Consider the following 1,069,184-nt stretch of genomic DNA (forward strand, 5'->3'; position numbering starts at 1 on the left):
ATGCCTCTCCCTCCCACGGCAGAGCCAAGCTGCGTGCTCCCAGCCCCACCATCACAAGGTGCTATATAAAGGATAGGTTTGGGGGCACCTGGGTGGCTCAGTGGTTGAGCATCTGCCTTCAGTTTAGGCTATGATCCCAGGGTCCCAAGATCGAGTCCCACTTCGCGGGGAGCCAGCTTCTCCCTCTGCCTATGTCTCTGCCTCTCTTTCTGTGTCTCTCATGAGTAAATAAATAAAATCTTTAAAAAATAAAAATAAATAAAAGGATAGGCTTTCAACTGGAAGAGAACTGCTTCACACCCAGTACAATGCCCACAAGAGAGAGAGAAAACAGCCTGTCTGCCTGTCTTTTCTTACAGGTCCTTTGAAATAGGATATCTCCATTATATTAGAAGACAGCTGGGTAGGGGACCTAAGGAGGTGAGCAAGTCAAATATGCCCTCATCCAGAGCTTCCAATAGTATCTGCACAGCTTGGAGAATGTGACTTCATGCAAAAGAAGGTAGAAGAGTTTGCTTTTGGAGGACTGCAGTGTAGCCTGAAACAGTTTACGGTGGTCTTAGAGTCAAAAGGTCTAGTCCTGACTCATCAGCAAAACTCTTTGGACCTCAGTTTCCTTACTAGATACCAAGGTCGTGTGATTCTATGTAAACTTAGCTTCTTAGAGGGGCTAGTGTGTTTTATTGTCTTCTTACCCATTCTCTGGCCTCTTTATAAACATAAATCTTAAATTGTGATTAGGTTTCAAGATCAAATAAGGAGGGGGGAATGTCATATGTGGTCAAACCTGCCTTGAAATATGCCATTTGGGGGGTGCGTGGATGGCTCAGTCTGTTAAGCATCTGCCTTTGTCTCAAGTCATGATCGAAGGGTCTTGGAATCAAGTTCTGACTTGGGCTCCCTACTCAGTGGGGAGTCTGCTTCTCCCTCTGCTCTTGCCCCCACTCATTCTCTTTCTCTCAAATAAATAAAATCTTTTTAAAAATATGCCATTTTGAAACCTACATATAACCTATCATCAACGCAGCCAGATTATCCTCCAGAGTTGGAACAACTTTCTCAAAAGATGAGTACCAGATGAAGTTGTTAGATTGTTAAAGGCTCATGTTGTGTAAAAAATAACATGGATCACAAAATGCTAGACTCCAACTCAGCCAGCACATGGGAACTGAAATCTATATATACATCTTAGAACTTGTTCTCACATGTGTTCTACAGTCCCTGAGAATGGCAAGAGCTATTTAAACAGTAGCATTTACTCCACCCTTTCTTTGTTGTTTTTTTTTTTTTTTGAAATATGTGTACAACACCCACCAGAATGACTAAAATGAAAAAAAAAAAAAAAGTACTATTGGTGTTATAGGACAACCAGTACTCTCCTACATGGCTGGTAGGAATTTATATTGAACAATCCCTTTTGGAAAATGGTTTGGTAATGTTTACTAAACCTAAATCTGTGCCAAATTTTATAATCTAGTGATTCCCCCTTGCATACATACCTACCAGCATTCATACTGTATAATTCTATAAGTTCAATAAGTGAATATAATCTATGCTGTTAGGAGTCAGGATAGTAGTTACTCTGCGGGATTGATGAGGGAGACAGGAGCAGAAGGGAGGCTTCTAGGGTGCTGCTAATGTTTTGCTTTTTTAATTGAAATGCATTTGACATATACATTGCATAAATTTAATGTGTACAGCATGTTATTTTGTTACATTGTATACTGTAAAATGATTGCCACTTCTATCACATTACATAATTATCTTTTTAGTGGTTGGAATAATTAAATTCTAGTCTCTTAGCAAGTTTGTTGCTTATAATGCAATATTGTTGTCTATATTCATTATACTGTGCATCACATTTCTAGGGCTTATTTACTACTACTAAGTTTTCACACTTAAACATCTGTCTTATCCCTCCATTCCTTGGTAACGACCATTTCACTCTGTTGTTACAAGTTTCATTTTTTTAGTTTCCGCATATAAGTGATATCATGCAATACTTGTTTTTCTCTAACTTATCTCACTTAGCATATTTTACTCAAGGATAATTCATGTTCAAATGGCAAAATATCCTCCTTTCTCATGGATGAAATTTATTCATGTATGTATTCAGGAATTTATATACCTAATTAATTTATCTATTCTTTATTAATTCATCTATTGATGGGCACTTAGGTCATTTTTATATCTTGGCTATTGTGAATAATGCTGTAATAAGCATGGGAGTAGCTCTTCAAAATCCTGTTTCCATTTTCTTTAAACATTTACCTGGAAGTGAAACTACTAGATCATATGGTAGATCTGTCTTTAAATATTTGAGGAAGCCCCATATTGTTTCCCATAGAGGTTGAGCCGATTTGTATTCCCACCTACAGCACTATAGGGTTCCCTTTTCTTCCACATTCTGGCCAGCACTTGTTACCACTTGTCTTCTTGAGACTAGTCACTCTAATAGGTGGGAGTATCTCACTGTGCTTTCGATTGCATTTCCTTGATTATTAGAGATGTTGAGTATATTTTCATGTACCTGTTGGCCATTTGGCTACGTTCTTTGGAAAAATATCTATTTAGATCTGCCCATCTTATATTTGGATTTTTTGTTGATACTGATTTGTATGATTTTTTTAAAATATATTTTGGATCAGTATTAACCCCTTGTCCAACATATGACTTGCAAAAATGTCTTCTCATTCTGTATGCTCCCTTTTCATTTTGTTAACTGTTCAACCTGTGCAGAAACTTAAGTTTGATGGAGTCCCACTTGATTTATGCTTTTTTTGTTTCTGCTTTTTGTGTCATATCCAAAAAATCATTGCCAAGACTAATGTCAAGGACTTTCTTCTCTATGTTTCTTTTTAGGAATTTTATAAGATTAAGTCTTATGATTAAGTCTTTGATCCATTTAGAGTTGATTTTAGTGAGTAGTGTAACATATGGGTCTTATGTCATTGTTCTGCATATTTTTCCAACACTATCTGTTGAAATAACTATCCATTCCCCACTGAATATTCTTGGCTCCATTCTCATCTGAGTTGACCAGATATGCAGAGGTTTAATTCTGAGCTACTCTCTTCTGTTGGTCTAGGTGTCTACTTTTATGCCAGTATCATACTGTTCTTATGATTATAGCTTTGTAGTATAGTTTGAAGTAATTAAATGTGATTCTTCCACCTTTACTCTTTCTTCAGAATTGCTTTGACTATCAGGGTCTTTTGCAGTTCCTTACAAATTTTAGAATTTAAAAAAAAATTTCTGTAAAGAGTGCCATTGATATTTGGTGGGTATTTTATTAAATCCATAGATGGCTTTTAGGAGTATGGACACTTTAACAATAATAATTCTTCCAGTCCAGTAACATGGAATGACTTTCCATTTGAGTCATGTTTGATTCCCTTCAGCAAAGTCTTGTAGTTTTTATTGCACACATCTTTAGCTTTCTTGGTTAAATCTATTCCTAAATACCTCATTGTTTTTGATGCTATTGTAAATGGGATCGTTTCATTTAATGAGGAAACATCTGAAAAAGAAATAGTGTATAGAAATGCAACTGATTTCTGTATGTTGATTTTGTTTCCTGCAGCTTTACTGAAATTGTTAATTAGTTCCAACAGTCTTTTGGTTGAGTCTTCAGATTTTCTGTATTTAAAATTACATCATCTGGAAATAGCATCAGCTTAACTTTTTCCTTCTGATTTGAATGCCTTTTATTTCTTGGTCTTGCCTAATTTCTGTAGCAAAGATTTCCAGTGCTATATTGAATAGAAGTGGTGAGACTGGGCACCTTTGAAAAACTTTCCATTTTTTTCCCATGGAGTATGATGCAGTTGTGGGCTTCTTGTATGAGGACGTTTCTATGGTGAAAGATGTTCCTTCTGTTGAAAGTTGTTATCATGACAGTATTTTGTTGTATGCATTTTCTGCCTCTATTCAGATGATCATGTAATTTTTAGCTTTCATTTAATTAACACGATGTCTTAAATTTATTGATTTGCATACGTTGAACCATCCTTGTGTCTAAAGGATAAATCCCACTTGGTCATGATGTATAATCCTTTTCATGTGTTCTTGAATTTGGTTTGCTAATATTTTGTTGAAACTTTTGCATCTATATTCATCAGGGATATCGGTCTACAGTTTTCTTATGGCGTCTTTATTTGGTTTTGGTATCAGGGTAACGCTGGCCTTGTAGAAGGAGTTTAGAAGTATTTCCTTCTCAAATTTTTGGAGGGCTTGAGACTGATTAGTGTTAATTCTTCTTTAAATGTCTGGTAGAAATCACCAGCAAAAGCTGTCAGGTCTGGGCTTTTTTCCTTTGGGGGGCTTTTTGATTACTTATTCAATCTCTTCACTTGTTAATGATCTGTTCAGATTTTCTATTTCTTCATGGTTCAGTCTTGTTAGGTTGTGTGGCTCTAGAAATGTGTCAATTTCTTCTAGATTATCTTTGTTGGCATATAATTTTGCAAATGTCTCTTGTGATTCTAAGTATTTCTGTGGTATCTGCTGTAAGGTCTCCTCTTTCACTTCTAATTTTATTCATCTTACCTTTTATTCTTAGTCAATTTTATCCTTTTGAAGAACTAGCTCTCAATTTCATTCTTTATTATTTTTCTGGTCTGTTTCATTTATTTTTGCTGTAATCCTTATTTCCTTCCTTCTAACTGGGCCTAACTTGTCCCTCTTTCTCTAGTTGCTTGAAGTTTAAAGTTTGGTTGTTTGAGATATTTCTAATTTCTTCATATATGCACTTGTCACCATAAACTTTCTGCTCAGAACTGTTTTTGCTGCATTACATAAGTTTTGATATGTTGTATATCCATTTTCATTTGTTTTGAATAATTTGTCTCCCTTTTGATTTCTTTTTGACCCATTGGTTGTTCAGTATGTGTTGTTTACAAATATATTTCCCACATATTTGTAAATTTTCTAGCTTTCCTCTTGATTATTGCTAGTTTATACCATTGAAATAAAACCAACTACCTTCTCTGACCACGATCTTCTTAGATGTGCTGAGATTTGTTTTGTCTTTTGTCATATGATCTGCCATAGAGAATATTCTGTGCACATTTGAAAAGAAAGTATATTTTGGTTACTAATGGACAATGTTCTATAAATGTCTGCTAAGTTCTAACATTACCTTATTGATTGTCTGGGTGACCTATCTATTGCCAAAAGTGGGGTATTGAACCACACTTCAAAACAAATGAACTTGAGTCCCCTACATTATTGTATGGTTTATCAATTCCTCCTTTTCAATACTAATTTGCTTAATATATTTTGGTGCTCCAGTGTTGGGTGTGTATATATTTATGGTTGCTATATATTCTTCATGTATTGACCCTTTTATCATTATATAATGACTTTATCTCTTGTAACTGTTTTTTGGTTTTGGCTTGAAGTTTATTTTGTCTGATAAAAGTATGGCTATTCTTGCTTTCTTTTTGTGTTTTCACTTGCGTGGAATACACCCTTCCGTCTCTTCATTTTGAGCATGTGTGTCTTTAGAGATAAAATCAGTTACCCTGTAGGCAGGGTTGGGCTTTTTTCTTAAGAAAAAAATCTGGCACACTTGGGTGGCTCAGTGGTTGAGCTTCTGCCCTCTGCTAGGGCAGGATCCTGGAGTCTGGGATCAAGTCCTGCATCAGGCTCCTCGCAGAGAGTCTGCTTCTCCCTCTGCCTGTGTCTCTGTCTCTCTCTTTCTTGTTCTGTCTCTCATAAATAAATAAACAAACAAACAAATAAATAAATAAATAATAAAATTCTTTTAAAAAAAAATCCCTCTAATGACTTTGTGCCTTTTGATTGGTGAATTCAATCCATTTACATTTGGAGTGATTATCAATATGTAAGGAGTTATTATTGCCACATTATTTTTTTCCTTCTGGTTATTTTGTAGCTCCTTTTCCCTCCCCCTTCTGTTTCTGCTTGCCTTTGAGGACATCACAGGGAAAACCACCAATTTACAATTTCCCCCTTATGATTTGTGATTCTTTTCTAGATTTTTGCTTTGTGGTTACCGTGAGGCTTACATAAAACATCTTGCATATAAAATTGCTTTTATGCCGATAGCAACCTATCTTCATTCACCTGTAAATTTTCCACTTTTACTTCTCCCTTTATATTTTTGATGCTACAATTACAATATAAAGGTTAAAATAAGGAGGATTAACAAATTCACAGCATAAAAAGAAGTAAATTGTTTAACACCATTAATATAGTTTTCTAATGTTTACCTTCACCAGAATTTTCTGTATTTCATGTTTTTTGTTGCTAATTAGAATCTTCTCATTTTTTTCTTGCAAAGCAAGTCTAGTGGTGGTGAACTCCCCCAGCTTTTATTTTCTGGCAAAGATACCCTTGAGATATGAAGGGAGTTTCCCAAAGTGTTCTTTGCTGGCATTTTATATCTTTCAACACTTTGAATATTTCATTTTACTCTCTCCTGGCCTGTAGAGTTTCTGCTGAAAAAGTCTACTTCCTTCCCCCTGCCCCCAGAAGGTCTCTTTGCATGGAGATAATAGAGTATTCCACTAGTGTTGTCCACCTGTATGTCCAATTCCTTCCCCAGGTTTAAGAAGTTCTCAGATATTATTTCCTTAAAATCTGCCCCTCTTGTCCTCTTCTTCTTCCTTTTTCTCTTCCTCTTCTTTTTTGAAAAATGGCATTTTTGTTTACAACTCTTTAGTTCAATTAACCTTCTGAACTTCTACAACAGTTTTATTTCCTTATACTTTTTGGTTGTGTATTCTCTGACCATCTTTTCATATGGTAACAATTTTACAATATTTCCCCTATAGAATGTAAAGAATAATTCAGTCTTTTACCAGACTGATTGAAATTCTTTAGATCGTAATTTTACTTTTTATATCTTTTAAGTTTTTTAATTCCAATTGGTTAATATACAGTGTTAAATTGATTTTAGGTATGCAATATAGTAATTTAACACTTCCATGTATCACCATTACAAAAACCTTAACCATCCTTAACCATCATCACCAATTTCACCCATCCCCTCCTGGAACCATCAGTTTGTTCTCTACAGTTAAGCATCTGTTTCTGGTTTGCTTCCCTTTACTTATTTGTTGTTTCTTAAATTCCACAAGTGAGTGAAATCATATGGTATTTGTCATTCTCTGACTTTATTTTGCTTAGTATAATAATCTCTAGCTCCACTCATGTTGTTGGAAATGGCAATATTTCATTCTTTTTTTATGATGAATATTCCACTGAATATGTATATAGCACATCTTCTTTATCACCAGTTGATGGATACTTGGGCTGTTTCCATAGTTTGGCTGTTGTAAATAATGCTGTGATAAACATGGCAGGGGATATATCACTTTGAATTAGTACTTTTGTATTCTTTGGATAAATATGTAGTGGTGCAACTTCTGAATTGTCAGTAGTTCTATTTTTTAATTTTTTGAGGAACCGCCGTACCATTTTCCATAGGAGCTGCACCAGTTGCATTCCTAACAGTGCGAGACAGTTGATTCCGCTTTCCCCACATCCTCACCAACACATACTGTTCCTTGTGTTATTGATTTTAGCCATTCTGACAGGTGTAAGAGGGTATCTCCGTAGTTTTGATTTGTATTTCCCTGATGATGAGTGATGTTGAGCATCTTTTCATGGGTCTGCTGCCCATCTCTAGGTCTTCTTTGGAAAAATGTCTGTTCATGTCTGCCCATTTTTAATTGGATTATTCATTTGGGAAGGGGTGTTGAGTTTTATAAGTCCTTTATATATTTTTGGATACTAACCTGCTATGAGATGTGTCATTAGCAGATATGTCATCTCCCATTCCATAGGTTGCTTTTTAGTTTTATCGTCTCTTTCATTGTGCAGATGCTTTTTTTTATGAAGTTCCAATAATTTATTTTTGCTTTTGTTGCCCTTGCCTCAGAAGACATATCCAGAAAGACATTGCTAGGGCTGATGTCAGTAAAATTACTGCCTGTGCTTTCTTCTAGAATGTTTATCGTTTCAGGTCTCACATTTAGGTCTTTAATCCATTTTGAGTCTATTTTTGTGTATGGTGTAAGAAAATGGTCCAGTTTAATTCTTTTGCATGTTGTCCAGTTTTCCCAATACCATTTCTTGAAGAGACTGTCTTTTTCCCATTGGATATTCTTTCCTGTTTTGTCAAAGCTTAACTAACCATTTAATTATGGGTTTATTTCTGGATTTTCTTTTTTGTTCCATTGATCTACCTGTTTATTTTTGTGTCAGTACCATAGTGCTATATGTTTTGATCACTGCAGCTTTGTGGGTTTTTTGGGGTTTTTTTTTAAGAAAAAATTTTTTTATTAATGAAAGATACAGGGGGTGGTGGTGTGTGTGGCTGAGACACAGGCAGAGGGAGAAGCAGGCTCCACACAGGGAGCCAGACATGGGACTTGATCTGAGGTCTCCAGGACCAAGCCCTGGGCTGAAGGTGGCGCTAAACTGCTGAGCCACTGGGGCTGCCCTCACTACAGCTTTGTAATATAACTTGAAGTCTGGAATTGTGGTGTCTATAGTTTTGCTTTTCTTTTGCAAGGTTGCTTTGGCTATTCAGAGTCATCATGGTTCCATACAAATTTTAGGATTATTTGTTCTAGCTCCATGAAAAGTGCTATTGATATTTTGATTGGGATTACATTAAATGTGAAGATTGCTTTGGATAGTATAGACATTTTAACAATATTTGTTCTTCCAATCCATGAGTATAAAATGTTTTCCATTTCTTTGTATCATCTTCTACTTCTTTCATCAGTGTTTTATAGTTTCCACACTAAGGTCTTTCACCTCTTTGGTTAGATTTATTTCTAAGTATCTTGTTTTTGGTGCAATTGTAAATGGGATTGAGTCCTTAATTTCTCTTTCTGCTGCTTCATTATTGATGTATAGAAATGCAACAGATTTCTGTATGTTGATTTTGTATCCTGCAATTTCACTGTTTTTATGATAAACATAAATGGATGTTCTACTTTGTCAGATGCTTTTTCTGCATCTACTGAAATGATCATATGGTTCTTATCCTTTTAGTAATGTGGTGTATCACACTGATTGATTTATGAATATTGAAACACCGTGTTTCAATATTCATAAATCCTGACAACTCAGGAATAAATCCCTTTGATTATGGTGAATGATTCTATTAAAGTATTGCTGCTAGTTTATTAAGAATTTTTGCATCCATGTTCATCAGGGTATTGGTCCGGAGTTTTCTTTTTTAGTGGTCTTTATCTGGATTTGGTGTCAGGGTAATGCTGGCCTCATGAATGCATTTGGAAGTTTTTCCTTCCTTTTCTATTTTTTGGAGTAATTTGAGAAGAATTAGGTGTTAACTCTCCTTTAAATGTTTGGTAGAATTCACCTATGAAGCTGTCTGGCCCTCGACTTTTGTTTGCTGGGATTTTTTTTTATTATTAGTTATTTAATTTCTTTGCTGGTTAGTAGTCTGTTCAAGTTTTCTATTTCTTCCTGTTTCAGTTTTAGAAGAATGTATCTTTCTAGGAATCTATCCATTCTTCTAGGTTATCCAATTAGTTGGCATATAGTTTTTCATAATATTCTCTTATAACTTTATTTCTGTGGTGTTGGTTGTTATGTCTCCTCTCTCATTTGTGATTTTATTTATTTGGATACTTCCTCTTTTCTTTCTGGTAGAAACCTGCCTCCTGCCTGGAGGTTTATCGATTTTATTAATTTTTTTCAAAAAACTGGGTCTTGGTCTCATTGATCTGTTCTATTGTGTATCTTTTAGTTTCTTTATCATTTATTTTGGCTTTAATATTTATTATTTCCTTCCTTCTGTCAGCTGTAGACTTCATTTGTTCATTTATTTGAGATTGTCCTTGCTTCTTGCTATATGCTTCCCTCTTAGGACCACTTTTGCTACATCCCAAGTGTTTGACCACTGTGTTTTCATTTTCCTTTGTTTCCATGTACTTTTGTAATTTGATTACCTGGTTGACCTATTCATTTCTTAGTAGCATGTTGTTTAACCTCCATATATTTGTGCTCTTTCCAAATTTTTCCTTGTGGCTGACTTCTAGTTTCATAGCATTGTGGTCAGAAAAGGTGCATGGTATGATATATTTTAATTGGTTGAGGCCTGAGTTGTGACCTAATATGTGATCTATTCTGGAGAGTGTTCCATATGCACTTGAAAAGAATATGTATTCTGTTTTAGGATGAAATGTTCTAAAAATATGTTAAGTCTATTTGATTTTTCTCATTGAATCTAATAGTAACCATAGGATTTCTTCACTTTTAAAAAAACCTTAGTTCTCGTTCCAAGCCATCTATTTTCTTTCATCTGGGCTATCCTGTTACCTATGCTCTCTAATGCCATCTTTATCTCATTCATTGAATTCTTCATCTCCGAAACTTGTTTAAAATTTTTTTAAAAAAGAACTAATGTCTTTGGTAAAGAACTATTTATTTCTGAGTTCATTGAACTGCCTGAGTTTTTTTGTAACTTGAATTTCTTCATAATGGCTATTCTCAATTCTATGTCAGATCACTATATTCTGTGCCTTTGAATTTGGTTGAAGAATTATCATTTTTTAGCAATACTGTATTTCCTTGATTTTTTTTTTTTTTTTTTGCTGTTGTTGTGTTTGCTACTTCAAATGCAAAAGCAGAGGTGCATATCCTTTCTTTAGTAAAGAATTTGTTCACTTCAGCTGTTATAATTCAAAATGCTGACAATTAAAAACGTTTCTTTTGTGTCTCCGAGGTGATCCTAGAGCTCATGTGTTTGGTTCTCCCCTGGGGGCTAGAGACTGCACTCAGCAGCAGCCAAAGGGAGCTGACAGAAGGATCAGGGAGGCGTGGGTTTAGCATCTGGGGCTTTGCAGTTGCCCATGACTGATAGAGGCATTCTCCAGCGTGGAACTCCAAGAGGTCCATAGGTGGACCTCCTGCCAAAATCCAGAAGTGGACAGCAGGAAACATTTCTTCAACACTCTTTGGTATCTTTGTTGGCCTCTTTTCCTTTTTTTTCTTTCATCTCAGTCATGGAGATCTCTCCTCCGAAGATCAGGGTCCTACTGGAAAGAAATTGGTCACTTCAGCTGCAATCCCTACAGGAGGCCAGCCATTTTTGCTTTCCATTTCTTCTAGCAGCAAGGTAGCCAATGCTGCTGACAAAAAACAGTATATTGCCATGTTGCCCTGGAGAGAGGGGCACCCCAGTGGGTTCCTATATAACTGTACCCCAACAGTCAAATATGGATGATGGTCCTCTAAGACCAAAGAAATGACCAGGAGATAGTGAGTGAAACACAGATTTACTGGGGAAACTTAAAGGGAGTCCAGGACTGGCTGACTGGAAAAGCATCCACTGCTAGAATCTACGTGAAGCAACCAGCCTAGCAACTACCTGTAGCTCTTCTCCTCCTAGCAGGCCAGCATTCTAAGATCAAGGTATGCCACCCAGACATTCTTTGTTACAAAGAAGATGCTCCGGTTGGCCATTCCCAGAGCCCCTGACTTTGAATGCTAAACAACACGTTCTTCTGTATCTTCTGCTTGATGGGAATATAGAAGGAGAATGGGATCTGTATAATTCTCAAGATAGTGATTAACAGGGGCATTCAGGATGTGCTTATATAAACCAGCCATCTAGCATGTATAGTTTCTCTTTCTTCTCTGCCTCCAACCTCCTCCTTATCCCACTGGGATGACAGGCTGGGATCTTCCATCAGGCTGGCTTAGACCGCTACAAATTCTCTGTCTCCTGTGAGTGTCCACCCAGTTGTGTACTCTCCAGGTTCCCCTCCCCCCTCCCCAATCATAGCAAGGGGAGAGGGATAGGCTCACTGACGCCCTTGGGTCCACAGTCTCTTCCAAGATCCTATCCACCTACTTTCAGATGCATGGGTGTATAGAAATTTCCCAGGTGTCCTGGTGTAATGTGCAGAGGCACTTTTGTTTGATTTATATCTAACTGGACATCAATAACCAACGGTAAGAATAAAAAGGATTCATACCACCATAATGCTGATGCTGATCTCTTCATTCTAGAGAAATCAAGGTGTGCTTCTTGGTCTGAGTGCTGTTTCCATGAAAGTAACAAATTTATAAATTTTTATAAACAACAAAAAATTTAAACATGCATCAAGCTCTACAGTTGGACATAGGTATACTTATATATGCAGGACTTCAATAAAAGTTAAATGTGATTCTATTCTACTTTAGGGTATACAACCAAAAGAAATGAAAGCAAGAAATCAGAGATATACACCCATGTTAATTGCAGTATTATTCACAACAAGAATAAGGTGGAAGCAACCCAATTCTCCATGAACAGATAAACAAAATGCTGCATAAATGTAACACTGCAATATAATGAGCCATAAAAAGAAGGAAATTCTGGTACGTGCTATACCAAGGGTGAACCTTAAGGACATTAAACTAAGTGAAATAAGCCAGTCTCACAAATACTATATAATTCCACTCTATGATACCTCATTCAAGTAGTCAAATTGTAGAGAAGGAAAGTAGAATGATGGTTGCCAGGGACTGTGAGCAGTGAGGAATGGGGAACTATTGCTTAACAGGTAGAATGTTTCAGTTTTGCAAGATGAAACAAGTTCTGTGGATGGAATAGTGGAAATGGCAGCAAAAGTGTAAATATACTTAACCACCTTTAAATGGACAATCCAATGGTATTAACACATTTTACCATAGTGTTTTTTAAGTTAATATACACCCTTTAAGTAAAGATATCTTAATGATGTTATCAACTTACCTCTGGTGAACATTCCAAGAATTCACCCCTCTTCTCTTAACTGGGCTATTTTAAATCTTACCTTTCAAATCTGTTGAACACAAGAAGTAAAAAGGCCAACAGCAGACCCTTGCCAAGGCGTAAGGTGAGACATATCGATTTCCATTTACGCAGGACCACATACTAAAAATTGCTTGGATATCATTCCTTCTTTATACTCAAAACCCTCATGAAAGGAAAACAGATCAAACAGGTCTATCACCCTCACTTCACAGTGGGCATGAACCAAGAAAAAATAATCACAACCAAAAAAAAAAAATTCAAATTTTTGGATTCCATTTTCGAGCTGGATATCATCCTCATAGGACCCTCAAAAGATTGTTAGTAGATGTGAAAAGCAAATTTGATTTACAAATTCACATTGTGCTCCTATTGTTTCCATAATAATATGCATTCTAGAATATAGATTTTTTTTAATATGATAAAAAAAATTCACTTTGACTTGAAAACCTTTTATTTAATTTATACAAATAACTACTAAATACAAAAAGTAGATTAAAACAAAATAGTTATTTTTTTCTGGCAGAGTTTAAATGCACATAATGGATAATTCCGAAGAAAATGCATTTTCCCCACAGCGTTCAGGACTAAAATTCTACTGAAATCTTTGCTTCTAAATCAGTAATATATTCGGTGGTGTCACATGGGTAATGGCTAAATACATTTCTGCATATGAACTGAAAAAAGTTACAGTCTACACACATACAAATGTGAAGCACTTAAAATGTGAATTTAACTGATAATAAAAGAAAAATGTCCATTTCAGAGTATAGTGTTAAAAACATTTCAGTAATAAAATCATAAGACCACATAAAAATAAGCTTTAACATATGCGCGAAGCAGTTTTGTAAAAACTGCTAAGTGCACAAGTAATAAATAATTTGCAAAGTTGTGTATAAACAATTCCTAATGTTTCAGCATCATTGTAAACATCAGCACATGTGTAAAATGCAGCAAAGTCTGACATTACATTTTGTTTTGCCAAATTGAATTCCTATTATCCAAAGACAGACCAGTGGAGTACGCAGCCAACGTTTTGGCAAGTTGGGTCTTTAAAATTAAGAGTAACAGTGCAAGTAAGGAATGCAAAGAATTCCTAGTGCAATAAAGAAGAGAAGCACAGGCAATATTGCTGATAAAAATTCACCACCTCCTTGAGTTTCCCATGGGGAGAGTCTAGGAGACCTGTGAAAGATATGCAAAGCCACTGTCTTAATGCCCAGATCTCTTTTAGGATTTCTCTGTGTTCCTCCAGTTCCCCTACCTTTGCAACAGTGTCTGTCCGACATTAGTCTCTGCAGTGTGAACAGTTTGTGAAATGCCCAGGTCACAGTCATTGAGCGAGGTTAGGGTGGTTTTGGTGTCTCCCCAACACACGGCTGGGTAGGATGTCTGCCTTGGCAAAGCAGCCATTTGCGGAGGGAGACAGATGGATTCTGTTCTGACAACCAGTCAGGCCAGCATTAGGTCCCAGCTGGACAATGACAACGTCAAATCTTCCTTCTTGACTCCATGAAAATGTCAACAGTCAGTTTTCAATTTGTCTAGGGAATTATCAATTTTGGTCAAAGTCTTTTTGATACGCAGAGCTGTGAGTCTTGCAGATGGATTCTGATACCAGCATTCTTTCATCAGCTTAGCCAGAGAGGTTAATGTCTGAGGAGAGAAAGAACAAAGACCACAGTGAAAAAAGTGGCTTTTTAGGGGCCCCAGAAACTTGGCAGATGTTGCATCAACAGATTTTGCAGAACTCTGCAGGTATTGGGAAGTCAGTAAGGTTACTTACTGTCATGTTCTTTAAACAAATAATCAAGGCCTTGACCACTGAAAAGGAGTCACTCTGGCCTTTGGACTCCTAATGCTACCAGCTGACTTTATGAGGTAAATTACACAGGATGGACCCCCTGAGGTCTTTTGGGTGCTAAAAAAGATAATGCTACCCCACAGTCAATGACTTCTGCAGATGGTGTCATATCCTGGTATTTCAGGTTTGCTGCTACTAAAGAGAAGCAATAAGAGCCTTCAGTTGAATGACTTCTGATGGGAAATGGAGATATGCAGAGATGGAAACTATCTGTGAAACTGCAGCCCTAGGTCTAGTGGCATAGTCTTGAGTCTCCTGACTCCTAGAGCTAGTCAACAGTAGAAATTCTTGTGAATATTGTCATTTATTAGCAAGATCGGAGAACTTCACTCTTTCGATGAGACCATTTTGTGAGGGAGACCATTTTGTGAACCTACTTAACTAGGTCCAGGGCCCCTCTACATAGGGCAGGAAGCAACAGGCAGGGCAGATCACTCAGAAGCGACGTTATCTGCTCACCCTTGAGTTTCACCCTAGTAAAAAGGGGAAGACAGCTCGGAAACTAGGAAACTGGTGAGCTTACCGGGTCTGAGAACCACCTATTGGGTATGTTTGGCCTCTGTTGATCCACACAGACAACCTTTCTCATATCTTCAAAACTCGGGTCATTGGGGACCACATCATAAAATGGTGGCTTGTAATCCTCCACAATACCTGCACACATGGACAAGAATTAGGTTGGTTAGCAAGAGCGTGGAGGTTTTCCCCAGGCCTTTATTGTTATCACAGATTATAATGTGACAGGAGAAGGACTGAACATCTTCCTCACTTCAAGGTAATTCTGAAAGCAACACAGTAAGTGGAGAACACAGTAATAATTATTCTTCCTCCAAATCTCTGCAGGAATTACGTTAGAAGAAAATGTGGCTACTACTCACGTAATTACACTTACTGACAAATGCTCCGTAATACCCAAAATGTAATTGAGGGCAAAATTCCTTTGATGATCAAAAAGTGACAACATTCTGGTACAAGATGGCGACCCAGGAAGACCCTGAACTCCTCCTTCATGGATACACCAGATCTATATCTATTTATAAAGCAGTTCCTCCTGAAGAAGAATGGGCGGCTGAATGAACAGCTTCTGTACAACAAAAGACCATAGAGAGAATGGCAAAAACATAGAGACATGGTAATGATGGGAACCCCCACCCTCAACACTGCGGAACTGCAGTAGTAGAGGTAGTACTGAGGGGCCGTGAACAGGTTTGTCTACCTGGGGCACAGAAAAAATGCTGCAGTTCAAAAGACCAAGTAGAATATAAAAGATTAGCCCTTACAACTCCACCGAATGGCAGGGGAACTGCTATAGTCAGCGGCTGGTGAACACCACTGCTAGGTAGCCTTGATAGTGCAGACAAGAGCAGGGTCTGAGCACCATAGCTGGCCTACTGCCTCAGTGAGCCCCAGGTCCATGTCCCAACCAGCCCCAGCCATCCACCAAGGCAGCCACTTGCACACACTAAGACACTCCCTGTCAGTGCTCACTATGTCTCCAGTCACCTTGTCAAGGTGACACAGATACAAACTACCCAGGAACACTCCAGACCCACATCACTTCAGCTCCAGACAACTTGCCAGGGTACCACCAGTTTGCAGGGCCCTGGGACCCACAGCCTGCACCTAACCCAACAGGTTTCTCCTTCATGTAGCACCTCCACATAACCTGGCCTGTGCAACACTTCAGTTCCATTTGCCCTGCCAGGATTCCCTCTGCACAGAGCACCCTGGGATAACCTAGCTGACAGCTATTTCAGCTGTCCTGCAAGGATGCCCTCTATGTAGGAGAGGGTCCCACAGCTGGCACCCTCTGACAGGAGAGCCCCAGACTTCTCAGTGCCCAATTCAGCTCTGGCCATCCAGTCAAGGCAGCCCCAGCTCCAGCCAGCTAACCAAAGTCACCAGGCATAGTCTCACAGTTGGGAAAACCACAAAAAAGACCATCCCTTCAAGTTTAGAATGAGCTTCTCTGCCTAATTCACAGAAACACTGAAAGCCACGCAAAGTGAAGAGGTGAAGGAATATGCTCCAAAAGAAGGAATAAGATAATAGAAAAAGAAGTAAATGAAATAGAAATAAGCAATCTACTTCTACTAAAGAGTTCAAAGGGACAGTCATAAAGATGCTACCAGACTGGAGTGGAGATAAACTCATAAATAATTTCAATAAAGAAATAAAAAAACATAAAGAAGCAATCAGAATTGAAGACACAATAACTGAAATGAAATATACACTGGAGGGAATCAATTGTAGATTAGAGGATGCAGAAGAATCAATGATCTACTGAAGAGCAATCCAAGGTAGTGGAAAGCATCCAAGCCGAACAGGAAAACAGAAGAAAAAATTTAAACATAAGGATAAACTATGGCATCTCTTAGACATCAAAAAAAAAAAAAAAAAAATCTGCATTATATGGGTCCCAGAAGGAAACAGAAAAGGGGCAGAAAATTTACTTGAAGAAATAATAGCTGAAAACTTTCCTAATCTAGGAAAAAAAAAATAGACTTCTATGTTCAGAAGCACCAAAAGTCCTGAATAAAATGGAAACCAAGGTAGCCCACACCATGACAAATAATAATTAAAGCGTCAAAGAATAAAGGTAAGGACAGAAGCAAATAGTCACATACAGAGAAAACCCCAAAAGGCTGTCAGCTGATTATTCAGCAGGAACTTTGTATATAACATGTCACTCCTTTCTGGCCTGCAAAATGCTGAAAGGAAAAAAACCTAAAGCCAAGAATATCTCTCCTTAAATTCTAGATGATAATCTTTCCGGGTAAAGAGTTCCCCAAACAAAAATTAAAGGAGTTCATCACCACTAAGAAATGTTAATAGGACTTCTTTAAAGTGGAAAAGGAAAAGACTCCAAAAGTAGAAGAAAATTATGAAAGGAAAAAAAATTCATGAATTAAAAAAGCTAATATGAAGGTTAAAAGCTAATATGAAGGTTAAAAGACAAAAGTAGTAAAATCAACTATACCTAAAAACTAGGTTAAGGGCATCATAAAATAAAAATGTAAAATATGACAACATACAAAATGAGAATAAAGCTCTTTAAGAATGTGTTCAAATTTAAATGGCCATCAACTTAATACAGACTGCTGTATACTTAAGATGTTATATATAAATCTTATGGTAAAGACAAAATGAAACCCTATAATAGATACACAAAAAAGAGAAAGCCAGGTAATGACTCTTAAAAAAGGCATCAGTCGGGATCCCTGGGTGGCTCAGCAGTTTGGCGCCTGCCTTTGGCCCAGGGCGTGACCCTGGGGTCCCAGGATCTAGTCCCACGTCGGGCTCCCTGCATGGAGCCTGCTTTTCCCTCTGCCTCTCTCTCCCTCTGTGTGTCTCTCATGAATAAATAAAATCTTAAAATAAAATAAAAGTCATCAGTTGTAAGGGAAGACCAAAAGAAGAACTACAGAAACAACCAGAAAGCAATGAGCAAAATGGCACCACAGGGTACATACCTATCACAACTATTTCAAATGTAAATCTAAATGTGCCAATCCAAAAACCTAGAGTGACAGAATGGATCAAAAAAGCAAGTCCCACCTACAGGAGTTGCCTGCAAGAGACTCACTTCTGACCCACTGAAAGTGAAGGTATGGAAAGAGATTCCATGCAAACAGAAGCCAAAAAAACCCCACAAAAACTAGGGAAGCAATAGTTATCAGACTAAATAGATTAAAACAAAGACTGTAACAACAAAGAAGAGCACTTCATAATGATAGAAGGTTCAATCCAACAAGAGCATACAGCAATCTTAAATATCTATACACCCAACACTGGAGCATCTAAATACATAAAGCAAATATTAACAGCCAAAAGGGAGAAATTGACAGTAATACGCCAATAGTACAGGACTTACCACCCCACTTACATCAAAGGGTAGACCATCCAAGCAGAAATCAACAAGGGCACAGTGGCTTTGAGTGGCACATTCAAACACACGGACTTAACAGGTATATATAAAATATTCCATCCAAACGCAATGGAATACACACATTCTTTTCAAGTGCACATGAGACATTTTCTAGGACAGATAAAATGTCAGCCTACAGATCTCAATAAATTTAAGTAGACTGAAATCCTACCAAGCATCTTTTCCAAACACAACAGTATAAAACTAAAAACCAATTCTAAAAAAAAAAAAATCTGGAAAAAACAAAAACATGTGGAGGCCAAGCAACATACTACTAAAGAATGAATGGACCAACAAAGACATCAAAGAGGAGATACAAAAACACATGGAGAGAAATGAAAATGAAAACGCAATGGTCCTAAATCTTTGGGACACAGCAAAAACTATTCTAGAGGGAAGTTTATAGCAATACAGGCCTACCTCAAGAAACAAGAAAAATCGCAATCTAACCATACACCAAAAGGAACTAGAAAAAGAATAAACCCAAAGTTAGTGGAAAGAAGAAAACAGTGATGATCAAGGCAGAAGCAGAAAAATTAAAAACAGGGAAAGAAACGAACAGAAAACATCAATGAAACCAAGAGCTGGTTCTCTGAAATATCATATTCTTGATATTAATATTAATAACCCTCGAGCCAGACTCACCAAGAAAAAGAGAGGGCCCAAATAAAAAAATTAGAAGTGAAAGAAGAAAAGTAAAAACAGAACACAGAAATAATCCCTCCCATTGGTAGAATGCAAACAATACGAAATATTCATTTCTTCATTCTGTGGGCAATGAGCAACCTCAGACTGCCAGACACAGTTGCCTGCTTGATGGCTCTATTATTTACTCTCAGATTGAAGGCACAAAAGAAAATGTAGAGAAAGACAGTCATTTGGGAAGACAGAAGAATGGCTGATAAGCATGAACTCTCTCCTTACCCCCAGGCAAAGATGAAAGCGGTTAATTTTGGCTTAGCGTGGCTTCCAATGTCTGAGAAACTCTTTTTCCCCAGAAAAATTACTCTTCCTTGTGAAAGAAATTGATGTAATTCTACAAATAGAGAAATTTTAAACTTCATCACTTAGAATTAGAAAATTGATTCTTCTCCTTAAAGAGAAGAAACTAAGAAATCCATTTTTGTTCTACCATCAAAGGCTTCAACAATGACACTGGGGGACTGTTTGGTTTACTGCCATCTTCCTTTCTCCATGTAACTTTCTTTTATTCCCAAATACTTAATAGGTTGTTTGGGGAAAAGAAAAAAAAAAAAAAAACTTTTCTCACAGCCTTCTAATTCCTCTGGGTCACCTGAAAAACTTCAATCCCCTTGTCATTGATCAAAGAAATTAAGTTACTTAACTGCAAGAATCCATTTCACAAATCCCAGATAAATACACACCATTTATGAAAAGATTAGCCATGAAAAGCAACATGTTAAAGAAACTGCATGGATCTTCTGAAACTTCATTGATTTGACTAAGTTGATTTATACTATATTCCATGTTCAGTAATGTAAAAGTAAATTTCTAGTTGTGTTTAAGTTTGAATAACTTACCCACATTGCATAACTGTAATCATAAAGTATATTAGTGAATGGATTAAAACCTTTCCTGGTAAAACACAAACCACTGCTTTTAGGAGATATGTGACACCTCATCTCAAAGGCCTTATCTGCTTTCATGAGGATCCCAAGAAACTTTTAAACAAAAATACTTCCTTCTAATACTAAGACATACCACACAAAATACAACTGGACATGGATGTATAAGATCATTTATACCTTTTTCAAGGACCACATGAACTTACAGGAAATAATATTTAGTAGCCTCCTTTAATTTCTTAGAATTTAATATAATGACGTTCCCTGTTCACATTCACTTAGCCAGTTATTTGGGATCATTGGCCTGGCTAGCTTGGGAAGGGCTAAGTGGGCATTATCTCTAGAAATGCAAAAGAAAAAGGCAAGGGTGGATTTTTAAAACACGAGATCTAGTGATCACCAGCAACAAATTTCACTGTACAAAGCTGACGTTCTCCCTCCTGTTTATATTTCCCATCCTTTATCTCATTAACTGCCCCCGTGTTTTAACAAAAGGAATCAAATTTAAAAAGAAAGACCATCTAATTGATTATGCTTGGGATTTAGTCACACCTCTCTTTCTTCAATCTCTGGTCAATTGCTAATGATTTCCATCTTACTCTGGAGAAGCATGACCAGTGCCAGATAAATCTGAGATTAAAGTCTAGCAGTCATGTGGAACCTGCTCTAGTCAAAGAAAGCACTTATTTCAATCAATATAAAGTACATTAGGTACCTACTATGTGCGGAGCACCGTATCAAATGTTGAGGATAACAGAAGCGTAAGACGTGCTCTTGTCAAGGAACTCAAAATCCGTGGAAGACAGGGACAAGCTCTTCTTTCCTCAGATAATGGAAATCGTATAAAAAAGGAACCTCAGAAGTGCTTTTTGCCCCACTACTATATTTGCCTTTCAAAATATATTTTTGTGTGCGAGTTCCTAAACCGGCACGTACAGTTTAAGGATCAGGATGGCTACTGAGTCAGAGGTCGTGCTTGGCACTGGGGATGCAAAAAAATAAAAAAGATGCAGTGCTGGTAATAAGTCCCAGAAGAGCAAACAGAGAATATGACAAATTACAAACTAGGCATTCGAGGTAAGAACAGCGAGAAGGTGCAGGGATGTGGTGCTCAGCAAGTCTTGAAGAAAAACAAACAAACAAACAACTGGGTGTTGTACCAGACACATCCGGGTTTCCTAGAAGTAGAAGTAAGCTTTCTCGGAGCTAGGGCTTGAGCTGACTTAGAAAGATAAGGAGTTCGCAAGGCCAAGAAGAGGATAGGGATGAGAAACACCAGCCGGGGGAGGGGGAGGAGGAGTTACAAATGATCCTCACTTGTAAAGAGGGAGGGGAACTCCCTGGGGCTGAAATCAGGTGCCCACGAGGGTCAAGGGTCCAGGGTCAGCAGAGAGAGAGGGCAAGGACACTGAAATGATATGTTGTCAAGGCAGGAAGTTACTTCGAACTGTTCCTATTTGTGCCAGAAAGCTGGGGAGCCAGGCAAAAAAGTGAACGCTTAGGTTCTTTAAAGACAGCACTCAGTGAACAACTGCCAAATTATGAGCCAGCAGAGAGGACAGCAGGAAAAGTGACTAAAAATGCACAGGACTCTGAGTGCCAGCTGAGTGGTGCACACGACAAAGGGTGCAGGAGCGCAGGGGAAGAGGAGCTCTTCACAGTAGTCAGGGAAGGACGACGTGAGCCAGGCCCGGCTTTCCCAGGAAAGGTGGCCAGCGTGACTCAAAAGGCCACGAGAAAGGAATCAGATATTATTCATAACCTACTCCCCCACAACTCTTGGCATATCTAACTGATTTATACAATAATTTTTCCCCCTGGGCATATGTCTATTTGGAACTTTTCTATTCTCTGGTGCAAATATAGCTTTACCAACCAATATCCGTACCATTAGTTTGCTGCATGGTCCTGAGTCAACCCCTTAATTACCGTGCCTTAGTTCCAACACCTCCAGTACACAGCACACAAAGCTGACGCACAGATCAAAAAGACAGAGCTCCAAAAAACATGAAATGCCAGAGCTGCATTTCAGACCACTCTCTGGAGAGAAAGCCTTCTCTGTGGTCCTCCCCACCAAAGCCTTAGACCGGGGTACCATCTCCTCCCCCTTTGACAGCTTCATCTGGGTCCTACATGTATGTCTGCTTCGAATCCTCCCCTGCTAGCCATCTACCATAGCCCATGGTCCCTTGCTAAATCTTTAGGAGAAAACCAAGGGAAAAGCTCATTATGTCTCTACGAGCTTGTGCTCATTCCCCCCATGGCCCTCCTGGGCATCAGCCAACTGTGTGCCTTGCAGTCTAGCCAGAGGGCACCTGTACCATTCCCCACAGTGCTTCCGCTTGCCCAGGGTACCACCTGTCATCATCGCCGGATTTTATTTCTCATTCCCAAATAAACATCCACCCAGGCTAGTCCAACCGACTAGGTCCTTTCATCTCATCTATGACTCCATTCATGCTTTCTATCTTCTGAGAAGACCCTCCCATCTCGCTGCCACAATTCCAAACCCCTAGACAGAGTTCAGTGTCTTCCCTATACTTCCCTATAAACCTCAACCAGAGTTGCTACTAAAGAAACATTGAGGAGATAAATCACAATGTCTTTGTTCCACTGCTTCCCAGAGCCTAAAGGAATACCTAGTATCTGTATACATACTATTTGAGTGAATGTTGATTGTATGTCCACAATCCTTTAACCAAAGTCCTTTGAGTTGGATGTGTTTGCGGAATTTGAAATTTTTTATACTTTACAAAGGCAGTAAGAGGCCTACATCCTATTTATGTAACACCCTAGCAGAGTCTGAGGGATACCCCACAACTAAACACACTTCTGTAGTGAAACACATGAATAATGGGATAAATAAAAGCTATAAATAGACCCAATTCAAGTCAAGTCTGATTGCTAAATGAGTTCAGGTGGTTCTGTCAAGTAAGTGAAGAACGGTTTGGATTCTCAAGTTTGGGGATTTCTCAGTCACAGATCAGGGATCATAGACCTGCCTATACTTTGAATAATCTGAAGGTAAGGAGAAGAGAGATCATGGGATGTCGGAACCACATAGATTACATCACAGTCCTGTTTTCCTTCACAAGAGAAACACTGAGGACCACACAGGAAAACTTGTCCAAATTCACAGGTAATTAATGACAAAGCTAATAACAACATCCGATTGCCCTGTTTATGTTCTAGAATTCTTTCCAACAAGCCAACAGTGACACAATGAAATATGCTCCACTCTGCATTAATCTCATGTCACAACATGTTAACTTCATGGTCTCTCTTCACATCCTCAACATGGGTAGTCCCCGTGATAGCTCTCAGGGACGGAGAATACAGTCCCTCACACCTACAGCCATATAGAGAGCTACTGTTACCAGTTAACGCCTACAGAAATTCTGAAATCTTTCAGAGGTTAGACCTTTACAACTGAAGTCATTTTAGTAAGAGAAAGAATGGTTTATGTTTGGCTTCTGAGAGAACTTTAAGATAATACAGTGTTTCCTTCAAGAGTAGCATGTGAGAAAATTTGAAGTAGTTCATGGACAAAACTTTTTCATCTTCACAGCCAATATCCTATTCAATGGTGAAAAGCTGAGAGCTTTTCCTCTAAGATCTGAAAAAAGACCAGGATGTGCACTCCCGCCACTTTTACTCAGTATGATACTGAAAGTTCTAGCCACAGCAATCAGACAAAAAAAAAATTAGAAAAGAAATAAATGGCATCCAAACTGGTAAGAAAGTAGTAAAACTGTTACTATTTTTAGATGACAAACTACTATACGTAGAAAGTCCTAGACTCCACCAAAAAATTATTAGAACGAATGAATTCAGTACAATGATAAGACACAGAATTAATGCACAGAAATGTGTTGTATTTCTCTGTACTAATAATGAAGTAACAGAAATTAAGAAAACAATCCCATTTACAGTTACACCAAAATGAATAAAATACCTAGGAATAAACTTCCCCAAGGAGGTAATAGACTTGTACTCTGAGAACTATAAAGCACTGCAGAAAGGAATTGAAGATGGCACAAACAAATGAAAAGATCTATCATAACCGGAAGGATACTGTGAAAATGTCCACACTATCAAAGCAATCTACAGATTCAATACAATCTTCATCAAAATAACAATGGCATTTTTCACAGAACCAGAATACATAATCCTAAAATTCATGTTGAGCCACAGAAGACTCTGAAGAGCCAAAGCAATCTTGAGAAAGAAGAAGCTGGAGTTATCACAATCCCAGATTAAGACCTACTACAAAGCTATAATAATCAAAACAGTATGATATCAGAGTAAAAACAGACACATAGATAAATGAAACAGAATAGAGAGCCAGAAAGAAACACACATACTTATATGATTATTAATCAAAAACAGAGGCAGCAAAACTATACCATGGGAAAAAGACTTCAATAAATGGTGCTGGGAAAACTGGGCCACTTTCTCACACCACAGACAAAAATAAATGCAAAACAAACTCAAGACCTAAATGTGAGACCTGAAACCACAGAACCTCCTAGAAGGTAACACTGGTAGTAATCTCCTGGACATCAGCCATAACAACACATTTTTCTAGATATGTCATTAGGCACTAAAAACAAAAGGAAAATGAACCTTTGGGACTAGTCCAAAATAAAAAGTTTTGCACAGTGAAGGAAACCACAAGAAAATGAAAAGGGAATCCAGTGAATGGGAGAACATATTTGCAAATTTTATGCCCAATAAGGAGTTAATACCCAAAACATAAAGAATTTAGGTAACTCAACACCAAAAAATAAAAACAATCTAACTAAAAATGGGCAGAAGACATGAATAGACATTTTTCCATAGATGACATATAAATAGCCAACAGACACATGACAGGATGCTCAACATCACTAATCATCAGGGAAATGCAAATCAAAACCACAATGAGGTATCACCTGATACATGTCAGAATGGCTAATATCAAAAAGACAAGAAATAACAGGTGCTGGTGAAGATGTAGAGCAAAACCCTCACACACTATTGGTAGGAATGTAAATTGGTACAACCACTGTGGAAAACAGAATGGATGTTCCTCAAGAAAAGTTAAAAGAGAAATGCCATCCAATACAGTGATTCCACTACTGGGTATTTACCCAAAGACAATGAAAATACTAATTCAAAAAGATATATGCACACGTATAGTTATTTCAGCATTATTTACAGTAGTCAAGATACTGAAGCAGTCCACATGCCCATCAACAGATGAATGAATAAAGATAATGTGTGTGTTACACACACATGCACATGCATACTATGTACACATGCAATGGACTATCACCTGGCCATAAAAATGAAAGAGACTTCACCATTTGCAACAACATGGATGGACGAAGAGGGTATCATGCTAAGTGAAATAAGTCAGAGAAAGAGAAATACCATGTGAATTTACTTACTATGGAATCTTAAAAACAAAAACAAAAACAAATGAACAAAAAGAAATGGATGAGAGGGAAGGGGCAGCTGGGGAGATGGGCAAAATGGGTGAAGAAGAGGTATAAACTTCCAATTATGGAATGAGTAAGTCAGGGGAATGAAAGGTACGGCACAGGGAATATGGTCAGTGGTATTGTAATAGTGTTGTATGGTGACGGTCACTACAACTGTGTGGGCACAGCATAATGTAGAGACTTCTCAAATCACTATGTTGTACATCTGAAACTAATGTAACATGGTGTGTCAACTAGGCCTCGATAAACTAAGTTGGAAAAAACCCAAGTTAAAGAAAACATTAATAATGGTGCTAGTACCACTTGGATATGGAAAAAATCACGAAGGTACTATGTGTATAAATGAATTTAGTCTCAGCAGAAAGAATGCCTTTCTGTGAACTCTGTTCTTCAAAATTCAAAAAGGTATATCCGATATTTGTGTATTTCACTTAACATTCGTAACAGGAAGACTTTAAACATTTTTGTGCCATGGCCCACATCAGACATTACTGATAGATAAATGGATGCAGCTGCTCATGGCAGAGGTGACAACAGTGCAGGAAGTTCTGGTCCCCCTGGGTCCTGTCTCACTGCTGGAGGTTTCAGAGAACAGGTATCTCAGTCACTTCTATAATCTAACACAACAGACTTACCCCAGGCAAGTACTCCTTTCTGACATAGGAAGGGAATTGGAAGCACAGCTCTATTCCCTGCTAGGTGGGATACATGTGTAGCATGTCCTCATCCCTCCACTCCTACTGCAATGCATATGGAACCATGCACCTCACTCAAGCCAAGACTGACTCTATTCTCAGAGATCTGTGTTAAAATTATAAACATAATTTCTATTATTGAGATTCTCATTAACGTAACATAGCAAATGGTTTATATATTATTATGTAGTCAGGCCCCACTAAAAAAAAAAAAAAAAAATACATTAATACCACAGTTGTCAGAGGGAAGGACAAAAAGCCTAGGAGAGATACACAGCCATCCTCTGAACTGAGCTCTGAACAATAGGTCTCGGGTCTGACATAGTGCCAACACCTGGAGAGAGAGGTTCCACTAGAGTTTGAAACAGCTGACAGCTACATGGGTCTCATATGGGAGGAAGAAGGTCTTGCTCACTGAATGCTGGGCTGTTACAAAGTTTAAGGCCCTGGGATCCCTGGGTGGCGCAGCGGTTTAGCGCCTGCCTTTGGCCCAGGGCGCGATCCTGGAGACCCGGGATCGAATCCCACGTCGGGCTCTCGGTGCATGGAGCCTGCTTCTCCCTCTGCCTGTGTCTCTGCCTCTCTCTCTTTCTCTCTGTGTGACTATCATAAATAAATAAAATTTAAAAAAAAAAAAAGTTAAAAAAAAAAAAAAAGTTAAAAAAAAAAAAAAAAAAAAAACAAAGTTTAAGGCCCTAATACTTGGGGATCCCTGGGTGGCGCAGTGGTTTGGCGCCTGCCTTTGGCCCAGGGCACGATCCTGGAGACCCGGGATCGAATCCCATGTCGGGCTCCTGGTGCATGGAGCCTGCTTCTCCCTCTGCCTATGTCTCTGCCTCCCTCTCTGCCTCTCTCTCTCTCTCTGTGTGACTATCATAAATTAAAAAAAAAAAAAAAAACCCTAATACTTGAACAGCACCCAATAATGGTCAGCCAGATTCAGGTTATTTTGTCATGAAGTCAGTTGACTACCCTCCTCTAGTCTGGATCTCTAAATTCTGGAAATCAGTAGGAAAATACCCTTCTTTCCCCCTCCACCTCCATATTCCTGTCCCCAGCCACTTAACTAAAGGCAAAACAAAACAAAACAAAACAAACAAAACAAAAAACACCTGAAAGAAATTAATGAATATGAAAGAAAATTTCCCTAATGTGATGACTCTTCCCTTTGTTCAAACCTTAATATAATACACACTAGTGACATAAAATCATGAAATGGTGGATATTAAGTTGCTCCAGGAAATAAAAGTTGTCAGGTTTCCATACACAAGGCCATTGTGCTTAGGAATGGAAGTGCATGCAGTTCCCTGGTAAGCCCAAGGATTACTTAGAAGAAGTTTATGTTTGACACACATCCTTTGGAAAACCTACTCTAACAAATATTTCCTAGTCCTCACCCCATAAAAAATGCAGCTAAGCCAGCAAGGATTTTTCTATGATTATGTTTTAACACTGGAAACCATCACAAAATAAGCAAAGCTAGAAACAGCGAAACAAGAGTGTGTCCACCCAGTCCTCCGGTGGGAAGTGAAGAGGGAAACAAATGTTAGTATCTGAGTGAAGGATCAGCATAAGGAGAGGTGAAGGAAGGCCAACTGAGAAGCACACGAGCGGCCTCCAGCACTCATTGCCAATGAACAGTAAATACCCGTGGCTCTGTTACTGAACACTTACTACACGCCAGTCACACGAGGTACCCAACACACGCTATCTCACTTCATCATCAGAACTCTAAAGTAAAATACTATTACCACCAATATTTTTTTAATGATGGAATTGATGGAAGTGATCAAATCAGGGAGTACGATCACAGAGCCTGAGACGTGAAGGAGTACACTGTACTGCCTGGAAGGGCCCATGAGCAGCAGCACACAGCTGCACAGAGGGCTAATTCACATCAGCTTCTGTGCACAGTGCTCCGGCCCCGAGGAAAGCCACAGCAAGGACGGAGAAAAACATGTTCCAACAAGGTATTTTTTTAGCAACCAAACATAACAAAGGAACAATATCTACCCTAACTTCTAAATGTATTTGCCTATACAATCTGAGTATGCTGCCTTTTTCAAAATTTCTAGAGTACTGATGATAGTGAAGTGTACCTGTCACATAAATGACAAACTGACACTAAGTTGCAATGAAACATAGGTAGACTGTGAGCTTCATGAAGGTGAACAGGGCTCATGCTGCTCAGGTGATGCTATATAGGTCCAATATGCGCTGGTTTTTAAATCCATGGGCAGATGACCACAGTCTGAGAACAACACAACTATAGTTTCTGCATATAGAGATCCTAACACGGTAGAACACTGACAGCTGAGGCTCCAGAGAAAGGACTTCTATCCTGGTGAGGGGACATACTATGGGAGACGCTTAGGAGGGGCGACTAGAGGTCTTCTATCAGACCAAGGCTAAACACCGCGAGTCCACCCATGTAAGTTCTCTCCTCACACCACAATGAAGTCAGGTAACCAGAGAAACCAGACACAAATACATCCACAGAACTATCAAAAGAGGAAAAGAATACTGCCAGAGAAGTAGCAAAAATCTAGAAAGAAAGGCCAGGGACTAGATACAAGACTCTTAAGAAATGAACCCCTCTTAAGCTTGCAGGAGGGAACGTCACCTAAAGCAAATCATCGGAAACAAATCATGGTATCCTGTTTGGACAGACTGTCAGCATCCTGGAGGCAGCTGATCTCCCCACCTGGTAGGACTCACTGATGCCATTTCAATGTGAAATCTCAAGAGTATGGTCCCTGACCCGAGAGGAGTGTGGCAATCACCTGCGGCCCCGTTAGAAAGGGAGGTTCTCCATTCTGACCTCCTAAATCAGAAATTCTGGGGCAGCGGGCCCAGCATTTTGTGTTTCTGGACTAATCTGACATATACTCAGGTGAAGAACTATTGATCCAGACAAACCTCTTCCTTTGGTTGACACAGAATTCACACAGGGAAGGTGAGAAAACCATTTTCCTTCTCACTGATTCTATATTCAGTGTCAACCTAAACCTAAGAAGTAAATTCCAGAAGACACTACTGAGAAGTTTTCAGATGTGCAAATGGACTTAATTCTCATTTCCTGTACAGAAACAGCATGAAGTTCATTATTAGCAAATAAATGTTCCATTCCAATGAAAATACTAAATGCAACATATTTTTATACTCATGGTTCATTTGAGGATCATATTGCTCCAGAACTATCTGGTCATCAATTTTTATCATGGACTCAGAAACTCAAAGGACGCATAATTATAATGACCTTCCTAAGATAAGATATTCATATATTTAAATGAGGTACATTTTATATGCAATAATTTCAAAAATATATATTCTTTTAATGACAGTTCCTAAAGCTGGTAAGAAAGGGAAATAGGTACATCACACCCTGGGGTGAGCAGGATATTGTAAATTAGTACAACTCTTATGAAAAGCAATTTGGCAATATGTGTCAAGCCATAAAAACCTCCACACTCTTTGACCCATCAGGTCTACTTGTTTTCAGATTAAGAATGAATTCCCCCAATGAAAAAGTTATGTGAACAAAGGTACCTACTACAGGCCCCAAATGGAAGAGATGGGATGTCTGAAATATGAGGATGGCTAATAAAAACATCATGTGACTACGTAAAATAAAAACAGACTATGTAACGTTAAAAGACACACTTGAAAGTAGAAGATGATACAGAAGAGTATCTCTACTGTGATTACAACTGAGGCAAAAACATATGCAGGGGTGCACCCAGGAGAAGTGGGAAGGCTTGTGGAAGTTAGAACATAAGGGCAAAATTTCTCTTCTCTCTACTCATTTCTGTTTTGGTGTAGTGATGACTGAAATATTAATAATAACCCTGAAGGGTTCAAACCTATTCTGAGTCCAGATAAAGTGATTTCCATCTGTGCGCGTGCGAATGCCTGTGACCATTCATGCAAGGAGGAGGACCACGGGAGAAGGGAAAAATATCAAATTAGTCACTGCCAAGGGACAGTAACTGACTTAAAATGAGACACAACATACCCTTACCTCCCACTAAAACTCAAACCACACCACAGAAGAGAAGTTCAACCCACAGAATTTTAGGAACCACAGCCACCTCAATGATGACGTAACAGGAAGTCAATCAACCAATCAAACAGCCAAAAGTAGTCTCTCTTCCTCTACTCTTTATGATTTTTTTCGGCGAAATAACATTAAACATGGGACAGACAGATGATACAAACTACCATTTGTTGAGCTCAATTTTAAACTGAGGACTCTAATTTCAAATGGACTCCTCTATTAAGTGCAACTGATCTTTCAGAGCCACTTGGGTTTATGCCTGTGACACAGTGAATGTGCCTGCAACACGAATTCTTACAAAGCCCAAATCCCACGTTTGTGCCAAGCTCGGCTTTCATCATGCAGGCTTGCTTGGAGCTGCTCCAGCACAGCCGCCACTGGACTGCTACCATCCTGGCCTTGGGGTATTAGTTTCCTCTTCATTTGGGGCAAGTTCCGTGTTGCATGGTTCATTATGACGCCAATCCTCCTCTAAATTGTTTGTTAAAATGAACAAATTAAAATCAGATTTTCAGTTCCAAGATGCTCAAGGATTATTGGGGAGGGGGTGAGCAAATGGAAGCCGATGTGCAATTCCAGGCAAAGTTCAGAACTTCATAAATCAGCAAAACAATCTCCCTGTTGCAGATAATTCTCAAGGCACTTGATGGCACAAAGTGCTAGTCAGTAAGCTCCCAATGATTGAGAAACAATTACCAAGAAAATGTTCATGACTCTATCAGAAGAAGGAAAAGAAAAAGAAAATTAAAAGAACGGTCAGGTACCAACACATGTATGTTTACATTTAATCTAAAACATTGCTTTTAACAAACTCTCTAAGGGTATGGGAGCCAGATGCACTCTGCTGTCAGAGAAAAAGAAAGGGAAAACAACATGAGCTACCACGAAGGCATGCCAATTTGAATTACTGCACATGAAAGCTATGGTAAATTACCCACTTTCCTCAAAGAACTTCCTATTCTCTGGCTATGTTGTTCAGGAAAATTATGATTGCCCCAAGAATCTCAATCCTTGAGAACTCACACATTATTTCTTTCATACTTCAAGTCCAGGATTCCAACGAGTCCTAGGAGTGGAAAATATCTTTTGAAAATAATATATTCATCTAAATATATGGCATTTTCTTATTTTTCTGGAGCAATTTCAGACATGTCCTCTGAAAGACTTCCGGTTGAGAAGACAGAAGTTTATTTAGGTGATGGGAGAGGGTCTGCTGTAACATCCACTTTGTGGCTAGATGCGGGCATGTTCAATTTAAAACAACAGTATCCTCAATGCTTTCACAATACAGTGTGCTTCCAGTAAAGTTCAACAGTGTGTTTGTAGCTGACGTGGATATATGAAAGTCAAGAGTAAGTAAGAGTTTACCGTAGGGGTCACAGGTTAACAATGACTGACCTATGCTGCTCTAACTGCTAAGATAACACCATTTCATAAAACTTGCTTATAAGAGGACCCGCATTAGCCTATCCCGGGCTTCCCGAATTTAAACTTGACTAATTCAGAAGGTACAGCCTGCTTCTTACAAAGAGGTGAATTCTGAGTGGGCAACCTGATTCTTTTCTCAATAACCTAAATTTAAGAAGTAAAAATATCTAAAATAGCAAAATTCACCCTTAGATTTACTTGAGCATTCTTCTCATCTTAAATCTCACTTGTGAGAAGAACAAAGGAGGAGCGAGGGTGGGAGGAAGGGCAGGAGAGGAAGATGAAGAAAGGAGGGAACGAAATATGGACCAATCAAAAGAAAAGCCAAAGAATAACTAGTCTTTTCCAAAAATACCCTTTTCTTTTAAAGTGTTTATTGGGGGCTTATACTCAAGCACCAGGGAGGCGGCGCCAGGAGCAGATGTCCCAGCCCAAAATATTCTTCTTTTTCAACCATCATTTCCTCTTGTGTAGCTAAAATATAATGCCATTACATTCCACCTACTAGCCATAAATCAAATATAGATGCTGATAGCTTGATGTATGATTCAAGGAATAAGTATGATTCATGGAACAATGTAGATTTAAATATTTCCTTTGCCCTTTTAAAGACAGCAGAATCAGGAGGACTCGGAGAGGGACATTACTACGTTAGATCAGATACTTACCGTTGCTCACCATACGTCTGGCCACTTCCCACAAGACAAGACCAAAGGCCCAAATATCAACTCTCTTGTAAGAATCGAAACAGTCCACCTGGATGGTTTCATCTAGAACTTCAGGAGCCATGTAGCGTTTGGTGCCCACACGGGGGTTGTTCCCCACATCGAGCTGATTGGTACTCTGGGAATGCATGACTGCCAGGCCTACAGGGAAGAAGACAACAGGGTGGGTCAGTTCACTTGCTTTCTCACAGAGGGTTACTGAAGAATGTCTACACTGACCCCAGTCAGAGGCGCCCTCTTGTGGTATTCGTGGTCACTGTGCCACTGCCCCCAAGTCATTGGTCTCTTGTAGGGGTGACGTCTGTGACAACAGCAAAAAGATCTAATGCCAGAAACATTCTGACGCCATCAGGTGAACACATGAGCCTCTGAAACAATAAGATCTGGATGCATAATAAGCCAAGGCACCAAACTGGTATGAGGCCAGCATTTCAAGTCCACAGGAAAATAGACTCACAGCAGGACCCCCAAGGGTCTCCTTGAGAAGTGAAGCTCTCACGGTCTACCACAGCTCCCAACAGCGCACAAACTCAAATTCCTCACGCCGCGAGGCCTGGAATTTGAGGTAATACACCACTACTTCGGGGGCAGACTGCCACAGGCACCGCTCCAATCCCTTCAGGACGAGCTGCGCACCTGAGAAACCAACTCTGACCAGACCCACAGGCCTTTCTCTGCAGTCAGGCGGGCGGACAGCATTAAACGAGATTCAAAGCACAACTCTCATGCTAAACAGCTCTGAAGCACTTTCTGAAACCATGACTCATATCAGAATTCCTCAGAGAGACCTGGCATTCCTCGCAGACCGGGAGGGTTAGGCAGATAGACGCGTGATTCATTTGAGAATGAAATTACTTTGTGATGTATATGCTGACCAACTCAAAACGATTCCGTTAACACTCAGAATAATGAAAAGCGCCAAAGTGGAACAAGCAGCCTCTGTAAACCTTTGCAACCCAATGATCCTTTGAGGCTCCCTCAAGCCTTCTACGGAGAATGCTTCTCCTCCTGCTCCGTGGCTTTAAATGTGTGGGAAGATGACTCCTTATTATGCCAGGGAGATGGCACATGGAATCACACCCTTAATAATTAGCAGCGAAATCAGCAACTGAATTCACTGAATCAGTCTGGTTCCTCTTTCCCTGATTTTTATCATCAACTCCAAGATTCTATGGCCACTGTGAACATCTCCTGAAACACATACACCTCTCTACCCTTTCCAGAACCAAAGAAGTCAAAAATAACAGAATATGAAAAGGTGCAGCTTAAATAGATCATGGCAATACTAGCTGTGGTGGTTTAAAAATATGTCCACAAGTTCTTTGAAACTTCTCCCTTCAGGAGGTGAAGCTCAATTCCCCTTGACTTGAGTGTGGGCTGAACTATCAAACAGAACACGGCAGATCTTCAAAATTAGGACACCAACGGCATCATGGCTTCCTCTCCGTTCTCTCAGTTCTCTTGTGTTATGAGGACACTCATGCAGCCCCATGGAGAGGTCCCCCTGACAAAGAACCGAAGCCTCCTGCCAATAACCATGTGAGTGGAGCCATCCCTGACGAAGCCCTCAGACACTTGGAGCCCTAATCGACAGCTTGACTGTAACCCCCACAAGATCCTGAGCCAGAACCAGAGAGCTAAGTCATTCCAAGACTGCTGACCCTCAGATGACTACGTGAGATAACAAACTTGTGTTATTTTAAGCTGCTAAGTTTTAGGAACAATGTGTCACCCAGTAATAGATAATTATCCCACTATCTAAAGACACAAAACATCCAAATGCAATGTATAAACCTTGGCTGAGTTCTTGTTTGAGAAAACTAGAAAAATATGAAAATGGACGTCCAACAATATTAAAGAATTATCAATGATTTTAGGTGAGAGAAACTGTGATTATGCAGGAGATACATTTTGAAGTATTTAGGAGTAACATGGTGTGATGTCTGCAACTTGTTTCAAATGTATGAGCAAAGACAGATGCACAGCTACATATAGATGAAGCAAATATGGCAAAATTTTAACAACTGTTGAATCTAGGTGTTGTGAATATGAATGATCATTATGCTTAGTATTCTTTAAGCCTTTCCGTATGTTTGATTTTTTTTATAATAAACAGAAAAATAAATAGAATACTGGTATTTTTGCAGTATCAATAACAGAACATGATTTCTGGGATGCCTGGATGGCTCAGTGGTTTGGCACCTGCCTTTGGCCCAGGGTGTGATGCTGGAGTAGTGGGATCAAGTTCCATGTTGGGCTCCCCGCAGGGAGCCTCCTTTTCTGTGTCTTTGCCTCTCTCTCTCTCTCATGAATAAATAAAATCTTTAAAAATAAATAAATAAATAGAACATGATTTCTAATGAGTGATCGTTAATTTCTGGGTGTGAAGTGAAAAATTACACACAAATGATGCTCTTATAGGAGCTGTCTTCTATACCAAGGAACCACTCCCTGAATAATAACACCTTAACAAAGATTTTTGTACAAATCCATGTATCTAATTGGAAGGCTACAGGCTAAAAGAAAGATAAATGAATAAATAATTAGTTGGACTTAATGAAAAACACCTCTGACTCCCTATCAAGTGCCGTAACCAAATTTAACAGCTTCCTAATTTTCCATCTCCCCTAGACCACTAGACTATAACAACAGCTACCATCTGAATGTGTATTATTTGCCAAGCAAGTATAATAATTTCTGAATTTTGTAAGAACCATGTGAGGTACATAATAATTGATTTTTTAGTAACATGAACAATACTTCAACACAGCGTTACAAACATTTGAAACAATACAGAAGTACAGTGCACAGTGTGAAACGCTAAAGTGTTCCTTGCTTAGCTCCCCATCCTTACAACAAGTTATAAGCAGTGTTGCACTTTAGGAAGGTAAATAGATAAAATATCTACATAGATATATGGGGAAGATAAAGGGGAAAGCCAGGATTCAAATCCAAATCACCCTGCTCCACAGCCATGGCATGGCCATAAAAGTCCCCTAACCACAACTAAAACTGCCCACGAAGAGCTTTGGAGCCATACCCTTTCAATGCCATCCCAAATATTTCTCTTCTTACACTTGCAAAACAGTGTAAAAATAATACTCAGCATGAATGCAAAGACTTTAAGGAAATTCAAAAGAAATAAATTTTCCTGACATGTAAACTCTTTTGTGTTTAAAATAAGAATTGAATTTTATCATTTATATGAAAGAGCTAATACTGTCCAAACCTTTATCAGCCTAACAATAACTACAATGATATGAATATAATATAAACCATTTTTTAATCAAATTGAGTGAGGACTCTCAATAGTCCACTGAAATGAATAACCAATATTACAATTCAGTTCTCATTAGCATAATTATTCAGCCAATACCCAAGTTGAATATGGTTTTATATACAATGTCACTATAAATGAAAAGAATCTTATTTATAATGCAATTAAAGTTACACTGAGCATTACCCTAACACCGCAGGAATGAGATATCTCAACAGGGGAAATTATAAATTGGTTTAGGAATTATTTTCCTCTTTCTTGACTGATAATTTTACCATGATTACAGAAAAACAACTTTAGAAACCATTTTTAAGATGAACTCATTCCATAGGTTACTTTTTTTAAAGATTTTATTTACTTATTTGAGAGAGAGAGTGAACAGGAGGTAGAAGGAGAGAGAATTTGAAGCAGACTCCACACTGCATGCAGAGCCTGATGCAGGGCTTGACCTCACAAGCCTGAGCTCATGACCTAAGCTGAAACCAAGAGTCAGACACTTAACTGCCCAACCTGCCCAGGAGACCCTCATTCCATAAGTTATTTAACTGTGTACCTATTCTGTGTAAAGGTTTGTGAAACCAGAATGCTACAGACTATTGGTTGCCTCTAAGGGTGAGGCTGGTCAGGAACTGACTAAATGAGCAGTTCACTTGGGAGTGACTTTCCAAGGTAATGTGAAGGTCTGAATTTCGACTGAGATTTAGATTTTATAGCATTTGTCAAAACTGTGAGAACGTATTACTTAGATTCGTTCATTTCTCGTGAAACTGAAATTTCACCTGGAGAGAGAGAAGTAAACAAATAATAGACTCATTCCAGTGAGTGACACAATATACAGATGCTGAAGTCTTTAGAAGAGCTCTCTTGTCTGCAGTTTACTTGGGAACATATCAATGATTAAAGATGGACGAATGAGTGGAAATGGATGGGTATGTGACAGAGCTTAAGAACAGTAAACTGTTGATGGAAGAATCTAGGTAGTGGGTATCCAGCTATTCACTGGGAAGTTCTTTCAATTTGCCTGCATGCTTGAAATTCTTCACAAGATGTTCGGGGAGGGGGCATAGATGTAACCTAGCTAAACAATAGAATCCAACAAAAGTTAAAAACTAAATAAAAAAATATTTTTTAAAAAATTTACCCAAATCTGCTATGCAACACTGTCCATTCTTCTTAACCAGGATGTTTTTGCTCTTTAAATCTCGATGAGCAATGGCTGGCTTTCCTTGGGTCCCAAATATCTCTATGTGCAAATGTGCAAGACCACTAGCTATGGACAGCACTATTCGCAGGCAGCTAACAGTATCCAGAGTAGTAAGCTGAAGATAGTCGTACAACGATCCCATTTCATGATAATGTGTGATTAACCACAACTGGGTACTGGAGTGTCTTGATGTCATGTCTGAAGCAATAAAACCTGGAGAGAGCAAGAACAAAAGGAGCAGACATGTAAGAATTTCACGTTATAACTTATAGTATACAGAAATAGTGACCCACACAATAGATACCACTTATAACAAAAAACAATCAAACTAACCAACTACCATGAAAGGAGGTTTACAGAGGTGTCAACAGAAAAACATAATACTATTAATACGACCATAAAAGGTACTGCCAATGAATAGGAAAGTTCCATATTCATTTTCATTATAAATAATCCTTTTAAAAAGAGTTTACTTTGCATTACAATTTGGATAGGAATAATACCTTTGTGTTCATCCATAATAATAGTATCAAACTCTTTATCATGCTCATATTCCAAGCACAGATTATTCATCAACCACTCAAAAAGAATAAAAAAACAGAATCTAAACACCTATGTTCTAGTATTGACTCTGCCTGTGATTTGCTGTGTAATCCTGGGCAAGCATTTAGGTTCTCTGGATTATCTGTGCTCAAATGTAAGATAAAGGATAAGTTTTATTAAATGACTGACTACTCATCAAATAAAAAAGAAGCCAAATACAGTAAGAATCTGCGATGCTCTTTGTCATCACACAGGAAAACCAAGGGGATAGCATCTGTCGGCTAGAACAAAAGACAGATATAGGAAGGGAAAATTATAGTATTAACGTAATGAATATAATGAAAAGTACTGTTAGATCCGCAAAAGGCAGCGGGAGTCCAGAACAGGGAATCCTAATGATTCAGACTAGATGTTACAACAGGTTTCCATTGAGAAGTGATAAAACTGAAGCAGTCTTGCAAAGAAGTGAGACTTGACAGATGCCAGTAAAGAGGTAGGAAGAGATTTTTCTAGACATTCTAAGGGGACCCTAGAGCAAGCTGAATGAATTCTAGAACTTCCTAACCTACAAAATAAATTATGATGTGTGTGCTTGCCTTTCCTGCCATAGGTGTGCTCTCCACACGCTTGCTTGCACATTCACTCTCCATTTGTATGTATATAAATACACACACACACACACACACACACACACGCACACACCCACACACCCTAATGGGCACACAGGCGGTGACTTCTGGTCTTTATAAATAAAAGAATATTTTTTTAAGCCAGATGTGGCTTGGACAGGATTAAAGGACTTCTGTAAAAAAAAAAAAATACAGAAATATGCGGAACATGCCTCACGCTTGCACAGAGCCGGATACACAATTTATGCCACTTTCACACATATTTTCTCCTAGGATTTTTCTCAATACACCAGTAACACAGATCTCATTATACTCAGTTTATAAATAATAAAATTGCTGCTAAGAGATGTCAAATTACATATCTATTAAGTTGTTGCTGACCTCAAGTTTGGTGCCAGCTACCTGGGCACACCATACCTTGTACAGGAAATTCTGGGAACAAAGAAAGGTCCCCTATTTGATCATCATCATCATCAACAATAGAAGCAGCTAGTAATTACTGGGACTAACACGGTGCCAGGCAGAGTTCTGCACACTCCGCATGTAATTGTCCAACACTCACACTGGAAGGAGGCAGAGGACATTGCTGGCACAAAGGCTAGTAATGGTCCCCAACAGTCTGCTCTAGCACCCATACTCTTACCCACTATGACAGACTGCCCCCAAACAAGCTGACTTCTGGGAGAAAGACAATTTGACACTGAATCTACTGCACATCTGTAAAGTGAACAAAGTGATGTTTCCGCACTTTGATCCCCTACCTCTCTCTCCTTGCCCTCTGCGCCCCTTCCCCTGGGCAGTCTCCATCTCTCACTCCTTCCCTCTCTCCAGTCTGTCTCTGTGGCCCCGCAGCGATTTCTCCTGGAGCCCTTCACTGGCCACAATATGAATAATCAAACTGTGTATTTAGATACTTACTGTTACTAAAGAAAATGTTTCTGCTTTATTATTTTAAACCAAAGGATATTAATCATTAATGACTTTCAAAAATAAATATCCTAAAGTAGAAGTACCACTCGAAAGGAATCAAATTACTGTTGTGTATTTAATGTCACCTCTACTGATTTCTCTGCCCAAGGGAGAGCAGCCTCTGATTAAATAAATAGATAAATAAATAACAAATAAATATTTATTCTCTCACCTTCCCTAAGCCTCTTAAGTCTCAGAGAAGGATTTTTGTCTGTCCCATTAATTATGCTCTAGACCTTCCAGAAAAAGGACTTTTAAAAAGGCAGGATTTTTTTTTTAACTGTTTATCTCCCAAGCATGAATTACAGAACTACATTTGTTTCAAAATGCTAGAGCATTTTTATGAAATTTCTGCATTTTCAGTCAAAGCACTGTACTGGTAGTGAACGCTGAACAGGTCCTTAGAAGCTGGGATGCTGGCATGGCCACTGGACGTGTTCATAATGGGGAGGGAAGGTGATTAGAGCAAAAGCCTCTTATTTAACAGCCAAGGTCATCCTCCCAGTCTCCTCAGGAAAGAAAACAAACCCCAAAATCTTAAGCGAGGTCATCAGTGGCCCTTGCAAACCTCTTCCAGCGAACCTTCTCCTCCAGGAACCAGGCAGCTACAGCAGCTGAGGACTGAGGCCACCTCACAGTGGGGCACGGGGGTCTGACCCCAGGGACCCACATGAGCTCTCCCATTGCCCAGCTGGGTGATCTCACACAAATCCTATGAAAGGTCCACCTTGGCTTCCTCGTTTGTAAGATAAGGATAACGTCATGAGCAATCTCAAAGGGGTACTTTGAGAACAGAAGAGTAATTATAGGTACAGTGCTTCCCACCATGCCCAACCCAGGAAGTATCAAGAATAGCCGACTACTATTACATTCAGAAGAGCTCAGGGTTCAATTAAAACCACAACAATTCTGCAACATCATATCTTCTGTGGGTAACTTCCTTTACTTCCACATGGTCTCAAGAAAGTCTGATTAAACGGTTAGGCATTACCTCTGAAGAGCCCGGGGCAGTTCTAGAGATGGAAGGCGGTAATGGCTGCATGATGTGAATGCACATGTGTCACTGCACTGTCCACTTAACATGATTAAACACTAAACTTTGTATCTTACTGTAATTTTTTAAAAAGAGCCTAAGATGAGACTTTGGAATAAAATTCTCACACTAACTCAACTCCCTTGGTCTTAGTAATGAGGACAAGAATACTCCAAAACATGTAACTTTGGCCCAGAGTCACAGAGTGGGCCTGTTCGAGGCGCTGAGAGTAGAAACCAATTTCTCAAATCCCCCGACCACTCTTCCTGCCACCACACAGCACAGCCACCCATTACCCCCTTGTCTGCTGAATTCTATACCAGAGCAGAAGGAAGAGTCAAAAGCCAACCTAGTCCCTGGAAAGATATTGCTGCAAAGGAGATAAAGAGTGAGTGTGCAGAGTTTTGTATGTATGCGTGTGTGACTGATTCATTCTGAGGGGCCAGCGTTAGCAATTCTCAATGGTGGGAGGGACATCATCATCCAACACTCGATACAATATGCTCCTTTGATAGAAAAGGAAAAGATCACAGAAAATCTTGAGGTCTCTATGTCCAGAAAACTGGTAAAGCAAGGAAAGGACTTTAACCAAATTTAGCCCCCCCCCCAAAAAAAAGTGGTGCATTTCTATAAGCTTTCTTAAAGTTAAAAGAACTACACAGTAAAATCAGTCCATATAGCTCTAAATATGATGACGGTGGAAAGACCTCATGAATACAGAATTTCCCTGGATCACCAAGTAATAAGAAATGAACAATGTTTTGCTCTATGTGGTCACACTAAAGGAACCTCACCTCTCACATGAATCATATCGCAAAGGTGACTTTCAAATTTCTCTTATGATTACATCCAGTTTAACAGATACGTACTAAGCACCTAGCATGTGCAGGGTACTGTCCTTAGCACGTGAGAGCAAAACCAATGGAAGTGATCCTTGTTCTTGGCATACAAGGGAATGATATCACAATTCATTTAACTCAAGGGCACTGATAAAGTGACTATTTGTATAGCCCGGCAATATCTAGCCCATTTTGTTCAATGAACCTGTGAGGCCATAAGAGGGGTGCCTGAACATGCCCTTCTATTCATGTACTCAGACCCCGCATACTTCTTAACAGTATGTGCACCTGCCCAGTAAGAGTAATTCCACTGCCTAGGGACGCCTGGGTGGCTCAGTGGTTGAGCGTCTGCCTTCAGCTCAGGACGTGATCCCGAGGTCCTGGGATCAAGTCCCGCATCAGGCTCCCCATAGAGAGCCTGCTTCTCCCTCTCCTATGTCTCTGCCTCTCTCTGTGTCTCTCATGAATAAATAAATAAATAAAATCTTTTTTTTTTTTTTTAAAGAGTAATTCCACTGTCTAAAGAGTACTCCTGATACATCACGGCTTCTAACACACCTGACACTCTATCCGTTACTCCCCTCTCTGTTCCAGTGTCAGAGGCAAAAGTGGGACATTTAAGGATAATTTTGACTGTGGATGAATCTTTACCTCATCCTCTTATTACAGAATCACAGACCCAATTCCACTAGCTAACCACAACACACAGTACAGAACTGTGGTTAAGAGACACACTGCCCAGTAGGATTCTCAGCTCTGCGATTTAACCTGATGGGTGATGCTAACCTCCCCGCCCTGGTTACCTCATCATTTAAAACTAGAAAAATAAGAGTACCTACCCACTTATGATTGTCGGGAAGCCAAAATGAGAAAATGCACATGAAGCACTTAAAGCAGCACTCGCTGCACAATAACGAGTCATCGTTGTTACACATGTGCATCTAACTGTGACACACGGTAGTGTGTGATCAGAGTTACAGCACAGCTGCAAAGTAGGGAGTGCAGAAAAGCACAGGTAAACACACTGGGAGAGACTAGACAGGAACTGTGTCATTTTGACAGAAGGAAGAGTGGTTGGAGTATAGGGTGTGGATCATGGGTGATCAAGACTGTGAACAAAGGCACAGACACTGGAATGCTCACAGCGATCCCAAGTAATGGCAAATATCAGAAGTGGCTGCCATCTAGGGATATTTGTAGAGAAAGTCTGAGCCTCCTTGGGACCCCAACATATAAGGAGTCTGGAATGCCAGACCCAGAAGACACAAATGTGACAAGCAATGGAGGAGTCATCAAAGATACTTTGAGGCGTACCCAGCTACCCAATGAAAGATAACTCAGTGTAGCAAGATGGGCTGGAAATGGGAGACCAACAGCAATGATATGAGTAAGGGGGGCTGGGTGACAGCTGGGGCCCCACAGTAAGGCAAGGGGAAAAGACAACAGCAGAAACACACAAGTCTAAGATGGAACACACCGCCACACTGTTAAGGCAAAACTTGAGACAACTGTCAAAGCGTTCCTGGTAGACAACCTGACTCGGGTTTCATACTAAATTGGCAATAATGGAATCGAAATAAGTCATGGCCAGGGCCTTCTGATAAGCCAAATCTCATCCAATAGCCATGAAGAGGCCAGCACTATCCTAGGGAGTCAATTTCTCTATAAACTTTATATCCCCTATTTAAAAAGCACTCTGAGCAGCACTCAGCATACATGTATTGGTATAAACACACTGAGAGAAACTTTCCAAAAACAGAGAAGTCAAGGAATATTCTCATCCCTTATACCTCCTTAGCAGTATTTCGATGGGCTCTTCACATATTTCACAAATGGTTCTAAGCTTTAGTTTCCAAATTAAAATGGATGCTAAATCCCTCTGTAAATCTGGGCTTTAAAAACCATGCCTAGTTTGAGGGAACGTGCATTTAATTACGATGTCCCTGGGAGCTGTGAATCTCTAGGAAATCGTCCAAAGAGCTTTCTTAGTTTGATTCAATAAATATTCAAAAAGGGTGCGGTAAGTAGAACAACGGATGAAGCCTTGAAGTGAACAATATGGGGTAAATTTTTGTTGCTTAAATAACAACCTACAGAATAAGAATTAGCAATAATGATTTCATTTTCATCATCCAGAGAATCTTCAAACTTAGCTTCTTTGCAGATTTAAACAAGAAATTAGTGTTAAAAGAAAATTAAACATGATATATAAGCGCTGATGATTCCTATTATCGCTTTTCAGGGGGAGACTTGCAGATTCACATACACCAAATCTGAGAGGGCAAAGGTGGGCAATTATTTCTTTCTAGATAAAATTAATGAGGGGGATTATCTTTGTACTTACCTAAAATATTTTCATGCCTCAGCATCACAGTGTTGTACAATTCTGTTTCCCTGAACCACGACTTCTCATCCCGGGAGGAGAAGATCTTCACAGCAACGTTCTCCCCTTGCCAGCTGCCCCTCCACACCTCACCATACCTGCCTTTCCCTGGGGGAAGCAACACAGAGGTGACATGGAACGGCAGGACAGGAGACATAGCCAGGACATTTCTGGCCTGCAGCTCTTCCTCCCCACCCCCCCCATTGTTTACTCAGGGGAAAAAACTTAATCTGGGGATCTAAATATCACAGCTTTTCACCTGTGAAGACATACAGAAAGGTGTGGAACCTGCCCCTCCCAACCACCCACTGTCATAACAAATCCAACACCCCCAGTATCTACACTGTACAATTAGCTGCTAATTACAAGGCTTACAGTTAAATTCTTCTATCAAAGGGCATGAGACATATGATTTTTAAAAGGACATAAAAGTTAGTAAAACGAAGAAAATAATACAGAGTATTAGGTTGTAATGTGCTGAAAGCCAAAAGAAAAAAGGAAAGAAAAAGCACACATGGCTACATTGAATAGCTTACTGGATCCCTTCCCTTCGCACAAGATCAAAGCGGACATTTTCTTGGGGAGTCCAAATTTGTGAATTTACATATGCATTTATGTTTTTCATAAGGGAGACTATTAGGTTTGAGATCTGCATTCTAAAGAATCCCCCAAAATACACACAAATCCAAGTACACACACACACACACACACACACACACACACAAAACAGTGCTGTGGAGGAGACCGACAGGCAGCCACTACCTTCCCTAAAGGATTTCTGGGCAGAGGATATATTTCAAAAGAGGATTTGCAGAGTCTTAAGACATAATCCCAGCACAGTTCTGATTCCTGACATTGGTCATGGGAATTTGCTTGTTAGACAGCCCCTGTGATACCAGAAGTGGGCCACACTGAAAGGGCCGCTTGGAGAAAGCATTTCCCAAAACGTGACTCTGGTTTGTGACCTGGCTCTTTGGGGCGCAAGCCCCGTCCTGCAGCAGCAACACAACTCTCAGCCTGTCAACGACATGCTCCCTCTTCCATTCTTCTCCTTAATTACAGGTAGGGGTGATCAGGGAAGCTGGGGGGAGGAGGAGGTAATTACCATGAGACCGTGAGGATCAACTCGGGGGGTATAATCAGGGTAAAGACACACTTAGCACCTAGAGAAGGATGCAGCGGGAGACAGACCTTGCAGGGCAGCAAGGCTTTCTACCAGGCAAGGGCTGCTGGGAGTCACGGCTCGTAACAAGCAGCTGCAGCACCACCTGCGCACACAGGAATACAGCTCTTTGCTGAAAAACGAAGCCACGAGAACCCAAGAACCCAAACATGGAGAAAGAAAGCATGCTTATCCAGGGGGTTATGTCCTGACATAGGATGAAAACGACACAATCAACACTCCCTCGTGATAAACGAGGTCCTTGTGAAATACCAATGACTAATCCAAAAGGATGGTAAATGTGGCCAGTAAGTCATCTTTGTGGGCTGCCGTCAGGTCACAAAAATGGTATTTAGAGCAGGACTCATTTTAATACAGTCACAGCAATTGCCCAGCATTTGGAGTTCAAGACGAAGGCTAGTGCTAAGGTACTACAAAACAGGCTGCTAAAAAACAGTATGCTGATCTTTTCCTGCCTTTGGTGAAATTCTTTATTTGCCATTTGTCCTCATAGTCTTATTGGGAAGGAGAGAAAAAATATCCCAGAGAATTGTATACATTACTATAAAGTTGCCTTAAATCCTTTTTTTTTAAAAAAAAGAAAAAAAAAAGAAAGAAAACAGAGATGGATGTCAGGATAAGTAGACATTTAAAATAGAAACCTACTTCAGTGGCTTTCAAATGCTTTTAAGTTGTCAAATGCTTTTTAGAAATGCAACCTTATTCAAAAGTTCCTAAAAACAGAAGCAGAACTGCCCAAAAGTACAGGCCATGGAGCCCCCCACAGGAATCGCTAAGGTATCTGAAATTTGGGGGGTTCACAAATCACTATCTGGTAACAACTGATCTAGTCCAACTTCCCATTTTGAACCCAAAATGGCAACATACTATCCAAGCAGTTCTTCACATACATTTTTATTCAAGGCTGCATGCGTGAACACTAACTTTATAAGCTACTGAAATGGCATTGCTTTTATGAAAGTCTTTAGCACTAAACCAACAAAATGCTATAACTGAATTTATACTATTTCCGAAAATGCTCAAGAATATCTACACTAGCAGAAACAGTATGTGTTTTTAAATGGTGCAATACTGTTCTGCCCTTTGGACTCTGGGGTCGGTCTCTGAAAACTGATACTGACATTGGCTGCTCTGTGAATGGTGAGTGGCCATGGGACAGGGGGGTAGGGTAAGCGAGACAGGTAAATGTCGCCTGTCACTGCCTTCTCACTCCTACCCAAATACCCCCGTTCATAATCAAACTGCATGTTAGGCAGCACAAGAGGACGGCCCTGGTTGTGTGTGATGAGCATATCTGGGGCTTTTCTATTTGTATCTTCCCTGCTCACAGTCCACTGTGCAAGAGAAGCATGACATGTGGTTCCCAAAAATTACTGACACCTACAACATGACTCATAAATACCTAGCAAATACAAGTAAAACTAATAAAACTCAGGACTCCCTTCCCCCCCCCCCCCCCCCCCCCACCAAAAAAGGCATTTTGCACCATCTTCGTAGAGGGCAAATCAGCAACTTACAAACAAGCCATAAAAATGTCACAAATTTTGACCCAGGAAACTCCAACTCCTGGGAATTTTTTCTGAGCACTCAAAAGAAAGACGCAATACGTGCAGAAGCTTTCTTGAGTGGTAGCGTTAAAATGAAACAGTCATTCAAAGGACCACAGTTACACTATCTTTTAAAATATTTGTGATGTGTATAGATATGTGGAAATGTGTACGAGCTTAAAACTGAAAGAAGCAACACAAATTGTATACACATTCTAATTGCATCTATATATAAACATGTTCCTAGATGGGGAAAATATGAGACCACAGAGAGAGAGATATTGCTCTTGTTTAAACAAAGCAATTATAAAGGTAGCTTTGGTAAATTTATCCCATTATTTTTAAAGACAGTGGGAGAGTGAGCGGGCTTGGAGGATTGCCATAAGCAAGTGTATTGTCCAAACGCCCACTCGCCTCACATCACTCAATGCCTGCAGCCAGGAGCAGCCATGCTAATTCATTTCTCATGCCTTCCCATCATCCCAAAGGGTCTACTTGCAACTAAAAGCTTTTGACTAGCCATTCTTCAGACTAACTAGCGACAGACTCCTCTGACAAGAATTCCAACAACTTGAGGTGCTCCAACTCAAGTCACAGAGAACAGATACATGGCCACAGCATCTCCTGTTATTTCACAAGCAACAGGCAATGCAAGGCAGATTTTCCAAGTTCTGTCCTACTTCTAGAGCCACTGCTAACATTGCATACAACCCACAAAGAGGAGGAAAAAAAAAATTACCGACACACTCCAACAGTGTGATCTGACGAGCCACTGTTCTTTGTACCAGAAAAGGGAGACCAGAGCCACTTCCTGATGTACACGAATGATCCAATAAATCCTGTGGTTCAAAACAAGGAGAAAAAGAAACTACTGAGAAACAGTTCCAGTTTAGAGTATGAGCATACATATCACTTTAACTTGCATGGAGACGGTGATCCTGGGCCTGGGGCCCATTTGTGTGTATGAGAGCCCCACTGGAGGAAGAACTGGTATTCTTAGGAAAACCAGAATTAGCCCTTTCCCAAACATATGATAGGTTTTCCTGAGGGATAAGTAGTCTTTTCTTGCATCCAGAGTTTTAGAATACAAAATATACATTGAAAAAAACATATATATATATAAGCTGAGTGGACAAAGTCAAAGATGCAAATTAGAAAGTCCAAGAAGCAGGGCTGAGCACACAAGAAAGCAGCCAAATGAGGGACCGGTGGGGCAAAAAGAGGGAAAGGTCTTCAAACCCAAGGCCTGGGCATAACCAACCATGTTCTGCTCTGCTAAGTATCTGTGAAAGGATTCACTTTGATTGACAGGCTAACTAAGGAACTCTAACAGGAACAAACAAATTAGGAACAAGGAACAAACAAGTCTCTAATGTTGTTTCTCTTGCAAAGACTCCAATGGCCACGTGGGTCATCTAGCTGGTACACTCAAGCAGAGAGGGGCCCCTGGATGGAGGTACCCTTTAGGTAAGTGAGGAACAAAAGGATCACAAAGGCTAACCCTCAGTGTCATTTCCAGATGTGAATTATTCACAAATGAGAGAGGGAAAAAAATAAAACTTTCATACAAAACATAAAACCATGCCCAAAACCTACTTCTGAAAATGAACATATTGTGCAAAAAAATCCTCAATTAGTTCATTCCTAAGTTTTCCCTTTTTATCCTCAGTGCAAGCCGAGGAGTAGACATCTCTTTGTATGGAATGGACTATTTGGAATACAGCATATTATGCTCATGGTGATGGAGGTAAGGTTGCAGCAATGTTGAGCTAACATTCCCCAAAGCTCATTCTTTCCCAACATGTTAGCTGGCCTGTTCAAGCAATACATTGATTTGTCTGAATTTCATCTTCTTTTACTTACTCTGAGCACCACTGTGAAGTACTGTTGATCAGCAAAATTACCAAAATCTGAACATCCAAAGGAAGATATTTAGAATCCTTAAAAACCACAAAATGGATAATCAACAAGAAATTGAATGTAGATGAAGTAGTTTCACATCTCCCTAACCATCTCTTTTGCTGTTCTTTTTTCTCTTTATTCATTCAATTTTTTTGAGAGAATAATTCTGAAAATTAAACAAATGCGTTTTTTCATAATGTATAATCGTGATTTTAAATCTAGTTCGTAGACTTAAGGCAAGGCAGTGGCATCCACCAAAGACTAACCAACCTCTACTTCAACTCCTGGGTCCCAAGGCTTCTTTTCCAAGTTAGGAAGCTGTTCAGTAAGACAGGCTTTGTTGAACCACATAAGTGAACATAAATGAGCAAGTATAGAGACCAATAACGACAACTTGCTATAAACAGTGTTCTTCATTGTGCTACTGTTACCGCGATACCCTGTCCTCAGACACCACACAGTTGAGAAGACGATTTTAGCACATGCTCTCATTCCTCTTCCAAACTCAGAGAAACTACATAAACAGTGATTTACGCTAGATAGTCCCGTCCTTGTCCATCGTGGTTAACGGTCCTGGGGAGCCAAGTGCTGACTAAACTACTTAAGAATCTTGCTTTGCTAAAGCTTTGTCAGGATTCAGCTTCATCTCTTGCTACTGACTCCAGGAACTCAGTTACTCTTCCTTGATGTTTGAAGCAAACTTCTGAGCACATTGCTAACGAAAAACTGTATTTCTTCACTTTGGGAAATAGACTGTCCTCACCTCCTCTTTTCCCCAGTTCTGCTATCCCATAATCCAAATATGTAGGTAAAAGGAAGCCAATGAGATACCCTCCTGCCCTTCTTTGACTGGTGGCCCGATGACCGGGAAGGCAGGAGGGTGGGATATTTCCCAGCCTGAATCAGCCACCACCAAATGTCTTAACAACTCGCCAAGGTTGGTCCAAGAATTGCCCTTGAGCTACAAACACTGGTAAGGGCGCGTCTCCTCCAGCACAGAGGAAGCTTAGCTGCGACTTACCACACATTTGGAAGCTTGTTGTCTAGCAGAACAAGACTTAACAGTCTTGTTAAGTCTTGTTAAGACCAACAGAGATGGTCTTAAGGGATGCGTGGCCATGGCCATGACATAAAATAATACCAGATCATGTCAGAAAGGTACAACCTCGATGGTCTTCTATCAAATTATGACAAGGAAAGTCTTGCTTTAGTGTCAGCATGTCTTTAACACCTAGCACACACTAATCTTCACCTTTTCCAGAGGAGGCATCGGACTCAGCATAGTACCGCTTCAGAACGTTATCACTTCTCTCTTCTGCATTTTATGGTAATCTATTTATAGCAAGTGACTCCCTTAAAGTTTCTTTGAAAATAACACTGGACAATTTTTAAAGGTAAAAAGTGTTCATGTGATTTCATCATTTAAAAACATGCAAAAGAATAACTTTAAAAACTGGTGTCTAACCCTGAGCTGTCCACGAAGGTAGCTACTGGCCACATGTTGTTGACTTTTAGCAAATGAAATGTAGTTAGACTGAACTGGTATATGCTGTGAGTGTAAAATATACACCAGATTTTAAAAACTTAGCTTAAAAAAAAAAGAAATTAAGAAAGACATCACATTCATGATTCTTTATGGTTAATGATTATATGTTGAAAGGGTAATAACCATATATTGTTAAATATATGTTGTTAAAATTAATATCACCTATGGTGGGAGGTTTTTAAACTTTTTTTTTGAGTGGCCACTAGGAAATTTAAAATTATATATGTGGCACATGTATTTCTGTTGGAGAGCACTGATTTAACAAATGACTACCCTCCACCAGGGGGCAGCACGGGAGCATGAAAAGTTTAATAGCTGCTTTTTTGGATGTCAAGTTTTAAAGTCTTAAATTACAGGGTGTTAAAATAATCTAGAAGGGAAAGTGATTTTAATATTAAGCAAAGGTGCTTTTTTTGAAGGCACTTTCATTGCTAAAAATAGGGTAACTGAGTTACTCCAAGCTCCCCCCAGAATTAGAGGCAACCGTTCTCTGTACCTTTTCCCTTACTCCCCAAGAGAAAAATAACTACCAAGAAACTATTAAAATAAATCCCCTCCCTCAATGAACATAAACATGTGTCTAAAATAAATGTGCTCACATAGGGGAGACTAAACAGGTGCCAACATGTGCTTGCCCAGGACACAACTGACCAGTGGTATGTGTGCACGTTGTCCAGCCACCAGCTCCTGGTTAGCATTTCAGGGTGGAAATAAGAAAGCATGTTTAGCCATCTTTGTCATGCTTGGGATTCCCTGGGGTCACAAACTCACTGCTAGAGTGCTGTCTCCAACATTGGTGGTGATGAGCCCTTCGATGGTGCCGTACTCCACATCTCTGGGATTGAGGCGTTCTTGATTACGCCTTTTAAATTTTCGGAGAGCGACTCCCAGTAGGCAAGCTAGAAGGCATACTGCAAATACTACGGACAGAATAATGAGGCCGACCTCCAAGTGGAAATTCTGTGTTTCAGGAAAGGATTTCCCTGGAGATGAGGGAGAAAAGGGCAATTGGTGGTAAGGATCACAGTTTACTTATTACTTAGCATAACCAATACCTAACAAGTAGCTCCTGAGCCTGACCACACGGTCTCACAAGTCACAAACTGTTAAAAACTGAAATACTTCCCAATGCCTGGCCACTGGCCTGGTCATTTGAACCATTATTCATTTAGGCACAACCAGAGTTTGAAAAAAATCCACGGAGAACCAACCATATAATTCACATACGTATGCATAAGTACTTTCAAAATATGAAGTACTACACAAATCTCTGGCGCTACTGTTACTAATGCAGACTTGATCTGTACAAATGTTTTATCCTTAGCCCTTCTAGACAGAGATGATGATGTAATATTCCTATGAGAAAGTGCTATCTGAGTTAAAAACAAATTACCCAATCTGTGGTCTCTCTCCTCAGTGTATCTTGGATGTCTACCACTGAATTCTCATTGATCTTTTCACATCACGATTTCTGCCTAGGAACCCATTCATTCATCTGTTCTTTTACTCACTTATTCAATATTCACTCACTTGAAACCTGCATTCACTGATTCACTCACTCGCCTAATCACTCATTCACCCCCTCGCTCGGCATTATCACATTACCCATTCAAACATCCCTGCATTCACTTCAACACTTGCATACCACTCCGGCAAATACAAAGACTTGCTACTTGCCTAGCGATCTAAATAAAAAAATTCCTTGGTTGGATAGTGATAGTTCATAACTGAAAGGTCTCCAAACAATAATCATCTCTGAATGTCTGACCTCTAACGACATGGTGTCACCAAGCCCTGTTTTTCCCCACATAGGCCTTTTCCACATTCCTGCCTCCTTCCACAATCCAAGCACAAGCCTGACATCCTTTCTACATTTCTTTTAACTTTCCAAATCCAAATTAATCAACGACTTGGCACATAATACTCCACGGTACGTGTCATTTGTACGATAAAGTGTAAAACTAATTATATACAACATTAAATTATAAATATGGTGTCTCCCTAATTGAATTAGAAATTCCTTAAGTAAAGAAAATAAATTTTCTATTACAACTCAGTCTTGCAGATTGTGCTGCAGATTAGGAACTTTCCGCACTATAGGTCTTACTTTTGTGTGAGTGTAGATATTTCTTCATGTCCATCCCCTCCAATAATTACAATTTAATTCACAAAGGTTAAGAGTAAAGTTTATTCCATCCGGGACTCTTTTAGTTTTAGCCATTTAAATACTTAATCTCTCTTTTAAATACCTTCTTTTATTATTCAATGATATTTGCATATCAGAATTAACATATGCCTTAAGGTCATCACCATAACTGAAACACTGCAGAGCATAATCTTGCATCAGTTTTTTCCCTTTTTCTTTTTTTCATTTTTCTGTCTCTTCTGCTAGTTGACATTTCTGGCAGTGGACAATCCTAGTAGCCTTTTCACTCCACTTTTTTGGTCTGTTTATTCTTTTGCGAGGCCAAAATTAAGTAATTACGCCTATTAAAATGTTCTATAGGTTAAGAGAATTAACTTTGGCTTGGAGTGAGTCTACAAACACCAAGGAACATTAATATTTGTAGTGACTTTGAGGCAGCAAATTAGGGCTCATTTTATGGGGAAATGGTTTCAGAGGAAGACTGATTTCCACTAGATATGGAATCCATCTAATACAACACAGATTCCACATAAACTACAAGGTTCATGTGAAATCTTACCCAGCTTCAAGCTTCAGTGATGGTTCACTGGGAAATCAGATATGGGAACAAAGGTCAGCGAGGCTTTGTTTCTTTCCTCATGAGGAAGGAAACATATTCCACTCAGCCACCAGAGTCTTCCGTCCCATTTTCCTTCCCACACACCCAATATAGAGATGAGTATTTACCAAGCAGAACTGTTTCAGAAGTTATGACATCATGGTTCCTCGATGGAAAAAGGAGCTATTCACATGCTCATGATCTAGTCAGCCGAGCAAGCCGTCTCTCCCAGATGGCCATTACCTTGCCCACTTACCCAAAGGTATTTATCCTCCTTTTAGACTCCAAAAGGCCATGCCTTTTCCTTCCTCACCTAGAGCTACCTTTCTTTGTCACCTTCTAGTTCAAAAAGCAGGAAGAAAGCCTTGTGACTACTTCCATCTTTAACCCCCACAGAATAAGAACAGCACCAACAGAAACCCTTGATCTAGCAATAGAAAAGTCAACGGGAACCTTTAGTGGGCAGCTGGGCCGTGATGTTCCTGTTACACCAGTCCCCTTGGCAGCACTCCACAGCTTGGCCAGGTGATGGCGGGGTCTTACAGGTCATCTTCCCCTGCTCGTAGACCTGGAAGCAGCCTTTCTGGTAGACATGGAAGCCATCGTTTATGCTCAATGAGGAAAAGCACTGCTGGCCTTCACAATGGTCCTCGTTCCCACAGGAGAGGCCTTCACACACACACATGTAAAGTTTGGGGTTTACCTTGGGCTTCTCATCTGCAAAGGAGCAAGACGAAGCAAAAAAAAACATCACTCTGTAGGTTTTACTCTCATTAGGGGAACAAGACAGTTTCTCCAAGACCATTTCAACACATTTACCAAATAGAAAGTCAGGCCAAGCATCATCACTAGCCATGAGGTGCACATTTTGTTATCTCATACCTTTCACTTGATCAACCAACCACCAAATAACCATCACCTTTCAATATATAAGTACATTTATACAAGCTGTGTACTCTTTTAGATCATACCAGGCCAAAGAATGGTTATCATATACCCGCAAGGCTTCCGACATTGAACTTCCCCCACTGTTGTTTTCACATTATCTTCAGCCTGATGGGCTCTCATCCCAATTTTCTTGCATCAAAATAAAATATTATTCCAGAACATAATGTTCATCACCTTTATTTTATAGGATTTTTTTAAAGGCTCCTAAATATATGGCAATTGTTAATACCAGTCCCTGCTAACTCCATACTAATCCATCAACTAGTAATTCAAGGGATGCTGGTGTTCCTGCCATTGTCTATAATATATCAGTATAATCGAGGGTTCCCAAGGATACAGCCTATAATTACAAATATCTCTTACCAATATTTGCAGCTAGATGCCTAATTTTTCAATAGGAGTAACACTGAAGTTTTCATGTTGAGTACAATGGAAATTCATAGCGGCTTACACATTTTTTAATGGCAGAAAAAAATTGGCACCGATCATTAAAGACGAGGGTACAAGAAGACAAAGAGAACAGAACAATGTTTTAACAGTAAGGTAATAGGTAGGACCACGGGAACAGTCCACACCTAGTAGGTCCAAGGTACGAGAGAAAGAGGCAGAAATGTATCATCCAACAGTGAAGCACACCTAATCAGACCGCCTAATTAACTTCTTCAGGAAACACTCGTTTGTGATCTAATTTTTCAAACCACTCTGCTCTTTCTTTTCCCTTCCCTTGTGAGGATGATCAGTTCATACTTGCTGGTCCCAACAGTTTGCACTAGTAGGGAAGGAAAGTGAAGATAGAATGTAAACAGCCAAGTCCTAGAGGTTCTAAAGCAACGCTCACATTAAAAAAAATTCAGCTTTTAGAAGCTCCCTCCGAAGGTCTATGGCACAGACTGACTGCCTTCTAATTCTTGAACCCCCTGTAGCAGGTCTGTGAGATAACTGCTTCTTTCTTAAAATAACAGGTCGGGTGGCTGTGCTTTCAAGAGGAGACCTTAAGGTAAGGTCTTTGAAAATGTCAAGTTCATTTACACAGATTTGTGTGGGTGTGTGTAGAGACGTGGGTTATCTCAAAAAGAGAAAAGTGTTCTTAATCTTTCTTCTTCCCTCTTCAAAGAAGTGAAAAATAGTTCACTACCCACTGTAATGTGGGTGCCTCATCCCACAGAGTAAGTGCACGCAGACACACAGACACAAGCCTTCTATTTATAATTGACTTGCTAGTTCTTTTGAAAACCACAAGGGGCTCATCCAAGAGCAAAGACATGCCTGAAAGCAGAAAATCCAAAATAGCCGCTGACAGTGTATGTATGTCACCAGTCTCACCCCCGAGAATCAAGAGCCTCAGACATTTTTAATGAGCAAAAATTTTAATGAGCCAAAAGATAGTCTTTATTTTCCCTGCCTAGAGAAACTCCAGCACCAATCTATTTCTATGAGGATGAGAAACATATATGTCTGTTGACATAATCCCGCAAAAAGTTTACACTTGCCAAAAGTGAGTTGAAAGATAATATTTCTAGGGAGTCTAGACTCTTTGCCACTCTTGAATGGCACAGAGTTGGGCTGAGGGTTGCCAACTATGCTGCCCAACAGGTGATGATTCTTTGGAGGAAAATGGATAGGCAGGGTAAAAGGGGGAGAGAGTTAATGGTGTCATGTTGATTTGTTTGTGATCTACAGCAGGGAATTTAAAATACCGTATTTTAAAACTGTGCAAGAATGCATGTGTGAAAATTTGAAACACAAACATATATTTTAAAATCCTAAATATTTTCAAAGGTCATAGATATCCAAAGACACACACTAACACCTTATTATTAAAGAGGTTGTGTCTCCTGACACTGGGTTGGGGCTGACGGGTCAGTGTAAGGATGAAGGGGTAAAATGAAAATAAGGTAAGAGAGTAGCTGTTTGTAGACTGATAATGGACGGAGGAGTGTGGATCCCTTAACTGGCTGTGCCTACGGTCCAGCAGGAGCAACAACAAACTGGTAACGCCAGACAACAGAGACCTCGCTCAGCACTGATTCTATGGAAATAGTCCAGTTACAAAAGAATTGAGGACACCTTGTGGTTATAATTTAAAATGTCAAATTTAAATTAAAAAATAAGATAACGATAATTCACATGCTCTCCGACTGAACACTGCTTTTTAAAATTAGAGCCCTTGGGGTGCCTGGCTGGCTCAGTGGTGGAACGTGCAACTCTTGATCTTGGGGTCACGAGTTCAAGCCCCAAGTAGGGGGTAGAACCTCCTTAAAAATAAATAAATAAATAAACAAACAAACAGACAATAAATAAATAAATAAAAAGCCAGAGTCCAAACTGAACCCCTGCTCCACAGACAGAAGGTGTGGACTGCCCTTCCAAGGTCCCTATCTTTTGACAGGATGTGGGGACAGTCTGACAGATGTTTGGAATGTAACTGAAAGAATTTTGCCAGCACTGAGCACCTTCAAGTAAATACCATCTTCAGTAAAAGTCAACTCACCACACCCAACTATGCAGCGCACACCAGCATCGCGGGTCATAAACTGTAATCAGAGCTTATCCTGTGGGGATCATAAACTAAGTCAAAGGGATTCATTCATTTATTAAACACTCTCCTTGAATCTTTATATTCTTCCCCTAGTTGTATACAGATGGCCACGAGTTGACTACTTTTAAATAGGTCATTCTTTTTAAGGTGTCAAAAACTAGAGTTTTCATATCCTCACCTCCACAATCAAGAAAAAGAAAAAAGGAGGAGAAAGATGGTTATTAATGATATGTGATATTAAATTAATCTCTGCTCTGAGGGCCCATGAGCTCAGTCCAGGGGTTAGCTAATGGAAAAAATACAAAACCTTCACCAGCTTCACTTCCAATTTTGCTTCTCACCAACATTCAACCTTCCTAATTTGTACATTTCCATATAACTAATTAGCAGAGCCCTTCATGAATCGATTTTTTTATATACCACCAAAGATGAATGAAGACCCCCAATTCTAAGTATATCAGAATGACCACACGCAGCACACACATGCCTGCAGGCACACACACACTCATGAACTGCCACTTTGGCAGTTTCATTCGACATGTGTGGATTAGTCGAAGAGATGCCAGAAAGATTTCTGAGCCCGGATTACTAAGTCAACCAGGAAGGTTAAAAGCAAGGTGGTAACATTTTCAGATCTTAACATCCACAATTCTAAGAGCACACAGCAGGCCCCAAAATGGCTGTGACTCACTCTTTTAGTCTGATCAAAAATTTAGGAATAACCATAACATGTGTGGGCCTGTGATACTTTATTTGGAGTGGGGCTGGGGGGCACACAGGATGCAAGAATTATCACAAAATCCCTTGTAGGGCCCGGGGTAGGAATGTAATCTCTCAGACACTGATGTGAATTCAGTACGTACTGAGGTACACCGAGGCCTGGACAGTCACCTTCTGTGACTTTCGACAACACAGACAGGAAGCGCCGTATCTGACATGAAGTATTTTACACTTGCCTGTGCAAATAACTAGGAAGTGCCCTGGCAGAAAGCAGCAAGTCTACTCCACCTAATTGACACTCATTTAAATAATTCAGTAATTTAAATGTCAAGCCAGAGGTATTCCCTCTCTGTGAAGCTCACCCACATTGTTTGTTCTAAGAGGCACCTCCCAGTATTACTCAGTGTTATGGCTGGCACCGTGTGCCCTCTGTATCACCAGAACCAAGTCCCTGTGAACAGACTGGGAGGAGCGGGGAGTCCTCCACTCCCAGCCAGTCCTGGGAGGACTGCGGGCTGGCGCTACAACCAGAGGCACAGGCTCAGAATCTCAAATCTTTTAAAAGACCTTTCTTGTTCTGGGCGATGCTCTGCTCACTTCTGGACACAACTGCTCTCATCACCTAACCATAGACCATCACAAGAAAAGGCAGAGCAAAGAGCACTGTGGACTTTTTAAGAATGTCCACAGTTTCACATCACCCTGTAGCTCAGAGTAAAAGTATTCACATCAACGTTTTAGGGGGGACTTAAGAAATCTTACCACAACACTATGGGTTCATCATCCACATTCTTAGTCACGTACTCCAGAATACTTGAAAGCATTTAAGCTGATTATCAATCTAAATGGTGCACAAAACCTCATATTTCCCACTGAAGTCTGACACAAAAGACAAATGAGAAAATGCCACCAGTAAACCAGTCTGCAGCCATGACCCCAGAGATCAGCAAAAGGAACAGACTTGAATTTCTCAGAAACTCACCACAAAGCAGCACAAGTAGCAATGTGGTGACTACACTACTACACTATTCTTACAAAAGTCATATAGCTCAGAACCTGATAGGCTAAAAAGGGAACCCCAAACATCCCTGGACTCCTTCCAACAGTATAAATGATTCATTCATTTGAAATGACAGCTTCTATTAGGCTTATTAGATATGGGGGGGGGGCGGGGGGAGTCCTCCCATGGCCTCCTAATCCATAAGTGCAGCTTGGCACTTCTCCAGAATCAGAAAGCATTTGAGATCTCTGGCATTAAACAAAGGCTCAGGGATGGATTTTGCAATGCCAGGTATCACTGCCAGAAGCCTGCTCCTAAGACAGAAACACAAAGGTCAGTCTGGAACGCCCAGGGAAAGGCATTTGATGGTCTGACAAGAAGGCAAGCTATATGCTTGGGAAGACAATACCCCAAGAGTCTAAATGGTCTCATTATAAAACACTCAGACAGGGAACCCAAATCACTGCTTTTTTGGGTTTGTTTGTTTGTTTTCTGATCAGAGAAGCCCATACCCTGCAAAGTTGTAAAGCCAAGAAGAAAACATATTCCAGGAGTTAAGAAAGATCGAATAGGATCACATATACATTAGAATAACAACAACAAAACATGATTTCATGATTCCCAAGATTTTGAAAATGACAATAGCTACAAATATGCCCTAACCTCCAGCATTCTGGAACTGAGTAGATGGCATCCCCATTGAGATGTAGTCCTCTCTGCCTTCCATGATTGTTGAAATGGGTTAATGTGGCCACAAGTCCTGGTAGAGCTGATCCCCACCTCTTTAGGCTGCCCTCACCACGCCTCCGTTGTCAGAAGGCCTCTCTTGCTCCAGGATGTCAGGTCCTTTAGGCACAGAATTTCCCCCACAGGTAAAGCTTATTAGCTCCCTCCCTGCTGACTCCCCATTTATGTATTCACACTCACTTCCCCCTTGGAGAAACCTTTGTTAATACCCTCAAATTTCAAGTAGGACCCACCTGCATACACTCACATGCGTGTATCTGTCCGGCTACTGAATGAGCATGTCTTTCCTCTCGACTAGGAGTACCATGAGGGTAGGAACTAAGCCTATTCTGCCCACTGGTATATCCCTGCGCCCCCACCTGCCTCAGTAATTGACAGGAGTACCAGCCTGATGAATATTTGCTTCAGAATGAATTCACAGAAAGGATTTAGAGGTGGGAAGAGACATGATGCTGGTTTTCAGAGCAGACTGAGCCTATAAAGTCTTTAAATGTCAGCAGAGATCTTAAGGCAAGGCTTAGTCACTGAGCCAGCATGTCTGTGCAAACCACTTCTTCGTAGAGGAGCTCACCATAGCGTCACATCTGTTCACCTACTCCGGCTTACAAGTGTAGAAAATTAATACTTGTTGTGGTGCAGTAGGTGTTCTGTTTGCCTATTTGTCTGTTAGAAGAAAGAGGTAAAATACAAAAGTCCCTAAAAACAAGACATTATTTAATACATTAATAGAACAGCAGGGCTTTCAGGAATGGTCCTTCCTTAGATGGCTGATGTGAGGACTCTGGGCTACTACGATGCTCAGGTGACCAGAACGATCAATACAAAGTAAGCGCCTTGACTCCAGCCACGTGAGGGGGGTCATGCGGGACTTGCCTGCTTGGCAGTGAAAAAGATGCCCCTGGTTTTTGCTGCCACTTTTCTCCTCTCGGTGAAAGTAATGGCGTTTTCAGCAGGGAATGGGGAAGAGTGAATTACATCATTTTCCCTTCCTTGCTTTGCTCAAGGTGATAAGGATTCCCAAGTCATCCTGCATTTGAACTGCTGAAGCTGAGAGGGGAAAAAAAAAGTGCCATCTGTTTATTTTGTGTCTGGGCTGACTCCTTGTCTCTGAAATAATCCCTGTAAATTAAGCCCTATTGCAGCAACCACACCTTCCATTTCAAAGCCAAAAACTTGGTCTGTGTTTAAGTGACTAACAAGTGAAAGAACATTGTCGGGTATTGACCTAAGACAATATTGGTCTGTCTTTTCCATGCTTTTTATGATTCCCAGAACGTAGCAAAGACACGGCTTTCACACTTACACCATGTCTATGAAGCAACTCTTTAATAGGGGGAAAATAATGACCCCTTTCTTCATCGTGTCTTCAAACTTCTTGAATCTCTGCTTCAGAGAAAGAAATGATTACAAGGCCTAATGGGAATTACCTACTAAGGAATTCTTTTAAAGACCAGAAAACATCCCCACCCCATATACGGACAGTGCCCGGGTCTGAGCAAAGTTCCACTTACAGGAAGAGTAACAGTACCACAGTCTGGGGGTGAAGAGAAAAAGACCGGGTGCATTTCAGGAGGGACGCCTGGGTGGCTCAGTAGGTTAAGTGTCTGCCTTCAGCTCAGGTCATGATGCCAGGGGTCCTGGGATCGAGTCCCGCAGCGGGTTCCTTGCACAGCAGGGAGCCTGTCACTCCTTCTGCTTAGACTCTCGCGCTCGCTCGCTCTCTCTCTCTCACTCTCTCTCGCTCTCTCTCTGACAAATAAATAAATAAAATCTTTTTTTAAAATAACCAATTCAGAGAAGCCATTCCTTGTTTAGATTTGAAGAGAACCAGCGATGTAGTCCCATCTAGCCAATGTTGAGACTGGAAGGTCTGTTCACAGTGTGGGAAGACGTGTGCCTGACTCATGTGGTTGTCTCTCAACGCTCCACCGGCTAACTGGGGAGCACGTGGCTTGCTCCAGTGAAGGTTTCCTAGCCAGGCTCTGTATTAAAAATTCTGGTGGTAGGAAACCTCAACCAAGGGCTCTACGTGGGATAGGACAGTGGAGAAGGAACTACAGGGTGGCTTCGACACCAGGCTCCCACCTCTATTTGCCCTTCTGTGCCCTACCAGTGCCTGGGCCTTCAAGGTTGCCAATCTTGGCTCTACTTACCAGCAGCAAACCACTACCACACCCCACAGCCTTTCTGGAAGCTTTCAAACCACAGAGATAAATCCCTCAGAAGATGGGCAGGGCTACAATTTGTTGAACAACAGTCTTAGAATGCCAGCCTCCAGGCATCGCAGCACCCAAAGCCAAAGGTAAAAATGTCCAGAATTAGTTAAATTCCTCCCCTCTAGCTCCCTACCCTACCCCACCCCAGGAAAACCACAGAGGGATCAAGGTGCTCTCTAGACTATTTTCTGTCCAGCCTGGATGGAGCCCAAGAGATCTGGATATCCAAGGGTAAAAAACTGGGGCAATGATCAGGCCTCTGATACTGCTACTTCTCTATCCCCGGATTTCCCAATTCATGCCCTAAGGCCCTACCAGGTCCAGAAGGCTATGCAAGGTTCATTACGAGAGGAATCCTATGCCTTCAATCCCATGAATTGGGACTGAATTCCAACCTTTAACTTGATCTTTGCTTTGTATATCTCCTTTCTCCTATCAATCTAATTAATATGGTCCATAAGAATGTACTAATTCCCAAATTCAACACTTAAGAAGATTGGCTTATTAGTCATAGACTAAAGGATCCTACCGTCACCATGACATAGTTGAGTCTGGGTCATTGTGAGCTTATTCTTTTTTACCCCTGAGCCCGCAGAAAAGGCTCCAGGTACCTACACTCAAGGTAGAAACCAAGCATTTTTTGAGAGTGCTGTGACCCAGAGCTGGTTTTGCAAACACTCGTTCCCTCCCCCACCCCACCCCCCAATCTCTATGGCACAGCACACCGATCCTACTTCCACAATCATCTCGGACCTTGGCAGAAGAAAGGCAGCTAAATCTGAGATGTGTCACGAGGCCACTGGCTGGGGAGCAAGAATATCTAAACACACACTAAGGCGAAAGCAACAGGCCAGAGTTTCCACAGACTCCCACTGGCTCCTGTAGCTGCAGAGCACTGACAGCCTAAAGATAACCCAAGTATCTACGAAGGGTCACTTTTAAATAGTAGCTATAATACCACCAGTCATTTCAGAAGTATTTCCTTCCAGAGCCCGCTTCCATCCACACTGACATGCCAACTGTGCCCAACAACGGCAAGCCCGCTGAAGAGATGAAAGCCCAGAAGGAAATGGAAGGAGTCCCAAGGGGGAAGAGAGCCCTGTAACATGCTGTGATTCTATTCCATGTCCACATTTGGACCACTGAGCAAGAATCATTTAGCAAAGAGACACTGGGTAGAAGTGATCTAGTGACAGTCATGGGCGATTAAAGGGCAGATAGAAAACCAAACCAAACAGTTTAACTCAAGGCCTCCCCATCCTAAAACTGAGCGAGTACAAACCACGGATATCTACCTTCCAGGAGTTTTTCAGGAAAGCTATTACCTCCACGAGAAAACATCTACCTCTCGGTCTCCTGGACCACAGCGTGGCTGGGCAAAGAGCACCGTACGGAGTCTTCAGCTCGTACTGTACGTCCTGCAGCCCCTGTGACCAGCCACCAGCCCCAGAAGTGCCAAAGGGAACTGCTCAGAAGAGGCTGCTACCTCTTTTCGTCCTCTTAAGCCAAGGTCACGGGTCCCAAGACCTTCCTAGGAACCACTGAAGTCCACTCAGCCCCCCACCGACCCACCAAAGTGAGTCCTCACTGTCCTAAATGGCAGTCGGCCAGGGGCTGGTGTACAAGGGACAGGTGCTCCGTGGGCTATTTTCAGTTGCTATCGGCTCAATCGGGAGCCGCACATGCTCCGTACACAGGCCAGTCTGGGTTGCGTTTCAAACTCCAGGCAGCCAAGAGACACACACCTTGCCCAGCTGCCAGGGAGCCAGCTGCCCGGTGCTCCTCCCAAGACGGGAGCAATGAAGACAGTGTAACCTGGCCAGCCGACATGCCAGCGAGCAAGCCCTACCTCGCATGTCACTGCCTGGGTTATTCTGAGCCGGGCTTATTGACACTCCATGGCAACACAGGAACAAAGGGCCAGCAAGAGGGATTTAAATGTCCTGCAAAAGTTGCTAGAAAAGTCAGCAGTTCAGGCTTCTGTTTTCGTAATAATAAAAGTAGCGGCTGAATTATTATTAGATTATTATTTGCCTCTCCAGTTATTGTTATTTGTGAACAATAATCACCAAGGTCCCCTCTCGGAGCTACGGTTTTGTTTTCGTTTTGTTGCCACCCTTACGTTGCTATAGTTGGGACAGCTCCAAAAATACAACCGGCAGGCCTGTGCACCACCCCAGCAGCCCGGCACGGCTGGTTTGCCTCATCTGCTTACCGCTTGCCATATCCTGTGGTCCACGTCCACCATACAACTCTGAAAACACACCAACTGCCCCTCCTTCACCTTTTGGTAGCCCTCACTGCCCCCAGGATAGGAGGCAACCAGCTCAGGACGGCAGGAGGGCCAGGCCAGCAGGACCTTTAGTCCTAACCCATCCCCCTTCATACAGCTGCCCTGGCCAGACTGGGACGGCCCAGGTGGTGTCCTCCAACCCCAGCCACCACTTCTCTGGGGGAGGCCCTTCCCCGCGCCCCAAGTCTTTCCCAGTGCTTCCTCCGCTGCATTATGTGTCGATCCTGCTGGGCTCCCTGGCCCGTGGTCCCCAATCCCAGCCCAGGAGGATAGGAGGCCCTTCCTGTTGCACCCTGGCACCGGCAAAACCCTGGCCTTGGGCAGCTAGACGGGGCTCCCTGACGTGACGCTCCCACCCCGCCGACATCACGGCGCCCACCAGCAACCCCTGCTCACCCACGGGGTACCGCGGGGCTACAGCGGGTTCTCCTCCCAAACCCACAATAAAGTCTTTGAAAGATGTGCTGCCGCCATCCCCTCGGGACAGGCCAGTCGTCCCGGGGACTCCTCTGCATCACACTGGCTGTGCCCGCGGCCCACGGGACAAGCCGCTCACTGCCAAGTGCCCCCGGAGCACCCACGGCCAGGCCTGCCGCAGGAGTGACGCTGCCCAGGGCAGGCCCCCCATAGCCGGCCACCCGCCACCGCCACCTGCCGCCCGCGGTCTCCATCGCCACTGTGGGCACAGCCCGGCCGGCCAGGTGACCCATGCACACCGACACCCGGGCGGAGCAGGGAGATGCCCGGCGTGTGTCCTGAGAAAGGCCAGGGCCTGCCCCCTTCAGAGGACACCCCTCGACCAGCAACCCCATCTGCCCGCCAAACGTCACCCCGCTCTGCATGACTGACACCGTGAGTCATGACCCCTTGGCCGGGGCCAAGCCCCAGAGAAGCAGCGACTGCCTGACCCTGCACGGCACCTGGCACTGCACCTGGCACTGCACCACCACGGAACCCCAGTCTCTGGGGGTGGCCTCAAGGTGCCCCGGGGTGGCTCGGTGGGGGCTCAGTGGGGGGCGAGGGCCGCAGAGGCCTACACAGGGTCACCGCCGGTTACGGGGGGATGTTCACTCTGTCCTGTTTGGGGGGATCATCACCTCCTCCTTCCCGAGAGCAATTTCCCTGCGCCTCCTACCCCCGTCTCCCTCTCCGCCCCAGGCTCACACCCATGTCCCCGCATGTCCCCGCTCGGAGCCCGGAGGCCGCCAAGCAGGGAGCAGCGCTGCAGCCTCAGCGCCCGGCTGCGGGGCACACACCTGCACCTCCCTCTCCCTGTCAGACCTCCGGGGAACGGGGAGGGGGCGGGGGGCAGGCTTCATGACCTTGTGGAAAACACACGAGGTCCGAGCCAGCGCTGCTGCAGGCCCCACCGGCAGCGGCCGGGGCACTCACCCGGGGCGGCAGAGGTCACGGGGCCGCGAGCTCGGGGACACAGCGTGGGCGCCTTCTCTGAACCACCGGGCCACCACCCGAGCTCGGGGACACACTGTGGACGCCTTCTCTGAACCGCTGGGCTACCACCCATTCCTGGGTCAGGAAATCGATTTAGTGGTTCAAGACCAGACCAGGTCTCTCGCTTTCTTTTTAAACAAAATAAAGCCAAACAGAATGGGGGGGGGGGGGGGGAGGAGTAACATGGGAGTACATTAAACACCTTAAGAGTGACTTTTTTTCATGACTTTTTTTGTTTCAGATGCGTGTGGGTCCGACTCTAAAATGTTTCTCACTGTGAGTCACAGTGAAAAGTTTGAAAGTCACCCCACCCTGTGTCTTACATGATCTTGGAACTGACAGGAGTTCTGAGTAATTATGACGACTGCGTATAATAATTATCCATGGAAGCTCGCCTGAGGTCACGCTGGGCTGCAGAAGGAAGTGCGAGGCCGCTTAACAGTGTTCGGGGAATTGCAAAGTCATTTTTTATTGTGTCTTGTCTTCCATGGTGGTTATTTCTTCCCAAGAGCAAAAGTTGCATATATGACACACCTACAAATCTCCTGCTTCACTAGTCGTTCCATAAAGAGAAGATGGGATCCATCTTCTCCTTCTTGAGACCTGTCTTCATGAAAGAGAAGCCTAGAAGCAACTGCACTGCCCTCTCACTGCTGACCACAAGGAAATCATTTATCGAGCGTAGGTCTTAGATTTTTCGTATCTGTTCAATATTTGACTTAGATTGAATTTTTAGATTCTCCACACCCTACTGACACTACCCATCTCTCATATAAATGCACTGAATGTGAATGTTTTAAAATGTCCACTGGGGGGTGGGGGTGGAGGGCTGGTGTGGCTTTAGTTTAACTAACCACAGCCAAAACAAACGTTCCCCAAGAAGTAAAAGCTAAATGGAAGCTTTGTCATAGTTCACCTTACATCAACTAATACACCACCATCCTGTTAGATAAGAAAATCTGACAACAAAGAAGCAGTATCTTCAAAGGGTGCAGCTCCATCAGATATTTACAGTTTAGGTCCTAGTAGTGAGCAGCCAATAGCTCGGTATTTCTCATCTCTCTCCCCAAAGAGTCTCTCATTTGATGATGTGTTGGTAAAAAGATTTTATTCTGAACAAAAGGGACAAATTATAGTAATGTGAAATGAGAGCAACAAATTTAATAGAGACATTTCTCTTACATTCATTCTTTCAACCCCTTCAAGAACTTCCTGAATCTTCAATAATGAGAAATTCAAAGAAAGGCTTATTCTATTCTTCTCCCACAGTGGCAAAGAGGGGCACCTTTGTGGACCCTAACAAAAAGTCTATTGAAGTTAGCCCCTTCCTTCCCTCATTGGGTAATTGGGGTGGAAAGTCTGAGTGGTGGTGGTTTTGGAAAGAGTAAAATCAAGTCAGCCCACAAAATAATTTAGAACTTGGCCATCTTCTCTAGGACAGGCCAAAATCTCTTACAACAAAACTCTGCACAAGGCCAGCCCTCGTTGCTACAATCAAATCAAACTATGGCTCGTAAATTTGATAAAATGTGGGTCATCTTAGCTTAGAAATATTTCTGAAGCAATATTCCATTTTAAGTATTTGTGTCATGGACGTCACCTGCAAATGCTCTCAGGGACAAAGGGGAAGCCAAACATGTAGGTTCTGAAACAAAAATGGACTTCTCCCCAGTGGCGTAACAGCAATATTAGAGCATGATTAGTTTTATTAATGGGAAGGGAAAGGAAGGATATACGGATAATTAGGACTCAAGTGCTCTTCTCAGTAAGAGCAAATAAAACTCTTGCTGCAGCTAGAATTGTGTATATATAATGAACATGAAAAATGAATACTGGTGTGAAAGATGAGAAATAAAAAAACACAAACCCAGGTGAAGGAGCCTGATCATTTGCTATTACAAGCTCTCATCTCAGCTCTCAGACTGGACTGAGCTGGATTCTAGATGCACCAGACATAATGTGGATGTGGATATAGCTAATTTAAGGTACCCCCTGCCAAAAGAAGCCAAATTTTGAAGAGGATGGATAATGATTGAAACTCTTGAACACCATCTCTTAAAGTATGTGGTACCTTTTGTTGGCTGTGTAACCTCAAGCAGGAGTTTTAAACAATTCAAAGGCTCATCTCCCAAAAGCCTATCTCATTAGGGTAATCATGAGGATTTCAGGAAATGATGCATATGATTTGGGAGACAAAGGGGAAGAAGTCTTGCTTGCTTTTATTTTTTATTTTTTCTAACTAACTAAAAAGAGTGCATTACTCAACAAAATATACTGGAACAAAATCTCTATGACTTTCTTATTTATGCCCCGATAATACCACTTAGCTTCACTGAAGCACAATCAATAAGGTCCCATAACTACTCTGCAAACATCAAACATGGGCTACTTTCTTTTAAACTTGGTAGTCTAAAGGTCTGCACTAGACCATCTTTGGGGCTAGTATAAAGGTTTTAGTTGTCTACCCTATTATTTACCTCTTTTGGTTAAGTATTTTGTACTTCACATTTGCTCTATGACTAATGTTGAATATATTAGAGTGTATTACAATTAGGGATTCTCAGTGTTTTTTTTTTAATTCCTAGTAAATATACAAAAACAAAGAGTCTTTTCATAGAACATGCTATTGACAGTTACCAAGGAGTTGAGTCATGGAGGGAAGACAGGACTACGGCAACTGTTATTATGATTAGAGTACTCTAGGCTGTAGCACTCTGGATATTCTGGTTTAAGGGGGAAAAAATAGTTATTGCAAGTAGAGGATGATGTGTCCTTTTCCTTCCTTGTAAACATGCTAGTGGTGGTGGTATATTAAACAGCAAAACTTTAGTGGCAATCCATTTCCACTTCAGCCAGACTGACTTGCTTCATTACATAATCTTCACTGTGACATTAGAGGGTCATTTGCTGGATTCTTTGTGCAGCTTAAGAGCTAAAAGCAGGAAAAAACAACCAATGGCATGGTTGTTAATATTGATTCATAAATGTCCTTTTCCCCTTCTCTCCTCTCCATTCTTTCTCAATTTCTCCATCTCAATTTGTACCGCATTTCCACCTCAATTTGTCATCCATTCTCTTTCTTTTCAATCATGCCCACAACCACAGCTCCACCCATGATATCAAATGAAACCAAATGGAACTGCTTACTATCACACAGAACTGGTACCCTACCTAGGGAAGGGAATGAAATTTGGAGAGACTATTCCGCCACCTTCTGTAGATGTTTTTCTACTCATCATAGTGCTTAGTGATTACACAGAGGAGGAAAAATCCTAGAAACCTGCCTGTTTTATCTCCAGATATTGTCAAATGTTCCTTGGGGAGTATAATAAACCCCAGGTGAGAACCACTATTAACCCATCAAATTTTTCCAACTCAATTCTTATTAATTCCTACAACTTAGACCCAATCCCTCCTCTGGTTTAAACACCTCCAATTCTTTTACCACATGGGATCCTTATTTTATATCTTCTTGGCACTAAAAGCATTATTGAAATGTTTTTTAACAAAACTGCTTAGAGCAAACTCTAGACTGTGGATACCTAAATTGGTTATAATAGCACTATCCAATAGAAACTCAGTCTAAAGCCAATTACGTAATATTATGTCACGTAATATTATTAGATAGCATAATAGAAACCCAAATGACCTTGGGTACAGCAATAACTTTCTAGAGGCACAATCCATGAAAGAAATAATTAATAAGCGGGACTTTCTTAAAATTAAAAACTTCTGCTCTGTGAAAGACAACGAAAGAGAATAAGAGGGTGAGTCACAATGGGAGAAAGTATGTGCAAAAGACACGTTTATTCAAAATATACGAAGAACCCTTAAAGCTCAAAAATAAGGAAACGCACAACCTGATTGACAAAAGGGTCAAAGATCTTAATAGACACCTCACCAAAAAAGACATATAGATAAGCATATGCATATGCAAATAAGCATATGAAAAAATGCTCCATATCAGATGTCATCAGGAAAATGTAAACTAAAACAGCAATGAGACACCACTACACACCTATCAGAGTGGCTAAAACCCAGAACACTGATAACATCACACGCTGGTGAGATTGTGAAGCAACAGGAGCTCTCATTCATTGTTGGTGGAAATGCAAATGGTCCAGCCCCTTAGGAAGATAATTTAGAAGTTTCCTACAAAACTAAACATACTGTACTATAACAGCCAGTAGTCACAAGCCTTAGCGTTTACCCAAAGGAGATGAAAACTGAAGTCCACAGACAACCTGCACATGGATGTTTATAGCAACTTTATTCATAATTGCCAAAACCTGGAAGCATCCAATATGTTCCTTCAGTAGGTCAATGGATAAATTGTGGTACATCCAGACAAAGAAATATTATTCAGTGCTAAAAGAACTGAGCCATCAATGCATGAAAAGACATGGAGAAAACTTAAATGCCTATTAATAAATGAAAGCCAATCTAAAAAGACTACATACTTCATAATTCCAACTATATAACTTTCTAGGAAACACAAAACTATAGAGGCAGTAGAAAGATCAGTGGTTGCTATGGTAAGGAGGGTGGAGGGAAGGGATGAACACGTGGAGCACAGAGAATTTTTAGGACAATAAGATACTCTGAATGATACTATAATGGTGGATACATGTCATCATACACCTGTCCAAACCCACAGAATACACAACACCCAGAGTGAACCCTAATACAAACTACGGACTTGGGTGATAATGATGTGTCAATGTAGGTCCATCAATTATAATAAATGTACCACTTTGGTGAGGGATGTTGGTAATGGGAGAGGTTCTACATGTGTGGGGGCAAAGGGTATGAAAACTCTCTGTACCTTCCTCTCAATTTTGCTGTGAACCAAAAACATGACTTTAAAAAAGGAGTCTTGGGGCACCTGGGGGGCTCAGTTGGTTGAGCATCTGCCTTCAGCTCAGGTCATGATCCCAGGGTCCTGGGATGGAGTGCTGCACTGGGCTCCCTGCTCAGCGGGGCACCTGCTTCTCCCTCTGCCTTCCTGTTCATGCTCTCTCGCTGTTTCTGTCTCTCCCTTTCAAATAAATAAAACCTTTAAAAATATATAATTAAATAAATAAAGTCTTCACAAAGGGGGAGAACGGAGGAGTACTGAGTGTGATAAGATTAAGAACAAACTTGTTTACAGAGAGCCAGTCAATCCGCAGGAACTTAGCCTACTCCAAATAGCTGGGAGCCACTTACCTTCCATACTAGGGGAAGGGAAGGCGATCATCATTAGCACAGGAAGCATCATCACTCCATCTACCATTGTACAACTGTGGAGGAAAAATAAGAAATATAAGTACAACAAAAAACTTAACTGCAGGATGACAAATTAAATTAAGCATACTATCTTCAAACTGCCATTCAAGGCCTTCTTACAAATCCCCCTCACATATGTCGCCTTATTTCTTGCTAAATTTAAACATATACCCTTTACATAGATCTAAGCAAACGATCTTAAGGAGTCAATCAGATTTATCTCCTACTGGTGGCCACTCTAAGGTGATGACCCTTTCACAGAGAACTCAATAGGGACGTGGAAAATTCTCAGCTATAAGGCTAAGCATTCTCAAAGAATTTTAAGTTTGGAATTTTATCTGAGCCTATGAAATGCAAAATTGGCACTAAATTTAAAAACTCTGAGAAGTATGAATAAACTGTTGTAGCATCATGTTAAAGATTAAGTGACTGAATAATTCAAGCCAAATTACTGCGTCTGAACCTTACTTCTCCTTTAAAAGAACTAGAAGTGGAGTATCATCACACAGCCCAAAAGGGGAATAACAAGGACAACCAAAAAAAAAAAAAAAAAAAACCCAAAAAACAAAAACACCTACAAAAAGTGAAACACAGAATGGTTGTCTGGGTACAGAATGGCAGTCAGTGTATCGATTGTTCACCCTTGTGATCCCGTGCCTGACTGGGAGCCACAGCTGGCTGCCACTCCCAGTGTCAAGAAGGAGGGTTGTACCACACATCACTAACCCAGGAAAGGATCCGAAGGTCAAAGATCAAAATCTGAAGTATGGTTTCTATTGAATATTTATTACTTTCACACCAAATGTTTTGATAAAAAAAAAATCATTAAACCAAACCACCGTAAGTCAGCAGCTGTATGTACTGAAAGTTGCATCTGATAAAAAATGTTTTAATTTTTTTTTTATTTTATTATTTATTTATGATAGTCATACAGAGAGAGAGAGAGAGAGAGGCAGAGACACAGGCAGAGGGAGAAGCAGGCTCCATGCACCGGGAGCCCGACGTGGGACTCGATCCCGGGTCTCCAGGATCGCGCCCTGGGCCAAAGGCAGGCGCCAAACCGCTGCGCCACCCAGGGATCCCCGATAAAAAATGTTTTAATCGAATAGAGCAATAAATAACTTGAGCCTTTGTTTGGTGTGTTCTCAGTTCCTAAGACTGTCTAGTTCAGGAAGTGTCTTCTAGAAAGAGTAGGAGTTACTAAAAAGGTGGACATGGTTTGCTTAGAGTACAGCCATGTACTACACTTTTGAGGATTGATTTAAAAATGTTATGAGGGGCACCTGGGTGGCTCAGTGGCTGAGCATCTGCCTTTGGCTCTGGGCGTGATTCCAAGGTCCTGAGATCGAGTCTCACATCAAGCTCCCCACAGAGAGCCTGCTTCTCCCTCTATGTCTCTGCCTTTCTCTGTGTGTCTCTTATGAATGAATGAATGAATGAATGAATGAATGAATGAATGAATGAATTCTTTAAAAAATAAAAAATAAAATAAAATAAAATGTTATAAAACAAGCCCTCCCCAAATTGCAAGTGTTCTAAAGCCATTAAAGAAACTACAGATTGGATATATTATTAATGAAAGCACCTGAAAGAATAAGCAAATGGTGCTTTGTGGAGCAAATAAGCTCCACAAATGGTGGAGCTGGTTATCTCTGTTCCTAGTGGTTCTTTGTTGATCACTTCATTAAGGGGGAAAAAAAAGCAGTTAACATTCACTTCAATCTGACAGGAAGCACGATCCCCAAATTGAAAATTAAAAAATACTTGAGGGGCACCTGGATGGCTGGGTTGGTTGAACAACCAACCCATGATTTCAGCTCTGGTCATGATCTCATGGGTCATGGGACAAGCCTCTCGACCAATGTGCTCCACGCTCAGCATGGAGTCTGCTAGAGATTTTCCCTATCCCCCTCCTCACTCTCAATAAATACATCGGGGTGCCTGGGTGGCTCAGTCAGAGTCTGACTCTTGATTTCAGCTCAGATCAGGATCTCAGGGTCCTGAAATCAAGCCCCATGTTGGGCTCTGCACTCAGCATGTAGTCTCCTTATCCCTCTACTGATCCCCCTGCTCATGCTCTCTCTCTATCATAAGTAAATAAAATCCTCTTTAAAATATTTGAAAAATGGATGTGCATCCAGTATCATAAACAATTAACATTATCCTGAATGACTTGAGATTCTCATTAATAATAATACAATAATGGTGTCATCACCATTTACAATACCTTAAATATTTCATCTTCAATCTTTCTTAAATTTCCGTTTTATGTATGTCTTATCATACATGATTTTTATTTTAGATGAAACTTATAACCAACATACATACTAAGAGTGCATGCTTAAAAAGCTTTTTAATGATGGGATATGTCATCAAAAGCCTTTGAAAATCACTGGACTATATTGTTCTTATCATTGAATTCCCAGTTCTTCTCTCCTTCCATCCTTCAACCCCTATTAAGGGTCTACTATGTAGTAGATGTTAGAAACTTAAAATGATAAAGATAACACAAACACGGTCCTTACTATCACAAACCTTACAAGATCTATGGTGGTAATCAAATAATCATCCAAACGGTTAGATAATTAAAAAACAAATTAAGTATCAGTTATAAAGAAACATGTTAAATAAGACCAGTAACAAAATAACTTGAGATTTTCTGGAGGACAGAAGAACTTCCCTGGGAAGGTTATACCTAAATAGGGAGAAACAAGAGGAGTAGAAGGTACCAGAAAAAGGGTAAGAGTGTGTGAGCGTGCATGCATGTGTGCATGCGTGTTTGTGTGTGTTGGGGTGGGTAGCACCCTGTGGCAGAGGGTGGCATTTAAGGAAAAAGGCACAGCTTCTTAGCTTCCACAAAGGCCCTGTGACCCGGGGAAGCCTGATGTCCTGTGGATTTATGGCATATTTCAGAAGTAAAGAAAAAAGCAAGGCCAGGTCACAGACAGCTTAGACAGAGGAGGTAAAGAGGGTGGAGAGACCTAAAAAGACTGGAGGAGTAGGCCAGGGGCAGAACCCCAGTAAGCTACAATAAGCCCAGGCAAGCCTTCTGCTCACCTCTCGCCACTCCCTGCCAACCAGTCACCTTTCGCTGGGTTCTCACAGCTGTTCCCTAACGGTCCATTTTCCCAGGCACTCTGACCAGCCAGCTTCCTAGCTTTGCATACATGATGCTCCTCAAGATTGGGCCCTTTTTTCACAGTCCAACCTGGTTAATTCCTATTCATCCTTCAAGTCTCTGATATTACTTCCTTCTAGACCGTCCTTGCCTAAACCTTCATATACCCTCATTACACGCTCACATACCACTGTTAATTTTCATTCACAGCACTTATCATAATTAATAATTATGTATTCATACCTGTCTGTGCTTTTGAACATCTGTCTCTTCACTAGACTGTAGATTCCATGGTAGCCAATTCTATAGTTTATTTTATTAATTACTACCAAGTAGATGCACATTTAATATTGTTAAATTCAAATTTTCCCTGAATTAATCATCTCAAATTTAAATTCTAAAGAATTAGCAATCGCTCCCATGTTCCAACACACAAGCACATACACACCTGCAAAGAAATTGTAGGATTAAAATATTTATCATCTCTGGGACTTTAATCTCTACAGTTTAGCTCAAGTACTAATAAAAGTCAGCAGTTAATAAGCTTCAAGCTTCAAGATCAAGAATCCTTTCACTATTGGGGAAAAAGAAAAAAAAAACAAAACTGAAAGACAGTCACCAGCGGCATTTTTTCCTGTCATAAAGCCAACAAAAGCCCATGCCCCAAAAGATATTTTAACAGATTATTATCATGCAAGCAAAATTAAAACATTGATGTAGGCTCATAAATGGAAAACAGGAAAAAAAAAAGTTATAAATTCAGTCCCCCAAACCAGTCTGTTCATAAGATAACTCAAATCTGTCAAAAAACATCTTTGGAAAAGTATATTAGCATCACTACTAGTTGCCATTTTGTTCAGTGTCTGCAGTGTCTCTGCTGATGAGGTAATTCAGCTATTAAAAATACTATCTCCAAAAGGAAAGGGAAAAAAGAATGTAGAAAGGAGAATGTTCTGGAACAAATTTCCTGGTCATATTTTAATTATAAAAAAAAAAAAAAAAACTAATGCTAATAAAGTCCCAATTGAAGCTCCAAGGGTCTATCCCCAATTTTAAAATACACTATAAAGAAAATGTTGTTTTTAAAGGTAAATTTTCATGGGGAAAAATTAGAGAGGAAGACAAACCATGAAAGACTCCTAACTCTGGGAAACAAACAAAGAGTTGCAGAAGAGGAGGAGTCGGGGGATAGGGTGACTAAGTGACGGGCACAAAGGAGGGCACTTGATGTGATAAGCACTGGATATTATACTATATGTTGGCAGACTGAATTTAAATTAAATATTTTTTTAAATAAAGGTTAATTTTCAACTACCTTGCTCTGAAGTATTTTTGGTTAAAAGTTTCAGATATAGGTTGGCAAAAAAGAGGGACTGGTGGTAGAAAAACAGAGTAGCAATAAATCAATAGTTCGGGGAATGACTTACACCAGTAGTTTTCCCACTTTTTGGTCTCAGAATAACTTTTAGTCTTATAAAATATTGAGGACCCTAAGCAGCTTCTCAATGTGAGCCACACCTATCAATATTTACTCTATTAGAAATTAAAACTGGAGAAATGTTTAATATTGCATTTGTTTTAAAACAACAATAAACATATTACCCTGTTTTATAGATTTAAAAACTATTATTTTCTCCCCAAAAAAAGTAGTATTTTAGAAAAGTGCCATCATTTTCCATTTCTGCAAATCTCTATATGTTTAGCTTAGTAGAAAGTAACTGGATTCTCATATATGAGAAGCTGCATTACATCTGGTCGAAGTGTGTGTAGAAAATACGGCCTCACAGATATATGTCATTAGAAGAAGGACCTCGCAGAACTACTGAGAAAGTCATGGAGATTCCATGGGATTCTGGACATTCTGAAAACTATTGCCTTACTCTCTATATGACCGTTCCTCCTACCATACCAGATAATCAGATGGCACCTGATATTTTAGGTTGCACATTTACCTGATACATGACAAATATACTACTGTTCTACAGGTTTAGAAATCTTATTAACTTCTCTAACATCAAAGAAGTCAACAAGTCTAATAGACAAGGAAGAAGGCATTAGACATTTTTTTAATGTAGGAATAATACTTTATGTACACAACCAAGTATTTCTTAAATAAGACTTAACCCTATGATAAAAAGGTTCTCAACTGTTCAACTACTTTAGGTTGAACCAAAATCCTTATGCAATGTTCTACAGTCAAAATGCCTAACTGAAAAACCATAGGCTACAGGGATTACAGTCTCTTATCTGAAGGAGTCAGAGTATAATAAATTCTTGCCTCCAGTATACACCATCTCCTTTCTGTTCTTAGATAAAGCCTTCCAACCCTAGTAATTGATCTGTTTTTTCTTCAGACACAAGGAAAATAGCTATTCAGAAAAAAGGTTAAAGACCTCCCATCTTAACTAAGGCACCCTCTTTAAGTCAGCACCATCTCCTGCAATGTTTCAGGACTACTCCCTTGGGAGATAGAACAGTCCCATGATATTCTACTACAAAAAGGTATATCATCAGGGCAGAACAGAACCGCTTTCCAAATCCCATGGTACTTTTTAACTCCTTTTATAGACCAGACTGATATCCAGTTAAAGAGCCACAATTTAGCTCAGTTTCTAACATGTGTGGGCTTGAGACCAAGTTTGCTCTTTTGCTCATCACAATTTTACAGCTGGATAAAAACCACAGATACATTGCAACACATTACCCCTACTGCTAAGAAATCAGAAAATATTTCGGTATTGGTCACAGAATAATCAAGAGTATAATATACTTCTGTATTCAATTTTTGGAACTCATATTAAGCAATCTAGTTGATAATCCACTATTTGAATAAAAGAGATTTATAAAACCTAGACTACAATGTTGAAGATGAAGGAAAAATTGTAAGATGAATTAAGATTCTTTCCCATCAGAAAATTCTACAAAGTGTTCATTGTCTGGACAGCCTAAATTCATTTAGCTTATCCATTTGTTCAACACATAATCTACTGAGTACTTATTCAATAGGGACTTTCTTGATACTCTCTTCAATTCAACTTCTAATGATATCTAAGTTAGAAAGAATCTTAAAAGACCAGGTTAGAGAACCCTGGTGTCTCAGTCAATTGGGTGTCCAGCTCTTGATTTTGGCTCAGGTCATGAGCTCAGTGTCCTGGGATTAGCCCCATATCAGGTTCCACACTCAGTGGGGAGTCTGCTTGAGGGTTCTCTCTCCCTCTGCCCCTCCCCCTGCTCACGCACAATAAATAAATAAATAGGCCAAGTTGTATAGCCACCCCCTCCCAATTTTGAATGACTTTTACACCATCTATATGAAGTTGCCTGCTCATCATCGGTAAGGGTTGTCACTACTTTTCCGGTTTTCTTCTTTATATCTCCATATGGTCTATGCTATGCCTTCCATAAGGAAAACAAATTCATTCTCTTTAATATAAAAGGTAAAGGCAAAGCAGGAAAAGGACTGAGAGCAATTCTGTTAATTATCTGTCAACAATACATCATTATCATCCAGCAGCAGTGGTACATACTAGCCAGCCAGATACTGTGTTTAGAGATCACATGCATTATCTCATCCCGTCTCCCCCACAAAATACTCTAAAATAATACTCACATTTATCCCATTTTTCACATAAGAAAATGGGTGGGTCAAAGTAACTTGCCCAAGGACACAAGGTTAAGCTCAAGACCATCTTATTCAACCACCACCCCTAACCTTCGTTAAACCAGCCAGCCACAGACTAGCAACCTGCTCTTACCATACTTAATATTTTATCCAAACTTCAACACATTCTGTGCTTTAACCATCTTGATTTTCCTCTTAGAAAATAATCTTTACTCATGGTTATTTGGGCCACCTTTCAATCATGCCCTCTTTCCATCCGTCTAACCTCAAAATTAATTTCATATGTTCTGCAACCTGACCCCTGAAAAAAACGATCTTGATAGGACAGGAAAACCGAGAGACACCTGGGTGGCTCAGCGGTTGAGCATCTGCCTTTTTTTTTCTTTTTTAAGATTGATTGATTGATTGATTGATTGATTTATGATAGAGAGAGAGAGAGAGGTGCAGAGAGAGACACAGGAAGAGAGAGAAGCAGGCTCCATGCCAGGAGCCCGATGTGGGACTCAATCCCGGGACTCCAGGATCACGCCCTGGGCCAAAGGCAGGCGCTAAACCGCTGAGCCACTCAGGGATCCCCGAGCATCTATCTGCCTTTGGTTCAGAGGTGATCCCGGTCCCTGGATCAAGTCCCACATCAGGCTCCCAGCGAGGAGACTGCTTCTCCCTCTGCCTATATCTCTGCCTCTCTCTGTGTGTCTCTCATGAATAAATAAATTAGATCTTTAAGAAAAGGGGGGAGGTGCGGAAGGAAAACCAAGCCACTCTGATATTGTTCATCAAGTGGTTTCTACCTCCCATCCCTCATCCCACTCCGTGGTCCTCTTGTAGCTCATATCTAAAATAAAAACAGAAATTAGTGTAAGTTGGGTACATTTGGGGAAAAGATCTAGTAAGACAAATTCTAAGATATAAAACTTTGAGGGAAGGTATCCTTAAAACAACCACCCCCAAGGAGGACAAAAATCATCCATTATATATCAACAATTCTCTTCCTTCTATGCTCAACAGGCAAAGAGAGAACCCCAGGGAAGCTTGCTCCAAACTCCAGCTACCTGGGCCTGTGGAATGGGTGAAAAGAGACAGGAGCTGTCAGTTACAGCTTGGGGGAAGAAAAGGCTAAACCAAAGCCATCATACCATATAAGTCAGGGTCTTTTCTCCAGTTCACAAATGACCTGTGAAGTATTTTTAACACCACACTGTGTCTGAACTGGCAATGTGTAAGTTGCCAGGACTTGGTTTTATATAGACTTCACTGCTGCTGGAGGGTTTCTGGAGGGGTGTTACTTTCAGAATATTAGCATGTAATTTGATCTTCCGCGATAGATGAATACAAATAGCTTCTTGGACAAGTCCTATAGAACTGAAACCCAGCCCCTGGATCAGTTCATCCTGTAGTTAGAGGAAATAATTACAGATTATTTCAGGAAAGAAAGGGTTTTGACTGAAAGAGTTACACTACAAACATTCCAGCTGTGACAGATGGACCCAAGATAAGGCCTGGAAAGGAGGGGAAAAGAACAATATAATCTGTAAGGGGTGGGGGTAGAGGGGACATGAGGCTTAATTGAATGAAAACAAGTGAAAGGTTTAAGTTAGGCTAGTATGTAAGAACCAAAGAACCCCCCGGCACATTTATTTTAATTGTTGTATACAGGACAAAACTGACTTTGCCGCACCCCTATGGATAACAACTAAGCAAAGCTTCTGAGATTCTGATGTTTTGATCACCCACTGCATTGCATGCTTTATTATCTAAAGACTAGGTTTTATTTCAACATGCTTGACTAGATGGAAACTGTCCCTCATTTTCCACTTCCTTCCCTCTGTATCAAATAGCCATGCCTCTCCTGCTTTGTTTCAACTGATAGGACCCCATCATCTCCCACTGTTTTGTTATATTCTCCTCAGAGACTCAGGGCTCATGCCTCTCCCTCCAGTTCACAAAGTGTGGCTGGGACAGTTTTTTTTTGTCTTAACCTAGTGATAGGAAGGACCCTGGTATTCCCCACCCCCATAACTCATGGATGCCTAACTACGGAGTCCATCTAAGATCCCACTGCCTCCCTAAGTCTTCAGGCAATGGCAGCCTTGGCCCTGTCTTCTCATTTCTAACTATGCCCGAGGTTTCCCCTTTCACTTATAGTGCAGAACTTCCTACCCCTCCCGTTACCAGACAAATGATGTTTCAGGCTCCTACATCGGACACAACGGTCCCAATTCTAAGACCAGTATGATTAACCTATAATAATTAAAAGGTGGGAGGCAGTGGGGGGAGGGGGATGTGAAATAAAAAGGATGTCAGCACCAGGGAGGTATCTCTCTCTCTCCTTCTCTCTTTTTTGTTTTTTAATGGGAGAAAGTAGAGCATACTTCTGTGGAAGTATTAAAAAAAAAAAAAAAGCCCACCCTTTGTACACTAGCTTGACCAAAGCCTTCCTTCGCATCCACACTACCTACACACTCAAGCCCATTCCTGTCTCAGACTTCCCCATCCCCACCCTGCATTATATTACCCTGACATATCTTCCTCAAAGCACTTAACGCCATAAAATTTGTTGCTGATTAGTTCATTGATTTTTATTGTTTCCCCCTCTCCCACTCCTCCATCCCCACACATCAAAATATAAGCAGCACGAAAGTAAAAATTCTTCCTAGCTCGTGGCTACCTCGCCATGTCTGGCACATACTAGGCTCTCCACATAAACTAAAACATATTAACTTCTTAGTCTATGCTCCCCTTAGGTTTAGGGAGAAGGAGGTGAGGTTTAAGGAACTGTATACAGGCTGGCAAGGAAATGACTGGGGGAGGGGAGTGCTCCTCATCATCAATTTAATATAGTAGCAACCAGGTATTTGAGATAAATTAAAAGATATCATTTGTAACTTGGAATTCAGTTTTCAAGGGTGTCATCCAAGAGAAGCCGCCAAACCAAAAGACGGCTGGCAGACTCCGGGTATACCAGACAACTCCCTGGTGGACAATATCCCATTTGGAAAGGACTGCTTGGATCTCTAGTTGCAGACACCAGCTGATCTGCCCAGAGCCATCCCCAGTGACCTCTGAGACAGCTTCTGTAGCTTGAAAATACATCTTCTACAAGTCAGAAATTGACATATTATCTCCTCCTCCTACCCCCAGTCTTCTAACAGTTATTGATGCTATTTGGAAAGAAAGCCATGCTTCCATGCCTATTAATAACCTTCAGAAAGAACCCCAAGGAAGTGTCAAGAGAAAAACAGATCTGGCTGGTGGAAGCCAAAGATTCAATCAGAGTTACAATTAGCAATTAATAAATTTGAACAAAAAGAAAGTTGTAACATCTTCTGTATCATACGTTATCTGTCCAGGAGGCTTAAAACAAAACATTTCGCCAATGAATTCAAGAAACGTTCAACCAAGAACACTGGTCTTTACAGAGAGGAACACTTTTAAGAGGCCCCTTTATCTATTTAAATAGACCAGCACCACCTACTAACTTTATCTACACATCAGTGATCCCAGGGAATTTTGCCTACAAGGTGGGTATCATTAAACCTCTATAGTTATTTATTTACCTCTTTATAAAGTTTCTTCAGGTGACACCTCAAGGAGCCCCTATATCAATCTCCTCTAAAATAACGGAGTAACGAATTAACTCTTTCCAAAGACTTTTCTCGGTGGTCGGTCTTTCTCCTTCCCGACTAGATTAATGGAAGTGATTAATGGAATTCTCTCACAACTTCGCTTGAAATATGCTTTTGCCAGTCGAGCAGCTAGAGCAGAATCAGATAATTGTGGTATGACTCAACAAATGCACAGCTGTTCATTTAAATATATCCATCAAAAGTATAAATATGATCATGAGAAAGAAAATGAACTGTGTACACAGGGTCAGTGTACAAGTTGAAAGAGTTAGCACCAAAGTAACCACAAGAGACAACACGGGGAAGGGGAGACGGAGCTAGGAAGGACTCCACAAACTGGCTAGAAAAAGACCAGAAAAACCAATGTAACTGAAAAACCACTCACCCAACCCAAACACTCACTGGCCTAAATAAGAAATTAATGGCAAATTAAAAGTAAAAATAAGTGTACTCTACTCTGTGGGGAGAAAGAAATGGAATCTAGGAGAGCCTACAAGGCAGAAATGAAGAACCCAATCTGGTATTAAAACAAAACAAAGGCCTTAAGGCCGAGGAAAACAGGAGGAACAGGATTCTCACCTCAGTCCTCTCTCCACAACCTCCAAAGACTGATTATGAAATCCTGCAATGTGGGAATCCCTCCAATAGTCCCAAAGCAAATAATTGAAAAATACTGCCCCAGACCAGGCAACATTTTTGAGAGGCTCTGTGTACATGAGGGGGCCCCCTGAACACAAGGGAAAGGAAACCAAGAGGAGGAAAACAGAGGATGTGAAGAGGAGCCAAGGGAGCACTGATAAAGAGAAAAAAGTGCCTCAGGGGCCCTGAAGACCTTGTTCCTTCCTTGTTCCTCAGGGATGGGTCCCAAAGGCCCATCATAACTTGAGAAGCAAAGGCATTGAAAAGACATGGGTGCCTCTCCTCTTTTAATACGTAATTCAAGATAACAACAAATGAGTATCTAATAATCCATGATGATTTCTAAGCTTTCCCTGAACTATCAAAAATCAAGTCCTTGCCAAAAAATAATCTCTCCGGGAGTGGGGGGCCCATGCTTAGCCTGACTACTCGGTCATCTTGCCAGAGAACCATTCACGGTCTCCATATTTACAGGCAAACCCCTCTCATATTCTATAAGCGACAGCTATTTCAACAACCGCCCTGCCTCCTGCCTCAGCCCCTAGTCCTCCCACAGCTACCCTCCTTCATCCTTCACAGAAAACGTTCTGGAAAGAGCAATCTAGAGAGCTCCTTCCACATCCTCCCTCTCCTCCATCCAGTCCATCACCAAATACCTCTTTGTAACCCCACCTTATCCTTCGGGTCTATAAGGGAGCTTCTTCAAAATGTGGATTCTCAAGCTTCAACCCCAGAGATTTTGATTCAGTTGACCTGAGAGGAGGCCTAGGAACCCCCGAGCCTACAGCAATTCAAGGGGTGCTGAGGATGCCGAGGGCGGGCTCACTTGCCCATTCTGCAGTGTGGCGTGCAGGAGCCCTTCTGTTTCCGGGCTCCTCCCTGGCTAGGATGCAGAGGCTCTGCTCTCTCTGGATCTTTACTTTTATGGTTTGGACCTTCTCAGTTTCCTTAGATGGGGTTTTCCCCTTCTGCCACCCATCCCTTAAATCTTAGTTTTCCTCAGGGCCTCACATCTCAGCTCCCTCTTCTCATTCAAGATGGTACCCAACTCCTTAGCTTCAAGACCGCTGAGCAGAGACTTGAATTATCACGTGGAGAATGGAATCACCTGTTCTTTACTCATATCGACCCCTCCTCCACGCCACTGAATCCTGATGACAGTCTCCAACCGTATGTCCTTGTCTTTTCACTGTTTAAAAAATTAATTTAAAAAAAACTGTATTATGTATATTTCAAATTACATAGAAACTGAAAAGTATTAAAAACCCTATTTTTGACCTCCCAGTTTTAAGCACCATCCCACTACCCAGTTTCAAAAATAAGCCATCTTATTTCCTCTAGTCTGCCCATTTTCTTCCTGAGGTATTTTAATGAGAATCCCAGATGTCACATCATTTCACCCACAAAATTCTCTCACGAATAAAGACTTTTTCTAAATACAACTATAAAATCAACATCTCACCTAACAAAATTAAAAGTATTCCTCCTCCAAATATCATCTAAAAGCTAATCAGTGTTTAAATTTGCCCAATTTTCAACTATAAACATCCCCCGCAACCCCCCCCAACACCCGCCAAAAAAAAATTGCAGGGAGAATGGGAACAGCATACCAATAAGAAGTTGTTTTCATTGCTTTTCAGTTATTATAACGAGTGGTTCAGTGTTAGGATTGTGGCAGTATTGAGAATACTCTGTGTATAATGTGGCAGAAAGCAAACGAGTTACTGTGGTACATTCAAATTCTATCATCTCCTGCTGTTCTGGAGAACCAGAATGTTCCATGTGAAATAAAGGTAATATAGAAAAGGTTAAGTAAGAACCTTAGCAAAAGAATTTGAATTGGAAGTATCAGTATGAATTCATGAAGTATTTTATATGTAGTTATCCTCTGTCCACTAAAAGGCCTAGAAACAATGACCTACCCAGGAACAAGTATTCTTGGTGCCCAGAGAGTGGTGTTAAAACACTGCTTCTCACTAAAAGAAAAAGAATAAGCTGAATTGAACTATGAGGTTGCAATCACCAAATCCAGCCAGTAGGAAATTAGAGGTCACATGGATGGGTTCTTCAACAGATAAACCTTAAGGAAAGGAAAGGGGTTGCAGGGGGAACCTGAGGTTTAAGAGGCTTAAAAAGACATAAAAAGATGTGCAAGACTAAAGTACAGTGGCTAGGTATGCACACATGGGTGATAAAACCATAAAGAAAGGCACCAGAGCAATTACTATGAAAATCAAGAAAGCAGTGACTTCTGGAGGGGGAGAGAGGCTATGTCTGGCATGGGACATGCCAGCGGCTCAAGGGAGACTGCTAATACTCTGTCTCCTGATCCGTGGGGTAGTCACAAAAAATATTCATCCTATAATAATTAAATTATGTATGCTTTGTATGGACATCTGTGTCTGTGTCTTATTTTACAATATAAAGATAAAAAGAAGATAAAAACAGAATGTGTGCTGTTAAAAAAAAAGGTGCAGACTAACATTCGCTCACACACACACACACACACACACACACACACAGGAAGTAACAACAGCACTGCATATGATGTATACACGCAAAAATCTGCCCAGATTTATGTCGCAAATAAGTTTTTGTAATAAACTTCTGAAATATCGACTATTTTTTATCTCCAAAGGAGAACTGTTTTTTCCAGTTCCAACTTTATCCATTTTTAATAGAGAAATAGGCATCAGTTACCTAGTCATAATTGGAAATCAAGTATTAAATAAAATTAACACAATATCTCATAAGTTGGTGCTTTTTCTCTTACTTCAATTACATAAGTTTGATGGGTCAAGAATATAGAAAGATTGTAGAGTCCAGATAATGTTTCCCAAACACTGCATAACATTATCATCAAACAAGAAAAATTAACATCACAAAGATGTGAGCACTCGAAAAGTATCTATACATATAACACAACCCCAATCATAATATTAGCAGGCTTTCTTCTTAGAGAAGAGGGGGTGGTGACTAGATAGGAGTATTTTAAAGTTCATATGTTTTTTTAAAAACCCCACACATGAAAACAGACCCGAGTATTCTTTAAAATGGAACTTTAAAATTCTGTTAAAGGAAACAAAATATGAAAATTTTGCAAAATGGAACTATCCCCATCACAAGGAAAAACACAAATAAGCTCCAAGGGTTAAAAAAATTGTGATCCTGGCACACACTTGGGCAGAGAGATCAATGAAACTAAATGGATACCCGAGAAATAGACCAAAGTGTCTACAAGAATGTATATATAATACAAAAGAAATCAAAGGAGAAAAGCTGGGACTACTCAGTAAAATTGGAATAACTAGCCAATGTAACAAAGACCACTAATTTTCCACTAAATATTCCTTCTTGGCTGCTTCTTGGGTGCATGCTGACCTGCAGAGATTGCACTCTCCACTCTCCCTTGCAGCTAGATGTGCCCCCAAGACTAAGTTCCCACCAATGGAAGTAGAAGTGGTGTGTGTGCAACTTCTGATCACCTGCCCTGGACTTTCTCCTTTGTCCTTCCCACTGAGGGAGCCCAGATATGTTGCAAACCATCTATGACCATGCAGATAACTACAGTGACAAGCGAACAGAAGGAACATGAGTCTCAATGCCTAGTGGAAATGGGAGGTTCTGCTGACCTGGTTTGCTCACACGGGGACAGTTAAGTGAGAAAAAAATCAACTTCTATGTTCTTTGAACCACAGCATATCCCTTGGTTACAGCCACTCAGCCTTTTCCTAATTAACAGAGCACCTAGAGAAAAATTAAGTTGGATTCATACCTAACATTCCGGATGGATCAAAGATTTAAACCTAAAAACCAAACCACACGACATATAAGGAACCGTGAGATAGGTTTTTTAGCTTAGAAATGGAAAAGGTCTTTTAACTGTGATACAAAATCCTGAAGCCACAGAAAGTTCATCTATTTAGCTCTACAAATCCTTTTGAACATCTGTTATTGACTGTCTCTTCCACTACGATGTAAGCTCCATGGAACAAGAATTAGGATGGGTTTTCTTCACTGTTATATATACTGCTACCTAGAACAAGTGCCTAATACGTAAGAGACATTCAGTAAGTATCTGTTGAATGAACTGGTAAATTTAAGTATATAAATTTTAAAATAATCTGCACAGCAAAATATTTTTGTACAAATGATAACATATAAATATCACTTATCATATTCAATTTTATTAATACATAGGAGCCTCCTTTGAACTGATAATAGAAAGATCAATAACCCAATGGGAAAAGAGCCAAAGGATACAAACACAGGGGGAACACAACAGGAAATACAAATGGTCTTTAAAATTATGAAAAGAGGGACGCCTGGGTGGCTCCGCGGTTGAGCGTCTGCCTTCAGCCCAGGATGTGATCCTGGGTCCAGGATCGAGTCCCAAATCGGGCTCCCTGCAAGGAGCCTGCCTCTCTCTCTGACTTTCTCTCTCTCATGAATAAATAAATAAATCTTTAAAATAAAATAAAACTATGAAAAGATTCTCAATGTCAATGAAAATAAAAATGCAAACTAAAGCTACATTAAACCATCATTTGTCACCTATCAATTTGGCAAAGAAAAACACCTTGACAATCACCCTGTGATCAGCAAGGGTATGAGGAAGCAGCGTTCTCATCCACTGCTGTTGAAACCTAAAACTTCACAAACTCAATGAACTGAGCAAGTTGTCAATAAATTTGTACCAAATTTAAAATGTGTGCACCTTTTGATATACAGCAATTCTACTATTAGAAAAGGATCCTACAAATATGCTCATGAACATGTTTGAAATGCTACCTGTACAAGTTTATATTCCCTAGAGCCTTGTTCATAATAATAAACAATAGACCACAAGTGATCTAGACCGCCACCAACATGGCACGGGGTTAAATAAATTACAGCAAATGTCCACCGTGGGATAATAGGCATCCACTAAAAAGAATGCAGTATTAATATGGAAGATCTTCCAAGAAATATTTTCTCAGTTAAAAAAGGTACAAAACAGTATATATTGTTATCATCTGGGTTAAAACACACACACACACACACACACACACACACACACATACGAAACTGCAATAATCTATAGGTTATGTGCTGATATAATATATATGCCCTGAAATCTCTGAAAGAATACACAAAAAATTAGTAACAACAGTTGCCTCTAGGAAAAACAACTGGGCACTTGGGAGATGGGAAGGACTAAAACTTATTTTTTCACTCTTTCGTAGCTTTTTAATCTTACAAACACTGCTTATATCACCTTCCTAAAAATAAATATTTTATAAAGGAACAACAATACAAATATTCATACCCAATCCCAGATATCTGAAAACTTCTCTGGCGATTCTCACTGTCAAACACACTAGGGAACCACTGACTGAACAATTTTAACCCTGTTTCATAATTAAGAATTGCGGGGTTAGCAATTAACAAACCCCATCATCTCCTCCTCCATCAAACAAATACATATGCAAAAAAAGTCAGTCTCTTAATTCCATCCCTGTTATTCATTACTTCCTCTTTTTTTTTTTTTTTCATTACTTCCTCTTAAAGCTAATTCAACCTCATGCCACCTTAAATGGGCATGAAAATCTCTCAAAATTCTCCAGGGATGGTAAGCCAGAACCAACAACTATACTAATATATTAACACAGCCTAGTGCCAAAGAAGTTCCTTCCAGACACCCAGAAGATGAAAATTTGACATAACTGACACCTCGGCAAGAGCCCAGAGCTGTGCATCATCTGCCTTGGAAATAGAAACTCACATCATTAAACTAAAAAGTTCCAACGTCAACAGTCGTGGCTTTTGTTTTCTCCCTAATGGGAAAGGTCTCCCCCCTTGCATCCCCCTTTAAATTATAGGCTAACCCCTCACTTGAGGACTGGTTATTATGTTACGGCCTTATAAGGAACACTAAGCAGTCATTATTCAGACTGAGATTCTGCTTAAAAGGGAAAATGTCCGCAACTTATCAAATGGAAGGAAAAAGTAAGCTGTAAAACAAAATGTGTACTCACGTCTTCAATTTTTAAACTTAATGAATATACATATTTCATTTGCAATATGGTAAGATTTGTAGGTGGAAAGTATGTGTTCCAAATTATTAGTTGTGTGTCAAAGACCAAAGGCAGGGAGGAAATACCATTTATGTCTGTACTTTATACTGTTTTGTACTATTTGAAATTAAATAATCAAGGGGCACCTGGGTGGCTCAGCCGGTTAACCCCTATAGCCTGGGGTTGTGATCTCAGGGTCCTGCCATCAAGCCTGCTTCACGCTCAGTCTGTACTCTGCTTCTCTCCCTCTGCCCCTGCCCCTGCTCCAGCTTGTTCGCTCTCTCTAGCTCGTTCTCTCTCTTTCAGAAATAAATAAAATCTTTGAAGGAAAAAAAAAAAGAAAAGAAAAGAAAAGTGGTCCTATAGGGGGGAAAAGAATAGCAAAAGTATTTTACACTTAGGGAAATATTGATAGTATTTGAATAAAGTGGTCAATGGTAAAGAATAACTAAGCAGCTCCACCCAAAAAAGAGAGAGAGAGAGAGAGTGAGTGAAAGAAGGGGGGGAAGAGAGAGAGAAAGAGAGAGAGAGAGAGGGAGGGAGGGAGGGAGAGAGGGAGAGAGAGAAGCCCACCTCCAAGGCAATGCAAGACCTAAAAACACTCAGGCCAGGGTCCTACCCTTCTCGTACTGGATTCGTATAAACCAACAAAATCATCACTGTGGCTAAGAATTTACCGTGTAGATTTGATCTCTGCCAAAGAGCATTAAAAGAGGTGATTTGTTGCAACGGCTCTGGAGCCGCAGTGGCAGCTGCTCCGGCGCGGGCAGGCTGACTCAGCTCCCTTGGGCCTGGCGCCGCGTCATGCCTTCCCACGGCGGGTCCCAGCTCCCGCAGGCCGAGGTCACGGGTCCTGGGCACGGAGACGGGGGGCTGGGAGGCTGGCAGGCGCTCCGGGAGCCAGGAGAAGCTCTCCAGCAGTTCTGCTCGCAGGCGGCTCAGGGCTGCAGAGGGGAAGAAGGAGGAAAACCAGCTAAGAAGAAAATTCTGCAGGTGTGAATGGGCTGGAGCCACTGGACAAGCCTTTCAACTGGGGCCACAAAACTGAGGCCAATCTGCCACTGAAGCGAATATGGAAGGGTTGACAAACAATGACATGTGGTACACTGAGGTCACAGATCCATGCTGGCCTTCAAATACTTTTCTATGGGGCACCTGGGTGGCTCAGCAGTTGAGTGCCTGCCTTTGGCCCAGGGCAGGATCCTGGAGTCCCAGGATCGAGTCCCACATGGGGCTCCCCGCAGGGAGCCTGCTTCTCCCTCTGCCGGTGTCTCTGCCTCTCTGTGTGTCTCTCATGAATGAATGAATGAATGAATGAATAAATAAATAAATAAATAAAATCCTTAAAATATTTTTTTTTTCTAAATGACACACAACTCAGTAAGCTCTGCAGTTGGTAAATTTCAAAAGCAAGTTCCTTCAAAGCTATATACCACGGACTCCAGCCAATTACAAAAACAACCCCAAAACAGGCTTTGCATATATTAATTATATATACTTGGTTAAAAACAGAATAGTCCAACAGTACACAAGTATAGAATGAAAGTCTCTCTCCAGAACCTCCCCCCACCCCTCCTCCTCCTAGAGACAACCCCTTGTACCAGAGGAACCAGTTTCTTGTGTATCCCACCCAGAAATGATCTGGTTTAGGTCCACTTTCAACCATCATTCTCAGTTGTAGATAGAACTAGTTCAAAGGCTCATAAAACAATGATGGGGAAGGAGCACCAAGCGGAAGGGAAGGGGCCCTAGATAACTAACAAAAAAACAAAAAGCCACCCCAGCTCCCCTTTCCTTTAGGAAGACTTTAAAAACACCGACATTTGCCAAAGGAAGAGGAAATTTTTATTAGAATCAAACTTTTCCACTCAAATAAGTCAACGAAACACTGAAGAACTTACTCCGTTCAAAAAGCAGCACCTTTTTTTAACCTCGAGGAACATTTTGCCAAGAAAACGTTCATGTAAATACATTTAAGCAGAAAACAAACCCAACAACAACATCCCTAAATAATTATTTGGAAGAAAAATCACAACCTTGACATTCAAGGGAAATGCTTCATAAATAATATTAAACCTTTCTTTGCTTCAGTTTAAATGAAGGCTCGTAATCAATTTGAAAAGACAGTCTAGACATGTAAAAGGCACACTAAAAATAAGACAATAATATCCCTATCCCTCCTCCCACAAAAAAGGTCAACCAGAAATTTCACATTTGCAGCAATTGTTTAGTGAAATTAGAGAGGAATAATCCACTTCTAGAGTGGACATCCTTTTTTTTTTTTAATTTTTTTTTAATTTTATTTATTTATGATAGGCACACAGTGAGAGAGAGAGAAGCAGAGACATAGGCAGAGGGAGAAGCAGGCTCCATGCACCGGGAGCCCGACGTGGGATTCGATCCCGGGTCTCCAGGATCGCGCCCCGGGCCAAAGGCAGGCGCCAAACCGCTGCGCCACCCAGGGATCCCAAGAGTGGACATCCTTAAAAACAAACTCATTAACTAAGCAGCATCTACGACCTTGAGTTTCAGAATGGACTGCTGGAATCCTGGTATTCTCTGAGATGCTGGGGCCAGACCCACTGGGTGGCTTCACACTGAAGCTGCCTTCCCCTTTGCCACAAACCATGTTTTATCAGGGGACCACTGTGAAGCTGTCCTGCCTCGGGCTTACCATGTCTTTAAGTTACAGGTACTGGTTGGGTGGGAGCTTTAGATCGTATGGAAATAAGGAAATACTGGTGCATATTTTTCTGATTCTTTCAAAAGAAAGAATCATCAGAAAAACTGTCAGAGTTTGACTACTTAATTACAAAGGTGCTTGTATTTCCTTTCCAACTTCCAGCCCTACCTATTACCTTCACTGCATGGAATTCCTTCAACCCATGCTCTCCTACCTCTCTGTTTAGCCTTCTCTCTAACGATCCTTATATTTTCCAGATCTTTCCATTCTGACTCCTCTGGTATTTATATTCTATATGACTCAACCTGGCACTTAATCCTCTGTCTTGAACTAGACAAAATTGGTTTGTCTCAAAACCAATTTAAAACTAGGAAAGAATCACATACTATCCTTCTGCTGTATCATTTCTTCCCAGTACCTAACATATAGCTGGTGCTCTCGAGTTACTGGATAAAACTCAAGTCTTCAAATTAGACATAATTTAATATTTGTTTTGGAATTCATCAGGTTCTCAAATAACCCATGGATTGAAGTCAAAACTGTGGTGTACTACGAGGAAGAACAGGTTGGCAAAAAAGGAGCCAAAGTGGAAAGCGAATTCCAGATACTTAACTCTTCAAATGTTCTACACAGGACACCCATCTCCCCACAAATACACTTCATGCCAATAGCCAAGCTTGGCAGATCCTGAAAGGTAGTGGAAAGCGGTTATGTTCAAAACCCCAAGAATGGTTAAAAAAATAAAAAAACAAACCAAAACAAAAGAGACGTGTGCCAATTAAAATCAGTGCTGTAAAATAAATATCTATGTAGCAAACTCCAGCATTTAGTCACAAAACTCATTGAGCTGAGTTTTTTTCTAAAATCTTAGCCGACTCCTTTGTTTGGCTTATTGTATTGAGGTTTGATTATTGGCAGCAAATCACGCTGTACAAAAATCTGACCCTTCATAAAGGTTAGAGGCACATTCCTCTGAAGTGGTGGAGAGTAAGGGTAAGGAAGAGGGAAAAAGAGGAAAAAAAAATAGTTCTTACTGCAAGTGTAGGTTTAACATGGCAGTATGTTTTTCCTTAATCCAATTTAAAAGAACGTGCATAGTTTCTTAAAAGTTATTGTAATATGATGGGACCTGAGTACCAGGCAAGTATAAAAGGTACTTAAAATCAAACAAGTTCTTGGCAGTCAACATAGCAGCTAAGCAACAGGAAGAAAAAAAAAATTCAGGGCAAGTTTTCTCAACTATTTAATTATAACTGCATCCTTGGCCTCTAGAAATTGTGGCTTCCAACTACTGCAAACTTCAAGACAGCACCCTTTGTATGGAGACGGATGGATGTTCATTACACTTATTGTAGCCATCATTTTACAAGATACACAAATATGGAATCATTGTGTTGTATACCTGAAACTAAGATATCGTTATATGCCGATTATACTTCAATTTAAAGGAAAAAAAAAAAAAAAAAAAAACCTCATCCCATATCTTCCCTGTTTATCCACCCAGCCGCATAACCCAAATAAACCATGGTGAATCTTGCTGTAAAATTACTGCAATTACTTTAAGAAGCAGCATATGGTTGCAAGAACATGGACTTAGGAAAGAGCCAAACCCAGTTTTTCAACCTACTTAATATGATCTTCCACATATCACTGAACCTCTGTGAGTCTGTTTCCTTTCCCATGAATTAGGGTATAAGTGCCTTCCACCTTTGACGGTTACTAACAATGCCAGCTATCATTCAGTGAGCCTTTAGTTCCTGAACTGTGCTAACCACACACTTGCATCATTTGATTCAATCCTAAGAGCACAAAAATTGAGAGGAAGGTACAATTATTCCCATTTGAAAGATAAGAAAACAATGTTAGAGAGGTGACGTAACACTGCCCAAGATCACACTTTTTTAATAAGCGGAAAAAACAAGAATCAATTCAAGTTTTGCTGACTCCAAAATCTATGTTCTTAATTGCCAATAAGTAAAATTGCATCTTGACAGTTTGTAAGAACTGAACTCAACGCTCATAGTAAATATTCTTAGTTCCCTTTCCTGTTTTCTACTTCTCAGAATAATAGGAGTGCAAAAGCACTGTGGGAGGAAAAGCATAAAGCACGCCAATCCCAAACAATAACACAAATCATCTACAAATCACACTACAAATGTCCTCTTGTTCTTGCTCTAAAATAATATTCGCTATGACAAGCAAATAAATGTCGAGTATCCTTGAAGAATAACCTATTCCAGACACTCGAATATGTGAGAAAGGCAGGTATGATAGCTTAGTAATTCTGGAGAAAGGCAGTGGGGATATCAGCTGGTTCCCAAGATCCCCAATCTCCCAGTGGAACAAAACTAGGCCACACGCCCTGGACAACTGATAAACTCGGGGGACACCGTGGAGCAGAAAAAACAGGGAAAGCCATACAAAGCTGAGAAAAAGATAAATGGTGACAAAACTGAGAAGTAGGGAGGAGCATGGAGATACAGCAGATCCCCTTCTCTGGGGGGTTTCCAAGTTCTCAAACAGATATTAATCTTTGGGATTTAGGGATGAGAGATGTGAATTTCCAGGAATTTCTCCAGAATTCTCCCAATTATAGCTATTCTTAAAATACTTCCAAATATTCTTTACTCCCTCTTATGAGGATATCTTTTTTAAAATGTCACATAAGTAAGAAATAATGGTACTTACAAAGAATTGTAGCCTATAACAAATACTCAAACGCTAGAAAATGCCAGTGAACATTATTGGGTAGTATGCCAAGAGCTGGCCAAATCCAGCCCGCAGTCTGTTTTGGTAAATAAATGTTTTATTGGAACACAGCCCCACTTGTTCATTTTACGTATAGTCCATGGCTGCTTTCACGCTAAAACAGCAGAGCTGATGGCTCTGTCAGAGTCCATATGCCTTGCAAAGCCTAAAATATTTACTATCTGGCCCTTCAGAGAAAAAGTTTGTTGACCCTTGCAATAACTTGCATTTGAATCTTATGAGGAGGGTTTTAACAGCACTGCATAAAATCACATGTTGAAATTGCCATTTTATAGACTTCTCCTGCTTCAGAAACGTATTTCTTGGAATACCATGCGCAGGCTTTGTATACAATATGCTATGTATATAAACTTATTTTATTTGCAAGGATGACTCACCAGTAGCAGCAGACAGGGCCACAAACACATATTTATAACATAGCAACAGCTACACGCAATCACAACCAATTCTTTCCTCTGTACGCCGACCCAGTCCTGGCTCTGGGAAATGTCAGTCTTAGCCTCCACTCCACAGGCTAGGGTGCAACTTGACATCCGCGGATTCCTTCGATCTACCCAGTGTTCATGGTTTCATTCTCACAGGAGAAGTCCACACATTTTCCCATTTACCTGATTTCTTAACCGATTGCTTTGGGGATCTGGAAACACACAAATTTCCCAAGAAATCCTGGGCAGGAACCCTGCCATGGAAATAACTATTCTCTTCAAGTGTATAGACAGACACTGAGTAGAGATCAACCCCCCTGGCCTTGTAAGGAACAGAAGAAAAAGAGTTGAGGACAGGAGGCAGAAAGTGAAAAAACAAAGTCTTCAGGATGTTTTCAGGCAAAGATTAAGGTCTGTCTCAAAGTCTGGAGAGAAAAGCAACCAAAGTGGAGATAAGATGAGGATGAAAATTCCTAATGCTATGGCCTCAGTGATAGGTTGAAGCCCCAAATATCAAAGCACCTTTCTCCTTCCAGAATTTAAGTGCTAATTTGGCTGAGATGAGAGATATTCACTGTGAATTATGACAGGAGTGAGTGTAATGAAGCACCAAACTATTCCTGAATATAACCTGCTTATAGTTTATAGTCTCAAACACCCTCATCTGAAGTGCCTGGATGGCCCACCAAAATCCCATTTATCCATCTGTCCAGCCAAAGATTCATTTATTTGTGCCACGAATACAAAGCATAAGGACCAAGGGTAAAACGCAAGGGAACAAAAGCCGTGGTATGCAGCAGCACCGAAAGGGTTCCAGGCTTAAATCAAAGGGTGCTGGGTCGAATCCCAGCCCTGCCAATCATGTAATCTTGGGCCAACTGTCTGAGCCTCAGTCTCTCACAGGTAAAATGGCCATCATGACTTCCTTGCAGAGTTGCCACATGTGAAGTCCACAGCATATGGTGGGTGCTAATAAATGGTAGCTATTATCATAAACACAATATTAATGGAGCAGGTATAAGAAGAGGAGACAGTGATAAAGACAGAGAATCACAGGGGTTGACATTATGTCGAGTCATTTGAAAATGTTATAATTTGACCATTTTGACTCATAAAAATATTAATTTAAAAATTGCTCATAAAAATAGCAATTTTTAAATAAATATTATAAAGGGCTCTGTAAGGAAGCCTGAAAGGAGACAGCATGAAAGACTAATACCCCATCCTCATTCCCCAACTGGTGGCAGCTTAGAAGAAATCCAGACACCAGATGGGAAGGCTGCAGACTAAAATAGAATACCCCTTAGTCAACTCCTCACTAGAGAGGAGGTGTGACTTCAGGGAAGAGAAGAGTCAACAAAAGACAGACAAACACACACACCTCACTCCTAGGTAGCCCACGTAACTCTCTGCTTCTCTCTTTCCTTCGCCGTTCCTGCCCTGTCCTTTCCTTTCATTACTGCTGTCCCGAGGCAAAGCCCAGTGGTGTCTTATTAACTAGTTTGGGAAGGAAATGGCATTTCTGCTCATTTGATGCTACCAATTACACAGCAAGCCTTTGGTAGGCCTTGTAGGGCAGCTGGTAGCTCAATAAAGAAATCCAGTGGATTTGGGGTGCCTGGCTGGCTCAGTCAGTTAAATAGCCGACGCTTGATTTCAGCTCAGGTCTTGATCTCACAGTTGAGAGACTGAGCCCATGCTGGATGTGGAGCCTACTTAAAAAAATAAAAGAAAGAAAGAAAAAAGAAAAGAAATCCAATGGATCTGTTGCATTTTCCCTGTTATTTTTAATATCTTCCCTAATTAACCACAGGTGTTAATTTTTTCAAGTCCTGTTAACCCTCACCCAGCTAATGAGTCTGTGGTTGATCAATGTCATCATGTCAGTTCCTGGATGAGATCCGAGTTTCAAGGCACCCCACTAGCCCAAACCCAAGTAGCTCTATTCCAGCTATCTCTAAATCTCCAAAGGGTTCTAGGTGAGAAATCAGAACACCTAGTGTACAGAGGGATGAAAACAGAAAGAGGTAAGAATGGAGGAACATGTCATTTCTTCCACCCTCCCAACCCATGCTCTCAAAACAGAATTAGACTTCCCAGGTAATTAGATTGCCTTTCTCAGTCTGTTGGGTCAGCTTTCATGAAGGTAAATCCAATTCCTGCAGGACATCGGCAATCCCCATCACCATGTTTCATCTGTTGTCTCAAAGCAATGTGGCAATCCTTGATGATTACCTTCACACAGAAAACTATGGAGGCTTTCATCAGCTGATGATCTCAAAGCACTTTTTACAAGAGTTCAAGTTCGCAGGGATGCCTCCCACGTGGGCCAGAACCAGACTTTCTGGTTTTCTAATGGGGTGTCTGGCATTTTGTTTCTCCTGAACTTCACTCTGGAGTTCCTGTGTTATATGCTCACTAGATTGACATTAGCAAAGCTTCAACAGGGAAGCTTCTTGGAAGCAGGGACTCTGTGTGTCCAATATCCTGCTGGACCTCCACAACCTGGTCTAGCATCACACCAGACCGATTTAAATGTTTGTGGAATGAATGAAGCTTAAAACTAGAAAACATCTAAAGCATTGATCATTTCAAGCTCATAAACTTACTAAAGAAAACTTCTCTCTCACTAAATGGCTAAGTGTCTACCCTAGACTTAAATTTAAAACAGTACAAAATGTGCTAAATACTCTGGAATGGGACAGACCAACACACACACACACAAAATAAACATATAAAATATTGTAGAAAAGCTAGTATTTCATAAAAGCAGTCTTAACTTTAGAATGGTAGTAAGTTTTCTTAATACACTTATTAACTAAACAGCTCCAAACTTAAGGTTAAGTTTTTCAAAATTGTATCTACAGAAATTTCCAGAAACACTGATAGGGCTACTACAAAACCGGGGTACCAAAATAAATGAAGAGAGAACTAAAGCTTTTAAAAACCATTCTTCCAAAGCCCTCTTGAAAATATTTATGTCAACTACCAACCTAAATAAAATTTTTACCAGATCACTCTCCCTAATTAAGGTTTACCAAGAATAAACGGAATAAAAAGCAACCAACATTCTTTGTCTGTTTGGCTTAATAGATTATTTGCCCATAGGCATACTGGCATTTCTGAAGCTAGGAGGGGGAAACTGTTTGCCCCGTGCGCAGAGAGAACAAAGTAACAAACAAAAAAAAGACCCAGTAAAGTTTAAAAAAATTAAAAGTGAACAACATTATTTATGGCTTTCTTTTTTTGTTGTGACTGTGTGCATACGTGTACGTATACCACATATTCATAATTACGTCAGGCAAGCTATGCACTTTATAAGCAGTTGCCAGTACTATAATGAGTCATCTGAAAAACTAACCTGCAACTTCTTAAAGAGAAACACAGCCTCTTAGTTATCTTTTAGTTTTATAATAATTGGGAACATCCCTTCCATACTAGTTAACAAATACTTGCTGACTGATGAACAGTGAGATTAATTTGAAGATGAAAATCAAGAATCCAGGTACCTCGGTCTACCAGAGACTGAGCAGCCTTGATTATACTTCTTTCAACTCTGTTCCATCATGCTGATGGGATTATTGCAGTCATCAATGTATGGTGGAGAAAACACTGAAGTGAGGAGCTAGACATCCCTGTCCCACAGCTGTGTGGCACTGGCAAGTCACTTATCTTCTCTAGCATCCATTCTCCCTAATAATACATTGAGAGTGGTGGCCCAAGTTGCTATGTTTCCCTCCAGCTCAAAAATTCTGTTTAGATATTTCTTTTACAATCGCTAGCAGGATTCCTCAAGAATTAGGCCAAAGAGAAAGGCTATGTCTTTAATTAAAAATGGTTTTCCAATCTACCCCTGTACTGAGATGGCACACAACCCGCTCATTAAAAAAAAAAAAAAAAAGTAAAAATAACATTTTTCATTTAATTTAGCCAATTGGTTCTTAACTCATACACGTTTGCTTTTAATTTAATTTGCTTACCAATAATATGTTTGCCAACTGAAGGATAATTGAGTAAGAAAATGCACAAAAAGAAGTAGAACAGTAGGGGGGGTATCTATCAAGAAGTTTCGCAAGAGGCATGAGAATATTCCCTGTTCCCAGGACAAGGAATCAAGATAAACAAAACTAAAGCCATCATGTCCACTTCACCCACCACTCCAAACCTGCCAGTCTTCCTTTATGCCGTATCTCATGCAATGGAACCACCAATGAACCCTGATGACACAGCTGGAAACTGAGGGGTTCACCTTAAAAACCCCACCACTGCCTTTGTCTCAGCTCCGATGATCTCCAACCAGCAATATTTCCAACCGCTTCTTTGGTGATCTCCTCTGGGTACCTGCCAACAGTTCAATCAACACCACTGAGCTCTTTCCTCTGTTTAACCCATCAATGGCTCTCCTAAGCATGAGCAGATTCTTGATTTCCATGACCTGGCCTGTGTCCTCTCCAACCTCATTCAGTCATCACCCTACAAGTACTCTAACCCTAACTGTGCCATATAGTACCCTGAAGACACCACAATCTTATTCACCTCCTGCCTTTACCCTTGTCCCCACGAAATGTCTTTTTTCCATCTGTCAAATCCCTATGGTTCAGGATCAGGTCACCAATCACCCCTGATAGAAGCCTTCCCTGAAGCCCCCATGTCTACACCCTGTCTGGAGTAAAGGCACCATCTGTTGTTCCAAAACTTAATTACCATGGCACCTAAAAAGTACATTTTTTTTTTATTTCAATGCTTAGTGAGTCTGTGATTCCTTAAAGATAAGGAGCATTTTTTTTTCATCTCTAAAACATCAGGGACAGTCTTATAAACAATAGGTCCTTAATAAATGTTGATGGATGAATGGGTGAACCCTGATAATGGATTCAAAGCATAAGATGGATTCTCCAAAGGAAAAACGAACAATAAAAATTGAGAAATAATTATGCTAATGGAAAAAAAGAGGTAGGCCTACCAGAATCCACTTTTAGTGTTGTCATGGCTTTTAATTCAAGGCAAAAAAAAAAAAAAAAAAACCTCCTCAAATTCTAAATTATAGAAACTAAGAGAGAACTAAAGTGTTTCTTATTTCATACAAAAAGACAATGGGGAGATCCCTGGGTGGCTCAGCAGTTTAAAGCCTGCCTTCGGCCCAGGGTGTGATCCTGGAGTCCCGGGATCAAGTCCCATGTCAGGCTCCCTGCATGGAGCCTGCTTCTCCCTCTGCCTGTGTCTCTGCCTCTCTCTGTGTGTCTCTCATGAATAAATAAAATCTTAAAAAAAAAAAAAAAAAAGACAATGGGTAAGCTAAACATATACACCAAGCCATAGTTTCCCACTGACTTATGTACATACAAAGGGAACTATTCCCTACTCCAACATTTTAGAACATCATATTTTTCTAAATTATATATATAAAAAAGTAACTTGAAAATTGCAGTTGAATACTATGATAACACTGTAATACTACCAGAAACTGAGATGTGGTCAGTAAAATGTAAGAAGACGCTTCATCTTATAAGAAAAACATGCATTTTTTTCCCAGAAAATTCTTCCCAAGGTGGTCCCCTAGAGCCAGGCCCCCGTACAATTCCCAAAGCTAGCCTTTCCCTCCCTGGCCTCCTTTCAAATGTCTCCAGTCAAGGCGCTGGGGGCCAGAGTTGGCAAAAGAGGAGTTCTTCTTACCATGACAGTGCTATCTTCTTAATGGTTATTCCACATCCCACTGCCCATTCCCTACCCCCTCAGCCCCAACCTTTTTATACCACAGAGTAGGAAGAAAAAAACATACAAAAAAAAAAAAAAAGAAAAGAAAAAGAAAAAAAACATACCTAAACTGCTATATAATGTAACTGAGCTTAATTTAATGACATAAAGGTGGCAACAGAAAGGAGGAAATGGCCAAAGTTGAATATTAAAGAAAAGAGAAGGAAGATCCAAGGAATACTTGCCTATCAGTAGTACTCACGGGCTGGGCTTACTTTAAGTTTACACATGAAATTGCTTAATGCATGAGTCATTTGAAATCAAGACTGTATTGATTTATTTAATATGTTCAAGCAAACCTGCAATGTAGATGACCTACAAGTCGGGAGATGCAGGTGATTCTCCAATCCAAAGAATGGGGGTGGCATATATATTCTAGAAAAACCAAAGACATAATAAAGTATGTGTTTGGAAAAGAAAATTTTTTTAAGATTTTTTTTTCTTTATGAGAGAAAGAAAGAAAGTGAAAGTCTGAGTGAGAACATGAGCATGGGAGAGCAGAGGGAGAGGAAGAAGCAGGCTCCCCACTGAGCAGGACCCCTGGACCTGATGACCACACATAAAGGTAGATGCTGAACTGACTGAGCCACCAAGGTGCCCCTGGAAAAAATTTAAATCCTGTCGAGAAGGTGAGATAATTTATCAAAATTGAACACAGGTTTAAAAAAAAAAAAAAAAAAAAAAAAGCAAGTTTAGAATGTACTATTCCAAAGGCTTCTGTGACACAGTCAACAAACACTGGTGCCCACTGGGGGGCTGGTCCAGGAGCTCAGCTTCTACCCTCACCCAGTGCACTGGATGACTGGGAGCCCAGTCATCCTTCAGAAGCTGAAGGAGAACCTTCAGCTTCTACCTCAATGATCTTAGCTGTAAAATCAGTCTTATGTGCTGATGGTTTCTTTTTGGGGTGATGAAAATGGCCTAACATTGGATAGGTGACAGGTATACCATTCTGTGGATTTATTCAAAGCCACTGAATTGCACACCATGAAAGGGGGGGGGGGGATGTTAACAGTATATGAACTAACTCAACAAAACCGTTTTGAAAAAAAAAAAATTAGTCTGAAAACTCTTAGGACTTTTTCTATAAAGATTAAGAACCTGAGTAAGTGTATCCTGTGCTATTTACAATGTAGACATATTGTGTCTCCCAACTCATTTTTATGGACAGAGCTAAAGCTCTGGAATCCCACCATTCAGTTTGGGAACTGAACCTAAGTCTGTCATTTCCTAGGCTCCGGAATCTTGAGCATGTTACTGTCTGAGTCGTAGTCCTCACCTACCCAACAGATGAGCAGACCAAATCTGCTCAAACTGATGCTAACTGGCAGAAAATTAAAACAGAAGGGGCTCTCAGAAAGGCCATGCCAGCTGTACAGAGAAAACTAAAGGGAAGACACAGAAGCAGAAAAGATATGGCAAGCGAAGAGTAGAGACTGAGGCCAGCCTACCTCGATTAGGGCAAATCCCTCTGGATTCCTCTTTTGGGTTCCAAGGATGTTTTGGGGTCAGACCGATATGGGGTAGGAGGGTAAGAGAGGCCTGCTCCCAGAAGCATGTGCTGCTATTATTATCAGACTACATTACATATGACACCTAAATTTCTGGATCCCTTACCCAAGTAATTTTTATTTGAGGAACCACAAAACAGATTTTCTATACTTTTAAGCACCTCAAGAGTCATTAAGCATTCAGTCCACTAATGGAATTATTTGGACTGCTATTAATTAGAACACATAGTTTTGCACCAGGATTCATTTTTTGTAGATTAATTCTATATAATAAAACATGCCTGAAGTTGATTGTGTTAGCAGCAGACTTTTCATCGCAAGCCTCAAGATTCCACACCTGTGATTTAATTTACATCAGCACAAGTTGAAACATCAGCTTTTCGATCATTTGTGATATCGCAACTCTTAAGAAACAACTTACCCGACAATGAATACGAACAATCTATATTTACCATCAATAACCCAAATTCCCAACTGGGCCAGAATTTGTAATGTGAAATTCATTCCTCATAGTGGTTTTAATAACACCATTCTCACTTAAAAGGGGCTCTATGTGATCAAGTAACTGACCCCTTCAACATATATACTGTGTATGTATTTGGGTACATGTGTATGTACACATGTGCACACACCCACACACACACACATTTAAAAATATACCAACATTATGCTGCACAGGTTTCTACCCTGGAAAAACAAGAAGAGCTAAGGAGGACTAGCGACAGTCGTCAGCTCTGCCCTCACCCAGGCAGTAGAAGCTTGCAGAGCAAACTAAATTGTCACACTCCAAGACCCCGGAGGGACCCACAGGGTCACAAAGTAGTCTCCCCACCGCGCACAGAAGCACTGAGTGGGGACTGCTGTCTGCAGGGGCCGCACAGTGAGCCGAATACCACGGCACGGAGAATTCCTTCAGGAAGACAACGGGACCAGGAAAGCCCGACCCGGGATTCACAGGAAATAAAACACGAGCGACCGCCTGTTTACCACCTGCACTGTCAACAATTCTGAGAAAACTCGTGCTTGAGCTTCAGGTCACTAAACCCTCATCCATTTTATAAATATTTGTCTCCCTGATTTGGCTTTTTTTTTTTTTTTACTTTTTTAGCTCCCAGAGGGAAATGACAATGTCCTAGAAGTTTTAGGGTGGCTTATTTTGTAAAATCGGCAGGAAGGAAAAGGCTGGCTTCTGCTAGTTCTAATTCTGAAAGCAATAAGTATTGAGGGAGGAAACTCCTAGGTAATCATTTTTTTAATAAAATTTTAGTTGTTTCATGAGCAGCGTTTTTGTTGGTTCTACCAGCATTGCGGTGCAGTCAGGTTTATTTTAAGACAACACGCTCTAACATAAACTCGACAGAGTCTCCGAGAACTCACGACCAAAATTTAAACTGGTTTAGCAAAACACTGAGGTGTCCTTCCATCATTTTTCACTTCAGATGTAGGAAGAATAGATCAAATACATGTTTAGAAACTCTTTTAAATATAATTTTGTAGGAAGTTCCCTAGCTTGCACGCGCACACACATACAAAATGCTTTCACTTCTACTTCAGAGTTATACTCAACTTCTAATGCCTTTGGCAAAGGCAAGATCCAATATGTAAGGTAATTAAGGGGAAAAAAAGGCAAATAAATATGAATATTCCACGGAAGTAGTATGCCAGGTTTGGAAAAAGCTTCCAAAACTTCTGTATATGAATATGCTCTCTCTCTAAAGGGAGAGAGTGGTTCGCAACTATAGGGTTTTTTGGTACATCAAACATCAAGAATGTAAGTATCTCACACCCACATGTGTCATTTCTCAAATACAGTATGATTTATGGATGCATATTGTATGAACATACATTTAATCCAGATTTAAAATGCGACTGCAACCTTTAATGCAGGTCCTATTATGTTTCATAGGAAATGACCAGCACTCCATACCCTACCCCAGTCATACCTTCCTCTTCCCCTACTTGTAGCTAAAACTTAGAATTAAGACGAGGGGCCTACGTTAGAACCGAGGCCGGCAATTCGCTATCTTATAGCCTTAGGGGCATTAATTTAGTGGGCCACATTTCCTCCAACTACAGAATTAAGATTTAAAAAAAAAAGTTGTAAAAAAATAAATAAATAAAAATAAATAAATAAATAAATAAATAAATAAATAAATAAATAAATAAAAAAGTTGTGCCTGCCTCACAGAGTTATCATAAGGACTAGAAGAGTGAAAATATGTAAAGCACTGAGAACAGAACCTGACATACATGTACCATTAAAGAGTAAGCCACTATTGCTGATGCTGTTGTTACTACTACAACCATTATTTTTAACTTTTGCGATACTCATTTCCTTCCTTTTCTTAATAGTTCTTACCTTTTAACAACTAAAAACTATAGTTACTTTGGTTTGTCTTTGAATTCCCTTCTTTTCTCACTCTAGAAGACATAACAGAAGCCGTAGGGGAGTGTGGTGCTGAATCTGCTCTAAAGTATGTCAAAACTCCTTTACCTCAAATAAATAATAAACGACCTGTGATACTCACAATGGACTGCCATCTAGCTCTGCCCACGGCAGAACTGAAAATCAGTGGTAAATGCAAAGATCCCTTAACCAGTAGGGCTTATTGACAGACTCAAGAAAAAACTTCACACTGATAACGACTTTGTAGATTCTATCCTTCAAGGGTTATCTAGGGAGGAGAAAACTGAACGCAAATCACCACCAACCAACCAGCCAACGACACCTTTAACTTAATATACAGTGCTAGGGATGCCTGGGTGGTTCAGCCATTGAACGTTCAGGGCATGATCCTGGGGTCCCGGGATCAAGTCCCACATGGGCTCCCTGCATGGAGCCTGCTTCTCCCTCTGCCTGTGTCTCTGCCTCTCTCTCTCTCTCTCTGTCTCTCATGAATAAATAAATTAAAAATCTTAAATAATATATAAAAACAAATAAAAAATAATAAAAAGTGTTTATCAAAAACACTATGGAGCCATTTATACAATAAAATCTAAAAATGAAAACCAAAGAGTTCACATCTGGAACTCACCCAAGTCCTTTATTTTTTTTTTAAGATTTTATTTATTTATTTGACAGAAAAAGAGCATGCACAAACAGTGGGAGAGGGAGAAGCAGGCCCCCCGCTGAGCAGGGAGCCCAAGGCGGGGCTCGATCCCAAGACTCTGAGATCATGACCTGAGCCAAACGTAAACACTTAATGGACTGAGCCATCCAGGCACCCCACTCAAGTCCTTCAAAGATATAAAATTGTGGCCTGATATTTAGAAAAAGACAAGGTGGCACAATAGTGTAAATGTCCCATTTTAAGGGCCATTCAGTCAATATTAATTGAATATTAATCATTGAGGAATCCTATTTCCTCAGAACAGTATCTCTAGTTTGCCATCTAAATAAAAATTATACTAGGAAAGGCCACATACCTTTTTTTAAAAAAATGCCTATCATAAAAGTTTTACATAAAGGACACAGTTTGTCCATGAACCTCATTTTGCCATCCTTAGTCGCAAGAGAGAAGAGACCATGCTTGAGATGCTATGGCCACTGGCCCCTTGCCATGGCCTGGAAGTGGCCTGGGAGGGAGAAGTCTGTAGCCAGAATCTGTGAGACCACTATAATCCGCATGGAGCTTCCAAAAGGGAAGGAAACCAGATTGCACCTAAAATCAGATCTGCATCTCCTAACCCTGGCATGGTGCCTGACACAGGGCTTGCACACAAGGGAGTGGGACTGTCTCTCCTCTGCCACAGAGCCTTCCAGGTGCCGCCACGCCCCACCACCAGCATTCTGCTGGGTCTAGATACAGAGTTCCCCACGCTCAAATATCTGTTCTCTTCCCGTCACATACCAGATATCAAAAAGTCAAAGTAACTTAGATTATAAACTTACAGGAAACAGACCATACTAGGGCACTGGATCACCTCTCTTTTGAATTCCCTGAACTGCTTTTCTACACCACTCAAATAGCATTTCTTTTCTTTCTCTTCTCTGGAGATGGTCAGAGCTCACCTGGTCTTGAGTCCTGAAACAGTAAGTTCCTAAAGTGAGGTCTCCTGCATACACCCTTGCCTGCATGGCCTAGGGTCGGAGGAGAGGCTTTACTCAGAGAATGGGCTCAGAAGGCACAGAGAGCATGATTGGGACTAAACCAACCTTCGTCACTCTCCAAAACAAGGTACCTTGGGGGTAAACAATTTTTTTTTTTTTTGCTACTAATTTTGGACATGGAAATTGAAAGATGTTTGAATTTGGGGGGGGGGGGGGGACTACAGCATTACCTCAGTGACAAGTGACTATTCTCCTGCTTCCTAAGCAGGTCTATCAAACTTTAAGGCTCATAACCCTTGGATACACTTTATATAAATTAACAATTTCTATTGTCAAAAACTCAAACTAAGCCAGACAAATAGGCTTGGAAACTACCAGCCAACTTTGTTCTGTGAGTAACCATTAAGTTTTAATCAGATGTGGTCCAATTTCTGGAACAGCGAGCATGAAGAAGGGATCATCAAGGAAAATGGGCAAAAGTGGAGGCAGGAGGAGAGGGAGGAGGATGAGGACCAGGAGGAGGAGGAGGACAAGGATGAGGACGAGGAGCAGATGGGAGGAGGAAGGGCGAGAACAAAAGAACCGCCCCCCAAGCCAGTCATGTAAGGCAGACTCTTGACTGAATACTTCTGCCCCTCTCTGCAGCTGTTGTCTCCTGCAGTTGGCATGAAGCGCTGCCAGTCTGGGACCGGCTTCCAGTGAGGACAGCATTGTTTTATTGGCTACTTAGGCAGTGCACACACCATTAATGGAGTTTTTATCTCTCCATTTTCCTGTCAGTACAGAACCAGCCAGTCTGACTCTGTTATTATCATTAAGAAAGCTTTTTTTCTCCCCCCTCCCCACACACATCTTTAATCCAAACAACATCTGGGAACTTCAGCCTCTATCATATAAAAGGGAAACAGATTTAGAGGTGGGGGCGGGGGGGTGAGACAGTTGCATCCACACTGAACAACAACCAAATTCCAACAGCCAAACTTCTCTGGAGCCACTCAGTATCTCCAAAATGCTCTTCACTTCAAAAAGGCAAAGGTATTTCCCACCGCATTGCTTTAAATGCCCTCTGGACCTTTGCTACATGAAAATAATATCATTTTGACATGTAGCTTTTGTAAAAAAAAAAAAAGGGGGGGGGGAGGGGCAGTTTATTGCTGCTTCCTTGGGGAGCAAGTTCCATTGTGAAACCAAAGTCAGGAATAATATTTAGGGGACGCCTGGGTGGCTCAGCGGTTCAACCCTAACCTGCCTTCAGCCCAGGGCGTGATCCTGGAGGCCCAGGATCGAGTCCCACGTCAGGCTCCCTGCATGGAGTCTGCTTCTCCTTCTGCCTGTGTCTCTGCCTCTCTTTCTCTGTGTCTCTCATGAGTAAATAAATAAAATCTTCAAAAAAAAAAAAAGGAATAATATTTAAAAGAGGATTTTTAGAACACTGTATTTCTTTTTCAAAAATGAAAAAAAAAAAAGACCCTTCATGACACATACCAAGCAAGTACATCTCTAGTGTACAAACTAATAGGAAAAAACTGGCGCCATTAAACCCAGAAAATATGTCCCCTTGTAACAGACAGCTGTCTCCACTGTAGTTTAAATGTGCTTTTTGCTTAGATCACTCCGTGAGTCATGGAATCAATACAGGAAAATGCACAGAGCCAGCCACACTGCAGATTCACGCGGCACAGCAGGTTCAAGCCACACGGCTCCGCTGTCCCGGTCCTGCCTCTGGCATCTGCACCGGCGGGGGTGCGGGGGTGCGGGGTCGGGGGCCAGGGCTTCACCCTACTCCATGCCTCAACATGCTTCAGGGGGTCCCCAATGCTGATCTTTTCACCCAATTCCTTCTACATAAGTAGAGACTAAAAGTTACAGACCTCAAAAACACAGTTGTCAGGCAATCCCCCTTGCTCTGCGCCCCTGTCCTTTCCAAGTTTTCTAGAATGCACCAATAACAACTATACTTAGAAGGGATTTACTTCCCCAGAAATGCCCATCACCAAACAGAAGACACAATCAGAACTGAACGTTTTGGAAAAGCCAAGATGTGAGAGTCAGCAAAGGTTAATAGTTTATTTTTAATTTATCTTTTTGTTTCATTCAGCAAAAAAGAGGGGGAAATCACTGGCTGTCTGCGCCACAGGCTCCTGCTCACTGGAAGCTTTGCCTTAGAGCCCCTTGCAGTCTGTTGTTAATGACGGTCTCAGTAACCTGATCCTCCCACAGTGGGAGACTTGAGTAAGCACTGGCCTCTCTCTGCTCTCGCCTTTCCATTGTCCCACCCCGCAGGGCCAGCTGTTTCTGACAGCCAAATTGCTGCGTGCTAAGCAATGAATGCTGTCAGAGAAGGAATTTTCATTTCTATAATGCATAGGCCTCCGTGGACAAATTATACAGCTTATGGTGCTGGCTGCAGGATGCTGCTCCAGGCTTGAAGTCCTGCCAAAATGCAGCCTTTCCTCCCATCTCCCCAGCCCCTAGCTGACGAGACAGTCACTCAAAATGAATCTGAATGGCCAGAGAGAAACCGAACACGTGCTTTCAGGGACAAACAAAACATATGTCAAGAAGAGCTGTCCAGCTATGATCTTCGATGTAATGGCATACAGTGAAAGCTAATTGAGCTAATGTCACACTGTAGAGCCACCTAGCATGGCATCCATTAAGACCTCCTGTAATTTGACACCCTGCAGTGAGCATCCCTGGGGCATCAGCAAAATCACTGGCCCTCTGCTTCTAAGGGATGTCAGACTTACCTAGAAAACATACCAAGAACTTATGGCTTCCTGAAAACCAACGTGGTAACCATCAAGCAACAACCCAGGAGGTTCCGTAACAGTACTCTCTCATGGTAACGAAGGCTCCTCATAGTGATTTACGGAATTCTTTTGGAGGAACTGTCTGCCTCCCCAACACCACCCCCACTTCCAGCAACAACCCCTTGACCTGGGTTGGAGCTATGCCCCTTCGTTTCCTGAGTGCTGGGGGTAGAGGGACTAGACCAATCGACACACTGCATTCCATTGGGGGATGTGACCTTGGCTGGTCCAGTCAGAGTGACTCCTGGAATTTTGCCGGAACTGCTAAAAGAGAAAGTCTGATTTTCTCATTATACTCGAACCTGAGAGAATATGCCACAGCCATTTTACTACCACGGATGGAGAATCTGACTAAGATTGGAGGCGGCAAAGAAAGAATTAGAGGGAAAATAACAGGGTCCCAGGGACACCTGCTTGAATCCTGGGTCAACCCAGATCTAAAACCTGCCCTACTCTAGGCTCCCGAGGATGGCAACTCTCAGATTCTCATCTTACTAAGGCCAGTCTGGGCTTTCTGTCACTTGCAAATGCAAATTAACAGATGAACCATCATTCCATCCTAAGAACACCCACCGGTTAGCACAAACACATATGTTATACCTTACCATGTAAGCAAGAAAAAGTTTTTGTATTTTTGGTTGTTTCCTGTGAGAACTTACTCTTTCGCTTTTCCCTTCTAGTTCTTATACCCTAACGGGAGCCAAAATATGCAAAGCATCACCCTGATTTTGCCCCTTCGGCACAGTGAGTATAAATCTGCAACCTGAATTCAAGGAGAGTGGAGAAAGCTAAATTCATGACCTGCACTTTCTTTTTGGTGTCTTAGATCTAAACATGACCTGGCCCATGTGGCACAGAGGAAGCGGACCCTGGCTAGCAAGGGTCCACCAGCACTGTATCGACAATGCCATCTCAGAGAAAGGCCAGGAAATCATCTGAGCCCTGACCAGAGGACGGAGGGGGACACCTGCTCTTCCGTAGGGGCTCAGGTCAGCCAAAGCACAAGCACCTGCAGGCTGCAAGCCGCCAAGGCCATCACGCGCGCCACATCCTGCAGCCGCCCGCTTTATCATTAACTACTGTCTGGCCAACAAGGGCAGGGTTCGGTTCAAGAACACCGGGAACTTTAAGGCAGGAGGCAGATCCAGAACCATGGTGGGCTCACAGCCACTCACTACAACTATAAATATCCTCCTGGCTGCCGGCCTGACAGCAACCACAATTCCTGCTCCCTTGTTGGTAATAGAACTGCAGGCCTTCTCCACCTCCATCCCCCCCCTCCCCCCAGAAATTCAGCACAACCAGCAGCAGCAAAAATTATGAAATGTGTGCATGAGCTTACTCAATCCCCAGGCAAGCCTTGTTTCCCCACCCTCCTCTCATCTGTACCTGACTCCTGGGCCCCAAAGATTAAAATGAGACTTTAAAGTTGAAACTCCTATGATTAAGATCTCAGTTTGGCACTTAGAAAATACTGTGGGAAAAGGGTCAAAATCTGAAAGACGGGAGAGAAGCAGGAAGGAACAAGATCAGCCCACTCTCATCCCCTTTGCATCATGATGATCATTAGGTTTGGATCCCAGGCCCTGAGAGTCATTCTTTTATTGGAAGATACGAAGGAGCAGGGTGCCCTGACTCTTCCCTCTCTGGTGCAGAACGCAGCACAGGAAGCCCACTAAAACTGCTTAGACAGGGAAATCATGTAAATGAATGACGCACTTGTCTTGCTGTTTCTCAAGGACAATAAAAAAAAAAAAATCCAAAATTCTCAAGACTGATTTAGGCTTGATGGTTGAAGATCCACCCAAAACCTAAATCAGAGCTCTCCCTTGTACTTTACGAGGGATCATTCTAGGGAAATATCTTCTGTTACAGCCCCCATGGAAGCACAGAAACCACAATGATCCAAATGCTGAGGAAGACCCTGGATAAGATCTTTTGTACCATTTCATCGTCCATACCTGGCACGACCCATAGAGCTGGAATCTCAACATGCCATGCCCCTAGGATGCATGGCTCGCTCTTCCAAACAACTTCTTGACCCGAAGGAAAGGCCAGTCCACAAAAAAGCCAGCACAAAGTATGGAGGGTATTCTGAACCCTACACCAAGTTCACTGCCTTGCCCCATGCACTTGACCAATCTGTCCTGAGCGCCTACAAGCAGCCAGGCACTGTGTTCAACTCTGGACACATACGAGCAAATGTGACCAAGTTCCTACCCTCATGCAGTTTCCATTCAGGCAGAAAACTCCACATGGAAGGACCTTCACGCATCTAACCACATGTCTTCTGCTTAAGGACCTAAATCTGAGAGTTTCCCTCCATTAGAAGAACACATGCCCCTTTATATAAGGAATTCTTCATCTCATGAACCAAGTAACTCTGGAAAAAGTCTTAGCCAGTCACAAAAACAAAGTTCAGCATCAGATGATGGCCCAATTTACCCAATTTCTACCACTTTATGCCCCTTCCTTCTTTTTCCCCCTGAAATGATCTGATACACAGAGGCGCTTATAAGGAAAATCATTTTAATCCAAAAATGTTGCCTCTCGGCAAGGGTCTGTTCCAAGGCTCTACTATGGTTTCTTTTTTCGCCCTGAAAATCAGTGAGGCAGTGTATGAACTGAAGCTTTCCTAGTACAAAAAACAACGTATTTAATCACATCTCTATTATATAAACCAAATGATACAGAATAAAGCTCTCAGACTTTAACAGTCACAAGATAACTCCTAAAAATATGAATTTAACACTCATTGAACCATATTCTGTAGTCTACCCTCCCACTGACTTTGGAGGCAGAGGCCTTGGACTAAAGAAAAGTATAACTTTACAAAGCTAGCATGATACATGCCTCCATTCAGTAATAGTAAGCGTATTTTTATCCCTGCCATTTTTCTATCTTTCTACAAACAAACCAAATAAAGAACCATACGGCCAGATTATAAGGACTGACATATTCAACACAGCATTACCCAAAACACACTGGTCTGTGTCCTAAATCCTGCAATTTAGGATCTTACTGCAGGTGACTTGGAAACATTGCTCGATACCACTAGAATCCCGGTTTTCCCCTGCAAGGTGAATAACAATAGCAGCCACAAGTTTTTGAACATTTCTCAGGGTACCCAGATAGTGCCAGATTTGCATGTACATTATCACTTGATCCCCCCAACATGGATAACGATGCAACAGGAACTATGATCTCCATTTTACAGACGACAAAACTCAAGGAAGCTATAAGTAATGTCACAGCTGGAAAGTGACAGAATGAAATTCAGACCCACACTTGCCTGAAACCATCAGCCATTCTTACTCATCCCACTAAAGTCTCTGCATCATTGGGGGGGCACCTGGGTGGCTCAGTCGGTTAAGCAACGGACTCTTGATCTCTGGCCAGGTCATGATCTCAGGGTTGGGAGATGGAACCTGGTCAGGATCTGTGCTCCGTGTTTAGCGCAGAGTCTGCTTGTCGCTTTCCCTCTACCCATCCACCTCCTTCCCACCCCCCACTGTCCATGCATGCATGCACTCTCTGCCTCTGTTTCTCTTTCAAATAAATAAATAAAATCTGTTTTTTTTAAAAAGTCTCTGCATCACAGGGGAGGATCAGCAAGCAACTTAGGGAGCACCCTTGCCACAGACACTGCCACCACAAGCAATGGCTACATTTCACAGCCTTGAGCAGATATATCAGGATTCACAGATATAATAAAACTCCAAGTGAAGATATAACCACCTTGAAAACACCAAAAAAGGCTGAAAATCAGTCACCTTCAAATGCTTAGGACAAAAAAAAAATCAGGGTACCGCTTAAAGTTTAATAGGGTTGTACAGCCAGCATCCATTCAAAGTAAGACTGAGACTGAAGAAAAAAAAAAAGGTATTATCAGATAACCTTGAAATTATGCCCAATGAAGAAAATAGTGGGGAAGGCAGCTGTGTTTGTGGGGCAGGCCAAGGAGACCGAGCCTGTGGCATGGATGACATGGCGAGGCTGGCCCTTGGGGTCAGCCAGGCTGAGTCGGTGCGCTCCACTGTGCTCAGGGAGACAGACCGAGAGGCGGCACCTCGGTCTGGAAAGAATCCACTGGAAAGGGTTCTGGTGAAGCCTAAGATTTCCAAGAGACCAGGTAAGCCAAATTCCAGACAGTGATGGATCTGCCAGCCAAGTGGCCTCGGAGCTTCACCTGGCAGGGCTCTGAACGCACCATCCCCACCGGGCCTGCCCTGCCCCGCGGACTCCTGCATTGTTTCTGAGCTGCCCCCCTCCCGACTACTCACTGGACGTTTCTGAGACGTAAAAAGCTCCCCACACAACGTACCAGAAATTAATAAACCAAAAACACTGAGAAAGATGACTTGCTATATTTCAAAATAGCACCCTGACAATCACCATGCCAGGATGCTTACATGCTTCTGTTTTATTCAAAAAACAAAAAAAAAGCAAAAAACTTCTCTTTATCATTTCTTAAGCTCCCTGCCAGGAGCTAAGGGTTGCTTGGCAAAAGAAACCTTCTTGCCTTCAAGGGCAGGAATTATCCATTAAAGCACAAAATAACAGGACAAAGATGGGGGATTCCAAGTCTAAAGTTATGTCACTAATGTCAAGAGGTCAAGGAAATAAACCACAACTGCTGGCTGAGATGTGTCATGGGTTGAATGGGGAGATACACCTCCCAAAAGGTGTATCCACATCCTAATTCCTAGAACTTGTGAATGTGACTTTATTTGGAAAAAGGGTCTTTGCAGATATCATTAAATTAAGCATCTTGAGAAGAGAATGTCCTGGATTACTCAGGTGGGGCCTAACTCCAACAAGTGTCCTTCTAAGAGGCGTAGAGAGTCATGGAGAGAAGGGAAGGCCATGTGCAGATGGAGCAGAGGCTGGAGATATGTAGCCACAAACTAAGACACGCTTGGAGCACCAGAAAGCAGAGCAAGGAAGGATCCTCCACCTAGAGACATCAGAGAAGCACAGCCAGGCCCAACATCCTGATTTCAGGCTTCTGGTCTCCACAACTGTGTAGGAATAAAATTCTGGAGTTTGAAACCACCAAGACCATGGCAATTTGTTCTGGAAGCCTAGGAAATGAACACAGAAGGTGAGGAAAATGCTGCTCAGGGAAGAGGCCTTGCAGGAATGGTACAGGACACCCTGGACAGGAGGAGGAGGATGGCCCAGGGCACCACGGGCACTGCAAGCAGAGAGCCAGCAGTAGTGGAAGCACAATGAGGAAATGCACGCTGCTGCACTAGAGACCAGAGAGAGAAGCCTGAATGTAGAACATGCTGGAGAAAGCAAGTGGAATGTCGATCTAGGTCATGTTAATTTTATTAGTTAATAGGGGAGTCACCAAAGACATCTGAGCCAGGGAATAAAATGTGCATGGAGTGTTCAAGGAAAAGTAACTTAATGTGAAAAAGGAGAATGAACTAAAAGCAAATATCCAACAGACCTTCTTGTTGTGAAGAAGGATTCTTTGAGGAACAGAAACCAAGTGTCCACGTCCTAATCCCCAGAATCTGTGGACGTTACCTTCTATGACAAAGGAACTCAGCAGATGTGATTAAACTAAAGATCTTGAGATGGGGAGATCATCCTGGATTATCCGGCTGGCCTTAAATGTAATCACAAGTGTCCTGTTAAGAGGAAGGCAGAGGGAGGCTCAACTACAGTGAGAAAGCGGTGTGACAACAGAAAGACTGAAGGGATATGCTGTGAAGACAGAGGAAAGGAGACACAAGCCAAAGGAAATAGACTCTTCTCTCAGAGCCTCCAGAACTCTAAGAGAACACCATTTGTGTTGTTTCAAGATACTAAGTTTGTCATGACTTGTTACAGTGGCAATCCCAAACTAAGTTTTATGTTTTTTTTCCTCTGAAATTCAGATAAAACTTTCTGAATTCCTCTGGAAATGATTCTTCATTGTTCTTCCCCTCAGCTCACCTATGCTGGTCCTGTCTTATTCTTCAAAAATTCATATTCAACATTCTCTATTTTAACACTTCCTAACTCAATTGCTTTAGACCTTCATACACTTCAAAATTCAACATTATTACCTATATATGCCATAGGATTCAGAAGATAGAGAAAATCTACTACTTTACTCACCCACTCACCCACCTTGTTCCAGAAAGGATTTAAGAATAAATCTCTTTCTGGGACATCTGGGTGGCATAGTCAGTTGGCCATCTGACACTGATCTTGGCTCAGGTCATGATCTCAGAATTGTGGGATGGAGCCCCAAGTTAGGGCTCTGTGCTCAGCGCAGAGTCCACTTGAGATTCTCTCCCTTTGCCTCTCCCTGACCCCGTGCGTGCACATGCTTTTTCATTCTCTCTCTCTCTCTCTCTCTCTCTCTCTCTCTGGAATAAATAAATAAATCTTTATTTAAAAAAAAAAAAAGAATAAGCTCTGGGATAATAGAAATGTTTTGTATCTTCATCTGCATGATGCCTTACATGGATGAAATCAGATGTCAAAATTCACTGAGCTGTTTGCTAAGGATATGTGCATTTTACAATATGGGTGCTATACCTCCATAAAAACATAAAAGAGTAAAAGGAATTATCTAATTTCACCTCTTCTCCTCTTGAGGACAGAAGACTAGGCTTAAAGTCTCCAAAAGAGAAGACAAAGCAATAGGTCACATTGGAACAGTGAGGTTTATTATAAAAAGAGGCTAGATAAGTGAAGAAAAGCTTGAGCATAAACGATGGTGTATACAAGATCCTCAGAAGAGATCTGCAGAGTAGCCTTTAGAAAAAAAATCATCAGGGGCACTAGAGTGGCTCAGTCAGTTAAGCAACTCTTGATTTCAGCTCAGGTTTTGATCTCAGGGTCCTGAGATAGAGCCCCGCCTCAGGCTCTGCACCCAACAGGGGGTCTGCTTGATATTCTCTCTCCCTCTGCCCCTCCCCCAGTTATGTGTGCTCACATATGTGCACACACGCACACACTCACTCTCTCTCCCTCTAAAATAATCTTTTTCAGAAAAGATTATTAAAAATATCAAAAGCAATAAATCTAAAAAGGGAAGGAAAGAAGGCAGGGAGGGAGGGAAGGAGGGAATTCGAATACCAAGAGTTTAAAAGGCAGTTGAACAGGAGAATGTCTTGCAAGCTTTTTGACCCCAACTGTAGTAAAAAATATCTTACATTTCAACCCATTACATACATACATATGTAAAACCAAAACAAAAATTTCATGAGGCAATTCTTACTCTGGCAATACATGAGTTTTTATTCGAAATTCTATTCCCTTTTATTTCTAATGTTGGGTGTGACTCACTAAATTGATCTAGTAACAGATCAAAACTCACAGTTTGTAAAAACAGTAAGGCATGGGTAGCAGGGATTGAACTGGACAGGAAGAAGATAGTATCAAAAAGCTACTCTCCTCTAATGTTATGCTACGGGGAGACAAGTTCATAAGTCTTACTTTTGAATAGAAAGCCAGTTTAAAAAAAAAATCTTTGAAACAATCTGTATTATAAATTTTCTCATTAAAATTTTCTACTTAACCACTGCCAAGTCCCAACCCATCTGGGTCCCAAATTTGAGACTCAGTTCGATACTGAATGTACAATCAAGGACTGTATCTGCTTAGATTATGCAAAGGTAAACAAGATATGGTCCTTACCTTCAAAGAGTTTATAATCTACGAATAAAGAAAAAAATAAAGCACTTAAAGGACGGAGACACTGATTTTCACCAGAGAATGGGATATGGCAAAGGCACATGGTAAAAGAAATGGCATTTGAACTGGGGTGGGAAGAGAGAGTGGGGGGGGGGGGGGAGAGATGGGGGGACAGCAGCTGACAGAGAAAAATAGACACAGTACAGAGGAAGGCGGCTAACAGTAGGCTGTGGTAGATCTAAAACATGGCCCCAAGATTCACTGGCCCTCTTCCCACCAAGGCGCAGGCGCTACATCCCCTCCCCTTGAATCTGGGCTATGTGACTGTGTGAGCGATAGAATATGGTGGAAGTGACACTGTAACAGTTGCCAGGAACAATCCTCAGGAAACTAGAAGCTTCCATTTCCTGTTTCCTGTGACACCTGCTCTTGGAACTCCGCCGCCATGCTCTGAGGAAGCTCAGAGAGACCACATGTAGGCGTTTTAGCTGACAGACAGCATCACCCACCAGACATGTGAGTGAATGAGACTTCAGGTGATTACAGCCCCCAACCTTCAAACATTCTCAACTAAGACACCAGACACAGTAAAATAGAGACACACTGTCCTTGCTGTGCACTGTTCAAATCTAGATTCACTAAACTATGATCGTAACAAAATGCTTGGAATTTTATACCACCAGATTTGGGATGGTTTATTGTGCAGCAACAGACTGAATGAAACAGCACAGCCAAGAGTTATGAGAGGTCGTGGTATAAGACAACCATGGCAAAGAGTCTAAAGGAAGATGCCACACGTCTTAAAAGTCAACCTACACAGTTTAAAACTTCTTCTAAATGCAATAGTGAGTAGTTGATGGGTTAAGGGTCAAGGAAATTATATAACCGGATTAGGAAGATTACATTAGCAGCACCACATGCAAGGGATTTCCAGCAAGCTCAGAGAAACACTTGAGGTAGATATAACAATCCTGAGTGTAGCTCTCATAACATTCCCCATTTTACAAATGAAGTACTTGAGGGAAAGATAATCTAGAATACTCCGGCATCCAATCCAGTAATGAATCCCACTGGCTCAATCTTCAAAGCATATCCTGATTCCAATCAACCTCTTCTCATACTTCCAAGCCTGGTCGAAGCCATCACTCTCTCATTTAGACCAGTGCTGATCCAACTGAATTTACCATCTAGAATGGATCAAAACCAATGTAAGAAATCCTGTCCAGTGAGTTGAGTCCACTGATCACATGTCAATCGCGGCAACATCAAATTGCCTCAACAGTTTCTAAACTCTTAATCATAATTTCTGCACTTACCACATTTTAGATCAGGATCAAGTAGTTTTGGGAACAAGCACTATGGATTATTCCCTACAGACATCAACCTTTGGGATCTGAGAAGCAGTAATTGGGATTCCTGGGAATTCTTGAAATCACAAGCTATTTTAAAACATTCCCAACATTCTTCACTCTTTACTATTACGAATATATTTTTTAAATGTTTAATAAGGAATGTTAAGCTTGGTAGTACTTACAAAACTGAATCATATAAGAGTAAGCAAACACTAGGAAATGACAACAAATATGTAGCATTTGAATAGGTTAGTAGCACTATGCAGAATCACATGTCAAAATTACCAATTTAAGGATTTATTTTGCTTCCAAAACTTATTATCACTACCCACAGGGTTTTTTTTTTAAATACTCCACACAAAAAATTTATTAATATTTATTTGCAAAATGACTCATTGTTAGCAACAGACAGGGCAACGAATATACCATACATGGATAATCTGGCAATAGCAACAGGCAAGTCTGACTGGTTAAATCTTGGCCACTTCTCTCCTTGGTGCTCTTCTTCTGATTCCCAGAAAAGTCAAACTTAACCTTCTACTCCATGTGTCAGTGTTTCCTGCTCTGGCTTTCAACTTGAAGTCAGTCAATTCCATACACCCGAGAACTTCTTCTGTAGACTGTGGCTAGTGGCCACCTTATTGGATAATGAAAGTATTCAGAACTTTAGAGAACAAATGAGCAAAGGGAAGGAGAGAGAAACCAAGAAATTGGTTAATTATAGAGAACACCCTGCTGGTTTCCACAACGGAGGTGGGGGGTGGGGAATGGGTGAAATAAGTGATGGGGAGTAAGGAGCACACTTGTGATGAGCACTGGGTGATGTAAAGAAGTGCTGAATCACTATATGGTACACCTGAAACCACTGTAACATGGTATGTTAACTAACTGGAATTAAAATGAAAAAACTGGTAAAAAAAAAAAGAAGCTTAGAGGATGGAAATTAAAAGAGAGAGAAACAATCTATCTCAGAAAATTCCAGAATTTGGTGGAAAAGGTACAAAGAAGCCAGTAAAAAACTAAGTCAGAAAGGATTAAGTAATCAATAAAAGCTCTAAAAAATTTAAACAAGGGGAAAATGTTAACAGACTATAGAGACACAGACCAAAGTCCCGGGCAAGATTTGAGAATGGATTTTAAACATTTAGCAGATGATAATCCCTGGAGACCCCAATACTAAGAGCAGGTCATACAAGATTAACCTAATTTCCTGTTTCAATAAGACTCTGGAACTGTGAGTTCAAGGAAACACACACTTCTAGATTTTGGCAAGGCGTCTGACAAAGGCTCTTACGAAATACCTGTGGTCAAGATGGACAAAAAGATAAGCAGATGTGTCTGTAAGTTAGTGCACTCAAAGGATGCATTAGGGAATCCAAAATGTTCAAGGTTATTGCCACATGTAAGAACTGACACACTGAAAATTACTCCAGGTAAAGGTAAGGTCTTCTATTTAGTGAAGGGAATAAAAAAAAAAAAAAAAAAACAGCACAAGTGGACACGTGGAATTGGAGGGAAACAGGATGTAGCAGCAGCACCTAGGATGTGAGGCAGCTATGACAGAACAGGATAAATTTTGAGATTCCTGCTGGTAGTCACCTCACCTAAGTAGGACTACGTGGCTGTCGGAATCACGGCAGTTTGGGCTGCTCCGCGCAAGCATGGAAGTCAAAAAAATCGGAAGCCAGAAAATCCAGTCAGGTGTACCACAAGGCAATCCACTCTACCGACCTTTAAAGACTTTCAAACAGGGATCCCTGGGTGGCGCAGCGGTTTGGCGCCTGCCTTTGGCCCAGGGCGCGACCCTGGAGACCCGGGATCGAATCCCACGTCGGGCTCCCTGCATGGAGCCTGCTTCTCCCTCTGCCTCTCTCTCTCTCTCTCTCTGTGACTATAATACATAAATAAATAAAAATTTAAAAAAATAAAAAATAAAGACTTTCAAGCAAGCAAAGACGCACGCAACAGGCGGGCAAGACCGCAGAAGCTCCAGAAACATCGCGCTCAGATAAGAGTATGGGGGGAAGGACAGTTCTAATCACGTAACTACAGTATTGTTCTCGATTTCTTATAGCTAAGAAGAGAACTATGGCCAAAGGATCAACAGAAGCTGCACTTTATTATAGGTGAAAGCAAGCAATCCGTGAAAATACAGCGTCTACAGGTAGAACGGGCACCTCCCGGCTGCATCCCCAACCCTGAGGAGGTGCCAGGGCCGAGGGCTCGCAGAGGGTACAAGGCAGGGCGGCGGGTGCCTGCCGGCCAGAGCCCCCGCGACTCCGCCACCGCGCAGGGGCCCCTGCGGAGGCCACAGTCACCCCGGAGGCCCCCGCCTGGCGCTGCAGAAACAGTGAGCGGAGCAACTTCAGAGGAAAGGGGAGAAAGGCAGAAGGTTCTGTCTCAAAGACAATGACACGGGGCTTAAGCAGCAGCAATGAACGCAGACTCGGTTTTTTGGAAATGCTCCCTCAGAAAGCAGCTCATGAAAGTGCCGGGGCTCAGACTGCGGCTCGGGATGGGGAAGCGTCAGCCTATGTCCGAGCCCAAGGCAGACGCCAACAGAGAGCACGAAGCGGAGGAGGGAGGGAAAAGGGCGGGAGAAGACACAAAGCAAGGCCTTGGGAGGGAGACCAGGCCCAGCCTGGGAGCCTCTGGGGCAGCGGAGGCGCCGCGCCGCGGGCATGTCTAGGCCACAGCTTCACGCGAACACACACACTGCCCTGAGGTCACCGTCGCACGCGGCCGGGCACCCGGGTCCGCCAAGCGGCAGCAGTTCGCAGCAAGCCGTTTCCCCGCCGCCCAAATAACCAGGAGAGCCGGGAGCCCCTCCGAAGCCCGACCGAGGCGCCGCGGGCGCGGCTGGAACAGGCAGGGTCTGCCCGCTCTGGAGGCTCACGCACCGCCGCTCGGTCCCTGAGGGGCCAGTCCCGGGCCACACGGGGCACGTGGCCAGGCCGGCGGCGGTGGCGGCGGCGCCTCAGGGCGGGGCCAGCCTCCCGGGCTCGCCCTCCCCGCCTCGCGCCTCGCGCCACTCCCCTGGGGCCCGGACGCCCGACGTGAGGGACGCCGCGACGTGAGGGCGGTGCGAAAGCGCAACGCGTTCGGCGCAAACCCGACCTCAGATCTGCGTCGGGGAGACCCTGCTCCCGGCCCGGCCCGGGCCCGCCAGGCGCCACGCTGAGCGCGGCCTGCCCGGGGCCCCTCTCCGGGTCGCACGGCAGCGCCACGGGCCGCCAGCACCGGGGACCGTGGACGACTCCTCATCGAGGGGCTCTGGGTCGCAGGGGTTTGCCCGGCTCCGGGCTAACGGGCGTCGTGCGCGCGCCCCGGGCAGGCGGGGCCGGCCGAGCCGCAGGGCAGGTGTAGACACTTTCCGACCCGGCATCCTCGACTTACAGTGCGGCTGTCAGGACTGGCCCTACCCCAAGCTTAGGGAGCCTGCACCGGGATCCGGGGGCCCAGCGGTTGAGCGCCGCCTCCGGCCCGGGCGTGGTCCTGGGGTCCGGGATCGAGTCCCGCGTCGGGCTCCCTGCACGGAGCCTGCTTCTCCCTCCGCCTGTGTCTCTGCCTCTCTCGCTCTCCCTGTGTCTCTCATGAATAAATAAATAAGATCTTAAAAAAAAAAAAAAAAAAAAGGAAGCTCTGTACCATCACACTAGGGGGTCAGAGTTTCAACACACGAATTTTGGGGGACACCCACATTTCAGTCCATTGCCTAAATGAACAAATAAAATTATTAAAGGTCATCTTCGAAACTGCTGCCAGAATGTTCCGGTGTCTGAGTGGACTCGGACCCCTTTCCTACCCCAAACTCCCGAACAGCTGACAGGGCTTGGGAGCAGCTCTGAACCGGGCCGCGCAGAACACGGGGTCCTCACAGCGCCGCCTTCACCCACCTCTCCGGCCTCGGCCACATCAATCCCCTCAGGAACCGCAGCCAGAAGCCACACGCCCTGGGGTCGCGCGGGCACCACCCCTGCTCGTGCCTCCTACCTGTCTCGGGCCGTCCGCCAGCTTAGGACAGGCTGCCCTACGCTGCCAGGCCATTTTTACTTATTTTTCAAGTGTGCACTTAGTACCTCCTTGGGCCAGACGCTTCCTACATCCTTCCCCCGCGGCGGGTGGGGCGCTCCTCCGCCGGCCGCGCCGCTGCGGCTCCCGCACACCGTGACCGCCCGGGCAGGGGCCGCGCTTCCAAGCCGGAGCACTCCTGAGGCGGGGAACAGCACCTCTGGATCAGCGCAGGGCCCACCACTCACCTGTACCGAATAACTAAATATTTTTTTTTAAAAGAACAGATAAAAGCATGAATCAAAATAGACCATCAATGGATCAGAAAAGTTTGAAAGAAGAAAGATGACGGAAGCCTTTGGTGTTGTTCCTAACAGTCCACATCCACCTTCCACAGACACAGCTCTACTCAGAGACTCACACAAAGTTTCGGGGATGACCTCGATCACCAGCGAACTGGAACACGGTACAGGAACCACCGGAAGACCCAGAGCAAAGCCAGAGGGAAAGGCCGACGGCGCTTGGCCCAGGACGGGCACACACAACGCACAGCAGAGGCTGCTTCTCCCGAAAACAACCTTGACGCTCCTCCCGTGGGTTTCCCGCCTTTTGGTCTTTCCCGTGACAGCCGCCACACAACTGACAGGCCCCTCACCAAAGCAAGGCCCGGCCCATCCATTCAGGCGGGCACATGGCCCCTTCAGGGCCTGAAGTGGCTACAGCCCCTTCCCCAAGAGGACAACTCACGTGCACCTCACTCAGCAGCAGGGACACACACACACACACACACACACACACACACGCGGCCCCAAGTAGGCGGGTGCCCGCGCCAGCAGGCCCTGCAGTCTGAAGAGGAGCCCTGTGGGTCTGTCCTCCAGCAGGAGGGAGGCGACAGCCAGTGGGGGGCACGACCTTCCGCTCTGACTCCCGGTCGGCCTGTCTCTCCTCTCAAGAGAAACAAGCTCCTGACGGCGCATTTTCTGATGACCAAACAGCAACTCATCTGCCTACATTTCCTCAGTGACTAGAGTTCCTGGCTTCATGCTGAACCAGTAGCTTGAAATTTTAACATAAATACAAAAAAGGGACTCAAAAATTTATGCCTCTTCCTCAATCCACTGCAGTCTTAAAAAATAATGTATCTGGGGGCATCGCGGTGGCTCAGTCGTTTGGACGTTCGCCATGACCTCAGGGTGCTGGGATGGAGCCCGCACCCCCCATCAGGCCCCCTGCTCAGCGGGGAGTCGGCTTCTCCCTCTTCCGCTGCCCCTCCCCCAGATCATTCATTCTCTCTCTATCCCTCTCTCAAACAAATCTTTTTTAAAAAGTAAAAAATTAAAAACTTAAATAGAAGGCATTTTAATGTGGTCTGAAGTGCAACTGCTTGGACGGGACTCTACGAAAGAGCTTACACGCTACCACCTCTTCGCAGAAGTAGAATAAAAGTGCTATAACGCGCTTTTGTCCCGTGGCTATAATTAAGCTTGAAAAACACCTTCTTCAGTTTTCTCCTCCAAGACATCATCAGATTAGAATTACTCCTGTCTCGTCCTCCCTCACCTCCATGGGCTCCTTCAAAAGTGCCTGACATCCTTCCAGTTCCCCCAAGCAACTCCCTGCTTTCAACTTTTCACAGCTCACTCAAAACCTCTCGTCTCTTGTCCTAAAACTTGCTGATTCCATTTCTTCATTCTCTTTCATCATTCCCTTTCCCCAAAACCTAACATCATATCTTTAACGACTCACTAGGAAAAAAAAAAGTCATTTTAAAAACATTGATGGGCAGCCCGGGGGGCTCAGCGGTTTAGCGCCGCCTTCAGCCCGGGGCATGATCCTGGAGTCCCGGGATCGAGTCCCACGTCGGGCTCCCTGCATGGAGCCTGCTTCTCCCTCTGCCTGTGTCTCTGCCTCTCTCTCTCTCTCCCTGTGTCTCTCATGAATAAATAAATAAAATCTTAAAAAAAAAAAAAAACATTGATAATGGTCCCTTGTGATAAAATGGAGAATGTGTGATACAAAACAGCATCTCCCTCATTCAAAACAGTATTTATTGAGTGCCCACTACGTGCCCTGTAAGGACTACAAAACGAGACCAGCTCTCCTGAACTGTGAACGTGGTCAGAGAGGCTGATCCACCTTCACACCACTCTTCACAGCCCATCAGGGAACCTCAGACATAAAGGAAAGCCTCTCTGAAGTCCAGAAAGCTTTGGGCCTCTTCCACTAAGAGGACTTCTGGTATTAAAATATGAAGAAATGAAAAAAAAATAAAAAATAAAAAATAAAATATGAAGAAATGCCAAAACAGAGTGACAAAAACCGTGTATGTATTCAATGTTTACAAGCCATGCCAGGCGGTATTATCGGGCTGGTCTCAAGATAATTACATGGTTCAGTAATGAGACACAAGTTCAAAGTAACATGACCCACGATGCCTTCGTTCAATCCTGTTGTTATGTTTCTGAGGCCCTGTCATTCAAAAGTAATGTCAAGACCAGTGTGAGGTACCTCGTGAGTGGGAAGTTTGGGCCAACAGGCCTCCTGCCCACTACTACCTCCCAGGCCTCTTTACAGTAATGGGTGAAGGAGTCAATAAACAGCAGGAGCCACTGAGGGCAGCAAGTTCTGCCCTCAAAGAACTTACAGACTAATTGGAGGATGGTGGGGGGGGGGGGTGATACTCTCCACCCCCACCCATTCCAGAATGTGATGGAAGAAACACGGTGCCAGGACACCAGATTCCATCCTGGCCCGATCACTAAGTCATCAATCATGGGCAAGTCCTCCTCAATATATTAAACCTCAGAGCTCTTATTCTTCTTCCCTATAAAACGGAAGAATTCTTTTCTCAGCCCTGCCTTCCGTACAAAGGTTACTGCAGCTCACATAAGATGGGGTGTTGCTTTGGGAAACTGCAAACCCTCCACAAACGTCAACTACAAAGGAACAAAGGTGGCATGCTCAATCACATGTGGCCGTATCGTCAGCATTAAAAAAAAAATGTCTAATGACATTTATAAACATATAAATTCAGAATTTGACATTGTTGTGTCCAGGGAATAGTAAAAGAAGGAGAGAAAATGTGAATGGTACGATTTGAAAGTTAAAGCGATTTTATGGAACCCCAGAGAGCTCTGGCAATTTGTCTGTGAATATCTGAATATTCGTTATGATCTTTGTGCCTTGTTGAAATAACTTCCATGAGTAACCAGAGGATGACTACTTCCCAAACAAACCCAGATTTATTCCCTAAGGTCCCATACGATCCCAGGCTTTTTCTTCAGTTAGAACTAGCTCTAGCAAGTCTCTTCCCTCTGGACCCGCTGTAATCTTGTGTCCTCCCTCATGCCAAATTTACACAAACATGACTAATGACGTCCTGAATAACCAAAACAAACTGCCCTCTGGAGCTCTTATCTATCTGGTTCACAGGACTACCTTCTTTAGGGTGAGTGCAGGAAGACACACTCTCCCGAGCATCCCTCCTACTCCTGGGGCCGTTCCCAGACTCTCCCCCCACCCCAGGGCCTTCTCCCCGCACTCATCCTGGGCCCTGGCTGCAGACCACCCTCAACCCTGTCCCCAAGCAAGCTGATTCCCCACCTGGGACTTCACTGCCATAAGGACCTGGACAGGCTCTCATTTGTTTCCAGCCCAGCCCTTTCTAACTGCTCTTTTCTTCTAACAGGCCATTGGTCAACTCCCCCAGGATGTCCCAAGACCTTTCAAACAGGACTTGTAAATTCAGCCCTTCACCTTCCTGCATTCTTTACCCCTCCCTATCCTGTTACAGGATCACATCTATAACCAATGTAGCCAGAGACTCTCCTCCTGCTACCAAACCACACCAATCAGGATCAGATCAGTTTTCCACATCTCAGTCTCAACACCTCACTCCCCTTGACGGCTCTGAAACCTCCATCTTCTCCAGCCACATTTGTCACCACTGCTTGGCCAGTCTGGGATCCCCAGCCTCCACACAAGTGTTTCCCAAAGTGTGGAACACATACTACTGGTGATCCCCCAACATGATGCTAGATCAAGCTCTAGAACCTTTTTCTCTTTGATGATTAATGCTTCTCTTCTAGAATAGAAATTAATCAAATTAATTCAATGAAATTAAAATCAACTCTTAAGGTGTCTATCAATACTGCATTTTCAGTGATAGTTGTTTTGAACGAGCTTTCACCCCTCTAATCTAGGGGGCTATAAAAAAATCCCACGCCAGGGTATATCCAGACCAATTAAATCACAACCCGGTAGGGTGGGAATGAGCGCTGGGTTTGGAAATCCCTCTGGTGCTTCAAATGTGCCAGTAAATTTGGGTATTATCCCATTAGAATGAGCCTAAAATAGGTATTTAAGGTCAAAGATTGAGCCCATCTAAAGAAAATGAAGTAATTAGTCAAAGGCACAGAACACGAATAGGAAGGGTACCCAACTAACCTTGTCTGCCCACAACTTCAGCACGGAACGTCTAGCAACCCTACAATGGCCCTCAGTCTCTGGCAACCCCAGAGAGTTGGTCACCCTGAGTAAGGCAATGTCTCAAGTGTGGGAACGAGTGCTAGCATTTCCCAAAATGTGTTCTGCAAAATGCTATCCACCCTCCCCAGGGTGTTAACAAAGGGGTCCACGGTGGAATAACCTCAAAGACTAGGGATATCCAGGCTATCCCAGGGTAAGTGATAAGGGGTCCCTCAAAGCCAATTCTCAGAACTTTCAATTTACTATGAAAATTTATACTGGCAGAGAGAAGAGGACTGTAATGTCCTGCATTTCTCAAACTTACTTGAGGACTTCTTTCGTGGTGCACTTTTTGATTTCAGTTTCAAGAAACTTCTTCAAACATCCTGCCTCACTTGTACTTCCAGATAACTTGGGGAAAAGATAAATCTGATAAAGTTATTTTTCATTATCAATCCCATGTTTGAAAACAAAAGTCCAGGCTCCTTAGCAGGCAGTCTCCTTCCCCAGCTCTCGTGCTTGTTTCTCTAACTTCTAGAAGCATTGTTGCAACACTGATTCTAGTTCAGAACTGGGTGGCCCTGACACTCCCCATTTCTGGAGAGGCCAGTGCCCCAGTGGTGCCACTCCTGCTGAACCAAGCACCAAACTTTTGAGGAGCAGAGCTCTGGTAACACTCGGTTCTGAAGGATGCTGTCTTTCCTAAAAGCCTCTGTGCCTCAAAGGCCCCTTTCTCACCTGCTACCTTCTTCCTCAACCTTCAAGATGCTCAAGAATATCCTTCTTCTGAAAAGAGGACTTCAGATGCCCCCTCGAATAAAACTGCACCCATCTTCAGGTTCAGAGTCCCATTCTGGTGTTTGCTCTGTTGTAATCTGGCTATTTATTTTTCTGCCTCTCCCAAGCTGAGCCCTCCGACAGCCGTTCTGTCTATATACGTTCAGTGCCTGGCACATAGTAGCTACTCAACAAATCTATAGAGAGAGAAGGAATAGCCAAACAGAGGAGATAATATATGAACTTGGTCTAGGGAGACCTTTAGAAAGTAAGGTTGTCATGCAGAATCAAGTTTGTCGGTTCGGAGTTTCGTGGTTGGAGACCTTAGGCAAGAGAAAGAAGCAGAATCTAAGCTAACGCTGCAGAGAATCAAATCATAAATGAATAGCATCACCTATTCTTTATACTATACAAAAAAATTAAATTCTCAGTTTTCCTGAAATGAAAACTAAATCCAGATAATCTTCTGATTAACATTTAACAGACAAAAATCACCAGGCACAGTGGGAAATAAAACACCATTTGACCTCTAAATCTGTGTTCATCTACTTCACAAAGATTCCTTCTGACAATTCTAAGTTTAAACAAACCTTTGTGCAGAGTGCTCCAGCAGGTTTAATGTAGTCACAGCTGTCAAAATCATGGGCAATGTATCATACTTAAGAGAGCATTTGAAAATGTGTCAATAATTATAATTAGACACTTGTACCAGATCTAATATACTTTCACTACCCTTTAACTTCATCTGATGTAAAATTAAAACCAGTTTCTTAAAAGTGCAACTCTCAGATCATAATTTAATTCTAAAGTAGATATAAAACCTGTCACACTACAGAGATACAGTACATTTTACTCAAGAGGAGAAAAGGCCACGGTGTTGTAATACATCATTTTAGGTAAGGTGACCACCTTTAATGCTGAAAGGGTAAAATACATTCCTGAGGTGACATAATCTTCCAATATTTACTTCACCCGTTTGTATTTAAAGATCTTTTTCTTCAAAATTATGCATGACCCACAGCTCAAAGACAGTAACTGTTAACAGGCCCGTTTATTTCCTACCAGCCTTTTTTTCCCCTCCATGTCCATATGTGTGTGTGTATATATACACATGCACACACACACACGTATATACATATAATATATACACATACGTATATACATACATATATGTATGTCTGGAATCGTACTGTTTTCTGTTTACTTACACTTAAGGAATTATATAGAATTTATGGGTATGGAACTATATAGTTTTTGTGTCCTGCTTTTTCTACTTAATGCTGTTTTGTATACAACAGCCTGTCCTATTCATCCCCCACATTTCTGCATGCCCACTATGGATAAAGCAGCATACCAAGCATAGAACACACATGCACAGAGTACCAAACAGTCTTGGCTCTTCGTACTCACCCCACCGATATATACAAAAAAGAAGAAAGGATCTAACTAGATGGAATAGCCAACAAAACCCTCTTTTGAGAAGGTTACTTTGAAGGTGAGATCTGTTCCTGAAAACTCATGAGATAGAAAATTGATGACTATATAATGCTCCATTTCGTGAATAAAAATGTATATTTTATGTACCTAACATACATAAAGGTTATATGTATAGGTTATTAAAGAACATTTAAGTGTTTTGTTTTGTTTTGTTTTATTTTGCTACTCTACAGCTAGATGAATACATTTGTATATTTAAAGAGCTTTAGTAAGTAATTTTTTTTTTTTTAAATGAGTAACCCAGGGCTCAAAATCTTTTCCAGGAAAATTACATTTATATTGGCAGCCCAAAATTTTTAAGTCTTTGAAATAAAAAATCTAAGTATGTTGCTTAATTCTGGGGGAGCCAATTTCTAAAGAAAAAAATGCAGCATGGGAAAAAACATGAATTTTATATTAAATTTTATTTACTTGAGTTTGAATTTTTAAATACATCTAATTTGGTAACTGCCAGGAAACCCAACCATTTTATTAAGCTACACCAGCTAAATACCTCAAAATTTGCAACAATCCCCTAACATATCTTCTTCATATTATAAAAACTTTGAACGATCAAAAGCAGCCCACTCTGGTAGGCTCCAAAATCATAAATAAAATTTTTCTGTTTTTTAAAAACTGTCTATCATATGCTTATTGCTTTTTAAAAAAGCTATTACAAAAATAAAAATTTTTCCCTAAGTCTAAAAATCCATTGCCTCTATTCTTGATCAATAATAAAAAGCTGACTATACAAGTTTCTTGGTCACTAAATGCCTACTTACCACTCACCATATTTTTTCTAAAGATAATCAGCCATATAAGCTCTGCTTTTAACATAAAGCACAAACCAGACACAGTGCTTTAAAACAATCAAAGTAAAGCTGTGGTTAGCAAGGCTTCCAAAGCCCAGGGTTCTTCAGACTCAAACTTACATAGGAAAAAAAAAAAAAAAAAATCATCAGGTTCCATTTACTGTAAGTACTAAAAAGCAGGCAGACTGAAAGATAATCAACAAATTATTAAACTTCAGAAATAGCTGAGTCTATGCTCTTTCCAAAGATGAGGAAAGTACCATGGAGAAAAAAGTCAAGAAAGTGACTTTCTTGGGCCACAAAATTGATTTACACCAGAGAACAGATTCCTGCTTGAGTCTCACGCATTGCTTTGTCATTTCCACCACGTCACTTTGCTTCATTACAACAACTCAAAAATCAAATTCTTGGTACAACCTATACTATAATTTAAAATGTAAATACCCAGGGCAGCCTGGGTGGCTCAGTAGTTTAGCGCTGCCTTCAGCCCAGGGTGTGATCCTGGAGACCCGGGATCGATTCCCACATCCGGCTCCCTGCATGGCGCCTGTTTCTCCCTCTGCCTGTGTCTCTGCCTCTCTCTCTCTTTCTCTCTCATGAATAAGTAAAATCTTAAAAAAAAAAGTAAATATCCTTAGATTCAGTAATTCCAGTCCTTGATATTTACAGCCAGCTACAAGAGACAGACAGATCTACATAGTAGCATATGTAGAGTCACTGCCACACTGTAACACATAATGTCACCTAAAATAAGTAAAAGACTACTTACATAAATTATAATACACCTACACGAAGGAATTACCTTTCAAAAGAATAAGAGAATTGTTCATACCGATAGGAAAAGATTTCCAAGAAAAATTCAGTGAAAAAAGTCAGGTAAAGAATGCAAATTGTAAAATATACTATAAGAAAAACACATTAGTATGTGTTTATAAATATAAAAATGATCCCTGGAAGGATACACAGTCAGTTTTAATGATGGTTTTTCTCTAGGAAGGTAAAGAAAAAGCTGGAAGACAAAAGTTACCTTCCCTATACACCCTTCCTATACTTCAAATCTTCTACTGAGCACATGTAACACCATTGTCTCTAAAACATAAACTATCGTAAAAAATAAAAATATCTGGTTATTAAGAAAAAAATTATGGGAATCCACATCAATGTACTCACGTAATGAAATAAAGCTATGAATCAGAAATAAAAACACCCAAAAAGGAGACTGTAATGTCTGAGACAAAAGCATGAAAACGATATTAACACTGTAAGTTAACTATACTGGAATTAAAATAAAAAACTTAATTTAAAAAAAAAAAAGTATGAGAACAAAAGAAATTCCCCCCTGGAAGATTTTCATGCTCAAAGGCCACATCTGGGAAAGATTCACTCCACCTGTGCCTAGAATGTCCTAAAACAATAAGACCTTCAGGGATCACAAGGGGAACCAAGTGGGAGAAGGAGAACAGCTAGCTGATTAAGTAACAATGTGTTGGAGGGAATCCTAAACAAACAAGCCAAGATAAGAAGAAGAAAAAAAAACTCATCTGTAATTTTAAAAGGACATTCCATTCTAAACTGGCTAAAAGAATAAATCTCAAAACAAATCATTCGCTCCTGGCACTGTTTTCCCCATCTCACAGGGCTAGAGTAACCACTTTTTCTGTCACCTGTGATGGAAGAAGAAGAAGAAAGAAGAAAGAAAGAAGAAAGAAGAAGAAAGAAGAAGAAGAAGAAGAAGAAGAAGAAGAAAAAGAAAGAAAGAAAGAAAGAAAGAAAGAAAGAAAGAAAGAAAGAAAGAAAAGAAAAGAAAAGAAAAGAAAAGAAAGGAAAAGAAAAGAAAGAAAAGAGAAGAAAAGAAAAGAAAAGAAAAAAAAAGAAAGAAAGAAATCGTTAGGGTTCCTTTCACTTAATTTAGGCTCAGTGCAATAGGGCATAAACCTAAATTGCAGGTGTCAGCCATCAAACAGTATATGTGCCTTTGATTCTATGAGCAGATGTTTATCAGGCCCCATGGTCAAAAGTTGAAGACTGTAACGGTATTCCTTTATTAGGATAAACATTAGATTTATTTGCAAGATAAGGCGCTTGACCCAAAAGTCAATAAGAGACTTTGAGCTGTTTGTGTAGCTGGTTCATTCAGACCTCAGCCCATTTCTTCCTAGTTCCAAAAGGGACCTTTCTCCCCCAGATCCAAGTGCCCTCGGATGGCATCCTGTAACACAGATCGAATCCCCACAGCTCCAAACCGTTATCTGCTGGGTCCAGGGCCATGTTTCCAACTCCTCACAAGCCTCCAGGAAGCCCTCTTCTCTGTGCTAACTCCAGAAGCAGAAACCCAATACCATGCCCTGCTCCAGACCAGCTCTTAACCTTTCGTTTTAAGATCAACACCATGCTCTGGGCCATCCAAGTTCCCCGGGTCAGATGCTTCTGCCTCTCACTCGCTCCTTCCCTTCTTCACAAAAATGATTTGTGCACCTTACAGCTTCTCCGGCCCGAAGCCCAAACCCTGATTCCATCCACTCCTGGGCACCCACCCTCACCCCTCAGGGTGGCGACAGAGAAGCCTACCCACCAGGGGACCCACCCAGAGGCCCACAGGGACAGCGTGACGCAGGCCTCAGGCCTGGGAGGTCAGGTCCCCGCAGAGGCCTGGGCCCCGAGCTGCCAGGCCCGCAGGTTCGCAGAAGAATGTGCAGAGTTGAACATTTTACGGGAAATACCCCCAAGTTTAAACGACAGCAACTACTTCAACAATGAGAAGGAAAAACTGTCTTACATTCGGGATCACACGGGTCAGAACTCTGAGGGGTGCTGGGCCCGGGGCCACCAGTTTTCAAAGTCTGCGTTAGAGCAAGTGCCTTTGGGGTGGACAGCGTGGGTGCAAGTTCAGGTGTGTGACCCCCGACATCTTCCATCACCCCTCTGAAGCCTCGGTTTCTCCTGCTGTAAAATGGGGGTAGGAGAGTGGGTGAGCCTCAGGGGAGAGCACACAGGGAAGGCGCCTGAGCAGGCCTCCCCACGGCCGCGGGCTCACGGACGCTCTTTTAGAACCAAGTCTAAAATTTTGAGCCCGGCACTCAAAGTAAACCAAAATTTGGCTCTCAGCCTCCTCTTCCACATTCTTCCACCGCGCAAACCCCACCGTACTCTACACGGTCACACCACGTCACCCGGCTGGTCGCTCCAGACGCTGCCACATACGCCCAGCAAAACGTGACAGGACGGGCCAGTGTGTGCAACAGAAGGTGGCGCCACACCGACCGTCCTACCCAGCTCCGCTCCAGAGCCCGAGTCAGCTCGGCCTTCAGCCGGCCCAGGTCCCGCTGCCTCCCCGAGGAGCTGCACCTCAAGGCATGCAGCCCGATTCCAGGGGCGACAAATTCGTGCAAATGCGTTTTATACAACGTGGCCCTTAAACAAAAGCCAGCCACCTCATAGGCACTGGCCCGTTCCCTGCTTGGGCAGGGTGCCTAGTCCACATCTGTACGATGCTCAAAACGGTACCATCAAAGTGGTACCTTTTTCCAAGGCCAGCCTGTCACTTCCGCAAGTATTATTTGCTCCTTATCCCTCTGTGTCTCCTGACCAAGATACTTGGCCTCCTGCCGTTTATAGTTAGATGTCCGATTCTTCAGTCTTCCTCTTAGTGGCCTCTTACTCCAGTGCAGCCTAAGATCAACTTAATTTTACTGTCCTTTCCATGCCCAGCCCCAAGTCCAGGAGGCCTTGATAAATGCTCAACAAATGAAGGAAGAAGAAAAGGGGAAACGATGGAGGAGCAGCAGCAAGGCAGGAAGAGATTTTAATGATAAGGACAATGATAGCTATGATGACTGCGGCCACCAATTCAGCTCTTACATCTTTGGATGCAAAGAGCTGGCCCCTACTAGCCTTGTTTTGTGTTTTGGAACAGTAACTGTATCGGGTCACCTCGCCTACTACTTGCCCATTCTCCTTTCAGTGCAGGTGACCTAAAAAGGGACTCCTCCTATCCCCTCATTACTGACAGCCACCATCCCATTTCAAGTATAATCTAAATAAACAGGGATCTAAGTGGCTCCTGCCCCCAGTTTAAATTAATTAGGCCCACCTTTGATGTCGATTAGGATCAAGACGATCATGTACTTTTGGAGCTGGTCCAAAGCACATATTAGTCACTTTAATCTGATATACAGAAACAAGCAAAGACCCCCTACACAGAGAAGAAAAAACAATGGGTGGGGGAATGGTGGGAGAGCAGAAGGGCACAGACCATCTGTAGAATAATTGAGACTCAACAAAAAGAAAAACAAAATTCTCATCCAGATTAGCAAATGTCCAATAAACAAATTAAGGCTGATTTCCACAATATCTCGAATAGTTGTGGGGTTTTTTTTTTTCCAAACTGCTAGTTAGAACCTATTAGCAAGTTGTGAAATCAATTTAGTAAACAGAAACCAGAATTAAAAAAAAAAAAAAGACTAGAAATTAGGAAGCACTGCTATATTGTTTGTAAAAATTGTAATTCAGCTTTATTTTTAATATGCATGTGTGTATGTGTGTGTACTCAGTCATGATGTAAAATGTATTGCTGCGAGTAAAAAATGTTTTTAAAACACTGAAATAGAACATTTATGTTTATATAATCTCCAGGGACTGAGATTTTCCATTTTTTACTAGGGCCACACTCATAAAGTAAGAGAATATTTGTTCTTGCCACCTGTTGTGCACAACAGTTCAGTTCCTCAAGTTCAAAAACATCTAAAAAAAAATATATCACTTGGCACACTTGTCCCTTACCATTTTCCTTATTCTCAAAAGGAAGATAAAGGTCACTCCAGATAACCACCTACACTTTTCCCTCCTACTGGTTATCCTATGTATATATTTGTATCTTGTCTTAAGTCCCTGACATCAAGTTACGAGTCCAAAAGCTTCAGCTTCCTTAGTGGTACTCACTTATAAGTGAATATTAAAGTATAAGTATTAACCTATAACTTAAGGAGAGCGATCCATCAGGCACATTATGTTTTCACAAAGAGTACCCCACCACTCACCAGTAGCTACAACAGAGGAAGTTTGGCTTAAAATATCTCAACTCATCCCCTCTACACCAGAATGCCTTTTCTCAAGTTCTTTTTATTGCACATCTTTCTCAGTATCCAGTCTCTTCGAATTCCAAGTACCATCCCACATCTAATATCCAGCTTTGTCTCAGACCACTCCTATGTTCCTTTATCTCCTCTGTACATTTCCCATCAAACTCAAGGTTATTTTTAGAAGTTCAATCAATAATTCTTCCATGATTGCTGAAAAAAGAAAAACTGGAGCAGTTTTCTCTGTGTTATAATTTTTTTTTAAGTAAGCTCTACATCCAATGTGGGACTTGAACTCATGACCCCGAGGATCAAGAGCAGCATGCTCTACCAATTCAGCTAGCCAGGCACCCCAGAGCGATCCTATTTTCAATGTCATCCATGCTGCGTGGAGGCTAGCGAGGACCCATCTTAGCTTTCACAGACGAGCAAGGCACCCAGCTATCAAGCATTCAAGCAGAAAAGGTCGACATGGCATGCCCACTCAAATCGGCCCTTAAAAACCTATCAAAAGAGAAGTTCACTCTGGAATCTCTCCATTTTCCAGAGGTCATCCATATTCCACCTCCACGGGAGTGTTGCCTACCATACTGTTTTCACTGTCAACTGTTTGTGAACATATGCAACAGGACAAAGTCAGTGTGAAGGAGTCAACTCACCAACTGAGTCCCAGCCATGCACTCAGTATCACAGGATTCCATGCTCTGTAGGATATTAAATATGAGTTGAGATATTCCTCCCCAAAAAGGGTTTTGCCCTTAGACCCAAAAACAATAGGAAGCATAAGTTTAAAAGAATTCAATAAATGCTTGTTGAATCCACTATGTTACAACACCAAGCTCTTATGTCTTTCATCCCTTCTTCCCAAACTTATGCTTAAGGACTTCTGTGTCTGGTATCCTCTGCTTTCAGGCTGCCTCCCGGACTCCCTAGAGTACTGGGCTTGTCTGCCTCTCTAATAAGCAATCATACAGTCATTCTCTCGACAATTAAAAAACCACCTACTGACTGTGTAGTCGGGGCCAGGCACTGGGTTAGGTGCAAAACATAGACCAAAGAATAAGACACAATCCTTGCCCTCAAAGAGCCCAGTGAGAGGATTCTGAAAGGTCTGAAGTTGGTGAAGGAGAATGAATGGTGTCAAACAAATAGACGGAGGGGTGAATAACTTGAAGTCTCTGCCCTCAAAAAGATCAATCAATACAGAATGAGTAGTAAAGATGATAAAATGCTAGGAAAATGCCAAAAGGCAAAATCCAGGACGCAGCATTCCTGCGCCGAGATTACCCTGAGCCCTGAGGATTTGGCCGTCCCCAAAAGTGGGGGGAAGGGCAACGCAAAAAGACAGACTCCAAGGCTTGGCCTCCATGATGAGAAAGTGCTGAACCTATGAGGACACCTGAGAGAAGAATCATGAGGATACCTATGCTGAAGGGGACCCCCTGAGCTGGCCCCATTGTCCAAAGACCAAACCCCACCTACAGCATGAACCTCCACAAAATCTGGAAAAACTAAAATTCAGAGTCACTTTCCTGATCACAGAAATAAAGGCCAAGTACCCAGAGCAAACAATGAAGCAACCCGAATGGGCAAAGTGGAATGTTGGTCAGAGACTGAAACCCAAAAATCAAACAAATGAGTAGTGGTGGCTCTGGAAAACAAACTCTCATGGATCACAGAAGAGTCTTTAGACATATAAACAAGCTCAGATTTCCCTAAATGCATATGAGAGCACAGGAATATTATTCAACTGGGCAGTTGGTTTGAATATTGGGGACAGGGAAGTATCTGTTTCAACTTCAAAAAGGAAGTTGCTGGGGGTCCTTAGTTAATTTGGGGAGCTTGAATGCAAACAGAACCACCTCCCATCTGAACCAAAGGCCACGGTTTGCCAACCACACCATCTTCGGGAAGCTCTTTCAAAAGGAGTCTTTGATTTGAATGCCCTTCCCCAACAGACAAATCCTGCTTAAACTAGCAGGGCAAGCAAGAGCAGTCTAGGGCCAACCAACTGCTAAAAAAGAAGAGGTAAACCTTCCACTTGGTTCTTCGGAGAGCTGCAACTGGCCACAGAAAGAAACACAAAGTTCTCACTCCCGGAGATCAAAGAAGGCATTTTGTACCAGGAAACCGAATTCAAATTCTCATTTCCAGGAATAAAGCCACAGTGCCCAATATTTGCTTGGGAAAGTAAAACAGGAGACCATGTGGACTCCAACTAAAATCTTTGATGGCTTCACTTCTCAGCCTCGCCAGTTTAACGCTGTTAACATCTTACCCAGGCTTTGCTTTAACTTAAATCCCAGCTTTCCAGCCTGAATGGGTACCCACTGGGTAAAAATGAAAGCACTGTAACACTTCATGACAGCATTTTCTGACCCATCCTGAGTACTAGATGTATGTGACGAGGTGAGGCTGACAAGTGCCAGCTTCCGCTCAGCCCTAGCCTCCCCTAACCACAGTCAGGAGAAACCACTGCAGCCCGCGCTCTGATGTTGGTCACAGTATTGAAACGAGAGTGGAAGCAGGAGAATACAGAAAAGGGGGGACATACCTCAATCTCCTTCAGGTATGACAACAATCAACTTGCTTTAAAATTATCACCTGGGGTCTTATCAATCAGCCAACAGCATTTGCGTGCCTACTTCGCACAGGCACCAAGCTGTCTAGTCATCATAGTGCAGGGAAATATTCCCCAAGTAGTCATTATGTTAATAGTCATGTGTTTAATTTTCTTTATCTTTTTACCAAAAAATATGTATTATGTATGTAGGTTAGAAAGTCTAAAAATAAAATCAGCACCCTTGAACCCACCACCCAACCCAAAACCCCAGAAGGTCACCAATGCTCCATCATCTACCTACCCCTTCCTCCCTGAACCTCCCCGGGTGCCTGCAAAATACACACACACACACACACACACACACACACACACACACACACACACCAGGTAATCATTTAATCGTTGTCCTGAATCTGGGGTTTTATTATGAGTACAAATGCATCTTTATGATTACATCCTATTACTAACAAGGGAGTTGGCTTTCCAAATATGGCAATGATATATTGGTTCTTCTTAAAAGATGACATCTTTTAAGTTTTTCTAAGGGCAATCACCACTTTAAAGAAAAATACTAAATAATTAATAGACTGAAACTTAGCCATAACAAACTCATGAAGACAGTGTATGAGTGAATGAAATTTGTCAAACACTGGCCAAAAGGGGCTGAGGACACGCGTTCCAGAGTCCCACAAACTCCTGGTTCAAATCCTGACTCCACTGCGGACTAGCTCTACAACTAGGGCAAACTACTCAATTTCAGGAAGCCTCAATTCCTCATCATAAGAGTGAAATAATAATAAAACATATGGTTGCTGTGAAAATGTAATGAAAAATGCATGTGAAGAGCTGAGCACTGTGCCTAGCACATATCCAGTGCTCCCCAACATATCTGTCACCAAATTCATTCAAACACATCAAAGGGTTTTTGCTACCATTAACAGTGCACTTCTTCCCAGTGTCTAACAAGTTGTGCATTAGACCCCTTCACATAAAGAAAAATCAAGATGCAGAGATCCAACAGCAGAACAAGCACAGAGGACTGTTCCCAGTCCCAGCTCCTCTTTGTCTAAAGTACTTTTTGCGCACATGCACGCACACACATACACACACACATTGATTCAATCTTCACCTCATGACCTTGAATAACAGGATCATTTTTCAAGCGCATCTTCCTCCCCCATAAGGCTGGACTACTTGATCCAACAATCCTACCTAGAAGTCTATCATGATCCTCACAGTATTGGTTCAGTGCAATCTAAGGTAAGTCATAGTCTCCACTGCTTCAATCACTGTTAGCTGTTTGGTGGACAGAGGCAGAAAATTTGGTAAATCACTACTGTGAAAAGAATCATTACAATGCTATTAATGGCATTAAGTTCCCCACTTCTGAAATTAATTACATTCCTGAAGAAGGCAAACTCCTCCATCTCCAAGCAGCATCCTTAATATTCTTTTAAATTACTCAGGGATAACAAGAAATTCACTCGGATTCAAATGATCACTCTCTTCCAAGGTACAAAAGTTGTAAAACCACTACGTAAATTGAGTTTTACTTAAAACCCGCTCTCTCCATTTCAAGAAAAATTCACCCCAACTCCAGAAAAGGAGGGTATGAACCCAATCTAGCCCCCCTCCCGGCTCTTGAGTTTTGCCATTTATCCAGAATTTACTGCAACATCATTCACCACCTTCTGAGTGTCTGCGTGCATGTGGGGTGAAGCAGAAACGCTATTAACCCACCACACAATTCCATCGATTTAAGAGCCACACATTGCAGCTCCAAAAGACTTCCTTTTTGGTTTTTGTTTTGTGTGTTTAGTTCCAGGCCAGAAAACAGAAACGACTGCATCACAAAACAAAGTGATTAGGTCTTAGGAGCCAGGTGATCCAAGTCCCATCCAGGCCTAGGACAACCTCTTGACCCCTCTGTCCCCACCAGCGAAACAGGGGCAGGGGAGGCCCCTATTTCATACCAAAGCATACTGTAAAGCTGGATGGCGAGGCCAGTGTCTGAGGTCAGCACAAGTCTAGTGTCTGCTGGCTGCCCAAGCCCGGGCCCCCAGCCAGCCACCCACCTCCAGAGACAAGTGCCAAGACATACTATAGTGTTTCCATTTAAGGCCTGCCACTTGGATCAGCCCATCTCTGAAATTTCTTAACACCACCTTTCCAGGAAGAATTTTTTTGGGGGAAAAGGGAGGTGGTGTCTATTTTTTGCCACCGCCTTCCCTTGGGCTGTCAGAGCAGTCTGCATCTCTGGGACAGGATTCTTTAAAACCACTGGGTTATATCTAAGTCTCGACTAGACGGCCTCTTCTCAAAAACAATACAAACTGTGTATGAGGCCAGTCCTCTTTCCCATCACCTAATTCCCATCACTCCCAGTCTCTTCTCTCTCCATCTCTCTGAAACAGACACACACACACACACACACACACACACACAAGAAAGCCCAACAAAACGAACAAATCCACTGATTACTTTGCTACCTCCTTCCAAAAGCCAAATTAAGCACAACTTTTTAGCCATGACTTTTCTCCTGCAGTGTTTTCCCTCCCTCGGTAGCTTCCTCTGCAGCTTGTCTCCCAGGCAGGGAGCGTTCAAAACTCCGGGGAAAGGGGCTGTGGGCGCGGGGGGAGGGGAGCCACGTCTGGCCCGACCCGGCCCCGACCCCGGCCCCGACCCCGGCCCGGCCCCGGCCCCCGCGCGGCGCGCCCCGCCCGGCCCCAGCCTCGCTGCCGGTTGCGGCGGGGAGGGAAGGGCTTTAAACTTGGCAAAGTCTCGTGCAACATCTGTAAGCACGTTCGCCTGCTGGGGTCGGGAGCCGAATCCCACATTCCTGGCTCGAAGCTTTCTCAAACTGCAGCTCGGAAGCCCGGGGGGCGGGCGGGAGTTGAGCGGAGTTTATTGGCTGCGTCTCCGGCAGAAAATTCCTCCGGGAAGCGCCCGGCGTTCGGCGGCGGGGCCCGGCGCGGCCGGGAGCGGAGACGCGGCCCCGACGGAGCGGCCCCGACAGCGCGGCCCGGCCCCGGGCAGGACTGCCGGGCTGCAAAGCGCTGGCCCCGCCGGCGGGGAGGCTGCGGGAGGAGGCACCCGAGGCGACCCGGAGGCCCCCGCCCCGGCGCCCGCCCCCCGCCCCGGCCCCGCCGCCCCCGCCCGCCCTCACCTCTGGTCCCGCCGCGGCCGGGCTGAGCCGGGAGGCGGAGAGCGAGGACGCCGGGCGCTGCGGGTCGGGTCGGCGCGGGCGGGCGGGCGGGGCGGCGGGCGAGCCCGGAACTCGGCGGCGGCGGCGGCGGGGGCGCGGGCTGGGGCTGGGGCTGGGGCTGGGGCTGGGGCTGGGGCTGGGGCAGCCTGGCGGCGGCGGCGGCGGCCACCGGGGAAGAGCCGGGGAGGGAGGGGAGGCGGGGGGAGGAGGAGGAGGAGGAGGAAGGGGAGGGGGCGGCGGGATAAACTTCCCGAGGCGCGGGGGCGCGGGCGGGGCGCGGCCGGGGAGCTGGCGGGCGGCGGGCGCGGCGGCGGCGGCGGCGGGGAGGCGGCCCCGGAGTAGGAAAGTTCCCGGGCGCGGAGGGGAGGCTGCGGCGGCGGCGGCGGCGGCGGCGGCGGCTGCGAAGAGCAGGAGCCGGAGCGGGAGGAGCGGGAGCGGCGGGAGGAGGAGGAGGAGGAAGTGGCTGCGGAGCGCTCGGCCAATGGGTGTCTGGAGCTGTGATTAACCAGGCAGCAACACATCATTTCCTCCCGGCGCGGATCCAGGAGCCGGGAGGGAGAGGGAGGCGGCGGGGCGGGGCCGGGCCCGCGCCCCCTGCAGGCGCCCGGCCGGGGGCGAGCCCGCCGAGCCCGCCCGCCGCCCCCGCCGCCCCGCCGCCCCCACCGCCCCCGCCGGGCCGAGGACGCGGCGAGCGCGGGGCGCGGGGTCCTGGGGGGCGGGGCGGCGGCGGCCAGGCCCGAGCGGGGCCGGGCGGGCGCGCAGGTAGGCGCGGGCGGGGCGGCGGGACGGCTCCCGGGCGCGGGGGGCGCGGGGGGCGCGGGCGGCGGGGCTCGGCGTGCGCCTCCGAATCCCCTTCCACGTTGCTCACTTGCCCGCGAGGTCCGGGTTACGCAGGAGCTTGCCATCTTCGCAGCCGGCCTCCTCAGCAATAAAAATGAGCGGGGGGCGGGCGGGCGGGGGGGGGGGCTTCTGCGGCGATCCGGCCCCGTCCTAGGCGCCAGGGCAGCTTACTGCGGAAAGGAAGGAACATTCCCCGCCGCACAGAGGCTGACAACCTCGGTCCTTAGATACGCGAAAACACTCCAGTGTGCTAATATTATCCAGAGCATCAAAAAGGCATGCGGGGATCAAATTTTGCATGGTGCCTGCTGAGTGCAAGGAAAGCACCAAGCCATTTCCTCTGCCCTCTAGAAGCTTATAATGTACAGTCCTATCACAAAGCAGAGTAAGAGACTGAAACCAATAAATGGGGATACCATAAAGTATTTTTATCTCTACAGGTTCATTCATGCAGCAGGCATTTATTGGGTGACTGCAGTGCTGCAAAAGGTTGCAAAGGAAATGGAAGATCTGGTCCCTGCAGGTCAGGAGTTTACAATCCAATTAGGAACGTAAGGCACATATACATGAGACAGCTAGGAAATAACCCCCAGGTGTTACATAAGCAATAGGATGGAGAAGTCGGGGGGGGGGGGGGGGGGGGACGTTTTTTCGCAAGGGGACTTTCGTACCTGCACGCTTGCTTGCTGAGAATCGGGAGAGGAAACTCCAGGTCAATCAAGCAAGAATGCCTACGTGTACCCCTGCTCTGTAAAACAGTAGAACGGGGATCTCAGTGTCACTTGGCTGAAGCTCCCCCACTTAGAAACTGTATGACCTTGGGCACGTCTCTAACCTCTGTGGAGGGAATAAAGCCTGTCTCCAGGTTCGTCGTGGGGTTCCAACGAGATGACCCTTACGTGAAAGCCCGTCAAGGTGCTGTGTGAATGTTCCTCAGTCCCGTACATTTACAGAGTCCTCATTTTACCAGCCTCTTCTTGGTAACCTTCCCAGTCCTCCCTAGGCCGTAAGCTCCCTGAGGGCAGGTTGGCTGTGTTCACTGTGTATCATCATGCCCAGCAGACTGGAACACGTGGGTGCTCAATAGACGTTTGCTGAATAAGTGGATAAATGAACCAATGAATCCTGCTATGCTTTTAACTGTTGTATCTGTACCTTCAGTAGTGGCCTTGTGTGACTTTGTCAGCACAAAACCCTCTAACCCAACCTCCCTGGGACTACCTTGCATTCCAGGAGACTATCTGGGAGGATTCTAGGTAGTTCTTGTGGCCTTGTAATATAAATTGATGATTGCACATGCATGCATGTATGTGTAAAGCAGGAGGATACACATGGATACAGCCTGTCACACAAGCCCTGTCCACACAAGGATACAGCCCAGATACAGCCCTTTGGCTTGGACACCTTGATCCAGGGTCGTTCAACCTTGGTACTGCTGGCATCTTTGGCTGGATAATTGCTGTGAGATGTGCCCTGTGCAATGTAAGGAGTGTTGCAGCATCCTTGACCTCTGTCCATTAGATGCAAATAGGATGCCTTCTCTCCACAGTTGTGAGGTTAAAAAAAAAAAAAAAACGCCTCCAGAGGTTGCTAAATGTCCTGTGGGGGCAAAATCTCCCCCTGCTGAGAACCAGTGCCTTACCCCACCATCTAATCCACTGATTTAACTCTGGTGGAGAAATCATACACGTAAAGTAACTTGAAAGAAATACATCTTCTGTTATTCCAAGATTCTTAGATCTCTTCCATCATATGTTTCCAGGAGCACGACTCTTGTTAATTAATTGCCTGCTGCATTGTGAATTGGCATCTCTTCTGTTTTCTGCGTATCCTCCTCCTTTACACCCAGATCAACATGTTCATTTCTAAAAGTCAACAGCTTTCAACAACTATTAGGAAACAGAGTCTTGAGCAACCTAAGGGTCCTGTATAATATCTTCCTATAAAATTTGGAGAATTCATTCCATAAAATTTTGCAGAAAGCTTCCCACTTGTAATTAAGCTCTTAGACCTACCACCGCCTCTCTGCACTCAAATTGTAAGTAATACAGAATATAAATTGTGATTTTTAGAAATTATTGCATTTAAAATATTTAAGGAGCTACTTTGAGTGATTTTCTTTCATCTTGAAGCCATTTCTTTCTGGTTTTAGATAGAGTTTCCCTTTCCTAGCAGTATAGAGAACATGGCTTATTAAAACCTATAAAGCAAAAATCAGCTTAGTTATACATATCAACTTCCAGAAGCAAGTTCTAGAAGAATATTAGGATGTTTTAGAGCTGGTGTTGATGAGAATCCTGACGGTTGATGTGCTGCAGTTCAATTGTTTAAGGTTTCTTGAAGAAAAATAAAGATTAATGGTTGAAGGAATGAACTAATTCTGACAAGTCCGTTCCTTCAGTACAGGCATGTAGAAGCAACCAAAAAAAACCCTCCTCCTCGCAGGCAACAAGACTGTGTTTGTAAGGTGAGCAGACATTTTTGTTCAGCAAGACAATGTCATCTGTCTCATTAAATAAAGTTATTTGAAACATTGCTTTTATAGTCTTATTCATATTTCATTTGGGCTTTACAGTTGTGTAATGGTTATGAGCATATGGAGATTAGTTTACATCTAGTTTAGTGATTATTCACACTTACGTTGAGCCTTGAAGATGAGGTAGGCATCCAAACTGCTTAGAAAAAGGGCAAAGTTTGAGGGTTGGATGTGGTTTATGGGAAAGCAATTTTCTGTTCTGTTAGACTGAAAATAGGACACATACTCCAGGGATCCCCAGGTTCTCTATGAAATCCATGAAATTTGTGTTTTTGCTTCAATTACAATATTTTTAAAAGAAATTAGTATCATGTTAAACTAATATGATGCATATTCTGGATCATATGAATATCACCTAGCCATGATCCCACTACCCTGTTTTGCTATGTACCTGTAGGAATATGCAGTTTATCTAAATGGTATCTTAATAAAAATAATTGAAGTCATCACTGAAGGCGTGTGGGAATTGTCTTCCCTTTAAAGGTGTCTACATATTACTCAAGTGTAAGAAATACTGATCCAGCTGCATCATTAACTATTCTTGGAGAATGATGAATTTATTGAATGATAATAATCTGGAATTTATTCCTAATCCTGAGGCCATAAGAAGCCATTATTATATTCCAAAGATGGAAGTGACTGGATCAGAATAGTAGGAGGTGGAAGAGAAAATCATAACCTGTAAGGGTCACTAAAAATCCTATCAGGCCTGGCACACTTGCCCCAAAAAGTAAACATTTAACCAGTCAGGACAGACATTTGTTTATCTTCCAGTTAAACTTTCCCAGGTGTATGAATGACTCATTAATTGTTCATTTCATACAAGACCTTATTGGCCATCTACCATATTCAGAGAACTCTGGGAGCTGCCCCAGGAGTCCTCAAACTGCCTACAGTTACTTCCCACTGGGAAAGTTAATCCAGACACTCCTAGCACAGCAGGTTACATGCAAACCAGTGTGCGACTCCCAGCCAACCATATGATAAAAGAGGCTTTACAAAACCATTGCAGAAAGGAAAGATTATTCATTAAACAGTGTTGAGGCACTTGGGAAAAAATCCTGTTAGTGCTCCCTCTCACACCATTCCTGAAAATATTTTCAGAAGGAACAAGCATTAAATATTTTTTTAATTATAAACTAACTCAAAGCAAATATAGGTAGATACCTATCTTTGGATGGGAGAAGGACTCTGTTAAGTAAAAGCTATGGAAAAAATAAATACAATTGGCTGACTTGACTATGTAAAAATTGTTCCCTAATTTTTTTTTTGGTGGGGGGGATAAAAGGAGGGGAAAAGCAAAGTAGTGAATCCAGCTACCTACAACCTATATGCAAAGGGTTAAAATCTTTAATATATAAAAACTTGAATGAATCGACAAAATGTACTGTTTAACAGAAAGTTGGTTAGATGTTATGAATAGGCAAAAAGAAAATTATATATGAACATTATGAAAAAAGTTTAAAATTCAAAAAAAGGGCATGCAAATAAAACAGATAAAGTATTTCAGGGACACCTGGGTGGCTTAGCGGTTAAGCGTCTGCCTTTGGCGTGATCCCAGGATCCGCGACCGAGTCCCACATCGGGCTCCCCGCAGGGAGCCTGCTTCTCCCTTGGCCTGTGTCTCTGCCTCTCTCTCTCTCTCTCTCTGCCTCTCATGAATAAGTAAATAAAATCTTTTTTAAAAAAATATTTCAGGTAATGTGTCAGCAAATGAACAAATTCTTGGTTAAGACTGACTATAAAGGACACTCTGTTGCTGTCGAGAGTGTAAATGGGAAAACAATTTGATGATAATTAGATGCCAATGTTTCAAACCCCTTAAAAATATGTATACCTTTTGACACTTTAATCCCACTTCAGGAATTTATGCTGTGAAAATAATCATCAATCACTCAAAGATGTAAAAAAAAAATTCACTCAAAGATGTATATAAAATGATAATCATCTAGTAATTTTGGAAATGCCAGCAATAAAGCATAAGCTGAAAAAAAGAATATAAAGCTAATATTCTAATTCAGTAACCCTTATAAACACATGAATCCTTCATGTTCACATGTACACTAAGATAAAAAACTAGAAGAAAATATTCCCGGAGGTACAGTCATTATTATCTCTGGATCATGGATATGGTTGACTTATATTTCCTTCTTTACACCAGTCTATGCGTTCCAACTTCTCTATACCATATTACTCTTATAAGCAGAAACTTTAAAAAACATTATAAAAGTAGAGCTACAGGGCACCTGCCTGGATCAACCAGTAGAGCATGTGACTCTTGATCTCAGTTCAAGCTCCACTTGGGCCTAGAACTTACTTAAAAATTAATTAATGAATTAATATAAAAGTAGAAATGCACATATTTGAAAAAAGGTCTGACAATTACAGAACAAAACCTAACCGGTGAAGATTGCATATGAATTTATATTTGTGAAGTGGGAGGTAGGGTGTAGAGAATGGGATTCAAATGTATCATTTTTGTGCTCTTGCAGGTAGGTCCATTTCTTTCAGAAAATCATTTCCCAGAGGGCTCACAGCCTTATTTTTTTTGCCTGCGTCTCAGCCTGTGACCCATTTCCTTGAAACCTTGAGGGCTAGATGCTCATCAGGACTGTCCGTGGTCCTGCTCACATTCTGAAGCTGCTTGAGTTTCTAATTTACTTAACTATGGTTAATTTCACTGCATTGTGGAGATGTGGGTTTTAAAGGCTGGTCCTGTGGATGAATGCCCTGAGGACTATCAAATTAATTTCTTCCTCAAATTAAACAAATATATTTCAAATATAATTGTGTAGTTCTTGGTAGAATCCAACATCACAGAGGCTTTTCATTTTTAGGGAACATTCTTTTGCCTGATTGGTCCCTCTGAGCATTGGCATCATGAAGACATTTTCATGGATAAGAAATCAAATTAATTTTCCAAGTCCTAGTGTAGCTCCACTCTACAAATATCTAAAATCTAAAGGCTTCCTTTTTATTAACCTACTTTTGTTTAATGAAACTCCAGAGATCAGCTGCTAAGGTTAATTACATATAGCAGAGAACTAGCTGTGTGACCTTAGGCAGGTACCTTCAGATTGTAGAGCCTAGCTTCTCCTTACGTGTAGTAAGGTAAGGGGTGGGTTGCATTTTGGAGGTCTCTTAGTTTTGAAACTCCACGACTTGAGTTGGAATTCCTAAAGAAGCTTATCTGAAGTTGCTGGTGCTGCATTTGACATTTCTGGAGGTGGAGAGCTTAAGACTTCTAGGAAATGATGATCAAGGTGAGGGGAATCAAAGGACCATGTGGAGAAATGTCACAGAGAGGACTGAGACAGCCTGGCCCCACCACGCAGGTCTCAGAAGGACTGTGCAAGGGAGGAGATTAAAAGGGTTTAGCAAGGGAGTGAGTGACAAGTTTGCCTAACACCACCTATCATTACACCGAGATATCTAGATTCCTTCATCAAGACTTTCCCCCAATGATTATTTTGTTTAAAAAAGAGAGATGCAAAATATGGAAGTGCAAAAGGATATATTGTATAATGAAAAATACATTCCAGGGACGCCTGGATGGCTCCGTGGTTGAGAGTTGGCCTCTGGCTCAGGTCGTGATCCCGGGGTTCCCGGGATCGAGTCTCGCATTGGGCTCCCTGAATGGAGGCTGCTTCTCCCTCTGCCTGTGTCTCTGCCTCTCTGTTTGTCTCTCATGAATAAATAAAATCTTAAAAAAAAAAAAAAGTAAATTCCAGAACTACCCACTTCCCATTCACCAACTTCTCTGTCCTTGATGCCAACTTCTCTGTACCCTTACAGAAATGCTGTAGACATATGAAATTATACCCATATTCCCTTCTGCTTTAACCAACTGAGCCACCCAGGTGCCCCTGATTATACTTTATTATTACAAAGTTACACATTTGTAATTAAAAAATATTTTTCAAATGGGGACACCTGGGTGGCTCAGTCAGTTAAGTGTCCAACTCTTGATCTTGGCTCAAGTCTAGATCCAGCCCCATGTCAGACTCTGTGCTGGATGTAGAGCCTGCTTAAGATTGTGTCTCTCCCACACTCTCTTCCTGTGCCCCTCCCGTCTGCTCCCCATCTCTCTCTCTCTCTAAAAAAAAAAAAAATCAATATTTTTCAAATGGCATACATGGCGTGATATGAGTTTTATTCTTTAAGCAAGTATGTATGATGCACAGAAATGAGTTTATAAGGCTATGCACCAAGATACAGGCAGTGGAAATCTTGGGATGGTAGCAATGCAGGTAATCTTTTTGTTTGTTTGTTTTAAAGATTTTATTTATTTTTTTACTCATGAGAGACCCAGAGAGAGAGGCAGAGACACAGGCAGAGGGAGAAGCAGGCTCCTGGCAGGGAGCGCGATGCGGGACTCGATCCCTGGCCCAGGATCACGCCCTGAGCAGAAGGCAGACACTCAACCACTGACCCACTCAGGCATCCCTCTTTTTGGTTTTTATAGCAGCTTTATTGAGAAATTATTCACATACCATACAATTCATCCATTTAAAGTGTACAATTCAACGATTTTTAGTGTATTCACAGAGCTATGCAAACATCACTACAATCAATTTTAAAACATTTTCCTCACCCCCAAAAGAAACCCCGTACACATCCCCATATTTATACTTTTTATTCTTGTGTTGTATTTCCAAAACATTTTACAGTGACTGTTACTTTTATAATAAACAAATCTATTAGAAAATATTAAAATAATGCAATACTCACAATAAAAGCCTACAGAGGAAATATAGAAAAGTATTTCAAAGAAGGCAAAATCACTTAATTTATTATTTCTAGTATAAATAGATAAAATATTTTGGATAATTTTCTCCTGGTCTTTTCTATGCATATTCATATATTTTATATAAGTACACATCATTTTCTTTTACTCTTCTTGCTATATTACAAGCATTTTCCTAAGTCATTAGATATTCTCTGAGAGTATGATTTTTTGACTGATTTAAACCCCTGAATATACCACAAATTTTGACAGCATCTCATTGTTTCCTAGGATAGATTCCTAAGAGTAAGAATCTAGGTCATATTTCCAACTGCTAGGTGCTTTGAACTGTTTCCAGTGGCTTGTCCAGCTCCCCACACTCTTTACCATTTCAGTTAGGATCCTCCCTATCATCCTTGCCAACGTGGAAATTTTAAAAATTTTGTTTTAATTTGCACTTGTGTGATTGCTGCTAAATTAGTACCTTGCTCATAAATATATCAACTGTTTGTATTTTTCTAATCTTCTCTTCAGTTAATGCCCTTTACCCATTGTTCCATTGGAATGTTAGTGTTATATTTATTGATAAGAATATAAAGAGCTTTCTTTTTTTCTTTCCTGCTGAGCACTAAGAAGGTAGAAATTCCAATCTATAAACAACTTTTAAAGATTAACTTGGTTTCCAGTCATTGTTTCCCACATCTCTGTAGTGGAGCTGGCTGCCTTTCTTTAGGGGGACTCTTGTTTTTCGTGCACTGAAGAAAGTGCTGGGGATGCAGTAGGGACCAGTCTGTGAAGTTCCTCATATTTCGATAAAATGGTTGTTTGCCAATTTCAGTCTAAAGTTCCCCAAAATAGGGGCATCTGACTGGCTCAGTCAGTTGGGCTTCTGATTTCGTCTGGGTCCTGACCCCTGCATCAGGCTCCCTGCTCAGCGGAGAGTCTGCTTCTCCCTCGCCCTCGCCCCTCCCCCTGCTAATACACTTGCGGGCCCGCGCTGCCGCTCCCCCCCCCCCCCATGGATAAGTAAAATATTTAAATCTTTTTTTTTAATTTTTATTTATTTATTCATAGAGACAGAGAGAGAGAGAGAGAGAGAGGCAGAGACACAGGCAGAGGGAGAATCAGGCTCCACGCAGGGAGCCCGACTTGGGACTCGATCCTGGGCCTCCAGGATCATGCCCTGGAGTGAAGGCGGCCCTAAACCGCTGAGCCATCCAGGCTGCCCTAAAATCTTTAAAAAATAAAAATTAAAACAAAATAAAGCTCCTAAAAATATACTTACCAGCAATAAAATTAAAACTGCATTAATAAGCTTTGATTTTTCCACTAGCCAGACAGGTTGTGTTCAACCAAATTCATCCATCCCTATACAGGAGGACATCAATGCTGGGAAAACAGTGCCAGGGTGTGGAAGATGCACCCAAGTCTCTCTTCACTTTTCTCTCTGACGAGCAGGAGTGTTTATGCCCATGAACAGCCTGAAGTTTAACTGACTCAGTTCTCCTAGTGTTCCACCACAGAGCACCAAAGGTTGTCAGAGCCCCGAGTTTCTTTTTTTTTTTTTTTTTTTAATTTTTATTTACTTATGATAGTCACAGAGAGAGAGAGGCAGAGACACAGGCAGAGGGAGAAGCAGGCTCCATGCACCGGGAGCCCGACGTGGGATTCGATCCCAGGTCTCCAGGATCGCGCCCTGGGCCAAAGGCAGGCGCCAAACCGCTGCGCCACCCAGGGATCCCCTAGCCCCGAGTTTCTAACACACATCCCATCTGGAAGAAAGGGAGTAAATGTATCCCTCTCTAAACAGGTAAAGGTGTTCTACTGATCATATCTAAGAAACTGGAATTTCAAAATGTGAATTTTGAAAGAGTTTGAATCTCTTCATAATGGAAAGGACCTTGGAAAATAAAAGAAATACACAAACAGCAAGGAAAAAGTGTTGATGACAGTGCTTATTAGATACAAAATAGCCAGTTAAGATTTTGATTTAAGTGGGAGAAAAAAAAGAGGCAGGGAACCTGGGTGGCTCAGTCCTTTGAGGTCGTGTTCCCAAGGGTCATGGGATGGAGCCCAGCTCTGGGGCTCCTTGCTCAGTGGGAAGTCTGCTTCTGCCTCTCCCCGAGCCCCTCCTCCCTGCTTGTGCTCACTCTCTCTTTTTCTCTCAGATAGATAATAAAATCGTTTTAAAAAATAAAATACATTTAAAAAGAGGAAAAAGGCAACTTTTTTTTAAATGATTTTATTTATTTATTCACGAGAGACACAGAGAGAGATAGAGGCAGAGGGAGAAGCAGGCTCCATGCAGGGAGACCAACGTGGGACTCGATCTCGGGGCTCCAGGGTCACGCCCTGGGCTGAAAGCTGCGCTAAACTGCTGAGCCACCAGGGCTGCCCAGAAAAAGGCAATTTATTGTTCCTGGTGAACATACAGCAACCTCATATGGAGCAGAGATGAGCTTTTGATTTAGACAAGCTCACTCTATTGCGGCTAAAGGTTGGGGTTCCCTCTTGACAAATCAAGTGTAGATTTGTTGACAAATCTGTTCTGTTCATCAGAACTTCTTCTACTGTGAATTGTCTGCTTCTACTTGATTTTCAGTTATGTATCAGGCATCTGTAAAATTTAATAACCAGAATACAGCCTTAATTCAATATTATTTTATTTTAAAAATCAAAACAAAAATGGCTTTAGATTTTTACAGCCATCACTACTTAGCCTTTGAAATAGAATGATGGAGTTTTCTTTTTGGAAGAAAATCTAGAAATAATTTAATACAGCCTCCATGTTTTCTTCCCCCCCCCCCCTTTTTTTGGATTTCATGATATTAGTGTTTCTTTTTTTTTCTGTGAAGATTTTATTTATTTATTTATTTTAAGGAGAGCGAGAGCGAGAGAGAGACAGAGACAGAGACAGAGACAATGCTTGCCCACATGCACCAGCTGGCGGAGGAGGGGCAGAGGGGGAGGGAGAAGAAGAGGGAAAGAAGCCCAAGCAGACTCTGCACGGAGTCTGAGTCGACTTGAGGCTCCATCTCATGACCCTGATATGACCAGAGCAGAATCCAAGAGTCAGATGTTTAACCAACTGAGCCACCCAGGTGCCCCATATTCGTGTTTCTTTTTAATGAAAAGTCTCAAACATAAGCAAAAAGAGAAAGAAACAGAATAAGGGACCCCCACATACCTATGAGCTGGTTGAGCAATGACCAAGATAAGTCTGGACATGTTGCCATCCCACCCCATCCCACCCCACCCCCTGCCCCCCAGCCTGACTTTTGGAAATTGTTTAAAAGTAAACTTGAGCCATTGTGTCCTTCCATTCCTCCGTATTTCAGCAAGCAGCTCTAAAACCTAAGGACATTTTCTTACCCAGCCATAATGGCATTATCAAACCTAACAAAATCAATGATTACTCAGTACATTCAATTCCCAGTTCAGATTCTAATTGCATAGATTTTCTCAGAGAAGTCTTTTATCACATCAGAACCCAGACAATGACTATGTAGATCATTTGGTCCTTTGGCCTTTTGTGAAATCTTGAATTCTGAGATTAGTCCTTCCCCCTCCCCCAACTCCACTCAGTGTTGTTGGCGGTGCTGGTGATGATGCCATTGATTTTGTGAAACCAGCTCAGTGGGCTTCACCTCCATTTTTCTTTCTAACTGTTGAAGAATACAGGCTTGGATGACTTGAGGGAATTCCCCCAGAAGAGGTAGTTAACCAATACAGAGTAGAATCTCCTAATCCCATTCTATCACACCTTTTCCCAAGTCCTGTGCCGTGCCATAGTTTTACAACATCTCTGATAATAGGGTTCTGGTGATTCAGAAAACGTTAGGAAGAGTTTAAAATTTAAATTCTACTTACATTAGGAACATTTTTAAAAATATATATATATTTTTGTTTATTAATGAGGGACACAGAGAGAGGGAGAAGCAGAGACACAGGCAGAGGGAGAAGCAGGGTTCCCACTAGGAGCCCGATGCAGGACTCGATCCCAGACCCCAGGATCCTGCCCTGGGCCGAAGGGAGCCGCTCAGCTGCTGAGCCACCCAGGTGTCCCTACATTGGGAACATTTTAAACTCAATCTCTTCCATGTCTATTTACATTTAAAACTCCTAGTTACTTTCTAAAAGTTAGTCAGGATTTAGAATTTGCAGCTTGCTTTTCCCTAATACCTGGCCTGTCAAAGTTACTTCAGAAATGGTATTTTCTGAAAATATGCCAAAATGAATTCAGAAACTCAAGTTTCCAAAAACAAAACATCTCCTAGCAGACTGATAAAGAGCACTACTGCTTTCCCTGAGAATGGGAAGCAAAACGACTCCAACAAGATTGTACAGAGACACATATACCAGATATTAGAATCAGGCATTGAAAACTTAGAAAACCTCCAAGACAAACCGACTAACCATAACCTCTTTTAGTTAAGCAGGGCTTATATTTTTCTATCTATCGATAAAATGAGTTCATGGAATAAAGTGTAGTCGTTGGTCCTTTGTATGCTCCCAGGAAGCATGAAGGTGGAGAGGACGCTGGGGAATCCAGGGCAGAGAACACATCTTTCCTCATCCATTTCTTAGAGCCTCCAGAGACGATGGAGAAAAGAAACAAAACCTTCAATCCATTTCAGTGGCTCTGGCTTTGTCTTTTTCAACAAGTCAACCAACAGATCATTTCTTTAAAACCAGTTTTAGCTATTAGAGACTTTTCGTTGCATATGCCCCATGCATTCCTTCTGTGTTCTAGAATTCTGATTAGGAATTGTTGCCTTCCAACACCACAACTTCCTCACATAAAAATGAAAAACTCCTGGCTACATTTTCTCCTCAGTCCCTTTTAGCCTGCTATAACTAGGGGGCACCTACTACTTTCTGAAATCTGTTTATTTCAGCCCTTAAATGTATCTGAACAGAGATTTTAAAATATTACTTGTTACAGTGGAATGGATTCTGCATGGTTGCTGCTGAGTCTTTTCTTTTCTTTTTTTTTTTTTTTTTTTTAGAAAGGAGAAAAAACCACATTGTTTTGAAAAAACATGTTTTTAAAATAATTTTATAGATTGCAGATTTTGTAAATGATCATGTTAATTGTTGGGAGGGGGTTCCCAACCTTGTTAATGTCCCCTTAGCATTAGGCTTTTGTTCCCCAGCCTTGAATATGTCATTTTCTCCCACAGACTGCATTTCTAGGGGTATAATTGCTGTCTCCATGTAAAAGACAACTCATGTGCATAAATTTCCACTCACTGAAACAAGACTCTGCCTCCCCTAATTTTAATGCAGATGTGATCCAGGGGGTAGAGTTACACTTACTTCCCCAAGCAAAATGAAACAGATTACACATTAAATATTGTCTTTGGAACCAGGTGCACAGAAACAACCAATTACCTAGACAGCTCATCAAGTCCTGATATGTTTACCACATTGTTTTTTGTTTTCTCTTTAAACATTTGGTGAATTATTCTGAGGCTTTCATTTCTCTATAATGAACAGAATATGCTTATTAATAAAGGCCCCTTTTGTGTGATTCACTAACAGTTGACTCATAAAAGCCTTTAAAACCATGTCTGAAAGTTTCTGAACTGAACTTGGGTTCCCGTGAAGACAAAGCCTTCTTACTACAAAGAGGCTATAATGCTTCTGGTTCATCTTCTTTGCTAAATAATGGGTTATCCAAAAATGACTTAACAAGGAGAAGGGGTCCAAAGTCGCAAAAAAAGAGCGATGAAGAGGGTACTTCTGTTCCCCCTTTAGATATTTTGAGTTGCTCATACTTAACAGTATCCATATTATCAAGTTTTGGTCACTGCTCATTATAGCCTCTTGAATCTTTGTGGGTATCATTATTTCTTTGGGGTTTTTAATCAATGGCAAATGCTGATGAATTCAAGGACTCTTTCAAGACCTTGTTCCTGTTATTCCAAGAGACTTACCACTTCCTGAGGAGGGGCTGTTTTAGATTTCCACAAAGTCATTAACCTCCTGAAGAATGCAAAGAATAAATAGAATGGGATGGTGCCAACTCTTGAGAAGGTGGAGGCAGGGCGCCCTGTAGGGGGCCCTCCTGACAGCCCACTGAGGGGAGGGAGGGCTGGGGGAGAGGGAAGAGGACGCTGTTGTTGGAAATCTTACAGAAAGCTGTAGGGGCGAATGGCCTAGAGATCGACCATCTGCTGGTTGAGTGGTGATGCGGAGCTAACGGACTTTTAACCGTGCATCCTCTGAGCTTTCCCTGGAAGTTAGGGGGAGCTCTAAGCAACGTAGGTGAAAGTAGGCTACAGAAAAAATTCCCTATGTGTATGTATGTGACCAGGTTGCAGAAACTGAGTGTAAATTTTACGTTTTTCATTTTATTAATTAAACAATTTGAAACATTTTAGAGAAGATGAAACTTACAGGTGTGGAAATAGAAAAAACCCTCAAAATAGGGAGAATGATGCACGTTACTCTCATATATTAGGGTCACATTGGAAGTTGGTACAAGGAGGGCATTTCACCTTTTATTGCAAAATTACAAATGCGGACACCCTATGACCTTGCAATTCCAATCTAGGAATACTTCCTCACCCAACTGTGAAATGATGTATGTACAAAATTTTCATTGCAGCAAAAGTAAAGGGTTCCTCAATTATGGTATATTCATACAATGCGACACTAAGCATCTTTTCTTTAACAAAATAACAAATTTCTTCATATATTGATATGACTGAGCTCCTCAATAGGGTGGTAAGTGGGGGGAAAAAAGCAAAGTTGGGGAAATTGAATTATAAGCTATCATTTGAGTTAAAAAGGATAAATATACATCTAAATTGGCTGATGTAATTGGACAAAGATTCTCGGAGACAGTGGGGGGTGAGTGAGAGTGGAAACAACAGAAAGGCAGGGGAAGATATTTCACTACTTTGAACAGGAAAAAGTGGAAAGTTTTGATGAAAAAATTGCTAGGTCTGGAGTGAGGCAGTCCTAGTTCTGCGTACGGGTTCTAGCACTTTCTAACTATAAACTCGGATTCCTTAGCGGAAAGTAGAGAGAATAATACTACCTGTCTCAGGAGGGAGCTGAAGAGAGTAAACAGGGACACACACACAGCGAGGGGTAGAGGTGGTACAGTTCCCCAGGACATGTTCCATAAGTGCCAGGTGTTTCCACTACTACTATTAACATCACCACCACCTTTCTCCCAAATCGCAGAGTATTTGGGCAAAAGGGAATTATGGAAATGACCACTAACACAGAACATTTTCAGCTCCAAAGGAGTCTGTCGAAGGAATCATTTGTAGACCACCTCTCTGTATTTGGCATTCTTCTCTGCACAACTAATAAAGAAAGGCCTTCTCCTGAGCTTCCCACCATGCACATCTCTTTCCAAGTTCCATCATAAACTTGTTTGCCTGCCTTGGGGCAGGTGCTTTTCTCTGGGCCAGACAGTGATGGCCACACCATAAATGTCAGCTCTCCCAAGTACCACCACATTGTTGGATTGGGAAGGGCCAGATCCCAAGGAAAGAGGAAGAACTCTCAAGATAGCTGTTTTTGTAGTGTTTCTGATTTTAAAGGTTGGGGGCAGGGGTGGCGGGGAGAGGAAAGAGAGTGGATTTTTTCTGTACTACCTACGTGAGTTCAGGCAGCAGCCTGGGTGGTTTTGCCTTGGGCAGGCAGTAATGGAAGCTGGTGTTCCTCTCAGAAATATAGGTAAGGCTTAGAGGCTCAAATGCTGACCAAAGAAGTTCAGAAAGCAAAGAAGGAGGTTGCCAAGCAAATGGACCCAACATTGAATTTATGAACTTGAAATCTCCAAGTCCATGGATAAACTCCAAGTGGCCCCCAAAACCCACAAATTATAAACAGGAGTTGATTTGTATATGAGAATATATATTTTTCTGGGGAAATCCATAACTTTCACCAGATTCTCAAAGAGGGCTGTGATCTCAAAATGATGACAAGCCCCCACTAGACAGATGATGACAGAGAGCTGTGACCCAAGGAGTATGATTCATCCAACATGGGTAACCTGAGGCTCATACAATACGGCTTTTCCAAAAAAAAACCCAGAAAGAAAGAATAAAAGAGCCACTGCTCTGCTATCGTTGCTTTCTAAGCCACCATTCTTGTACTTCTGCTTCCGTTTTGCCATATTCACTTTTAGTATTATTACTGAACATTCTTCCTTAAATTTGTTCACTTTTAAACTTAAGAGCCTGGTTTAGGCTCATCCTATGGGGGGGAAAAAAACTCTGGGAAATCGTGGGTATATTGTACCATTTGCAGGATTTTTTCCCCTAAAGTCTATTAGAAGAAATCTATTACATTTAAAATGTAAATGTGATACAACAATGTTTGTATCCTTTCCAAAAGCATTCACTGCATGCACAGAGGTGGGCTCGTGGCACTTCCGAAAGCCCTGTCTCCAAGTATTCTAAAATTCACAACACAGAGTCCACTTTATAGAGAAGGAAGCCGAGGTGTGAGGCAATTAACGTACCTTCTTAGAGATTCCAAGCAAAAGGTGGAAAACCTTGAAGTCAGGTCCTGGGCAATACTGTATCTGCTAATGACTTGGCCACGTTGTCTATCCTATTGCTATGCAGCCGGTTTAGAGGGATTTTTAAATGCTCTCACGTTTCCCCACTGCCACATGAGGGGACCAACTAGGCTAGAGTACAAACTTGCTCGATTTAATACTCTGGTAATGATCCCAGTAACTGAGGAGGTGGGGGGAAAGCCAGTGAGTTTCTTTCTGCTGAAATTCCATCTCATTTTTATTTCTCTTAATGTTGTTTTTTTGAATCCCAAGTTCCAAAACCTGTCCCCTATTATGCAGTGCAAACGAGAACAGATGGGGAAAAGTTATGTTGGAAAGGGCTTTGGAGGGCCACCGAGAAGGGAAATATGACTACTCAATGTGTCACACACCAACTTGCAGCTGCCACCAGTCCTTCCACACGATGCACCGCGTATGGAACCAGCCCGTGGCGCTCAGAAGGCGCAGGCAGGCTGCAGGAAGGGAGCGCAATTAGGGAACAGTCGCTTGACTTGTGTTTCCTTGAAAATATGAATAAAGAGCAGAGCAGCGGCACAGCCAGCGAAACAGAAATCAGTCCAAAGGCCAGCCTGGAAAATGGGTAGCTGTACCCCTGAGTTTCTCGAATGCTAACCCATAACTGGCTTGATCCCCGCCTTTTTGTAGCAAAGAGTTGCCTCAGAGGCTCTCCAAGTCACCACTCAGCAGCTCTTCACTGTCTAGGAATTACCCTTCTGGAAAGGTCACATGAGCCCACGTGCACGATTGTGGCTTCTGACAAGGATTTTTCAGGACTCGCACAGTGCTGACGAGTTCACTGAATAGTTCAAGGGCCAGGCGGCTGGTCTGGTGTCAAGGGGCAGGTGTGCCAGGGACTAGCTGTGAGACCTTGGGCAAGTCACCTAGCTTCTCTGAGACTGGGGGCCTGCAGCTGGGAAACAGAGATCATCTGACTTACTTTCGAGGGTTTCAGTGTTCGAAGTAATGTATGTAAATTCCTGGTACAGGAGCATTGTTCAATATATAACAACTATTACTGCTGTGATAATCAAGAAAATTAGCATAGAAAATGCATAGCCCTGAGAATCCATGTTGAAAGTAATTATCATGACTTACATTATGTTATTCAAAGGGTGATTCGGGTCATACAGATGGTATCAGTGAACAAATCTTCATGTTGTAAAAAGTTGTGTTAAGTCCTGCGGAGATTTCCTCTGAAATCGTGCCTTTCTTTGCAGAGTAAGTACACAAGAACTTTATGTCATGGAACACGCTTTTCCTTCCCAAGGAGGCTCAGCCATTACCTAGGTCCAAGTACCTGTGGGAGGGTGTTCGAATGCAGTTCTCTGTGCCCATCCCACACCCTATTTTCAACATCTTTAAGGTATGGAGTTCAGGGATCCTCATTTTGAATAAAAACGATGGGGACCCTTAAGCTCAGATTTGAGAACCCCCTTCCTGAAGACATAGGGACAATGATCATTCTCATTGTGAGTCATTTCCACCTGCCTTCCCTCTCTCACCACACACAGCCAGGCCCAGAAATGCAGCAACTGCTCATGGGGCAGGGGTTTGGGTAGTTCTAGCTTCTGTTCTCTTGTTTTGCACAGTATTTAGTTAATCCTGGTCTCTTCATATTCTCTTAATCCACAGGAAACATTAGCGTGGTTAGAGTTTGTCCTAAGAGGATGGCCATGCACCCCACTTTGCCCGGGGCAGCCCTCAGTAGCCCAGCATAGTTATTAATAGCACTTCTTTTCATTATCAAAAGTGTCCCAGTTTGTACGAGTAATTATATCATTCATTACCTGAGGTCTAGAGGAACTTTGATTAGCACATGTAGGACATGAATGAGGGCTGGCAAAATGTGTAACACGTGCGATTCACTAGCAGAGGAGAGACACACCTCAATACCATCGGCAACAACGAGGAGGTACATCGGGCTGAAGTGACCCTGGGAGGATCAAAGAAAACTGTACTTTTTCAAGTTATTCCAAAAATTGGCATCGGGAAAGGAAGCGTACGCAGCAACTAGGGATTCTAGACTGGTTAGTAGCTCCCCTCTCACCCAAGTGGCTGGGCAAGAAATGGATCTTGGCACCATATAGAGTTAGATATTCTCTACCTTTCTGTTTACTGGTTGTGACCCTAGGCAAGTTATTCAAAATCCCTGAACCTCACTTTACTCACGTGTAAAAAAGATAATAAAGGTTACTTTAGTTGTGAGGATTTAATAAAACATGTGTATAAAGCCACTGGCTCAGTGGGTAGGTGCTCCATGACAGTGGTTCTGCCATTATTCTTTCCATCAGGGCCATGGCATTGCAGTTCTACCAAAGACACATGACTTCTAAAATAACAAGTCCTTTCAAGAGGAGTCATGAAGGTGCTGTAGAAATGGGAATAGATTCCAGGGTATAAAAACTTTTTCTATCTTCTTTCTATTTTTCTTTCTTTCCTTTTTGTGGCAAACTCAAAGTCACACTCTTTTGGATGGAAAAAAAAAAGTCAAAGGCCAGGGGCGCCTGGGTGGCTCAGTTGGTTAAGTGACCAACTCAGGATTTCTTCTCAGACCATGATCTCAGGGTCATGGGATGGAGTCCTGCATCGAGCCCCACACCTGGCTTTACGCTCCGAGGGAGTCTGCTTAAGATTCTCTCTGCCCTTCCCTTTCCTCATGCTCTCTCTCTCTCTCTCTCTCTCTCTTCCCCTCTGAATTAATAAATCTTTTAAAACAAGTAAAAGGCTAATGAGACAAGTAGTGACTGAAGATGGATCAAGAAAAGCATAATTATAATCCCAGGTGAGAAAGGAAGGAAGGAAGGAAGAAAGGAAGGAAGGAAGGAAAGAAGGGAAAGAAAGAGAGAAAAACAGGTGATGGATTATGATCTCTAGCCAGCAAAACCTGAGTAGCATTTGACCTGAGAACTTCCATAAGAATGCTGCAAGTTTTTTGGGAGGATGGGGGGCGTAGTCTATCCTATGTTCCCAGGCTTCTGTTCATCTAACTGATGCCTTGCAGCCATCCAGACTGCTGTTTGGGTGGGCGGGATGGAGAAATACTATTCTGTTAAAACTAAGAGCTTCGAAGTGGAGACAAACACAATCTGGTAGTATTACAGAGGCATTATCCACCCTGATGACTCATTCTCGTTGGCTCCCACACAGCAGAAGCAAGAAGTAACATCAGTGACCTTGAAGATGTTGGCCAAGTATAGATCCAGCCCGAAGGCCTGATTTTTCAAATGAACACGTCTGTGTGTGTGTGTGTGTGTGTGTGTGTGTGTGTGTGTAGAGAGAGAGAGAGAGAGAGGTAGAAGGAGGCAGAGAATGGGGAATTCACGTTAAAGAGTAAGAATGTATGGAGAACAATTCTAAAGGCCCAATATAAAAACTCTTAATGCTTAGACACCAAACTCAACTAAATAACAAGTACTTAAAAGGAAATAATCTCGTGAGTAGGTCTCAGTTCGATGCTTTGAAAAGGTGGCTCAGTGTGGGAACATTTAAATTAAGCATTCTAACCTAGGAGTTGAATATGAATCCAGTCCCTATTCATGGGCTCAGATCTCTCTCATTATTTCCATTCATCATGACTCCATGAATCCAGTTTGCTTAGAGTAATGTTTTCTATGTTCCAGGCCACACACGGCTCTATGCTCAGAGCCTACAAACAATTCAAACAGATGCAGTCCCCAGGTCTTTGACAACATGTAATGGAAAGCAGACAATAGTAAAAGGGTGCATCGGAACATACAGATGTACAGGCAGCTGCACAAATGGCAAGCCGAGTCATGGCCTTAGACCAGATGGTCCTTACGGTCCCGTAAAAAAAATAATCAACATGGAACCCAGTAATGGTTTTGAGTTAGTAGAGACAGTTCTTGGAATTTTACGTTGAAGTCTCAAAGAAAAATAAAAGCAAAACCGTAAAGTTATTTGAAGCTAATATAAAAAATAGAGAACTGCAGTTGAAGCACTAAATAGAACAGAAAGGGTTTCTAGCTAAGGGGTGTGCAACACAGAAAAGCCAGGAGGTGATAGGAAGCATGGCATTATAAACCTGGAAGAGTCTCAGACAGATCACCATGTTTGTATGAACAAACAAAGGGATTGGATTGGAAGGGTTGTAAATGATGGCTTAAAAATAGACTTGAGACAACTGGCCTCACATAGCTTGTTCTTGGCGTAAGTTTTAAAAGGTTTATGATTATGTTTTCAGTCATAATTTTCCCACGGTGTTTCTACTTTACATAAAATTTTTACTTTTCATGGGTGCATATAAGTTACAGGAAGTAAGGTACAGTTTGCTCAAAATTAAACAAACAAAAAAAAAACCCTTAAGATCTTTTTCCTGCGATGAGCAGAAGCCCAATTCAACATAGCCTAAGGACAAAGAAGATTTCATTATAAGAAAATTCATGTGTTTCCCAGATCCAAGAACTGGAATCCAGGTGGGTCTCATAAACCCCTGGAGCCACACTTCAATACCGTGATCATTCTCTATCTTTTGTCTTTGTTTCTCCATCCATCTGCTTCATTCTCTCTTCGTGCTGTCTGCTAACCTGTTTGCGGTGCTCATGAGTACACACAGGAAATACACTGCCAAAAGGCCACAAGTTCACGTTTCTTCCACTTCAAAAAGCAGGAAGATGGAGCTTGACTCTCCTAGTCTAATTCCAAATTTCTGAATAAAAGCTAACTTTGGGTCAGGTAGTTATTGCTGAATAACTGTGGCCACAGAGTTGCACTGTATTACTTTGCCCCCCTCATATCCATGCTTGTTTAGGTGTAAGGAGACAGTGCCTAGAAAAGGATGGTACTGGGACACCAGGGTCACAGGATTGAGTCCCACATGGGGCTCCCCGGAGGGAGCCTGCTTCTCCCTCGGCCTGTGTCTCTGCCTCTCTCTCTGTGTCTCTCATGAATAAATATTTTCTTTTTAAAAGAAAAGGATGGTACTGTTTAGACACAAGGTATTGGAGTATCAAGATGCTTTGGCTATAAGGAAACGGATATTTCTTATCTCATATTACAAAAAGTCTTGTCTAAAATTTGGAGAATCTGAGATCCAAGACAATTCAACTCAACCAGTTTTCATTGAGTACTTACTATGTGCCAGGACTGTTTTAGGTGCTGGAGATATTTGAATGAATAAAGTAGACAAAAATCTCTGTCTTCAGGGAGCTTATGTTCTACGATTGGTGAGTTTTGTGACTTAATAGTATTGACAAGTTTCCAAGGGTTTTTGTTTAAAAAAAAAAAAAAAAAAAAAAACTCTTGTCAAACCAGCATGTCAGCTATAAACATTTCTGACAAGAAGAATCAAACTGAGGAACACAAAGTTTTTGGAATTCACCTGAAGTCATACAACTACTAAATGAAGGAGTAATGAGACCAGATGCTTACCCCCCTGTGGTGCTGCTCCTTGCCCAAGGCATGGAGAGGAGCCCAGCCTCCCTGAAGCGCAGGGCTACCTGACTCCTGTACAAAATTGGGGTCTAACCTCCAGGAATAGATGGTGGATGGCTTCAGGAGGGGGAGCTAGGGTGATTTCTACAGCCTGCTGCATTGAGACTTCTTGGGTCAAACGCTTCTCTAAGTCTCAGGATTGACCACTTTACTTTTAGTCAGGTTTACTCAAGATCAAGGTTACCAGGTTGGTGGGAGAGAACCTGAGGTAGCTCACGCAGGATCAAGGTGCCCGTGGGTCAAGCTTTCTATTTGCAAAGGCAGTGATGAGCACAGAAAGGTGGGGGCTGGTCAACAAGCACTTTTCCTCAACTGCAGAATAGTCAGTTTGACAGGCAGAAAGCATACAAACGCTGGAATTTAGAGGCTCTGGGCATCAGTCTCTACAATGGAATGGCCAGAAAGTTCTTAAGGTGTGTTGGGCATCCTTTTGGCAGAGGCTGATGAAAACTGTCACCACTTGACTTTACCCAAGAGAGGAGCTTCTGCATCTCAAGTTCCCAACATTGGTGTAGGTGGAAACGAGGGCATTCTGGGGGGTGGGGGGTGGGGGGTGGAAAGCAAGTATTTAAAAAGAATTTAGGTAAACTTCAATAATATAGAAGGAAGGGGAATCATAGATAATTACTTCTATGAATAAAAACTGGAGATGTAACATCCTATAGAAAGAAAACAATAATAAGCCTTCTTATTGAGATAAGGAAATAATCAGAAATGCTGATTAATACACAGAACAGAGTTCAATTGTATTTGCAATATTTTACTTTAGGTACTGAGAGGTGGGTACACAGATACATGTTATATTATTCTCTATGCTTTCCCTTTTTTTCTGAGAAAAAAATATTTTTTAATATTTATTCATGAGAGACACAGAGACACATGCAGAGGGAGAAGCAGGCTCCCTGTGGGGAGCCCGATGCGGGACTGGATCCTGGAACCCCAGGATCACATCCTGAACCAAAGGCAGACGCTCAACTGCTGAGCCTCCCAGGTACCCCTGAAATATTAAATTAAAAAATATTTTAAAATATGAAATATTAGATTAAAAAATAAATTTGGTATCATTCTGTTTTTTTGGGAATCTGCCATTTGAGATTTCACGAGTTGTCATTAGTGAGAGGGGTGGAGAAAAGAATCTGAGTTCTGAAGTCCTCTTCCTTCCAGAAAGAAGGACAAGACCTTGGGTTCCTGATTTTAGATTGTCCCCAATATTCCTCACATCTTTGCAAGTCACCGGGTTGCTTTTCCCTCCGGGTCCCTTGCCCCCTTGCAATTTTTCCCTTCGTATTGGAAACTCAGTTGCCTCCTAAAATTTGCCACTGCCCCAGTTGTACCAAGGAGTGGGTGTAGTAGAAATTCAATATCCACTGCTATGTGTCATGTTCCTGAGTCAACTTTGCTTTTCAAAAACACAATATGTTATTAAACAAAATCTTTCCTCTGCTCTGAACAACAGACTAGCAGTTGGGGATATATATATATATATATATATATATATATATATATATATATATATATATATTTAAGAAAATAGTATACATGTTTAGTCCACTCAGAGGCTAATCACTTGCCAGGGTTTATTGAAAGTTGCTAGGGTGGTTCCCCCCCACCCCCAATACCAGTTTTTGAGTCACATAATGGCAACATTTTGCTATAAAAATGCTAACTTCTCTTCTGTTGTGCTTCTGCTGTTATTCAAAAACAGCCAAATGGATGTTATTGAAATCCGGTCCCAAAAAAGGTTGAAATTGCTCCCCAGCTGGGCCTGAGACCCTGTGTGCCAAATTTCAGCCTAAAGAGAATTCTTATATTTGAGTCACTGTGAGCAGCTGAAAATACGAGGTTTGGGGTGGAAATGCTAACAGACTCTTAACTATCATTTTGCAAACCATGTGATTATAACACAATGCAAACCTCCTCTGGAGCAAGTCTCTGGCAAAAGCAACAGAAACAAGATGTCTGGGCCTAAAGTTCTGCCTTTACAAGCTTCTGCTGGGCCAGCAGGAAGCAGGGGAGGCTGGCGATGACATGGCCGACATTTCTGTTCTTGCGGAGGTTAAAAGATGGGTCCTGTTGGTGAATTTTTGTTAAAGAACAGAAGTATGTGCAGCTCATTCCTTTACAGGGCTCCTTGGAACACGGGTTTATGGTCACCCTTGCTTGTTCTGGAAGTGTTATCGCCAACACAGTGCTTGGTTCCAACCAGACACGAATTGTTTGCCACCTCTAGTCCCATTGGCTTAGTCACACTCGCTCCCATTCCAACTTGGCAAAAATGCCTGCACTGCTTGGCCACTTGCTTCTATCATCTGGCATTTAAATGTGGGCTGAATCTCTCCTCAGTAACGTCCAGGGCCACAAAGATGCTTTAGTTCCAGGCTTCGAACACATGTTCCAGGCGGCGGGTGCCCAAATGTAGGTAGAGTTTCCATAGGCCAGTCCATTCATGGACCCTTCAAATGACGAGAGGTGGTTAGAGCTTCTTGAGGACAGGCCCCCAGAGTACTGTTTCTAGAAGGGTCCTCATCACACTCCGTGCAACACTCAGCCCTCTCTAAGGGCTGAGAGAGAGCTTTGTCCCCAAAAGCCTGGTCAGAATGTGGTTAATCCGTTTCGGCCACTTGGCAGCCAGTCTACTTTGGGCAGGACACTTCACTACACTTAGCCTCAGTACCTTCGTCTATAAAATGGGGATGGCACCTGCCTTCTATCCACTTGTAAGGATCATAGAATGCGAGAGTGTTTCCTAAATTGCAATGCACTATACACATTTTTGGCAGTGTTATTATCTCCAGAATCTCATTATAGCTGCAGAATTCTAATCTGAGTTAAAACTGTGGTTGAAGCCAATAGGAATGGATTTAGAAGATCTGCTCCTATTAGAAATAGCGGGCCACAGGGGCGCCTGGCTGGCTCAGTTGGTGGAGCATGTGACTCTTGATCTTGGAGTTGTGGGTTCGAGCCCCACGTTGGGTGTAGAGATTGCTCAAAAATAAAATCTTAAAAAAGAAAGAAAGAAAGAAAGGAATAGCAGGGCACAGTTCGAAGAATGAATATGTGTTTATCAGATATCTCCTAGGTACTCAATTCTCTGTAGGGGCTATCAAGGATGTACAGAAAGAGAAGAAGCGATTCTAAACTTTAAGAAGAATATAATTTAGCAGGAAGCAAAATATCTGATAATTAAGTGATAAATACTTTAAATACAGGATCAGTTTAGAAGTGGAGAGAAGCAATGAAGGCTAGACAAAAAGAGGTGGTTTCCCGGCCCAGGTGGTGTGGTAGGTCCTATTGTTTGTATTTATCAAGATCCCTTCTTCAGGGGGTTTGATCTTTCACCCTCCATGTGGTTTGACTGGGTTTGCCAGTCACAAGACGACGTGATTATAGTGCAACAACGCAAACCCCCTCTGGAGCAACCATCCGGCTAAATATGGGCATATGCCCCAGGCTTGGCTACTGCCCAATCCCATCCCTCTAGCTAGAATGCCACTTGATTCAAATCAGGCCAATGAAAAATCTACCCTCCCCCACAAGGTATTATAAATGAAAGAGACGGGGGGGGGGGGGGGGGGGGGGGGGGGGAGTTCTTTCTTGTGGGTTTTGCTTAAGAGGGGATGATGTAACTTTGGAGTTTTCTGCAGCTCCTTCAGTCTAGACGGATAGGGTGAGAAGGAGAGAGTAAGTCCAAGGCAGAGTGCAGTGCAGACCAGGCATGAGAAGAGGGACCTCAAAGCACTGCTTGGGTTCCTGGCATCCTTGGGACAAGTTCTTCCATTCTTCTGAAGCCAGACTTCCATCTTGCGCCCACAGAAGTTTGGTTTGGATTTTCTTCCATTTGAACCAAGAGTCCTAGCTCTTATAGGGTGGGATTTGTGTTTAAATTATGTGTTTAAAAATGGGTAGGATTTGGATATTGTCAGGGAAGGAGGCAGAGTGTTGTGGGCAAGGTCCACACGTGAGAATGAGAATGGTATGTTTGGGGAATCTGAGAAAATCAGGCTAGGTGGAGCAAAGGAAATGGGTCTAGAGTATAAACAGGGGGATTATTAAGGGAGAGGCCAGTTTGTGAGTTTTTGCAAATTAGATAAGAGTTGAGGTTTGATTGGGAGAAAATCATTCCTAAAAATAAACCAAAAAACCCTGCAATCTGTTTTTTTTTTTAAGATTTAATTTATTTATTCATGAGAGACACACACAGAGAGAGAGAGAGAGAGAGAGAGAGAGAGAGAGGCAGAGACACAGGCAGAGGGAGAAGCAGGCTCCTTGCAGGGAGTCTGATGCAGAACTCGATCCCAGGACCCCGGGAACACACCCTGAGTCAAAGGCAGGTGCTTAACCACCGAGCCACCCAGGTGCCCCTCCTGCAATCTGTTTTAAGGCAAAAATTAAAGTCTGCTCTATTGGTCTGCTTGGGCTGCCACTACAAACTACTGCATGCAGACTGAGTGGCTTCAACTACAGACATTTCCTTTGTCATAGTTGTGTCAGCTCAATGTCCATGACCAAGGTGTCAGCGAATCTGGTTTCTGGTGAGAGGTGTCTGGCTTGCAGATGGCCATCATCTTGCTGTGTGTTCACAGGGCTTTTCTTCTGGGAGTGGGTGGAAGGAGAGCACTCTGGTGTCTCTTCCCCTTCTTATAAGAACATCAGTTTTATCAGAGCAGGGCCTCACCCTCATGATCCCATTTGACCTTGATTTCCTTCTTACAGACTCGCTCTCCAAATACAGTCACATTGGGGGTTGAGACTTCACATATGATTTTTAGGGGAATTCAGTCCATAACATCTGTCAAAACTAAGACTAGGAGAAGATGAGGTTAATGAGACTCTGATACACTGTCATTGGCAGAGTAAATCTAAAGAGAGAAATCAGGTAAAATCTAGTCATGTTGAAAACATGCATGACCAAGACCCAGAAATCTATTCTGAGATTTAGAGTCTTTTGTACCATGAAATACATTCAGAATTCTTATACATTCAGAAATACATTCAGATTCTTATAGCATTGTTTTTAAGGGTCAAAAAACTCTGGCTAACCTGACCCCTACATGCCACTCTCCTAAATGTCCATCAAAAGGGACAATAAATTTTAGTGCATTTATACAATCTTCAGCCCCATATGGCACTAAAGGTAAAAAATCCTAGAAATATGTGTATCAACATGAATAAATCTCAAATATAATGGTGATGAGGGAAAAAAATCAAGTTGCCCGACATATAGAGCGGTGTAACAAATCAGTGGCGTGTTGGAGCCTGCTCATACCTATTGGGCTCATCTCTTCCCAACTCCTTGTTCACTGACATCAGGTGGTAGCTTGAAATTGGCTGCGGTGGGAATACTTACACTGTTGTAATTGGCAGGAGCTTTAATCAAGTCTTTTATTTATTTTAAAATTTTTCCCCTTCCTTGGAGATCCAGTTGTTAAGCATTTACCAGGATACCAATGAAATAACATTTTTATAAATAGTAAAAATATTTAAAACAGCACAGTATATCAAGGTAATCATATAAAGACAGAATTTGGTATGATAAGCACCACATTCAGGATAGTGATTACTTCTTGAGAAGAAGGGTCAGGATGTGATAGGGGAGTGATACACAAAGGCTTCAACTGATCTTAAAATGTTTTATTTCTTAAACTGAGGAGCAGGTGTATGAGTGTTTGTTAATTTATATTTTATACTTTGGGTTTTTTGGAAACATTTAGTAAGTCAATGCAATATGGAAGCCAGTCCTCTCATGCAGCAGTGTTACACGGGCACCATGGGGGAGGCACCAGACTCGGTCTCTGTCCTTGCACCATTCTGCTGGTTCAGCAGTGATGGGACATCTGTGGCTCTCAGATTTGGCCACTGGGGCATGGGGGAGGCTCCAGATGAATCTGTAGTATCTCTGGGGCTGCACACAGGTGCCACATTTGATTCTGGAGTCCCAAGACGAAGAGGGAATAAATACCAGTACAAGAAGAGGTGAGATAATCTGAGGGAAATCTTCAGGTGGTTAGCAGGCTAGCGTGATCATTCCCAGATAGACGCACCTTCAACTCTGGCTAACCCGACCCCTACATGCCGCCCAACACACGGCAGCATACTCACATTATGTGTCACAAACAGATTTTTTTTTTTGTATGGGTGCTTGTTCCTAGTCAACTTGGGTCATAAAGGAATTCAGATTCTCCTAGAAAGGGGCATATCTTGGAGATGTTAGGGCAGATCTGGTCGGGATCTAGGGAGGGGATGACGCCAACTGGTAGGGAGATGCTAGGAGGGGTTGACGCCATTCCTAGGGGAAAGACCTTTTAGCCTTTCTATTTGGATTTATGGCATATTTTCATTCCTAGGTGAGGTGGACTATAGTGTTCTATTTTAGTTACAGCCCCCTTCCCCTTGAAAGCAAGTCAATAGGCTGGTCTGGATTTTGGACCTCTACCCGACCTCCTTTCCTCCCCTTCACAGTTAGCCATACTCAACAGTTTGCTAAACACACCATGCTGTTTTCTCTGCCTAGAATCTACTACCCCACTCCCACTCCCACCCCCACAGTCCTTCTCTTTCTTTAAGCTCCTCCGGCGTGAAGACTTTCCTCCCCACCTTCCACAGGAGCAGCATTTCTCTCCATCTCCTGTGGGCGCCCCTCCTCCTAAGACATGGCTTCCGCATTTCTCTGTACACTCGGAGTGGTACTCACTGCTCATCTACCCACCTCCTCTGCTGTAGCACTGAGCACCTTCATGGCAAGGACTCTGTGTTATTTTACTTTCTATTGTCAGGGCCTAGCATCCTCTCTTTTCTCTTTAAAATGATCTCATGTTTTAAATGAACATGAACACCCCTGCAGAATCCAGCTGTAGGCAAGGAAGCCAGGCAAGGGCGGTGGGGCGTACTAAGGACAAGGAAACAGACACTAGCGGGCACAAAAGGCATGACTCCATGCATTTGTGAAACTTCAGCTGACTTTGTGCAGTTAGTGGAAAATAAACCAGAAAATACACAAAGGCTGGAAGTGCATAGAAGGCGGGGTCAGGGCTGACCAAGCTCCTGGTGCTTCTTCCTTCCCTTCAGCCGTGACCCCCTTCTCTTCCTTTTCTTGTGCCTCGTTAACCTGGTCTGGAATCTCCAGAACCGTTGTCAACAGCTAGTTATTCCATGTGTGTTATGCCCTGAATCCTGCTCTGAATACAACGCTAGTAGGTTCCACTAATTAATTAAATTGTACTTCATAGACTTGGAGTCAGGGCTCTTGAATACAAGATGCAAATTTATGCAACATATGCAAATCACTCATGTTCTCAAATTCCATGAACAAAATCTGGTAGCCTTGAGATAAAAAAGCCCCTGCCAAGCATCATCTCTTCTAATTATTTCTTAATTCTCCTCCCACCCTCCACCCCTTAGCACTGAACTAACACTTTCAGGCTTGGCAGAAACTGGTAGAAATACAATGAGAGTTGGTTACAAACAGGAAGTTCCTTAAGGGCAAAGACCCTCTAATCTACTTGATGGTCTCTGGTGGCTCCTAATTTACTGTTGAGCACACACAGCCTTGCACAGGGCACACCATCAACAGTCTTAACTACTAAATTCTGGATAATTCGGATGAACAAAAGTTGAGAGCCCTGTTTGTAAAACGTGGCACAAAAATCTAGGAACAAGGAAATGATGACCTGTACAGTCTAATACATGTGGTTACATAAATTCAAATTAATTAAAATTAAAATTAAACAAAAACTGAAAAATTCCATTTTCAGAATAGCCACGTTTCAGGCGTCCGATAGCTAGTGATTTTCTTGTTGGTCAGCACAGACACAGTCCATTTCTATGATCACCGACAGTTGTATTGGACAGTGCTGATCTAGACTTTGCCACTCAAAGTCTGGTCCTGGGGCCAGCAGTATGGCATCACGCTGGAGCTTATTGGAAGTGATGAATCTCAGGCCCTAACCCAGATCTGCTGCAGCAGAATCCACATTTTAATAAATTCCTAGTTCGTTCACGTGCATATCAGAGTGAGGCACATTGGTCTAGAGCTAAAACAGAGATCGGTGGCTCTCAGATTTTAGCATGCATCAGAATCGTCTGGGGGGATTATTAAGGCCAGATTGCTGGGCATCAACATGTGAGTTTCTGATTCAGTAGGTATGCTAGAGTCCTGCCGTAACAAATGACCCCAAGCTGGCTGGCTTAAGACAAAAAAAAAAAAAAAAAATCTATTATCTCTCTCAATTCTGGAGGCCGGAAGTCTGAGATCAAGGTGTTGGCAAGGCCATAGCCCCTCTGAAAACTTCCTTAGGTAAAGAAGAATGCTTTCCTGCCTCTTCCTAGCTTCTGGTAGTTTGCTGGCAGTCTTTGGTGATTCTTGGCTTGAGGCTGCATAGCTCCAACCTCTGCCTCCACCAGCATATGGTGCTCGCCTCTTGGATCTGTGGCTCCGGGTCTGTCTCTTCTTCTTAAAAGGACACCAGTCATATTGCATTAAGGGCCCACTCTACTTATGGTGTCCTCTTACGTAACTAATTTCATTTGTAATTATCTTGTTTCACATTCTGGTGTACTAGGGGTTAAAACTTCAACATAGCTTCGTGGGGGGCGGGGGGTGCTCGATGTAATGCATCCCAGGAGTTCTGGGATGGGACCTAATAAATGGCATTTGTAACAACTTCCCTGGTCACCTTGATGTCACTCCAGGGACAACACTTTGACGACCAGAGGTCTAAAGTATCTACAAAATGGGACTACGTAGGACTACAAATTGGATTATACTATAGAAATAACTGTGTTCAAGATTCTATTTTAAAGCATACGTGAAAGATCGTCATCCAGTCTGTGCGTGAATACTTCCAATGACAGGGTTCTCATTACCAGCAGAGCAGCCTTCTCCACAGCTATTTCTGTGAAAATTCACACCCTTTGAACTTTCTAAATATCTGATATATCTAGATATATCTAGATATCTGATTGCAGCTGAATGTCTCAAGCCCGTACCCTGTCTACATTCCCTCCGTTTGACAGAACTCTCAGGCGCCTCAAGGTTCTGGCTTGTTCCTTAAGGCATGCTTGCTAAGGCGCGTAGGGGTGCTGATCACGCCTCCCACTGAGTATAAATTAGAAATAGACACTGGAATTGAACAGATAAAGGTCAAAAGGTCAGCTTTATTTCCAGCAAATGTATGTTGGAGAGTAGACCTCGGACCTTGACTGCAGTCAGCCTTCCTCACAGCCCCCACCTACTGGGATTCATCTGACACAGTCTGATCCAGAGAAGCAGGACGACTGATCCCACCCCACTCTGCAAGGCTCTGAGGGTAAGAGTGGCAGTTATTACCACATGAAGAAAGGCTCCACCACTCAAAGACAGGTTTTCCCTTTTTTTTTTTTTTTAAGACAGGTTTTCCTAAAAGAGAAATTAAAACTACGTTGCTTCTCTTGCCCCAAACCCACCCATCGAAGGAGACAGCCTTCCTCCCTGGTTGCCAATCGGCCACCCACTCCCGCTACTTTCCCCCTTTCAAACATATTCCCAACGTTCTTTATAAAAGCCCTCTTCTCCCATGGTGCCCAAATGTCTCTGGAAGTTGACTCCATTCTCAACTCAAGCCAATCATAGTACCTCTAATCCCCTTGCAAGTGATGGGTTCTGCAGCTCAGGCTTCATCCAGTTGGTTCACGGCATTGTTCTAGAGCCTGCTGTAGGACCAGGGATGGGCACATGACTCCAGCTAGTCTAATGAGAATGAACAAGAACTTTCATCTAATGGTTGGAAAAGAGATTCCTTTTTTTTTTTTTTTTTAAGATTTTATTTATTTATTCATGAGACACACACACACACACACAGAGGCAGCGACACAGGCAGAGGAAGAAGCAGGCTCCATGCAGGGAGCCCCATGCGGGACTCGATCCCTGGTCTCCAGGATCATGCCCTGAGTTGAAGGGAGGCGCTCAACTGCTGAGCCACCCAGGTGTCCCAGAAAGGGGATTTTCTAATGAGGAAGTATTTTGTTCCAGGACTAATGGTAGGTCTCTTCTAACCACAAGGAGACTCAGTCTGAAGAAAAAAGCCCCCACCCGGAGGCTGGAGGAGTTCAAAGAGCAGAGAAATAGATCTTCAGCTCCAATCATAGCATGTTGGCTCTATCTTTGTTTTTTTGTTTTTTTTTTTAATTATAAAAAAACCAAGTTTCCGTATTGTTTAAGCTAGGTATATCAGTGTTTCTGTCATTTCCAGATAAAATGATTCTTCCCAATAAAACATGGAAATATTGTTCCCATGAGCTAGTGAACATTGCCTCACGGAAACTTAGAGAAATAGGACTGCGTCTCCACCCACCAATGCTCTATTTTAATTCATTAATGCTGCTTTTAAAGTATATGCCCTTCACTGGACAGATTACTCCAGACACTGCACTGCTGCCAAGTCCCAGATCCCATCACAGTAGCTTCCACAGAATGTACTCTAAGGAATCACTTATTGAACAAATGCACCTGGAGACCACATCAACATTTTCAGCAGACACATAATAGTTGTCATATTAAGTTCAGATAAACTAAAAGCTCTAGAACATTTTTTATGTGAATTGATGTCAAAGCTGTCCGTCTCCACCCTGTATCTGAGCAATTGCATTGTGTATGGAGTTTGCTTTTAAACATTTTTACCTAAATAAAGGCCTTGATACTTCTTGCTAGTCGATTATAACTAGGAGATTCCAGCTCAGTTGAGATAATTTTTAATTGTGGTTTCATCATTTGTCATGTCAGCTATTCTTCCTAGTTCAGTGTCAACTTCAAAAAGATAGACGTTCCTTCTCTATCTTCGTATGAATCAAATATCTTGTCTTGTGGAGCCACCCCCATAAACGACAATTCCTCTAAGATTTCTGTGGCTATCAAATGGCACTTGGATCTCCTCCAGTCCCAGGAAATGTAATTCCCAAGGTCCAGAGACTTGAATTCATAAAAACCAAACAGATGAACTCTTACCAAATCTTGTCTCTTGAGAAAATTCAAACCATAGCAATTGTCACTCTAAGTTGTCAACTGTCTATGAGACATTCAGAGATCCATGGTCGGTAACAATTTGTTACTTTGCTGGCCATCTGGCTCTGGCCCACTCTCATAATGGTAAGTGGCATCGGTTTGCCTACTGGTGACAGCCTAGTCATCTGCCCAACATCCCCATCTCAACTGTGTGTTCTGTACGTGCTCTAACTCATCGTGGTGACTACAACTGCTCTGTCTTTGTGAAAAAGATGCTTTAAAAAAGTGGTTTCTTATTGTTAGGATAGAAGTAAAAAAAAAAAAAAAAACTAAAGAAAAGATTGCATTCTTGAGTTTCAAAGTTTATAGTGGTCTTGAATCAAATGTCTCATAATGCCAGTGAACTCATGTACGTTGGTGGCATGATGGTTTATTGAAATATTGATTTGTGTTGTGCTCTCTGTATTTTTCTTCTTTCATTTCAAGACGGTAGTTGGGCCATTGGTTGGCTGAATCAGAAGCTGCTTCAGAATAACTTTGTTTCCTGTCTTTTGGGCAAAGCTGAGCACATTGAAAGGGTTACGCTAGGAGTCCTAGAGAGAGATCAGAGAGGACAGAGGCCGTCCCCAGACAGAGGAGGGGTAGGATTTGAGGTGTCCGTGGGGCCGTTTCCCGGAGAAGCGGCAGGGCCACCGGGGTGGGGTGGATTCTGGACGCCGGCAGCTGCCGAGGGAGCACCACTTCCTTAGACCATGTGGGCTGAACAGAGAGAACAGCAGAATCGTGTGGCCTGAAAATCAGATATTTTGGAAAAGGTTGCTAAGTTGTGTCGGTATCTATTTGCCCTCTCCTTCCCGGGGACCCGGGCCCACCCCCGGCCCCGCCAGGGTCCTGCGGGCCAAGCGGAGCCAGCGCTGCGGCCCCGGGGGCGGGGGGGGGGGCTGGTCCCCGAGGTGTCCCGGCCGCTCCCCTCTGCGGTGCCGCCTGAGTCAGGCAGGAGGCAAGGGGCTGCGAAGCCGGGAGGGCGGCGGGGAGGGTCCGGGAGGGGGGAGGGGGAGGGGGAGGGGGAGGGGGGAGGGGGGAGGGGGCCCCAGCCGCCCCGGGCTTCCCGGCCCAATGGCCACGTCGGGCTTCGGAGCCGAAGGGACGAGGTGCGGGAGGCGCCGTGGCCGGGGGCGCCTGGCTTCCCCAACCGCGCCGCGTCCTGGGCTAAGCCTCTCATCCCGACCCCGCATCGGAGCCCCGTCGGGTCCTGGAGGAGGTGGGGACCAGGCGCCTGGCCCTCCCGACACACAAGGGTGCCCCGGCCTCCAGCCCGGCCTCCACCTCTGTCCCTGGCCTCTGCCCCGGCCTCCCCCCTCCAACCTCTCAGCCTCCTCCACCCCAGCCTCCGGGCCTCTGCCCGGGCCTCCTGGCCTCTGCCCCCACCCCGGCCTCCACCCTGGCCCCCCGGCCTCCACCTCTGTCCCTGGCCTCTGCCCCGGCCTCCCCGCTCCAACCTCTCAGCCTCCTCCGCCCCGGCCTCTGCCCGGGCCTCCTGGCCTCTGCCCCCACCCCGGCCTCCACCCTGGCCCCCCGGCCTCCGCCCCGGCCTCCACCTCTGTCCCTGGCCTCTGCCCCGGCCTCCCCGCTCCAACCTCCCGGCCTCTGCCCCTGCCTCCTGGCCTCTGCCCCCGCCCTGCCCTCCCGGCCTCCACCCTGGCCCCCCGGCCTCTGCCGCGGCCTCCTCCCCCCCTCCGGGCCCTTGTCGCCCTCCCGGAGTGTGGGCCTGAGCCTGAGAGTTTCCGCCTTGCTCTCAGGGCCCGCGCTTCCCCCGCGGCTAACGGGATCAAAATGTCTCTTGGTCGCCGGCCCTGGAGGGCGCCCGGGCAAGGGGGGGGGGCAGCGCCACCCCGAGGCCCCGCGGCCGGCCCAGGAGCGACCCCGGAAGGGCGGCCTGTGAGGACGCGGCCGGGCCGAGCCCGTCCAGGAGCAACTGCCGGGCCCGGTTGAGCGCCGCCCGCTCCTCTCCACGGAGGTCGCTGCTCTCGGTTCACCGCGAGGAACAAGGAGCTTCTCAAGGGCGAGCGGCTCAGCGCAGAGGGCGGCAGAGGACGCCTAGGACGGCTCCGCCCCCAGCTGCCCCAGGCGGCCTCCTGTCCTGGGGGGACGGGGGGGGGGGGGGGGGAGGCCCGAGGCAGCCTCCTGTCCTGGGGAGACCTGGGGGGGGGAGCCCTGGGCGCGGCCTCCTGTCCTGGGGGGGGACACGCGGGGGAGCCCCGGGTGCGGGTGCAGCCTCCTGTCCTGGGGAGACCCGGGGGGGAGCCCCGGGCGCGGCCTCCTGTCCTGGGGGGGGACACGCGGGGGAGCGCTGGGCGCGGCCTCCTGTCCTGGGGGGACCCGGGAGGGGAGCCCCGGGTGCGGCCTCCTGTCCTGGGGGGACCCGGGGGGGGGAGCCCCGGGCGCGGCCTCCTGTCCTGGGGGGACACGGGGCGGGAGGCGGCCTTGGACTCCGGCTCAACCCCGGGCCTCACACCTGGCTCCTGGCCCCGGGGCCTCCCAAGGGGTCGGGGCGTGCCCCCCCCAGGTTTGCCTGCTGCCGTAGGTTTCTCACATCTACTTCCTCCAAATAGGAAACAATCTGCTTGGTTCGCCTCCAGGAGCCCGAGGGGAGGGGCCGCCTTTGTGTCCTCTCCTATCTCGTCAAGCCACATGCACCTGGCAGCCACCACACTCCTCCCTGGGGGAGAGGCTAAGCAGAGCCGGATCCCTGAATGGAAGGGGGCCCCTGCGGGGGCACCGGGGAGCCTGGACTCCCACCCCGGGGAGCTGGGCTCAGGCCGCCCCTCCGGCCTCCCTGCCCCGAGGCTGCGAGGAGACGGGGCACGGGCCTCGGAGGCACCTGGGGAGGATGCCCCACCCCAGGTGGCACCCTGGGCTCCTCAGTGACCCGAGCGCTGGCAAGACCCGCTCTCTAATTTCTTTCAAGAGCAGAAAACGGTGCTGCCGGGTGACGGGAGAGACGAGCCGACGGGAGCAGAGGGTTCAGGAGGCCTGAGATGACTCTCCAGTGTCCCCTCCCATTAAGCTTCTCGGAGAGACAAGGGGCAGGGAATGACCACGAGTCCATGGTTCTGGCTGCTTGGGGAGTGAAAGGCCAGACCACCTGCTGAGAGGAGACCAAAAAACGTGGACTAATTTCATGCAAAGAATGGCTAAAAGAAACATTTTCCTTATGATGCACCTTGCACCACCGAGGTACAGGGCCTACCGAGAGACGCGGGAGGGGCAGGACGGTTTTTTAAAGGCAACAGGACAGCGGGAAAAACAAAGACCTGGGCCTAAGGGCAAAGAGACTGCAGATGAACGCGTATAATAAGGTTATACTGAGACCGAGAGGGGGCCACCAATTAGGCCCCGAGCTTCCAGCAGGCCAAAGCAGAAAGGGAAATATTATGTTACCAAATGTATATCTTTCATGAGGAACCCCCTACTGCTACCAGTTCCTCATCCTTTTTTATCATAAGATTCATAAGCATGGATAATTATCTTCAGGAAGAGAATACTTAGGGAGTTTCACTACGGCCTCTTTCAAGAATTTGATGGGCTGCCAAGTACAAAAAGGAAAGATTGCTTTGGGTAATTCCAAACCACAAAACTAGAATCAATGAGTGTAAGTTAAAGGGAACAGATTTTGGTTAAAAATAAAGAACTTTCTAACAATTAGAGTTGTCCATAAATGGAATGAGCTGTCTGGCAAAGAAGTGAGCTCCCTGTTACTGGAAGTGATCAAACAGAGGCTGGCTAACCATCTGTTAAGGATAAAAAGGATTTGTACATAATGAGAGAATTATGCAACAACATAATACAAGGCTCTTCATGACAGTTTTATTTATAATAGTAGGAAAGAAAATAGAATCAACCTAAATGTCCAACAATAGGGGATTAGATTATTATGGTACTCTTATCTGATTTATTTTATTTTTTTACAGATTTTACAGATGTTAAAAATCAATAAAATGATGACATGGGAAATGCTTAGAATCTATTACTAGGTGGAAAAAAACAGGCGACTGTAGCATATATATCGTGATGCCATTTTGTAAAAAATATTTGTGTTTGGACAAATAACACTAAAAAGTACATAGGTGAAAACATTAATGGTGATTAACATTAGTGTTTGAATTATGGATGATTTTTCTCTGGGCTTCTCAGGGTTTCCAAGTTTTCTATGTTGAGCACTTACCACTTACGCAACTAGAAAAAAAAAAAAAGTAAAAAGAAAAAAACTCCAGAGTGTCTTATTAACTAGTAGCTTCAACTAGATGATCTCTATAGTTTTTCAAACCAAGAGTCTATGATTTTTATTTTAAATTTAAGTTGGTTGTTTTTCCTCATAAAATAACTTATCTTTTTGAAAGATTTTAATCAGGGGGTCCCTAGATGGCTCAGGAGTGTCTGCCTTTGGCTCAGGTCATGATCCCAGGGTCCTGGGATCTGAGCCCCTTCTGAGCTCCCTGCTGAACAGGGAGCTCTCCTCCCGGTTGGTGATCCTCCCAGTTGGTGCTCCCTCTCCTAGTTGGTGCTCTCTCTCACTATCCCTGTCCCTATCTCTGTCTCTCTCAATTAAATAAATAAAATATTTAAAAAAAAAGATTTTAATCAAATATAAACACCCTCCCGCCAAAGAAATGTTGGCTAAAACCATAAAGTTTTTGGTATAATCTAATGTATTTCTGATTGCTATGGCCATTTTCATCTGAAGTCTCTTTTGAAAATACATGGGATATAAATTTAAAAATCCACATGGTAGAATAGAAAGAGCTTACAAATTAGAATCAAATACCTCTGGTTCTCAAATTTTGACTCCACTACATATCAGCCTTAATTTACTCAACTTTAATATGGGATAAAAATTAAAATAATAATAATAATAGCTAAGATTTGTAGAAGATTCACTATGTGCCAGACACTGGTTAAGTGCTTTACATGCAATGGAATCCTCAATAAAGTCCTCTGAGGTGAATTCTCTATTTTTCAGATGATAAAATGAAAACACCAAGAATTTCTATGGCTTGCCAAGATGAGGCCGCTCTAAATGATGGAGTAAAAATTCAACCTCTGGCAGTTTAACCTTAGGAACCACGGTGTTAACCACTGTACTGTACTGCCTTGCAGCGTTGTGGAAGGACTAGTTAGTTGAACGTACACAAAGTGCATAGCAGAAAAGCAGGCCATCGGTATGTTAAGTTTCTCCCTCAAGTTTTCCATAGCTATTTGGCCCCAGAAAGACTTCTGATTATCTTCTCCAAGAATACATTCAACGGACACACTGGAGAAATGAGGCTATGTGGTAGGTAGTCTTACAACAAGTTCGTTATCAATGGCGTTCATGTCAAACTCAGAGATATTAGAAATCATGTCCCACAGGATTCCATTCTGGGACTGATTCTTTAATATTTCATCAATGATTTACATGGATAGAACAGAAAATAAGCTCCTAAAGCTGACAGATGATACATGCTGTTAGCAGATGACACCCATCGTCAGTTAGGAGGGCTAGCATCCAGGACAGGATTAGAATTCCAAATGGTCTGGCAAGATGGAGAAGAGGTGGAGGCAAAAAGAATGAACTTCATTAGCAACTAGCACAGAGTAATACATTTATTAAGAGGGAAAACGTTGTATCGGCATAGCAAGGGCAGTGACTAACAATGAAGAATTGTTGCTGGAAAGAGTTAATGGTTAAAGTAGCTCACAAGCTGGAAATGAGACAGAGGAAGTCAAGGATGATTCTGGAAATGCAGCGAAAAAATAAGATTGTTGGAGTAAATCGATTTACCATTATATACCATATTTTAAACACTCTTTTGAGTTCTGTATTTTTTCCCTCAATATAGTTCTGGACAGTTTGGAAAAGGCATACAAAAAGCAAAAGAAATCTTGGCAATTACAAAACACAACCTGAAGGCATAGTGAAGAAACTGAGATCTTTCAGTTGAGGAAGGCAAGTCCATTGCTGACAATTCGTTTAAAAATTGCTTACTGAGCAGCATCTATGTGCCAGCTTTTGTGCTGGGTGCTGGGAGACAGAGAGAATCAAGATGTGGTTTTTGACCTTGAGAAGCTCAGAGACAGGAGGATAATCACTCCTAAGTTTATAAAGACTGTTGTTTAAAACTGATATTTGTGTCATTCCTGCCTAACTCCTATGTATCTCTCTCTCTCTCTCTCTCTCTCTCTCTTTGATTCCCTCTTCCTTCCTTCATTTCCTCTTCTTTTTCTTTTCCTTCCCTTCTCTAGATGTTAGGTCTGTGAATGGAGCCCATTAGCATGGCAAGTTAGTTAGGTATATTCCATAGGGTCCCATCTGAGACTTGGCCAGGATACTAAGCCATTCTTTTCTTAACATTTCAAAATATTTCTATAAACTTATCTTTCAACCTCCAACACTTCCAATAAAATTGCAGGTGATGGAACAAGGCTGGGAGAGAGAAAAATAGGTTTCTGGTTGCAAAATAAGGCAGTTTGGCTGGAAAAGATGCTAGAGTAGATATATTATGAATTTTATAATATTAAGGAATTTGAACTTTCTCTTACTGATGACAGAAAGTCAGTAAAGTTCAGTGAAAGTGTGTGAGAAAGGGACTAACAAGATCAATGTGGGTTTTAGGAAGAGTAAACCTAGGTGGCAGACAGAATGGATTGTTAGGGGACAGGCTGGAGGAGGAGTCATGTTAGAAGGTGGTTATTAAGCAATAAACAATGACCAGAGTTAGACAGTAGAGTTAAAAGAGGCAGAAGACAGGTGGATATGAGAGACCCTGTAAAAGAAAAGTCAATAAGATTTGATGTCAAAGTAAATATGAGCATCGAGGGAGGGGGAAGAATGGAGAACAACCCCTGGATTGTAGATAAGGAGTTTGGGAAATGGAAAATGTACCAAAGTGGTGGCAGTGGGAAGGTGAAGATGGTTTGTGGCAAGGGCGTCATGATGGGTTCAGGGCCAGAAAGGTTGTCTTTGTGTCGATGGAATATATAAATAAAAACCATATATCCAACAGGGATCTAGGAATAGATTTTCTAGAAGATCATCCTCACAGAGGTAATAATGTGTTTTGGACACCTCCACCTGTATATCCCACTGATACATCACACTCTGCATGCCTAAGACTAAGCTCTACTGTCATTCACAAACAGAAAATTTAATTTGTGTTTCTCCTCCAGGTTAATTATGCTTTTAAACACCCAGACTGCCAAACTCAGAGTCATCTCTGGCACCTTTCTTTCCCACCCACCGGCTCCCACAAGCAACTAGCCACTAAAACAATTGTATCTAAGAGCAAAATACGTTGTACGTCAATTCCTAGTGCCATGGTTAATGCTCACGTGATTTTCTTAACTATCACACAGTTTATAACAAATTTTCTTGTCACGTGAGTCTGTATTTTTCCACTGGCTACAGAATGAAATTCAGTCTTCCAGGAATGAACATACCTGTCCAGCCTAATCACTGAGAATATCTATACATACCCAACCTAAAAGTCCCATCAGCTTCCTTGCCTTTCTTTAATGATGTCAGGCATTTCTATGCCTGGTGTGCCTTTATTGATGATGTTCCATTATTTTGGGATAATTTTTTCTACTTAAGAAGAATATTTCTGAAGTTCTGAGTCCCATCCTAATCCCATTATGAGGGCTTCTCTGACCTCCTGTTGCTTGTCTTACTTCACTCATGTTGCTATTTTTTTGGAAAGCAAAAGCCTGAACCAGGTAGGTGGAAGTTGACATGGGAGGAAGCAAACAATGTAATACAAGTCTAAGCAAAGGATAGATGCACACAGAGAAGGGAGAAGTTCAAGATGAAATGACAGTCTTGGCCAGGCCTGGTTAGCTGGAGAGAATTACCATGAAAAAAAAAAAAAAAAAGAAAAAAGAAAAGAAGAGAAGAAAGGAGGAAGGAAAGTTAATTTGGCTTTGAGCATGTTTGGGTTGAGAAACCAGCAATGAACCCAAGTCAAGCCTTACAGAAATGAAAGGGGTAGTTGAGGCTAAAGAAAACTATTTGTAATTTATATGCAAAGAGATAATACCAGATGCGTGGGGGAATAAAGGAACAGAAGAGTCTGTTAGGGAAGATGTTGGTCTGAGGCTAGAGCTATAAACATGTTACCAGAGATCCAGCCAAGATGGAGACTTAGGAAGACCCTGAACTCAGTTCCTCCATGGACACACCAAGTCTACACCAGTTTATAGGGCAATTCTTTCTGAAGAAGAAGATAGAGAAAAAAAAGAGAACAAATAGAGAATGAATGGCAAGAGAGACAGAGACCGCGAAACAAAGGGAAACCCCACCTGCCCACATGGTGACCTATAGTCGGGAGAGATAGTACTAAGGAACCGTGAGCAGATTCATCTGTGCTAGGGCACAGAAAAAAAAGCTATGGTTTAAAAGGGCAACTGGAATATAAAGGGACCATCACTAGAAATCTGCCAAACAGCCAGAGAACTGCTGGAACTCTTTCCAGGTCAGAGGTGCTGGTGAGTGCCATGGTTTACATTTGGCCTCTACATTAATAGTGCAGACAGGTTCCAGGCATCATAGCCAGCCTGCCACTTCAGTGGGCCCCAGGCCCCTAACCCACACCAGCCTCAAATGCCCTAGGGCACAGGAAAAAAAAGAGGTGGTTTATTTTTATTTTTTAGAAGATTGTATTTATTTATTCATGAGAGACACAGAGAGAGGCAGAGACATAGGCAGAGGGGGAAGCAGGCTCCTGGCAGGGAGCCTGATGCAGGACTCAATCCCAAGACCCTGGAGCCACAACCTGAGCCAAAGGCAGATGCTCAACCACTGAGCCACCCAGATTCCCAAAAGGTGTGGTTTAAAAGAACAACTAGAATACAGAACTAAGCCTAGAGCCCTGCCAAATGGTAATTCAGATTCAGCTGCCCTACCAGGCCACCCCTGCATGAAGCACCCTGGGATGTCCCCACTTGCTCCCACTTCAGCTTCAGCTGTCATCCCAGGATACCCTCAACTCAGAGAACCCCGACCTATGCCCACCTGAGCTCCGGCCATCCCACCAGGGCAGGCCCCGCACAGTGCCCCAACATCCTGAGCCAGCCAGCCCCAGCACCAGCCAGCCAGCCAAAGTCATTTGGCACACATAGTTTACATAGGGGATGATCATACACAAGGTCATGTTCTTAGGAGAAGTAGCTGTTCCATTCACAGAAACAAACAGAAAGTTGAGCAAGATGAGACAGAGATATATACTCCAGATGAAAGAATAAGACAGACCCTCAGAAAAAGAACTAAATGAGATAGTAATAAGCAATCTACCTGATAAGGAGTTCAAAGTAACAACCATGAAGATGCTCATCAGACTGGAGAGAAAAGTGGATGAACTCAGCGAGGACTTCAATAAAGAGATAGAAAGCATGAAAAAGAACCAAGGAGAGTTGAAGAATGCAATAACTGAAATGAAAGCTACACGAGAGGGATCAACAGTAGATTAGAGGATGCAGAAGAACAGACCAGCAATCTGGAAGATGGGGCGATGGAAAGCCCTCAAGCTGAACAGCAAAAGGAAAAAGAATTTTAAAAAATGAGAATAGGTGAAGGGACATCTTGGACAACATCAAGTGAACAAATACTTGCATTATAGGGATCCCAGAAGGAGAAGATAAGGGGGCAGAAAACTTATTTGAAGAAATGATACCTGAAAACTTCTCTAACCTGGGGAAGGAAGTAGACATCCAGGTTCAGGGAGCACAGGGAGTTCCAAACAAGATGAACCCAAGGTCCACACCATGACACATAATAATTAAAATGTCAAAGATCCAAAACAAAAATGCCAATTCCATGCTTAGAAGTATGATATTAAAAACTGTGAGGGTAGGCATCAAAATCAGCATTAAACCACAAGCCCTCTGTGTGACCTTATGCTTACTAAAGTTTTTAAGGAGCTGCTTGATATTAGAATGACAGATTTTAAATTCCTTAAGGTCACTGAATGTGTGCGCCAATATATAATTGTGTGTATGTATGGTGGGGGTGGGGAGTGATGGTGGAGTATGAAGAGAGCTGAAGTTTGACAGACCTGGTAGTCTGGGAATTGGTTAGGAAAACAGTTTTCTTGAAGTTGGAGAGTATGGCGATCAGATAGGATGACAGAGAGGAGGTGTATGAGCAAACCCTGGCGACGGCGATGTCTTATATGAATGGGTGCTTGATGGCTCTGGTTCACTATGTAAGTCCTGCTGTGAAACTCTGTTATGGTGATAGTTTTCAAAAACTATTGTGAGAAATAAACTAGATACGCAAACACCTAAAGTATAACATGTATTTATGTTTGACCGATTACTAAAAGATAAAAGTTGGTATTTTTAGGAGTATGGTATTTTAAAGCCCAAATATCACATGACTCATTATTTTGGATAATCTTTATCACTACTAATCACCCTCAAACCAAGTTATGTAACTTTAACTTAACAAGCTACCACTACCAAGTTAAACAATATTAATAACTAGCAATTTACCTCATTTCTTAGTTTGAGTACACATTAGTCTTAGAAATTCTTTCTTCAGAAAGATAAGCTTAAAATATAGACAATATATAGTGAAAGCTTTGTACTCTATAAAAAGTTGCCATCAGTTGTAAAGCTTTTTTTTTTTTTAAGATTTATTTATGACAGGCATAGAGAGAGGGGCAGAGACACAGGAGGAGGGAGAAGCAGGCTCCATACCAGGAGCCTGATGTGTGACTTGATCCCGGGACTCCAGGATCATGCCCTGGGCCAAAGGCAGGTGCTAAACCTCTGAGCCACCCAGGGATCCCCTGTAAAGCTGTCCATTAAAGAGAATGTTTATGAGGAAAGAAGAGAAATAATGAACACCTGTGTCACCCCCAAATACTTCATGCCTTTTGTGATTCCCTCCCTCTCATTCCTCTTCACCCTCCACTTGGTTCCAGGTGACTACTGAGTCTGCTTTGGTCATTGTCAATTAGATTACATTTTCTGGAATTTTATATAAATGGAATCATACAGTAAGCATGTGCTCTTGTTTTTGTCTGACTTCTTTCACTCAGTATTTCTGCAGGCTGTGGTGTTCGTAAATAGTTCATCCATTTTTATTGTTGAGTTGTATTCCATTGTGTGACCATACATTTATGTTAACACACCTACCGATGGACATGTTAATTGTTTCCAGTTTTTGGCTGTTACAAATAAAGTTGCTATGAACATTAAAACACACACACACACACACACACACACACACACGTTACTCATTTCTAAGATGAGAGGAGGAATTCAGCGTAGTAAAAGAGCCAGACTAAGACTGGCCACTGTGGTGAACTTACATATTTTAGTTTTCCTAAAACTAAAAACATAAATTTTTTTATGTCTTTAAACTTTTATGGGAAACTTCCAATTTCTGAGATGTTCTATTTGTGATTTGAGTAAACTGCCAATTCTCTGCTCAATTGGGTCCCTTTTGATTACAAATTTTGAAAATTAGTCATTTTCCTTTCAAAAGAGGTATTACATTCTTACATGAGAGTATCTAACTGAAAACAACCACCAAAGATCAGGCCATAGAATTTAAAGAGAAATGAGCTAGTAGGGTCTGTTTTCACACGATCTACTAACATACTGGGGTGGGGGGCGCAGGGGGCTGGACTAATATGTGTTAAAATGGATTCAATTTGACCAAATTACAGCTTTTGAAAGAACCTTTCTTTAGCACATTCTTTGTTGTTTTTAGAGGAGTTTATTGAAATAAAAATATTGTAAAAATACATGCTTATTGTGAAAATAATCCAGATAAGCCATAAATATAGAAGTAAGTCTCATCATAATAAGCAAGTTGGCCTATAACTTTATAGACTTTTCTGAATACATACATAATCATATATACCTATATCTTTTTCTGCATGTGACTTGTCCAACTTCTATCATCTCATTCCGCCTAAAAATAACAACCTATAACAATTAACAATTAAATTAATAAAGATTACACTTCTGCAGGATGCTCACACACATTACATTTCCCAAGTGTTATATTCTGATCCTTACTCTGAGTGGCAAAAATAGACAGGGTGGGATTATTGGTGTCATTTATCCAAAATCTCAAAGCTACTTGTGCTGAAGAAGTTGTACTGGACTTGGGTCCTCCCTACCAAACAACATGTATCTTTCCTACGTTACACGGTTCCCCACAGTGGGATTTCCACATCCAGGTCTTCTCAGGCTCAGCTAAAATATCCTACAGAGTATGTCAGCTCAAAACTTGGAATAGATATCATTTTGAACATCACCATGTAGTTGCTTAGTAGTTTTCCTTAGATAGAAAAAGAGTGGCCTTCTAAGTTTGATCTACCAAGATTTGGAGTACATCTTGAAGTGGTGACAATGGAGCAGACAATGAAAACTCTACAGGACCCCGCACCGATGTTTCTATATGGTTTTTTAAAAATATTTTATTTATTTATTTATTTATTTATTTATTTATTTATTTATTTATTTATTTATTTATGAGAGACCCAGAGAGAGAGGCAGAGAGACACAGACAGAGGGAGAAGCAGGCTCCATGTAGGAAGCCCAATGTGGCACTTGATCCCCAGACTCTGGGATCATGCCCTGAGCCAAAGGCAGACACTTAACTGCTAAGCCACCCAGGCGTCCCTGATGTTTCTATATGTAATCCAGCTTTATCCAGAAGTATTTCTGGCAATGGGCACATCCACCATTGAACAAAACAAAACAAGATAATGGGCCCAGAGTGGAGTCACTTATGCTAAGTCCAACATCACCGAATTGAGACTTAATTATAGTTTCAGCTTCCCCAGAAATGGACTCTTAAACCAGTCAATCAGGAATCACCAGATCAGCACTAGTTAGGGTATAGTGCCGGAGAGAGCTCCATCCTCTAAAGAAAAGTAAACATGCAATAACCAACCCACTTTTTTTGCCTAGTAAAAACTGGCAAAAAACACCTGCTTCCCTCAGCCTGTAAAGGTTATCATTTTGTACAGCTCCATGGAGCGCCACCCTGTCTGCTAGATTGGATGCTGCTTGATTTGAATTTATTTTTTGCCCAAATAAACTCTTAAAATTGTTCATGTGCCTGAGTTTATCTGTTAACAGTTGTAGTGAAGGGAAGAGATGCAGGAGGTAGTGTAGAGGAAAGAGCACTAGTATATTTCATTTCTGAGAAACACATTTTTCCCCACATCTTAGTGCTTAGAAATAGGCATTCATCTTACAAATCCATGAATCTTTGATTTGGTAAAGAGCGCTAAATGGCGACTCACTGAAACTAGATCCTCGTCTAAATTCTGGTATTTCCCCATCTTGGGAAGGTCATCGGACTCCCCGATGTTGTGAACAAGAGGTGACATGTATGTAAAGCTCACTACAGGCTACACGGGAGTTGCTCTTAATGATAACTAAGATTTATGGAGGGTTTACCCTATTCCAGTTACTGTTCTTAACACAGTGAGAGGATTTTCTCATTTAATCCTCATAGCAAACCTCTTAGGAAAGTCCTATAAATATCCCAGTTTTAGAGATGAGCAAAGTGAGATTTAGAAAGTTCAAATGAATATAGCTATAGGTTAAAACTGGTAAGTGGTAGAGCTGGGAGTTGAACAAGGTAGTACGAGGCCAGAGGCTCCCCCACTAACCCCAATACTATTGACCTACTTGCTAGCTATGAGTTCACATCATCGTCCTTTTATTTTGCTTCTTCCTATTCCCTTCCTCCATGGTTTACTAGCTGATCTTGATTTATTATAAACTCAGATGCCTTCAGGATTATAAATGTAGAACTGGTGAGGGGCAGTAAATGTTAGAGATGGGAAACAATATGATTCTCAGCCTACAGGGGTGCACACGCGCGCGCGCGCACACACACACACACACACACACCGCATACCACATGCCACACTGACTTTTGGACTACCTTTTGCACACACAAACACACAGATTAAACAACACATCAAATTAAACTGAAAATTGGACTGGCTTTTTAAAAGTAATACAAATTAGATTTATTAGGGATCCTTGGAGTGTCCCCCAAAATGTCTTGATTTCAGCTACCCGTGTGAAACCTTCCATTAAGTCTGCAAGTACTACTATCTATTCCAGGTGGAGGATAGCAACACCTGCAAAAACTTCAATAAAGCTAAAGGAGATACTGAATTGAGGGAGAAAGTAACCCAGAGTGGATCTATAATTTCCTAAAGAGGAGGTCTCCAGAGTGACAGTTTTATTGAGCACTTCCTATCAAGTAAGAGGTCCTTTCTTTGTTTCATGCATCTTTACTTTATAGAATTTCTAAGAAGGACTAGAGGGTCCTGTTTTACAGATTGCCCAGTTAAGGCTCTAGGGAGTGAGCAAAGCTTTTTTTTTTTTTTTTTTTTTTTTTTAACGATTTTATTTATTCATTCATGAGAGATACAGAGAGAGAGAGGCAGAAACACAGGCAGAGGGAGAAGCAGGCTCCCTACAGGGAGCGCGATTCGGGATTCGATTTGGGGACCCCACGATCGATCGCACCTGGGCTGAAGGCAGGCACTCAACCACTAAGCCCCCCAGGCGTCCCCACCCAAGTCATTTGAAGGCTCAGCTTTTCCAGTACACTCTGTGGTCAGAGGGTGGATGTATCATGTATCACGAAGCCCCTCAGTTCTTTCCAAAACCCTGAACGTGATTTTCTTCATAGTTTTATGTTCTCTGTCTTAAAGAGAGCCCTCCAAGCTGTCTAACATCAGGCTCCCCCCAAAACACAGATCCATGCTGTAGGGGAGGCAAAGGCTGTGCTAAGAGGTATCTTGAGCAAGGTACCCTCTGAGTCCAGCTCCCTCCCAGGCAAAGAGAAAGCTGCAAACCCCAGGATCCCTGGCCCGCCCCAGGACTGTGGACTCTAGGCCTCCTGTAGTTCTCCTGGGGGGCCCTCCAGGAGAAGCATCTAACTCTCCCCCACTGGTTCACCAGGCAGAGACAACGTTGACTATATTTCTGCAGCTCCAGTTTTTCTATTAATTGCAAAGTTGCCCCCAGCCTGCAGGAAATGAGATGCCCAAAGGAAGGGGGAGTGGATCTCTTCCAGACCTCTACAACTCTCAGATTATACTAAACCAGTAGCAAAAACCCTCGTTAGCATTTGAAAGGGAAGGCAATCGTATTACTAAGCCTCACTCTACCGCCTCCAGACTTTTCTCAGCCAGAGAACAAAGGGAAAAAAGCAAACACCACTTCACACTCTTATTCATTGGAGGTTAAAAGAGACCTCCCAGCACACAAAAGTCCCTGGGAAGGTCAGCTTGGGAGTGCACTGAGGAGGGCAAGGGGGACGCCCTGTGTGCCGGCTGGGCGGCTTCTCCTGGTGTTGGCCCAGCCCCGGGGTGTAGCCATCAGAATTGGGTGTTCTCATCCCCAGGTAGCTTGCTGGTGGCTGAAGTATATATTTCCTTGGCTTTCTTCGGTGTTTTCCAGATTCTGAATTCCAGTTGAACTAGGAAGGCAGGGCCCCCTGGGCTGGGCCAAGTCCCTGGGATGGTCATTCCTTCACTGTCATTGAGTCAGCAACCACTCGTCGTTGGGTACATAGCAAGCGCTGCAGCGAGGCAAGAGCTGAGGCCCTGTCTTAGAGCCTCCATTCAAGGGGGGGGGGGGGGGGGGGCGGGGATTTGACATGAAACAGTGAAGCACACTCTCCATTTTTTAGGTGTGACTGTGACAACTGTCTGAAGGAGCACAGTGGGCAAAGAGTGGCTAATGCGACAGTGGCTGACCTCACATGGACTGGAGGAGAGGGGGCTTCTTTGAGCAAGTGAAAGTGGGAGTCAGCTGTGTGCCAGGGCAGTTGAGATCATGCTGGGTATTGCAGGCAAAAAGTCCCTGACTTGGGAAAAATCTGGCTGGGCACAGGAACTGGAAGACTAAATGTGGCTGGAGCCCAGAGGGCAGGCCAGAATGGGGCTGGAGATTTGGCAGGAGGGGAACTTCCATCAGGCTTTGTATTCTGTAGGCTTTTGCTTCCATCTCCAAAGCAAGGAGGAGTGGTGGAGGGAACTAGTTATAGGATTTGATAAGTGACTTATGAGGTTTGTAGTGTCAGGAAAGAGTTTTAGGAGACAAGAGACTGATTTAGGAAGACCAACTAATAAGCTATATCAAAAGCCAAAATTAAGGGGCCACCTGGGTGGCTCAGTTGGTTAAGTGTCTGCCTTCAGCTCAGGTCATGATCCTGGGTCCTGGGATGGAGTCCCAAGTGGGACTCCTTGCTTAGTGGAGAGCCTACTTCTCCCTCTCCATCTGTTGCTCTTTCTGCTTGTTCTCTCTCCCTCTCCCTGTCTCTGTCAAATGACAAACAAACAAATAAATAATCTTTGAAAAAAATAAGTCAAGATAAGAATTCTCAAATTTTAATGAATTGCCTGGGAATCCTATTAAAATGCAGATTCAGATCTGGAGGGTCTGCGGTGGGGCCTGAGACCCACATTTATAAACCAGGTGCCCAGGTGCTGGTCTGTGCCACAAACGTTCTACTAGGAATTTTAGATTAAGGCACTTGTAATGCAGATGAAGAAAAGCCGAGGAACTTGAGAGGAGAGCCATCGTGTGGGAAGTCTCACGGGTCTCTGACTTGGGCAACTCCAGAGGAATTGCATTCATGGAGACAGGATGAACCAGACAAGAAAGAGCCGGTTTGGGTGGCAGGTGAGGAGCTCAGTTCTGGACATGCTGAGTTTGATATGTCTTAGGAATCTCTAAAGAGGCTGTGTTACATATGAATCTGAAGCTCAAGAAAGAAGGGGAAGCTGGAGTTACAAATTTAGGAGCTATCAATATGGAAATGGTAAATGAAACTATGAAAATGGATGCTATCGGCCTAGGGAGAGGGAATGCAGCAGGTGGCCCAGACGGCAGTCTGACCTGCCGGCCATCTGTTGTCCTAAGCATCTCGGGAAGAGCGGAGGCCCAAGGTGAAGCAAGTATTTAACAACTGAGTGGAGAGGAGAAGCCAGAACGAGGATCCGAGAAGAAACTGTGAAAGATGAAAGAAAAACCATGTTGTTATCCAACGGCCATTGGCTTTCTTTCTTGCTGACAACAGCTCTGAGACGTGGGGATGGCTCGAGATGGCGAAGGCCAGCCCTCCAGGGCCCTGAGTCGCGGCTGACCTAACCTCATCACCTCTGCCGGAGGCTGGACCAGCAGGGGCTCCGACCAAGGGGAGGAAAGCGTGGGCTCTGAGTGGCATCCAGGGAGGCATTTTGCCTCCTCTAAACAAGGACAGGGAGGAGAGGAGCTTCAGGGCCCTGCGGCACATCCTGCCCGCTGTGAGCTCAGACCTGGTGTCAGAGCAGCGTCAGGCACCTGGGGCTGCGAGCACAGGACATGAGGGTGAAAACTCAACAGCTAAGGACGGTGACATTAAAAACAATGCAGGACACAGGTGAGCTGCTCATCAGCCCCCCAGGAGCCACCTCCTCCTACTGTTTTCGTTAGGTGAGATGATAAATGCTCCTGCTGGCTGAGCCACAGTTAAGGGACTGTATCACTTGCAGCTGAATGGGTCTCCAGCCGTTGACTAGTGTATATTGTGTAGTGTAGACTGGGAGTTAGTTAGACATGGTTCAGATAAATATGGCGTTTCACTGCCGACGGTTTGTGTGTCTCCTCATCTGCAAAATGGAGATAATAGTGGTATCTCCCCTGAGAACCCTCCTATGCTGTTGGTGGGAGTGCAAATTAGCAAAACTACTTTGTGATTTGGCAGGATTTACCGAAGCTGAAAATGCATGAAGCCTAAGGCCCAGCCATTCTACTTCTAGGTAAATCTTTGAGAGATTCTTGCCCAGTGCGTTGGGAGACATATATGAGATTATTCGTTGAAGCCCTCTTTGTGGTAGGAAGGAATTAAGGACAGTGTAGCTATCCACTGGCAAATACATAGGTGAACTATAGTGTATCAATATGATAGTGTACCATGGAGCAGTTTAAACAGATGAACTAGCTCTCTCTATATATATCAACATGGATGGATCTCAGAAACATAATGCTGAATAAAAAAAGCAAATTGCAGAGTTAGACATGCAGTATGATCCATTTATATATATTTTAAAAGCAGACACTACACTACATATTTTTGTGGATCTGTAAGTCTATGGAGAATAGATTGGAACAACATACATTAGATACACTCGGGAATGAGGGATAAAGAAGATAAGAAAAAAATAAGGGTCATGTCTAGACAGATGATTATATCATGCCAGTCACGGGAAAGAATGACTGACTGAATCAATTCAGTTCTGCGCATCTGCAGCTCAACCCTAGAAACAAAATAAAACCAAACAAAAACATAATAGTATTGCTCTTCTAGGATTAAATGATATAATCGCTCAGTGGCTCATAGTAAGGGCTTAACAAATGGTGGTCATCATCATTATTATTTTGCCCACTTGCTGTGCTCTGCCTTTTTGCTTTCCATAGGCTCTTTCTATTAGAACAGTCTTAGAAAGTTGGGGAATTTGGTTGGGTGCTGCTCTCTGGACCTAAATTCCCAATTCCCATTTATTGGGTTATTTATGAGGGTTATAACAGCAAAAGGCTTGGTTTGGGTCAGGTCTCGATGTGCATGAAGGCTACTCTAATGGATTAAAAAAAAAAGTGCCATAAAGCATACCCAGTGGTAGCCCCAACCTCCCAGTGTCCCAAATAACCACAGAGAGGGGAACACATTGCTCTTGTGAATCCTCGCATTTTGTACACATAGCTTCCTTTATCAGAACTAGATTGAGCAAAACAAGAAATTTATTGGTACATGTGAAACCTGCGAATTTCAGGAAAAAGAACTGGCTTCAACTTTTTCACCTGAATTGGGGGAAATTTTCGCTGCCCTGTACCTACCTGCAGCAGCCACTTCCACAGCTGAGATTTCTGTTGCTTGCAGTGTTCACGTCCAGGTCCCAGTTTTTGAACCAGTTCCGCAAGCAACTGAAAGAAGCCCTGACTCACGTAGGTGGAAGAAGGAACTTAGTGGAAGACTACCCTTTAGGTCACAGAATTAAAGGAAATGCTAAGAGCCGGGTCTTGGGAAGAGAGGGAAAGAAAGAAACTATAGGATCTTATTAAGGAATACATCTTTCTTTAGCCATGCCACAGAAACAGTACAGCTCCACCTACCTCGAGTCCCTCTGTCATTCTCCTTCAACAAAGAGTCTGAGTAGAGTAGTCTTACGGGGTGCCTCATGACTGACAGTCCTATTAGGACTCCACAGAATTGGGAAGGAGTAGTCCCCTAAAAGATAAGCTCCTTCCAATACGAGGGGAAGGGTGCTGGCCGAGCAAAAACAACAAATGTCTACTATACGGTTAAATGTTGTTTGCATGTAATTGGGAATTCCAAAGGTCACAGATGGAACGATAACGTCATTATCAGCTTGTTTAGTGACTTGGGGAGCTTAATTTCACGATTCTCTCTTTCATACTGGCAAAGCGGGATTCATGACACATATTCATTTCTTATGTCCCCAAATGTAAGTCTCAATAAATTAATAATAACCCTGAGTTGGAAAGGGTCTCAGAGCCTTAAGGGAGGGATTCTCAATCTTGCCTTGGTTGCACATTAAAATCACCCGAGACACTATTTTAAAATGCACACCCCCAAAGATCCTGATTTAATTGGTTTGTGAGCGAAAGTTTAGGCATTAGTCCCCTCCCCCCTTTTTGGCATCAATATATTTAAAAAGTGTCCCAGTAGTATGCCTGGGTGGCTCAATCAGTTAAGCATCAGACTCTTGATTTCAGCTCAGGTCATGACCTCGGGGTCCTGAGCTCGAGCCCTGCATCGCGCTCCATGTTGGGCGTGGAGCCTGCTTAAGAGTCTCTCTCTCCCTCTCCCTCTGCCCCTCCCATTCACACTCTCTTTCTTTAAAATAAATAAATAAAACATCTTAGAAATAAATAAATGGAAAGTCCCCCAGGTCATTCTAATATGCAGCCGAGGTTGAGAAGCCCTGGTAGTTTGCTCTCGCTCCACTGTCCTCCCACGGAAAGTCCCTCTGTATCTCTGAAAGGTGACTGTCAGCTTGTTTTAATGATTCCAGGGAGGGGAGTATCTTAGTCTGTTCAGGCTATGATAACAAAACACTATAGGCTAGGTGGCTTAACAGAAAGTGATTTTCTCACAGTTCTGGGAACTGGGAAGTCCGAGATCAAAGTTCTAGCCGGGCTCAGTTCCTGGTGAGAGCTCCCTTCTGCCTTGCAGAGAGCTGCCTCTTCTCTGTGTTCCTCCCATGAAGAAGTGGGAACAAGCTCTCTGGTGCCTCTTCTAACAAGGATACTAATCCCACTGGGTCGGGGCTTCACCTTTCTAACCTCACTTAACCTAAATTGCTTCAATGAAGGCCCTATCTGCACATACAGTCACCTTGGGGTGGCCCCAGGTACCCCACCATCCTGATAGCCACAGGAAGCAGAACAGCACGTCAGAACGTGTACACTGTCCTCCCGGACACGGTCATTGGTCTAGCTTGTCCTCTGGCAGCTGATCTGTGAAGGGCCAGTCTGAAGCGCCATGGATGTGGGGAGAAAAAGAGTTCTCCTTGCTGTAGCTGGCTGTTGCTGATGCTGGCAGCCACCCTCGTCCTCACACGGAGGGAGTCTGCCTGCGAGTGAAACGACCGTAGAGGGAAGGAGAGCATGAAGATGAAGAGCGAGAGAGACCAGTCCCCATGGCACCGCATCTAGATTTGCTGACGGCTGTTTCTCCCTTAGGTGACCCTTTCCCTTGAGTCAATAAATACTGTGTGGGAGATCTCTGGGTGGCGCAGCAGTTTAGCGCCTGCCTTTGGCCCAGGGTGCGATCCTGGAGTCCCAGGATCGAGTGCCACATTGGGCTCCCCACGTGGATCCTGCTTCTCCCTCCTCCTGTGTCTCTGCCTCTCTCTCTCTCTCTCTATCATAAATAAATAAACAAACAAATAAATCTTAAAAAAAATACTGTGTGGTATAAGCTTCTTAGAGTTGAGTTTTTACTTCTTGCAACCACACTTTAAGCTATAAAATGTGTTCATTTCGTCCAACACCACACTCAATACTTGCTCACAAAATATGCACCAAATGAATGAGCAGAGAGAGTTCTCACTGTACATTTGCTTTCCTGGGTCTCAAAATTGACTGAAATACCACAGCTCTTGCTGGAACTTCATGCAGAAACTACTTTGGAATCTGTTTTTGATTCCTGGGCTGCAGCAGATGCTGGGATGGGAAGAGTGGTTGAGAATCCAGGGTTTGGAAGCACCTGGGTGGTGCAGTCAGTTAAGTGACTGACTCTTGGTTTTGGCTCAGGTCGTGATCTCAGGGTTATGAGATTAAGTCCTGCTTCGGGCTCCACACTGAGTGCAGAGTCTGCTTGGGACTCTCTCTCTCTCTCTCCCTCTGCCCCTCTCCCCTGTGCTCTCACTTTCTTTCTCTGAAATATATAAATAAATCTTTTTTTTTTTTTTTTAAGAAAAGAATCCATGGTTGGTTTGGCCAGAATTGCGTTCAAACTATAGTTTTACAGGTACAAAACTGTACACTCTCTGAGGCTCAATTCTTTCTCATTTTTTAAATGAAGTAACATTATTTATGAAGCAGCTGTCACTTTGGTTTGTTCCATTCCTCATGCTCACTCTTTTTTTCCCCTATAACTCACGCTTCCCTAAACATGCTCCTCTTGCCCAAGGTGAGCATTTGTCTCAGGCAGGGCCAACAATAGAGTCAAATTAAACTCTGCTTGGAATTCAAATTGTGAGTGAAAACCCACAGAGGGCGAAGGCAGTTTAGGTAGAGTCAGCTGATGATGATAGTGCCATAGACTGAGAAGAGAATCAAGAGCTGGGACTGAGTCCCTGGTGACCCTTCTGTCTTTTTTTTTTTTTTTTAAAGAATGTGTTTATTTATTCATGAGAGACACTGAGAGAGAGAGACAGACAGACAGACAGACAGACAGGCAAGGGGAGAAGCAGGCTCCCTGCAGGGAGCCCGATGTGAGACTCCATCCCAGGACTCCAGGATCACGCCCTGGGCCAAAGGCAGGCACTAAACTGCTGAGCCACCCAGGGATCCCCTTTTCTGTCTTTTCTAACACCGTTTGTGCAGCTCTTCTGACTCATGAGCCAGTCCAGAGGTCTTCTGATAAATCATTTTTTGGTTATGTAGGATACAACCAAAGAGTCATAGTCAGTCAATCCACCACTTCAAAGTTAACTCTGAGAATTAAATAAGATAATACATGTGAGGTAATTCAGTCAGTACCGGGGATACAATAAATGCTAATAAATGTAATAAATGTTAACTAGTACTCCAGTTTGACTTCCTGATTGGTTGGTGAAGCCTCTGTGGTTAAACAAATAAATTCCTATTTATTACCCAGAAGTCAGCTCTCTGGAGTTTCCCATGTGAGAAGCAGTTTGACTATGACCTGGAGCCTACATACCAGTGTCTACTCTTACACCTTCAGTGATTCCGATGCAATAACTCAGGGGTGGGAAAGTCCAATTTGAAGCCACCAATTATTTTCTCTATCTGTGGTGTCTTGATCCACATGGTGGTTTTCTTCTCATTGGCAGATACATGGAATTCCCCTTGTTTCTCAGTATTGGGTCTAGGAGCAGATTGGTCTTTGAAAAGATGGAGTTCCTCAAAGTGATTTCATATGTATTATGTGTTTAAAACCAGTCTCTCTGTAGTAGGCTGAATAATAGACCTCAAAGATGCCAGGTCCTAATTCCTGGAATCTATAAATGTTAACTCATAAGGAAGGAAGGGTCTTTGCAGATGTGACTTAGTTAAGGATCTTAGATGGAGATTATCCTAGATTACATAAAGGCTGCTACAATGTCTTTAGGAAAGAGGCAGAGGGAGATTACACGCACACACAGAGGAGAGGGCCAATGTGAAGATAGCAGAATTGGAGTGATGTGGCCACAAGCCAAGACCTACTGACAGCCACCAGAAACTGGAAGAGTCCAGGAAGGGATTCTGCTCTCGAGCCTCCAGAGGGAGTGTGGTGCTGCCGATGCTTTGATTTCTGCATAGTGACACTGATTTCGGATTTCTGGCCTGTAGAACTGTGAGAGAATAAAATTCTGTTGTTTGAAGCCACCAAATTTGTGATAATTTGTTACAGCAGCTGAAGGAAATGAATACACCATCCTAAATACATTTGTCAAATGTATTGAAAATATGTCTAACCAAAAGCTGTAAGAGAAACTTTATTCTGCTTATATAAATTATTGGCCCTTTCTATTCTGCTAACTTGCCAAAAAGCTGAGAAATGTTGTTCTTTTTTTTTTTTCTTTGAAGTAAGCTCTGTACCCAATGTGGGGCTTGATCCCACAACCCCAAGATCAAGAGTTGCATGTGCTACCAACTGAGCCAGCCAGATACCCCTAAGAAAAGTTGTTAGGGCAAAGATTCAGCTCCTCCTGTGGTATCATGTACAGATGGCCCCCAAATGAATCACCTTTCTTTAACAGGCACACAGGTTGCCCTGCTTCTGATGCAGTTTCCACTGATTCTGGATCTCACTTGCAAAGTCCATCGGCCCCTTCTGAAAAGGAATGAAAGAGTAGGGCTGACCACAGATAAACCCTTCCCCTCACTTCTCCAGGAGCAAGAGACTGGTTCATCACACAATGGCCTTCAGACATCCCTTCTCTTCCCGTGGGGTGGGGTCAAGTGAGGTCAAACCTCTTGGGAGAAAATCAAGAGCATTGCTAAAGATGTTCTTCTTTCATTTCTCTCTCTCTCTTTCATTTCTTCTCCCTCTGTGGCAATGATCATTTTAATTTTTCTAGTACTTTAAAATATTGCCCAAATGTTTGTAGTAAAAATTCAGACAACAGAGAAGAATGTATAGCAAATAGTTCAGGTTCCTCTCTCCACATCTTCCCATTTTACTTCCCTTCCATATATGTGACTACTGTTAAAAGTTTGATGTTTCCCTCCAGAAATTTCTTTAAATGCTTGTGTACTCCGTTAGCATGTGCCTGCCCATTTGTGTGTGCTTGTACGCATGTTGAACCAGAGTCCTTTTGGGGTTTTCTGTTTGTTTAAAATTGATATCAATAATGAGAAAAGGTTAAATGCTAAATCAAAGCAACTCTGTTATGCAAAGATTAGGGTCACGGTTAAAAAAAAAATAGAACACTGACACTCAAGCTGGGGACATTTGGGTAGATGCTGTTTAAGATTTTGAACCCTTGACTTCTTTGAATCCTCCTGGCTTACAGATTACAGGAATGACCACCCATCTCCATTAAAAGCTAGCACTCTTTCCTTGCTTGAAGACAATGCAGAGGTGTTTCTTTGCAGGGCGGAATGTGCCTTCTTTATGATCTGCTCCACCCCCCCACCGCCCCTGCCATTTTTCCCTCTGGTCATTGGGCCTCTAGCTAGGGTTAAGTTCCAATGTAATATAGCTGGGGACATGGTGGGCCTGATAAGGAAGGAAAGAGATTCTTACCGAAAGGAGTTATAAGACCTAATTAGAATGCATTGGTAGTAGCTGAGGGAACATTATAGGGACTGGATTCTGAGCTGCTCCATCAAGGCTAGAACAATGTATTGGATAGAGGAGAGTTTATTGACTTGTAGACACTTCCTAAAATATAACATTTAACAGCCTGCCAAGGATCTGAGCAAATAGTGTGAATTCACCAGTAGTATAAGTCCTAGAAGCATGGGAAAAAATGATAGCTCAGGTTAAATGAAGGTGAAATGTCAAAATTGCTGTGGTAGACAGTGGGGAAAGGGATTAAATGCCCAAGGAAATGGGCATGCTCAAAGATATATATATATATGTAAGGCTGAAAGAGACACCAGATGATTATAAAAGGACTATTGGATACGTCATTGTCAAGGTCATAAGTGATGCACTCGTGAGACGGGTAATAGCACTACTAAAAAGTTCAGTGAGGAAACTCCTTTTTAAGACTGAGTTAACAGTGGGAAAGGCCGTTACAGAATTAGGCTCAATAATAGCAATAGCGTTGTTAGGACTCCAGAGCAGGAGAGAGTAGGTAGTGCCACTTAACTGCCAGAAGGAAGAGGGATGTAATTTTCTTAATGAGTGGCAGAGTCATAGGGTAGCTAAGGGGTCCTGGTCTGCAGAGAGTAATAGAGATGGTTAATGGAGCACAGTATGCCATGGGGCAAAAGAGATGGGCACCCAACAAGGGTACAACTCAGCTTATTCCGTTGGAAGAAATAAAAGATGGATGACTGCTAGATGGCAGGTAATTAAATGCTTTGATTTCTTGCTCTGCTCCTGGACCTGAATTGGTTTTCTGGTACAGAACCCATTGACTGAGTATCACTTATAGTTAGAAATCCCAAACATTTTGGAGACTGTGGGAAACAAAGGTCTGAGATAATATAGATATTCAGAGATCCAATGTATCATCGTGGTCTTTCTTTTAGAGTGGAGGCTCATGGAATCTTGACCAAGGTCCTGCTTACAGTGAACCTACTAGATCTATTGATCCACCCAGCAGTCATCTTCATCATCTCTGAGTGTATAATTGAGATTGACCTATGCAGTTGTTGGCGCAACTCCAACTTTGGGTTCTCAGCCTTTGGAGTATGGGCTTTCATGGTGGAGAAGCCCCCCAAAATACTTTATCACCCCCATCCCCCACCAACCCTGGTCCCATCCAAGAATCAAAACCAGTATCACCACCCCAGCTAGGGAGATGACAAAAGTTAAGGATATGAAAGATGTAGGAATGGGGGACTGTATCATATCTCCATGTAATTTGTCAATCTGTCCCCAGAAGAAGATGGATCTTGGAAAATGATAGCTTACTGCAAACTTAAACAAACTTTCCTTAATTGTAGCCACAGTACTAGATATGATAAATATATTTGCTAGAGGAAAATAGCATGGCTTCAGGTACATGATACATGGTGATTGACTGGGCAAACGTATTCTTTTATATTCTGGCAAAAACTGGCATCAGGAACAGTTTGTATTTACATAGAGTGGATAATAATACATATTTACAGGTTTTCCCAAACTTATGTTAATTCTATGCTTACTATAAGAATATAGGGCAAAGCAATCTGGACCATCCGGATGTCTCATGGAACTTCATATTGATCCATTACATCAATGATATTAGGCTAATTGGAGCTGATGAATAAGAATGGTTAATAGACTGGAAGACTTAGTAAGACACACACACTCCATGTGAGATAAGCTCTATCAAGAATAAGAATTCTGACACATAAATAAAATTTTTGTAGTCTTGTCGTCAGTGGTATGCCAGGGCATTCCTCCCAAAGTAACAGACAAATCATCGTACCTTGACTTCCCGCTGCAGAGTGTTCCTACAGGAGTTCCTCCTATCTGCAATAGGTTGCTCTCAGTTCTAGAGACAGCATATTCCACACCAGAGAATACTTATCTAGCTCACATGCCAGGTGACAAGAAATCATGCCAGCTCTCTGTAGGTGCTAGCACAAAAAGGAGTTCTTCAGCAAATCCAAGCTGCAGTGCAAGCATCCTTGCTGCTTGAGCCACACAGCCCTGCAGGTGTCATGGTATTAGAGGTAAGAGGCAGGACAAGATGCAATATGGCGGCCCTGGTTTATGGCGAGCACCAGCGGGAGAATAGTGGCACAGACTCCCGAGATTCTGGCCCAAGGAGCATTATATACTTAAAACAAACAAATAAACAAAAACTTCAGGCCTGCTAATGGACATTGGTACAGATGGAATGCCTGACCATGAGACACTAAATGACCATGCTTCCAGAACTGCCCATCAAGAGTGGGTTCATATAAGGTTGCTTGAATCCCATAACAGTTTGTTGTAAGATGAGCAGGAGCTCACGCATGAGAAGGACGAGAGAGCAAAACCAAGCTGCAGAAGCCAGTAGCCCATGACCTTCACCACTGTGCACCAGCACCTCGCCCTCACCACACTATGATCATATTGGGAATCTCTTATCCTCAGCTGACGGAAGAGCAAAATCTACAAGCTCGGTTTACAAATAGAACAGCTTAGTATGCCGGTGCGTAAAAATGGAAGCAGCTGCACTGCAGCCTCATTCGGAAGTGGCTTTGAAAGACACTAGTTAGTGAAGGAGAATCCTCCTAATGGGCAGAGGTTTGGGCGATGCACCTGTTTACCCTCTTTGTGCCCAAGAGTGGCCCGAGGTTACAATAGATCCAGATTCACGGGCTGGCACAGAACAGAGCAAGGAGGTAGATGAGCATGACGGCAGTGGGAACAAAGTATGAAAATCTTTGCGTTGTACACTAATGCTCACCAGAGAGCGGCAAGCAGGCAGGAAGATCTAAATGGCCAAGTAGACACAACTGGTCCATCAGTCTCTGTCACCAGCTATTTCAGTGCTGGCTCAAGGGGTCCATGAATACAGTGGCCCTGGGGGAGAGAAGGATGCGATAGTTGGGTCCAACAGCATGGCTTCCCTCTCACCAAGGCTGACTGAATTGTTGCTGTCATCAGATGCCCGGGGGTCATCAGAACACACCAATGCTGAGCCCTGATACAGTGTTGTTCCTCAAGGACACCACTGGTGACAACTACATCGAGTCCCTTCTATCCTGGAAAGGCCAGAGTCTTGTTTTAACAAGAAGAAACACATATTCTGGGAGCAGGTTTGCTTCCTGCCTGCAAGGCCTCGGTACCGCAACTATCCAAGGACTTACGGAATATTTTATCTCCGAGAAAGGACCCTAGATTACATTGCACCAGAGCAGGGAGCTCATTTTACTACACAAGATGGTGTGGGAGGGCAGCCCAACTGGCTCAGTTGGAAGAGCGTGTGACTCTTGATCTCAGAGTCATGATTTCGCTCCTCGTGTTGGGCATAGAGATTACTTAATAAAGTAACTTTTTTTTATTTTTTATTTTTTAAAGAGGACTCATGGGAGTGGACCTATGATGATTGGGTCTACTGGTCATACCACATACAATACCAATCAGAAGCCACCTGCCTGATAGAGCATTAAAATGGTCTTTTGAGTACACAGTTGAGATGCTAGCTTAGACACAACCTTTTGTGAGAAAAGGCATCTACCTTCCAGAAGATGGAATCCAAGAAAATTTATGTGACACTGTATCCCTGAGTAAGATTAATATATAGATCTGGTAACTGAGGGATGGCAGTAGGAGTGATCTCAATTACTATGTCTCGCAATGATCCGCTGGGGACTTTGTCCTTTTTGTCCCCATAATTCTAGACTGTAAGGTTAGAGGTTCTGGTTTCCAAAGGGGCACACTTTTGCCAGGAGACCTAGCAAGTGTCCCATTGAAATACAGACTGCGATTGCCACTCCAAGTGCTGCTAGACACTCGAGTTTCCTCGTGTCCAGGGACTGGCAAACAATGAAAGGAGGCACCGTCTTGGAAAGGGTAATGGGACCTTCATCTTCAAGGGGCAGTAGAGGTGCTTTTATAGAAGGGATGAGTATGGGTGGCATCCAGCTAGTCAGTACACTTGAGTGTGTTTTTGTACTCCTTTGCTCAATTGTGATGATAAATGGACACGTCAGCAACCCTGGCCTCAAGAGGGCGTGGTGTCCAGGGACGAGTAATGCCCCTCAGGTATGGGAGGCTGGGTAACACCAGTAGATAATCAACAGAAGTAGTGCTGAGGGAAGAGGAATCCAGAGTGGATATTGGAGGAGAAAGATGACGAGTGTCATGGTCCTAAGACCAGTTCTAGTGGTGGGGACTATAATTTGTCCCACTAACCTTTCCCTTCTAAGTTTCTTTTGGAAAGAGAGGGACATTAGAATCCTGGAAGAATAACTCTCCAAATATATACATACATGTTTCGGAGTGGCAGTTAGGGGAGACGAGAATGGACACGGATGTGAGCTACAAAGATCCCCTTTAAGGAAAAACTTTCCTTGAAGCTGTTCCGTCAGCTTCTTCAGACTTCATCTCAGCTGCCTTGCTTGGGAACACACCGTTTGCAGGGTACCCTACATCCAATGACTTGTCACGTGAGGGCGTAAAGGCCTAGCTGTTTAGAGTTACTGTGGAACAACTTTGATACGTGTGTTCCGGAGTTCCCAGTGAAGTTAGTTAAGACTTTGCTAGAACCACATCATAGTTCAGCTTCTCCCTCTACTCAATCACACTTCCTTCCCCTGCTTTCCATGAATGTCGATTTTTTTTTAATTTTTTATTTATTTATGATAGTCACACACATACACTCAATCACACTTCCTTCCCCTGCTTTCCATGAATGTCGATTTTTTTTTTAATTTTTTATTTATTTATGATAGTCACACACATACACAGAGAGAGAGAGAGGCCGAGACACAGGCAGAGGGAGAAGCAGGCTCCATGCACCGGGAGCCCCATGAGGGATTCGATCCCGGGTCTCCAGGATCGCGCCCTGGGCCAAAGGCAGGCGCCAAACCGCTGCGCCACCCAGGGGTCCCCATGAATGTCGATTTTTAACACCTAGGCTTCTTATTACACTTTACCTCAGACTTTGCTGCCGGGGCTCAACCTATAATAGGGGTTAACCCTATTCCGAAGATGTGAGGAGAGTGTCCTCAAAGCGACACCACCTGGAATGGGACGCGAGAGCTGATCAGGGTGAGGAAAGCATTTATGCCGAAGTGAGAATGACAGCAGCATTCGGAGACTTCCTACACGGTGGAATTAATGAAACAAGTAAATATGAATTAATTCATTAATGAAAATAAAAGAGAAAGGGTTTTATAAAAAGTTTCTGGGTCAGAGAATTCTCCAGGTCAGGCAAAGAGGTTTCAAGGGAAGATAAAAGAAGACAACATTTTTAAAAAAGATTTTATTTATGTATTCATGGGAGACACACAGAGGCAGAGACCCAGGCAGAGGGAGGCGCAGGCTCCACGCAGGGCGCCCGACGGGGACTCGACCCCGGGTCTCCAGGATCAGGCCCGGGCCGAAGGCAGAGGCTCCCCGCACCTCCCTTCAACCGCTGGGCCTCCCGGGCCCCGAAGACGACGTTCCTGATCCAAGATCCCAGCGGACGCCGCCTGCTTCCTGGTGTCCCCTGCCCCTGCGGCCTGAGTAGGTTCTGGCGATCCTGCGCTTGCGGTCACTCCTAGGACCGCCTTCTGTATCAGACGGTGGTGACCTGCAAGTAGCGGGGTGGATCCAAGATCCGTGGATCCAAGAAGACTTTTATTCTGGGGACAGTGTAGACGGTCAGCAGGACCCCCAGGGCTCTCCGCCGCGATACCTCCGCGCCCCTCCGCGCCCCTCCCCCGCCCCTCCGCGGGCGCCCACGTGGCTTCGGGGACCAAGCGCGTGGGCTCGGGCGCCTCGGGCTCGAGAAGGGCGGGAACCCCGGCCCCGGCGGCGCCCTGCGGGAGCGAAGCGTCAGGGTGCTCCGGGCCCGAGGGCTTGGGGCGGCCCCGGGACCCCTCGCCAACCCCGACCTCCAGGTCAGTACTTGAAAGTCGGTGGAAGCCGTTCTCTCCGGTGGGAACAGGGGGTGTAACTGCGGCAGAGACGGGGTACGGGCTGGATCGGGTCGGGGCGCGCCCGGGGCGGCTCGGGCGTCTTCATGCGCACGCGCCAGTCCGACCAAAGACCCGACGCGGCCGCGTGTGTGCGGGAGGGGGGGGCAGCTGCGGGGCCCCGGGGTGCGGGGGGGGGCGGCTGCGGGGCCCCGGGGTGCGGGGGGGGGGCGGCTGCGGGGCCCTGGGCGCGGGGGTGCGGCTGCGGGGCCCTGGGCGTGGGGGTGCGGCTGCGGGGCCCCGGGGCGCGGGGGTGCGGCTGCGGGACCCCGGGGTGCGGGGGGGGCGGCTGTGGGGCCCTGGGCGCGGGGGTGCGGCTGCGGGGCCCTGGGCGTGGGGGTGCGGCTGCGGGGCCCCGGGGCGCGGGGGTGCGGCTGCGGGGCCCCGGGGTCGGGACCGGGGGGGGCTGCGGGGCTTCGCTGGTGCCAAGGGCGCAGGTAGCGGTCAGATGTGCGTTAGGTGCCGGTCCGTGGGGCGCCTGGGGGCCGGTGGGCTGGGGCCGGGACTGCAGGGTGCGGACATCGCGCCCACCCGTCGCCTGCCGCCCCCCGCCGTGCTCCTGCCTCCGTCAGATACAGACGGAAGAGCTTCGGGGCGGCCCGGGGCGCAGCGGGTCAGCGCTGCCTTCGGCCCAGGGTGCGATCCTGGAGTCCCGGGATCGAGCCCCACATCGGGCTCCCTGCATGGAGCCTGCTCCTCCCTCTGCCTGTGTCTCTGCCTCTCTCTCTCTCTCGCTCTCTCTCTCTGTGACGAATAAATGGATAAAATCTTAAAAAAAAAAAAATCTTCAAAATAAGTACACACTGTCTTCCACTCTGGGGAACCCGGGCTCCTTGCGCCTTGCAGAGAGCGGGCGCCTGTTTGCTGAGGGCCCTGAAGGCTCAGGCGCGGGGGGGCCGGGGGGGGGCTGGGCCGGGCCTCGGGTCCCCCAGCCTGCGGGCCCCCAGGCGATGTTGCCTCCCAGCTGAGGAGGCCTGAGCTTAGGGAGCCTCGGTGCTGTCCCGAATTCCCTGCCGCTTGCCTCGATTTGACCAATCGGACTCCCCCCCCCCCCCCCCCCCGGGACCGTTCCCGGCAGCCGCCGTCGGCCCAGGGAGCCTCAGGCCGGTCTGAACGCCCGTCGCGGGCGGCTGGGCCTCGTCTTCGTCCTTAGCTCCTTAGGGACACACGCCCCGGGTCGGCTCTGAGCTATTTGATTTCAGAGACTGGATTTTGCTGATCTTTGCATTCCTCGCGCTAAGTCCCGTACCTGCAACATAGTAATTACCCATTTAAGGGTTTTTGCGTGGGCACGTTTGAGTTGAACCGAACCGATAAAGGAATCACAGCTGGTACCCACGTAAACTGCCGGGCTCATCCCATTACCGGGACCGGGACCGGGAGTGTCCACCTGGGGAGGGTTGAAAGGGAGACGGTAACACGAATGCCCACCAGTCAGGGAACAGCTACAGGAACGATGATACAGTCATACTATGGAATACTCCACGCTGATTTAGAGAAAGAGACGGCCCTGTATGTACTGAAACAAAAATCTACAAAATATAGGGATCCCTGGGTGGCGCAGCGGTTTGGCGCCTGCCTTTGGCCCAGGGCGCGATCCTGGAGACCCGGGATCGAATCCCACGTCGGGCTCCCGGTGCATGGAGCCTGCTTCTCCCTTTGCCTGTGTCTCTGCCTCTCTCTCTCTCTCTCACTGTGTGCCTATCATAAATAAATAAAAATAAAAAAAAAAAATCTACAAAATATATTAAGATTTTTTTAAAAGGGGGATCCCTGGGTGGCGCAGCGGTTTGGCGCCTGCCTTTGGCCCAGGGCGCGATCCTGGAGTCCCGAGATTGAGTCCCGCGTCAGGCTCCCCGCATGGAGCCTGCTTCTCCCTCTGCCTGTGTCTCTGCCTCTCTCTCTATGTCTATCATGAATAAATAAATAAATCTTTAAAAAAATTAAAAAATATTTTTTAAAAGAACATTGAGATTCAGGATAATATAACTGTACCTGTATTTGCAAGTCTGTGCGTGTGTATACTTATGTGGGCACATGTATACATATATGACTGTGTAGTAAACGTGTGTGTATTCCTTTTTTTAAAAAATATTTTATTTATTTATTCATGAGAGACACACACAGAGAGAGACAGAGAGGCAGAGACACAGGCAGAGGGAGGAGCAGGCTCCAGGCGGGGAGCCCGACGTGGGCCTCATCCCGGGACTCCAGGATCACACCCCGGGGCAGAAGGCAGGCGCTAAACCGCTGGGCCACCCAGGGCTCCCTGTTTATTCCTTTTTGTGACAGACTCTGCTGTTTGCCCACCCATTGGCCTTTCTACCTTTTTCCTTGCAACAATATGTCAAATCCCAGGGCATGAATTCTATATGATTGGTCTAAACCATCACGGCAATTCCAATTCTCTTTGACTGTAGTTGGTCTAGAGGCATGTCACCAAGTTGTGCTCTGTTGAGAACTTTAGGAAATCATTATGTTCCTAGAGAAAGGTATGAAAAGAAAGTCTTTTGCCCACTCCTACTCCATTCCTGTGTAGGTGTTACTCAAAGCTGATGTGTGAGACTTTTATGCTTGGAGTTCCAGCAGCCACGCTAGGACCACCATGGGAGACCTGGTTGACATACTGATGATGGCCCAGGAGGAAGATGGGAAAAGCCTAGATCCTTGACTTCACCACGGGCTTCCAGAACAGGTAGGGACCACCTACTTCCATTTTGCTCTCAATTGAGGAATAACTGTCCTAATAGTTGTTAATATTGGTTGAGTTTTCTGTTCTTTACAGCCAAAATTATCCTATTTGCTATGTGCTATTACTATTTCACAGTGATACTATTTGAGCATTCCCTTTTGAATTGTTTTTTTTTTAAGATTAAAAAAAAATTTTTTTTAAGATCTAAAAAATTTATTCATGAGAGACATACACGGAGAGAGACAGACATAGGCAGAGAGAGAAGCAGGCTCCATGCAGGTAGCCTGATGTGGGACTAGGTCCTGGGGCTTCAGGATCACGCCCTGAACTGAAGATAGATGCCCAACCGCTGAGCCACCCAGGCATTCTTAATTACAAAATGTATGATACATATATTCTTGTTCTCTTCAATTTCCTACCTTTTTGCCTTGTATTTCATCCACATATCTTCCACAAGTTTTCTTACTTTAGCTTTGGACCATCTCCATAAGCATAACAAGAAAGAGTCCACGTTGCCAAAGCCCTGTTGGATTCCCAGTAAAACCAGACCTATCTCTGTTTCCCTTTACTTTCCACCTGAAATTTCGGATAGCTTTATGGGTCCAGTGAATACCTGGGATTTTTTCATCCTCTTGTGGATATTTATTACGGACAAATAATCATAGATATAAAACTACGATGAAGTGAAGTATGGTGACTTTCAGACGTTTGATCAAGGTTTAGGTGAGTCTAAGAGTCACATTGTATTTGAAATCTCTCATCTGATTCCAATAATTTGCTTAAATAAAGATGTATCTGGTAGTGCCAGATGGAAAGATCTCAATATGGGGGAAGAAACCTTCACCTAACAGGTATGGGAGAGCGGGTGTTGAATGAGTGGGGATGATAGAGCCATAGGAGACCAAGTACCATTGGCTAATCAGGACATTTTATTTATTTATTTATTTATTTATTTATTTATTTATTTATTTAATTTATTTTTAATCAGGACATTTTAAAGTCATAATAAGAGGTGCAGGTGCCTGGATGGCTCAGTTAGTTAAGCCTCCAACTCTTGGTTTTGGCTCAGGTCTGGACCTCAGGGTCCTGAGATCGAGCCCCTCATCAAGCTCTGTGCTCCACAGGGAGTTGCTTGAAAGTCTGTCTCCCCTCTGCCCCTCCCCACCACTTGCGTGCTCTGTCTCTCTCTCTCCTCCCCTCAAAACAAATAAATAAATATTGAAAGTCATAATAAGAGGTGAACATTGACTCCTTTCATAAATACTCTCTTATATTCAAGAAGTCAGGCTAGAACTTCAGGGAGCGGAGTCCCCACCTTGTCAATTAATATTTTTATGACATTTGAAATTTTCCTTCCTTCCTTCTTACTTACAGAGTGGGATACCAGGATTGTTGTGAGGCCCAAAGGAAATTATGCATGTGAAATTACTTGAAAAAGAAAATTCAATGGGAGATGTTCACATGGAAATGTTAGCCACTTTCTTTTTTAAGTTATTAAGCTCCAAGAAGGAGAGAGATCTTTCTGACCATAAACAGATATTCTCATCTTCCTTCCCTTTTTCCCAACATACAAAATGTGTATACATTAGTGAATTAAAACTTATTTGGCCTCAGGAGTCAGAAATTTGGATTTGCGTTTTGGCTGTTAATGCTTGCTCAGTTTTGCATGATCTTAGACAAGTCACACTTCTGTCAGTCTTTTACTATGTGTAAGGCAGGGGGTCCTCCTTACTTGTGCTCTTTCCTTCAAAGGAAAGATGTCACACTTCAGTAGAAATAAATCCAAACTCTTGGAAAGATTATCTCACAACCCTTCTCAGGAGACACCAGGAATGGGGCCAGTTGGTAGACGGGCAGGCACTTCTAAGTGATGTGAGTCAAATGGCCACAGGGCATAAACTCAGATACTTAAAATCTGCTGATAGGGGTGCCTGGGTGGCTCAGTCCATGAAACATCTGGTTCTTGAGTTTGGCTCAGGTTATGATCCCAAGGCCATGAGATCAAGTCCCACATTGGACTCCAGGCTCAGTGGGGAGTCTGCATGAGATTCTCTCCCCCTCTTCCTCTGCCCCTCCCCTCTACTCTAAAATAAATAAATAAATCTTAAAACCTACTGGCAGAGAATCCTTGGTGAGGGTCAAGTTTTCCAAACCACCAGAAGTTTTCTTTGTCTTCAGACATTTTCTTGTCATCCTAGTAAAAAAGTGTTAAATATCACTTAATTTCCTAAACAATGGAATTATTAAACCCAATTATTTCTTTTAAGTGTACAATACAATGATTCAACAATTGTATATATTACTTAGTACTTATCACTCTAATTGTACTCTTTATCCCTTTCACCTATTTCTTGTTTTTTTTTTTTTTAAGATTATTTATTCATGGGAGACACAGAGAAAGGGAGACAGGTAGAGACACAGGCAGAGGGAGAAGCAGGCTCCATGCAAGGAGCCCGATGTGGGACTCGATCCCAGGTCTCCAGGATCACACCCTGTGCCAAAGGCAGGTGCTAAACCACTGAGCCACCCAGGGATCCCCTCTTTCACCTATTTCACCTATACCCTCACCTCCCCTCTAGCAACCACTAGCTTGTTCTCTATATTTAATAGTGTTGTATTGTCTTTTTTCTTTGTTTGTTTTTCTTTGTTAAGTTCCACATATGATTGAAATCATATGGTATTTGTCTTTCTCTCATGTATTTCACTTAGCATTATATTTTAGAGATCCATTCATGTTGTCTCAAATAGCATGATCTCATCCTTTTTCGTGGCTGAGTAATATTCTATTCTCTATATAGTATATATAAAATGAAATGTTTTATATATAACATATATATTATATATATAAACGAGATACATATAATATTTTCTTTATCCATTCATCTATTGATGAACACCTGGGTGGCTTCTGTATCTTGGCTATTACAAATAATACTATAATAAACATAGGGGTGCATATGTCTTTTTGAATTGGCATTTTCATTTTCTTTGGGTAAATATCCAGTGGCAGAGTTACTAGATCATACGGTATTTCCATTTTTAATTTGCCATCTATATGTCTCTTTTGGAAAAAATGTCTATTCTTGTCCTCTGCCCATTTTTAAATTGGATTATTTGATTTTTGTGATATTGAGTTGCATAATATTTTGGCTATTAACCCCTTATTGGACATATCATTTGCAACTATCTTCTATTCAGTAGGTTGCTTTTCATTTTGCTGATGGTTACCTTTGTTATGCTAAAGCTTTTAACTTTGGTGTAGTCTCAATAGCTTAATTTTGCTTTTGTTTCACTTGCCAGAGAAGACTTTTCTTATAATGTTTTTATCTTGTTTTAGTATCAGGGTAATGTTGGCCTTGTAGAATGAATTTGGAATCTTTCTTTCCTCTATTTTTTAGAGTAGTTTGAGAAGAAAAAGTATTAACACTTCTTTAAATGTTTGGTAGAATTGACCTATGCAACCATCTGGTCCTGGACTTAGGTTTGCTTGGGATTTTTTTGATTATTGATGAAATATCGTTGCTAGTAAGTAGTCTGTTCAAATTTTCTATTTCTTCTTGATTCAGGAATATAACCATATACGAACAGACATTTCTCAAAGAAGACATCCAGATGGCCAATAGATACATGAAAAGATGCTCAACATCATTCATCATCAGGGAAATTCAAATCAAAACCACGAGATAATACCTCACACCTGTTAGAATGGCTAAAATCAAAAACATAAGGAACAATAAATATTGGTGAGAATGTAGAGAAAAAGGAATCCTCTTGCATTATGCTTAGGAATGCAAACTAGTGTAGCCACTGTGGAAAACTGTTGAAGGTTCTTTAAAAAGTTAAAAACCAGGTGGCACAGTTGGTTAAGTGTCCCACTCTTGGATCAGATCATGATCACTAGGTCTTGAGAATGAGTTCTGCATTGGACTCTAAGTTCAATAAATAGTCTGCTGGAGTTTCTCTCTCTCTCTCTCTCTCTCTCTCTCCCTCTGACCTTCCCCACCCTTTCTCTCAAATAAATAAATCCATCTTAAAAAAAAAATAGAACTATCCTACCACCAAGTAATCACACTTGGGAGTAAATACTCCCCAAATACAAAAACACTAATTCAAAGGGATATGTGCACTCCTATGTTTATGGCAGCATTATTTACGATAGCCAAATTATGGAAGCAGCCCACATGTCTATCAATAGACGAATGGATAAAGATGTTGGTACATATACACAATGGAACATTATTCAGCCATAAAAAAGAATGAAACCTTGCCATTTGCAACAACATGGATGGAGCTTGAGAGTATAATGCTAAGTGAAATAAGTCAGTCAGAGAAAGACAAATACCATATGATTTCACTCTTTTGTGGCAATTAAGAAACAAAACAAATGAACAAAGGAAAAAAAGGGAGAAATGGAGACCAGGAAACAGACTCTTAACTGTAAGAGAACAAACTGAAATTTACCAGAGGGGAGGCCGGAGGGGGAGTGGGTGAAATAGGTGGTGGAGATTAAGGATTGTGATGAGTACCAGGTATTGTATGGAAGTGTTGAATCACTGTATTGTACAACAAAAAGTAATATAACACTGCATGTTAACTATAATGGAATTAAAATTTTAAAAATAATAAAATAAAAATAAATTTTAAAAAAGGAATATAACCACAAAATAACAACCTAATAATTATAAGTATTTATGCACCCAACATGGGAGCACCCAAATAATAAAACAACTATTAACAGACATAACAGAAGAATTTTTTAAAAAGATTTTATTTATTTATTCATGAGAGACACAGAATGGCGGAGACACAGGCAGAGGGAGAAGCTGGGTCCACACAGGGAGCCTGATGTGGGACTTAATCCCAAAACCTGGGGTGACGCCCTGAGCTGAAGGCAGATGCTCAACTGCTAAGCCACCCAGGAGTCCCTAAAGGAAAAAATTAATAGTAGTATACTAATAGTAGGAGATTTGAACACCCAACTTACATCAATGGATAGATTGTTCAGACAAAAAATCAACAAGGAAATAGTGGCTTCATCTTTTTAGAAAATATTATTTTATTTTATTTTTTGAGAGAGGAAGAGAGAGTGCAAGCAGGGGAGGGGAGGGGCAGAGAGAGAGAGAGAGAGAGAGAGAGAGAGAATCTCAAGGAGGCTTCATGCTCAGTGTAGAGCTGGACTCGGGGCTCAATCTCATACCTCTGAAATCATGACCTGAGCTGAAATGAAGAGTCAGACATTTAACCGACTAAGCCTTCCCGGCACCCCGGAAACAGTGGCTTTGAATGACACATTGGACCAGATGGATATAACAGATATATTCAGAAAATTCCATCCAAAAACAGTGTAATACACATTCTTTTCAAGTGCACATGGAACATTCTCCAGAATAGATCACATGTTAGGCCACAATACAAATCTCAACAAATTCAAAAAGATTAAAATCATGTCATGCATCTCCTCTGATCACAACTGTGTGAAACTAGAAATCAATCATAAGACAAAGTCTGGAAAGAACACAAATACACAGAGGCTAAATAACATGCTACTAAACAGTGAATGAGTCGGGACGCCTGGGTGGCTCAGTGGTTGAGCATCTGCCTTTGGTTCAGGGCGTGATCCTGGAGTTCTGGGATTGAGTCCCACATTGGGCTCCCTGTAGGGAGCCTGCTTCTCCCTCTGCCTGTGTCTCTGCCTCTCTCTCTCTCTGTGTCTCATGAATACATGAATAAAATCTTTAAAAAAAGACATTAAAAAAAGAATGAGTCAACTAAGAAGTCAAAGAGTAGATAAAAAAAATAGTTGGAGAGAAATGTAAATGAAAACACCGTGGTCCAAAATCTTTGGGATGCAGCAAAAGCTGTTCTATGAGGGGAGATTAATACAAAACAGGCCTGCCTCAAGAAGCAAAAAAAATCTCCAACATCCCAGTCTTACACCCAAAGGAGCTAGAAAAATAACAAAGCCCAAAGTTAGTGAAAGGAAGGAAATAATAAAGATGAAGGCAAAGTAAATGAAATAGAAACTAAAAAAAACAATAGAACAGACCAATGAAACTAGTAGCTGGTTCTTTGAAAAGATCAACAAAATTGATGAACCTTTAGCCAGAGTTATCAGAGAGAGAGAGAGAGAGAGAGGACTCAAATAAATAAAATCAGAAATGGAGGAGAAATAACTGACATCACAGAAATACAAAGGATTATAAGAGAATATTATGAAAAATTATATGCCAACAAACCAGACAATCTAGAAGAAATGGATGAATTCCTAGAAATATATAACCTTCAAAAATAGAATCAGGAAGAAAACCAGCAATGGTTAATTCTAAAAGCCCAACTCCCTTTTCTTAAAAATTATTATTTTTCTTTATTTGAGCCAGAGCAAAAGAGATCACAGAAGAGAGGGAGAAGCAGACTCCCCACTGGGCATGGAGGCCGATGTGGGGCTCGACCCCAGGACCCTGAGATCAGAACCTGAGCGGAAGACAAACTCTTAATCGACTGAGCCACACAGCCACCACACAACTCCCTTTTTATTGATAGATATTTTATAACCTGCTTATAATTCTGTCATTAAATACATAGCTTAAATAAAAATTTTTTAAAAGATTTTATTTATTTATCTATGAGAGAGGCAGAGACACAGGCAGAGGGAGAAGCAGGCTCCCTGCAAGGAGCCCAATATGGGACTCAATCCCGGATGTCAGGATCACGACTTGAGCCGAAGGCAGATGCTCGACCACTGAGCCACCCACATGTCCCTTAAATAAATGTTTAAATAAATATAACCGACATATGTATATAATTTCCAAAAAAGCAACCACAGTGCTTAATTATAAATACAAGAGGGTAATAAAAGCAAAGTTGTTTATAATTAAAAAGTATATGCTGCAATATGTAAATGTCTAGGTGTAACTAGTAGACATGACAACACAGTGAGAGGTTTGCATCTGTAGATAGAATCATTGTAAATGAGACCACAGTAAATGTTGACTGATAGAAATGTGCTATACTGGAGACTCAAAAACTATGTGCAGCATTGCCACTCACGATGTGATTTTCCTAAATGTTGAATAACATTTATGGTAAATTTCTAACAAAATATTCCTAGAAAATGGAAATCTATTAAACGTGTGCAGAAGATATTTGGTATTTATTTGTAGAATGGAGTTAGGTTCTAAGTCTAGATAGTTAAAAACCCACTTTCACCTAGATATATGTCTTGGTGGGTCTCAGAAAGGAAGCAGGAGAGGAGACAATTCTTACTGCATGAGACTGTGCCATGCACTTTAAGAAGTGTTATATTTCCGGTACCAATCCACTAAATACTAGTAGCTCCCGTTATTTTGATATTATAAAAACCTTGCAACAAATGTCTGTAATGCTTTCAAATAGTAATATCATGCTTATTGCAAACTTCTGCTATAAGCACTATCCGGCACTCAGTGTGTATTTAATTCCTGTTTATTGATGGGATGGATGAGTGAATGTATAAATATTATACTTCAAAAAATAACTTTAGCTTCTGATGACAAGTAACAAAGAACTCAGCTAACTCTACTTTAGACAAATTAGGGTTTATGACTTCTTTTTTAACAAAGAAGTTTAGAGTTAGGCCACCTAGTTTTGGTGCCACAGCTCGTAATGTTGTCATTGTCTATGGTTCCTATTTTCCTTCCATTTTGCCACTTGGCAAATCTGTTCTTTTATCAACTCATGAATTAAAGATCACCACAGCACCTCTGCATCTTATATGTGTATTCAAAGCAGAAAAGGGGAAAGAAGAAGAAAGGATCATTGCTAGCATTGCTAGTAAATTTTCTTTTTAATCCTATTGGCCAGAACTGTGTCACATAGCTAGTGCTGGTGGCAAGGGAAGCTATGATCCTCCCGCTGAAAGTAATATTCTCATATAAAATGTAAAACACAAAAAAAGAAACAAAATCTTCCAGATACATCACTGAGCTGCCAAGAAGTAAAGATTCTAAGGATCTAAAAAGTCAAGTGAACATAGAACTCCTAGTAGGTAAGGAAGTACTAGGCATGGCTTTTGCCTTGGACAAATGTGTCAAACCCCGGTGGTGTTGTTATTTCACTTCTTATGTTTTACAGGAAGTGGGGGTTGGGGACAGATGATAACATTTAAGGCCCGCCCAATGTATGAAGTCTAATAGAGTCTGACTCAAAGTTGGAAAATGAAAAGGCAAGGCACTGACTGGTAGAAAATATTCATTAAACTTTGTAGTCAGAATATATAAAAACTACAAATCAGCATCAAAAAGAAAAATAATTGAATATTTTAAATGGACAAAGGTATTGAAAAGACACTTCAGAAAAAACAATACACTTACAGCCAATAAGCACATAGAAAGATACTCAACATCCTTAGTCATCAGAGAAATGCAAATTTAAACTATCCTACATCTATTAGAAGAGTTAAAATTTGAAAAAATTAACCAAACCAAATGTTAGTGAGAATATAGAGCATTTAGAACTCTCATACACTGCTGATTGGAATATAAAATATACAAATATTTTGGAAACCATTGGGCAGTGCCTTACAATGTTAAACATACACTTACTATATATCCAAGAGAAAGGAAAACATATATCTACACAAAAGCTTGTACTTGTGGGGCACCTGGGTGATACAGTTATTAAGGAATCAAACTCTTGGTTTCAGCTCAGGTCATGATATCAGGTTGTGAGATTGAGCCCTGGTCGGCTCCACAGTCAATGTGGATTCATTTAGGACTCTCCTTTCTTCTGCTCTTTCTCCACATCCTCTTTCCCTCTGCATCTAAAATAAATAAATAAATAAATAAATAAATAAATAAATAAATAAATCTTAAAAAAAACACCAAAAACAAAATCTTATTCTTGAATGTTCATAGCCACATTATTAATAATAACCAAGATGTAGAAACAACTCAAATGCCCATCAATTGATGAATGGCATATCACAAAATGTGGTATATCCATATGCTGGAATATCATTCAGCCATGAAAAAGAAGCTGCTGATACATGCTACAACATGGATAAACTTTGAAAACATTATGCTAGGTGAAAAGAAGCCAGACCCAAAAGCCACATACTGTATGGTACTATTATATGGCATATGTCCAGAATAAGCAAATCCATACAAAGAGAAAGTAGATTAGAGGTTGTTTAGGTGCTGGGAGGGGGAAAAGAGAGATAACTCCCGATAGGTATTAGGTTTCTTTTTGGAGTGATGAAAATGTGGAATTGGATAGTGGTGATGCTTGAACAAGTATACTAAAAAATCATTGAATTGTACACCTTAAATTGGTGGAGTGTATGGTATGTGAGTTATATTCAATGATGCTGTTATTAAAAAAAACCAACAAAATACATATAAGGATCAATGGCATTTCCATCATCCCAATTGGTAACAATGCCATCATCTTGGTGCATAGACTTTTAAACTCATTTCTATGCATCATATGTACTTTTTTAAAGAATAAAAATTAGGTCATACCATGCAAAAAAAGTATTTTTGACTACAACATATAATTTTAGATTTATAAAGTGATGTCAGACAGGAGGGTGATTGTCTTCTTCCTGGCTCTTTGCAGGGGAAACCCATTCTTTCACCTCTAAGTAGGATGTTAGCTGTAGATGCCTTTTATCAGGTTGAGGAAGTTTCTTTCCATTCTTAATTTCCTAAGTGTGTTTTATCATGAAAAGGTGTTGGATTTTATACAATGCTTTTGCTGCATCTATTGAGATGATCACACAAGTTTATTCCCTTTTATTCTATTCTTATTATTCTATAATACATTATATTATACAGATTGAGTTTTGTATTTTGAAATAATCTTGTGCCCCCATCATAAATCTCACTTGGTAAGGTATAAAATCTTTTTATATGTTTTGCCAAATTTAGTTTATCATTATTTGATTGAGGAGTTTTGATTCTATATTTATAAGAATATAAATCTGAAGCTTTCTTTTCTGATGTCTTTGTCTTGCTTTAATATCAGGGAGATACTGGCCTCAAAATATAAATTAGGAACTGTTCTCTCCTCTCTTATTATCTGCAGAAGTTAAGAATGGTATTACTTCTTCTTTAAATGTTTGGTAGAATTTACCAGTGAGACCATAAAGTCCTGGGCTTTTCTTTGCTGAAAGTTTGTTGATTACTAACTTAAGCTATGTACTTGCTACGTGTCTTTTCAAATTCTCTATTTCTTCATCAATTAACTTTGGTTGTTTCTATTTTTCTAGGAATTTGCCCATTCCATTCAGATTCTCTACTTTGTTGGCCTATAATTGTTCACTGTATGTCTTACGTCTTAGCCATCTCAGGCTGCTATAACAAAATACTGCAGACTGGGTGGTTTAAAGAGCAGAAATTTATTTTATGATTCTGGAGGCTGTAGAGTCCAGGGTGCTGATTTGGATCCTGCTAAGAGCTCTCTTCTTGGTTTATAGACAGCCACCTTCCCATTATGCTGTCACATGGTCTTTCTTCAGTGCATGCACATGTCGAAAGAGAGAAAGAGAGAGGGAGATCTTACTTTCTTCCTCTTCTTCTATGGTCATTAATTCCTTCATGAGAGCCCTATCCTCATGATTTAATCTAATCTAATTACCTTCCAAAGGTCCCATCTCCATATCCTATCCACCTTGTGGCCAGGGCTTCAACATACGAATTTTGGAAGGGGGGACACAAACATTTAGTCCATGATATTCCACCCTGGGCTCCCTCAAGTTCATGTTTTTCTCACACGCAAAATGTATTCTTATCTATTCCAAAAACCTGAAACGTCTTAACTTGCTCTAGCATCAACTTTAAAGTCCAAAGTCTCATTTAAATATCTAAATCACACATAGTGGAACTCAGGTATGATTCATCTGGAGACAAATTCCTCTCTAGCTGTAAACCTGTGAAACCAGACAAATTATGTGCTTCCAAAATACAATGGTGGGACAGGCACAGAATAGACATGCTTATTCCAAAAGGAAGAAATAGGATATAAGGAAAGGGTAATGGGTCCCAAGCAAGTCTAAAACCCAGAAGTGAGTTCCATTAAGGCTTGAGATTACTGTCTTTAGTTTGATGCTCAACCTTTAGGACCATTAACGCAGAGATCTTGCCTCTGAGGCTTTGTTGGACTGGGGCTGTGCCCCAAAGACTGCCAGTCTCACTCCCAAGGCACCTCAGGGTAGCCCTGGCCCACAGCCCTGCAGGATGGTTCCAGTCCCCAGACCCCTATCAGAGGCCATCTGATCTGTTGAAACCAAGTGGTGGCTCTGATGATCTCTGAACCGCTTTTGGGTCATTTTGTCTTTTACTTAAAGAATAGCACATGTCCTAGCCTAATAGCACTATCATCCAGTCTTGTGAATTTATCATAAAGACCCATGGCCTTTCTTTACTTTGTCTCATTTCCATTCTCTTCAGTTCAAACTGGTAGTACTTCTCTTTGTATAATCCCATAAACTCCTTATCAAGAGATAGTCCAGAGGCACCTGGGTGGCTCCGTGGTTGAGTGTCTGCCTTTGGCTCAGGTTGCAATCTCAGGGTCCTGGGATTGAGTCTCGCATCAGGATCCCCATGGGGAGCCTTCTTCTCCCTCTGCCTGTGTCTCTGTCTCTCTCTCTGTGTCTCTCATGAATAAATAAATAAATTGCTAAAAAAAAAAAAAAAAAAGATAGTCCAGTCATACCCATGGTGTTCTCTTTAATACATGTGATCTAATTTTTTGTAATATGGACAAGTGGAGAGTTTTTCAAATCTCCAAATTCAGATTCCTTTTTGCTTAATAATTCCTTCTTCAATTCATTCCTCTCTTGTATTTTAGTATATGTGCTGCTGAAGCGAGCACTCTCTCTTGTATTTTAATATGAGGAGTCAGGAGGAACCAAGACATGCCTTCAAAACTTTGCTTAGAAATCTTTTCAGAAAAAAAAAAAAAAAAAAAAGAAATCTTTTCAGCTAATCCCAGATTTCAAGATATACTACAAAGTGGTAGTAATCAAAACAGTGTGGTACTGGAACAAAAATAGACACATACACCAATGAAACAATAGAGAGCTCAGAAATAAACCCATGATTATATGGCCAATTAATCTATGACAAAGAAGGTAAGAATATAGCATGGGGGAAAAGACAGTCTCTTCCATAAATTGTGTTGGGAAAACTGGATAGCTACATGTATAAGAATGAAACTGAACCATTTTCTCACACTATACACAAAAATAAACTCAAAATGGATCAAAGCCCTACATGTGAGACAGGAAACCATAAAAGTCTTAGAAGGAAACATGGATGGTAATTTCTTTGGCATTGACTTTAGCAACTTTTTCTAGACATATCTCCTCAATCAAGAGAAGCAAAAACAAAAATTAACTATTGGGACTACACCAAAATAAAAAGATTTTACATGGCAAAGAAAAGCATTAACAAAACAAAAAGGCTACCTACTGAAAAGGAGATATTTGCAAATGATATATTTGATAAAGGGTTATTATCCAAAATATATAAAGAACTTGTATAAAGCAACACCAAAAAAATCCCAAATAATCTAATTTAAAAGAGGCAGAGGACATGAATAGACATTTTTTTCTGAAGGACATCAGATACCCAACGGGTGCATGAAAAGATGCTCAACATCACTCATCCTCAGGGAAATGCAAGTCAAAACCACAATGAAATATCACCATACACACCTGTCAGAATGCCAAAAATCAAAAAAGGAAAGAAATAACAAGTGTTGGCGAGGACATGGAGAAAAAGGGACAGTCTTGTGCTGTTGGTGGCAATACAAACTGCTGCAGCCACTGTGGAAAACAGTATGGAGATTCCTCAAATATTTAAAATGGAGACACCATTTGATTTAGTAAACTCCACCACTGGGTATTTACCCAAAGCAAACGAAAATGCCAATTCAAAAAGATATATGCACCCCTATGTTTACTACAACATTCTTACAATACCCAAAATATGGAAGCAACCCAGGTGTCCATTGATAGATGAATGGATGAAGAAGAAATGGTCTACATAAACAATGGAATATTATTCAGCCTTAAAAAAGAATGAGATCTTGCCATTTGCAACAACATGGATGGATCTAAAGGTTATGATGCTAACAGAAATAAGTCAGAGAACCACAAATAACATGACTTCACTTATACGTGGAATCTAAAAAATAAAAACAAATGAATAAACAAACAAAAATCAGAAATGCTGCCATAAATACAGAGAACAAACTGATGGCTGCCAGAGCGGAGAAGGGTGGGATGGGCCAAATGAGTGAGGGGGAGTCGGAGTACAGGCTTCCACTTATAGAATGAATAAGTCATGAGGATGAAAGGCACAGCATAGGGAATATAGTCAATGATATTGTAATTGCATTGTATGTTGACAGATGGTAGCTACATTTGTGGAGAGCACTGCATAACGTATAGACTTGTCGAATTACTGTGCTGTACACCTGAAACTAACATAGCATTGTGTGCCAAAATTTTATTTTGAAGAAAAATAAGATAAATACAAAAAACACAAAATAAAATATATTAAAAAACCTTTTAAACTAAATATCTAGTTTCATAACTCACAAATTCTACTTTCCATAAAACACTAGGACACAAACAATTCAGCCAAGTTCTTTGCCATTTTATAACAAGGACCTCTTTCCCCCCAGTTTCCAATAACATGTTCTTCATTTTCATCTGAGATTTCGCAAATGGCCTTTCATATCCATATTCCTACCAATATTCTATTCATGATTCTTTAAGTCTTTTTCGAGAAGATGGAGCTTTCTCTCTGAAAAAAAAAAAGGGGGGGGGGTGCCTGGGTGGCTCAGGTCATGATCCCAGGGTCCTAGGATGGAGCCCCAAATCTGGATCCCTGCTCAGCAGGGGAGCCTGTTTCTCCCTTTCCCTCTGTGACTCCTCCTGCTTATGCTGTTTCTCAATCTGTCAAATCAATCAATCAATCAATCAATCAATCAATCAATCAAACATCTTTTTTTTTAAAAAAAGAGAGAAGATGGAGTTTTCTCTTCAGCCCTCCTCTTCTTTCTGAGCTCTTACTAGTCTCCCTTAATGTCCATATGTCTGGCATGCACCTCCATACCCTTTTAGGTTCTTTCCATTATCTAGTTCCAAAGCCACTTCACAGGTTTAGATATTTGTTACAGCGGTACTTACCAAATCTGTCTTAACTCAGGCTGCCATAATAAAATGCTATAGACTGAATGGCTTTAACCACAGAAACGTATTTTACATAGTTCTGGAGGTTGGAAAGTCCAAAACCAAAGTGCCAGCTAATTTGGTTCCTGGTGAGAGCTCTCCTTCTGGCTTACAGGACCTTCAAGGACCTTTTCATGGTCCTTGCTTGGTCATTTGGGACAGGGGTGCGGTGGGGGAAGAGGAGTAGGGGGAAGAGAGGAGAATCTTTTTCTTCTTCTAACTTCACTAATCTTGTGAGAGCCCCACCCTGATGACATAACCCAGCCTGAATTCTCTCCTCAAGGCACCATTTTAAACCCCATCACATTGATTGTTAGAAATTCAAGATGAATTTTAAGGGACATGAACATTCAGTCCACAACACCTTATAATCTTTTTTTCTCCTGTAAGTTTGGTAGATATGTCTTTTGTTGCTGATTTTAGTAAGTTCAGTCCTCTTTTTTTTTTTTTTTTGCTTGATTAGGCTAGCTAAAGATTTGTCAATTTTATTAATCTGTTCAATGAAGCAGCTTTTGATTTTGTTGATTTTTCTCTATTCTTTCTCTAATATCTATTTTATTTATTTCCCTCCTTCTGTTTGTTCTGGATTTAGTTTGCTCTCGTTTTTTCTAGTTCCTTAAGGCAGAATGTTAGGTTATTGATTGGATATTTTTTCTTTTTCTTTTTTTTTTTAATATGGGCAATTACAGCTATAAAGTTCCTTCTAGGCACTATTTTCACTATATCCCTAAGATTTGGCATGTTGTGTTTTCATGTTCATTCATCTCAAAATATTTTCTAATTTCTTTTGTGATTTCTTTTTTGAATCTGTGATTATTTATGATTGTGTTTAATTTCCATCTGAAGTGGTACTTGAATGCTGAGTCGGTTAAGCATCAGCCTTTGGCTCAGGTCATGATCTCAGGATCCTGGGATTGAGCCCTATGGCAGGCTCCCTGCTCAGCGGGGAGCCTGCTTCTCCTTCTGTCCCTCCTCCTGCTGTGTGCTCTCTTGTTCTCTCTCTAATAAATAAAAAAAAAATTTTTTTTAAATATCTATTTGTAAATTTGTCTCATTTCCTTCTGTTAGTAATTCCTAATTTTATTCATTGTAGATGGAGAATATACTTCACATGATTTCTATCTTTTGAAATTTATTGACACTTGTTTCATGGCCGTTATAACATATGTTCTATCCTGGTAAATGTTTCACATGTACTTGAAAAGAATGTGTACTCTGTAGTTGTTGAATGGAGAGTTCTATAGATCCTTGTTAGCTGAATTATAGTGTTGTTTGAGTTTTCTCTTTGCTTGGTGACTTTTTATCTGGTTCTATCATTATGGAAAGTGAGATATTGAAATCTCCAATATTATTGTTGAATTGACCATTTTTCCCTTCAATTCTGATACTTTTTGCTTCATAAATTTGGTATATATATATGTCTATAGTTAGATCTTCTTGATGAATTAACTGTATTATTATCAAATGCCCTTCTTAGTCTCTGATACTAATTTTTGTTCTAAGGTTTGCTTTGTCTGGTATTAGAGTAGCCATTCTAGGTCTCTTCTGGTTATTGTTTACCTAGTATATCTCTTCCCATACTTGACTTTCAACTTCTTTGTATCTTTGAATCTAAAATGTGTCTCTTACAGACAGCATATAGTTGGATTTGGAGTTTTTGTTTTGTTTTGTTTTAATTTATTCTGTAAATTTCTGCACTTCAGTTCAATCCCTTTCCATGTAATGAAATTTCTGATAAGGTCATGTTTACATTGGCCATTTTCCTATTTGTTTTCTACATGTCTTTTTTTTTGTTTGTTTTGTTTTTCTTTTGATCCTTTCTCCATTACTACTTTTATTTTAAAAGGTTATTTTCTAATGAACTCTTTTAATTTCCTTATTTCTCTTACTGTAGTTTTTTTAAAGGTTTATTTATTTTAGAGGGAGAGAGAGAGGAGTGGGAGAGGCAGAGGGAGAGAATCTTCAAGCAGGCTCTCCAGTGAGCATGGAGCCCAACATAGGGCTCAATCTCACAATTTACGAGATCATGACCTGAGCCAAAACCAAGAGTCAGTGCTTTAACAGACTGAGCCACCCAGGCACCCCTCTTACTATATATACTCTTTTAAGATTTCATTTATTAGAGAGAGAGAGAGAGAAAGAGAATGAGCATGAGAGAGAGAGAGAGCATGAATGGGGAGAGAAGCAGAGGGAGAGGGAAAAGTAGACTCCTCAACAATCAGGGAGTCTGACAAAGGACTCAATCCCATGATCCCAGGATCATGACCTGAGCCGAAGGCAGATGCTGAACTAACTGAGCCACCCAGGCGCCCCATTATATTTTTTGAGTCATTATCTTAGTGGCTGCTATGAAGGCTAAATTAACATTTTAATTCATAACAATCCACTTCAGATTAATATCAATTTAATTATAATAGTATGTAAAAACTTTGTCCCTCTAGGACTCCTCCCCCTACATTTGTGCTGTTATTGTATGTAAATTACATCTTTTTTTTTAAGATTTTATTTATTTATTCATGACAGACACAGAGAGGGTGAGAGGCAGAGACACAGGCAGAGGGAGAAGCAGGCTCCATGCAGGGATCCCGTATCTCCAGGATCACACACCGGGGTTTCACTGCTGGGCCACCGGGGCTGCCCTAAATTACATCTTTATAGATTGCATGCCCATAAATACAGAAAATATAAAGAATGCTTTACACATTTATAAGTTACTCTTGCGCAGGGGCCATTCTAGTCTTTTTTGTATTGTTCCAATTTTAGTATATATGCTGCCAAATTGAGCACAACATAATCTAATATTAGCGTTAAAAACGACTCTGGCTTCACTGTGAAAAACAAATTAAAGAAGAGGCCAGTCTGGAAGTGAGATGACTAGATAAAAAATGCTGAAACATATCAGGTAAAAGATGATAGTGGACTATCTAGAGTTCAGTACTAAAATATTGGAGAAGAGATGTAGACAACAAATTTCAAAGATATTAAGAAGATTATATTAACTAGCCTTGGCAACTGGATGTATAGTTGAGCAAAAGGAAAGAGTCAAAATGATTAATTATCTGTATCATGTAACTAAGAGAATTATGGTACTATTCACAGAGAAAGATAACATTTAAATAGAAGCTTTGGGAAAAAATACAATGAGCTCAATTTTAGACTTAAAATTTATGATGCTTGTAGGATATTTAAATGAAAATAGGAGATGTTCAGTAAAGATGGGATATCTAGTTTTGAAACTTAAGTGAGCAATATGAGCTGTGCATAAAGATTCGAGAGTGATTAATATGTAGATAGTAATGAAAGTCTTGAGAGTTTATTAGAATGTCCAATAAGAATATATAAAGTGATAATAAAAGGGGACCAAGGTTGGAATCCTAAGGAATAGTAATATTTTGAGTTTGAGGAAATGAAGACGATTCATCACAAGAAAGTGAGAATAGCTTTAGAAGTATTGAGAAGATCAGAAGAGCGTGTTGTCATGGAAGTTGAAGGAAGAGAATATTTTAAGAATTGAGATGTCACATAAAATAAGGAATGTATTGTTTTCATTGGATTTGCAATAAGGAAAACCATTAATTACAGCAGTACATTAAAGATAGCTGCAAATCCTTTGATTTAATCTGTTGGTGGGAGGAATAGCAATTGTCCTCTTCAGTCTGGACTGTATTCGGCTTGTATTGACCAATAAAATGTGGCAGAAGTCTGACTGTTTAACTTCTGAGACTGGACAGCTCCTACTTTCACAAACTTAAAACATTCCCTCTTAAAACTCAGCTTTCATGCTGTAGGAAGCCCACATATGGAGGAACCATGAGAAGAAGGACTCACTTCCAGCTAAGCTCCCAACCTAGAGCTACCACCACCTGCCAGCCATGTGAATGAGCCATAGTAGATGTTCTAGTCCAGTCAAGCCTCCAGATGACCACAGCTCCACCGAATGCCACGCAGAAAAAAAAAATGTTTTAAGTGACCAGGTTTGGGTGGCAGTTTGTTACTTAGCAATTGATAATTTTATATTTATTACTATTTTTTAACATTTTTTAACATTTATACATTAAATGTATAATATATGTATGTATAATACATTATACATTAAACATTTTATAACATTTTAAACATTTAGAAATTTTTTAAAGATTAAAGATTTATAACACAATGTTCTGTTAAGGTATTGCAGGTATAAATTACCATGGATTGAAGAGTGACTTGAAGGCATCTGGGTGGTTCAGTGGTTGAGTGTCTGCCTTTGGTTCAGGTCGTGATCCTCGTGTCCCGGGATCCAGCCCCGCGTCAGGTTCCCCACAGGGAGCCTGCTTCTCCCTCTGCCTATGTCTCTGCTTCTCTCTCTCTGTGTCTCTCACAAATAAATAAATAAAATCTTAAAAAAAAAGAGTGACTTGAAGAATAGGACTGGAGACAACTATTTTAGTAAGTTGATTACAAAAGGGAAAAGCTATTTAGAGTGGTATATATAAGAAAGTTTGAATTTGACAAAGGTATTGTTAGCTTTTAATATGAAAAGTTTACTTTTCTTTAATTTTTTTTGAGAGAGCATTTGCACATGTGAGTGGTGTGGGGGAGGGGCAGAGGGAGAGGGAGGGAAAGAGAATCTCCAGCAAACTCCTTGCTGAATGCAGAGCTTGATGCTGGGCTTGATCTCACTGCCCTGAGATCATGACCTGAGCTGAAATCAACAGTCAGATGCTTAACCAACTGAGCCACCGAGGTACTCCTTCAATGTGAAAAATTTAAATGGTATTTAAGAAGGTGCATCCCTGTGCCACAGTAGCAATAGTAATATACCTATAAGACAAAAGGAAATACTTAGAAGTATGGTTCTCCAGTGACTTAGTAGAGAGGTCCTTTCCACAGAAAACGTTGAAGAAACAGAAGAGAGATGGGTTAGCTGATAGAGAAAGGTTCTGAGGAAATGAGAGAAAATGTTATCTTTTACAGAGCCCCGCCTCCCCACCCCCCTCCACCGGCTGCAGCCCCCTCAGGAAGGATCTGACTAGTCTCCTTGCACAGGATCCATTATAGAGTCCCTGAGAGTCCCTGAGGACAGGACTCTCCTGTCCTGACCCCTTGGCACTCACCGTTTGCGTAGCTGCTTTTAGCTCAAGCACTAATCCTTTTCTAATAAACTATGGTTAGGGTCTTAGGTTGTATTAGTTAGAATACTCTATTTTGGGCCACAAGTAACAGTATATTTCAAAGTGGCTGAAATATAAATCTGGAGTTTGACGGTTAGTTTAACTCAGCAGCTCAACTGCATCATCAAGGGCCCAGGTTCTTTCCCAATATTTTGCTCAGTCATCCTCACTCAGACTTTTGTCTCCTTCTCTTAGGTTGGCTTCTGTAATTGTCTCAAGATGACTGCCGTAGTCCCAGGGGTTATACTCAGAAGTTCATGTCATGGGACAGAAACAGGAGGTTTCTCCTTGCATGTTCCTTTCTCATAAGTCACATAGCAGATTTCCCTTCTAAGGTTAGAATCTCATAATATGGGGCACCTGGGTGGCTCAGTTGGTTAAGCATCTGCCTTTGGCTCAGGTGATGATCCCGGGGTCCTGGGATTGAGCCCCATGTCAGGCTCCCAGCTCAGTGGGGAGTCTGCTTCTCCCTCTGCTCCTCCCCCCCTGCTCATGCTCTTTCTCTCGTTCATTCTCTATCTCAAATAAGTAAATAAAATCTTAAAAAAAAAGAATCTCATTATGCATGCAGTCAATTGCAAGGATGATTTTAGATAGGCTATTTATACTTTTTTTAAAAAGATTTTATTTGTTTATTCATGAGACACACACAGAGAGAGGCAGAGACCTAGACAGAGGGAGACATTCAACTGCTGAGAACCCAGGTGTCCCTATACTTTCTGAGCTTCAGTTTTCACATCTGTAAAATGGGTAGTATGGTACCTACCTTAAGATTATTGTAAGGAATAAAAGAGAGTATTCTCTTAAGTACATTGCACATTGCTTGGCTCACAGAGCCTCCTTTCTTCTATTCTATCTCCATACTGTGTTTAGAGTTTATTTTCTAAGAAGCAAACTTGAGATTCTCTTCCCATTTAAAAGACCATAACTGGCTTCAAATAAACTTGATTTGTCTTTTGGTGCTGCGGTCTACTTTTCTAAAAACACTTAGAAGAGTGGAAAAAATTAAGTGAGTGCGTATTAGAAAATAAAATGGCTAATGGGTGAGTAATAGTATCTGCCACACAGGACTACCCGTATACGAGAAACTCTTCTGGTTGCCTTGACTCGGGGGGTGTGAGGATTCCCATGTGCTGGATAGAAACTGAGATGTCAGAATTTCCTTTTTGGGGTAAAGGGTGGGAATCCAGAGCACAGATGGAGTACAGGTTCTGTTATATGTGTTTGGGTGACAAAGTGGATGAACACTCAGCCTGATTTATTCTTATCCCAACTATATCCCTCATAGAATGGCCCTGGGCTCCACTACAGCCCTGCATCTGAGCCAGAATAATAAATCATAAAGTTCCTTAGGCTCCAAAGAGGGTGCTAACACGAATACTGAGTAGTATTCGTGTTATCACGTTACAAAGTAAAAAAAAAAAAAGCAATGCATTCTTACATGCAGTGTGCTTTCTCTAGAAACAATTAGATTTGCCATCTAGACTCTCCTTTCGCTTATCTCAATAGACACAGTGCCATCTACTGAAACTAAAGCACCAATAGCCATGACACCCCGAGGGATTCCCAGGAGAGCCCCCCTCTCTGTGGGCTCCCTAGCGCACCCACCTCCCAGATGGACTGAGGCAGTAGGCGGAATCCACAGGCTGTTCTCCTGTCACAAACTGTAATGCATCTGTTCCTGGTGCTTTCTGAGAGCAGCAAGAGGAAGACGTCCCTGTAGGGACCTACGGAGCCGGCCAGAGACGTCAGGGGTCCGTGAAAGCTCCTCTGGGCTAGCTTCTCACCTGCGTCTCGCCAGGTAGAAAGTGAAGCTGGCCTGTCCGGATGAGGCCCGCTTTTCTCTTAAAGCAGAACAGGGATTGCTGACATGTTTTTCTTTGGGTGATTGTGGTAGGTTTCTCCCCATGTGATAGCGTAGCAACGTATTCAAGTCTCTTTAGTTTTCTGTGAAATTCGTAGTGGGTAGAAGAGAGAAGAGACTAAGAGCAGGATCCAGGAGCATTATCAGGACCCCTAGGTTTGGGGGGTTTGGGGGTAACCTAGGTTGCCACGAAAATTCATTCGTGCCCAATTTCGCATTCTAGTTAATTGCATTCTCTCCAGATTGCAGTGTCTCTTGGTTTCAGAAATGGAGAAATGGAGAAACAAAAGGAAGATTGTTGCTTACATTTAGCCACCACCGTCAGCAATAAAATAGGAAATGGAAACTCTTTAAAATGCACAGCCTTCTGTAGGACACACTCAACTCTTGTCCTCTCTGTCCCTCACTCTACCATTCCTCCCCGCGAGGAATCCTGGCTCCGTCTGCTTGTAGCCCTTCAACGACCATCTATCATTTAAAGTTCTGCTTTGAATTGATTCTGATTTGGCTTTTTGTAGTCAGAGCTGGCATTCCTTCCCTTCACCCCTCCAAATCTGGCCCCATTTTCTGCTGCACTTGCTGCTCATTCTTTCTGTTTGCTTCCTATTAGATTTTCCAAAGCAAAACTTCCCACAGTTAAGTTTGTGGTCCGGTAATTTATCATGAATATTCTTAAAATCGCCTCATTAAAAGAGGCATTTGCAGCTGAAACTTAAGTGTCTGTTACCATGGTAACCAACAACAACTATTTAGAACTGCCTGCCTAAGAGGTAAGGGTTGCTGTTGGCGGAAGATTGAAGGTAGGCAACTAATGACTAGTGGGCAGGGAAGACAGAAAAGGAAGGAAGAGAAAGACCTATAGAGCATGATGTGGAATTCTGAACCCCAAATTATATATCCTTCTACGCAACAAGGCAAATCAAGTTGGTACAAGGCTCCCAAATTTTCTACATCACACAATTCAGGAAATTTGGAGATAGGAAGTCCTTTTCACCATCAGGTTCCTGAGGGGAGTTTGGATTCAAAGTTTACAACCTGAAACTTAGGGAATCATGTGTTACTTGTTCTTGAGCCAATCACTTACCTCTCTGTGCCTCAACTTACCATTTTTTTTAAATGGGCAAAACATTCCCTATGTCACCATGTTATATGAATATCAGTGAGGCAATAGAAGTGAAGCCTTTTTGCAAACAAAGTGCTGCATCCATGCAAAGACCCATGTTTTGAGTCTACAACTGTTTTCTAGAAGTTCTTCTGGATTACCACCAGTCAACCTTTCTCAAAGAAAAGACAATTTCTCCAATAGTAAGCAGTGTCAAACTAACCTTATCGATTGCTTTTTCCAAGCCAGGACTCTCTAGGTTTTCCATTATTCACCGGGCCTGTAAAATAATATCTTGAACTATTAGGCATGTCTTCAACTGCTACAAAAGTGGTTATAAAAAAAAGTATATTTGATAAATAATGAAGGTTACAAAGAGTACAAATTACATTCTTTCATTTTCTGTTTTCTTGCCTTTCCAGTTGCAGTCTGGGGCAAAATGTTAAAGACACAGTCGAGTGTGGCAAGCATTGTATTTAAAAAGAGAAATGTCAGGTCAGGGAATATATATGGGAAATGCAGGAAGATTTACATTTAAAAAGTAGTTAAATGCTTGGGAGTCTTTTCTATGTATTGCTTTCTTGGCTGAATCAATAGGATCAGACAAATATGACAAAGGGGAAAATACATCTTGATGAACAACATATGGAGGGATACAGGCATATAAAGAAGAAAATACTGCACAGTGTTGACATTCTTAGGACCACAAGAGAGCGGCAACACTTGGGTGGGGTCTTGGTAGGAATTCTTATGGAACATAATAACTAGGAACATATGGAGAAGGGTTGAGTTATAAATGTGAATGAATACAGTAAATCTGCCAGATTCTAGTACTTCTTGGGCATTGCCCACTTTTGTTGTTTCTCTTATTAGCACAACTGTCATCAGCATAAATAATAGAAATTTTAGTGAATTTTTGATGACTCATCTGTGTGCCAGCATGAAGGATCTGGGATAGGCAAAGCTCATTCTCATTCTCTAGGTGGTCATAAATTGTCAATCTACTGCTTCAGGTGTTCTAATTTCTCCTTCTTACCGAGTAGAAAAACCAAACTTTCCCAGGGATGGGTGGGGTGTGAAGGATTTCCCTGAATGTTGAAAATAGTCAGGTGCTCAAATCAGAATGGGTTCACCTTCAGGGATGACTTGGTGGCTCAACTGGTTGAGTGTCTGGCTCTTGATTTTGGCTCAGGCCTTAATCTCATGGTTGTGAGTTTGAGCCCTGCCTTGGGCTCTGGGCTCAGCAGGAGTCTGCTGAAGATTTTCTCCCTCTCCCTCTGCCCCTTCCCCCCGACTGTGCACATGTGTATGTGTGTGTGCATGGGTGCATGTGCACTTTCTCTCTCTCTCTCTCTCTCTAAAAGAAATCAATAAATCTTAAAAAAAAAAAAAGAAAGAAAGAACGAGTTCACCATCAGAGATGTCTTGCACCTGTTTTGAGAAAGAATAGACAAAACAATTCCACACAAAATCGCTAGTTTTATGATTGTTCATGAGAAATGTCCAAGAACATACTTCTTACTGTTTATGTTTCAGACCTTATAAATCATGAAATGTAGTTTCAAATTGTAATGTAAGACCTATAGAGTAACACGGGTATTGCTGTTAGCTGTAAATACAGTTCTTTATTATGGTTACAGCTTGCTCTTCCTAAAATAAAACTCAGCATTTGCTGAATTTAAGTTTAGCTTGGCTTACTTCTCTGCCAAACAGAATATAAGTATACCGGATACAATACTACGTTAGCTTTCTTTTCAACATCAACCTCAAATCTGAATGTTCTTATTGTTTATTATTAAACTGCCATGCAAAAAGAAAAAAGGGCAAATTTAAGGGCAAAATCTTTGGCATCAAATAGACTTAGTTCAAATCTTGACAACGCTGCTTAGTTGATTGTTAATCCTCACTATATCTGTAAAAATTGGGTGACAAAGATGCTTATCTCATATGGTAATTATGAAGTTTAAAGGAGCTAATGAATGTAGACTGTCCTGGGGTATTTGTACAGCTTCGATAAATAATCCTCATTTTCCCCACCCAAGTTCTGAACCAATTAAGAAATCGACAAGAGGAGGGCAGACAGGAGATGTTGTCATCGAAAAAGCTGACGTCGGTGAGCAGGGGCTTCCTGACACTGAACACTGAAATAAACAGACTTACCACTTGGTCACAAGCAGTCCTAGACAATAGGTCTCCCACTGGGAAAAGGTATTTGCCACTAAGCTTACAGCATGCCTGAGATCAATTGAGAACACATGCTCCCTGAGAAAAGATTTGCTACAGAGAGGAGAGGCTGGATTAGAAGTACCTAGTTTCTTCCAAGCGCCCTAATGAGATAAATCACTCCTCCCCTGGGGGAGGGTGGAAGGTATCCAGGTGTGTTACAGCTCATGGGGCTCCTCTCATGGGAAGAAACATCAGGAGCGGAGAATTAGCATTCCCAGCAACTGAATGCTTAGCACAGCATCTGGCACAAAGAAACATTTATTTTATGTGTTATAGGATAAACTGAGGCATACGAAAAATTTTAAGAGTTTACTTGAGCAAAAACTGATTCACATCGGGCAGCCTCCTGGCAAGCAGGGAAAAAGGAGATCCAAGGAACTGTACAAAATGACTTATTGGCAGAAGGGAGCAGGAACAAGGAAGTTCCACAAGGCAGAAGAAGAGGGTTGGTTATTGTAAGGTCACTTCCCATTAAGGGATGACCTATCAGGCATATTACCTCCCTTAGTGCTGACCAGGCGAATCCTGACGGACTGGTTTGAGATTCCATTTCTGGGAAAGTTGAGCCTAATTAAGTCCCAGCTTGGTGATGTAAGGTTTAGCATAAGCCTTTTGGGACCGATGTCCTGTTTTTAACATGTCATTTATGCCTATTATAATTATTGATCCTTAATGAAAAGTGAAAATACAAATTATATTTCGGATCTTGGTACATGTGAGAGAGCGATAGGTGGCACGTCTAGAGAAGTGGGTAAAACCTGGTAGCAAAGATCTTCGTATGCCATAATGTGCATCTTTGTTATGTTTTGTAGACAGTGGGTAACCAAAAATAATTTTAAGTTGGGGAGAGACCCTCAAGCTAACATTTTGGCCTATGATTTCTAACTGCACGCTACCGGACGGAGGACACAGCCTCTACCAGCCAGGCACTATGTTATGTACACGTAATGATCTCTCTCAATTGTCACAACAATCTTGAGAATGCTGCTGTACCCTCATTACTCTGATCTTACAGATGAGAAAGCTAAAGCTTTAAAAGTTTAAGTGACTTCCTCAAGATACTCGCTCAGGTTGTCAATGGAAAACCTAGAATTTCATCTCATGCCTACCTGACCCCAAGACCTGACCCCAAGAGCTCTCATGTACGTTCCCACCAGACGTTCCCAAGAGCTCTCACGTACGTTCCCACCAGACTCCATGCTTAGAAGGGTCCCCTTCTTGCTTTAATGCTCTGCTGTCACCATCTTGAAATTCTTACAACTTTTAGAATAACAGGCCCCCCATTTTCATTTTGCCCTGGGTCCCTTAAATTATGTAGTCAGTCCTGCCATGACGTCTTTCCTTTCCACTGCTCTGGTCACCACTTTCATCAAATCTGGAGGATTCTACACAAGCGAAACTCCTCTTTCAGTCAAAGAAACATGGAAAATTAATTCTACTATAGGTAGAATATAAATATGTGGACAATTATATATGGATGTTTTAGCACTTATACATATAAATATCCACAATTCAGAGCCACATCTCTATCACCAAATAATCCTTTCTCCACCAGAATTTCTTTGGTTCTTGAGCACCTCCCCAGTGCTACACGTGGGAGCCAGGCCAAGAAATGGTGAGGACAAGGTCTGAGGTTTAGTAGGGGGTAAATACATTCATGTCTAAGCACATGTGTCTGGTCATATTCCAACTTCAAGTCCAAATTAATTTAGGATTATCTTTTAATGTTTTCCATATTTCAGCTCCCATCAGTTGGCACAAATAATTAAGGATGATGGAACACATCCTGGCACAATTTCGTGACTTTTTTGAAGCTATAGGACCACTGAAGGGCAGGCAGCTATTATAGAAGATGAAGAAGGATATTTCAGAAGAGCATGCTATGTGAATAGCGCTATACAGATGCTCATTTTCAATCACATTATTTAATCATGGATTCATATAGTCTTTGAAGTAGTTGGCTATTCTTAATATCTTTTTGAATAAAGAACTTTTTTAACATTAGAGAAAAATAAGAAAATACAAAAAGAAAGACTCTAGAAAAATTATTCTAAGTCCTTCCATATTTTTTTCATATGCACCCACAGACACAGACACACAGACACACACACACACACACACACACACACACAGTTACAAAACTGAAAATAATGGGCACATGGTTTGGAACCTGAATTTTTTTATACTTAATGTACTGGGTATTAATAATTTTGAAAAAAAACTTCAATGGAAAAAAAAAAACTTCAATGGTTTTCTTGGGCATTTTAATTATTTCCCTTATTTTTTATTCTTATTTTTTTTGCCATAAAGACCACTGTAAAAGAAATCTGATTATTTTCTTAGGCTAAAGTAAAATATCTTATTCAAAACACATGTTAATTTTTGAGGCCCTTGATATATATCGCTAGATTGCTCTACAGATTGACTTTACCTATATGTAAGCATGGTTTAGTGTGAGAATGCCTGTTCGCATTAAGCCTCTCTTTAAAGTTTGGCTCTCAATCTAGTTTTCTTTTAACTACTTGTCAACCCAAGGTACATCCTGTGAACCCTAGGAGAGCAGAAGATGCTCAGCCACTATACCACATTCCTCTCTCCCTTGGACAGAAGAGCTTTTCTTCATGATTTTACTATAACTTTGGCTATGACTTTATTTACCATCACCCTGGTTAGGAGACATCGCTAGTTTCTAAATATACTTTTTTTTTTTAAAGCTAGGTTCTATTTTTCTCTGAGCTTTTCTTTTCTTGCTAAATGATTTTATGATTAATTGATTTTCTCACATGATGCCCTAGAGCTTGTTTACCTGCTATCAAATAAGTGGAACTTTCCAATCTGAAGTCAGTTAGACCTGTTGTTGCATATTGTTGCCTAATTTTGAGCTCCTAAAAATGACTTTTAATGAGTATTATAGTCTAAAGAAAATAATTCTTCCAATGAATTCTAAACCTTTGATAGCCATTTTGATGCTTGAGTTGTGTTCTTTGAGGATTTTCATGGCTATTAAGTCCTTCTAGAGCCTTCTAGAATTCAGCAGAGAAGAAGCAGCCTGAAAACCAACATTATGGGCAAGCTCAGATATTACTTATAGGAACTTGCACACTTTTCCAGATCCTAGGTTTGCTTTACTGGAGGCCATACTGATCAGGGCTCATATCAATAAGAAGTTTAGTAGGGAATTGTTAAAAAGAAATCCTGTCTAGGGGCACCTGAGTGGCTCAGTGGATTAAGCAACCAGCTCTTGACTTCTGCTCAGGTCATGATCTCAGGGTTGTGAGATAGAGCTCTGCACTGGGCTCTGAGCTAGGCATGTAGCTTCCTTAGGATTCTCTCTCTCCCTCTGCACCACCGTGTTTCTCTCCCTCTTGAGAAAGAAAGAAAGAAAACTTCTCTACCCAGAAATTGAGTAAGTACTATTAGGGCAATATGACATGCTTTGAATGATAAACTGCATTTTGCAGAGACATGTATTCAGTCCTACTAATAAAGTAATCATAATTCTTGTTTCCATCTCAATATTTTTCAGTCAGCCAAAGCCCCAAAAGAATAATAACACCAACTTGACCTTTAACTTTTAACCACAGCAGTGAGTCTTCACACCACTCCAATAGCAGAGGCTGAAGGAAGGGCTGCAAGCAAGAGTCCTTCCCTATTGTTCTCCCATTACATCTCTTTGGAATTGTACTCTAAACCTGAAGGGTGATTTGTCTGCCTGTAACCTAAGGGGACTACTCTGATTATTAGGTCAAATAGGAAGGTAAACGAGGAAGCTCATCAGAGAATCAGGAAAACATATTTGGGACACCACAAATATTTGTTTCTGTCCCTCCTACTTTTGTTTTGCTGCCAGGCACTCTACTTGGAAAATCCTTGCTCATATTTTTTCTTATGGGGTTATCGTTTTATAATACACTATTGAACATGTGTAAAGATCCCCACAGTTTTAGGTAGCTAAAATTGGACTTCAACATTCTTTGAGAACCCTGTTGCTCAATAGAAGACAAGACTAAGGACTAGAAATAGCTATTTTTAAATTATTAGCAAATTCTGGTTTCTCTAGAGGTAAAAGTTTGAATTCTCTTTTCAGTACACATTTTCCCTCTACTTCCACTCCTTAATTCCCAGATTTCTGTCTATTGGCTATGGGGGAAATGCCATGATGTCATGGTCTCTGATTCAAAGCATATAATATACCTGGTAGGACAGGACTTCCATTTTTTAGACTGTTATCTCTCAAAAAACTCCATAACTGGGCAGCCCAGGTGGCTCAGCAGTTGAGCTACACCTTCGGCCCGGGGTGTGACCCTGGGGACCTGGGATCAAGTCCCACGTCAGCTCCTGCATGGAGCCTGCTTCTCCCTCTGCCTGTGTCTTTGCTTCTCTCTCTCTCTCTCTCTCTCTCTCTATCTGTGTGTGTGTGTGTCTCATGAATAAATAAATAAAATCTTTTAAAACAACACCACCATAACTAAGTCTTCAGTAAGCCATTCTAGCCCTCAAATAGCCCAGCCATTTCTGAGAAGTGGGCCTGTGGTAAGACCATGTAATTCCATGAGCATTTAGTCCATTGTTGTACTTCCTTAGCTGGGAAAATCCTGGAATAACTTCACCTGGGGCAGATATCTTGAAAGGGGGTGTCCATTCTCCACAAGACTTATCACAACCATGTAACCATGGACCTATGGATTGAGTCAGATCTCAGCATGTTCCAGGGAGATGGATAAACCTTATGATCCGGGAGGAAATATTTTACACCCCAAAAGAATTTCAAGACTTTGGGGCACCTTGGTGGCTTGGTCGGTTAAGTGGCTGTCTTCCGCTCAGGTCATGATCTCAGGGTCCCAGGATTGAGCCCCATATCCTGCTCCTTGCTCTGTGGGGAGTCTGCTTCTCCCTCTCCCTCTGTCTTCCTCTGCCTTGAGCTCATGAGTGTATTTGCTCTCTCTCTCAAATAAATAAAATCTTAAAAAAAAAAAAGATTTTCAAGATATTTCAAAAATGTATATCAATAGAAACTGGGGAACATTTGTGTATTCCAAAGGCATTTATCCAAAGAAGATATAACAGTAGATTGAATTGAACTTATTGACATAAGTACATTTCCTAGAGATTCTGGATTTAATGTGTCAGTTCATGAAGCTGGAGGTGGTTCTAACATCTTTCTTGGTTGACCAATTAGAGCTTGGACTCAGTGCTGACCTACATTTCATGAGATGACATGTCAAAACTTCCTTGGCATCATGTGGAGGAGGAAATGCACAGGCTTAGGGGGATAAGAATGTTGGACTGGATTTATCACATGCAAGTTGCGTACCATCCCCCCACCTTGTTCCATGAAGGCCCCTTCATTAAGCCATTGAGAAATAAATTAATGAAGGGAACAACTGCATCTTTGGATGCTCTTATTTGAACACCAGGTATGAATTGTTGGGGATGCTGTTACTGATTATGAAGTGCCTTGGTATGGCTTCTTCATTTGTTTTTTAAATTAGGGTTTATTAAGTTTTTTGGATCTGGATATTTCTGTTTTCTCAACAAATTTGGAATAACTCCAGCCATTACTTTTTCAAACAATTTTTTCTGTCTCCTATTCTCTTTTCCTTTGGCGTACTACAATTACATGGATAGTAAATCATTGGAGGTTGTCCCACAGTTCACTGGTGCCCTGTTGATTTTTTTTCTAGTCATTTTTCTTTTTAAGTTTCATTCTGAATGTTTCTATTGACATGTCTTTGAATTTACTAATGCTTTATTCTACAGCACCTAATCTGATTTTAATCCCATCCTGTATACTTTTTACTTCAGGCATTGTATGTTTTAACTCTAGAAGTTTGATTTGGGCCTTTTTAAAAAGATTTTATTTATTTATTTGAGAGAGAGAGAGAAGAGGGGAGGGGAAGATGGAGAGGGAGGATCCCAAGCAGACTCCCTGCTGAGCACAGAGCTCAATGCTGGGCTCAACGCCATGACCCTAAGATCGTGAAATGAGATGAAATCAAGAGTCAGATGCCTCACCAACTGAGCCACCCAGGCACCCCTCCATTGGGATCTTTTTTTATACCACTCTATTTCTTTCCCTAATACACTTTTAGTTCTCTCTACTTTCTTGAGCATGAGGATTATAATTATAATTCCCTTAACTACTTAGTTCTAATATCTGTGTCATTCTGGGTCAATTTTAATTTAATTTAATTTTATCTTATTTTGTTTTGTTTTAATTGTAGTGTAGTTAGGACACAGTGCTATATTAGTTTCAGGTGTACATTATAGTGATTTCAAAATTCCATACATCACCACAAGTGCCCTCCTTAGTCCTCGTCACCTATTTTACCAATCCCTCCACCCACTTCCTCTTTGGGAACCATCAGTTTGATCTCTTACAGTGAAGAATCTGTTTTCTTGGTTTCTTTCTCTCTCTCTTTCTTTTTTTTCCTTTTGCTCATTTGTTTTGTTAAATGACACATAGGAATAAAATCATATGGCATTTGTCTTTCTCTGACTGACTTATTTCACTTAATATAAACTCTCTAGCTCCAGTGTGTCTAGCTGGCTCAGGCAGTAGAGCATGCAGCTCTTGATCTTGGGGTTATGAGTTCAAGCTTCATAATGGTTGTAGAGATTACCTGAAAATAAAATCTTAAAAAATATATACTCCCTAGCTCCATCCATGTTGTTGCAAATGGCAAGATTTCATTCTTTTTATGGCTGAATAATATTCTGCTGTGTATTCGTGTGTGTGTATGTGTGTGTATCACATCTTCCCTTCCATAATTTGGCTATTGTAAAGAATGCTGCTATAAGCATAGGGGTGCATGTATCCCTTTGATTTAGCGTTTTTGTTTTGGGGGGTAAATACCCAGTGGTATGATCACTGTATCTTAGGGTAGTTCTATTTTTTAACTTTTTGAGGAATCTCAGCTTTCTAGAGTGGCTGCACCAGTTTGTATTCCCACAGGAAGGTTCCTTTATTTCCACATACTTGCCAATACTTGTTGTTTCTTGTGTTTTTGGGTTTAGTCATTCTGACAGGTATGAGGTGATATCTCATTGTGGTTTTGACTTCATTCACCTGATGATGAATGATGTGGAGCATCTTTTCATGTGTCTGTTGGCCATCTGTATGTCTTCTTTAGAGAAAAATCTGTTCATGTTTTCTGCCCATTTTTAATCATATTGTTTGTTTGTTTTTTGACGTTGAGTTGTATAAGTTCTTTACATATTTTGGATACTAACACTTTATCAGCTATGTCATTTGCAAATATCTTCTCCCATTCAGTGGGTTGTCTTTTAGTTTTGTTGATTGTTACTTCTGCTGTGCAGAAGCTTTTAATTCTGATGTAGTCCCAATAGTTTATTTTTGCTTTTGTTTCTTTTGCCTTCGGAGACATCCAGAAAAATGTTGTTATGGCCAATGTCAGAGAAATTGCTGCCTATGCTCTCTTGTAGCATTTTTATGGTTTCCAGTCTCACATTCATGTCTTTAATGTATTTTGAATTTATTTTTGTGTATGGTGTAAGAAAGTAGTCCAGCTTCATTCTTTTGCATGTAGCTGTTTCAAAGTCATTTGTTGGAAAGATTGTCTTTTTCCCATTGCCTATTCTTGCCTCCTTTATTGAAGATTAATTGGCAATATAATTTTGGGCTTTCTATTCTGTTCTATTGATCTATGTGTCTATTTTTGTGCCAGTGCTATACTGTTTTGATTATTACAGCTTTGTAATATAGCTTAAAGTCTGGATTTGTGATGCTTTCAGTTTTGTTTTTCTTTTTCAAGATTGCTTTGAATATTCAAGGTCTTTTGTGATTCCATACAAATCTTAGGATTGTTTTTTCTAGTTCTGTGAAAAAGGTTTTGGTATTTTGATAGGGATATTCTGGATTAGTTCTAATTGATTTTTCGTTATCATTATGGGTTTTTTTTTTTCTTTTCCTTTTTTGCATGCTTGGTAATTTTTGATTGGATGCTGGTAATTGTAACTTTACATTTTTAGATACTGTATGTTTTTGTATTTCTATATGTAGGATATAGGATATATATAGGATATGGTTAATTTGCTTGGAAACAGTTTGATATTTTTAAGGTTTGCAGGACTGACACAGTCCAGGACTGATGCTTTCCCCTTAGGAATCATGTAATTTATTTCTGAGTACTCTACCTGGTGTCTCATGTATTATAAGACTTTCTTTTCATTCAGGTTTATGAGATCACCAACTATTTCTGGATATATGTGAGTTCTCAAGATTGTTTCACCTGCTTCATCTGAGTCTTTCCCCAACCTTGGATGGTTTCCTTACATGCATGTGTTGATCACTGTTGAGCTGAAGGAGTTCTTACTTAGAAATTGTATTTATAGGATATCATTATATTTTTATATAAATATTACATTTGTGGGATACTTTTAATGATAAATAAGAAATTCAACTTAGATTAAGCAAAAAGGATTATAATAACTCAGATTAAGATAAAAAAGCATTTATTGACTCATAAGAAAAATCTAGGGATAAAACCCACTTGAGGACAGCGGATGTAGGAGCAAATGAGGTCTTTTATCTTCTGCTCACTTTTGCTCTTTCTCCAGCTATCTTTTGTCTCTGTCTCTCTTTGCACAATATCATATGATTTCTTACTAGAGAAAGCTTCTTCCAAGCAGATGGAAAGACGGCCCCAGTCAGCAGCAGCTTACATAATCATTCTGATAATTCTTTCCCTATGTCATATATCAAATTACCAAATCTCAAGGAAGACTTAATGGCCTGTTGGGTAACATGTGCATGGGAAGTGGGTTGCTCTGACTGGCAAAGGCAGAGTTAGCCCTGAAACATGTAAAATGAAGTCCTTTCAGGAACTTTTGTTAAGAAGATATTGAGGGAGGGATATTGGGTAGACAAAACAGCAGTGATCCCTAGCTCTAGTTTCTTCATCTGCAAAATGATCTAAAATATGATAATGTCTTAAGAGTTTAGCGCAGTATCTGGCCTGTAACAAAGGCACAGTACATCTTATGGTACTATGACTAATCTGAGCTTGGTATCTCCAGATGTCAGTAAATTTATTTGCTTCTCTGCATCACTAATTTTCAGTGAAGAAGTTTCTCCTTTGTCTCTCTGGGTCAAGAGTGACTTAAATTCCTGCCTGTGGACCCCGGTTTCCAGGTAACTGGGTTCCTGATCCATTGTAATTTCTCAAATACACTTGTTTCTGCCTTGCTTATGCAGAGATCTGTGTAAGTGTCAAATCAGTGGCAGGAAGCAGACAGTCCACTTGAACTGGGTAATTTGAAGAGAGTTATTAACAAAGAGAATTATTAACAAAGGTTTTGGCAGGTTATAGGGAAATCAGGAGGGTAATTCAGGAATCTGGGCTAGTCGAAGGGTACCCTTATCCTCCCAACTGGAAGGGACAAAGGACAGAATGGCAATTAGAACCAGAGAGAGAGTGAGCACCTGTCAGGACTGGGATATTAGCCAGCCTGTGCTGACCCCACAGACAGGGAGCTGGTGGATAAATAACTCGACCTCCACCTCTCCCTGGTCCCCAGTGCTCCCCATGAGGTGAGTGCTACAGGCAGCCATAGGACGGGGGCCTGCTGTTATGTCCAAGAGGCCAGCCTCCTGCGTGTGTCACAGACAGGGGCGGCAAGGGCTCGAGGGTAGACTGGCACCTGCCCCATATCCTAGATCTTGGACCCAGTTTGGCTATTTCTCCCTAGGTTTGTGCATCCTGTTGGAGGATGTCCCGGGCCATTTGGATTCAGAGTTCTGTCCCTGTTCTCAGAACTGTTCCTGGTGGTATTCACAAAACCTTTGCATATCCAGGATTTCTCGGGTCCTGAGCTAGGGAACCCCGCACTTCCATAACCAGGAACCGGGAAATAGATGGAAGCCACCGCCTGGCATTCAAGGAAGCAAAATGCCAGTGGCAAGTGCCTGACACAAGCGGCCTCCTGCCAGGGGGCCCTGTTCTTCAGCGGGGAGCTAAATCCGGCCAGTTTTTGGAAGGGGCAGTGTCAGAGGTTGACCGGAGAGAACCTGCGTCAAGGAGGGCGCTGCCACCGTGTGCGGGCTCCCTCGGCGTCTTCCACGGACCCCCGCGCACCTCGGCTTCGGCGCCTTTGGAGAGGAGGCCCCGCCGGGGCAGGGGAATACGAAGGAGTAACAGTGGCCGTGGGGGAGAGGGAGGCGGACGAGGGCCAACAGGTGGCGGGAAAGACCCGGATCTCAGTGCCGCGGGGCCGGGAGGGGAAGGCCCTGGACGGCCGCGAGGCGCTTGTACCGGGTGGGCCTGGGGCTCGGGACCGCGGGGCCCGCGGGGGGGGGAGGGGGGACGAGGGGCGGGGAGGGCCCGCGGGGGGAGGGGGACGAGGGGGCGGGGAGGGCCCGCGGGGGGGGGGACGAGGGGGCGGGGAGGGCCCGCGGGGGGGGGGACGAGGGGGCGGGGAGGGCCCGCGGGGGGGGGGAGGACGAGGGGGCGGGGAGGGCCCGCGGGGGGCGGGGGGGGCTCGGGGGCGGGGAGGGCCCGCGGGGGGCGGGGGGGGCTCGGGGGCGGGGAGGGCCCGCGGGGGGAGGGGGGGGGGAGGGGGCGGGGAGGGCCCGCGGGGGGGGGGGAGGGGGCGGGGAGGGCCCGCGGGGGGAGGGGGGGCTCGGGGGCGGGGAGGGCCCGCGGGGGGAGGGGGGGCTCGGGGGCGGGGAGGGCCCGCGGGGGGAGGGGGGGGCTCGGGGGCGGGGAGGGCCCGCGGGGGGAGGGGGGGGGAGGGGGCGGGGAGGGCCCGCGGGGGGAGGGGGGGGAGGGGGCGGGGAGGGCCCGCGGGGGGAGGGGGGGGAGGGGGCGGGGAGGGCCCGCGGGGGGAGGGGGGCTCGGGGGCGGGGAGGGCCCGCGGGGGGAGGGGGGGCTCGGGGGCGGGGAGGGCCCGCGGGGGGAGGGGGGGGCTCGGGGGCGGGGAGGGCCCGCGGGGGGAGGGGGGGCTCGGGGGCGGGGAGGGCCCGCGGGGGGAGGGGGGGCTCGGGGGCGGGAAGGGCCCGCGGGGGGAGGGGGGGCTCGGGGGCGGGAAGGGCCCGCGGGGGGAGGGGGGGCTCGGGGGCGGGAAGGGCCCGCGGGGGGAGGGGGGGGCTCGGGGGCGGGGAGGGCCCGCGGGGGGGGGCGGGGGGGGGACGAGGGGCGGGGAGGGCCCGCGGGGGGAGGGGGGCTCGGGGGCGGGGAGGGCCCGCGGGGGGAGGGGGGCTCGGGGGCGGGGAGGGCCCGCGGCGGGGGGGGGGGGAGGGGGCGGGGAGGGCCCGCGGGGGGAGGGGGGGACGGGGCGGGGAGGGCCCGCGGGGGTGGGGGGGGCGAGCCTGCTCCGAACCGACCCTGGCCTTGGGCCCTCGCAAGCCCTCGCGGGAGCCCCGGGCACAGCCGTCCAGGCCCGCGTGTTCCGCGTTTATTAGCTAATATCCCAAAAGAAAACGCGCAGCCCAAGCGCCCCCGGGCTTAAGTGCATGTTTATTTTCACAGCCTTTGTCTGCCGGAGATCAGCGCTCCGTCGCCGTGTTGCTATTGTGAGGATGGAAAAAATAAAACCACGTTAATGTTGTGCTGTTTGCATTTCCCGACAGTTAAGGAGCAGCCCATTATTAGCTGGTAACGCTGTTGTGACATCAGTGGTGACTTTGCTGCTTGGGATTCAGCTCATGAAATATTTTCCTCCCTGGTGCAATTATTTCTCTTTCTTCTTTCTTTTCTTTTCTTTTCTTTCTTTCTTTTCTTTTCTTTTCTTTTCTTTTCTTTCTTTCTTTCTTTCTCTCTCTTTCTTTCTTTCCTTCTTTCTCTTCTTTCACCTTTGATGTTTCATTTTCATGCAAATGAGTGGCTGAATGGCCATCCATGCTTCTAGTCTTTTCAAGAATTGATGACCAGAGATGCTAACGTGTCAGACTTAACCCAATTTCAAAACATTAGATCCCCAGACACCACTTACTTTTATTTATTTATTTATTTATTTATTTATTTATTTATTTATTTATGATAGTCACACAGAGAGAGATGAGAGAGAGGCAGAGACACAGGCAGAGGGAGAAGCAGGCTCCATGCACCAGGAGCCCAACGTGGGACTCTATCCCGGGTCTCCAGGGTCGCGCTCTGGGCCAAAGGCAGGCGCCAAACCACTGTGCCACCCAGGGATCCCCAACACCACTTACTTTTATCTATCTATCTATTTATCTATCTATCTATCTATTCGTGAGTGACACAGACAGAGAGAGGCAGAGGCAGAGACAGAGAGAAGCAGGCTCCCTATGCGGCGCCTGAGGTGGGACTCGATCCCAGGGCCCCAGGGATCGTGCTTTGAGCCCAAGGCAGATGCCCAACTACTGAGCCACCCGGGTACAAGGATGCCACTCTCTTAGGGTCTTTCCATAAATGGGCAAGGGAGCTGTCGCTGCCACTCTGGCATGAGTTGGGGTGGCGGTGGCGGTGGGTAGAGCGAGGAGAACCTGGCACGGAGGAAGGAGAGTGTCTGTGCTCTGTTCTGGCACAGATGTCAGAGCCTGAGCAGGGCGAGGCTGTCCCAGGATGGGGTGGGAGGGGGTGCGGGAGTGGCTTGGAGACTGGTGGACAGTCCTGACACGTTAGCATCTCTGGTCATCAATCCTTGAAAAGACTAGAAGGGCAGATGGCCATTCAGCCACTCATTTGCATGATAATGAAACATGAAAGGTGAAAGAAGAGAAGGAAGGAAGGAAGGAAGGAAGGAAGGAAGGAAGGAAGAAAGAAAAGAAAAGAAAAATCAAAAGGACACCCTGCCGGGGGTGGGGACTGTGAAGGCAACAGGAAGGAGACTGGTCATTCGAAGTGGGGGTGGACCCAATACAGAATATATTGAGGACAATTGGAGTCAGCCTTCTCCTTATTGGAGAAGAGAAATACACGTAAAAATAGGGGTGCCTGGCTGACCCAGTCGGAAGAGCAAGCGACTCTTCATCTCAGGGTGCTGAGTTCGAGCCCATGTTGGGCATAGAGATTACTAAGAATAAATAAATAAAATTTTAAAAAAGAGAGAAAAATAAAACTCTAATTATAGAAATTATAGGCGTTCATATGATCTCATGGTTCGTATGATCTCAATGTATGGAGATACAGAAGTAAATGTAGACATAAAATATGCATAAACGTTTTTGTGTGCTTTGCATGTTGTAACTTCCTCTAATTTGAGGTTGTTTCAAAATAAAAGCTAGAAAGCTGTTACTATTGGATGGTAGTACTATTTAAAATAGAGATAAGATGCTAACAGCATTTGACTGTTAAAAGAATTAAGTGATATAATTCATGGAGCGGGTATAAGATAGTACCTGGCACATAGTGAGCTCTCAGTAACTATTATTATAATTCCTGGTATAAAAGCATGTCATGAACACTATTCTGCATCTCATTTTTGTTTTCACTAAAAATACATCTTGTAAATCTTTTCATAACAGAACATACCTGTTTTTTAAAATTCATAAACCTAGCTTGTGTTCTTTACTATATTACTTTTATAATTAGAAAACAAAAAAAAACCAATAATCGTGGGGGGATAATTTGCCTTAGTATGTCATCTGCCGATGACTCATAATTTAATTAATTCTTGTTGCTAATGGAAACCTCTGGTTGAACAAGGCGTAGTTGTATTTTAATAGCAGTTCTTTAGTAGAAAGAATAAGAAAAACATATCCAACACCAAATCCACGAACACATGGATATTTACACTAATTTTTCCTACTTCTGCACAGCTCTCAATCAAAAGCATTGGGTGATTAAAGCAGCTGTCAAAATTCACTTCTTTATTCATTTTTTTCAATGTCTGGACAAGTCCCTACTTGAAAATTGCTCTGACCAGGTACCTTTGCTGTGTTAGGGGGGCAGCAGTGAATCACACAGACTCCCCACACCCACAGGGCTCTCTTATTCTAGCGATGGGGAGAAAGATAATGAACAAACATCCAGTCTTATATGATACATCAGTTAGTGATAAATTAAACATTAGATCAGCCCCTTTCCTTCATGAAGAAAGGTAATTTGGTAATTTTTAAAAGTTTATGCCTTACTAATCATTTGACTTTTAGTAACCTTTGGAGCTTCCGTTTCCATATATCAAAAATAAAGATAATAATATTTATCTTATAAGATGGTTGTAATCAAATATGTTAAATGCCTGGCATAAAGCCAGCCCTTAGCTGGTACTTGATAAACAGAAGCAATTATTATATGTAAGTTATACAATTTTGGGTTCTTCCTTTTGCGACTAAGATAAAGAGTGTTGCTTTGACTTATAGGGAAGCTGTTTTCTTCCCTGGGTTTGGTGTGTCACTGATAGATCCCCAGAACTTACCTACCTGTTCCTACATAATTAGTCACATTTCCTTTACTGTCTTTTCACACTTCTCCCTCGCAGGGATAGGAAATCCATAATTCTATTGGGTCACCTTCCAGAAGGGATCCCAAGAAATCGGTCATGGTTTCTTGTCACTTACCCAGGAGTCCACACTTTGAATGGACATTTTGGTACTGTCCTATCATTAGGATTTTTAGGCATCTCTTCTTGGAAGCCAGGACTTACACTAAAATCTTCAAAGCATCAAGTTTAGATTTGGCCTTGTAAAATATGCTGAATACTTAGGTCTACATCCCAAGAACATTGAAGAAATGGAAAGGTTTTAGGAAGAGAATGACTTGACTTCACTTACATTTTAAGAATTCCCAGGTTGCTCTCTAAAGAAAGGAGTAGAAGAGCCAGGAGAAGAAGCAGGAAGACTGGAGCTGCTGTAAGCCAGGTGGAAAATGTGGAAGTTGGATTGGAGTGGGAGCAAGGACTAGGAAGGAGCATGGGCTTGGCATTTGGTCTGTTTGAAGCCAGGATAGATAGTACTTGCTGATGGATTTTATGTAGCAGTGGGAAGGAATAGGGGAGTTTGTAGTTTAAACATTTGGGCTGGGACACCTGGGTGGCTCAGCGGTTGAGTGTCTGCCTTTGGCTCAGGGTGTAATCCCAGGGTCCCAGGATCGAGTCCCACAGTGGGCTCCCTGTATGGAGCCTGCTTCTCCCTCTGCCTGTGTCTGCCTCTCTCTCTGTGTCTCTCATGAATAAATAAAATCTTAAAAAAATTTTTTTTGGGTAAATTTATTTTTTATTTGAGAGAGAGATAGTGCATGTGCAAGGAGGGATGGTCAGAGGGAGAGAGAGAATCTCAAGCAGACTCCCTACTGAGCAGGTGTCCATTGCCTCTGGGCTTCATTTCATAACCCTGAGATTGTGACCTGAGCCAAAATGAAGAGTGAGATGCTTAACCTACTGAGCCACACAGGTGCCCCAAAACATTTGAGTAAATTTATATGGCTGTGCTATTTATTAAATATGGGGAAAACCCATGGCATCTAATAAAACCCTCCCAAGTGCCAAAGGAATCCCCAATTGAGTGCTTGACATTGCAGGGACCACGGGTACACTGAGGTTCACAGCTGGCCTGAAACAAACCTCCAGGTCCCAGCCTAGTCCCCAGAGGCCTCTGCATGGCCGGGACCAGCCCAAAGCCCACGTGCAAAGTGTTCAGGCCTCTTCAAGCTTCTGTCCCATGCCTAACCCGGTAATGCCCACAGAGCTAAGCACTTTCTCTCTCTTCTATTCCAATGCAGTTCTATCTTCTACCTCAGGGCAATTAAGGATGGGAAAAGCCATCCACCACACGGACAACGTTCTCAGCTTCACTGTCCAGTCAAGGCAATCAGCAAGACACCCCAAAGTACATTTCACATAGACTGGGCCCTTCAATAAGTACAATAAATGGGGGGAGAGTCCAGTTTATAAAATTCTATGGCCAGAAAAAGAACTACTGAATTCTTTAAGAACAAAATCTAGTTAAAAATGTCCGTAATTACCATAGGAAGCACAACACTTCACATCTTGCAGACTGTAACATCTGTACTCAGATGTCTGGGAACCTCACCATCTTCTCCAAAAACAAGAGAGAGACGTGCTTGCTTCACAGTTTTGGAAATAAGGGGGCCATTCGCATAAATAAAAAATGATGGTAACTTCCAATTGTAAAAAACGATGGTAACTTGGCAAACAAGCTAAAAACTAATTTCCAGTGGATGCCCTACCACGTGTGCCATTTCCATTCTTTTTTTCTTTTTTAAAGATTTTATTTATTTATTTATTTTGAGAGAGAGAGAGAAGAGGGAGGAGCAGAGGGAGAGGGACAAACAGATTCTGTACTGAGTGCAGAGCTGATGCAGGGTCAGTCTCACAATCCAGAGATCATGACCTGAGCAGAAACCAAGAGCTGGATGCCCAACTGACTGAGCCACCCGGGGGCCTGCCATTTCCATTTTTATTTAATATATGCGCTTGTAAGATAACTGGGTCTTGATCAGATATGACACTAGGTTTTCCTTCCAGAGCAGCTACTACAAATGACTGGATTCCAAGGTATCTTTAAGACACGGTGGGGATAGGTGGACGTCCCTAGTGGGAAGATTTAAGTGTACAAGACTTTTGGAACCAAAAAAGCCATCAGCTCAACTCAAAGAGTCGTCAGGAAAGTCCTCACCCTCCTGGCTCCCTTTGCCTTGCTTCCCTCATCCCCCAGACTTGGACTTCTCTGAGGCACCCATTCATTTCCTTCTCTGAGGCTGGCACTCAGTTCCACTTTGCCAGCCTCTCTGGCAGCAGCAGCAGTAAATTATAATGGCTCGCAACATTTGTTAAGCCCTTTCTGTATACCGTTAGGCAATGTGCCAAACACTTTACATGCATCATCTTACGACCTTGTAATAATTCTGCAAGGTGGTAATATAATATCATTATGCTCACTTTATACACAAAAAGCACCAAGTCTGAGAGATTAAGTCCCTTGCCTGAGGTGACACAGTTGGTAGAGTGTCAGAAGTCAGGTTTTTGTGACTTCAAAGCCTGAGCTCTTTCCTCTTTGCATTCAGCCCTTTATTGCTCCCTTTCCTTGTTTCTCCTGGCTCGTGCTTCCTGTTACCAGCCTCGCTATTCAGCTGGCTTCCTCGCAACAGATTGATCTTGCCCAGTGCCCGGGCGTCCTGAGGGTTCCCTGGCAACCACCCGCTCTTGAGGTCCTCAGCTCACCAGTGTCTTTGCAAAGTGCTCTCTGCCGCCCCCACCTGGCAAGCCTTAGCACGACTAGAGGGCCTTGGGCAACACCTTGGCTAGGAAGAGCATCACTTTCTCACACGCTTCTATTTTCATTAATCAGATGCCTACGTGTCACCATTTAAATCAAAATCAATTGTCAAGATTAGGATCTAAGAATCCATTTAAGGTCTCAAAAACGGATTAGAAAGAATGTAAATTTAACTTTAATTGGATACACAGGTCCTCAAAAAAAAAGTTAATGGGAAATAAGGACATTTCAAATTCAAAATTCTTTGAGGCTTTTCCTAGAAATGAGAAATTATAATTAAAAAAAAACCCCACTGTGTCTCTTTAACGTGATTTCTTGCTTATAAATATGTTTGTTCATGAAATTTGCTGGAGCGTTTCGGGCATGCCAGTCAAAAGTATAAATTGACTGACTGATTTGAGGTCATTGCTTCTTCAGCTTATTAGAAACAAGCCCGTGGGAGATTAGTGATGATCTCTTGGAGCACTATGTTGCTTGCTTGACCCTGTTGTGTGCCGGGTATGCAGTAGGTGTTCAGCAAATGTTAGTGAATTATAAGGAGTATCTAAATAGCTTTTATAAGTTACAGAGGAGTGGAGAAGAATATTATTTAACTTGGGTTAACGCTAAAATTTTCCCTGACTCCACAGTTGTTTGGAGGGCTTTTTCAAGAAGATACTGTACTTGTACGATGAAATGGGTGCCCTGTTCCTCCAAAGTTAATGACTTTCTCAAGCATTTGGCTTTCTTGCCATACGCTTAGCACCATTATTTCTAGGCCAATCAATAGGCACAATTCCAAGATTAAGAGCAATTTGGATCATTATTCTCCTTTCATCACATATTCATTATTTTCTGTTTGAATAAGACCTGTAATCAGTGTTATTTACGAATCTTTACAGTGAAACTTTAAACCACTGATTGTTCCTGTCTTTGCAGGTATTAAATGCCATTTCAAATATCCTTTCAATAATTTTGTAATAGCTAATGAAGTCCATTTTTCCAGATTTTTCAGTCCACTGAAGGAGCATTGAACCCCCCAGGAGTCTTTAAAAAGTATGTGTTGTTTAATTGGTGGCAGCTGTTCCTTAGAAAGTTACCCAAGTATATAAAAGTGTTTTTTTCCCCTGTTAATAGCTTCGTTTTTTTTTATCATGGTTTAAGTTATCCTTGAAATATATATGGAATACATATGAAGGTCCCCTGAAGTTTTTTGATATTGAAATTTTTCATATACTATTAATTCCAACATATGCAAGACATTATAAGACAGTACCCTTTAATTTTGGATTTAATTACTAAAACTTAAATAAGTATATTCTCTTGGTACCCTGGATAGATTTCTTCAAGGCAAGTTAGTAGTTTATTGTGGTTAATTCTAAAACGTGTACATTCTGTGTTACTTGAATGCAACATTTTTCCTGCCTTGTCCTTGAATTCTTTCCAAAAATCATTAAGCATTGGATACATACAGCAATAGCAGATTTGCTTAAATGTCACTATTAATCCAGTTTATAACCTCCAACATTTTGTATGAAGAATTTTGGAAAGAAAGCCTCACATAGACATCTAATGTCCAGAATAAGCAGAGCCAAATATAATGATTTTACAGTTGAAGGATAGCCAAGATGCACATTTTCTGAGTGTGGTTTTACTGAGAGGCTGTGTGCAGATGAAATATGGCTTTTAAGAACATAATCTTCATGGAAAAGGTCTTTCTTGTCATAGCACTGGGCTGACTTTCAAGACAAGGTCAAAGTACTTGCTGCAGGCCTATTTTTAGGTTTTCCATTTCTCAACAGGACGTTCTCGGTTTTGAGTTAGTGCAGCACAGACTGCACAGTGCTGGCGAGGAGGAGGGTGGCCTGGTCCCTGAGGCTTCCCAAGGCTTCTGTCCCTGGGCTCCCTGCTTCGTGCATCTCCCAGGTCCTGGGTGGACTGGCTCTCTCCAGCTGGGCGCCCCGCCTGGCCCCCTGGCCCCACCAATCGGTGTCCTCTCTGAGAAGGCAAAGGCACACTGGGGCTCTCCTGCTTTTGTATCTTGGATTTTTCTGAGAGTGGAAACCTTATGTAATCCTTATTAACCAAGAGCTGTCTAGATCATCAAACTGTAAACCTGCAGGGAATGGAAGTAGTGAGGTCACCTGATTTCACCAAGACGGAGGTGGAAGGAGGCCGGGACATAAGAGCATGTTGCTAGAGGGTGTCAAATGCCATTCATTTGTTTTTGAAATTGAATACAAGGGCCTGGAAGTCTGTAACAAAAAAACAGATCAATGCATTTCCATTTTCTAGTATGGTTTTCTTTTTTTATTTACTTTATTTTATTTTATTTTTAAAGATAGATTTATTTATTTATGTATTTATTTATTTATTTATTTATTATTTATTTATGGGAGACAGAGAGAGAGAAGCAGAGACACAGGCAGAGGGAGAAGCAGGCTCCATGCAGGGAGCAGGACGTGGGACTCCATCCCAGGTCTCCAGGATCAGGCCCTGGGCTGAAGGCGGCGCTGAACCACTGAGCCACCGAGGCTGCCTGTCTAGTATAGTTTTCACTGAAAGAGTCTGGGGAATGAAGTTGAATGGATGGGGAAAAGACCAGTGAGCCACCTGGATGGCCGCAGAATCTCTGAAAGGAAGACATCTGATGGAGTGATCATGTATTTTCTCCCACAAAAGGAACCAGTAGGTTGTGTCTTAAGGAGCACTTCCTAAATTTGTTACAAGCAGCGCTTTGATTTTACAGAAAGTTTAGAAGCGTGTGCATTCACAAAACATTTTCTTTCTTCTCTTTTAGTGAGGGGAGATTGAAATGTTCCATTCTGGATGTTGGAGACTATTGCTTCCCCTCTCCGGCCCCATAAAATTTTACTTTCATTGCATAACAGCCCCATCTTGTGGTTATTTGCAAACTTTCCATTAAATACATGTTGCATTTTCACAGTTACGGGCATAAGTGGGATCCACTCTTTTAATTTGCCCCGTAGGCTGGATGACATTAAGCAGGAACGAGGAAGGAGCGCACGTCGATTCAGTTAGAAGCCCACAGACCCGAGAGAGCACATGGTCGGCTTCAGTGAATAGGGGTTGAGTTGCTGTCGGGTGAAGGGACAGTAGTGCTGAGAGCCAAGAGGAAATGCGATGATGTCCCTGGGGGGAGGCACCATCAGCTCCCTCCTTATCTTGCCAAATTGTTTGACCTAGTACCTACCAGCTTCCCTCACCCCAGGGGGCTCGCTTCTGCGCCTCAGTATCCCTGCCACCTAACCCGAGCCTTGCAAAGCCCGGCGCTGCCCTTGGGGAGGACTCGGGTTTGGGTTTGGGTGGTGGAAGCACAGCGGGATCTAGCTTCCGAGGAGCAGGAAGGGAATGGCTCATGTAACCAAACAAACAGCCAGAGGAACAGAGGAAGCGGTCAACTAGGGAGATCTGAAACCGGGATTTGAACGCCAGCAGGACTCTTTCTCCACCTTGGGTATCTGAATATCTCTGCTTATTGCTCCATTTTCTACTCTGCTTCTTAGGTGGCTCATTGCAGCTTCCAGGCCCAGATCTTCACAGCTCCCTAAACGGAGGGAAGAGGGGCCCCTGGGGGCTCAGTGGTGGAGCAAGTGCCTTTGGCTCAGGCCACGTGGGGTCCTGGGATCCTGGGTTCAAGTCTGACAGCAGGCTCCCTGCGGGGAGGCAGCTTCTCCCTCTGCCTGTGCGTCTCTGCCTCTCTCTCTGGGTCTCCCATGAATAAATAAATAAAATCTTAAAAAAATTAAATATAATGGAGGGAGGAAGCTCTCTTTTCCCAGAGAGTTTTGGAAAAAGCCAGGGAAGAAGTCTGACCTGGGGAAGAACAGGACCACACTTTGGCCCATTGCAGTGGCCCAGTGAGATACAGCGACTGATCGGCTAAGCTCGAGTAATTGGCCAAGGCTCAGCCGATCACTGTGGAGAGGATGTAGGGTCCTGGGAAATGATGGAACACCGAACTGGAGGGAGGGAGAGGAGGGGCAGTTTCTCTAAAGAAGGAGGGGAGCAGATAGCTCAACACACTTACCTGCCGCAGATTCTCTCCTGCCTGTTCTGTCTCTATCATGTCACCCAATAACTATTTGCTCAATGAATGACAGATTTACTACATGAGCAGAAGACCGCAGGGTAGGCATTAAGTGGTACTGGGGCAGGGTGACAGGCATGTTGGCTATTTTCTGGAACTGTAGAAACCACACGTTTTCTTCCTTATTAAGCCTTGCAGCCTTTCCCCATTGTTGGCTTTGGTCACGTATGTGCTTTCTTCGTCAGAGCTTAAACCCAGAATCCTGGCTTTTTTCTCTACTGGATTCAGTGAATACCTTCTTTACCCTTTGCATGTTTTGTCCTTAGTTCTGACATTGGGGTCACCCTCATTTTCCTGAGCATTCCTTGGCACATAGAATAATAATTTAAAAATAAAATAAAATAAAATAACAGAAGGAAGTTTCATAACAAATTGTTTCCCCTTTTAAGATATTTAAATATGTGCCCAATCAAAAGGAGCTTTCCCCCCCATGATAATGCTTTGGTTTTATTTAAATACTGAAACAAGTTTGGTTGCTAAAATAACTTTACTTTTGCTTTTTCCGTAACATTTTGTTTTGGGCATTTTTTGGGGGGGTCTTTATAATATTTTATTGTATTTTTTTCCATGACTGTGTAACTATTACCTTGTTCTTGGAATTTTAGTTATTAGCAATTTTTATTATTATTAATAACATTGTGATGCGTTCTCTCGAGATCTTGAACCATGTGTTTGATTTTCCTTAAAGAGTTTCCTAAAAATGGGATTGTTAAAGTATATAAATATTTTTATTAAAAATGTATTTCATTTTTCCTTTGTTATAGCAGGTTTGAAAAATGCTAAAGATACATGCAAGAAAATAAATATAATTCTGAATAAAGTCATTACTCAGAAATAGCAACTATTATAATTTTATTGGATATTTATTTTTTCATGTATACATTTACTTTAAAGAAGAGTAATTATAAAGATACTTTATTTTTTTTAAGATTTTATTTATTTATTTGAGAGAGAGAGAGAGAGAGAAGCAGACTCCCTGCTGAGTAGGGAGCCCCTGCAGGGCTGGATCCCAGGATCCTGAGATCGTGACCTGAGCCGAAGGCAGACGCTTAACCGCTGAGCCACCCAGGAACTCCCAAAGATACTTTTTTTCCCCCCAAAGATACTTTAACCATAGGGGCACCCGGGTGGCTCAGCGGTTAAGCGTCTGCCTTCGGCTCAGGGTGTGATCCTGGGATCGAGCCCCACGTCGGGCTCCCTGCATGGAGCCTGCTTCTCCCTCTGCCTGTGTCTCTGCCTCTCTCTCATCTCTCTCTGTGTCTCCTATGAATAAATAAGTAAATAAAATCTTTTTTTAAAAAAAGGTACTTTAGTAATATTTATTCACCTAGCAAGAATTCACATTTTTCACATTATTAATAATTTTTAATGGTCCATTTCTAAGAAAATATTATTTATGTATTTATTCATGAGAGACACAGAGAGAGGCCGAGACCCAGGCAGGGGAGGAGCAGGCCCCACGCAGGGAGCCCGACGCGGCCTCGATCCCGGGCCCCGGGGTCACGCCCTGGGCCGAAGGCGGACGCTTGGCCGCTGGGCCCCGCGGCGTCCCTCAGGGCCGGTCAGTCCATCCTCTGGGCGGACACTGCGGTCCATCCGATGGCCCCTGGCGAACACGCGCGCTGGTTCCCGTTTATGCCCCTCTCGCTCGGGGTCCCTCTCGGTGCACGTACGCACGCGGCCGCGAGCCGCGCTCCTGGGCACACGGGCGGGCCGAACGCCTGGGCTCCGGGTGCCCCGCGCCCGTCCCGGGCTCCGCAGCCGCAGGGAGCGCGCGGGCGCTGGGGCGGGAGGGCCCGGGGGCTGCGGGGGACGCGCTCGGGCGCAGGGTCCCAGGGGCAGGGGGCGCCTGGCGATGCCCGATCTCCCCCGGGAAGGGGGCGGCCTCCCGCGGGCCTGTAGGGCTCTGCGCACGCGCACACTCGGCGTCCGCGAGCAGCACGTGGCGCGAGGGAGCCCGGGCCGCGGCTTCGTTCTCTGCGGGGACCGTCGTGGGGCCGCCGTGCGCTCGGCCTGAGCGCCCCCCCCCCCCCAGGCCCGGAGCCGAGCAGCTGAGCTGCAGGGACCGTCGTGGGGCCGCCGTGCGCTCGGCCTGAGCGCCCCCCCCCCCCCCAGGCCCGGAGCCGAGCAGCTGAGCTGCAGGGACCGTCGTGGGGCCGCCGTGCGCTCGGCCTGAGCGCCCCCCCCCCCACCCCCAGGCCCGGAGCCGAGCAGCTGAGCTGCGGGGACCGTCGTGGGGCCGCCGGGCGCTCGGCCTGAGCGCCCCACCCCCACCCCCAGGCCCGGAGCCGAGCAGCTGAGCTGCGGGGAACGAACCGCCCACCTGCTGCTCAGTGCCGTCCTGCCTGGCAGGTCCTTCCACTTAGGGGAGCATGTGCTGTGCACTTGGCTGCAACCCCCCCCCCCCCCCCCCCCCCGCAACGAGCTCCAGGGTCCTGGGCTGCGGCCCTGAGCCCAGCGCTGACCCGGCCCTGGCCTCGGGGACCCGGCCTCGCCCGGAGCCGACCCGGGGTGGGGGGGGCTGCGGTGGCAGCCGGTCTCCCGGGCCTGGCGGACGGACCAGAGGGGAAAGCGGGGCCCAGCAGGGGAAGGCTGGGCCCACTGGCCCACGTCCTGGGGCCCCTGTGCGCTCTGGGGAATGGGCCTCGGGGCTGCCTGGAGCCGGCGGGGGTCCAGGCTTGCTCGGGGCTTGCTCTGGGGAGCCAGGGGTTCCTTAAGTGTCCCCCCCCCGCCCCCGCACTCCATCCCTTCGTCAAAGGACAGTGAATCCGGGCTTTCTTCCCTTTTAAAGGCAGAAAAGAAATGTGTCTCTGATAATAAACGTTCCCTTTACCGCGCAGCTCTATTTCACCAGGACTGTGGGCAGTAAATTGTTGCTGTGCGGCACCAAACCGAGAGACGTGCGCCTCGTAGCATTTGCTCCTGACGGTCCAGTCATCCTCTGTTATCCAAACCACAAAAGCAGCCCCATCCAGAAGCAATCGCACCAAGTCCATCCCCAAATGCCCAAACCATTGAGTTTCCGAGGGAAATCTGGTTGCCAATGAGCTGTTGGGTCACCACTTCTTCGGAAAACAATGCTTGTATTCCAAAAGGATCCTAGGCTCTGGGGCCATACAGAGTTTCAGAATGAAACTTGATTTGTAGGAGGCAGAAAACTTGGGCGAGCAACAGGATGGATCATGAGAGCACCTGCCTTCTTATCCTGTAAGGAATCTTCTGGCCATCATTGAATTCCTCTTGGTTATGGTCATTTAAAACAAAATGAAAAAAAATTTTTAGATGACTTTTTTTTTTTAATGTTAGTTGAGAAAAGATTTTTAATCAGTCCTTTCCACGAAGACCATCTTTGAGTGTCTCCAGCATACATTGAGCACCTTGGAGGGATGGATCAGGTGTTCTCTTAAAGACTTTACCTTGTTTGAAGGTTGATGGGCAACTTATGCTACCAAAACAATTCTTGTGAACCAGATAGTGCGGTGAGTTGTATACCACTGGTGTGTTTCTGCTATTTTATTTTTGAAAATTAAGTTTAATAAACAAATGCTGTAGGTCTAGGTCTGGATGACCCCAGCCCATCCCTTCTTCCTGTGGAATTTGAACTTGAAATTAGCTCAGGCAGCTTTGATGATTGCTAGGCCTCATCTGTAACCCTGGAGGGAGCCCAAGGATTTCTCAATTAATTATGTGTTGAGAGGGACCCCTTCCCTCCTCACCTCACAAGCTGAATCAGGTGGGTGATGGTTCAGGCATAAGTCCAATCCTCTTCAATTTTTCCCTCTGCACGAAAAGGAGAGCTGAAGAAGAATGAGTGACTAGACTTTGTAACTGCTCATTACGGGGCCATTCATTACACTTTTTAGTATGCAGTATGTTAATAAGCCAGGATATTACAGCAGAGGGTCCATAACTAATCTACTGTAATAAATAAGAGTAATGGCCATGGTACCAGTATATTCTATGGATATAATGTGCTGCTGGCAAAGTGTGACATTTTAAATAAACTTTATTCTTGAGGTATTTAAAAAAACATAAAGGCAGTAATGAAATATAGAGCACAACATTAGTTGACACAGCAATTCCTGCCTCCCAAGACCCTGCTAAATAACCAGAGTTTAAATCTTCATCTTGAAATACACAGCTCGTCCATGATTTTAAGTGAGTTGTAAAACTTTTATGGAGTGTGCCCTAACTTTATTTAAAAAATATTCTCCACTTTTATTGTAAAGGTGACCCAGAAGTACCTTGTGAATAATAGAACAACATATTTAAGCGATTAAATTCACCTCTCCAGACAATACCTGAGCCTTTGTGGTACTTCTATCTCTTCCAGAAGGAAGTGAGAACAGGGAGGAATCTTGAATTAACAGTTTACCCCAAACACACTGATTTTTAACTCCAGAAGGGACAGAGCTGTACCTCAAATGGGCAAACTTCAAACTTCTGCCATCAGGTTGAAATGAGGATTCAAAAGCTAACACCACTTATTGTAGAAAGTCACAGAAAGTCAAATATTTGTATACCTGAGTGTTGAAATCACCAAAAGTTCATACCCCCCACACCTGGTTTTGAGCTGTTGTTTTTGGACTTTCAAAAGCTGGCTTAGGCCTGTGGGATGAGTTCATTCCCATATATGGAGAAGTAATTTTAAGTCCAAAAACTAATTAAGATACTCAAGTGCTTTTTATTTACTGCCAGTTTCATCACTGAGTTGCAATCTCCTAATTACATCAAACTCCTGTACAGTTCTCTGTAAAGAACAAACCGTTCATTTTCTACTTTCTTTGGTTTTTCTTCTTAAGCTTACAGTCTTTGAAAATATTTGCTGTCTATTAAATATATATATTATGTCTGTGGGTATTTATATACATACACACAGAAGGGTCTTGAGCCTAACAGTGTGTGCGGCCTCGTGTGGCTATGGCAATGGCTCACCAAAAATGAGGAAGCGAGGATTCGTCTCTTTATTTCTTCTTTTTTTCACTGAATCACATACAATAACTAGACTGTGTCATAACCAATAAAAAGCACTTAGCAAGTAGTTTCTTTTCTGTGGTGCCACATTAAACATTATTCAATTGACACGGGTTTTAGTCACTGCAAGTTCTGCTTTCTGCAAACTCCATCAAACATCCACTTCAAAAAATATTTGCAGGAAGGCAATTATTTACAGAATTCAGGAGTCTTGTGAAGACCACTTGGAGTTCATGAACACTGTCTATTTGAGTGTTTATAGAGGGCAGGGAACATGATGGCGCTGGGCCGCTTTTCCTCCATAGGACTCCCCTGTGTGAGCATTCGCTGCCTTTTTATCAGTGCTCGGTGGCACCTCTGTTCTCTCTCTGTCTCCACTTCCAGCCCCAGCTTCGAAGGGAAGAAGTCAAGGAGAGGCGCAGCAAGGCTCAGGTATGGCTGTTGCCCATGTGTCTTTGGGGAACGTGTGCTGCTAAGCCTGGTGGCCTGGAGCGAAGGTGGGCAGTGTGGACACATGTCTTGTATTTCAGGTAAGGTTAGGTAAGCGGTAGGTGTGTACTGGGGAAAGTCTTAGTGGGAGGGAAAAGGTAATCTTTTCCATGTTGCCAATACTCTTTCCATTCCTTTTTTTTTTAATTAAGGTTTTTTTAAAAAGAATTTATTCATGAGAGACACAGAGAGGGAGAGGAAGAGTCACAGGCAGAGGGAGAAGCAGGCTCCCGCTGGGGAGCCCTATGCAGGACTCAACCCCAGGGCCCTGGGATCATGACCTGAGCCAAAGGCAGACATTCACCCAGGTGCCCCTAGACTGCTCCATTCCTAGCTTACTTGTCAGAGGAGGAAGAGAGTAGAGGAGTGGCAAGAAGTAGAGAAGAGGCCAGCAGGTGGGGTTTATAGGGAGGGAGGCATGAGGGGGGAAGAGCGGAGGAAGCTGGAGGGATGCCAGGAGCTGTTGCTGGGGAAGGGGTCTGGGAGTAGGGTGGGATCGGAGGAGTGGAGGTTGAGGCTCCACTGGGTGGTGGGGAAGGGGAATGCCGGGAGGCCTACCTTCCTGAGAGGCTACTTTCCTCTCGCATGGTCCCACCACTGCCCATACTGCTCTGATGTCTCCTGTTACAGCCTGCAAACAGTCAAACCATCATTTTGCTTTTAAAAATTATTGAGGGACCTGTGTGGATCCTTTCTCAATAATTTTTGTATCCTCCAAAGCGGAAGGAAATCAAATCCTCTAAAGCACACACGAGTTTTGTCTTACAAACAAAATGTGTATTTCATTTTACAAATATCTTGGTGGCTTTCAATTTATGTGTACACCAGGATAACTATTTTGAAAATCATTTCAAAGGGCCAGTATTAAGGAGCTTTCAGGTGTGATGGATCTGTCTCCTGAAGGTGGTTACATGAATCTATACATATGTTAAAATTCGTGGAACTATATGCCAAAAAAAAAAAAAATCAATGATTTAAAAAGTAAAATAAAATACGGTATTTTACTGCCCCAAGAAAAGCCCAGCTCCATTGTAAGATCCAAGGTCTCTGTCTTTTTGTCTTTCTTTCTGTAATTAGCCTAAAGGCTAATGTGGCTGTTGAGAAGAGACTAGATTAACTCTAAAGGTCTAGACTCGCTCTCTACAAACATTAATGCATCCAATTAAACAACACTTACCAGACACTTGCTGTGGAATTCCCAAAAGGCCACTTTCCTGGAGGAGTGGGTGTTTTGTTTTCCCCCTCAGATGTTCAGCTAGAGCAAAGTTCAGGAAGTCTGTGCTCTCCTTCTTTTTTTTTTTTTTTTTTTTTTAAATTTTTTATTTATTTATGATAGTCACAGAGAGATAGAGAGAGAGGCAGAGACACAGGCGGAGGGAGAAGCAGGCTCCATGCAACTGTGCTCTCCTTCTGACTTGACATCACACTTTTCTTGAACTTCACTGGTCCTCCTCTGCAGAATGGGTTTGATTCCTTTCCTCTCCTTAGAACGGTTGGTATGAGGAAGTGGAGTCCCGGGAGTGAGCTGTGTGAATTGTGCTGTGCAGCACAAGTGTGGGCTTTCTTAGGACCAGCTCCATGTACACTCACGTCCAAAGACCAGACAGCAGGGCTGAGATAGCATCTCTGTTCTTTTGCTGAAAAGGATAAACAGAAAAGGGTTTGGTTTTCCCTGTGCCCCAGGATACTGTAAGTGTCCTCCGGAGTATCTGCTAGACAGCACCCCCGATGCCCTGATGTTCCAGGAAGAAGGGAGGATGCAGCAGGGAATAATGTCCAGAGAGCTAGAGAAGCCCACTGGGGCAGTGACGAAAAAGACTCCAGGCACAGAGCTGAGGTTCAGATGGCACGCTCCTGAACTGTCTGCGTATAATTGGCATCCATTCCGATCGGTCAGTGGCCACACTCTACTGATGGTCGCTGATGTTGAACGTAACCACCGTTGGGCAGGGACCACTGAGGCAGCATAAACAAGTGGGGCAGCTTAGTGTAAGAATTTCAAGGCCTTCTTGGTTCAATTTTTCCCCCCAGCTTTTCAAAGAACATGAATACAGGGAAATATTTCATGACAACGGGAAAAGCACTTCAGTGCAGCAGAAATTGGAAGTGAATGCATGGATGCATGGCCGCAGAGCAAGTGAAGACTGATGATAACTGTGGCCAGTTATGGGTAAAAAGGACAGCTGCTAGCTGGCTATAGACTAGGGGTTCTTAACCTTTATAGGGCCATCAGGCCGTTTGGCAGTCTGGGGAAATCTCTAGATCCCTTCTCAAGATGAGGTTTTTAAATGAAATAATATATGTAAGATTACAAAGGATACTATTATTTCAAAATACAGGGATCTCATCGGTCAAGTTTTTAAAAGCAATTGTACCCGTGTAGAAATATGGGCGGTGTGGTGCCAAATATTTTGATGTTTTAAGAGAAGCCGAGTGCCAAATTTTTAAATGAAGCTTTCTGAGTTTTAAGTGTCAGCATGACATTTTTCAAACATTAAGCCAGTCTACCTCAGCAACATGTCTGGGTTGGGTTGGCTGCTGGCCACCATTTCGAAACCTCTGTGTTAGATGTTGTAGGAGACTCTTTGCATAAAAGGAATGGTGACAATACCACATGATGTCAACAGATAAGAGTGGGAACAGTATCATAGCCAAACCAAGGAAAGCCTAACACTTAGCCATTGGTCCGATGGAGGAGTACAAAATATGGCAGAAAAGATGTATGTATCCCATGTGCTTGGATTCAAGTTCATAACAAGGTTAGTCATTATTTTTCTTCCTTTGTGATTTTAATTTTAGCATCCCACCTTCCACTGCGATTTCCCACTGAGATACTTAGATTTTGTTTTAAGTTTGGATTTGGAATTTAAGGTTTTTAATTTGCTTTCATCACTTCTTTCCACTGTTAGAAAATGGATTCTTTTTTCTTTCTTTCTTTCTTTCTTTTTTTTTTTTTTTTACCCTGATAGGAAAGAGGGGAGAGCTAGTGGGATGCTGTCAGTATAGAAAGGTAATACAGGAGTAGACACCAAAGGAAAGACAGAGAGGAAGGTTGTTATTTCAATGAGAATTTCTTACAATAATAATATCTAGAAAGGATTTTTGCTTGGTTGGAACTTAACTGAAATTAGGTAAGATCAGATAATTATATTTTAATATAATTAGAAAATACATTGATCTCTCAAAAGAGTTATGGAATCCATATATATTTACTTATAAATGGGTCCCCACATTCCAATAAATGGAAGCCATACCATGAGGCCAGTGAGTTATTTTTTCAAATGGAGTCAAGGTAGTATATAGGAATGACCTTTCCCAAATCAGTGGCTTCTAAATTTTTTGACTACCACATGTAGAAGAGAAGTATATTTTATATCATTGTATGTGTGTGATTATATATATGTGTACACATACAAATATTTATATAAAACAAAAGCTCCATAAAACAGTACTTGCTCTTGCCAAGAGATGTGTTTTCTAATTCTATTCTGCTCTATTTCATTTTAAAATGTTGGTCTGGGGCAGCCCGGGTGGCTCAGTGGTTTAGCGCCGCCTTCAGCCTAGGGCCTGATCCTGGAGACCCGGAATCGAGTCCCATGTCGGGCTCCCTGCATGGAGCCTGCTTCTCCCTCTGCCTGTGTCTCTGCCTCTCTCTCTCTCTCTCTGTGTGTGTCTCTCATGAATAAATAAATAAAATCTTAAAAAAAAAATGTTGGTCTGAATCCACTAATTGATTTCAAAACCTTCTAATGGCCTGTGACTTGCACTTTGATAAGCAGTGTTAGGATAAGTCACCATGTTTCTTCCATCCTCCGGGGTCCATCGGGTCTGGATCCAGTCCTTCTTTCTTCATCCAGGCTTATTGAAGATTAGGTGTGTGGCTTCTGTATAATAATCCGTTTCCATCCTCTTAATTCTTTAATTTACTCATTTTTTCATTTTTAGTTTCATTTATTCGATAACATATTTCTTGAATATTCACTATGTGGTAGACACAGGTCTTACATACAGGGCACCAGGAGTGTAAATTGATTATAATGTCATGTATTAAGAACTGAGCCAGGTATGCACAGGTAGTGATGGAATCACGGAGAAGTGGCACCTGCTGGTGGTGAGTTTGAAAGGATAAGGATGGGCTGGATAAGGTCTGACTAGACAGTCACTTGCAGGCATCTGCGTGCCCTCTAAAATAAGCTCCCTGGTAGGAAGTGAGTCCATACACCTGAGGCCGGGGCATAGGCGTTGGCATGGGTAGGGAGTCTGGGATGACAGGGTGAGCTGAAGACTTTGGCTTATAGCAGGGGGAGGGGAGAGGAAGTGATGAGATAATGGGGTTGTGGGAAAGTTTGGAGGTCTCTCGGCCTGGTGCTAAGTTTTTCTCCCACAAAGAGGTGACATTGCAAAAGTGTGTTATTTTCATGTTGACAGAAGGATCTCGTCTTTCACCATGATACTCCCTGAGAATGGATTCCTGCAAACTAACAAAACCTAGTCCTGAGCTTGGAATGAACAAGAACTCTCAAGATCACTCCTCATGAGGAGCCCCTTCTTCCTCTGAAAGTTCAAAATGACAAGAGATTCAGTTAGAGCTGGAAGAAAATTCAGTAATGGTCCTCCAACCACTCCCATTTTGTAGAGGACAACTGAACCCAAAGACCCACCCACGTCCACAGAGTAGTCAGTAGGAGAGTCAGGCCCGGAAGCCGGTCTTCTGCCACATGCTCCAGCCTGGGCCCCACCCCCGTGACTACCTGACGAGGAGCTTCTGGAGGGTTGGCCCCAAGGAGCAGGGCAGCCTCTCCTTTGTCTCCTTGCCTTTTGCTGCTTCCTATGCAAGCCCAGGGAGGCACCTGCACAAGTGGGCCACTCTTTTGGTAGATGACAGCTTCTTGTTTAGAGGGTCAGCTGCTGTCACAGCTCACTGCAGTCTTTATGGCGTCTTTTTTTTGTTCCAACAGCAAACATTCTGGCCGGCAGGAACTTTGGAAACTTACCGCATCGGGGTCTTGAGCTCTCTTCAGCTCCAAATTCCCTCCGTCCCAGCGACTGAGGGAAACTCCTCAGGGTCAAACCCAGTTTATTTGGGAGGTTTCTGTCTAATTTCTTCTTTGCATAGACAAAAATGCAGGATTAACAATTTAGTGTGTGCAAAAGTCACCTAGTGAACTTGTTAAAAATGCTAATCCCACAACCTGTCCCCAGACATTCCAGTTCTTAGGTCGTGCTGTACGTGAGCCTTTTAAATATCTTCTTCAGGATGGTGATACACGAATCCCCGTAGGGCACATTTAGAAAAAAATACCAGAGGACAAGCATAGAGGATTAGAAGAAAATGGAGAGCTGGGCTCCCCTGAAGTTATTTCCTCTCTTGGCTGAGGTGAAGTTAGAAGACCAAAAAGGCTTCCTTCAATGAAACCACTGAGGCCACTTAGATTAGCCTCCTTTCCCCAGACTGCCAAGAAATCTCCACAAATTGGCCCACAAAGAAGCAGGGTTGGGACGTGAGCTGCCCAGGGAAAGGGGACAGTAGGCGCCCTTCGCTGTGGGGGGCGGTGGGCCCCAAGCCCAGGACAGAGCGGCGCCCGCTAGTCACAGGTCCCACAGAGGCCACAAGGTGGCGATCTTCTGCATCTATTTGAAAACGCCCTGCGCGTTCTCCTCAGGTTTAGCTTATTTTCAGTATTAAATACATCATTAGTTTCAGAAGGACGCATTAATTTTAAAAGGATGCAAGGAGAAACGGTTTAACAGGCAAGGCTTCAAACTCGCATTTCAATCAAATACTGACATACTCTAGATGGAAGAATTTAGTCAGATTTCCACATCAAACCCCAGAAAGATGATAAAAATCTGTTTGAGAAAAGGCTGTAGTCTTTGCAAAATGAAAAATGTCACTCAAAGAAAGTGTCTTAAAAGCTTTCTGAGAAGTTGGGGTTTTTTTTTTTTTTTTTTTTTTGAGAACTAGCAGGTACAATCTGGTCATTAAGAAATAAAAAAAGCATCATGTGGTAAAACTTCCTTTATCTTGGTCTGCAGTCAGGATCAGAAAAGAGAGAGAGAAAGAGAGAGAGAGAGAGAGAGAGAAGCTCTGGATAAACATAGTACCAGGGCAGTTCTGAACAAAAGTGACAGCGGAGCTGTGGCTTGGCTGGTGCAGACCTGAGTTTCTCCCAGTGACACCCCCCCCCCCGCCCCAGGCCTCCTGGGAGGTGCAGCTGCAGGTGAGGAAGCCAGTGGGCTGAGAGCAGAGAGACAAGGCTGTGAGGCCCCACAGTGCAACTCCAGGCCCACAGCGCGGCCTCAGACTACTGGAAGGCCGAGGCATCCGCAAGGGTACGCTGGGCCTGGGAGCTCAGGCACAGAGGCCCGGGGTTGGGTTTATAGTGAGAGCAAGACCACATTCCACAGGGATAGGCCGGAAAAGATGGCAAAGGCCTCAGGCCAGTGGAGCATGCAGGGGACAGGGTGGCTGGTCACCTCGTGGGCTTTGGGCCATAGGTGTCCATGTCTGTGCACACTTAGGGAGCAGCCCTTGGCCACAGTGTCACAATGAGGATGTCCCTGACACATTTGAATGTCGGAACAATGTGTCTAGGAGGTTAGGCAGGAGGAGAGCGTGAAGGGATAAAAACTCACTTTTCAAGGGCACATGGGAAAGGTGGCCTCACAACCTATCCTCTCATTTCAGCTTCTCCTGGAAGAAGAAACCCTGGAAGGCAAGAGGACATCACTGCCGGAGGTACAAAGGGCTGCCAGGACTACAGGGTGGCAAGGAGATAGACAGGCCTCCGTAGCTGGGCCTTCCTCGCTCTCACTTTTCCTCATTTTTTCCCATTGCGCTCGTGGTCAGGTTAGGACATGGTTGGAAGGGGAAAACTCTCATGAAGAGGAAAGGCTGAAGGGACCGTTTTCCTAGGAATTTGGAGAGTGCAAGAGAGATGCCTGAGAGGTTGCCTTTTTTCTCTTTTCTTTACAGCGTGGGGCTGGGGCAAAGGCCTTGAGGTCCTGGTTGTTTTAAGGGACAGCCATCCTTTGGTTATCCTCTGTTCAGGCCCACTCACCGCAGGGAAAATCAGCGAGAGCTTTGGCAGAGAGGTTAGACATTCTCTGCAGAGCTAGTGTGTCTGCAGGACAGTGTCCCATGAGAACCTTCCCTTTGCTGCTAGGCAGCTGATGGAGAGGCTTCTAGAGCTGAGGAGAGGGATATTTAAGAGACATTCCCCTCGGTAAGACCGTTTTCCCACTGCATTATCTGTGGATCTAGGGAGATGGGCCTCTCAAAGCTGGGCCCATGGAAAGAGCTCAAATCTTGCCGTCATGAGACCTTGGGCCACGAGTAATGTCAAATACTGTAGGTGATTTAAGGATAAGCAGTTTTATTTAATGACCCTCGAAATGAAAACCATATCCCCCAGCCAGTGTGATAAATGCCTTACCTTTGGGGTACACGACTCACTGACCTGGGCTGATTTACTTACACTCAGGCAATCAGCTCGTAGAGGCAGGAATGGAGAAACATGGAAGTTGGTTTTAAGAAGTAAGGTTTTGAGTTTTTGTTTGTTGGGGTTTTACTTGGATGGCAGATTTCATGTTTGGAGATGAAGTTTCTGATCTACAATGAGGAGGGATGGTGCTTAGAGTTTATTTTCCGAGGAATGGGAGTGGATTTGCATAGATTTGTCCTCTTCAGTCTCTGCATAACTGCATAATCCTGCAGGCAGTCAGCTTGACCCAAAGAAAGCGAGAGAGAGCGGGCTGGCACAGGGGTTGGACTCCTGATGTGAGTCTCCTGGGCCTAGAGCTTAGGGCGGCTCCTCTACCTGCTTCTACCCCCCCCCCACTAAACGTGACACCCTCACCTGCAAGATGGTCACCTGGACATAAATTTTGCCTTCATCAAGACATCTTTGTAAGTATGAACAGTTACATCATAAAATAAGAAATAAAGACAAGTTCCCTCCAAATATTTAGAAATATTAAACTAATAAACTAAATGCATTGTTCTCAGATCAAAGCAGCTGTTTCTAACTAATTGAGAGAGTTTCTTGTAATTAGATTTCTTTTAAAGATTTACTTAAAAAAATAATGTTTCCTTTAGAAGCAGATGCTGTGTTGACTGGTAGTCAAATTACCAGAATCTTAGACATTTTAATATCACTTTAGATAATTAGCTGCGTTGCATTAATTTCCAACTACTGTGCCTTTGAGTTCTGTCTGGCAGCCATGTGGGTATTAGTCTCACAGGAAACTTGCTGAATGGCCAAAATGTTGGATGCCTTGGCAAGGCCGCAGAATTACAATATATAGTGTGCTCCTTGCTGTAAGTGGAGTAGCGTGTAATTTATTGTCCAAACTTTAGAGAATAAAATGAGGCACAATTAATAATCACTCCAGGAAAACAGATATAAACTGGGATTTCCTCGCCTATAAGGCAAGGTTTTTCCTTCAAAGTTATTTCACAGAAAGATGGAAGGTACAGATATAATTATAAATGTTATTCAGGTTCTCATGAAGTTATTCATATTTCAGGTCAAGCTCCCTTTTTTGTTGTTGTGAACTGGAAAATACTCTTTAGGCAAGACATCCTGAAATGATTCCACCACTGCTAGTTTTGCATTTCTGTAGGGATCAACTAATGGAAATCAGGTTTAAAAAGGAGGGATAGAAATTTGACACAGATTTACTAATTATTCCTGCTGGATTTTGCAAACAGTTCTAAAAGCAAAACGGTAAAATGGGTAGGCTGTCAACCTATAGGATAGATGGAAATTCCTATTGTTATGAAAATGTATGGGTTAGAAGAAATTTTTCAGCAACACCATCAAGCATGATTTTTAAAAGTACTATATGTCAAACAACTGAAGCGTGATGATATGTGCTCTGGATGACTCCGCAAAAGATAAAAAAAATTGGCCATTGTGATGAAGGACACAATGAAAACAGAAAATGTGTGTGGAGATTGAATGTATAAGAGTGGGCAAAATGCTAAATTAAGCATTATTTTATGTAATACCTGATATTTAATATCAGTATATAGTTTATTTAACAAATTAAATATTATGATTAGACACTTGAGTATTTTATTCATATCCCCAAAAGTTTATGTATGCAAATTGGCCAAAAACTTCCCTTTGGATTTTCTTAGGGGAATCACCTTATATCTGGAGTCAGCTTACATCCAGGCATATGTTGTAATCACACGTGGGTTTCTGTTCTGTGTAGATTTGTAGCAACAGGCTCTTGGAATTTAAGAGGGGGTGGGTAAGGGGGGGGTCCCCCTGACTTCCTGCCTGGGCAGAAAATTCATCAGGACTCCAGGTGATAGAGCAAAACATTGAGTTTGTGAACTTTGTCTTTTTTAATCCTAAATCCAGTTGCTGTCTTTCAAAATACCACCATGCAGGGGGTAGGAGATTATGAATATGAGCAGGTCCTAAGATTAGTAGGTGACCAGCAGGGTCTCTGCAAGCTAAGTCTCTCAGGGCTACACTGAATGGCTCAGGGGCAGTTCCTTTCAATCACATGCTCTAAGAAGCCTCAGCCATGGACCCTTGGGTGCCTAACTTAGTTTGGTGTTAAGTACGTTTATCAAAGACCAGCCACTGTATGGCTCTGGAAAGAAGAGTGTGTCGTCCTGGTCTCTTCAGGCCTCCTGGGAGCTTAGAGTCTAGCTGGGGACAGGGCGGTGATAAGATGCACTCTTGGGACAACCAGCTCTGCAACTTCAGGCAAATCCCTTAAATCTCCTGATGGAGTTAGAGGAGTTTTCTTGGAAATGTTAACATCAATGATGTTAACAATGAAATGTTAACAATGAAATGTTAACATCAATGGTATAAAAAATGAACACCTCCGAAATAAAAAGAAACAAGATCAGCGTGGCTGGGGTGATCGGGAAATCCTCTGATGTCTTAGGCCTTCATGATAAAAAGAAATTAGGCTTCCCTTCTCCATTTACTATGGACTTAGTTCTACAGATCTTGGAGTAGAAGTACACTGAGGGTCAGGGAGGAGAGTTCACTTAGTTAAACCTATACAGATACATAAAAGGCCCTTAAGAACCAGAGAAAATAGTCTAGCCTCCCAAACCCTAACATAAGGTATTACTCGGTAGAGTGAGTGGCTTGGGGAAAAAGAAATCATGTGATCCTGGTGATGACTCCATTCTCTTGATTGGTCCTCTAAGGGAACTTCAGAGATTTCGAGGTGCTGAGAGCAGGCTTAGGGATGAGAGAGGAGTGTAGAGATGGGGAGCCAGGGTATTGGAGCACCTCCAGGACTGCTAAGGTACTTGGTTGATCTGGCTATTTTCTAAGGAAGATCTGGAGAGTCAGCCAGCGTCGGTTGGGGAGGCTTACGGCTCTGATTCTCTTCCTTTTCCAACTTGCTCTAGTTACCTCTGTGGTTGGGAGCACATTACTGGATAACCAGGTACATGAACTTCTTTGTAGAACTCACACAAACCACAACTATGCCATCAAAAGGCTGTGAGATAAAATTGAGAAGATGGATTCCATGTCTGTTGCAATCCAGGTGGTTCTAATTCCTACACTTTTGGTTTTCTTTAAAATTGGAATCCCTTGGTTGGGTAAAATACTTCCTTGCTTTCTTTAAAAAGAATTTCTTTCTTGTTTTAAGCAAAGATCATTGCAATCTGGTTCTGTTCAAGATCATCACGGTTAACATAAAAAAAATCTCCTTCAGTGGGGTGCCTGGGTGGTCCAGTGGGTTGAGCTTCTGACTCTTGATTTTGGCTCAGGTCGGTTCAGGTCATGATCTTAAGGTCATGGGATTGAGGCCTGCATTGGGCTCCGTACTCAGCATGGAGTCTGCTTGAAACTCTTTCTCCCTCTGTTCTTCTCCTCTCCTCTTTGAAATGAGTATATAAGTTAAAAAAAAAAAAACCCAAAACACCCCAAACCTCCCTCAAGTGCCTTCGTGCCTTTGTTTTGGGCTCATCACTCAGAATGCACATTTTCAATAGCCAAGTATTACATTTAGTTCCAGGCAGCACATTTCATGAGGGATATCAGAAACCAGAAAGTTCCCAGGAGAGAGGGATGCTATAGGATCTGGAAACTATGACAAATGAAGACCAGAAAAGAGAACTGAGGATCTCCAGTCTGGAGAAACAAATCTCAACCTAAAAATTGAGAGCTGGCGCTGCCCGTTAATGCAAAAGTGGGACCAGATATCGCTCATTTTAGCTTTAATAAAACTTGGGGGGCTAGTCAACTTTGGAATGGGCCGGGATGAAGTCACGAAGTCATGAGAAATGTCTTGGAAAGATGAAGTAGGCCTCTTTCAGGGATGCCACATCTGGGACGCCTCCCAGGTGTCCACTTGCTGTGTAAGGCCCTGAGTTTCAATCGGGGATACAGGTGATGTATTACAGAGTGCCTACCTTGGCAGTGCCTACTGTCTTCCAGAAGAAATGATGCTAAATAAAACTATAAGTTAACAGTGTAGGAAGTGCATACCACGGAGTAGGGACATACTGACAGATGCAGGACGGCCAGGAATCGGCAGACACAGAGGGCTTCATTAGGAGGTGGGATATGGGATGGGTGTGAAATGTGGCTGAGATTCAGATAAGCGCTTGGGGAGGTTCTAGGGGTGCAGATGGGGCTCCAGGAAGACTGTAAACAAAGGGCTGGGCTGGAACCCTGAGGATGCCTAGAACCGGGAGGAGGGTCTGTGAGGGGAGGACTCATAGGGATCGGAGATAGCTGGAAAGGCCACGTTCTGGAAATCCTTGAACTCTAGGTTGTTGGAGTAAATTCTCTGCTGGTACCTGAGTTGCTGAATAGCAATGTCTTTCGTACTTGACAGGCAGTGTTGGCTTCTTTGTGAAGCACCTCGAGAGAAGACAAATGTTAGGGTAGAAAGCAACTACTAGCATGGCATTTTCCTGACCTCTTTCATCAGTGGAGTCTCTAGCCTTAACAGGCTTTTAAGGGAAATAGTACATTCTTTCGGCATTTGCCCGTATTAGCCTGCCCACCCCTAAACCCTCAGAGCCCACTGTATAATTACCCCCAGGAGGCCAGAGGTCATTTAGAATGGCAAGTGTAGGCAACACCCAGCTATTAGAACTCAAATTTCAGAGCTCTCCCTAAATTCTGGCCTGAAGCCTTTTGGAGATGGCAGGGGGCCCCAAAGGTGGGGAGCCTTTGAGGTTGGTATTTCCTGCCTGCAATGAAGGCGTGTGGTTTCTGAGGTTGGCATGGGTAGGCTGTGTTCCTGTAGGGAGGGGTGCGGGTCCACTTCAGGGAGGCTCTGTCTCCTAAGCACTGGCTGCAGCTCTACTCTTGGCCCCTCTACGTCCTCAGAGGCACATATTGGTCTGTTCTCCCTTTTCCTGCATTTATTTAGCTACACTCACTAGGAAGTGTAGGAAGCTCAGAGGAGACTCAGGGCTGCTCCTGTGACCTGCTACCCCAGATGGGAGGGGTGTTCCAGACAGGGAGTGCTAAAGGGCAGCTGTTCCAGAAGGGATCTTCCAGTGAGTCTACAGGCAGCCATCCAGCTAGCCAGTGCTTCTCTGGTTTCCTGAGACAAGGAGAAGCTGGGAGGTGGACAACACAGTCATTGGTCTGCATGTGGGGCCTTTGCTTGGCAATAACCACCTTGCTCTGTATAAGAGCTGCCCCACTTGTTCTCATGGAGGGGCCCCAGAAGCCCCTCAGCAGCTTTGGCATTAGGCTATCCGAGGTTTAAAAAATGCTAACATCAGGATGGATTCACTGGATTTTAGAATAATTCTCACTCCGGGGTTCTCTTTAAAAATGTAATTTCACCAGATACAATAAAATTAGTCTATTGAGTCACTCCTCCCTAGTAAGAGGAGTGCATTGCCCTGGAGGCATTAGGAGTTGGAGAAGGCAGCCAAAGGCAGCTAAATATTTTGAATGGAGAGAACAGATAATACCGAGGGCTCTTTTACTTCCTTTAGGATTTGCCATGGGCCAACACAGACCCAGTTGAGCAGCATCTCTTGGCTCTGGGTAAGCCCAGGGTAAGGCTCTATGCTCTAAAATGGATGCTTCTGAAGCCCTGTTTTATGTTAACTTTTCCCAGCAGCAAAGCACACGGGAACCCAGAGCTTAACCGTGATCTCCAATTCCACCCTTTCACCACGACCTGCTCTGTCTGGTGTCCTTGCGTTCATTTTCACCATCAGGGTCTTGTCTTTGAAGTTGGCTGGAGAGTCTTAGGTCTGTTTTTGGTGGGAAGGGGGCTCGTTTTCACTGAGCAGACCCAGCACTCATGAGGGCGTGGCAAGCTCTCCATTCCTACCCCAGGCCAGAAGCCAATGACCTGGGACCATCCCATGCACAGCAAAAAAATTTCTGCTCAGATGCTTTCCAGAGAGAACCGTCCAGCAGGTGTCAGTAAGTTCTAAGATGTGCAGTGAGCCTGGCTTGCCGATCAAGTGTGCTCTTTTCCAAATCGGCTTAGCTTGCAAGGACTTCATAGGGGGATGGGACCCACCAAAGGGCCAGGAGTGGTGGAGTTCCCAAACAGGAGAGCGAGGAGGGGAAATAGAAATGCCTTTCCTCACAGAGAAGAACTGAGATTTGTCGTGCGGCTGAGGATTCTAGAAGTCTGGCTATGGAGCCCAGGCTGAGAAATGCATGCTGATTGACGAGGAAGAGATCCCAAGGCCCAGACAGCAGTTCATGCTGTCTTTTTTCACTGCCCCAGGGCACGTCCAATCTTACCTGGAGGCAGCCTGTTCAAACTAACCTCAGGTTCTGGTTCTACTTGAATGAGGCCTGACCTGAGCTAATTGTGAAGAGCCCAGGCCCTGTCAGTTGGCCCAGGGGACTCCATTCTACACTAAAATGACCCTCCACCACATAAAATTGTGCACATTGGAAACCCAGGAGCCACTATAGCTTGGATGGGAGCCCTGTTTCTGGCTTAGCATCAGACCAGGCTCCAGGAGACATGAGGCAGAGGTGTGGAGAAGTCTTTACCTCTCCACATCCTCTTTGTTTGATCAGCATTTACTGAAAGACTGCTGTTCTCAGAGGTAGTGCTAGAAACTGTGGAGGATACGGAGAGATGCAATGTCAAGTACCTGAGTTTAAGGGGATCGGTGTCCTGACGTGGACTCCGGATTTATAGTCATTGTCCATCAACTACTATCCTGTCCGTATTGTGCTGGTTTCAATTAGAGGAGCTCTTCCCCCAGCTTATAGAATCTTAATAGAGCGATCAATTAGGCATCATACCCTACTACTACTGGGGTGGGATTGTGACCTAACCTGGATGATCAGTCTACACTGACATAACTACAGGAGGTTTTCTTACAGCTAAAGGAAATGAAACTAATCCATAGATTGACGATATTTGAGCTGTCAAACTGTTTAGCACTATATAAAAAACAGCGTGAAGTTTCCCAGAGAAAGGATTGACTGATTCAGAAATGTTCTTGTTTTACATGGGATGCAGTTGTTCAAATATACTGAAATTGGGTTTCCTCTGATAATTAGCGGCTATCATCATAAGCTACTGGAACAGGGGATGTCTAGGAAGTTGATTTTCTCACTAAACTTAGATTAATGAGTTCTGAAGGACCAGGAATGTGTCAAATAGTTGGCCAATAGTTTTTGAGCCCTTGGAGATGCTCTGACATGTGAGTCGGTTGGCCAGTGGGAGAAGGAGCCTGAACATGGACCTTGAAGGAAACCAGGCTCAGTTTGAAAAGTAAAAGTGCCCATTTAAAAAAGGCAAAATAGGGATCCCTGGGTGGCGCAGCGGTTTGGCGCCTGCCTTTGGCCCAGGGCGCGATCCTGGAGACCCGGGATCGAATCCCACGTCGGGCTCCCGGTGCATGGAGCCTGCTTCTCCCTCTGCCTGTGTCTCTGGCTCTGTCTCTCCTTCTATCTCTCAAGAATAAATAAATAAAATCTTAAAAAAATAAAAAAAATAAAAAAGGCAAAATACCAGCTTTGCTTCTTTATCCTGAGATATTAGATACATTATCATCAGAGAATGGCCAGGAAAAGTGCTTGCTGAGTTTCCTAAGCCATTCTCCAAGATTCATAGTGTCACACATTCTGTTATTAAAGTGATATTTTGTGTTTTACAGTTTTCCCTGTCAAAGTCTAACCTAAAGTCTTTCCACTTGAGCCTGAAAGGAAGGGGGGTGGCAACGAGTCCATTCAACTACTGCTCTAGCCCCATATGCTAAGTAGAGACATCACGTGTTCCTGCCAAGGCCAGGGATGGTCTTATAATTGACCTTAGTACAAAGCTCTCCGCCTTAGCATTCATTATGAATCCATTAGCGTTGGCCTACTGTACACCACACAAGATGAAAGCTGCTTTCCAGCATAAACTGTACCCAGTGATACATGTTTCTGTAAAGACCATGAGCAGAAATTTTGCTAGCTCTTATCTGTTCATAAGCTGGTGTAAGGCTCAGAGAAAGACACAACTTCAAAATCAATCAACTATAGATTGTGACAGTGATGCTGTGAATATAAATGTTTATGGAAAGGCAAATGAAGATAAGACCAGTTGCTTCTAAGTACTCGACACGTCAGTTTCCTGTCCCTGTGGGCAGAAGATAAATATTCAATGAATGAGGCAAAGAATGGTGATCAGTTGAAAGGGGTACAGTCAAAGTTTCACATTTCCAGATGTGTTTTGCTTCACACTGACAGATCCCAGACAGTCAAGGAGACCCAAGGTCATCTGCGTGTGCTTTAAAAAAAAAAAAAAAAGTGACACAGCTTCCAACCAAACACCGGTCAGTCTCAAGCCTGCACTGGGTTGGGAAAGTTTCTGATCTTCAAGTTCATTTTGTTTCCTAAAATCTCAGATTCATTCTCACCTTACAGAGTCAGCCACAGTCTTTAACCTGACATAGAGGAAGGAAATGCAACAATCCCCATAAGGGGGATATATTAGTTTCCTAGAGCTATTATAATAAGGTGCTACAAACTGGGTGGCTTAATGCAATCAATAGAAGTTTAATCTCTTACAGTTCTGAAGGCTAGAATTTCAAAACAAGGTGTCAGCAAGGTTAGTTCCTTCTGAGGCCTTGAGAGACCATTTATCCACTGCCTTTCTCCCAGCTTCTAGTGACATTCAGGAATTAACGACTGGCAGTCTCTGGCATCCCTTAACTTGCAGATACATCTCTCTAAACCTCACGTCCATCTTCACATTGGTGTTCATTCTCTGTCTTCACATGACCATCTCCTTATAAAGACACCAGGAATATTGGATTAGGGGCTCACCCTACTCCAGGATGACCTACCTCGTCTTAATTATACTTGCAACAACCCTATTTCCAAATAGAGTCACATTCTGTGGTACTACAGGTTAGGACATTGACATATATATGGAGAGACTGAGAGAGAGAGAGAGAGAGAGAGAGAGAATTTTATGGGGCATAAGGGGAAACAATCCAACCCATAATAGGGAATGAGGAATTATCTGACCCTGTCAAATAATGAATGTTGCCAAAGCATATATGGTAACATCTTAGATAGTTTTGATTTGTGGTGGCAGGCCCAGGGGGCCTTTGAAACTAGGGGATCCGATAATGTATCCGCAATGGATAGAAGTATTTGTTTCATTGTCTTTCCATCTCAGCTCTGATTAGAATGTCCACTGTAACCTAAAAGAGAAATTTCTATATCCCATCATTAATTTTCAGATCCATCTTATTTTTTGTTTCCCAAATTTGAAGATGTCAGGAACACATCCTTTGGTATTTGTATCAATAATACGAGCTTTCTGTATCGGTTCAGGTGGCTTCTCTCCCCAGAGCTTTCTACCTGCCAGATTTTCAATATAGCTTCAATAGATGTAGAAACAGAAAAACTATCCCACAGAGGCTAAAGTAATATGAAGCTGATTTGTTAAAAAGTTTGTGTCTGTAGGATAAGTGGATCCTCAAATAGTCGATCTCAAAGAACTAGGTCGATAACTCCTCATTATTGAATGAGGACAACCAAAGTAATGCTACTTGGTAGCATGCATTTGCTAGTTGTTTATAACTTCTCACTGGGCAGATGCTGGAATGATATATTTTGTATCATGCAGCAACATTAGACAGACAGCTAATATTTTTTTTCCAGTTCAGTTATTCATATCTCAGCACTGCTGTAGAAAGGAGTCATCTCACTCCTTTTACTGCAGAAAAAGGAGTTCATACTACTCTTTGCCACTGAATTGGAATATCCTGTGGCTAATGCAAAACCACACTGGGAGAGAATTTTTTACTTTCTGCTTTCTGACCTCCCCAAATATATCACTGTCAAGTGTAGGCATTAAAAACTCTATTGAGGGTTTTTATAAAGATAATAGGGATAAAGAGAGGGCTGTATGTGTCCAACACTTAGACTATATATAACTTTTTCCCCGGGGACCAGGTCAGCAGGACTAGTGCATACGTGGTCTATACCATAGGTTCCATTGGGCATCTGTAATTTCCCCTGGGGAGGAAATGCCTTCCCTTGAGAGCCATGGGGTTCTGCATACTGCACTGAGGAGATCTAATCCATTTTGGCTGGTTGCACTGAGATACTCTCTGTTCCCAATTAAATCAATTATCTGGGCAATCTTCATAATTAGCGGCAGAAGACTTGAGCTGTCAGGACTGGCTGTAGCAAAAATATTTGGGCATGTGGGTTAAGCCACAGTTGTTCTGTGGGTGTCTGAGGCTGGGGCAGGGAAGTGGGCTGAGTGCACACTGGGGCCAGCTTTCTCAGTTATTGTTGGGCTCTAACCAAACAGCAGAAAGGGCTTTTGCCTGGAAGTCAGGACATAGTGTTCTCACTCCATCTCTGGCACATTAAGTGAGCTTCTTCACCTCAGAGTAAACTTACCTTTACATTTACAAAATGAAAGGGTGAAGCCAGATGGTTTTTGTTAGTTTTTACAAAGCAAATGCTGAATATCAGGCACTGTAGTAAGCATTATTTCATTTAACCCTTACAACCAATCTTTTATGAGAAACAAGGCCCAGAGATGATAAGTAACTTGTCCAACATCACACAGCTAGTAATTTTTGATGACCAGAACACTCCTAAGTTCCTTTCTGACTATACTTTTAATGGCTATTCCTGGAGAAGTCAAGTGGAAGATCCTGTGTCCCAATAAAGACTTAAGTTCACTTAGATTCTTGCTCCTCAAAGTCCATGGACCAATAACATAGGCATCCTCTGCAATTTTTTTGGAAATTTGGAATCTCAGATCCCATTCCAGATTTGTGAATTGGAACTTGCATTTTTAATCATATAACAAGTTGATTCCTATGCTTATTAAAGCTTGAGGGACACTGATCTAACTAAGGCTGACCAAAGGCCAAATTGAGATCACTCAAGGGATTTCTGTTTCTGGTCCCCTCTGGTAAGCATTGAAGGCTCTATACTAAGGGGCCAAGAGAGGGATGCTATGTCTTCCTTCCTGCAGCACCAAGCCATCTGCCCCGGGGAAGGATCTGTGTTTCTTCTTGGACTTTGTACCCAAGTCATATACTCCTGACTGTTGGCTTCACTCCCAAAAGGAAGCTTCCCATAGCCAGAAGAGATCTTTGTATCTTTGGGGGCTGACTGCAGTGGGAAGGCCATCATGAATGGATTAACATATGTTCAAGATGAAATTCTCCAATGTCCTTTTGCAGGCGGGAGAAATTGCTCTTCTCACTTTCCCACTGGCTTCCCTCCTTTATTTAACAATGACTCCACACAAAAGCTTTCTATGGAAAGATAATTGGATTTCTAACTCTATTTGTTCAAAACTCACTTAACATTATAATGGCCCCAGTTTTATTGTTTGTATCAACTCATCAGTAGTAAAGTACCAACTTCTGAATAAATATGTAGATTTTTGTACATACATCCAGCATTACTAAAGCAGGAAAGGAAAAGGAAATGAGAAATAGAAATCCATTAATAAAAACAGATACCAGGTACCTTGCTGCACTAGGCTTAAACATGCTGGGTAAGTTAGATTTTCAACATCTGAGTGCTATTTTTATCTTACCTATGTATGCATTTGCTTAGTGTTTAATCACTGTGGAACTTCTGGCAAACGGGTCACTGAAGAAGAGTATAGCCTGCTGTATTCAGCACTGAAGTGCCAATTTACCTCAATCTAAAAAGAATTAAACATACACTTTTACAGTGATTATCCCTCCCTCAGCATGGGGGTGCAACAGAACCTTGGTTTCCTGAATATGCTAGAGGTTTTCCTTTAACATCTTTAGGCCAAAGCAGAATGTATGTGTGTGTGCGCTTGAGTGTATTTCTAGGGCTTTCACTATGTAGTTGGACCAAGATTTTTTTCACCTTTCAAGTACACATAACAAGGCCTTTTTTCCATGTTTTTTCTTCACTGTTCTTTCCCCTGGACAAGGAAGAGGCAACCACTCAATAAATGAAACAAAGGGCAGAGTGTATCATCCGCTAGGCCCAAACCAATGATGTTCATAAGACATCATCCTCCAGAAGAAAGCACATGGCTGCTCTTATGTGGGGGTCTGGGGAGGCTTGGCGCTCCAAGAAGTGGGAGTAGTCGGGGTCGGCCAAGGGAAGCAGCACTAAAGTGTGGTTGCCACTGATGGGTTGGGTTTCAGAAGCCTCATTACCAATTTGGAGTTGTCATTAACTAATTGGGAAGGGTTTAAAACTGAATCGGGTGGTTACTTCTTGAAGATCAACTAGCCTTCAGTCTTTCCTTGTTGAATTTGGAGTCTAGACACTCTCTATGTTCACCTCCTGTCCCCACCTGCCACCTCAGGCAGCCCGTGTACTCACCGTTGCATGAACTATTAAGGAATATATTTATGAGTCCACTGAATCTTAAAGTGCCATGCCTTGGCACTCTTCCCTAGGGAGAATAGGAAACACACGGCCCATGTGTGCACCCTCCCCTTCCAGGCCTGCTCAAAGCTCATGCCATTCTGCCACAGAGCCCACATTAAGACTTTGACTGCATTCTAGTAGCCTCTACTCATTAAGTGAGATTGCCAACTGAAGGAAGACGATTGCCATCTTTCATGGAGGAAAGCTGTCATCCCTGCTCTTGAACAACTTTGTAAATTTTTTAAAAAAGATTGTATTTATTTATTTATTCATGAGAGACACAGAGAGAGGCAGAGACACAGGCAGAGGGATAAGCAGGATCCGGGTGGGGAGCTCAATGAGGGACTCCATCTCAGGACCCCAGCATCGCACCCTGAGCCAAAGGTAGACACTCAACCACTAGCACCCAGGTGCCCCAACTTTGTAAAATTTAATTATTCTGTGCCTTCTACTTTTCAATAAACCAGCTGAGGAGAGTTCCAGGCAATTTTCCTCATAAAATGTAATGTATTATGCAATGCATGGTTGTCCTATAACTGTTAAGGGCAGAGATCCTGAGTGTCACAATGTGGAATAGATCTATTCCTGAGAGGGCACGGTAGTGCGTCAGATAAGAGCACCAAGACAGATAAACACGTGGATTCTCTTTTTTTTTTAATTTTTTTTTAACTTTTATTTATTTATTTATGATAGTCACAGAGAGAGAGAGAGAGAGGCAGAGACACAGGCAGAGGGAGAAGCAGGCACCATGCACCGGGAGCCCGACGTGGGATTCGATCCCGGGTCTCCAGGATCGCGCCCTGGGCCAAAGGCAGGCGCCAAACCTCTGCGCCACCCAGGGATCCCAACACGTGGATTCTAATTCCAGCTGAAATGTCGTTTACCAGTTCTGGGACATTGGACAATCTTTTTAACCTCTCTGAGACTTACTTTCCTCTCTTGTAAAATAGGGATAAAGCACATAGGATTCTTGTAAAGATTAGACGAGAGGAACACATAACACACTTGGTAGACTGTAAGTGCTCAAAATGTTGGTGATAGCATAATTTGCTATTTTATCTGTAAAGAGATCCTGGACATGGGAGTCAGAAGGTCTGAATTTGAATTTATCTAATATTACTAGCCCTGTGGCCAACAGTCACTAAAATTAGAACACTTGCAATGCCTACGTAATTGAAGCTGATGTGTACTAACTTTGTGGCGCTGTTCAAATCACCCTTCCAGGGCCTCGACTATCTTCCCTGTACAATGGTGCTAATAACTACTCAGTCTGAGAGATAAGGTGGCTGTCAGTATTAAATGAAATAATATCCATGACTTGATTAAGAACCATGGGTGGCACTCGTTTCTTGAGAATAATCGAGATTTTTTAAAGAATAAAGGGGAAATAACTTAAACCAGGAACCAAAATTCCACCATAAATAGTATTTTTAAAGTACTGCTTGAATTTTATTGTTAAAAATGAAATACATAGGGGCACTTGGGTGGCACAGTCGATTGAGTGATCTATTCTTGGTTTCTGTTCAGGTCGTGATCTCAGAGTCCTGAGATCGAGCCCCATGTTCAGTGTGGAGTCTGCTTAAGATTTTCTCTCCTTCTCCCTCTGCTTCTTCCCTGACATCTCTCTCTCTCCCTCTCCCCCTCCCAAATAAACAAATCTTTAAAAAATGAAATGTATAAAAATAAGTTAGCTTATATTTTCCAAAATTTTATAGTTGTAATTATTTAGTAATCTTTAGAATCATAAAATGCATCTGGTGTTCATTTTATTGGCTTAACTTGACAGACAAAACGTTTAGTCATCTTTTTCTTCACATTTGACTTTTGCTACACACTTATGAAAGGGTCATTTTTTGCAAAAATATTAAAGGACTTCACTCATTCTCCCAAGGGTCTCTTTTAATTCTCTGATATTTAAATGACTCTCTTTTGAAGCTCAAATTGTGTCCTCATCCAAGTCAGATGAAAGCCGCATCGTTTGCAGGATATGCAATTTCACTTTGTTGCAATCAATTTGCATTTGATTTGCATTGTATTATTGACCACATGGGAGTGTCCGACAAAGATCTTGATACCATATGTGAGGGTAGACACCCGCTTAATGGGAAGTTATGATTAAATAGGAACTAATTATAAAAGTGGTCAGTTAATTAGTGAATCTTCTTCTGTCTTGAGAACTTTTGCTTCCTCACCAAATCTTGGCACTGCAGAGATGTAGTTAATGAGTCTCCCTGTTCCCATTAAGACTGTATATGATCCATTTCCCAAGAATTTGATTTGGGATCAAATTCTTAAGAATCAGACTGTATTTCAAATGCCCTCAGATGGGAGATTCTATTTTAAGGCATCCTTTGATGTTTCTCAAGTAAGACGAAAAAGCTACCTAATTCCTGACTTAATCTTACTTTTCACAAATCTGAATTTCCAGGAATCACATTTTCTTAGAGCAGAGTGCATCCACATGGCTTCAGCAAGTTGGTGGGGGTGGGGGTGGGGAGGTGGGATAAGTGTTGTTGCCTCAGTTTTCTCTCTTCAGGGAAGGGGCCAGGCCCAAGACCATTTTGAAGTAGGTGCAGGTGGGCCAGGTATAGAAATAAATTCCCTACTTGCAGGGAAAGAGTGAACGTCCATGTGGAGCACCTTTCCCCTTCCCGGCTGCCCAACCAGTAGACGACTGGGGAACAGGACATAAGCAGGCCAGGGAAGCATGGCCCCATCTTTCCTCAGCACCTCCTGACCCTGTAATATCCCTTGACGTGTCTGGAAGGAGAAGCGTCTGGTGTTCGTCATGATCATAAAAGCCACCCTTTCCCCCATTAAAAAAAAAAAAAGATTTTATTTATTTATTCATCAGAGACACAGGCAGAGGAAGAAGCAGGCTCCCTGGGGGGGGGGGGGGAGCCTGATGCAGAACTCGATCCCAGGACCCCAGGATCACGACCTGAGCTGAAGGCAGACGCTCAACCACAGATCCACCCAGGTGTACCCCCTCCCCCCTACCAATTTTGAACCAAACTCTACTCTCCTATGCTGTGGGATAAGCAGTGAGTATGGTTGAGATCAAACCGGATTTCATGGTGCTTTTGTTAGATTTCCTAAACAGGCAGCTGTGGGCGAAAATTTAAACAAACAACAGGTCTTTTAAGGGGATCCTGAAATGATCTTGTCATTGTTGACTGTGTTGCTCCCAGGCTGCAGTCTGACCTTAGTATGACAAGAAGCTTGCCCTCTGAAGAACTGGGAGGCCTTTCGATCAGGCTTTGTTCTTTTCTTTCTCCCTAGGAGGACAGTGGGGTGGGTAGAGAAGGAGACAGAGGGAGAAACAGGGGAAAGTTGGGGGCGGGTGGTGAGGCAGAGGCTCTGGAGAAAATGCTACGCTCCCAGAAGAAGGGAGGCGCCATACTGCTTGTTGGGAGGACGCCTGCGAGGATGTGGGAGATCTCCGCCCGCTACCCCACCCCTGACAAGTTCTCTCACAATAAAGTGGCCGCTGCTGAAACTTCTCCTGCCAGGCCTGGGTCTGTGAAGCTCCCACACATTATCCACGAAGACCCAAGCCAAATGTTGACAGTCTCCAAGCCTCACTTCACTACATCTTCAGGCAGTCCTAAATGCTTGTAGCTTCTCATTTAGAGGAGGGGAGAGAGATCCCCTTGGGAGACTGCCTTTGAAGTCCTAAACTCTAATGTTTAAAATCTGTTAGCAAACCACACATTTCTCCGCTCTCTCTGGAGCAGCTGGCTTCTCTCCAAATAAAGCACAGGGCTGCTGAGCATTCTAATGGGAGATCTTCGGGCTCTCCTTTAAACATTGCTCAAAAGGCCCAGCTGCAGGGCGGTTGGCCCGAGACCACCTCCTACGGGCTGCAGTCCTGCTTATAAAGTCCTTTGGGACTGGTGTCTGGAAGGTGGACTTGGGACCATTGTGCAACTCCGACGTTGCAAAACGGTGTCAGGTGGTGGCCAAGGCCCTGGGACATCAAAAGTCAGGCCTAGAAGATGGGCAGAGGGAAAGTTGAGGCCTCCATGAGGCATCAGATGCCTCCTACCTTCCGTGGATGGCACCTTAGCTGTGCGGGGGCTCACAGAACTTTCGCGGGAAGAAAGAAGAAACACAGCACCTAACCTCAGCAGAGTCTCAGTAAACCTTAGATGTAAAGATCATGTTGTTTGTATCTGAAAAATGGTGACTCAACTGGTTCGGGGGGAGATGAGAAGTACCACTCCAGGGTCTGCTGTGTGCCCACAGAGGGCCCAGAGGGCCCAGATGGCACCATCTGGCCATATGGGTGCTTGTCGTCTCACTGGGGAGATGGATGAGGACAGCTCATGTCAGAAGGAGGCATTCTCCGGCGATGATACGCCAAACCAACCGACAGGCCAGCGTCTGGAGTCCAGTTTCTTAGCACGAATCCCCCTGCGTCCCCCCACCCCGTGAACAATCTCAGCAGGGCCGAAGCTTGTTAAGGTTGTACCTTAGCGCCCACCTCACAGGGATGCTGGGCGTTTCAAGTGAGCGATCCCTGCGAGCCCATGGCAGGTGCTCAGTAAACATCAGCTCTTGACATTATCCATTACTCAAAGATGGACTATAACTAGGCTCTAAGTGGCGGGGTATGCCAGAGGGTGACCCACAGTTCGGAGAAACAGAAGATACATGGCTGTGAAGTAGGCCTGGAAAAATGGGCTGGATTTAACCTCTCAGAGGAGAGGGGCAAAAATCAGTCAGGACATGCAAAGGGCGTGAGAGGAAGGCCCAGACAGCGGTGTCTATTGGGTCTATTGGGTCTAGACAGTCTATCGGGTGCCAGACAGGACTGGAGCTGAGCAAAGAAAGCACTGGGATTCGTTTACAAGGGCAGAGACAACCAGCGGGCTGGGGCAATCGGACTGGCTAGGACAGGGAGGAGGGAGAGATGGAACTTCTCTGAGCAGGAGTGGCTGTGGTGATGGTGGAGTTTTAGGACCAGAATTACAGGACAGCAGAGAGCCTGGGGTCAGACTGGCCAGCTAGGGTGCCGTAGGGGTGTATCGGGGGGTGCGATGCCTGGTGGCATCTGGGGCTGGGTGGAGGGCTGCATTCGAAAGACCTTTGCAGGAAATAAGAAATGGGACTTGGCGACACTCACCTGGACGGTGGACACATTGTAGAATGTGAAGCCTTCGCTGAAAGCTTTCCTTCAGTCAGATATCTTGGCTTAAAGGAACAGAAATGCACTCAAGTTAAATGAAGTGATTAAAAATCTGTACACAAGCACAGGGATTCGGGAGAAGCTAGACAAGCAAACTAACAAAAGGAGGCCTCGGGGAGACGCTAAGTGGAGAGTCTTCTGTAACCTAAATGGCTCCAGTGAAATGTTTGTGTTTTTGGGCTCTCCCGATAACAGGCTTAATTTTGCTCCAAGTATGTGCATCCATCTCAGTTTCTCACTTCTGACCCCCTCCCTCACCCTTGACAATTCTATTTTGTAGTCCCTATAGTGTAACAGGGATACTATTTGCAAACTAATATGTTCTATTCCCCTCTTCAATCATCTTCTTTGCAGCTTTCCATCTCTGAGGCTCCACCGTGAAATCTTTTATTCTTCGAGAAAAGAGTAGTTTTGAAAACTGGGCTTGGGTGAGAAAAGCTTTTCTAAATGCCTTCGGAAATTCAGGAACTGACCTTGTTTGGGTCAGATCATAGAACTCCTCGCAGGGCCTGGAGATATCTTTTCCATCTAATCTAGGCAAGTCCCAAGGCTTGACTAGCACTGGTAGAGGGATCACAGGGTGCAGGTGAAGTGAGGGGAAAGCCACCCTCTGCAGGACCGAGGGAGAAGGGAGAGAGGCAGAGGTGGAGGAAAGATTTCAGACACCTGTTTTGTCCTTCTTCTTATCTCCCACAGTTGCCTCAAGGCCAAATTTGAAGGGCAGCGGGTAGCTTTTGGACCATCTAGGTAATGCGGAGTGTTCAATAGCATGAAGATTCTGCTCCGCTTTTGCCCAGGACACCAGAAGGCCATCACTTCCATGTTAGCTCTGGGACAGCTTCATCAAAGTGAACCCGGTGGTGCCTCCTGTTGCTTTAGTGTTTTCCAACTGCTTTTGGTGTTTCAGTGGTGTGGATTCAACACAGAGGAAAGAGTTCAGGGAGCTCTCTTTCTGAGCAAGAGTGTTTTGATGCTGTGACAAATGAATGGGAGTCACAGGCCTTTCACATGGGCAGGAGCAGAGGGAGGCCACAGGACAGGGAGGGCCACCAGCCACAGTCAGAGCTGCAGGAGACAGGATGGCAGGTGATACCACCTGCCAGTGTCCGCAGGGCCAGCTGTGGCCAGGTGTTTGGGATCATGGCTGTGGGGATGAGAGGAGACAAAGGATATCGCATGGCTTTTAGGGCTCTTCCCCATTTGCCCCATAGACTCAGATGCCATACTGAAATAGAGAAAAGAAAGAAATAAAATTCTAACACACTTCGTAATACCTAAAGAAATGTCAAATTATTGCTTCCAGCCAAGAATTAGGCTAAGGTGTTCTGCTTTATTTTGCTTTGTCCCTTTGTTACCAGTCAATGGGGGCTTAAGAAGATTAAAGAAGCTATAAATCAAATGAGGAAGCCACATTTTCTCCAATGCTGTGGAATTATACTTCAAATAAATTTATAACCTTACCACGAGGGTGTCTGCTTGCTCATAGTTTTTCCACTTGAATATGGTCTATCATGATTTCCCAGCCAACTCCCAATTGCTCTGTAAATCAGTATTTACAATTTCATTTCTTACTAAGTGTCTCATTTGCCCACCATTTGTTAGTTTAAGGACCCCCCCAGGCAGAACCTGCTTTGGACCAGATCATCCCTTTGAGCCAGATTGTGCATTGGGCTCTGACGTTTGTGTCAGGAAATGGGAGACAGCTGTACATAGGGAAGTTCCAGGAAAGCATCTGAGGTACAGAAAGTAATAGCCTAGTGAATTCTTTACTATTTCACCTATGATTCAAGTCATAACCAAAGGAAAAGTTGGAAAAATACCCTGTAAAGGCATAAAAATGTTCTGTCTCAAAGACACATTCCTTCCTCTGTGTCTTGCCAGTAGACCTTTGTAGTTGTGATTGAGTTTCTCCCCTACCAGAAATAAGTGTAGGGTGTCCTGTAAATTTCACCTTCTTCTCCCACATGGGAAACCGAGGATCCATCCATTCTTTTTATTTATATATTTATTTACATATTCCAGTTCCTCAGATATTACAGTTAATATAATTTTGCCATTATATAAGTAGATATGATTTTTCAAGGAATTCAAATATATTGGAACAGACGAACTAAAATCACGTATCGCATGCCCAAACACACTATTCTTATTTGAAGATCTGAAGAAGCAGTATTTCTGGGTTATAATTATGAAAGTCAGTTATCATTGTTCTTTATATGTGCATCTGAGAGAGTTTTGGTTAACAGTCTATGTCAGTTTATAATTCTTTCTCATGTTGGCATTTATTCCAAATTTCATTCTATCCAAAAGCAACTTTGAGGTGTCCTGTGGTGTATTTCCTCCCTTGTGAACATCTTTGTCAGGAGCTCCACATGTTCACACAGCAGGGATGTTGAGGATCATTTAAAGAGAATCAATTGTAAAACCCAGTCCAGGTGATACATACTTCATCATGAGCTCGGGGCTGGTGAGCTAATGAGAAGGCCACATGGTGACTGAGTGGTGTTTGGATATATAGAGAGCTGCTGGTTTACTCATTAGCCTAATATCAGCATAAGTTTAAACTTGCCTTTTCTGAAATTTGTGTGTCAGTGGCAAGAGCAACATGCCAATATGAGGATTTGGTAGCTGGCATCAGTTTTAACCTGGGTATTATCACCCACTCACAGCCATGAGACCAACAGAAATGGACAGCCACAGAAAGTCTCTCTTATTTTTTCTAATTTAGTGCCACTCCTTAGTGTCATGTGGAAATAACATTCACTTCAATATCAGCTGTAATTGTTAAAAAAATAGGTTAAGATAGAGCAAAATTATAAACAAATGTACCTTCAATTATATTTGCAAGTAAGGGAACAGCTGATCATCCTAATCCCATGCCCTTGTTGGCTCATCCACTAATTTATTTTTATTCAACCAGTATTTAGTGAACAGTTACTATATGCCAGGCTTTTTGTAAATTGCTGGAGCACAGATCTCCTCAGCTAGCTTTCCTCCCACCTCAGCCCTGGTATATTTGGGTATTTACTTGTTTTGTGGGATGTCCACTTCCAGGTCAGCTCAAAGTCTAAAGAGAGAAGAGGTACGTAGGGTAAACAGTCTTGAGTAGCATTTGGTCAAGGGGAGGTGAAAGGGTGAGGGCCTGAGAATCCATAGCTAGCTACTCAACCAGGGATAGATTAAGGGGTGAGGTGTCTGGGCTTCTGTCCCCAGCCACCTAATTGAGAAGGGGCACTCAGCATTACAGGACATCAAATAGGAAAGAACACAGGTTTTTGCAGCAACTGTTCTCAGACGTTGCCCTTCTCGTTTGGAAGGATTAAATGGGCAAGCGGGATGGGCTGGGCAGGAGCATTGTGAGACCATCCCCTGGGAAGGCTTTGGAAATAGTGAATGTTAAAGAGTGGTATTATTATTATTATTTAGAGAGAGAGAGAGAGAGAGAGAGACATGGAGGAAGGTTAGGAGGGAGAGAGAATGTTAGACAGGTTCCACTGAGTATAGAACCTGATGAGGGGCTTGATCCCACAACCCTGAGATCATGACCTGAACCGAAATTAAGAGTCAGAGACCTAACCCTGACTGAGCCACCCAGGTGCCCCAAGAGTTCTTGTGTTGCTGAGTAGTGGGTGTGGTCCCAGCCAGAGGTGAGCTGCTCAGGAACATAAGAGAGTTGAGGGAGGCCCTGGGTGGCTCAGTTGGTTAAGAGGCTGTCTCTTGGTTTCAGCTTGGGTCATGATCTCAGAGTTGTGGGACTGAGCCCCGTGTTGGGCTCTGCTCTCCACAGGGAGTGTGCTTGAGTCTCTCTCTCCCTTTGCCCCTCCCCCTTCTCTTACTCTCTCTAAAATAAAATTAATAAATCTTAAAAAAAAGAAAAGACACTGAGGACCCCCCCTCCCATGTGTCTTCCCTCTCGGTTTCCCCTGATGTAGCACATAGTCTGTCCTCTAAGTCAGGCAAGTACTTGAAGAGTATTGGTTTAAGGGGGTGGCCGTTACTAGCTGTCCAAATTCCTGATTCCATGTTTAGCCATACTCTTCTAGTTTCTCTGGGACCTAAACCATTTGAGTGCTTTGAAAGGACATCAGAAAGCAGCATGAGGGCCTGAAGGGTGTTTGGAAATCGAGGTGAACTCCCACCCAATTTCAACCCCTGCCCCTCTCCCAGCTAAGCCGCGCAGGCTCTTTCAAGATGTGAGGTGAGTGAATATGTCCTCGGTCATTGCGCTTTTCCTCTGTAGCCCCCGCCGCCTTCAGGCACCAGTGCTATGGGAGTGCGCCCTGACACTTTAGGTCTCCCTGGTGGCTCCAGACACTCTGCTTGCCCACCTGCATCACAACTTAATTGTGAGGTGTTCAACACCCTTGGAGCTTCACCAGTGACTTTTACCATAGTATCATATTCTAAAATAGTAGTTGATTATGGCTCCATGTTGAACTTCTTCCCCAGAAGAAGACACCTTTTAACAGAGGTTAAAAGTAAAGCGTGAGAGAGAGAGAGTGTATTTCAGAGGAATGCATGTGGCATGGTAGGCTGTGGGGACAGATAGTGATTTGGAGGCTTATGCCACCTGATAGTGTACCCCGGAAACCACAGCTCCTGTGGTATGAAAACTTCCCCATCCATGACTCAGCCCTGCTCTCTTTCTTTGTCCTCAGCAGATCAGTTCCAAGTTGTTTTCAGGTGCCATGCAAACCGGAGGACACCAGGTCTTATTATGTCTTTTCCCCATTTTCCTTTCTAAATTTCCTCATCCATTTGTGACTCAGCATTTCTTAGTAGCACAGAAGAATTTTTCAGCCTCTTTTCATTTCAGGGTGTGACACAGTCGTGAGTTTTCTCTCTACTGTGAACAACAGGTGCATGGAAATCGTAGTTGGAGAGAACAGGCTGTAGCGATCAGACTCTGCAGGAAGTAGGGGCACCGAGCACTCCAACAGAGTCCTGTACTTGGGATCTAAAATCATTTCAAAAATCAGTCTGTACTAGAACAATCGTCAGCTTTCATTTGGAAAGAAGTTTGTAAGTGTTTTTCATTAGTTTCTTATGATTATGTATTAGAATTCAAATGTATTTGTTTTAAGGCCTAAATCCTGTGGACAGTTTTTACCTGAAAGAGACTTGAACAAAATGGCTCTTACGTGATATTATTTATTTGGATCAGCAAGCTCTGCTGCAATTTGAAACCAAAATCATCTTGGCTCTAGAGTTCTTCCTTCGCAGTAGTGATTTATTTTTTAAAATTTTTAATAGCCAATATCCTTGATTTTCTCAATTTTCTTTTCCTTTGTTTTTTTCCTGAGTAGAGAAGCGGAAATATTGAGAATGATAGGCAGTAATGGAGAGCAGAGGGTTTCATGCTTTGTTCCCGACAAAGAAATTTAGCTGAAAAGACTTGTGAGGAGTAGACACCTTTATGCGCTGAGGCTCTCCATGAGCATATTCTGACATAGACCATCTCCTCAGACAGGGAACATAGTTTTTTCTCGAATCTGCATTTTGAAGGAACTTGTGAAAACTGTTAGCAACTCCGTTAAAAGCTTAGAGGCAAAGCCTTCAAGTGAAGACTAGGAAGTAAACAGTATGGCTCCAATTTATTTACGTGGGTTACTTGCCTAAGTTTTTTTCCCCCTTCATGCTACTTTACTCTGTCCTTGTTTTCTGATGAGATAATTGATGAACACTGCATTGACTCCAACCAGAAAATTCCAGTCTCTAAAAGAGATCTTAGAGTAAGAAGGACCTGGCATTTACTGAGTGAGCAAAGAGGACAAAAATTCTATTATTCAAGAAATTTTTTAAGATGACATTTTATTTGCTGCTATCATATGTGAATATGGAATTTGGAAAAGGGTGGCAGTCAGAGCAGATAGTATTACTGGTCGTGAGCTATTAAAATTCATCGGGGGACACTCTAAGGAATATATGCATGGAATATCCTTCATTTTATAGCAACCTGAGTTGATTAATTGATTTTTTTTTCCTATAGAATTTATAAACCAAGGAGGATTGCTTAATATTTAAATCAACTTTAATGATGAGTGAAATTCCTCAGTCAGATGCTAGAAAAGAAGGAGCTTGGGGACAGAATCCACTTGGGCTATGCTGAAGGCATATTAAGGAATATGAATTGAATGTGGACTATCAGAGGAAATGATTAAAATGAATTAACAAATAGTGCTTGGGGAGAAAACAGTTACTACTCTTTACCAAGGACAGTGCTTTACACTACAACATTTTATTGAGTCTAGGAGGACACTGTTATTCCCATTTCATAGGCCTGAAGTATAGGTACAATGAAATGTAAATATATGACCCAGTGGTCCTGGCCCACACTTCTTCTAACAAGAAATCATGTGTTCTTTTTTCTAACCCACAAGACCTTCCATGGAAATGTCCTGCCATTCTGCAGTGGATAATTCATCTTCTAGCTACAGAAATATAGGGATAGGGTTAAGGTTGCCAGATTTAGCAAATACAAACATAGGAGGTCCCAAATATTGTATGGGACAATTTTTTCCACTTAAAAGTTACCTTAATTGTGGTAAGATACATGTAATATAAATTTTGCCATACTAAAAAATTGTTGTTTATCTGAAATTGAAAGATTACTGACGTCCTATATTTTATCTGGCAATGTTACGTGGGGGACATGGGAGATGGTGAGCATTTGCCGAAAGGGAGGAACCTGAAGGAAAAAGCAGGCAAGAAATTGGAACCCAACAGTGAACCTAGAGTCCAATGAACAGCAAGGAATCTTCCTAAGGAAAAAAAGATGCACCTTACTGAGTCCATTTGCACAGGAAGCTGTGGGAGAAAGTATGATGACAGAGACACCAGAATGTGGTAAGCTTGGAAAAAGTTCACTTGTTGTAAACATTAAATAAACAGTGACAGAATTAAGGGCTGCTGTTATCGAGAATGGACTCACTTCTTTGTCTAGAATAAGACCGACCATATTATCCCTGATGGCTCATGCTCTGGACACCAACCGTACCCATTCATTGCAGAGGTGTGGAGCTACTAAGTTAAGAGCACAAACTTTGGAATGATACTAGCTGCCATCATTATCTCCATCACTTTGATCAGGTTATAAAAAGTCCGTGGGCTCCAATGCTTTTATTTGTGTAATAGAGTTGATATTACTCTCTTTAAAATCTATTTTTACTCGATAAACAGCAGAAGTGGCTTTTCTTCATCACCACCACCACCACCACCATCATCATCTAGAATGGGAATTGGTAAACATTTTCTGTAAAGCCTCAGATGGCAAATATTTTAGGTGTGATGGATCATAATGTCCCTGTCACAGTTACTCAACTCTGCTATTGTAGTGAGAAAGCAGCCACAAACAATATAACGGATACGGCTGTGGCTGTGTTCCAGTGAAACTTCATTTATAAACGAGGCGTTGGGTCAGATTTGGCCTGTGGGCCGCAGTGTGCCAATTCCTGATTTAAAGCAGGGTCCTCAGTCTCCTCCCAAATCTCATTATCATGAGGAGGGAAGGAAAGAGGTGCTTCGGGAACTGCTGGATAAATAGGAATTTATCTGTCAGGACATCAGCTCTATGTGGCGAATGGCAAGTGTGGTAAATGGCAAGTGTGTGTGTGTGTGTGTGTGTGTGTGTGTGTCTGTGATCTTATATTTTTACAGCAGTTTTAAGTTCACAGCAAAAATGAGGAGAAGCTACAGAGATTTCCCATATGTTCCCTGCACTACTCACGCATCACCTCCCCCTTACCAGCATCCCTCACCAGAGTGGCACATGTGTTAAAATTGGTGAACCTACTGACTCATCGTAATATCATAACAGCCCAAAGTCCATAGTGTGCATTAGGGTTCACTCTTGGTGTTGTATATTCTGTGGGTTTGGACAGGTGTATGATGACATGTACCCATCATCATGGTATCATACAGAGCATCTTCACTGCCCTAAAAAGTCTCTGTGCTCCACCTGTTCATTCTGCCCCACAAAACCCGACCCCTGGGAACTACTGATCTTTTCACTCTCTCTATAGCTTTGCTTTTTCCAGAATGTCATGTAGTTAGAATCATATAGTATATGTAGCCTTTTCAGATTGGTTTCTTTTGCTTAGTTGTATGTATTTAAGGTTTCTCTATATCTTTTCATGACTTCATAGCTCATTTATTTTTAGTGCTAAATAATATTCCATTGTTTGGATGCACCACAATTAATTAATCCACTCACCTACTGAAGGACCTTTCAGTTGCTTCCAATTTTTTTGGCAATAAAGCTACCATAAACATCCATGTGCAGGTTTTTGTGTGGACATAAGTGTTCAACTCCTTTGGGTAAACAGCAAGGAGTATGATTGCCAGATCGTATAGTAAGAGTGTGTTTAGTTTTGTAAGGAACTGCCAAACTGTCTTCCAAGGAGGCTGTACCATTTTGCATTCTCACCAGCAATGAATGAGAGTTCCTATTGCTCCATATTCTCATCAGCATTTGGTGTTGTCAGTGTTCTGGATTTTGGCCATTCTATTAAGTGTAGAATATCTCATTGCTGTTTTAATTTGCATTTCACTGATAACATATGATGGGAAACATCTTTACATATGCTTATTTGCTATCTCTATATCTTCTTTGGTGAAGTATCAAGGTTTTTGGCCCATTTCTTAATGGGATTGTTTTGTTATTATTCAATTTTAAGTTTCTTTGATATTTTGACAGACAGTCCTTTATTAGATATGTCTTTTGCAAATATTTATTCCCAGTGCCCTGCCTTTTGAGAAGGCCTGATGTGGAGGAGTAAGGAAGAAACATGTACGCTCTCTGTCAAAAAACTCTAAGGAAAAAGTTGAATTTTATGTACTTTTGTGATAATATGTAACATGTACTAGATGCTTATTGTGTGTCAGCAACTCTGTTAAGCATTTTATACACATTATCTTGTTTAGTATAGCTCAAGCTCTAAAAAGAACAGGTAGTATAACTATCTCTACTTTGCAGATGAGGAAACTGAGATTTGGAAAGATTCACAGGATCACACAGTTAGCCAGAGTTTAAATTCAAGCAGTCTTACTCCAGTGTCTGGATGCTCGACTCCTATACCATAATCCTAGTGCCTTGTCCTGGGCTTGGTTCAGTACCATTCTAGAATCAGTTGTAGAAGGAGCAAATGAGTGAGTGAATCTATGAAGCTGTAGATCACATCCTTCCAGGGAATTTGAAGCATTTTACCCACAAGTTGTTGAACTCATTGCCATTCCTTTTGAAGCCCAAGGGATTTATCCACTCTAAGTCAAATGTGGAGAGCTTGGCATAGACAGATTAAGGTCTTCTTAACTGGAGGTAGAAACAAGTAGTGAAGAAAGTAATAAGGAATAACACCCTATTATTATTCCAAAGAAGGTGTTTTGTTTACTAGGTGATATCTGCTGTAAGCATTTGCACAATTTCACTGTGACTTACAAGCAAAATATTAGTAGCTATGTTGAGTAAAGATCTGTACATGTAGGAAAGTCACCAAAGGGAAAAATGCAGATTTGCAAATGATTAATAAGGTTTTACTTTATTTTTTCATGGTGTTGTTTTGTTTTCTTGAAGAAGGGAATTCTTAGAATGTCTGGGAAGGAAATTCAATATTGTATTTCTCTGTGTGCTTTGCAGAATCGTTGGGTCTGCATATTGAGGTTCCTGACAACATGGGATCATGCTGAAATTGCTGTAGTGGGCCATGAAGAAGAGTGAGGTGATCAAAAATGTGAAAACTATTCCCAACCCAATGACTTGTGGGAGTCCAGTGTGTGCTAGGGGCACTTGGGGGACAGGCTCTGCGGCTTTTTCGAAGCCTTCTCCAGAAACATTGCCACTTGTATTTCCGTTGCCTGCTTTCATCCCCATAGGCAATGAATTTCACATTATAGTGAGCTAAGAATTTTGTCCATTAACAATTATTTTAATTGTGGTAAAATACATGTAATGTAAAATTTTCCATCTTAATAATTTTAAAATATTTTATTTATTTATTCATGCGAGACACAGAGAGAGAGGCAGAGACATAAGCAGGGGGAGAGGCAGGCTCCTTGCAGGGAGCCTAATGTGGGACTCGATCCCTGACCTGGGATCATGCCCTGAGCTGAAGGCAGACACTCAATCACTGAGCCATGCAGATGTCCTATTATTTATTTATTTATTTATTTATTTATTTATTTATTTATTTTACTTTAGAGAAGAAAGAGACAGAGAGCATGAGTTGGGAGAGGGGCAGAGAGAGAGGAAGCGTTCCAAGTGGACTTCACACTGAGCTCAGAGCCCAATGCGGGGCTTGATCTCACAACCCGGAGATCATGACCTGAGCTGAAACCAGAGTCAGACACTCAACCAACTGAGCCACCCAGGTGCCCTCCATCTTAATGATTTTTAAATGTACAGCTTAGTGGCATTAAGAGCAGTCATAGTGTTGTACAACTATCACCACCATCCATCCCCAGCACAGTTTTCATCTTGCAAAATTGAAATTCTACTTATTCAATAACTGCCCAATCCCACCTCCTCTCGATCCCTGGCAACCACCGTTCTACTTTCTGTTTCTATGCATGCACGCGACTACTCTAAGTACCTTGTGTAAGTGGAATTATGCAATTGTTGCTTTCTTACATCTGGCTTGTTTTCTTTAGTCCCATGTCCTCAGTGTTCATCCATGTTGCAGCAAGTGTCAGAGGGCTGTTCCTTTTTAAGGCTGAATAACAGTCCCTTGTATGTATGCGCCACATTTTGCTTATCCACTTATCTGTCAAGGTACATGTGGGTGGCTTCTGTCTGTTGGCTACTGTGAATAATGCTGCTATGAACATGGGTTGAGCTAATGATTTCTTAACTTTTTTTAAAATTTGAGTATAGTTGACACACAATGTTCCGTTAGTTTGGGGTGTGTATTATAGTGATTCAATTTCTCTGTGTGTTATGCTGTGTTCACCACAAATGTAGCTACCATGCGTCACCATACAACACAATTACAGTATCATTGACTCTATTCCCTAGGCTGTGCCTTTTATTCCCATGACCTCTTCATTTCCTAGCTGAAAGCCTGTATCTCCCACTCTCCTTCACTCATTTTCCCACTCCCTTCCTTCTGGCAACCATCATGAGCTGCTCAAAAATTTTACATCACACTGTGCTAACCTCTGTATTGAGGAAATGCAGAGACAATTCTCTTGGAGTTTCTGTTTTGTTTGTTTTTTTATTTTTCGTTTTTATTTATTTATTTTAAGTAGGCTCCATGCCTGGTAGGGCCCAACATGGGGCCCAAACTCATGACTCTGAGATCAAGACTTTGATGAGATCAAAAGTCAGATGCTTGGAATCCCTGGGTGGCTCAGCAGTTTGGCACCTGCCTTCAGCCTTCAGCCCAGGGTGTGATCCTGGAGTCCTGGGATTGAGTCCCACATGAGGCTTCCTGCATGGAGCCTGCTTCTCCTTCTGCCTGTGTCTCTGCCTCTCTTTCTCTGTCTCTGTCTCTCATGAATAAATAAATAAAATCTTAAAAAAAAAAAAAGTCAGATGTTTAACTGACTGAGTCACCCAGGCACCCCTAGGAGTTTCTTTTTTAAAATAACATCACATTTAGCCAGCAAATATAATACCTAACTCTTAACTCTTTCATTTATTTGACATTTATTGAGAACTTACTATGCACTCTTGTGTACTAAAGAATTTGGCCTTGCCAACGAGAAGTTCTAGCCTTTGCCTTTGACTTCTGGGAGGTAATCTCTGAGCCTTTGGAAAGTTATGCCTAATAGGAGAGCTTTGTTTGCTTGGGGCCTTTAGGTCATACTAGACGTCTAACAATGTATTCAGTCTAACAGTGTATTTATGGTGAGGGCTGCCTGCATTCATTAAACCTTAGGATGGGGCTGACCAGACCAGGAAGATTAATAGTGTAGCCTAGGGTCAAGGAGTGAGGGCAATCTTGGAGACTATATCTCTAACTTTGTACTTGGTCTAACTCCTTATACCTAGGTGTTGTGTTAGGCACTGAGTGTATCCTATTAGATACAATATAGCTTCCTCAAAGCAAGGGAAGGGAGAAGTTAGATTTCCAAGTGCTGAGGACAGACTGTTGGAAGTGCTGAGGCATGAAATAGCATGGTACATTTCAGAAATGGCAAGGAGTTTGGCATGGCTGGTCTTATTTTGCTTTCCCATATTTTTCTGTCTTGGTGGATGACATCTCCATCTATCCAGCTAGTCAAACCAGAAATCTAGAAGTCATCCCTGACTTCCCTTTCTTTATTTTAACTTCATGATGTATCCCATTAATTTGACTTTCTATACCTCTCAAGTATCTACTCCCCATCTCCTTTACCACTGCTACCACCACGTGATCTATGCTACCATCAACCTCCATCTGGATTCCTGCAATAGTCATCTAACTAGTATGCAAGACCCACCTCATCTCTGTCAATCCATTCTCTACACTGTAGCCAGAGTAATATTTTAAAAGTACAAATTTGATGATGATGTTACTCATTCCACCATACAAACGTTTAATCTTTTATAGTTTCTCATTGTTATTAGGGAAAGACCAAATCCTTGGTCTGGTTTCAAGATCCTGTAGGGTCTGGGCTCCAATTTCCTTCTCCAGTCCCTTCCTACATAAAATCACCTCACCCCACCTCACTCAGGAAGATGATAGGAAGAACAGATGTGTAGGCACAATACCCATGAAAAAAGGGAGAAAGGATGTTGCCCAGATCAAGCAAAGATTTCCTGACTAGTGGTCAGAGAAGTGAAGGAGGAGAGATGAGTATAGGGATATAAATGAAGAGGACAGAGGTGCCTGGGTGGCTCAGCGGTTTAGTGCCTGCCTTTGGCTCAGGTTGTAATCCCGGGGTCCTGGGATTGAGTCCCACATCGGGCTCCCTGCAGGGAGCCTGCTTCTCCCTCTGCCTGTGTCTCTGCCTCTCTCTCTGTGTGTCTCTCATGAATAAATAAATAAAATCTTAAAACAAAATAAACGAAGGGGACAAGTACAGAAGGTCCCAAAGTCAGCTGGGGGTTATCAAAGCAAATGGCCCTGTTATTAAGTGAGCTGTTGATTATCAGTCATTGAGGAGATCTTCAATAAACAAAAAAGAAAACCCTGGCTAGTGGTGAGATCATAGATTCCCTCCAAAAGGCCAAGCAAGATGGGAAAACACACGAGAGGGAAACTTTGCACTTACCGAATTTGCTGCCTAGCTCTAGCGATTTAGTGAACTTGACCATCAGGTAACAAACCTGGTGTTCTCAGCCAGCGTCATATTGGACACAAAGCCTATCGATATTTCAATTATAAGGCTATTTGATTGATGGTTAGGATAACTGTGAATTCCTTGGGCTTCTCTTGAGTGTTTTCCCATGTGAGGTCATGTTTTAACATAAGCAATATATCATATCTCGGCAGCAAGGCATGACCAAACTTGAGCACCTGGCTGGCACAAAGACAGGTTTAGTGACTGACTTTGACTGTGCTGGGCAACGGGCAAATGTAGACAAACCTCTTTGAGGGAGGCTTTACACAGAGTACAGATTTTTTAGTTCAAATGTTGGCTATTTACTTGGTATGTAACTTGAGGTATCTTATTCAATAAGATAGCTGTGAAATGCAAGTAAAAAATTCAATAGCTGTGAAATGCGAGTAAAAAATTCTACTTCAAAAGATAATTGTGGGCAAAAACAAAACAAACGAACAAAGGAAGAAAAGAAAGAGACAAACCAAGAGACAGACTCTTAACTATAGAGAACAAACTGATGGTTACCAGAAGGGAGGTGGGGGGGGGGGAGAATGAGTGAAATAGAGGATGGGGATTAAGAAGTGCATTTATCAGTATAAACACTGAGCAATATATGGAATTCTTGAATCACTGTATTGCATGCCTGAAACTGATATAACACTCTATGTTAACTCTACTGGAATAAAAATAAGAAACTTAACAAAAAAATAAAAATGAGAAATTAAGATTTAAAAAAAGATAATTGTGGGGGTAAATGAAATAAAACATTTGTAACATCTTCAGTAGAGTATCCGGCACACAGAGATCTGGAGAGGGCACACCCCACTTTCTGTGGCCATCTTCCTAACTTGGCTTCCTCTTTCTCCTCCATTCTTTTTCTTTCCCTCAAACATTCGTGTCTTTGTCTGAAACCCTAGTTGTTCATGGCTCCTAAATTCAGCCTTCTATTCAGGCCTTTCATCCCACAGTTGTCCCAAACCAAAATAGCTTCTTGCTTGTTAACACTCATCAGAGCCCTATTTCCTGAAATTCTGACCTCAGCCAGATGTTAAGGAAAAAGCACTTTGATTAGTTGGTTAAAGTAGTTCATTACAAAGTGTAAATAGTTTATAGACATTAATACATTAATTAGTACATGTCACTAATTCATGTTATTTTGTTCAAGCATATCTCTGGGGCATGTGTGTGTGTATGTGTGTGTGTGTGTGTGTGTGTGTGTGTGTCTAGGGACTCTCCCATTACTTGTGTCCAACCTGAGGCTGTACAGCATAGGTGATTAGGAGAGTAGGCTCTGGAATTAGTCTGCTAATGAATCATATCCAGACTCAGTGTCATATTAACTATGTGACCTTATGCAAGTTACTTAGGCTTTCCACATATTAGCCTCTTTATCTAGATAATAAGTCTAATAAAATTGCAAGGTGAAATGAGATTATTCATACAACATACTTTGAAGAGTGCCTGGTGCACCGTAAGTTCCCCAGTAAGTGTTAGCCATCGTGATAGTTGATCATCAGGCCAGTCATCCCTACATCATCCCACCTCTGCTTTGAATCTCAGAGAAAGTGGGACTCAATTTGATACTTCCTGCTCATAAGTTTCCTAGTGATAAGAAGAGCTTCTCCTTTTGCTTTGTCCATGACCAGAGAGCAAAATTCCAGGAACTCAGCATCTAAGCATAAAGTCATTTCAAGGTTTGTGTGATGGACAAGGATTCAAGGGTAATTAGGTTCAGATGAGGTCATGAGAGTGGAGACCTCATGACATTAAAAGCCCTTATAAGAAGAGACCCCAGAGAGTGCCCTCTCTTTCTTTTCCTGCCATGTGAGGACATCACCAAAAGGTGCCATCTGCACCCAGGAGGAGGGTCCTCACCTGGAATCAGCCATGCTGTCACCCTGATCTCAGACCTCCAGCCTCTAGAACTGTAAGAAGATAAATGTCTATTGCCTAAGCCACCAGGCTGTGGTATTCTGTTACGGCAGCTCAAGCAGACTAATACACTTTGAGTGATAAGAAGATCTTATAATTATCCAAGTATAAAATGTCACAACTTTTCCGTGCCCTGGTAGAAACTTACTAATAAAGCTAAGACTTTGCTCATTGACCTGTGATCTTGTTCACTACGCTAATGATAGTCACGAGCTAAAACCCCTGTCGGGTGTCTTTTAGATGAATCACAAAATTGTTGTCCGAGTTGGATAAGAACTTCGGAGTCATTGATTTACCTTCTTGTGTGGGTGGTGAGGTAATGAGGCCTAGAGGGGGTAGGAGCTTCAGCAGGAGCCGCACAACGGGGGTCCAGCTTCCTCCCTCCGAGGCCTCTCCTCTCCACACAAGCCCATGGTACACATCATCAGTCACAGGAAGCCCTGGTGAGGTTGTAGAGACGAATTAGCTCAAGCCAGAGCTCCTAGGGCGTGCAAAGATTTCCTTTCCTGCTCTTCATGTGCACAGGAGGAAACACCGGCAGCAGTGTTAACCGTTTACCTGCTCTCTAACTCAGAGATGCAGAGAGACTGGGGCTTGTTTCTTTTCTTTTTTTTTTTTTTAAATTTTATTTATTTATGATAGGCACACAGTGAGAGAGAGAGAAGCAGAGACATAGGCAGAGGGAGAAGCAGGCTCCATGCACCGGGAGCCCGACGTGGGATTCGATCCCGGGTCTCCAGGATCGCGCCCCGGGCCAAAGGCAGGCGCCAAACCGCTGCACCACCCAGGGATCCCTGGGGCTTGTTTCTTATAATAGGTCTAAGCTTCCTCTTGAGCCCCATCCCACCCCTCAGTGTGGGAGGTGGGGTGACAGGGAGTGGTGTATTTGGGACAGTGGGTGGTGACACCTATATTTGCTATCAAATCGCATGGCTGTCTCTTCCACTTAGTCTCTTTTAGATCATTTGGCTTATTTGGGTTTATTATTCCAGTTTCTCCCCCCACCCCCACGCTCCTTCTCAAAATGGAGCGCACCTTAAGTCAGTCTGTGCAAGTCTGTGCGCTGTTCTGCGGTGCTAAGTCTGGTCCTTGGCTAGTGTCTGCTGAGTTGCCCCTGGACCTTCATCATCACCTTTGGGTGCAAGATCAGGTAATTTGGCCCTATCGCAGGGCTTCACAAGCCTGCCAGTTCTTTCTGTGGTTCCTGTCCCTTCTCTGAAGCACATGGGAGCTTTGGATCCTCTGGACCAGGGATGGGCCCACTGTGGCCCTCTGGCCAAAGCCTGTTTTTGTAGATAAAGTTTTATTGGAACATGATCACGCTCATTCATTTTCACACAGACTATGGCTGCTTTCGTGCCAGTATTGAGTGGTTGTGAATAAGACTGCATGGTTCACAATGCCAAAAATGTTACTATCTGGCTCTTTAGAGAAAATGTTTGCTGGCCACTGGTCTAGATCACTAGAGCTGTCCAATAGGGCTTCCTACAATGTTGGGGCCGTTTCTTATTTGTGCTTGGCCAACAGCTGCATACAGTTATTGAGCACTTGAAATGTGACTAGTACAACCAAGGAATCATATTCAAGTTTTATTTGTTTGATAACTTAAAAATTTAATTTAAATAGTCTTATGTGTCTGGTGGCTACTATGTTGGACAGGCAGCTGTAGACACTCCGAACAGGCCCTGGGGAGCCAGGAGTTCTGCCTCAGGATCTGCCCCAGCCACTCCCGGGGTATATGTTCCTACTGAAGGCTTTTCACCAGGTGTACACAGCTTTCCTCAGGGAGTGGGAAGAAATAGGCCATTAGTCCCTGAGGTTCCAGATTCCTTCACTTCTATCAGATATCCTATAGAGTACCACCCACCCATGCTCTAGGTTTTGCCCCAGAGAAAGGTTGCAAAGAGCACTCTAACTCTCTTCCATGGCCCCTGGGTCCAGGAGGGCAGGTGTTTCCTCCTTTGTCCTGTGGCTGAGACTTCCCTTCAGTAAGGGAACTGCTCTGTTTTCCAAGTCCCCGAGATCACATTCATTCTCTTGCCTTCCCAGGGCCATCTGATGGATGAGGTGCAGAGGAAGAAGCCAGCCTCACTATAATAGAGGGCCATCATGGCAGCACTTGAAAATACTGTTCCTAAAGGGCTGCTACATTAACTTGATTTATGTGAGGCTAGAAGCTTGACTGTGCTCAGGTCCAACACACATTTGTTGCGTACCTGATGTTTCAAGCCCTCAACCCATTGCTAGAAAAAAACCCTATCTGCTTTTCTCCCTTGGCTTTTTCTCTTCCACACTCCTAAACTGACAAATACAGTTTCACCACCATCCCTTTGAATCTGCTTCAACAGTTTTAGAGGAAATACCTGCAATACAAGCATAGTCTTTTCTTGAATAATCAACATATATGATCTTGAATAATCAACTGTTAACTTTCCTGGAATGCCTTTCCTGATCCCGTCCCTTAAGGCCTCATCACTCGCCCACCTGTGGCAGTGCCCCCAATCTTTTCCCTGCTTCGCTGTTGTCCACAGCACTCATCATCACCTGCCAAACTCCGTGATTACCTGACTCACTAACCTCCTGTCTCCCCGCTTAGCATATGGCTATAGTCTCTGGTTCACAACTGTATTCCTAGAACACAGAATACTGCCTGAGAGAAGGTAGGCACTCCAATACTTTTTAAAATTTTCATTCCAAAATAGTTAACATATAGCGTTACATTTGCTTCTGGTGTAAAATATAGTGATTCAATGATCCTGTAGATTACTCTGTACTCACCAGGACAAGTGCACCCCTTAATTCCCATCAACAATATATTTCTCTCACCCATCTACTCACCTCCTCTCCGGTAACCATCAGTGTGTTCTTACAGTTAAGAGTCTTTTTGTTTGTTTGTTTGTCTCTTTTTCTCTTTGTTCATTTGTTTTGTTCTTGAATTCTATGTCATGAGTGCAATCATATGGTATTTGTCTTTCTCTTATGGACTTATTTTTCTTAGCATTATACTCTCTAGCTCCATCCATGTTATTCCAAATGGCAAGATTTCTTTTTGATGGCTGAGTGATATTCTATACTACATCTTTTTTATTGTCCTAATTTTATTTTATTTTTTAGAATTTTATTTAAATTCAATTAATCGACATATAGTGTATTACCTTTCAGAGGTAGAGGTGAATGATTCATCAGTCTTATATAATACCCAGTGTTCACTATATCATTAAGGAGGGCTCCTTAATGTCCATCATCCAGTTACCCTATCCCCCCATCCCTGTCCCCTCCAGCAACCCTCAGTTCGTTTCGTATTTTTAAAAAAATATTTATTTATTTATTTATTTATTTATTTATTTATTTATTTATGAGACACATGGAGAGAGAGGCAGAGACAGAGGCAGAGGGAGAAGCCAGCTCCTCACAGGGAGCTGGATGTGGGACTCGATCCCTGACCTGGGATCATGCCCTGAGCTGAAGGCAGATGCTCAACCCCTGAGCCACCCAGGCGTCCCACTTTGTTTCCTATTTATTAATTAAGAGTCTCTTATGGTTTGTCTCCCTCTCTTATTTCACCTTGTTTTATTTTTTCCTCTCTTCCCCTATGATCCTGTTTTGTTTCTTAAATTCCATGTATGAGTAAGTCTTTCTCTGATTGACTTCTTTTGCTTAGCATAATTACCCTCTAGTTCCATCCACATCATTGCAAATGGCAAGATTTCTCTTTTTTCCATGGCTGAGTAGTATTTCATGGTATATATATATGGTATATATATATATATATCATATCTTCTTCATCCATTCATCTGTTGATGGACATCTGGGCTCTTTCCACATTGCTGCTATAAACATTGGGCTGAAGGTGCCCCTTTGGATTATTACAATTGTTATCTTTGGGGCAAATATCCAGTAGTGAAATTGCTAGGTTATAGGATAGCTCTATTTTCCACTTTTGGGGGAACTTTCATACTGTTTTCCAGAGTGGCTGCACCAGCTTGCATTCCCACCAACAGTGCATGAAGATTCCCCTTTCACTGAATGCTCGCCAACATCTGTCATTTCTGGCTTGTCAATTTTAGCCAGTCTGACTGGTGTGAGGTGGTATCTCATTGTGGTCTTGATTTGTATTTCCCTGATGCTGAGTGATGTTGAGTATTTTTTCATGTGTCTGTTGGCCATTTGTAGGTCTTCTCTGGAGAAACCACTGTTCATGTCTTCTGCCCATTTCTTGATTGGATTATTTGTTCTTTGGGTGTTGAGTTTGGTAAGTTCTTTATAGATTTTGGATAGTAGCCCTTTATCTGATAGGTCATTTGCAAATATCTTCTCCCATTCTGTCAGTTGTCTTTTGGTTTTGTCAACTGTTTCCTTTGCTGTGCAAAGCTTCTTATCTTGATGAAGTCCCAATAGTTCATTTTTGCCTGTTTCCCTTGCCGTTGGAGGCATGTCTAGAAAGAAGTTGCTGCCTGTTTCTTCTCTAGGAAGAAGAACAGATTTTGATAGATTCTTGTCTCACATTTAGGTTTTTCATCCATTTTGAGTCTATTTTTGTGTATAGTGTGAGGAAATGGCCCACTTTCATTCTTCTGCATGTGGCTGTCCAATTTTCCAAATACCATTTGTTGAAGAGACTTTTTTCCATTGGACATTCTTTCCTGCTTCATCAAAAATTATGTGACCATAGACATGAGGGTCAATTTCTGGCCTCTCTATTCTGTTCCATTTATCTGTGTGTCTGTTTTTGTGTCAGTACCATACTGTCTTGATGATCACAGCTTTGTAATAGAGCTTAAAATCTGGAATTGTTATGCCACCAGTTTTAGTTTTCTTTTTCAACATTCCTTTGACTATTCAGAGGGCTTTTCTGCTTCCAAACAAATTTTAGGAGTATTTGTTCCATCTTTGTGAAAAAAGTTGCTGGTATTTTGATAGAGATTGCATTGGATACATAGATTGCTCTAGGTAGCAAAGACATTTTAACAATATTTGTTCTTCCAATGAGCATAGAACATTTTTCCATTTCTTTTTTGTCTTCCTCAGTTTCTTTCATGAGTGTTCTATAGTTTTGTGAGTACAGATCTTTTGCCTCTTTGGTTTACCTAGGTTTATTCCTAGGTATCTTATGGTTTTGGATGCTATGCTACACCTTCTTTACCCATTCATCTGTTGATGGATACTTGGGCTGCCTCCATAATTTGGCTATTATAAATACTGCTGCAATAAACATAGGGGTCCATGTATCCCTTTGGATTAGTAATTTTGTATTTTTGGGGTAAATACAGTAATGCAATTACTGGAATGTAAGGTGTTCTATTTTTAACTTTTTGAGGACTCTCCATACTATTTTCCAGAGTAGATGTACCAGTTTGCATTCCCACCAACAGTGCTCAAGAGTTCCTTTTTCTCCACATCGTCACCAACACTTGTTGTTTCTTAAGTTTTTGATTTTAGCCATTCTGACAGGTGTAAGGTGATATCTCTTTATGGTTTTGATTTGCATTCCCCTGATGATGAGTGATGTTGAGCAACTTTTCATGGGTCTGTTGGCCCTCTAAATGTCTTCTTTGGAGAAATGTCTGTTCATATCTTCTGCCATTTTTAAATTGAGTTAGTTATTTTTGGCATTGAGCTGTATAAGGTCTTTATGTATTTTGGATACTAGCACTTTACTGGGTATATCATTTGAAAATATCTTCTCCCATTCAGTAGGTTGTCTTTTAGTTTTGTTAACTGTTTCTTTTGCTATGCAGAAGCTTTTTTTTGTTTTGTTTTGTTTTGTTTTTTGTTTTTGTTTTTTGTTTTTTTTTGCAGAAGCTTTTTATTTTGATTTAGTCCCAATAGTTTACTTTTGCTTTTGTTTGCCTCAGGAGACATAACTAGAAAAATGTTGCTTAAAAAAGAAATGTTGCTAAAGCCCATGTCAGAGACTGCCTGTATTCTCTTCTAGGATTTTTATGGTTTCAGGTCTCACATTAATGTCCTTAGTCTACTTTGAGTTTATTTTTGCGTTTGGCATAAGAAAGTGGTCAGTTCATTCTTTTGCATGTAGCTCTCCAGTTTTCCCAATGCCATTTGTTGAAGAGATTTTCTTTTTCTCATTGCATTTTTTTGTCTCTTTTGTCAAATGTTAACTGACCATATAATTGTGAGTTTATTTCTGGGCTCTTTATTCTGTTCCATTGATTTATATGTCTATTTCGTACATTGATTAATTTTGAATGAATAAAAACATGGGATTATACCTCATAGTGTGACTTTGGTATTTTATTTTATTTTTTATTTAAAGGTTTTATTTATTTATTCATGAGAGAAACAGAGAGAGAGAGAGGCAGAGACATAGGCAGAGGGAGAAGCAGGCTCCATGCAGGGAGCCTGACGTGGGCCTCGATCCCGGGTCTCCAGGATCCTGCCTGGGCTGAAGGTGGGTTAAACCACTGAGCCACCTGAGTTGCCCCTGACTTTGGTATTTTAAAATGAATTAAACTCCTTCCCTTCTGGGAGTAAAGATAGTAAAGGCCAAGGGAGATGAAGACTACAGAGATCTTTCTTTACTGGAGGAGCAAAAATTGTAAAAGAACATGGAATCCCGCTCACATCATGGGTTAAAAAAACAAAACTTTGACAAGTTAAATGATGACTCATTGCTGGCAAAGAAGATGTATAAACCCACCTGCTCTGTTTCCAAAATTCTAATTTTTCAACCATTCTTTACTTAATTATAAATACTTCAATGCAAATTAACTTCTAAAATTCATATTTACATAAAATTACCAACTTCTGGAGGTGTCTGTTCTTTTATAATAAAATAATGAGGTTGTGGAGATTACTTCAGTTTCTATTTGGAATTAACTAGAACATTTTCTGAATTATGTTTCACCTAACATCTTTAAGCTTCAATGTATCCTAAATTAGGTCTCTTTCTTAGAAAATAAAAGGGTACTGGCAAATAAAATTTCTGGAGATTTATTTTAAATTAAATAATGTGTGTAAAAGCATATCATTAACCATGAAGTGTTCTGCATTAGTAAGACGCTGCTACTATCGTCATCATCAGCAATCTCGGGAAAATTTTGTAATACAGTTTCCTTTCTCACCCTGCCAAGAGTGTGAAATTATTTGGGATTAGAAATTGCCTAATGCTTAGATACTTAATGAAAGTAGCATAGATTTCCCATTCTGGTGAAGTGATAGGAATCTGTACAACCTCATCGCATGGAGAGTGATAGCTTTGAAAACACAGGACAAGAGAAAAGGGGGGAATCAATGGAATTGTTTTTGAGTAGTAATTATAGATTATGAGGTGCTGATCTGGTTGTCAGGGATTGTGAGTGAGATTTTACATGAGGGCACACTTAATATCAGGGTAGTTAACCCAAAGAAAAACAAGTCTTGATAAGCCCCTGGGTCTTTTCTTGCCAGAGGATTACCTGAACGCATTTCTTCTAACAATCTCCTGATTTTATGTAAATGAGCAAAATCTATGCAACTTAAGCAGCCCAAATCCAGTGCAAATGTTTGAGAAAAATCACTATTTAAGATAGGTTTATTTATTACTTCCACTTTGCCTTTTGTTTGAATATGAGAGATGGGAGCAGAGGAAGGAGCAGCTAGTTTAAGCAGGCTGTTTCATTTCTCTGAGCCATGGTTTTCTCATCTGTAAGATGAAGCAGATAGATGGTCAGGGATCACAGATGATCACAGGGACCTGGTGTGTATTTGTATGAAGCCTGCCTGCTGCAGCTAAGGTACTAGGGAGTTCCTGAGAATTTGGTAAACCAGAAGGCCTTCCTTAAAGGATTCACAGTCAAAATGCTGTATGAGTTCTAGCAATCTTGGGGTGGAATCTTTTGGGTTTTCTATGTAGAGTATGTCATCAGCGAAGAGGGAGAGTTTGACTTCTTTGCCAATTTGAATGCCTTTTATTTCTTTTTGTTGCCTGATTGCTGAGGCTAGGACTTCCAGTACTATGTTGGATAGCAGTGGCGAGAGTGGACATCCCTGTCTTGTTCCTCATCTTAGGGGAAAGGCTGCCAGTGTTTCCCCATTGAGAATGATATTTGCTGTGGGCTTTTCATAGATGGCTTTTAAGATGCTGAGGAATGTTCCCTCTATCCCTACACCCTGATGAGTTTTGATCAGGAATGGATGCTGTATTTTGTCAAATGCTTTCTCTGCATCCTTTGAGAGGATCATATGGTTCTTGTTTTTTCTCTTGCTGATCTGATCAATCACATTGATTGTTTTACGAGTGTTGAACCAGCCTCACATCCCGGGGATAAATGCCACTTGGTCATGGCGAATAATCTTCTTAATGTATTGTTGGATCCTATTGGCTAGTATCTTGTTGAGGATTTTTACATCCATGTTCATCAGGGATATTGGTCTCTAATTCTCCTTTTTGGTGGGGTCTTTGTCTGGTTTTGGAATTAAGGTGATGCTTGCCTCATAGAAAGAGAGGGAATACTTCCAAACTCGTTCTATCTTTCTGAACAGCTTTAGTAGAATAGGTACGGTTTCTTCTTTAAATGTTTGATAGAATTCCCCAGGGAAGCCATCTGGCCCTGGACTTTTGTGTCTTGGGAGGTTCTTGATGACTGCTTCAATTTCCTCCCTGGTTATTGGCCTGTTTGGGTTTTCTATTTCTTCCTGTTCCAGTTTTGATAGTTTGTGGTTTTCCAGAAATGCGTCCATTTCTTCTAGATTGCCTAATTTATTGGCGTATAGCTGCTCATAATATGTTTTTAAAATCGTTTGTATTTCTTTGGTGTTGGTGGTGATCTCTCCTTTCTCATTCATGATTTTATTAATTTGAGTCTTTTCTCTCTTCTTTTTAATAAGGCTGGCTAATGGTTTATCTTATTAATTCTTTCAAAGAACCAACTCCTGTTGGTTGATCTGTTCCGCAGGTCTTCTGGTCTCTATTTCATTGAGTTCTGCTCGAATCTTTATTAACTCTCTTCCTCTGTTGGGTGTAGGATCTATTTGCTATTTTTCACCCCTTTAGGTGCAGGTTAGCTTTTGTATTTGAGTTCTTTCCAGTTTTTGGATGGATGCTCGTATTGCGATGTATTTCCCCCTCAGGACTGCTTTTGCTGTATCCCAAAGATTTTGAACGGTTGTATCTTCATTCTCATTAGTTTCCATGAATCTTTTTAATTCTTCTCTAATTTCCTGGTTGACCCTTTAATCTTTCAGCAGGATGGTCCTTAACCTCCACGTGTTTGAAATCCTTCCAAACTTCTTGTGATTTAGTTCTAGTTTCAAACCATTATGGCCTGAAAATATGCAGGGGATGATCCCAATCTTTTGGTATCGGTTAAAACCCAATTTGTGACCCAGTATGTGGTCTATTCTGGAGAAGGTTCCATGTGCACTTGAGAAGAATGTGTATTCAGTTGCATTTGGATGCAAAGTTCTGTAAATATTTGTGAAATCCATCTGGTCCAGTGTATCATTTAAAGCTCTTGTTTCTTTGGAGATGTTGTGCTTAGAAAACCTGTCAATTGTAGAAAGTGCTACATTTAAGTCACCAAGGATAAGTGTATTATTATCTCAGTATGTCTTAACTTTGGTTATTAATTGATTGATATACTTGGCAGCTCCCACATTCGGGGCATAAATATTGATGATTGTTAAGTATTGGGACTTAATCAATATAAGCAGCTTTTGCACAGCAAAAGAAACAGTGAGCAAAACTACAAGACAACCTGCAGAATGGGCGAAGATATTTGCAAATGACCTATCAGATAAAGGGCTAGTATTCAATATCTATAAAGAACTTATGAAACTCAGCAGCAAAGAAACAAACAATCCAATCATGAAATGGGCAAAAAACATGAAGAGAAATCTCACAGAGGAAGACATAGACATGGCCAACAAGCACATGAGAAAATGCTCCGCATCACTGGCCATCAGGGAAATGCAAATCAAAACCACAATGAGATACCACCTCACAACAGTGAGAATGGGGAAAAATAACAAGGCAGGAAACAGCAAATGTTGGAGAGGATGTGGAGAAAGGGGAACCCTCTTGCACTGTTGGTGGGAATGTGAACTGGTGCAGCCACTCTGGAAAACTGTGTGGAGGTTCCTCAGAGTTAAAAATAGAGCTGCCCTACGACCCAGCAATTGCACTGGTGGGGATTTACCCCAAGGATACAGATGCAGGGAAATGCTGGGACACCTGCACCCCGATGTTTATAGCAGCAATGTTCACAATAGCCAAACTGTGGAAGGAGCCTCGGTGTCCATTGACAGATGAATGGATAAAGAAGATGTGGTCTACGTATAAAATGGAAATTTACTCAGCCACTAGAAACGACAAATACCCACCATTTGCTTCGACATAGATGGAACTGGAGGGTATTATGCTGAGTGAAATAAGTCAATAAGAGAAGGACAAACATTATATGGTCTCATTCATTTGGGGAATATAAAAAATAGTGAAAGGGAATAAAGGGGAAAGGAGAAAAAATGAGTGGGAAATATCAGAAAAGGAGACAGAACATGAGAGACCCCTAACTCTGGGAAACGAACAAGGGGTGATGGAAAAGGAGGTGGGTGGGGGGTGGGGGTGACTGGGTGATGGGCACTGAGGGGGTACCTGGCAGGATGATCCCTGGGTGTTATTTTATATGTTGGCAAATTGAACTCCAATAAAAAATAAATAAATACAAATGTTTAAATTCTTTCCTGTCCTGGTTTGGTGGGCAAGCCTCTGGCTGGCTGCCTCTGGAGTGAGTGATTGCTAAGATGCAAGAAGTCATGTTCCACCAACCCATATCTTTTCTTGTAGGAGAGTGCTTTTAATGTCCACCTGTGCAAGTTGTTATTGCATCTAGGTTTAAATGTGCCCCTTTTTGCCTGCTCTGTGAAATATAAGCTGGGCCGTTTATTTTTTTAAAGAATCACTTATTTATTTTAGAAATAATGAGAGAGAGAGAGCATGAGAGAGAGGAAGGACAGAGAGAGGGGGGAGAGAGAGAGTCTCCAGCAGACTCACCACTGAGCACAGAGCCTGATGCAGGGCTCAATCCACAACCCTAAGATTAGCAACCAAGCTGAAACCAAGAGTTGGATGCTCAAGTGACAGAGCCACCCAGGTGCTCCCAAGATGGGCCTTTAGATAGTTTTCTTATGTCAGGTGGCATGAGGTTAAGCTATGCTAGTAGGTGGTGCTGGAGAAAGATTATAGAAGAAAGAAGTTTACTTCTTGATTCTAGTGAACTCTCTTGGTGGGCTCCCTCTGTGCAAGCAGCTTCTCCAGTGTCCACGCTTGTAGATGCATATCCTCTCTAGTTCTTGGATTTTGTAGCATGGGTGACTCCTCAAGCATTTGACTCCTGCATTGCGTGCAGCTACTGTAGTGCAGTGACTTCTTCAGTGCCCACTTTTACATGGAGAGTGATTTCTCAAGCATCTGGATTCTGCACCATAGCCATTTCGCCAATGTCCAGTTCCTATAGGGTGTGAAGCTTCTCCAGCACTCAGCTTCTACAGCATGGATGACTGCTTAAGCATCTCTCTACTGTAGTGCATATAACTTCTCTACACCTGGCTCCTGGATGTCTTTGGTCACGTTAGTAGCAGAATACTTCTGACAAGACACCTCCCTGTAAACAGCTTTTCCCAACACCCTAGAGGGAGGATTTCCAGCAAGTTCCACTGGTTTAGCACCACAGTGACTTTTCTGACAATCTGTGAGCCATAGTCATGCACTCCAACAAGATCTGGATTTTAGCCTTAGGTGGAAGAGGTCTTTCTTGGGTGCTCTATCTCAGCCCTAAGTGTAGCACCTGACCTTATAGCTGCTGTTTCTATATTTGTTAGAGTTCTCTTCATTTCTTAGTAGCTAATCTCTTGTGACTTCTTAGATTTAAGAATTATTTATAGTAAATTGTCCCTTGTTTAAATTACTGTGTGGCTTCTGTCTCGTGAATGGATCCAAACTGAACTATCCTGGAGGTCTCAGTAGCTCTCCCATTTATGTTGGTGTCATTCAGATGGGGCATCCCTGCCCATTCCAGGTAAGACACTTCTATCTATCTCTTTCTAGAAATTAGACATGCCTTACAATATATGCTTAAGTCTCTTGTCTTGAGTGAAGACTCTAACCTCATTTAATAGATAAGATCTCTGAGAACAGAAAACTTACATGATTTCTTTATGATCATGAAGCCAGTTAATTATGGAGGTGGCACCAGAACCCATGGCCTGACTCCCAATCTGGTGCTCCTTCCTTTCTGCCCCAGTGACATTATTCACCAAAAATATTGATTAAGCAACTATTCGCACATAACTAAATTTGTAAGTTTTAATTAAAATTTGAAAAATTGATCCAATATCCTTCTTAGGTAGAAGGGCTGGGGGAAGTGTGGAATTTAGGATCAGAGAGACAGGGGCTATTCACCACTTGCAGGAAGTAGGGAAAATGGATGAACATTGTTGTAAAAAGGAAATATCTACATTAAACATTTGTTGTAAAGAAGAAACAAGATAACATACACAAATCACTTGTCATCATTAGACACATTTAGGGAAGCCAGACAACGGAAAAAGCACTTAAATCATGCTGAATCCATTTCATTTCACACAATTCTTTTCCTTGCTTGCTCATTTATTTCATGTATATTTTACTTTTTTTTTTTTTAAAGATTATGAAAGGGTATGATTTTACTTATACTGACACAGGTATATGATTTTACACTAAGATAAAACTAAAGAAGCTAAACATGTCTTCAAGATACAGGGTGCTTTTTGCAACAGTGTATGTTATAAAGCTTCATTTTCTCCCTCATCCCCCAACTTCATTGAGGTAAAATTGACAAATAAAAATTGTATATATTCATGGTGTACAACTTGATGTTGTGATATAAGTATACACTGTGAAAAATTACCACAATTAAACTGATTAACACAATTATTGCCTCATAGAATTATCACTTTCTTTTGTTCTCTCCTTTTTTGTGTGTGGTGAAAAACACATAAGATTTACCTTCTTAGCAAATACCAAGTATACAATATAGTATTGTTAACTATAATGATATTGTTGCACATTGATCTTCAGAGCTTATTCACCTGGCATAATTAAGACTTTGTACCCCTTGACCAGACCAACCTTCTCTCTCTCCCCAGCCCCTGGCAACTACCATTCTACTCTCCCATCTATGAGACTGACTATTTTAGATTCCACATATAAGTGAGATCCTGTCATATTTGTCTTTCTGTGCCTGACTTATCTCAGCATAATGTCCTTTAGGTTCATCCATGTTGACACAAGTGGCAGGATTACTTCATTTTTAAGGCCTAATAATATTCCGGTGTATATATATATGTACCACATTTTCCTCCTGCATTCATCTGTTGACAGATCCTGAGGGTGTTTCCATATCTTGGCTGTTGTGAATAATGCTGACATGAACATAGGAGTACAAATATCTCTTCCAGGTCCTGATTATATCTCCTTTGGATATATACCTAGAATTCCAAGCATATTTTAAGAAAAATAGTTTTAAAAAGGCTTTCCCAATTTTTTATCCTTGGTTTGTAACTATTTCTGCCCTCATATAATGAGTGTACATCTAGCAAAGAATGGTCAAATGAATTAGAGTGAGTCACAATCATTGAGAGAGGGTGAGCTACATGCTGCCTGATTCATCGCTCCTTCATGGAATCAAGGTGGGTAAGTGTAAAGTTAACTGCATTCAGACAAATATATCACAGGAATCACTTTTCTGTCTGTCAGGCACTATTTGCAGAGATATCTGGGCCATTCAGTGTCATCACCACCTGTGGTTGAAGTCTGATTCTCTAGGGCAGATGCCTGCTTAGGTACAATACAGCCACATCAACATGCCTGGCCTTAGCCCCATGGCTCTCCCCTTTTGAAGCATTTTTATTTGACAAATAGATTTGGATTCCATAAACCACACATCATTTCACATTTCTCTAGTCGCATGTTCCACAATTTGTAAAAAAAAAAGGGGGGGGGGGAGGGGGAGGCATAATAAGATAATAGGTGGTATTAAGGTAGTAATTGTCATCCTTTATTAAGTGCTTATTATAATCCAGGTATTTAATATATATTTTCTCATTTTGTCTTCCCAACACTCCTGCGTAGTAATTACTATTATTTCCATTTTACACAAAACAACCAAACTAACTAGAGTTTGAAAAGATGATGAGCTTGCCCAATAATACATGGATCCACTTGACATAAAAAGAATTATCTTGGGGATCCCTGGGTGGCTCAGCGGTTTAGGGCCTGCCTTCAGCCCAGGGCATGGTCCTGGAGTCCCAGGATCAAGTCCCACATCAGGCTCCCTGCATGGAGCCTGTTTCTCCCTCTGCCTATGTCTCTGCCTCTCTCTCTCTCTCTCTCATGAATAAATAAATAAAATCTTAAAAAAAGAATTATCTTTTCAGTACACCATATTGCCTTGGTAGGTGCAATTTGTTAGTCTACCATTATGAAACAAAACACCATTCATATACTGTGATAGAATTGTGCTTACTTTTTCCTTCTGCGTTCAGAGCCAAGAATATGGCTTTTCTCTGAATACAATGACTTTCCATTTATCCACACACTGATTACACTCAAGAACAATTCATCATTTGGTTTGTTGTTGGTCTATTTTTATAAATCTTGGTGTTCTACTCTCTTCAAGCTTATTAAAGCCATAGTTCTCTGTCCTAGCTAGCTTGAATAAGTCAAAACTTGCCAAATTTTGCAAATGTTTTCTCCCCCGCTTTGAAAAAGAATTGTGACGCTTGTACCAAAATCCCAGCCCCTGCCTTTTGTTTCCCAGGGTATGTCCTCATTGGTCTGTGAATGAAGAAGGGATTAAGGCAAAGGTGTAGGGTATTTGAATCAGGGTGGAATATCTATATGGTCCTGTTTCCCTGCCCCTTCTCTCACCCTAAGAATGGAGAAGGGGCCAGGCTCTGACAAGAAGAGAGGGAAAATGTCCATGAATGTGGGTTGTTAGGAAACCACATGTAGCATTTTGAAAGTATTTATTTAAAGGCATGTATTTAAAATTTTTCGAAGAAAATTTAGTATTAAAAATAGTGAGCAATGCCTGTGTCCTATTCTAAATGTTGATTTGCAGTGTTGTCACACCTCAAATGAGTTAGAGACATAAGAATCAAGCATTACCAGGAAAATAAAGGAATAGATATATTCTTATAAAGTAAATCATAGAATATAGCAGAATTATGTGAAATGCTAGTATTAGGAAAAAAAGAACACAAGTCCAAAAGCTGCTTGTGTCAGTTCTTTAGTGCTTAATAGAAACAGACCATTTTTAGTGCTTAACAAAAATCAATCCTATTTTAAGAAAAACTTGTGGCCCTGAATTATATACTCTGTACTGAGCCATGTTTTTCTTTTACCTGAGGACTTAGTTAAAAAAACTCCAGTTTTTATAGTATTATCTTTGCTTATTAAACAAAGCATGTGCAAGAAACATGGAAAAATGAGCCACAGGGACATGTCTCTGAAAGTAAACAAGATTAGTACTGCATAAATGTTAATGAGTGCCCTTTAAGGAATGAAAGGGCTAACCCTAAACTGCAGAAATGAAGACCATCAGCTCATGAGCTGATGCTATCATGGCATAGTGAGGATCAATCTTGGAAGAGACCCTTACGATGCCAAGGTACACAGGTTTTGCAAGATGCACACACGTGGTCCTGGCTGACCAGAGGTGGGACTTGGACCTGAAACCCCTGCCTTAAGTTGAGACCTTGGAAATTCTGTACCTAAATTTTCTAATGACCCGTCTTGAAATGCAAAGGAATTTTGTTTTGTCAGCAAATGTCGATACAAATGCAGTTTCTAGTGAGAGACAAAGTATGATGTGTGGTTGTACATGGTGCTGAAATCCTTGGATAGGAAGTTTATATAAGCCTGGTGCTAGACTAGGGCTACCCTTGGAGCTCCTGGTAGGAACATATACAAAACCACTGCCTAGGGACACCTGGGTGGCTCATTGGTTGAGCATCTGCCTTTGGATCAGGTTGTGATCCTGGGGTCCTACTATCGAGTCCCACATGGGGCTCCCTGTGGGGAGCCTGCTTCTCTCTCTGCCTGTCCCTGCCTCTCTCTATGTGTCTCTCATGAATAAATACATAAAATCTTAAAAAAAAACAAAAAAAATCACAAACCACTGCCTAGGGATACTTTCATAAACCGGTGTGTATTAGGCTCATAGAAAATGGCTCAAAAATAAAATTTATAGGTAAAACTCAGAAACAATCCCTTATGAGGGAGAACAACAGACACAACAAACAGGAAGATTTGCACCTCCAAGGACTTGAGAGAATTAAACAGTCTGAAAGAAGCTATAAAATAGCTCTGTTTAAAATGATCAAATAAACAAAAAAGGTGAGATATAAATATATGGAAACAACAGGACACAACTTAAAAAGAATAGGCAAAGTTGAAAAATTACAATTAGAATATCTATGCATGGAAAACCACTCAGGGGAAGAGACATCTCAGAAGATGGTGTAGCTGGTATATGTTGCCACAGTAATGCTATGGCCTAGGACTTGAATGATTCACAATAAGCGTATGGTGCCCATGTGCCTGGGGTCAGCTGGGGCTGGCAAGGTGGCTCTGCTATCCTTGGCTGGGTCTGCTTACTTTTGAGGCATTAACTGGCTGTTGGCAGACCTAGGCTGGCCTCAGTTGGAGTTCCTGGGGTGATTGGGCTCTGATTTTCATGCTTTTCATCCTCCAGCAGACTAGAGTGTGCATGTTCTTATGACAGTGATGGAGGTGTAGGGGCAGGAAGAGCTGGCATGCTGCCTCATTTTTTTGATCAAAATAGTGACATGGCTAAGCCTGGTTAAGAGGCAGGGTAGGTCACTCCACTTGTGGTGAAAGGGAGGTCACGGAAGAGGGTGCAGATTCGGGAGACAGGAGGAATGGAGGATGTTGCTATAGGAGATGACAATTGGGTGAAAAAGCTGGTTTAAGGACACCTACAGAGAGAATGAGTGAAGAGAGACCTGAGAAAATTTCTCAGTTCGTAGCAGAGAAGTCAAGAGATAGAATATGTGAACAAGGTAAGATATTGGGACAGACTGAGATGGCCCAACATATATCTGATCGGAGTGCCAGACAAGACAGTGCATTCAAGGAAGAAATAGTGAGAAGTTTAGAGTCTATAACAGATCTGCTGTCTCTAATTTGGAAGCACAATGAGTCCTGAGAAGAACTTTATTTTTTTCAAATGACACCTAAAATATACTTCAGAAGACTTGAGACTATAAAGAGAAAATTCAAAAGACAGCAGAAAGAATAGTCAGGTAAGTTACTAAGATAAAACAAGTAAATGAAAGCAAAATTTTCATTAGCAACAACAGGTACCAGAAGACAACAAACTAATACCCTCTGAGTGCTGAGGGAAAATAACCATCCATCCAGAACTTCATCCTCCTAAATAGTCACTCTAAAATGAGGGCAAAAATAAAGACATTTTTCAGATAAAATCCATGCTGAAGAACTATTATGTAATGTGTTTTAAATGAAAGAAATGAAACTCAGAAGGAAAGAATAGAAATGAGAAGCAACAGGAATCAAAGACATGGATAATTTAAAGTATTATTAACTGCAAATAAAACAGTAACCATAATAATGACAGGCACATAATAATGACTAATGGGGGTGGAGAGGCATGAAAACAGGATGCAAGAACTAGGATTAGAGTTCTAAGTCCTTGTGCTATTCAGAAAAGTAGAGGTATTAGTTAACCATAAATTTTGTTAAGTCAGGTATGCTTGTTAAAATGTAAGAATAACCATTAACAGAACAGACATAGAATATATAACTTCAAAAACAACACAGAGAAATGGAGTCTACAGATAACCTATTCGAGAGAAGGCAAGAACAAGTGAAAAGACGTACTGTCTCTGTCTCTCCGTAAGCACACACACACAGAAACACAAAATAAGGTAAGAAATGAATTAAAATATATCAGCGATCACAGCATTTGTAAATGCATTAACTCAGGTATAAAATTCTTAACCTTGGAACCCCTGGGTGGCTCAGTTGGTTAAGCGTCTGCCTTCGGCTCAGGTCATGATCCCAGGGTCCTGGGATGGAACCCCTCATCGGGCTCCCTGCTGAGCAGGGAGCCTGCTTCTCCCACTGCCCCTCACCCTACTTGTGATCTCTCACTCTCACTCTTTCTCAAATAAATAAATGAAATATTTAAGGAAAAAAGGAAAATGTTTAAACTCACTAATATTTAGGGAAATATAAAATGAAGCAAAGAAACACCATTTTAGGACTGCCACCTTGTTAAAAGAATTATGGTTAATAAATAACACCTGATTTATTGCCAAGGCTATTGGGAAATGGGGCACATTATACACTATTGACGCAAGTATGACTTGGTAAAACTACTTTGTAGGGCCGTGTAACAACAGCTGGTGAAATTGTTGAACATGTACAAACATATGACCAGAATTAGAGCTCATGTGCATACACAAGCAGATATTCATAAGGAATCCAGAGAGAAAAATTGGAAGCAGCCTAAGAAAAAGGTAAGCTGTAAAGAATATTTATATAGTACATACACTCTCTCACGTTATCTCTCCCCCCAGTAGCTTCTATTACCACACACACACACACACACACACACACGAGCACAGGCAGGTTTAAGGTACAGATATACATGTAACTTGCTCATGTAGATACAAACACAGACTTATAATAAAAGTTTTAAAATGTGCCCTAGAACAATATCCACCAACTTCAGGGGAGTGGCTGCCTCTGGATAGAAAACAAAAGTAATGCAAAGGTAAGGAAGGTGGAAATCACTTTAATGGGTTCTTTAAAAAAAATTGTATTAAATGTGGCAAATATTAGTAATTGGTAAATTTGTGTGTTAACTACACAGGCATCTGTTATAGCTGCACGTTTTACGTGATTGAAATGTTTCATAATGAAAACTTCAAAGAAATTGACAACATAAAATACTGAGAGAAAAACCGACAATCATCACAATAGAAAATGAGATGCAAAGCCAAGGTGAAGTGTTCAAAAAAATCACTTTAGAAAAATCATGACATTTCCAAGGATGGCATTAATAGAAATGTGAATGTGACCATGATGATGTACTCAAGATTTTCTACTGCTTTAGAAAAAATGTGAGTTCAACTCAGTGTATTGCACTTAGTAGGTTAGGAGAGTTACCCATGGAACACGCTGTTCGCTGGCACTCAGCTAAACCCAAATTAGAATCACTCAGCTTTGAAATTTCATGACTTTCTGGGCCTGGAATTCATCACCTCCACGATGTATTAGCATTATTTTCCCATCTGAGCCTTCTTGGGCAGCAGCAGTAATAACCTCGGATTTTGTTAGAAGTTTGGGCTGCACATGCCTTGAGTTTCAAGGCAAATAGCGTCCTCTCTCATTTCAGGGTGAGATCTGTCAAACTCACAGAGCTTCTTCCCAACTGAAAGTCTGATTTCCTGATGAACTTCACTTTCCAGGTGGGGCATTTTCTTTTTTGAAAAGTAAACTCTACACCCAATATGGGGCTCGAACTCACAACTCTGAGGTCAAGGGTCACATGCTCTGCCGGCTGAGCCAGCCAGACACCCCACAGGTGGCACATTTTCATCTGGGGCTGTGAAACAAACTCGGGGCTTTAATCTCCAAGGCCTCAAATCTCCATAATGGGCAAGCCACAGGGAGCTAAGAGCCTCTCAAGCCCAGGGCCTTTTAACTCCCTTTATAGAAACTGCTCAGGAGCACACAGAACTGGCTACAGGTAGGGTGTTAAATTGGACCAAACTTTTTTTATGGCTGAATAATATCCCATTGCATATACACCACATGCAAGAGGGTTCCTTTTAATCCACATCCTTGCAACACTCATGGTTTCTTAAGTTTTTGAGTTTAGCCATTCCGACAGGTGTGAGGCAATATCTCCTTATGGTTTTGATTTTCATTTCCCTGATGATGAGTGATGTTGAGCATCTTTTCATGTGTCTATTGGCCATCTGGATGTCCTCTTTGGAGAAATGTCTGTTCATGTCTTCTGCCCATCTTTAATTGGATTATTTGGGAGGCGCTTGGTGTTGAGTTATATCAGTTTTTTATATATTTTGTATACTAACTCTTATTGGACATATCATTTGCAAATATCTTCTCCCATTCAGTAGGTTGTCTTTTAGTTTTGTTCATTGTTTCCTTTGCTGTGCAGAAGCCTTTTATTTTGATGTAGTCTCAATAGTTTATTTTTGCTTTTGTTTCCCTTGCCTCAGGAGACATATCTAGAAAGGCATTGTTTTGGCCAATGTCAGAGAAATTACTGCCTATGCTCTCTTCTAGGATTTTTATGCTTTCAGATCTCACATTAGGTCCCTAATCCATTTTGAGTTCATTTTGGTGTATGGTGTAAAAAAGTGGTCCAGTTTCAATCTTTTGCATGTTGCTGTCCAGGTTTCCCAATACTATTTGTTGAAGAGACTGTCTTCTTCCCATTGCATATTCTTGTCTCCTTTGTCAAAGATTGATTGACCATAGAGTCATAGGTTTATTTCCAGGCTCTCTATTGTGTTTCAAAGAGCAGTTATTTTCTTACAGCAAATCTCAACTTTATAAAGATTCCAGATGTCAGAGCTCTGTGGATCCTGGAAAATATGTCATTTTTAATGTATTTTTAATCTCATACACAATTACTGAACTTTAAAAACCTAACTAGAGTAACTCTAGCATCCCATGGGACTGAACGCAGGAGCCTCGGTCCTCTGCAAGGATTGGGGGATGCTGGCATCCTCCCCGTGGTCTCAGTGTGGGTCAGTCTCCACTAGAATCCCCTTCAAGTGACCCCGCTCATGGCAAAGGCTTCATCCACTGCCCCTCTGCATGGCCCCATCTAGAAGAGGATCATATAGTTCAGGTACAGAATTCTAACAGAACTGTAGAGGGATAAGTACTCCAAAGAACAATATAAATACTGGTATTCCTGGTCTATGTGCTAAGGCTTTAATTCTTATTGCTTAGAAGTGTTATGGAGATAGTGGCTTTGAAACATATTGCCAAGCTCTTCTTTCCTTTCTGGGCACAAGACCATTTTCATAGTCCATATTCCTATCTACTTGCTGAGGTAGGTAGTACCTTAGGGAATTAGGACTTTTTTTTTAGGATTTTACTTATTTATGAGAGTGAGCAAGCAAGCATGAGCAGGGGGAGGGGCAGAGGGAGAGGGAGAAGCAGACTCCCCCCCTCAGCAGGGGCTCAATCCCAGGATCCGAGATCATAATCTGAGCCAAAGGTAGATGCTTAACCAACTGAGCCACCCAGGTGCCCTGACTTAGGAGTCTTTTCACAAGAAGTCTGAGTCCCTAAGGAGGCAGTGTGAGGAACAATAAGATTTTAAGAATATTTGTTTTCATTAACTGTTAGAAGCTAGGTCCTGTGAACTTGAAGATGGGGATTTCCAGAAGCCAGGGAAATTTCAATATATGATACAAGGGTATTTTACTTTGGTCAGGTAGAAAAGATACAAAGAGGACCTCATCTCCCTGTGATAAGAGAGGTGGGGTTGGAAGCAGGGAGAAGTAGGGCAAGATGTTCAGACAGGGTTCCTGGCCATCATCTACCCCCTGGGGATGAAATTCAAGGGAGACAGTATCATATAAGTATCCAATTAGGCATAGGTCAGCCTGAGATCACAGGAGCCGGAAGTGTGCATTCTTCGATGTAGCCTGGGAGAGATTGCAAGTCTATAGGAAAATCTCCATTTAGCATGGTGTGGGGCTCCAAGTGGGCAGAGAGGAATCGAGAGAGACAGCTCAAGACAACACCAAAGCCTACATCTAGCATGCAGAGTGCTCTTGCAAGGAAGCAGAAGTTCTCAGAAGCCAGTGGGCTGTCAGGGGCCTTGGGACTAAACGAAGAGGCCACCAGAAAAGGGAGCTTTGAGATAAATAGGCCTCAGACTTCAGAGGTGGGTGCCAGCATCATGTTCCATGTGCCAGATGGGCCCAGCTACATTTCCGTCACCCCATTCAGAGACCTATAGACCAACCCAAATAGCTATAGGTTCTTCCCCAGAACACAACGGATAGAACCTGACCTGCCACCTCCCAGTGGAGCCAAAAGATAGGGACCTAAGAACATGGATCCCAGAGCCCTGATCTTCCTTCCTGTCAAGTAACCAAGTAAGCCTCTCCCCACCCATCCCATTCAGTGTGCGTCATCTCACATGGGAGCGGTGGGCAGAGGGAGGAAAATATGTACTTGAAAGAGATCAAGCCATTTAAATGAGACTGTCTAAAGCAAAGACCTGGGACACCTGGCTGGCTCGGTGGTCAAGAGTCTGCCTTTGGCTCAGGGCATGATCCTGGGGTCCTGGGATCAAGTCCCACATCCCTGCAGGGAGCCTGATTCTCTTTCTACCTATGTCTCTGCCTCTGTCTCTCATGAATAAACAAAATCTCAAAAAAAAAAAAAGCTTAAAAAGTAAAGCAAAGACATGAAGATGTTCTTGATTGGCAAGTTTAAAGTCACCATGCCTTGCCCTAACTTCCAGGATGGTGGGCATATTGGGAAAGATTGGATGGCTAATAGAAAATAAGATACATTTTCCTGTACATATGATTAAAAATGTCAGGCTGCAACATGTCTATTCCATAAAGGAAACAATTGTGTGTTTTTTAATACCTCCCCTCTTCATTAAAGGATTTAAGGCAGCTGCCATCTATGTATTGGAGAGTAAACACTTAAGGAAAGATCCAAAGTTTCAATGAGCTTTAGTTATTAGGTATGAAGAAGAGAATATAATGCTGTATGTTAACTATACGAGAATTAAAAATAAATAAAAATAGAATGTTGAATCACTTAGTACAAGTGATTCAACATACAGGTTTGCATGACCAGTGTGGTAACTTGTATCTTTTCTGTTTATGAAATGTCAATATTTTTGTGGAAGAAATCAGAGAAGCAAGAGCTCTCTTAATCATACCTGTAGCTCCAGCACTTCCTAGACTTCCTAGAGCGCAGTGTGTGCTCAGTAAATATTTATTCTATGAATAAATGAAAAAATACACTGCTTAGCATCAGAATGGGTAACTTAAAACACTCGTGAGCTCTTTCAAGCCATGGATGGTAGCATGGGCCAAATGGTGGAGCAGAGGAAACTGGGGTGCCAGGAGGTAGGCATTACCCAAAGAGTTACCCCATCATCACCATGAAAGACCAGCTTCAGAGAGAGGGACAAAAGAAAGGAGTAGAGGTGGGGCTTTGCTGTGCATTGCCACCCCTGTCTCTCACAGGGTATGTGTGTGTGTGTGTGTGTGTGTGTGTGTGTGCGTGATTGTTTCCTGGGCAAGAGTGCTTGTTGCAGCCTTAGGAGAACTATAGGATCCTCTGTAGGCACCTCGTGGAGAGGCACTCTCAAGACAGAGACTCTGGGCCCAGAGCAGAAGGGGTTGGTCCGGAGAAAGGAAAAGAGCACCAAGCATGGCCTCAGGGAGGCAGGCCCGGCCTGAAGGTGGGACAGTAGTTGTTCTAAAATTAGACTCAACTTCTAAACTTTGTTCTATTAAACTTACAATGTGTGATGAATTAAGAAATATTTTTATAAGCCCTGCAATGTCTTGTGATGTAATTCGACTATATTCTTTATTAAAAGAGTTAAGATGCCAATTTGTTAAGTATAAAATTTTTTTATGAAAGATTTTATTTATCTATGTGAGAGAGAGATAGTGAGAGAGAGCACGGGCAGTGGGGCGAGGGAGAAGCAGGCCCTCACGTGGAGCTCGATCCCAGGACCCGGGGACCATGACCTGAGCTGAGGGCAGATGCTTAACTGACTGAGCACCCAGGGCCCCCATTAAGTGTAAACTTTTAATGTATGACCACAACCACCCTATTTTGGCCTTTCTTTATTTTTTAAAATGCCAGAATTTTAAAAACTGAAAGCCACCATGCCCTGTCGGAGATGTTCTGCTGCCTATAAGTGGAAGCAGAAGCACATACTGCTACAAACAGCTCCCTAAGTGAGACGCTTGCTCTATCACCTCTGTGCATCTCACACACTGGCCCCTGGGCCCTGAGCACAGGCCGCTCATATTCACCCCTGACCCCCAGGAATAGTTTTTGGGACTACATCTTTCCTCAAGACACAGCCCAGGAGTCACATCCTCCCAGAAGGGCCTGCCCCTCCCCGACCTCCCTACCCCCCCACCCCACCCCCCCGCCGCTGGGCTCAAGGCCTCACTGAAGGGTTTTCATAGATCCTGACATATTCTTTACTGCTCATCTCTCTTCTCTCCAGAGTGTAAATGCCTTTAGGGCAGAGGCCACCCATCTCATCCTCTTTATGTCCTCAGAATTCAGCACAGGGGCTGGCATGAGGTAGCTGCCCAGGCCTCAGAGCATGTTTCTGGGAGCCCCAATTCCTAGCCATGCTCCTCCCCAGAATGATAGGAGCACTGTTTTCGGGGGTGGGGACGTTTCTACATCTACACAAGTACATCTCACCAATTAAGCAGAAAGCGTAATGATCTTGGAGAGAGACCCAAGGTCATCTGGCTGCACACTGAGACTGATTTCTTTTCTCCAACACTAAAGAGACAGGGGCAAAATTGAGCCAGGTAGAGCATTGCCATGGGAGTGAGAATAGGAGAATGCTGGCACCGCGGAGCCAGCCGGAGGGAAGTAAAGGCCTTTGTCCTGGGCCGGGCCCTGTGAAGCGTGGATCTGGCAGAGCGGACGCAGGCCCACCGACCTCGAGGCTGCACGGGGTCACAGGGCTCTGCCTGGCATGCGGCCTTCATTTACAAAAGGCCCAGTGCTGGCCCTTGGTTGCCCCGTGCAGCCTGTGCACCTGCTTTCTACAAACGAAAGCTTTGCCCTTTGCCATTCAAGTGGTTGGCCTTTTGCAACACAAAAAATTAATACCATCCAGGAACAAGCTACCATAAGAGTAGGATGGAGTCTGGGAAGATTGAAAACTAGGGAAAATCATTTAAGTCCAGCTAGAAGACATTAATCAGTACTCTGCTTTCAAGGATTCCACAAAGCTATTGTGCAATTCACCCCAATGATGTCCACTTGCCTTAATGTCCTGGGGTCTTGTTCTATGGGGCCCATGAATCTTGGCTGGCACGACCTGGCACTACTGGTGATGGAGACCATGGCTGACGGGATTTGCACTGGAAACAGGCTTGTTAATTAGTCTAATGAAGTCACAGGAGTCATTAATTAGCTAACACGTATCTAATTAGCTCGCAGTGTCACCTGTCAGAGCCAGGGGTAAATGCCAGACCGGAATTCGGTGGTCCTCCTCATTATCCCCTAAAATAAATTGAGACATGCAGCATGGAATACCAGGTAAAGGGTGGAGACGGCCTGGTGGTGAGTGGGCATGCTGCAGCTCCCACGCTCAGGTGGAGCAGTGGGAGGTGGGTCACCAGGTGAGACATGGATGTATCATTGTAAACTACCAACAGGTACTTCTGTCTCAAGTCACAGAAGCAACACCCCTGTTCAGGCTTATGTTGCCTCAAGGTTGTTATGACCCATGTGAAGATCAGTTTCTTCAAGGACTTCTGAGTACTTTGGGCAAAGTTACACACATCTATTTGGTGGTGGCAGCAACAAGGTTTAGGCTGCTACTATGTTAGTTCTCCAGTCTCTTCCTGTCTCATTCTGTAAGCTCTGTTAGCTGGGCAAGTTGGACTGAAGGAGCCCAGCACGGAATTTGAGGAGTTTTTCCAGAGTGACTATCACCACAAAGAGGAGCATCCTCAACATGGAGATCCCAGGTAGGATATGAACACTTGATTATTGACTGTCGTGCACATTCTTAGAAATCCGTTCACAGTATGCCGTGCTTTGTATTTGCTGTTGTTTGGGCACTTATGGGCATTTTGAACTCTGATTTGCTTGAAAGTGATGAGACTAATGTTCTCAAAGCTCTTACCAGCATAGGATTTTTTTTTTCCAGCATAGGATTTTAACTATCATAGTTGATTGCCATGAAATCTGAGGCAAAAAAGGATCAAGGTGAATTTCCTCTAAAATCTTTTAGATTTTCTATTCCTAAAGTATAAAGTGAGAAGCAGCAGCAAGGTAGTATATTCATGGATTTCTTTTTCTTTTTTTGAAACAGTGAGAGAGAGAGCTCATGTGCATGTGCAAGCATGCAAGCTGTGGCAGAGGGGCATAGGGAGAGAGAGAGAGAGAGAGAATCTTAAGCAGCCTGATGGAGCCCGATGCGGGGCTCGATCTTGCAACCCTGAGATCATGACCTGAGCTGAAATCAAGAGTTGGATGCTTAAACCCACTGAGCCACCAGGTGCCCTAGGAATTCACAGATTTCTTAACACTGTGTTTTCTAAAAATATTGGACTATAGTTCATTTTTCTACCTGGATTAACCTCTGACAGGTAGTTCACTGGATTTTAGCTAGGATTTCGCTAAGTGAAGAGCCCCTGGGAAATGGATTGTGTTTAATTATCAGAACTTCCATGTGATTTTGAATGGGCAAGGTTCACATGAAGTCCTGACTTTGAATGTTCTCCTCACTTCTGTTTATAAAGAATGAGACCAAGTTGGTGAGAGGTAGGGATGGGGGGTAAGAAAATGAAATGTTTGGAAAGGGAGACATTTTTGGGACACATTTTTGAGATAACCCAGTGGAGTTGCTATGGAAATCAATGGAGAACTCATATCCATGTATAGTTGTCTCAAAATAAATAAGTCAGTATGCTACACCAGACCCACACTGGGACTAAGGCCAGATGTGAGAGAAAGGCTCACTGGTTAACAGTTGACAAGCTAACCAACTTGGTCAAGAAGACAGGATGCCACACTTTCAAAGAGAGCCTATCACCTTGGGGAAGTGCTTTTCTGAGAGCTGGGTTGGAGTATAAAAGGCCATGTCAGGGAGGATATTTTTGAATTGATAAGGGACTTTAGAATGCCAAGGGAAAAGCTCCATTAGCAATTTTAGAAGAAAACATAGCTTATAAGGGAGGGTATCATTCTAACTTGGAGCTGAACTACTATGATTTCATCTATAATTTAATAGCAAATCACAATATTTTTCTTTTCTGACATCAACTTAAAAATGATGTAGTAAAAACTATGGCTTCAAATTTACTTGCTCACAATAAACCCACAAAATCTGACAGGAATACATATATTGAGTGAGTAATTTTGATTTTTTTTATTTGTTCTGATGAGATGGATATTCTTTGGATTTTATATTAAGTGTTATAAGATGGACCTCTGCAGTTACGGTTCTTAAATTTATTTATTTATTTATTTATTTATTTATTTATTTATTTATTTATTTAGGTTCTTAAATTTAGAGATAATACAGTTGGAACACAGCTCATAATACAAAACAAAATAAAAACAATGCATGTTTGCTTCCCAATGGCATTTTAATTTTTTTGGTTCTTGATGGTATTTGGCTCATCTAAGAAAGTGGAGGAGTCTATCAATTATATCTCACTTAAAAAAAAAAGAAAATCGGGCAGAAAAAAATGTCATAAAAAACATGCAAAAGTTTAACCAACCTGCATGAGTGAACAAACTCAAAGTTCAGCCTGGGATTCAGCCTTTAATTCCAGGACCCTGGGCTGAACCTAAGAAATAATTAAAGGAGCTTCCCAATGCCTAAAGGAGATTTAACTGTGTTGCAGCCTATTATGAAGTGATTTCATGTGCTTTGTGATGGACTTTACATAGAATTCACTTCTAAAATATCATGTATGTTATTCATCTCAGGGGTAGACATAAATCTGCCAAAGCTGTCTACAAATTTAGCTCCAATTCTTGCCCCAGGTTCACAGAACATAATAGAGCATTAATCTTCATGAGGCTTAAGGAATTCTTGCGAGTTCCCTCTGATTCGCTGAGAGTTGTGTGAAACCTCTTGCTAACAGCCTTTATCATGTCAGCATTTCAGAAAATGCTCCACTTACTCATCCCAAACAGAGGTAGCCTCCTAGGTGTTCATTTCTTTAGGGAAGCCAAGGAGAGGGATAGGAAATATTATGAAGATGAAAGCAAGGGTAAAATGAAAGACCTCTCAGCCAGCACTTTCCTTTGGTTACCAATATTTAATACTGACCATTCTGTGTAACTTCTTATGGTTTGCTAAAAGACTTTATTCCTAATCCCACCTTTGACCCATGTTTTAGGAAAAGAAAATACAAAACAAGATTGAGGAGGAAGTGGTAAAAGCAATTCTACTCAGTAAAAATATATTTTAGAAAGATCAAAGTAGGGGTACCTGGGTGGCTCGGTCAGTTAAGTGTCTGCCTTCAGCTCAGGTCATGAGCCCAGGGTCGTGGAATCGAGCCTCACGTTCGGCTCCTTGCTCAGCAGAGGAGTCTACTTCTCTCTCTCCCTCTGCCTCTGCTCGTGCACTCTCTCTCTCTCTTTCTCTCCAATAAATAAATAAAATCTTTAAAAAAGGAAAGGTCAAAGTACTACCGTTGCCAGATTCATACTGGGTGGAATTTGGTGGGATACCCAAACGAGTCTTTCCTTTGATCATTAATAAAGTGATCATCTTAGGAGTGCCTCTTGGTGAGCTCAATGGGATAAAACTCTTCTATGGATGTGTCCTCCAATAACTGACCAAGGGATTATCAGACATTGGGGCAGACATCAAGGAAAACTAAAGAGCAAAGTAAATGGTTGGCTGGCTTGAGAATTCTTGCTTCTTGAAGATAGGAAACACAGAGTAGATGGGTGATTTTAAAAATACCAAAGCCCAGATCTCCTTGACCAACTGAATCAGAATTTCTGGGGTTGGGGGCCCAGGTATCAATACCTTTTAAAGCACCCCAGGTGACTCTGAAATGTTGTTGGAGTTTAGAATCACCAGAGAAGATGAATGGTTCCTCTTTAATAGAATAATGATTCATAGATTCTATTGGGAAATCTCTAGATAGTGAAAGCAGTTTTGCGGAGTAAAGCAGAAAGTGTAAAAGTTGGAAGAGAAAGTGGATGGCAGTGTTCCTCAAACTTTGATGTACATGAGAACAGCAGAAGAGTTGGTTAAAATCAGATTTTGATTTGGTAGATCTAGGGTGGGGATTGAGATTTTACGTTTCTGACTCAATACCCAGACAATGCAGCTGCTGCTGCTAGTTCATTGACCACACTTTGTGTAACAAGAGACTATGGGTAAATGTCCTCTTGCGCTTCACCAAGAGAAGAAAGGAGGTGTCCTTTTGCCTTGAGGCTTTGAGGCTTATTCTGAAATAGGAGAGTGTACTAACATCATGGAATGCTTTATTTTTGAAACCAGCTATGATCCACTAACTAATTAAGAATCTGTTACCCTAAATGTTTTTGAGGAGGAAGTTAATAGTACTTCTGTTCCACTTCCTGAACAGTTAAATTTAATTCAACAAATAGAATTTGTTAAGCCTTAGGGATTAAAAAAAGATATATGAGACAGCTTGTATGAGGGAATTCACAATCTTTCTGGGGAAACAGAAAATTAACATGTAAAATGCTAAATCAGTGCTCTAGGAGCACAGCGGGGAGGAATCCGTATTGACCAGGGAGGAAAGATTCTTGGAAAAGCCTTCATGGAGGAGGTGATATTTGAATATGAGGTTGAAGAACAAGTAGGATTCTAATACGTGAAAAAAGGAAGGGAAAGGGAAGGATGCTTCAGGAACAAAGGCATAAAGCAGGGGTTCCTAACTTTGGCTGCGCATCAGACCATCTGGGAAGATCTAAAAAGTACTTTCAGAATCTAAATTAATTGGGGCCCGAGAACCAGTATTTTAAAAAGCTCCATGGTGATTTTAATGGGCAATTAGGTTGAGGATCACTGGAAATATATAAAGATACTGGCTTTTTGTTAAGATTTTTTGAGGTATTTGGAGGAAAATGGGAGTAATGCAGAGCAAAGAGGTCCCAGATGGTTCTTGGCAAAGATGGCTTGACCCACTGCAGTGTAGGGAAGAAAACTTGTTATCACTAATAATTAAGGCAGTATATAATTATTACTGAAATAACCGAAGGCTGTGAATGATGTGCTTCATAAATATGGATTAAATTGAATTAAGGTCATTCCCATAGCAGCAGTCAGCTCCCTGTCTTGCATACATGGCTGACATTGTTTTCCTGAGAGAGGAGAAGGGCTAGTGGCCCAGCTAGCACCACTGTGCTGGAGGCCTGGGCTGGGTCAGTGGCCACCAGGGAGGAAAGGAGGTAGATTTAGCACAGGCAATAGAGGGAGTCCTCCATGGCAGTGCTCCTCAAAGCATGCTGCTTGGGCCAGCAAAATCAACACCGATGAGAACTTATCAGAAATTCAAATTCTGACAGATACACCCCCAAGCTGTTGAATCATAACTTCTGGAAGAGGAGCCCACAAAGAATCCAGTAATTTTTACATCAGCTAAATTTTGAGAAGCACTGAGCTACAGGGCTGAGGGACTACAGGACTCACAGATGACATGAACTTACACACAGAATTTCTATACACATAACTTCTATGTATAGAACCCCATGGAAACCCAAGAAGGAGGCAAAGAAGTGGAGATGGAGATGCAGGAGTGAGAAATGCCCCTCGGCAGGGCATATGGAAGAATTGCCATGGGAGCATCAAGCTGCCAGTTCAGGACGCACTGCTCATGGAGTGGGGGAGGGGACAGGAGGACTGGCGGCATGGCAAGGCTAGGATGGATGCTGCGGCGTGCTGGGCCATCACAACCAGGGTGAGCCCGAGTGAACAGGTCACCACTGAACACACTGGGTGACGGAGTGATGGGCTGGCCTCGTGAGTGGCTATAGTCCTTTCTTTCTGGCAAGCCTGCTTTCCTTTGCTAAAATTTCCCACATTCTTTCCTGGGAATCTGGTGGAAGAACGCTGCTGGACAAATATTTTCTATATTAGAATGTCCTTCTTTTTCTCTTACCTTCTGTTTTTCAGTTTCACTTACCTTATGACAATAATTTTGTGTTATGCTGTCACATGTTTGCTAAACTGAGGTTTTTGAGTCTCCAAGCTCTTTAGCCCTCGTGTCTTCTTCATGCTTTTTCTTGAGCATTCCTTTTCTTGATAAACTCTAAATCCTGTTTCTTCAGAACTTTGTGCCCATTCATTCTTTCTTTGCCCCTGTTATAACCAAATCTAGTCTCTCTGGTTCCTTCTCAGCTCTATGCTTCTACCCCATTTCATTTATTTCCCACTTAAATCTTCCAATGGCACAAAGATCATTTCCAAGTTGACAAAACCAAAAACCTCTTGTTGTTCAGGTAGGCTAATGCTATTTACAAATATCAGTGGCTTCTGGGGTACCTGGGTGGCTCAGTCGCTTAGGTGTCTGACTCTTGATTTTGGCTCAGGTTGTGATCTCTGGGCTGTGGGATAGAGCACCATGTTGGGCTCTGGGCTTACCACAGAGTTTGTTTGAGATTCTCTGTCCCTCTGCCTCTCCCCCTCCTTGCTGGCTCTCTCTCTCTCTCTCTCTCTCTCTCTCTATTTCTCAAATAAGTAAATAAAATCTTAAAAAAAAAAAATCAGTGGCTTCTTGCTCAATCTAAAATAGTGATGTCTACCCCGCAGCCATTTGAGATCCAGGGCCTTCCATCTCCTGCATTTTGGCCAGAAGGCAAAGGATTGGGTGAGATACTAGAAGATAAGTGTGTCATTTCCACTGACATATCATTGGCCAGAACTCAGTCAGATGACTTCACCTTACTGCAGGGAAGTTGGAACTGTGGTCTAGCAGTGGAAAAAGAATTGGTATTTGATGAACGCACTTTGCCACACCCTGCTTTCTCAAGGTCAGTCTCTGCTGCTATCTTTCAGATTCTTCATGTGAGAGGTGTAATAATGAGAGCTAACAGAGTTAGTCTCTGTTTCCTGTACATCAGGTATGTCACAGACATTATCTCAGGCCTTACGGCAATCTTGCAAAGCAATTATTTTCATTCTACCCATTTTTACAGATGAGGAATCTAACAAACCAAAATAAAGTAACTTACCCCAGAACCCAGGCAGTCTGCTTCCAGACCCCAGTAGCTTATATTATGCAGTCCCCCTGCAAAGAAAGAAAATGACCACTAGGGCCTGACAAAATTGGAGAAATGACTGTTCTGTAATCTACTGGTTGTATAACCATGCATGAGTTTCTCAGCATCTGTAAGCCTTGGCCTCATCATTTGTAAATTGGATTATTAATATTACTTACTTAATAGAATGAATATAATATTAAAATGTAACCTACTAGCAAAGCTTGGGTATGTAAGGCTAAAACTATTTCTAACTTTAGGAAAAACAACTGAGTTTCCTCTGCTGCTGTTTCTTCTTATTTTCCTAAGAGAAAGTTTATACCTTTGGCTAGAGAAATGTCCGAGATCCCAATAGGAATCAAGCTATGTTCATACTCTGAAACCATTTAGAATGTACACATCATGAACAATTGTCTCCATCCCAACAAGACATAAATTTTCCTAAACTAAATTGAATACAAATACGATTATTTGGCTGCTCTGGTCCCTAGAGATAAATACATTTTTATTGACGATACTGCTGGGTATTCGGAATTCGTTATGATTCAGTTAGTGAACTTAACATCTACATTCAGAGCTGAACCTCATTAATTCTCATTTTATTAAATCATACACTAACTCAACAAAACTAACAATACTATCTTATTCCACTTCTTGAAAGTAACCATTATCCAATATTTCCTATTATTAAGATTTGTGTTATTTCATAAGAAATATGAGAAAATTGTTTATGTAAGACTGCTAGGAAAATTGTACTTCTGTATTATTCATTTTATCATATATATTTAAATATAAGAGCAACTCATGTTGCTTATTTTAAAATTGAGAAAATACAAACAAGAACAAAACACACCTAAAATATACCCCTGACTATTTAAACACAGATACCATCAATTTATTTTCTTTTCTCTCAATCGTTTTTAATAAATATTTTAAATAGTTGGAATTATATAACTTTGCATTCTGCATTTTTCACTTAACTTTATGTCGTTAATATCTCCCCATATTACAACATTTTCTTTGAAACATATGTATGAATGTCAAGTGGCTGTACCATCCACTCTCTAGTCTATGTTGATTTTTATGTTGAAGCATTTTCTATGATAAACAGCACTCAAATGGATATTTTTATACCTAAAGATTTTTCCCACTTTCTTAGGATGATTCATAGAAATGGTCAAGGGAATAAACTTTTTAAAGAACTTTTGTTTTCCAAAAATCTGCACCTATTCATAGTACTGCCAGTAGAAAGTTGTGTGGTTTTCCTTTTTCTTCTCAGTTATTGTTATTATTTTTATTTATTTTGTACTTATTGACGTATAGTTGACACACAGTGTACGTTAGTTCCAAGTGTAGTACAACATCATGTTTCAACAAGTCTATAGGTTATGCTGTGCTCACAGCACATGAGAATTGTGTGAGAACGATCTGTGAGAATTGTGCAGTGTTCATCTGACTTTTATTCACTTCTTTAGCAGAAGGGAGCAAAAGTCAAGTTCTTACATTCACTATCTTGCTAAAGCTTCACATTAGGTCTTGTAGGTGAATTTAGCAGGTATTAATTTCCTCCATAAAACAAGGTAATTGTTCTGAAAGGTTAAAGGAGGTAAATAAGTTACACCATATAGTGGCAAAGCTAGGGCTGGGACCAAGATCCTCTAAGTCCCATTTCCAGACTTCTTGCCCACTCTACTGGGTATATTCTGAGTCATAGTAACTGAGAACAGTCCATTAAATGGGAAAGGGTATTGAAGAAAAGGAAGAGGTTAGCTAGAGGAAGAAATGGAGAAGAAAAGAAGATGAAGGAAGAAAGGGAGAGAAGGAAGGAGGGGGGAGGAAGAGAAGAAATAAATCTGTGATGTTCATTAATATTGGTGCTAAATTGCTTCCTCTCCTCCCATCTCTCCAAGGGCATCTGTGACAGGCATAACACAACTGGTAAATAAAAAAGCTGGGATTAAACCTTAAGTTTCTCTGGTGAAAAAGGTCATGGCTCTTTCTCTATTTGAAAGAAAAAAGTACTCTACTTTGATATTCTAAAGGTAGTTTCTGGGAAACCATTGGGATGGAAAGCTTTATTTTAGACATGAAAATTATGAGACTCACCCCCTACACACACACACACACACACACACACACACACACACACACACACACACACAGTTGTCTCATCTTTGCTACAATTCCAGGAATCAGGCCTTTACCTTTCTACCCAAATAGATTTTCATTATCACTTATTCTCACACTTTGTCATAACCACTATCCAACCTTATAAACTTACATCTACTTGGTTATGGATGGACCTTTTCAGTAGATTGTCTTTTGGACGAAACAAAAAGGAAAACATGCTGTATGGTCCCACCAGAGAACAACTCTTATTGACTGGGCCATTTTGATGGATAGGAGGCAAAAAGTGTGTGTGTGCGTGTGTGTGTGTGTGTGTGTGTGTGTGTGTGTGTGTGTGGTGTGGCTTGGGGAAGTATAGTCCGGTATGATCAGAATTGGCTGTTTAACCTCTAGCAGGATTCTTTAGAGGTAGCAGGTAAAGTAAAGTCTGTTTTACACACACAGAAGGTTTTCTCAGAAACTTGTCTTCTTCCAGCCACATTTTTATCTTTGAAAGAGAACATGCCAGGTTCAATCTCGACTCCCTTGAATTCCTTAAATCTTCTTCTAGCTAAGAAGAAAGGATAAAATGCATCAGTACCTGAAAATTCAGCCTTGTCTTCATAAAGATGATAATCATTATTAATAGTATTATCTACAAAGGAAAGGAAAACTCTGGGTGTGTAAAATTTAAACCTCAAAGTTTCTAATAAACATTCTTATGTCCTTCATTTCCTTGCTTACTAGATTTTAAAAGGGGTTGCTAGCTGCTGCTGAAAAATATTACTTGCTTAACACAATGTAAATTTATTTCTTGCTCTCATAGATAAAAAGTAAATGTTCCTGGTGGCTTTCCCCCAACTAGTGATTCAGGGACCTAGGCTCCTTCCATCTGGTTGTTCTGTCACCTTCAAGGAGAGGCTTAGGAAGTTTCCCTGGGTGTCAATACTCATTCAGCAGACAGAAGAAGTCAATCTATTAAAGCACCAGTGGGAGATTTCTGTAGGCTAGGATGGAAGTGGTACTCATCAAATTTGTTCACATTCTAGTTGCTGGAATTCAGGCATATGGCTTCATCCAACTGGAAAGGAGGCTGAGAAGTTGAATTGAGTTGTGTGCCTGGAAAGAAGGGAGATAGCTGTGGTGAATAGCTTAATCAGTTTTTATCAAACTGACTAGAAATAAGACCAGATTAATGCAACATGGACAACATGGCAAAGTTAAGTTCTTTAAGACACTGAGTAGGGGCGCCTGGGTGGCTCAGTTGGTTGTCTGCCTTCAGCTTAGGTCCTCAGGTCATGATCCCTGGGTCCTGAGATGGAGCCCCATGCAGGACTTCTTGCTCAGTGGGGAGCCTGCTTCTTCCTCTCCCTCTGCCTGCCACTCCCTCTGCTTGTGCACTCATTCTCTCTGTCAAATAAATAAAATCTTAAAAAAAAAAAAAGACACTGGGTATATTTGAAAGTGAGTTCATTCTGGTAGTCATTACTCAAAGTCCATAACATATTTTTGTAATTCTTCAGAAGGACTCCTTCCCGATTTATTTCCTCTTTGATAAAACCAGGAAAAATGATAATTTTGCTTAGGACATAAATCACAGAAGGTGCCACTTAAGGTCAATGTTGATTGGTGGTCTTCAGCCATATTTTACTTCTCATTAAAGCAGGCAGACTGAAAATTGTGTCTAGAGGTGATATTTAGTAAGTCTGAGTTAGGAATAAGTCCTCAAGAATGAAAATGTTTCTGTCTGTACATATTATCTTTGTGTCTCCAGAAAGATTCAGAAATTCCTGTTGATTACAGCAGTATCTATAGTTCAAAGAAGAATTCAAACCACAAGCTATTCTAACATCTGTTTTGGTTATATGGTCAATCTGAAGAGTTGTAATTTATATTCACTGGCACCACATAATGAGGTTATTTTCAAACTACTGTATTTTGTAAAAAGAAAACAACAACAAAAATGACCTCTTTGTACTTAGATGTTGAGCCGAGTCCTAACTCTCCAGACCAACAGAAGGAAAAATGTCATGAGTTATGAATAATAACTTAAGACTCACCTTAGACCACAATCTTACCCACTTTGCTACCCAGCCTTTATGGCTAACTTTCATTGTAATTCATTACCAACCTTAGGCCCATCAGAGAAACCCGTAACAGGGCACTGAAAAGACAATAATGAGGGTAGAAGACTAGCAGAGGCCTTGGATAAAAGGATAATTATATCCTATAGTTGAAAATGAATGTGGAACAGGAATTATTGTTAAATGGAAACAGAACGCATCATATAATCAGACCACCCAATAGTCCTAGTAAATCTTTTGTGAATGAGGGGACCTACTCTGTAACCTCAGTTAGGTGTGTCCTTGGACAGATAGTCTTCATCGCTGGGAGGAAGCTCACCAGCAGTCCTTCTGATCCTGTGCCTAATGCTGCCCACACTGGTAGGCGCCACCAACTGCCTTTTCCTTACTGGATTCCAACCAGCTTCATTTGTACTAAATTCTACAAATACAGCAACAATAAGCAAGCTCAAAAGCAAGGCCAGGAAATTGCTACATGATGTGAAAACTAGTAGTTGCCATTTGTTGGATACTCAGAAGTTACCTGGCTTTGTGCAATGTCCTCTGCCATATTGGATCCCATTTTATCCTTACCAAAACCCCCCGAAGGGTTCTGCGTTTTTCTATCTTGGTGACAATGATCTGAGGCACATGGAGATTATGTACGTAACACTAAGCAAGTCACTAATCAGCGATAGGGTTGGGGTGCAAAGCCAGGTTTATGTAACCTCAGAAGGCAGGCCCTGAAACACTACATCCGTTGCCTTCCCCCTCTGACTTGGACCTTCTTTAGACTCTGTGCTCCTCACTGCTTAGCTCAGATTTCCAAGGGGCTTCACTTCTGGTGCCCTTGTATGGGCAACTTCCCGGGGTCTCTGACATCTGCTACTGCTCATCTACTCCACTGCTGGCCCGGCCGCTCACGCTGTTAGGCTGCTACCCACCCTCCCTCTGGCCTCCGCCTCACCCATCCCTGAGGTGGGCTGCACCCTGATAGGCCGCTGCACACGCAACCACAAGACAGTTTTATCACCACGTGTTTATTAGATTCGACACCCTTGACTGCAGCACCTATGATAATTTCAGAGACGTTAAAATGTGAATAAAACCAAGACAAAAACAAATCATTGGAATTGATGAAATATCATAGTGAGATTTCCAGTCTACAATGATAAGCTTATTTCACGAGAATTTCTTCTGAAGGAGAAGTTGAAAACTCTTGATGTGATTTCTTTAAAGATTTAAGCTAACATAGCACATTTTACAATAAAGACTTCTGTTGGGGACTGTGGAATGAGAAGACACATCTAAAACTCACTGTTCTTTTTTTTCTCCCCTCATGTTACTTATATTCCACATCCATGGTAAGCATATGGCCTGCTAATGCCCCCAAATGAGCTGTCTGTAGCAACTCAAGATGCTGGCTGGTGTTCACTGTAAACAAAATCACCAGGAAACACCTACCTGAGCAAAATCAACACTTACTTTGATTTGGTGATTATCTTTTTCTTTACTGATTAAGTACATCAAACTTGGAGTCTGGTTGCCTTATTTACAGGTCAGTGACGCAAGTTAGCTAACTCATGAACATGACCCCTAGCATCTCTGGGCACCCACAAGGAAATTACTGAAAAAATAAAGTAAAAACATTAAAGTTGAAAGCTGACCCTTGGTGCTTATACCACTTATAAGGTGGAGGTGTTTATTTTTATTCAGTTTGTCTGTGTTGGTGGGAGCCCGGACACAATGAAAGAGTTTGCAGTGTTTATGCCCAAGAGGCTGGGATTGGAGGAAGGTGGAGAGGACCTAAAGGACGTCTGAGCTGGAACGGACAGATGCTGCGTGCCCAGAACCAGTGCTATGTCCTCCCCCGGCCTAGGTCCTCAGTGGCTGCCCTCTGTAGTCCTCACAGGCTAGCAGAAAAAGGTGCAAAATCCTGAACACAGAGTTCTTTCTCCTCGCCTGCTTTGTGTTTTCACACAAGCAAATTAAGAGTCCAGCTGTGGCATTCATTGTTGGAAGAAGTCCTAGGGGCAGGACATGGTTTTGGATCACTTTAGTTGAGTTTGTTAGCTACCACTTAGCCATTCAAGTTAGGGGGGACAAACCCCTCAAAGCACACCTCCTCTCTTTAGTTTATTACTGATTAAGCCGCCAGCAATTTTCTCTCTTCTCCCCCTTATCCAGCTCTGGGAATGTTGTATTCCGAAACAGTAGCTCCATGTTGTCGTGTGTCTGGACGTGGGAGCCCTCCCAAGGGGCCCAGGTCGGCGAGGGGGGTGTCCATGCAGAGGTGTGACACTTCTGAGGAGCTGGTGCCATGCAGGCCCTGCACTGGGGAAGAGCCCTCATCTGTCAAGCACCTGATGGCACCTGTGATGGACCGATGGTGACTGGGGCGGGAGGCCTGGGCAGCAGAGGTGGGCTCCCCTCTGGGCCAGGAAGACCTCACACCTGCTTTTGGGGCTCAGATGGAAAAATCCATTCATTTAACCATTTGCTCATTCAACTATTACAGAACGTCTGCCTTAGAAGGAAACTGAATATTCTCTGATCTCGGCAGGTTTTGTTTTGCTAAACCTGTTTTTGCTTGACTTTTAGACTACGACTGTTTATGCACAGTAAATGGGTAAGAACAATAAAGTGACATTTATATAAATGTGAAACTATCATAGACAAGCAGTAAAGCTTCCGAGTAAGAAATAAAAACAGCACTGGACTGATCCGCTGTCCTGTCTGCGAAAAAGACCTAAAACATGTGTCATGGCCAGGGCTCGGCCCATTAAAAGCAGCCTCCACTGGGCAGACAGAGGATTTCCAATGGGGACCCCTTCTTTAAAAATTCCTTCTCTCCAACAGCTGCTGAGGGTGTGTGTGTGTGTGTGTGTGTGTGTGTGAGAGAGAGAGAGAGAGACTTTAGCAGGAATACATTAGCCCATTTGTCATTTTATCATCATGTTGCATAATAAGTGATAATCATAAACCTATCAAATATCTGATTTAGAAGGAACCTAATAGATCAAATAATAGTTCCTTCTCTTAATTTATAGTTGAGGAGAATGAGATTTAGAGAGTCTACCCATTAGTGGCAGAGCCAGTGCCAAAGCCCAGGCTTGTTAATCTTGGACATGCAAATTAATACAGGTTTGATTCATGTCTCCAGGAGTCTTACAATGCATTTGGAAGCCAGGACCTGTTCAATGGGAACCAAAAATGGCAACCTAGGGGTTCAAACTTTCCATAGTTTAATACTCTTGATGGCAAGAGAGGGGGACCTCAGCTGAGCCCACGATGGTCAGGTTGCAATAGTTTTCCAGATACGTTAATGAGAGAACTAGTGGCAGGTATCACCTCATTGCCAAGATGCTTCTGGTGCTTTTCCACACACACAGTCTTTGTACCCAAGAGGAGAACACACTGAAGAACACGTTTGACTCTCAATTGTTATGTTAGGCACGAAATAGCCACCGATTCAAAACTCAGCTCCAGCTGCTACCAATTCCAGCACAGAGGATCTTTCTGGAGAGTTATTAGAACATACTGTAACCACCAGGAGTCACTAAATGCTCTTACCTTTGGGGACCCCTATTCTGGTGACATTGATTTTATTGTAGCAAATGCTGAGGAAAATACGGGCTGTGGTCATGAAGTATGGCGACCTAGGCTCACTGTGCCCTGAAGGCCCAGGTGTGGGTGTAGGCCGCTCCTCTACCCTCCCTCAGCCCACGCTGAGTTAGCAGCAAACGCATGAGCACAACGAAGCGGATTTACTATTCCATTTCGTACGTGGAAGAGGACAAATGACACGACAGCCAGATCTATATTTCCTCGGAATCAAGTCAATCTTGCGAAAGGCTCTTTTCCAAAGGCCCACCGCGAAGAGCCCAGCAGGGCGAGGAGAAATGGCCGGGCCCCGACCCCAGGACGCCTCGCCGGCCCCGTCTTCCGCTCTTGACAGTGAGCGAGCTCCGTGTAGCGGGCGGGGACACGGCTCTGTCTGGTCCTCACAGATGGACACATCTATCAGCATGTCAGGTAGGCGTCAGTTCGAGCTGACTTACGTTTTCCTCAGCTTTGGCAAAGTCATGATGATTATGTAAATTTATCTGAGGGCTGCTAACTTGTAATGAAGGAAGAAAATATGTCCTGTTCATGTACCAGTTTGCAGGATGTATAATGACTTTCTCTTTTCTCTCGACAGCATGGCCCTGGCAGCCCCTCCACTCCTGGCGTGCTTATGCTCCACAGCTCTTCCAATTAGAGCACCAGGCCTGGTGCTGTGAAGTCACCGCTATCAGGATCGGTACATGGAGGAGAATAGGTGAGACGGGCTGATTTCTATCATTAAATCCAAGTGACTGCTCCAGACAGGGAGCTGCCAACGTACAGCAGCATGCTCCGGGCCCAGCAGATACCCAGATGGGCTAGAGAGTGTCAGGAGGCTGGGCCTGAGGAAATGTAAAGAAATTTAAATTAAAGAAAACTAAATCTAGTGGAATATTTCCTTTTTGTCTTCCTCCTTTTTTTTCCCCTCCATGGAAACCTGGTGTGAGAGATCACACTGCGTCTTGCCCAGATGGACTTAGGTAGTCTTACGGGGGAGGCTGAAAGAATTGCTAGCGAATATGCATGAGGATAAGTATAAGTTTTGGAGATAAGTATGAGTAAATGTTGAGGCTGAGGAATTTTGTAAGTGACAGAAATAAGTGCTTTGAAGGAAAAATTAATCACGAAGATTTGCCTTGTTTGTTAGCTAAGGAAGCAGATTTCAGAGCTTTTAGGAAAACGTTGTTTTAGCTCATGTCAGTGACTACAGCCCTTTTCCTGACTGGCTCTTTTCCTCATCAACACACCAGAAGAGATCAGGCTGGGCTTTTGGGGAAGGGCCAGATGAGGTTTCCTAAGGTTTGGCCAGGGCCCCTCCTCCTCCCTTCTTCCTTCTTCCTCAGCTGGTCAGGGGCTGTGCCTCTGCTTCCATCCTGGGTTGACACCAAGTTCTGAGGAAATCTCCTTATTTTCCAATCTTTTCTCCAGGAGCAGACCGTGTGAGGAGGCGATTTTACTATGTCACCAAATTCAAATATAGACAGGACATCCCAACTGAGAAGGTCCGGTTGACAGAAGGTTTGGTTGACAGAGTGACTGGATTGCATGGGAATTGTCAGAAGGCCTGTGACTCTGGTCTCAGAATTACACAGTAATTCTGGAGTAAGTTTGGACCTTAGAAAACTTCAGACAAAGACCTAGAGAAGCGATTTGTCCAGTTGCACAGAGCCACAGGTGGCTAAGCCATGCTTCACCAGAAACAGACATCATGCCCTTTCCACTGCTGTGGTACAGGGCAAAGTCAAGCCATGGCCCCCACAGGTGGGATAGAGAACATCTGTGGGTGGCCATTCAGAAAGAGGAGGACAATGTTAGCAATCACTGTTAAATCAAGCACCCTTCCGGACTGTTGTTCATCCAATGTTACTCCAAATAACCAGTAACAGTGCATTTGGAGATGAAATGGGTAATACTGTTATTAAGATTGCTTACAGTTTGTGGTTGTGAGATACAAGGACCTGCTTGCATAGCCCACGCCCATGCAATGTACCATCCTTGCCGCTGTGGCTGCCACTTGATATGAACAAGTGTCCAGCATGAGCAAGGCACTCTGCTGACCGCTCAGCTCATGGTCATGGATTCTAGTTCTTTAATTCTGTAACATGATACATCTGGTCCACAGGCAGTACCAGTATCACAATGAACGTCTGTGAATGGTGGGAAATGAAACCATCGTGCTGTTGTGTATACTTTCATTTCGAAGTTTTATCCTCATTAAGAACACTTTACTTATTGATAGGATGCAAATGTTTGTTTTGTTTTAGGCAGCATTGCATTCAGAGATGAAGGAGGTGAAACTCATTCCTTTGCTGATGTTCCCACTCCTGAGATGAGCCAATGAAACTTGATGAGGATAAAATACCCAATTAAATGGTACTTTGACCTTTGAGTGACTCTGACCAAGACGTAAATGTTCTAACATATCTAAATTTTAGGATGGCATGTGAATAATATCACTTTTTTAAAAAAAGATTTTATTTATTCGTGAGAGACACAGAGAGAAGCAGAGATACAGGCACAGGGAGAAGCAGGCTCGCTGTGGGAGCCGATGCAGGACTCAATCCTGGGATTCCAGGATCACGAGCTGAGCCAAAGGCAGACACTCAACGACTGAGCCACCCAGGCATCTCCTCCCTTTTTTATTTTTTATAAGATAATAACACTTTTGATGCCCACATTTTCAAATTCCTTCTCAATCACTTTCCTGTTTCTAGGATATTATGTATAATTCAAGGAGCCTTTTGTTTCTTATTTTATTTTATTTTTTGTTTTGTTTTACTTATTTTAAAAGTGTCTGACCCACCAAGGCTCTTTCACCGGAGCCCACTGTGGGTCTCTCCCTGTACCTTCTAAATTAATCCCATGTTGATCAATTTTGGAGTTCATAAAAACCCAGAAGGTTATGGCTATGCTCTGTGGCACTGTGAGATAAGCTTCTGTAAAGAGCCAAATAGTAATTATTTTAGGCTTTTCAGATTGTATGATTTCTGTTGCAACATCTCAACTCTGCCATTGTAGTGTGTAAGCAACCAGAGGTAATGTCTATGTAAATGAATGAATGTGGCTGTGTTGCAATAAAACTTTATTTATAAAGACAGAATTGAATTTGGCCCATGGATTGTAGTTTGCAGATCTCTGCTCTATGGCATCTCTGTGGAAGCATTCACTCATCCAACAAATTTTTATTGAGTACCTATAATGTAATAGGCAAAATGCTAGGCTTGCAGGGACAATGGTAAACAGACATTGCTCTTATCTTTATAGAGCTCACATGTTATCCGGGCAATAGACAATGAGCGATTACTAAGGATGATAAATGTTTTTTTTTTTTTTTTTTTTTTTTTTAGGATGATAAATGTTAAGACAGAGAGTCTAGGGCACTATTGGTATATGTCCCCTTATCCAGGCTCTAAACAGAAATCAGAATGGATCAAAAATTAGATCCAAAGCCAGGCTGGGGAAATTTAACATAACCTATCCATGTTGCCTCAACACGGATAATTTTTCCCCCATTTCCCCCATTTTTCCCCCATCTTCCCCCATCATTTTTCCCCCTCCATGGATGCAGATGTTTTGAAAGAAGTGACTTACTTGCACACCTGAAGAATGAGTTGGAGGTAGTCTGATGAAAGACTATGGGGGAGGACAAGAGAGCATTCCAGGCGGGGAGAGTAAGAGTTGACATAAAACGGTTTCTTGAGTCCCTAAGTCTTGAGTTCCTGAGTTCCATGAACAAGCCAGGCTTTGCAGCAATGGAAGGTCAGCCAAGAGGCCTAATTTACATGAGGTGGGGTGGGGTGGGGGAATGATGTGACAAGAATCAGAAGGAAGAGAGGATAGAGATGCACAGAAATTACAGTAATCAAGGAGCTGCAGAGAAGATTAAATATCAAGCAGTCACATCACTTTATGAAAACTACTTGCTGGCAGGCTCATTTGGTTTATTCCTGACCTAATTTACTCAAATTTGAGCCTGAAGGCCGATCCTAATTTGCATGTCCAAGAGTCATGTTTGTCTTGAAATCTAAACCTGATCACATTGTAAATGTGAATCTGGAAAGACAGCAAATGTAAATGCCTGTTCTGAATGTGATCATTTAATTGCATTTGGAAAAGAAAATAATGTAAAAGATGAAAATAGGGAGAATCATTAGCAACCAGCACTAATTAATGTTGGCAGAATAGATTACATATTGCATGTCAAAAGTAAACTCTAAGTGACATTCTTCCGTAAGCACTTTTGGAATCCCACATTGCAGCACTGCACCGGGTCGGGTGTACCAGCAGATGCGGCCAACTGCTTCCCAGAGCCCCAGTTTGAGTAGGTCACGTTGGACAACATCACCACCTGAAGTACTAAGCTTGACAAGGAACCGGCTGAGGAGCGCCTCAGCTGTGGGAATTCCCACTTCCCAGCCCCCATCAGACATGTGATGTGTACCTAGGATTTTTTATAAAGGTGACAAGAAGTTATAAACTGAGAGAGGGACAGAAAATTGTCAGTAACTCTTTGTTATTCAAAGCCATAATTTATATTAAAAACTCTGCTTTAGAAAGTTAAATAGTTGGGGATTAAAAAAAAGAACTGAAACAGCCTTTTTAACTTATTAGAGCGTAGGACTGTAAGGACATAATAAGCAGCAGAGAAACATCCATAATGAATTTATATTGAGAGTGGGTTTAATCCTCCAAGAACAAATCAAATACTAAAATACAATTAGCCATGTTAGCAAAATCTTATCTCTGTTTATGCCTTTAATTTAAATTGGTGACTCTGGGAAAAGAGGAAATGCTGATTCTATGTTTCTGCCATTTTGTTTTGCCAAATGTACCTCACAAAGGATCTGGTACCCAGGGAAGAATGGGGACCCGGAAACAGGGACAATTATTTGGGAGAGGGAGAAATCTAAAGGGATGGGTGGTCTCAGAATTTTTTGTTTTTAAATCTCTCAACCATGAAGAGTCCCCAAATCAGGTTTAGGGACAAACTGAAGGTGATTGCCAAGTAGTAGCTCTTGCTACTACTTGGTGAGGGAGGGGCCAGGGGAAAACATGCTCAGAGGCAGACCTTGCTCATTCCTGAAGAAAGAACCTAAGCAAGATTGCTACTATTCCTTAAAGGGCCTTCTAGAAATTTTGTGGTGTTGTTGTTTTTGTGTATGTTCATCAAACTATCTCATTTTAAATTATGTTTCTTTTCTTTTCCCTTGGATCAAACTTAGGGTATGATATAGAATTTTTTTAAAAATTATGTATGGAGACAGGTTATACTATCTGTAAATCTGTAAATGTTACTTCAGATTAGTAGAAGTGGTGTCAGTACATATGTGTCATAAAATAGGAGGCATGTTGTGTCTGATAGGGTGGAGACTCTGTCATAGGCCCCTTCGCGGGGAGGGTCATCGATAGGTTTCAGCCAGAGCCTGTAAATGGCAGCCTGTTGGAGCTGACGTTTTCTTTGGCCTGCACGGGTAGTTTTTTTTAATGTGAATTATTTTTGCCAACATCGAACATTTCTGGAGGTTTCGCATGAAAGTCCAGAGTTTTGGCTTCTTGAGATAACATAAAAAATATAAAATAATCTATGCATGGCAGCCCTGGCAAGCCCCAGCCGAGAGCCAGGCTCCATTTGCTGAAGGCGAGGCAAGGCTGATCCATTCAGACCACGCAGACCTCATCGATGTTACCTGCTTGGCTTCTGGGACATCAGGGTTTGAATTGGCTCAAGTAACACCATAGTAGAGGTGTTGGCAGACAGCAGGGAGGAGGGAGAAACAAGGAGAAGCAGACAGCCCGGGTGGAAGTAGTGTGCAAGAGGAATGGAATGGGAGGAAAAAAGGAGAAAGGAAGCCAAGATGGAGGCTGTGTGAATAATGGATGGTGACAGAGTGTATCGGCCTCCCTGCTTCGATCCCCCCCTTAATCGGGAGCAGTACACACACGGTGGAGGAGGCACAATAGCATCAGGCTTTTCCAATTCCTTCTGGCTTCACTAGTTGGCACAGGTGAAATTAAGTGCTAAATGAACACTGAGAGCAGCCTAGAAGGGAAAAAGGGATCACGGAAGGGTGGCATGCTGCCTGAGACATGTGGGGCCGGGAAGAAGGTGGATGAGTGTTGGTTGTATACAGCTAGCACCGTCCTAATGGACATGGGGAACTACAATGTCCCAACCCCCCCTTCCTGATCCACAAGTAGCTTCAGGAGACTTGAAGCTGCCTGCTGCTTCTCCGCCAGCGCCCGTCCCTGAACCATCACCTAGTCACGGAAGCAACCTGAGATTTTCCTCAAAGGGTAGATCTCCTGGCAATCCTCGAGGTTATGCTGTCCCAGTCCAGTGCTAGCTGCTGTGGCCACTCAAGAATTACTTGCCCCAGAGCTGGAGTGCTCAACACCATGGAGACTCCTCTCTACAAGAGACTCTTGAGACAGGCACAGCCTTGCCCCAGGTCCCTTGATAGGATAAACCCAGCCATCTGAATTGTCCTATCAGGAGCGCAGACCCAAGCATTAGAGGTAGCCATAGAGCGCTTGGGTCCCCAACAAGCCCCTTAGTGATACTACTGTCGTGCTGGTAGGACGTCAAGTTGCTACATGTTCTCCATTCTCTTTCAGGCCCGGGTTGACTAGATGGAACACTGTGGTCCTCTTCCAGAGAAGAAAAGTTACAGCGCTTGAAGAGAGCATGTAAAGCCAGTGTTAGAAATACTGAAATGGAATCAACAGTGTTCGTGGCTGAGTGTAGATTTTGTGGCTAAAAGGTAAGCTATTCATGAAAACCTCAGGTCCAATTCTTTTTCATGCAGTTATTTTCACTTTATAGGAGAAGAAAAAAGAATCCAGCCATATATTACTTGGGGCTGAAGGCATGCCTTGTGATTGTTTATAATAGGATAATGTCTTGTGGGAGGGCAGGACGTTATTCTCACTATGAGATGAGAAAACCAAGCCTCAAGAGTCAAAAGTGAGTTGCCCAAAGTCATGAAGGTTATGTAGTCAAGACTTGACAGCAAGTTCCACTTTTTTGATCCTGGCAGTGGCTGCTATTTTCTGTTACAATTCAATTTATCAAGATATGAAACAAAATATTCCTAAGACAGTTTATCAAAGGACAAAACATTAGTGGAGTAGTATGTTTTTAAAGTTAATTTACATGCATTTTTGCTTTTCCCAGCTTTTTATTTTGAAAAATTTTCAGAATTCAGAAAAATTTAAAAATAGAATACCTGTGTGCACTTTACCAAGATAAAACAATTTTTAATATTTTGCCACATTTACGAATGCTTCCTAAATATTTATACATACCTATTATATGTATATATATTTATACTGGCATGTGTAAATTTAAGTATCTTTTTTTAAAATTTTTATTTATTTATGATAGTCACAGAGAGAGAAGCAGAGACATAGGCAGAAGGAGAAGCAGGCTCCATGCCCCGGGAGCCCGACGTGGGACTCGATCCCGGGTCTCCAGGACCGCGCCCTGGGTCAAAGGCAGGCGCCAAACCACTGTGCCACCCAGGGATCCATTTTATAATTTACTTAAAGTAGACAAGTGTTTATTTTTATTTTTATTTTTTTAATTTAAGTATCTATACATCTATTTGCTCTTTTTCCTGATTCATTTATAAATGAATTGCAAACATGCCACTTAACTCTTGTACCTCAGCATCATTTCCTTTTTTTTTTTTAAGATTTTATTTTTATTTACTCATGAGAGAGAGAGAGAGAGAGAGAGAGAGAGAGAGAGAGAGAGGCAGAGGGAGAAGCAGGCTCCATGCAGGGAGCCTGATGTGGGACTTGATCCCGGGTCTCCAGGATCAGGCCCTTGGCTGAAGGCAGCGCTAAACCGCTGAGCCCCCTGGGCTGCCCCTCAGTATCATTTCCTAAGGATAAAGATACTCTCCTAATAACCAAAATACCATTATGAAACCAAAAACAAAACAAAAGAAACTAAGGAAAGTAAAAACAGCTTCATAACATCACTTAATACCTATTCCATATTTAAATTTCCCTAGTTTTCCTAAAGTACCTTTATAGATTTTTTTCTTACTCAACATCAAAATAATGTCATACATTATATTACTTGGCTATTATATCTCTGTACTTTTTACATCTAGAATAGTCCCTCTACTTTTCTTTTTTTTTTTCCTATGACAATGGATTTTTTTTTTTAAAGAGTCAAGGCTGTTATCTTGTTGAATATACCATGTTCTAGATTTGTCTGTGTTTCATCAGAGGTTCACTTGTTCATCTATACTGCAGATTTCCTATAAGTGGAAGTGAAGTCTAGTGGCCTCCCTCAATCAGCTACATGGCAAGAATACTTTATAGCAATGTAAGCTTTTGATCGCACTGCCTCAGGGAGATGTAACATGAAGATGTCTCACTATTAGTAATTTAAAATTGGATTACATGGTTTAAGGGGTAACTGCTATTGTTTTCCACCAAAAAGTTAAAATTTTCCCTTTGCCTGGAATAAATAATCTCTGCAGGACACTTTGGCACTGCGTCAACACCGTGTAACCCAACCATCTTTTACCAATTATTTTAGCATGGGCTGCAAAATGGCTATTTTTATTTATTTTATTTTATTATTTTATTTTATTTTTATTTTTTTAATGGCGATTTTTAATTCCATAATTCCCCCTATGTTTAATATCTGGCATTCTTAAGAAAAGTTTTTCTTTCTCACACTTCTCTTTCTTTTGGTAGTGGGGGGTGTAGTTATTTATGGCTTTCTGGATTTTGTTCAAATCAATGTGTTGGAAAGGGTTTCTGTCATTGATATTGATATTGATATTCAAATTATCCCAGTATTGACCAGGAAGAGCTCCTTCTAGTGTACTCTGTTGTCCTTTTGACATAATCCTTTCAACTCTTGAGAATTTTCTTGCTTTCAAACACAACAGGATTCTCAGGCACAGCTTGCACTTTCCTTGCCTTGGGTCTGGAATGAGCCATTTCTCCAAGAAGCTCTAGTTCCTTTTGGTAGAGAATGGTAACAAGAAATCAAATATGGGTGTGCCATGCATTTTAATTTTTGGTGAAATTATTCCAATAGATTTATCTCAATTATTATCTTCTTAAATAAAGGAATTTCTTTTTAAATTAATTTATTCATTTTAGAGAGAGAGAGAGAGAGAGAGAGAAGACACACCCATGAGGGAGGGGTTGGGGAAGAGGGAGAGAGAGAATCTCAAGCAGACTCCCCATCGAGTACAGAACCCAATGCTGGGCTTGATCCTAGAACCCTAAGATCATGATCTGAGCCAAAGTCAAGAGTCAGACACTCAACCAGCTGAGACACCCAGGCCCCAAGAAGGACTTTCTTCTGTGCACCAAATAGTGGCCTGAGTGCCCAGGATTTAGTAGAGGACAACACAGACAGTCTCTGCCTCTGTGGTGTCTAATGAGGGAGACAAACAACAGCAAAGAGTAATGTGTAGTGACAGTAATATATTGGATGCTGAAGAGTGCTATGGCAAAAATTGCAGCAGGGAGAGGGAACATGGACAAACAAGTTGGGAAGGAAAACCATAATTTTAAATTGCATGGTCAGGGAAGGGTGCATGGAGAAGGTACTATTCAGGACAATGGCACATGGATCTGGGGAAGAGCCTGGGACATGCAGATCAAAGGCTGCCAGGCAGGAGCACACAAGCTATGTTATAGGAACAAGGCCAGTGTGACTGGAGGAGAGAGAGCAGTGCAGAGTGGGAGGAGCTAGTGGGTGCAGATTGTGTGGTCACTGTGAGAACTGTGACTTTCACTCTGAGGGACATGGGCAGCCATTGGAGGGCTGTGAATAGAGAAGTGACCAGATCTGACTTGCATTTTAACAGGAGCACACGGACTGCTGACATGGGGAAAGCCTACTGGGTGGTTTGAAGCAGAAGCAGGGAGAGGGGTAGGAGGGTAGAACAGTGGTCCAGGGGGAGATGATGGACCAGGGTGATAGTAGGGAAGGGAGTAAGAAGTAGTCAGATGCAAGGTACATTTTGAAGGCATATCCAACAAGATTTGTTGACAGTTTGATGTGGATTTTGAAAGAAGGCAAGAGTTAAGAATAACTTAGGGTTTGGTCCTGAACAACGAGAAGGATGAAGTTAACATAATTGGATTGGAGAAAATTAGGGTTAGTAGACATCAAACGGAGGCTAAGTAAGCAGGTGGACTTAAGAACCTAGAGTTTAGATGAGAAGTTTGGGCTGGAGAAGCAAAATGTAAGTTGACAACATATAAATAGCATTTATTTTATTTTATTTTAATTCAATTTGCCAACATATAGCATAACACTCAGTGCTCATCTCATCGTACACCCTCCTTAATGAAAAATATGGAGTGTTTCACGAATTTGCGTGTCATCCTTACTCAGGGGCCATGCTAATCTCCTCTGTATTGTTCTAATTTTAGTACACGTGCTGCCGAAGAGAGTACTATATGTGGCATTTAAAGCCATGCAGTGGGGACACCTGGGTGGCTCAGCAGTTGAACATCTGCCTTTGACTCAGGGTGTGATCCTGGGGTCCAGGATCGAGTCCCACATCTGGCTCCTGCATGGAGCCTGCTTCTCCTTCTGCCTGTGTCTCTGCCTCTCTCTCTCTCTGTCTCTCATGAATAAATAAATAAAATCTTTAAAAAAAATAAAGGCATGCAGTGGATGAGATAACAAAGCAAATAAGTCTAAAAGCAGATGAGAAAAAGTCTTTGGTTAGATCTGAAAGCTAGGGGAGGTGAGGGAGATCCAGCCAGGACCAAGGAGGAGGGGCCAGTCGGATGGGCAGTACACCTGGAGAGTCTAGTGTCCTGGTCCCCAGAAACCTCCAAAGAAGTCAATAATTACAGCATGTTAATGTGACTTTTAAACACAGGTAGAATTTTAATTCCAATATTTGACCTTATAGTCAATCAGCTTCAATATATAAAACCACAAACAAAATATATGGGGTAACATTTCTAAAAAGACATTTTAGAAAGAAGTTATAGTTCCTAAGAGATTAATTGCAAAACCACTGTGCCTAATACTCCCATCTCTCAGAATACAGCACATGCAGATCCCCGCAGTATGTGGGGGACGAGTGCAAAAGCACCGCACCCTCTCTAGAAGGTCAGCAGTAACGCTCTTTTGTCTCCACAAGCTAGTGAGGGTAAGAGCCACAGGCAGGGGCCAGATGCCCAGGAAACCACTCTGGCTTCACATGAAGGTGATGATGGTTAACGGCTTCACTTATACATAACTTTTTTTCTTAAAGATTTTACTTATTCATCCCCAAGATGCACAGAGAGAGGCAGAGACACAGGCAGAGTGAGAAGCAGGCCCCCGCGGGACTGGATCCCTGGACCTGGGGAGCACGGCCAGAGCCCAAGGCAGACGCCCAACCACTGAGGCACCCAGGCGCCGCCCATACATGACTTTTTATGTAAACAAGGGTCTCTAGGAGCCATTGTACTACCTCAAAGGAGTGACTCACTGAATTTGGACTGATGCAAAGTCGATCTTCCTGCATCCCCCCGGGACAAGGAGGACAACCTTGTGTCCACGTGGATGGCCGCTTCCTATCTCTGTGATGAGCATCAGCTCTTGCCACAAATCTCACTTCACCAGGAAGACTTCCTTGTATGATGACCTCGACTCACCCACTGTACTTCATTTCCCTGCAGCACATTGACCACACTATAAATTAGATTTCTGGTTTCTTTACGTATTAACATATGTATTATTTTACAGATATTAATGAGTGGAGGTACATACTGAGCATCTCTCTCCATTAGTACTGTAAGCACCGTAAGAACAGAGACCTTGTTTGTGGTTTTCTTGCTGTTTCTCCAGCACTGAGGCTAGGACCTGCCATAGGGGCGGTCCAGACGTATTTGCCACATCAATAAACGAATGAATGAAAGCAATGGCCATTAACTCTCATTTACCATGAAAAATGGCTACAGCAAATTCCTCTGGTTCTCTCATTCCCCGGCCCCACTAATGGCTTGGAATTCCTAAAGGCCCTTAGAGCATCTTGAACTGTCCAAATGGGAAAAGGTAAAGCCTTAGAGGCAGGCCTTCCTTCACTGTGAGGCTCATGCCCTACCTCTGCTGGATCTCCAGCCCCTGGACCCTTCTGTGCAATAGGTGTACAATAGGTGTGCAAGCTGCTCGGAGTGTGGCCACGGACACCCGGACGTCGCTGTTGTTATGCTGATCTCGTTATCCTGAAAAAGAACAGCGGAAATCCAATGTTGCTTTAACAAAGATTACAGCAAAGGGAAATAGTGGCATTCACAGAATTATTCTCCACTGGAAGGCTAAACCTTCAGAATAATGTAAATCCACTGTACAATGCAGCATGAATGAATTCTTCTATGGTTCTGTAATCTGCATACATCTGTCCCTCCCTTAAAGCAGAATTACTTTAATTAAAGCCCTAACACTCTGATTAAAGATGATAATCCTTTTGCACTGTGAACTTGTGATAAGTATGTTCAATTTGTATCCATTTAAAAGACAGTTGCTGCCTTTTGACCCACGCTTGCTTGCATGGCTGTCTGTGAAAACTAATATTTATCTAAGATTAAGTTCTGCTTAAATCCTCTTCTCTGTCTTTAGCTGTTTGCAGCACTCACAGTGTGGGGTTTTTTTTTTTGTTTTTTGCGCTTTTTTTGGGGGGGGGTAAAGGAAGAAACCAGTGTTATTTCTTTTGATAGATGCTGGTAACTTTGGGGATATAGTCGATCTTCATAATATTATTTTATTACAATTCAATGAAAAGGAGCAGAATCTTGATTTTAACTCAGTTTTATATTCTGCTGGTCCCAGCCATGAAGGATAGTGGGCTCTGGGAACTGCACAGAGATCACTGATAAAGTAGATATTACAGCGATTAAAGATTACATCTGGTCTAGAGCTGGAGCATTTCTTAACTGCAAAATGGAGAAAAACAGGGTTTTAAAATATTATTACACAAAGTATGAGGCAACCAATTGCAATTCTCTTCATCCTCCCAAGAGACAAACTGTGGCTCAGAGAGGTTCAATAACTTTCCCAATTCTCCCAGTTAACAAGCAGCTGAGCTGGGTTTGGAACCCAGCTCTGATTCGAGACCCTTTTGCTCCACACTCTGCTACGTCATCCCAGCAGCTCCCCATGGATACGCAAGGTTCATAGTCTGTTCAGAACAGCAACGACAACAAAAATGCAAATTTCCCTATTTTAAAGGCTGTGAGCAGATAGCTGTTCTACTTTGCCAAGAAAATCAGTGTATCCAGGAAATTAGGCATCAATGGCAGGTAAATCATTTATTACTTTTACAAAAACTAGATTTTTAAAAATTGCTTCTGTGTTGGTTTTTACATACTTTTAATCAATGTGAGCCTCTATAGTTTTATTTAATTTATTCTAGTTCTCCTCTCCTACCCTCTATCCAAACTCCCCCCCTCCCACCATACCAATACATTCGCGTATAAGGGGATCATTTAGGGTCAATGACTCAACCATTTGCCTGGTTGGTATTGCTTGTGAACTGTTTTGCCCTCACTGTGACCCCAGTGAGTATTCCTGGGTGTCCCTCCTGGAGTCTCCCACCTGCAGCACATCAGGTACCATCCTCTACCCATCCTGATGCCTCTGTAGTTGGGGGTCCAGCATCCAGCAGACACTCAAATACTCAAGGCTGCAGGTGGACCTCTTGGAGATGACAGCATGGTCCTCACACTGACAAAATGATGGGAAGCACATAAGCTGAGGGTGTAGACTTGGGACACGCCTCTGAGATCCAACTTGCTCCCTTCTCAGAGGGTGAAATGAGGCAACCTGCCTAAGGAAACTGCTAGACAGAGAAAGACATATGGACAAGAACCAAGATTTCCTGTCTCCTGATCTTCACTCTCTCCACTATTCCATAAGGTGTAAAAGAATAACATTTATCTATTAACAGGTTGCTTATATTCTTTTTTTTTTTGAATAGGTATTAGCGGCAGCCTTCTTTTAAAAAAATATTTTATTTATTTATTCATGAGAGACACACAGAGAGAGAGGCAGAGACACAGGCAGGGGGAGAGGCAGGCTCCTTGTGGGACTCAGGTTCCCTGATGTGGGACTGGATCCCGGATCCCGGGATCACAGCCTGAGCCGAAGGCAGGTAGATGCTCAACCCCTGAGCCACCCAGGTGTCCCAGCAGCAGCTTTCAATAAAGGATGAATGTTTAATGTAATTTAAGCAAAGGTAAAGAGAATTGAGGCATATATTTAAGGAAGTAGGTGAGCAGTTCTCAGTATGAAAGAGGCCACAAGGGAATACAGTACTAAATCTAAATACTTAGATTTAGATCTGAGTTTCCTGGAGGCCAAGTTGAAAATGGAAAGACTCTGGGTTATTTAGCACTCATCATCTAATAAAAGAAATATCCAAGGTTTATCATAAAAGCTTCATCCCAACGTTAACCTTGAGTGAAGTTGTCAGCTATATTATAAGAGATAGTGTCTTCAATAAACACTTTTATAAATGATATGGGGCAATTCTTGATGGAATTCATTCTAAGTCTTGGTTCTGTCTAAAATCAGCATTTCTTTGGGAGCCTAAAGCACTAGGGTTCAGATATGTTGTTGTAACTTTATTTGATTCAGGATAAAGTTTAAAGTCTTAAAAGCAAATGTGCTCAAATATCAATGTGAAAATAATTTACTGATAAGGTTTTCTTTTTTAATGATATAAATCTATATTTTATTTATTTTTTAAGGACAATGATGACCGTTTTTTTAATGATTCTTGTTCAAAACATTGCCGATCCCCTCATGTTTGCTCCTCCAGATTGAAGGAAACTTTGTCTCTAGAGATATCTGTAACTTACAGAACTTTTATGAAATGTTGTTTTGTAAACAAATTAAAATATTTATCTTTTCTCCCTACTTGTAACCCTCCAGAGTCCAGAAACTCTCAGTGAGTATTCTTTCTTTTATAGCAATTGTAAATCATCTGTGTAGGTTGGGTGGGAATCTGTTCTCATTGTAACCAGATACCATTGGAAGGATTGGTGTGTATTATTTCTTTTTTTTTTCTTTTCTAATGTAGACTCACTGCCCTCTCTCACCCTCATCCTTCATTGTCTAGGCCTAAGAATCTGTATTATTAACAAGTACTGGGGGCACCTGGGTGGCTCAGTTGGTTAAACCTCTTACTCTTGGTTTCAGCTCAGGTCATGATCTCAGGGTCATGAGATTGGCCCCTGTGTCGGGCTCTGCACTCAGCATGGAGTCTGCTTGAGATTTTCTGCCTCTGCCTATCCCTCTTCCTCTCCCTCTGCCCCTCCTCCTGCTCACATTCAATCTCTCTCTCTAAAATAAGTAAATTAATAAAATCTTTAAAAATACAAAAAAACAAAAAATAAGCTCTGGTTCTGATCCAGGTGGCCAGGGGGGCACATTTGAAGAAATACCAATCTAGAAGAAAATTATTCCTATGTTCCTTAGCTTTGATCCGCCTCTTTGAATATAAATTTTCCCCACTTGGTTTTGATTAGCAGCCAATAGCCTGAAATTGATGTTTCAGGGAAGACAGAGGAAATGCATAGGCTCTGGGTTGTTGAGCCTCCTATGCTTTGTATTCCAGGCACACACGAAGTAAAGATGGGGTCTGCTTAATGGACTCAAAGCTTGAGGAGTGAAGGGGGCCATGAGAAAGGCTGAGGGTAAGTGAAAGAAGAGCAGTCATAAGAGCCAGCCTGGAAACTCCAAAGCTGATCTTTGCTGCTTTGCTATTTTCCAAGGCCCAGTCGTGCCTGGCTTCTGCAGTGCACAGGGCAATCTGTGCCTCACCTTGCTGTCTCTGTCTATGGTTTATGCAAAACCCTTCCGGGAAGTCCATTCTGAATCAGAGAGGTAGGGCTAAAGTGGGGGTCCACTGGGGTCTGCGGATTCCTAAGGATTCATGGTGGATTCCAGGGGCATGAATCATACATGAATATTTTGTGTGTATGTGTATATGTGTATTTTTGTGAAAAGAGTTTCCAGTTACAACTTTCATCAGATGCTCAAAGGGATTAGAGAGGATCCCAAAGAATGGAGAATCGCTGCAAATTCCTGGTGCAGCAGAGGGTATATCGAGCTCCATGTTCATGTTGGTGTGTTCCATCATGCTGCAGCCTCAGGTCAGTTAGCTGACAACCTCCTTGGTGACAGCTAGGTCACCAAGTCTCTCTATATAGAAGCCACTCTCCCTGCCCAATCTGAGGATTATGGTAGCAAAGCTGTCAGCCTTAATTTTGACAAATTGTTTTGGGTAATTAGTCCCTTTTAATTGCTCATGGAAATAGTAATTTTAGGTGACAAGATTATTATATGCTGCTTGTTAATGGGTCCTCCAGGGTCAAGAAAACACCTCTGGGATTGCTATGACCTGTTCTCTTCCATCTTTGGCATTGCCCCTTGAAATCACCAGAAAAGACGTTTAGTAAAGTCAGTTCCCACTCTGTGAAAGGTATAGAGCACGAGTTTCCTTTTATCCATTTGCCAAGTGAAGGATTAGAGGACTTTCAACTTTTCCCTGCTACTCACTGCCAGCCCATGCCAGGCTTCACAGACCAGCTGATCATTAACTCGAAGGGCTGAGGAAGTTTCTGGCTCTTCTCTTTGCTTGTTTACCCACTCAACCAAGTTGCTTTACAAGCGAGTGAGTTTTAAATAAATAGAGTCCTAGGTGATAAAATATTTGGCTCTCAGCTCAAGTTGAGTATTTTCATTGCTTTTCACTTCACTGAACAGGAGGGTCGGTCTGACCAGTAGGTCAGGGCAGATCCAGGTAATGGCTCACCATGTGCCTGCTCAGGGGAGCAGTGGATGGAAGGCAGAGAACTCTTCTTGGCACTTTAGGAGCCTGGGAATTGACTGCCTGTTTACTAACTGTGTCATTCTGGGCCAGTTGTTTGACCTCCTTAAGCCCTCATTTCATCATCTGTCAAAGGGGATAAAAATAATAGCTAGCTCATAGTTCAACCGTAAGGACTAAATGATATCATAAATCCCCAGCATATAACACGAACTGAAGCAAACAAAAAAGATAGCATCTATTATCATTACAGTCCATTTCTCCTTCCCAAATCCAGATCTTATTAAGAAGTCTGAATTAGTGGGGAGGTCAAAAAAAAAAAACAAACAAACATTACACTCATACCCAACTTGATCTCCATGTCTTCCAAGCTTGTTAAGGTAGGCACACCTAATCCCATGTATACTGAAATGTATAACGATCTAAAATGATGCAGATGAAGGGCACCTGGCTGGCTTAGCTGGTGAGCATGTGACTCTTGATCTTGAGGTCATGAGTTCAAGCCCCAAGGTGGGCATAGAGCTTACTTACAAAAAATAAAATGATGCATATGAAGATAGAAATGACCACATTGCTATCTATTCAAGGCAGTTAACACGGATTTCAGTGTGTATAACCACGTTCCCTGAAATCAAATATTTCTTGTGAAACTGACAATAAAGAATTTGCAGAGAACCCAATTTTTCTCTCTGGTTTTTCTTGATGGAAAAAACCCAAAGACACTACCTTCATGATGACTTTTCACTTTTCTTTTCTTTTTTAAAAGATTTTATTTATTTATTCATGAAATACACAGAGGAGAGAGAGAGGCAGAGACACAGGCAGAGGGAGAAGCAGGCTCCATGCAGGGAGCCCGACGTGGGACTCGATCCTGGGACTCCAGGATCACGCCCTGGGCTGAAGGCAGGCGCCAAACCGCTGAGCCACCCAGGGATTCCCCAGGGTGACTTTTCAAAACAGTTTCTTTCTTAGAAAAATATGTTTGTTCTTCTCCCCTGGTTTCATATTTATCTTAAAAATTTTATTCCTAGTCTTTAGAAACTAAATTTTAACAAATTTGCTCCTTCACGGAGCTGGTTCTTAGGTTTATGCATTTCATTTCGTATTTTCCTGATCAAATTTCATAAGGGTCAGGGATCACACTTATGGGTATTTCCTGATGTCTGCAATCATACCTCTTCTCTATTTACTCTTCAGCAAGGGCTGCAGCAGCAAACTCAAATATTGCATGACAGAGTAAAATGTCATCTCAAGAGTAATGGCTAGCTCTCCAGTAATACCCTCAAGTAAGAAGCTCCTGCTCTAAGAACTGGCAATAGGATAGAGAGCTGGAGCTTTGTGTGTCTAGGATGGCAAAGATCTCTCCTTTTCTTGTCCTGAACACTAAGCTTCCCCAAGCCTTAAAAAAGGGAAGGGAGAGTGCTTAAAATGATCCCAGCTAACTTATTTAGATAGAGTGCTTGCTAGAGTCTCCAGAAATATGAATTATATGGAAGGCTAGAGGGTTCAGCAGTTTGCATCTATGTAACGGAAAATAACACAAAGCACATATGCTACGGAGATTGGAATATTTGTCTGGTTTCTTTTTTTTATTATTATTTATTTATGATAGTCATATATATAGAGAGAGGCAGAGACAAGGCAGAGATAAAGGCAGAGGGAGAAGCAGGCTCCATGCACCGGGAGCCCGATGTGGGATTCGATCCCGGGTCTCCAGGATCGCGCCCTGGGCCAAAGGCAGGCGCCAAACCGCTGCGCCACCCAGGGATCCCTTGTCTGGTTTCTACACAAAAGATAAACCCACTTATTCAGGAGTGATATTACCTGCTCTTCTAGCTCCTGTGATCCACGTGACACATCTTGACCAGATCAGCTTGCCCCATGTATTCCGATGGAATGCCAGCAATGGCCTCAGCCTCTAATCTCCAACTTCATCCAACAGCAGCTTGGATTTCATGGCCAGATATCAGAACTGTGCAGCCCAATCCTTCCCTGAAAATTTGCAGTTCAGGTTGTAATGTTGAAATCATATATTATTTGTGACATTTTTATATAGTTCTTATCCATGTGCTAAAAGAGTAAATAGAGAGTGGTTCTATAAAACCCCTTTCTCTTGAAAAATGAATTTGTTGTAAAGGAATTTAATACTTAACATTAAATTAAATTAAAATTTCATCTTGGAATAAGTTAGCTAAGTTAGTCTAATAATTAAAATTTTAGAACTCCTGGATTGTAACATTTGGAGTTTCATATGCAGCATTAATTAAGCTCACATCAAAATAGATTAGCCACTTGTAGATACAGTTACCAGTCACTCTGTTTCTGGAACCAATCCAGAAATGTTGGAACATTGTCAGGCACTTACTAGGTGTTGGACAAGTGACAGAAATTGATGATGCACATTTAGAATATCTACAGAAAAGAAAGTGTCAGTGTAAAGTAGGTGTATACGAGAAAGCCACCCTCCAGGAAATTTGACCATACTTTTCTACCCCCTGCATGATTTCAGTGCACCATAGAATAGGATTAGAGGCCTATTTCTGTCTATGTTCATGATTTTATCATGGAACATAACAATTCTAGACCACACATTTATATTCAGATGCAAAAAAGGATCCTGATTTTTTTCAGAACTCACAAATGACTAAATTGCCTTCTAGCATTTTTCTTGTCTTTTGAGGAAATGTTCTGAGGAGGCTATATTTTTAAATCTCATTTCAATATTCACCCAATAGGCTGAGGAATTAGTAGCAAGTGAGTTTATTTTTTTTTATTATTTTTATTTTTATTTTTTGTTAGCAAGTGAGTTTAGACTTGAGTTCAAGATGTAAAAATCATCCTTTTGTGTGACTGTGCTCTGGTGGAGTTACTGCCTCCTGGGGGGTTTCTAAAGCCGTGGGCTTGGAAGTTGGGAAGCAGGGGTGGGTGGGGGTGGAGGATGGCTGACATGCTTGTGTAGTGTGTAACGTTGTGTACAGATATTTATATGGTTGTGGCTCAAATAAAGTTTAAGTCCAACCATAATAAAGGTTCTTTGCATCCTGAAACCACTGCCACATGAGTGAGGCGCAGGGTGGGGTTCCCTGTTGGTGGTCAACAGGGTCTAGTCTGGTTGAGTCTGAAGGGGCCTGCTTCTGCTTAGAAAAGGATTTTATCTTTTAATCAGTGACAATAGACAACTCCCCGAGAGGTGCATCCATTTGAGGACTTCTTTTGACAGTAGATATGCTTGGAATATGATTTTTAAGGTACCCCTATAACTGACCATCAAATACACAGATCAGAGCTAAAAGTAATGTAGAATAACACTGCAGTCACTAGTGAGGTTTTCACTTTGTTTCATATCCTTTTAGACCATGTGGAACACTTCATAGTGCTCTCCATAAGACTCTCAGCTCCTGGAAAATCTCCTTTTTTTCCCTTTTTATGGGAGAAGAAGAGGTTATGAAAGAGGGAGAAGAATGAAATAATTGCAGTTAATCATCCTCTCAGTTCCTGACTAGGAGTGTGTATGTGCCTGCCCACCTAAGTTTGTAAATGTGTATTTTCCCCAGTAGTTATTTCCCATCTCAGAAAATGGTATCAGCCGAACAACCCAGAAACCTATTTTTTAAAAAAATATTTTATTTATTTATTCATGAGAGACACACAGAGAGAGGGAGAGACACAGGCAGAGGGAGAAGCAGACTCCCTGTGGGGAGCCCAATGTGGGACTCGATCCCAGGACCCTGGGATCACAACCTGAGCCAAAGGCAGATTCTCAACCACTGAGCCACGCAGGGACCCCTCTTTGGTGATCTGTCTCCTTCCAGTCAATCACCAAATCCTATTAATTGATTTTCCTAAATATTTCTCCAGGTCCCTTCGAACTAGGGTTACACTAGGAAGATACCAATTTGTTCTCATTCCTATATTATGTTGAGAACATTCATCATTTTTCATGAACTTGGGTTATGACCTCCCAGCTTGTCTTCATTTGAAAGACCATGTCTCCCATCTACCCACAGACTGCCATGGAGTAGTCCTCTGTAGGTAATCTGCTCACCCGTGCCTGCCCTATGTTGGGGTATTGGCTTTCACTTCACTTCTAATTCCACCTTTCCCACTCATTTCATCTTGCCCTCCTTAAGCACTCTGCAAGAATCAGGCTCAAAAAACTCTCTCCCGGTTATTCCTAAGTATGGCTGTTTGTGTACAACTTTTCATATGTTTGTTCCTTTGTTCATTCATTCATTATACATACATATCCCTCCTTCTTCCCTAAAATAGAGTAGAGACAGGTTATAAGGATAATACAAGCACATCAAAATAGTATAGATTAAAATAAGTGGGAAAAATAGGGAAGTGTGAAGGGAGGGGGCATCACTGGCACAGAGCCTGGAGCTGATCCCAAGATGCATAGATGATGCATCCCATACAGTCTATTCTGCATAGGGCCTGGAAGATGGCAGGCCCTAAACTGGCTTTGGGCTAGCTAGCACTGCTCCTTAATGAGAAAAGTTTAGTGTCTCTAAGATAAAATGTGAACTAATAATTAGGAGAAGAACAACTAGTCCCGATTCTAAGAGGTCACACTGTGTGGTATGGTGAGGAACATGGGCCCTGGAGCAGATGGCCTGGGCATGGGAGGTGGGGTGAGTGGTGGTCAGCAGTGGTACCCATTAGGATCACCAGGGAAGCCTTTAAAAAACATCATCTGGGGCCCTTCCTCAGGACAACTAAGTACGAATCTCTGGGAATGGGACTGGGAAGCCCTATTTAAAAAATTTCCCCTGATGATTTGCTGCCAAGGTCAATGATTTAGAAGGATGGATAGTCTGTGAATTATGACAGGACATTCCTCCCGGAGAACTTCTACAAGTCTTTAGGTGTGTCTCCGCTGGAATAGTTCTATAAAGATCAAGCTCTTTCATTTGAGTCTTATGCCTCAATGTCAGGAACAGTGTGTATACACACACACACACACAGACACACATATTTTAATTGAAGTATAATTGACAAATAAAACTATATATTTACAGTGTACAGTGTGATATTTGATATACATATACATTGTGAAATGATTAACACAATCAAGTGAATTGACACCATCCACTACCTTACATAGTTCCCCCCCCCCTTTTTTTTTTACAATAGTCAAGATATGGAAAGAAATCCTAAGTGTTGATCAATGAATGAATAAAGAGAATGTGGCATATGCACACAATAGACTATTATTCACCCATAAAAAGGAGGAAATCCTGTCATTGTTAACAACAGGGATGAAACTGGAGGGCATTATGCTTGGTAAAATAAACCAGACAAAGAAAGACAAATACTACATAGTAATACTTATATGTGGAATAGTTAAACAAAAAGAAGTCAAGCTCCTAGACACAAAGAATAGAATGGTGGCTACCAGGGGCTGGGGTGAGGGAAATACAGATATGTTGGTTAAATTGATCTGAGGATACAAATTTTAGTTACAAGATGAATACACTCTGGGAATCACAGCATGGTGATTATATTCAATAATGCTATATTACATACTTGAAATTTGCTCTAAGAGTAAACCTTAAGTACCCTTACCACGGAATAAAATTTTTTAAGAGAAATTTTTTTATCCCTTCTGAAATGTATGTGTTGAATTTCTGATCCTCAGTGTGGCTGTATTTGGAGATGGGGCCTGTAAGAAATTATGAAGGTAAAGGAGATCATAGGGTGGGGCCTTGTTTGGCTAGCAGTAGTGTTACTTATAAGAAGGGATTCTAGGGAGCTCACTCCATAATTGTGAGAAAATAGATTTCTGTTGCTTAAGCAACCTAATATTTTGTCAGCTTGAGCTGATTAAGACATGATTTATATGTATATAATTGTACATATATGAATTATATATGTGTGTGTATATATGTAATTTATGTGTATAACTCATTCACTCTTAGAATATACCAGGCACAGTGCAACTGTGTGTGTGTGTGTGTGTGTGTGTATGTAGTATATAATGGTATATATACAAAAATAAACACCAAACAAAACCATCATAGATAGATGATAGATGGATAGATAAAAGCTAATGTATAGCTAACTGCCTGTCAACTTAATCTTGCCCAAATGTTGTTCCTTTTTTTTTTTTTTTTAAGATTTATTTATTTATTCATGATAGACATAGAGAGAGAGAGAGAGAAGCAGGCTCCATGCCGGGAGCCCGACGTGGGACTCGATCCCGGGACTCCAGGATCACACCCTGGGCCAAAGGCAGGCGCTAAACCACTGAACCACCCAAATGTTGTTCTTAACCAACCTTTCAGAGTAATATGTGTATATTATTCAATGTAATGTGCTATGTGAATTCATTAACAATCATGAGCAGCTCGTTAGTTCCATGTTTCACTTCTAAGCAATAACAAACTCAGTAATTGACACACTTAACAAATGCTTAGTAAAACTGAATCTTTGGTCCAAAATACACCAAATAACCTCCTGGCTTATTTGTATAGAATGTTACTTAGTGCTTTGTACCCTGTAGATCCTTAACAAGGGCTATAAACCATCAAGCTCAGGGATTATAACAAAGTCAGCTTGATTTTATTTCCATCTCTTAAAAATATAGCTCTTAACATTTGGGACTCATTTTGGAGATTGTTGATAAAATCTATGGGCCCATTCTGCAGGAGAAGGCACATCACACATATATTCCCAAATTTGTATTAAACTTCATGGATCCAGACACTTGCCTCTGGCTGTTCATGGCAGGATACCTCGTGTCCCCCATTCCAGACTTCCTGTCGGTGGCCCTTGCCATATTTCTGTCCTCTCCAGGTTCTGGCAATTGCTCCCCCCTACCCAGCTGTTCCCAGCTCACTATCCTTTCTTGTTCCTACATCCTGACCACCCCCTTTGTAAATAGTAATTCTCCCAGTACCTCGGTTCCATTGTGCCACCTGATTCCTGGAATACAGCCTCCAAAATATATCTGGGGACCCCAAACCATTTTGAAAAACATGGACTTACAACTCCATTCCACATGAAGATCTTTCAGTTACTTTTTTTTTTTTTTTTACTGCAAAACAGAAGTTAGTTTTTTTCTTAACTGGTGGAACACTTTTAAAAAGATAATCTTCTATACAAGGATATTTACTCTTACATGTAAAAATTCTCATGGAATTACCAGGGCTTAGCTTGAGAAACATGGTGCTTGACTTATTTTCTTGACTGGCTGCTGGGCATCACATGTATGAAAGAATTGAAAGCTTGAGTAAAAGACAGATAAATGACCTCTGTTGCTTGCCTCTAAGCTACTGTCTGGTCATCCTGTCATGGAAGGAAATTAAAATTGTCTGACACATATTGAGTTTCATAAAGCCACACTGTTCCTCTACAGAATCCTGTGTGCCTGTAGAAGTCAGTACCACAAGTAGGTTTTTTGAGGATTTGATCTACAATCTTCATTTGGGAATTAGAGCTAAGTAAATTCATATTTAGTTATCAGGGTCTCTCTTTGTCCCTTTTAAAAAATAAAAGAACTATATAAATGTTTCTTTCCTCAGTCCTTCAGGACTTTTTCTATCTTCAGAGAATCCAAAAATAATATTCAGTGCCTCCTAAGATGAATAACTGAAATACTTGTAATTTGCAACCTGCTTAATTATTAACTCCTATTTCTCTTCTATTTCTGGTTTGCTTTTTTATTCCCCCCAAATAGGTATTGCTCAATCCAGAATCAATTTATAATTTGTTTTTCTAAGCACTGAGCATGACAGTTTTCACTAGCAAACAAAAGCCCACCTTTAAACCACTTTTTCCCCCAAAACTTTAAACTTGATTTAAATATTATTTTTTATAAGTATAAAAATCAAAGAACCTAGAAACCCATATTACATATTTTGTAGAGGATTAGTAAAGAATTAGCCGCAAAAGGCAGTAATTTAGGATTGTGCCTATTTTTTCTAAATTTCTGAAGTTTCTTAGAAAAGCTGTTACTCTACAGTAGCTTATAATCATTACCATCATGAAACACTGTAGACATTCCAGAGTTAGAGAAACCATCTGAGTAATGTGATTTTTTCTCCATGCCCTATCAGAATAAGATGAATGAATTATTTAAGATTTAGGTTTTTCTGGGACACCTGAGTGGCTCAGTGGTTGACAGTCTGCCTTGGGCTCAGGGTGTGATCCTGGGGTCCCAGGATTGAGTCCCACATCGGGCTCCCTGCAGGGAACCTGCTTCTCCCTCTCCCTGTCTCTGCCTCTCTGTCTCTCACGAATAAATAAATAAAATCTTTAAGAAAAAAAGATTTAGGTTCTTCTTTTTTATATCACTTTATTTTTCATCTGAGTTTAAGATCCTTTGCATTTACATGTCTTCCCAACATGGCAAATAACAAAAACTAATGAAGAGGCAAACAAAATGTTAGTTATGTTTTACTTACTCTGGGTAAATAATCAGCAGTGGAAACTAGTCCACTACTTAGATATATTTCCTACACTTCACTGTCCTGCCTTCCTCTTTCTTCCACTGGGCCTCCGGAGAAGTCACCTCTTAGAGAGCTGGTTCCATGATTGATTTAAGGTTGCAACACCATGGATCTGCTCTAAGTCAACAAGCAAATGATAGAAAAAAATGTATTATAAAGAACTTATTTTGTGCAAGTCACAGTGATAGGTATTGTAGGAGAGCAAAACACAGTAATTTCCTTAAATGACGTGTAACCTACTAGGTTTGAGGCACTAAGACAAATGGGTGCATAGTTATAATTCAAAAGATAATCTGATAGACTCCAAAAGAGACATAGAAATAAAAGTGTTTGAGGAGTCAACAGAGGCAATGATCATATGGAGTGGAAAGGATTTGAAAGGGGTTCTTGGACAAGGTGGATATTTGAGACAAGCTTTATTTAAGAACCACAATTTGAAAGAGACTTTGGGGAGGGTATTTTCATCAAAAATAAAACCATGAAATAAGACAGAAAGAAAATAATAGGACATGGCTATTCTAGTCATATCCTATTTGGCTGAAAAGGTAACTTGGGGTTCTATTATGTGGGACCCTACAAGTCAGGTTAAGGAGATCAGGCCTTGAGCCTAGGCAAAGGGAGGTGGCTGAGAGGCATAGAGTAGGACTGATGAGGAGTCTGTTGGAGGTAAGTGGGAGGAGGGGGAGGAAGGTAGAGATAAGTGCCCGTAGCAAGAAACTGCATCTGGGTGCGAATGACCAAGACTTGACCGCTACCTTCCAGAATATCAAGGTTGCGGGGAGGGCAGAGATGGATTAGAGACAAGTTGAAGCTGCCAAAGACATCATTTTCTTGTTAGACTAGTCAGCTCCCCTACTTGTGAAGGTCAGTGCCTTCACATTTTCACCTAATAAGTTAAGCAGCTTACATATTTCAGAATAAAAATTCCCTTTTCATGTGAAGATGATGTGTTTCCAAAGTCTTTCTTTTGCTAAAAGGCAAAGGAAAGTTCAAGCATAACAGAGACAGGAGCAGCAGCTATGGAAGAGAATGGCATCTAAAGGAAGAGATGTCGGCCATGGTCTCAGTATTTGTGCAGATAAAACACTTTCTGGCTTTGTGACTAATAAAAAATTAGCTTTCCCAGAAAGAAAAAAATGTATGAATTCAATGTTAAAATGTAAGGACTCAATGAAATTCTGACACATTGTACAACATGGATAAAAACCTTGAAAACATTATGCTAGGTGGAGTATGCCAGACACAAAAAGGCAAATATTGCATGATTCTTCTTATTTGAGATACCTAGAGTAGTCAAATATATAGAGAAAGAAAGTAGAATAGTGGTTACCAGGGGCTGATGGAAAGAAGACAAGGGAGTTATTGTTTAATGGGTACAGTTTCAGTTCGGGATGATGAGAAGGTTCTGGAGATGGATGGTGGTGATGGTTACACAGAAATGTGAATGTACATAACGCCACTGAATTGGATACTCGAAAAAAGGTTACAGTGTCAAATGTTATGACATGTATATTTTACTACAATTTTTTTAAGAGCAAAGGTCTAAAAAAAAAAAAAAAGCAAAGGTCTATTTTGTGTTTCTATGATGCCAAATTCCACTTCACTAATTTTTAGAGAGAAAGTTCACACTCTGATCTGATAGGATCATGCCCGCAGGTTGGCCTTTCTACACGGACCTCTGTTCTATAGGAGAAGTCATGTTCTCTAAGAAGTTTGCATGGGGAGTTAGGAATCAGAGCAAAACGAGTTGGGTATAGTATTGGCTACCATAAGAGAGATTGGCCTAACATTCTTGTCCTCAATGTAGAAATAGATCTGCCAAGGAGGTCTGAATCTTTGCATTAGCCAGTCTGAGTACTCTTCCTCAAGATAGTGTAGCCAACCAAGGTTATTTTTCAAAGCACAGTTCATCATAGTCACAAATGCAGTGAGAAAATATGATGAACACATCAATAGCTATCAGAAAGAATGATTAAATCTAAAATACTCACTAGAGAGAATAGGAGTGACATCCGGGAATATTTCTACAGGATCAACGTCTGATTTTAAAGTGAAATTTTCCTGCATCAACCCAATATGCATTGCCCTTGGCATAAATGCTTTGGTGTCTCAGTGACAGTAGAAGACCAATTAATAAGGCTATTTATCTTTGCAGGTTGACATAGCACATACGGGACTCTGTAGGATTGAAATATGCTACCAAAGAAGGAAAGAACATGATGTGAAGTGTAGCTGATAAGAAAAAAATGAAAAGAAATGTTGAGAGGGAAGGGAGACTAGCAAGGAAGGAAAGCAGTTGTGAAATAATGTTATGAGAAGGAAGAGGTCTATTAGGGTTCTGCAAGATGGAGAGCTAACATATCCCCAAGGTGCTGGAAACAGCTACAAAAGCTGTATGAAATAGTTTTAGAAGAGAATTAAAATATGCTTAAAAAAGAAAATTTAAAGTCAGAGTGGTGACCTGAGTGGATACCTGTATATCTGGAGGCTAGGATTTAAAGTTCATGTAGGCATAAGCCTCATTTTGGGTGAGGCAAGGTGTTGGAACTAAGATCCCCAAAATCTAAGGCCCTCAGATCCAAAAAACACATATTTCCCCAAGTAATCCAAATTCCATGCTTGATCCTTATTCAGACTTGGAGCTTAAATTTATATCATATTCCAGGAAGCCTCACTTAAAAATATAAACAGAAAATTCGGTTAGGAAATTGATGCCCTGGCACTCCTTGCATAAATAAATGCAAAACCCACACAGGAGAACACAGACACACCTAGGTGGCAAGGGATCCTCACAAAATGACAAGACTTACTGAAGATGAGCCCATGATAAAAAGTCATAGAATAGCAAGTAACAATTTTTGTGTGAGGTATAGGCAGTGGACACAAGATACAGGAGGATTAGACCCAATAATGTGAGTTACTAGAATGGAATTTAGAAAGTAACAACCAGGGGCACCTGGGGGGGCTCAGTGGTTGAGCGTCTGCCTTTGGCTCAGGTCATGATCCTGGGGTCCTGGGGTCGAGTCCCACATTGGGCTCCCCGCAGGGAGCCTACTTCTCCCTCTGCCTGTGTCTCTCCCTCTCTCTGTGTGTCTCTCATGAATAAATAAATAAAATCTTTAAAAAAAAGTAACCACCAAAGAAAAGATCTTTAACATTATTAAAGCTATCACAGAAGTAATTAAAACACAGGAATGAGAAATGGAAAAAGACAAGGCTGCTTTGAATAATGTTGATGCTGCTGCTAATAATAATAGTACAGTACTGGTCCTTTGCTAGGCCCTTTTCTAAATGTTTTGCAAATATTAACTCATTTAATCCTCACAACATTATTATTATTGTATTATGAGGTATTAGTACTTTTCCATTTTATAGAAAATGCAGCATGACATCATCACCTCCCAGAAGCCCCTTCTCCTAATATCAACACTGTGGGTTTGGATTTTAACACATGACTTTGTGGGGGGTGAGGGGGTGGGGGGATGGATAGGCACAAATTTTCAGTCTATATTCTAGAGTACAGGGTCTTAACCACTACACCAAATCAAAGAGCAAATTTTATTTCCAAATGAAATTCCAGATTCCAAAAACTTTCAAGATTTTAAAATTACAAAAGTGAAAAAACTTATAAAGAAAACTCAATGAATGAATTAAACAGCAGATTAAGCACAGGTGAAGAAAGAATAAGTGTAAAACAACTGAAAAAAAATCTGAAAATATAGCACAGAAAGAAAAAAAGATGGAAAATATAAAAGCAAGAGTAAGAAATATAGAGAATAAAATGAAAAGAACCAACATATTTCTAACAGAAGGTTGTCGTAGGAGAAGGTAGAGAGAACAATAAGTAGGCAATATTTTAAAATGTAATGACAGAAATTTCCAGAATTGGTGAAAGATATGAATATTCAAGAAGTGCAGTGTAAGTAAAGGTAAATCACATGAAGACATTTTTTAGTGAAACTAAGAAAACTAAGAAAATATCAAAAGCAAGCAAAAAAAAAAAAAAAAGAGCGGGATTCCCTATAAATAATTAGATTAATAGCACATATCTCAATAGCAGCCATAAATTCTAGAAGATTCTTTATCTGAAAGATAATATCTTCCGAGTCTTGAGGAAAGATTTTTTAACCCTGAGTTTTATACTCAGGTAGAACATCTTTCAAGCACAAGAACAAAATAAAAATCCTACACTTAGATTCTTGCTGAAAGAACTAATTAAAGGATGTAGTTCCGGGGAAAAAATGAACTCAGAAGAATGTGTAGGATACAAGGAGCAATGGTGAGCAAAGAGGCTGGAAAACACTGAGAAATCAATATAGGGAATTAAAAAACAGGGCTAGGTAACGTTAAATGGAAAACTGAAATGTGACCAATTGAAGGTCCTCAATGCTCCCATCACCAGGGAGGAGAAGAAAGATCTTTGGAATAGTGTTAGGGTCCCCTAAGTTACTTGCGAGTATTAAAACATGAGGGCTTTATCAAAAGAGTTGAGATTGAATGTTGAATTTTCAAATAATTAGAGGGGGGAAATAAAGGAAGATTTGATTACAGTAGTAGAAGGAAAAAAGGAGAAGAAAGAGAAAGAATAGAAATAGCATGGGAAAGTGGGAATAAACATAAGGTGATGGAAATAAACGTAACAGTGCTCACAGGAAGTATGAATGAACTCCTTGGTGATAATCAGGGTCCATGAGACTGAGAAGTAAAGCCAAATCCAGCTATATTCCATATATGGGAGAACTTCTGAAACCTAATGACATAGAAGGTTGACATTAATGAGACAGGGAAAAAAATGTCAGATTTATATTTCCAACAGGATGGAGAAGTAGGTGTAAGAAAACCCTCTGCCACCCCAAAACACCTAGATCTGCATAGATCGCTAAAGGACACTTTCAAATGTTTTATTAAACTCACAAGAAAATAGGGAAAATCCTTGTAAGACAGAAGCAGCAAAGAGGAAGCCCGGACCACAGAAGCAGATGAACACAAACACAGAAACTGGAGCCGCTCTAGATCCGGGGTCAGCGGCTCCAGCTCAGGGGTCAGCGGCTCTAGATCGGGGGTCAGCGGCTCTAGATCGGGGGTCAGCAGCTGTAGATCAGGGTCTGCAGCTCTAGCCTCGGAGCCAAACCCAGCCTGCCCTCCGTGTTGTCAAGGGCTAGTGAACCGGGCCAGGCCCAGCGTTCACATGCTGTCTCTGGCTCCCCGTGCAGAACTGCGTGGTATGGACAGAAACCACATGACCCGAAAACGCTGAACTATATCTATCCCTCTAGAGGAAAAATTTGCTGACCCTTGCTCCCGGGGTCCAGAGATCTGAGGATTCATGGCTGCCGGGGTTGGCGTGAGGTGAGGAGTGAGAGTGGGAGCCCAGGCCTTCCGTCTGAGCACCGGGAGGACGATTACGGGGAGACTCCTCCAAAAGACACCATCGAAATGAATCTCCTCTCTGTAAAGGGGGAGTTGAGGGGACATCTGACTGTTTGCAAAGGGTGCAGGCCAGGAAGCCTTTCAGCACGCTGGGCGTTACTCTGGGGCTGGTGCTCATTGCCCACCAGGCCCACCAGGCCCACCAGGCCCCCCAGGCCTGCCAGGCCACCACCAAAGCAGCCCGCTGGCTCCGAGGTCCACTTCCATGGGCGTTTTCTCTGCATCTGCCAGCTGTATTCTAAAGAAGGTGTTACCAGCATTTCCTCTCTGTTGCTTCTGTGCATTTTTAAAAAAGAGTTTATTTATTTATTTGAGAGTGAGAGAGAGAGAGAGAGCAGCAGGAGGAGCAGGGGCAGAGGGAGAAGCAGACTCCCTGCCGAGTGGGGAGCCCTGTACAGGGCTGGATCCTGGGACCCCGGGACCATGACCTGAGCCGAAGGCAGGTGCTTAACTGACTGAGCCACCCAGGCGCCCCATTTCCGTACATTTTTTCATTCGCTGTGGAAGACTGACTAGTCTCAAGGGAATAGTTTCATCCCTCGGGGTCTGACAGAGCTGGCGGCTGCCTGCAGGCAGAGGACACGTCGGGTTCTCTCCCAGAAGTAGGCCACTATGACATCATGGCACGACTACCTTGGGGCAAGCCACCAGTGGCCGGTGGGAGACCTCCTGTGGAAGCCAGGGCCTGTGATCCCATCTCATATATTAGTCCTTTATTTCTCTGCTCATAATCCCCCTTTAATCTCCATGCCGTCAATAAATCTTGTGACTTACTGCAGGCTGATCACAGCTATTAGGGTGCGGAATTAAGGAAATTCCCTGTTTTTATGCTTGTAGCCAAGCTTAGAGAGAGAACAGCAACTGCCTCTGGAAGGCCAAATGTGAGATGGCAAAAGATGGTCTTCAGAGCACGGGGCTGTGGTTGGAGCCACAGGACCGGCTAAGATGACGGGCTGCCACCAGGACACGTGTGTGTGACATGTAGCCATTGCCAGAAACCTGGAGAGGAATAGCAGGTGAAGATACAAGCTGACGGTTATGGCAAAACTATTGATATATAAAAAAAGAGGTGAAACTTTATAGTCACTAGTTGGGAAGTCATTTGGTGCTTGAATAAATCTTAGGAAACGAGGTTCTATAGGATAGACAGATGGAAACAATGGCTTCAGGCAGCGGCCCTCACAGAGGATTCACATCTTCATAAATGCTTCACTACTGAAAGGGATTCAGCATCCATTGCAGATAATGAGAGATCACTGAAGGACACGGCGATTGCTGGGGGACTTTCTCAGCACCTCTTAAATCACATTACTATGATACGTTTGATTCCATATCCAGGTAAAAACCCAAAGAAGAGTCGCCACTACCTGACTTGTGGTTATGTCCCATCATTTTCAACTGAGGCCCAACATAGTTCTAGATATCTGGGACAACAGAAGGATGGCCAGGTTGGCATATCCTGAGAGTAGGAGGCAATAGTGTTTGGGGCTCAGAGGCCAGGTTACCTGCCTCTAAATCTAGGTTCTGATGAGATTAGGAAGGCAAGCCACCTCACTGTACCTATTTCCCCATTAAGGGTAGCCTGGGTGGCTCAGCAGTTGAGTGCCTGCCTTTAGCCCAGAGCATGATCCTGGAGTCCTGAGATTGAGTCCCATGTCGGGTTCCCTGCAGGGAGCCTGCCTCTCCCTCTGCCTGTGTCTCTGCCTCTCTCTGTGTGTCTCTCATGAATGAACAAATGAATAAATAAATAAATTCTATTAAAAATATATTTCCCCATTATGTAAGATGGCTCCTGTTACTGCGTAGCTCATAGATTTGTTGCTGATCAAATGACTTCATACACGTAAAGCCCCTAGAAGAGTGTCTGGGGTGTAGTTAGTGCTCAGTGCATGTCGGCTGATCCTACTAGGTGTTCAGGCAAAGGCCTGAACAGAGTCAAGTCCAGGATCTGTTGTTCAAGAGCTTAGATTCAGGTGTCGGTGTCTGTGCAATGAACCACCTTAAAGCAATAAGGTACTGCCATGTCTCATGATTCCGTGGGAGGAGTGGCCTCAGAGGAGCGGTTTTCCTGTGGGTCTCACTGGGGTTTCTTATATGGCCACAGTCATACCGTGGCTGGGGCTGGAGTCACTTGGAGACCAGAACCTACTGGAGTGTCCCAGATGCCTTCTTCCCTCCGGCGTGTGGTGCTTTAGTGCTTGTCACCTGGCGTCTCTCTCCACAGAGCCTCCCATCCTCCGCGCTCTCCGTGTGGCCTGCCTTCCAGCAGGGGGCTGACGTCTCCCACGGTAACTTTCTTCTCAGAACACCACAGCAGCAGCTGCCCAGGCCTTCCCTCATGCTTAGGTCCAGGGCTGGCATAGAGTCGTAGGGGAGACAGCAGCCACAAGGTCACCTAGAGCCAGGGTGGAGGGAAGGGACTGCAGGCTCACTGGGTATGGCCTCATGGGGCTTTGTAGAGGGGAAAGGAGCGAAGGCCTTCAGTTCGATTTCCCCCCTCATTTGACAAGGATCAGACTCCACTCCTCTTTATTTTCACATCACCTCACACCTAACTGATCATAAATGGTTCTCCCCAGTCCCAGTCTTCTCCCCACTTTCATCCAGCGTGTACCAACTCTCATGTTAGCCTTCCAGAAGCACAGTTTTTGCTTCCATGCCCAAGAAAGGTTAACTATCTAGTACTGTCTACATGATAAAGTGTGGACATCTTAGGCTGTTATTCAAAGGTCCACGGGCTTGTGTCTGAGAAGATGAGATTGGGATTAGGTTGGAGAATGCCGGAAGCGAAACTCACATCCCAATAATTACTGCCTTCTAGCTTTATCAAGCCTAACAGGTGCACAAACAGCACAAAGGAAACATATGAATAATGTATCATTTCTTTTCATCATGAAAACAGACCACAGAGGCGACAACGGTCAGCAGCCTGCAGGGATGAAGAAACGGCCAGATTTTAACAAAAGGGCACCCGGAAATTCATTCCTTCCTCCTGGGAAGGGTCTCATTATCACCCCAAAGCAAACTGCTACCTCGTAAAGCCACTCAGCAAGCCACATCACCTAGGACAGTCATCTATGCCCAATGTTGGAGTTCTGGGCCCCAATATTCTTGTGGCACTATTTTCCTGTGCCTGTGCTATAGGTTATGCAGTTGCCTCTATTTAGACCTGTGTAGGAGATTAGGGGGGCTTTCATTTCTCCAGGAGGGAAGTTTGGGTCCTAGTCAAACGATAGAATTCCTCTGCGATGGTGTCCCAGCTTCATGTTTTAACTTCAGACTTATCTGTGTGCCACACAATGTTTACTATAACACTCCCTTTTGCCTCTTGACACAAACTTTTGCAGCCATTCATACCGGTCTACCCTCTGTTTCTCCAATTCCTAGTCCTTTCTTATCTCTCTGCATAAGATAGGAAGGGACTGCAGGGAAAAAACGGAGAAAACTCAAGCTGTTCCAATGTCCCACAAGCCATGAAGGTAGCAAGAAGGATAAGAATGTCTTGTTCTATAGCCCTATCATATTTACTGCCTTTTACTTATATTTTTTTCTTAAATATAGATGTTTTATTTCCTCAGCCATATGCTGAACATGTTCTAGGAAAAGAAGGGATTTATTTTATTAATTTCTTAAGGATTTATTTATTATAAATCAGAGGGAGAGGACAGAGAGAATCTTAAGCAGACTCCACAGAGACTGACATGTGGCTCAACCCCACGACCCTGAGATCATGACTTGAGCTGAAATCAAGAGTCAGATGCTTAACCAACCATGCCACGCAGGCACCCTAAGAAGGGCTTTATTTTAGACTATGTCTTTCTACATTATATATTTATATTTATTCAGAGCAGCAATATAAATAGTTATCTGCTAGTTGATTATCCCATATAAAGACAAAGTTCTTACAGTTCACCTATCCATCCATCAACCCATTCTGTCATTGAGTCAATAATCATTTACTGACTGCTATCCACCTCAAATCTCTGCCGGGTGGTGCCCATCACAGGGCAGTTTATGCAGGTTCTGGAACTCTTCGATTCCTCAGTATCTGATACATAGCACCAAATAAAATATTCAGCTTTAACATTATAAAAATAAGGGGATGAAATTATGAAAATAATACAAGCTCATGGTAAACATTAAAACAGCATAGGAGGGCATAAGGGCAAAAGTAAGACTCCGGTTGCCACTCCACACAAACTTCCTATTCTAATAGCCTAAAAGTAATAGTTGTTGAAGGATTCTCCTCTATCCTTCAGAAACTTGTATCTTTTTTTTACAAAAATATCATTCTATATGTATTTTTCTGTTGTCCACACCTCTCATCTATACAATGTATTTTGGTTATTTTTTCATATAAGGTCATGTAACTCTCCTTGTTCTTTTTTTTTTTTTTTAAACAGTTTGATTGAGGAGGGGCACCTGGGTATCCCAATTGGTTAAGCATCTGACTTTGGCTCAGGTCATGATCTCAGGGTCCTGGGATCAAGCCCCGCCCGCATCAGGCTCCTTGCTCAGATGAGAGTCTGCTTGTCCATCTCCCTCTGCCCCTTACCCACTTATGCTCTCTCTCTCTCTCAAATACATACATACATACATACTTACATACATAAATACATAAAATCTTTAAAAAAAGAATCCATCCAGTTTCATTGAAGGGCACCTGGGTGGCTCAGTTGGTTAAGTATTTGACTCTTGATTTCAGCTCAGGTCACGATTCTCAGGGCTGCACGATTGAGCCTACATCATTGGGCTCCACACTAGACAAGGAGCCTGTGTAAAACTCTCTCTTTCCCTCTCTGCCCTCTCCCCCAACTTGCACACTCTGTGTCTCAACAAAACAAAACAGTTTTATTGAGCTATAATTCATATACCATGCAATCACCTATTTAAAAGTATATTATTCAGGGGTGCCTGGGTAGCTCAGTGGGTTAAGTGTTGGACTTTTGATTTCAGCTCAGGTCATGATCTCAGGGTCCTGGGATGGAGCTGCATCCCAAGCCTGTGTGGGCTCTGGGCTCAGCAAGGAGTCTGCTTGAGGATTTTCTCTCTCCCTCTGCAAACCCTCCCATACCCCCCACTGCTGCTCATGCTCTCTCTCTAAAATAAAGACATAAACCTCTAGAAAAATAGTGTATCATTCAATGATTTTTAGAATATTCAGAGCTGTGCAGCCACCACCATAATCCTCATTCATTCTTCTTAATTGTTGCAGAGATTTTGTTTTATCTTATGCCACAATCTCAGTAAATATTTGTTGAATGAATTTAAACAGATTTGGATTGAGAAAGTGGGGGGAAAAAGAAAATTAGAAACATAAAAATAAAAAGCTCCAAGGCTTCTGCTAGTCCTTTAAGACAGTTTTAAACAACTATGTCATAGTGATATAACAATATAAATGAAAAAATATTTTCACATTATCTGAATCTTTTCTTTCCAAATAGCAGAGTCCTAATCCATGTGTACATAAATTCATTTTGCATTGTGCTGGATTTCCTTTAGCAAGTCAATTATTTTTGCTTTCAAGTAATGTTTTATTTCATTTTGTAAGCTTAAAAATAAATATTACTTGCAATAATCTTCCAAATTAAGTTAGCTTATAATATTTCAACAGTAACAGGACAATTTTTCCAGCATTTGCTTCATATGTACTGTGAAGGTAAGCATTTCAGATTAATACAATATTTATAAAACGTCTAAAGAAATGTAAGCAAATTGTTTTTGAAATTATAAATATTAGGAGCTTTAAGCATATGTGGTGCTAAGTAATATTGACATGTCTGGGAAAATGTGCAAAACAGAGGGAAATAACACAACTACTCTTTCCCCACACTTACGTTCCCACATACAAAATAATACATTCTGAGTGGGAAAAAAGGCACTTGGTAAATTAGTAAGGCCTCCAGTGACATTAAAACATGCCCTTAAATCCAAACCTGAATCAAGGTAAGAATGAAAAATTTAGACTCAAATGCTGTTGAAGATAGGAAAGAAAAGAACACAGGCTCTTGTTTGTGTAAAAAGAGGAATTGCTGTCTCTACAGAATGTTGGAAAACATCTTTCTGGAGATTTTAAAAACATGACAAGAACACGACAGATATGATGCCACATTCCTCTCTAAGGATTGAGATTTGATTCCAGGAGGTCATACAGCTCATGGATTCTATTATTATAATCCAGGCCACACTGAGGCTCAAAGTGCAATATTCATTGTTCCTAAACGCTTCGTGTCTAAATTCCTGAAAGCTCTCCCCCTCAGGATGGCTCTGGTGCTCAGCAGTAATCTAGCAAGTGCTCAACTTCAAATGCATCAGCAAGCATATACCATTTTTCCAAAAACAAATCAATCAGATGTCAGAAACAGATTTCTCAGATCTTTTTCTCTCCTTAGATTAAACTTAATCATTCCTGGGATTTGACAGAGATCTGAGAAGAATTCTCTATCTTAGATTCTTCAGGCAAACAGTCTTGATCTTAAAAAGTTTCTAATTTCTCCAAGTTTCCTTAAAAATGTCTCTTACCTTTAGAATGACTTTATACTTTGCCCCTGTGTCTTGGACTTAAAATCTAGCACAGGTAAGGAGATAATGGATCTGTTTAATGAGGGCAAAATAAAACCCAAGAAAATACAGTCTCCATAGAAAATATCCAAATATATACCAGGCATAGGAAGCTCCAGCCTCTTCATGCTTTTTAAAAATACTGTACAGGACTTTGAATACGGGGAATTGGCTGAACTCTTTGAAAGTAATTTTTACTTGGCCCATCCTCAGAGTGAAATCATTGTTGTGAAAAACAGTACTCAGGAGTTAAGGTGACCAAAAAGACGCCTGAAACGTTCTCTTCTTCCTACTTTCTGAAGAGAGGGGAGAGGGTAATAGGACAGATTACAGAGTCAGAGAAATTATCAGCGGAGGGAATGAGACTGTGCTTGGTGCATAACAGAAACCGCAAAAGATCAGTGTATCCCTGCAGCCACAGTAGCAAACCGACTTAAGGCAGTTTACATAGAAAAGCAATTTATTAAAGAGTGTTAGGTATTTCTGGGACACCAGAGAGTCTGTCTTTGAGGTTATCCAACTAGGGAAGATGCTCAACCTTCATTAGGAAGCTTCCTCAGGAGCCCCACTGTTGCTCTGGTAGTTCCAGCTCTACTTGCCTCACCTACCCTGAATGCTAGATACTAACAGCTATGCACCTATATTACCTCCTAAGCTTGAAAGCCCCCACTGCCAGCCTTGCCAGAAAATGGATTCTTGCCTTCTCACATAGCTCTCTTATAACAAAATCTCAAATAGGTGCATTTGATTGCCATAGAACATATCATGAGAATGGGGAAAATTAAGCAGTTAGCTTCTACTCTGGGAGATGGGTACATGATGTGAGATAATCCCCAAATGTGAGAATGGTGTGGCTGGGAAGCTACAAAGCATGGTACATTATCTTCCATTGGAAGAATGGTTCCAGTATAGAAGCCAGAAAATCAGCAGGTCTTGATAGATTAGATATTACAAGTGAGGGAGAGGGGGCAGTATGAGTGACTCTCAGATTTCAGGTGTGCATATGTGGTGGATGGTGGTGCCATACTAAGTTGGGATGGGCATGTTTAGTGCAAGAAAGGCCATTGGGGTCAAGGATTCAGTTTGGGGGGATTCTGGGAAGACAACAGCAGAAGTGGCATATTGTTTAATCTCCTCAAAGCAGCCTATGAAAAGAAACCAAAAATAGAACAATAAAGCCAAACACTCATGGGGATAATCTTCAACAGTAGGCAATAAGGTGCTTATTTCCATCTACTACAAAATATGAATGGATAAGGAGTAACCACTGACAGCTCTAAGACCTGCTTGTCCCGACACCTTTGCAGGACAGAGGAAAACAAGAGACATCAGAGGGACTAGAGAACCCAAAAGAGCCAAGTACTCCTCAATGGAAACTTCAGAAACCCGAGAGGGGTTTTACATTCTAAAAATGAGTGAGCACACAATTTGCGGTGAGCTCTGAAGGGGCCCCAGAAGTCTGGGTCCCATCAGGTCCCAAGTCGTCAAAACTTACTTCTAGGACAAAGTTCTATCATGATGAGAAAATGCTGCAAGGAGAATGCAAATTGAGCATCACAGAACAGTAGAGTCAAAGGAAATAGCAGGTCAAGATAAAATTACGGGAGGACACAGCTCCAGAAAGTAAACTGCGAGATCTTTCGAACATTGCACAAACACAGCGAAAGAGAGAACTAGAGCTGTGAGTTTAGAAGGATTATCTGGAGCCACACATATTTCTAGAAGTTAAGGAAAACAAAGGAAAGAATGATCTTAATCTTAATGTGAAAAAAACGATTAAGAAGCAGAGTAACGTCTCTACAGAAAAGGAATGAACACTAGAGAGACGTTACCACAATATGTCTTGCCACAGAGAGAGGATGTGCTCTGACACAGCAGGGCTCTCATGGCTTATGGTCTGAAGCTTTGCATCAAATAAACTGAGGACCCGCAAAGGAGCACTGTGACTGTGGGAGACAACCTCAAGAGAGTTGCCAAGGCTCACTGCCCTGAGTCTTGTTAAGGGTTCCTTCTCTTATGAGATGTGATGGTGCAAAAGGATGAACTGGGAGGGCATTTAGTGAATTGCGGATATAGGTAAGGGGTTTTGCCCATGGACATTTTTGTGAAAGTTTATTCTAATGAGCTGGGCTCACTATATTTTTTATTCCCATCATGTTGAGAATAATCACGAAGCCAAATATTCCACCAGTCAGACTGATCTTTGTCTTTTTTTTACATTTTCCAGCAGCTGCAACCCCTGGGCTAGAGCTGGGTAGGAAATGGCAGGGACTTGCAGTGGAGAGAAAAGACTAGGGGCTGGAGGTAGACTTCTGAATAGTAATAACAGCAACTTTCAACAACACTGACTTGTTATTCTGATTAAATAATCAAAAATTTTAAATAGTAAGAAATACATACTTGAGTTTTTTTTTCAAAAGATTTTGAGAGAAAGACATGAGTGCATATGCACACACAATTGAGGAGGTGAGGAGGGGGAGAGGGAGAAGCAGACTCCCCAGAGCAGGGAGCCCAACCTGGGGCTTGATTCAAGGACTCTGAGATTGCAACCTACAGACTGAGTCACCTAGGCGCCTCTATGCTTGGGTTTTATTTATTTATTTTATCTAGTGCGCCTGGGTGGCACAGTTGGTTGAGCGGCTGACTCTTGATTTCAGCTCAGATCATGATCTTGGGGTGGTGGGGTCAAGATCCATGCAGTGAGCTCTGTGCCCATTGGGGAGTCTGCTTGAGATTCACTCTCTCTAAAAGTAGATAAATCCTTTTAAAAAATGCTCCTTATCTATAATACTATCTAGATATTAAATAGATAATTTGGAATTTTTGTTAGCATTTATAGAATTTAAAATATTCCTTCTAAGCAACCACACAAACACATTTTTTCCCAAGCCAAAACACATATTCCCATGCTTGAAATGCTGTTTCTAATTTCTAATTTATTTTTACAGGCTAATTTGCAAAATGAAATTGTTTGGATGATTGGTTTGCAGTAAACATGGTATACCAAATTGGTTTCTAAATTTAGAGAAAGGTTGAATCTCCTCTTATAATAATCAAGAAATAATAAAAGTATTAATGATAATGGAGCTTCCATAATTAAAGTCAAATTCTGAAATAAGCAGAAATGAACTTTAGCAGGTAGTAGCAACATAAATTATAATTCTTGCAAATGGTTATTTTGAGCTCTTTTCATGGGATAATGCAATCTCCAATATGCAATTTACTAAATGATAATACATGTATCATATGTGTCATAATTATGTTCATAGTCTTGTTGAATTTAGTACTATTAGGCATAACAAAGACATAGGAAATAGTACATGAGAGTCTAAGAGTCATAAAACACAAAGTCGTTTTAATGAACGCCTTGATTTCTATGTCTGATATTTAAAAAAATTTTAGAAAGTAGTAATTGTTATCCATAGAAATGTTTTCAAAGACAAATCTTGTTTATATATAATAGGATTTGCAGATGAACTCTAGATTTTAAATATAGTAGACTCCATGTCCTTTCTTGGAGGTTTTTGAGGGTTGATTTTTGGTAAGATCTCTTTGGCATAAAATGTTTTATGAAGTCCAGCTTCTCGAAGTGCTAACTCAAAACGGAGTCTAGGGTCAGAAATTATCTGTGGAAATAAAATACATTTAAATAAGTGGCAATTCATCAAACTAAATTTTACCATTTAGTTCTATATTTCCTCAAGATGTTTAACTTATTTTTTTCTGGGTAGATGACTAGATGAGAATAAACTTGGTGTACACGGTGACTATATTATTGGTTTGCCTTTTTTTTTTTTTTTTAACTGAAAATGTCCAGGGGCACCTGGGTGGCTCAATCGGTTAAGTGGCCAACTCTTAATTTTGGCTCAGGTCATGATCTCAGGGTCCTGAGATAGAGCCCTGAGTTAGGCTCACACTCAGCCAGGGAGTCTGCTTGTGGATTCTCCCTTTCCCTCTCCCCCAAGCTCATTGACATGCTCGCTCGCTCTCTCTCTCTCAAATAAATAAATCTTAAAAGAAAAGGTCCAAATCTTTTTTTTTTTAGCATTTTTTTAAAGATTTTATTTATTCATTTATAGAGACAGAGAGAGAGGCAGAGACACAGGCAGAGGGAGAAGCAGGCTCCATGCAGAGAGCCCGACGTGGGACTCGATCCAGGGTCCCCAGGATCACACCCTGGGCTGCAGGCAGCGCTAAACCGCTGTGCCACTGGGGCTGCCCGAAAAGGTCCAAATCTTGATATCATTTTCCAGTGCATCTGTGGTTTCCAATATAATGTATAGGGAATATCATACTAGATTAGTCAAAATATGACACCTTGAAATTATTAAAAGATGAGGTAAAAAAAAGCTCACTTTCAGTACTATCATTGATTCATAATTGATAGCTAGAATTAGAAAATACAATCATTGATTAAACCACAACCTTGTGCATTGGTCTTTAAACAAACATTCTAATTTCTCCATCATTCAGCAATATGTAAGTTATGTTTAAACACATGGCCCCTACTTTAAAAACAAGAATCAATCGAGTTCTCCTTCCAAGCCTGGATTTCTATTTCAAGCAGAATTAGAAAATGTTTCCACCAATGTGATCCTAAATGGGAATCGAAATATGAATAGCTCAGTTTCTATTTTCATTTATAGCCAATTGGAACTTATTCTTCTTCCCCTCCTTCTATGAACGTTAAATGTCAACAGACATTATTTGCAATGATAAGGTAGCCACATATTGATTTTAGCTAATGGGACATTTAATGTGGACTTGAAGCCCCCCCCCACCAGAGGATAGGATAATAAGCTGTTGAATGCAGCCCCTCCTTCAAGAAACTCTTAAACTAATAGGGGTCATAAGAAAGTATGCAGATAACTACAGCTCATGGCACATGTGACTGATGTTCCAAGAATAGAATACAGAGGTACATCTCCTGGTGCGGGTGAGACTAGGATGACCTCAGGTAAGGCGGAGCACTTGAGCTAACTATAAAGCCCACCCTATTCTTCTATGAAGCAAAGTGAGGAGGAAAAGAGATGGAGCAGAAAAGGAAGTCACGTGCACATTCAGAGGTCAAATAGGTCAACTTGGGAGCAGGGCAGTTTGGGTGGAATGCTGGAGTGGCAGTCTACTACAATTGTCTACACAGGAAGTAATAAATGCTAAACTTGACTGGTCGCAAGGAAGAGAGAACCGTCAGAACCACTATGAAGAGAAGAGTCAAGTGATGAGGTACAGGAATGAGAGGCAGTGATGCGTACAAGTCAAAAATATGACAGAGATTTGTGTCTGAGAAGCAACATATATTTTAGCCTTAGACCTAATTTCTCCTCTTCTGGCTATAGTCTCTGTGCTCACTTCCAAGGATTTATGCCCCACCTGTGTGCTCCCTAATTATGTCCTGGACTCACCTGTCTTCTCTTGCCTTCTGGTTCGTAAGGTTTAAAATGTCTCATTATACTATTTGTAAAATAGAGATCAAATGAAATGGAGACCTCTTTCGAAAACTGACCTCCATTTCCCCAATTCACCTCCCCAGAAGCAGCCCATCAGTTTCTTGTGAATGTGTCCTAGACATCTTCACCCTAAACCTGACAGGAACAAAACAATCTCTCTCTCTCCCTAAGTCTGTTTTTACTTCTGTCTTCTTATATGGCTAATGGCAGCCACACCTAAGGATTATAATTTACTAAATTACTTCAAGGTGTCAGGCAATGGCCTAGGCAATTGACATTATCCTAATCCTCATAAGAACCTTACAAATTATTTTACAGATGAAGTAAACAAGACATAAAGATGTTAATAGCTTACGCCAGTTCACACAGCCAGTATAGATAGCAGATGTGGGTTTGAATCCAAAATGCAGGTTCTCCTCAGTGTCACTTGCTGCCTTGCTTAGGATCATTACTCCCTCCTCCCAGCCAGGGCCATCCGTGACCCGCCCCCCGACCTCCCACGTTCAGGAGAGGGGCACCACCTGAAAAGGATCTGACCCCTGCTGCCAAACCCACCAATTTGCTGTCCAGGACACGTGGCTAAAACACACCTGATTGTATAATTCACCTGCTTCTGAGTCGCCTGTGCTCTCAGGATATCTCCGCAGGCCAAGAGTTACTGTACTTTTCAGTCTGACCCTAACCTGTTCCCAATCTCACCTCCCAGCACCCACCCTTGCCACGTGCCTTACACTGGAGACACGTCAGTAAGGGCCCCTTTCCACCCTCTTCTGCTTGGTGAAACCCTTGTTGCCTTAGCCCAGGTACCGGAGAGCTTTCCAATTTCTGACTTCGACTCTTGGCCAACCCCAGCTGCCCGCCCTGCTGTGGCTTCTGCTGATACATCTTTCTAATGAGCCCCTCTTCTTTCGCCCCATCCCTCCTCCCAACCTATTTTTTTTTTGTTTTAGTTTAAATCACCTGGAATAAATTGTTACTGCTGCTAAGAATCCTCAACTAAGATGCAGCGTGGTTTCCTCTTTGACACTTGGTCTGACTTCCCTAGTCGGCGGTTCCATTGGTTCGCGTCCCCTTGCCACCGCAGCCCCCAGACCTCCACATGGGAGGTGGTCTCACCCCAGGGCATTGTTCCCATATGGGCTAGCTGCCCTCCCAAACCAGCTGCCCTGCTCACTCCTCCAACAAAACAAGTGCATCTTGCTTGAGGAGGCAGCCCTGGTGACATCGCAATGCCAGATAGAGTATACGTTCCATACATATTTGTCCAATTAGTAAATGAGTTGTTCAAGAAGAGGCACACTCGATTTGTTAGTAAGTGATCAAAGTTTCTTACTTTTTAATTAAATATTTAGCTTCTCTCCTTAGATCTGTAAAATTAAACGAGGGAGAACTTTCTCCCTTAATTTCAGCATTGACTATGTTTTAGTGTTTATAAACGTGAACTCAGTTTCTGAAACTAAACTTTTTATTTGCAATTTTCAAAAAAAATTCAGCGACATCCATTCATTCATCTGTCCTCCTTCCCTGCCTTCCATCTGTCCATCCAAAAAGACTTTAAAATCCTTTCTCAGTAACAGGAACAGACTAAGAGGAGTCAGAAGTTCCTAGAAATGGTTAAATGACACCTTAATACTTTTCCACAGAAAATGTTTTATCATTAGCTCTATTATCTTCATTTTAATTTCTGAAAGTTTCACTCTGCTTTGTCTTATCAGTATCATCAGTTGTTGCTTTAATGGGATTTACATTATGAATTTAAACAAATTCTGAATGATAAACATTTAAACAATAAAATACGGTATTAAGACAACCTAAGTTTTAAAAATTATTTTTAACATAAAAATGTAAATTTAAATAATTTTCAATGACAGATTCCTAATACCTTCAGATAAACTGTCCCATGGTCACCTATCAACTATTTTATAACATTAAGAATTGGGCAGTAATTGTGTGCTATCATTTAGCAGTAAAAATTATGCTAATCTATGTGGCATTCAAATGTAAATCTTGAAAATAATCTGAAACCCAAAACACTTCCATAAATCTTAACATCATCATGGCTTTTGCGTCAATCATGCTAATTCCCATAATTACCTGGTGTTCATTGTATGTATTCAGTGTAAAGAGTGGCTTTTGAAGAATAAATTCTTCTTCAATTCCAATACCCATCCTTGCTTTTGACGCCGTTGTGTCTGACATCATTCTAACAGGGTCAAACTGTGCGACAATAGCAACCTAAAAGAAGAAAAAGCATGGCTACTTGGATTAAGATACAAGCTTCCTACATCTGGGGAACCCTGTTAATGTTTAATGTCCATTAAAGATAAAACATCTTTAATAAAATTTCCTAAGGACAGGCAGACAGAACAGTAAAGCAGGCCAATACTAGAGATCCTTTTTTTTTTTTCTTTTTCCAATCCTAGAGACCCACAAAGGAGTTAATGGTTTAAAAACAGAGCGTATTAAAAGGCCATGACATTTATTGTTTGCTACTGACTGAAAATTATAGTTATGATTAAATTTATAATTAAATTTAGATAAAAACTTATCTATCTGGTACTAAGTCACAGGAGATCTGATATAGAAAACCTACACATTGAATTACTTTAAAAGTAAAAAATATTAATGTTTAACCGCTAGCAACTTATGGCCATGGTAACAACCCCACAAAGCTTTTCAGAAAGTTTAATCTGATCAAGCTCAGTCTCGAATATATTATTCATGCCTACAGTTGAGTTGTATTGGCATTATTGGGCAAGATGGGTGAATCCTATTAAGTAACTAGAGTTCCAGGGACTGTTGTAAACCATTGACACCCTTCTACTGAAAAACTGAAGAGTCATTTTAACCTAACTGACCTTGTCCTTTATGATAATTGAAATAATTCAAACTTGTATCCTAATGAAAAGCCACTAATTTTGTAAATTATATGCACCATTAGTAACACCTGCCTGTTAATTCCTAAAGTCAAGAATTAACATTAAGAAAATGGCATTTTTAATGCCATTTAGAAACTGTAATGGCATAACTGGGGGGTTGAACATACTTTAATTATTATAGGTTTCCTAGTCAAAATGTCTTATACTGGTTCTAAACACTGATTACAGGTAATGGGCACCGATATTTCCTCTCTCAAAGAGTTCACAGATGGAAAAAATTCTAGTCATAGGGACTCTGTAAGCTATAAAAGTTACATTGTGATCAAGAATGTGTTTAGTAATAGTGACATTAAAGTTTTGTCCCCAGAAGGCCATGGTATGTGATTATTTGCTAATGATTGAATAATTTAAATTTTGTTGAATCTAGGATGACAAGGACTTACATTCCTGCACTTTGAATTTATTTCTGTCATCTATTTTATTGAAGATGATATAACAGTTGTATGCATTTACATTTCTTCTAAATTATGCCATTTAACTAGACCTCCTTGGTTTGAATCCAGTCTGACAGTTAATAGCTGTGTGACTTTGGGGAACCCCTGTGCCTCCTCAGTTTACTCTTCTATAAAATAAGAATATTGCCATAAAATAGAAATAACACATATGTCATGGGGTTGTTGTAGGTATTAAATGGGATAAAACCTAAGAACATTCAGAATAGTGCTTTATAATTAGTATTTTTTTAAAAATGTGAACACATTACTACAAACCTATGAGGCAGCTACTACTATTCTTATTCTCATTGTTCAGGGGAGGAAATGGAGGAAATGAGCTTAGGGAAATTAAGTAAAAGATCTAAGTTTCCTCTGCTAATAGGAGCAAACCAGGTTGTACCAGGTTTGACAGACACCAGAGGCCAAGTTCTTATCTGAGATTCCATGTTGCCTTCACTGACATGGACGGGAAATCAGAGAGTCATTTCCTGTCAGCCAGAAAATGGTGTCAATGGACTTTGGAGCTTATGAGTTAATCACTTCCAGATAAAATCTCTGAAAAATTATCAAGTAAAACTATTTTAATCACATTTCTCAAATTCTCATATTCCTGCTTTTGCCATCTACTGTCCAAAAACTTTGGTCTACTTTCTATGAGGCAAAGCAATGGGAGGCTCTAATTCTCTCACAAAAAAATAGTACTTTTAAAAAGTGGTTTTTCACGTGTTTGCTGATTGTAGGGTATTTCCAAATAGAGGTTTCTATCCCCAAAGAGGATTACCTGGCTCTAGCTCCACCAGGTTTTTTGAGACCATAAAATCCTTCTGGTAGATGCAAAGTTCCACTCCTGTAAATGGATACTCTTCAGCTAATAAACTAGAGGAAATATGAATGCATTTAAATCTTGGGAGAGCTAAAAAAAAAAAAATCTTGGGAGAGCTTTTTGAAAGGTGCTGATAAAATTATTTTAATATACTAAGAAACTGGAAACTGTTCAACATGAATCTAATTGTTCCCAGGAATGAAGATCGGTGTCCCAATTTGGAAAAGTTACATTTTATAATCACAGATGTTGTGAACTAAGCCTGCTAATGATGTTATTAAGGACACTTACAAACCACCCATGAAACTTTCCAAATTAAAAACACCTGTTTCCTCAGGGCTTCTAGCCTCCTCTCTCTCTCCTCGTCTTCATGTGCTTCTTGAAGGGCCACTTCTTTTTTCTCCACCAAACGCTTTTCCAGTAATTTTTGTCTATATTTCACCCTTTAAAAATAAATCACAAGGAAGTTGGGAAAATAATTATGGAAATTATATGAATAGGAGCACAGGGGCAGAAAGCATGTTGGAGGCGACATCATGGTCATAGTGTATTTTTACTTGTTTTTGGTTGATGTCTCACATCCACACGATAAAATGCACTGGTATAAAATGGAATCTACACTAATTCGAATAGCCAGAGGACTGCAGATCATGAGGCAGGAAAACACAGGGTAAAATCCAATAAATCCAATCCATCTCTTTCTTCCCTAGAATCATTGTATTGACTCTCAAACTGTCTGTCGCCTGCCACAGTTGCAGCTCATCCAACCCAACTGATGACAGTCTCACTCTTTGAGTGATTATTCCAGCAGTTTTCTGAAGACGAGTTTTAACACAATTTGAGTTGTTAAAAGGGCTGTTACCAGTTAAATACACTTGCTTTTAGAAAGAATAGTAAATAAAATACTATATTAATATGCCCAAAAGGTCTCAATTACTAGAACTTAAACCAAACTTTATATTATCACTCATTTTGTCAAGAATACCTTCGGGGGGTAGGGGGGCATGTGTGCATGTGTGTGAAGTTTAAAAATTGCACTTAGACTGTAGATGGCAGCAAAAACATGATTTTCCCATAGCATTATGTTTCCATTCTTTTTAAACTCAGCAGGTACCAAAGCAGAGCACATTTCAATACCTCCAAACTCATTCGGTCCTCTTCTGCTGTTTTTAGACAGCCTCCCTTCCTATCTTTTTGCCCAAGCCACTCTTCTATTGAATTATAGAGATGAGATTTATCTTTTCTAAAAGAGTAGGCACTTGGGTTCTCAAGGGAATAGGAGGCCATTGCCTCTGTCTTCCATTATTGATGGTTTAGATTTAACTTTCTTCAAGACATCAGTCACAAATGTGCTTTGCCCTTAGTGCGCCTACCTGGATTTTCCACAGAGGTACCTTCACTAAACCTTTTAATTCTGGATCTTGAGGTTTATTTACTGAGGTAGGTGTTCACTATGCATTAAGTCCGTTGGTAAGTGCTTTATGGGTTTTAACTCATTTAGACTTCACCACGACCAGATGTTGGGGTACTATAATTGACCCTATTTTAAAGGCAAGGAAATGGAAGTATAGACTGATGATATAACTTGCCCATGTTCTCACGCCCAGCAAGTGGCAGAGCCGGAGATCAAACCCAGGCAGACTGACCCCAGATCTCACGCCAACCCTGACCTTCCCAGCTCCCTGCAATTAGCCACTAAGCTCTTCTCTCTTCCCTCGATTGCTCCCCTCACCTCACTGACATGAATACTTACTGTGTGCTTACCCTGTGCTAGATATTATAAGCACATTGAGAGAAAGATAGCCCTTAGAAGTTTGTAGTTTAATAGAAAGGCAAAAAAAACAAAACAAAAACAAGCCTAAGAACTAATGAAGGTATACAGTGCCTTCAGAGAGGTATAAACAAGGTCCACTAGGATTGACTGGGTTGTGGGAAAAACTGAGCGGATTCAGCAAGAGCTTTGTGGAGGAGGCAGCATGTGAGCGGGGGCTCAAGTATTAGCATTTGGAGAGATGTGGTGGAGGGGAGGCTGGCCTTCCTGGCAGACAGTGCCGGACAAGTGTGACTCAAGAAACGCACTCATACTCAGGCACCTGCAAATGTACGGTTGGCATCTAACAGTGGGCAGCTTTTTAAAAGATCTTATTTATTTATTCATGAGACACAGAGAGGCAGAGACACAGGCAGAGGGAGAAGCAGGCTCCATGCAGGGAGCCCGATGTGGGACTCGATCCCCCGACCGATATCACGCCCTGAGCCAAAGGCAGACACGTTCAACCGCTGAACCACCCAGGTGTCCCAAGAGTGGGCAACTTTTAAGTTTTGCCCCTTGGGCACCTTGCTTGCCTTGCTGGTCACAGTTCTGAGAAGGGAAGAGGCCAAGGGGGCTAGAACAGAGTGAGTGAGGCACTTGAATCTGTGTCATTTGAACAGAGTGAGTGAATGAAAGACAAGCCCAGGGAAGTATCGGCAGGCTAAGCCCAGCAGTCACCTGGCTCCTTCAGGAAGATTTGCTCTTGGGGAGGAAAAGAATCTTTAAAACTGGGCTGCTCCTGAGACTGACATTAAGCAGCACAGGAGAGAAAGGAGGAGGGAAGCATGAAGTAGACGCTCAGAGTACAAAACCCACAATGGGCTTGAGAGGGAGAATCCTGAACTCCTCTCCTGGCCGTGGCTGTCCTCCTCCTCATCTGTGCTATCAGGAGTCCGTCATATACACGGGTTTAAGAAGACCCAGACCAGATCGCTTCCTTTCCTCCAAGGCCTCCACGTCACGGAAACCTATTTCTCATTCTCTCCACTTCCACTAAGGCATGACACAACCTCCCTAATGAGGTTCTACTCGATTTATGTACTGAGTACAAGCTAAGTACACTACTGTGAAGGTTCAATTAAAAGATACCCTGGGATTTTATAATTACCATATGCTAATTCTCAGAACCTTTGAAAAGTTTCTAGTCCTTTGGGATATATAGGTTGCTTTGTCTGCAACTAAGTTTTGTCTCCTGTGGAAGAGTGATACTCGATCCAGTTAGGGGAGCTTGACTAGTGAGGAAGAAGTTGCAAATCAGAGTCGGGCATTTAAACCTGTGTCTGAAGAAGCCCGGCTCACCCTTTACTCTGAGGCTCACTCACTCATGCAACAAATGTTTACCAAGCACCTGCTCTGCACCTACCGCTGTTGCAGGCACTGGAGGTACAGTTTCAACACAGGAGACATGGTCTGTCCTAACAGAACTGACAATCTAGTGGGGATACATAGACCCAGCCAATTCTGTGAAAGGGTGGCCGTTGCTCTGAAGAGGCAATGGGACAGAGGCCTTGGGAGAAGCACTTTGCAGGCTTGGGGCATTCATTCAAGGAAGCATACAAGAGAAAGTGCTCTAAATTTCAGACTTGAAAAACAGAGGGGGTGAGAATAAAAAGAATGTTCCAGGCTGAGAAAAATAGCGTATGAAGTCCTAGAGGTGAGAGAGCACAATATTTTTGAAGAACTGAAAAATATTTGGAATTACCAAGAGTGACGAGTTCCAAGAGCTAAGGCTAGAGAGACCAGAGGCCAGACTGGGGCTCTGCAATAATGAGGGCTTTGATAAGGGAAACGTGGTGATCCGAAAAACCTCTCCAACTCCTAACTCTGGTAAACAAAGGGCTGCAGAGGGGGAGGTGACATAGTCTCGACATAGACCAGCCTTTACAGATTTGGGCTGAAGACATAGACGGGGGAATCTTTATCAACAGCACAGAATCTCTCAGGACTCAGGGGGATGGGGTAACGAGGTGACCGGCATTAAGGAGGGCACATGACGAGATGAGCACTGGGTATTAGACTATATGTTGGCAAACTGAATTTAAATATTAAAAAAGGAAAAATCTCTCCTCTTATATGGATATGGATTGTAAAGAGTCAAGACCAGGGAGGGGTATCCACATGCAAGTTGATGGTTTCCTAACCTAGGGAACTGGTAGGAGGTAAATATTGAGGAGATACTGAAGGAGAAGACCTAGATTTAAATTTTATGTAGGAAATAGAAAAAAATGGAATAGTTTTTTTATGGGAGAGAAGAAATGGAGAAATGAGTTAAGTTTTCCTTCTTGCATAATGAGCTACGGTGTCCCTCACTACAACTGGGAACTTAGAAAAACAAGGAAAAGAAAGAAATTAGTTTCAGTCTTGACATAGACCAGCCTTTACAGATCTGGGCTGAAGATGTAGATGGGGGATCTTTATCAACAGCACGGAATCGAGGCCATGGAGCAGATGGAATCAATCAGGAAGAGAGTGTAGAGCAATACAAAAAGTAGGTCTAGGAGTGATTGCCAAGGAAACATTTCAGAAAGGGACAGAAGAGAAAACCATCGAGGAGACTGAGGAAAAATGGTGCCAAAGCAGTGAAAGAAAATGACATTAACAATGTCAAATGCTACAGGAAAATCTCATATAACACCAAATGGTCACTGGACTAAATAGGAGGGAGTTATTGGTGATCTTGGCAAGAGCAGTTGGGAGAAAGGTGGCTGAACAACTCGTGGAGCAGACTAGGAGGAGGTGGAGGTGGATGAGGGAGTGGAGACAAGCCCTTCAGCAAGACTGGGGCCGCTGTGGGGAGGAGAGAGACGGGGGCACTGCGGAGAGCATGCAGCTGATCACACTTGTGTTGGCTCCAAAGTGATGATCAAGATCCCTCTGGCCACCTTGGGGATTTGCCACGAAAAGTTTAAGCAAACAGGCAACACACTCAAACTCTTCATTTATACGGATGCTAGAGTTTAAACTCAAATAATAATTCCCTTTAAAGGGGGAACTCTCGGTGCCTCTTTCTTCTCTCAGTCTGGATAGAAACTTTTCTTTGCCTAAAGAGAAGTGATGCAGAAAAACTCCTGGGAGAAAGCCAAATACTCACATATTCATGGGGAAAGAAAATAGCAACACAGTAAAGTCAATCATTTGGAAAATTTTCCACATAAATACCTTTAGCTATTTGAGGTAGCAGATTTTCTCCAAATTAAACCGTTGCTATGAAAGTCAATGTCAGGAAGTGGCTAAGCTCAATAGTCTTTAAGTTGTGCACAGAATTCCCAAACAGGAGTCCTAGGTCTATCTCTCAGTCCATTTTATTCTCTCAGAGTCTACAGAAGTGGGAAGTGTGGCAAAATGGGCACTTTCAACTTCTCGTGGGGGAGGAGAAGCATCGTATGGTTCAAAAGCAACAGCTGCTGCAGAATCAGGCTCGGCATTAACAATAATCTGGAAAGGATTTTGTTTAAGCCTCCAGGCCTGAGTGTAGTTGAAGGTACAGGGAGCTTTCATGTCCAAAGGGAGAGTTTAGGTACCTTTAGGAGACTCTTTATTGTGTACCGCACTCTAAGAGATGAATGGACAAAAGCAAATGGCTTGGAAGCACCTGGAACTTCAGTAGCAGGGTCTCTTCAGTAAAACTTCAGTGAAAACTGGACAAAATATTAAGTACTGAACCTTGACCTCCCGCCTGTCTGCAGCCGCAGGTAATTTCAATCTAAATAAACCTACAGCAACCAAGGGGGTTGATAGCTGGTAGTGGCAGGATCTGCAACTTAAAACAACATCAGAAGCTTAGGCAGTAAATAAAACAACATAAGGGGATCCCTGGGTGGCGCAGCAGTTTAGCGCCTGCCTTTGGCCCAGGATGCAATCCTGGAGACCCGGCATCGAATTCCACGTCGGGCTCCCTGCATGGAGCCTGCTTCTCCCTCTGCCTATGTCTTTGCCTCTCTCTCTCTCTCTCTCTCTGTGTGACTATCATAAATAAATAAAATTAAAAAAAATAAAACAACATAAGGACACCTCTTAATTAGGGTACTGGAACCAGTATTGAACTCCCCCCAGAACTGTTTCAGGAAAGTGATTTGCCCTACTGAGTTAAAGGCAGTTTATATGCAAAATTGCTACGTGGGGTTGAGGTCACGTGGCTCACTCACTATTGAATAAGAACTCAGTCAACAGGCACTTGCAGGAGGAGCTGCTGTCAGAGGCTTTGGAGCGGCAGCCTGGTGAGCCTGCTCCTGCCTGTTGGGAAATCCATTTTTGGCTCAAGCCTACTCAGAAAGCCATTCTGCCCACCAAGTGGAGAGAAACCCCTCTCCTGGCCATGGGGGTACCCCACCAGGGAAGAATCGTGGATAGAAACACAGGCAGGCCAGGGGGCAGCACCTATCAAGAGTGGAAGGGGTGGGTAAGGGGAGAAAGGGAAGCCAGCCCAGAGAAAAGAAGGAAAAGAATGTAACTGGATGCTTCTAATGATATGAGCAGTGAGATTAGACTCAGTGGGGAGCCCAGCTAAGGGCACAAGCGGGGGCCAATTTCTACAAATAGAATGTGAATCCTGATACAAGGCAGTGACGTCCTGGTACGGACAGGCATGGGGCAAAAACAAAGAGGATTCATTGAGTATCCATAGGACCAAGAGATGAACCCTTGCCAGCCCCAAACAGAGACTCTTCTTCCAGTTCAGAGCATTTCCTGGTCTCTTTGTGAGGTGTAAAGGCAAATTCCAATTGGAACTCCAGTCCTTAATTGATTCAGTTGGTCAACATATGGTTATTTGAGCACCTATGTGCTAAGCACTGTCCCCTGTGCTTAGGATGTAACAGGGAAAAGCTAAAACTAGACAAAAAAGATCCCCACCCTCTTAACTCTTACAGTATTTGTGGTTGTCATAGGCTGTCTAAACTAACATTCTAATAAAATACATACGATTGTTCTTATTTAACTTATAAAGCCCTAAATTAGCCTCTTATATTGCTATAGAATAATGGTTCTCAACTATGACAGTCACTAGAATCACTAAGACTTATAAAAAGTTCTGATGCCAACCAAGGTCCCAAGCCAAACTAATTACGTCAGAATCTGGGGTTGTGCTGTTGGGGCTCAAGCACTGGTGTTTTGTAAAAAGGTCCCCCAGATGATTCTACTGTGCAGCCTGGACTGAGAGCCAACACCCTTGGCCCACCGGTTCCCTAAGTTGAGCTAAGATCAGAACCACATGGAGGGCTTGTTAAAGCTCAGGTCACTCGCCCACCTCCAGGGTTTTTGATTCTCAATAGTAATGAAGTGGGGCCTGAAAATTTCCGTTTATAAGACATTTCCAGATGATGCTGATTCTGCTGGTGCGAGGCCTACACCTTGAGAAGTAGAGTATAGATAAATATTCAGGTTAGAAGGCCTCTGCCTGACTATTGTCACCAAGACAAAACCAGGAACAAATTACTACCCAGACAGGGCTTATTTCTGTTTGCAGGGGCCAAATAGCACAGTTATATGCCTCCGGACTGACCCAAACTAGAAATTCCTGCTTTGGTGATACTGACTTTCAAGGGCATCATCCTGCAACCTCACCTCCCCCTCCATGACCCTACCACACACAAATGACGGGTTCCCCCAAAAACAGAGGCCTCTCAGGCTCGGGTCAGTGTCAGCGACGAGCAGTTGCAAGAATGGCTGCTACTAAACCAATTTCTTTCTCCCCAATGGACGAAGTGCGGGTGTATCCTGATGACAGTTGAAGACTGCAGGCTACTGGACATATTTAAAGGGTATACTCAGAAAAATCAAAGAAGGAAGAAATAACTTGAAAATATTTCAGCCTTTAAAAAGAAGTATGAGACATTTCCTTTGGGAATAATTCTTGTAGCTCCAAGGGGGTGGATATTTTTCATACTGCAAGTGAAAACCCACAAATGAGAGTGAAGTACATTTTCCTGTTTGTGGCGACCAATTTCAACCTAGCGTCTGACTTCCCTTGAGTTAGACACATAAATAGCTGCGAAACAAGGACTTAAACCTGACAATGTGGAGTTGAACAGGATCACATGTGGGGAGAGGGCCACTGAAAGAATGTTGCAAATATCCTATGAGCTCCTGCCCCACATTAGTGCAGAAAGACATTTCTACCACAATATGTCCCCCTTCTTCTTGTTAAATTTTATCTAACTCTTTCCTTCCAGATTTCAGTTATCCTTTAATACCTTTAAAATTTGCCTAGAATACTGCTTTCTAATAGCATTTCCAGAGCTGCACCATTAATAAAGGATTAGGAATAATAAATGTCTTTTTTAAGATCATGCACTAGCAAGTCTGAACAGCTCATTCCTGTGACCAAGCTTGGAGCTCGGCATCATCTAGAACCGCTTCCTGCCAACATTTTAAACTGAAGAATTCTGTTCTGACTCCGATGCCTAAGGCCACCACATACACTGATGAAGACTATAGAACTCCACGCATGGATTGCCTGCTAACTGCCTGTACTTTTTATGTTCTCATCACTTATCCTTACTCAGCCTGCTACTTTAGCTCATCAGGCTCTCCATTTTTCTGTGATCTATTTAAACTGTGTTCTGTGTGCCAGACACGGAGCTAGATCTTCCCTTGTGAAGTTTGCTGTCCTACTTCTCTTCTCCCCTCCCCGCCAGGCTGTGAGGCACAGTCAGACTCTCTTTACCTCATTCCCTCTCCAGCTGTGGATCCCCGGGTCTGTGTTTGTGAGGGTGTTATCACTAGTATCCTCTCATTGTCTTTTTTTCTTTCCACATATGCCCTGCAATTCCCAGCCCTGATCCTTTGCTGAATTTATTATGTATTTATAAAGTTGAACTTTACCTGGTCATTCAGCACTCCTCCAGATTAATTTTATTTACACCAGCTGCTTAAGATTCTCCCCCTCAGCAGAGAACCTCATCTCCTACTTTACTGGAAAGACCATGGCATTCATTTCCCCAATGTGCTTTGCCCACATCCAATTTTGTCAAGACTCATTCATATTTATCCTTTGCTTTTTAAAAAAAGTATGTATTCATGAGAGACACAGAGAGGCAGACATAGGCAGAAGGAGAAGCAGGCTCCTCTTGGGGATCCCGATGTGGGACTCGATCCCATGACCCTGGGATCGTACCCCGAGATGGAGACAGATGCTCAACCCTGAGCCACCCAGACGTCCCTATCCTTTGCTTCTTAAATCTGGGCTTTTGTGCCATCAGCCTACTTGGTTCTAGGCTCTTGCTCCAGAAATGAATTTCTTCCTGTATTTCTTCAGTCTCTTTCTCATGGTCCTTTTCCTTTATGGTTCTTTTTCCTCTACTTGCAAACTTCTTCAAAGGGGAAAAAAATGTGCCTCTTATCTGAATCTCTTTTCAGCTGCCATCCTCTTCTTCATTTTCCCTTCACTGCAAAAAATTTTAAATGAAAAAGACATACTTTCTGACATTAGTTCTTCACTTCTCTTTTAATCCAAAACCCATGCAGTCTGGCTTCAGCCTCCTGCACTCTCTGGAAACTACTCTCCCCAGTGCCACCAGGGACTCCAGATTGTACACCTAGATTCTTTTAGAGCTTCTGTCTACTTAACCTGTCTGCATTGCCCGGGACTAGTGACCACCTCCTTGAAATGCACATGCTACCTCTCTGCCTTTCCTCTCTCTCTTTTAATGGCTCCTCTTCACCTGTCCACCTGTGGGTCCAAACATGAGACCTCTTCAGGGTCCCAACATGAATCCTCTTCTTAACTTACAAACATCTTTTGGGAAATCTGACTCCAGTTACAATCAAGGCATCAGTGTCTGTAGCCTCCCCCTCCTTCAAACCCCCAAATACTCTGATCTTTTATTTTTTCTTTATGTAAATTCAAAATTGGTTTCAGATAAATCTCTCAAGTGTAACTACATCATACTGATAGTTAAATACAGAGAGCATCTGCTTTACTGGGCATCTGAGGTTGGCGGCATAATTCTTTCACAAAAAAAAAAATCTTGGGAACAAACCTAATGACACATGCCTATGAGAATTCCGGAATGTCTCCCTGCATCCTTGTAGACACGAGCCACCCTGGTACCATGGAGAGGGCCAATATTCCATCTCGTCTGTTACTTTAGGTTTGTTCTAATTCAAAGGCAGAGATTAAGTTCCCCTTGCTTGATACCTTATAACACAGCTGCAACAATTTTAACCTGAAATACTTATAGCAGGGTTAATTTCAACTACTTAAACATCACAGAATGTAACTTTGAACAATATGACTCCTTGGAGCCAAGAAAATCTTTTATATCATTAACTGTCTGAGGTCACAACATTTGGGATTATTAGCTACTAATCATTTTATAAATCTGGAGAGGTCTTCCAAATATAATAATTTTATTAGAAGAGTTGTTGTTTTAATTTTATTCCTGCTTTTTGGCAGTAATCGGATACTAGGGCTAACTGCCTATTATGGCCAAATCTAGGTTTTAATAATTAGACCACATTGTGGTAGACATCTGTCTTTTTTTTTTTTTAATCTTCTAGCATTGACCTAGTAACATCAAACCCTTTCAAACTGCCTTTCCTCATTCCTTCTAGGTCTGTTGAAGCCTTTAATCAGAGAATCCTCCCCCTGCCTTTCCTGGTGACCAGATATGGTTAATAATAGCAGTTACAAATATGGCCACAGTGACTGGCCCTCAGTGAGCTTCAGCTGAGCCAATCAGAATCTCTCCTGGGGATTTATAAGTGGCTATTGAAGAAGAAAAGCTTTCTTTTCTCCCTGATGTCACTAAGCTAAAATAATGTAATTAAACCTGGAGCTGTTCAAGCCATGTCTCTTTTCCCCCCAGTCTCCCCAGCCCAGACATATGAGGAAGTCCATATCAATGCACAAATAGATAGGAGTAAAAAAGTAGGAAGGGAGTGAGAGGAACCTACAGATGTCACTTGAGTCCCTGAGGCAAGACCCACTCCTAGATTCCCATTCGGGTGACTCAATCTATTCTCCTTAAGCTAGTTTGAGTTAGTTTTCTCTCAGTCGCTTCTGAGGAGTCCTGACCAATAAACATATCATCTATGTATAAGGGAATACTTACTTATCTGTACAGACTCTGGAACAGGAGGGCATGTACCACTCTGTTCCAAGTGATAATCAGTTCATTTCCCAAATTGATGGCCCATGGAATGTTAATATCCCACAGGATGTTAACATGTGTGCCATGGATAATGTGCTGGGTAGTCAAGGAAGCTTGATAAAGATAAACAAAGTGAATAGGTTCCTTTATAGGAGGATCTCTCAGAATACTTATTAGAATACGGCGATACATGCATTATGAATTTTCAGAAAGAAGACTAGTGTGCTAATTTCCCCCAAATTATCTGATAATAGAAGCTTTTTTCTAATAGAATTTAGTTTGGGAAATGTTACTTGCCTTCCACTGAACAAGCAGAGATATTCAAGTAAGCATTTTAACTAATAGGCATAAACACAGATATACTTATTTGTACTACGGTTATTTGTTTCCATGCGCTGTTTGTGTTAGACTACATTTCCTGAGTACATTGGCCATGGCTTAATTGCCTTTGTATCCATAACAACTAGCATAGTGCCTAAAACAGAAGGCAATATTCATTATAGACCAAGAAAGACAAGATAAATGATAAATTTTAAAAGTCATGGCAAACATTCAATCAAATTTTCTAAAGTATAGGTAAATAACAGAACATTAGAGTTGATAATATAAAAAATTAAAAATAAGTTGAATACACACTCTTGTTAAGCCTGTCTAATCAGTGGGTATTCCTTTGTAAGATCTGTAATCATTTGAGGAGCTGAAAGAGAAGTAAGAGAAGTTGAAACACTGGAGAACAAATCAGGTATCTAGTTCCTTTGATCAGTCAGGAACCATGGATGCTAAAAGGCAGACTTAATTGTGACATCCATGACACAGACTTGCTATTCCTGTGATTTTTGGATAGGCAGCAGAGGCAGGAATGACTTGTTGGCTTTTAGGAATTATTTATGACGATCTGAAATTTAATAGGCTACCCACGCAGATCAGCATTTATTTGCCTAATTGCCTTCATACATTCATTCAACATATTAAGTGCCACATATGTAAATATGTAAAAGTCATAATCATATCAAGTCACATAAGAAAAGCCCAGAGCAATTAGAAACACCAATCAAGTAGATGAAAAGATATATTTGAATCCATTCAGGAGCTTGCCACTTGCCATCACTGGAGTTCACTAAGAGGAGACATCTGGGGGCACCCGGATGGCTCAGTGGTTCAGCTTCTGCCTTTGGCTCAGATCATGAGTGATTCCAAGGTCCTGGGATCAAGTCCTGCATCAGTATCCCTGCAGGGAGCCAGCTTCCCCTCTCTCCGTGTCTCTGCAGCTCTCTCTGTGTCTCTCATGAATAAATAAATAAAATCTTTAAAAAACAAAACATCTATCATTCGACACTAATTGGGTAATTCGCACAGTGACTCTTGAACTCACAAATGGTTTATGGTAGATAAAGTTTAGTGTCACAGGTAATATGGATTGCATTTTAAAAATCTTCAAGAATCTATCCAATCATTTTATCAGTTTTATAAGAAGAGAACTCATGTTGAGGGTTTACCTCACAATATTAGCTTTCTTTAAATTATGTTTCCACTTTGGCTTGTACAGAAAAAGAAATAAAGGTAAGAAGGTGACAAGCACAGATATTTAGTTTTATTGGATTTTTTTCCTGAAGAATCTTGTAAGATACATATAATTTCTGATAACCCTAATTTCAAGAAGAGTGTTTTCAGAATAATCACAACTGAAAGAAGCATTGTGTTAGAATGAAATTTTAAAAAGCCTAACTAATGAAATACACCACTGGGTTATCAAGTTATAATAATTCAGTTTGGTTTTACCTATTTTCAACTTCTGACTTTAATTGGTCCTATATTTCCAGAGACAGACTCCTGTGTCATTTTGATTGAACTCGTTTCTGTCCTCCAGGAATCCTGATGGAATGGCACAGAGAACAAAAGAAACCACAGTCCTCTCCCTCAAACAAATGCTTTAAGTAAATAGGATTAATAAAACTTGCCTTCTCTAATATTGTTTGAAAATCCCCCTTACATTCTCTTTCCTCCTTGCCAGGTCCCTCAGAACTTCTGTAGACAGCAAACATCAAAAGGACCAAAGATTTTTATAGTGATTCAACCGCCCACAGCAATGAAGTAAACCCTGATTTTCTTTCAGCCTAGGAAATGATCAGCAAAGAGGCTTCACAAACAGCCTCTTTAACATTTGAAGTTTAAAAAAAAAAACCAGTGTAGCAGAACGGTTACTTTCATAAACACCTTTGGGGCTTTTTTTTCTCTCCTCTCTTTTTTTTAAAAAGTCACCCTGCTAATCCCCCCTCTGCAAACATTATAGAATATTTACTTGACCATGACTTTTTGGTTAGGCATTTAAAATATGCTTTTAAAAAAACAAAAGATAAAAATGTATTTCATTTTGGGCATGACTTTCCTCGTGCTTCTTTCCTTGGCTCCCCTAAGTGCTGATCCACTCCCGTCTTGCCTGGAGCTCCTGCACGACTTCCTGCCCAGGCACGCCTCTCTTAGTCTCCCTTCAGCCCCAGAATTCAGCCTTTGGGGCTGAACTCTGAAATCACTGGGCGTTTTCTTTCTTTAGAGGCAGGTCCCTCCACAAAGCAGGGCACCCTGCAATCCGGCCAGGTGAGCGCTGCGGTGTGGATCCGGGGGGAGGGCGCATCCCCAGGGCCAGCTCCATGGGCTCCCAGGCCTGTACTGCGGTTTGTCCAGGTGAGACGCTGAAGCTCCTGTTCTAGAAAGGCGATTGCTTGAGGCCAAGGGAGAGATGCGTGGCTTTCCTCGGGGCTCAAGCAGATAAACAAAGTTGGAAATAGTACTACAGACGGAAGTGGAAGTGATAGGGGAACCAACTTAACCAGAAAAGATCAAATAAACTGGGCAGAGATGCAGATAAATTTACAAATAATAGGGCGGCGGGGGGCGGGGCGCAGCGGTTTAGCGCCGCCTTCAGCCCAGGGCGAGACCCCAGATCCCTGGGATCAAGTTCCACTTGGGGCTCCCCGCATGGAGCCTGCTTCTCCCTTTGCCTGTGTCTCTGCCCCGCCCCCCCCCCTCTGTGTGTGACTCTCATGAATAAATAAAAATCTTTTAAAAAATTTACAAATAATACCCACAGGGGATGCCTGGGTGGCTCAGTGGGTTAAGCATCTACCTTTGGCACAGGTCGTGATCCCAGGGTGCTGGGATCTAGCCTCTAGTTGGGCTCCCTGCTCAGTGGGGAGTCTGCTTCTCCCTCTTCCTCTACTCGTCCTGGCCCTGCTCATACTCTTTCTCTCTCAAATAAACAAATAAACTCTTAAAAAAAAAAAAAACCTACATCACCAACCCTCAGCCTCACTTTTAAAGGATATATATTTTTTCTCAGCCGCACTATTTAGGTACAGGCAGAAATAAATCTACAAAAACTCTGTATTTTCCTTTCTTATATTAAGCTAGAGATATCCACACCCGTGTTCCTTGGGAATTCTCTGAATGGAGAAATGGAGAAATGCCTAGAGGAGAGTCATGGACCAGAGAAGTAAAGTGGGTAAACAAAAACACATAATTTGCACAATTTAATAGAATATCAGAATTATAGTTAAATCCCAAGCTTGGGGAGCAGCGTGGGGAGCAGCTGGGGAAGGATGGACAGGATAGAAGTAGGACCGAGCTTCCTAAATAAGTTGTTGGTATAAACAAAACAGGTAAATTAACTTTTACAAAGTCCTACTTTAAAAAAGTTACCATGGGGATCCCTGGGTGGCGCAGCGGTTTAGCACCTGCCTTTGGCCCAGGGCGTGATCCTGGAGACCCAGGATCGAATCCCACGTCGGGCTCCCGGTGCATGGAGCCTGCTTCTCCCTCTGCCTATGTCTCTGCCTCTCTCTCTCTCTCTCTCTCTCTCTCTCTCTCTCACTCTCTCTGTGACTATCATTAAAAAAAAAAAAAAGTTACCATGGCCAAGCATTGGCCTCTCTAGAGCAGGAGATGGGTTGTCGCTGTTCACATTTTGCACAGCATGTAAAGCAACAGCACGAGAGCTTCCTTAGGAAGAAGAGCTCTCTCTAGTCACAAGACCTTCTTAGTTATCAAGCTCACAAAAGAAACAGACCCAGCTCTCTCAGGCACCTTATTATGACCCCCAAACAGCAAGCCCACAGGAAAATCCACTTAGTCCAAGTTAAACTAATGAAAGGGGCGTTGATCTTGCTCCTCAAAGGTAGATTATTTACCCAAACTCAAGTCACTGGGTGATCGAATGGCCTGGGTAGCAAAAGAAAGTGATTTTATTTTGCCTAAAAGCTATAAGCTGAATGTCCTCAGAATTCTAACTTTTTTTTTTTTTTTACATAAGGAATTACTTTGTGGTAAGGAAACAAAATTGATAAAACTGGAAAAATATTCTCTTTAAACAAAAATTAAATATGGCTGCCCCAAATGACTAGCACAACGGCCAAGAGTTACATTCTTCAAATACTAACGCTACATGTACACATCCTTCAACCTAACTTTTTTTAAAATTGAAGTATAGTTGACACTCGATGTTACATTCATTTCTGGTGTGCAACATAGTGATTTGACAAGTCCATATGTTATGCTGTGCTCTCCACAAGCATAGCTACAACTGTCACCACACAACACTATTTCCATACCATTGACTGTATTCCCTATGCTGTATCTTCTATCTCTGTGGCTTATTCTATAAATGGAGGCCTGTATCTCCTATGCCCTTTCACCTGTTTTGCCCATTCCCCCTCCCTCTGGCAACCATCAGTTTGTTCTCTGTATTTACACGTAATTCTAATTTCTTAGAGATATAGCCAACCTTGTCACATATATGAAAGGCAACTCACATTTTCTCTCCAGGTAACTCTAAATTTCAATCTTTATTGTCCTCTCCCAGATGTCACAACTCCTCCTGCCAGATTCCCCATTATTTCAAGAGACAAGAATATTCCCTAAGGCGTCCTTTTAAATATACATCTTTCTGAGATCATGTTTCTGGTTTCCCTGAAGATTGTCACATCAATAAATCTATCTTCTGCCTGGATCCTCAGTTTTGAAAATAATTTTATCACCTTAGCTAGGCACAGCCGACATTTCTCTTATTTTTTTTTAAGATATCATTTATTCATAGAGACAGAGAGAGAGAGAGAGGCAGAGACACAGGCAGAGGGAGAAGCAGGCATCATACAGAGAGCCTGACGTGGGACTCCATCCAGGGTCTCCAGGATCACACCCTGGGCTGCAGGCGGCGCTAAACCACTGCGCCACCGGGGCTGCCCAGACATTTCTCTCATATGTATTCTTCAATCCAAACGGAAGGATTGCTCCATTTGAAGGCATAAAAACATTTATATGTAGACCTTGGCATAATTGTAGATGCAGATGCAGATGAGACTTTCTGCAAATAGGCCAATTGCCAAACCCAGACCACAGGAAGACCCTATCTGAACCTGGCCCAACATAAAATCAGTTATGTCCACTATGTGGAAGCCTTAGGAAGGTATGGTTTATGGAGCAATAGCCTGAGACATCATAAGGATTAACTTGCTCCCAGTATATATAAAAAAAAAAAGGCATCAAAAGCCTTGCTCCTTTAGAAACATTTAGAGCTTTCAAGCCCACACACACTCAGATAGTACTGATAATTCTCTCTCTGTTTGTAGGATTTGGAAGAGCTACAAAGAATAAAGAGCCACAATATTTTGACAAAGTGATGTATTCTTCTCTTTAGGTATGTTTGTTAGAAAACCTGGACTTTCCCCCTTCAATTAATAAAATATCATAAGTATAAGAAGCTTTGAATATATAAAGACTTTCCAGGAATACAATAGATAAATACACATACTTGTTATATATAAAGCACTGATATTTTAAAAATCACCTAGTTGTATAAAACCACAGTTTTCAAGGTACTCTCACATACATTATCATGAAAGATTCAGCATAAAACATTTTATTCAACTAATATCTAAACAGCATTACTCAACTTTTTCCACTTCTGAGTACATGAGAGAGGCCATCAGCAATTAATTTTTAAAAATTTAATTAGGATTTATATCCTACCTGTTCCCAAACAAGATTGAAATGATGCAGAATATTAAACCCAAGGTAAAATGGCAACATTAAAAATCAAAGAACATAGAAAACCAAGTAAAAGAAGTAGATGTTTCCAAGCAATTGCAACAAGTTGTGACACTGGCGCCGTGAACGTGACCTTGCCTCTCACAGGAGTTAGCCTTTGCTCACCCGCAGGGCGGGGGGTGGGGTGGGGGTGGGAGTGGAGGGAGGGATGCTGAAACACTGGGCTACTTAACAATATGTTTCCAGAACCATCTGACCATCAGGGCCTCTGGATTAATTATACCCCTGTATTTCTCAGAAAGTGATTGGTAAACCAACTGAAATGGGATTTTCAGTGATGCTTATTTTTAGAATGCATATTCCTGGGCTTAGCCTAAGATCACTGGTGGCAGGATTCTGGGATTATATTTTCACATACCCACTAGGTTCTATCTTTGCTCTGTAAATTTGGAAACCACTGCTTTTCTGGGATTAGTGCCTGTGATGTGGAAATAATAGAAAACCCAGGACCAGGAAGACAGAAAATAAGGAATCCCTGGGTGGCTCAGTCAGATAAGTGTCCAACTCTTGATTTTGGCTCAGGCCATGATCTCTGGGTTGTGAGATCATGCAGGCATGGAGCCTCCTTGGGATTCTCTTCCTCTTCCTCTGTTCCTCTGCGCCACCGCCCCCCCCCCCCCGCCCCGACTCTCTCTCTCTTAAAAAAAAAAAAAGGTAGAAAATTGTTCTGGTTCTCTGTCTCTTGGATACTGCTTTTTGCCCTCCAATTTTTGCCCTGAGCTCATAGTACTTTGAAATGCCTGGTCCATTGACAGCTTAATGTTTTTCTTTGGATGTTCCCATATACTTAGCCTCTTCTAACTATAGTATTCTTCTTCCAGCTTCCCATCCCATCCCCTAAAATTGTTGTCTGTTGGCCATTTGTAGGTCTTCCCTGGAGAAATATCTGTTCATGTCTTCTGCCCATTTCTTGATTGTATTATTTGTTCTTTGGGTGTTGAGTTTGGTAAGTTCTCTATAGATCTTGGATGCTAGCCCTTTATCTGATATGTCATTTGCAAATATCTTCTCCCATTCTGTCAGTTGTCTTTTGGTTTTGTCAACTGTTTCTTTTGCTGTACAAAAGCTTCTTATCTTGGTGAAGTCCCAATAGTTCATTTTTGCCTTTGTTTCCCTTGCCTTTGGAGATGTGTCTAGCAAGAAGTTGCTGCAGCCAAAGTCAAAGAGGTTGCTGCCTGTGTTCTTCTCTTGGATCTTGATGGATCTCGGTCTCACATTTAGGTCTTTTATCCATTTTGAGTTTATTTTTGTGTGTGGTGTGAGGAAATGGTCCAGTTTCATTCTTCTGCATGTGGCTAATTTTCCGAATGCCATTTGTTGAAGAGATTGTCTTTTCCATTGGACATTCTTTCCTGCTTTGTCAAAGATTTTGTCCATAGAGTTGAGGTTTCTTCAAAAATGAACCCATTTTTGGGTTCTCTATTCTGTTCCATTGATCTAGTTTCTGATTTTGTGCCAGTACCACACTGTCTTGATGATTACAGCTTTGTAATAGAGCTTGAAGTATAGCTAAAATGTCTGTGCCACCTAGAGCAATCCATACATTCAATGCAATCCTTATCAAAATACCATCCACTTGTTGGTGGAACAAATAATCCTAAAAATTGTATGGAATGAGAAAAGACCCCAAATAGCCAAAGGAATGTTGAAAAAGAAAAACCAAAACTGGTGGCATCACAATTTCAGGATCTCTTTTATAGCTCTGCACAGCTACAATCTCTCCTTGTCTTGCTTGGGATTAATTTACTCCAGCACTGTTTAGGGGAACATGTAAGATACTCCCTTCATAGCTTCTGGCCATCAATAACCAAATATGGACCTATGTAGGAGGAATTATCTGTTCTCTGCTCTTTAATGTTATTTCCAGTTAATGGGCCTTATTGGATTATTCTCTATATTTGAGGTACATATCTTATGTTTTCCCTACTCTCCAAATGCTCTCACATTCTACTACTCTTGCTATTTTCCACTTTAGCTCCATATATTCTCTGGCTTATGTTCTCTCCTCATGTGCCTCCTGTATTTGACCATTCACCTGAAAGTACATCCAACATCCTGACTAAACTTAAAGTTTATGGTCCTAATTTCTGCAGTATAATTATCAATCCTCCAGTCATACATCTGGGAATTCATCATCATTCAACACCCATTTAGTCCCAAGGTTTTGCTGCTCTTGTTCCCTGTGAATTTTTGCTTTTTCTCTTATAATTTAGGATTTTACTCTGCTCTCCCCACTACGCCCCACCCCTGACTTTTATTAGGATTGTTAAGACTGTTGTCAAAAATATTTGCTCCATCTTTAAGAAATATCTTTGTCCCTAGCTCAAAACTTCTTAGATCATGTACAGCATGTCCTGAGAGTTATCTATGTTTGACTCTGCTTCCTAAGCTCCCAATGTTAATAAGAGCATTAGATGAAAACACCCCCTCCGTACCCAGCTCCTTCAGTCTTACACTAAAGACTTCCAAGTTTCTAGAAAACCTTCTACTTTTCTTCGAACTGACCAGACAAGCCAGAACAAGGGCAAGTGTCTGCTGGGTGCATAGGGTTTAGGACGTCACTTCAGATTTTGGGGAGAATTCACAAGAAGGCAGGACAGCTAATATGGCACAGCAGGTCTGCATACTGGCAATTCCATAGCAATCCATAAGAAATCACAATTATCTCTTCACGGGACTTAAGTCCTATTATTACTTTCATCTGCTGGGGTGACTGTGCCCCTTAGTCAAGTGCCAAAGCTGTCTCATACCAGCTGGAGAGTGACAACTGCTAAATGTTTAGGACCGTTGCAAGCTAGTTCTTTAATATAGCCATTAATAAACATTAAATTATATTAACTTACAATGAAATAAATTGTATTTAAAAACAAAGGGAACATGGCTAACAGACATGTGAAAAGATGATCAGTATCACTCATCAAGGAAATGCAAATCAAAACTATAATGAGATATCACCTCATATCTGTCAGAATGGCTAAAATAAAAACCTGAGAAATAACAAATGGTGGTGAGGATGTGGAGAAAGGGGAACACTTGTGCACTGTTGGTATGAATGCAAATTGATGCAGCTACTGTGGAAAACAATATGGAGGTTCCTCAAAAAAGTTAAAAACAGAAGTACTCTGCATTCCAGTAATCGCAATACTGGTATTTACCCTAAAAATACAAAAACACTAATTCAAAGGGATATATGCACCCCTATGTTCGTTGCAGCACTATTTACAATAGCAAGCTATGGAAGCAGACAAGGTGTCAATCAATAGATGAATGGATACGGAAGATGTGGTATATATGCAATGGAATATAATTCAGCCATAAAAAAAGAATGAATTCTTGCCATTTTCATCAACATGGTTGGAGCTAGAGAGTATAATGCTAAGTGAAATAAGTCAGAGAAAGACAAATACCATAAGAATTCACTCACATGTGGAATTTAAGAAACAAAACAAATGAACAAAAGAAAAAAGAGACACAAACCAAGGAACAGACTCTCAACTATAGAGAACAAACTGATGGTTACCAGAGGGGAGCTGGGTGGGGGAATGGGTGAAATAGGTTAGGGGGATTAAGGAGAGAACTTGTCATGTTGAACACTAAGTCATGGATAGAATTGTTGAAGCACTATATTGTACACCTGAAACTGAAATAACACTCTATGTTAACTATACTGGAATTAAAGTTAAAAAACTTATTACAAAACAAAAAAATCAATAAAAAATAAAAACAAAGGTGGCAATCAAAATTCATCACTTCCTAATTATTTTACTATTATCTGTGCTCTTGGGGTTATTTACATCTGTTGTATCTGTACAGTAGAAATAATATATAATGGCATACAACCACACATGTCCTCTCAATTCTGTGTTAAGTCACATCAAGTTGGTTGAAGTAAGCCATGGTGAAAGTATGTACACCAAAGAAAACAGCAAATGCTACAAATCAGGGCTTATCCCATCCCTTCCTTCAACCCCTAGAAAGCTGTTGAATACTTACCAGTACATTATTACTGTGAATCCACTTAGTATTAAAATGGAAAAATACAAAGGCACAGTATAGTTAGTGAAATTTCCCTACTTTAATTCACACTTTTCCATTTCTTCCAACTTGCTTTTCTTTCAAAGTGTTCCAACCTCTCCCAAGTCAAAAACATGTGGAAGCATAACCTATATCAAACAACTGACCTGAATAGTGTTCATATTGAATTATTACTTTATTAATTGGCTCTCCTAAGATGAAGTCAGAAATTTCATTTATATAAAGTTTATGTCTGATTTTTCTGTTCAAAATCCCTTCTCCTTTACCTACATTGTCCCCAGATCCTTTTCTGCACATGTGTGTTTGTACCTGTGTTTGTGCATATCTATTTGCTCTATGTATAGTCACTTCTTAATAGCTAACTTGAACTTCAAATAACTACAGTTAAAGCTCAACTCTGTATCTAGGAAGACACTAGAAAGGGAGATCATTAAATGCCTTAGAATCAATACTTGAATTCTTAAGAGGGAATTCAGAAGGAGATCAGCAAATGTTATTAAAGGATCAGGAACTGACTCAAGAAAACATAAAGAAAGTAAGACTCCTTATATGGCAATGATAAGGCTAATGGGAAACTGAAAGTGATCTTAGAGAATGACTGGGAATTTTATACAGAGGAGTCATTGTTCTGGGTTTCCACTTAGGATAAGTTAAGAGAGATTTAACTTACAGCACTTCATAGAAAGAACTTGAGAAGAATTCAGCAAGAGAAAATTATCTTAAGGGGTTATTTCCCCCTAAAGTTCTTTTTAATCAACCATTTTAATCAATGTTTCCACAGAAGCTTAATTCAGAGGTAGAGAGTCTTATTACTAAAAAGTCACTAAAAAATGCAATCAATGGAAGATGGGATGTCTGGATTTTCCTCAAAAGTAGATATGGACTTTAGCTTTCTAAATATTCTCAGATGTTCTAAGCTCACCTGAAGATCATATTTACTGAGGCTTCCTCAAATAGGTGGGTACGTATACATAAGGGATAAGGCTATAAATACCAAAGACACATAATACCAAATCAGATCAAAAAAACATTCTATCTGAGACTCAGTTTCTCAACAAGGTCCCTTTGTGGGAAGGCATGGGAGGGCCTTAAATAAATAAATTCCCCTAATAACCTACCATTTGTGTGTCTAATCCCATTTTGAACCCATTTACGCATTAATAAGTGCAACCTCCCAAGATAGTTACTTCCCTGTTGTTTTTTTTCTTCTAGTATTTGGGGATTTGTTAAATCCTATGCATATATTAAAACCCTTTTGATGGGGATCCCTGGGTGGTTCAGCGGTTTAGTGCCTGCCTTTGGCCCAGGGCATGATCCTGGAGTCCTGGGATCGAGTCCCACATTGAGCTCCCTTCATGGAGCTTGCTTGTGTCTGCCTCTCTCACTCTCTGTGTCTCTCATGAATAAATAAATAAAATCTTTAAAAAAATCCTTTTGAAAATAGAAAGGCTATAAATCACTAACTGTATTAATTAACTGCATTAATTATAATTAATAAATTAAAAGTCAGAATTTACCCTACTCAGGACACCTGGGTGGCTCAACGGTTGAGCGTCTGCCTTCAGCTCAGGGAGTGATCCTGGAGTCCTGGGATCGAGTCCTGCATTGGGCTTCCTGCACAGAGCCTCTTTCTCCCTCTGCCTGTGTCTCTGCCTCTCTCTCTCTCTGTGTCTCTCATGAATAAATAGTCTTTTTAAAAAAAAGAATGTACCCTATTCAATCCCTATAAGATGTAAGACTTCCAACGACTTTCATAATTTGGCCTCCACTTATCTATTCAATCTCTTCTCTTACCACCATTTCCCCAGCCCACTCCAAACCCTATGCTTCAATGGTACCAAATCATTGCCAGTTGCTTTAAATTGCATGGGTATTTGGCAGAAAGATATTTCCCATTTCTGGAAGATGTTTCCTTCTACCGTGAAGACTTCCTGACTCCCCCTGACCCCTCCTACCTGGTTTAGGTACTGCTTCTGTTTGTTCCCATTGTACTTGTGCTTGCCCTCACCAAGAGTATCTGAATTCCCCATCAGACTGTCAGGTCCTTGGAAACAGGAACTGTCCTTTTTGTTCATCTCTCTATCCAACGTAGCAAGCATTCAGTTATAATTGTTAAACTCAGAAATTAAAAAGGTTAATAGACTTAAAATAATATCACCACTACATTCCATACTTGATGCGCAGTCTATCAACTCTGGCCCTCTATACAGAATGGTATGATTTCATGGTCAATATAGTCACCACTTTCTGAATTTCATTAGGAATCATGCAATCTCCCAAATGCAAGTTTATGATGATTTTATACACATATCAAGTCAGTTTTTGCTTTCTTTCCTAGTAGTGTCTGGGATTTCATTCAATTTTTTGGCTTATATCTTCATGCAATGTTTGTGGTGGCATCAAGGTCTATTTTATAGGTCGGAAAAGACCATTTATAACTATCATCCTATAAGGATGGTTTGTAGGATAAAGGCAGAAACAGTGAACTGCATTTAAATTTATCTTGTTTGCTTTTGTATATTACTGGTAGCATGTAATTCAGCCCTTTGTTAAACAAAATTGAAAAGTTTTGTGAAGTTCAAAAACATCTCCTCCTCTAAGGAACAAAAGCAGGAGAAACTTTCATTGTAATGAGGGAAATTAAGCCTTGATTTTGAAATAGCTTTGTCCTCACAAAGATGACTTATTAAGAGAGGAAACCAAGAGTGGAAAGATAAAGGCAGAGATGATCAGACTAGTAAAGATTAGTTGAATGTACGGAAGTCTGCTCTAAAGCTGTGTATAGGCTTTACTGGGAGATTTAGAAGAGTGTCATGGTGGTGAGGTGTGAATTGGGGAAAAATAAAATCCTGATCTATAAGAAATATTACTTGGCTTTATTAGTTTGCTCAAAAGCATATGATACTTTAAGCTTGGAAACTTTCTTTTAAATAGTTTCAATTAAAAAGATATGTTGATGTTGATTTAAAACCAGTTTTCAGCTGATGTTATTCTTAAGTTATTTCTCTATAACAGAACTTAGGAGTTTTAAATGACATTTTCTGAAATAAATTGAGATTTTAATTCCAAGTCATGTCTCACAGGAAAATTGCAGGTGAATAGGAAGGTCACCTTATTATAATTATTAGTAAAAATATAGTTATCTGCTTAGATTGTTATCAGGAACAAGCAAAGTTTTCTTTCCCTTTGGGAATAAAAGGGGTCAGTGATACAAACCTCCTGTTTGTGACTGATAATAATTAAAGATTGGTGATTAAAGCATAGGCACTTTTTTTCTGCCTCTCTTGCTCTTCATAAACTTGCTTTCTTAATGATTTTAATCAAAAGTTTACAGAAAAATAGGATTGATTTTATGTCATGAGATTGAAAAGCAACCCAGGAGGCTTGAGATACTCTCAAACAAGTCATTCTGATCATGATTACAAATCATTCTGATGGAGGATAGAGGATAATCAAATGATCCTGTACATTGGTCCAAAAAATAATCTACACAAGAACAGGGTGTGGAGACAGGATTTAGTGGCACCGTGTTTAAAAAGGATGGTTGTTATCTAAATCCATACACTCAAACAGGTTTTTATTTTAGTCTAAATTATTTAGTCTAATTATTCTAAATTATTAGTCTAAATTAGTCTAAATTATTATTAGTCTAATTTATTTTAGTCTAAATAGTCAACAGTTCCATCATGTTTTTAGCCATGATATTGACTTTTTTGAAGCATTTAAAGTTGTAAATAGCATATCCATCATTTTGGGTTTGTCTGATTATTTCCTCTTGGTATCTAATGCTTTCCCTTCATTCCTCTTCCCCCTAACTTTCCTTTAAGTTTCAAACAAGGTGTTAACCAACTATATACAACTCAGAGGCCAAATCCAATCTTCCATTTTATTTTTGTAAATAAAGTTTTATTGGAACAGAGCCACACCCATTAGCTTACATATTGTCTATCACTGCTTTCCTAGGGCAGGGTTGAGCAATGCTGAGGAGACCATATGGCCCACAAAGCCTAAAATAATTATAATCTGTCTCTTTCTAAAAAATCTTTGCCAATTCCTATACTGGAAAATTGTTTAAATTGAGATAAAGTATTTTTGGCACAAAGGTGATGTATTTCATATTGCATCCTCTCAGGTTGTTAGTCCACTTCTAGTGATGTTGTTTGTTTACTTAAAGCGGTGATAGCCAGATCTCCCCAATGTACAGGCATGTTTTTTTCCCTCTTTTCATTTAGTAAATAATTCATGAAGAGATACTTTGGTTCTGTAAATATTGTTTATCATATAAAAATATTCCATCTAAAGACTTTATTATCTACTGATGGTCTTTACCTGAAATAATTATTACATTGGAGATTGAAAAGTGCCGGCTTCTAAATCTATTAGGTCTTCAACATTTATGAGATGACAAAATGATAATTTCTTTGCTCCAAATGTAGAATCAGCCATTTTCTTCTCAGTTAATCCTGGTTCTTTTAGGTGAAAATGATATTTAGAAATCAATATCTAAATTGATGTAGGTGCTAGCCTGTATGATTTAGTACCTGGAGCGTATGGCCCATAGGCTGAAATATTTATTATCTAGCCTTTTACAGAAAAAGCATACTGACTCCAGGTATAGGGAAATAGCAGAAGGGAGGGCCATTCTCCAGAATGTTAACATTAAAATGTTCCTTTAAATGTTTTGTCCTACCACAAATGTAAAATATTTCAAGGTCCCAATACCAATGTTCTCACTAATAGTAAACCACTGAGTGAAGTTTAAGATTTCTTCCCAGTCTTTTCCCCTTAAAATTCATCTGACTGAGGATGTATAGAGGCCTAGTTTCAAAAGTTAGTTGAACTAATATTTTCCTTCCTATGGTTATATTAGTTGGGAGGGGGCTTTTCCTTCCTGTGGTTATATTAGTTGGGAGGGGGCTATAAAAACATTTAAATGATAATTAAGGAAATTAGAATATGGAGTCGACGATACTAGATGACATTATAGAATTTTTGTTCATTTTCTTAGCTATCCTAATGGTATTGTGGTAAAGTAGGTGATTGTCCTTATTAGCTAAATCATGCCAAAATATTTAGTGGTAAGATTTCATGTCTACAATGTTCTTTTTTGTGTGTTTCAGTTTTTTAGAAAACCTAGATTTATTTGTTAAGCTATTACAAAGACAGGACAATTATCATCTGAAGTACTCTGAGGACTTCATCCCAATTTCACTGGTTGTTATGGAAACCAACCTAAGAGGTTAGAAATTAAAGGATATAAACCTGAGGTTATAACAAAACAGACTGGTGACATGTGGCAAAAGGCATTAAAGGCTAATCAGCAGCACTTGTGTTAGTAATAGTATATGTGGCTAAGATATTTCCCAAGAGGCTCCCTAAAGACCCTTACCCCTCTGGAGAATGAGCAGAGGTCGGGATTTCTCTGAGATATTTTTGTTTTTCTTTTTAAGGGGTAAGGGAAGGCCTAGGCTCTAAAGGGGTAGATATTAGACTCCACCTCCCTCTTCCCATCCAGCCTACCTACACTTTCAGGTGCCTGTGCATTCTCACTGTGTGGCTTGCCAGGTTACGGAAGATGCACGTAGTGAAGGCAGGAACTATAGGCCTACTCAGAGGGCACCTATATACAGAGAGTTTTAAGGTAGATGATAAATTACAAATACCCTCTTAGTTCATTCACCTTTGTTAATAAAGGTCATAGTTTCTTCTGCGGTGACAACTTTTTATCTCTGCATAGTCTGTCTCATAAAAGAACTGGTTTAGGTAAATCTTGGAGAAGGAAAAAGACTTTTATCAACACTTACTCCACAGAAGAGGCACCAAGTTCTTTTCTACAGTGAGGAGTAGAATCTCACAGCAGCATGAATCATTCTCAGTGACCACAATCTGCATCCCTGAACTATCCAGCAATTGTTGGAAGCTACCTCCATCCCACCTCATAGTCTCTTGTTGACTCTTCTGTCCAGACTCCAGCCACGTTACACTGGCTGCTCAGCCTGAGAAAGCCTGTGTTCTAAACTCTTCAATGTGGCCGGGCCTGCTGCTGCTAAATGGGATAATCCTTCTTCATGGGTATAAAATGTAGGGATGTCTGCCCGCCCTGGTTCATGTGCTTCTGCATCCTATTCTTCTCCATCCTCGTCAGATGGTTATCTGAATCCTCATCCTCAGGATCTGGAGGCAAAGTTGGGCGTTCACACATTGCAGTGAACATTGATTTATCACTAGGCACAAATCTAAGTTCAGCAATAGGTTCAACATTATCATCACTGTCTTATTCTTCAGCAACAGATACTTTTGATTCTTCCTCAAATTTGGCATTTACCATAACCAGCAAATACTCACATGGATAGGCATCTAGGTGTCTGGACACTGTGCAAACTAATGGTGTCCATTGAGAATCCTAATCCAGGGCCATCTAACCAAGGCAGGTGGCTCTCAGTAATGTAAGAGGTGCCAAGATGCCAAAGCCCTTGCTGTTCAGCCCAGCCTTGGTATCTGGCTGCCGCCGCCAGAGCCCCTCAGTTGAGCATGGCAGCAGGAAAGTTTGGAGGAAGCTCACTGAAGCAGGAAGCACAGAAACACAGGCCTGGAGAGAGAACCAAAGCACAGCAACTCCGCCACTTGCCTGAAACTTTTATTTTATTATTTTATTTTATTTATTTTATTTTATTTTTTAAAAAGATTTTATTTATTTATTCATGAGAGACACAGAGAGAGGCAGAGACACAAGCAGAGGGAGAAGCAGGCTCCCTGTGGGGAGCCTGATGTGGGACTCAACCCCAGGACCCCAGGATCATGACCCAAACCAAAGGCAGGTGTCCAACCACTGAGCAACCCAGGTACCCCTACAACTTTCTTTTAAATAGTATGGTAGACCACAGTGTGTGGGCAGGGTGGAGAGAAAGAGGGAAGAGGGCAAGAATACAAATAAAGGAAATAGGGCACAATACTTAAAGTTAGTATATCTGGGTAGAAATTCTTTGTACAACTTTTGCAGCTCTTCCTTAAACTTGAAATTTTATCAAAGTTGGGAGATAGAGGAAAAAGAGAGAGATGATTGTGAGTTCAATAAAGATTTTAAAAAGTGATCCATATACACATGCACCAATACTTTGTCTCCTTGGGCAAAATTAATTAACATACATGTTCTGCAGAAGAACCTTTTCTTGTGCTCTGCTTTGGCTGAGGGTCAGAGCATACCTAGAGCTCTAACTACTTTAATGTGAAAGGGAACTGACAAAAAAGAATGGCGCCTTCGATTGAATAGAATTGTCAGGTTTTCTAGCTTTCCTTAAGATTCCAGTTTAATTTATCTAGAGGCTAGTTATGGATAGAACCCAAATACATAAGGATATTTTACACAAAGCCACAGCATTGATGCGCTCCCCTTCTACCATCCCACTAACCTGGAGTCAGCAAACGTTTTCTTTTTTTTTTTTTTTTTAATTTTTTTTTGTATTTATTTATGATAGTCACACACACAGAGAGAGAGAGAGGCAGAGACACAGGCAGAGGGAGAAGCAGGCTCCATGCACTGGGAGCCCGACATGGGATTCAATCCTGGGTCTCCAGGATTGCGCCCTGGGCCAAAGGCAGGCGCTAAACCACTGCGCCACCCAGGGATCCCGCAAACGTTTTCTTTAGAGGGTGAGATAATAAATATTTCAGTTGCTGTGCTCATACAGTCACAGTATGTCCCATGGTCATTGTTATACTGACATTGTGGGCCATACAGCTGCTGTACGTGTCACACTATATGTGCCATTGTGGCCTACAAAAGCAGCCATAGACAAATGAACGAACATGGTTGTGTTCAAATAAAACATTTCTTATGGGCACAGAAATTTAAATTTCACGTATTTTTCACATAATGTGATTTCTTTTTTCCCAGGCATTTAAAAATGTAAAAAATATTCTTGGCTTACAGACAATACAAAAAATAGATAGAATGGTAGGTATGGTTCAACCTAGAAAACAAAAGGGAAGAACTTACAATTGCACCTTTGTGCGGGCTGCCTTTTAGCTGCCTCACTTGGCTCTGGTGAAGGAAAGGGGCTCCTCTGAATGGCCTGACAAGGCTAAACAGCTCTATGCTTTTAAATCCACTGAGCAGATACTAAGTCTGTTCCCAGACCTCCGAGATTCAAAAGGTCCGTTAGCTGCCCTAAATAGGAAGGTTTGTTCTAAGTTAGTAATCAGTATAATCGGGAGGAGTCAGTCACCATGTAGGTAAATAACAACTAGAATCTTGATCTATCAGCTTGGAACTAGAGAGGTTTCTCATTCACTTCCTTCTGCAAGTGAAGGCACCTTATCCACTGTCTTTTTAACCTGGGGCTTCACCATGACCGATTGATCACATGTTAATACCTCTGTGCAATCAAATTAGCTTGCTTGTAGATGTAAATTTGTCTTACTTAAATAAATGTATTTAGATACTGACACAAATAGCTTCCTAAGTAATAGTTTTTATTTATAATAATTTCTATCCTTTGATAATATTGCCATAGTGACCTTGAACCATGATATGTGCTGAACCATGGTGGGCCCCTTTGGCCAGAGAGGGTTTTCCCCTATGCCTCTCCTTCATTGAAAATGACAAATGAGTTGAAAACCTACCTCTCCAAAAAGAGCTTATGAAAAGAAAGGGCTTATAGGGATAGAGATGGAGATGGGGAAAGAGAAATACATAACTATCCTCAGTGTTTAAATGGTTGTCAAGAGAAGGAAGGTTCAGACTTGTTCCACTTGCTCTCAAGCAATAGAAGAAGGATTAATGTGTGGAAGCTGATAAGAAAGAGCTGGGCTTACTACCAAAAAATATAGAAATAACAAGAGGAAAAGAGAAAAATTCAATAGCTGTCCAAAGATGAAATGGACTGCCCTGGAAGACAGAAAGTTTAGTGTCTGGAGATACACACATACCTAGGATGTATGACCACTAAGTGGAGAGGTAGTAGAAAAGATTAAAAAATTGAAATCATTGAACTAGGTAACTTTAAGATCTATGACATTTAACACTTAGGCCTGACACTTTTGAGATGGCATTCTTAAGAAAAAAAGAGGCAAAGATAAATAATCATAAGAGTGAAGTAATTCCTTATTCCTCTAGTTTAACCACAGCAAAGACAAACGTGGCTCATTCACCCACAACAAATTCAGGCCTTACCACTTTATTCTAGCTGTATGCATTCTCCCATTTAATGGATGTTCATTGAGACATAATCTACAATTGCTAAATATGAGAACATTGTGGTGTAGACACAGATTTCGTTTTCATAAAATTAACAATTTATTGGAAAAAATAAAAATCTAACAAGTAATTACAATTAAAATATGGGTGTTGAGATTGTGCAGATGTAGGACATTGTGCTGGTCTTTAAACATGATGACAGGGGCACCTGGGTGGCTCAGTGGGTTAAGTGTCTGCTTTCAGCTCAGGTTATGATCCTGGGTGAGGTTAGTGGGATGGGCCTGGGATCCAGCCCCATGTCCAGCTCCCTGCTCAGAGCAGAGTCTGTTCTCCCTCTTGCTCTGTCCCTCCCCTCACTTGTGCATGCTCTCTCTCTCAAACAAATGAATAAAATCTTAGGGAAAAAAAAAACATGATGACAAATTATTTGATACTTCCTCTTTTTAAGAATTTGGAGCTAAACTCCCTTTACTTGAATCTGGTTAGGCTTATAACTACTTTGATCAATAGGTAAAATAGAAGTAACACTATGTGGTTTCTAGGTCATATGGCTTCTGCCTTGCTTATTGGAAGATGAGTTTCTGGAGCCCTGTGGTACCTTGTAGGAAGTCCAGCTGCTCTGAGCCCACTGTGCTTTGAAGGAGTCAAGCTTCAGACAGAGACCATGTGGAGCCCCAGAGCTCCTGCTACTCCTAAATTTCTAGTCAACCCAGTCCAATGAAAAGAGGAAGTCATCAGATTATTCCAGCTCCAGGCATTCAAGCCACTCCTAGCCATTCATGTCTTCAAAGGTCTGATAGTCCAGACATCATGGAGCAGAGATAAGCCATCCTCCGTGGGACTTGTCTAAACTCCTAACCCAATGAATCCCAAGCACAATAATAACATCATTTTTGTCCCATGCCAACAAGTTAAGGGATGGTTTGTCACAACATTTCATCACAACAGGTCTACGAGAACATGTATTAAGACCTAACCTTGTTTAGGGGCCAGAGAAGGCCTCAGAGGAAGTCACATTTGAGCAGAGACATGAAGGAGTAAGAATTAGCTATGAGAGTGTTCTCAAAAGATGCAGTCTGAAGAGCCAGTGGAGGCAAGAAAAATACTGGGGCCCTTCAGGAGCTGGTAGTGTTTAGGAGTCTAAAGAGGAGTCAGATGGGCAAGAAGTCAGGTGGGAGGGGCGCCAGGGTAGCTCAGTGGTTGAGCGTCTGCCTTTGGCTCTGGTTGTAATCCCAGGGTCCCGGATCAAGTCCCTCATCAGGCTCCGCACAAGGGAGCCTGCTTCTCCCTCTGCCTATGTCTCTGCTTCTGTGTTTCTAATGAATAAATAAATCTTAAAAAAGAAAACCAGTCAGGTGGGAGGTAAAAGATGAAGTAGAGTCTGACCATAGTCATCTCATAAGCAATATTATGGCATCTGAACTTTATCAGAAGTGTGAAGATGAAGCACTGAAGAGTTTTTTTTTGTATCAGAATCACATTTCTGGATGTGTTTGCATCGCAGGCAAGGATGAAATAGTGAGAAGTTATAGCTTTAATTCTGGTGAGAGATAACAGTAGACTGATGAGGATAGCAATAGAGACCAATATTCAAAAGGTAAATTCATGGGATTTACTAAGCCTTTGGCTGTGGAAATGGGGAGTGAGAGAGGGAGGAGTCACCTGACTGGGCAGCAGGGTGAGTGGTGGTTTCCTTTACCCAAAAGGAAATAGTAGAAGAAGAACAGATTAGAAGCGTTGATGAATAGCTTCCTCTGGGGCATGGAGAATTTGAAGTGCCAGAGAGACATCCATGTGGCAGTCAGGAGACAGTTGGTTAAACATTATAGGTAAGGAGGAGAGTATGCAGAGGAACTAATATTGGAGTATTTTAATCCAGGTACTTTATAGATGGTATTTCCTTTAATTCTGATAACAACCATGTGGGACCTGCCTAAGATCAGAGAGACAGAAAGTATAGGGTTGAAATTTCAATATAGATCTTCTTACTCTGGTTCAAAGTAAAAGACCTGTACTCTTTTCCACTTCTAAAAATCACAGTGTGGGCCTTTGGATTTGGAAAGCAGCAAAATCAGCATTTGGGAATGCCTCTCCAGTCAGTCTAGTGGGTGACCTGAAAAGCTACAGTTTGAAAAGGGGCCAGAGACAAAGAAAGCTATCCAACTGATCTAAGCCACAGTGGAGACAGCAGTGCCGCTTGGCCCTATGGCATCACGGATTCCCTGATGTATTCTGGAGGGTCAGAATGTTCCATAGAGCTTGTCTAATACCCTCAGGACTGGATAGCACACTCAGGTCTTCTTTGCAGAGTTTTCTTTTAAGAACCAGCTCTTGGTTCACTAATGGACCCTGACAATTATTATGATGACTAGCATTTGTCAAGCAGGCACAATGTAGTAGGCTTTGTAGTGAGTGCTCCCATGTTCTAATTTATTTATTTCTCAGAACAACCTTATAAGATAGTATTATTTTTTTAATCTACCTTTTATAGACTAGTGTAGGTACCAACTGGACTATTGACTTTAAGACACCAGGTGACAATAAGACTCCAGGTATTCATAATGAGCTGGATGTTATCTGAGCCACCTGGCCATAAAGCTGGGAGTGACTAGCAACACGGACTAATGAAATGAAAGTAGATTGAGCTTGACCATGAGCATGACTGGAAGACACAGATAATTTTTATGAACAGGTGGCTCACCTTCCACACTGACATCACTCCTTCAACCCACACATATGGCCCAAGGGGCATTCTCAATAACTAGCTGACTGGAGAAGAAAAAAAAATGAGCCAGTTTTATAGCCAGGTCTATACATATCCTGGCCCCAGACAGATGTAAACTGCTATGATGAGTAGCTCTGCTCTGAAATCTCCCTGAAAGATGGTAGAGAGAAGAGAAATTTTCCAAGTGGGTATAATTTCAAGAGGACTATCTTAATGTTCACTTCACCTGAGGTAAAGGATTAAGTAACTGCCACACATTAGGTACTTGAATATTTTTTAAAATTTTTTATTTATTTATTCATGAGAGATACACAGAGAGAGGCAGAGACACAGGCAGAGGGAGAAGCAGGCTCCATGCAGGGAGCCAGACGTGGGACTCGATCCTGGGTCTCCGGGATCATGCCCTGGGCCCAAGGCAGGCGCTCAACCGCTGAGCCACCCAGGCGTCCCCGTACTTGAATATTTTTAAGTAAATGAATAATGATGGATTAATAACAATTTGTAGGTGGTAGTTAATAGTTTGGTCAGCTGATTAGGGACATTGAAGGAATATGATTGGAGGATTTGTGACAGGAAGAGTCAGAGAGATAATGTGTGTGGGAAAGTTCCCCTAATGGAACTGGTTCAGAGTGTGGGAATAATATATGGGTGATTTTAAAGAATTAGATGGAAGAGATGATCTGCTATATGTGTGTCAGTCTTCTTCTCCAACAAATTAATACTTGTTCAGTGGGCTCATGGTACAATTCTCCCACTGGTGGGAACAAAAGTTATACACTGCTCTGTTACATGAATTTACCCTCATCAAGGCTGATCTGATTTTGTCAAGGACAAAATACAGCAGGGATTTAGACAGTGTTAACTCGTTACAACATTATATCACACTCATTCTATCAGGGGAAAGGCAAAAAGAATTTGGATTTTCTTTCCCTGTACACCATGTTTGCACCATTTGTGCACCGTTGTTGCATTCTACAAGATGATGCTTCTTCCTAAGGAATTCCCTAACTGTGTAAGATGTAGGGCAATGGGCTGAAGCCCCCATGCTGCTGTCCTTATAAAACAAAGAAATGGCCTATTGAATACTTAGATATATCATGAGCTGTGAGACAGTATTTTGTGAGGTTGGGTGTTACTTTACAGGAGGCGGTTTTGCTCTGAAGTAGTAGCTAATATATTATCCTGTTTCTCCACACAACCAGATCATATAAAGTGGGAATGGTGCTTTTCACTATTAACCCTAAAGACCCATTTGCAAAATCTCTTTTTCCCCATCCCTGAGACTCTAGTCTCTGCTGGTTTTAACTTCTAATACTGCCACTGGGAGGATAACAATGGTTACATTGAAATGGGAGCTGATGCAAATATTTGCCTTTGAGGGTTTATCATACCAGTTAGTAAACAAGTAGAAAAGGAGGTTCTACTTGTGGAACAGTTGACATCAGAGGTGGAACAGTTGACATTTGCAACAGTTGACATCCGAAGGAAATAGGACTGCTGTCATTTAACAACAGAGGCAGGAAGAAGTAGGTGACCTCTAAGGAACTCCTAGGATATCTTCTGGCATTGCATGGTCAATGGTAAAAGTCACCATACATAAGCCGGTATAGGTCAACCCATTAGGTAAAGAACTTCACCCAGCCAAGATGCTGGCTGAAAGCAAAGAGCAAATGTAATGCATAATAGAAAAGAAAAATTATAAATAAATTTGAATTATGATTTTCACCACATACACACATATACATACATACATACATTTATAAATACAGATCTTCCTCGACTTAATAAAAATCTTAATAAACCCATAGTAAGTTGAAAATATTGTCATTTGAAAATGTCAATAACACACCTGACCTGGCAAAGATCATAGCTTAGCCTAGCCTACTGTGAGTGTGCTCAAAACACTTCCATTAGACTACAGTTGAGCAAAATTATCTAAAACAAAGCCTATTTTATAATAAAGTGTGGAATATCTCATGTAATTTATTAAATACTGTGCTAAAAGTGAAAAAAGGAATGGTTGTATGGGTATAAGTGTACCGATTGTTTACCCTTGTGTGGCTAACTAGAAACTGCAGCTTGCTGCCACTGCCCACTCTCAGGAGAGAGTATCACACTGCATATCAGTAGCCCAGGAAAAGATCCAAATCCAAAATTCATTATATATAATTTATATATATATATATATGTGTGTGTGTGTGTGTATATGTATATACACACACACACACACACACATTTTCTGTCTGCTTTCTTCACCTCTCTTTTCCTTCCAATTTTACATAAGGCATGTTTATTGGTAGTAATCTAAAATTTAGTCCATAAGTCATGGAATATTGGGATGGATCATAATAGAACCAGAGGACAAAAAAGCAAAAAGACATCATTTAGAGATCTTCAATTTAGAGCTAGACAAAATGTAATACATGAGACTTCGAGTTGATTCCCTTTAAGATGAGGTAAGCATGTTTTGAGTTGTAAAAGGTAAAATTATTGTGTTAGGTGGAAGGAAATTTATTGGCAGTGTGGTATGAAAAGAAGGGTATGTTGATTTTGCCAACTCTAACTGTGGACTATAAGAGACATCTTTTTAATCTTTCTTTCCTTTTCTCAGCTTCTGAGTCCTTCTTTTGAAGAAATTTCCCCTGTAAAGTGATGTCCGATACTTGCTTTCCCACCTTGGCAGCTGGCTCATGAGCATGTGATCTGAGTTCAGCCCATCAGCTGCCTCACTTGGAAGCCAGTAATGCAAAGAGGCAGGGCCTGTGGAGACACTGTGAAGGCTATTGGTGGCAGCAGCGTGCCAGGAGTGTGACTAAAAGCAGCACTACCAACTGGGACATCTGGAGTCCAGAGATGGCAGAGGAGGAGGTGCAAACTGTGGCATCTAATGGGCCGTGGCTGGACTTGCTGGGATGAGTCTGTGCAGGGAGTTGGAGTACAGTCTTGCCTCTTCTTATCTTTCCAGCCTCTATTATTCCCAGACATTTTCTAAGCTCAGTTCTGCAAATGATTCTGTAAGCTACCCTAATATGAAATGTTTTTATTGCAAAATCCAAGCGGAAATGATTTCTGTTGTTTGTAAACTAGAACCCTAGTTAATACAAGGAGGCTAGGCTAGATGCTTTCCCAGCTCTAAAACTACATGACTCTATCAAACTCATATTAAAATACATAAAGTAAGAAAATAACCTAGATCATAAACACGTTCCTTTCACTATTACTATTAACTACTAGTTAATAGTAACTATTAGTTACTATTTAATATCATCTGATAGCTGTGTGTGTGTGTGTGTGTTCCTTACAGGAGTAGTGCCAAGCAAGGAAGGGAAGGGTAAACAAGTGCTTGAAGCTATATTGAATCCATCATAGTGATATTTTGAGGAGGTTACCATTACATTTCTCCCAGCCTGTGGCTTTATACATCCTTCATCCAACCATGCTTGCCAAGTTTCCGGCTGCCTAGCCCTGCATCTTTAGAAAATCTTCCTAGAGTTTATGCCTAATAGGTCAGTGTGTCATTGCCTGAAAGTGCTTAGTAAAACTCCCTTGCTAAGGAGTTGGTGATTAAAAACCTTTGTAACCTAAACAGTGGTTGCCTCTACTTCACTCACAAGACCATGTGGGGCATCGGAGAACAAGCATCCCTTTGCTGTAGAAAAGACATAGCAAATCATTTGCCTCTCCATATTGGTATAAATGTTGAAATGATAGCATCTGTGGTCACTTCATTGACACATACATATGAAGGACAAATAGTTATGGGTACTAAAGGGAACCAACAATGCACATTTGTATAAAAATGTATTATAACAGGTTTCTGAATATTGCCAACCCTCAACCAAACACATACCTGCTGACATTCCATTTTATGTCCTAAACAAGTAACTGCAACAGACAGATCAATGTGGCATTTGGTAGAAATCCAGTAGCTTTTTTAACGAGCAAAGATTTCTAAAATCAAAAATCAAAGTTGTAAATAATAAATTAAAGCAGCCCAAACTCCTAAACAAATGGTACTCTCTGATTGCTATGGTTTGGAAAGGATCATAGATCTGAAGCTGGACCTGCCTACCTCAGGAGATAAATCATCATCCAAGACCTCTACAATGACCCTTAGCTGAGCCATCTCTCTGCCCAGCTGGTGCTCCGTCTGCCCACTGGCACAAGATTGCTTATTTATATTCACATTAAAATTACTGTACATTACTTTGTTCATAAACTTCTAAGCCTCCCTCTGTCAACTATGCTTGTTCAGCTAAAATGCATTTAAGAACTATTTTACAATAGTCCTTAACAATACAATATTACAATTAAGTCCAAATATTTTTTATTCATTCTCCAATATATGAAAATACACACACTCACACACATACATGCCATAGTTAGTTATGTTATACTGATGAGCATGTTCATTTTTAAAAGGATTTTATTTATTCATGAGAGACAGAGAGGCAGAGACACAGGCAGAGGGAGAACAGGCTCCCTCAGGGAGTCCGAAATGGGACTTGATCCTAGGACCCCAGGGTCACAACCTGAGCCAAAGGCAGACGCTCAACACTGAGCCACCCATGTGCCCCTGATGAGCAGGTTCTAAGTATTATTATTTTTAGACAGAATTGCCTCTATGGGTTGAAAAAATGGTTTTTTGGTTACCAGTGGGGTCTATTTCAGTCTTTTACATTAATACTAATTTGTGAAACATTTCTATTATCATTTAAAAGACAAAGCAAACAGTCTTAGTAAGAACTATATTTGTTTAATGTCTCACAGTGATCCTTGGTCGACATTATTTGGAACATTCACTTGGAATGGGGATTTGGTTGACAGAGATTTAATGAACAAGAGCATTCTACTAATTTTGGGAAATCTCTTGCTGAGAAGCAAAAACATAACAAATGCTGGTAAAGTTTCTGTTGAAGTCACTCTAATAAACATACTCTTTAAAAATCACAGATTAGACTGTGAACCCACTTTAAATGCCCTTAATGCCTTCCAATACAACATGCTGAATTTTGTATATTGTTAAGAAAAGGCATGGAAAATAGAGAGAAACATCTGGTTTTACTACTTAGAAAATGCAATAATTGTCAATTTCCTGCTGTTGGCAAGCACCCCAAAACACACACTAGATTAACAAAGGCAATTTAGTGTTAGGAAGGCAGCTGGCTCTAGTTTCTTCCTTTCCAAATGGTCATCACCATCTTAAACTTCAAATATGTACTGTGTTGCAACATAGAAAAACTACCTTCTTTCAGAAACAATAACTAAAAACTAGTGTTTGTTATTACACAAAGCATTACTTTCTCCATTAAACACACACCCAGGCACCTGTATGCACACGCACACACATACACACCTCCTTCAGAGAAACCTGCAAGATTTTTGCTTACAGAGGATTCTTGAATTGATAAAATCCTCCATGAATATAAAGTTTCACCTCCATAACTTCCCTGGACTATTTCAATGAAGGAATAGCATCAGAATTTAAAAATTCAGGGCACATCTACAAAGGATGGGATCTTCTCAAGAACCCAGTAGATTATTTGGGTCCATACTTCAAAAAATAGAAAAAGAAGTCCTGTATACTGGTCCTCAAACTTCACTGCACTTTAGAATCCCCTGAAGATATTAAAAAAATGGTTGGGACCAAGATCCCATTGCTACAGATTCTGATTTAATTTATTTGGGGCCTGGCCTGGGCATTAGGACTTTCAAATACTCCCCAGGTGATGCTGTTGTAATCAAGAATGCAACCAAGAATGCAAAGTGCTCTAGGATTATATTAGCATTGACCAAAGAAGTTCTTTTTTTTTTAATTTTTATTTATTTATGATAGTCACAGAGAGAGAGGGGCAGAGACACAGGCAGAGGAAGAAGCAGGCTCCATGCACCGGAACCCGATGTGGGATTCGATCCCGGGTCTCCAGGATCGCACCCTGGGCCAAAGGCAGGGGCCAAACCGCTGCGCCACCCAGGGATCCCCCGACCAAAGAAGTTCTTACATCTTTACCTTCCATTTGTTGGTCATGCTGGCTTCATTCAGGCATCTGGTTATGAAATGCTAGCCAGAGGAGCTACTTAGCCAAGAAAGTCTGTTTTAGAAATCTTTAAATTACCTTTTAGAGCATACAGTTAAAATTTTAAATACATTAAAGTTATTACAAAGGAGGTAAGTGGGAAAGGCAGGCTTTTTATTAAATTACAAAGAACAACAGTGAATATAAATAAGTGAAATGTCACAATTACATCCATCCTTGTAAAAATAACAGTTGGCAAATACAGAGGAAGGAGAGTCTACGTTAGCTGCACTTCAGAGAGCTGAGCTTCAGAAAAGTTAGAGACTGAACATTTTAACAAGCATTTACAAAATGTCATCATGACAAGAGGAGAGAAGGCCCTCTGCATGGAAAAATGATCTAATTTCTGCATATTTACTCTGCAACTTTCAATGGTAATGGGAAGCAATGATGCTTTCTGCTCTTCCCTGTGCATATCTGACATAAAGAATGCTCAGTAAAGGGGTACCTGGCTGGCTCAGTCAGAAGAGCACGTGAATCTTGATTTCAGGGATTTGAGTTCCAGCCCCATGTTGGGTGTAGAGATTACTTAAAAATAAAATCTTAGGGGCGCCTGGATAGCTCAGGTGGTTAAGCGGTTAAGCATCTGACTTGATTTTGGCTCAGGTCATGATCTCAAGGTCGTAAGATCACACCCAGTGTAAGGCTTTGTGCTGTTAGATGGTGGACCCTGCTTAAAATTCTCTCTCTCCCTCTGCTCCTCCCCATGCTCATTCACATGCACACGTGTGCTATCTCTCTCTCTCAAATAAACAAATACATCTTTAAAAAAAAAATCCAATTCCACCGGTCACTTTTTACATCTTTAAGTGTGGCTACAAGAAAATTTTAAATTGTATATTTGATTTGCATAATATTTCTATTGGATAGTACTGCCTATACCCTGGAGAGATAGAAGGATGAGATGAAATTGAACAGGGTAATGAGGACCCTGAACAGTGTCAGAATCCGTAGGTTAACCAGTCATTCCATCATTCCATCGGAGACTGAAGTTGGTATTTTACACGCCCCCGCGCCCCACCCCACCGCCAAACGAAGAGAGATAATCCAAAATGAGATCATTTTGAAATGAAAGAGCCTGAGATACTTTTATTTTTTTATTTTTAAAGATTTTATTTATTTAATCATGTGAGAGAGATAGAGAGGCAGAGACACAGGCAGAGGGAGAAGCAGGCTCCATGCAGGGAGCCCGACGTGGGACTCGATCCCGAGTCTCCAGGATCATGCCTTGGGCTGAAGGCGGCGCTAAACCACTGAGCCAGCCGGGCTGCTACTTGAGATACTTTCAATGGAAAAGTTTTCATCTTTGTTCACTACCCTGCATGATGGGGTCTCATTAAGAAGTTGAGATCAGTTATTATTCTTCACACATTTGGGAATGATGTGAGTAAATACTTGACCTCAATACAAAGTAAAGTCTTTTATAGAGTTGATATCATACTTTTATGTAAATTTTGAACCCTGCTTGGTTAATCATCCTGTATACATTAATCTCTTACCAACATGAAGAAACATATATTGTCCTAGCAAAACAGATCTAAAAAGTAATACTGAAACAGAATGCCATTTGGAAACAAAAAGGAAAAAACAATACTTGCTATAACAGGGATGAGCCTCAAAAACATTATGCTAAGGAAAAGATGCATTACATTTATATAAAATGTCCAGAAAAGGCAAATCTATTGAGGCAGAAATAGATTAGTGGTTATTTGGGACTTGGGAGTAGGATCAGGAAATAATGGAAATGGGTGTGAGTGATTTTTCTGGGATGATATAAATGATGTAAAACTAGACTATAGCAATGGTTGTACAACTACACAAATTTACTAAAAATTATTGTACACTGAAAAGAGAGTTTGTAATATATAAGTTCTTCAATAAAGAGGGTTTTTTAATGTTAAAAGCAGTAAGATTAATAACTTTCTATAGAGCATTCTAAATTTTTGCACATTATTATGAAAAGATGTGGAAAACAGACAAGTAGAAAAAATTGAAAACTATAAGTAACCTTGCCTTTGGCAAATACCCTAATATCTACCAATTTATTGTTAGGACATCAAAAATGAGATGTAAACTATTTAGAAATTAGATCATGAAACGCTATTTCAAAACTTGTAGAATGCAGCTAAAGAGACAGGGAAAAAAGGAACCTATAGCTAAATATATTTATTAGAAAATAAGAGATTGGGAACAAACTAACTAAATCTTTCAACCTAAGAGGAAAGAAATAGCTCAATAATATTCAAGACCATGTTTCTTTCTCTGTCTTACCTCAAACTCCTAATGAAACAAGTCCTCATATTTTACCTAATCTAAATACTTGATGGACATTTGTCACCTCTGTGTCCCTTCCTAGTTCATAAACTTTTCCTCACACAGCTACTAAAGAAAATCTAGAATTCGCTTCTTGGTCATCAATTTCTACTTATTCCAAAATAATTTTGAAGTCTTCACCAGAAAAAATCCCATGAAATCTTTTGAAGAAGCTGAGAGAAGACTTGAACTGGAGAGCTATTCCAGAAGGATGATCCTAGATTAGAGATTAAGTTTGGTATGTATTCTTTAACAAAATTTCAATGCAAACAATCAACAGAATTTTTTTTTCTTTTTTTCTTTTTTTTATTTATGATAGTCACAGAGAGAGAGAGGCAGAGACACAGGCAGAGGGAGAAGCAGGCTCCATCCACCGGGAGCCCGATGTGGGATTCGATCCCGGGTCTCCAGGATCGCGCCCTGGGCCAAAGGCAGGCGCCAAACCGCTGCACCACTCAGGGATCCCCAGAATTTTTTAAGATGAAATTTGACATAGGAAAAAGATATTTTTGAAAAGAATAATGAGTGAACACTTGCTCTATCAAATAGCAAAACAGATTAATTAAAACAGCACAGTATCGATGTAGAAATATAAATATAGATCAGTCTTTATTTAATCTAATCAAGAGTCCATATGGATATGAAAGTATAATTAGAAGTATAATACATAATAAAGGTGGCATTTCAACTCAGTGAGTTAGGATGAATCATTAAATAATTGATGCTGAGACAGTTGCCTATCAATTTAAACCAAAAAATGAAAGTCAGACACTTAGTTCATAGCATTCTTGGAAATAAAGTCCAGATGGCTAAATTTTAGAAGAAATGTGGATAATACTTACTATTTTCAAAGAATTAGGTACATCTATTTGCAGAGATGCTACATATAATTTTAAAGTTTGTGTTTTGCAAACGTGATGCTGGACCAGGATTATAAACAGGGAATGAGTCCACTTTTGCTGCTGCTTGTCAAGCTGACTGCCATGGTTCAGAAAGGGGTCTTTTCCTAATTTGTCTATTCAGGTAGAGAATCTGTGCAGTTTGCCATTAAAACGGCACCTTTTCTAATTGGCACAAAAATCTTAAATGCTAGCAGTAATAAAAAAATAGTTAATAATAGGTAAACTTATAGATACATAAATGCTTTTATAAACACAAATGGTTGTTATAAATTGAACATGTCCCTCTAAAATTCATATGTTGAAGTCCCAATACCCAATGTGATGGTGTTTGGAGATGAGGCCTTTGGGAAATAATTAAATTTAGATGAGGTCATGAGGGTAGACCCTCATGAAGGGATTAGTGTCCTTGTGAGATAAGACATCAGAGAGCTACCGTCTCTCTCTCCACCTACGGACACAAAGCAAGAAAACAGTTGTCTAAAAGCCAGAAAGAATTCTCCCCCAGAAAATCACCATGCTGGCATGTTGATCATGGACTTTTAGTCTTTTTCTCTTTTTGTGAGAAAATAAATTTCTGTTGTTTAAGCCACCAGTCTATAGTATTTTGTTATGTCAGCTGGAGTTAATACAATAGTATTATATTATAAAATGTATTGGGTTTTTTTTTGTTTTTGTTTTTAAACTCATTTTTTATATAGGTACACATAGTATGTATGCACATGTATCAGTAAATAACTGATAACAGAAAGGACTTCAAGAGAAGACATTATATGACAGTAGTGATCAAAGGGCACTTTAGCTTGAACCTCGTGTTTTATTTTTAATAAAATGTCTCGTTATTACATGTTTTATCTAAAATGTTAAAATGCTTAAATATTTTGAGAAAAAAATTATTAGGAAGTCTCTTATGTTTTAAAATTTCAATTGATAGTAATCACTTATAGTTAATGTGTGCTACATTCAGTACTTCTTTAATCCTTGCAACACCCCTATAAAGTAGACACTAGATATGCCTTTATTGTACAGATAAAGAAATTTAAGCACAGGGAAGTTGAACAACTTACCCCAAAGTCATATAGTTATAAAGTATGGAGCCAGGATTCTAATGTCGACAACCTGATTAAAGAACCTTCCCTCTTAACTTCTCTGACATGTTCAGAAAGAGAATAGAGCTTAGGAAATCAGGAGGTTAGTGGAAACTTTGGCAAAGACAATTTCAATAAAATAAAATAATTCTTAACTATGGGAAACAGAGGGTTGCTGGAGGGGAACTGGGTGGGAGGATGGGGTAACTGGGTGATGGACATTAAGGAGGGCACATGATGTGATGAGCACTGGGTGTTATGTGGAAGTGCCGAATCACTAAACCTTACCTCTGAAACTAATAATACACTATATATTAAATTTAATTAAAAACATTTTTAAATGAGGGTGAAACCCAGATTATAACTGAGAAGGAAGACATAATAAATAAAATGAATCACTATATCTTTTTATGCTGAACCACATGAAACTGCCAATGCTTAACCATTTCTGACCTGCAGAAATGGAATTTTCTTACAGTTTGACCTAATATATTTGGTAATTTATGGATATTGTTTTCAAGAAACTTAGAATTAAAAACTAGAAAAAGAAAATGAACAACAGAAGTTTTTAAACCCTCAAGGCCATGGGTGTGTGTTTTTCACAGATCTAGAAACTGTTTCAAGCTTTTATTCTGATGCAAAAACATGTGCCTCCAGTTAAAAAATTAAATATGAGATTTGTGAACTGTATTTAGTAGTAGAGAAAAAAAATACCTAGCCAGATTTCTTAGTGTCAGGGTGGTTATAAAAGAACAGAACTTCTGGTTCTTGCCAGAAGCAAAAGTTACCAGTAGTTTTTACATATTGAACTCCATCTCCCTAAGTCACAGAATGAGGACAATGCTTTCATCTACAACATTATCCAACATTTTCGGGAAACAATTTTTTGATACATTATATTATCCTGATGTTTTAATGAACTTCTCCACTGATTTCCCACTGGCATGCAAATATTAGGCTCATAACTATCCAAATCTACATTTCACATGAGTTGAACCTGCAGATCATAGACCCCTAAGAGTTGATAGCTCATTTAACCCTCAGAAACGCTCCAGTTCAATTTTACAAAAAAACAAGGTAGAACTTCATAGAAGTTAAACAAATGGCTTTGGCCAAGTCATACACTATTCAATGAACATTTAAGACTAAAACCCTGGTCCCCTGATTCCTAGTACTTAGTACTCTTTTTGCTATGCGTGACATGCCTATTTTTTCCTGTTATGTAATGCAGATTAATCTGATTTTCCTTTTCTTCTTTTCAACTGGAGTTCTGAGTCAGCTAATCTTGATAATTATTGGAACAGGAAGCAAAAGACTGAAATGGCTCTGTAATCAAAGAAACTCCCTGGCTCTGAGGGGGAGATTCTATTAGAAGCATGCCTGCTAGATGCTGGGACCTCACATCTGTTCTGTTATTCCCACCCCCTTTAATTCCTATGGCTCTCTCTTGTTTTTCCAGCATAGCTTCAGACTACCTAACCAGCCTTTGGCCTCCACCATTGTCTTGTTCTTTAGTGGGATTTTTTGTCTCTGACCCATGGCATGACCTATTTGCTGGTATCCACCTTATCTCAGTTTGTGCTTGTTTGGCTGGTTTCTCATTGGCTGTTTTACCTCTTAGCCTTGAGCCTTGGCTTTTCTGTATTCTTAGTTTTCTCCATAACGATTAAACTGAACTCTAAAATTCTGAGATATCTCAAAAATGATGTAAATTTCATCCAGAAAATCTTTAGGAATTGTCTGGCATCTACATGGAACTTCAGATTTACTCTGCAAACTTGGTGACTGGAGTTTGAGATAACTGTCCTATGGGTCACAAAGGAAGCTTCCTAGATGTAAGTGAACCTCGTTGTATAAAATGGTTATATTTTCCAATATAAGTCTAAGGGGTAATTTTCATTATTTATTTTTTAAAAAGATTTATTTATGTATTTGAGAGAGAGAGTGGGGAAGGGGCAGAGGAAGAGAGAATATCCAAGCAGATCCCAAAAAGGGACTCAATCTCATGAACCATGAGATCAAGACCTGAGTTGAAACCAAGAGTCAGAAGCCCAACTGACTGAGCCACCCAAGCACCCCTATGAGGTAATTTTTAAATAGACTTTATTTTTAGAGCAGTTTTAGGTTCACAGCAAAATTTAGCAGAAACTACAGAGTTCCAGGCAAGTTTTTTACACTAACAGTAAAGTTACTGTGACCCCCTTTGTGAAACAAAAGAGCTATTCTTAATTTATCTCTTGTTAAAATCTACTCAGAAGCCAGTTATCAATTTATTATCTCATAACTCCAAACCTACCCTTCATTGCCTACTCTAAGAAAGTAGAGCTACACCCTGTGACTATTTCTCCCTTTCAGCTGGCACAATGTTATGTCAGAAAGGGGTTCTGGAAAGATGGTGATGGAAGAAGTGGCCTTCTTTCCTGTTTCCGGTGTTTACTCCTTCTTGCTTCTACCATATGGCTGCCTGCTGCATGTGTGGGGTACACCCAGTGGCACCTGTGCCCATGGAGCTCCAATGGCACTCAATGATCAGCTTCCCATCAAATTTCAGAGGCACTCCCATGGTCAGATTCCCACTAAGTTTTGCAGGCCTCCCAGTGGTTGACTTCTAGCTTTGGCCTCCTATTCTCAGGCAGGGTGTTTCCTGCTTGCCCAGTGACTATGAACATATGCTGGTTGAGCCCATCTAAGAACTTCACTATGCAGGGAACCCCAACCATGTCTTCTACAATGAGGTTTGAATCCCAACCATGGAGTGTGTGTGGGGGGGTGGGGACCCTTCCACATTTGTTTCTGCTATGGGAACCTTCATTCAGTCCTGGGATTTTCTTTAAAGTTCTCTTTATCTCTTTATATAACAGAAGTTTTCTATTAGAATTAGTAATTCTTTATCTTAAATTTTCCTTATTCAAATTACTATGTTGTCTCTGTCTCCTCACTGACCCTGATTGATACAGTAAACTTGGAAAAGTAATTTTAATTTCTCAGGGTACTCATTCATAAAATGAGGACACTGGGTTAGTTGATCTCAAATGTCCTTTTCAGCTCTAAAATTATACCATTCCAAGAAATCCTCTGTGTTTTTCTATATAGGGTGCATTCTAAGTATACTAGAATGAATTACATACAGGTATAATTGTGTACTGCCTTCCCCAGCCATCCTCACAGTAAATGGGTCTCCCTTCTTAACTGAATAATGGTTTCCTCCTTCTAGGTCAACATATTCAGTCACAGCAGCAGCCAGTATCATTTCATGCACACAGTGGGCAATCAAACACTATAAAATTGTCTCTGAGGGTTTTAACTAGGAAGCTATCTAAGGAACTAAATGGCAAGCTAGAGATTTGTGTATGAATATAAGACTGAAATGCATTATAAGTATCATTTTATCTATTTGTGAATATAAATATTGTAAGAACACATTAAGTATAGAAAAATCCTCCCTCTGCTACTGGTTACCCTACCACCTCCATCACTATGCAATTTAAGATTTTTCTTTTACCTTTCTCGGTCTTTCACTGATTGTTCAGCCATTAATTTCTTCAGTTCTTCCAGGCGCTGAAGATCTCTCATTTCCATTTCTTGCCACTTCTGCTCTTTTTTAGCCCAGTATTTTCTTATCTATTGTATAAATGATACACAGAATTTAAATTAACAACTGATAAGTCAAGATGAGGTGAAAAGTAATGAGAAAATATTCACTGGTTCATATAGCCAATATTGAATTTAAATGGCACTTTATCTTTTTCATTTCTTAGATCTGGCCACAGTATATTGACAACAGAAAAAAAATAAATGAAAACGTGAAGGTACATGTCCTGAGAAACTGCATGGTTTAACAATTTCTGAGGTGGAAACATAACTTATGCTGAGATCTAAAGTTTAAATCTAGGGCTAAAATAATTGACTTTCAGGGAACCACAATAGAAGCATGTTATTGTCTCTAAAGTATATGATCTACCTGTTACTCAAGAATATTTTTATCCCCTTATGGTAATGCAGTCTTTAACAAATATAGCTTTAAACCTATTTTTACTTTAAAAGCATGAGTTTATTTATGCTAATGGACAGCAGGATGTTGAAAGCTTTATGCTTCTGGGGAAGTGGCAGGAGATAGGTGGGAGGAAGGAGGAGAAGAAAAATTAGCAGAGTTGTGATATATAGTAGTTCTGACTTATGTGGTAAAATAAAGGACAAACTTATCCAGCTCAAAAAGGGTGAGAGCATTGTTCTTACTGGCCCTGATTTACTTCTGTTCTCTGGAAATGGAGGCAGACTGAGGAAACTAAAAGTACACATAGGGATTTTCAAGGGGATGAAACCATTATTCAAGGTCCCCTAGTGACGGGGCAGTTGAACTCAACCACTCTGGCTTGCCATTTTGTGTGTGACTCAAGAGACTGGATCTTGCTGGTAAAGAGCAGAGCACCTCCATGGTAAATGATAGTGAGTAACTGCCAGCAGAAGCTCTGTGTGTGGGACAGGTTAGCTTCACCCACAATGTGACATTGTCTCTTTTAAGAAGTAAATATGAGGGTGCCTGGGTGGCTCGGTCGACTAAGCATCTGCCTTCAGCTCAGGTCATGATCCCAGGGACCTGTGATCGAGTCCCGCAATGGGCTCCATGCCCAGTGGGGAGCCTGCTTCTTTCTCTGCTTCTACTTCTCTCTCTCTCTATCTCTCACGAATAAATAAATAAAAATTTTTTAAAAAGTGAATATGAAAAGCTAAGTGGTTTCAGACTTTCCCTAGCAAACATGGTCTCTGACCCCTGGGAGAACTAAAAGAAGCATCCCAAGCAACATGGCCACAGGCGTCGCAAGTCCAACACCAGCAACCACAATGGAGACATCCACTCAGTGCTTAGTGAATAGATGAATAGACGCACAGTAATTTCACTCCAGACATCATTGAGATGTGAATTTGGGAAGAATGGTGACGAAGCTAGAAAGGTAGCAGAACCAAAGATGGGAAGTGAAAGAAGAGGGTAGGAGAGACAGACAAAGGAAACACTGACGAGGTATGTTTCGGAGCCCTAACAGATAAATGCCACAGCGTTCCATCAGTGCCAGACGTGGAAATGTTAACATGGTTATATCTTCTTCCTCAGGGGTTTAAGTGGTCTTTTTTATGCTTTATGCTTTTCAGTGTTACTTTATTGTTTTACAATGTATGTGTATTTCTTTTGTAATCAGAGAAAACCTACTTCAAAACTAAATGTTTTTTAAAAAAAAAGCAGATATTAAAGAGCATTTTCCTCTGGGCTCCAACAGACCAACAATGCTCATTTACACTTGGTGTTGGCGTTGGAGGGAAGTCAGTGGTCCTTTTGTCAACATCCTTTGACTACAAGCAGACCAACCCCAGGTTGCTGGTGTCTTCAGATTGCAGACATCATTTGGCCCGCTATCCTCTGCAGGCTCTAGAAGTAAGTCATACCTGAGGCATTTGTCATCTTAGGATCAATCATTTCCATTCCCAACTCTCTGCCATCTTCAGACATTGCTAGAACATGAGCCTCTCTCTCTCCATCTTTCTCTCTCTTTCTCCCTCTGACTCTTCCTCTCCCCCTCTTCTCTCTCTCCCTTTCTTTCTCACCTCCTCCCCCATCTCTCTCCCTCCCTCCTTCTCTTATGTGAGCACAATTTATTCTCTCTCAGTGCTTTCTACTGGGCTCTCTGAAACTCCTGTATCATTGCACATTTTGACCGTTTTGACTGCAATTCTCTTGAGTAAAGGATGATTATCTTCTGATTCCCCATGTGCCAGGAGGCTGGGGAATGGTTTGGGCATTTTCCTCTTTGTTCACTGCTGCTTTACACCCCAATGATGTTCCTCTCATGTACAAAGCTTTCTTCCTTCTGTGTTAACTGTATCTGGCTATATCACTTTCTACCTGTCCTTATCACTGGCATGTGTGGACTTCCAGGTCATTCACAGATATTCATCAAGAATTCAGATATGCGGGTCACAGCCACATAGGACTCGTTGTCTAAAACAACTCTTTCCACTTTTCTACACAACTTCAGCATCTGCCTGAATACCCTCCAATCTATTAATCTCACAGTTTCATGATTTCCTCCATTCCAGGGAGCCACCTCTTCCTCTAGGATCCTATTGTCATCAAGCACATTTCAGTTCCAATTCTGAAATTTTCAATTATAACCATCGATTCTATGACCCGAAACTACCCACTCCTTTTCTATCATCCTCTGTGTTCTGGTTGCATAATTTTATTCCTCTAGTAGAGCCCTCATCACAAGGCTTTGCTAATTAAAATGCTTGTTTCTCTCTCCCACCAGACTTCAGAAAGTGTGATGTATTTATCTGGCATTTCCAACATCAACTAAAGGGTCTAGGCCATAGTATATACCTAATAAACATTTGATTGATGAATGAATCACACAATTGTAGAAACTGGCACCAAACTTATGGTTTCAACTGAATCTTCATTGATAATCAGCATTTTTTTTTTTTTAGCATTTCTTTTATGAACTCCTGGTTAATGCCTCTTAATTTCTCATGTCTGTATTCTAAAACCTGTTTACTATGTTAAGTTCCATATTTGCCTCTCCTTCTTCACTTTTATCAGGGGAAATGGAATCTCTAAATGATATTTTCCAGGATGCCCTGCCCCTCAGAAGAAGAGATGCCTTTCTTTTGTTAAAGACTTATCCCTTTTGGGCTCTAGATCCTACTCCCCAATTCCATCTTCTCCATAACCTTTCTCCATCGTCTACCTCTCTCTCTCCCTTGTACCTTCAAACTCTTGGTCTGTACTGCTTCCTTTTCCTCACATGGAAATATATACAGGTCTCACACATTTACAAAATTTAAAAAACTTTCTTTAGATCCCCAAGACTATACTTTTATTGTTCCCTTTTCAGTCAAGCATCTTAGAATACTTTTCTTCAACTTCACATCTCCCATTTTACTCCTCACCCATGACATTCCTACCACTGCCTTCCCTCCAAATTTTTGATCCTCTCACCTCTCACTGGTACTCTCACCAGTGATGTCCAAATGAGCAAACTAAATGATCCTTTTCAATCCTTATTTTACATAATGTCTTTGTGTATTTAATTCTGTCAACCTTTATCTATAGTCTTACGATATTACTGACTTTGGCATTCATTTGTTCAACAAATATTTATTGAACACAAGCTTTAAGCCAGATACTGTGCTATGTACTTGGAGTATGATGCATAAAGAGAAATAAGGCCTCTATTTCAGAGCTGTGACTCTCTAGAAAGAACAAATAAACATGTAAATGAAAATGAACAGAATATTACATCTCAAGTTCTAAGAAGGAAATAATTATAGAAATTATTTAGAAAAATTGGGGTAGAATTTTCATTAAGAAGGCATATTTTTGTAATGACACTTGAATTAAAACTTGAAAGATGATTGTGAGACAACTACAGGAAGAGATGGAGGGTGATCACCACAGGAAGTGGGAGCTCTAGGTCCAATAGCATTGAGTGGGAAAGACCTTGTGCATTTTCAAGACAGAGAAGAAGCCAGTACAGCTAGAGCATGTGGTATGAGTTAAGAATGAAGGTGAGATTGAGAAGCTAGCTGGGAGCTAAGTGGTAGGTGAGGATTTAGGTGTAGAAACAAGGAAAAGCTATTAGAGAGCTTAAAGCAGGGAGTGACATGATCTGACTTACATTTTTTTTAAAGGTAGCTCTGGATATTGAGTGAAGAATGGATAGTAGAGGAACAAAGGAGAAATAAGGGGACCAGATAGAAGAATAAGGTAAAAATGATCACTTGGATCAGGAAATGAAGGGAAGTGTTCAGACCTGAGAAGGTTTTTGAGTGGAATCAAATTGCTCACTGAGGAATTAGATATGAAGATTGAAGAAAAAGGGAATCAAGGATGTTCCTAGCTTTTTGCTAGAGCAGTTGGTTGAATGATCGTACCAATAACTGGGATGGAAGATTGGGAGAATAACAGGTTTGGGAAAGAAAGACAACCAGGAGCTCAGTATTGAATATTAAACAGTTGACGTGATTGCAAGACCTTGAAGTGGAGATTCCAAATAAGCATACATCCGTACACCTGGGTGGCTGAGGGTCAGTTCAGGGCTGGAGATCTAAATTAAGGAAACATCTATTTACAATGGTATTTGATGCCACAGGATTAGATGAGATGTCCAGGGTGAGAACATAAATAGAAGAAAAAGGTGAAAAAAAAAAAAAAAGAAAAAGGTGGCCATGTACTTTCATTCCTATCTGCCTTTTGCAAAGCTTCTTAACTAGATCGATTGCCTTTCCCTCTTTACCTGTCAGTTTTACTCTATCCTTATCATCAGGATAAATACTATCTCCTCCTTGACTCATCCTCTGAACCCTCTAGGAAAAAATCTTAGCTCTATCCTTGGCACACCGATGACCCTTGGTGAAGATCTATTATTCTCCCTTCTTTGTCCTGCCTTGAGTTCCTGGATTTTTTTTCACAAGGCTCTGCCGCTGCATTATTACTGATATATTTCGTCTTTACTACACAACTGGCATGGTCTGCCCTGCCTGTAGCTTGCTGAATCGCTCCTGTCCATCCTTTAAGACGCAATTGTAGCATTACTCTCTCAGCCTTTCTCTTTCTCCCTCTCTTCCAGACATAGGCGTACCTTCTAAGGCACTATTTAGGTATCCTTAGTGTAGCACTTTCCATATTGGTCTGCATTATTCATCTTGGTATTATGGTACCTTGTATCATGTCTGACACAGGGCTTAATTGATTAGGTGAGTGGAAGCTTCTTCTGGTCTCTCATCCGAGAATAACAAAGTTGTGGATGGGAACAGGGCCAGCAGTTTTATTTGCAGGATGGTAAAGTCTGAACTAAGCACTTCCCTGAGGACAGTTCCATTCACTTTTTGTCAATTAATAGGAGCAGGAACTATGTGTCAAGAATTATTGGCTTTGAATGCCTCAAGCTAAAGTTAAGGCTAAGGATATTTAGCTAGCCCTTTGGGACATTTGTTGAGACACAGATTTCAAACACCCTGCTTTTCACTTTTTGAGTGATCCTTGTAATATTCCAATGATAGGGAAATCAGGCCCTAATTATGCCCCTATCTCTTCTTCTTATCTATGATTCATATTGGATGTTCCCCTTCCATAGTCCTACATTTTGCTCATTTTGATGAAGTTAAGCCAGTAAAAGTGTAAATAAACCAAATAATTTTTCTGCAACATAATGCTATGCTAACTTTTCAAAGAGCTTGAGATCATTTTTATATCCTACTTTACCTTTCTAATCTTCCAAACAATATTTCTCCTATTAAAAACTCCACTAGGAAACAATGTTTACAGCATTAGAGTACCTCAGAGTTTAATTCTAAAAAACTTGGACTGATAGTACATATCCATTAAATTATATTTTTCACTCCTTCAGTCTAAGAATTATTATAATTCAGCATGAAATAAGAATTTTTTTACACATAGAAAGCAAAAAGTTAGGACTAAAACATTATGGAAGGAAGATAGTTTGGTTTCTGACTTGAAGCAATCTGTGTGATGTTGAATCCTTGAACAAATAAGCTTCTATACCTTGCTTCCAGGTCATTATTTCAAAGGTTTTAGTGACCCATGCAGAAGGAGGTCATAATTCTTAACTAGATACATTCCCTGCAATCAATTTGACAAGCATCTATATTTCATCATATAATTCTTTCATACATTTGTGTGAATTTCTGAAAGGTAAAGAACATTCCTTACAGTATAGTATTTATTTGTATCTAGTATTGCCTCTTGCAAATGAGAAATACATGATAAACCTCTGCTAAATGAATCCAGAGAGAAATGATATGGAAAAGCAACATTGCACACAATACTTCTCTTATTTCAACTTATATAAATCCAAAACTATTAATAAAGCATCCAATTAGACAATAACAATAGACAATAAACAATCAGCAGTCCACCCCCTAAGTCATGTAGGGGTGGAAGTGCATTTAATTTCAAAAGAGCCTGGGGCGCTTGGTATTTCTCTAAGTCAGATTGTCTATGAAAGTCAGATTAAAGATCTTTTTTTTCTTCCAAAGATGGGCACTTTGTCACCTCTATCCTCAAAACCTTTCAGCCAACATTATCTCTTCTATACTCTGTGGTACAGACAGCTCTGTGGGCTTCAACTCAGGAAGCTTCTGATAAAACTGTGGCTCCAAAAGAATTACTTTGCATGGCATTCTTTATGCAAATATTTTGAACTCTCTATATGGGCAAGAAATCAAAATAGAAAGTCAAATTTGCAACCATCCTGCCTAGTTATTTGAATAGATCTCCTTTCAGTTCACAAGTCAGACTATTTGTATTACAGCCCCGTATCAGTGCCCTAAACTTGAATATTTTTGCCACCAATCTCCAACTTGATGAACAAGTACATCCACCATTGGTAAGAGGGTAGGTTGTCATACACTTTCTGAAGAATAAATAAGAAAACCACTCACAAAAGCCTTAAGGATTAAGAAACAAAGTTTAAGAGGGCCTGGGTGGCTCAGTTGTTGAGCATCTGCTTTTGACTCAGGTCGTGATCTGGGGGTATTTGGATCAAGTCCCGCATCAGGCTCCCTGCAGGGAGCCTGCTTCTCCTCTGCCTATATCTCTGCCTCTCTCTGTGTCTCTCATGAATACATAAATAAAATCCTAAAAAAGAAAAAAAAGAAAAGAAACAAAGTTTAAGAATTGAAAAGTAGGGACATATGCAAAGATTTGGGTATCGGTATGTTTATTACAGCCTTAAAATGGCAAAAAGTTGAAAATAATTTAACATTCCAAAATAAGAAATTGATTAAATGCAACATTTCCCATAATGAAATACTATATAAACTCTAAAAATTATGTGGTAGGAAAACAGAAGAAAATATACAATTTATTGATAAATTTTAAAAAATAGGTTAAAAATATTATATGCAGTATGATTCCAGCTAAGTTAAACGTGTATATATATATATATATATATATATATATATATATATATCCCCATGTATATAGAAAAAGGAATATAAGGACACTGTTAATAATTTTCTTTTGGTGCTGGTTTAGGAATTGGGGTGTATCGTATTATATTTTGAGTGCTTGTTTGTATCAACAATGGACATAAATACTTTACAATTAAAGTATGTTTTTTAAGTCTGGCCAAGAAAAATCAATAGTTAGAAGGAATATCTAAGGGACATGACTATTATTCATTCCTGAAGTTTCCAAATTCTATTTCTTTTTTTTTTCTTTTCAAATTCTATTTCTATACCAAGTCAGATGACAAGAATATTGCATATCCTTGTACAATAACATTTTCACTTTTTATCACTTTGCATGCAGCATCATTTTCACTTTCTAGAGAAAGTTTCATAGGACTATGGTTTAATTTTATATCATAGGCCTTATAAAGGTTGATGCAATATCATATGAGGATTGATTTAGATTCTTCTGTAAAGCAGTTCTACTAAAAATGCTATCCACTGCATGGTTTGCCTCCCTCCCCCAGTACATGCTGTCAGCTCCTGATGTGCTGGGATGTTGTCTATTATTAGCAAATAAGAGCTAAATGCTTCCTTTTAACTTTAACCATGTTCAATTACAGCACCCCTTTTTAGTCTTGGTTTGCTGACATAACTATATTCCCATCCTCTTAATTTTTTGTCTTACATTCTCTTACTAATTTTCTATTTTAATGATTCTTAATAGGAAACAGATGGCACACTCAAAATTAGAATAAATCAAGAATATAATAAGGGGACAATTGACAAAGGAGGGTTGGAATTCAGGGCAATCATAAGACATCATGCAATAGCTGGGCTGCTTTATCACCCATTGACCAGAGTCAGAGAAAGCTGTGTGAGGAGGGCCACCTGACAGGAGCTGAGAACTCTGGTGGAGGACGCAGCTGGTTATCACAACTCTGCAGGGCTAGGAGCTGGGGAAACAACTCTCCCAACCTCAGTCTCCTTTCTCATCCCCACCTCCAGTGTACCATTTTGGCTGAATCTAACCAGAACCCAGAGGGCAAGGGAGCTATACAAGACAACTCCCTGGGCAACAGGAAAGAATAGAGAGTAGGTATGACCCAAGGAGGAGATGTCCAGCACAATAGTACTAATGCCTCTTATTATAATTTGCTTGGAAGTAGGTGATGTCTATATGCATAAATAAGTAACATGAATCTCTTTTAGGTGGTGTTCACTTTGTTCACTTACGAGAGCATTTTTCCATAGCAGAGCTGTCTACTTGAATTGGCAATAGCTGTTTTCTGCTGTGATGTAGTCTTATGTCCTTAGAACAATGATGAGCAAAGAAAGTATTCTGGGGTAAACACATTAGTTATCTCCCTCCTAATTGAAATGCCAGGTGGATTAAAAAATAACTGTCATGTCTTCTTTAGAAGTAAGGTCTATTTTCACTCTGAGCATTGAAATATTACATAATGATCGTGTCATATGTTGATATTGCTAAAATGAATTTGTCTGTAATCTTGTTTAATTTCTCTCTTTTCACTATTCATTAGGAAGGGAGTATATATACCGAGGATGTTGTATTTCACAGCCTGAGGTGTCACAGAGAGTAAAAAGTGAAAAGTAATCAAACCTCAGAGTCATTCAATCATAACTTCTTAGAGCTAAGGTGATTTTAGCGATCATTTAATCCAAACACCTCATTTTACATTTGAGGACGCAAACCCCTCAGAAGCTGCATAACTTGCCCAAGGTCATCCACCTTGTTAGGGCCTCCTAGCTTGGCATATTCTCCTCTATATCTCAGATTTAAAGTACAGTTGTATACTGCTTGTTCATTATATTCGTTCATTCAACTAATATTTGTTGAGTGCCTTGTGCCAGGCACTGGAGATAAAACAATAAAAATAGACAAACCCCTCTTTTGTTATGGGCCTTACATTCTAGAAGAGAAAGAGAAAACAGCCAATAAATAAACAGATGGGTGGCAGGTGGAATGATAAATGCTAAGAAAAAAATACAGTAGGGTAAATGGACAGAGTGACAGGGAAGGAGGATGCTATTTGAAGTTTGGTCATTGAAGTTGAACTTTCTCTCTGATAACATGATACTGCAGTGGGATCCTGAATGAAGTGAGAGGGTGAGTTATACAGACCTCTGGTAGGACAGTATTCCAGGCGGTGGGAATAGCCAAAGCAGAAGCCTACAGGGACCTGTACCAGGGTCTTGGAAGAGGAAGAAGTAGGCTGGTATGGCTTGCGCAGAATGAGTGAGGGCAAAAGTGGCAGGATATAAGATGTAACAGACACAGATTATAGGAACTGACATAATCTGACATGAATTTTAAAAACACTTCTCTGACTGCTGTGTGGAAAATAGCCAGGAGAAGGAGAATGGGAATGGAAAAGGTGGAGGAAGAGAAATTTAAGGGATGAAGATGTTATTATAATAGCCCTGACTTAAAAGGTAGAACCTTTTATTTATGACGATAGGTGAGGGTATTGGTAGGAGATGTGCAGGGGAAAAGTAAGAGTCAAAGATAATACCAAGGCTTTTGGCTAGATCATTGGGATAATAGGTTTCCATTTTTTGAGAAAAAAAAAAACTGGAGAAGGAGTAGGTCTGCAGGGAAAAAGAAGAATACATTTTGGGCATACTAGATTTGAGGCAGTGGGGTGTGTGAATTTGGAGTTCAGGAGAGAGGCCTAGACCAGGATGTTAATTGTATTTGTCAGCCTATAAATGACATCTAAATAATACCACATTGATTGAGATCACCTAGGAAGTGTATATGCTTAGAGGATGGAGCCCCCAGGGTACTCCCAGGCCAAGAAATTAGACTGATGAGGAGGGTCCATCCAAATTTATTGGAAGGAGAAACCAGTCAGGTCAAAAACAAAGGGAGATAAAAGCAGAGAGAGAGAATGGCTTCCTGGGAGCCAAGTGTCAAGTTTTCCAAGGAGGAGGTGGTGATCACTTCCATCTTAATAGTTCAAGTAAAGTGAGGACTGAGATCTCCTGGAATGAACAAGATGAAGATCAATGATGACCTTGGTAAGCACAGCTTTGCTGACTGGAGGGACAAAATTGCCCATGAGAGAATGAGTGGAAAGAAGTTGGAGATAATGTGTAGGTCATAGAATGGTACATTTTCTACAGGAGGGTGCCTGGGGTCAAGGGAGAGTATTTTTAAAACAAAAGTCATAATGGGATGATTTGTAGGTTAATAGAAAAGATCTAGAAGAGAAGAGACAAGTGGTGGTGGGAGAGAGATTGAGATGACCTTGAATAGGAGAGAGGGGATGGGATGCAGCACTTAAATGAAGGGGCTGGCCTAAGGAGTACAGATACTTTATGCATTGTAAAAGGGAAGGTGGGTAATGGGTACAAATTCTAATTGGTTGGTAGATGTGATATTGGAAGCCTGTGGAGATTCTATTCTTGTTAAATGAGATATTGATAGATAAAAAAAATCACATCAAAATCATTATTTTCTTCAGTCTACTCACCAAGAGAACAATGAAGGTGGCGTTTCTTAATCCATTCATAACACATCTTACACTTGACACTTTAACTATGATCAAACTATAATGGTATATGTAAGTGATGAATCACCAAATTCTACACCTGGAACTAATATTGTACTGTGTGCTAGCTAGCTGGAATTTAAATAAAAATTTGGGTAACAAAATCTATAATTGTGTGGTTTCTTATAAATTTCTCTCCCAAGGAGAGAAATCCTCAGGGAATATTAAGAAGAGTAAAGCGACAGACACAGTGAAACTGTTTGCACCTATAGAACAACAAATACTCCCTAGTAGGCAAACTACTAAAGAGTTTTAAAATTATCAGTTTCCAAAAAAAAAAATTATTAGTTTCCTGTCTATTTAACAATTTTGAACTAAACTAGGATGGGACCAAAGCCATGAAAATGACCCTAAATAGTTTAAAACTGAGCTTTCTCAAAATTGGTTAATCACAAAATTAACAGCAAACCGCAATCACAATGGTGCACAGCATAGCATAGTGTTTAGAATCATGGACTGTGGAGTTAGGCTTCTTGGGTTCAAATTCTGAATCTCTTTATGGCAGTATGACTTTGGGGAAATTCTGTATCTTCTATGTGTCTCAATTTTTTCCTTGATAAAATGAAGATCATATTAGTACCTAACCCTTAGGGTTGTTGAGAAGATTAAATGAACACAGAACAGTGCCTTGCATGAAGCAAGCACTCTATAGATGTCTGTTAATTAAATCAAATCACTATGAATAATCCAAAGGTAGGAAGAAAATATAGCCAAAAATTAATACCTGGAATTAATTTTTAAAAATTTTTTGAAAACTGCCTATTGGAAAATCTCTTACAAGGAAACATGTATCTGATTCTTGATGACCCAGGCTGCTTTTTTTCCCTCTCCATCTGACTTTTTCTTAAAACTGCGCCCGACAAAGAGTAGGAAGATTCTCTCACCAACTTTTGTTGTTACTTTTTAAAGAGAAGCCCTAGTAGAAAACTCCACTATTTACCTAAGTTTTATTGAGAAATAATTGGCATACATCCTTGTATAAGCTTAAGGCATACCGTATGATGGTTTGTTTTGTATGATGTAGTGTAGGATGATTACCAAAATAGGTCCAACTAACATCCAATTTCTCATATAGATACAATAAAAAGAAACAGAAAGAAGAAAAGAATAAGGGAAAAAAATTTTCTCCTTGTGATGAGGATCCTTAAGATTTACTCTCGTAACTTTCTATACAGCAGTGTTAGCTATGGTCACCATATTGTGCAAGTAATACCTGTTATGCATTTATCTAATAACTGGAAGTTTGTACCATTGGACAATCTTACTCTACTTTTCCCTCCTGTCACCCTCTCTCTTGTGATCATAGTCCAATCTTTTTTTCAAAGTTGTTATTTTTTTTTAAGATCGCACACATAAGTGAGATCACATAGTATTTGCCTTTCTCTGATTTCACTTAGCATAATTACTTTCTCTGACTACACTTAGCATAATGATTTCACTTTCTCTTATTTTTTTTTAGCATAATGCACTCAAGGTCCATCCATGTTGTTGCAAATGGTATATTTCCTCAGTTTTAGTGGCTGAATAATATTCCATTATATATATATATGTACATAAACCATGACTTCTTCATTCACCCATTGATGGATACTTAGGTTGTTCCCATGTCTTGACTACTGTAAATAATGCTGCTTTGAATATGGGGGTGGCAGATATCTTTTTGAGTTAGTGTTTTTGCTACCTTTGGATATAGTCCCAAAAGTGGAATTGCTGGATTATATGATAGTTCTATTTTAATTTTTGATGATCCTCCCTACTGTTTCCCATATGGCTATACCAATTCATAATTTTACCAATAGTGCACAAAGGTTCCCTTTTTCCCACATCCATGCCAGTGTTTGCTACCTCTTGTCTTTTTGTTGATGGCCATTATAAAGATCATTAGGTGATAACTCATTGTGGTTTTAATTTGTATTTCCCTAATGACTAGTGATGTTGAGCATCTTTTCATGTACCTGTGGCATTTTATATGCCTTCTTCATAGAAATGTCTATTCAGATCCTTTAAAAATGCCTAATTTTTAAATTGGGTTGTTTTTGTTTTTACTGTTAAGTTTTATGAATTCCTTATGTATTTTGGTTATTAACCCCTTCTCAGATATATGTTTTGCAAATACTTTTTCCTATTGCATACATTGTCTTCTCATTTTATTGGTGGTTTCTTTTGATTGCAGAAGCTTTTTTATTTTTTTTTAATTTTTATTTATTTATGATAGTCACAGAGAGAGAGAGAGAGAGAGGCAGAGATACAGGCAGAGGGAGAAGCAGGCTCCATGCACCGGGAGCCTGACGTGGGATTCGATCCCGGGTCTCCAGGATCACGCCCTGGGCCAAAGGCAGGCACCAAACCGCTGCGCCACCCAGGGATCCCGCAGAAGCTTTTTAGTTTGATGTAGTCACACTTGTTTATTTTTATGTTGCTGTGTTTCAGGTATCATTCCTAAAATCCATGTCAAGGAGCTTTGCTCCTATGCTTCCTTGTAGGAGTTTTACAGTTTCGGGTCCTATTTTTAATTCTTCAACCCATTTTGAGTTAATTTTTGTGAGTGGTATAATATATGGTTCCAGTTTCATTCTTTACATGTGAATATCCAATTATCCCAGCTACATTGATTGAAGAGACTCTGTTTTCTTCAGTGAGTATTCATGGCTCTCTTATCAAGTATTAACTGACCATAAAGAGTTGGGTTTATTTCTGGGCTTTCTATTTTGTTCCATTAGTCTATTTGTCTATTTTTTAATGCCAGTACTATACTGTTTTGATGACTATAGTTATAATATAGCTTGAAATTAAGAAGTATTATACCTCCTGCTTTGCTCTTTCTTAGGATTTCCTTGGCTCTTCAGAGTCTTCCGTGGTTCCATATACATTTCAGAAGAGTTTTTTCTACTTCTGTAAAAAATGCCATTGGATTTTTGATAGTGATTGCACCGAATTTATAGATGATTTTCAGTAGCATTGACATATCAACAATATTGCTTCTTCTAACCCATGAACATGGGATACCTTTCCATTTAATTGAGTCTTCTTCAATTTCTTTCATTAGTGTCTTGTAGTTTTTAGCATGAAGATATTTCACTTCCTTATTTAAATTTGTTGAGTATTTTATTGTTTTTGATGCTTTTGATGCTACTGTAATGGGATTGATTTCTTTATTTTAAAAAATTTTTATTTTTTACTGATCAGAAATGCTATTGATTTTTGTATGTTAATTTTTTATCCTGCAACTTTACTAAATTTACTGATTAAACAGTTTTTGGTTGAGTCTCTAGGATTTTCTATATATAAAATGTCATCTGCAAATAGAGACAGTTTTACTTCTACCCTTCTAATCCTGATACCCCTTCCTTCCTTCCTTCCTTCCTTCCTTCCTTCCTTCCTTCCTTCCTTCCTTCCTTCCTTCCTTCTCTTTCATTGCCTGATTGCTCTAGCTAGGATGTCCAGTACTATGTTGAATACAAGTGTAAGAATGGGAATCCTGTGCTGTTCCTGATGTTAGAAAAGCTTTCATCCTTTCACCCACTAAGTATGATGCCAGCAATGAGCTTGGCTTATATGGCCTTTATTGTGTTGGGATATGTTCTCTCTATGCCTGATTAAGAGTTTTTATTAGGGGTGTCTGGATGGCTCATTGATTAGCATCTGCCTTCGGTTCAGGTCATGATCCTGTGATCAAGTCCCAGTATCAGGCTCCCTGCTCAGCAGGGAGTCTGCTTCTCCCTGCCCCTTACTTGTTCTTTCTTTCTCTGTCAAATAAATAAGTAAAATCTTTAAAAAGAGAGTTTTTATCATGAATGAATGAATGGATTTTGCTGAGTGCTTTTCATGCATCCTTTGAGGTGATCATATAATCCTTTTCTTTCATTCTATTAATGTGATGTATCACATTGGTTAATTTGCATATGCTAAACATCTTTGCATCCCAGAAATAAACCCCACTTGATCATGGTGAATGATACTTTTAACATGTTGCTAAATTTAGTTTACTGGTATTTTATTGAGAATTTTGTCATCTATATTCATCAGGGATATTGACCTACAGTTTTCTTTTCTAGTAGTGTCCTTTTCTGATTTAGGAATCAGGCCTTGAAAAATGAATTTTGAATGTTCCCTCCTCTTCAATTTTTTGGGAAAAGTTTGAGAAGGTTTGGTATTAATTGTTCTTTAAATGTTTACTGAAATTCAACAGTGAAACCACCTAGTTCTGAGCTTTTCTTTATTGGGAAATATTTTATTCCTGATTTAAAATCTTACTAGTAATTAGTCTATCCAGATTTACTATTTCTTTCTGATTCAATATAGGTCGTTCGTATATTTCTAAGAATTTTCTCATTTCTCCTAAGTTGTCCAGTTTTTTGGCATGTAAATGTTCGTAGTAGCCTCTGAAGGTCCTTTTCTCATCTGTGGTTTCAGTTGTAATATCGCTTTACTCGTTTATAATTTTGTTGATTTGGGTCTTTTCTCTTTTTTTTTTAGTTAGTCTACTTAAGGGGTTTGTCAGTTTTGTTTATCTTTTCAAAGAACTATTAGTTTGTTAATTTTTCTATTCTCTATTACATTTATTATGCTCTAATTTTTATTATTTCCTTTCTTCTGCTAATTTGGGCTCATTTTGTTTTTCTTTTTCTAGTTGCTTGAGGTGTAGAGTTAGGTCGTTTTCTTGGGCTATTTCTTCTTAATGTAGGCACTTATTTCTATGAACTTCCCTCTAAAAACAGCTTTTGCTATGTCCCATAAGTTCTGGCTTGATAAGTTTCCATTTTCATTTGTTCCAAGAAACATTATTTCCTCTTTAATTTCTTCTTTGAGCCATTAGTTATTCAAGAGAGTATTGTTTAATATCCATGTGTTTATGAATTTTCCAGTTTTCCCCTTGTTATTGATTTCTAATTTCATGCCATTGTGGTCAGAGAAGACACTTGGTACAATTTTAGCCTTGTTATATTTGCTAAGACTTGTTTTGTGGCCTAATATAAGGTAAATCTTAGAAAATGTTCCATGTGCATTTAAGAATGTGTATTCTGTTGTTGGCTAGAACGTTTGTATGTCTGTTAGTTCCATTTGGTCTACAGTATTGTTCAGATCCACTGTTTCCTTATTGATTCTCCATTTGGAAATCTATCCATTGTTTAGACTATTAAAGTGCCCAACTATTATTGTATTACTGTTTATTTCCCCTTTTAGCTCTGTTAGTTTTTACTTTACATATTTAGGTACTCCAATGTTGGGTACATAAATCTTTACAGTTATATCATCTTCATGTCTTAAAACTTTTATCATTAAATAATGATCTTCTTTATATATTTTTACTATTTTTAGTTTAAAGTCTATTTTATCTGATGTAAACATAGCTACTTTTGGAATTTTGCTTTGTTTAGTTTTTTGTTGTTGATTGTTTGGTTGGCTTTGGTTACCATTTGTTTGAAACATCTCTATCCATCCCTTGATTTTCAGTCTATGTCTGTCTTTAAGACTAAAGAGAGTGTCTTTGCAAGCAGCATATTGTTGGGTCTGGGGTTTTGGTTTTTTTATTAAGTCCATTCAGCCATTGTATGTTTTTTGATTGTGGAATTTAATCTGTTTACATTTAAAGTAATTTTTGATAGGTAAGAACTTATTATTGCCATTTTGTTAATTGTTTTCTGTTTATTTTGTAGCTCCATTTTTCCTTGTTTCTTATCTGTCATTTATTTTAAGTTTTGATATCTTTCGGTATTGATATACTTTGACTTCTTTATCATATTTTTTGGTAATTACTACAAGATCTTCCTTTGTGGTTACCATAAGGTTTACCAAAAAATATATTAAAGTATATAACAACTTAACTTCAATAGAATATACTTTACACATTTACTTCTTTTCCCCTTTCATATTTTAGGTTATTGCTGTTACAATTGACACGTGTTTCTTTGCATTGTGTAATAAAAGATCATTGTATTGATTATTTTTTCCATGTTCTTTTTTTAACTCATAAACTAGAATTGTGAGTTATGTACCACTATTACCATATTGCAGAATCTAACAATGACTATATATTTACCATTACCAGTGAAATTTATGCTATTTTGTGTTTTTATGATGTTAATTAGCATTATTTTACTCCCACTCAAGAACTCTCTTTAGTATTTCTTGTAAGACAAGTGTTGTAGTAATGAATTTCCTCAGCTTTTGTTGTTTGGGAGTCTTTATTCTTCCTTCATTTCTGAAGGACAGTACCACTGAGTATAAAATTCTTGATTGACAGTTATTTTCTTTCAATTTTTTTCTTTTCTTTTTTTTAATTGGAGTTCAATTTGCCAACATATAAAATAACACCCAGGGCTCATCCTGCCAAGTATCTCCCTCAGTGCCCATCACCCAGTCACCCCAACCCCCTGCCCACCTCCCTTTCTACTACCCCTTGTTTGTTTCCCAGAGTTAGGTGTCTCCCATGTTTTGTCACCCTCACTGATATTTTCACTCCTTTCCTCTTTATTCCCCCTCATTAATTTTTATATTCCCCAAATGAATGAGACCATATAATGTTTGTCCTTCTCCGATTGACTTATTTCACTCAGCATAATGCTCCGCATCACTGGCCATCAGGAAAACACAAATCAAAACCACAATGAGATACCAACTCACACCAGTGAGAATGTTGAAAATTAACAAGACAGGAAATAACAAATGTTGGAGAGGATGTGGAGAAAGGGGAACCCTCTTGCACTGTTGCTGGGAATATGAACTGGTGCAGCCTCTCTGGAAAACTGTGTGGAGGTTCCTCAAAGAGTTAAAAATAGAACTGCCCTACCACCCATCAATTGCACTGCTGGGGATTTACCCCAAAGATACAGATGCAGTGAAATGCCGGAACACCTGCACCCTGATGTTTATAGCAGCAATGTCCACAATAGCCAAACTGTGGAAGGAGTCTTGGTGTCTATTGAAAGATGAATGGATAAAGAAGCTGTGGTCTATGTATACAATAGAATATTTCTTAGCCATTACAAACGACAAATACCCACCATTTTCCATTTTCTTTCAATTTTTTAAATGTTATTCAATTGTCTCCTGGCCTAAAATGTTTGTGCTGAAAAATCCACTGATGCTCTTATAGGGGTTTCCTTATATGTAACTTTTTTTTTTTTTTTTTACACTGCTCTTAAAATTCATCTTAATGTATCCCTATTTGGTTCAATCTTTTTGAGGTCTTTTGGTACTCATGGATCTGGATGTTCATTTCTCTCCCAAGATTTGAGAAGTTTTTAGCCATTATTGCTTTAAATATATTTTCTGTCCTTTTTCTATTTTCATTCTGAAATTCCTATGTGAATTATTATATTATTATAAATTATAATTATTATAAATGTAATTATTCTTCCTCTTTTTTCTTTTTCTCCTCTAAGTTTTCTAATGTCTTATCCTCTCAGTTGCTGAATCTTTCTTCTGCATGGTTGAGTCTAATTCTGAAACTCTGTTGAATTTTTCAGTTCAGTTAAGTTCAACTTAAAGATTTCTTTTTGTTTGGTTTGGGTTTTTTGTTTTTGTTCTTGTTTTTTTTGATGGTTGCCATATCCTTGTTGAACTTCTCATTTTGTTTATGTACTGTTTTCCTAATTTTGTTTAGTTGTCTGCATTTTCTTGCACTTCACTAAACTTCCTTAAAAGGATTATTCTGAATTTCTTTCTTTTTTTAAGATTTTATTTATTTATCCATGAGACACACCCAGAGAGAGAGAGGCAGAGACACAGGCCAAGGGAGAAGCAGGCTCCAAGCAGGGAGCCTGACATGGGACTCGATCCCAGGTCCCCAAGATCACACCCAGGGCCGAATGTGGCGCTAAACCACTGAGCCACCGGGGCTGCCCATATTCTGAATTTCTTTGAGAGTTCATAGATCTCACTATCTTTCATAGTTCATAGATCTCACTATTCTGAAATTCTTTCAGAATTTCACTATCTTTAGGGTAAGTTATAAGAATTTTATTAGTTCCTTTTGGTGGTATCATATTTATCTGATTCCTTATGTTGGTTTCTGTGCATTTTAGTCATGGAGCTCCTCTTACAGACTTTACAGCTTTGCTTTGGCAGGAACAGTTCTTCACCAGTAGGCTCAGTTTGGGTTTCTGGGTGTGTCTGCTGATAATGTCTTTGGGTAGGTGGGGCTTACTGTTATGGCCTATTTTGGGGTGAGGGAAATATTCAAGCTCTGAGGACAGGGATGGGGATATGCCATTGACTGAGAACATTTAAATAGGATTGCTAGCTTGGTTTTCTATACAAGTGAAGCTGTAGGATGGGCTCCACAGTTGTTTGAATTCTCTGGTCAGGCTTACTAGATGGTTGGGACTGGATATGATATTCAGTAATAGATGGAGCTATGAGTTAGCTTCCCTGCACTGTCAGAACAGCAGGACATGGCCCAAGGTCTGTTCTACTTACTGTCTGGGAAACCAAATCAGGCCTGACTGTGCACTGAATTCCCTGGTCAGGTGAGGCCACCAGTTTGTTCTGCAGATGAGGGAAGCCATAGGCTGTGCTCTCTGTTCAAGTGCCACTATGTGAAGAGCTGTTGAATCATCTATGCAACTTCTCAGGTGCTCTGGTTAAGTTCCCTAGCTGGACAGGCTAAAGGTTATATTCACCAATAAGCAGGGTAATGAATTAAATCCCCTGCTGGCAGAATGGAAGAGCAGCTCTAAAACTGCTTTTGTGTGTTGTCTTAATGAAGACAACCTCCCCCCAAATTCCCTGACTACTGCCTTTGCTCTGTAAACTATCAGCTCTGCTGCCCTTCTCTCAACTTGAGTACCACTGGACCACACAGCTTTCAGGGTTTTTTACCTCTGGTCAGATGAAGCTGGACGACACTCTCCTCAGTAGGTAGGCCTGTGTCTCAGCTCCCTTGCCTGAATATGAAGGAAGGGATGCTCCTGGCTACACTCAAAAGCCCAAACAGGATCTCTACTGGAGAAGGTCTGGGACCTATCCTCAGACTTGTCAATGAATTATTCCCCCTACCTATGCATAGCATAGGAAGCTTCCATGCCCTGTGGCTCTGCTCTGGGGGCTATCAGTTTTGTCCTCTCACCTTTTAATTTAAGTGTCACTGGACCACACAGCTCCAAGAAACTGTTACAACCCCTTCTGGTTAAAGGGGACTGGATGGCACTTTCCACAGTGGGTGAGGCTATGACTCAGCACCATGACTGGACATGGGCAAACTAGGCTCCAGGGTGGGCAAAACTCCTATCTGAGGATCCAAATTAGGCAGATCTGCATCCACAACTTGATGCCGCAGATGAGCAAAACTACTCTTGTGATTGCTATTTGGACACTGTGGGTACAAACTCAGTTTGCCAACATCTGTGTGCTGGTTGTTGCAAGCCCCACCTTCAGCCTTATCCATTACAGATCCCTAATAGCTGGGCCCCTGCAGATTGCCCTGCAATCCCTGTTGTATGAGAGAAGAGGAGGGGCTCCCACAAAGTGATTCAAAATGCTAGGGGAAGCTGGTCATCGTCCCTGGCCTTTTTCCACTGGAGGAACTGGAGGCTTAAGGGAGACCTCTTTGTGTGATGCTACACTGTTCTGGGTGGAGGATTAATGCAGTGTCAATGTGTAGCCCCTTTTCTTACTCTTCCCATGCAGTATGTGGTGTCTGGTACAGGGGCCAGCTTCAGCCTCACCCTCATGTTCTAGAATTCTCCCAGTGCTGTCTTGAAGAGATGTTAGTTCTTTATCTGAGTGGGAATGAAATCAAGAATGACTTATGTCACCATACTGGTGACATCACCTAGAGATGTTAATTTTTAAAAGACAGTTGAAACTAGAAAAGTGAGCTGCTTGGACTACCATCCCTACCTTCATGTCACCTGTTGATTGATAATTGTGCATTTGAATGTACATTCAGTCTCATATTGAAATGTTAGAATCAGTTAATTAATAAGCTTAAGTTAATGTCCATTTCTAAACTTTAATAACAAAATCAGGAACATTATGAATATTTTAAAATTATATGATCTTTGATTTCTTTTGGATAATTAAACCTCCCATATTACATTAATTTCTTTACTTAAATAATATTATTCAGAGGGCTAGTATTAAAAATTCAGAAAATAATAAACTGAACCCAATTTATTTGGAGTCATTTTTACAAAAAATATACATTCACTATCTTCTTCTTCTAACTCCTATTATAATATCCTGATAGTTACTTTACTCATTAGGTTTTATAGCTCCCTCATTTGTGGTATTTCATCAGACTCCCAAACAAAAAGACCAATAATTAAAAGACAATCACCCCTTTTCACAAGAGTGCAACTTTACACTTCTGGGAGTTAGTAATTGAGAGAACTGGGAGGTAGTTCAACAGACTGGGCCTTAGCCAGATGGTGATACTTTGGCTTTAGTGGCAGGTGGTTCCTTTAAAGAGAGGATGTTTGCAAGTGAGAAATTTAAGTGGGAGTATGTTAAAGCAGAGCTCAAACTGGAGTTCAGAGAGTTTCAAAGACATATTTTTAAGGTCCAAGGCATCAATCAGAATTTTTATATTCTATATTCTCCATTTTATGAAAATGTAAAAAAGTGCTCTAAGCTCATTTTAGATCACCTGAATGTCATTGCATTACTATGCTGCTGAGTGCTGCCATGTTTTTTGTAAGTTCACAGTTCAGTTGGTCCCTAGTGATACATTAAATACATTTACAATATTTATATCTTAAGTCATTTTAGCCTCAATGGGATCCAGTTAGATCACTATCTCTCTTTTACACACACATACACACACACACACACGCGCGCGCATGTGCGCTGTTCTTTTAACCAGGGGATGTTTTCCAGGTAGTGTTCTTATCTTAAAGGCTCTTTATCCCACTACCTAAATCCTCTAATCTATATCACCTTCCCTCTGCAATAGCAGAGAATTCACTGGAAATGAAAGGCAAGCAGTCACAGGCATTTGAAAGAAATTGCATAGGACAGTTCTATGTCCTGCAGTTCAGGGCACAAATGCATACAGTAGCAATTAAAAGCCTAAACAAAAAAAAAATTAATAGAGAGTTGGTGAACCTTATTGGAGTCAGGCAGGGCAAAATGTTCATACACTAAGGCCTGAACTTTGATCAATTATAGCAAAACTAATAACTTATTGGCATAAGAGGATTCACACTAGGAAGCAATCAGGCTAGCATGGGCCATCATGAGGATAGATACCCAAAGTATGGTTTGCTGATACAGGACCAGGAAATAAGAGAAGAGGAGATCCCGACATGAATGAAGGCAAAGGCGCTATCCTAAACTCCTTAGGCTATCAGTACCACTGAGAGAACTGGGAAAGTCACATTGTAATTATGTGTGTGCATATGTACATACACAAGTATATCCATTTGTAAATACTGTGTATATATGCATAAATACTTAATTTACTTATGTAGTCATGATTTAATTGTAAACTCCATATAGTCCATTTTGTATTTTTAATTTTTCTCTATTTAATTTTTCTTTTTGGTCTACTCATAAAATTTATTTATTTATTTATTTATTTATTTATTTATTTATAAAATTTAAAGCTAAAAGAAACCCTTTTGTATTATTAGTAAGAGCTTCTACTAACCTAACCAAGAATTACATATTATCTTCGTGGTGGAGCAGGTAAACACAGCCCTTTAAAAAGATACCAGAGTGGTGCCTGGGTGACTCAGTTGGTTAAGTGTCCAACTTTTCATCTCAGCTCAGGTCTTGATCCCTAAGGGTCATGAGTTTAGGCTTGACACTGGACTCCATGCTGAGTGTGGAGCCTACATAGATAGATAGATAGATAGATAGATAGATAGATAGATAGATACCAGAAAAGGGGAAATTTCTGTTTGAGTAGGGTGACCTCTTAGAATTGCATGAAGGATTGTGTATAATGTGTCTCACATTGAAGACACTTGGTACACACTTATTGAATAAATGAATAAACACATGGATAAACGATCATCCTATTTGGACCTTTAGTGACCCCCTTGGGTTTATACACAGTTTTACTGTCAATATATCCTATTGGGAGCTGATACAACTATTCTATGTATAATAAGGTGGTGAGAAGTGAGAAGTAACTTTACCTGAGCCTAGATGGGTGGGTTTGGTCTAGTGGTGGAAGTATTAGAAATGCCAAGTCTCTGAGTAGTTTTATCAGCCTGTTTCCTGCCATGAGAATTTTGGGAGGTCCATGAGCTTCCTTTCATTTCATATTCACTCTGTCCTTTTCAGTCCAAGCTGGCAGTGTTTCTGATAAAATTTTCTCAAGAACCAAGTGAGCCTTTGCAGATTTTATGGGGATTTCATTCCATTAGACAAAAGCCACACAACCACAGGTCTTTTTGAGATAATCCTTTCTCTCTCTCTCTCTCTCTTGGTTTTCTATTGAAGTGGCTGAGAGAAATCACTCTTAAACTTCCAGAGTCTCTCTAATTTGAAATCTATGAGAAACACTCTTAATCTCTTGGAAGGGTCTTTTATATGACTGAATACTCTGACCCTGTGATCTTTGCAAGGCTATAACAAAGGGTTGCATATTCACACTTTCAGCCTTTTCTGTATGGCATGATGATGGCAATAATCTCTTAACTCTGGAGCTGTTTGCCACTTAGATAGGCTGAGAATTTCCCAGAGCATCAAATCTCTTCTTTTTACTATAAGTAGCAATAAACCCTAGTGGCATCTTCAACACTTCGGAAATCTTATAGCTCATCACATATGAAGTTCATTACTCAGGAATGTTCTCCACCTAACTGCAGCACAGAATTAATTCCTTAGGCTCCTTGTCACCACCTAGCAGTGACCCTCCTTTCCCCAGTTTTCAAGAGTATGTTCATCACTTCCTTCTGAGACTCAGCAGCCACATCTTTAACATCCATATTTTTACTAAATTAGTTCAAGGCATTCTAGTCCTTTTCCTATCATGTTCCTAAAATTCTTCCTGCTTCTTCTCACTTCCCAATTCCAAAGCTACTTCCACATTTTCAGGTATTTGTTATGGCAACAATTCACTTCTAGATACCAAAAACTGTACTAGTTTTTTAATTGCTCTGTAAGAAATTACCACAAATTTAGCAGTTTAAAACCACTCACTTATAAGTGAGCTCAGACTCCTATAACTCAGAAGTCCGACATGGTATACCTGGCTCTCTGCCCATGACATCACAAGAATGAAATCAAGGTGCTGACAAAACTGAGTTCTAATATGGAAGCTTTAGAGGAAATTATGCTTCCAAGCTTATTCTTGTTTTTGGCAGAATTCAGTTCCTTACAGTTGCAGAACCATAGGTTACAGGTTCCCATTTCCCTTCTGGCTATCGGCCAGGGCCACTCTCAGCCACTAGAGTCTACACATATTCCTTGCCATGTGACTTCCTTATCTTCAAGCCAAAATATTGAGTCATGGCTTTTTAATGCTTTAAATCTCTGATGACCCCTCTTGTGGGTCATCAGCCAAAGAAAACTCCATACTTTTAAAAGGCCCATGTGATTAGGCCAAGCTCTTACAGGTAATCTCCCTTTCTCGAGGTTATCTGTGCCATATAATATAACCTAACCCACAGAAGTTATAGTCCTGGTGATTATATAGGATATGTATCCCAGGAGGGCAGGAAATTTTGGGGCTCATCTTAGAAGCCTGCCTATCACAGGTGTTATTCATTAGCCCCCTTTAAGTCCCAACAATCCTGAAGAAGTAGAGTTTATAGTCTGGGAATTCATTTTTTTATCATTCTCTATGTCTACCTCCCCACCCCCACCATTCTTAGCTCTTTAGATCAGTACATTATTAGATTAAGAAACACTGGGTTAAAAAAAAAAAAAGAAGAAGAAGAAGAAGAAGAAAGAAAAAGAAACCTGGGTAAGGGATTTCATGATAAATTGTTCTCATAGGAACCCACAGATTCCCACACTGAGAGAATAGCTTTGATCTGAATTGAAAAGATACTCTGTATTCCCTCCTAAACACAGAGCTTCTTGAATCTTCTGGAAAGCAGTACTGTTCTAGCCTTCTAGCCTGCATTCTGTTTATGATAGCCTACCTTCTTTTATTTTAGACTGTTTCTGCTCTCCTCTGGTTATCTGTGGAAGAATATAATTCTGAGTATTTGCCATATCACTTGAGGACAAGGGGGACCACCTAAATGCCAAGGTTCTACTGAAGTCTGGGTCTATTGATATTTACTGATATGATGTTACTTGAGGTTAAGAGATCACAAAATGATAGATTTCTCCCCAGAAACATCTCTGAGGTAAGACTGAAGGTCACATGGCTGATGGGCCATGGCTGGTGAAGTTATTCTGACTTTCCTGATAATGCTTCCCATCTCTTAGCTGTACAACGTGGAGGCTTCAATGCTGGATTAAGAACTAGTAAAACTGGGAGAAAATTTGTAACATGCTAGAGCAAGGAAGGAATAGGTCTCCTTTTAATGTAAGCTTTGCTTGAAGTCTCTATTTTGGGAGTGAGGCTGTAACTATCTTTGCTTTGACCTCATAGAACTCCAGCCATCAAGCAGCAAAAAACCTCCTAAAACTCTGTGATGCAGAATAGTTTTTATGTTGTTCAAGCCATCCAAAATCTACATCTAGTGGAAGGGTGGTACTGGGACCAATATTACATATCAGGCATTTTAAGGTTCACCTAGCACAGTAGTTTTGTTTCTTACAATAGCTTCCAGGGTTGGTTTATGGGAAGACATTATCTTTTGCTTTTATCATGACAATAATTTCAAAAGTGGAGAGATGCTTCTGAAATATTGCCATTATCACCAAACAGCCTATGAATCAAAACTTACCTTGAGTCTTGAGATAAAACTATGAAAACTGTGAATGCTATATTCAACTCAAGTTTTAAAGCACAGAAGAAAAAATGATCTAATAATTTAAAGGTCAATTTGAAAAGAGTTGGGCATCTACCAGGGTAAACCTTGGCACTAGATACAAATTAAAATGTTATTCCAGCAAAAAGACAGTGTCATTCCCTAAAAGATAAACTGCTGAGAAGAAGAATTAGGACAAAGATGATTTGTTTTTCAGAAATCCTTAGGTGGGGTTTTATACATGGAATAGTTTCTCTATCTCTACACCTGCTAACTTTGAGAAGAGAAGTCCAGGCAGGTGAAACAGTAGATGAGGAAAAACAGAGCACCAGCTGACAAAGCAATCAGTCTCAAGTCAGGGGGAGCTTCTGACTTGAGAAACTATAAGTGTGTTTCTGTCAAACTGCTGTTAAACACCAAAGAACTAAAATTGTTTCTAGCATAGAAAATAGAACAAAGAGAGTCTGGATTAGAGGTACATATAAAGGTAGCCAGAACTTTGGTCAGTTTGTCTGAGTTGACATAGAAATTTTGGATAAACTATAACACAACAGCACATAAACACACAGAGTCCTGAAGATAAAGATGGAACTCAAAGAGCAGTAAGGAGCCAAAACCAAAGGACCCTGAGCAGAACTGGGCCAGATACAGACCTGAGGAGCTGGTGGTTGGGTCTTTAATATTAGCTGTGAGATTTGTGTACATGAGAGCTGAAATCGTGCCACCTAAAAAGAGTAAAAAGTCCTGTAAGACTTGTCCGTATACAAAATGGGAACAAGACACACCAGGACCACTCCCCAGAAAAGTGACATGGGAGCTAACTTTCTGCTTGGGACCAGAGGGAAAAAGGGATCATGAGCAGATCCCAGGCTGGTGCTGTGCATGAGTGCTAGATGAGCACCCTCTGAAAGGTCCCAGAATAGGTTCCCAATCTCACAGGTAACACACGTGGTCCTGGGCCAGTAAAATGTATAGGGCCCTAAGCAGAAGTGAACAAAACTCTCCATAAAGATGCTCTTACTGGGACGCCTGGGTGGCTCAGTGGTTGAGCGTCTGCCTTAGGCTCAGAGCATGATCCTGGAATGCCAGGATCAAGTCTCACATGGGCTCCTGGCATGGAGCCTGCTTCTCCCTCTGCCTGTGTCTCTGCCTCTCTCTCTGTGTCTCCCATGAATAAATAAATAAAGTCTTAAAAAAAAAAAAAGATGCTCTCACTATCAGGTAACGGTTCATAAAGGAAAACACAATTCAAAAAAGGAAAAAAGTTTAATAACTTTGATTATTTGATCATTTTAAATTTCCGTGAAACTACAGACACTATAGACCAAATTTAAAGGCAGAGGACCAATGAAAGAAAATATACAGAACCTATATAACTGACAACAAGAAAGAGTATCCAGAATTTATAAAGAACTTCTACAGATTAATAAAGAAGAGACAAACAAAAAGTACTAATTGGCAATGCACAAAGGAAGAAAATGCCCAATGAACACGAGGGGATTTTTAATCTCACAAGTGATCAGATGAATCCAATTTAAAATACTAAGAGGGGGAGGAATGCCTGGGTGGCTCAGCGGTTTAACGCCTGCCTTCGACTCGGATGTGATCCTGGAGTCCCGGGATCGAGTCCCACATTGGGCTCCCTGCACAGAACCTGCTTCTCCCTCTGCCTGTGTCTCTGTCTCTCATGAAGAAATAAACAAAATCTTGAAAAAAATAAAACACTAGGATACTGTTCACATACATCAGATTGGCAAAAGTCAAAAAGAAGATAATATTTTTATAATATTCTTATAAACTAAAAAAAACTCTTATAAAATTGAAAGCATACAAATCATATCACATGGTAATTCTCTTCCTCAGTGTACCGTAGAGAAAGCCAGGCACACATGCCCAGTCCACATGAACAAGGCAGCTGCTACAGCACGAACAAGAAAAAAAACTTTAGAAATGTAGTGTCAATCACTAAGAGAAGTGACCAATGGCAGCCTACTTCTCTAATGAACCAGTCTATAGCAGGGAAGGCTATAGCAGAGAAGGGCTGAACTATGTCTCCTGCTTATTCACATAGCTCTATCTCAAAAATATAAGGTTGAATGAAGAAGTACATGCCTCAGAGTGATATGAGTGTAATCATGAAAAAAATTCAAAAGTCACAAACCATACCTTAAAAGATGTCAAAAGCAATAGATGGCCAGAAAAGATAGGAATAAAATTTATAATAGAGTCTGACTTTGAGGAGGTAAGAAGTGGTACAGAGTAAATCCTCAAGAGAGGACTTCAACTTTATGTGTAAAGTAAGTCTGATAAAGAATTAAAAACATTAACAATTTCAGTGCTAGGTGATGAGTACTAATGTGTTCATTTTATCCATTTTTGTGGTGTAACAAACACAAGTAACTAAATAAATATCCCAGATATATTTTTAAAATCTTGCCTCAAATTCACTTTTTTTCCACAGAGTTTCAGCAATCATTAAAGCTGTTTATAAGTGTTGTGACTAATATTTTGAAAAGTGGGAAGCAAACATTTGCTCAAAAGTAGAGTGATGCATTTGTATCAGCAAATGAAAAACAAACACTCTAACAAGTCAAGAAGTAAATTCTTGAAGAGGCCTTTTGGTATTCCATGAATTGCTCTGACTCTGGTACAATGTATTTTATCAGCAAAGACATCTCTTGACAGTCAGTTGCTCCACTGCAGTCAACCAAAATGCTATCCCAGTATCCTCTTATCTTTGCATGTCCCTACTTAGTACAAGACTTGACAAGTCATAAATCCCATCCTTTCTTTACCTACCGCATTTCTTCTAATTACAAGTACCTGTGATCCTGCAGGTCAGTAAAGTGGATTCTCCTCCATGTCCACAAATCTTTGAAGCTTAAATGAACTGAAGCAAGACTCCACTAGAACCTTATGAATCTTTCTAAGAACTGCCTCTGATGATTCCATGCCAAACACCAAGATCAGTCAAAGCTGAATCAGACAACTAAGCATTCGTTCACACATTCAGAGCAACAGATTTCATACTTTCTTTTTCTTCTCTGCTCTTTGTAACAATTCTTTCTCCTTCCATAGCTTCTCTTTCTCCTCCTCCTTTTCTCTTCTTCTGGCAGAAATTTCCATTTCCAGTCTTGCTACCTCTTCCTGGTGGGCTCTCCATTGAAGAACCTGAAATAAATGGAAATTCATTCCAATAACTATACCCACTCAAGTGATTTTGCAGACATAATAAGACTACATACTATATCAAGCAAAGGTTTTCCAAATACACATTAAAATTCTGTGTGCATATGACTGATATGTGCATGATGTATATGCAAGATGTGTGTATTAGTGATAAAATGAGAAAGCAACTTTAAAATCATCTCATTCAGGGATTTTTCATTTAGATTCATGGCCTGAGACCCTAAAGAGTCTGTGAATTGACTTAAAAAAATCTATGAATTCTCATAAACAGTATGTAAAAATTTTGTTTTTGCATAGGTGTTTTTCTGTAACAACAGTTCTAGTTTCTGGTCAACAGTTTTCAAAAATTCTCAAATGATACTAAGATCCTAAATAATTTAAGAACCACTGTTATATTTTCATCCTTCCTATATCATAAGTGAGGGAAATGAGCCTGAATAAAGGTGAAGAAAAATTTTAAGACATTTAAAAGAACTTTCTGGGTACTGACAGGTATTACTGGTAGAAGCATAATTGGTTCTGTACTTCTAAATGACACCAGGCAATATGTAAATAAATATATATCACAATATAAAATGTGCATAGCCTTTGACTCACAACCACATTTTGGGGACGTTATTCAAAGATGATCAATTAGATAAGTGCACAAAAGTATATCCACAGGAATGTTCACTATAGTGCTTAAATAGAAAAATTAGAAAGAGCCTCAGTGTCTGGCAACAGGAGGTGGCTTAAATTAATTATGGTACCCTCATGTAATGACTTCCATTGAAAAAGAATAGTCTATAACTATATTCACTGACATTAAAAATGTCTACAACATATTATTAGATGAAAAAAAGCACATGCTTTTACAAGTAGCATGCATACATTAGTAGTATGATCTCCTTAATATAAAATATCATCTCTGTATCTATACATAGGAAAAGACTTGGAAGGAAGTTTACCAAAATAATAATACTGATTATCTCTTTATCTCTGAATAACATCATTTCATGAAAGTTTTCATTTTTCAAAGTTTGTTTTCTAAAAATATACTTTCCCCTATTTATCAAAATAATCAAGAGGGGTGCCTGGGTGGCTCAAGCCCAACTCTTGATTACAGCTCAAGTCATGATCTCAGGGTCGTGAGATGGAACCTTGAGAGGGGCTCCATGGTCAGTGAGGAGTCTGCTTTTCTCCCCCTTCCTCTCCCCATCCCTCTGCTCACATGTACTCTCTTTCCCTAAAATAAATAAATCTTCAAAAAAAAAAAAAAAAGATAATTAAGGGGGCAGCCCAGGTAGCTCAGCGGTTTAGCGCCACCTTCAGCTCAGGGTGTGATCCTGGAGACCTGGGGATCAAGTCCAGCATCGGGCTCCCTGCATTGAGCCTGCTTTTCCCTCTGCCTGTGTGTCTTCCTCTCTCTCTGTTTCTGGAATAAATAAATAAAATATTTTAAAAAAATAAACAAGGAAATTCGGACTCTTGGTTTTCAGACACACCTAGGTTTCTCCATCTGCTGCATATCCTGGCCATTATATTCACCTTCTTCTTTGGAAGCCCATTCCTAGAATAAGATCACATGCTTTCCATCCTGATCTCCCACTCCCAAACCATTCCTTCCTATAAACCATCTTCCATCTGTAACGTACTGTATTAAAATCAAGTGTTCAAAATAAATAAATAAATAAATAAATAAATAAATAAATAAATAAATAAAATAAAATAAAATCAAGTGTTCTATCAAGTACTGCTAGTGAGGCTGCTACATCATGTTAGCCTGTTGACCATCTTTTCCCAATTAAAGCTCTTTACTTCCTGCCCCACAACATTGTTCTCTCTGCTTCTCCATCGATGGACAGCACTCTCTTCTTTTCCTGTTCTCTGTGTCCACTCTCCATCCTCAACTCTACTGCTATCCTTTTTTTGCAAGAGAGAGATAGCATGAGCGGGGTGTGAGAGAGCAGAGGGAGAGAAAGGGAAACAATCTTAAGCAGACTCCATGCTGGGCACGGAGCCCAACATGGGGCTCAATCTCCTGACCCTGAGACCCTGAGCTGAATTCATGAGTCTGATGGTCGACTGACTGAGCCACCCAGCTGCCCCTATTGCTATACTTTTTCTTTGACCTCAGCCTCTCTATACTTATTATGTGTGTCTCCTATGAGTTAACCTATCCTTCTCTGTGTTTGACTAAAATGTACAGTATCAGCTTTGTCTTTTTGCCTACAATCCTATCCTAAAAAATGCTTAAAGCCTTTACTATTTGCATGTGCACCCAAAATGCAGTATTTTTAAAAATTAAATTCAACATCTTTAATTCCACCACAGCTTCACAATCCCTGTGCACCTGCTTCTTCTTTCAAATATCCTGGGTTGTCCTATGGAACCACAAGTAGTTTGTATTTTTTTTATTACTGTATATACCTATCAAAATAACTAATTCTTTACATTTTATATCTGACTTGGGCTACCTTATATTTCTTAAGATTAGATGAGTTTTACTTATGACAAATCAATTTCTAAAGTATTGAATTTCCCTAGGCCACTTCACAGTAGGTTCCTAGATCACCCAAAGTCTATCTGCCAAATATATTGAGAAAAATACCAGAGTTCATGATGTGATGCCAATTTATCCCAATAGGACCTAAGTAATTTAGTTTTCTTACTCACAATCCGTGTCCTATTTTAACTTAACTAAGTGTAATCTCGCATTATGTGAATATGTGGCTATTTTTGTTCTTAGCCTCATGGTATGGTCCAAACTATTGTCCTACCTGGAACACCCTCAGTTTCCCCCTATTTCATAGAATGCTCCTTGGCTCAGTACATGTCCCACATCTCCCATAAAACATTCTTCAACCCATGATCATTTTTCCTATTTCACTTACTAAACCATAGCTTCTCTCTAATCATTTTGAGCATAATGTTTAATTTTTATTTACAGGAGGGTCCATGATACACATGTATTTTGTCTCTCTCATACCATCTAGCAGAGTACTAACACATCATAGATGCTCAATAATTACCTTCTATTTAATTTACCAAAACAGACCTTTTTAAACAAAACCTAATAAATGAAGAAGAAATCAAGGCATTAGAATATACCATTTTGTAACATCTAATTAAACAAGGATCATAAATCCTTGTTTATGATCATCAATAGCTACTAAACACTTCACGTTAATAGCAGATGGGAAACTTTGTACTGGAAAAATCAGGCTGGTAACAACTGAACACACTGAACAAGCAGATATTTTAGCTTCCTGATGGAAATATACAACCTTCCTTGAAGTATTCCTACCAAAAACTAAAAATGAATATCATCAAATCTCTAGACCTATCTATCAGGTTACAGGAAATTCAGCTAATGGAGAAATATATTAAACAATAGTATGGGGATACAATCAGCAAAACTAAAATTTGAAAAACTTTTTTTAAAAAATATTTTATTTATTTTTTCATGAGAGAGAGAGAGTGAGAGAGAGAGAGGCAAACACACAGGCAGAGGGAGAAGCAGGTTCCATGCAGGGAGCCTAATGGTGGGACTCGATCCTGGGACTCCAGGATCATGCCCTGGGCTGAAGGCAGGTGCTAAACCACTGAGCCACCAGGGGATCCCCTAAAATTTGAAAAACTTTAAAGGAATTTAACAATTACAAGAAAAAAGGAAGGAGGGCTTCGGAATGAAAGGAGGGAAGGCAGACAGCTGGCAGAGAGAGAGGTTGGCTACCATGGAATCACCAGAAGAACCTGGAGCATCCATGGATGAGAACTACTTTGTGAACTACACTTTCAAAGACAGGTCACACTCGGGCCGCGTGGCTCAGGGCATCATGAAACTGTGTCTGGAGGAAGAGCTCTTTGCTGATGTCACCATTTCAGTGGAAGGCCGGGAGTTTCAGCTCCACCGGCTGGTCCTCTCAGCTCAGAGCTGCTTTTTCCGGTCCATGTTCACTTCCAACCTGAAGGAGGCTCACAACCGAGTAATTGTACTGCAGGATGTCAGCGAGTCTGTTTTCCAGCTCCTGGTTGATTATATCTACCATGGGACTGTGAAACTTCGAGCTGAAGAGCTGCAGGAAATTTATGAGGTGTCAGACATGTATCAGCTGACATCTCTCTTTGAGGAATGTTCTCGGTTTTTGGCCCGCACAGTGCAGGTGGGGAACTGCCTTCAGGTGATGTGGCTGGCAGATAGGCACAGTGATCCTGAGCTCTACACTGCTGCCAAACATTGTGCCAAGGCCCACCTGGCCCAGCTGCAGAGCACAGAGGAGTTTCTCCACCTGCCCCACCATCTACTCACTGATATCATCTCGGATGGAGTTCCATGTTCCCAGAACCCAACAGAGGCAATAGAAGCCTGGATCAATTTCAATAAAGAAGAAAGAGAGGCTTTTGCAGAGTCACTCAGAACGAGCTTGAAGGAGATCGGGGAGAATGTGCACATTTACCTGATCGGGAAAGAATCATCTCGTACCCACTCGTTGGCTGTGTCCTTACACTGTGCAGAAGATGATTCCATCAGTGTAAGTGGCCAAAACAGCTTGTGCCACCAGATCACTGCAGCCTGTAAGCATGGCAGAGACTTGTATGTGGTGGGAGGGTCCATCCCACGGCGCATGTGGAAGTGCAACAATGCCACCGTGGACTGGGAATGGTGTGCGCCTTTGCCCCGAGACTGGCTCCAGCACACCCTGGTGTCTGTGCCTGGGAAAGATGCTATATATTCACTGGGTGGCAAGACACTGCAGGACACGCTCTCAAATGCAGTTATCTATTACCGGGTAGGTGATAACGTCTGGACAGAGACAACTCAGCTAGAGGTGGCTGTGTCAGGGGCCGCTGGTGCCAACCTTAACGGGATCATCTACTTACTGGGGGGGGAGGAGAATGACCTGGACTTCTTTACCAAACCATCCCGACTCATCCAGTGCTTTGACACAGAGACAGACAAATGCCACGTGAAGCCCTATGTTCTGCCCTTCGCAGGTCGCATGCACGCAGCTGTGCATAAGGATCTGGTGTTCATCGTGGCTGAAGGGGACTCCCTGGTGTGCTACAATCCCCTGCTAGACAGCTTTACCCGGCTTTGCCTTCCTGAGGTGTGGAGCTCTGCCCCATCCCTCTGGAAGATCGCCAGCTGTAACGGGAGCATCTATGTTTTTCGGGACCGATATAAAAAGGGGGATGCCAACACCTACAAGCTTGACCCTGCCACTTCAGCTGTAACTGTTACCAGAGGCATTAAGGTGCTACTTACTAATTTGCAGTTTGTGTTGGCCTAAGGCTGTGGGGGGGAAGAGCAGCTGACTTCTGCCCTCCCCTTTTCCAGCACCTATCCATCCAAATTTGAAGTCCCTGGGGCCCCAATCAGAGTGCTACGTTATTTTTTTGGCACATGTTATAAAGGGCAGCACCTCAGTCCTTGCCGAACCCATCGGGGTGCTCCATTTGGGGCTTTTTAGACTGCTGCTGTTCAGCTGGCTGCTCAGAGTAGGGCCAGCCTATCCTCTGCTATTCCCTGGTATCTTGTGCCTCACTGCAGATGGCTCGAGCAAGCCATTTCTCAGACAGTAGGCACAGCCTCCCCTCATTCCCTGATCAGTGTTAAGTAGAAGCACCTCTGATCCCAGGACAGAAGGAAAGATGCCCCATCTTCCTTTTTTTCTATAACCTGCAAAGTGGCTAGTTGGTAATTTTCCCACAAAGAATTAGGTGTTAGAGTTTTCATTTGGGCTTTGGTTGGGAGAATGGTCTAAGCTGAAGGTGTCCTTCACCAGCAAGCGCCAACTCTAGAATTCAGGATGTTGCGTCTTGTGTTTTCTCACCTGTCAGGAAACGTACACTTTGGTTTTATTTTTGGTATACTCCAAGGAGTAAGCCAGAAAGAAGTAGGAAGGATTATTTCTGATTAATAGCAGAAACTTTTTTCAAACTTAAATATATAAGGTCTCTACTCTTTTAAAAGCTCTAAGGTAAGCCAAGAGCTAGGAGCTGTTCATACAAATAAAAGTTTTTGAAGGGGAAAAAAAAAAAAAAAAGAAAAAAGGAAGGAGAACTATGGATTAAGAGATTTAAGAAACATATCAATCAGATGCAATATGTAGATTATATTTGGCTTTTATTTGAGTAAAATAAATGAAAAAATAAATTACAAAACAAAAATATTTTAATATTGATTAGTTAGTTGATACTATTAAGAAAATATTGTTGAAATTTTTAGGTATGATTTTAATATAGTTATGCTTTTTTATTTTTATTATTTACTTTTTAAAAGATCTATCCATTTATTTATCTTAGAGAAAGAGGAGAGGGGCAAACACGCTGAGTGTGGAGTCCAACCAGGGGCCTGGCCCCACAACCCCAAGATCATGATCTGAACTGAAATTAAGAGTCAGAAGCTCAACTGACTGAGCCACCCAAGCACCCCTAGTTATGCTTCTTTAAAGAGTCTTTTTGATTTTAAGATATATATCAAAATATTAATAGATCAAATTGTATGATGTCTGGGGATTTGCTCACTCTTACCCAATGGTCATAGGTAATTGTACAGATGAGACAAATTTGACTAATGAATTGATAACTGTTGACATTGAGTGATAATAGACTTGTTTATGTTTAAATTTTTCCACACTAAAAACTTTGTAAAAATAAATAAACCATAAAATATAATGTATGTCCAAAGAGTTTTATGTAATAAAATATTGTAGTCTCAAGGTTCTCACACAGTTGAAAGGGAGATTTGAGACACACTCACCTAATGAAAAGAAAAGTAGCATACATTTAGCCTTTCTGAGTACTAAGGCTATTTTTATAAATTTCAATAGAAAGAAGCTTGGATTTTAGAACTACTCTTCTTAAGACTAACTTATGGGAATTATCATTGAATAGCCATTACATATGTGATATAATATTTAATGAAGCCTGCACATAAGCAAATATCTATAACTGGAAAAGATTCCTATTTCTAAAGACAAGTATAGCAAAATAATAATAATAATAATAATAATAATAATACCAATAAAACTAAGGCAACCCATTTTACCCATCAATTTAGCCAATTTACCCTTCCTTGTCATTTGCGAATCTAAATGATGTTTCTTATGTTCTCCAGAAAAAATATTATGGTAGTTTTTTAAGTTTTTTAACTGGTTAAGTTCATATTAAATCTACATAAGTAAAAACTGTGCCATAAGAGGCTATGGTAGATTTTTAAAAATATTTATTTATTTATGATAGAAAGAGAGAGGCAGAGACACAGACAGAGGGAGAAGCAGGCTCCATGCAGGGAGCCCGACACGGGACTCTATCCCGGGACCCCAGGATCGCCCCCTGGGCCAAAGGCAGGCGCTAAACCGCTGTTCCACGCAGGGACTCCCATATGGTAGATTTTTAAATGTGACAAACACTCTGAAGAATTGTAAAATAAAAGGAAGTTCAGTAACCAAAAGCCAATGGGTTAAGATGTCAAGCAACAGATGTATGTATGAAATTCTGGGGAAAAGACTCTTGAGCAAGTCAGCATCAACCTTTAGAAACTAAATTACTGGGGCAGCCCAGGTAGCTCAGTGGTTTAGTGTCTGCCTTCAGTAAAAAAAAAAAAAAAAAAAAAGATTTTATTTACTTGTGAGAGACCCAGAGAGAGGCAGAGACACAACCAGAGGGAGAAGCAGACTCCATGTAGGGAGCCCGACGTGGGACTCTATCCGGGGTCTCCACGATCACACCCTGGGCTGAAGGCGGCGCTAAACCGCTGAGCCACCCGGGCTGCCCAATAAAATCGTGTGTTCTTTTTAAAGAAAAGAAACTAAATTGCTCCACTTAATGGAATACAAAAATGGTCAGGGACACTTAGAGTTTGCTTGAAATCAATAACTCACAATATCATCTGTAATTATAACCATACTCAAAAATAAAAGGTAAAGAGTAAAAGAAGAGAAGGTTATTGGAGTAGCATTATATCCTATGCAGCTAGAGTTGTGAGATCTTGACAAGAAACCGGCTCTGCAGCAATCAGTTTCCAGGCAGTAAGGTAAACAGGGCTTTTCAGAATGCACAATGGACATGGTGAAGAATCTGGTAGGAAAAGGGTGTCATTGAAAAAAAATCCTTATCCCATGGATCCCCAGAGGCAGTCATGGGATTTTGATGGCTCCCATGTGGAGAGAATGATACCCAATTATTGTATTTTTGAGATGCCCAAGAATAAGAAAGCTGGCAGGTGGGCAAAGGAATCAATATTATCACAATAGGCTGAAGTATAGAAGACTTTTGAGCAAACAGTGAGTAAAAGGAAGAATAGTCCAGAAGAACATTTTAGTGGTTTTATTTTAAAGGGTTTGTTAATTATATAGCTTTAAATAGAGCATGTGAGCATAACTGTTCAGCAACTGTGCAGCAATAATAACCATGCAAGAACATTACCACAGTGGCAGTCAGGAGCATGTTGTAAGGAGAGCATTATTTAGATTATTAACTACAGGAAATTTTTCCAGGTCTTTAGTTAATACTTTAATGTTCCTGCCAAAGGTACAGTCTGAATGAAACCTTAACCTAACAAAGAACAAATGGAGCTTAAAATGTTCATCTATTGCAAATAATAAAGCATTTAAGATGAAAATGGTTAGTAGCATTACATGTATTCTTTGCTTGAAATTAATAAACACATATATTCTCAGAGTAAATAAAGTACTAGAAAAACAAAAAACAAAGCCCATCAAAACTTCAAAGGTAATAATGGAAATTAACATCAAGGTAACAATATTAACACAATTTTACAACAAAGGCGAGTACATGAAAAATTCTATGATAAGTGGCAATGTGGTTTAAAGGAAATGAATACTGAACTGTTGGTCAGAACACCTGCTTTTTTTTTTTGTCTTATCTCTGCCAATAACCAATAATATTGTTACTTTGAACAAATGGCTAACCGTTTTCTTTCATGTGAAAGGGGAGGACTGGATCAGATGACTTCTACGATTTCTGCAAGTTATATTATCCTGATTCGATGTTATATTTTCCTTATATGGAGAGATCACAGTATATGATATGCTCTACAACTTTCTTCTACAAGCAAAAACGAATCACAATGAGAAAATCAGTATTTTATAGGCTGGTTAAATAATAGACAATTGAATTTTAATATAGAATTCTATCATTCATGTTTATGGAAACATTGTGTCATGTGTGTTGCCTTATACAGGAAAAGTTCTGTCTGGCCAATACCTATAACCAGCAACAATAACATTTTAAAAACTGCCATTTATGAGGACTTCTTGTGTGCCAGGCCCCTGCTACACAAAGGCAGTGAACACATGGTATGATGTAATCTTGGAAACAAGCAAGTTCTCTTTTTCACACTTCGCGTGGCTGACTTCTACTTACACTTTTTCATGTCTAAGCTTAGAGATCATTTGCTCCAGGAAGCTTTCCCCAACTCACTATGTCCATGTTAGGTGCCTTCTCTAATTCCTAGCACACTGTCCCTCTCTTTTATTACAACATTCATTAAACCATTTACCTGTACTTCCCACTTGGCTATGAACTCCTTAAGGGCAAGGACCAAATTTGTCTTATCCATAACTTTTCTACCGAGCCTATCATGGTATCTGGTACTTAATAAAGTTTCAAGAAATACTTGGGATATGCACAGAGAAGGCTCTGAGATTTTCTTGGCAGTTAGGTTGACATTTCCTGTTCCCTGACACACTGGACTGGTCTTTAGAAAGAAAAGGCACCCCCGACCCCCGCCTTACACCACACATGCTACCATATTCTAACTCCTCTACAGGAGACTTCTGATTCTTGATTTCCCCAGTCCTAGTTGTTTCCATGCCCCCTAAGCTCCATCTCTGCTTGCCTGACAGGGAAAAAAATCCAGAAAACGTTGTCAGGATTTTCAATAACTAATTCACATTGCTAGCAATATTAGAGGACATGTGCAAAGAAGTGGCAAGCTCTCTGTCTTCTCCTTCAATATTCCTATAAGTTTCTAGGTTCAGTTGAGTTGAGTAAACTTCAAGTTTTCATTTTATTAAGTCTTAAACAGTCTGATAATTCCATTAAATTCTTTCCAATTCTTCCACTATTTATCAATATTACTTAAGCTTTTTAATCTCCTGTGTTCCATTCATGTTTAAACTTCACTCACGTCATTACACTACCTGTGGTATTGCCTATCTTACTTAAAGCTTTCTATTCTCTCCTTGGCATTTTTACTTAGCAGAAAAATTTGGTTTTTTCTTTTGGTTTCACAACTATCCCTTGGTTTCTTGGTTGACTCCGTAAGTGCATGTTTTATCACCTCACTTTGATAACCACTTTCCATTTTCTGTGGCTTTTTATTCGTCTTTCTCAGAATCTCAAAGATTATTCACTATTATCTTGACTGTTTCATGTCCTTTACTTTTTAAATAAAGTCTGGCAAAGTTTCATTTAATTGGGTCCTATAGGGTCTTAACTTTAGTGTGAAATAAAACTTATGGAGAAAGAAGCAAACTAAATGTCAGTAAGCAGAAAACTACCAAAAGATATTTTTTTTCCATAAGAGGTGAAATCTACAAACCTATCACTCAGTTTTATATATGAAGCTGACAAAACCAAATTGTATAATATTGTCAGAAAATGGGGCTAACAGTCAGGAAATCACTTGCCTGCTGGCTATGATATCCAGGGGAATCCTTTCCTTTGTAGGCCTCACATCCTCATTGAAAAAATGAAGAGGACTAGTTCAGCTTTTCAAATCAGGGCCACAACTCATTAGTAGATAATGAAATTGATTTTGTGGATGGGAACTAGTGTTTTCTTATGAAAGAAAACAGAACGGAAAATATCAGAGTGCATTTCATGTACTCTGAATATAATGCCATTACTAGAAATTTTTGTTTCCGTTTATGTGTGTGTATGTGTGTGTGATCTAAAATACATTTCTCATTGTAGGCCATGGTCAAAGAAGCTCGAAAAATACAGCAGGAAGTTCTCTATAATCCCTTCCAATGCTAAAATTCTATGACTGTAATATAAAGAGCAAAGCTATTGTGTTGCCGTCATTAATCCACAGTCCCTATTCCTTCTGTAACCAACCCAGAAGCATGGTATAGATGAGAGAACCCAGGTTTTGAAATCATAAGCCAGAGCTTGAATACTTACCCCTGTAACTTATTAATGGCATTCTGTGGGGTACACTGCTTAACCACCTAGAACTACAGACTAACAAAAAAGGGAGTAAGAGTGATGCATGCCTTACGACTGCTGTACAAACACCATCAGTTTATACAAGCCGGAAACTCATTCTGCTTGTCCCTGACACTCCATTTATAATCAATTGCTAAGTCCTGCTGACTGTACCTCTGACTCTCAGACCCATTCACTTCTCTCCATCTTCACAGCCCCCATCCTAATCTACAAGGATGCATCTGGCACCCACTCTTAGTTCATTCCATGCCCACATCCCCATCTCACCGCCTACACTTGCAATGGTTTCCGTTTTTTCCAACTATGGACCCTAAGGCCTCCAGGATTTGGCCCTGCCTATATCTGCACCCCCAACTCATTACCTCGTACCAATAATAGACTCATCCTCTGGGGTCCAGGTGCACCTGGCCATCCTACAAATCTCTGAACAGGCCACATTGCCTCCAGCTATGTAGATATTGTACATGCTATTCCCTTTGCTTGGAATGTTCTTCCCTTCCTCCTTGCCTCCCCCACACCTTTTCCAAATCAATCCTTACACAGTTCCAATGCTGTCAGTGAAGCCTTATCCACCTGCCCTATAGGAGGTAAAGCCCCCCAGCTGCATCCTCCCATAACAGTTTACTTTGCCTTCAAGATATTTCTCATAGTTTAAAAGGAGGTATCCAGTGCTGGGATTACATGACCACCATCTGCTTCCCCACCAGACTATGATCTCCACAAGAATAGGGACCATATCCGATTGGCTCCTCATTATATCTTCAGTGCCTTACATACCACCTGACACCTAATAGATGCTCAATAAATAAGGTTGAATTGATGAATAATGGGATAAGAAAGCAGCTACACAAATGTTAACTATGTTCTTAGATTGCTGCAATTGCTTTCCAGTTGACTTTCCTGACTTCAGTGTCACTTTGATTTAACCTATTTTGTACACATTTGTCTATTGGATGACTTCTTACATATCTTTGCTTCCCTGCTCTGCTCAAGATTTGAATAGTAGGGTCTTTGCATTGGCTATCATTTCAAGTGGTTTTATGACTATTTGGACACCGCCTTATTCATTTGAATAATTCCTTATTAAAAAGGAGGACTCAATCCTTAAAGGTAAATTTGGACTTGAACCTATATGGCCTAATTTCCTATTACTCCCCAGAGCAGACAGGCCAGACCTTTCTCCTTCTCCTCTGCCCCTTTCTCTCCCCCCTACTTACACACTCATGCTTATCTCTGTCGCAGGCCTTTGCCTAGAAAGCCCTTACTCCTGTTCACCTATCCTTCAGGGTCATTCAGGGCCTCTTCATAACAATTTCACCCAATATTTGCTATCCCCCCTCTGATCTGTATTCATGAATAGTTGTCTAAAATAGATACTATCCAGTCACTCTCTAACTTGTCTTGATTTATTTTCATTTCACTTATCACTGGATAAAGATATATTATCCTAAGAGTTTTCAACCCAAGGAGAAAATTTTTTCCTTTCTTTTTATTGTTAGATACATTTAGATACATTGTAGATCATGAGATGGTGGATATTAATTAAACCTATTGTGGCTATCATTTCACAATATATGTAAATCAAATCATCAAGTTGTATGCCTTAAACTTATATGGTGATATACCAATTATTTCTTAATAAAATCGAAAAAACAATTATTAATCAATTTATTTTCTTGTCTGTGTTTCTCACTAAACTTTAAGCTCCATGGTAACAGGGACTTGCACTATCCCCTGCTCTATCCCCATTCTTGGAACAGTGACTTACCCAGGGTTAGGTGCTCTATGATTATTTCTTGGGTGGATGAATTAGTGTCCAAAACTCAGATTATAAATTTTATGCTTGATTAGGCCGTAAAGCTCAGATCCAGATAAGTACCATCCAGCATGTCACTTCCGCGAGTCCATACTTAAGGTAGGAAAACTCAGGCTGACCAATTCCTTCTATGCGGCATAATTCCTTCCACGTATCCCCGGTCTCCCTCTGCTCTCTGCCCTTTTATTAACAAGATACGCTGAAGTCATTAAGATCTCACACTGCTGGTGGGACCTGAACTCGGCTTTGAACTTTCACAAGAAAGAAGGAGGATTAGGCTGTAAAACAACGGAAGACTTGAGAATACATTAAGACTAGTTTAGGGTAGGGAGGAGCCAAAGTGGCGGAGGAGCAGGAGACCTTCGTGTCCTTTGGTCCCGGGAATTCAGCTGGGGAGCTATCAAATAGGGCACCCGGGTGGCCCAGCGGTTTAGCGCCGCCTGCGGCCCGAGGCATGACCTGGGGTCCCAGGATCGCGTCCCCCGTCGGGCTCCCTGCATGGAGCCTGCTTCTCCCTCTGCCTGTGTCTCTGCCTCTCGCTCTGTGTCTCTCATGAATAAATAAATAAACAAATCTTAAAAAAAAAAAAAAAAAATCATGCTGAACACCCAGGAATTCAACCAGCGACCTAAGGAGAGAATAGCTGCGAGTCCACGGAGAGAAGCGACCGCTCTCCGCAAGGTGGGAGGCACAGGAGGGTGGATGCAAAGGGACACCTGGGGGAGGGAGCCCTGGGGGAGGGAGCCCTGGGGGAGGGAACCCTGGTGGAGGGAACCCTGGGGGAGGGACACCTGGGGGAGGGATACCTGGGAGAGGGACACCTGGAGAAGGGGGCCCTGGGGGAGGGATACCTGGGGGAGGGACACCTGGGGAGGGGCTCTGGGGGAGGGATGGTGCAGGTGATAGGTGCTGGGGCCGGGGTGGGAGTGGCCCAGGAGGACCCGCGAGGGCGCCGTCTGCGGTCAGCGCGCCCCACGGGGCCCTGGGTGGGGACTGCGGGGCAGGACCGGGGGTCCTGGGCCGGGTCTCCGCAGAACCCGCGAGAACCCCCTCCTCCCCGGCGGGCGTGGCCTGGTGCGGGCCGCGGGGGTCTGCAGGGCTCGGGCTCGGTGGGGTGGGCGGGGCGGGGGGGACACGGCCACCGGGGGGCGCGGGAGCCCGAGGCATCCCAGCGCCCTGCGCCGCGCGGCCCGCGGCAGGTGGACGGCCCCCCGCAAGCCCGCGCCGAGCAGCAGGTGGGCTCCCCGCGACCACCAAACCCCAGCGCCAGGGGAGGAGACCCAACTCCTGGGGCTCCCCACGATCCTATAGTCCCGCCATTCAGGAATTCAACAAATGTCTTATTTTATCAACTTTTTAAAATCCTTTTTTAAAAATATTTTACTTATTTATTCATGAGAGACACACAGGCAGAGAGAGAGACAGAGACACAGGCAGAGGGAGAAGCAGGCTCCACGCAGGGAGCCCGACGTGGGACTCGATCCAGGGTCTCCAAGATCACGCGCCCTGGGCTGAAGGCGGCGCTAAACCGCTGAGCCACTCCGGCTGCCCTAAAAATCCTTTTTAATTTTCATTTTTATAGTTAGTTACATTATATCCTTTTCATTGTATTTGATTTTATTTTTGAATGTATATATATGTCTCTCTTTACAATATTGAAATGTAGTTTCTTCTAACATATTGACCAAAATATACTCAGGATATATTGTATTCTTCTGTTCACCTGTTTTTATTACTTTTTCCCTTGTTTTTAAATTTTCATCTTTATAGTTACATTCTATCACTTTAATGTATTTAATTTCATTTTTGTACATATGCAAGTTTTTCTTTCTTTAAAATTTTGGGATCTGATTTTCTAACGAACAGACCAAAATACACCCAGAATGGTGTATGATGGATCTGACCTCCTCGCCTGTTTGATTATATTCTCTTTAAAAAAAGAAAAAGAAAAAGAAAAAAAAATCGGTTTTGGGTCTCTTCTGATTTGTTTAGTGAATATTTCTCTGGGGTCGTTGTCGTCATTTCAGTATTTTGTTCTCTTGTTCATCTATTATTCTCTGAACAGAATGACAAGACAGAAAAATTTACCTCAAAAAAGAGGACTAGAGGGGCACCTGGGTGGCTCAGTAGGTTAAGCATCTGCCTTCAGCTCAGGCCATGATCCCTGGGTCCTGGGATCAAGTCCTGAATCAGGCTCTTTGTTCAGCTGGGAGTCTGCTTCTCTGTACCCCCCCTCCCCACCCCACTCATGCTGTCTCTTACTCTCTCTCTCTCTCTCCCTTCCTCTCCCTCCCTCTCTCAAATAAATGGATAAACTCTTAAAAAACAGAGTGAGAACAAGAGGCAGTATTGACTGCCAGGGCCCTAATTACTATGAACATAAGTAGTATGTCATAATTAGAGTTCAGAATAATGATAAAGTTACTAGCTGGATCTGAAAAAAGCATAGAAGACACTAGAGAATCCCTTTCTAGAGAAATAAAAGAACTAAAATCTACTCAGGTTGAAATAAAAAAGACTATTAATGAGATGCAATAAAAAATGGAGGCTCCAACTGCTAGGATAAATGAGGCAGAAGAGAGCATTAGTGACCTAGAAGACAAAATGATGGAGAATAAAGAAGCTGAGAAACAGAGATAAATAACTATTAGATCACAATGGGAGAACTCAAGAGATAAGTGATACTTTAAAGCAAAACGATATTAAAATAATTGGGATTCCAGAAGAAGAAGAGAAAGGGGGGGCAGAAGGTATATAGTAGCAAATTATAGTGGAGAACTTCTCTAATCTGTGGAACGAAATAGGCATCCAAGTCCAAAAGTCACAAAGAACTCCCCCCCTTAAAATCATAAAAATAGGTCAATACCCTGACATATAATAGTGAAACTTGCAAATCTTAGACAAAGAGAAAATCCTGAAAGCTGCTCAGGACAAGGGGTCCATAACCTATAAGGGTAGAAACATTAGAATGGCAGCAAACCAATTCACAGAGACCTGGCAAGCCAGAAAGGACTGGCATCATATATTCAGGGTGCTAAATGAGAAAAATATGTAGCCAAGAATACTTCATCCAGCTAGGATATCATTCAAAATAGAGAAATAAAAAGTCTCCTGGACAAACAGAAACTAAAAGAATTTGTGATCATTAAACCAGTCCTTCAAGAATTATCAGAAGGGATCCTTTAAGAGAAAGCCCAAAAGTAACATAGACCAGAAAGGAAGAGACAATATACAGAAACAGTGACTTTACAGTTAACACAATTGCACTAAATTCATATCTTTCCATAATTACTCTGAATGTAAATGGGCTAAATGCCCCAATCAAAGGACACAGGATATCATATTGGATAAAAAAAAAGCAAGACCCATTGCCGTGCTATCTGCAAGAGACTCGTTTTAGACCCAAAGACACCTCCAGGTTGAAAGTGAGGGGGTGGAAAACCATTTATCATGCTAATGGACATCAAAAGAAAGCTGGGGTGGCAATCATACAAATTAGATTTTAAACCAAAGACTGTAATAAGAGATGAGGAAGGACACTATATCATAATTAAAGGGTCTATCCAACAAAAAGATCCAATAATTGTAAATATTTATGCCCCTAACATGGGAGCCGCCAATTATATAAATCAATTAATAACAAAATTTTAAAAACATATTGATAATAATACAATAATAGTAGACTTTAACACCTCACTCACAGCAATGGACAGATTATCTAATCAATAAGGAAACAAAGGCTTTGAATGACACAATGGACCAGATGGACTTCACAGATATATTCAGAGCAACAGAATACACATCCTAAAGCAACAGAATACATATTTTTCTGGAATGCACATGGAGATTCTCCAGAATAGATCACATACTGGGTCACAAATCAGATCTCAACCAGTACCAAAAGATTGAGATGATTCCCTGCATATTTTCAGACCATATTGCTTTAAAACTGGAACTCAATCACAAGAGAAAATTTGGAAAGAACTCAAGTACAAGGAGACTAAAGAGTATCCTACTAAAGAATGAATAGGTCAACCAGAAAATTAAAGAAGAATTTTAAAAATTCATAGAAACAAATGAAAATGAAAACACAACTGTTTAAAACCTTTGGGATGCAGCAAAGGTGGTCCTAAGAGAGAAGTAGATATACTTAATATTTTTTGATATACTATATCGAAAAGAAAAGAGAAAGGTACCAAATAAATAAAATGAATGAAAGAGGAGATCACAATAAACACTGAAGAAATATAATTATAACAACATATTATGAGCAACTATATGCCAACAAATTAGGCAATCTGGAAGAAATGAATGCATTCTTAGATGTACATGAACTATCAAAACTGAAACAGGAAGATATTGAAAACCGGAACAGATCCATAACCAGCAAGGAAATTGAAGCAGTAATCAAAAGTCTCCCAACAAACGAGCCCAGGGGATGGATGGCTTCCTAAGGGAATTTTACCAAGCATTTAAAGAAGAATTTCTCCCTCTGCCTATGTCTCTGCCTCTCTCTTTCTGTGTCTCTCATGAATAAATAAAATCTTTAAAAAAAAAATTGGATGCCTAGGTGGCTCAGCAGTTGAGCCTCTGCCTTCGGCTTGGGGCCTGATCCTGGAGTTCCAGGATCGAGTCCCACAATGGGCTTCCTGCATGGAGCTTGCTTCCTTATTGGCCTATGTCTCTGCCTCTCTCTCTCTGTGTCTCTCATAAATAAATAAATAACATGTTTTAAAAAATAAAGAAAGAAGAATCAATACCTGTTCCTCTAAAGCTGTTTCAAAAAATAGAAATGGAAGGAAAACTTCCAAACTCATTCTATGAGGCCAGCATTAACTTGATCCCAAAACCAAAGACCCCATCAAAAAGGAGAATTACAGACTAAAATAGCTGATGAACATGGATGCCAAAATTCTTACCAAGTTACTAGCCAATAGGATCCAACAGTACACTCAAAGGATTATTTACCATCACCAAGTGGGATTTATTCCTGGGCTGCTAAGGTGGTTTGACATGCACAAATCAATGTGATACACTACCTTAATAAAAGAAAGGGCAAGAACCATTTGATCCAATCAATAAATGCCAAAAACATTTGACGAAGTACAGCATCCTCTCTTGATCAAAACTCTGTGCAGTACAGGGATAGAGAGAACATATCTCAATACTGCAAAAGCCATCTATGAATAGCCCACAGCAAATATCATTCTCAATGTGGAAAAACTCAGTTTTTCCCCTAAAGTCAGGAATGTGGCAGGGATGTCCACTATCACCACCGTTGTTCAACATAGTACTAGAAGTCCTAGCTTCAGCAATAAGACAATGAAAAGAAATAAAAAGCATTCAAATTGGCAAAGAAGTCAAACTCTCATTGTTTGCAGATGATGTGATACTCCGTGGAAAACCCAAAAAACTCCACTCCAAAATTGCAAGAAATTATACAGGAATTCAGCAAAAGTGGCAGGATATAAAATCAATGTACAGAAGTCATTTGCATTTCTATACACTAACAATGAGACAGAAGAAAGAGAATTTAAGGAGTTGATCCCATTTACAATTGCGCCCAAAACCATTTAAGAGACCTAGGAATAAACCTAACTGAAGAATCAAGGGATCTGTACTCAGAAAACTATAGAACATGCACTAAAGGAATTGAGAATGACACAAAGAAATGGAAAAACATTCCAGGCTCATGGATTGGAAGAACAAATATTGTTAAAATGTCTACACTACCTAAAGCAATCTATATATTTGGCGACATCTCTATCAAAATAGCATCAACGTTTTTGACAAGGCTGGAACAAATAATCCCCAAATTTCTGTGGAAGCAGAAAAGACCCTAAATAGTGAAAGGAATATTGAAAAAGAAAACCAAAGCTTGTAGCATCACAATTCTGGACTTCAAACTATATTACAAAGCTGTAATCATCAAGACAGTGTGGCTGGCACAAAAACAGACACATAGATCAATGGAACAGAATAGAGAACCCAGAAATGCACCCTCAACTCTACGGTCAACTAATCTTTGACAAAGAAGGAAAGAATGTCCAATGGAAAAAAGACAGTCCCTTCAACAAATGGCATTAGGAAAATTGGACAATCACATGCAGAAGAATGAAACTACCATTTCTTCACACCACACACAGAAATAAACTCAAAATGGATGAAAGACCTAAATGTGAGACAGGGCTCCATCAAGATCCAAGAGAACACAGACAGCAACCTCCTCGACTTTGGCCGCAGCAACTTCTTGCTAGACACATCTCCAAAGGCAAGGGAAACAAAGGCAAAAATGAACTATTGGGTGAACTATCTTCACCAAGATAAGAAGCTTTCGTACAGCAAAAGAAACAGCTGACAAAACCAAAAGACAACTGACAGAATGGGAGAAGATATTTGCAAATGACATATCAGATAAAGGGCTAGTATGCAAGATCTATAAAGATTGTTGTTTTCATCTACTGATTGGTATGACCAATTGCTCTAAGCTTTTCTTTTTTTTAATTTTTTAAAAAATTAAATTAAATTTTTTTCTTTTTTTTTAATTTTTTAAAAAATTAAATTAAATTAAATTTTTTTCTTTTTTTTTAATTTTTTAAAAAATTATTCATGAGAGACACACACAGAGAGAGAGGCACAGACACAGGCAGAGAGAGAAGCAGGTTTCATGCAGGGAGCCGACATAGGACTTGATCCCAGGTCTCCAAGATCACAAGGCGATGCCAAACCACCAAGCCACCCAGGTTGCCCACTCTGGGCTTTTCTTATGTGACTTGAAATGATTATGATTTTTACACATTTACATATGTGGCACATAATATGTTGAATGTATGAAGGCAATTAGGCAAATAAATGCTGATCTGCGTGGGTAGCCTCTTAAATTTCAGATCATCATAAATAATTCCTAAAAGCCAACAAGTCATTCCTGCCTCTGCTGCCTATCCAAAATCACAGGACTAGCAGGTCTGTGTCATGGATGTCACAGTTAAGTCTGCCATTTAGCATCCATGGTTCCTGATTGATCAAAGGAACTAGATACCTGATTTGCTCTCCAGTGTTTCAACTTCTCTTACTTCTCTTTCAACTCCTCAAATGATTACAGATCTTACAAAGGAATACCCACTGATTAGACAGGCTTAACAAGAGTGTGTATTCAACTTATTTTTAATTTTTTATATTATCAACTCTAATGTTCTGTTATTTACCTATACTTTAGAAAATTTGATTGAATGTTTGCCATGACTTTTAAAATTTATCATTTATCTTGTCTTTCTTGGTCTATAATGAATATTGCCTTCTGTTTTAGGCACTATGCTAGTTGTTATGGATACAAAGGCAATTAAGCCATGGCCAATGTACTCAGGAAATGTAGTCTAACACAAACAGCACATGGAAACAAATAACCGTAGTACAAATAAGTATATCTGTGTTTATGCCTATTAGTTAAAATGCTTACTTGAATATCTCTGCTTGTTCAGTGGAAGGCAAGTAACATTTCCCAAACTAAATTCTATTAGAAAAAAGCTTCTATTATCAGATAATTTGGGGGAAATTAGCACACTAGTCTTCTTTCTGAAAATTCATAATGCATGTATCGCCGTATTCTAATAAGTATTCTGAGAGATCCTCCTATAAAGGAACCTATTCACTTTGTTTATCTTTATGAAGCTTCCTTGACTACCCAGCACATTATCCATGGCACACATGTTAACATCCTGTGGGATATTAACATTCCATGGGCCATCAATTTGGGAAATGAACTGATTATCACTTGGAACAGAGTGGTACATGCCCTCCTGTTCCAGAGTCTGTACAGATAAGTAAGTATTCCCTTATACATAGATGATATGTTTATTGGTCAGGACTCCTCAGAAGCGACTGAGAGAAAACTAACTCAAACTAGCTTAAGGAGAATAGATTGAGTCACCCGAATGGGAATCTAGGAGTGGGTCTTGCCTCAGGGACTCAAGTGACATCTGTAGGTTCCTCTCACTCCCTTCCTACTTTTTTACTCCTATCTATTTGTGCATTGATATGGACTTCCTCATATGTCTGGGCTGGGGAGACTGGGGGGAAAAGAGACATGGCTTGAACAGCTCCAGGTTTAATTACATTATTTTAGCTTAGTGACATCAGGGAGAAAAGAAAGCTTTTCTTCTTCAATAGCCACTTATAAATCCCCAGGAGAGATTCTGATTGGCTCAGCTGAAGCTCACTGAGGGCCAGTCACTGTGGCCATATTTGTAACTGCTATTATTAACCATATCTGGTCACCAGGAAAGGCAGGGGGAGGATTCTCTGATTAAAGGCTTCAACAGACCTAGAAGGAATGAGGAAAGGCAGTTTGAAAGGGTTTGATGTTACTAGGTCGATGCTAGAAGATTAAAAAAAAAAAAGACAGATGTCTACCACAATGTGGTCTAATTATTAAAACCTAGATTTGGCCATAATAGGCAGTTAGCCCTAGTATCCGATTACTGCCAAAAAGCAGGAATAAAATTAAAACAACAACTCTTCTAATAAAATTATTATATTTGGAAGACCTCTCCAGATTTATAAAATGATTAGTAGCTAATAATCCCAAATGTTGTGACCTCAGACAGTTAATGATATAAAAGATTTTCTTGGCTCCAAGGAGTCATATTGTTCAAAGTTACATTCTGTGATGTTTAAGTAGTTGAAATTAACCCTGCTATAAGTATTTCAGGTTAAAATTGTTGCAGCTGTGTTATAAGGTATCAAGCAATGGGAACTTAATCTCTGCCTTTGAATTAGAACAAACCTAAAGTAACAGACGAGATGGAATATTGGCCCTCTCCATGGTACCAGGGTGGCTCGTGTCTACAAGGATGTGGGGAGACATTCCGGAATTCTCATAGGCATGTGTCATTAGGTTTGTTCCCAAGATGATTTTTTTTGTGAAAAAATTATGCCGCCAACCTCAGATGCCCAGTAAAGCGGATGATCTGTGTATTTAACTATCAGTATGATGTAGTTACACTTGAGAGATTTATCTGAAACCAATTTTGAATTTACATAAAGAAAAAATAAAAGATCAGAGTATTTGGGGGTTTGAAGGAGGCGGAGGCTACAGACACTGATGCCTTGATTGTAACTGGAGTCAGATTTCCCAAAAGATGTTTGTAAGTTAAGAAGAGGATTCATGTTGGGACCCTGAAGAGGTCCCATGTTTGGACCCACAGGTGGACAGGTGAAGAGGAGCCATTAAAAGAGAGAGAGGAAAGGCAGAGAGGTAGCATGTGCATTTCAAGGAGGTGGTCACTAGTCCCGGGCAATGCAGACAGGTTAAGTAGAGAGAAGCTCTAAAAGAATCTAGGTGTGGAACAATCTGGAGTCCCTGGTGGCACTGGGGAGAGTAGTTTCCAGAGAGTGCAGGAGGCTGAAGCCAGACTGCATGGGTTTTGGATTAAAAGAGAAGTGAAGAACTAATGTCAGAAAGTATGTCTTTTTCATTTAAAATTTTTTGCAGTGAAGGGAAAATGAAGAAGAGGATGGCAGCTGAAAAGAGATTCAGATAAGAGGCACATTTTTTTCCCCTTTGAAGAAGTTTGCAAGTAGAGGAAAAAGAACCATAAAGGAAAAGGACCATGAGAAAGAGACTGAAGAAATACAGGAAGAAATTCATTTCTGGAGCAAGAGCCTAGAACCAAGTAGGCTGATGGCACAAAAGCCCAGATTTAAGAAGCAAAGGATAGGGACGTCTGGGTGGCTCAGGGTTGAGCATCTGTCTCCATCTCGGGGTATGATCCCAGGGTCATGGGATCGAGTCCCACATCGGGATCCCCAAGAGGAGCCTGCTTCTCCTTCTGCCTATGTCTGCCTCTCTGTGTCTCTCATGAATACATACTTTTTTAAAAAAGCAAAGGATAAATATGAATGAGTCTTGACAAAATTGGATGTGGGCAAAGCACATTGGGGAAATGAATGCCATGGTCTTTCCAGTAAAGTAGGAGATGAGGTTCTCTGCTAAGGGGGAGAATCTTAAGCAGCTGGTGTAAATAAAATTAATCTGGAGGAGTGCTGAATGACCAGGTAAAGTTCAACTTTATAAATACATAATAAATTCAGCAAAGGATCAGGGCTGGGGATTGCAGGGCATATGTGGAAAGAAAAAAAGACAATGAGAGGATACTAGTGATAACACCCTCACAAACACAGACCCGGGGATCCACAGCTGGAGAGGGAATGAGGTAAAGAGAGTCTGACTGTGCCTCACAGCCTGGCGGGGAGGGGAGAAGAGAAGTAGGACAGCAAACTTCACGAGGGAAGATCTAGCTCCGTGTCTGGCACACAGAACACAGTTTAAATAGATCACAGAAAAATGGAGAGCCTGATGAGCTAAAGTAGCAGGCTGAGTAAGGATAAGTGATGAGAACATAAAAAGTACAGGCAGTTAGCAGGCAATCCATGCGTGGAGTTCTATAGTCTTCATCAGTGTATGTGGTGGCCTTAGACATCGGAGTCAGAACAGAATTCTTCAGTTTAAAATGTTGGCAGGAAGTGGTTCTAGATGATGCTGAGCTCCAAGCTTGGTCACAGAAATGAGCTGTTTACTCTTGCTAGTGCATGATCTTAAAAAAGACGTTTATTATTCCTAATCCTTTATTAATGGTGCACCTCTGGAAATGCTATTAGAAAGCAGTATTCTAGGCAAATTTTAAGGGTATTAAAGGATAACTGAAATCTGGAAGGAAAGAGTTAGATAAAATTTAACAAGAAGAAGGGGGACAAATTGTGGTAGAAATGTCTTTCTGCACTAATGTGGGGCAGGAGCTTATAGGATATTTGCAACATTCTTTCAGTGGCCCTCTCCCCACATGTGATCCTGTTCAACTCTACATTGTCAGGTTTAAGTCCTTGTTTCGCAGCTATTTATGTGTCTAACTCAAGGGAAGTCAGACGCTAGGTTGAAATTGGTCGCCACAAACAGGAAAATGTACTTCACTCTCATTTGTGGGTTTTCACTTGCAGTATGAAAAATATCCACCCCCTTGGAGCTACAAGAATTATTCCCAAAGGAAATGTCTCATACTTCTTTTTAAAGGCTGAAATATTTTCAAGTTATTTCTTCCTTCTTTGATTTTTCTGAGTATACCCTTTAAATATGTCCAGTAGCCTGCAGTCTTCAACTGTCATCAGGATACACCCGCACTTCGTCCATTGGGGAGAAAGAAATTGGTTTAGTAGCAGCCATTCTTGCAACTGCTCGTCGCTGACACTGACCCGAGCCTGAGAGGCCTCTGTTTTTGGGGGAACCCGTCATTTGTGTGTGGTAGGGTCATGGAGGGGGAGGTGAGGTTGCAGGATGATGCCCTTGAAAGTCAGTATCACCAAAGCAGGAATTTCTAGTTTGGGTCAGTCCGGAGGCATATAACTGTGCTATTTGGCCCCTGCAAACAGAAATAAGCCCTGTCTGGGTAGTAATTTGTTCCTGGTTTTGTCTTGGTGACAATAGTCAGGCAGAGGCCTTCTAACCTGAATATTTATCTATACTCTACTTCTCAAGGTGTAGGCCTCGCACCAGCAGAATCAGCATCATCTGGAAATGTCTTATAAACGGAAATTTTCAGGCCCCACTTCATTACTATTGAGAATCAAAAACCCTGGAGGTGGGCGAGTGACCTGAGCTTTAACAAGCCCTCCATGTGGTTTTTATCTTAGCTCAACTTAGGGAACCGGTGGGCCAAGCATGTTGGCTCTCAGTCCAGGCTGCACAGTAGAATCATCTGGGGGACCTTTTTACAAAACACCAGTGCTTGAGCCCCAACAGCACAACCCCAGATTCTGACGTAATTAGTTTGGCTTGGGACCTTGGTTGGCATCAGAACTTTTATATAGTACTAAACCATCAAAAAATGAAATATTGCCACTTGTACTGATGTGGATGGAACTAGATGGTATTACACTAAGTGAAATAAGTCAATCAGAGAAAGACAATTATCATATGTTCTCACTCGGAGGTAGAATTTAAGAAGCAAAACAGAGGTTCATAGCAGAAGAGAGGGAAAAATAAAACAAGACAATCAGAGAGAGCAACAACCCAAAAGAGACTCTTAATCATATGGAAACAAACTGAGGGCTGCTAGAGGGGGAGAGCGGGAGGGAATGGAGTAACTGGGTGATGGACATTAAGGGGAGCACATGATGTAATGAACACTGGGTATTGTATAAGATTGATGAATCACTGACCTTTACTTCTGAAACTAATAATATATATAAATTCATTGAATTTAAATTAAAAATAAGAAGAAAGTAAAATGGAGCTAGAGGAATTGTTTAACTTCTTCATGAGTGAAGATATAAAATCCAGTGCTCTTCACATATTACATAAAACAGTACTGCTACTTTGGAAAATAGTCAGCGCCTCTTCAAAAGTTTAAATATAGATACAATGTGACATAGCAACTCTACCGCTACTCATATATCCAAGAGAAATACAAATATGGTCACAGAAAAACTTGTACCTGAATGTTCATGGCAACACTATTAGTAATAGCCAGAAAGCAGCAACATCTCAAGTGTCCATCAACTGATAAATGGATAAACAAAATGTGATATATTCCAATGGCATGGAATATTACTAGTCAATAAAAAGGAAAGAAGTAATGGTTCATGCTACATGGATGAACCTTGAAAATATTATGCTAATCGAAAGAAGCCAATCACAGAAAGCCATATACTCTATGATTCCATTTATACAAAATGCGCAATATAGGCAAATCCATAAGAGACAGAAAGGTTACTGGTGGCTGGGGTAGACAGGAATGATGAGTGACTGCTAACTGTATGGGGAGACTGAGTCCAATCACAGAGCTGTGATTAAAGCAGTAATATCTATGTAATAATGAAACCTTGATAAAAACTCTGAAGAGGTTCAGAGAGCTTCCTGGTTGGTGAATTTATGAATGTACTGAGAAGGTGGCACAAGCTCCAGACTTTCCCATTTCAGACCTGGCTTTATGTGTCTCTTCTATTTGGCTGATCCTGAGTTGCATCCCTTATAATGAAACAGTAGTTAAAAGTTAAAAAAAAAAAAAAAAAGGCTACTTTAGGGTTTATATGATGAAGGTCTTGAGAAAGATTAGGCATATATATGAGCTTAGCTATCTTCTCCCAGTGGATAAAGAATACTGACTTATTCTCCTTTTAATCTCCCCCAGAAATTATCTCTGCCTGAACACAGTAAATGTTTATTAAGTGTATGTTAAACATAATTTAGCACTTTATTATCTTACATAAAAAGGTTTTGTTTATATAACCACAAAACTGTCAGAAGAAAACATAGGGGATAAGCTCCTTCATATCTGCTTTGGAAATGATTTTTTTGACACAAAAGCAAAGGCAACAAAACAAAAACAAAAACAAACAAGTGAGACTATGTCAAACTAAAAAGCTTCTGCATAGCAAAGGAAACCATCAACAAAACAATCTACCAAATGGGAGAAAATATTTGTAAATTATATATCTGATAAGAGATTAATATCCAGAGTACATAAAGAACTCCTACAACTCAATAGAAAAAAACAATTAAAAGTGGGCAGAGGATCTGAATAGATATTTTTCCAAAGAAGACATACAAATGGCAAATAGGTACATGATAAAATGCTTAACACCACTAATCATCAGGGAAATGCAAATCAAAACCACAATGAGATCTCACCTCACACCTATTTAAAAAGCTATCATCAAAAAGACAAGAAATAACAAGCGTTGGCAAGGATGCAGAGAGAAGGGGAATCCTTGTGTACTATTGTTGGGAATGTAAATTGGCACAGCCACTATGAAAACAGTATAAAATATTAAAAATAGAAATACCATATGACCCAGCAATTCTGTGTCTGGGTACTTATTTAAAGGAAATGAAATCACTATTTTGAAAAGATATCTGTAATCCCATGTTCATTGTAGCATTATTTATAATAGCCAAGACTTGTGAAAAATCTATCAATGGATGAATGGATAAAGAAAAGGTGTCTTATACACATATATGTAAATATGCATATATATCGTATATACATATGTATCATATATATACATATTTTTAAATATATAAATATTATTCAGCCATAAAAAGAAGAGAGGACCTGAGGGTATTATGCTAAGTAAAATAAGTCAGAGAAAGACATACTGTATGATCTCACTTACATGTGGAATCTAAAACAAACGAACTCATAGATGCAAAGAAAAGATTTGTGGTTGCTAGAGGTGGAGAGGTTGAGGTGAAATAAGTGAAGAGAGTCAAAAAGTACAAAGTTTCAGTGATAAATAAGTCCTGGGTATGTAGGTATGCAGAATGGTGAGTATGGTTAACAACACTGTATTTTATATTTGAAAGTTGCCGAGAAAGTAAATCTTAAAAGTTCTTACCACAAGAAAAAATAAATAACAAATATGTGTGGTGATGGATGGTATCTAAATTTCTTGTGTTAATCATTTAATGCAATGTATATGTATTTTAAATCATTATGTTGCACGTCTAAAACCAATACAATGTTATATGTCAATTATATTTCAGTTTTTTAGAGGAAAAAAGGTTTTGTTTATTAACCATTTCAAATGCATATCTCACTTTCAAACTAAATTATATACCACTTATATTCTGAGATCAAGGTTTATGCAGTTTTTGTAATCCATAAAATCCACTACAGTACAAACTCATAGAAGGTACTCTATGAAATACATTATAAAGATATCTGTGACCTTTTAAAAAAATATTTATTTATTCATTTTAGAGAGAGTGCTCGCATGTGTGAATGGGGAGAGGGACAGGGGGAGAGAATCTTCAAGTAGACTCCCTGCTAAGCACGGAGCCTGACAAAGCTGCATTTGAGAACCCATGAGATCATAACCTGAGTTAAAGCCAAGAGTTGGATGCTTAACCCACTGAGCCCCCCAGGTGGTCCAAAGATATCTGTGATGTTACATATATCCTATAAGAAGGTTGAGACAACTTTCTGCTGAGTAATAATTGTAGTTTTTAATCAGGGATTTTCCATAACGCCACCAACCCCAGAATGATTTCACTTTTTATTCTGCAATTCTGAGCTTTCTTAACTTGGGCTCTGGTTAAAAATAAAATACAAATAAAATTTGCCTAATAAGGCATTTGCTTAATTAATGAAAGTGAAAGGGACTTCTGAAAAGAGGAGTTATTTAGAATCCTCTCCTGTATTCAGGATGCTATAACGTCTAGAGGGAGAAAGTGGAAGATGTGTATTATAAAATGTAAGTAAGCATTATTAAACTATTCTTAAATGCACAAGTTTACACTAGCATAGTCATATACCTCACAGCTCTGATATTTCCCTCAGAGTTATTATTTTAATGAACAGAACCTCAAGAGAAATGCTCATAGATCATTAATCACTGGAACAGGGTTTTTTTTATGAGAATAAGATAATTTTGGAGTTACGATATGGAGCCCACTGCTGAGAACAAAAATTAAGGAAAATGATTATAGAGTGTGATAAAAGTGATTACAGTTTATGGATTTCCTAACTCTTAGGACCTGAACAGGAAGCCTACAATGAGAACATTGTTTTCCCCCATCAGCTCAGTTCTTTTTAGATATAGCACAGAATCAACAATAGATAATTCACAGAACTTGGCAGTACTTTTAATCTCTTCACACAAACTCATTATATCTTACCTATATGGGGGCCAAGAAGAGAAGTCAAGCAGAGATCACAGAAAGATTAACTGGGAAAAATCATAAAAGAAAGTGACTTCCATTATCATCAGCAGAATCCCCTTCACTTGGGATGTTATTTGGCAATAAATATTTCAAACTAGATAGTGGATGTTGATATATGCATATTGCCTGAATGCCTTCCTGCAGAAAGTACAGTCAGAACATATCAGGGGGAAAAAAAAGCAGTATCTTCTTATGAGTAAAAAAAGCAGAAGGAAAACAGGAGGATTGAGGCAGACTAAATTTAAAATACAAAATTAAGGTGCCATTATACCTATGCTCAGGAACCTCACCCAGATTATCCTCCAAAATGCTAATTCAAGTTACACACAATAATTCCTCGAATAGTCACAAGATGATAAATCCTGTTGTCTTGAACTTTTTCCAAATAGATACTAAGGAAGAAACAGGATGCTATACTGATACTACAATATGTTCATGGAAATGGGAAATCTTATTCCATTCCATAAAGTCTTAGTAAACCTCTAAAATGAATGTTCTGAGCAGATAAACACTAGAACAATGTACATTATTTTGAATTCATTTATTTTATGTTCAAGATTTAACCAGTTTTACTTCTAAACGACAACTACACTGAAGCCCATTTACATATTCCTCTACCTTCCCCAAACTTCTAATTACTTATTCTGCATATGTTTCTCAGAGGAATAGCTATGACCTCTTACATAAAATTCTATACTACTCAGCCAAGGAGACAAGTCTGTCCTAATCCATAAAAACATATTAAATAGAACATATAAAGCATGATGGTGTGAATCTAATTGGCACTTAAACTAAAAAATTCAGAAATTTGAATTTGGTCTTTCAAGTCTACATTCTATCACAAGTTACCTGCTTATAGGTAATTGCTCCCAGTTAGGAAAAAAGAGATCCTATCTGTCACAACAGAGCTAATGCTACTTACTGATAATTCTGTTCATCATTATTTGCAAATGTCTTGGGGATTTTTTACATTTAAAACAAATTTGCCTTTTCATAAGAGTCAGATGAGTTATGGCAATCCAGATTTCTCATATGTGTGATTCCTCTATGTCATGCACATTCCATGAATCACATAGAAAGAGGCTCTAATCCTTGAATAATATTATAATTAGCATTTAAATTGATGTATTCCATGACATTAACAAGAAAACATCTCTAACTTATAATTGAATAAAAGCACATTTTAAAGAGTAACATGTCAGAACTAATAATGCCGATTGTCCATCTTCACTGGCTGGCTGGACCCACCCCCTGAATGTTCCCTCTGTGTTCCCAGGGTCTCCTTTTGGTTCTTTCCTTTTGACTCAACCCAGTGGAACTCCGGTACCATGAACATGCTCACAGCTCCCAAACTCATGGCTCCAGATCCATATACACAACTACCTGAAGGGTAACCCACAGCCCTCTAAAAGTAATGCATTCAAAAAAAGAATTACTATTCTTCTCTCAGAACCTATATTCCCTATTTAGGTTGATGGCATCATAGATAACCCAGTTGTCCAAGTCACTCCAGACTCCTTTCTTTCCTTCTTACCCCTCACATCCTGTCGCCAAATCCCCCTTAACATGTCGAAGATTCTTTTATCTCATCTCCAGGACCAAAGATACTATGTTCAGTCAAACTTTCATCATATTTTTCCTATATCATGAGAATTATTTCCTAGGTGGGATTCCCACTTTTGATTTAGCCCATGTCGATCCATCCTCCACATCATGTCTGAGTAATCCTTTTATAATGAAAAATCTGATCGTATTACTCCACTGCCTCAAGGCTTTCAATGGTTCGCCACTATCTCTAGCAGAGGCACAAGTTTAAACATCTATTGGGGCCAGGCAAGTATTGAGTTAGTAAAGAGGGGGTGGGGATAAGATACCAGGTGGTGGCTAGGGCTGTACCCGGATGTATAGGCACATGCCTATCCAAAAGGGACTGAAAGGAGGCAGTTGCTTTTGACCAGCTAGTTGTTGTCACATAGAAATGTAGGTCCTGGGACACCAGACATTCCAATTTTTCAAGAGATGCTGGAAGTCTGGAGTTTAATGGCCGTTTGCCTAAATTATAATGTTGAAAATACACCTACTTTCTTAAAAACAAACATATGAAGACCTAATTTAAAATTTAGGCTATCAGTTTCAATCTCTCATCTACTAGATAAAATTCAACTCTTAGCATGACATACCAAATACCTCACTATCTGTCAGAGAATATTCCTTTCTTCACCCTCCATGCTCCATTCAAACAAACTACATGCCATACTTCTTTAGCATCCCATGGCTTTAAACAGCCTTTCTACTTCTGAAACACCCTGCTACCCCTACTCACTTCTTATTTTAAAAGAAAATTGTTATTTATGCTTCCAGACTGAGCTCAAGCACTCTTTCTCTGTAGAGCCTTCCCAGACCTAGCTACAGTAAGACAATCACTTTGTCCTTGGTGTCACTACCATTCTAAAACATACACTTAGGGCCCCTGGGGGGAAGGGGAGTTCAGTTGGTTAAGCGTCTGCCTTCAGCTCAGGCCATAATCCTGGAGTTCTGGAACAAGTCCTGAGTCCAGCTCCCTGCAGAGCATAGAGCCTGCTTCTCTCTCTCTCCCTCTGCTCCTCCATCCCACTTGTTCTCTCTCTCTCTCTCTCTCTCTCTCTGAAGTAAATAAATAAAATATTTTAAAATATACACTTATTACAAAATTAATCACAGTTTGAAATTAGTTATTTTAAAGTTGTTTCTCCTATCAGATAATGGAGCTCTTTTAAGGCAAGGACTTGTTCAGCTTTTTACATCTATTCACAGCCTACAGCCTGTTATTGAATATATAATACTATTGGAAAGAAATAAGACTTCAGTGACCATGCCATTTTTCCAAGTCATAATAAAGTATTAACAGTAGGAAAACAGAGACCTTCACTCCTGTCTGAAGGAATTTAACTCTGCTTTCATATAAATATAACAACTTTAGCTTTAATTGAAAAATGCTGACAATCTGTTTCTTCTCTCAGGCTGGTCAGTCCTTCACACATGTGCAGTAGCTTCAGTCCTGTTTTCTGAGTCTATAATTCTGCCTTTTCCAGAATGTTGTACAAAAGGAATTACACAGCATGTAGTCTATTGGGTTTGGCTTCTTCACTTATCATAATGCATTTGAAATTCAACCATGTGGTTGCACGTTTCAGAAGCCGATTCCTTTGTATTACTGAGTATTCCATTGTATGGATGCACCACAGATGTTTATCCACTCACTAGTTGTAGGACATTTGGATTGCTTCCAGTTTTTTGGTGGTTATAATTAAGCTGCTATAAACATTTGCTGCAGGTTTTTGTATAAACATAAGTTTCATTTCATTTGAAAAAACACCCAGTAGGATCAGTGAGTCATATGGTAAGTGTATGTTTAACTTTATCAGAAATTGCCAAACTGTTTTTCCAAACTGGCTGTACCCATCTGCATTTCTATCAGCACTATAAAAGAGTTCCAGTTGCTTCACAACCTCTTTAGGTCTTGATGTTGTCAGATTTAGGGATGGTGAACTTTTTGAGGGGAGGAATGATTAGAACCATTCTATCTGAAGCGTAGTGGTATCTCGTTGTTTCAATTCACCTGCCCTCTCATAAATCATTTTATCTTTACTCTCCCATATTAGCTAATACATCAGACATCTCTATGTCCCACCTCACATCTTCTTAGCCAACTTTTTAACTGTAGCTGTTGTTGTGGAAACCAGCTGCTCACAGGTATGACATGAAAGCAACTCAATTCCACCTCATTTGCACCATGGATCTTTCACTTTCTGCCCCACAGCTTCTCTGTCCCCACCCCTCATCTGAAATACATGCAAAAACCTTCTCGTTCTGATGCATGCATAAACATAGAAATGTAAGAAAATGTATACTCCATTGGGCAACTTTTGACCAAATGTGGATGGAAGCTGGTGAATACATACTCCTTCCTTTGGAAGAATGGTTCCATCTCGATAGCACCTCAAAGGATGCCGAGTGAGAATGCACAGACTGAACATTGTGCCGCCCACAGCGGTGGTCAGCAAAATAATGTATCTTAGCAATGGCTTTCCCTCTTTCCTTGTTTGACTCTTTCGAAGCCCCTACTTTTCTTCCTTGAGGTTATTTTCCAAAATAACTCTCTGTAAGAAACACAAGAACAACATTTTTTTTTCTCTTTGGTGGCTACTATTTTTAGGCATGTCTTCAAGCCTAAATCAAGCACAAGATCACTAAGTTATATGATTAAATGGTTGGGCTTTTAATACTTAAATATGTCTCTTTGATTAGAATTTCCAGGAGATATGTGAAGATAGTATTTCAGATTTATTGAAAACAATAAAACATTAATGTCAACTTGCTAAACATTAATATTTAACTTTTATTCTTTTTAATTTGTAAATTTACATTGTTTTATTTCATTTATTTGCACGTTTTGTGACAGAGCCTCATGGAAATAATGAAAAACAACTGAGGCAGCTTATTTAGAAGTGGTTTCTTATGGAAGGGTGATGTTACTGGGTACAAGAGTTCACATCAGGTCTGGAAAGAGGACATGAGTGACAGTGACCCTTGTGTCATTTAAGACAGAAGCAAATAGCACAGGAAGGTTTTACTTTATTTTGTATTAGTACACAGTCTTTGATCCTGATAACTCTGGCCACTAAAAGCACAGTCAAGTGGCTCAGATAAATCTTATGCTTAGAAGTGTTCACATGGGAAATAATTTATAGGTAAACTTGAGATCTTACCAAGGTTTGTATTATTATCATTGCCTTTGACAACAGATAACTATTTTTCTGGTTGCCCATACAAAAGTAGCTTTTGTTAGCAAGCAAAAGAAAGCTAGTCTATTCATAATGTTAGATCTCTAAATTTTCTTGATGACAATACAAGTATAACTCAAAGCTTTTTTGGCTTAGATCTTTCTGGCACACATATAGTGTGTGTGTGTGTGTGTGTGTGTGTGTTGATTATATCTACAAGCACTCTTTGCGTGGGAGTTTTTTTTCCAATTGTAGAAAGTATTCTAAGTATCCTCATAAGAGGTAGAAGCTACATACTGGTAGACAGAAGCCACATATGTGTACTCTATTAGAAGATAGCCCATGAGTTTCATTCACAGTGTTTAGGCTTCATAGATGAATTCTGAAGGAAAAGCTCCCAGGGAAAAATGAGCAATTTGGGTGTTATGTGATTCCAGATTAAAAAATGCATAAGAGAAAATTATACAAATAACTGCCTAGGATTTACAGTAATCAAGCATTGTAAATATTTACAACATACTCTTTGTGAAACTGACCTATCCTGTCTCACCATAATCATCACCACCTTCTTTTTCACCAACTAATGGAATTAATGATGCAGATTTTTACAGTTAATAAGCTATTTTGAGGGTTTTATATGTACTCTTTTAAACTTTTCAGATAATAATTCACCAGTATATGAGTGGCTTGCAACATATCTATTTTATTAGAAAATGTTGACTGCAAAAAAAAAAAGAAAAAAGAAAAAAGAAAAAAAAAGAAAATGTTGACTGCTGATTATATTTATTTAGGAGTACAACTATGGTTTAAACAACATACGTTATAACCGAACTTAGTGATTTTGTCATGAAAGTAAATTGCTCTTCTCTTTTCTCTGTTATTCTAAGACACTTCAGATTGGAAATTTCAGGCCTCTTACCTCCTCTTTGTCTCCCTATAGTAAATTAAGTTATACTAATTCATCCTTTGTGTTATGGGAGTCTTTTTTTCTGTTCCCTCTCCTCCTATTCAAGCCCAAAAGACTAGGCTGATGCTCGGTCAGGATCTATCAGGACCAATTATAAGTGAGTTCTAAGAAGACAAAAAAATTACCTGACAAGCTTAAATACAGCACTCCAAGAGGTTTTCATAAGAAGATTTATAGTGGGAATTTCTATAGTGGGAAAGCACAAAGAGCTCTAGCTCAGCTTCAGACTTATGAATGATCATGGAACAAGTCCCAGGGACAAGTAGAGCATATGCTAGAGGTGGAGACAAACATACGGGTCCTAAATCCAAGTTAGTCTCCTTTAGAGGAGGAGGCTCCTTTTTTTTTTTTTTTAAGATTGTATTTATTTATTCATGAGAGACACACAGAGAGAGGCAGAGATGTACGTAGAGGGACGAGCAGGCTCCCTGCAGGGAGCCCGATGGAGGACTCAATCCCAGGACCCCCAGGATCACACCCTGATCCAAAGGCAGATGCTCAAGCACTGAGCCACCCAGTGCCTCACAAGAAGACATTCATAACTCCTTCTGCATCTCTGGTTTATGGAAGGTAAAGTACAGTTCTTGGACGAACAGATAAAGCATCCTTGAACAAAAGTCAAGAAGAAAAAGAATGCAACTACTTCAATGCTTTGGCAATTCTTATCTTTCACACAGAGAAGAAAAAGAGGAAACTATAATGCCTTACCTCTCCATCAACTATGAAACCCTCCCCAAGTAGAGTAGATTCAGACCTTCCAATGTCACTGCAGAAGCCTGATCCAGAGTATAGAATGCTAGTACTGCACAGGCATGGAGGCGTGAGGCTTACTGCAGAGGACAGGACACTGAATGCAAGTCCGACGTGGGGAATCAATCTTCCTGGGGTACTGAGTCAAGGTTCAAGAAAAGCTTGCCTAGAATCAAACATACCAACCCCTACATCTCTGCTTATTCACTGGGGGGAAAATGAATTTATGAAACCCAGCACATATCTGTCTGGGGCCTGAAAACCTTGTCTCCCAAATTGAAGCCTTGGAGACAAATGAGGTAGATTAATTTTTCTTCTAATTGGAGATTATGTTTTTGGAAGGGGCCAGAGAATGTGAGAAGTAAATAGCTGGCTCTGAACAAAGAACCAAGGAAAGATTTGCTTTCTCCACCACAAAGTAGGATTCTGGATCAGCAAACCACTACGTGAGCATTTCATAAAGATAAGGAAGAAAATATAGGTGGGAGTCATACAGACCTGACATGGAAGATGTCGAACTGAGAGGAGATGAAGATGGGTAAGAAGTGTACATCATGGCGACGACAGGCATGATATACAGAGAGCAGCAGTAAGGAGGTATTTGATGATTATCAATAGCAAATGACAGTGTATCCAGTCCCAGTAGTAAATAACAATGTCCTCAGACTTCTTCAACCTGTGACTACAAATAATGTCACATTAGCATTCGTGTACGAATTCTACTGCCTCCTTATGCTCACCTCCTCCATGGGACTTCAGCCCACTGTAAAGTGCTCCCAAGTACTTCTAGAAATCAACAGAGGGTATATTAACAAGCAAATGTCTGCTGGACATTTGCCTCTTTCTTAGACGTCAGGAAGGATCAGCCATCTCTCCTCTCATCCACTAAGTCTGCAGCTCTTACAAGGGATTCCCTTGCAAGTCATCTCCTGGTGCCGTCAAAGCCACCAAATCCTAGGGAAGTGCTAACGAGCCCTGCATTCCCTAGTCTCTCTGTACCGCAGGGGTCTAGGCTCCTCACAGAAATGCATCATGTTCATTACTCCCTGCTTCAAGGGACTCAGATGCCGTGCCGTTCCCTAACATCATCTCTCATCCGTTTGTCTCAGGCACCGAATACCTGAATAGAGATACATGGCATGAGATTATATAATGGTTAAGTTTGGAAGGATCTATCTTGTTCCTCTGTATTCCCAGCAAAATACTACACTCCCTTGGAGAGGACTCCAGCCTTAACCACTGACTTTCTCACAGAAGGGGAGAGTGTTTTCTCTGCAGTTTCCTCGCCCTTGCTTTGGGCTCAGAGCTTAAGTTTGCTGAGCTTGATGGCTATGTTCCAGGATAGCGGTTACTCCAATATAGAGATGACCCCCAATTCATAAAGTCTTGCGTGGGACTTCAACATTTTACTGGAATATCCGTAGATGTTATGAGCCTCTGCATACAAATGAAGTCCCCCTGGTCTAGGCTCTGGCTATTCAACACGTGGTCCATGGACTTGCAGCATAGGCATCACCTGGAGGGGCTCATTAGAAAAGCATAATTTCCAACTCCATCCTAGAATGTGCAGTTTGAGGAGACCTCCAGGTGATTTATGTTTACATTCAAGTATGAAAAGATAGTGTTACAGACTATATCATTAAATATTACCATTTTAGAAAATTACATCACTGATAGCAACACTGTTCATGAATTTGAGTCATGAATACATACATCTGTATCCACCTACATCTGCAGCCTTCACAGTCACTGTGATTCTACATATAGGTGCAAGTATCTGACGATTGTATCTTCTTTTTTTTTTTTAAGATTTTATTTATTTATTCATGAGAGACAGAGAGAGAGGCAGAGACACAGGCAGAGGGAGGAGCAGGCTCCATGCAGGGAGCCCGATGCAGGACTAGATCCAGGATCACGCCCTGAGCCAAAGGCAGATGCCCAACCACTGAGCCACCCAGGTTCCCTGACCATTGTGTCTTTTGGTGATGTCACACCCACACATTTACACACTGAAATACATATTATTTTATACAAAATTATTTTATTTTACTTCCTTTTCGCATTATTGTTTGGGCATTTTATTTATTTCATTTTCAAGTTATGTATGTAGGCTGACTGTATTTTCTGTGTATTTCATTTTAGGAGATTGAGATTTCATAGAACAGTTTTTGCAAATAGAGGGCATTGACGACCACTGCCCAGGTCCATGGGAAGACATTCACAAGTTTTAAGCAGGGAAGTAACATGGCTAGACATTTTGCTCCAAGTAAATTATTCTGGTGGTTGTTTGGAGGATATATTCAGGTCCATAAGGCTGGTGTTGGAGGAATCAATGTGGGAGACTATTACTGCAGTCCAAGAGAGTCGGGAGTGGCCATAGACCAGAAGAAAAACTTGGACAAGGAGGATTCTCAGAAGCGAGGATGGGAGAATTCCAAGAAGAAAGAGGCAAGTCAATAGAGTCAAATGGAGTTATATGAATTTATTTAAATTGGTAGCTAGGTGGCCACAAAATATTCATAAGGCCAGGAAAAACAAGGCCAACTCACTTTGCCATGGCATGAATATTTAGGAAAACTGACATAGAAAAGGACAAAGAGGAAGGAAGACTTCCTTGCTTTTCTCAGAGCAGCATTTTCCCATTTATTCCTATCTCCCTGCAAGTGACCCTGTAGTCTTTAGGAAATGGCAGTAGTAAGACTGCAGAATTAATTCTAGTCCCAAATCAAATGCCACATATGTCACTTCTGACAGACCCATTTTTTTTGACTCAATGTCCTTATCTGGGGCTTAGGGGTAATAATTTGTCTTCTCTCTTAAGATAACTTTGATGGCAGAAATATACATGTCAAAGTATTTTGAAAAATTAAGGAAGATAACTAAATCGTGATTGCTATATTGTTCAGATTTCGACAATATAATAGGTTTCCATTCAGAGCATCAGTATGCATGAGTGGGAGCCATGCCACTCACTTCTAGGTAGTAATTAGGTTTTTCCTTTCTCAAAAAAGAAAGAAAGAACTTTCTGATATTAATACTTCTCTATGGCTTCATACTAGGGAATTTATGTGAACAAAGGGGCCTAACAGTTCTGTGGCTTTTTGGAGTCTCTATCTTTTTTAAAAAAATTCCTGTCAGTCTAGTTTTATAATCAAAGCACATTCTTTGGAGACCTTTGGTGACAGCTGGAAGTCAGAGTTGCAGTTCGTTATATTTATTCAAGTATTTTGTAAAAGATTCTTGATGGGGAAATTTTAAATTGAAAAAGTCTCTGGAGAAATTATTATTACTTTGAAAAAGCATAAGTAGTCATGATGACTTTGAAAAGGTACATATTAGCGTGAGCGTTTTTCCTGCAATGTAAGTTCCAGACAGAATCACCCATGTACATCATCAGCAGTCCTTGTTAGTATCCAAAGAAGTTTATGGCTTGAGCATATATTCACTTTAAAATCAAAGTATTACTATTATACCTATAAATTCCTGACAAGCTTTCTTTTTCTAGAGAAAAAGAAAGATGCCTAATGTCTCCAAAAAAATTATTTAGTTAAAAGGATTACTTGTAAAATGGCGATATTTAGTTGTAAATTATTTATATAACTTGAATTTTTTCAAGAATCTTATCAGACAGAGTGAGGCATTTCCTGGGTTTGTGTTCAAAATTACTTAATTGTACCTTGAGCCAACTTTAAGATTGAGTATGAAGGATTACATTAAGTGAGATGCAACTCCATTCACACACACAAAATGGCATTTCCATTATCATTGAGAGGAGTTTTTTCAGCCATATGAAACACTGTGAACTAAGCAGGCATCCAATATGGTCATTTATACATGGATAATCATGGTTCTGGATCAGACTTTGAAAAGGTCTCTTGCACCTAACTCTGGGAAATGAACAAGGGGTAGTGGAAAGGGAAGTGGGCAGGGGGTTGGGATGACTGGGTGACGGGCACTGAGGGGAGCACTTGGCGGGATGAGCACTGGGTGTTATGCTATATGTTAGCAAATTGAACTCCAATTTAAAAAAAAAGAAAAAAAATGAAAAGGTCTCTTGGATCAGATTAAACCCCATTATTTTAAATTTGTTCATAGATGCTCTGTTAATATGACAAATGGGAAAAGTATGATGCTTCATACTAATTATCAGCCTATAAACAGAAATTCGAACCTATGCATCTAATACTAGAAATTCACTCAAAGATGCAAATTCACAGCAGAGATATTAAAATTGCATATTAAACGCAAATCCTAGAATTTTAAAACTGGAGATAATTTAGTACAACTTTTGTCTTTGAGAGACAAAGAAATTGAAGCCTGAGAATATTAGGTCATATCTTTTCTAGATTACTTATGACCTTGTTAAACTTAAACAAGTTTACTTAACCCCTCTAAGCTTCTGTTTCCTTGTTCATAAAATAGAGAAAATTAAAGATCTAACTTACTGTGTTATAGTAAGTATTAAATGAGGTCATGCATGTAAATCATGTGGCATAGTCTCTAAATTGTAGTAAATGTTTCATAAATGTTAGTTTTTATTTTCCTTGTTTGTGAGTCAGAGAAAAAAATTATAACATCAGCTTAATTTGGAACATTTGGTAGGTGTGAATTGTTAAGTATCAAGAATGACCATCATCACCTCAAAGAAGTGTAGGGCATGTTAGAGTGGCTCTCCAACTCCTCAAAAAGACTTTTTGCATGAAATAGTCAATCCTGTTGTGATGAGTCATTTAGGTTGCGCACTACCCAATTTTAATTATTGCGCATGTCACCGCCCCTTGAGTTGTGCTCCATATTTACTTTGCACAACTAACATGTAGTAGCCCTGGGAATAGTTTTCAATAATGACATAGTCTTAACACATTCACAATACTCAATTGTGATCTATAATCGGACTTAAGGTATCTGTTGTAATTAGTCCTAACATTTTTTTTTAATTTTAAAAAGATTTTATTTATTTATTTATTTATTTATTTATTTATTTATTTATGAGAGAGAGAGAGAGAGAGACACCACAGAGGCAAAGGAGACAGAGAAGCAGATTTGCTGCTGAGCAGAGAGCCGGATGCGGGACTCAATACCAGGACCCTGAGATCATAATTCGAGCCAAAGGCAGATGCTTAACCAACTGAGCCACCCAGGTGTCCTATAATTTTTTATTTTTAAGAGAATTTTTTTGGGTTCTAGTTTCTGCCCTGGAGATAGATAAAAATGTTTATACAAAATACAAAAGCATTAACCATGAAAGAAGTTGATAAATTTATTATTACTTAAAAATTAAAAACTGTTTTATGTAGTAAGTTACTACTCAGACAATGAAAATGAGAGTTACAGAGTGGGAAAATATATCTGAAGCACATGTAACCCACAAAGAGTTTATACCCAAAATATTTAGTGAACAAGTATAAACCAATAAGAAAACGACAGACTGCCCAATAGAAAAAAGATGAGCAAAAGATTTGAACAGGCAATTCTACAAGAAGAAATAAAAAGTGTAGTAGTACCTTACAAAGTTGTAAATACACATATTCTATGACCCAGCAATCCACTCTTTAGTATTCTTCACAGAAATGTAGTACCAGGGAACATGTGTAAAAATGTTCATAGCAACATGGTTCCAAAAAGCTCTAAATGTGTAAATGGCTCAAATGTCATCATTAGCAAAATGGATTGATAAAGTGTGGTATACCACAGCCGCACACAACAACAAAATATAGAGGAAAAGATGCTATGCACAATACAAGAACATACTATTTGATTCTATTCACAAAAGTTGAAACACAGGCAAAACTAGTTTGTGTTGTTCGGGGATGCATATCCAGTGGTGAAAGCAGAGAAATGATTCTCACAAAAATTTGCTTATACTATTCAGAGGCTGAGGGCTGATGTTAGGGTAGAGCCTGAGGGGGAATGTATGGGTCGAGGCTCAAGGAAATGGACTAAGAGAAGCACACAGCCAGGGACTGGGGTAAGGCAGAAATCTTGGAGAGGAAGGGGGAAGAATTACATGGTGTGTGATAGACCTGGAGGGACAAATAAGATGCAGATATGGAAGATGAGGTGAGTCACAGAGGAAAGGGAGCTGAAGCACAGCAGCAGGCCAAGGAGGGGATAAACTGGGGTCACCACAACAAGCTAGGGAAGAAGGAGGCTACCAGCTGGCAAGAACTGGGCACAGGGCATATACGGTTGTTGTTATATATTAACATTTCATACTATCATCTCAAGCCTGGCTGACTGCAAAAGCCTCCAAATGGGTCAGCCATCTTCTTCCCTTGCCCCTCTAGCCTATTCCCAAACCAACAGCCAGGGGGATCCTGTTAAACTGTTTATGTCAGATCATGTCACTCCTTGTTCACTATAGCCAAGTATTCTCACTTCTGTTCCTCAACTATAGTAGGCAGTCTTGGCACTTGCTACTCCCTTTGACAGATTTGTCTGTTACCTTTCCTCTAGATAAATAGCTTTCTCTCTCAACTCTTTCAGGTTTTTACTCAACTGTTTTCTTCTCTCTAAGGCCTTTCAATGACAATCTATCTAAATATTCAGCAGCACACACACCCCAGTTTGTATCACTCTCTCACTAATACTTACTACTCTCTTGCACTATATATTCTACTTATTTACCTTGGTAGGCATTGTGACTTTTATTAGAATGTAAGTACTGACATATATACAAGGGTTGATATTTATGAATCTTTTTCATGTTTGACTCCCTAGTACTTAGAAGCATGCCAGTATATACTCAGCTTAATATTTGTAAAATGAATGAACAAAGAATAAATAAACAAATCCATCCATCCAGTAATGAAAGCTAGAAACCTGGGCACCTTTTGTTCTTTCATTTCCATCATTCAGTCTTGTCCATTTAATTTTCTAAATATCCCTCTACCCCTTCCTTTCCATCTCTATTTCCATCGCTCTAGTTCAAACCACTGTCATCTTTCACCCAGACTATGACAATACATACCTGACTTCCCTCCACTCCTCTAGTCTATGTCCCATAAAGTCCATCCTCCCCAAAACTGTCAGATTGATCTTAAAATATGTCGATATCCTGCTAAAACCCTTCGATGGCTCCTCATCACATACAGTGATTACAACTCCAGCTCCTTGACATTGCACATTCCTGTAAGATCTAGCACACACTTACATTTATAGCCTTCCTCTCATTACTCTCTGGACCACAATTTACAATCAGGAAACACCAAAATGCTTTTGTACACTAATATATTTTTTGATCTATGGGAGACTGTCTCAGTCTCGGGTTTAGAATGTCCTCCCACTTCTCACTTTACCATAATAATAAACACCATTCTTTAGGATTTAGTTCAAATGCTTGCCACTTCCAGGGTTTACTATTGTTGCCCCCCATACCCTCCTCCATTATCCCATAATTTTCATAAGTACTCACTCTCCTATGACCTCACACTCCATAATAACTATATTTATAAACCATTGTCTTCTACTGGAATCTAAGATCTTTGTGTGCATCTTAGTCATCTCTGTATGCCTAGTGCTTATATCAGTGCTTGGCATAGGCAGGTGCTCAAAAAATATTTGGTGATTGAGTAAATGAGTGAGTTGTGCTATACATAAAAGTAATTTTTATAATAATCACTAAGGAAATTGGTAACAAGCAACTTGTGTCGCTTTCAAATACTCAAGCATTCAACATATGTCTTTTACAAATTCCATCTTTTGTGAAAGTAAAGAAATAGGCACAGAGCCCAGAAGAATCACTTTTAACATGTCTCTTATGGTTCTTTCATGCCCAGAAATTTGATTCTTTTTATTATAAATGCCTCAGGCACCAACAGATCATTTTTCTCATTTTTTGTTCAACTGTATCCCTTTGCTACTCTGCCTCTCTCACCCACAAAAAAGAACTTCCAGTGAACCACTATAACCAAACATAACATTTGTTATAATAAGACAATATAGGAGAAACTCAATATACATTATTTTAGACATTTGCAAAATGGGGATTTTCTCAAATAGTCCTCAGTGAAAATAGGCTAATAGGAATTCACTGGATAAGATTCAGCTTCGTAACAAGAGACAAGCAATCATTATGTTCAGAGAACTAAGTGCTCCACTAAGTAGAAATATACCTATATACCATAGACATCACAACAGAGATTTCCTTTAACAACTAACACATTTAATTTCTTCATTATTACCTAGAGAGGTCTATGAAGATACATGGCACATTAAAAAGATGCCCTCATCTGTCCATTTATCAACTGTTAATCCTAAACTTGAAATTCTTTTGATAAAAGATTTCCTGTTCCATCTAGAGCTAAGAGCAAGAAATCAGGACTAGATTTCTCTACCCAATTATCCTCTCATTCACTGCTTAAAGTTTCCCAGTCAAACAATGCCAGGGTAAAAGGGCAAACTATAAAAGGCATACAGATCTGCCCTCTGAGTTTCTAGTTGGAGAAAGTATATATAGTAGCCAGAATAAGTTTTATAGTTATGAAAACTATGGAGATTGTCTCAAAAAGACTTGGATGAGTTAATACCTCAATACCATACCATACCATTTGATTTTAAAATGCAAAATATTGGGGCTTCTGCATGGTTCAGCTGGTTAAGCATCTGCCTTGGGCTCAGGTCATGATCCCAGGATCCTGGGATTGAGCCCCACATGGAGCTCCCTGCTCAGTGGGGAGCCTTCTTCTCCCTAGCCCCTACCATTTCCCCCTGCTTGTGCTTGCTCTCTCTTTCTCTCTCTCTCTCTCTCATGCTCGCTCTCAAATAAATAAATAAAATAAGATGTAAAAAATTTTTAACATTGAAAAAAACATAAAAGCCATATGTGAACAATATGAAATACAAGCAGATTATCAGAGAATATAAATGGATAAACAGGATTCTTCCCCTAGCACTTTTATTTTTATTTTTTTTAAAACATATACTTGAGTATAAGTTGGGAATTTTTTTTTTAGATTTTATTTATTTATTCATGAGAGACACAAAGAAAGAGAGAGGGAGAGAGAGAGAGATAGAGAGAGAGAGAGAGAGAGAGAGAGAGAGAGGCAGAGACATAGGCAGAGGGAGAAGCAGGCTCCATGCAGGGAGCCTGATGTGGGACTTGATCCTGGGTCTCCAGGATCACGCCCTGAACCAACAGCAGCACTAAACCACTGAGCCATCCGGGTTGCTCCCCCTAGCACTTTTAAAAAATAAAGTCAATTTTATACAAATACAACTTATTCAAGGGTATATAAAATCAATATTGGGCTTTTTGAGTACCTATTATGGATTGTAACTGATGTTAGGCATTAGTGATATAAAGATGAATAAAAAAATGTATCTTTCACTTGTTTAGAGTCCAGCAACAGATATACAAACATTAACGTCAGATGGAATAAATGTAATGTGGAAGGGGAACATGGGGAGAATAATGTGGAGTGGGGGAGGAAGAGCACATATGCCTACTGCAATACATGTAAAAATTAGATCTCCAGAGACAGTTGCACTGTTAATATACCATTATATATAATGTAAAAAGACCCAGCACCCCTTATACTTACCTATATATTAGGATGTGCCTGCCATAAGAAACTACTAATATTCAGCCTTTTCTGACCTACAAAAACAGCAATTTGATATGATTTGACCTGTGAGTTTCAGGACAAAGTTTCATGTATTTGTTATACTAATATTTGGTCATCCCATATCAAGGGCAGGGTGAAGAGGCATCGAAAGGAGAAGAGTAAATGGCACCAAAGGGATGAGAGAAGCTTACTATAGAGAGAAACTATCATCATCGTTTAACCAAATCTATTTTTTTTCCAGTTTTCCCCTAAAATACAATAGACAGCCCTTCAAGAGAATGATGTGTCTCTAAGGGTCCTGTGTTTGTTCTTACAGATAATAAGCTTTTGTGAGAATGTCTGAAGCAGAAGTAGAGTCTTAAGGAGGCAGGGACCCCAAATCCCTTGCTGATAACTCATATCCATAGTCTGCTGTTTTTTAATCCCTCTTATTTACTCTCCCCTTTTTTCATAGTACTGACCTCTTAACTAGGGTGGGACATAAATCACCTGAAACAGACCACATTGTTCACATTGCAGTCATGTATGGCAGGTATTAATAAGTGCTTCATGAGAAGCTAAGTGGAATCAGGGTGCAATTTCTGGAAAGTTAACTTGAAGCGAAGTGGCCTTCTCTGGCCTTCTTTTCCTCTTCCTGCTGATTAGGGAAGTCCCCCATTCCCCAGTTCCTATAGTTTTTTCTTTGCAAGAAGATTGTATAAATGAAATTACACACTATGTCGCCTTTAGCATCTGGTATTTTTCACTTAGCATAATACCTTTGAGATTTGTCCATGTTGTTGCAAATTTCAGTACGTATTACTTTAATTGCTAAGTAATAGTCCATCGTATGGAAGTATCATAGTTTATTATCCCTTCCTCAGTTGAGGGCATTGGAGTCTTGGAGTTGCTTCCAGTTTTAGCAATGACAAAGTTGCTGCACACGTTCACTTACAGGTTTTTGTGTGAACACAGGTTTCCATTTGAAATAAGTAAACATCTAGGAGTAGGACTGCTGCAGGACTCGATCCCAGGGAATGTGGTAAGTGTATGTTTAACAGCATGAGGAACTGCAGAAATGTTTTATGAAGTGACGCTATCAGTTTGCATCCCCCCAGCAATGTGTGAGATTCAAGTTGTCCCACGTCTTTATCAATATTTGGCATGGTCAGATTTTTTATTAGACTTTTTAATAGATATATAGCGATAGCCATTGTTTTAATTTGGATTTCTCTGGTGACTAATGGCATTGAATATCTTTTCATGTCATATTTGCCAAATATCTTTTTTGTGAAGTGACTGTTCTTTTTTATTGAGTTGTTTACTTATTATTAAGTTTTGAAAATTCTTCATTAACTCTGATGTGAGCCCTTTATGAGATATGTAATTTGCAAATATTTTCTCCTAGTGGGAGGTCTGTCTTTTTATTGTCTTCACAGTGTCTTAAGTTCTTTATTTTTCTAAAGATTTATTTATTTGAGAGAGAGAGAGAGAAAATGTGAGCAGAGGAAGGGGCAGAGGGAGAGGAAGAGAGAAGCTGACTCCTTGTTGAGCATAGAGTCCAACAGGGTAGGGGGGCAATCTTACCACCCTGAGACCATGACCTGAGCCAAAATCAAGAGTCAGGCACCCAAGCAACTGAGCCACCTGGGAACCTCAAAGGTTCTTAATTTTGAGAAAATCCAATTTATCAACATTTTTTCTAGGGATATTGCATTTGATGTATTTAAGAAATCTTCCCTATCCAAGGTCAAAAAGATTTTATCTTTTACTTTTTCTATGTTTTACAGTTTTCAGTTTTACATTTAGATCAATGATCCATTTTGAGTTAATTTTTGCATAAGAGTACAGGTATGTATCAAGGTTCATTTCTTTTTGCATCTGGATATTCAATGGCTCCCACACCATTTGTTCGTGAGACTACTCTTTCTACATTGAAATGACTTTGTATCTTTGTTGAAAATCAATTAAGCATAGATATGTGGGTATATTTCTGGATTCCCCCTTCTGTTAAATGAGACACACTTAAAATTTTCTTAATGTATGTACATATATATATTTATGTATGTATGTATGTATTTTAAAGACTTTATTTATTTATTTGAGAGAGAGAATGCACGACAGTGAATGACCACAAGCGGGATGAGGAGCAGAGGGAGAAGCAAAGGGAGAAGCAGGTTTCCTGCAGGGAGCCCAATGCGGGACTCAATCCCAGGACCCCTGAATAATGACCTGAGCCAAAGGCAGATGCTCAACCACTGAGCCACCCAGGCGTCCTTATGCATTTACTTTTAATAGGAATTTCTAAAAGGCTGGATTTCGTAACCCCAAGTTGCGGCTTCTTCTCTTAAATTACTCAGTCCTTATGATTATTTTGCCTAAAGTTATAATGCATAAACTCACTCTAAAATGCAAACATACAATATATGTCACAACAAGTATCCTCATTTGTAAAACATCTTATGAGATGTATTTTAAATAACATTGAAAAGTACAGCCTCTTTTAGACTTTATTAAATAGACCTCAGTGCAGACAAATATGCTTTTTAAAACTAAGACATTTTAAGAGTAGGGCTAGTTTGACTATTTTACTTGGAACTAATACATAGATTCATCAAGTCCCCAAGCCCTGTGGAATTTCAATTAGCTACCTGCCAAGAGCCACAGATAGCATAATATAGCTGTATAGAGGAAATACCATCTGCTTCTGTGAACAAAAATCACTCTAGTATTGATGCCTATGGTTCCTCAGGGCTCCCTTGATTCTGCCAATATCATACTCATGGTTAACCACAGAGGACTTCTCTGTGAATGTCCCCAACTGCAGAAACTATAGGGAAACCAGTAATGCAAGGGATTCATCAATAACACTGATTATGCTGATGGTGCACGGCACAGTTGACCACACTAAGACATTCAAAAACAAATGCCCTAAATTGGCAGAAACTACTGAATCTTGATAGTTCCTGTGATAAACTAGACATCTAAGTTTTTCCAATTATATTGTTTTTTTTCTTTTCTGATCAAGGAAGCATGTAATGTGAGCATCATTAATGCCCAAGAAGAAACTTCCTTATCTCCCATTACCAAGGAAAAACTCCCTGAGATGATATCAGATATATAAATAGAAATTAATTGCAACTATGGAAATTGATAGATTGTTATCATGTGGTGAAATTAACTTTTCCTTTTGTCATCTAGTCACTCAAGTCATGTGAATTAAGGGTAAGCTTTTATTGGCCACCTCTCTTTTAAGATGATCCTATATAGAGTCTTGTGTACCTATAGGATCAATTCTAGCTTGAACCAGGTAAGTGCTGGGTCATTATTGATTCTGACTTCTGTTCATCATAGCCTGCAGTCAGCAAGCAGACAAGTGAGAATAGCATAGCAGAACCCAGACATCATCTATCTGGGTTTGAGTTATTAGTTGCATACATCAGAATCCATCCTACTTAGTTTAAGAAGGAAAGTGTGAATTGCAGGAAACTTCACGTCTTTGGAAGGGTCAGAGAAGCAAGGTCTAGACTAAGCTTCCAGTAATAACATCTAGAAGCACATAACACAGACCTGATCAGGTCATATTGACTCTGGCATGACTGGAAAGTTGCTGCCATCATGACTGATCCCAGGACATGCTGCTTTTGCTGTTGTTCACACCAACAAGATGGATCCCGATGCCATATCTGTCTCTTCACATAACTCTCTTTCCCTTCACCTTTTGTTTCAGTAGTTTGATTACCATGTGCCTCAGTATTATTTTCTTTGCATTTATCCATCTTGGGGTTTGCTAAACTTCTTGAAAATATACACAGATATTATTCATCAAATTTGTGAAGTTCTTGGATATTGTTTCTTCAATACTGCCTGTATTTCATTCTCTCTCTCCTCTTCCTGGGCTTTAATTACATATATATTAAACCTGTTTGCTATATTCCATATCTCTCTTATGCTCTCTATTCTGCTTTTCATTTTATTATTTTCTCTTTACATGCTTCAGTTTGAATATTTTCTGTTAACCTGTCTTTAAGTTCATTAATTCTGTCTTCTGCTATGTCTAATCTGCTTTTAAAGCTCATTCAAAGTGAAATGAGTCAATCGGAGAAGGACAAACATTATATGTTCTCATTCATTTGGGGAATATAGATAATAGTGAAAGGGAATAGAAGGGAAGGGAGAAGAAATGGGTAGGAAATATCAGAAAGGGAGACCGAACATAAAGACTCCTAACTCTAGGAAACGAACTAGAGGTGGTGGAAGGGGAGGAGGGCGGGGGGTGGGGGTGACTGGGTGACGGGCACTGAGGGGGCCACTTGACAGGATGAGCACTGGGTGTTATTCTGTATGTTGGTAAATTGAACACCAATAAAAAATAAATTTATTATAAAAAAAGAAAAATTGGAAAAATTGGAAAAAAATAAAGCTCATCCAAGGAGTTCTTAATTTCAGGTATTATATTTCATATTTCTAGAATGTATTTTTTTGGTCTTTTTTTTAAACTAAATGTTACAATTTATTCCATCTTCATGATTACAGATATTGCAAGGCTAGGTGGGTACACAAGGCAAATAAAACAAACTCTTGTCCCATTTAACCAGATGCAGCATTTTGACAGTTTTATGATAATATAGGTAGACCTAAATAATTGACTTGGGCTGAAAGCTGTGAATAGCAAATCTCTGCAATTTAGGACCTTCTTCCATTGTTACTCCAAGGATCTTAATTCCAAGGATATATTATGAGCTCTGAAAGGTGTGTACTGCGACATTCTTCAAGCTTTCACACCTTAATCAGAAATCTGACACCTTTTCTTAAGGTAAGGAACTCTTAAGGCTGTCTTCCTCTTGGCTAACCCAGTCCACCAGCAATCTTAAAAGTTGTTATATAAAAATAAAACCATGTCCCAAGCATTATTAGAACCGTTGTGCTGGGATCCCTTTTCAGAGCCTTAGCTCCCTGAGAGAAAAGACAGATCCTAACCAGTAGCTTCCATAATAATAACCCTAATACAATCTACCTAATGTCCTTTGAAGCAAACTCAAGAGGTCAGGCAACCCTGATCATCCTGACAAGTTTAATCAGTATTTACACACAAAGGATATTTAAAGCTGATCCTAGACCAAGTATTGCAACCATAATCCCAAGAAATTATTCAGTTTTAGCAGGTGAAGTTCCAGCAAGATGCCACAGCACAAGTGAGAAATCATCTCAAAGCAAAGAGTGATGATTCATCATCTTTTACAAGTGAGAGGAAATCAAGGAGAAAAGAAAACTCCCTTCTGAACTCCTCATCAATTCAATGGCTATTTTCACAGCTTTAATTGATGAAATCCAGTGTCCTCAATTTCCTGATTGGAGGAGTCAATTTTCAAGGTGACTGTCAAGTTCAAGAAGAGCTTTCAGGCTTTTCTTTGCCATGGCCCATGAGTTCCAGTCCTTCAATGGGAATCTCCTTCTCCTTTATTGCTTTCTGAACACACTGCTGAGAGCGCTTGAAGAGGTCGGTGCACGGATCTCTGGAGCCGTCCCCCTTAAGGAACTTCTCCACAAACCAGGAATTGAAGCACTGGTTGTACTCACGCTTCATGTTGGTGCAGGCCTCCCCTACGCTATTCATGGCAGCGGAGGCCTTTTTTATTGGTCTTTTAACTACAATGTCTATATCATTTCTGAGTCTGTTTTATTCCTTGATTATCTTTCAGTTACTTTTCCTGTTTCTTTGAATGTTTAGCTATTTTTACTGTGTGAATATAGGGCTCAACTTCAATTTTTTTTTCATTTCAAGAATTTTATCTATGCACTTTATGTCCAATGCCTACAAACAGGTTCTTAAAAAATATTTTGCTCAGTTTTTATAGTTGTTTACCATTATCAACTATTCTTTATCACTGAAATTGGACCTCAAAAAACTTCCTACTTTTAATGAAAGTACCATTTACCATCTGATTTGTGAAACCTAAGTCCAAGTCTGTTCTCCATCAGCAAAGGAGCCTGAAATCTGTGAAGAGGGGACTTTGCAAATGGAGTTAATGCTATGAGAAACTATCAAAATGTGAAAAGCGTGTCCAAATAATATTTATTCAAAAAAGAATCTTCTACCCTATTACTATCTGATTCTGTAACTACTATGGCTTCTTGATAGGTCAGCCAATCAGCTAGAGGTGGGATAAGGAACACAAAAGTAAGATGAAGTGGAGAAGAGTAGAAGCCTGCCTAGTAGTTTTATTCATGCCTAAAATGTACCTCGGTTTTATAGATTACCAGGTTTTATTTTTAAAGCCACATTTGAGAACAGGCACCCTGATGTTTATAGCAGCATTATCAACAATAGCCAAACTATGGAGAGAGCCCAAATGTCCATTAACTGATGAATGGATGAAGAAGATGTGATACACACACACACACACACACACACACACACAGAGGAATAGCAATAAGTCAGTGAGAGAAAGACAATTATCATATGATCTCACTCATCTGTGGAATTTAAGAAAGAAAACAGATGAATATATGGGAGGTGGGGGAGAGAGAGAGAGTGAAATCAACCACAAGAGACACTTAACAATAGAGAACAAACTGAGGGTTGATGGAGGGAGGTGGGTGGGGGGAATGGGATATATGGATGAAATGCATTAAGGAGGCATTTTTTTATGATGAGCACTGGGTGTTGCCTGTTACTGATGCATCACTGAATTCTACTCCAGAAACCAATACTGCACTATATATTAACTAAGTAAAATTTTAATAAAATAAAATAAAAATAAATAAAAACCATGTTTGAGACTTCAGCATATTCAATATTGACAATTAAGACTTATACGTTACTTCTTAATGATTTTGCATATCCACGTACCTGTTTCTACAGCTAGCTTTCTCATAAATAAGGTAGAAAGAAGATAGTGAAAATAGTACTATATCAGGAGGTATTGAGAAAAAAAGAGGGGAAAAATGCCTAAGGCTTATTATATACTTCATTTCAGCAAAAGTTATTGAGTACCTACTATATTCCAAGCATTAAAAATCTGTGACACTTGCAGGGAATGGTGGATCGGGATGGGAGGTGAAGGGATAGAGGAGTTGGAGGAAGTTTATGTTACTCAAGATGAATAAGATGAGGTTCCTGCTTACATTTGTGTAGGAGACAGAGATTGTCCAGTGTGCCATAATCACTGTCAAGTCAGGGTTATGTACAAGGAGTGAGGGAGTACCTAGAGTGGATTGAATCTGACCAAGGACTCAAGAAATCTGCTACAGAAGCTTCTGCTACCTTCTGTAGCAGATAATTTAAGCTGAATCTTGAAAATGAGTGAGACTTAGTCAGATGAAGCAAAGTAGGAGCAATATTCCAGGCAAAATCAATAATAGCAGGAACAAATGAAGAGTAAGGAAACAAAATGTTGTATGGTGCAATGGCAGAGGTAGAGGGGGAGTGGGTTACAAAGAGTTTTACATTTCTACATAGTAAAGTGCGAGGTTTAAGAAAGGCTGGAAAGTGAGTTGGGGCCCATGTTATTGAGGACCTAGAAAGCTATGCCAAGAAGTTTGGCCATTATCATAAACAAAGGGTGTCACTAAGGAGTTGTCATCATGGGAGACCATAACCCTAATTGCATTTTAGATAGAGCATTCTCCCTATCTAAAATTCAGAAGGGCAAGATGTGAAGCATAGCCATTAGAGCACGATTGCAACAGTCCAGGGACAATGCCCAGGGCCCAGTGATAGAAAAGAAGGGGTAGAAAGTTAAAAGATAAAATGTCCAAAGTTGGTAAATGGCTATGGGGGTGAGGAAGGGAGAAGAGGAAGCTAAGATAAGATTCAAGAAAAGAGTGCAAATTTACTGGAGGGAAACAAAAATTCCTATTTTGGACACAGGCTTTGAGTTAATAAGAATGTAGCTGGATAAATGACATTCAAGAGAGAGAGGCTCAGAGCTGGGAAAAAAGATTTGAGAGTAATTAGCATATAAAGATAGGTAAAAACATAAGTGGGGTTAGGAACCTGTGAAGTAATGAGAGAAGGGCAATGAACAAGGACAATAAATTTGAGGATACCAGGGTTTTAGGATTGTGCAGACAATGACAAATGCACAGGCAGACTAAGATATGGCAAACAGATAATATTTTAGAAACCGAAATAATACTTTAGAACAAAGAGTGCTTGGTCAACAGTGAGAAATGGTCTACTAGCATAAGGAGCACTGACAGGATTAGATAATTGGAAGGTCACTGGTGACTTTGGGGAGAGAAGAGAATCTTGGTAGAGTAGAGAGGTCAGAAGTCCTGAGAAAATATAGATTATTCTTTCAAATGGTTGATTTCAAAAAAAAAGGATAGAGATTAGAGACTTCCCAGAAGCAAGAGGATAACTTGGAGTCAAGAGAAGTTTTGATTTGAATATGAAAGACTTAACCATATTTATAGGCTGGGAAAAATGCAGAATAAGAAAGAAAAATCATAATAAAAGGAGATAATCAGTAGAACCAAGTTCCTAAAGTGATTTAAAAGGTTTAGAAAAGGTTTAGAGTCCCAAACACTGCGGGAAGGACTGGATAGGAGTATGTAGAAGGCATCACGTCTTGGAGGAAAGCAGGGGACTAGCAGGAGACATAAAAGCATAGGATGGGGCAGGAATTCGGGACCTATCTCACACTCCATGACTCCATTTTATTTTGTTTTATTTATTTTATTTACTTATTCATGAGAGACACAGAGAAAGAGGCAAAGACATAGGCAGAGGGAGAAGCAGGCTCCCTACAGGGAGCCTGAAGCAGGACTCAATTCCAGGACCTCAGTATCATGACCTGAGCCACTGAGCCACCCAGGCGTCCCTCCATGACTTCATTTTAGTGATAAAGTAGAGATGGGTTGTCTCCTGGGGGCTGAAGGGGGAGGATATGGCATCAGGTTAAGTATGTATTTAAAGGACATATGACTTTTGAAACAGTCATATGAGGAATAGGGGAGAAATGGTGAGCTAAGGACAGGACTAAGGCCTCCCATGTCGGATTGAGAGTCCAAGTGAAGCTGAATTTTCCTTAATAGCACTTGGCCACCCAGCATGGATGCAGAGAAAGTCAACTGTAAGACAGATCTGGGAATGAAGTTCCCCAGCCATGGTGTAGACAAGCAGGCCAAAAAATCAAGGGCACAGCTAACTGAGTGGTTAAGCTGGATGCTGGGGAGGGGCTGGTAGTCCAAGAGACCTTCAGGGATCAAAGAGCAAGGAGCAGGAGAATGAGAGCTCTACTTCTCTGCTTTCTTCTCACCACTCTGGTGAGAGGCCTCTACTTGCTACAGCATTCATTACAGATAGAAAAACCAAAATAAAACAGAGAAGGAGAGAACGAGAAAACTCATTATTTCAAAATTCCTTTAACACTTTTCTTAAAAGGCACAAATCATCTAAATCATCCCCCAAAAGCCTTTTTAAATTCCAAGACTAAGAACAAAATTATGGTTAAATGTTTAATTAATGTTTATTATAGCTAGCATGCTAGTTTTAGAAGGTCAAATTTATGATACAATAAAGTAATATTTTTCACATTCTGTGGGTCTATTTTATAGTGCATTGGGGCTCACAGTATAATAAATATCTTCTATTATTTTGTAAGATTCTTGTATGCAAAGCTATACAGGGCTGAGATAATATTGAATTTCAAGTCAAATGAGCTGGCATGAACATGAGGCAAGTCACTTTATCTTTCAGGACTTCAGCTTTTCGAGTTGTAAAATGAAGGATGGGGATAAATCTCCAAGTTTCCTTCCAGGATAAAAAAAAAAGAGCATAATTTAGTATTTTAAATTACTATAGAACTGATAGGACTACTCCTTTTCTTTTATGATAGACTTTTGTTTCAAGTTATAATTTATTGAACCCCAGTCCTTGATCACGAACACAAACTCCATGATAACACCATCTCTATGGGAAATTGAATCCAATTGAATCCATTTTGCATCACAATCTACTCTATGTTCCACCATTCTCTGCTCACATTTATTCTTTGGAGGCATCATCTTCAAAAGTTCAGAGACTTTTTTCACCATCTTGTGACCATGGGTCTCTGAGGAGAGGCCATATTACATTGCTTCCAAAAACCAAGCCTCTGATTTCCATGGGTGGGTACTCTGCAGCAACGCCTGCATATCTTGGATTTGTCACTGAGGATAATATGATAAAATGCCTATAGAGTATCTATTAGAATGCTTGAGATGTGGGAACACTCCATAGAGTATACCCAATACACTGAACAGCATGATACACGGGAAATCATCAAAACACAGCATTATTCTTGTCCCATTTAGGTATTTCTCCTGCTGCTCAGTGAAAACTAAGCAGAAACCATGACTCACTCCTGGGTTACAAAGGGTCCTAAAGTCACTTTAAGACACAAAGTATAGCCTTGATTCAAAATTCAATTGCCCAGTTCCAAGAAATGAATCAACTCTTCAGATGATGACATCTCCTTTCATTCCCCAGATGCTTAGACCATCAGAGTCCATGGGTAGGAAGGAAAAGGGGAAAACAGTGACTCCTGGGTGGCTCAGTGGTCTGCTCAGGGCATGATTCCAGAGTTCTGGGATGGAGTCCCACATCTGGCTCCCTGCATGGAGCCTGCTTCTCCTTCTGCCTATGTCTGCTTCTGTGTGTGTGTGTCTCTCATGAATAAACAAATAACACCTTTAAAAAAAAAAATGGAGGGGGTAGATATATAGGAGAGGCCAGCAGAATTCTCATTAGACTGGTGACTGGTGCTGTCCCAAGTTAACCTGGCAGGTGGCTAATGCTGGCAGGTGGCTAATGCTGACTCTTGCCTTCCTACCAGTTTTGTTGCCTTGATTGCTAGCTGGGAAACATTTCTGGGAACATACTCCTGATGTGGGTCATTTACATTTTCCTTTGTCTAGGTGCTTCTCTTCTACCTATCAGGTTCTGATTTATTGCTATTCCACCCCTACTTTTGGGGGGGGTCCCCCTTCCCATTGGCAGGAGTCCTGTTGGGCAGAAAAATCTCAGGCAGGCTGCCTTTGAAAGTGACCTTGTGCTACTAGGTAATGATTTCTTAAGTAGGGCACATAAAAGATTGATAAATAGTATTTCATGAGGACCTTCCAGGTTCCATTTAGAATATAAGAAGCTGGAAAGAATGTCATCTCCCACTTTAAGCACAAGGAAAAGCTGTATCAGAACTTTTCTCAAACCCATCAGAGAGCCGAGGTCACAGGCAAATAAACCGGAGACTTAAAGAAAGGCAGATGTTTCCAAGGAGACAGGCAATATGGAAACTTGCTTACTTGAGACAGAGCATCTGGGAAAGACAAGGCCACCACAGAAGTGGGTAACAACACTTTGTAATCAGTCAATGAATTTTTACATTTCCTGCTTTTGTAGAGCCTGAGAGTGTAGAACCCATGGAAGTTTCAGAGACAGGGGAATTTACATGCCCTTACAGGTTTTTCTTTATAGAAAGCTCATAACAAAGATCAAGGTCAGGGGAGAAGAGCACATGAAGCCTCTAAGGTCTAACAGATAAGAATAAAAGCCCTACATGAGTGGCAACTCTTGCTTTGAGCTCAGGTTGTGATCTCAAGGTCATAAGATCAGGATCCCCACCCAGTGTCAGGCTCTACATTCAGTGGAGAGTCTGCTTGAGATTCTCTCCCTCTGCCCTTCCCCCTACTCCCCCCCCCCGCTCCAAAACAAATAAATGAAATCTTTTAAAAAGAAAAAAAAAAGAACAAAAGTCCTACAGAACAAAATCTGTTGGGGGTAGTGAGCAGTGTCAAGCAGCAAACCCACCAGGGCATAGTGTAGACCCATTACAGCTGGGGGGGGGGGGAACAAAAACAAAAACAAAAACAAAAAACAAAGACACCCTCCTCTCCTAGGGGAGGGGGAGGAAGCTCTCTCCCACACAAGAACCCCCAAGACATGAGGCACAGTTTGTCTACCATGGGGAGGAGAACAAGATCACTGAGCAGGTTCTAGCCCCAAGACCAAGTGACAACAATCCTGCCTGAGACTGAGGCTGAACCAAGAAAGCAGAATGCCTCTTGCCTTATTAGATACAGGCCAGCAAGTGTCTAATAAGAATCTTCTGAAGGGAAAGAAACAACAGCAGCAAGGCTCTCTGAGGCACAGGCTCCCAGGAAAAGCCAAAGCCTATGTCCACCATAAGCTAAGCAATACTAATTGCCAATAACTGAAAATAGCTGGTGAATGGATAAACTGTGATTAACCCCAATCATGGCATACTACTCAGCAATAAAAAGGAACTATTGATACACATAACAATGTGACTAGATCTCAAATGCATCATGCTAAGCGAAAAAAGCCAGACCCAGAAGTCCACACACTGTATAGTTACTTTTATATAACATTCTAGAACAGCCAAAAGTATAGGAACAGAGATCAGTAGTTGCCAAAGGCCGAAGGTGGGTATGGGGTTGAATACAAAGGGGCATGAAAGATTTCTTAAGGGTGATGAAGCAGTCTATATTTTGCTTGTGGTGGTAGTTAACATGTCATGCATTTGTCAAAATTCATGGAACTATACACTAATTAAAAAGGGTGATTTTACTGCATATAATTTATATCTCAGACATTTAAATTTTAAAAAAAGAATTTCATTAAAATTAAGAACTTTATCAAAAGACACCATTAACAAAGTGAAAAGTCACAGAAAGAAAGGAAATAGAACTTGCATACAGAATATATAAAGAATACACAAATGAATAAGAAAAAAACAGACAACCCAATAGAAAAATGGGCAAAAGTCTTGAGTTGACATTTCACAGGAGGTGATATCTAAACGGTCAACATGCACATGAAAAGACACTCATATGAAAAAAACATTCATCAGGACACTGGGGTGGCTCAGTGGTTGAGCATCTGCCTTTGGCTCAGGTTGTAATCCCAAGATCCTGGGATAGAGTCCCGCATTTGGCTCCCCTTAGGGAGCCTGCTCTCCCTCTGCCTGTGTCTCTGCCTCTCTCCTCTATGTCTTTCATGAATAAATACATAAAATCTTTAAAAGAAACAAAGAAACAAAGAAAGAAAGAAAAGACATTCATCATCTATCCTAAATGTATATGAAAACCTTGTTGAGGTACCACTACACTGGCAACCAACCAATGTTGGTTAGGACATGAAGCAATTGAAACCAGCTGCAAATTTGTGTAACCTCTCTGGAAAACTATTTGGCAGTGTTTACAAAAGCTAAACACACCTGATCCAGCCATCCCACTCCCAAGTATAAATCCTATAGAAATGAGTGCATATGTCCACCATAAGACATGTTCAAGAGTGTTTCTAGCACCATTATCATAAGAACAAAAACCGGAAATAACACAAATTTCTATTAACAGGGGTAATATATAAGCAAATTGTGGTATATGTCTACAATGAAATACTACCTAGCAACAAAGAAAAATAATTGCAACATGCAACAAGAATGAAACTCACAGATATGACAAGTCAAGGAAGTACAAGAGTATATACTGTATGATTTGAATTATATGAAATTTACGAATAAGTAAAACTAATTTATGGTGATGAATTCAGAATAGAGGTTATGGGTGCAGGTAATATATACTGAGAAGAGGCATGAGGGAAACTGAGCTTCAGGAAACGTTCTATATTTTCTTTTTTTTTGTTGTTTTTTTATTTTTTAGATTTTATTTATTTATTTATTCATGAGAGACACAGAAAGGGAGAGGCAGAGACACAGACAGAGGGAGAAGCAGGCTCCTTGCAGGGAGCCCAATGTGGGACTCGATCTCGGGACTCCAGGATCACATCCTGAGCTGAAGGCAGATGCTTAACTGCTGAGCCACCCAGGAGTCCCCGTCCTATATTTTCATCTCAGTGGTTTTTACATGAGGCAATATATGTCTGTAAAATTTCATTCAATCACACACTTATGTTCTCTGCTCTTTACTGCATGTTTACATCAATACAATACGATAAGAAGAAAATACCCCCACAGCACAGTGGAAAGGCTAATGATAATGTGCACAAATTGAATATCAACAAGACTAAGGAGTATATAAAGACTTGTCCTAGTCTCTGACCCCAGTGTGTTTTCTTATCAGCTGCAGACGGAGAAGAAATGTGCCTTAGCTCTATAGCCCATTGTAGATAGATCAGGCTTGGATGCAGCCTCTCTTCCTTCCAAGGCCCAAGCTTATGCAATGCCCAATATAATATCTTTTTGTTTAAAACACTTCAGAGCAGGCATTTTTCCTCTAATGTTTTAAGAGATATTTGTTTTTATACGCTATTAATTGCTGTAGTATAACTATTAACTGCAGGTTATTTTTTTCTACCACTAGAATAAAATTTCTTGTTTTACTATCATTCTCCTACCATGTCATTTACCAATAAGTAAAGATTTGTGTGCTTTACTGTGTGTGATGCTGTACCTCCATAAAACCGGTTTTTAATGGTCCTGTCAATACTCCTAGGGAGGCTACATCCATCGACATAGGGCCTCCAGGACTCATGCACTGGCGACCAGTCTGGGGAATGCAGTTATTTGCAACACAGCAGCCATCCTTGTTTTCAAGTCTGCCACAGAGGCAGCTCCTCTAGTTCCCTGTGAGCATCAGACACTGATCCTCAAGCCCCAACTGCAGAGCTTCCCCACTAAACTTTCCAAGTCAAACTGGAGGCCGCTTACTGGAGCTATAGAAGAGGAATACCCCATCCACTCCACCTTTTGCTTTGCCCATTGGGCTCTTCCCAACATATCTCTTCACAAATTCTCTCCCCTCTTCGTAAATGTACCTTTTCTTTTTTACATTTTTAATGTGAATGAGAGGTCCAAGAGTGTGGGAGCCAGAATCAGACTTCACTTTATAGCTACTTTCTGCTTTTTCATCCAGCACCTTTCCCTGGTGTGCAGCATTTGTGGTTTACATTGGGTATCTCTCAATCCAGACTTAAACACTGACCTCCTGCTGCAGGAATTTCCACTTGAACCATATTAAATTGTTGATTGTTGACTACTGTTGATCTACAAGAATTGCAATTTCATATGGTTCAAACTAACAGTTTTATTCAAAATAAAAATTTTAGAGAAACCAAACTTTAGGTTGGGTTTGAGCAAAAGGGAAAGAGTGTTCTTAAATGAACACGAGGGCAAACCCTGAAACACCATCAGCAGAGCATCTCACCTTGGCTTTCAGATGAGCACACAGTTCCTGTTGCTTTCTTCTGTCCTTAGCCAAAGTACCCTCTATTGCATGTGCTGCGCAGGCCTCCGCAAGGGTCAGCACAGCCTTCTGGATAAAGTCTCTCCTGTTCTTATTCCAATTTGATATCAGAATCCTTCGCTGCTCCCTAGCAAAGCGATATTGATCACAATATTTCTCATGCTCCACCTGAAAAGATAACAGATGGCAGACACTTATTATGAAACTGAGCCTATACTTTATGTCATTGTTGTTAAAATGAATAAAATGAATTATAACCAATGATTTAGAAAAACTGGGGACAAACATCTTAATAGTGTCCCTAGCAAAGCGATATTGATCACAATATTTCTCATGCTCCACCTGAAAAGATAACAGATGGCAGACACTTATTATGAAACTGAGCCTATACTTTATGTCATTGTTGTTAAAATGAATAAAATGAATTATAACCAATGATTTAGAAAAACTGGGGACAAACATCTTAATAGTGAATGTAGTAACCAGGACCAGGTACCAGTCTGAAAGTTATGAGCTGATGGTTAACTGGTGACTAAGGACCAGTTGTTTAATGTTTGTAAGTCCTTAGTTGCCTTGTATAGGATGGACTCTCACTAGGCAGTCCTAAAACAACTTCCACATCTACACAGCAATGAAACTATTCACAAAAAGCATTATTTCCCCTGTATATAATTTCAAAAATATTCTATCTTTAAACCAGTTGGGATATTTTAACAATTACTTCAAGTGCTTCATCTAGACACATGCCAATAAAAGTATATTCCTATCATAATCCTTAAAACCTCAGTTTGCCCTTGATTACTGAAATATTCAGGTGATAGGATATCTAAATTTAAGGGAATTACAGCAATTATGTTAGCTTTTCCCATCCTGCAGTCCTGATGGACATGGACAGTCTAACATGGGTACTGGTAGTTCCTGCTGGCAGTAAATCTCAACCATGAGAGATCTCAGAGTCTTGAGGGGAAGAACAGGAATGGAGAGTGCCTGAGCAGTTTGAAAAATCTTTGTAGGTGATTCTGAGATGCTCCTTATATAAAGTTGTGTCTCCTGAAATTGAGAGCCATTGACCTACATAATTCTTTATTTTGCCAGTTTAGACCACATCTCTGAATTTAATATATTATTTAACCCCTAAGTGGAGTGACAAAAGAATCTAGCAAGCAAGATAAGGTTGTCCTAAAACAATAATTTAGTTATGGTTAATTAGGTACAGGATGAAACAGGCTATGGATTCACTTAGACCAAATATCAGTTACTAAAATATGTTCTGGAAACTTCTGAGCTTTGTTTCCAAAAGCCAAAAATATACTTAAAATCTGTCAAACACTAAGAAAGGAAGCATACACCATGCAGAAATGAATACTAATCAACCTAATGTAAGAAGTGAGTATAAAAATCTTTATCATGTCAATAGCAGGTAAATACAAAAACTTACAAAGTTAAAAATGACAGCTGGTTACAGAAATAAATAGAACCAACGGGGAATAAAAATAATGATCTAATTTAATAAATTAAGACTTTAAAAATCTAGAGTGAATTATTTATTGCATAACATGTTTTTTACATAACAGGTATCTACAACAAAATAAAGATCAGAATTAAATAATTGTTGGCAGGGGAATGGGGGTAGGAGAGGATGGTCATACTGGATGAGTGACCTTTGCTTAAGTTTCTTTATCTGTAAAATAGAATAAAAATAGTACTCTTTCATCCACTGTTATACATCTTATAGGAGCTTACACATGACTGCTATAGGGTAAATTCTACTTGCTTAATTTTAAATAATTACAGAAGTGCAGAGTATGTGATAATATTTTGTAGCGTGGCCCATTTAAAAGTTAAGAGTTCACATGTGTTTGTTTGCATATGTGTTAAGGTGAGTTATGGTAAAGTTAATTGGTGACATGGTAACTTTTGTTTACTTGTCTTTGTGGCCTTATGAACTAAAGAATGAAACAATAATTTCCCAGGACTTTCTTGGGGAAATTTCATTCATGACTCTGAGCTCTAATTTGGGGCATTTGTGTTTCAGACTCACCAAAGGGGATCAAGTGGAATCATTGTTGCGGGGATGACATAGGTAAGCGCCAGCCCTCAAGGGAAGTGCTGGCTTCCCCATGACCAGAAGGGCTCAGATGTGACAGGCTCTGTGGATAGATGAGCTGTCACCACTTTCAAGACCCAGAGATTCCAGAATCTTTGAAGATGAGCAGGTGAATGCACAGGCACCCAGAGGCCAAACACTGGTAGAGGAACCCAGGAGATCACAGTAAAGATCTTGGTGCAAGCAAGCATGGAAGAGAATAAATGTTGCTTAAAGGGTTTTCCACCTTCTTATGGACCATAGGATTTGACAAATGAGAGACTTTCAACCTATAACTCTGTTATTTGCTAGAGTGTAGGAAAAATATAACTAAAAATATATATATATTTTTAAATTTATATCTAAAAATATAAATTTTGCCTAGTAATTACTGACCACCAGAATTATTTAATTTGCTGTTATAGTCCAGCACTCACCAAATCATGCCTAGATTTGTGAGGAAAATATCTTTGTAACATGTTCAGATACAGAGTCCTTCTGCCACAGAGATCTCCAGGATACTGATCCAAAACAGCCTGGTAAATCCAGTGGTCTTCTTCACTTAACTGGAAATTTCTGGAAGCAATAAAAAAGTCATAACATATTGTTAAGCAATCATGGAGTTACAGAGAACTCAAACTGCTCAAGCTACTAGCAAATGGTACAGATTACATAAAATGAAGCCTGGTGTTTGTTTATTTGTTTATTTTAAATACATTAGCCAAATTAAATGTCTGCTATAGAAAAGGTTCTAAATTCTAATAAAATAGGTCCTTCAATCCTTTATTGGTCTTGCCACAAATTCCAGGCATTATTTCAAGAAGTTTGCCAAGTGACATAATATATTAAAAATATTTATTCTATCCTTCCTATGATAATATTTTAAAAATCATGGCCAATGAGAGAAATAAATGAACATGGGGAAATAAATTATTGAGACATACAGAATAAAAAGAATTTTTATTCCTGGAGGAAAGCACAAATGTAGACAGCTAAATGAACAATTACACAAAGGAAATTAAGGCCCGAGGAAAGTACTTATTTAAAGTTTCACTTTAAAATAAGTCTAAAATTGTCATTTACTTTACCCTTTCAACTTCTCACTATGGAATTAAGACTAGAAATATTAGTGAGAAGATTACCAGTGGTATTAAATTTCAGATCACTAAAGAAATAATTTGTAAATAGGAACAACTCTTCAAGGCCCTACCTAAAAACATGTCCACCCTACACCAAAAATGCCTTTATCATTTCAGGAAACTCCTAGGCACTGGCCTGGTTTGTGTTCTACATAAGTTTTTAGCAAAGCCCTGTGCAGAGTGGAAAGGTTGCAATATCAGCTTGAAGTCTAAACGGAATTAATGTCTCTTTATCATTCTGGGTTTATTTGCATATTTATTATTCCTGCTTAATAAATTGGAATAATCAAATACAGATGCAATCAGAGAGAATATTATTAGCAACAAGTATTTCTTTGATCCAAGATGGAGACTTGCTATTGTTTATTTCTACTATATCAATGATCTTCTACTTTGAAGTTAATTGTGCAATTCAAAGAATTTCTCATATGTCTTCTATGCCCTTGAAAAATATTTGACAACTTAAAATAGAATAAAAAGCTCTTTAAATCAGTGATACTAATGGGAATTCCACCGTCCTCATACAAGGTTACCTAGTTTTTGTAAAGCATTTCATTATTCCAGTAAGTAGCAAGAAAGAAAAAATTCTCTTTCAAAGAAGATAATCTTTACTAACAGCTCTATAATGGGAAGAAAAAAGAGGGTTGGAGGTGCTCTGCTAGGAAGCATACTCCACACTTCTGTATGACACAATAATCTATGGCAGAGAACTACTTTGAGAGGAGTTGTTTCATTGAACACACCAAGTGTATTGGTTCTGTCTGAATCAGTTATGAATGCATAGACAGTCGAAGCCTTCTGCAAACAAACCATTTCAAATAGGGGTATGGAGCCTGCAGAAATTCTTGCCTGAGTGTACTTGGCATTTAAAACACTCTCAAGTCTGGGGCGCCTGGGTGGCTCAGTCAGTTAAGTTTCTACCTTCAGCTTGGGTCATGATCTTAGGGTCCTGGTGTTGAGCCTCGAGTCAGCCTACCTGCTCAGCGGGGAGCCTGCTTCTCCCTTTCCTTCTGCCCCCCACCTCAGCCCACTCCATCCCACCCCCCGCTTGTGCTCTCTCTCTCTCAGATAGAGAAATAAAAATCTTTAAAAAACGAAACAAAACACCACCCTCAAGTCTTCACAGATAATACCTAAGCTCCTCTCTTGAACTCATTTTCATTCATAACAAAAATGTATTTTAATAGCAGTTAGCCACATAAATTCTCTTTTACTGCACCACAAGTAACAAAAAAAAAAAAAAATTGACCTGAAGTCCATGTCTTCATTTATGCTTTTAAACTGTTTCCTAATCAAAGGGACTTGAACATAGTTTGACTTTCCACCTTTATTTGATTATAAATGTGGATGTATGTAGTAGGGTGTGTGCTGACGAGGGGAAAGTAACAGAATCAAGGTCCAATAAATTGTCCAATCTCTTAAGTTGTCATTCATCTATACAGTGGATGCTGTTGGTGTTATGCCATATCTCCCTTATTGGCTCAAAGTCCCATCACCAAAATGCTGATAATTCACAGATGTACCTCCATTCACTGGAGAATTGTCCTGGACCAAATGGGAACTGCCTCACCCAAAATGTTTCTCTCCTACCTGTTTTTGAAGGCCAGCTGCAACCAATGTTTGGCTGACATTGGGTATAGAACCGCCAGCTCACTTACCTCCTGATGGAACCAATCCCATGATACCATTCATGCTCTAGAGTTTCACTGTGGGAGCAAACTGCAGCCCATTTCCACTGAGATCACCTCCATACATAGACATTTTCCTCTCCTCTTTCCTTCTTCCCCTTACCATCCTTCTGAGAGTATTGCCCCAACAAATCACTTGTTTTTACCATTTCTGTCTCAGCTTTTCTTCTACAGAACCTGACCTAAGATGATCTCTAAACTATCTTACCTATAATTTTCAAAGATAGTTTTAATCCTTTGGTAAATGGAGAAGTACTTCTAAGTTAATTGCTTTGATGATCTTTCATATTGAATGGTGGTACAAGATTGCGGCTACACTCAAAAAGAAAGTGTAAATGGCAAACATTTACAAAAATGCTTTTCAAATAAAAGCACACATTAAGCAGTGTACATTGCTATAAATAAATGCAGCAGCAGGAGAATTTGTGGCACTGAGTGCATTTTAATGTATTGTGTGAATGTATTAATTAGGTGCCATTTTAGCGACAACATCAAAACCACTTAAACATATGAAATGATAATACAACATCAAAACTATTTCAAAGCAAGCATGCTACAAATGATCACATCCATTTTGCTCTTCTTATTGATTTTAGAAACCTCACATCTCAACAGCTTTTTCCAATTACCACAATTACACAAATTGTAAGTCATTTTTCTAGAATACATGGAATAGAAACAAAAAACATACTTAAAATGATACATAAATACTCACAATATTATTATTTTAGAGTATTTATAGCAGTTTCCAGAGCCACAGGCCTAAATTTTGAGGCAAATATTCACACTGGCAATAGTTAATGGCACCGTCATACATCATCTCCATCAGGATGCTGTTTGCAAGGGAGAAAGCTCCCACCATTATATATACACTGAGTCTTCTGGATAGTAAAAATCTAAAGGAATATTCAAACATAATAGCCTCTTCACAATAACAAAGTAGCTGTTTCCTACTTGGCCCCTAAAATAAAATCAAATTTAATAAATCTGTATTTCTAAATTCCAATCTGGAAATTTATCTTTACTAATCGTCTTTTCATTGTACAGGAAAATCTATATAAAAAGCTAAGCTATATAGAATAACTAAGGTTAGCTTTTACCTTCCAAAGTTCCTGTTTTACCTTCCAAAGTTTTCTGTTTAATTGCTTTGCTAGTGATTCCAATAACAGAAGTAGCTAAATTATGCAGCTATTGAAAACTATTCTGATCACTTACCCAGATTTCTAAATTTGAAAAGTGACTCTATAATTTTAAAAAGTTTAAAGAAGGCTTTAAAATTATCCTAAACTTTTGCAATTTTTAAATTATCTTTAGACAAAAAAAATTTTTTTGGCAGGTCTGTGCAATTTCTATTCTTTTTGTCCACCCAAATTTTCTAATTTAAAATGTTTCATAATTTTCATCTTTATAATAGCACAAGATTTTATAGTTTCCAGGCTTCCTGGGCACTTCTAATACTTCAGGGAATTCCAGATTCTAAAAATGTGAAGTATCTACCATTCAATCTCCACCACCCCCCATCCCTGCCCCATAATGAAGTCCCATGATATAATTTTATCATGATATCCCAGGATGTGAGACAAAATAGGTAATTTAGAAAAGGAGAATGTCAGCTGTGAGAATGTAACTACACCAAGGTTGATAAGTCTCCCTAATTCTACCCGTTTGGATCACCTAAAAATCCTAAACTGACTCACAATTAACTGAACTACTAGTTTTCTTCTTAGTCAAGCTTAAGTCACTTCCTTAACATTCTGGTTCCATGACACCAAAATACATTTGTGGTGGAGGAGAGGCAGAGAGGTAGCCAATGATGGCAAACAAGGTACATGAGGGTAACCTAGTACTTTAATAGCAGATACAAGTCTATGATACTAAACATGGTGTTCACAAATGGCTGAAAATTGTTTTATAATTTTCTCAGAGTGAAGGGAGTTTACCAGCAAAATGGTAGCACCTCCTTAAGCTGCCTGACACATCCAACAGCTAGCTTGAGATTGGCAACTGGGCATAGTGAATCTAGCCTAGAGAAAAATTCTTAACTCTTCTAGTATAACAGGGGCAGGAGACATCTAGTGATTCTCACCACTAAGAAGCAGGATTGGTTCACTGATGGATTAACGTGAATAAAAGATCGTTCTGATGTAATCGGCTTATTTGGCTACACTGGGTCTGATCTTCTAGGAAATACAACTTGATTCTACATTTTAGTGTTGTCTTTCCGACTCAGACCCAAACACTGAATCTAATCAGCCTGGTTCCTGAAACTGTCTCCTCACTCCACCCCACTCCCTTTATTCAAATATAAATCTATCTTTGATTTTTAGCCTGGTTTACAGCGGGGGGGCTCCCCAGCCTTACACTTATTTCTGAACAACAGAATCTCCTCCTTGGGTCTTGTTTGAGTAAGTACATTTCTTTCCAGGAAATCTATTCTCACTTAGTAGTTCTCACCTTCAGGGTCCCAGGCTCCACCCAGTCTGCCTACTGAGGTGGGAGCTGATGGCTAGAATAAAGTAGGCTCTCAGAAGTATGACCTTTGCTTCTCAGCCTTTTGGCTAAAATGAAATGTAGAAGCATGGCCAAAATCCACTGAATTAAAGAATGAACAACAAAATTGCCCATAGGATAAAGCAAGAACTTGCATCAGCATCCAAAGCCATAGTCTTTTGAGAGGTGACAGGGAAGTAAAACTATGGCAGAGTTCTAAAATTGATGACTCCAGAATTTTTTTTTAAAGATTTTATTTATTTATTCATGATAGTCACACAGAGAGAGACAGAGAGGCAGAGACACAGGCAGAGGCAGAGGGAGAAGCAGGCTCCATGCAGGGAGCCCGACGCGGGATTCAATCCCGGGTCTCCAGGATCGCGCCCCGGGCCAAAGGCAGGCACCAAACTGCTGCACCACCCAGGGATCCCTCCAGAATTTTTCATAGAAAGGTTTAGGGGTATGAATCTGGCCAGAAGAGGAGGTTAAGTGACTTATTTGGAAGCTGTAATTGCTATTTACGTAGCAAGTACAGTGTTTTTTCTTAGATAGGGGAGGGTGGTAATAGTTGTCATAGAAAGCTTGATTTTTTTTTTACTACAATGTGTATTTTTTAGAAGTGGAGTAGCTGGGTTGATGGCAAGACTCCTAAACCACCTTATCCCTACATCCATCTACACAGTTTTAAGAGGCAATATAACTCCTAGTGGAAGTTTTGAGTTCAGGGGATAAAACAGCCTGTTAAAAGTAAAATATAATAGCTCAACCACTCCATGTACTGGGTTTTAAATAATTATATTCATCATAAGAAGTATAAGGAAAAGGTAATTGTAGCAAACATTGCCCCTACTCCTGCTTCTGCCCACCAGAATCCTAATTTTATTCAAGATCTACCTTCTTCCATAGAGCCCCCTCTCCAGGGAAGGTGAGCACCATCCCCAGCCCTGAGACTGAATCTTAATTGATTTAATCCATTAACAATCATCTATTTACAAGCATCCTGTTCTTCTGGCCAGTGTTTGGTATAAGCATGGATGAAAGACCCAATTCTGGCCAATGAAATGTGAAGAGAAGTCTTCTAAGGCAAAGTTTTCTTAGCTTACAAGGAAGAAATGGTCCTTTTCTGCCTCTGAATATTATGGAGGGAACTGCTGCAGGAAGCATCTAACTTGCAGGAAGGCAGGGCACAGAATGTAGAAAACCCAGACTTCACTGTGCTTGGACTTCTCTACTTCTGCACTTTATGGGAAATAAGAAAAGAAATCTCCTTATTGCTTAAGTGGTATTGACTTGTGTTGAGATTTTCTTACTTATAGACAAAGATACCCTATTTGATAGCTAACTGACAGAAAGAAAAAATGACTTTTTAAATATGGCATCCTAATATTGCTTTGGAAGGAAAGTGCTATGAAGGATATAGAGATTAAAGAGATGCAGATCCAATGTGTCCAGAGACCACCATCTACGGTAACATTCCTCAGATGATTAGCAACTGTCAGGTGTTCAACATCAAGGGCCATTTTTAGGACAAAACCCAAAACTAAACATAACCAACTCAAACTCAAATGTATAGAATCAGTAAAGACAAGATCATGGGATCCCTGGGTGGTGCAGCGGTTTAGCGCCTGCCTTTGGCCCACTGTGCGACCCTGGAGACCCAGGATCGAGTCCCACATCGGGCTCCCGGTGCATGGAGCCTGCTTCTCCCTCTGCCTATGTCTCTGCCTCTCTCTCTGTGTGTGACTATCATAAATAAATAAAAATTTAAAAAAAAAGACAAGATCATCTACGAGCATGTTATATGCTCCATTTTTTAAATCCTGCTGATCCAGAATTTGCAACCATGTTACTATTTTATTTTTCGTTTTGAGGAAGTAAGAACATTTTTAAGTGCAATAAAGTTGAAGTTAATAAAGTTACCTGTATAGACATTAAGACTCGGTTTTAAGAATAATAAAACTGGTCTACTTCTTTGGGATGGCATGAGGAAAAATTCAATTAACCATTGAGGGCCTTTGAAATTTTATTTACTTATTTATTTTTTAAGTAGGCTCCATGCCCAAAGTGGGGCTTGAACTCACTACCCTAGGATCAAGAGTAACATGCTGTTATAACTGAGCTAGCCAGGTGCCTCAGGCTTTTGAAATTTTAAATGCCACATTAAAATAGGAGAATATCATTTCAAATCAACTGTCAGTAATCACTAAAAAATTATAAGAATTGATTAGTACTGACAGTCCTCTTTCTCAGTTTATTATTTTTTAGACATTATCAATATTCAACTTTATTATTTTCTTGTATAGGCACTAATATGGCAGATAGACATAAGTCTGAGCATGTTGATTATAATTTCTTACATTACTGGTTCTTCATAGTCTCATTTCTAATGATATGGTTTCCTCAAAGGATTGGGCCTCAAGGTATAAGGGATATGCTACACATATTTTATTATTTTAATAATAAATTCTATCTGTATTAACCAGGTTAAAATAACATATGTCAATTGTCCTGGACACAAATCTTTCAACCTGCTGTTTCCATTTTCTCCAATCTGATTTACTCAGGATTAATTTGATTTCACATCCAGCAAAGAAGAGAAACCCCACTCCCACTCCTTCATCCTGCAAAACCCAGATTTTTCAGTCTTCAAAAGTATTAAAAATGTAGCTTCAGACAACACTACACTGTGTAGTTTCTAGCTGAAACAATTATATCAAGAAGGCAGATACGGGCTGCAGTGATTTTAACAATAAGGATGGTTGAATCTAGAAACTTATAGCCATTATTCTTATATTTTCACAGACATATTTAAACAAACATCTGAGTAATTATACAAGTTGGATTATTAATTAATCAAACAAACTTTAAGATTAGCTTTTGGGGTACACTACAGAAACTGCATCCATTTTTTTTCCTTGATAAAATGCATTCCACCTTAGCCAAAACAACTTAAAATATACTTCATTCCCATAACAAACCAAAAGTATGTTGAACAATTGTCAAATATGGCTTTTAGTTCAAGAGTCATAAAGTAATTAAGTATTTTCAATGACATATTTAAGAGAAAGCTGTTAAATATACGTGACAAAAATAAATCATAGTCTACAATTATGGCCTCCCTGTAACAAAAATTGCAAAGTCAGATTGGACAAACCATGTTGGAATATGCCAAGAGAAAATGAGAGTTACCATAACCTAGGATGCTGTACGAGTGGGTCATATAACCAATGTGATTAAGCAAACATGCTAATGTTCAAATAATTATGTTCCTAATTCTGAGCACTTCTCCCCTTAGGGAAGCAAAGGAGAGCATGTCTCAACCTTGACATACAACCAGCCCAGATCAGACATGTAGCACCTGAGACTGGACATCCCCAGGCACTGAAATTTTCTAAAATTTCCAAGACTACATTCTCAGAAAAGAATCCCACCTGGTAATTAAGGCCCTGATGTTTTAACTTGTTGTAACATCATCAAGTAAGTATCAGTTATTCTGTTCCTTTCCCTCTCTTTCTTCTATCTTGTATTTATCAAGCAACATCCTCACGTGTAAATATTTGTTTATTAAAAATATTTTAAAGAAAATTACATGAAGCCACTCACTGTTTATTGAGTGCTGGCTTCTGATGCTGGCTCTTATCTTTTTCATCTTTTTTGCCAATTCTGTTGGCAAAACTTTCACATAAAGATAGTGACAGAGCTATGCTACGTAAATAAGTATTGAAAAAGAGAGAGAAAGAGCATATGAGCAAGACACTGGTGATATTCACACATGATTGCAAAATCCAATGAAGCCCAAAAAGATAAGCCAAACAATGGAAAGTCTGCTGGTCAATGTATAAATTTTCTACTTTTCTGGAGAGCAATAAAGCAATACTCTTAAAAACGTTAGAATTTTTCAATCCTTTTGACTCAGCAATTCACTTCCAGAAATTCATGTTAAGTGAATATCATGGGATTACTCAAAATATAGCAACAGAGTTATTTGTTCCAAGGTTTTTAAACAAATATCAAAATGAATCCAAAACCAGGAAATGGGTTGAATTTATCTGGTACAACCACATATTGTAATATCATGCATATAATAAAAAATATGTTGTAAAGGAATATTTAATACAGTGACCTAAAACATAGGTTAGTAAACCTTGATTGGAAAAATGAATAATATTGGACTTCATTCACAAACAGGAAAAACAATGAGTATGTGTAGAGTATGTTTTCATTTTTATAAACAATATACATATAACTTAAATATATAAAATGCTACCAGAGACTATCTCTTAGTGTTGGGAACCTAAGACTAACTTTCATTTCTCTTTGCTTGTCTTGATTTTTAAAAAATTTTCTGTAATAAATGTAATTATTTATGTATTAAGATAAAATATATATATATAAGGAAACATATATATAAGGCAACCAAACAGTTATCTTGAAAGTTACTAACAAGTAACTTCACAGAGTAAATTAAAATAATTTAATTGAAACTACAGGCCTTGATAATGTACACACAGAGGGCAAAATTGTTATAATCATTGTGAATTTTTAAATAGTACTCAGATTCTGATCTCATAAAATAATAGGATAATAATTATGAATCAATATTTAAAATTTAATATACCTATCAAGCAATAAAGTAGAAATTATTTGTTATCTCTCTATAGCTTTTGCTGCATATTGGCTTCAGATCTGACATAGCTAAATGGAGCATCAGACAATTATGTCTCATCTATATGATTAATTCATCCAAATATTAGGAAATTAAAGCCACAATCTCATCTGAGTCTAAAACAAGCAATCAAACTTGTCTTCATGTTACTAATGAAATACAGCCTAAATAGAATCTAAATAGCTTTATACATATTGAATAAAGAAATAGGTTCAACTGTAGTCAGATTTAAAATATATGTAAGTTAGAGTAGAAGACAACATCCTTTAAAGCTGTGCTGTCCAAGACAGTAGCCACAAGCCACATGTGGCTATTCAGGACTTAACACATAGCTAGTCCCAATTAAGGTGTGCTGCAAGGGTAATCTGCAGACCAGATTTCAAAGACTTCATGTGAAAATGGAATGTATTGTATCTCAATAATTTTAAAATATTGATTATATATTAAAATTATAATGTTTTGAAGTATTGAGTTAAATGAAATATACTATTAAAATAAATTTCATCTTTTAAAGAATATTTTAACATGGCTACTTAAAAATTTTAAATTATCATTATATGAGGTTCAAATCTGTGGCTCGCATCATACTTCTATCAATGCATGACCAACACAACCGATATATGTACATGCTTGAAGTGGTATAGTGTGAGGGAAAAGCTGTCAATTCAGATGAGCAGAAGAAACTCATTCAACTGTTCAACTATCTGCTACCTCAGAAACTTTGGAGAAATTCTTCACTTTCCACTTAGCTGCAGTTTCTTCATTTGTAAAGTCATTTTTTAAATGGGCTGTATTGAGGATTAAAATGGCATATACCTGTCATGTCATTTAACAGTCATTAAATATCAACAGTATCCCCTTCACTCTTTAGATTTTAAAAAATCTGTGTTTTTGTTTTACAAAAACAACAGGTATGCCAAATTATGTATAATTTTACCTCCTGGAGGTAACTGTTGTTATTGCTTGTTTAGATAAACTTCCAGTCTTTTTTCTGTAGCTTTATAAATGTAGATGTAACACTTTCAGAAGGAAAAGGAAAAAAAAAGAGAATTCACTATTTTTCAGACTAATTTCTAATTGCATAGCAACTTATTGCAGTTATTTGTACCATTATAAATTGTTTAATATAATTATTAACGAAAGTGGATATATCATAATTAATGGAGATAATCCTCTAATTGTTGGCTATTTTGTCACGTTAAGGATTTTGCTATCACGAATGAAAGGAAAAAAACAATGTTGAATATCCTTGAAGCAAACTATTTATTTCACATCTATGATTGTTTTCTTTAAGATTATTTCTAAACAATTACTCACCTTTATAAAAATTTTTGATGACATAGTGTCAGATTGCTTTCCAAAAGAATTTATATACCATTCATGTATGAAAATGCCCATTTCTTCTATATTTTCAACTTTGGATAATTTTTTATGTTTTACCATTTTATAGGTAAAAATCTGAGTATTTTAAAAAAATTTTATTGCTTTGATGAGTAGAAAGGTTTTCATAAATTTCTTTGTCATTTGTATTTGGAATTCCTACCCAGAGTTCTATAGACTGCCACTATGACATCTATTCACCTCTCAGTACCCGTACCATGTACTGTGTGTCTCTACCTGTTACTGGGGTAGATGAACTATCTGTTTGTTCCTCTATTTGTGTACCAAATCCCATTATTGGATTATTCTTATTAGTATCAAACAGAGTAATATTTCCCCCATTTTAAGCAAAACAAAAGACAAATCAACAACATAAAAGTCTGGCCCTACTTTCTTGCTCTCATTTACAAAGAACTTCTCAGAAGAGCTGTCTATACTCATTGTCTTCAATTCTCTCCTCCCATTCACTTAAATCAAACCCAATTGGGCATCTGTTCCCAATTCTTCAATGAAAATGGTTACCAACGACTCAACAGTTGCTTATCATCTTGAGCAAACAGTCCATTATCAGCCATATTTATTTGACTTAGCAGCATTTATTCAGTGATCATCCCTCCTCAGCTCACACTACTGACCACTTCTTCTCCATTTGCCTTCCAGGACAGTACAGTTTCTTGGTTTTCTTCATATCTTATAGACCTTTCCTCAGCATACAGTATTGGGTTACCCCTCTCCTTGCTGATGCTTTAATGCCAGCAGACCTAGGGATCCATCTTTGATCTCTCCTTTGTCTCTTCACTCACTATTTTGGTGATCACACCCATTTTCATGGTGATGACTCACAAATACGAATCTCCAACTCAGATCTCTCTCCTGGACTCCAAAGTCATATAACTGACTTCCTTCCCAGAATCTGTACTTGGATATCTGACAGGATCTCAAACCCATATGTCTAAACCGAAACATCTGGTCTTCCACATAGCACAACCCTACTTTTCTTATAGTCTTCCCTATCTCAGTTGATGATAACTACATCTTCCCAGTTGCTCAACCTCAAAAATTTTGATTATTCTTTTGTTACTCTTTTTCACATGCCTTTTGAACTCTTCAGCAGATGCTGTTGGTTCTACCTTTAAAATATGTTCAAAAGCTGGCTATTTCATAACACCCCCACTTCCTGATCCAGGCCACCATTATCTCCCATTATCTCCATTACTTTAGTAACCTCCTAAGTGTTCAATCTTTTCTTGTCCCTCTCTACCTCCATCTTAAACACAGCAACTCCCAAAGTGATCCTGCTAAAACACGTTAGGTCTTGTTACTCCACACTGCTCTCACACTTTTACTTCCAATAGCTTCCCATGTCAGAGTAACATCTAGTTGCTGTAGCTCAGGGGAAATAAGGTTACTGACTGGTACAAACTCCCATCCAGAGCCTACCTTTGGATATGGGGATAGAGTCTTTCCAACCCAAACCAATGAGCTGCTACAAAATAGAAGGAATTAAAATAAATGTTGGGGTTAACCATGCATCCACTGCCTTTAGCCCAATGAAAATGTTATAATTTTAAAATGTCCCCTCAATATTTCAACTTTCTTATGTCATAGCACCACACATCTGTTTAAAATAAGCATCCACTCACTTGTGTAGGTATGTACATATATGTACACAATCTATATGAATTCTCATAAGGCAGCTAGAAGCAAAATGGGAAATGGCCATATCAACATAGTGGCAGGCACTGGCAATCTATAAGTCCAATTGATATTATAGCTAAACATATCATTCATTTTGCAAATTAGAATAGTACATTTATGTGACTTACTGCCCAGCAGTCACAGATTGCTGATGACAACCACCTCTGTATTTATTCAAAATAGTCCATTTACTCTTTTTTTTCTCCTCAAAGAAAGTACTCCTGAAAACTCATTCAATTTTATTGATGCTTCAGCATTCATTACAAGCATTTTTATAAAATAGTCTCTTCAGTTAATGTTTACATGTAGTTCTTATTTGGTCGGGATACATGTGTATATATGTTGCTTCCCCTAAATATTCTAAGCCTTCTAAAAGGCAAGGACATATTCTAGTCTAGTCTGTCTACTGGCGCCCCTACCAAGGAGTTTAGCAGAAACCTCTCTATGTTAAGGATTACTCAATAAACATTCACCAAGTAAAAATATCAGTAATTATATAATATTTATTTTGGACAATTACATGTGGCAAGCAGACTTTAAACTAGAATGTATGAACCTATATTTCTCCAGAGTGGATTCCTACTGCTCCCATAACATGCCTTGCCACTCTCACCTTCATTGTTTTCACCTTTAATTCAACTCAACTGAACAATTATTTATTTGAAAGCTACTATGTGCCAGGATGTGCTAGGTGCTAAGGTTCTGTTAGGTGTTAAGGATACAAATATTGCTAATAAATTATTTTGTCTTCAAGGGGTTTACAGTCTAATCATTTAATATCCCTTCTTAGAATGTCCTCCCTGCTTCCTTTCCGCCTTTTTCTAATCCTACTCAATCTTTAAACTCTGTAGTGAACTTTACTTCCTCCACTAAGCTTTCTTAAGCTATTTTCCCATCAGTGTGTCTTCCCACTGCAGAAATCTTAGCATGTAATATATTTTCATCTTATTCTCTATTTAACCTGCAGTAATGACAGTGGAACTGTGAATCTCAACTTTTTCTGAGTGGTACAGCACTGTACAAAGGAAGAGCAGAAACTGAGTTCACATGACAAGGGAAGTAGGAAAATGAGCTGTGAAGGATAGGTCTTAGTGGAAAGTATCCACTTAGGCTACCAAGGCAAATTTGTCCATGTTTAGGAGCTACTAACCCAGAAACACCAGTCTCAGCCAGATTTCCTAGTGGGCCAAGATGCATCTGGGAGGAAAGGTAATAGGGCAGTCAGCATGCTTAAAAAGGAAGAAGTTAAATTTACCTAGCCACAAGCAGCCTGATTATAATCCATCCCCCAGAAAAACAAAAGAATAAAATTTTAAAAAACATCTTCTTACTTGATAAGCTCTAAAATCTCTTCAACAAGGTTGGGATGGGGAAGGAGAGAGGATGTTTATTTTACAATTAAAGACTTCAACTAAGTTCATGGTTGAGTTAGCATTTCATTGTGACTGAGTTTCTTTCTTTCTTTCTTTCTTTCTTTCTTTCTTTCTTTCTTTCTTTCTTTCTTTCTTTCTTTATGATAGTCATACAGAGAGAAAGAGAGAAAGGCAGAGACACAGGCAGAGGGAGAAGCAGGCTCCATGCACCGGGAGCCTGATGTGGGATTCGATCCCGGGTCTCCAGGATCGCGCCCTGGGCCAAAGGCAGGCACCAAACCGCTGCACCACCCAGGGATCCCTGTGACTGAGTTTCAATTAAAGTGTAATTAATTAATTGATCCGCACATATAAATGATATATTATTAATTTCTTTTCTGAGCTTTACTGCAAGGTAAAGGGATGGAAAAAAAGAAGGCAGAGAGACAAGGGAGGGCCAGGGCTCTTACAAGCCTAAAAAGTGTCTGCCCAAAAACATGTGACAATCCCCACAGAAATGTAAGAAAAAGTGTGGGTCAGGAAAGATTCAGGCTTCATCTGAGATTGCCTCTCCAAGTATGTGAAGACAAATAGAAGCTGTACCCAGAGGCTATTCAAGCAAAGAACTCTACTTTAGTAGGATTTAAGGTTTTCCTTGTTGTTACTTATTTCTTAACACTAGCAATTTCATATAAAGGAGTTTCATTTATAGGCAATTCATTAAGAAATGTAAGGAATTCAAAATATTTATTTTTATTCAAAATATTTATTATTTGAATATTTTATTCAAAATATTATATTAGCTTCAATATAATAGAATATATATTTTGAAAAAGAGGAAAACTATTGAAGGGACAGATTTATAGTAAATTAAAGTAAACCTTTTACTAAATTCCTTACATTTTTTTTAATTCCTTACATTTCTTAAAAAAAAAATTCTTACATTTCTTAATGAATTGCCTATAAATGAAACTCCTTTATATGAAATTGGCTTCAATATTGGCTTCAATATAATAGAATAAAAGGCATATTTTCCTATGAAATATTCCTCAGAAATTCATATATGAAACACATACATGAGGTAAGCTAATTATCTAACCTACAGTGGCATTTCTGGCTTTGTTCATTTATTTAATTAAAAGAAGACCCCGCCAAAACTGAATTTTAAATCCCCTAATGTTGTATTTGTCATTCAGAAGAGGACTTGTCATTTTCAGGATATATCCAAAAGTCCATTTTCTAAAAAAAAATTTAACATGTTTTTAAAAATTTATAAAACATATTTTGTGTTTACTCTAGAACAAAATCACAGCGGATTATAGGTAACATAATTCCATGGACACATTTTCCATTTTCCATTGAAACCAATTATTACTAGTAATGATTTATAAATTTCCACTAAAGAAGAGTTTCACATCTTAAAATAAAAATTCATAGTTGCTGAAAATTCATGCTTGAAAACTATTTCTTAACTATGTAGGAAAGAGCTCTGTGAGGGGCATATTTTCATCATGTTTCAATTTTATAAAAATCTTTAAAAATAGTGTTCAGGAAAATTATTTTGGATGAAAGAGAACCCTAATTAACCAAATAATCAATCTAAACATTTATTGATTGACTATATTCTAACCACATAGTAGTAGCTATGAAAACAGTAAATCAGAAGTATAGTAACCCTTAATACAAAAATAAAAATTTAGTGGCAAAAATCTACATAATTCAAGTAGTTTTATCTTATCACCTGGATATGTCTTCTAACTGCAAATCAAACTCTTGAAGTTTCTTTTGATATTTCTCTGTAAAGTTACAGAACTCATGAAGAATTGAAGATTTCAAATCAGGGTATGGGCATTCCAATGTTTCTAATTCCATGGGCAGTTCACTAAGCAGGTTATTTCTTTCTTCTGAAGAATAATCTAGTATCTGAAAAAAATTAAATGACTGTTTTATTTAACACAAGGACAGATTGATAAACAAATTACTATATGCATCACACTTACCCTCATACTCCAGTCTGAAAGATAATTTTCTATTTTCTGTTGCTCCAGACTAAGTATTTCAAAGACAGCTTTCAATTGTTTCTTCACGAAATCAACCTATAGGATATAGATAAGAGAAAGTCTTTTTGAGGACATGTGGAAAAGGCTTCAAGAGATGCCATAGCCAAGCAGTGTTTATCAGAGGGAGCTTCCAGAAACATATACTAAAAATGGGCCTAGGAAGTATGTATAGTGGAGTCATAGCCACTCTGTACCCTCATTTGGATTTTGTTTGTGGTAAGGCAGAGAGCTTACCAGATTATCTCCGGTTCAATCACCCCTTCCTCCCCTTGCATCCTTGCCTCCAATCCCCAGCTGGGCATGAGATTTTTAATGCCTTTTAAAAATATATATTATTTATGAAAGCAATATAACAACACTACAGAATAAGTGAAAAATAGTAAGAAAAACCACCTAGAAGCATACATCTAGTGCCACTATGACTATGGAGCTTTTGCTGTAGCTGGGGGAGGTAGTCAATAAAGTAATAAAAAAAATAGATACGACAATTATCAAGAAGAGGTAAGTGACATAAAAACAGGGTAATGTAATAGAGAATGACTATAGCTTCTCTCATGTGGGTGATCAGGATAGGCCTCTCAAGGGAGAAGACCTTTAAGCTAAGACTAAGTGACAAAAAGTGCCATCAGTGAGACAGATAAAACAGGTGATACAAAGGCCTTGAGATGAGAAGGAGTCTGGCACGTGTGAGGAATAGATGGGAGGCCAGCCCTAATGTGACAAGGCCCAGGGGAAGGGGAGAGTGTCAGGTAGGAGAGGAGGTTTGAGAAAGAGACGGCCAGATGTATAGGGAAGAATTATGGGCCAGCAGGAGCCTTGAGGGGATCTCCCAGGTTGATGAATGATCTCTCTGCACTGAGGGTAGAATTCCAAAATGCACTGTGAAGAGGGGCAAGAATGAGTGCAGGTGCAGGAAGACTATTCATGGCCATTGTAACTTTTCAGGAGAGAAATAAGCATGCTTGGATAGATTCAGGGGTATGTTTAAGATATTGAAGAGATAGAATTTGCTATGTCTTCTATTTAAAGACAAGGCACACATTTGTTTCTGATGTCAAATGGTTCTAGTTGGGACCAAAATGAAATATTACATTAATAGAAGTAAAGGTAATATACTGACCTCTTCCAGTACTTTCACTGCATTAAGCTCAATATGTGAGTATGAGTGCTGTGAAATATGATGCTGTCTGTATTTTAGATCTGTTCTCAACTGCTGAATAGGATTTATCACATTTTTAAGATACATGCACCATTGTTCTGATAACTCTTGTTCTATGGAGAAACAAAATTAAATCCAAGTAATACATTATTATTTTAAGTTTCTTTAAGAACAGGTCCTTAGAGCACAGATTTAGCTTTGGATTCCTTTAGAAAAAAGTAAGCAGTTAATAGTAAGAAAACATAAAGTGAGTGGCCCACTTTCATCTTCAAAACAAAACTTCCCTTTAAATATAGGATCAAAAAGAAAAACAACTTACCAAAATTTATAAGGTCAGACAGACATTCATTTCCAATGTTCTTGAGAAAAGATTTTATTTCAGATTCCATTTTACATCTGAAATAGACATTTCCTCCATCAATTTTTAAAAAAATAATCATAAACATATATAGATTTTAAAAACATGTAGTAGTAGAATTTTAATCTAATGTGGTCCCATTCACCTGTTCATTTATGCAGACCATATACTAAATTCCTAATGTGGGTTGGACACTTGCCAGACACTGAGATAGAAAGAAGCATAATGCACACTTCAGGCAGAAGTAACAGCATGAGCAAAGGCAAGCATGTGGCACATCCTAGCATTGCTTCACGTGGAAAGAGCTTAGGGCACTGGGAAGCCATTGAGGGATATTAAGCTGACCTCACCTGCTTCAGAAAGATTCCCAAGGCAGCAAATGGAGGGTGGGATGGAAGGAAGGGTGGTCAATAAAAATAGAAAATGAAGAGGAAGGGATCAGGTAAAGCTGGACCAATGAGGTGTTATTTCAAAAGTTAAGAGATGATGAGGTCCCGAACTAGGGAAATGGGAGTAAAAGTATGTTTTATTTTTGTACACTAATATAAGTAATAAATCTTAATGACTTTTTGTCATATTATTTAAATATGGTCATTTTTAGAATAAAACCATAACCAGCTCTAAGTGGACAACCAAAAACATTGTAGTCTATCCCTTGCTTATAGCAGATTTAATTAAATCATAGAGGAGTTTTGATGTATCATGACTGTTAAAATATAATATTAGAAATGCCATAAAATAGGGGCCTCTGCGTGGCTTGATTGGTTAAGTGTCTGCCTTCAGCTCAGGTCATGACCCCCAGGTCCTGGGATAGAGCCCTGCATGGGCTCCCTGCTCCGCGGGGAGTCTGCTTCTCCTTCCCCCTGCTCTTGTGCTCTTGTTCTCTCTATCCCTCTCAAATAAATAAATAAAATCTTTTAAAAAATGAAATAATATAAAATAAGAAAATAGCATAAATTGCAACACTTTGATACAATGATTATTTTAATTTTTGCATATAAGTCCTTGTCTACATGCTTGTATATTTTAAATGACTATAATGATGGCATATTTACCATTTTATTCTGTGGTTTTTCAATAACACTTTAAGATATGTCTAAATAATTCCCACAATTACCATTCATTTTAATGACTGCACAGGATTCTATTTTATATATGTGCCACCATCTTCTAAGCCAACTCACTTACCTGGGAAAGAGGTTTTATATGTATCTGTAAAGGACGGGTGTTATTGTAGATGAAACTTCACTATCTACTTTTTTAATATACAGTTTTTTGCCAGAAATATATTTGAAACTGTTTCATGGAGGATAGGTGCATAATAGTGGAAAAAAACACAGAAATTATTTCCTGGTTGAATTGTTTAAACAAAAACAGTACTTCTCAAACATCTAGCTCAGATCCCTTATATTTCATCACCAAGAAAACCATAGTAAAACATACAAGCCAACTGGAGAACTGGGTTTGTTCATACAGGAGACCAACCTGCTACTTGCACGTAATAATTCTAATAAATTCCATCCTGGCTTCCTAGATGGACACCCAATTCATCTGCCAAGACTAGGCCTTTTCTCTGATTGTTCTACTTTCCTGACAAAATCCAAAACCATTTTACCATGCCCTCACAAACCATGAGACTCTCAAACTAGCTGTGAATATAGGCTAACATTTCCCAAATTGTGTTGTAGAAGACAATAATGCCAATGAGATGCTGGAGTTGGGGAGAATGACATGTTTCTACAGTACAGGATTTCTCAAAAACTTGATTATGCTAAAGTACATTGAGGTTATCCAAAAAGGGTAGGAAACACATTTTCTAATTTATAGGAACATGAAATTCATTATTCTCAACGGAGTATCTTGAAGAATATTTCTGTTTTGTAGAGCATGGTTTAAGAAATATAAAAATTGTGGTCTAGGGTGCCTGAGTGGCTCAGTCGATTAAGTGTCTGACTCTTTCAACTCAGGTCATGGGATTGAACCCCATGTCAGGCTCTGTGCTCAGCATGGAGTTGGCTTAAGATTCTCTAACCCTCTACCTCTGTTCCTCCCCCTAATATAAAGAAATAAACCTTTAAAAGATAAGAGCATTAAAAATGGTAACTGGAGAAAAGAATCCTGCCCTATTCATCACTGACATGCTAGACCAGGTCCTGGATGTTCTCCAAGTTGGAACTTTGTATCACATACAATGTCCTCCCCATCCAAAAAGTGAATAAATGTAGGGCAGCTCTCCGTGCCCAAATTTGCCAATTTAAGTACCTCCTAATGTTATTTGGCCTAGCCTCTGTTACCAACAAATTTGATGGTACTACAAAAAAGCCTCCTGAGTTTTTGTGAGACCATTTGCCAAGATGATATGTTAACCTATTTCCTAGGTCAGCCTAGTTGCAATGCAACCACCTGCAAGGTAAACCAGCCTGGTGATGGGTGTTATTGAAATCTCAGAGTCTACTGTCATACAGGTCCTCATCCTTCCAAGATGGTGCCGAAGTTAGGTATAGACTCCGTCTCCTCAGAATATCAAACATCCCCAGAGCTGCCTGAGATTTCTAGGATAACCATTTAGTTACGAATTTGGATAGAGTAAGCAAAACATGGGGTACAAGAATGGTAGAGTCAGAAACCATAAGCAAATAATAAGCAAAAGGACATGGATCACAAAATGCAGAGCAAGAGAATATGTTAAAGTTCCATAATGGAACTAACTAACAGCCAGGAGACCTGTAGAAAATTAGGTACCAGGGCAGGCTAAAGGTCAGTCAAAGCTCTATCCCTCCCGCAGGGAAGGAATTCAGCAGGTCAGACAGTTTGGTTTCTTACACTTGGCTATTTGATCCACTTCTCACTTGAAAGAGTCTCACTTGAAAGAGTGAGCCTACGAGAGGCAGAGAAGGGAGTCTCACAACCAGCAGCGAGGGAGGGCACTCAGGAGCTCAGCTTAGAGCATCCTCGGAGGCTCTGAGTTGCACAGTATGAATACTGCTGTCAATTTTATCTTTAAGGATACATGCACAGACATTTAATTGTTGTTGGCAAAACCCCATGATATCCTCTGTTAAAAGGAGATATTTTCAAAATCATATTTTAAAATTAAAACTGTGAGCAAGAGACTGCATGTATTTCTAACAGAGATTTGGTTATAAAGCATCCCGTGTAGGAATCATCATAGAAGTAGTGAAGCATACAATAAATCCTCCAAATTGTATGATTCAACGATACTGATTAAAATAAAAATTGTAATTCTTTACCACATGGCCAATACAAATAATTCCCGCCTTAGCCTCTAAAATCAGTCATTTTGAAACAGGGAAGCAAGTGCCCCTGTGAGAGTATATCAAGTTCTCCGAGGGATGTAGTTTGAGAAAGAATACTAAATACTAAATGTAATTTTATAAGTTTAAATATTAAATTTTATAAATTTAAATATTATATATTTTAAATAATATATACTTGGAAATTTTATGTGTCTAGTTTCTTTAGGATAGATTTCAAAGAATTAAAGTTCAGCAAAAAAAAATATTTTTTTTCTAGCAAGATCAGACCAATTAGACCTTTGGGTGATATGAATGGAACTCTGTGGGGGAAAAAAGCTTCTCAACTCCAAGTTCATGGAACACAGGAGTTAAAGGCAAGTACTCCAATGCCACCTTCATATAAACTAGCTGATTTGCCTTCTGTTAGTAACTTTAATCCTCTGAAACTCACAATTGTCACCTGTAAAGTGGGGATAGCATTGATACCTACTCTGTAGGGTTGCTGTAAGGACTTAATGAAATAAAGCATATAAGTTATTTATCATATTACCTGTCACACACTAAATAACTCAACAAAAGTTCAATGTCATTGTAGTCCCCTACCTTCCATGGGCCTGAGATTCTCAAATGGACTCTCTTATGGTTAGGCATAAAAATATTTTACTTTTAATTTTCTATTAAAAGGGAGTACAGGGGCACCTGGGGAGATTAGTTGGTTAAGTGGCTGCCTTCAGCTCAGGTTGTGATCTTGGGGTCCTGGGATCGAGCCCCACATCAGGCTCCCTGCTCAGTGGGCAGTCTGCTTCTCCCTCCTCTCTCTGTCCTTCACTCACTCTCTCTCTCTCTCTCTTTCAAATGAATAAATTTTTTTAAAAATCTTTTTTAAAAAAGGAAGTATAGGTTTTTCTTTATTTTTTTTCTTTTTTTTTTTGTGGGGAGAGTATAGATTTTTAAAGGTTAGAGTCAAACTCCCGATTTTCTGGTGGTCTCTAAATTCTTCACAAATCCAACCACTTCTCTAACTTTTTCTCCTTTCACTACTAGTTTTTAATTTCACTGAAAACATCTTGAAATGAGTCTATTTTCTAGACTAACACAGAAAATTATCTTAGAATTCTTTTTTGCCCAGTTTTCAGTCCTTCTAAGTTTCAAGACATTAAGAGTATTACTTGAAAGCTTCTCCCTTTCATTGCCTTTGTGTCATTCCAGGTCAACCAGAACTATTTTCTTTTTTTTTTTTTTAATTTTTATTTATTTATGATAGTCACAGAGAGAGAAAGAGAGAGAGGCAGAGACATAGGCAGAGGGAGAAGCAGGCTCCATGCACTGGGAGCCCGATGTGGGATTCGATCCCGGGTCTCCAGGATCGCGCCCTGGGCCAAAGGCAGGTGCCAAACCGCTGTGCCACCCAGGGATTCCCCCAGAACTATTTTCTATATGATATGTATATACCTCTTTTATCTAGCTCTAGTTATGCAAATTTTGAAAAAAATTTCTAATGAGCTTAATCATACTCTCCATAAAAGGTGACTTTTTGAGAGAGAGTCTGATTTGTTTTTATAGCAGCATGGTAACAAAATCTATGTCATTTTGTTTTTCGATATTTTAAGTTATACAATGATGTAAAACCATTTCCAATCATGAACCTTTTAGTTCAAAGGTATGAAAATCTTGCAAGAATAAGAAACTCCTATTAATTTGAAAAGTACCTACATCAAAAGCAAAGTTAATGATCTTTGAAAATTTGACTTAGAATAAGATCACAAAATGATCTAGTTTGATATAAAACATGTGATTAAAAACATACATTTTTAAGACCATACTTAATAAATACCACTATCATTAAAACTAGTATATATCCCAAATGGAGGAGAAACACATCCGTCTTCTCTTTTTGCTCTGACCTTTGAAAGAGATTTACTTTTCAGATAAGAATTAAGAACAAGGATAAAATCATGATTTTGTTACCTCATTTTGAAACAAGGGCTGGAAATAATAACAAAAGTAAAAGATGCAAATTGACCAAGCTAGTCATGATGTAGCTACATCTAGAAAGCAGTCAACAACTTGAACCCCTTCATTTGTTTATTTATTCATTCAGTGAAAGCATTTCTATTTTTCCTCCTATGAATCCTGTGATGAAAAGATGGAATTGATGGGATGTTGGCCCTGTTTGCCACTTCATAGGGATGACAAACTTGGAAACAAGCAGGATAATTCAATGTGCTAAGGGCAACATGAATAATTACAAGTGTGACAGATTGTGTAGAAGAGTAAATGATCAGCACATATAGAAGATTATCTATTTTTCCTAAGGAAAGCAAAGGCCATATTAATGTCTTCACTAGATTCCAAATTAAATTGAGGAAATGAAGGAATTTTAATTTGACTTACAAACTGTGTTTTTATTTTAATAGTTTAATTAACATGGAAGTCCTAAAACATCTATAGATGCCACTCTTAGCAAGTTTCATCTTATAGAGATTTCCCTCAGTTCTTACCTGACATCAGTTAGCCTTTGGTGCTCCTGCCACCACACTTGCTTGTGTTGTTTTATTAGTGTTTGTTCCTTAGATATCTTTGAAATCTGCACTGCTTTTCTGATCTAGATTTAGAGGAACAAAAAAGGAGCTATTCCAATGTTTTCTAAATGTGTTTTCCACAACGAAATTGTTTAAGTTAAATATTTATCCTTTTTCAATCGTATCAGTGCAACACAAAATCCACCTTAAAATAAGTAAGTCATTAGACAAAAGCAGGAAGGTGAAAGAGAAAATGATTTGGAATACCATCCAATTTAAGAGTTGTTTTTAAAGTATTTATGAAAAGAAAGGTGAAGTAATTCTATTCTCCTTACATACAATAAAAAAAATACCTTAGTTCATATTCATATAGTCTCAGAAAATTTTTCAAGAGCTTTCCATATATTTTCTCATCTTTTTCATACATCTCCCCTGCCAGGCATTATGGGCATCATTATTCCCATTTGACATATGAGGACACTGAGGTTCAGAGAGGTTAAAAAACCTGGTCAAAATCATAAAGCTCATAAACACCGGAAATACATAGAACCTTGGTATTCAGGTTGGCTTTTATATGATCCTTCAGCAGAGGACAGGGAAAAGTCATTGGATAAGTTATTAGAAATCCTGGGCTTTAGTCTCAACTTCAGGACCTACTAGAAATACGACCTTGAACATGCAATTTTAATTTTCAACTCCATGACTTCATAAATAAAGTCTTTAAAAATTTAGGCACATATTTTTAAAATTTAGGCAAATATTTATTTGAAGGAAATTAACAAAGAAATAGTGGGGAAAAAATCACATAACCTTGAAACCCACATTTTTAACTAGATGTAAGTTTTCCCCAAATTTTATGGCTTTAAAAAAAATGTAGCATGTAATTAGTGCTTTAGGGTTTGTTGGCGAGTTGTATCAGGCCTGGGTCAGCTTGCCTTGACATCCATTCTTGGCCATCTCCCTGGTCTGCTCCATATCACAGAGCAGCCTGTATTTCCCAGACAACCCAATTCACTGGCTGCCAGCTGGTTTCAGCCAAAGGGAAACACTGGTTGTAGGAGATTGAAGGGAGGGAGGAAAGGAGAAGCCAAAGAATTACTCTGCCTGCCTTCTCTCCTCTCAGACTGGTCTCCAGGAGCATCTGCATCTTCTCCATTGCTCTAACTATTCCTGACAGTTACACTACAGTTCCAACAATTTCTGAGTAAACTCAGCCCACAGAATTTCGGACAGCCCTGCTTTTTATAATGTCCCTCTGACCCTTTTTATAATGTCCCTAAGCATGGCAGTGACTTCTGCCGTTGTTAACCTCTGTATTGCTTCGTGGCAACCCTGTTTGGCTTCTCAGCTCTACACCTGTGTAGCCAACCACTTCCTGCATTCAAAACCCCTCTACTGAAAAAAAAAAGATCCTTCTACTCTAATTCTACTCTAAATCCTCAATGTCTGTTTACTGGTTACATTGATATGCATGTGTTCATTGAATTCACATATTCCATATTAATACTTCTAAACGTCTACAAAAGTGCTACTCTCAAATCAGAAGTTTGATGAAATATGCATATTTTATTTTTTCTGGGTTACTAGAATACTTAGTACACAGAAAGCCTTAACAGATCAATGCTGAAGATATAAAAACTTCAGAAGACAAGTCCTAAAAAGACTCTTCATAATGCATGCTATTTTGAGCTGTCATTCACTGATTGCTTTAACCTTGAGTTTATCTTTCCACTGTTCTGGTTACTGATTCAAAATTAAGGATATAAGAAAACAAAAACACGGAGTCAAAGTCAAATTTTTCCCTCAGGAGATCTTAAGAATGCCGTAATTATGAAAAATACATTTAAATAAGAACAGGACACTGCATAAAAACATTCAGTAATCCTTATCCTAACCTACTGAAAACATACTGTCCATAGTCCATAGTGTTTTTAAATCTGACACTCTAATGTTTGCTTTAAGAATGTATGAAACCCATTCCAACTACTTGCCACCTACAGCCTCTAAAGTTTGTTGCAGCAGACGCAACTTTTAAAATTAGATTTCTCTGACATATTTGGTCCATGTTGTACAAAAAAATTAAAACACATTGGTGAAAGATGTAGACACATTTTTACAGCTTAAAAAAATCAATGCTATTGCTTTGAGCCCAGGGAAAGACCAATTAAATAGACTATAAAAGTCAGAATAAAGCTACTATTTTTCACTAGACACTTCCAATATTTTAAAGAACATCTTGATTTTTTGTAAGTTCACTCATTGACTCCACTTCTATCCTCAGGCCAAATATGAAGAAACATAAAGTCTTAAAAGAACAAAAAGATTTAGAGTTGTATCTTTATCAATAGATTTCTAGGTGATTCCAATTCATTTTGCTAGGCAATAAGCCATATGAAATCAATATTGAAGGTGCATGATGATTTATGCAGAATACTGGTGAATTAAAAATAGCAAAAATAATAAATTCATTAAGGAATCAGAAACTAGAGGTTTTCTGTGTGGTTTATTGTGATGATCCAAGATGATAAGACTCTAAATAGACATTTTGATATGCCATGAAAGCCCTTTGGGCCAGATGACCCATCTTTAAATATTGGCAACAGTAACTAGTGGACCACTTGAGTGTTGGTTACATATGTACATACATTTGTCAAGATTCACTGAGATATATACTTAAGATCTGTGCACTTAACTATGTGTGAGTCATACTTCAATAAAGGTAAAAGAACAGTTAAATACATAAAGAACTGTTAACCTAAATAAAAAAAAAACCCCAACTATGCTAAGATGCAATTCCTCATCTATCAGGCTAACAAAACCTCAGATGTGTTACAAAACACTCTGTGAGGCTATAGGGAAACATATTCTTTCTTATGTTGCTGGTGGGAATGCAAAGTGGTACAGCCTCCCACAGAGGGGAATCTGGAGGTGTATAGCAAAATTTCATATGGATTTACCCTCTGACCTAGCAACCTTACTCACAGAAATCTATCTGAACACTATACCAACAAAAGTATAAAAAATAAATGAACAAAACTATTCACTGCAGCACTACCTGTAATGGAAAAAGACTGTAGTACAAAATTCCATCAATAAGTGATCCTGCCAAAATAAATTGAACCTGAATCTGACCAAGTTTCCAGATATAACTACCAATTTACTAGAAATACAAGAGACAGAAAAACATGTTAAATGACACCACCAGGATGTAGTCAGCAAAATCCAGAATGTTAGAAAGTAAAGAAGACAAACAATACAATTTCTTCAAAAAATAAATTATACAAACACAAGAAGATAGGAGATCTAAAAAAATAAAAATTAATTGTAATCATGGAAATTTAACACACTGGATCTTTGAAATTAAGAAATTATTAGTATTCTAATGGTAATGGTATTGTAGGATGTGGGGTGGGGCTGTTTAGCCCTAATCTTTTAGAGATACATGCTGAAATATTTATGGTTAAATATGATGCCAGGGCACCTGGGTGGCTCAGTGGTTGAGCATCTGCCTTTGGCTCAGTTGTGATCCCAGGGTCCTAGGATGGAGTTCCACATCAGGCTCCCCACAGGTAGCATGCTTCTCCCTCTGCCTGTGTCTCTGACTCCCTCTGTATCTCTCATGAATATATAAATAAAATCTTTAAAAAATATATTATGATGCCTGATATTTGCTTCAAAACAACCTGGCACAGGGGAAAGTTGTGGTAGAGAGTATAGAGATATAGAGAAAACAATAGCCAAGAGCTGATCATAGTCAAGGCTGGACAAATTACATAGTGATTAACCATTCACTCTAATTTTGCATGTGCTTACAATTTCCCATAATGTTTTATAAAAAAGAATTAGTAGACAGATACTTAAACACCAAGAAATATTCATTTTTGGTAAGCAAAGCAATTCAAAAAAATAATTATAAAGATCTCTTTAATGCTTAAATTAGAAATGAAGACTTAACATATACCAAAAACTGGTCTGTTTCTGGCCCAAATCTACTATTTGGCTTCAGGTTCAATCTGAGCCTGTGAAAGACTAGATCATTCTATGTTCACATCAGTGTCTTCTTTAGTAGCCCAGAACTTGTGCATGATTGGTGACATTGACACATCTGATCAATATAACAATATCAGTAATAGAAACTAGGCAAGTCATCTGAATTTACTGTTAATTAATAATTATTAGAAGAAATTAATAATCATTATTAATTAAATGTTATTAATTATTAATAATTAAATGTTAACATTCTATCATTCAGTTTAAGTATGCTTACATTTAATATTACCAGGGTATACTGCTGTAATAATTAACAATGATTGTTAAAGCTGTTAATTTCCTGTGCTCTTTAATTAGGAAAAAAAAAGTAGGAAATGAACTGATCTTTAATACAAATATTGAAAGAATGTATGAACTATATAGCATTAAGAAGAAAATATATTTTTCATGAGCCAATGCATATTTTATAAAAATAAAAACAATATAAGAAAGAGTAACAAAGATGATATTATAATCATAATCCTAGTTAGTGTAGATTGATTGATATATATATATATATCAGCATTCATAACATTAAAAAAAATAAACTTTAAGAATTATATTTCAATTCCATTTAAGCCACAAATCTTTCAAGGAAAAGTCTTATTTGGAAATTGTTCACATTTTCTAAGAGTCAATTAAGAGCAAAATGTCAACTTGCCATCTTTAAATGAGAAGGAAAGGTCAAAAGTCATGTAAAACAACATTCCCAATACATCTCTCTTAATCCAGCTATACTAAAAAATGAAAACTATAGAAGGAAAGAAGAAAGTATTAGAAAATGATGAGATATCCGGGACACATTTTGTTCTCACTAACCAAAATTCAAAACAACATATACTATAAAAATGCTTTAGCAGGACAATTCTTCATCATTATGAATCTATGGAGACTAAAAATGGAAGCAAAAAGCTTATCGAAATGATTGCTACAGACTGTGAGCCATTTTCGGTAGTTGAAGACAAGGGATTTTTTTAGATTTGCCAAGCTATAAATCCCAGGTACAGTTATTTCCAGAAAGTATGTAACTAAAAAGCTTCTTCCTGAATTATATTCTATGAACAAAAAAGTTACTGATGTTATTTAAAATATCAGTTGAAAGAGATCATCTGTTTAATCTCACGAATACATAACACATGAACCAGAGAAGCAATCTAGTAGCAGACAAGGCTGAGAAATTACTGCCCTTGTACTTAATATCAAAAAATGAAAGCCACATCAATAATTAAAAATTTTAAACATATTTATTCTTTGATAGTGATTCTATTACCATAGAGAAATTCACTGTGACCAAGCACTGATTTTTGATACTCAACTATTCCACATTCAGCCAAAAAAAAATTTTTTTTTGGTATATGATTGATGGATAAACAGATATAGAGATGATATTTAAGATATATGTCTACTTATATAAATATATATGTACATATTTCAATACTGACAGGGTATAGAGAAAGTGTCTGTGGTGGTATCTTTATTAGAATAACACTTTGGGAAAGAACTTTTTAAAAAATGCATATTTTTTGGCCCAAACATTCCAATCATGGGAATTTATCCTATGTATGATTTCCAATAGTGTAAAATTGGAGACAATCCAAATATCCAAAAATCAGGATGTGATAAGGCATGTATCTTTTTCTATTTGAAGTACTCATCACGCTTGCTTTTGCTTAATTTTTATCAGCCTTGAGATCCCAATTCCAATGTCATTGCCTCAAAAAAGCCTTCCCACTCAACTAGGATCAAATCCTGTTAGTATACATCAGACAGCATATCTATTATTTGATAAACACTGACTTTCCTCCTCCTCCTCTCCTGCAAACAATATATGCCATGAAGCTAGGGAATGCATTTTTCTCACTATTGTATCATCTAGCCATGTGATAAATATTTATTGATGAGAGTAATTAAATATTATATAATAAATATCAGAAAGACTATGTGGTAAATTGTTAGGGAGAAAGTACACAGGATTTCATGTCTATGTTTATCATGGGAGAAAATAAAATATGTGTGTATATGTTTATGTCTCTAAATATGTATGTGTGCATATATATGATATACATACAATGGGTCATAATAGAAGTCAGAAATATGAAAATAGTTTCATTAGGATAATAATTATGTAAGTGATTTTCCCATAAAATTTCTTTCGATGTTCTGAAAATACCAAATTCTTTCAAAGTCATATCTGAACAGAATAAATAATGCCCTTTATAAGAGGTCTCCTTAGTTTGAGGGGATATATTTTATTGATAGACAGTAATTTATTTAGAATAGGTACAAAATGTGCTTTGGAATCATGTTTGCCTTTTTAAAAAGATATTAATCATAAAAAAGCATGCAAAACTAATGTAACACAAAAATATTAAATGGAAGTGAAAATTTGTAAACTACTTAATATGTCACTTTGCCAAATCAGATTTTTAATGCAACCGAGCAATGATAATGTTGTTTGTAAGATGCACAAAGAGAGAAACATATTGCATGAGTAATACTAAATCATCATTGGTCCTAAAATACTGTGCACAATCACAAATAAACCCTTTCAAATTTAGTCCAGGTTCACCTTTTCTGAGATCAAGGCAAAAAAAAGAGAATTGTAGAAAAAAAAGGCACCTGAGGGCATATTTATATCATATTGCAAAAGGAGCCTTAAATCAGATGATAATCCATGGCTGGCATTTATTTGCAATTCTTATTTTTCAGAGTAAGTTAGAAATTGCTGAATGTTAATAAAATAGCTATCTTTCTAAAAATAAAGACCTCAGGATTGTTAGGACCATTAACTGAGGAATGCATATAAACTATACAGTACAGAGTCCCAGAGCACTCAATAAACATTAGCTGCTATTCACTATTAATAATAGTGAATAGTGGAAGATTCTAAAAACTATTTAGAATGTCATTTAATTTCACATTTACATTGTAAACATCATTTTACTTTCTGGAAACACAATTTTCCAAAACTAGAAAACACACATACATACTTCTAACCTTAGGCTCTATAGAGGCAGATGCTAATTTTTTTGCTTCTGTTAATGCATGCAACTGTTGATAGTCTACTGGTTTATACTTGATGCTTCTCATTCCATTTTTCATTCGGAACACCAGATTATCTGTTTTTCATCAAAAACAGAAAATGACAAAAAATAGCATCATATTATTGGAAGTCTAAATATAGTTATGGCAACATTTTGACTGCAGGTCTTATTTTTAAATATTTTTAAGCAAAACCAAGAAATAATATTACAACATTCATATTATATTTGAACCTCTAGCTCTAGAAACTTTAAAAATAATTACCTCTATATACCTTGCATAAAATGACTTCTAACAGAACATAAAGGGAATATTTCCATTTAAGTAAGTATATTGAGAATTTCAGAAAATTATAATGCCAAGATAGAAAGCGTGACCATTCTTTTTATTTAAAAAGTTTTAGGCATCAACCGTGAATATTTAAGTATCATCTTATTATAAATTATATTAAGTAGATTTTTAAGTCATAGTTGTATTTTTTTTTAAGATTTTTATTTATTTATTCATGAGAGACACAGAGAGAGGCAGAGACACAGGCAGAGAGAGAAGCAGGCTCCATGCAGGGAGCCTGACCTGGGACTCCATCCAGGGTCTCCAGGACCACACCCTGGGCTGAAGGTGGCGCTAAACCGCTGAGCCACCTGGGCTGCCTCATAGTTGTATTTCTAACAGAAAAATTGAAAATATTTCAATTAAACTTGAAAAAAGGTTGAAACTCAGAGCTAAAAAACTTAATAGGTCAAATAAGAATAAAATGATATAAAATGATCAGGTAAGCATTGTCCATTCAAATACATAAAATGTCCTAGTTTAGTATGATATTCACTGTTCTGATCAAGTAAAACATAAGTAGAAGGTACTCAAAGACCAAGTAGATTAAGTATAATAATCTGAGTAATTCAAGCAAAAAAAAAAAAAAAAACAAAACAAAATTTTGCCCCAATTATACGAATACTTATTCTGTACCATATAAAGTAATTGAGACTAAGTATATCATGGATCACATAACCCTGGGTGGCGCAGCGGTTTGGCGCCTGCCTTTGGCCCAGGGCGCGATCCTGGAGACCCGGAATCGAATCCCACGTCGGGCTCCCGGTGCATGGAGCCTGCTTCTCCCTCTGCCTGTGTCTCTGCCTCTCTCTCTCTCTCTGTGTGACTATCATAAAAAAAAAAAATTAAAAAAAAAAGTAGACTCCAAATGATTGAGGACAAGCACAGTAAAGGAAAGTATGGTTACCTTGACCACTATTGAAGAAGATTAAAGCATGCATTGTAGGGCAACTGGAGACATCTTCAGTATGACCAAACAATGAGCTTTCCAATAAAATTTTGAAAATCAACATTCCAACTTTACATTATGCATAATCCACAATAAGTCATAGAACACATTTGGAAGTAGGAAAAATACCTAAAATATCGTTTTTCTGAACTGCCATGAATGGTTGGTCTCTTTTATTCAAGTCCTCCATATCTGTCAAAAAAAAAAGACAGCTAAAATTTCACACTGTTATTTTCCAAATGTTTTTAAAGATGTGTTAGTCATTGTGTTTTTTTAAAACAAAGCTCAGGACTGAGTGCCATAACTCTTTGTATTTACTAAAATTTGCTTCTCTGAGTTTTAGAAGCTTCCTTCCATTAGTTTTTTCCCTCAATGCTTTTCCTGTTCTTGGTGTCTCCTTCCAACCTCTGAAATTTTAATCTCCTTTTCTTGGATTGTATCAGTGACTGATAAATATTTTGTGATTTAAAAATTGTGTAAGTTTTATCTTGAGTTCCTAGGAGGAAAAAAACTACATAAATTAAAGAATAAAGTCAAGTAACTCACTACTACCATTAAACCAATCAGCCTTTGTGGCTGACTTCTAGAAAGCACTCAACACACAGCTGCCACTTCTTTCAGAGCTGGACTCAGTTTCAGAGAGTAGACTTGTCCTAAGGGGCAGCCTATACCCAATGACTAAGCAAGGAGGGACTATAAGTCCTACCAGTTTGGGCCCAATGTGGGTCATTCTGATGGACAATATTTCATCCAAAGCTCCCTGCGGGGTTGATCCAGACTTTGTTGGACCTGCATTGAAACTGACTTTTTCATCTGCTCAATCCTGCTTCTTCCTTCTTCCTTTCATGGGTATGGATCTCTAATGAATTTCCACCCCAAGCTCTATCTCAGTATCTCCTTCCTGAGAACCCAACCTGCAGTAGCACCAAACTAAATTAACATATTTTTAGGGTGCCTCCAGGGCAACAGATTGGTCAAGTGGTGCTTTAAGTAACTGTAACATTTTTCATAAATTTTTGTTCCATATCCACTAGGTTGAACTACTCATGTCTAGTGACTTTTGCAGTAGCTTAAGTCTTCTTAAAGGGAAGAAAAAGCACAAGTTCATGACTTTTGGAAACTCTCTCTCATCCCATTCCTTCCCTCCCATGATAATTTATATCTGTCTTCACATCTGCATGTTACTGACTCAAAGTCTGTCTTCCTCCACAGACTGGTGGCCTATGTGGGTCTTACTTCTGATTGCATTCCCAGTGCCTAGCACAAGTAGTAAATGTTCAATAAATATTATTTGATAAAATGGGTGAAAGGTAGCTGAAGATAGCTTGATGTGTTCTAGCCTCGAGAAGGGCTGCAATACCAATTCCTTAGTCTGTACTACAGCTTCCCTCTCCCAACAATAAATTTTCACTTTTCAAAAGTCTGACTTAATTTTGTAGTCTACAGGCAGAAATGGCAAATTTACATGCCTTAGAAGGTCATCAGGTCAATGAAAGAGTTACAAGGTACACAACCACAGGGAATGCAGAAATGAGATGAAATGAAAAATTAAAGAGCATTTCATGCCCACAGATAATCAAATACATTTTTTTTTCTTTTTATTAACAAAGGTATTCCACAAATAAAGCAAGTATCTAAAACAAATGGTTGCTACATTCAGCAGCCAGTTCATGAGTTCTGGCCGACTGAGTCTTACCTCTAGTTCTCATCTCCATTCCCACCTGGAATTTGTCTGAGCTTGCTGTCTCCATCTTGGAGAGACCTTGTCAGTTCCCTCATTGATTACCTTTAGGTTTTCCTCAGATTTAGGATTCATTTTGGGGGAATTTAGTTTGCAAGACTGAGGCCCTGAAACAAAGTGGGGCTTTGCAGACTTCCTTTAGGTTACCTTGGTCTAACATTGCTTAGATTTTCAGATTTTCTGAGGAAAGTCATGACGTCCACACAACATTTCTCACTATTTCTACATGATTCAAATAAGAAACTTATAATAGAATACGTTCTGGAAATCAAAATTGCAAACAAAAACTACTCTGTCTTCATGAACTTGAAATCTAGTTTGGTTGCAACTCTATAGAAGACCAAGCAAAAACACTTCTTGACCTAAATTTTTTAATATTTATATATAAGTCATAAATAATTACACTTATCTTTCAGGGATGTTGAGGATCCCTGAACTAACTAATTGTTAAACTGAAATAGTATAAAATTGACAATTGTAGTTTTCTAATATCAGAGAATTAGATAGGCATTAGATTTAGAATCTGAAAAGTTCACATATAATTTAGTCTAACTTCTCATTTTAACATATAAGATGATTGCAGCCCAGAAAAATGACCAAGATCACAGAAAACTTCAAGTCCAAAATCTCATATTAATAATACAAAAATCTCTGAAAATGAAGATGTATATCATAAGCAATATAGTGGCCAAATCCAATCTGAGCTGAAATCATTTGGCAGCAAATTTGACCCAAATCAAAGTTCATTTTATTTAATGTGGGCATTCATACATTTGTCCAAAAATGTTAATGTGTTTAATTTTGGGGTGCTACCCAGATATCATCAGTTTTAAGTAATGTAGGGCATATGCTCTATATCACATTTTTAAAAAAAATCTGAAAAATCAAAACTACATCTGGCACCACAGCCTTCTGATAAGATATTATGAAACTGTACTAAAACAAACAATCCCTGATTCCCAAACAAGCATATGTCATCTAGGCCATTTCAATTTTATGCTTACTAGTGAACTTCAAAGTGGCTACTTCAGCCTAGAGTTAAAATGCTTTTGGCTGAGTAATGGCTATTTGAACAGAATTTTCCATGTTAAATAATTTTAAAGCACTTAGTTCTAAAAATTATTCCATGTTCACATTATGTGACATTTTAGAAAATCGCTTATGAGTATTATCAAAATGTTAGACCTTTTAGATCTACTCAATTACTGAAAATATTTTAAAATAATATATTTTTATGAGAAGTTTCTTATGGTTTAGGAAGACTGTTTTGATATATAATGTAACGATAGCTTTGCAGTAGCTAGAGGATTGGATAAAGATTTTAATATAAAGTTAATTTTTACAGATTCGATAGAGAATCTAAACTTAAAAAGCTACATGACCTCAACTGGTCTCTATGGGGTAGTTAAGCAAGAAGGACTTCTCTAGAGATGAGAAAAAATAGCAAAGAGATCATTTATATAACAAGGCAATCTTTTTACAGTGATAAAATTTGTATTATTCTCTTTCCTAAGAAAATCTCTTTTAATACACCAAGGAAGACAATGTCAGTTGTACTTAGGCTTAGAATCGTACAGCACATAGCTGGTTTGTTAGCTCTAAACTGCCTGACTGTGTAGACATGTACATTAGCCAATCACCCTATGAAGGGAAGTTTTCAGAAGTGTCAGGAGTTTTGCTAGGTCAATATTGGTGAGAACAACACCAATATGAAAAAATATCTTGGGTGTAACATCTTATTATAACCTTTTTTCATATGAAAGATCTCCTTTCAAATGTGACTTCAAATACTACAAAGTCTGATTTAAGCAATACTTTTCTAATACGCAGTATTCTCTTTTTAATTCTAAGTAGAATGGTGCCTATTACTTCCATTGTGAAGAATTATACATTGTTGTTGGCATAAGGTAAAAATATTGTCCTGGAAAAATTAATGGAACCAAAGCAAACCTATTAAAGTTTAACAAAAATAAAGTGTTCGGTTACATAATAAATATTTCACAACCAATTCAAACATAATGGGGGAAGCTCTCACTCAAAAGAGCAACTACTACAGAACAAACAAAAACAAAATATCTGGGAATAAACTGTACAAGAAATGAGTAGAACTCATACCCTAAAAAAAAACACAAAAGTTTGCTAAAGGAAACAAGACTTAAATAAAGAAAATCAATTCTGATTCTGTGGACCAAATATTTAACAGTGGCAATTTGGGGATAGTAGGATTATAGTTGATTTTGATTTAGAAATTCTGTTCAAACAAAAAGAGAAAAAATATTTTTTACAGGAAAAAAAATACATTTTAAAAAATACTAAGCAGAGGCAATAATTATTTCACTATATATTAGGGGAAATGATGCCACAGTTTCCATATTTTACGAGTCAGAAAAGAAACTGGATTTCATGACACCAAGAATCCTTTAAGATGTGAACTTGTATATATAATTTTCCACACTAATATTGAACTTACTTATTTCTCCTCTTCTATTAAAAAACAGGATATGCTAAATACATTTGTAGAATTTTGTAGAATTTGAAAATGTTACCATTAAAATATTAACAAGTTCGTTTTTTTTTTAAATTTTATTTTGTTTTTATTTATGATAGTCACAGAGAGAGAGAGAGGCAGAGGGAGAAGCTGGCTCCATGCACCGGAGCCCAATGTGGGATTCGATCCCGGGTCTCCAGGATCGCGCCCTGGGCCAAAGGCGGGCGCCAAACCGCTGCGCCACCCAGGGATCCCTAACAAGTTCGTTTTTTAATGCTATATGTGGAATAAATATATTAAACTATCCTTTCAATTATAAAAGTACTGGTTAAATAATATGAAACTGTATAGAAAAATATAAGGTAAAAATTAAAATCTCCAGCCCTACTTTAACCCTAATACTCTAAATTTTTTAGCCCTGGCAGTCATTTTCAATGTTTTATTGTATATTCTTTCAAAGATTTTCTATGCACATGAAAGTACATGTGTATATTTTGGACATGCTTAAACTGGACACTTTGTCAACCTTCTTCTGACACCATCTGGGAATCCAGTTCCTCATCCTATACACCTGGACTTGAAGTTAGAGGCTTGTCTGCTTCCTCCTGGTCCCTTTAACTTCTAACTTCTCCATCAGTAGAAGAGCATCATGAAATTCAGCCCCTCCAAATCTTTTGTTTAGATTTTTGCAGTAGCATTTTATCTGTTCTTTGGCCCTGGCTGCCATCATGCAAGTGCCTGAATGAGCGATGTCTCAAAAACCCAAATATTTCTAATCCCCCAAATGTTTTCTCATGGCCTTCCAGGATGAGGTTCAAACTCTGCATACCAGGACCTTTTATTTTTTTAAAGATTTTATTTATTTATTCATAAGAGAGACAGAGAGAGAGGCAGAGACACAGGCAGAGGGAGAAGCAGGCTCCATGCAGGGAGTCTGATATGGGACTTGATCCCAGGACTCCAGGGTCACGCTGAAGGCAGGTGCTAAACCACTGAGCCACTCAGAGATCCCCACTAGGACCTTTTAAATCTAGCTCTTCTCTTTTAGCCCAGCCCCTTCCTTACCCATTACCCATTACCCCACATGCGCGTTACACTCCAGCATTCCTAAACCATTTGCAGATCTCAGAATACACACAGCACATCTGCTATGGTAGGCAGAACAACGGCCTACCAAAGATGTCCTCATTCTAATCCTCAGAACCTGTGAATAAATGTTATGTGGCTAAAGAGAATTAAGGTTGTAGCTAATTGGCTAACTTTAGCTATGGAAATTACCCATGTGGGCCCAATGTAATCACAAGAGTCCTGGAAAGAGAAGGCAGGAGTGTCATAGAGAAGGAGATGGGAATAAAAGCAGAGGTCAGAGAGAAGATAGTTTTGAAGATGTTATTCTGCTAGCTTTGAAGATAGGGGCCAGACTCAAAGAATGTAGGCAATTCCAAAAAGCTGGAAAGGGCAAGGAAATGGATTCTCCTGTAGAACCTCCAGAAGGCATGCAGCCCTGCTGGAACCTTGATTTATTTATTTATTTTTATTTTATTTATTTATTTTTTTGGAACCTTGATTTAAACCCAATGAGACCTACTATGGATCTATGACCTCCAAAATTATAAGATAATAAATTTACGTTGCTGAAGCCATGAAATTTGTGGTAATTTGTTATTTAGCAATAGGAAATTGACAGTGCTCTTTCATACCTCCCTACCTTTTCATATGCTGTTACCTATGGTTGGAATGCCTTTCTCAACTCCTGCCTCTCTGGCTAATGCCTACATACTTTTCAGTCTCGTTTTAAGCATCTTACTAGAGTTTCTCTTAATCCAGGTACAGATTATTTGAATCCTTTCTTGTGCTACAACTATACTTTTGTATATCCCTGCTGATGCAATTATTCCTTTGTTTAGTGTTAGTGGAACATCTATAACAGATCAGACTAAGGAATATGGATTTATTCAGGCTCTGCAGAGAGACCTGCCCTGAGTATCTCATCTTTAGTAGCCCCCTTAATCCCTAGTCACTCTTTATCCCTCAACCTAATCATTTCCCTTCATAGCACTTCTCACTACATAGCATTATGCTATGGACTCGTTCATTTATTTGCTTATTGTTCACATCTACAACTAGGATGTATGCTCTAGAAAAGCAAGTCCTTTAGCTGATTATCTCTATTTCTCTTGAGTGCCTAAGATAGTGTGTGTTATATACTAGACATTCAACAGATATTTGCTGAAAAAGCACCAGGTGATTGCATTACAGGTCATGTCCAGGCCCTAGGCATGGTACTATTAGAGGCAAACTCATAGTTTCCCTTCCTCTTTCCCAATTTTTAAAATCTAGGCTTGCTTGTAGGAGATGAAAATTATTATCAAAAACAAACTCCAAATCAAAATGGGCAGTGCACTGAGGCATATGCCAATAAGTAAGAAAGGAGAAACACCCCCACTTGACCTTGGTGAGTTTCAGCACTGACAGTAATGTAAGTTCCTGTTAATTACAGTTGGAGGTGCCCCTTGACCAGCTATTCAGCTGCCAGTCACAGCACATAACACATCTGTGTCATCTTACCTCTTCAAGAGTTTGAGGATAAGAAGGACATTTCTTGCATAGTACACACAGATTACCTGGCTTTATCTCCAATATATATTGTTCAATGAAAAAAGCAAGTTGCACCATGATACGGTTACATAAACATGCAAAGACACCAAAAAAACGTTATGCATATTACACACACACTCCCCCATACATGCATCCTACAAAGGACAAAGGTTTAAAGGATATACAAATAGATCGAACTAGAGAGGATACTGCAACTGGAGGTTAGTTTTTTTTTTTTTAATTTTTTATTTATTTATGATAGTCACAGAGAGAGAGAGAGAGAGGCAGAGGCACAGGCAGAGGGAGAAGCAGGCTCCATGCACCGGGAGCCTGATGTGGGATTCGATCCCGGGTCTCCAGGATCACGCCCTGGGCCAAAGGCAGGCGCCAAACCGCTGCGCCACCCAGGGATCCCTGGAGGTTAGTTTTAAAGGAGACTCTATCTGTAATAAAATCTTGGCTTTTTTACAAAGAGAATGTATATATGTATACTTATGTAAATAAAAACAGCAAACATTACCTCCCAAAGGCCTTATTTCTAAATAATTATATTATCTATTGTAGAATAAATACAATTATATTTGAGTTTATAAGGGATTATCCAGTAGGTTCTGTCGGTGAGAGCCCCACAGCCTACTAACCCGACCACGCCCATTTCTGAACCTCCTAAACTTGGACTACTCCCAAAGGACCTTTATCCTCCCAAGTTGTGACAACCCTGTGAAGCGAGGCCTGAAATACCCAGTTAACTTTATCTTTAGTTTTGAATATAATCTTTTTTTTTTTTGAGAGCGAGAATGAGAGTGAATATGCATGAGCAGGGGGTAGGGAGGGGCAGAGGGAGAGGGAGAGAGAGAATCTGAAGGTCCAGCATGGAGCCTGAGGTAGGGCTTAATCTCAGGACCCTGAGATCATGACCTGAGCTGAAACCAAGAGTTGGATGCTTAACCAACTGAGCCACCCAGGTGCCCCAATCAAATAATTTTTATACAAATTTGTTGTGTCTTATACAAGAAATTTCTTCTGACATCTTCTTTAACTAAATGATTCAAAACACAATATTTTAAAATTTTTCTTAATGGTCACAAATGCACTGTTCATTCTTTTGATTGTAATTTTGTTCACTAAAGGAAAACAATTAACATCAAGGCCACAAGCAAGGTTAGAGAGTTCAACAACTAAATCGAACTTTTCACTATCCCACTATGACTGCTGAGGAAATTCTATCACCTTCATTTTAAAACTATGGCAGACATAACTAGGTGTCAATATCTATTCTCCCTTTTTTCCTTCCTAGCAGAATCCAATTTTTTTCAGGATTAAAAGACTGGCCTTCCTTGATATCCCTGAGACTCAAAGTGACCATGTGACACAGTTCCAGCCAATGTGACCTAAGCAGAGGTCTTCTGGGAATTTGAGTACAAGATTTGTTTTTTTCATATGAGCACTGGCCCTTTTTCCCTGTTCTTCCTCATTTCTTCTTACCTGGAAATGTGGATGTGAAACTGGACATGGAGAGGCCATCTGTGACTATGTAGTGAGTATTAGGATGAAAGATATATACTAAGTATCGCACAGAAGAAAGCCAAAGGGAGCTCAGCACACTGATGATATCAAGAATCTGCTATACCAGCTGTGGACTACTTCTTTCTGGGCTTGTTATGAGAGAAATAAACCTCAAGCTTCTACAAGCAGTTTCTGTAACTTTCAGTCAAACAAAATTCCCAATTGATACACAATGGGAAAATATGAAGCACCCAGAAAGTTTTGATGCTTTTCCACATAAAGCAGAATAAAAATTCTTCTAGAAAAGAACCCATCAATACAGCACAGGATAAAATACTAGAAAATATTATTGTGGTTGCTTTTCAATAGTAGTATGAGAAAATCACAGCTAGAAAAATTTTCTGTTTGAAAACTCCAATAGAGTTTCATTTGCAGTGTAGGTGGTTCTGGAAGGGGAAAGAAAAACATCTTCAGAAACTTAATTTCACCATCAAAAATAACACAGAAGAATGTATCTGTGGGGTTCAATACTCTAAAATAAATAGTTTTTAAACAAAGGATCAACTATATGAGGAGAAATAAATCGGGTTTTTAAATTTTTTAATAAAAAGTAACAATTAGCCACTCTTAACAATAAAGACTATAGCACTCTGTTAAATGACAGTGCTTGGAACACAGTAGCACTAATACATTTTGAATGAATGAAATATAACGAGTAGGAAATATTTATTTTTGTGTGTAAGAGAAAGATCTGTAGGTGAAGATGTGAAGAAATTAAAGGAAAAGATTAAAGGAATTAAGATAAAGTTTGGAGAGGGAAAGAAAGTATGAAGAAAAAGAAAATTAAAAAGAACAAAGAGAGAAAAAAAATGTGCTCGTTTCCTCTTTCTACTTTCTAGTTCCCTTAAGTTTGGCCAAAAACAGACGGCATCTTCCTCCCTATAAAGGCAAACTCACAGTTTTGATCAGTTATGCTGAAGTGGCTAGAAGTTTTACTGCAGAGGAGGTAGAGAAGGTAATTTTCGAACACAAAGGTGGGCCCTAAGGCAGGTGTGGTGGGATTTCCATTGGCAGGAGGCAACTAATTCAGGAAGAGCAGCTGCACTCTGAAAGAGAGGGAAAATCTATCTGATGTGAGCAGATAGGCTGAATGCAGAAATTGTAGTGAGAGATGTCAATCTTGTCTCAATTTTTGTTTCAATCTAATTCTTCACCCAGAAAAAGGGGAAGGAAATCCTCCACTATCTTCTATTTCATGTACTCCTTCCACAGGGATCCATATTCTCTGAATAAAGTTGGAAGTCCTTGTATGAAAAATCTCAATAATATCTTATGAAAATCTCAAAAATATCTTAGAAGAAAAATAAATTTCTCTCCTTTAACAAAAAAGTGAAAGAACAGTTCTTTCTGCCTGGGATGGTGTGAAAGGAGGGTAAGGGGGAAGGTGGTGGGAGGCCAATTGTCATGTAACACAAGGACAAACCATAAGAATTTGGCTGCACGTGGATTTTCCACTTGGCTTTAAAAACACCATCAGAATAATTTGGTCCAAAATATAATGGTCAATAATACATAAAATAGCCACTAACTACTTGTCAGTGGCAATTGAAGACATGAGATGCAAGAAATATCCATGCAATGGGAGATTTTAAAAACCTGCTCCTGTAGAAAACATTGCCAACAACATGGATTTGTTTAAAATTTAATTGATATGAGAACACTACATTCTCAAAACTAAGATACACCTTAACTCTAAAGCAGTGTTGGGCTTTGGAATGAGACTACAGAAGAATGAGTTCCAGCACACTATTTTTAAATTATGGAACTCTCTCAGCAAATGACTTAAATGATAGAAAAGACCTAATATTGTAAATGTCAACTCCTCCAAATTAATTTATATACTTCAATTGAAATCCTAAGAGCGGAGGTGGGCGGGGGGTTGGGTGACGGGCACTGAGGGGGGCACTTGACGGGATGAGCACTGGGTGATATGCTATATGTTGGCAAATTGAACTCCAGTAAAAAAAAAAAAAAATCTAGGAGATTTTTTGGTAAAAATTGGCAAGCTGATTTAAAATGTGTTTAGAAATGCAAAGGACAAAGGATAGCCAAGGAAATCTTGAAGAAGAGAACAAAGCTGGAGGATTTATAGTATTATATATCATGATCCATTATGAAACTGTAGTAATTAAGACAATGTGTTATTGGCACAAGGATGGACAACTAGGCCAATGAATAGTACAGAGGGGCAAGAAACAGATCCATGCATAAATGGTCACCTGATTTATAAGTTACACTGAGTAACACTGCAGTTTGCAAAAAACAGTCTTCAATAAATGGTTCGGAGATAGCTGGATGTCCATATGGAAAAAATGAATCTTGACCCCCTACTTCCTAACATTCACAAAAATCAATTCCAGATGTATTAAAGATCTAAATGTGAAAGATTTAAAAAATGAAACTTTTAGAAGATTACATAGGAGAACGTATTCATGACCTTGGAGTTGGCAAAGATTTCTTAAACAATTCACCAAAAAAAGCTAATCATAAATGGAAAATGTAGTAAGTTGGGAAATACTAAAATTAAGAACTTCTGTTCATCCAAATACACCATTAAGGGAGTAAAAAGGCAATGCAGAATGGGAAAATATATTTGTAATACACATATTCAACAAAAGACTTGTATCCAGAATTTAGATGTATTTAAATGCCCACAAATTAATAAGGAAAAGTCAGGGAACCCAATAGAAACTAGGGCAGAACACCTGAATAAACACTCCACAAAAAAAAAAAAAAAAAGATCTCCAAATGGCCAATAAACATATTAAAAGGATTCAATTTTATTCATTAGGAAAATCCAATTTTTTTAAGGATTTTATTCATTTATTTGAGAAAAAGAGCATGAGTGGGGGAGGAGCAGAGGGAGAGAAACAAGTAGACTCCCCACTGAGTGTAACACCATCTTGGGGCTCGATCCTACAACCCAGAGCCAAAACCCGGAGTCATATGAGCTGTGTTATAGTTAAACACCTATTGCATGGAAAGATAGGTATTAGCTTCCTCACGTTGCTGTAGGTCAAACAAGGTTTCTGGCAGCTCCTTAGGGAGCCCCAGCATGTTTCCTAGAGTGTGGGGTCGCCCTTTGGCAAGACAGGGTCACCTGAAAAGGGAGAAAACATTCCTTGACAACATCTCTCTGGTATGCCTCTTTGCCAAAGCAACAAGGGCATCCTGAAGAGGAAGACTCTGCATTGTCTCCTCTGCTTTTTTCTTTTCTTTTTAAAGATTTCATTTACTTATTCATAAGAGACACAGAGAGAGGCAGAGACACAGCAGAGGGAGAAGCAGGCTCCGCAGGGAGGAGCCTGGGATCACTAAAGGAGCCAAAGGCAGATGTTCAACCACTGAACCACCCAGGCACCTCTCTCCCTTGCTTTTCTGTACTGCTGCCTTACCCAAGTCCTTAAATTGCAAAAAGTGTGGCCTTGCCTCTTATTCCTAAGCTCCCTTTATGCTAAATGGGTTAAATTATACTCTCAGCTTAGATTCTATATACTCAGAAATAAAAATTATACTCATTTTTATTTGGTTTTAGCTATAATGAGAGGCATCCAGGAGTAAGAAATACGTATGAATTGAGGTAAAAGGGGAACAGAATTTACCACTTATTGAGAGAGCATCTATAATACTTTATACACTATAAAATAGCTGCTATCAGGCCCATTTTACAGGTTAGAAAACTGAGGTTCAGAGAGGTTAAATAAGTTGTTCAAGGACATGCTTTTAGGAAATGGTTAAAATAGGTTTTAAAGCCACTGACTTCTTTTTACCAGTCCAGTGATTCCTGGCGATTTCTTAGGCTTCATTCTTTCATTCATTCATTTTAAAGCTCGCTAAGAAATGTCAATGATTAGCCCAGGTTAAGACCTACTGTAGTACACATCACTGCTTCCCTAAACCTGAAAGCAAATTAGCCATATACAATGTGATTACAGTGCAGATTAATTTTTTTTCATAAGCTTTCATCAGCTCCAGCCTCTCAGAATTTTACTCTCAAATTAGGAGATACGCTTTTAACTGGGGCATCCAGATATCACCATAAATTCAGATTGAAACAATTTTTCCCCTTGCTCTCTCAACCCAAAGACAAATACTCCAAATTCCATGTTTAGAACTAGCATCTTACCATAAGCTCCAAACCCAAGGACAGTTTCTTCTACCTCTTTCTATTACACAATTCTTGATAAAAAGTCAACCTAGGTCCCTAAAGTCACCAGGTGTCCATTTCTTCTTCAGGGACTCCCCCAACCCCATCCTTCTCAGATTCCTTCCCACATATTCTATTTTCCCTCATGTTCTCAGGACTGGTCACTATGCATTCACCTTCATTTACTTTTAGTTTACGTTCATCCTTAGCTCTAACAGTCTGCCCCACTCCCATTCTAGTTTTTGCTAATCTATCTCTGGTAATCAACTCAAATCCATTGTTATAACTGAGTATCCTTGCAGGGAACAAAAAAGTATGTAAGAATACATATAGGTTAAGTTCTGTGTCCTTTTGAAATCATCCTTTGAGTACTTCCTTGTCTTCTGGAATAACATATTTTCCAGTGTCATCTTGTGCTTTACTTGTCACAGTCCTGGAATCAGCTATTTTTTCCAAGGAGCTCAGGTTTTTTGGAGGATGGTATTTAGAAGTCAAAATCTGGACATTAAAAAAAAAAAAATCTGGACATTAGATGTACTCATGACTATTGGGATGTCACTCCTCCCTGATCCTCCCTATGAGCAAAGCTAGAAATACACACACACACATATACACAACCCTCTATATTTACTTCTATCTCTATTTCTTCTTAAAAATTAGGTAGATAGTGGCACCTGGGTAGCTCAGCGATTGAGCATATGCCTTTGGCTCAGGCTGTGATCTCAGGGTCTTGGGATCAAGTCCTGCATCAGGCACCCTGCAGGGAGCCTGCTTCTCCCTCTGCCTATGTCTTTGCCTCTCTCTGTGTGTATCTCATGAATAAATAAATAAAATCTTTTTTAAAAATCAGATAGATAGATAGATAGATAGATAGATAAAGAGACTATACCATGCACACTGATTTGTCCAACTGTAATACAACAGCATGAAATTCATTCTCATTTTCTCCCTTTCTACATTTGTAACTCATTCTAATAGTAAGAAACCCAGCCCCTGTTATGCTTTATATTTTTTTATTTCATCAACACTCCATATATAACCAACCTCTCATCTCTGATGACAGCATTCTTCCTCTACACCAACTCTCTCTTCAATCCATTTGAGTTCCAACAATCCACAGCAGTACCTTACCACTACCACATAAGCTCCAATATCCCAATGCAGACTAGAACCTTCTAAATAGATTTCTTCCTCACTCTGACTCCCCATCTGTCCTGCAGCCCTCTGCATGGACATGGCTTCCCCTCTGATTGAGTTTCAAAACTTCATGTGATGTATATATTCACACTCTACTCACCCCACTTGAGCTCTAACACATTACACTGGATTACCCCCATTCATAGGTACTCCCTCAGCTTCACTTGAGTTCTGACACCCTCATGGGCTGCCCTTGCACATAAATGCAGTCCTTATCTTGGTTGGTCTCTGACATCAGCACTGGTCAGGCCTCCCGAATGAATCCTCTCTTCCCCTGTTCTGGGCTCCAATGCCATGTCCTGAGCCACTGACGTTCCTTCCTCTGCTAGTACGGAGACCAGTCTTGTTCTGCCCCTTCTAATGGCTTCAGAACTGATCATTCAGAAAGGGAAGAAAAAAAAGAAGAAATTGGGTAGAGGAAACATTGCTGTCTTCCTAAATAGGTAATGTACCTCAACAGAAATTCTCTACTTTATTCTTACTACAATTTGACAGTTTGTTATTGACAACTCTAAAAATATCTGATATACAAATGAATTTATCCAATAAACAGTGACACTCTTAAAATAGGAACCAGTCAGTGGAGCATCTGCATGACTTGGTTTAGCATCTGACTCTTGATTTTGGATCAGGTTATGATCTCAGGGTTGTGAGACTGAGCCCCACTTTAGGCTCTGCACTCAACAGAGTCTACTTGTCCATTTCTAACTGCTCCTCCCATCACTTGCTCTAACTCAAATAAATAAATGAATGAAATCTTAAAAAAAAATAGGAATGAGTCGACATTTTCTGAAGTCACTTTATTCTAAGAAATTAAAGTTTATAATCCTTAAATTAATGAAAGTAATTATCTTTTAGTGATTAGAAAGATGGGTAACCAAGGACAAAAAAAGAGAAAATATCTATTTTTCCTTCCAGAGAAGGAAAATATCATACTATTCAAGAGTGTGAGCTCCAGGGATCCCTGGGTGGCGCAGCGGTTTGGCGCCTGCCTTTGGCCCGGGGTGCCATCCTGGATTCCCGGGATCGAATTCCACGTCAGCCTCCCTGCATGGAGCCTGCTTCTCCCTCTGCCTGTGTCTCTGCCTCTCTTGTCTCTCTCTGTGTGACTATCATGAATAAATAAATAAAATCTTAAAAAAAAAAAAAAAGAGTGTGAGCTCCAGAGCTAGAATATTAGGTTCAAAATGAACTCTGAGGCCTTTGGCAAATTCCTTAATTCTTTTATGCCTCAGTTTTCTCATCTGTAAAAAGAGGATAACAGTGGTACTTCTTAGAGTTGTGAGGACTATTGCAGATAATATACAAAAATTCCTTAGAAGAGCATCTGGCATCAAAAATATCATAAAATATTACTTTTTAATGTTATTACAAGGGTACTCCCAAATACTTGAAAATGTGTCCATAGGGTTTGATTCTTAGACCCTGATTTGAACAATATATTAAAATGTAGACTCTGAAACTTAGGTCTTGGCACTTATGTATCAAAAATCCATGAACACACTAAAGAGGGCACTTGATGGGACAAATACTGAGTGTTATACTATATGTTGGCAAATTGAATTTAAATAAAAATAAATTAATAAAAAAAATAAAAATACATTTTGCTTAAAAAAATATCCATGAACACAAAGATAGGCACCAAATTTTATGAATGGATTTAAGACTGTATATTTATCTTCTTCCCTTAAAGACTGTGTTTGAATTAAAAACATAAAAATTTAAATTTTCACAGAAAACTTCTAAATCTCCTAGCATATGTTGGTGATCTCTAGTGCGGCAAAAATTCCTTAGAACATAATATATTTTCATTCTCTCTATAACTTGAGGTAATATAAACAAAGATGAAATAGCCCTTTTAATGAATTTTAGTTTAGTTTAAATAGGCAGGACTTGTTTCAATTATTCTAAATAAGAATCACCTGAAACAAACTAACTGAAAATAAAAGACAAAGAAGAAAGTTTATGTATGATGGACTGTGCACTAATCAACTGCAGAACATGAGAAGATTATGATGCACTTAATTGAGCTGATCCTAGATCAACTCCAGTATTCAACCATAGTCTCTTATGGCCAAGATCATTACTCTTTCAAAAACATTTATCCATATCACATCTTCATGAGCTCATTAATGTAAAACTTTGGTTTTTTTCATTTAAAAATAATTTGACCAAAGAGATAAGTGTAGAATGCTCTGTAGGACTATTGCCCTAACTATTTATTTAGATTCATTCTGCTCTCTGACTTTATTAGTAATTATTTTCTCAAGATTTAAGATGTATTTCCAGAACAAGTTTCTCACATTTTCTAAATTCAGTGCAAAAGTTTAAATGAAATAGTGAAGATGAAATATCCTGCTCTAAAAATGGCTGGCACCTCCTTGGTCATAGTTAAATAATGTCATCGTCAAACCTTGACTCAGGCTAGGCTCTGCTCATGATAAAGGAACTTTAACTGTCCAGAAATAGACAGCAAACACTGTATTGTTCATTCTCATGCTTCAATATGCATGTAGCTCTTTACTAATCAAGGTCATTCCTGAGCACTTTTTCAGAGAAAATTCTAGTTGTCTGAGGACTGAAGGTGTCCCACTTTACAAAAGAAGTTATTTTAAGAACTTCTACCCTATTTACATGCTGCTTGGGAGTACAGTGGATATAAAATAACTGCCCTTTGTCCTTAAGTGAAACCTTTTAAAAGCAGCAGAAAGATTTAAAACAGCTATGGTGTGTGTACTTTTGAAATTAGTACATTATATGGCTCAGTTCCTCCCAGATAGAAAGCTGGAAGGAGATTCCCTGGCCAGGGAGTCTTCACTCAAAACAGGAGGACAGAAAGACTCAAACACGTATTAAACCCAAGGAACAGAAAATCTCAGAGCCAAACATGCCAGGAGGAGAGTTAATAAAGAGGGAAAGACAAGGCAGGGACATCCAAGTTCACAATGAGGAAAATGATGCTGAGGAAAAGCACTTAGGGATGAAATCAGGAGAGTTAAGGAAAGAGTGGTGGGATTACGAACTAATTGCTTAGAGCAAAAATTTTCAGACACTTTTCAATAGCCAAACTCTTTTATAAACAAAATTCCTTTTCCAAGATTTTAAACTTAAAGCCAAAGAAAGCTTGAAGTTGGTCTTTATCCATGACTAAAGTTCTAAAACATAAAGTTAACAGCTGTCACAAACCATGTTTCCCACTAAAAGAAACCAGTCTGCAGTGAGAACGTATGAAGCCAGTGTGCTGAGAGATGGAGGTGATGAATTTTTCTAAGGCAAACACTGAATCTTGCCCTTGGCTTCATTTGTTCTAGCTTTGTTGGTATACCTGAGCAAATGTTTTTTGGTTTTGTTGTGCTTAAGCTATATTGCATTGTAACTAAGAATCCTGACAAATATGCTCAGGCCTTGTAAAGATTTGGCAGAAAGTAATTTACTCTGTCCAGAATCCCTCAGCATCTCCACAGAGCACCAAGGTTCTCCAGATCCGAAACTGAAAGTCACAGCTCTAATAACTATTATTTGAGACTTGTCTTTCTGTATAGAAATAGGTTTAATATGTGGCTGGTGTCAGGGATGAACCAACACATACTTCATTCATTCATTCAACACATATTTACTGGATTCCTGTTAAGTGCTAGGCACCATCCTGTGCCCCTGGTCCACTACAGTAGATGAAAGGGACATGCTCCCTGCCTTCATGGTACTTACTAATGGCCTGATGTGCTCAAGGGCAATGAATTACAGAAGGCAAGCTCTCCTGGCTATTGATGGTTGCTACTCTTTCATAATAATGCAATGAAAAACATTAGTGCTCAAATGAATTGTCTGTATTTATCATGAACATTTAATTAAAAAATCAATATTATTTGTGAAATGCCTATATCACTAGTCCTAAGACATGCTAGCTCAGCTTATAACTGCCATAAAATCTCACAGAACATTTAATCAAGGTGACATAAATGAATTAAACATTTGCCACAAAGTAATGAGGCTTTATTTTATACTAGTTATTGAAACTATTTTGCTCTTTTAAAATACTGAGAAAATATCTTTCTTTACTTCTGAAAACATGTTAATTGCTAGCCCATATTGCTTTCCTTAGCACTTAATATGATTACTTATGCATAGAAATGATTGAAGAATCCTTCTATTACAAACCAAGATCTCCTAAGGATAACTAATTCTTAAACAGTAAAACAATTAAGTCCTAAGGTGAGATTTTTGGTGTAGTATCATGACATGAATTTGAAAGGTTTTTGCCACTATTTTGAAAGACAAGCCTGGGTTTGTAGGGTTACGCAAGTATAGTTGTAACCATTCATCAGAAGATACTTTTGGGACTGTGACCAACTAGAGACAAATAAAATCGTTCAGGAATGCAGGTGAGTGTTTCAAAGTTCCACAAAGTTTCCACAGTCACAGAGGCACAAGTGGAAGGTGTGAGAGGACAAGACCTGGATGAGAATCTGAGCAATGGAATTCAGTTTTAAGATAAAACCACAAGGAGAATGATCCCAGATTCGTTCCTTTAACTGGCAGTCTCTCTTTCCCCACGAGACAGGAAGTGCTGACCTTACCAGACATATCACATTGCACGGTCATAATTTCGCTGCATGTACTCAGACATAAATTCATTTCCTGCATCTGAGTCATCTGATTTTTTCATCTTGGTTTCTCACCTCTAGTTTGAGGTTGTACCAGTACCAGTTTTTAAAAAGAGAAATGATTTGGGTTTCTCTGCAGAGCATTCACCTTCTGTATTGATCCTTCCATTGATTTATTCCCTCACTCAATATTTTCTGAGCATATACTGTGTTTCAGTCGCTGTGCTAGGTGCTGGAGCTACAAAGATGAGCAAGACATAGTCTCTATCCTCCAATAGCTTTGAGCATATGGTCTCTAAACTCATGATAGTGCTCTCTAAACTTTTCAAATCCATATTCAAATCCATATTCTTAATAACATTTTTATTATGTTCTGTCAATAACAGAGATTTACTATTTATAAATTATTACAACTATTACAGGTTATTACTATTATTCTATTCCTTTCATCTAATATCTCAGGGCAAAATAAACCCTTAGGATAATGTTCTTAGATAGCAACAGTTGATATAAATCTATTTTTAAATTTTTAAAATTTTTTTCTTTTTAAGGATTTTATTTATTTATTTGAGAAGGACAGAAAGAGAGAGAGAATGCCAGAGAGAGTGTATGGGAGAGGGACAGAGGGAGAGGGAGAAGCAGACTCTCCACTGAGAAGGGAGCCTGGCACAGGGCATGATCCCAGGACCTGGGGATCATGACCTGCGCGAAAGGCAGATGCTTAACTGACTGACCCACCCAGGTGCCCCCTATTTATTTTTTTAAAAGACTTATTTATTTGAGAGAGACAGCACGCAAGCAGGAGGAGGGGGAGAGGGAGAGAGAATCCTCAAGCTGACTCTGCTCTGAGTGCATAACCAGGGCCCTGAGCTCATGACCTGAGCCAAAATCAAGAGCTGGCTACTCAACCAACCAAGCCACCCAGGTGCCCCGATGTAAATATATATATATATATATATATATATATTTTTTTTTTTTACAGAATTTTTTTTTAATTTTTTTTATTTATTTATGATAGTCACAGAGAGATAGAGAGAGGCAGAGACACAGGCAGAGGGAGAAGCAGGCTCCATGCACCGGGAGCCCGACGTGGGATTCGATCCCGGGTCTCCAGGATCGCGCCCTGGGCCAAAGGCAGGCGCCAAACCGCTGCGCCACCCAGGGATCCCGTAAATATATATTTTAAGTGATCTTAGTAATTTAAATCTTCTTCCAAACACAATCAGGGTGCTACTCTTATTGTGTTTACTTATAAAGGGTTTAATAGCAGGGCCACTGCATATTGCTGCATCCAGTCACATGCCATAATGCTGCTTGGGAAATCCTCATAGAGGTATAGAGAAGTCAGCTCTGATATTTTCTTGTTACTTGTTATACCTACATTATACATATCATTAATAATCCAGGGATTTTGTAGGAATATATTTAAGGCATTTGCCCATTTTATAAAGGTTAATTTTGATTTTAAAAAATGTTAATATAATGTGTAAAAAACCATATAAAAGTAATTTATAACATTTCAGAATATGCTGAATATGAGAAAATGAGAGCAAACTTGGCATAATGGGGGAACTGAGTGTAAGTACCAGGATGCATCCATGCATTAAAGATAAGAAAAGTTTCCTCAGATTTGAAATAAATATAAAAAGAAGATCTAATATTGCCTTCCTGCACTCTCCAGCATGGGTCAACCTGTGCTCCACCTGGAAGAACACTGGTCTGCAGAGTGAGACAAAGATGCCGACATCTGAGATACCAGAGCACAAAGGGCAGATAACCTCATTTCACTTGAGATGGAAGAACAAGGTGGACAAAGGTAGGGCTGGTGACGTGTAAAGTGAATCCTAAAGAACAGTAAGGTGGTTTCATCATATATAGGAAGAGAGAAGGCCTTAGAAGACATGGCTATTGAAATCAGGGAGCACAAGAGCAGGATATGTTTAGAGGAGTACCAGCAGGCAATTATGCGTACCTACAGGTGAGGGGGCCAACTGAGCAGCCTCAGATACAGGCAGAGAAATAATGGATGAGAAGAGGATTGACAGAAATCTGCTGGTGCCAAGAACACTGATGACTTCAATTTAGAAAAGGGCAGCCAAAATTAAATAGATGAGCTGATGAGAGAGCAGATCACAGAGGTGGATAGATTTTTAAAGAGAAATCATCGAGGAGCATGTCATATTAAAAGACATGGCTGTAGAGCAGCTCTCTTGGTAACTAAATAAATGGCCTTTATCTCCTGGAATATCACAGAGAATAGAGCAGTTATCCAGAAGAGCCTTTCCTAGTACCAGCTATCCGTGAGTTAGACAAATGGAATAATTACATTATACATTTGATTTTAAAGGATATCATGATCATTTTGCCTTTAATGGCCAAAGAGCTTTCTGAATTCTTTGCCTCTGATATTCCTCTTTGTAGCCTTGTTACTCTTCAAAAGCTCTAAGGGACTCTGGGCTTGACCAGTGAGAGGTGTGTAGGTTCAAACAGCCAAGTGAGTCCTTATCAATTAACTGCTTTCCACTTACAATCACTGTCTACCAGTTTTGAGTTTATTTATGAAAAGTAAAGCTTAGCTATTATACATTAATATATGCATACATTCAAACACCACTCTTTTTTTTAGAGAGAGATTTTATCTATTTATTCATGAAAGACACAGAGAGAGAGGCAGAGACATAGGCAGAGGGAGAAGCAGGCTCCCTAAGGGGAGCCTGATGTGGAACTCGATCCCAGGGCCCGGGGATCAGGACCAGAGCCAAAGGCAAATGCTCAACACTGCCCCTTTCAAGCACTACTCTTATTAGGTGAAATTGTATCACATTAAATACCTTAAATATCTTACAGTTTTGTCAATTATTCCTTAACAAAGCTGGAAAAAATATTACTCTTCTATTCCCAGAAAACGCAAACTTATACAGAAAGACAATATACTGTATAGTTGAGGCAAAGCAGCAATTACCACTTAACAAATAACCAGGAAATTCAGTTGGGGATTCCAGGTTGCATTTGAACCACAATAAAAGGGTAAAAATATTTCATAACTGGTTTCCCAAATGAAAGAAAAGGGAAAGAAAACAGAACTCTTCTGGGATTGCTAAAAAGGAGAAAGGATTCATACTGGAAGGAAGCATGAGAAAATTCTACAAGAATTGGCATGCTAAATATTAAGGGGATGTTTGGGGCAAAGCTGTCTAATAAATAACAGTCAGTCAGGGAACAGGTGTCAGGGAATTCTTAGCATCAAATCTCCCTGACTTCTTTCAACCCTTCCCACTCTTGCAAGCAGAAGGGAAAACAGTCTGAGGAAACTCCATGCTCCAGGACTAGGGAGAGAGAGAAAAACTAACAAGGACTTTGAGAGCCAGCTCCTCTGCTGCTCCTTTTCATGTGTCCTACACCCTCACCCAGAGTCCCTCTCATTAAAGTCATTCCCGATTTAGCTCATAAGCAGTAAAACTTGACCACCTATTCTTACACACCTTGACAGCTAAGAATGAAAGTTTCCATTTACTGTACTTCCATAACATAACTCTGTTGTTTGCTCTTCTTCTAAAATGAGTTATCTTATTATAAAAAATTCAAATAGTACATAAAATGTCCATCATAATTCTATCCCTTAGAAACAGCCATTTTGTGATTATTTCTTCAGCTTTGTTTTCTCTTTCATTATTCATTGGGTCTGTTCCTTAATCTGAACAATAACCAAAAAACCCACAATTTTTTAAAGATTATATTTTTATTTTAGAAGTATAAAAGATGTTCAAAATATTTTCAAAGCAAAAATTCTGCACTTTTTTTTTAACTTAGTTGAGTACAGTTGACACAGAATATTACATTAGTTTCTTGTGCACAATCGAGTGATTCAACTTCTTTATATGTTATGCTATGCTCACCACAAATATAAAAATGCTGCATTCTTGTAGCATGAATGTAATAGAATAAAAAGCACAAAGCAATAATATGGTCTCATCTGTTTGAGGGGATAGCCCTAGGCAAAAAGTAAAGTGGCTAACAAACTTCCCTGCCAGAAGCCTAGCCCTGACACTAGGGGCCTATCTCAAGTCACACTACACAGTCCCTCCACCAAAACATTGACCCATACCTCAGAATAGACCCTTCTTCTCCCTTGTGTTCTAGGAAAATCCCATGATCTCAGCTCATTGTTTGAAGAATATTTTCTGCTTAATTTCATGTTAACATGTGAATGAAAGAAAGGTTGCTTAAGCAGGGGCCTTCCCAGGAGAATGCTTGTTAACACAAAAGAATCTCTATAGGCTAGAATTTCAAGGTGTGTGATAAGGTGAAATGGAAGAATTTCTGGTAGTGTGCAAAGATAATTTTGATTCAAAGAACTATCCCCCACTGAAACTGAAAACCACATGGAAAGACTGTCCCACATGCTTGAGTTCCAACATAATGTTCATCTCATTGGAATATTACACTATAAAGACAGGAGAGCTGAGCATAGCAAGATTGAAGGGCTTTGGACATAGGTACATGTGGATTCAAACCCACACTGCCCCTAGCTGGAGGAATGCCTTTGGTGTGATGTTGTTGCTCTTACCATTGAACTTTCCAGACTTATTTCATCACCAGTGAAGCAGGATCGTTTTGGAGAATAAAACAAATAAAAGAGCATATATAAAATGTTTGGCACACAGTAGGTACACAAAAATAGGAGTTACTGTTCTTTATGATGTTTCTTTCAGTCTCTACACAACATGTGCTAAACTGGGATTTTTCCAGTCTTCTGTTAAGCGATTGTTGATGGAGTGGCCAAGGATGGTCCAACTACTGGCCAAACGGGAACAATACATCTCTTATTGTACTGTACATTGAAATGATTAGAATGTTGCCAAATTTTTCCCCTAAGAGAGGTCAAAAACCGAGCTAAATTTGGCCCACAGATATAATTATTTCAACCTTCACAGTACTGTTTAGGTTTCTTATCTGAGTTAGTTGCCAGCATTTCATGATCAGGAAATACAACATTAAAATCTATATTTCCATCTTTTTTTTTTAAATCACGTTTCTGGGAGGCCTGAGTGACTTAGTCAGTTAAGTATCCTATTCTTGGTTTTGGCTCAGGTCCTGATCTCAGGGTCCTGGGATCAAGCCCCACACTGGGCTCTGTGTTCAGCGGGGAGTCTGCTTGAGATTCTCTGCCTTTGCCCCTCTCTCCATTTGTGTGTTGTCTCTCTCTCTCTCTCAGATAAATAAATCTTAAAAAAAATTCATGTTTCAAAGCTTATTCCTTAATGAAAACAATGGCTGGAGTAAGTAGCCACTAGCTTTTTTAGGTAGAACATAGGCTCTCCTTACCATGCCTTTTAGCACCCCAACATGGTAGAATGTCAATTGCCATTTGTCATCTGGCTTGCACTGCTACCTTGCTAACTCCGGGCTTTCCCCACTAATTTTCATTTCTGGCCTAGTTCCTATGGGCATTTGAGTTAGTGACCTCTGCCATGAAAGCCGATGAACACATTCCAGAATACATAGCAGTATATTCAGGTTCCAAAATCCGATAATCTGGGTTTGAATACTCATTCTCCAGATTACTATGTGACCTCAGGTAAGTTACTTTACTCTCAGAGCTTCAATTTCTTTAACTCTGCAAGAGAAAGAGTAACTGGCTCATCTGAGAAGATCATTGTGAGGTTTAAGTAATGTAACACATATGGAGAACTTTTCACAATATTTGGCTGTAAATGTCAACTACCACAGTGACAACAATGACAAGGACAATGTTGATGATGCTGTTACTATGACTCTCACCATTATTGCTAGTAGATGTACCACTACAATTATACTAGTGTTCATAAACACACTTCTGGGCTTTCTTCATTCACATTTCTGTTTTCTCAAGCTAGAAACTGAAATTATTTAGAAAGTCCTAGGGAACATGGAGCCTTTCAAAAGATGGGAAAGAGCAATTTCTTTTTTTTTTTTAAGATTTTAATTCATTTATTTTTGCAAGAGAAAAAATGATCATAAGCAGGGGGAGAGACAGAGGGAGAAGCAGACTCCCCACTGAGCAGGGAGCCTGAGGTGGGGCTCAATCCCAGGACCCTGGGATCATGACCTGAGGCAAAGGCAGATAGATGCCTAACTGACTGAGCCACCCAAGTGCCTAAAAGAGTAGTTTCTATCTGGTGCTGTGCATGAGCACATTGAAACTGGCTGTGGGAAGAAAGGAGAGAGCTTCTAATCTCAAAGGCAGTGAGATCACCAGCCAGCCAGACTCATGATCAAGCCCAGGTGAAAAAGGCAAGAATCTGGTGCAAAATCCCAGTTTAAAGTATGTTTTAGAAAAGCCAACCAAGTAGCCATACCAGAAAGGGAAGATAGGACCTTTAAAGTCTTGGAACTAGAAAGCTTTAGAGGGGTAAGGGAGATACACAAAAGTTGGAACTGACCCAGGGAAGACAAGCCTTTCCCTCTGAGGAAGAGGTACTGGGGCAGAGCAATGCAGGAAAGGGAGAGAACACAGCAAGAGAACCAAAGACAAGACTAGAAGAGAAGGGAGATCACGTAGACAGTGCAAATCCCACCATGTGTGATGACACATAATCTGAAATTACTTCTCTTTAGGGCCTCCACAAAGTGAAGAAAAATAACTAGGCTGTACACCTAAAGTACCTAATAGCCCCAAGGCGGGACTTTCATCATCAACACAACAACTACCATCCATCTTGTGCAAAGTACTTTCATGTTTATCATTTGATCCAAGACTAGCTATATGAAGTCTGCTCACTGCACAGTCTTCAGAAATTGCATTTTGATCACTGTGTAGTTTCCAGGTTTGGTTTTTTCCTTTATAATTTTCCTAATCTGCCTAAGGAAGTTTGTTTTATTATTGTTTATTTGTTTATTTGTTTGTTTGTTTGAATGCAGGTAAGACTTGGTTGAATACAGAAGAGAAAGGTCAAGAAAAAGATATGTCAAAGCCTGGACCAGCATGCCTAAGGAGATAAGTTTCTCTGGGATGTCAGGCATGGGGTCACCAACAGTCCCAGCAACAGATCAGGATAACCCAATTTTCCTACCATCACCCAGCTCCAGACCAAAGAAGTTGGAGATTACAATGTAATAACATCCCCATAAGGGGATTTATAGTAACTTCATCCAAAATATCTTTATCCTCCCAATGTATAGGTTAATCTTGTATTATTCTAGTCAGAATGAAGATTATAGTCAAGAAGAGACTTTAAAAATTGTAGGAAAATGTAACTCAAAGGAATATTTTCTGCCAGGATTTGGAACTTCCCTGTTTAGATAGTATAAGTTTGCCAAGGACTTTCCAGTTAATATTATGCTTTCAACAATGATTAGAAAGTAAAATGTATTATCTCAAACTGGACTAATATTTTTTTGCAGGTCATGTGATTTTGCCTTAAAAGATTTTTCCAGAGCTGAGAATAGAACATGTCTCTAAGGCTCCCAGTCCAGGGAACTAAACAATGTGGTTTCCCCACTTTTAAATGGTCTGTTTTGAAATGAGCACATCTCAACACTTCATCAAGCTAAGAAAAGAAACAAAAGGAAAGAAATAGTCTCTTAGGCCAGGAAAAGCTGAGGTCGGTTTGAAGATGCAGAAGCTGAAGTTACCTGTAAGGCTGCCAAACTAAACTGAATCAATTGATTCAATTTTTTTAAATCAAACAAAACTCCACACAAATCTATTTTTCATCTTTTTCTGGCCCAAACTCTGCCTTTCAAAATTAGACAAAATGCCTGTTAAATCCATTGATACACAATAGATTGGGAGATGTTGATATTTTGCAAGATAGGGATTTAAGAATCCAGTTTTTAAGTTTGTAAAATGGGGCTTTCAAACAAGGTGTGCATGTGTGCGCGCGCGCACACACACACACACACACACATTCACATGCCACACCTGCATATACCTTCTCTCCAGAAGGCATAAAGATATTCATTTCAACCACTGAGGGAAAGCACCTGCAACACATATAAAATATCTATTACATCACCCATTAAAGTGTGTATTTTTAGAGCCACTGTGACCTTTATGTGAACTGAACAATAAGCTGTTCACAAACCTGACAGAGAGCAGCTTTTCCAAAGTAAAACAGTGAACCACTGTCCCTAATGCACCCATCAAACTAAACAATTAAATGGCATCTAGCACAAAATTTAAAAAGCCATTGTAACAAAACACTGCCAAGATTATTGGTCCTATTTCAAAAAAAGAAAAAGAAGAAGAAAAATCATTGTTTTGCTCTGGCATTTATTTTAAAAAAAGAAAAGGAACTAATTTATTTATCAGATGAATGTCTTGAATAAATTTAAGTCCCAGCAATTCAAGCTGCCAAACTAATTTGAGCGCTGGTAGCCACAGGCTAATCCTAATAACACTCTCATAACAAATTGGCTGGATGAATACAACTCCTAGTTCCTGGGTTACTAGTTGCATGACCTTAGGTAAATTACTTAACATCTTAGTTCCCATTGTCTTTTCTAATACAAGTATCATAATAACAGTTGCCTATTGGAAGTTATGCTATATGCAGTTATAAATGAAATCATATGTGAAGAGTTTAGCACAGTGCCTGATATAGAGCAGATGCCCAATAAAGGATAGCCATTATTACAGAGAAGTCTCATAGAGTGATTATGTAATTTCTTATTCAAACCAAGACACTTTTGAGATTGACAGAGAGCTCTATTAGCAATATAGTGCTAGGGATGGAAAGTCAATCTAATCTTTGCACAGCACAGTCTGGTAGCATGGAATATAGACTAGGAGCAAAGTTTTAGTGGTAAGCAACATGAAATATAAAATTGCATTAGTAAAGAAGAATGCCTAGCTACCTACCTATGAACAGGAAAGACTCAAGTTAATTAAAAATTTCCAATTTTGTGCAACAGAATGGATGGAGCTAGAAAGTATAATACCAAGTGAAATAAGTCAGTCAGAGAAAGACAAACACCATATGATTTCACTCATATGTGGAATTCAAGAAACAAAACAAGCAAAGAGAGAGAAACCAAGAAACAGATTCTTAAATAAAGAGGACAAATTGGTGGTTATCAGAGGGGAGGTAGGTGGAGGGATGGGGGAAATAGGTGATGGAGATTAAGGAGTGTACTTGTTGTGATGAGCATCAGATGATGTGTGGAGCCATACAATTACTATATTGTACACCTGAAACTAATATAACACTGTATGTTAATAATGCTGAAATTAAAAATGAAAACTTAATAAAAATAAATAAAAATCTGCAGTTTTATAATTAGCTGATGATAACCAGAGACAACTGTCAATATCAAAATTTTTTTAGCATTCTAAATTTAAACAGGTCAAACCCTTTTGCACCACTTTACACAACACTTTGAACTTAAGAGTTTTTAACATTTGCATTTATCACAAAACATTTTTAGCCATTTTTAAGTCTATATATATCTTCCCCATGTGGTGTTTTTAGCATAGCTTTTATGCTAAAAATTAAACTAAGGTTTAAATTATGGAAGAAATAGCACAGCAATTATCCAAATAATCAAACCAGAAAGGCAGTAACCTGGATAGTGCACCAAAATATTCCAGTCACTAGAGAGGACAAGTTTTCTCTCTGACATCCTTAATTCAAGCGTTGTGCTTCTAGCAAATTAGTCAATCAATTTGGAAATTTATAGGAGTACAATCCACAAATGTTTACTTAAAATCATCCTGTTAATTTTGATAATTTTATAGATTTTTGTGAATGTGTATGTAGATGATTTCATCAGCCCTCTTTAAAAGAAAAGGTAAATTACCAAATGACAAATGAGTTAATAGCAATATTAAAAGGACATTATGGTGGGCCACCGCTCCGCCAACCCGCTGGTTCTTCCCTGGCCCCGGGGGTGCATCTCAAAGTGGCTAGAGTAACACAGCCTACTTGAAAAATGACTCTTATTTTTTCGAGGTCCATCCAAACGCTGTTACCGTCACCGCTGTGACAGGGATGCCTTTTTCCCTTCCCTACCCCTAGCACCTACCATAATACTCAAGATAGAAGTAGGCCCGGAGGGAGTCCACCACCACCCCTACACCCAGAAAGGCCCAGAGTCGGGGGTGTGTGACAGGTGTGCCAGCTGTCAGAGCCAGCTGAGTAAGGCCAAGGAATGCCACCCTACAATTCTAACTTCTCTGGAGTCTTCCCCTAATCTGTGCTGTCCCATACAGTATCCTCTAGCCATATGTGGCAATTTAAATTAATTAAAATGGAATAAAATTAACATCCCCCCCCCCCCAAAAAAAAGGACATTATGGGAATTTGTATGTAACTACCGAAAGGTTCTGAATAGACAAAGCAATCTTGAGAAAGAACAAAACTGGAGGTATCCCAATCTCAGTTTTCAAGATAGATTACAAAGCTGTAGTAATCAAAACAGTATGGCATTGACACAAAAATAGACACATAGATCAATCGAACAGAATTGAGAGCCCAGAAGTAAACCCATACTTACATGGTCAATTAATTTATGACAAGCGAGGTAAGAATATATAATGGAAAAAGACAGGCTTTTCAATAAATGGCATTGGGAAAACTAGACAAAAATTACATTCAAAAGAATGAAACTAGACCATTTTCTTACACCATGCACAAAAATAAACTCAAAGTGGATTAAAGACCTGAATGTGAGACTTGAAACCATAAAACTCCTAGAAGAGAACACAGGCAGTTATTTCTTTGACATCAGCCTTAACATTTTTCTAGATGTCTCCTGAAGCAAGGGAAACAAAACAAACTGTTCGGATTACCCTAAAATAAAAAGCTTTTATACAGCCAAGAAACCATCAGTGATCTACTGAATGGAAGATATTTGCAAATGATATATCCAATAAGAAATTAATATGCAAAATGTATAGAGAACTTTTTTTTACAGCTCAGCACTAAAAGAACTAACAACCTAATTTTTAAAAATGGGCAGAGCACCTGAACACATTTTTCCAAAGAAGTCATCCAGATGGCCAACACACATGTGAAAAGATGCCCAACATCACTTATTATCAGGGAAATGCAAATCAAAACCACCATGAGATATCATCTTACATCAGTTAGAATGGTGTAAATGACAAGAAATAACAAGTGTTGGTGAGGATGTGGAGAAAAAGGAACTCTCATGCACTGCTGGTGGGAATATAAACTGGTACAGCTACTCTGGAAAACAATATGGAGGTTCCTCAAAAATTAAAAATAGAAATACCACATGATCCAGGAATTCCTCCACGAGGTATTTATACAAAGGAAATGAAAACACTACTTCATAAAGATATAAGTACCTCTATACTTATTGCAGCATTATTTACAACAGCCATATATGGAAGCAACCCAAGTGTCTATCAATAAATGAATGGATAGGGATCCCTGGGTGGCGCAGCAGTTTGGCGCCTGCCTTTGGCCCAGGGCGCGATCCTGGAGACCCAGGATCGAATCCCACGTCAGGTTCCTGGTGCATGGAGCCTGCTTCTCCCTCTGCCTGTGTCTCTGCCTCTCTCCCTCTCTCTCTGTGTGACTATCATAAATAAAGAAAAATTAAAAATATATATATATTTAAAAAATAAATGAATGGATAAAGCAGATAAAGTATATACATATGTGTACACACACACACATATATATACATATATATATATATAATACACAGACACTGAAACATTGCTCATCCGTATAAAAGAATGACACCTCACCATTTGCCACAACATGGATAGACCTAGAAGGTTTTTTGCTAATTGAAGTAAGTCAGGCTGAGAAAGACAAATACCATATAATCTCACTTGTATGTGAAATTTAAAAAACAAAACAGGGATGTCAGGCTGGCTCAGTCAGTAAAGTGTTTGACTCTTGATCTCGGGGGTTGTGAGTTTGATCCCCACATCAGATATAGTTATTACTAAAAAAAAAAAAAAAGATACATCAGTAAAAAAAGATAAAAAAGAAAATGTGTGAGAGGTTTTTCAAATTTACTAATTTGATTTAACAAGCTAGTAGTATAAGATATCAATATTGGGTAGCTTGGGTGGCTCAGCAGTTTGGCGCCATCTTCGGCCCAGGGCATGATCCTGGAGACCTGGGATCAGGTCCCGCATTGGGCTCCCTGCATGAAGCTTGCTTCTACCTCTGCCTATGTCTCTGCCTCTCTCTCTCTCTCTCTCTGTGACTATCATAAATAAATTAAAAAAAAATTAAAAAAAATAAATAAAAAATTAATAAAATAAAATTTAAAAATATATCAATATTCTGAATAAACAATATATAATGTAATTTTCCTTCTTAGCAAAAATAAATGAACACATTTAAAAAATTTTTTGAAAAGGGGCATTATGGAAAGAGTTTTTAAATTTTGCCTATTTTTGAGGCACAGCTGGGTGGCTCATTTGGGTAAGTGTCTGCCTTGTGGTGAGGTCATGAATCCAGGCAGCATCCTGGGATTGAGCTCCCCAAGGAGCCTCTTTCTCCTCTCCCTCTACCTGCCATTTCTCCTGCTTGTGCTCTCTCTGCAAATAAATAAATAAAATATTTTAAAAAATAAAATAAATTTTGTCTGTTTTTGAGAGAATAGGAGAAAAACAAGAATGCATATTTGTGTTTTCTTGTGTATTCATTAAGGAACACAGAAAAGATTAAGAAGAAACTACTAAAAATGATTATGTACAAGGCAGGAGAAATAGGGGAACCAGGAATGGAATGATGGTTGGATTTCTCCTTGCATACATTCTGACATCATTTTAATTTTTGAACCATATCAAGTATTAAAAAAATTTTTTTTAAACTGTCTATTTTAAAAAGTAAAAAGCCTTTTTATTTAAAGTAAAAAGTTTTAAAGAGACCATCTTGAATCTACAAACAATGAAATGGAATTTAAACACAGAGGAAGAAAAAATACCTCCCTAGCTCTTACAACTATAAATTTTATTAGTCATGACAGATGATTAGTAAGTCTAATTAAAGAAAATAGTCCAGCCTTATAAGGATAATCCATATAAAGACAATAAACACACAGACACAATTCACATTTGATCAGCAATATTTTATTATCCAGATTTTCAGTGACTTTGCAAAAGGAAATAGAAGCAGAGGAAAAATTGAAGAAAATATTGTAAATATGGGCAAAATATTTTAAACTTAATCATTAGCATGAATAAAATGTGTTAGATGTTTAGTTAATTAGCATTAAACATTAAATTTACAGTTTAGTAAGACTGAATCATGTTTTCTAAAATTCCTCAGGCAAGTTAATGACTGCCTTATTTACATATTTCATATTTTGTTGTAGTAGACAATAGGCATTATTTACAATATTTGAACTTATTGGATAGTATTTTTTTGGATAGTATATTTTTGGATATTGTAATAGTTCAAAGTAAATCATACGGAGGAATGGCTAGGATTCATGAATATATGATGCATGTATATGAATTGTGTGTGTGAATATGTGTATGTGCATATTTTATAAGGTATATATGAATTTGATGATTTATGAAATGATTTTGATGATTATTTGTAAAAACATAAAAATTATAACTAGCTTTTGAATGTGAGAGCAATCTGGCTAAAACATCTGCCTCTTTATTGATTGTCAGGGGTTCTGTGTGATGTCGCTGGCTAGACCAGCACTTCACTTCCCCCCTGATTTCTCAGTGTAATCTCTCCCAAGCCAGCCTGATCTGTGACCTTGCTACCCTGATTCACATTTCATCAGCCAGTTTGAATCCTAGAAACAAATCACAATGCTGTAGAAGTGCTGGCTGAGACCTGAAATGTCTTTACACAGTTATGAAGGCTCTACTGCCCAAAGCCTAAGGAGAAATTCAATTCTTTGTAACAGGGCTGACACGTAGGGTTGGGCAGGGAGTTCACTATACAAGTGGTTCTGGCCATGAAGAGAAATGGTGTCTGAAGTCTCGACTGTGCTTGCTGGCTCGGCCGCATGCCGTGGTATGGACTGCACGTCTGTTTCTAATTTACACAGAAGTGTCCTGTGGGCTAGTATAAGCCCTGAGTTAAAATCTGACATACAGGTGAGAGACGGGCCCTTTTGTATTTGTTTTCTCTGATACTCTTCCCCTCACAGTGAGGCCTAAAACACTACAATGTACACTTTCAGAAAGTCATTTTAAAGTACACCCTCGAGATTACAGCCAGGTAGGCAGATTACATTTGCAGTGTATGGATGAGCCCACTTTCGTCTAGTTTAATATAAGTGTGTTTTCTTTCCTGAACTTCTGTGTCTCACTCCCCCTCTCTCTTCCCTTCTCTTCTCTCCCCCCCCACTCAGTATTTCTCTCTCTCTCCCCCTCAACCTTATCCCTAAGACCTTGAAGAAAACAAGATACTTTCTGCCTGCGTTTTTGATACAATGCTCAAATTTGGGTTGAAACAGTTCTCTCTAAAGCCATCTGCCACCCAAGCTGTTTGCATCCTTTATTGAATTTTCATTTCTAAAACTAGGGAGGAATCAAGCACCCCATGCCGCCAGCTTCCTCTGAATTCACCCCTTTGACTCCAGACTGCCCTATGGTTTTCAATGCTGGTTTCAGGTTACCTCAGCTTTTCCCCCAGGCATCTTCTTTTTGATCACAAGGTCTATTGGGAGTCACTCAGTCTCAAGGTATCCGTTCCTCTTTCATTCCACCAACAGACTGTCAACTTTGGCTCTTTACATAAATAGCATCCCCCAAATCTACAACTGTATCAAAACACATGAATCTTTTAAAAGGACATGGTAAGCAAAAGAAGTACAATGACAATATATGTCCTATTCAACTGTAAAGAGAGAGATATGCAATCAGGGTAGCAACACAGCTATTAAAGTTTTGGCTATATGGCATCTGACAGATTTTTTCTAAAGACATCTAGATGTAGAGGAAAATTTAAAATAAAGTAGGTTTGGGACGCCTGGGTGGCTCAGTGGTTGAGCATCTGCCTTTGGCTCTGGGCATGATCCCGAGGTTCCGGGATTGAGTCCTGAATCGGGCTCACTGCGAGGAGCCTGCTTTTCCCTCTGCCTATGTCTCTGCCATTCTCTTTGTGTCTCTCATGAATAAATAAAATTTTTTAAAAAATAAAACAAAGTGGGTCCAACTAAAGAACAGACCTTAAATTGGCCTATGGTTGGAGTCCATTATTATATGTCAGGGTTAGTAAAAACCTTCTAATTAGATGCAAAATTTTTGTGTGTTAATTTTCCTGGGGAGAGATTACACAGATTTCATCAACTTCTCAGAGGGAATCTGTGACCCAAATAAGCTTAAAATATTGAAGGAGAGTCAGTGACTGAAATATCAAAAGAACCTCACTCTAAGTAATTGATGAAATTAACTAATATTTAGCCAATTTTAAGTGCAAATATCAAATTCTATGTGTAAATATTAAAATGGCCTCATTATTGGTGGGAGTATATTAAAGGTCCAGATAAGCTTCTTAAGCCCATGCAAATTACTTCATACACGATCAAGAAAATGTGAAAGTATTCTTTAAAGTAGCATTTCCTAAACTTCTGTGATTATGTGAGTCACTTGGGGTGCTTATAATTAAAAAAGAAGAAGTCTTTGGTCCCACATCATAAACACTGAATCAGAATTTAGAAGGGAGGGGCCTAGGAATTTTTTATTTGTTTTAAGTTTTTTTTAAGAGTAGAATTAGATTCACAGAAAAATTAAAAGGTACAGAGATTTTCCATACACTCCCTGCCCCCCAAACATACAAACAAGTCATTATTAATACCCAACATTATCAATATCCCCAACCAGAAAGGTGCATTTGTTACAATCCATGAACCTACATTGATATATCATCAGCCTTCAAAGTCCATAGCTCACCTGAAGTTCACTCTTGGTATTGTACATTCTATGGGTTTGGACAAAGGTATAATGACAGAGTAGTTTCACTGCCCCCCAAAATCATCTGTGCTCTGTCTATTCATCCCTTCCCTCTGGAAATTTTTTTCAAGTGCCTCTAGTGATTCTTATCAACAGGAAGCATTTTATGGAAATTTTCCAAAGCTGCTATCAATTAATGTCCTTGTTAATTACAAAAAACCAAATGGACTGACAAAAACAAAACAAAACAAAACAAACAGCACCCCTGCAAACCTATGCCCTACTTTTTTAAAAGTATCATTTATTTAAAGTTAGATTACTTTCTTTATGAAATTTTGAGTACAAATGATTAATAAATTATAATAGTTTAAAACATTTTCTCCTCTATAATAATACAAGAAGTATTAATTTGGTAATCTGGATACAAAGGTTTTTCTCCCCAATTTTTCCAAACCAGGTACTACAGTACACTTGCTGAAATATTTAGAAAGCTTCATGCATGTGAGTCTAGGAATTTGATGAACTATCATGCCTAAGTATTTTTTTAAAGATTTTATTTATTTATTCATGAGAGACACACACACAGAAAGGCAGAGACACAGGCAGAGGGAGAAGCAGGCTCCACGCAGGGAGCCCAAAGTGGGACTCATCCCAGATCTCCAGGATTACACCCCAGGCTGCAGGTCGCGCCAAACCGCTGAGCCACTGGGGCTGCCAACTATCATCCTAAAGTATTAAGAAATTACAAAAGGAATCTTAGTATAAAAAGCAAAAAGTTAAAAGAAGCAGCAGGGGCCAAGTATTCTCTTTCAGACATATTATTTCATTAAACTAATAGTTTATTCACAAATGGAATGTTTTTCTAATGTATTATAAATCACCCCAGGGAGGTTATTTATAATGGTCACTCTAATGGGCTAGCCCAGCTAGTTTATTCTATAGTGCCAGCTTTATTAATTAAAAAAAAAAAAAAAAAAACAGAAGGAAATTTCTTTTTATTTAATTTTTAAAATTAATGCAATCAATTCAATTTCACAAATATTTGTTTAATATATACTATAAGCCTGACTCTTGGCTAGCTACTAAAGATAAAGCTGTCCTGTTCTAGATATATTTTTTATTTTTATTCTGCTTTTTAAAATTTTAGGTAAACTAAAACAGAGGTTGACAAACTTTTTCTGCAAGAGGTCAGATAATAAATATTTTATGCTTTGTGGCCCATATTGTACCTGTTGTAACTATTCAACTCCACTAAGTCGCATGAAAGCAGCCAATATATAATCTAAAAAGCATCATTCCAATAAAACTTTATTCACACAAACAGGCTGCTGGCCAGATTTGGCCCTTGGGCATTTGTTTGCCAACCACTAGACTTAATAATTTGTGAATGCTTATTTAACCTTTCAAATCTTACTTAACCTTTTATCGTACCTGCCTTACTTAAAATGCTTATGCCAGGAATAGTGAAAAGCAGGTATATCAAGGAGATAGGTAATTAAAGAATTACAGAAAACACAGGCTAAGAAAAATCAGGGAGGTTGTTAAAAGAGGAAAGGCAGTGTTACCTAAATAGAAAATGATTCATCAAGAAAGGTAAAGACCTAGAATGCAAGTATGAAAACTTTGATAACATCTGTGTAATAATGGCAGGAATAATAGTATTATAGAATAGAATAATCCACTTCTACGCAAAATCACCTCTATAGCTCTAACTTGCTTTAAAAGGCAGAGGATTAAAGAATTGGGCATAAAATTAAAAATGTAATGCATATTCATTTTCTAAATTAAAAATACAAATAAGCACACACAAAAAATATTGTATCTCCTCAAATGCTATCAACTCAGAGATACTACTTTTCAACTGAATAATTTTCAAATGTGTTAAAAGAGCTCACTTTTCAAAGGATCATTCTGTAGCTTGAAGAATCAGTGCTTCAGGTATTCATTCACTCTTAAAGTTCACATTTTAGATTGCCCAATCTGCTCAAGAGGGCATACTGCAGTGCTCGGCACTCAAGGGTCTATCACCATAGGAATAGTGTGTGCCAGACATTGTATGAGGAGCTTTCTGGAGATCATCTTACTGAATCCTCCCCACAATCCAAGGAAGCAGGCACTGTTACTATGTCCATGTTAGAAATGAGCAATCTGAAGTACAAAGAAGTAATTTGCTCTTGGTCAAGTAGCTAATTAGTGGCAGAACCATACTATGAACCCAGGAATTTTGTCTCTAACATCCATACTCTGAATCTATAGTGCTTCCCCTAAGGAAAAATAAGTACATACACAGCACATCATATAGCCTACAATCAGTATTTCTGACACTAGTTGCTTTGATTGTGATAAACATAAATATGAAAAGTATGAATGTTTCTGCCACTCATGAAGAAATGATGGGGACAACGCCACAATTTTCAGTGATTTGATAACTCCTTTTATTGACTTGTAGTAATAAATCTGAGTCTGTACTTCAGTTGCTGAGGGCCACAATTTATTATTTTTATTTTTACTTTTAATTTTAATGCCACTGTGGTTAACATACAATGTTATATTAGTTGTAGATATACAATATAGTCATTCAATAATTCCATATATTGCTTACGGCTCATCAAGATAAATGTACTCTTAATTCTCAACACCTATTTCAACCATCTCTATATCTACGTCTCCTCTGGTAACCATCAGTTCCCTACAGTTGAGTGTTTTTTGGTTTGTCTCATTTTTCCCCTTTGTTCATTTGTTCTGTTTTTTAAATTCCATGTGAGTGATCCATATGGTATTTTTCTTTCTGTGCTTGCCTTATTTCATTTAGCTTTATGCTCTCTAGATCCATCCACATTACTGGAAGTGCCAAGATTTAATTCTTTTTTATGGCTGAATAATATTCTGCTGTATATATATCACATCTTCTTTGTCCATGAATCTATGGATGGACATGGGCTGCTTTCATAATTTGGCTATTGTAAATAATGTTACAATAAACATAAGGGTGCACGTATCCCTTTTAATTAGCATTTTCATATTCTTTGGGTAAATACCCAGTAGTGAGGTTACTTGATCTTATAGGAGTTCTTTTTTTTTATTTTTAGGGAAACCTCCATACTGTTCTCCACAGTGGCTACACCAGTTTCCATTCTTTGAGGGCCACAACATAATCAGATAGGTGTCAGAACAGTCAGTGGTTCAGAACTTTTGGGGGGGAACCTACCCTCTTTGCAAATATGACAGAAGCCATAGATGCTTTTTTACCAAGGGAATGCATGTAAGCCTAGTGTGATGGTCCTGGAAATGTACCACCCAATCTCCTTCCAGAGAACTGTTGCCAGGGGCAGAGTTGATAGACCGCCCAGCTGTGGCCCCTTTGGATCCATGATAGCATTCACAGCAAAACCACACTTCCCCTGGGGCTGCTTGGAGCCAATAACTAAGCATAGCAGGACACTAGTGCCGGTACCTTTCTGCTGGACACAAAATACTTCAAATTAGTAGTTTTTCCATGGGGATTTCCCCATCAGCCTTGCTGACGTTTTCTTGGAACTGTACTGATGTTTGAGATTTTCTACCCAATATTCCTTCCCTTTTTCCCTTCACAAATGTCAGACCCACCTTGTGGTCTCATTGCTACCTATTCCTGCTCCCTCTCTTTTATCCTCCATAGGCATTTTCCTATAAATTGTCTAAACCTGTCTTGATGTCTATTTCTTGGAAGAGCTGAAATCATATTCACAAGCATGTAAAATGTGCAACTTTCCAGAGGGTTAATAGAACCTTGCAGCCCGTTTGTGCATTCCTTGGAGTATAAGAATACCAGGTTAGAAAACCAATACAGATGGTACAATTAAAGTCATATGAAAAATAGATACTAATTCAACATCTGCATTATTCTGTTCTTATAAGAATGTGGCCAATGATTTTTTTTAAACCCTGTGAAATCCTAAATCAAAAAGGTTCCTATATACTGGTTAAATTATGGTAATTTACTATTTAAAAAAATCTATATTATGCTGAGTGAAGTAAGTCAATCAGAGAAGGACAATTATCATATGGTTTCACTCATACGGGGAATATAAGAAATAGTGAAAGGGATTATAAGGGAAAGGAGGGGAAATAAGTGGGAAAAATTAGAGAGGGAGACAAACCATGAGAGACTCCTAACTGGGAAACAAACAAGGGGTTGTGGAAGGGGAGGTGGGCAGGGATTGGGGTAACTGGGTGACAGGCACTGAGGAGCTTGACGGGAATGAGCACTAGGTGTTATATATATGTTGGCAAATCGAACTTCAATAAAACAAAAACAAAATGAAAAAAAATCTAATGGAAAAAAGAAGAGCCATGGAAATGCCATAAATTTGAAAACCTTTGAATATTTTGTTTGAGTGTTTTCTTAAAAACTGGTTTCTGGAAAGAACACTGGACTCTGCAATACTAAAGCCTGAGCTCAAATCCTAGTCTGCCTGGGCTTGCTGAGTTTTCTCCTGCAAGTCAACCTTTCCGGGCTACCATTTCCTTATTTCTAAAATGAAGAGGTTTGACTACAGAATTCCTAAGGAACTCGTCAACTTAAAATATCATGATAATATATATTTCAATTAATAAGTTGTTCCAGGGAGATAAAGTCAGTTTAAATATAATAATATCAATAATGTTATTTCAGAAGAAACTGATGGTAACTTTTTCTGTTTGTAAAATCCTCACGATCTGGCCCTACCTCTTTTTCTAGTATTATGAACTGTGTTCTAGCAACACCTTCGTTCTGATACCTCCCAAGATCATTCTTGTCTCTAGGTCTCTTGCATCTGTTTGGAGAGTAGTTCTTGTAACTTTTCAAACTGATGGCTCCTTCTCATAGTTCAGGCCTTGGTTCAAATGTCACCTCCCCCCAAAAGACTTTATATGACCATCCTGTCCAAAAAAACCTCCCAAACCCTTCCCAAGTCTTGTTATTAGAAAAGCCTGTATATTTTCTTATCAGCAGTTACCATCACTTGTTTGGTTGTGCCTTTCTCCCCACTAGAATAGCATCTCTATGGGGAATACATTTTGTCTGTCTTGTTTAACATTATATCTCTTAGAATGATGCCTGGCATGTAAGAAGCACTCAATAAATGTCACATGAATGAACAACTTAGCAACTGAATAAATGCACCCTTAGAGAAAACATACATTTTAACTTTTAAGAGAATGAAAGGAATTATAAAAATCATAGCTCATTCAATTTTCCAGAGTCATATAAAAGTAGAATATAAACTTGGCTCTTGTGTTGTTTTTCACAACTAGGAAAGATTATACCCCAAATGTGAGCCAGAAGTAGCATTAGTTTTAGCTTTCAGCTAGGTTTTTCTGCAGAAGGTCAATAGAATTATATGCTGATCAATATCAAGATCATGTTCTAACTAATTGAACAAAAAGGCTTAAATTACTTAGCTTTTAATATTTGGAAACAAGCAAGTATCAAAATAATTCTATTGATTTCCAAAGAATTGAAAATCACAATGCCCAATAATAAAGTTATGAAATAGCTCTATGAAAATTTAATCATTATAGAAATGTTATATATTTTTTTAATTTTTATTTATTTATGATAGTCACACACAGAGAGAGAGAGAGAGGCAGAGACACAGGCAGAGGGAGAAGCAGGCTCCATGCACCGGGAGCCCGACGTGGGATTCAATCCCGGGTCTCCAGGATCGCGCCCTGGGCCAAAGGCAGGCGCCAAACCGCTGCGCCACCCAGGGATCCCTAGAAATGTTATATTAAGAATGAGTCATAGAAATGTAAAGAAAACATTTTTCACAAGAAAATCCTTTAAGTGAATTTGATATTATAAAGTACAAGGAGCAGACAAAATTGAAGTCAATTCTCAATTTTCCATGATATAATCAGGAATTGGCTCATGAAGAGGTAGCAGATTTAAATGGTGTAGGTTTTGGAGCTTTGTAAATCCTGGCCCTGACACTTACCAATTATGGCTTTCAGTAGTTCACTTAATTTTTAATTTGTAAAATCATACTACTAATGCATGTTGCATTATTAGTAATAAATGTTTCAAAGATTCATGATACTGAACATGGGATTAGGAACATATGAGATAATAAATGGTAGCTAAGCTGGACAATGAAAAGGCACTAGCAATTTAAGTCCCTGGTGCTCTAGAGTATGTGCATGTGAGAGAGGAGAGAAATGTCAGAACTACTTCTTTAAGCCCATTTCCCTCACTAGAAACTAGCTACCCTTGCCTTCTTTGTGAAAATATACAATATGTACAGTTGAAATTTGACTGAAATATTTTGAAAGTAGGCCTTTTTCCCCTCTCTAGAAATATGAATGGCAAACAGCAACCATGAGGTGAATCTTTCAGCCATATTTTTAAAAAGAAAAAAAAATTTTTGCCCTCGTAATGAAAGTTTACTTGAAATTAAATTCCTCTATGCTATTATTTTCAATGAAATATGAATCTCATTTTTTAGACTATAAATAAACTGTCATTCAGAATATATGAAATGATGCATATTAGGCAATAATTCATAAAGTGGTCAACAAATTTTCATTTAGGATCTATCATGCTCATGATTCTATAAAAATAAAAAGGCGATCATTGACTTGTTCATTCAACAAATATTTATGTAGTGCCTAGTGCTGAAGACATGAAGCTTATTTCCACTGGGGACAAAGAGGCAGTGGCATAATTAGTTTTATACAATTATACACAAAGTGCATGTTTAAAGGTAAAGGAAGGCTTTCTTGAAGAGGTGAAAGGAGCTAAAAGTCTATAGATAAATAAGAATTAACCCAGAGAAAGGTATGATTTGAAGGTGAAAAAGTACATTCCAGATGTGACATCTCCCAAGAACTGAAAGAAAGCCACTGTGGCTGGATAAGAGTAAGGGTCTCATGGTGAGGGAAAAAGAGAAGTAGACAAGGGCCCTTCAGACCTCACTTAAGATTAGGGTCTTTATGTAAAATCAGTATGAATCCATTGAAATGATTTAAGGAAGAAGGTGACATGTGTAGATCTGCATTCTGGAAGATACCACTTTAGCCTGAGGTATTGGGTGGATAGTTAGAGGGCATATACAGAGGCCAGTTAAGGGACTGTTACAGTAGTAAAGGTGAGAGGCAATGTTTAGCTTGAGCTAATTCAATGGCAATCATGAGAAAAGGATGGAGTCAAAACAATTTAAGAGATAAAACGAGCAAGACTTGCTGATAAAGAGGCTACACAGAGACATAGCTAGGGATGGCAGAAGAATAAGGGAAAGGAAGCTAAGATCTCTCCCTGGTTCTGACCAGCACAACTGGATTGGGTATAAAGTACTGAAGTATGAAACACTGGAAATGGGTCAGGTTTGGGGGCAGGGGTCTGTGCAGGTGAAAAGATCACAAGATAGACTGATCAAAAAACAGGAAGATACAAATTATCAATATCAGAAATGAAAGAAGGGCCATCACTACAAACTATACACACCTTGAAAGCATAAACAGGGAATATATTATAAACAACTTTATACCAAGAAATTCAATAACATAGATGGAATGTACAAATTCCTGAAGGTTATAAATTATCAAAGATTACTGAAGAAAAGAAAACATGAATAGCCTTTTATTTATTAAATTAATCGCATTAGTTGTTCAAAAAAAAAACAAAAACAAACCCAAGACCTCTTGAAGATCAAAATTCCAGGGCCAGACCATTCTACTGGTAAATTCTATTAATTTTTTAAGGAATAAATAATGTTACTCCCAACCCAACTCCTTCTGACATTAGAGAAGGGAACACAGCCCAACTTATTTAAAAGGTTGGCATTACTCTAATACCAGAACGAAAAATGAAATTATAGGAAAAGACAACTAAAGACCAATATTCCTCAAGAACAAAAACAGAAAACTCCTTTATAAGAGAGCATATCGAATCCAAAAATATATGTAAAGAACAGTACATTGACCCAGTGGTGTTCATCCTAGGAATGTAGTTATTGGTTTAATATTTGAATATCAATCAATTAAATTAAAGATATTAACAAAATAAAGCAGAAAAACCATTTGATCATCTTCAGATGCAGATATATTTGACTACATTTAACATTACCTCATTACTGAAATTTTCAACAAACTTTGATAGAAAGAAACTTCCTTAACTTGATAAAGGGCATTTGTAAGAAACTGACAATTATAATCATACTGTATGGTAAAAGATAGAATGCTTTTCATTTTCAATCAGAAACAAAGCACTGATGTATACCTTGACAGCTCCTAATCAACACTGTTCTGGTCTTCCCAAGTACACATGAAGAAAGAAAAATGACATAAAATGCTGAGACTTTGGAACTATCACCACTATCTTTATTCAAAGACAGCATACTGTGCCTATAGAAAATACCAAGTAATATACAAAAACAAAACAAAACAAAACAACAACACCATCTACTGAAACCATATGAGTTTAACCAAGTCATAGGATATAAGAACAATATACAATATTCAATTGTATTTCTACAATATTCAACTGTATTTCTACCATTCAATGAATGGTTGGAAAATGAAATTTAAAATACCATTTAAAATAGCATCAAAACTATGAACTACTTAGGAATATATAGCAAAATACTTTGAAGACCTCTATCTTAAAAATTGTAATATATCTCCAAGAGACATTCAAGAAAATCTAAATTAAAAAAAGAGTATACTATACTCATTACTCATGGATCAAAAACTTGATGTTATTGTCAGCTTTTCCCATAGTAATATCAAAAGTAATGCCATCCCAATAAGCTTCCCAGCTGGCTTCTTTAAAAAATAGAACTTGACAAGCTGATTTTAAAATTTATCCAGAAAAGGAAAAATGACTTTTTAAAGATTGTATTTATTTATTTATTAGAGGGAGAGAATGCACACAAGTAGAGGGGAGGGGCAGAGGCAGAGGGAGAAGGAGAAACAGACTCTCCACTGGGCAGGGAGACACAGGGCTCAATCCCAGGACCCTGAGATGATGACCTGAGCCAAAAGCAGACACTTATCCAACTGAACCACCCAGGTGCCCCCCAGCCAAAAGAATTTTGGAAAGGAACAACAAATTATCTCATCTTAAGACAATATAAAAAGTACAAATATCAAGACATTGTGGTTTTAGCAGAAGTATAGACATACAGAACAATAAAACAAAAGAAAGCCTAGAAATAAAATCAACAAATATAGTCAGTTGGTCTTTTAAATTGTGGTAAGATATATACAACATAAAATTTACTATTTTTGAGTGTGCAGTTCAGTGGCATTAAGGACATTCCCAATGTTGTGCAACTATCACCACCATTCATCTCCATAATTTTCTCACTTCCCAAACTGTATCTCCATATTCATTTAACACTGACTCCCCATTGCCCTCCCCTCTGGCCTCTAGGAATCACCATTCTACTTCCTGTCTCTATAAATTTGACTACTCTGGGACCATACAATATTTGTCCTTTTGTGACTGGCTTATTTCACTTACTGTAATGTCTTCAAGATTCATCCATGTTGTTGGGGCACCTGGGTGACTCACTGGTTAAGTGTCTGCCTTTGGCTCAGGTCATGATCCCGGGGTCCTGGGATTGAGTTCTGTGCATTGGGCTCCCCATTGAGAGTCTGCTTGTCCCTCTGCCTGTGTCTCTGCCTCTCTATGTGTGTCTCTCATGAATAAATACATAAATAATAAATCTTTAAAAAAATTCATCCATGTTGTAGTATGTGTCAGAATTTCCTTCCTTTTCAAGCCTGAATAATATTCCATCGTATGTATATAACACATTTTATTTATTCATCCATCCATCCATAGACACAGGTTGCTTCCACCTTTGGCTATTCTGAATAACACTGCTGTCAACATGGGTGTACAAATAACTGTTTTGAGTCCTTCCTTTCAACTCTTTTGGATATATAACTAGCAGTGAAATGCTGGGCCATATGGAAATTCTATATTTATTTTTTGAGAAATGGACATATTTTTTTCCATTTTATTTTCCTACCAGCAATACATAGGAGTTTTAATTTCTCCATATTATTGTCAATACTTGTTATTTTGGGGTTTGCTTATTTTTATCTCTTTAATAATGGCCAACCAATGGATGTAAAGTGATAGCTCATTGCAGTTTTATGTTCAGTTGATTTTAACAATTGTATGCTGATAAATTCAGTGCTGACAGGACGGCCTTTTAAACAAATGGTGCTGGATAGCTACTGAAAAAAAAAAGAAAGTTAAACCTTGTTTTATATAATAAAATTAACATAACAGGTAAAATTTTAAAACTTCTAGAAGAAAACAGACATAAACCTTCATCACTTTGGAGTAGGCGATGAATGCTCAGATTAGACAGCAAAGCCCAACCATAAAAGAAAAAATTGATACAGTGGACTTAATCAAAATTAAAACTTTTGCTCTTCAAAAGACACTGTTTAGGAACTTAAATTGCAAGCAAAACACTAGGAGAAAATATCTGTGATACATATATCTTACAAAGAACCTAAATCTAGACTATATAACAACCTTATAACTCAATAATAAGATAACCCAATTTAAAAAGGCAAATTATTTGAACAGATAATTCACAATACAAGATGTACACATGCCCAATAAGCACATGAAAGGATGTTCAACATCTTTAGTCACCAGAGAAATGCAAATTTAGATCACAATAATATACCACTACACATATTTGAATAGTTAAAATTGAAAATATTGACAGTACCAAGTATTGACTAGAATATAAAGCAACTGGAACTTCATACATTGCTGATAGGTATATAAAATGGTATAGCTACTTTGGAAAACTTTGGCAGTTTCTTTAATAGTTAAACTTACCATAAGACCCAGCAGTTCCAGAGAAATATAAATGTATGCCTATGCAAAGACTTGTATACAAATGTTCATAGTAGCTTATTTATAATAACCACTGAAACGATTCAAATGTCCACCAATAGGTAGATGAATAAACCAATTGTAGTAAACATATATAATACAATACTCAGCAATAAAAAGGAATGAACTAATGATACACACAATATGGCTGCATCTTAAATTGCTATACTGAGTGAAAGAAGTCAGACACAAAAGAGTACATGTTATATAATTCCATTTAAATGAAATAAATCTAATGTATAATAACAAAAAGCAGATCACTTGTTGCCTGGCAAGGGATAGTTAGGAAAATTTTGAAGTGATAGGAAATTATTCTATTAGTGCTTATGTGGATGATTGATCTGTCAATACTCATCAAACCATACTCTTAAAATAAATACATTTTGTTTTATGCAAATTATATCTTAATAAAGTTGATTTTAAAATAATATGAATCATCTCCATCCTCATGTTCAATATTGAAAGAGAGAAGAAACATGAAACAGGAAAATAAATAAATAAAAACCTATCCGGAAATTGGATGCTTTGGTAATTGGAAACTCAACTCTGAGTCTTCCATGTAATACAATGCATATAAATCCAGACTCCAGAATTAGACTCAAGCTGGTTCAAATCCCAGCATATGCCACTTAGTAGCTGAGTAATTTTGGGCAAGTAACTTATCTGTGCCATAATTTACTATGAAGTGAAGATAATAATAGTATACCTACCTCGTATATTTCTTAAAGAGACTAAATGAAATACACATGAAGTGCTTAGCACTGTGTCAGGTATACAGTAAATGCTATGTAAGTGTTAGATATTATGGTGCAAATAAAAATGACTACAAATCTACTTCATACTGCTTGTATCTGAATGGTTTTTATCTGACAGATGTTCCATATTCTAGTAAAAAGAAAATGCAACATGCTTAACAGTGAGAACCACCTCCTATGAGCTATATAAGCAGACCGCCCAAAGATTTCATGGAAAGAAAACTTGGAACAAAATCTGAAGTACTATTATAATCCTGAGGTGAGTAGATTAGCATATAGCCCCAAGTCTGAACAAATTAAACATCTCTTTTAAACTTCTCTTACACGGATCCTAATAAAAAATGTGATTTGGAGGCACCTGGGTGGCTCAGTTTGTTAAGCGTCTGCCTTTCGCTTGGGTCATGATCCCAGAGTCCTGGGATTGAGTTCCATATCAGACTCCCTGCTCCTTGGGGGAAGCCTGCTTCTCCTTTTCCCTCTGCCTATCACTCCTCTTGTTTGTGCTTGCTCCCCCCCCCCCCCCATCAAATAAATAAATAAAATCTAAAAAAACAAAATTATTTAAAAATGGGATTTTGATTTCTTGAGCTATCAATTGGCCAAATTAAACTGTGAAAAATCTAAATGTACAATACATAAGAAGCAAAATGAAGAGATTCTCGGAACTAATTATATTAACCAAAACATTTCTAAACTAAATATCACACCAAAAATCTAAGATAAATCAGAAATACCTGATTATAAGGTTGCAAACTAAGCATAGAATTTAGTTACCTTATACATCCTGGAACATCTACTGATTTCTTTTTTTTTAAATTTAAATTCAATTAGCCAACATATAGTGCATCACTAGTTTCAGATATAGTGTTCAATAATTTATCAGTTGCATATAATACCCAGTGCTCATCACATCATGTGCCCTCCTTAATGCCCATCATCTGGTTGATTTATTTTTTTTAATGTAATTGTAGCTTCTTTTTACTAGTAGGAGTGGTAATAATATAAATTTTTATTGTGATAAAATATATATAAAATTTACCATTTATCCATTCTTTCCAGTTTCTTGAAATATCTGACATATAATGTTGTATTAGTTTTACATCTATAACATGATGATTTGATATATGCACATATTGTGAAAGGATTACCACTGTATTAGTTTAGTTAATATCTATTAAGTCACATAGTAATTTTTTGTGTGTGTATGACAACTATCAAGATCTACTCTCTTAGCAACTTTCAAATACACAATATAATATTTTAAACTTTAGTCACCATTTTATACAGTACATCCCAGGACTTACTTATAACTGAAAGCTGGTACCTTTTGAACTCTTCACTCATTTCACTTTCCTCCCTTGCTTCTGGTGACCACCAATCTGTTTTCTGTATCTGTGGATTCTGGCTTTCTATTTTTATTTATTTATTCATGAGAGACACACACAGAGAGAGGCAGAAACATAGGCAGAGGAAGAAGCAGGCTCCCTGCAAGGAGCCCGATGCAGAACTCAATCCCAGGACCCTGGGATCACGACCTGAGCCAAAGGCAGATGCTCAACCACTGAGCCACCCAGGTGTCCCTCATTCTGGCTTTTTAAATTCCACATATAGATGAGAATCATACAGTATTTATCTTTTATTGTCTGCCTTTTTCACTCAGCATTAATGCCCTCAAGGTCCATCCATGTTGTCTCAAATGGCAGGATTTCCTTCTTTTTTTATGGCTGAATAATAGTTCAGCATGTGTGTATCTGCATGTGTGTGAGTGTGTGTGTGTGTGTGTGTGTATTACAATATCTTTATCCTATGCTTAGGTTGTTTCCATATCTTGACTATTGTATATAATGCTGCAATGAACTTGGAGGCTGCAGATATCTTTTCGAGACAGTGGTTTTCCCCCCTTTGGATAGATATTTTTTTGAGCTTCAAAAATAATTTGTGACCTGACAAAGTACATGTACTAATAACATTTTCCTTCTTTCCTAGAAAACCATGAGGAAAAGTAAAGTACTCATTGATTTATCCAGATTCAATATCTTCCATGTTCCATCAGGCATGTGCAGGATTACAATTTTCTAAACACTATAGAATTTTGGCTTCTCACCAGTCAAAATTATCTCTTGTGTTTTTTTTTCACATGACATATTTGTCATGCTAGCTCTACAGAACATTATGTATAATGGACTCCTTAATCAAAATGGAGCCCAAAAAGCCCCTCCCCATTTAAAAAGCTCATGTGGTTGAATATTGAGGTGGTGGAAAATATTGTACCCAAATGAGAATCTTGCTTTTAGATTTGGCTGCCTTTTTCTTATCAAAAGAGCAGTTATATTTTTAAAACCTGCTTTGATAGAATAGAAAGAGAGCCCCATTATCAAAAACAAAGATTTGTTAAAGGTAGTATTGAAAATAAATAATTGACTTTTGTTCATGAATGGCTAAATCTATTTTGTGGTTTAAAGAGCTAAGAACAGATTGCTTCTCTTAGACTGTTAGCAAAGAAATGTTTTCATCAATTAACATTCTTTGCTAAGAACAGTTTTTTCCAGTGCTATTTCTCAAATGGAGCATTACATAAATAGAGCTGCCCAAAGGACAATTCTTGGGCTTTTTTCTTTAATGTTTTAGAGTATTATGGCATGCCAGTTCAAAATGCTGGCAGAAAACAAAACAAAAAAAAATCACATTTCAAACAGATAATTTACTTGGAGGAAAAAGTTGCCATTAGGTAGGAAAAAGTTGCCATTCCTGCAAACTAAATAAAAGGTAAATCACCCACGAATTGTGCCAGTCTTCCTCTTCATCATACTTTTGCCCAATATTTACATCCCAGTAGGATGAAAAGTAAAGGGCATCTATAGAATGGGTGCAATAATCATGAACATTTGTTGAGCAAGTTCTTACAAGTCAGGCACTATTCTAAACGCTTTATCCATTTTGATTCATTTAAGCCTCACAGTGATGTTTGGGTAACACTGTAGTTCCTGCTTTGCAGAATAGGAAATTGAGAAAAGGATCATACAGCTAGTGGGTGGTAAAGACCAGATGCATACCCAGGCTCTGGAGCCCATGCCCCTAACCTCTCTATTCTCCCTATTAGTGATGGGAGACCACTCACAGGCAGTGCTCCTGCAGAAGTGGACCTCTGTAATGCTTTTTTTTAGTAGACAGCTACTCCCAAAGGGGAAGAAAAGGGGAAGGCCCTAGAAGGAGAGAAAAGAAAGCAAGATACAAGTGGGAGTTAAAGGGAGAGGCAGCTTATTGAATCAAGAAAAAGAAAGAAGCGTATTCAAAGGCAGTTTATGGGAACATGAGAACAAAGAGGGTGATGGAAACAGACTTAAGCGCTGAAGCAAAGTGATAAACGTTTGTGGTAAATTTCCTTCAAGAAAATAAAGAAAACAAAGCCAAGATTTAGAATGAGATCATGCAGCATTTCATTTTATATACAAATTAACCTAAGCCCAGAAAAGATTGGAGTTTGACTGATACATTTTATAGATCAGTAAACACAGGCCAGAGAGATTAAATGACTTGTCTAAGACATGAAGAAGCAGGTAGCATACATAGGCAAGGCTAGAACCCAACCAGATCTTCTGACTTTGAGCTCCATGCTCTTCCACCAGCTCTATCAGCTTTTAAAACACAGAGGTGGTGGTCAATAGTTTTTGACTCAATTTCAGAACCATAAAAAATAATTATAGAGTATACATGTTGAAGATTAGACACAAAATACCTCAAGTTATCATCTTCTCAAGAGTCAAATAGCATTGTAGAAAAGCAATGTAGATAAAGTAGTCATTTCTAAATGCAAGGAAAAGAATCCTTGGCATAAATTCCTATTTTTTTTACCTCTAATGTTTTTCCCTATAAAAATTTTTAAATTGAAATTATTTCAGCTTTAAAAAATTTAATCATACATGTATATATGGCAAAGAGTGAAATGAATCATATTAATTTCTTCTTTACTAGAGAGACTGAAAAGGTTGGATAGAAAAAGAATCTTAGGTGACAGTTACATAGCCAGTTTAGATACTGGTTTGTCATCCCTAAAGTTCTTTCCAGCTTGAAAATTCTATACTTTTAGAAAATTGGTAATTGAAATAAACATTAGATGAAAATATTATAATTTAAGTATATTTGACCCTAAGATTATGATACATCACCTAACATAAGCCTATGAGAAAATTGCTTATAGTAACTTCCTAAGAGGGAGATTAATGAGTTAATAAAATGCCAATGGTTGTTATCCATGGCATTTCAGACACGATAATTGATTAAAAACCTTTTTTACCTATTGAGAAATAGAGGGAAAAAAGCTAAAAGGAAAGTTGAAGTAAAGTAGAAATGAGGAAAATTTTTCTTATATAATCTCTTAGATACCAAAGACCCTGGTATTTATGGTACAGTACTATATGCATACTAAAAGCTGGTAAGATTAAATATTTCACATTTTTTTTAAGTTTAAAAGTTAATGAGTAATGTTTGTGAGAATGGAGAAGTATATTATGAGTCATTTTCATTAATATGGGGCAGTCAGTGGAAAAATTAATGAGTTTTCCAGAGCCAAATAGTAAATCATTGAAAGCCTAGTGTTCTGAAATCAGGTTTTCTATTGACTGTAGAAATGAATTAATTCGGGTGTGGGTGGAATTTTTTTCTTATCTCAAATTCTCTACTTTATGGCAATTTCCTTGCCTTCTTTCCACTATATTTTGTTATATATGTCTGACTTTCACATCATTTGGCTATGTCAAAAGAATAATCTTCTCAGTACCACTTGGGACTTCATTGATCTCTCTCAAGTTGGATCACAGTTATGATTAGGGACTCTGATGATGTTAGAAATTCAACTGTGACTTGTTAGAGGTAAATGATCTAACTGATCTTCAAGACAAAGAGAACACTGAAAAGTTAGAGTGCAGTCTTCGAAAGATTTATTTCTACCACTTGGGGTAGATAGAAGAAAAAAACAAAAACTGATAGAAACAAACCTAACAAAAGGGAAAAACAGTCTCAATCACATACGTCTATTACTAAATGTAATTATAAATTGTTTAAATGTCATACTGTGCTAATATTATGTAAATTATAAAACACAAATATAGGACACTCCATAAGCACAAAAAAGATGTATTAAATATATAATATGATTTTTTAATGATTTGTTTATTTGAGGTGGGGAAGGGCAGCGGGAGAGGGGGAAACCAAAGCAGACCCCCAGTGAGCATGGCGCTGAACATGGGGCTAACTACAGGGCTGGATCTCACAACTCTGAATCATGACCCCATTGAAACCAAGAGTCGAATGCTCAACCCACTGAGTCACTATTCAGGGGCCCCTATAGTATTGATAATTTTAATACATTTTTTTAAAGATTTATTTATTTATTTATTTATGATAGACATAGGGAGAGAGGCAGAGACACAGGAGGAGAGAGAAGCAGGCTCCATGCCGGGAGCCCGACGTGGGACCCAATTCCGGGACTCCAGGATCGCACCCTGGGCCAAAGGCAGGCACTAAACCACTGAGCCACCCAGGGATCCCCGATTTAAATAAATTTTAATGACACTTTTTTGATGGAAAATACTGCATTACCTTGAAAATCATGGTTTCATACCCAGTCATGGAAGGATTCAAGTTTAAAATCAGCTTATTCCCATATTTGGCTGTAAGGGCTATAAAAGCTAAAATAGATACCACAAAAAGATATGGAAGAAATACAAAGTTGGCTTCAAGTACTCAATTATGACACTCAAATTTCAACTCCAACCAAGAGTTATAGTAAGGTTGTAATTTAGCCTTTTTCTCTAACAAATTTCTGACTTCCCTATCAATCAGTTTTCCCTGAAAGTATTTTTGTTTTCTTTAATGTTTAACAAATAGCATCTCAATCCACTGAAATGCTATTTGGAAAATTTTCAATCATGTTAGAAAATTGTTTCCAAATTTACTAAGTATTCATATATGAGAGTTTTAAATTATATGCTTTTATCACTTTTGAAGTTTTTGTTTGTAATAGCTTTATTGAGACATAATTTGCATTCCATGGAGATATATGCATTATAAGCATACAATGTGATTATTTTTAATAAATGTATAATTGTACAACCATCACCACCATTCAGTTCTAGAGTATTTCCATCACATGAAAATCTTCCGTCATAGCCACTTGCATTCAATCTACACATCTCAATGCAATCACTAATTTGCTTTTCATCTCTACATTTTTTTCCTTTTTGGAAGTGTCATACAAATCGTATCATGTAACATGTGGCCTTGGGGTGCCTGGGTAGCTCAATCTGACTCTTGGTCTTGGCTCAAGTCATGATCTCAGGGCTGTGAGATCGACCCCCTGGTCAGGTGGGGTGCTCAGCCCCCAGAGTCTGCTTGAGATTCCTTAGCCTCTTCTCTCTCCCTCTGCTCCTCCCTCCACTCAAGCTCTGTCTCTAAGATAAATAAATAAATAAAATCATGTAGCCTTTTGTGGCTCTTTCTTTTTGGCATTATATACTGCATGTTTATCCATGTTGTAGAAAGAGTCAATAGTTCATTATTTTTGTTGTTGAATAGTATTCCATTGTGCCACATTTTATCTGACGATTAATTGATAGACATTTTGATTATTTTGGTTTTTTTTTTTTTGGTTACTATGAATATACTGATATTATTGATGCAAACATCTTTGTGTGGACATGTGTTTTTATTTCTTCAGTAGAAATCTAGAAGAAGAATTACTGAGTTATATGGTAAGTTTATACTCATATTTTAAAGAAACTGTTAAATGATTTTTCAGAGTGGGTATATCAATCAGCAATTTATGATAGTTCTAGTATTCCACATCCTTGCCATCACTTCGTATTATCAATCTTTTTTTTAAAAGATTTTATTCATTTATGAATGAGAGAGAGAGAGGGGCAGAGACACAGGCAGAGGGAGAAGCAGGCTCCATGCAGGGAGCCTGATGTGGGACTTGATCCTGGGTCTCCAGGATCAGGCCCTGGGCTGAAGGTGGTGCTAAACCACTGAGCCACCTGGGCCGCCCTGTATTAATCAATCTTTACCTTATACCCATTCTAGTGGTTGTGTAGTTATATTGTGGTTTTAATGTCCATTTCCCTTATGATTAATTATGTTGAATATCTTTTCTTGTGATGATTAACCATTTGCATAACATTTTGGTGAATTTTTTGAAATGTCTATCCAAATATTTTGCACATTTTATTTTATTTTATTTTATTTTTATAAATTTATATTGTTGTTTTTTTTTAATTTTTATTTATTTATGATAGTCATACAGAGAGAGAGAGAGAGGCAGAGACACAGGCAGAGGGTGAAGCAGGCTCCATGCACCGGGAGCCTGATGTGGGATTCGATCCCGGGTCTCCAGGATCGCGCCCTGGGCCAAAGGCAGGCGCCAAACCGCTGCGCCACCCAGGGATCCCTATTTTGCACATTTTAAAATGGAGTTCTTTGCCTTCTTACTTTTGATGTTTAGAAATTCAATATATATTCTAGATAAAAGTCCTTCATCAGATTATGATTGGAAAATATTCTTTCCCCAGGGACCTGGCTGGCTCAGTTGGAAGATATGTGACTCCTGTTCTTAGGGTCAAGTTTGAGACTGATATTGGGTGTAGAGATTATAAATAAATAAATAAATAAATAAATAAATAAATAAATAAATAAATGTATAAACTTAAAAAGATATTTTGAAAGACAAAACTTTTATTTTAAAAATACCCTTACTTTTATTTAAGTCCAATTTATCAATTTCCTCCTTTATGGATCATGATGTGGTATCATAGCCAAGAAATTTTTGTCTGAAGCAAGTCACAGAAATCTTGTACTATGTTTTCTTCTAGAAGTGTCAAAATTTTATTAAGATTTTATTTTTAAATTATGTCTAAACCCAACATGAGGCTTGAACCCATGACTCAGAGATCAAGAGACCTAGCTCTTCCAATGGGGAGCTAGCCAGGCACTCCAGAAGTCTTATGGTTTTAGTTTTTAGGTCTATGATGCATATTGAGTTAATCTTTCTGTGTGTTGTAAGGTAAGAGGATAAATTCATTATTTTGCATATGGATGTCAAATGTATTTCTTGAAGAGACAGCCCATTCCCTTTTTTTTTTTTTTTTTTTTTTTAGATTTTATTTATTTATTTATGAGAGACACACAGAGACAGAGAGGCAAAGACAGAGGCAGAGGCAGAAGCAGGCTCCATGCAGGGAGCCCGATGTGGGAACCGATCCTGGGTCTCCAAGATCACGCCCCGGGCTGAAGGCAGCACCAAACCACTGAACCACTGGGGCTGCACTACCTTGGCATCTTTAATGGAAATCAATGGACCATAAATGTAAGGACTTATTTCTGTACCTTCTATTCTATTTCATTGATCTACATGGCTATAATTATGCCAATACTATTTAATAAATTTTGAAATTGGATATTGTAATTCTTCATACTCTGTTGGGTTTTGTTTGTTTCTTTCTTTTTTGATATTCTTGTTTCTATGTATGTGCTTCTTAAAGATTTTATTTATTTGACAGAGAGAGTACAAACAGGGAAAGCAGCAGAGGGAGAGGAAGAAGCGGACTCCCCGCTGAGCAGTGAGCCCAAAGCAGGGCTAGATCCCAGGATCTCAGAATCATGAACTGAGCCTTAGGTAGACACTTAAATCTCTGTATGTGCATTTAGGACTGGCTTCTCGATTTCTACATAAAGTATTTGTTTGGATTTTGTAGACAACTAATCCAGGGATCACATTGAATCTACAGGTCAGAGTTCTTATACTTTTCTAAAATATATTCCTAAGTATCATATTCTTTCTCATGTCATTATTAATGGAATTGTTTTCTCAAGTGTATTTTTAAATTGCCAATTTCTAGTATATAAAAATGCAACTGATTTTTACATAGTGATCTTACATCTTGTGATCTTGTTACATTCATTACTTCTAGCATTATTTTTATTGTATATTCTTCAGACTTTTCTATGTATACAATCATGTCATCTGTAAATATAGCTTTAAATTTCCCTTTCCAATTTATATGCCTTTAATTTTTCTTTCCTTATTACAATGGCTAACCTCTAGAACAATGTCAAATAAAAAAGATAAGAGTATATATCATTTTATTCTCAATCTTAATGGAAAATATTCAGTATTTTACCATAAATGTGGTGATAGCTGCAGGTTTTTCATAGATGCACTCCACTACATCAAGGAAGTGCCCCTCTATAGCTATTTCGTGGGGCATCTATATCATGAATGGTGTTGTATCTTGTCAATTGCCTTCTCTTCATCTATTTTCATCATTTTTCCTTATTTTTAAAAGCTATTAAATAACAGAAAAAATATGGCATTTCTTGATTTGTGGTTCCTGACAAGATAATGTACCAGTCAGTGCTGTTGACTTGTCCACCTAGGCCAGTCCAAGATGCACAGAAGTTGTAACCAGCTGTGTGGAAGCCCTGTGATGAGTTAGCTGACCTGGTATGTAAAAGAAACAGGGGTCCAGGAATGGGAAGGGTCAGGTGCCATGGTTGGAGTATAGGCTATATAAGGAGTGCTCTTATGTGTGATTTATGTTCTCTCTCCTACTATTCTAATCAGCTTACTGCCACCTTTATGAAGCAGACAGATAGTTCTGGAGTTAAGAAACTAATGAAGTTATATTTTCACAGAATTTATCTAAGGAAAATAACTTCAAATCTAGTACTTTACACAATATTTTGGTATGATGACCATTTGATGTCTCAGGGTTGGCACTGAGTCTAGAGCATACTTTACAAATGGAGACTGTTGACTTGTCAAGTGCCCTGCATCTGACAGCCTTCTTTTGCTTTGGGCTTCACTCTAAGTTGGCAGCTATATGGATTCTATCAGTAATTACTTCTAACATAGATCCAGTAATGAGGACTATCACCTTAATTTTTGAAAGATCATTTTTGCTTAGTATAGAATTCTTGAGTAATAGATTTTTTTTTCTTTCAGTACTTCAAATCTGTTCTTCCATTGTTTTCTGGCTTCTTTTGTTTCTGATGAGAAGTCCACCTGTTAATTTTATTGTGGTTTCCTTATATTATAATGAGTCATTATTCTCTTATTGCTTTAAAATTTCCTTGTCTTTGTTTTCTAACGTCTTGTCTTTGTCATGTTTTCATGTTTGATGATGATATATCTAGTTTTGGTTCTTATGTTTATTCCACTCAGGACTTACTGAGTTTCATTGATCTCTACATTAAATTTTTTTATACAATTCAGGAAGTTTTAGAAGTTGCTGCTTCTTCAAATATTTTTAATATATCCTTCTATTCCTCTTTTCTTTGTGTACTCCTAGCTATCTCAAGTTTCTGGGGCTCTGTTCATTTTTCTTCAAACTTTTTTTTCTTTCTGTTCCTCAGATTGGATAGTTTCCATTTCTTTTTTATAGTTTCTACTTCTTTATTGAGAGTCTCTATTTGTCGAGTCATTTTACTTTAAGGCCTTTAAATATATTTATGGTAGCTGTTTTGGATTAGTTGTCTATAAAATCCAATGAGTGGGACCACTCAGCACGTCCATTGGCTACTTATTTTTCTGAATTTGGGATATGCTTTCCTGTTTTTTTGTTTTGTTTCTTGTTTTGCAAGTCTCAAAATTTTTGGTTGAAAACTGAATTTTAGCTAAATATTATTGCAATATTGGATCATGTCTAGTTTTCCTCCTGAAAGGTTTTTTTTTTTTTTTTTTTTTTTAATTGCTAGAAATTAGGCTTTAGGATTTGTTTCTCCTGAGCTTTGGGGCACTGATATCTCTGGTAAATTTTCCTATCCCATTTTTATTTTTAAGCCTCATTTCTAAAAAGTTAATATACATATATATAATAAATATAAATTCTAATATTTTCTTCCTACATCAGTGGCATGGAAAATGATTCTTGAAAAAGCAATCATATTGCTCATCTTCTTAAAGTTCTTCTCTTGCTCCCAATTTCACAGGAAGAGAACTAAGTTGAAGAATATAAGGCTTTGATTGGGGAGTGGGGAGGAATAGACACCACACTAAATAAAGCTCTTTTACTCAAATGAGACTGGCAATACTTGGAACTAGACAAATCATTCATTTTTTATAGTTTGACAGTTTTAGACTGTTACTCTTCATAGTTCAATAAGATGGTCATAATATGTGCTCTGTTTTCTTGTCATATACTATATTATTGTCATGAAACCTTTCTTATTGTAAGAAACAGAGCCTCACTAAAGGCAAAACAGGAAAAGTATGTATTGGGGTGACTATAAGAAACAGCTCATGGAATACTAAAAAATGAAGTGTATTCTGGCTTTGTGGGGAGAATAGGAAAAACATCAGGGCCATGGCAGCAGTTCTCTCTGGCTCACTTGTTCTCTCAATTCTCAATTTCTAGGAGATGAATCTGATTGGCAGTATTATAGGTTATGGTCAATGGTCTGCAATGAACTGGTTAATTTTGAGTCAGGTCTCCTAGTAATACAATGGCCAGATGCTAGGTCTGAAGCTTGCAGGGCTGCATACTTCAAGTGTTGTGTATATGGGTACTTGGAAACATGTCTATTACACTCACCAGATGTTGGATGCCCTTATGATATTATAAAGTTGTTACATTCTCATGACTCCACCGTGTTCCAAAAAACAGAGCAAATGGATGCTTTAGATGAAAAGAACAAAGCACAGAATTTTAACTCTGAATATGATAACTTTATGCCAAAGCACATACAGCCGGTCCTTCTCACATTGGTCCCTCACTCATAGAGAGGTAGGGATAGGTCCTCTTAGATGTAAGATCTAACTAAGGCTTTTCTCTCTTGGGAGGCTGCATGGCGGAAACCTATACTCTGCTCTGCCATATGTTATCTCAATTTTCTACTTTGATATTCTAGTCCCGTCTTTTTGTAAGTACTTCTCAACATCACTGATTCTATGCTTTCAATGTTAGAAGTCAAATTCTTCCAAGGACTAAAAAAAGGATTAATGAGCGTTGGCTTTTCTTAGTAGAGGAGACAGTTTAGTAGTCCAAGGCACTATGGAGGATACAGTCATGACTATTCATGTATCCTACCTTCAAGGAGAGAAGGCTCACACACAAATGACTACACCATAGGGTAGAGAGTATTAAATGCCACCCTCTCCAGAGGTGTGGGTAAGGTCGGGAAATTTTCAGAAAAAGCTTCAGAGGTAACTATTGGGCTGTGCCTCTATTCAGAGAATGGTCTGGAGGTGGGACACAGGCCTGGAATTCTGAGCAGAACGATTATTAAGCTTTAGCCTCCATTCTCAGGACCAGTTTATTCCAGGGCTCTCTTTCCCTCACCTGCCACCAGCTTTTGTTTTAACATTCCTTTTTAAAACAAACAAAATGGGCAGTCCTGGTGGCTCAGGGGTTTAGCGCTGCCTTCAGCTCAGGGTGTGATCCTGAAGACCCAGGATCGAGTCCCACGTTGGGTTCCCTGCATGGAGCCTGCTTCTCCTCCCTCTGCCTGTGTCTCTGCCTCTCTCTCTCTCTGTGTCTCTCATGAATAAATAAAATAAAATCTTTAAGAAAAATTAAAAATAAAAACAAACAAAAAAAGCAACTATCAATTAGTGTGTTTTTTGGAATTCTTGAATTCTCCCACCTTCTCCATAGGCTTCTAAGAATGAGAAAGGAGGCAGTGTTTCTGCTCTCCCCCTTTTCCTTGCGGCCTCTGCTATTATTTTTCAGGAATACTATTCATTATGAATTATTATGAAAACGACAAACATTGGAACATTACAAAGTATTCATAATCATGAAAGGTTCTGATCGCCTTCTTTCTAAGATGGTAACCAAAAAAAACATCCCTTTGACTTCTGCTGTTTACTTCTGTTCTAGAAGGTGGTGCTCACCAAAACTTGTCAGTCTTTTGAACTTTGCCCTAGGTCCCACAGTCAGCCTCAGCAGAGCCCCCACTTCCCACGTCTACTTCTCAGAGTTAGACCCACCTACCAAGGTGGTAGGATAGCAGGTTAAATGCTTCCTCTTCTCAGGTTGTTCATTTGCATTTATATGGAACCTCAGAGTGGGAGACAATGGTTTCTACCCAACACTGGAAATCTGGAATTAAGGCATTGCAATTTGCAAATAAAAGGCCCTTTTGTAGGAGAGAACTTGACTAGTAAAATGAGTTAGGATTTTGAGGAGACAGTGCACAACAACCTTCAGAATTTTTTTTCCGGTTGTATCGAAGGTTACAAAATAAAAGCCTTAAGAAATTCCTTCCAGGCTCTTTTTTGGTGTAAAGAGAAGCCAAAAGATAGAGAGGGAGGTAGACTGGAAGGAGTGTGGTTTCACAAAGGGTCAGATATATGTCTCCCATCCAACTTCTAACCAGGCCCAACCCTGCTTAGCTGATCTCAGTAGAGATCAGGCGCGTTCAGGGTGGTATGGCAGTAGACAGGGCCAGATATATGTAAGGAAGGTGTAGAGAAAAAAATTTTTGAGAAGAAAATAACATATAATCTAAGAGAGAAATTATAATCAATGGAGGGGAATCCTGAGGTGGGAACATGGCCCACGTTTAGGAGTAGAAATGGAGTATGAGTTTAGAACAGAGAGTGGCACCCCTCCTCGATCAGGACTGAAGTAAGTGATCAGGTGTAAAAACTGAGACAGGTTTAGGAAAGTTAAATAGAGAAACCTCATGATGGATGCCTCCATCAAGTATGTGGCAAGATCATTTTCAGAACTAGAAGAAGACAAAGTACAGTGGGGGCTGGAAGAGAGTAGAACTAGGACAGGTTTGGGAGAAGTGCCCTGGATAATCACCCTCCTGATGAGGAAAGGAATTTAGAGAATCAGTGAAGACCCAGCCTTTACTGGAACAAAGTGATTTCTTGGTCTTATCCAGGAATGCTTGTTAGTACAGGAGCAGGTTCAAAAGAAATCTTTCAGCTGTGTATAAGAATTATGAAAAATAATAATGATGATGTCGAATGGCAACATTTTAGGGGACTTTATTCATGGTAGATTCCAGTAACATTTTAATCATTATAAACATGAAATACACACTATCAAAATAATCATCACGCACGTGATCTGAGAAAAATACAAAAGGATCATTGGAGTAAAAAAGAATTAATTCTTGCTTTTTTCTTTCCATGCTAGCCTAAGGCAAGAATAAAGGAAATATCAGTGTTATTTATTCCATTAGGCACATCTTCTATTCATTCAGTATTATTAAATATTTTTTAAAAACAAATCCTTGGCATCTTCTTAGAACATTAAAAAATAAGTCATAAAAACTTGCATTTTACTTTTTCTGTTCTCCAAAAACAAACACACACACACACAAAAGCCAGAAATGAAAAGCATGATGAGCAAACTTCCATGATGGCAAGACATGAGACAGGCACGCACTAAGGTCTCTGCTGCTTCCCTCCCAATTCTGGAAATAGGAGGATTTCTGCATAGGATCACCAACAAAGTTTAAATTTTACTATAAATTCTAAGAGATGTTTTCCCAATCAATGCACCATATTAACAAGTCTTACCTATTTTTGTAATTTTCAATTATAGTAAGACAAAAACTAATAGCAAAGCATATTATTCAACTTAAAATTCAGTACAGTAGTTAGACATAATGTAGCTTGCACACACATTCATTTGTTTCTCACAATAAATATTTATAATTTCCAAAATCCTATCAGCTTTTTCACAAAATACGGTCCCTCCAACTTGAGGGGTGGTAGCATAAACATGGTCTTCTTATGTCTTACTGACATGCCAAAATCACCAAAAGAAGGAACTTAAGAATGTCAGTGGCTACATGACAGAGCAGTATCATGCTTAAAGCCTAATATTTTCATGTCGACTCACCTGAATAGCCAGTATCTAAATATGAAAGTTGTTTACATGAAACAACTGTTTTGACAAACTAGCACAAAGTGACTAAATGAAAGCATCTCAAGATGGTTTCATTAAAAAGCTCAAGATCTTTCTGTGTACTGATTGCACGTCTCAGTTCACTTAACAAATTCGAGGTAAACTGGAAAATACCCAGAAAACAGCATCTACCAACTGTAATCTATTCCCTCTGCTCTCTGAGATCATCAAAAGGCATGGAGAACTGACTTTGTCACCTGTCTTTCCCCACTCTGTAGACTCTTAGGGGAAAGAGCGTGCACCTGCCAGGCTCCCGGAGCAGAATGTACACACAGGTGGGTCTTTAATAAATATCCTTCCATGGAGAGATTAGAGGCTTGCTTGGAGAAGCGGGGAACACGCTATCTTACGTGACGACTCAATGTCAGCCTGCTTCCTTGCCAAAATATCATTCAAAGGAAATCTTGTTTGAGTCTCCTTCAGGTGGGGCTTTTAAGTTTTTAGACCCAACATTTTGAGGCAAGGTCTGCCTCAGGGAAAGAGGGGTGCTTGGATGCAGACCAAGTAGAATTCAGGTGGGTCAGTGACGTCAGGAAGAAGCAGCGAGTTAATGGGTAGGGTGCAAACTCACCTGGAGTAGCCAAAGCCGCACACAGGTCAAAGGTCAAAGGTCAAAGTGTCGGGGGCTCCCGGAGGCAAGAAAAGCGAAATGCCCATTCCTAGGCTCTCCAGGGTTCCTACAAAGGCTCAGCGGTCGCTGCCTTGGAGGTGAGGCGAGGAACGCACCCTACGTGCACAGCTGGGCTTGACAGGAAGCCGAAGCCCCAGCTGCCTCGGGTTCCCGAGCCTGCTCCCGGGAACCCCCGCACCTCCTCCCTGCGCCCCCGCCCGCCCCCAAACCCCAGGCACCTTCAGCCTCCCTCCCCGCCTCCTTCGGGCCCTCTCGCTCTTAACAGCATCGGTCTCTATGGCGACCTGAAACCGCGGCTCTCATTGGCCCGTTCAACGTGAGGGCCGGGCCAATGGGGAGGGCCGGCCTGCTGCGCCCGGCCAATGGGCTGCGCGGGGGGCGGGGCGGGGACGGCGGCGTGCTGACGTTCCCGGGAGCCCGGGGCGGGCTGGGCGCGCGCGCTGGCGGCCGGGCGGGCGGCGGCGGCGGCCTCTGGGCAGCAGAGGGGGCTCCGGCGCTGGGTCCGGGTCGACGCCGGCCGCGCAGGCGGCGCCATGGGCACCGGCTAGAGGGCCCGCGGGCCGCCGCCGCCGCGGGGGTGGTGGGAGAGCCGCTCCGGGGGCGGGGGCGGGCGGGGGAGGGGGGGCGGGCCGCCGCTGGGCCGCGGCACTTTTCTAATTTCCTCGGGTGCCGCAGCGGCGACCCCTCGGCGCGGATGTCCCCGGGCCCGCGAGCGACGGCGGGCGCAGCCTAACCGGGAAAGTAAGTGTGCGGCTCCGGGGGGCGGGCTCGGGGGGGGCGCGCCGCTCCGGGCCCCAGACCCAGACCCCGGCCCCAGACCCCGGCCCCAGACCCCGGCCCTGGCGCCCGAGCCCGAGCCCGAGCCCGAGCCCGAGCCGGCCGTGCGGGCGCGGGGGTCGGCGCCTCCCTCCCGCCCTCCGTCCCAGCGCCCCGCGGCCGCCCGCCTCCCCGCCCCGCCGCGTGCTCCTGCCCGCACTCGCCTGCCGGCGCCCCTCCCCCCGGCGGCGCCCAAGTTTCCCCCGCATTGCTCTCCCCGGAGCCCCCGCCCCGCGCCGGAGCCCCCCGACGGCTGCCCGCGGCGGGCCCGCGCCCCCAGCGCTCGGGGCGGCGCGTCGGGCCCTCCGGCCGCTCTCCTGCCTCCCACGCCCGGGTTGCCTGCCCCGGTTGCCCCCGAGCCCCGCGCCCTCGGCGGCGCAGCCCCCGCTCCACCCGTCGCGCCCCCCAGCCCGGGGCTTCCCCGGTGCCGCCCTGCGCCTGCCAGGAGTTGGAGCGGAGCTGCGGCACCCCCAGCCCGGGCGGCTCCGGGGTCCCCCCCACCCCCAGCCCGGGCGGCTCCGGGGTGCTGGAGCGGCGGGGCCGGGACTCGGCGCGGCTGAGTGCGACAGCGGCGGGCGCGGGCAGGGGAGGCGCCGCGGCCGCCCGGGGCGCAGCGATAGGCAGGTGTGTGCGTCCGGGGGAAGGGGGGCGCGCGGCGGGCTCGTCGGCTGGCGACGGATTGTGCAGGAATGCGAGGAATGCACCAGGGGCATAGTCCGGGCGGCCGCCGCCGCTGCTCTAGCGCCTTCCCGGCCCGGCTCCCGCCGCGCAGCCCGAGGTCGCCGGAGCATCCCCGGAGCTGGTGAGCGAAGCTGCGCTGCCCCGCGCCCGGCTCCCGGCTCCCGGCTCCCGGCTCCCGGCTCCCCGCTCCCCGCTCCCGGCTCCCCGCTCCCGGCTCCCGGCTCCCCCGCGCCCCGCGCCCCGCTCCCCGCTCCCGGCTCCCCGCTCCCTGCGGCAGACGGCGGCGGAGGGGAAGCGCGGCGGCTGTGTTGGGCTTCCGCTAGCCTCTAGCCTCTAGCCTGGGTTTTGCTGCATTGGTCTCCAGGACCGGGGTTTTGAGGCGGAGGCTGGTGTAGCCAAGGTTATTCATCATTGCACAAGGTTCTTGGCAAGTTTGGTTTGCAAGGTTTGAATAGAGCCTGGTTTTTACGACGGTTTTTTGAAAACCTGCAGGAAAGGTGCCCAAGGTTCTTGGAGTAAGGAGCTTGCAGCCAACGCATTTTAGCTCTAGCAAAAATGTCTGTTAATGCTCATGGGTAGGCATGTGTTGCCAGAGAACTCGAATGCATCACTTTGCTATCCTAAGAATTGTGATTTTTTTTCTCGTCATGCTGGGTTGTGTTTAGACCTCTTATAATACATAATGAATAGAAACAGAGAAGCAGTGTTTGGTCAGCGATGGGACAGATAGAACTGTCTGGTACAGTTAAATTCGGGGCGTGTCAGTTACCACTGGAAGTAACACGGGGACAACACAATCATGTATATTTCAAGATGTAATTTATTAGTTGAGGTCGTCTTTCTTTTTGTTACCGAGTTTGACTGAAAAACATAAATAGAACCCTCCAACTTTTAAAGAATTGTAGTCATGTATAAAAATCATAATGATGCATATATATTTTTGGTCGAATTTTATTGAATGCAGAAAAGCAGATTTTTGACAGTGCTTTTCTAGAATTGGGCTTAGATTATTTTATTTTAAAAGGGGAAGTAGAAGACAGCTTCTCTTCTTGAATGCAGTATATTGCTATAGAAGTATCTTCTTGTGCCTGTGAAACAGTTATGGAAATGGTAACATGAAAATGAGAACAACTGATGTCCAAAATAACATTTCTGGATGTTGAAAAGCATACTATGTATGCCTTTCTTTGACACAGTTTGCTTTGGAGGTTGAGTTTACTATGAGCCTCTCCACACTTGGTTATTTTGTATCAGATTCAGGAAAATAATAAGTTGATTGTCTAGCTGTCTTCCAATACCTACTTTGTGTGGAGCAAATGCATTGAATAGTATAAGATGAGAACCTTTTAGTTAGGACTCAACAGAAAGGAAGGATAGAAGGGGGGGTGGGGAACCCAAAACTTTGCACCTGGAAACGTTGCGTCTTTTGCCTGCTACATTGTTTTTTAGGTATGTTCTTAATCTGTGGATCTTTTAAATTAGAGGCTTAACTCTAAATTAGTAACACTGTATTGGATATTGGGACGTGTTTATAGATGCCAACAGGAAACTTGTTATGTAACAATATCATATTACAACAGAGTAGAGCACCTGCTTATTTGATTTGATGTGAAGATTAGAAAGTAAAAGCACTTTGTTTCTCTGCTACATTAGAAATGGAAACAACTGGTCTAAGTGTATAGGTAATGTATATACATGATTGGCTGTACAAATAGTTTTACTTGCTTCAAGTAAAGGTAGGCTTTTAGTTAGAAATATATTTTAGTTGTTATAGATATTTGAAGGGAAGTTTCAAAAATAGTGATCATTCACAATCAATAACTGTGTTTTGGCCAAAGTCTATTCCCTCACCAACCCCCACTATTACATAAGAAGAAGGTGCTGCATTTCACATATTGTATGTTATGCTGAAGATTCCAAAGATTGTGGAACTAAGTGTCTAGTTACCTTAATTCTTACCTATGCTATTTTGAAGGGAGATAGTGGAATAGGATAGTGATGGAAAGCATAAGAGAAGGTAAGCAGAAAATAGGAGCAGCTGGCATTCTTCCAGAAAAAAAAAATGTTAATGCTGCATTTACAAGCTGAATGAGCCAAATCTACTTCTGTAATTCTGATATATTTTGACTTAAAAAAACTATTCCCAAACTCAATTTAATAAAGACTTTAGCAGTTGTATGACCTTGAGTATTTGAATTAAGTGTATATTAAGTCAGAATTGCAGTCTTTTTCCTTTTTCTATACAAATTGGGAAAGTAAATTTAAAACTTTTAAATTCACTTAATTAAAAAATTCAGTTATTGATAATTTAAAAATTGAATTATTTCCTTATTGTTGGTTAAGAATTGATTTGAATAGAGAATTTTTATATCCTAGAAGATGCAAATCACTTGGGAAGTCCAGTCTCTCACCTGACCACTCCAAAATATTAAGATATTTTGATAATGCTCTATAATCTATTGTTTTTTTTCTATTTCAATCAAAAGATAAATCCCTAATTTGCTTAATTCTAAAATGGAATCATAGTAATGAAGTCATATCTTCATTATTAACTGAAAGATAAAAGGTTATTCTATCTAGGGTTATTCTAGGGCATTAACATTCATGGAATTGTATGTCACTTTGGGAAGTTGCCTTCACGCCTTCAGTGTACTGGGAGATAATTACTTCTTAAGTGTTAAATGGTTTTGTAGTGCCTTTCCTGCACTGAAGGGGGAAGAAGAATCTGATACAGAACACCAGTGGACTGGTTATGTTTGGAAAATTAGGTAACTATTTCATGCCCAAACTGTAACTACATATAGTTGCAGAGAGAGAGAGAGAGAGAGAAAGTAAAACTTTAAGCATAACTGGATGTAAGGCTTCATAAACTACCGGTAAATGGTGATATCAATCAACAGGTCAATTTGACACCCAGCTGTAAGAAAAACACGCTTCTTTTAGGATAAGGAGATACGACCCTAGCTCACAAAGATCAATAATTTATGTGCTTGCTGATTTCAGTTGAGAAGTTGTATGACATTCAAATGTTGCTTACATTATCACTTTAATAATTCAGTGGAACTATCTTCATCTTTTGGGGACTATGTTATAACTAAATTGAGGATATTACATGATGGTGCTCTTCAGTTTGCTGCAGGCATTCTGTTTGTCATTCATCTAAGTTTTCTTTTTATAATTTAGATTTACTTTTATTTGGTACACTAATATATGTTAGCTACATTCTTGATCATTTTATTATTCATAAACTTGATAATATAGTTTATTGTGATTAATACATAATGATTCACTGCAGATGATGAAATGTCATTAGATTGTAAATGTTTGATACTATAAAATATATAAATTAAAACATGGAAAGGTCTGAATTATTTTAAGTCATGTCATTGTGAAACATTTTTCTTGAACTGAAAAATGCCTCCCAATTGGGTAGATGCCAGTCCCTGCAGACAGATAATATATCATATAGCCCTCATAAAGTCTAGAACTCCCAAATGAGAGGGGAGAGGGAGAGGGCAAGTGAATCAATAACCCTCTTTCTTCAACAGCCAAGGCATGTTTGACTTCTATAATTATTGTCTGTGTTAAATATAAATTTAAATATAAATTTAAGGGAGTTGTAAATATGCAAGGAAGTCTATTCTGTTCTTACCTAATATGGATTCTCTCCCTTACCTCCCTCCCCCCAAAACACACACACCACCACCCAATGCATCTGTCTGTTTGGAGAGGCAGAGAAAGTTCCACTTTCCACTTTATATAGAATTTGGTGCTTAGTATTCCAAGTTGAATTTAGAGTGGATGTGAGTTTTTGTCATAAAAATGGCATTATATATGAAACTTAGGTAAAATGTGTAGTTGAAGAGGGGTTATCAAAGTACTCTATAGAATTTGGGGGCCTGGCCTGTTTTTCATAGACACCCACAACTGACTTACAAATAGAGTTTTAAAACATTGAGTAAGTGGTGTCTGAAATTCTAGGCCATTGTAAGCTCTCTCTTAAATTGCAAACATGAGGGGGAGGTGAAAAGCACCCTACTCCAGAAATTAGGAGATCTAAATCTTATGGCAATAAACCATTTAAGAACATTCAGGTTTATAGCCTCCTCCTTTTGAAAATGCAGTGTTTGAATTGCATTGATCTTAGATACATTTCAGCTCAAGATTTCCAAAGTCCACAGTATTTTATTTTATTTTTTTTTATTTTGTTTTCTATGAAAAGGTTTCCTAAGCATTCGTTTATATACTCAGTCCTGTTTCTCCTCCTATTGCAAATCATATCAGCAAGGAAGTTGAGGTTCTCTTTTGAGACTTTTGAATTTCCATCATGCTCATCTTAAATTGTTTTGTTTTCCTTTTTTAAAGATACCATTTTGGGGAGGTGAGGAGAAAAAGTATACAATGTTTTCAAGGTCTTGGCCATCTACCCTCACCCCTCATCCAGGATTCACCGTGGTAGTTTAGGCCAGAAAAAGCCTTGACACCTTGACACCAAGTGAAATACATAAAAAGTGTCATTAAGGAAGTGAGTGTGAGGTATCTGGTTAGTAGCCAGACTGTCATAGGTGAGTTCTGCTTGCTAAGTGTGTGATTTGGTAAATTATTTATCTCTCTGGATCTTGTTTTACTCATTTATAAAACAAAGTAATAAAAATATCTACTTCAAATGGTGGTTGTGAGGATTAAATGAGTTAATACATGTAAAACACTGCAAGCTCCAGGGCAGCCAATACCTTTAAGTCATTATTTTTGAATTGCGATGTTTAATGATACTTTCTTTTTTTAGGATTTATTTATTTATTTTTAGAGAGGGGAGTATGAAGGAGAGGGGGATAGAGAATCTCAAACAGACTCCCCACTAAGCACAAAGCCCAAGGCCAGGCTGGATTCCAGGACCCTAAAATCATGACCTGAGCCTAAAGGAAGAGTCGGACACTCAACCAAATTGAGCCACCCAGGTGGCCCCTTAATAATATTTTGTAGCATCTACCATATATTGGGCAAATTATTGACTTGCTTTCACCTTAGTCAACATAATTATGAATCTTTTTTTTTTTAATTTTTTTTTTTTATTTATCTATGATAGTCATACAGAGAGAGAGAGAGAGGCAGAGGCATAGGCAGAGGGAGAAGCAGGCTCCATGCACCGGGAGCCCGATGTGGGATTCGATCCCGGGTCTCCAGGATCGCGCCCTGGGCCAAAGGCAGGCGCCAAACCACTGCGCCACCCAGGGATCCCATAATTATGAATCTAAACACTATTTCAGGAAAGAAATAAACTACTAAAGAGAAATTATGAGCTTGGTAATTTGCAAGAGATTGCCCATAAGGAAGAGAATCCAGCAAAATAAATCAAAGAAGGGCCCTTTTAAAATAGGGAACTTAATACTTTTTTTCAGGTAGGCAATACGTAGAGGCATGTAAAACACCACTATCCAATGTATGTAAAAAGTTTGGTTAAACATTTCTTAATACACTCATGTTTATTATTTTTTAAATTTTTATTTATTTATTTATGATAGCCACAGAGAGAGAGAGAGAGAGAGAGAGAGAGAGAGAGGCAGAGACATAAGCAGGCCCCATGCACCCGGAGCCTGACGTGGGATTCGATCCCGGGTCTCCAGGATCGCGCCCTGGGCCAAAGGCAGGCGCTAAACCGCTGCGCCACCCAGGGATCCCAATACACTCATGTTTAAAAGGTAAAGTCTGATAGTATTATATTGCAGGGGTCAGAGTGAAAATACTTGCAAAATGTAAAACATATCTTTTAAATATGTATATAACTATGGCATTTGTAATTCTAGTCATTTTATGCAATGTCTTGCTTGTCAATACATGAAGAAAGTGCTAGTGTTAATCATTTATGGGCTAATATGCAGATTGTAAGTTAACTCTTTAAGCTGCCTTTTCTGTCCAGAATTGATCACACTTGAAATTGGTAGGAAACTGCCAAAGCAAGAAGGACAGGAAGAGAAGTTTGGAAGATAATTGATGTAATAAACCCAACAGTCATACAAATGGTTTAAGAAATATGAAGAGTCTCTAGTTCTAGACCTAGCTGTACTACTAAGCTGTGTGTGTCCCATGAGTAAGTCATTTAACTCCTGGGCTCTAGTTTTCTCATGTGTAAAATGAGGGAGTTGGACTAGATGCTCTCTAGAGCCCTACTACTTATATTTCACTACTCTTAGAGTATTACACATTCCAGTCCATTTCATTTTTTCCCTCAGCAGTAATGGAGACCATCTTCCCAAGAGTTTATTACAATTTACTCTTTGGGATAAGGGGAGAAACTTGAAGTTGTATACCTGAAATACTCATAAAAATGTGTTGTGGCTAGACAGGTATTTGATCCCATACTGGCTGAATTAGTAGCTAACCTCTAGTATTTGTTTGTTAAGTCAGTCTCCTGTGTACTTTTGAGGCTTAGCCTCTAATTGAGACTAAATTTTCTGGAAGTGGGATAAAAATAGAAGGGGATTTAGGTAGTGGTTAGAGGGACTAGTCTTGTTAAAATGAGAAAAACACTTACCATTTGCTTTGGTTTGATTTGTTCTCAAAGAAATTAACTGAGACAGAGTTGTTCCTCTGAAAGCATCTTGCTTTTCCATGAATACTTTATGTGTGTGGCCTAAGAACTCACTAATTTGTGTATCATTATAGGATATAGGTATCTTTCATTTAATTCTAATCTTTGCACATAGACAATGTACCATTGTTCACAAACTGGTGGATCTCAACAGAATGATACTGTACTTGATTGAATTTGTGCTCCCGGGCTCGAGGGTCTTCCTTTTTGCTTTTTTTTAAACAATTGAAAACTCCATTGAGGAGAGCTGCTCTAGATCCTGCTCCCCTACAAAGGGGAGAAAAAAAATCCTTATAGAACTTATAAATGTATATGTTCCCCATAAATAGTAGTTTAAAAATAATTGGGATTGACTATTTTTCTTTGCTAATCCAGTAAGTACATTATTTTCAAAAGGAGAGTCAGTTATACTACTAATGCATGCAATATTAAATTAATTTTCAATGTCATGATCAAAGTAAACACTTGAATAGGCTTTTCAGCTTCCATACCTTCGCGAGAATTAGAAACACTCACGTAAAATGGAAACCAGTAATAACCACTTTGAAGTGAAGTGCATCATATTTTCTGACACCTGTACCCTAGATTGAATAGGAAAAAAGTACTGATCTAGTTAGAAGTAACTTGTTATTCCTGAGTACCACCAGGAGTCCAAGCAAGGGGACTGAACACAATTAGTGCTTCATTTATTTACTGGAGCCCTACTGTGTGTGAAGTATTGTGTTCTGTTTTGGAAACCTCTTACTTAAAAAGATACAGGATTCATTTTCACTCCATTCAAGCAACTTTCATTAGTCCCCTACTCTGTATCTTCAGACTTTGCTAAATAATGATAGGCCAAATAATGATTTCCCCCAGGAGTTTTATAGTCTGTGTTGGATTCAGTATTGAGAGTCTCCATCTTTAAGGAATCTGTGATTGATTTTACAATGTAGTTGGGAAAGATAAGATACATGAACTGGAAAAAAGGTGTCCTAGAAAACTTTGGTATATAAATAAACATGCAGAATTTTTCTGTGTTAGGAATGAGCTGTAAAATGACTTTGTATTAACTAGGTTTTAGCTAAATCTCCTTTTTAGGTATGTGTTACTTGATAGGTGCTGCATTAACCACTGTCAGTGGCTTTCTTTGGAAGAAAAGACCTTCATCTGAAAAAGTGCTCCCTTGCCAATAATAAGAGCTTTCAGAAAAGATTTTAATCATGAACCTGATTATTTTAGTTATATTTCTTGGAATACTTTACCACATAGCCTATATAGAATAATTGATTACAGTGAAAATGAATTATTTATGAAATACCATAATTTATTCTTCAAGAGTTGCATTTTAAGGAAGTTCTTATTTTCATACAGTAGTACTTTGGTTTATTGTGCTTTGTGTTCTTCTTTATTCTTTATGCAATTTGTGTGCCTTTATAAGTCCAAACTTATTATCTATTATTGAAAATATTCCCTTCTGTTGGTATGAATAAACAGAAGAATGTTTTGAAAATCTCTTGTGACATCTGCTAGAATAAATAGTCTCATTGAATCTTACCTTGAATTTCAGACTGATGCACTGATGGGAATTTTCCACTTATTGTCAATTTGTCAATGACTGAATAAGCAGAAAAGTCAGTTTTTCTTAAAGCACTGAAAAAGGAATCAGAAAACTCAGTTGGACTTGCACAAGAACTGCTATTATTTTGAGACCTGTGACAAAAAACTCATCTGTTAAATGTCTAATTCATACTGTCAGCAGATGAAAAATATATGTCTGAAATCTTTGGACAGTATATTGGCAGGTGAAATCTTTGGACAGTATATTGGCAGGTGTCAGTCTTCAGAAATATTGTTTGTGGGTCATTTGTTTGGAGCTCTGAACACAGTTTTCCATAGAAGCAACATAAATCCAGAAATTCACCATCCTAAATGTAACTGGAATGTATTAGTTCCAGGTTCCCATTCTCTTCCTTTTCCTTTGAGCTATTCAACAGCAGGGACTTTGTCTTTTTGTGTGACTCTAGTCTTTCTAGATACCTTATATGAATAAATTAGTTTTTAAAAAATATTTTTATTTGGGCATAGCTGACACACAATATTACATTAGTTTCAGTTGTACACCATGGTGATTCAACTTGTCTGTATGTTATGCTATGCTGACCTCAAATGTAGCTATGATCTGTCACCATGCTATGCTCTTGTAGTATCACGGACTTTATTCCGTGTGCCTTTTGTTCCCATGATTTAACTCATTCCACAACTGGGAGCCTGTATCTCCCTCTCTCCTTCACTCTTGGTGCCCATTGCCCCCCTCCTTTCTTGCAACCAGCCGTGTGTTCTCTGTATTTATAGGTCTGATTCTGCTCTTTGTTTCTTCTTCTCCTTCTTCTTCCTTCTCTTCTTTTTCCTCCTCCTCCTCCTCTTTTCCCTCTTCCTCCTCCTCCTCCTCCTTTGATTCCATATAGGAGTGAAATCATGGTCTTTGTCTCGGTCTGACTTCTTTCACTCAACGTGATACCTCTAGATGGATCCGTGTTTTTGCAAATGGCAAGATCTTATCCTTTTTTAAGACTATGAAATATGTCATATATATCACATCTGCTTTATCCATTCATCTATTGATAGACACTTGGATTGCTTCCATATCTTGGCTGTTGTAAATAATGCTGCAGTGAGCATAGAGGTGCATATATCTATGAAGTAGTGTTTTCATTTCCTTTGTATAAATACCTAGTGGAGGAATTCCTGGATCATGTGGTATTGCTATTTTTAATTTTTGAGAAACCTCCATACTGTTGTCCACAGCAGCTGTACCAACTTACTTTCCCACCAACAGTGCTTGAGAGTTCCTTTTTCTCTACATCCTCACCAATACTTGTTATTTCTTGTCATTCTGATGTTAGCCATTCTAATTGGTGTAAGGTGATAATCTCATTGTGATTTTGATTTGCATTTCCCTGATGCTGAGTGATGTTGAGCATCTTTTCACATGTCTGTTGGCCATCTGGATGACTTCTTTGGAAAAGATCTATTGAGATACTCTGCCCTTTTTTTTTTTTTTTTTTAAATCAGATTGGTTTTTTTTTTTTTTTTTGGTGTTGAGTTGTATGAGTTTATATATTTTGGACATTAACCCCTTATGAGATATATCTTTTGCAAATGTCTTTTCCCATGAATGAATGAGTTTTAAATTACAATTTTTTTTAAGATTTTTATTTATTTATTCATGAGAGACACAGAGAGAGAGAGGCAGAGACATAGGCAGAGGGAGAAGCAGGCTCCATGGAGGGAGCCCGATGCAGGACTCGATCCCTGGTCCCCAGGATCATGCCCTCGGCTGAAGACAGCGCTAACCGTTGAGCCACCCGGGCTGCCCAAATTACAATTTTGGAATACCTTCACCTACTACTCTTGGGTAAACTTCTGTATGCAATATTCTTTCCTTTTATAAACTGTTTGTCTTAGACCCTCAGAACTGTTTATCATGCATATTTCACTGGGAAAAGTGCATTTGCTTTTTAAAAATTACCTTTGTAATACAACTTTCTAGGTAAATAATTCATTATGGCAAATTCCTTATTAAAAACCATCAATTAGAAGATTTGAAAGAGATTGATTCATATTCATATTAATTGCCTGGATTATAACCATAGTGACATGAATTTTTACATAGTGCTCTTTCTCAAACTATTCTTATGCAGCCATCAAAGCACCAAGACCAGCTTGGTCAGGCTTTGGCAGTATGACTTTGGGCAAACTTTCCATCACCTTGTCTTTTGTGAATTAATAACAACTTTTACATACTGAATTTATGAATTGAGGTCAAAAGTATATGTAATTAAAAAAAAAAGTATATGTAATTTTAAACATGAAGTTTTTCAAAGGAAAAAATATTATTAAAATGGTATAATTCATGCTATAAAACTACATAAACATTAGAAGTATTAAAACAGGAGATTTCATAGCTTGTTTTAGCCCAGTGGGAGCCACAAACTTTTGTTTCATTTTAATAGTGTAATTAGAAATACTCTTATACATTTTGGTGGTGCTTCCCCCAACTTGAAGTAATCACAGTGGTAAAATTTGAATAAATAATAATTTAAAATTAAGTTTTATTTGTGAGATTATTATGAATTTACATGTGGTTTTAAGAAACAGTAAGGAGATCCTGTATACCCTTAACCTAGTTTACCCCAGTAGTAACATTTTGTAGAACTATAGTACAGTGTCACAACCAGGATATTGACATGGATACAATCACAATACAGAACATTTCCATCACTAGAAGCATCCCCCGTGTTGCCGTTTTACAGCCAGGCCCTTACTTCTCTTTCACTCACACCCCCTCCTTAAAGTCTAGCGACAACTAATTGTCCTCCATTTTTATAACTTGTCATTTTAAGAATGTTATATACATAGAATAATATAGTATGTAACTTTGGTTTTTTTTTTGCTTATTTTTTGTTTTTACTCTGCAAAGTTCTTTAGAGATTCATTCAGGTTGTTACATGTATGAGTATCTCTTCTGTTTTATTGCTTTGTAGTACATAATATGGATGTACTACAGTTTGTTTAATCATTCACCTGTGGAGGACATCTGGGTCATTTTTAATTTATAATAATTTTCAGTTTACAAATATAGCTGCTATAAATGTCTGTGTCCAGCTTTCTGTGTTACCATAAGCTTAGATTTCTTTGAGGGAGATATCCAGGAATGCAAGTGCTGGATTGAGTTACAATTTTTTTTTAAGATTTTATTTTTTTTATTTTATTTTATTTTTTTTATTTATTTATGATAGTCACAGAGAGAGAGAGAGAGAGAGGCAGAGACATAGGCAGAGGGAGAAGCAGGCTCCATGCACCGGGAGCCCGACATGGGATTCGATCCCGGGTCTCCAGGATCGCGCCCTGGGCCAAAGGCAGGCGCCAAACCGCTGCGCCACCCAGGGATCCCTTAAGATTTTATTTTTAAGTAATCTCTGCACTCAACATAGGGCTCAAATTCACAACCCTGAGATCACAAGTCATAATCTCCACTGACTGAGCCAATCAGGTGCCCCTAATTATAATTTTTTTAAAGCTTTCTGTAATTATACATTGAAATACATCAAAACTCAGTAATTTAAAAGGTAAATTATAAAAACATCTATAAAGGGATCCCTGGGTGGCGCAGCGGTTTAGCGCCTGCCTTTGGCCCAGGCCGTGATCCTGGAGACCCCAGATCGAATCCCACGTCAGGCTCCTGGTGCATGGAGCCTGCTTCTCCCTCTGTCTCTGCCTCTCTTTCTCTCTCTCTGATGACTATCATAAATAAATAAAAATTTTAAAAAAAAATCTATAAAATATACAGACAGCTTGTTTATTAAATATATATAAATTATTTTGTTACTGATTATTTGTTACTGAATAAACTCCTGTGAGTTTATTTTTAGGAAAGCTCCATTTTAAGTGGAAATCATGAAGTTGCTTTGTAGCAACTTCAGTGTTTCTGTTTTTGTGTTTTGTTTTAGGCAGCAGGTGTATTCAATTTCTAATACTATTTTTAAATGCAGTTTTTAACATTGAATTTTTTTCTGAATTTCATCTATGTAGGATGTGAGTAATCATAGGTAATATTCCTTTAAAAAAGATGTTTTTTTGTGTACCATTCCAACAGGCAGAGTGGATGTACAGTGAGGACAGTAGTATCCTTGTGTGATTGGAATTGATCCAGTTCTCAGGTAGAAGATAATAAGCATACCTGATATTTTTAAAGGCAGGGATTCTTTCTTTACTAGAAAAGAAGACATGTTTTTTTAAAGCACAATTCTCTCACTTTCTCCCCTTTTTTCTCCACTGTCTACTTTTTGCATGATTATATACAGTTTCTGCCAGAGAAAAATGTTGAAATTGTGTCTGGCCCAAATAATGTCTTTACTATTGATAATTTGATTTTTTGTTTTTTGTTTTTTGTTTTTTGTTTTTTGTTTTTTAATTTGATTTTTTGAATTAATGTCCTTTCTACCTGGAATGTCAAATATGTTTCCTTTTTAAAAAATACTATCAGAAAAAAAAATACTACCAGATAATTTAATTAGTTTTATATAATTTTCTGTATTATATATTTAGTTTAATATTTTTATCAATGCTTTTAGCATTCAGAGTCTTCTGATATCATAGCTGGGAACATAACTAATGACCACTATCAGTCCTAAAATACAACTTATACAGTACCATTTTTTTTTAACACTGTGCTTTTAAAGATTTGACCCTTTCTCTGTATTTGAACGGTATAACCTCAGTGCCCTTTAATTTCCCAGTATAATCTTCCCAACAATTTGTGTATTTCCCGAAGGTTTTTCTCTAGGTAACTAGTATGCCCTTCTCTGCCGAGTGATCCCGTGGTTTTCTTTCTTCGAGGTCTCAGTGACCCTTCCTTAGTGAAGCCACCTTTGGCCCTTTGTTTCTTACCACTTTGTGAGTAACTGCTACAAACGTGTCATGTTGTGTTCGAGTGGTTTCTGTGTCTCTTCGTGGCTATGTTGTAAGCTCTGATCAGGTTGGAGCTGTGTCACAGCCATCATTGTAGCTCTCACCTAGCAATGTGCCTGCTGTGTATTATACACCAGATGCCTGCTTTGGGTAATGAACAATTAAATACTTTGTTTACAACCTTAGTTGTCCCTGTCTCCCCTAACTTTCAGTAACTTCCAGTTGTTTACCCTACAGGATGGCTTCAAACCCCTTAGCCTGCCTACCATTTAAGTCCCTTTACAATAATTACTCTCCTTCCTGAACCTTCCACATCAGCAATAGTAGTTTCTACTCACTGTTCCTTTCCTTCCTGCACCCTACATTTAAGTCTTTCATAGTCCTCAAAGACCTAGTTCAAATATTGCCTTGTGCGGGTGACTTTTTAGGATCACTCTGGATGACCATCCTCTCTCCAAATGTTTTTACTTGTGCTCTGGCTTTTAATAATAAACTCTCCATGATGGTTTTTCTCTTGTTATATTTGATTGTTAATCTCTACCTATTAACTTTTCTCTTGTCTCCTTCTCCCAAATAGATTATAATCCCTTGAGGGAAGGGTTCTTGTCTTGCACATTTGCTACCCAAGTGACACTTTTCAAGTAGAGGTGGTGTCTGTGGTGGTGTTGCCAGGCAGACTTATCCTCTAATTAGGCATACCGAAATGTCCATGAAAAGGCAGTCTCTCATTTGTCCTTTCATTAATAGTTATGTGCATAGCACCTACAATGTAGCAATCTTTAGTATATGCCCCTTAGGTATATTAGTGACCTCAGTAGCCAAATAAGCTACTTATTTTGATGGCTGATTGTGAAATAAGCTGTATTAAGTGAAATTTTGCTTCTCTAAGTTACTGCCGTCACATTGAAAAGAGTGAAACCTATGGCTAAGAAAACAGACTTACCTCTTGAAATTTTTGTTTAACAACAAAAAGACTATCTACTTCTGAAGCTACAGAGTTGGGATGTTCACTATAGTAGCTACTGACCTCATGGGCTATTTAAATTTTTTAATTAAAAATCTAGTTTCTTATACTCACTGGGCACATTTTAACTGCTGGATAAATACACATGGCAAGTAGCTATTATTATAATAATAGGCAGAAACAGAATGTTTCTGTCATTGCAAAAAATTCTTTTGGAACTTATATAGAGAGTAAGTGGGACCAGTTATAAAAAAAAGAACATTATAGATGCTTTTATAGTAACAAAGCAAAATAGCCTAGCTTTATAGTCTTCAGAGCACTTATATTAATACTCATTTAATCTTTTTAATAACTGTAAAATAGGTGATATGCTACCTTCATTTCACGTGCAAGGAAATTGTGAGCATCACAGTGAGGAATAAAAAGAATAACTCTTAAAGGGCATCAAAATATACTTTTAGTTTGTGGTTCAGTTCTTCATACTGAAACGTAGTTGTTATTTAGTAGTAAATATTTGATTAATGAATTATGGAATACATTTGATGTATATGATTGTATGTTATTTTTGCTTTCACTTAAAATCTCACCAAGTTAAAAAAAAATCTTGATTGTCTTTTGAAATTTTCAAGAGAGCTCAGTGAATTCTAGTCAATAACCATTTTTTTCTGAGGCTCTGTGCTAGGCATGAGGAGGGATGTGGAAATGATGCAGAAAAGGTCTTATCCTTTGTTAATGTTCTACACTAAGGATATTAGCTCTTAGAAGTGATACTATAGTAGCATTTGAGCCTCAGAGATTCCAGAAATGTCATTATTGATTACAGAAAGGCTTGATTGTCTTCACTTATGTAGCAATTTCAAGTCCACCGGAGCCTTTTACTCTCCTCCATTTTATCTGTATGCTGAGACCTAGAGGGGTGGCAAAGGTATAAAAGGCAAAGAACTTATCTTTGGGAAGCTTGTATTAAAACTCTCTCCATAATTCTAAGGATTTGTAGTTTTGCTTTGGAAATTTTAAATTAAAATTGCCTGGAACACTTAGAAATTTGGGTATATGGAATAAGTCAACCTACATGCAAAATATAGTATTATATTCATTTAGTATATAGACTGAGCCCTTGCTTCATAGTCATCCGGAAGTTAAAGCAGAGTCCCCCTTCTCTTGTTTCTTCCTTTAATGCTGACTTAAGACCCAGACATTTCTTTTTTTTTTTTTTTTAATTTTTTCAATTTTAATTTAAAATTTTTTAAAATTTAAATTCAAATAATTAACATATAGTGTATTATTAGTCAGAGGTAGACTTTAATGATTCATCAGTTTTAACGCTCTGCGCATTACATCACATCCCCATCATCCATTACCTCATCCCCCACCCTCCAAAGACCCGTACATTTCATCTGATTTTAAATGTCCATAAATTAACTTCAAAGCAAAAATGCTAACATACAATTTGATTTGCTTTAAATTGATATATAACTGGGCAGCCCGGGTGGCTCAGTGGTTTAGTGCCATCTTCGGCCCCAGGGCATGATCCTGGAGACAAAGGATCCAGTCCCACGTCAGGCTCACAGGATGGAGCCTGCTTTTCTCTCTGCCTGTGTCTCGGACTGTCTGTCTCTCTCATGAATAAATAAATAAAAATCTTTTAAAAAAAATTGATATATCTTAACATTTCATGTTTTTAATGTTTAACATATAACAAATCTATGCGATACAGACTGGTTTTATTTTGCACTGCTTTTATTTTATTTATTTATTTATTTATTTATTTTTTCCACTGCTTTTAAAAAACAAGGTGATTGTCCCTCCTCACAGGAACACGTATGCTGTAACTAGTGTCCAGGCCACCTCCCTCTTCTGTCTGACTCAGTTTGATTGTAAAGACATGAGAACTGATAGAGTCCATCTGAAGATAGTTTTTCATTCACTTTTCTGAGTTCATTGTAACTTTCGGTTTTGAATTAAGCTGCTTAAAGCTTTTTGGAGCAGAGAAAAGAGCTGAGGAAGAATGCATTTTCATTCTGTATCTTTTAGAAACCATTTGATAAGCTATATTTAAGTTTTGGCTATCTTGTAGAATAAGCCTGAATAATTTAAACATGTTTAATTTTTCAATAATCAGAAGTGTTTAAATGCTTTTGTTAAGTTTAATGCAGTAACTTAAATGGAATTACTTTTCAATGACTAGTGCTGCTTTTCTTTGAAAGAATGCTTAGTTCAATAAATGGCAGTTAATAGAAGGAAATTATCCTGATTTTGTAGCTGTGAATAAGATTGGAGAAATATTAAAATAGGCATTCATTGATATTTAGGTTGGATGCTACTGCTTATGTCAAATCAACTAGATGAAGAGATGAATCTTACTTCCAGTATGTCTCCTCTCATATGTGTGATGAGCTTCTGTTACTGCAGTGATGTGCACAATTTGAAATAAAGCACAGTTCTTCGTGTCAGCACTTGAAGGCTTTTTTTTTGACAACAAGCAAAATGTTAGACATTTCAGTGTGAATAGCTCTCATGATCCAGAAAATACGAGCAGACAATTTAATTGTTCTTGACTGTAAAAATTAAATCTGATACTAAATTTAATCCAGGAATCTATTCATGTAGGATTTTCCCCTTATTTTAAACAAAAATTAAACTTGCATGTCTAAGCAACTACATTGATGTAACATTCAGAAGAAAATTCATGCTAAGTGATTTATAACCCATCTTTACTCACCCGTTATTATTAATCATACCATCTTTAAAACTTTCCTTCCAGGAAGCCTACTCTTGGGCCATTATTATTTCTTCTTGATCTCTAAGGCTCTGAAAGATTCCTCTGTCCTGGGTGGTTCCAATAGTGTTTGTTGAAAGGGGCTTAGACTCGGCCTGGGACTTAGGGTAGGACCAGAGTGTGAAGCTCTGTTTGAAACAAGCATAGTGTCTTGAAGTTAGGCTGCTCATAAAATAGGATGATTTAGTTATACTGACAAATTCCTAGCTGCAATGGGCTTTCAACCAAATGTCCTGAGAAAGACAGGCTTTTTGCCCTTCCCTCAGCAGTTTGAGGCTTTGTTCCATAGTAAAGCTGAGAAAGGATGATCTAGGCAAGCTTTCGTGCCTTTCCCACCGCAGCTGCTGTTTCTATGAATCAGGCTTGCACCCACTGGGAGGCTGCCTGAGGACTCTTATGTTGGCCCCTGGGGAGGTCCATGTAGAAGAACCTGAGTGTGTATTTACCTCCTGTCAGTGGCCCTGCAGGATTCTGTGTTCTCTTGCTTGCCCACATTCAGGCTCTACCGATTTGCTAAAAATTCTAACTCATTTCTTACTGGCATTCAGCAGCATCTGCCCAGGTAAGCCAGTCTGTCCTTCAGGGTGCCTTTCATCCTTTAATTCCAGGTTAGTTGTTTTTACTGAGGTTTCAGCTCTCTGGTGGATTGGAAGAAAATTGTGAATTAGCAGATTGTGTGGTATTTTTGTTGGTGCCATCAGGGTGAGATCTCTGTTCTTCCTTCCTCTCTCCTGGAAAAAATGTTACAAGTACTTTTATAGCTGCTTTTTGTAGAAGATAATCTTCCTACTTGAAATGCCAAGAACCCATGCCCTATTTTTTTAATCATTTTATTGGAGCTTTTTAATTTTTTGATAGCCTGTGGTCCATGTCCCTACTAAGTAGTGGACTAAATGTCATGAAACTGACTTTGTTCTTATTTTAACCTTTAGCACCCAGCAGAGTACCTGGCACAGAGTAGGCACTCTGTGTTTGTAGACATTGGAGTAGCATTTTAACTTAAGTAAGTGCATTTTTCTTATTCTTTTTTTTTTAAGACTTTATTTATTTATTCATGAGAGACACAGAGAGAGAGAGGCAGAGACACAGGCAGAGGGAGAAGCAGGCTCCATGCAGGGAGCCCAACATAGGACTCGATCCCGGGTCTCCAGGATCACACCCCAGGCTGCAGGCGGCGCTAAACCGCTGTGCCACCAGGGCTGCCCCTTATTATTAATAGTGGCAGCATATTTCTGTGTCCTGCTCACATCCCGTGGAACTCCCCATCAGTTCAGTGTCTCCTGACCCCACAGTTTCCGGGCCCCAAGCCCCTGGGACATTGTGCTTGAAGGCCTTCTCTGCGTCCAACATGGGGTCAAAGTGAGAAGTGCCAGGAGGTCCTTACCTGTAGGAGCCCTAGCAGCCTTCAACCATTAAGGAACAGGAGCTAGGCCAGTAACCTCTTACATGAAGTATCTCTGAAGCCTGCCCTCTGTAGACTTCAGAGTTCCCAGCAAGCATGTGATCTCCTTGCTCACAGCACTAACCTGCTCACTAATGCATGCTCTATTGATGTCCTTCTCTGGCCTGTCTCACTTGTCCCAAGTGAGACAGTCAGTTATTGTACTTAAATCCTTGGTGTCTCATTCTGGGGAAGTTCAATTCACTGCTTATGTTCTGTTTTCTGATTATGAATGTGATCCATACTTTCATAGAAAAATCTTTAAATGCAGAGAAGCACGAAAGAAGAAAGTAAAATCCACCTATATTTTCTTGTACCCAGAGGTGACACTGTTGCCATTTTGTTGTAAATAATCAAATTCCTTTTTCAAATTTATGGTGATATTAAAGTTAAGCCACAGATACCATGATCCATACTCACTCAAGGGTAGCACTGCTGTCAAGGTTAATGCTTACAGAATCAAAGACTTTTTTTTTTTTTAAGATTTTATTTATTTATTCATGAGATACACACAGAGAGAGAGGCAGAGACACAGGCAGAGGGAGAAGCAGGCTTCCTGTAGGGAGCCCAATGTGGGACTCAATCCCGGGGCTGCAGGATCACGCCCTGGGCCAAAGACAGGTGCTAAACTGCTGAGCCACCCAGGCATCCCTGTCAGTGCATTTTTAAAAAGATTTTATGTATTTATTCATGGGAGACACAGAGTCAGAGACACAGGCAGAGAGAGAAGCAGGCTCCCTGCAGGAGCCCGACTCTGGACTCGATCTCAGGACCCCGGGGTCATGCCCTGGGCCGAAAGCAGGTGCTCAACTGCTGAGCCTCCCAGGTGTCCCTAGAATTAAAGACTTTTAAGACCAAGGAAGGCAGTTAAGAAATCACCACATGCGGTCCCTTCCTTTTCCGGGTAGATGACCCGAGTTCTGGAGAGGTGGTCAGTCAGTCAGGTTCATGTGTGTGCCTGGATCGGGAAGCCTAGGTGTTCTCCTCAAGTATTTGTGTCTGTGTTTATCTGCCTGGTCGTCCTTTGTCAGAATAGTCTTTGCAGACTAGGCCTCCCAGGCTCCTAATGAGGCCTCCCTGTGACAGCTGCTAGTTTGTTCTCTGTGTGCCACATCCCTCCTTTACTTCTTCAGGTAGTTAGCTTGCTACTCCAGTGTGGTCACCTTGCCTTAGGTTAACTCTGGGGGAGTTATTTGGGAGACTAAACTTCAGCTTGAGTTGCAGGAAACAGTGGCTGGTGTGTACCATCTTCGGAATCTATGTTAATGATATCATTTTTGCTATCCAGTTTTCCAGACAGTTCTAAGTCATAAAGCTGAAAAACTTTGAGACCTAAGCCTTGGCCTGAAGCCCAACCAGATACCATGTTAGTAACCCAAAATTATTAGCCAGGTCATAAAAGATATGTTGACCTTAATGAGAGTTACCATCTCTTTCTGTCATATCATGGATTAATTTCATGCATTTAATTATGATTCTTTTTTTTTGTTTTTTAAGATTTTATTTATTCATTCAGGAGAGACAGAGACAGAGAGAGAGAGGCAGAGACACAGGCAGAGGGAGAAGCAGGCTCCATGCAGGGAGCCCGACGTGGGACTCAATCCCAGGACTCCAGGATCACGCCCTGAGCCAAAAGCAGTGGCTCAACCACTGAGCCACCCAGGCGTCCTTAATTTTGTTTCTAGGAGTTCTTTTTTTAGCTTTCTATAGTGATTGCTACATTATGCTGTTAAATTTTAGGAAGTACTGAAGAAAAAATGAAGGAAAAACATGTACATGAAAGTGGTATGGAATACACATGTGGCCTCAGATTTTACATTCAAATGTTTTCAAAAAGTGGAATCAAGCTATTATGCATATTCAAAATATACCCTTTTCTAAAAAGTAAATACAGGGTACACAGTTTCCAGAATAACTCATGTGTTCAGTGTAAGATGAATCAAGTAGTATTGATCCCTAGATCATTCATTCTCACTGGGTTACCAAAACATTTAAGTGGCCCTTGTATCTGTTCTTGGGCTTATCTTGATGTAATAGCCTAGCCAAGAAACATCTGCCAAGAACTTTTTGCTTCATGAGATAGCTGGCTGCAGTCCATAAAACTTTGACCTACTAGTACATTGTGATGATACTATTTACTGTTTATTGATAAGGGACTCTTGAACTAAATCTTAGATTCTAGAAGTTACAGAGAAGAAATTGGTGAGGTGGCAGTGACTGATACGCTAAATTTGCATCAGGATTTGTCTTCTAGGGCAGCCGGGGTGGCTCAGCGGTTTAGCATTGCCTTCAGCCCAGGGCCTGATCCTGGAGACCTGGGATTGAGTCCCACATCGGGCTCCCTGCATGGAGCCTGCTTCTCCCTCTGCCTGTATCTCAGCCTCTCTCTGTCTCTCTCTCATGAATAAATAAATAAAATCTTTAAAAAGAAAAATAAAAGGCTTTGTCTTCTACTCATGTAGTTCAATATTAATTGAAGCAACAAATTATTGTTGCTTCAAGTATCATATCTTATGGTCATTTTATTTAAATCTAAGAAATTCAGAGTTGGGAGGGGGAGGCCTATCTATGCTATCTAGCTAGCCAATTTAAAAATAATCTCTTAAGTGGCATGGTCAAACCCTTCCATAATAGTATTAGTGGGATACAAAAAATTCAGTCCTGTGAAATGTGGAGTTGGATCAGTGCAAGGTTAATGAGGTCACCAAAGTAAGCCTGCCTACAAAGCTAGCCAAGCACAAATTGTGGGAGTTTGAGTGTCAATTTAGTTAATATATAAGTTTTTTACACATGAATTTGTGTTGTCCTAATTTGTATAGTTGTGAGGCACTTATCAGAAGATTTTTGCTGTAACTTGTTCATTACATAAAGCCTTTCCTTCATAGGTTCTAGACTTGTTCCTATCCTGCATTTGTTGGTGAGCAAAAAGAAATTCAGGATAGGGAGCAGTTGGTATTCACTAGTCATTGTAGCAAGTACGGCAGTAAAACCATCATCAGTAATTACAGAAATCTTAAGTGCTTGGTTAGATATCTCTTATTTTGGAACACTGGCAATGGCCAAATATTTAGGTCTAGAGTATGAACCTGACTCTTGGTTTGGCCAGAACTTGTCTCAGACCTTTAGATGTCTACATGAACAGCTCTGCGCCTCATACAGAAAACACACATGGAAGCTCAATGCACTATGTGAGCTTTTAATCTACAGTCAGCCTCCACTAGCGTACCAAGGAAAGGAAGAGAACTTGTTGACAGCAATAGATGACGGGCCCAGTTGTTTCAAGGCCACAGAAAACTTTCTCAAAACTTCAGGTCCAGGGTGATTACATAGCAGCATCTTGAGCAGGGTACCATGTTTCCCATTAGCTAATTTAAATGAGAATTTAGGACTTTAATCCTCTCCCCTCCCCAAAAATTTAAAAACAGGAAATGATCTAGGCCAACTCAGCTGGAGGTGTGCTTTTTACAAATAAAGAACTGGAAGAAAATCATGCCAAGGTGAATGAACTACTTGAGTGCAGCAGAAATATCAGCTCTTATAACCCTGAAATATTAATTATGGCCTGATTTCTTTGGAAGCCAAGCAGTAAGGGATGACGTTGTTTTTGTTTTTTATTTTTTAAATAAATTAATTTTTTTTTGGTGTTCAATTTACCAACATACAGAATAACACCCAGTGCTTATCCCGTCAAGTGCCCCCCTCAGTGCCCATCACCCATTCACCCCCACCCCCCGCCCTCCTCCCCTTCCACCACCCCTAGTTCATTTCCCAGAGTTAGGAGTCTTTATGTTCTGTCTCCCTTTCTGATATTTCCCAACATTTCTTCTCCCTTCCCTTATATTCCCTTTCACTATTATTTATATTCCCCAAATGAATGAGAACATACAATGTTTGTCCTTCTCCGATTGACTTACTTCACTCAGCATAATACCCTCCAGCTCCATCCACGTTGAAGCAAATGGTGGGTATTTGTTGTTTCTAATGGCTGAGGAATATTCCATTGTATACATAAACCACATCTTCTTTATCCATTCATCTTTCGATGGACACCGAGGCTCCTTCCACAGTTTGGCTATTGTTAAGGGATGACATTGTAAAGAAAAGTGAAGTAGCAGTTTTATAGGGTCCCTAAAACTCTATTGTCACATTGATTAACTGAGATTAGACTGAGGTTCGATTTCCTGGTAATAGTTTCCTGATTAAAAATGGCTAGAACTCCATGCTGGCTAAGCCATAGGGACTGGCTTCTAAGGTATGCAAATAAATAATCTAATAACTATAATAATGCTTCATATATGTAACAGATAAGCCAGGGACAAAGTTTATTCTCTCAGCTCTTGTGTTCTAGAGAGAAATTTCTGGTTCGGGCTGAAAACATTTCCAGTGTTCTAAAATAGACTGGCAAAAGTTAGAGATCTTAAATTTGCAGTTTTGTTTCTGAAAGGGTGTGGCTTGGAATTTAACTCATGCTAGCTACAAGATGTGAGGTCATTGAATAAAGAGGAATTTTAACTTTTTCCCAGATTCTAAAAAGTTATTATTTAGATTGCTTTGAGTTTTTTTTTAATTAGAAGTATTAAAAAAAATTCTGCACCTTGAAAGTAATCACATTATGTTGTATACATTGTTTCTCCTTTCAGTGAGTTAGAATATTTTAAAATGCCATGGTCACAAGCTGATAACTTGCTATGACTTTGACTTTCAAAGTTTAATAAACACTTTGGACCATGCTGACAATGTGGTCTTTAAATTCTTTGTGCTAAGAGATAGTCACGTATTTCAGAAGTATTGTGCCAACTACAATACTAATCAAGATGAAGATGAATGGCATCATCAGCAAGTGTGTGTCATCTGCCTGCTGTCCACTGCTTTTCCTTGGCATTATCTCATCTTTTTCTGTTAAATAGCTTTGTAAATATTTTTTATTGAATCACCTAAGTTATTAGTAATGGCTTAAACAAGTCATGAGAATGTAGTGCACAGAATGTTGGCTATGGCTAATACTACTACATTACATATTTGAAAGTTGCTAAGAGTAGATCTTAAAACTTCTTACCACAAGAAAAATAATTTGTGACTGTGGTAATAACTGTTAGCTACATTTACTGTGGTGATCATTTCCCGATGTATAAAAATATCAAGCCACTATACTGTATACCTAAAACTAATATAATGTTATATGTCAATTATACCTTAAAAAAAGAAACCCATAATTTGAGCTTTTGGGGTAAATGAAATTGGCAATCACTAATAATAATGAGGCTTTTTGTTTAAGGTTTTTATGGAATATTTCAAATACAGAGAATAATGGAATGAATACTCATGAAACTAGCATTTAAACTTAAATCTTGTTTTGCCAGTTTTGCTTAAGGTCTGAAGTTGGTGTATGTCCTTTTCATTATGTTTTAATTTTACTATGTACATTTTATAAATATAGCCAGGCTTTTAGATGCTGAAAATCTTTGTTATGGTTATATGATTAGAGTTATAGTAAATTAAACCTATTAAGTACTTCAGTGGAAGTACTTGCATTCTTTTTCTAGGCTGGGCTGCCGCCAAGCCAGCCCTCTCCAAGAAGTTTCTATTATTTTTGTTTTTCCATTAGTAGGAGTTACTTAAACAACATTAATTTTTTTTTCAGCACTCCAGCAATTTAGATGTTAAATATTAGGTAACTTTTAAATGCAGCATAATTTTTAAAATGTCAGGGATCCCTGGGTGGCTCAGTGGTTTAGCTGCTGCCTTCAGCTCAGGGAATGATCCTGGAGTACTGAGATTGAGTCCCACATCAGGCTCCTGGCATGGAGTCTGTTTCTCTCTCTGCCTGTGTCTCTGCCTCTCTCTCTCTCTCTCTCTCTCTGTGTGTGTGTGTGTGTCTTTCATGAAAAAATAAAATCTTAAAAAAATAAAATAATTTTTCCTTGATATATTCATTTTTAAGTTTCTATAAGCAGTTTGACATTTTTACACTGAAACTGAGAATCTTGGTATATTTATCAATTTGGAAAAGAATTCAACTAATATCGCATAATCACAGGAAAAAAACTTTATTAACCTGCAATAGGCAGTAATTTGGTTTTTTAAAATGACAGCTGAGTAAGAGTTTGTAAGTATTAATTACTCTGTGATTCAGTAGTCTCTGACTTACTAAATGACCCAGGAAAGCAACCCTTTTTCCAAGTCATGAATGAAATAAAATGCATTTTTAAAGCATTTGTGCTTTCTCTTTTGGATCTATGCAAATTTTGTACTTTTCTGTTCTTACTTGCTTTATTCTTTACGCTTAATTTCTCTTTGTATCTTTAAGGAGAGAAATTTAGCCCATTTCTTATGTTTCCTTGGCTTAACGTTGAAATCCAGGGCTTGCCCGTAATGTGGCTCCAGTTTTGCCTTCAGTTCTAGTGTCAGCCACGGCTGCCCATATGACTTAAATCTTCACCTTACATATCCATCCATTGTCAGCTGAGGAGGATGTCAGAAAGAGGGCCACTCAGTCTTTCTTCTCAGACTAAAGTGTAGAATTCAGTGGTTTTTAGTACATTCACATAGTTACATGGTCATCATTACTCTTTCTTCAGAACATTGCATCACCTCCAAAATAAGCCCTGTACATGCAAAGCAGTCCCCTGTTTCCTTTTCCCTCTAGTCCCTGGAAACTACAAATTTACTTTGTGGATTTACCTATTCTGGACATGTCACATAAATAGAATCATACAAAATGTGGCTTTTGTTGTTTTGTCTACATCTTTTACTTGGCATAATATTTTCAAGATTCATCCATATTGTAGTATGAGTTAGTACTTCATCCCTTTTTATAACTGAATATTCTTTTGGATGCATCTACCACATTTTGCTTATCCATTTATCAGGTGATGCTCATGTGAGTTGTTTTCTTTCTTTTCTTTTTTCTTTTTATTTTTTTTGACTATTAAGAAAATGCTACTGTGAACATTTGTATGTCAGGCTCCATGCTGGATGTGGAGCCTGCTTAAGATTCTCTCCCTCTCCCTCTGCCCCTCCACTCCCCCTCACCCCTCCATGTGTGTGCATGCATTCTCTTAAATAATTAAAAAGAATAATTTTATTTCTCTTAAATAATTAAAAATATTTAGTAGCTTTTCTCTATCCAGTGTGAAAATAGTAAATATTCATAACTAGGTCCTGAAATTTAGACATTAAAAAGTCTCTTGGCCCATCTCCAAGTCACCAGTGAAGCTATCTGCTCACTAGTATGTGCTTACAAAAATCAGTATTTTGAATTGGGGAAATTACTAGCTTTTTATAAATGTTGGGAACCTATAATAAGTTCTGTTTTATCCAGTTCTCATGGTAGTGTTAGTTTTTTGTCCTCAGTTACTTGTTCTATTCTTTGTTAATACAGTCTTCTCAAAGGCTCCTCCCTAACTGATCTCTGTTATTTCATATAAATTTCATGTGTTGGTAGAGCCACCTGGAGATTAATTAGCTCTGGCTGGACATTAATGATAAAATATGTAATATGTTACAAAAACTCTTAATGTGGCATGTTGGAGAGAAAGTAATGTTTTGTGCATTGAGATGGTGTTTGGGGAACCTGTCATCTAGAAGAGTGATTTTTGTTTGTTTTGTTGGTTATATTTTGAAACTTTTTAAAGCCCTTAACATTAAAAATACTAATAGTTTTTATTAAAGTTAATTATTGTTTTTAACTCTTGAATTTATTAATATTTTTAAGACCAACAGATTTAAGAATTATGTTGTCCTCTAATAATATGTCTAAAAAATAAAATTAGAAGAGAAATTAACAGATAATCTGAAAAGTGTTGCTTTTCATCAGTTCTGCAAAGTATTTTAAAGCTAGTAAAATTTATTGTCCATTAATTTGAGCTTTGTTTTCTCATCTTTTGTCAATCTGACCAATGAATCTGTATAAGGTATATGTGAACATTAAAAAGCTAACCATAACAGCATGAATAATTACATATTTTTTCCAGATCTTTTGATTCTGGGCTAATTACATCAGTTTTACTACTTGCCTCTGAGAATTGAGACATTGAAGTTCTGTTGTTTGAACTACCCATTGCAGTTTTGATTTAGTAAATGTGTTAGAGATGGTTTTGTGGTTCAAGGTTAGTGTTTCTTAATATGTATGTTGTTTTGTTGTTTATTCTTAGGAAGAATTCCTTCCTTTGACAGTCACATGTGCATATATGCCTTTCTCAAGGAAGACTTTACCTAATGAGGCCACTGGTGTGTTGTTTTTTTTTATTTTTATTTTTTTCAAAAATTTATTTATTAGAGAGCAAGCGCAAGCTGGGGGAGGGCAAAGGGAGAGAGAATCCCAAGCAGACTCCCCTCTGAGCACAGAGCCCTATGTGGGGCTCAGTTTCCGGCCTCTGAGATCATGACCTAGTCCAAAATCAGGAGTCAGACACTTAACAGACTGAGCCATCCAGGCACCCCCCATGAACGTATTTGAAATGTAGTTACAGGTGAGTGATAAACAGAAGATTACCTGGTTCTATAAACACTGCTAATAAGTGGGGTGCCAGCACAGCCACATGCAGACTTGTTAGAAGGGAGTAGTTAATAGTAGGAGTGTTCTGCAAGTGGCAGCCAGAATGAAAGTTACTACTAGGATATTATTACTAAACTGTCCAGTTTGGCATACTGAAATCTCACCTCAGTGTACCCCACTTGTTGTCCCCAAGGGCCAGATCTTTAAAAAGAAAAAAAAAAAAGAAGAAGAAGAAAAAAATCAGTGCCATTCGAATAGGTCACTTCTCTTTCCGTGACTTACACCATTGCTCTATGATAAAGATTGAAAGCCTGACCAGAACCTACCAGGCCTTGTATGACCTGCCTTCCTCTCTATGCAGAGGTTCCAAACTGGCACAAGTCCAGATTTCCAACTTCTCTTCAAAATAATGATCTTTGCGTATTGAGTGCTTACTATATGACAGGAACCATTTTAAGCATTTTATGTGAATTAATTCTTTTAATCCTTAAAACCACCCTACAAGCAAGGTATTATTAGCTGTGTTTTACAGAAGAGAACATAGAAACGGCAACAGTGTAAAGTATGTCATGTAGTCAAACATGGCTAGGAAGTGACAGAGCTGGAATTTTAGTCCACACTCCTTCATCCTAGACCCGATACTCATCACACCTTACTTTGCTTAGATAGGCTTTCAGTGTGACTCATATCACCGCCATTGATAATTTCACATTTATTTGTAGAATGATTTGATTATAGTCTCTTTTTCCTACAAGACTACAAGTTCCATGAAGGAGGAATTCATGTCCTTTCCCCTTTTACCATTGTTTTTAGAGCTCATTACAAGCATCATACTAGGTGGCCCATGTATATTTGTCAAATGAATAAATGAACATGATTTGATGTGACCCATCACTAAGCTTGAACAGGAGACTAACCTCTTCTGTAAGCAAAATTATCTAATTCTTTAGTTCATTATCATCTGTAAAATCAGAAAATGATATTGAAATGTCTACAAAGCATGTTGAATTCTAATACAAAAAATGTGTAAGTTCATAATGGCCAAAGCTTGTCTTTGTAGTTTTGTTTTGATCACAAGAAATGGGAATAGGTATTAGTTTATGTTCAGTTACATCCATCTGGGACGCCTGGGTGGTTCAGGGGTTGAGTGCTTTGGCCCAGGGCGTGATCCGGAGATCTGGGATCGAGTCCCGCATCAAGCTCCCTGCAGCGAGCGTGCTTCTCCCTCTGCCTGTGTCTTTACGTCTCTCTCTCTCTCTCTCTCTCTCTCTCTCTGTGTGTGTGTCTCTCATAAATAAATAAATAAATAAATAAATAAATAAATAAATAAATCTTTAAAAACATCCGTCAATAATCAAAATATATTAGTATATGTAATCTAAGATTATGTTTATAGTAAATTATTTCAATTTATTTAAAACATGACAACATTCTTATTTTGTTACAGAAAGAAAATGTACATCTTAAGTTCCATTGAATTTTTTATTTTAAGATTTTATTTACTTATTTGAGAGGGACAGAGAGAGATGAGCAAGAGCACAAGAGCAGGGGGAGGGAGAAGCAGATTCCCCACTTAGCAGGGAGCCCAAAATGGGGCTCCTCCATTCCAGGACCCCGGGATCATAACCTGAGCTGAAGGCAGCTGCTTGACCGACTGAGCCACCCAGCACTCCCAAATTTTTAATTCCTAATTGAATCTATGTAATCACTAGTGGTGGAGTTCAAATTAAAAGAATTACAAAAATGGAATTTGTTAAGGAAAATTGTATTTGGTAACATTTAATTTATAATCACAGTAAAATTATTTTGGAGATGCTTGGCAGCTCAATTTCTAAATTCTTATTTTTGTGATAGGCTATAATTAAACTAGTTTCTATTTGAATATGTAGATATGATATAAGAAAATTTTATTAAGTTGTATGAAATGTGGAGAAAAAATTGTCATAAAAAGTAGATTTTTTTCTTTGAAGTTATTATTGATAAATCATGATGAAGTCGAGAAACTTAAGCAATATATGGCCAAACCTTTTCCATTGTATCAAATCTGACCATTTTTGAAACCTAATGCTTCATGGCAGTGTAGAACTGCGTTTTAGGTAAAACAGAACACTTAAAGGACAAAGTTTTAAATGACTGTGTGAAACCCTGCAGCTTTCTGAGCAGTGTTTCAGTTTACTAAGAGTCGTGGAAGGTCAAGTAAAATGTAGGATTTAGAACCAAGTGTCCCATATTCCAAACCCAGCTCTTCTTGGCTAACCCATAAAGCAGAGAATTGGTTAAAGCACAACAAACTAGTACTTGCTACATGGCAAACATAAACACTTGAAAGATGTACCCCAAGTAACACTAGCAGCCCATTGTCCTGAACTATAGAATAACAGCGATTGAGAGTTAGTGTTTTTGCTTGGGATGGTTCCTCTGGAGCATGAACAGCTCAAGGCTGGATCATAGATAGTAAAATGTGTGACTCTAGTGACATTCTTTTTAAGTTGAATAAGCCTATTTGGGGACTTTAGCCATGGCTCTGCATGTGAAGCATGGTTATTGTCAGAATTAAGGTTAATGTTTTAAACACAAAGTATATTCCATGTAACTTATATGTAACTTCATCTTCAAGTACCTGTTTCCATCTCTGAGATGTATTCTTTATGAAATGTTACATCAACATAATACATTAAATAAAGTATAACTATAAACAAGGGAAAGATAGAGAACACAGGAAAGTTCTGTGGCTCATGGGCCAAAGCATGGAGTTTATCACAAAGGATTCATCCTTTAGCAGTGATTTCAGCACTAGCCTGTCAACTTTGTGTGATACTTAAAAACAATTGCAAGTGCCATAGGCCTTAAGGGCATACATAAACAGGACATTTTCAACTGGCGCAAAGCCCTTTTAAAATTGCATTTGTGACACACCTAGGTGGCTCAAGTGGTTAAGCATCTGACTCTTGGTTTCAGCTCAGGTCATGATCTCAGTCAGAGTCATGGAAATGAGCTCTGCGTTGGGCTCCACGTTCATCGTGTATCTGCTTCAGATCCTCTCTCCCTCTCCCTCTGCTCCTGCCCCTGCATGCTTGCTCATGCTCTCTCTCCAATAAATAATTTTTAAAAATAAAATTGCATTTGTATAAACCATACAATACTTATGTATATTTTCTAATTTACCAGTTGTCATAACTATAATCTTTGGAAATATGTCTTAACTATAATCTTGGGAAATAATAATATTATACATATTTTAAACACCAGGAAACAGACAAGAAAGATCTTTGACTTGCCTAGGCTCCTGTAACTAGTAAGTAATAGACTCAGAATCTAAACCTTAGTTTTCTGTTGTAGAGATAAAAAGCCTCTCTAACCATGCTGATCTCTGAGTTATCAATTTGGGCTATGTCATATATAGAAAGAACCCATCAGTTTAGAGTTTTGGTTTGTTCGGGTATAATGTTTATATAATTATTCACATTAAATTTTAATAGACTTAGGGATCCCTGGGTGGCTCAGTGGTTTAGCTCCTGCTTTCGTCCTACAGCGTGATCCTGGAGTCCCGGGATCGAGTCCCACATCAGGCTCCCTGCATGGAGCCTGCTTCTCCCTCTTCCTGTGTCTGCCTCTCTCTCTCTGTCTCTCATGAATAAATAAATAAAATATTTAAAAAAAATGTAATAGACGTGTGGTGAAAGAACGTAAACTTTAGAATAGTTTCTATGGGGGTGCCTCGGTGGCTTAGTCAGTTGAGCAACCAGCTCTTGGTTTCAGCTCAGGTCATGATCCTCGGGGTCCTGGGATTGAGCCCTGCATCTGGCTCTGCTTTAAGCAGGGAGTCTGCTCAAGAGTCCACCCTTCCCTCACGCTCTACCCTTCCACCTACTCCTGTTCATGCTCTGTCTCTGTGAAATAAATAATAAAATTTAAAAAATAATCCACACTTTTTTCTTTTTAAAATTTTTTAAAGATTTATTTATTTGGAGGGGGAGGGACAGAGGTAGAAAATCTTCAAGCAGACCCCCTGCTGAGCACTGAGCCCCATGAGATCATGATCTGAGACAAAGCCAAGAGTCCAAAATACTTAACTGACTGAGCCACCCAGGCACCCCCCACATTTTTCTTTATATTGTTTCAATTGGTCAATAAGGACATTGTACTCTACTACTGCCACACACAGCCCTGGCTCCTAGGGACTTCGTGAAGTTTGAATGAATGAATGAATGAATGAAGTGAATGATTGAAAGAAAAATAAAGATTTGGTAGATATTTGTGTCTTATAAGAGCAGCTCTTTTGGGAATAAATATGGTGGTGAAATATAACATGCAAAATAAGTAGAGAACTCCTGATAGGTGCCTAAATCATAAGAGGAAATGCTGATTTGTTTCTCCCGTTATGGAATGATTCACTTCTGAATTCTTCCAGAGGATCAGACCATATTCTATGTAGACCTTCCACTTTTTTCAATTTCTTCCCTATTTACCCACAACTTTATCACTGCCACCTACTAAGTTATTTCTAACCATTGTCTGTGTGATCCTACAGATTTCTTTATACATGCACTACAAATCAAATTTTACATTCTAATAAATCCAAATTATAAAAATTTGGAGGAGGAAGAGGTTTAAGATGCAGATAGGATATAAACTTCAAAAATGTATAAAGGGGGCAGCCTGGGTGGCTCAGTGGTTTGGCGCCGCCTTCAACCCAGGGCATGATCCTGGAGTCCCTGGATCAAGTCCCACATCAGGCTCCCTGCATGGAGCCTGCTTCTGCTTCTCCCTCTGCCTGTGTCTCTGCCTCTCTCTCTCTCTCTCTCTCTCTCTGTGTGTGTGTGTGTGTGTCTCATGAATAAGTAAATAAAATCTTTTTAAAAATGTAGAAAGGCTAAATTTAACAAATAATTCGTGTGCTAGGAACCATCCTCTTTACACTCTAGCACATGCTATCCCTGCTAGAATCCCTTTGCTTTCTTCTCCTCATTCCCCACAGAGATGAATCTTCATTTGGTCTTACTCTGACTACTGAGGCTTTTTTGGTGATGGTGCCTTGCTGAATTCACCCAGTCTACTGTTTTTTTTTTTTTTTTTTTTTCCTGTATTGCTTATATTTTCCCACTACTTATAAAGAATGTGAGGAAGCATTCACAAAGAAAAAGAGGTCATCCCCAACCCTTTCTTGACTCTGGTACTCACTTACCTCCTCTCACTTATATCCAGGTATAAGTATATGGCAATATGTGGTAGACAGTTCTTAAGATAGCCTCCAGTGATATGGAATGCATGCCTTTCTGTAATCCCCCTAGAGCATGGCCTGAATTTATTATTCAGTTCTTATGAATAGAATATTCCTTAGCATGATGGAATGTCACTACCAAGAACAGCAGTGTTACCAGTATCATAATTCTTGATACCTTTGGTGAAAGAACTTCCAATCCACTCCTGAGTCAGGGAAAGAACAAGGCCTGTGACTACTTAAAAAGAGCTATCCCAAAGGTTATCTAGAAATATTTAGGAGCAGGTGAGAGAGGCACTAGGCCTTCAAGAGTAGGCTTGTCTTCATTTCTGTGGACTACCTTAGTGGTCTGGGAAAGGCATTATTACATCTCTCTGAGCTACTATTTTTTCCTTTCTTCAGTTGGAGGGAGTTAAACTTGAGGGTTTTGATAAATCTCTTCAGTTCACATTCTGTACACCCAGAAATTTAACATTTTTCTTTTTGGTAAGGAGGTTTCATTTAAAACAAAAAGTCCCATCCAGGTAGAGTGAACTTTTTTCCTTCAGAAACCATGTCGTGCATATGAAATTTATGTGTACTGTCTTAAAACTTCTGATATTATTTCACCAGATATTAGCTTATCCAGGCGTCTCATTTTTGAGTTACTATTTATAGTAACTTCTTAGAGTTACACCTTTTATAGCTATGAAGGAAGTTTTAATGTGGTCACACTATCTTAATCTTTTTCACCTTGTGTTCCTGACCAACAGGTTTCTAAAACTAAAAATTACTTGCTAGGGGAAAATGATGTGTCTCTTTGTCTTTGCTGCATGCATTTTGTTCCTCTTGTGGATTTAGTATGGCATGCCTGAAATCATCTTCTATCCTCTAAAATGTTCCTGGTATCTAATGATGGCACTCAAAATGCAGATATAGGGTTCCCTAACCCTTTGGCTTCCTGCCTTAGCTGGATGCTGGCAGATGGCTTTTTGCTAAGAGCCCTCTTTTTAGAGTCCCTTCCCGCTCAGGTCTAAGGTTTATTAACCCTTTTCAGAGTATAAGAAACTAAATTCAATCCATATAACATAGCCGTATGTTATTCATATGGTTTACAAAATTTTCTTGCCATTTGGAATCTGGAAATAATTTTTAAAGCTACGTCTACCAAAGAAGACAAGAAGTATGTATGTTAAAAATATAATTGTGTCCAGCAAAAGTTTAAGAAGATATAGTAGGAGGGCATTGAGATGAGTGGGGTCTTGCTTTCACAGGTCTGGCTCTCATGCCAAAACCCTTATCACACCCCTGCCACCTCCTCTAAGAAAGCAACTAGGACTATAAATCCTGTTTCTTTAGCTGCTGGTCATTAAGGATTAACAGGAGAAATGTTATTCTAAAATTTTTATTTGAGATAAAATATTTATTCTCAAACATTTTTATTTTTTTAGTTGTTTATTCAAATTGTATTTTTAAATGGACAAATTAGAGATAGTAGATTAAAGAGTTAGATTTATTTAAAATATTGTCAGTCAATTTAAAGATGTGCAAATCATTAATACCAGATGGCATCTACCTAGGATATTTGAGAGGATCTAGGACATTAATTGATCACCTTTCTTTCCTTCTAGGCTTCTGGTACCTCTGTGATAACAGACACGGTTACCAATTCAAATTTTAAAAACTCTGGAGAGAGAGCAAATGTGATAATACAAGGAAAAACACGGGGTACCTGGGTGGCTCAGCTCAGTTGGTTAAGTGGCTGCCTTCAGCTCCTGTCATGATCCTAGGGTTCTGGGATGGAGCTCATTCATTGAGCTCCCTGCCCAATGGGGAGTTTGCTTATCTCTCTCCCTCTGCCTCCTCCCCCTGCTCATGCTGTCTCTCTCAAGTAAATAAAATCTTTAAAAACAAACACACACACACAAACGAGGGAGGGGCACCTGGGTCATTTAGTGGTTGAGTTTCTGCTTTTGGCTCAGGTCATGATCCCTGGGATCAAGCCCTTCATCAAGCTCCTGCAGGGAGCCTGCTTCTCCCTCTGCCTGTGTTTCTGCCTCTCTCTTGTCTCTCATGAGTGAATAAATAAAATCTAAAAACAAAAACAAGGGAAAACATAATAGCATTTTTTGAGGAGATTAAAACATAGTATTTTTTGTAGATTTTCAAAAAACTTGTAACAAATTCTGTTCTTTTTTCTCCACATCCAGTTTGGAGCTTGACCTCATGACCCTGAGATCAAGAGTTACATGCCCTACCCACTGAGCCAGCCAGGTGCCCCCAAATTTCTGCTTTTAATGGCTATAAAAATTGCTGTTGGGCGTTAAGTGGCGATAATAGCTGATGTGTCCTAGATGACTGAAATTTGGAAATGGGTGATAACAAGTTGGAATACTGAAACATTTTTCCGGGAGAAAGAAGTGCAAATAGCAGTGTTCTCTAGGAACCCATGCAGGGAATGGTTTTCAACATCTGTCTAATCTGTTTGGAAGAGGGCTTGAAGTTTTGGATTTTCAGTAGTGGACACCCTAGAAGAATAGTGAAACTGCTTTCATTTGTTGTTTTCACTTTTATTTATTCTCCCTACTTTGTTTGCATTGCTAATTTTTATTTAGTAGTAATTGGACTGAAGTGAGGGTTGAGTTGTTCATACATTTCAGTTGGTGATACTTTGTCATCATTGGACTGGGCCAAGCCAGTGTTTTATTTATTCCCTGTTATCTATCTCCTATATATACCACCCCCCACACACACTAGCATAGGCACTTATGTGTTTAGTGTGGGGGTTTTTTACTGTATGTACTCTTATATAGTATATATTTTATATTATGTAAATTGTTACATAAATGGTATTATTCTCATTTAGCTAATATTTTCACTCAGCAATTTCATTTAAAGAGCTGTCCCTGGGCCTGTGTGAATATTCACTTGTTGGTTTTTTTTTTTTTTAAGATTTTGTTTATTTATTTGAGAGAGAGAGGGAGAGAGAGAGAGATAGTGACAGAGATAGCAAGAGAGAGCAAAGATGGGAAGAGAGAGAGAAGCAGGGTCCCCACTGAGCAGGGAGTCAAGATGCTGGGCTTGATACCAGGACCCCGGGATCATGACCTGAGTTGAAGGCAGTTGCTTAACTGACTGAGCCACCCAGGTGCCCCAGCTTGTTGGTTCTGACTGCAGCTGATTATTTTATGATATACATTCATCTAATTTTACCTCTCTACTTCTTCACTGATAGGGATGTAGATTGCTTCCACCTCCACACCATCACAAAGTGAGATCCAAATCCCCTGGAACCTGCATGATTTGTTTTGGAACTATGCAGATCACTCTGTCATAGACTATAAGTACATTTAATCGGCATCGGCAGTGTCTGATGGTCCCTGGGATGGCTGCATCCATCTATATATCCCCACACCCCACCAACATGTGGTACAGCTTTCTAACTTTTGCCAGTCTATCAGATATAAAATACCTATTTCCCTACTTGTGAACCTCATCATCTATTCATCTACTTGACTTTTTGGATATCCTCTTCTATAATTTTTTTATTAGTAGATTTGTTGGGGCTCCTAACTTCTTATGTTGATTTGAGGGATATTGTCATATTCCGGATATTAGTCCCCTATCAGGGTATTGCAAAATTCTGCTAATCTCTCATCTGGCTGTATACTTTATCCTTTGAAAAGAAATACTTAAAATACGCAATCAAAATGGGGGGTGGTTCATTTTGTTCTTTTTTTTTTTTTTTTTTTTTTTTTTTTGCCTTATGACAAGTAGGTACTGAGTTCTTCCCTACTCCTGGGCTTCAAAGATGTTTTCCAACATTTTCTTCTTTTATACTTTTTTTTTTTTTTTTACATTTCACTATTAAGCTTTCCTTCCTCTGGAGTCCACATCGTGTCATGGCCCTGATTAAAAGCCTTCATAGTAAAGCCAGAACCCACGGAGGGCATATGAAGCCCCTCAGCATTTGTCTCATACCTTTTCTCCCATTCAGATGTGCCCACACTGCCTCTTATTCACCTTTGTACTACAAGTACACAAAATCTGATGTTTTCTAAAACATCCTGTAGCAGAAAAGTGAGCATTGTGACATAATTCAGAAGTATTTTCCCTATTTAATTTAAAACCTTAGAAAGGGACATTTCTTTGGTTAATTTTTTTAACAGAAATACTTCTATTTAAACTATAGAAGGTAGTACATTCCAATTATTTCAGGAGTCAAGCAGTATAGAATTGTACAAAGCATTAAATGAAAAATTCTGAACACCAACCCTTTTGAACTTCTCTCTTTGGAGGCTAGAGGGCCAGGGAGGGATGTCAAGAATTCTAATGCCCAAGCCATGTTCCAGACCAAATAAACCAGAATCGCTGGGGGTGGGACCCAGGTGTTGGTATTTTTAATAGTTCCCTAGGTGATTCTAATATGTAGCCAGTGTTAGATGTACAGCAGTTCTTACAATACTTTAAAAAATCAAAATGGCTTATACCAAACGTATTGTTCAGCATCCTGCTTTTTTTCAGAAGAATTTGCTAAGTGAGATTTAAAACTCTACCTTTAGTTTAAAATTTAACTATAATTTATGAAGAATTCTGTTAATTTTGAACATGTTCTCAAGTATGCCGGCCTTGTTAATCAACTTGTACAGCATTATAGAGTAACTATTTTATTTTTTAAAGATTTTACTTATTTGAGAGAGAAAGAGAGCATGAGTTGGGGGTTGGGGCAAAGGGAGAGGGAGAAGCAGACTCCCTGCTGAGCAGGGAGTGGGACTCGACCCCAGGATCATGACCTGAGCCCAGGCAGATGCATAGCCGCTGAGCCTCCAGGTGCCCCTTGGGTAGCTATTTTAAAGTGGTCGAGTATCCTTGTGAATAATGGTAACTTTTGGCTTACACATTAGTGATAGTGTGAAGTTCTTCCCTTTTAACATTAGGATTCAGAGTTGTCAGCATCCATGATGGATGGCCAGAGCCCTTTTGGGTTCTTTGTTTTTATTGGGCCAAATGGCAGAATGTAAACAGGCACTGAATAGGAACTAAGGTGTATAAAAATTAAAAGCCAAAATAATAATATAATAATAATAATTTACTCAAAGTTTTTTTTTTGTTTTTTTGTTTTTGTTTTTGTTTTTTTTACTGCGATATCTTTTCTCTTATCCTCAGTCACTTCCTTTCACCGCCTTCTCTTCAACAAGTCTCGCCGGATTTCAGCAGCCCGACGCCTGCCCTCGTGCCTCCCTCCTGCGAGCAGGCCTGCGCTCTGGTACCTTCCATGGCCCGGGGCCCAGTGCTGCCCCCTCTTGCTCCGGCTCCTCTCTCTGCTCAGCTTAGGAAGATTCTCTTCTCCTAACTGAAGTTAGTTCTGCTTCATCTTGCCCAGCAGGGCAGCATTCGGTACTAGTGACTTCCCGCTCCCTGGGGACATGTCTTGTCTTCCTCCCTTGCCTCTTAGGATACTTTGTTTTTCTGTGTCTCCTTTTATCTTTTCGACTCCTATTTCTTTTTCTTTTTTAAGATTTTATTCATTTGAAAGAGTACAGGGTGGGGGTGGGGGTTTGGCTAGTAGGGGGCACGGTAGGGGCAGAGGGAGGGAGAGGAAGGGCGAATCTTAAGCAGACTCTCTGCTGAGCAAGGAGCCTGTCCCCGGGCTCCATCCCAGGAGCCCCAAATCGAGATCATGACCTGAGCCTAAATCGAGAGTCTGCCACTTAACCGAGTGAGCCACCCAAGTGCCCCTCCAACTCCTATTTCTTAGTTCCATTTTCTGCTATTTGCCTCCCATTTGCTTTTTAAGTTACCTTCTTCCTTCTTAAAAAAATTTTCTATATGTTTGCAGTAAAAAATATGGAAACATTTTAAAAGACTATCAGAAATCTTACTGTTTAAAAATAACCTTTTGGTTTTGATTCTTTATGAAAAATGGGATTATGCATGCTGCATATGCAGTCTTTATAAATAATCTTTATTTTCTCCCTACCTAATAACATATATTTACTAAACTCTTTGTTTTTAATGTTGGTTTCTGTTTGAACTTTTAAAAATTCTTCTATCAGTTATGTATATAGTTCAATAATATTGAAAGGCATATAATAAATTAGGGTAATCCTCTTGCCTTGTTCTTTTCCCCAGAGGCATACGCTTTCAATTATTTTAGCTACTTTTCCTGATATTTATCTCTTCATTTCTAAATAACGTGGTTATACCATTTATCGAATAATATAAGACGTTATCTACTTACTTTTTTTAAATGTAAGTGAAAATTTATACCTCTTTACCCTCTTTCCATTTTTCTAATACTGATAAATTACAAGTATTTAAAATAAAATCACTATTCATTGTTTACATTATTTACACTGTGTAAATGTCATCCATCAGTGAGCCCAATAGTCTTTTTCTTTCTTTCTTTCTATTTTATTTTATTTTATTTTATTTTATTTTATTCATTTATACATGAGAGACACAGAGCAAGAGAGAGAGGCAGAGATACAGGCAGAGGGGAAGCAGGCTCCATTCAGGGAGCCCGACATGGGACTCGATCCCGGGTCTCCAGGGTCAGGCCCTTGGCTGAAGGCAAGCACCAAACCGCTGAGCCACCCAGGAATCCCCAGTCTTTTTCCTTCTGGAGAAGTATTTATCCTCCGGTGGAAATGCTTTCTTCATTTTCTGTTTCCTTACTTTAGTTTTGATTTATGGCTGAATCTTTCCACACCCTTCTTTAGTCTCTTAGTACCATTTTCCATATGACAGTCAGTCTAGCAGATATGTGAGTTTCACTGTTTTCTTTTGACCCACAGTCTTTGGGCCAACCCTGTCTTCCTGCTCCAGACTGGGTTGGTTGCTCTCTAGGCTTGCTTCACAATTGAATGTCATTGCACCTGAGTAACCCTCATCAAGGGCGTGAAGGGATCCCTGACATTCCTGCATGTCAAGGGATAAATTCAACTATATAATGAGGTTAGCAAATCTGGAGACTTGTGAAGGGCTCAGAAGGTCTCTAGTCCCTATAGATGTCAAGCATTTAATGCTGACAGTGAGCAATGGTTGACCCTGGTCTTATGATTTGTATGTGCCGGCTCATTGGTCAGCACACTTCCTGATGTTTCAGTCGAGGTCTGACCATTGATTTCCTCTTTCCTTGCCCCTTGAGATCCCTTCTCTCAATCTTCTTTCATTCTTCCATGTGATTATTGATTGTGCTGCCAACATTTTTTGGTCTTTTGGGAAGAAGAGAATGGAATTCAGGGGTGCAAGATTTATTTAAAATAAGTCTGACATTTTCAGACTTCAGGAAGTAGGCACACTCTTGCCATTATAAAAATTGGATCATTTTCTTTTTAAAATTTAGGAACTTTAAACGATTCCCTGATGAAGAGGGAAAAGCTGTTTGCACTCAGCATATTTCTCATTATACTTCAACTCAAGATACTCGTCTATTATACTACTTTAGGCATTTGCTCTGTTTTCAGCACTCTAGGACAAGAGGTTATATATTTCCATTATGTGCATCCTGAAAATCATTTCATCTCAGCACTAAAATTGTTTTTTCAAATTGTAGAGGAGGAAATGAGTTCTGTTTAAAACAAAAAAGATATCTTAGTAGCAAAAACTGTAACCTTTATACAATCTTACCTAAAGTTCACTTGAAATATCAACTGTGCCAAAAATACTCTGTGAACTAGAAAGTTCCTTGCGATACTTTAAATAAGTGACTTAAAAAATACCTTACGGAGTGCTTGGGTGGCTTAGTTGGTTAAGCAGCCATCTCTGAATTTCAGTTCATGTCATGATCTCAGGGTCCTGAGATTGAGCCCTGCATAGAGCTCTGTGCTCAGTGAGGAATCTGCTTGAGGATTTATTCTCTTTCTCTCACTTTTCCCCCTCTGTCCCTTTCTCCCTTCCCCTCTTCCCCCTGCCCTTCAGCTCACTCAGACTCACTCTCCTTAAGATACATAAATCTTTTAAAATAATATATATCTTAGTTATTTGAAATCAGATGAAATTATGAATCTGATAAGTCTGAAGTGATGATTAATAACATTAAGGATGGTTTCTTATAGAATAAAATATTTAAACTAGGCAATCACAGATAGTAAAAACACTTTAAAACATCATAGCAGATTACTTTCATTACTTCATTTTTTAATTTATATTTTTAAATAAATTTTTTAAACAAAACCGCAGACTTTTTTGAGGTGCTAAATATTCTCATTATAGATATAATGCATTTAATATTTCTTATAATTTGTAAGTAAACAGTTATTTTTTAAAGCAAGTAGAAGTTTTAGTTTTGCTATTTGCTTGTCCATTAAATTTAAACAAATATTTAAACTGCTTTGAACCTGTTTCCTTATCAGTGATGTCAGAATAATTCCTACCTTTAGGGGTTTTTGTGTTTTTTTTTTTTTAACTGAATGAGATGAAATAAATAGCCGTTATTTTGTTTTAAGTTCTGCTGTTTTAGTTGTAACTATTAAACCCAAATAGTATCATTTTTTTCAAACTCACAAAGACTGGCAATAATGAATAGAACCTTGTACAGATGAGGTTCACTGAGTTGAGCTCACATTGCTGCAAGTGTTCTGGAAAGGAAATTGGCACTAAGCATCAGTAGCCTTAAAAAAGTACATTTGGTCCGTGACTTCTAATGTGCTGAAAGGCAATAATCACTCAAAAGGACAAAGATTGTTTTCTGCTGAGTTGTTTAGAGTATTAAAAACTATAAATCTAAATATTAAGTTAATACATCATATAATAGACTTCTGTATAGCCATTAAAGATAGACACATTTTTTTTAAGAGAGTTGTTTGTATTTTTAACCTTTCATTATGGTAAATGGATATCAGTTTGAACATATTTTTTAACTGACTACAGGACTGGCTAACTTTTGCTATTCTGTGTTGGGCTATCTTTGCATTTATGCATTTTTGAATGCCCTTCCGTTTTCCCTGGCTCTTTGCCTAGTTTAAAGTTCCTAGTTGCCTTCCCTCTTGTCTACGTTTTCAACTCCTCTTTAGTTTCTTTGCTTTTGCTTGCCCAATGCTAGATATAAGGCACATGGAGAAAATAAGTGCTGGTTGAGGAAAAGCTACCTTCTCTTAAAAAAAAAAAATCCAATTCTTTACATTGTGGTTTTAAAAATGGTCTCTCAGTTTTACTGGAAACTTACGGAAAGAGCTTAGGAGACAGGTAGACCTGGGCTTGAATCCAGACTGTTTCATTTGCTAGGTGTGTGACCTTAGGGCAAGTTATTTAACTTCTCGCTTCTGTATTTTCAGCAGTTATGAACCAGGGTTAACTTGTGCCTCGGTTTTGTCTTGAAGATTAAATGAATTGTGTGTAAAGTGCTCATTACGATTTGACTTATGGGAAGTGTTCAATAGATTGTTGCTGATGTTGCTGTTATAACATTAACTTTTCAGAGATGGAGACCAGACACCTTATTTCAAGTGCTATGTCAGTGTTTAAAATGCCAATAAATATTGCCTATTTGGTGTGTAGTCAAAAGCCCAAAAAACAAACAAAAGTTTTGGGTTATAGTACTCAAAAGTTCATCTGATGTTTTACATTTGAATATTGTATAAACTTAGATGTGGAGTGTGGCAGAAAAGGATTATGGGGAAGGAGAAAAAAAAGTCTTAGCTCTCACCTAATTTAAAAAAAAATGAATGGATGACTGCCTTGAGGCAATGTGAGGATGGGCAAAAAGGGGAGAGGGAGAAGATTCTAAATTGTGCAGCTTTTCACACATTTTTAAATGAATGTGAATATAAAATTAGAAGGTGTAGGTGATTTGAGATGGACAAAAAACCTCCTCAGATATAAAAAAACATTTTTACAGTCTTCACTGCATTCTCGTGATAGATTCTGTATGTTACCAGTTTTTACCTAGTGTTCCAGAAATGTTAATTGTGTTGTGAATAGTAATTTTGTTTCTTGGGCTGCATTTTTCTTTTCAGCATTAATTTAGTGCTAAAAATCACTGGGAATCTGGTTTATTCTGATGTTGGCCATATAGCCATCTCCTCCAGGATACTTCTTTAATATCTGGGGATACTGCACGGATAAGCCGTGGAAATAGGTTGATAGATAGGGCAGTCTTAGGCTGTTCTGGAACTTACTCTGCTTTGCTTTGCTCTTAAATATACTCTTGCTCCTTTTGTTCAGATAATGCTGTTGCCCCTGTGCCAGCGGTGGAAGGACTGTAAATGGATTTTTCATTAGAGGTAGGAAAGTTGGGGAGATCCAGTTGCTCTGCCTCTCCTGACCACTTGACTTTCCACATCACAGGTGGTAATGGTAACATCATAGCCTGTGGCTACAGAAAAGAGCAGAGCTGCCTGCCCATGGATTGAGCCCATGGGGCTAGTGCATCAGCTCAGTGCTCCTGAATCCAAAAGTATGTAAGCATGTACAATAAGAACAGTAAAATTACCTTACATGAAAGGGACATGAAAGGGTGCCTTCAGGGGTCCAAAGTAACAATCACTTTAGATTTCCTACATGTTTGAGCAGTTTATAGTAGTGGTTAAGAGAGAAGCCTTTGGAAACTTCATTTTAAATGCATATGACCAAATGATCTATTGGGCTTTTTTAAAAATTAGAAAATGAGCCCCTTTTACATCAGCACTGTAGATGTGTACGTTGCTCTTAAATTATATTATTTAAATTATTTAAATCTATTATTATGCATCTAGTATATATCAGAAGTCAGATGCTAAGAGGTTGCCTAACTGCCAACCCAAACAGGCATTGTTCCAGCCCGCCACCCCCAAACTTAATGCACAGCGGGCCCAGCAGCCTCCCTGCTGAGCAACCTGCCCCTTCCGGTCCCCACCTTCTGTCGTGAAACATGCTGTTGACCGACCTTGCTCAGTTTCTGAGCTTGTTCTTGGGAGAAGTTCATTCCTTGTGTGACCCAGTTGTATCTCTAGCTCTAGAGAAATCATAACACCACTGAATTTTGACCAGATTTTTTTTTAAAAAAAAGATGTATTTATTTGAAAGAGAGAGAGGCAGAGGAAGAGGGAGAGAGAAACTTAGGCAGACTCCCCACAGACCTCAGAGCCTGATGCGGGGCTTAATCTCACAACCCTTACTTCATCACCTGAGCTGAAACCAACAGTCTGACTCTTAATTGACTGTGCCACCCAAGTGCCCCTGGCCAGGTAATATTTAACACATATCTTCATTTAAGTTAGAATAGCAGAGGTCAGCATTCTGATAATTCTAAAGGATAATTGGTCATTTGTCCACTAGCCTAAAGGAAAATTTATATTTGTGTGGTGACAGAGCAGAGCATCATTGACCCCTACTACAGCTTGAAAGCTCAGTGGCCTGACTTCATGGCATTGTGTTCTAAATCATGCCATTGTCTTAATACTTGTTCTTCAACTACTTAGTTACAAATGAGGTTAATTATTTCTGGAAAAAAATTTGGTAATGCATGAACCAAGTTAAAAAATGCCCTTGCCCATATATTTGTCTAGTTTTCTTGAATAAAATGAAGGATATCCGAACATAAAAAGTATAGAGGTTCAGAGTTTAAAGTACAGAATGCATGAATTGATCAAAGTCTCACCTCTCCAGACTTGAATTTGCAATTTATGATTCTATTATTATGCATCTAGTATATATCAGAAGTCAGATGCTAATCTTACAGAAACGTTAGTACAAATTATTAAACTAATGCTAGAGAAAGTAGTTGTGAAAGTCATCTTCCACAGTAAGTTGTTGGCACTTGTAGGGTTAGTATATAAGGTAATTTAGTATGTTTTACATTCATGAATAATCAGGGCAGACTACTTTTGCATGTTTGTTTCCTGATTATTCTATTTTTAGCACTTCTATCATTTCTCTTTCTACTGCAAGAAGCTGGAACATTCTAACCGCAGTGCGGTGCACACACCCATAGCGCAGTGGCAAACTTGAAGGCCCTGGTAAGCTCAGTTGCTTCTTTAGAGAAAGCAGTCATCCTGATAAACTGCCAGTGATGACAACCTAGTTGATTATACCAGTCAAGGTCTGTTACTAAGCATGCAGAAATTTTTATTTTTGTCTTACAAATATGTTTTTGTTTTTGATAAACGTGTATAGTAGAAAAATAAAGATAACCCTTTCTTTTTTAAAAGATTTATTTATTCACAAGAGACACAGAGAGAGAGAGAGAGAGAGAGAGAGAGAGAGAGAGGCAGAGACACAGGCAGAGGGAGAAGCAGGCTCCGTGCAGGGAGCCTGATGTGGGACTCGATCCCAGGACTCTAGGATCATGCCCTGGTCCGAAGGCAGGCGCTAAACCACTGAGCCACCCAGGGATCCCAAGATAACCCTTTCTTATTAAAACGTGAGTTCATAAAGAAAAGGCACAAAAGGCTTCCCTGTTCATAGATGTTTTCCTTCCCCAAGCAACAGAAACAACAGTCCTTATTTAACTTAGCAGCATAAACCTGCAAGTGGTATTGGCCTCCATTTTCTCCCCACACATGTGTCTCCTAAGCAATCTCTGGCTTACTTCAATCATGGAGACCATGATAGCGTGTATGCAATTGAACCAGCTTTCCTGTGTTGTTGACCTAGGGTCCCCCTGGGTTGTGGAGCTACTCTTGTAGAGTTGGCCACTTTGGGCCTTGAATCCGGCTGAGCAAAAGCAATTTGTAGCAGCTGATGAAGCTGTGGATCTCGATTAGGTCCTTTCTGGTTTTCTGCTGGCCTCCCTCAGAGTGACCCATCAGGTCTACAAACCTGGTGTGTCCAAACTGAGAGTCCTTATTGGCTCTGCCTCTCGTGTTCTCTAGTTTCATCATGGTACCGGACAAAACCGTAGTTCATCCTTGAATTGTCTTTTTCTGCATCCTTAAATTGTCTTTTTCTGCTGTCCCCATGTCCAGTCAGCTATCTTTGTTTGATTGACTTGTGTAAGATTTCTCAAACCTTGGGATCCCTGGGTGGCGCAGCGGTTTGGCGCCTGCCTTTGGCCCAGGGCGCGATCCTGGAGACCCGGGATCGAATCCCACATCGGGCTTCCAGTGCGTGGAGCCTGCTTCTCCCTCTGCCTGTGTCTCTGCCTCTCTCTCTCTCTCTCCCTGTGTGACTATCATAAATAAATTTAAAAAAAATTAAAAAAAAAAAAAAGATTTCTCAAACCTGTAGTCTCAGTCCAATTCCCACTTGTATTTTTCTTCCTACCTGAATTGTTAGGATATGCTCCCAGTAAGGCCTCCTGCCCTCTCTTCTTCCCAGCCAGCCTAACATAGTAGCTAAAGTGATCTTCCTGAGATATAAAAGTGATATCATTCTCCTGCTTGAATATTTTGTTGGAGTACTGCTGCGCATCACACAGGGTCAGGCTTCTTAGCCTCGCCTGTAAGACCAACAGCCATCCATGTGTTTCCCAGGATTTATCACTGTCTCCCTTCAGGGACTCTGTCATTCAGCTGAACCCCAGTGATCCTCAGATCTATACATATCCTGCAGTATACCACCTCCATTCTTTCTGACCATGCATTCCACTCTCCCTTGAGTTTCTCCTTCCCATTTTTTACTCAGTGTCTAAGGGCTGTGTACCCTTCAAAGTCCTGCTCAAGTATTTCTTCCACAAAGATGTTTCTGATCACTAGCACCTCCTTCTTCCTGCCTATATGTGTGCATATACACCATTGCCCCTTTATTTATACCTCTTTTAATTACCTCAGGTACTTTTTGACAATGTGTTTATAGCCATATATCTTGTTTCCTTTTTTTTTTTTTAACTTATTTATCCATGAGACACACACAGAGAGAGAGGGAGAGAGAGGGAGAGAGAGAGGCAGAGACACAGGCACAGGAAGAAGCAGGCTCCTTGCGGGGAGCCTGACCTGGGAATTGATCCCGGGTCTCCAGGATCACGCCCTGGACTGAAGGTGGCGCTAAACCGCTGAGCCACCTGGGCTGCCCTGTTTACTTCTGAACTTACTTTGAAGTTAGAATTAGCTTCTGATTCACTCTTGTATTCTCCTTGGTGCTGAGCATGGTGCCACACACATCAATAAGTGAATCCACAGATCTTGATTTTTAAGATTCCTGCTTATCTGTGTTTTGTTCTCTACAAATTGCCTTTGATATTTGGTAATATTTATAAAGTTTTGTAGGAAGCAATGTTAAGAAAACTTATCCTTGACCATTTATAAGAGAATTTGATTGACATTCCTTTGTTTTAAGCAATTTTATGAGGACTTTGTGGTAACATTTATTATACTCTATTTATAAGTGGGGAGAGACAGCCTTATAATAGGAGGATGGAGAGATCTACTTGTTTATACTTTGGAGTAAAATTCTATCAGTCAATTTGATAAGATGTTAAATGTATTTTTAAATATTTCTAATAGACCATGGGAGTTTGTGTATTGGTGAAGAAGTCATGAGGGTTGACTACCATGGGAAATGACTTCCATTCTTTTGTTAATTAGAAAAGATTTCCTATAAGAGAGAATCTTTTAGACTTTCCAATATTAGAAAGAAATTCAGAGATGTAGGTATCTGGGAGAAGACATGGACTAATGTAAAGGTATTTATATTCTGAGTTACCGTGACAACTGTGCCTTTAGGAGCCATCCTCAGCAGCTCTGCTCCAGGCAGAATGAATACCAGAGAGCTACGACAGATTCCGAATCACCTTGCCCAGTGTCCTTGCTTTTACTGGGCTGCTTGAGGCTGCCTTTAACTAGAAGCCATTTTGTAGAACTATTGCTTTGTCTGAAACCTGGCAAAATATAGCATGGCTGCTAGACCTAGGCACAGATGGGTTTTAGATTGAACTTGGCGAGGACAACAAGCATCTTCAAAACTCCCTAAGAAAGGGTCCAGGCTCAGGAGCAGTCTGGGAACACTGTAATCCCTGGGGCGGGCTTCCCTATTCTACTGCAGCAGACCCTGGTGCCTGGTGGGCTGTGGCCTCGAGTGGGCTATGTGACTTCAGAGATGTGTTATTAAAAAGGCTAACATTACCAGTGATAATGTCTCATTTAATAAAGCAAAACAACCATAAACCCAGTGTTTATTGTTGCCTTGCAACTCTGCCCTTCTAGGTATCCACTGATGTCACTTAAAATGAGCCACTTTATTTCTAATTGCTACATGCCAGTTTGGTTTATGTGCTTCTGTTTCTCAGCATTCCACAGATGCCACATTACTCAAAGCTGCACTTTAGTGCATCTTCACAGATTTCTCCCTCCCTGCCCTGCACAGCCTCCCTGCTTGAGGTTCTCATGTAGCAGCTGCTTGCATACCCTGCTGATACCCATCCACTGCACATGTCCAGCCAACTGAGCTAAATTGGAGTGAGCATGGCTTCAATGCTGGTGAACTGGCTATGCTCCAGGACTTTGCCACTCTGTCTTGCCATCTGATACTGTTTTGTTAAAGAGGCAGATTTAAATACCTGAGTGAGGGCAGAGCCAGGTTTATAGTTGTGTGAAAGGTGCATGATTATTATTTAAGTCTCTCTTAAAATGTGTGGTTTTGATTCATTCTCATACTGTCTTCTTAGCACATGCACAATATCACCATGCAGATGTAAGATTTTCTCACCTAAAACAGGTTGTGACCTTGATCTTCTTACTTTTCAGTCCTTCGTATCTTTAGAACTACCAGATATGTTGATGTTGGTTCCTGGAAATAAGGTACTGGACTCATTAGTGACCTCCAGGTCCATTAGAATCTAGATTCCTGCCTTGTAGCTTAGGGTCCATCCAAACTCTGGTTCTATTTCTTCTGAGATTGATATCTTCCTATTCCTAGTGTGGGAGCTCCCCAGAAAGCTTTCAGAGAAGCTAGAGCCCAAGCTAGTGCCCTGGGCTGGAAACCTTAAGTTTCAATTATCTCTCAAGCCCCTTTGAACTTTAAAATTCTGTTACAAAATGCCTCACCTTTAGTTCCTAGTCCTGCACTTTGCCTGCCGTCTTACTTATCCCCAAGTCCCATCTGGTTTGTAGCTGAAGTGTCTTCTCTTCACCCCTCCCCTTTAGCACCTCCTTTCCTGTTCACCTTTGAGGTGAATCTCTACAGTTGCCTTTAGCTGACCTCCCACCACCACCAGACTTCTGCTCCCTCAGCCCAGGTAGTCTCATGGCAAACAAAAAGCATTTCCAATGCAACACTACCCTTGAGAGAAGTACTTGGATTCACTTGGTGCAGTTGGAGACATTGGTTCACAAAGTTGTATTAAGTCACCTGCTGATAGGTGCTGATGGTGATACAGAATGTTTATGTGTCATATAGTGTCTACAGTGTGTTAGAAATAGTTTTTGTAAGAATAAAAGTAGACATTCATAAAAGCAAGAATAGTAAGCTCTCCCTGTTTTAAAATAAACTTTTGGCACAAATCCTTGAGACTTTCTGCTCCGTGGTCTTCTATTTATATATTTAAGAATGCTGTGGGAATTCTTGGTAAGAAGTGTTAAAGATTTTAGGCCCATCTTCTACCTCTCTTAGCTTTGCTATCCACATCTGTTTTGCATAAATCCAGTTAGAACCTCCCCTCATAGGAATTCTTTAGCCTAATTAAAACTTTGAGCCATAACACATGTGAAGGAATTGGAAAAACTCCTGGAAGCGACATTTGTCAGATGAAATAAGCAATATCCAAATTGTTAACTGTACTTGTATGCTTCTGATGTTTCATAGATGCATGTCATCTCATGTAGAAGATATGTTGAGAGGAATTTCAGTGATGCTTTAATTTGTTTCATATTTAATTTAATTGGTAGCCAGCTCTAACACTTTAGCTTTAGATGCCCTTGATTCTCCTTTTACCTCTAATTTCCTCCTCCCGTGATTCAAAAGTACTGTGATAATATATAAATAAATGCAATGCAATGGTTTGACTAAGAGAATTCGCTACTAAAAATGAATCCCATAAGTAACTTCATGAAGAATGCTTTTGTAAAATGAAATTATATTTTCATATATATATACAAACATTTTATCTTATATTTTCTTACTGGGGATGCACTTGTAAGTTTTTTAAATTGTGCTTTTAAGATCTTACATTATTGAAATTTTATGTTAAAAATTTGAACACTCCAAGCATTTTAAATACCTAATTTTTAATTGAATATTTTAGCAGCTTGGGGCATCTGGGTGGCTCAGTCAGTTAAGGGTCCTTGATTTCTGCTCAGGTCACCATCTCAGAGTTGTGAGATCAAGTGCCCTATAACGGGCATGAAGCCTGCTTAAGATTCTCTGTCCCAACATTATATGGTCTCATTCATTTGGGGAATATAAAAAATAATGAAAGGGAATAAAGGGGAAAGAAGAGAAAATGAGTGAGAATATCAGTGAGGATGACAGAACATGAGAGACTCCTAACTCTGGGAAATGACAAGGGGTGGTGGAAAGGGAGGTGGTGGGGGGAGTGGAATGGGGTGACTGGGTGATGGGCACTGAGGGGGCACTTGACTGGATGAGCACTGGGTGATATGCTATATGTTGGCAAATTGAACTCCAGTAAAAAAATAATTTAAAAAAGATTCTCTGTCCCTTTCCCCCTGCCTATCCCCTCCCACTCACATGTTCTATCTTAAAAAAAAAAAAAAAATTTAACAGCTGGGCAAAGTTTATACTTTACTTGGAACAATTTTTTAATTTCAAGCCCAATAAATAATTTTTGAGTTATTGACTTATCTAAAAGTTCAGCATTGATCCTATAGTTAAGAAATTGTGTTCTTTAACATTTTATTGTAAAATTTTCTATAAATATAAACCCAAACTGTATTTTTTTATCTTTAGAGAGTTATGAAAACACTGTTTTATTATGTTACTTCTGATTTGTTATTTTGGCACAGTGATTCTCAACCTTTCATGTGTGTCTGAAACACCTGGAGCAATTGTCAAAAACAGTGACTGTGATCTCCTCCCAGGGACTCTGATCCAGTAGGTCTAGGTCATTGCTGAACCTGCTGGACTGTTTACTCAGAACCACTGGTTAGGAATTCTAGTAAAGAGTGATCTTTATGATTTTCAAATATAATGAGTCTGAAACACAGAAAATATAAGAAAGTTTCACCATAGATCTCATGGTTTGTAATTATATTTAAGACTTGGAGCCTGACACAGGGCTCCATCTCATGACCTTGAGATCATGACCTGAGCTGAAATCAAAAGTCAGTTGCTTAGCTGACTGAGCCACCTGTGTGTCCCTAAGATGCTTTTTAGCCATATTCTTTTTCTTGCTGTTCCTAAGATACTGCATTCCACATATTTGGATTTAAATATATGTAGTGCTGACAGTATGACTGCTATTACTTGGTAAATTACCAAATGTACATTTGTTAGTTTTCTTTGAGAAGTGGCGATTTACAGCATTGCAGTGACTTTTAAGCTATTAACTTTGCATCAGTGTTAGAAAGTCAATATAAATAGGTTTTTATAAAGCACATGGCCCAGTGCCTCATACCCAGTAGATGCTCAGTAAATATTGGAATGGGCAATGAATGTACATGCAGCCCGTTTTCTTCCACCATAACAAGAGTTACTCCTTGAAAACTTGGCTGATCCAGCTTTGAATATCTGAGACTTATCTGGTGCATTGACTTTACCATTTTTGCCATCTTTGCTTCTTATGCTTATATTCCTGAGAGATGATTATCTCACTGTTAATTTAGCTCTTCTAGTAGGAGTGGGAGACAAGTTAAAACATAAAATTAAGCCCTCACTTTTCTCTTACATGTTAGTAAAATTTACTAAAACAGGTAGTGTTAACTTAAAGTTCCTTTGGGGATGATTTAGGTTCATTAATCAGGTTTATTCTTCTAAATACATTTAAAAAAAAAAACTTTATTAGCTAACCTGGAATATAAGTGACAGCAAGTTAGATGCTATTTTTGTCTTTCTTACAAGTACACAGGAATTTCCAGTTCTTTATTCTGACCAAATTTATTATAATTCCCAAAATATTAAATACATTGAATATCTAATGTTACATTTTCTAACAATTTCAATGATGTTTTTAGCTTTTTTGATGGCTGTGCTATTGATTATAACATACGAAGAGTCACTGTAGACTGCTAAACTCCGTGCTCATACCAGTGTTCACAAACATGATTCTTTCCATGAGAAAATGGGCAGAAGAGCTTAATAGTGTTTTCAAGTTGAAATTAAGAGAAAGCTCCATTCCTGTCCTGGCTCTGAGGCCATAATATCATGGACTCTAGCTCATAAAACATTTGCTTTTAAAAAAAAATTTACTTATTAGAGAAAGAGAGAGCATGTGCACATGCACACACATCCAAGGGGGCGGGGGACTGGGAGGTAGAGGAGGAGCAGAGATTCTCAAGCAGGCTCAGTGCTGACCATGGAGCCTGATGTGGGGCTCCATCTCACAACCTGGAGATCATGACCTGAACTGAAATCAAGAGTCGGACCCTTAACTGACTGAGCCACCCAAGTACCCCCTCATAAAGTATTTCTGTACTGCTCCTCCTTAGTTCATAAGGATATTATAAGAATGAATTGGATAACTATTTTAAATGGCTTTAGATACTGGGAAGAAAGGTACTCCATAAACCATACAGATTTAGGAAAACAATGAATTCAGCTGTGGACATGATGTATTTGAGTGTCTGGAAGGACACACCTGTTGATGGCCAAGAAACATGAAAATTGAAACTGAATTCATGGCTCCAGAATTGTTTTTAGTGGTTACAGGAGGCACATCCTTCAACTGCCAGTGTAAGCAGTCCTCATTCTGAAGCATTAAAACATTTGGAAAATAGTAAATCCCAACTTTTTCTCTCATAGCTATACTGCAGATTTTGAAATTTTAAAAGGTTGCATAGCATTAAGAAAGTACTTTTGAGTCAGATGGTAGCTCACTCGTGTTCCTTTTAGGACTGCATTGCTTTGGTTGCATCCTGCAATTGAAAGAACGCTGCCTTGCGAACCAGCAGATGCATTATTAGCTAGACCTTGGGTAGGTTGTCTCCTGGCTCAGAGCCTCCTGTCACCTCTCTAAAGTGCCATTCTCGATGATGGTCTTCTTCATAGGAGCAGCCTGACCAGTTGTGGCAGAGGAGATAAAGAAGGTCCAGGAAGAGTAGCTCCTGCTTTTATTGTTTTATGTATTGGTATTACTTTTGGAGTTTATTTAGAGAAAGGGGTTAAGAAAATAAGGAATTTGGAAAACCACCCAAGTAGATTATCTTCAAGGTCCTTCCTGTCTCTAGAGTTGTGTGAAGCTGTTTTTATTAGTCCTCAAGTGTAAGTTGCTACCACAGAAGTTAGCCCCAGTGTTTGGTGTCTGTTGGTGATCTCCAGCATTTCTGACCAAAGTGCTTCTTGACTAATCTTGTATTTGATTAAATGGCTTCCTTAGAGTTAGTTGCTACTCTGTTTAATACTGTTTTGTGATTTTTGAAATCTGATCGATTCGACATAATTATCTCTTCAAAATTTATACTTATGTCTATTTTTTCACTATTAGTAAAATTTTATAAATTAGAATATTATAATTATCTGAAGAAAATAGGAAAGAAACATTAGAGTGGAACTTTCCCCTGTTCTGTCTGACTAAAATGCTTTTATGAACTGTTGCCAAAAAATTCCTGTAGATATAATTTCGCCTTGTATACTCTTAGGATGGATGGGCCAGCCAACGCTGGTAAAAATATTTTGGCTAGGGAAGATAAATCAAAAGCGGTTAATAAAAGAATGGCTAAGTGGTTTCCAAAAGGACCATATTTAGTTAATGGTTTTCTTCACGGTTGCACTCACTTTTGAAGACCTGGTCTTGGGAGGTGCTGTTGCTACTTTGTCTCTCTTGGTTGACAGTACAGAATTACAGAAAGTCAGAGATGAGAAATGGTCAGTGATTCATTCCCCTGGTCAACCTAAAGCCTATTCCATCCAGCCATAGGCTGTTTTGTACTTGGTTTTGCTTTGAAAGCCGAGATGACATGCCAGTCACTTGGATGTTTTCATATTTTGTACGTTTCTCATGACATATATTTTGCAGTGGTGCACATATGTTGATCCATAAATGATTGGTATGACATTACTGAATCGGAATAATGAATTCAAGTCTAGAGAGAGACCTGTGTATTTCTCAGTGTTTCTTTCCATGTGATTGACAACTGTGAAGGTACAAAGATGACTTCATGTTGTTAACGTAGTGGCTTTGTTGTGATGTAATTTCAGTAGCTGTTCCTGGCAGCTGTTAGTCGACAGTAAATTGAAAGCCAGCTGGTTTAGATATCACAGTGGTGAAGCTCTACAGAGGTCTGTGAGACTGGGACTCAGTTATGGCAATGTGAGACTGTCCCAGCCGACTCTCAGTTGTGTTTCATCTGATGCTTTCCCAGCTCCATCTCTTGCCTGTCTTACTCCATTTGAAAAACTCCACTTTCTTCAAAAGATAAATTGCAGGCCTTGATAGGACAGACTTTGGGCTTCTTGACAGTAAACACTGATTTTCAGTTTGTTTGTTTTTTCAAGATTTTATTTATTCATGAGAGACACGGAGAGAGGCAGAGACACAGGCAGAGGAATAAGCAGACTCCCTGCAGGGAGCCTAATGTGGAACTGGATCCCGCATCCCGGGACTGCAGAATCACACCCTGTGTCAAAGGCAGATGCTCAACTGCTGAGCCACTCAGGCATCCTTGTTTTTCAGTTCTTTTGTGACCATCAGATTATTAAAGTTAATGTTGATGTCTTGCTCAAACTTCTTTTGTTTTTTTCACAGATACCAAAAGAGCAGAGGAAATATATTGTATTAAGCAATCGATAAGAAAGTGATGCTTAGGGTCACAGAATTTCTTAGGCTACTACTTGAAAAAGCTCTCTCAATCTTTATTGCCAGTTGAATGCAGGGTAATGTGAACGCAGTGCTCTCCGTGGTGATCTTTTGTCCATGATTTAAAAATTCCTGGATCCATCCCCAATAGTGGACTTTCTTCACCTCTGCTCATTGTGGCTCTACTACAAGGTGCCTGCTGCCTTTCTCCTTTCATAGACATGTGCATTTCCCCACCCAAAGAGTACTCTGTCCCTTAGACATTCCATTGAAAACACGGAAAACAGAAATGAAGATGCCAGTGAGAGAAGATTAGAAACCACTTCAAGTCCTAGGCACTTCCAATTCCCACTGACAGTTCTTGCGTGTGTTTTAATAGTTTACAATTGATATATAGGTAGGAAATTGATAGTGAGAGATCTGCTACTTTCAGAGTAGTAGTAGTGACTTAGAAAGGAGAGAATTGTTAGGCTATAAGATGAGCAGATTGCCTTTTCAGTGTCTTTTTCTACTCCATCAAAGTGACAGCTTGCTCCATCTTCATCAAACGTTAAATTAAATGTCTAATTTATCATAATACCTCTGATGTTCAAACTTATATATGTTGCTGTAATTCTTACAGGTTGTGAGGGTATGTGCTTCCATTTAGACAGATGGTATTTTTGACACAGCCATTATACTCCTGCTAGGCTGATTGGACATCAAAATTTTATATTCACACTATTACCTTAATTGTAGAGAGATTCTGGGGTGGCTGTGGAAAGTCATCTAACATGTGGTCTTCTTTGCACTGCCAAGGTTCTAAATATTTATCAATCATTACTTATTTATACTCGGTAATACCATACTTTATTGGTGAATGTTCTACTTTTCAGAGGGCATTTGGTAGGTTCTCTGCAGTATCTAAAAGAAATATGAGCATATCCCTGTCAACCTGTCAATGAACTTCAAATCACTATTTATGATCTTCAGATTAATAAAAGCAAGTCTTCCTGCTACCCCATCCCCCAAATTAAAATGACATTAAAATGCATCTAGGACACAGTATTTTAAATTCAAAATGCTTATGTTTTGAGACTTGGTTATGTCACATTAATTTAGATTCTGAATTTGTGATCAGTTTGATAAACTAAAGTTACCTTTACATTCTGAAAAAAATGAAATATTAAGCAAAAAAAAATAAAATTTTAAGAGATGTAGATATAGTTCCTCTTTGAGGCATCCTGTCACATTGTTTTAGTATCACTAAATGCTGCTTTGGTCCGCTCATTAAATCAGGGCACAGATACCTTTATTTTTAATAGCAGCAATAAGAAACATGTTTTTATAATATGGAATAATCTAATTATTTCATTTTCCTGCCCATTTAATCTGAACAGGTAATGTTTTAGTATATGGAGACATCAGGACTTTGATAACAGCTTTCTAGATTATTGCAGGGATCAGAATTAAGAAATATCAGAGTGAGCACATCGTGACACGGGATGGGTTATCTCCTGCTAGTGGAATGTAGCATTCCACTGGTTGTGGTTATTCTTCCTAAATTCTTCCTTTAAGGAAGTCAAAACTCTCACCTAAAAAGAAACAAGTTACCTAACTAGGAAGATAGAAAATGAAATCTGATTCGTTTTGACATTTTTAGTGCCAGCTACTGAACAAAGAACTTCTTTAAGGAAGTTCATTGTTCAGGGGTTCTTTTGCTTTGAATAGGAGCCATCTAATTTATTAAACATTTTTCTGCAAGTGCAGTAGTGCAAGCCAGTTTCTGTTTTCAACTCCTCACATAGTAAAACCAGTTCTGTCAGGAGGCATTGTATGCAGTGCCCCAGCACACATACTACGTACCAGAGAAAATACAGATATATATACACTTAACTCTAAATAGGTGAAGGCATTTTAAGGAACAGATACAAGTGGGTGAAAATGAGCACTGTGTGTTGTTAAGACTCTAACTAGATTAGTTGGACTAGAGAGATGAGTCATCCAAAAAAAAGTTGCAGAACACATTAAGGAATGCCTTCTTAAGGGTGAGGCACTTACAAAGTATGTGTGCAGGAGGAAGAAATGGTTCGGTGAAGTAGAGGCAGGGAGCTTGGTTTACGCTTGCTTGTGGAGTTAGAAAGGACAGAGGTGGAGGGGCTGTGTTCTGGAAGCAGCAAAAAACAGGACTGGACCTCCGCTGGGGAGGGGGAGGCAGGAGGGCTGAGTTGAAGGCTTGAAAATCCTCACCCACAGAGGGATGTGTTGAGAAGGAGCTGCTGTTAGTAAGGATACCCACAGTGTGGGGACAAGCAGACACAGAGGGCCCCCTTCCAAATTTCCACCTAACTTTGGCCTCTGAGTTTTGTAGTGATCTGTACTGATATCTCTGCCCCATCATTGTCTTAGAGTTCTTCATTCCTCAAGGTCCAGCACAATTCCTGTTGTCCCTAGGGAGCACACCGTGGTCAGGGAAGATCTGTGAGCCAGATCTGTAAGCCTCAGTGAGTTGAGGAAGGAAGGAGTTGAGGAAGCCCTAAGAGAAATGTAGGGGAGAAGGAACATTCAAAGGTCTATAAGACCCATGTTAGAGTCCTGCTGTGTCACCTGCCCCACAGAACCTTTTCTCAAATCCTTTCAATTGAAGGTCTTTATTTTTCTCACACATACTGTATTAGATTGATCAAAAGTATACTTTTCGGTTAAGATACACAATTTGATTTGAATGCTAAAACTTACCAGTACCTCCGAACAAATAAATGTTTGGAAGAAATTAGCAAGTTGAAGAATTTGATGTAACTTTGAACAATTTAATGTATTATTTATCTGATGAATAACATTTGCTCAGTTAACTGTGTCACCCGATTGAATTTCCTTCTGGAAATCGGATAGTGAGACGTGAGGAAGACAGACACACTGAAACCAGTTAGGAAGACATTTTCAAAGTGAAACTTGCATTGCAGTTTTATTTTTGTTCAAGTTTTCAAACCAGAACACTTATTTACCTTTCCTGTGACTAAGACACACCATTTAAATTTTACACATGAAATAGGAGAATATGTAAACACAAGCTAGCCAATAATAGATACCTACTCTGAATCAGCCCCATAGGGTGTTTTAAAAAATCCTGAATAAAACATAAAAATTTTTATAGTCATAAAAATGGGGATAGGACTAAAGCCAGTAGAAATGGTATGGTATAAATTATAAAACACAAAACACTGTGAATTCTAATGATAGGCTTTATTTTAAAATGTATAAAACAGACATAATTGCCTAGGTGCTTTCTAGATATGTGTGGAATACTGAGTCATATTATCCTGGTTCTTGTTTTAAAATTGTTTGCCCTTCAAATAATGCACTTCTTTTAAAGCAAATTTTAAAACAGATTACTAGACATAAATGATATCTCAGAATTAAGGTAAGGTTCTATAAAAGTTGATTTAAACTAATGAATGTTGAAAGAATCTAGTTTAATTAACATGCATATGTTGGAGTTGCAATGCATAGGCATTGCAAATGCACAGCAGTGGTAGAGATTTGTGGAACAGTTGGCATGGAAAACATTCCTAGGCAGCTCTGTAAGTACATAGCTGTTTTCATCCTGTTGTAGAGTGACTAACAGATGTATGTTACTCATGGTGACTAACCTTTTTATTTATGTGAGTTTTGTGTCACCCTTTCTTAAATTTCTGAATTTTAACGAGTCACTAGTCAGCTAGATTGTTGTCTAGAGAGAATGAGATAGTGGTAGAAATGAGGCTTCCCCTAAATCACACCAGAGCTTTGAAGTCACTGCAGTCCTGAGCCTGGCCTCAGTTTTTTGGTTCTAAGAAGGAGGACTAAATATAAACCAGAGTGCTAATTTATTAATTCATAATTATGAAAATGTCCATGTTTACCAGACAGACTTTCTTCTGGCTATCAGGGTTTCTGGGTGGAGAGAGAGTTTCAAGAGAGAATTCATTTCAGGACTGTTGTCCCTCATAGATGTAGAAGAGCTCATATTTTTCACTTCCCCAGGCAGAGCCAGGATCTAGGTTTTCCCTTCCTGGGATTCATAATGACTGTTCCCTTCTCCAGTTTTGATGGTAATAACACATGATGGGTCACAATCACATTCTCATTCTGGGCTGGATGTTAGGATCCTTTCCTTGATTATTTTATAAAGTTCTTTAGAAAAATGCATTTAGGGATCCCTGGGTGGCGCAGCGGTTTGGCGCTTGTCTTTGGCCCAGGGCGCGATCCTGGAGACCCGGGATCGAATCCCACATCAGGCTCCCGGTGCATGGAGCCTGCTTCTCCCTCTGCCTATGTCTCTGCCTCTCTCTCTCTCTCTCTCTCTGTGACTATCATAAATAAATAAAAATTAAAAAAAAAAAAGAAAAAAAAAAAAAAAGAAAAATGCATTTACTGATTCTTAGTTTATTTCTGCCCATATCTAATCTTACCTTTATTTTATTGCGTTTTCTAAATCTCCTGGGAGCGGCTCTATTTTCTTTCTCTCTAGATTTTGAGGATCATCTCCCTGTAGCATCTAAGTGTGCCCTGTGAGGATATTGAAGCCAAGAGGATAGTGATACTTGAGGACTTCTTTGTAGTCTCCTTAAACAGATCACCTGGACAATGAAGGACAAGTTTTCCCAGGATTACATTTATCATTGTATTCCCAGAGACTTGGGCACATTATGGAAAGAAGACTTGTTTTCCCTTACAGGTCCTGCGTGGCATGTGTTCTTCTTCTTCTTCTTCTTCTTCTTCTTTTTTTTTTTTTTTTGGCATATGTTCTTCTTGAAGTCTTCTTTGGTGAAGTTGCTCCATTCCCCACGGTTGCTTTCTAGCTCCTCACGGGGCTTTCCAGATGTTTTCCCACTACTACAAGTTGACACCACCTAGCTTCTACTCTCTTCTGCTGCTCCTCCTCCTTGGTATCTGAGTCCAGGTTATATTCCCACCTTCGCTGGTGCAGAGTGCATCTCTTCCCTGCCTTCGTGGTTCCTTCATCTTCTCATCTCCAGAATTTTCTCCCCTGTTTTCTCCACCCCCCAGGTAAGACCATCAGCATTGTCTGCACACAGCACATTGGGCTGTTTTCTACCTCTCTGTCTCTGCAGTAACTGTCATCTTCCCCGATGATCCTCCTACTGGTGGACATTTTATGCATCTTTACTGTTGGAGTCATTTCGTTCATCACACTGTTTTTATTCCTTTCTTTCCTGCTAGACTGTGAGCTCCTTCAGCATCTTGATGGTTCTGAAATCTAACACTACCTGGCATGTAAATGTTACTTCAGTGGGAGCACAATATGCTGCCACTCTTTCCCTCTATTTCTTTTTTAAGAATGTATTTATTTATTCGTGAAAGACACACAGAGAGAAGCAGAGACAAAGAAGGAGAAGCAGGCTCCTTGCAGGGAGACTGATGTGGGACTCGATCCCTGGACCCGGGATCATGCCCTGAGCTGAAGAAGACAGATGCTCAACCACTGAGCCACCCAAGTGTCCCACCCCTGAGCTACCCAGGCGACCCTCTTTCCCTCTGTTTCATTCTTTCACTGAACAAACTGTTGAACACCTACTATGTTTCAGGTGCTGAGAATACAGTGTTGATCCAGATGAAAATAGCCCCTGCTCTCACTGAACTTAGAGTGCATGGTTGAGGGATATAGAACACTGATTCAGAACAGTGGTTCACTGATGCACCATCTGTAATCAACAAAATTCTAGAAACTTTGTAATGGTTGGTATTTTTTCCTATGCTTTCTTCAGAAAGATGTTTGGAGATGTTAAGTGTGAAAATGTGTTTGTCTTCTTGGAAACTACGGCATTAAACATACAGAATCTAAACTGAATAAATGAGACTAAAAGATAATTATCAGTTTTCTAACTTCGAGTTGCTGAAGACAGGGACAGAAAGAAAGGATTGTTTATAAGTATAATTATTAATCTCCTGTACTTTATTTTGGATGCCTAAAATTTTCCCTTTTACACTAAAGAGCTGCTTACAAAGTTGGAAATCATTAGATGCATCATTGCTTAAATCAGCATTATTAAAAGTGACTTTAAACATGTATAAAATCAGTATTTTTGAGACTCTCATTCAAAACTGTCAGCTCTTCTTTCTCATCTGGGCTTTCAGTGAGAAATCTTATAGATTAACATCTGTCCCAAACTGGACACCTTAAGCAAATTGTTATAACCTAGATGGAGAGTTGATCTCTACAACCAAAGCACCAGTATACATTCTGTTTCCATGTAAGTATTCATGAGGCAAGCATTAAAAATATAATTAAAAGTCACACCTGGCCTGGAGTGGGCCAGGTTCTTTTTCTGGAAAATCATTTATTCCTTCATTTAGAAACTAAGTTTTCCAAGAAACTGGTACCCAACTTACAGCCAAAACACAATTTTGTGGTTAATTTTGTTGGCAGGAATCTTTATTAAAAAGACTTAAATTGTTTCTTTCTCATTTTCTTAAGAGTACTTAATGAATGTTTTTCCTTTAATAAACTGACATTACTGGAAAAGCTGGGGAGAGCCCAATTTTAATTGTAAAGGTTGGAGCAATACCTCTTTTTAGCTACATTTGCCCATTAATAATGATTATTGTGGAAGTTCTCAAAGTATTAATAGGTGACCCTTAAAAAGCGTAGGGGTCAAACAAATATGCGATACTAAGATGAGATTAAACAGGTTCATTTACTTTAAGATTTCTCAAAGTTTTTAAATGGCTCTATACTATTGCTTAAACTTGAAGGTATGTACAGTAGGGATCTTATTCACAGGAAGATTCTGATTCAGTAGGTCTCAGGTAGGACCTAAAATTCTGCATTTCTTACAAGCTCTAATGGGCTGCCAGTGTAACTGGTCCACAGATCACCTATTAGAACACAAGGTTTAGGGATCTTCAAAAGGAAGCAGGCTCTGTAGTATTTCCCACATGTATAATCATAGGAACCTTGTTTTTGACATACTAGAAATTATTTAGGTAGCATCCTTTTGAGAATTTTAAATTTTAAATGGAATCTTTCAAATTACAAATGAATGTATAATTTAAATAGAAGTCTAATGCAGAACTTCTAAGAAATCTAATACAGAACTAGATTATTATCAGCTAGACAGCTTGGTATAAATCCCAAGACACTGAAAAGTCATTTAGCTAGTCCATGTAAAAAGAAAAATCAATATAATGAACTAAAAACACAACCACTGCATAAGATAGCAGATTGTTACTAGGTTGTATACTTTTTATTTTTAATAGACCATATAAATATTATTAAATGCCCAAGTCCTTAATTAAACAATTTTACATTCTTTTTATTGCCTCTAGTAATTCACTTATAAATTACCATATTTCTGAATTCTCATATGTACTGTTAGTGATTTCATTAGTTTCTAATCTTTGTTAATGCTAGCATTTGATATGAAAAACTAATGATAAAAACAAATCTTTTATTTAAACAGCTTGAGATATTCTTAATTGCAAATGATGTGAAACAATAGTCTAGGGAGGTTTTTGAGAAATCTATTGGACCTAAAGCAAAGTTTTAAATGTAAAAGCTTAATAAAATTAATTAATACATTATAGATGGGCTTTTCCCCACATGGGTCCTGCTGCATCTGGAATAGTGTCCCCATTTATTCATGCCTTTCGAAACCCTACTTTGAACACCTGCCTTCCATGTTCGAGCTCTTACTGCCTTCTTGATCTCAAGCTGCATTTTATTGTAATTGCTTTTTCATTTGTCTTCCCTTTAATGCTGTAAATTGGATTGGAGGTCAGGGTCTTACTCATCATTAAACTCGTCAATAACATCTAGCTTACAGTGTAGTACATAATAAATGGAATATCAGTAATACTTTAAATTATATCTTATAATTCGGCATGAAAATTTTAATTTTTTAATCTTATGATTCTTAAAAATAATGTAAGTTAAATTTTTTCCCCTGTCCTCATTAATGGTTGTATTAGTTTCACTTGCTCATCATGTAATAACAAGTCATCTTAAATCTCTGTGGCTTAGACAATGTTTTTTTTTTAATTTCTCACATGTCTTGGTTGGCAGGGAGGTTCTTCTGCTGATCTTGCCCGGGCTCACTCATGCAGTAAGCTGGAGACTTGGTCAGGGTCTGCCCTTCTTTCCAAGATGACCTGGCTTACATGTTCTCAGGTATTGGCCATAGGGGCTGGGAGTGCTGAGCCTCTGTCTCCATGGCATCTCTTAATCCTGAGCTCTTTCACAGCATAGTGATTTCAAGATTCCAGAAGAAGAAGCTGCAAGGTCTTTTAAACCTCAAAGGTTGCACAAGATCTACATTGGCCACATTTTGTGAGTCCCAGGAGGCCAGCCCCACATTCAAGTGTTGAGCAGTGGTTCTGCCTCTTCCTGACGGGAGCAGCAAAGGCACACTCACCTGCTATGTGTTTCTTCTCACTAGGTTAAATAAGAACATCAGTACAATTTGATTTTCTTCAGCTTCTCACCCCTCTCATGTTGATATCATGGGGAGTTTATTTAGACTTTAATCTTCATTTGTCTGAATTACTTGCTTAGTACTGTTTGTTGTGTTCTAATCCTTCTATTATATATGTTATTTGGTTGCAGAACTTCTTTTAAAGATTGTTGAAGCCAAACTTTCCCTAGTACCAGTACTATTACTAGTAGATAAACATAACCTTGGACTAGTCTCAAGTCTCCAAATGTCTTTTACCTTTTTCATCTTTTTTTCTTATTTTTTAAATTTTTGAATTATTTAGATCATTCTTATGCAATACCTTTTTTCTAAAGTAATCCTTCTACCCACTTGGGACTCAACTCACAACCCCAAGATTAAGAGTCACATGCTCAATAGACTGAGCCAGTCAGGCACCCCTCTTATGAAATACTCTTTAAAAAAAAAAAAGATTTATTTATTTATTTTAGAGAGAGAGAATGCACCTGCTTGCACCTGCTTGCACTGCACATGCTCTGGGGGGAGAGGGAGAGGGAGAGGGAGAGAGAAACTCAAGTGGACTCTATTCAGGTCTTGATCTTACAACCTGAACTGAAACCAAGAGTCCTATGCCTAACTGAGCCACCCAGGCACTCCAGAAATATTCTTTTTAGAAAAAAAAAATTGTTCTGCTATTTATTTCATTGATTGAGATTTTTTATTTATGTCATAACTTTTTTATTTCAAGGTCTCTGGCTGTTTCTCCTTCATGCACACAGCTTTCAATTTAAAAACAGCATTGTTCAGGGGCACCTGGGTGGCTCGGTCAGTTAAGTGTCCAGCTCTTGATTTCAACTCAGGTCATTATCTGAGGATTGTGAGATCGAGCCCAGTTGTGGAGCCTGCTTAAGATTCTCTCTTCTTGGGACACCTGGGTGGCTCAGCTGTTGAGCGTCTGCCTTCACCCCAGGGCATGATCCTGGTCCAGGGATTGAGTCCCACATCAGGCTTCTTGCATGGAGCCTGCTTCTCCCTCTGCCTGTGTCTCTGCCTTTCTCTCTCTGTGTCTCTCATGAATGAATAAATAAAATCTTTAGGAAAAAAAAAAAAGATTCTCTCTCCCTTTCCCACTGCACCCCCCCCCCCAATAAATAAATAAGTAAAGCTTCATCTAATGTTATTTCTACATACTCCACTTTTCTTGTTTAGAGAATCAGTCCCTTCCAGACATCAGTAGTTGACCAGGGCCCTACTCTTTCTGGATCGACTTCTTTGCCTGTAGCAACTGTTTGAACATGTACAGGACAAGGGCAGACCAGCCAGCTGCACTAGCTCTACTCTTGATCATCTGATCTTGACCCTGACTGAAGAACCTAGAATCTGGTATCTGAGTAGCCTGAGCCTGCATCCTGCCCCCCGCCCCCTGTGCTCCAAAGCAGGCCCTCTTCTGTTTGGTGCTATGGGTTTTTTTTGTTTTTGTTTTTTGTTTTTTTGGTGCTATGGTTTTTTACCATAGGTTTACAGTCTTATTTTTGTGACTTCACACTAATGGCATTTTCTAAATTTCTAAACTGATGCCTTTTCTGTAATTTTGTGGTGTTTTGAGTTGGAAAAGAGAAGAAATGTGTGCTCATCATGCCTTTTGATCCAGTCATCACACCTCAGCTTTATTCTTTTTTAAGGATTTTATTTATTTATTTATGAGAGACACAGAGAGGCAGAGACCTAGGCAGGGGGAGGAACAGAGGGAGAAGCAGGCTCCCCACAAGGAGCATGATGCAAGACTTGATCCCTGGACCCTGGGATCAAGACCTGAGCCAAAGGCAGACACTCAACCACTGAGCCACTCAGGCATCCCTCTTTTTATTAACTCTTAACATTCCAGCTTCTCCTTTTTCCTCATCTGTGTGTTGTAACCAATCCCAGATCCTACAAGGTGAGCCTGTAGAACTTTCCAAAAAGAGATTTCCATTTCTCTTTCTTTGCTGTTTGTAACAAATAAGATACTTTTGGGATTTATTAAACAGTTTTTCAGTGTTTCCCTATGTTACAGGAACCATGTCCACACTTTGCACACTCCAAGGAGCATCATTCATATAGAATACAATGTGAACTGCTGCCTATAGGTATGAACAGAGTTGACCCTGATGTTACATATTAATTGTGGGTTTTGTTCTCAGAAACTATTAGTGAATGGTAAACGGGGTTGCAGACATTTTATTTTTGTGATGTAAGCCCCTTTTTTATTGAAATAAATACCTTCAAGACATTTGTGAGTTATAAAATTTAGTGTAGGTTTTTTTAGTGTAGTTTTATAACCAGAAGTAAACCATAGTATTTAAGCTGTTATACACTATTGCATTCTATTTATAAATACTCAAGTTTTTCTATTGATAGATCACATCTAATAATAATTTATTGGGGATCCCTGGGTGGTTCAGCTGTTAGGACCTGCCTTTGGTCCAGGGCATGATCCCGTAGTCCCGGGGTCGAGTCCCACATTGGGCTCCCTGCATGGAGCCTGCTTCTCCCTCTGCCTGTGTCTCTGCCTCTCTCTCTCGCTCTGTATCTCTCATGAATAAATAAATAAAATCTAAAAAAAATAAAGGAATTTATCATGTTCCGCATTAATATTTTTCCTTTTTCATGAGAAAAACTATAGAAGAGTGCAAAAAATGCATATACAGCTAAAAAACATTAAAAACCAAAAACATCCATTGATAATTACCCATACCAGTCCAGCACTCCAAAAGTTCTTAGTGTCCCCTACTCCTTGTAGAAGTAACCACTCCTCTGACACTCCTCTGCTTTTTTTTTTTCCCGCTGACTTTAATAGTCATTTCCCTGGTGCCTACAAATGCATCCTTAATAAAGTTTTATCTTGCCTATTTTTTAAACTTTACTGACCTGGAATTCTACTGTTTGTATTCTTTTGTGACTTCCTTTATTCAACAGTATGCTTGTGAGAGTCATTCTTGTTGTATAGTGCTGTTGTTTACTTGTGTTGTTATGGATGAAACACAATGTGTGACTGCACAATTTATTTACCCATTTTACTGTTAATTGTCATATAGCTTGTTTGTGTTTCAGAGCTTCCACAGAGTGCTGCCATGACCTTATTTCTGTGGCTCTCCAGGTGTTTGTGTGCAGGAATGTCTCTATATAATCGGGACTGGAATTACTGGCCTATAGAATATATTTATCAGGAGCTTAACTAGGTATAGGTAGATGTCAAAATGTATTCCCAAGTGATGGCTCCTTTACATACTGATCAGCAGCCTATGATATTTACCAGTGTTCTATATCTTCACCAAAATTTGATATTGAAAAATGTTTTGTCATTCTGAGGCTTGTTTAATTGATATCTCATTGTAGTATGAATTTGCGTTTTTCTAGTTACTAGTTTTCTAGTTTTGGCCATCTAGATTTCCTCACCTCTGAAAAGCCTGTTTACACCTTTTGCATTTTTTTTAATATCAGGTTATCTTGCACTGATCTTTTGGTTGTAAAAATAAATCCAGAAGCCAAAACACTTAACTGCTATATGTAGTTTATTCTCTAGAATTACTATGCTGTTTGGCATATATATTTCTTCTAAACAAATTCTTGCCAAGAAGTTTAAATTTTTTGGATGAACTGTCTGATTAGAAGTTTAGTATGTAACTATCTGTAAGCTTCCTAAAGAGTTGCAGATTTTAGAAATGCTTCTTACTTCTAGGATATTTTAAAACTCTAACTGTGAAAAGTTCATCTAGTACTCCTTTTAGAATTCTAGAATAAATTCCATATGGTCCTGAAGGTGTTTAACTTCTGAAGCATATTCCTGATTTCCCAGTACCTCATTCTTCTATAGTTCCAGTTTTGTTATAAGTAAAGCAAAGAAACTTGTCTTTGTTATGTAGGATGCTCAGTGATTTTTTTCTGTTTATTGTTAGAGTATTTTGTTCATCTAATGCTTATTCAAAAATATTTATTATCCTATATTATTAATATCTTAGTTTAAATCAAATTTAAATATTTGTGCGTTTTGAAATGGTTGTCCTTAGTCATCCAAAGCATTTTCTGAGTGTTGAAAATGAAGTCATGAGATTTGTTATAGTTCAAAATACTAATGCAAAAGAGAGAAAAAAAATATATGGATTCCAGTTTATATCACTGGATAAAATGAAACAAAGTATATTTAGTATACTTTGGCCAAAAAATTGTCAGTAAGGACAATAGAAATGAGTAAATAGAGGAAAATACAATATGTAGTTGATCTTGAATCCCAGAGAGATTTATCACAGAGATAATTCTGTGGATTGGTATCATCTGTGGTAAAAGTGATTATAGATACTGAGTCATAGGTTTTGTGCATGTATATTACATGCATAGCTGTTTGTTGCATCGATACCCTGCATTTATTACATCCACAGCCTCAAGATTCAGTATTCACTCTTGAATGTATATGGCCTGCAACCTTGGGCAGGACAATTTCCCGTTACTCAGTGATAGTTCACTCTAAGATTGAGATACACACACATACACAATTATACTACAGTTGCACATAAAAACTTCTTTGTCTTCAATAAAGATTATAGTGAAAGTACATAGTCTACCTTCCAAAAAGTATTTTTACAAGGCACAAAAGAATGCAGTTCAACAGATTGATAAAAATAGACCTGGGCAAAGAGGAAATTTAGTAAGTAAAACCTGGGATGAAATGAGAAGATACTTGTAAGAGTTGGTCATATCTTTGTATAGCCAAACAGAGAAACAGCACTAAGATTTCTGCTGTCCATGATGCCTTCAGGAAAAGCACAGCTTCCTAAGCTCCGGTGCCTTTTTACAGATAGCTGTGATATGATAGACAGCATTCTGAAAACTGAAGAACACTCACATCAATTCAGAATGTAGAAATTGTCTTATCTTAGTGTCTGCCTCAGACACTTGAATGTTTGCTTCAAAAGGAAAGACCTTCCTGAACTTGCTTTCACTGTTCCAACCTTTAATTTTAATTAAAAAGAATACAACCATTAGCCAAATTTGATTAAAAGTATAAAGACAGTAATAATAAAGGCAAATACGAGTTTGTTACAAAACTGTTAGTTTTTGATCTATAGCTCTTTGGATCATAACCTAAAATGTCTAACATTGTTTGTTAATAGCAATCCAGTAGAAGTTTATAGACATCTGCTTGTCTGCATAGTCCTTCTCTTCTTGAGGTCAAACTTACTCTTCTTGTTCCATTAACTGCCCTTCCTGTGCCCCCCCCCATCCCACCTCCCATTAAGGTCTGAGCTCATAAGGAGTAGGAGGTGTCATTCATTTTGTCCCCATTCCTGTGACTGATAGAAATAACTGAATCCCTTCACCATCCTACTCATCCCCTCCTGAAGGGATACATTTGTATCTGTTCCTGTATGTGTACATCTGTAACTGGACGTGGACATGTCCCAAGGAACCTGAAGATGAGGTGTACACTCACACGTCCCTCTCTCCTATCATCTTAAGTACTGATAACAATACAGTATAAAATCACCTTGACTTAGGAGCAGCTTTGTCTCCTGCATGGTTCACTCATTCTGCTCTTAACCTGAAGTGCCTAAATCTTTTCCCCAGTGTGCTGCTAAGCTAACCTCAATATAAGACCCCACGTTTATATCTCATAGAGGCAGCTCATTACAGCAGTATAGCAAGGTCTTTTATATTTTAATTTATTATATGAATTAATTCAGTATTCATTGTCATTGAAGAATTTGAGCATGCCTTTGTATTCTTTACATTATAGCTAAAGTTTTTGGTTAGGATTGGGTCAAGATCAGAGTTCTCTAGCATTACATTGGAAACCTTTATAGAATGATATGTTTCCTTCAGCTATTTACAGACTGTGAGAGTCAGCAGTTGCCCTGTACCAGACCCATTTCTCCGCTGATTATAATATCATGGGGACTTCTACTATACACGCCTCACTGGAGTCTAGACACACTGCATTTCCATGGTTACACTGCCAAAGACAGAAATTAGAACAGCTTAACGTGACTTTTCTTTGCTGTGCCCCTTTCTGGTTCTCACAGATCATCTCTTGGATAAAATCCTTATAAGAATCTCACCTAAGATCTATGTCTAGCTCTCTAGTTTCTGATGTGAAGAGAGTCTACTTTCTTCTTTTCAAAAACAGCAATGGCATTTTCCTGCTTCCAGTTTCCTGGCACCTCTATCATTCCCTGTGATTCTCCAGAGAGCCCCCCAAATGGTTCAGTTTTCTAAGGTCCCTGGAATGTGATTGTCCAGATCAGGCAAGCTGAGGTCATTGAAGGAAGCATAAGGCCTTATTTCTCATGGTCCCTTTGCTATATAAGCACTCATTGTTTTTTGGTGTGTGTGTTTTTTTTTTTCCTTTGCTAATGGGAAATAGCAAAATCCTGTGACTCTAGTTTTAGCTTGATTCCTATGACTCCTTAAATTGTTATGAGGACTACAAGAAAGTGGCTAGAAGACCTTACTAAGTTTAGAACTTGTCAGTACTGTGACATCCCTCTTCTGCCCAGTGTTGGTTATGTTATTTGGGGGCTGTTCCAAGAAATGAGGGGCTGCTAAGTGTCTCACCCTCAGGTATGCATGGGCACCGTGGTCATTCTTCAGCCCAGCAATTCTTCAGCCCATTCTTCAGCCCAGCCAAGACAATTAGCAATTGTCTGCAATGCCTTTCAGTCTTTGTGGAATCAGAGAATAAAAAACATCATCCCTGCCTATGAAAATCTCCTCTCCTGCCAGGTACTAGTTTCTTTTACAAATTCATAAGTGCTTCACAGCCTCTACCTGTCAACTTTGGTGGTGTTATACCATCGCTTCCATCTTGCTGTACATGGCCCTGATCTGATTGATATTTTGCTGCCTCAGCTAGATGATGAGGCACTAACGGTCAGTGACTCTGCTTTATGCTCCCACCTCTTATCCCCCTGCACATTACGTGGGCAGAGTGGTATTCGGAAAATGGTCATCTGATATTGATCCTGGACAGTAGGAATCATCAAAATAACACTGTGAAATTAAAGTGTGGTATACCTACAGTGATGTAATAGAATTACAATAATGCAATCATATCTTTCAGTAAAGCTCCTCCTATTTATATAAAGAATTAATAATTACTTCCCCAGTGATGTTTGTATTTTCTCCTTTTCTCAAATTCTTTTTGTTCACTGAATTTATGTTTCTCTTTTCCCTACACATTGGTATTTCATGATATTATACTCTTGACATTTAAAATTTTTGATTCTTGGCATTATTTGTTTCACTGTTGCGTAGTAACATTTTTGTTCTTTGCCACCATCTGCTTATTTTAAGGTGTGTAGTTTTTCAGTGGCATAGAATACTTTCATATCTTTACTTGCCTTAAATATTAATCTAGGATTTTTATGTGAGGCATTTTTTTTCTTCACAGACTTCATCTCGTTTCTAGTGAGCACCCAATAAATAAAAAAATGGGACATTTTATTCGGTTGATGATATTTTAAGTATATTTTATATCTCAGTAAGCCTACCACATAATACTGAAAAATAAAGATTCCCATAAAATCCTTCCATTTTGTTGTAGAAAGAATTAGTAAGCCCTGTTTTAAGGGGGAAAGTAGGACTCAACAAAGTGGTAACTTGTTTTTGGGCACTTAGGTTTTGATCCTAGACCCACTTATCTAAGACTAAATGAAGTTCCTGTTCTACTCATACCTTCTTGCAGGTGAGCTCCATCTAAGCTTGGGCCCCATAAAAATGAAAAATAGAGAATTCATGTGCTAGAATAGGTATATGGGCTCTTCATGAAGCTGGCATTAGGGAAAATGTACAAATTCATCACATTCACTGCCCATTTTGGCCTATTAATATGCAAGAATATAGCAACTACTGTTAGAAGCCTGGAACCTAAACCCTCCTTCACTAATGTGAAAGTCAGAAGAGTGAGGATGATAGATGGAGAGAGGTCCGGTGGTATACATATCTTCCCCTGTCTTACAGATGGTGATTTTAGAAATAGCAAGCTGATACTGAAATTTAGGAGAATGGGGGGAAAATCCTTAGATCATACTATGGAATTGAACATTGTAGAAGTTGATTTTAAAAAATCAAAGTATAACTATAGAGTAATAGGAGAAAACTATGAAGAACGTCAAGAATAGTATTTATGATCTGACATATCCATATGTGAGTATACAGAGTAACACATTGAACAAATAAGGTCTCATGAGCATCATAGCACTTGGTGAGATTAGCTTGATGACTGCAGTGAGACATGGAGAAGATGGTCAGTCCTTCATTTGTATATTCATTTATTCAGCAAACATGAATTGAATACCTATTACATATGCCAGGCACTAGGCTAGTCTCATAGATGATAGACTGCTCTCAAGGAAACAAACTGCTGTGTAAACTAGTTATTAAAATATTTACAAAAAAAAAATATTTACAACAGGAATCTTTTCCCAATCTTCCAAATTTATGAAAAGTCCGTATCAGGTCACTGGTCTAGCAGACACACCATTCTCGGTGTGTTATCTTAGGAGAGGCGCTTTATTACTTGCTTAGGACTCATTCTTCTTTCACAAGTTGCAGGCCTGAAAAATAGACCCTCTTTTTAAACACCATCTCCATAGCCATTGTCATTTTTGGGTAATCAGATTCTTCTAAGGAAACCACGTTAGCTGTAATACTCCACCAAAGATATCCTTATTCTGGTTATTAATGCCTTCCGTTTCTTTTAAATACAGGAGACTTTTGTTTATTTTCAAGCCCAAGTTTTAAACCTTTTTTTTCCCTGTTGCATAAGCCTCTTCTGTAACTGGTAAAGCATTTGTGTATTGTAGACGTCCTCTTGTATGTGTACTTTACAAACTGGCCCCTGTTTCAGTCTAGAGGATTTATTATTATTTGTTTCATGATATGATCATATTTACTTACTGTTTTTTTTTTAAGATTTTATTTATTTATTCTTGAGAGACACACAGAGAGGCAGAGACACAGGCAGAGGGAGAAGCAGGCTCCAAGCAGGTTCCCCACAAGGAGCCTGATGTGGGACTCTATTCCAGGACCCCGGGATCACGCCCTGAGCCAAAGGTAGACACTCAACTGCTGAGCCACCCAGGCATCCCTACTTACTTTTTTCGATTTAAAAAATCAGCAAATCAACAAGCTTCTAACGGCTTTCTTGTCCTTGGTACATTTTTAACTAAGAGCCTTCCCCCACAACACTTTTATGTCATTTTTTTTTTTTTTGCTATGATGTTGTTCATACATTTTCTTAGTATGTATTTTATTATTACTATTACTATTATTATCATTTTAGTATTTAGTCATACTAGCTGTATGTTTGGTCTTAGATATTATATTTTAAAAATCAGATAGCTAGGATACCTCAGTGGCTCAGTGGTTGAGAGTCTCCCTTTGGCTCAGCGCATGATCCTGGGGTCAGGGATCGAGTCTCACATTAGGCTCCTTGTGGGGAACCTGCTTCTCCCTCTGCCTGTGTCTCTCATGAAGAAATAAATAAAATCCTTTTAAAAAAAAATCAGATTGCTGTGAGGAGTTGTGTGCATAGAAGTGTAGTATTTCCTAGAAGCCATCTGCAGATCCTGTCCCTGTCTGTTCCTGAATAGGAGCCCAGGAGCAGGTGTTAACTCTTTGCCTGCTTGTTTGCAGGAGGAATGCCCGCTCCCGAGCAGGCCTCACTGGTGGAGGAGGGGCAACCGCAGACCCGCCAGGAAGCTGCCTCCACTGGCCCAGGCATGGAACCCGAGACCACAGCCACCACTATTCTAGCTTCCGTGAAGGAGCAGGTACCTCCTCTTAGTGGAACGTGCAATCAATTATTTCTTCAATGCCTTTAAAAATTAATCTTTGGTTGTGTTTTAAATTTGTCTAACGTCCTTGATGCCTTCACGTTTTTTAATTATAAGGTGTTTACATCCCTGAGTACATTGGGATGACTGGCACGTAGAGCCGCTCCAGGTGCCAGTCAGAATCGGAACATGCAGGATACTTGTGCGTCTGCAAGTAAGGACAATATCGATGGTGATTGGTGTCTCTGTCTCTCCCACATTGCAGAGTGTGTGCATGCACGCAAGCCTTGTAAAGCATATTTTACACTGCTGACTTCTCTATCAGGACTCTGGCAACTTGAGGCCTGTAGTTAGTATCTTAGAGATGTTGAACATATAACATTGTAACATAGGTATTCTGTAGGGTTGTCTCTGTGATTTTTGGATAAAGGCTATATTTGTTGTGTTTGTCTGAATCAAAGTATATTCATTTTGTGAGCTAGTGTTCTAAAACTTGTCAAACTGTGCCAGTTTGCTTCAGTGTCATGTTTATGTTGACTTTTCTTAAGGTACTTAATACCTTGTATCCTTCACATACAAGTAGCCTTCTAAATTAGATCTTATCAGTTGTGCTGAGAGAAATTGGAATGCCTGAATTTAATTTCTTTAGACTTAAAAGCTTAATAAGGTGAATGTAAGTTTAAAGCTCCAGGGATAGTTAGTTTTCTTTTCTGCCCCCTCCCTCAAAAACAAAACAAATGAAGAGGTGTTCTATGAGAGTTTTTCTGTTGGAAATAAGTTAATAATACATTTTTTTTAACCTTATGATTAAACCACTGGTTCTTTTTTTCTCAGGAGTTACAAACTTAAGTGTATATTTGCTGGAATATCCTTTCAGAAATCAGTATCACCAATTCAGATGACTAATGATGAGAGTAAAGAAATATTTCATACCTCATTATTCTACTGTTTGTTGTAACTTAAAGCTAAGCATGTAGAATAAAAGAATACTCCAGAATGATATTTGACATTAGAGCTATGTTTTCAAGAAAAATTATTTCATAGCTTACTCTAATAGCAAGATATATTTTCCTTCCCCCACTGAAACTTGAAGTTTCCAAAACATTCCACAAACTAAAAACACAAAAAAATTATAGTCAGGATTGTTTTCGTTTTCTACCAAACTATAGATTATCCAAACTTTTCTCACCTCTGAGGTGAGAAAATGAGGAAGAAAGGACTCTTTTCTTATTGTATTTCATAGTTGTCGAGATTTGACCCAAGGAGCTGTAAAATGAGAAGACTGATTTATTTGGAGCTCTTAGCATATTTTGCATTTTAGTGAAACATGATGGTAAATTTATCAAAATGCCCAGAACTGACGTAAAGCTAGAAACTGTGTTCAGTAAACACAGCTACAGGAACTTTGCATTTGTACCTTGAGACCAGATGATACCTTACATGTTGAAGAAAATTGGAAAGCTGTCATGATTTTGGCACTGGAATTCCTTGACAGTCTCAAATGACTTCAACGTTCTGTCTTTTGGGATAAATAGTGTTCTGAATGAGTATTTGCTGGGAAATAGCATGAAAGGTTCCTGTTTCTGAAGATAGCCTAAAGAATGCAGGTATTTGATATTTATGAGAAGAATTACCATATATATCCCAAATTATTTAGTTAATGGGAGGATAAACTCTACTCTGATATTCCTGTTCTAAGAATTTGAATCCATTAATACATGTTTGCAGTTTTCATGCCTAATTTCTTTTAAAATTGTTTATCAGTGCTCAGTACTAAGCACTTCATTTAACCCAAGACACCATATCCATCTCTTGTTCCAAAATAGTCACCTGATTTTAAATAGCCAACTTGAGCTTCTGTAGAACTTTTGTGCTGCCATGCAAGATCCTCTAATTTCTTTATAGTTGGGGTAGAAATTTCCTTTTTTGGCGGGGGGAGGGAGTAGAAATTTCTTAGGGCTTTCCTGAAATGGCACTCCCTATTATCTGCCCAATGAGACGGCACAGAAAAGTCAGGAGTAAAAAGCTAGTTAGTATTCACCTTATATATTTGATTTGAAAATAACTAATCAGAATGTGACATTCTTAATTGTATTAGGCCCAAATGAAATAGTTAATGTCCTTGATCATGTCTTATGTCAAAAGAATAATCTTCTGGGTGGGATATATAATTTTTTTTTAAGTTTCACTACAATGTAATGTTCACAGCCATGGAGTGAAAACATGAACTGCTCTGATCTCAAAGAAAAGACCTTGTTTGATGGCAGCCATGTCTCAGGAAGGATGTTTTATTGGGGTGCAGAAAGAAGAGACGTTTAGTGCAACTGAGTAGATAGCCTGGGTTCCTATCCTGCACGTACTACTTTCTGTGTAATCTTAGGAAGATTACTTAACCTCTCTGTTCCTTCATTTCTCATCCATCTGTAAATTGGTGACAATGATAGTTATTGAGGACATTAAATTAACCATTATAAAACGCTTACAGTGATGATTGACACTTAGTAAATGCTCACAGTAAAGGTTAATATTAATTATTATTATTTTTAAAGATTTTACTTATTCATAAGAGACACAGAGAGAGAGGCAGAGACATAGGCAGAGGAAGAAGCAGGCTCCCTCCAGGGAGCCCAATGCAAGACTCATTCCTAGGCCCCAGGATCATGATCTGAGCCGAAGGCAGACGCTCAATCACTGAGCCACCCAGGTGCCCCCCAAGGTCTAATATTACTATTTTAATCGGCATTTCTACCTAAGAAGAAAAGGCTTCTCTTAGGAGGAACTGGTATTTTTGTTTTTAAGTATATATGGGGATTCCGTGAGCCTTCTTTGGACATTGATATGAAGATAAAACAACTTAGTCAAGGTTGAGCTATGTTTATGCTATGACAGTATTTTAATTCTACATGGCATTCAACTTTCAAACCTTCACCTTGCTGGTCTCACAAATTAGAACAGTTTTATGTATGTATTATAAGAAATCGAGCATGTAAAAATAAATTTCACCAGCATGCTGAATTAGTGCAACCCAAACATGATGTCAAAGCACTTAAAGAATTGGAAAATAATGTCTTTTAACACACACCTGAATTTTGAGAGGAAAAGTTTGGGTTCTTCTTGAGTAAAGCAATCTCATTAGCAAAGCATTAGTCTGTTAATATCTGAAATTGGATTTTGGGTGTCAAAACACAATTATATCTTACTCTACTAGGCCACACTTTCCTTAGGATCCCAAAGACAGAAGCTGTTCCTTATTCCTTGACAAAATGTTGACATTCACATTCTCTCTCTTTTGTAAAGTGATAACCTTCTATGTTGATGTTAGTTACTTAAGTGCATACCTGCCCAGTGACAGAAAAAATCCTTGCTCTTTGGCAGATAGAAAGAAGGAGCCTACTTGTGTTCGAGCATTGTCTCTTTGTGAAGCCACTTGTACCCCAGCTGAAGTCAGATCTCTCCTCCTCTTTAGCACTTTATTTTTTTTTTTAATTTTTATTTATTTATGATAGTCACACAGAGAGAGAGAGAGAGGCAGAGACACAGGCAGAGGGAGAAGCAGGCTCCATGCACCGGGAGCCTGACGTGGGATTCGATCCCGGGTCTCCAGGATCGCGCCCTGGGCCAAAGGCAGGCGCCAAACCGCTGTGCCACCCAGGGATCCCTCTTTAGCACTTTATAACAGTGCTTTGACTCTTATTGTATGCTCCCTTGGATTATATGATCAGCTACCTGATGACAGAGCCATGTTTCATACATTGTTTCATGCATATGTTACAGGCTTCTCTAGAGCCTTTAATAATATTAGACTTGAAATAAACGATTGCTCAGGAAGGGTGTGGATGAATAATACTGGCTCTCAGATTACTTTGTAACCAACCTAACTGTTTTGTGAAGATAATAGGACCTGTAGCCACATTCATAGAACATTACTGAGCAAGAGAAGTTCACAGATAGCACTGAGAAATGGAGCTACTCAGCCATATATTCTTATCCTTAAGACAATTTGAATGGAATGTATCCATATTGACCTAGGAATTAAATCTGATCTCTACATGGAGCAAACTAAAATTTTATTTGCTATTAGTTGTCAAATAATGACATAGATGTTATGAATTTCACCTCCCATCTGTCCAACTTAGCTGAAAATTAAGTGTGCAGAAAGGAGGACGTGGTTTATCTTGGTGATGTCACAAAATATCCACCAGCATAATATTTACCAAGTGATAGAAGTAACCCCTGAGGAAATCTCTTCAAGGATCATGCTTTAAGAGAACTAAAAATCATCCTATGGGAATAACAAAATAATGTGATCTTTGAATTCAAATCTGAAATTACATGAAGTGCCAATTAAACATAAGCCACTACTTGGCTATAATCAGAATCAGCATTGGTCAGGTTCTCCTGTTCAGCTCAATTCCAAATAAAGATCCAGGAGTCCATGATGAATACAGATATTGGAAACAAGAAATATTTTTGTGTATCCCGATAGTTTTCAAGTATCTGGCCAATTTAAGAATGGTCTGTGCCTAGCTTAGTATCTTACATGTAGTAAGACAAAGAAATACGGCCAAAGGTGGTGCCCTCAAAGGGCCCTGCTTCCTTTGAAATCCTTAGATTTTTTTTAGATTTTTTTTTTATTGAAGTGTCATTCTACAGTTTTATTTACATAACCAGTGAAGGGCATGTTCTTAGAATACCAGCTTTAATCCTTTTCAAACATATTAATATAAGAAGCCAAATTGTAATTATACAGCAAATGAGGCCACTGGCATTAATACAGGTAGCAAAGGTCCACATCCAGATGGTACTGACATCAGGGTAATTTCCAAAACCAGTTGCTGCCTAAGAGTGGTTGCCACTGACGAAAGCTTGAAATAACCTGTATTCACAGGGGGGTAGTGGCATTGCTGCATGTCATAATTAGGACCTCTTGCAACAACTCAACAAGGAACAAGGCAGCCCACAAATGCAGAAAACGTGATTCACTTTATCGTGTGTGTGTGTGTGTGTGTGTGTGCGCGTGCGCGTTTAGATTAATACAAGTCGTGATATATTCGTTATGTAATTTACAAATCTTCACAATATAGAGTAAGACTGAATGTTTTTGGCAAAGGAAGCTAACTCAAATGTAACTTCCGTTTATTTTAAGTGTAAATGAAAATATGCGTTCTATAATGAACTGGGGCCCATATGATTGTTTATGCGTTCACTTTTGAGCATATAGAGTGCAAGCTTGTTAGGAATGTGTGGAAAGGGAGATTGGAAATGATTTTTACTTTTCTGAAATTAACCAAAAATCCTCCAAATATGCCCTAGTCAGCTATTTCAAAGTACCGTTTTTACTTGGTTAACAATGTACGTTTTGATAACCTGTCAGGAATGAATAAAGTATTTTTATTTAAAGGTAAAAAAAAAAAAATTTTTTTTCAATTTCAATTTTTTTTCATTCAACTTCAAATGATTGAGTTCTCCTTGAAGTGGTTGGTAAATATTTGGATGCAATAGAATTGGAATTTGATAAGACACTGGCTACTCATCCAGAGCTCTGCCACTAGCCCTGCAACTTAGATGTGGCAGTGTGCTACCTTCACAGGTACAAAGAGCCAAGGGCTGAGTATAGGACCTTACCATCAACTGGTAGAGTATATTGTAGTTTTGTTTAGTTTTAAGGATTCTATCTATTTATTCATGAGAGACACAAAGAGGGGCAGAGACACAGACAGAGGGAGAAGCAGGCTCCCTGCAGGGAGCCAGTGTGGGACCTGATCCCTGGACCCAGGGTCACGCCCTGAGCTGAAGGCAGACACAACCACTAAGCCACCAGGTGTCCCGATATTGTAGTTTCTATAACTGATAGGATGTAATCAGGATTGTAGAAACACTCTTTGAAAGACTATATGGCCTATCATAGGGTTAAAAAGCATATTTCATGGCTCTATGTAGGATGCAAGTTGGTTTGTATTCTGCAGAATCACACATAATATTTATTACAGTCTTTTATCTTGTCATAAAATAGCTTGCATAATTGAAATCTCTATTTGAACTTGGCCATAGTCAGGCACTCTCCCATTCTGCTGTTCCCTCAAAAACCGCACTCTCATATTTTTGGTTTCTGATTTAAGAAGTTTGGAAACGACATTTAAGGTCTAGGCCAATCTAGGTAGCATGAAATCGTAAGCACAGAAGAACAGATTTGGTAAAACATGCTCATTTTATGTATGCTTTTCTTACTCTGGTGAAATCCTGAATTAGGTACTAATTGTTATCTTTGATGAGTGAAAATTGCATTGTTCTTTACTGGTGAGGCTCTCAGAAGCCTCAAGACAATATTTTCTGACTTCAGTGAAAATTTCAATTCTACCTTCGGTGTATCTGTATTAACTTAAGTGATATTTAAATATCAAAGACTGAAAGGAGAGTCATTAAAGATCCTTAATTTTTAAAGATAGAATAAGGAACTTTGGAGCCAACTGTGCCCTATTGATATCACTTCATTTTTACGTGGATATGTTAGCTTCAGTAATTACACACCCTTCCTGTATGGCGGAATGCCCAGAACTGAACAAATTCCAGTGCAATTATTTACTTTATTCCTCTGAAACTGAAACAACTCAACTGTTGTGCACCTGCCTTTGCAGCTTCCTTTTATTTGGCCCCTAAGTTTATTTACAATGAAATCATTCTCTGACACACCTCAACCACATGCAGAAGACGGAATTTTTATTTGAACTGTAAACAAGCATAGTTTTTTGCTTAGCTAAAAGCACTGTAAGTACAATGCCTAAAACTTCACATTTTTCCTGTTAGTAACATAATCATTTTACTACTGGTAACTGAATTATCCTGGGAGTTGTAATTACTGTGTAACATATAATGAAGTCTTCCATGCCTGAACTGCATCATCAAACACAAGGTAAGATTGGATCTTTTCTTAGCGATTTCTATAGGATCATCAAGTTTTACAGCTATACCTCCTTAATATTATGGAAATGTGGTTCAACATGAGGTCAAGTGGCAGAGCTCTTATGACACTAATTGGCTGTATTCAAAAATTCTGAATCCTGCCACTCGGTTTTCAGATCAGTCCTCTTAAGTTGTGTGTGCTGTGGTTAGAATGTAACGTTTCTCTTCCATGTGTTGATGGTGAGGGTATCTTCCATTTCAGGTATCTCTGTGGTTAAGGAATACAACAGAATATGGCCAACAGGTTTATTCAGGATGTGAATGTATGCAAAAAAAAAATTGCCCCGTCAACAAAAAATTAGACTGCCAATTTAGCTAGCAACAAGTTTATACACTTTGTGATAGCTTGATAAATGATCAGCTGGACCTGTTCACAAAGTTGCCCAATCTTACATGTCCCAGGAGTACATCCTGAATAACTAAGTATTCTGTTTGATTCAGTTGGAGACATCTTAGGTTTGTTCAGACTCTAGTTTTGTTTTGTTTTGTTTTGTTTTGTTTTGTTTTGTTTTGTTTTGTTTTGAAGAGCTCTTAAATCCTCGGAATTTGAACAGACTCCATCTGGCTTTTCACACATAGCTAGATCACATATGCAAACATGAAATATATAGTAGGTGCCCAAAAATATTTATTGGGTTAATGAAATGGGAATGTAAAAATGCTTACAACTCCCTGTAAGTTAGCTTTAGTGATTGCTTTTAACTAAATAAAAAAAATGTCGATTGAAAGCACTCTGTCCAGGAAAGGGAGGGGAAGGATAGTAAGGAGGCCTAAGAAGATGATCTAGAGATGATCTCTTATGATTCACTCAGAAGAATGAGAGGCACAAACCATATTTATACTTCTATGTGAAGTAATTGGTACAGTATGAATATTCATTAATGGAACCACAAAATCCAACAATTTGTGCTTTTGCTCCTTTTTTTAAGCAGGCTATAGATGTGTATTATATCATATCAGTTTTATGTAAATTTGCTAACTTAGGCATTTTTAACTTCAATTTTTACCATCGAATTAGCATTACCTTTCTGTTTACATTTGAAAGTAATAGAGTATTTTTCCTTTATTAACACTGAAAGTTAAGCCTGACTTTGTATACTTAAAATGATAATTTCCTTTTCAGTTGAATAACAATTCCTGTTCAGAGTTAAATTATGAATATATGAAAAAATTTTTTCCCTGTACATGCAGACCTTATGCTATTAATGTTGAAATGAGTGACTGCTGAGTTGGTGAGATTAAATGGGTGACAGGATCGTTCAGCACTGAATTCTCTGCACTGTGTGATTGTTTTTCTTTTTAGAATCATTTCTGGAGAGAAGAATATGTTAGAAACATTCTTTTTCCCTCAGGTCTAAACCTGCAGTTAATCCATAGCTATAGCAAAACAGTCTGTCTTCCTGTGCAAGTGCTCTCAATTTCTCAATTGCCATTTTTGTTACTTCTGCAGAAATGGGCCCATATGGTCTTACTGTGTCTGTTTATATATTATGAATATATTGTTTCCAAAGTGATCAGATATGCTTGTATGTCAGCAAAGTAATTTAGGTTATGATTATTTCACTCTAGACATTCCTAAGTTTTTTTTTTTTCAAGTAGTTCAAAGACAGATCTTTGTCTTAGCTTATAGAGTCTTAAGAGTTTTTATGTACTCAAACCTTAATACAGGGGTTGCATGTAAGAGAAATAGTCTGCAAACACATTGAAAGACCACATTTTTGAAACCTGAAGATAAATGCATGTTATTCAATTAAACTCTATGTAAGTCATATTTCAGATATGAATGTGGCTATCATTAATTGATAGATAATTGATAGATAATTGAAAGATAGTTTTCTTAGAATTGAAATCTCTTGGCTCTTGAAAGAAAATGTAATTTTCCTTTAAAAATTGGAGTTCAAAAAAAATTGGAGTTCAAGGCATTTTTCAATGTATAGCCTCTTTAATTTATATTTTAATTTACATACTTTTACATAGGAAAATTGCGAAAGAGCAGCATAACATCAGAAAAGTATTCATCATGTGGTATCATCCTCTGTAATGGAAATATATCTGATTTGCAAGTTCTTCTAAAATCATTCCTAAACCCTAAATAAAGATAAACCTCCTTAGCCACTACATAGTGCCTTCTATTATGCTATTCTGGGGGAATTAAGGCTTGCTATTTCCTTTGTACTTAGCATATGTGCATTCTGTTATTCCTGTAGAAATTCCTTTCCATCATAAAGTTGATGTAAACTATCAGTTTTCCTCTTTGCAAGTATTTTCATAAATTGTTTTATTTAAAAAATAAAGAGAGAGCCTGCCTTGCACTTGGCACCTCCTTTTTTTCATTCATGACCTTAGGTGCCTCCTATGTTTCTTGCTTGAAAACCATAACTGCTATAAGGGGAGAAGCTTGTTGGAGTATTCCCATTGCCCTGTTTTCTCATTTGTTTCTTAATAAGGTGAATATTGTTTCCTTTACATAATGGAAGTGCTTCACAGCAGGATCTTGATTTTTCTCTTATTTCAGTTAGCAAAGTATAATGAAAAAGTGAATTCTAATTAAATTATTTTGTAGAGAAATGTATCTTAGTAATTGCTACTGTTGGCATTATTTTAAGTTGATTGATGAGAAGATTTGATGGTCTGTAGGTAAGAATAGGAAGATTTAGATTTGTATAGCTAATGCATACTGAACAGAATGCTGTTGTATGTGGCTTATTTGATTTGCAGCACAGAATAAAGAAAATATATTTTACTGATGTGAAACTAATTTTTTTTTAAATTTCTGAACTCTTGATAAAATTTTTTGATTTCCCATTAAAACTATGAAGATATTCACCGTATTCTCAGAGTTCTCCTCTTGTAAGGCCAGTAGAACAGGATTGAAAAGAATAGTCAGTGAATTATCTATGCCAGGTCTCCTTTATGATCATATAGACTGACCCAACATCGGTTTAGGGGGTTTGCAGCTTTTTAGGACAGCCAGACTGCTGTTTTCTTCTATTCCTATCATCATCACTGCTAACACTACCACTACTGGAAACAAATGAAAACTTTAGAAAAGATTTTGTCATACGGGTAGAATGTAAGAATCAATGAACTCTGTGGAATAGAAATCTATTAGGAAACTAATAGCTAACATTATAATTTATCATGTGCCAGGCATTGTGCTAAATGCTACATATGGAGGATCTCCAATGTTTTTTATCCCAACTTCGTAAGTTAATGCTTTGAAAATCTCCATTTTTTGGCCACAGAACCCTGGTCCAAATTTCTCTATTCCATGCATTTTTGTACCTTATTAGACTTGGTGGGAAGATATATAGTCTTAAGTGATACAGGTTTGTTTGAGTAAATTTTTTTAATCCTTTAATTAGCCATGGCATTTTCTGTTGCTTTTAAGTAAAAACCCTGAATTATTTAGATAGTTGTTACTATTGCCCCTACTTAAAGGGAAACTGAAACTCAGGAAAGTTGATTAACTTGCCCAAACTTATGCAGTTAATAAGCAGGGAATCTGGGATTCGTATTCAGGCAGTTAGGTTACAGAGATGCTTACTAGGCAATTAAAATCTGCAGTGGAAGCAATAAAGAGAAGAATGGATACAGAGGAAAAGTGAATCACTGACAGTCACAAGATTAGTTGAGAAGTTATCTTGGAATATAAAGGAAAAGAACAAAAAGGATATGATAAATGTTACTAGACATGGAGGATATGGAAAATAAATCTAACATAAGCGTTGTGAATGTTCTCAAGAAAGATTTTATAGTAGCTAGAACAAAGACAATGCTTAATTTTAAAACATTTTTTCTAAGCTGAAAGTAAAGCTGTGAATGTCCAGATTTGAAGGGGTCATCACATTCCAGGCATCACCTATGGAAAGAGACCAGTCTAGGAATAACCTTGACAAAATTTTATATTTACAAAGATACAGGAGAAAAACCTACAAGAAGCTATATAAAAGAAATAATTTATCTGCAAAAGATAAAATCAGACTGAGAAGCAGTCTGTTGCTGAAGCAGTAGATATAAGAAGAACATAGAGCAATGTGTTCAGAGTGTTGAAGGAAAAATGCTTTTAATCCAGGAGTTTTACACCCAGCTAAATTGTCTAATATGTGAAGGATTAAAAAGCTATTCTCAGATATTCAGGCTCTCATGAGATATATTCACCTTTGTACCCTGGTATCCTTCCTGGTAATTAAAGATGTGTTTTCTTCAGAGAGTAACTGAATTTAAGACTCACAAATGAGAAATTCATGTTATAAAATAACTAGTGCATCTTTCTTTATTAAGACTCCAAACCAAGGATCAAGGGTTGTTACATGTTATCAATTAGATTTTGCAGTTATTCTCTTGTGCTCACCTGCTGCCTATGGTCCATAAACTACATACTCCTTGGATGGATGGATGGATGGATGGATGGATGGATGGATGGATGGATACATGTATACATACATACATATGCTATTCTGGTGATTGCCATTTTTGGCCATTGTTACTATTCTGATTCACTTTTGATAATAGTAGCTAAGCTGCTTACATGTTTTAGACAGTCCACAGGGAGAATACCCAGTCAGTGCAGAGTTCAAGGAATTCAGTGGCATTTTTCATTGTCTCAGCACTTAACAATGTTTTACAACCTGTAAACTTATATTGAATGACTTGAGTCATGGTTTATTGGCTTATTGAATGTGTAAAGACAAAAAAGAGAGAGAGAGAAATCTGCAGTTTGAGCTGGAAACAAATTCCTATTCATATTATCATATTTCTTGGGCCTATTAAGTAGTATTTTAATTGTACTTAAAATATCAACGTTAGTAATATGATCTTAGTTATGTTGATATATACTCACTTAGCAAAGGTCTTGTAAGGAGATTCCGAAAGGTGTTCTGGACTACAAAGGATAGGATTTGTATCCTTAGCACCAAACAAGGTAAGCAACAGAAGTTGAGTGGATACCTGTTGAATGTGTGAATAAAATAAATTGTAATCTGTGTAGAGTAATTACAAATGAGTAAGGAACAAGGGGAGTATTTGATATTAACATAATTGACAACAAAAGGAGTATAAATGACCAATATGCACATGAAATAATTTTCTCAACTCACTAGTAATCAGAAATATGAATTAAAATAATGGGAATATATCTGCTTTATGTTGCCAACTATTAAAGATAAAACAGTGCAAGTGTTGTGATGTTGGCAATTTCATGTAGTTTTGGTCAGAGTAAATTGACACAACCATTTTGGAAAGCACTTTAATAATCTGTGGTAAAGGCCTTAAAACTGGTTCTATCTTTGGTTCAGTAATTCTGATTCTGGAGATCCAGTCTAAAGAAATATTTACTGTTAACACAAAGATATTAATTATAGTGATGTTTCTAATATCTAAAAATTGACAACAACCTAGTTGCCCAATATGAGTAGAATGATTACATCATAGTATATGTATATGATGGAGTTTGTACAGCCATTAAAATCACATTTTTAAAGAATTTTTGATGACCTGCAGGGTGTTCATAATACAAATGAAAACATAAGTTATCTATGTGTGTAGAATCTTGCTATAGAAATACATATGTATATATGCACATGTGCACTCAATAATACAGGAGGTACTCCTAAGTAGATATGCTTTTCCCTTTGTATTTTCCAAATTTCTTATAAAACACATGTAGTGCTTAATAAAAATTCTAAAGCCACAAAATAATATGACCTAGGAAGAAGGAAGCCTTTATAAAAATGACAATAAAAAGTTACTATAGATTATGGTTGACAGAGAAGGAAAGAACAGACATTTTTATAGGTTGTAAGATGTGGAAAACTTGTCAGATGAATCATATTTGAAATGGAAAATTTTGCATGATTGTCAGTTTTCAGATCCAGAACAGTATCAAGGCAGTGGTTACTAAGCTCAGGAGCTCCCACTTCTACCCCTGGCTATGCTGTGTAACTTTGAACTTTGGGTGAAAGCTCCTGTGTCCTAATAATGTCTTTAAGTCTTATGAAAATAGTAAGTACTCAACAAACATTCACTACAATTGAGATGATAAAAAAAGTTAAGGAAACAACATATTCTAGCCCAGGGTCACTTAGGAGGGTCCTGGATCCAGAATGAGGTATACTCAACAGGATGGTCGTAGGCTAAGACTTGGCCCATGGAAGGAGTTCCTAGCAAAGGACCAGGCAGGGTTACCTGCTCAAGGGCCCTTATGTCATGCTGACAAAACTAATGGGAGGGGTCAGTGTCTGTCTGGATCCGCGGAGATATGTGTTGTATCATCTTAAAATAATTTTGCAAATTCAACTCTTTGCAGCTATCTTTAGAGTATATTTAGGAATGTCATTAAGAAATTCCTTAGATGGGGGATCCCTGGGTGGCTCAGCAGTTTAGCACCGCCTTCAGCCCAGGGCGTGATCCCGGAGTCCCGGGATCAAGTCCCACATCAGGCTTCCTGCACGGAGCCAGCTTCTCCCTCTGCCTCTGTCTCTGCCTCTCTCTCTTCTGTGTTTGTGTGTCTCTCATGAATAAATAAATAAAATCTTAAAAAAAAAAAAAAAAGAATTTCCATGGGTACATCTTTACTAGTTGCCTCGGAGGGAATTCTACCGAGTGTCATTAAGTAAAAGAAGGAAGATGCAGAGAGGTGTAATAAATACCCATGTTTTTGGACTGCCCCCCTCCAGGATATAAATTCCAAGGATGCTTTCCACTGTATTTCCAGAGCTTAGAATAGTGTCTGGGACTGATCAGCTCTCAAGACTTGTAGAATACATACTTGTTGAAAATGTTTGAATGTTTGTGGGAAAGAAGTAGGGAACAAGACACAAATACACTAGTGCACATCAGACTCACATTAATTACCTAGGAAAGGTGAGGGAGTAACTAAGTACCCCTGCCCAAAAAGCAGTGTAGGAAGGGCATTTCCGGAGTAAATAGTCTCTTCCTGACATGTTTTTTTTTTTTTTCTTCCTGACATGTTTATGATAGGTTTTACCTGATTATCTTTTCCTCGCTATTAGAAAAATCAGTTCTGGAGAAAATCAGTAGTCAAAAGAGATTGTTCAGAAATGGGTTTGTTTTCCAGAGTAATAGTGGTCCTTGCTTCTTAATCAAAACCACACTACACTTAGGGTTCTTCTGCATATGCAGATAGATATGCACAGTTGACTCCAACCCCACAGCCTAGTGACAGCAGACTGAATACATCTTGAAGTGATGTCACACGTTTTTGTGGGGGGTGGAGATCATCTGTACTGACGTGACTATGTTTCCTAGCTTTTAAATGCTTCTAGCTATATTTCATTGAAAATGTAGCTTTAGTGAGTCATGTCTAAAACTGAAGAAATACTGTGCTTTTACAGAGAAGTTGAGAATTTGTCACTGCTCTAGTCTCGCCTTCCATAACCTGAATGTGGTCCAAAGCCACTTTCCATCACTTGGGCTGATATATTTGATCTGGCAAACTCAGGCTGGTGTACCCCGAATGTTCTCTCATGATATATTCCTACACAAAAAGGTAAATGTAGTAATTAGGACTGTCTTATTTTATGACTAGAACTATGCAAAAAAATATGGAGCCATATCTAGTATAATTCTTGTGTCTGGAAAATAACCCAATTTCAGAGTTGTCTTTCCCAGGCAGACTAGAAATGCACAAAAAATGAGTAGACTGGCCACAAAATATTGCAAAGCGCAAGATCCAGTGTGTTATTCTGTGGTTATTTTAGCTAGCATTTCGACTGCCCTGAGTAAGTTTTTAAACATCTCGAGGAAACCGTGTTTCATTACAAGTACCTTGACAGCTCAAAAAAAATGTCAAATGGGCACCTGAGAGCCCGGGACAGGGAGTAGGTAAGGGGTAACAGCAAGGAGAACCGAGCTCCCATTACCTTCAGTTGGATGATTTGGAAGGTGCTCCTGGGTAGGCTGATCATGATCAGCCTATCAACTAGAGCATCCTCCCAGCCTACCTGCCAGCCCATCCCTAGCATCCTCTAGAAGAGGCACACAGAGCCCTGGGAGCTTCAGTTTGTCCTAAGGACATATGTTTAAATGAGGTTACCCTCATTATTTATGGTAGTAATCTGGTAATCCTAACTCAGTGAACTCTTAATAGAATTTCACTGTACTCTTCTAAAGATTTCAGGTTTATTTTTTTAAGATTTTATTTATTTATTCACGAGAGACACAGAGAGAGAGGCAGAGACACAGGCAGAGGGAAAAGCAGGCTCCCTGCAGGGAGCACGATGTGGTACTCCATCCCAGTACCGTGGGATCATGCCCCGAGCCAAAGGCAGATGTTCAATCACTGAGCCACCAGGTGTCCCAAGATTTCAGTTGTTTTAGAACTCCTCTAGGAATTGGTGGGAAGAATGTAGGCATTGATGTCCAACCAACCTGGCTTCAAATCCAGACTCCCACAAATAATTTTATGATACTGGGCAGGCATCCTTAACCTCTCATAGTCTGTTTCCTCCTCTGTAAAATTACAGTAATAATGTATAGGTTGTTGATTGTATATTTAAAATGCTGATAATCGTGGGTACTTAATAGATGGTCAAGTCCCTCCTTAGAAGCAGAGCTATCTCAGGTGTTTCATGAATAATGACGCTTTCTCTTTTGGGGAGTTTTTAGTGATAAAGCTGACATTCAAATCTAATTGCTCTTGAAATTGTTATAGCAAAATGAAGCCTCTCACCCAGTGTGGAGTATTGCTTACTCTGTTGCTCCTTATTTCCTGCAGAGCATTACATTTATTTTCCATCTTTATCTACCAGAAATTTTTAACTCCCAATCTTCCAGTTTTGTTTGGTGAGTTGAGAAAATCCCCATTTTTTTTTGTTAGAATCTGCCTTAAGACTCTTCTTTACCTGAAATAAATTCGACATTTTGTAGTCTCAAATGATGTGATATGGTTATTGCACAAGAGCTCTCTGTTGGATCTGAGGAGCCATTAATTGTTTTGAGAATATGAGCTGTGACTGGGTAGAGGCAGTAGGTTCTGATTCACAGTGCAGGATGATGTGCTCAAGCAATCTGGTGTGCTCCATCATAACATCGTCACAGAGAGATGGCTAATGTTCTATTTTGAATCCCTTAAAGAAGATTCCCAGCCTATCCTATCAAAAGAATCCAGGAATTAATTTCCTGAAAGCTTTTAATATTTTCTGTTTTTTAATACTAGATCCCAAGTGCTCTGTTGTGACACATTATGTTCAGTAAGTCTTTGTCTATAAGACATATACACAATTCCTATCAAACAGATGGCAGAGATAAGAAAAGTTAAAACATTACAAATAAAATGAATACCAAACTCTGATTGGACACAGCAGTGCTGACTTGTGTTTCTTACTGAGGGCTAAAGAATAGTGCCCCAGTGCTATGGCATTTATTATCTATACACCAAGCACAAATTATTGACGGTTCTTAACCATCATTAATATTTATTGAGTACTAATGTGCATGTTAAGTACTTTGTACATATCATCTCATATAATCCTCACAACCATCCTATGATAAGTCTGTTGCTGTTGTTATTCCTGGTTTACAGATGAGGAAGGTAAGTCATAAAAGAGCTTGTGGAACACAGGTCCTCCAGAATGTTAATACCATCATCCGCAGTAGAATCCTTTGTTCCTAGAATGGGACCTGCTGCATAATAGGTACTGATTTTGTTTGATGACCAAACTTGCTTATGTTCACCAGTCTGGTTAGAATCCAGAGACTGACAAAAGGTTCAGTTCCAGGAGACTGACCATAAAGCCTACAGCTTGAACTTACTTCATTTTTTTTTGCTCCTCTCCTCCTTCAGTCAGCCCTGTATTAGACTGAAATAGAGACCATGATCCCAGCCCATCGATCACCATCCAGTGAAGATGCTCAAAACCCAATAAAGGTGTTCAGAATAGCCTCTGCTAAGCTTTAGAACAGGAGTTGAGGCAGATAGGCACTAACAGTCAGCTCTGTCATAAATATGTATTCACTGGGCTTCAGGTTTACCTGATAATATAATGAGACAACATAATAGTGTGTCCTAAACAAGATAGAAATATAATCTCTCTCATGAAACGTTCCAGAGAGTAGCAGTCCAGAGTTAGCCAAGACAACATTGCCACACAGTTGCCTTCTCTGGGTCTGAGTTAGCTTCCAGTCTCATTAGGACATGGCTGGTAAGTAGGGGTAAAGAACCAGGGGAACGTACATTCCCTTTGGAGAACATGATCTAGACAAGGCTTGGTCTTAAGAGCAAGCAGCCCCAAAAGCTGGGAATGCATGCTCCAGTTGAGCAACAATGGGATCATCGAAAATAATTATTAACAACTGTCAGTCTCCCTGGGAATAGGGTGGGTGCCCTGGCACCTGGGCCTTGTTGCTCCTCACTCTTTTCAACCTGCCTTACTGTACCCTTTAGACTCAGCTGTGCTCTACTAGATGTTTCATGGTAGGTCCATAAAGGACCAGAATCAGTCATTACATTGATTTTTATATTTCTTGGAAGATGATTTTGTTTTTCTATTTAACATTTGTAACAAAGAGTAGCTATGAAGAATAGACTAAAACTTGGTTCCCTTGTGTTCTCAGTAAACTTTTAATATGCTTCAAGTTTGTTTCTCCTGTAAATACTGCTTAAATTTTTAAAATCCTCGTATTGAATTTTTCATGATATTGCCATTCTTGTAAAATGATAATAGAAATTAATTTTTTTTTAAAAAAATCTCATTTTAAGCTTTTCATGTGTAGGAGAGGAAAAAGTTTTCCCTTTTTTTGGTCAAGGTTCTTCTAGCTGGCTTAGGAATTAAACTGACCTGAGACAGATTAATAGGAAAAAAACCCAAAGTTTTATTATATGTATGTGGAGGCCCAATAATGAAATTGAGACCCAAAAAAATGACCAAGGCAGGCAGGTTTTAGACATTTTAGAAAAAGAGATGTTAAGTAGTGAGGAATTGGCAGGATAAAGAAGGCAGATGCTTAGGAACCTTAATTAGTAAGGAATTCAAAGTGAAATTTGGGCTGATGTAGTAGTAGTAGTTCAGTAGAAAAGTAACAAGGTTTATTTCTACAGCTTTTATAGCTTTAAAGTCCCTGTCTCTGGCCATTTTTCTTCTTGGAACAGGGTGGCACTTTTCATATGGAAGACATGTTTCCTGTTTCAGGAGGCAGACTCTGAGTATCCTTGCACTGTTTCCCAAGTAGCTTCAATTCAGAATGATCACTATGCACATTTTGCCCTGGGCTACTATGAATGCTGTTATCTTGAAAAATAGTAATGTAAATTGCTGAATGTGCCCTCTATGATAATCAGTGTTGCTATGAGATCCTAAATGTTTTGTATCTGTTTCTTTACTTCCATTCCTTGCTTTTGGAAAAATCATTGTATTACCACAGCGTTTTAAATTTAAGTATTTTTTATAATACGATCAGGTTTCTCTCCAGAGAACTCAAGAGTCTCACGTTATATTTGTAAGTACGTTGAATGTAGATAATAATTCCCTCATTACTCAAAAACTTTTTCCTTTACAATTTATTTCCTTTTTACAATTTATAATTGGAAATGAGTAAATTTCAAAGTATAATCTCAACTAAAGCAAATTGCTTTTAAGAAAACAAGACATTTTTTAATTCAAACATTTTAATCCATAAGAGTAAGAAAATTATCTATTTTATTCAACTTCTTATTCCCAGTACCTAGAATAGTGCCTGGTACATGGTAAATACAGTACTCAAATATTTGTTGACCAAATCATATTTAACTTTTTAAAGTTTCCCATTTTTAATCTATATGCCCCAAACTGTAACATAAAGTACATAAAATATTTTGAATAGCAACTACCCCCCAAATACTCAGTATGTCCACATACTGCACTCGCGCATGCACATACACCCCAGTTATGCACGTACCCATGCATTTTTTTAAATATCAGGCTACTGGCAAATTCAGCCCTTTGAAAGATACTAAAAATTACAATTAAAATGTCTCTCAATAACTACATGGATCCTATATTTTACTCTTTAGCCCTTCACCTTCAACTTCATTCATTCTAATTTAAAGTATTTAATTTGGTTATCTTTGTATTTTTGTAGACTATGTTTTAGATATGCAAATTTGGGTAAAGGATGGGGGGAGGGGTGATGAGAGGGACCAAATGTCAGGAACAGAAAGAGTGGAGATCAAAATTAGAAGGGGAACAGTGGTAGCACCAGCTGACATTTCTAAGTCAAGAAAGGAGACAGAGCAGCTTACAGGCATGTCCAGTGATTGATGATGTCTTCATCTTGTTGTGAGTGTTCATAGTGATGCTCTTAATTATCAAGAAAAGTGTGTATGTTCTATATAGCCTATTTAACAAATTAGGGAAAAGTATAATACCTTAGGAATATTTGAAATTAGAAAATAAATTGGCATTAGAAGGATAAGCTTAGGATACCCAGAAGTTTTAATCCTGTCAACAGCTTTTTAATCAAAGATGACAGAAATGAAAAATGATTACATAGTACAAAGGATCCAAATAAACAGTTTTTCAAAAGAATGCATTAGAAAGCCATAACTAGGGAAAAACTCCACTGAAGGACTAGATTAGTTCTACCCATCTGGTTATCCTCACCAATAGGCAGGGTAAGATTTTTATGAGAGAAATATAATTAGTGCTTACTAAGCACTTACTATGGGTCAGATGCTGTGCAAGTGCATACCTTAATTCTCCATGGCCCTGGGATGCCTGGGTGGCTCAGCATTTGAGTGTCTGTTTTCCTTCGGCTCAGGACATGATCCCAAAGTCACCGGATCGAGTCCCATATCGGGCTCCTTGCATAGAGCCTCCTCTTCCCTCTGCCTGTGTCTCTGCCTCTTTGTCTCTCTTATGAATAAGTAAATAAAATCTTAAAAAAAAGAAATTCCCCATGACCCTGTAATTTAAGCATTATAGAGATTATTTCATTTTAAATATGAAGAAACTGAATGTAAATGGGTTGAGTTGCTGCTAACGGTCACACAATTCATAAGCATTTAACAGACATCTTCCCCTGTCCCTCCACTCCCATTCCACCACCAGTTGCTGAGCCTTTGTTTCTTGTCCAGGGTTCAGGAGAGACACATTTAGTTGAAACATAACCACTTTCTAGTTGTGTGACCCAAGCCAGAGTATGAAGTGTTTCCAAGCCTTAGTCTGTTGGATGATGGGGATAAGAGTAATTAGTTAACTGCCTACTGCAGAGGGCATTATGAGACTCATGAGAATAAAAGTATGTAGAAATCCTCCAAGCTGTAAAAGTTATTGTTCTAAAACTTTGTTATGATATCCTTATAGTCCACAAAATGACAAAGTTACTTCCATTTAGGAAGTAGTATAATACAGCATTGTGGACTAAGAAATAATGGGTAATTTAGGCCTCAGATATTTTCAAGTTAGAAATCTTAATTTGGTTCTCCCTACCATAAACACTCTCCTATTCTACTTTCACCACCACCACCCTTAATTAAAAAAAAAAAAAAAAAAAGGTCCTGGTTATATTTGTTTCATTTCATTGATATGTAGGCTGCATAAAGGAGACAGTGACAGCAATGAAGAATTTGCTTTGATTGGTGATTCCTTTTGCTCTGATTAGTGAATGTGGTTTGAATTGAACATGCCACCAGAGGCAAAATGTCCTGTATTCACATGCAGTCATCCATCCAACTCAGTATATACACATCTATTTTCCATATATAACTAAATGTCAGACAAGTGCACATTCATCATCTGTTGGAACTTCAGAACAGCAAGAAACCATGTCATGAGAAAGCCCTCATTGCCTGCAAGTGGAAAGAGGGAATGGTAACTTTTAAGAAAGCTGGAGCTTAGTGATTGAAATTCAGCTGTCCCACTAGGCTCCTTCTTCCCTCAGGGCTTTGCATTCAGAGGACCAGGATCTAGTTCTGTCCTATGTACATGAATACACAGTGTGATTGGGCACCTAGAGTTCTGGAATTTGTAGTCTTCAGTTGAGAGCATGAAAGAGAGCTGACTTAGCTTTCACATTTATTCAGGAGCCACAGGGCGCAAGACAGTTGAGAATTACTTCTGATCTGCTCTTTGTTTCCTCTGGAGGAAACCCTTATTCTCCCTTTGGGGGCTTGGCTTCCTCGCCAGGCGCCTGGGCCTCCTCACCCTCGCCCTGTATTCCCTCACTTTAACAGCTGTTTCCTTTTCCTGCTTCCACAGTTTTGTCCTTTTTGCTCTTCCTCCAACTCTCCAACAGTTGTTTCCTATTGTTTGTTCAAAGAAAGGGAGGTGGAGAAGAGTTTTTAAAATTTGAGGTTCGGGTGAATCTGTTCTTTTAAGTTGAAAACTGATAGTTGGCAAGTGCCCTTGTTACACATTGCAGAGCACTGATAAAATCTCATGAGTTTAACATCACAACTATTATGAAGTCTAAGCGTATGCAGGATTAGGATTTTCCTAATTATACCTGCATTCAGTTTACAGCCTTCATACTTACTTAAACCCACCTCCAATAGTTCATCATCATATCTGAGAGCAACTAGAGCTATTCATTTATATATATATTTGTGTGTGTGTGTGTGTGTGTGTGCGCACGCGTGTGTGTATTTACTAGCTAGGATCATGTTGGATTCAAACCTGATACTGTAGCTTTTCCTGTCTTTAACTGTTAATGAAATTTTGTAAGTGCATTGCATGATTTAATTAATGTTTATAAAAATTCTTTGAAGGTAAAATCTCTCCATGAATGTCAAGAATTATGATTGCTTTCTTCATGTAATTCCCAGGACTCAATTTATAGTTTCTCACATGATCAATCAAGAAAGGTTTATATGTAATACTTTTGACAGTATTTCAACTTAAAAGCATATTTTTGGTTGAGGTGGATGCTGGATTATTCTTGCTGCTTTTAATCCTGAAAAAAATGAACTGTGTAAACTCAGATTAAATTGATATCTCTTCAGTCCTTTATACTGGAATACCTTTTGACATTTGAATACTACCCATCAAACTCTCCACATTAGACTGTCAGATTACTTATTAGTTGTATACTGAATTTGTGTCACTATTCTGGGACTTATATGAACTAAATTTTATTTTAGAAGAGAATTCTGTGATACTCTAAATGGTATTAAATAAAATGAATAATGAGATTCAGATATCTGTCTTTTTAGATTCCTTTGCTATGTGAAGTTTTTTAATTTTGTTTTTGGTTTGTTTGTTTTTTGAGGTGAGGGGAGAGGGCGAGAGAGACTCCTAAGCAGGCTTCACGCCCAGCACAGAGCCCAATTTGGGGCCTAATATCAGGCCTCTGAGATCATGACCTAAGCCAAAATCAAGACTCGGACACTCAATCTACTGAGCCACCCAGGCATGCCTCCTGCCCAGTTTATTTTTTGATATAAATTTTGTTCAAACATCGTTTTTTCTCCAGATTTTTGTTTTATTCTCCTTGAAAGATTATAAGAACTGTCTCTTTTATCACTATATTCAGAGAACCCTGCAAATAAGAAATGCTTAGGTAAAGATGGTTAGATGGAAACAGTCAGCACTGCACATTTAAACTTGATACTTTTGAAGTCTTCTTTTACTATGTAGTCATAAAATATTTGGAAATTTTGTCGAACTTAGTATAAGAGGAAAGGAAAGTGAAATTTTGGGGGGAATAAATAGGTGCATAGATAGGGCATGGGCCAAAGAGCCACGCAGTAGACAGCCTAAATGAAGTATTATATTTAACCTAATTTCAGTTTTGAAAAAAGGATTCCCTTTCAGGCAGTGCAGCTTGGTGGATAGAAGATAGGCATAGAAAAACATCATGGGGAGCAGCAGGGGGGGAACAGATAATGAATAAAACGCAATGGAGTACAATTTATGGATAAATGGTATAAAAATAGGTCTGAACAGAAATGGAGAAATGCAATAATGGCTGAAAAAAATCAAAATTTTGATGGTTAAGGGTAAGAAACGAGTTGGAATCATAAAGCACAAGGCCTAGAGTAAGATATGGACTGCTTTTAATTATTTATTAATGTTCATTCTGTCACTGTACATTGAGTGATTTTAGAAAAGACATGTGACTTCTTAGCATTCCAACTTCCCTACTGACAAAGTGACTGACCCAGGATGGTATGGCATGGCAGTTCAGAGAATAGCCTTTGGAGTTTGGCCAATCATGAACTTTGAACTCATTTTTAAATGGTAAGTATTATATCAGGGTAGTAAGTTATACATAGCAAGTATGTTTCAGGAATTTGATCTAGAGAAGTGCTTATAAAATGCAGATTTGTATTTCTTTGCATATTTTATTTTATTTTTAAAAGATTTTATTTATTTATTCACGAGAGTGTAAACAGAGAGAAAGAGAGGCAGAGACACAGGCAGAGGGAGAAGCAGGCTCCTCGCAGGGAGCCCAACATGGGACTCGATCCTGGGTCTCCAGGGTCACGCCCTGGGCCAAAGGTGGCACTAAACTGCTGAGCCATCCGGGCTCCCCTCTTTGCATATTTTAAAGAAGACAGATTATTAAAGAACTTCAAATATATCTAAACTTTTGAATAGTACATGCAACATTACTCTTAAAGCAAAATCAGCAAACATTACAAGAAAACCACAAATCACTATCTCAGATAAATATAAATGCAAAAGTCTTTTTCAAAATATTATTAAGTCCAATCCAACAATATGTAAAAACTTAATCTGTGGGGCTCCAGGGTGGCTCAGTCAGTTAAACATCTACCTTCGGCTCAGGTCATGGTCCCAAGGCCCTGGGATCAAGCCCCTTGTGGGGCTGCCTACTTCTCCCTGTCCTCCCCACTTGTGCTCTCTCTCGCCATGTCTCTCTGTCTCTCTGTCTTTCTCAAGTAAATAAATGAAATCTTTAAAAAACACACGCACAGTCCATTATGACCAAGTGTGGTTTATACCAAGAATGCAAGGTTGGCTAAGGATTTGAAACCCAAGCAATGTAATTCACCACGTTAATAGAAGGATGGAGAAAACCTGTGTTATTATCTCAATAGATAAGAAAAAACATTTGATAAAATTTGACACTCAATTATAATGAAGTCTTTCAACAAACTAAGATAAAATGTAACTATAGAAAAACTAAAATTTAATGATGAAACACTAACGACTTTCCCTTTTAAGATTTTAGCCAGTCGGGGATCCCTGGGTGGCACAGCGGTTTAGCGCCTGCCTTTGGCCCTGGGCGCGATCCTGGAGACCCAGGATCGAATCCCACGTCGGGCTCCCCGTGCATGGAGCCTGCTTCTCCCTCTGCCTGTGTCTCTGCCTCTCTCTATCTCTCTCTCTGACTATCAGGAAGGAAGGAAGGAAGGGAAGGAGGGAGGGAAGGAGGGAGGGAAGGAGGAAGGAAAAGGAAAGAAAGAGAAAGAAACTAGCAAATCTTAAAAAAAAAAAAAAAAAGATTTTAGCCAGTGTAGTAAGGCAAAAAAAGAAATAAGAGACACATAGATAGGAAAACAAAATTAAAACTGTTTTTTTTCCCCAGAAGTCCTGATTTTCTATGTATAAACTCCGAAGAATGAGAGTCAGCAAATTATAGACAAATTTGGTCTGTCACCTATTTTTGCATGACCTGTGCCTAAGGTGGCTATTACATTTTTTTTTGCTGGTGTGGGTATAAAATGGATACAACCATGTTGGAAAACACGTTGGCAGTTTCTTATAAAATTACCTATATGCTTATCATATGACCTAGCAGTTCTTCTGGGTGTGACCCAAGAATGAATGATATATGTCCACACAAAAACTTGTGTGTGAATGTCCATAGCACCATTATTTACAGTACCACCAAATTAAGATTTTACCAGTAGGGGAATAAATAAGCAAAGTATCTTGTGTTCATACTGCTCAACAACAAAAAAAGAAATCACAAACAACATGGGTAAAGTCTCAAAAATGTGCTGAGTTAAATAATTCAGACATAAAGTACATTGTGCATTATTATATTTACGTACAATTTTAGAACAGAGAAAATTAATCTATAATGATAGCAAATCACGATTGCCAGAGAGCAGTACCACAAAGGAGTTAAGGCAGTGTTTAGAGGGTGACGGAATTCAATGTTATTTGAATTGTGGTTCATTGTTGTGTACATAGAGTAAAACCCATCAAACTACACCTTTAAAATGAATGTGTTTTATTGTATGTAAGTTATATTTCAACAGAGTTGGCTTTAAAGGTAAAAAAAATAGGGCAGCCCCGGTGGCCCAGCAGTTTGGCGCCGCCTTCGGCCTGGGGTATGATCCTGGAGACCTGGGATCGAGTCCCACGTCGGGCTCCCTGCATGGAGCCCACTTCTCCCTCTGCCTGTGTCTCTGCCTCTCTCTCTCTCTCTCTCTCTCTATTCATGAATAAATAAAAAAATAAAAATAAAGGTAAAAAATATTAATCTTTTTTATTAGTATTTTTTTAAAGATTTTATTTATTCATTAATGAGAGACCCAGAGAGAGAGGCAGAGACATAGGCAGAGGGCGAAACAGGCTCCATGTAAGGAGCCTGACGTGGGACTCGATCCTGGGACTGCAGGATCACACTCTGAGCTGAAGGCAGTCATTTAACTGCTGAGCCACCCAGGGATCCCTATTAACCATTTTTAAAATCCCACATGACTTAGCTTAACCTAGACACTGAACTTCACAAGGCACAGATCCTTTGGTAGACTTTTTTTTTTTCTTTTTAAACCTCCAACATGCAGCTTGGTACCAGGCACCCAATAAATATTTTTGAGCAAATGCTTGAGTGAAAGATAGGAGCAAGGTGACATAATAGGCTAGGACTAGAAAAACAGAGTTCAAGTCCAGCAGAGGCTGGGTGAAGCTTTTGGATATAAAATTTTTGTTTTAGATTTGTTCATCCTAACATTTATTTTTCTATTGGAGAGGAGTGTTTTCAATGTAATCTGCAATGGCTGAAATTATAGATAAAGTCTTTTAGATGGCAGACAGGGATTCAGACGATTAACTGTGGAGTACTATATATAAGAAACGATTTTATTGAAATAACGTAAAGAAGCTTGTGTTGGTAGTTTTAATAAAATCAAGCCTGACTCATCTATTTGAGGGCAAGATTATGGAAATAACAACTTATGTGCTTCAGGAGTATTTTAAGTATGAAACAGTTATATTCATATTTACTTAGGAAGAAACAGAATTGGTGGATAAGTAAAACTTTAACCCTGTGGGAAAATTTAATATTTGTATTTGGCTTCTCTGTGTTAGCGCTAAAGAAATTGCTTTAGGTTATACAACTCCATAAATGTTACATTTCCAGTATTACCAGAAGGGTATTTTTTAAAGGGGAGAATCGTGTTTTATTTCACATCTGAAAAATAAACTTGAATCAGTGTATTCTGCTTTTTAATCCTTTAAAATGTTATTGTACTACTTTTCTGGAGTTTTAGGGGAAAATTCTCAGTGGCCTCACACCTACATCCTTGTAAGGGTGAGTGGTTTGGTTGAAGTTATCCATATTTCAATCTTTTATATGTTTACTGTAAAAACTCACTGACTCATCTTTGCTTATCATGAAGTATTCACCTATTTGGTTTCATAGGCTTGTTTGGATCAATGAATGTGGTTAATCTAGGGAATGCATCATTGTGTTTTACTTAAAACACATATGTCTTGTAACTGAACATAGGTGTGTCCTTGGAAAGAGAAGAAAATTAACCCCACCCCAACCTCATTCATTTATCTATAATTTTCCTATGCAGTGTTTGTAGTCATTTGGTACTTAATACTTAACCAAACCTAGTATTTTGACAGATGGGACTGTTCCCTTCTGGTGGAGGGTCTTAGTGGGGTTGGTCCAGCCTTCCTCTCACAGCCTTACGTGAAGGTAGTAAAAACCAGATCCAGATTTCTTGGAGTGTGGTTGATAGACTGTCTTCCTCAGAATCATCCATTTTGTTTGCTTGTGAAAAATTAATCCTAAAATGATAGAACTGGGGTGGTGATTGCACAACTGACAGTCACCACAGTAGTAATTGTTTCAGGCAAGGATCACCAGTGGCTGTGAAAACTAGTAGGTAAGTATGAGAAACAGGGTATTATTTACATGATCTGTTTACATTGTCTCAAATTATCTCCTCACAAGATATTATTAATTACCAAGGAAAATTAAGAGCAGAACAGTGGAAAAACCTGGCACGGACCATCTAAACCCAGTGATGAAAGTCCAAACTAACCTTGATGGGACAAATCAGCCTATGCCTTTGCCCTCCCCCTTAGTTTCACATGCATAGATGAATTTGAATAAGCTAAAATTTGTCTTTCCTCTGGTCCTTCCTGTGTATAAAATGTCCAAACCGGTATCTGTAGACCATGATTTCCAACATGGAACAAAAACTGTGGTTACCCTTCAGACTATGCTACATGCCATTATATTTCAATGCTCTGATGTATTTTTACACCTTGAAAGCATATAGACCTCTTTGGTCTTACCTAGCGAGGTGTATTTGCTTAGCTCTTTGCCTCTCTGTACAAATACCTGTTTTAATGTTTCAAATAGTATTATTTTTTGGTTCCCAGATGGAGCTCTTGGAAGGAACACAGCCCAAAAATAGCCATACAGACCTATATTGGATTTGTTAAGGCTAATTGGCAGTATATTCCTGTATTGCTGTAAGACCTCCATGTCTCCCAGGATATATTATTCATCACCAACACTTGATCCATTTCCTTGATGAACTTACTATGCAAACATCAGTGCTTTCATTGGTTTAGTGTTCAGTGTGAGATTCTGCAGTCACCAACAACTCTCTGTTCCTAGAAGGGTGGAGGCCAGTCCTCTCCCCCTGTGAGTGGCCCTGCATATAAGATTTTGACAGAATCACCAGAGACTAGCTCAAACAGTTAGAAAACAACTTTTTATCCTCCTATAAAATTTGTTTTACACAGACTAATTGGGAATTGAAAACAACTTTTTTTACCCCTCCTTTTAACATATTACTAAACAAAGGAAGAAGTTGGAGATTGACTTAGGTACATAGCTCAGTATTTTATTTTATTTTATTTTTTTTAAAGATTTTATTTATTCATTCATGAGAGACACAGAGAGATGCAGAGACACAGGCAGAGGGAGAAGCAGGCTCCCTGCAGGGAGCCCAATGTGAGACTCGATCCCAGGACCCCAGGATCACGCTCTGGACTGAAGGCAGATGCTCAACCGCTGAGCCACCCTGGGATCCCCATAACCCAGTATTTTAATCTTTTGTGTTAACTAGTTTGGAAAGAGTAATTAATATTCCAGTGCCTATGTTTGCATTTATTAACAAAATTTAAAAGCTTTTCCTGATTTAAATGTAACACTTTTATTGAAGATCTAGTAGCTTATTTTGATGAAGCTTATTTTCTCTCAATCATTTTTTTAAAAGTTGTGTGAATTTATAGAAACAAAATATCGCAGTTGTGAAAAATACTTATGAGTATGCCTAATATATATGGTTATGGTTTTTTAAAGGGTTCTAAAATGATTCAACGTAATGTAAGTGATATTTTACTTCAGAGCAGCATAGCTTCAACATTTTGGAGAAGACACAAGAAGGATCAGGTACAATGAGGACCAAAACCTCACTCTCTAGAAGCCCTCTCTGTGGCACTGTTCCAAAGTTGTATTTATAGATCTCTCAGGAAAAAATTATTCTATAGCCCAGGAGAAGTTAAATTAGACAATCTATTAATGAGGGGAAATGTTGCCTAAAACATACTGTGCATCAAGGTGTATTAGTGAGTAAATCTCAGCGGTATTGCCAGAAACATGAGAAAGGTACCTGTAGCAGCATCTGGGTGGCTTAGCCTGTCACGCGTCTGCCTTTGGCTCAGGTGATGATCCCAGGGTCCTGGGGTCAAGCCCCGCATTGGGCTCCCTGCTCAGTAGGAAGTCTGCTTCTCCCTCTCCCTCTGCTTCTCCCCTGGTTTGTGCTCTCTCTCAAATGAGTAAATAAAATCTTGAAAGAAAGAGAGAGAGGAAGGGAGGGAGGGAGGGAGGGAGGAAGGAAGGAAGGAAGGAAGGAAGGAAGGAAGGAAGGAAGGGGAGGGAGGGATACCTGTACATTAAAATGTTGTACCTTAATAGAAAATAGATGTGGTTCCTGTTTCTAAGGCAAGTTTACTGAGGTCTTATTTACATGCAATGGAATATACCTTTTCGGTGAGTAGTTCTAAGACTTTTGACAAATGAATACAGCTGTGGAATCACAATCAAAATATAGACCATTTCCATCACTCCAGAAAATGTTCTATAGAAGGTTTTCCAAAAGGTGATTGAAGCCTTTGGACAAGCACAGTGTGATTCAACAAGCACTTGCCACCATAGCTGTGACTGATAGGGTGATCTCCAGTCCTCTTTGGCTGCAGTGTCTGCAAGGGTGGCAGTTTGGGATCTTTTCAATGTAAGAACTTTTGTAGTTAGGCTCATAAAGTCTGTCTGCTTCTCAGTCAGACGCAACTGAGAATTTCTGGCATTCTGTGCTCCAATGAAAACCAGTGTTTGAAATTGCTCTTACCACTGAAGTCTGCAGCTGTGAATTTTTAAGTTTATGCAGGACTGGGCTTTTATATTTTACGCATTTGACATTTATTGTTGTTTTGTTAGTTTAGGTTTGCAAAATAAGTAATTTAAGAGAAGGCTTATAAACTTCTGGGAAACAAATGGTATGCCCTACCAGGGAGCTCACAGGCTAAGCAACCTGGCTTTTTAACCACATGAATAGCAGAGAAAACAGATTAGATTGCTTTGCTGCTTATTTATGCTTCTTTACATCAAAAATACAACTATATGCTCAAAGTGATCTGCATGAATCTGTTTTTGTGAATAACATTTTACAAATGCAATTACTTGGTGATCATTATTCCTTTCACTATTAAGTATTAATGGCCATTCTCTAACATAACTCTGGTTTGCCTGCTAGCTTAAATGGGAAAGAAAAATATCCTTTTTTAGTGTGCAAATTTGTACCAGCCCTGTGACCTTTGGGTTAACTTTACCAAAGCAATTAAAACTGTTAATAAGGACACAGTTTTTATTTGCCAGTTAACAGCTCAAGAGGGAAAATCCCAAACTGTTTGCTTGTAGGTTAGAGAAAAAACATTAATTTGTTAAGCACTACCAGTGCTTCTCTAAATCTTACCTTCTTTCCTATAGCAGTAAATACGGTTAGGGAACCAATTTCTTGGCTGTGAAGCCACTCTTTCGACAACTGATCAAATTAGCAAAGACTAGTTGCCTGCTCTTCTACCATAACCATCTCAGCCAGTATTCTCCCATCCGTTATTTGATCACCATTGGCTCTTCTTTATCCCAAAGAGTCGGTGTATAACCTAAATAAGTTTTAAAAGAGAGATGTCAACCACTTATTTAGCCACTCCTTAAGTGCAGAAAGCATTTTCCTAAAGAGTACTTTCCTGAAATAAAGGTATATCTCTTCCTAAAATCTTTTGACTCTTTGCAGAAGTTTTTTTTTTAATCTTTGCAACTATTTATATTTGCTAATTTACCAATGCTTACTCTATTTAGCTGTACTATCAGCCTCATTTTAAAATTATGTTTGCAAAGTTAATTGCAGTTATCTGTAAATGGAAAAATCAGAAGAAGTATTTCACATTAACATAATAGCTTTAGAAAAGTAATTTTTGCAGCTTTTTATTGCAATATTAAGTAACAAATGGTCACTTTGAAAAAAGAGCCAAATTCAATTCTAACACTTTTTTATAGACAGCGTAAGCTTGTAGTAAATTAATGTGCTGTTCTTCTATAATGTGAGTGTGGTGAGCAAAATAATGCTCCCCTCTCCAAAGATATCAGGTCTTAATACCTGTAGCCTGTAAATATTACTTTATTTGGAGAAGAAATATTTACGGATATAATTAAGGGCCTTGAGAGTAGGATATTATCCTGAGTTATCGAGGTCAGCTCTAAAATGCCTTCAAACAGTCCATGGAAGAGAGAGACAGAGGGTGATTTGACACATACTCAGAGGAGAAGGCAATGTAAAGATGTGGAGACAAATTGCAGTGGTGTGGCCACAAGTCCAATAAGCCACCAAGCACCAGAAGCTATAAGGGACAATGAACATATTCTTCCCTTCATCTTCTGGAATGAGTATATCCCAATTTACAACCTTGATTTCAGCCAAAGCCAAGTGAAACTAATATCAAGTTTCTGATCTCTGGAACTGTAACAATATAAACTTCTGTTGTTATAATATACCTGATTTGTGATGATTTGTTCCACACCAGGTTTGGTTGTAGGAGCTGGGATGCTGATGTAATGCTGATGTAAAAATGTGGAAGTGGCTTTGGAATCTACAATGGGTAGACCCTAGGAGAATTTTAAGGGATACAGTAGAAAAGGCCCAAACTGCCTTAAACACACTTGTGGTAGAAAGATGGACTTTGAAAGATGGACTTTGTAGGTGTGTCTGGTGACAGCTCAGGGGAAATGAGGAAGATGTAGTTGGAAACTAGAAGAAAAGTGATCCTTTTTGTCCTTTTTGTATAGTGGGAGAAAACTTAGCTAAATTGTCTACACAGTTGTGTGGAAAGCATATAAGCAATGAACTTAGATATTTAGCCAAACAGATTTCCAGCCAGAATGCTGAATGTACAGCCTGGTTTCTTCTTAGGGTTTGTGGTGAAATGTAAGAAGAAAGATAGAAATTGAGGGAAAAACTCTCAGGGCAAAAATGAGCTGCAACTTGATGGTTTGGAAAATTTCCAGTCTATCCAGATTGCAATCAACACTAAAATTAGGAAATGTATTGTTGAGAAAGTGTGCTCTGGAGAGAAGGCCAAAGGACAATCTTTAGTGCTGACAGAATGAGATGTATGACTCTTAGATGCCCTCAGCCATCTCAACAGGAAATAGGGATGGAGATGGGATTTTCCAAGAAAGATCTATGGAGGACCCTCTTGTTTAATGGCATAGATACACAGGAGATCCACATGGTTTTTGAGATATTAAATTAGCAGAAACCATGACAGCTTGACTGAAAGGGACAGAGACAGGATGAAATGTAGGAAGGCTGTGGGACTTTCAAAATTCTATAGGCAGAAAACAGCCTTTATAAAATACTCAGATGCAAATATGTGCTACGCTTTAAAAGAAAAAAAGGAAAAATGATTCCAAGTGTAGAGCTTCAAGCCATGGAATATTACTTACAGGCCTTGAAACCTTGCCCCACTGGATTTTAAAATTACTTGAGCTGCATGACTTCCATTTTCTACCTTGTGAAGTTGGGGATGTCATAGCTTTTATCCTATGCCTGCCTTACCATCTTATTTTGGAAGCAGATAACTTGCCTTCTAGTTTCACAGATCAACAGATAGTGAAGAATTGTACCCCAGGATGGATCATATCTCACCCATACCTAATTTAGATGTTTAGATGATGAGATTTGGGATTTTGAGCTGATGAGGTTTACATGAGACTTGGTTTTTCTGGTTGATGTTATTTATAATGGGCTTAGATTTAGGATCATGTTGGGATGGGGTCCACATATTTTGCACATGGGACAGACACAAATCTTTGACTGCCAAAGGATGGACTGTGGTAGGCATGATAATGCTGTGTCCCATATCCCACCAACCACTCCCCCCAAAGATATCAAGTTCTGATTCCTGGACCTGTAAATGTTCCTTTATTTGGAAAAATGTCTTTACAGATATGATTAAGTATCTTGCGATGGGGAAATTTTCCTGGATTACCCAGGTTGAGGCCTAACTGCCATCACAAGTGCCCTTGTAAGAGAGAGGCAGAGGGGGAGTTAACACGTAGTGAGAAGATAGTATGAAAGTAGAGGCAGATAGATATTGGAGTAATGAGACCACAAACCAAGGAAGCTATGAGAGGCAAAGAATGCGTTCTCCTCTGGAGACCCCCACAGGTATTGTGGCCCTGTGGGCACCTTAATTTTGACCTGCTGAAATTGATCTTAAAATGCTGGCCTTTAGAATGGTGATAATAAAGTTTTGTTGTTTTAAGGCATCAGGTTTATGGTAATTTGTTAAAAAAGACAAAAGAGACTAATACAATGACCCTTACATATTTGGCCCTTATTAAATTTTCCATTTCAATTTGATCTATCCCAGGTTATTACTAAGAATTATCTAACATTTTGAGGAAATACTTTTTTTTAAGATTTTATCTGTTTAGAGAGAAAAAGTGCATGCACATGAACAGGAGGAGGGGCAGAGGAAGAGTGAGAGAGAATCTCAAGCAGACTCCATGCTGAGATAAGAGACCATGCTGAGATCATGACCTGTGCTGAAATCAAGAGTCAGACACTGAACCGACTGAACCACAGAGGTGCCCCTTGAGAAAATACTTGATTGTACTTTTAGATGTTTTTTCCCCTTTTTGTCAAAAAAGAATTTAGTAATTTCTCAGCTTTATTGATTTTTTAAAATGTGATGCTTGGTTTTGAGCTATATATATATATCTTAGAATCTTTACTCATTTTTGTAGGAATTCTTCCTGTTATTCTTCTTATATCTTGGGGAGAAGTAATTTTTAAGTGTTACGTTGATTTATATTTATCTTATGAGTATTTCAGGTATATTAGGATAAAAGAAGAGCTTTAAAAGATATTGAAATTATTTTAGCTGTTTTAATCAGAAGTGGACTCCAGTTATTAAAATTTAAAATGATTGTAATTAAATGGCAGTGTTAGGCAATAGTTTGAAGTCTAAAAATATATTGACAAATAACTATACATTTATCTTTCAACCTGTGTTTGGTAGAATGAATACTGGTAAAAATACAGTGAGGAAGAAAAATCTAAAATGCATGTTCCCTACCCTCATGGAGCTTATATATACTTGAAACTCAGATTCAGCAATTCTAATCATTAGAATCCATCCTGTTATTTAATGATGGTTCCATTCCCAATTCTCTTTTCTTGTTGTTGTTGTTGTTGTTGTTGTTGTTGTTTTTTTTTTTTTTTTTTATGATAGTCACACACGGGGAGAGAGAGAGAGAGAGGCAGAGACACAGGCAGAGGGAGAAGCAGGCTCCATGCACCGGGAGCCCGATGTGGGATTCGATCCCGGGTCTCCAGGATCGCACCCTGGGCCAAAGGCAGGCGCCAAACCGCTGCGCCACCCAGGGATCCCCTCTTTTCTTGTTTTTGATCATGTTGGGATTATAATCTCAGGGGAGAAGGCACACATTAAACAAATAAACTCAAAAAAAGTACATATATGAATTGATTTTTGAGAAGTGTTGCAAATGAAAAGGATGGATATTATAGGAGAATATCTAGGGGGAACGTACTTTTAATGGATGTTCAGGTAAGGCCTTTTTCAAAGAGGTAGCATTGAAGCTACAACATGAAGAATGAATATTCTTTTCCTCATGTTTCCCACTGCTTCCTTTATGCTAGTTAGGAAAGCTCCTTGAACTAGAAGAAGACCCATGGGCTTCCGTCATCAAAATATGTCCAGAATCCAGCTACTCTATTTCCATTATCCAGTCACTCCATGGTCCACACACCACCCTCGTCAAACTGCAGTCTAGACTTGTGCGGAAGCCTCCTAATGTGTCCTTCTGTTTCTACCCTTTCCTGTATAGTCTAGTCTCAACAGAGGGAAAAAATTAAAATGGATGCTATCACCCTCCTGGCCAAATTTTTTCTAACAATTTCCCATTCTTGGTATAGAAGCTAAATGTCTTTACAAGGACCTCCAAACACCTCCATGATCAGACCCATGGTTTCTCCTCTTTCTGACTTGCTGCTTCAGATATACAGGTTCCTCAGTGAACCCATGCCAAGTGCATTTCATGGCCTTTGCACTTGTCCTTCCTGCTGCTTAGAATACTTTTACTTCATTTATGCCTGCTTTGTTGTTGTTGTTTTTTCCACTTCTTTCTAATTGTGATGCATTTGGTAATCACTGAAGGATAGTGTTTGTGTACAATAAGCAAAATTTGGAAACAGAAAGGAGTTGCTGGCTGGGGTTGCCATATAAGAATATTTAGAGTAGGGTTTTCTTTTGGCTCCAAAGTCCAGAAATCTGCAGATATGACCTGATGATGCTGTGGATCAGGATCTACTTAACTCTCAGGCTGTGACTACCTGCACACTGGATATAAGATCTGTCACACCAGGAACAGATGATTGCCAATTCACCCACTGAGGCCTACGCCCATTTAAAACCTGGAGCACCTACCATACCTGTACCTGAAGCTCAGTAAGAGAGCTGTACTCAGTTATGTACATCCCTTTCTCCCAACAATCCACAAGTCCCTGCCCTGTACTTCTAGAGACATTAAGGGACTCATCTTTCACATGTCACTTTTCTTTGATTCATCACCAGATGTACACTTCTGTCTGGTTATCCTGTCAGATGCCAATCTCCCATCTCCATCTTTCTCTTTATTCTCTTGCCCAGTCTAACCCCCATCCTCCCCGTGCTCCCTCTCAAACTCTTCTGGGTTCTCTGGAACCTCTGCTCTATGGCCAGCCACTAACCCCACATTCTCAACCTCCTCTTATCATCCCTTCCCCTATTTTTGCCTTTAATAGTGGTCTAGCTGTCCCCTGAAGGGACTCCGTATACTCTAAAATTCACCCTACAGACATCTGATTATTCTCTTAACCTCTGAGGTTCTCAAACTCAGGAGATAGGATCATTTTTCTCCTAGATCCCCAGTCATTTACATATATGCACCCTGCACAAGTCCCTGCTCCTTTGAGATTTCACACCTGACTCTGTCACCCTTTCCTTCTCATTACTGTTATTAAACAGCCTTCTGGTTATTCAGCCTCAGTCATTGAAGATTCAACTCTCAGTTCATAGCAACTTCTCCAGTTCACCTCTGCTGTGCATCTCTAGGTGACTTCAGTATCCACCCAGACATCCCATCCAGTCTCTGGTAAAGCAGTCCTTTGGCATGCTTCTAAAAGTGACCTTTTCCTTTGTATTCCTAGACCAGATCCCACTGTCCTTTAGCTCACTCCCAGAAATAATTTATCATCTTCAGTAAAGGTTCCTTTTCGGGATCCCTGGGTGGTGCAGCGGTTTAGCGCCTGCCTTTGGCCCAGGGCGCGATCCTGGAGACCTGGGATCGAATCCCACGTCGGGCTCCCGGTGCATGGAGCCTGCTTCTCCCTCTGCCTGTGTCTCTGCCTCTCTCTCTCTCTCTCTGTGTGACTATCATAAATAAATAAAAAATTTTAAAAAAATAAAAAAATAAAGGTTCCTTTTCATTGGTCTTGCCTTAACCAACTCTACTCTTGATATACCAACCTCACACAGTCCAACAATAGGGAAGGTAGCAAAAATCAGATTGCCATATCTACAGGAACAGTAAAAAAAATGTTAAGTGGCAAATCAATAAGGGTCCACTATGTAATCCTTGCAGCATTGCATGTTTATATGTATAGATGCTAATGAAATTATCTCTTCAGAGCCGTGTCTAATTAGTTAAATATACGTACATGTTTATTTAGTGAAATGATCATTTCTAGTTGTGTTTAAGGTACTTCTCAGTTTTCTAAAAGATCAAATGCAACATCAGCAAAAATGGAAGAAATAACATATCAATTTTCTGTAGACTCTAGGTGCTTATAAAGTATTGAGGTTTGCGATTGGCCACTTCTTTCTTCCTAGAGCCTGTCTGATATATTTGTAATTGTGAACCAGCTGTCCTCCTGCCCAGCAGTTTTCTGGGACACCACCTTTCCCAAACAGCAGGTATATATTAAGGACATGTAAACTGATTTGAATAATAGAGCAAAATGCAATTAGAAAGGTAAATCTGCCACAGAAACCTTATACCATGCATTGCAAAACCAAATGTAAATAATTTGGATTAGATTCACACCATTGGGTGTCTCTAGTAGCCTAAGTAACAGAATTGGTTGTATAAAATAACACGTCATGAATGCACTTAAGTCCTTTGATTTGAATGTTTGTAAAAATGTTTTACTCTGTCTCTAGCACCCTTTACGGCCAACTGCAGGACAAGTTAGTTAAATGTGTTCTATTTGGACATGAAGATGGATGGGAATAATTCACACTCCTCTAGATTTGCTTTGAGTTGATTTTCTGATGGTTATGATGGATCTTGTCCATCCCATCTGTATCTTCACCTGGTCTTAATTTGATCATGACATTATTTGTAGGTTGGCTGGCATTCTGTGATAATACACAGACATAAACTGCTTTTTTTCTCTGCAGCCTACTTTTTTGTTATCGATGTACTCTCCTAGCTAAGCCACATAGGCTCAGTAAAATCTATGAGACTGAGGTTGTTTTAATGTCAGATTGTTTCTTCTATAATTATTTTGGCCACTGTTTACCTAACTCAAGGTACTTTAATACTCTTGATCAAATTCTAAGAACAGTACATTTATATCCTGTCATAATAACAATAAAAGATTAAACAAATATTTATGAACCAGAATAAGAATTCAGTATTTGCCTGTGATAAAGGGTAATGCTTTATTTATCACATAACCACACTGTGACATTGGCAAGTTCTGAAATAGTTTAAAGATGTCTCTCTTATTTTCCGAATAAAAGGGAAGTAGGCTGTGTGCAATTAAACACATATCAATGTGAATGTATGTGTGAAAAATATCTTCACACAGGGTAGTTTATTCTTTAAAGTTCCTTCAATACACTAATGACATACAATTTAGTTTAACAGCTCGGTGTGTTGTAATCAAGAGTGTGAATAGGCAATCAAATACTTCTGTGAAACTCTCCCCAAAGAATTCATAGCAAGCCTGTTACTATGGTGCATTCTCACCTGGGACTTGTTTAGCTTCTTTCTCAATCAGATATATTGACAATAATGAGCTAAAAAACAAAAATCCTCATAGAAAATTCAGAGAGAGAAATCCAGATAGATAGATGAAGCAAGGCAGCTCTTCTTGTTTGTTCTACTTGCACTTAGGAGTTTTTATCTATGATCCTAAGAGTCTCAAGATCCACTGAAGACATTACTGTCTCAAAGTGAGCTGGATGTCATAGAAGTCACTGTTTATCAAATGGAAACCATGGAGAAGATCATCTCTGAAAAGTGCAAACTAGATTTTCTCCATCCGCAACTGCTTCCCTGGAACTTTAGAAACTGTGTTTGTTGTTTGAGACCATCAAACTATTCAGACTATTCAGTAGTGCCATTTTATTTAGATAATGCCAAAAAAGAGCTTGTGAGTTGCAGTTATTAAATTGAAGGAGATGATCACGTTAGAGTTAAATAACAAGCGAGGCGGTGAGACCTTTGATGGATTATTTAGGCTCATACTGTTTTTTTCAGAGATTGTTATCTTCCCCTCTCCACCTTGAAATCAATTTCATTGCTACACTGTGTAGGTCATGGTGTGAGGCTGAAAGACGGTGAAGAGCACTGACTCTGGAGTCACACCTCTTACCTTCATATCCCTACCCTGCCATCTACCAGGTGTATGATCTTAGACACTCATGATCTGCATCTCAAAAATGAAAATAATAATACATACCTCGTGGAGTGGTTGTAGAAATTAAATAAGGTGCTTATTAGCACATAGAGATCATTCTTTGGGTATTGGTTGTACTCACCACTTATATGCAGAGAAAGCATTAGTACAGTAGCTAGTTCATAGTAAGTGCCTATTAGATAATAGCCAATAATCCTAGTGTCATTATAACTCCTTAAAATGAATCTGTGCCAGATACAGTCTCTTTACAAACATAGGAGGAAATATAAGGAAATGGTTAAAATTTGATGTAATTCAGTCATAAAAACTTTTAGTCATGTGAATGAGATGGGATAGGGAGCCAGAAAACATTGCAAGCCATCCTTTATAGTGTCCTAGAGCTATAAGGCTGCTGGATCTAGAGTCATCAGCCCTATAGCCTTTGCAATGAAAGTGTCACTGTTGTTAAATTCAATCCATTCAGCCAAATATGTTCTGTTCTAAAACACTGTTGTTCAAACCAACTTAGTATATACTACTGAGAAAATGCTGATTTGCCAAATCATGTATTTTTACCTACTGTTTGATGTTCCTGACACTCATTACCCAATGCTATTATAATGTTTCAGTTTAATTATACATACATTATTTTAAAAGATAATGTCACAGATATTGATTTAAATTGACAATTTAGGGTTAGATTCAAGGAAAGCGAGTAGTAGCCATAACCTGCCTATGGTGATCTTCTCCAGAGCCCTCACATTCACTGTGCTGGTCGGTTCAGGTTTCCTACAGCAGACTGTGTTATCCTTTCTGTCCGATGGAAGCCAGTCTCCATATCCTTGCTCACATACACACACAGGCATGGTCCCAGGACCTAATGCTGATGGCACCTCTGAGGCAGGTGCAGGCCAGCATGCTGGCCTCGGTTTACCTGAGCCTACAGACTTGGACAGGAACACTGCTGACCATTTGCACCAAGCAGTCAGTTCAGAAGAAGCATCCTCTTGACAAATCAATTTCTTGCTTTTAGGAGAGAAGACAAATAATTCAGCTTGATATTTTTATGTCTGTCGTTAGAGATATGAGCTTCTGGCATGAAAATGACTGGCCAAAGGACACCTGGGTGGCTCTGGGTCTGGACTGGAGATGAAGCCCTGTGTCTGGCTCTTTGCTCAGTTTCCCCTTCCTCTTCCCCTCTCCCTTGATCCCTCCCCAGCTTAAGCGCTTGCTCTCTTTTTCTGTCTCTCTACAATAAAAAAATGAACCTTAAAAAATAAAATAAAATTACTGGCTGAGATACCCTCAGAAAACTGCTATTTTCAAGTATGTTCATAAAGATGGACATAAGGAAGGAATTCTTTTTTTAGAAGTTTGAGATTTAATTGACATATAACATTAGTTTCAGGTATACAACATAATGAGTGTATTGCAAAATGCTCACCATACTAGTCTAGTTAAGGAATTTCTTAATGGCATAAGATGTTAGAGAAGATATTGAATAAAGGCTTTATGCCTTAACTCAGTATCTGAATATTAAAGAACAACTCCATTTATTTACCCACCATCCCCATACTGTTTTTTGGCATTGATATTTTGATATCTGCAAGCTGGCTATATAAAGAAATTATGCGTTTTAATTTTGTGAGAGTCATGAGAGCCCCTAAATTTGCTAAAATTGCTTGTTCTAAAATTTAAGCAATAGAAAATAGGGCATATGATAGTAGCATATGCTCTTCTCTAAGTCATTTGTTATGAAAGGTGCTTCAGCCACTGCTTTCTTCTTGTGATTTTGTATATAAAATTGGATCCTCTTAAATGAAGATTAAGAAGAATGAACAAAAAAATGACGAAGCAGAGCTATTGAGAAAAGAATATGATCAGATGATGAAAGAAAGATGAATTATTAACTGAGTGGTATAACATCATATAATGCTAACAACTTAGTTAAAATGGAATCCAAGACATCTATCTATGGTCCAAATTGCTTCATTTTTTCTTCTACTTAGAAATTGAAAATACATTCCCAAATTTTTGGCAAGTAATCCTCAGAGGAGAACATGGTGCATTTTTTAAATGTATATTTTTACTTTATAATGGCTAATTCTTTAAAAACAGCTTGACAGTTTTCACAGCATTTAGCATCTTATTCATATACTCATACCAGCTCCTATGTGATGTGGGTGTTACCCCATTTAACAGATGATTAAACTGGGGTTTATAAATGTTAAAGTGATTGGTCCAATATTATACAGCTAGCAAGTGATAGAGCCTAGATTCAGATGTAGGTTGGACTCCAAATCCTATAATCCTTCCATCTTTGTTTCTGAAATCATATGCCTTTAAAGAAGCTTACAAGCCTTTAAACTCTAGGGTCTGGGTTGGCAAGCTGTGGTCCATAGGCCAAATCTGGCCCTCCACCTGTTTTTTGTTTGTTTATAGCTTACAAGTAAAGAATTTGTTTTTACATTTTTTAGCAGTTTAAAAATAATCAGAAGAATATTTTGTGACACTTGAAAATTAGATGAAGTTCAAATTTCAATGTCCATAAATAAAAACAACCAGACTCATTTTATGTTACTTTCCATGGCTGCTGTCGTACTACCAGGACAGTGGTGGCTAGTTGTGACAGAGACCTAGCTTACAGTCCACAAAGCCTAAAATATTACTATTTAGCCCCCCCACACACTTTTTTTTTTTAAGATTTGTTTATTTGAGAGAGGGAGAGCTTGGGGAGGGGAAGAGGGATAGGGAGAATCCTGAAGAGACTCCCCACTGAGCAAGGTGCCCCATGTAGGGCTCTGTCCTAAGATCATGACCTGAGCTGAATGAAACCAAGTCAGCCTCTCAACCGACTGAGCCACTCAGGAGTCCCTATCGACCCCTTTATAGAAACTCCTGCTCTAGGATATTAGTATCAAAATCTGTGATTAGTAGAAGTTTTTTGTGGAACATGAAAATTCCTTAAAGCTTTCATACACCTTAGATCTTTTGATGGTCCCAACAGCTAGTGAGGCAGATGGTGTTTGCCTTCTTGTACCAGGCAACCAGGAAATGGATGCCAAGTCACATGGTCTCATCAGCACCACACAGCTTTCCATGTTCACTAGCTTTCTAGGTACTTAATTTTATTTGGCATCTTGAAATAGGGGTTTATTTTGATATTTCAGCTTGAATGTTATAATCCGATTTCTCATTGTCAAAAAGAAACTTCATGTCAGATTTTGTCCATTCTGCTCCTTTGGCTCCCACACAGACCTCCTAAGGCCTATTGTGAAACTCATGCATTCATACTCTCCCTGTTTCTCTCCTTCCCCCTCTTCCTCCTCCCTCTCTCTTCCTTTCTGCCCACCATAGTGCCTGCCACGTAGTAGGCACTCAAAGTTTAAATGAATGAATGTTTAACCATTCATTCTTTTAAATTATAGAAGGAAAAGCTGTAATACTAGTTTTATCCTTGTAGATAAAGCCTTTCACTACTGAATTTTGTGAAAGTTAATAGGATCTTGACAGAAGAAACTAGTAGAAAAAAATACAAATGTGAACTTCAAGATTTTTTTTTTGTGGAATTTGACTTAAATTTGATGTAGAATTTGGGGTTTTTAAAAAATATATAGTAGCAGCCCCAAGTATCCATCAATATAAACAAAAGGTGGTATAAACATACAATAGAACACTATTCAGCCCTAAGTAGAAAAGAAATTCTGGGGATCCCTGGGTGGCGCAGCGGTTTGGCGCCTGCCTTTGGCCCAGGGCGCGATCCTGGAGACCCGGGATCGAATCCCACGTCGGGCTCCCGGTGCATGGAGCCTGCTTCTCCCTCTGCCTGTGTCTCTGCCTTTCTCTCTCTCTGTGTGACTATCATAAATAAATAAAAATTTAAAAAAAAGAAAAGAAATTCTGATGAATGCTGTAATATAGATGAAACTTTAAAACATTGTATTAGATGATATAAGCCAGTCACAAAGAACAAGTATTGTATGATTCCACCCAAGTAAGATACCTAGAGTAGTCCAATTCATAGAGACAGAAAATGAAAAAGTTATCAGGGGCTGGTTGGAAGGAAGAATTAGAAATTATTATTTAATAGTTACAGGATTTCAGTTTGGGAAAACAAAAGTTCTGGGTGTGGGTGGAGGTGATAGTTGCACAACAGTGTGAATATACTTAATGCCACTGAACTGCACACTTAAAAATTGTTAAAATGATAAATTTTTATACTATCTATATAGTATAATATTATAATAAAAAGACTATATATAATCAGCTACTTTAAAAAGCCATTTAGAATACCTATCAATTACATAATACAATAAAATGATTACTCTTTCAAACTACTAAAATTCTTAGTTTATCAAATGAAAAATTTACCATTTCGTATATAATACCTTAAATGATTTGGCCCTAAAGTTATTTAAAGTGTAAAGTGTAGCATCCTCTTTCATGTTTTATTCCAAAAATTATGTTGACATAGAGGATTGATAAAAATCATGTAATTTTGATTTTATGGCTACACTGAGAATAAATTGCTCTTTTCTTCCTTATTAGCAGTTTATGGAAGAAAATTAATTAAAACCATAGTACAAAAACAAAAACAAAAACCATAGTACAAGCTGAGAAAAGCACCTTTCCAAAGGTACCAATTCTTTATTGAAGAGTCCTGTGGAGTTTTCAAGAGAAATATATTCCGTGGAATCCATTAGATCAGTCAATTCATTATACAGCATATATTTTCAAATAAGATAATTATTATTGTTGTCATGTATTTCATGCCCTTCATGAAAACTAATTCTTAAACATTGCCGCCTTTAATAGGTGAAAATTGGAACATTTAACTAATTGTGAAAATTAGCATCTTGGTGTGGTTTTACATGAATAGACAACTCTTATTCTATTTTATTTATACAAATAATTACAAATGAATGCCCAAGCTAAGAAATTAAATATCCAGAGAAATTAAATATTCAAAAAAAGTATAAAATTAAAAGTAAGCCATCCTATAAATGTAGGTTTCCCTTTCACAACCATTAATACTTTCCTCGAAATTGTTTCTTGAGCATATGTCAAGAAAAAATTTTTCTGCATGCTCTAGCAAAAAAAATTTGTCTTTTTAAAAACAAGTGTTTGGCTCTACTTTCCTGAATAATCTTTCTTGGAGATTATTCCACATTAATGCATGTGGATTTACTTCAGTCCTTTCTAGCAATTGCATGCAGTCCTGTTAATATAGATGTATGTAATATATTTAATCAATTCCTCATTGATAGGTGTTAGATTGTTTCCAGTTTTATTTGATTGGTTGGTCTGTGTACTTTTCCAAGTATGTCCAGAATTTCAGCCTTTGAGCTGGTGGACCAATAGGTTGTGGCATTTTTAAGTTTTTTTTAGATATTCTTAAATTATCCTCTCAGAGTTTGCACCAATTCACATTCTCACAGCACCTTTTCTCCACACCCTTACCAGTGCTGTGCACTGTGAAATCTGCTAAGTCCTGTTACTCATTGTTAAAATGGGCACTTACAGGTCATCAGAATATTATTGAACCCCTTAGAGTACCTTGATAGCTTCATAAAAGTAAATATAACTGTTCTCCTTTCAATCAGAACACCATTTTCAGAACATAGTTAAACAGGATCTGCCCTGGTAGTATCCAAACAATACTCCTCTCTCCCTTTCTTTTTCTTTTCTTCCTTTTCTTTTCTCTTTCTTATTTTACAAACAGTGAGTGAGCAGAGGGTGGAGCAGAGGGAAAGAGACTCTTTTTTTTTTTTTTTTTTTTTTTTTATGATAGTCACACAGAGAGAGAGAGAGAGAGAGAGAGAGAGAGAGGCAGAGACACAGGCAGAGGGAGAAGCAGGCTCCATGCACTGGAAGCCCGACGTGGGATTCGACCCCGGGTCTCCAGGATCGTGCCCTGGGCCAAACGCAGGCACTAAACCACTGCGCCACCCAGGGATCCTAGGGAAAGAGACTCTTAAGCACACTCCATGCTGATCATGAAGCCTGACACAGGGCTCCATCCCACAAACCTGAGTTCATTAAATGAACTGAAATCAAGAGCAGGACACTCAACCAGGCACCCAGGCCCCCCAACAATACTTTATTTCTTTAGCCCTCTTTTCTTTCTTAATTTTCTGAATTAGATTTTAATTAAAGAAGTCCTATGCTAGTTGTAAAAATGAAATAATGTAGAGAGATAAAATAAAAACGTAAATAATCTCTCAGTCCCCTTCTCAATCAACCCCTCCTAAAGTTACAGATTTTACTGACCTGCTGCATTTTGATCACACTTTTCTCCCTGCTCAGACAAACTCATGGAGTATCTTTTATTATTTTAGTGTGTTTTACTCAGTTCTCCAATTGGCTTTTTCTCTTAATCATGTGTAGTGGTTTTTCTGAGGGAGCAGATAAAGGTTCAGCTTATTCTTTTTAATAACTACAGATTAGTCATTATATGTAGTGTGGAGATTCCGTAGTTTGTTAAAGTATTGCCATGTAGATGGACGTTCAAATTGTTTCTTACAGTGCTGCGCTTAATATTTCATATATATGGTTGCTTTTCTTTCTGTAGGGTAGATATCCAGGAGTTGAATTGCAAAGTCATGGGGAATATGTATTTTTAATTTTAGTAGATGTTATCTGGTTGTTTTCCAAAAGGGTTGTAGCAAATCACACTAACATGGCTCTTCCCCAGCCCTGGATGTTACCACTTTTTAAAATGTTTGCTTACATGGGGGCACCTGGGTGGCTCAGTGGGTTGGCCTCTGACTCTTGGTTTTGCCTGGGACCATGATCTCATGGGCGGTGGGATCAAGCCCCCTGTAGGGCTCTGCACTCAACATAGAGTCTCCTTGAAGATTCTCTCCCTCTGCCCCTCACCTCACTTGCACTCACATGTGCATGCATTCGATCTCTCAGATGAAGAAATAAATCTTTTTCTTTAAGTATTTGCTAATATGATGAAAATGACATCTCATTGTTTTTTGATTTTCTCCTTATGAATGAAATGAGCAACTTTGTCTAATATTTTAATTAGCATTTATGTTTCATCTTAGGCCACTTGTTTTGTTTTGGGTTTTGTTGTGTCTTTTTTTTTTTTTTTTTAGATTTTATTTATTCATGAGAGATACACAGAAAGGCAGAGGGAGAAGCAGGATCCATGCAGGGAGCCCAGTGTGAGACTCGATCCCGGGACTCCGAGATTACACCTTGAACCAAAGGCAGACTCTCAACCACTGAGCCACCCAGGTGTCCCTGGCTGCTTGTTTGATACCCTTTGCCTATTTTTATTGTATATTTTGTAAAATTTGTTTATATGAGATTTTAAATGTCTGTTATGTGTTACAAATATTATTTCTCTCTTTTCTGGTCACGTTGACTTTGCATGATATTTTGGCATATGAAGTTTTATTTTTATGTAGTTAAATATGCCTATTTTGTCCCTTATGATTTCAGGGTTGCTTGTCTTCTTATGGAGGTCTCTATCATCCTAAGGTTATGAACATTTTTTCCTAGTTCATCTTTACATAATTGGGAGTTTTTCTTATTGATTATAGGACTTACATATGTGCATGTGTTGCAGGCACATGTGATTCAAGGTAGTAATCTAGCTTTGTTTTCTCTAATTATACCAGCAGTTTTTTTCTCATTGAATGAAATTCTACCTTTGTCATAATTAGGAAGTTCCCACATATACTAGCATCTGGCTCTTTAATTCTGATTACATTCCAGGGCTTTATTTGATTTGGGAAGAAAGTTTTGAAACAGGAAAACCTATTACAGTTCTAAATACAACCTACAGGAACAGAAAAGGAAACAACCTCAATTTTTTCAGTTTCCTATAATGGAAGGAGCAAGAATTTAACCATTCTTGTTCTTCACTTATTAATTATATCACCTTGAGCAAGTCCTTTATTTTGCCTCTCCCAACATAAGATTGCTCAACTCAATAGTGGCCTATACTTTTTTAAGGATTAAAGAAGATATGTAGAGTGCCTGACCCACAGTTGACATTCTTCAGTGATACCTAGCATATAATGTGTTATGATTTAATAAATAAGGAAGTAAGATACTTAGTATCAAATTGTGCCTTTTCTAAACATAAACAGATACATTTCTTCACAAGTATATGTTATTATATACAAAGAAAAAATTCTTTTTTTAAGAAAAAGAATTCTAAATATGGTAATTTAATGATTCAGATAAATATATTAATCTGAACAATAAAAATAACATATTCAAATCTGGCCCTTTTTCCTAAAAACATTTCTTGTTTATTTATTTTTTCCTAATGAGAGCCACAGAGACTTAACACAATTCAAAAGCAACAGCATGTAACTTTTTTTTTTAGGTAAGTGAGGGAAATACAGCTATTAAAGGTAACAAAAAGTAAGTGAAAATTGTGTTTATAAATGGAAGGAGCAGGATGTTTGAGGAGGAAGCAGGAGAGGCAGAGAAAGAGAGATGTTGAGATAGGAAGACGAGGAGGCACATTGTAGGCCTGGAGACAGCAGCAGGCATGAGTCTGGATGCAGACTCATTTTGGCCTCAGCCTGTGGCCAGACATGCCCTAGCTCTTTCCTAAGGCTTTCATGCTCTTTGCAGGTTAGATGTATCCTATAGTTATCAGTAATACAGTGATTTTCTTAACCTCGTTTCTCAAGAATCCCAGGATAAGTTAGGGAGGTTTCAGAAGGAAAGATCATGTTAGCGGAGCCATATGAATAAAATGTAAAACTAAAAAGTTTAGAAAGCAGAAAAAGTTGATCACCTCTTACACCTCTTGAGCCAGGTAACCATTTATTGGTTAGGGCCCAACCATTAAATATACATTTTAGTTCTACTAATTACTCACACACTTTAGCCATAAAATATTTGCAAAACAGAAAGAACAGCTATAAACAAAGCTTAGTAATGAAAAAAAGTATCATCATAAGAAAAGATCTACCTACACTGCTTGTTGTTTCCTTTTCCCATTACATTTCATTAAGTTTGTAACCAAATCTTCAATTAATCATTCTTTAAATTAGCCTTATTCCCTAGTGCTATTTATTAGACCTACCAAAGAAAGGAAGATTAAATTTAGCCTCGTTTTTGTTCCTTTTACCGTTTTTATGGTTTTTGCTATGCTTGCTATAACTAGTCCACGTGGAGGAAGTGGAAGATTGGTCATTTATTTTTCTCAGTTTTCCATTTCAGGAAATAATGATTTATTTGCATTATTATCATCTTCTGTGCAGTCAATTAACTCTCAAATGAGCAACTCACATTACGTGATATGCATCATTGGTCTTACTAATTTTGAAATATTTATGTACTAGAAAACCAGATAAATTGTTAATGTTAAGTCATTATTATCTTTCATAATTTCTTAATGAATTTTAAAGTATTGGCTAACAGAATTTTCAAGGTATTCTATTTTAAAGAAAAATTTCCTTGTGCTTTTGACATTTTGATTCTACCAAATAACTACCTGGTTGGAAAAACAGCAACAGTTATTGTCACCTGCGGTTGACACTGGCTCCGGGTATCAATTTTCCATGTTGCCTCCCTTTCTCAGTATTTACTACTAGGACTTCTCCAAGTATACATAATTTTAAGCACTAGTGAGAAACTCCTCATTTCCTCAGAGCCAAGGTAGGAAGCTCAAGAGATCAAAGAATTCAGCTGGTGGACAAAGGTGTAAGAACGAGGTGGCAGGGGGGTGGGGTGTAAGCAGTGGCATAAGTCATATTAATGGTAGTAAACCACAGTGCCACTGAAATTATGTACACATCATTTATTTTTAAAAACAAAACCTTGGGGGATCCCTGGATGGCTCAACAGGTAAGCGCCACCTTCAACCCGGGGCCTGATCTTGGAGTCCCAGGATCGAGTCCCACGTCAGGATCCCTGCAGGAGCTCCCTGTTTCTCCCTCTGCCTGTGTCTCTGCCTCCCTGTGTGTCTCTCATGAATAAATAAATAAAACTTTAAAAAAAAAAAAAACACCTTAATTTGCCCATGTCACCATGAAAAGAGGAAATTCCTGCTAGAACTAATTTGTTAAAAGAGTAGTCAACAAAATTATGGGAAACCCAGGTTCTATTCCCAGCTCTGCCCCCAAATATCCCTATAACTTTAAATAAAAGTAGAACATATTTTGTACCACTCATGACCTACATTTTAAGGACATGATCATTATTGTATTCAAAATGCTTTAAGAGCATAAAAAAGGATCAGCCATAATATATCAAGTCTGTTTCTGATACAAATACTCAGGAATTAATTAGTTTAAAGATTTATACAATAAATTATAACATACAAATGAAATGTGCTGTATGAAATCCAACCTGCTTGAATTAGCAGCGTTTTCTTGTTTTGCTTTTGCAGAGAGCTAGAAGGATACTGAGATGAATGAAATAGATTCCAATTCTTTAAGAAGAATCAAGCTTAGTATTGAGCACATGTAATGGGCCAAGCACTTGTCCAAGGGCTAAAGGGCTCTAGGCATTTAGGGGAGGGTAACATTTCAGGGTTATGAAACATGAGAAAAAGCTTTGAGCAGTATGTATAGGAAAATCATTAATAGTTCAGCCTAGTTACATGAAGGAGAGTGATAGGAAACAAAGAAAAAGTATTTGGCTGGAGGGGAGAAGGAGGACACACAACCCTTGGTCTTAAGATCTAACTCCGTTGACTTCATAAGTTATGTTATGGGTGGGGCAGGCAGGTCATGGTGCACAATGGTTAACACTATGAAATTAGGAATCAGGTTGATTTGATTTCATATTCTGGTTTTGAATGACCTAAGGCAAGTCAGCCCTCTATGGGATGAGGCCAACCCTGACTACTTTGCTGGCTGAATGGGGGAGTTAACCAAATAGTGCATTTAAAGCACTTGGCAGAGAGCCTGGAGCCCAGATAGCTCTCAGTAGAAGATTAAGATTATTGATGATTAGAATTGTGCTTTCAACAGATAGAGAAGGAAAAAATGTTAAAAGGCAAGGCCTTTCTTTGACCACCACGGTTGGGGGAAGACTGAGAGAGGGGTTACTGCTGGAGTCCAAAGTTAATGTGAGCCTGAATTAGGGGGGAATGGCAGGAATTGGAAGAGAATGGACCCAACCTATGTCAGAGAAGCGGAGTGACAGGATTTGAGAAAGCATTTATTATGAGAAGTATGGGGAGTAAGAGAAAGGAAGGAAATGGTGCAAACACTTATGATTTGAGCCTGGGTGAGAGGGGAAGGGTGGCTCCATTAGGACACTGGTCCTTGAAAATCTGCGTGCATGAGAATCTCCTGGAGGAATTGTTCAAGTACAGATGGCTGGGCCCCACCCCTTCTGATCCAAAGAAGTTTCCAGGTAGTATGGGTGCTAATGCTGCTGGTTCAGGGCACACACTTTGAGAACCACTGCAGTAGAGGAAAAACACAAGAGGCCAAGTGGAGGACACATCTTTAGGTATAGTCACTTCTTGAGATTTTAATAGTTATTCCTTGGAAAAGAAAAAGTGTGCTTAGTTTCAGTAAATCAAAGAATTGCTAGGTTATACAAAGGTAAGCTGATTTCCTATGGGTAGACTTCTCAGAATTTTGAATATGCTAGTGTTGCCATGAATACCCAAGAATTAGAATCTTCTGGGCAGCATTTCCCAAACCTTGTTGACCTGGAATCTCTTCCTTTCAGGGCATATTTTATGAGACACTAATGTTCTCAGAACACAGTTTAGGAAAGGCAGTATTAATTGTTTAATTCTTTTTAATTTTGAGTTTCCTTTTAGCAAAGGGAGCTAGCCAGTGCAAAGGAGATGGATATGTTATGCCTAGCATTTCTATAATTATGTACGATTTAGGGACTGCCAAGTAGACCTTATAAATGATTTGTCAGTTATTAAACTGTTATAGGAAGTCAGGACGTGGGACGCCTGGGTGGCTCAGTGGTTGAGTGTCTGCCTTCAGCTCAGAGCGTGATCCCAGACTCCCGGGATCAAGTCCCACATCGGACTCCCTGCATGGAGCCTGCTTCTCCTTCTGCCTATACCTCTGCCTCTTTCTCGGTGTTTCTCATGAATAAATGAATAAAATCTTTAAAAAAAAAAAATTAGAAACTCATGACAGTTAATCTCCTCTACATTACTGACTTGGTAATTTTGAGGCTGAGAAGTTCAAGGACCCTTTAAAAATGTGGCTCCTTTGCTTTTAGTACCAGCCTAGATTAAAGAACAGCATTCAGGATGTTTTTGAGGCTTTCTTATTTGCTCTTAAATAATAATTTTTAAAATAGTTCCCTAGGCTTGGCTCAAGACTCTCAAAGGTATGATTATGACCATAATTTGCTCATATTTTAAACATGAGAAAGAGGGAAAAAATGCTATAGTATGTCCTGAGAGCTGGACCTATCCAGCACAAACCTATATGTACTTTAAAAATCTAACATATTATTTGGTGACAGTCTCTTAGTGATACAAAACTCTTCCTTTCAGCATACTAAGGCAGAAAAGTAAAAATTTTTTTGGAAGATTTTTAAACAAAATTGATTGAAATAAAAATGCTTTCTTGCTTAGCCACTGATTGCACCACTAATAACCATGTCCATTTTCTTCTTTCAGTATAACCAGTATTCAGGACTTTCCTGCTGAGATTTATGGGCATGGCATGTTACCCCCGTGTTGTACATATTCTGATGTGAAATGATTTTTAGTACGCAGATGAACCTCTTTAAAAATTATTATGTATTTTAATTTATATTAAGAAAATTATAAAAAGCCTTAGAAAAGAAATTATAAAAAGCATTAATAAGTGAAATATTGTGTTTTCAAAATAAGTCAATTTAAAGAAAAATAGTTGGCAAAAGATAGTATAGGTCAAAAGGGAAGAAACAGAGATTGATAAGAAGGGAGAAAGGTAGAGATTTCACTTCCAGTGAGCATCAGAAACAGATGGATATGTTAAAGAACCAACTAGAAGTCTCAGAAATGGAAAATATTATCATTAGAAAACAAGTAAAATCAATGAGAAAAACCCTTAACAGGGCACACAGAGAAACAGTGAATTGAAGGTAATACTGAGAAATTTCCCCTGAATATAGCTCTGAGAAATTAAGAGAGAATATGAAAAATTTGTTTAGACTCTCGTCCTTTCCCTGAAGAAAATAAATATGCTGAGTAAAATGTTTGCATTTTTTTAAAAGCAGGGCTAAGCTGGAAAGAAAATAAAGAATTCACAGAGATCAAAACTGAAATGAAAGTGGGAATCTGTAAGTAAGCAGTGAGTAAACCTTTTACCTCGAAGGTACCTGTCCAATCTAGGTGAGCTTGAGCATGCCATTTGATAGCTACATGCTACGTGCCATTTGAGGGCTGTCCAAAGTGGGGATTCTAATGGGAAATCCCTTGCCCAAAGCTAAAACTTGGCCAAACTACATTAGTAGAAGGGTAATAAGAAACCTATCCCACAGAAAAGGACAAGCCTCAGTGCTGGAAGTAGGGAAACATCCTTCCCCTGAGAATTTATGATACTTAAGATTTTCAAAAATCAGAATAGCCAACAAACATACAAAAAGATGTTGGCTATCAGGGAAATACAAATTAAAACAAATGCAAGGTAGGTTCCCATATTTATCAGATTACCAAAAAGAGAACTGGGGATTTAAGCCCCCAAATGCAAATTGATATCCATGAGAATATGGAGAAACTGGAACTCTCTCATATACTGCTAGCTGGAATATAAATTGGTACAACTGCTTGGGAAAATAACTGTGGCAGTCATTATCCAGTATCTCACAGAATTTAAAAATTAAGAGTGAGAGAAAATTTCTTTACAGAAAAGGAGACCAAAAAACAATACTATCATAGGTTGAGTTCTCATTGAGATGGAGTTTGGGGTGCAGAGTATTAATTGCAAATTGACACCTGTGGAGGAGAAGGGAAGGAAAAGCAGGATTGGGTGGAGTTCAAATAAAATACTCTGCAGGCTGGCCCAGCCCCCAGCTCGGGGGAAGGGTTGGGAAGCACGGGAGCAAATCTGGGCTCCGCCTTTGTACACCCACCTCCATCAGTGTCTGGCTGCAACCTGCCCAGAGGGCTTGTCCTTGAACCAGGCAGTTTTCTGCAGCTGAGTCACCCCTGAAGTGACTGATAGCAGAGGCAGCAAGTCCTGCCTCAGGCTCCCTGCCCAGCTCGGTCCACCATACAAAGCATGTTTTCTTCTATTCCCTTGGCTCGCTGTCAGAGAATATTTATCAGTGTATTTACTGAGAGATGAGGTAAACATAAAGAAAAGCTTTCAAACACATGAGAACAGACTTCATTTTATAGCATATTAGTAGCCTTGACTTCCTTTCTAAGTTTGTTTATGGTCTTGTGTGCCAGAATTTAAGAGGAAGTTGTCATATGCTAAATCATTGGCAAACGCTTTTAATATTATTTTCCTCATTGACTCAAAGGAGAACAAATACTGGGTCCCCTTATAATTCAGATGCCCAGTTTGGGATACTGATTTCAGGATTAGCCTTCACAATGTAAGTTCAGATGATAAAATGCGAAGTTTAAAGTTATAGGTGGTATCTCTGTGTGGTCATCTTAATGAATGTTATCTTAGAAATGATGAGGTGTGTTTTTATATGACTGTGTAATACTGTCTTCATCAGGCAGTCTAAGAAGCTGGAAGAAACAGAGTTGTCAAATATTTATATCCTGCTCCCCCATCTTGGTGCTAGTCCCATACGGCTGTTCAATTTATATTCTATAGGTGTAATATTAATAATTTTGCAACAGAGCACACATACATTCTACTTGTAAATATTCACAGGTTTTAGGTAACCTTTACAAATTTCGTGCTTTATATCTTCCTGATGTTCTGGTTTCAGGACTTTAGTGACATCCTGCTTATGAAAAGTGTGAACAAATAATGGGCAGAATGATTCTGATAAAAGTAGCTGGTGATGTTCAATATTCTAGGTCCATGACCAGTAGTGATATAATGTGGACTTTACTCAGTAAAATGAGTATGAATGAGTATGAAATGTATGAATGTTGAAGTAATCACCCAACTTTCTTTCTTTTTTTTTTTTTTTGCTTTTATTTATTTATTTATTTGAGAGAGAGAAAGCAGAGGCAGCGGGAGAGGAGGGGCAGAAGGAAAAGCAGGCTCTCCACTGAGCAGTGAGCCTGATACAGAGCTCCATGCCAGGACCAGGCTCTGTCCCAGGATCCTGGGATCATGACCTGAGTTGAAGGCAGATGCTTCACCGACTGAGCCACCCAGGCACCCTAGAATCACTCAACTTTTAAATGAAAAATGTTGTTACATCATGGGTACATAGGTTCTCCTATCAACTCAGCTACTGTAAATGGTTTCTGTAGGTGCTTCTGTCAAGATTTCTAGTTGCAAGAAACAGAGACTGACATGACTAATTAGGCAGAAAAAGGCATTTATTAAGCAAGTATTTGTGAATTCCCACATTTGTTGCAAGAGCTGGAGAACAAACCTTGAGATTTAACTTCCAGAAACAGTGCCACAAAATTGGTTAGAAAAAGAAACCACCTATACTGCTACCAAGCATCAACTTAGCAGTTTGTGTGGAAGCCATATCTGTATTAGGAACTTGACCTTGACGTCTGTTGGAGGGATTGCAGCAAGAAGGTGAAAGAGAGAAAATAAGCTTCCTGTTTTCTGATGTCAGAGTCTTAGCTTCAGCATCTCAGTCGCAGTCTGACATCTTCTTGGCAGAGCCAAAGTCACCATATCCCTGCTTCTGAGGGAAGGAATTATGGAACAATAAGTTCCAGTTTCTGCCTTCAAGGGGGAAATTTCCCAATTACTTCCTTGAAAGGATGCTTAAAAGGTCATAGGCAGCCAGAACATAATAAAAATCCACTGAAATGGAATTTTTTGTATGAATGAAAATTTTTTTATGTTCTAATTTGAAATATACTTTAATCCTACCCTGGTAACTTTTGGCCACCCCAAAATGAAGAAAACACAGCAGCCCTCCATCCCTGGTAGCCACTGAACTCAGAACACAAAGGTAATGTGATGGCTCTGAGAATATATTTGAATTCACAGATGGTCCCTTTCTGGCCCAGCATGATACAAGCAACCAGTCTTCTGGGATTGAGTGTATAACAAACAATTGAGTAAAATAATTGAAAGAATGGAAGTGTGTCACAGAAATATGATGCTGTTTAAGGGCAAAGAAAGACCAAATGTGAGATAAGCATAATACTATTTGCTCTTAAAATCAGTTATCTTAGCGTAATACTGAATGTTGCACAGTTATTATCTATCTAGTCTTTCGTTGGTAAACATTTTTTTTCTCCCGTTGGTAAGCATTTATCAAGAACAGAGGTCTAGGAAATGTTAAGCAGGGGTAGGCAGCGTCCCACTTTGATCATGTTGTACAGCATTACTGAGCCAACTATTATTCATTCAGGCCATGCCCTATATACGCACACCACCTGGGCTCATTAGAAAAGTATTCTCAGTATCAGAAAGCATTAAGGAGTTCAGGGACTGTATCTTAAAAATTATTCTAAGAATAGTTTGTAGAATTTACAGAGCCAGTATTGTCAAGAAATAAATAGCATGTTTGCCTGACTCCACAGGGAGCTAATACACTTCAATTAAATTGTTTTCAATTTTGGCAAACAAATAGCACATATTGTCATAAATAATATTTAAGATAGTTTTATTTCTGACTAGTTTCTAGGTTTAGGGTTCATATGTGCGGTATTTTTGACTTAGCAGTCATTGTCCAATTAAACTACTTAGAGTTCATCATTTACTTTGAGTAGATTTGTAAGGAGATGATATGGTACAGGGGAGCTTGAGGTATTATTGAGTGTTACTTGTGGCTTAAAGCCTTTGCAGTATACTTCATTTGATCTATAGATGTTTTAGATATAGATGTTTATAGATAGCATAGCATACTTCCTATTTATTAAAATCTCGTCAAGATAACAATGAGATAAGTACAAATAAAGTTAAAGCATCTTCTATGATAGAATTTCCTTGCCTTCATAATGCAGCATAGAATGAATAAGATAATTTCTTTAGACCTCACAGCTTTTAAATACAATTTTAAATTCTATATTATGGCTCAGACTTCATTTTTTTCTCCCCTTCACAATGACACATGAACAATGAAGATGTTATTTCCTAACAATAGAAAAATTTTTTGTTTATATTGCAGATTAATATAGCAAGACTTTTTCTGTAGGGTTGGAATGATTTTTTTTTCTTAACGATTAAAAGGCTCTGTGTGAAATATAAAGTGATCTCATCATGGGAATTTACATTTTTTCAATATAGTCGGAAGAACATAAAAATTAGCTCTTGAGGCTGAAGAGCTTATGTTGGTTGGTGGGCACCTGATGTAGACACATCAAGGATTCTGCAGACCTTATATTTAATACAGCACTGTAGCAGAAGTACTATTTGCAAACCTCAGAAGAACAAACAAAGCAAATATCTTTCCCATATCAAGCAAAGGCTAATATGCTAGTGCCTTTAAGTTTGAAAAAGGTACGTATGAATCAGTAGGTTATGTAGGTCAATAATTCCACCGAAAACTTTTTAATTTCACAAAGCCACACCATATATAGTGCTGTGTAATGGGTATGTTCCTGTTTCCTATGACATACATTCATGTATATATCTGTCTTGGTGCCTTATATGCCTTTTATTTCCTTGAATCACAGGAGCTTCAGTTTCAGCGACTCACCCGAGAACTGGAAGTGGAAAGGCAGATCGTTGCCAGTCAGCTAGAGAGATGTAGGCTTGGAGCAGAATCACCGAGTATCGCCAGCACCAGGTACAGAGCTGATGGCTCTATCTTTTTACATGCCTTCGTGTTACATGCCTTATTAAGTTATCCTGGGTGCAGCAAATGATTCTGTTGGTGTTGTCAACTGTTAACTTGCCTTTCTGAATTTGACACCAAAAATGTCAATTTATTCAAATTTGAGAAACCTCTTGCAATATTATCATTCATCCTGTGCTTGAAGTATTTTTTATGGCATTGGGAAGTTTCTGTATGCTACCTTTAGAAATTTGATTTCTCATATGTAGACATAGTAAATGATGTTTTTCACATCATTTACTACTATGTTTTGATGTTTTTCAAATCGTTAATTACTAATAACATTTAAGCAGCTTTTAAAAATGTCTTCAGTTGACCTTGAGTTTTTCTAGAACTCTGTAAAAATGCTATACAAAGTAATTACTATATGTATTCATATGTATATATGAATTCATATGTATATACATATGAATTCATATGTATATATGTATAATTCAATGTATTCATATACTAAATTCAAAACCAATATATTACTGAAAAAACTATATTTAATCAGAATTATTGTTTTGTGTTAAAATAGCCTCTTAAGTTATTTAAAAACATTATTATTATAAAAAATTACTGCCATGTTACCAAATGGTGAAATCACTGCTGATCCTATTTGTGGATTTCTTTCTTGTTAATTACATATTCTAGTAAAGCCAACCATAAAATATCTTCTATTGCTTGCATTTTTAAGTTTGGTTTCTTTACTCCTGTGTAGGTATGTGCCAACAGTAACTTGTCTCTTAAGTCATTTCTAACATCATTATTGTTCTGCTTGTCAGTATTGCCTATTTCTCTTAGCCAAGAAAGTCTTCTTAGTGAATAGAGTGCTGTCTGTAGTTCCTCCTTCCTGGCTAATTATTGCTATGGATTTAAAAATATTAGGCTAATAAGTTGTGTTCTTGTGAATGTTTTCATCTCTGACCCTGAAGAGTTGTGCATATTGATGTGTTATTAAGACATAAAGTATTCAAATAAGATTAATAAAACTTCTAAAACACAAATATCAAGCCATGTGATCATTTTTTAGTTATCCAAGCAGGTTTTTTTTTTTTTTAACAGGAAGGGAAATTGTAAGCAAAGAGTAAAAATGTACATCAAATATTTCAACTCTGGCTTTGTACTTAATGAAATAATTTATCAAGGAAGTCAAAATTGTTAAAATTAATGTTAATTTTATTCAGTATTTTTATTCAATATTTTTTTTAAAAACTATCTCTATCTTTAGCACCAAAAAGAAAACTCAATACTATGATATTGTATAGTTCCAAAGACAGAGACCAACAGATTTAAAAATACATAATTTTACACTAACAGAAAATTTAATTCAACACTTACCGAATTCAGTTAGGACTTTTATTCTGGCAATTTAGCTAATTAACATAGAAATTCTCTTGATAAACCCCTAGAAATACCTGATATATTGATAAAGTAAGTCTAATGGAGAGGAAAATCTCCAGGTACTAGAAATAGGGAAGAAACTGAAAGGCAGAGCCAGAAGCATTTGAGCTAACTCTGGAGGAGACCTAGGGACAATCAACTCCTCCCCCCTGGAAAGCACTAGTCTTAGATTTAATACCCATGCACATGTGAACTTAAGATTAGTATATTAGGCTCTGACCCTCAGTTGGCTGCACCCATGGGTAAACTCCAAACCACATGTGGGTTTGGAGCTCCAATGTAATTCTTCGTGTTGTTCAGGATCCCCATGTGGGAAACTGGCATCACTAAGGATGAGCTCACAATCAGATATTATAAAACTTGAGTAAAAAAAAACTCAACAATGAGTGAGAATCAATTGGCAGAAGAAGACAATTTAAAACTTCAAGAACATGCTATTCTTGGAGAAAGTCTGATTAGGTGTGTACAGGATAACAGACACAAGGATGTTCATTATAGTATTATTTGCAAAAGTAAAATATGAGAAAGAAAGTATCCATCAGGATGAAAATGGGAAATAAACTGGATAAGTGGACTCAAGAACAGTGAAAATGAAGTAATTAGATTACATGTATGAACATGAACATCTTTGCAAAACAGACCTTTTTAAAAGATTTTCTTTACTTATCTGAGAGTGAGAGAGCATGAGCAGAGAGAGGGGCAGCGGGAGTGGCTTCCCACTAAGCAGGGAGCCCAACATAGGGCTCGATCCCAGGACCCTGAGATCATGACCTGTGCTGAAGGCAGGTGCTTAACTGACTGAGCCACCCAGGGGCCCTGCAAAACAGACTTCTGAGTGAAAACCACAAATTGCAAAAGAATAAATATAGGAGGATATAATTATGAATACTTTAAAAATATATGTAGCAGCCCTGCATAATTTGTAAACAGTGTTTGGTAGTGTTCACAGATGTATGCATGTGTAGTAAAAGTATAAAAAATATTTTGGAATGACACCAATTTAAGATAGTGGTACCTCTAGGAAGAAAGGGAGGAGGAAGCTATCAGTAATTAGGCTTTAGCCAAATCTGTAACATGTTATTTAAAATTGACATCTAAAGCAAATATGACACAATAGTAACATTTGTTAAATGAGGGGAGTGGTTGATATGTGCGTGGCTATTAGATTATTTTCTGCACCTTAATTTTTAAAATATTAAATAATTTTAATTGAATTAGCTAATTCCATAGGTTTGTTTAAAAATGTTAGTAAAAGTACATGTTATATAACATTTACTCTGAGTGATTTTGGTGTTTTGTCACTGGATCTCAGGGCCTAGTGTAATGTGTGACATCTCACTGGGCTTGGTCAGTGACTTTTGTCTAAATGGATGGTTCTGCAGCAAGGGAAGCCAGGTTGACCAGAGAACAGGGGAAAGCATGCACAGAGGTATATGGGATTCCTCACTGTGGTTGTATTGAAGCACACCAAGAGGTTCAGGTACCTAGGATGTGTCCTAAAAGGACCTAATGACTTGTGAGGTTGGAAGGGTACAGCTGGCATCTGGTTGTGGAGAACTGGGGACAAATGTGATGATAAGTAACCTCCATGAGGTCTTAAAAGAGACCCGTTGAAAGTTATTTTTGGAAGTGGTTGTCTGGTAGTGTAGTCCATGGGTCAGAATAAGAGCAGCAGGCCAGGGATCTATTATGGAATATTAGGGTTATGAGAAAAGCTGGTTTTGTCATTCAGTGAACAGTGGGAAGAATCTTAAAAGTTCCATTTTGCTTGCCCTACTCACATCTCCCATTGGATTCTCATGTATTCTCAATCCCCCCAACATAATGTTAGCACTTCCTCACAGCCTTTCCCTAATTTCTCTGGGAAGGTCATCTCTCTTCATCTGAACTCAAAACTGTTCATGCATTTGTCAGCTCTCCCAGGAGATGGTAAGGTCCACCTCATCCCCACAGCCCTGGCACAGTGCCTGGTGCTCAGCAGGCAGGCACCCAGACAAATACTCATCGAATGAATAATGGACCTCAGTGAAGTCTCGTGTGTTTTAAGCTCATCAAATAAGAATGCTTCACCATGAGGTTTTCTATTTGGCATCTTTGGATATCTGTCTGCCCTTTCTCCATATCTGCTGTCTTTCAGTGTGCTTTTCAGTGGACCTCAAGAAGACTATTGACACAGTTACTTTGTTCTGTGACCACCAGGTTTTACACACTAGCAAGAAGCCCATTAGATAACAGTGTTAGTGAAGGGGGAGCATAGGTTTTTGTCACTTGAGAGATCCTTCTTGTGTCTTCTAGTCCCCACCAATTGTCAGTCTTAGAACAAGAATCTAAAGATAAGGAAAAACAGAAATTAACTCTCATTCCCAAGCCCTCTTTCCTGTCAGCCATTTCTGATTTGCTCAAAGGAAATTAAAAGCAGGACTACTGCTTATGACAGAATTCTTGAAGCTCCATGAATGAAACTTCCTTTGGATTCAGGTCATTCTTACATGAATTGAGTTTAGTTAGCAAAACGGGGATTTGATAACTAGTTATCTTTCATATTGTTTTATTTAGACCCTGTCTCAGAGTTGGTAAGGTGATCTGTAAGGTTTTCTTAGGTTTCCTCATCCAAAGATGACATTATAAAAACCCAAAAGGAGATGAAAAGTACATTTTTATTTACTTTTTCTGTTCAAAGCATTTGCTTTTATTGGCCTTACCCCGTGAATAAGAAGGAGGCTGTGGCATGAGGTCCTATTTAATAAATGATTCTTATATTGTGCTGAATAATATACCATAGAGCCCTCTCCCAAAGGAGTGCCTCTAAAACTGAGCAGTTTGGTTCCCTCACACTGGTAGTACCATAGGTGAATTTTTATTTATTTATTTTTTTTTTAAGTTTTATTTATTCATGAGACAGAGAGAGAGAGAGAGAGGCAGAGACACAGGCAGAGGAGAAGCAGGCTCCATGTGGGGAGCCCGACGTGGGACTCAATCCCAGGTCTCCAGGATCAGGCCCTGGGCTGAAGGCGGTGCTAAACTGCTGAGCCACCCAGGCTGCCCCATAGGTGAATTTTTAACCCATGCCATGAGATGTTCTTCATTTCTAGGTGGAGAAACTAAGCCTCTGCTTTTTATTTAGAACGTGTCCTCAAATGTGAACAGTTGCCATTGGCAATTTGTTTGCCATATGCCTTGTTGAGAACTTAAAAGCAAAAATCATTAAAAATCATTTTAAAATCTTAATGATTTAAAGTAATTGCTTAGTTTTTCTATTAATGCCTCTTTGGAACTCTGGTTCTAAACAAGGTTAATAAAAACCCCATTTCTGATATGATTTCTCATTTGCTTTATTTACTACAAAAAAGCACTAATAACCCAAGCAATATCAACATATAATGATCCTTAATCTACAGTTGATGGTGCTTATATCCTAAGATGAAATGTCAAGCCAAAAATAATCATTATAACTTTGAAAAACCTGAAGGTGAGTTATGAGATTAGTTAATAGAGAAGTTACAGCCTGTCTGCTTTGTGCGAAGTACACTATAGTTACCTATGCATTTAATATTTATCTATGTATTTAATGTTTCCCCTCATTGAAGGTAGGCTATGGAAATACTTAATAAGGAACTTATAACTTTTCTCTATTAATACTAAGTATACTTCTTTTATGTACTTAATATTCACTTCATTTAAAGTAGGCTGTGGGATCAGTTAATAGAGAACAGAAGATACCACTTTTCTTATTTGTTTGGAGTATACTTATAGTTATCTATGTATTTAATATTTTGCTTCATTCCAAAAGTATTTGAAGTATTTTTTATTTTTTTTTTATTTTTTTTTATTTCTTTTTTTATGATAGTCATACAGAGAGAGAGAGAGAGGCAGAGACACAGGCAGAGGGAGAAGCAGGCTCCATGCACCAGGAGCCTGATGTGGGATTCGATCCCGGGTCTCCAGGATCGCGCCCTGGGCCAAAGGCAGGCGCCAAACCGCTGCGCCACCCAGGGATCCCTGAAGTATTTTTTAAAATACAAAAATCAAAAACAGAGTGAGGAAATTAGAGCAAATAGAAGATAATGATTAGAACCATAAGATGAGACCAAGGTTAAAATAGTATAAAAAATGTATGTTGCTAACATTCCATGACATTTGCTAAAAGTAGGGAGCCATTTTGGCTCTGAGTGACCTAGTATCCATCCATCTCTTTAGAGATGAACACAAATGAATTCTATTCAAAGTGTCTATAGAATACAAACGAACCAGGTTGCTCAGGAAAATGCCATTCCTGAGGACAAGACTTAAGTGGTTTTTCCTGTGAGTCGGCGTTGAGAGACCACTTTCTGGTGTGGCAAACAGCATCCTTGGTAGTCTCTCTCTAAATTATGAAATCAGGCTCATAGGGCCCTTTCTTACACTGCTAAAAGGAATATAAATGGATAGAATAGCACCTTACCTGGAAGTAATTCTCCAGGAGGCCAATCCTGACACTCTGGTTTGGCTCAAAGATATTTAGCGTATATAGATGGGTGGGCTAATTTTAGGTCCTTCAAGCAGGCAGCGTGCCGTGATGACTATTTCTGTCTGCCATGCTTTTTATGGTCATGGGTAACAACGGGTGCTGAGACATGAGGTGTCCTGTATTACAGGTCACTGTGCAACTACCTGGTGTGCATGCCTTAACCAAGGGACCTGGCCCTCATGCGATGCTAAGGTGTGTACCGCTCATCTCAGGAGAATCTCAGCACAGTTAACTCAGAGGGACATTTGCCCTTTAAATCTCTTGCCTCCCAAGGGCTAAGCAACATCCTTCAAATCCAAATCTGATGAGCATGGACTTTGTTCTTTTTCTCATTGCAACATCATCAGTGGAGTTTCTTTCTGACATTAGTCTAGGTTAGATTTCAAATGATAGGGTGACAGTAGACAGTCCCTGTAGCCCACTGTGAGGGGCCCAGCTCCTCACCCTGAGATTTCCCCTGCCCACCTCCACTTCCAAGGGCAAAGCAATGGGCAGGGGTGGCCACAGCTGAATTCTTCCTCTGTTTTGGGGTCTAGGTTTTGTTTTGTTTTTTACTGACTGTGGAGTTAAATAATGCTCATTTTAGACAATTTGTAAATTTCAAAATAAGTATAAAGAGAAAAACCCATAATTCTACCATTCAGAGATAACCATTTTGTTTTCAAGTCACACTTAACTGAAGTGTAGTTTACTTACAGTAAAATTCACCCTTTGTCACATACAGTTTTATGATTTTTGAGATTTTTGGCATGTGGTTGTATAACCACCACCACATAGAACATTTCCACTAACCCCACAAAAGAGCCAATCACTTTTATGTTTCGTTCTCTTCAATTTATTTTTTTAAGTTTGAGGTAATTCCCCCTGGCTAACCTTTTGTCTTGTTCCTAAAGTCCCACTTTGACATGCCAGACCTAACTTTTAATGACTCCCACTTGCCTGAGGAATTCCCAATGGGACAAATAGTTTGAGTCTGAACCAGTGACCTAGGGATGCTAATTCAGCAGTGGTTGGAGATCATTACAGCCTTCCAGTGGCAAGCAGCACAGTGTGGGTGGAAGACTTGGCCAGAGGAAATACTACAGGGCAGATCAGCCTTCAAGTGTACAAGGTGTGGCCTGCGTTTCACGTAAGCAGAGAAATTACAAGTAGTGCAACTTGGTGGGTAAAAAAACTTGGAAGGAGAAGAAAATGTAATTTGAATTGAAAAGTCAGTAAATGAAAATATGATCATCTTCAACTTAATGAAACTATTTCTGAGATTCTATTATACAGAATTTCAAAATTATCCCTGGTTGCAGATTTGGAATCTTGCCATTCATTGCCCAGAAACAAAGTTTCTAGACAAGTTGTAGATGGTGAAAGAAAAAGCTTACTTCTTCAGGGCACATAAATTGGTTCTACAAATTTTATCTTGTAAATCATAGTTTCTCCACTTATTAAGAGGAAACACTACGTTTTCATGTACGTTGAAATCAAAAAAAGATTCTTAAAAAATGGAACTTTTAGTATTTTAGGAAACATTAATTAATGGCAACTTTTGGAATCAAAATACAATTTTAAGTTTTCATTTTAATTTGTGTACATTGTCTGCATTTGGAAACAGTTGGTCCCTTCACATTGCCTGTCCTTTAACTGACTGCTACTGATGTTGGAAGTTACTCTAGACTGAGAAGAATTCTGTCCATATCAGCTGAATAAGGGGGAAAATGGGTGGCAATATTGAAATTAAATAACTTTACACTCTTCCCAAGATTATCGCTCCCTTTCAGTTAGTTTGAAGCCCTGCTAAAATAGAATTCTTTATGGTTTCAAAAAGGTCATACAATCTTGACAAATAGTCTTCTTATCGCCACTTAAGAAAAGAACTGTGTTATTTTTTAATGAAAAGATTTTATTCCCCACTGCCATTCACATTTTTTTTTTTTTTTTTACATTTTATAGGGTCATCTGCTAGTGCCCATCAGGCTTCCATTGATACTATTAAAAATTCTAAAAATATTTTAGGCTGACAGTAGCAGAAAAGGCTTTTTCATGGTTCAGGTCTTTTCTTCAGTGAATATTTTTAAGTCATTGTGAAATAAACCTCCTCAAATAATACATTTTTAAAAAATGAAGTCTTTGGAAAGATGGAATGTTTATGCCTTGACAGTTTATTACTTATTTAATGTACCACTTAGGAAGATGCTTGATAAAGTTCTGTCCATTTGACCTCCAGAGCTCTCACCAGCCAAAACCCAAATTTTTAAAATAATAGTTTTATTGAGATATATTTCACATACCATAAAATGCATACTTTTAAAGTGTACAGTTCAGTATTTTTAGTGTATTCACAGCATTGTTCAGCTCTTACCTCTGTTCCATGTCAGAGAATTTTTGTCACCCTAAAAAAGAAGCCCTCTACCCATTAGCACTCCTTTACCATTCTCCCCTCTCCATAGCCCATGGAAACTGTTTGTCTCCTTTCTGTCTCTGTGGATTGATCCTTTGGACATTTTCTACATATGGTATCAGACAATCTATGGCCTTTTGTAACTTGGTTTCTTTCACTGAGCATGTTTTTAGGGTTTACCCATGTTACAAGCATGTATCTGTTCTTCATTCCTTTTTATTTCCAAATAATTATTCCATTGTATGGATATACCAACTTTTGTTTATTCATAATAAACAAACATCTAATAGACATTAGGGCTATTTCTACTTTTTGACTATTGTAAACAATGCTATGTCTCAGGTATCAAGAGGATAAGATCCCAGGGGGTTTGCTTTAGGCATTCTTAGTCTGGGGGTCATGGAGAGCCACAGGGAGTGATAGAAGTTTTCCTTAGCCTCTTCACCCATCCTCCTACTCCCCACAAGAACTTGCCTTCTTTCCTTTCTCCTCTGCTTTCTGTTATGGTAAATCTCTGTATCCTGCTGAGCTACTCAGAGCTACTGGTCTGCGTTCAGTTACTTTCAGTACCTAGTAGCTAAAGCTATTTGGGAGTGCTGTAATACTCGTCGGAATATAGTTCTCCAATTTCCATTCCTAAGTATTGCCCTTTGGTCACTAGTGTCTCTCTTAATGGTCAAACAAATAAAAGTTCTCAGATATCATTTCTAATGGAGATCAAATGAGGAATAAATTATTTGATATTTGAATGTAATTATCAGAAACTCTCTTGAGGATCTGTGCAGTGAATATTTATTAAATGGATGCTCTTACGAGCAAATTTAGTAACACTGAATTTTTATGATGCAACTCCTATTGTAAACACAGTACCACATCTGAAAGATATATAAATGAGTCTATGTCTGACCTGTAGCTCTACAGAAGTCATTTATCTTGAGCAGTTTACTTAAGCACAGTTCTTCCAGAAGGCATTTTAATTACTGCTTCTCATTGCCATTCCAGTCACAAGCCAATTTCATCTGGGACATACAAATCCAAGTGGCAACTGTTTCTGCTGATTTGAATTAAACTTGTCTAACTAGGTCTTCTGCAGGGCATGTGAGCCCAAGGTAATTCAACCAATATTATATTAAACTAACCTATTTTAACCTAAGAATGTTACCATGGAGAATGTGGATTTAAGACAAATAGTTGTCATAAGTAATAGTATTTATGGATCTAGAACATTATACAATAAAATGTGTTTATTGCTATTCCCTCATAGCAAATATTTCAAAATGAGTTGCCTATTTCTTAGACTGAACATTTAAAAATGTTAATTGCATGATATCGTTAGAAGGAACCACAAAAAGAGTTTATAGTTTGCATCATTTTCATATTATCTTAAGACATATTATATCAATGTATTTGGTTAAATATGGAGGCAGCCCAACTATAATAATTTTCCTAATTAATGAAGAGGAAAATGCTTTTTAAAATTCAGAGGCCCATGCTTCTAAAATATATGTATCATGCCATTATTTAATTGTCTTTTAAAGCACCATTTTAATTAAAATAACAGTATTTCATTTTCTGTAATTTTTCATAGTTCACATTCTATAATTACTATTCTCAAGATGTGTAACAGCAATAAATTATTCAGTCAATACAGAAATTACATTACCAGCCCCCACTCTTAGTCATTAGGTTTTTTTAACTATGCATATATATTGATGAATTACAAAGTAATTTAAATAGACCATATCATATATTTCAAGATGCTTCCTGAAAAAAAAATTACCTTTACTGTTTCATAAGAATTAATAATTCCTTTAATCACGTATCTTCTATTTACTGTCATTTTGGGTTTTATCTGCATTTTTTAATCTTTCAGAAATGTTAGAAATACTAAGCACAAATAATAATATAACAAAAGCTCAAGTATTATATCCCATAACTGAATATTGTTGATAATTCATCATATTGGCTTTTATTTAAAATATCTTTATAATGCAAGCCCTCCTTGCTCCCATTCTGTCTTCCCAATTGCTGACCACAAGTATATAGTCTTTTAGTTTACTTTGTGTACTTTTATATCATTATTCATCCTTGGCCAATATTTTGTGTTCCTTTTTTAATCTACACAAAATGGTATAGTGTGTATATCATTGTGCACTCAGTATTTTTCTACTCTGTATTTAAAATCTATCCATGTTGATGTGTGTAGATCTAGTTTATGTTTTTAGCTGCTGTTATATATATTTCATAGAATAATCAATTGTTTGGCCATTTCCTTATTGAAAAACATTTTACTTCCACTTTTCAACACTATAAATAATGCAGTTGTAACCATTTTTGAACCTGTATCTTGGTTTATACATATAAGATTATGGAAAATACATCATTATAAGTAGAATATTTGGGTCATAATAAATATTTCAATATTTCTAGATCTTGGGATCCCTGGGTGGCGCAGCGGTTTAGCACCTGCCTTTGGCCCAGGGCGCGATCCTGGAGACCCAGGATCGAATCCCACGTCGGGCTCCCAGTGCATGGAGCCTGCTTCTCCCTCTGCCTATGTCTCTGCCTCTCTCTCTCTCTCTGTGACTATCATAAATAAATAAAAGTTAACAAAAAAATTAAAAAAAAAAAATTTCTAGATCTTCCTGAATTGTTTCCTGAAGTATCTCAACAATTGTACCCTCTCAAGCAGTATGTGGAAAAGTTCCAGGGTGTGTGTGTGGGGGGGTGTCTGTCTGTCTGTCTCCCTCTCTCTCTCTTCTTTGTCTTCTTTTTTTTTTTTTTTGCCTACATTTAAGATTATGCAGGCTCTTTATGCCAATCTTTATCTCATTTTATGTTACATTTTCTTGATGACTGATGTGATTGAATATTTTTGTGTCTTTATGATCCATTTGAGCTTCCTCTTCTATTCATATTCTTTGCCCTTTTTTTTTTAAGATTTTCTTTCTTCCTTTCTTTGAGAGAGAGAGCAGTGAAGTGAAGAGAAGGGATCAGAGGGAGAGGGACAAGCAGACTCTGCACCGAGTGTGGAGCCCAGCAGGGGACTCAGTCCCACAACTCTGAGATCATGACCTGAGTCGAAATCAAGAGTCAGACACTTAGCCAACTGAGCCACCCAGGCACCCCTCTTTGCCCACTTTTCTAATGAGTAATTTGGCTTATTGTCTTTGGTTCTATCATTAGTTTTTTTTGCACTGAAATAGCTCTGGGATGTATATGTTAAAATAACACAGGTCATGGTGTATTGTAGCACTAAAAGTACACAATGTTAATCCATTTTTAGAATACAAGTTCTTTAGTATCATTACAAGTACATAGAAGATACAACCTGTATATATGATATATAGTAATAGATACCTAATTATCCAGATCTGCAGTTGAGGAAAGGTAAAAGCCCAAGCATAATACTAACATTACTTTCTATTTCCAAATTTCCTTTTGTGATTTTGCATTTATTTATATATTTTTTGCAAATATTTATGATGTCTTCTTTAAACCCACTCAGTAATTACGTATACCTTTGCTATATTGTAGAGATACAAAGATATTAAAGCCTGGAAATTTCCAGTCTAGCAGAAGGGACCATTTTGTAACTAACAAAATATGACAAATATGCTTAGTAGCAGCCTAAAATATATGTTTATATTTTATTATTTCTAATTTTGTGAAGAGCTCCATGGTGATCAGATTATACTGTCCTAGCTCTGTGCCAGAAGACTTTACCTGTGTCGGGGATTGTCATATCCTTAGCTTAAAATACTTTATAGTATTGAGGACCTAATCCATAATAGACACCTGTGCTAACAGATGTTTTATACCCTTTATCTTCTTAACTGTTAAACAGTATTTCTTTGTTGGTGTTGTGCGTTTAATTTGCTTTGATTTACTCATTACTGTACATCTGAATTTATGATTAGGATGATATTGTCCCCTAAAGATAGTAGTATTCTATTGTTTTTTCCAGTGGGATGTCAGTAAATGGTTTGAGAAGACTTAAGCCTCCCACTTATATCCACTATACCACTCTAAATAGACACAACCTATATAAAATGGTGTTTAACATACAAAGACAATTCTAAAACCCCTAGCCACTCGCTCCATCTCCACTACCACTATTTTGTTTCTCCTTTATGGAAACTGCTGTGGCTTCTATTTATATTCTTGGTTGATCACAAACATTTTTAAAGAAATCATGTAGACATTAATTCAAAGATTCTAGAAAACAGTCTTGAAAAATATATTTCCCACTAATGTACTTTCTGAAGTTCATTATTTTAGGGGGAAAGTTTACCATTTCTTCATCTAATCATTTTAATCTCCATGATGAAATAAAAGGAAGTTAGTATTAAGTTCACATTCTCATTACCATTTGGTAGGTTAAGAACATGGAATGGAAAGGCTGATGAAAATATAATGAGATGTTTCTTTAACCCTTCAGAGAACTGCTACTTTATCTAGGTCTAAACCAATGATGTATGGAAAAGAAAATAGAAAATATGATTAGCTACCTAAAAGTGAGTGCTATCCATTAGTGCATTTTCAGCAGTTAATCAGCTTGCCCTAAAAATGAACATGGCTTGTCTGCCAGGGTGGGGAGGGGAGGCACCCGACAAGTTTGCCAGACTTTGTAGTGACGGAATTTTTATTATGGCTTCCTCCCTGAGGCTTCTCAATCTACTTAATAACAAATCAGTGTAATTTGTTTGTTGCATGGATTTTTCTATTCTCCTGTCTTGTTTCTCCACTATTAAATAAGGGGAAAAACACTCTAAAACTGAAGAGGAAAAAAGCCCGTAGACTATATTTTCACAGCTAAAAAAAAAAAATTATATTAAATAATCATACATTTTAACCACTGTCATGGCGTTTAGATATAACATTTGGTTTGCATTAATAGACCTTATAATCCAAGGAGGAATGTCTTTAGGTTATATGAGTGTGTTTATTTCTTTTAGCTTTTTCTTTATTGCAAAAGAACAAGTAACAGTTATTCTAAGGTCCTGTGATGTGTTGTTTCTGCTTGAGAACAAGTCAGTTAAAGGTTGATCTACCCCCACCTTTCGTTATAGTATCAATACTGGACCTATCTGAGCCACAGAGGAAATTCAAATGAAATTATCAACCATAATACAAGAACCTAAGTGCTTAGGAAGGACAAAGCATAGATCTACATCTGTTTTCTCAGTGGCATTAACAACTTCCCAGTAAAAACTTATTTGTAAGTAGTGAGTAAAGCAGTACTATATTTCTATGAACATAAATACAAATACATAGGTAGAAATTATATTATTGACAGAAGTAGTACATACATTGAGAAGTTAAAATATGAGTGAATTTTGCAACCACCAATGAAATAATTAATGTATCTAGATAAGTAATCATCAACAGCAGCTAAAATCATTAGCTGAAGAGATGATGGGAAACCTTACACTAAATGCATCAGGCTGAAGGCATCTGAACCCATCGATCTATCTTATGTTAATACTGCAAAACAAGAGGGGATCCCTGGGTGGCTCAGTGGTTTAGCGCCTGCCTTTGGCCCAGGGCGTGATCCTGGAGTCCCAAGATCGAGTCCTACATCAGGCTCCCTGCATGGAGCCTGCTTCTGCCTCTGCTTGTGTCTCTGCTTCTCTCTCTCTCTCTGTATCTCTCATGAAGAAATAAATAAAATCTTAAAAAAAAAATACTGCAAAACAAGAGACGGTCAAAAATTATATTATCCTGATGTGATGCAGTGGATGTACGTGATGTCACTTTTGATGAATTCTTGCCCCAGAATTGCTAGTCATCTAAATATAAATACCAAGTCATAGGAAATATGAAGCCAAAGGAACATGTTAAATGACAGTGTGCTGATGCATTAGTCAGATCCAGTCTGTTGGGCCAATGAAATAATTTCAAACAGGGAGGAAAAAAAATTAAGAGAGAGGGAAGATGAAACTAGACATCATTAACATCATTAAGAGAGATGTTTAGAGACTAGTAACCAGATACAGCAAGTGGACCTTGATTTGGTTAGATTCAAACAAACCATCTGTTTTTAAACATTGGAATAGGGAATTTGAACACTGACTAGATATTTGTTGATATTAAGCATTTTACTTTTAGGGGCACCTGAGTGGCTCAGTCAGTTAAGCATCTGCCTTTGGCTCCAGGGTCCTAGAATCCAGTCCCATATTGGGCTCCCTCCCTGCTCAGTGGGGAGCCTGTTTCTCTCCACCTGCCTCTCCCCCAGCTCATGCTCTCTTTTGCTGTCTCTCACATTCTCATCTCTCAAATAAATAAATAAAATCTAAAGGAAAAAAAAGAATTTTACTTCTAATATTTTAGGTATGCTACTGTTATTGTGATTCTGATCTTTTTAAAGTTTCTATATTTAGAGGTACATCTTATTACTGAAGTGATAAGATGTCTGAGCCTTGCTTCGATATAATCTAGTAATGCAGAGAACGTAGTAAGTGAAGGTATAGATGAAATAAATGTGACTACATGTTCCTTTTCTTGTTGAAGCTGGGTTATGAATACATAAGGGATTTATTATACTGTTCTCTTTTTTTACATATGTGTGTTTTAAATATTGTATAACAAAAAGTTTTTTAAATGCTAAGTGATTCAGCTCTTTATTTTCTGACTGAAATTATGCTTAAAATTTGATTCCTTTTTATAAAATTAGGATGATTCTATGTCTTATCTGAGTGGTGGATGTTCTCTTTAATTGTTTAAATAAAGACTATTTAAGTTGCATAGACTGTGAATCTATACGGAGTGCTCTGCACACTTCATGCTGCTGTTTCCATCAATAATGTTGGCTCACTATGGCAATGCATGGGAAGGAGGAGTAAAAGGGAAAAAGAAAGATAAAGCTGATCAACCACTTCTTCTGTCATGTTGCCAACCATTGTTATTCTTTTCATTCATAGCTCTCAAAAGGAAAATGCTGGCCATTAAAGCTAAGAATTTAACACAGTCTTGCCCACATACTTGCCCTGTCTCTTTTCCATGAGGGTGCTTGTTCAACCACTGAACATTGTGTATGGAACATACCATATCCAGAATACTGTTTTAAGAGCTTTACCCTGACCCTCCATTATGATAGTCATTGCTTCCATTTCTTCTAATAGGCTTTTTTCTTTTTCATTCCCCTAATTTGGTAGTTTGGAAACCCTGTGCACTGATGTGTGGGGGATAAAAGAGAAGGAAACAAGGGTAGGAGAGGGGATAGATGTGTGACAAACTGGGGATCCATAAGAGCTTCCAGATTTTAAAGCATCCTAGAACCATTTTCCTAAGTTCCATGGTCTTACTACATAGACACGTAACATATGCTATGCCAAATGTTGACTGTATCCTTGTGTCCATTCTTTTTCCAGAACAATTATTGCTGATCCTCGCTCTGTACTCTATCCCACATGTGAATTCATTCTTCCTTCAGCACTAAAACAGCGATTTATGGTGCCTATCCGTGAATTAAAAACTGAAAATGCTGTTACAGTGAGAAACACCATTTTTTTCAAAAAAACAAAGAGATTTAAGAAATATGTTCTTTCTTTCCACACTTACAATACGAATAAATTTTTTTTTTTTGGAAATTAAAGAAACTTTACTGTTTATAAAATTTTTTAAATAAACATATTGGGTAATCAACGGAAAGAAAGTAAATAGCATTCTTTAGACATATGCCAAATTTGATAGTGTCTTTATATGAGTATAAAGAATTGTATGTGAATAAATCGTTTGCTTTCATTTTTTTTTAATATTTTATTTATTTATTCATTCACGAGCGACAGAGACAACAGGCAGAGGGAGAAGCAGGCTCCACGCAGGAAGCCCGATGTGGGACTCGATTCTGGGCCTCCAGGATCACACCCTGGGCTGAAGGTGGCGCTAAACCGCTGAGCCACCCAGGCTGCCCAATCCTTTGCTTTTGAATGCCTAAAAGGATAAGTAATCAGCGGAGTACATGTTGAATAAAAAAAATTGAGGCTTATAATAACTTAAAACTCCTTGTAAGTAAATTTTTACATAGGCTTCTCAAAACATTTAAATTCTAAAGTAAAAAAATGAAATTGTATGCATCATAAACAAAGCTATTTATAATGACAAATTTTAAGGGGTTTGGATGCTAGCCAGTGTATCTCACTACAGATATCTACGGTTTTATCCCATGTTCACTCTGCTCAATCTCATGCAAAACAAGTAGAAAAACAGGACCCTTTTCCTGCTCCCTACCAGTGCCAGCTTCTTAGAAAATATATATGATTTAAATTGTTTTACACATTTCTTTTTTTTTTAAGATTTTTATTTATTTATTCATGAAAGACACAGAGAGAGAAAGGTAGAGACATAGGCAGAGGGAGAAGCAGGCTCCCAGCAGGGAGCCTGATGTGGGACTCGATCCCAAGACCGCAGATCCCACCCTGAGCCAGGGGCAGGTGCTCAACCGCTGAGCCACCCAGGTGTCCCATCCCGTTTTACACATTTCTAAAGAGAGTATATTTGTGTATACTCTTTCTTTTTTTATTTTTAATCTTTAAAAATGATTTTCATTTCTGTTTTTTGACCTTTAGAGGGGCTTTGGAAGAAAATAAGCGACAGAAACAGCAAATTTTAGATCATAGATACATTGCAGTAGCCCATCTATTCCAAGGCTGACCTTTTGCCTAACTAGGACCCTAAGTTATGACAGAATACTTAGGGAAGAGAGCCTGGTGTTGTAGTTAGCCATTCTACTATTGTCATCGACCTTGCTTTCACTCTTTCAAATGTCAACTGAAATGTTAGAAAACCCTTCTATTCTGACTTCTACTTTTACTGGTTGGAACACCTGTCATGGGCTGGGCTTAAACAGAAATCATGCTTCCTGTATAATTTATGAGGATACCAGAGGGAACTGTTTGTTTCATTTTTGTCTAGTACTACATCCTTTTTGATCTTCCCCTTCCCATATGGTCTTTTGGATCTTTTATTCATAGATTTAAAGCACTAACACAAAATGCTTTTTGTCAGAGAATATTTAACATCTTCTAAAATGTGTTTACCTCCAGTCCCTATGAAAGTTACTTGAATTGTGAAAAGGACTAGTATTTCCTGTTCCTTTAATCTTTTTGCTCTGCATTAGATACATAATTCTCTCTTTAGGAGACTGGTTAGAATACTATTTATATCTTACCTTTTCCTGGAATTCATTTTATACAGCTGTTATAGAATCAAAAAATATGCATGGGCAGAGTAGCATGGGGAAAAGTGGAATGAGTATTAAGAAAACAAGGGTGAGAGCCCATAGAGCCAGTAATGAGACCAAAAATGTTCATGACGGTGGCTGGTTATACATCTTACTTTAGCCTTGCTAACAGCCAATGGAAACCAAGACTTTGCTGTCCCTTCACTCATGATATTTTAAAGACTAAAATTGTAAAGCACATTCTGAGAGCATGGGTAGTTTTTTCAGGTAAAATGTCACTGAGAGGGAATGTATGCGTCAGACCATAAGCCTTCAATCTTTTCCACCTTGCATGAGGTGTTGGTCTGCCCTTCTACGGCCACCTTGTTTGCACCTTCTGTTAGTCATGCAAGTGACTGGGTGTCAATTGCAGATGGGTCAGCCCAAATCCATCTGCATGAGTGAAAGGTGACTCAGGGCTCCTATCCTGGTACTGACAGGTTGGGGACAATTACATCTTAAATGAAGCACATCATTTAAGCGCCCTTTCTTTTCTCTAACCTCAGTATCACTTTCAGATTATATGAACAATTATGGAAAGAGATTCTTTTACCCTGTCTCACTTGTTATGCCTTGCTTAGTCCAAATTATAGGTATATACTATTTCAGGGGCAATTGAGAGCCATAACACACAAGAACAGTAATAAGTTATCATTATGAGCATGTTGTTGTCATGGTTTCCCTTTTCCTGACTCCTGAGTTCAAGTGGTCTTCTTTTAGGAAGAAGGCATCAGTTTCCATCTAATAGAGATTTGTCCAGGGTCTGATACCATAGTAAAAAAACACAGAATAGAACCTCAGTCCTAGAAAAAAATCATAAATTTAGAGGAAGAGTTTTTGTTTTTCTTGGGATTAATTGTGAATAGACAATAAATAAATTTGGAAGAGATATTTTTTTAATATTTTTTTATTTATTAATGAGAGACATGGCGGGGGGGGGGGGGGGGACGGGCAGAGACACAGGCAGAGGGAGAAGCAGGCTCCATGCAGGGAGCTCGATGTGGGACTTGATCCCGGATCTCCAGGATCAGGCCCTGGGCTGAAGGTGGCGCTAAACCGCTGAGCCACCTGGGCTGCCCTGGAAGAGATCTTTTTTTTTTTTTTTTTTTTAAGATTTTTATTTATTTATTCATAGACACAGAGAAAGAGAGGCAGAGACATAGGCAGAGGGAGAAGCAGGCTCCATGCAGGGAGCCCGACGTGGGACTCGATCCCGGGTCCCCAGGACCACACCCCAGGCTACAGGCGGCACCAAACCGCTGCACCACCAGGGCTGCCCCCTGGAAGAGATCTTAAAAGTAGTTAGACACCAAGAAGGATTGCTTTCTGAGTATTATTACTAAGATATCGTTATTGCCTATAGGCTAGTGATTTTTCAAACTAGAGTCCTCAGAGCCCCGTAAGAACAATAATGTAGTAGATGGACATAGCTTTTTGCCTTCTGCCTCCCCACCTCTGCTTCAGCCAGGCAAAGCAGTTCACCTAATATGTAGCATGTCCTACATATTAGCCTTCCTACTTTTGACTTACTGAAATAGCGTAGTGGAAGAATGTAGAGCTATCCGCTCCCATCTTGGGCTGAATAATCATTAAGTATTATAGTTTAATTTTTTCTAAGTGCTCTGGTTCTGGTGGTAGAATGGAGCATAAGTCTCTTTAATGTAAAGGATCTATTTCCCAGTTTGTTTATTCATTTACTTTGTTTGTTTGTTTGTTTGTTTGTTTAGAGAGGGAAGGGGGAGGGAAAAAGAATTTTAAGCAGGTTCCGTCCCCAGCCCCAAGTTCATGACCGGAGCTAAAATCAGGAGTCAGATGCTTAACCTACTGAGCCACCCATGCACCTCTATCCTAGTTAATTATTGTCTAAGTAAAAGTGAGAGATCCTTGTTTCCCAGATACAGGAAAAATGAAACTAGTTAGAAACTAACAGTTACCTTTTAGTAGGTGGTATGTGTTCTTGGAACATCAGAAGCTGGCTTGTACATTAGAGGGGTCTTGATTCCATCGCAGTCTTCTGCTAATTATGAAGAACATTCTTGTTAAGGGTCACAGTGAGAAAAAATTTGACCTACTTACATGGTGAATGTTTTTAAGAGTTGGGACTTCCAGGTTCCTGGGTAGCTCAGTCTGTTAAGTGTCTGCCTTCAGCTCAGGTCATGATCCCAGGGTCCTGGAATCAACCCCTGTGTTGGGCTCCCTGCTCAGTGGATATTCTGCTTCTCTCTCTGGCCCTCCTCCTGCTCTCGTTTACTCTTTCTCTCACAAATAAATAAATAAAATCTTTGGGGAAAAAAAAAAGACTTGGGACTTCCACAGACATTATATTCAACAAGTAGCATTCTCAAGCACTCAAGAAAGCTAAAGCACAGAATGAGCTCTACCTACCTAAGAGCTCACAAGAAACTAGAATATTTTGTAAATGTATTGGGAGAAATAGAACAAAATTTTAAATATACTAATTTTAAAGGATGTCAAAATGATACTAATGAGAAATAAAAAGACTTAAAGTATATTATGATATTGGGGCACAGGGTGGCTCAGTCAGTTAACTGGCTGACTCTTGATTTTGGCTCAGGTCATGGTCTCAGGGTCATGAGATGAGCCCTGTGGTGGCTCTTTTGCTCAGCAAGGAGTCTGCATAAGATATTTTTGCTCTTTCTTTCTCTCTCTCTCAAATAAATAAATAAATAAACAAACAAACCTTACAAACAAACCTTTTTAAAAGTATGTTATAATATTATCTCCATATCACAATTGAAGATTTAATTATAATCAATGAAGATATAGAAATTTGTGTTCAACAGAATGCTTACTCATTTAAGGGCGTTTAAATTTATCTTGTAACATTACCAGGTAGAGACTAAACAGTCATTAGTAGTTATTTTGCTAGATTCCTAGGGCAGAAAATCCTAGGTGCATAACAGGAAATATGGAGTGACCTGGGAACTCTGGAGCCCAGAGTCCATATCTAAGAAGATTATGATGCATTTCATTAAAAAGCAATTTGTAATGCCTAGAGGATAACAAGGTGCTAAGTAATTGCAGTATGAATTCATTGCCAAAAAATAAAAACCCAAACAAACCATTTTTCTTTTTAACTGAGAAATGGACCTTGGAATCAATTAACAAGTAGACTTATAAATCTAAGAGCAATGGATTATAGAGGAAATTATAGCAAACTAGTTAGAGAGTCACCAGAAGTTTTCACAATGGATTTAGAATCCAGAAGACCTACACACTTATTAATATAATAACTCCAATTAATAGAATAATAAAGCCCACCAATAACAAGTGAAAAAGTTGAAAGGTAATTTTAAAATGAGCAAATCACAAATGGGAAATAAGACAGTAATGAGTTGGTAGAAAAAAAGAAATGCCGTTTGGAATTTATTTGAGCTACTGAGATTTCATCTGTAAACGTGGTATTCTTAAATTCAAGAGCTAACATATACAGAAGAAATACAGAACTTTTGGGATGCTTGGCGAGCTCAGTTGGTTAAGCATCTGCCTTCGGCTCAGGTCATGATCCTGGGGCCCTGGGATTGAATTCTGCATTGGGCTCCCTGCTCTGCAGGGAGTCTGCTTCTCCCTCTGCCTGCCATTTCCCCTGCTTGTGCTCTCTCTTTCTCTGTGTCAAATAAATAAATGAAATCTTTACAAAATACAGAACTTTTGTATGGAACTCAGAACTTAAGGTCAGAACTCAAAATAGTAAAACTAACAGTAAAAATAGTTAATGAACATATGATTAATGAGTGTTCATCTGTTAATTATCTCCTTTCAGTAAAGGAAGATCACCTAAGAATCATTTTAAAAACATAGTGAAAGAATATGTTGTAATAGTGAAATAAATAGATCATGTAATGCTCCTAAATTGGGATGGTTTAAACAACCATTTCAAGACATTGTCATAACACAGAAGGGAGAAATGTTCATCTTACTTGGACATGTAGAATATTAATGTTGGTGGTCTCCCAAACCGGCTGATTCCCAACTCTTCACAATTTTTGAGCTGTGGGAATTGAAGCGAACTCTAGAATATGGCAATATATTTCATACTGCTACATATCTCTCCCAGTGGAGCCTTCACATTCAAATTTCTACCTGAGTGGTCCCAATACTAATGTACTTTCTCTTGATAGGTGAGTAGGAGAGCTAGATCTTGTTTTTTGTTTTAAGACAAATGTTTCACACTTTGGGTTGTGATACATATGTAAATGCTTCTTCCATCAAACACTGCTGGGCCCATCCGAGTTTTCTCACTTTAAGTACAGCCTCCTGAAAATCTCTTGATACCTTCATGACTTTGGGCATGTGATCCAGTGGGGGTGCCACACAAGTACTGTATTAAGTATTTATAAGACAGTTTAAGCACTGGAAGACATGGTTTTTGTGTCTTTTCACTATTACCACCCACCCTATAATAATGTCTTGCACTCAGTAGGTAATTAACTGGATTCATGTTATATGTACAATAAACATCTTTTTTATAAGATGTAGAAAGAGCCACATTGGGGGGCTAAGGCATGGTGGAATCTGACACCTTCATAAAATGATTGAAACAATTTCTAAAATTACATAGGAATTGCCTTGAAAAGAACAACCCAAAGAGTTAAGATGAATATCAGCTATCATTTATTTATCATCCTACTCAATACTAGTTATAAACATAGAATTAAAACACAATCTTGGGGCACTTCAGTGGCTCAATGGTTGAGCATCTGCCTTCAGCTCAAGTCATGATCCTGGGGTCCTGGGATCAAGTTCCACATCAGGCTTCCCACAGAGAGCCTGCTTCTCCCTCTGCCTGTGTCTCTGCCTCTCTCTCTCTCTGTATCTCTAATGAATAAATAAATAATCTTTAAAAAAAAATACACAATCTTTATCCTCAAGAAGATGGTCATAGTTTGAAATAGTAAACAACCATTGCAATTAAAATCATATGAAAAGTCAAAAATTGAAATGGGTTATTGGGCACATTCTTGACATACAAGAGGAAATAATCAAATGTCATTGAGTTAATTATTTTATTGTTGCTGTTGAGTTAATTCTAGAAGGATAGATCACCAGGGAGAATGCTGTTAAGGGTACATAGTCTAGACAGTGACACGTGCTCATGTTCTCCATAAATAAAAATTCCTAAAATAATTCAGTCCAGTGATTCCTCTCCATTAATAGAAGTGAAATTTGTTATTGACTATGCTTACTTTTTAAACTATTAATGAGGGTTCTTTATATACATAAATATGTATGAGTAGGTATAAAATTTCTTAACACAGTGATTTTTTTTTTCTATTCCCCTTCTCCCAATTTGTCCATCCTGCACTTCCCTCCCCTCTGGCAACCATCAGTTTGTTCTTCAGATTTTTGGGTCTGTTTCTTTTTGGTGTTTTAGATTCCACATATAAGTTAAATAATATAGTATTTGTCTTTCTCAGATTTATTTCACTAGCATAATACCCTGTCGGTCACAAATGGCAAGCTCTCTCCTTTTTTTCCTTATGGTTAAGTAATATTCCTGTGTGTATTTTTACACCACATTTTCTTTATCCATTCATCTCTTGATGGACACTTGGGCTGCTTTCATATTTTGGCTATTGTAAATAATGCTGCAATAAATATAGGGGTACATATATATCTTCAAATTAGTGTTTTCGTTTTCTTTGGGTAAATACCCAGGAGTGGAATTACTGAGTCGCATGTTAGTTCTATTAATTTTTTGAGGAACCTCCATCCTGTTTTCCACAATGGCTGTACCAATTTACATCCCCACCAGTAGTGCCTGAGGGTTACTTTTCCACCTCTTCACCAACACTTATTTAGTGTCGTAGTCTCTTGTTCCTTCGCCTCTGCCTCCACCTCCGCCTCCTCTTCTTCTGTTCTTGCCCATTTTTAATTAGATTATTTGGGGGAGAGGGGTTGGTTTTGAGTTATATATGTTCTCTCTATATTTTGCATATTAGCCCCTTAGCAGATAAATATCATTTGCAGATTATCTCCTTCCTTTCAGTAGGTTGCCATTTTGTTTTATTGATAGTTCCCTTTATTGTTAATACAGAGTTTTTTTTTTTTTTCAATAAAGCAGTAAGTTTTATAGTTTGACCGTGTTCTACTCTCAAGCTGTGGCCTGGTTTTCTTTTCAAAAGAGAAATAATTCGGGTTCTGTTCAATTCAGTGTGTCTTATAGGAGAGTAAAGGTAGTAGCCTGCCCCTGTTACTAATAGAAAGAACCCCATCTAGACCCAGAAGAGAGGGAAAGGACATAGTAACATTACCATGTGGCTTCATCAAATTCTCCACTGCCCCATTAACTACTGCTTACCTACTAGTGTCCCCTAATGCAGGCTAGCCCACATCAGACACAGGAGAATCAGAAGGAAATTGAGAACAAACTTAAGTAGACCATTTTTCAAAAATACTCTTAAGTGATACATAGTAAAGGTAAATTTTATTAGAGTGTTTAATTTCATGGGTATATAACAAACATATTGTAACATGGTACCAGCGTATGCCATTCTAGAATTTGTGTAATTCTGAGTTTCAAGACTGTGTTTCTATACATTCTATCCCCAAAATAGCATTGGAAGCATGAAGCAGCATGGCGTATGAGGGAACCTCTAGTTCCTCAGAACTAGAAGTTCCTAGAATGTAGGTTTGTGTGGAAAAGGGCAGACTAGAAGGAACCAGGTGGCAGAGGGCTGTCCGAGGCATACTAAGATGTTTGAATTGTTCCTCTGTGGATCTCTTCTCATTAGCATCATAAGAATGATGTTGGACCCAAGGGTTGGAAAAATCACTATAGTGGCAGCATGGAAGAAAACCTGAGAAGGTGAGAAATTCAAAGCCAGGAGAATAGGTAAGGAAAGTCTGAAAGGATGGTCCAGCCAAAAGACACTGCGAAGGTGAAGGCGTGAACTGTCTGTGCTAGTAGGGATGAATTCAAAAGATACATGTTTTAAGTGACTGCCATGGGCCAGATACTACCTTAGTTTCTGGAAGTCCATCTGTGAATGAGGCAGATTTTTTTGTCCTCATGGATCTTGCCACAGTAGTGCATGGAAAACAATAAAATGACTCCCATGTTCTTCAGTTTGAGTGACTAGGTGGTCATAATTAAAGGGGAGTTGGTTTGCAGGGAAAAGAGTTTCAATATGTCGAATACAAAGTGTGTTATATCCAGTATGCAGTTGGAAGTACAGCTCGGGAGTTAAAGCCTGAGGTTTTGGCTCTTTGCAGAGGACCTATTTGTACTTTTCAGTCATAACACTTCATTTTATGATAACATCAGTCAAGGCTTTTGGTTGCAAATAAAATCCTCTCTGGCTTGTGTAAGCACAATAGGAACTTACTAAGAGTTTTTGGGTATCAACTTGGTGGAATATCTAGGAAGGCCAGACAACCTGATTCTGAATCAGGGTACCCAGAAACAGTGCCCACTGCCACCACTGGGTCCGCTGTAGGTGTCTTCCCCCACCCCCAACACCCCCACCCCCGCCCCTCACCTGGCTTCTTACAGACCCTCAGTCACTGACCGGCCCTCCCTGCAGAGGAGTATGAACAGGCGCATTCTCTGCCTTGGGGGACAATCTCAAACTGCAGGGTTTTGAAGACACTGCATAGCCATACACGTCTAGCAAACATTTTTGCCTCCATTTATGTCTTTGAGATGAAAAATAAACTATTTAATCTCAGAAGTTTGTAGAATTTTACAATGGTTTACTACAAATCTTTTTGTAACATTGTGATGAAGGTATGGTGTCTTCCTTAAAAGAAAACTAATACTGTTCACATTAATTTATTAATTTGCTGATGAACTTGCTTTTAAGGGTTCACTGTATGACTAGACAGTCCCAAACTTATGAATGGATTTCATTCTAGAAGGTTGTTGATAATTAAGTTATTAGAAATTGTGAATGCATCTTTCCACTGAAAGTTATTGTGGATGATTCAGTTCTTGTATTTTAAAATGTGTTTTACATTCCAGCGGAAGCTCCTAGAACACAAGCTACTTGGCATCTTCAGAGAAGAAGTGAAAGAGAATGGGATGGCATCATTTGTGGGCATAGTGCCTGTAGACACATTGTAGACAGTCAGTTAAACTGGGGAAGTGTTTCTAGGATTAGATGGTTGGAGAGAAGAAGGGAAGAAAGGGAGAATAAGCCTGTTGCTAATAAGGAACTACCTCTAATTGTTCTAATAAAAGCAGGTTACATTCAGTGACTTATAACAGCATTTCAAAATTGCACGTATTTATTGTCTGATCCCCAAATCCCAGAGTGGTAAACAATTTGAGAATCATTTAAAGTGAATGCTTCAAGAAAATGGACTGTTCTGAATAACACGTAGTGACCAGTTATAACACAGAATTGTAAAATTAGTGTGAAGTAATTGGGCTGAATATACAGTCTTCAAAAAATACCATGGAACTTTTAGCTTATATTTAATCCTAGTATTAGCTTATTTTCCTAATGATTTTCATCTTTTACCTAACTAAGTAAGAGTATAGAAAAATATTAACTGAGGTTTTCATTGCCTTTACCTAGGATTGGCTGCTTGTGTTTTGATGATCAAAGGCCTTTTCAGCAGTAAAGATGCTGTTTGCCTAATTGAGGCTACTGGAATTTCCTACCTAGAGTGGAGTTAAATAGTTGACCTGCTTGAGTCCAAGTAATAAAATTTTATATACACCTGATCATTCAGAACAATTGAGAACTCTTGTGAGTGCCTGAGTGGCTCAGTCAATGAAGCATCTGCCTTCAGCTCAGGTCATGATCTTAGGGTCCTGGGATCAAGCCCCACATCAGGCTCTCTGCTCAGCGGGGAATCCGCTTCTCTCTCTCCCTCTGCCACTGTGCCATGCTTGGGCTTGCTTGCTCTCTCTGTCTCTCAAATAAATTAATAACAAATAATATTTTTAAAAATATTTCAATAAAAAAGAAGAACTCGATATTACTTCTACACAGCTTGTTGCAACAAGATATATTAAGCACCTGCTATGTGTGAGGCAGTATGGCAAGGTCCTGACATAAAAAGATGAGTGAAAGAGCCACAACTTTTGCCCAATTTGAGCAATAAACATGAATTATATTCTGTGACCTATGAGTATAAAAGATCTTGAAAAGGTATTTCATTAAAATTTATGTAAGTTTCAAACTCAGAAGATAATTTTCAAGATATTCCCAAATAACCTGAGGTATATTAAACATTTCTGGGTGGCAGTTTAATTTATCACATATTTTATTTTATTTATTTATTTATTTATTTATTTATTTATTTATTTATGTTTTATTTATGTTTTATTTATGTTTTATTTATGTTTTATTTATGATAGTCACAGAGAGAGAGAGAGAGAGGCAGAGACACAGGCAGAGGGAGAAGCAGGCTCCATGCACTGGGAGCCCAACGTGGGATTCGATCCCGGGTCTCCAGGATCGCGCCCTGGGCCAAAGGCAGGCGCCAAACCGCTGCGCCCCCCAGGGATCCCTATCACGTATTTTAATAGTGACAGACAATACGAACATTTTGATAGGAAGACAGTTGAGTAATATCAACGTCAGTATTTAGAAAACTAATTTAGGTGATCGAATGAAATAACACATTCAAGAGAAGTTGAAATTCAGTCTAAGAAACCACTTTTAGAGTCACAGAATGTGATAACCCACTCAAGAGCAAGACAACAAATGTGCCCTTATTGGTGTTTGACCAAATTTGCATCTTTTCCTGACCCATCAGAGCCTCCTGAAATCAGTTAGGAGCCATCAGATAAAGGAACATCAGCGAAGTGCTAAGGATTTGCATTAACTGATTGACCATTCACTGGGAGCATGCCCCCCTTGCTTGGAACTAGTTCAAGGTCCTGGAATGTGAACTGCTGTGCCTCTGACAGAGAAAAAGCAAATTACATATGAGTTGAAGTTCAGGGAGTTCTTACTGAATCTGGAGTTACATTAACCACTTAATGAATTGGGGGAAATATCAGGGGGTTAACAAGAACTTAAAATCTTAAAACTATAGCACTGAAAGCAATTTTCCCTTCTGTTCCAAGTCCTTTATTTTATAGTGTTTCCTTACGCCCAAAGTCACACAACTTTTCCTTAAATTTAATAAATATTCCAAAAAGATGTCAATATCTGCTGTTTTTCTGATTTCAAAAAAGTACAAATGTTTAAGAAGGAAAAGAAAAAAAAAACTTTTAGTTGTACCCCACAGAAATAATTTAGTTTTTATTTTTCCAGACTTTTTTCTGGGCATATTGTGGGGGTGTGTGTACATGTGTAATGCAAAAACAAGATCATAAACCATTCTGCTATATATATAGTAGTGGGAAGCCCTGACTTTGGAATCAGGCCATCGTGGGTGTGAATCTCAGCAATTCTGTTTAATAGCAAAGACTTTGGCCAGTTTCTTTACCTGTTAAATAAGGATGATAATGTGTCTATTCATATGGTTATTGTGAATAATATAAAGGGGATAATTTATGTGAAGTACTTCATTAAACAAATAATAATCTAGCCTCATGTTCTCTTGTTCCTATGTCTACCACACTGTCCCTTAGCACCATGATTCCCTGTATTGGGGGATGGGGGGGCGTACAGCGCAGGGGGGCAGGGATGCACAGGTATGCTTTTATGTACAAATTTATTAGAATTTAAATTTATTAAACTCTATAAGAGACGTGTATAGCTAAAATATTCTCCTGGATTTTCAAACCTTGTATTTTTGATAGAAGGGTTTGTTATATGATTTAAGTTTTATAAGGTAGCTTGCAATTCAGACTAACCCCCTTAACTTCTGTGTCTATTAAACAATTTCTAGGGCTTCTTTTGAAAATGACTAAAAAGTTCATAACCATCTTTTGTGTCCTTTTTAATGTGTTGTATTCAGTGTATACATATATAAGTCTTGTGTATAATGTAGATGGTCTTTTTAATGTGTTTTCATATTAATTATCACAAAAACCCATGAATATCATGCATAATTGTTATTTTATTTGTCTTATCCAAGGAGAATCTTTTATTACTTTATAATTTGCCTTAATTTTCAAGTAGAAATATAGTTTTGTCCCAAATTGATATGGAAAGTTAAATAGTGCCTAAAAATTAACTTAGTTAGAAGAGTAGCTTTAAATTTTGAGATTTTTATACTTTCGTGTAATAAAATGTGAAAATTAAATGTTTATGTACAAAATAAGCCCACAGTTAAATTTTATGACAAAGGAAGTAAATGTTCCTTTTTTTTCCTCCCTTTTTTTCTAGCTCAACTGAGAAGTCATTTCCTTGGAGATCAACAGGTATGAGTTTTTATCATATAAAAAACTCCTTTTTATATCTTGCACACACAAGAGTGGTTTCATAGCCTGCTTTCTCAATTTACTGCCTTTTGGTGAAATAAGCCAAGCCAAGCCTTTACTAGTTACAATATTGAGCTACTTTGCTTTGATGTACTTAATCTGCGTGATTTTTTGAACATCATTGAATAGGTTTGTATATGTTAGTTATAAAGAAAGTTAAGGCATTGGGCATCAACATATCAGTACTATAATCATGAGACACTTTTAATATCAGCATATATTATCTGAATATTTTCTTTTCTATCATAAGAAAGTACAGCGATGCCCTCACAGAAGTTACTGCATCATCTAGATAAGTTGACTAATTGTTTATATAAATCAAGGTCTTTTCTTTCATAGTATTTCCCACACTCAAGAGTTGCCAGAAACATTCATATTCTTTATGTATCCAGGTGTAAAATATGTGGTAGCTTCTAATATTAGTCCAGAAGCTTCTAATGTAATCTCCTTAACTTTTTACCCCAAATTAATTTCATATAAAGGATGAATTACATTAAGGAGACTGTCTACCACTTTCATAAATATTTGATGTCTTCATACTCAGTGTTCATTCATTAAATGATTGTTGTGCACGTACATCATGGACCCAGTACTATATACATGTGATGGGCACAACAAGTACACACTCGTGCACTCCACATGGCATTTATAATGTGAAGGATGATGTCATCAATATATAAATGGTAGAATAAGCCTTGATATCTAAATACTTTGACCACTTTTTAAAGATTTTTTATTTATTTATGAGAGACACACAGAGAGAGAGGCAGAGACCCAGGCAGAAGGAGAAGCAGGCTCCATGCAGGGAGCCAGACATGGGACTTGATCCCGGGTCTCCAGGATCACACCCTGGGCTGAAGGCAGCACTAAACCACTGAGCCACCCGGGCTGCCCTACTCTGACCATTTTTAAACGAGTTTTGAACTTGAATAAAATTCAAAAATCACCAAGTGCCTGGTATCCTAGTTTATCATAAACTGGTACCAGAATTCTAGATTATTCACAGTGCATTCAAGGCACTCTGCTATTTTACAAAGAAGCTATTCCCAAGAATTGTAGTGTTTATTCAAACCATAGATTAGGTAAAGACATATGAAAAGCTACTTAACAATAAGATTAGCAGTAGTTTAATATAAGGAAAATCATGCCATGAAATAATATGCAGTTAGATTCCAGAAATATATTATGTGGGAAGCATTGTTGTAAATGGACAGCCTATTTCTGAGATAGCTTTGCAAGAAGATGGGCCTGGAGCCTAGAACTTGACGGGTGACCAGGGTCTGGAGAGCTCTTTGTCATTGTGCAGCAGAAGAGACAGAAATGTCACATCCAAATATTTAAAACTCTTTGGGGAGATGATAAAATATGCAAAGTCTGGATAGCCACTTTGGGTCAAATTATAGATATCTGTAAATACAACTCTAAATTGAACTCTCCTGCAGGTCAAGGGGAGCCACTGAAAATCCTTTGACCAAAAACTCACCTGATTTAAGTATTCCTCAGGAGAAGCAGCAAAACTGTGAACTATTAAAAAGTGATTTGAAAAATTTAAAGAAAAATGCAAAGGACACTGTAGTGCATTTGGTACTTGGTTATGGCAGAAATTTACATTTGATATAAAATTTGATAAAAAATTCTTCTGTAAGTTTGTCTTTAATAGTGCATCATTAATTTAGTTCGAGAAATATTTCTTGAGAGCCTTAAACAGTTGTCTGGCACATAGTTGTTAATGTTTAAAACAAATATCCTTGTCCTCTTATATGCTTCAAGTCTAGCTGAGTTGTGTAACTCTATACACTTGAAATTGCGAGGGAGGAGAGCTCTAAAGGGAAACTACAGGTATATATCAATTTATTGAGGTCTCTATTTCTAGCCATTCAGGTTGTTTCTAATTTTTTACCATTATAAATAGCATTTTGGTAAACATCCCTGTATTTAAATTTTATCTGCACCTTCGATTTACCTTTAGCTAGACTTCTAGAAAATAAAATATCATTTAGAGTATATGAATATTTTAAGGCTCTTGATACATGTATTCAGGTTACTTTCCTGGAAAGATTATATGATTTCTCCCTCCCTTTAGGTATGTAATATTGATCCTCTTGTACTTCTTCATTTGACATCATCATTTATATCTCTATCTACAGAATATTAACATCTCCTATATACTGCCCTCTTCTCTTGAAGTGGCGGTGTTTGATAGGCAAGAGCTCTTTGCAGCCCAAGGATGATAGCTCTGTCAGTCAGGTGGAGAATACCCAGCCCATGTCAGGTAGTTCCATATGAGGAACTTGATGCTGGGAGGTTATAGTTCAAGTGAGGATTGCAGGGTTTGGGAGGATTAAACAGCATGCTGAAACACTCAAGAGACTGACCATTGCCCAAAGCCACTATCATTTCAGGACCGAAGGTGCAAAGGGTTAGGTGGTTTTGTTTTTAAACTGGAATACTGGTGGGGGGTGTGGCAGGGTGAGATTTCCAGCACTAGCTGGAACCAGGAAGGAGATAAAGCCAAGCCAGAAATACTGCCTAGAGCAGAGCTGGAGAACATCTGGCTGAACAGAACTGGAACATGCAATTGGTGGTTTCTCACTACCAAAAGCCAGCCAGGCACAGTGTCTAACTATGTTGATTTACATAGAGAGAGGATGAACTTAGATTAGGAAGGACATATAATAGAAAATGAAATATTGGACCCTTGATGTCCTTTTCTGCCTCCTCTCCCCTCTGGTACATTTACTCAAGTTCAGTCGTTTCACCCCCACTTTCATGATTTACTAATGAGTTAAATAAAGATAAAATGTGTGTGTGTGTGTGTGTGTGTGTGTGTTGTCCAAGTAGCTCCCCAAATACCTTAGTGCTAGGGAAGTACAACTCCAGTAATTGATCTGTTTCCACCACAGCTACATGGATAAGTCACATCTAATAACTCTGCTTCATCCTTTACTTTTGTCAGAATACACTCTTATCCAAACTCTTATTCAAACCTGGCAGCTGTTACATTTACTTACCCTTTTTTTTCTTTGGGGGGAATAGGAGTGTATGAATTTTCAGCCGCTGCAATCACAACTGCTATTTACTTCACTTTGTATTATTTAACTGTATTAACGTTACTTGTGTGTTTTCTTAAATTTGCCTACTTTTCAGCCATGCTTATGACATTTAAGCTGTAACTATGGCAATAAGCTAGCTACAAAGATAAGGAGAGAACATTGAAATTTGATTGTATGCATGAAAGAGTAAAATCTGTTTTGTTTTATGTTTCTTTTTCTAAGTAGTTATAGATGTCTTTAGAAGTTGGAATGTAAGTAAATAATGGCATAAAACGGCAGTTTTGCTGCTACTTTTACTGTAAAATTTAACTATTATCTTCTCTTTACCAATTGTATGCAGAGATACTAAACATGAAAGTCATCTCACCTTTAGAATTTGGCATTTCTTGGGATCCCTGGGTGGCGCAGCGGTTTAGCGCCTGCCTTTGGCCCAGGGCATGATCCTGGAGACCCAGGATCGAATTCCACGTCGGGCTCCCAGTGCATGGAGCCTGCTTCTCCCTCTGCCTATGTCTCTGCCTCTCTCTCTCATCTCTGATGACTATCATAAATAATAAAAAAATAAAAATAAATAAATAAATAAAAATTTAAAAAAATAGAATTTGGCATTTCTGACCAGAATAAGGAGCAGGAGTGGCTTAAAAGTAAAATATATATTATATTTATATGTTATAAATAAGTATATATATAATATAAATATATATATCAGACCGAAGACCTTTTAGGTAGGTCTTCGGTCTAGCCCGTGTTTAGCTAGATTTTGACAAAGGAACATCTTTATTGAATTTCCTTGGTTTCTTAAATAAGAAAGGATTACATGAGAAGATGTAGGGTTGAAAGTCTCTTATTGTTCCTCATTTTTCTTTAATATTTTGAACATTTTCTTAAAGACAATTTCTCTACCTTTATATGTATACTAGAAATTTGACTTGAAAAGCTTGGCACTTTAAAAGCTTTTTAGCATTCAGGTAAATTGTTAGCAGGGCAGTGGTTTGATCACTACCTGGGAGAGATCCCTGCCTACTCAGGTATTTTCAGGATGGTACATTCTGTTGAAATGCCAAAAACTGAGGCCAGCTGCTGAATTTTGTTTCTAAATAGCTAACATACTGCAGAGGCATTTTCTAAGGAAGAACTCAGGGTGCTCTAGGTAGAAAAGATTTCCACTGCTTCATGATTCAGTTCAGCAGAATCCCTTTGCTCCTTTGCTTGAGTTGATTAGTTGATCTGGTGAGTTGGTTGGTCTGTCAGTCATTCAGTTAATTTTTGTATGAAGGTTACTAGGCTGTTTGAAAGAGAAAAACCAAAGCTTTTTGAGTTTGGTGCTCAAAGAGATGACTTCCCAAAGCATAAGGAACAACATCCACTCTACAAAACACTTCTGTGTTTTCTGGCTGGTTGGGAATGAGTCTTTAAGGAGAAGTACAGTTCTTTTGAAGCATTTATGCTTTATTGTTATCTCACTTTATTGTTCCCCCTTTCTTCATTGTTCTGTATTTTTTAGTTTACCAGCATTTCATATCTGCTCCCTAAAAACATAAAATGCACATCCTTTTGTCTTTTGTGAAGAGAGCTTATCATTTTCTGTGTTGGCTTTGTCTCTTCCTTAGCCTTACATTTCTTATGACCTTGCATTTGTGGGAGTTTTTATGTATGTTCTGCTAAAAAGGAGGAAGAAATGTTATCTTAGTGTTCCAGTTTTGCATCATTCACATCTTCATACTTCTTAAAAACATAGATATTTGTACCATCTCTTACGTTCTGCCAAAATTTGAGGTAGCTTTTGAAAACACATAGAATAAAATAGAAGATAAACACCATAATCATGAAAATATATAATAGAATAATAGGTAAAGGCCTGAGGAAAGTGAGAATGCAAATATATGCACTGTAATTATAATTCTTCATGATGGAAAATATTTTATAGAGTAGCTTTTAAAGGAAAGAAAAAACCTTGGGCTCACATCTCTTTTACAAAAAAGCACACCAATTCACTCACCAAAACAAAACAAAACAAAAACAACACTATACATAGTGTGTGTTACCCACCAGAAAGAAGTTATTGAAGCCATAAATTGAGTCCTTTTGTTAGAGTGTTCATTGGTTGTTACTTAAATCCTCCAGCCACATCCTGTAAAGTGAATTGTGCCACAAGTCACAACTTCACAGTTTTTCTGTTCCAGGAAAAAAAAAAAAATTACTAGAGACTAAGCAGTTTCCAGTTTTAGTACTTATGTGTAAAATGAGAGGAGGGGAGCAACATGACATCAGCCTGAGAATCCTGTCCTTCCCTCTTCACCTCCAGCCCTGTCCCCCCTTCCCTGCAGATCAAGAGAAGGAGCCTCCTTCTGAACCTGAGTGCACTGTCTCTTCCCACAGGCCAAAGAACCAGGCTCACTTGCACTTGAGAGAAACAGTCACAAGAGCAGATTTTAATGTATATTAAGTAACTGATTGCAAATTACTACGCCTAAGAAAGTAAAGAAGGCAAAAGGGGAAAACAAACAAACAAACAAAAAAAGCAGCAGCAGCAGCAGCCAAAAGATCAGAGTCTTTCCAAAAGCAACAAGTTAGCAAAGGACACAGGAGAATGAAAGTAAGGGGAATTTTCTGGTTGACCTAGCAGGCATTTAAGGGGTAAAGAAACTTGGTTGGGTCTTTTACAGTAAGTAAAGAGAAGGAGAGAAAATAGTAATGACTTCATATAGTTGAAATAGTTGATGTTTGATAATAAATATGAAAGGGAATGAAAAAGATTGTGGTAAAATAGGAGTTTTAAACTGATAAGATTATTTAACTTCACAGTGCCACATCCATTTACTGTGGAATATGTACTGAAGTGCCACAATTTTCACATACTGTCCATTTAAATCATTATGGTTTGGTATGTACTGACAGTAGTAGTTCATGTATACTACAAAATTTAAGACTTTAAGGGTTAGGTTTTGCATTTTGTTTATATATTTAAATTTTGTTCCTAAAATGAATGGACACAACTTTCTTCCACTGTGTTGGGTTTTAAAAATATATAAAAAACACGTAAATAAGGAAGATAAAAGATAAATAAGAGACTAGCCCTGAGTCAATTTATCTTTCTTTTTAACTCCAGCTGGAGTAAGTAATTTACAACACAAAAAAGCATCAGCATATCATGAGATAAGACGCAAACTTAAATGGGAACACTTTATGCCTCAGTAGAAATGTACTGGATTTATAAAAGAGATAGAATAGGAAGCTGTGTTATACATGTTTATAAATAGGATATTAGATTAGCAATCATGTATAAAGGACCATCATCTTATTGAGGATTTGGGGTGTTATGATTTATTGTGGCTTATAAATTGCACAAATGATAATTTCATCATACATTCATTCCTTCCTGTTTCTCTTCTAAATAACAGGAGGATGTGACTTTCTGTGAAAACTGGCCAAGTTTTTCCTCCCTCATTATTTCAGGCCTTTTGAGCAACACAATCATGATAGTCTCCTTACCACAGCTGTAGCACCGTAGCTTTCCGATCACCACTGTAAAGGTTCTCTTCACTTTTTAATGTTTTATTACTAAAGGCCTTCTTATATTTTACAAAAATTAAGTCCAAAAGAACTTGGAGTAAAGGTAAAAATTTCCTTCATTCCCACATCTTTCCACACCATGGCCATTGCTACACACACATATACGCACCTTTGAGCTTGTTTTGTTAATTCAGTGAGAACATATTATGCATTATCCTATGCTTAAGTTTTTTTCCTTAAAAGCATTATAAAACACGTTTTTCTCTATCAATATGTAAAGATCTGCCTCTTTTTTAATGGCTCAGTAGAAGAAAATTTACTGATAATAATATTGATAATAAGCAGTCCCTTATTGGTAAATATTTTGATTCTTTCCAATTTTTTCCTTTGACAAACAATGGTAAAAGTTTTCTCTGCACATGAGTGTCTTTGTCGATAACATTTTTTTTTTAAGTGGAACTGCCTGGTCAAGAGTATAGACAGGGGCTTTTTTTGGCAAATATTCCCAAGTTGCCCACCAGAAATGCTTAACAATATGTGGGAGGGGGTGAGACTTTTTCTCTGCCTTCTTACGTTAAGTGACTGGTTGGGGTGGGGACAGTGAATTTAACTGACAAGAGTTAAATTAATAAGAAAATAATCCCAAAGTATTCATCTACACAGAGGAAGTCACAAAAGTAGTTTACCTAAATGGATAAAGTTAGGAGTTATTTACCCAAATGGAGTAGAGGTAGTAGGCAGAAAAGTCTTCTGTGGGGAAAAACAAATGGGTTTCTAGGGGAACAAATGGATATAAGAAATTTTGTTTTAATGTTTATTAATGCAGGTGCAAGTGGTCCTCCTTTTTTTTTCCTTCATGCCATAAATCTCCCCCAGAGGGTATCTGTGGCAGCCTCACCCCCAGAAGTTTCTGCTTTTAGTGAAATAAGGGATGTTCCAAGAAGGCTTCTTTCTACATCTGTTGAATCTCAAATGTCTTTAGTTTAAAATAACCTGCATGCCAACTGTCAGAGTCCAAGTGGGTCCCTGCAAATACATATTCCTACCTATACCAGCTGCTATGCTTGTCTATGCTTACGATGTTGCCAGGGGATAGGAGTGTACATTTTCATGAATATATAAAATTTGAATGAGTTATTAGACTTCTAAAAGGCCATTTATTTCCAGTTGCCCTGTATCATAAGCTTTATGGACAGATTAAACAGTAAAATCACTTAATGAAATAATTCTTAAATATTCATTAAATCAAATGTCACGTGAAGACCAGCATGCCACCAACCATCCTTAAATTTGGTTAGTTCTTACAGAAGTTGGAGGTCAACCTGCTCTTGGGATTTGATAAGATTGGCATGTTTCCTGTCCTTCTTTACTTTTCATATCTGGCTCAAAATGATCACATACATTTTTCTGTCGGCAAAAGTGCAACAACCACTAGCAGAACAAGCAAAATACAAACTTTTTTATCACCATTGGAGGTAATTCAAGTATGAGCATCTCATTCCAGAGGCTCCCAACTTCACCGTACATTCAGACCGCCAGCAGGGCTATTCAGGTTTGAGGCTCAAACCAGGCATCCACGGTGTTTGAAGGCCCCCTGATGATCCCAACACTGCAGTCTGAGAAGACTGCCTTACTCATAAGTAAATTAATTACTGGTAATTAAAAAGAAGAATTAAAAGTTTATCCTGCCAGTCCTGTACAGATTATATTTTAGGATAACCAAATAACCCTGGCCATGAATAGCTACTGAAAGATATCTAAAATATACCAAAGGAATTCCTGCTGATAAATGTAGAAAGAACAATAAAATTTGAAAAATCACCGATTTACATCCTCTAATGAAATAATTGATTCAAGCAAAGATTGTTAGTGTATGCAAGAAAAAAAAAAAAAACCCTCTGTATTTTTGATCCTGGCTGCACATTAGAATCACCTTGGGAGTTTTTAAACTCCTTCAGACCACAGCTTAGGCAGATTAAATTGGAATCTCTGGGCGTGGGACTCCGTCAGCAATAGTTTCTAAATTCACACCCACCTCGCTACCCCAGGCAATTGCCGTGTTCATCCAATGTTGGGAACCATTGCATCAGGAGAGAGGTTGATGATGAACTTGAAAATACAGAATGATCAGGCTGTCACTGCTTGAATTGACTGACTGATCTTAAAAGTTGTAAAAGTCCTAATACGTCATGATCTAAAAACTACAACCCACCATCCGTATAGTATTCTAACCACAAAAGTTTGACCTGAAAGCTTCTAGCTCTAACTTTCTGCTTGAAGGACATACAAAGGTTAGAGGATATATAAATGCCACCATGAGAAACCCCCACACTCATTCAGAATGTGGAGCATTCAGAGTTTATTGCTGTGGTTCCCCCAGCGACCCAAGAACATGAAAATGAGGGAATGGGAGCCCCTTTTTAACGTACTAAATAGCAATCATGGTCCCAGCACCATCAGTAAATCTTATTTCAGCCTGACTAGCACAAGCCAACTAAAGAAAAATTTTTCAGATGTCAGGAAAATTTGACTGAACTCATTATATGGTATGATGGAATAAATGTAGTTTTTTGAAATCCTTGTTTTACAGAACCACATATGGAAGTATTTACAGTCAAAATGATCTGGTATGAAGGGTCTGTTTTATAATTCTAGAACAGAAGAAAGGAAAAAGATAAAATGGAACATAAAAAGTATGGCATAATGTTGTAACTATTAAATTGGGAAGGTGGTTAATTATACTACTCTTTCTTTTCTTTTTAAAGATTGACTTATTTATTTATTTTAGAGAGAGGGAAAGAGTCCCAAGCAGACTCCATGCTGAGCATGGAGCCTTACATGGACTCAATCCCACCACTCTGAGATCATGCACCTGAGCCAAAATCAAGAGTCGGGCACCCCTTCTCTCTTTACTTTTATGTTTGAAAACTTTAATTTTAAAACACTTAAATATAAATTCTCTAGACAAAGGGGTCAGCATATTGGGTAAAATAGTACATCAGAGTGACACATGTTAAAGCCAAACTGCCAGTGTGAGCCATGACACATGACAGTTTCCCAGCCAGTAGATGTTATTTAATGCATATTTACATATGGGCAGGATTTTGTTAAATGAATCTTGATTGAAGCTGAATTACCTATAAGTGTGCTAGCCTTTCTGCTAGTTTAGAACTATACATTTATTGCTGTGTTTATGCAAATTCTAGGTAGTTTCACTGTACACATTTTAGCTGCAGACACTTTCACAGCATAACTAATTCACCATAAGGCAGCTGTGCTATAAAAGATAAAAAATCATGAAAAATAAAAGGGGGACATTCATTCAAAGGACTTAATGAAATAAGAAAAATGAGTAGCAAAATGTAGAAGGCTAATGCAAAATATTTGAATACATTCAAAATGTGTAATGTAGAGTCACAGCAATACTGTTTTTATTTTGTGGATTGTACCTAAGCATTTGTCTTCAAAGTCTTTTGTTTTTTTTTCTTTTGTTTTTTTTTCCAAAGTCTTTTGTTGATAGCATTATTAACTTTTGCTTGTTGATGTGTCTCCTCATTTGACCTCACACTTTCTCTTTTTTCTTTGTTAGGAGAAACATCAGATTTCAAATATTAGGATGCATCTTTGAAACTGAAATTTTGTGTTGTGCTGTGATAAGCCTTCTTCTACACAGTTGTTTGTTCTTGGCATATTGTCATATTTCCATTGATAGATGTTCCAAAGTTCTTTGGGAAATGTGTGTTCAAAACTCTGCATCACTATATAGACCTTTATGAGGGCTAAGCTTTATGTAATATAAAAATAGAAGTACTGCATCACTAAAGAAAAGAAACTCAACCAGTTTGTTGTTTGGGTTTTTCTTTTAATCTTTTATGACAAGATCGCTTTATCGCCAATTAGTTTCTAAATATTCCTACACCATTTACACATACTATATGGGGATGTATGTAATACATTCCCCAAAGACTTAAATACAGTGAATTAGGACTTTTTTTTTTCTAGAGAGAGAGAGATAGCATGCTCATGGGGTAAGGGGTAGAGGGAGAGGCAGAGAGAGAGAATCTTAAGCAGGCTCTATACTCAGCACAGAGCCCGACATGGAGGCTCAATCTCACAAATCTGAGATCATGACCTGAGCTGAAATCTAGCTTAACCAGCTGAGCCACCCAAGGAGTTAGGACTTTTTATTAAAATCATATATCCAGTTTCAGACCCTAACATTTTATGTTTCATATAAACATGTTAAATAAATATTTACATGTTCTCATACTTTTAGTGATATGTGAACAATTATTCTATTAACTACCTAACATAAAATAGAATTTCTTTTATAATAATTTTTTTTTATTGATGTTCAATTTACCAACATACAGAATAACACCCAGTGCTCATCCGGTCAAGTGCCCCCTCAGTGCCCATCAACCATTCACCCCCACCCCCCGCCCTCCTCCCCTTCCACCACCCCTAGTTCGTTTCCCAGAGCTAGGAGTCTTTATGTTCTGTCTCCCTTTCTGATATTTCCCACACATTTCTTCTCCCTTCCCTTATATTCCCTTTCAAAAATAGAAATTATCTAGTTTAAAAGCTCCTCTTTTTCCATTACCACCTCCTCAACATACAGAGCCACACTTCCTCAGTTTATAGTTGTTGCTTTGCTTTGGGAAATGTCAGAAAGACTACCATCTCTAACCCCATATTTCACTCTATCTTGATAATCTACCAAAAAAGATAACCCAATAGAAAATTATAGGAAAACCTGGTTTCAGAAGACCTATCTATTCCTTTTGATAGGAATATCATCCCACACCTACATATTTGTATGTGTTTTTGTTTTTGTTTTTGTTTTAAGTTTTCTTGGGATGCCTGGGTGGCTCCATCCGTTAAGCATCTGCCTTCAGCCTAGGTTATGATCCCAGGGAACTGGGATCCAGTCAGGCTCCCTTCTTGGCTGGGAGTCTGCTTGTCCTTCTTCCTCTGCCCCGTGCCTCTCCCTACTCCTTGCTCATGCATTCTCTCAGATAAATAAATAAAACCTTTAAAAAAAAAAAAAGGTTTTTTTGGTTGTTTTGTTTTGAGGGTTTTTGTTTCATTTTAACAGAGGGAATCTATCTTATATCTCCTACTATCAAATATACCCATTTCTATATTTGGTAACATTTTTTTCCCTAAAAGGAATAAAGTGTATCCTTTGAAAAAATAGTTGAATGATTTTTGAGCACGAGTTTTTTTTTTTATATCACAGCAAGTCCTTTATTCTTTTTTCAGCTTTCTCTGTAAGAAGCAAGAGACCCATGGCCTTTTATGGGTGTTGGAAACTTGATATGTGTGATCCATTTCTTTTCATTTTTATAGTTCTAAACTCCTTGTTTTTCTAGTTTTCCTCTTACAGATATAAATTCTGTATGGTAAGTATGACACCTGTATTTTAATTCATGCCTAGACTAAAAATACTTGATAAATACCCATTTTAATATGACTGTTTGCAGAAAGACCTTTTTTTCCTAAGAATTATTTTTAATCATTTTGTATTCCTGAACACAAATCAGGAATTTTAAATATTTATGAACAAGAAATCTCTCTGGCGACATATAAAACTATAAAATACTTTTTAGATTTGCATTAGAGAAATTAAATAAAGTGCTTTATACCAGCTTATGCAGAAACTAAGTTTCCTGAAACCCCAAAATTGAATCCAGGAAGATGAGCTTTTGTGGTAGATTTCAAGGCAGCCTAATTGATGTTTAGAGCAAAGTTTAAAATGAACTAGAAGATACTTCATTAATGGTTTCCATTTTCCAAGACTTTTCGCTCATCATTTTCTAGATGAGTAAAATTTTTAGAGCCACTGTCTTAATATTTAAAAGATAGCATAAGACCCAAGAATCTAGATATACTCAAAGAGAACCAGACTAGAAATAGTTTCAGTAAACAAGATCTTCTGCCGTTATCTCAAGTTTTTTACTTCCATTAATACCCAGCTTAGAAGGATATCATATGTATACAGTAATCTAGATTTGAGTAAATACTCCAGGTATCTGTAATATTCTTAAGATACCAGTCAATGTCCAGCCGTGTCTTCTGTGGATCAAAGAATGTTTTTATGATTCCTGTTTCTGTCACCCTATTCACGTTTCCGCTCTGCAACAGTATTTCCAGATTATCTTATTTCCTCTGATAATAGGGTTACCTGCTGTAGAAGTGAATCATGTACATTGAAGAAGTTACTGAAGAGATGAAGTCTTTTCAAGGCCATCATCCATATCCTCTTCCAGAATTTGGTCTTAGAGCTTTCCTTCTTAGCCATATAAGGCACTGGAATATATATGTAGCTTTGTGAAATGTAGATTCCTTCCTGAACCTGCAGCCCTACAGGAAGCCAGAGTACCATAAGCCATTCAGGAAGTTGAGTCCCCATAAGATAAAATGTTCTACTCATATTTTCATGAAGTGATGCCGCTCAGAGTATGAAAGCCTAACCTTGACTCACAGGCCAGAGTTGGAAGAAAAGTGAGATACTCCATTCTTTTAACTGTCAAAGACAGCATCATCTGCCGTAACACTGCATTCTGTTACTGTCCCAGGAGTCCTGCCAAAATTCACATTGCACTATCTTTTATGTAAGGGCAAACCTTAAAACACCATAGCAACTCAAATAAGCACAAACAAGGAGACTCTAGCAAAAAATTATAGTATGCTGGACTGTGAAAGACTAGCTACATACAGAGTTGTATATACCAAAAATCTCCTTACTGATCTCTAGGTTCCTATTTCCATGGTGATTTTACACATAGTACAGACCTCCATTTCATATACCATAAACAGTTAGACACATAGATTAACAAAGCAGAGGAATTTCAGTAATTTCAAGTTCTTTGGAAAGACCTTAGCCTTTTTCCTGAGCATATTTTTATGCACACTTGGTGTGTATTTGGGAGGTATATCATAATACACTTTGTACTTTATCTTTCACTGTGAGCTTAATGGTGGATAATAATGAGATTTACATAACCCTACAGCATAATTGTCCCTTACTCACTAGTATTTTCTTAGCTACAGCCTTCTACTTTTTCTAATAATTTTCCTTGTTTAGGTGGTATTGGGGCACTCTGATGAAATGTAACAGGCAAGAAGGACCATGTTTCCAATAATCTCCCATTCATAAATACAAATGGAGATTATTTCATTCTACCTTGAAGTTTGTCCAAGTTCCATATTTTTAGACATGCATTTTCATGGAAGATGCTAATTTGATGTTTGAAAATACTCCATAAGATATTTCTGATGTCCCACAAAACATGTTTGTGGAAAAAGTAACAAGTTCTTCAGCGCACAGATGAAAGAAGTAGCATTGACATTCTGTTTGCCATTTTTGTTCATCAAAATGTCTCAATTTCATGTTCTCATTGCATTAAATCACAACATGCCAAATATTTAATTCTAGTTTATAGCAGTGATTGTGAAGTGATCCCATCCTGTAAGGCTCTGTGGTTTCTCTGGTAAATGTGACTAGTGTCTTCTTTCATTCCTCATAGCACATTTTTGAAAGACAATCATTTTAAAGTAAGACTGCATAAATAACAATAGGTGATCATCTCAAACCTTAACCCTACTACAATAAGAATGCCTTCTACAGTAATTAGGAATTGGGTCTTACCGTAGATAGTCTCTGTGTATAATTTATGTGTGTGCATGTAATTTGGGAATTACAAGTTTTCAAGGAAACAGTAAATAATAGTAAAACAATTTGAAAATAATTTAACTTTCTTTCAGTGATTGAGAAGAAATGTTGGTATCTTTTTGTCTTTGCAGATATACATTACCATTGGGCTTCATTATAGAGTAGAAAAATGACTGAAGACCTCCTTGATAGTTAAGAAGTGGTTGCATCTTTAAAAAAATAAAATTTGATCCTGCTATCTATGCTCAGTTATTTAAATCTACAAATTGGATTTGGAGGACATAGGAATGTAGTATTTTAGTGTTCTCATCACTATCTTACTCTCTTTTTCTGCATACTATGTTTTTGAAGCTTTGTGTTTAAGAGTATAAGAAACAGTGGTGCCCGGCTTGGTTAAGGAGGATCCAACTCTTGATTTTGGCTCAGGTCATGATCTCAGGATCATAGGATCAAGCCCCACATAGGGCTGTGCAAACAGCAGGGAGTCTGCTTGAGATTCTCTCCCTCTCCCTCCATCTTTCCTCTTATTCTCTCTCAAATAAATAAATAAATCTTTAAAGGTATAGGAAACAACTACTAACATTTAGAGAGGATTTGTGGTTGTATTATTTTCAGGGTAATTTTTAAAATTTTGTTTGGGTTTTTTGTTTTGTTTTGTTTTGAGATACTAAGTCTGTTTTTATTATTAGGATGACCAGTATGGAATCCTGTATCTCACAGTTTGTGCTTGCTCTGTTTAAGATTATTTATTTTAAATAGCTTCTCTTAAAGAAGAGTTTAAATAAGCACAACTGTCACATGATTTGTGAGAAAATATCCTATTGGATGAGGAGACACAATTGCTGAGGTTACAGATTTTTAGGGTGCCTCTTTCTTTCTATTTAAATACTAGCTCCTAATAGTTTAAAACAAACAAACAAAAAAAGGCGTACATGGAACTCTAATGGGTTTCAGTTTCCATGGTGATAAGTTTTCAGCTCCTGACACTGCATGCCACCTAGTGTTTCCAAGGGAAAAGCTTTGATGTATTGGTGTCCCACGTTTTATCTTGTACTAAAGCTGAAGCTGAGAACTATCTGAACCTCCTTTTCTTTTAAAAAATGCTACATTTTCCATGTATGAGGAGTCTTGGAGCTACCACGGGGGTGCTTCCGTATCTACAGAGGGTTGTCGTTTCCCATTTGATGTTTAAGAGCTCCATTTTGGATGAAGCCATGGTGGACTGCGGCACAGCCCTGCTGTCAGGCCGTCCTCGGTGTCACTATTCGCAAGCACACCAATTCCTTGTACAACTCTTCTAGCTTAGCTAACTACGTATTTTAGTTAGTCCTTGATAAAATTCCATCCCGAAGTGCTATGTAAGAATGTATAGAACCCTAGAAACTCCTACCAGAAGACTTACAGATGAAGCAGATCACTCTCCAGGATTATCAGCCTGCCAGAGCCTCAGATCACATTTCCATGTGTACCCGGGAAACCATAGACAATCTGTAATCTGTATTGAAATTCCAAATTCAGAACTGCCACAGAACTCCACCACCTAGAAGTGTACTGTCAAATAATAAATCAGGAGACAGATCGTTAAAAACCTATATTAAGAATGTCAGCGAATCTTTCTGGAGGCTAGGAAACAAAACCTTGGATTGAATTCGGCATCAAGCTAAAAATTCAGAATGCAGTGAGGCTCCCAGCTCTCCTATAAACTTTATATTCGCTTTCCAAACTAGCTTGATCAGCAATGCTTACAAGTTTTACTTTGCTTTACATAGATAAACTTTACTGAGTATAATAAAGCCACAGCACAATGCCAGGCGTGAATCAGCACTCAATAAAGAAGCCGCTCTTCTTACTGCGAATTTGTTAGACAGATATTACCGGTCACCGACTGCACACAGTGTACATGTCCTGGGCACTTAGGAGATACCAGTAAGCAGACCAGACCAAACTCCCTGCTCGCCCTGTTCCTACACTCTAAAGGAGAGAGAGTTCAAGTGTAGGATAGAAGGGACACATTTTACCTCCCTTGGGAAATTTTTCCTAAGCTCCTTTCCCCCAGATGCTCCCTGTGTCTCACACACACGCGCGTATCTTTTCACATAGCTGCTTTCTTAGGGCCATAATAGTTAAAGGAAGAAAGTTAGAAAGGAAAGACAAATGAGAACACTGAAATCCTTAGGATTGTAGCTTGGACCAGAATGTGATAGACTTCATGTAAATCTTTAAAGAGAGAGTGAAGCAGTGTTCCTGAAAATGTTTGTTAGCAATCTGAGGGTTAAATTTGAGGAAAGAGACTTCTGAAGATAATCAGAACGTGGGCAAATATATTTTGAAAGTACTAGAGAAAAGAGGTCATGTTTGAATGGAAATGGGGAGACGCAGTATGATTTACACCACTTCAATTTACAGCATACAAAATGGAAGTAGGAATAGAGAAGGAGAGAAATAGTTTTGTTTTTAAGATCAAGATGACAAAATGATAACCGTTGAAAGTAAGAGATAATGGGAGAGATGGATTTGGCTAGAGGAAACGAGGATCAGGTTTAGATTTGTCTATATTGATTCAGAGAAAGACTAAAAATAAGGAAAGCAAATGGATAAAAAAATAAAGTTTCCATCATTTGTAATTCTGTAGACAATGTACAGAGTTCCATTGATTTTAGATAACATGAAGTATAACATAAAAACCTAGCTCTGCCTTCAGAGGTTTCATTACCAAGCTCAATAATATAAACACCATGCAAGTTTTTATTTCAAACATTTGGAGGTATGGAGGATCTTTTATTAAACACGTGGCCACCATTCTTACTCAGAGTCTTCCTCTTGGAGGAAGTCACCCGAGAAGTGAATTTTCCAAGGAGGAACAAAGTCAGTTTTCAGATTTTAATTTTGTATAACATGTAAATTAACTTGGGGTGGTAATCAGGATAGACAATTGCCATAAAATTTAGAAAAATATGTTAATAAAATGAGTCTATTGAACACTTTCGTGTAGAAAAGAGTCTAAATGATTGTGCAGTTTACAATGAAAATAGTTTTGTATTGACTTAGATTATAAGAAGTTACAAATATCTGAACCTTTTTAGCAAGTTTTAATGTAATACTGTCATTAGATTTAGCTGATTAAATTTATCTTCTTACAGATGTGCCAAATACTGGTGTAAACAAACCTAGAGTTTCTGACGCTGTCCATCCCAACAACTATCTCATCAGGACAGAGCCAGAACAGGGGACCCTCTATTCACCAGAACAGACATCTCTCCATGAAAGTGAGGGTCTGTTGTATTATCTTTTAAGTATTGGATTTGATTTTAATTTGTGTGCTATTTGAAAATGAGCATCAGAAGTGTAAAATAAAGATATTTTCTGCTGGTTTCATTCCTGCAGGATCATTGGGTAACTCAAGAAGTTCAACACAAATGAATTCTTATTCTGACAGTGGATACCAGGAAGCAGCAAGTTTCCACAATAGCCAGAATTTGAGTAAAGCAGATAATAGACCCCAGCATTCATTCATAGGATCAACTAATAACCATTTGGTGAGGAACTCAAGAGCTGAAGGACAAACACTGGTTCAGGTAAGGCAAGCACATCAAGATCCTTGTGAGGAAATACCCTCCTAACTGAATATCTGTTATAAATATTCTTTATTAGAAATAAAGCCAATACTTACATTTTTATTTTATAGAATGGACAAAGTAGCAAAATCATTTTAACACTTTTCAGGTCTGTGATATTAAAAAAAAAAAAACTTGTAGGAATTATTTAGGAGCTCATATTAATGAATTCTGATAAATTTCCAATACAAGAGAATAATTCTCCTAGAAGAAGCAAGTTTGGCATAAGAGGAAGAGTCCAAGGCAGGAGTGTGAGAAAACTGGGTAGAATATTGTAATCCCATAGGGGTGTGCGTTCCTAAAAACACTAGAGCTCCAGTAAGTTCTAAAGAGTCCTAGAGGCCTGAGCACTATTCCAACACCTGAATAAAATAGGACTGGCCCCTTCTAACCAAAGATTTTTGCCTTCACCTGTGGAATTATTCCCTGAAATACCATTTCTTTGTTAAAATGTAGATATTCTTGCCTATAGAAAGGTATCATGTACAAGTATAGCCATTCTGTTAAGTTAGGATTTTCTAACTTGTGGGTCAAAAAAAGAGATGGCCTGTGTACGTTTTTATAAAAACTCATTAGCTCCTCGCTCATTGCCACTTCATTCCCATCAGTCCACTAACATGTGCCAGAATTAATGGAAGCAGGGTGGCAGTAACCAGTGGGGATAACAGTCTGTCCAAGTACCCCAGTGGTTTCTCTGGAGCTAAAAAATGGCAAGATCATCAAAGAAGTTAGGCAGACACTAATCCTCCCATAATGTAATAGAGGAAGCCCTGCGTATAACACTGCAGTGGGCCAGGCTTCCCCGCACCAAAGGAGAAACACAAGAGGACTTTGGAACTTCGGCTCAACAATTTAGGAGAAATTCTTAAGTAATGAAAAATAGTTCTGTATTAAAACAAACAAAAATATAGTGCATGAATTTTTAAGCCAAGCTGCACTCCTAGTCCTTAGAGTATACATTTGTTCCTTTGCCATTAGGGATGGTTTGACAGGAAAGTTTGAGAAGCTTTGGACTAGGTACTTACAGGAGTTTATCCACTTATGTGAATTTTTATGTCAGCTGGTTTGAAGTCACACTTTAGAATAATAATTATCTTAACTAGAAAAATTGTCTTAACTAGAGAAATTGTCTTTTCTCCCTAAAAGTGGGGTACTTGGTACTTACCTCTTTTTTTTTTTTAACTTACAGTAAGTTTATTTTGTTCCTAGAGCTGAAGAATTAGGTTGCAAGGGGGTCTCTAAAACTCAATTTGCATGTAGTCTGGGCAACACGTTTCTAGCTTTTGGACCAAGTATCCCATTTTGGTAGGAAACCGCTCATATGTGAGATCTTCACTTATTTTTAGCACTATTTCTAAACCCCAAGCACAATTTTAATTTTCCAACTGTCTACTAATTTGCAAACTCCCTCTTTCTTGCCTTGTTGTTTATTTACAATTGCTTTCCTACCCCAGATCTTCTCTCCATGGCTGTTGCCTTCCTAGAATGGTTGAGTTTGAACACACTTGAGGTGTCAGAGCAGGTGTGTCAGCTAGTCCACTTGCTTAGGATGCATGGAGACAAAGCATTCTTTCCCTTAACAACATCTAAGAGTCTATATAAAATCCTTGCCTTATTCCTGTTTCCTTAGAGCCTCAGCTAAAAGTGAAAGGGGGTTGGTGGGAACTGTACTCCAGCAACCTGGTCTTGGCTTGGAATTCAGTGCCCTACTGTCTCATCCTATGCCTGTTCCTCTCAGGCCAGTGCCCCCGTCCAGCCCCCATCCCTCATTGTTGTGCTGCATCACAAAAGGCATCTGAGTCCTAGTGCTTGCAGGAGTGAGTCTACAGATTCATAGAAGGACCAGCCATGGCAGAAATGTTCTTCATTTCCCATTCTGGTCTTTTCCAGCTGGCTAGCGAAGAACCCACCAGAGACTTTGAGCATTTCTCCTTGCTGCAACAGATTTTGGGGTACTTTTTTGCATCTCTCTAAATCCACCAGCTAAAGAAAAGAGCTTATAGTTCAAAGGAGGTAGAAAGAAATGGACAAAATCACTAGGAGCCACACTTGAGCTAAAAGAAGAAATTTGGCTAGAGCACCTGTGCAACCAGGCTGTCCCTTGACAGTAGATTCACTAAGGAGAGCTTTGGACCCCAGGCCCTATCCAAACATTCATTTATTCCACATTGAAAGAACACATTCCTTTTGTTAATGGGGCCAACCCATAAAGATGAATTAATTATAGACACTCCTCTAGTCACATTTAGATTGATGCATTCAAATACTGTTTTGTTTTGTTTCACATAAATGCAGTACCTTGGCCAAACACACAGTGTTATATTAGTTTTAGGTATACCATATAGCAATTCAACAATTCTATATATTACTCAGTGCTCATCACCATAAGTGTTTTCATAATTCCCTTTATCTATTTCATCCACCCTCCTACCCACCTTCCCTCTGACAACCACTAGTTTGTTCTCTATATTTAAAAGTCTGGTTTTTTTCTTCCTTGATCTCTTTTTTTCTTTGTTTCTTCATTTGTTTTGGTTCTTAAATTCCACATATGAGTGAAATCCTATGGTATTTGTCTTTCTCTGTCTGACTTCTTTCACTTAGCATTATATCCTTTAGATCCACCCATGTTGTTGCAAATGTCAATACAACATTTTATCCGTTGTGAAAAATGCATAGGCAGGAGGGTAAAAAAAATAAAGGTGAAAGAAAAATGAATATTAAGTATCTTTGGATCTCTCTTTACTGGTTGATTTAGTATTCTGAAGGGGAAAAGGTAGAGGTTAAACTACCAAAAGAAGGTAGGCCAAGAAAAGCACACTAAGGACAAATACCCAGCTCTAAAGCATAAAAAGGAAAAGACAGTGAATTCACAGTCTTTAGTGAGCTATGTGCATTTTTTTCTGTAATGACAGTGGACACAAAACCCTGGATAAACCCGTTCTCTTTTTTCCCCCTTTCATCAGCCATCAGTAGCCAATCGGGCCATGAGAAGAGTTAGTTCAGTTCCATCTAGAGCACAGTCTCCTTCTTATGTTATCAGCACAGGCGTGTCTCCTTCAAGGGGGTCACTGAGAACTTCTCTGGGTAGTGGATTTGGCTCTCCGTCAGTGACCGACCCCCGACCACTGAACCCCAGTGCATATTCCTCCACTACCTTACCTGCTCAGCGGGCAGCCTCTCCGTACTCTGCACAGAGACCCGCCTCCCCAACAGCTGTGCGACGGATTGGGTCAGTCACCTCCCGGCAGACCTCCAATCCCAACGGACCAACCCCACAGTACCAAACGACCGCCAGAGTAGGGTCCCCACTGACTCTGATGGATGCACAAACTCGAGTAGCTTCCCCATCCCAAGGCCAGGTGGGGTCGTCGTCCCCCAAACGCTCAGGGATGACCGCTGTACCACAACATCTGGGACCTTCGCTGCAAAGGACTGCTCACGACATGGAACAATATGGACAGCAGCAGTATGAAATTTACGAAAGAATGGTTCCACCTCGGCCAGACAGCCTGACAGGTGAGTGCAAGTGACAGCACAACATAAAGCCAGATGAGGAAATCTTGTGCGTGATCATCACTGAAACAGAGCATGATACCATGGGAAAGCTTATGTTTTTATCTCAGACTTTACACTGCTAACTTCACACTGACTTGTCTTTCAGGCTCTATAATTCTTAGTGCATGAAACTATATACATTTATATCAACCAAAAACCTTTTACAAGGAATACATTCTTCCCCCTCCCAACATTGGGTACAAAAAGTACGTTTTTGCATTTTAGAAGCACTGGTTGGAATTCTAGGCTGTTTATCCAGTTTTGTTTTTGTTTTTTAGTGAAAGATTTTTCACTAGATAAGCTTACTCATATCCAAACCCCTAAATGATGTTAAAAGATGGCATCAGAATATCTCTTTAAATATTTAGCTTTTTTAAAAGAAAAGCTATAATGGTATAGAATATGGACTTTTCTCACCTACTGCCTTGATTTTAACTTCCTATTGGGAAATTCACAAAGCTCTTATGATTACCTTCAAATGCGACTCAGATTAAATCAGAAAGACACCATCAAGGTGCCTGATACTATAGCCATTTCCTTCAGGGTAGTTTCATGGAGGATTTCCCACATAATGTATAGACATTGTTCTTTTTATCAAAATGAAGTTTATCTTTAGTTAGTGTTTTAAGTTGCATTTTAAAGTAAGTTGCATTTTTCCCCATTTTATACACAATGGGGAAAAAATTAAAACTATGTAAGAAAATGTGAAATGAGAAATGAAAAATCTCAGGCTCCTCGACCCTTAACCAGTCCGACTCATCAGTGGAGGGTTCTGTGTTTACATATATAAGTGCATATATTACATACAAATGTGCACACATTGTGTTTTATACTGATGGGAATTCTGTTATATATTTATATATATTAAATACCTTATACATATGTAAATATGTGTAATATATATATCTTCTTTTTTTAATATGTCTAAGAGCTCCATTCTGTCAATAGATGCCTATGGCCCCCATTTTTATAGATAAAATTCCTTTTATCTTTATTAATGGACATTTGGGTTGTTTTTTCATTTTTAGATAGTAGAGACAACCATGCAATATATATAGTTAGTTCTATTTTGTTCTTGCATATTTTGCACTACTCAGATAACTATGGGATTCATTTCTTTAAGTAAAATTGCTAAGTCAAAATATATGTGTATTTGTTCTTAAATATTGTCATACCTCCTGCCTTCCAGGAAAGTTGCATAAATTTCTATTTCCACCACTAGTTTTGAGCCTATGTATTCTCCTAGACCTTCACTAGCACTGCACATTGTCAGAGTGCTTCGTCTTTGCCAGTGTGGTAGGTTAAAAGCTGTATCTCATTGTTTTAAATGCCCTTTATTGAGTTATGACTAAGAATGAAGATTGTACATGTTTATCAGCCATTCTGTTTCTTTTCTGCAAACCGCAAGTGTAGGATTTTTTACTTTGTTTTTGGTATTTCTTATTTATACGAGTTTGTATTATTTTGTATAGTAAAATTAATACCTTTTCCTATGGCTTCTGAGAAAGATAAAGCCTTTATGAGATTTTCTAGTTGAATAATTTTGCATGAAGAATTAAAATTGAACTAGAACTTGAGCTCAGATAAAGTACTAGTGGAGAAACCACCTTTTTTTCATTCAGTCATCAGAGGAGAGCACTTGGCTTAGATATTTTCTAGCATGCCTCTGAAAGTCTGCAGCAAAGTGAGGTAGGAATCATTTATGAAATTCTGTCTCCCAAGGAAACCTTGAAAGATAAATCGTTCTGAGAATTTCTGTATTCCCCCCTGTGTATGTATAGAACAGCTATGCAGAAATCTATGTTTGCAGTAGAGTGAAGTAGAAACCGAGGAAAGGAAGTGAGCACATAAATTACTGTCTATGTTTAACCCCAAGACGGATGGTCTCCTTTGGTTTAAAACGCCTGCCTTCTGACATTGCAGGTAAAATTAGAATTTGTTTCATGGGGGGAGAAAAGCAGACCTAGACTATCACAGATTTTTTTTTTTCCCCTAGTCAACTACAGTCTTCAAAAGAAGCAAAGAGTTTCCTTATAAAGGTTCTAGAAAAAAAATGAAAAATAAAAATAAAAAAAATAAAAAATAAAAAAAAATAAAGGTTCTAGAGAAGCTTTGCTTATCATCATCTACCTGCCCACTTATTCTGAATGTGGGTCCTATTTTGTGAATTCCTTTCTTTTATTCTTACTTTGGAAAGTGTTGTGCTTGTCACGATATTTACTATGGTTCTTGACTTCAAAGGATTAATAACCTTCTAATTGATAAGCCTGAAGCAATATTTTATAATAGATTCAGACACTTGCATATTTGTTTATAATAATTTAAGTGATGATATAATATGTGTATAAATTACTTCCTACAACAGAAAAATATGCCTGCTCTAAAATATTCATTTTAGTAAAATTAGAGCATGTCAGGAAAAGTTTCGAGAATACAAAGAATACCATTTGGGAGATAAATTTATGTCTATTTCCAGTGTCTTAAATATAAAGATTTTAAATCACAGAGTATATGTCATTGTAATAGGTAAACTGATATGTATTTGTGGTATTGCAAATAGAAACTATTGGTTAGGTAAATAATATTGTGGAAGATCAGTCTTTTCCATTATTTGGAGGGAGAGATAAGGCTATTAAAAATAAATTTGTGTGAATACTTCTGGAAAAATTATTTCTAATAATAGTTAAAGAAGAAATTATTTGTCTTCCAATTTAAAAGATACCTAAGTTATAGTGGATTTTCTACACATAATCATTTTAGTTATTCTATAGAAGCAATGTAATTTTGTGATTTTTTTTTTAAATGTAAATGTATAGGACATTTGAGTTTTATTTGTGTGTGTACACGAACAGGTGAACAAAAATAGTAACCATCGCTGTTTTGTTATTCACGAAGATTTCTAAAATCAAAAAGTACTATATTTCACTCTAATTCTAAGGCTTTTATTTTCCAAGGCTTTTATTTTCCATTATCGTATGCCACATATAGTAATTTCATCTCACTAATAATCTTAAAACAAGTGAATATTTGCTGGATGCTTTTTAGAGTTAACAACCTCATTTTGTTACCTTTCCCATGAAATTATAGTAAATATTTACAAATACTTAAAAATCATATCATACCTCATAGTTGCCAGCAAAGAATCTATCCAGATGCTTGCACGGTGAGACTGTAACATTCTGAGAATGATGCAGAAGGCTTTGTTCTTATTTCACATTACCAGGGAGGGTAGTGGGGCCATGGGAGCTCAGGCAATTTCAAGAGCATCCGGGGCTTGGCTTGCCAACAGTGTTGAGTGATTTACAGAATCCCACAGCAAATCACAAGTATTTGTGGCTCTATGGAGTGTCAAAATAGCACCTTGTATTGAAAAGATTGCCAAGGACCAGGTGTATTTAACTGCCCACTTTATATCACCATTAACAAAAACAATGTCTGCACCTTTCTTCAAAATACTCATGGATTCCATAAGGCAATGGAGCTTTCCTCTGCTAAGAACAAGAAATTTTTTTTTTTACGATTTTATTTATTTATTCATGAGAGACACAGAGAGAGAGGCAGAGACACAGGCAGAGGGAGCAGAAGGCTCCCTGCAGGGAGCCCGACGTGGGACTCGATCCTGGGTCTCCAGGATCTGGCCCTGGGCTGAAGGCAGCGCTAAACCGCTGAGCCACCGGGGCTGCCCCAGAACAAGAAATCTACAAGTGAATAAAAAGTTGAAATCTCCAAATGAGAACTTTACAGTAACAATCCTAATACCATCTTTAGAGTTACACTGGCTTCCACGTACCCCTGGTGGGCTAACTTTGCCCTTTAATTCTGTGCTCTTGGAGGGCTCTGCCAGGTTCAAGACCTCTCACGCCATGTCTCCTTGAACCTTGAAGATTAGTTGTAGCCAGTGTTGTGTGTTCCTTCTCAGCCCTACAAGTAAGTAGTTCTCTGATGGAGACAAATCACATTTCCTTTTGGGCTCTCAGTTTCCTTGGTTTTGAAATGAGGTTTGGCCAGATAATCCCAATTGTATGATTGTTTAAGCCCATGATCTTGTAAGTGGAGAGACAGTAGCTAAAACCTGTATTGGTCCATTTAGTTTCTTTCCATGTCACATTGCTGTCCAGGGTAGGTAATAATCATTCATCCCAGAAGTTCTACGTATTGGGACGCCTGGGTGGCTCAGTGGATGAGCTTCTACCTTCAGCCCAGGAAGTGATCCTGGAGTTCCAGGATCGAGTCCTGTGTCGGGCTCCCTGCAGGGAGCCTGCTTCTCCCTCTGACTGTGTCTCTGCCTCGCTCTCTGTATCTCTCATGAATAAATAAATTAATATTTTTTTAAAAAAGGAAATTCTGCATATTAAACTTTCTTCCCACTCCTCACAAGCAACATTATCATTCATGTTCAGGCCCATTTGCCTTTAGTTCTCATATGATTAACTGAGCTAATAGGAGGTGAATGATCCTATCTTTTTGTAATTAGTTACTGTGTTAATTATTTGCAGTCATTTTAAAAGCAAGTAAATGCTAACTTCAGGTAGTTTGTGCTTTCTTTTGCTCATATTTGGAACATAACTTTAGTGTTCTTACCAAGTGACAGATTTTACTTACTGATGATGATAAATCACAAACTTCTGAGCATCATAATATAGACTGTACCAATTCAGTTTCTTTAATATTTGGGTTTGAACTGTACTTTTTTTTATCACAAGTCCAATCCGTAAACTTCCATTATTAACAGTTTGAATGAAAGAATTTTTCAAATGATTTAATATTAATGTACTAACTTTATGCTTTTCTTTTGTACTAGAAAGAAGGTAAACCAGAATCTAGTATGTGGGTTCCTGCCAAAACAACTATGTTTAAAAAGCAGAGAAAAATACAAAGCCAACAAATAGTAAAATACCTCATAATAATAAATGTTATTAGTCCACTGATAATAGTCTAAATTTTGTAACAGAAAATTTCATGTTTTCCTGTAAAAATCATGAGTGAGTTGAAAGACTTATTTCTAAAGTGTTCTTAAACATTAGCCTTTCCTAAGCACTGTTATGTAGACATTGTCTTAGATGTTGAGATTTAAGAGGTGTGGGACATGGTGGGCCCTGCTGCAAGAGCTGGTAGTCCAGTCCTGCAGAGCAGCAAAGAGAATGGTATGAACCATTGTTCTTATGTTTGAACAAGGGAAATTGTGTAACAGTAGAAGAGGGCATTCTCTTTTCTGTCACCGCGATAAAATAGCTTACCATTGGGGAATGAATTTCAGAGTATCAAACCATCTAATAACTTATTTTTTCTTAGAAAATTTACCTTTATCTGGCATCCTCTTGTAAAACTCAGTAGGTTTGGTGTTTAGACTTAACATTTGGTCCTATTGGTAAGGTCCTATTAATAAGGCTTTTAACCTCACCAGAATTTTCTCAATTTCTTAATGATGTGATTTTCCCTCCTCTAGGCTTACGAAGTTCCTATGCTAGTCAGCACAGCCAGCTTGGGCAAGACCTTCGTTCAGCTGTGTCTCCTGACTTGCACATCACTCCGATATATGAGGGGAGGACCTATTATAGCCCAGTGTACCGCAGCCCAAACCACGGGACTGTGGAGCTCCAAGGATCACAGACAGCGTTGTACCGCACAGGTTCAGGTGGGCCTCAGCACCATTCAGCTCGTTTCCCAAATGCACAGGCCCAAGAGCAGAAGTTCTTCTTGAGATTGGGTGCTCTGGTAGTAAGAAATCACAGTGTTCATTTGATTGTCAGATGTGCAGCTGTGACAGCCAATAGATAAGCAATAGAACAAGTTCGTGTTGTACCTGTTTATAAGTGACATATTTTTAACCTTAGTTTAATCTAATCAATGAACGTAGTAATTGGGATCCCTGGGTGGCGCAGCGGTTTGGCGCCTGCCTTTGGCCCAGGGCACGATCCTGGAGACCCGGGATCGAATCCCACGTCGGGCTCCCGGTGCATGGAGCCTGCTTCTCCCTCTGCCTGTGTCTCTGCCTCTCTCTCTCTCTCTCTCTCTCTCTCTGTGACTATCATAAATAAATAAAATTAAAAAAAAAAAAAACCAAACAACTTCATTTAAAAAAAAAAAAAAACTTTAAAAAAAATGAACATAGTAATTATACTGTTGATTCACAAATAAGTTTGTAGAGCTACGAATCTGACTCTCCTTGGATTCGAAATATATCCGATATAGAAAGGAAAACCTTTGTTGGAATGTTCCTTTGTGCTTTTGTTTCCTGGAACCTGTATGTAGAGAAGATCCCTTGATAAGTTATTTGCCTATCTTTAATTTAGCATGTGTGTAGCCCAAGTACATTTTGTATTACTCCTTTTTAGATACTAGATTTCCCCTGAACATCTAAGTATAGAATGTGAAATATATATTCCTCATGATGGACTCAGTCTGGGACAGAATACAGTAATTATATTTATAAAAATATGGAGCTAGTACATCACACCCTTGCATCCCCACTGTCACTTTCATACCACACCATAGTGGCTGGTAGAGCAGAAGCTATAGCCTATGGCCACATGACCCGCCAGATTATACTGCAGGTCTGGCTCATGGAATCCTAACAGGCCCCCCCCTTTTTTTTTAAGGAGATCATACAGAGGTGCCTGGGTGGCTGTTGGTTGAGCATCCAACTCTTGGTTTCAGCTCAGGTCATGATCTCAGGGTTGTGGGATCAAGCCCTGTGTCAGGCTCTGGGCTCAGTGCAGAGTCTACTGGAAATTATCTCCCCCTGCTCGCTTGCTCTCTCTTTATCTCTTTCTCAAATAAATAAATAAATAAAATCTTAAAAAAAAAAGATAGTAAGATTTATTAACATGCCCACAGTGATAACCCCACAAAGGCATAGCTCTAGCAGATGTACCTCCCAGAACACTAGGAGGGAGGAGACTATCTGAATTGATTCTTTGCCAGAAACTGATGGTTTGGTCCACTGTGGGATTTTTCTTCTAATAGAATATACCAATTTTTAATAAATATGAATGAAGAACTATTGCACGTGTTACATGCTGTAAATTGAGGAATTTTTAAAGATCTGATTGGCTTTATTAACTGATTCATGATTCATCATCCTATCTAACAAATGGAAAGGAACTCCTAAGAAATTTCTTTCATAGGATTAAGAAATGATGTTAATAAAATCGTTTAATTGTGGGAAGAATATGTTTGCAGTCATTGGAGAGATACCTTCTGCAATAATTAAGAAAGAACTATTATATACAGCATATGGTACCTTTATACATAGCATGATGCAAAAATTTAAGGGAGTAGCCACAGAAGAATTTGCTATATCAGTCTTCTTTCTTAAGAAGTAAATTTTCCAATATTACCAAAGTTCAAAGGTCTATAAATAAAATATATATCAAAATAACCTGTGTTACACTACGTGTTCGAAGTTTGATGATATCAATTATCTATAGATTTGAATAATTGTTTTTTATTGCTAAAATGAAATTATGACATTTTACCATTTTTTTCTCAAATTAATTCCTTTTCCTATATTTACCTTTCACTTTTGTTACTAAATCTTAATAAGTAAGATCAATCATATAAGCAGATTTATAGTTTTATTTTTGCTCTTTTCAAATAATAAAATTGACATAGTCTTTGTGTATATTAAAAACTTAAGTGCCAGGACGCCTGGGTGGCTCAGTGGTTGAGCGTCTGCCTTTGGTTCACGGCGTGATCCTGGAGACTGAGGATCAAGTCCCACATCGGGCTCCCTGCATGGAGCCTACTTCTCCCTCTGCCTGTGCCTCTGCCTCTCTCTCCCTTTCTGTCTCATAAATAGATAAAGTCTTAAAAAAAAACTTAAGTGCCTTTTTTAGCACTAATGAGCTAGATTGGTAAAATCTAAATTGTTAGTATTGGTAACATTAAGCAATTTATGTAATTGTTAAAAACTGTAATCCTTAAAATTAAAAATAGTTTTACTTTGAAAAGTATCACCTTGTAGAGAATATACTAATCATTTTTAAAATGTTGACTCTCTAGTAGGTGTTGGAAATCTGCAAAGGACATCCAGCCAACGAAGCACCCTTACATACCAAAGAAATAATTATGCTCTGAACACAACAGCTACCTACGCGGAGCCCTACAGGCCAATACAATACCGAGTGCAAGAGTGCAATTATAACAGGCTTCAGCATGCAGCGCCAGCTGATGATGGCACCACGAGATCCCCATCAATAGACAGCATTCAGAAAGACCCCAGGCAAGTACTGGTTATGAGTCTCCAGAATGCTACAGTATCACGAGCATCAACCGTTCCTTTATTCTGTTGGGGTTTTTTTTCAAGTTGCCAAGTCTATTATAGTATCAGTTAACTCCTTAATCTCTAGTATCTCCGGTTGTATTTTAGCACTGTAGGTCATTGAGGTTCATTTCATGATAGATTCCTTCTTTCAATGCTTTAATAATAAGTTAGAGAATGCACAAGTCTGTGTAAGTATCTGCAGCGTTCATCACTGACCTGCTTCACCAAAACAACTCCCTGGGATAGCCTTCTTGGTCTGAATTATACGAAAGATTTTAAAGGATCATTTTACCCCTTTCCCTTTATCCTAACTGACTCTTTAGATGAGAGGGCCTCAGAAAAAAATGTATGGTGTTTTAAATTGGAAAAATCCATGTTGTGTACATTTTAAATCCTATTGGTCAATGCTGTGTTGTGCTTTTTTTAACTAGGTCCTTTGAAAAGCTTTCTGTCATTTAGTAGAAGATAGTTTACAAGAAATTCTGATATCTCATAAGCAAAAAATATTTGGCTAATAATACATGTCTCCTTTTAATTTTATTTTGCCTTGTAGAAAGCATGTTTTATTAAGATAAGTGTGAGTCATTTAGTACTTGATTGATTTTGAAAAATAGCCTCATCTGTAATGAAAGCCATTTAAAATATTCAGGAAATAAAAAAGATATTTAGAAACTGAAAGAATTTTAATTTCCGAAAGAGTGGAATTATTTCTAAATTTTAAGCAGCTTGAGTGTTATATGAAGGCATATATTAGCAAGATTTCATTCACTCTTCGCCTACGAATTGTTGTTTTACTGGAAAATTGTTATAATTATCAATTCATTTTTAGCAACCTACCAACCTATTCTAATGAAATGTGAATTAAAAACATGAGTGAGATTTTGCTCATTAAAGCAAAATAAAAGTACTTTTGAGTTGAATGGGAAGCCCACTGCTTCACTGAAACCTTTGCACCTAGTCACTCTTGCCTACAGTTCTTTATAGTTCATAGATACATTTGGTTCTGCTAGTCCATGTTCTTGCCATTTTAAGGGTTTTTAAGTGATTTGTTTTATAGTACCTCCAATATAATTAGGTCACAAATACTTTTATATGATTTCATTTTTTAAAACCTCAAAATGACAAAATACACACTCTAATGGATGCAGAAAATTCCCAAAAGGGGTTTTGAATTATAGGCAATTTAAACCATACCTCACCTGAACATGCAGAGGAAAGAATAGCTATCCAGAAAGACAGTGAAGTGTGATTAGAGTTTTGAGCTTAATCTGTGTCTCTGAAGACTTCAGTTTTGACCTCTAGAATGAGTTGATTCACCATAAATGAGGATTTCATGTATGATAATACACTTCAGCTATTCATAGTATGATAATTTTGTAATCTAATGCGTAAAACTGTTATGGCTAGCTTTGATTATGTGAAACTTTACTGATAATGCATTTTGTAAGATGAATAAATGATTATTTTATAATAATAAGTGCATTTATTCTAGACAAAACTGGAATCCAGGTGAATCTGAACTTTAAATATTCAAACCAAAATAAAAAGCTCCTGACAGCTTTTAATTTTTAGTTTTGAAAATAGCAAACTTGACGTAATATTTTTATTCACTTCCAAGCCCACGTTCTTTACTATTAATGCTGCATTATAATTAGCCTGGAAAATTTCTTCTAAGACTTTAGCAGTTATTGATGTTTTCTACATACATGGAAATCTGTGATTTTTTTTTTATAGTTATCTAGTGTGGAAGCAAAATTTATTAGTAGTATACATGACACATCTAGAAGGATTAACAAAGTACTTCCTAAGATAGTGATAGTGACATAAAGTATATTAGCATTCGTGGTGTTCCTTTTGAACAGGGCTTATTTACTCTGTCCTGTTCAGCAAAATAATTCCATTTACTATCTCTTTGACCTCATAATTGTCATTTTATAGCTTCATCCATCATAAAACTTATAATTTAGTGTTACTACTTTTATGTAAATATTCAGTTTACCTTTTAAAGAAATTAAGAGAAGAAACAATGATTTTCATATTCACTACATGTTTACCATGTATAGTTCTTCTCTTCCTGTATATTCTTATCATAAATTCAAGTTTCCATCTCAACCCATTTCCCTTCCACCTAAACCCTTCCTTTAGCCTTGCCTGTGTTGCTTGTCTGCCAACAACAAATTCTCTTAGCTTTTAAGTTATCTGAAAATGTTCTGATTTCATTTATTTTTAAAGGATATTTTTACTAGATATACAATTTGGGACTGACAAGTGTGGGTTTTTCCTTTCGTACTTTAAAAGATGTCATTCATTGTCTTCAGACCTCTATTGTTTCTGATGAGAAATCATCATTCTCATTATGTAATACATCTTCTCATCAGCCACCTTTCAGGTTTTTCCCTTTATCTTTGACTTTCAGCAGTTTTACTGTGACAGGCCTAGGGTGGGTTTTTGGGGGGGGGGGGGTGATTTTTTTTTTTTTTTTTTTTTTTTTTACATTTACCTGCTTGGAATTCAGCTGAGATTCTCTGAATGTTGGTTGATGATTTTTACCAAAACTGGGACATTTTTACCCATAATTGCTTTAAATTTTTTTTTCTGCCCCAAACTCATTTTCCTCTCCTTCTGGAATAAGTTGGCATTATCCTACAGGTTACTAAAGAAAGCTCTGTTTATATTTTAAAATCTTTTTTCCCTATATTCTTCATATTGGATATTTTTTATTGATCTGTCTTCGCATTTATTATCTTTTCTTCTATAGTCTCCATTGGAAAGCCCATCCAGCGAATATTTTATTTCAGATACTTGACCTTAGTGAAGTTTTTTTTATAGTTTCCATGTTTCAGAAGACATTCTTCATCTATTCATTCCCTACATACATCTTTTCCTTTATTTCTTTGAGCACATCTGTAATGACCTTTTAGAATCCCCCTCTGATAATTCTAACATGGGTTTTCTCTGGGTTTGGTTCTGTTGTTTGAAGGGTTTTCTGTTTTGTTTTTGACATCTTTGTAGGTTACATTTTCCTATTTCCTTTTATGTGCAGCAGCTTTAAATCCTTTGCTAACTATTATGGATGATACATTGTAGGAACTCTGAATTCTGCTGTCTCCTCTTAGGATTCTGAGTTTAGCTGTGGCAGACAACTAAATTACTGACAGATGCTTCTGATCCCATCAAGATTGGTTTTGGTCTTCTAGGATGGGTCTGTTTCAGGTTTGTTTTACTCCTAGTGTATTCCTCTACTCTTTTGCATAGTTCATTATGGAGACTAAATCCTGAAATGCTCAGTAAAGTTTGCACTCCGACTGGCCTGGCAGTCGAGCATCACCCAGCACGTGCTCAGCTCTATCCTAAACAGCTGCTCCACCAGACCCATACATCCATTATGGCCATGGACAGCCCAGCCCTCAACTAAGGACTTGTGAGCAATCTCCTGCATAGTTCCCTCCCTCCAGTACCCTGCCCCACAAATTCTAAGCACTCTGGCATCCCCAAATTCTAGTGCCTCCCCCTCAGTTCAGTAAGTCCATTGCTCTACTTCATGGGCTAAGCTTTGTGTGTCATGATTCCAAAAATGCCCTGCAGAAAGCCAGGGAATACAGGGCTAATGATTCCTGTCTCTCAAGGATTACATTCTTGTGTTACCTGTTGTCCAGGACCTAAAAACAGTTCCTTCATACATTTAGTCTGGTTGGATAGTTGTGTTTTATGGAAGGGCAAAGTCCAGTATCAGTGTATTCTATCATGGCTGAAAACAAGTCTGGGCCTAGGTTTTAGTGAAGAAAACCCTGGCAGGCATTGATGCCATCCAGCCAGCCCATGAATTGATAGCAGTCTTTTCAGGGTAAATTTCTACAGAAAATCAGGGTTGGAATTGATGCCAACCAAACCTAACTGCCCATTTCCAGCTGGAGCCCACCTTTTCTGTTGTCAGGCCCTCATGATACCCAATGGTGCCGGAAATCTTGATCATATCTGTGCCATTTAAAGAGGAGAAAAATGTGTATTCGTAATGATTGTGAGTCATCTAGGAAAGATGAAGTCACACTCCTTGCACTCTGTTAATTACAGCATAGATTTACATAATAGGCTTTAGACAGATTTTGACCAGAAATAATTAACATAGTTTCAGTGCATAAAAGGGAATTTATTTGTTTTAGAAAGTGACCCAACTTAGAATAGTCCCCTTTTTTAGGGCTGATGATTAAAGCACTCATATCATATTTCAAAATATATAACTTATTTTAATAAATATCCGCACAATTTAATCATCACAGCCAACCTAAGAAGGTAGAGATGACCATTTTATTGTTCCTACTGTACAGGTGGGAAAGATAACATTCCAAATAATTAAGTAGTTTTCAAAATTACATAATAAATAAAGGTCATAGAAGTTCAACAGGGGCAATCTAGTTGTGTGTTTCTTTCTGCTGTGTTAGCCTGCCTCTCTTGGCATTTGTGGTATTCTTCATATTTTTTTTAAAGATTTTTTATTTATTTATTCATGAGAGACACAGCAAGAGAGAGAGGCAGAGACACAGGCTGAGGGAGAAGCAGGCTCCACACAGGGAGCCCGATGTGGGACTCAATCCTGGATCCCAGGATCACACCCTGGGCCAAAGGCAGATGCTCAACTGCTGAGCCACCCAGGCGTCCCTATTTTTTTTTTTTTTTTTTTAATTTATGATAGTTAGAGAGAGAGAGAGGCAGAGACACAGGCAGAGGGAGAAGCAGGCTCCATGCACCGGGAGCCCAACGTGGGATTCCATCCCGGGTCTCCAGGATCACGCCTTGGGCCAAAGACGGGCGCCAAACCGCTGCGCCACCCAGGGATCCCCCAGGCATCCCTATTAATGATATTTTCCTCCAGTTTGTTCCCCAAGCCAGAATTCTCCATCTCACCTTTGGCTTCAGCTTTCCGAAAATGATCTAACTGCTGTGCAAAGAGTGGATGAGGTGAGAGAGTGATATTTGAAGCAGAGAGAACATATAGGAGGCGGTTAGATGTGCCAAGCAAGATGGGGAGAATGGATGGGTTGGATTTATATGAAATATTTTAGAGATAGTCAACAAAGCTTGATTTTAGGTTGGATAAGAAGGATTTAGGAAAGAGAGGTCAGAGATGGCTCTATTTTGTTTTGAGCAAATGTGTGGATAGTCTTCTTGTCACCAATCTTTTCTAATTCTAGTACATTCTCTACTTGGCCACCAGAGTTATCTTTCTTATAAATGTGACTTTATAGGGCAGCCCTGGTGGCTCAGCAGTTTAGCGCCACCTTTGGCCCAGGTTGTGGTCCTGGGGACCCGGGATTGAGTCCCATGTCGGGCTCCCTACTGGAGCCTGTGTCTCTGCCTCTCTCTCTTTCTGTCTCTCTCTGTGTCTCATTAATAAATAAAATCTTTTTTAAAAATGTGACTTTATAAATGTTGCATTCTCTCACTCTTCTACTTCAAAACCTCTGCATTCGATTCCTTATGTGTAGGGTCAGCATACAGGCTACCTGGGTTTCACCTACCTCCAGTCACTTCATTACTAATCCCAGTTCATTGCCTCTATCAAATGTTATTTAATAGTGCCTACCTCGTGGGGCAAGTCAAGGTAAGTGAAGTAATGCATACAAAGCTTGTGACACAGTGCCTAAAGCAGGCAAACTCAATAAATATTAACTCCCTGTTATTAATATTAAGACTAAACTTTTTTAGTTGGGCATCCAAGAATCTTTACATGAAACTGTGTCTTATTCAATGCTTGTATCTCTCTGGCACCTGCTACAGCACCTGCAGCATAGTAAGGATTCACTATTCGTGTGAATGGATATGTATGTGTATGCAGGTTTAGATTACCCCTTTGTAGTGACAAGCAAGTTAACACATGGAGCCTTCCCAGTCCAAGAACGACTCTAGGCCTTTATAAACTAGGCAATAGAAGTATCACTGGCTTGCTAATTTAAAGGGTTTTTCTTAAGGTTTATTCAGTATCAATTCATTTTTTATAACAGTTCATTCTGTAATCAAAGTCTGCAAATTGATTGTCTTGTGAACGATTTCTAAGAAATTGGTCTTATATGTAATGTAAGCATATGTTCATATTTAACAAGGATCCCAGTGAGCCAATCAGTTGACATCAGAAAATTCTAACAATGTGATATTATCTAAAAAGGCACAGTATAAAGGTGTACATGCTTAGTAGGATTGTACATTCATTATATAAGAAGTTGGGGTAGCATAGGGGTTGATGGTACAAACTCTGAAAGCAGACTGCTCATGCTAGTTGAATGACTTTAGGCAAGTTGCTTATTCCCTCTGTCTCAATCTCCATTTCTATGTGGTTGCATTAAGAATAAGTGAATTAGGGGATCCCTGGGTGGCTCAGCACTTTAGCCCAGGGCGTGATTCTGGAGTCCCAGGATTGAGTCCTGCATCGGGCTCCCTGCAGGGAGCCTGCTTTTCCCTCTGCCTGTGTCTCTGCCTCTCCCTGTCTCTGTGTCTCTCATGAATAAATAAATAAAATCTTAAGAAAAAAAAAGAAGTGAATTAAATACATAAAATGCCCAGAATACTGCCTGACACAGAATAAAGACTCATAAAATATGAAGTGGTATTTAATATGATCCATTTCTTTGAAAAAGAAGTTCTTCATGCACATGTGCACATTTGCACACCTAATAGGAAAAAAAGACCAGCAGGAAATGTCAGCAGTGGTTTTCTCTGGGATGGGGTTATTGATTAAATATTTTTTAAGTAATTTGCTATATTTCTATCTTATAATCAAGAACAACCATAAAAATTAAGTTTCTTAAAAATCTTTGGGCCCACATTATTTGCAGTTTCCAGGCTGACATCAGATCTACGTATTCCCACCAGCGTCCCTTTCTCTCTTCTCACCTGACTAAAGTGCACTTGTTTACCTGAGCCTTACACCTGCAGATTTCTGACAGAGGCAGAAAGGCATAAAATTAGAATCGAAGAGGAAAATGAGAATGGAGACGTTTTTCACAACTCCTTTGTTCTCTTGAGTCTCTTCCTGCGCATCTGTTTATTGTGATTTCTTTAAGATCTAAAGCATCCAGGCCTCTCTGCATGTGTTGATCACGGGGAAAGGTTACTTATATTTATCTATTTTAGGAGTCCTATAACTTCCAATTCTGGTCCCGGCCAAGCTTTTTATCTTCTGACAAACACTTCCCTCAGTGCATTGTTAAAACCTGGTCCTTCCCTCTCTGAAACAGCATTTTTCTCCCCCAGGGAGTTTGCCTGGCGTGATCCCGAGCTGCCTGAAGTCATCCACATGCTGCAGCACCAGTTCCCATCAGTCCAGGCGAACGCAGCCGCCTACCTGCAGCACCTGTGCTTTGGCGACAACAAAGTGAAAATGGAGGTATAGCCCCCAGCACCTGGCAGGCCCCGGGAGGCAGCACCTTTCTGTTGAGCAGTCATGTGCTTGCATGCTTAAGTAATTACCAAATGCCATTCGGAGGCCCTTTCAAAGGGATATTTAGATATCAGATACCCCTCTACTTCCTAACCATGCCTTGGAGTATTTCTCAGGAGAAACCAGGATAAGTATCCTTCTTGGAGCGCTGTTAGCATTTTCAGATCATGTGTCCACTGTTAGCTGATTTACAAAACATGAAGCAAAACTCAATTTAACCTGCATTTTTTAAAGCATTTGCCAAAATTGTATTCGATAAAAATTATGTATGAAATTAGTGAGCTCATATGCTTGAGGAGGTTCTGGTCAAGACTGAGTCAAGTTACAGACCCAAGTTACTAATACTGAGCCTATATGAATAGTTCAGATGTTAAAGGTTTTTGGCAATCATAGAAATACAGTGAGTCATTGGTTATTGACTAGTGTCCTAGGACTTACAGGTTCTTTGTTTTAACATCTTAGCATTTTCCCCCTGCAATGGCATATGGAACTTGGTTGTTTTTCATCAACTTTTACTGTACAAAACAACATACCAGTTACTGAGCTAAAGGTGGGTGAAGGAAATAAAGCCCAGAAATATTCATGTAATGTACTGATTAACTGACAAATGGAAGATTAGGGAGAGTAGCCTAGAGAAACAATTCTGTAATCCTGGTGACTTCAGCCAGAAATCCTTTCCTCTGTGTTACCTCTGATCCTTTATACAGCTTTGTTGTGTTTGTGTATTTGCCCATTGCCCTCAGAAGTGGAAGTATAACCCTTCCATGTGTTTAGGAGGTTGGAGAAGGACTCTGCTGGCTTCCTGTGGCCATTAATACACTTACTTCTCCCTTCCTTTTCTATGCCATGAACCCAGGAAAAGAGCTTCAGCTTGGAGAATGCCCTTAATGTTTATAAAAGATATGTTATTTAGAATAAAAAGCAACCTTTTGAAATGATCTGGAGTTGTCCATTTCCCATGATCTTTCCATAACAGACTTCTGTTTGATCACTGATTAATCATATATCACTCAGGCCTGGTACCTTATATTTTTCATTCTAGGTATGTAGGTTAGGGGGAATCAAGCATCTGGTTGACCTTTTGGACCACAGAGTTTTGGAAGTTCAGAAGAATGCTTGCGGTGCCCTCCGAAACCTTGTTTTTGGCAAATCTACAGATGAAAATAAAATAGCAATGAAGAATGTCGGTGGAATACCTGCCTTGTTGCGACTGTTGAGAAAATCTATTGATGGAGAAGTAAGGGAGCTTGTTACAGGTGGGTAAACAACGTGATCTTGTCCTGGAGGAAATGTTGAAACCCATCTAGATGAGGTCTTTTTGCGGGGGCAGTGTGAAGAAGTTTGAGGTTCTGGGTAAGAGACGTAATGCGGTGGTCACTACAACAAAGGCTGAATCTAATTTAATCTAATGATTCAGAAAGCACTTGCAGTGCTACAGGGTCATCTTGACTCGTATCAGTTATTAATGCATAAATGTCGGCTAACAGATATCTTGTGCATACAGGACTGAATTTTTTTTAAATTATGTATTCCATAGTAAATATCCTTTGTTTTCAGTAAACTAGCTCTCCTTTATTATGAAAGAAAAATACACTTAATGGATCGACTACCTTCCACTTGAGTTCAGCCAGGTTTTAAATGCCCGTCAGAACCTCAGATGCCTTCCTAGGTACCGGAGATGTGCAGGTGAATACAACTCCGTGCCTGCCCTCATGTAGCAGTTCAGCTCAGGAGGAACACAGGTGGTTCTCTGCCAGTGAAATGTGACAAGTACCAGGACTCAGTGGAGGCTGCATTGGGAGCACAGAGGACAGGTGGGGAAGTTTCCTGGTCAATGAGAAACCAAAATTGCCCTAAAGGAAGGGGAAGCATTGGCTGGGGAGATAATTCCAGTCACAGGCAGAGGCTCAGAGCCAGCATGGAATATGGGGTCAGAGCTTCTAGCAGGAGAGGCATGCTGAAGGAAGACAAAGCCAAAGAGAAATGCAGGCCTGATTTGGGGAACTTTTATGAGGAACTTGTGTCCCATACACAGTGAAGGTGGTTATAGGGCATGGCGTGACCGGTTTGGGCCTTTAAGTGCATTCTTCCAGCAGAAAGCAGGGTGTGGGATTGATCTGAAGTAGATGAACCAGTGTCTGGGAGGCTGTAATCTAGAGGTAATAGCTTGAGCTGCATCAGTGATAGAGGGTTGGGTGGTTGAAAAGAGAGAACAATGAGAGAAACATTTCTGGTGAGGGCACAGTGAGTGGTCCGGGCGGGGGGAGTGAGAGAACAAGAGGAAGTGAGTGATGTTTTGTCTTGAGAGACTGGACCTTGCAGCACTGTCCACTGGGTTCAAGGATGCTTGAGGTCCAGACGAGAGACTAATTCTGCAGCACAGCAAATTATTGACAGCATTATTTATGATAGAGAATTAGGGGGAAATAGTGAGTATTCCCTGGTAGGAAAATGGTTAAATAAACGGCAGTACATTCACACAGCAAAACCACATACAAGGGTTAAAACCCAAGCGCATTAAAGCTACCTATGGCAACATAGATAAATATCTAGAAACAGTGGGAGAATGATAAGCAAAGCATGATACTATTGGTATGAAGTTCCATAATATGCAAGCTGAGGCCATCCATTAGTTTTCGATATACGCACATGCCGTAAAGTTAAATTTTTTCATTGGAATAACAGAAGCTAGATCAAGGTTGCGTCTAGGGGACACTGGTAGAGAAAATGGGATTGAGGGGTATCCTCCAGCCCTGTTTCTTTAAAAAGAAACCTGAAACAAGACAAATGTTAATATTTAACAAAACTAGATAGTAGTTACTAGATAGTAGTTACCTGGGTGTTTTATATTTGCTATGCTATTAAAGTAGAATTAAAGTAGAATATACTTCATGTATAACCCTAAACTCTTGGGATCCCTGGGTGGCGCAGCGGTTTGGCGCCTGCCTTTGGCCCAGGGCGCGATCCTGGAGACCCGGGATCGAATCCCACGTCAGGCTCCCGGTGCATGGAGCCTGCTTCTCCCTCTGCCTGTGTCTCTGCCTCTCTCTCTCTCTCTGTGACTATCATAAATAAATAAAAATTTAAAAAAAAAAAAAAACTAAACTCTGGAGTGGGCTGCCTGCCTGCCTTAGTGTAGTTTGAATATTAATGTTTTAACAGATCTAAATTACATATTGATTTATTAGTATATTCTCTTTCTCAAATGCTTTGAGGGTATCAAACCGTCCCACACCAAAAAATAAATTACTTGCACTTACAAAGGTCTGGCGTATGTAACGAATGTTCTAATGAGAGTTAGAACAAGCTAGATAGAATTAAGAAGGAAGAATATAGACAAACCCATTCTAGAAGTCAACACACTCGCTGTGATTACGCCCCCACATTAGCATTAAGCTCTGTGGTAAGGGAGGCTTAGAGGAACCCGTGTGTATGCGGCATATGAGTGCTCTCTCTCCTTGCCTGGTGTTTCCTTCCTGTCACTCTGAACTTCTGCGTAATTGTCCAAATACCTTCTCCCAGTAATACCTGTGCAGCCAACGAGGGTGCAGGCTGATGTGTATGGGCTTCCTGCAAGATCCATGGACATCCTGATGTTAGAAGCACAGCTTCTACTCAGATTAGATTCTCTTGATTAACTAGTCACAATAAATGTGCAGTTTTTTTCTCTTCTGTCATAATTTCTCACAGAAGGAATGTCTTTACTGGATTTTTGTTTCTGAGGTTTCATCCTTGGGTAAAATGGTTGCAGTGCTTTTCCTGAGCTAAGCTCAAGGAATTTGTAAGATTTAGTGATAAACAAGAAGCAAGTACATGAAAGTTTGGTGATTTCTTTTTCATTTGAGAATAAATCTGGTTTATTTGAAGTATAGCCAGGCTTCACTACTAAGAGCTTTTATGTACTAATTTACCTGGCGTACACTCTAGATGTAAGTGCTAATTTAGATGCTTCCCTCCATATTTCACTATTCGTGTGTGGGTCCAGTATTAGTTGCTGAGAACACAAGATGTTTTAAGATATGGGCCCTAGCCTTGAAAGGAGGATACGAGTGTTATTAATTCAAAAAGGCCCTGTTCCTCCAAAAGATTTTATTGCTTCTAATGTAAAAGCTAGCAAGAACCTGATTTTTTTTTTTTTCTGAAACAACTGCCAATATCTTTTAGGCTTTAAGTATTTTTGTCCATACTTGTAGGAGAGGGAAAATTAAGAATTGCTATATAACTCTGTACTTTTTCTCCTAATAATTCATACTGATATAAGAGCTGATTGCTTACAAAACATTCTCTTCAAAAGTAGTCTTTGTTTTGGAATGGGAGTGGTCAGTTTGTGAACACTTCACTCAGTTGACATATATAAAGGAGTTGGAGCAGAGGACTTCAAAACTGAATTTCTAGCTCCAAAATGCTGAATGCCTGCGTCTGATTTGTATATAAACATTATCTAGCTAATATGAAATTACAAAGTTGTAATATAAATCTAGCATAGTTCTGTGTATGTGTTACATGTATGCATATATTTATAGACCAAGATTTATGAAGATAAGAAAAATTATATGTTCTTTTTTCAGTTCCAGAATTTAGTGGTACCACCTTTAAAAGCTGTTCAGTAATTTGTTGTTGTTGTTGTTCAGTAATTTTTAAAGAGCATTGCAATATTAAGACATCCTTGAGCTCCTTCGTTAACTCTTCCTTGAGTCAAATACTCATAAGCCATCTTTGAACCATAGAATCAGTTCAGAGGAGTTGAAGGGGAACTCAAAATAAATTTTGTCCCATCATCAGCTATCCAATGCATGTATCCCTTATACAGCTTCCACATAAAATAGCCGCTGTGATGTGCTTGGGCCCCAGGGACAGGGAACTCACTGCTTTGTGGGATTAATACTGAGCCTTGGAGCTGTCCAGAGAACAATAACAAAACATTAACTATGGCTCGAGAAGGTAAGAAAGATAGGCCCTCAGGAGCTTATTTGGGCTAGGAAGAGCCCTCTAGGAGTCCATTTGACCCCAAATCCTGCATCCCAACCTCTCCTAACAAGAAACGTGTGTCCCAGTCCAAACCATTCTCATTAAAGCATGTCTGTTCCAGATGTGGGCAGCTGGGAGCTATGTGACCACATCACCCAGCATGCCCTATGAGCTGCCTGTCTCCTGTAAAATCCTCTTTGAAAACAGAAAATTATCCCTTCAAACCTCAATGTTCGGCCAACGGCTCTACAAATCACTCTGGCCCTGGCCAGCCTCGCACAACTCTGGCCCTTTGCAGCCATGGTGTAGGAGCTCCTCGGTGGGGACTGCAGTCGGCCTAGGATCATGAGATGTTAAAGCACAAATAAACCGCTGTGTTTGAAGTATTATATTACCTGAAAAAAAATATTATCCCCTTTTAAAAGTAAAAATATTTTTTATCTTAATAGTAAGTAATGCAACCTAGTTATTAATTCAAAGACTTATTTTTTCTTCTACTCCCCTTTGTTTCAATTTGGCATTTTTATGTACATACATGAAGAAATTTTAGCTATTCTTTTAAAAAGATGCCTCACCTTTGCTTTAAATATAATAATTGCCCAGCACCTGCATTTTGGGGCCACATCTTTATTTGCAGGGAAGAAAAGGAAAAATGCTTTTTGCCAGGTGTATTATCTCAAGACCGTATGGCTGTCATCGTTAATTAAAATGGTCCTCTAATAATGTAACAGGTTCTGTGTGTTCTCTTCGTTGTGTTGAACATTTTCCAGGTTGAAACCTAATGAGCTTTTCTTTCAGTATTTGCTGATCTATATGAGTGGTTAGGGTGGGTTGTTTTTGTGTTCGTTTTTTTTTTTTTTATCACAAAGATACTTTTTGCCTTTATTGTGTTTAAACTTGAAAGCTGTATAAAGTATGGTTGTTCCCAGTTGAGTTATAAAATGAATGTCTTCTAGGCCACACATTATGGGTGGAAAGTGGGAACATCTTGTCACTAGAAAAGATATGTTGAACTCATTTGCTCAAGATAATTAAATAGTGTTTCTAAGCCAGGAAATATGAGTTTCGAGTTACTGAGCATTCTGAAAGCATCATTTTTTAAAAGCTATAGAAATTGATATTTCACAGAATCCGGAGGCCTGCCTTTTAATGAATCAGAACGGCCCAAAACTACCAAATTTCTATTATCCCTATTAATGCTGATGTTAAATATCAAAAAGTAGCCTTTGTTCTTGAATAATAATAGACGTTGTTTAAATGACTGCTATATTCACATTCTTTCCAATTTAGCAAGTGATTATTCATCCATATGGCTAAGTAAAATATTCCCACACTGTTTATTTAAAAATTTTTGGATGCTAGCAGTGGATTTCAGACACTATGCAGAACATGAAATTAGGTTTATTCCCTTACTGATCATTAGTGCCATGTTTCTAATTAGGTAATAAATTAAGAAGAAAATGATAGGCCTGCGCTAAGGAAGGGTAGATGGGCCAGGCTAAAGTTTAGCAAACAAACAGTAGGGTGTTCTATAAAGAGCTTAGTGGACATGCACTCAGCCATTTGGACTGTTAAGTGCCATTACAGGATGAAATAATTTACTAAACATGTCCCCATGGTCTAATTATTATGCCTTCAAAAAAGTCATTTGTTCTTTGGTCCAGAGAGGAGTTGGCCTATTTCTGTCCTGCTTTTTGTGGACCACTAGAGGCATCAGGAGTTGCATGGGTAATTTTCAGAAATCTAGCAACATCTCTTCCCAGTTCTCAGCCAACATCCGTGGGATCCTTACCACGTGCCCCAATTTATAAAACAGGAACAACAGAATCATGTACTTTCTTATTTACTGAACATTTCACACCATAAAAATTGGTAATAAATAGATAAAATGACAAAGAAGTTTAATTGGTAACAAAAAAAAATGGTGTATTATAAATGGGACAACTCCGAATTCAGAGTCACAGAACTTTGAGCTAGAAAGGGCTGTCAAAATATCTTCATAAAGCGTCAGGTTGCTTAGAAAACGTGAAATGTGATTTTAGTCTTGTGAATATTTCAAGGTTTATAGTCCAAGTATGAAAAGATTAAACCTTGTAAGTAGAATATGACCTTCTATATTATATGTAGGCTTCAACATGCCATGCAAAATGAGACAGTCAAGTGGGGAGTCTCCGAGGTCCCTAGAGAACTCAGGTGGTCAGCTGTGGGTCAGAGTAGAATTCTTTGGCACAAGAGAGACCCCATAGTGACACACTCCCTCAGGTGATTAGACAGCCAGTATATGTGAGAAATATGAAGGCCTATAACAAAAATATATAAAGAAGATGCCCAAGAGACATGAGCCCAGGTCCCTTGAGTGCTTTGCAGTTTCTGAGTCTATAGGACTTCTCATGTCTTAGTACCGTAGGTACTTTTGTCTCTAAGCTTCTGCTGGTGCCAGACAGCTGGTTGAAGATTCAATGCACATGAAGCAGCACATCCCTGGAACCCATGAAAGTCAACTGTGGAACACAGAACTTCAGTGACTTTTTCTCAGGCAGATCTCTAAGACAGTGTAAATGACCTAATTCTGAGCCAGACGCTGAAGTAACCAGAAGAATAACCAGGGTGGCTGGGTCACTGCCCTCCTGCCACCGTGGCATCACTGTTTCTCTCAGGAGAATTTCCCTTTGTGTGACCCGTTCACTTTTACAAATTCCCCTGACAGAGCCATCTTTTGCATCCCCTACGGGCAGTTCTCAATCAGCATTTCTGAATTGTAAGCTGATTTGTTTTCAGCAGAAATGCCTTTCCAGGCTATGGAGGGCTCCGTGACTACATTACATAATTAATCCTCTCAACCTACCCATGAAATTGCAAAATTAACTGAAATAAGACTATGCTGAAATGTAAATGTGAGTCTGTAAACGGATCTCTAGAAATTGATAGATCTTTTCAAAGATGCTGTGATCCACCTTTGTACCTGAAAAATCAGAGACATGGGCTAACCCTGTGTTCTTTAAAGACTCTAAAGATCTATCACTCGTGTCCTTTGGCAGGGAAAGATTTAAACAGCAGGAACAATCTCCTTTAACTTGAATTTGTAGGCTGGAGCCCCACTGTGTGCAGCCTCTGCGGCTAGCCCAGGCCATCAGCTCCACACTGCCACCTCCAGGGAAGTTTCCTTCTCCCACATCACCTAAGTGTCTTCTCACTACTGCTACTGAAACCAGAGGTGGTGACCACTTTGCTCACGGCTGGACCCAAGTGAACTTTCCCATGCCTGACTTGGAGTATACATCAGCTGTGTGCAGGAAACCACAAGGAGCAAGCAGGCGAGCAAGGCCAGGCCCACCCAGCTGGCTGGGCCAGGCCTCCCAGGGGACCCAGCCCTCGGGGCAGCTGGACTGCCCATCACCTAAGCAGCCAGCTATGCTTAGGGCAGGGAGGGCAGGAAAAAGGAAGACAGGAGAATCCATGATGGCATGTTCTGGGAGTCCCCACACAGGGTTCAGCAATCCCTGCTGAGAGGGTAGCATCTGAGGAACCCTGGGAGCGATTATACACCACCATGAGTGTTGTTCCCTCAGCATTTAGCCAGAGCAAGAAAGGCTTTTCTATGAGTAAAGATAGTACTTTTGTCCCACTCTCATAATAATCGCTTTCCCATTATTTCAGCTCCATTCCAGTTTCATAATTTGTTCACAGCATTCCAGTCCTGGTGAAAAGCTTGAGTGATTTGCCTGAAGCCACAAATGGTAGGCATTTTCTACTGTACTGCTCTCTTCCTGCTGCCCCAGTTGCCTCATTCCTGTTACAGCTCCAGGTTCTCAACAGATGCCGAGCTGGGGCTCAGCTGGGATGGATCAGCCCTCACCTTGCATCAGGCTCCAAACTGTGGTCACAAGCACTTGCCCTTCCCCTTGGCCTTCCCATCTCCTCCTCACTCGCTTCGCAGGCCCTCATCACATTCTCCCTAAACTACTTCCTGGGACATAGGCTCTGCTCCCCTTGGTCCATCAGCCCTCCATCATCATCCATGGGATCACACTTAATCCCTGCCTCGCACACTTCCCCACTTGGCATATGACATCTACAGCCCCCTTCCTTCCCTTCTCGGCTAGCCCAAGCCTTGAGGTCCCCACTAACTCCTCCTCCCCCAAGGCTGTGGCCCACCTAGAATGGTTTCCCTGACCCTAGTGCTTCTCCCTGGCTTCTGCCCTTCACACTCCAGCTCAGATGTGGTGCTCCCCAATCCTACTGGACAGGTTCCTATGCACAGAAAAACATCTGGGGAGAAGCAGCATGGTGTTGGGGCTGAATGGGTCTTGGGGTGAGATCAACTTGTTTCCTTGCAGCTCTGTGGCCTCAGGCAAATTACCCATCCCAGTGCCGGCTTCCCCAGTGATCAACGCAGTACCAGTTGCTTGGCATGAGGATAGCTATGGAGTGCCTATCACAAATGACATGCAAGCTGTGCTTGTTGCTTCTCGTACTCTTGGGTTCTTTGTGATGACTGCCCTGTGTTGTAACTGTTTGCGGTAAGGCCTCTTGAGAGCAGAGGACTCTCCTCCATGTCTCCCATAGATGCTGGCATGAAATGAACAAGTATCTCTACAAACACTTCCCAATAGAAGTATAATGTAGAACACGAATAATTCTGAACTTCCCACTAGCCACTAGGAAAGGAAAAAAGAAAGAGGAGCAGGTATTTATTTTGACAGTGTGGTTTATTTAACCCAATTCTTCTACAATAATCAATGTATAAGCAATATAAAAATTATTAATAGGAGGCTTTACATTCATTCCTTTCATACCAAGTCTTCATATTCTACTGTATATTTTACACTTCTAGCATGTGTCGATTTGGACTACCCACATATGGCTGATAGCTCGTCTCTTGGACAGCACAGATCTGTACCATGCTTGGGTGTATCTGAAAAGCATGAACTGCATATCTTTAATGGACAGGGATATAGGAGACCATATTGTGACCTAACATAGTAACCACAGAGTCATGACATTATTATCTTCCCAACAGAAAGCCTCAGAGTTGTGAAATCCCTACAGGGGTTAGGGGAGAGCTTCAGGGGCAGCTTCAGTGAGAAGAAATGGAGAGGTGTATTTGCTAGATCATGAGTGTTTCAGCCAACGACTATCTACTGGGGAATAATCATGGAGGCACGTGCTAGGATCCCCAATGGCCCTAGAGCTTCAGAAGCCCACGTTCCTGCCTTGTCCACGGACTGAGTTTGCAAGATGCACACATACTCTGACCTTCATATGCAATCTAAAGCCTTGATGTCTTGTATTTTCACCATTAGCCTAATATGTCTATCCCCACTTGTCAAGAATGTTTGCAGGGTGGGTATCCCAACACCAGCGTGTTCCAGGGAGCACCATAGATGGAGAAGCGCCGGCGGGGGTGGGGTGGGGGTGGGGTGTGAACACATTCTTCTGAGCTGAAGCATAGAGAGTGACCTGTCATAACGCTCACTCTGTGCCAGAATAGCAGGGCCTTAGCATCTGTTCTCTGCTATAATAAGGCTTGGGCAGTTCTATGTACCTAGTAGATGCCTTGTGAAAGCAGGACTGATGGAGGACCACCAACAGACCCCGAGAATAAGGATGCAGGAACATGCCCAATAGTGCCGTTTAAAGTGGACTACTTCTTTTGGCTATTTTATTTTTCTTTTTGCAATATCCACAAGCATTTTTTTTATAATTAGGAAACTGGACATAAATTGAACGCTATATAAAAATTAATGGTTTTAGATTTCTTTCGTATCAGAAAGAAAAACAATTGTGTAAGCTGTTACATATTTATGCTAGCAGAGAAGTAACATTTTCCAAATGTTGTTTTGTTGTTTTTTTCCATTAAGAAACACATTTTTCAGATAGTGCCATTATTTTAACTAATCAGTAAAATCAGTTTCTGGTTTGACTACAAAATTATCAATTGGTTGTGAAAACAGCTTTATAAAGCTACTTTTAAATATGAGCTCTTTCAAAATTCTGCAGTGTAGGATTTATGTGAAAGAGTATTGTAATTACTTTACTCATTCTTTGGGGGGAAAATGAACTTTCATCTTTCATCGGAGTATTTCATTGCAATTATTGGCTACTCAAAAATGTGTGCACTTTTTTCTGCGGTAGAGAAGCAGCAGCTTTTTCTACAATAATATGCATGAAATTCTCTAATATTTTCTAAATTAGTTTGTATGTGTATATTCTTAGTCCTCACAACAAATAGCTAATTACTTTAAGTTAAATAGAATATGTAGGCTTCCTAAGCCAAATTATGATTCATTTTTAACTTTCTGTTTAGAAACCAGGGGATAATGGAGTATCTAAATATTTTTGAAGCAAACTTTGCATGAGGACGTAGAAGCTGGAGGTTTATCATGTTGATGAGGATGCTAATCCTATGACTCTCCATTTTCTCGGAGGTCTTGCTACATCTGGGAGTTGGTGTATTTACTATTCATTACTTACTGCTCTAGAACATTCTTCCGGACCCATTAAATGAAGGCCTAGACAGACTAAGTGGGGAGAACATTGTTTTATTACTACTTTAGTGAGGTGGAGTACACATAGGTATTATTAACTGGTCTTAAGAATGGTGCTTTTTACTTTGAATAGATAAGCCAAATTAATCATTCCACAGCTAAGGCTTTTAAGTTCAACTGAACCTTCTTCATCCAATATTGGTTTATCAGAACTGGTTGTTTAGGCTTTCCATAACCTTATTTTCGAAATAGAAGGTAGGGGGAAAAAATATTAATGTCTTGAGACTTGCTTTGAGATTTGAAGTGGCTAGTTTAAATCCACACCCAGTGCTATAGCTCTTTGTGTTACGTGGTAAAGTGCAGGATTAGAGGCATAACATAACTCAGTGCAAGATAATAAAGCTGCCTTGGTATGGGTCTCCTGAATGCTACAGACTTAGCAAAAATAGTATCTTTTCTTTTTTTCTGGTCAAGAATAATTTTGAACGTTTTTTGAGAAACGTTCACAGAAAGCCTGTGATTTTATGATCAAAAAGCCATCTCAGCACTGGGTGTTTTTCTGTATGTTGGTAAATTGAACACCAATAAAAATTAATTAAAAAAAAAAAAGCCATCTCAATACCACCTCACACCAGTGAGAATGGGGAAAAGTAACAAGGCAGGAAACAACAAATGTTGGAGAGGATGCGGAGAAAAGGGAACCCTCTTACACTGTGGGTGGGAATGTGAACTGGTGCAGCCCCTCTGGAAAACTGTGTGGAGGTTCCTCAAAGAGTTAAAAATAGACCTGCCCTACGACCCAGCAATTGCACTGTTGGGTATTTACCCCAAAGATTCAGATGCAATGAAACGTCGGGACACCTGCACCCCGATGTTTCTATCAGCAATGGCCACAATAGCCAAACTGTGGAAGGAGCCTCGGTGTCCATCGAAAGATGAATGGATAAAGAAGATGTGGTTTATGTATACAATGGAATATTACTCAGCCATTAGAAACGACAAATACCCACCATTTGCTTCAACGTGGATGGAACTAGAGGGTATTATGCTGAGTGAAATAAGTCAATCGGAGAAGGACAAACAGTGTATGTTCTCATTCATTTGGGGAATATGAATAATAGTGAAAGGGAATATAAAGGAAGGGAAAAGAAATGTTGGGAAATATCAGGAAGGGACACAGAACATAAAGACTCCTAACCCTGGGAAACGAACTAGGGGTGGTGGAAGGGGAGGAGGGCGGGTGTTGGAGGGGAATGGGTGACGGGCACTGAGGTGGACACTTGACGGGATGAGCACTGGGTGTTTTTCTGTATGTTGGTTAATTGAACACCAATAAAAATTAATTAAAAAAAATAAAAATAAAAATAAATGTTAAAAAAAAAAAAGCCATCTCAACTGACCAAAAGATAACACAGTCACCTTGTCTATTAAAGGGTTACATATTTTCAAACAATTTAACATTTTTTAATTGGGCAACACTGATCTTTTCCATTTTGCGGTTTTTAGGGGTTAGGATTCTAGCACACTCCTATAACTCTTCTGGTTCTAGACATATAACAGAAATGTGATTCTCCTATCCTCAGAGCTAAGATGATGGTTTCAATAACCATCTCTTTTAGTCTTCATAATGAAAGGCAAGCAAAACTATGCTGGCAAATTTCCTTTAAAGATCCAGGACATTGTTCTGACCTCTCCCCATAGTTATAAACCTTAAAGACACTCCTGAATACTCAGCTTAAGAAAAGCAGGTAATAATTATGAGCTGAGTCTGGCAGAAAGGAAATAAAAAGAAATCCAAAAATAAATATGTGCTATTAAATTGGATCCATCAACAAATATTTTTGAGCACCTATTATGTGCTCTGCATATGTGTAACAAGACATGTAAGAGAATGGATCATGATAGAGTATTTGTTCCTCATTATACTTGCCTAATGATAGTAAAATTAAATTAAGAAATACAAACACACACACAAAAAAAAGAAAAGAAATACAAACACTCATCCTTTAAAAAATCAACATATAGAATTCATTTTGTGCAGCCTGACTATGTAAAGCCCACAATGCCTGGCGCAGAGTAAAATCATAATAAATGATCATGTTACCATAGTTTATATTGATTTATGACTGTTCAGTCCCATGTAGATAAGGGCTAAAAGTAAACTACAGAATGGCATATAACTCCACTGGTCATTCTAGATGCCTGATAAAAGAAAGAAAGGGTAGGACAAAATTCTGGTACCTGCACAGAAAATCGGGGAAATCCGCAAATCTGGAAAATCTCCTCTTCCCAGAAGTAGGTCCTACAGGAGCCAGGAGTGGAGGCAGGAACCATAAAAAACAAGTTTTTCTGCCAATGATCAGAGACCTTCTAGGCATCAACTCCTAGATCCATCATGGCAAAAAACCACCCCTGTCCTTAGTTATGTTTTCACCTGAAGTCTGTGACTCACACTGTCTCATTTCCGTAGCTGTAGATCTGATTTTATACCTATAGCCTATAATGGAAAGGCTTTCCTTTCCAAAAGCCTTGCCTTAAAGTTAACTTTACAAGAATACATTTATTCTGTGAAGTACAGCCTAGCATTTTAGAAAATGCAGCCCTTCCCCATGTGTTGAATTCTGTGGAGTGAGGATTTTGAAAACATGTCACAAAATTGTCAAGGAAGTTAGGAGATGACCCTGCCCACCAACAGCATCTGGGCTACATGCTGCCCTGTGGCTGGCACAGGTCCCAACAGGCCCCAGAATACCCTAGGTCGAGTCTGTCCTCATTAGCAAGAAATATTCAAGCCCCATTCATGGCAGCCTTTATCAGCCACTGTTTTATGCCTCAACCTACTCTTTCTTCCATCTTCTCTCCCTTCCCCTGGCTTTGGATCAGGACAGACCTCCAGGGACTTTTCATCCTTAGCTCCCGGGCCCCTCCCATGGTCATCAGTCCTCTGATATCTTTCCCCTAAAACAATGCTTTTCAGATGTTTTTTAGACAGGAAACTTTTTTTCAAACAGAAACACACAGTACAGCCCAGTATTGAGAACAGGTAAGTATGGAGCCACTCTGGGTGAATTGGGGTGGGGATCTGGCAACCTGCTGCCAGTCCTCCCTCTGCACCTCCCTTGGCTGCCCTTGAGAGAGTCCAGCGAAACTTCCAAAAAACAGGGAGCACAACCTCCCTAGATTAAAATCTCCTTGGATGAAAACCATTTTATATAGAAACTTATGGCCAATTCTGTCAGAATCCATGGAGAAATAGCTCCACCTGAGGAATTGAAGTTCCTTTCATAAGCACCCCCAAGGTATGCCGCCCTCTTGACTAGAAGCCATCTGTTGTTTGCCACATGATAATCATATAAGCAAAGGTCTGTAATGGTAGAGAGAACAGGCTTTCAGAGACAAATCAGGGTCTTTACATTTCCTGATCCCAAAATGTCTCAACCTCCCTCCCATTTGGGGTCTAACTAGATGAAGCACTGCTGAGGCTGAGATCCTTCGGTTATGGTGAGCTAACCCACCCCAAAGGGTAGAAGCCGAGAAAGAGCGAAAGTCCTTGGGAAACAAGGGTAATCCAGGTCCAAAAGTCACTCCCTGTGCGGCGCGGGGAAGCGCTGGCCCTCTCCGGGCTTGCAGCCAGAGCATGGGGGGGGGGGGGGGGGGGGGGGGGTTTGCTGCCATTGGTCCGGCCCTAAGCTTGTACTTCTCCTTCCTGGGGATGGAGGGAAAGGCTCCTGTCGGCCCCCACCCCCACCCCCCCCCCCCCCCCCCCCGCCCTCCTCTGTAGAGGGCCCTGCAGTTTGTCTGAGCAGAGGCTGGGTTGCCTTGCCCTGGAGCAGTAGTTCCCCCCATACTCTTGATCAGTCATGTTCGCAGGCTTGACCCACTCCCCTGGAAGTGGGCAGACCTTGTCAACCCCCTCCCCTCCACACGGCCTCAAGCGTTCTTGTATGTTGATAATTCTAAAAGCACCGTCCAGGCTTCTGAGCGTCTCAAGAATCCGTCAGGAGCGCAGGGCTAGGAGGGGCCCCGGACCTCGGCGCCAGCTGCGCCGCCTCCCTTCGCCCCACTTTGCTCTAACTTGGGAAAATGCGTTGATGTGAAAAGGACAGAGAATAGGTATAATCTTGAATTTGCTCTAATTTCTAAAAGAATAAATCTTCAAAAATCTGTGTGCTATAACAATAATGTAACCCTCCTCGTAGTTGACACAGAATTGAAGGCGCTCTAATATGCTGACAATTTAAATACCACTGTGGTAAGGACGCTTGAGGTCTGCTGGCCACGGCCCGATGCGAGGCTTAGTGTGCTGAGTCTCATCTCTATCCAGAAAGGAATGGCAGTGACCCACACGTGGAAATAAAGCTCGTCACGTGAAAACAAAAATGTTTCAACCTTACCTAAATGAGTGAGACGAAGCACGTGTAACCATCCTCTATGTATTTTACTGCAAGCATATTTAAGCGTGAGCTTCCCAGTAGCAAAAGTAGAAAAAGGAAGCATGATAAAAAGAAACATGTCAGCCTTTTGAGAAAGAGAAATGTCTTCCAAGTACTAAATTCCAAAAATGGTTTGTCACACAGAACATTGAATGTAAGGGATGAAGGAATGAATGACATCTTTACAACAATCAGAGATGCATTGTATTTATGACCGTTGATTGGATTGTGCCCCTTCCCCTCAGAGAGTAGTTCTAATTTGCTTTGCAGAAGCTGCAGTCATCTTGTCTGATAGATGGATCGGCTCTAAAACTTAGGAGAAGGACTGTTACAGCTTTGTAATACCCTGCCAGAAGCTCGCATATGTTCACTCAACGTTTATTAGAAGTCCATCCCCTGCCTGGTTGTAAATTCAGGCCATAGATTAGATTTGGAACAGACTGAGTTCACATCAATTAGGGCTGATAGGTTTGTTGTATTACTAAACCTGCAGGATAGCTAATTGATAATTTGATTTTTTTTAATCTCATTTTTTAGGAGTTCTTTGGAATTTATCTTCATGTGATGCTGTAAAGATGACAATCATTCGAGATGCTCTCTCAACCTTAACAAACACTGTGATCGTTCCACATTCTGGATGGAATAACTCTTCTTTTGATGATGATCATAAAATTAAATTTCAGACATCACTCGTTCTACGTAATACGACAGGTTGCCTGAGGTAAATTCTTTATTTCTTCTTTCCAATTAATACTTTGATCAAATAACATGTGTCATGGGTAAGTTGATTTTAGAAGGATTTACTTCATTTTATAAACATTTACCTACATTTCCAAGTTTGTTTCAAAATTTAGGCCACTGGACTCTTATCCTGTGAGGAAAACACCATGAGCCCAGGCTAGTGGCCTGAAAGACATTATCTGATAAATGACTCTTCTGTGGATTAGTAAAAAGGGCCCTTTCAGTCTGAAATTACTGCCAAAATTCCAGTGTTTTCTACTTTAACAGCAATTTTCTGGGGTCATCACATCCTGACTGCTAATGTGTTTGTGAGCCTGGTTTTTGTTTAAATTCAAAATGTGATGGTTAAAACTTTCTTGCTTTTAAAAGGTGAAAAAGGTGTATGGCTTAAACAATCATTGGGTTTGAGTTTTATAAATAAATGAAGATAAACTCAAATACTATTTGAGCATGTGAAATTCATAAAGACTCCTTCAAGTGTGGACAGTAGTGCTTACTATTTGCCGTTAATACTCATCAGCGCAGTTTCTACCCAGTGTCCCAAGCATACAGTGCTCTGGTAACTTGAGGCAGAAGCCTTGGGGCAGAATGGTGTGGTGACGCTGAGAGGCAGCCTGGCTTCCTGTCCCACTCTGAGCCTCAGTCTCCACATCTTTACAACAGGAATAATAACACTGTCTCACACTTATGAAGAATCAGCTCATATAAAATGCTTAGGGTAGTGTCTGACACACAGCGACGCGATCTAACATTTAAGCGTCCATCCAAGCATCTCAGTAACAGCTTGAAAGATATGGAGGTAGCCTGGGCTGCTGCTCTGAAGCAGCACCATTGTGACAAGTGAGTGTCAGCCCCTTTGCTATGGGTGGATGACAATCAGGATCCTGGGAAACAGGCCAGCTCCCTAACTCAGATATGTGCATCAGAGGGCAGATTATATCACCTACTGTGGAAGGAGCATCTCATCCTTTCTCAGTGCCTGGTTCTAGGGAGCCAGCCTGCCAGGCTTCCAGAGACAGGACACACCAGCCTGGCTCCCCCAGTGGTTCAGGGCTAAATGTTCTTGGCGCATGCCTTCTGTGTGAAATCCGTGATGAACAAGACAGGCCCCTGCTCAGACAGAATGATATTCTATTGAGGAAAACAAAGAAGAGAATAACAGTAGGTGCCACAGTGATGTGAGTGATGTGAGAGTTCCTAGGAGATGATTTTGATGGTCAGGTGGCCCCTCATAGGAGGTGAAATTGAAGTCCAGATCTGAAATACCACCAGGAGCTGCTTATATGAGGGTGAGGTAGGAGTCAGGAGGAGGCGTGTTCTTAGCAAAGGGAACAAGTAGTATAATGGCTCCGGGCAAAAAATGGGCTTATGGCTAGAGCTTAATGGGCAAGGCACAGAGTGGTACCAGATTATGTAGGATTTTTAAAGTTAGGGGAAGGAGTTTACAGTTTATCCCAAGTGCCTTTCAAAGGGCTTTAATCATGGGAGTAGTAGGACTGGCTCCTGGCTTCAGTGTGAAGACCAAACAAGGGCAGCAGTAGAGCTGGGAGGCCGAGGCTGTTGCAGTGATCCAGGCAGACCATGACAGTGGCCTAGACCAGGTGCTGGAACAAGGTAGGAAATACCGAGTATTTTTGTGGAGGGGGAGCTAATACCTAAATCTTTGGCTGAATCAATTGGGAGCACAGGAAGAAGAAAGGATGGAGGCATGAGCAGTTGAGAGTTTTGATCACGTCATTTTGAGATGTCTAATTAGCCATCCATGTGGTAACACCAGGAAAGCAGTTGGATAAAGGAACCTGGAGTTTTAGAGGGGTCAGCCTAAAGACAGACCTTTGGGAGTCCTGCATGCATGGGCCCATGGGTTGTATTAAAGCCAAGGAGCAGAAGGAGACTACCCATGTAAAGATAAAGACAAGAAGGGACCAAAGTAGTCGTGGGCACTCCAGAGGGACCCACCAGCAGAAGCAACTGAGGAAGGGCAGCAAGATGGGAGGAAAAGCAAAGGAGCGAAGGGTCCCAGGGGCTTATGAAGGAATGGAAGACGGCAGCTGTTGAGGGCTGCTGCTGAGAAGTGAACTCAAGATAAGAGCAGAGGAGGGAGGGACCATGGGTGACATTGTCTCTCTGGCCCCAGAAAAAAGATGAAAAGAAAAATCATTCAAAATTCCCCCTTATTTGGCTTGTGTATGGAAAATCTCAGAATTAGCTTAGAACCCTTGTTAACAAGACATAAAGTAGATCTTCAAAATTTGGTTTTCAATTCATGAAGGCAAACTGATATCAAAAGTTTCAATATGGTGGCACTTGGCTGGCTTAAGTCGATACAGCCGGCAACTCTGGATCTCGGGGTTGGGAGTTAACATTGGGTGTAGAAATTTTTTTTTTAAATAAAATCTTTAAAAATATATATATTTATATAAAGTTTCAATATGGAAGAGACCTAAGACATCTTCAGGGTTTTTTTATATTTGAAAAAATGAGAAAAATCATAGCATAAGAAATGTCCATATTTAACTTGAATAGTTCTATAAGAAATGACATTTCTCCTGTTCATTCAGGAAGCATATATGACCACCTACCTACTCTAGGCAAAACATTTACAATGGTGCGGGGGGCTGCCAGACTGGTGGCCCAACCAGGGAAGTAGAGCATGTCTAGAAATAACCACCCTGGCTAACAGGCGTTGCAGGCACTTTTCCAAATGCTTTTTATGGAGCATCTCTTCCTCAGCATGACCCTCTGAGGTGATCAGTATTCTCCCCTTTTTGCATATAAGGAAACTGAGGATAGACCCCAAAACAATTTTTAGGAGGTTAGAAAAGTGTGCCATAGTTTTAGGGCTTCAGAGTTCAGAGGCCCTGCTCCCTTCTATTTGGGTAGATAATGGGGAGCTAGTTATTGTGAGTTCTCGTGATGTTAAACTATCTCCTCTCCTGGGACCTGCATGGCCGCTGTCGTCCGACCTCTCAGATGTAAGGTCAGGCTCTGTGGCTAAGGAGTGAGCTCAGCAGCTCCCATGTGTCTCTGCCCGTGCAGGAACCTCAGCTCCGCAGGGGAGGAAGCCAGGAAGCAGATGCGCTCCTGCGAGGGGCTGGTGGACTCGCTGCTCTACGTGATCCACACGTGCGTGAACACATCCGATTACGACAGCAAGGTCAGTGCTGGCTGGCCGTGCGAGGGCCACGATGGCAGATGACAGCGGCTGCCTGACGCTGCTCTTTGCGTGCCATTCATTCTTTCTGGAATTCTTGAGCCTTTCCTACTCATCACGGTATACTCCAGATTAAGGGGAGTCTCTCTAAAAGTTACAAATTAACAGCGACATGACAATTTAAGAAAATAGCCTTAAAACCAGGAAAACTGAGTGACTCCATGTAGCCAAGGACTTAGCACAGGGTGGCAGGGTCTCGACTTCCTTCATGGTTCTCTTGTGCTAACGGTCACTGTGGTTGCCCCTGCTCTGCTTCCTCCAGTTGTGTCCTCTGTGGCTCGAATCTGATCCATCTGTATTTGCGTAGTGAATAAACCTTCCTGGTCGAGGCCCTGTGACCCAGCGACCGCTCTGCCTTTCTAGCCCCAATGCAGGCCACAGCCTCCACCCCGCACCCACTCCGATGCCCTCCTCTACAGCCCCTGTCTTGCCCTTTGACCCCTCCCTCTGTTGCCCTGCTGGTTAGTCTTTCCATGAACAGAGGTCTGCGGCAGAAAAGGATGATGAGTGGTGGGCTCGGGGAGAAGGGAGGGGAAGAGTTCAAAGCGATGGCTAGGTTTTTGTTTGAATCTCATTGAACCAAAAGATCCGTAGATCAAGTTGAGAGAAGTAAGCAGGTCGGAAGGAGAGCTTCCTAGGAAAGAGCGGAGCTCGGTTTTGGGCGCTCTCACTGAAGTGACAGCCGCCCAGTCAGAGGTGTGACACAGTCTTTAAGAGGCAAAAGGAGGTACAGGAAGCAAAATGTACAGGAGGCAAAAATGTCAACAGAGAAGGAGATTGTGGAGCTTTCCAGAGGGAGGGGAGGGTTTGGAGATGGCTGGAGAGGCCAAGGATGGGGCCGGGGGAGGGGCTTCCCCAGAGATGGGGCCAGTCACACCTCTTGTCACATGAAGACTTCCAGTGGCAAGGAGGAGTGAGGGTGCCGCAACTTGGGTGTGTCTCTGCCGCTGCAGCAATCCTGAGGCAGGATCTCTCGGCATCTCCCCTTCCAGAGCCTGGCATGTTTTAATCAGCATGAAATGAGATCCGCAAATGTACTTACAGGGATGGCTCTGCGCTCTGTCGTTTGGGTATCCCACAGAAATTCTAGAATCATGATCCTCTCCTTAGATTGTTTCAGGTTCCTATAAGTTTAAAAAAAAAAAAAGTTCTCTCATATTCTGCATTTACTTAAGATCACGGCTGCTCGGTACAGAAGCGTTTTGCAGTAACGTGCCTCAATGGTTTTAATTATACGCTGTGTTGGTTTTCAGACTGTGGAGAACTGCGTGTGCACCCTGAGGAACCTGTCCTACCGGCTGGAACTGGAGGTCCCACAGGCCCGACTGCTGGGGCTGAGCGAGCTGGACGACTTGCTAGGAAAAGAGTCGCCCAGCAAGGACTCGGAGCCAAGCTGCTGGGGGAAGAAAAAGAAAAAGAAAAAGAGAACACCCCAGGAGGATCAAGTTAGCATTTTATTTGACATGAAACTCTGAGGTTTCATTTTTCTGGGAATAAGAAATCACATATTTGGCAAGAAAAGAAAATTTCTCATTATACAGTTTTTCTACCTCACTGTAGCTGAATCCAGCAGAGAGGAATGTTTTCAAGTATTGGAGAGTGTAGTGTGTTCATTTGCTTCCATTTCACGTGTGCTCTTTGTCTTGCAGTGGGATGGAGTTGGTCCTATCCCAGGACTGTCAAAGTCCCCCAAGGGGGTTGAGATGCTGTGGCATCCATCAGTGGTAAAACCGTATCTGACTCTTCTAGCAGAAAGTTCCAACCCAGCCACCTTGGAAGGCTCTGCTGGATCTCTCCAGAACCTCTCTGCTGGGAACTGGAAGGTATGATGTCCTCTGGGACCCCACACTTCTTTCCATCTGTGCGGCCAGCCCAGACCAACAATGACGGTGAAAGGGACACAGCCGTTAGGACAGACGGGGGGTGACAGCAGTTGGCTCTGGGGATCCAAAGATGAATGTGACACAGCCCTCCCTGTAGAAACTGGAGGCTAACAAGAAAATGTACAGATCAAGTCAGTACAGTGTAGACTCCACAAGATCTGTGTACTGTGGGATCTTAAAAGGACATCTAACCCAGCCTGGCAGGTGAGAAAAAGGCAAAGAGGGAAGCCAAGAAGTAGGGAAGGATTCTGGGAAGAATGGTGCTGCCCAAATGGAGTCTTTCAAAATGAGCAGAAGTAAGCCCGCAGAGTCTGAGGTTGGTGCTACAGAGGGAGTGATCCAGAGAAAGGGACAAGAGGAGAAAGACCTTGAGGTGAGGAAAGGACAGTGTGGCGGAGACTACAGGTTGCTTGCTGGGGCATCACAGGCAGCGCACACGTAGCCCAGGTGGGACCCAGGCGGTGTAGACAGGCCTGATGGCCAAGGATGATGGCCACGTGACCTGAACCAGAAGGGCCACTACAAGGGTTGAAGCGGACAGGCGACACAGATGTGGAGACTGTTGGGTCCCCTTAGCCGCAGTGCAGAAGACAAACTCAAAGAAGAAAGTAGAGGCTGGGATTCTGTGTTGAACGTGCCAGGGGCCTGAATTAGCGCTGAACTAGGGCAGCACTTGCAGGGCAGAGGGACCACTGTTCCTTTCTCAGACTCTTCCAGAATATACGTATGGCAAAAGTTACCCCTTCTCCTCAAAGCTGTGTGGCTTCTTTATGAAAATTCAAAGTGGTTTCTTACCGTTACAACTGTAAGAGGGTCTCAGGACTTTTTAAAACATTATCTACCAAGTTCCCAGACAATCCTTTTCTGAAATATTTTCAAACTCTAAAAATCTCCTGACAAGTGTATTTTTTTTGTTTCAAGTTTTTTATTTAAATTCTAGTTAGTTTATATATAGTGTAATATTGGTTTCAGGAGTGGAATTTAGTGATTGATCACTCACTCAACACCCAGTGCTCATCACAAGTGCCCTCAATGCCCATCACCCACTTAGCCCTTCCCCCGCCCACCTCCCCTCCAGCAACCCTCAGTCTGTTTTCTATAGTTAGGACTCTCTTATGGTTCGCCTCCCTTTTTTTTTTTCCTTCCTTCCCCTTATGTTCATCTGTTTTGTTTCCTAAATTCCACATACACATGAAAAGTGGCTGCACCAGCTTACCTTCCCACCAACGGTGTAAGAGAAGAGGGTTCCCCTTTCTCGGCATCCTCACCAACACCTGTTGTTTCCTGTGTTGTTAATTTTAGCCATTTTGACAGGTGTGAGGTGGTATCTCATCATAGTTTTGATTTGTATTTCCCTGATGATGAGTGAAGTCGAGCATCTTATCATGTGTCTCTTGGCCATTTGTATATCTGTGTTGGAAAAAGTCTATTCATATCTTCTGTCCATTCTTAACTTGATTATTTGTTTTTTGGGTATTGAGTTTAATAAATTCTTTCTAGATTTTGGATATTGACCCTTCATCAGATACGTCATTTGCAAATATCTTCTCCCATTCCATAGGTTGTCTTTGAGTTGTCTGACAAGTGTATTTTAGTAGAGTTATTATAATGCTTGTTTTTGGCTGCTTCCTCCACCATTGCCTCCCAAAATGGGAATCTTTTGGCCACTGTATTATCCATGAAAGAGAAAAGCATTGGTAAGGCTAGGTGTGGTTTGTTTCATGCAGTCAACTGCTATAATGAATGTATGCAAATGTTTATGGCCTAGTGCTAAGCCAGCATGGTTATTTTGTTATTATTGTTCTTAATTAACGTTCTAATAGCTTAGTATCTAAGGGCTGTCTCTGGAGTCAGACCCCTTGGTTTCAAATCCTGGCCCTTATATTTATTAGCTAGGGGGCTTGGATCTTTCCATCCTGTTTCTGCATCTGTAAAATGGAGGTAATACCTACCTCACGAGGTGGTTGTGAGAGCTAACTTAGATAATAACATGAAGGACCTACGACTGTGCGGCACATAAGTAGTCATAAATATATTTATGTTGATGACTCAATGTTCACATCCAGTTTCTCATGACCCGAGAGACACATTCGATGATAATAAAAAAGACAATAATTGAAATAGATGTGATATGAGTTGTGTTTAATTACACTTCTCGAGTCATTTAGTGAATGAAAGTTAGATGGCAGGTTCATTTAAAATATAAATACTGTATTAAAATAATTTCAAAAGTATCTAAAATCAAAATATTAGAGCCTCATTAAGAAAACAAGATAATCATCACCACAGATGTTTTCAAGTCAAGCTATTTTGGGAGTAGCGATGACTGTAGTGCCCCAGAAGGGAAATGCTCTGGGCTGGGCTGAGCCAGGTGGTCTCCAGGTGAGACAAGTGTCGACTCTGTCCTTGAAGATTTCAGAGAGAAGTTGAGAAAGTGCTTTAGTCTACAGCAAGTCATGTATTCCATTTCCTTCCCCTTCCCCACCCATAGATTTCATTTGATTTAGAAAAATAGGAGTATTTGTTTAGGAAGAATGTTACTAGGACCTTTGAAATGCATCTTTTCCTCTTCCTTGTATTATTAAAGTAATCTATTCTGTTGGTATGCAAGGAACCCAGTGGTCAATCATATATTTTAATGTTCAGAGTAACACAAAAGACTGGCAGATCTTTGTCCTCATGCCTTGACCACAGCAGGAAAGTATTAGATGTTTTATGAGCAACATTTTTCAATTATCCTAAATTTTGAAAAACAATTTGCATTGGTAAAAAATGTCAATAAAAACTCAAAACAAGATGAAAGACCCCATTTTCAAATGCTACCTTTTTTTGGTTATTTCCCTGATGACTTAGCTGGCGTTCATTTCCAATTCAAATGGTACACACGCTGACTCGCTGAACAGACTTGCCTCATAGTCACAAAAGAATTTCTTGACTATGAATTTAAAAAAGCAGCAGCAGCTAACTAATCTTGCATAAGAAAGCACTCTGCACGCAAATATACTTTTTCACTAGTCTGTATGAATTATGATGCTCGGTGTTTCTGGAGAATTCTTTTTCTTCTGAGGCAAGGGCTTTTTTTCAGTCAATTTCTTTGAAAAGGTTACTGAACTCTAAATATTGGTGCAGAGAATATAGGAAAAGAAAGTACTGATGGAGACAGGTTTTTCTATAATGTGCACTGATCAGTTACTGTCTCTGCGATCCTATTTATAGCCTCTGGACCTGGCATGGGGCCAAGTACAGAGAGGACCCAAGATCCTTCCTTAATCATGTATATGTATCTCAGGTAGAAAGCAATCACTGCCTTCTCTTTTCTGCAAAAAATGTATGGCAGATGGTGGTTTGAGATTTCCAGGCTTTAAGATTTCTTTTTAAATCAGTCATCCTAGCCTGTCTTTATCCCTAACTATAGTTGTTTTTTTTTTTTTTTTTCTTTACTGACACCACAGATTTAATCTCCAATTGAAAAGAAAACATTTAATCTATTAGTTTATCTTTTGGAAACATTTTTTTTAGGTGACAGTAGCATTTGAGAGTTGAACTCTGTTTTACACTACTCTATGGCTTGTTTTTACTCACTAGTTTGCAGCATACATCCGGGCAGCTGTCCGCAAAGAAAAAGGGCTCCCCATCCTTGTAGAACTGCTCAGAATGGACAATGATAGAGTTGTTTCTTCGGTGGCCACTGCCTTGAGGAATATGGCGCTAGATGTTCGCAACAAGGAGCTCATAGGTATGTTCTGGTGACAAGGTAAGCTATAAAGAAAGAGTAACTACATTTATAAAACTGGGGCTGCCTGGGTGGCTCAGTCCATTAGCATCCGACTCTTGATCTCAGCTCAGGTCTCATCTCTGGGTTGTGAGTTCAAACCCCGTGTTGGGCTCTACACTGGGTATGAAGCCTACTTTAAACAAAAACTCTTCTTTTGACTTATAAAAAAATGACATTTAAAATGATCAACTGATCTTCTCTCTAGTGTCTCGGCAGATCTGTGTACCCTTTGTGCTGTCTATACTTTGTGACCATTCCTTTTCAGCAAGAGGCAAACTCATTAATTAAACCTTGATCAAGAAAGGAAAATCTTCAAAAAAGGTAGCAATTTCAGTTACACATTACAACACTACTTGATAGAATTGGTGTCTCTATTTCCTAAGAGAGGTCCATTTCCTGAGCAACAAAAGAAGTTAATTCTCACTTTCTGATTTTTGAGACTGATAACTGCTAACTTACCAACACCACCATGTTCTAAATAAAAAAAGAAATCACATAAATGGTTTGTAGCTTTTCCCTCTCAGATCTGTGCAAGTGCTCACGCCATGGCGGGACCACTATCCCAGGCCATCTCCCCACCAGGGCAGGGTCAGGACAACGCTAAAGCAAGTGAGGCACATAGGGTACAAAATGGTAGGAGGCACCCTCCGCCCGGGGCTGCCCAGATACAGGGTTGGCACTTGCATGAACTTGACGCTGAGCACTTCTTCAAGCTTGCCACCCTCGGCAGCTTAGCTTGCTTGCCTGCAAGGCCATTGCCACGCTCAAGCAGAGTATAGGAGGGAGGGAAGACCAGAGACTCCAGCTGACCTCAAGTTAAACCCTGACCTGCTGCGCACCGGCTGTGCCACTGGGGGTCCTGTGGTGAGCCCACCAGCCTCAACTCTTTCATCTAGATATGAAGACTCTTCTCCAGCCCTGCCTCTGAAAGGGAGCCGACCACCCTGCGGTCCTCACCATGGGTTTGCTGTGCAAATCAAACAAGAGGATGGACCATGAGCTCCACGCCAGCCCCACCGCTGATGACAGGCCAGGAGGGAGGGAGGGGAGGTTTGACAGGATGTGGGTTAGTGAATAGGTATTAAACTCGATCAAATATGCCTGCCCTGAGAGAGGGGGAAGACAGAGGGAGAGAGACCAAGAACAAGGGCAGCAGTGCTTACCTGCAGGAGTCGCTGTGAGGACTCCCTGGCAGCTTCCGTGAGCGCTCCAACGCGGAGCCCGGCAGAGCTGCTATTTTAAATTATCACTGAGATTAACCTGCTCTTAACACACCATTCCTTTGAGCCAAATTGTGCCCCACCCCCGCCCCGCCAGAGAGAAAAGGAGCTTCTTCCACACCCTGTTCACAGGCCAGCAGGTGCCTGCTGCCAGGATGCACTGTAACCCTTAGTTCCCACATTTCCTGGAGAGAAATCCTGTAGTTCCCTGAAGAAATTTTTTTAAGTTATTTTTGTTACATCTATAGTGTTTCAATTTCTTATAAGATGTACATATAGCCTGGAAGTCCCTAATGCTAAGAAATAAACAGTTGACCACATATGACATGTGGCCCATATTGCACAGCGGGGAGGGGGCACAGAGGTGCGGGCCCCATACCACCGAGGGCATCTGGCCTTCCGTCAGTGCACCTCCGTGTTCCCTGTGAATGTCCTGACCCACTTGTAAACTTCTGCAAGCATTTTTTTACCCAACTGGAACACTCTAAAATGGTTTCATGAATCCCTTTCTTTTTTCTCTATGAAGATCCCTTTTTCCTGAGGCCTAAGCCCCTTCCAGATTCAATATTCGATCCTAATATACTCAGCACTTCTGTTCCTAAGAACCATCCCCTTCTTGAACCCCCCCACTCTCTGCTCATGCCCATCATCAGCTCTAGCAACGGCCTTTCTCTCCAGAGCCGTCCTCCACAAGGAAACCAAGTTTTGTCGCCCCACGGAAGTTCCCGCGCTTACCAACCTGAGTGGGACCAAGCCAGCTGTCCGAGCCGCAAGCTCCGAGGGAACCCCCAGGCTCACTCACAGGCACACGGAGCTGCCTTCCCCGTCTCGGGGGGCAGTGTAAAGTTGCGCCCAGCAAAAGGACAAGTGGCGTGTCGCGGACATTGTGGTTTTTTGCCAGTATTCAAAATCACCAGTGCTAACTTCCATCTGTTCTAGAAACCACATTTATCTTCTGGCTTATAATGTCAACATTGTTTTTCTGTTATTCACAACAGTGTTCGCTGTGAGTGAGCCAGAGCCTTCCCTGTGAAATGCTGTGAATTACGCAGCGTGTGGTCAGGGCCTGTCCACTGCTGCTTACCATTGTATATAAATAGGTCACTAATAAAAGCCCCGTTTTGTATCCACTCAATCATTAGCATAGAAAAAAAAATAAAATATTTACTCGAGCTTTAGTTCATTTCTTTTGTGTGTCATACAATTATTCTAGTTTGTCAGTTGGTAATTGACATTGAACAAGCTAGAGAGATTTTTTGGTTTTGGGGAGAAGTAAGGGAAACTGAGTATTTGTAAAGAAATGCTTCAGTAGCTCGGGGCTCCCCAGCCTTGTCCTGTCAAGAACTCTTATCTTTGCATCATCCTATCAGATAATACAGTCATCATTTTAATGCCAAATGTCACTTTTGTCTCTTTAAAGAAACTAACATGTTGTTATCACTACTGATGTCAGATCAGCTGGTATTTATCTTCAACTTGATAAAAATGTGCAATGGTTCCCAGTTCTCACATTAAGACCCAGAAAGATTTAATGAAAAGTATTGTGTGGCAGCCTTACTTGGTCCAGCTTTAAAACTTATTCAAAGATAAGTTTTTAAAGGCTTTATAAGGAACTTAAGGTATTGTTGATGTATAGGAATTCAATTGAGAATAAAATCATTGTAATTTATGTCTCACTGTTAATGAAAATAGTTCAACTGAAGCAACTGGTATAACCAGTTTTATACACTGATTTACATTTCCTTTCAGTGGCTTCCTGTAATGTTTTATAACCCAATCATTTCTTCAAGTCGGCATTGTAGTAAACATTAACTTCCCCCCTAAAGTTCTGATATTTGTCACTTTCCATTTTGTCATGTTTTTTCTTCATGTTATTGCCTTCTAAGGTTTGAGGCGGGGGGGGGGGTGGATTGTTTTGTTTTGTTTCTTTTGAAGATTTTATTTATTTATTAGAGAGGAGAGGCAGGTAGAGATGGAGACGCAGACTCCCCCGCTAAGCAAGGATCCCGATGCAGGGCTCAACCCCAGGACCCCTGGGACCATGAGCTGAGCCGAGGGCAGATGCTTAACTGACTGAGCCACCAGGTGCCCCTGAGGTTCTGTTTTTAAGAGAGAACACATTGTCAGGATCTTGGGACAGCAGCAAAAACAAAAACCTAGTACCTTTTGAAAGTGGAATGAAATATTTTACATTTGGCAGGTAAATATGCCATGCGAGACCTGGTCAACCGGCTTCCCGGCGGCACCGGCCCCAGTGTGCTGTCTGATGAGACCATGGCGGCCATCTGCTGTGCTCTGCACGAGGTCACCAGCAAAAACATGGAGAATGCCAAAGCTCTGGCCGACTCAGGGGGGATAGAGAAGCTGGTGAACATAACCAAGGGCAGAGGAGACAGGCAAGTCTGGTGCAAGGACATGGGAACACAAGGCTCTTCTCCTTAGAATTGTCCTGTGATGAGGGCCTTTGAAGGATATTTTCTATTAGAAAGGATTTATTTCCAATAAGCTAAACAGTCTCCGCCAATTAAAATCTGTGTTAAGAGGCATTTGCAGTCATGTGGCCCCCTTTTCTGATTTTTGCTTTGTTCTGACATCCCTGCATTCATTTTTGTCTCTAAAGCCATGTTTGCTTGTGCTGACCCTGGGAAGAATCAGAAATGTTATGATGAGGAAAATCTGAGGGCACCTTCCCTTTCACCTTTGACTCTACTCCAGGCTCTAGAGCTTGTTCTGCAAGAACATCTTACTGAATCCTCAGCTCTGGGACTGATTCCTCTGCCAGGTGCTCAGAAAGTATTAAAATCACTGCTCTGCAGCAGGGCCTGCTATGTGGCCTCAGGATGTGCCCTGGGCTGGGATCATACATTTCCCTTTGCTTCTGGGTGAACCTAACTGATGAAGCAGCAGCAGTAGGAATTAGAGAGTTGGTGGCAAAAATAGAAAGGTTTTTTGGTCACAGAGCTATAGCAGTTGACTATAAATTTGCCTTAGTATCAGATCAAAGAATCCTTCAAGGAAGTGGGAAGTAGGGCTGCTTAGAGCCTTCTCAATACACAGGACACCTGATCCATAAAAATGGCACCTGTCTCCCCACTCTCCACCCCCTTCCCCTGCTCTCCTCTCCTTCACAGCACTGATGAACCCGATATATTACCTAGGGCTTTCTCTGGCCTCTGACTCCCCAGTACCAGGGACTTTGCCTTTTCTTAACTATTGTACCCTCTACATGCAGAACAAAACCTGACTTATAATAGCTGCTTGGTCACTGTTTATCACTTGGCTGAGTGACAATGCTAGAACTCACATTATTTCTTGTCTAATCTTTTAATTTATACTTTTGTAGGAATTTCTAAAATAGAAAAATAATGTAGCAAAGCATATTCTCATCCTCCAGAAGTCACACCTATCAACATGAACCATATTTCCTTTCAGTCCTTTTTTCTTATGTATCTTTTTAATCTCATTAGTAATAAATGCACACATATACACCTTATTTCAAAGGAAATTAAATGTTACAGATAAGGCTAAAGTAGCCATAATCACTTTTTGTGCTCTTAAAATTTCATTAAAGGGCCTTCATTGGTGAAAGGCATAAGAAGAAACTAGAGAGATGCTGAACCAGTGCCAGAACCTTTGTATATTTAAAAAAAAAAAAAAATCCAGTGTAATTTTTTTTTTTCCAAAACAAAGACTCAGAAAGTCCTAGATCAATTCAGATTGCCCTCTGAACACACGCTGACGTTCCTGGAGTCATTCCCCAAGTTTACTGCCTACCTGCTATGTACTAGAGCAGCAAACAGATCACCCAGCAACCCCCTGGTAGCTTACATTCCTAGGCAAGGTAGATGAGGTACTAGTGAGTAAGAAACACAGCCTGTCAGATGCAGATGGAGCAAATAAAATCGGGAAAGGTGATGAGGAGAAAAGAAGGGCTTCATGTGTGGTGGACGATGGGAAGCCGGTGGGAACAGAGTAAGGAGGAGCTGGAGGAAGGAAATATAACCAGAAATATAGGATTCTGTGGGTCAGTGTAAGGACTTTTATTTACTCTGAGGAAAACCAAAAGCCACCGGAGATTGTTCAGCAATTGGGGGACACAGCCTGACTTCCTTAAAGGGGTCATCATGACTTAGTGAACCTTCTCCACCAAGTAGAGGCTAATGGTGGCAGCAGCAGTAGTGGTGAAGAAGTGATCGATTCTCATATGGTTGAAAGAGTCAACAGAATTTGCTGAGGGGTCAGATGAGCAGCAGGAGAGGAGGAAGATGTCAAGGATGACCCCAAGGTCTTTGGCAAAAAAAGACCACAGGATGAAACTGCACTTACCAACATGGGGAAGCCCACGGGAGCGGATTTTTTAGGGAAGACCAGGTGTTTGTTTTGGACATGTGACATCTGAGATGTCTATTGGACGTCCACATAGACTGCATGGTCAGCAGTAGAATATATTTGAGTTCAGGATAGAGGTCCAAGCTGGAAATACAAATTTGGGAGTCATTAGTGTATAAATGGCATGCTTCGAAAAGAGAAATAGGCTGAGAAGGAAGAAAATACAGATGGAGAAAAAAAGAGGTTTCAGGGCTCATAGCTAGAAGCCAAGGAAATGAGCCAGCAGAAGAGCCCAGGGAGGGGAGCCAGAGCACTGAGAAGAGGAGACACTAAGAGCTAAGGGAGGAAGGGTCTCACAGGTGAGCTCATGGCAGGTGCTCCTGCTCAGTAGGATGAGGATTGAGACTTGTCCAGTCGAACACTACTGACGTCACACATTTCAGAGAGGATGAGAGTTAGAGTTCTGAAAATCCGTAACTGTTCCCAGGAGTTGTGCTGTAAAGGGGAGCCCGGAAACATCCTTGCTTTTCTCAAGAGTTAGGTTTCCACTAAGAGAACTCCTCCGCGATATCCAGCCCACCTGTATCAAGGTGTGTAACTGGCACGCTCCCGCTGTGCTGAGTGCTGCGTAGTCCTTGGAGCCCACGTCCTTTCCTGCCTCCCGGCTGCCCAACAGTTACAGACAGGAAGGTGAACACCAGCAACAGGGTCCGGGACCCAGCTGAGAATGGCATGGCCATGAGGTGTGAAGACTGCAAAGCCATCCTGGGTGTCAGAAATTCCATCTCTGCTTTTTTTTTTTTTTTTAATCTCCTCGTTCTGTGGTCCATTTTGAAAATCTAAAATTTAGAATAGCTTTGGGTCGGTTGGCCTGATCTGGTTCTACCCTTGACTCGTGAGGAACACTGAGAAAGGAGTGTAGGGTGGGAGGGAGTAGTGGAGACGGATGCAGAAATGCCCCACCTCTAGGAGCAGACTCAGCCGGTGCCTGTACTCCGCGGCCTTGCTGAAGCCCTTGGAGGTCATTGCGACCCATCTCCTGTTGTTTGGGGCAGAGAAAGTGCCTCCAGGCTGCTCGCCTCCCTACTTCTCCCCTTCATGAGAGTTTAACTGGGGAGATAAGAGGAAATCAGATTTTAGATCCTGTGATATTTGAAGTCAAGTTTTCAGTGTTGAAATGAATTGTGAAGAGGCATTTCCTCATCCTTACGGCTGACTCCGCAAGCGCCGCCCCAGCCCTAACGGGTGATCTGGGGGCCTTTGTTGAGGCAGGAAGCTACACTTCCCTCTTCACTCACCACTGAGGCCACAGTGATTTAGAGGAGCAGCTCCCGAGGTGCAAAGCAGTGACCCGTGGTCAGCAGGGCTTGAGCAGAGTGCCAGTATTCAGCAAATGCCTTCAGAGAACTTACAACCAACCACGTTTTCTACATTGAACGTCAGGGCATATATGTACATTTGTTTACACAGAGACATAAATGATAAGAAGGCAACGCAGGTGTTTATATGAAGACGGAATAATGGGGGGAAACAAATTAACTTGGGAGGGTCATCCGACACTCAGGATGCAAGGTCATAATGTAGCAAAGTGTATTCTCATCCCCCAGAAGTCCCAACATTCTCCATTACTGCCTTTTGGTTAACCGTGTTTCCCCCTTGTAGATATGGGGGAAGGCTAAGGGCGGGCAGCTGACAGGCCCCAGCTAGGAAGGTCACTGCTTATCCCGATCACAGCCTCTCCCCACAGACTTGACCGCCTGAGAGCATCACCTTGGCCCTTGCCCACCCTGACCAGCCCTGAACTTGCCCAGCTCCGAGGTACACCTGATTTCCTTGGTTGTATTTTCCAACAGCGGCCCCTATGCCCTCTGGTCCTCGGAGAGATGGTGTCTTGGGCTCTGGTTTACAGCCTGAACCTCTGCAAGTGGAGCCTGTGGCTGTGCTGCCCACGTTCATTAACATCTTTGCTCTCTCCCCAGATCATCTCTGAAAGTGGTGAAGGCAGCAGCCCAGGTCTTGAACACCTTATGGCAATATCGGGACCTCCGGAGCATTTATAAAAAGGTAACTTCCAAGAACAGCTCCAGCATAATTAGCGTTCATCAGAGCACACATTCATAATCATTTATTGTAATGAAATGTCATTATTCATTTTGAGAGGTTTCTTTTTCTCTTAACTCCACAGGATGGGTGGAATCAGAACCATTTTATTACACCTGTGTCGACATTAGAGCGAGACCGATTCAAATCACATCCTTCATTGTCTACCACCAACCAACAGATGTCACCCATCATTCAGTCAGGTCAGTGGGCAAACTCCACTCCTTCGCTAGAACATTTGTGTGACAGGCTTTCTTTTCCAGCCAGAGAAGACTGAACAGAGACGATTAAGCCTGTCACCTCCAAACGCTCAGGAGGTGTAATCGATCTTCATGCCAAGAGCCTCCTCAGATGCCATTATAAACCACAGGCCCGCTCTCCTCCTTTCATTTTAAAAGTTTATGCAAGTTTACACATAAATGTATCCTGGGGCCCTCCATCCCACCTCCCCCAAGGTCCTGCCCCCTCGGTGTGAGAAGGGGCGTGGGCCGCTGCTGGACAGGCTGGCCAGGTGGATGCAGGACTGGAGGAGCACACTGAGAACCACAAGCCGTGCTTGAAATGAGTTGCCCTGCCTGCCTGCTGGCCAGAAGTTTGGAATCTCCTCCAAAGTGATTTTTTAGTTTTCTTGGTGAGAACTCTTAGAAACAGGGTCCTTTAGACGTGATCTTTATACCTGCATTCTGAGGGGGCTACAATCTCCCGCACCTTCCTCCTTCCCAGTTAAACCTCCATGCCCTGGCTGTATTCCAGACACTGACCCCACCCCCCTCGCCCCCCATTCACGACTGGTGGGAACAGGCCCTACAGGTGGGTTTCAGGAATTCCCTTTGATCTGTAAAGTGGGAATCTTGGCAACCACAGTACCTACTTATTAGTGTCTAATTTGGTAGAAAGAATGTTCTGAGACTCAAACTGTCTTTTACATGTAAGAGCAGAATATTACTACCAAGCCAAGTTAGTCCAATAAATTTAATTCTTAGCTAAATGACATAGGAAAAGTAATAAATATCTTTTTATTTGGCTTTAAATCTCCCATTCTGACATATAAATATTATCTGTTGTATTCAACTGTGCTACTGCTGGCAGTCTTATTTCTCTTGTGGACAAACGTGGCCAAAAAGACAAATATAGGACTGGCGGTTCTTGCCACATAATTGGATGTCTCCACTTGTACTAGGATTTTTTTTTTAAATTATCTGTGCCTACTGCGTATGGTGTATATTTTTATCTTAGTTTTTAAATTATGAGTTGTTTTCTTCAAAGAGACTTATGCTTGGTTTTTGACATCCTTGCTGAGCTCCCAGGTGTAGCCTGAGGCTGTCTTCTTTTATAAAAATGCTCAGAATCCTTTAGGGACTCAGAAGTAGGGGTGTCAGGGGAAACAAGAGATTTGGCTGCTTAACAAAAGGTACAGGCAAAAGAATAATTTCAGACAGATGAGGCCATAGTTACTAAGCAGTGAACTTATTTTGAGGACCTCTTACATATACACACTGGACAGTGTTGATGAGCTCATCCAAGTGCCTGGGTACCTTTTTGGATTCTGTTTCAGAGGTAAGATGTAATCCATACTTGTTGCTCCAGTTATTCTAAGGGCTAATCCTCTGTCTCTCAGCACTAATGTAGCATTAGCTTACTGGCACTTCTGATGCCTTGCTAATGTACTTGTGGGAGGTAGGTGGGCACATTCTTTGTCCTCCTACCTTCTAGAAAATAAACAAGAGTAGTAGCACACAGACACTGCCCATGCATGCTCACCTTTGTTTAACACACAGCAACCCCACGTCAGTGAAATGACCTTTCAGGGAAAATATTTCTGTGTCCGTCTGCCTCTGAAAGCATCAAGGCATGCAGAACCACTGGTGGCAAGGCTTGGGGCTGTTGCTTTCAAATGGATCGAGTGAATAAGTGACCACTTTCACTTACAATTAACCTTAGTGCAAGCAAGATGACTTTTTAATGAGAAAAAAAAGGATGTGTGGTGCTTTCCTTCTGTGCAAAATGCTAGATCAGTTATTATTAAATGTTTGGCTCAAGCTGGGACAGAAAATTTTCTGGGGTTTTGTGAGGCTCAGTTTATTCACACTGAACTTCTTGAGGAGCCAGGCTTACTGACAGCTGATCACCATAAAAAGAATTATAAATTTTATGGGCTGGGCACTCTTATTCAAACACATTTAGAGATGCAAAGATTTTTGAAATAATTAAAAATCAAAATAAGCCATAAAACACCTACTTACTAAAGAGCTGTACATAAAGGATAATAGATGGGTGTCTTACAAGCAACTGAACTGAGATCATAAAATAGCAAGTGTAACTCTTACGTGGCTAATCAGTCACTTTCACTCGGTTGTAAGAGGCGGTGGGAGTCCCTGAGGCCACTAGTGAGAAAGCCGCATGGTTCCTGCGCTGCGCCCCTAAGTCAGCAGCCTGCACCCCCGCTCGGGGAGGCTCTGGCGGGGCCACGCTGGCCCTGCCTCTCGCAGCAGCAGGCCTGAGGGTCGCCCTCCCGTCCTCAGCACCGGCTGCCCGTCGGCTCACAGTAGCTAAGAGCTGATTTTTAGCGCCAGCTGCGTGGCACTTCTAATTGCTGACCTTTATTTTTCCAGAGAGGATTTTGCAGAGCCACTGACAGTGCTTTCTCTTCTCCTCCTTTCTCTCCCTCCTGCTCCGCCTCTCCCCCCAGTCGGCAGCACCTCCTCCTCACCAGCACTGTTAGGAATCAGAGACCCTCGCTCTGAATACGATAGGACCCAGCCACCTATGCAGTATTACAATAGCCAAGGGGATGCCACACATAAAGGCCTGTACCCTGGTAAGACGCCACCTGGGTGTGTGATAGAGTATCTCGAAAAACCACGTGCTTCCAGGCCCCCTGCCAGCAGCCTGGGAAGTAGCCCGTGCCTGTATTGAGACGGTCCCCCAGCAGCCCTCCACGTTCCAGTCTCTCCATTTCCTGCCCCCGGGGGGGCTGCTGCCTTTTCCGCTTGTTATAAGGAAAACAAGCCAAGGGAGTGGCCTAGTGACCACAAATAAAGAGGGTACAGTATCCAAGAGAGGTGGTTCTGGCTTCTCCCAGGCAGTGCCTTGGCTCTGCTCGCGCCCTGTCCACGCCGTGTCTCCCTGTGTTCCCGTGTGTCAGAGCTCTGAGCCTGTGACGCTTGCAAGGCCACATCTCCTAGACTGACTCATCTCTTAAATTCAAACCTGGGAATGGAGATCAATTTCATTTACATTTTCATGGAAAAGAGTTTGAATGAATAACGAAATGTATAATGTGGTTCTTCCCAGGGTGATTATATTTTAAGAAAACAGAAATAATGTTGCATACTATTAATATAAATTTTGATGTCATCCAGAAAGCTGGGCATGTAATTTAAAGGATGCCAGCGCAGAGTTACCAAGATTTCATATTATCCCCATTCTCAACTCTCTTGCAAATTATAACTACTCTAGAGGTTTCAAATAAGGCAATGTGACTGAGCTATCACAAGAGTACTCCTTCCTCAAAAAAACCTGTTTATTAAAAAGAAATAAATAAAACCTGATGGCAACTTAACAACTGCTGGGGGAGCCGTCTCAGTTGTGCTGTTGTCTTTGAAATTGTGATTTCACAGGACTGTTTACTAATCGACTATTGTTACTATGGCAATTAATAGCTCAGAAAATTGCAGATGCTACATTTCAAACACCAAGCTCTTTGCAAAGGAAATGCACAAACTGAAGTACATTGTTGCTTCAGATTTGCAGCAGCCTGCTTCATTTTAAAGACTGCCTCTTTAGCATGCATGCCCTTCTGTATCTTCTTTGCTTGCTTCAATAAACTAATTTGCCTCAAGTATGTTTCATTTTCCTCATTAAAAAAAAAAAATCTTTGCTAGCCCTAACAATAGAAGGGTAGCCAATGGCATCACTGGGAGTCTGCCGTGAACTCTTGAAGACAACCCTCTGATTATCAGATTCTTTTTGTTTCAAAATGTACTTAAAAATGGCAGAGGCAAGACTGTGCCTCACGTGGCCAGCCGCCTAGAGCGTGCCTGTGCCTGTCCTCCCGCCCGGGCGTCAGGCCCAGCTGCTCTGCAGGCCTGGAGCTTGTTCTGATCGGTTTCCCGTCCCCATCTGACCCGGAGCTCGGGGAGCAAGGCTGCCGGTCACAGCCAGCTCAGAGCCGGCCGGGACATCTCCGCTGCCAGCGGCTCCCCCATGGTGAGCAGAGGTCGAGAAAGAAGCCTCTGGGTTGACGTAGCGTTCTGGGGAGACCCACGACTTCCCGGGGCCATGTGCACGATCCCCTGGTGGCCCGGGCGACCACTGCTACGCGAGAGCCAGGGAAGCCTGGCCCCGGCCCCTGCCCCTGCCCCTGCCCCCCCCCCCGCCCCCCCCCCCGCTAGGGCAGGAAGCCAGCGCAGCCGGAATGCCGAGCGCTAGTTTTAATTTCACAAAATATTTTCTTACAGGCTCCAGCAAACCTTCACCAATTTACATCAGTTCCTATTCCTCACCAGCAAGAGAACAAAATAGACGGCTACAGGTGAATTTGCAATATCATTTTTACAGAAGGTCATTTAGCAGGGATGGACCCAGGAAGGGGCCTGGCCGCTGGAGCCAGCAGGGCCGGCCAGCGCAGCGGGGCCGAGGAGCTTCCCCTGGGCATCGAGCTCCCCAGAAGCTCATCTGTGGCTTAAGCAAATCACTTCCGCAGTAGCCTCATGTGCTTGAATATTCAAACTGGTGCTACTGAGACCACCAAGCCACTGATGGGAACAGCTGAGAAGTCTTTACTCCTGTTCGCCCACCAGTCTCCTTGTCCCACTCCTTTCCGTTAACCTCTAAAATCTCTTCCATCCTCTGAGTGGGGAAAGGTTGGTAAGCACGCTTCATTCTCTCATCTCATTGTTCTCTTTTGTACACCTCATCCTCATCTTCGTGACTCCTCCACATCCAAACATCCATGGTTTGAAAACACTTGGCTGGTGGCAAGTCTCCACTAGTCTCCAAAGTCAAAGTGGACTCAGCTGTACTGGGTGGACCCCATTCTCCATCAGAGTGGGGACTAATGGTTGTAGCAGCCAATCTCTGCTTTCACGGGGGCCTTAAATTTATTTCGGTCCTTCCGGATGCCATGCCCACAGGGGTCATGTGATCTCTTCCAATAATATGTGAGCAACTGGGGTTTTACAAACAAGCCCGTATCCTACACTTGCAATAAGGATACTCTAAGACTTTCCTCCATTTCATCATTTTTTCTCTGTAGATGAAGAAAAAAGAGCTTCCCAAATTACTTATAATTTATGCTGTAGTTTTTAAGTCAGGGGGAAAAAAAAACCTTAAAATCATAACTCTAACTTAAAAAGAGAATTTTGTTCTGAAATGCTAATAATGTTAGAACGAATTTAGTTCCAGAACATGATGGTGATATGTATGTGGTAAATTTATTACATCTTACATCTTACTAAGTGGGGGGATTTGGGCATGAGCAAAAGGGGGAAAAAAATATAAGAGCCATGACAGTTTTTCTCCAAACGTATTTGAAGAAATTAACATGAGGTCAGAGATGAGATAACACAACAGAAAATGGAGGCAGTGTCCCCTGAGGTGGATGCCCACATGGGTGTCACCTTGCTTCTTTACAAATCTATTAGTCCTGGCTTGGGAAGCGTTTCCTTCAAAACTATTTGCTCACGTGTCTCTTCCAATTTTATTATTCTGCTGCCCAGAGATTGTTTATCACTCCTTTAATAGTACCTCACATTTCTTTTTAAACTGAGGGATGGACTCCATCTTCACCTCTGAGGTAAATGCTTTAAAGGATGGCTCTGTCTATACATAGCTATCTGAAGCATGAAAATCCAACCTCCAACCACACTCATGATGTGCTAATGGTTCCCCGGTGTCAAAGCAAAAATCAAGGCCCGGGGAACAGGCCCCTCCACAGCAGAGCACAGAAGTGGACCTCTAGTGGGGAATATGGCTGCAGGGGCAATCTTGGGTGCTCTGGAGACACCAACTTCTAGACACCTTAGAACAGGACTTGAGCGAGCTTTGCCAGCCCACTTGTAAACACAGTTTAAAATCCTTACAATCTACTAGTAAACATACGTCATGTACCAGAAAGAACTTTGAACCATATGTTCACAAATATTAAATACTACTTTAAAATATGAAGCAGGAAACCCACATTAATTTCCCTTAAACACATATTTCCAAAAATTGCCTTGATTTATTTGCTTTTTCATTTCGTCAACAGCATCAACAGCTGTATTATAGTCAAGATGACTCCAACAGAAAGAACTTTGACGCATACAGATTGTATTTGCAATCTCCTCATAGCTATGAAGATCCTTATTTTGATGACCGAGTTCACTTTCCAGCTTCTACTGATTATTCAACACAGTATGGACTGAAATCGACCACAAATTATGTAGACTTTTATTCCACAAAACGACCTTCTTATAGAGCAGAACAGTACCCAGGGTCCCCGGACTCATGGGTGTAGCGTCAAGATGCTCGGTTGAAGAACTCTTCTTTCTAACCTTGTTTGGATTGAGATGAAAAAAATCCGTCTTGCTGATTTGCTGATGAAATGTGAAAGTGAAATGGAAGGACCGAGTGAAGAGCATATTTTTTTTTCTTTTTTGAGGAATTATCAGGGAAGTAAGGAAACCTTTGGGAGAGAGGACTGTCTAAGCTCTATTTAGGTGTTAGATCTAATTACTTGTAGATTCTATAGTCTGGTGAAGGTGTGGGCGATGTGATGAGAGGTTTGAGAAATGGGTGAAATGAGATGGGGGATGTGTAGGTCAAATCAAATTAAAGATGATTTTTTTAATGTGAATAAAGTTATGTTCCGATAGTTTGTACAGAAAAAAAAATAATAAAATGGATGCCCTTCATGTTTTATTGCTATTACTAAATGTCAAGATTGTATGCTATTATGTCTTGTAAATTTCTTTTGTTGGTGTAAATATGGAAATGCCACATTGGTTAAGTGCCATCATTTGTAATGCAGTGTGTCATTTGAAAAGAGATTTGAAGAAGCTGACAGCTAAAAAACAAATGGGAAACCCAAGGAATTCTTAGCAATTAAAAACAAACTATAACATCCTTTGTTTTCAAAATGAATAGTGTACCTTTGAAGCACAAAGTCCAGTCTGGTATAGAAGCGCCATGCCCATTCCCTGCCTCTTTCATAGGACACTTCACTGCCATTTTCTATGCACATGAAAGAAAAATAAATGTGGAAATTTCATCCTTGGAGATTTGTTCCCTGTTCTTTTTTTATTTTCTGTGTGTAATACGGGAAAAGCACATTCTATAAATGTGAATATAACTACATGTTGGAGACAGCTTAAATATACCCAAGTTTTATGGACTTTTCTAGTTTTATACACTTTATGAGATGAACTATACCGAAGAATGAAACTATGAAATTTCCTCCTCTTTATCTACTTATCTACCTTAGTATTTTTATTTGGGGGAGATCTGTTTTGAATCTAATATACATTGTCTTTTTTTTTCTTTTTTTTCTTTTTTTTTTTTTTTTTTTTTGGTCTTCAGACTGCTGTATGTATCAACACTGCCTTTCGCCTGAATGCAATTACATCTGGCAAGACCAGCACTAACTGAATTGACAAAGACTCCTTTTGGCAATTTTTTAAAGAACTCAATAACCAAAAACAATGGTTGAGCACTTACTGGTAGACACCAATGTAGGAAACCAAAACAAATACTAAGTAACTATTTTCCTGAGTGATCCCATAAGACAATAATCCCTAGATTAGAGACAGTGGAGGAAGCCCCATGTACATGATAGGAGTTCCAGTAATACCAAGCAGCATTACTTGTAAGCTTTTCTCCATTTGTTGAGATCAGGGGCACCAGCCCCAGGAGACCCAGACAGGCCTTCCCAAGTCTTGAGGTTTCCACCTGGATCTTACATGGGAAACAACCTGTATGGCAAGTGAAACCCAGAGCTGTTGACTGGGCTCAGTATATTCTGCAAATGAGGCACAAATCATAGGTTAGAATGTGCACTTATATTTGTATTTGGAAGAAGATGTAGGAGAGAAATGCTTTCCCTTGTTGAATGGATTGCAGCCCAAGATTAGAATCCAAAGTGAAATGGAAATACAAATAAAAACGGGAATATGCCTAAAGTCTGTCAGTGGGGGGGACTTTCTGACATGCAGGCTTTCTGAAATTCTCCTCATAGGCCCTGACAGCTCAGCAAACAGCCCTCTGGGTGGCCGAGCTGCCAGATTTCCCTGAGGAACTGCCACTTGGACGTTTGACTGCTCTGGTATCCATCTGAGCTTTGAATTGCTGACTCCTTTGAACTGGACATTTTCATGTCTGGGTTGCAGGCATTCAAGGAGTCAGGAGTACGAGAGAATCTATAGTTGGCCTGACATGAGTGACAGTAACTGACTTGCTTTTAGTGACTTCATATGTCTTTGGGGTAACTTAGTGGACCCAGGCCCCCAACTCTGACAGGCAGCATTTCAAAAACAGATCTAAATTTGGGTTACAAAGAACTCACTTGGGCATCCACTTGGATCTCCTAATGGGGCCAGAAGGCCTGTGGGTGAGGCCTGAGCAGATCAGATGCCCTATAAGGCTCCTTCCTTGGGACCAAAGAAAAGAAGCTTATGGACAGCTTGAAAGATACAAAACTGTCGCTGATCAAAAAGCTAATCCCAATCTCTCTTCCAAGGTATAACGAGCTCTGCTATAACAAAGTTGACTTTTTAATTGCTGCCCTTACGTCACAAGATAGGATGCAGAATTCCCCTAGAGGTGGTCTGTGGTTCTGCTCAGTGCAGGTCCACCCCATCCTGCAGGGTCAAGGCTGAACTGAGCCAATGTTGATGAGCTAGACCAGTGTTTCTTTACCTTAACGGCATTTTAGAACCAACTGGGCAGTTTTCACAAGTAGGAGGGCCCTATCCTGACCAATCTAAAGCACAAGAGGTGGGGTCCAGGCCAGCTCTTGAAAAGCTCCCTGTATGACTGATATGCAGCCAAGGTGAAAGCCACTTGGCCCACACACCATTACCCACTACCTTCCTGCCCTGTGACCTGAAATTTTGGTGGGTGGGGTTTGAGGTGTGAAGTTTGCCTGGAATAGTGATAGAGATTTGGAGTATTATAACAGATTTTAAACTTGAAATGTGAGAGGTATTACGTGTGCTGTTTGAAGTTACGTCCTTTTGAGCCCAAGGACATTTCATGAGTATCAGAAATGATGACCTTGCAGACCTTGCAGTCCAACAATTAATCCCTGGCCAATATTTGGTTGTCCACATGACTGCTGATTATTGCAATGAAATACCAATAGTTCACTTTCTCAAGCACTCACTTTGTGCTATGAGTATCACATATATTATCATTTATCCCTCATGGTCAATGTATGAAATCTGTTCTAATATCCCATTTTATAGATCCTAAAGCCAATGTGGAGCAACTTGCTGAAGATGATACAGTAAGTGGCCAAGGTCAGGTTAGTACTATAGTCTGTCTGAACTATGACACCAGTGTTTTTAAAATTCAGTCATTTGAGTTCCAACTGAGCTATTATTTAAGGAAAAATGTTCATATTTGTCTTTAATTTTCCAAAGGAAACTCTATCACTGAAGGAAAAAAATGTCACCTGCCAAAAACAGTCACCACGAAAATGAACATTTAGCTACTCAACATACAAATTTTGAGGGACCAAGAGAATTCACTGTCCACCACCACTGGTATTACATGCACCTCATTTTGGGAAATGTGGGTCCTTACCAGTTTGCTGTGTATGATGGTTTAGGTGAGCTGAGAACTCCGCTTAGGACATTCTGAGTCATGCCTCTGACTACAGGCCCATTAAAACAAAATCTGCCAAGAGATAACCCTTTTGTTCAGAGGCCTCAGCAATATGTTTAGAGGAACACACATTTGAATCCACTGAATGGTGGTGGTATTTCTATGATCATATCATATTATAAGGAAAAAAGTATTTGTAAACTTGGCCACCTCTGTTCACTTCATTACATTTTTTGGAAAGTTGTTTATAACAGCATTATTCATAAGAGACAAAAAACTGGAAACAACCCAAATCTCCAACAGGAGAATGAATAAACAAGCTGTGGTACATTTATGTAATAGAATACTAGTCAGCACTTAAAGAAAAGCCACAGATACAATAATGGATGATCCTATTTCAAGACCAAGTAAAACTTATCTATGGTGATATATTGTTTCCTATAGGAGTAAGTACTGACTAGAGAACTTGTGGAGATGATGGAAATGTCCTATATCTTGATTGGGGTGGCTCTTACACAGGTACGTACAGTTATCAAAAGTCATCAAAATTTTCACATAAGATCTGGGCATTTCATCACATGTAAGGTTTATTCCAAGTTAAAAAGTTATTAACATTTGTTTTTAAAAGCACTAAAGAAGTATGTGATGACATTGTCTGAGGTTTAGTTTTATGACTTAGAATCAAAGTGATTACAGAGTTGAGAAAAATCCAATTTATAGATTTTAAACATTCCAAACATCTACTTAAGAGTGGTCATGGAGAGGATGTGACCACCAGTTGACTTGAGAGCTGAAACTAGACAGTCAGAGGCTCCCCATCCCCTTCCCTGTCCTTAGAATGCACATTCTGCTTGCCTTCACCACCCTAGAAGCTGCCACAAGGAGAGAGCCCTGAGACAGTAATGTGGCGTTGAGGCCATCTGGATGGCATATGTTAGTAAACCCAGTTAAGGCTTCTACATAAACTTTTAAAATTCTGGTGGGCAGGTGCAGAGATATGCTCACCAAGACAAGCCTCATAAATTCTCTTATTAAATCTGCCACCTACAAATCTGATTGGTCTGCCTCCTCTCTGGTCTCTCCTGGCCCTCTGTCTACAGGGCCCCTTTTGCAGACCAACAAGTGGTTTCTCAAAAGATTTTAGCACAAAATCCTTTGTAGCTATATGCACAAAGTTTATTTAAAAGCTGACAGCTTACCAAATTTAAATTTAAACAGAATTCTAGAAAACACATATTTGAAAAGCAGTATATGGGAGTGTCTTTTGAATGAGCTATGCTTGTACAGATTTACGTGTGTGTTGACAAGAAAGTAAGTTGAAAAGTAAAACAGGCTCATGTTTAAACATGTTACCAAGAGAGAGAAGTGTGTCACCCCTCTTACCTAATGATCCAAAGAGATGTGTAAATAAACACCTCAAGCCACAGGGAAGGAGTGTGGGAGGGAAATCCTTTCAGCAAGGTACCAGAGAGGTGTTAGCAGCAAAACAAACAGGTCAGTGAAATCAGAGGCAGAGCAGCTAATGGGACTTTTAACTCTACAAATGCAGAGCAGACTTTGAATTCTAAGAGGATCTTTGCTGTAGGTCAAGGAAATCCTTGCTGGAGAAGAGCACAGTCTTACTCTTTTTTTTTTTTTTTAAGATTTTATTTATTTATTCATTAGAGAGAGAGAGAAAGAGAGAGAGAGAGAGAGAGGCGGAGATACAGGCAGAGGGAGAAGCAGGCTCCATGTAGGACCCCGATGTGGGTCTCGATGTGGGTCTCGATTCTGGGACTCCAGGACCACACCCTGGGGCAAAGGCAGGTGCTAAACCGCTGAGCCACCCAGGGATCTCCCAAGAACAGTCATACTTTTAATTAGAGTGGATTTGGGGAGGGAGCTAGAAGACAGAAAAGGATGCACACCATGTTTGGAATTCCCAGGGCAGTTTCCATCCTGATGGACGGCTGCCCTTTGCTGACCTGTGCCAAGGAATGGACTCAGCCTCACAGAACTGTGTGTAGCCAGGAGCTGCCATCCATACGGAGTAATACTTCTCAGCTTGTCTCAGAATATTCTCAATTCTGCCTCACTTTAGAAGATTGTGACTTTTGTCTCCAGCCTCACTCATCCTGTGGTAACAGTTGACTGTTCATCTGCCCTAGGGTTTGACTTAACTTGTTGTCTTTATGAATTCACTTATTCCGGACAATCCTTCAAGCCTATAGACATAAAAAGGAAATTATTAGCAAGCAAACTATGACTTGAATTGTATCTGTTTTAATGCCATTCCCCGTTTTAATGTCAGCAGCTTCGATGGAAGCAGCTGGCATGTCCCTTAAGTGGCTGTTTGTGTCTATTGCTGTTGCCTAATTCTAACACAAAATCACTAAAAAGCATTTTGTGCTATCATAATCATTTGCATGAGCCATAACTAGCTCTTTCATTATTAAAGCCCAGCCAATGGTTGGGGGAATTTTGATAAAGACTTTAAGATACAATGGACTATTTCACTCTCCATTCACGTCCCAGTGATTCCAGAGCTGACCAATGCATTGCCTTGTAAAATACAACTAAACAAGTTGCACTGGGTCAAAGGTGTAATTCTGAGATCAGTGGGAAAATATCCAATTCTTCCTTCAGAAATGCCCTATAACTGTTCATTTGCTTCCCCAAAGGCAACACCCCTGAAATCTGCCTTCATTTGCTGGCAATAAAATGTAACATGTTGAGCTCTGGCCTTGATGAGCTGCCATCCACTGAGTACTAATCCAATAAAATGACTTCAGGGAGGATGACATCCCTCTAGGACCTCTCTTCAGGGTTCTTCAGAGTCAGTGCTGTCCCAGCCCAATCCCAGGAATCTCTTTCCTTCCCAGGTATGAGAATGAGCTGAATGAGGTATGCCGGGCTTCCTGAGGACTAGAGGAAAGAATTCAATCCAGATGGGCTCCAGGTTGGAAATTACATCATAGGAGGAGATCTGGCCATTGTAGGGATGGTTGTGTTGTGAGGAATGTATTTCAAGCCTTTACAAAAAATTTTTGTGAAGACAAACCAGGAAGCACTTCCATAGCTAAAGGATTAAAATATTTACATGCCCACCAACATCACTACAATTATGTCTCTGGCCTCAGTGACCAGAAGGAAGGCTCATTCTTGCCTGTAAACTATGGTCAAAAGATAGTGGTGTATTTATTCAGTTTGCAAATAATTTGGTGCCTCTTTTTTCATTTTCCTCTCATGTGCCTACTTTTTAATTGTTTCTTTGATAATTCTTTTATGAAGAAAAACTATCAAAGGAAATGTGAGATTATATTGAAACTCTCCAAGTCTGCCATTATAGAACATCTTCACTGGAGAAAAGCTGGTCCAATGCCACTTGAAATTAATAATATTGTCCTCTAGGGATGCCTGAGTGGCTCAGCGGTTGAGCGTCAGCCTTCAGCTCAGGGCGTGATCCTGGGATCCTGGATCAAGTACCACATCGGGCTCCTTGCAGGCAGCCTGCTTCTCCCTCTGCCTGTGTCTCAGCCTCTCCCTCTGTGTGTCTCTCATGAATAAGTAAAATCTTAAAAAAAAAAAAAAATATTGTCCTCTAGGTCCACATCACTGGGTCATAGTAGTGATGTACCATCACTAAGGAATTATACTTGACTGATAATAACAACGTTTCCCCAAAGTTGTGGCTTCAACAAGATGAGTTATAGAAGGTTTTGGGTTTTCTCTCCTTCATATATTGAACATAGGAAAACAGACCAACACTGGTTTGGTGGCTCTATAAGGTCCTCATGGATCCTGGCTCCATCGTAATCTCGGGGCATGGGCCTCATCCTTGTGGTTTCCCAGCTGACTGCTGAAGCTCCATCCATCACATCTTCAGTCTTCAATAAGCAGAGAGGAGTGGGAAAGTAGAACCTTTAAGGTCATTCTCTTGAAAGAACTTTCCTATAAGCCTCACCTGTCCACCTTATTTTTACCTGGGCCCATTGCCATCTCTACTCATGTAGGGATTCTGTTGATAAGGAAAACAAGGAGATTGGATAAGGGGAAGTCACAATCAGTCTCTGTGTAGGATGCAGGTGATTCTATGAGGTGATCCCTACACTCCCATTACTTTGGCTCCTATGTAGGCTCCAGGCCAGAGACCTGTTGTTGTATTAATTCCCTGCCTGGGGAGAAACCATTATACCCATCCCTCCTTAGACTTGAAAGATAACCAAAAATGGATGAAATTTCTCAAGTTCAGGTTGTCCCCAGCAGGTCAGTTTCAATCGGCTGTTCCATCTCATAGCTTAGAGGTTAACCATCAAAAGCCAGTTACCATCAGTACTCTGTGGCCGAAACCCTGCCCTCATTAGGACTTCCAATCTCCAGGGGGTAAAGCCATGAGAGTCCACAAAAGCACCTGAGGAGTCAAGTGGAGGGACTCTGGACCCATCTCCCCACTGTACAGACAGCAGTGCACCATCAGCAGTTTCTATGCCGTATGTCCACGTAGGATTATATTAAAAAGTTTCCACGGGTAAAACCTGGCAAAGTAGCGACAGCCATCGTATGTTCGGTCCATGACTGGCCGAGGCACAGGCCTGCAGCCCAGCGTGCTCCTGACTCCCAGCAGCAGAAGCCTTCCTCGGGCGCGTCACCTGAACTCACTGTGAGTCTGGGGGTCATCCCAGATAAACCTGGAGGCTGAGGAGGCTGCCGTCCCCTCAAGAACCTGAGCCCCCCTGAAGCCATCAAGTGGGAGTTGGGCTGCCAGGGAAGGCCTCAGAGAGCAAGAGGGACTCAGCTGACCTTCAGATTAATTCTAAGCAAAGGTGCCAGGAAATAAATGGCAATGGCAGGGGGTTAAGGAGAAAACCGTCTGAACCCAGCACAGGAGGAGGTCAGGTGAGAGACGGAGAAACAAGAGAGGGTTTCTCTCACTGCTTTGGGGTCAAAACAAACCCAAGAATAACCCTCTGCGGAGATTTTACTAGGGTCAAGCCTGTGCTGAGGGCCTCATCCCCGTTATTCCGCTTAGTCCTTGGGATAATCCTCCGACCTACAAGAGAAAAAAACCGCACGTTCACATCGACCTGCGGGATTCTGGAGCCGCCGTCAGCCCCCGGGGCCTCGCTGCGGAGACCAGGAGGCTTGGGGCCTCTCACACTCCGCGTTTACGCCCCTGACCCCATGGGACAGCCCCCTCCGCGCCGGGCACCCCCTCCCAAGTCCCACCAGCTCCCGGGCCAAATCGGGGCCAAATCGGGCTCAGAACGCAAACCAGTTTTAACGTTTGCCTTGGCAAACACCTGATGTGCTCAAACGAAAGCCGATGTTCTGAAAACCAGAGAAGTACCGGGCGGCCCGCTCACGAAGCAGTCGGCGCTCAGCACGGCCGCGGTTCGGGACCCGGTCACCGGCCCTCCGCGGGGCCGCCCGGGCTGGGGGCGGGGGTGGGCCGGCGGGGCCCCGGGCGGCCGCGCGGCCTCAGAGGGAGAAGGGCCTCCCGTGGCCCAGCTTCGGTGGAGAAAGACCTTCCCCACGACGGCCACTCACTGCCTGCGAGTCTGGAGAGGGGGCCGCGGACGTCCCGGAAGGCGCCGCGACACACCTCCGGCTGCCCTTCGCGCTCCGCTCCCGCTCTAGTCCTCGCTCCTCTTCGGGAAGAGGCCACGTGCGGAGAGGGCGGGAGGAAGGTGGCCCTCGAGGCCGCTCCACCCCTGGGAGGCCCGAAGCGCTGCCCGGCGGGGGCCCCGCGGCCCACAGTCCCGCTCGCGGCCGCACAGGCTGTGGGCGCGTCACTACGTACACGTGCCCGCACTCCAGACAGAGGAGGCCCGCGTCCGGCCGCCCCGCCTCAGGCCGCCGCGCCTCAGCGCGCGGAAGTCCCGCCCCCGGCCCGGACGGATTCCGGGAGCGCCCTGCGCGGCCGGCGGGGTCGGGTGTGGAGGCCGCGTGCCGGCCGGGAGACCAGAGAGGGGCGACCGTCGAGCCCAGCGAGGGGTGCGGCGCGGCCCTGGAAGTAACGCCGCCGTCCTTCCGCTGAGGGTCAGGCCCTGCGAAGAGCCCTCACGTGCGCTAGGTCACCCCGAGGCTGAGGGCGCGCCGCCCCTGACGCCATTTTACAGCTGAGGGAGGCCTCGCGGGTGGCCGCGCAGGGCCGTCCCCCGACCCTCTCGGACTAGCGAGGGCCCCTCCGCTGCGGAGAGCGGGGAAGAAGGGCAGGCGCCCCTCCGCGCGCACCGAGGCCTCCCTGGTTTCCACCCTGGTCCACAAACGTCAGCTTCCTGCGCTCTCCCCAGGGCTGCCCTGGGCTCCAGGCCCCTCCCACCCGTGGGCCGGCTGAGCACTGCGCAGCCCCGTCACCCCAGCCCGACTCCCGGTACCGGGCCGCCCTCAGCGCTCGGGAGACCGCGCCAGCCTTGTGCCCGACGCAGACCTTTCCCATGTTTCTCAGAAGATCAGTTCTACAGATTGTCCCTAAGAAGAATTTTATGGTCCGGTGAGTCTGGTACACGCAGCACAGTGTGTCCCGGAGAGTCACGGTATCTTTAGTGCTTGTGCTGAAGGCTCCGACAAGTTTGTAGTAAACGCTGGATTCGGAATCCAGGGTTTCTCAGCTTTATTAGACCAAAGAACCTTCTCTTTGGGGGCGTGGGTACCTATTTCACTAAGAGTTTTCAGCAGAACTCTGTGCAATATGAAAGTAGATAACAGTTATTTTTTCCTCACTCAGGTGAGGCTTCTTTTTTACTTACATATTCTATACTTTCATGATCAAAATTTATCTTATTAGACTAAGTTTCCCTTAAATATAAGGTAGCCTAATTAAAATCTAGACCCATTTATTTATTTTGTAGCTGTAGGGAATAGGGATATAATAAGATCACAGGTACTGATTCTGAATGATGTAGGGGTGTTCTTTGTACTCAGTAGCTTCAGTAATTCTCAACCTTCTTGGTCTCAGGACCCTTTTCTTTCCTTTTTTTTTTTTTTTTTTAAAGAGATTATTTATTAGAGAAAGCACAGTGCAGGGGGCTGGAGAGGAGACACAGGCGCCCCGCTGAGCAGGGAGCATGATGTGGGGCTTGCTCCCCAGACCCCAGGATCACAACCCAAGCCGAAGGCAGACCCCAACTAACAGCAACCCAAGCACCCCTGAGGATCACTTTACATTCTTAGAACATATTGAGAAACCCAGAGTATTCTTGTATATGTGGGCTATATCTATTGAAATTTATGATGTTAGAAATTTTAAACTCTGAAAACTTTTAAATATTTAATAACTTATTTAAAAACAAACTCATTACATGCTAACGTAAGTTACACATTTTAGGGAAAAGAACTATCATTTCCAAAACAAAATGAATCAGAAGAATGGCATTGCTTTACATTTTTGAAAATCTCTTTAATGTCTGGCTTAACAACATAGCTAGTCTCATACCTGCTTCTAGATTCAATCTGTTCTGACATCATACATCATGTCTTCATGATGTGCCATTGTACGCTAGTGAGAGAGTGAAAAGGGAAAATGACATTAGTATTATGAAGAGAATAATTTTGGCCTGTGTTCCCCCTGAGAAGGTCTTTCGGACCCCGGGGTTCCTGTAACAATTTGGAGAACTACAGATGATCAGCCGGGTTCCTTCTTACTCTGCATATGCCTGAGGGGGCAGAGGGCTGACCAGGACTCCGTGCCCCTGGGGGTAACATGTCTAGCATCAGGAGGCTCCACCTGTCAGGGAGCCCCAGTCCTCTGGCCTGGCCAATACCCATTCCACTCCACTGCCTAGCACTTCTCACTGTGGTTCCTGGAGCCCAGGGGAATAGAGGTCAGTTTGTATGTTCTTGACTCAGAAGTTTTTAAAAAGCTTTGATGTATAGAATTTCATTAAAGCCATAAAGGCCCCAAGGTAGCCATTGTGCAAACACAGATATTGCCTTCATTTGTAAGCCGCATAATTCCTGCAAAAATGGATTTAAGCTTTATCTATAATCCATGTCCTGTTCTCCCGCAGGGTTTGAGTGGGTCCATGATGTGAATGAGCCAAGAAGAGCTATCTTTTATTTTTCTTCACATGTGGGAGGAGGATGAAACAGTCTTTTATCTTGGCCCAGGGGAGGTTTGAAGCCCAGACACAAAAGAGAACAGAGGGAAAGACAGACACCAGCTCTGGTAGATCTGAGCATAAAGGTGACATGCTGCACCTGTGCCAGAGACGCTCCCTTGGGCCGACCTCCTAAGACCAAGCAAGAGATGGGTTTAGATGAGTAGGACCCGAGTGGGTCCTTGTTCTATAAAGTCCCCAGATGAATCATCAGGCATAGCTAACAACTTTTCTGCCTTGGGCTAAAATGAGAGAAAATGAAACCCTGAGGATCTGGCTATGTACCATGGCAGAAGCGACCACCCCTCCTTCCTCTATAAGAACCTGTATTTATGAGGCTCAAGTTAGAAGTTCTGATTTTGGAGTGAGGTGGATAAGACATTGTCGGAGCTCATCCGCTAAATAGGGTGACCTTGGGCAAAGCACATGGCCCACTGAGTCTTAGTTTCATCACGTATAAAATGAGTTATTGCAGGATTTGCTGAGATAGTGCATGTAAGCGCTTCACATAGTGCCTGGCCTACAATAAGCACTCAATTGATGCTTGCCATTAGTTTGCTTGGCCTCTAACATGATTAGAGGCACAAAAAGTGCAGGGCTGCCCTTAACATTTGCAGTGAACAGGGAAATACAAACGAAGGCCACATATCATTTAAATATATAGACATTTTAAAGATCTAAATCTTGTAATATTGTTATATAAAATGTCTCATATATTTATCTCAATGAGATAATCTTCATAACAACAAAAATTTTAAACAATGCCTAAAGATATGGTTTTTATATGACCAAAAGTTTATAAAATATCAGATATGACTGATTTTAATTACTGCACATATCTGGAGGCTAGCATTATTTGGATGAGTAATAAACACAAACATAATTCATTATTCTAAGTATTTCTTCATATAATGCTCTCTTTGCCTTCATTTTGACAAAATCATTAATGATGTAGTTATGATCAGTATTTTTATGTATAGTGTGTTCTATTCATATTAAAAATTATATAAGAAAATGTAATTGTCTTTAAATGTATATTCAAAGTGTAGGAATATATTTTTACCAAAATTTAAACTAAAGTGCATGTAAAAATCAAAAATATAAATTACTTTTCATGTTTCCAAAATATTCTAATATAATCAAAATTATAAAAGGCAAAATATAGATTCTAATTAATACCATATTTTAAACCTAAGAATTTAAATAAAGCTGACATTAATTTTACTTTCAAACTTGATTAAACTTTATTACCCATTTCAATAAAAATTAAACTTTACAATTCTAGATGCATGTCCACCTGGTTACCAAAATAATTTTCTTTTTAACTTGTGGTTGATTTCTAGTTTCATTGCAGTATAGTCAGAAAAGATGCATGGTATAACTTCAATCTTTCCAAATTTGTTGGGACTTGTTTTATGGCCTAATATATGATTATTCTGGAAAGCATTCCATGTGCATACACTTGAAAAGAATGTGCATTCTGCTGTTTCAGATTGGAATGTTATGACTAGGTCTATTAAACCCTTCTGTTCCAGTAAATCATTCAAAGCTACTATTTCCCTGTTGATTTTCTATTTGGATGACCTGTCCATTGATGTAGGTGGGGTGTAAAGTCCCCCGTTGTTATTGTATTATCATCAATTAGTTCCTTTATATTTGTTATTAACAGTTTTATGTTTATGGGTGTTCCCATGTTGGAGGCATAAACATTTACAATTGTTATGTTTTTTTTGTTGGATTGTCTGCTTGATGATTATATAGTATCCTTTGTCTCTTGTTACAGTCTTTGTTTTATTTTTTTAAGGTTTTCATTATTTGAGAGAGTGAAAATACAGGCAGGGAGGAGGGGCAAAGGGAGAGGCAAAAGCAGACTCCCTGCTAAGGAAGGAGCCCAATGTGGGACTTGATCCTGGGTCTCCAGGATCACACCCTGGGCTGAAGGCAGGTGCTAAACCGCTGAGCCACCCAGGTGCCCCAAATAACCATCTTCATGTCATGCATGTTAACTGTATGCCATCATATGTACAAATTTAAGGTAACATAAATTGGGTCCCTGGGTGGCTCAGCGGTTTAGCACCTGCCTTGAACCCAGGGCGTGATCCTGGAGATCACTCAAGATCGAGTCCCACATCAGGCTCCCTGCATGAAGTCTGCTTCTCCCTCTGCCTGTGTCTCTGCCTCTCTCTTTCTCTCTCATTCTCTCTCTCTCTCTGTCTCTCATGAATAAATAAATAAAATATTTTTAAATAAATTAATATAAATTAATACTGCAAAAGTTCCTCAATTACCACATGCAACTGTTGTGAATACACTGCTCCCTGTTGACTATTGTTAAGAACCACATATCAGAACTTAGAGATGACAACAACAATAAAACAAATCAAATAACCCAATTAAAAAATGGGCAAAAGACATGTATACATACTTTTCCTAAGATGATATACAAATTGCCAACAAGCATATGAAAGATGCTCAACAACACTAATCATAGAAATGCAAATTAAAACCACAAAGAGATTTTGGCTCACACCCTTAGGATAGTTACTATCAAAAAATAATGGGTGCCTGGCTTGCTCAGTCAGTAGAGCATGTGAATCATCATCTACTTTTAGATTTTAGAGTCACATGATCTTAGAGTTGTGAATTCTAGCCCCGTGTTGGGTATAGAGATTTCTTTTTTTTTTTTTTTGGGGGGGGGGGGTATAGAGATTTCTTAAAAACAAAATCCACGGGATGCGGATGCCTGGGTGGCTCAGCGATTAAGCGCCTGCCTTCGGTCCAAGGTGGGATCCTGGAGTCCCAGGATCAAGTCCCACATCAGGCTCTGTACATGGAACCTGCTTCTCCCTCAGCCTGTGTCTCTGCCTCATTCTCTGTCTCTCATAAATAAATAAATAAAATCTTAAAAACATAAAAAATAATTTTAAAAGATAAATGTTGGCAAGGGTGTGGAGAAATTGGAACCCTTGTACACTATTTGTGGGATTGTAAATTAGTGCAGCTCCTATGGAAAACAGTATGGAGGATCCCCCAAAAATAAAAACAATTACCAGATGACCCAGCAATGGTGCTTCTGAGTATATATCCAAGAGAATTGAAAGCAAGTTCTTGAAGAGATATTTGCACACTATATTTATAACAGCACTATATATAATAGTCGAGAGATGTAAACAATCCAAATGTCCATTGATGGGTGAGTTGGTAAACAAAATGTGCTATATATATGATGGAATATCATTGAAACTTTGAAAAAGAAATCCTGTCATACGCTACAAAATGGATGAACCTCAACGACATTATGCTAAGTGAAATACATGAATCACACAAAAAATACTGTGAATTCATTTATATGATATATATAAAGTAGCCAAATGTAAAAAAATGGAAAGTACAATGGTGGTATCGGGTTAGAGGGAAGGAGAAAGGAAAAGTTGCTTAATAGGTGTAGAGTTTCAGATTTACAAGATGAAAAAATTCTGGAGATCAGTTTCACAAAAATGTGAATATACTTAACACTATAATGATGTTAGCTACATATATGATGTTAATATATATATTAATAACATGCTAATAATATATTGAACCATACACTTAAAAATAGTTATTAAGATAGTAAATTTCAAGGTTTTTTTTTTTTGCCACAGTAAAGAAAGTGTGGTATGTGTGTGTGTGTATAATTTCATCTAAATATTCATGATCAACAAGTGTCCCTTTGATATTTGGAATAAGCACTGTTTATCTGGCCAAGGAAATACATGCTGAGAATTTTATTTTTTTAATTTTTTTTATTTTTTAAGCATGCTGAGAATTTTAAAATAAAAATATCTCGGGACACCTGGGTGGCTCAGTGTTTGAGCATCTGCCTTCAGCTCAAGGACATGATCTCGGGGTCCTGGGATTGAGTCCTGCATCAAGCTCCCTGTAGGGAGCCTACTTCTCCCTCTGCCTCTCTCTGTCTCTCATGAATAAATAAATAAAATCTTTAAAAAATTAAATTATCTCTGCAAACTAGGAATAGAGAGGAACTTCCTCAAATTAATAACACCTACAAAAAAAATCTATAACTTTCTTAATAGTGAGAAACTTGAAGATTTCCCACTAATGTCTGGAACAAGATAAGGATATCCACTCTCACCACTGCTTTTTAACATCATACTGGAAGTCCTAACTAATGAAATAAGACAAGAAAAGGAAATAAAAACTCTTTGTTTTAAGATGACATTTTGTCTATGTAGAAAATCTTAATCAACAATGACAAAAAAATTTGGAACTTATAAATGATTATAGCAATGTTGCAGGATACAAAGTTAATACAGAAAGCATTTGCATTCCTTTATACCAGCAATAAACAAGTGGAATTTGAAATTAAAAACACATTGCCATTTATATTTAGACCTCAAAAAATGAAATACTTTCAGTATAAATTGAAGAAAATAATTAAAAATATCTGTAGGAGGAAAACTACAGACTCTTAAAAGACATGAGAGAAGAACTAAATAAATGGAGGGAAATTCCATGTTCATGGTTAGAAATACTCAATATTGTCAAATGCCAGATCTTCCCCAACTTGATCTATACATTCAATGCAATCCTATTCAAAATCTTAGCAAGTCATTTTATCAATATCAATAAACTAAAGTTTATATGGAGAGGTAAAAGAAGCATAATAGCCAACTTAATTTTTTTAAGATTTATTTATTTACTTGAGAGAGAGGGTGCGTGTTGTGGGGAATGGGGATGAAAAAAACCAAAAGGAGAGGGTGAGAATCCCAAGCAGACTCCCTGCAGAGTATGGAACCCAACACAGGGCTCAATCCCATGACCCTGAGATCATGACCTGAGCTGAAATCAAGAGTTGGATGCTCAACCGACTCCCAGGCCCCCTAGCCAACTTAATATTGAATGAGAAGATGAAAGTCAGAAGACTGACACTACTCAACTTCAAAACCTACTATGAATCCACAATAATGAAGACAGTGTGATATTCAAGAAGAAATGGACAAATAGATTCAAGGAACAGAATAGAGAGCTTTCCCAGAAATAAACCCACATAAATGCTGTCAACTGATCTTTGACAAGGAGCAAGGGCAATGCAATGGAGCAACAAAGATAGTCTTTCAACAAATGGTGCTGGAATGTCAGAGCATCCACATGCAAAACAATGAATCTAGACACAGGCTTTATACTCTTCACAAGAATTAACTCAAAATGGATTATATAATATTACTAAGTTACATAATGCACAAGGAAATAAGCCACCCTGAATAAGAGTCACCGAGAAACAGGTGAAAAAATGCATCAAATGTTGACATTATCAGAGAAAAATTCCAAATAAGCATTTAATATCATCAAAGATAAAATGTTTAAACATGCACTGAGAAATATGCCTTCAAAAATGACTACTTATATCTTTTAAAGACCCAAGTAGATTTCCTAGAAAGTAAAAGTAATATAATTTAAATAAACAATGTCAATCAAAAGGTTAAATAGCTTACTGGAGCTGAGGTATGAATTACTGAATTGGACAGTAGTTCTAAACAAATTACCCAAATACAGCACAAAGAAACAAAAAGGAAAAATATGAATAGTTCAAGAGACTAGACAATAATTCAGAAGACAGTTGAGCATAGGGTGTGCCATAGACTGAATATTTGTGTTTCCCCTAAAATTGTGGGAACCTAATCCCCAATGTGAGAGTATCAGGAAGGGAAATTGGGAGGCAATTAGGTCATGAGTGTTGAGTCCTCATGGATGGAACTACAACCATTATAAAAGAGACACCAGAGAACACCCTGACCCCTTCTGCCATGTAAACATAGCAAAAAGACGGTCACCTAAGAACCAGGAAATGGGCCTCACCGGTCACTGAACCTACCAACACCTTCATCTTGGACTTTCCAGCCTCAGAACTGTGAGAAATAATTTGTTTATAAGCCAGGCAGTCGCTGGCATTTCGTTATAGCAACCCAAACAGACTATAGCAGACTGGATCTAGATTTCAGGCCATCTCTCCTACAAAATGTGTACAACCAGATTTGCAGACTGAACTTCTGTCCCCTGAAAGGATTTCCCTTCATTACTACTTTTCAGAACCATACTTGTACTAGACTCTAATAATCATTTCAGAATAAAGTGCAGACCCACAGGGGCTGGGGAGAAAACTTTAAGAGAAACAATAAGTGGGTGCCTCTCACAAGTGGGGACTTTGTGATAGGACTATCTACTGCATTCACACTACCTGAGGATGAAGATCTGACACACTACTTTATGACTTTTCTTTTTCTTGAGCATTCTCACTATTGAAATTCTCCCTGCACTCTGAAACAAGATCTGTCTCTGACCCAGGCCATGGTTCTACCTATACTTTCCTGGCCTTCTGTAACACTTTTAAGTTTTAAATTCATAGTGCAAGAGGTATGGAGAAGCTTCTCCATGGTGCCTCAGCAGTATTGATCTGGAGAGCAGTTGTTGAGGAGTTTGAGTCTAGACTCTGCCAGCAAAACAGGTTGTGCATGACCGAGGGGTGTGTATGTAATGTACAGAGTCTAGAACAGAAATCGCTTTTGCCCAGGGCCGCAAAGGGCCTTGGTGAGTTCTCCTACCAAATATGGGTCAGTGTCTTATTGTCTCCTGGACACTAAAACCCTGAGAAAGGGCAGAGGTGCCCCAAATATTGCCCAGAACTAGGTGGTGTGCTAACTGCTGACTCACTTTTATGCATGGCCTTCCCACTCAAAGAACCAAGGCAGAAAAAAAAAAAATCAGGAAATCAAGACAGATAGCTGTTTTCAGGTTATTCTTGTGAATTGCCCAGGTGTCTTGCTTCCCTTCCTTGTGGTTTGTCTTTGGGCCCATCTCCTCTCCCTGCCGGTCCCACACCCTGAAATGTTAAAGCCATAGTGAGGGATTCCAGTGAAGGCAGGGATCATCTGTAGTTCCTACTAGCTACACAGTAGGGACTCCTGTCATACAAATAAAAAAAAGTCAACTACACCTTAACAATTACTGAGCTGACTCTAGCAATGAAAACGAACAATGTCAAGATTAAAGGAGGAAAAAAGTCAATGGATGTATAAGTATGGTCTTAACCAGATGTCTTCTGAAGAATTGAGCCTCTGAGAAATCGAGGTATACCTACATACAGCGTTTCTCTCCCTTGTCCCCCATAGCTATTCCCCAAAAGCCAAATTAGGTTCAGATGTGTGACTCCTCCTCCCAGCCACAAAAGCTATGGCCCCAGGGGAAACTAATTTCTAATATGGCCTCCTAGGAGGGCCCCAGCCAAGGCTTGGTAAGGCCATGTTGGGCTCTGCAATCACCCAGTCTCTCTCTCTCTTTCTCTCTCTCTCTCACTGACAAGACAGCCTTTGGAGAAGATGAGCTATAGAGTGTGCCACAGCAGAAAGAGAAAGAAATCAGCAGAAGAGACAACCAAGAGCATCATCAAAGCAATTTTATTACCTCTTTTACCAGCCTATAGGACAACCCAAAGGTAAGAACTTAAGTGTTTGTTCTTGATTCTTCAGAGCAGTTGTCTCCATGTCACATGCTTCTCTCTCTAATGCAGTGATTCTCAACCAGGGAGCTGTTTTGCCTCCAGGGGACAGTTGGCAAACTATACAAATTTTTGGTTGTGACAACTGAAATAGGGATGCTATTGACATCTACTGGGTAGAGGCTGGGATGCTGCTAAATATCCCATAATGCACAGGTCAGCCCCCTACCACCACCAACAAAGAATTATCTATCCAAAAATTTCAGTACTGCTGAGGTTATAAACTTTGCTTTAATTTTTCTGAGTCCAAAGTTCCTGTCGATGGGTTTTCTTCATTTATCATATATATTAATTTCCTAGGGCTACCATCACAGAGTACCACAAATGGAGTGGCTTAAAACAACAGAAATTTGTTCTCATTGTTTTAGAGGCTAGAAGTCTAAGTCAGAGTGTCAGCAGGGTCATGCTCCCTCCAAAGGCTCTAGAAGATACTCCCATGCCTCTTCTAGTGTCTCATGACCCCAGGTGTTCTTGGCTTGTACCAGCACAACTCGTCCTCTGCCTCCTTCTTCTTCAAGTGTCTCTCTTTGTTCTCTCCTCTTCTTAGAAGGACCTTAATAATTCCAGATCCTTAATAATTACATTTGCAAAAGGCAATTTACAAATAAAAGGACATTCTGAGGTTCCATATAGAAATGAATTGGGGTGGGTGCAGATACTATTCAACTCAATATACACTAGAATGGAGTGACCTTTTAGCTGAGAGTAGTGGAGGTTAATTTAGAAAACAAAAAGCCATAGGTGCCCACCCTTCTTAAGTATTCAGACTGCAGCTGCAGGGAAAGAAAAATAAAGGAGGTAATGAAGCCCATGGATGATTCAGTTGGTTTAGCTTCTGACTTTGGATTAAGTCATGATCTCGGGGTCCTGGGATAGAGCCCTATATCAGGCTCCCTACTCAGCGGGGAGCCTACTTTTCTCACTCCCTCTATCTACCCACCCCTACTCATGCGCGCGTTCTCACGCGCTCTCTCTCTCTCTCTCTCTCAAATAGATAAATACAATCTTTTTAAAATATAAATAAATAAGTAAATAAATAAAATAAATCAAGGAAGCAAGCAAGCAAGCAGGTAAATCTGGCAACATCCTGCTCTCTACTACCAGTGTTAGTTGCCAAAAAATAAAAATAAATCTGTCCACTTCTGTGTGTTCCTCCTGCTCAAAGCCTTTTTTCCTCCCCCAATGAATAATAGCATAGAAAAATGAACTTCATAGGAACATCAGGACCTATATGGAGTCTGTGGTATCAATGGCAGTTATAAACCATGGTAACAAATTCTCTGGCACTCCTCCCATTGAAAGGTGGAGCTTATGTTCCTGTCTTAGTCCATTTGGGCTGCTACCCATAGACTGGATGCCAAATAAATTTGGCAAAATAAATTTATTTCTCACAGTTCTGGAGGCTGAGAATCCCAAGATCAAGTCATCAGCAAATTTGGTGACTGATGACGCTCTGCTTCCTAGTTCACCGAAGACCATCTTTTCACTGTATGCTTACACGCAGAAGAGGTGAGGGAGCTCTCTGGGGTCTTTTTTATGAGGGCACTAATCCCACTTGTGATAGCCCCACCCTCATAACCTAATCACCTCCCAAAGGGCCCACCTCTAACTACCCTCACATTGAGGATGAGGTTTCAACATATGAATTTGGGGCAAACACAAACATTCGGTCCATAGCAGTCCCCTTCCCTTGAATCTGGGTGAGCTTGTGTCTGCTTTGTCTAATGGAGTAGGTGAAAAATTAAACAGTGCAGATAGTGGAGGCCTGGCCTGGGAGCCAATCCAGTCCAAATCTGTGGCACTTGCTCCTTAGGCTCTACACCACCTTGCCTTGAAGCACAGCCTATCTGGAATGGTTACTTACACGCTCTTCAGGTAAATTAAATTTTCTCAAAGTTTGTGCTTATGAGAAAACTGAATTAGGGCACCATTATAAGGGTCGTAGCATCTCAGGAAGGATGAATCAAATCAGAACATCCCTGGGCATGCTTATCCCCAAGATAGCACAACCAGTGTTCATTTGTCTCCCTTGTGTAGATGTTTTCTTTTAAGCTCACAGCAAATATTCTTCTTGACAGTAAGAGACCTTGCAAAGAACAGAGTCCTGTTTTCTAAGTCTAGGCTCTGGGGTTTCTCTTCAGATCCCTTAAGATCAGTTTGTCCAAAAGGAAAATAAAAGTAGTATGTTTGGGAGATCCCTAGGTGGCTCAGCAGTTTGGCGCCTGCCTTTGGCCCAGGGTGCAATCCTGGAGTCCCGGGATTGAGTCCCACATCAGGCTCCCGGCATGGAGCCTGCTGCTCCCTCCTCCTGTGTCTCTGCCTCTCTCTCTCTCTCTCTCTCTCTCTCTCTCTCTATGTCTATCATAAATAAATAAATCTTAAAAAAAAAAAAAGTAGCTTGTTTAATGTGTGACTTGTGAAATACAAAGTCAAAGAAACAATTTTATATTAATTTCTTTTAAACAACCCTTTAGACTACTAGTTTCTAGTCCAGCACGTAAGGAAGTCATCACTCCATCCTTAAATCAACAATGAGTACAGAGCTGAACAAATGAAAATCAACAACTCTTCTTAGACCCACCAAGAAAGAGAGGTCACAGGATAAACTGCTGCCCTCAGAGCAAAACTTCTGTGGGAACCATTACTGGGGTAGAAAAACCTAAACTGTAATGAACTGGTGGAGGCTCAATAATTCATCAATCTCAATTCTAACAGTTAAAATCTCCAAGGAGGCTCCAGTCTTAGTAGAGGAGGGGAGGACTCCCTTTTTTGTGAGCCCTATACATATTTTGTGAGCCCTTAGTGGAGGAGGGGAGGACACATTTTGTGAGCCCACATGAAGATCCCCGTGTGCTTCTAGGAAGAGAGGATGTGTATCATTTAAAAATACACAAGAATATTCTGTTCTTAACAACGCTTGCCCTCAAGGGAAACTATTTTACCAGAGCCTTACCTATTAAGGTCCTAACAGAGCCTAACCAGCCTGGGAGAAGAAAAATACTTAATTCCATATCCCCCTTGACTTCCTGTCCCACCTAAACTAGGGGGAAATTGAGAAGCACTTGTGAAGGTCACAGCCAAGGGCACAGGATCACTAAAAGACTGAGTTCTAATCATAAGACTATAAAACACCTCTCTCCCTCCATACCTCCTCAGTACATTAATGGCCTATTTATCTCAGTTCTTTTACCCAGTACATCATGTCTGGCTTTCAACAAAAAACTACAAGGCATACTAAAAGCCAGAAAATACAATCTGAAGAGACAGAGCAAGTATCAAAATCAGACTCAGATATCTGAGTTGTTTATGGGATGTTGTTTATGTCAGGTGTTGAGAGACAGGTTGTGAGGTGTCCTACTATAATCATAGATTTGTCTATGTGCCTCAGATAATTTTGTAGCTCTGTTTGGAGGGTATATATTGGATATTGCTAAATTGTTTTCTTGGTCAATTGTCCCTTTTATCATGATATAATGGCCCTCTCTGTCTCTAGTCATTTTTCTGTTCTGACATGTATTTTATCTAATATTAATATAGCCACTCCTTTCTCTTTCTTTTTTTTTTTTTTTTTTGAGATTTTATTTATTTATTCATGAGAAACACAGAGAGAGAGGCAGAGACACAGGCAGAGGGAGAAGCAAGATCCCATAGGGAGCCCAATGCTGAACTCAATCCCGGGACTCTGAGTGGAAAGCAGACGCCCAACTGCTGAGCCACCCAGGTGTCCCACCTGCTTTCTTTTGATTAATGTTTACATGATACATCCTTTTCTGTGCTTTGGCTTTTTTTTTTTCACTATTTCAGACATTTGTAAGTGTACAAGTCAGTGCCATTAAGTGCATTCAAATTGTTTATTGTGCACCTGTCACCACATCCAGAGCCTTTTTATGTTTCAAAACTGAAACACCATACTGATTAAACCACAGCTCCCCATTTTCCTCTCTCCACCAGTCTCTAAAAACCAACATTATACTTTCTGCCTCTTTGAATTTGACTGCTCTACCTACCGCACATAAGTGGGATCCTACTTTACATGTCGTTTCATGATTGGCCTCTTTCACTTAGTATAATGCCCTCAGGGTTCATCCATGTGTTAGCATGTGACAGAATTTCCTTCCTTTTCAAGGGCTGAATAACATTCCCTGATATGAATAGACCACATTTTATTTATCCACTCATCCTTCAATGGACACTTGGGTTGCTTCTGCCTTATGGCTATTATAAATAGTGCTGCTGTAAACATGGATGTCCAAATAGCTGTTCAAATCCTCACTTTCATTTCTTTTAGGTGGAATATCCAGAAGTGGAACTGCTGAATCAAATAGTAATTCTAGGGCAGCCCGGGTGGCTCAGTGGCTTGGCGCTGCCTTCGGCCCAGGGCATGATCCTGGAGATCCAGGATCGAGTCCCACGTCAGGCTCCCTGCATGGAGCCTACTTCTGCCTCTGCCTGTGTCTCTGCCTCTCTCTCTCTCTCTGTGTCTCTCATGAATAAATAAAATAAAATATTTAAAAAAAACACCAAATAGTAATTCTATGTTAAATTTTTTGAGGGCACCTGGGTGACTCAGTGAAGTATTTGCCTCCCAGTCAGGTTGTGATCTAAGGATCCTGGGATCCAGCCCTGGATCCTATGCAGGGAGTCTGCTTCTCCCTCTCCCCCTGCTCATGCTCTTTCTCTCGCTGTCTTTTGCAAATAAATAGATAGATAGATAGATAGATAGATAGATAGATAGATAGATAAAACTTTTGAAGAACCACCATAACGTTTTCCATAGTGGCTGCAGCAGTTCACATTCGCATCAGCAACGCACAAGAGTCCAGTTTCTCCATACCCTCATAACACTTCTTTTCTTTTTGTTTTTATTTTTTTTAACAGCCATACTACTGGCCTTTTACTTTTGACCTGATTTTATCATCATATTTGAAGTGACTTTCTTATAGACAGCATATAATTGGGTCATGTTTGTTTGATCCACTTTGCTGATCTCTGTCTTTTCTGTTTTATAGACTCTATACAGTTAAAGCAATTATTAATATGTTAAGACTTAAGCCTGCCATTTATTTCTGTCTTATGTTTGTTCTGTCTTTATTATATCTTTTTCTTTTTTCTGACTTCTAATGGCTTGCTTAAACATTATGTAGAATTCCATTTGGATTTACCTATAGTTTTTTAGTGTGTTGCTTTGTATAGTGGTTTTTTTAGTGGTTGCTCTAGGCATTACATTATACATACATAATTTATAACAGTCTACTAGTGTTGTCATTTACCAGTTTGAGGGAAATATAGAAACTTTACATCTTTTTATACCCCCTTACTTTCCTCTGTTTACAGTATAACTGCCTTAAATATTTTCTCTATATACATATAGTACCATGTTAGACATACTGTAATTTTTGCTTCAACCAACATAAATCACTTAGAAAACTCAAGAGGAAATGTAAGGACTATTATAATTACCTATATTTTTGATTACCATGTTCTTCCTTTCTGATATTCCAAAATTCCTTCTTTTTTCATTTCCTTTCAGTTAGAGAACTTCCTTTAGCCATTCTTTTAGGATATGTCTGCTTGCAACAAATTCTGTTGGTTTCCCTTTACCTTAAAATATCTTGAACTCCCTTTCATTTCTGAAGACTATTTTTACTGGCTGTAGAATGCTAACCTTAATGCTAATTCTTTTCTTTCAAAACTTTAAAATAATTATGCTGATTCCTTCTGGACTCCATTTTTTCTGATAAGCAATCCACTGTCATTCAAATAAGTTGTTTTCCATAGGTGTGATGTTGTTTTTCTCTGGTTGCTTCCAAGATTTTTTTTATCTGTCTTTGGTTTTTAGGAATTTGATTATTATATGTCTTAATGTGGATTTATTTGAGGTTATCTTATCTACATTTCCCTCAGCTTCCAGAATCTGTAGTTTTATGTGTCTTGCTCTTTCTTCTATCACTTCTGTTCTGCTGTTGAGCAGAAAACCCTATTGAGGGTTTTTATTTGGTTATTGTGTTTTTCAGTTCTAAAATTCCATTTGATTTTTCTTTATATTGTATTATATTATTAATTAATTATATTATTTTTATGTTGCATTGCTGATATTTTCTGTGTCTTTGCTGGAGCTTTCTATGTTTTTATTTATTTCAGGCATGTTCACAATGTCTTAGTGAAGCATTTTAATCATGATTGCATTAAAATCATTATCTGGGGCAGCTAGTTGGTTCAGTTGAGAGAGTATGTGACCCTTGATATCAGGATAGTGAGTTTGAGCCCCATGTTGGGTATAGAGATTACTTAAAAATAAAATAAAATCATCATCAGATAATTCCAACATCTCTGTTATTTTGGTGTTGGCATTTATCAATTGTCTTTTTGTATTCAGTGTGAGAGCTTCTTGGTTTTTGGTATGATGAGTAATTTCCAATTGAAACTTGGACATTTTTAGCTGATTTTCTTTGATGCTTCACAAGCAGGGGAAGGGGGTCTTATGCTGCCACATTATTGCTCTGTGAAGATAGAATTCTAGGTTTCCCATTCAACTTTTCTTGATATCTGCAAGTGATGGGGCTCCTTATTACCTCTGGATGGAGGTTCTGGCTCCCAGTATGGTCTCCACTGACATCATTGTTGGGGGTAGTCTTTGCCGCTGGACTATGGTGAAAATCCTAACTCTCCAATATGTCTCCTGTGATACTACCCAGTAGGGGATTGAGGAACAAGAAGTTCAGATTTTTAAATTTTTATTTGAGAAAGAGATAGCAAGAGAGAGAGCACAAGCCGGGGTGGGGGTGGAGAGGGAGAAGCAGGCACCCTGCTAAGCAGGGAGCCCCATGTGGGGCTCCATCCTAGGCCCCCAAGATCACCACTGGAGCCAAAGGCAGACACTTAACCAAATGAGCCATCCAAGCACCCCCAGGAGAAGTAGTATTATTCTTGGGTCAGCATGGAACTCCAGGCTCCCTGTGTGGTTTCCACTAACACTATGGGAGCGGAGGGTATAATATTACCAGCCAGCAGGAATAAAAGTCCTGGCTCCCTACTTGGTTTTCTCCAATATCACTTTGGTGGGAGTGTTGGGGCTCCTCATTATAGCCTCATAAGGTTAGAAATCTAGGCTCCCCACTTGGCTTTTACTACTAAAGGTGGAAGAGGGAACACAATCTGTTTCTGTGGTGTCCGACTGGAGTAGAGTTGTTATTATCAAAAGTTTTCTGTCTTAGGGGCGCCTGGGTGGCTCACTCAGTTCAGCGTCCAACTCTTGATTTCAGCTCAGGGATCAAGCCCCTTGTCAGGGTCTGCACTCGCTGGGAATCTACTTGAGGATTCTCTCTCTCTCCCTTTCCTCACCACCCCCGCACAATAATAAATAAATATTTTAAAAATAAATAAAATTTTTCTGTCTTAGAAAGTCCCTTTCATGGTCCTTTGGCCAGAGAAAACAGACTTATGCAGGAACTTTTTTGCCTGTGCTTGTTGCTGCTTCCAACTTATTCAGCCCCAAATCTTGGATGTTTGAGGCAAAAGAAAACTCAGAGAACTCATTGTTGTGTTTTTCCTCAAGTCACAAGTTCTCTAACCTGTCCTCCTTCTTTTCTCCACCTTTCAAAGTCTTCTTATGTTTGGTATATATATAATGTCCATGATTTTTCAGCTGTAGTTAACAGAGGAATAAGGAAAGGTATGTCCACCACTGCCCCCCCAAGTAGAAGTTTGAGAGAATGAATTTTAGTTATTTTTTTTTAATGAAGTTGATACCAAGAACAGCATAATCTTAGTCAAAATCAATAAAGACTAGAGAAATTTTGTATAACCAAAGGCATAAGAATGAACATCAGCATTTACCACTCTGTTCTGAGACCCATTAATAGTTGTGCCATGAGAATAATATTCCTTTATGATCAAAAACATCTGGGAAAGTCTGCATTTTATGTCCCTCCCTTTGGGACTCTCAGTGCAATTAGCATAGTAAAGGCTCTGAGAAAATCTACAGTAATGAATATGCTTAATTTTTTAATCCAATGTTACCCAAATTAATTTGAGCACAAAACATGTTTTCCCTGAATATCTAATGTTATCTTCTAATAGCATCCACTCTGAAAATACTAAGCCCCACACATAACCCCAGGAGTTTTCTCAGGGCCCAGGCTCTACAAGGGAGGGACTGGCATCTTTACGAGCTGTCCTCCCTTGTCTCTGGAAGGGTAGACATTCTGTCTTGATGGAACATGTACAAGTAGAGTGGTAGAGGGAGCAGAGTAATCTTTTGCATTTTCCCAACAGTAGTAACCTTTGCTTTTACTCCCTTTTATTTACCTATTTTTTTAAATTTTTAAAAAAATATTTTATTTTTTCATGAGAGACACAGAGAGAGAGGCAGAGACATAGGCAGAAGGAAAACCAGGCTCCTTGCAGGGAAGGAGTCCCAATGCAGGACTCAATCCTAGGACCCCGGGATCACGCCCTGAGCCCAAGGCAGACACTCAACCCTGAGTCACCCAGGTGCCCCGTATTTACCTATTTATTTTTATCTGTATACTACCTCTGAAAGATAAGAGAGGAAAGTGTACTATCCTTATTTCTTAGGTGACAGAGACCCAAAGAAATGTGTGTTCCTAGAAGAAGCAGATCTAGATCTGTAGGCTTTGGATTACAAAGGTCCTTCATAATTACTGTGTCCCTGCAATCCCTGACTGGAGCCCTGTCCTGCCAGACATGGGTGCAGTCTGACCTCCTGGGCCTGCCCTTTTGTATCCTATACCCTGAATCCTGGCTTGGCCTCCCGGAGGCCCCCGAGCAGAAAAGCACACCCACGGAGCATCTAGAACCTTGCTCCCTGCTCTTGCTCCACACAGGGCTCTGCCAGGATGGCCTTCCTGCTTTCCAGAAACCTTTGTTCCATGGAAAACAACTGCTGTTTTCCAGAACAAAATCTCTGGGGAGAAAAGGGGAAGCTAGAATCCTAAATACAGGATGAGGATATCAAAATTGCTCCCTGACCCTCACTTCCTCTTTGGCCACCACGGCCTACTGCGCGACTCAAGACAGGAAGTTGCCCGGGCTTCAGAAGACATTTACCGAGAAGAAATGTTCCCAGTAAACATAACATCCAAGCAGCATGCCCCGTGATCCCAGAACAACACAATAGTGATTTGTCTGCCACATTGCCTTCAGGGAATCAGGAGGAGGAAATGACCACTCTCTTATTTTGAAGAAGGTTCAGCACAAGGGCAAAATCATCAAATACAGTGAGACACTGGATGATGCTATAAAAACTAAACATTTGTCCCAGAAAAGAGCTCCTGTCTGAAAGTCTTGACATTTGTGGTGACGTCCCAGCCCCCTTTCTCTTGGCAAATGGTCAGAAAGGAAAGCAGTTCTTCAAGGAGGGGAAGAGATGAGAAAGAACAAGGGGCTTTGGGGTTGACATCGCTTGTCTCTGACTGGCCTTCCAGAGAATGGAATTTACTGTTGCCTGCAATTAGTTCTTCCTTTCTGCTTAACAATTCTTCTTGCTGCTAGGGACATTAACTGAGGCATTGCATTCTTTTTTTTTTTTTTTTTTTAAGATGTTATGTATTTTATCTATGAGACACAGAGAGAGAGAGAGGCAGAGACATAGGCAGAGGGAAAAGCAGGCTCCATGCAGGGAGCCCGATGCAGGACTCGATCCTGGGACTCCAGGATCACGACCTGAGCTGAAGGCAGGTGCTAAACCACTGAGCCCCCCAGGATCCCCAGGCATTACATTCTTAAACAGTTTCTTCACTCACTAGGCCTGGCGACTGCAATGCCAATAAAAACCCTTCATTTTAAATCATTGATGACTGCTGTTAAAATCCAGCTATAAAATGTGAGGGGGGAAATAGTGTCAGTCCTTAACTCCTTAACTTGAATTCATTTTTCCAGCTTAGGCTCATTTTCCAGATAGGCTCAAGGAAGCAGATGCTTTGATTGGGAGGGACATTGGAAAAATATGGAGCATGTCCGAACAGTAGGCATACACGTAGCCTAGAAAAACCACTGTGGTCAGCCTGGAGCCAGCATGAGAGCCCCAAGTACTTGAGGCAGGCCCAGAGGAGATGGTGAGAGTATTTTATTTATTGAAATATATCTGATATAAAACACCATGTGAATTTAGGGGGTACAACATGTTGATTTGCTACATTTATATAATATGATTGTCATTGTAACGATAATTAGCACCTCTATCACGTCACATAATTACTTCTTTTTTGTAGTAGGAATAATTAATACCTAGAGCCTTGGTGAGTTTGATGATTCTTATATATGATTATTTTTATTCATTCTACTCTGCACTAGATCTCAGGATGTATTTGTCTACTAACTGCAAGTCTATACACTTAAACAACTTCTCTCCTATTCCTCACCTCCCAGACCCTGATAACCACCATTTTCTTCTCTGTGTTTACAAGTGTGGCTTTTTCAGATTCCACACATAGGTGATATCATACAGTATTTGTCTTTCTCTGACTTACACTTGTTAGAATGGCTATAATTGAGAAGATAAGAGATAACGAGTATTGGCAAGGATGCAGAGATAAGGGAACACTTGTGCACTGTTGTGGGAATGTAAATTGGTTCAGGTGCAATGGAAAACAATATGGAGGGTCCTCAAAAATCTAAAAATAGAACTACTGTGTGATCCAGCAATCCTACTTCTGTGTATATATCCAAAGGAGGTAAAAACAGTATCAAAGGGATATCTGTACCTCCGTGTTCATTGCTGCATTATTCATTGTAGCCAAGACATGGCAAAAACCCAGGGGTTCATCAACATGAATAGATAAAGAAGATGTGGCATATGTATACAATGGACCATCACTCTGCCATGAGAAAGAAGGAAATCCTGCTATTTGCTAAGACATGGATGGACCTTGAGGATATTATGCTAAGTGAGGAATGTGAAGTGAAATAGGGCAAGTTCACCTCAGACCACAGCTCCACGCTCAGGGGGCCCTGGCATAAATACCGTCCTGTAGGTGGGGCTGAAAGGAAGAAACAAACAGTATGACAGCCAGGTACTCCTTCAGCACTTAACTGTTTGGCCTGGGGCAATTGCTTCACCTTCAAGACAATTCCCTCTGTGGTGCCCTTGGTTAACTGTCAGACTCTTGGTTTCAGCTCAGGTCATGATCTCAGGGTCCTTGGTAGGGAGTCTGCTTCAGACTTTCTCCCTCTTGCTCTGCCCCTCCCCCACTCCCCACATGTGTGCCCTTTCTCTCTCTCTGTTTCTCTCTAAAATAAATAAATCTTAAAAAAAAAAAAAAAAAAGACAATTCCCTCTTTGGGCCACATCATCTCCAGGGTCACTTTCAGCTTTAACATTGCCTGGTTTTTCAAAAATATTTTGGGGTATTTTCTATTCTTTTTCCTCAGATTTGCATTTTTATGAAATAGTCACCTCAACCAATTACAGAACTGTACAAAGCAGAAAATGAAAGATCCACCCACCACCACCCCTGGTATTTCATTTCTACACAATTGGAGTGGAGTTTAAGACCATGGGCTTCAGAACCACATAGCCTAGTTCAGATCCATTTCCTGCTGCTTCCCAGTTCCAGGGCCTTGAAAACAGCTGTTTTCCCCTGCTCTTCCCTTCTACTGTAAAAGTAGGACAATGATAGTATTTTTGTTACCATGAATTAACACAACAATGTCTGGAACATAGTATTCAATATACATTAGTGTTTTCACTGCAGCAGACTTCCGCGTACAGTAAGGGCAGCTAATATAGCAGACCTGGGTGCTACCTGCAAGGAGTCAGCCCTGGCAAATATCAGGACCCACTTTGTGTCTATTCCATGCAGATATTTGTGTGGTATTTTACGAAAGAAGGAAATGCTAGTTAGAGCCGAGAATAGATAAGGAGCCTCCCAGGACAGTGACAGTGGGCAATCCCTTCAGCCAAATATGTCTTCAAAAGAAACCTGGACAATCCATTTAAAAACAAGCATCTGAAACATAGCATTGCAGAAAAGACAAGAGAAGGAAAAACTGAATTTCCTATTAATAGTGATGTGTTTTTTAAAAATCCTTTCCATGCAGAAATTCCCAATCAGGTATTGTCTGGCATTGAATAGTCTACAGCAAAGGAATGCAGAAATACTTTCTGATGGAGAGAGCAAACAAAATTTCTCCTGTCCCCACGCATCCCTGCCTCCCACAGGTTATGTCCTGCCTTCTTAGCCTCCATGCAGAAATGAGCTGAAGACATTTCCAGGTCCCTAGCAGGCCCCCACCCTGAATGCGCGCTATCAGGTTTCTCCAAGTCAGCATTACAACAGCTGCCCCCTAAGCTGATTCAGTGGCCTCTGACCTCAGGCTCCCAGTCTCCTCCAATAGCCATGTCCCAGTGAGGTTTTGCCTCTTTCCCCCAAGTACTGGCTACCCTTTGGTCCAATTCTTTAAGATTTAAACATGTTGTAGAGAGAGATCAGGAACTGGCAAGAAAAGCATGGGCTTTGGAGTCAGGAACTGATTTAACTTCTGTCTCAGTATTCTTATCTCTAAAATGGGTCAATAATACTGTTAGCTGCATGGGCTTGCAGCAAAAACTTGTGAGATGACTGTGTTAAAATGCCTAGCATCCTGCCTAGCATATAGCTTGTTCTCAGTAAAAATTTGTCCCCCTGTCATTTCTTATTGCAAATAAATGTCAGCCTATCTGCTCCACTAGGCTGTGAGCTCCTCAAGTGTAAGAACTCTGACTTACTGGGCAGCCCCGGTGGTGCAGCGGTTTAGCGCCGCCTGCAGCCCGGGGTGTGATCCTGGAGACCCAGGATCGAGTCCCACATTGGGCTTCCTGCATGGAGCCTGCTTCTCCCTCTGCCTCTCTCTTTGCTCTCTCTGAATGAATAAATGAATAAATCTTTAAAAAAAAAAAAAAGAACTCTGACTTACTCATCTCTCTATCTCTCATTCTGTGTGGCTCCAGACTCCTAGTGTACACTAGGTACCCAGTGTATTGGCTATTTATTGCCATAATAATGCATAGCAAACCAGACTTAAAACAATCATTATTTAGTTCATGATTCAGCAATTAGGCTGATTAAACTAGGCTCCATTGGATGGTTTTTCTGGCATTGGCTGGGGCTAGCTGCAGGTCATACAGGCTCTGATCTGAGGACAGGGGACAGTGGGAGAGGGTGACAGACATGCATCTTTTATCAAGCAGCAGCTGAGCCTGAGTCTGTTCACATGGCAGCTGGAAGCATTCTCAGTAGAAGAGTGAAAGACCTCTTGAGGTCCAGCCTTGAAACTGGCATATTGTCCCTTCTACCATATTCTCTTAACCAAAGCAAGTCACAAAGCCAGCTCAGATTCAAAGGGGAGCAAAATAGACTCCATCATCCCAGCTCTTAATGGGAAGAGTGGCAAAGTCACATTTTAAAGGGCATGAATTCAGAGAGGAATGGCGAGTTATTGCCATTCTTGCAGTTTACCACACCCAGTTTTTGAATGAAAGGGGTAAGTTAGGGAGAGAAAAAAATGAACCGACAAGGCAATAAGAAGAAAAGGCCAATTTATGCCCTCATAGTTATGGGCAAGGACATTTAAATTCTAGGTTGCTCAATACAAGCAAGATGAAAATTGACCTCTCAAACCATTAAGTAGTTGAGCATTCTCTAAGGTACAGTAAAGAGAATATGTGCCAATTGGGGGATAAATCAAGACACTCCTCTGCCAGTGTCTTGGGAAGGCAGATGAGCCTGGATTTATCGAGGACACTCAGCCTCCTGACAGCAGTATAATTACAGACTCCAGCATCATTAATCAGCAATCACTGACGACTGAGGGAGTCTATAAACCTCTAACTCTCTCTGTTCCAAAATTGATTCAACTTAAAAACAATTATTTAAATTATGCATACTTATGCATTTGGCCTAGGAGAACAAAGGAAAAATATCAAAAAGAGGAGTTTGTATTTTTATTAATCTCTATCTCCAGAATATCTTTTTTCAGCCTTTCAATAATTTGATGAATCTTGTTTTACATACCACACACACACACACACACCTTCTATCAGAGAGACCCACCAATACCAAATTAAATGGATTAGAAAGCCTTCATTCCACCTACTGCATAAAGTCTGGCATCCCCTAAACTATGTATGAATTTCCAGGGGCAGGGGCTCACATTCTTCTGGTCATTTCTTGCTCCAGCTGCTTCCTCACTGTCCCCCCAACTCCTGCTGTGCCCACCTCTCTCCTTTCTTAACATGTCTTGGCATGGCTCAAAATTTCTTGTCCTCCTTTCTTGTAAAGTTCTTTGTACACGGTTTCATGCAACAGATTTTACTGAAGGTTTTGTGGCCAAAGAGGGTAATTATAGCACAAAATAGGAAGTAAATTCACTCTCAGACAGACATCACTCTTCCTAATTTTGGTGAGCTTCTACTCACCAGTAGGGCTTTCCTCTCTGATTCTGTCTCTCATATGCCCCACCCATGACACTGTGTCCCACACTCTCCTAAGAGCTCTCTCTAGAGAGAGCCATCTCCTGCAAGTCTGTTCTTCTATCCTTTCATCTCTTCCCCTCTCCTAGATGCTGGCAAAACCTCAACATTTCTTGATTTCCAAGAGCTTTTTAGTCTTCTTTTGTTTCATCCTTATCCATCCAGGTCAGACCCAGCGATCTCATCTCTTAGCACTAGGGAGGCTCCTGTAGTTGTGAGAAACAACAAAAGCACAGTTCTCCCACTAAGAACAACTCTTTCTCCTAGACCAAAAAAAGAAAAATTGCATTCCACTTCTGACATAACAGGTGTTTTCTGTCATCTGTCCAGTCTACCTGCCTTGTGATTTGACACCTCAGAGAGCTGCGTCTCACCTTTATGCCTCACACCCCCATTGGAAAGGTCATTCCCTCAGGTTAAGGGATTATATCCAGAAGACACACATAATCAAATATTGTATTTGGAAGAAGTGACCCATTAAGCTAATTCTCAAACATTAGTGTATATTAAAATCTTTGGGGGTGCCTGGGTGGGTCAGTCAGTTAAGTGTTTGACTCTTGATTTTGGCTCAGGTCATAATCTCAGGGTTGGGAGATTGAGCCCTGCATCTGGCTCCATTCTGGGCATGGAATCTCCTTGGGATTTTCTCTCTCCCTCTCCCTCGGCCCCTTCCCACCCAACCCCCACTCACACATACATGCTGTCTCTCTCTCTAAAAAAGTAAAAAATAAATAAATAAATAAATAAATAAATAAATACAAACTTCTGATGCACAGGTTAAAAATACAGCTTCCCTGGTCCTATCCTGTCAGAGTCTGATTCTGAAGATATGAGGTAGAACCTAGGAATCTGTATGTTTAAAAAGAAGTGTCTTGCCTCCACCCTTCCTCCAGGTGATTCTGATGCAAAGCATCAGCTGACCACTGCTTAACTGTCTTAAGCAGTTAAGAAACACTGCTTTCCTGTTTGACCTATAGAGAGGAAAATGGGGATTCCAGGGATCCAATTACCAATGTATTAGTATTAGTTTCCTATGGTTACTGTAACAAATTACTACAGACTTGGTGGCTTAAAACAGAAATTTGCAACATTATTTATAATCATCAAAAGGTAGAAATAACCCAGTGTCCATTGATGAATAAATGGTTAAACAAAATGTGTATACATACAATTGAATATAATTCAGACTTAGAAAGGGAGAAAATTCTGATACATGCTATGACATGGGTGAAACTTGAAGGCATTATACTTAGTGAAATAAAGCAGACACAAAAAATTATTGTGTGACTCCCTGTATATGAGGTACCCAAAGTAGTCAGAGTAGTCAGATTCACAGAGGCAGAAAGTAGAAGATTGTTTGCCAGGGGCTGTGGGACAGGAGGAGGGGGAGTTATTGTTTAATTGGTATGGAGTTTTAATTTGGAATGATGAAATAGTTTGGAGATGAATAACGTGATGATTGCAAAACAACGTGAATGTACTTAATGTCACAGACTGTATACTTAAAAGTGGTTAAAATAATAAATTTTAGGTTATGTATATTTTAACAGAATTTTAAGAAACTAAAAAAATAAAACCCAGATATTCTCTCACAAATCTGGAGGCCAGATTTGAAAATCAGTATCACGGGGTCTCAATTAGGGTGTCAGCAAGGCCACACTATCTCCAGAGGCTCAAGGGAAGAATCTGTTCTTCGATTCTTCCAGCTTCTAGTTGCTGCCAGCATTGTTGGCTTGTGGCCACATCGCTTCAATTTCTGCCTGCATCTTTATACTGCCTTCTCTTCCCTCTGTGTGTGAAATCTCCCTCTGCCTCTCTCTCACAAGGACTTTTGTGATTGTATTTAAGACCTACTTAGATAATCTCCCCATCTCCAGATACTTAACATAATCACATCTGTGGAGTCCTTTTTTGCATGCAAGGTAACATTCACAGGTTCCAGGATTAGATGTGGATATCTTTTGGGGACGATTTTTTAGCCTGCTACACAATCTATCAGGGTTCTGGAGAATGGAGCCAGGGGTGGGGAGAGGAGAAGAGAAGAGGGTCAAGAGCCAAGATTTGGGCCATAGAGGAGCAAGTCCAGGGAAAGGATGGGCATCTTGGGCAGGTAAGAGCACTGCACTGTAGCTCCCCGGTGTTCGGGGCACTGTTCCAACCCAGCAGGAACAACCAGCTTAAGATGAATCCAATGGCCAGGGAAGAGTGGCCAGGATGCCATCGGGGCCCAAGGTCACTTTGCAGCTTCACAGATCCTCCTTGACTGACCTGACAGGCATCCAGGCACTCCCATTGTTATATGCTCTGGGGCTGGAAGGGAAGCAGAGAGTGGCCACAACCTCTCTCATGCCCATCCTGGACTCCAGTGAGAGTACCCCATGTCTAAAGGAAGGATAAAGAGCAAAATTTAGCTCCTCCTGCATGCCAAGCCTAGATTTAGGCTCTGTCCATATTCGTCTAATTCCCAGGAGGGGGGCCTATTAGGCCCCCTTCACAGATGAGCCACTTGCAGCTCAGAGAGAAGCAGTTTGCTCACAGAAACCCAGCATGTCTATCTGCTAGATCCCACTAAGGTGAAGAGCTCCAGTTTAACTTGGACGCACCAGGGTTCTGGCCCTGGCCCCGTGCTCACTGGCCATGGAGCCTTGGATACAGACTGTCTGCACCTGCTCCCTCATCTCTAACCTTGGGGGCACTGCTGCAGGAAGCATCTGTCTCCTGGGGCCGATTGCTGTGAACATAAGCAAGGTGCTGGGCATGGCATTTGGCACAAGCATGCCCAGATAACCAATATTGATATTCCCAGCTGTGCCCGGGTGCAGAGAGCAGAGCCCAGCCCAGGATCCTCCCTCGCCTGCCCAGCTGGAGAGCCCGAGGCAGGCATGCAGCCTGCTGAGCTGGCCTACTGAGGAAGGGGCTTTCTATACAGAGGGGCGCCCGGGTTTGCAGCCACTGGGCCCGCTTCGTTCTTGCCTTCCTGCCTCCCCGAGGAGTCCATGACTAACCCTCAGCGGAGCACAAGGAAGCCTCTGGACAATTCCTCATTTGTTCTCCACTACTAACGCCAACGTGGACTTTCGTGGGCTTCAAGGACAGTGTTGTTCAGTTTGCTCAAGGTCTTCAGCAGACTAAGCCTCGCTCGGGTGCCAGCTGCAGCCACAGGGCTGGCAGCCAGATGGGGAAAAGCAGGGAGTGCCCCCATCCCCTGCCCTGGGGTCTTCTGGAGGTTTGCCTGCACAAGAACCCCTTTCAGAGCCCCGAATACAGTGTGTAACAGGCCTGTGATTGTACAAATTGTTTTAAAGAGCTTTAGCAAACACAACTGGCCCAACAATAGCCTAACATTGACTCTGGAGGTCACTAAGCCCGGGGTGCCCACAGGGGAAGGACTACGGCACGCCCTGAGTGATCCCTGGCACCCAAGGCCTGGTGGTAGGTGGGCAATAGGGCGGAACTGCCTCCCATGAGCCATGCTCTAGGTATACCTCACAATCACTCAGAAAGGAGGGAATTTGCCCTCTTTTAAGCACCACCATATGCCACCCTGGACCTCCGCATCCTAGGTGAGGGGCTGGTGCTCTATAAAAATGACCCATGGCTCTGCCCCAAGGCCTCAGTGAGTTTTTCCCAAATGAACCTTCTGCCCTCAGCTCTAGACCTACCTATTTCTAGTTCCTGCCCCGAATTCCCAGAACTGGCCTGTACCCCAGCCTCTCAGAGAGGGTGGTGTGACAAATCCGCTCCCCACAGAGCTTGCTCAGCACCTTGCTTGTTCCTTGCCAGGCACATTCCTGTTTGTCATGAGTCTTACCCAAATGTAAACAGCCAGCGCATGCTGGCTCCAGGGCTCAGGCCCAGCCCTCATGGCAGCATGCCCTCTCTCTTTTCATTGAAATTTGACAAGTTTCAAAGTTCATACTTTAAAATAAAAAGTGCTGTGGGTATATAGCAGCACGACCCATATGGGCTGACTGTGCTTGCCTATGACATCATTAACTAAAAAAATAAAAGTGCTCCTAACACGTGAAGGAACAAATCTCCCTCATTTTTATTACAGCTTTACTTAGCATCTGCAGACTATGGAGACTTCAAGAGGACGAAATCCAGCCCTTAGTTGTATAAACTAGGTCCCTGAAGCGAGTGTGCCCTCCACAGCACACGGTGGGACTGGAGTTTTCAGTTGTGTGACCACCCCCCTCACTCCCTAATACGTTATTATTCCTACTGCAGGTGTTAGTTTTTTTCCAAAATGAACGGTGGAGAAATTAAAAAACGGCAGAGCCAGGCACTAGGTTCCAGAGTGCTTTAATGGGGAGCGCTCCAGGCCGAGGTTCCGTGACTCAGAGGTGGCCGGAGTCGGGGAAGTCAGGCCCCGTTGGGGAGTGTGGGGTTTTTAAGCCTTATTGGTTCCAGGTCTGGATCCGGGTGGGTCCCTTGCCAAATTAGGCAAGGGAACACCGTGTCCCTAGGTGATTGGCTGGGGGTGGGGATAGTACAGACGATGGGGGGTGGTCCCTGGCTGGAAAGTCCTGGATGGAAAGTTTCAATTTTCCCATCTAGGCTTCAATTTACTGGAGATGATGTGGTGGTGACGGCTGCCTTGGCGGGAAGATCAGCCATTTGGACCCAATTTGAGATGTCTGCCATTTTGGGTGCCCCTGTCTCTCAGCCAGCCCAACAGCAGGATGACAACCGGATGACACAGTTGGAAACTGGAGTCCCACAGTTACTCTCCCCAAATGAGGATCCTGAGCCACAGTCCTGGACAAGGGGGAGCTTGCAGGACAGACTCAGGGGCCCTGAGTGGGCAGGGGGGATCCATGATGGAGTTGGGAGGCAAAACCGAAGTCACAAACAGGCACAGATTGATGAAGGTGTTTTCAGGAAGTGAGGCAGACAGAGGGAATCCGGGCACTTGACCCTGACCTCAGGATGGCTTCCAGGCTGGGAGGACAGGAGTCTGAGGAGTCATTCCACCCCTGCAAAAACACAGCAACTGGAGGGTCACATGGTCCACAGCTTTCGTTTCCCTGCTCTAATAAAACTGGCTGGGTTATCTACATAGCTTAATTCTACCAAGTTCAGAATCTGTGTATTTTCCTGTTAACATGGAATAGAGGCTTATTAACTGACTCAAGATTAATCAGTTTCAGAATCAACATAAGCAGGTCAATTTTTGTGGGTGCTTACTAGTATGAATAAGATCCCACAGAACCACCCCTCCCACCTCCCAGCCCAGAGCTCTTCCCACCAGACCAAGAAGCCTATTGCTCATGCAGAACCTGAAATCACTGGGGAAAAAACAAAAACATTTTTTACCTGTCTATACTTTTATCCTTCTGGCATGGCCTGTGTGAATGGAATAAGGAACTAAAGATTTAGCTAATTTTTAAGGTCCATCTAGCTCCACAGTGAGCAGGAGGTCCTCCAGTTGGGACAGGTAGGTCATCCATCAGTCCTCAAGCCACCTCACAGATAGACCTATTAGTCTGGGCCTCAGTTTCTCCAATTATAAAAATTAACATAGAAGACAGAGAGCAGACTTGTCTACTGAAGGATGATTTTCAAAGGCCTCCAACCTGCACATGCACTTTTCAAGGCTTATAGTATATTTATACTTTTGTATTTTTTTAAAGGGGGCCACAAATTACACATGCCTAATATTCTGTAAAAAACTCACTCATCCCTAGATGGTGTCAGGTAGCTAATTCAGAGGCACTAAAGATTCACAACATTTTGAAAAAGGAGCCCAAACTCCTTGAAAGATTAGAAATCATACAACCTTATCTCTACTTTTCTCTACTTTTGCCAACTCCTGTTATTTTTCCCCACCGCTAGTGTTAAAGATGCTGGTATCAGCAACAAGCTAACATCAGATATTCATCAGATATTCATGATTTTATTTGAAAAGCTACAGAGCTTTGGGTTACAATGGTGTCTCTTATTAATGAGGTAAGGAGCTTCCGCTGTGAAAAATAAAACTAAGCTCATACAAAATTCAACTTGGCTAATTTGACTTGAACTTGCAAAGGTTGTTTGAGGTTGCAAAACAGGAGGAAGCCAGGAAGAAGAGAAAACAGAAAATCAAAAGGGTATGAAGCAGAGAAAGCCTGGAAGACTGGTCAACAGGATAGGAAAAAGCCATCCCCTTTGCCAGGGTTTCCCTTCCAGCATACAGGAAAACATTACCCAGCCTCTGCTAATGTTCTAAGTAGCAATTGCGATCACAACCCGGAAGAGACTCCTTTCTGTGCTTAAAGATTGATTACAGGATATAATATGAAGGGATGCAATCATTCATTGTCCATGCAACAAATGTTTTAAGTATTTGTTACTAGGTGCTGGGGACAGAGTGATGTGCAAAACAGATGTGGCTCCTCATTCTAGTCTGAAGGGGAATGAAGACAAGTAGAGAGATAATTGCAACTCGGTGTGATTATGGGCTTTGGCAGCAGAGGTATAGGACATTGGGGGAGCATAGAAGGCCTCCAATCCAGATTTAGGGAGTCAGAGGAGACTCCTCCAGGGAAGCAAGAAGACATCTGAGACCAAGATGAGGAGGCATCCACCACAAGAAGGAATGGGAAGTATGTTTTAGGTGGAACAAAGAGGGATGCAGTTCGGTGTTCCTGAACCAGGAATGTGTGGGGTTGTGAGAGGAGGTTGGGGGAGACAGGAGTTAAACAGGTGCTAATCCTATAGGTTTTGAAACCCTTAGTAGACTCTACCTTAAAGGTAATGATGTGATAAAATCACTCAAATTGTGTGGAGAGTGGACTAGGAAGAAGCAAGGGAAGGAGATCATTTAGGAGGCCGTGGCAAAGATGATAGTGGTCTTGATGGAAGGGAGTTGCAGCCAGGAGCTACAGAGATGTGTACAGATTCAAAAAACATTAAGAGGCACAATGGATGTGCTTTGATAATTGGTTAGAAATGAAGTGTGAGATGGCCAGGGAATCTAGGATGACCTCAGGTACGTCTGGCTTGAGCAGTTGGGCAGCCAGATGGTAGAGCCATTTGGAAAGACAGTGGCTCCAGAAGGAGCATGTTTAGTGCTTCTGAACTGAATCACCCATTAGGATAAAAAGAGGCTTCAGAATTCACAGCAGAAGGCCAGGTTGAAAAGCCTAACAAAGACTGACTTATGAAAGCTATGGAGGTAGGAACAGAGGAGGAAAAGGCAAGAAGAGGTTGAGAAGTTCAAGTGAAAGGATGATTAGGTGAGAAAAGTGGGCTACAAAAACATACATACAATAAAACACATGTGCACAAAATAGAAAGAGAAGATGCTGGTGGATCTTCATGAACACGCTAGCAGTACTTATTGCTTCCTAGTGAGATGACTGGTGATTAGTTTTTCCTTCCCTCTGCTTGGCTCTATCTGCAAAGCTAATGATTCACAATAAATATGGGGCTTTTTCAGAATAAAAACAACAGGTATTTTTGAAAAGTGGCTATGTAGGTGAGGGAAGATTAGAGGGATTTCAAGTGACAGTGAAGAACTGAATTGGAAGGGTAACAGCAGGAGCTGGTGGACAGCTGACGACACAAGGTGATTCGCTGCCTCACAAACTTGGTTGCCTATTGCAGTCACCGGTGAAGTTAAAAAAAAAAAAAATACTGATCCTGGATCCCTCCAGAGATTCCTCCAGAGATTCTGGTTAAATGGGCAAGAGGTATGGCCTGAGCGCTAGAGTTTTTCATGCTCTTCAGGTGATTCTAATGTCAGCAAAGATGGAGAACCACTGACATAATTAACGAGAAACAAGAGAGACCAATTTTCAGAATAGCATTTTGAATTAATTAGAAAGGAGCAAGAATCTCAGGGAGGAGGTTCTCAGGGGTGGATCCATGAAGGAGGGTCAAAGGTTAGCAATGAGAGCGCCCCGAGGGTCAGGCACGGCGTCAGTCACACGGTGTGACCTCAAATGGCAGCCAGGTGTGAGGTGATCTGAAAGAATGTTCCAAGAAAGTCTGCAAGAAATGGGGGCATATTACACGGAGAGAAACTCTGAGGTCCCGGGGGTGTCGGGGCGGTGAGAACAGGGGGCGGCGTCCACCGCATCGGAGGCAGGGGCTTGTGCGTTCCGAGCTGGTGCAGTTCAGCCGAGAGCCGCCGGCTGCGGCCCTCGGAGCCGCGGCAGACCCGGGCCACATTACTCACTAACCCTAAGGAAGCGGCGACGGTCGGCCGGACGCTGGCGGTGGTGGCAGCTCGGCCACCGCACAGGCCGCACTTCCGGTGGAGCTGCACTTCCGGGGGGGGGGGTCAGAGGCGCGCGGTGAGGCCTCTCCTGACTGCTGTCGCCTCTGACCTCACTCTCTTCACTTGTGAAAGCAGCTGACAGGTTTTTTACATGTTGTGTGATTGTCACCGTTTGAAATAGGAGGAGGGGCGGCAATACAGGTTAGGGCGGGTCTGGACCAGCGTCCGTCTGCTTCATTTCCGTCTCTCACGCCGTGTTTTCTTCATTCTTCTCTAACTCCAGCTTCTAATATATGGTGGCTGGAGCAATCTGATTTTTTCTTGGTGAGAGATTAATGGCACAGAGTTGATGGACCTACAAAAAAAGTAAAAATTGGAAAAGCAGAGTCAATCTCAAAATTTCATTTTTTATGTAAAATAACGACGTTAGGAATTTCTAATTTTTTTAATTTACTTATGATAGTCACACACACAGAGAGAGAGGCAGAGACATAGGCACAGGGAGAAGCAGGCTCCATGCACTAGGAGCCCGACGTGGGACTCGATCCTGGGTCTCCAGGATCGCACCCTGAGCCAAAGGCAGGCGCCAAACCGCTGCGCCACCCAGGGATCCCTGATGTTAGGAATTTATCAGAGTTGAACAATGATTATTGAAATTTAAACCCAAAGAAAACAAGGTGGTGGTAGTGAAGTGTGTGGGACTTTTACTTGCATTTCTTTCTTTCTTTCTTTCTTTCTTTCTTTTCTTTCTTTTCTTTCTTTTCTTTCTTTTCTTTTCTTTCTTTTCTTTCTTTTCTTCCTTTCTTCCTTTCTTCCTTTCTTAGATTTTTATTTGTTTATTCATGAGAGACCTAGAGAGAGAGAGAGAGAGAGACACAGGCAGAGGGAGAAGCAGGCTCCCTGCGGGGAGCCGGACGCTGGACTCCATCCTGGGACCCAGGGATCACGCCCTGGGCAGAAGGCAGATGCTCAACCACTGAGCCCCCTCAGGCCTCCTACTTGTATTTCTTTAAATCTGAGATGGCTTTGGTTGTAAGATTCCCTGTCACTTTCTGTATCATTAAGAACAAAGAATGTTCCTAATTAAACTGTGACACGATACTTTCTTTCCTCATAATTTTTTTTCTTATTGAAAAAGCTCTTTTAGATTAATTTAAACATCTGTTACCACGAATCACTCTCATACATATCTAAAAGGAAGACAGTGAAATAAATTGGTTAAGTTGTTCTGCAAAATTTGTTCACGTTCAGTTGAACTTTTCTGAATCACTTTTAAGTCAATCATGGCCATAGTTTTTCCTACAATAATGTCCTCCAGGCTTGCAAGTGAATTGATGGTATGTTTCCTTATTATCGCCCATATTTTTTTCTAAGTCACTGACATCTCTTTTTGTAAGCTTTTTTTTTTTTTTTTTTTTTTTGCCTAGCATGTGATAGGCAATCCTTCTGTCCTTATCTCAGTAAGTAAACATAACTCAGCTTTATCTACCTGTGGATATATTCCTTTCTTGAGTCCTATAAAGCTATTCTTCTCAAACTTTCATGTTCATACAAATCACCTGAGGATCTTTTTTAAAAGGAGATATAAAATAGGTCTGTGTTAGAGCCTGGGATTCTATAGTTCTCACACACTCCCAGGTGAGGCCACTCAGCTGCTCCTATAGTGCCAGTAACAAAGCTATAACACAATTGGTTCAATTGGTTGCTTCTTTGGAAGAAAGTATAGAAGTATGGTTATTCTTCCAGTAGATGTTTATTTCACTAATGTCAAATTTATGCCCTGCTGCTCTGTTTTCATGCCCTTCTATGTACACAACTTTTCATTTCAACACCAAATTATAGTATAATCTTTTAAAAATTATTTAAATCACAGTTAAATTCAACACCTGTAACCCCAGGAATGCCCGTAATTCGTTGGTGTGCGTGATGACAGAGTGAGGAGCTAGGACCAAGTTAGTACATGCAATCAGGGCTATGCCCCAAATGCGGGTTTTAAGGAGCACCCCAATGTCAGAGATGCTAAAAAGTATGAAAACATGCACCTTCAGCTCAAGGAAATATGGAGAATCTGTTGCAAATCTCTGCTATTTTCACTACTTTTTTCATTTAAGAGAATGTTGGCCTCAGCATTAGGAAGTATGACAGAACAGTAATAACCCCAGTGTGTTTCTCAGTGTCTCTGGTCTTAACATTTTGGCTTCACCTGTGGAAGTACAATGCCAGGATGGAAGTTCAGTGTGTGAGCCTTGGCGACATGTATGTTTATAGCTGACTTCTCAGGGCTCCATCTCCTGAGTACTTGCTGAAAAATGCCTAAGTCCCCTGAGCCTACTGAAGCAGCATCCGCGGTGGGGGAGGGGGCCAATCCTGGGGAAACTGTCACCAAGTCCCCCATGAGAGCTTAACATCACTCAAGCTTGAGAACCATTGGTTTAGTGTCTTCACACCTTGCTCCAGGATTTAGTCTCTGAGTCTCTAGGTAGGGGGCACTACCATGTACCAAAAAGAGAAACACCAAGTGGCCTGACACAGCATCTGTCCCCGTGCTCCAAATAGGTTAGGAGAGAGAATACTGTGCTCTGGGCATTTAGAAGGGGAGTGGGAGAGGAGGAAGAAGGTTGCTTCCAGTGGATACGAGGAGAAAAGGTCTTCTGGAAAGGCAGGAAATAAGCTGGGTCTTGAAAGATGGATGAACGTTGGGCAAGACAGGGAAGAGGGCATCGCAGGCAGGTGGTTGCGCGTGAGCAAAAGCAAGAAGGCAGGGGAACACGGGTCAGGCTCCTAGACAAAGGCAAGACTGGATGTTCTAAGGAGAATCATGTATGTTCAGAAAGCTTGTCAGAAGTAAGCCAGCGCCCCAGGAGAGCTTGCTTTCTTAAAGCTGGTCTCTCCGATTCGAGTTTTAAAATTTGTTTACTCTTCTTTTTCTTCCTTCTCCTTCATTCCACTCTGTTTTCAAGTGAAGAGAGAAGAGACCCAGCGCCGTGATTTTTTCTTTCCATCAGTTCTTCAGGCCAGGTTCCTCCTTCCGTTCATGCTGGCTTCTCCTGCCACTCAACTTGCTCCTGCACCGACTCCTCTGTCTTACTCCCGCTGCTGTCAGCTGGTGCATGAGGAGAAATGCAAACTCATTGCAATATTAATCTCAGCAAAACGTAACGAGAGAGGAAATTTTGCTGCTCTGTTGCAAATAGCATATGGTACCTCCCCAAAGCCGAAAGAAATGATTTTTTAATCATCTGCTGTTCAGGATTATCCACGCTCCCTTTCCTCAGTGTGGATAATTGAGGGTTGGCTGTATTTGGATTTCCAAGCAGTTTGGACGTTATTGAAATCCAAGGCTCCCAGTTTGTACCCCACACTCAGTGGGCATTCGTGCCTGTAATTAAATTGATCTGTGAGAGAAGGGCCACAGAGGCACCTCTGATGTGAGTGGTTGCCCAGAAAGACAATTGGCATTTTTATGTCGCTCACGTGGGACCAAAATAATAGCAACTGCTTTCCTTCAGGAGAGAGGCCGTTTTTGTGCTCTGGGTCTGGGTGCCAATTCCTCCGGACATTTCCATGTGCTTTCCAGGAAAAAAAGGGGGGGGGGGGGCTTTGGTGAATTTACCACCTTTTAGGATGACTTTATTACAGTGTCTGCTGGGCGTCTGTGATACAAGCAGAGGTATTAGAGATGATTTGTTTTTAAGGTGGGCAAAAATGGGCCAACGTGTGTATGTACACACACAACACACACCCTATACACAGACAACACATATGCACACACATACTGGGAACATGGCTAGAAAAAGTGTTCTCTGCATGTGTGCATTTTATGTGTAAGAAGGACAGATGGGCAGCCTCTTCTAGGACATATAGGCTCAAAGAGCAAGAGGTGTATTGTGGGAGGGGAAGACTCAGGACAAGGGAGCCAGCCCCTTGCCTGGTTGTGTTTGCCACCTAGAGAAGAAGCAAGGAAATGTTAGAAATGAAAATGTGTCTGTTTCTACACACCGAGAAGCAGCCCTGGAGGGGTTCTCACCAGCTGCAGAGGCTCCACACAGCACTGGGCTGAGGGCTGAGATGCAGAGGCCCAGAGCCAGGTTGTCGCTTGCTGGGCAGGGGTATGGGGAGCAGGCTGAATGCCTTAGGGGGCTGGGCTTTTGGGCAGAATGACAGAAAAAGGTCAGGGCAGGCCTGCGCCCCTTCCCAGTTGCCATCTTTGGAGGCTGCGTTGGCCGAAGCCCCTGGGCACTTCCAGTGCCTCACTCTCCATGTTGGCAAGGGCACTCTTCTGGTTGCCAGCAACACAGAGAGCATTATCCCCAAGCCCACTGCCTGCACCAGTGCACAGGGGCAGCCCCCACACCCCTGTTCAAGGTCAGAAGCAGGAAACTGTGTGTGTGGTACCCCACCCCCTCTTCGTTAAAGTCAGAACTAAGGAGTCAGGACCAAAGGACCAAATCCCTGGGTGGCGCAGCGGTTTGGCGCCTGCCTTTGGCCCAGGGCGCGATCCTGGAGACCTGGGATCGAATCCCACGTCGGGCTCCCGGTGCATGGAGCCTGCTTCTCCCTCTGCCTATGTCTCTGCCTCTCTCTCTCTCTCTCTCTGTATGACTACATAAATAAATAATAAAAAAAATAAATAAATAAAGGACCAAATCACATGATGCTAGTCTCTACTCACCCCTCTCCCCTGCCACACCCCCGCTCCAGGGCAACAGTCCTCTTTGTTTTGCTGGCTGGCATCCACTGGCCCGTAAGGATCTGAGCAGCGCTCAAGGCGAGCAGTGTGTCCTGTGGTCAGGTCTCCCCACTCGTGTACCTTGGGCTCCTCTCCCTACTTCCCTGCTTCCCACCAGACACGCTGCTCCACCAGACACGCTTGCCTGTATCTTCCATCAAGACTTCCTGCACTCTCAGAGAGCTCATTACTGAATATTTATGCCTCCTGCCTATGCCCTCAGCACCGCATAGACACTGAGAGACAGCCCTGCACCACCAGCTGGCTCCCCACTAAAATGAGGGTGAGGAAAGACAGCCATCCAAAGCATCACTTCCCGCCCTCCCTGGAGAGGACAGCCTGGCCATTTTCATGATTAAGCCCGCTAACCACTCCTACTGACCTCTGTGATGGCTTCTCCCGACCACAGTGGTTACTGATTAGAGAGAAGCTGGATTATTTTTCTTAGAAGAAAATTAAAGCCATGGGGCGGGTGGTGAGAAGAGAAAGAATGAGAGAGTGAACCCTTGGCTGCAATGCCCTTGGGGGAAACCACGGATTACTCAGTCCATCTTTGCTCTCATGGCCCCCAGCACCCCCAGTCACCCTGGAGGCAGCCCAGAGGGCTCATGCTACCACCCAATAAGTATGCTTACCTTGGGGCAGAGCCACTCTGGCCCTGCTCTCACTAAGCATGTAGCAATTCCTCCTTAGCATCAGGTGCCCTGCTGGGTCCTGGGTGCGAAAGCCAGGTGTCCCCGGCTCCCTTTCCCACAGGAGGCTGGCCAGCACTGAGTGTCTGGGGAGAATTTTAGGCAGTCCCTCCCCTGCTGTTCCATGCTGCAAAGCTGTCCGTGTATCTTGCTTTATAGACTGTAGAACTGCAGCTCTGCTCAAAAGCTAATGTGTATCCCTCTGGCTCAGGAGCAATGAACTGTCCACTGGCAGTTCTCCCAGCAGGAATGGAAAGCCGATGCTTCAAATGAAGTTTCCTCTAAAAAAATATAGTAGTAGTACAAATAAGGCACTACCCTGGTGTTTCCCATCTGTGTGCCTGCCTTCTACGGCCTGGACTCTTGACTCACACTGGAGTTGCTGATGAAAAGCTGGTGACAGCATAGGGGTGTCTCTAGGATTTCTGTATGAGGGGCCTTGGGTGGCATTGTGGTCAAGGGGGGGCCCTTTTTATTGAACACACTGGTTGTTTGGGAGATGCTGATGGAGCCTGCATGAGGGTTAAACCCTCTCCTATCATCCCCACCAGTCCATGGCAACACCCCTAATTGAGCCTGTATTCATGAATGAAACCAGCACTGGGAGGGCCACATTCCAGTTCCAGCTCTAGTCAGCAAAGGGACTTTGCACCATCCCAGAATTATTCAAAGCCTCAGGATTCTCATCTGTAAGGAGATTGGGATTGGACCATTTCTTCTCTAAAACCCTTCATAGTGATTCTAGGCCTTGGAGGAAGGAAGAAAACAAGGCTGGAGATACAGTCCCTAACCCAGAAAAAGCTAATGATGGTGAGTGAGAAAACATCTCCAAAAGACAAAACTGCATGAAACTACAAGTGGTCAAAGCATGGAGAGCTCCCGCTTCTTGTCCACCACCATCTAGCCTATTTCTGGCAACAGCCTCTAATTTCCATGTGGGACGCTCACAAGGTCTGCTTCCAGGGATGGAACCCATAACTTAAAATACCCTTAACCCACTTCTCACCAGTTCCACACAACCTCCTCGTCCCAGCCACTGTTATCTGTCCCTGCTTCCCCCAGCCCTCTCCACATAGCAGCAGAGACCTCATTTTGTTATTATTACCTGTTTTATATTGTGCCTTTTTAAAGTTGAGCTATAATTACAACATGCTGGTTTGATATTTACATATTGCGATGTGTAACTACAGTTGCATTAGCAAACACCTTCATCATATCACACATTTACCATCTCTTTTTAGTGTTGAGAGCAGTTCGGATCTAGTCTCTTATTAAGTTTAAAGTTAATAATCAGTATCATTGACTATAATCACTATAGTGTACATTAGATCTCCAGAACTCATTTACCCACTACTTGTAAATTTGGACTCTTGAAACACATTTCTCTAATTCCCCCAGTCCCCAGTCCCTGGTAGTCACCATTCTAGTCTGTCTTCACAAGTTCAGATCTTTAAGAATTTCACATATGAGATCATACAGTATGTTTTTCTCTGTCTGACTTATCTCGCTTAGCATAATGCCTTCAGGATCCACCCATGTTATTGCAAATGGCGGTATTTCCTACTTTCTCATGGCTGAATAATATTCTGTTGCATACGTACCACATTTTCTGCATTCCTTCATCCGTTGACAGGCCCTCAGATTGTTTCCCTGTCTTGGCTATCGTGAATAATGCTGCAGTGAACATGGGAATGCACGCATCCCCTCTAAGATACAGTTTTAATTCCTTTGAACATATACCCAGAAGTGAGATTGCTGGATTATATGGTAGTTCAATTTTTAACTTTCTGAAGAACCTCCAGACTGTTTTCCATCATGGCTGCAACAATTTACATTCTAACAGTGTGCAAGGGTTCCCTTCTCTCCACATCTTTGCCAACGATATTATCTCTTTTTGATGATAGTCATTCTGGCAGGTGTGAGGTGATACCTTACTTTGGATTGGATTTGCATTTCTCTGATGCGTAGTGATATTGAGCACCTTTCCATATACCTGCTGGCCATTTGTATGTAGACATATTTTTCCAACATAACTCATGTTGTGTCTCTTCCCTTTTGGAAAGACTAGACTCTCCATCATTGTCAGAATAAAAATCTGTCTCCTTTCCTCAGCCTGTAGAGCCCAGTATAGCATGGCTCTCCCCTCCTGTCCCACTGTGCCCTGCTCAGTCCATGCTGCTCTGGCCATACCAGCCTTTGTGGCTCTTCCTTAATAAGCCTGGCTTGTTCCCTCTGCCCAGCATTCTATACCCAGATCTTCTTCACTCAGCTTCTAATCTCATTTCATTCAGATCTCTATCCAAATGTCACCTCCTAAGAGAGACATTCCCTGACCATCTCATCTAAAGCAGCATTCCACCTCCACATCACTCTATCCTCTTAATCTGCTTTGGTAGTTGTTGTTTTTAAATTGAGTTGTTTTTATTTTATTTTTTTATTTATAATAGTCACAGAGGGAGAGAGAGAGAGGCAGAGACATAGGCAGAGGGAGAAGCAGGCTCCATGCACCGGGAGCCCGACGTGGGATTCGATCCCAGGTCTCCAGGATCGCGCCCTGGGCCAAAGGCAGGCGCTAAACCGCTGCGCCACCCAGGGATCCCGGTAGTTGTTGTTTTTAATAGCTTTCCTCATTTCCCAATTTTGTATCATTTTATACAATTTACTTGTTTGTTTTCTGTCTCTTACTGGGAAGAAAGCCCTAACAAGGTAGGGGTCTGATCCGTCTTATCCCTACTATGTCCCAGAATATACAATAGTGCTGGCACATTGAGGTACTCAATCAACGCTTGGTGAGTCGGTGAGAAAGCGAGTGAAGTTGATCTGTGCATTCAATTTCCCAGTCACACTGGTTGGTCCAGGGATGGGCAGGTGACTACTTAACCTGGTCTGGATAGACTGAATCTGAGTGAATGCCAGGGTGTCGAGCCGTAGGCATACATTTTTCTCTGCTGCCCTGAGTGTTGCCATAGTGAGAGGCTGAGGCCAAAACTGCCAGATATATCCAAGAACAGAGTCTACCCAGGGGAAGAAAAACCAAGGAGCAAACCTAGTAGTATCCTTAGAGCCCTGAAGGAAGCCATGTCTGAAACCAGAACATTCTATAGCCTTTTCAGCCATTGGCCAATATATTTCTTTTTTTTTTTTAAGATTTTATTTATTCATGAGAGACACACACACAGAGAGGCAGAGACACAGGCAGAGGCAGAAGCAGGCTCCATGCAGGGAGCGCGATGTGGGAATCAATCTTGGGACCCCAGGATCACGCCCTGGGCCAAAGGCAGGTGCTCAAACACTGAACCACCTGGGTGCCCCCAGCCAGTACATTTCTTAAGCAGCATGTAGTTAATCCTCATACAACACCAAGCACCAAGCACATTTCCCAGATGACAAAATAAGGAAAACACTTGAGTGACTTAGCTAAGGTCACACAGTCAGATGGGGGCTCATCTTCTAACCAAATGCCATGTCAGGTATTCTCTTCCCCTTTGCCTCAAAGGGCTTTCCTTTCAAGAAGGCAGCAGGCCTACTGGCATGATGGAGCCTAGGCAGGGATAGGGTAGGATTAGCCTCAAAGTGGAACATGCTGCTGTTGTGTTCATGCTGTTTATACAGGGCTTTTCTTCAAAGCACTCCACCTGCTTTTGCAAATAACTATTTCAAAGCTCTTCTGCAGCAAGTCTAGGGGAGACAAGTCAAACAATGGCAACAGATGTTCTGCAGCCTTAGAAGCCAATGAGTGCCCACCCTTATCAGCTGACAGGGTACAGGATTAACAGCACAGGCCTCTGTGATTTGTCTGGTAGAGTAACACAGCACCTCACAGATGTTTAATCCTCATTATCTGTCAGCCCCACCAACAGCATATGGGATAACAAAACTCCTTATGTTAAAGAGCAGCAAATGTGTGGCCCTCGGCCCTTGCAGGCTCCTCTCCCATGAAATCCACTGAGGAGGGCTTTGCTGAATTGTTCTCACAGTTTTAGATGCCTGGCTGGCCCTGCCCCAGGAAGAGCTTTCTAGGAGTGAGGCTCACACTATGTGAATCCCAAGTCCCCCTACCTCATTGGCCTGAGGTCTGTCCAGCAGCTGCCTGCTGACTGCCAGAAAGGCTGTTCTCAGGAAGGAGCCTGAAGGGAAAGAACTCAGCCATGTGTTTTCACGTAGGCCACAGGCTACCAAACAGCTTCCAGTGAGGTGCGTGCTGGAGATGGTGCCTGGGCTCCCCTGCCAAGCCCCCAGGCTCTTAATGAGGGATGGGACCCATGGGAGTTGTTTCCATTCATCGATGGCAGCCTGTTCATCAGCCCACCAGGAACCTCTCTTCAGCTTGGGTTAATGACCTACTGTGGCTCCCACTTTCCCTCCCACTGAGGCTAGTGTGTTCCTTCCCATGGCTAGTCTGCTCTGCTGCTCAGACCTGGGCACACCTCAACCCAGATATTCAAGGAACCCTCACCTAGGTGAGGGCACCCATCTCCTTCAGAGAGCTTTGATCCTGCAGAAGGAAGGCTGGGAAACTATGCAGCATGGAGTCCAAATTTAGCTAGTAAAATAAGAGCGTTTTCATCTGGACCCAACTATTCCTCAGGCAGTTCTCAGAAAACTAGAATCAGGACAGAGAAATGCCAGTTTTTGTCTGCCTTTGGACAAAACCTGCTAAGCTTACACTAAATGACCATCTGGCTTCATCCCCTCAGGGTCACATGATTTCCATAAATCCTTAGTTTTCCAGCAGAGAAGTGCACAGGAATCAGGGAGGGGATTGAGCTCTATCCTCAGAGACTTAGGTTCCATACATCTGGGACAGGATCATTACACGTTTCCCCTCCTCTACACCCCAAAGCCTAAAATTTCATAGACCTAAAGAAAAGATAGAAGGAGACTTGAGAGGTGATCTCACCTGGCACTGAACCATCAGCTAGTGGGTTTTAGCTAAAGATCAGCAGATGTCACATGTTCAGTGCCAAGTGAAGCAAGAGACTGGCATCTCTCCCACCTTCATTATTCTCTCCTTCACTGGCGACACATCATGAGACATCAGGAATCACTAGACACGAATCTCCTCACAACTGGTCTCTAGACAATCAGTTTCCTGCCATCTGAGGAACAAAGGCAATACCTGGTATCCATTGGATACAACTCATGGCCAGAGAGACAGGCATCTGGCCCCAGGCCAAGACCTCAGCAGGAGCCTGGCAAGTGGCAGCCACCTCAAAGCCAGAGGGACTCAACTCTCCTAAAGGGATGCTTCTGTTAGTCCTGATGGGGACAAGGGCAGAGTGGATGTCTTTGGGAAGAGCCTGGCCATAGTTCAGCAGGAAGCAAGCCGTGCATTTATTCATGGTGAAGATCACATTTCACTTTTGGCTTAGCTGGTCTCCAAGCAAGCGTTGGCCATCTCCACTCTAGAAGGCTGTTTGTGGTAGCTTTCTCTGCAGCTGTACTGGGACATGCGTTGCCATAATGCTGTGTCCACTGTCAACAAGAACAGCAGGCACATTCTAAGTACTGTTCTAATAAACATGTTATTAATTTATTAATCCCCACTATGACTTTGATAGGCGGGTACTAAAATTACCCCACTTTATGGATGACTGAAGCACAGATTGGTTGAGTAACTTGTCTGAGATCACATGGGAAATGGGAGAGGGAGCTGGAAGGTGAACCCGGGTGTTCCGACCTTCAGGATTATCCATAGTTTGGATGTGAAGATGGGTACCAGGTGGTCCACAGTTCTGTCCATGCAACAGTCAGGGGTCCATCAAATCCTGAGGGAAGTGGTGACAAAGGCATCATCCGCCTATTAGGATGATTGGAGTTGGTGTAGTCTGTAGGCTATACAACAGGGTCACGGTTGTTGTAACTAACGTCCTAGATAAGTGATTGGGTGACACAAAACACCATCAGAGTCCAGACAGGTGTGGCTATTTAAGCAAAGAAGGAGCCACAGACTCCTAAAGGACTGGGTGTAGAGGAACTCTAGCTTCTGCTTTCCCCTAGACACCAGTTCCAGTATCAGGAAAGAAAAATCAGAACCAAGCTCCAGAAAGCATGCCTTGGTCCATTAGCTTCAGATCCTGTCCAAGACAGCTGTGTGGTCCTAGAGGATCCATAGCTCCCTCCATCGTCTTCCCTCAGCCAGGCATTAGAACCACAGAGGAGAAACCAAACAGAGCCTGCCTCTTATAGCTGTTAGCGGGCATTGTCTGACTGCAGTTCATAAGCCACCTACCTTCTCTGCCTGGGTATCTGCCCGTGAGACCCCTCCCCTGCAGACCGTAGTAAGGGGAATTAGCTGAATGCATTGTTAGGAGCCCCCCCCCCCCTTATCCAGAGGGTGAGTGGGAGACGCTGAATGGTTCTGCTGAAACAAAAGAGCAAAGCCTTGGTGGGTGGAGCAAAAAGACAGCTGGAAGCAGAGAGAACAGGGAACCAGAGTTCAAAGATAGTGGGGGCAGAGGCTGCTCCCTTGGGTGGCTATGGGGCAGCTGGTAAGAGGGAAGCCTAGTCCATGGGGTGCCACAGAATGGAGGTAGGAGAATAGAAACTTTTTGGGAACCAGAGCAAGGACTTGAGATGGAAATAGGAATCTGAGCAAGGAATCTATAACCTGGGGACAGAACTCCAAGGAAGACTAGGTGCTGGACTGGACAAAGCCATAGTCTATATAACTCTGTGGCTTTAACCATGAATCCACGGGGACTAGCCCTTGGGGGCAAACACGTAACTGAACTGGCATTTACTGAGGAAGAAAACCTAAGAGGAAAATGGAAGGCAGCATTTCTGAGACCCCCATCTCAAACGGAGGTGCCCTCGGGATGCTCCTATAACCTGGAGTAGGAATTGGAAGACCACTCACAGGCAGGGAGATGCAGTACATCTGAGCCTTCGTTGCCTCCCACTAATTTGCTCTTGGTTAATTGCCACCTTTGTCAGTGGCCTCATACTGTTCCTGTAGCTGCCCCAAATGCCACAGTACTGTCCAGTGGAACCTCCTGCAATGATAGAAAAGTTTCTTTGTGTTGTCCAATACAGTAGCCACTGGTCACCTGCGACTACTGAACTCTTGAAACGTGGCTAGTACAACTTAAGAGCTGAATTTTCCTTTTAAGTTATTTCTAATTTTAATTTAGCCACATGTGGCTCGTGCCTACCATAATAGATAATGCAGCCCCAGGCCGTGGCTTCCTAAAGGCCGAGACAGGAGTTTCTGCTTCCTCCTGGTCGGGCCACGGCCTAGAATCAAGCATGGGCCCTTTGGCAGGCCCTTCGGAAATGAGCCTGACCCACTGACTGAGGATCCCAGTTTGCACAGAATCATGAATAGACCCGTTCAGCAGAGGTGACATAACTGACCCCTCACTGCTGTGCAGTATAATGGAGAAAAATAGAATTAATCTGGGCACTGAGAGTGAAGTGCGGCTCGCTCCCTTCTCTGCAGCAGTGGATTGCTTCATTATCCAGGTCATTATCCAGCCTGTCCCTGCCTGGGTTTGCGTGTGTGCCTGGTAACTGTTGGTGTAAATAAGAATGCCCCGGAGGGGTGGGAGGCTGACCGTCCTCCTCCTCCTGGCCCCTGGCCCCTGGCCCTCCTTCTGCATCTTTCTCGCCAGGTCTCCGGCCCGCTTGGGCACCTGCTGAGAGCAGGCAGGCTTGAGAAGGGGGGAGCCCACGCCAGAAACCGAGGGGACCCGATACAGTCTCGCTTGACAGCTCAGAGAACCACCCCGCTTGCCCGGCGGCCCCACACCCCCAGGCTGGCTCTCCCCGGCCAACGAGGCCCTTCCCTCAGGGCGGGGCGTTTCCGCGGGTGCCCCCCCCCTCTCTCCTGGGGGAAAAGCCTCGGCTGAGGCTCCGGGGCCTCACGTTGACGCCTCACGTTGACGCCTCACGTTGACGCCTCACCTTTCTTCTACGGCCTTCAGGACGATCGGAGCTCTCTCGTCTTTACGTGGGGCCCAAGTGTTTAGCTTTGGGGGTGATCTTCGGCTGCGGTGGGGTGACAGCTATATAAGCCCCCCTTGTCCTGTGAGCCTTGAAGCTTCGTTCGCACACGAAAGCTCCTCTCGGAGCCTTTATTACGGTGCGTGCGCCACCTAGAGGCCACGCCTCAGATCCCGCCGCCCTTCCCGCCACCAGCCTGTTGGCTCTCCTCCTTTCTCTCAGTTTTCCACACGGAGCGGAGCGAAAGGCCTCAGAAAACCTGGCCCTGCGGAGTAGGCGCCCGTCCGCCTCTCCCTCCTCAGGACTGGCCTGCCGCGACCCCGCGCGCCCTCGCAGAGCCCCGGGCCTGAGAGCGGCCGCACAGCCTGACCCTCCCAGTACTCCCAGCCTCTGTCAAAGGCACAGAACTTTTCGGGTTAAGACTTAAGGGAGATGCTTGAGCGAGACCAGAGGAGACCGCCCCACCGTGTCCCCAACCCCAGAAGCGCTCTTGCGCTGCCGCCTGGCTGGGTTCTTCTGTGGGGGCCCAGGGGCCGGGACTGGAGATCCAGCGCTTCTCACCCTTCCTCCGTGACTGCATCGGGGCCGCACAGCCCCACGTGTGCGTCCGCAGGGACCGACCCCATGCTCGGGGAACCGATACCAAATATTTCATTGGGGCCATTGCTGTTTGCTTTATGTGGTAAAATATGCAAAGTGCAAGATTTGCCATTTTCACCATATTTAAACATACAGCGCATAAAGTACACGCACAAGGCTGTGCAACCATCACCACTGTTTATTTCCAGAGCTTTTTTGTCATTTCCAGCAAAAAAAAAAAAAAGCTCCCTACCTTTTAAACAATAACTCCCATTCCTCCCTCCAGCCCCTGGTAACCTCTATTCTGCTTTTCTGTCTCTATGATAATTTGCCTATTCTAGGTAATGGAATCATATAATTTTTGTCCTTTTGTGTCTTACTTAGCCAAATATTTTTAGCTGTGGCTGTTTGACTTGGGCTATAGAGGCCTGGCCTTCTTTTCTGTTTTCTCTGGAGTAGAGATGGGAAAGAAGTCAGCAAAATGAACTTAAACCTTGCCCTTGAGCCACTGCCAACCCTGGCTGTGCTCTCTGGCTGGGTGTGCCTCTGAAAATTGCTGTGGTATTGAGGAAAGGAGGAGCCACAGCTCAGATCTCTCAAAACAAACAAGGAAGGGTCCATTGTTCGGGGGCTTAGAAGAATCAGGCCTTGGCTGGCATTTCCTGGCCTGGTTCGAAAGGGATCCTGAGCAGGCTGTCACCGTGCAGTCTGATGAGAGGGGCTACCCCTGCAGAGCCTGTGGGTAACTAGAGGATCTGACCCTGGAGGTTTGGGTCAGACAGGCAAGAGGCAGCCCTGGGTGTCTGGACATGTTTGAGGGGTGGTTTCCGCGTTAGTGTGTCTGGGGATAACCCAAGGATTCAAGGGGATGCCGTCCATACTTCCTTCTTACTCCATTCTATAGAGCACTGATTGTGTACTTCACAGGCGTCTTATTGCACGAATAGAGTGGCCCTCTTACAGAAATGGCTATTGCTGTATGTGTAGGTTTCAGTTATTTTTATATTACGACACTGTAATTCTAAAAATGTCACTTCCCGGGGAGAGGGGGATCGCAGCACCGGAGTGAATCATCATAATAGTAACAACTAACATTTATATTGCATTTAATGGCTTCTAAAGCACTTTTCACAGATATGATCTCATTTCTCATCTCAAGAACATAAGAAGGTAGGGAGAGTTTATAAGTGGCACCAGGAAAGGATGCCTCATGTCTTGGTTTCAAGAAAATGGTCATCATCTCAGATCTATAAATGGGCTTCAAACCTAAGATATCTCCTTGGCTGAAAATAGAGACTAAATAGGAGATCCCCTCAAGGATAAGAAAACTGGACATCAGAGAAACATTTTTGACTAGGAATTTTAACAGTTCTGAGATGTGCAGGGCACAGGCTCCTAAAGCTAACCTCTAAGCCAAGGTTTTTTAGTCAATAAGTGGGAAATGTTGAGGTAAATAACATTAATTTAGTTCTTTGCAGGACTTTTCAGAGCCTTTATTGTGTGCATTGTGACTTTCCACAGGAGGGCTAGAGTACATAATGGATCTCACGTGAATTTGATAATGGAATAGTTATCATAGTTTGAGACTAATGCTCCTTAGGATACGATTTAGGAAATCCAGACTAAAGAGGGTGGATCCCTAGGCTCAAAGTGAGATGAGGACCAGCAAAAGGTGGAAATGAAGTGCTTCCCAGAGAGCTGAAGGAGGCTGAAGCCCAGAGAAGGGGAAAAGAACAGGACGGGGCTTACTCCTGGAGTGAGTACGGATCAGGTGTGAAGGCCGAACGTCTGTAGGGCTTCCCACGCCAGTGTGGCCCATCTGAGTGTGGTCAGTGCAGCATCCACCCTTCCATCCCCACCAGGTTGGCAGCACTGGGACAAGGTAAAGCCCACATCCCCTCAAGGTCATGAGGAGTTGCTCACACTGGTCACACCCCTTCACATGGGAATTCAGGGATACCTCATAGTATTCACTCCTATAGGTACGGCGCTCAAAAGGAACCGTCAATATAGGCTTGGAAACCCCTCAGTCATGCTTTTTGGATGACGTGTATTTGTGTGGAATTTAATTTTGATTGAGCGTAAACGTAGAGGTGGTTGAAATTTTGCTTTTGATTAAATCAGTCATATCTGCCAGTTAAGGTAATTTTGGTGTGTTGGACATGGCACTGAGTGTTCATTCTACATCAAAGTTTTTGCCTGATTCTCATAAAAATCCTCTAGGAGAGGTTTGGTTGCTTTCTTCATTCCACAGGTGAGGAAACCATGTCTTAGCAAAGTTGAATATCTTGTTGACCATACAGCCAGTAGGTTAGAGAGCCCAGATGTTAACCCAGTAACTTCGAGACTCCGTGCTTAACCATAAACTTTTACTGCCTCCCCAGATGTGTAGATAAGATTGCTCGTTGCTCCACCTTCCTATTCATTCTCCCTGTGTACCTTTCCGGAAGAATCTGTTTTATTCCAGGCTAAGACTATATTTCCCAGCCTCCCTTTCAGCCTGGTACATTCAATGAGATGTAAGCAGAAGTTACATGTGTAGCTTCTGGGAAGGCAACTTTAAAGGTTACACACGGGCCACGTGGATGGCTCGGCAGTTGAGCATCTGAGCGACCTGCCTTTGGCTCAGGTCATGATCCCGGGCTCCTGGGATCCAGTCCCACATCAAGCTCCTTGTAGGGAGCCTGCTTCTCCCTCTGCCTGTGTCTCTGCCAATTTCTCTGTGTCTGTCATAAATAAATTTTTAAAATCTTTAAAAAAAAAAAAAAGGCTACACTCAAGACATGCCCTGTTCTGCTTTTGCTGCTTCCTCTTGCCTAAAACTTGAAGTGATGGGTGAGTTACAGCAGCCGTCTTGGACCATAAGGTTCCCAAGGAGGGGAACATCACTTGCTAAGGGTAAAAGGCAGGAAGGCATCCCTACCCATCATGGAACTAACACACCCACTCTGAGCTGCATAAAAAATTAGCCTCTATTGTATTTAAACCACTCTTATTTGGGTTTTCTGTTCTTTGGAGATGAAGCTAATCCTAACAGATACAACAAAGCTGTATTTCATATTGTGCTTCCTTGTCTTAATTTCTAACTCCTGCCCCATCAATAAACCATTTCCTCCATTAAGCCATGTTTCCCTTCCACACCCCATTCCCCAGGGAAGCATGTTCCCTCCCTGTCTGACTTAAGTCCGAAGTCCCGGTGACTTTTCTGTATCCACCCAGCCTCTCCCTTTCTAAATCTAGCAATTAATACTGTAATCACACATCTGGACCTTGTATTCTTTTCAGCACCGCTGAAAATAGTATTAGGAATGTTCTATAATAACAACTATTTGGGGAGAAACATGGTTTGGTGTAAAAAGTACTGACCTGGTAGAAAAAGAAGGGGGTGACTCTGCCCTTTGCAAGCTGCAAGGTTGTAAGGAGAGAACCAGTAGGTGATCTTTCCTTCGACATGAGCTGAGACCCCCTGACTCAGCCAGTAATGACTTTTCCACTTTATGGGAAGCAGATGGGATTTTAATGAACTGTGACGGTTGTCTATTTTCTTTAAGCAACATGCACCGAGATCTATGCGCCCCTTCCAGGAGATAGCATGCTTAGTCACAAAAAGGAAGGTAACATTTACAAATTCCTACTTAAATATTTTCCTTTAGAAATCATGCTGCTTTACTTTTTTATTTCCTCCAAATAAGAAAAGGAGACTTAGGCCTTCTGTTTTCTAGATAAGAGTCCTGATTGGCTAGCACCACAATGCCACTTTTTCTTTTTTTTGGCCCCAAAGAAAAAAACCAATGGATCATTGAAAAAAAAAAAGTGGGGGGGGGGATCATTTCTTGATGTAATAAATATTAGGAAACTTTAGCAGGGGAGAGGAGGAAGGGGTAGAGTTTGGACAGTGTAGTGGAGAGCTCCTGGATGACCGACAACATTCTCCCTTCCAGTGAAAGTGCTCCTTATGAGTTATCACCACACAGTACTTTGTGAGGCTACACATTTGTTTTTGCGATTTTCTGTATTTGTGTTACACTTAACATTAAAGGTTAAAATGGGAGAGGAAGGACAGGTCACACCTTCCCACTGGAACTGTTTCCTAGCCATGTTCATCTGTAGATAACTATGGGATTACCTCCCCCCATTGCTTGGGAAGCATTGCCAGCCCCAGAAAATGGAACGACCCTTCTTCTGCAGAGAAATGTAATAATCACACACATTTCCGGAGTGCCTGTTCCAACTAGTTACAGTTGAGAAAGTGTTATATTTTCTCTCCTAGTCCTTAGAACAACCCCATGAAAGTATTAGTACTTTCATTACCCATTTTTCACAGATGAGGAAACTGAGGCACAGGGCTTGAGGAACTTGTAGTTATAAGTGCTCAGGTCAGAATTCAAATATAGGCACTCTGGATTTTTCTCACCACCTATTTGACTAGGGACAGCAGGAAGGGGTCAAAACCATTATGGCTACTCTCTATCTCTGGATATCTTGCATTTCCATTTCATTCATCAAATATGGTCTTGCCAAAGAGGGAAGACAGTCCTCATCTTGGCAGGCCCTTTACCAGTTGGCTTGAGCCACTTTCATTGTGCCAACAAGTGGGCTCAAGCTCCTGTTCCCTTCTGAGTGTGACATGCTCTAGTGACCAACCTCTCAGTGTGCCCAGGACCAAGAGGTTTCCTTATGTACAAGAATTTTGATGCTAAAACTGGGAAAGTTGGTCACCCTAAATAGGCCTTTGCATTATTACATCATGCATGGACAATCTCCTTCAGAACAAAGCTCAGGTGACAGCTGAGACATTATGATGTATCTGTGAGCCACAAACCCCCATCAGGGAGCACACCAAGCAACAGAGAGGTCTGGCCACTCAGATCCTGGCTAGGCAAGGGGCTGCCTCAGATTGAGTCAACTTCCTATTGCAGAAAGATGAATTAATCCTGACACCTAGAGAAAAAAAAAAAAAAATCAGTGATCGCATAGGAATGGTTTGAGAACAAAATTTACATTTCTTTATATTGTACCATAAATCCCCCCTTGGACTTTCTGTCAGTCTAGACCACGTTTAATTCTGTCAGTGACCATGAGGCACCACTGTGGTCTTAGCAGACAAGGATTCGTGCACACTGCTATAATCCCTTGCTGTGGAACAGGGCTCAGGGCATCCACAAATGTCACAAGCGCCTCTGCAGCTGACTCAGAGCTGTTAATAGTGTTCGGCTTATTGTCAGAGAGGATGTGATTCAGTAGAGGCCACACAACTTGCCACCAGCATCCATTTCCTCTGGTTGTATAATGATTAGGAGAGGCAGACGTGGGATTATAGTCTTGGAGGTGGAAGGGACATGAAAGAGATGTGTGGCCAGTGGCCTGTGGGGAAGGAGGTAGCGCCCAGTGGGTAGTGTGGGCAGGCAGGGGTAGTGTGGACATTAAAAATGACCACTGTGTGACTTAGTTTCATTCATATTCCTTACTATGTTTCCTTCACTATTCCTTCCACAAATATTCGTGAAGCACTTGCTGAACACACTCTTGGCGTTGAGCATCAGTAGTACATAGACAAAGTCTGTGTCCTCGTGGAGTTACATTCTAGTAGGGAACTAACCTTCTGGAGGAGTTTCCACTCTAATACCAGGGTGTCACAGTCTTGCTGCCTTTATTGCCTGGTCATTATAGGCTTTATTTTATTTTATTTTTAAAGATTTTATTTATTTATTCACGAGAGACAGACACACACACACACACACACACAGAGAGAGAGAAAGAGAGGCAGAGACACAGGCAGAGAGAGAAACAGCCTTCCTGTAGGGAGCCTGACGTGGGACTCGACCCCTGGTCTCCAGGATCCCACCCTGGGCTGAAGGCGGCGCTAAACCACTGAGCCAGCAGGGCTGCCCCATTATAGGCTTTATACCCAGAATATCAGCGTGTTCCCTGTAAGGATCTATTGTAAAGGAACCATTTTGGAAGAACATGTTCAAGAAGAGGGGCTGGTACGGCTGTATCTCTAAGACAGTCCTTGGACCACCAAAGATAGTTGTACAGGTTGTGCACTGCACAATGTTCTAGAGCACTATACACTTAGATTACAACAGATCCCCCGGGACTTGCACAACCTTAGGTCATACACCTGCCCACCACCGTCTACCTAATGCAGATATCCTACCACCACATTCTGCTAGAGAATAAAGCCTTTGAAGTCAGCTGTAAGAGAGTTTACCTTCTTGACTTCTATTCCTGAAATCTTGACCTGTTTCATAGTTTTTTCTAAAATGTAAACTGGTCCTATTACTTCATTCAAACCCACTTTAAGGCAAGGAATTTCAAAATTTAGAGAACTACATCTTTCGTTATGACCCAGCCCACATACACACAGGCATATAACTAAAACCTTCCCCTCAACTGCTTACACTGCCTTCTTTTTCTATTGAGGAAAGTACGGTGGTTGAGAGTATGACTGGAGCCAGGCTCTAGGTTTCAATTTCAATTCCTCACTTACTAGCTGTGTGACCATATTAGGTTGCTCTGGCTACCGTAACAGAGCACTACCAATGAAGTGGCTGACAACAACAGAAATGTATTCCATTATGGTTCTGAAGGCTAGAAGTCTAGAATCAAGTTGTTGCCGGGGTTGGTTCCTTCTGCGAGTTGTGAGGTTGACTCTGTTCCATGCCTCTGCCCCAGCTTCCAATGACAGCCGGCAGTCCTCGGTGTTCCTGGGCTTGTGGATCACTCCGATCTCTGCCTCCATCTTCCATGATGTTCTTCCTGGCTCTCTGTCTCCACATGGCCATCTTCTTATAAGGACACCAGCCATGTGGGAGTAGGGGACCACCCTACTCGTCCCCTACTCCAGTATGACCTTCATCTTACCTATTGACATCGACAACTACCCTATTTCCAAATAAGAGTACATTCTGAGGTAGTGAGGGTTAGCACTTCAGCATATCTGTTTTTGGAGGGACACAATTCAACCTAAAACAGACCTTAGGCAAGTACTTCAGTTTCCCCATCTGCCAAATGAGGATAACAGCAGTACCAACCTCTGAGGATCATTGAGTTAATAGTGAATACACATACTCTCAGAACAATGCCTTGAATGTCATAATCACCATTTAAGAATTTACCATTATTATTTTATTTTTATAAGCTCATTGTAAACCACTGTATTGATTTCATAGCCACATTTTGAAGATCATTGCTATAAATGTATCGGATCCATTGCTGTCAGAATACAACTTCAACCAACCCCTCCCACCCCCCACCCCCCCCACCCACATGGCTTCCAGGACCTTCATGATCGGCCTCTGATAACCATTGAGCTCTCTCCATCCAAGTGTCCCTTCTCATGGTGACCTTTCACTTACCTGAGCATATTATAACCAGTCTTGCTCCCAGGGCTTCATGCAAGCTCTCATTCTACTCCTATCCCTGATAATCTAGAAACCTCCTATTTTCTCTCTCTGGTCTCAGTCAAAGAGCATTTCCTCTAGGAAGTCTGCCTTGACCACCAATTAAGGGCTCCTGCCTCACAGTTCTCCCTGCATAGCACTTACACATTATATTGTTAATGCCAGTTTACTTGAGCTAACAAGCTCCCCAGGAATGGCATCTGTCTTGTTGACTAGTATATGCTCAACATTAAGTACAGTGGCTAGAAAACACTCTTGGTGGCCCACCAATAGTCACTTCTCCACCCCACCCCCCGCCTTTTTTTAACCTAACTGAACCTTATTTTCTTCTAATATCAACAACTCCAGAAGACTAAGGGAACTCTTGAGATGAATCGTGACTGATCTGTCCCAATGATGGAAACCCATTCATTTTGCTAGGAACTGATTTAGGGATAGGCAAAGTGACCCGGTTCTCCTCCACTGAGACATGGTCCACAAGATCTGTTGGGATGACTTTGGGAAACAGATCCAGGAAGATTCAGAAGAGCTGTGTGAGAGGAAGGAGCCTGTGTCTGGGTGGAGTGGCAGCCGTCCAACAGCCATCATGGGAGAGGAAACAGGACAAATGTGAAACCGCTGAGGATGGCAAGCTGAATGGTGGATGGAATCTATCTGAGTCCTTGGTGACCTTGCCAGGACTCTGCATTAACCGTTCTATCTCTGGACTTCTTGAAAGGACATCATACCTTTTCCTTACTGTTTTTCTGCCATTTAGATGAGTTTTCTTTTCTTTTCTTTTCTTTTCTATTCTTTTCTTTTCCTTCTTTTCTTTTCTTTTTTTTTTTTTTAAGATTTTATTTATTTATTCATGAGAGACACACAGAGAGAGGCAGAGACATAGAGGGAGAAGCAGGCTCCTTGTAGGGAGCCCAATGCAGGACTCAATCCAATCCTGGGGCCTGGGATCACGCCCTGAGCCAAAGGCTGAGCCAGCCAGACGTCTCTAGGTGAGGTTTTCTGTCACTTGCTGCTGAAAGCAACCTGACTGATACAAGTATTTAGGAAATATTCTGGAATGAGTAAACGGTTACAAGCTAAATGTGCTAAGGAAGGAGAAGAGAGAAAAGAGCTAGAAAGTCGCCCATCCAGGAGAGCAGGCAGGAGAGGGCTCTTACATATGTTACCTTATTCTTCACGGCAGACCTGGAACCACAGTTGTCTTACTCATGGTAGGGACAGGAAGCTGAGAAAAAATGTGTATCCTACCCAAGGTCATAGAGTTAGTAAGTGCTAGCGCTGGGAATTAATTACTGTTTTATGAGGACTTAGTTCAGCATCTTACTTGAGACTTTTCATTTATAATACAGGATTTTTAAAATTCCCTTTCTTTCTTTTCTTTTTTTTTTTTTTTTTCATTTCCACTCCCACTGAATTTTTGCCTGCCAGTTTAGAAGTTAAATATTCTAGGGGCACCTGGGTGGCTCAGTCAGTTAAGCACAGACTCTTGATTTCGGCTGAGGTCACAATATCAAGGTCATGAGATCAAGCCCCCCATTGGGCTCCTTGCTCAGCCTGGAGGTTTGAGATTTCTTCTGTCTCCTTCTGCCCCTCCCCCTCTGTTTGCTCTCAAAAATAATAATGAATAAATCTTTTTTTAAAAGCTTAGAATACCTTTCTTTTTAAGATTATTTATTTATTTATTCAGAGAGGGGTGAGGGCAGAGAGACTAGCAGGCTCCATGCAGGGAGCTGGACGTGGGACTCGATTCCAGGTCTCCAGGATCACACCCTGGGCTGAAGGCGGCGCCGAACCACTGCACCACCGGGGCTGCCCAGTATTCTAAGTTTTGACCATATCCTGGCCACTCCTAACTTTGGACCCAAACTCATGATGTTACTTCCACCTACTAACTTCTCAATCCCATCACACTATCTGTCTCCTTCCAGCAAGTAGGGCGTATCACCCCTCCTCTGAGAGATGGGCCCCACGGGCTTCCCAAGGGACACTCCCATATCCCTTGGTCTCCTTAACTCCTCTCCTACCTCCTATTAACTTAGTATTGGAGTTTCTCCAGGGTTGCCAGCAGCCCACACTAGTTTGCCATCTCGGCAGGAAGCCCAGGTGTGGGAAATGAATGCCATATATGTCGAATTCCAAAATGCATTATTTTCAGTATCCCGTGAGGCCTGAATAGAGACATGTAGCCTACATGTATATTCTCCTAGTAATCTTAGGAACAGCAGAATTCATTCGTTCAGCCGCCTGCAGCCCTCTTCTCCTGCCCTTGGTGGGAATGAGTGACAGGAACAGAGAATGCATGCTTTCCTCCACCCACCAGAATGTGTGCTTCTTGCAGCCAGCATTTCACAGATGAATGCCGTAGAAAATGCCTTAGCTGCATCCAGGGAATTTCAAGTGCTTTCCTCCTGTTTCTGAGGGAAAACAAACACACAAACAAACAAACAAAAACTGTCCTTTCTGCAGCAAAGCCTCAGGAATTGGCTGTGGAGAGGGCCCTGTGAGCTGGAAACCATGTGCCCTCTGGTGGTCATCGGCAGGAAGTCCCCGCCAGATGGTCCCTCCTCGGAAAAGCAGCAGGGAGTGGGGGAGACAAGAGTACCTCGGAACACTTAGATAATAAACTTAGATGGTGGAGGGCCATTTGCTTTGGAACTTTACTGAACGTACCCAATACAGGTCATGGGTGTTCAAGTGGGACATCCAGGGCGTGCACAAATCCTGGCAGGCTTGGTTGAAGCTGCCCCGGCCTTGGCCTCCTAGCTCTGAGCCCCCGGGGCTTGGATGGCTTCCCAAAGCAAGGGAGCCCAGCTGGAAGAAATCCACTCACCAGAACTCCTCCTGGGGAGGGAAGGCTGTTTCTAGCGGGAAATATTTGCTAAGGAGCTGAGACCTGTGTGGACAGAATGGTTCTGGGGGGACCTGGGGATTGGCTTTTGACTGCAGCAGATGAAAAGGACAAATAGAAAAGGCAGAAAGCCCGATGTGAAGGCAGGCTGCCCACCACTGGGTGTGTGAGCTGCCCCGGCCAAGGGCCAAGCCTTCTGGGCCTCTGCTGCCTGCCAGTGTGCGAGGGGCTTTGGGGGCAAATCAGAGAGCATCCGGGCTCTGCATCATTGTCCCACCTGGGTACAAAAGGAAAAATAGCAGGTGAGCACGGGGGGGGGGGGGGGGGGGGGTAGGTAGAGGCTAGAGAAGGACAGAAGGACAGAGAAGTAAGCCCCAGGGATTCCCAGGCATGGGGGGAAGGGACTGGACCATAATTATCTCAAATGAACCAGCTCTCTGAGCGGGGAGGGGACCCCTAGCAGAAACATGGTTAAAGTAGATGCTTAGCTTGGGTTTTCAGAGACAACCACCAAACAGCCGCAGCTGCAGACCCAAGGCCAAAATGTACATAATAATAATGACAACGGTAAGACGTCATAGTAGGGGTCCTTGCCAACTCAGAAATAAAATATGGGACATTTGGGTTCAGGAACATAGCCTGTGATCTTAAAACAATATAAGCCACTGCAATTTCTCTAGTTTTGTTTTGTTTTGTTTTTGTTGTTGTTGTTGTTGTTCTTTTAATTTGCCAAGGCGGCTAGGGGATGACAAAGAAGACAAACCCAGGTGAGCGACTCAGGGTCCCCCAGACCTTTGCCTGTTGGACCATGACACAGGAGTAGCAGATCTAGGACTCAAACCCAAATCTTTAATTGGAAATCCCACATTCTTCTTATAACCTATTTTGTCTCTTCCAAATATAAAGTTCATTTTTTAAAATGGTGAAATAACTTTTTTTTAATATTTCTTTATTCATGAGAGACACAGTGGGGGGGGGGGCGGAGGCAGAGACATAGGCAGAGGGAGAAGCAGGCTCCATGGAGGGAGCCCAATGGGGGACTCCATCCCAGGACTCCAGGATCACACCCTGGGCTGAAGGCAGGCGTTAAGCCACTGAGCCACCCAGGGATTCCCTGGTGAAATAACTTCAGTTGAGAAAAGCTCATAGTCAAATCCTTCTCTCTGGCCTAATCTACTGCTCTCTTTGGGTACTAGAAAAATCAGTATAACAGCCCTAGAACTGCCAACACACATGAGAAATATTTAGCCCGTCATCTGAGGATGGGACCCAACTGACCACATAAAACCAAAATAAAGCACATATAGGCTCTTTCCGAAATCTTTCATGTGTGCCTGGAAACAATTTTAGGTTCCTTTCCATTGAGATTTCTTTCCTCCAAAATAATCCAGGTGTGTGGCTTCTTACACGTGGACACATTGAGAGCAGGATGAGATCTTATTTATCTTTGCTTCCCAGGGCCTAGCACTTTTTGGTAAATGGGAAGTGGACAAATGCTTAGATGTGGGCAGCAAGAGGAAGAAGTATGCTCCTCCAGTTCTTTGGTGGGAGACAAGTGAAAAGAAAGGGCCAAGTCAGGCTGGGGCACACATTCACCTCATCATTAGTGTAGAGCACTGCACACCAGAGACCATGAGTTTCCCCCAAAGTCTTCTGTTAATTGCATCATGATTCATTCAAATGCCTCCAAATGCAACTTCCATCCCCTGGATTGACTTGTGCAGACAGGATAAAGTGAAGACATTTTGGAGTCATTTGCTTTGTTGCCCCAATAAAAGAAAGACTTGGGTTTGCACAGCCTCTCTTCTCCAAGAGCTCGGCATGTTTGCCCATTTAGTGTCTCACTTGTCTTCGTTTCATCCTCGTGAAAATCAACAGAGGGTGTGATGCTGGTGGTAGGTAGGACCAGGGCAGGTGAGACAGTGTGGAGGCTCCTTCGCCTCACCACAAGGGGGAGCCCATGAGCCCCAGTCAAACAATAAACAATTCCTGCAGGAGCCACCTATTGCCTCCCTACCAGATCTCCGCCCACGAGCAATCCCAGCCTGCCAGGGCAAACAACCGAGAGACAAGGGAGGGCAAGAGTTGCAATATAGAATTACGATAGAGTGTGGTAAGAACAGGCTACGGGGTTGGATGGGGTATGGGTGTGGGGCGTCTGGGATGGGTACAGAAGAGAGAGTCATTGAAGGGTTTAAAGAATTAAAGCTTGTAAGTGAAATAAGACAGTATTAAATTATTTTTAATTAGTTAAATTAATAAATTGGAATTTCCATTCACCAAAATGACTGTACCTTCTATGTTTTCTGTGCTTGATTGACAGATTTGGCTGAAAGGACTAAGCTACATTTCCCTTAATAATCACAAAATAAATAGAAAAAAAATCCCCCCCAACAAAAAGTAAAGTTTGAAATAACAAGTGTTAGCGAGGATGTGGAAGAGTGGGAACGCTTTTTTAAAAATTTTTTTTGAATAATGTTTTATTTTTTTTGTTTTGTTTTGTTGATTTTCTTTTTTTTTTTTTTTTGTAAATTTATTTTTTATTGGTGTTCAATTTGCCAACATATAGAATAACACCCAGTGCTCATCCCATCAAGTGTCCCCCTCAGTGCCCATCACCCATTCACCCCCACCTCCCCTTCCCCCACCTCTAGTTCGTTTCCCAGAGTTAGGAGTCTCTCATGTTCTGTCTCCCTTTCTGATATTTCCCGGGGAATGGGAACCCTTGTGCATATCTGGTTTGAAAGTAAAATGGTTCAGCTATTGGAGAAAACAGTCTGACAATTCCTCAAAAAGTTAGCATAGAATTACCCTATGACCCAGCAAGTCTGATCTTAGGTTTGTATCCAAAGAAACTCAAAACAAGTATTCAAATCCTTGTCCCACACATGTTCATGGTACTGTTCACAATAGCCACAAGGTGAAATGGCCCAGTGGATGCATCAATACACAAATTGTGGTGTGTATATACCCATATAGTGAAATATTATTCAGCCATAAAAAGGACTGAAGTACTGCTACCTAATACAACTTAGATGTGCCTGGGGAATGTTATGCTAAGCAAAAAGCTAGACACAAAAGGTCATATATTGTATAATTCCATTTACACGAAATATCCAGGATATGCAAACCCTTCCAGACAGATTGCAGATGGGTGGTTGTCCAAGGCTAGGGAGAGTGTTGAATGAGGAGTAACTGGTTAATGAGTACAAGGTCTTACTTTGGAACGATAGAAATGTTTTGGAGCTAGACAGAGATGGTAGTTGCATAACACCATGAGTGTACTAGGTGCCATGAAATTGTTTATAATGGTTCGTTTTATGTCATCTAAATTTCACTTCAATAAATTTGTTTTTAAAAAGTAAATCTTGAGTCAAGAGGTGACTGGAAACAGGAGGACAGTAGGATCTTGACAGGTGGCCTGGAGGAGGACATCTGAGCCACAGTGGAGTATCATGTATAAGAGGAAAGCAAAAAACAGACAGCTATGGGTCATGTGTCTAGAGTTGCTGGAGTCACCCCACGTGCTGGATGGAGGGATACAGGGGGAGTTGGTCTTGAAGGGGGCTTCACCAGGAACAGAGAATTCAACAGCAAATAGTTCACAGATATATTTCATTAAGTCTCTGGGTCCTGTCACAGTGTCCTGTTATAATTCTAAATACTTAGACATCTCACCAAGTGACGTAGGAGCTGGGCCAACCAGGGGGCCATCACAACACTAGACAGAGCAGACCAGGCCTCACCTGAGCCCAGGACCAAGATTGTAGGTCTATAGGTCTCAGTTGTAGGTCTGTCTCCAACCACCCCTTGAACAAATGCGTGAATGACACCCTGGACTTGTACTCCATGCCACAGTCTTCTTTCTCAGACCACCAAGTTACCCTCTCAGGCAGAAGGTTTTAACCTTTTTGTGTGCCATGGACCCCCCTGTGCTTCTCCATTAACAGAAATTGAGAACATGATGAGTCTAATAATTAGACTGTCATGATAAGCATAGAGGTTATTATGAGATATCTGCAACAAGTATAATGTGATATAAAAATATCCATGATTGCTCCTGTTGAAGGAGTCACTACACTAACACTGGTTGTTGCTTCTACTCACAATTGAAGAGAATACTAAATTTCAGTAAAAAGCTAATGAAAATAAAGCTTATGAACCACCACATTACAATCCATAAGGTAGGAGGCAGAAGTGAAAACTCCCATTCCTCGAACTGATTGTCACCATGTTAACAAAAGGAATTGAATAATTGGGCATGGCCAGATTGGCTTAGGTCTTTTCTCAGCTGGGTTGAAGACAGCAGGCAAAGGGAGATGGGAGGGGCTGAAGGAGAGCAGTGGCAGGGCCCTGGGGACCGGGAGATTTTAAAGGGCACAGTCAGCAGGAGGGAGACATCTAGGTGGAACTTAGGTTTCCTACCTGCTTTGCTGGCTGGGAATGACATGGTGTCTGCTGTGTTCTCTCTGTAGAACTGGTCAAGCAAGTCCTGCTCAATAAGGTTTGTGTACCACCAACTAAGCAGTGTTAGTAATGACATTTTTGCTCAAGCAACTGTGTGTGTGTGTGTGTGTGTGTGTGTGTGTGTGTGTGTGTGTTTAGGGGTGGCACATATATAGAAAATAGCTCCTTAGAAATTGCTTTTACCAAGCACATCGTAGAGCAGGGAGAAAACCCAACTCAGCGCAGTATGCTTCTTAATAATGCCAACCATAATGCAAACCCACCCCCTATTTTAAAAAGCCTCATCCCCTGTAGTGACCATAAGGGGCACTTGGATGGAATGGCCATTAAATGTGTGTGCACCCCCAGTCTTGTTCTGCCCTCTAACCCTTCCACGATCTGTGCCAAAATGCCATCACTCTTAACATGGCCCCCAAGGCCCACCATGAGCTGGCTCTGATGACCTCCCCCCACAGCCTCTTCATTAGTCATTTCTGCCACCCTCACCTGAAACCCAGCAGGACTGCCACCCACTTCTCAGTTCCCCTGATATGCCAGCCTCCCTCACCTCTAGACCCTTCACTACTCTGGCCACTTATGCGTCTGTCTCCATCACCAGGTGAGGATGGGGACCGTGTCTTGTTCCCATCCATAGAGCCTCAGCACCAGGAGAGAGCCAGTGTACATTTGCTGAGTAAATTAAAATTTGAGTGACAAATTAATACTCACCAAGTACAATGGAATGTAGCTGCTTAGGTGTTAGATCAGTCTTTTCAGGTTGCCATAACAAAATGTCACAGACTCAACAGACAGAAACTTTTTTTCTCTCAGCGCTGGAGGCTAAGAGTCCAAGATCAAGATGTCAGCCAGGTGGCTTCTCCAGAGGCCTCTCTTCTTGGCTTCCAGATGGCCACCTCTCCCTGTGTTGTCACATGTCCTTTCCTTTGTGTAGGCATAACCCTGATATCTCTTTCTCCTCCTTTGTTTTTTGTTTGTTTGTTTGTTTGTTTTTGTTTTTGTTTTTTTAGAGAGAGAGAGAGAGAGAATGAGAAGAAAGAAACAGAGGGGGAGAGAATCTTAAGCAGGCTCCACACCCAGAGTGGAGGCCAGCACAGAGCTCAATCTCAATAACCCTAAAACCATGACCTGAGCTGAAATCTAAATCAAGAGTTGGACACTTAAACGATTGAGCCATCCAAGCTTAGAAAGACACCAGTACTATTGGATTAGGCCCCACCCTAACAACCTCATTTTAACTTAATCACATTTTAAAGATCGTTCCTCCAAATACAGTCACATTTTGAGGGGAGACACAGTTCAGCCCATAACAGGTCTGGAGCAATTTGTTGTGCAGGTTAGATGGTTCCCTGAGGCAATGTAATGGGTTTATACCCCATCTGCTGCCCCCTCCTTTCTATACTGCCATTTAAATATCATAATGAATACAAAGCCCAGCAAATTGAGACTGAGCACATGTGGGCACAGGCCCTCTTTCTAGGGTAGCAGCTTCCCTAGCAAACTTCTCCCAATCAGGGCTGGAGATAAAGGGGTACTTAGAAAACATCCCATAGTCACACTTTTTCAAAATGGAAGAAAGGCTCTAATAAACGTTTCAAATCAATTTCAAAATAACTGAACAACTACTAGTCACCAAATTAGAGGCATTTTTGTCTTAATATTCACTGGAGACCTCTTCAGAGATCAATACCCAAAGAATCTTAGAGAATCAACCACAGTGTTTGGTCCTTGCATATCCCCAGAATATGACTTCTGTGCTCTGAGCTGCCTTGCAGCTCTTGGCTCACCTCTGGCTAACTTCAGTGCTGCTGGCCAGGCAGATGCTGCTGATGCTGCAGGACAGATTCAACTCTACATTTTGTTTGGACTGAGTCAGATCCCCCCCCCCCCCCAGATTCATGTGTTGAAGCCCTAATCCACCTGTGACTATATTTGGAGATAGAACCTTTAAGAGGTAATTAAGGTTTAATGAGGCTATAAGGGTGGGGCTCTAACCCAATAGGATTGGTATCCGCGTTTAAAAAAAAAGGGGGTGGGGGTGGGGGTAGAGACACCAGAGACACCAGAGCTCTTGCTTTCTCCATGCAGCACCGAGGAAAGGCCCTGTGAAGACACAGAAAAGGTGGCCGTCTCCAAACCAGGAAAGAAGTCCTCACCAGAGAGCAACCTAGGTCTTGGATTCCTAGGTTCCAGAACTGTAAGAAAATAAATCTTTGCTCTTTATGTCACCCAGTCTCCGGTATTTACGGCAGCCCAAGCTGACTAATGTGAGCTTGTAAGAAATGCAGAATCCCAGGTACCACCCCAGACCTACTGAATGAGAACCTGGATTTTGAAAAGATTCTTTCATGTTCACATTTTTGCAATTTGAGACGCACTGTCTCAAACTACTGTCTTAAAACTCTATTCTTTTTTTTTAAGATTTTATTTATTTATTCATGAGAGACACAGAGAGGCAGAGACATAGGCAGAGGGAGAAGCAGGCTCTCCACATCGGGAGCCCCATACAGAACCCGATCCCAGAACCCCAGGATGGCACCCTGAGTCGAAGGCAGAGGCTTAACCACTGAGCCTCCCAGGGGTCCTTCTATTCTGCTTTTGATACAATGGGCCATCCATGAACCTCAGCTATACTAAGAGCTAACAGACAAATTAGATGAAACTTTTTTTTTTAATGACAAAACCATACAACTTGAGTGATCATCTATCTGATGCCTTTACCTGTGTAGCTCCTCCTCCTGTTGGAGAACTTGGCTACCCCATGTAGTTCTCACAGTGCTAGTCATTCATGGTGCACCATCAACCATCTATCTGTCCACAGGAGTGGACATGTGACCCAGGCCTGGCCAATCATGGTACCTCATCTCCCTGTCTGCTGTGGTTTATCAAAGCACAGGTCCAAGCAGACTTCCTTGAGATTTGATGTATAGATGCTGCGAGAGAGAAAGTATCTTTCTTTTGGATCATAAACTGTAAGGACATAGGTATAAAGCTGCCAGGCTTCAGCAGGAAAAAAAATAAAACCAACCTGCAGAGGAAATCAGAAATGAGAGTTGGTGAGAGAGAGCCCTGACAGCGCTGTGTGGGCTCCCCAAACCCAGCAGTATCCTTGGCTTACCCGGTTCTCTAAGCGAACTTAGGCTTACAGAGAGATGGGTTTCTGTCACATGCTACTGATATGTTCAGGTGTTAGTACGCTTCTCACAAACCTTGTTTGCCAGAAGGCCATATTCAGTCCAAGGTTAACCAATCTAGTACCTATGTATTTTATGTGCCAGGCATCAAGCCAAGTGCCAGGGACACCAGCATGAAGAAGGTGTAGCCCCTGCCTTCAAGTTGCTGACAGGCTGGGAGCTGGGGCTAGTGGAGTGTTAAAGATGTGAGCAAATCATGCGATAAAAATGGTAAGTGCTGTCACAGAGCTATGAGCAACGTCTCATGGGAAGATATAGGAGGGAAGGAGAATCTTGAGAGGACTGGAAGCAAGCGAAGACTCGCCAAAGGAGTTAGCATTTGAGCAGAATCTTTTTTTTTTTAAGGTTTTTTTTTTTAATTTTATTTATGATAGTCACACAGAGAGAGAGAGAGAGAGAGGCAGAGACATAGGCAGAGGGAGAAGCAGGCTCCATGCACCGGGAGCCAGACGTGGGATTCAATCCCGGGTCTCCAGGATCGCGCCCTGGGCCAAAGGCAGGCGCTAAACCGCTGCGCCACCCAGGGATCCCTGAGCAGAATCTTAAAGTGGGAATCTCCCAGGAGTTTGGTATGGGGAATGGTGTTCCAAGCTGAGGAATTAGTGTGCAGAAACCAGGATCTGTGGAGCATACAATGTGGGGGGGTTGGCCTGAGATGGGCCCACAAAGGGTGTGGTTAAAGGGGGAAGGTAAGGGGTGAGGCTACAGGTTCGATGTTGCAGAAAGACCTTGTCTAGCCACGGAGTTGGGTTTAATCTGTAGGTAGCATGAAGCTAATGTGGGGTAGAAGAGTTATGAGCAGATTTGTAACTTAGAAAGTTTCCTCTGGAGGTTAAGTGAGATCATTCAACTATGAACCTCTGGCTGGCAGAAACATCATGGCACATGGTAGTATTTAATAGTATTTACTGAATTGGGAGAGAGTGACAGTCTCAGTGGAGGCAGTAGCAATGGGACTAGGAAAAAGGGAGCAATTTTGAGAGACATTGAGCTAGCATCTATAGGACTTATCAAAGAATTAGGAAAGAATTAAAAATGATTTAGTAGCTTCTCTCTTGGGTGAGCAGAGAGGTAGAAATGAGAAATAGGTACAGGTTTTCAGGTAAAGATAATAGCCTCAGTTCTAACATATTAGATGCAAGTGTCTGGGGAATCCAGGGTGAACTTTCTAGAGGAAGTTGACCTAACAGACTAGGAGCTCAAGAAAGAAGTCAGAGCAAAGGACAGAAGGACCTGGAAGTCATCCCCACAGAGGTGCAGTTTAGAAGAGACAGTGTTAGTTGAAGAGTAGTAACCTCGGAAATGCCAGAAAACATTTAAGTTACGACTCTCCGATGGGATGTGTCACACTCAAGTTCCTTCCTAATTGTCACATGCAATAACAAAGCTCCCCACACTCCCAAATGCCTTTGTAGGGATAAAACAACCAGGCCTCTAGCAATTTGACTCCCTTGGCATGTCTGGACCACTAGCAATCCATAAGCTTCTGGAGGTTCTGGCTGGCAGCGGATGTTGGATGATTCATAAGGAGAAATGGCATCAGCATCCACTGAACCAGACAGCGTCTGAAGTACTACTGCCAACCCCAGGATAACCATAGAACCAGGAGTCCTAACAGTCTTTTCATTTTCCTGCCAAACTGGCCATGTGCTCACTCTCCCTCGCCAGGAGTCCCTGCCTGCCCCTCCATGGGCACCTAAGAAGATGCCAGAGCCCTTGTGGTGGGCACACATGAGTGGATGGGGGCAGTCATGGCCAGGGAGCCAACAGCCCAGGGCCTGTTGGACTGTGATTCTCAGCTAACTGCTGTGGTTTAGCTGAGGTTTCTGAACCTATCAGAAAGCTGATTACTTTTCTTATTATACCTTTTTTCTTTGGAAAGAAAAAAAGAAAGAAAGAAAAAGAAACAAAGAAAAATGAATTAACATAGATATTTCTGCTATTAAAAGCACATTGCATAGCAGTATAATAATATGAACTTTTGGGATCCCTGGGTGGCGCAGCGGTTTGGCGCCTGCCTTTGGCCCAGGGCGCGATCCTGGAGACCCGGGATCGAATCCCATGTCAGGCTCCCAGTGCATGGAGCCTGCTTCTCCCTCTGCCTGTGTCTCTGCCTCTCTCTCTCTCTCTGTGACTATCATAAATAAATAAAAATTTAAAAAAATATATGAACTTTTGAGTGTTTTTTTAAAGCACACACGTGTGTGTGTGTGTGTGCATGTGCATGTGTTTAGAATATACCCCAAAGGATCACACCCAACACTGGGAAGCTAGGATGAGGGAGGAGGAATGAGGAGGTGTTTACTTTCACTCTTCTGTATAGTTTGCTTAAAAACAAACACAAAACCTTGTTCATTTTCAAATAAAACTTTTTTCAAAAACCAGTGAACAAGGGCAGCCCGGGTGGCTCAGCGGTTTAGCACTGCCTTCAGCCCAGGGTGTGGTCCTGGAGAACCAGGATCGAGTTGTCGGGCTCCCTGAGTGGAGCCTGCTTCTCCCTCTGCCTGTGTCTCTGCCCCTGCCCCTCAGTCTCTCTGTGTCTCATGAATAAATAAATAAAATCTAAAAAAAAAAATTCTGTGAACATGGGACGTCTGGGTGGCTCAGTGGTTGAGCATCTGCCTTTAGCTCAGGTCGTGATCCCGGGGTCCTGGGATCGAATCCCGCATTGGGCTCCCTGCATGGAGCCTGCTTCTCTCTCTGCCTGTTGACTCTGCCTCTCTCTCTCTCTACGTCTCTCATGAATAAATAAATAAAATCTTTTTTAAAAAAATCAGTGAACAACAACAACAACAAAAATCAGTGAACATTTTAATCAATCACGGAAAGACAACCTAGGTGTAATAGATTTCCCAGGTCTGTGCAGGAACATACATCACTGAATATCATGGCTTTAAGCAGATGCCCTTAACCAAGTCAGTACAAGTTTCTGATGACTGCCTGAACAAGAAGGTGGCCTCCTGTCTCTAAAATCCTTTCCTCCTCCCTCTCATCCCTCAAGTCAGGTAAGAACTTGTCTGGAGAATGTGTGTAGAAGGGAGTTACCACAATGGTAAGTAGGGGAGTCACTGGCTACAAAGACACCATGAAACAAGACCAGGCACTGGATTACATACTATGAATTCATGAGGAACTTGAGACTCTTTGCCCAGACTAACCCAAGTTTATCATACTCAATCTAAGTTAACATGAAATTCATATGAGGTCAATGGTCAGGTCTAAAGCTGACTTGTCCCGGGGTTGAAGGCAGGTGGAAGCATGTTCTGAGCCAACTTATTTCCCTCAGCAAGAGCTGGATTGCTGACTGGTTGAAGTTTCCCTCCCTGCCACCCTAGGGAAAGGCCATAAGGGCATAAATCAAGAGATGCTCCTCAGAATAATTAGAAGAAACCATGAAGAATCAGGATTAACTGGCTCAGAAAACATTTCATAAGGGCAGAGATAAAGAATTCCCATTTGGGGAATTTAATTAAGAAGTTAAATAAAATTAAAGATTAAAATCAATTTGGAAAACGATCTACCCTCTATTACATTTTTGACACTCTTTAAGTATCAGGAAATTGAAAATGCCAACATCAGGGATCAGCAGCTCAAACAGGAAAGGTGGTTCCCTAACGTCCTGTGTCATTGCCAACAACTCCTCTGCAGGCACCCCACCTGCCCTAGATAGGAGGAGACTGGTAAGGAGGAAACCTGCCATGCTTCCTGTCTGCCCACCCACTTCCCAATCCCCTCCACCCTCCACCACCCCCATCAAAGACAAGTCTGGCTGCTCCCACCACTGCCGCCCTACAGGGTCTTCATCCTCCACTTTTTTTTTAAAACTATCTTAATTTGTGTACATATTTGCTTAAAATCAGCAAATTTGTAGACCAGGTTTAGGTAACAGAAGGGCTTTATAAGTAGTTTATGTTGTCTAGACCCTAGGTCTGCTGCAAACACAGTCTGGAGCAAAGTGGAAAATAACATTTTCCTAAAGAGAGCTTAGAAATTCTAATCCAGTGAATTGAGATGCTTCTTTCTCTGGGAGCAGGGCTGAGTTACATCTGGCCCTGAGGCTACCAGTCACAGGTTATTGCCGAGAAAAGGCAGAGAGACTACCAAAAACAAGACCAATCAATCCACCCCATGTCCACGGTACAGATACCACAATTCAAATCACCTGCACTTAGATAAACATACAAAATCTTTGAAAGATACACGCACCATCAAAAATAAGATCACTGCCGATGCTAAGCCAGTGGCTGGCTATACTAACTCATGTCCCGTAGGTATTGAAATATTTGTACACCCAAGTTCCTAGCAGCATGATTTGTAATGCCCAAAAGGTGGAAACAACCTAAGTTATCCATCAATGATTGAATGAGAAAAAAAAATGTAATACACATAACATACACACACACACACAAATAGATACTATTCAACCTTTAAAAAGGAAGAGAATTCTGACCCATGCTATGATAGGGACAAACCCTGAAGACACGCTAAGTGAAACAAGCCAGTCACAAAAGGACAGATATTGTACAATTCCACTTAGGTACCTAAGATAGTCAAAGTCACACAAGCAGAAAGTAGAATTGTGGTTATCAGGCTTAGGGGGAGAGGGAATAGGGAGTTAGTGTTAAATGGGTATAGGATTTTCATCTGAGAAGATGAACAAGGGCTAGAGATGGAGGATGGTGACAGTCATACAGTTAGAAAGCACTTAATGTACATTTAAAATGGCTAACTTGATAAATTCTGTAATGTATATTTTACCATAATAATTTTTTAAAGACTGTCACTAAGCCACAGAGAGCTGCATTAAGTCCAGTATATGTTGATCCATGTTCAGGTGGATCCTTTTCTACTTCTGGAAGTTGGTTGATTTTTCTGGTTATGATATCAAAAGCTGTTGGTATCATCAGGCTGATAGTATCATCTGGCTCATGATTTTCTCTCCTTCTCTCAGCAACTGGCACCTCCCTGGCCTCCCTCCGCCACAACCAGCACCTGGGGCAGCCTCTGCTTAATTAGACAGGCATAGCCATCTTTGGCTGACCTTGTCCCTCCCACATTTTAACCCTACAGTCAATCCTCACTTCTAGTTCTACCAATTCCCACCACTATCATCATCCAAAACCTTCGGTGTGCCAACATGCTCTGTTCAGCACAAGTAAAAGGCACATCTCCTGTGTCCTCGCAGATGGCATTCTAAGAACAATGAGTTTAAGGAGGCAGGATTTATTCCCCAAGTTGTGCTTTCAAAAATTCTTAATGGAGGGATTTCCAGGTGGCTCAGCGGTTCAGCACCTGCCTTTGGCCCAGACCGTGACCCTAGAGTCCTGGGATCGAGTCCCACATCAGGCTCCCTGCATGGAGCCTGCTTCTCCCTCTGCCTGTCTCTCTCTCTCTCTCTCTCTCTCTCTCATGAATAAATAAAATCTTTAAAAAAAAATTCTTAGTGGAAAGGGTGCCTGGGTGGCTCAGTTGGTTAGGCGCCTGACTCTTGATTTTGGCTTGGATTGTGATCTCAGGGTCGTGAGATCAAGCTCCATGTCAGGCTCTGTGCCGATTCACTCTCTGTCTCTCTTTCCCTGCCCCTCCCCCACTCACTCTCTCAAAAAAAAAAAAAAAAGATTGCTAATGGAAGAAATCTGACCCATATAGCCTAGAGATGATTATTTCTTGTCATCTCTTCTATCTCTTCCCTCTCTCTTCACTCTTTCTTCCCTTCCTCTAAACACACACAAAACAAAAAGAAACAAAACACAACTCATGTCAGGTGGAGTATTTTCATTCCTTTCTGAAACAGTAGAGTCTAGAATTTCAACTGCTTCCCTGAGAAAGCTTATCAGAAAGTTCTTTTCATTTTTTTAAAAAGATTTTATTTATTTATTCATGAGAGACACAGAGAGAGAAAAAGAGGCAGAGACATTGACAGAAGGAGAAGCAGTCTCCCTGGCAGGGAGCCCAATGTGGGACTCGATCCCGGGTCTCCAGGATCAAGCCCTGGGCTGAAGGTGGCACTAAACCACTGAGCCACCCAGCTGCCCAAGAAAGTTCTTTTCGAACAAATACTCAACTCTAAATGTATTTTGGCAAATAAAAGAATTTGATCCAGTTATATATATATATATATATACCTCCCACATTTTAGTTTTAGATTTAGAGTTGACCATGCACTTTTATGAGCATGATCAGATTTGATCTTGCCAAGAACCTTGGGAGGCAGGCAGGCTCATCAAGCCATTATGTAATAAATGAGAAAATTGAGGCCCCCAAAGGTTGTGTGTCACCCAAAATTGTAAGTAATCGATGAAGAAAACCAACATTTACTCCAAAATATCGTCTATATCTTGCTCTACTATATTGTGTGGGTCAAAGCAATTAGTCAAACACCATAAGTAGCCACCATTTTTGGCTTTTTACTATGTGCAAGACCTGGAGCTGACCCTAGAGTGCCAAAACTTAGTCCCTGCCTTCCACAGATGGCTCCGTGAGAAAAGAAGAATGGTTTCAATCGGAAGTGGCTAATGGCAACCACCAAATTTGCCCTATAGGCAGTAAGTGTGGGAGACCAAGTGTCCTACTACTCCTGGCCCATGAGCAGGCAAGACGTACACAATGTAGGACTAACATCCTGGCAGGAGTAGGGAAGAGTTTGAAAGACCAGGACCCTCTAGGAAAGATGAGCTCCTGTGAGTGGTCTGCACTCCTGGGCACTGACTGAAGTGGTCGCAGTCTGTGTCTTGTCTGGCACAGCCGCATGTGGGCCTTCTCTGTCCTTCTCTGTGATGAACCCCAGCAATGACTCAACCTTGCCCAAGCTCAAGTGTGCTGACAAACCTGGCCTAGAGCCACAGACAGCCTTGCTCTGGAGTTTGCCCACTGGGCCACATGGCCAGCCTGCCATCCATGATTGCTCCTTTTTCTCTGGAGCTCTTGCTCACTTTTTCCTGGAATCATACTGCCCCACCTGTCCCTGATATTTCAGAGAGGAAAATCCTTGGGTGAAGATAATTCAAAGACTACTTTATCCAATAAGCATTCATTAAGCACCAAGTACGTGCAAAACGTGATCCTGAGTTTGAGCTATCGGTCACCAACAATCACATTAATAATTAACTAAGCAGACATTGATGGCTGTCTGCTTTGTAGGTGGAGTGGAAAACTGCCAAAGGCTCACCCAAGTTATCTTTCTGTCAGACTGCCCAGTTTGGAACTTGCAGGGAAATCTGGGAAACCAGACACACCCAGTTGCTACCACTGAAGAGAGTCCTGTTGACTGAGTATTTCTGGACCCATTAGCAGTATTGGTATATTAGCTGAGGGAGGGTCCCAGAGGGACACCCAAATGGCACATGGTACAGAGAAAGCAGAAAGCATTGACCAACGAAAGCTGGCCTAAGGAGCAAACAATTTTGAGTGACCGTGGGCAACCAAAGGTTTAATGCGGGCCATCGGGGGAGAGGGATTTAAAAGGCAAAAGAGAGTGGAAGGAGAGGCACCAGACAGGGAGTGGCCTCCTCCATGGTTTGGCCCCAAACCAGCCGTGAGCATAGCTAATGGAAGCCTGTGGAAAAAGGGACACCGCCTCCCAGTGCCTCCCAACCCAGCCCCTGCCTGGGAGAGGACAAATAGAGTTCCAACACTGAAATGCTACAATGCTCTCCATTTTGTGTGAATTCCCAAAATTACCGAGGCCTCTTCTTTGGAGGCTTTCAACCTAATGCTTCTTGTAGGCCTTTACTCTGTAAAAAGGATAAAGCTGTCGCATTCGAGATTTCACAGCCCTTTGGAATCTTTTGACTAGAATGGGATCCTGCTCTAGTTTTCCAATCCAACCAATTCACTGGCCAAATTATTTTGTGCATAACATTAAGTCTGTGACCAGCCTTCCTTTGGTGGTCTGCCATATTGTTAATGTGCCAGAAAACAGCGGAGATTAAAGCTTAATGGAGCTAAGGGAAATAATCTGTAATGAGCATTAATAAGCACTAAGTGTGAAACTATTAGTGGGATTGTTATTGGGATAAATCGCCCTTCTAAATGGGGTGAGTACAGCCCTCTGTTCTTGATACTCTATCAAGCCCAGGAAAGCATTGTTTCAACTCCCTGGACATTTTCCTCCTGTAACTACTGGAAATCAAAACCAGAACTACAACGGGAGTTGTAAGGGCAAAATTTTATAGCTGTTCCACACCTATAAAATGTAAATATTGTATGATATTTCATAACTGTTTAATTTTCTATGATTTTCTCATTTTTATACTTGTAAATATAAGAAACAGGTAGACTGGGACTTGATAGATGTTTCTTGAAATGTACAAACTATGATTTCTCCCTTTTTTGGCTATTTTATTATGGATGTGTACTGTGTCAACTTGGTTTAGCTGAAACTGTGTTTCCCAGAACCCCCTTATGGTCTGAGATAAAGTTGGCCAAAAGAGGCATTTGGGCAAGGTTTGGAGGCAGAAGTAAAGCAGTATCCATTATTCTCTGAAGGTGACAGACAGACACAGCGGAACAGACAGGTTCCAGCCTATCTTCACTCTATTCTGCTGTGTCCAGTTCTTCCAACTGCCAATACTACTGAGCAACTGCACCCCAGGGCGCCCACCAGGAGCTTGGCTGCAGACCTTCAGAAGCCATGATTACACAGAGTTGACCTCTTTCATGGTCCTACTCCGGCAACTGCATATATCTGGCTTCCCGTGTAGGTGCCCCTGCAATTTGCCCACCATGCCAACCCTTCAAGGGAGCAGATTAATGACTTTTCTCTGATCCTCCAACCCCGCCTTTCAGGATCTTACTTCCCCAGCCTCTCCCACAATTGTACAAGTCCCTACCTCTATAATTCTGTCCTTGCCCCACCAGGTTGAAAGCAGTCGACCAGCCAAAGAGATTTCACACCAGACTTTAGAGTTGGCTTCATGCTCCTCATTTCTGCAGAAAGATGTGCAATGCTAAACTCAAAATCTATTAATAATTCTCAATAGAAATAAACTGTATCAGGGATCCCTGGGTGGCGCAGCGGTTTAGCTCCTGCCTTTGGCCCAGGGCACGATCCTGGGGACCCGGGATCGAATCCCACGTCGGGCTCCCGGTGCATGGAGCCTGCTTCTCCCTCTGCCTGTGTCTCTGCCTCTCTCTCTCTGTGTGTGACTATCATAAATAAATAAATAGAAATTAAAAAAAAAAATAAACTGTATCAGACAATAGTCTATGTAAACTTTTCTTGAGCTGTAAAACGAGAGCCTGGCATTGTAAAAGGGCTAAGAAGTTATTAGTTATTAAAGATTTTTTTTTTTTTTAATTTGAGAGAGAGCATAAGCGGGAAGAAGAGCAGAGGACCCTGGGATCATGACCTGAGCCAAAGGCACTTAATTGACTCAACCACCCAGGCACCTCCAGAAGTTACTCGTTTTTAAATGTCCTTTTGGAATTCAAAGGTAGTTAAAAAGGATGGGTATCAGTTTTCTGCAAATGTTGATGCCCCAATTTTACCTGCTAGTTCTCGGTAGTACACAAAGAAAAAGGAAATTGGAGGTCACGGTTATTGCACCCTGTTTAAATGGTAGGAATCCCATCTTTAGTCTTGAGCTATGCACAGGAACAACATAATCATCATAAATATTTTCCCACCTTCTGAAAGTGTGTTACACAAGAGATCTCCCAAACACTAAGACTTCCTTTATTATTCACATATTTCACTCTTTTACATACCCCAAGGGTCTCATCTCTGTTTCTGCCAAATGCAGCTTCTCCTGATTATCTCGTGAATTCCTCCATGAACTACAAGCAATTTTTGTCTGCTTCCTTGCCTTCTCTGCACTTTCTTAGGTGCTCAGGAGACAATCCTAAGCCCCAAATCCCTCATCTGTTGTAACCGGAGAACATTCTACAGCGTGGTATTAGCTGTGGCAAGAAGACTCATACGCAGCATCTCATACATTACCAAGACGTCACACACACACACACAAAGGAAAATGGCAATTTAAGGTCACCTGGTAAGTCACCAGAGAGGCATCTGCCCATGCCAGAGATACTTATGCTGTTCAGTGGACAAGATAAAGAGCTAGAATAAAAATGATACCAGATAACAAGCAACAGGAAATACAGGAGCACTGAACTTTCTCTAGTTCTGACTATGCAGTCACTTGCTGTGGCTGTGGGCAAATCACACACATCTGTTGAGGTAAAAAGCACTAATTACCCCAATACCCACTTGTAATTGCATATAATTAACAATGGGCAAATGTATCTGAGCATGTGACAGCCAGGATTAAAGACTGCGTTTCCCATTCTTCTTGTAGCCCTGTGACTAAGTTCTGGCCAGCAGGATACAAGAGGCAAGATTACATGGAAGTCTCCAGAAATTTCCTTACAAGACAACAGAGACACATGCCCTTTGCTTTTTCTACTATAAAATCCTATGTTGGGCCATGATGTCAAGAGTCACATCCTAATGACTGTGAATTTGAAAGTTAAGGTTCCCTGGGTTGCCGGTGATTGAGGCACCCCCACACTGGACTTTTATGTGATAGAAAAATAAATATCTCTGTTGTTTAAGTGCCTGTTTTTCAGTTAGATCTAATCCTAACAAATATATGTTACTGTGGTTTCAATTGAGTTTAGATGCCATTAAAATTAGTAAGATAAATATCCAATTGAAAGGTTATTACATGAGCAATATTTTGACAATGTGTATTTTTTTTTTTTTAATGAGCTGAAACAACTGCTATTGCAGCTTTTCTGGAGATTTTTTATTTTAAATAAAATTGTCTCAAAAATACTGGTACAAAAACAGTTCTGCAGAAATTGGAAGTGAATAGAAGAAAGTAGGAGTAAAAAAATATGTCACAAGTGTGCCTTTTTCCACTTCACATACCCACCTTGTTTATCTGTTGTCATAATGGGAGAAAGAACAATAAAAGCAGATGGAGAAAAATAGCCTATGGCTCCACCAAAGCTCAGCATCAACAATACTGCTGAAATTTGCCCACAGGTGTCCCAAGTTGTTTGCGTCGCTGGGCCTCTTAACCACGCTTCTCTAGGCCTCCTGGCGTGAGCTCTTCAAGTCTTCGGTGATGCAAGGATATCTGTCTTACCTGTCCCTTTGCTCGCCATCCATTGTCACTCCATGTCTGCACGTGAGCTAGAACCTGGGCAGTGCTCCCTGCCCCCATCCTCTCTAGAATACTGACCCTTCTTGTCCTCCCTTCTGTTTGTCCTCACTTCATCAATTTCAGCTCTCCCAGAGTGAAGGTCTCCTTTCTCCCACCAATCCTGGCTCTCTGCTAAGATTCAAACAAGCACATTTTATCAGGAGGACACCCCCTGTCTTCTCTTCAAGCACGTTAACTGCATCTTGAGGCCACGTCAAAGGAGAAGTGGAACGTGGATGCTTCACTGATGATCACAGGAACCCCATTACTCCAAGCATTCTGACGCTGCTTCTCTGGTCTTTCCTGATGGTTTGTGGGTTACTCAGAGAGATTGAATGAAGCAGCATGTTAGATACTTCTCTCCCAGAGGCCCTCTCTGGCCTTGCCCCCAGGAGCATTGTTATAAGAGCAGTTTTCTTTGGTCCCCAGGTGGCTCCCAGCCCCTCTGCCTTCCCTCCTTCATTCTCCCTCTCTACTTCCTACACCGTTTTCTGTGCAGTAGTTTTGAGCTTTGCTCAGCTTTGAGCCCATTTTTGCATAAGCCCATCTCTGCAGACTCAAAATTCCCCAAGGCGCTCAACCAAAGGTGTGGCAATTAATAGAAACCTTCTTTGGAAGACAGGTACCCATTCTCTCTTGCTGCCTGACCTTGCCTCTTGGGGCCTCACCCTTCCCTCCAAGTTTATTCTGTGTATTTCTGCCAAACAAAAACAATTTTCTTCTCCACTAGCAGCTAAGAGAATAAAATGTCTCTGTTTGCTTCTCTGCCTTATGAATTTCCCTGTAACCACTAACCTTATCTCAAGTATATTTTCAATGACCAAGTCATTTCCGGGTTTGTTAATTTCACGGGTTCATTGAAAAGAATGCAGTGCTTATCCTTTTGCTTTTTTGTTTTCTTAAAATTAGTGCTTGTGATGAGCATGATCTAGAATGTTTCAGCGTGTATACTTAAGGAGAGGCATTGACCCTCTAGGAAAATATTTCCTCTTGGGTTTTAAAATTTGCTGGTAAAGAAACAAAATGGACATTTAGCAGAATGGACATTACTGACTTTATCTTGGAAAATTGAAAATAGAATCAAGTGAGTCTGACCCTTAGCTCTAGGCCTTAAATTACACCTACCATTTCCAGCCGATCCCATTAGCCTTTATAGCATAAGGAAAAAGACATAATTTCTTAGTAGGTCAGGTAAGTAGGAAGACCATTTCTTTGTCCATGACAGTCCTACCATAATTATAAATAGAAGTTCTTTCCATTCACAAAAATGTCGCATTTTGGACAGTAATATATGTGGTCACCTGGGTGAGGCATTTACAGTCTGGTGCTAACAAAATGACTGACCTGCAGTTAGAGATGGTGCCTGTAGAGCTTAAGAATATGGACTCTCTGGTCCAACAGTCTGGATTCAAATTCTGGTTTTCCCTCCAGAATGCCCATATTAGGGTCCTTAGCTATAAGTGACAGAAACTGACTTTGATTGATTAAGCAGAAAAGGAATTTATGGGGAGGATTTGGGGTAGTTCATCCAGAAATTGCCAGAAAGGCTGGAGAACTATGCTCAGAGGTGAGGCATTTGGGGACACTATCCAAAATCACATTGCAGAAGTGGTCTGGTGTTGGAAGCTACCACTGTGCCCTTGAGGGCTGCGGCACCTCCCCAACCCTGCCTCTAGATGGCCACCCTCAGGCCCTAGGACTTGACCCTGTGATGGCCAGCACTGGCTGAGAGGAAATCTCTATAGAGTAGAGCTCCCCTTCACTGGGTCATTTTCTCACATCTCTTCAATTTTTCACTCTTACAATACTTCTCTGGAGCCTTTTCTACCATCCACGTTGGAGTTCCCAGGTCCCTGATTTCACTATCCAGGAATACTCTGTTCCAATATTTGTATTAACATACAAGTTAATGAACACAAAACAGGCTCTTCTGTGAGGCACTAAGCCATCAGTATAGATAAAGAAGAAAAAGGCAGTGTAAAATTCCTGTTTAATCTAAAAACTTTAGAAGGATGTGTTCAGACTTTATTTAAAAAACCAATACATGCTGACAAAAAAAAAAAAAAAATCATTAATCTACTCCTAAATATATCCTCATAGTGGACTCTAATATACCTGGGCTTTCTTATGCCTTATACTGACCAGTTTTTTACAGACCTTGTCCAGCTCCTCAGAACAATGCACAACCAGGGATTTACCTGTGAGCCACTGACCTTGCTAAATCAGCAGGTTGTTGTCTGAGTCCTGTGCCTTTGAGCTCTCTGGAGAAATCATGGACAGGGAAACAGTCTCTGGGCCCATTCAAATTTACCCTACAGATTTGGCAGAGATGCCCAGGCAGATGAATCCATGGCAAGACCCAGCCCAGAGTCAGCATTAAATGGAGAGGCAGATGCTATTCAGGCTGGTCTCCCCAAAGCTGGCATTCCCATCCCCAATGAGCAACCGAGATACCGTCCATGCTTGCCAAACTCCAGAATTAGAAAGCTAAGCCTGAACTACCGTTGTCCAATGAATTTAATGGACAGTGACAAGATTTGAAGGTGATTCAAATGTGTTCAGCACTCGATCATGTTCTTGGGAGAGAAGGTTCTCACTGTGGTAGAGGGAATTTTCTGTTAATTACAAACCACAAGTGAACTATATTTGAAATTTTGCAAATAATAAGCAAGTCCAGATCTCAATTTTCATTGCACAATTGGATGCTGTGAAAAAATAGTGGCAATAATTGTTCCTTCCAGACTTTCATATGTTGAGCCTGTGAGATGTTTGTGAAACCAGAATGGAAGGGGAGGCAGGAAGCCAGGCAAAGTTGCCGATCTGGATCTTATTTCATCTGATACATGGTATAGGTTTGTTGGGCTTCTTTCCTCTGAACCTTGGAATTTTACAGAAAATAAATTTTGCATTGATTATAAAGATGATGACAGTGACGCTATTTTTGCTAAAAGAAAAGCTAAGCCCATTTTTAAAAGCAAAACAGACTAGATAGTTTATACATGAATGCAAGTGCAAAATGAATTGAGGAGAAATCTGTTTAGTATAGCTAATGTCCATGAATAAATCAGAAGCTGACCTCATGAGACTTTAGCTGACTTGTAAGTAAACTTGTGTGCAGGTTAGAAAAATCCAGGCCATTTTGATGGCTGAACCCATGGGGAACATGGCTGTGTGTTGTGGCAAAACAAGAAAGCATGACCTAGGGTGAGGGTCCTGGTTGGACATCAGTGCTCACTTCTGTTGAGCCAGGTGCCTGGCTCATCCCATGGCTTGCACTACGAGCAGAGTGATGGAACTATAATGAATTGAATTATGTCCCTCTAAAAGATGAAGAAGTACCCCCCATACATACCTGTGAATGTGACCTTATTTGAAAAAAAAAAAAAAAAGGTCTTCACCAAAAATCAAATTAATATGAGGTCATCATGAGGGTGAGCCCTAATCCAAAAGGACTATCCTCACAAAAAGGCAGGATTTAGACATGAAGACAGACACACAGAAAGAAGCCAATGTAAAAACACAGGGAAAAGATGATCATCTACAAGCCAAGAATGTCTGAGGCCATCAGAAGCTAGGAGGCAGGCCTGAAGCAAATCATTCTCTCTTACCTTCAGAGAGTGCATGCCCTACTGGCATTGACTTTGAACTTCTGGCTATCAGAATTGTGAGACAATAAATTTCTGTTGTTCAGCCTACTAAGTTTGTGGGACTTTGTTATGGCAGCCCTAGCACACTAATACACAGCACATAAAACAGTAGGGTTGTACCAGAATGCAGGAGCATGACCTGGACCAGGAGGTCAGGATTCTCAGAGGCCACAACTTACCCAAACTTCTCTCTCAGTGCTCTAGAAACCATATAACAGAAGCAAAAAATGAGCCTTCAGAAGTACTAAAAGCTGCAAACCTATGGGGGAGGGATGGAGGCCAGCTCTGGAGGAAGGCAGAAGGTGAGAGAAGCCTCATCAAAGTCGTAGGGCTACCATCTCTAGTCCTGTGGAGGGAGCTGCCAGCAGACAGCTTGCCAATAGCACAAGAGTAAGACAAAGTGTAGGGCCTTGGGCCTGCAGAGTAAAGGGGACAAGGTCTAAAGGAAAGGCTTTGGGGTTAAGGAAACACATTCAAAGCCAACAGGTTTGACCCAAAGAAAGAGAAAGCTACTCCTGACTCAAATCAAAGTAACTAAACTGAAGGAAAACATGAAAAAAACAGTTCTTCAAAAATAAGATTGTGTTCACAATATATGTCTTGTTTTACATTCATAAAAGTAAATGAGATAAACAAAAATGTATATTCATGCTCATTACTTGGTGGGTCTAGTTTCCTTATCATGTACAGAGACCAACAGAACATTTGACGCTATTGGAGGATTTTCAACTCTGGCCAGAGAGGGATACCCCACGTCTGTATGATTACATCACACTAAGAATTTAATTGGCTCCTTTAGGCAAGACGTCTGAATGTATTCTATTTCCTACAGATAAACATCGAGCTATAAATCGCATTTTTGATCCAAGGAAAATACCAAGGCAGTTGTCAGTTCAGAAAAGATAAAGTCTGATGGCCTAGGAGTGAATTTACTGAGTCTCATGTTACATTTGCAAAACAACCAGAACTGAACTGAGCCTGCAAGTGAAATGGAAATCAGTGTTTCAGAACAAAAATAGAATAATGCATGAACTCTATCCGCTCTTGATCACATCCGAGTAGAGGCGGAGGCACTGGGTTTTCATTTCTGTTTGTCATTCTTGTCTTACCCACACAAAAATGAACTAGCTAACTGAGGTATAATCATAGTGCCTCAAATGGATCCATTTCCTAGACAGTTTCAAATCATCTCATAACCGCATTCAGTTGAAATATGCTTTACTTGTAACCCATGAAAGGAATGTTACATTCCTCTGCCACACAAAATATGAACATTATCCACATCTCCAAATGAGCACAAGACTGCCCAGATGTTTGTTATTCTGAAACCTCCAGAAAAAAAGAAAAAAAATCTTTTTTCCTCTAAAGAAAACTGTCTGACTCTTACAAGAAAGGACCATAAATATATGTTCACAACAAAAAATATCTATAAAATCTTTGGAAATACAAATAATGATGGAAATGTTATTTTTTTCAGCTTTGTTCACCATAGCAGCTAAGATTAACAGGTGTATCTGTGACATTTATCTCATGTGATAGAAGCAAAATGTTTCCACATGATGCTGAGCAAATAATCTCTGAAGAGTGTTACCTGGGGCTTTAATCTTATTATCTCCTGGAGATCCTTAAGGGAGGAAGTCAAACTTGATTTGTTGAATACCACTAGACACTGTTTTGCCAGGTTAAAAAACCCTTTACAAAATGTGCAGTAACTAAATAGGGTCATGGAATCATCCGGTTGGGGGACATTTTAATTAGTAACTAGACTCAATCATGAATCAGTTTGATCTTGGCAACAAAAATATTCAAAAATACTTAATTGAACATTTTCTAATCTGCTGTGTTCTCTTGTGTGAAGACCCTGAGAGGAAGATATACACAACCCAATCGAAGAAATGATTGGATTAGAACAATTCTACCTAACAAGAATTGTAGTAATTAAGTAGCAACTGTCTGTCTGTTGAGGACCTGTTATATCCTGGGCGTGGTGCTCAGGCTTTACATGCACCATTTTCTATATCCTCACAACTCTTTGAAGCAGATGTTATTACCTCCATTTTATAGTTAAGAAAACTAAGGTTTAGGGAGGTACTTGCCAAATATCTCACTGTGAAGAACTGAAGGGTCTGAGATTTACCCTACTTGTAAATTAATGAACTAGTCTACCAATTTCATGTGCAGAAGACATGAAACTCTTGGGTCAGAGACCAAAACAATAATTTTCTTGGGGTACCTGAGTGGCTCAGTTGATTAAGTGTGCAATTCTTGATTTCAGCTCAGGTCATGATCTCAGGGTCATGAAATAGAGCCTCAAACCAGCTCTATGCTCAGAGGGGAGTCTGCTTGAGATTCTCTCTCTCCCCCCCTCTCTCAAATCAATCAATCAATCTTTTTTAAAAATTATTTTCCTGGCACAGCAGACTCCCTGAGCTTTGTGTATACATCAGTTTCCTAGTTAGAGTGACCATCCATCCCAGTTTGCCTAGGACTTTTTCAGTTTCAGCATTGAATCTTCCAGGCAAGCCAGGATAATGGATCATTCCAGTTTCCCATGCTCCCCAAATCCTACAAAGGCAGTAGGGAGCAGCCCAGGTGTGGTGCTCACACACTCACAACTAAGGAACCCCAAGCTGAGGAACCCCTCAATCTTATAGTTGTTAGTAAGCTTGCCCACTTTTTGCCCCCAAAAGAGACATTATTTGTATTATCTTGAGTAACGACAAATGTGCCCAGTGCCCTGGAGGGAGACACTTGATCATCTAAGGCCATTCACTCTATAGACACCCTTGAAAGAATTATCTGATACGAAAACTATCACAAGTGCAGAAATGTGAGAGACTCAGAGAGAGTTATCTCCAAACTTTCATAGCTGATAAGGGGTGAGAATAGTATTCAAATCCAGATTCTTCAGATGTTGAAATCTGTGTGCTATCCTGCCTCTTAAATTATTCTTCTCAGATTTACAGAGTTAAGGTCAAAAGAGAGTGAGCTTTTCTTTTAGCTGAAGCTTTGAATTCTTAGTCATGTTTAAAAAACATATGGTATTTTCCATCTTGAATAAACTTACGGAATAGAAATTTGGAGGCATTGCAGAAATGATACTGTAATCCAAAATAAAGTACAATGAGTCTGTTAAGCTGATTTCTAAAGGCTCTTCTTGCCCTGAGAATCTGTGATTGTCATCCACATTATTACCACCTGCTATTTTCTTTCCTCTTGTGATGAATGCCTTACACAAAGTTATGTTCTTCTGCCTCATTTTGAATCCAGGCAGAATTTCGGCAGCAAAGCTGGGGCATGTATTTTGATATCAGTGTAATTTAAAAACAAATTACGTTATAAAAAAGAAAACTAAGATTATAGCAGAGGAACTTGCCTTTTTTTTTTTTTTTTAAGTTATCTCTATGCCCAATGTGAACCTTGAACTCATGAACTCAAGATCAGGAGTTGCATCTACTGTCTGAGCCAACCAGGCGCCCCTCACCTTTTTATTTATTTATTTATTTTTAACAAATCTTCATTAATTGTACAATGGTAACTACAGCATCAAATAGGTAGGACTTTTTAGGCAAAGCTTAAAGTATATCTTTTCTCTAATATTGAGATGAAGTTTCCTTTTTAAAAAAAAAAAAAAGCAGAGGAGGATATTATTGGACGTTTTAAAAAGTTATTTTGAATTCTTTTCTGCACAGGGCTGGTTTTCCTCTCTGCTAAAGATCAAAGAGCGATGAAAAGATGAAAAGAAGAACCAAATAAGCAAATGGAGAACAAAGAACCTGAGATAAGAGAGTTTCTATATTGCCTTAGTGATCATTTGCCATAAGGACATTATGGCCAAATGAGGGTACGAAAGTTAAGCAAAATACTAAAAAGTTGATTAAAAAAAAAAATTTCTTCAAAGAGGTAGCTGGCAATTAAGAGACCCTCAAGACATGATCACATCACCCCCCAACGACATGGATTATGTCGTAGAAACAATTATGCTCCCCATGCTGGAGTCTTCAGGCTGCTCAGGGACCATGAAGATGAGCACTCACGATCCAGAAGTACAGTGAAACCATCCACTCTCCCAGCAGGGGCCTCCAAGAGCCAGACCATCCAATGCATGAAGTAGAAGAAATCCCATAAGGGATGGTGTCACTCTTGGCAGACTAAAGAGGACCCATCCCATCTAAAAATATTCAAATTCAATTTAAACAAACTGCCCAAACAGACTCTGCACCAGTCTGGTCAGTCAAGGGGCCAAACTGCCACCCCGCTTCCCAGGCGGGGTGACCTTAGCAGCAGTCAAGAAATGTCCAACCACAGCTTTGGTGAAGAAAAGTAGAAATTTGACTTGCTTATCGAATGCAGTTTGACAGGCAAAAATCTTTCTGAACATGGAGTCTGGGCGACAGAAAACAGTGAAGGGGGTGTTTAGACTAGAGCTGTTTTTCTCTTCAAAGGAGTTGGGACCTGGCATGCTCGGAAAAGACCCAGAGTGCATTTGGAATGTGCAAGAAAATTTAATGAAAGTTGATTTTCAGTAAGCTTATTTTTAGAAGAAATACTCTTTTGAGGGCCCCATGTTCTACACCCCGACACAAAACATGAAAATGACCCTGGCTTGGGAAGCACGGGCACACAAGCCTATTGACATTTCTACTTCGAAATTGAATGAGGTGCAGCAAAGGATATTGCTGCTTTTCTGAAGCATTTCCTGCTGGCTTCAAAACACAGGCCGCTGGCATCTCAGTAGGGCCCAGTTATCTAGATAGGTGGCTCTTGGATTTTAAGAGCCCCCCTGACTCCTCCCCTCCTGACTCCTCCACTTCTCCACCCCTGACTCCTCCACTTCTCCACCAACTCTCATGTTATACCAGGTGTTCTTTGCATCTTCCTGCTTACTTTCTTCTGTCTTTCCTGCCCGCTCTTTAACATTTCCATTCACTTCCTGCTACCGTAGCTATTTTCTTATCCTTTCCGTAGTTCACAGCTTAAGATACTTTTCTTGTAATTTCTGTCTTCACAGAATACACACTGGTCACAGAGGAGAAATAAAATTATTGTTTATCACAAGTGATTGGCATTTTGTCTTCCAAGTGCTTCAGTAAGACTCTTAGGTGACCTGGAATAGAAAGGCTCTCCCTTCTTGAGGTGGAATTCTGGAAGTTGGAGAAGCCAACTTGCTGGGTGACTGTTCTGATACCACACAATTGAGATCAAAATACTTCTCACCATTGTCCTTCCTATTATTCTCAGCACCAAAAACATGCATTTATTTTGTGCCAACCACATGCCATGTGATCTGAATAATAAGCAGATTCCACTCTCCCACTCCCCGCCCCCACCAGCGCATGCAAAGATAAAAAGGCAGATGTTGCAAATTAGCCTGTTAAAATCAATCCAGGGGCTGAAGAGACCCAGAATCCAGTCAAAGTTCTTGTCCTGACTTCTTCCATCTTAAAATCTGTGACTTTTTCCATATGCACATGCAGACACAGAATTTCAAATAGCATGTAATTCGAGTAAAGCAAATAGAATGAAGGGACTATTTTTAAAAATCTATATTTAGTTGTGGTCTTAGAGGAAAAAAGGAATTGTTTTATCATTCTCTACCTTGAAAAGGTTTCTTAATTCAGAAATCAGACTGGGTAATGTAATCCACAACATTTATTAATATAGTATAAAATGTTAACATACGTATGTGTGTCTTATTTTTTTAATTACCAACCAGTGCTATTAAAGAGCATATTATTTTAGGACAGTGGCATTTTCTTACTACTTCTCTTCAACCACAGTTGAAATAAAATTCTACAAGGCCTGTCAGTATCTTCAGATTTTCATTAATTTTTCAATTTCTAAAGAACCTCGATCACCACACACACCCACAGCACAGTGTCCAGAGAACAGAGCACATGTGCCTCCTTTCTAAGCGTGTCCACTCCCCAGCCCACATCAACACACATCTCCGACTTAAAGACAGATTACTGGGGCTCCTGTGGTTGAGCATCTGCCTTTGGCTCAGGTCTTGATCCCCAGGTCCTGGGATTGAGTCCCTCATCAAGCTCCCCATGTGTAGGCTGCTTCTCCCTCGGCCTGTGTCTCTGCCTCTCTCTCTCTCTCTGTGTCTCTCATGAATAAATAAATAAAATCTTTTTTTTTAAAGGCAGATTATTGTCATTTCTTTCATACCCACAGGGAAGAGGAGGCCCAGAGTTGGGGCATCTGTGGAAACCTTTGAAAGAAGAGACTTTGCTTGCAATTGCATCAGTTTATCACTTCATGTTTCATAACAGGATTATCATAAGTTATGTTTAGGCAAGTCATTCTTTATGGTTAAAGTAGGATTGACTAATAGGATTGAGAGAGTTTTAAAACCATTCAGAAAATAAGATTATTCACAGTTGTATTTCTACTTATGTGAATAATAGAGAATGATCTCTTACCTAAAATGACCATGAAGTTCACTTCATCTAAATGTGTAAGCACTAGAAACATTGCTGCCAGTGTAGAATGGCTTTAGAGAAAGTCGTTTTCCACTGAGAAATCATGGGGGCTACTTGTCTTTGAAGAAATATAGTTTCTAATGTAGCACAAAGCAAAGAAACTTGATTCTCTTTCAACAAGTTACTCCTTGAGGACCCCGTGAATTGGTCCAAATGAAGCTTCTTCATTCATCAACCGTGCAAAGCATTAGAACCGGGACGATGGGGGTGACAGCAGATCATCTCAGAGCAGCAGGGTCATGGAAGGCTGAGCATCAGCCAGGGCGGGGGGTACAGAAAGTGGAGGGGCGTGAAAGCTCGGAGACAGGAAGACACTTAGAAAGTGAGGGCCGGCGTGGTCACAGCTGAGATGTCAGGTATCGGAAGCTCCTGGAGAGAGATGTTCCAAGCTCTAGACTTTCACTGACCTTTCAGAGGCAGCTGGCAGAAGCATCTTTTTTTTTTTTAAGATTGTATTTATTTATTCATGAGAGACACAGAGAGAGACAGGCAGAGACACAGGCAGAGGGAGAAGCAGGCCCCATACAGAGAGCCCAACACAGGACTCGATCCCAGGACCCCAGGATCACACCCTGGGCTGACACAGAGGCTCCACCACTGAGCCACCCAGGCATCCCCCCACAGAAGTGCTTCTAAAAGTGGGATGTAATAAGCAAGATGAAAAAATCCTTATTCAAAGTCAAATGAAAAAGATAAGAAGGTAGAAAAACTCCAGAAATACAAATACATGTTGATACAGTAAGCCAACATATATGTCCTCCAAATACCTGATATTAAGACTAAAAGGGAGCCTGGGGGTTCCTGGGTGGCTCAGTGGGTTGAGCATCGGCCTTCAGCTCAGGTTGTGATCCTGGGTCCTGGGATCCAGGCCTGGGTCTGGCTCCACAGGGACTCTCTTTCTCCCTCTCCCACACCCCATGCATGGGCGCTCACTCGCTCACCCTCTTTTTGCTCACTCTCTCTCAAATAAATAAAATCTTAAAAAAAAAAAAAAGAAGAAGAAGAAGAAGAAGACTAAAAGGAGCCTGAACTAAAAGAACACAGTGTGGTTCTAAGCCTTTTACTGTATTAAATATGAAAGCCAGTTCCCCGCATTGCGTATTCTCTCCTCCCAAAGGGAAGCTGTGGGTCTCTCCTCTGGCACTTCATTTTCTATAGAGACAAGTTTTGTTTTCTATACCTAATAGCCTTCTTCAAAAGCAGAATGTCAGCTAAACTGCCAATCAAACTCAATACCCAGACAACCAGATTTTATGTGTCTCTTGACATAATTCAACAGAAGTGCACAATAACACCCCTGAAATATACTTGCCACATTAAAAAAAAAATCAAACTTGAAACAGAGCAAGCCTTTAGTTCTGAGCACCAATTTGTAGGAAATACAAGAGAACAGGAAAAACATGTTAAAAAGCAATATGACAAATCTAACAAAATCTAGAGTGTCTCAAGTTCTACAGGACTACAGACCCACCTTCTTAAACAATTGCAAGAAAAAAATAAGGGAGAGGAATCTACAGATTTAAAGGATTTAAGAGATGCACCAACCCAATGCAAAATGTACGTGGGTTTGGATTCTGGTGTGAACAAACCATTTGTAGCAAAAAACTTAGGAGACAATCAGGCAAGTTTGAATACTGACTCAATATTTGATGATATTAAAAAATGACAGTGGATTTCGCTTAGAAGACGTAAGAGTAATATTTTAAAACAGTAACAATCATTATAGCAAAATTATAGAACACCAAGGATTTTGCATCTTAACAGTCTAAGAGGCAAGGGAAGTTTTGTGGGAGGGTAGAGGGTAGCAGGAAGAGATTATAGATGAAAATGAAATAAAATTGGCCACGTGCAGACGATTGCTGGAGCTGGGTATTAGTGCGTGGAAGTTTGTTATGCTGTTCTCTCTATTTCTGTGTATGTTAGAAAATATCAATAATGAAAGGTTTTTGTTTGGAGCGCCTGGGTGGCTCAGTCAGTTAAGTATCTGCCTTTAGCTCGGGTCATGATCTCTGGATCCCAGGATGGAGCTCCACAAAGCGCTCTGTGCTCAGCGTGGAGTCTGCTTCTCCTTCTCCCTTTGCCCCTACCCCCACTCATGTGTGCTCTCTCTCAAATAAATAAATAAATAAATAAATAAATAAATACAATCTTAAATTTTTAAAAAGGTTTTTGTCTAATGAATATGTAACAGCATTAAAAATAAAGTTCTTCTAGAGGAGACTTTTTTTTTTTTAAGATTTTATTTATTTATTCATGAGAGACACAGAGAGAGAGAGAGGCAGAGACACAGGCAGAGGGGGAAGCAGGCTCCATGCAGGGAGCCCGATGTGGGACTTGATCCTGGGTCTTCAGGATCACACCCTAGGCTGAAGGCAGTGCTAAACTCCTGAGCCACCGGGGCTGCCCTAGAGGAGACTTTTGACCTATACACCAATAATTTATAATATTTTCTAATTTACACAAAAGAGTTATCAAAGCATTGCTTATTAGGCTAGCAATATGGAGAGTTTCTAAAAAGCCATATTAAAAATGACCAAAACACCAACAAATCAATAGAAGAATCAACATAATTTATGAATAAACAACTCACAACAGAAAGAAAACAAACATGTCTTAAGCATTAAAAATTTTTCAACTCCTCTTCATACTAAGAGAAATGTAAATTAAAAATAAATACCATTTTTCACCTATCAGCTTGACAAAGATCAAAAGTTGGCATATTGGCAAGATAATGAGGGAAAAGGCATTCCTATATTTCTGATAGAAATTGCCCTCCAACTTTCATGGAAGGCAACTTCCGTTTTACAAAAGCACCTACCTTTTGATACACCAATCTGTTTCTAAGGATTTATCTTATAGATAAACTTGCATACACAAGCAAAGTTGCCTTTGTACAAGATGGTTCACTGTAACACTTTTTGAAATAGTAAAATGGTTAGAAACAACTTAAATCTTTTTTTTTTTTAAGATTTTATTTATTTATTCATGAGAGATAGAAAGAGGCAGAGACACAGGCAGAGGGAGAAGCAGGCTCCCTGCAGGAGCCCAATGTGGGACTCCATCCCAGGACCCCAGGATCACACCCTGGGCCGAAGGCAGGCACTAAACTGCTGAGCCATAGGTACATAATAATGTATGTACATATTATCATGTGTGTTATAAAAAGAAAAAAAAATATATGTATGAATTTCTTCTGAATGCCTAAAATACCTTGGAAATTGATTATCTCAGTTGCCCTGGAAAGGGGACTTAGAGGTTTCTGGGGAGGCAATCAGAGGAGGAAGGGCATATAGATTCACTATATACCTTTTTGCATCTTTTGAGTTTTGAATTACATGAATATATTAACTGTTGAATGAATTAAAAATGTAACAATCTTCAGAGATGTTAAATTGACTAATTTGTAGGAGACTTAAGACAGGGTGTTGCTGATACAGATACCACAGTAAGTCCTTCAATGGGAGAATTTTCCCAAAAGTAGGGTGGGACTTACAGAGGAAGAGGGACCATCACATGACTCCAGGACTCAGGATCCACATAAAGAGATCCTCAGGCTCAGAAATCCAGTCCTCTACCCCGTGTGGCAGTGCAAGGAGGCCCTCCCACAGGCAAATATGTCCTCGCCCTATAACGTGCCCAATACTCCAACTAGAGCACATGCAATGGGGAAACAGCAGAGAAAATACTGAATGAAATCAAAGGGGAAAATAAAGCACTAAAATAAACTGATATAGGCTAAAGAAAAAATTACAGCAAAAATGTCTGCTATGAATTTCCAACTCTAGTTTTTCCTCCGACTGGAAAAGCAGGCAGGGCCCTGGGCGGGAGAGGAGGGAAGTCATGCCCAGAGTGGATCCAGTCAAACACTGACCCGCAAAAGCCTGGTGGCTGGCGACCTTGCAAGGCCTCTCTTTCCCGAGGCCAGTTTGGCTACAGCTGGGACTCCTTTCAGAATCGTTGGTACCTGGACCTTTCTAGCACACGGAAAACATATTCATCCCTGTGACATGCATGGTTTATTATGAGCATCTGCTGCTCAGGGTGTGCTGCTCTCGGGCTGTTTTCTTGTCTGTGTCTTACACAGATTCCCAGTGTGACTTCTCAGATGCTTCATGAGTCAAGCTCTGGGATGATAATAAAGATTGTGTCAACAGTGGGTCAATAGCCACTTCCAATCATTGCTCTGCCATTTTACAACAGGTAACAACTCATTTGCCTCTCTTTATTTCCCTTTATGGCCTTTTCCCACCTGTAAAATGGGGTAAATACATTTTTTACTTTATAGGAGGTGGGGAAGGTAGGGGTTTGCAGAAATTAGTGTTTTTGCTAATCATCTCCAGTGTACTTCTACGAACAAGTGACTGTAACTGTCTTCTAAAGAAGATTATTTGTCTCTTTGCTCTAACACCCACCACAAAGCCTCCAAAGGCCAAGGCCAGAGAAAGTATCCTCTTCGCTGTTTATCTTGTTATCAAGATCGGCTAATATCCAAGCTATGCTTATATGCCATCCTGCACACAGAATCCAGACTCTTTCATTGCTGGGTAGTCCCCTATCTGCAAAGGTGTCTGCCTGCATGATAACTCAGGGGAAAGCTCCCTACGTACACCTCTGAATTAGTACTGGATTCTTTGTTTCGGGTCTGGCAAATAGAGAAGACGGCACAAGTTTGCTGCTGCATACTAGGAATTTAGCAGCACCTGAGTGGCTCAGTCAGTTAGGCATCCAACTCTTGATTTCTGCTGAGAGTTATGAAATTGAGCCCCGGCTTAAGGTTGTCCCTCTCCCTCTGACCCTACCTCTGCCCACTGGGTGTTTTCTCTCTCTCTCTCTCTCTGTCTCTCTCTCTCTCTCTCTCAAAAAAACAAAAAAAGTCTCTGGAGGACAGGAAAATTCCAGGGGAATTTGAGGGGAGAGCATACTATATCTTAAAAACAAAGGAAGCGGGACACCTGGGTGGCTCAGTGGTTGAGCATCTGCCTTCAGCTCAGGTCGTGATTCCACCTGGGATCGAGTCCCACATCGGGCTCCCTGCAAGGAGCCTGCTTCTCCCTCTGCCTGTGTCTCTCATGAATAAATAAATAAAATCTTAAAAGAAAATAGAGGAAGCTGGTAACCCCAGGCAGGCCCTGGAAGCTCAGAGGCATCTTATATAACAGGGGACAGGGCCCCTTGAAGGGGGCTTCCCTCTAAGCCACCCCTGCACACAAGGGTCATCCTCTTCCTGGTTAGCTTTCCTGCCGCTAGACTGACCTGTATTTCTCATACTTTCAAAACCGGACATTAGATTCTGTATATAATTAATGTTAAGAGGAAAAAAAGCAAAATATGAAAATGAAATGCACAGTGCGAAACTGTGATGGTATGAAGAGGCTAATAATGGCTACCCACACACAAATTAAAAGAAGAAAGTACTATGATGAAAGTGTTGTATGATTTTAAAACATTATTAATGTCTTTACTGTTATATTGTCCTTTCACTTAAAAGACAAAAAGCTATCCGGCAACTTCACTGTCATGAGAAGCCGTTTTATTAGGCTTTTAGCATTACTAAGCACAATTTCAAATACTTTGGTCCTTGCAGAACTACTCTCCCATTACAGTTAACTCGACCAATATCCCTCTTAAAATGAGGTTTATAAGCCTATTTAAAGGGTAATAACACGTTGCCTTTTTTGGATGAGGCTTTCATCCTGATGGAAGCTCTAGTCAATCTTCAAAGTAAAGAATCCAGGCTATCCTCACCTCACAGCCTGCAAAACAGCCCAGGGGTTTTAATGACTTCCGTACGATAGAGCAAGGGGGGACCCCACCACCCTGAGGGGCTGCCCCACGGTGGTACACCTGCACCAAGTGAGTAGAATTGGGGCTCCAGACCTGTTGCTGTGGAAGCAGAGATGGTGTCAGAGTGGGGAGGAACATGCTGGAAGAGGCCTGGAAGGAAAAACATGTGGGCCTTATTTTCCCATTTCCCTTCTTCTTCTCATGTTTCTACAGTAAAATAGGTCCGTTGTCTCTCTGTAGATTATGCCTCCTTTACATACCCCTATTTACAGGGCTGTTAATGACTCGGGGATATTTTCTATTTGGGGGTAGAAGGAAACCAATGTTAGCACACTGCCTATTCATCGGTGAGGCTCATGTTAAATATGCAGGATTGGGGACCACCTGGGTGAGTCAGTCAGTTAAGCATCTTTTGATTTCGACTCAGGTCATGATCTCACGGTTGTGGGATTGAGCCCCAAGTTAGGCTCTGTGTTCAGCAGGGAATCTGCTTGAGATTCTCTCTCCTTCTCCCTCTGCCTCTCCCCCTGCCTGAGCTCTCTTTCTCTCTCTCAAATAAAATCTTTAATAAGATTTGGGAAGGATAGAATAGAGAGGGGATGCCCTAAGGATTCTAATTACTTACACCCCTCACATTTCCTTGGTTATCCCTCCTTCACCATCACCTCCTGGACACCACCACTCCTGTTATCTTGGATCACAGGGGTCCTACTTGAATTTCAGGAGCACACATTCTAAAGGTTTTTTTATTCAGAGCTGTGAGAATAATGGTTTTCATAATGAAAATGTTGCCTATTAACTTGCCCTCCAGAAGGTCACAACACAAATCCATTGTTGAAGGCCTTGCTCATGAATGAGGTGAAATAATTCTACTCAACATTACTTCATGGTAAAATAAACATTTGCTCAGAAGAAGCCTTCCTTGCCTGGACATGCATTATATTCTGGTCCCATCAGGCAGCCCTCAGGGCAGCCTCTTCTAAGAGATGGCTGCCCTTTGATGCCTTCCTGGCTCCCTGGATCTTGCAGAAATAGAAGCCAATCATACATCTAGGTTTTATGCTCCAGACCTGTGCACCATCCAATAAATAGCCACAAACCACATGTAGTTATTTATATTAATATTTAATTTTTAATTAAAATTATGTAATTACTTAATTTTCATCAAATTTAAAATTTGATTTCTCCATTGCACGAGCCACATTTCAAGCACCCAAATCAAATGTGGTATGTGGCTGCCATATTGGTCTGAGCAGATATAGAACATTTCTATCATCACAGAAATTTCTGTGGTTAAACCAGTCTCCCCACCCTCTCCTCTGGCAATCAAATCTAATTTCTTTTCCCGTAGTTTTGACTTTTCACGAATGTCTTACAAATGGAGTTGTACAGTTAACTGGCTTTTAAGTCTTGCTTTTTTCATTTAGCATAATGCTTTTGAGATTCATCCGTGTTGTTGCATCTAAATATCTGTTTTTTGATTATTATTACTGAGTAATTATTTTTTGAGAGAGAGAGCACAAGGGGGTGGGGAGGAGCAGAGAGAGAGGGAAGGGGAGAGACTCTTAAGCAGGCTCCACGCTCAGTGTGGAGCCCCACATGGGGCTTGATCTAATGACCCTGAGATCATGACCTGAGCTGAAAACAAGAGTCAGATGTTTAACTAAGCCGCCCAGGCACGACTTGCTGAGTTATATTCTATTGTATGGATATGCTGGAATTTGTTTATCTATTCTACATTTGATGGGCTTTTGGATTGTTTCTAACGTTTATCCATTATGAATAGAGCTGTTAAAACAGTCATGCATAGATTTTTGTGCACCATGTGTTTTCATTTCTCTTGGGAAAACTCCTAGAAACTGGATTGTTAGTCACACAGTAAGTATGTGATTAATGTTATAAGAAATTTTACAAGAAACAGTCATACCACTTCCAAAGAGGCTCTACCAATTTGCATTCCCACCAGCCATGGATGAGAGTTTCAGTTGCCCACATCTTCATCAGGATGCTGTATTTTCCTTTGTTGTTGCTGTTGTTGAGCCATCCTAATACATATGTGGTATATTTCATTGTGGTTTTAATTTGCATTTTTCTAATGATTAATGATGTTGAACATCGTTTTATGTGCTTATTTGTTGTCAATATCTCTACTTTGTGAAGTTTTTGTTTTAATCTTTTGCCCATTTTTAAAAATTGGGTTGTTTTCTTATTACTGAGTTGTTTCTTCATGTATTCTAGAGCCAGTGCTTACCAGCAATGTGTTCTACACATTTTTTTATTTTCCCCTTCAGTTTGTGGCTGGTCTTCATTTCCTTAACAATACTTTCTGAGGAGCAGAAGGTTTTGTTTTTTGTTTTTTTGTTTTTTTGAAGAGCAGAAGTTTTTTGTTTTTTTTTTTTTTTTGAGCAGAAGTTTTTAATTGTGTTGAAGAACAAAGAAGTATTTCTTAGTAACTACCATATGCTCAACTTTGATCAGCATCGGAGATACAATAAAGCTTAAATTTGGACTTTTTCTTTTTAACAGAATTGTTATCCTACTATCCTATTCTAGCCTACTTTTTCACTATCTTATCATGAAAGGTTTCACATCATTAAATATTATCTGAGAATAGGATATGTAATGTGAACATAGTATTCACATGGCTGTATCTTACTGTCCCTCCCTATTTGGGGATGTTGATATTGCTACCAATCAATTCTAAAAACTGAAGAAAAGAAAAAGAAATACATGATTGCCATTCTTGTACAGAAGTCTCTGTCCACATCCCCGATTATTTTCTTAGTATGAATGCTTACAGTCACCAAGGCTTGTGCAAAGACATAGTGCTTTGTTTTCTAACTGTCCCTTCAGAAAGACGACAGACATCTTGAAACCAAAATCTTGACCTCCTTGTCGTGCCAGCATATGACAAAGAGCCTGTCCCATTGTAGACGCACCTTACATACTTGATGGATGAAGAGTTAGAAAGTAAAGTATGCACTGAAATTCATCCTCTCCCCTTCCCTGGCAAAAGAAAATAGGAGTTCCCTTAGCCACCTACCTTGCTTTCTGAGATAAAGGGAACAAGAAAAAGGTTTTCTTCTAAGAGGAAACCTGCCAAGGTGATGGAGGTTCCCAGAAAGCTAGGTGACAAGCCCTGTTGCTGCTCAGCAATGCCCTTAAGGGGCCCCGCCCCCCAGCCCGTATAAAGCCAGGCTGCAGTGGGGCAGCATCAGTTGGCACTCAACCTCCAGAGCACCGTCCCGGCCTTGGCACTGGCACTGGCACGCGCTATGGCAAGTGAAGTGCAAGTCCTGCTCCCCCCGCTGAAAGGGGGGCATCCTCCTGCAGGTAGGCTACCCACCTGCCCTCTGTCCTGCAGATAGCACTGGTCTCACTGCTGCTGCTGCTCCTCCTTCCACCAACGCCTTCAACCTCCCCACAGAGCAGAGGTTCGCAATGTCCCTGTTGTTGCTTTAACTTCACACCACCTGATTTCCTCCTATGTCTTAGAACTTTCTGGGCTTGCTTATAAACCACCTGAGGATTTGTCAAGTCCTGGTTGAATTAAAACCTAATTATAGATGAAGGCATAAGGGATTCGGTGCCTGTGAAAAGGGATAGTTAAGGTTGGACCTTCCCTCCCTGGCTGGAGGTGAGCAGAGACACATCCACGGGAAGATGCTGATTTACTGCCATGGCAACCTTCCTCCCAAGAGGTTCCAGCTCTAAGACTCCATCACCCCAGGATGACTGTACCTCATCTGACTCAGTACCCAGGCAAAGCAGCTTCCACATGGAGGACAGCAACTTTATTTTCTCTCTCTCCTCAGGCTTTGGGTTTGGGCAGTGTTATCAATAATGTAGTTTGCCTCATCACCAAGCTAAGGGGCATTTTTTAATATGGACCCAACAAGCACAGGAGGGGCTGACTAGGGAAGGTAGCAATCAAGGTGTTTTGTAAAATACCCACTTTTCTCTCATTCTTTTTTTTTTTTTTTGACTTATGCTCTGTGAAATATGGAGATTAGTTTTATTATACTTAACCATATGCTCATATAGATTGGATGAGGCATGCAAGACTATTTTTAAGCCAGTTTTATGTTCTTTCAACTGCCTTCCTTCTTTTTTTCCTCAAGAAACATCTCAAAATCTTGACTACTTTGTTCTTGCCTTTCTCCATTTACGAACCTTATTTATTGGCATAATGCTTTGGCACTTCTAAGCCAAGGTTATTTTAGTCATCTTTGCTGCAGAGGATGCTGGCAGGTAATAACCTTAAGAAATCTTCAAACACTGACACAGAGGTTCAATGGCTTTCTGGTGGGCTGCCCACCTGAAAAGAGTACGAATTTTACTACTAACTCTGAGCTTCAAATTCTAGACACCGTGCCCTGGTTTCCAGGGGCAGACTCCTGACATTTTATATTTGTAATTGGATTTAGCCATAGTTAACATTACCTATATTTAAAGTTAATGATGCTGGGGCACCTGGGTGGCCCAACTGGTTGAGCGTCAGACTCCTGATTTTGGCTCAGAATCGTAAGATTGAGCCCTACATAAAGTTCTGTGCTGGGTGTGAAGTCTGCTTGGGATTCTCTCTCTCCCTCTGCCCCTCCCCAACCACTCACTTCTCTCTCCCTCTCTGAAAAAAATAAAACAAGGTTAATGATGCAAACTAATGGTCAGGAACTATACATGCAAATTATTACAAGAGACATTCATTACAGAGAGACCAAAAAAAAAAAAAGAAAAAGAAAAACACATTCTCTTCCCACCACTTCCACCCCAATCCTTCATGAAATGGGTAAGCTAAAATCTGATTTGCTAAATTACATTTATGAACAAAGAACACAGAGATAAACTTAACCAAATGGAAGTTTGAATGAAACCACCAGGAACTTTCTGCCCCACCACTAATGATTGCTAATTACTCTGTGTACATAGCACACCATGACTCCATCAAGCATGTCACAATGCCTCTGGCATGACAATTAATTATTATGAACTGTGACACTATAGATAAGAGGTTTGGGATAATTAGAATGGAGATGAAGGCAGACTTTTGCCTCCCCGCTGAGAGCAAGGGAACAAAGAAACCTCATCCTTCAGCTTGTCTTGCTACATATTTTAAGTCTGAACCAGTTTGCCATGGTGCAAAATTTTACTCACGGAACAAAAATTGTCCATTGCCAAAACTCCACTGAAGCTTCACCTGATTTCTATAAGCAATATAGAGATGACTGAAAGTGGGCAGCAGGTGTGATATGGAGGGAAGGGTCTGACACTGCCTTTGCAATTGGGCCGACCTTCGGCTTAACCTCTGCTTTCTGGCCCCAGGCGTCCTTATCTTTAAAGCAGGGGCTAATAAATTACATCGATATTATAAGGTGGTAATGATGATTAAAGGAGAACACCTATGGAAAGCACCTGGCCCACGAATGCTAATCTCTTTAAAGTGCAGGCCTAGTGAAACACGGGCTGTCAGAAGGAATGATCCTCCCCAATTGGAAGACCTCCTGATGTTGGAGGGCAGCACAAGGCCCTACCGCAGTCAGAGCAGAAGGGAGCAGAAGGGAATGGACAAGGGACATGGGCCTGCCTCGTCAGGGTTAAAAATGAAACCTCTCAGAAGTCAACCAGCTGTAACTCTTTCCCATCTACGTGTGGAGGGCTGGGCTGCTTTTCTTTCATGTATAGTAATCTATTGCGCTTCTGTTAGCCCTGGTTATCAATGTGTGCTGTGAAACAGACTACATGAAACATGATGTGGCCTAGGCACTAGCCAGCTTAGCTTTGGATTTTCTGCTTTTTTTTGATTCGCCTCGCTCTCAGGTTTAGAAGAACCCTATTGCATGAATGGCCAAAAATGTGTATGGAAGGTAATAGGAGGAGGCCAAGTATGCGAGGAACTAGAAAGAGCAGGAGTTCCCAAGTTTTTCTGGATTTCTTGCACCTTGTAATTTGGTTTAAGTCAAATGAATCAAGCCATCAGAGGGGTCACCACGGAACCCCCAGAGAGAATCAGTTTTCTGGCTCACTAAAGAGAGAAGAAAGTCTGAAGACATGCCCAAGGGTCAGCGTCACTTAAAACAAACACCAAAGGCTCAATTCATTCAACTCCAATCTACTCAAGTCAACTAATGGGGGTTGTTGATCTGTAAGGCTCAAGGAGAGGTTGTGAGACTGGCTCCCCTAAACATCACGGGGGCAGGGATTTGGATGATTGCAAGACCAGCTGCTTTCCTAGGCATGGCAACAGCCCTGTGGACCAGGATGTGCCATCGTCTTTGTTTCACAGAGGAGCAAACTAAAAGTCTGCAAGGTTGAGGGACTCGCCCAAAGCCACACAGATAGTGGGGTCTGTGGGGCTGAGATCTGAAAAATAAAGTGGGCCCCATGCCAAAGCTCTCCTATTCTAAAGCCCTCTCTCTTTACTTTACCATCTTTTCCTAACTTTTTGGGTCTTGATTGACATCTTAAAATGGGCTGAAAAATTGACTGTAAGTGCAAAGTGAATGTTTTGCAAACATCTAAACTTTTACTTAAAATCTTCAGGTATAAGTGCTCAGTCACAAGGCAAAGTGTGCACAAACCTTTGTGTTACTCAGCTTTTTCCCATCCATTTCCCACTGATTAGTGAAGGGAAAAAAGCTTATTTTGTGGGCTGATGTGTCTTTCTTTATCTTGACTCTCCTCTACCAAAAATTTTTGTCTGGAAAATCTTAACTGGAAAATTATTATACAGCATTCTAAACTCAAGGGCCTGTTTTTGCAAAGTTATAAACTACAAAACTAGCCACAAGAGTATAACGTTTATTCAGAGGCAGGAAAGCAAAGGTTCATTTTCCTCACAGAAATTTAGACTTTCTAATGAAACTACAGAAAGGCATCTCTCTCTTTTACATTTTTATCTCTAATTCATTTTGCTTAAAGTCTTATGTATTTGTACTCAAAAAAAAGGTTAAAATGTTAAATCAGTTCATATTTTACCTTGCCCAATTCTGATTGGTCTGTCTCTAGAAGTTCAAAGGGAATATAGTTCCATACATGGAATTATGTAAATTATTGCAATTTTAAGAAAACAAAGTTAGACACAGTGAAACTTTGAAGAATTCTTGTGAGTTGAACCTATCTGGTATATGGAACATGGGCAAGTATCTGTTTGTGTTGAATTGTAAATATTTATTTACAATGGTTTATCTAGATTCCAGAGACTAGTGTGACTAGTGTTCCCAGCAGAGCTTTGAAGATGACCCTCCCACAAACTGGTTCCATCTGGTTCAGTCACCCCAAGTAGTGGGAGCCTTAATTTGTGTCTTAGTCTATCCATCCAGAGTATGGGGATATTATCTTCTGTGTCTTTCTACTGTACATGGCTGACCAAGCAAATTACCTACCAGAACAAGTTTGATATGAGAACAGTGTCTGGAAATCCAAGGTGTGTGTGGTTTACTTATGCTTCCTAAATCAATGAGTTAGAGCATAGAGCCCCATCACAGAGAGGAATCAGAGTCTCCTACACGAAAGTAGGAATCTTCTGGGATAATTTTTAATTTCCCCTCAAATATCTCTGTTTTATCATTCTTAGGAATATGCCTAATAATAAATTTTTAAATTTCTTTTGGGGGACACCCGGGTGGCTCAGCAGTTTAGCGCCTGCCTTCAAGCCCAAGTCATGATCCTGGGGTCCCAGGATCGAGTCCCACGTCAGGCTCCCTACAGGGAGCCTGCTTCTCCCTCTGCCTATGTCTCTGCCTCTCTCTGTCTGTGTCTCTCATGAATAAATAAATAAAATCTTTTAAAAAATTCTTTTGGCATTTACTTCTCTATTCAGTGCCTTATATTCTTTCCAAAGGGAGGAGTGATTTTATTTTGGAGGCAAAGACTTGATGATGAAGGTCATCTAGTTCAACTTCTAGCAAACTCCCCCAAATCCCCCTGAGATGTTCATGGCAGGTGGATTTCTTTTCTTTAACACACTGAGAGCCAAGGGACTTACTATTGTACTAGGCAACCGACTTTACTTTGAATAACACCAATTAGCCAGGCTAGTAGCCAGGCTCCACCTTTCTGGAACATTCATCCTTTGCATTCTGTCCTCTGGAACAACATAAAATAAATACGACTGATTTCCTCACCAGGAAGCCATTCCTCCTCCATGTGATAACCCGCAGGTCTTTGAAGATGGCACCCACATTCCCTTGAGTCTATCCTCTTCAGAGGTGATCCTTCCAGACACCCTAGTTCCTCCTGTGACATGGCTCCCTTCTTCATCTGGCCCCTCTCCTCTTGACTTCTCTAGATTGTCAAGGTCTTTGCAAATCAATAGCATAGAACTCAACATTCCAAAGGGCTTCTCATTTTAAACTACTGTTTATTTTAACTATTAACACATTTATTCCTTTTTTAAAATTTTTTTAAGATTTTATTTACTTATTCATGAGAGACACAGAGAGAGAGAGAGAGAGAGAGAGAGACAGAGACAGAGACACAGGCAGAGGGAGAAGCAGGCTCCATGCAGGGAGCCCGATGCGGGACTCAATCCCCGGTCTCCAGGATCACGCCCTGAGCTGAAGGCGGCACTAAACCACTGAGCCACCCGGGCTGCCCAACACATTTATTCCTATAGTTGGTGATAATAATCAGTCCATGTAGATGAAACTATGTAGAAACAATAGCAGCAGGGAAAACACAAGGAGTATTAATAAGAAAATAGTTATAGCACTCCATATTTCAAACGCATTTGTCACAAGGAGAAAGAAAAATACAGTTGGGAGAGGTACTGAAGGCCCGAGCTCTAGACCTTCTGTATGACTCCTCTCAGTTCAAGAGACAGTGAGAGTGCTGTGAACACCACCACCCCTCACACAAGGCACTCCCTCCTCAGTCTTCCTAGAAAAGCTATACTTTGGTTTATCTCACATCTACATTCCATGGCTGTCCCAAAGATGTTTTCACATCATTTGATTTCTGTTACTGATTATTTGGTATGCCTTTTTCTCATATAATGTGTGTCTCTCTCTGTCTATGTGTATTAATTTAAAGCAGACCATGTGTAAAAATAGCGTGCTTTTCCTAGACTGCATCTAATATTACAAAAATTCTAATGAGAAGCTTTTATAATCAATGAAAAAACAACTTGGTGATTCAAAATGGCCAAGGTGAGTTTATTTTATGAATGCAAGAATGGTTTGATAGTAAGATATCCATTAATCTGTTACTGTAAGTAACCACATGAAGGACAAAAACCATCGATCATATCCATGAATGCTAAAAAGGCATTTGTAATTTTTAAGCCCAGTGAAATACTAATAGAAAAATATTTCCTTAATATGAAAAAATATATAAATATGTACACATTTATATATATATATATATATATATATTTGTGTGTGTGTGTGTGTGTCTGTGTGTGTGTGTATCCACCTAAGTATGCATCATACTTAATGGGAAAACACTAAAAGCAATCCCTTAAAAATTAGGATAATAAAGATGTTAATCACCACAACTGTTTAACATTATTCTACAGGAAGTAGTGCTATAATTCCTTACAAGTTGTATTTTTTTTTTTACCTGAAAAACCTAAAAGAATCAACAAAAACTATTACAAACAATAAGAATTCAATTAAGGTCTGGGTATAAAATCAATGATATAATAACAATGATCTGTCAGAGTTATAATTGAAGAATTGACTCCATTTATAATAGCAATGGTAACAACCAAGATAAAATGCTTAGAAAATAAACCTAACAGTAAATGTGTTAAGATTTATGCAAGCCAGTTACTGAGGGACCCAAAAAAAAGATGGAACAGCATACCATGTTCTTGAATAGTCACCAGGAATATAAACATTTGAGTTTTCCCTTTTTAAAAAGTCTATAAATTTCCTTTGGTCCGGGGCAGGATCCTGGAGACCCAGGATCGAGTCCCACATCGGGCTCCCTGCATGGAGCCTGCTTCTCCCTCTGCCTGTGTCTCTGCCTCTCTCTCTCTCTCTCTGTATCTCTAATAAATAAATAAATTTTAAAAAAAATACCACTGACTATTAAAAAAATAAAAATAAAAAATAAATAAAATAAAAAGTCTATACATTTAAAACAAGACCATTAAAAAAAATAATCAGCAGGACTTTTGGGGAAGGAATTGACAAACTGATTTTAAAGTTCATATGGAAAAATAGGTCAGAATAGCTAGTGAAATTCTGCAAAGGAAACATAGCAAAGAAGGACTAACTCTATCAGATATTGCCATGCAATGCTGCAATCATTGTCAACTATTCTTTAATAAATATATATATATACACATACATACATATATGCTGCTACATTCATTAAAATAGAGTTGCAACAGCACGTAAATGGACAGAGAGATTAATAGATCAGAGTAGGAATCAAATAGAAAAAAATGGACCAAAAAAATTGAGCAGTTCATAAAAAGAAAATAGAAATGGCTTCTAAAACACAGAAACAAGCTCAACCTTTAATAAAATGGAAGAAATGCAAATTAAAGAAGTTATCTTTTTTTTTTTTTTAACTTATTGGTAGACAAAACCAAACATTTTCTAGCTCCCATTGTTGCCAGAAGTAGGGGGAAACAATCACTGTCATCATAGTGAGGTTGTAAACTGGTACAACCTCTGGGAAGGGCAATTTGGCAAGACTTGGGAAAATTCGGAATGTACAAACCCTTAAGAACTAACAAGATCTCTTGTAGGAATTTATCCCATGGGTATCCTTGCACTTGTGCAAAATTATGCATATAAAAGGATATTTATTGCAGCATTGTTTGTGACATCAATGAATTAGAAACATCTGAAATGTCCAACATTTGGGAATTGGCTAAGTAAACACAGAACGTTCACATAATGAAATTTTAAAGCAGATGTTAAAAAGAACAATACATTTCTCTATATTTGGATAGATAGGGAATTTACTCCAAAGTTTATGATTGTATGAAAAATATAAACAAACAAGATGCAGAACAATGTGTATTTTATGCTGTCATTTGAAAAAGAACAACATGTACAATAGCTGGATGTGCACACAGGACCCATGTAACATTAGTGTCAAGGGAAATGAATAGACGCTGGAAATATTGGTGGGATGGAGACTGCAGATCCTTCACACTTTCTGAATTATGTGCCTTATGCATGTTTTACAAAAATCAACAGAATATGTAATAATTCTTAAAGAACCATGATAGTGTCAAATTGATAAGCACATTGAGAAATAGAATAGATTTTCTTTACTTTTCACTTTATTGGAGCTAGTTTTAGAAATGGCCAATTTGACATTTCCATAAAAAGAATTAACAGGTTCAAACACATCAATGTCCATTTAGCTTTTTCTCATTTGAGCTTGTCAGATTTTAGATGAGCAAATTTCCTGGGAACAGAAAGAAGTATTTGCTTCGACTTGCAATCTGAAATGGGTTGTTCTTTTTCAAAAGTTGATTTCATCTGACATTGTTAAACACTTGAATTGCTGTTAGGTCATCTGTAGCCTGATTAACACTAATTGATCTCCTGAATGGCAGGATTATTAATGTAGTTTAATTACTCATTAGAACATCTGAGTTTGACCAAAGTCCAGAGGTTTGGGGGTCTGGGATGGGAAGGTGGGGTTCCAGTGGGATCAGAAGCATCTCTCTTGAATTAAACGCCTGTTACTACCGCATGCCCTGACTTTTGGCTCATCTCTCGGAATCTGTGCTTTTGAATGCTTTAGTTGAAAAGAAAAAAAAATGCAAGCCTTGCACAAACTTTAATCTCATGGGAAAACAAGAGGGTCACATTGTAATGGTCTGTTGCTACCCTAAAGAGAGTAATTGGTTTGATAACAAGAAAAAATGGTTTTCAGTGAAATGCCTAGGAGAGTATGTGGCCCTTCTCCTCCCCAACCCAAAGGTGTAAACCTCTGCTGCTTTGTTTAGCCTCAGGTCCTGCTCTCTGAACATAAACAAGCAGCCCTCAACCCTTCTCCCCTTCCCTACCTTGTTTGCATGACACAATATAATTTCTTCTATTCAGTTCAAGGTAATGCTTCATTCTGTTGATTTAGATAAAAGTTTCAATCCTCAGAAAGTACTAAAATTCTTTTCAAATCTAATTCATACCTCAAACAACAAAAGCAAGCCTACCCTTTCTATTCTAACCAAAACTCCTGTGTGTTGCTTATTTGTTTATAGTAAAGGCTGGAGGAATGCGCATTCCCAAGAAACAAGAAATTGGTGTCATGGAGAGACATACAAAAAAAACAGGATTAGAGAAAACAAGGTAGGGATTACTTAATTTCTTCTCCTTCATCACCTCAAATTGTTTTGAGTAACTCTGCTTCCAGAAGTCAGAAGCCTCCCTGCAATTTGAGACAGACCAATGCTCCCTAGGCCTTTGCTGAACAGGGTTAGGGGCAGCCAGCTAAGAAGCAGTGGTGATGGGGCTGTCTTCTGGAAGACTCTCTCTGGGCCCCCTCACCACCCACATCCTCCTCCTCTCTGCAGCCAACCCAGCTGTCTTGTACTTAAAAAGCACAATCCCAATTGCATCCCCACCTGACTCCTGTTCTGTTAGCTTATCTTCATATTAGCCTTTAAAATAGTGTCCGTAAGCCTGCCCTGTTTTCATAATGTGCTTTCTGCTGCAGCAAATCTTATGAATTAAAAATAAATGTTTTTTTTCTTAGTTTGTTTTAAATCTATCACTCAATTATTTAGAAAATAATGGCCACTCTATTTGACATAGCCAGAAGGCATATAGATACTGAAGTTGTTTCTCCCTTGCTCCCTTGGCTGTAACGTTGACAAAAGGCACCATTCTCAGAGCTAAGCAGAGAGCTGTGGGCTGGGCAAGTGCACGAATGGCCCAATCATTGGACTGTGGTTAAAGAAAATAACTGTGTTCAAAAAGAAAGAAATGTGCAAAACTGGCTCCTCCAAGGAGGTAAGGGAGGCACTTCAGAGACAATTTCCAGATGGTTTCCACCGATGAGTTGAAGAGTGATTCTAATGGAGTCAATTAGAGGATGTTCAGGATGCATCCCTAGGAATTAATAATAGTCTCAGGGAATGCAGAGGGAAAGAGACTACGGAATTTCTCTGGCTCTTTCATATAAAAATGTATTTAAATCACTTTTCAAGTTTTTTTCCCAATATCTGGGATGGGAATTTTTTAAGGATTTGTTCCACTTTTAAAATGAAATGCTCATCTTCCCCATTACCAATAAATGTTTGTTTCTTCTGATACCAGAATATAACTAGCACATAATGAAAGGCAAAGGCTGTAGATCCTCAGCAGTAGGGTTCACATATTATTTATCTTTTGACCCGGCATCTAGGACAGTTCTTAGAATACAGAAAGCACTTGAAATGACACCAGATTGTGATGGAACTGCAAGCTGGTTTTGTTACTAAAACCTGATTCAAGCCTAAACCCTGTTTATTGCCATCCTGATTAACATGCCTGGCCCAGGGACTCGGAAACTAAAAAGTCATGGCTTGGAAATGACATCCAGCTGGCAGCCAGTGAACAAGTCATTCCTTTCTCTGCACCTCAGGAAATGGGGACTTACTATGAATTCTAACGTCAGCTGAACGATGTGGGAAGAGGTGACCAGAGAGTAATAAAGTGGTGATTGGAACCGTCTTTAAAAACTCCAGTGTTGTCTAATAGTCATTAAAAGATGAGAATGGGACCACTGCACAACATAAACAGCAAGAAATTGCTCTCACTCTCTCCCCCCTCCTCATCCTATTTACCAGCAATAGATATAGGTATGTAGGGCCTGATGCATATAGGATTTGGGGGCCACTTTAAAGAAAAATAGTAAAACATCACAGATATGAAAGGGCTAGGAACATGCCTGCTGGGGAAGGAACAGGTGCAGAAGGAGGCTCGGAAGCTGAAGCTTCATTAGCTCTACCCTCATTCACCTCTGCTGTTGGTTGGTTAAGCACTCCCTCTGCTTCAGGAGTGTATTCAGGAGACACGAGGGCCTCATTTTCGTAGACAGACATCACTCCTTACATCTTGGAGAATGGCTTTTGCAAAATGTATCAGAGGAAATAAATTTCTAAGTATCAGCAATCTATGTCCATTTCCTAGTAACTACTACTAACCAACACCAACCATCCAGAAAATAAATAAATAAATAGATAGATAGATGGATAAATAAATAAATAAAGCCAAGTACAAATTTTCCATCAAGAAGGAAGGCTCAGCCCTGATTGACGCTCTCCTACAAAATAAACTGGCCTGAGAAAAAGAAGCCAGACACAAAAGAGTACATGCTGCGTGACTCGTTTTATGAAGTACAGAAACAGTCAAACTGCAGAGCTGTAAGTCAGGTAGTGGTTTTCCTTAGGGCGGGCTGGTTTGACTAGTTGTGAATAGTCACCAAGCTATATACTCTAATGGAAAGAGAAAAGAAAAATAGCCTCGTAATAATAACGTGGCCTACAAAGATTTTTGTAGCACATGGGCGCACGGAAGTAGAATTGTTTTTTCTTCTAGATATTGCCACAGCAGAGTAAAAGCTTAAAGGCCAAGTAGATAGTCCTTGTATAAACCATGTAGCCTCCTTAGTGGGAAGGTTTTTCAGGTCCTATATGACATTTTGTTTCCTCTTTACAGTACCATTGCAAGTGTTGCCAAACTCCAGGCCATGGATACTCTGAATGACACACTGGAGAAGGTGAGGCTTTGGGGTGCAGGTGAGACCCCTCCCCCCACGGAATGCTCCCAATCAGTATTTATCCATCACATGGGGCTCCCTGAGTGAACGAGCACTGACCACTGAGCTTTTATCCAGCTCAGAGATTTGCCGTCCTTGTGAAAGAATCTGCTCTCAGTCCAAGGGCCGCAAAGAGGTTTTGGTGAGAAAAGCTGTTTCTCCCAAATTCCTAGTGTCTATTTAATAAAGCATTTCAGGGCAGCCCTGGTGGCACAGCGGTTTAGGCCCTGCAGTGAGGGGTGTGATTCTGGAGACCCTGGATCGAGTCGCACATCCGGCTCCCAGCATGGAGCCTGCTTCTCCCTCTGCCTGTGTCTCTGCCTCTCTCTCTGTGTGTGTCTCAATAAATAAAAATAAAATCTTAAAAAAATTTTTAAAAAGATAAAAATAAAGCATTTCAAAAATAAGAGAGAAAACAACGCAAGAATCATGACACCAAGCTGGCAGCATTTTACTCTGCCATCCCAAATATTTCTCAGTGGCATCTCATTTCTCATGGCCTATTTCTAGAAAAAAGCAGCTTGTGTATTGGGAAGTCAGTAGTTTGGGGCCTTCCTCCCCACCACTGCATACCCACAAGGAAATATCTGATTTGAGGTGAAGGTGGGTGGTGGAGGGTTGCACAGTTTAGGGCTGGAGGCACGCTGGGCCCCGGCTGGGTTTATCCAGTAACATCTGTTTATGAAGGTGGTTGGCTATTGCTATTTTTATTTCTATATCTTGTGTTTCTTTCTTTCTTTTTTTTTTTTTTTTCTTGTGTTTCTTCTAAGTAGCTCCAGAAACTCAGAAAACTCTTACTAGAGCAACAGTGCTTTGGTTTTACTAGTTTGTTTTTAAGGTTTGTAGGCAAACTAAATAAGAGTCCTTATTCTACTCCTACAGGGCATATAAGTTGCATTTAAAGCAACAAATAACCACTCTTTCTGCTGCTCTCACATTAATTGAAGGGACAGGACTGTGCATAATTTATAGAAGGAAGACTAGCTGTTGCTGCCAAAATCAGGGGCCTGGAAAAGGTCAGAGCAGAAACCGAGCAGCTGGACCTCTGGGGCCTCCATCTAGTAGTAGCTCCTCCACCTACTATTGCTATGACCTTGAGCAAATTATACTGTGCCTTAGATAAGTCCTTGGTAAAACGGAGACAAGGAAGGGCGCTTGGATGGCTCAGTCGGTTCAGCATCCAACTCTTGGTCTCAGCTCAGGTCTTGATCTCAGGGTCTTGATCTCAGGTTCAAGCCCCACTTTGGGCCACGTGCTGGGCATGGAACCCACTATAAAAAAAATGGAGATAAGGAAGAGTATATATTTCCCAGGGTTGTTATGTGGAATAAGTGAGTTTGTACATGTGAAGCTCTTAGAACAGTGCCTGGCACAGAGTAACCTGTTTGTGCTCTGTTCTGGTGAGTAGCACTGGTTCTGTGACAGCGAAATAAACAGCTGTGCCTGAAGTTCATGGGATATAACAAGGCAGATGGTACAAGGCAGGTTTTTTTTTTTTTTTTTAAGTCCTCTCCATGCCCAACATGCAGCTGAAGCTCACAACCTCGAGATCAAGAGTCGCATGTTTTACTGACTGAGCCAGCCAGGTGTCCCAGTACAAGGCAAAATCTTGATTATAGGCTACCGCTACAAAGCCTTCTAATGTGGGAGGCTTGGTTCTTCCACAAATAGATTCGAGGTGAGGTCATAAACAACTCTTTGCCTTCCTGGCTTTAGAAGTAGGGCAGGGATGAATGGTGCCCTGTCAGAGCAACACAGGCTGCCGGCTTCTCCATCCCACATCCTCCTGCACCTGCCCACCAGATGCCTCTTCCGCAGGGGCCACAGACTGTTCACAGTTGTAAGTGGAACTGGAGGGATTAGACATGTTCCTCTAGAATATATGTGAACCCAAAATAAAATGTTTAAAGAGAGTGGTCAGTCTAAGTTGATTATGCCATGTATTAGTTACAGTGCCAGAGTCTATATTGCTTTTTATAGACATAGGTGCTTATGTCTTCACATGGAGGAGTTCTCTTCCTTTCAGTTAAAAATAACACTTCCTTATTTCACAGATTATAAGAAAAATCAACAGCGATAATAACAAGTTGCATTTGTAAACCACAAGAAAACATTGAGATGGTGTGTTGTTACAAATATTTTTAACAGCAACTGTATCTATTTAAAAAAACAAACAGGGGCACTTGGGTGGCTCAGTCTGTTAAGCGTCTGCCTTCAGCTCAAGTCATGATCCCAGGGTCCTGGGATGGAGCCCCACGGGTGGGGGTGGGTGGGTTCTGCTCAGCAGGGAGTCTGCTTCTCCGTCTCCCTCTGCCTGCCATTCCCCCTGTTTCTGCTCTCTCTCTCTCTCTGTCAAATAAATAAATATTTTTAAGAATCTAAAAAACAAAACAAACAACTTTGACACTGAATTCAATGTTTACTGCAGTGGGACTGTGGCTAAGACTGCATAGTTTACTGGCTAGAACAGGGCTGACATCAGACATCAGATGTGTTTCCCACTGGCTCTGTCATTGACATTTCTTGCCTTTTCTATGCCTGTTTCCTCATCTGTAAATGGGAATGTGGTTAAAGTATCCATTTCACAGACATATTATGAGAATAAAATGAAATTATAAAACATATGCAAAGTACTTAGCAGGGCCAGGTGCAATTAGCCCTTGTAAGTGTTAGCTTCTATTCCCAGGGCAGTATCCTACAGGACATCACTTGGAATCCCAGGCAAAGTATAAGAAACCTGCAACAAAATCAAGTCCCAAGATCACCATGTATAACTATCTTGAATATGGTACTTGATGGGATCAATTGTTTTCTTACCACTAAGAAAAATGCCCCCTGAACCCATAATTCAACCTGAAGCATAATAAGACTTTTTTTTTTTATTTTTTTTGGGGGGTGGGGGAGAAAGAGAGCACACAAGGTGGTAGGGAAGGGAGGGGCAGAAGGAAAGAGAGAATCTTAAGCAGGCTCTGTGCTAAGCTAGGGCTGATCGCTTGACCCTGGAAATCATGACCTGAGCCAAAATCAAGTGTTGGACACTTAACCCACTGAGCCACCCAGGTGCCCCTAAGTAAGATTTTATAATAAAGATCAATTTGGGATGGAAAGACCAATGCCTTTTAAAAAACAGATCTCTTGAGATCAGTGGTTGTCAGGAGCTGGGAGGAGAGGCTGACCAGAAAGGGACAGGATAGAATTTGGGGGATTGAGGGTTCTATCTCCTGATTTTGGTCACAGATGGTATGTATTTATGAAAACTCATATAAATGTACACTAAGAAGGGTATATTTTACTGTAGATAAATTATACTTTAATTTTTAAATGAAAGAAATGCATAAACTATACTGCCTCATACAAAAAAATCAAGATATATAAAAGATAGAGAAATGGAAATATAGATATCTGCTGATGGATTTTCACCATCATTACCATTCCCCTCACAATATTGTCATGAAGACTTAACAATATACAAGAAGAAAAATGCAGAAGAAATGCAGTAGCAGAAATGAGGGTCACATCCTCTGCATATGTAATATTCATTCTTGCCCTCAGAATGAATATTACTGCCCTAGGATTATGTCTAGTTCCAAGAACTCATGTTAATTCTCATATGAATGTAAGAACTTAAGAGTCTAAGGTTGGGGGGAGCCTGGGTGGCTCAGTGTGTTAAGCATCCGACTCTTGATTTCAGCTCAGGTCATGATCTCAGGGTCGTGAGATGGAGATCCCCATCAGCTCTCTCCGTCTCCCTCTGCCCCTCCCCCTGCTCACGCACATGTGCACACCCTCTGTCTCTCTCTCAAAAAGAGTGTAAGGCAGTAAGAGGACGGTCCTATTCATAAGATCTCATCAACCACTGAAACATGGCAAGAAAAATAAAGAAATTTCTATCCATATGTTATTCATCTCTGGATACCCTACTTTAAAATCAGCTTAAGGTTTGAGATTTGGGAGATTGGAAAACAATCCCCCAAAGCTTGGAACTGTATGAATCTAAGTGGGAAGCAGCCTGAAATTTTCCCCTCCTACTATTTCCCCCATCTCCTCCCTGCATGCAGACCTCTCTCACTACTTTTCTGCTTCTCTCCTTCCCTCTCCAATCAGCCCTCCCTGCCTCTCTCAGCTCTACATAATGAGAGGGTTCATGTTGCCTGGTGACAGGCCATATATCATGATATTCCTGCAGAAAAGGAGTTATGTAACCCCAAAACTCTCTGGGCTAAAAATCTGGGAGAACCAGTCTCAGACCAAGCTCCACCAGCTCCTTCCTTCAAGGCTGTTTGACCTTTTAGAAGTCGTGTAGCTCCTCTGAGATTTATGGTCGTTCATTTAATCTTTTCTTTTTTTTTTTTTTTTTTAAGGCAGGGAGTGAGAGAGGATGATACTGCCAAATATAATTCTTTAGACAGTGATGGAAGTGATATTTGGCAATAATTGTGAAGCTTCTCTGAACGTGAAAGCGGCCAATTGAATGAAGCATTAGGAACAAGGTTGGGTTATGGTGTGGAGGAGGTGGGAGGTTGAAGCCTAGTTAAAGTTGGGGCCACTTTTCAAGTTGCCAGATGTGTCACCACCACCACACTTAGTGAGAAGTGTGTGAAATGGGATCCTGAGGGAGCGGAAACTATCAGAGGCATCTGCAAATCTAAAAGGGTTTCTCTTGTTCTGTAGATTAACATCACCGTAGGAGGATCCTTGAATTTCATTGACTCGGGCTGAATGTTTTGTTTTAAGCCTTTTGCTTAACGGGGTGTAGAAATCTAAGTGCCAACATTCAAGTTGGAAGTTAACACTCTGGAAAGATGAATGGAAGAGCTGCCTGTCTGCTAATACTACCTAGCTTCAGCCTCTTAAACAAAACCTGCCACCGATTTCCTCGCATCTAGAATTTCTTTCACAGCTCCAATCGTAAAGACTTTTATTAAACTTCTTTCGCTTTTTTTTCTCTGAAACTAAAACTATAGGTTCTGAGGTCAAAGTTACCCAAGATGAAGGTAGATTCTCCACATGGGAATTTCTATTGATCAGCTTTTCAAGTTCAATATGTTACCCCTTCTGTGATGGAGTCACAGCAAGACAAATCCTTATAAATACACCGGCCTTGAATTCTTTCTCTTACGGGGTTACCCTAGATTCTCTTATCCTAATGAATCAGACAAGAAACACCTTTCTTTTTACAAACCCTGTCCTTTTATAAAGACTAATGATGAAAAATCCAAACTTCTGAAATTTCAGATGCCAGCTTGAAACACAGCTGGTTGGAAGTTGTACTCTGGAAAGCTATTCCTACTTATTTCTAGTTCCAGCTTGAAAAATCTTCTTATCACCATTGATACAAAATCTACAGCAAAGAATTTATTAGGGCATTGAGAAGTTGACCATTTTACTTACAGCTTCATCAGTTCTGGTGGAAGATTTTTTATAGATTCTCCATCCACAACCCCTAAATCCTTCAACATTAGGGTGATCCTAATTGAGGGATTGGAGCATATGAGAAAGAGAACTTGACTGCCTTATTATATATTCAAGAGTTGCTGTACAGCCCTGCTACTAGCTCCCTAAAACCTGTGCATTTGTAATTTAATAATTATAGGCAGTTTCCCTAAGGCTGTTATCTTTGCCAGAATTATTTCCACTTCCTTCTCAATCCTGTTGATTTTTTTTCCCCCTAAACGTTCCCAGATCAGTTCACAGATGGCCAACCGACCAGCCCCAGGGACAGCCTCCCGCTCATTCGGATCTGCAGCAGTCCCTTCCTGAAAGGCAGTTGAGCAGAACTTTCTGGACCTCTCTTAAGTGTCTTAGTAAAAATGTAACCCTTAACCCTGGTGCGCTATGATGGGAACGTCAAATGGTACAGCCACTGTAAAAAACAATATGGCAGTTCCTCAAAAAATTAAACATAGAATTATATGATCCAGCGATTCCACTTCTGGGTATATACTCAAAAGAATTGAAAGCAGGGATTTGAACAGCTGTTTGTTCACCAGTGTTCAGAGCAGCCTTATTCACAATAGTCAAAAGGTAGAAGCGACCCAAACGTCCAACGTCCTATCATCATTACATATCCCTACAAAATGTGGTATCTACACAGTCAGTGGGATATTATTCAGCCTTAAAAAGGAAGGGAATTCGGACACTTAACTACCACATGAGTGAGCCTTGAAGGCATTAAGAGAAACGAAAGAGGCCAGACAGGAAAGGACAAATCCTGCCTGAGGCCACTTATATGCGGTACCTGGAGTAGTCAGAAGTCAGAGACAGACAGAGAAGGTGTTGCCAGAGGCTGGAAGGTGGGAGGAGGGAGTGAGGAGTTACTATTTAAAGGACACAGAGCTTCAGTTCGATGTGATGAAAAAGTTCTGGAGGTGAATAGTACGGATGGTTGCCCAACAATGTAAATGTGTTTAATGCAGCTAAACTGCTTAAAAATGGTTGAAATGGGAAATTTTGTCATGTGGATTTAAAAATTTTTTAAGTAGTAAAAAAAAAAAAAATTGCAGCCTCTGAAGTGCAGAGATAGGCCTAAAGATGTCAGGTCATGAGTGGGTGCCACCCTCCCCCTCCTGTTTCACCCCTGCGGTGGTGGCTTTCGTGCCTTCAGAGCAACAGGCAATTCTGTGGCTTCGTCTCCGCCGCCTCGACTTGTCCTCTTGCCCCATCTCCCCTTGGCTACTTGCCCACATTTCTGTTATGTCAGAATCACCTATTTCCTTTCTCACCCCCTTCACCTTGTGTTGGACTTGAAGTAACCTGGCAGGGTGCTCCTCCCACCTGTAATCTCTTCTATGTGGTGTAGAGCGAACCTGACATAATCCATCTGTTTTAGGTGACACTAGAGATACCCCTGAAATCACTGGCCTCTTAAGTTTCCTTTTAGTTCTAATGTTAAAAGAAAAACAAAACACACTGCCCTTACCCCACTATAACATGTCATGTGGCCCAATGATAATTGACTTGACCGAAAAAAGGCATTGGCTCTTTTTTTAGACTCTAAAGCAACATTTATGACCCATACCCTGATTATGTTTTTTCCTTCCCGCTAGAACGCCAGCAGAGACCATCCCTGGGTTTAATTATTATATTACTTCTGTATACTCATTGTAAGAGAAAAATTTTTAGAAAAATAATGACAGGCAAAGTAAAGAAGACTGGAGATTGCCCGTAATTCCTCAGAGATAATCATTGTTAATACTTGAGGGTATATCCTTCCACTGTGTTTAATTTTTTAAGACCAAGAAGAAAGGACTTTCTGGAGTCAAGTTCCACATGAAAGGGAATGCTGTGTGCCCAGAGCTCAGGGACATTTGAGAAGAGATAGAAGGCACATATGTTTTCCCTGCCTTAGAAGAGCCCGAACAACTATAAACAATGTGATGCCTGGGGTCATGCGCAGTTTATCTCCCGGTTATTTAACTTGAGTGTCAGGGCAAGGGCGTCTAAGTTCTGCAGTGACAAGTTAAATTCCTGGTGAGCTGAGGCACCCCTCCCTTGCTGGCTAAGGTAAGTGTCCTTAGGTATCTTTCTGTTGTATCGCTCGGCTTAGAAACCAAGAACTGGAATGGGCCCAAAAGGTCACTGGGTCCAAATTCTCCTAGGAAGACTACATCTGAATTGCTTACGGCACTGGACATCTTTTCCATCTTAAGCTTTCCTTAGTGAAAATTCCATAAAGTCTCTTGGTTCCGTGTGAAATTCCTCGTAATGTCCAAAGTTTCAGTCCGAGTTCATTGAAAGCCACTTTTCCTCACAGATGTCATCCATGGGATGACTAATAAGAAGTTTGTTACCTGAAGCTACTAATTAATCACTCTTCAGCTTTCTTCGTGCCAGGCTTTGGAGACTGAACCATGTGAAATCTTCAATATTGGACCATTCTTGACCTACAAAAACAGCCATTTCACAGACTTCAACATACCACTTGACCCTAACTCTTTTCAACTTCTTTCATTGGTTCCTTATTTCTGGTCTGTTGACAATGGAGGTGTTCCTCCCCTGCAGGACCTTCTCTGGTGTCCCCATAGCCTCCTCAGAATGTAGTGATCCATATATGTGTGTGCTAGGGCCAAATATTTGTTAAAGGACTAATGAGAAATAATTAAGCATTTCTACCTTTAAACATGTCACTTCAGGGATGGCTGGGTGGCTCAGCGGTTGGGCATCTGCCCTTGGCTCAGGACAGGATCCCAGATTCCTGGGATTGAGTCCTGTGTCAGGCTCCCTGCGTGGGGCCTGCTTCTCCCTCTGCCTGTGTCTCTGCCTCTCTTTCTGTGTCTTTCATGAATAAATGAAATCTCAAAAAAAAAAAAAAAGTCACTTCAAAACATACATATAAATGCACATGTATTTTTTTATTATCTTGTATATAGTATAGTTTATAGTTTTCAAAATCAGAAACAAGCTAACGAGAGACACCCAGGTGAATGCATACATGTGTGAGTCCAGAGCTGGAGGTGGTATGGGAAAAAGATGTATGAAAGAAAGAACCAAAACTGTGAAACTCCTCTGACCAACTGCATCGCTCTCTGCTACTCTAATACTTCATGACCAAAAAAATCCAATACGCTTATTTTTTTCTTTCCTTCTCACCTTTAGCTCAGCCATAAATTTCCAGCAGTGGTGCACATGGCACATCAAAAACCCAGACCTGCTCTGGAGAAGGTCACTCCACTGAAAAGGATCTACATTATTCAGCAGCCTCGAAAATGTTAAGCCGGGACGTAAAACACAGCCGTCTGGCCAACTGCCTGCAACATCTGACAGCTTAGCAAAAAGGACCAAAACTTTCCATAGGCCTAGTGCCCTCACTTGGTAAATAAAACTGCTTTTGTATCTTCTCTTTTTGACTTTAGATAATAAAGCATCCAAAATTATAAATACAGTGCATTCTCAGGCCTCATTTTGGTCCAGGTCAGGATCCCGCTGATGCTTACATATGTAATTCTGATGGGTAAGTGGAGAGTCCAGAGTACTTGAGTATTCCACTCCACCTCCCAGGATAAGCTCCTTTCTCCTTATTGCTGACCCCGAGCTGTTCCACCCACAGTGAGTTCTCTCAGAAGGACAGAGGTCAGAAAGGAATGCTCCAAGCTCTGCAAAGGCCAATACTCTATGCAAACATGAGGACTGATTCTTCCCAGTGTGTTTGTCTTAAGATGCTCAAGCTTTCACTAGAGATGAAATGTTGTTTCCAGGTCCCCACATTGATACGTAGTTTGTTTTGAAGGTTTGCTGAGGGAAAATGAAAAACTCAGATGTGTTACAAACATATTCTCCTCTGTAGAGCAATCAAGGATGAGAGGTAGAATTATAGTGTCAGGGACACCTCGGTGGCTCAGTGGTTGAGCGTCTGCCTTCGGCCCAGGGCATGATCCTGGAGACCCGGGATCGAGTCCCACGTCGGGCTCCCGGCATGGAGCCTGCTTCTCCCTCTGCCTGAATCTCTGCCTCTGGGTGTGTGTGTCTCTCATGAATGAATAAATAAAATCTAAAAAAAAAAAAAAAAAAAAAAAAGAATTATAGTTTCAGCAGGAGATTTGTTCAGGGCCTCTCACAAAGTTCATGCTCTAGAACCAAGGGGGTCATGATGCTACAGGGCACTGTGGTTAGGGTAAAGACACTGGTTTTAACTGGAGATGGGCAGGGGAAGGAAAGTGTTGCCATAGCTGACCCTATGCTCTCGCTGTCCTACCCTCCACCACACACACACACACACACACACACACACACACGGTCTTCATCTACTCACATGTGAATAGCCAAGGCTATCTTCAGGTGATGGTAGGGCACAACCACATTCTTTATCCACAAAGCTTAGCTGTCACTTATAGTTCCACCACCTACACCCCTCATTAATAATGCTCTCCAACAATTAGCACTTGTCTTGACCCAGGAAAGTGGTCAGTACTCTAGTCCATCATGTTATAGGTTGATAACCCTTGGAGTGTGACCTGGTGCCATGCCTATCTCCAATTCCTGGAACTCCAGAAGCACTTGGCTAAAGTCCAGTAGTCATGCTGATGCATCTTGCTCCTTCCCCTGCATTGTTTGGCTCTTTTTCAGAAATAAGAAAATTGTTTGAGGCAATATCGAGACTTCAGACAGTGCCAGCATGAATCGATAAGATAGTCCTAACCATCCCACTTTGGCTTAGCTCAGTTCCCAGTCCTCTGGACCATTGTCAGAAATATTCCAGAGAGGTAAGTGTTGCAAGGCTCACTTGTTCTTGTAAATGCACAGAAGTTCAAGGTCAGCCATGACTCCCCAGAGGATAGTAGCAAAGTATAAATAGGTTGATGGAAATTAGCTGGAAAACTGGACTGAGATTAGAAGACTAGGGTTCTACTTCTGCCCTTTACTAGTTCTTTTTTTTTTTTTTAAGATTTCATTTATTTGAGAGAGAGAAAGCACAAGTCAGGAGGAGGGGTAGAGGGAGAAGGAGAAGCAGGCTCTCTGCTGAGCAGGAAGCCAAACATGGGGCTTCATCCCAGGACCCTGAGATCATGACCTGAGCCAAAGGCAGACACTTAACTGACTGAGCCGCCAGGGTACCAGTGACCTTTACTAATTCTTAAGCCTTAAACAAGCCACCCAGCCTTTCTGATTCTTGTCAAATGGGCATAATAACACCTGACCCACCTATTTCCAGTTTTACCTTCCCAGTGGCACACTAGGAAGAAGACAAAGGGACACTGAGATTTGTAATAAGCCATTTCAAGAGTAGTGAGAGCATGATAGTACCAGGATGACTGTCCTAGAAGCTGCCAGAACTGTAATAGCAGGAGAACTATAAGAGATGGTATAAAATGAGCCTAAAATAGGAATTAAAGGAAAAGCTGAAGACTGGGCCCAGACGGCAGCGGGAAGTAACCTGGGGAGGGTGATAAAGGAAATGACAAGCTAAGATGGCAGCACTGCGAGCTTTACCTTCCCTGAGCGTGATGGGAGGACCAACCCCCCAGTGGAAGGAAGAAGAAGGATACATGACATCCTCTCCCTCTGGATTGGAAGATGGATTGCAAGGAAAGATAGGCTGCCCAAATGGAGGCTCTGAGTAAGGAGCCCAGCATGAATTTAGGCCTACAATTGCAATCACTCGAATCACCAAATCATGGAAAGTAAGAAGGTTGATGTGAACTTCAGATCCAAAAGCAATTGGAATTATCTCAGAGAATGTTTAGAGGAAAAGGACCAGGCCAGTAAAAGAGCTCTGTGGTGATATGGCTGCACATGTAGAAAGCCAAAGGGGCCATTCCCTCTCCCTGCTGAGGAGTAAGTCCTGCTGTGGTTCCCCTGGGGTAGGTTCACAGGCCCAGCAAAAACCATGACGCAATGGAGGGCTGTGTCAGGAGGTGCAAGGCTGAGGATTCTTTAGCTCAGGTCAGCTCAGTTCTGCACACTCTGTGTTAAGCATGGGAACACAAAGGTGAGTAAGGAGTTGCCCCTGCCTACCACGAGACCCTAGACCAAAGGGAAATAGGCATGCCAACACATCCACATGAAAGGAGAGTTTAGAGATGGCTTGGTGAGAATGGGGAGCATGCCAGGGAGGAGGTCAGGCACAGTCAAAGAAAAAAAATGTGCTTGCTATGGAGATGAATAACCTGCATGCAGATCTTTAGTAAACAGTATTTAGGGATCCCTGGGTGGCTCAGCTGTTTAGCACTTGCCTTTGGCCCAGGATGTGGTCCTGGAGTCCCCGGATTGGGTCTCACATCGGGCTCCCTGCATTGGGACTGCTTCTCCCTCTGCCTGTGTCTCTGCCTCTCTCTGTCTCTCATGAATAAATAAAGTCTTTATTAAAAAAAAAAAAAACAGTCTTTAGTTAAAGTTTTTATTATGCAAATTGTCCAACATACGCACAAGTTGAGCGAATATTATACTGAACCCTCGGGTACTCATCACAGAGCTTCAACAACATGGCCAACTTGCTGCATCCAGCCCCCAACTTCTCCCTCTTCCTCTCTCCTTCTAGATTATTTTAGAGTAAATGCCAAGCACAATTTCATCTAGAAATACTTTGGTATGTTATCTCCAATAGATAAACACTCCTGTGTTCTCTCTCTCTCTGTAAACTAAACTTTACAAACATTGTGGAGCAAAAGGGAGTATTGTATAAACAATCCAAGAATCTTTCATGATAAAAGCAAGACTGGCATTGCTCTGTGAGCCACAAGAGACAGAACAAGTGCATACGCGCGCGCACACACATGCACACACCGCGGAGCCAGTTGTGCCCACAGAAGCAACTGCTGTGAAATTTGAGAAGGCGGTGAGAGGTGGAACTTCAGAAAGGGAGGTAGGAAATGAAGATGGTTTTCAGGCTGAAGGAAAGAAATAAGTAAACATAAAGTTGGTGGGAGTAAACAAGAGTACAGGAAGAAACCACTAGGGAAAATTAGTTCTCGATGAGGAAAAGAATATAGAGAACACGTGATAATAGCTAGTTGTGAGGTTACTCAGAGGAATAACGGGGTGATAGGTTTTCTTTAGATGGAACCCAAGGCTGAGGAGGATATGGCTGGCTTTGGGTACATATTATGTTTTCAAGTGAATATCTGTATGCCCTGGACTCACCATCCCCTTCAAATAGATCAGCTGAGCTCAAGCCCGGATCCCACCCCTAGTGGGTGTTCAAAGCCTTTCTACTATCTCTGTGACTCTCCGGGGGGGTCATTCTGGTTGCCTCTGATCTCCAGTGAATTTGCTTTTCCTGAGTCCCACCATCCTGATCTCATCGTGAGATTCACCCTTTTCTATGATTTCCCCAAAAGCCTACCCCACAGGGTGATAAGCGTACCAAATATTTAGCAGAGAGTTTATATCACAGCAACCAGACAACCTACTATTGAATATCAGATACTCAGATTTTATGTGTATGACCTTCCACTCCTTCCCACTCCCCCCAACCCAGGATTCTGTTCACTGCTCATTGTACCCCTGGCAGGCCCCTGTTCCTCCTGCCATCTTGCTGACGGCTTCCCCTCTCCCACCCACTTTCCTTACTTTCCTGCTCTTCCCTTCCTCCTGATTTCTGTTCAGTTCCACACCAGCAAGTATTAGTATTAGAAATACTAATCTGAGCAATTAGTATTTCTTGCGTTGTCTTGACTCCTGGAAAACAGGTCCTTAGGGAGTTTATCTTACACCCAAATAATCTCCCTGCTCCCAGAAAGTCTGATATCAGACTGTCAGGATGTCAACATTTTCATCCAAATATGATAGAATGGATAAGTAATTGATTAATTAATTAGACTGAAGTGACTGAGAACTTGATCCAAGAAAAACGAGCCAAAGGAAAAAGTGGAGAACTTCCAAAGGAAATATTGAAGGACTGAAAGGAAAACACATGGAATTAGGGTGAGCAGAGCTTCAACTAAAAATATAGAATACAGATAGAATTTTGAAGCTGCTTTTGCATATAGTATTTCATGAAATCTTCACAAGAACCACAAGATGGTAGTTATCATTATCCCACTTTGTAGACAACAAACCCGAGCCTCAGAGAAGTTAAGAGATTCCAAGGTTTTATAATGTAAGTGGAGGAATTTCTCTGGGAATCTCTTCATCTCAAATCTAGAGCTGTCTCCAGGACCCATGAGAACACAGGCTGGAGCTGACGCTTAGCAGTCTCCAAACAGAAAGGGTCTGGATGTAATTTTGACTTTAAAAATAGAGCTGCATTTGAAGAGAGAAATCTGTGTGAAAGGACTGGTTTAGGATTAATCAAGTCCCTCAGTAGGGGAAGAACCAGTTGAGTTCAGATTTTCAGATTTTTGTTTAAAAGATATGATACGGAGGGGCACCTGGGTGGCTCAGTCAGTGAATGTCTGCCTTTCAGCTCAGGCTGTTATCTTGGGGTCCTGGGATCAAGCCCCGACTAGGGCCCCTGCTGGGGAGGAAGTCCCTTCTCCCTCTGCCCCTCCCCCCTCTTGTGCTCACTCTCTCGTGCACTCTCTCTCAAATAAATAAAATCTTTTTAAAAATAAAAGACACAATATGGAAATTTGAAAGATCATGGAACTAGATTGAGAGAAAATATATAATTTATAGATATGAATCCCCAAAAGAAAAAAGAAAGCCAAAAAAGGAAAACATGCACAACATGCCTCCCCTGGGCACAGCACAGGCTTGAGGCTGGGGGAGATGCCATGTGCATCATGGGAAAGGGCCTAGGGCAGTGGATGAACAAAAGGGGGCCTCTGTGTGAAGTATTTATCAGCCTACGAGACGCAGTAACAGAGACGGGAACGCTTTCTACAAGGGCTTTCCAAATCAAGCAAAATAATTGCAAAAGTGGTGGCCTGAGCCTGAGTCCTGGCCTCTTGTCTTCCTCCCCAAACAGCATGAGCTTCACCACCCACTGCACCTCCTCCTCCAACTATCGGTCCCTGGGCTCTGTGCAGTCAGTCACCCAGCCACCAGCTCGGTCTGGTCAGCCTCTATGCAGGCAGCAGGGGCTCAGGCTCCCAGATCTCTCCATATCCTGCTCCATCAGCTTCTGGGGGCCTGGCCACAGGATAGCTGGGGGTCTGGCAGGCGTGGGGGGCATCCAGGCTAAGGAGACCATGCAAGACCTGAATGACCTCCTGGCCTCCTACTTAGCACGAGGAGCCTGGTGGCTGATAATCAAACAGGAGGTCAAAATCCAGGAACACTTGGAGAAGGGACTCCAGGCCAGGGGCTGGGGGCATTGCTTCAAGACCATCAGGAGCTGCGGAAATTGCGGAGACATCAGGCACAGGGAAATCCACGAACAGATGGAGGGGCGGGGGGTGAAGAGCAGCCCCCGGCGTGTAAGAACGAGGACGCTCTGTTCAAGACTCGGGGCCGGTTAGAAGAGCGAGGGCCATTCCGGGGGAGATGCCGCGTGGGTCCCCAAGAGCCCGGAGCAGGCGGAGGCGCCGCAGCCGACGGGCCAAGCCCGGGGGGAGACGCGCGGCTCTGCAGGCACCGGGCTCCAGCGTGGGGGGGGGGGGGGGGGGGGGCGCTCCCGGGGTTGGAAGAGCTTGGCCCCCCGGGCGGTGGGGGGGATGGGGGTGGGGGGGGACGGGGCGGGGACGGGCTCGGGGCTGGGCGAGGCGCGGGACCCTCGGAGGGAAGCTGCGCCACGTGGTGCCCGCTCAGCACAGCGCGAGGACACGCGCGAGGTCACACGGGGCCCGGGGCTGGGAAGGGCAGGAAAGAGGGGGAAGGAGACGGCGCCTGGCCCCGTGGGCCGCTGGCCGACGGCCGTGCTGCGCCCCCCGCGCCCCCTCCCCCGCAGCCCTGCAGCGCCCCCCGCGCCCCCTCCCCCCGCAGCCCTGCAGCGCCCCCGCGCCCCCTCCCCCCGCAGCCCTGCAGCGCCCCCGCGCCCCCTCCCCCCGCAGCCCTGCAGCGCCCCCCGCGCCCCCTCCCCCCGCAGCCCTGCAGCGCCCCCCGCGCCCCCTCCCCCCGCAGCCCTGCAGCGCCCCCCGCGCCCCCTCCCCCCGCAGCCCTGCAGCGCCCCCGCGCCCCCTCCCCCCGCAGCCCTGCAGCGCCCCCGCGCCCCCTCCCCCCGCAGCCCTGCAGCGCCCCCGCGCCCCCTCCCCCCGCAGCCCTGCAGCGCCCCCCGCGCCCCCTCCCCCCGCAGCCCTGCAGCGCCCCCCGCGCCCCCTCCCCCCGCAGCCCTGCAGCGCCCCCGCGCCCCCTCCCCCCGCAGCCCTGCAGCGCCCCCCGCGCCCCCTCCCCCCGCAGCCCTGCAGCGCCCCCGCGCCCCCTCCCCCCGCAGCCCTGCAGCGCCCCCCGCGCCCCCTCCCCCCGCAGCCCTGCAGCGCCCCCGCGCCCCCTCCCCCCGCAGCCCTGCAGCGCCCCCCGCGCCCCCTCCGCCCGCAGCCCTGCAGCGCCCCCCGCGCCCCCTCCCCCCGCAGCCCTGCAGCGCCCCCCGCGCCCCCTCCCCCCGCAGCCCTGCAGCGCCCCCCGCGCCCCCTCCGCCCGCAGCCCTGCAGCGCCCCCCGCGCCCCCTCCCCCCGCAGCCCTGCAGCGCCCCCCGCGCCCCCTCCGCCCGCAGCCCTGCAGCGCCCCCGCGCCCCGGGGAGCGGCGCAGGCGAGCCAGTCTGCCTGGCTTCGTTGAAGATTTGCTTCTTCCTGAGAGACACAGAGGGGAGGGGCCCAGACACCGGTGGGGGTGGGGGTGGGGGTGGGGAGCCCAGCGCGGGACTCGATCCCGGCACCCGGGTCACGCCCTGGGTAACTCGCCGGTTCCTCGCCTGCCTTCGGCCCAGGGCGCCATCCTGGAGTCCCAGGATCGAGTCCCACGTCGGGCTCCCTGCATGGTGCCTGCTTCTCCCTCTACCTGTGTCTCCGCCTCTCTCTATGTCTATCATGAATAAATAAATAAAATCTTTAAAAAACAAAAAAACAAAAACAAAAAAAATGTTCATAGCAGCATTATTTGTTATAGTAAAAAATTGAAAACAACCCAAATTTCCATCAACTGATGGATGAGTCAGCAAGATGTAGTATATCCATACACTGGGATATTCATTTGCGAAATGAAGTATAGGTACATGCTAGAGCACGGATGAATCCCGAAAACACTGTGCTAAGTGAAAGAAGCCAGTCACAAAGGACCATATGTTGTATGATTCCATTTATGTGAAATGTCCAGAGTAGGCAAATCTATAGACACAGAAAGCAGATTAGAGGTGCCTGGGGCTGGGGGAAGGGAGGATGCAGAAGTTTGGTAGTGGCAGCTAAAGGCTATAGGGTTTCTGTTTGATGTGATGAAGATATTCTAAAATTGATTGCACTTACGGTTGCACACCTCTGAAAATATTAAATACCATTGAATTATACACTTAAGTAGGTGAAGTATATGATATATACATGACCTCAAAAAAACTGTTACTGGGGTGCCTGGGTGGCACAGCCAGTTAGTTAAGCATCTGACTCTTAGTTATGGCTCAGGTCATGATCTCAGGGTCATAGGATTGAGCCCCAAGTAGGGCTCCACGCTCAGCATGGAGTCCGCTTGAGATTCTTTCTCTCTCACCCTCTGCCCCTCTTGCTTGTACTCTCTCTCGAATAAATAAATAAATCTTAAAAAAAACTTGTTACAAAAAAATAATAATAACAGAAAACTTAGATTCGAAACATCAGTCCTGGAACGCCTGGGTGGCTCATCAGTTTGGAGCGTCTGCCTTTGGCTCAGGATGTGATCCTGGAGACCCAGGATCGAGTCCCACATCCATCCGGCTCCCTGCAGGGAGCCTGCTTCTCCCTCTGCCTGTGTCTCTGCTTCTCTCTGTGTGTGTCTCATGAATAAATAAAATATTAAAAAAAAAATATCAGTCATGTGTCATGACACACAGAAAGAAGGTAATAAAGGTTGGCACTGTTTTTATAGTCTAGCTCCCTTCCAAGGGGAATCTAGGCCCCACACTCAGGCTACTGTTCACAGTACTGGTGCCTGGCTCCGCCCCACGGCTCAGACTAGACAAGGCAGCTGAAAGGCTATTCTTGGGGCTTGGACTGGAGCTTGAAGCAGTAACAGGGGCAGTATTCCATTTATTTCCAACAGCCCTGTGAGAAGAGTATTATTATCATTCCCTTTGGAGGGAAAAGGAAATATTTAGCAAGATTATATCATTTACTAAAGAGCAAAGCTGGGAATCTCCGGGTGGCTCAGCGGTTTAGCTCCTGCCTTCAACCCAGGGTGTGATCCAGGAGACCCGGGATCGAGTCCCACGTCGGGCTCCCTGCATGGAACCTGCCTCTCTCTCTGCCTGTGTCCATGCCTCTCTCTCTTTCTTTCTCTCTCTCCCTCTCTCTCTGTCATGAATAAATAAATAAAATCTTTAAAAAATAAATAAAGAGCAAAACTAGTGGGTTGCAGAATTAGGGTATGAGCCTAGACAGACTGACGTCTCAGCCAGGACTTTTAACCGCAAGCTTCCAGAGACCAGGTGGGTCCTGAAAGTAGGATACCACATTCTCATGCACTGCTAGTGGGACTGTAAATTGTTGCACACTTTCTGGAGGGCAATTTGGCCGGAGGTATCAAAAGTCAAAAATAGAGACACACGTTTTGATCCTGCAACCCCTCTTTTAGAAATTTACTCCACAAAAACCATCACAAGCAGAGATATATACCAACAGAACAATTTTCATCAAGGTATTGTACAGTAATAGGCCAAAAGAAATGTTTTTAGGAAAAAACCATGTTTCCATCCACAAAGGATTAAATTACAGCACAACGTGTCCCTCTGCCACAGTGGCCTAGGAAGGTTGAGTTTTGTGGATGGCGGCTCAGGAGTGCAGGGGTGGTAACGGAATAGAGGAGTAGGAGGGAAGAACCCTCCCCAAAACCTAGTCACAAACCCCAGTCTAGGTCCTCTCCTTACTGCTATCCAAGTCTTCACAAGGATTGTATCAAGGACAGAATCATTCTTCAATGTCACTTACCTGGAACATGACATCTGACCTGAATGTGTTTATGGAATGCTTCTGAAATTAAAAACAACAACAACAAACCTAGATCTTGGGTTCCAAAATATTATCTCCAAGTAGACTGAAAGAGCTGGATGGGACTTTAGGTCTTTGGCTGAGTCCTGGGGAGCAAGGCCAGCGCCCTTCCTTCTGTAGACCTCTCAGGCCTACCTCCACATCCATATTTCTCCTTTCTCCAACAGAAGCAAGCCCAGTAACAAAGTCAGAGACAAGGCAAGTCCAGAACCTGACCACATCTACCACTGTTGCAGATGGAAGCACACAAATGGATTTGAAACAGGTGATATTTATATTTTTAAAATTACTTTTAGGGGTGCCTGAGTGGCTCAGTTGCTTAATTGTCTGCTCAGCTCAGGGCATGATCCTGGGGTCCTGGGATGAAGCCTCACATCAGGCTCCCTGTTCAGCGGGGTGCCTGGTTCTCCCTCTCCTGCTTCCCCTGCTGTGCTCTCTCTCTGTCAAATAAACAATATCTTTTAAAAATTTTTAATTACTTTTAAACAATGCAAAATTGAGGAATCTTCTTCCAACCCCATTCCTGTTCTATAATGGGAGCATGTAGAATTTTTTTTTATTTGGAACTTTGGGGAAGCTGCAGCTTTTCGAAATGAATGGCTTGATTTATACCAAAGAGAGGAGGAAAAACAGATCTTCTGAGACTGACTGATGGCCACTATATGAAGTAATGGATGAGCTCCTCAGTGACACACTCAATTGCCCTGACCTATGACAGTAGATTGCCCAAAGTCCATTTTGTACAATATACAAGTTAAGATGGGACTTCTGTTTAGGAGACATCTGTTTCCACAAGAAGACTCTCTGGTTCATCTCATATCACTGTTAATTCATGAACCTGAGAACTGCACTGTGGTTGTATTCTATAGAAATGTGTGCTAAAATATTTAGAGGTAGAGGATTGTGAACTTCAGATGGTTCAGACACAAAATTAGAAGTGGATCATAGATAGAGGGCACTCATATGGGATTAAATGCTAATAATCTGGTAAAAGACACACAGTTCTTTTTTGTGCTATTTTTGTTTTTATAATTCTTTAAAAATTTGAAATTACTTCTAAGTCAAGTATTTAAAAAAAGGGGAATCTAGGCCAGAGAACTAAGAATACACTATTGCTTCTCAACTGGTAACATATCACCTTGGGAATACTACTGGCCTACACCTGATACTACTTTATTTTTTCACAATTATGTTTTTAAAGATTTTATTAATTTATTTGAGCAAGAAAGAATGAGGGAGAAGGAGAAACAGGCTTCCCACTGAACAGAAAGCCCAATGCAGGGCTCGATCCCAGGACCCTGAGATCACAACCTAAGCCGAAGACAGAGGCTCAACTGACTGAGCCACCTAGATGCTCCACAATTATTTTAAATAGATTATACATTTAATATGATTGGAAAATTTGAACTGGGGCACCTGGGTGGCTCATTCGATTGGGCATCTCCCTTTAGCTCAAGTCATGGTCTTGAGCCCCGCGTCTGCTCTCTACCAGCAGGGAGCCTGCTTCTCCCTCTCCCTCTGCCCCTCCCCTCCATTTGTGCTTTCTCTTTCTCTTTCTCTCTCTCTCAAATAAATAAAATCTTTTTTAAAAATCTGAACACTCTTAGAAGGTAGATACTAAGAAATGTCACTTCTATCCCATCCCCATCCACTTAGCTACCTCACACCTGGAGATAACTACATTGATTAGTTTCTGATTTATCTTTCCAGTGATTCTTTATACACAGGGGTATATATTATTCCTCCCTTCCTTACAGAAATGGGCTGTGCTGTACACACCATTCTGTGCTTTGCTTTTGTCACCTAGCATATATCATGTAGATCTCTCCATTGTATCACTTTAGGATATTATCTTTTTGGGCACCTGGGTGGCTCAGTGTTTGAGCATCTGCCTTCGGCTCAGGTCATGATCCCGGGGTCCTGAGATCGAGTCCCGCATCAGGCTCCCTGCGTGGAGCCTGCTTTTCTTCCCTCTGCCTCTGTCTCTGTGTCTCTCATGAATAAATAAATAAAATCTTTAAAAATAAAAAAGGACATTATCTTTGTTTATAAAGAAGTAGCTATAATAGCTGCTTCCTTTATTTACACAGAATGTGTGCCCAACCCTAATACTTGGCTGTGGGTTGAATTATATGGGCTTTGCATTTACATTTCACAGCTGACTAGAAAAGTCAACCTCTAGGTTTGTTAAAGGTCAAATCCACCTAGACATTTTAAAAAATATTCTGACCAGTTCTGAACATCAAGGAACAATAAAATTTCAAATATTATTCTTGAAAGAACACTGAAGAGATGCATTGACTACAGAATGTACTTATATTTTCATTGTTCCTTTTTTTAAATGCCTCACTCTGGGAATTTTCAGACAATGTTTGTTTTGTGCTTTTGCTTTTTGCACTACATGGCTGAAGCCCAGAACTGTCAGAGGAAGTTAAGTTTATAAAAGAAAACTTTCTAAATTTTTGAAATATTATGAACAAGTGAAATACTTTTTTTTTTCTGCCTGCAGTGCATTTCAGTTCAGTTCAACAGACATTTACGAGGCCTTGTACAACCTACTTCACTTTAGAAGATGGGTAAGACATTGGTCCTGGCTTCAAGGTGCATACAAATAGTGTCCCTTTCATGTGGAAACTGCTGTGCTATAGCAGGCACACACAAAATACTACCAGAGAACAAAGGAAGGACATTTAGCCCTGCCTCATTAGAGGAAACGAGCTAAGTTATAAGTTCTCTCTGACCAGAGAAAGAAGGATGGGGCAGCAGACAGGCAGGTCATGAAGCTTCATGAAGACACAAAACTACCCAGTACAGATGGAGAAATGGCAAATGGCTCAGTGCCACTCGAGTTCACAAGTGTTAACAGATGTGGTTAGAAAGGGGAGGGCCTTGTGTGATCTGTTCTGGAGCTGGGCCTTGACCCTAGGCAGTTGTTAAAGGAAGGAGGTTGGGCAGGTTTGCCTTGTAGACGGCTCATCTTGGCTTTGACATGGAGGATAGGTTTGAGGAGGGGATCCGTCCAATCCATAGGGTTGGAGAAGAGGGTGCATATTTAATAAAACACTTCAGGGCTTGAAGACTAATGGCTGTGGGCAAGAGGAGGTCAGGAAGACCCTTGGGTTCTGACTTGTGTGACTCAGGGAACAGTGGTTCCATTAAATCAAACATTCTAGATGGAAGAGGGGGCGATGATAAGTTCTGTCTAGCTCACGTTGAATTTGAGAATAACAGGCAGATGCAGCTATGACGCTGATGATCAGAGGAGAGTTCTGGTATCAGAGATCCAGATTTGGGCATTGTGTTCATTTCCTGAGGCTGCTGTAACAACTTACCACAAACTTCATGTCTTAAAACAATACACATTCATTCTCTTAAAGTTCTGAAGGTCAGAGATCTAAAATCTATCTCACGGGGCTAAAAGTCAAGGTGTCAGCATGGCTATTTCCTTCTGGAGGCTCTAGGGAAGAACTTTCCCTAACTTTTCTGCTTCTAGAAGCCAAATATATTCCTTGGCTTGCGGCCCTTCGTTCATCTTCAAAGCCAGCATTATAGAATCTTGCTTGCTTCTCCTGTAGTCAAGTTTCTCTCTGTCCCTTTTAGAAGGACACCTGTGATTACAATCTCCCTATCTTAAGAGACTTAACTTATTCACATCTGCAAAGTCCCCTTTGTCAAATAAGGTAACATTCACAGGTTCTAAAGATTAGGATCTGGCTGTAGGTAGGGAACATTATTCAGCCTACATGTGGCATTAAGTTAATGAGAGTACACACATATAATCAGTGGGGTGGACATGTATGGAAAGAAGAGCATTGGATCAAGAACAGAATGGTGGGAACACCAAAGTGAAGGAAGTGAGCCTTGGTAGAAGGAACCCAAAGAAGATGGAGAAAGAAGTCTGACCAGGAAGGTGAGTACCAGGAAAGAGCTGGTGTCATGGAGGAAGAAATTGGGAAGTAACAAGGAGGAGGGAGTGGCCAATAGATGAAGTTGGGAAAACGACCTGGAGGTCCCTGGGTGTCCTTTCCATGACAGCATCAGAGGAGTGCAAGGGGTAGAAAACAGATGGCAGTGGACAATACTAATGGACACTGAGGAAGGGTAGGCCATCCTTTCAACAAGAAGAGAGATGTGATGGCAACTAGAAAAAGTGCAGACTCAAGAGAAGTTATTTTGTTTTATTTTGCTTTGTTTCTAGGAAAATGTGAGTCCAGAGCATACTCATAGGCTGAAAGGAAAGAGCCCATAGATTGAGAGATGCTAAAGATTTATGTGAGAGAGACTACCTCATAGAACAAGGTCCCAAAATAGTCTGATGGATGTGAATTCCAAGAGCACTAATAAATAAAATTTGAAATAAGCCTATCCTTTGATCCAGCTTCTAGAACTTATCTGTCAAAAAGAAATCTTACCAAAAAACTTATTAAAATGCTCACAAAGAAGGAAAAAAATATACAAGATTCTTCAAAGGCAAAGAGATATGTACAAGGGTGTTCAAGACAGTGTTGCATATAATAGGGAAAATCTGAAACAATTTACATGTGTATCAGCAAAGAATTAGTAAACTCTGGAGTTGAAAATAGCTTTAAAATCCTGGAGTGGAAAGATTTGCCTATATATGATAGGATCCAGGGATCATAAAGAAAGGTGTTACAGAATCAATAACAAAGCAAACAGTTTCTATAGACCCCATAAACAAGTAAGACTGAAAAAAACATTTCAAGTCTACCTAAGAATTCCTTCAAATTCTTTTTTTTTTTTTTAAAGAGAGAGAGAGTGTGCAAAATTGCAAGCAGTTGGTGGATGGGTGGGGAAGGAGAGAGGGAGAGAGAGATAGAGAATCCTACACAGGCACCATGCCGAGCATGGAGCCCTACATTGGGTTCAATCTCACAACCCTGAGATCATGACCTGAGCTGAAAATAAGAGTCAGACACTTTTATATTTTTTTTTTCTTGGAGTTCGATTTGCCAACATATAGTATGACACCCAGTGCTCATCCTGTCAAGTGCCCCCCTCAATGCCTGTCACCCAGTCACCCCATCCCCCTGCTCACCTCCCCCTTCCACTACCCCTTGTTCATTTCCCAGAGTTAGGAGTCTCTCATGTTCTGTCTCCCTCTCTGATATTTCCCACTCATTTTCTCTTCTCCCACTCATTTCTATCTACATCGAAGCAAATGGTGAGTATTCGTCGTTTCCAATGGGTGAGTAATATTCCATTGTATATGTACACCACATCTTCTTTATCCATTCCTAAGAGTCAGACACTTTGAGCCATCCAGGCACCCTGTTTTTGGTTAAGCATTGGGCTCTTGGTTTCCACGCAGGTCGTGATCTCAGGGCCATGAGATGGAGCCCCTCGTTGGCCTCCATGCTCTGCTCGGTGGGGAATCTGCTTGAGATTCTCTCCCTTTCCTGCTCTCCCTCACCCCACTTGTGAGCACGCTCTCTCTCTCTCTCTCTCTCTCTCTGTCTCAAATAACTAAATAAATCTTTTTAACAAACAAATAAATAAGGTAAAAATGACAACCTAATAGAGAAATGGACAAAAGTTACAGTTATGAAACTGGCATTTCATAGAGACAAAAGTCAAATAGTTAATAAATGTATATTTAATGATCTATCTCATTAAGGATGAAAGATACACAGTAATAACATTTTGCCAATATGATCAACAAAAATTAGAAAGATTATTATCTGTTGTTGGTGAGGTTATGGAGAAAAAAAGATATTCACAAACAGGATTGATGGAATTTAAATATATGCAATAGTTTGAGAGAGCAATTTGGAAGTATCTATTAAAATTTTAAATGTACCTGACTTTTGACTTAGCAATTCCACTTTTAAAAATCTGTCTTACAGACGAATGGATAGAGAAGATGTGGTCTATATATACAATAGAATATTACTCAGCCATCAGAAGAGACGAATACCCACCACTTGCTTAGACGTGGATGAAACTGGAGGGTATGATACTGAGTGAAGTAAGTCAATCGGAGAAGGACAATTATCATATGGTTTCACTCATACATGGAATCTAAGAAACAGTAAAAGGGACTATAAAGGAAAGGGGGGAAAGTGAGTGGGGAAAAATTAGAGAGGAAGACTTCTAACTCTGGGAGAGAACAAGGGGTAGTAGAAGGGGAGGTGGGTAGGGGGATGGGGTGACTAGGTGACCGGCACTGAGGGGGCCACTTGACGAGATGAGCACTGGGTGTTATACTACATGTTGGCTAATTGAATTTAAATTTTAAAAACGTAAAAAAAAAAAAAAAAAAAAAAAGAATAGATCTGGGAGAAATTTACCTAGGTGGCAATGCTACTAAAACTTGTGATTAAATAGTAGTGTAAAAAATAGTTATTTAAGTGAGATGCTTAAAAATAAATAAATAATCTGTCTTACAGAAATACCTCTATACATATGAAAGAAATTATGAATAAGTATGTTTTACTAGTTCATATTTTTATACTTACCTGAAATGGTGAAAAATTGGACACGACCCGAATGTCCATTAAAAGAACAATGAAACACATTATGTAGGAAGGATATGATGGAATACTGGGAAGCGATGAAAAAGAAAAAACTAGATCTAGATTTAACAAATTAGGTGAAGTTGGGTAATAATACTTAAATAAATAATATATATACACATTTATATTTATAGATAGAGATAGAGAGATCTAAGTTCTAGGTATAGCATGACCTCATTTTTGGAAACAAAAACTATTTCAATGTATTAGACAAAATAAGGATTCAGTAACACATCAGCATGGACGAATCTCAGATGCATTATGCTAAGTGAAAGAAGCCACACTCGAGACTGCACACAGTATAATTCCATGTATAGGACCTTCCTGAAAAAGCAAAACTGTAGGAACAGAAAACAGATCAGTGGTTGTCCATGCTGGAGGTCAGAAAGGAGGTCCCTATAAAGAGACACAAGAGAAGTTTCTGTCATGATGGAAATGTTGCATGACTCCATTGTGGTATTTGTCTCACAACTACATGTATTTATACATTACAGAAGGTAAACGTTACTGCATATGAATTACACTTCAATACATCTGACTTTTTAAAAAGTTTATAAAGATTCCCCATGAACAGTTAATAATAATTACCCTGGGAGAATGGGAGTGGAGGAGTATGAAGGGGAGGAGTATACTTTTTACACTTCTGCAAAATTTGGATTATTTTCAGTAAGCATACACTGTTTCTGTAATTTTTTTACCTTTTTTTCTAAAAGATGTTATTTATTTATTCATGAGAGACACAGAGAGAGAGAAAGAGAGGCAGAGACACAGGCAGAGGGAGAAGCAGGTTCCATGCAGGAGTCCGATGTGGGACTCAATCCTGGAACTCCATGATCACACCCTGAGCCAAAGGCAGACACTCTGAGCCACCCAGGCGTCCCTCTTTCTGTAATTTTTGAAAAGGTTTTAATAAGTAAGGCATGCTTAAACAAGGGAACATTATGCAGCTACTGAAGGTAGTTTTACGTGTTCTATCACATAAAGGCATTCATAATCACTGTTAGGTAGAAAAAAACAAATTATATGACATTACACAATCACAGGGTTGGAAAAATACAATAGAATTATGTGCATACATATGTTTAGGTTTATATGTGATTATTTCTGTGTGTGCATATAAGTGTGTGCAAATCAGAAAGATATCTGCCATTTATTTAACAGTAATTTAACAGTATTTACTTCTGGGGAATAGTATCATTGTGGGTTTGTGAAGGGGATTACTTTTATTTTTAATTTTGGTTGAATAGTTACTAGGCTATGTCATTTCTTTTTTTTTTTTTAAGATTTTATTTATTTATTCATGAGAGACAGAGAGAGAGAGAGAGAGAGAGAAAGAGGCAGAGACACAGGCAGACGGAGAAGCAGGCTCCAGGCAGGGAGCCTGACATGGGACTCGATCCTGGGTCTCCAGGATCATGCCCTGGGCTGAAGGCGGTGCTAAACCGCTGGGCCACTGGGGCTGCCCTAGGGTATGTCATTTCTATAATTATAAAAACATTATGGTTTTTATTTATTTCTTTGCCTGCTATTTTTTAAAGATTTATTTATTTATTTAAGAGAGAGAGAGAGAGAGCATGAGCAAGAGGCGCAGAGAGAGAAGGAAAGAGAATCTCAAGCAGATTCCCCACTGAGTGCAGAGCCCAACACAGGGCTCCATTCCAGGGCCCTGAGATCAGGACCTAAGCCAAAACCAAGAGTCAGGTGCATAAACCATTGTGCTACACAGGTGCCCTGCCTGCTTTTCTTATCTTTCTTTTTCTCTCCTTTTTTTAATTTTAAGCAGGCTCCACTCCCAACATGGGTCTTGAACTCACAACCCCAGGATTAAGAGTTGCATGTTCTACCGAATGAGGCAGCCAGGCACCCCAACATTATAGTTTTTAAAGATTTTATTTCAAGAGAGAGAGAGAGAGAGTGTGAGTGTGTGTGTGTGTGTGTGTGTGTGTGTGTGTGTGTGTGTGCAAGCAGGGAGAGGGGCAGGGGGAGAGAGAGAGAATCTCAAGCAGACACCACACAGGATGTGGAGCCAGGCTCAGGGCTCAAGCTTATGATCCTGAGATCATGACCTTGGCAGAAATCAAGAGCCAGACATTCAACCAACTGAGCCACCCAGGCGCCACCAACGTTAAGATTTTTAAATAGCACAACTGAAGGGGTTACTTTGAGTGACAGGAGGACTATCCATCCTGAGAGTGGAGGCAAGACCGTATGGACTTGGGAAATTGAAGGTTGGACAGGAGATAGAAGAAGTCAGTAATTTTGGCCTCATTTTTCTCAATACAGTAGGTCATCTGGTGAGAGTGGGGGGGGGGCACGGTGGGAGGAGAGTAAGGAGTTTAAAGGAAGGTGGAAAGGTCTGGAATAACTCAAGAGATTCGACAGGAAGATTGAGGCTAAATGAAAAGCTCTGCTAAAGGCAAGGGTTACAAATGCCCTCTGGAGTCGGGTCCTGGGGCAAACATGGGAGCAAGGCTGTGGGGGCTTCAGCAAACTGGGGCGGACCAGTCCTGGTGACTGCCACAGCCCAGAGTTGCCGTGACTCCAAGAGAAGACGGAAATACAGCCTTTTAGAGGAACTCATCCAGCTGAAAATATTGACAAGTAGTTAGATGTTTTTTTTTTCTTTTTTAAGTTAGATGTTTTTGTCCAGGCCAAAACAAACTCTCAACAGCCCATGGCAGTAGGGGGTGTCTGTGTGCATGGTTTATTTTTTCCTAATATCACCCAAAGTATTTTCTTTTATTCCCCTAGTTCTTTACAGCCTAACACCTTTTAACTCGCTGAAGCTTGTTTCAGAGGGAGGTGAGATACAGTTCAGAACAACAAAAAAATCATTGCTCAGTTGTGATATTCAGTACATGCCTTTTAAAAGAACCCAGCAGGAACAATAGTTTTGAATTTCAAGCTTTCAGAGCCAAGAGCCAAACCCTTTTGAGAGAGAAAAGTATTTCTGTATTTTAAAAACTTCTCTTAGATACCTAGAGTGGCTTTCGCAGAGCCCATAAGAAAAGGAATTCTAGGAGATGTAGGAGCTGTTTTCCCTCAAGGAAGGAGTTTGATCAGTTGATTGACAGGAGCAGAGAGAAGAGGAAGATTGAAAGGAGACTGAGTCCTTTGTTTTTTTAAGAATTTTTTTTAAGATTTTGTTTATTTATTCATGAGAAACACACACACACAGAGAGAGGCAGAGACGTAGACAGAGGGAGAAGCAGGCTCCCTGCAGGGAGCCCAATGTGGGACTCAATCCCAGGACCCCAGGATCATGCCCTGGGTCAAAGGCAGGCGCTAAACCGCTGAGCCACCCAAAATTTTGTTTTTTAGAGAGAGAGAGAGAGAGGGGGCAAGAGGAGGAGCAGAGGGAGAGGGACAAGTAGACTCCCCACCAAATGTAGAGCCTAATGTGGGGCTTGATCTCAGGACCATCGGATCATGACCTGAGCTGAAACCAAGAGTCAGACACTTAACTGACTGGGCCACCCAGGCGCCCAGGAGAGTGAGTTCTAAACCCCTAAATAGGTCTGAAGTGGGAGGGAGGGGCGGGCAGAGGTCCCTCATGTCCTGTTTCCCTCTTGAACCCTGGGAGGAGATGTCTTCCAAGCCAGCATTGGGAAGCAGTATTCAGGCAGCAACTTCAGTAGGACAAGCCTAGACAGAGGGACTGAGGCCTCAGAGGAGTTGGAGAAATGAGTGGAGACAGTCAGCCCGCAAGCCCCAGAGTCACCGTGGTGACGGATGAGTTGGCCCTGTAAGCTAAGGGCTCTGGAGTGAGCCATCCGGGTCACAGCAGGCCTCCAGGTCTGCACAGCCATTGGGAGCTAAGGTGAGCAGCAAGCAACGAGAGCAAACACCTCAGGAGATTCCAGGCATGCTGATGTGAGAGCACAGGGTGCTAGTGCCGGGTGCTGCCGGGCTGGATGGTGGAGGAGTAGTTTGCACAGGGGGTGAGAAGAGTTGTAAAATGACTCCAATTACCCAATGAACAGACTAAAATCATACTTGAAGTACTGGCAATACAGAGACCCCCAGAAGTGAAAAAAGAATTTTTTTTCTAAGAATATTCTTCCCTTGGGGCACCTGGATGGCTCAGTTGTTTGAGCGTCAGACTCCTGGGATTTAGCTCAGGTCATGATCTCAGGGTTGTGGGATCGAGCCCCATATCAGGCTCCAGGCTGAGCATAGTCTTCTTGAGATTCTTTCTCCTTCTCCCTTTCCCTCTGGCCTCCCTCACCCCACTCATGAACGTGTTCTCTCTAATAAATAAATACATAAAATCTTAGAAAGAAAAGAGTGTACTCCCCTCACTTCTTCCTACCCCTTCTCTAAAACAAATAGACAAACACTAAAACAATCACTATTAGAATCAAATCAGAAATTGGACTTCCTTCTACTTTCTCATTACACCTAGGACGAGGGTACCATACTTTTTCAGCCTAGGACACTAATACAGCCCTGATTCTCAGGTGAGTTCTTGAGCGGTCTGATTTGGAAGTGCTAAGTACGAAAGGTGCCCACAGTGAGAAGAGCAAGGAGGTCTCAGGGTTAAAGAGGTCTCCCCGAGGTCAGAGAGCTGGTGAGGAGGGAGAGAGGCTGTAAGGGGGTGGTCAGAGCCCTGGGCGTCAGGCCATGAAGGTGGTGGCTCAGTTAGAGCTAGAGAAGGCGACAGGTTGCTGACAAGGTCACCAGGATAAAGAGGCCGTAGGATGGAGGAGTGAGGTGCTAGTCTTCAGGGAGAGCCAGAGAACCTCCAAGGATAACAGATGCCAAATGCCCCTGTTGCCATAACTGGACCTTCGTCTAATGTAGCCCGTAGGCCTATTATATTGAGTAGTAAGTTCACATGGAATACTAACATAATTACACATTGATTAACAACATTGATTATTTTTCTCACATTTGGCAGACTTTAGCGAAATTGGGATCCATATGTGCAATCTGTACTGTACTGCTTACTTTTTTTATTTGTTAAGCACATATATAAACTTCTCCCTCCCAAGTTTTCAGTTGACAAAAGGAGACATTATCATTTGAAAATTTCTGATTTTAGGGAGTTAAAGGTGGACCTGAGCTACCCGGGGTGCCTATTCTGTGCATTTTTATTTGACGTTCAAGGTGAGATTGCAGAGACAGGTTTTCTTTCTCATAAATGCCTCTTTTTTTTTTTTTTTTTTAAGTCCCCAGAGAAAATTACTACCCAGGAAAGATTTTTTTTAAGACTTGTTTTCATTTTCCCAGTGCCAGACTAAGTATTCCTGAGAGAAAACAGACCTTCTCAGGGAATCCATACTCAGTGCATGATATCCAGTTCTGAGGAAATTAACATTTTCCTACCGAAATGAGTGAAACAGGTTATAAGGCGATCTGTGTTGACTCCTGGTTAATCTTTAGTTTTACGATGCATTAGTCTAGTCTTTTCTCCTTAATGATTCAAGTATCTGATGCTAAGCTTTACTTGTCAAATAAACCAAAAGTCCAGCTTCATTCTATCTTCAAGCTTATAGCTAAATACTCATCTATGGTCTGAAGAAAGAGGGGGAAAGTCTAGTTGGTTGTAGTAGAATGTTGGAAACGGTGATAGAATTACCACCATTTTAAAGGCTCTGCTCCGCTGAGTAAAGGAGGTTCTTTTTGCAACGTCTACCTAATTTTCTGTCTCTTTTTTAGAAATCTATTTATTTGAAAGAGAAGGGGGGAAGGGACAAAGGGGAAAAGAAGACAAAGTCTTTTTTTTTTTTTTTTAATTTTTATTTATTTATGACAGCCACACAGAGAAAGAGAGAGAGGCAGAGACACAGGCAGAGGGAGAAGCAGGCTCCATGCACCGGGAGCCCGACGTGGGATTCGATCCCGGGTCTCCAGGATCGCGCCCTGGGCCAAAGGCAGGTGCTAAACCGCTGCGCCACCCAGGGATCCCAGAAGACAAAGTCTTAAGCAGACTTGGCGCTGAACACAGACGCCCACGCGGGGCTCAATCTCACAACCCTCTGAAATCATGCCCTGAGCCAAAATCAAGAGTCCAACACTTAATGGACCCCACCACCCAGTTGCCCCCAATTTTCTCTAATACTTATTTCACCCTGCTCATTGAGACTTCCACGAGACCTGAGGCTGCACTGGATCCAGTCTAGGAACTGGTAGGATGAGGGAAGTCTTTGTGAAAATCACAGCAGTTTGATATCCTTGATGCAATGGGCTACATTTTCTTTCTTTCTTTCTTTCTTTCTTTCTTTCTTTCTTTTTTTTTTTTTTAGATTTTATTTATTCATGAGAGACACACACAGAGAGAGAGAGGCAGAGACACAGGCAGAGGGAGAAGCAGGCTCCATGCAGGGAGCCCGCCCGATGTGGAACTCAATCCCCATCTCCAGGATCACTCCCTGGGCTGAAGGTGGCGCTTAACCACTGAGCCACTCAGGCTGCCCTTTCTTTCTTTTTTTAAAGAAAAGGATTTTACTTATTTATTTGAGAGTGAGAGAGAGAAGGAGCAGGGGGAGGGGCAGAGGGAAATGGAGAAGCAGGCTCGATCCCAGGACCCCAGGATCATGGCCTGAGCTGAGGGCAGATGCTTAACCAACTGAGCCACCCAAGGGCCCCTGGGCTACATTTTCAACTATCCATGTGGAGAGGGAGAAATTTTAGTGAGGAAAATCGCATATAATATAGAAATCCTTGGGGATCCCTGGGTGGCTCAGTGGTTTTGCGCCTGCCTTTGGCCCAGGGCGCGATCCTGGGCTCCCGGTATGGAGCCTGCTTCTCCCTCTGCCTGTGTCTCTGCCTCTCTCTCTCTCTCTCTCTATGTCTATCATAAATAAATAAATCTTTAAAAATATATATATATATATAGAAATCCTTTTTATTTACTTTGAATGCTTGTCCCAGGGCATACACATTTCTATCACATGGCACTGTGCTGTGACTACAAATGTCCACAGGGTCTGGCGGGAGATACTGACAGGCTTTTGTATCTCCTTGAAATCTTTGAAAATGGTAGAGAGAGGTGTGTTGTAGGGGGTGGAGGCTCTTCTGGAAAAACTCAGATCTACAGGTCTCCTCAGTAGGAAGGTTGCTATTACACTTTAAACCAGCTGCAAAAAAAATTAAATAAATAAATAAACCAGCTGCATTGGTTTTCCTACTGCTGCTGTAACAAATTACCACAAATTTAGTGGCTTTAAAAAAACAACAACATGGGGCACCTGGGTGGCACAGTTGGTTGAGCGTCCAATTCTTGGTTTCACCTCATTTTGTGGTCTTGGGGTTGTGGGATCAAGCCCCATGTCAAGTTCCACGCTCAGCGTGGAGTCTGCTTAGGACTCTCTCCCTCTTTCTCTGCCCCTTTCACTCATGCTCTCTTTCTCTCTCTCAAATAAATAAATAAACCTTTAAAACAACAACAACCAAAACCCTACAGTTTGACTATCTTACAGTCCTGGAGATCAGATATTCAAAATGGGTCTCATGGACCAAAATCAAGGTGTTGTGAAGGCTGTGTTCCTTTCTGGAGGCTCTAGAGGAAAAGCCATTTCCTTGTCTCTTCCAGTTTCCAGAGGCCACCTGCAACCCTCCTTCTTCTTCTGTTGTCATATCTTTCTCTGACTTTGATCCACTTGCTTCCCTTTTTATAAGAACCCTTGTGAATACACTGTCTGCACCCGATAATCTGAGTTAATCTTTGAGTCTCAAGATCTCACATTAATCGCTGCGGCAAAGTCTCCTCGCCTTGTGAGGTAGCATAGTCACAGGTCTCGGGGACTAGGACGTGGACTCCCTTCAGCCTACCACACCAGGGCGGCCTGTGTTTCCTCACATCTGGGACTGAGCCTCGTCTTCAGGTACCACAGCAGGTCTAATCTGGGCTGGGGCTCTGCAACACCCCCACTGCAGGGCCCTCCTGCTGGATCCTTCACCCACTCCATGGCCTGCATTCCAAGCAGCCAGGACATAGTTGAACAGCCATGGAGAAGAGCTCTCCAGTCCTGTAAAGAGCCTACAAAACCATTTCAACCCAAGTGAAATGGATATGGTGAATAAGCATGAATTATGAATTATGATATAATCAAAACATGCTTTTATTTTTGTCTTCTACTGTCTTTTTAAAAATTGGTTCAGGAAAAGGGTGTTCCTGTCCTTGCTTCTATGAAACGTATCTCAGCGGGGACACTGTCAGTATTTCAAGCCAGACAATTTTCAGGATTTTTAGCATCCCAGGCTCTAGCCCTCTAAATGCCGGTAGCGCTCCCTCTTCACTAATTACTGTGACAATCAAAACACACTCCCACACACATCTTAATGATCCTTCAAGAGGTGGAGCTGCCCAAAACTCAGGCAGGCTGCTGGCCTCTGATTCATGCTCAGATCTTCAGGGGCTAATTTTTTATGGTCCCTTTGGGTCACATACACTGTTTCTATTCAGTAATTAGGATGCCGGATCAAAGTAAAAACCGAAACTCCGATAGATTTAGGGCTGCTAACAGGGAAAACCTACAGCAGGGGAGGGGACTGTGGTCAACTTCCTCTTTCTGCACTCAGGGGAGCTTGCTAACGTGAGGGGGCAAGTTTCCAAGTCTTTTGACAAAGGCTTAATCACAGGATGCCTGGGTGGCTCAGGGCTTGAGGACCTGCCTTCAGCTGGGGGCATGATCCCGGGGTCCCCAGATCAAGTCCCACGTCGGGCTCCCTGCATGGAGCCTGCTTCTCTCTCTGCCTCTCTCTCTCTCTCTGTGTCTCTCATGAATAAATAAATAAATTCTTTTTTTAAAAAAGGCTTAATCACAACTGACTTTTCCTTTTGGGGGTTTTGTAGGTTTTCCAGTGAATCCCATCCAAGAATGCTTGTACAACTCTCAGGAAATATTGAATGCTTTCTGTTCTCAAGGCCACACCCCCTCAGTCCCTGCTCCATAGGGGTCCCTAGGGCCTACCTCCCTCTGGGGTAAGGGATCAAGAGTCTTCAAACTGCTTCTTCATTCTACTTATGGTTATGGGGCCTCCTTTGGAGTGTCATACCTATGGCATGTTAGTATCCAGGTGAAACTTCCATCTAACATTTTATTGTGATCAGGAATTAAGAGAATAATTTCAAAGCAAATAACTTAAAGCCAATTCCTCAATGCGTAAGAGCCTCTTCATCTCTGAGATTCTACAATATTGTAAAGTACAGACAGTTCATCTTCATAATACAATACCTTTTCAAGCTAGATTTTGAAGATGGTACTCGAAATGTCCTTTTGTCTGGAAGGATGTTGAGGCATTCTCCCCTTCCCATTAAAATGCTGTTCTTTTCTTTTCTACTAACCCTTAAAGCTCTTAACCCTCATAGTTTATATTCTAGTCCCTTCAAAAAATGGAGGTTTGGGGAACCTAAAGATAACCTCTTGTGCATGTTCTGTTTTGACTTTAAGGAATATCTGAAAGACAAAGGAGTAACTGATTCAAATATGGTGAAAACATAATGACCTGTTTCACAATAACTACCACGTGGAGCTCTTCACAGCTTACAAAGTGTCTGTGTGTCGATTTTCTTCTTTGATCCTTATGAGGCAAGTCCTATTTTATAGATGAACTAAGTGAAGCCCAGACAGAAGAGGAAGGAGAACTAACATTTAATAAGTGCTATCATATGCCAAGTGGTTTTTTTATATATTTGTCACCTCATTTAATGCCCATAATAAATATATACAGCAGGTATTATTATCATCCCAAGAAACTGAGACTCAGAAAGATTAAGTGATTTACCCAAAGTCTCACAGACAGTGAGGATGCCTTTTGGCTGTACCCTACATTTAGTCTCCTCTCTTGAACTCGAACTTGTTCAGTTACCCATCAAATGCTTTGGCATCCAACAGATACTAGGAAAAAAGGTTTAAGGGTGTTTTTTTGTCTGGTTTATTTGATTGGATTTTAATGCCAGCACAAAGCCAGACAGCCAAAAAGAGGAGACTTTTATGGTTCCCAATCTGGGCATTTAAGAGTGAGTGAAAAGGAACATGAATTGAAGGAAATAGTGGTACCAAGCATTGCACATCTTGATTATTTCAAGACCAATCAAGCCAAGATGAGCAACGAATCATTTCAAGTGAGAGCAACCCAATTTTGTCTGTACATTGCTCTGGAGGAGCTCAGAGCACAAAACTCAGGAGACTGGCGGGGGTTGGGGGGGGGGAAGGTCATACTCTGGAGCACTCCTGTCAGCATTTCCAGGACCTCCTTTGCCCTTTGGAAGCTTCATATTGAACAGCTTCTTCCCACTTCTTTATAGGCCTCCCACTGTGCAGAGCCTCCACCCTTGATTTTACTCTTTACCTATCATTTTAAGAAAGCCCTGTTGGCTCCCTTTGTTGCAGAGTTCCAAGCTGCCAAGAGGACACAGGCCTCCCCAAGCCCCTTGTCCCCTGACATTTTACACTCAAAGCACATGGGATATCTGGTTGTCATTATGAACATTCAAGTATTACTGTGATCAAGCTTTTTTAAGTCATTGAGTTGTGGCAAAGCACTGTGTAATGCAAGATAATGATGTTTTACTGGACACCAGAGATTCTTACAATAACAAAGAACATAAATATTTAGCAGTGGTGACAAGGCTATCCACACAATACCGCCCAGAGAGACTGTCCAGCAAGGTTGGGGGGTGCGGGGCTAGCTAAGAAGTGGTCGCTGTATGTAAATAATGAGGGAGAATTAAGAAAGGGACAAGGCAAGCCTCAAATCTGAATGACTCCCCAGAAAGAAACTTCTCTTCCATGGACTCCGTAACATTTCAAAGCAATTTTATGGTGCCAATAATTCTGTAGCTGGTCAGTATGGTCACAATGAACTTCTTGTCTTTTGAATAATTGGTGATGGAGGAAAGCACCCTGAGATCATTGTAAGAACTCATCATCAGAGTCTGTTTACCATGGAAATGGTTAAAGCAGGGATTGTGAGTTTACAAAAGTGGGTCTGTACTGTCCAGGGATGCAGTTCACAGCTGCCTGGGTGAAGTTCGTTCAACTTGTCAGGAGCAAAGGCTCAGGTGTACTGCCTTCAAAGATGGCAGCTCCTGAGGAATACAAAAGGGTAAAGACCCAAAGCCTAGTATGTGGCTAAAACTTCAGGCTTTGGAATTGGGCTGACTGATTCGATACTAATTAGAATAGGGACTCTCCCATCCCTAAACTGTGTGGAAATTACTTTTGTGTGTGTGTGTGTGTGTGTGTGTGTGTGTGTAAATTACTTACCCTCATTCAGTCTTTACTTTTCCATCTGTAAAATGGGAAGGTTATTATCGAACTTACAAAGCTTTTAAGACTAAGTGAAACAATACTGGTAAAGCACTTAGTATGGTGGCTGCTACTCAAAACAATGTCAGTTCTTTTGTCAAAAAACGCACATAGGGCAGCCCGGATGGCTCAGTGGTTTAGTGCTGCCTTCAGCCCAGGGTGTGATCCTGGAGACCCGGGATCGGGACCCACGTCAGGCTCCCTGTATGGAGCCTGCTTCTCCCTCTGCCTGTGTCTCTGCCTCTCTCTCTTCTCTCTCTCTCTCCCTCTCTGTGTCTCTCATGAATGAATAAATTAAAATCTTTAAAAAAATAAAGCAAATAAGGAAATTAATAGGTAAGCCACAGACTGGAAAAAAATATGTACAGGATATTTATCTGAAAAAGTGTTCATATCAAGAATATATAAAGAACTACAAATCAATGAGGAATAGATGAGCAACCTAGTTTTTTAAATGGGCAAAAAAATTTGGACAGATACTTCACAAAAGATGGATATCAGCACATGAAAACATGCTCAATGTCATTACTCCTCAGAGAAATGCATATTTTTAAAGTTTTAATTAAGTAATCTCTACACCCAACATGAGGCTCAAACTCATGACCTCAAGATCAAGAGTCACATGCTCTACCAGCTGAGCCAGCCAGGTGCCCTGAGAAATACATACTAAAGCTACAATGAGATGCCCTTTTACATCCAACAGAGTAGCTAAAATAAAAAAGACTGAAGATACTAAAGGTTGGCAATAATGAGGAGCAACTAGAACTCTTGTAAGGTGGCCAGAAGGAGTGCAAAATGGTACGATCATTTTCAAAAACAGTCTGGCAGCTTCTCATAAATGTAAGCATGCATCAACCCTGTGACCTCAAAATTTCACTTCCTGGTATGTATCCAATAAAATATTCAAAAAGACTTGGACATGAATATTTATAGCAGCCTTAATCTTAATAGCCTCAAACTGGAAACAATCCAAATGCCCATCAACATGAAAAAAGATAAATTATAGCATATCCCTCTAATGGAATACGTCATTAAAAAAAACCAACACTTGATATTTGCGGCAACATGGATTACTCTTCAAACTCTTATGTTAAAAAAAAAAAAGACCTTTGATGTTAAGCAAAAGCAGCAGACACAGAAAGGACATTGCATATGAAGCACAAAGAATAGGCACATTGATCTATAGAACTTCTGGTATAAAATGGATTGACTAGACAGGAGCACAAGAGAATGTTCTGGGTGATGAAAATGTTCTTTCATGTTTGGTTGGTGGTAACATGGGTTCGTAGAAGTGAACGTTTAAGATCTCTGCATATTGTTGTGCTCAACTGTTTATCAGCAAAAAAGAAAACTATTATGTTATCATTATTACAACAGAACATCTCATGAGCCACACCACAGGCCTCGTGGAGAACGGGCCATGACTTGCAGCTATCCGGCATACACAGCAGCTCTGTGACTCTGGCATTTTGCGGTCCCACCAGCATGGAGCAGCTGGCGTTCCCTAGGATCCCTGTACTCTCAGGACTCAGGTTCCCTCTCAACAATCCAATCATTTCCACTGCTGTTCTCTCTTTACTTCTCTTGGTTTCTACTGTAATTTTTCATACTTTCCTCTCTTACCCCCAGGGGGAGTAAGATCTGGTGAGTTAGCGTTCTAGTTGGGCATCTTTATTGGTCTAATTTCTCATATTCAGCTATCTCAGAAACTCTGCTCTCTTTACTCATGACATATAGAATCGCCTTTGTCAGAACCCTATTTCAGGTTCAATCTGTAGGGCCAGGTTGACAGGGTCTCATGACATATTTCATGGTAACTTGGGCTCAAGGCAGGAACTCATGGGGCTGTGGATGGTTGGGCTCTACGAGGTCCCTGAGCCAGACATTGTAATGACCATGTTCTACCACAGGGAAGCAGTTCCCCTGGGATCCCCAGCTTGTAAGACTAGGGCTATAGTTTTGGAGCGCAGATCACTGCAGCAGGAAGGCTCCACATGCATGTGTCTTAAACCCACAAGACTGCTCTAAGTTGGAGTCCTCTTACCGGTAGAGTCACAATGTAATCACAGCTATATAGTTAAATATATACTTAGTGTCGAGTCTTAATTCCAGAAAAGCCTATTGATAAACATTACCTTGTAGGGCAAAATATTTTCAGGTTTTCAGGACCTGGGCTGAATGATTTTTTAGACAGGTCTTGCAGGGTGAGGAATGGTTGGAATTAAGCAGAGTTTATGACACACTGGCTTCACATACATGGGCTCAGTGAGGCAATGGGTCTTTTTTTTTTTTAAGATCTTATTTATTTATTCATGAGAGACACACAGAAAGAGAGAGAGAGGCAGAGACACAGGCAGAGGGAGAAGCAGGCTCCATGCAGGGAGCCCGATGTGGGACTCGATCCCAGAACCCTGGGATCTCAACCTGAGCTGAAGCCAGATGCTCAACCACTGAGCCCCCCAGGCGACCCGAGGCAAGTCTTGAGTATTGCCAATGCTTAAGCTGTTATTCTTGATTGGGAAGCTGCTTAGTGGCTCCTCTTCTTATCTTCCAAGGATGGGAATGTCCTGGAGCAGGCAACTAACTAATTTTTGCTTAACACAAGAATAGAGAATTCTGTTTTTCAGTTCTCATTAGTTCACTTGTAAATTTTTAAGGCAAATCCTCCTGTATCCTACTCTAATCTCCTGCCTTCAAATCCATCAATAACAAGACGAGGTTACAGCTGTTGGAGGCCTCAGGCAATCAGAGCAGGTTGTGATAGGGTGGCTATTGTTTCTTAAATCCTTATGAGACAGTGGGATGCTTTTCCTAGCGTACCCGTTGTTTTCATCTTACTGAGTCCGTGATCCAGGGCACTCCTCCACGTCCTCGTTTATAAAACAGGGATAACAAATGTGTCTGCTTCGTGGAATTGTTGTGAGGATTAAATGAGTTACATAAGTGTAAAGAGCTTAAAAACGTTTCTGATGACCGTTTCGTCTGCCCTCCAGCCTGCATTCCGCAGCGGTCTGTCCTGCGGGGAGCGAGGCTTGCGGGGCCCTCTGCCGCCCCCCGCTCATGCTCGGCAACCGGGGCACCTGGCTGGACACAGCTATTTTTTTTAATATTTTATTTATTTATTCATGAGAGACACACAGAGAGAGAGAGGCAGAGACACAGGCAGAGGGAGAAGCAGGCTCCATGCAGGGAGCCCGACGTGGGGCTCGATCCCAGGACCCGGGACTACGCCCTGGGTGGAAGGCAGACGCTCAAGCGCTGAGCCATCCAGGGATCCCCGACACAGCTGTTTAAAGTATCGAGAACTTCCAGGGCGCCCGGGTGGCTCAGTCGGCTCAGCGTCCCACTCTCGATTTCCGCTCAGGTCACGGTCTCAAGGTCAGGAGGTCACGGTCTCAAGGTCAGAAGGTTGAGCCCCGTGTCCGCTTGAGATTCCCCTTCTCGCCTCTGTCCCTCCCTGCGACACCTGTGCTCCCTCCCGGATAGACGACCTTTAAAAAAATAATAAAAATAACACAAGGGTTTGTATTAAACAAAATAAAAATAAATATTAAGGACTTCCATCCGGGTGCACAGGGCCCCCAGGCGCCCCGCCCCGGGACACCCGCCCTCCCCCGGCCCCTCCCCCCGGCCCTTCCCCTTCCGGGTGCTCCCGGATGTCCGGCTCCTCCTGCTTCCGGCCCCGCCGCCGGGTGGCCACTGAGGGTCCGGGACGTCCCTTCCCCTCCTCACCGCCCCGAGCGCCCCGGGCGGCGTCGCCTCACATCCAGGCGCCCCTCGGGTCGAGGCCCCCGGCGCTCACCCCCGTCCCTGAGCCTCCCGGCCAGCGGCGAAACCCACGCTCTGTGGACGTGCTGCGCGGGGGGAGGCTGCGCCGCCGACGCCGCTGGCCGGGGCCTTACGGGGCCGCCCCGGGTCCCCTCACCTGGGCCCCCCCTCGCCTCGGCCGCCGCCGCTGGAGCCGGCGCCCTGTCCTACGAGGGGCCTGTGCCGTGCGTGCCCGGCGGCCGGGGCTGACCTCGCGGCCTCGGGGTGCGATGCCCGCCCTCACGCGGCCCGGGGCGCCTCGCTGGCCGCAGGGGGGCTCCGGGCGCGGCCCTCACGTGCTGCTGCAGTGACCCCGCCAGGCGCCTCTTCACCCCTCAGGAACCTGCTCCAATATCCCTTCCTCTGGAAGCTTTCCGACGCCTCGTGGGAGGACAGTGGCTCCCTCCTCCGGATCCCTTGGCACCACGTGCTCCAGGTTTGCGGCGATTCACGTATTCGCGCCCCCCCCCCCCCCCCCGGGCTGTAGGATCCCCAAGCACAGAAACCTCCCCTGAGCTGGTGTCCGATCCATTCAGTGAATACGCCGATGAAAAGTCTGATGCCCGCTGCTGAGAGTTTCCCTTTAGCCCTACTATGCTTCCCGGACTGTGGACATTCTTGTGTTCCCTCTTTTCCCTCTGCATTTACCCTTCCTGGGGCTTCGGGGTTAGAGGAGAAGGGAAATTATGTTAACTGTGAAGTGGGGCAACCATGTCTCTGGAATATTCCATCTACCTATTATGCTCCCCCCCCCCCTTTTTTTTAAGATTCTATTTATTTACTCATGAGAGACAGAACGGCAGAGACCCAGACAGAGGGAGAAGGAGGCTCCGGCAGGATTCGATCCCAGGACTCCGGGGATCACACCCTGAGCCCCCCAGGCGACGCCTACCTGTTCTTTTCTGATGCCCTCTTCCCCCTTGAGAGCCCTCTTATCCTCGGATGTCCAAAGGGAGAGCAAAGCCAAACACCAAAATTAGTGTGCAAACACAGGTGAGTCATAGAACATTCTAGACTGCATCTGAGAAATGAGAGACTTGAACCACGTGATGTGTACGTTATTTGTTGTTCTAACCCGCCGTTGGTTAGAAGGGAAGCAGCTGGAATTTTAGGCACTCCAAAGTAGTAGTAAAATTATGTCTGTGCAGAGGGCCTTCTCGGTGTTCCAGGTAATGTCATTTTATCTGTGAATAAGGCCAACCCTGGTGATCGCTTCTTCTCTTCATGGCTCATCACCTCCCACCACTTCTGACCCAGAGCTACTTCCTGACTTGCCAGCTGGACACCTTGGGAAATTTCATCTTTGCCTTATTTACTTTGACACAACAGCATTTTCAACTGCTACAACTTGAACAATCCGAACTCTTCCTATCAGACATTTCTTGTGTGTTCTCATCTCCTGAATTTTACAAAAGCCCCTACTCACATCTGGACCATTCACAGAGCCTCTCAGAGGTGGAGAGTTCTGGGCCCCCGCATTTTAAGTAGCTCTATGGCAGGGACTCTAACCAGTGCAGGCAGTATGTTGCACAACTCTAGAGGGCACCCTTCATACTGAGATCACTGTGGAATTATACACACATTAGAATAATTTTCTGGCAGATGGCAGCAAGTTGTCTGAGGAAATGCTCTGAGGGTTGGCTGCTGTGGTGTCCTCTCCCTTTTTTAAAAAAAGGAAGCTATGCCAAAATAAGCTTATGCAAATCGTCCGTGTTTCCGTGTAACAAATTAGTTTAGTTGCAATAAAATATGTATAACATAGAATTTACCATCTTTACCATTTTTAAGCATATAATTCAGTAATGTCAAATATATTCACATTGTTGTGCAACCAATCTCCACAACTCTTCTTCATGCAAAACTGAAATGCAATACCCATCAAACAATAATCCCCATGTCTCCCTCCCACAGCCTCTGGCAATCACCTTCTACTTCCCATCCCTATGTATCTGACTAGGTCCCCCACGTAACTGGAATCATACAGTATTTGTCTTTCTGTGACTTATTTCAGTGACTGTCATGTCCTCAGGGTTCATGTATGTTGCAGCAAGTGACAGAACTTCTTCTTTTTAAGGCTGAATAATGTTCCATTGTATGTGTGTGTCACATTTTGTTTTAACTTTCATCTGTCCACAGACCTGGTTGTCTCTACCTTTTGGCTATGCTGAATAATGCTGGTATGAGCATGAGTGTACAAATTAATGTGTTTTTTACATTTAATTTAAATTCAATTAATTAATATATAGTGTATTATTAGTTTCAGAGGTAGAGGTCAATGATTCATCAGTCTTATATAACTAACCCAGTGCTCATTACATCACATGCCCTCCTTAATGCCCATCACCCAGTTACCCTGTTCCCCCACCCACCCACTTACCCCTCTAGCAACCCTCACTTTGTTTCCCATGAGTAAGAGTCTCAAAAAAAAAAAAGTCTCTTGGGCAGCCCTGTTGGTCTAGCGGTTTAGTACCACCTTTGGCCCAGGGCGTGATCCTGGGGACCTGGAATCGGGTCCCACATCGGGCTCCCTGCATGGAGCCTGCTTCTCCTTCTGCCTGTGTCTTTGCCTCTTGCGCTCTCTGTGTCTCTCATGAATAAATACATAAAATCTTAAAAAAAAAAAAAGAAAAGAAAAAGTCTCTTATGGTTTGCCTCCTTTTCTGATTTTGTCTTATTTTTCCCTCTCTTCTCTATGCTCCTGTTTTGTTTCTTAAATTCCACATGAGTGAGATCATATGATAATTGGCTTTCTCTAATTGATTTATTTCACTTAGCATAATACCCTCTAGTTCCATCCACATTGTTGCAAATGGCAAGATTTCTTTTTTTGGATGGCTGAGTAGTATTCCATTGTGTATATGTGACACATCTTTATCCATTCATCATTGATGGACATCTGGGCTCTTTCCATAGTTTGGCTATTGTGGATATTGCTTCTATAATCATCAGAGTGCAGGTGCCCCTTTGGATCACTAAGCTGGCACTTTTTGGATAAATATGTAGTGCAGTTGCTGGGTCATAGGGTAGCTCTATTTTTAACTTTTTGAGGAACCTCCATACTGTTTTCTGCAGTGGCTACACCAGTTTGCATTCCCACCAGCGGTGTAAAAGTTTTCCCCATTCTTTCATGCCACACTACTATTGGCTCTTTTTAGATAATCCCTCTAGCAGGCCTCCCTTGCATAACTGGCAACCAGCATAGATCGTATTTAATACCCTTCCCCTAAACAATTGAATTTCAGATGTAATCATGAAATGAAAGGAGTAATAATGATAGCCAAAAAGGAAATGCAGACAGTATTATTTATTTTACTGAACTTATTTATTGCATACATTGAGGAAACATTCTGCAGTCCCACAATTCACTGTCTGGAGTAGTAGGACTTTCCTTTTCCAGAAAATTCTTGATGAGATAGGTAATGTTGAATTTCCTGAGAAATTGATTAATCCAAACAGTAGTCTACCAGTTTGCTCTTGTGGGGTATCTAAGTGCAGGCTGCTTAAACAAAATACTATGTACTGCATGGTGTAAACAACAGACATTTATTTCTCAATTATGGAGGCTGAGAAGTTCAAGATAAAGGTGCCACCACTTTTCTGATGAGGGCCCTCTTCCTGGCATGTAGATAGCTGCCTTACATGATGTGCTTGTAGGTCCTTTCCCACAGTCCACATGCCTGAAGAGAACTCTGGCGTCTCTTCTTATAAAGATACTAATCCCATTATGGCAGCCCTACTGTCATGAGCTCAGTTAAACAGAATTATGTCTCAAAGCCCCACCTCCAAATACCATCACAATGGGGATTAAGACTCTAACATGGATTTGAGGAAAACACATTGAGTCCACAACTTTGGGTAAATATCTCCTTCTCAAAGCAATAGTTAGTTCAACTGTACTTAACATATGATTGTTTACTTTTTAAAGGGTCACTTCAAAAATCCTAACTTTACTGTCTTAACCAATACTAAACCATTACCTCATTAACCTTGTCCATCCTGATCAAGCCTAACATCAAAAGACCCACCTTAAACCAGACCCCAGAAACCTCATAAATAATCCCACCTCTGATCTCCCTTGTCAGAAACACTACAGAGACTTGGTCAAGGCAGTTATCTCCATAGGGCATTAGCAGTCATGAGTATAATCATTAGTAAAAACATCTTAATAAAAAAAAATCAAAATAAATATTACAAGTCACAAATGGGAATGTGTAATGCTTTTTTTTTTTTTTTAAAGATTTTATTTATTCACGAGAGACACAGAGGCAGACGGAGAAGCAGGCTCCATGGAGGGAGCCCCATGTGGGACTCGATCCCAGATCCTGGGATCACGCTCTAAGCCAAAGGCACACTCAACCACTGATCCACCCAGACATCCCATGGGAATGTGTAATGCTTTAAGAATACATTACTTTGGGGGAGCCTGGGTGGCACAGTAGGTTAAGCATCTGACTTTTGGTTTTGGTTCAGGTCATGATCTCAGGATCATGAGATCGAGCCATGCATTGGGCTCTACATTCCATGTGGAGTCCACTTAAGATTCTCTCTGCCCCTCCCCACCATGCATGTTTGCATGCACTTATGCTCTCTCTTTCAAATCTTTAAAAAAATAATAGATACATTGCTTTTCAAAAATAAGTTTTCTATTTTTTAAAATAAAAATCATTGTTTTAATTTTTACGATTAAAATATGTCATTTTTTTACTCTAGGCCCAACATAGGGCCAACATCAACAGTTGCATGTTCTACTGACTGAGCCAGCCAGGCACCCCTAAAATATATAATTTTTTTAAAGAGGGTAAAACCGTATACCTACATCTGGTCTGTTGCAGTAATGAATAACATCATTTTTTTTTCTTTTAAAGATTTTATTCATTATTTGAGAGAATGAGCAGTGGAGAGGGGCAGACTCCCTACTGAGCATCGGAAGACCAATGCAGGGCTCTGTCCCAGGACCCAAAGATCATGACTTGAGCCAAAGGCAGAGACTTAACCAACTAAGCTACCCAGGCACTCCTGCACCACAAGCTTTCACGTCTTCAGATTTGCCAACGATTGCCAAAATCAACTTTCACATATTGAGACAGCATAGCTCTCTCTACTCATATTAAACAAAGGTACTTTGAATTATTTTAATATTTAAAATATTTCAAATGAAGCAATAAATATACATATAGTTAAGAAAAAACTTAACCAGAGGATGAAATTGGTAGGTTCATAATAATCTCATTAATAAATCCCAGAGATTGTAATACTGTCCATGTCTATGTTTCTTTGGGATGAATCATAGCCGTTTTCAAATATCTCTGCAGTCAAAAAAAAAATCCCTTAAATTAGCTTCACAAAAAAATATTCATCATAAATTTCTATTGTATCTGGTTAGAATTTCCTAAATTTTTCTTTTGCAAAAGTCAGAAAAAGTGGCTGATTGATAGTGAACATTGATTGTATCTGATCCTTTACTTTAGAAGGAGGGTTTAGTTCTTGGTGAAAATGAGTGAAGTATTCAGACATTGTCCTTTTGATTTCCTCTGGCAGTGTGCAAGACCAGTATCTTTTGTTCACAAGACATTCTTGTCATTCTTTGAAATGTCCATTTCTGGGATGCCTGGGTGGCTCAGCCTTCGAGCATCTGCCTTTGGCTCAGGGTGTGATCCCGGTCCTGGGATCAAGTCCCACATTGGGCTCCCTGTGAAGAGTCTGCTTCTCCCTCTGCCTATGGCTCTGCCTCTCTCTGTGTCTCTCATGAATAAATAAAATCTTAAGAAAAAAATGTCCATTTCCTTATGCTTTGTTCTTTCAGAGTTGGTGGTGTTCTCCAGTTTCTCTGTGGCAGTCTTTAAAGAACAATTTAAAGCTTATCATTTTGGGAACCTGGGTGGTTCAGTCAGTGAGGTGTCTCCCTTGGCTCAGGTCATGATTCTGGGGTCCTGGGATCTGGCCCAGCATTGGGGTCCCTGCTCAGCTAGGAGTCTGCTTCTGCCCCTCCCCCACTCATGTTTTCTCTCAGTACTGTCTCTCTCAAATAAATAAAATCTTTAAAACAGGGGCACCTAGGTGGCTCAGTGGTTGAGCATCTGCCTTTGGCTTGGGTTATGGGTCCCAAAGTCCTAGGTTCAAGTCCCACATCAGGTTCCCTGTGGGGAGCCTGCTTCTCCCTCTGCCTACATCTTTGCCTCTCTCCATGAGTCTCATGAATAAATAAATAAAATCTTTTTAAAAAAATCTTTAAAACAAATAAAGCTTATCATTTCACTGTACATCATTCTAACTTGATTCTGATAGTTTGCAAATATGTCTGCGTGGTCACATGCGGACAGAATTAAAGTTGCTCTAGTTCTGTTTCTTTGTCTTCACAAGCACTGTGTTATCATTGATCATTTCAGATCTATAGTTTAGACCCAAAAGTATGTGTTCAACTCTGACCAAATTGAGGTCTAAATGATTCCAACTGACCATGAACTTAGTCCTAAAACAAATGCTTGTAGCAGAATCTGCATGTGTCATAGGCCAACAGATAACTAGAAGTTCTCCAAATGAATTTCATGCCATAGAACACAATGTTTATGAAAGGATGAGTAATTAAAACGTGTTCATTGGATTTATTTATTTATTTATTTATTTAAGCTAAATAGAGGGGTGGCTCAACGGTTGAGCATCTGCCTTTGGCTCGGGTCGTGATCCCAGATCCAGGGATCGAGTCCCATATCAGGCTTCCTGCATGGAGCCTGCTTCTCCTTCTGCCTATGTCTCTGCCTCTATGTCTCTATCTGTCATGAATAAATCAATAAAATCTTTCAAAATAAAAAACCCCAAATAGAAACCACAGTAATTACTTAGAATTAAAACTAGAAAAAAATTTCAGGGAGAGTTATTTTGTCACTGTCAGTTTTTAGAATTGCAGGCTGATGGTGATAGTAAAAAGTAGGCTACTTTTAGTTGCTTTTATTGTTGTTTTTAAATTCCTTTTAGACAGTGCACTCCATACTGCCTGCCTGGGGGTTGTTCCCACTGCCCTCTCATCTCCAGGCCATCAGCCAGGGATGCAGAATGGGGAACAAGAGATATGTCAGTAAGACTGCTATGTATCTTATAGCAGGACTTCTTCCTTGTTAGACAGAAAATCAATTTTCTTTCGGTCTCTTCCACTCAGGGATGGGGACTCTTTGCTCAATTCATGAGAATATGCTGATTAATCTAAGATTTTGTGTTCATTCAATTTCCCTTGTCTGTGATTGCCTTAGGTATGGGTATTTGTTGAAGTTACAGCCAAAGATCCTTGAAGGAAAGTCTGCTGTGAGGGCTTTCAAATCCATCAGTGCACCCAGCATAGTCTAAGCTGAGATATAAATAAATCACACACACACACACACACACACACAGACATATACCTGTGCACGCGTGCTGCCCATCTGTGTATCTATGTAGATATATATGTATGTGTACGTACATATATATACATTGAAAGCAATATATTAAAAAAGAAAACAATATATGTCCTATTTTCATCTGTATCCTATTGAGATGAATAAAAATGCATTCACATTAAAGAGAGATTCATAGTAGCTCTTTGACTTTACATATTTTTCTCAGTCAAAAGACTGAAAGTACAAATACTATCCACACAGGTCTTACTTTTCTGTTTAAAAGGAGTCTTCTTAACAACATTCTATTCCTTTGTTGTCAAATAGGAGTAGCATCAGAATTTCCTGCCAACCACTAGAGGACAGTATAAACCAGCAAAAAGCCCAGCCATCCAGTCAGCACAGCCTAGTCCCGAGAAGGTGGTAAACAGCCAATTCATCAACTTAGGCAAAACCACGCAGATCCCATTTTTCTTTAACTCCAAATGAAAATACCTTTTCTAACTCTCATGAGAAATCTGTATATTGTAACTAGTTATACAGCCTTAGACATTAAATATTCAGAGTCTAAGGTCACAATGGCTGGCTTTACATCTCACCTCCGCCCTTAATACCTGTGTGACCTTGGGAAAGTTTTTCTACCTGTTTCCCTATCTGTAAAATGATAGTAATAACAGTACACACATGCTCCATAAGTGCTAGATTTTATTAAAGCTTAAATCACTTAGGCTCTGCAGTTACACTGCCTAGATTCAAATGCTGGTTCTACTAATCTAAATAAATAGCTTAGTAACTATGGACATACTTTTCTTAACCTTGCTGTTCTCATCTGTAAAGCAGGGCTACTAATGCCAACCCGATGATTACTGCTTAAGGATTAAATGTATATCAGCACCTAACACAGTGCCTGGCATGTAATAAAATGTTATGTATGTTTATGGTTAGGATTACTTTTAATATTCCTTTTATAATTACTAATGATATTAATTAGACTTGCAATGAAAACCACTGGTATTTGTGCCATTTATTGCTTACCTTAAGGCACATTTAAGAAATAGCAACACGAAGAATATTTCTTGCTTCTTCCCAAAGCTAAACAGTCCCCTGTCCACAGACTGTCCACTGCTATTCTAAAGCTTTGTTTCTACCAGAAAATCAAATTGGAAAGTCATGCAATTAAGTGGAGAATTTGATTTTTTATCAACAATGTGTAGAATTCGTGCTCCTTTAAAACTTGCTTTCTTTTTGGAAGGATATCTTTTATTTGGATCATTCAAAAACGTTTGAGTCTCTGCTGTAAGAGTGCACCAAGTGTCATCCCTTGTTTACTTCTCGATAGATCTTTACAGACTCCAGTGAGTGCCTGCTTTCTCCCTCAGCTAGTGTCAGCCCGGTGTTCCTTGTCATTGAGTAAGGATGACAGCTTTTGCAGCCCAGCTTACATCTTCCTATCTCCATGGAGAAGCTTGTCTTTTAACAAGAAAGAAAGGAAGGAAGGAAGGAAGGAAGGAAGGAAGAAAAAGAAAGAAGAAAGAGAGAGGGAGGGAGGGAGGGAGGGAGGAAGGGAAAGAAAGAAGAAAGAAAGAAAGAGAAAGAAAAGAAAGAAAGAAAGAAATCAGACTTTAAAATGATATAAAAACATCATCAGTCATTTTGAGTGTTTTATCTGCCAGAAGATACAGTCATTTGACAGTGTTAGTCTGTTGCTTAGCATTGTAGTTTCTTTTAGTAATAACAAAATTGTTTTGAATGTTGGTAACAAAAATGAATTGATTTCATGACCTAACCGATAGTATTGGGGGATCTAGAATTTGCCAAAATGAACCAAAAGAGCCAAATTGCTTATAAACCCCATAGCTGGGGACACCTGGGTGGCTCAGCGGTTGAGCTCCTGCCTTTGGCCCAGGGCGTGCCCCCGGAGTCCTGGGATGGAGTCCCGCATCCGGCTCCCTGCATGGAGCCTGCTTCTCCCTCTGCCTGTGTCTCTCTTTCTCTCTCTGTCTCTCATGAATAAATAAATAAAAATCATTTAATAAATAAATAAATAAATAAATAAATAAATAAATAAATAAATAAACAAACAAACAAACCAACCAACCAACCCCATAGCTGCTAGCCAGTCTGGTCGATGCCTGGCAACAGATTGACTTCCCCATCAGTTTTGCTCATTCTCACCTCTGAACATCCTATTCCCCTGGACACCATTGTCACTCAAATCAACCCCATTATGGCCAGGGCTCCAGTAGTGATATCACAGAAAGATGAAGATAATGGGTGGGTCGGATGACTGCAAGCCTTGGATCATTTCCTCGTGTGAGCCAATGAATCCGTTTTTACCAAGACTTCAAAAGTCTTATCCAAAAAAATCCAGAGCTTCTGTAGTTGGACCATTGGTGTTCCAGGGTGACTGTGTCTGCCCTTTCAATCTAAAAGCTAAAGCACTTTGTAAAACCTGAAAACAGTTTAAGACATTAAAAAGACGCACCCCCTTCCAAAAAAAAGGAATTTTCATGCACTGTAGAAACCATTCAGAAGCAAAACATCACATCCTAGTGAATATAATGGGGTCTTGCTTCCCCCTCTTATTTGAACACAACTCTCATTGACTTAAAAGTGACATTTCCAAACTGGTTGCAAGAATGATTTGTCCTCTAAACAAAGCAGGCTGCATTTGTTCTGGTAGAATGGCTTCTCTTCTTTGTCTCCGGATAATTTGATACAGCATTCATTCATTCAAGTGTGACTCTCATTTGAAAAATTTCTCAATGAGACCATTTAAAAAATATTTTTTAATCTGGAGCTTTCATGACCTACTCTAAGGCTTCTTTCAGCCTTGTCCTTGTTAGCTTAATAGAAATGGCAAAAATTGATCTTTTGAAATAAAATTGTTCCCAGTAAATTTCAACCTAAAAGCAGTCATTTTTCCCAAAAAGTTTGTTCGGACCCTGCATGTGCAGTTTGTGTGTACAATTTTAAGATGAGGGATTCTCTAATTGCTTCAAGGGATCCCCCCCACCCCCAAATAAAATGACAAGCTTCCAGCCTTAAGATTTGGAAGGGAAGGGGAGTTACTTAAATCTGGTGTCTTCCATATGCCTGGGGGCTATTTCAAGAATAACATCTCTGAGTGTTTAAAAACAATGCTGTGGAAATTAGAGCTACAGGTAATATTATTTTCTCTTCTGAGAAATGCACCCCATCAGGGGCCAGTCTCTATGCTTCCCACCTTCTCCGGTCTCAGACGGTTTCTGGCCTCATAGGTCAGAATTCCCATAAATTTCAGGGCCTGCCATTTTCTCAGGGCAGAGGTGAGACCCAGAGAAGAAGAGACTCCACAATCACATCTTCACAAACTCAAAGCAGACTTGCAGGGTTTACATTCTAAGCCTATGAATCTTCTTCATGATGGTTCTCATGTCTCTTGAAATAAACAATGTGGAAAGAAAAATATTATGGTCTCTATTTGCAGCATTTTGTTCTGAAAATAACTTGGACAGGAGAGCTGAATCAGCACACACATGAGCAAAGCTCTCTGGCATCACTTGACAGTCGCCTCTTCTAATAAACAACCAGCTCACAGTGACCACAATACCTGGTGTACATAAGAAAATCAAAATTAAAAGGTCTCTTTAATACTAAAGGTAAGATTCGAGTTAAATTTAGGACTAACCAGAAGGCAGTCTGGTAAGTGGTTGTGTTTAGCCCTCAGCTTCTGTTTTTAGTGTGTGAATAGGGTTTAAAAGAATAATTGGCATTTTAAAGTCTGTGTGGCCCTTTAAGACATAAATAACTGAGACCATCAATGAGATCGTTAAATATCAAAGAGCCTACTACCACAGCTTAAATTTCCCCTTGAGTGAGGAGTGAATGATCAAATTCAGAAACACTTCATTTGATAAAGCTAACTGCTCTCCTTCTTGCTAATCTCCTCCTGAGATTTTGCTCTTTACTTGAGCAAATTAACTGAGGGTGAACGATGATCAAAAGAAAAACTTATGAAGAGCAAACTCCATAAATCGCTAGTGAGACTGAAATACACATCAGAAACAAAAAAATCTTTAGTCCAGTAGAGATCAGAAGCAAAAGACGCAGACATAGGCATGAGATATCTGCGATAAAATAAATAGAACACAGACATAGGTTTAGAGCAGGATTAAGAATGTCGCTATCACAAAAAAACTTTGAGGGGCCTGGCCCTTCCTCTTCTTATACCTTGCTTGGCAAGCAGAGTCTGTTAGGAGGAACTCCCAACCTATGATCTCCCTACGCCCACTCCATTCCCACACACACACACACACACCAATTTTCTTTTTTTATCAATAAGGCTTACATAAGACCCTTGAGCTGAGCCAAAATGAACAGAGGAAATGTACATAGACATCAAGATAGCCGTGCTTGAAGAAATAGTAATCTGAAAATTACTTCTGAAATATAGCCTACAGCTATAGAACTGCGTGCATACCAAAGAACTGTGTAGAAGTTTATTCATTGTATGTAGTGTTATTTGTAAAGAAATAATTGGAAACAAACATCCATCAATTGGGGACTGGCTAAATAGGCCTTATCCTCACAGTAGAATCATATGTAATTATAAGAACACACAGGATGCTTTCCAGGATATACTGTTGCTGAATGGTGTACGTAGTATGCTATTTCTGGTGTAAGAATGGAGAGGAGATAGGAATATATATTTATATTTACATAAAGGAACTCTGGGAGGAAACAAATTAATGAGAACATTTCTAAGGCTGCATAGTGAGAGGTTAAAAGGGAACAGAGTTGGGCACTTCCCCATGAATGACTTTTTTGAACATTTTTGGTTTTTAGACTATGTGAATGTATGATCTATTCAGGATTTTTTAAATTTAATAATAATACAACTCGGTAACAAAACAGCCCCCTTCCCCCTTTTTTTAGCTAAGCAACAAATTCGGACATGTCACTAAAGAAAAGATGTGGGTAGTAACTAAGCATGTGAAAAGATGCTTGATATCATTAGTCATTAAAGAAATGCAGATTAAAACCAGAATAGCTCAAATTAACAAACCTGCCAATACTGAGTGCTCAGGAGGATGGGCAGCCACAGGAATTCATACATTGCTGGTGGGAATGCAAAATGGTTTAGCCACTTTGGAAAGCAGAGTACCAGTTTCTTACAACATTTAACACGCATTTACCATACTGCCCAGAAATCCCACTCCTACATGTTTAAAACCAAGAGAAAGGGATAACATTAAGTGTCTCCACCCCAAAAATCCAACAAACTTGAACACAAATGTTTATGGTCGCTTTAATTATAGTGGCCAAAAACTGGAAACAACCCAAATGTCTACCAACTGATGATGGATAACCAGTTATATTGCTGGAATTCCAGTTAGCCATACAAAGGAAAGAACTGACACATGCAACTAATGAGTGAATTTCAAATACTTTCTGCTAAGTGAAAGAAACCAGACTCAAAAGGCTACATGTAGTGTGATTCCATTTCTGTAACATGGAAAAGCTAATACTCCAAAGACAGAAAACAGATCAGTAGCCAGGGACAGTAGGTTGAGAAAGGTTTGCCTACAAAGGGGGTTAGGGAACTTTCAGGGGGGGCAACGGGATTGTTTTGTATTGTGGATGTGGTGTACATTTGTTAAAATTCATGAAATTGTATACATTACAGGGGTGAATTTTACTGTTTATAAATTATACCTCAACAAACCTGGCTTTAAAATTTAATAGTCAATAATAGGAGGGAGATGTGGTCAAACTTGTCCTTTGGAAAGGTCACTCTGGTTGCTGTGTAGTAAAACACTAGAGTGCAAGAGTAAAATGCAGCTCTTCCAGTGGTTCTATGGGACAACCCCCCTGAGAACCAGGACTAAGACATTGGTGGGTCTGGACAGAGGCAGGCACTTCTGAAGTGACAGTTGGGAATACTTGCTAATAAACTGGATTCAGGTCAGCAGAGACCAAGAGTGGTCAACGGGGACTCCAAAGATTCTTTTATTTCCCGTGTGTGTGTGTGTGTGTATTTTATATAAATATATAAAATAAGAGGTTGTACTTGGTCATCCATTCAGGCTGCTGTAACAAAAATACCAAAAAGATTGGGTGGCTTAAGCAACAAATATTTTTTTTCCCACATTTCCCACATTTCTAGAAGCTGGAAAGTCCAAAACCAAGGTGCTGGAAGATTTAATGTCTGGTGAGGATTTGCTTCCTGGTTCATAGATGGCCATCTCCTCACTGTGTCTTCACAGGGCAGAAGGGCAAAGGAGTTCCACTCTCATGACCTAATGATCTCCCAGAGGCCCCACTTCCAAATGCCACCACACTGGGGATTAGTTTCAACATATGAATTAGAAGACATACACACATTCCATCTGTAGCACTACGCCGTATGAGGCAGGCAGAGAGCAAAGATTATCAAATGGCTCTTTTTTTTTTAAGGTTTTATTTATTTATTCATGAGAGACAGGCAGAGACATAGGCAGAAGGAGAAGCGGGCTTCTCGCAGGGAGCCCAGTGCGGGACTCCATCCCAGGACCTCAGGACCACGATCTGAGCCAAAGGCCCCCCGGGTGCCCCTGTCAAATAGTTCTATTCCCAATGCCACCATGAATTATTTGCAGAACCTCTGTTAGAGTCTCTAAATGTATGCTAAGGACTGGAAAAATTACATAAAAAATCTGAGAACATGAGGCCAAGAATGCCTTAGCTGTTTGTCCTAGAAATTAAAGAGGAAAGAATCAAGTCCATGTCTTCTCAGGTAAGAAGAGCCACTAGGGAAGGGGGTGTCTGGCCGGCTCAATGGGAGAACTTTGCCTTTTGATTTCAGGGTCATAGATTCAAGCCCCACATTGGGTATAGAAATTACTTTAAAAATAAATAAACTTGGGGCACCTGGGTGGCTCAGTGGTTGAGTGTCTGCCTTTGGCTCAGGTCGTGATCCTGGGATCCTGGGAACAAGTCCCACATCGGGCTCCCTGCATGGAGCCTGCTTCTCCCTTTGCCTGTGTCTCCACCTTTCTGTGTGTCTCATGAATAAATAAATAAAATCTTTAAATAAATAAACTTAAAGAAAAAGGGATGGGGGGCTACTGTGAAAGAAGATGCTCTTCCTTCAGAAGGGTGATAGCAAAAAGATGAAACTGTCACTTCTATTTTCTGGTCAACATAAAATGGCCTGACTAGACAAGAAGAGAAAAAAAATGGGGCTGAAATATATTTTGTTTATTAATTAATAAATCATTATTATTTATTTGTGGGTTTTTTAAATGTGTAAAGTTCATTTCCTGTGCTTGCACATGTATTTGTCATGGCTGACTGGACTGACAAGTGATTGCCCATTAGCTTAGCTTAGACGTTCCTGGCCGTTCCATTAACATGCATGACCCCAATTTGGATCTAACCGTCTAGAGCAGGGCATTTGCCTTTGGCCACCTCAGTTCAGAGTCATTCGGTCAAAATAGCTAAATCATATCTTAGAATGCCATGTGAAGTTCAACAGGAAATCCTTTCAGGTTTGTGCTCATGAAACCCTTTGTGGTAAAGGTGAAGACCAGAAAGAACAGCAATAATAGAGCCCAACCCTTTTTATTTTACACACACACACACACACATATACACATACTTATTCACAGATATATTCTATTTCTTTCTACTAAAGATTTTGTTTATTTGAGAGATAGAGCATGAGCTAGGGGGAGGGGCAGAGGGAAAAAGAAACTCCCTGCTGAGTGGGAGCCCAACGTTGGGCTCGATCCCAGGACCCTGAGATCATGATCTGAGCCAAAGACAGATGCTTAACCCACTGAGCCACCCAGGTATCCCTAGATATATTCTGATTATAAAAATAACATGGGATCCCTGGGTGGCGCAGTGGTTTGGCGCTTGCCTTTGGCCCAGGGTGCGATCCTGGAGACCTGGGATCGAATCCCACGTCGGGCCCCTGGTGCATGGGGCCTGCTCCTCCCTCTGCCTGTGTCTCTGCCTCTCTCTCTGTATGACTATCATAAATAAATTAAAAAAAAAAATAACACACTTTGTGACTATCAAACATTTTAGAAAACCCTCTCCAATTTCGATTAGCAAGTATTCATTGTTAGCTTTTTGTTATATATTCCTCTAGATTGTTTTCTGCACAACTACATTTATTTTAAGAGCATTACTTATATAAAGATAATTTAAAGAAATCCAAACCAAGATTTTGACCCTGGGTATTAATACTCCCACACTGATTAGAGGGAGGAAATTAAATGAGAGGATATATCTAAATATCTCTAAGGATATATCTAAATAATTCATTAACTTTTAAAGAATTAATCTAAGGTTGTTTCCTTTGATGGTTTTTAAGAGAACATGATAAAAATTAATGTAAAAGAGTAAAATAGAATTACAGAATTATCTGATTCTATATAAAGATTCTTAACAACAGTGTTTCAAAGAAAGTTAATACATTTCATTCATGACAGTGACAGGGTTCGGAACACACTACCCCCAAATATGGCCCCTTGGCATATTGAATATTTCAAGCTAAAGGAACTTGGGAAACGGCAGGTGCAGGAAGGACTCTGTTCTTCCCTTCCACCCTGTAGCAGGTCATAAGACTCTCAGATGAGAAGCGCTCTCCCTATACTCGGAGAAAAGGAGCATCCTTTCCTTCAAAAACAGAGGAAGAGGCACCTGACTTAACCAGTCAGTTAAGTTTCTGACTCTTGATTTTGACTCAGGTCAGGATCTCAGGGTGGTGGGATCGAGCCCCACTTTGGGCTCTGTGCTAGGTGTAGAGCCTGATTGGGATTCTCTCTCTCCCCTGCTCCTCCTGCCCCTACCCCTGTCTAAAACAGGAAAAAAAAAAAAAAAACCAGAGGAGTCCAAACAGGCATTGCTAAGCTTCCCCTAGGTTAGTACTCTGAATTTGTGTACTTTTGTCCTCTCACATTTTTCCACAACTTTCCCTTCTTCCTTAAACCCAGGGTAAAAAAAAAAAAAAAAAACAAACCCCAAACAAACCCAGGGTAAAACCACTCAGGTTTAACCATTTCCTGGGACCTTCATTTCCTAATTAAGGCTCTTGCATTACATTAGATTAAGATTAAATAAATTTGTATGCCTTTCCCTGGCTAATCTGTTTCTTGTTATAGTATCCCAATCAAGAACCTAGAAGGGTTGAAGAAAAAGATTTTTTCCTACCTTACAATAGAAAATTTTACTTTGGTAGAAATGTCTTCTAAATAATATGATAAAGTACATGCCCTAATGTCTTAGCCATCTGATGATGAAAATGGTGATTAATAGGGGCACCTGGGTGGCTCAGTGGTTGAGCGTCTGCCTTCGGCTCAGGGCGTGATCCCGGGGTCCAGGAATGAGTCCTACATTAGGCTCCACACATGGAGCCTGCTTCTTCCTCTGCCTGTGTCTCTGCCTCTCTCTGTGTCTCTCATGAATAAATAAATAAAATCTAAAAAAAAACAACAACAAGAAAATGGTGATTAATAACCAGTAGAAAATTAGTATCAAGATATCTTGTTTGTCTAGACTCAACCTATTCCAGAAAGCTTAAGAAAACCTTTAACACAAATGTTTTGTATCACCTTGTATGCAATTTCTTTTGGTTATAAAAATATTTTGGGTAACAAAAAGATACCCAGACCTGTTTTGGAAGATCAAGTAATGCCACCAAATTTATAATAACAAACAGCAACAACAAACAAAACAATAGGTGGCCCCAGAATTAGATTCCCCAAAGGCAGAGGCAACTTTTAATTTAATAGCTGTTTTTCTGGGATCCCTGGGTGGTGCAGCGGTTTGGCGCCTGCCTTTGGCCCAGGGCGCGATCCTGGAGACCCGGGATCGAATCCCATATCAGGCTCCCGGTGCATGGAGCTTGCTTCTCCCTCCGCCTGTGTCTCTGCCTCTCTCTCTCTCTGTGACTATCATACATAAATAAAAAAAAAAAAAAATAGCTGTTTTTCTTTTTATATTTTACTCTTTAGTTTTAAAATAACAATACTGATTAAATAATTTTAGACATTATGTACTCACTTTATGCTATGGAAGGTAAGGATTTAATATCCTTTTACCACTCCTGCGTACACACCCACACACTCATGCTCTTCCCACTGTACCATGTATTTGAATCATAATCGTGTATTAAATGAATATTCAGTTTTTATAATAGAATAATGCAAATATTGCTTACAAGTAAGCAGTGCTTTGTATACATTCTTTTTTTATACTTTCATTTTTCCAGGAGCTAAATATTGCTTATTTATTTGTTTTGTTGTTTTTGCATGAGTGGGGATTGTGCATGCGTGTACGTATAATTTTTCTATACTTCTCTAATTCTCTTACCAGCAACATTGTCAAGCACCTCAAGTTTTCTTGTAGGTTTTGTTTTTGCTTTTGCTTTTGCTTTTAATGGAGACATCTCTCCTAGATCCTTCCATCCTTCTGTTTCTATCTGGAGTGGTTGATCTCTAGAACTGCTAGATTTTTGTCAGCCTCATATTTTCTTGACCATGACTCTAGACATTCAATTTGCCTCTTTCCTTTGCTGGAATTCTTGTTTTCTTATTCACATCTTCCTCTTTCTTGGTTTATTCTCCCTCTTTGGTAGCATACATGTTCTGAAAGATTCCTGGAAAGAAAGATATAAAGAAGGCAAAGTTTTTGAGATTTGTCTGTTTGAAAATATCTTTTTTTCTAACTTCGTATTTGATAGATTAGCTGAGCAAAGAATTGGATTGGAAAGATATTCCCTCAGAATTATGAAGGCATTTAGCTCCTGGTGTTGAGAGTTCAATGCCACTTTATTTTCTCATGACTTTTCTTTTTCTTTCTGGAAGCTTTTAAATTCTTTTTATCCCTACTGGGGATTTTGCAGTGCTGTGTCTTGGTATGTATGGGTCATTTTCATTTCCCAATCCCATCCTTTATTCTGGGATGTGTTCATATATCTATCCATGATGGTTCATTTGATGGGTCAGCTTGGCTGGGCCATAAGGTGCCCAGATACTTGGTTGAACATTATTGTGGGTGCATCTACGGCTGTTTCTGGATGAGATTAACATTTGAATCAGTAGACTGAGTAAAAGCAGATTGCCCTCAGCAGTGTGGGTAGGCTTCATTCAATTCATTGAAACTCCAGGGACAGAAGAAAATGTTGTATTAGAATTCACTTTCGCTGCCTGACTGCCTACTACCTTTGGACTCAGACTTGAACTGGAGCTATACCATTGGCTCTCCTGGGTTTCTAGCTTGCTGATTGCAGATCTTGGGACTGATTGGCCTCCATAGTCAAGTAAGCTGATCCTTTATAATAAATATATTACATTTATATGTATCTACTTTTGGTTCTGTTTTTCTGGAGAACCCAGACTTGAACAGTGTCTGACAATTTCTGCCTCTCTTTTGTCCTCTTCTTGAAATCAGATATTGAACCTCTTGAATTGCCCTTCTTCTCTTCCCTTTCCTAATTTTTTGTTCTACTTTTGAGAGATTCTTCAACTTTCTCTTTCAACATCTCTACTGAATTTTTTTTTCTTTCTACTGAATTTTTTATTTAAATCAATATATATTTTTTTAATTTCTAAAGCACTTGTTCTTTAGTCATTCCATTGTCGTAGGACACTGTTTTAATCCCAAGAAAGCAGTAGCATCACTTACCTTTGGGAGGATATTAATAGTTTGAGATTTTTGTAGAGGCTGCTTTCAGGCAACAGGCTCGAGCAATGGAAACTTGATCAAGGTAATAGGGCCCATGATGACCCCCCAAATTGAATGCAAATAGGCTCATTAAACAACTCCCCTCAAAACAGCCATAGACCCTAACTGACCAATCGGCTACTTACAACCAAGTACAATTCCTAAGATGACCAACAAAAGGAGGAAATTCCATACTTCCATACTTCCTCACTCAGCCCTGTAAGGAGCCCTGTAAGTAGCCCCTCACCACCACCCTATCACAGTCTCTGCTCTGCTGTTCTGACCACTGCTTCCCTGCAGTGTATTCCATAAACTTCTATCTCCATTGTTCTGCCTTGGGTGAATTCTTTCACAACCTGTGCCACCAGCCTCCACCCGACCTGGACGTCCCATAGTTTTCTTCTGCTCCTGGCATAGCCTTTGATTCTCCTGAGTTTCCTTTTTTCTGTTGTTTTATTACTTTTTTTAATATAAGAAGTTTTCCTCAAAAGTCTTCCAGTTCATGTTAAAACTGAGGTGCTCGGGGCGCCTGGGTGGCTCAGTCTGTTTAAGTGTCTGCCTTCGACTCAGGTCATGTGATCCTGGGGTCCTGGGATTGAGCCCAGCATTGGGCTCCCTGCTTGGCAGGGAATCCACTCCTCCTTCTCTCTCTGCACGCTCTCTCTCGCTCTCTCGCTCCCTCGCTCTCTTGCTCTTGCTTTCACTCTCTCTCAAGTAAATAAAAATTAAAATCTTAAAAAAAAAAAAAAATTTGAGGTGCTAAAAGCCTGACTGGAAGCTTTAAGTCCACAAACAGGGTTTGTCGAATGGTGAGGTTCATGGTAGGGTTATCAGGTGGAGCTTGGACGTTTTCCTGGACAACCCTAAAAGTCATTAGGTCTTTTTCTTGGGTCTTTTCCAAAGAAATACTATCCAGTCTGCTGGGAGAGAGCTAGAAGCTTCCCTGCCAGCATCCTGGGGATTAAGGAGGGGAAATGGCCTGGGTGTTCCCATGTGGTAGACAGCCTTTCACTCAATCTCACTGTCTTCTGTCCAGTGCCTCATCCCCACCTTCAGCTGTGCCTGTCATCAGCCCTCAGTCCAGGGTCTCTTTGGCATAGTCTCTCCATCACCAAACCTCTCATGTCCATCTTGAGTTGGGGATGTAATCACTGGGCTTCAGTGGGTGGGGTAGAAGTTTAAGAGCTTTAATTGCTCCTTGTGCCAACTCTCAACTAATTTTCCTATGTTTGTCTCACATCTTGCCCCTCCTTGGAAGGTCTCTAACTTCTGACTCTTTCAGGTGTTCTGGGCCACGAATTAGTTTGCTTTTCACTGGCAAGCACCTCTGCAGAAACGTTAGCTTCAATTTTCACTGCTCTAATAATTCAGTGACTACCTCTTGTCCACTTTTAACCTTCTAGAATTTTATTGTCTCTAATCCTCTATTGTGGTCTCTGTTTTTCTTGCCCTGTATTGTCACTTTATATCTTTACTGTCATTTTGGTGAGGTTTCAGGAGACAGCATAAATGAATACAGAACGCACGTTCTAAGAGATACACAAGAGTCCTTTGCCATATGTAAGCAGAGAGAGCAAAGCATGAAAAGTATGGTTCTCTGTTCTGCCAAGGTGCTGGCTATAGGCTGGTACACTCGACCTCCCCAGTCTACTCCTCACGATTACACATACACAGAACATTTGATTCTGTATTTTTTGTTCTGGTCTTGATTTTGTCACTTAGCCAAATGTCTTGGAGCTGTATCCATATTCATATTTATAGGCTTATCTCGTTCTTTTTAATGACTACATAGTATTCAACAGTATGAATTTATCATGTTTTATTTAACCATTATTTAATCATTTCCCCACTCTTTTTAAATTTTATGCATACACAGACACACGTCTATATATGTACACATTTATATAGCCTTAAAAGTTAACTAAATTAAGTGACTAAAATGGCAAAAATATCAAATTATATTTATGCAAAGAAGGGATCAAAAGAAGGACAATATCATATACATAGAAATCTTTGCTGTTGGCTTATACTTAATAGTGAATGAATGGAAGCATCTGCAATGCCTCCAAAATCAGAGATATTAGGATTCTCCTTCAGTTGAAGATACACCATAAATTAAGCTATAGCAGCCTTGAAACTCTGTAAGTCCATAGACATAGATTTATGTAAATGAAAAACTAGGATTCAATTTACAATTTATATTTTTACAAAACAGGTAATGTATTCTCTGCTAATCAGATTTTATGTCAATCAGAGTCCTGACAGGAAACAGATGGCACTTTCCAATGGGGAACAGAGGAGAATTTAAGCAGGGGACAATTTTCAGTGGTGTACGAGGGTTCAAGGAAACCAGAATGGGACGGTCGAAGACTTTGGGGCTACATCAGAGAGAGCCTTTGCCACTCTTGTGCCTGAGGGTCAAGAAACAAGAGAGTTACTGGGCTCAGAGAGTAAGTCTAGCTGGAAGACAGGCAATCTGCAGGAGCTGTGGCTTTGTGGAGGGACCCTGCTGACCTTCAGCACCCAGAGGAGGAGGAGGAGCTGGGGGGAAACATCTGACTTCACTCATCATCCTGCAGTTTTGCTAAATCTGGCAACCCTAGGTGGGTAAGAGTAGAGAGTCAATCTGGAGAGGCAAATGGAGAACACTCCTCCTACCTGAAGGAGCAGTGTTGTACTGCGCTCATTAGTAGCCGTGCCTATGGACCTTGGGGCAAAGTCAGTCGCTCAGAACTGCAGACAATGTACTTATCCAATCATAATAATGAGTTCATTAAGTCAGCTCTGAAAGTTGCACACATCTTGGCTTATAATTCCAATTATAGAGAAAAGAGACTACATATAAAAAGAGTCAATAAAAATGAAAAAGCAAACTTTTCATTAAAAGAGTCAATAAAAATGAAAAAGTAAAAACATCCCCTTGTTGTCTCTTCTCATTAGTATTTGGTTTCTTTATTATTCCAGCCCCCGGGTCTTCATCAGTAGCTGAGTGGAATGTCTCCATCCAGGCGTTAGGAAAAAAATGTCATGGCAAATAGAGGCTAAACAGACCAGAGAATGCAAGAAGGATAACTTGAGCAAATGGTGAGAACAATCCTTACATTTATAATAAATATTAATTCATGACAGAAACACGTACAAAGGAGAGTATGGATGGGGCCAATAAGAAAGCAGAGTCCCTCATAAATTACTAGGATTGAATAGTAGTATGGTAATTCCTAAGCATCAATCTAATTTATGAGTAAAATTGATTTTAATTTATAAGCAAATAGAAAAAAATTAGAGTCAGAGTGTCTGCTGTTATTCTTACCTTAAAATAATAAATCTGAGGGGTGCCTGGGTTGCACAGTTGTTTGGGCATCTGACTCTTGGTTTCAGCTCATGTCATGATCTCAGGGTCATGGAATCGAGCCCCACCTTGGGCTCCATGCTCAGGCTATAGTCTGCTTGGGACCCCCCTCCCTCTGCTCCTCTCCACTGTGTGCTCTCTCTCTCTCTCTCTCTCTCTCTAAAAGTAAAGAAGTAAATCTTTAAAAAAAAAAAACTAATAAATATGATTAGATGGGGGGAGAAAAAGAGCCCAGAGGGAGCACTAAGTTTTTATAGGTTTGGAAACTATTTTTTTTCCCTTAAAAAGTCTTTTCAAACTTAAAGACAGATTTGACTTATTCCATTTCCATAGTTCATCTATTTACTGCCAAAATATGACATTTTTATAGGTTTAACATGTTATACTTTTTATTACAATTTTTTAAAATAAGAAGTACTGAGGAGGAAAAATCATTTTAAGTTTCTGCCATTTGACTCAACAGCTGTAAGAGAGCTTGAACTCATTTTTAGTGATAAACTACTGCATATCTTGATGCCTGGGGAAGTCCAAGTTCCTGGTTTCCAAATAATGACCCACATCACGTAGTGATCTACCTGGGATAGACCACTTTTTAACATATCCTTTCTATGTGACCAAATTATTTTCAGTAATAGTTACAAAATAAAAATAATAGCAAAAAACCCTCAAAGTGACATTTTATTATATTATTTATTATCTTATTATCTATTTCCTTTTTTAAGAAAAGATTTTATTCATTTATTTAAGAGATTAAGAGAGCGGTCAGGACAGAGAGCAGGGAACCCAACCAGGGGCTCAATCAAGATCATGACCTGAGCCAAAGGCAGATGCTTAACTGGCTGAGGTACCCAGACAACTCTCATATTATCTATTTCTAAAAGTAATCATGTCAGTAAAAAGCAATATAAACATTACAGTACAAAAAAAGGGTTGGATTGTTCTGCTTAATTATATTATACTAGGTCTTTTTTAAAGTGTGTGTGTGTGGGGGGGAGGATATATAAAGAAAGGTTTCCAAAAATTGTGACTATAAGGGGATAAGACAAGGAATTTGGCAGTGATGGAATAATTCTGTGTCTCAATTGTGGTGGTGGTTACACAAATCCACACGTCATAAAGTTGTATAGAACTGTATATGCACCCACAAATGAATGCATGCAAAACTGATGAACAGGGAATGAGGGCCATGGATCACACCAAGGTCAGTTTCCTGGGTTTGATATTGCACTGTCGTTAGGTTAAGATTCCAACATTGGGAGAACTGTGTGAAGAGTATCAGGATCTCTGTGCACTATTTTTTACAACTTTCTGTGATAATTTCAAAAATTCAAAAATTCTTTCAAAGGTTACGTACTCTGTGATTCCATTATTTTGATATTTTCAAAAAGACAAAAGTATAGTCACAGAGAACAGACAGGGGTTGCCAGGGGTAGGGAAAGGATAGGACTACAGAGGAATAGCACTGGGAGATTTGAGGGGTGATAGAACAGTCCTGTATCTTGACTGTGGTTGTGGTTACACGAATCTATACATGTGTTAAAATTCATAGAACTGCATATCAACAAAAATGTCAATTTTACTATATATTAATTTTTTTAAATGTTACCTTAAATATTTTTTGAAAACTGTTGAAAGCTTTGGAATCAGGCACTTTCACTTCTATACTGGAATATTGCTCTCATTTATATGAGGAACCTAAAAAACAAAGCAAAACAGAAACAGACTCATAGCAGATTTGGGAATTGGTTACCAGAAGGAGGATGAGTTGGAGTTGAAGGGGATTGAGGTACAAACTTCCAGTTATGAAATAAATAAGTCACCAGGATATAATGTACAGCATAGGGAATATAGTCAAATGATATTATAATTACTTTTTATGGTGACAGATGGTATCTTATCATGGAGATCATTTTATAATACATGAAAATGTTGAATTTTGTACACCCGAAATTAATAGGATACTATGTCAATTATACTTCTATACTGTACTGCTTTATCTGATTCCAGATTTTTCACTGAGCTATTTTATAACTCAATTTGTAGATATGTGATAGCAATGCAAAATAATTATCTATTGTCATGCAAATAAATTCTATAGTATAATTATGGTATAGGAGTTTAAATTCACTTCCCCCACACCCTTTCACCCCAGTGAAAAATGCCAGTTTTGTATCCCTTTGTAAATTCATTTTAACATCTCTTTGCTCTAAAATGGTGGTTCTTTTGATTTTTCCTTTGAACTGTATTTCCAATCTCTCCACTAAATAATAAATTAAGTAAAATCTTTAACATGGGTTCATCTTATATTTGCTTGAGAGTCATGGTTTTGCCACTTTTAGAAATCTATATTTTAACAATTTTATAGCTAGAAAACGCTGAAAGACAATGCAAAAGTGTAATAAAATCACTCTCCATAGCATCTTATATACTAAGGCATTTGGGCTATTCTTAATTATCTGGAATTGTAGTGTCTTATAAATGAATTGTTCTGATAACCAAAGAAAGTTTCTATTACCCTTATTAATAATGCTTTGAACAGGGACACTTGGGTAGCTCAGCGGTTGAGCATCTGCCTTTGGCTCAGGGTATGATCCTCAGGTCCTGGGATTGGGCTCCCTGCATGGAGCCTGCTTCTCCCTCTGCCTGTGTTTCTGCCTCTCTCTCTCTCCCTCTCTGTGTCTCTCATGAATAAATAAATAAAATCTTTAAAAAAAAAATAATGCTTTGAAGAGGAGGTTCTTAATAACTATTTGCTAAGTGAATTAATAGAATTGGTATTTCATCTGAGATTGCTCAATCAGATGGAAAGACAGCCTTTAACTTTGCACTTGTGGGCTGAGATGAAGATCCACAATGCTCTTCATTACTTATTTATGGTTGTTCCAAACTTTGTCTGAATATCATTAATCTAAATCGTGGAGGTATTAGAAATTTACTGTACACCTTTGCCACTCACAAATACTTCCCCTGCCACTACACCACAAGAACTCATCCTTTGCATTGTTTTATTTTAGTCAGAGTTTACAGAGAGAAAAGAAAACTTTCCTTTTTATGTCACCATCAAAACCACTGAAATCCCTGGTAGAGGTAGGAAGAACCTGTAGGCACCCACATAAGAGCAGGAATAATCTGAATGTCTAAAAGGAAACTGAATGCTTAGAATTAAAATAAAATTTCCAGTGAGGGGGGAAAAAAGGAATGAAAAAAATAGTTCTATTTGGATAAAAGTAAGAGATTTTTCAAAAAGCAGATGGGTGGGTTTAAGAAAGTATTTAGCTGACAGTCCCCCATGGGAGTGACTGTAAAGCCCCGGTTGATTTTTGTGTACTCCTTGGTGAAGACAGAATGATTATGCCTTGGCACAGTTTTAAAACAGGAAGAATGAAGGTTTTAAATCACTGTTTTATTGAAGGAAAACCGTAGTCTGCACCAGAGGATTCAAAAAACCCAGGAAGTGAAGTGTAGCCAACTGCTGCCTGGGGGCAGAGCGGGGGCCAGGTCTGTACCTGGATCCAGACCAAGTCTGTTTCAAGTTTATTTGATTGAGAATTTTACTTTGAAAAGAGTACTTCACGGGACCTTTGGGAGCTGTCAAACGCTGCCCCCGGGCAGAAGATTAACTGCTCTGCGGACCAGCGGGGAGAAGCCTAGTAAATCAGAGGCCCCTTGTTTGTGGGTCTGTAGGCTTACAGGTGGCTGTGTAACAGGCTGTGCCTCTCTGCGGGGCCTGCGGGACTTCACCGTTTATGGGTTAGAACTAACTGTGTGATGCAAAGGAGCATGTGAATCCATTTTCCAAACTGTGGATTGAAAAGGGGGCTTGAATGAGCCTTCAAAAGAAAAGTTTCCTTGAATTATCTATCTTCTGGAAGGATCCCCAGGAAGCTTGTAGGTGGCTTCTGGGGAGGGGAGCAGCCCTTCCGTATCTTATTGAGGGGGGCGGTCAAGTGTAGCAGTTAGGAGCATGGTGCTGGAAGCCTTGGTGTGCCCTTTAGTTGTGTGGGTTTTCAGCCTGCAATGGTCTCAGCTGTAAAATGAGGATTATAATGAGGCTTGAACGAGTTAATTATATGGAAAGTGGAACAATGGATATAGCACTATACAACTATTGGCTTTTATCATTATGTGTATTTGCATGTATTATTGACAAAAATCAATTTTATGGGTTTTTTTTAAAATATTTTATTTATTTATTTATTCATGAGAGATACAGAGAGGGGGGCAGAGACACAGGCAGAGGGAGAAGCAGGCTCCATGCAGGGAGCCTGATGTGGGACTCGATCCCAAGACTCCAGGATCATGACCTGAGCCAAAGGCAGACACTCAAACACTGAGCCACCCAGGTGCCCCTAACTTTATGTTTTTATAAAATACTAGAAATATCTCTATAAAGCAAATAATTGTCTTCTAATCTCTTAGTTTTCTGGGATTTTCTTGTTATAAGTGACAGTTTCTCACAGTAAGCCACAACTACACTGCTCCTTCCTCCCTCTGGCTCCCTTCTTTGCGTATCTCTTCCGTGATCCTGTTCTCTGCCAGGGCAGGGCTCCCCTCACATCTGTGGTGGCCTGGAAGTGTGAGGGGTCATTTCTATCAGCTAGCTTCTCCAGATAACACCTGACTGCTCCCCAGAAAGTTTATCAGGAGTAGAGGAAATGAAATAATATTTACTATCCCTCAGGCAATCCCCTGCATTGCAGGCGCCCACAAAAGAGAGGAAGAAGCTGTCTTCCTCCATTTTATTGTGCAATTAGTAAAGGCAAGGGAATGCCTTCTCAAATTTATGCCCAAGGGCATGGATGTTAAACTGGAACCACTACCCTCCTTTCTTCGTTAAAAAATTTTTCAAATATACAGAGAGGTAAAGAGAATATAGCATAATGAACCCCCATATATCCAGGGCCTAGATTTAATGATGTGAACCATGCGATATTTGTTCCTTGTCTTATTTATTTATTTATTTTTAAAGGTTGTATTTATTTATTCATGAGAGACACAGAGAGAGAAGCAGAGCCACAGGTAGAGGGAGAAGCAGTCTCCTCGCAGGGAGCCTGATGTAGGACTTGATCCCAGGGACTCCAGGATCACGCCCTGGGCCGAAGGCGGCGCTCAAGGCCTGAGCCACCCAGGCGTCCCTGCTCCCTGCTCCTTGTTTTAAACAAAATTAGAGAGCATGACTCTTTTCCCTTCTTTTCTTTTTTTTTTTTTTAAAACAACTTTATTGAGGTATACCTCACATAGCATACAGTTCACCCATTTAAAGAGCACAATTTAATGTGTTTTAGTCTATTTGCAGATATGTCCAACCATGACCACAATCTTTGAAGACATTGTCATTGCCCTAAAAAGAAACTTTAAATCCTCTAGCCGTTAACCCCACTTCCCTCCACATCCCCAGCCCTAGTCAACTACTAATCTATTTTCTGTCTCTGTTATATATTTGCCTGTCCTAGACATTTCAAATAAGTGGAATCATAACATATGGCCTTTTGTTACTGGCTGCTTTCATTTAACATAATATTTTCAAGGCTTATCCATGTTGTGACATGAGTTAATACTTTATGGCTAATATCCCATTGTTTAGGTATACCGTATTTATCTATTCATCAGTTGATGGATATTTGGGTGTTTTTTTTTTTCTAGTTATACTCATTCATTATTTTGTGTTTTTTTTTTAATTTTATTTTATTTATTCATGATAGGCACACAGTGAGAGAGAGAGAGAGGCAAAGACACAGGCAGAGGGAGAAGCAGGCTCCATGCACCGGGAGCCTGACGTGGGATTCGATCCCGAGTCTCCAGGATCGCGCCCTGGGCCAAAGGCAGGCGCCAAACCGCTGCGCCACCCAGGGATCCCTCATTCATTATTTTGAAATGAGTTTGAATCTCAGTCCACAAAATAAGTGTCACCTCATTTTCTATACAGAACTTCTTTTGAAAGAAGAAGCTCCTATCCCACTAAACAGTGAAACTTAATCACGGTTAGGATGGGCTTTCCACCTTTCCCCAGGGTGGTGTCCGTGTTCCTGAAGGTTTACAGAGTGTAGACACATGTGGAGTGGTAGGTCTTGGGTCCCTGAATTGCTATCACTCCATGGCATCCACTGAGACATCCAGATGGCCCTCTGTCCACTCAGCTCATGCAGATCAGTGCTAGATCTCCCATCAGCCTGGAACATGATGTCCTTAGGCCCCTGGCTCTTTGGGCCTTGTCAGTGTATTCCTGAGCACATCAGAAATATTCTATGGCTCCAATTTTTAGCAGGGAGATTAAGCATTCCATGGGGCCATTTTACATCTGATTGTCCAGACTCCTGCTATGTAATGTGGCCTCCTCCACCTCCAGGTGGCTGCTGAATACATAACGGAAATATAGCTACTCCAAATTGGGATGTGCTAGGGCTATAGAACATGTACTAGATTTCAAACACTTTGTGCAAAGAATACAAAATATCTCATTAATGATTTCTATATTGATCACATGTTGGAACAATAATATTTGAATATGCTGGGTTAAATAAAAATACTTTATTAAAATCAATTTCGCCAGTTTCTTTTTACTTGGTTTAATGTGGGTACTAACTAGAACAGTGAAAATTACATACATGGCTCAAATTATATTTCTGTTGGACAGTGTGCTGGCCTAGACTCTCCACGTGGCAAATTCTAACACCACACCAAAGCAGGGAGTGTTCTGGTGTTTTATTAACTCGGCAAGCTCTATTCTGGAATGGGATTCAGCAGGGTGGGATTCACCAGTAATTCATCAGGCCCCTTTCCTGGGAGTTCCCTCACAGGGAACTGTGATACTCACACCAGTATCTCACTTGTTTCCTTTTCCTTTCTTTTCTTTTTCCAGTTAGACAGTATTTAGTCAAGGGTAATACAGCCTTCTAGCCAGTCTTCTTCTTCTTCTTCTTCTTCTTTTTTAAAGATTTTATTTATTTATTCATGAGAGATACAGAGAGAAAGAGAAGCAGAGACACAGGCAGAGGGAGAAGCAGGCTCCATGCAGGGAGCGGGACATGGAACTTGATCCCGGGACTCCAGGATCACACCCTGGGCCAAAGGCAGGCACTAAACTGCTGAGCCACCTAGGGATCCCCCTAGTCAGTCTTCTAAATCTGTGGTTTATACCCCACCTGAGCTTTTGAAAATCAAAAGCCAATCATTGGACTCTGATCCTACTGTGTTCTTCTTACCCGGAGGCAGTCTGTGTACAGAACACCCCAGCCGCTGCCAGAATGGGGGACTTTTATGGAGGAACAGGAAAAACCGAAAATGAAAACGGCATCAGTTACTGTACCAAACACCACCTTTTATCTGTCATTCCAGAAACGGGTTGTGCAATGATTCTGTGTTGAATGCTATGCCAGGATCTAGGAATACCAGGATGAATGAGAGCTGGGTCCTACTCTCAGAGAGAACTGACCTAATGGGTGATTTGAGAATGTAAATCCATGGGTGCAGTGGAATGTCGGGGGCTCTGCAGCTCAAACATCTGTTCAGGCTACCATAGGGCACAAGGAAAGAGCTAGCCTGGCCAATTCTGCTGTAGGGTGGGGGCAGAGCTACCAGGAAATGAAGTCAGAGCACTGGGGAAACCCAAGGCACTATGGAAACTAAACACTTCATCACGGACTGTGTTAGTGCCTCAGGAAAATATCTCTTTCTGAGCCTTGGTTTCCTCAACTGAAAATGATGTGGATGATTTTGAGCTGTTCTCTCTGCCTCAGAGCATTGTTGTGAAAGAGAAATGTTCAACAAATATGCCAAACTGTTAACATGGTTTGGCATTGGTGGTGGGATTGTGGGTGACTATTATTCTGTTCTTAATATTCTGAATTACCCAATTTTATATAATAAACAAGTATTTTATAGTCCTTTTAAAAAAAAAAAAAGAACAATTTTATTTTAAATTTTGCCTTTGCTGCCAAAGTTCTTGAACTAATGGTCTATACTGGCTCCCTCTACTTCCTCCCCATCCACTGAATCCAACCATTGTAATCTGGCTTCCACCCCCTCATCCAAAGGTCTCCAATGGCCTCCCACTTGCTAAGGCCAATGACCTCTTTTCAACCCTTGTCCAACTTGACTTCTCCACATCATTAACACAGCTCCTTAAACTGTCTGAAAAGCATCGTCTTGAGTCATAGTGGTAATGTATTTACACTACAGAACACAAAAACAAAAACAGAATCCTAGTATCTACAGTTGCCACCACCATAATACAAACATGGCCATTTTGGAGTATTTCCTGCTAGTCTTTTCATTCAAGCATATTTTTGCATCAGTATGGCAAAAATATATATACAATTTTGAATTTACCACTTCCTTAAAACTCCTTATTTCCACAAAACAATTCTTTCCTGGGTTTTCCACAAGTCACCCATCTCTCAAGTTTACACATTAATACACTAATGTGCATAAAGTTTCCTAAAGAGTTTGTTAAAATGCAGATCCTTGGACTCCACTCTATCTGCTCATTCATATCCTATTTCATTAGGATTGAATTGGCCCCAAGAGCCTATGTTTTCTGCTTTCTGCAGCATGTGGTCCAAAGACCATAGCAAAAGACACCGCAGCAGACACATGTCTTGATGGCAACCAGCTAACCAAGCAACCAAAAACCAAAAATAACCTCGCAAACCCAAACCAGAGATTCCTTTTTTTTTATTATTATTTTTTTTTTTTAATTTTTATTTATTTATGATAGGAACACAGTGAGAGAGAGAGGCAGAGACACAGGCAGAGGGAGAAGCAGGCTCCATGCACTGGGAGCCCGACGTGGGATTCGATCCTGGATCTCCAGGATCGCGCCCTGGGCCAAAGGCAGGCGCCAAACCGCTGTGCCACCCAGGGATCCCCCAAACCAGAGATTCCTAGTCATTGGATTCTTGAGGGCTAGGATTTGAGTATCTGTATATTTTTTAAGTCCTCCATGTGATTCCTTTTTTTTTTTTAAGATTATATTTATTTATTCATGAGAGACACAGAGAGAGAGAGGCAGAGACACAGGCAGAGGGAGAAGCAGGCTCCATGCAGGGAGCCCGACGTGGGACTTGATCCCAGGTCTCCAGGACCAGGCCCTGGGCTGAAGGCGGTGCTAAAGCGCTGAGCCACTGGGCTGCCCAGCCTCTATGTGATTCTGACGAACCACTGCCTTAACTACAACCACACTATTCTTTTATGACTTAGTCTTGAAGGTCACACACCATTGTGTGTGCGGATTCTATTGGTCTCACAGGCTAGCTGTGGTATAGCCTGGAAGATGATGCAAGGATGTAAATATTCACCTGGGGTTCTCCTCGAGGCCGGCTACCACAGTGCATGTCTGTTGGTTTTTCTCTACCCTCACCCCTTTCTCTGTGTGGGGAATGCATTTCATGTTATACAGCTGGAGTCCAACCTCTCTCATCTGAGGGGGAAGCAGGTAACCGAAACATGGCCAATTTCAATACTCTAATCTCCTGGCCAGAGTGGCCAATCAAATGTCATCAACTGCAGCCAATCAAAATCTTCTTTAATTTTTGATAGATGGATTCCGAGGGAGAGAGGGTCTCTAGTCCTCTGCTATTTTGATCTCTAAGAATGATGTAATCTGGGGATCCCTGGTGGCTCAGCGGTTTAGCGCCTGCCTTCAGCCCAGGGCGTGATCCTGGAGACCCAGGATCGAGTCCCACGTCGGGCTCCCTGCATGGAGCCTGCTTCTCCCTCGGCCTGTGTCTCTGCCTCTCTCTCTGTGTGTCTATCATGAATGAATAAATAAAATCTTAAAAAAAAAAAAAAGAATGACGTAAGCTGAAGCTTCTTGCAGCCATCGGTTCAGGTTATGTTGGAGGAGGCTGCATTTAGTAAGGGCAAGTGGGGCCAGCGCACAGAGCGAAAGATGAGCAGGGATGGAAAGAGGAGAAGGAGCCCCGGTGAAATAATTGGAGCACCTTGGTCCATCCATGCCTGAAATGTATGCTCAGACTTTCAGGTACACGAGTCAACACATTTTTGTTTGTTTGTTTGTTTAAGCTACGTTCAGTTGGGTTCCTACTACCCACGAGCAAAACGTCTCCCAGCAAATCGGAAGGGTCTGTATCTTCTTTCTCTTGAATTTCCAGCGTCAGGTTCAATTCCTGGTCTCATTTCCAATCTGATGAATAAATTAATTATTAGGCTTTTATATAAAATCAATCTGATACATGCAAATATTGGGGATTTGTCAAAAAGAATTTGCAACCTAGCAGCAAGCAACGGCCAGAAGAGCCCTACAGGCCCTAGGACCTTGCATTACACCAGCCCTTGCGGCAGCCTGCGGGGCTCCTGGCTGGTCCCGGGGCCGCGGAGCTTGTGCCCACCTAGAAGTGGGCAGAAGCGCCCGGTGCTCCCTCCGGGCCGGGGAGAGGCGGCGCGGGTGGACCGCACGCACTGGGGCCCTCGGATGCGTGGAGGCCTCTGCCCTGCAGGCCGGGCCGAGTTCGCGGACGCCGCGGGGAGCACCTGCTGAGGCTCGAGGGGCGGCAGGAATGGGGGGGGGCAGGTGACAGGTGCTCAGGAGGGAGACAGTCCGGCGCCCGTGTCCCCTCAGTGTCGCTCCTGGGGAGCCGCCAGCGTCCACCAGGGATGGGCCTTCACTTTTAATTCCCCGCAGAAGGCCTGCTGCCCCCATGGGGCCCCACACAGACCTCCTGTTGGCAGGGGCCTGTTCCCAAGCCAAGGGAGCCCGCGGAACCCGTCGTTCTCCCCTGGGCGCTCCGAGCGAGTCCAGTTTTCTTTAGCTCATTCAACTCCTGTGGGTCCTGAGCACATACTGACGGCCAGTTTTCAAAAAAATTCCAAAAAAACTTTTCTGTTTTTTTTTTTTTTTTAAGATTTTTTATTTACTTATTCATGAGAGATACAGAGGGAGAGAGAGAGAGAGAGAGAGAGAGAGAGAGAGAGGCAGAGACATAGGCAGAAGGAGAAGCAGGCTCCCTGGGGGACCCTGATGCTGGACTCCATCCCAGGACCCCAGGATCCCGCCCTGAACCAAAGGCAGAGGCACAGCCACTGAGCCACCCAGGGATCCCCCAAAACTCTGGTTTCTAGATCAATGAGAGCCTGGATTCTGGAGTCAGACTGCCTGGGTTCAAATCACAGCTTGTCCACTTACTCGCTCTGCAGGATTTAGTCCAAGTCCTACTTTGTGCCCCTGTGTCCTGGTCAGTAAAATGCAGTTAGGAATATGATAGTGGGGGGCCCTGGGGGGTGCAGTCCGTTTTGCCACTATCTCCTTGGTTTCAGCTCAGGTCCTGATGTCAGAGTCCTGGGATCAAGCCCCTTATCAGGCTCCGTGCTCAGCAGGGAGTCTGCTTCTCCCTCTCCCTCTGCCCCTCCCCCCACCCTTGTGCTCTCTCTGTCTCTCAAATAAACACATCTTAAAAAAAAAGAATATGATAATAGTATTTTTTAAGATTTTATTTATTTATTCATGAGAGACAATGAGAGAGGCAGAGACACAGGCAGAGGGAGAAGCAGGCTCCACACAGGGACCCCGATGTGGGACTCAATTCCAGGTTTCCAGGATCATGCCCTGGGCCAAAGGCAGACGCTTAACTGCTGAGCCACCCGGGTGTCCCGATAATAGTATTTCTTCACAGAGTTGGGGCAGATATTAAATGCATACATGTATGCGTTTATGCTTAGAGGGTTTAGAACATGCAGTGAGCCTGTGTAATTTGTTTACATTATTATTGTTATCCAGCTAAAACTACATTTTTCGCTATGAATCCTCCTTGAATCTTTGTCATTGTAATTACATTTTTTTCTATTTGGCCCTCTCCCCCCCCCCCCCCCCCACCGCCATTAAACACATCTCATGGTAATGATTTGTGGACCAAATGTTGGTTCCCAGTCTGAAGCCAGTTTGGTGGTACACGACTGCCAGTGTCTTGCCAGTTTTCGTCCATAGAGCCTGGGCCTCCCTGCCCTCCACGGGGCCACGGCTTGGTGAGGTCTGTGAAGGTCAGTGTCTGACCAAGTTCCATGTACAAACATTGATTAGCAAATGAGCCCAAGGGTCCTTATGTGATCCCTGAGCTCAAGGCTCCTCACCAGAAGCTTGCATGAATGTTTGCCCCGATCAGGTATCACGTTGTCTAAAGCAGGATCCAGCCACACTCCTCACTGGCTTCGGGGACAGGGTCCTGCACGAGGAGGCAGGCACAGGGCCAGATAGACACCCGAGCCTCTGGATGCATCCAAAACCTAAGCCCCATTCTTTCAAAGGGGAGATTTCCTGTTCAATATACATACTTCAAAAACATGCATTTCACTTAAAAAAAAAAAAAGCTATTTCTGGCATCCCTTATGCTAAAGAATAAATCCTCTAGTGTCGATTCAGAAATGAATCGTTCAAGGAGCCATAGTAGCCACAGATTCCAAGTTCTGATTAGAGTGCTTCAGGGCTCACCAACTGCACCCTGGAGTTTGCATTCCCCATTAGAGCACTTTAAAGTGTTCATTAATAACTCCTAGGGTGAATATTAACACTAACTTTGAAAGTACTCACATATATCTTGCTGTCGAAACTGAAGTATTGAAATTATGAGAATAATCACCCAATGCCTGTGAAGACCTCAGACTATACCTTGATTTTTTTTTTTTTTTTTTTTAGGTGACAGTCTACCTATTAGGTCTGATTTTTTGAAGACATTCATAGATCCCTCATTAAAGATGAATAATTAAAATAACATCAGTTGATGAAATACTCTTTGAAAGAAATCTTCACAGCTCTTGATTTTAGAATCGCTGAAAAATGTGTTTTCAGACACGTGGGTGGGATGTAAAGGATTGTACATGTGACTCAGGCACTTCAGAGGTGACACTAACTAGAGCTCTTTAATACCAGGATTATCAGTGGGAAAAGGTCTTCAAAGAAACAGATTTTAGATGATGCTTAAGTATCAATATATTGACACAGAAGATGTTTTAAACTTTTACAGTCTATAGAAAACAACCTCGGTTTATGGTAAAAAGTCATGCAGCCAAAACGGTAGAGCAGAGTTCAATGCCATGTTTATTTAGGACACACCTCACCCCCTTGCTTTTGAAACTGAGCTAAAAGTAGGTCACAGTAGGCAAAATATTAAAAGAAAATATAGATATTTATTTTTAGTGTCCTTGATGGTACATAAGTTTGGCTCTAGTTAATTGCACAGAGGGCAGCAGGGGGCACAGCTTTTCTGCAGGATAAGAGAAAGAAGGCAGAAGGCAGGAAAGATTAAGAAGGGCAATTGCCAAGGACAGGGGTTGTCTAGTGTGAGGCGGATGATCTAGGGGCGCCTGGCTGGCTCAGTCTAGAGAGCATGCAACTCTTGATCTTGGGGTTGTGAGTTCAAGCCCCATGTTGGGTGTAGAGATTACTTAAAAAAATAAAATAAAATCTAAAGTGGATGGTATATCACTAAAAACCCAAACTAAAATTTTTTGTTTTTGTTTTTCATTATCGTGTTCTTAGGGGAAATGAAGGAACCCTATGATTATGGAGGCATAACAATTCAGTGGGGTATAAGCATGAAGCTATTAACTGCTCCCAGCCGCCTCTGGAGGAATCCCTGGGCAGCGGGCTCCCTTTATATCTGACTGCTGTTCCCATCCAATTCCATAACTTCCCAGTCCTGTTTCTAATGCTCAGTCCTACTCATTTGTCAACTTCAATGTCAAGAACAAAACAACACAGGGATGCTTGGGTGGCTCAGCAGTTGAGCAGCTGCTTTTGGCTCAGGCCGAGATCCTGGGATCAGGCTCCCTGCGGGGAGCCTGCTCCTCCCTCTGCCTGTGTCTCTGTCTCTGTCTCTCTCTCTCTCTTTCTCTGTGTGTGTCTCTCATGAATAAATAAACAAATCTTTAAAAAAAGAAGAACAAAACAACACAAAACTTCAATGTCAGTCTTGTGGGGGTGGGGGTGGGAGATGTGTCTGCCCTCACGGACCCATCCATTTTCTTCTTTTTCCTAGAGAGGAGCACCCTAGGTTTGGGGGATGGAATGAGAGGCAGGATCTGCTCACTTGACTGCTTTAGGCAGGCGGGCAGGAGGTGACCAAGGCCACGGCTGCCTCTCTCATACGAAGAGATTTTCTTCCCCACCGTAGCTGCCCATCTTCACCCTCCATGGGGCCACGTGGCAGCCACATGGGCTCTGGAGTTGGGATCTGGCTCAAAGTCAGCCCCTTTCCTTTCTCTCGGCCCAGCCTCCCCTACCCAAGCGGCCCCGCTGGACACCACTGTCTGGGATGTGGTGCTGAGAGGCGGCCCTCGCTCCCTTACTTTGTCTCCTCCACTTACAGGAAATTCTATCCTTGCAGTGCAAATGGTAGCAGTGCAGTCTGGAGCCTCGCGAGGAGTGAATTAGAGCACTTTATGGGAGACGAGGGGAAAGATAGAAAACCATCTGTCAGTAAGTCAAAGGAATGCATCATTCCTCGGAGTAATGGAACTCCAGGCCCCGCGAGCGGATCGAGCAGCTCCCAGCCCATCTCCAAGCTCCGAGCAGTAACTTAATGCCCAGGACTCAGAGAACACATCAGACTTTTTTTTTTTTTTTTAAGAGGAAATTTATTTTATTTTTTTATTCATTTACGACAGTCACAGAGAGAGAGAGGCAGAGACACAGGCAGAGGGAGAAGCAGGCTCCATGCACCAGGAGCCCGACGTGGGACTCGATCCTGGGTCTCCAGGATCACGCCCTGGGCCAAAGGCAGGCGCCAAACCGCTGCGCCACCCAGGGATCCCTACATCAGACGTTTTAATTGGTGAAGACAGATACTGCGTGTGATTTTAGCTAACGGGCAGAGAAGAGATCATGGTTCTACTTAGGCCACGCCTTTCCCTTTCACACCTGAGGTCAAAGCTACCAACTCCAGAGCCCCCCACACCTCTCCAGGGCTCTGAATCTTGCCCTAATATTGCTCTGGATTGTTGAAATGCTCCTGAAGAAAAATCTTTCTCACTGGAAATGATTAGTTTTGTTGTCTTCATCCTGAGGCCAGATTCAAACCCCTCCTTTGTGGACTAACTTGCTAAACTTAATTGTTCAGCTCTGTCCTTCCAGCTCCCTTCCTTTTTTTTTTTTTTTTTAAGATTTTATTTATTTATTCATGAGAGATACAGAGAGAGAGAGGCAGAGACACAGGCAGAGGGAGAAGCAGGCTCCCTGGGGGGAGCCCAATGCTGGACTCCATCCCAGGACTCCAGGATTGTGACCTGAACCCAAGGCAGAGGCCCAACCACTGAGCCACCCAGGTGCCCCTCCTCCCAGCTCCCTTATTTTCTGTACCTCTTTGGGAGTCAATGGATAACTCTGGAGCTCAAGTGAATAGGCTATTTCTTTAAACTTTTTATTATGGGAAATTTCCAAATCATAGTAATCAAATTTCTACAATGGTCTCATAAATTGAGATACTAATATGGCTTATCTGTTTTATTTGATTGAAACATTTCTTGCAAGAGTCAGATTACACTAGGTTATGCTGTGGAAACAGACAGGTTTATTTCCTGCTCACGTGAATTTCCCCTGTGAATCAGCTTCACATACTCCTTACTCCTGGCCATGGGCTGAAGAAACAGTCTTCGTTTGGGATACACACACGTCCTGGCAGATGGAATGAGAAATGGTTAAAACACAATGACTTTTTTTTTTAAGATTTTATTTATTTATGAGAGACACAGAGAGAGAGAGAGAGAGAGGCAGAGACACAGGCAGAGGGAGAAGCAGGCTACATGCAGGGAGCCTGATGTGGGACTCGATTCCAGGTCTCCTGGATCACGCCCTAGGCTCCAGGCGGTGCTAAACCACTGAACCACCCAGGGATCCCCCTAAGTCCCTCTTAATGTTAGATTTCTCTCCTCATCTTTTCCCCCCCTTAATTTGCTAGCTGAAGAAATTGGGTCATTCGTGCTATAAAATTTCCTATATTCTGGATTTTACTGATTGCAGCCCTGTGATGCACTTGCTTAACACATTCCTTTGTCCTTCTGTTTTTTCTAAATCTGTAGTTAAATATATAGGCATATTCAGATTCAGGCTCAAATTCTGGGCAAGGACACTTCCTAGGTGGTCATGTGTGCTGTTAGTTACCTCTTGCTGTGTAACAAATCATCCCCAAACTTGGTGTCTTAAAACAACAATCATCATGTATTATCTTATGGATTCTGTGGATTAGGGATTCAAACAGGGCACAGGGGGATAGCTTGTCTGCCTTATGATTTCTGAGGTCAAGGTGAAAAACTCGGGCTGGACTGAAATCACCAAAGACCTGACTGAGGCTGAAGATTCCTTCTTCAAGCTGGTTCACTCACTTGGTTAGCAAGGTGGTGTTAGTAAATGGGTTTTCTTTTTTTCTTTTTTTTTTTAGTTTATTTATTTATTCATGAGAGACACAGAGAGACAGAGCCATAGGCAGAGGGAGAAGCAGGCTCCTTGCAGGGAGCCCAATGTGGGACTTGATTCCCGGACCCCGGGATCACGACCTGAGCCAAAGGCAGATGTGCGGGTGGCAGATGAGCCACCCAGGCGTCCCGAGTGGGTTCTTTTTCTATGTGGTCCTGTCCATAGTGCTGCTTGAGCATCCTTACAATATGGTAGTTGACTTTCCCTACAGTGATTGATCCAAAAGGATAGTATTGAAGCAGCAATGTCTTTTATTACCTAGCTTGTGAATTCATATGCTGACACTTTATTTTTTAAATTTTTTAAAAAAGATTTTATTTATTCATCAGAGACACAGAGGCAGAGCCATAGGCAGAGGGAGAAGCAGGTTCCCTGCTGGGAGCCCAATGTGGGATTCCATCCCAGGAACCCGGGATCATGTCCTAAGCTGAAGGCAGATGCTCAATCACTGAGCCACCCAGGTGCCCCATATGCTGACACTTTAATTGGGCACAAAACCAGCCCTTATCCAGTATGGGAAGTCTACACAAAGACATAAATATCAAAAGTGGAAGTTCATTGGGGGATCACCTTGGAAGCTGGATACTATATGTATCAAGTGGTTTTTGAGGTCAAAAAAGATAAATAGGAACAACCAATTGCATGCTGTGTGGGATCATCATGTCTAGCATTTGAGATGTCATGGTCCAGTAGAATTTCAGGGGGGAAAATAGGCATAAGGGTAACTACTAGATCTTTATTTTGCCATGTAAAGTCACTCAAAAAGAGTAACCTGTTAATTCTACCACAATTATTTTTTCATTTTTTAAAAGTCTTTTTTCTAGAGAAGTACATTATCTCAGAGTGAAGAATTATCAGTTTTGATGTGGAGCAAGGAGAAATGCTCCACAAATGTACATTGAGAATCCACTTCGAAAACACTCTGTAGTCAAGTAGGGGATTCACATACTCTCTCATCCCACAATACCACTCCCAACTGTACACCCTAATGAAATACACACACCAGAAACCATGTACAAGAGTATTTATACCTTGTAATAACAGCCCCACCCTGGAAGCAAACCGAATGCCATCAACAGTAGCATAGACAGACGACGGATGTATATTCACACCGGATGCTTCCACCTACCTTAAGCCCTCAGACAAGCGATACTGAAGTACTGCGCCGGGAGCCTGGGGGGCGCAGCGGTTGAGCGGCTGCCTGCAGCTCAGGGTGTGATCCCGGGTCCAAGCATCAAGTCCCGCATCGAGCTCCCTGCGTGGAGCCTGCTTCTCCCTCTGCCTGTGTCTCTGCCTCTCTCTCTCTCTGTCTTTCTGATGAATAAATAAATAAAATCTAAAAGAAAAAAAAAGTACAGTGCTTTAGGGTGCATACTTAGATGAAAAAAGTGAAAAAAATAGAGTGTGATTATTATAAACATCACATTATGGTTACCTTTGTGCAGAGGGAGGGTTTTTCGGATTTTGGAGAGACAGGTGGAGACTGCTGAGGTGCTAGCCATGTGTAATTTGTTGACCTTAGTGATGGTTTCACAGATATTACCTTGATAACTCATTAAGCTGCACATTTTATGTTTTCACTGTGTAGTATATTTTATCATAAAAAGAGGGTTTTAAAAAGGAAAAAGATTAGTCTTTTTAATTAAAAATTTTAGCTTTAGGGGAAACTTTTTTTTTAAAGACCATCTGTTCGTTCTCAGCTCCATCATCCCTCTCACCCCTTTCTCCACCAGCGTGTCAGTAGGCTCTCATGGGAGTTCCGGCGCGCGCAGCTTCACACTGGAGACTCTCACACGTCTCTGATCAGTGCAGCAGGAGTGGATGTACGTCGCACACGTGCACGCACACAGGCTCACACACTGGGTCGCACACACATGCACACACATGCACGCACACAGGCTCACACACTCGGTCGTGCACACATGCATGCACACAGGCTCACACACTTGGTCACACACACATACATGCACACAGGCTCACACACTCGGTCGCACACACATGCACACACATAGGCTCACCCACTCGGGAGGCTTCCCACTTGTGCTTTAAGAGAGCACCTTTGCTCCTCTTCCCAGGTGGGCAGGATCACGGAATAGACCCTCCTCAAGAACTCTGCAGTTCCCCCAAGACCTCGCCCCCACCCCAACAGAGAGCTCCCCCTTCTCCCTCCCAGACCTCTGGGCAGGAGGGAGGCAGACCTGCTGGCTCTCTGACAGGCGGGCAGCAGGGCCCCGGTCCCCGGGGCCTGCAAGGTGCCCCCCCCACCCCCCATAAGACCGGTCCACATCATCTTCATGATAATCCTTTGAAATCGATGGGCGGGCTCTATTTCCACTTTTCAAAGAGCCCATTGAGCCTCCTAAGGCTGGAGAACCTTCTCTCCAGTCAGCGGGCGTACTTCTGATCGCTTGCCGGCCCCCAAGCCTCTCGATGTTATCTCCCCAGCCAGCCCCACTCGGGTCACGGTCGATTGTGCCAGAAGAGGTTGCCTGACGCCAGGGCAGCCAAGCCGTAGGGCGCCCCGAGCAAGGGGGTGGTGGCGGTTGGGTGGCGAGTTGGAGCATCTGAGAGGCGTTTTGTGAAGAACACAAGGAAGCCGTTGTTAGAAGAGGAAAAGCTAAAGCCCTCGGAGATGGGGAGCTGTGCACAGGTGCGCGCTGGCGGTGGAGGAGGAGGTAACGGGGAGGAGGGGGAGGAAGGAAGGTTGGCTGTGAACAGAAAATACCTATTGCTACCAGCAGAGGCGAGTTACTTGCATGGCCCTGCGGGAGCCCTGCAGCAGGCCCTCCAGGGCGCACGTCCGAGGGGTCGGGGTGCGGCCTGGCTGCCGAGGGCTCAGGCCGCTCTGTCCGACTCCTGCTCAACCTTGGGGGGGGCGGGGGGGCTCCGTGGGTTAAGCAAGGTCAGCTGGGGTCAGGATCTGGTGCCCAGATAGAGACCCATGCCAGGGTCCCTGCTCAGCAGGGAGTCTGCTTCTCCCTCTCCCGCTCTCCTTGCTTGCGCTCTCTCTCAAATAAAGAAAATCTTAGAAAAGTTTGGGCGGGGGGTGGGTCGGGAGGCCGTGGGCCTGGGGGGCGGGCGGTGTCCCCGGCCACTGACACATTGGGGAGGCCTGCAGCCGGGGTGGCTGTTGCGAGTGATGGGAGGTGTGCTGTTGATGCTGCAGGCACTTGGGGAGATGACCTTCCTGTTCCAGTCGTCCTCAGGGCTCCCCATCTCTTCCTGGAGCGGGCAGCAGGGGTCCTGGCATTCGTAGTCAAGGGCTGGATTTGAAAGCAGCTCATTTTCTTCCTCATGAGCAACAACGTCAAGGCCTACCGGGCCAGTGCTGACCTCCAGAACCTCACTGACCTCGCTCAGGAATATCCATCTTGCTGCTGAGCCCGGGGACCTAATGACTGGAGCCTCGGTATTTATTTCAGCTGCGCTGAGTTGAGCCCCAGTCAGGAGCACTGCAGCGTGCCCTTCCTGCTGCGACAGGGACCCTGCCGTAGGTGTCCTTAACACCTAGTGTGCTAGGCTGTCAGCTGGACTGGAGCTGGAGCAGCAGGGCTCCATCCACACCAAAGGCTGTGGCATCGGCCAGTTTGAGAAGTGGCTGCAGGAAAACCTGATTGTTATGGCTGGGGTCCTCGTGGGCATCACCCTCCTCCAGATCTTTGGTATCTCTCTAGCCTAGAACCTTGTGGATAACATCAAGACATTGAAGGCTGACTGACAAGACTACCACAGTGGCCGTGGCCACCTGCCTGGCCCACCCAGGGACCACCCCACACACACATACACATCCTCTGCCACTGTGCAAGGACACAGGTGTTTCTGCTTGAACCTGAGCTCTATACGGGTTGAGTATGGATGTGCTGCATGCCCATGGAGAAAGCTATGTGTCTTTGCCTGGCTTAGAGCTGTGTGCATGGAGGGTGGGTATGCCTACATGAGTGTGCACAAAGAGCCACCATCTCAGCTGTTGTTGGGTGGCAGGCTCTCCAGGGGCCTGGGAAGAGCACAGCAAAGAGGGTGTAGCCAGGTGGGGTGGGAGCAGTCTACCATGTCCCCACCTAGGCTAAGACACACTTCTCTATGCAAGGCTGTGCGGGGTAGGGTTGGGGCCTGCTGTTGCCTGGGACACAGCCTCAGGCAGCTTCAGAGCTGTGTTCTCTACTAGCTGTGACTTTGACCCTGCCATGAACCCACTTTGCCCTCAATGTCTCAGATTTTAAAATGGATCCAAGAATTTTCTCTCCCTAACTTGCCTCTCAGTGATGACTACAAACTACTAAAACAAAACAAAACAAAACAACAACAACAACAAGCTATGAGGACAATGATCAAGGAAGCCTGAGCTAAAAGGTATTTACTATTATCTTATGGCTGACAAAAGTTAAGCCTTTTTTCCAAAGTACTGATGGAAAAGGAACAGAGAGAAAATAAGAAAGTTAGAGAATCAATCTAGGAATCTACCATCTGATTAATAGGAAAGAGGGATTAAAAAAAAAGAGTGAGCAATAAAAAATGGAGTGGAGGAAATTATCAAAGAAATAATGGAAGAAACATCCCCCCAAGTAGATGATGTGAATCTTCAGAGGCTAAGGTTCCATTGAGTACTTACTGAAACAAGTGAGCCAAACAGGCAAGGCAAATCTACTGGCCAAGAACACCAAGGAAAAAGAGTAGAGTCTAAAAGCTTTAAGAAAGAAAAGGGGTGACACATAAAGGAATAGATACAAGGTAACACTAGATATCTTAACAGCAACGTTAGATGCCAGGGACAATTCTGAGGGGGAAATACTTATCAATTAATACCCAGCTAAACTGTCAAGCCTGAAAGAAGAATAAAAGTATCTTTAGTCATACAAGGCCTTGAAAGATAGACCTTCTAGGTGCCCTATCTCAGGAAGCCATTAATGGTTGGGGTCCAGCAAAATGAGTTTGTAAACCAAGAACAAAGATAGCATGGAACAAAGGAAACAAAAGGTGCTTGGGTGGCTCGGTGGTTGAGCATCTGCCTTTGGCTCAAGTCATGATCCCAGGGTCCTGGGATCAAGTCCCACATCAGGCTCCCCAGGGAGCCTGCTTCTCCCTCTACCTATGTCTGTGCCTCTCCCTCTGTGTCTCTCAGAAATACATAAATAAAATACATATTTTTAAAAAGCCACAAAAGGAATCCCCAGGCAGTGCAGGACACCTGGAGACACCTTGAAGCAGGATGATGGCAGACTTGGAGAGGGTGGTTTCCAGGAAAATGATGATTAACACACTTGAGAGTTTGGCAGAATTTATAGTTTTATAAATTCTCATCAATCTATTCCTACATACTTCATTATTTTAATTACTGTATTCATATTATGTCTTTATATCTAGTGACATAAAAACATCCTCATTTTTCCTTTTCAAAATTTGCTCTATTTGGGTAAGCTAAACATTTAAATTGCAGAACAAAATACACTTTTGAGACCATGAAAAATATTATTTGGATTTTTATTTAAAATTTTTCATGGCCGTATAGTAAGGTTAATGTTTAGCAGATATGTACTGCTTGGTTCTCCTGGTTGTTTCTAATTAGCAGCCATTTTAATTACTTGACATCTGTGACATGCCAATTTTAAATATTTGAAAATCCCTATGGCAGAGAATGCCATATAGTTGCCCAACTTTACTATATTTCCCAGTATTCTCTGTAGTTCTCTTCAATGAAATGAGAGCAGAAACAACAAATGCCATTTCTAGGCCTGCCCAATAAAAATTTCTAGGCTTATCCCATTATGCTCTTACCTCCCTCCTCATTGCTTAAAATGATGCTGGTGACAACAAGAGTCACCTTAGAATATCATAAAAATGGCAGAGATACTGTGATTCTGGATCCCTGAAGAGCTATGTAGATAAGAGCTATGTGGGCAAACACCTCCTACCTATCCCTCTAGTCCCATTGCTACTGACTGGAAAATCTGTTTTGAATTATTGCAGAAGAGAGAAATAAACTTATTGTCTTTAATCCATGGGCAATTTTTAGCTCTATTTAGCCTACCTTAACCAATTTAATGACCAAACAAATGTTACACTTTTAGAGGGTGATTTGATAGTATGTATCAAAATAGTAAAAGCAGAAATATTTCAATATAGCAATTTTATTTATAAGAATATATCATACAGGAATACTTAAGCAGATAGGGTTTTATGTACCAGGATGTCCACTGCAACATTATTCACAGTACCAAAAAACTGAAGGCAACCCAAAGGTACATCTTTAGGGAAATGCTTAAATAAATTGTGTTATAGTATCCAATGAAATGCTACACAGCTATTTAGAAGAAGCTCTGTGGCATGAGGAGAAGTGATGTCCTTGATAAACTAATGAACAAAAATTTGCAAATAATTTCATAGCATTTTCTGGGTTTTATAAAACAACTATAAATATATAATCTAGTGTACATTATAATTACCATCTAATATATAAATCCATATTTACATTATACATATTTATATGTACATAAAAATGGTCTAGAAAATTATATACCAATATATTAATAGTGATTACTATTTACTTTAAAAAGTACTGTGGCAGGGGATGTCTGGGTGGCTTAGCAGTTGAGCGTCTGCCTTTGGTTGGGGGCATGATCCAGGGGTCCTGGGATGGAGTCCCACATCGGGCTTCCTGCATGGAGCCTGTATCTCCCTCTGCCTGTGTCTCTGCCTCTCTCTCTGTGTCTCTCATGAATAAATAAATAAAATCTTAAAGAAACTAAAAGAAAGTACTGTGGTAGTTTTAAACTATATCCACAAGTACTTCAGTATTCCTTTTGCAAAGGTGGGGCCCAATTTCTATCCCCTCAAGTGTGGCTGGATTGTGTGTGTGTGTGTGTGTGTGTGTGTGTGATTCTAGAGACAAGGTTATAAAAGATATTTGGATGTCTCCTTACTCTGTCTTTTGGATCATTCACCCTTGATACAGCTAGCTCTTACCTTGTGAAGACACCTAGTAGCTCTAAGGTGAGGTCCATGTGTTGAAGAAGTGAAGCCTGCCAACAACCAGCACTAACAGGCCAGGTACATGAGTAGATCCTACCTTGGTAGTGGATCCTTCAACCCCAGTCAAGCCTTCAGATGACTACAATCCCTACTGGCATCCTCACAGCAATTTGTGAGAAACTCTGAGCCAAGAACCATCCAGCTAAGCCATTCTGGATCTCTCTGATCCAAAGAAAATGGTAAGATAATGATATGTATTGCTTTAGGCTTTTAAGTTTGTCAGGGAGGTGGGGAGAGAGTGTAATTCGTTATGCAATAATAGATAACTAAAATGAGTATGAAGAGAAGGGTAGGGGAGAGCACCACTTTAAATTTTTTTTATATTCCTCTTCATTGTTTACATTTTTATAATTAACATTTGTGATGTTTAAAAAAGATTTTATTTATTTATTTATGAGAGAGAGAGAGGCAGGGACATAGGCAGATGGAGAAGCAGGCTCTATGCAGGGAGCCTGACGTGGGACTCGATCCTTGGTCTGCAGGATCACGTCCTGGACTGAAGGCGGCGCTTAACTGCTGAGCCACCTGGGCTGCCCAACATTTGTAATTTTTTTCTTTTCTTTTCTTTTTTTTTTTTTTTTTTTGTAATTTTTAAGTTAAAAAAATTTTAAGTTAAAAAGGGCAAACAGTGGTAGCTCATCATTTTCTGGAGCTAGAAAGAATCATATATGTTTCAAAAAACATGTAAGAAACTCTTTCAATGACTAGCAGAAGTGACTGGGTATATAGAGAAACAGGCCAAAAATATATAAAATATCTGCTCCTAGTGATATAAGACTTTGCCAGGCATCAATCATTATTATGTTTTCCTGCCTGAATATTACCCAGTCATCCCTGACTTGCAAAGGAGAAAGCCACAGAAAGGCATTTCTCTCTGTTGTACAAATGTTTGTGTTTGTGTTAACAAAGGACAAAGAGCCCCTTTCTGATTTTTTTCCTTCAAGAACCAGTACTTAAACTTGCAGTTTTGATTAATGGTGATGCCCTAGTTGAGATAGCAGCTAAAGAAGTTAACTATTTAACATCTGCCTCTTTCTTATCACTCCATAGCCTTCCTTTGGGTTGTACCCATTTGAACTTCAGTATTCGTCTTTTGCTCATATTATTTCTTCTCTTCTACCCAATTATTTTATCTCTGTACTCCCTGCCCAAACCTAACAAATCAGTCCAGCCAGGTTGCAAAGCAAGAGCTTCCTAAAAAAAAAAAAAAAAAAAAAACAACAACAACAACAACCAAAAAGCCATTGACTTAATGACTTCCCCTGTTCATAGTTACATTTAATTCCTGTTGAGCTAATGGCACCAGGGAATGATGTCTGCATCCTGTAGCAAATATTCCCATCATTTCTTTCTCTCCACTTAAAAACATTCTTTAGCTCTTACTAAAGTTAAGGGCCCCAGAGTTCTTTTTTTTTTTTTTTTAATTTTTAAAATTTTTATTTATTTATGATAGTCACAGAGAGAGGGAGAGAGAGAGGCAGAGACATAGGCAGAGGGAGAAGCAGGCTCCATGCACTGGGAGCCCGACGTGGGATTCGATCCCGGGTCTCCAGGATCGCGCCCTGGGCCAAAGGCAGGCGCTAAACCACTGCGCCACCCAGGGATCCCCCCAGAGTTCTTTATGTGAGTATTGCATGTCCTGTTATATGGATTTTATTCATGTACCAGAGTTTTTAAAAAGTGAATATTAATCTTTCCTGTTGGATAAACTAAACATCTGCAGTTTTCCATATGTAGTGATACCATCAAGGGAGAAAGGAGTATAAGAGAAGAAGGGGGAAAAGTCATTAAAGAGAGAATGTAGGCTGGCTATGAATCTAGACCTAGCTCAACTGTCTGAAAAGTTAAATTGTTCAACTTGAATTACATCATCAACCCAAGTTGGGGTGTTCAGGGCATTCCAGTCACGGCTATTCCAGCTAACCAACCACCCAAGTAGTATAAAAACTGCTCTCAACCTGTTTCTGTTCATTTTTAGTATCCAGGCTTAATTAGAGTTCAGACAGGAACTTGACACCTATTTGACTCACTTAAAATACGATAGTAAAATAATCGTCCCAACATCCTCCCCTAGTCCCCTTTGGTAGCATAGTCAAAGCATCCACTGTAACATTCCTGAAAGAGTGGAGATCTATACTGTTTTGACTATGGAAAGCAGGTCTTTTGGGTACTGACTGCTTTATGGCCTCATTTGGATTGTGGTGGGTAAATAAGAATGAGATAAAGTCCAAATAAACTGCCTCTCAAATCCCCACACTTGTGTGGATTTATTTGGCCCTTTGATGTCTTTTTTTGTTTCTCTGTTGGAATGTTTCAAATATGCACTTAAGTCACCCATAGAAAAGGCTGCTAATGTAAATGGACATGTGTTTAGAATGGGCTGTCATCTTAACCTTCCCAGAGATGTAAAACCCATAAAGCACAAAGGGTCAATTGGAATTACCTCTTCTGTTTCTTCTTTTAAATATGAGAGGTTGCAGAGTTCAGAGTGCCCTTTCCTTCTCGTCTCTCTATTTATTCAGGTGACTTAAATTTTGGCTGTTATAAGGAGGGGTTGACTCTCAACTCTACGACATTCTTCTTAAAATTGAGTTTTAACTCTCATACCTTACTGATTATTTTAAGAGTACTGTTTGAGTCTTTGATACTCTATCTTCATAGTGTTTTCCATTTAAAAAAATCTATTAGGAATATGGGAGTGCATCATGCGAAGTATTCAAACTTATATTGTAAATGCTCTTCAAGCTAAAAAAAAATTTTTTTTTTTTTATCAGACGAGTAACACTAAAGACAAACTGGAAAGCAGAGGGAAAAAAATCATCTGTAATCTATGACTCAAATACAAATGCTGCTAAAATAGACGTCACCAGGGGTGATTCGGGGCATTGACCCAGCCGAGCACACCCAGGTTGGTATATTGAAACTGGTACATACTGGGTGCTTAACAGTCCTGGAACCAGCGTGCTGTAAAAGTGTACAGACTGCCTTTTACATTTAACATTTTATCACAGGCATTTTTCAAGTACAGAAGAATTTATTCCTTCAGGCTTATAATTTTTTTAGAGTGTACTTAGAAAAGTCAAAATCTAGCTATATTATATCATAAGTTGAATACTTAAGGTCTTACAGTTAGCTATGTAGTAGAAATGAGACACAATGTAAAAACTATTTTAAAAGCTTAAAGGATCATCCTCTCTTTGCTGAAAATTACATCCCTCAAAGAAGCAGGTCAATGGTATGCAACCATGCTCTGCCTCAGACTTTTAGGTTAGATCAGCCTCCCTGGCATGCTTGAGTGCATGCTTGACTTCAAAACGTGAGTTCCTTAAAAAAAAAAAAAAGAAAAGAAAAGAAAAGTGAGTCCTTTCCAAAATTAGTATATTCAGAGCAGTAACAAAAATGTGTCTATGATGCTTTCAATGAACTTAACAAAATTATCTACACTCTCTGGGGATTAAAGGTGAGATTTATGTAGTAGCAAATAGAGCTCTTGAAAGCAATTGGGCATCACCCTGGGTAATAGGCATCCTGGAGTGATCACTTGAAGGTTTTTGAGGAACAGAAATAGCATAATGCTGCTTGTCAATTTTTATGGCAATGTCTGTATGATCCACTTGGCATCCCTAATATCTCCTTCTCCACGATCTCATTTTAGTCATTTTTGCTTCTGGTCTTGTGGGGTTCAGTTTCAGATCCTTGGGGTTAGGTTAGTTCAGTTGGTCATTTCATCGTACTAATGAGGCCCCAGAAGGTGCACCATTTGGCTTTGTGGAGAGAATTATCTCTTAACAATAAGCCTTTTCTTCAGTCACTGTTCCCCCATCCCACCTGACCCCCCCAAGCCTGGGAGGTTGTGAGCAGTTGAACAGGAGATATTGGGAAGTTTAGGGAAATAATAGAAAAAGCTCTGATTTTGGAATCAGATGAAACTGAAATCAAGTGTACATGTTAGATGGGATTCTCGGTCAAATTACTCGAGCTGTCTAATCCTCAGATTTCTCATCTGGAAATTAAAGTTAAATATCAAAGTTTGTTATGAGAGTTAGATAATGTGAGTGATATGACGTGCAGCTGAGGGTAAATGGTTTTCTCCGTAATGCTAACTCTCTACTGTTAACCAGGGTCCCCCCTTCCAGCACATGTTAGAGTTGAACTTCATGGCTCACTTTTGGTTGTGTGGGGCCATGAAATTGGTTTTAGCTGATGAATTGTGAGCCAAAGTGACACATATTCGAAACTGCTAGTTAAGGCCCTTTCCTTTTGACATGGTAGTAGGCGACATTCAAGGTGGTAGCTGTTCTCTCAGCTTGGGCTAAATGGCTATCATGAGGAGAATGTCCCTGCTGACCCATCAAGGGGAAATAGAATAAACGAAAAACAAATTTTGGCATTTTCAGCCACTGAGGTTTTGGTGTTAGTATTATAGCATAACCCAGACTATCCTGTTGCTTTCCTCTATTTGAACGACAAAGTATAAAAACAGAGAAGAAAAAAAAAAAAAAACAACTAAGAGGAACACAATTTAATTAGTGGATTGTGGAGATATCTGACAGGTTGTCTGATTTCTCCCTGGTATTATGGTAATGTTGTATTTTCAGACTGAATCTAGAAACAGCTTTTTCTGGTGTTAGAGGTGGATCCATGTTTCAGCCCAAGTAGAGAAGCTTCAGGAAGCAGAGATATAAGAGCAAGCTTTTTACCGTGTCATAACTGAGACTTAGGGAAATCTTGAGAAATCTCCTAGAGCTTTCATATACATCAGATTTACCCTTGGGTAAATCAACAACATTGTCCTCTCCCTACCCTGACTAGCAATCTTACTTAGAAAGCATTAAAAATTGTTGCATTCGAAAGAAACAAATCTATTATATTCATCAATAAAAATAAAGATGGTATCTCTTGGAAAGGAACATTTCTTTTCACCAAATAAAATTTAATTTAAAAAAATAGATGTTAGTCAAAATATTTAAATGCCCTATTCCCTGCCCTTCATTCAATTACTAGATTTATCAATAAAATCATCTCCTCAGAGGGCTAATTGAATATAACCTAGTAGCAATAAGAAAAAAAATGCAAGAGAATGGCAAATTTTATTTTAACAAACGTTATTATAGCCAGTGTCTCTGAATAATGAGAATGTTTACCAGCCCTAGTTGATAATGGAGGATTTTATTTATTATTTATCGCTAACTGAATTCCAGAATAATAATGGTGACCCTCTCTTAGTGCTCAATGTAATGACAGCTGATTCATAATCATGATACTTTGTAGAAAAATAAAAGGTAAAAAAAAGAAAAGGTAATCTTTTTTTTTTTTTTTAATTTTTTTTTAATTTTTATTTATTTATGATAGTCAAAGACAGAGAGAGAGAGGCAGAGACACAGGCAGAGGGAGAAGCAGGCTCCATGCACCGGGAGCCCGATGTGGGACTCGATCCCGGGTCTCCAGGATCGCGCCCTGGGCCAAAGGCAGGCGCCAAACCGCTGCGCCACCCAGGGATCCCCAAAAAAAGGTAATCTTTAGTAAAATATTACTCTCGGCAGGCAGTATGCTGAGTGTTTTGACCAGGATTGTGTTCAGCTTCATTTGAAAGAACTCCAACCACACTGGTTTAGCCAAATGGAATTCATTTTTTCAAGAAGTTTGGAAGTAGGTACTTCGCTTCTGGCACAGCTGCTTGAGAAAATCTTCAAGGACCCAGGTCCCTCCTTGGGTCCCTTGATGTACTATCCTTAGCTTTTGTTCTCTTGGTTGCAAGATGGCTGCTTTATTTCGAGGTGTTCTCATTTTATACAGAATGAAAAAAAAAAAAAAACAGAGCAAAAAGCAAAATACACAGCCTGGCTGGCTCTGTCCCTCCACCCCACCCCACCCCCTTTTTTAAAATCAGAAACTACTGTATTTCTGGAAACCCTTCCTTCCCCCATAGAACAGAGACATATGGTCACCGTAGCTGTAAGGGAGCCTGGGGAGGGAGTATTTTAGCTGGGCTTATTGCTGCCCAAACAAAATTGTGTTTCTTGTGAATAAAGAAAGAAAGGTAGAATGGATCTTGGATAAACAACTAGCAATATCCTCCATTAAGCCTCATGGGCATTATCCCAGATTTTTCAACAGAACTATGAAGCAACTACTATTATTTCCCCATTTTATACACTAGGAAATAGAGGCACGGAGGGCTGAAGTCCCTTACCAAGAGATGCACAGATGGTGGGGGGCAAAGCTGGACTACAAAGCTAGACACCCTATGGAAGATGATCCTCAAGTACCCACAAAAGGCAAAATGGCAAGCTGATCAAGTTTGGAGCATGGTTCTCCTGTGAGTCCTCTCACTGCTTAATCAATCACACAGAGAGCCAGCTCCGGGCACAGCCAAGGTCTCTTGGGCAATTTGCCAGCAGGTCCCTATGGGAGGCAGTTATGCTGTCATACTTTCCCTGATGTAACCACATACCCTCAGACTCCAAATAGTCTTGAGGCAGCTGTGACAAGCATCAGTATGAGCCTGCTAATGAGGCAGAGTTCATGAGTGCAAAAAACTTCTTGGCACATCACGATTCTGGGAAACAGGATGTATTGGGGGCAGGGGTATTCAAAGGTGTGGCCTCCTGCCCTCTGGGTTTAGGGAGTTTTGTTTTAGGAATGGTATAGGCATTTGGGGCTCAGGGAGAGAAAACCTCATTTTGAAGCTACAAATATTGACAAAAATTTAAATAGTCATTAAAATGCTGGGGTGGGGGAGCTGTTCACACTGCCCTGTTATCTTTATTCATTGCTTTAGTTAACTTTAACAGCTCCTGGCCTGTAGTAAAATACATGAAGTATAGCAACAAGAAAAAAGGCTCAGCTCAGGGCAGGAGAGCAGAGGCACTGGGAGCCAGCCAGTGTTCTCAGGTTGTAAAATAAAATCTCTAGACCAATCGGACACTGGCCTTGGGCCATGGCAGTGATTAATGCCAGAGTTGTAAAAAGTGCTATGGTGGGAATGGTTAGCCAGGTTGTAGTGCATGTGTGTGTGAGTGTGTGTGTGTGTGTTGTTTTTTTTTCTTTAAAGCTGCTTAACATGAAACACATCATTTTTAGTTGGTTTGGATCTAAAGATAAAGACTTATTTACTTTTCTTTTTTAATTAAGAACTTAAGCAACTTTATAGGAGAAAAGAAGCCTAAGAAACGTTAACTATGAACCGGTTATATCATTCCAGTTCTTTCTTGATCTTTGTTCAGATACTTTCACAGTTTTACACAATTATAATTGTGATAGTAAAAATACAATTCTAGGTTCTACTTTTTCCACTTAAGTTTATTTTATATGAACATTTTCATACTTATTTGAAACATGTATTTCTCATTTTAAAAGTTTTATTTTATTACATAGATCTGTCATGGTTTGCTTAATCATCTCCCTATTGTTGGGCATATGGGCTGTTTTCATGGTTTTGCTATTATAAATGATGCCTCTTCCAACATCTCTGTGTAAATTCTTTATTTCTTTTTTTCCTTGAGGTTATTTCTTTATTCCTTTCAGTTATGTTCCCCAAAGCGGTATTATTTTGGTCAATAGATATGAAGAGTTATTTGTCTTGGTGCTCTGACTTATGTGTCATCAGCAATGTGGAAACCCACCTGCTCTTCCACATCGCTGGATGTGCTGCTTATTTGCCTGGTGTCTCTTAGCTCCCCATCTATCCTTCCACACAATCTGCTTCGGAATGTTGGAGCTAGGAGCCTGCAAACCTCATTTTCCAGGCTTCATGTCTAGCTGACTTTCTGTTAGGTTCTGCCAATAGAAGGTTCCAGGAGAAAATTAGAAGGCATTCGAAGGAAAGAGGGGAGAAGTCATAGTTCTCTTTCTTCCTGTTTCTGGCAGTATCTCTAGAAGTGACGTCATTGCTGGATGCCCTCTCCCTGGTGTTGCCAGCATCCTGTTTAGCACTCCCAGTGACATAGTATGAAGCGCAATCCTATTCTATAATAGGGCTACCTCCTTTGTCATCCCTCAGTTGCTGTCTGTCTTTCTGTCCTGACTAATCTCAGGGTTAGCTACTTTTCCCTTTTTGACTTTCAGTTCTCCCGACAATGTCATTTCCTAGAGTAAATGCTGTCTCTTTGAAATGCCTAGTTTGGTTTCTAGTTTCCCAAAGAGACCCTGATTTGTAAGCTGGGTCTTATAATTCTAATATATGTTTTATTAAGGTAATATGTGTTTGATGGCCACCCAAGGCCTTATTTTTCATTTGTAAAAATTGCTAGTGGAAATGGATTTTCTTAAAACTGTAAACATTTGGCCCATTTGTCATCTATCTAATTGTTCTGTGTGTCTCTACTATGATAAAAATCACTAGATGACTCCACATATGTGCGTTATTTAAATACAATAAGCTACTTGCATTTAACTGAAAAAATAAAAATAAAACTGTCCACATCTCATTAGCAAATTAAATTGTAGATTGAAATCTAGTCTTAGAATCTTTATTCAATTATGTTAGCTTATTCTTCTGTTTTAATAAATACTATAGTGGGTTGAGTGGTGGGTCCCCAAAAGATATGTGTGTCCAAATACCTCGAACATATGAATGTTCCCCTTATTTGGGAAAAAGGTCTGTTGATTCAATTGCATTAAGGATTTGGGGATTAGATCATCTGGGATTATCCAGGTAGGTGCCCCAAATCCAATTACAAGTATCCTTATGAAAGAAAGGCAGTGAGAGAGTTGAGCCAGACAGAAGAGGAGAAGGCACAGACACAGAAGAGGAGAAGGCCTTGTGCAATTGGAGCCAGAAACTGGAATTACCGGGCTCCTGGGTGGCTCAGGCAGTTGAACTTCTGCCTTTGGCTCAGGTCGTGATCTCGGGGTCCTGGGATCAAGACCTGTGTCAGGCTCCCTTATCAGTAGGGAGCCTGCTTCTCCCTCTCCATCTGCTTGTGCTCTCTCTGTCTCTCTCTGTGTCAAATGAATAAATAAAATCTTAAAAAGGAAAAGAAAAGAAAGAAACTGGAGTGATGTGGCCATGCCAAGAAATGCTTCCAGCCTCAGACTCTGGAAGAAGTAAGGAAGGATTCCCCCCCACAGCCTCTGGATGGAAGAGAGAAGCCTGCCCGCTGACACCCTTATTCTTCTGGCCTCCAGAATTGTGAGAAAGGAAATCCCTGTTGCTTTAAGCCCCTGAGTTTGTGGTGATTTGCTGCAGCAGCCACAGGAAACTCATACAAATATTACATCATGTTAATATCTGTTGTTAAAAACGCTTTTTCTTTATTCCATTTGTAGTATTCAAACTATTTACACATTAAAAGGGAAAAAGAGCACATAAATGCTGCCATTAAAGAACTGGGTTTCAGATGCTTCTTTACTTGTATCCATCTCTTATTTTGTATTTGTTCCCACCTTTTTTAGGTGAGATTTATTACAGGTTGTTCTGTTCTTTTCTGTTCCATTTTGCTGATGACTCAAATAAACCTGATAATTAGGCCTCTGTGTCATTCATGTTCAAGGGAAAAAAAAACTAATAGCTTTTTTTTGAGCCAAGACTATTACAAATAATTTGTCTTTGTCTATCGATGTTCCTTGACTTACAGGGGGCTACATCCCAATAAACCGGTTATAAATTGAAAATATCGTAAGTCAAAAATGCATTTAATACAACTAACCTACCAAACAGCATAACTTAGCCTAGCCTACCTTAAACATGCTCAGGACACTTCCATTAGCTTACAGTTGGGCAAAATCATCAAACACAAATCCATTTTTTAAAAAAGAGTGTGGAAAAGCTCACGTAATGTATTGAATATGGTACGGAACGTGAAACAGAATGGTTGTCTGGGTACAGAATGGTGGTAACTGTATTGGTTGTTTACCCCTGTGATCCTGAGTAGGACTGGGAGCTAGTTGTGGCTCACTACCATTGCCCAGTGCCATCAGACAGGATCACATCACATATTGCTCACCTGGGAAAAGATCAAAATATAAAGTACAGTCTCTATGGAATGTTTTCACTTTCCTACCATTGTAAGGTTGAAAAGTCCTAAATAAACCATCTGTCAGGGACCATTTGTATGGATTTTCCTTTCAATCCTTTTACTTTATTTTCATTTTCAATCCATCTATTATCCTGTTCTCTTTCTTTTGGTTCTTCTTATACACTTGATCCCACCTGGTTTTTGTGTTTCGTGTTTTTTGTTTTTATGGTAAGGGGAGCCTGGATGGCTCAGTGGGCTGGGCCTCTGACTCTTGCTTTTGGTCAGATCTCAGAGTCATGGAATTGGGCCCCTTGGCAGGGGGCTTTGCGCTCCTCACTCAGTTCGGAGTCGGCTTGCCCCTCTCCCTCTGCTCCTCTCTTGTCCTCTCTCTTTCTAAAATAAATAAATAAAAAGTTCAGGCCACCTGGGTGGCCCAGTGGTTGAGTGTCTGCCTTTGGCTCAGGTCATGATCCCGGGTCCTGGGATTGAATCCCACATCAGGCTCCCCACAGGGAGCCTGCTTCCCCTCTGCCTATGTCTCTGCCTCTCTGTTTGTCTCTCATGAATAAATAAATAAAACCTTTAAAAAAATCTTCAAGAAAATTGGGGTAAAACACACATGCTTATTTTTTTGCTTATTTTTTATTTATTTATGATTTTATTTATTTATTCATAAAAGACACTGAGAGAGAAGCAGAGGGAGAAGCAGGCCCCATGCAGGGAGCCCAATGAAAGACTCGATCCCGAGACTCCAGGATCACACCCTGAGCCAAAGGCAGACGCTCAACCACTGAGCCACCCAGGCATCCCTGGTTAAGTCCTTTTAAGCTGAGCTTTTCCTGATTCTGGCCTTAACTGGTATATCAAAAAAATAATTATTTTTATGAAACATGTAAATTTGAATCTTTTATCCACAGACATAACACCTGTTACCATCTATTATCTGCTGTGCGCCATTACATTGAAAAGTAGTTACTACTATTCAGCCATAAAAAAGAGTGAAATCTTGCCATTTGCATGGATAGAGCTATAGAGTATATGCTAAGTGAAAAAAATCAGAGAAAGACAAACGCCATATGATTTCATTCATATGTGGAATTTAAGAAATAAAACAAATGGGGGCACCCAGGTGGCTCAGTCAGTTAAGTGTCTGCTTCCTGAGCAGGTCATGAGCCCGGGGTCCCTGCATCAAATTCCCTTCTCAGTGGGGTGTCTGCTTCTCCCTTCAGCACTTGTGCTCTCTGGCTCTCAATCTCTCTCTTCCTGTCAAATAAATAAATGAAAATCTTTTAAAAATCAAAACAAAACAAATGAGCAAAGAGGGGAAGAAAAGAGAGAGAATCATAAACCAAGAAACAAGCTCTTAACCATAGAGAACACACTGATGGTTCCCAGAGGGAAGGTGGGGGTGGGGGGTGATTATAGGTGATGGGGAGTAAGGAGGGCACTTGTGATGAGCACTGGGTGTTGCGTGGAAGTGTGAATCACTATACTGTATACCTGAAACTAATATTATTCTGTATGTTAACTAATTGGAATTAAAATAACAACAACAAAAGCAGTTACAGTAATAGTCATTAAAAGTATAATTCAAAGTCGGCTGCAGAGAGGGGCAGAAGGCATAGAGGGACACACAGAAGCAATGCATTACCACAACTTTATTTTATTTTTTAAGATTTACTAATTTAAGAGAGAGAAAGCGCACATGCGCCAGTGGGAAGAGGAGGAGAGGGAGAGAGAATCCACACGTGACTCCCCACTGAGAGTGGAGCTTGACACAGGGCTCGATCCCAGGACACTGAGATCATGACCTGAGCCAAAATCAAGAGTTGGAGGCTTGACCGACTGAGCCACCCAGGCACCCTACCTTTAACCTTAATAATCGACACTCTCTCATTCTTAAAATGTTTTTTGAGGGATGCCTGGCTGGATCTGGATCTTGAGATCATGAGTTCAAGCCCCACACTGTGGTTAGAGATTATATTAAAAGATACATTTTTTTTTTAAATTTTTATTTATTTATGATAGTCACAGAGAGAGAGAGAGGCAGAGACACAGGCGGAGGGAGAAGCAGGCTCCATGCACCGGGAGCCTGATGTGGGATTCGATCCCGGGTCTCCAGGATCGCGCCCTGGGCCAAAGGCAGGCGCCAAACCGCTGCGCCACCCAGGGATCCCAAGATACATTTTTTTTAAAGATTAAAAAAAGTTATTTGAGAGAGAGTGAGAGCAGAGAAAGAACAGCGGAGAGAGAGAACACGAGTGGGAGGGGGCGGGGGGAGGGAGAAGGAGACTCCTAACTGAGCAGGGAGCCTGACACAGGGCTCAATCCAAGGACCCTGGGATCATGACCTGAGCTGAAGGCAGATGCTTAACTGGCTGAGCCACCAGGTATCCCTAAAATACAATTTTAAAAATGTTCCTTGGTGCATTCATTGCAGGAAGCTTCTTGGAACGGGGCAGAGGCGGGGGGATCCCTCATACACATTGCTTCATACCTTTTGTTATCTTACAGTTTCCTCTGACATCCTCTCCTTGTCACACTCAGAGCAGTCTGGCCTGTGTCTGTGATATCTTGCTACTTAACTCATACATGGGACCAAAGGTCTCACTTCCTGACCCAATAAATGTTTTCCCAGTAAAGATCTTCTAAAGGGGAATTCTGATGCCAGTTATTAAGATAACATTTCCACCTTGGGTTGCAATGAGGTTAAATCACTTTTCCAACGGCTCAGAGCTAAAAGGGGCAGAACTGGGCTGTGAATGCAGGTCTGCCTGTCTCTAAAGTCTAAGGCCTTTTCATTATGCCATGACAACTCTTACAGAGAACATTAAGGGTTGGGTGACTTCTGAGTCCAGGTTGGAAAAGGCCATGCAGTTTCTGCTCTTGGTCTTGGGAACTTACTCTGTAAGCCTTCAGCTGCCATGAAAGAGGTCTGATTCTGCTGGGGCCACCACACAGAGAAACCCTACAGCCAGGCAGAGATGCCTAAGAGGCCCTAGCTCTTCTGGGTCTTTCCAGGCCGGGTGCTAGACTCCACTGAGCTTTATTCTGACTGCAACACATGGTGCATCCTGAGTGAGAACTGCCTGGCTGAGCCCAGTCAGATGGTGAATCATTATTATATAAAGATACTGAGTTTGGGGTGATTCTTCACACAGTAACAGATGACTTGGAAAAATGCAGAATTTATATTCACTCAAGCACGCAACATATTCCTTGTCCTCATGGAGCTCACACTCTAGCAGAAAAAGCTGTCAGCTTTTAAGCCACTCTGTCATTTGGTTATGGGCATTATTGATTGTGCAGATTGCTCTGTCAGGGGACTCTGGAAGTTAGGTTTCAATCAACATCTGGAGCCAGTCTTTGTTTTTTGATACATTTGTCATTCTAAGTGATGATACACAGGATCCTTTTTTTTTTAATGGCTATTTTAATGGCTATTTAATGGCTGTTATTTTGGTTTTCAACTTCTTGAGCATTTTTTACCATCTGATTTTTTAAAAATTCAGCCTTTTGTTTTGAGATCATTGTTAATAGCATAGGCAGCTATAAGACATAATAGAAAGCTCTCCTGTACCCTTACCTAGTTTATCCCAGACAGTAGTATCTTGCAAAGCTATAAAGTACTGCCACAGAGATATTGATGTTGACATAGTCACAGAAACAGAAAATGCCCATCACTACAAGGATCTCTTCTGATGTCCTTTCACAGATAGCTCCCTCCCCTTCACACAATCCCTGACTCCTGGCAACCACTAACCTGTCCTCCATTTCTATAATTTTGTCATTTCAAGAATGTTATGTAAATGGACCTTTCATTATGTAACCTTTTAGAATTGGCTTCTCTCATTCAGTATGATCCCCTGGAAATTCATCCAGGTTGTGAGCATCAATGTTCATTCTGTTTTTATTGCTGACTAGTAGTCCATGGATGTTCCATGGTCTACAGACAGTTTGTCTGACCGTCCGTCTGTGGAAGGAACCTCTGGGTTATTTCCACTTTTGGCTCTTACAAAGAAAGCTGCTATGAACACTTGGGTATAGGTTTTGATGTAAACACAAGTCTTCATTTATCTGGAATAAATCAGAGTGCGATTGTTGGGTCATATGGTGGTTGCATGTTTAGCTTTTTCTAAAGAAATTGCCCAACAGTTTTCGAGAGTGCCATTTTATTTTATATTTCCATCGGCAATGGATGAGTGATTCAGTTTCTCCACATGCCACCTGATTTTGAATGGTAAGTTAAATATAGCTTCCCAGATAAATATTAGGACATTTTTCTCCCCCCTTTGCAGGTACCAATTCTTTGTCAAGAAGCTTTAGGCCTCTAACATTCTGACTGGCTCTTAGGGGTAGGATGAGGGCATGAAGAATTAGAAAGAAGATGAAGACGGATGAGGACACCATCTAATTTTAACCCCAGTGACTGCTGTCTTATTTTGGGTTCCTGATGTCTTGTTTTAACCTGTTTCTATTGTAATTGTATCAGTAATCTCTTTCCCTTCAGGAGGTCTTTTCAAAGGCACTGAAAACCTTGAAGAGAGGCAATAGAGAAGCTGTAAAAGCAAAAAGAGGCTTAGGAAGAGCTTTGAATCCACTGAAAGGTAGCAGGGCTTTAGCTACAGCTCACTAGGTAGTCAAATCAATCTTTACTAAGTAGCTGGTTTTTAGAGCAAATGCTCTAGGTAAGAGGTGACTTCTCTAATGAAGCCCAGTGGTTTAATTTCTTGTGATAATTACATTGTGCCCTATTTTCTCTTAGGCAGACATGACTCTGGTTAAAGCTACTGAAACATTTAGACATGGCACACACAGAAGGTAGAGCAAAAGTTTATATTTAAACATTTCTGCCCCCAATTTAAAATGTTCAGATCCTTAATAGACTGTTTTAGATAGAGCTTCTAATTATTATATTAAAATCCCAAGACTAGTTTAAAAAATAGTTTCCTAAATACAGGAATCCTGTTTTATGTACATTGTGTCTTGGAAGGTACATCTGTCTATTTTGCATCCCCTCTTGGGGAAGAAACTTCTCTCAGTTCTAGGAAATTGATCATTATCATCATCAATATTCCTCATCTGTTTCTGGATTACATTGTCTGATCATCAAAGGGACAAGGCCTAACTGATTTTTAAACAAAACCAACATTTCCATTTTGGCTAGGCTCTCCATATTTATGCTCCCCACTCCCACCCCCTGGCTTAAAGCAAATCTTTTGCTAGATGCTATTTCCTGATTTATACTTCCTCAAATAAATATGCAACTGCAAAGGAGGTTTGACTAGTGCTTGGTCTTACAGAAAATATTTATATGGGTTCAAGCCCATAATCTCATTAGTGTTGATCAGTACTATTTCACAGAATTGAAAGGATGGTTAGTGATTAATAATGTAAATAAGATTGTAGCGACACTTGCAAAGAATCCGAGCAAGAATCTTTTAAAGGAAACGGTTCCTTTAAATCAATACATTGTGTAATTAAGTATTGCCATATGTTCATTTGCATAACGTGAGGTACACTTATATTGTATATATACTGCAATTTTTCCTCTTTAACACAGGAGAAAAATGTAACTCTGTAAATGGCTCCTGACTGCTTCTGTTTGAGAGAAGAACTGACAATTTACCCCCAGATGAGTCTCTGAGAGCTTAATTGGAGTTATTATCTACTACTAAATCATCTTTAAGGCAAGTTTGCTTTCACATTTGTCAAATGTAGGCATTCTGGACTCCTCTGATCAGGACTTTAGGTCATTATTCCAACTAAAGAGGCCCCAGGTAATGGGGAGGGAAAAGCATAGTTTACTGTCAACTAAATGAAAGTTTGCCTTTGTAGAGCACTTTCTAATTTATGCAGTGCTGCTAACTGTATTTCGTTTAATCTTCCGAACAAACCCGTGAAGCAGTGAGTGATTCTGTGCTCTCCTCCTTGTTTCATAGATAGAGGCCAGAGACTTGAAAAGACTAAACAAATTGCCAGGAATCACAAACAGTAAGTGCCACAGTCAGAACTGGGATCTAGATTTTATGACTCAAGTGTCCGGGCCTATCATACAGCTTGCTGAGAAGAGGGAAAGCACCACTCCCAAGGTGGAGAATATTAAAATGCATTTGTTATACTCAAAGTTAATAGCACATTTCTTTTTAAGCCATCTTAACCAGACTCAACAACATTTATTGGAGGGATTACTACCTGATTGCATTACCTCACCCTTCCTAAACATAGGAAATTTCTATTTTTCCCTATAGACCATTTCACCGTCAGAAGATTGAGCTAAATCTATGTTTAAAATGTTAATCGGATGGCATGCCGTCTTAAACAAAATTCTCCTGGGATTTTAGTTACTCCTATATTCTTATAAGGAAATGTGAACCCTTGAATCTATTTCCCTATTTTCTTCCCTCAGGGATTCCTTATTGGTTTAAATAATGCTAGCCCTATTGGATGAGTTTCTGCTGTAGTGGGGGGCCATGTGCTAGACCTGCAGAGGGGTTTATATGTCCCATTAGATGACTCTTAATTTGACTGCGTGGCTAACTGTATACAAATAAGGCTTTCCATATCCCAGGATGAATGTCTGCCGTTAGCCCACCCCTGCCCGTGATGCTGACACACATGTGAACATGACCATGAATTGTAACATACCCAAGGACTGTTGTAGGGTATGCAATTTCATTGCTTTTCCCAACGGATTTTTAACTACCACCTAATTTATTTTAGTATTCCCCATGTCTCTAAAGATGCCTTTCTTCCCTAAAACGTTAAAAAGGAAAGGAAGAATGAATGGACCAAAGGAGAATGAATTATGTAAACTTTAAAAGATGCTCCAAAATAGGCGAAAAGTGTTTGTGGGCTGAATCATTTTGAGTCTGGGTTTCCTACCTTGCCTTAATTTTTCTTCAGTTCCCTCTCAGTTTTTGTATTTAATTCCTACACTGTTTTAAACATTTCACTTCTCACTATGTATTCTATACTACACATACCATAATAAACACTGGCTCCGATCCTAACTTAGGCTCGATTTAAAATAGAAGTACTTAAGAATCTGAGCAAAGGGAAAAAAGCATACTAACACTCATGAGACACATTCTTTTCTCACTCCTTCCTCAGCCTATTGCCCTGGGCAGTAAATTATACAGTAAAATAACTAGTTTATTATTTGCTGTTTTCTTTCATTCTGCTGAGAAAAGCTACCATTGCTGGCAAACCAACAGGAAATCTTAAAATGAAATCCGATGTATTGCAGGTATGTTTGCCGAATGTGTTCAACATATAACATGAATGTGATTTATATTTGTCTTTCAATTATTTTTTTTTCAGCTGGAATCAACAGAAATGTACCGAGTTTTTAAAAAATTCAATGGGTTGATCAGAAATGCCATAAGAAAAGCAAGAAGTGATTCTTGCTCACCTCTCCCCCTGAAAATGAAAACAATCACCTAACAACTATTTAAAGATATGTTTTTTTCAAAGGGAAAAGCAGATATTTAAAAAGCATTGACATTTTTTATATGAAATTGTGCTCAGCTAATACTTTGTATTTTTAGATTCTTGGAAAATATTCGAATTTTTCTCTTACAGACTTAATCTTAATGGATACCCCCCCCCCTTTTTCCCCCCTCACCCATGAATTCTGATTACTGTGTGTTTTGGGCCTTGTCTTCTATAAAACGCACCATTTTCACTCACAGCTTAAGACAGCTTTGGTGTCCTTAGTATGACATACTGTATGTAATGTTAGCTGTTTAAAGCTGGAGATCAGACTGTGCATAATAACATATGTAGTTTGGATTATATAAACACTACAGGAAGAAGGGGGAGACAGGGCCCTTCTGTGTACAAATTTCAGATTGCTCGCTGTATGCCTGTTTAGAATGTTAAATACTCCTAACTAGGCAGTGATAAAGTTATTTCTTTAGTGACTGTGACTTCTGGAACTATAATGACAAAAATGTTTCAACCAAAAATAATTTAAAGATAATGTTGATAATTAACATATTTGCTTTATGTGATTTGCTACTTACTACTTTGGGAGTTTTTTTTTTTTTTAATCTTTATTTTTATTTTTTTTATGATAGTCGCACAGAGAGAGAGAGGCAGAGACATAGGCAGAGGGAGAAGCAGGCTCCATACACCGGGAGCCCGACGTGGGATTCAATCCCGGGTCTCCAGGATCGCGCCCTGGGCCAAAGGCAGGCACTAAACCGCTGCGCCACCCAGGGATCCCCGGGAGTTTTTTTAAATAAAGATTTTATTTACTTATTCATGAGAGACACGGGGTGGGCGGGGGGGGGGGGGGGTGCAGAGGGGAGAGGCAGAGACAGGGGCAGAGGGAGAAGCAGGCTCCATGCAGGGAGCCTGACGCAGGACTCGATCCTGGGTCTCCAGGATCAGGCCCTGGGCTGAAGGCAGCGCTAAGCCGCTGAGCTAGCCAGGCTGCCCTACTTTGGGAGCTTTGAGGATAGAAGGGGAAAATGAATTTTTGTCTTCAAAGCCCAGTTTAAGCAATTTCATAAAAAACTTGGACAATATAGCTTAAAGGAGCCAAAGACCAAAGAAGGTGATATAAATTATAAATGTCATCCACTATACATTTTGCCTATTATCAAGGAGTCTGAGGCAGGGAATTGTACCAGTGTTTCCCTAGGATTATTTATATCTTAATATTTCAGATTAGACTATTGTGGAATTTTTTTGTTTGTGTCATTCTTTTATTTTTAAGGTTGCTGTCTGCCTTTTCATCTGTTGTTGAAAGATTGGTAACTTATGCATTTCATTTCAAGAAAAATTAAAACATACCACCATATTTTTCAGCAATGAGACGTTTCAGAGTGAAGAAATAGGTCAATACTTTTCAGTTTAATAAGTTTATATTTTATTATAAATATTCATATTCTAGTTTGAGGAGGACTTCAAGGCGGCTG

The 1,069,184-nt window shown here is 40.6% G+C and overlaps 4 protein-coding genes, 3 long non-coding RNA genes, 2 other non-coding genes and 4 pseudogenes across 55 annotated transcripts; 6 read left to right on the forward strand and 7 right to left on the reverse strand.

Annotated features, from left to right (window-relative positions):
* Positions 1 to 13,223: 13,223 nt before the first annotated feature.
* Positions 13,224 to 138,394, reverse strand: ACVR1 (activin A receptor type 1). 3 transcript variants are annotated; one of them, XM_072751565.1, is made up of 12 exons: positions 137,946 to 138,394; positions 87,277 to 87,543; positions 81,652 to 81,732; positions 69,479 to 69,552; positions 52,809 to 53,072; positions 50,383 to 50,594; positions 46,903 to 47,002; positions 43,395 to 43,541; positions 36,975 to 37,250; positions 32,500 to 32,697; positions 15,175 to 15,305; positions 13,224 to 14,443 (listed from the first exon to the last, which is right to left on the reverse strand). In XM_072751565.1, exons 4-12 carry the CDS (start codon positions 69,543 to 69,545, stop codon positions 14,309 to 14,311), a joined length of 1,530 nt encoding a protein of 509 aa, XP_072607666.1. In that variant the 5' UTR covers positions 69,546 to 69,552; positions 81,652 to 81,732; positions 87,277 to 87,543; positions 137,946 to 138,394; the 3' UTR covers positions 13,224 to 14,308. The 3 variants fall into 3 exon arrangements, with proteins under 3 accessions (XP_072607666.1, XP_072607665.1, XP_025850019.1); XM_072751564.1 differs by lacking the exon at positions 81,652 to 81,732 and having other exon boundaries at positions 137,946 to 138,393; XM_025994234.2 differs by lacking the exons at positions 81,652 to 81,732; positions 137,946 to 138,394 and having other exon boundaries at positions 87,277 to 97,830.
* An 82,796-nt stretch (positions 138,395 to 221,190) lies between these two features.
* Positions 221,191 to 221,297, reverse strand: LOC112916594 (U6 spliceosomal RNA). The gene has a single exon (XR_003234329.1). It is a non-coding gene; the product is annotated as a U6 spliceosomal RNA (small nuclear RNA).
* Positions 221,298 to 330,834: 109,537 nt separating this feature from the next.
* CCDC148 (coiled-coil domain containing 148) lies at positions 330,835 to 614,152 on the reverse strand. Of its 14 annotated transcripts, none has more exons than XM_072751567.1 (16): positions 613,817 to 614,058; positions 552,467 to 552,700; positions 551,185 to 551,306; positions 544,138 to 544,241; positions 538,341 to 538,417; positions 537,983 to 538,134; positions 536,803 to 536,898; positions 536,544 to 536,725; positions 520,827 to 520,965; positions 518,265 to 518,471; positions 458,195 to 458,335; positions 429,302 to 429,420; positions 382,788 to 382,905; positions 380,361 to 380,501; positions 347,645 to 347,765; positions 330,835 to 331,005 (listed from the first exon to the last, which is right to left on the reverse strand). In XM_072751567.1, exons 2-16 carry the CDS (start codon positions 552,570 to 552,572, stop codon positions 330,932 to 330,934), a joined length of 1,899 nt encoding a protein of 632 aa, XP_072607668.1. In that variant the 5' UTR covers positions 552,573 to 552,700; positions 613,817 to 614,058; the 3' UTR covers positions 330,835 to 330,931. The 14 variants fall into 14 exon arrangements, 13 of the variants coding, with proteins under 13 accessions (XP_072607668.1, XP_072607680.1, XP_072607667.1 ...); XR_012000288.1 differs by lacking the exon at positions 330,835 to 331,005 and adding an exon at positions 354,197 to 354,364 and having other exon boundaries at positions 347,681 to 347,765; XM_072751566.1 differs by lacking the exons at positions 330,835 to 331,005; positions 347,645 to 347,765 and adding an exon at positions 368,355 to 368,650.
* LOC112916587 (U6 spliceosomal RNA) lies at positions 345,889 to 345,995 on the reverse strand. The gene has a single exon (XR_003234324.1). It is a non-coding gene; the product is annotated as a U6 spliceosomal RNA (small nuclear RNA).
* LOC140598169 (uncharacterized) lies at positions 348,735 to 363,079 on the forward strand. Its single transcript, XR_012000289.1, has 3 exons — positions 348,735 to 348,839; positions 351,158 to 351,236; positions 362,981 to 363,079. It is a non-coding gene; the product is annotated as an uncharacterized lncRNA (long non-coding RNA).
* On the reverse strand, positions 409,422 to 410,901 carry LOC112916545 (methylosome subunit pICln-like; annotated as a pseudogene).
* Positions 462,018 to 464,389, forward strand: LOC140598168 (kelch repeat and BTB domain-containing protein 4 pseudogene; annotated as a pseudogene).
* LOC112916489 (TP53-regulated inhibitor of apoptosis 1 pseudogene) lies at positions 508,429 to 508,722 on the reverse strand (annotated as a pseudogene).
* A 173-nt stretch (positions 614,153 to 614,325) lies between the features above and the next one.
* Positions 614,326 to 849,871, forward strand: PKP4 (plakophilin 4). Of its 32 annotated transcripts, none has more exons than XM_072751604.1 (24): positions 614,485 to 614,617; positions 652,463 to 652,693; positions 657,464 to 657,522; positions 687,143 to 687,279; positions 743,331 to 743,443; positions 772,255 to 772,289; positions 789,734 to 789,859; positions 789,978 to 790,168; positions 793,171 to 793,723; positions 799,209 to 799,397; positions 801,767 to 801,986; positions 809,274 to 809,406; positions 810,503 to 810,716; positions 825,887 to 826,070; positions 829,130 to 829,247; positions 830,558 to 830,749; positions 830,954 to 831,127; positions 834,773 to 834,923; positions 838,383 to 838,578; positions 842,491 to 842,575; positions 842,697 to 842,814; positions 845,301 to 845,429; positions 847,072 to 847,145; positions 848,862 to 849,871. In XM_072751604.1, the coding sequence occupies exons 4-24, from the start codon at positions 687,148 to 687,150 to the stop codon at positions 849,108 to 849,110; spliced, it is 3,576 nt and encodes a 1,191-aa protein (XP_072607705.1). In that variant the 5' UTR covers positions 614,485 to 614,617; positions 652,463 to 652,693; positions 657,464 to 657,522; positions 687,143 to 687,147; the 3' UTR covers positions 849,111 to 849,871. The 32 variants fall into 32 exon arrangements, with proteins under 32 accessions (XP_072607697.1, XP_072607695.1, XP_072607701.1 ...); XM_072751601.1 differs by having other exon boundaries at positions 614,502 to 614,617; positions 789,734 to 789,865; positions 801,770 to 801,986; XM_072751610.1 differs by lacking the exons at positions 652,463 to 652,693; positions 657,464 to 657,522 and adding an exon at positions 687,400 to 687,496 and having other exon boundaries at positions 614,495 to 614,617; positions 789,734 to 789,865.
* An 8,732-nt stretch (positions 849,872 to 858,603) lies between these two features.
* LOC140598105 (uncharacterized) lies at positions 858,604 to 872,527 on the forward strand. The gene is made up of 3 exons (XR_012000234.1): positions 858,604 to 858,887; positions 867,858 to 867,985; positions 872,337 to 872,527. It is a non-coding gene; the product is annotated as an uncharacterized lncRNA (long non-coding RNA).
* A 26,744-nt stretch (positions 872,528 to 899,271) lies between these two features.
* Positions 899,272 to 904,196, reverse strand: LOC140598170 (uncharacterized). The gene is made up of 2 exons (XR_012000290.1): positions 904,051 to 904,196; positions 899,272 to 901,620 (listed from the first exon to the last, which is right to left on the reverse strand). It is a non-coding gene; the product is annotated as an uncharacterized lncRNA (long non-coding RNA).
* Positions 904,197 to 952,871: 48,675 nt separating this feature from the next.
* On the forward strand, positions 952,872 to 973,238 carry DAPL1 (death associated protein like 1). The gene is made up of 4 exons (XM_025994266.2): positions 952,872 to 952,982; positions 961,822 to 961,909; positions 964,262 to 964,322; positions 972,957 to 973,238. The coding sequence occupies exons 1-4, from the start codon at positions 952,925 to 952,927 to the stop codon at positions 973,071 to 973,073; spliced, it is 324 nt and encodes a 107-aa protein (XP_025850051.1). The 5' UTR covers positions 952,872 to 952,924; the 3' UTR covers positions 973,074 to 973,238.
* A 67,756-nt stretch (positions 973,239 to 1,040,994) lies between these two features.
* LOC112916503 (tetraspanin-17 pseudogene) lies at positions 1,040,995 to 1,046,990 on the forward strand (annotated as a pseudogene).
* The last annotated feature ends 22,194 nt before the right edge of the window (positions 1,046,991 to 1,069,184 follow it).

Source organism: Vulpes vulpes, chromosome 3, assembly GCF_048418805.1.
Source record: "Vulpes vulpes isolate BD-2025 chromosome 3, VulVul3, whole genome shotgun sequence".
In the NCBI taxonomy this organism is placed as follows: domain Eukaryota; kingdom Metazoa; phylum Chordata; class Mammalia; order Carnivora; family Canidae; genus Vulpes; species Vulpes vulpes.

Coding starts and splice junctions, on each gene's coding strand:
- ACVR1 (XM_072751565.1), bottom strand. CDS start 69,545: ATGGTAGATGGAGTGATGATGCTTCCTGTGCTAATGATGATCGCCTTC. Junction 47,003..50,382: donor TTGGAGACAGCACTCTAGCA/GTGAGTTTGTGA, acceptor TTTGAACCACAG/GATTTATTGGATCATTCGTG. Junction 14,444..15,174: donor ATAGGTGGTTCTCAGACCCG/GTAAGCTCACCA, acceptor TTCTCTCCTCAG/ACATTAACCTCTCTGGCTAA.
- CCDC148 (XM_072751566.1), bottom strand. CDS start 552,572: ATGTTGATTTTCAAAATTTTATTGGAAAGCTCATTGTTTGGTCATACT. Junction 538,418..544,137: donor CAAAGGCTAACTGATGTCAG/GTAAGAACTGAG, acceptor TGTCTATTTCAG/ATGTAAAATGGAATCTGAAA. Junction 368,651..380,360: donor ATACATACAATGAACACCAG/GTAATTATGGGA, acceptor CCCTGGCTCTAG/GTGACCTTGTGGCTGCTGTC.
- PKP4 (XM_072751596.1), top strand. CDS start 687,148: ATGCCCGCTCCCGAGCAGGCCTCACTGGTGGAGGAGGGGCAACCGCAG. Junction 842,576..842,696: donor TCCGGAGCATTTATAAAAAG/GTAACTTCCAAG, acceptor TTAACTCCACAG/GATGGGTGGAATCAGAACCA. Junction 842,815..845,300: donor GTCACCCATCATTCAGTCAG/GTCAGTGGGCAA, acceptor CTCTCCCCCCAG/TCGGCAGCACCTCCTCCTCA.
- DAPL1 (XM_025994266.2), top strand. CDS start 952,925: ATGGCAAGTGAAGTGCAAGTCCTGCTCCCCCCGCTGAAAGGGGGGCAT. Junction 952,983..961,821: donor AGGGGGGCATCCTCCTGCAG/GTAGGCTACCCA, acceptor ATTTGTTTATAG/TAAAGGCTGGAGGAATGCGC. Junction 964,323..972,956: donor TGAATGACACACTGGAGAAG/GTGAGGCTTTGG, acceptor TCTCACCTTTAG/CTCAGCCATAAATTTCCAGC.